Genomic DNA, 1153433 nt, shown 5'->3' with positions numbered 1-1153433 from the left:
ATCATCCTGCATCCTAGAACGTCCTTGTCCCTTTAAAGCGCTTCCGCCCCCCCACCAAAAAAAAGCATCCGCGCATGACGAGAGGCTAACGTCAGAGTTTTCATAATTCATAAAAATTATTTAAAACTCATTAGTTGGCTAATTTCCTATTCGCCTCCATGTCATGTTACGTCATTATCCACACCGCTTATTCTGTACAGGGTCGCGGGAGGGTGCTGCAGCCTATCCCAGCTTACTAAGGGCGAAAGTCACACCACACCCTAAACAGGTCGCCAGCCACACACAGGCCAGACATAGACATCATCACCGAGTGGGAACTGATCCCATGCTGCACGCACACAAATCAGGCGGATGTTCCACTACACCATCAGCGACTCCTATTCGCCTCCACTTACCGTGATTTCTAGACTAAAAAACATACCTCATTCAAAGCCATCATCTCAATTTTTTATCCTCACGTGGGATGCGGGCGTGCTTGAGGCTATCCCAGCTGTCTTTGGATCGTAGGCAGTGACCACCCGGGACAGATTGTCAGTTAATTGCCGGGCACATAAAGATGAACATCCGTTCAGATTCATAATCTGAATCAGAAAGCGCTTTATTGTCATTGTACACAGTGTAAAATGAGATTGGAGAGCTCCCATCTTCAGTGCAATGTAACAAATAATTTAATCAAATATTTCAATTAAATTATTTAAAGATTGAATAATTAAATAGAAATAAATGTGAAAATAACTCACAAATAAAACACTCACAATCACACTAACGGATAATTTGAAGTGTTGAACCTACCACGCACAGTTTTTGAAATGTCGGCGGAAACCAGAGTACTGGAAGAAAACCCACACAGGCACGGGGAGAATATGGAAACTCCACAAACAAAGACCGGAGCCCGGATTCAAACCCGACACCTCTCAACTGTGAGGCAGACATGAAAACCAGTCAATTACCGTGCCGCCCTCCTGTTCTAATATTCTTTTGAAAACAAGAAAAGCTGTCCATGGACTTTCTCCATTTTCTGAAAATGACTGAAACTGCCTCTAACATATCCAAACACCAGCGAATGTTAGTTACGTAATTGACAGGTATAGATGTCCAACAACCTGTTCATAAGCTGCTATAACAAAAACAGCATTATTTACCATTCAAAAAGTCACTTGCAAACACTGACCAAGCTTGCTGTGGGAGTCCGCAAAAGGAAAGGGGGCATGCCGACTCGTGCATTTGGGATGAAATGTATAATGACGCTGCAACAATCTATACCGTAGAGTGGGGTGGAAAGAGGGGAAACATGACGTCTCACCATCTTGTCATTTACCGTCCCTCCACAAAATATGCCAGTACGGTTTCAAATTTCTCCTGTGCAGGCCCAACCATTATAAGATATGAAACTTCTTAAGACTTTCATTTGATGATTTAAACTGGTTATTTGGACTTTAAAAGAACATTAGTTCATGTGTGTTGCTATACCATTGTCTTTCAATATGTAAACAAAAACCAATGCATATTTAATGCCTGATCCGGTTGCTTAGCATAGTCACATTGTCCTTTGAATTGATACTTGTAGTTTATTACCACGTGAGCTGGTAATCACTGTTTGGACCCTCTGTAAGTGTCTGCGTGTGAACTTCTTTTTGTGCGTGGTGTTGGTGTGTTTTCATTTGATTTGTATATGAAAAGATGACTGTGACATGACTATGGGGCAGCACGTGTCCTTCAGTGTGTGCGTGTGTGTTTGTGTGTGACCGGCAGCACGTGTTGAACATGTGCTGGCGTTCTCAGAGGAACAGCAGGGCTCTAATAAGGACTAGTCCGGGATGGCAGCTGGTAAAAGCTGTCCTCCGAATAGGTGTCCATTATTCATGCACAAAGGAATGCAAATTAGTCCCTGTGCTGAGTGGACACTGAGAACAGATCCACATGGCACACATTCACTCTGAAACATACATTGAGAGTTGCACCTCAATGTAACTTCCTTAAATCAAAAGAAAAACAATGCGCACTAATGATGTGACCCAATCGCACAGCTGTTTATTGTGTGTACAAGGGTGCGTGTGTGGGTGTGTGTGTAGGGGGTTTGAGTGGGGGGGGTACACTTGTCCTTCGTTGTGTGAGTCTCAGCATGCGCCTTCGCCAAAGCTAATTTTTCGATTGGCAACTCAAAACCAAAGCGCAGGGAAAACATGCAAACGCCACAAAGAAACTAGACATTGAGAAGAATCAACTCTCTCGAGTGTGTATTTTCTAGCGGGTTATTGTGTCATGATTTAATACAGTGTTCAAAATGTAGCTATATTCCTATTTAGAATTGTATGCTGTGAGATTATAGGTGATTCAATACCATCTTGAGTGGAATGGATTGGTTGGGTCCAGAGAATGCAAATATTTGTTCAGTCTACAAATGAGAGAAAATGAGCTATCGAGAGAACTCAATATGTATCGGTGTGAATTTTGACTATTAGGAGGAAAACTATTAAATCATTCATAGAATTCCACGAAAGATGAATGTAACAAACCATAAACTTGGAAATCATTTAAAGGACAAACATGAAAAGTCACATTTTCCATTTCAAGATTTCATCAAGAGTTTCTCAAGGTGAAATCCAGTTGACGTGATTCTTGAACTGCCCATAGAGCTGGTTGTGAATTCTGTTCTCTACTTGTATTTCGCTTCAGGTATCATTCTGATAGACTTGAAATCCTCAGCATTTGGCAACTTGAGCTTTTCAGTGTTTGTAAGCATGTAATTCCCTCGCCCATTGCTTGCCAATTCACCTTGGAGCAGAGTTGCAAAATTGCCCAAAAAAAAAAAAGAGTTTTTCTCTGGCTGACTGCTCTTCAGTGCAAGTTTGAGAAGGTTTATGGCTGTCTCACTACTCCAACTCGTAGTAGAATGTATGCTATCTATGGCAAGTTATACAAAAGCTTGGTTCTGCAAACACTTTGGAGAGTCATAAATCTTTTCAAGGGTGTTTAGCAACTTAATCTTGGTGGTGGACATTACAACTCTTTTCGTGGTAATTATTAAAACCTCTATCCAACTGAGTGGTGAACATTTGCAACAGTTAGCGAATGTCGCAAAATAAGCATTCAGGGATCGTTCAAGATCGCAAATGTTTTCCAAATGTTAGCCAACGGTTTTGTGTTTTTAGGTAATTAGGAAGCTATGTCGATAATTCAAAGAAATGTATCGTCCCTGAAGTTATGCCACATGCGGACAGCTCGCAGACCTGTGGACGGGTGGTGGGTCCTTCTAATACCCAACAGTCTTGCTCCATGCGCCACACGGAGATCCATACTTGACTATTTTGAGTATATTCTGTATGTCACCAAACTGAAGGATGGCACTCACATTTCAGTGTCCCGGTAGATCTTTTTGTTGTTGTTGTATTTTGGAGCATGGTGCCATATAGAAGAATTCAATGCTCAGGGAATAACATGAATAGATACTCGGTCAGATGCAATGGAGGTGACCCAATGCAGGCCAGTCACACATCAAAAAGTGCCAGCTGTTTTCTCAATCGGAGGAAATAAGGGGCTTGTGAGGGAGGTGGACTCAAGAGGAAGATTGAGATGTTGGATATCTAGGAGTGTCACTTTGTGTAATAGGTGAGTGGCGGGTATTCATCTGGCCTGAGAGAGCAAAGCAGAATACTCTACATGGACTTCAATGAGACTTCAGTAATTACTTATTACTGCACATATGGATGAGATTGCCTACGAGAGGACTTGAGGTGCGCGTGGCTCTTCGTCCATCTGAAAACCACCTCCAGTGTGACTTCAAGAACATCCTCACAATGCTCCAAGACAAAAGTCTCATTACATGTAATTATGGGCTACCTACATGACCCCCCCCCTCCCATTTCTGATGCAGCTCGCTGTCTACTTTTATCCCTTCATTCAACAGGAGGGAAGCAGGGATAAAATTGGGAATGGGGAGGAGGAGGGGGCTATTACCTGAGGGCTGACACTGAACATGGCCGCCGACACTTTACTGCACTTCCATTCATGTGGAGTGGCTCACTTGTGGGAAGCAATTACAGACCAAATGATCCAAACTGGGCCTTATGATGAGGTAGCTGGACTGACTGAGTGACTATAGCTCCTCTATTCTTCTTCCAGTATTCTATTATATGCTATCGAACAGACCAAGGCTGCCAGCTAATAATGATGTATATATTTGAGTATAAAGTGTGAAATAAGCACCTAACAACTTTATCATTAAAAAATGAATGCCAATTAAGAGATACCATTTTCTTCCAGACAATCAAATGCTCTATATCTATTGAAGATATTTTGGATTGGTCAAAATGATGGCCCGTGTTCATCATAAATGTTAAAGGCATAATGATTAACACAAACAGTATAGCTGTCTTGCATTTGATTCCATCAAAACAATCAAATTAACATGTCCAGTTCGATTTTTGTTTGTCAGTTACATCTGCTCTATTTATGTAGCTATTCATGTTATAAAAACAAATGCGACTCATAATGTGACCAGAATGTGTCCGTGAATAGACACACACATAAACACGAGGGAAAGTGGAACACGTGTACAAGTCACAGTATCCTGTTAGGGGTTGCCACAGCATGTCATTCATTTCCATCATAATTAATAAACAAATAAACAAGAACTGTAGCCATCATCCCTAGACGTGGCCGAAGCAGAAGAAATGATGATAAACACAAGACACCAATATACAAATGGTAACTAAAAAGCCCTGAACAAACTACTAAGAAATTCAAGGTGAACTCCAAGGTACATCAGTGTCAGAATGCCCCATCTGTCATCGTTTGAGTCAAATTGGATGTCATGAGAGTAGACGAAGGACACGCTGTGGAAAATAAATCATTAAAATAAAAAACAACTCAACTAAAGATATTGTAAAGCAGTGGTCCTCAAGGGATGCTGTCCTTCCTGTTTTCCATCTTTCCCTGCTGCAACACACCTCATTCAAATGATCATAATCGTTCCAGCTTCTGCAAACCTTGCTGATGATCTGATCATTTGATTTAGGTATCTTGCAACCGGGAGAGAGGGAAAACATGCGGGACAGCGGCACTCACAGAACAGGATTGAACGACCCTGTTCTACCCAGTTTTGCCCTGTGACCGAAAGTTTGGTCTCAGCTGTAGGTCATCAATCTGGCAACGGGATAATGATCCAGAATGCACTCAAAGACACCCAAGAATGGCTCAGAGCTAAAAGTTAGACTATTCTGGTCCTCTATGAGCACTGATATACATAAATTTGGAAAACCTTCACATCTGGGACAAGTGGTGCAGTTTGTTCATAAAGAGTGAGCTAGAATACCTGCTGAGGGATGCAAGACCCTCAACGTTACAAGTAACAAAGACCGTTTGATTGCAGCGATTGTCTCTAAAGGTTCCTCAACAAAATATGAAGTTACAAGTAACCATAAATTTTGTTGATGTTCACTCCTGTTTCGTGAGTTTGTTTTTTAAAATAATTCACTCAAACCACAATTTGAAAGCAATGTTTGATTTTTATTGGTTAATTTTCATTGCATTTTCATTAATTATCACTTTTTCTTTCATTAACAGAGCACTACCAACAATTTTGTCCATGTTTATAAAGAATATGTGTCTGTACACGCTTGCCCTTCTCTCTTCTCAACAGGAGCTCGCCAGTGTGGAGCTGGTGCAACAGGCAGGGCTGACATCCACAGACTGAAAGGACAAAGGCGCCATCCTTGGCCCCTTTTCAATATGTCACAGTCGGGACAGCATAATCAACCCCATGTCACTACCAGCTGCTCCATCAGGACCACATTAAAATAAACAACATGCTCGGTAGGATCAGAGATATTAAGAGGGGAGACAAGTGGCAAGAGAAGAAAGCGATACACCTCTCGTGTGTGCTGCCAAAGTGAAAGAGAACAGCTTGTAAGTGAGGGTGGAAAGGTTATGATGAACTCCTCATGGAGTGGGAGTACTTGGACACGTTCAAGAAAATCACCGTTTATAAATGTATTACATGAAGTTCAAGCGCATGGCGGTTGGTAAAAATTGCCCTTTACACTTTTCACGTTCACGCATTCCACCTTTGGTAGAAAAAGTGCAATTCGATTAATATAAGGACCGAAACCCAAACGGACTGAATAAAACACACTCAGCACCCTGAACACAAGCACTTTGTTGGCATGGCTCAGGTGGTAGAGTGGTTATCTCCAACCCAAGGGTTGAGGGTTGGATCAGGAGCCCTTGTGACCACGCCAAAGTGTCCTTGAGTAAGATATTGACCGCACAATTGCCCGATGCTGCGTCAACAGTAGGTGAATGATGAGACGATCATAAAACGCTTGGAGGACCATGAAGATGTGCGATCCAAGTGAAAGCCCATAAATCTCTGCAATTGTTGAATCAATAAAATTTAATCCAGGAATTACTTGTTGACAATAGGAAGTCCTTGGAACTCAACAAAAAGATTATTCCAGGATTCTTTGAGCAACGTATCTGATGAAGAACATGTGCGAATCGCTACTGGGAAAACAGTTCTTCCAATTTTGCAAGGTTCGTGTCAAATCAAAATAACACAATATGTCACATTTTATACCCTGTACATCTCCAATATGTTAAAAAGATAAAGAATGAATCCACTATAACTCATGCAGACTCCCCACCATGTTCCATATATGATACATTACATTGAAGGTAGGCCGTGTAATGCATATATGACTCGTTATTCATTCAGTTTGAAGTGTCCTCTCACTAGCTATGAATTCTTCTCATCTCCAGTACCTGTGAATTACACAAAATGACGCGTTCGCCATTTATTTTATCAGTCCACTGCAGTCGGCAGTAATCCCATTATAACATGTCTCTTAGTACAATAGCCAGATATGTTCTGAATAAAGACAGCCTTTCTTTGCCTTGTCAAAGGTAGGCTGTCTTTCAAATTACTTCTTCAAAGTTAAAAGGCCCACTGCCTAATCAGTCTATTATAGCAGGCTAATAGATGACCAGTAATTGCAACTAATAACTTATTACTCATCTGCACAAATATTCTAATAGCTTGTATTTAGAAGCCAATTTTTTCAATGGCCATAGTGGAAAAGGGGGTAGACGATTCTATTCACTAGCGGGAGAGACTGCAACACAAAGAAATACTCCCACAAAAGAAGCTTAGAAAGCAACCTGTAGAATGTTTTTTCTTCTCTTTGCTGGATTAATATCTAACCTTATTCACAGGGATGTGAAATCTCGGTCTTCATCTCCTAAGATGCTGCAGGCTTTGGCTTTGTTTGGTACCCGGACCCCTTTCTGAGAGCCAGACAGCTCAGAGAATGATACTTAATGCCCTTCTGACTGCCTACAAGGGTCCAGACACAGAGCTCAGTGGAGGGTGCAGAGGTAAAAACACCATTTTGGATTTTCAGTGGGAACATCAACATATTGCCATGAGGCTATACATATATATCCGACATATACAATGATGCACGTCAAAGCATTACTTTTTTTTTCCTGATCTAATGTTGCGATAGGAACTTGTGCAAGCTTCACGTATATGCAAATACTTTCCGTTAACATGCTGAACTGTGTCTGAAATGAAATCTTTACTTTATTTGCAGATTAGACGGGCGCAAAGGTCAGAAAAAATTGAGGATAATTCTTCCATACTGAAGTCCTGACACCTCCCCAACACACAAAACTGTTTAAATTGAGCAATATTTTTCGGTGGCCTAATGAGGATAGTTCTCCTTAGTATCCATTTAAAGTTGAGACCAGGACTTTGACTGATGCACTCTCGAAAGCCTATTTTCTTCTGCTCAAATCATTTAGTTGTTCATCTACTTCTTCTGGAACGTATTTGCATCACCCATTTTCTTTCAAACTTCAGTTGTTAGACGCGTGGTTTTAAGTTGTCTTTTAAAATGTCATGAAAAACTCTGAAGCAGATACGCCATCCAAAACGATGTTGTCCTTTCCGCCATAATTCACAGCTAGGATGAGGTTAACATGGCGATGTTGTGTGTCTTATTTTTATTTGTATTATTTTTGCTCCACAGTGTGTATTTTTTCTCTCAAACACGTCAACTTGGGTTTCGTCTGTCCACGAAATAGTTTTCCAGTTGCTCATTTACAAAGTTCAAACTCGGAGCAATATTATTTTGGACAGCAGTAGCTTCCGACATCGTGTCCTCTCAGAACATCCTGTGACATCAAAAGAGGGCCACCAAGGCAAGATGAGTTGTCTCAGATCAAAATTTCAACCCTAATCTTTGTAGAGAGTAACTAAACACTGCTCCAATTTGTTTGGTTCTGGTTCTGGCAACACACAAGAGACCTTGCTCAAACAACTAGAGGGATCTGAATCTAGATCTGTACATCTTGCATGTATTTTGGTCCGAGAACATTTAGAGATTTATAGACCAGCAGCAAGATTTTAAAATCTATTCTATTCTGGTTTAGTGTCCTGGTGCTTGTAAGTCTCAGTAGAAAGGTCCTTCGTGTGAATCCGGCCTTCAATCGTGGAGGAACACATTCAGAGGATGCACCCACAGCTTTTGAGAGGTAAGAGACTGACTTATTTTTCAATGATTTTGAAGCCTCATTTACGAGACAATTTTTTCTAAGCATTTTAGAGTTGTTGGCCACACTTTTCTGTGTTGTATGTCAAATTTAAAATGCATTTATTTTCACTGTATAGGGACTATATGGTTTACATTAATGATAGCCTGTTGTTCTAGTCAAATGAGAATCTGTTTGAGATTTTACTATATCACATGGTAATCTGTTCTACAGTTTGGATTTTACTCTAAATACCTCTGAAGTCCAAACCATGTGCACCATCTATTCAAAGTTGTGTGTTTACTAACTATTATAGGTCAGAATGCAAAAGTTTGTTTGAACTCAATCAACTCTTAGAAGGAAACATCATTAACAAATATGTTTATTGACCGGAGTGCATTGAAGACTCAATGGACAGAATACAAAAGGAGTAGTTAAAGGGGCAGGACACACAAAATCCCACTGGGAGTATACAGCCCCTGCTGATCAATGACCTCATCAAGAGTCAGACTCGCTTTCAAAGGCGGCAAGACCAAAGCGCAATGGGGCCTTTGCAGCAGCCCCACAGATAACAAACCAACACCAGACAGCCAATAAAGAGACTTCCACTTCATTTAAAAGCAATTAATATTCTTGGCTGGCTGGCATGATCGCTTTGGTGTGGCAGGTCTGCACACGCCCCCTGCGCTGTAATGGAGATGACTGGTTAACTTTTGAGTCTGTGGCCAGTGCTGGCTGCCTGGGTGAGAGCGCCGATGCGCAGTGGGACGCAGTGTTTAGATCATAGTGAATGGGCCTGTCTCACAGCCCAGTGCACCCCAAAAGAACCTCCTCTTCTCCATCTTTCTCAATACATGTCTTGTTCATTCTGTCTATCCGTCCTCTTATTCTTCTCCTCGTTTTCTCCCAGCGTCTATTTTGGGTTTTGTTTTCTTTTTTCTCTGGCTTTCTTTCTTTCTTTCTTTCTTTCTTTTTTGCTTTTCATCTTCAGTCAATATCAATCAGTATTCAATAAGAGCAAGGGTTTAAATAGTCAGCCTTTGTATTGTTTGGTAATGATTGTCCCCTCAGGATTAAAAAAAAAAAAGCACATCAAGAACTCTACTAGGGAGATAAATAGATGTGTGATCTAATTTTCATTTGTATACTGTGATAATAAAAAGTATCCACACCCCTGTTAAAAGGCTAGTTCAAGATTTTGTTCCCCCTTCTTTTACATGAACCATAATGTGAACAAATTCCATTGAAAAATAAACAGGAATTTTTTTAGGGATGAAACAAAAATAATGCACTTTCTTATCACTGAAGATGTAGCTGTACACAGAACTGGCTAATCATATAATTCAAACTCATAAAATAGCAAATACAAACCAAACATCTTTTAAAACACAGGTGACAAACTCAAGACCCGGGGGCCAGATCCGGCCTGCCACATTTGTTTCATGTGGCCCACAAGAGAAAAAAACGTGTGTTAACATCTATGATCCTTGACAAAAGCTGTATCCAAATTTTAAGTTGTTATTATAGATTTTGCAGGAATGTTTGCCACCCATTTTACAATAACCTGAACAATAAGTGAACAAACTATTAACCTTGACTTCTGATTTCAAATGTAGTCGTACTATCCATCAATTTGCAGTGTATATGAAATAATATGATAAGCCAATTTAACATTGATTTGATTCCACGATCATATTGGCCCTCAGAGCGAAGCAGGAAATACAAAGTGGACCGTGACCAAATTTCGTTAGACACCCCTGTTTTAAAGAGATGATAATCAAATAGTTAATTTGTTCCAATAGAATTTTCTGGCATCTGTCGGGAGAAGGTCACAAAACTATTTCCAAGGCATTGCTACAGCATGGAATGTAGTCAAGACCGTCATTTTCATTTAGAGAAAGGATGGCGCAATAGTTCCATTACTAAGAACTGCACCATTAATTACCCAGCGAGAGCCCAGACCTGATGACAGTTGAAAGTGTGTGGCGTAATCTGAAGAGTGCTCGGCAAATAATATGTTAGGCCTCACTTGGAGCACTTTTACTTGCAAGAAAGGGCAAATATTGTCAAGTCAAGAAATGCCACACTGATAAATACCAATTCAAAAAGTTAAAGGGCTGCAATAAACGTATTAGGTTTTTTTTAGATTCAGATCTTTGTCCAATATATTGCATGAATTCACATAAGTACATAAATACAAACTATATAACGACTAACTTCGCTATTATTCAAGTCACAGATTGATATTTACTTTTACTTGTTTGTGGCTCAAAAATTCTGCTTTTTGTGAAAACTCGAACCTGGCCCTATGAGACAATACTGAAAATATGATGTGGTGTAGTGTAAATGATTTCTTCTATATGTTTTGTATTTTATTTATAATTATCTATATTTATAATCATTCATGATGGAGTGTCTTGGAAGTCTTCGGGATCCCTCTGGAAGAGTTGCACGTAGTATCTAGGAAGAGGGAAGTCAATGATTCTCTGCTTAGGACTGCTGTCCGTACAACCTGAGCTCGCTGGCTGCCTCGCTGACTGCCTTATTTATTTTATTTTTTTAGTGGGTGGGTGTGTGTGTGCGTGTGTGTGTGTGTGTGTGTGTGTAGAGAAAGAGAGAGAGCGATAGAGAGAGAGAGAGAGAGAGAGAGAGAGAGAGAGTTAGGTAGATAGCTCGAGTATTGTTAAGCATTTAAAAATACTGAATACTGTTGGCCATACAGTGAAACTCTCAGAATTCTAAAAGCTGCTTTAACTTGCAATCAGGGTGCATTATGTCATGTTAAGTGGTTTATTAACCTTTGGAGCAGAAGTGGAATGAAGCATGTCATCTATACAACAATTTAGTTTTTTACAGAGAAGTAGTAAAATGCTTACGTGCGTTTTTTTTTTATTATTCAGATATCTTAATCCTTTTATTCAAACAAGGTAAACTGTATACTATGGTGAACAATTGTGTGTCCTTGGGGTTGGTTGCGAGAGGATGGCCATCAGAGACCTTGTTCAGCAAGCTGAATGATAATGACAAGTGCATTAGTAGTCTTTCGCCTTGTTGTTTAATAGGCTGAAGGTAATGGGGAAATCAATGGACCACAGCATACACAACTTTTGCAACTGCTCCACCTCAGTGATAAAAAAAAAAAATCTCATGCAGGAGTAGATCGTATTCATCTTAAGTATTATTATATTATTTTCCAGCAAGGTTACATATGCAATAGAATCTAAATGTCTCAGAAAAGGCATTTTTTAGCAATGTCAACAGGGTGGAAAATTGACCAGCTAAATGTTTCTCTCATTTAGAATTCAATAAGCGCTTTTAGCTGCCTGTGGGCCTTAATTAAATCCAACTTCTAGCATGCCAGTTTGTCAATGACTGCTACTAGACCTGCCATTTTAAAAGTCATGTCGTATAAAGACTGCATCATCTTCCATCTAAATACTGAAGAAAGGATCCTTTTGTTACCTCTAAATTTAGAAAACAATTGTATTATAATGTCCACGGACATGTGTCGGCCACACCAGTACAAGCATACGCCAATGACACCTAAAATAAACCTCTGTCGTGAGCATCTCTCCCGCGCCAGCGTCATGCATGGACACTTTTTTTTTAGCCTGAACAGGGTCAAGGGCCAACAATGTTTATGAATAAGGCCGAAGTGTCAAGGCCGGAACCGTACCGAGATAGCGACCGGAGGGCGGGGGATTTACAGTCAAAAAAGGGTCAAGTGCCGAGCTCTGTGGATTACATTGACATTTATTACAAATGTTTGCCCACTTTCTTAGAACTAAACAAGGTAAACAAATCATTATTATGATTTGTCATCATAGTAGTAGTGATAATTGTGTAGTACTAGTGGTTGCTGTTGTATTACTGTCCTATATTTATCACACTAAATCACACAGATTAATCTTAATTCTTCAATCAATAACTCACCCAGTTTCATGTGAAATTTTTGACACTGTTCTTTTCTGTATTGAATGATTTGTAACTAGATTATAGGAGTGAAAAATACACAGTATCTTAGACTGGTTTTGTGTTCCTCTCTTAAGAATGAAAATACATGCTGGTTGTCATCCTCATGGTATTGAATCGTAAATTAAGTGTTGTCTTTTCGCTGTGGATATCACTCCTGATGAAAGCAATGAGCAAAACATAATGCTTGAATTACAATCAAATGATTATCTTAGGTTCCATGGTTAGTCTCATTGTCAGTATGGCTCAAATGGCCACAGTTTTTATTTTGTAGGTTCGTGCGTGTGTGTGTGTGCAATATTAAAATTGCCTATTTCACCGCCTATCTGTCTGTTAATGTTTCGATTTGAATTGTAGATGTTTGTAAGTTGTACATGAATGGACTCGCGAGCACTCAGACCTGACTGCTTTCTGTGAGGGACCTGAACAATAGGTATTATAGTTTTCACCAACCTGGACAGATGAAAATTCATCCCTCATTATTCATGACATCAAACAAACATGGCTGGGGCCCCGAGCGGGCTCATTTGCAGCTGAATGTGGGGAGGCTTCGGAAACAGTGGCCTGTTTAGCATGTGTATGTGTTGCAGAGGTGGTGGAGGGATGGAGGAGGAGTGGGTACCAGTGGGCCACAGCTGGTGTGTCACAGTCCCAACCTTCTACCTGCTGCTATCACAACTGACACACTGAGGCCAAATCAGGGACTAATCCAGCTGAAGTTGTGGTCCATCCATCAACTGCTTCTGCTCGCTTATCAATCTGAGCCTAACTTGTCAGCTTGTTTTCTCCTGCCGCTGCCTGACCCCTGCTCTTGTGTCGACTAATCCTCGTTGGGAAAAAAAAAAGAACATTCAGGGCACCACAAAAACAAGATGAATTCTCTGACTTTTGGGCAGCGCAGGGATAATTCCAAAGGCAGTAAATGTTAGATGATACACTGATTCAAATGCACAGCTGTCTATTTTCTTACTTTGCCTCCCTCGAGTTAGTTGTGCACGAATGTCAACTTTCATCACTTTGTCCTCGTGGTGCCTTCTGTGTTTTTCCACATATGCAAGTATTTCATTCGCCCAGTGCAACTTTGGGAAACCAGCAGTGTGTTTACTCTACCTGGTTTACCTGCTCCAGGAGAACAGGCTGCCAGCAGTGGCAACATCAGTCCTCCTTATTCTGTCAGGCGGATTTTATCTTGTGTGGATGTCATGTCGTTTGCTCCATATCTCTCAAGAATTGTCTGACCAGTTGTGCGTGATGACTCTACCTGTGTTTATGTCCAGAAATACCTGCAGCAGAGCAGTCACTTAGGATCAATGGCCTGGTAAAGAGATGGCCATCTACTGTCTCTCTGTCAGAGATGCTTCATCTCACAGTGGCATAGCCACATGAGTGCAACCTTGAAGCTTTTTTTGTTTTCACTCTTTACAAAATTCTCCTCAGGGGGGCTGAATTTAAAAAAAAAAAAAGTGTCAATCAGGTCATGTGTTTATCTTAATTTGTTCTCTTAGAAGCTTAAAAATTCTAACATGGAAAATGGTTATCAAAGTGAACATTTTGGTTTCAATGTAAATGCTGAAGAGACTTATCTATGCAACCAGAGTACTTGCACGTGCATGTTAAATGTTAGTGTTGACATGCAAGTATGTCACAACCAAAACAACACCATAGTACTGTTGTTTATCTAATATAGCATTGTCCAGGAAAATTGGACAGTACTGCACCACATGTTTTACAAGGTGACATCATCAACGAATGGTAGTTGAGACATTTTCTTTTTGATATCTAAGGCAAACATGGCAATTAGCTGCCAAAAAAACAACAACACAAAATCCAGCACTAATTTTACAGATGTGCTCGTCATATTTTAAAATGTAACTGACATTGCTGAACTGATGACTGTATTTAAATTAAGATGTTAAATTGCTATATTAAAGGGTACAAATTTGTTCTCCAGGGTTGGTTGATGGTAATTCAAAGCGTTGGTGAAGTGGAATGTTCGAAGAAAAGCCCCTTTTTTCTGCTGAGGCACAAAATATTGTAAACAATCTCCTATTTGGGCTACACCCTGGATCTCCTTCAATCCTAATCTTGCCACACTGTAAGTATGTTCAGTATGTGTCTGTGTTATTTTTGTTTAATACAAGTGTTCCCGTTAGTAGATGAAAAAGGGAAATCTGCATCAAACTGATGGTAATTGAAATGCATTGGAGTTTTTTTTAAACCACCCCAGATTTTTTAAAATAATGCTGGTAAACATTCAATATGTGTTTTGCTTTTTTTGGAGGGGTTTGGGGAGGGGGGGTTCTAAATGATAATGGTTGCTGTCACTTGTATAGCACTTTTCTACCATCGGTACTCACACCATTTCACACTGTTACCTCATCCACCGGGTGTTGATGCAGCATTAAGAGCAACTGGGTTCGATTTTGTCACTTCTGTAGACTAAAAATCCCAGTTGCTCGGGGCTCAGGTAATGACCAATAACGGCTAACCTGTTTTCTGATGATGAGCCATGATTGGTCGTTGTCTGAGCCCTGAGCAACTGTGATGTCATCAGAAGTGAAAGAATGGGCCCTCAGATGGCCAAAAACTGATGGATTTCACTGCTTAACTCATAGTCCTCAAATATAATATTAATCAGAATGCCATGTTTCAACTAGTGGGGCTGCATAGAACATATTCTTTTTAAGACGGTTTTGGGGTCGCCTGCAACACTTTGTATTTATAAGTCTATTTCTTCAACAACATTCCAAGGAGATCACAAAGTCCCATCCCTGTCATTCAAATTCAATTCAACATCCTGTGGGGTGGAGTCAATTCTAATTCATCGACCGTATTGAATTAAATTCCTAATTTTGCACAGCCCTGTTCAGCATATCATACCTGATGTTCAGTCATATCTGTCTTGAGTCCACCGGCACTGATTAAAAATACATAATCGCAATAATAGTAATATCAATTGATTTTCCATCCAGACATCCATTATCTGCTATCACAGAGGCTGAAGCGTCAACAGGGAATCACAGACTTCCAGCTCCCCAGCCACATCTGCATGCCCGGAACACCTCACCAGGGAGGTCTCCAGGAGGCATCCGAACCAGATGCCCGAGCCATCTCATCTGGCCTCATCTGGCTCCTCTCAACGTAGAGTAGCTCTTGAGTCCCTCTCGGATGACCGAGCTTCTCACGCTTGTATCCGGGATCGTGCTCTTTCGACCCACAGCTTGTGACCATAGGTGAGCGTAGGAACGTAGATTTAGGCTCAACTCCTTCTTCACCACACCAGACTGATACAGGGTTGGCATTACGACAGACGCTGCACCAATCCACCTATCGGTCTCACGCTATAATTGATTTTAATATTTGTAATTGTGATCTTCTTCCAGCCTCATCGAAATATTGGAACCAAGTGGTGAGTATAAATTTAAGATACATGCCCACAAAGGGCGGAATCATTAATTGGAATAATAAAAGTAACATTTTGGTATTAAACTCATCATGAGCACATACACTTCACAGTGTGGATGGGTTTAAATCTGGGCTCTGATCTTCTTGCGTGGAGCTTGCATGTTCTCTGTGTGGGTTTTCTCTGAGTAATTTGTTTCTTTGCTTGTTACAACAACATTTGTTTGGTGGTTAAATAAAGATTCCAAATAAGATGGAGTGTGATTTTTACTTAGGTTAGGATTAATAGACCAAACAATGAATTGTAAATTGTTTTCCACATTTCACCCCCCCACCTTTCGCTTGTTTTGTGCTATTACCATGGCAATGCTGGAACGAAGACTACCAGTCGATTGCCTTGGAAATGAAGGTCACACCTTTGCAGCATTTAAGAATGCTGTGCACCTGCATTAGCAACTGCACGCACAGCAACATGCAAGATGCTGTCTTTTTTTTGTTGTTTGTGCGTGCGTGCGTGCGCGCGTGCTTGCGTGTGTTGGGAGACAAAGAAGGCAGACAGCCAAACAGTGGAAATGAAAGTACCACGTTAGCATTAAAATCTGTCTTATTTTACTTTTTTTTTCACTTGTTGTGTTCTGCAAAATCGGCTTCATAGCATAAAATGCACAAAAATATAAATCATTCAATTTGACCAATTAATAAACAGAATGATGGTAACAACTGCTATGAGTAGCAGTAGCAGCAGCAGATTTAGCAGTTATAGAAAGAGTATTATTATTATTATTATTATTATTATTATTATTATTATTATTATTATTATTATTATTATTATTATTATTATTATTATTATTATTATTTTCATTATTATTAGTAATATTATTACCATTATTAGTATTAGTAGTAGTACTATTTTTATTATTATTATTATTTAGGAACATCTAAACTGAAAAACTAGAATTCAAATTCGAAGGCAATTACGCTAGGAGCAAGTCCAGAATGAGGAATTATTTTGATGTATATAAACGCTGTAATCAATTATGTAATTATTTACATGTGCAAGTTCATAATTGCTCATGTGAAATCATATAATTGAAATATACACATTTTTTTCGGATTTATTTTTCTAAAAAAAAGTCAAACACATTTAGAACAGGGGTAAAATATTGTCCTCATCGACAATATAATGTATAAACACGCTTGTACAACACCGTAATGTGAAATATCATACTTACTACGTACACAACTTTACATAGATCAATACATTTTTTTCTCTCAGAAATAATTCCATAAATAAACACAGCTGTTTGCTTCTTTAAGAACAGCGTGCCTCGGCAAGAAAGTGCAAATTTAAGTAGTGTATTTATTTCGAGGAGATGGGTCGTAAATGAAGTAAAGGAAAAATATTTACGTGTCATAATAATCACCAGGCAGCTGTTTGGTTGCAATTAAATGTTTTCTTAAAGTGCAGTTGAGATCGCTGTCGGGGAAGTGAGACAATTGGGAACAATAGGCCTTATACGTTCATTTCACTGATCACTGGCCAAATAACGATAATACAGCATTTTCCACTTTGGAATTATGAGTGTTCATATAAAAGCACCCACCAAAAAAACGTACCTGATTTCATCACTGCAAAAAAAAGTTGTAAATAAAGAAGACAGGCTGAATTCGTGACACTTTGTCCACTTTTAAAACATGTTGTTAATTAGAAAGCCGACATAGTGCATCAAACACCAAAACATTTTTCGTTTCAACATTTTCAGTTAGAACTATTTCATACAGTGTTTATAACATCACTTTATTATATAGTCTTTATTGGATGTAATATTACGGAAAATAATCCTTTCGGAAAACGATAAATTGTAATTAAACTGGCTGGCACAGTCCGAAGTGTGGAGGGTAATAAATAAAATCTTGAGAGCGGAAACGGGATTCAAAGCCATGTTTAATGTTGATGGGTTGTTTTTGTGTGTGAGTGTTCGTTTGATTTGTTCTTTTTTAGAGTGTATCAGTCATTATTCTTGCTGGATTCGGGCTCACTTTGGTCGTCAGTGAAGCAGACGTCCACGTCGCTGTCATTGTCGCTCTTCAGCTCGGCGTCCTCGAACAGGCCCGACTTGTCGTCCAGTTTCTTGACGCTCTGGCCTGGATGTCTGGACTTGACGTGCCTCTCCAAATCCCTCCTCCGCACCAGAACCTTGCCGCAGAAGTCGCACCTGTAGGGGGTGTTGCCCTCCGCGTGGAGCCGAATGTGCTTATTAAGGTTGCTTGGGTCCCCGAAAGGCCTGAAGCATACTTTGCACTTGAGCGGCTTGTAGCCGGTGTGAGTCCTCATGTGGATTTTCAAGCCGTATTTCCTGGAGTAAAGTTTACCGCAGTACAGACATAAGTGTCCCTTTTTTGGTTTGCCGGAGCTGGTGTTGCTGGTGCTGCCCGCGGGCAAGGGGTCCAGTCTGGTCCGGTTCTTCTCATTGGCGATTTCGGACAGCTGTTGCGTGTGCATGGCAATCTCCCGGTCAATGTTGGTGATCGTGCCCATGTCTTGGCTTAGGGAGGGCGCGCCAAAGTAGGGCATGGACTCCGGGTACTTGAGGAGATTGCTGAAGTGGAATTTAAGAGGGTAATATGGCGAACTGTACAGAAGCTCCCCGTTGTAAACAGTGAAGGGCATCAAGGGGATGTTGCAATCGCCACCGTAAGTCTTGACGCCGTCGAAGCTGGGCATAGAGAACCTTTCAAAGTGGAGTCCCGGGTGCATGTGCGGGTAACGGGACGGGGGGAGCCCGCCGTGCACTCGACTCTCGACGTGTTTGAAAGCCGACGTTTCCTCGATGTGAGGGAGAAGTGGGAAGCCTCTGATGGCGTTGGCACATGGAACCATGCTGGCAGAGTCAACTAGCCCTGGGGCGCACTTGGCCACGGGATTCCCGCTTCCGTTCAGTGTCTCGCCCACCACGTTTCGCATCGGTTTCATGTTCCCAATGGCTTTGCCGAATCCCAAAGCGCCCAGTTTGGAGCTGGCGTCCTCTCTATGCGCGTCCCCGACCGGAACCTTTGCGACGCCTGTTGGTTTGAATGCGGAGCGGACACCAGGGTGGAAGCCCATGGAAGTCAGCATCGAGGATGCTGCGCCGAGGCCCAGCATGTGTCCTTGGTTCCGGGATGACGTGACGCTCATGTCCAGGGCTCTGTCCTGCTCTTCGGAGCTGCTTTTCTTCACCAGACCGGCCTTGCCCAAAAAAGGTGAGGTCAGTGACCTCCTGCTGGAGTCGGAGATGGAGGAGATGTTCTGTGAGCTTCTTGGTGAGGAAGACGTGTTGGGGATGTCTCCAGACTTTGGAGACCTGCTGAAGGTCTCCGTGCCTCTGGCTTGTTCACTGTTCACGAACCCTCGCCCATTGCTCAAGGCGCAGTGGAAGTGAACGTGGGCTTTGAGTGTGTTGGGATATTTAAAGATTCTCCAGCAGTACCAACAGATGTAACGCTCCTCACCTGCACAAAAGGCAAAATGAAAAATATCAATGATGAGGCAAATAGTTAAAAAAAAACGCCCGGCAATTCTCATGTCATTCAACACTCATGCCACTTGCACATGTCAGAACCTTTCGAAATTCGGAATTCACATTGTATCCAATGAATTGTATTTTAAACAAATGAGAATTATGGCAACTATTAATGTATTATTAGATATGAGCGATTTGAGCCTACACTACATATTTACAAATTCAACTCAACATCCAAATTACGATAATAATAATAATAATAATAATAATAATAATAATAATATGGTGTATTTATTCTTAATGTTTATTCTTGTGTTTGCAGTTCATTCTGAACTGCATTGCAGAAGGGAATCGAAAATGTTGGTTTCCGAATCTTATAACTGCACGAGAGGTTCAAATATTTGAACCAGCTCTCAATGCACTACAATGAAGTTCTACAATACTAACATTTATATTTATTAATAAACACAATAACAATTTATTTATTTTGTATCTGTATGAATGTCACTCCAAATTAATCTTCACCAGGTGCTAGAGCATATAGTGGGACTCAAAACATAACCACTAATTAGTATTTAAGGAAATTCTTCCTTGAAAATAACTTGGAACAAATCAGGCCTCCAGTCAATGAGATCTGCATGGTTCCGGGAGATGCAAAGGGTGACAGCCAGGCCAGGGCGAGTCATCTTATTAATGACTCCCAGGCGAGTATTCAGAGGTTGATATAGATGTAATGATTTTGTAATCCTCGCCCGGGCCATTGTTAATGGACCCCATCAAAAGAGCAAACGCCCAGCCCAATCTGGCGATGCATTGAAGGTTCTACTTTTCCTCTCTGGGCTCTTTCCCGTGGAAGTGACAGCAGCTGTGGCTTGAAATCGCAAGTCTGTAGAAACAATGACGCTGGCCCATCTGTTGACGCCTCATAATGGAGCCAGCGTATGTCCACGAGCGAATACACGCGGTGTGCTGGGCCAGGGAATCAGGGCAATATACACCCCACATAAAAGTTAGCATTCATTAGGTCACAATACCTTAACGCACCCACCTAATTTACCGTGAAGCACTTGTTTTTAGAATTTATTTGCTTTTGAATGAATGAATATTAATGACACCGTGACAGTCGTTAACCCTTAAATGAATCAGCAGCCTCTTCATTTTTTCGGTGTTGCAGAGACTCCCCAATTTGTGTTTGTAATGGTGTTTTTAATTCCATAATATCAAACACGGCAATTGGAATGATCTGTTAATCTTTTAAAAAGTGTTGATCAGATTTTATTTGTAGGTACTCGGCTAAATGAAAACATGTAAAATAATAATCCCTTGTAATAATCCCTATTAAAGACATTTATTTGCAAGCGAAGTTTTCTAGATAATCTTTTGTTTTTTAAATGGATTAACTGCATATGATCGGGTGTTTTGTTGAGATTACAGGATTAAAAATAATCCTTTAAAATTAAAACCACCTTCACAAAAGTATGAGGTAGAAGGAGGAGAATGTATTTTAGTAGACATTAACTCGGAATGAATTATTTCGAAACGTGACTATACAGTTCTATTTTAATTTAAAATAATTAATTTTACGGGAGGACAGTGACATCATATTCCGTTTTGTTTATAAAAATGATATTTTATTTTTTAATAAATCGAATATTGTGTATAATTATGGGCTCAATGTAATGCACGCGCACGCCAAAGTGCGGAATTTTAAACGAAATAATTTTACCGAGACGAGTAATTTAAATCAATGTTTTAAAAAGGCTGCTTGGGGAAAATGACGATATTGAATAGATTAGCACGCAGTGAGATTTAAATAGGCAAAGACTTATACTGGCTGCATTTAAGCGTGCAGTGATGGCCCCTCTAATGTCGACGACTTTACTATCTGACCCTTAACTTGCTTGATTTTTTTTAACAGATTTACATTTAACTCTGATGATGATTTGCTTCTCTTCGGTATGCGTTTTTTTTATTACACATTCCAAACTTGTTACGGATTTTGCTTACCTTTTTCGTCGTGCGTGGGGGTGGCGGTCGTGGGCATTTCGTACCACTGGGCCAAGGCGTTCGAGTACCAAACACTGAGCTCTTCTCCTGCAGGAATTTCTCTAATCGCGCGGTAAAATATCTTAGAAGGGAAAAAGAAAAGAATAAAAAAACAAGAGCGGAGAAAGTTAAATTAAAATCCCAAATTAACAGCAGTGATTAATGATCACGAAAACACGCGTGGAGTGAATATTTACCTGTCCGCCAGGTAGGTCAGAAACAGCCTCTAGATTTTGTTCTTGACTGTTTCTTGCGGCTCGGATGTATCCGATCCAGTCCGACACGGGACAGCCGGACTCGTCCACGCACTCTTCCCGCACCAAGCGGATCTGATAATAACAAAAAAATGCACATGTTTTAATATGAACGTTCCAGAAATAAATTTCTTATATTCCGTATATTGTCTATTCAGACCTGTTTAGATTCCTCTCAATAGCATAACTCATAAGGGTGTGATAAATAGCACCTATGCCGCGTTCACGCATGGCCAATACATGCTTAATGCGTCTTTATCCGCTCTGCTGATAATTTACTAAAGTGAATGACATACAGGCCTAATTGAGTTGATATGGGAAACGAATTTGAGGAGTGTCAGAGCGTTTTTAAACTATTCAAGGACATTAAAGATTCAAGCGTGACATTTGACACGGAGATTGCACCTGATGAACGCCCTAAACCCGCGGGGGCCACGCATTTAGATGCATCAATCACCAACACTGACAACCTCTACAATAACTGTCTCAGCCTCGAGGTGCATTTATAGTGGCAAATTGTTAACCATTGTTTCTCTATTAATAATACTGCGACAATTAGCGGCTTTTTAATGTGATTTAAAATAATATTCATGAATAAATTAATAAAATAAGCGCGATTTCATGCTTTGCAACTGAACCCTCTTCGCCCAAAACAAGAATGAAATTGTTTACCTTATAATAATGAATGTATTTTTTTCATCACCCCAAGCCTCAGTGACATCTTTCTGTGGCCATATCCATTAAAATTAAACAACTCATCGAGATAACAGGCCCGCCAGGCAGAGATAAATGTTAGGCTGCTGAGGATATGAAAGCCGCACTCAGCAGGCCCGCTCGCCCATTATAACGGTTAAGTAGACGCCCAGACTGACAAGTTGGCCACTTATTGGGCTCAATTATTTCCAGCCTGACAGAGCAAACCGATTAGTAAAGGAGATTGAGCTTGACAGTGTTGCTTTAAAAACTCAAAATCCAGTTATTCTCATTTTAATAATAGATGAGATCATGTGTGTGAAGATATGTAATTTGCATAATGAAATCTTATTAAAATGATGCGGCAAACAATTTTAAAGTGTTTCTGATGGAATGTCGAGGAGGGGCATATGTACAGATTTTTTTCGTTTAAAAAAATGCCCAGTTGCACAAGCGACTCTAAGCAGCACGGGCATCATCAAAATTTCAAATATAAGGTGGGAGACATCGTGCAATAATAATAATAATAATAATAATAATAACAATAATAATAATAATAATAATAATAATAATAATAATAATAATAATAATAATAACAAAAGGCTAAAAAGTTTCCAGAGTTTAAAAGTTACCTTTTTCTTGGGCCCAACTTCTTTGCGGTCTGACAGGTACTTCCCCAATTTAAAGACGCCAGGAACCGGACCTATCCGGAGCCCAGCCGGGATTCCACAGTCTGAAACCACACTGACGGTGGTGGACGCCCGAGTGGCTTGCATTGCGTGGGGTGAGATCAGAACCATGAAGGCTGATGGAAGCCGAGTGAGAGTGCCGGGAAGAGAGTATAGGAAGAAGAGGAGTGGAGGAGGACCGGCCAATATCCGCCCTCAAAGTGAGGCTGTGGCGTTATGCACTCCGCTTTTCTAGTGATGGGTGCGAGCAAGGTAACCCCCCCCCCTCACCACCACCACCAACCATCTCCTTTTGACCAGCCCTCCCCAGCCCGGGATGCGAGTGTGGCTCAGATGGGAGGAGAGTGGTCCTGAGTTTGCGGGGCGAGTGCGCGCACACGTGCGCGTGTAAGTGTGAGAGAGCTGGGCAAATTCAGCAGCTGTGAGGACAGTGCAACACACCGGCCTGCATGGTCACATGGAGACTTTCCCTCACCCCGCCGCATAATGAATTGCTCCAAACTGGTCAAGAGACACAATGGGCCAGGCGACCTTCCCATCCCCAAAATCCAATTTGTCAAGGGCAGAGAAAAGAGGGTGCATAATCAAAGGTCCAAGCAAACCATTAATCCTCAGCATGTGGCTTTGTCCTCCAGACAGTTCCGATATTTTAACTGACAAATCCACTGTATAATTTAACCATAAATCTCATCCCTTTGCATTCTTTCCATTCAAGCTAAGTTTTAGAAATCAATGGCTACTTTAAATCTACTCTGCCGGCATTCTTTGGGCTTTCTATATACTTCAAAGCGGAGTATTCTCCCCCTCCTTTGTGTCCTTATTTAGACAAAAGAATCAGGGAAGTTTAGAGGACTTGTTAACTTCTATTGACTCTCGGCGTGTGCCGGCTTGATATCAGACAGGTACTGAAAAGGAAGAACCAGCAACAGGAGGAGAAGTGGAAAAAAAACGTCAACCTAATCGCCATGCATCTTCATCATGCTCACGTACACAAATAATCATCTACTCATATTTTATATTTGTTTCACAATGCATTTTGTGACAGAATGTGTCTTTTTTTATTAGCCCTAAAACTTTACAGTGCATATGGAACACATTTTTGGGAAACGACAATCCGGCAAAAAAAAAAAAATGTAATGTTAAGTGTGCTTTCATTACAGATCCTTTGCAAATGAAATAAAGTACAAGTTGTCATATTTATTGTGTTTCGTGTAAACACGAAATAGATGGAGAATTTATTTTTGTAAAGGAAAAATACATTAAACAAATGTGGAACGTATAGGCCACCACTATTTCACATGTGCCCATCAGCGGCAATAAAGTCAATAAAGGAGGCGTCAACATGTGGTTCTGCATTTGTGTTTTTTCTCAACTGACATAAAGGTCCTTTCATAATGCAGTGATGAGTCCAAAGGGATGACGAGAAGAAGGACCTTCGGGCCAGCCATTCAGGCAGGGAACATGTTGACATTTGACCTGTCCACTTGGACATTAAGCAATTCTGGCGCAATGCCATATCAGGATGAGGGTATATTTTTATACAAAGTTAAAAACCTAATATTAATTTATAAACAACGTTTTATTCAAAGGCGGTTCACTGAAATGACCAGCATTGGATTTTTGCCACCTTTGACGAGGATATTGAATTAAACAAACAATGCACATCGATGTCGGTGCGTGGGCGAAAATGCGGGCCTCCACAGTGTTTCGCCTTCCTTCACTCAAAGACACGCGAACAATTTCATCAATAGACGCAATGTTCGTGGCTGGCTCATGTGTAGGGAGGTTATTTATTAACTATCGCTCTTTTTTTCCTCCCGCTGGTTCCCATCCGCGTCGTGTGCTGTTGTCAAGCACCTCACCTCTCCACAATGAAATCTAGTCCTGTATTGTTCAAGGAATGACTTTTTTGAAAAAAAAGTCACTCCGGTGTGCACACAGAAGCCAACAAGAGAAGTCAAAGGCTGACTGTGTCAAGCGTGAAAGCAGGCTTGGAAGCAAATGGGATGGAAAATTAAATGAATTTAAATAGTTTGAGTAGCGGTATTGTGTCTTCCTGTTTTGCGCAACAAAAAGAAACATTAATTACATGGTTAGATCTTTATTCTCTGACAATATTGTGGAGTCACTCAAGAGCGGCAACTCTGTGAAGCTATTTAATTACGACCTGGGAAGAAGTGGATTATTTGAAGGGGAGAGGAAGGTTTTATGAGCGTCTAAGCCTGGCTCTTGCCAGTCCTTTTTGGATGTTTTACTATAAGCGGAGGGGCTCTGATTTAACTGGTTGGCCATTGATGAGCCATGAATATATAGAGGAACAACCTGCCTGCAAAGCAAGGCGTAAATACAGAGAGCAATGCCCCACCAGGGATCTCATTCATGCTCGCTGACTATACTTGAGCGGTGCCAAGGGTTCACCACCACCTCTCCTCGACTGGTTTCAATGGCCCACTATTTAAGACCCCTGTGAGCTCACAAGAAAACACATTTTTTATGTCGACCCATAAAACCTTGTTTGGACCTATTCAACAGAGCCCAATCATTGTCCCACTTTTGCTGTGCGACCTATTTCTGAAAGATTCCCACGTTTTAGAAGTGGCTGTGTAAAAAAAATGAAAGAAATTAATTATTTCTCTTCATGGAAGTGGACATCTCCATATACATCAGTCACACCTCTTTCAGTGGATAACAATTTACTACGCTGCATTGAATAATGCATCATTTTTCTAATTTGGAAACAAGGATAAAAACAACAACAAAAACGAAGTTCGTGTTTTCTTCCATGCGCACCCTCGCTACACCGGTTGTGTTTCCTTTGCTAAAAGTACAAGGGAAAGATGCAAGCTGCATCAATGACCGGCCAGCTCCTTAATGCGGGTGGGACATTAGAGACCTCCGTGAATAGTAATTGACCTTGTATGGGACTCCCACCAGGTGACATGATAGGGATTTAAACCTAGACAAACATTCCAAATCGTATAAGAGGGGGTGCAAATAAACACAAAGCTGTTCATGTGTGATTTGATTCAAAAGTTTTGGCAATCCAAAGTCTGTAGAAAGTTTCCGCGCCGGGACTTTTTCAATCCCATTTCCCGGGTTCAAACTCACTTTGTTACGCATGAGGAGATTCGGACAAAGCCGTGTGAAGTCTTGTGAATTGATGTGTTTCGGTGTACCTTATAAATTCATACCTTTTCTCACTCGAGCGCCTCAGAAAGAAAGTGTCACTCAGGCCGATTCTCTCTGGTGTCCGACGCATTTAGCGGCACATCTATTTAAGCCGTTCATTCCTCAGCAAATGTATGCAGGCAGGGCCGCGCATGAATAGAGCAGCGTGTCAGCCGACTCTAATTGGGATTTAGCCACCAAAGCATATGCACAAAGTGACTGAAGATCACCAGTTTCTATGAGAGTCACAACTTTTGCCCTCCTTGATGAATACGCGCTGTTCCTTCCCTCTTCTCAGGGTAAAAACTGCATTTTTGCCGCAGGATGGAGGTTAGTGACCCAGTTGAATGTGCGGCGTGTTCCTGTTAAACAAAAGTCTGCGAAAAACAACTAATGGCAAAGAGCATGTTTCTAACATGCAACCCATAGACCTATAGACTTGAAAAAGGACCCGATGTTTTATGGCTTTTATCTGTCTTAATGTCATTCATTTCAATGTTTTTTTTTTTTCAATTTCCTCATGGCCACCTCGGGTTGACCGTTACTAAGAGAAGAAATGACCCCAGCTATAGTGACATCAACCAGCAGCTCAAAGCTCCCCCTCCCTGCAAACTAAATAAAACTGCACGATTTGAATTTTTCGACAATAATTTTTCCCTTAAATAATAATTTCAAATATAACATTTTAGCAATAACTTGTATTTTTATTATATCATTCATTATTTTGAAAATGACACAATGGATTGTAACGTAAATGTTAAGATAATACGGTTACCAAGAACAAAAAATACATATACACAATTTGGCTATTTAAATATTTAAAAAAAGCTTAAATTTTTTAACGCTGAATTTTAAATTGTAATTTGGGTATACTTAAATAATTCACAAGACAAGATTTCTCTGTATGAATATTATTTAGCTATTTATCGATTATTTGTTTGTTTGTTCATTTATTTACTTATTTATTTATTTATTGCAGCGTCGGCATTGAAGATGAGGCACCATGGAGAGCTCCGCTCTCCGCGGTCGAGCACACACGCGGCAATCGCGCGTGCACTCAAGTACACGCACACACTGACACTGTTAATTAGATTCATAATGAATTCCATCGTTTCCATCATTTAACGCTTGCTATTCTCTCCGATCTCCTTAAGTCAAGCCTATAAGCATATACGTTCATGTATGCACCCTTCAGATTGGATGCACATTTGGAAATCGTTGTAACAAAATGTGACCTAATGACATGAGCATCGCGCCGCGCCTCATTATGAGTGCGATTGACATTTGTGTGGTCGAACTAATTGTACCCTCCAAGCAATGTGTGTATGTGTAAAAATAAATGCTGATGCACATCGCTAGGTAGCTTTGTATGAAATGTAATAAAATATCAATGTTTCTTAAATATTGTTCCAGCTTTTTAAGCAGGTTTGCTCGGCAATTGACATAAATGTTTTTTATTTGCGTTTGTGGAAGCGGAAAGGCCATACATTTTCTTTAAATGTATGTGTTTATTCAGATGGTATGAAAAATCTGGTACCTATTTATTTAGTTTTTTTTAAATGTGTCAAATGTGGTTTACACCATGTGGAATAATCATATTTTGAATGCAGTTTTATTCACTTTCCTTTCATGTGCATAAAACCATTAGAACCAAAAGCAATAATTAAAACTACTTCCTATGACAGGCAGAAAAAAATTCAGTGACTTGCTGATTTTTTTCATTTAAATTGACTTATTTGTTTAGCATTATGAAAATTGGCAAGGATAATCACATAGTTGCCTTTCTTGTCCTTTCTTCAGCGTCTATGGAATTAATGTGCTTCATTTCTCTGCTACAAGCCCCTGAAGAAAGACACTGAGCTTGTTTGGCATCTGCTGGCTAAATCCGATCGCTCTCAATCAGCAGCAGGAAGAAAAGGTGTGGAAGTGGATGGAATGAGGACAGGAAACGGCTGTATGCTGTCATTTGGTTGCAAGGACAAAATTTGAACGATGGATTCGAGGGCCCTGCAGAAAGTGTCAGGTCAACTGCCTCAACCCTCAGGTGACTCTTTCCCAGTTGTACTCTTTCCTTTCTACTTGCTAAGCCTGCCTCTTTCCTCCCAGTTGAATGTTATGTGAGCAAAATTAAAATGCATTTAAGATTTAAAGATGTGCATAAAATCTATCTATCTATCTATCTATATATATATCCATCCATCCATCCATCCATCCATCCATCCATTCATTCATTCATTCATTCATCCATCCATCCACCCATCCATCCATCCATTCATTCATTCATCCATCCATCCATCCATCCATCCATCCATTCATTCATTCATTCATTCATCCATCCATCCTTGCTTTCTTGGTTGTTACAAACATGCACAATCATAGCCTAATTCTCTCTGGCTCACAGACCTCTTTGTGACAGTTTCCATGTCCGGTACCGGTAGTGTCGCTGGGTCAAGTTGTGGTGAGCAAAAGCCATTCATAGTGGTCTGGACAGGAGGAAAGGTCAAAGGTCAGTGTTCAAACATGAGGGCTTGGTCTATGCAATTCCATCAAGGGGGCGTCAAGGTTTAAGGGTGATAGAGAGGGTCTTGCTGTCTGGCACCAAAGGCGTAGCTGTTTTTAAGATGGTCACCCTCCACCATGTAATCTTTATTGCTTACCATTATGAAGGGGGAAATGGTATTTTGAAAGTATTTAAAAAGGAAGCGTGTCATTGTGAGGCAGATAGATGTATGCTGAAAGTGACAAAATGGAATGGCTAAAAAGGGGTGAAGTTTGCTGCTTAACTCTTATTCAACAAACGCAATATGAAGCAGAATGCTCTGTTTTGACTAGTGGGGCTGCATAGAACATATTCTTGTTAAGAATGTTTTTAGGTTGACTTCCCCTTAAATATGCAACACTTTGTTCTATAGATCTATTACTTCTAAAACATTCTAAGGAAATCACAATGTCCCATCCCTAGTGAATTATATTTGGAACAGGCCTGCAAGCTTCTCGTGTGGCCATTTGGAGCATCATGTCGGTGACCCCAGTTGTAGAGTATTCTTTAACACAATGAGCAGTGACCAGCTATGTTCATCAAAAACTTAATAGGTTCATACAGCTCGTTGTCATATCATGCCAGAGACTCAGGACCTCGTCAATTAGTTTTCCAGGAGCATCATTGTTATCTCAATCTGTAGAGCTACAGTGGTGCTTGGAAATACAAGTGACTTCCCTTATGATTTTTTGGAAATCCGAGCCGTTATTCGGTCCATTTGCTTTGATTTGCATGTGCAAAATTGAGATACATGAACAGCGTCCAGTTGAAATTTACTGTTGAACCTAAACATAAAACGAAGTGAATAATAAATGGATGGATCGGTATAAAAAAAACAAACACATTATTTAGCCCTTAAGTCTGCTAGCTTAATGCTAATACTAACAAATAATGGGAAACGCCATTAACAGACGGGCCAACAAATAGCATCTCTGAGGCAGTATTACAACTTGTATATTATAACCCTTTAAGCAATGGATCTTTGAACACAAACAGTGAAGCAACACATGTAGACAAATTATATTACAATTCTCACAGGCGTATTCTGTATCCTTTACGAGATAGCCCAGCATAATGACCATGAAACCGAAAACCCCAAACTATGCTTTTTTTTAATACTATTAATTATATAATTACTTGAGTTGAAAGGCTACAGTGGATTACAGTTTTTATCAGCAACTTTAGTGCATTTCTCAAATCAAAATTGAATTGGTTCAATTTTCACATCAATGCGTTACTTGTGGACATAAAAAAGCAGTTTCTCTTTTCTTTGAACAAGTTGCAATTATGCTTTGCTGCATCATACAATTTTCTGTTGTTTCCTACGTAATTTCATGTTCATCAAAATGTATTATGAGTTTCAGTTGAATTGTCTCACACCCTGTAACATTTTTGGCATTAGTTCTTTGTATTTATAATCATGTCTTAACATGTAAAATAGTTAAACAACTAGTCATAATATGTCAAGCATACTTGTAAACATTTCCACGAGACCTGTCGTCCCAGACAAATCTACAATGTTACATGTACAATTTTCATTAAGACACTGTTCCATGTTCATGTAGAGTTGAAATTGGTTGTCTGTATAAATGTTTTAACAACCAGCCAAATTAGGAGACTATAGCAGATAAAACAGAAACCATTTTTTATTTTTTTATTTATGTTTTTTCCCTAGTTTAAATGAATAGTTCTTCAGCATTTTCCATTTTTATGTAGCTATTCCACAGCCATCCACTAGGAGGCGCAGTGGCAGTGGTGGCATAAAGTAGCGTTTGAGCACAGAGGAAGAATGCATTTTCCTTCTCAGATGACAAGAGCAGCTGAACATGCGCCTCTCCTCTTATTGCCAAAGCATTTCACAGCAGGAAATATCCAGTTGCCCCTCTAACTAGCAAGGCAGACCGGGCAACATTCATGTCTACTTTTTATTTATTTATTCATTTTTCCCCTTTGTAGTATGCAGTGCTGTCTTTTCCTTTCTGTGTCACAGTGGGATGCTTTATCAAAAAATTACAGTGCAAACCTGAAACATGAACTGTGAATCTTTCCCAGTCTCTTGCAATCAATCTACCGCACACATAAAGGTGGACCTTAAATTACAATTAGAATACAGAATTTGTCATTGACATTTAAGCAGAAGTTGATACCAGAATATAACCTCAGAGTACCCAGCTAAATTGACAACATGACTAAGCAAGTTGACACAAAGTCTTATCATTCTAATGGCACTGATATGTTCAGTGACGCAAATATTTACTTCTGAGAGAGGATTTTGAGAAAGAAAATGGCTTTTGCAGGCAAATGATGATTTGCTATTTGTGGGAATTCTTTTGAGAAATACACTCACGGTTTTCCATTTCCATTCAGTTCAACAGGGAGAGATGATTTGAGACTGGAGTGTTTTGTGTTATGAGTATGGTCAAAGAACAAATTAGACTCATATCTCAAATTACCAATAAAATATTTTAGAGGCAACTGTCTCAAATCGCATCTCAGGTGCATGATAATTTCCTGTTCTGGAATTCTGATGCAACAATAATTCAATCTGAGTTTAGTAATGATTTGCAGAAATGGCTTTGTTTAACATTGAATAAATCTCATTTGCAATTTTGGAAAGAATATGTGAGGACCCAGAGACTTCATGCGTTTGATTTGCAGGTCGAAAATGCTTGTTCTTATGTTTTTGTTGTGTTGCGTAGTTACGGATTCCATCCCTCCAGCCTTCCAGTTTCTATCGTGCTTATTCTCATTGGAGTCATGAGTGAGCTGGAGTTTCTGGACATCAGCCAATCACAGCTGTTAAGTGGAACAGCAGACCTGGCTATTATTAATCCATTAAAATAAATTGAAAAATGATACTGAAATTTGACAAACTTTTGATCTTCTGATGTGTTTTAGCTGCTAGAGTCGGTCTGGCATTGCAAAAATAAAAAATTGTCAATAGATCACTTTCTGCAAATAAGGATTTTCACACTGATTATTGTGGGGTTTTTTTCGTTCACCCTAATTCATGATTATTATTTATGCCAAAGAATTCCAACCTTTAGCCACCATTTGAATGGACCAATAATTTAAATTCAGCTTCCCTGTGCTCAAGCTCCTCAAAATATGTCTGGAGGTGGCAAATTGGCATCTATTAGATTTGGAAGTGTATGTGAGTGTGAAACATTACATTCAAAACGTAGATCAACCTTTTCTGAGTTTTTATGCATTTGTGTTTTGTGCAAATGCATAATAAAACTGCATTGCAGGAAAGTTCTTTCATCTATAGGTGTGAACATAGTTGAAAACAGATGAACCCCTAGACACCTAAATATGTTGAGGTTACTTTCAATTTGCCTGCCAGAAAGAAGCCTGTTTCCCGGTGAGAAATCCTGACAAAATACCAAGCCACCATATTGTGATGACATTTGAATGGGGTCTTCTTCCATTCTGATATGGGTGCAGAACCCATTGACAGATTAAATATACACAATTTGAAGGTAACATAATAATACATTGTCAGTAAATATGTTAAGATGATCATTTCCTGTCTTTTACTTTACTTTTGGATTTTTTAAGTCAGTAAATCAAAGACTTTTAATTTGTCCTCGGGTGTGAATGTGAGTGCGAATGGTTATTTGTCAATATTAAGCGGCCGATGATTGGCTGGCCACCAGTCCAAGGTATACCACATATCTTGCTCCAAGTCAGCTGAGATAGGCTCAAGCTAAACCACAATTCTAGTGAGGATAAGCAGTATCGGCGAATAGAAAATGGATGGCTTGATGGAACGATACAGCTTTGTTTCAGCTTTCGACCGTGTAATATATATAATATAATATAGTTACCAAAACCTTTTTTACTTTGCAAAACCAGTTTATTGCTATGTTTTAGTATGTTTTTATGTTTCATAATGCAGCAACATGTTTCTCGATTAAAAGCATGGAATAGGATTTTTTTTTTTATGTTGGGCACTGTAATGGATTCATGCCATTTCAATTCATTTCAGTGTACGAGTACCGTAACTTAAAATATAAGCACCCCAGGAATATCTATTTTGTGTTTTATGATACAATATTTTTGCTTACATGAGAATTTGGTGTTTCGTTACAAATGTTATGTTCAAAGTTGTGTCACATTCTTACAAAACTACTTGAAAATAAAAGTTAAACATTTTTATTCTATCAACTCATCTTCATACCTTGAAGTCAAACCCCCCCAGCAAAACTCAAGGAATTCGGCTCACGGTTCCAGTACTTTTCTGCCTTGACCTTCTTGTGTTAAACTTTCTCAGATTTGTGAGTAAACACCTGCGGAATCTTGAACTTTTGCAGCAATGCAACAGCTTTATGGATGAATTGCTTGTTACTGTCACTGGCTGCAAAAATAGAATGGTTGCTGGGGGACCATTAGTGGCCATGTTCTCTACAGATTGGTAGTACATCTGGAAGTAGAATAAGCCGCGCTTGTATCCATCAACACTAAGTTTTCGCCAGGTTCACACTACTTCCAAGGTTGACACGAAACGGCACTGGGCATTAGACAGACACGAAGACCAGGCCCAGGACATTGAGAACAGGGAGTATAGAGCAGATGCAGAACTGATGTGATCTGCTCTGATGGGACGGAGGACTTTAATTGAATGCCAAGCAGAAGCTGGAGGGTGACCTGATGAGGGCGGTGGAGGAACAAAGAGCCCTGGCAAGATTTGACACAAATTAGTACTTATTAGTCTGGTCTGTTTTTGGCACATTAGAATCAAGAGTATGCAGAAATGCAGGAAAAAGAAAATGGAATTAACTACTACAGAGGGGAAATAAGGAGGCAGAAGATGGGGGGTGGGTGAATGCAGTCTGCATTTTACAGTTGACATGGCACGGTGATATGAGGGAAGAAAATAGTGGTCAGGGCTGCTAAGGGGGATTATCTATTGTTACCTAAAGCATTACTTGATCAAACATTATGCAGCACACAGTCTTCATAGCGACCCTTGGCTTAAAACAATTAGTTGTGTCAGCATTAGGCAAGAATATCAAAGATCAGAAGGGTACCCCTCCAAAAAATGGATATATATGAATTAGACCAATGCCTTTAGGTGCACACAACGAAACAATGCAACAGCTTTAACATTACTACACTTGTTTGGGATCAGAAGATCCTTTCTGTGGCTCTTCTCTCGACTATATTTCGGTGAATTCCACCTTGTTACATTCTGAGTGGTTTGCTTCTGTTGGGGTTACTTGGTTTACTTTTGTTTCCAAACAGTCTGCAAAGAATTCATTGTCATCAATATCTTGCCTATTGCCCCCTTGAGGTTATTTCTGAAAAGAAGTTGCTTTTTGGGGCCTTCTTCAAAGCTCTCAAGTATGGCATCAACTGCTGCTATTTTTTTCTTACACATCTGTTCTTTGTTACTTAGTACACACTGAATGCGTTTTTTTTTTTTGTTCTACAGGACTCATTCATTCATTAAACGGTAGCAGTAGTTGTACAAGCTAAGGACAATGTTTGTGTTACACAGCAACAGGATACAATTGAATTTCAATCGCTCGGCTTCATCATTATTTCTAAACCCATTCCTCATTATACTGTACTGGGCTACTATAAATGCATTAATCAAAGACAAAGCCAAGGTCTAAAATTAAGCACCGACGACCAGCACAATTTACACTTTGCAAGATCAATGTAATTAATTTAAGGTCACGCAGATATGGCAACAAAACAAGTTTAAAACTTTTAAGGTACACTGAAAAACATTTGTGTTGAATTTACTCACATTTATCGCATCAAAAAAATGAATCTCCATCCAGATTTTATTCTGTGCAACCACTTGATAAAATTGAGTTAAGTCAACACACCATTTCTTTCACAGTATGTATCAAAATCCGATACCTAGAAATAAAAAACTGAAATCCCGTCTCAGAGTCATCTTTTGATTTCAAACCCCAAATGATTTCAGTCAACAGCAAAAATGACGGTATTGGTCTTCCTGATCCGATAGTTTTGGAGGGGAGGGCCACTGCACTTCAGATCTTTCAGCAGCATCAAACTATAGAGAGAAGTGGAATCAGTCACTGAGTCCTTTCCATTTCACTTTGAGGCCTCAGTGAGAGCCGTCCATTTAAAGCAGCCGGCAGCGACAATTTCAAGAACAAGTGCAGGTAATCATCCAGCAGATTATGGAGCAGTAACAATGTCTGAGTGCCAGCAAGACAGCATACATTACACACTGAGAAGCCGAGTGTGACACATTGCTATGAGGTAATGCAAAAAAAAAAGCAGCGAACAAACATTAAAAAAATAATTAAATGGAAGAAAAAAAATAAAAACAATGAGACTATTCACTGATGGATGTGGAAAGGTATACATCAGTTTCTTTCATCTAACATTGGCATAATCTGTTTTGGCATTGGCCCGAAATTAATCTCATTCATTAAATCATGAAATTGGACTACATTTATTGCGTTTCATTGTGCAGAAAAAAAGGTTCTTGGTCAAACATTTACAAGTGCTACAGGAATCTGCTGATATTCCATGAATGATTGGTGACCATTAAACCTATCATAAAGTTTACAGAGTGTTTCATAAGAGCCAAGTATTCTTTTTTCTTGGGAGTAAACAAACTATCGCACACATAGTGTATTTGGACAGAAAAGAAAGAGGAAAAAATGCTTTGTAAATTTAAACTTTAATAATTCAGCGGTTTGCACATATTGTAAGGACTGCTGCATTTTACAGCACAACAACATTGAGAAATCAACTTAAAATATTGAATTGTTCACCATATTCAATATAGCATTTTATTTCATCATTTCATTGGACACCATCATTTAAATACCTTGCATTAATTAAATACCAGTGTAATAATAAAATATTGGCATCTTCTGCATATCATATATAAATATTTAATAATCAACAGTCTTAAATGTCACAGGTAGATGTCAATAACAATAGATCAAACAGAATTCACAATTATTTCAAGTATTATTGCAGTATTAATTAGCAAGGCAATCATTACGCAAATAAGATGAAGTGTGTTTAGTGAATAAATTTGATGTTTTGGGATTCACAGATGAAAAAAGTGAACAAATGATAAAACAAAGTCAAAAGAAAAGTACTCTTATTACACACAGTATACAAATCACAGAACACAGTCGGCGCTAAAAAAACTATGAAAAAAAGCTGGTGTTTCTTCTGAGCCTTCAGTTTTGATGTTCATGTTTTGCCCAGTCTTGCCATCCACCGGTGTAATGCTGAACACTGAAATAGGGGATAGAAAGGGTTACACATGCATGTTGATTTTTTCTCCTTTCTTTCGAGAGTAATCACATTGTGCTGGCATTCGTAAACAACTGGTTGAAAATGGGAAGTGTGAGCATAGAACAGACAGCAAAATCCCACAAATGAGATCTGATATTGATAAATACAATGTTTTAACCAACTAGGGGTGTCTCAATACAACTTTTTTCACTTCTGATACAAAACCGATATTGCGGCCTGGAGTACTGTCCGATACTGATATACGATATCAGCAGGAATGAAATATGCTTTAATTTTTTTTTTTAGTATGACTTGTTGGAAGAGACTTGATCAAGTTGCACTATTAAAACAAATATGAACCATTTATTCTAAATATTTGAGTGACATGAATTCAACCTCAAACATGAGAATGTATTGCACTTGAATGAAATAAATGTCAAACAAATCAAAGTAGGACTTTAGGCTGTTTTTGTAAGGGTTGTAAACTGGCGCGAACAACTTTTTCACATGGTTGCACCAGCGCTAAAGTTAGAAACATTTATGACTGAATTACATTCAGAGAGCTGCCAGTTTACAGAATATCAATTTCTGAACTATTTATGCTCACTTTCCTAGTTTTAAAATTCTGTCAATTCTGAACAATACAGCGGGACGGTGCATGTGTGTGTTTCACTGTATAATGTTTCAAAGAATAAATCACTCACATAATTATTTACTTAACAGTGCAACAATGCACATTGCCGATACCTACACGCACTCATATTTTTAAGTACAGGCAGGACCCCATTTGAGTGCTGATGGTCATTTTCAATTGAAGATGTTTTCAAGGACCAACATAAATGATTCAAAATATCACTCACCATAGCTGCACTTTCAACGAGCCATGGCCTTATCCCAAGAAAAATGTATGACTATTATGAGAGTAACGTCACAGTCTTTGCTATCCATTCATCAATTTTCTGAAGCACATAACCTCACCATGGTCATAAGCATGCAATAAAGTTTATTGTCGTTTATTGTCGCCTGTATAACACTGGACGATGAAAAATTCACTTTGTGCTGCGGTTAGCTTCAAGTATGTCATTGAAGCGAGCAGGTAGTCAGGTTTAAGTGATTAATAAAATGCAACATTCTCAAGCAGAGAGATTTCCTTGTTCTAAATCACCTGCACAAGCTTTACAGCGGAGGCTTGCAAAGCTAACTCATCTTAGCCAATTAGCTCTGTAGACCTCTGCCGCTAAAAGAGTCAACCAGACAGAGGAGAACCCACCAGTCCTGCCGACATATTCATTGGTTCTTTTACAGGAGTGGATGTTTTGATCACGTCCAAATCCAGATGCAAGACCAGAAGACAATTCTGGAATGGACTGCCTGTCTACGAGTGTTAATATTGGAGAATTTGGATGTGGACGGATAAAATCCCATACTTTTTTTTGGTTGATCTCGGACGGATACAAATGTGGATCGGGACACCCCTAAAAACCAACGAACAAGTCTTACTCTTTGTATCCCAGTTCGGAGGCCACGTCAAATGCATTCTTGCTCCGGATGCCTGCCAGGCAGGTGAACACAATGTTGTCTACCTTCTGGGGCATCTCACTGCCATACTTCTCATTGAATTCTTCCGGGTCTAGCTGCAGAGCTGTGTTCACCTGGCCCACTGGAAAGATGTGAATATACAGATGACAGTCTGAATGATTTGCAACTGGTATCTTGAGATCCCCGAAAGTGGGTAATGAATGTATTGTGGCTGGGTCACAGACAGGTAGAAAAAAATTACAGTGGGTCGGTCTCTGACAGCCCCGACATACTGCAGGATGTTTTGAGATTACCAGCAGCAAACAATAAACTGGATTTCCTGAGGGCAAAAGAAGGCGCACCCAGTTACTGCCACACTTACTGTTTTTACATTGACTGTTTCATATGTATGGACTATAAATATGTTTTTTTCATACCAGTAATTTCTGTAATTATGACTATTTATGTATTAGCGAAGGTTCGCAATAGATTTCAGTTGAGCTCTGACAAGCGCACCATTTTCAGAGTGAAAATCTTTCAAAAACTGAGGAACCCCAGTACAGTGAATTATTGAACATTTCAGGTTGGACTTGCCTTTTATTAAAAAAATAACATGATGTTATTTTGACAGGTTTGCATAAGAAATATAATTACTTGTTGTGTAATGATACATGTAATAATTGCTACACCTCTGTATTTTTTTGGATTCCCACACACTATTATGTAAGAGAAGTTTAACTGTGTCACACACGAGTCATGTTTACTCTGTGACAAAGTGCTTCTGGCTATCAATACATACTTGGCCCTATGTCAAATTTGTGAACACAAATGAAAGGTTTGGTAAAAACATAATTAAATCCATGTCAGGGCTGGCTTGCCCAATAGGAGAGACCGGCAAATTCTCAGGGTGCCGTGGAATCAAGGAGGTGGCAAAAATTGGTTACAAATTTGCCTTTGATAAAAGAATCAAAATGCTTTCTGTTTAACTTCTAAGTTCAAATCAAAAGGACAGCAGCGTAAAATGAAATTGCTATAAACAATTAAATAAGCAAAAAGGAGCAAGGTGTTTTTAATTTGAAGTTAGCAGCTTATGCTCTGCGCATCGCCTGCTTTGAATAAACTCTCGAATGTCCGGGTTAGTTGCTGTAAAGTTATGAATTCATGATGGCGGTAGTTAGACTTAAAATGGTATATGAAAATAATTGATCCCATCATCAGTAACAAAATTTGAAATGATCACATTTTTAGTAAAACTTAGTACATATTATAAGGCAATTATAACTTGTAAATAGTAGAGAAATTGTAAGAAACCGGGGTCAAGTTGTTGCTCCTTATGGTTTGACCAATTAGATGTGACAGCAAATTACGTCCATGATTTTTTTGGCAGAACAGTCATTAAATAGAGTAAATCTTACTGTTTGTATTGTAAATTGCGTGACATTATAAGTCAAAGGCAATGGTAAAATTAAACTTCCTTTGTAAGAGTATGCACAGTAAATTGTTGATGGAGGGGGGCGTCATTTAAATATGTCGCCTAGCGCGGCCGCCACATTGCCTAGGGTCCGCGTAGTGCAACAAATACTTTCAATGATGGTAAAACACTTACACGGGACGTTAATTGAGCCGGGGATGGAGCCGTACTCTCGGAGCTCCCATGGCTCTCTAACATCAATAAGGACAGTCTTGTCACCAGCCAAGAGCTTCTTCAACTGCTCGTAAGTCACATCCGTGCTCGGTGGCACCGAACCGAATCTGCGGCAACCACGCCATAACTCTGCAGCTGGAGGACAAGCAAACAACGTGCCACATATTGGAAATGTGTGAGACAAAATAGTCGGGTTTTGTTGTGTACATGTACCGAAACTGGGTGAACTATTAACAACGCAAAAGTGAAAACTCACTTGTATAAAGACGTTGCGTGTTGACAAGTCGGGGCAGATGGATTCGGCTGCTTGGGACAAAGGCACAATGAAGGACGTTATTGTTCCACAATTGTCGTGGGGCGACCCTGTGAAATTTCACACTCATTCGGAGAGCCATGGGCGACAAAGAGCGTCTGTAATAACACGAATTGGGAATAAAAAACTTCTGAAATATAACGCGAACACTGCCAAGTGTAGGCGGTCTGAGCATGCGCACTTGCGCAGAGTACGGGTCGCGTGAAGGACAAAAGATATACTAGAAGAGATTGTTATTCAACCTAATATATTTGACTGCATTGTCGAAAAAAATAATACTATATGTTTAAATACTGCACTTTATAATATTAAATAATGTGATTCATTGAATTAATTTGCAACACGGGAAAGTATAAAAGTTAATTCATTATAATAAGAGCAGCCACTGTACATTCCTAAAAATGCGTCTCATAACTTGGAATTCACTGATTTGTTGCCATTTGAATGAAACGCGCAGTCCTTTATTACTTCTTTTTTTCCCCTCTCCGCTCATTCTACAACCCTTTAATTATGAATGATGAGAGCGCCATCAGAGTGTCACAGTGAAACCCCAGTTTCCCGATGGACTAGAACGCAACACAACCGATTGTTGCCATATTGCTTCCGACTGCGTCACATGTTTATTTTGATTGCTAGTCGATGCTACCAACTCAGGCAGCATTTGTTTAATGTTGACAGTGGATGCGTTTTATGTACACAGTATTCCATGTATTCGGCTTTAGTTTGCAATACCATTGTTTCCATGTCTGTGGACAATAAACTGTTGCGTTGATTGTATTATTACTGGCGGAAGCCTGTGGCTAGCCTGCGTGCTAGCCAGGGAGAGTTAGCATCACTAGCTTTTGCACACACTGTCAATTGGGACTAAAAGAAAAAGAGGTGAGTTCCTTATGATTTCCTTTTCTTCATTCATGTTTGACTCTTCTGTTGCTTGTTCTATGTTTTAATTCAAACTGTGTTAATTAGGATCACTCAATCGTCTCCAAAACAATAGTAGTGGCCTTTTTTAATTGACAGATTGAATTTATTTACACACTATCAGGAAGTAATATTTAATTGGAGAAAACCTTGACCATCTAACTGTGATAATCGATTAACTAGGGAGTTCGTCATTAGGTAGTTTAATTTGTAAATGTTGAATTTAATTGAAATATTCATCGTTTATGTTAAATGGTTTGAATGATGAGCCCCTATATGAAAAACACACAACGCTGGATTACGCCCAATAACTGAAGAGATAAATTGCTGTGACATTATACCAATCGCAAATTCTGCACATTGTTTTGTTGTCTGACATGCCAAGTGGGGCTGGGTGATTTGGTTTTAAATGTAAATTACAGATGTTTTTTCGCTCTCAAGAATCCAGTTTTGAAGCATCGGCTTTCTCAAAATTTATAGGGTTGTTTTTTTTCTTTCTAATGTTAAACTAAGTTCTGTTTCCATCCCTCCATGATCTGAACCGCTTATCCTTTTGAAAAAAAAAATCATGTTGGTCACTGTAGACATGATTCTTATAAAAATTAAAACAAAAAATGTTCAACTTGATAAAATTAGCTGCCGGGCTGCATGGCTTGGATAGTCTGTCTTTTGCCGAAGAATAATACCACAAGCAGATGACCCCTGCAAAACGTATGTGGAATGGATACTCGGTCAGTCAGTCAGTCAAGTTTCCAACATCTTGATAAAGCACTGCTTTTACGATGTATAGATGTCTTTTACACTGTTAAGTGCAGTTGGCTCCGCAATATCCTACTAGCGGCCTCCGACCTGGTCGTATAGAACCTTAATGTTGAAGTGATTACACTAGAATTGAATAAGGCTAGTTGCTTTTTTACTTTGAACACTGTGCTTTTTCTGTGTCATCACGTCAATCTTAACCTGCAGAGCTCCAAATGCGTCTTAAGGAGCCCCTGTCCTTGACAGCCGCCAACATGACTAAGCGGACAAATAAACCACGAAAACCTCGTGATGACGAATCATCCGATGAAGTCTGTGGTAAGTCACGTGTTTACAACATTTTACCACTCTGTTTTTTTCTTCTATTTTTAAAAACCGATTCTAACTGGGCATCATGGATGGCATGAACAATTGTTGCAGCTGCTCTCTTGACTAGTCTTGGGTACGGTGCACACTTGAGCAATTTTTGGAAACAATGTGGTTTATATGACATAAATATGTAACATTAGACATTAAATATCATGCTGGAATGAAAGTGTGCCTTTTTTAACATCTTGGTACCTGTAAAGGTCTCTAACATTTTTTATGGGAAAATAAAATGTGTCTTTTTCATGGGATTTTTATGCTATGTATTTTGGGTCTCTGGAGTGCCTGGTCATTATAATCAATTAATTATTTTTAACATATTGCACTGATTAACCCTGCTTTGTTGCAGTAAGTACTATTTCTGGTTCTACAGAGTAGCCTTCTGTGGTGGCATCAAAAAAAGTAAAAGAAAACGGATTATATTCAAGAGTATATTAGATATTTCCTATGATTTTGTGATTTATTGTTTTTAAATATGTTTTGCAAAATGTATTTTAATGTCTGCGTTTCTCAAACAGGGTTGACTTGCCAGCATGTAACGAAGGCAGTGGATTTAAGCTCGGTGAAGAAGTCTGTGTTGTCCAGCTTGTGGCTGGTGTGTTCTGAATGTTTGAAGGAACGAACCATGATCAAGAGCGAGCCAGCAGCATTTCAAGACATCCTAGTTTGCCTCAAGTGTGGTTTCCAAGTAAGACGTCCGTCAGACACACTGGAGACCTCAGCATTAAAGCCAATATGTGCTGTAAACTCTGGCTGTGTTCACACTGCAGGGATGATGCCCATTTCAGATTTTTTTTCATTTTGTCTTTTTCTGTAGTCATTTACATTACAAACTTGTAATACTTGTCATATTGATTGGAATTTGTCCATCAAGTGACTCACTTGCGGACAAAAACACAATGTCACACGATTCAATGTCTATGGAAGTAAATATGGCCGTGCATTCATTTGTGTCAATTTCCAGGATTTTGTGCTTGAACTAACTGACCCATCCCCTCTCCCACCACCCCATATATTGATCTTCTTATTGCTACATAATTGTGAAATTGGTTGTCTTTTCATGGCGTACAGGTTGGATGAGGGCAACACGAACGTCCATGCTGCAGTCACATTGGATGCATATCTGATTTACTGTATGTCCACGTAAATAAGAGGCTTGGGTTGGATTTAAAAAAAATTGGAATAGTACTGTTCCAATTAACATGAAAATATCCGATGCATGTCATATATGGGCAAAAAAATTGGAATCGACCCGCAGTGTGATAATAGTCTCAAAGACATAATTACGGAGTCTCTGTTTTCGATGGTATTTCTGAATCTCAGTATGGCGTTTAGTTGTTATGAATAGCGCGCAAATCATTTACTGTTAAAGAATGAAAACTTAAAATTTTCTTTATTTTCTACTCACAATTTATGCTCACTGCTTTGCAAATATATGCTCTGTGGATAGAGTGGAACTTTCCAAAAGGTCAACCAACGGTGCAGCAATCGGGCATGCAGGCCAGTATGGTTGAGTGGCCGGATTTGGGGGCTTTGGAAGGAACTCCCCAGAAAAATTCTAATGTCAACCCACCTGGAGTTTACCTAAAGTAACCAGAAGGACTTTGAGACTGGTCAGATTAGACGTAGATTGAACTGTAAGGTGTGCAAGATAGATAACGTCATATCATGTGGACAAGAACATGCTCACGGTGATGCATATTTTTCCACGAGCATGAATTGGGAGAGTTGTCAGGTAGGGTGGGGAAAGGGGACTGCAGCTTGAGACTTGCTGCAAAGAAGGAATGAAAGCAAAATGTCAGACTACCACTACATGTATTGTTTCTGTAATGCATTTTTTATTTCTTTAATAACATGCAATTCTATTTTTTTTACAGGGCTGTAACCACTCAGGGGTTGAACATGCTGTAAAGCACCACCGAGCTTTCCATCCCGAGTCTCATTGCATCACCATAAGCTTGAGCACCTGGAAAGCCTGGTGAGAAACCTTCCAAATAAATGCACACACAGGATCAAAATTAAATTTGTTTCAACCAGCATGACAAATAGGCTATATTTCCTTGTTGCAGTTGATTAAAGTTTTTGGCACCTTAGTCATGTTTTACTGATCTTTATTAATATTTTTTTTTAAACTAAATTGAAGATTATTGAATTTAAGATCACCAAGAGTTTTTCTATCTGACTACTCCCTCTTTAACAGGTGTTTTGAATGCAATGAGGAGCTCTCCACTCACTGTAACAAAAAGGCCTTGGCACAGACTTTGGATTTTTTACAGAAGCACTCTCTCAAGGCAACATCAGGTACGGTGTTTGTCCTACATCCAATAACAAACAATCTTGTTGCAATTTCATCAATGCTAAACTAGTCTTAGTTGAATTTATTCATAGACACCACTCAGACATGGCAGCAATCCCAGAAATTAACGACAAGGATCTTCTACCAACAAACTTTATTCATAATCAAATTTAACGTATTAAGGCAGCCTCATACGTTTGTGTGTGTGTGTGCGCGAGTGTGTGTGTATGTATAAAATAAATAAAAGGGGTGTGCAATACGATTCACTCAACTAACAGGATTTTATAGGGTGAGATTTAATAAATCAGGCTGGCTGCACTTATAAACGTTTTAGACAATTGCAAGTAGTCAGGCACTGATTGTCCCAAGTGTGTAAAGACCTGAATAAATCACCCATTCTCTATCAATTTTTATTGTCCTATAGCAATAGTTTCACGTCGGAATTGTAAAATGTTTGACTTTTTCGGACTATCAATATCACTTTTTTTTTTCATAGTTCGGCTAGTCTTGCAATTTATACTCACTCAAAATCCCTCTTCACTAATCGTGTTGACTTTCTTTTTTTGGTAGTTGTTCTACTTTCTTTTGGCGGTTTGCATTTACTTTCGGTACATTTCCACCGGTGGCCACCTTCTTTCAGTAATGCAGCAAAAGAATTTTCCGAATCTCCCCCAAAAAGTATGTCATAGTAGTAGTAAATTATAACAGTTTTTTCCTATCTTTTTTTTATCGAGAAAATTATATTAGCTTGCATCTTCAATTATATCAAGTTGTTTTGGAGAAATGATTAAAAAAAAATAACACTTTGAATAATGCCCTTTGTTAATGAGTTATAGGGCACCGTTTATAAAAATGCAAAGACGCTTTCACACATGCTAGAAATACATTTCCGGGTTTTCCGCACGCAAGGCAAAGCCGGCCGCCACGAAGCAATAAAAATAAAATCTACAGTTGACTCACGGTATTTGTGGGCGATATATCCCCCCCAAGTTTAATTGATGCACATTGAAATGATTTTAGGGAAGATTTTTTTATTTTTTTTAAACGCAACATAATCTTAAAAAAACTCTTTCATTATGTGTTTTCTACAATAAATGGGCCGAATGGCAAAAAAAAAAAAGGATCCCAACACCTTTTTTCCAATATATACAAAAATATAGAGAAAAAATGTAAAGAAACAGAAAGAAAGGCAGTTGCAATTTTGTACATTCACTACTACTCTGTGTTGTCCTGACAAGTTACCACTAAATACTTATCTTTGTGATGTTTTGTGGTCTGACAAGTTTCAACTGAAGCCCCCTGAACGCTGTCCCTTTACCAGTGTCCGTAGACTAGCCGGCGATGCACATTGAGGCTGGTCTTGAGTCAGCCTCTCAGCCACAGCTGAAGAGTTGCAGGAATGATGCCCTAACAGTCACCCACTCTCTCTGTACATGTCACATGACTGCACACATTAGCGGCATTAGGCGCTTGAGTGATGCTTCCCGGCTGGGTTCCCTGAAGAACGTGAGCAGCTGTGAGGGGTTCGGCCTCCGCTGTGTTATCCATTGTCTTTCCCACTCTATCGCTTGTCCCTTGTTTTGTTTTCCATCCTGCCTCTTTTGCGCCCGTGTGCACCACTAGTGGGAGTCACAATCCTGATCAAGTTTGAAAAACTGGATCACTCTCCACAGATGGAGTGCACTGACTCTCTTGTGTACTTACATACAAATAGTTTTGAGAAGAACATTCATTAGAAGCAAACACGATTATTTAATTTATACATTTACTTACCATTTCAAACTGAGTTTTCACTCAAAAAATCAATAGACTTTTTCCCAAAGAGCTTACGGGCTGGAAAATACAGAATATAGTGGGGAAAAAAACCCTGATGCATTATACAATATCAAAAGGTGCACTTTTCATATTAAGGTACCAGGGAACACCATTTTTTTTTATGCAGTTCTTTTGATGATATTTGCCAAATGGGTAAGATTCACTTCTTAGATGATACAAAATATCTAAAAACAATTTCATTTATTTATTTGGGTTTTTGGATGTCCCTCCAGTAAAATGTTTTATGATGCAAATCATTACAAAAGTTATGATAACAAGTAAATAGTGTGTAGCTAGATGAGCTTTGCAGTTAACTTTAAGAAAAATGTGTTGGATTTGCATTTAACATGTTTGGCATATATTTAAATGAGGTTTGTGGACTCGTCTTTAGTGACTCTGTGCTAACCAAACTCTATGTTTGAACTATTAACTTTGGTGGATTAGGCTACCTTTTGACTCGATCAATGACCTGTCAACCTTCCGACCACCCAACTGTCCCACACCCGTTGGTCAAATGGCAATAGAAACAGGCGGCCAATATTGTACGAAATAGACTGTTGTTGTCTGTTGAGGAGCTTGTAAAATTGCATTTCAGTCTGAAGGCCAGATTTTTTTTTTTTTTAAAAAAGAAATGTTGTTGTGCTTCTGCCATGGTCCCCAAATCACAAAGGAGCCCCAGCGTGGATGTTTTTCAGAATCCACAATAATTTGTTACAATGGCTCATTGAAGACTAAAAGTCGATTAACTATGCTCTCTCACCATCAAGGTCTTTGGCTCAAGTACCAGAGTCCCACTAAAAGGGCGGGTTACTCATGGAGCTCGACTCTGTACTACAATGCTGCTGGGGTGTCTTTGTGAAATAAATGAAAGGCTTCTCAGGAGACATAAAACGTTTCCCACTCTAATCCTGTATTTCCTTTTTGTTTTATTTTACTATCCTCTTAACTGTGCAAATGTTGTTATTATTATTATTATTATTATTAATATTATTATATATTTTTTTCTGAATTATACTTAATGTCGAACACATCTGTTCTTCCATTAAAAAAATGCTAGCGGGCAAGTAATATATTATAAATATTGACAGGCTATGGAAATAAATTTGCTGTCTAAAATTGTTTCCCGTCTTTAGTCAATTGCAACATTTAAGGACATGTAAACTATTACTTTGTTTATGAGGATGAAAAAAAAAGTTCAACCTGGAATGGAATTTTTATTTTTACAGCCCAGTAGGAAAAATTTATCACTAAGATGTTAGTGTTGAACAGCGTAAATTAGATTTTGTCAGAAACATGACTGGTTGACTATGATTTCTTTAAATGTCACCACTCCACCGAAATAAATTCTATTTCAATCATTTAAATTTGAATTGGAATTTATGAACTTCAATAATTGCTTTCAAAGAAAGTTTGAATGACAGTTTGATTTTGTAATGTTTAATTTGAATGAATCGGAATCGGAATCTCCATGGAACGGAGGAAGAAGTGCTTGATGCGTAGAATCCCTGGGAAGCACTTCCAATTTCGCCTGTGATTAGCAAACTGCTATCCAATCAGCTACCTGCTCCAGCCACAATATCTGGAGAATGCTTGAGTACATAAAGTTGAGTGCTTTAACGGTCACAAAAAGGAGTGCATTTGATTTGAGGGATACTTTTATGTTCCACAAAATGTTGTTGGGTGGCAATTCAGATGTTTTTGGTGGCGCATATTTTAGCCCACAATAAGTTTCTAATTTGGATAAGTGTGCCATGGAATCCCATGTTAGGATTATCTAACTGATGGATGACTTTGTCCAAAAGCTTCTACCACCAAAAGATAGAAGATAAACAGCAAGCCCTTGTCCTTGCTTAACTTGTCTAGACGAGTCATTGGCCAGCAAAATGCTTGTTCCCTGGTGGTGCTTTCATGGAGGTAATCAAGGGTGAGCCTGTCTTAATTCCCACCACTGCACATGAAAGTAGGCCAGTGTGTGCACTTTTTTTTTTATTACTGTCGTAGTCTCCCGAGTGATCTATATATATAAAAAAAAAATCTTCTCAATTAGATTCTTTCCAAATTCCATCGTAATTATTTTGTATGATTCAGTGTCAGAATAATCACGTTGCTTCGCATTAATTTTACCAAGGTGCACTTAATATATTTCATGTGTGTGCGTATCTGTAAGTAAAATGTCACTCAGCTTGCCTGGCCTCAGATGGCAAGGAAGCAAGCTTTTTATGCCCTGTAGTCACAACAAATTAGTGAATTAATAAGACATTTGGTGTTGCTCGTCCTTCCTCATGACTGCTTGCTCTGCATGATGGGAGCTGGCTTTGCTCTGCTGCACTATAAGCAAACATGGAAGCATAAACCTGACTGTTCAAACGATTAGATAGGAATCTTACGAATAGCCCCTCAATGTTATTTTTCGTTTGCTTTTAGTATGAATTGTTTGCAGTAATTGAGATATATATTATGTGGCCACTTGATCGGTGCACTTGGCAGGAGTGAAAATGGAAGAAAATGTTGTAGCTCTCTCATTGCACCTAATAAAGCATTTTACTCCGCCGTTAAGACTCTTTACAAGATGTTGGAGTATGTCTTTTCTTTTAGTCGGAATAATATTTGAGTGTTCGAAGGTCACTGATGTGTTGCTTTCTTTTTTTTTTTCCTAATCTCATGTCGTTTACTCTGAAAGTAAACAATTCCTGTTTCTTTCGACATCTCTCGGGTGAGAACGTGCTAGGGAGTGCAGGAGGTGTTGGTGTACATGCGTGCATGTGGACGCGTCTGAATACCGTGGTGCTTTTCTCCGCCCTGGGGAAAGGCTCCACTCTTAACTGTTACTGTTGCCCATACTCGTTGGCTGTGCAAGAAGGGCCAGGTGGTGGTGCTTAGTGCAGCACAGTCAAGCGTGGACGTAGCGCATGCTGACATTTGCCATCGTTGATTGCTGCAGGGAGAGGAAAAATCTGCTTTTCCATATGCTTGTGCTCATTGCAACCCTTCCCTCCACCCACTACACCCCTTAACTGTCCTCCACTGCCCCCTCCCCTCCCCCCCAGTCTCAACCAGATGGCTCCGTGAACATTGTTTACCTTGGGTGACGGTCCCAGATGCAGAGTGTGTCCATAGGCATCCCCATTCCGCCCAGTTAGTTTCCTCGTCCCTCTCCTCCCTCTCAGCTAGTGCCAGTCGCGTCTCTTTGACTCAAGCTGCATTCGGGCTGTTGACTCTGTGTCCTTCATCCTCACACTTACAGCATAGATAAATAATTAAGCAGATGTGCAAATAAGCACATCTGCTTATTAAGTATGATGTTTACTTTTATTTATTTTTTTAATTGAGTTTGGGATTTAGTTTTTAAAGTGTTTTTTATGTTATTTTGTCATTGTACGCCTTGTCCTCGACGGCACTGGTCCCCAACTACTGTTACGGGGCCATGGGCCACTTTGGACGTGGTCGCACAGATGAAAGAAGAAAAAAAAAACTTGCAATACTTTCTGTTTATTTATTATTTGAGGGTGAAAAATATTTTCTTTTGAAAACTGACCGGCTTCTCCCCGTGACATCCATCTATGATCAACTCTTGACTCATGTCAAGATGCTAATAGTCTATGTTGCATGACACTAATATTTATCCTATAATCTAGCAAAATGAAAAAAAAAAAAACAGACCGCGTACAATGCCCAAACTGCACCATTTTAGTATGGGGCTGCTAATAGTTACGTTTATTATAATCGACAAAATATCCCAGTTTTTGTCTTGCTCGTTCATGAACGTTACAGTTGTTCTGTGGTGTCTGTTGCGTTATGGCGACCATATTAAGGTACATAAAAATACAAAGTGGATTTGCGTTTGTTGTTGCATCATATTCTTAGTCAGGCAATGTCCTGAATCTTTGAATTTTGGAAGAGATGCTTTGTCTTTTCTCTATTGTTAAATACTCACTTGCATTTAAACTTGACTGATTGTCAATGTCAAATGCCGTTTGGAAAGGCACTTTATTTTTCTGACCAAGTGCTACTTCTCTACTTCCACATTGTGTGTTCTGACATATGGGCGTTCCCTTATGGCTTCATGGAATAGCTGGAAACCCCAGATGTTGCCAACATAGTGAGGCAGATGTAATTAGCACTACTGAATGGAGCGCTGCAACAGACTGCCACCTCAACAAGCTGAACCTCAATAATCACAAACATTTACATTCTATTTCATTTCCGGCCACATTTTTTGAATAGCAATAATGGGCAATAATATTGACAAGTACATCGGGGTGTGACATTTTCTTAACAAAATTATTTAATTATTATTCATTTATTTTTTTTAGCAGATATTGTGGATACAGTTTAGTTTTGAGCGTACCATGGCCATTGACGGCTAAAGACGTCAAAGATCCTCTTTTTGTTTTTTTTTTTTTACTCGGCTGGTAGTGAATGAGTTAAACTTGAATTATGGCCTTGCCCTAAAACAGAAAATATTTGCAAACTCCTACACTATAGTAACTTTATCACAATCTGCATAGTCCTAAGGAGGCGTAAAGTGGTCGGTGGTTAAATTGTAATGTTTTCCTAGATCATTTATGAGAGCGATGTTATTTCTCAAGAATAAGTTAAACACATTTTTTGTTGCTTAAAACAATAAATAAAATGGGGGCATTATACTCCTTTCATTTCTTCACTTTCGTCTTTTTTTGGCAGTTGGCCTGTGCTTTTGGCGCATTACCGCCACCTTCTGGCCACCAGCGGTGGTACACTAAAAGTATTCACCAAACGCCAAAAGTAAGTCAACGCAGTTGAGGAGTGAAGATTTTGAGTGTCAGTACCAACTCTAATTTTAATATATACAAGTCGCACCTCGGTAAAAGTGTGACTTCTAGTCCGAAAATCACGGTAGCAATTAGCAATTGAGACAACTATTTTGATCATCAATACATTTTTTAGAGCCATTTTATTTCAATTAAAATTGCCCAAATGCTCTTATTTCAGCCTCTCAAAAGTATATATTCTGTAGTCCTACAACCTATCTTTGTGATTAATCAAAATAAGACGTTTCCAAATATCTGCTTTAACTTTGGAATTAATTAAAAATTTGAATGAATGAATCGTAATCAGTTTAGGGAGCGTTTGGTCAAATCTTCATTTATCATTTCTTGCGGTCATAGGATGAATAACTTGTAATTGACATGTAACCTGAGTGAACTTGAAGCTCAGAAGAGCCCTTCCCATCAATCAGTAGCCAAGAAGTAGTTATTAGTTTCCAAAAGGTTGATGAGTGCATTACTACTTCTCATGTGTAATTGGTTGTTGTTCTTTTTTTTTTTTTTTGTTTCATCAGGAAACGATACCAAATAAACAACAGTAATTCGTTAATCAACAGTAATCGAGAAAAAAAACATTTTGCAGTACAGTTGAATTAAAAATAATGTATGTGATTAATTGATACAGTAAACCAGTCCAAAAATATTCAATATTGACAGGCCTGCGGATTTGACCCAACACTTGTTTGAAATACTTAACTCATCTTTTGGGTCAAATTGACCAAACCATCCTACAGGGGGAAAAGTTAACCACTGTCGGGATACTTTTATAATAACCTCGCAGATGGGTTAAAAAAATTAACTAATTCGGGTTATTTATGACACAGCTGTTTTTGTGCGTGAGGTAATTTTGTGAAGTTTTAATGTTATACTAGAGCAGCATTTTCTGTAATCATGTAATTTTGTTTGTGTTTTCATGTTGTAGCAACATCTCCCAAGACCCCGAAATTGAGGGAGGACCCCTCTGATTATAATGACCCATCAAGAGGCAAAAGCTCAATCAGCAACAGTACCTCGGTTCCTGTCAAAGGCATCAATAACCTCGGCAACACCTGTTTCTTTAATGCTGTTATGCAGGTTGGTACATTTCTAAACTGGTTACGCAAAAACATCAATTTCCTCCATAATTTCATGTCTGCAATTTACCATAATGTGCATTTTAACTGCGAGTGTTGAGAATAGTTTTCTTTGAGAGGTCAGCGTGAAATTTAAGAAACAACGCAAATATCAATTTACATTGGTCTAAAGCAGGGGGTGCAATTAATTTTGCAAAGGGGCCTGGTGGGAAACTGGAACTGTCTATATTATTGTTAATGTTCTGTATTTAAAAAAAGCATGTTGTTTGGTTTCAATCAACAGCTAAGTGTTATGTATTGTGATTCGGGCTGTCAAAATTAAAGCATTAACGGGTGATTAATCTAAAAAAATTTAACTCAGTTAAATATTTTACCTCAGTTAACTCAGTTTGATTTACTTAAAAAATAATTTGCATACTTTGCAAATATTGTGCCATATTAGCTGTCTTTAGCACGTCTCGGAACAAAACACTGTGTTTAAGTTACCACTGGGCCTTGCAAAACAACACCCTTGGAGTGTGGCGCTTGTGGGCAGTTTTGAGAAATGTTTCGACAATGAATGTCTGCAAAGATGTCTCCATTTAGATCGTATTCAAGAATCCAAGAAAGCTATTAGAACAGTCTTTGAATTAATAATATATACCGATAAGTGGGAAGTACCGTTCTATTGATAGTAGTATAATGTGATGCTGCGGTGACTTTAATATACACCCCATATTTTTCATTTATATGCAACCGTAGATTTTCTCCCAAATCTTGGCTCCACTTCCTGCCATCATGCAGGAAATAAGAAAGTTGCTGACTTTTATCATTATTGCTAGTCTCTTTTCTTTGCTCGAGTGGCCACAAAAGTTGCCAAATATAGAACGTTGCTATGTTGGTCTTAGCTCTTTCTCACGACCACACTTGTACTGACGTCCACATGTGTGCACATAAAATAAAAGCACGACTTTAAAAATAAAAGCACCTCATATTTGTACATTTACTTTGACATCATGGTCACTGTGAAGGCCCGTCAAGAGATTGGGAGGGCCGAATGTGGCCCCCAATCCATTCTTTGCCCATGTCTGCTCTGGTCCTGTCCAATGTTTACATATTGTGTTTATTACCTATCTAGACATGATGCGTGATCCTCAACATTACCATAACAGTGCTTGGCGTAATAATGATCATCAAGTCCCCATTGAAATCATTTAGTTTGACTATCATGTAAGGGTGGTATTTGTTGAGTGATAGTGAAACGCTGTTTGATGGATGTTTGTTTGGTCTTGTGTTGTCATGACTTGTTTTCTTCTCTCAAACTCTTTTTAATGACTTTGCATGTAAACAGTGCCGCTTTTGAGGTCACTTTGAAATATATTCAATGCAGTGAGAAATGCAATGCAAACTCGGGACATGTTTACCTGCCCACACATGAGTGGCTTTCGGTTGGTGCAGCGCAAGATCACAATACAATTCAAACACAAAGCCTCCCCAGTCTCTCTCTGGTTGTGTCATGGTCACTGCAAACTGACATGCCTCTTTAACAATAAACCTGTTTTTTCCGCCATTTTGTTAATCACCTCTAGGACCTTCCTCTTTGATTGAAATTCGAGTGAGTGCGAATGCTATTCCCTCTCTCGCTCACTCTTTTTCTTTTGTATTCTCTCCTTGAAAACTGCAATCTTTTTGGCGAAAACATGTAATTGTTAGAGGATGAGCCGTGTCTGCATTTACAATGCCGGCTCCATTGTGCCTTTCCCATAGCAACTGTCGTCATTGCCACGATATGACCAAACAAATCTCTTGAAAGCAAAGGAAAAGATACTTCTCGCTCTCATGGGACACTGACTACTCCTAACCAAGACTCTCCATTTTAAAGCCACACATGAGAAAATGACCATCAATCCTTCTAAATTGTGTTAACATATCACAAGGATATATTAAATGTCCACATGGATTTGCAACAAGCTAAGAATGCTATGCTATTTTTTAACTCATTCACAACCAGCCCAGTAAAAAAAAAAATGGATTTTGACGTATTTTTCCGTCAATGGTATTGAATGAGTTAATTGATAAGAAAAGTGAAAAATGTTTCTTCTTGCAGAATCTGTCCCAAACGCATATGCTCATTGACCTCATCCAGGAAGTGAAGGAGAAAGGGTACAAACTAAGAATCTGCCCCCCAGTGGAAACCAATCTGGTACAATTCACATTGCCTCTTCTTGACTAATGGATTTCTTTTTCAAATAGTAATTGTTAAGTTGCTGGATGATTGTGAATTACTGGTCTTGCAACAACTGTTTATATTTATATTGCACAATAGCTTGCTGCCAAGGGGAGAAGATATTGAGATTTATGTGTGCTGATTATGATGTAGTGGTTTTGTCATAGTTGGGTATTGAACAGGGGTGTAACAAAAAACGGGCGGGGGGGCATTTCTTTTCTTTTACAGGCCCCATTAGTAGCAATGCTGCCGAGTCCCGAGCCCCTCACTGCAGCCATGCTTCTCTTCCTCCAATGCATGAAGGAACCAGGAAAAGGTCCAGTTAATCCCAAGATCCTCTTTAATCAGCTCTGCCAGAAGTAAGGCATTCATCTTCTTCTTAATTTCCATTTTCTTTCCTTCCTTTTTTGCTTGTTCCTCTCTATCTTTTTCTTCTTCTTCCATTATTGTCATTATTTCTAATATCTATTATAAGGCTGCTACGTTCCTAATTACGCTTTCTAAAACGGAACAATCGCAGTGTAATTCAGGTTTTGATTTAGATTAATAATGCTTCAAATGTTTTTTTTTTTTGTTTTGTGATTCCACTTGTTTGGATTTATAGCTGAAATCATGCTCTCTATTACCATTTTTACCTGGACTGCCAGATAGCCACCAGATATGTGATACTGGTTGATAGTGCTGCTTTGATTCTGACTGGGTGAAACGGGAGAAGAGGAGAAAACGCGCTAAAAAATTGACTGTTCCGTCCTGGGGGCAAAATGCCCATCTCTGTGTCTATCTATATGTTATGAATATGTTATTTCTTTATTATTTACTCCATCCTCTGACTCATTTAGTTGAAATTACAGTTTTGAGATAACTGAGGAACATTGAATCGCTAAAGGGGAAAAGGAGAGGACTTGTATGATCTTCCATATTCATTGACACAAACGTAAGACCTGGATGAGGGCTATTTCGCACATTTGAAGGGGCAGTTAGTAAATCGGGCTGTTAATTTATTTACGCTTGCACACTACACACGCTTTAGGATATCTGGCCCAAACACGCTATCCAAATGTTCCTAGTACCCTTTGTCAAATTTTAGATCCCATTATGGCCCGCTAGGGCTGGGCGATATGACCTCAAATCAATATCGCGAGAAATCGAGCAATTTTACCTCGATAACGATAAATGCACGATAAATTCCCATGTGGACTAAAATCAAAATAAATGCAGGAATTGCATATTGACTGTTTTTTTAATTGACCAACTGGTACACTTTACTTTCAATGAAAAATAAAAGTACAAAAATCATTTGTATGAACATTCCAAATAGCTTGCAGGGTTCGCGGTTAACTTTAAAAACTGCTTGCCCATAGGGCAAGTCCCACTAAAATTTGCCTTGCCCGAGTGGCCAAATTACTTGGGCAAGTGACAATTTTTTTTCTCTAAGAATAAAATGTTTATGGTTGTAAAATGTGCGCCACAAATGTAAATAAACATATAATCTGATAAGCATAAATTAATCTTGTTTTTATCATCAACCATGAAACCCTACTCACAAGAGCAAATGTATCATCCTGCGCAGTTATTGAAAATGTTAATTGTAGTTTTAATAATTAACAAATCTGCATGTTAAATTGGGAAAATTATATTACAGCAATCCAGATGATCAATTTTAAGTCCAGGAGAGCGTATTAATTGAGGAATCACATGAGTAAATTATGAGTGTGGCAAATTTGTGTATTCCTTTAAGACCAGTGCCTGTGGTGCTGCCTCCATAAGTTTCATAGCATAAACAGAACACAGTCACTGACACTATGTCAGGTCACATCATGGAGCTAATGAATTAACAGCCAATAATCAAATATTACTCCCTTCCTTACTCACAACTGAATTGTCTACTTAAAAATATTCGAGCTATTTTAGTCATGTCAGAGGAATCCAAAATGTTCGGATTTGAACGAACTCGTCGCCACTTCCGGCTGTCAATTTTCGGCCGAAATATCGTAGGTTTTTGTTGTGTTTTTCAAACTTCAAATGAGGATGCTACGACAGCGAGTTCCAATACTGCGGGATTTATTGACGTCCACTTTAACTCGACATTCACTGAACTAACTGAGCCCCGTAGCGCCCGCCCATTGCCCCCGATAAGGCCAATGGACCATACCAAAACATAAGGGGGTGTCTGGGTTAAACCATCACCATACAGTGCACACAAACAGATCACACCACCGTTTTCGTCAAAATTAAAGATATTTGGCTGCTTTAAAAAATGCTTGCCCGGTCGGGCAAGTTGCCCATAATTTTACTTTGCCCGTGGCCAAATTTCACTTGCCCCGGGCAATCGGGAAGCGGTTAACCGCGAACCCTGAGCTTGCTTTGCATGACTTGAACAATGTCACAAAGAAAAAGGGTACCTCTTGCGAAATCTTTTTCTGCAAATAGATTGCGCCAAGATGCTCTCATGATGTAAATAATGGCAAATAAAAAAACGCTAAATAAAATGAAAGAAAATGTCAATGCAAGCCAAATAAACAAGTGGGCATTATCGGGGAAAATGTGCCGTCTCGAGTACTCTGGTGCGCAGTCGCCACTTGTCATCTATGTAATGCACAGTTAGGCTCAATCAGGGATCCATGTTGCGACCCGACCACAAGTCGGATGTAGATGCAAAATGCTTGACATGTCTAAGCTCCCGGTCCGATGTAGTCCATATCGGGAAATACGGCTTTCATGAAGCGTTTAAATCCTGTGCGCGCCACGTAACTAGAGGAGCTTTATCTTTAGCTATGTGCTAGGCTATCACGTCCACCTCTGAGACGTTCTCTCGTATGGTGTCGCCTCCGTTCATGGGCTGTTGTCACTTGTCGAACCTTGCTTCTCACTTTGAACTTTCAGCACAGCATGGTTGTGTTGTGGGTGGTGAGAAAGCTTCTGGATTTGAATCGCCAGCAACGAGAGCGACAGACGGGTGGAGTCACATGACTAGAGGCGCTGTAGCGGTCTTAAAGGGGCATGAACATTGCCGCAGACAAAAGGCTTTTCTTTTTTCTTTTTTTATTCACCGAATTTACCGACATGGGCAAAATGATTTCGGTCATTGTAATAAATTTCGGTAACGGTAAATTTTCGGTTTATCGCCCAGCCCTATGGCCCGCTTGTCAAAACGTTTGCCACTCCTGATATCGACAATACATTGATCTCAGCGCTCAGTGTTAGATTTGGGCCTGTCCCGCGTAGACTACTGGTACATTTATGCTAGTTAGGGGTCTCACCAACGAAACCAAAAAGCTGACTTTTTGTAGAAAACAAGCAGTTGTGAAGCTGAGAGAAGACTGAAAATTAAACAGAGCCATTGCAGAAGTATTACCCGAATCCAATATAACTATTTGCAATGTCCTGAAGAAGTAAGTAACTTATGCGCTAAGTAACAGATGTCGAACGAATTGACCAAGATAACAACAGCAGCTAATGACCCTAAAATACTGTAATCGACATTAGTAAAGCTCATGTCCTCACAAAAGATGAAAATCACTAATTAGCAAAAACAATATCAAGACCAGGCTGAAATATGCTGAAAAGTGCAAAGATGATCCAAAAATAATGCTGTGACAAAATATTATGGACTGGTGAGATAAAGTAATGGAAAGGCTGAAAGGCCAACTGTAAACTCAAAAGTTTAAACAGTAGGGTTGTAACGATTCACTCCGATACGATTCAGTTATCAATTTTCAATTCCCGAATTCGATTCGACCCAATTTTTAACATTTTTTATTTATTTTTTTTAAATCGCTGCCATGCTTGTCTCTTGTGTGTTACTGCAGCCATCCACAAACACAATATGCAGTGATGTTTGGTGCAACAGTGTTAATTTAGTGCATTTTAAATGGAGCCAAAAACTTTACGCTATATATATATTCATGTCTCAAATACAAAATGTTTTATTTTGCTTTTCTAGTATGTATTATATAATCTACACATTCAAATTGTGGTATGTACCTGGAGAGAAAAAAAAAATAGCTTTAAAGTTTTGGAGCAACGTCCTTTTTTTTTTTTTTTTTTTACTGTAAGGCAGCAAACATGGGTGTACAAAAACTGTGTTTTGTTTTTTAACAAACGCGACTAATGCCACCCTAATCCACAGTAGACACTACAATATGTTAGCGTACCACAACAGGACATCGCATGCTACGGTAGCCTGTGTGTGCTAACTACAGCTAGCTTGCAGACACGACTGTCCCAATCACAGAAATTAAATCCGGGATCAGCCGCAATGTGCTTTCTTTTTAGGTGCTCGTTTCTCTGCAGTGCTGTTATGAAAAGGCGGTTTATATTGAATTAAAATATTTCATGAAATGTGCCTGGAATTTCTGACTATTTTGCTAATGCTAACAAGGTTTGCCATGAAACACAATTGCCCACAATGGTTCTGTTTTATATCACGGATGACCCGGATTACCATAAAGTGCGTGTGCGTTGCAGAGAGCGGGAGACAAGGCATCTTTCTGAGGAAAACACAGCACCATAGAACTAAATGATAAATAAACAACATGTCATCTATTTTAAATAAATTATTTGGTGACGATTGTAATCGTCAATGATGTCGCGATTATTCCACTAATCTTGGCAGCCCTTTTGTCAAGTCAAGCCATATATGCAATATGCGTAAGCAGTTAGTTTACAGCAGAGAGATGAGACAGTGGCTTTGGTCAACGTCACGTTTCAAATTGATTCTTTTATTTTTTTATATCGAAGCATAATTGAATCCATTATTCTTTATAGCACTAGTACTATTGTAATCATGCAGCAAGATGACCCAAAACTCAGTGTCATTCTCTATACTTAAACCTGTTAGAGCATCATTCCTTTTATCTGCTAAATAGCAAAGAATAAACGAACAAAAGAAAGCAGAAAAATGCTGCAGTAAAACACCGCCAAAAAAGTTTTGATTTTTATGAGATTATTGCAAATCAATATTTACTATACTGGTGCATACAAATATTAAACAGGAAAGGTGAAGAAGTTTGGTGACGTCAGTAGTTTACATGTTTTATGCCGTTATGTTCAGCAAAGTATTTACAAAGAAATATTTGGTCTTATAGAGTTTTAGATACTGCGCTAATATTGTCCGAGCTTGGTTCTTGTTTAAGCACGGTACACTGCCAGAGTTTGGTATTGCACTATTGTGCAGGTGGGTGACCAGGATGTTTGATGCTGGGTGACTAGGTACATCTCTGGTGCGGCTTTGACATTTATTCTGGTACCAAGCTTTCATCGAGCAGGCCTGTGTGCATTTGTTCTCATGTGTGTGCATATGCATGGTGCAACCTCACCTGGTACCATTTCAGCCCACAGCAATCGTGCAGCCTGTGTGCATTCAGACAGTAAGCATTGCAACCACCTGTATGCAATCAAATGTAACTAATCTACATTGGGCTCATCTATTCCACTCCCATGCGTTTGAAATGAAAGGTATTGTTGGTCATGTGCCTCAGTAATCATTTCTCACGCGCCACATTTTTGTCCATAATTGACAGTATTTTTAACTGATGAATGAATGAATTAAGCCAGTTTATTCAATTATATAATAAATTGTTTTGCTCGTTATTTTGTTAATGCTCTTAAGCCATACAACAAAACATTTTCTTACGTGCGCTTTAGAAGAGCTTCAAGATTACGACATACTCAATTCAAATCGGACAGGTTCAATCTGCATGTTTCTAAATGATGGCACAAAATCGAGAACAACCATCTGCACTTTAAAAGACATAAAAGTGGGATAAATGTAAGATCTATCTAATCTATTGCATTCTTAGCTTCTCAGTTAAATCCAGAAGCGACAAGAAATACTTGACCAGCTAACCTCGCTATCTTAAGTTCAGAGCGCTATCATGCGTCAGATGAAAGGTGATGTTGTGCATACTATCTTAGAGTTTCAAACCTTCCATGTTGCTATTGTCTTTTCATCATCCTTGAATCCAAAAACATCTGCAAACGTTTTTCTTCTCCACAATTGACTGCAAGCAACATCGTTCCCAAGTTTTTGGCAAGCAAGTCCCAAAAAGTGATTGACAAAAAGTTACATACTCTAATGTTTTTATTTTGGATCTGTCCCATAATCCGAAGCCGTTATGTATTTGCAAGACATCATTAGTTGTTAATTAGGAATAATGTAAGAAAAGTTGATCTTCAAATGTTTTCTTGCAATGCGCCTAAGAAAATTAACTAATCTTTTGTTTGAGGTGTAATTGTTGTGTTTGAAGTTAATAGAAGAAGTATCTTACCATTGGCATTGTCCTGCTCCTTATTGCCTAATGCACAAGATGGAAAAACTGGTCAATAAAACCTCAACAAAAAACGTTCATCTTCACCTGTTTGTTTCCTCGGTTGATTAAAATGTTAGGATGGCTCGTGTATACTTAATTCTATTGGGAGGAAAAAAACGACTTTGCTTTTTTTCCCCTCTGATTATTTTTTTGTGGAAATGTCAACATACCAACATCTTTGAAAAAATATTGTTTAGAATCCTTTATAAAACGCCTTCCATCCATGATGAAAACAGCCAAGAGCGACAACGAATTCTATCTATTGCTGTGACACGTACGCACAAACACGCACATGTAGTCCAAACAACATCAGGCTGGGTGGATATGTTTGTCTGCACAGCAGGCAAGATTTCTTTCAGTTTTGAGAAGAAAGCTATTCAGTTGTTTGAAATAAATATTGGCTTGTGTGCTTTTGCTCAGTTTTATAGAATGGTCAGAGATTCCGAGCCGCAGCCGCTGGAGACTTTTTCTTACTGATAATAAACAATATTTAATTTATCTGTATTTGCTTTTTGCATATTGTGGTGACCATACTGTTAAGTGATTGTTTAGTCTTGTGAATAAGTGCGGGAATAGTTCATTCTTTGTTTTGTTTACGGGTGCATGTTGCTCATACGTGTGTGTTCAGGGTATGAGCTTGTGTGGCCTTGTGTCTGGTACTAACTCATCCGACGAGTAATTGTGTTAGCACCGCAGCTGTTTGCATTGGCCAGATTGAGAGCAACGCTACAGGGCCCTTCTGCTTCCCTCCACTGGGACGAGCTTCCAGACCTCCTCTTTCCCACTAATTCAAACCAATTTTTACTTTTCTCTTTCTTTTTTTTTTCAATTGTCTCTTTTTCCCTTTGTCTCTATGTGTGACTTTGCTATTCTTCATTTCCTCTCATCTGACAACATTCTCGGGTGGATCGCTTAAACAAGAGGTTGACATTTTATTGCGTGCCATTTGTATTTAGGTCTTGCAAATAATTAACATATGTGCCCTGGACAATTTTCACCCATCCACCCTCCTTTTGGTTTTCAATTCACGGACAGGAACCAATATCGTGTCAGTATTAAAGGGTCGGGGCAGTCGGCTTAGGACGACACTAGACCTTCTACCGGTGACCTGTGCGAAATACAGGTTGTTGGCCAGCAATTAAAGTATCACCCCGCTAGGATTTAGTGTTATACGGCATCAGGGACAAGTTAACCATCCAAATTTAACACACTAGTCCAGCACTTGGACTGTTGGTCTCTTAAACCAGAAGTGCTGTTTGCGTATGAGACCAGCCTGTCCTGTGGTTACGTGGCTATTTCGGCCCAACAGGTTGATGTGCTCTGTCCTTTGCTGCCCATATGCCCCTGACATCTGTCCTCACATCTGTTCAATGTGGACAGCCAGGGGACGGATGCAAAATGAGGCTTTCCTCTCCGCACGTAGGTGTTAATGCTCATGTTGGACGACTGTACAACAAGAAAAATGTACACTAAGAGTACCTGTATATTCTAAATAATTACTGTATTTTACAGAAAATATTGGCGGTTGCATGTTAATCATAATGTTAATATATCAATGTCGCTGAGCTGCCTGTAAAAGCTGATGTGATTAAAATCAAGAATTGCCAATAAATAGTTTTTCAATTAATTAGTTTTTTGTTGAAAGGGCCAGTTGGTGATGTTAACATTGGCACTTCTATAATAGGTTTGCATGTAAAAAATTACATTAGTACTAAAGGAGCATTTTAGTACTCAAAGAAATTTTTTTTTTTTGTAATGAGATTTACTATAAATTGGCAAGCCCCCTTTTGGAGCTCGGCTTGTTATTTTTTCCGTCTCTGTCACAGCAGGAGGCAAGTGATGTAATGTTGCTCGAATTATCAGTTGTGTTGTCTAAAACGGCGACCCATTGCCTCCAAAATGCACATTACTACGCTTGTCCACTTGAACCAACCTGTGAAAGTAGAAAAGCCTTGCACAATAGTTTGGATTTATTGACGTCCACTTACACAGGTTGAAGCAGACAAGAGCACGAATGCGCACACAAAACCCGACTGGTTATATTTTGCACATTTAGCTACACTAAAGTCAGAAAGCGGCCAGCAGGCTGGCATGGATCTGACCTGCGGCAATTTATATAGATTAATTTTCATTCAATTTAGGTGTTTGTTTTTTTTGCCAGGGCTTCACGCTTTAAGGGGTATCAACAACAGGACAGCCAGGAGCTCCTTCACTATTTGCTGGACTCCATACGAGTAGAGGAAACTAAAGTGAGTAATATCTTTTATAATAACTTTATTTTCTTTGGCAAACAAAGAACAGCCTTTTTTTATTTTATCTTGATCTGATGTTTTATATTACGTGTACTTCTGTGATCGTGTGCGTCCGTATGCCTGCGAGGCTGCGACACGTTGCCACCCCCAACTCTTCAAAGAGCAATTAGCAGACCCAAAGCTGCTTTTTGGAAGGCTGAGACGTTCCCAGTTGCCCCACCAGTGGCTACGTGAACCTAACAGGGGACGTTAGCGGGTGTGTTTAGTGGTCAGCCCCAGGCTCCACTGTCTGGGCTCCCATTCAAACTTGTGAACATTTGCAGTTGTGCCACTTGAGGGACTTGCAAGTGGCATAACCAACATCATTGTGTGATCTTGGGAAACCCACAGCTGCTGAATGAACTCCGGGGCTGCCCCATTGTGCTTGAGGGTCACCCATCACCCCCTCCCTACACACACACGCACACACACTCATCAGCCATTTTCCAATTTAATCAAGGACACATAGAGGATGAGGTTCAGCCTTTATTCATGTAATCAAATGCATTTAATCAACCAGGCGTGTTCACAAATACACTGGCATAATAGCTACTCTTCTGCGTTTTTAAATTAAAATGATGTAAAAAAAAATTGCCAGAGAAAAGAACATCGGAAATCAGCGAACAGTTCTTACCACAAATTAGTAATCATTCTTTTTTGTGGTAATTAATTTGTGCATACATTCTAACATTTGGAGTATTTTACTTATACAATGCAGAGCAGTGTTAATGCATACTCCCTTGTGTGTAGCTTAGCCTGAGAAGGAGATGGGTGTGACCGTCCTTTCAGAGGCTCTAAGTGTTTGTGTTCATTGGCTATTAGTATCAGGGAGGTAAATATGCTAATCTGGCCCCAGTCAATTATCAGCAATTAACTGAGATGGTAGTTATTACTCTCTCAGGGCATGGACTGTCCTTCTTCACCCCATCTTCATTTTTGCTCCCACTCCTACACCCTTTTACCAGCAAGCCCCCCCCCCCCTCTCCTTCCCCGTGTGGGAGCGTGCATGCTGTTACTTCGGAGAGGAAGGGTGGGGGTTACTGGTAATTAATTAGGAGCGCTTCAGCCTCATCTCACTGTGCTGACTGAGTGGGACGAGAGACTGGCTGGACTGGGATTAACAAGGCTTTTTGACCTAAATAGCCAGTCCAGTGCTTGGGTCCTGGGACAATGGGGGTGACTGGTCTCAAATACAGACACAGACCATGGCCAATTATGTATTGATTGGTGCTTTACTGTCGCTGTGCCTCTTCACAGCTCTCTCACCAACAACTCACTGACCATGTCACCTTTAATCAGAGGAGCCCTCCCTCTAAAGAGTTTTCACGCACGCACGCACACACACACACTCAGAAATGAAAAGAACCCTATCTTAACAATTTCAGACAAGGACGATAATTATTTCCCTAATGATGCTTATAATAAATACAACTGTCAAGCAGAGCTATTCCCGGGAAGTTGATTTTTTTTCCTAATGGATGAAATTAATAGAATGTAAAGAATCACAAAAGGAATTTACCATGGTAACTAGATTGAAAATATCTTTTTTCAATTCCCCAAGGAATCTCATGTGAAATCACAGTTGTTTAATTTTATTTGCTTTCTAGAGGGTGAAGGCAGGAATCCTCAGGGCTTTCAACAATCCCACTGAGAAGACAGCAAATGAGGAAACCAGGCGCCAAGTCAAAGGTTCATAATGCTCAGCGTTCATATGGCTAAGAACCATAGTGCCATCTACTGGCCGTTTAAGGAAATACTAATACTAAACAGAAACATGATGGCTTCACTGTAAAAACGAAAAAAAAGAGATATTTATAAATCAAAACCTGCAAGCTGCAGTAACAGATCACGGGAATCACAGCTTTATAGTTTGAGGTTTTAAATTTGGGGCGTAAGTATGTCGCCTAAAAAAGCGTCAGCACATACAGCTGAAATAGTGGAGTGTAAGAGATGTACTGCATTGTCTAGTTGAATGTGGATTTCTTGTGGCATTTCACCTTTCAATTAAAATCATATCCATAAAGTTTTTAAATAACTGAAGACTGTCTCATCCCACCAGCGTATGGGAAGGAAGGTGTAAAGATGAACTTTGTTGACCGCATCTTTGTTGGAGAGCTGACCAACACAATTATGTGTGAAGAGTGTGAACATGTAAGTGTGGGTGGGCAAGCGTCACGTATGACCCGTACAATCAGACCCTGTTCGGAGCATTGGAAGTGAGTCTTTACTCACATGTTTTGTCTTTCAGATCTCGACAGTTAAGGAAGCTTTCATAGACATCTCTTTACCCATCATAGAAGAACGTGTAAGATGCTGAACCTTTTCTGGAACTATCTGCTTTATTATTGATGGATACTTAATTCTGCTTCTAAATAAAGATTTTTGTTAAAACTTTGTGCCGATGACTCCTTGCACTGTTGCCACAGATATCAAAACCATGTTACAGTGTCAGGCCAACAAAGGGAACAAAGGGAATTCGGGAGCAGGAAACCAACATGCCGGTCCTTTCCACTACAAACTCAGCCAACAGGAACACCAGGAAGCTGACTGGACAGGTAGATCGTTTTTACGTTTTATACATCAAAGTACAAAAAACAAAGGATGGCAGGGAAATTAGTTTTTCATAGATTATTACATACGGTATCGGTGCTTAAATAATGGAATTGTTTCCAAACAAAATCTAACTTAATGCCAGAGGTGGGCACGTATTTTGCCCGTCCATCCGCCGTCCGTGACCTGGGCACCCTTCCGTCATCATCCATCTGTTCTTATTCATAAAAATAATCATCCTCTGCGCCCGTCCATTTTCGCTTCCGTCTTTACTTTTCACAGGCAAAAAAACTCTTTAAAGTGTTTCTTTTTCCCATTCAGAATATTTCTTTTCGGATTTGAGTGGAATGGATGAAGCTACAGGCTAAGATTGACAAGATTTTTAACTTCAAGTCTTTGTCCTGTCCTTATATGAATGAAAACGAACATCTCAATCTAGTCTGTGTGGAAAACACCATTCAAAATTATGATATGTAAGGTCGGTGGTTACTTTTATTAGGAATGCAAACATTTTGAAAAGCAGACGGCTGAGATTTTTGTTTTTTCCTCCAGAAACATTATGGCAGAAAGTCTCCCACTTGTATGGATGGAAAGGGGGCATGCTGCAGGGCGGAACAACCAGAAGAAGAGGGATCTGCCCGTTGTGTCTCTGCTCACAAGATGGCAACTTGCGGAAGCCTTTCAGATGGCAGCGAGAGAGGCTCCGGTCCTCAGGACAGCAGTAACGATGCCGATAGCGAGGCCTCAGAGAGCGAGTGGGCCCCACACACTTCCTGCCCCAGTCATGTCCAATCTCAACTGACACCCACTGTCAATTCATCTGCTGTATCAATTTCTACCTCATCATCAACTTCTTCCAAGCAAGGTGACACTGTTGAGCCACTTGTCAGCAGTTTGTCAAAAGTCAGCCTTGGACTCAATTCAGGGGACAGCTCGCCCCCTTTGCGATGTTCTCCGGAAGAACCAGAGGAAACCAAGTCACGAGAAAATCTCCACCATCATTACCATCAGGGGGCATTCCAGGCACTCTCCCGCAGTTACAGTCCCGGCTCCAAGGAGTGCTCCATCCAGTCCTGCCTCCACCAGTTTACCTCTGTGGAACTGCTGATGGGCAACAACAAGTTGCTCTGTGAGAGCTGCACTGAACGCAGACAAAAGCAGACGCGAAAGAGCAGCTCAGCTGGTAGGCAAAAATCTTTTATAATGTTAACCTGCACAGGATTCGAAAATAGTTTTGTTTTGTTTTTTTTGCAAACAGAACTCGATAAAAAATTGTTAGTTTTAATTCTCCCATTGTTTTGTATTTGCATTGCTCTTGTAGATAAAAAGGTGGAGAAGATCTACACCAGTGCAAGGAAACAAATGCTCATTTCCTCACTTCCTCCTGTGATCACATTGCATCTGAAACGCTTCCATCAGGTTTGTCATCTTCTCTTTATTTTTTTTTTTTGATAATTAACATTTTTTATCACAAACCAAATACATAAAGTTGTGAACATTTTAAAATTGTGGTCTGAGACTCAAATATATGTTTGCTGCCATTTTGTCTTCAAAGGCTGGATTGAATCTACGAAAGGTGAACCGCCATGTTGACTTTCCTTTGATCTTGGATCTGGCGCCATTTTGTTCAGCATCATGCAAGGTACAAATGTATTTCATTATTCGGTACCACTGCATCATCTGTATCCAATAGTTTTACTCATTCTAAATGCTTATATTTTTTTTTCATTAACCTTCTTTGATTGTCCTGTGATTTGTGCCCATTTATTTATTTATTTATTTATATTAAACCTTGTTTTTCTTACTGCTAATTGTATTCCCTCAATTGTAGCAGAACCTGCTGCATGGCGACCGTGTCCTTTACAGCTTGTATGGGATTGTAGAGCATAGTGGCTCAATGCGTGGTGGTCACTACACTGCGTATGTAAAAGTCCGCGCTCCCCAGAAGAAAACAGAACTTCACAGAAACCTGTCAGGTGAGGGTTGAGTGGTATTTTTATTTTTTTAATGTCTTCGGAATGGTTACAACTCCCCTTTTCGACTTTCGATATGTCCCCTATAAAGCAAATGATGCCCGGAGACCTTTGAACTCTAAAGAATTATGTTTATTAAAAAAAAGTCCAAAAGTTCATGTTAAACTGAGACAGATTGCTTTGCTTGCAACTGATGTGCTAATTAAAAGTATAATGGAGACAGGTAAGTTACTTATTTTTTATTAAATTTTTTTAATAATACAGCTGTTGTCTCCATCACATCTGCATTAAATAATATTACTCATCAGCTGTATTTACTAATAGGTTTGATTCTGCTTTGTCTTTTGAGTTTCATATGAGAATGAGTTTTGTTTTTTCCAACAACAACATTCCCAGTCATAGGATGATACAATTTACTATCAAAAATACTATTTAAAGATTCTGAGAACTTGATGAATGAAATTCAATATGAGAAGCAATGCAAAAAGTCATTGAAGACGTAACCAATATGTATTTGTGTATGTGCGTTTCAGGTGCAAAAGACTACAGCAGCAGTTCCCAGGGCCAGTGGTTCTACATCAGTGATACTACGGTTCAAATGGTCCCAGAGTCCAGAGTTCTTCTCTCTCAGGCATATCTGCTCTTTTATGAGGAAATGATATGATCAGACACATTTCATACAGGACATCAATCCGACTAGTGTAATGTGCTCATCTCTTATGGATTGGAAAAGGGAAAAGATTATACTCTAGCATTTTCTTTAATAACATAATTTACAAGTGTTTTCATTCGTAAACTGATGCATCTAAATCTTAAAACGATCTTGATTAACATTTGAACATTAGGTTACGTTCCAATTAGCTCTTGGTTGTTACTTTCCAGTATAAAATTTCTGAAAATCTATCTGACACAGAACAAGCTTTTATGTAAAGTTGAAAATACCGATATGACCCATCACATGATTAACCTTTTTTCCAGAGCACGTTAGAAAAACTGTGACTAAATGTAAAGCTCCTGAAAATTATGGTACAATTTGCCATTTCTAGTGGTCGTTCACATTATAATACAGTTTGACGTGCTACACATAGCAAATTAAAGGATTGGCAAAACAGTTCCAGAAAATTTGTACAATCCATTTCTGTCATTTTACGTAAGAATCTATCAGTATCACATTTTCCAAAGATTAAGTTATACCTGAAAATCAAGACCAAACAAAGTATTTTTCTGCCTTCCAAATTTTCAATGTATTAACTTTAAAAAAAAAAGATATATTGTTTATGTATTTAAGGTGATCATTTTGTTGCAACTCACAAAATACTGTATCATTTCAATTTGATTGCCATCATTGCACAGTATTTGACATCTCGTAGCGAACAGCTTGACACTTAAAATGTCTACACAGCTACTGTTGGTGTGGATTTACTAAATCATAGGAATGTAACACTAAGGCATCAAGCCTTACTAATAAAACAACATATTTGTGTAATATGCGTGGTGTCAGAGCTCTAATTAATATATTGATTATTCTTGCATCATTGAATGAGACTTTATTTTATATACGGAGTTTGGGGGGAGGGATTGTTGTTTAAAAATGTGCCAAAAGGGAGTTGGTTGGCATGTACTTCAAAGTAGAGTTTTCCATTGAAAATTACATTGCATAAATTCAGTGCCTATGCTTATTGTTAGGAAACATGCATGGTGAAAAGGAGCACATGCAGAATTAAATGCTCTGATGGCTACTGTATGTGACGTTGTAGTTTGTAATTATATAATACACTTGTATCCATAAAATATATATATGAGAAATGCAATACCATGGTGCTTAAGGCATGTAGGGTTTGTCCTTGAGGTAAATACTTGTTTGTAGGACATTTCATCTTGAAATAATGAACATTTGGTATGCATTGAAACCAACCACGACATAGAGTATTACAAGATAAATAAATCAAATTTATGTCCTAAATCTTCAAAATGTCTCTGTTTTAGCCACAACAGCGTGAGTAAAATGCGGAGCATGTTGAAAACAATGTTTTGTCTTGGCACTTGGAGTTGTTGTCATCCTGTTTTTTTTCTCTGAAATTGTGGCGACAATCGCTCTCACTGTCGGTCTGTGTCCCATGGTGCCACATTTGAGCCATCTTGCCTGCTGATATGGCCTGACAGGTGCAAAGCAGGACTGCTCCAGAACATGTCGAGAGCTGGTGATGAGGAGGTGGGTGTGGAATCAGGAAAAGGGCAACGTCCACAAACATTGCCATGTGCATCCTCTTGTTACTACAAGCTGTGACATACAAGTCACGCTGCTGCAACGTAAGAACAGGTTGTCAAGCTGCCACCAATGAAAAATCAAATATTTTCTGAAATGTGTTTGGCTATTTTTAAAATATGGGGGTTGGCTGGCATGGCCTTTGGCTCAGGGACATGCTGCTGATGCATTAGACATGAGTTAATCTCCGTTAACAAAAATACAACACGCCCCTGTTTAAGACAGTTGGAAGAAACAAATGGGTTGGTGCTGTAGGGCTCATCACTGTCGACCAGCAGTGCAGGTTAAATTTTGCTGCTCTCACCACACACGCCATCATCACTGCCAGCCTCGCCCGGTTTGACGCCACATCTCACATATCCAAATTAATAACAACATAAACACATCCCTTCATGTAAAGCTCTGCGCACTGCCTCGGGCTTTTTTTCTCACAAACCATATTCCCAAAGACCACACCACCTACTTAAATGAAACACATGAAATTGCTGAATATCTTCACATACATTCATGGAGCAAAATGTTAAGACATATAGCACAATCAATGGGCACAATATTTAACATTATGAGTCACAAACGGCAATAAAGTGTTATTCTATTGAACCTACAGTATACTGAATCATTATATTTATGTTGAAGGTTTATCTCTGGCGCATATATGAAATCTCATGAGATTGTGTATGCAACTGTGCTTAAAAAAATGTTTCACTACTCACAATGTTGATAAATTACACCACCGTTATGTTATTGTAGGACACAATATCCTGGCAAAGTGATTTTGTTGTGTAAAGTTAATGTTAATTAGTCATGTAAATACAGTACTGTAAATTATTTATTTGTGAAAGTTTTGTCGGAACCTAGCTTAAAGCATGCAGGCACATGCACAAACATTTCGGGGGAATGTGCTTAAGCCAAAGAAGATAAAGATAGCCTTTATTAGTCCCATGAGGGGAATTTGAAAATGGGGAACCCATTGCCAGAATTCTTAATGAAAATAATTAAAAAGCCCTTGCATATATTTAAATTATATATTTTGTTAAAATAATCAAAGGTATGATGGCTCATCACAAAAAAATTTGTTGGTGCTGATTTTCTTAAGATGGAACTGGGGCCTTAGTTGGAGGGAAAAGTGAACATCAGCAAGAACAAGATACAATACCAGAGCTAGCAAAATGACTCAGGCTTGTGCAAGAAAACAAAAAAACAATTAAATAAATGCTGATACACGACAGGAAAAGTCTCCAAGGACTGCTTAACGTTGATGTTGATTGGAGGTACTTAAAATGGTGGCAAGTGTGTGCTGACTCCCATTTGACATTAGTTTGAATATGATTGGTTAATTCTGAACACAGGATCCCCAAAGGTTGTGCACACTTGTAATACCACATTATCAAAGTTGTTTTCTTACTTAGTATCTCAACGATGGGGAAAAAAAGGGAATTCACTTGAACAGGTTATTGATTACATTAATGGTGAGAATTTTTGCCTGTGTGTCTTATATCAAAACCAAGCATTTGTAAAAGGGGCGTGTAGACTTGATGTCAACTGTATATTAGTTTGTGATCTTAATTACCGATACCTAACAAAAATATTCTTAATTTGTAAATCACAACTGTTAAACAAATGATTAGATGAAAATAGGCAGCAGTGACATGCATATATGTTCAAGAACATATGACACAATGGGAAGGTGATAACTAAAGCAGTTTTAAAGTTTATTAACAGTTTTATATAGGTCTAATACAGGGGTGGGTAAACTTTTTGATTGCTGGGCCCTATGAGATCCAAAATTTGACAGAGGGGCTGGACCATGAGCAGATGGATGAAGTGTTTTGGTAACCTTGCCTCATCGGAGAAAAAAAATACATTTAATTTTAAATGAAACTGAACAAAAGCATTACAACAAAATATCTGTCTTTGACGCGCCAAAGTATTTAGAAAATAAAACCTTAACAAGGTTAATTTTTTTCAAATTCTGCGGGCCAGGATAAAACATTTAATGGGCCGCATGTGGCCCCCGGGCCGTAGTTTGCCTACGCCTGGTCTAATAGGTTCCACAGTGATGATGTCCCTCTAATGATTTCATTACTTGTACATTATTGTGTTGAATGAGAATGTGTTTAATAAAAATATTGTTGAAATTTACTGTGTGATCATTCTAAGAATTTTCTTTTAGGATGATTTACACTCTGTTGGTCACCTAAAAAAATTATAACTTATCAACTTAATTAAATGTGTTTTTATATTTATTTGCAGATTTCAAAGAAATTAACAGCATTCAATATGTTTTTTTGAGCAAATTTGCTATTATTTACCCTTTTGGATAAATTAGGTAAAAAAATGATCTGATCCGCTTCTCCTCACAATACAATACAACTTTATTTCTATAGCGCATTTCCCAACAGCTGGAGCTGGAACAAAGCGCTTTCCATATGTAGAACACAAATTAAAACACATAAACACATATACAATAGATACCAGCAGAACAGTGACACTCATGTTAAAGCTAAAAAATAAAAATGTGTCTTCAAACGAGGTTTAGAAGTGGACAGAGAGGGGGCTTGCCTAACATTTAATGGAAGCTCATTCTAGAGAGAAGGACCGGCAACAGAAAAGGCACAATCCCCTCCACACTGGAAAGTCAAAGCTGCAACGTTTTGCTGATATTAAATTTCTACACAATACCATTTTATTTGCCGTTACGTTACTTTTGTGTCTTATGCTAGTTAGTCAATTAGAGTGACCATATCTCACCCAGAGCCAACACCATTTTTCCAAACTGCCAGTGCTTTAAATGGAAAAGAATAAACGCCAGTGCTCCCCTCATATAATACATAGTATTTATATATTATAATAAATAAATGAAGACATACATAAATACCATAAATACCTTATTTTGTCATTTGAACATTAATCTGTTCATTCTTGTTCTGTGCAATTATTGTTGACATCGTTAGTAACAGGTGAATTGACTCGCGAGACCGTCTCAGACGAGGCCACCACGTAGCGCCGCCCCTGGTAGGTAACAAAGTAGTGAACAACCTTATTGAAATGTATGTCAAGAGGATTTCTCAACTCAACTCAATTCATATACAAACTCAATTCCGGTGAAGTTTGAATATTGTGTTAAACGTAAATAAAAACAAAATTCAATGATTTGCAAATCATGTTCAACCTCTATTTATTTGAGTGCACTAGAAAGACAATATATTTAATGTTCCAACTGATAAACTTAATTGTTTTTAGCAAATAATCGTGAACTTTGACTTTTATGCCAGTAACACGTTCCAAAAAAGCTCGGACAGGGTCAATTTGTTCATTGTTGATGTTCAGTCAATAAACGTTCGGGAAGTGACTCTATATTGAATCTTTGGATGTAGAATTCTTTCTCACTCTTGTTATACATTCAGCTGTTTAACAGTAAACATTATCAGTTTGAATGTTAAAAATATTGTCTTTGTAGTGTATTCAATTAAATATAGGTTCAACATGATTTGCAAATCATTGTATCCAGTTTTCATTTATTGATTTTAACACAACATCCCAATTTAATTGGATTTGGGTTTGTGGATGAGATGAAAATGCTGTGGGGAATTTGAGTTTGTGGTATGGGCTATTGTAAATCATATTTACAAATAAATAAAGGCAAAGGGCCCGTATTAGTTAAATATTAACATTACCCGATCAATTCATTATGGAATCAAAGCAAGTCACTCGTGCATAGATGGACTCATCCGATTTTTTTTCACAGCAGTAAAGCAGTTACGACCAAATTCAAAATTGTGTGCCAAAATAAAGTAGTGGACAGGAAGCAGCGGAGTGCAATTCACGCTTGCTTGCAGCAGCTTGCTCTCCCACGGCAGCCATTTTGAACCACCAGCGCTTCAGCTCAATTGTCCGGGAAAGGTAATCTTGTGTTTTTTTCCCCACAAATTAGTATGATTTGCGCTTCTACCATTGCATCATTTAAAGGCGTAAAGTGAACGCAAGGTAAAAATTGACAGCGGTTAAGCTAGAAGGGCAGTGGCTCAGTTTGCCGTCGTTTTGGTTTAGCTAGAGCGATCTCTGGTTAGCTTGGTTGAGCTTCCGAACATATATCCAAATTCGAGCTTCAGGCCTTTTAGTGTCTTAGTCGGTCGTTATTTTAATTGCTATGCAGTCACTGTTTTCTTTCGTAGAGTGTGCCTTTCCTTAATGAGCTGGGATTAATTTACCTTTAAAACGCCTTCCAGTCTATTGTGGCTAATTTTAGCACGACGCTAGTGTTCGTTCCATACGACTGTATGATGAACACCACAGTCATATTGGCCCCAGCCAGCAACACTCTCGTGGTGTAAATGTAATTCAGGTTTGTCTATTGTAGAGAGCAATGTGGGATCAGGGAGGCCAACCCTGGCCGCAGTGGCCTCTGAGCCAGCAGCAGTGGATGCAGTCTTTCCAGCATCAGCAAGATCCAGGTCAGTCAGCAAAGCACTTCCTTCCACTGAAATGTAGTGCCAATGAGTTTGATGCCTTTATTGCATGATTGCTGTCTTTGCATAGGTCAAGTAGACTGGGCTGCCCTTGCACAAGCTTGGATAGCGCATAAGGAGTCTACTGGATCTGAGCCTAACATTCAGCCCAATGGACAGGACATCCCAGGTCTGGAACCACCTGCACAAGGAAACCATCGACCCTTCCAAGGTGACTCTGCTTTTGGCAGAATGTGGCAGCCAGGTACATGTCTATAAACACAATTAGATAAATTTAAATACTGTAATTTCTTATTCTAATATAATTTTAGTTTCAGCCTAATTTACCTTTTACACGTTCAGCCTAATTTACCTTATAAACGTGTGTGATCCAAATAAGGGCCAGGCAGGATAAACAGATGCAGCAGGGATGAAAAGTTTTGTCGTTTGAAATTTTCTTTAAAGAAACTGAGATATAATTTCTCTACTTGGATACCACCACAAAATGCAAATATTTCAGGCACAACTAATCTGCTGCTGTAGGAATTGCAACAAAGTAGGTCAGGACCTATGTAACGCCAACACAACAAGGTCCGACATTAAAGACTAGTGTGAAGTAATATCAAAAAATGCTAAATGAAATCAAAGCAATTAAACATCATATACAAATTTAACTAACAGTAAGATTGACTCGTGATTATTTTTCCAAGAGGACGTGGCATGTTCATCCAACTAATTGAAATTCTCTGACACCACACGGTTTTCAAAATTGATTGTAATCACATCCACCCTTTGCAAACCTTTTTTCGTTTGACATCTTCAAAGGGTTTGTCACAAAAAATCAAAGTGAATCGTAAATCAAAATGCCACGTGTCAATATTTATACAGCATTAATTACTATTTTCCCATGCATGCTACTGTGTGTAACAAGTGTTTTTTTTTCAATAAAACAAAATATGTCTGACATTCCATGCTAGATAACATCAATGATACTAATATGTTGCAATTTAGCTAGTGGTTTGATTTACTTAGAGCTTGCAATGTGGTGATTGGACCAGTTTTAAGGTTTAATCTTCCAGCCATTCCACTTTTGTATGACAAAGGTTCTCCAGGCAGTCTTCTTGGAAATGACTATCACAGACAAACACCTGCTGAATGGTCAGTCACTGGGAAGGCCAGCTTGGATACATTTGTCAGGCGTCCCGTAGGCTGTTCGGGTGGGCGTATATTAAGTCTCCAGGGGTGTTACGTGGGTGACTGGCGACGGTTTGGAGAACATGTACGACTTTGAAAAAAATTTTTGAAAAAAATGAAAGCACATTTTCCAACTTCAACAGTTGTTCAGCCTTTAGTGGGATAGGATCTTAAGAGAGCAGGAATGAACATGAATGCTCACAGATGGATGAATGTAGGAAAGCACAACTTTGGGGGCGTATTTGCCAAGGAATTAGCATAAAGATTCAACCTAATGTGGGAAAAACTGCAGCGCTTTATAAAGATCAATGCAAGCAATCATTTTAAGTGAATACAACTCAAATTGCTGAATATTCGATATTCCAAAAAAAAAGAGCACGTTATTGTCATTTAAGTAAATTTTTTTTTTTCATTTATGTACTGGCCCAATGAACTTTGGAAGACCCCACACAGCAATGTAATGTCCCCGGGCCACGGTATATCTAGAATCTTGCACATGTTGTAAATTGTAAATTGTCATTGGGCAGAATTTGCATATCCTCAAATATCACTACTTTTCCGGTGAGAAAAAAACCCAATACAAAACACCATCTTGTTTGAGTTACCAAACATTGCTTTGTTCAAGTTGTCACTACACCTTGTATTGCTGTCAGATACTGTTGCACATTTAATATGAACACAACAGCACCCAAAGTCATGCTCTGTAGGTGTTTAAAGTAAATGTTAATTTATTACGCTGCCATCGATTAAAATGGTGGAATGTGTCACTGGGTGCCAGCTGCACATAATCATAGTCTGTGCTCACCCTCATACCCTAACGACAAAAAAAAAGGCTTTAAATCTTGATAAAAGCAAACAACATGTTAAACCATCTTGACAAAGGCTTTTTAAAAGGTCTTGGAGCCATGAGAGATGCAATCAGATGACTAACTATGTATTAGACCAATATTAATTTGCACTCAAATTTACTGTCATGGTTTATGGGCTTCCTTCTGCAGCGAAGCATTATACAGTTCCTTTTTTTAAAACAATTTGTATTATTAAATATTTTTTGTTGCTGACTAGCTGGTTTGCCACTTTAAACACTGATAGCATGTCGACGATTCGAGAGGATCTAATCTACTAATCACGGTTTTGTCAGTCATTTGGAATCGATTCCGGTTTGCATCATCAGACCGTGAGGAACACGCAGTCTGCTGTTAAGTATGGTTGGAGTGGGTTTAGAAGCTGTTGAAACCAAAACGAGTAACAATTATTTTAGCATGTAAAATAAAAGACAGCAGCATTGTTTTTGCGTGCACGACATGGAGCAAAAACTCACACTAAGAAACAGATAACATGAGCAGAATTATTAAACATATATTTACTTATGACAAGGTGGCCAGTAATGAAAGAGTTGATTGTTGTAAACTTTGTCAGTTGCCCATTGATATATTGAAAAAGCAGTTATATAGCCACATAGTCGACATATTCCCCAGCATTCTGTTCAATGTCACATTCCATGTTTACTCTGAACCACTGTGTGGATGTTTTACACGTCATGACACGACCACCATATTTCCGGTGATGTCCAGTAGCTTAACAATAAGAGAGCATCTGGAAGTTTATCTTCACAGTATCTTTAGCTCTCTCTCTCCAACTGTGCCGTCAAAAAGGTTTTTAGTGGGTGACAATGTGACAAGACTTGTGAAAATAACACAAGATGAAGTATAATAGATATGGGTAATTCTTAACCAAAATGCAAGAAGCTTGAATTTCACATTATACTTAAGAGATCATTTTGACCATGACAAAAAGAATAAAGCACTAATGAAAAAAGTGTTCAACATGCAGGGATAATTGTCATGAGGCTGTGATGATAGTTTGGAGTGGTTGCGTTTTAGTAGTTGAATAAATACAAAGTTTTCAAATCAATTAATTGTCTTCGTCATGATTTCAATATAAAGCAATATAATCCTAATTATTATGATTGTTTTCCGTCCATCTCAATTTATCACTCTTACAGTGAATAATTGTAATCTGAATATTTCCTTTGCAAGTCGATTTATAGTGTGCCCTTAATATTTTAAGTGTGCTGTAACTGTGCTCCTTGTAAGTTTGGATGCCGTAATATGAGCTGAACTACTGCTTTCATCCAATGACATTGTCACTTAAAAATCATTCAGATGGGGCTACTTTGTGTTCCGCCAAGGGAATTCCCAATTGCTGCTGTGGCTGTTGCACTGAGATTTTGTGCACATAGAACACATGTCAACATTTTATTTGCAACATGTTCGTTTGTTGTCTGTTTTTAACAGTAATTGAGATATCAACATGATCGCAAAAGGTATCCTTTTTAATTCCCCCGAAGTTATGCCATTTTTCTATTGGAGTTAATTGTATTTACAAAACATTTGCAGGTTATCTGAGTTGGTTATTGGATCATATGGTATTATTTAACATTTTCAGGATTCCCAAAAGATCACATTTTTCTATTTCTGTTCCACCTTTCCATTTCCGTAATTTCATTTTATTTAACATGGCAGCACTGGTTAATTGATGAAGCTTCTTTTCCCATGTACCGATTCTACTCTGAAACAGCCTGGCTCTGGTCGCTTTTCCTTAGGTGCCTTTTCAAAATCTCCTCCGAGGTGCTTTTAAAATGGAGGCCAAGGAGGGCTGTCATGTCACTGTCATTCTTTTGGCTGACAGATTTCTTTGAGTGATGTGTCAAGTAATTCCATTGCACATGCTTATTTCCTGGTTTGAAGTGAGCGAGACGGAATACAGTATATACAGGACAAATGCCAGTGTCTCCAATAACAGTTGAGGCTTGCAGGGTTTAGTTGATCCTGCGCCTTTTTATTAGTGCCTGTTTGGGCCAAGTGAGACCGGGGCAGTGCAGAGCCAGGCTGTTCTGGGACCTGTAATGAAAAAGCAGCGTCCAAGAATCTATCTTTGGAGCATTTTATCTTGCCAGTTGATCATTCATTTCTCCTCTCGGTACGTGAGGTAGTGGTAACATTTTAGTTCATTTGAATGGATGGTGTGAATGAAGCAAAGGCGCATGCTCTTGTTTTTCCGACCACCTCAGTTTACCTCATTCATGAAGTATTTTGTCATGAACAGAATGGGGAATGCATGGCCAACCGCCACCGCCTCCTCCACCACCTCCTGAACAAACCTGGATTCCTCCGGGCTCAACTCAGATGGATGTTGTGAACCCCAGTGAAGATAGCAACAGCCAGGACAGTGCAGAGTTCAACTCTGAAGCGCATCGCGGGGTCTTCCCCCAGAACAGCCATGGGTATGGGGCACAGCCCGACAGCTACGCCATGGCCCCCATGGCCATAAACCAGTTTGATTATCAGGTATGCAGATGATGCAGTAAAAATTGTTGAAGCATTTGGGTTTTCCATAGAAACATTGCCAGGTGCAATCATCTAGGTGTATCAGACATTGCCTCCTTGAGGCAGTTGGCATGTTGAGGATCCGGCATGGTTTGGTATTCTTTTTATAGCTTTCAAACCAAAGCTGTAACCAGCACAGTCGTGAGTCATTTTGGCTCGTAGCATTTCAGAAGATGACGACCACAACCCAGCATTCAGCATTTCAGACCTGTGATTACTTTAGGTAACTTGGATTTTTTTTGTTGTGTCTCTTCACAGCATGGAGCTGCTTCAGCTTTTCCTCCGCCACCCTCTGGGTTCCATGCCCCATACTGGCAGGGTCCCCCTCAGAACAGACGGGATGCCCGACCACCTGGCTTCAGGGACCGACCCAGATCCCCTATCCAGCTTCCTATTAAACAGGAACCCCCGGCACCACTTGGTAAGCCCCCTCTTACACAAAATCAAAGATGAAACTGCAGAATAATTTTCCTTATTATTACTCCTATGACTTTGAATAGAAGTAATTTTCTTATTTGTATTTCCTAATTAGTATGCAATGCGCAAATCGAGGTTGGAATACCAACTCATGGAATGTTGAGTGGATAATAGTATACATATCGGTATACAAAGTTAGTTCCAATGGCAAGTGTGTGATCATAGTTAACATTTTTGGAACATAAGGCGCACTTAAAATGCCTACATTATCCTCCAAAATCCACAGAGCTCTTTGCAATGCGGGGCGACCTATGTAGGGATGGATGTCGGCTTGTCAGTTCATCGCCTTTAATTCAAATTCCTTCCTATTAGGACATTGACATTCTCTGACATTCTCTCCTAACATCTAATTGCTATCAGACGTCTGTTTTCGTCATACCGTAATTGGAAGAACTTCCTGCTTTTGTGTCACTGGTTAGACCCAACGTAAGCCGAGCTTTGCTGGTGGCACATTTCCTATATTAAAATGTAGGACCAGACCGGTGGTAGGTAAATGACAGAGCCAGCTTCAAATAACTGCCGTGACCGACCACAAAAGTGCATTGACTTGTTTACAGCTGTTCAACTGCCACCCAAGATAGCATTTAGCATTAGCCAAAATAATAACACAACCACTGGTCACCAGATTGGCTAGTGATGTTCAAACTTTACCCTCCTCTGCTTGAAGCAACAACCCCCGTGTCGTTGTAGGGCGAACAAGAGCAAGCGACACACGCGGCACATATCTTCATGTATGGTCTGAACCTAAAATAATAGCCCTAATCCTATTAAATAAATGCATGATACAATTAGAAGAAACTACTTAACATGCTTCACAAAAATAATGTGCCTTATGACCCTAGTGTGTTTTGTGTATAGATTTTTCTTTTTTTAAATGTACCCGCCTAATAATATGGTGCACCTAATGGTACGTAAAATATGTTCCGTAGTAGTATGTCGCACGCTCATTTGGACCTCTGACCATCTCCAGATGCAGTGAAAAGGCGTACACTACCTGCCTGGATCCGAGAAGGGCTAGAAAAGAGGGACCGAGAAAATCAGAAGAAACTGGAGCGAGAGCGAATGGAGAAAGAGCGTGCAGAAATGTCAAAAGAGGATGACAAAGAGCACAAAATGGATGAAGGGGGTGATGGGCCACATGTCCCCCGTAAGAGTAAATTTGTAAGTAGACATTTTTTTGGGGGGGGGCGCCATGTTATTATAGAAAAATATTCTTTTTTGTTTTAAATGATGATGTAAGATATTGGAGGTGGTTCTGTCTTTATCAGGACAGTGATGATGAAGCAAATGAAGACAATGAGGAAGAAAAGCCTCCTGTAAAAAAAGAGTTTGCTGTGCTGAGTCCATCGCCTCCTGCCGAAGATAGTGAGCAAGAAATGACTGAGGAGGAAAAGGAATTCCAGATGGTTTGTCCCACATTACCGACAATGTCATAATTAGGAGTGTGTGAGTGACTGCATTCCTGTTCTGTTGTTTAAAGATGATCATCACAAAAACACTCCTCACGGAGATCCTTCTGGAAGTCACCAATGAAGAGATCCTGCATGTGTCAAAAGAAGTCCACCGCAAAGCAACACGAGGTCTGCTCAAGTCTTGTCCAGCTAATGCATTATTGTTTTTCATGCAAATTGTTAAAATTTGAACTAAATTTAAGACATGCTCAATAGTCATGTCTAGAAAAGTTGCAGTGGCTGAGCATTAAAAGGGAATATGATATAATTGGCATTTACAACCATTCTCTGCTAATGCATCAGTGAGAGGTGAGCATTTGAAAACCTGTTGTGGTCCATGGCACTTAAGGTCCTGCTGCCCAGCAGCCACCAACGGATAGGAGCCACGTGATGCACTAGTGCAGAGTGGTTCTTTCCCTCGTCTCAGACTGCTTTGATGTGGATTGTCTGACGGAAGTTTGTTTGTTAACCCTCTCTCTTTTCTCCCATTCTTTTTATTTTTTTCTCCTGTCACCAATGGCAGCTCGTGTGAATAGTGCTTTATCTGTCAACCCCCACCTCCCCACACCCAATCTCTAGCGACTCTTGCCTTTGAGAGAATGGCAATATGTGTTTTAACATGTTGTTCCTGTTGTTGATGTGAATCAAAGCTCCTGCAAAACAGCTGGCACAGTCAAGTGCACTGACTTCTCTGACTGGTCTCAGTGAGTATCCATTTTTTTACAGTGGGTGGGAGGGCAGGAACATAATTTTTTATTTTTTTTATTTTTATAGTTTGGGGGAAGGTGTCTGGGCAAATCATATCACCCAAATATTCAACTTAAGATGTTACTGTTCAAGTAAATCTCTCTGTTGTTTTGGGTGCAGTTTTGCCCCTTTTTATGATAAAAGCATGCAAAACAATACCTTTGTTTGGTCTTAAGTTTTACAAATTGCCTCTAAATTAGACTTTGGGTTAAGAGTCATGGTTTCACACATGGGATGAGAGATCTTGATGTTAATCCTTGCCCAGCACTAAAACATGGGGCTTCTGTTGTGGCAGGCGGGCTGGGTGACTATGGTTCGGAGGAGAGTGCGGAGGAGGACGACCGCAGCGCCCGGGGCTCAGAATCCTCCGACACTGATGAGGAGGAGTTGCGCCATCGTATCCGGGAGAAGCTGGATGCCTTCTATCGCAAGGAGCGAGAAATGCAACAGCTCCAAGAAAAACATGCACAAGATGCTTTGCTTGCTCGCGGTGAGGCCCTCAATGTTTCATTTGATTACTTGTCGTCACATCAGTTGTAAATTCACTACTACTCACTCTACTCATTAATAATGAGTGTTTTCTTATTTTTGTCTCGACAGAAGAGATGGTGAAGGAACGATTGAGTAGAGAAAGGGTTGAATATAATGAAGGCCAGTCAGAAAATTATCACAAAGAGGAAGTAAGAGAGAGGGAGCCAGAGCCCTTGGTAGAGAGGCGTAGGTCGCGCAGTGAGGTTGAGAGTAGTGAGGGAAGGCATTCGGCAAGGGGGAAGGAGAGGTCAGGCAGAAGTGGTAGCGATTCACCAGCCAACGGTCACAGCAGCAGCTCTCGTTCTTCCTCCAGCCGCAGCAGCAGTCGGTCGTCCTCTTCATCTTCAACATCATCTTCTCGTAGCTCCTCGCGATCCTCTTCCCCTCGAAGGAAGAGGAGACGTAGTCGTTCTTCTTCCCATAAGGCTCGGCGGCGTAGTCGCAGCCACAGCTCTCGTCGACGTCGTAGTGAAAAGGTCCGGGACAGGAGGAGAAGCAGCGTGGAGCGAAGAGCGGCACATCGCAAGAAAGATCGCAGTGATTCCAGAGAAGGAAGGAACCGCAGGAGTATCTCCAAATCGAGAGATTGGGGCAGGGCCCGAGACAGCCGCAGTCGCAGCAGAGACAAGGGCAGGGAGAAGGACAAAGACGGGGATAAAGTAAAGGACAGGGACGAGAAAGACAGGAAAAGAAGCAGGGACAATGGTCATAGCAGCAAACACAGGCAGAAAGCCTCTGGCAAAGATGAAGAGAGGAAGCGAGATCGAAGCCGTAGCCATGAGAGAGACAAAAAAAAGAAAGATAAAGATAAGGAGAGAGACTCAGAAAGGAAGAAGGAGAAACCGAGGACTAAAGAAAAGACCAATTCTTCAGTTAGTGAGGAAAATGGCAAATTAAAGAAGCGGAAAGAGATGGACTCTCACGCTGACACACAGGGTGACAAGTACTGCAGGCAGGAGAGCAAATCCAGTAAAAAGGGCTCAGCCAAAACTAGCAAGAGATTGTCCAACTCAGATTCTAGCAGATCCCCTACGCCGGAACTTAGTAAAGAAAAGAAATCGAAGAAATCCAAACGTAGTCGATCACGGTCAGTGGAAAAATCTCACAAGTCTGGTAAGAAGGCAAGCCGCAAACACAAGTCTAAGTCGCGATCAAGGTAGTATTCACTTTTTTTTTTCTCTTCTATTCTTATTCTGTGTTCTCATTGTATGTCTGATTGTGTTTTTGCTCAAGTCATCTTAACCAACAATTTTTAAATCTTAGGAAATTATCCTTTGTTGGACAAATGTTTTGAGAAGCTGGCTATCAAATGCAATTTGTGTAGATTCCACATTGGCCCCAAGTTGCACTGCTCAGGCCTCTTCTGCAGTGTACCTTGCAAACGTTATGAAGCTAGACATCTTTGGGGACCATTTTGTAGGGCAAAGGACATCCACACCTCAGGTCCCACACCATGTTTTGCAGGGTAGACGTTCAGAAGAAGAATTTGTGAATCAAATGTTTGTTTTTCTGAGAATGTCTGGTGGGTGAGGCAGTATAGTTGTATACTGCATGTTACTGTTTTTTTTATTTTTTTTTTAAGTCTGCGTGAACGTATCAGTGCATTAATCTATTTTTGTGCATCCTTTTTCAGGTCGGCTTCCCCCAATCGTCGTAGCAGACACTGAGGATGTGCTTCCCCACCTCTAAATTCCAAAGTTCAAGTGGCTTGTCTCATTATAGAGGCAGTTGTGTAGGTGGTCATCCCTTTACAATTCTTTCTCCATTGTAAATATGTTATTTTTAAGTGTGTCTGAGCAGCAAGACTTGACTAGTTCAAATTCTTTCTTGTATCATTAGCAAAGCATAAATAACCCTTGGCTGAAGTTACCGTTTTAAATCTTAACAGGATTCACAGATTTCTCCACCAAACGTTATTGTAAGATGTCCAATAAAACTATTTGTCCTTGTCTTGCCTCATTGATCTCTAATCTTGACTCGCATTAGCATGCATATTGTATTCATCAATTTAAAATGTAAAACAGAAAAGATGTGGTAGTCGTCAGTTGTGTATTTGTGTGGTGTTTTTTTTTTGTTTTTTTTGTCTGAGGTGGCAGTAGTGCGCATGTAAGGGAAGTACTTTGGAGTTTTGAAACGCGATGGTCGCCGTCTGAGTCCTGCTGCAGAAAAAAAGAAAGATCTACAGTAGTTGGTAGAGTGATGCCAGCCTGATTCATGATCACTGTCAAGGTGCCCTTGAAGAAGGCGATGACCACGATGTCTTCTCTAGCACAAGAGGTGCATGCGGCACTGTGTGCACCCTTTTCACTCTGGCATATCTGATTGCATGCCTACCTATGCGTGAGCTGGTTCTCTTAGTCCATATGTCTGTAGTGCACCCTTTCTGTATGTTTTCCATCGCTCCCAACTGCAACACACCTGATTTAGATGATCAAGCTCCCTCAGAGCTTGCTGATGAGCTGATCATTTGAATCAGCAGGAAAGACAATAAGTGTAGATTCAACAGGATTATTATAAGTCATAAATACAAAAAAAATGTGGGATATTTGGCTTTTTGAGTGTAATTTTAGGATGGGCCTAAAAGGCATTATGATCTTAGCAAGTGAACTTAATTTTGCTAAATATTTAAATACACGTGTACCGGCAGTTCAATGTGCCGGAATGCTATGTGCAATTTGCTGTTCTCAATCAAGGAACTTAATGACAAATTGACAAACAGGTGTTTGAGCTGTGAACTGACCAAACTATTTCCTGGCTCAGTTACACTTTTTTTTAAACAGTAATTATTATCCTGTCCCCTTTTTGGCATGAGACCAAGATGAAGCATGGCAAGTGACAAAACAGTTATTTGCTACTGTAAACCAACAACCAGCATGTTTTCAGAGGTAAGCGTTCCATCAACCTTTTTGAAACGTTGCTACCTATTGGGTGCTGAAATGCTAAAGGTTTGTTATGCTCTTCAGAAGTAGCAAATTGGCTCAATTACCATTATTTTAATCACCGCGAAGACTGATTAAAAAAAAACATTTTTACAAACACATATATATATATGTGTATGTATATATATGTGTGTGTGTATATGTGTATGTTTATATATATATGTGTATGTATTTATATATGTGTATATTTATATATATGTATTTATATGTGTGTGTATATATATATATATATATATATGAGTACGTGCAACACTAAGTCTGCAAGTGTTTACATTTTGCAGAAAGAAGCCTGTTTCTATAACGGACCCATTCAAAAGTGGCAGAGTGGACAGTTTTGCAAAACACCTCTTGTCATTATTAACGGTTAGGCTACAGGTGGTGGTGTGGATTTTAATGATAGATAAGGATTTTTGTTTGTTTCCCGTCTTCCTGAATGATTTTTAAGAAAATCCCTAAGAGCAGCATGGAGGTCACAAAAACTAAAGTCATGTGATGTAGAAAAGTTACGAAATAAAGTCGACACAAATTATGCGAGCCAGGAACCTTTGTATACTATTTGCTGTTTCTTGCCGAACGGTTACTTTAGTATCGCGGTACACTGTCAGCTTGTAACGTCAAGCCGTTTTGTCAATAACTCATTTACAAGTTTTGCAGTACCATGTTCGGATTATGTAGGCGCAAAGCAGTGTCCGTATGCGGTGTTGTCCAGAGTCTCGTGGGTCGGAACCGATTCAGTTGGACTATTTTGTGTAAACGGAGGACACTGTGGCTCCAGATGAATGTTGCAGAACAGATACAACAGCACGCCGTGCAACGTCAAATCAGGTACTGTGCACGAAAGTTGTGGCATTGCTCTCAAGAAAATATATTAACAAACATTAATCTCAGTGGCAACATTAATTGCTGCACTTTATATGTTACAACTTCTTAAAGTGTTGTTTTGATAGAAGGAATCTACGTTTGAAATAGAAAAAATAATAGGTTGTCTGTCCTTCCATCTTCTATAAAATATATATCATATACCAAAGGTGAGTGGTCACATGACCAGGCATTTTACTTCCTGTCTGAACCTCCCGAGGTCACATGACGTAGCCTCTTTACTTTCTTTACTTTCTGCCTGAAACTCCGGAGATGTCTGATGTCTGCCTCAAACATTCACAAGCCGCACTAAGTATAAAATGTACAAACACATTTTCCACATGGTTTGGGGGTCTACCATTGATATAAAATATGAGCATTGTGCATTCTTTTTTTCTTTTCTTGATAAGAATAGTAAACATAAGCATGGCAATTTTTTTTACCGCTAGCATCACACATAGCCCTAGGCACCCCGAAGTGATTTACACTCCTTAGTTATGTCTTAATTTGGAAAAGATACAGCTGAAAGCAACTGTCAGCTGTTTTCCACTGGCAATATTTTTTGCCAAATTAAGAACCGACAATTTCTCGAGCTAAACAGCATGTAATGAATAAAATCATGGACAATATGTGCTAGGGAGGTCTCAGAAAAGTCAAAGCTTGCGGTCATTTTGCGAGGGAAAAATTCTGATTAATTGGGTTGAAGCAAGTTATAAACACTAAAATGCGCATTATTTCGTGACATAAATAGATATTTTACACAATAAACCCACATAATGTAACGTTTTTTTTTATTTTTATTGACAGCAACATGACATGAAAATGTATGGATTTTTATCACAGCACCAATCTTCACAATATCACCCCTAAAAAAGAGTAACTATAAAAAAGAACAAAGAAAATACAAAAGCAGCATTTGAGGTGTCAGAGGCAGTAGCTGCAGTTTCAGATGGCTAAAAATGCGATCACTAAAACTCCATATTGGAAATTCATGAAAGAGCCTGTGTAACACAGGTTTGGAAACTGGTTAAATAAACTAAAAACGACAGTTTCTTATACCTAATTATTTACCATACATTTGCTAGAGTATGTTTTTAATTCATTTCCTGATCTTTACACTAGTATGATTTTTGTGCGTACGTGTGAATAATGTGTTTTTTCCACTTGCACATCATGTCATAATAAGTTCTTTTTGTAACATGCTGTGCATTTTCCCCCTGCCAAGTACAAGAGCGGTCCATCAAACCACAGTGGACCCTGATGAACTGAAACGGTTTCAATCACTGGCTGGCAAGTGGTGGGATGAAAATGGCGAGTTCAGCGCCCTGCACGCCATGAATGACCTAAGAGTGCCTTTTATAAGGTGCGTGCTTGTACAAATTGTGCATTGCTACAAATATATTTAAAATTATAATACAATGCACTGCAACTTTATTTATATAGCGCATTTCTGCTTCCAAGGTCCTACCCATGTGAGCTATTAAAAATATTGGTTGTCTAAACACAACCAGGGGGCATCAGTTCTTGTGGTATATTAGAGCCAAGTGTACAAATTGAAGATGACAGGATTCCTCCACACATTTTCAGCCAATAGCATTTCAGTCACCCGGGCGCTGCACATGTGCATGCTTTGATTGATAAGATCTGCTGCTGGGGCCCGGGCATGATAATCACTACTTTGGCCATCTAGCGCGGAGGCCATTTCTGCTCTCCTCCACCCCCACTGTGCTCTCTTTGGTGCCGTTGATGTGTCGGTATGGTGACAGTATGACAGATCCAGTGCCCGCGTTTTGAGTGTGGCTGATTTGCCTGATGTATCTCTGCCCTGGGGATATGTCTGAATGAGATGCAGCATCATTTGTACTATTGCTGCGGGGTTGTCACCTTCTGACATTTTTACTGTGATACCCTTAATGTTGCTGTGGTGTTTTTTAATTTATTTATTTTTTTTTAAATGCTGATCTATTGCACATTTGGAACCACCTCTTGTTTAGAAAATAAATGTTCATATCTCCCACATTTTCTAATTAGAATAACAGGCCAGATGTTATTGAAAGGTAAAATAGCTTTTATTAGCAGCTAGCTAGCTGGCTGCATATCTGTCAACGATTTACCGCTATTTTCTTTATTTGCAATCAAAGCTCACGCTTCAATGATAGCAATCTGCGCTCCGCTCACTTTAGTCATTCAGCCCTTTTTGTGGGGTCTCAAAAAGAAAACAAAAAAAAGAAAACTTTATATCATACATTAAAAACATACACATACAAATAGAAAAATACACACTACAAATGATAAACCAATGTTTTAATTCTAAAATAAGGAGTTAATTTTCAATTTAAGTGTAGTAATGACTGATGGTTACAGCCGAGCAGTGCATGCACTCCATTGACAGAATGCCTACCAAGCAATCAAATATTTCGCCCATTTCAGATTATGGTCGGCTGCTTTATTTGTAATATTCATGTTTTACTTACTTTTGCTTATTTTTCCGGTCAGAGATAATCTGCTAAATGTGCACAAAGCACAACATCCTGGAAAACCACTTGCCGGACTAAGAGTATTGGATGTTGGCTGTGGAGGCGGCCTGCTCACTGAGGTAATGGAGTTTTATGTATGTGTATGTGTGCAGAGCTGGTGTTAAAAAGACAAGCTGACCAGTGTTTCCCTTCAACACAATATTCTGCAATTGTTTCAATGACCTTCTTATATGTCAGCTTGTCTTGTCTTGTAAAACAAAGGTCTGTCACAGTGTAAGACTCTGCTTTCAGTTTCCTGTGCCCATCCTTAGATATAGCAGTAAACATTGAAACGTCTGTCTAATTTGCCGTTTCTGTTGACTTGACTGGTCTCAGTTTGGTGGAGTGGACAGTTGGTCGTTTACAATTGTTTATGGATTTGTTAGTGTTGACCGCTGCCCAGTTGGGACCGAGTGCCCGTCTCAGCTTTCATTCACACTGAGGATTTACTAGCTGCACAGTGTGATCTGGAAGGACAAAATCAGGTCCTGTATTTATGCAGCTCACACAGGCTGTCATTTTGATGCCCACATAAGAGCAAGCCACAACGTCTGTCTGCGGGGAAATGCTACTGAGAAAATGTCTCTAGATGTTTTTGTCACTGGAAGCATTCCCATCAGAGAAGATCAGCTGTAGGAGAGAGACACTTGGCTTTGGGCGAACAGGTTCACACGGGCAGGATTTTTAACTTCAGTCCATGAGGGGGCACTAAAGCACGATCCTAATCACAGCTGACTTGTGTTTCCCAGCCCTTATTGAGCCGAGGCACTCGTTTTACATAGGGGTCATTTTAAAGCAAACCACCCCAAAAATGACACAAGTATGAATACTGAAATAATTATTATCTCGTCTCAAGTTACTCATAAATTCACTTACTCAGTATGAACTGGCCCGGTTACGTTGAACACAAAGCTGACGTTCTCGTAGGAAGTCATAACTTATTCAGTTGTATCATGAATAGGAACAGGTGGATAAACGTTCATTTTAACTAATGGTCTTTCCTTTTAGAATGGCCTCCTGTTAAATGTTAAGCAAGGCCCTCTCTGTCCATCTTCAAAACTTGTCCCAAAACACATTTTAATTCTTTGGCTTTTGACTCGGTATGCGACTCAGCATTTTGTTTTTGACTGTATTTATGTGTATTTCCTGCAAAATTATTTTACACCATATGGAATGCGCTTTTCTTACAGCTCCAGCTATTTGGCATTCGGGTCTGCATCTTCTCATGTTCTTCTTGCTCGGTGGTGCATGCATAGCGACTCCTCGTCCACTTTTCGAGATATTGCTCCTTTACGTTGATAGAAGTGTAACTTATTTGCTGCACAGAAGTGAGGATTAGTTACTTAGAGGAGAGGATCCGCAGCTCATAGCTGCCGCCTATAGACATTGTGCCGATCAAGTTAGCTTCGCGCCTAGCATTTGCGAGCAGCCGAGAAAGCATAAACTCAGGCAACTGTGTGACGTGGATGCAACGCTTTTTTTTTAACTCGCTCGAAGCTGATTGGTTTTCGCTTCCGACTGGTGAGCTTGGGGGGATAAAAGCTTTAGAAAATAACTGTAGCTTTGCCCATCTTGAAATCCCCTATTGTTAGGTCATCATTTTCATTTTAAAACGATAAATCATTCATCCTTTGCACCTACTGCCATTTGGTGGAAAAACATGCAAATGTAAAACGGATATATTTTCCGAGATTATCAGGTATTTGCTGAAGTCGGTACTTGGAAGCTTTGTTCATCTTTAGAGTGTTAATATTTCCTCAAATTTGTGAACTTTAAACATTTTTCAAGGAAAAATTTTTAGGTGCTGTCACTGTTGAAAAACGTAAGTGAAAAAGTTAAATGACACTTGTCTTCAGCAAGATTTTGTTCCATTAGGCATTAGTAGATCGAGACTTGAGTGTATCTAAAATGTTTTTATTTTGTTTTTCCACTCCCATGTGCAATGATAATAGTAATGCATCTCTCTCATGTCAATCCACCTCATCCACGAACACCCCCCCCCCCAAGCCTCTTGGTCGCCTGGGAGCCAGCGTGTTAGGTATAGACCCAGTGGAAGACAGCATTGGCACGGCACAGCTGCATTCGTCGTATGACCCCGATCTTGGCGAGCGGGTCAGCTATCGGGCGTGCACCCTGGAGGAGCTGTCGGCAGATGTGGCGGGAGGAGATGCGGACCAGGGAGACGTCCTGTTCGATGCCGTCGTAGCGTCCGAGGTCGTGGAACATCTGGCCGACCTGGAAACATTCGCCTTCTGCTGCAGCCACGTGCTGAAGGTGTGTGCTTGCTTCCAGCTGCTCCCTTAAGTCACAAACTGCCCTGCATCCCTGTGGGCATGTTCATCTCAGGCACAGATGGTGACATTGCTAAGGTACCCTCTGCTGTGCCTCAATGGGAATCCATCAGTGTGTTTTATTGATTTCACTTGGCACTGAAGAGAAAATCTGCCTTGCTGACCTTTTTTGTTTTTCTTTGTGTGTTTCTATTTTTATGTATTTCATACATTTGACGCACAATTATTATCAAACAAGTTCACTCTCACATTATGTTCCCTTTTGAAGGGAATGATTTTATTTAGCTGACCATTCTTCACTAAAGAGCTTCCAGACAAATCATGAAAGGATAAAAACAGCTTCATTGTGTACCACTAGATGTCGCCCTTGAGAAACTCACAGTGCTATAAAAATGAAAGCCGTTTAAGCGTAATCACTTTGTGCAGCAACTTTAACAACCAACATTTTATCACCTGTAAGACAACTTTCCACTCCTGTATCCCTGTGACATTTATGCACACTTGTAGGACAACATTCGCATGCAGCATGAAGTGCACGTTTTCCTCTCATTTCTAATGTGGAGTTCTCCCTCTAATTTGCCAAAGTTACCTTGCTCGGGAGGACAAAAATTCTACTAGCAATTAGACTTTAGCTGGTTATCAAGGCTCCTGAAGAAACGGCTTTCTGTATGACACCTTCTTATTCAAACTATATTGTGGGCTTTTTATTCACTCTTTTTCCACAATCATCTACCTCTGCAATTTGCCGCGTTTGATGCCACAGCATTAAGACTGACACGGCAAGTATTGTACGTTAAATATTGATCCTGTTCTAACGAAAACTGTCCGTGTTGTCCCTGTGCAGCCAGGCGGCTCTCTCTTCATCACCACCATTAATAAAACCAACCTGTCATACGCACTCGCTATAGTGGCAGCCGAGCAGCTGCTGCGCATCGTTCCCAGAGGGACGCACGACTGGGAAAAGTTCATCAGCCCAATAGAACTGGAGCGCCGTCTGAAGTCCAGTAAGTTACCATGGAGAGCGTCAGAAATGTCTATCGGTTGTCCCAATGCAATGAAAAAGTGCTTATCCACAGTGGTGAATGCGGAATGGTGATGATATGCGAAAATGAGCCTCACCTCATAAATTAGTTTTTTTTTTTTTGTAACATTTTTAACTCATTCAATCCATAAAACGTATTTAAACGTTTTCAAAATTGCAGTCCCTGCCTCCCCAAGACGTATTTATACGTCTTAGCCTTTTTTTTTTGCATTATAGCTCCATGTTTTTATATTTTTAGAACACATATCTGTAGGCCTTGCAAAATCAGTCAAAATCCAGAAAAAACGCTTTGATTTAGGTTTTTCGTCTCGTGAAAACAGCTGGGATTAAATGAGTTAATCGTACAGGTTTAACAAAGAAGGTAACGAAAGTAAAGACCAAAACTATTAACCTTTAACGCTGAATAAATGACAATGTAGAAGGTTATGCTGTGTTCTTTGAAATATGTTCACAACTCCTCGTGTATAGACTAAAGTGTTCTTCACATTATTTTCTTTAAACACTGTGTTTTGTGTAATTCTTTTGCAATAAGTTTTAAAAAACAAAACAAGAAAAGGCATTTTGTGTAAATTGTTTGCTTCCTGAATAGCCTCAGAGAGGCATTGGTGTCTTATGTAAAGCAATGCAAGATGCCAAGTTGAACTCACGAACGTGTAAAAAAAAAAAAAAAAAAGTACCCACATCTTACTTTCTCCTCTATCAGATGGTTTCTCAGTGCAGTCGGTCCAAGGTATGATGTACAATCCAGTATCAGGATCCTGGGGCTGGATCAACAGCACTGCCATCAATTATGCCCTGCACGCTGTCAAACTGGCTGAGGAGCCTCTTTCAGACATAACGGACAACCCGGACAACTCCGCAGCCTCACACAGCTGAGCCACTGAACATATATACACTTTGGTCAAGAAATTTGAGCCAGTCGCTGATTTGCTCATCTAGGCAGCAGAGAATTATTTAAACAAATTTGTCAGAAGCAGAGCTGTAGCTCCACATTGCCTCGGCATGCTCATGGCTCATCTTTCATAATTTCAACTTGATTCGCTGGATATTCTGACCATGAGTCAAACATCTTATTTGTGTCGGGAATGTTAAGAAATGTGAGTTTGCTGCCACAAGGCTGAGTATTTTTAGCATGGAAGCAGGAAGAGGGGCAGTCACATCCTCGTGAGGGTTGAACGCATTTCACGTGCCACTATTATGTAATCGGAATAAAGGCAATGGCATGGAAAAAGGCACGTTTTGTCTGATGTCTAAATAGTTGTGCTGTGAGCGCAAGCACGTTTTTAATGACTAAATGTATTTTGTGGGAATCTGACATCTTACAATGGGGAAATTACTATTTCATCCTTGTGAATTTGTTTACTCACTTGCAAAGCAATTTTTTTAAAAGGGTGTTTATTGATTATAGTATTAGATAGCGGTCAAAAATGCAGAAAAAAAATCTAATTGAAGCCTTGGATAGATCTTTCATCAAAACAATTACCCATAATTTACTGCCCGGGTAACAACGTAGTGGTTCACAAAAGCAGCATATTGAGGTCATGGAGCTCGCGGCTCTCTCCAGACGTCAAATAAAAGAAAACATGAAAAAGGATTTCGAGAGTTTCAGTAAGGAAGCCCAAAATCCCTCAAGTTTCTCCACTCAGCACCAAGCTGTGTTTTGCTTGGGGATTAAATCTTTTTTACATCTTTTATGTTGTATTTTTTTAAATTTTACACATTTGTCTGATATTCTATTACCGTAAACAAATTCAGCAGGAGATTAAATATTTATTTCCCTCACTGTACATGTACAAATATATGCATAAAGATGAGATAATGAGTTAAACCTTGCAACCTGGATTGTAAACTTTCTGCAGTTGGTGGGTGCAAAGACTCCTCACATGAGAGGAAGTTTTCTAAGGACTTATAATAATTTTAATCCTTTAAAATTAGTTTGTATACATGTAAATGCCAATGATTGAAATTAGTGACCATAATTGAAACAAGGTCATAGTGGCATGAATTGTTTTTAAGAAAAAAATCAGTTGCATGTTTACGATTTTACCAAGAAAGTTATTATCTTCAAAGATGTTTTTTCATCTTGATTAAAAAGTCAATCTTGTGAGAGTAAAGTTGTATTTTTCCAACATGAGGTATTGACGGCATGTACTGTACTGTATTGTGCAGTGTAAATTCAACTCAAATATTTAATAATATTTAAGGTAAGCAAGATATATATATATGTATATATATATATATGTATGTATGCTAAGTTAAAGTATCCCACTTAAATTTATCAACAGAACAGCTGAAGAACCCCTAAACCTGTATTTAGCCCCCATTAAGTTGTAGTTTGATACTAATGTACACACGTTTGTGTTTGTATTTTTCCATACTGATTAAAGTAACTAAATTCCAAAGTTAAATATATTTGACAATGATGGCACGGCACTCAGTTTTAATTAAATAACATTTTTTTTCAACCCAAAATGATTATGGTTAAGGTGTACTTGGCTGAAAAATATTTTACAGGCTGTATACATCGCTGAAAAAAGGTTGATAACTGATGCCTAAACTGTTCACAGTAAAATAGTCACTCTAAAATGTATATTGAATAAAGACCACACAACAGTTTTCACTGTGCATAGCTGACAGTTGGCTTGGTTTGTTTCTGTTCACTATACCTAGTTTTCTCGAGATGCACAGAAAAAATATTCGCCATTGAAATTGTAACGATGTACTAGTTTATTTATAACGGCTCGATGATTAAAGTTCAGAAATCACACTTATAATCCTGAAATTGTAAAGACTAAGGATCGCCATTCTGGTAGATCCTCTTTTTTGTGTTTAATAAATTGAAGCTCAAGAATGTCAAAGTTCCCTTACTGGTTTCAAACAAAAAAGTTTGGACAGTTAGTAATATGTTTTCTCAGGCGGCCAGTCTCCTCCCACCTTCGTGTAATACTTCTCTCCCACGCGCGCACCCTTACCGCGGGTGCGCGCCTGTAAATTGCGGTACTCACGGCACACAGACTCAGATCACCCCGCTGCAGCCCAAAAAGGTGATCTTGATCTTGTTATTGACTTGGGCTCGTCGCCACCTGTTGACCGCCTTCGCCCTCGACGTCGGAAGCACCTTGACGAAATCTTCTTTGAGCAAGTTATTCGCAGCCATCTGTAGGCATGCCCGGCCAACATTGTCCGACTACACGCGATGGTCAGCGCCGGCGGCTTCAACATGAATTACCTCCTGTACTTCCGAGGTTGCTCCAGAGTGAGTACATTAGTGCACTTTTGATGCTTAAATATGTCGACCAGAAGAAGTTAGAAAGTTGATTTTCAATGAACGTTCCCAGCCTGCGTGGTTACATAAGTAGATCCAATCGCCAAAGTAGTTGAAGCACATGTAATGCTCACATTCAAAGTGCTGCAAACTACTTGCCACAACAGTTTCAATCAAAAGTCAACATTGTCGAATCTGATTTTCTTAGAGTTTCTCAAATAGTGTCTTTTGTTTGTACAATTTTACTTGCGTGAGCACAGCTAGAACGACGTCCCACTTTGTTCCACCGTTAACATCCTGTCGAATGCTATTAGGCCTAATTCGTATTGCTGGTTTGAATTGATCTGGTGGACTACTGGTCTCACTGGGATGAAGGAGCTCGTTAGGGCGGGGTGCTTCTCCACTCTTACAGACAATAGACCGGCTGTGTGAAGTTGACACTATTTGTTACAATGAGGCCGGATCTTAATCATTGTGTGTCAAAATAAAAGAATAATGGAGACGGGGCTGTTGTAACACGGGTCAGTAGTAATGCTTGTAACTGCGCCAATCAGAAACAGGTTAGGAATCATCTGATTGATCTTGCACATGATTAGTTTAGACTTTAGTCCAAACCTGAAAGTGTCCACTGAGACAATTGGGGAATATGTTAAACGGATGATAAGCACAGGAGTAGTGACATTTGACTTCAATTTAAGTTGCTGGAGCTATGCACTCACTCATATTGTACACATCAAAACCCAATCATTGTGTTTGTGGTCACAGTTTTTAAAAGTTAAACCCTGGTGTGTTGAAATTAGTATGACGTTTTTAAGTGTTTACCTTTTACAATCAACTTATTTTCATTAAAGCGGTGTGAATGGATGGCAAAGAAAAGAAGGGCCGTTAATCCTCAAAAGTTTATTTTGACAAACCACCATAGTGCTTGATAGGTCACTATTACACATTTAATGTTTAATCTAAAATGCACAAATTTGGATCTTAGTGTCCATCTCAAACTTTTTCATTTGAGCGGTGATTACCAACCTGTGAGATCATCATGCGTGCTGTGGAAAATTCTCCACTTTCACATAATTGACTTGGGAATGATTCATTGATCAAAAAAAAATAAATAAACAAAAATAATGATAACAAAAAAAACTTTCTCTTGCCAACTCAATAAAGCAGAGTCAAAAGATAACAGACAAGGTATTTTCTCTTCCACGAGGGCAGAATTCACATAACTATACGCTTTATTTTGAAAAAACGGGATCCGGAAGTGAAGCTGCTGAATTTCTACTTAACTTGACGATGACAGACGCTTCACAGGAAAGTGAACTCGGGGTGTGCTGAGCATCATCATCTTGGGGAGGGGAAATCGTAGGGTTTATTCCTTGTAGTTTTGCGGAACTATATGAGCGACCCCCCTCACCCCCCTAGACCACCACCACGCCATCATGCCGTAGGCCGGAGCGGCTTGTACATGAAGCCTAGCAGGGAGCGCGGCGCCGAGGAAGAGGGCTGGTTGTGACCGACGGAGGGAGGATGCACTGGGCTGCTGGCTTCGCCTCTTCCCGGCCGTGTGTGGTGGATCTCGGGCGAAATCACAGCCTCCCCCTCGGGCTGTGTGTGTCCGAGCAGCCGCAGTCGTTGTATGGATATATCATCGCCTTCCCTTTGCAGGACTACGGCGGCATCATGACGGCTCTGGGCTCGGACTCTTGGTGGAAGAAGACTCTCTACATCACCGGGGGGGCCCTCCTGGCCGCTGCAGCCTACCTCCTGCACGAGCTGCTTGCTATCAGGTAGGCTCGCTTTCCTCTCCTGTCGCCCCCTCGCGAACACAATTGGGCAATGTAAGCGTTTGGTGTTTTTTGTTACACAAGCGTTACTTTCCGTCTTGTTCCTGGGGCTTCCCTGTCTGCTTCCTGTTTCCAAGGGCACGACTCTCCGAGTGAGTGGGGGAAATATATATTTAAATAATATCCGAGTCACGCGTCCGCTCGTGTGCCAGCTCCCGTGCCCTCCCGTCGGCACCTGAGCGTGACTAAAACGAAGCACTCCTCGTGCCGACCTTTAACAAACCCCTGCTGAGGCTCATACACATTAGTACTGTACTTTATATACCTATAGAAGTGTAATGAGATGTCATCTTTCTTTGGAATACCAAAAATGATTTGTGAGCTATGGTTAGTGTGACAAGTGCAAGGCCGGCATTGGCGGGATTATTTGTGGGCCAGGCTGGTCCAGAACAGTAAATGGAACCTGTGTAAACAGAATCTCGGGGCCCACTTCCGCCATAACAATCTGAGCAACCTTGCATCCCTTGCACAAGCACTGCCGCAGAATCACGTGCAGCCCACTGAGGCTGTAGCCAGCCTACCAGCATCATCTGTTTGGGACATGTGATGACATGTTGGTGTAATGCAGTTGTTGATGTTTTTGTTGTTGTTTGAATGTAATGTGGCATATGTCGCGGCACGGATGATTTGGCGTCATGGATCTGTGAACTTGAACGCTGCAACGTTTATGGTTTCTGTGACCTGACAAGAAACAGTTTCAGCACCACAAGGCATTGGACAGAGACACAAAAGCAGAACACACTGACGGAGAAGTGAATTTACGTTCATGTTGTTGCCACCAATCAATCAGAGCCCGCCAAGCCTCCATGGGATCCTGTGCAAGGTGTGGTTTGGGGCGCCTCAGTTTCAGTTTATTGATTATGGATCATTCTTTGTTGAATTTCCCCTTGAAGAATTAGGATGGGTATATGGGGCCTTTAAGATATGTGTGTTTTCAAATACGTACAAGCCTTCACTTGGCCAATTTGCATATTTTTTGCATTTGATATTGAGCAAAAAGTATATATATGGCAGTGAACTCAACTCACTTTGCAACAAGCTAGTTAATGCCATTCTCAGCTGACATTTGCTGACAAATCAAACTTGAAATAAAGTGAATTACACGTTGTGTATTTCTAACTATAACATTATTTTGAATGCTTTCTGCTTTAGGCCAATTGCTAACACACACTGCAAAATGCTATTGAGTGGCTAACGATTAGCATCTGTAATGCAGTGTTATAATCCTATACGCAACGGATGCAAACTGGAGTAATCCATGGACAGACAATGTAACGATACTGACAAGCACATTTTCTTCATTCATTGCGGAAAATGCATTAGCGGCTAATGTTAATGATGAGCCCATTAACTGTGCTTAATTGTGCCGTATCCATATGTCCTTATTAGGGCCCGCAGGATCTGGATTTTTTGAGGCCGGTTTGGATATTTGGCAGAATAACATTTTAATAACCTATTAAATGGCAGAATATTTTTTTTAAATAATTAATGAAATATTATCTGTTTTGGACTTAATGCTTAAAAAAATAAAGATTACAAGCAGAACATTTGACTGTTTTACCATTTGTTTAACATTAAAACAGAGAAAAATCAATCAAATTTGGACCTTTTTTCCATTTTTTTTAAATTTGTTTGAATGGAATTACCTTAGACTTATGTTGTTATGTGTTAATGTGAGGGGAAAATTGATAAAAAAAAAAAATCAACAGATTTTTGCTGATTTGAAAAGGGTTTTGTGTGATATACTCCCCCAAGTATCCAAGGTGCAAACACCAGCAGGCGCCGCACCAACATTTTAATTCTTCTCATTCCATTTAATTTTGCTCTTACTTTATTTATATAAAGTTCAAGATTTTCCTTAATAAAAAGTAAATGACAAAAAAAGGTTTTGGGGTGTATAGGAGCAAGCTGCAACATATTAATGCTGGCTTCATTCATTTCTATTCAGTATTAATGACCCAACAAACAAGCCATGTTTAACGGTTCCCTGAAATGTGATCCTTGTGGAGATGCAAACATCAGCGATATGTATGACTACTAAATTTGTTCGATTTGAAACACTTTGTGAGTCTACTCTGTGAAAAAATAATAAGAAAAAAAGTCAATAAAACCTACCTTTGCCAGGTCATTTTTGATAATTGTGTTCTGGCACTGAATTGTGTCACACTTAGCAATATTTTGGGTACTTAATTTCAGGACCAAGACTCCCTCTTGTTGTGATGTAGTGCCGTTTTATACCAGTGTTACCACACAAGTACAAAATAGATCAGCAGAGTGGATTCAATTCCGATATTGTCAGTGTGTGATTGTGAATGGTTGTCTGGACACCATGACTAAAACAACCTCCAAACGCACTCAAAAGTGAATATATGACTTATGCACAGTCAGTGTTTGCCGGCATCACTATAGATGGATGGGAAATGTTCAGCCTTTCTTGCAAACAGTGTGATGACTCACTCAGTCAAGTATTGATCGTTTTACAGATTAAACGGATTTGCTTTGATTTTACTCAGCAACGGACAGTATTATAGAGTGATAAAGAGAACTAGACAAGCTCCATTTCAAAACAAAATTCTCCCTGTGTGTGCAGGAAGGAGCAGGAGTTGGACTCAAAAGATGCTATCATCCTTCATCAGTTCTCCAGACCAAAGAATGGTGTTCCCAGCCTCTCACCTTTCTGCCTCAAAATAGAGACTTATCTGAGAATGGTGGACCTGCCCTACCAGGTTTGCGCTTTGCTTTTGACCCCAAATGAGCACATGCACTGTTTGAAATGGATGGGAGGCCTCCTACATGATGTTTTTTTTCTCCCTAGAACTATTTTGATGGGAAGCTGTCACCACAGGGCAAGATGCCTTGGCTGGAGTATAACTATGAGCAGGTCTCAGGGTCAGAGTTCATCGTCGACTTCCTGGAAGAGAAGCTGGGAGTCAACCTCAACCACAACCTCACGCCGGAGGAGAGAGCCGTGTCTCGAGCTGTCACCAAAATGGTGGAAGAACATCTATATTGGTAAGGTTCTTCAAGTTTTGCAGCTTTGGGGAGGACTCTTATCTGGTGATGTCAGTCATTGGGTCATAGCAGGAAGTTCAGATGTACAAGAGAAGAAAAGACTGTTTCAAGAGATGAAGTTCCAGGCTCATAAACGATTAGTTTGAATAAACAAATGGCAGGAACTTTAGTGAATTTATCTGAGCAGTCGCATCTGTGATGAGACTTTATATATGAGACTTTCATCCTTCTTAAACGTGTTTCAATGTTTTGCAGTATTAATGTTAAACTGATTACTTTAAAGGGACATTCACACTTTCAAAGAGGAAGTCAACCCAAACATGTTCTGAACACAAATATGTTCTACACAGCCCTACTTGTTTTAACACAACATCTTGATTAATATTGTGTTTCCACCTGTTTTTGTCAATCACAGGGGGCGGACATTTTATCACTTGCTGTCGGCTGAAAATGACATCAAAGTTGCTCAGGGTCTACCAAACGACAAGTCATGGCTCCGTTTAAAAAACAGGTAAGCCATGGTTGGTCATTAGATTGGCTCTGAGCAACTGTGATGTCATTTTCAGTCGACAGAAGGGACAAAATGGCCGCTCCCTCTGATGGGTAAAAATGGGAGGATTTTGCTGCTTAACTCATATTCCACAAACGCATTATTCGTATGTCATGTTGAGCCTAGTGAAGGCACAGAGAACATTTTAATGCAAATCATTTTTGGGGGGTGATGCCTCTTTTAGGAAAATTTACTTTCAAATTGCTTGTATACAAATTTTGCAGTTTTTGCGGTGCATTTCTATTTTATATGCATTGGAACATATGAACTCCAACCTAACCTCCAGAGTTAATCAAAATGCTCATTTTTTCTTTTTCTTTATTTAATTTTGCACACTTTATTCTTCGATTCAACAAACAGAATCAAGCAGTCGTCTTCTGTGCAGCGAATAATGCGGAAAAGAAGAAGGCCGAATGTTGACCGCATTAGGCCAATCACATGACACTGTAGTTCATGTGTTGGATCTCATTAGATCCATGCTTCTCAAATAGAGGGGCGGGCCCCCCTGGGGGCGGCACGGTGCGATGCTGAGGCGGGCCTGTGTGACCCTTGGGAACATGCTTTTTTTCCCCGGCGTTCTACAATAAAGTGTAATTGCACATCCACTCCAGTAGTTGGCAGTGGTGCTCTCCTTTGCCCATTGTGCGCAGCGAGTATTAATTCTACGGTGATTATTTATAGTTGCGGCAGAGACACCAGAGTGGTGGGGGGGAGGCAGTTTTATAGCCACCTATGTGCATTTAAATCAATATTGGAATGCCAAAACAATAAGAAGATGAAGGCTAAACGTGTACAGCAGGATTCCGGTGGTGAGCAATTCCATTTTGTCTAGGTAAGAAAGACACCACTTATCAGAATTTACTTTCCGCCCTCAAGCCTTGAGTGTTTTTCCATTACTTAAAGGCTCCATTGACGCATGCGCGCACGTACACACGCACACACACACACACACACACACATGCACACATCACTGTGTATTTTGGCCCATAAAATGCTGACAGCATCAACAACTGTATCTACTGTGTGTCATGTCCAAGTACAGTTAATGTTCGAAGCATTTCTTTCCATCCACAGAGGTCAGTGATGTAACCCACATTGGTCTATGCCTTCCACTCATCTTAGGTTTCCTTGCTTCCTCTGTCCACGTTGTGCCATGTTTAGACTTACATGCTCACCTCCTGGATGAATTATTTATGGCAGGGAAGGGCATTGCGATGGCATGCTGCTGTTTGAGTTACGAGAGTCAGGAAAGGAAGTAGTGTTGAATGATTTTGAAAAATAATCTAATTGTGACGTCCCCAATTCTAGAAATGTTTTTGATGTCATAATTTCATGGAGCTGTCTTCCAAAGATGACGTCACGTCATTTACGCGTGTCACGAATGTGTGTCAGAATTATTGCTATCATCACAAATGTCCACTTTATGATTTATAGTTCAAGTTGGATTCAACTAAATTAATATCCAAACAGTCCCTCAATTTAAGATATGGAAGCTCCTCAATGCTCGGTCCTCGCTCCTCAACGTGCATTCAAGACAATTGAGACCCTACTTAATAGACTGACAAATGACCAATGCAGGGTGTAGTCTGTCTTCCCAAAGTCAGCTGGACATGACTGGGATAGATGTAGTGGTGTGGTACACAAATTGGATGGTGATGGACGATTGCACAGTGCATGCATGGGGGAACTAAGTGTGCCGTGTGCATGAGATTGAGGGCTTGAATGGTGTAGGATGATTCTGCAAGAGTTTTAGTATTTGTTTATTGTCCCGAACCTGCAATTTCCAAATGTATTCTCATATAATTCCTTTAATTTGTATGGGAAGATTTGTACTCTGAAAATTGCTGCAATTATTTATCACAAAGGATGCAATGCTGTCTTTATTTGCGCTTGTTCCTTTGCAGGATTATACAAAAATGATTTTGGTGATTTTCACAAATCTTTGTGAAGAACTAGAATAGGATGAGTCCATTACCTCTTTAAAACACTTGTAACTATGAAGCTAAACGATTGGGTGAAGGTTCAACTCAAAGTGGTTCAGCCTTTGTAGGGATTATATAAAGGAATACAAAAAAAAAAAACTCCCCCCCAACCGTTTAACCCTTCACCTAAAAATATTAGCTTTTAATATTTTGGTCATCTGACTTGCACTCATTGGCCTTTTCAAATCTGCAAGGAAAGAAAAGCAAATAGTCTCAGGACCAAAAATAATAAACAGGAAGAGGAGCGTGGCCTCTCGATTCAGCAGGCCCAACTGTAAAATAAACCAGATGCTTTCATCCAATCACCATTAAGGAAGCAGTCGATCACAAGCAAAAGACCAGACGATACTTCCTCATTTTATTGGGACTACTTATAGAATGTTGTCATACTGTCAGTCTAGCCTCACAGTTGGACTGAACTAAAAGGTCAGTCTGTAATCTGTTTATCCAAAGACTGAGTCAGGAAGTCTGAGTCTGTAAGTTTAAGAGAAACTTAATCTTGTTCGCGTATGCACGCAGGAGAGCTGTCATGGATTTGGGGCCTTGTGAACAAACTCTCACTTGGACCCTCCGTTAAAAATCAAAATATGATTTTTTTTATTTTATTTTTAATGTTTGGATGCAACGTCGCCAGAGGGCGCCAGAGAGGCGCAAGGGATGCCCCGCATGAAAAAAGAAATGAGGGAAAAATGAAGGTGAACTACAGCTACGCATTGGCCTTTGCTAATTACTTGCTCCATTCAGAAAGATGTTTTTTAATACGAACACTAATGATTTGACTTGTCACATTCCTTCCAGGACGATCACCTACTGTCAGTGGGTGGACAACTTGGAGGAGACGCAGAAGCTCCTGGCAATGAGTGGACCTCTTAGCGACACGCTAAAATGGCTTCTGACTCGCTTAAATGGCAGCATGGTACGCAGGGAGATGTACGGCCACGGCATCGGCCGCTTCTCCAAGGAGGAAGTCTACGCCTTGATGGAGAAGGACATGAGGACACTGGCCACGCTACTCGGTAGGCGGGACTATTTGCTCCTTCAGTCAAATACAATTGTGGTTTATTACATTTACATGATAATCTTGTATCGATGGAGCCTGTCCATAAAGCAAGTAGACTGATCTTTCGTATGCCTGCTGGGCATGCGCTGACATTTGATTTGGGGACAAAATGTACAGTCGCTGCAGTGTGCAGATGTTGCAAAAATACTCACACGATATACTTAAGTAAGAGTGCTTGTGTAAGGAAATGCATATCAATTTTTTTCTCCACAAATCGATACTAATGATGGGTGGGACGGCGGCTGACTGGTGAGCGTCATCTCCTCCCAGTGCAGAAGTCGTGGGTTCAAATCCAGGCTTCCTGTGTGGTGTTTGCATTTTCTCCCAGTGCCTGCTTGGATTTTTATCCGGTTTCCTCCCACATTCTAAAAACACGCTTGGTGGCTTACGTAATTGAACCTTTAAATTGTGAAAATACCTTGAAAACAAATGCATTGATGTTCTTGGATGCAACTTATATTTAAGAATTATTGCAAAATTTTCGTCATTCTGCGGAAGATGTGTGGCCTAATTGTCGCAAGTATTTTATATCCAAGGATATTTTTAGGATGATGATAGTAGGGTTAGCAACATTTAGGTTGGCTTTTTTGGTTTAAAATTGATCACTGTTTTGCTTTATTGCAGAAGGATCCTCATATTATTATCTGCGTAATACACGGAGATAGTCGGCTCATTGTTTTATTTATTGGATCACTCATGGCTTAAAACTGAAGGGGTTCGTGAAGAAGACCGTGGTGGGAGTGAACATAGCTGACTTGCTTCTCGGCCAATGGAAGTGGCTTCCCTCATTCCCTTTAAATTCAGTGCAGGATGTATGTAAAATTGGCCAAGGTGATCACAAATCACAGCTGTGAAGTGCACACTTGGAAACGCCTCAATTATATTAATCAAAATTGTGTTACACCAGCTGCGCCACAACTTAGACCTGCTCCAAGCTGGTCTCAAGTTTTGTCTACTTTCAAGTCACCAAATTGTCAGGTACATCTTGCGCGTGTAAAAAGAAATGCCCTCGGTCCACTGAAATGCCCAACATGGCGCAGCGCGGTCTCCTAAATTCCCAAACACACTAAACTAGATTTGCTCCAACACAAACAATTTTTGCTCCTTGCATTTTGACTGTGAGAGGATGTGGGATTATTTTAAAATATATGTGAGTTATTTTTTTGCGTTCAATATATGGGGTCATTACACTGTCTTTTCTTAACATCCTATTTGTTTAGTGAATGCCAGTAGTGGGGCAACTGTATCTCTATGAATACAGTGCATTTCATATATATACAGAACAAAGGGTCGTATTGATCACTGGAAATTCCGGTTAATGGAATCGTCTCTTTTTCACACTGTAGGAGATAAGAAATACTTTATGGGCTCCAAGATATCCACATTAGATGCCACAGTGTTTGGACATCTTGCTCAGGCCATGTGGACTCTGCCGGGTACGCGGCCAGAGCAACTCATTAAAGGTTTGTGCTTATATTTTTGAATTAAAAAAAGAATTCCTATTTGTTTTCACTAATAATTACCAATCTGTGCACTCCTATTCTTTTGGGTTTTGACATTGAACTCATGTGACCTTTCTGTTCCCATAGGGGAACTGATCAATTTAGCCATGTTCTGCGAGCGGATGCGAAGGAGATTCTGGCCCGAATGGTTCGTGGAGGTGGATGACCTTTATTACGATGGAGACAGCGAGAGCAGTGGCGGCACCCCGTCGGTGACTGGTCTGCTGGACTTTGGGCTCTTCTCCAGGACTGACACTCTGGACGACAGCGACGCCAGCAGCCACTCGGCTGGACGTACGCAAACACACACGCCCAACTCTGACCACTCGCTATTTGACTCAGATGTGGGGACGGGGTCGGACAATGAAATCCAGCTAAAGGAGGAGGCCGTGCCCGACCTGGAGGTTTGACGTGGTGATGGCTGGCAGGTGGAGGTTGACTGGAGAGCGGAGCAGCTGTCACCACAGCTTGCCGAGTGCAGGGCAACGGAATCACTGTTCCGACTCTGTCTTGAATACCCAAAATGTTAAGGATTCCCTTTTGGACAGAGTGGGTATTGAACTGCACAGTAACAAAACTGAATTTCAAATTTTGCATTTACCGTCCAGTTTGTTCTTTCCCAAAATGTCACAACTGTCATGGTGGCATTTTGTCTCTGCCTTATTTGTGTGGTCTCGTGATATAGAAGGTGCGTGAGATTAGCAATGAGTAAACAGCTTGGGTTGGTGCAGGTATAGCGTCCATTTTACCAGTTGTCTTAAATTCATTTAAACAAATGGAGATTGATCATGTGGCGAATATGAAAAGCTTTTACGCCTCAGCTGTTTCGATTTAGAGACATTTTATCATGCTATTTATTTTAGGGAAAGACTACATACAGTCCATATCATACGTATATGCATGTCTACATCAAATGTCAATCAGAACTGAACTTATTTGCTGGCCGGTCGAAAGGAAATTCATCGATCAGTGTATTTGTGCCTGTTACATTCCTTTTATTTTTGTTTTGTTTTTTCCATGTGTTGCATTTGAGTTTTTGGCCATTTGCATCGCATATAAAGAGGTTGGTTGTAGTTAATAAAAATGACCACCAGGTGGCAGTAACACCAAGCCATTATTGATAACCTGCAGGTAAAACAGCATTGTGGTTACTGTTCAGAAAATAGTCATAATCCATTTTCATAATTTAGTTAGTGCTTGCATACAAGTTCAACCTTAGTGAATCATGGTTGAAAGTTTGCGCTTTAGTTCACCAGTGCTGCTTTATTTTTCTTTATGAATTTTCTTGCGTGTCAAATATATTTATTTTTTTATTGGTCTTTTATTTATTACTCTTAAAAGAGAAATTATTTTTTTGCACTTGTAAAAACTGTTTTCACATTATTTTTATGTATATGGAAGCTTGGGGAGTAAACAGCTGGCTGACAATACAAAAAAGTTGAGCAATGAAAGCACGTTTTGTGTGGTTGTCATCAACCAACCACTTGATTGAAAATAGCTAATACCAAATAGCTGATGTGAAATGTAAAAATGTGAGTGGCTTGTCACATGAGGCTAATGTCAAATATTTGTGAAATAAAATAAGGGGCCAGAGTACCACTGTGGTCGCCGCCACACCCACTCGTCGCCCTACGCCCCTTAGTTTTAATCCTCAGTTTTGAGACACTGAAAAATATTGCAAACTTTGAAAAGAAAATGATTGTTGGGAAGCCCTGCAGTAAGCAAAGTACATTTCAAGATGTTACAGTATGTTATACTTTTACAAAATTGTTCATGAATATATTTCATTGTCATTCTGTATCATATCTTGTTATTAATTTGTTATTCTTCCCTGATAGGCTAAGAGAAATCACATGGTTCCAGTTCCGTATTGTAAGGTGTGCTGAGAAAATGTGCACTACCGGATAATCCTTTTTTTTCCCCAGCCCTCTTCTATCTGTGAAGTCCTTCCAACATTTACATCATAACTCAGTGCTGCTTCCATATTTAACTCCCATTAAGCATCACGTTCAGCTTCGGAAAGTAACAAAAACTGAAGCGGATAAAACGGTAGAAAATTTAGCAGTGGTGCATGTTGATGATGCCAGTGATGGCCAAAGTATTCCCCTAAGAAGTCAGTTGGAGTTCATCTATGTTGTACGGAGGAGTACAATACATTTAATGTTAACCTCGGCCCTGCAGCCTCACTGAAGTAAGACTGAGGCTAATCTCGAAAGGTGGATGGAAAGCTTTGTGCAGGGTGACAGACCACCAGGCATTATAAAAAGTTCAAGAGCTGGGCGGACAGAAAAAAAGGCAAATGGAAACGACTTCCGTCATGTTGTCCTGTGCATTGTCCCCTTGAAACTCCTTCCTTCTGATGGACTGCTTTCCACCAAATCATATAAAAAGCAAACGTCTGAAGCCATGTCATCTCTACTGATTTAATGTAAATATTGTACGTGTGACAAAATGTATCATGATGTATGTAGAGCAGACTTGTCGCTCTGTGTAGTCATAAAATGGGTTGACAGGCTTATTTCAATAAAAAGCGTTGACAATTTTAAAAGTTTTCCCTTTTTTTTTTTAATGGGAAGTCAAGCACCCAAAATTCTTTGCAGTATGTTTTACGCAAGAAAAACCACCCGTTTTTTAGTGGCGTCTATTTTGCCGCTTTCTGTCAACTGAAAATGACATCACAGTTGCTCAGGTAACAACCAATCATGCTTCACCTGTTTTCTAAAGCTGAGCCATGATTGGTTGTTCGCTGAGCCCTTGATGTCATTTTCAGTCGACAGAAAGTGACAAAAATGGCCATCGCCCCGGGGTGGCTAAAAACTGGCGGATTTTGAATATTGATCACAATGACATGTTTCGACGAGTGAAGGTGCATTGAACATTTTATTCAAAATATTTTTGTGGTGGACTTCTTTCAGGGAACATGTCAAAATTTACTGCTCAATGCCTTGCATAGGCTACAAGTAGTGTCTCCGGAGTACAAGCTGACCTGTGAAGTGTGAAATTTAAAAAGTGAGTAAATCTTACCTTATCTGCCTATTTCTGAAAATGCGTGCCGCCAACTTACCGTTAAGAAGATGTGGGGCCTTTACATAATAACCACCTGGCACCTACACAGGAAGTTTCCCAGTCATTGACGTGGCAGCGGAGCTGGATGAATTTGCAGAACAAAAGAGCCATTTTGTGCAGAAGCATTTGACTTTCAAAACTAAAGGCTAAGCAAGGCTGCATAGTTGGTTGTGTTATTACCAAGCATGGGCTTCTGGTAAGAATGATCGATATATAAGGTGAGGCTAAATTTTGGAGGGTGTAGATACAGCAGGCAATATCTAATAGTTATGTCAACTGGATGAACAATTGGCCTTCATTAAAAGTTGGGATAAAAATATAAAAGGAAATGTTGGAGGTTGTCAGAGAGGAAAAAGTTGTCTGAAAACAAAGGAGTTGAAAGGGTGAAAAGTAGCAGGTGGTGAGGACAAGAAGAGGCCAGACGAGTGGCAAGAAGTTACAGAGGAGGACAGGAACATAAGGAGTCATGGGAGCAGAGAGAAGATTGACAGAGGAGGATGTGAGAGGGAGGCATGAAAGGAAAGGAAAGAGAAAAGCGAAAGGAGGAGGTGCTCGGGCAGGCAGCCCGTGAGGGCCACGGATCAGGTAGCAAGCTCCTGGGGGACGGAGCAGGTGCGGGCTGCGAGCGAGGCCTTCGGGCCTGAAGGGGCTGCCAGAGCTTAAAACAATCTGCACGGCTCCTTTTTTAATTTGGCTTTGTGAAGGGCCCACCCTCCATGCTATCGCCCCCTCTCTGTCTCCATGCTGAACAGATCAGCGAGCCACAAAAAGAGGTAAACATAGAGCTAAATTAAACCAGGGAACTCCCCTGGTACCGCAAAACAAATTAGTGCAAACAAATTACACAGAGTCAACACACAAACAGTTGAACATCTGTGACTCTTTGGACTAGTGGAGCTGGTGGCTAACATCTACAACCTCAATTCCAATGAAGTTGGGACGTTGTGTAAAATGTAAAGATGAGGCGAGGTTCAACACTTTTTGAACAACTGCGTTAGATAATTGTTGAACAGTGTAAGGACAATGTCCCTCAATGTAGAATTAAAAAATCATTTATCGTCCATAATAACGTCAAAACATTTAGACAATCGGGATAAATGACTACTTGTAAGCAGCATGGCCGAAAACCAACATTGAATGCCCGTGAAGCGGCACTACATAAAAAACGACATAAATCATTGAACGATATCACCACACAAGGGCTCGGGAACACTTGAGCAAACCAATGTCAGTAACTCCAGTTTGACGCAAAATCCTTAAGTGCAACTCAAAACTCTACCACAAGAGTCATTTTATTAACAAAACCCAAACATGCCACTGGTGTAAGATGGACTGATGCAAAGTTGAAAAGTCTTTGTAGGTCTGACAAGTCCACATTTCAAATTGTTTTTGGGGAATTGTGGACTTTGTGTCCTCTGAGCCAAAGACTTAAAGAACTGTCTGAACTGTAATAAACCTAAAGTTAAAAAGCCAACATCTGTGATGAGATGGGGCTGTCTTAGTGCTAATGGCATGGATAATTTACACATCTGTGAAGGCACCATTAAAGCACAAAGGTACAAAGAGGTTTTGGAAAAACATATGCCTCCGTAGCAACGTAGTAAAAGAGTGCATGTACTAGCTTGGCCTGCCTGCAGTCCAGACCTGTCCCCCATTGAAAATGTTGTTCCTAAATATTTATTAAATGCTGTTAAAAGAAAACGGTGGAAAACATGATCCTGTCCCAGCTAACGCCTTACAACCATAAAATTGACGTGAAATTTTTGCCCATTCTACCTTGCAAAACAGCTCCAGCTCACTTAGATTAGATGGAGATCATATGTGAACAGCAGTTTTCAGAACTCTCTCCACAGATTCTCATTTTCAGGGCAGTGTTTTAACTTGCCCATTCTAACGCTCCAGACCATGCTGCTGCCATCACCATGTTGGACAGTGGGGATGGTCTGTTTAGGGTGTATATATATATATATATATGCTGATTAAACAAGGGGTCAAAAGGTCAGGCATACATTATTATGCTGCAGTATATTTTTCTTTTTTTCCCAGTGTTTGTCTTTCAGCTCAGTCAGACACCTCCCTCGGCCCCCTGGGCCCTTTTGGCCCTCTGGCTGTGGTTTTGGCCTGTCCATCTGCCTCCCACAGTGTAAGCCTGGTGGGAAGGGGTCCGTGAAAGACCCTTGCACCCTTCTCAAACCCCATCCCCACGCAACACTCTCACCAGCCCGCAGGCCAGCTGCTTGCTTGCCAGAATGTGCACATCGCTGCCAGGTGCGCCCGAGGACTCGCAAGAGGAACACAACAACACACACTCACAATACCGACACATATGCTCAATAAGCCTCTTTACAAATGGAGGCCCTACAACACACATGGTTATACAAGTCGGCCAAATACAAGAAAAATGCATATACACACACACACATACACACACGTAGCCTTGACTTTGGCCAATGCTTTCATTTACAGGCTCAGGTGTTTCCCCATAGCCCTTCATAATGGCCTGAGCTTAGAGGGGCGAGACACCAACAGGTGGCGCTGTTTTCTTAACTAATTGCAGCTTTATTTATTCATTGGCATGAAAAAGCTTCCAGATGACTTTGGCTGGTCAATTTAATTTAGAAAAAAGCTTGTGTGTGTGTGCGTGTGTGTGTGTGGGGGGTGTGTGTGTGGGGGTGTGCATGTGTGCGTGTATACAGAGCCAGGCCGAGGCAAGAGCAAAGGAAGAACCTGCTTGGGGCCACCTGAAAACTAGGGAATCCCCAAGCACAACAAATTATCAATCAACAGAACTTGATGAGCTTGGTGTATTATAATTTTATGGTTATTATTTTAATGTTATTATTCTGTTAATGTATTGTGTTTATGGAGGCCTAAACAGGCACAAAACATCACAAAACTTTGCACACTCATTGGGCCTGGCGAAAATTTCAAGATTATAATGTTGTCATGCACTAGTACCAAAACAAAATTAGCCCCGTATTGCCCCTGAAAGTCGCAAAACAAAATCAAATCCACGTATGTTTGACCAAGGGCTATGAAAATTGGGAAGCATGTGTCAATGAACATCAAATGAGATGTAATTTTTTTGAATGTCCAATTTTGGCCCTTATTCGCACATTTACATTGAACATATAACTGCAGCATCATTTTCAAGAAACTAATTTTGACTGACTGCGACTGATTTCTCCCTTGATTAAAACAGAATAGAGATCTATTATTTCTATATTCAAGAGGAATATTTGGTCATGTTAGCATCTCTAGCCTTTCGGAATGTTGTTGTCCAGTCAATTGCACAGCACATTTCGTGCCAAACGCGCAACTGAGTTGACACTTAACGTCGGGTGTGAACAGTGGCGATATTGCTTGCTAATTAACAATCCTCATTGGTGTTAGTTTCAGTTGCTAACGACTGACTGAGCCAGCCAAGCAATTTCCTGCCATTATTCATGGCGAATGCTTTCGCTACATATTTATCAACACAATGTCCTTGTCCAGTTCCCAGCAAGGAAGTAAACACGTGAATGTACAAAAAGCTCAGCCTTGGCCTGTCAAGTGAGCAAACTTTGGGGAGATACTCATTCCGAATAACTTGAAGATGAAATGTTCAACTTGCGACTACGTAAAAACTTACCTGCTTACTTTTAGGACTCACTGATATTGCCAGGCATGTGCACAGATTAGTTGTCCTCTATTACTTGCCCTTTTGCCATGGATGAGAAAAGCGGCCTTTCTGCCAAAGTCCTTTTTATTTACACAATAAAAAGTCCCCTTTAGAATTGGGCCCCAAGCTGATTTGATCATACAAGCTCCTCACTTTGCACCCTGCCTCCTCCTCCTCCACCTAGATATCATTCCCAAGTGCAACACGGTGAATTAAAAAAATTCTAAAAAGACTGTATTTGATCCTTAAAAGAACAATCAAAGAATGCAGTACACTGTATAATTGATAGATTCCTTTGTTCAGAATCACATTTTTTCCCCTCTAATTGAGTTGAATTTAAGCATTTTGGAGTGCAAATTTTTCTCTTGGAGATGAGTGGGAGAAAATCTTCAGAATGAATGAAAAGCCCTGCACGCAGCGTACTTGCGGCCCACATCCAATGTAAAACGTGTGTGAGTAACTTATGAAGACATGGAGGGAAGGGGGAATGGCCATACTTCTCATTGACAGGAGCCTCTATTGAACTCCTTAACTTTGTATTTATTCCGCCAAAACAAATTGATAACATAGAAATCGCAAGCTAATATAATATTACTGATAAAAATATATATATATATATATATATATTCAGCTTGTTGGACCATTCCTTCTAAATGATCCCTTTAACCTTACAGCAACACAAAACCCAACAAGCTCACGACAGCAGCTCATATTATAATAAATAATATTGACAGACCAGGTCAATGAAATTTGGGGTATTCCTCTTCATTGTTTTATTTCAATTGAAATAGGAAAAAAAAGGACAATACATCTAATTTCTGCACCATAAAAATGAATAACAACGAGGCAGATATTGGGACAGATTATGGAGCGCTGAAGTGAAGCAAGTTAAGAACTTCAGAAAGAGAGAGAGAGAGCGAGTGCCAGAGGACTTGGGTGACACTGGTTTTTTCAGAGAGAGGATCCAGAACAAGAAAGAGAGAACGATGAAGATCCTAATCGTGAAGAGGCTGAGAGTGAGATACAAGCAGTAAAAATAAAGAAAAATAAACACATGCCAGCTGAAAGAGGGAGTTTGCAGAGTTAAAACTGCTAGCAAGATTGTAATGTAGCCTCACATTACAACAAGCCACGCCAATCACATCCTCAAATTCACCAAACGAGCAAAGATAGCAAAATTAAGATAGCATTAGCATTGCAAACCACTTAGATGTGTGACTTATTTGTAAAGTCTTACCACAACACTAAATTTTATTGGACTGAAGTTTGATTTGCAATCAATTGAAAACAATTTAAGTGATAAACTTGCTAGTCAAGCAAAGGTAACTCTATGTTCACCAAAATCCATCAAGTAGGTACCGCTTTTACATGGAGCCTTGTATTCCAATTACAATCGGGTTAGAAGTAGACATGAAAATACGCCATATAATCACCTTGATCGGCATAAACCAAATGGAAATTGATTTTCAATTATTATAACACATATTAGTATATTTTAATTGATATTGGGACAAACATTTCAAACATGGTTTTTCAAAACTAGTGAAAAGGCAATTGTGCTGTGTGGCCGTCACAATACAGTACAAGTAAAATATATTTCTGTTTGTTCCTGCAATAATTTTGGTGATGTATTGCCAATTTGGGGGTCAAACACCTGCTCACAGAAATGTCAATGCACATGTCTGAATATTGTTGTGTGTTTATTTTAATTGGAGAAAGCAGACATCACCATCATTTTGTGTCGCCCTACACTGCTACTCACATCCCGCCCCACTCCTAGCCCTCGCCCTCGTCCAGATCTTATCTAGCTGCTTGTGCCCGAACATCCCAATTGTTGCGCCCTAAAAAAACAATAATTATAAATCCCGAGAAGACTGAGGGAGAAATATAACAGCTTTCTTCTGATGTGCCCCATCCTTTTTTTTTCTTAATCTCCCCCTCCTCTGTTTCATAAGAGCCAAGGGAGGTGGTGAAGGAGGTTTGGGGTGGTGGTGTGCTGGCAAAGCCTCTTTAAACTCTCCGGCATTATGGAGGATTATTTTGTGCAGAGATCCTGGCTTATGTGTCTGTTTTTTTTTCTCTCCCTCTTTCTCCCCTTGCTTGTGGCAGACATGCTCGGTAAACAGGTTGTGTCACACTTGATTGCATTTGAGAAATTAAAAAGCAGCAGTGACAATAGGCCAGTGCTGGTGGATGAGGGCCCGGGCGGGGTGGGGGTAGCGATGGAGGGCCACTGACACCATAAGACCCAACTCTTTGGGGACTCCCGCTACGCTGCGTGACAGAAGCAGCCCTCGCTGCCACAACAATACGAGGGCTCGTCCTTCAGAGAGCACTCCTCCCGCGCACTTACCAAGTCTATCTGCAGCAGGCCATCTGCTCGCCTTTTCTCTTTCTTCTCATTCCTCTTCTGTGTTTGAATCGAGCTCAAACATTCAAGTGTTTACCAGCGCACGCACTCTGCCAGGTTGTAGGTGTTTATGAGTGTTTTCAAGGCATATCCCCCTTGTGATTTACAAAGTGTGTATACATAGGGAGAAACATAACTGCTTGTCTGCAGATTCACTGCAAAAGTTATAAACCTCACGAGATATTTACAGTTTGAATGTGAAATCCACCCAGGCTTTTTTTTTTAAACATTATATCATTCTCTGGTTTTGAATAATCAGTGCTGTAATAACTGTTGGATGAGATTCATTTTCCAAGGCCAAAGCTCCTGCAGTTTGGGTTTTGCCCTATAGGAGACAGTGTTACACTATATAAACAATGGAACCACATGGTTGATCATTTGATGAAAGAAATAAAATTGACCGTTAAAGTCATGTATGTATATCTAGGGGGTTGATTATGGTCATAATTTTGCCTTAAAATGACTAGTTCATATTTTGATTGAGCTTTAGGTTTCTTAGATTCTAATAATACAGAAAATTGTATTAAGGTTACGCATGCACGACAGTCCACGATATATAATGATGAATATAAATAATGTGCAAATATTATTTCATGAAATGTATGCAAAAATTACTGGACATAACCCCAAATTCTAATCATTGACGCTTGTGTTAGCCATTTCGTATAAATGTTGGTGTTACTATAATCAGCAAACCACAAGCGAAAGAAAAAAAAGCCCAAGAAAAAGTAAACTCACATAGTTGTTTTATTAGTTTATTAAGTGGCCCAATATAAGACCACCCAAAAAAAATTCAACACACTTAAGCATGATTTGCCTCCATCTGAATTCTCATCAAGATTTTCCGATCTCTCGCATGACGTCATGCCTGATCTGACAGCTTCCAAAGTTCACACTGTCTTTAGAAGTCTATATTTTTTTCCTGAAAATTGTACCACCTCAGGCACCTTTAACATTAGCAATTTGTATAACTCTCTTCGAGCATGTTTGTATAATTTGGTTAGCCTCGTCTCCATTATGTGTGTTGCCATGAGAATGACAGCCAGTTGAAACAGTTCACAGGAACAAACCGCTCGTGTTTGTCAACACACTGTTTTATTCACGTATGGCTTCTTCACACAGATCCATTAACTTGTTGCCGTCCGTTGCCGTACAGCTTCAAGCCAAACATTGCCACTAATCTATTTATCGCCATGGGTCTTTTTGCCTCTGTGCTCTCCCTGCAATAGTCAGCCACGTTTAATTTAATACGTCTCACTCGGCTAAATCTAATCTGGAGTTTTGCAGCACATTTGCTCGCAGTTATTTGTTTTTGACAGGAGTGAAGCCGACACGAGTTCCGTCCCGTCCCTTTCCGAACGCCGCGCCTCCGTCGAGGGAGCAACCTGCGCTGGCCTGTCTCCAGCGTGGAGGCCTCCTAATATATAATCTGTTGATTTACTGTCACCTCAAGGAGCACAGTCAACCCCGAGGAGATGCCGCCGAAATTCATTAATCTAATTAGATATGTCATATTGCCCAAATGAGATGGTGTTACGGCTTTGCTGCAGGATAAGTGCAAAGTAAGACCGGGTCCCAAATGGATAGCATGCAGCCGACGTGTGCTAACGCTACTGTGCTTCATTACACTCTTAATTACCTATTGTTTCTAACCAGTTGGTGGCGTTTTAATGAGAATCTACAGGCAGTTAAATGTAATCTAAATTTTCTAATCTACTGGTCCATTACCAAAGAGTCAAAATGTTATTGGTTTTGTGAGTAATCAGACTTTTAAATGGTGCTGATATCACTCCCGGAGGGCAAGGACAGGGCTTCCACTGTGTAATTGAATTCAGATTTTTTTCTCCTTCTTTGTCATCTTTTTTTCTTTTCTCTGCAGAAGGCACAGAGGAAGATTTTATCATTCGGGTTGAGGAGCATGTCTTTGGTTCTGTTTGGATCACACATTTTTTCGTGTGTTTTTTTTTCCCAGGCATATGTCTCAATGGCAAGTGTGCATGCAGTCAGCATAGGTGTGCGTGCGTGTGTGTGTGTGTGTGTGTTTTGCAGCCGAGTCTGTCCGCATTGCTGTGCTGTCACCTGCAGCCAGATAAGACAAAGGATTTATCACCCAGTGAATTGCCTTTGAGTGCTGGATAAACCGGTTCCAATGCATCCTCGGACGAAAATGCTGCGAGGTTAATGAGAGCCAAATTCGCAGAGGGCTAAATCTATTAGGTTTTCATAGGATGGAATCAATCAACATGCACTGCACAGGTGGATTTGTCATTTTGAAGCATTGCCCGTTTGAATTCAGAAACACAATCTTCCACACGGAATGATTCACTTTGATTTTGATTGCCTCTTCATCAAGAAGATGACAGCTATGAAGTAATTTTCTTTTCCATGATGTTACACACACTTATTAGCTCCAGCTTCTTTTGCAGTTGAGGAATGTTCTCCTTCTACATGCAGCAAAACCACATTTTCTTTTAAAACAAAACAATGTTAATTACAGCAACGCACATTTTTTAACTTCAACTCAATAAAATTGTTTTACCACTATGACCACTTGTAGAATCTAACGAGATGCGGTACAAAGATGAATAAAGCTCCGTTTTGACAGACACGAGCAGAGGGGTGCAATACCAGTTTGCTTGGTATTGCGTTTTACAACTTGCGTTTGAGTGGAACCGTGTTGTTTCATACTGTAAGATTTTGATTACCTTATGACCCTACCTCAAAAAAGTTAGAGAGCTCAAAGTGTAGCTTTTGCACCCCTGCAAACTATAAACACAATTTTCATGCAGTTTTTGGATTGGACCTTATCAGATTCTGTTAGTCGCCATGCCATTGTGATCGGTAAGGTATCTGGACCCCTATGAAAAAAAAAACATCACTACGGGCTCACAACTTTGAAGTCAGAAATTTCTATGCTCCTGTCAGTGATGAGCTATTCAAATTACCAACACTTTCTGGTAAGACTCATGTTATTTACTAACTGGCACAGATTCATTTAATTTTCTCTTGGAACTCAGAACAACACACAAATGTGAAACTTCCAAGTTGTTCCCTCAAAAAAAAAAAAAAAAAAAAAAAGAAAGAACACTGAAAACTGAAATTACTTTACCTTCCAAGATTTAGTTGGAACTCAATTGAAACATTCTGTTTGGATGTCACACAAAAGATAAGTATTTTGTTTCTATTGTAAGCTTTTGACTGGAGAGTGGGCTTGTTATGTTCAAAATTTCTGGAACTAATGGTTCCTTTTGATTTCTCTTTCTCCCATAGTTTTTTATTTGGCACAGTACACTAACAGAGAATTGGCTTAACTTTTACCTCCGTGGATGTTGTAAGGCAAGATAAGGTCTCGTCATGCACAAGATAAGAAGACATCCATTCATCCATTTTCAAAACCACCCTGAACTGATCACCTGTCAGTATATACATATATATATATATATATATATATATATATATATATATATATATATATATACATATACAGGACGCCTTGGGTTTGAATGAATGCGTTTCCCCATTGCATCTGTGCAAAGTGACCAGAGACAGGCATCCACAAAAGGAAAATCCTGTACCCCATCTGAAGAGCAGCATTATTCAAACAAGTCTTTGTTGTGACTGCACTGTGCAAGTCATCACATTCCTGTCACAGGCATCTGCATTGGATGTCTGCACTGTGTCCTTATTTAGATCAGCTTTCACTTTATCTCAAGTTGTAATGCCTGGAAAAAAGGCAACTTGCCAAGTTTGCATTGTTCCGTCTGATGCACATGTACACTCATCATCTAATTGCCTATTTTCAACTTTGAAAATAGAAAAAGTGTACAATCATGGCTGTACACGTGCGCAGTGTAATGGGAGCCAAAGGAAGAAGTATGTCAAAAAATCTACGTTTCAACATTCTCAGGTAGGTATTCAAGAGAACATTCACTGATTTGTGTTTCTCTCTACCTCAGTCACAGCACCGTTTTTTTTTCTCTCCCTGGGCAAAATCCCCCTCATAATACCGTCATTTAGGACACCACAGCTGGAGAAATAATACAGACGTGCACCTATACACTACTGAGTGTTGGACGACCTAGCTTCTTCTTGAAAATGGCCTCGCAGGTGTTTCTGCAATTAAATCCACACTTTTCCGTCCTTCGGCCATAGTGGTTTAAAAAAGCAAGAATATATTTTTGATTTTCGAACAGTTACGAATTCCGGGTGTATTGATTTCACATAGCGCTGTCCCCTCATGAGTGAGTATCTAATCACAAGCCGCGTTCATCGCCTTCAGCGTAAGGCCAGTGAGAAATTTTGGATTAATCACCTGAGTTAATGCTTTAATTTTGACAGCCCTAATATATATATACATATATATATATATATGTGTGTGTGTGCGTGGGGTGTGTGTGTGTGTGTGTGTGTATTTTGTATTTTTTTTGTTGCTCACGTTTCACCATATATGTGAAACGTGAACTCAGGACATGGCTTTCTGATCAAGGTCTGATGTTGCTTGTTTGTGCAAAGTCTCTGACTCTGAATGTATGTTCTCGATCAGACCGTGTGCATTTATTCTCTTTGTTCAAATGATCCCCAGGGTACCTTGGAAGTCACAGGGTCAATGTCTCCTCTGTTTGCTTCTGAACTTGTGAGCATTCTATTTAATTAGGCAGCTAATCAGCCTCTAAACACACAAGAAAATGAGACAATCTGTATCTGTTTACTTCCCTATATTTGCATGTATAGCAGGTTGGAAAAAAAATCATTTATCCGGGAGAAAGATCAAGGTCATGGCTCTTCCTCACACCCGATTCTGTGAAAGCAATTAATGTGTTGGCTGCTGAAGTTCAGTTGGAGGACACGTGCAGCAAAACAATAGCACATGACAGCTGCTCTCTGCTATCTCTGGCTCTGTTTTCTTGCCGCATTAATTATATTTGCAGATTCTGTCATTAACTTCAGAATGGTGGAGAAGTTCGCAATTGTTCACATTTGTTATCACAAGTCAGATGCCATGCGCGTGGGCCCAAATGATGAATGCAATCAGTCAACATGTCTTTCTATTTGATCATTTATATTTGCAGTGAAGCCAAGTTTGTCATTCAAAATTAACTTGTTTAGAGTGTAATTAATCTTATACCATAATATTTATAAAGTGTGCCAGTCATAAACAGTGAAAACAAAAAAAATATGAAACACTATTTATTAGCCTATATGGAAATAAAATGTTTTTGTTGACCACATCTTAACATTTGTTGTCTTTTTACATAAGCAAGATCATCAATTATTGTCAAGGTTGTACTTTCTGAATACAAATATAATATGTTATTTTTTTAGCCTCTTATCATAACACCGGTATGGAATTAAAGATTTGTGCAAAAAGTCAATATTTAAAAAGTATTGAGTTGGCAGCACAGTGCACGAGCAGTTAACACGGCTGCCTTACAGTTGAAAGATCGTGGGTTTGAATTAGGCTCCAGCTCACCTGCCACGCTAATTAGGACACACAGTATTGTGATTATCATTATTAATCACAACAACACTAATAATAATAATAATAATAATAATAATAACAATAATAATAATAATAAACAGATGTGTTATTATTTTTATGTATGGGAGTTGATTTGTTGACTCCTCTGGTCAATATATTTCTTCATATCATACTGCTTTATTCATTGAATACTCTGCACCAGCCTACACATTATCTGTTATTGTGTTTTATGAAATAAATGTTGGTATTATTCATAGAAATAACATTCACATCTGCATTGAGGTTTATAGAGTTGTCATTAATGATTAGTTTGAATTCCTCTGTAGTTTTCATAGTTGCATTTCTGATAAGATTTTCAAGTGTGCTCCTGGAGTTCAATCATTGTCTCGTTATTAGTTTCACCTGTTTCTGGTCATGATTCTTCTTGTGTCTCCTCCCAATCAGCTCCCTCCATCCACTCTATGTATGACATGTGAACCCTGTTGCCATCAACATATTCGTAGATCTTTTTTATTTGTGAGAATCCACACACATAGTGAAGAAAAAAAGTATGTTTAATGCTCTTACAGAGTGTGATATACTCAACACAGTACACCACAGACTTCACGATATCATCCATACTGCGCGTCATGAGCCCAAATCAAAATTAGTACCAAGATTGACCTGTTGGTAGCGGCAGTGGTAGTAGGCCTGAAAGCACATCCACTTACTGTGGGTGGACAGGAAAGGCAGTAACCAGCCTCTCATCTCCATTCGCAATAAAACAAAGTTGAGCACTTTATTGGACAGACTTTTGACTACTGGGACACAGCAGAGGACAGCAACACTTTGATGCATGGCTGTGTGACTGACATTGAAAAGAAAAGGGAAAAGAAAGCATGTGTGTGTCTGAATGTGAGCGTAACACATCTCCATGTGTGTGGCCATTTGCATTAGAGTGTGCTCGACCATGTGCAGATGTGCGTGGCACAGTGGACCAGAACAGAGTGTTGACAGTAGTGGAAATGCCGCTGCTTGCCGATGCCTGCATTGAGGCTGACAGACGCCATGCCTGTCAATCACGATAAATGCCCACTAGTTCCAATTTCACATCATCTCACTTTCTTAGCTCCAAAGATGGAAATAGGATTTAGAAACACTTTTCAGTCAGTGGATATCATGCATTGGGTGTTAGTTCAACACATCCCAAAACAAATATAATGTGAGATTTTGGCCTCTTTTGCACTTTAGATGTGTGGACTTTGCATGTTCTCCCTGTTCCTACATAGGTTTTCTTCGGGTAATCCAGTTACCTCCCACATTCCAAAAGACGATGCAGATGAATTTTTGTAGTGGTATACTTCCCTGGCTTGCGTGGGGGCAGCGTGGGATCGGTTCCGACTAATTGTAAGTGACTGTGTGTGCCCTGCAACTGGCTGGTGACCAGTTCAATTGTAGTCCGCCTGACCCTACAAGTCAGCTGGGATAGGCTCCAGCGCCCTCCCGCGACCCTGTACAGGATTAGCGGTGTGGATAATGACATGATGTGAACCACCTCCAAGACTTATTTGTACAATACACATTGTGGCATTTTCACCCTGGAGAAGAAAAAAAACTCGTGTATTTAATGTATTCAAGTCTGGCGAGCTTAGTGGGTGGCAACGTAAGATGCCAGACGACTGCTTCACTTCTCACTATGGCGAGTAGTCGGTGGTGTGAGTTCATCATACATACGTCCATGACGTTGTCATAGTCTACATCTAACTCATGCACCGAGTTGCGGGATAACAACCAATCAAAGTGATCAATTGTCACAGATGGAAGACACGATTTTGCAAACTGCAATTGATGGCACATCCATTCCAATTATAGATAAAGAAAAGCACAATGTTCTAAAAATCTCTTAATTCTTCACAGTTTGAAAGGTTTCTTTTTGTGTAGCTTTTTTCATGCTTGTATTATGAATGGGCAAGGATGTAGTATGTGAATGCATTTCAATTTATGAAACCAGGACTGTGGGAGTTACTGACGGCGTAGTTGTACACTCGTCTGACTTGCGTGTAGGGAGTGTGGGATTGGTTCCCACTCAGTTAGATTCTGTGTGTACCCTGTGAGTGGCGACCAGTCCAGAGTGTCGTGTGACTTTTTCCTCAGGAGTCAGCTTGGACAGGCTCCACCCACACATGGTTGTGGTTGGTAGGATGAACAATTACATCTCAGCCATCTTGTTTGCAATCATGTAAAAGTAATAATTTTGATTGATATTGACTGTAAATCAAAAGTATTTACTAGAGACAGATATTTTTTCAGTTTTCATTCTTCATATTCTTTAAAAATACAGTTGATATTAACGAATTGTGGCAAAGTATTAAGGAGAGCATGATCAGGGGTGACCATGGCCATCTAGCTCCGCCCCTGTTACATTAAAAATGAGACAGTAGCAACCATTAAAGCTACTGTTAATATTAAAATTGTTCATTGTAAGCGATTCTTTTGAAAAATGCATTTATATTTTACTTGCATTTGACAAAAAATTGGTTTCAATGAAGAAACAACAAACAGTTCTGCTCAGCATGTTTTAAGAGTGCAGGTATACTCTCTGTTATGAGCTCATGTATATATTGTATGTATGTCTAACGTAAGAAAAACAAATCCAAATGTTTTAAAAAATTGCCTCATAGGGATCCAAGTTAAGACACACATACCTAGTGTGGACTGTACATATTTAAATAAATCGAGAGACCTGATGTAAATGAAGCACGGACAACTTCTTCACAGTGCAGTACAGTGTATAAATACAGTACAATTAACACATATTCAATGGAGGGAAAATTATGAATCACAAAGAAAACAAAACTAAATGTATTACTGATAATTCCATCCATTTTTACAGTACATGATGAATTGCATGAATGATCTTAGCCAATAATTGTGCCTGCTGAATACATACATTACATCAAAACCTGTTTGTTAATTATCATTTCAGAGAAGGTAAAGTAGGAATGATAATATTAGGATGATATCACTATTTATCATCCAAACTTCATGATGGACAGGGATGATGATACATCCATGTCACTAGAATAATGTTATCATATCACAGTCACTAATTTTGGTACCACATAGAACGCAATGTCCCTGTTTTCTCCCCCCACGCCCCTCCTCGTCATCATCCAATCAGATGCAGACCTTTATATTGTAGCTGGGGAAGAAGAACATATTGCTGTCCGTTAGCAGGCATACTAGCTAGCTAGTCCACAAAACTAGATGTCAGCAAACACTTTGGCGATGGTTAATGATAAAAGTGCACATCTTGTTTCTGATTATGAACCACGACACAAAATATTCGGCTACCTGATCAACAATATAGCCATTTTGTGTCAAAGTGAGGTCGTTCGTTTCTTCCTCATCAGACAGTCACGTGACGGCCAGGACACCACACGACGGCGGAAGCCCAAACTGATTCGCGTGATTTACCCAACAAATCATATCAAATTGATAAGGACCTCCGCCTTTGTTTAACTGTAAAACGGCAGCAGAATGGGTTGCTTAGCAACGATCAAAGGGAGAACAACGTCATGTGTGACGTGATTATAAGCATCTCTGCCAAGTGGAATTTAAATTTCCCGGTGCACGTTAGTTAAAGAGAGTCTGCTCTAGACTGAGATACAACGCCAACATGGATTTTATTGATGGTGGCATTGGCATCTACAGACCACTTATGGTATGTATGTCCAGATGTAAAATTGAAACTATGAATTAAGTGCTCATATGAGTGTTGTCTTAATTCCATTATAGAAGTTTTTTTGACACTCCAGCATATAAACAATGCAGACCTGCTGGAATGCGATCTCTTATAAGCTACAGGTCAGAACAGCGATATAGCAGTGTGCTACAAAATCCAAAAACAGGAAAGGTATGCACAAGGACATTAGGTTTTGTTTTCTTCATTAGATTGGACTGTTGGCAGAACTTTTTGGACTTCAACAAAAAAACCTGATTCCATCTGACGTGACTGCTGATGCAATGGCTGACCTGCTGGTGGAGGAGTAGTAAAAAAGATTTGGAGCCTCATGGATACATAATAACAGTAAATGGTTGCATTCAAACCTATTCATTTTTCAAACCCCTTGTACTGCGTTACTTAATCATATCTTGTGCATTACAAAAATGTCGATGCTGACAGTTTCTGTCTTCTTAAGATCAGGTTTCTTTAGAGATTCTAAATATGAAAGCGCTACATGAATAAAGATGTATTGTACGGTATAATTTCTGATGATCTTCTATGCAATGGGGAGTTTGTGCTATTATTTTATGGCTTTAATTAAGAATCCTGGTTATCCAAACTTGGGTATAAATCCTACAAATGATGTCAAAGCTGCTCATTGCATCTTGTTCTTGTGCAGGTCTTTGAGGTGAACACCAGCATGAAGATGAGAGATATTGAGTGTGAAGCAAGAAGGCTCCTTGACTCCCCTGAGACGATCCCTCCCCAGTTAAAGTGAGTCTTCCTTGATAGACTTTTCTTATGAGCCCAAGTATAATGTTCAGAATGTCTGCATGCAGTATTTATCAAACATGTGTATTAATATATGCTTTTGTCATTCTCAACTCCAGACATACTACAATCTTACGCAAAGCTCTGCAGTTTGCTGAGAGTTTGAGGCAGCAGAAGGCCACCAATGCTGATCTACTCAGCACACGTGCAATCGTGATAAAGGTTCTTCCAAAAGTCCTGCAGATCTTTTGGTTGCCTCCACCAACCACCCCCTTTACCATGCCATCCAGGTACCTTAGCAAAATGGCTGTCGGCGTGATGCAGGCTGTGTTGGACCGCATATCCCAGACACTGTCCTCCATTCAAATACAATTCTCCTATTCCATAAGAGACAATTTGGTCCTGTCAATCCAGGAAAAAGTGAGACAGGCTTTCACTGCGCACGACCTGGTGGAGAGCATTCACAGTTTTCAACCACAGTTCTTAAAGACCATGACAGATGTCACAGTTAAAGAAATCGGTGCACTTTCTTCTCTTTTTGCATCCATCCCATCTTTACCGTCTCCACCATCTCCAGACCTTTCTTCAGAGACGGCTTCACTTCCACCTGATGACAACCTGATTGAGGAGCCAACCAAGGAAAAATATCCGATCGTCAGCGAAGAAGCTGTTGATTTAGCGTCAGCTCAATTACTTCCTTCAAGCAGCGAGAAAGAGAACATTAACCAGGATGGCACTACAGGCATGTTGAGGATCTTCAGCAATGTCTCAAAATGGTTGAAAATGCTCTTTTTCAGAGAGCACGGACGAAGATCATACACTTCTGACATTTACATGCCGCATACATAATTGGTGCCTTTACCTTCGGGCCACAACTCCCCAGAACGGGTTATTGCCATGTCATGCAGGTTGCAGCTTGCATCATTAAAATAATTGGATGCAAGGAGGCGTCAGCGCCACAATTACCTCACTACAAAGGGGCGTTGGCACTTGGCAGTGACCTTGGGTGCTAAACTTCACACTCAGTTACGGTTGGTGGATTTCTGCGTCCTCTAAAGCAAATTTCCAGGTTGATTTCAAGCTCCCGTCCTTCATCTTGCACCTTACACAAAGGACAGTGAGCTGGGGAAAAAACTGTGAAAATGCCTTCTTTGATGGCAGTAGTGCAAATGGGGCTTTATGCAATTTAGGGTATAATACATAATATTCATTCAACACACTGTGAATTTTTTTATATTTTATAACTGCCGTATTTGTTTTTCCTCTTTTAACAGTCGTAATGCTTGATGCTTATATACATTTTTTTCTTATTCAAATGTACTGTGTTTAATTCACTTACTTAAATATGTTTTTTAAATGACAAGTCAGTATTAATTTTAACCCAGTTACCCTAAATCCTTAGAAATTCATTCATTGTTTGAATATTGATTTTCGTGTCTGCGAGTAATTAAACAGAAAATATGAAAAAACTACCACTCCCACAATGCTTTTCTTTAACCGACCGGATGTTGATCTTCTGTTTTGACGAACTCGTTGCTGTCATCGATACACTGTCGCTTCCTGCCGTTATGGGTGCTACTTAATTCGTTTCGAATTGTAAAGAATGTGAATATAAGGTGACGTGTATGATTACCGATTACAATAGACCTCGAATGGCTACCTTTAGGTAGTGCAGTACTATTCCCCCCCTCTTTCCTTATACGATATAGTCTATCAGTGGATATGCGTCTCAGATATGCAATTTTTCCATTTTAATTTATCAGTGAATTCTACACATTCACGGTATCGTTTTTCATCGTACTGCGTCGGTTGCCGTTATAACGAGCAATTGTAAAGTGTATGCAGTGTCCCACGTTATGGAAGGCATCACAAGGTAACGTCTGGAATGTGGCTCTGGTTGTTGATGTATTTTGAGAATGCAAGCAGACTTATCAACCCCTCAATGAATGTTTAAATCCATCTGCATTCAACAAAACTTTCCCCTTGTGTGTTCCGTTCTGTCTGGTTGTCGGCTAATTGCCCATGTTTTGAAAGGTTTACTAACGAGACTGACTGCAAGCTAGCTAGCTAACACTATAACTAACAGCAGCTGTTTTAACACAAGTTGTCGCAGAAGGCGAATGCACTGAACCCCGATTGTTGCTTCACAGGTAAACCTCATATTGAACCGAAACACTTTTCTAACTTTTATGTGATTATTTGAACATAATGTACATTGCCCATGTCGATAAAACTACTACGATTAACAATGGTGTGGTTACTTTGCATGCCAGAACAAATACTTGTGCAGTGCAGTGCAGCGTGGTAGTGAATATCACTAGCAATACTGCCATTATTGCATATTTATTGCTCATTCGCCTGAGTTTTATAAATAACAACAATCCCCCTTAAAAATAAATAAATAAAATTCGAGCAAAATAAAGTCAGAACAACATAATTTCCAAATGCAATACATTCTCCAGAATGTCGTTTTAGGTACTTCCAGTTTAATTCAGTTTGTATCAAGCAGTATTTAACAATATCTAGTTTTATTATATTGGGCAACAATGGATTGAACTCAGTATCAGCAAGTGTACACTCATCACTACCAATATTAAACACAAGCTAAAAGTCTTTATGTACTGCTTTTGCTACAAGTGGGACAATACAAAAGAGCTGATGAACATGCATAGAGACATAGTCCGTTCCTATTCGACACGTGAGTAGGTGAAATAGCAAAATAATGATTTAGAAATGTGTTTTCCATTGATCCAGTTAGGAAATATGTCTTGGCACTCCACACTCATGAATGTTTGTCTCTAACCTACAGGTCATGCATGCGGCCAGGCCTCTAACCTGCACTTTTTACAAATCACCCTGGAGCAATTGTGCTTCTAGTAGGTGCAGGGCTCTTCCTTCATCTAGTCTCCATTCTTCCCCACTGCCTTCAACAGCCTAGAGGTCCCTATGTTAACTCTGTTGAGCATGTTTTACTATATCTGTCTGCGGCGACGCTCCAGGAGTGGGACTCGTGGTGAGGCACTGACCAGTCGGCGAGCAGTGGAGTCTGGCCAACGGGCGATATTGCCTGTCAGTGTGGAGGTGGAGCAGTACACCAAGGAGGTTTTGGACTTCAGCTCTCATTATGGCAGTGAGAATAGTATGTCCTATACTATGTGGAACCTGGCTGGTGTACCTAATGTCTACCCCAGCTCAGGGGACTTTACACAGACTGCGGTCTTCAGAACTTATGGAACTTGGTGGGAACAATGTGCCAGCGCGCCACCACGTTTCCGGCGCACCCCTAAAAGTTTCTACAGCCAGGATTATATTGAGCTGGGCTTTGAAGAGCCGGTTTACCCTACAGCTGTGGAGGTGCTTGAGACTTATTACCCTGGGGCGATTGTCCAGATTCTGGCCTGCTCACATAACCCTTTTTCCCAAAATCCACCCACGGATGTCAGGTGAGGCTATCATCTGGTACAAGTATGAGCAGACAGAGTGAATTTGTAATTGTATGTATGTGTTGTATAAATTATACGTTGACATGCTTACGTACGCTATGCTTACAAGAATTCTTAAAATTAAGGTTACTGCCTAAGAGTCATGAAATTAATACAAATGCATAAAACCTCTCATGTTTTATCCGGATGCATGTTAATTCGTGTGTTGGAGGAGGGCGACATATAAAACATGGATGGGGGCTCTTGAGGGCCGGACTTGGGCACCCCTACAATCATGCTTCTGAAGCCGTTACTCTAGTTCTCGTCTCAACTTAATAAGATGTCTTATGTAGGGCTGCACAAGATACTGCAAAAATATCGCAATCATGCCACATGCAATATGTGTACCACAAAGGTGTACGATAAAATATTTTGATACAGAATTGTACTTTTTTTTCCTGAAATCGACCAATCAGGTTAACCGTAAATGTGTATGTTTTCTTTCTTTAGGAACATGTTAAAAATTGGAATATCTATCGCATTAGGAAACACCTATCGAGCATATCATATTTTTTTCAATATCGTGCAGCTCTAGTGCTTTGGATTGATGTTGTATTTTATGTCATGGAATTGACATAAAAATTATGTTTGTTTTTACGCAAATCACTTTAAGCTCTCGACAAATAGTTTGGATTGTGTCCACCATGTACGTGCAATTGGCAAGTCCTGTATTCCATCAGTTAGATTTGTGGAGGCAGATAGAAAATATTATTGCATAGAACATTTTTGACTTCACTTCTCCTTCAATTAATATATTTTGACAGAACATTTCACACGTGAAAATTTACCTCAATAAATTAACACAAATATTCCCCTTGAGATCATAATGTGACAAAAAAAGCCCCGTTTTGACACGAATAAAGGCTATTGTATTTAAAGAAAAAGATGTCCTTTAATAGTCCCACAATGGGGAAATTTGCAACGTTGTCTTTTGTCTCTGAAAATATAAACAAAATACAATAAATAGCACTCCATGCAGGTACATACCAAGTGGGTGGGTGCCTATTTTTCAGGTGTTCCGGGACTACATACTCCCAGAGTACATCCCTCAGGAACCCCCTCCTGAAGGACATTGTTGAATGCCTTCTCTAAGTCCACAAAGCATATTTAGACTGGTTGGGTCAAACTTCCGTGCATCCTCCCGAACACTGCTGAGCTTGTTCCTTGTTCGATTGCCAAGTCTAAAACTACACTGCTCAATGCTGAATCTGAAGGTTGGATTTCCTGATGGATTCTCTTCTTCCTAACCCCTGAAAGACCTTGACAGGGAGGCTGAGGAGTGTGTGTAATCTCACTGGAGTGTAAATTTAGAAAGGAATAATGTTGTCTATCACTGACAGTTCATGCAAAAGGCAACTGTTAAAAATGCAATTTATGATGAAGGCAAATGTACAAAATCTCGATGAGTTATAGTACCGCATGGCAGAAAGTTAACAGTACGTAATAGAAGGTAGTTACAAACATCGTACCACAGGTGTCTTCAATCCTATTCCTCGAGGGGCGCCTTGCCTCTCTCACTGCTTCAACTCATCTGATTAAAATGATCAGGATTGTTATCCAGCTTCAGCAGACCTTTTCTGACCATCTGATCATTTGAATCAAGTGTTGTAGCAGGGAGAGAAAACAGACAGGCCAGCGCCCCTTGAGGAACAGGATGGAAGATTCCTGAGATTCCTCTCAATTGCCATGATATTTTAGGCAAACACAAGTCATTTACTCAAAATAAGTAAATAGTGGATTGGACATTTATCCCGTCCAATTTTTCTCATACAGGTGGGAGGTGTTGTGGTCGGGGGAGCCCACTAAAGTGCTGGCACCCCAGGCTCGCCAGTTTTCACCTAACATCAAGCACATCAGTTTTCCCACCAACCTGCTCCGCCTGGAGGTCAACAGTTCTCTTCTGGATTACTATACTGAGCTGGATGCCGTCATCCTACGTGGCTTGAAAGAGAGGCCCATGCTAGCGCTCTACAAAATGCCTGTCATCGACATCATTGACCTGAGTGACAGTGAGGAAGACCTTTTGGATCTGGGAGGTCCATTCAGACACGGTGCAGAAAGCAGGACAGGCAACGGCTACTTTGACAAACTTCCTTATGAGGTGAATGATGATATTCAATGAAGAGTTTTCATTAATTTGTTTCGCAGCTAAATCCTGACTTTGATAAATAGGAGTCTTTAATGGCTGTAACTTCCAAGAGATCTCCACTCAAAAGACAATTGGAATTTGTCAAACACTTGGCCAAAGTGGTGGTGATACATAGCCAAAGAAATGCTGATATCGTGCCACCGCCATCTGATAACTTCAAAGTAATGCTCCGCCACTTTTGGGGCTTAACAGCAAAACTGAAGACTGACTCGCTTTGGTACATGTCTGAAACGTCAGTTAACGGATAAATACATTGATCCTGTCCTTATAGGCACTATACACTTGAATACATTGATTTATCTTTTTTTTTTTTTTAAGTACAGTGGGACCTCCGTTATCAGGTATTTTGGGGGAATGGGTTGTCTGTTAGTGCTGATTGTCCATGAAACTGAAATACTTTTTATTTTTTTTGCGTGACCTAAAAATGCCCATGGCAGTAGAATGTAACTTTAACTAATTATAAAAAAGGTTGAAACTGTTTTTCACTGTGTTTCACACGTACCCAAACCTACTTTGCTGGTGCTTGGGGTGGAGCGTGGGGCTTATTACGTACAATTGGTTGCATTCATGAGCTGCTTTGCTGTTGCGCTTACTTTTTTCGCCTTCCTTATGACTTAATGCCTTGACCACGAACAAACTGTGCACTGTACCAAAAATAGCATGTTTGAAGACGTGTATACATATGACATAATGAGCGCTTGTTCCATTAAACAATGGCCATTGGACTAAAGATGGAGTGGAACTGAAGTTCCATGACCGACCTACTTTATTTACTTCATCATGTTTACATCTGCAATTTTAGCCTTATTAGGTGTATAATTCTAAAATGTTTGACCATTCCCTCCAACAATATTCATATTGTATTTGATGAAAATCTAAAAAGAAAGAAATTAATGTTCAGGCCGCAATAGCAGCCCCAAGTAGCATATCCAGTAACTCGGCCCATCGGGAAATCTCTCAGGTATCCAGATTATCCATGCCGGGCCTTTTGCGCTATTTGCTTAATCATTGAGAAAATTACATTGAGGGAGTTTTAATGGTTGCTCTCGGGGCTGACTGGTTCATGTCCTTTGGCAGGAACAGAACGCTGAATTGTCAGAAAATTAAATTCACACGCATTCATTTTGCATTTGAATTTCTACTCTGCACTGAATATAAAATACATCCAATTAAGGTAAATCGGCACTTTCTGCTGAGGCATTGTTAACATAAAAATCACCATGGTGTGCTCATCTTTGTTTGATATTTGTTATTTATTTTTGCTTTGTTGCCTTCTCTCCTTATTTCCCCTCCCTCTTCTCTGACCCCCCCTACCCGTAGCTCATTCAACTGATACTGAGCCACCTGACCTTGCCGGACCTGTGCCGTCTGGCCCAGAGTTGTAAGATGCTTCACCAGCACTGTTGTGACCCGCTGCAATACACCCAGCTGAGTTTGCAGCCCTACTGGGCCCGGCTGAGTGACACCTCCTTGGGACACCTGCAGAGCCGTTGCACACGCCTCCAGAGGCTCAACCTTTCTTGGACTGGCAACCGTGGCGCTCTCACCCTCAATAGCTTCAGCAGGTCAGACTGTCAGCACGAGTTCTCAAGGGTAGAAAAGGCCATGAACAACTTGAAAAGTTTAGAGAGGAAACTACCTTTTATATGGGATAGTACTTTTGATTTGGTCATTTTTAATCTTGATTCAAATGAATAAGTTGGTTATATTTCTGCTGTGTGCGGGTGTGTGTTTTATCCATCACAGTTTTATGAAGGTTTGTGGGCTCAGTCTGGTGTGTCTGGAGCTGTCTTGCTGCCACTTCCTGAACGAGGCCTGTTTGGAGGTCCTCGCCCAGACTTGTCCGGGGCTGCAGGAGCTAAACCTTGCCTCCTGCGACCGTCTTCACCCGCAGGCCTTCACACACATTTCCAAACTGACACGTCTCCGCAGACTGGTGCTTTATCGGACCAAGATCGAGGTAGGCAGGGATCAGCACACATTCTCACATGGATCTTTGTCCTTTTTGTTTGTATCACGGAAATCCGCAAATTGCGTTTTTACTTCACAGCAATGCAAGACAGCTCTTTGTTGCACAGTACTTATTTTTTTTACAATTACTCTGAGGGGCCAATGTTTTTTAATCTAACATTGAACTGAAAAAATGCCCAATTTATTATAATTCTTCAAGAATGGAAAGCCGGCCAATAGGACTTAATTCTATTCGAATAATCAATTGGTCGTCTTGACGTGACGCTAAAGTTTGTTAATGGGCATCGGTCGAGAGTTTTAGCTGGTTAAGTACCCAAATCAGTTCGAAACTTGATCATGAGCCATCATCCGTATTATAAACTTGGACAAAATGGTTTGTTTTGAACCTATAGTCAGCAACCTGAGGCTCCAGAGCTTCATGTGTCTTTTTTCTTTCCTGTCCGGCTGTCCGTCATTATAAATCAGGACTCAAATAGACATTGGCTCTTTTATTTGAAATTAAGTTTCAACCAACATCTTTTTTTTTTAGACTTCATTGTGTTTTTGTTACGTGCAGAAATACATTTTGGATTCTTGAAACAGTTAATTGATTTCATAAATACAACCCATATTGCTTTTATTTTTTAACCTACGGGTTAAAGAAAATGGATGACATATGATTGCTTTCACTACTGCTCGTCTGTCAGAATCATTGTTTTCACCTCAATGCCGTCTACGTGAAACACGAAATTTGAACAAGTAGACCAGATCACTGAAATGACAACACCCTTCTTCCTACCATTATGCAAAGATACGTGAGAAACTCCGTTGGTGGGCTGTGGCTTCGCAAGTCAGTACAGTATGGTGCAAGCTGAAAATGTTAACGGACTTTTTTTTTTTTTTTTTTATTCTGACTGCAGCACAAGCCCATCTTCCATGTATGACCAAGTGCAATTGCAGTATCACTTCACAGACGTTTATTCTTGAGATAAGATGGCGGAGCGATCTTTTGGGTGATCGTCGGAACTGATTGTGATAGCTCACAAGCTAACGTAGTTTTTTGAATGATCATTGCCTTTGGGGTCGTGTAAACACGACCAATAAACTATTTAAATCAAAACTTGGAATGTGTTTTTTCACAAATTGAGCCTTTTTGTGTGCGTGTGTTTGGATTAAAAAAAAACACAACAAACAAAACACACTCTCTTAGTTGTAACCTGTGATCATTTGATGGCTCACGTCTCAGAGTAGGCAGGGTTGATTTTAGAATAAGCAGTCAATTAACTCAGATCACAGGCGGTCTCTGTGACATACTACAGTGCTCATGTTCAGGGTTGCCTGAAAGATAAAAAGCAGTGACTCTGGTGTCAGATCTTTGTGGTTTTAGCTCTATGTTATGTTTTCATACTGAAGCGTTGTAGACACAAGTTGAGTTTCTAGAATGGCCGCGCATGCAGTTTCCTGCTAGTTGTTTACAGCGAGACAGACAGAATGAGCAGTGCGTTTTCTTGTCAGGCTGTCATGATCCTGTCACTCAATACATGAATGTCTCGCTCGCTGAAGAGAAGATGCCAGAGGCAGAGTTGAGCGTGTCTGCGTTCACTGACACTGTTTCACTGCTGAGAAATGTGTCATCATTAAAAGTAATCCTTTCACCACATGCAGTTGCTGCACTATTGAGTAACATCATTCAACCTTAATTAATCAGCGTTTTGCACTTTCAGTCTTTTGAATGCCTTTTTTGGCAGCACGGTGCTTGACTGATTAGCACGTCTGTTAATTGAACACTCTCAATTGAAAGATGTGATTGTGAGGATAGTGGATGAATGGATGTCTTTGTGAACAATTTTGAGTGTGTAAAATTTGTGGAAACATAATCAATTTTAAGCACTGTTTGTAATTCAGTTATTGTATTTGTATGAAATGGTGATGTCTGGAGGAATTCTCCAAACAGAACCATCTTGTGGGTGTGCTCAGTTCAGACACAATTCTTACATTCCGCTTGTCTTTTCTCCTCGTTGTCTGTAGCAAACAGCTATTCTTAGCATCCTGACTTTCTGCATCGAGTTGAAACACCTGAACCTCGGGAGCTGTGTCAGGGTGAGAAAAAGCACAACACAAACACCAACATGGATTAGAATACGCTCAGGATTTATTGGTTGTGCAATGTGAAAATTCTGCAATATTGTGACAGGCAGCCACACCGCTTCCGTATGATATGAAATGTTAGCAGATGTTTGATGGAAAGGAACTAGTATCTTAATGCTCATTTAAGAAGACAGGTGGGCAAACAGACGTATTGATAGATGTAGATAGACTCACCTGTGACCCTGAACAAGATAAACGGGATAGGGACGTTCATGCGTGTGCATGTATATACGAATATATGTCCATCCGTCCATCAGTGGTCTGCTTGCCATTGAATCCAAAAACCTCAGAAGTAGCAGGTCGACACTTCTTAAGCACATGCTCGGCAAAAACATATTTCTGATTGTCACCGTGGTAAAAATAAAAAGCTAACATCCAATCCCATTGCAAACAAATGCAGGGTATTTTTGATCCTCTTTTGGAAGTTTGGGGTTTTAATATCAGAAATTTAAATTGTACAAAATAGTGTATAAAAGGTGAGTTCAAATTTGAATGGCAAGATATCAAAGTTGTTTTTTTAGGAAACACGAAATGTTAAATTATGATTTTGTTTTTATTCCAATGATGCTGTGAAAATAAAAATTCTCACCGGGTCTTCCGCTTGTGAATCTAAAGGTTCAAATAAAAAAAAATGTTATGAATGCAGAACAATATAAAATTTTGATATTTTGATCAGGAATCAAACAAAAAACATAACAAAACAAACAACAAAAAAATCTGGTAAAATACCATCTTTTGTAAGTTAATGCTGTCCTTTGCTTAAGCGCTTATTTATTTGTTAGTTTATGACTTTTTTTCTATTCATATATTTAAATCAAAATGGCACCCAAGTTGGAATGGAACAGAGATTTTTTTTAATTAATCAAATTGAAATTAATTTGCATTCATTTGTGTGTTTTGGCTGGCCCAGTCGAAATGTTCTTCTGAGGAAATGAAACATGTTCACTTTGCTGGCATTTTGCTGCCACCAACATGGCTTGTGGTGTATGCTGTACTTTTTGTAGGTGCAGGGTTGATGGGAACAAAAAGGTATAATAATCTTTATCTCACAACCTCATGAAGCATACTTTCAAAGGTGTTCTTTAAAGATTTTTTTTTTATGTCTGTTAGATGAGTCTTCCATCTCAAGTCCTTTGGTCGCAGTGTAGACATACATGAGGAGTACAAGACATTGTCATCACATTTAGTGCCCACATTAATATTCCTGCAGTTCTTTCAATGATGCTGCTGGCTTGTTGGCAGCTTCCCTGACCAGCTTTATTTCCATTTCAGTTCATCAATTTCAAAGGGACGTCCAGTTCTTGTTATTATCACTGCTTTGCCATTTTGTTTGCGCACTTGGTGAAGACGATCCGCACTGTGGCTGTCCAGTCAAACGCCTTCAAAATTAATTGTAACTTTTTGGATAATGGTGGTTCATTGCTTTTTGTTGTAAACCTTAACTAGTAAGTAAACATAACAGTTAGGATTTTAAAGGTCATTTCAGATTTTGGGGCTTAATCGGAGTCGCACTTGTGAAATAGTTTGTAACCATTAACATGTATTTGCATCTGACAGCATTCAGAGTTTAGCTACATTCCAGTGCCAAACTTGGGCAACTGATATTTTGTGTTTGTCTGATTAAATTTTACATCTACTATTTTCTGAAACGTGCATCCTCTCATGAGTCATGGGTAAGCTCGAACCTTACCCAGCTGACTCTGTGTGAAAGGGGGGTAAACCTTAGACTGGTCAGCAACCAACCACAGGGCACATAATAGACAAACAAACATTAGCAACTCTGGACATTTCAGTCTTTGCATAACCTAATAAATAAAATTCCCAGAGAAAAGCACAGGGTGGAACATGCACTCCACAAAAGAACCTCACAACTGTAACTGCTTCTGTCTAACCTCAAATATAGTTTTGAGATATTTACATACAAATTAAAGTTTTTCATTTTGGCATTACATTGGCTATTCAACATTTTCATACTGATCTAAATTCTCCTGTTTAGATCAGATCATAAAATGTTTATGGTAGATTAGATGCACAAAGTTGCTCTGTGTCAAGTCACCTCAATTAAGTTGTTCTTATTAAAAATGTTCTGAGCCAAATACCAAACAGGAGCAGAAGATGTCACCAAATCTTGAGGTGAAGAGTCCCACTGCACATGCTGGTGAATGTACCCTGACTCAAAGTGATTGTGTACAGATCGATGACTACGATGTTGTGGCCAGTATGCTGGCAGCTCGCTGCCGCTCACTTTGTTCACTGGACCTATGGCGCTGCAGAAACCTGACGGATCGTGGCCTGAATGAGCTTGTCTCTGGCTGCAGGTAAGTCAAATTCAGCTCTGACTGCGGGCAACACTTCAAAGCTCACCTCGCTTGAGGTAGCTTGTGATATTTGCAGTCCAATTAGTTGCACTGACTGTCTGTTGCTTGTTCAGAATGTTGGAGGAACTGGACTTGGGCTGGAGCCCCACACTCCAGAGCAGCACCGGATGTTTCCAGAACCTCGCTCGCAGTTTACCGCGCTTACGCAAACTCTTCCTCACCGCCAATCGCACAGTCCGTGACTCGGACATCGAGGAGTTGGCTTCCAGCTGCCCCTTGCTACAACATCTGGACATACTGGGTAAATGATTTCTTTTTACAGTACAGAAGAGACTTTGCAAGTGTGACAGTGACAGGTTATGTCTTGAAATATTATAGAAACCAGCACTGGTTGTTTGAGAAATGGCAATTTGTAACTCTGACGAATTACAAGGCAAATATCCTCACTCAGAACTCAAATCAGACTATCAGTCACTCTGATTATCTCCGGTCACGCTAATTGTGCCTTTTCCTTCCCATATGTAGTATGTTGTTGTTAAGATCACTAAAACATGATGGCGACAGATTGGCATTGCGATTAGTCAAAATTCAATTACGATTACAATTGTTACACTCAATGATTGCAAAATTGGTATAATCGTAAAAAACAATTATCATATACAGTCTATTTATGTATTTATTTATTTATTTATATAGAAGCCCTGTGTATTTATACATTTACAAAAGGTCTATGGCAATTTGTAAGTGTATAGCAAATAACCTCCAATACAATGTTTCTTTATACAAGGAAAGCATACTCAAATGTACACATTTGCACTTTTTCTCATTTTAAAATAACTAGTTTTTAAAGAAGATAAAAAAAAACCCAATCAAAAAGCAATTTACATAATTATAGTGTTTCAAAGAATGATTTATCTTAATATTGTTTACATTTAAACATTGTTTGATTTTGTTCCCCCCAAAAACATAATCATTTAAATAATTGTGATTTCAATTAGTGCCAAAATAATTGTGATTAATATTTTTCTCATAATCGAGCAGCCCTCGATTGGCCCTTTTTGGCTCTCTTTAATTTGTCCTGCATGCTGTATGTGGATACAATGTAAATGTCAACGTAAACACAAATAATGGAACTGACATAGAGAAAAAAAACATTCCAGTGTCAAGTTATTGTAACCCTTGTTATTAATGTGATGAAGTGAATGAACCACTGTCATTTGAGTGTATTTGACCCAAATATAATGTAAGTTTTTTTTTACTTAATTTCCTCGTTGTGACATGTCAGGTACACGGCTTGTGAGTGCCGCGTCTTTGAAGAAACTCCTCCAGTCGTGTCCACAGCTGCTGCTCCTGGATGTTTCCTTCTGCTCCCAGATAGACACTAGGATAGCCCAAGAGCTCTCCGGCCTCTTCCCCAGTGTAGCCATCAAGAGGAGTTTCACACACTGACCGCAACGCAGCGATGCCCAGCAGAAGATGGAGAGACGCTTGAGTATCGCAAGATCTTCTATTAGCGGTCAGTAAATAAGGCACTCATACTTGGCATGAATCTCTTTGGAATGGAATTGAACAGAAACAAATAGAGAGACAACCATGAAGTCCCAACCACAGCCTCTATTACCGTACTTTTGGACACAGTGAAGAAACTGCACCTGTGGAATGTGAACCACCACTTATGAATAGGCAAACAATGCGTGGCTATATGTCTATGACTTACAAAATGAGAACGTCACTCAAGACTTAAGAAAAGAAGCCTAATGTACGTGAAACTTAATCTTTGTTACGAACAGCCGTACATTTAATGGTGACCTCCATCGTGTGGTATGATGAAGGATCAGGGCTTTGGTCTGTGCCTTCTCAGATTGACCATTAGACCAGTAGTATTCTCTTGTGCGAGACACGCTCTACTGTGTTCTGAACGCAACACCTCCCCACTTTTTTCAGTTGTCAGGAGTCCTACCTGAAGTTATTACAGTGGATGTGAAAAGACGTTAATTTAAAAAATTTTTCCACTTTTAATGTATCATGTAAACTGTTGCACTCAATCAAAAAATTATTATTTTTATTTATTTTTTTTTAAGGGGAACAACACAATATCCTGGTTTCACCTGTTATCAGTGTGGCACGACTTGATGTGGCAATATTTGCCCACTCTGCAGAAAGATAAATTGCACGGGCAGCTCTCGTGCACAGTCGTCTTCACATCACCTCACACATATTTGGTTTCAGCTCTGCACCCTTGCTGCGAACATTCATCATCTTCTGGTGTGGTCATTAAGATCAAGTTCCTATTCATCTCCGTCTTTATAACAGAAGCTGGAAAGATTTGTGTTAAAACTGACGTGTATTTGCAACTGTTTCCTCCACCATGACTAAGGCCCCAATTCCAGCAGAAGAACAACAGGCCAAGCATGACGCTGTCAATGGCATGCCTCTTTTGGTGGTGAGCATTGTTGTTTGTCCCAACCTTTTGAAATCATGACCAAAATGTTCAACCTTAGATTCATCGGACCATAACATTTTTAATAAGGGACTGCTATCAATGTCCCTACATGGTAAAATAAAGGCTAAATAAAATAGTATAAATGCGTTTTTTCCCCCCCCCCGTGCATTTGAGAGATTTCAAGTATGCAGCAGGGCTTGGATATTTTTTTTGTGTTGTGAAATACTGATTCGCTCTTGCCATCGTACCCAATATCACAGATGTCTTGATCTGGACTTTTCGTCGATTGTGGAAGTACATCCAGTTCGATGCAATGTCACTGTTGTTTATCAGAGGAAATTTAAATATTGAGAGATGTGTGCTGATTCCCATTGAAAATGACAATCCTCACAGCTCCAAAGCCACCATCACTTTTCTGGAAACCAAATGAACGCCACGTTTGTTGAGCCATTGAGACTGTGTTGTCAAAGAGAGCAAGCCATATTTAATTCATTACATTTGTCAGTGATTTATGCAATTTACAGACTCATGGGGGGGGGACTGATTAATAGTATAGTTTTTTTTTGTTTTTTTTTTTAAATTAAAATTTACCAAATTTGGACCTATCAGGTTGCGGACGACGCCAGCAATGAGTTTGCATTGAAGCTGAAACCATTCATCGACAACTAACTAACAAAGTAATCAAAATTATTTTTGATATTTCATTAATTCTCTAGAGGACTTGTTTGATTTAAAATTGTCCAAGTCCTCGTAATTTCAGCAACAGTAAATACTCTCCTATTTCTGTAGTTCTCCATTAAAGCCGACTGATAATTGTTTGCATTTACTTTGGAAAACGATCAACAGTTTCGCCTTTGGTATCTTCTGAAATGTTATAGACCAAACCACTTACTGAATCATGATTAATTTAAATGTACGTTTTCAAGTGTCAATTTGAAATAATGTCCTGCTTCGGAATAAAGGGATGGCAATGAAAATAATCATAACATCACCTTTAAATCAGATTAATTAATCGCTAAAATAATTTACAGAATAATTGATTCTAGAAATAATCATTAGTTGCAGCCATAATTTGACTGTGATTGAGCAATTCTGAACAAATCCATGTGCCCGGTTATAAAAGAGAAGTCACACTTGTGCAACCACTTTCGCAGTTGTTGATTAAACTTCCCCTCTCGAAAATGTTTTTATTTTTTTCATTTTTTTTTTTTTTTTAACAATTGTGTTGGAAAAGTTCTAGGTTTCATTAACTGTGGAATACATTTTAGAATGATTAATCGTTGTAATATCACAAACACATAGCATAGGGCTGTGTATACTTTTTATATCCGCTGTATCTATGTATTCAAGTTAATTTAAAATAGAATGTGGGGGGCGGGAAGACGCCATATTTTGAACAGGAAAGTGTTCGGTTAAAATGTAAATGCAGGTTTCGTTATCAAATTGTGTTACTGCAAATATGTGAAATGATACCCACTCACCCCCAAATTTACTTCAAATTTTATTTTTACTCCAATCAGAGACTTTCATGAAGGAAAATTGCAGAATTTCATCACTCAAAAGAGTCGTCAATTGGTTAAAGTAAGTCTGTGCTAAATTAAAGATTGAGTGGACAATAAATGAAGAAATTTGAATAGTTGTCGTATTTGAACTAGTTTTTCATTTTCGCACAAATTAATTTCTAATTAAACTAACTGAAAAAGTCGCAATTGTTTTCTGTTTCAAATCTAACTACATTTCTTTTTTCCAAACACAAATATTTGAGATGTTTACTTGATTTGTTTTCCATGCATAGATACTTGATTTCTGCTCAGACTGACTCATCAATCTATTCACGTTGTTTGTGTGTCTGCACTTCACCAAAGACTCTTGATCGCAACAGTAGTCATGACATGGCAATTATTAAAGTTACCAGGACCGATTTTTCTCTCAATATTTTCCTGTTGTCCTTTTTTCTGAGCTGCCACTCATTGCTATTTGACCATTTAGTTGCCAAGCAACCAAAGAGAAATTACTCTGACTGCGTCCTAAAATAACACTGTGTCATACTTTTTTGACCACTATTTGTTGTGACACTCAGGGGTTAAATTTGTTTAGCTTTTTTACTGAGTTTGCTACCTATCAACAATACAACATACTACCGACGACTTATGTTGATAAATTAGCTTCACTTATAACAGTAATCTATCAGGATGAATATCTTTTTGAATTCATGCAATGGTGTGAGCAAATTTCCATTAATCCTGTGTGAGATTATTTAACGTTTATGATACTTAACGTACCCAATTTTCAGCGGCTCAACTTTTGGGGATTGTTGTTCTACCTCATATCAATTGAATTGAATTCCAAATGACACCTGATATAAGATGACCTCACAGTTGAGGTCAAAGGTGTAAACGGAGTGTACTTCTTATTTGGTCTGATATTCGTCACAAGCTGTTCTGAATTTGAATGCCAAGGTTAGTTTTTGGTCAGTACACCCCTGGTTGTATTTTCCAATACATATTTTTCCATGAATCCAACTGATATGTGTCAACATATTGACAGATTTGGAAGCCCAGTGTGTTTATAATTTTAAGACACATAACAAGTTCACTGTTACAAATAAATTCGTAAAAATCCTCCGTATAATGTAATCCACAGTTGAGGGAGGTCGGGTCCCTTGACATAACATTAAAATAAAAAAAATTCTTTCTTTCCAATATTAATTTTTGCATCGTGCATTACATGTCGGTACTGAATGAATGGAAAATATTTGTGCGAAATTGTGCCTTATATTCTTATTTGAGTTTTGTGTCAGTTTTACTTAGTTTTGTTTGATTGGCAGTATTGTGCAATGTGACGGCGAGTTACTTTTCTGGTCACAACTTGATTTGTTTATACACATGGGCAAAATTGTTGGTACCCCTCTGCAATGAAATAATAATAATAGTAATAACACTAATAATATAATAAGGAACAATATGTTAATAATGATGTGCCTTGGCAAAAGGTTCCAGTTTTCTCTCGTGTGTCTGCAGCACATGTTCCTAGAATTTTTGTGACATGTCAACATGCATTTTGGCAATTTTTCTTTTTACATTGTGGTTTCCTCCTTGCTCATCTCATAAAGTCCGACCGACTACAACAGCTCTGACACTGATGTACCTTGACCTTTCAGTTCCCCCTTTAATATCTGAAAGTTCTCCTGGACTTTTTTAAAGTTTTTGTTAATTTGACCATTCCTTTGATTTCTGTCTTGTAGACACGTGCAATGCTATTTGGACACACTTTAGTTGAACATGTCCCAATGGCGATATTATTTTCTTATCTGTTCTAGGGCTACTCTCGTTTTTGTCCAGGCAAGTTAATTTTTTTCATTGTTTTGAACCACAATTTAAGATCAGTGTCTAATTTCCATTGCTCAATTTATATATATGCAATTTTCATTTATTATTATTTTTATTTCATGGACAGAATGGTACCAACAATTTTATGTATGCCGCATTCTATGTATCTACCATATCTATTATAAATACTGTTTCTTCTTGTATCTTTATGTGGGAATGTGTTTTGTTTTCGCCACACGATTTCTTTGGTTATCTGTTGAAATACTTATTCATTTTGTGGAATACAGAGCCGTTGTTTTTCTTTTTTTTTCATCATAAGTGTGAATTGTGATTTAGAAGTCTGACCCAAGTGACACCAAGTAGCGATATATTAAATTCCGAATCAGAATTGTAATTGGGCTGGTTGCATTTATTTATTTTTGCTTGTGCGTTTCCGACTGAGCTCCCAATGGCTTGACACTCACTTGTGCTTCGGTTTATGTGCATGTTATATATTTACGTCCACCAGCACCATAAATGCTACCTGTATCTGTATATCTTAATTTTAAAGCAGATCAATATAATGTGTAAAGCACATTTGTGCCATTTATTTAGGGTACTCTATTCTGCCCCCCCCCACCCCTCATAGAGCAAGAGCAAAAAAATTAATTTCTACTTAAACCACAGCCCCATCGTATGTAATCTCATAAATTTGGTTGGTCTGATTATTTAGTCCAAGTTTGACCACTACCTGAATTAGATTTGTTCAATGTTTGAACCCTAAACCCGTCCCCCAGCCTGGATGTGTGATTAATCATTGCGCCATATTGGCTGGGCTTGCCATGCTGCACTTTGACCCCGCTACCACCCATGCTTTAGTTTCTGTTTGTGTGAAAATATTGTATACTGCTGTGGTGATAAAACTGGGTGCTTCACTTTAACCAAATGTTCAATAAAAAAAACTGATGTATGGCTGATAGATGTCTATTTTAATTTTAAAGATCCAAAAAATGAACGTTGTGCCGTGAAAGTTGTTATATGCAACTGTAAATTATTTTTGCGTTTTTGGGGCTTTAAGATTGAGCTGATACTTTCAGTTTTTAATCCACAGGAACAACGACGACACATGCAGCCATTAGCCAGGATGACTGACTGGAAGCAAATGGCGGAATGATCCTTTTTGACTCGGCCCTCTGCTGTTTTGCAGTCTATTAAAACCACAGGGAGAAGTGACACGAGCTTGTCTCCTTAACTGCCTTTTAATGAATTGTTTGTGCCTGGATTAATGATGTATATTGTGGCCCTGTAATGTGCCCTAATGACAGAGAATGAGGCGGCCTCAACTGGAGTATTAATTCAGGCTGCCTCCCCAATGATTATTCCTCTGTCAGCGCTCAGTGTGAGGATGCAAACAGGATTCATGGCGGCTTTTCTGCACGGTGCTGCTGTTAAGAGTCCCCTCTCACTTTTAGTTATGGGGCTGTTTTAGCCAAGGGAAGAACCGCCGCGATTTGCTCAGCTTTTAATTTGTGGGAGATGAGTATGGTTGGTTCTACCGTTAAAGTCATAGTCCGTACTCTAAAATGTCAGTGATAGAAAAGAATAGGTGGCGAAGACAAGTTGAACCTTGTCTCTTCGTTCTCTTCTCAAGGAAATGTTTGAACTGTGCTGAAAACACTCCTCTATGTTCTTTTCATTTTGTGGAATTGAAATGAGATTAGCAGGTTTGAGAAACAAACATCTTATTTTTGTGAAGCTGCTGCACCTGTTTGTGTCACACATGCCACTTTTAAAACTGTTGACATTAAACCAATTATGTTACGTATTCATTTCTTTATGCTCACTTCAGAAACGTGAGTATGCTGCCTGTAACGGTGTCAGTGAACTGAAAAACTTGGTAAAAATAAAAAATTTGAATGTCACAAAATTGGGAGAGTAGTTCTAGTAGAATACAGTGCAGCAATTTTAAGATGAGGGAATTTTACAAAGCCAAACGTTTTGATTCAGTTGAGAAGAAAGAGGCTCATGCTTCATCATACTAGCAAAAGTATACACACCCCTCTTCGAATGGCCATTGTTGTGTTGTTAAAAAAAATATACCAAGGTAAATTCTATTTTAAAAACTTTTCCACCATTAATGTGACCTCTAATCCAATGGCAAAATACACATTTTCATGAGATGAAGAAAAAAATCACAACTAAAATATTTGTTTACACACGTGCATACACATTCAAACTCACCTGTCGCCATTTAACGTGTTTTTGATTATCCCTCAAAAAAATTCCGATGTTTAAATAGGGTTTTGTCTTTGGTTGGTCACTTTCTATCAGAAGCCTGAAGGTTTGTACTCACACACTGATTGGTATTTGCAACTGTTTATAATTCCCTCCATGTTGACTAAGGCCCCTGGTACCAAAACCATGCTTCAATGTAGGTATGATGTTCTGTAGGTGATGGAAATGGAAATCCAATTAATTGTAACTTCACACGTCACAACAACAGCGCAACGAAATTTAACAGTTTCAACTTGTCCAAAAAACATAAAACGACGACACCAACAGAGGGAGACAGAAAGGGAGAAGTGTTGTGTTTGCCATAAAACATCCATTTTGGAATTATGCTCAAAAAGTTCACCAATGGTTTAATTCATAAGAACATAATACATTTTCACATATAAAGCATAAAAAGCTGAATTTTATTTTGGCTTTAATTTGGGGGGACTTTATATGGTGGCAGGTGTGGGCTGACTTTCATTTAACATGAGTTTGTATGTAATTGGTTAATCCTGCGCACAGCCACGTTTTCACTTTTAAGAGGGTGTGCACACTTGTGCAACCACATTATATCAGTTATTTCACTTCCTCTCGCAAAGAGATTTATTTTTTCCATTTCAGTCATACAGCTTGTAGGTCCTGTCGTTTACAAAGTTGTAAGATTACATCTTGGTCTCATTTTTCGTATGCTACAAAAACGTGTCATTTGAACAAGGGTGTGTAAACTTTTAATATTAACTTAACATTTTCAATGTTTATTTGTTTATTCATTTTCAGCATGTTATGACTGCTCTGATTGGTTTAACTTGACCACCAGTGTCTCAGGAGGGTTTGGAGGCAACGCAGCTCAGATGAGCATGTCGAGCAATTATAGCCGGAATAATAACGCACTGATGGGGTGACACGATTCGCTCCACTGATCAGAAAAGTTCACGTGAAGTTCTAATTAAACACTAACTCGTTTACAAATGAACGCGCACACGTATTTGTGTGCTTAAGTGTGCCGGGTGTAATTAGCTGCAGAGCGTCTGAGCGAGATGGAAGAACAACAATGTCAAATATTGGCGTTGCGCAATGTTTGGCTTGTGTGTATGCGTCGTACAAAAAAAAGGCTTCCTCTCAAGATGTAACTACGGTGACAAATGTGTTTATTTGAAAATATGTTATCAGGAATTGTTGAAAAATAAATTTGTTCGACTCAATGCGTACTTATTGTACCTTTTGACCTTTGGAGCATTGAAGGTCACGCTCAAACAGCGCTCAGTGATATAAACAGCATTAAGATAAACCCTGAATGATTTGCTGTCAAGAAACAAGATGATTTGACCAACTTTTTTTTGTCTCTTCTCATTCAAGGCCAAACAACAACCCGCAATTCAGTATTCTCAAGAGATTAGATCGTCTTTGCAAGTAAATTTGGACAATGCTCGAATGAAAATTTTGGATCGTTACTGTACATGCACTGTTCCGATGACAGCATCTTAACATCAGCTCTCTCTTGGCAATTGCTTCAGAGATTTGCATGCTTTAGTAAATAATCAACTCTTCAGATTAAAGTCAGTAATCGAATAAGCAATCATGCAGCACTGTAGGAGATTTCATGTTTGGCTTATGTTTGGAATGCTTTTTTTTCCAAAATGTGCTCGTCAGCATTCTGTAATCTCCACAACAAATTGAAGAAAAATCAATCTGCTTTTTCATCTCCAGTGTGTCAGGATCTCCTGAATTCAGTGTTAATTTCATTTTACCCTCGTACGTGTCTTACCTTGACTTGTCAAAATGTCTTTGGCGAGAGGTGACTATTCCCTGCTTGATCCAAGCCACTGCCAAAACATAATCGATTTACGATGTGCTGGAGTTGAGAGAAGTACGCTGCAAAGTGTCAGAGTTGAGATGCATGAACCTAAAAGTGTCCAACACGTGTCTCCAATGATCTGCTTGGCCTTTTTGGAGTACCTTATTGACTTGTGTTGTCTTTTGTGGACAACTTTTATGGACTGTAGAGAATTTGGTACTTAGTTGATTATATGCAGCATACATACTATCCGGGGTGTGCAGCAATTTTCAAAGCGAAATAATTTGACCATGTTGTTGTTACAGAGTCTATAGTTAGCAAATAGTCGCGTTCCTCATAAAATTCATAACACACGTGTATCCAGGACAGCACAAAAGGGGTAGGTGACCATAGCTCACTGTGATTATTACTAATAATCATTTAAGCAAATGTTGTACAATTTCATAAAACAAAAATACTGTAGTTTAAATTGAATTTACATTTTTTGTTATGAATTAAATTGTCATAATTACTTCCTTTATAAAAGCAGATGTCTAGTGGATTGTTAAAGTCATATATAGCTAAAATTGACGTTCCCTAAAAATGAGGCGTCCATTATAAAAGTGAAAAAAACAGATATTATTATGCATAATTATTATTTTTTAAAGGAAGCACTTGATATAGCTTGGCATCGGACGTCTTAAATGTTTTGCAATTCATGTTTTTTTTTTGTTTGTTACAAATATTTGTTTGTCATTGTTGTCCTCTCAGATTTAGCAGAAAAATGTTCCTTCAAATTTCAGGATTTTCTTTTCATGTGTTAAACATGATTTATCGGTTTCAGTAAATATTCCAGTGGCTGCTCTTTCCAACGCTCCTCGTCATCAGTGCCGGCTAGAAGGCCGCACAGAATCACTAGGTGGCGCTAGAGTACCGACTACTTTTACTCAAATGTTTTGCTACCACCAGCAACACAAACACTGACTACACTTTTCCTTCCCTGGAGGTCTAAAGGGAAATTTCACCTAAATAAAGAGGAAGGTGTAATTAACGTGACGCACTATTAATTGCATTTGCTTGAGCGAGCATGTGAAGGGCACACAGGTGTACTTTTAGGATAACAGGGGTGCACATAGCGGACTTGTAACAAAATGAGCGGCCTCTATAGACATGCTAGTTCAAAAGACCGCGGATGCTAACTGGAACGCTTCATTGTAAAGGAAAGTTAAACGCTCTTGGAATTTCTTGAACGCATTGCCTTAAATTAGAAAATGCCATAAAAACAGTTGAGGTGGAAAAGGAGACTCTAAATAAGAAACCACAACACTTAACTTTTTACAGACAGCCATATTTAAGGTCATTTTGTTTTATGAGTTCATTAAATACTATTTAAGACCTAATTATATCTGACTGCGCTATAAAATGATGGCATTTACGTTCCTGGGCAAGCCTAATGTGACAATTCGTTTAACAGTTGCACTTTCAATAAACGTGTTTGTTAATTTGTTTCTGATCAGGTTAACCGGTCAAAAACATCGTCACTAATTGAAGATATCCTGTTGGGTACAATCTGAAAGTCAACTTGCAATTAAAGCCAGCTTTAAGAGTCTGCACTGTAGTTTCTCTGTGTATCTTGAGCACAAAGCGGCATATTATAATTACAAAGCAATATATTATTATGATTATTGTTATTATTATTATTATTATTATTATTATTATTATTATTATTTTCGTTGTTGTTGTTTTGTTTAATAGGAAAGCATTGCCTAGTGGACGGACTAACATTTCATTGGGCATTTTAAAGTTTGCATTTAATAATCCTAAAACATTCAAAAGATTATTTTATTGTTTGTTTATCTTCAAATATTTCATTTTTAGCGCATTTTGAGGGTTACTGTTTAATTGCAAGGATAAAAGTTTCTCGCTGTGAATCACCATTGGTCTCCGGGCCTCATTATGAGAATAATGAGAAATTCATTTTTTTTTTTTTAAAAAACAATATGGTGCACAAACAAAAACAACATACAAGACATTGGCCTTAAATCAAGGCAGGGAATGAGCTCATTTTTTACTTAAAAACACATTTAGTCTCGAAATTTGAAAAAAAGCTCTTTAATATCAACCCCATTATTTAAAAATGTGCAAGTCCGTTTGTTCATATAAGTCGTGAAGTACCCACAAATTCACCACCTCTGAAACCTCAGTTTCACCAAACAAACAAAAAACATAAACGTAACAAACAAACAAACGAGAAAAAAAATCACCAGGGGGGAAAATGGAAAAATAGCGTTGGATAGGTGCAGAGCAGATCCAGATCTCACAACTTCAACTTGCAGAGAATTTGGACCTTGGATCGGTTGATTAAAGCTACTGAAGAAACATTTCAATGTAAGGAGGGTTTCTCCTGCTTTCTAGCGTGGAAAATAATTCCGGGGAGTATAACAAACCCTTTGAGATGCCAGAAATGTTTGGCTAAAATAAAAGGCCATCTACGGAATAAAAAGATGTATATACATTTAGCTGTAGAAAGGGAAATTAAAAATACTGTTTCCTACAAAACCAAAGACTTCTTTTGTAGCGGTGTCCGCCACAAAATGCATTCGAGAATAAATTACAATAATAGACAAATACAAATACCAAACAAAAGGCTTCCAAGTGATGAAAAACCACCGGCGATGATGATGAAAACTCGAAAACAAACAGTGCGATAATAATAATAATAATAATAATAATAATAAAAATATTAATAATAATAATTTTTGATCAAATGCTGATTTGAGGGGATATTAGTTGCCTGCGTTACGTTTGAAAACAAATGCGAGGTTCTGGTTAGTTTTGCTATTTTAAACTTTTCAGTCACCGACTTTCATTAGTGGTAATTTCTTGAAAACGCGAATGGCTTTTAATCTCAAATTGAGCCCGTAAAACATACGTGCGAATTTGTAATTGAATTAACACATTTCTGCAGTAGTGCGAAAGAATTAAATTACTAAAACGATTTAAACAGAATTTAGATGACTTAAAATATATCAAAGAGCCGTGAATGCGCAGAGCGAAAAAATAACACACAAAATCAAGGCAGCAGGTAGATAATGAAGGAAACAGGATTTGAAAAATTCTGTTTCTGGAATATTAATTCAAAAAGTGCCCCAGTGGAAAAAAGAAAAAAATGAAACCATGACATCTAAAATACAGTATTTACAAAAGTGAATGCCAATGTTGTCATTATTATTGTAGAAATCAAGACTGCGTCCTGACCTGCGGATGACGCAACAAATCTTTTTGGAAGCTAGGAGTCTAAAGAAGGATAAAGGCGAGGGTTGGTATAGGGGGTTATTTTGATTCATAATAAGACTTTATCCCCTTATTAATGATAGATGATCACATCACAGCCATGGCCATGAGTTTTAGTCTGTGAGCCACACAAATTTAATTATCAATATCTTAATTATAACATCGATACGTGTTTGTTTTGAATGATGAAATGCTGACTGACCTCCGTTATCGTAGAATAAATAGGAACTGGATGGCCTGTTGTTTCGGCGCAATAAAAAGAATGCAAAGCTGACAGATGCTCACCCTGAGCTAGACTCTTTAGTGGCCCCCAGCATCCAATCAAGCAGCAAGCATCTCTGCTGCATGGAGCTACACAACTAAAACGCCTTTCCTTTTTTTTTTTTTTGCTTTTTCTTTTTTGAAATCATTATGTTTTTTTTTACACACGGGAATAATGTGTTGTTGATAAAGTGGCCCAAGCGATCCTGTTGTTGAAGAGACGATGCGTTCATTTGGTGTTGAAAACAACAGCATCCATCCTTCTACCCTCCCCTCCCTCTGTTGTTCTAATTCCGTGACACAATGGGGGGGCTACACCTTGAAACTGCGTCGAATGGACTCACAGTGCTCGGCTGGTATCCTCAGAACAGAAGAGAACACACGTCGATGTTCCTTGAGCTCTGGGAGAGAGATGAGAGGGGGGTCGTCCCGTCCCCCCTCTTCTCCTCTCGTTCTCACTGCAGATATCGTGTACGTACTCACTGCTATTCATTATACATAAAACACCCACTATCGTTTCATAGTCCAGTGATTTATATATAATCGCGCGGCGGGGATAAGTCAAAATCTCGGCCAAGTCCTGTCGGTGCGCTCCAAGATGCAAGGCGGGCTCACTGAACGGGGGTCTGCACCCCGTGGTGGGGCGGCGTGTCCCCGTACACGTCCTCGCTCCCCGGCAGAGCTCCTCCGGGAGGCGTCATCCGTTTCTCCTTCTGTCTCCGGTTACAAAACCAAACCCTCACCACTTCTTTCTCCAAGTGCAGACTGTCCGCCAGGGAGATTATTTCCGACGCTGCGGGTTTTGGGCACTTCAAAAAATGGCTCTCCAAAGCCCCCTTGACGCTGACCTCGATCGAGGTCCGTTTTTTTCTTTTCCTGCCCTGCGCGGCGATTTTGTCCAGACTGGTCGGGCTGCCCGAGGTGGAGTCCGCCTCCTCCAGCCACTTGTTCAACAGAGGCTTCAGCTTGCACATGTTTTTGAAGCTGAGTTGCAGGGCCTCAAACCTGCAAATGGTGGTCTGGGAGAACACATTCCCGTACAAGGTCCCCAGGGCGAGCCCCACGTCCGCCTGCGTGAAGCCCAGCTTGATCCTCCGCTGCTTGAACTGCTTGGCGAACTGCTCCAAGTCGTCCGAGGTCGGCGTGTCCTCGTCCGAGTGGTCGTGATGGTTCGGCCCGTGCTGGTGCTGATGCTGCTGGGACGGCGGTTGGCTGTGCTCGCTCAGGTGCGGACTGTGGTGGTCCTCGTGGGGGTCTCGTAGGTTGTGGTGGTGCAGCCCCTGGCCGCCGCCCGGCCCCGGGATCAGCCCGTTGACGCCGAAGCTCGTCTGCGAGTAGATCAAGCTCTGGCCGTTGGTGGTCGCCATGCTGGGGATGTGCGCCGCCGTGGTGGTCCTCCACGCCCGGGCGTCGTGGTGGTTCCCGCCGTGCGCCGTCTGGTGCACCTGCAGGTGCGACGGCGCCCGCGACTGGTGCTGCAGGTTGCTGCTGGAGTTGTGCATGTCGTCCCGGGCGCTCTGCACAGCCGGTTTGATGTCCTGCTCCGAAGACCACGGGGTCGCTTCACTGTGGGACAGCGCGGCGATCCACTGGTGAGCGTGGCTCAGCGCGTGGCCGTTGCCCTGCAGCTGGTAGTCGCTCTGCAACAGGCTCTGCGCGTCCCGGTACGCCGCGGCTTGCTGCATGCTGCCGGGCTCCGAGTGCACGATGGATGCGCTGGAGGTGAGGATGCTGTAGTGGTTAGACGCTGCGGTCGCCATGACGCTCGGAGCCGGACTGGTAGCTCGCATTAGAACCAGCTCGCATTTGACGCACGCATCCTCTAGTCTGCTGCCTACAGGCGGCTCCCTCCCAGGCGCTCTGCCGAGTGCACGCCGAGGCTCACCTGCAACTCCGCGCCGCCCCGCCCCGCGCGCTCATTGGTCACGCGAGGCTGATGGACGTAGTTGCTAGGGGCGACGGCGTGCCGATTGGCCGCGGGGAACGCGCTTCTCTCTTTGGTGATTGGGGTGTGAGAGGAGGCTGAGTGGAGGAAAGCGTTGGAGTGCAGCATGGAGGTGCGGAGCAGCGGCTTCGGCAGTGGCAGTGGAAGTGCAACTGTAAGATAGAGTTGATTTATTTGGATTATCACGCGCTGTCATGACTCAAGATGTACTCGTCTCACGTGTAGCCGTTAGCACCAGAAAAGCTCTGATGTACAGCATTTATTGATCGCTGTTACCAATTGTCGTGATGAGCATATTAAATTGTGTGTGTATACAATGTCCTTCATCTGTTTGTGTAAATCTTTAATTTTGAACTACATTGTGCCGATAAACATTAGCCCGTTAAATGTTTGGAGATTATGTCGTTTGTGTTGATGTAGCCTATTTGTGTAATTTCGAAAACATTGTTGTATGGCAGCCATTATTTTCCACTTTGTCTTTTATTTAAGTTTGACGCGTTTAACTTACATTAAGATGCAACCCAGCCCCGAAATGACAAAGAAATTCAAAGACTTGCTTTGAAAAGAATACGTGCGCAAACACATCCGACACTTGCAGTTCGGAAAAATTAATTTAAAAGGCGTGCCATTGTTTTCTAAATAAAATAATTCAGTAAATGAAACCGGCTGTCTTTTGAATAAGAAATAAGGTAAAAAAAAGTTACATGTACGTTTGAAACTCAAGACAACATAATTTGTAAGACAGAAAAAACTAAATAATACATGATTAAAAACATACTTTTGAGGGATGCAACATTTGTGTGTAATGACTAAGACATTAAATTGTTACTTATATACATTATTTAAAGGCGACCTCAGAGTAAATTATGTTCAATGCATTTGTATTTGATTAAAAAAAAGAATAAAAAAACTAGACCTATTAAACGCCAGTAATTTGTATTTTAGGAAATGTACAAAAAGTTGTACGGTTTAGATGACTTTCAAAATGTTCAAAAACATTTAAGCGGATGTTTTTGCATTATTTGTGGAAAAATGTGTAGATTCTTCAACTAACTCGGTTAATTTTTATTTTCTACCAATAAAAAAAACAAAGCTTCACTTTCCCTGCGATGAAGAGAGTGACAATGTATTTTTATGACCTTAAAGTTGTTGTAAACAATTCTGTGAGTGGGCCAAAACAAAGACAAAATTGTGACATCCTTCTGACGTCACCAAAAGCGATCTTAGAAATATTTCCAGCAGTTCTATCATTCATAACTCTCAAGTTTAATGGTGTGTGGGAAAAGTGGCTGCTCATCATCCAGTGAAGCACAGACAGACCAGAATAAATGAAGAGGCAGTTTAATGTTCAAACCGGGGCCTCCGGTCCAGAGCAGAGGGAACAGCCTTCCATCCCGCCCCAGCTGTCGTCCCCCTGGTGTCAGCTTCAGGGACCGGGACTTTGTCCGGAGAGGGGACATTCCTGGCTCGCCACTGCTGGTTGCCATAGGGAGACGTAAATGAAACAACAGTGGTGGCGTTGCTCCCTTCCCCCTCTCTGAATGCTCCTGTGCCATCTAAAGGCCTCTATTTAGAGAGGCTCTCTGCTGTGGGGACAAAGCCTGGCCGGGGATAAAGGAGGGAGGAGTAAAGAGCACAGAGCCCTGAGAGGGAGAAAGAAACCGAAAAGATGAGAGAGATTATGTCCCTCCTCAAAGCTTCTCCTCACACTGCATGTGAGATGAAGCAAACTACTTTTATTAACAAAAAAAAAAATTCAAAAAGGGCGGAAAAGTTTTGAAAAAAACAAACAAAAAACAGACAATTTCCTAGGTAAACCACAAGCATTTCATTGTAAATCACTTAAATAATTCCTTATAAATGAAGGCAACAAAAATGGTTTAAAGCCAATACAACAATTTAATTTCACATAAAAAAACAATACAGGTCCCAAATGACATCAATAAATTAATGGACAGTTGTTCACTCAGAACAAATTTGTAAATTGAAAACTATTCCAACGGACAAAACTCCAATTCAATAATTCATTCTATTGGTTCATCCAGAGAAATTTGTGTCAAAACTATTAAATAAACTTTCAGAAAAAAGAGTAACATTTTAAAAACACTTTAATGTAATTGTTAATCATTTTTTGTTTAAACAGAAAAAAAATACACTCGACTATTACGGTTGCTTAATTATGCTGCACCAAAGTGAGCTATGTTTACGTAGTTTCTCACTCTCTTGTGAACATGTAGCCAAACTATTATTATTAGCTACACTGTTTCATTGCTTTGATACATTATTTTGAACTATGATCATGTTCTTAAATCAAATCATTCCAAATCAAACATTGCTTTAACATGTATTTTGCATACAACTTTTGTGTTGGGTTTAATTGGCTGTACGTAAAATTGTGGTCGAGGAGTGTCGAATGAAATCTTCAGAGTATTAATGCTACAAACACAGAGCACAACACTTTTTTACGACAACCACTTAATGCTGTTTCAGCCAAATACATTCAAATTTACAGAACGATATTTTCCAAATGTTACATCTTGGGAACACTTTCACTCTTGAGCAAAACATCCTTTTAAGAATAAACAGATGGCAGCACTCCACAAAGCCTGATGGAAAAGTGCCTACCAAGTGCTTGCACTGTCTCTCACTTAGAAGTGGAACTCTTGTACAAGTGCACCTGATTGGGCCATTAATGCCGATCAATTCTGAGGCTAATAATCCATTGAATGAATTCAAGTGATACGAGATAAAGTTTCTGGGCACGGCTCAGTAATTCTTCTGGTAATATTGAACATTATTGTGGCGTAACTTAGAAATGGGCCAAATCAAAAGAACATTGCGGTAATTAGACTGTAATTCAAGGAATTACCACATCGCCACACAGGCTTAAATAGTCGTGTTGGGAGAAACGCAAAGCACATTATTCTAATGGTCTAATATGCAAAATATGTCTTGTTTCAATTACATGGCTTAACAACGCATAAATGATGTGAGCCTTGTTATTTGGACTGCAGGCTCCGCCGTTATTCAACCACTGAAAGGGGCCAAGCTAAAACCTCTTATATGTAAAAAAAAAATGTTAACAGAGCACCAAGGGCCACTGCCAACCAACATTTAAGGGAATAAAGATGAACAGCAGCAAATGTAAGCATTAAATTAACAGTGGGATAATTATATGACCCGTGTGTTGTAAAGATTCAATTTCTAACGCTCTAATTAGGCAACCGTCTCCCCATAAATCAGTTCACATCCCTCTGCCATTTTCTCACTAGAAAGCGTCCTCTGAGCGGAAATAATTGCATTTTATTAAGACATGGCTTGTGTAATGAAGAGAGACAAAGGAGGGGCTGGTAAAATATGATATGTTATCTAAATGGCTTGTTCCGCACTCTGTCCACTGTGCCAGTTTGGAAGGTGTAAAATGATGCATAGACCGAGCATCCCAGATTCCATGTCAGATAGCATGACATGTTGCACAGTAGGAAAGATTACGCACTTATGTCTCATCTGACATTTAAAGCACAATAATAATCTTAATGATGCTTTCAATCACTTGATGGAACGCAGTTGGTCCATCCATTCATCTTTTTTCTACTACTTATCCTGCTCAAGCAGGGTCATAGGTGAGCTTTAGCTTAGCCATGCTGACTTTGGGTATCATACGCCCTGGCCTGATCGCCAGTCAATCAAAGAGCTGAATTAACACCGATGGGAAATGTCAAGTCTTAAATTATCCTTGCATGGATTTTTGTGGGAGGAAATAAAGCACATGAAGTAACTTGGCCTGCTTACACCTTCACAATGTATTTGAAATAAAACTATCATAACTTTTAGATTTAATTGAAAAGGTACTAATTCAACATTTCATCATTTCAATTTTTTTAGAGGACTTACATTTCACACAGTAGTTAAACAAAGTGGCATACTTGTAATCAATTACAAAAAAATAACCATCTATTTTTAATAATTGGATTAAATTGATTTTTAGAATGCCTGCCTATAATTTGTGATTTCCCCTCCATTCACTATATCAATAATAATAAACAACAAGAGTAATTTTTAATATCAAATAATTCTGATTGTGATCATTTTGACCTGCGTACAAGCGTGTTAAATAGTTTTAAATCAAGCATGCAGGATGTCTTCCAAAGTGATATGATAAATACAGTTTATTTAATTACAGGTATACGCAAAAGGCTTGTCAAGGCCTGCTGCAAGGCTTACATAACAGCAGCTGACCCACGCCTTTCATGCCCACTCTAATTGTCGTGGGCATCAAAGAGGACGGAGATTGACAGGCTGTAAGGGCGGATTAATGCGTCGGCCGATGACGACAGACTGAGGCGTGAGGGAGGGAGGGAACTGCAGAGAAGACGCAGGGTGGGAAGGGGTCTCAAATAGTCGAGGAGGACAAAAAGTGGGGAGCGAGTTAACGAGAAGGAGAGCCTGAATTGTACGCATTGAGCTCTCTTTTGCTGAGTGTGGCTGTCGAAGGTGCAGGCTCTAACCCCTCCAAGCAGCCCACCGTGATCTGAGCCTGCTCTCAGGCTGCTGTATTCCAATGCAATTAGGCCACTCAAAGGCCTGCTTAAAGCTGTACCGCGTTGCACACACACACCCCCACACACACACGTTAACACGCGGTTAGCAACAACCCCTGTGGGTGCCTTCCATTGTCGCATGGAGGTGTATTCCGTCCCTCTTTTCGAAGGCCTGGATGAAGAGACCACCCTGGGGAGTATAGAAAAGGCAGGATTACCTCTCTTTCTGTCCCCTTTCCCGCTTACCTTTCATCACTCTCTGCCTCTTTATCGCTTTCCCTTTCTCCCGTTTCTCCTCTAAAGTCGATCAGCTGGAGCAGGAGTGCGGCTGAGCTTCGGATAGAACGGGCAACTTCTGAGAGAGCGAAAACACAAGAGACGAAGAGCAGTGAGGCGTTTGTGGGATGGATGTCAATATGGGACTTCTTCAGCTATATCATCGCCCTCCCACCTTATTATTCATGCAGTCAAATATTTCAACAAGTGTTGCGCCTTGGCTCATCCCTGTTGGCATCAGTCTCGCCTGTGTTGTATTAAGGGAAAGCTCTTCACCATAGCGGAGTTTTCTTGGCTGCGTTTCAGTGTGTCGTTCCCCAGAAAGCATTTAAAACAGATTACCGACCTAACGCTACACCTCCCCAATAAAGCAGGGGGGAAGCTGGCACATTAACACCTGCAATACTTCTCAATGGCATCAATAGATTAACGGAATAATCCACACAATGAGGTCTTTGATTCATGTGGTTTGGCAGGCAGCGGGAAAGCTGGCACAAGCAGCCCCCTTGTATTAAATTTCTTTGCATCAGATGATCTTTTGATGTATTTTGCCGCTTTAGCATGCTCCCAGTCAGAGGAATAACCTGCTTGTGATGCGCACGTGAAGGCAGAAGGGGAGGAATCACAGGCTTTCTGAAGGGTGTTAAAACAGGCGCTCGCCCTCATCCTTCCCCCAGTTTTCTGCATAAGGATGTACATAAAGGAGGAGTGTGTGTTTTTGTGTGCGTGTGTGCGTGTGTGTGTCAGAACTCGCAGTCCCATCGCTCATGTGCGGCTCGATTAGCCCCACGTGTGTCGTTCGTCAGACGTGGAGGCAGAGCAGATGGCAGGAGATGCATGGTGTTACCGTGCTGCTGCACAATGTAACACTGCTCTAATTGAAACATCAATACGGCCCTGTCAATACACAACTGCTTCTTTACCAAACACTGCGACCCACAGAGGAAAAAAAAAAGCCTTTTTTTTTTCTTTTTCAAAGTCAGTCGGTTTTACTTTGAAAAGTTGAAAGTCAACTCTGTAATCACCACAAAGCAACTTGTTTCCCCATCAGTTTGTTTCAGGTATGTCGAATATCCTAATTTGAATGACACACATCGGTTGATTTGCGTTTGCAGAGTGCGGAGGTGCTAAAGGAGGCATGCAGTCAAATTAAAAAGAGAACTTCCTCCGTAGCGACTCCTTTGTGGCACATTTTTAATGAATTGATAAAGACTTGAGGGAGTTCACATTCCTGTGATCGGTAATTTGACGTTACCGTAAATTCAGCGGAGAACAGAGAGAAATTAGGCGGCTAGAAATTAATTTGTTATTTGTCCAACCCAATGGGGAGTGACGAAGGCTCCTTAATGAAAGACTTATCCATTTCCTACTCTGTGGATCTGAATTCGCACTTCAACGAAGTGGAAAAAGACAAACATATTTGTCTGAGCTGCAGAACTTGGAGCAGAAGAGAGACCTGCTCCCGAGACGATTTGTTTTTGAGGAGTGATTTATGTTTGTATGTGTTTGCAGGGCGACAGAGTGATGGAGTTCTAAAAACAAGTCGGTAATTCACCTAAAGAATGTTTGCTGACAGTATGGCCGCACACACAAGGCCACCACAGAGTTGATTCATGATCATCTGACTTGCCGCACTGTTGATTGAATTCATTCTTCTTTTAGAACCCTTGTTCATTTTATTCCCTCTTCTCCCACTCCTTGCACTGCCTTTTTACTTTGCAGTTTGTCCTGGTTGCAGCAGCGCCCTCCTCACATCCATGACATCTGTCCCGGTAAGGCCAACTTGTTGGATGATCTGTTCAGCTAATTGGTTGTCACAACATTCCGTTTGTGGACAAAAGCCCTATTGTTATATAAGTGCAAGATCAAACGCTGCAGCATTTATAAAAAAATTGGTTGCTTAAAATTGGGTAGTGTATCCAACAAATAGATACACCTCCCTCCAAAACTATTGGAACACTAATACTAATTTCTTCCGTTTTTTTTTTTTTTTTTTTTTTTTGCAAATAGCAAATTCAAGACGAGCGATCAACTGTTCAGCTTTTAGCTTTCCGGCACTGATTTGCTTGAAATAATATAAATAAATAAAAACGTAATAAACAAATACAATGTATAAAAAATATATAAATATATAATATAACAATATAAATATAATATAAATATAATAAATACTTGCTTTCACTTTTGAGGTTTGCCAGTGCAGACAACATTAACAGGTGGAACTGACATGAAAACCAGAGAGGTATGGGTGAAAAATAAAACAATTATGAAGCTGAGAAAAGTGGAAAAATCTATCTCAGCCCTCGCATGTCATTCAGTGCAATCATTAGAAATGTCTTGAGGAAGCAAGCAACCACTTGAGCTCTAAGTAATCGGCGCCGAATGGTTAAATCAAGGAAAACATTTGAAGAAACTTAGAGAGAGAAGGCTCAAACTAAAGAAGGTCCTCCCAAACATCACAAATGACTTATGTGACAACCTCCAGAGAGCAGAAGCCAAGGTATAACAATCAAATTTGTTTTTCAGGACTTGGCAAACATAAGGACGGAGGCTTCATCAGAAGATGCAAACTGTTCATCAACGAGAAATACAGGAAGGCCAGCCTCAAAGCTTTGGACAAAAATGTTTACCAAATCTTAAGATTAGCCAAAGAAATGGCACATAATCTCAAACATACAAAGTCATCTGTCAATGTCACGGCTTGGGCTTGAATGGCATAGTCTGGGACGGTCTCATTAATGTTAATTGATGTAACACGTCGTCACAGCAGCAGCAACATGAACGAAAATGTCTCGAGAAACATCTTGAATGCCAATTCAAAGAAAAATCTAACCAAAGTGAGTGAGAGAGCCATCATTATGTTGCCAGATAATGACCCAAAACACACTGGCATAACAACAAAAGGCTTCAGCATGTTAGCTAGCCATGACATCCGCTGGCCAGAGGCTGAGATGTCCCGCGTTTGTTTACAGAGTGAAAATGCAATTTAAACATCAGGCAGTTGTACACTTCCTGTCCCTTAGCTTATATTTGTTGCGTACAAACTCTTTTCACGACTGCGCCGCACACCAATTGCTTTGAATATGAATACACGTACCATTACACCCCTGATGGATAGCTCGCAGACCGACCGTGTTTTCACATGGTACAAAACAAGCACAAACAGTTGAATCTTAAATCAATCAACCACTGTCTCAGTCTCTGGTGAAGATTTGATCTTGGCTCAAATTTCCCGCAAGTGTTTACCATCTCACAGGAATAAAGAATCCGCAGCCAGCAGGGATTTTACCGATACAGTTTATTACAAGGCACGTGGAAGTGTGAGCGCTGTAAAAGATAAGACTGCACACAACACTTTCAATTATTTCTCACAGCACTCACAAAAATAGAAGCACAGTAGGGAGTAGAGTAAGACAAACCTATAAAAAGACACAGAGCGAAGAGAACTCCCAGGCTTAAAGACTGAGCATACAATGGGTGGAGGGAGAGTGTTGTGAAGAGTATACGGATGCTGTCATGGAGCAAAAAGCAGATCTAATCTATGTTTAGAATCACATTTGACAAGCAGGAACAAAAGTTACAACATTCTTGGGAAGAGCGATTGTAAATAATGATCAATTCGGCCAAGTCAAAAATAATCCATATTGTTGTTAAAATACGTTTGTATTTTGGTTAATGGACCACAAGTTGTGTTATTATGGAAAATATTTTCCATTATCATTTGTTTTTACATTCTGAAAATTAATTCTCACACCCTCTCCTAAACCATGCTAATCAAAATACATTTAGAGAATTACACCTATATTGACAAAGTGCATGAATTCATTGGGTCAAAGTCAAACAAATATATATCAGCATTGAACAAATAAAAATTCACTTTAACAAGAGTTATCACAATACATATGAATAATTTTGGGCTGAATTACAAATAATTGAATTTGCTATAAAAGAACATAAAAAAACGGTATACAACAAAGGTGATGTGTTGCTAATGTCTGCATGTGTGAGGCTGAGAGTCAAACAAGCGCTATTACTTTGACCTCCATTTCAAATATTCATTAACGTACACCTGACATCTGTACTCATCATATACTTACAGTATACGAGGCGCCCGTGCTTCTTGATATGCACACATAAACATCATATCTCTTACTCTCTCTCTCTCTTAATCGCCGTCTCTCGGTTTTTCTCTCTAATCCAACTGAGTGAGGCAGTCAGCCGCCCCACACTGAGTTTTATGTCTGTCCTGGGTTTCTCCCCAAGAGGGAATATTGACTTGCCCTCATCATCTAGTGCTAACGCTTGGTCTTTTAATAAGTGAGGTTTGTGGTTTGAGACCTGCTCCATGGGTAAAGCGAGCGCCCTGAGACAACTTCTTTTGCGATATTAATGTAATTGAATTTTTGTCTATTTGTGACCTGCGATTGGCTGGTAACTAGTTCAAGGTGTACATTACTGCCCGAAGACAGCTGGGATAGTCTCCAGCATGCCCGCGACCCTCGTGAGGAGAAGCAGTTTTGATAATGGGCGGATGGATGAATATGCTGACATATTACCAGGTGCATCTAATCCCCAAATGATTAAAACCTTGAAAATGACACATTTAATAAAGTGGCAATCAGATTAATATGTTGATGTATCTTGTTGATCTTCAAGATTGTAAGCTTTCACTTAATCATTCATTCTTGGTGTGTGTTGTTTGCAAAATACATGCAAGGCCATTGAGGTATCCTCAAATTGCAAGTCATCTTAAAGGGGAAGTCAATCCCAAAATTTTATTTGCAATAATATGTTCTTTGTGTCTCCACTAATCTAAACACTGCATTCTGATTAATATTGCAGCTGCGGATTATGAGTTCAGCAAGAAAATTAACTCATTTTTTTCCATCTCAGGGGGCAGACCATTTTGCCGCTTTCTGTTGACAAAAAAAATTACATCACATTTGTTTTGGGCTCAGGTGATGACCAATCGTGTCTCACTTGCTTTCTGAAGCTAAGTCGTTATTGGCCATTATCTGAGCCCTGCGCAACTATGATGTTATTTTCAGTCGAGACAGAAGTGACAAAATGGCCGCCCACTGACATGGGAAAAAAAATGATGTATTTTACTACTTAACTCATATTCCACAAACACAATATTAATCATAATGTGATGTTGAGAATACAGTGGCGGCATAGATCATATTATCGTCAAGAAAATTTTGGGGTTGACTTCCCCTTTAAGATTTAACGGCTAGACGGGATATGTGTTGCAGACATGAGCGCAGATGGCACTGGGTATAGAGGGAGGGAGGGACGTCACATGTACAGTTATGACTCAACTGAGACAAGATCATTATTTCAGTATGCATCCTTTTTTCTATTTTTGTTTGGTGTTTTTCCATGAAGTTTTTCTTATGCAAAATATGTGGCTTGGCTCAACAGGTTGGAAAACACTGACCCTTCTTTATATACTACAAGTTATTGGATTGGATATAAAAAGACTCAGAAGCAATGGCGCACAATCACAAGCTTTGTTATGAATCAAACCTGCAGCAGCATTCGAAATTAAAACCAAAAGACACAGAGTCAGTACCCTCCCCACTACAATATTGGCTGCAGCGTCCTTGGAATAACATGATGCACGTCATGACACGCCGCCGTAACATTCATGGTGCCGTAACCATGCATGCCATCATCTTGGTTTAGATGATGTTGAAATACATATATTATTTTGAAAAAAAATTGGATCTCAAACTGAATTTTGAGAGAGCTACAATATGATTCTAAAGTCTCTTAATTTCAGATCTAGATTTAATTCTATATTTATTTCACTTCAGAACATGATATCCTTTTCAGATATCTTAAATCAACTTGCAGCAAAGCAAAATTAAGTTGTAGACATCTGTAATTAGTCAAAATGAGGCTGTAAAATGGCTGTAATGGAAGAGTTAGTTGTCAGAACGGGATTGTAAATATATATCTGTAAATGGAGTTAGGATTGTCAAAAGAGTGTTGCAGGTATCTCAAACTGGAGTTACAGATGTACTGTTATCATTCACTCGCAGCTCTGAAAGGCCTCGGTGATGACAAATACATACATGAATAGTAAAAGAGACGTCATTTGCCTTTGTCGAAATGACGTCGTAGATATCAGTGATTCTGTTTTGACTCAGCAAAGTAAAACTACAAGATATCATGAATAAAAATTACAACTATCTTCTACAATGTTTTTACTACATTGTTATTTCTGGATCGTCAAACTGACATTTGAAGTGCTTAAAAGGACTCTTGAGTGAGGTGAACATTGGCATTATATCATAGGTCTGTCGGTAATAATGATGTCGGCAATAAGATTCACTCCCCAAAAAGAATTTGTCGTGATTTAAGGGCATTTTTTGGGGTGACTAAAGCCGCAGATTGGCAGGCCCCCATTTTGGTGCGTAGTTTTCTTTTTTATTCAAATTATTCCATTTCAGGCTGTCTATGGCATAGCAGGAGAGAAACACAACGGCTTGATTTGTCATGTTTTCTTGAGAATTCACGTGCACATTCCTGCTCTCGTCCATTTCAACCTGTGAAAATATAAAAGCCAGCTGCAGAATGTTTTGGATTTATTGACATCAAATTTGAGCTCTTACAATAAAAAGCGCCAATCACCTCCACAAAATGAAACTATTGCGCTGATTGTTTTTTTATTTTTATTCTTTTATTTTTACATGTTGGAGTGGGGAATAGTAGGAATGTGCATATTGAATTAGGTGAAGATTGGTCTTTGGGATTTTGAGTCATGTATAAGTTTTGTTATATCCCCATATCCAGACAGGCAAGCTGTTAGCTTACGCTGGTTACCGTGGCTTGGCGAGGCAGAATTAGCTTTTAATGGCTTAACAGACAACATCAGCTTGGAAAATTTAAAAGCTTCTCAGATCTCAATATGTTCGAGTATATTGTTACATTATGAAAGTAAACAACAGCCGTGACAGAATCAGCACCTAAGATGCACATAGGCTGCTTATTTCTTGTTCTTTTGAGTCAGCAATGGAAAGGTTAATCGTTTTGTGATGTTTTCGGTGGTTGAAGTGAGCCAAAGTAGAGATGTACATATATTTTGCGGTCGATTGATTCCTTTTATTTTGACAATATTAGCGACGTATTTACAATGATTTTGAATGGGCAAATTGTGATATGTCTATCGCGTGACTCCCACCAGGATATGAAGGGAGGGAAGGGGGGGCCTCGGCCATACTGCTCATTACCGGGATGTGTTTTTCAACTCGTTAGTTTTGTATTGTATTCTTTGAAAATGAAGGATACAATTGAAAATTCAATATAATTTTCCTGTTTAAAAAAATACATAAATTGGGCTTGTAATTAAAAAATGGACCATCTGGATGATCCCTTTAATTAGCTTACCAAAGCCCTCATGTTTATAGCATTGTCAACAAATATACACATCATTTAAAAGACCATCTTAAGTACAGTGTTATAATCATGTTATTACTTATATGAATTAAGAGTCAATGCACAAAAGTAAGCCCAATAAAAGATAAACCACAACAACCCTTTTCACATTGAATGCTTCACTTTGTAAGATTGCCCGCTCATTCAAGAACTGCAATCTTTTCCGGCCTCTAGCTCGTCAACACAAACAGATGACAGCCATCTTTTCCTGGAGCGGATCTTTCTCTTCTACTTTAGATGAGAGGACTTTGGTGAAAGGGAGAGGGAGAGGGAGGATCATAGAGAGAGGAGATGTTTATTTCGTTGGTCTCTGAGGGACAACCGACATCCACCCCCACCGCCACACACACACACACGCACACATGCACGCACACACCATCTTCAACCCAACATCCTAATGGGTAAAACAAAGGAAATTATTTTGTAAGCCAAGTATTTTTCAGGGCTTCCTTCTCTTCAGCTATACAGTCCGTACCAGCTCAGGAAAACATACAATGAAGATCCGCGTTTGTTTGTGTGGTCGAGAGATTGTACGCTCTGTTTATCATGTCGCTGTACATTCATTTGTCCTTTTTTTCAACGGATCGCTTCTCTTTGCGATCTCTTCAGATATATCACTTAGGTGAGAATTGAGGGTAAAAGATGATGTCAGGACTACAAGCACTGCACACTCCTGCGAAGACATGCTGAGCTGCACATTCATACACTGTTCCTGAAAAATAATAAAATGCATCACCAATTATATTCCAATTGAACACCCAAGTGCTTGTTTTTCAAGCTGGAATGATATTTAATTGTATTCAACCCTGCTTGGAGTGTTGTATGCAGATAGGATCAGAATAACAATATCTCAGTCCTGATTCACCTGTCTGATCCCTATCTCGGTGGCTATGATTCTGACATTTTTAGATGTTATTACTCCGAGACAAGGATTTGTATCTGAAAGCCTTGACAGTGAGCGCGGCTTTCAAAGGAAATGCTGCATGTGCACAAATTCTATCCTTGTACCACGACAATGCAAGACATTCCTCAATGTCACACTTTGCAGCGCTTGGCACATCCCAACATGTGAAGATAATCAATGAAGATATGTCGAGGGGAAATTAGAATCCATTGAAAATTAGGCCATTATTGAAATAAAGTTGGAGTAGTAATTCACAGAATGTGTCTGTTGTGTGTCTCTTTGCAGAACTTCGGAACGGTGAGACCAACAACAAGCTGCTTCCTGTTTGTCGTCATGCGTGGGGAGCCCCTTCGGTCACTTTGACAAAGGCTTGGAATTTTACTCAACAATTTGAAATTCCGTCTACTAAAATTCAGGCTCACTACAAGAACTCCAACACCTGATTTTATTTGGGACATATTATTGTCATTGTGGAAATACATTCAAAGTCATAAAACATACAGCAATCAGTGCTGTGTATTATAATATGTAAAAAACATATTAACTCAAGTCAACTTAATTTCTAGAGCACTTTAAAAACTATAACCACTGCCTACCAGTGAAGTAAAATCAGTCATACAAAAACAAATAATTAAAATAAACGAATAACATGAAAAAGAATAAACTTAATAAAACATCGAAACAATGCCAAGTCTCATGCTGAGTCAAAAACCGCCAAAAAAAAAATCAATGAACATCTTAATAGGTATTTCTATGTTCAAGAGACTGCCTGCTAAACACACACACAAACTCGGACACACACACAAACACACACACATAGCTGTCTTCAACCAAGTGTTTTTCCTGGGTACGCTGTTTGTGTCCGCGTTTGTTTTTGTCCTCCTTTAATTGCATCTTTTTGCATGGAAGCGGCACAGACTACAACAAGGCAGCGAGGGCTGCAACTAATGGAGAGGCTATAATTGTGAATAGAGGCATTCATCGAGGGACGTCATCCAGGAATTGCTCCATACAATACCCAGCACCAGCCTGCTCAGATCACCAACGAGTCAGCAATCACGCACACACAAACAGGGGCGGACCGTAATCACACCTCTAGAACAGAAGGAGGCGAGGAGGAGAGGAGCTGCAGCGGAGGAGAGCAAGTGGAGAAAAGAAATTAGACAAGGAGAGAGGAGGGAGGGGAGGAGGAGATAAGATAGTGAAATTGATGTTTCCTACCATTTGATTTGGGTCATAGAGCCCAGGAGGCAGATCAGACAGACACGCACGCACGCACATACACACGCGCACACAGATATTTTGACATCAGCATAGGCACGGCGACACATGAATACATATAGGATGCAAGAACAATGAAGGCCTTCAAATACTCGTTTTGAAAGACAGACAAGCACAAAGACATATATCGCATTCTGTCCTACAGTCTCTATACCATCCCCCAGTCCAACAAACCATTAGGCCAAACAGAGGAAGCAAGCTGAAAGAGATACAACAAAGCCTTTCGTGGCAGCATGGAAAAAAAAAGCCTCTCAGGCACCTGTCACAGAGACATCAGGAAGAACTCAATTAAACACACCATCACTGCTCAATTACTGCCGTATAATCACAGCAATTTACGTTCCTTTGCCACACAATTGCCAAACAAACACGCACGGGGGTCAAGCACACAAGACAGAAGCTGAAATACAAATACAACTACAGCTATATTCTTTATGCTTTGGTATGGTTGGAAAAAGTCATGCGTCAGATGGGGAGTGACAAGCCAATAAACTTCTCTACTACTTCTCTGCATTATATGAAAAAAAAAATAAAATGAGTGCAACGTGAAAACAGACCACTCAAGTAAAGTGGAAACTTTGGAGTATAATACTGCAGCGTAAAGAGCTCAGCTGCAGTTGAACAGCTAACATTAGCACAACTGCTTTTGTCCACCAATAACTGATAATTTCCTGCTTCTCCAAATCAAAATAGTTACAGCAACCTCTTTTTTTTTTTTTTTTTTCCCCAAAACCCTTGTGTGGTGTTCATAATTTGTTACTCAGCCAGTGTTCATGGGTTGAGTGTCCCCCACTACAGTTTTGGGTTTCCAAAACAACACAATCAAATAATTTTCTGTGAAAATACTCAATAGATGTTTAATTCATTCATATGAACTGCAAAAAAGGTTAATATTCGACCTTTAAATACTACTAATGTAGCTCTGTAGAATTGACTTCTTTTTCTTGAAGGTGAAATTTCAAAGAGTAGCACCTTTCAACTCCAAAGGCAGCTGCAGTTACCGCCTCCATTTTGCAGAGTAAGAAAAAATTGACCGTCTTCAATAAACAGCACATACTTCGCTGCCATGGTGCCTCCCTCACACACTCGTTTTGTGGATTCAACATAAATGATAGTTAATAAATGACAAAATACTCACATGTCCTTACCATAATACATAAACAGCCTCGATTTTGAGTTTATGACAGCTAAAAACTAAAATATTAAAGTTTATTGCACAATCAGTGCTGTCAGCAGAATGTTTTCTGGCTTCAATAGGTTAGGTTAAAAAAATAAAACGCAGTATGCATTAAAGCTTCAAAAAAAAGTTTGACTTATACACCATGTTCATTCTAAATGCTGAGTTTCACCATTACATCAATAGACAATTTGTCAAGTAAAAATCATCCTCACTCACAATCACACCTCAGGACAATTTAGAGTGTTCAATTAACCTCACATAGAGGAAGAAGCTCATCAAATCAAATAAATGTCCTTTTAGAAAAAACAAAACAAATTTGCATGTATGCTTACTGTAACAGATAGCGTATCAAGAAACACATGCATCGGGTGAAAAGTGGTAACAACTTCCTCATCTAGCTATCACCATGTAGGCAAATATGTGTAACTTCTCAAAATGTGTTGCGTGTGGTTAGCAGATTGACTAACAGCTTGATCTTGGGTCAGATCCAGCAGCACAGAGAGGGGATACATGGATGGATGGAGAGAAAGGAGGAGGGAGGCGGAGGGGGGCTCCATTGATTTTTTTTTTTTTTTAAACAGAGAGATCAGCATCATGACAAAGAAAAAAAAGCAACAGCACACACAGACTCACACACACACACACACACAAACAATTTTGAGTAGTTTCTTGTGTTATTCTCCTATGGCAAGGTTAAGTCCAATTCAAGCTTAAGGGGTGAAAAGGTTACCAAATAAATGCATCACAGATTCTTGACTTTCCCCTTTCATTCTAAACACGCTGATAACGTAGGACCTCAATGACCGGTGAGGGTCCATGTTGACAAAGATCAACAGGAACGTCAGCCTACATGTCTCTTTCCCAGCATGCCTCAGTGATTTTTAACAGGCCTAATCCCCCTTGACAGCAACGGCAGATGAAGGTGGTGTGGCTTAGTCTCAGGTTAGCTAATAAGGTGTTTTTGGAGGTCACGGGCATCGGGGAGCAGACACACACGGATGAGGAGGGGTTGCTCACTTTGTAATTACACATCCCGGTCTCAGTGGTCAGTGGTCTGACTAACTTCTGCTGTTTATATTGGTCCAGTCAAGCAAGTTTGACGGCAGGTGCGCGGGAGGATTAGTTCTAGTTAAAATGAGTCAATGAATAGAATATACGATTCAGAATACTTGCTGTAGTTGTTGTTGTTTTCTCCATCATCAGGACTTGATTTGTCCAGCCTCTGCAGTTCTCTGCTCACCTCTGTTTGCAAGTGTTCAAAGTGATGCGAGCCGCATGTGCACGGTCCTGTGTGGGTGGTGAGTGTTGCAGAGTGCACAGTGTTACACTTCGCAAGGCTCCAACTGCCTCCTCTTCATTTGGTCTCGAGGTGCTCTTTGCTGAGCATTTACGGTCATTTGGAAAAACAGACAATGCTAATAGTTACTAATGTTCATAAGGAAAAAGAGCAAACATTTTCGAAACTAAAATGTTGTACAATGAGATAATTACCAGTTACTAAGCAATATTCTATCCACCGAAGAATTTATGTATTAGCAATATTAAAAATGAGAGAATAAAGATGGTTTTTCATTCCAAAAGTATAAATGCAACAATTCTAACCAAATCATTCCACTTTACCATATATGTTTCAAATTGTCTATTATTGGAGAAATGTGTCTCAGAAGAAAGTGTTATATTTACATATACAGTAAGGACAAGTTCATTCAAATTCTAAAAAGCCATTGCATCATTCCCCCTCAAACCGACCCTTACCATATTGAAACGAATCGCAATCCCACTGAGTCAAACACAATCGAATCGCTCTGCTTTCAAATGGAAAACTGTTCTTTATTTGTTCCACACGCAACTTATATAAAACTATATGAGCTATATAGGCATTCAAATGAGACATCGTGGATGGTCGGAGTTCAGCTCGAGGTTATCTAGGGTTATACATGGTATGTCTGGAGTGGGGATGTTCTATCTATGCTTCATGGGGTTCAGTGGTTTGATTGTGAGAGTTCCTTTTTCCAAGTGTTCCCTACACCCTCTCTCTCTCTCTCTCTCGCTCTCTCTCTGAACTTGAAGGAAAAACAGGTAGAAGACTAATAAATAGAATAGAATACTAATATTTTCATCATTCGTCCAAAGAGGATAATGTGCAAGACTTTGTTTTTTTAGCTTTACATGATGCAAAACAAAATTCACTCGAATTCCCGAAAGAGCAATGCCGGAAATGTTGCAAGGAATTTTGGTGAGTTGGCATCATGTTCAAGCGACAAAACTGTTTCAACCGCGAAGTTTGAACTTCAGTAAAAACGGAAGAGGATATGGATTTGGTCCTTCTGGCATTGCTCAACAAGTCTGGTCTAAAGGGGAGATCTTAAATTGTTTCGCACGATATAAAGCCATTCATGTCTTTAAGGATCCTATTGTGAATCCATAAAGTTGGATGCAATGGATGCAATTGGTTAAAGATGAATACTTACATATAATGCACAAATAAACGGTCAGTCGAAAAGTGTGTGCTAAAAACCTGTCCTAAACTAAGACCCTAAACAATTTGGATGTTTAATGAATGCTTGCCAAAATTAAAACACATTTATAACCCTTAATAGTTGGAGTCAATTTGCTGAATATTACCAATAAACAAAATGCTAATGGCCTGTTTGCTTAACGTTTCATTAGTGTTGGAAAAAAAAAAGACATCCAGGGTTGAGCGGCTAAGAAGTCTAATTGCCTCAGCTGGGGCCTGCCACGATTCTTTTGAGCAAGCCTATGAAAACTCGCTCCCTGTGAGGAAGCTGCAGTGTCTGCTTGGCGTTCTCATTCCTGTGGTGGATTAAATGCAGAGAGCAGGATTGTTGAATATGAATGAATATGCATGTGAAAAAAAATCTTATCTTCTGTCTGACTGGCAAAAATTCATGTGCAACATTTTCCATCAAAATGAATGTGACTAAAGTCATCTAAAATGTATTATAGGTTTCTTCTCATCCATATAGTGCAAAATTCCTCTTCTGTACAGATGGGATATACTTGTCGAGTCACAGTGGTGACGGCCACGCAAAATGTGATTTTTGTGCTAAAAGATTCACATTAACTTCCGCTGAACCTTGGAATGCATTTCCTGCACAGAATGAGAAGTGTGTAATTTTGTTCTTGATCACTGGTAGAGCCGTTTTCAGTGGATCTCTATTCACCGCCAGCATAGACAGCAAGAACTATTTAGGAAACCCATCTCTCGTTCATTTGCTCGGGGGCATGTGAGCAGTGTTGTGAGACTGATTTGAGGGGGGAAAAAAATAACTAAACTGTGTGCAATCTGAATATCTGTTTCTAACGCTGAATCATTGATGATGACGATTACCATGGTCTTCTGATCTACGAATTATTAGTAAATAGCGGCATTACTTTAATAGATCTGAGCCATTGTTTGAAGTATGTCCTATAATATATGAATACAACATTTTTAGTATGCAGGTATCTACATCTTGAGCTCAGATCTTGACAGCGTGACCATACACACAATCTTTCTTCCTGTGTGCTAAGGGTGTGTTAGTGCTCTGAGCTGACCGAGGCTAGGCTTGGAAGCCCCCGGCCGAGCCCTCATTGATTTGTTGTTGGTAAACAAACAGCTGGATGTTATAGTTGAATCAATATGCCTTGCATGCCTCCCAGCATGCCTTCGTGCTAGACAGACATGCTTCTACTACAAGTTTTGACCCGCATGAAAACCTTGTGAATTGAATATTTTGTGTCTGTTTTAATTTCGGTCAAATTAATGTCACGCTTTTGACTCTTGGATCTGTGGAACACTTAATACAATTGTGTACATTTAATGCAGCAATAAACTAGATTTGGTGTCATATGTATGACACATAAAAATCATCATCCTAATCCTAAAAAAAGTGCGGCTGCTGTGAACGGATCAGATTAACAATTAAACATATGCAATTTAAGTAGAATTTGCATGCTGTTGCCGTGGCGGAGGATCGTAAGGAGAACATGTGAATCCGTATTGGAATTATCGGAAGAGTGGATTGGTCTATTACAGCATTCTGTTTGATTTCAGAAAATTCAGAATATAAATTTAGACTGAATGATTTTCTTGAAAAAAAAATATATAAAAAAAAAATCTTATATACTAATTATAACCACACAACGGTAAATCCCCAGGGCAGATAAGCCCTCCAGCATTTTATTTGCTATTTTAAAATAATTTATCATATAAATTACTTTCCTCAGTCCCCCTATGAGTTGTTCAAGCACCTCTCTAGCCACAGGAGAGAAAAAAAAAATCCCGGAGCTGTCTCTGCCTTCCATCAACAAGTGAGCAGTCCGGGGTGTACCGCATCTTTTGCCTAACGTCAGCTAAGATTAGCTCCTGCTCACCCTTGAAGACAACCAAGTGTAGAAAATTGATAGATTCATGTCAAACAATATGAGTGTAAAAATCAGTGAATTGCTGTGATATTTTTCAGTTAAAAGACGTATATATGCATGTAATAAGATTCTATATGTAATAAGATAAATTGCGTGTTTGGTTGCCGTAGCACAAGCGTGGTCACTCTTTTTCTGCAAAACAGCTACTTATACAATGGTCAATTCCTCTGAAGTTGGGCAAAAATATAAATACAAATACAAAATACAAAAATAACACAACCATTTACAAATCATGTTTAATCTGTATTTAATTCAATACACTACAAAGACAAGATATCTAATGGTCAAACCGATATGCTTTAGTGTTTTTAGCAAATAATCATTGACATCATGTGACGGGTGAGACACCTGAGAAAGTTGAGGAATGCAATCAAATCAGTTTGGAACATCGCGCAGGTGAACAGGCTAATTGGGAGCCGGTGGTGGCACGATTGGGTCTAAAAGGAGCTTCCCTGAATTGCTCAGTCACTCATAAGCAAAGATGGGGCGAGTTTTACCTCGTTGTGAACAACTGCATCGGAAAATATTTGAACAATTTAAGGACAATGTTCCTCAATGTACAATTGCAAGGAACTTGGAGATTTCATCAACACCCAAACACAGAAATGCCGCTCTGCTTCTCTGTGCGCTCATCTAACAAGGACTGATGCAAAGTAGCAAAGGGTTCTGTGGTCTGACGAGTCGTCATTTCAAATTGATTTCAGAAATTGTAGACATCGTGTCCTCACGCTCAAAGAGGAAAAGAACCATCCCATCCGGACCGTCAAGTCGCAAAGTTCAAAAGCCAGCATCGGTCATGGTATGGTACTGAAAGGTACATCTCGGTTTTGGATGTGTGCTCCCATCCAAGCAAGGTCTTTTTCATTTCATGATTCTTGCAGAATGACAATGCCAAACCACATTCTGCACGTGTTACTCAAGCGGGTTCTCAATTGGCCTGCTGGCAGTCCATTGAAAATGCGGGGCTCATTTTGAAGCGTAAAATTCGGCAACTGAATTAGATCACCTAATCAAAATGAGCTTACAAAATATGCAAAACCAACATTTATTTAGGGATATATTGAGAATTTTTTACATGTAGCTTGCTTGACTTCACGAACCCATCTTTTGCAGTGTAACTAGTTTGCATTTTCTGTCCTCACTTTACTCTGATGACTTTGACCGAACGGAATCAGTCAGATGCCGAGTACGGACAGTAGATGCTGATAGCAAGCCGCGAGCGCACTTCCAAATAATCATCAGTCCTGGTCGAGCTGTACTGGGACTTGATGTTTTTATCAATAGCCAGAAAATGCTGCACCCTTCTTTGCTGAAGCCATATTCTTGCAAGCAAATGCAATTGAAAAACGATATAGTATATGGAAATACTTGGCACACTTTGTCCCCGAATTATTTGAATACTTTTTATTAGGTTTAGAGTAGACAAAACATACGTAGGAACTGTTGCTCAGAAGATTAATCGCTGATGGGAGTGAGGGGGCGGCCGTCACATGCTTCAACCAGCCACGATACAGACTTTTTGTCATCCTTGATTACAGAAGGAAGTCACATGAGCCTTAAGGAGTTAAATTCCTCCAGACAAATATTTGCCCCTCATACACAGCGTTCGTCACAGCTCACCATTTTATTTAGTGAACCTCTCATGCCTCGAACACCTTTGAAGGAGAGCTTGACACATGTGTTTGCTTTTGTTAAGTTCTCGGCTGTTTGTTTCTGGCACTGTATTCTACCATTTAATCATTGACAGCATTCAAAATTTGCCATTTTGTAGTGTATTAAATTAGCGACTGAAGGGTCCTGTTAATATGTTAATATGAGTGTACAATGGTATATGATGAGTCAAATAAGATGTAATCCTGACTCAATCAAAGAGGAGTCGGGAAACTCAAGCATGGGATTTTTTTTTTTTTTTTGCATCCTTGAATAGAAGCCATTTTGCCATTTTGGAAGTGTGAGGATTGAGCCTCAATGCATCGATACATGAGATATAGTAGTAAATACTGCCACTTTATAGGGGACATTACTTGGCCCACTCCAGTTTTGCAGAGAATGTGGACTCCAGTTCTGTGAAATGACGTCTCACCTGGACATAGCATCAAGCCAGCAACCGCAAATTCTTTCATTTTTAATTCGTCCCATGTGCATTGTAATTGGATGTGTGTGCCCATCCTGCATAGCATTGTGTTTAAAAGAGGACAACACAGTACAGTGAAATGGCTCATGTAAAGAAATATGATCATAGAGAATTTTGATCGTGTTTTGATCATTTTTGTTTCTGATAATCAAAAAATGTTTCCACGAGTAGAAACTGCCTTTCAAACATGGTAAACAAAGACTGACTGATCGGCAGTTACTTGATGCTCACAAATGTACTTACATTTTCCAAATTAGTATCTAACTGTCTCAGTTCCTTGAGAGACTAAAAGTGCGAGTCATTTTTACAAAAATATGTATGGCATTGATTGACAAAACCTTGATGGAGGCCAGAGCCTGGCAGAAAATCAATCATGAATTCAGTTGATTTCACAGAACTCTTACTGAACTCATCAGAAGTGTCCTAGTGGTATTATGAAATGAGCAAACCATCATATAAAGGCAGAAGAAATGAAACTGACTTTTGGACAAAAGAGAGACAAAGGCAGGAGAGGATTAGCAAGGGAAGGATTTCAAAAGCAGAGAGAGAGAGAATACGGAGGAAAACAGATAAGTGAGGGGATTAGTGATGAGCGAGAGATGATAGGATATCGAAATGGATGAGCATCGACGAGAAAGAAAGGAGGACGAGTTCAGATATAAAGTGAAGGAGGCCACAGTAATCGGAAGTGATCTGACACGCTCTCTTCTAAGAGAACACCGATTTATAATTGTCAACAAATACTGGTTGGCACCGGATGAAGCACTGAATGTCGGTGGATTTCGGGAAGGAGGCAGTGGCAAATGGGTGTGAAGGTGGAGTCTTGCTGTGGCTACATATGTAAAACAGCGGGGAAGCAGCAGTGTGTCAGACTGACGCTTTGGCCCAACCTGAGCTTCCCTCTGCTCCCTCCAGCACATCAATCATACAAAACAGGGCCATCACAGCCACACCGCATGCTGGGAGACACACACACACACACACACACAGGCACACACGTGCCAGAGCACGCACACACACGCATGCACTCGCGCACAATTACACTATAAGAGTCATTCACTCAGATAGACAAACATGCACGTGCGTGTTGTGTGAGTGCACAAAAGAGTTCGCACAAACCCAAAATGCAAACAATGAAAAAACCCGAAAACACGCACACATGCACGCAGTCCCACTGACAAACAGAAATAGGTAGCCTGTGCCCACAGCATGCCCTCACCCACTACCATCTGTGATGGGTGCCAACACACAGCAGGTGATATTTACTGGGAGCCCCCCACCAACACACTGTGACAAAAGAAAGGAAGAAAATACACAAAGGGACGCTTGGATCACTTGAGCTCCCAAAACTCATTAAGAATGCATATATATGCAAATATATGCACCTCTACAAATGCACCTTGGGCCAGAGTGTTCATGTGTGCGCTTGCGGGTGAAAGTACGGTGCATGGCTGGAAAAGAGTGCATGTATTTCCACTGAACAACCGATGATGCTTTGACAGAGTTTCCACTAAACTGTGATGCCGTGTGTGCTTATGTAGTTATATGTTGTGACATGAAAATGTGGAGATCATTTTGCATTTCACAACAATAATGAAAAGATATGAAATTGTAATTGAGTATTTTTGCACCCAAGTGCCAAATTATGCCAATGAGAATGTAATTGTGTATGACTTAAGCTCTTTTATAACAACACAAATGCATGGCAGGCAGAGATTATTCAATCAAGCCCTAATTCGATTCAGTCTTCGATTTTCAGTACCAGATTTGGATTAGATTTTTTGTCATTTTTTTTTTTAACAAAATGAATGACCTGGATAAGGTAATGGATGGACGGATGGAAAATGAATGACTCACTTTATAACAAAAACATTTGTGAACATCTGCATTTTGTCCTTGCTAAAAACAGTTGATGACATGATGACAGACAGCTAAAAAAGACTTACTTTGTTTTATAATTCAACAAATGACTTGTGAGCTGGAAGTCCAGAGACCAAACTAATATCAACATATTTCTAGTAGAATATGTGGATCCTGGGCCGCATGGATTAGAACAGATATGGTGCATTAATAAACTTCAGATTTCTCAACAATATTAGACATATACATTCTTCTAAACTTAAGAAATGTGGTGTTGAGTTTTATACTTTGATTGTATGATGGAGTTCCAATGATTTTTTTTTTTTGTAGGCGTGAGTTTGATCCCCATGTCATAATATCTTTGGTTTCCACCTGTGCTCGTCAACCCGGGCCCTTGTTTCCACTTGTGTTCTGTCCAGGTGTTCCTCGTTGTCTCGTCAGTTTGTTTGTATTTACTTCCCTGACTCCTCTCGGTCTTTGTTGGAGCATTTTGCTTTTGTTTGTTGTCCCGGTCAGTTTTCGTTGCTCTGTCCCCTGGAGAGTTTAGTGTTTTGTTTTTTATTTTTTCCCTCCCTAAGTGTCTGGCCAGCCAAGATGGCCCATTTTCCCCAACAAGCCCAGTTTATATATCTTTTTAAGGAAAGTGAAATTAGGAAATAAGTGATGACTTGAAAAACACCTCCTTTTATTTTATAACTACCAATGATAAGACCATCCAAGTGTCCCTTTCATCCAAAAGTGCCTTGTTTTGTTTTGCGTTTTTGTAATTAAATATTTTTTAAAGCAATACTGTCTCACCTCCCTGCTTCCTTGCAATTGAGTACTCATCATTGACCCCAAACAAATCAATTAATCAATGATATAAAAAAAAAGTAACTTAAAGTAATACGTAACTACACAGATGTGATATAAATAATGCGTATTGCTTTCAAACGCAAGTAACTAGTCAGAAGTTACATCTTACATGTTGGAAGTAACTTACCCCACATTGCTTTTGGTTAAATGTATTGTATTAATTTTTGTCATGCTTTACAATTCATAAATTTGATGTTATAGGACTTGAACCTTCGGAAACTGTGACATCTTTTTCTTGCTCTGGATCAGAGGTGTCCAACATTTTTTTTTTTGGACCCAAGATCAACTTTTCAAGCAGCCAACCTCCTGTGAGCGAGCAGTCACGCAAGCCTCGTGGTCATGTCTCCTTCATGACTGTGGAAGGTCAGAAGAGCCCCAAAAGGCCCAGCACTAATTCTCTTCTCACTTCAGCCCCATTTTTCGTTGAGCAACACCGCAGCTCTCTTTGACAAACGTCTTCATGACAAATGAATATAAACTGTCCACAGACCCCCCCTGCTCTGCAGCTCTCTGTGCCGCCCTTGAGTTTTCAAACATGAAACTAGAAGCTAGCTCAGTTAAAAACCTCTGGAAGGCTCTATTTGATTAATTTGACACCATATCATTGGCCTTGTTCAATATTCAGAATTTTTAATTGTTAAAACCACAAAATTGTCATAATCTGTATTTGTGGTTTTGGGTTTCGTATTTAGTTTCATATTTTTTCCTTGTCTTTGGTGGGTCTCGTCTTGTTCAATGTTCATTGTGTCCACCTGAGTTCGTCTATACAAGCTCCAATGTTAACCAATCAGGTACTTCCAACCATTTGTGTCTTGTCCAGATGCTCCTCGTTGACTCGTCAATTTGTTTGCATTTAGTTCCCTGTTTTCTTTCAGTTCTTGTCTGTGCCCTTGTCAGTCTTTCTGGTCACATGTCCACATGCGGTTTCTTCCTGCCTGTCTCGCCAAGTCAAGTTTAGTCAGGTCATTGTTTTTCGTTGCTCCCATTTCTTTTGCACTTTGTGATATTTTAGTTTTATTTAAGTTCCTTGTTTGCCTTTGGGTACTTAAATTAAAAATCCCTCTCAGTTACCCCTGCCTCACCTCCCTGCATTTTTGGGTCCTCCTCTTCCTCACCTCCTCGACAACCTGACAAAAATGCTGCTTGCTCGCCCAAGAAATTCCATAGAATAACTAAAAGTAAAACACTAATTTGTTGCTAAAAAAGCTCAAATAAAACGATAGGAATTTTGCTCCTTTTTCAAGAGCTCCTTATAAGCGCCTACTCTTATTTTCCCCAAGGGGTTGCTCTTTTTTTTTTTTTTCCTTCAATAATTGTAATATCAAATTTTATGCTAAAATTCCTTATATTAAAAAAAACACACTATTGAATATGCCTCATTTATATTTCTTTAATAGTTCACACACTAAGAGTACTACAAAAAACAACAGTAGCAGTAGACAGCCGCAGGTTCCCTTGCTTATTTTTCTCTTCAACTTAGGAAATAGCTGAACAACACACATGCCTAATGCAGATTTGTGGAACCTGCCCAGTATAAAATTTGAATTTTGCAAAGTATGCACTCTACTCTCACACTATTAACTATAGAAATTGTGTTAAAAATGTCCTTTGTTTATGGACGCTCATTTTTTCACCTAAGTTGTGTTTTGCCTCTCATTTTGTAGCAATGCTCTCTCGTTCTCTTGACGGAGAGACACCTCACTCCAGTTTGCATGCTCACTGTGCTGCATGTCTGTAAATTACCTCTTCCACCATCTTAGTGTAAACACAGACATAGCTACACATCTGGACCAAACATGTGTCTTGAACAGAAAAAAAAAAGAGAAAAGACAAAATTGACTCCTCCTTTTTTTTTTTTTTGTTCAATCAATCCATTGTGACCCAGGTGTACTTTTCAACAATGATCTGGCCAAGAGGATGGAGCAAAATTCACATCATGTCAACACAACGTACTGTGCTATGAAAAATTATAACTTCTCAAATTCTCTTTTTGTATATGTAAAGTTTCCTCTCTCTTATGTTGAAGATAATCAAACAAAGAAGACAGAAATAAACATCATTATTTAAATTATGATTTCTTAAGGAGGGAAAAGAACTATTCAAGGCTATGTGGCCCTTGGGCCTGTGTGGAAAAATTATTGCTTACCTATCATACTTTTTTGAAAAGCTGACTTTATTTTCACCTACTAGCCCAAAGTCTGACTTTGTCGAGACTTTTTCACTCAAGCGATAACTTAAATAGAACCAATCAGACAAAAATGCAACATAATGCCATGATCTAGTGAAATCCAAGAACAGATGAGAAATAAAGTAACTGGCTTCTATCAGTCTGGGAAGGGTTACAAAGACACTTCTCAAGCTGTAGGTCTTCGCGGAACCACAGTGAGCGACATTATCTCTAAATAGTGAAAACATGGAAGAATGGTGATAGAGATGCAAAAATATCAAAATCGCGTTGTGGGCAACACAACAGCAAGATTTTGCCTCATTATTGGTTTGAACTGTGAAATAATACAATCAAACATGGTGGTGGTATTGCAATGGTCTGGGGTTGCTCTTCTCCTTCATGATCTGGATGACTTGCTGTGTAATGGATGAAGCCATAGATTCTGGGCTTTACCAGAATATTCTGAGGGAGAATCTTTGGCCACCATTCCTCACCTCAAGCTGAAGCCCATATGAGTTAAATTTCACTTCTTTCTATACCTTTTCGAGTGTTGTGAATGTTGAAAAGGATTTATATACATCTAATGCATTGATAGATGTGCATACCTACAGTAAATTGTTTGTAATGTTTTGGTTATGTGGTTCTTGACACGTCAGGAATGGATTAAAGATAGAAATCTGCCTTCCAAATCATGTTCGACTCATCCTCCCCCTGCCATAGCTGCGCCGCAGCCAGTAGGATGATTTTAAAATATTATAAAACGAGTAGGGATAAGCAGCTCTGAGAATGAATGAAACTTGCGGGTCGCCCTCCACCTCAATCAAATGAGTCCATGTGTTACCCTGCCCTTAGTTGGGCCGTGGCCAATGAGATGCTCTTAAAAATATATGCATTATGCATTAAATTAATTGATTTAGACAGTGATTCAAATTGCATTACACTACATGTTCATGTTAAAGAAAACCCCGTCAGAAGGCCCAGCATGGCACAGAGAGAGAACCAAACAAAAATATCAAACTGAAGAGTCCACTTCACTGCAGACACTGCACAGTGTGTATATATATCTATGTATGTGTGCGAGCGTGCGTGTGTGTGCGTGTGTGTTGGGTTGGTCCAATGGTTAGCATTCCAGCCTTCCTGAGCAAAGTTTTCATGTATTATAGATCGTATGATTAATGTAATACTCAAAATTGTCCCAAGGTATGATTGTGAGCACATATGGTTGTTTGTTTTTGCGTGGGCTGACAACCAGTTCGGGGTGGACCCTTCCTTTGCTTCTGCAATAAAAATGTAATTCATATTAAGGATTTTTTTTTTAAACATAACTTAACCAGGGTGCTAATAATCACGGAGGGCACTATATACAGTACACAAAAATCAATCTGACATTTTTTTTTCTTTCATAGGTGCCAGTGCATCTAATTGAACCATATCAAATCGTTCCACTTTTTAATTATTTTTTTTTTAAGGAGAGAATAACGTTGTATGTAAATGTTTTAAATGACAATATGTAAAATGACAACATAATTGCACCATACTTTTTCTAACTGGGCCATACTATATTGAATCAGATCATGATCCTGCTGAGTTGAACCAAATCTTTCCACTTTCAAGACCAACCGAATCGAATTTGCACCCCACATATCGAAAACCGTATCAAATCGTATTTGGTGGAAAGATGCCCATCACTAATATGTAGATTGGATAGAAACTAATCTAAAATTTCGCTTTACAGAAACTACAGTAATAATAAATCAACTAGTGTGGCATCAGCACAGAATAAATACAATACTAATACTCAAGACATTTGTCATCACTGCTTAATTTAGAACAGAATAATAACGGTTATATAGGAGGAAAAAAAAGTGGAGCACCAGCTACTCAAGTGTTAGGGCACTCTCTTTAATATTGGATTTTTTTTTTTTAACTTCTAATTTCGCTACCTGCGGCTAACTAGACACATAATGCAACACAAACAACAAACGGGGGTTGGGTTGGCTTAGTTGGGGGATAAACAAAGACATCTATTTAACTTCCCAAAAATGAAATGAAATATTTTCCTTAGCTCAGGTACTATTTGCAATAATAAATCTAACCTTGTCCATCCCCTCACAGTGTTGTTTCTCTGTGACCTCTTGCAAGGCTGACAACTTGTGTAAAACCACTCCGAGTGTGTACACTGATTAGCGGTGTGTTAAGGCATGTGGCACATCAGATGTGAGTGTTAATTTGTGTTGCGAGCATCACAGTGACTTGTCCCAGCCCCCCTATAATGAGCAGTAGCACTGTTGTGTGGCTCGGCTTCTCGGTGTTTCCTCCCCGTCTCTGCGACACACTGCGCCTTGGTAATTGGTCACAGAGGGGACAGTAAATCTGCACGAGGACGTGGGAGAGGCACAGAAAAGGAGAGCGAGGGAAGAGTGTGTTTGTGTGAGTTTACAGGGAGAGCTAGGTGAGAGAGGACAGGGGGTGGGAGTCTTTCATCTTCACAACTTTTTTCTCTCACAACTGTTTACAAGGACTGCTGACTATCTGCACACGCACGCACACACACAAACGCACACGCACGCACATACACTGAGTGAGGCAGCCCCCACCTCGACTGCTACCACCCACACACATATACAGTAAATGACCTTAGCGCACTACCGTCTGTGAGTATGGATTCTAATCAGATGCCGGCAGTATTGTGTCTGTCAAACCTGGCCAAGGTTACTTAACCTTCCAGTCTTAATTTCCCTTCCATTTTAGTGCCTTCCTGCGTATCAAACATCAGCGCATCTAAAAGAAAAAAAAAAAGCAAAGAAAATAGAGAAGAGTGTCTAGAGGAAAGATGAAGATTGCCATGCTTGGCTGAAGCTCGGAGATGAAAGTAAAGGATCATTCACATTTCTGTGGCAAAATGAACTGAACCAAGTCGAGCTGAGCTGTGCTATTTTTAAACTTATATATGCCACAGCTAATGGAGGAGGACAGTGTGAACTGTTGAACATGTCATTTCTATATCATAAGAGATGGCATGGGAAGTACGGCATTGAGTACTAAACACAGTGTGATTGTCGAGCTGCAAAATTCCATGAATTTTTCAATGTGATAATGGAAATATGAAAGAATTTCAGAAAATGTATAGGAATTAATTAATATTAAAAATTTATATTAATAATGTTTGTCTATATTGGAAAGTATAAAGCTGAAAAACAATTTTGCTTAGTATATTGTGTACATTTGTATACCTCCAAACTATACACAAACATGTATAGTTTGGAGGCTTTATACGAACAGGCTATTGGTTTGTAGAAACATTATATTGTATTATGTACTCCATGTGTACAAAAAAAAATAACAGTGATTTTTTAATTTTTTTTTTTAAACAAATAATATTGTAATACTGTAGATAAAGTGATCAGCCGGCGACCAGTGCAGCTGAGACAGCCCCCAGCACACCTATGACCTAGAGAGAAGAAGGGATTGTAGAGGCCTACAATCTAAAAACCTGAGCTCCTTTATATGTTTTAGACCAATGGCTTTCATATTCTCTAAGTTTAGTGTATAATATGCAACCATTTGCCAATAAATACCAAATAATTAGTTAGTGACTCACAAAAAAAAAGCAAACATGTGCTGGCCTTGATGTCCTTATTACAGTGGGAATGATATAGACTCATTTAAAACAAACAAACAAAAAGTCGATAGATATAATAGATAGAAGACTCAATTCACAAAATGAACATGATAAAGTAAGATTAAAGAATTTAGCAGGGAATAGAAAAAAAAATTGAGAAATGATGACTTGGATAAGCGTGTACCCTCCAACACCCAGTTCCCACCTAGTAAACACTCTTGTTGTCCTCGTTCATCACAAGCAGCACATCTGGTGTGACAATGGCACATCGAGGGAAAAAAAAAAGAGCCACTAGGCTGCAAAAAGACTGACAGCCTGCTCCTGTTTACAGTGTGTTACCACGGCAACACCTCCATCAATCACACTTCGCAGCTATGGCCGCAAAGATGAAGCCTTTTTTCAATTTACATGCTTTACGCACACACACAAACACACAAACCAACTGCTAATTTACAAGTACATTTTGATCATGATTACTCAAAAGTGCATGTACACAAACACACAGGCACACACACACACACACGCACACACCCCGCACATGCCTACTCACACACTCCAAACACCTTTTTCGCTAGTTTTTTCATAAATGACAGAGTGAAAGAGTCAGCATATCGCAGTATGCTAAGCATTTTGTACCTCTGATCCCAGCCCAGAAAACTGTTCATATTTTTGTAGTTGTTGGCAGAAGTTACGTTTTGAATAGCTTTCTCTTAAATTCATTTATTGCAAAGGGCAAAATGAAACGCTGGGATCCGGAATAAGTACAAAGTAACACTTCAAAATGAGTGCGTGCGTATGTGAGCCTAATAGGATATTTAAGTGTTTTATAGGTATGGATGCTGAAGACCTACAATGTCACTTGGATGTTGTGTTATTTTTGAAAACTCAAGGATCCCATTGGACAGCAGCATTACACGGCCACCAGTAGCCAAATTACGGTATCTACATTGTCTCCTGATTTGTAATCTACACAATCATAGTTAAGTCAGTGTTGATTAATCGATGACATCATGCATAGTTTGACTTCAAGCTCACTTTCCTCGCCAACGACATCTTCACTGCCTCACCAACAGTCGAAAATTCCAATTCACGTAAAACAGCAGCAGGGTTGCTACTTTTACAGTGCTGGAAAGAAAGAAAAAAAAACACAGGTGAAGGTATAGTTTTGTACTTGTGTTGTAATTACCCTGCTATAAAGCGTCTTATGTGGATTCTCGCTGGAGCTGTCTGAATTCATTCCGTCTGTGTGACAGTGAAGGTGTCTGAGTGTGATTTGTGATTGGATGAATGAGTCGTGCATGGCGTGACTGGAAGGAGGAAGAGAAGCCTACAAGCATGTGTATACGGGATGAATGCTTGAATGAAACACAGAGGGTGGATTTGGGAGGGGCATATTTCTGACGGCATTCAACATCACAATAAATAGATGCTTTGCTCTCAATTGTCATTTAATCGTCTTCACATGAGCTGTAGTATATTCGCTCCTTTTCTCAGTTCTAGGAGGCTGTTTGGAGACATCTGGCGTGGGTATTTTAGGCCGTTCATCAATTGCTTTTGTATATTCTTGAATAGTCTAAACTTTTTGGCAAGTGACCATGTTACGGTTATCATCTTTATAAACATTTTTTCATATGCTTAGGCAATGCTGCTAGTTTGTTGCTCCAAACAACAACCAATTATTCATGCCAAAACACCTGACTGGTGATTAATAGACTTCAAGCTGTCACCGTCAGTGCGCAGTTGTAAAGGTGTCAACTTGTCGGTTCAAACCCGAGTCACCATTTCATGGATTAGTGCATGATGATTAATGCGGGTTCCCTGTGCGGAAAAATTAATGAATGAAGTTCAGGGGCATTTGTATGTGAATTGCTGTCGAGTACCAAATAACTTCTGACAATGGGTCTGGGACGTTCCTCTCTGAACACGTTTCCATCTTGCCTGCAAAAACTCTGTCACTCTGATCTGCATGTCACATTCACAGCAGCAAGGACGGAAAGCACGTTGTAGTAAACTTAAATATTGGCCACTCAACATAATGACCAAGATGTACATTAACTATAAGCATGACTCAAATACAAATAAATTCCTAACCCGCATATACAATTTGTATTGTATTGAAAAATAAAATCCATAGAAAGGATAAAAGCTATAGGAAATTAAAGCAATAAAAGTTCAATTTTTAATGGCTTACATATTAAGCAGGAAAAAACGTTTCCCTTACGAGAGTACCTTGAGGTACCTTGCTGCGTTAGGACACTTTGCCCACATCTGAAACGAGTTTGCTGTTAACATGCCTGTGATGTGTGTGCGAGATGCTCAAAAATGATGCAAGCTTAATCAGATCTTTTGGAAAAGGGGCTTTATGAGGGCAGCTGAATGCACTTCAGCGGCAGCGACAGCTAATGTGTCCGATGTGAGGAGACAGCAAGTTATTGAGAAAGACACTATCGCTTGCCTCTCTCGTTTGGCTGAGGCTGTTTGTGTGGCCTCTAATTGCTCGGCGGATTGATGTCGGACAGCGCGCCATCTCACCAACTACAATCAAGCCTCATTATTCATTTGTTAGCGTCCTAATCTGTGTGTTGGAGACTCGATGACCAACAGTGAAGAGTCGACTCTGCGTGATGACAATGTGACCAGCTCGGCTTTCTCTCTTCCACTTCACTGCTCCAGCTTCACCGTCTCTTTGTCTCCCCTGAATCAGCGGCTCTTCTCATTGCCCTTTCCCTTTCACATCACAGCCTGCTAAACTTCGCTCTTTCTCTTTCTTACACTCCTTCACTCACATCAAACACATCTCTTCCATCAAAAATGCTCCTCCACTGCTTCAGTGGGGCTGAAATCACAGGAGGTGTCTTGATTCCCCTGCAAATGTCTCGCCTAGTGCACTTTTGTAAGAATCACAGTACTCAGTGAGGAACAGGCACTTCCATTCTGGTGCCCCCCCCCCCCGCTTCACCAACCTTTTGGAAATCTCAAAGGGGATGACAAAGAGCTAATTTCTGCCATTATTACCATACAGACATTACATCGTTAATGTGCAATAAGTGAAATTCATTATCCCGATGAAGGGGTCTTTGGGAGCACCTCCGAGAGCGACAGGGAGAAGAGAAAGAAGAGAGCTAATCAATAACTCAATCTTGTGCCCCGCATGGGGCTCCGTCTCCTCGCTCCCAGACTGTCAGAGTGTCTTAGGAGCGGCGGCACGAGCCGCAGCCCACACTGTCCACGTTCTAATGGCACATTGCGCGATCAATGGACACAATCTAATCAGCCTCTATCACCACCACTGACTTTTAGCATGTAGGCCCAGCGTAATAGCATTAGCAAAAGTGTGTGTGGGACTGAGGTGCACCGCTAAAGTACAAGGTCATTTGGTGAGGAGAGTGAGAAAAAACTGCGGACAACAATTCAGTACAGAAGCCGAGGAGGAGAGTAAAACACAAACCTAAATAAACTAATAAAACTTGTGACGTTATTTGCTTCCAAATAAGTCCTTAACGTCATCTTTTGTTGTTTATTTTCTTCACACTTGTAATAAATGCCGACAACATTTCACAAATAGATTACCATTTTTATGATAAATATTCATCTTGTGACCTTAACAATGATCTTAGGGGGTCTCGGCCCGCAGCTACGGAGTCACTCCGCCGCATTGACTGAAGGCTGAGTAATCAGTGGGTGTTTGTTGCAGATGCATCAATTGCATTTTTTAGTTATTGACCGAAATGTCTCACTCACCTGTTAGAATTTCATAGATTAATAGTAAAGTGAATTATATCCCCAAAAACAAAGCACAAAGGCCTATTTCCAAACCAAAATAAATTAAAAAAAAATCACACACATCTTTTATAAAGTCCATCACTTGCCTCAGCATTCACTAATTTTATTTCCAGTATCATGGCCAAAATGCAAAAGATTGATTTATCAAGATTATTTATATTTGATTAGATATTGATCGACACACCACATCCATCACATCGCCCCAGATAAATAAAAATACTTCAGATGGAGATGTATATGAATATGTTCAGTATTGTAGAGTTATAATTTTTGTATTTTCCTGTACCGAAATGGTCAAACAAGCGATTTTTTCTGGGGGGGATGTATAGAAACAAACAGAAAATAGTGAATGAAAATAATGTTATTTCCCCGCATCATCTGGAAGTGTAATGTTAAGTCACATGACAAAATTGTAGTTTTTATTTCCCTTGTCAGTGTGATAACATTTAAATGATATATTATTTACATTTCAAGGGCCAGCTGTTTACAGGAAAAGGTAACTCTGTGATTGGCTGGCGACCAAACCAAGGGTGTGCGCTTCTCTCCCAGTGGCCCAGCTTGCATTCCTAATGAGGATAAGAAAGTGGATGGATGGATGAATGGGTGGTCCGTGGTCAGTTCCTTGCAGGAATTAAGAATTATCTTTGAAACTTTTCTAAATATAATCCTCTGCAGTTCTACAAACTACAACCACATCTGAAATTACTTTACCTTGGTGTACGTCCATTCACAAATAATTGGTACTTTATTTGTTATATTTCTGAAACAAATTTGTATTGGATTATTAAAAAAAATATATGTTTTTTTTCCCAAATACCAAAACGTCCCATGAAGCTAACCCAATGGATCAACAGGTCTTGTCACGCTACTCCCTTTTAGTGATTAAATATATCCACCCCAGAGCTGTGCACCTATTAAATCCTATTGCCCAAAAGATCGATCGAGCCTGCTCCCGCTTCGTGGCCATAAAGCTGTGTAGACATATATCTGATGGCGTGAGCCGCAGGAAACAGGTTTACCCATGAAAGAACATGATGAAAATGACACATTTTATGTCCCCTGCCATGTCAGTGAAACACAACCGAGCTGAGCCACTTTCCAGGAAAGCTCTGAGGCCTTTTCAGGAGCTGCCTTCTCCAAACAGATACGTGAGCAAGAACATTCCACTATAGGACACCGTTAACTAGTTGAACCAATCCAAATATTGTTATTTGAAACTTTTCATGATCCATGTTGAAATGTCTTTATGTTGAAACCCACACAATGTTATGCATATCAAGAAATTAGTCAGAGCGGAGTCATCCAACTCTCAACTTCCTGCGTGGTCGGAAAGAGGTTGAGCCAAGTCTCTAAAGAGTGACAGCCGATCTTCTGTCTACACAGCACGGAGCATGTTAAAGCACCGATCCCCCGCCTCCGTACATATCAAATCTGCGCCCTCGCATTTTTTCACCATCCACTTTCACTCCTCAAGATCTACTCCCTCCTTTTTATCCATTAGGGAGAAGGCCACTCCCCCCACCTCTCCATGGGGTCTCTTTGTAACTGTCAAGGAACTCTTTTCACTTTTTGTTCTGCCTGCCCTCTCAGGTCCTTTCTCTGCTGATATTCACACCATCTGCCAGCACCATGAGGAAGGTGCACGCAACTCTCCTAGCGTGGGGCTGTCAATTTTCTCCCACTTGTCTTGCACGCGTGTATGAAACCGCAGTTATGACTGTAATGCTTCAACCAAACAAATTTCTCGAGTCGTCACGTAGCAGAAATGGAGCTACAGAAGTTCAGCCATTGTTTGCGGTTGTATACGTCCCCAACAGAAGTGGCTGTAAAGAATCACTCAAGCCGCACTAAGCAGCTGCCTGTGAGTTAGGTCATTTTCCCAGGAGCCACAGAGTGGGCATTGGCAGGACCTCAAAAAGAAGGGACACCATCTGTTCAGCCCCTGAAAAGGTTAGTGACACCTTCTGTGGTACCAACAACTTCTAATTAAGTGGCCGAGAATGCAGCAGCAGACGCTCTTGCACAGGATTGGTGGGCTGCCTCCTTTAAGATGATGTCAGCCACACCATTACGTCATCTATTAAATAGTGAAATATATAATGTATGCATATATATTGATCAATGTAACGCATTGTGTGGTGGATTTTTCATTATTTTTTTTTTTTTTATATGATTTTTATTACTCCTTGCTAGCACGTAATTAAGTGTCCAGCATTAGGAAAAGCTGGCTGAACCCTTTGGTCAAAACACAGCGTGGTATGTTTCCTTTATATCACGTCGCACTAATTTGATTAACATTCAGAATGAAATGCAACGACAAATAGACTTAACATCTTTCTGATTTTTATCGTTCTTACAGCTAAATCTGGTGCTAATTAGGCTTATTAAGTAATTAAGAAGAGGTCTTAATTATAATCGGTGCCACTGGGACCTGCACGGATGTACCCGTGAAATGTTGTGCTGCATGCCCTGGCCAGTTTTATTTGTTTCGGTCATACAAAATGTCATCCTTTTTAAACTGTTTAGCACGGATAGCTATATATTTGTCGGACGTACTTTTCAGACAGAATAAAATAAAATAAAACTCAGAAAGTCAAGCCAATTACCTTGCAAAGAGTTAAAAGCTTAATAAAATATTTTGTGGCAAGGAAATGTGAATTTTGGCACAGACTTGGATTTAGTCTCAAGAGAATGGGCACCAAGCAGCCCCCTCCGTCCGTCTCTCTCTCGCTGCCATCAGTCAAAGCCGCAGCCACCCGTCCCTTTCTTTCTCCCAAAGAGACGTCTCTGGAAGCTGCAATGATATATACCCCATGACCTAACTCTTCATGTCCGACATCCTTTGATTTGTTGCTTGAGGGTTATTCAAACACAAATTTAAAAGAGGATGGAATTCAGGAGAGAGCTTTTGTTGGACCTACACCAAGGTAAAGTAATTTCAGATGGCATTGCCCCAGTGGAGGAGCAAGATGTCGAGAGTGTAGTACATGATTTCCGCTCTGGTATTGAATGTTTTCCTTTCAGTCCACACACATTTTCAAAGGGCACACAATTTTATCATTTAGATTTAAAACAAAGAGTTAGCAAAAAAAAAAAAAAAAGACACCTGCAAAGTGACTTTTTAATACTATTGCTTCATAGATGTCACAGAATAAAAGTATATATTAGTATTATAAAGTTTTAGTAATGAACAATGTGCAAAGGCAAAGAAAGGAAAGTGAAGTTCTAAAATTTTTATTTCACTCCAACATTCTTTGTTCTACGATGCTTGCTTTTAAAAATTTGTGACAGTCATCTATGTAACTTTACAAATACGATTCAGAAATCAGCATGAGATTGCATTTGCGCAAAATTACCTTTTCTATTTGGCTTTTGCAAAAGGCCTTCCAAAGAAGGCCAAGTGTCAGCAAGGGGTGTTTACTCCTCAGAGGAGAAAGTGAAGCATTAAATGAAATAAATTTGATTTGCACATTATTGGATTGAAGTTCAGATTGAGCATGGGTAATGTTTTTATGTTTTATAGCAGCACCCCAGAACAGACTCTGTTTGATTTCACAGGTTGCACAAAATTAATAAAAAAATGGAAGACCATGTAACTCAACCTGATGGGAATCTCACTGAGAGGTCACATGTTTAGGAAAATTAACGATGTGGTTGCTTCTTAGGCGTATCAATTGCAATGGAGAAAACTGTACATTTTAGTCTCTTTATTTGTTGAAAGCGGATTCGCAAGACCGATTTAAGCATCCTTGCATGCATTGTAAAGAAATAAGTGTGGATGTCAATATTTGTTCATGGAAAAAAAACATAGATATTTATATGGAGATTTCAATATATTTATAGATATATAAACCTCTAGATATAGATGTTTAATGTAGATGTGATAGTAAAATAACTATTGTTAAATCTGGTTAATAAAAGTGTAGCGGTTGGTGCTGTGCTCTATTTTGGATTTTCTTCTGTTTTCTCTCCATCTCCCCCCCAGCAAAATATCAAAATTGCTATTTGCAGATGAATAATGCATGAATGGCGGTTAGGAGCGCAGGGTCCCGGCAACAGACTCGCCCCTCTTGTATCACAGTAGGGTGGAGTGTGGTGGTGGTGGCTGCGATGGTGCGCGTGCTGGTGTTTGGGTAGAGGCATATCCAGGCACCCCTCTGTTTGCATGCCGCACCCCCCTGCTGGGAGACACGGCACCCTCTGCAGGAGATGCAGAGCTCTGCTTCCCCTGTCCCTTTGGCAACATTGTGTGTGTCATACACAAAAACACACACGACCAATATTAATTTTTGGCTCTTGTGCTGACCCATCAATCAAATGTGTGTTTACTCACACACTCATATGCACATGACACACACACACACACCCTCCAAAAGACACATTCTCTCTTTGGCAAAACCTTTGACCGATCCCAGGCTCAGTCATGGCGCAGTAGGCCCAAAAAGAGGTCTGTGTAATAAATTAATATATATGGCTGTTGCAGGGAGACAAGGCGAGGTCACCAGCAAGTGTCTAAGGGAAGGGAGGGAGGTCAAGTCAAGGCCGAATATGAGGAAATGGACTTTGTGAGTCTGTGTGCAACATATATCACACACAGTGAGCCATAACCTGTTCTTGTTGTTTAGATAGCATTTAATTTTGTTTCACGTGATGTCTTGCTTGAATATGTGCATTTTCCATGACTTGTTCGTTAAGTTTTGTTTACATCTATTCTAATCTGCCTGGTGCCTTGTCAACCAATCAGCAAACTCCAGCCACTCACATCTTGTCGGGGTGTTCCTTGTCTTGGCAGTTTGCTTGGTATTTATTTCCCTGCTTCCTTCCAGTGTTTGTCAGATCATGCGTCCAGGTGGTGTTCCCGTTTGAGTCCATTCAATTTCTTTTGGTTTGCAAGTTTTTTGGGTGGGGGGGACTTTTATTAATTCATCATTTTTTATTCCACATGCTTTGTTTGCCAGTTTGTTTTATTTTGTTTTGAGATCATACTGCATTCTTGCATTATTGCACTGGGGTCCACTTAACTACATTTTTAAGCATCATTCTAAAATGGATGTTTGGCGCAAACGCTGATGACAAAAAACAAAAAAAACAAACAAACAAACAAACAAACAAAAAAAAACATACCTACAGGGACGCATGGTTGTGGGGGCAGCATCGTTGTCTTCAGCTGGAACTGGGCCTGTGTCAAATTATGAACAGTTTCAAACACCAGTTAGCTTTGACAAAAAACTTGCAGGCCTGGGACAGTGAAACATCATTAAATATTTTTTTTATGCAACCCCACTACTCTTAACGCAGTATTCTGATTAAAATTGCATTTGTGGAAAATGAATAACCAGCAAAATCTACCCATTTTTATCTATCTCAGGGAGCAGCCATTTTGCCACTTGCTGTCAACAGAAAATTACATTACAATTGCACAGGGCTGAGGTAACAACCAGCTTGTGAGCATCTAATGACCAAACTCAGAAAACCGACCCAGGGCCACTGCCCCCTATACACAGAGTACACACAGTGCAGTGAACACCGTCTTCCGTGAGGGGAGGGGCCCCAATTTGCACAAGGGACGGACGACATCATTGAGTGCACACGCTCCGATATGCACTTGACATGGCGTTTAAATATCTGTCAGCACCCACGAGACTCCTTCCCCACGCATGAGTTTAATTTCACTAACCACACCGATGCCTGAGAGTTCCTCCAGACCAGTTCAATCAAGAAATCACTTCAATAGAACCTTAATATGTAATTATATCTAAAATGAAGACAATGAAAAGATCTAAAAAAGGTTCAACAAATGCTGTGATCAAACAAAGTGCAGACCAGATACGAAATAAAGAGATAGACACCTATCAGTCTGGAAATGGTTACAAAACCACTTTTAAAGCTTTAGCACTCTAGTGGACCATGGAGAGATCCATTACCCACAAATGGAGAAAACATGGAACAGTAAAAACCTTGCCAGCAGTGGCAGGCCTACCAAAATTTCATCGAGAGCACAGGGACGACTCATTCAGCAGGTCACAAAGGGACAGTGGACAACATCTGTAGAACTGCGGCCCCATTGCTGCTGTTAAGGTCAGTGTTCATTACTTCATCAATAAAGAAGAGACTGTGCCAAAATGGCGTCCACAGCAGCGTTTCAAGAAAAAGAAACATCCAGCCTTTATTTGAGCCGCTTTTCCTCACAAGGGTCGTGGGCGTGCTGGAACCGATTCCAGCTGTGGTGAGGAACACCCTGAACTGGTTGAAAGTCAATTGCAGGGCACGCACCTAGGGCCAATTTCGAGTCTCCCATTAACCTACCATGCATGTCTTTGGAATGTTGGAGGAAACCAGAAAACACGGAGAAAACCTCATTGAGCACGGGGAGAACATGCAAACTCCACCCTGCAAGGTCAGAGCCTGAATCAAAACCTGCACCTCTGAACGTGCTCACCAGTCGTCCACTATGCCACCCCGGAAAAACATACTGCTGCCAAAAAAGAACATAAAGCTCATCTTACTTTTTCAAATAAACATCTGAAATATCCCCAGGACATTTAGAAGGAATGTCTTGTTTCATATTTTCTGTATATTATGAATTGGTTTGATGGTCTAAACAATTAAAGTATGGGAAATATGCCCCCAAAAATAATGTGAGAACCTTTCCCGTGTTATTAAAAGGTCAGATTTTATTGATTTATTTATTGTTGTCTTATATGACATTAGTAGTTGACTTATCTACCCAATACACTAATAATTTGATCACAGCTATGTGATTTGTCTACATGAAAAGCAAGTTTAATTTCCTTACAGTCGGCCATTTGACGGCTTTGCCAAAATCAAAATCCAGCACCATTTTCCCACATGCTCCTAGCAGTCAAGCCTAAAGCAAAGATGGGAAAATATAACACCTACAAATGTCAGCAGAAGAGAGAAGTGCCAGGTACATTTCGTCTATGGAAAGAGAAGACAAGATGAAAGTGGCAGGAAGAAGCAGCACCTTTTGCTTCGACACAAATATCCATGCTTACATACCAAGTTGTTTATACAATACATTACAAAAGCTAAACATACAATCACAATCAAGAATGGGCTGCCTTTTGCCTACAGTAGTGAAGTTTCGTGTCTTGAGACTGAACCTTTCAGTTTGACTCCCTCCCATTAAAGTGTTAAAATGTGCTGGTCAGCTTTCAAGAGCACCTCCATGTATATATTCCTTCTATGCAATTCTGTAGGTTCGAGAGTCCATTTCAAGAGGTGTTTTTGACTTCTGACCTGTCATTTCACGACATAGTATGAGCTACAGTTCAATCACCAGTCCTGGCAATTTAAAAGATAAATCACCTGGAGTCATTGTCTGACAGTCTGACAAACAGACACGTCTAAGTACCTGGGTGGGTGGCAGAGGAACACTTTAAAATCTCCAGTGATGAGGAGCATTACAACCAAAGGCACAGTTGGAAGCCCCGAACTCCCTCTTATCCCCCCTGAGTTTATGGCTGCCATTTTGGCTGCATCTCAAGGCGATATGTTGCCTCTATCTCATGTCACTGCTCTGGCTGACGTTCAATTTTTGCCCTGGCTCCTGTTCAGCATCCATTCTGGCTCCGGTTCAAGCACCACAGTTGATGTGTTTCAGGGGCTTCATTGTGGCTCAGTTTCAGCAAAGCCCAACCCACAACAAGCCCCCCCCCCTGCCTTCACTTCCCCCAAGCCCCCAACCACCCAGCAACACACCACACTCACGCAGTTTCAGCACCCCAGGTTGCTGGCCCCGTGCCCAGCCCGCAGATCAGTGGGAGATCCGGGCCCAGGCCTTTTGTTTGGGGTGGCATTTTGCCTTTGTTTTCCCATCTCGCCTCTAATCTAAACACCCAAAACATCTCATGCTTGACAAATCGGCCCTGAGACGAGGGAGCAGCTGAAGACAAACGGCTGGAAGCGGTTCAACCACAGGCAGCAGTGATGGTGTCCGACTGGGCCTGACCTCCCAAAGGTTAAAGACACGTTCACTTACAAAGCAATCAATTACCCAGGCTGTGAGGGCGCTTTTAACCACTAACCACCAACCCCCCCCCCCTCCCCCAAACCCACCCCGTGCTGCCTCCCACACAGTCGGAGTTATTGATGAGGGTCCCTGTGTACAGCACACTCAACCTGGTGTGTGCATTCCATACAGTATCACTTTTGAAATGAATCTTAAAATGTTGTTGGTCTACCTGAGCCTCTTGCCTGTTTCTTATTGTACCCATTCCCCTCAGTAAGTACCCCCCCCCCCTCCAACCCCCTTCCATCATCTCCGCCTCCCCGAGCTCTCTCTTCTCTGCGGGATGTTGTAGCAGGTTTATTCTGGTAGCTTGGCTCTGTGGGCCTCAGCAGGCCCCTCAGCTGTTCCGCTGGGTTTGTAATTACCATTTCATTAGGAATGACACTTTTGGGGGTTGAAGCACCATTTCATCTGGGGTCTCGTGGGGAAGATGCTTGCCAAATTCCTAGTGTGAGTGGCAATTATCTAACTTTGTCTGCAATTCACAGTTTTGGACGAAGTCACTTGACAAAGACTGAGAATATTTGGCTGGCAATAACGGTTCTGGAATCTTTACACTTGGGTTTGACTGCGTAGAGTTGAGAATATTGTAACACAGAGGAGTTCAAGACATTTTTTCTTTGCACCCAAGACATTTTTTCTTTGCACCCTGCAATTGACTAATGATCATTCCTGGGTGGATCTCACCTCTTGCGACAGGACAGCTGGCAAAGGCTTTGAGATGTATAAAATAGATAATTCAATGGTGCATTTATTGTTAGTTTAGCAGTTTGGTTCACTAAATCGAAAAAGTTTTGTTTCTAACGCTGGTCCGGACCTATTAGTGGAAGCATACTAACGAATCCTGGAATGGACCAAACAACCAGATCAAGCCCGACTTTTAATGATGGTATTGGTGCACTTCCAAACAGACTTGGTGCGGTTCGTTTCAGTTCTGAATGCAAACCACTGCTGAGCCGCCCCAGCGACAGGATACATGCGACTTTTTGGCATCAAGTGCACTAATTTGTGATTGTAACACACATCCACTTTAAGCAAAGTAGAAATACATGAATACCAATCAATATGGAAATCAACTGGATTCAAACAATATCTGTTTTGCTCTTACGCCCACACATACATGTACATAATCGTATGATATCGTGATGTCCACTCCAATTAAGCTCAAAATATTAGCAGCACAAGTTAGCAAACTTTAACTCAAGTATCCATCAATTTGCAGCTCCACACTTTACAGAGTAATGCTTCTATATCTAATAAAATAACAAATAAATAAACTACAAAGCATTTCAAGGTTGATTTTATGATATTTTAATCATGATGTTACATTTTGGTGACCTGTGGATGGGGAAGTAATATGTCCACAAGTGAATTGTTAATTGTCGTTGTTAACATATGAGGAGAGATTTGTCTCAAAATTATTCCCCCCCAAAAATTTCTCATTTTTGTGTTTTTGAGCTCCAGAAAGTATAAGACGTCATAGCAGCAGAAGAAGAACGTCTTCCGGGACAACGTAAAACAAGCTAGTGGGAAAATTAATTATGCACATATTTTGTTTCTCTACTTTTGTTCAAGATACATAGAATAAAAGATCAGATAAAGGCTCGTTTCCCCGTTTTCCAATTTTCAATTGAGAAACAGGAGATCAATCCCGTTCAATGGAGACAGCAACACTGTCCCCTTGCTGACTGAGCTAGGGTGGCCTTTCCAAGCATGTGAATATCTGAGCCCAGCGTGTGTGAATATCTCGAAACAACGCGTGATATTTGTCTCAAAAATGTCTGCACATGCCAGCTGATCCACAAACACACATTCGACAAATCTCACGCAGAATTAAATTTTACAATTGATAAGTCCTGATAAAGACTCACGCAACATTAACAAACACGCGTAAATTGTGCATATATTTGTGGAGCCCCCAAACCCGTGAAAATCACAAATATATTTGAGTGAATAATTTTGAGGCAATTCTCTCCCCATAGTTATGCGCCCTGCAATTGGCTGGCAACCACTCCAGGATGAAGCCCACCTCTCATTTAAAGTCAGCAAGGATTGGCTCCAGCTCATCCACAACACCAATGAGGATAATACATGGATGGATGATTTTTGGAGCCATTCGTAGTATCGTGGTTGACAGAACTGACTTTACCACAGTGGACTTGGCATTGATTTTCAATCACTGCTCCTTTAACAATCTTTCTGCGACAGACTGGGGATCACTCCAGAGTGTAGTCTGTCACCCTAAAGCTAGGAGTGTACTTTTTAAATTCCAAAAGACATTGTACAAGTGAAAACTAAACAAGATGTTTCTTGTCATTTGCGTAATGCAGTCGTGATAAGGCACAATTAATAAAATGTTGGAAATATTATATCTGCGTGTGCCCTGCAATTGGCTGGCAACCAGTTCAGGGTGTCCCCCGCCTACTGCCCAAAGACAGCTGGGATAGGCTCCAGCACCCCCGCGACCCGAATGAGGAGACACATAATGGATGGATTGATGGATGGATTTGCTGTAATCTCACTAATGCACAATACGATGCATTTTAACCATGTAGTGATCAGATATCTTGTCTTGAGAAAAGACAATGCTCACTTTAAATTTACATTTCCTATGTATACTTATTAGCACAAGCTTATATTACATATTGGACGTAACTTGCTAAATACTGTTGGCCAGTATGAAAATGAAATGTTTGTAGTTGCTTTTGTTGCTCAGTGAATTTTTGACATTATCATTTGCATTTGACACAAAAATAAAAAGCCAAAAAGGTTGTTCCCCTCTCAGTATGGTGTTGTCCGCTGGGATAAGCTCAAGCCTCTGCCATGACTAGCAACAGGATAATCGGTATACAAAAAGGATGGGAGGTGAAACTGTTTTGTTTGTGTTGGTAACATGATTAGAAATGTAGACCACGCTTTCAAATGTCTTCTGATCTTCATTCATCACCTTGGTATCGAAATACATTTAAACACAATTTCTTTGCTGGGTCATACATCAGCCTCATCGCGACATTGACCAAAGTTATGTATTACTCTCTTTTGTAACATATTCAATTATATTTGGTTACACGATATCCCACTGTGTCATTTAGCAGATGCTTTTATGTAAGGCAAACAATAACATGTGTCATCACCCAATATGATTCTACTTTGCCTCTTAACTGTCACTGTTGCCTCTGAGCAACAAAGATGGGCAGTGAGGGAGCATCTTGAGTGCATGTATGTGTGTCCATTGATGTGTTTACTCCTCCCTCTTGAGAGCATTAAAATAGCAGGCATCAGTTTGGCTGAGAAATATAGTAACATGACTCATGCCATGTCTCCCGCAAGTTACGACTACAGCTCTAATTGCGTGTCCCGACTGAGTGATGGGACACTTAATTCCTCCACACTGCACAGTCGTGGAGGCCTGGGGAAGCAGTAAAGACTGACTGTGGGCATATAAAGAGATGCAAGACGCCGGCTTCCTATTTTGCCTCTGTGATATGCTACTGAAAGTGCACACCGGTACATGAAGCACCACTTGTGAGGAAACTGATTTGACTACACTATGCAAACATAATGCACACATATCTAAACCAGAAGTGATGAGATTGAAAGGGCACACCATGCATTGAGTTTTTGTCCTCATTTGGGTTGCGGCTGAGCTGGAGCAAGTTTCGGCAACTTTGGGCACCCTGGACTGGTTGCAAGCCAGATGCAGACAATCATTTACACTCACATGCATGGACAATATTGACAATTCAGAGATTTCAGTTAACTTAAAACACACACAACCACAACGAGATGATGCAAACCCACAAAGTCAGCCCTTAGTCAAGACCTCTTGACTGATACGGAACTGCTAACCTTTACTTCATCGTGCTGTAAAAGGGACGTACAGTAAAATGGACTTTTAATTTTTTGGGGATACAAATAGTTCTGTGAAATTAAACATCCAAGTAAATCTGTTGCATAGTTCTAAAAATGTATTTGTGAGCTGTTCTGAATTTATTAAATTGTGTTATCACATGTTCGCTCATTTACATAATAACCACCCCCACACCGAACCTAAGCAAGGCAAAGATCCCAAGACACTTTAAATCTGTTTGTGTAAAACCAAAAAGGTAAGCGGAACAACATTGAGCTTTATTGGATGCAGAGCTTAGCATCAGCTAATAGCATTAGCTTCTGATAAGATTTGATTGATTGGTGAAGTCTACCACGGGATGGGGGTTGAGGGGTATTTGTGTTTGCCAATATGCCTTCTGTTCCATATAATGAAATCCGTGATGACGTGAAATAAAATCAATGGTGTCTTTTTGGGGGCTTGTGTTCCAAACGCACAATTTTTTTCTGGACTTTGAGTTGAGCCACATCTGACTCAGAAAAGCAAATTTGGTATTGCACAATATTTTTTTTATTTGACGTGCTAGCCATAAAACAATGGGCTACACAATGAGACACTTTTTGAGCACTTGTCCCAGGGGAATCTCCAAAGATAAATGCATTTGGATTCATTGATGATGTTTTTGATGAAATGAGGAAAAAGACATCAGCGTCATGCAAGTTTTGCAACCCCAAGACACACATCTAAGAAGTTCGTATGATAGCTGTGTAAACTGTGAAGCTAATCGAGCTTGGTTATCTCATTCGTTTAGTTCACCAATAACTGTTCAAATATGATCTAATATTATTATATATACATACATGATGAATATATAATATATAACCTAAATTCATGTCGTTTATGTAAATAATTGAGAAGACAATAAAGTGAAAAATATGAATTACACACTACAGGCACCATAATCTTGAAACTATTCAGTTAAAAAAGCGATTGCAATTTAAGCATTGACATGATCAGTTTGACAACCTTTTCTCCAGGCAAGAATCCACCATATTTAATATGGCTGAGAGGCCAAAAAATGAAGCACGTTCAGTTTAACAAATTTCGAAAACGGAGAAAAATCAATATAAGCTATGTAGTTTTTAAAATGTTTTCACGATATGTTGGTGGCGTAGATAGAAAAACCAACATCTATTTTCTATTCAATGATAATTTTAAGACAAATTAAGCAAAACTGAGTAATTTCTGGCATCATCCATGATGACCTCTCACAGCACTACTATAGTGTGCCACGGTACCCTGGTTTTGGACCAGTGTTCTTATAGCTAACTTCTCACTAAGAATGGATTAAAAACATATATAGGAATACAATTGCAAGTCCTTAAAAATGGCGGGACAAGAGCAAAGGCAACCCCCTAATTTGACCTAATGCATTTCATGATTAAATGAATGATCCACTCAACTGTTTGGACAACAAAAACAGATAATTTTTTTCATTTTATTTTATTTTATTTTTTTAACGATTCATCATAGTTGGGGAGAAACGCATCGCCAAATTCAGTTCACTTGTTTAAACATATAAAATTACAAATGTATTTATTAAGACAAAAACAAAAGCCTGACTCAGTTTTGTCGGCCAGCTCACTATCAATTCCTCAATCGCCCCAGTTCTACATTTGTGTTTCTGGGAAGATCTGGCTGACCTTTGACCATGGGCTAATGAGAGTGATAACGAGGATTAAAAGGGGGTTACTGGAAGGTGTCTGAGTGCGGGGTTTAAACAATTACACAGGCCTGCCAACATGCCTCTCTCAATGACTCAGGAAATTACAGTCTCCCTCTCTCCTACACACATTTTTAGTCACTACATGAAAGAAAGAAAGAATGAAAGATATCCTAAAAAGCCTATGGAAGAAAGAAAATAAATGATCTTGGGCTAATGTTAACTCCAATGTAAATTACTGGGCAGCCATGCTTTAATAGCTCATTAATAGGGTTGACATGCTTTCCCATCTTTCTTCTTGTTTGCTCACCTAAAATGGGCTTTGGGATGTCTTTCAGTCATCTCATTTCTCTTAATTGCAACTTTCCTAGCTCCTCGCTCCTCAAAACACTCACGCGACCTGGAAGTTGTTCCTACCCCGCAATATTAAGGAGCATCTCAATTGTTTTAAATGCACAGCAAGGTGCAAAGATCAAGAATCGAGGAGTCTCCACAGGATGGTTTAAATCAAAGGACGTCTAATGTATCCTCTCCTAGTCTTGTCGCTCCTCGATGGTGACAAGGATGTTCTAAACAGTTCGAAGTTGAATGGTTTGAATTGGTGAAGAAATGTGAGGGAGGAGCCGAGGAGATCGATACGGAAAATGCAATAAATTTTGGAGAAAGTTGTCATGGAAAATGTGAAATAATGAAAAACATGGCAATTTGGGGTATGCAAAAAAGCTTCCCAAGATGTACCGAATGAGCTGAACAGTTTAAAGTGAGTCTATAAGTCCTTTTTTATTTATTTTTTCTTTTTTTGTGCCATTCACTTGAACAGAACTTTCCTGTGTGCAAAGTAGGGAATTTAGAAATAAACAATTGGTACCAGACATGTTATAAATTTTGTAATTTTTTTCAAGTTTAATTAGCATGTCATGAAACCTGCATTTATGTCAACAGTAGCCTTCGCTAACCTTCAATTCTGGTGCTACAATTGATGTTTGTCAAGATAGCACTGACCTGTGGGTGGGTGGGTTACCTGATCAGACAACAAAGCATACGGGTGGAAACCCACAAAAGGGGTGTGTGAAGAGCAATGGGCAAGCCCAGAATGGGAAAAGAACTGGATTGGACAGAAAAGAAAATGTGAAAAATACAATATTGGACCTTATTGTATAAAACTGCTCAGAGTTGCATTAGCGTTTTGATATCATTGTACTGAAACATTTGAAAGAAGACAAAGTTGGAATATATTGATCAGATGTGCATTTGCTTTGCTTGGCAATTCTGAAAAGCCTACGGAGAGATTTTTTAACCCTTTTTTCAATCTTATCTCCATATCTGTCAATGGCACGCAAGCACTTAAATGGCTGTTCCACAAAGTGCAAAGCTAAAATGACTAAATATGGAAATGACGGACCTCACCTCTTTACGGCACTGTCAGTACTTGAGAAATTTATAATATACATACAGTGTTTCTAGCTCATCATCAGAGGATATTCTCAAAATTAAACGGACAACATACACAGATTCAATCACATTGAATGGAATAAAATCATCAGAGCTCATATTTGTTTTATACAACTACTAGAATGTTTTACAGTAAAATATAATTAAAGACCTACCTGGACAGTAATCTGGCCTTGATTGTTTGCTCTCGTTTTCTTAATTGTAATCCCCCCCCCCCCATCCTTTATATCGTTGCCCATGAATCACCTGTGCCCATGCAAGATGGGGACCTGTCCCTTATTGCGCTAGTATTTCTGTGTAACCCACATTTTCTGCCTCCCGTCTGTATCGCTCACTGAGACGGTGTTATTCCCCCAGAGAGTCTCTGTCACTCATGTCGACGGGGGACAAGGAGAATGTGGCGTTTTCCCCGGATCAAAGAATTTACGAGCAATTAAAAGTTGGCTGACGCCCCGCATCCATCAGCCCCGCATGCTGCTGCCACACTGGGTGAGGGGGACTCGCAGTTAACCACAGGCTATATACTTTTATATATGTTTTCCCTCCAAAGAGAGGAGGTTATGACAAAATTATGTTTTACTGTCCCTAGTTTCTAGCACAATGTAGACATTGTTCACGGAACGCCGTCACTTGAGGTCAGTGCTCATGAGCTATAGGCAGAGGAGAATGGGTGAGTGTTGATCCTTTCCTTGCACACCAAACACACTTCTGGAATATTTTATATTTAAATATTGTAATACTCTGTTGTTGATTGTGATTGCAGAAATCTTATTTATCCACATTTGCTGATGTAATTTTAGCACAAAATGTTCCTGAAGCATTAAAAAAAAAAATTACATTCCTCTTTACAGATGTTAATGGTTCCGTCTTAATTCAGAGCACACTGGTACACAAAGATGCATTACAGCACAACCAAGACACACACGCACACACAGAAAAAAAGCAACCAAACTCTCATACATCAACACAGTCAGTCCTTTCACTTTCTGTCTCTTCTTGACAGGCCCACACTCATTTGCATCGTTAATTGTCTTGTAATGTACTTTTAATTTGAAAATGGAGGCAATTAATTATTTTGATATGGAACAAAGTGCCACAAATGTAAACATTCTAATAGTTTTCCGGGAACACTGGATCATTTTTCAACGGAAAGATTCAACCCTATCTCATATTTTAACGCCATAACGCAGCCATTTCACCACTTGCGTGTTCACCTTGATATTTACTTTGTCTTTGCAGAGGGCAGTGCTTCTTCCATTTGTTCTATATCTCCAACTGGATATTGCTGAGGTTCAACAAAGACTATCCAAGGAATTTTAGTTTATGAAATTAAATGTGTTGAGGTGTTTTGTTTGTTATTTGCTCGCCATTTCTGTCGTGAAATGAACAGAGACTTAAGGCTAAAATGAACTCAAAATAAAAAAAGAATGTCTGTACGTAGACTAAATTCACTCTTTTGTTGGCTATTTGACATGCTGTTGCTTGGATGATTTTCCCAAATGAGTAACTTTTAGGAACTTCAATAAAGACAGCAGTATCTGGTCTCAGACTGGTGGATTTCGGTTTGAGCGGGAATTTGGACTTAGATTGTGAAATCTTGACTTTCTAGTGTAATAATAAATTATAAATTCCCCTTGAGAAAACTGTCATCTTTTATAATAACAGCATTTTTTCCCCTCATGAATCTACAAATTGTATCTTTCCACAGTAGTCCTAATACACATAATTCCTGGAAAGTAATCAGATGCTTAATTATTTTATGTGTGAATAGTAGGGTCTCAAAATCCAGTTCTCGAGGGCCACTTTCCATCAGTTAGTTCTGCTGGAGCTTGCATTTATATATATATATATATATATATATATATATATATAATATATCATCTTGATTTTTTGAATCAGGTGTGTTGCAGGTGGGAAACTAAGAGACATCATCGACAAGGTTTCATCTATCTGACGCATGATAGCGCTGTGAACCTATAAGCGAGCTTGGTTAGCTCGAAAGTTTTGCTAACCAATCGCTGGTCAAGTATTTCATATCTGTTTTGCATTTATGTGAGAAGCCAATAAAGCGATAGATTAGACACTATTGGCACTGTAAACTTGAAATTATCTTTTTCAACAGTGATTGTTATTTAAGCATAGACATTGATATGTATGCTGAATTCAAGGAAGGTGGGAAGTCAGATTTATCCCACTAGGATTGTCCCACGTCCTATTCATAGCACTCATGGCAAATGGTGAGTCTGATAAATTGTTTGTTGTTCACATTTTGACCTGCAGCAAACTTTCTGGTACATAGGCTTTGTCCAAATTCACAGGCTGTATCCTCTGAAGGCCACATTTTTGGCCCAATTTTTCTGCTGCATGACGTCACATATGGCGCGACCCGACCGCACGTTGTTTCCAAATTCCAGAAAGACAACTTGCAGGCTGGGTTCATAGATGCCTTCAAAGACTCCTACTCATCTATTCTTCGTGCAACTCATAATTTGTACAGGATTAACGTAACATTGGCCCACGTATGGTCGAGTCTCTCCGGAAGTAGCTTCATGCGGCCGGAAATGCGACATTCGAGGGACCCAGTCTGTGAATTTGGACACAGCCAGTGTCTACACGTAGGGTACTTTTCTGGTTATGAGTATGTCTGTCGTCCGCCATATTTGATGTGGCAGGTCAACTTGACTCAACTTTAAAAAGTGACACACTACAACAAGGGTCTTCAATTATGTCCGTCGAGGGCTGGGGTTCTGTGCTTCAACCCACTAAATGCCTTTCATTCACGCATTTACACACACTAATGAGATTTGGATAATAAATATTCACCAGAAGCATATATAATATATAATTTTTGCAGTATGATCAGTGATTTATTTTTTTATTTTCATCATTCCAACATACGTGGTGACTGAGCAATATTATGACCTGATGAGCGACCTGCTTAAGTATTAACTTGACCTGTCTTGATTGAAATTTGGTGACAACCCCACTTGACTTGCTTAATATTATTTTTCCCTCAATAAATCGGTACTTGCTTGAGACTGGAGGGCTGTGACTTGAGACTATTGATTTGCATATATGTGACTTACTCCCACCACCGCTAGGTTAAAAAACAAACTTGTTACATTTTGCCAACTATGTGATAAACACTGTAAATACATCAAATGATACCAAGGAAGAAGCTGAGCGGGGAGAGAGGAGGGAGGATTAAAATACAAGAAAAGGAAAGGAAGGAAAACTGATAAATTTACTTGCTACAACCTGCTAAATTCACCATGGAGGGGAACAGCACGAATGAATCTTATTTTCCCCCATTCCATTCACTTGCAGTCTCTTTGTCACCTTTTTCACCTTCATTCATCTCTCTCTCTCTCTCTCTGTCATGCACAAGACTCAAATTCTCAGTCCCCCTACATCTCCCACCCCCACCCGACCACCACGCCTCACACCCATATCTCTTTCATCCGCACTCTTCTCACTCTCCTGAGGGTAGTGGGAGCTTGCTGACATCACAGCCCTCCTGGCAACAGCCAATAAATTATGAGTGACAAGCCTTTGGACCAATAAAAATACTGCCATATTTCATGCACACTAAATCTGATTGCAGATGGCGCTGGCGTGTGGCGACTGACATGTTTATTGTTGCCATGGCGGTGGGAGCAGCAGCAGTAGTAGTGGGTGCTTAGTACTCGACGTCATAGTTTCTAAAGCACAACCTACTGTATGTGGCAGTGAAGCAGATGGGAACTGACACACAAAAAAAACCTCCAAAACCACCAAACACAAACACAATATTGTCCATTTTGCAAACATTGATGACAGTTTTATATTCTTCAGCCATGAACTGCAGATGTTGCTCACACAGTGTGCTAACATATTGTAGCTATCCTGAGAAAATGTACATTACAAACCTCAAATAATTCAATCAGCAGATTATTCAAAAGAGGCATTGTACCTTTTTACACTAAGTGAAGCGGACCATCGCAAAAAAATTACATTTGGCTATTCTCCGCCACACACCAAGTAATTAGTCACTGCACATCTACCAATGCGCTACAACGGAAAAACTGTGACCCCCCACAAAAACCTGACATGATTGTCATTGAAGAAGTGGACGGCCACATAGAAAAGGAAATGGGTGAGAATAAGGAGAGTGTGTGAATATTTTGAGAGGCTGTTGGCAGTGATCCATCGCCACAAATACTCCACTCGTATGTGCATTTCATAGACAGAGACTGTCAATGCTTTCCTTTGTCTCCAAAGGTACACTTGCACTTAAAAAACAGTTGAGTATGTTTTTATTGAACACAACATGTGGGCATTCGCAGTGAGGGTTGGAAACATTATGAGACTCTTTGACGACCCTCTCGGTAGCAATAACCTCAACCAAGCGTTTCCTGTAGTTGCAGATCAGACCTGAACAAAAGTCAGGATGATTTTTGGATAATTCCTCATTACACTACTATTCATTATTTTCATTAATATGCTTGGGATGTCTGATTGGAATTGCTCTCTCGAAGACATGCCACAGCCTCCCAATCAGGTTGAGGTCACAATTCTGACAGGGACCTTTGAGAAAGTGTGTTTACTTGTGTTGAATCTATTCTACCGTTTATTTACTTCTGTCCAAACACATACAATGACTGATGTGCATGCTTTCTTCTACTAGCTTGGCTTGACTCCAGCTCACGTTGCGTGAATCAGTACTCAGTTTTCCACAGCTCACCTCTATATTGGTTTGGATGAAATTTAAAATTAGTTGGTAAATTTGTTTGGTAACATACGTTGTGCATTTGACTGAACAGAGATGTAAACAGCTCGTGTTTTGCCGTTCACTGCCTGTGTGTTATTTTTTTTCTGCCTGCTTGCTTCTAATTTGTCTGGTGCCACACTCGCTCAAACACACACACACACAAACATGCACAAAGCCATCCACACCTTAGGATAATCAACGTTAACTTTGTGTGGAGGAAAAAAGGAACAAAAAGGTTAGGGTGTGAAAAATAATATAAAATAATCAAATAAAATAAAAAAATATTGGGAAAAAAATCAGTTTGATCATAAATATGTATGCCGGTGCTTGTATACTTAGTTCATAATTTCTTACTATGTGCTTTGTATTCATTCATGCATTTAAAATATTAATGTTTTGACATTTTATTAACACTAAATAGTTACTTTACTGTTGTGATGAAAAACTTTGAAACTCAATACTGTTCTGTAAATATTCATTCAACAGTAAATAATATTCATGTTAAAAAAATATAGAATAAAAAGATATTCTGTAAATGGTTCCTTTGGTTCTGTGATCAAAAACATAATTTGAATCTCAATTTTGAGTCTTTCTGTAGTTTTTGAATTATCTACAAATACAGCAACTTCTGATCAATCCATAACAATTTCACACTTAAAATAACTTAGATTTAATCCCCCTCCCATTTCCGATTAAACCACGCTCACTTCCTGTTTATACCCGGATCCCTCTGAGTGCAATTACAAATACATATAATTTACATGGCTGAACAGATAAAGATAGTGGTCTTCTCGGTCGTCCCAGGTGTTGACGACTTTAAAAATCATAGCACATCTGAATGACAACCGGACATGAAACTCACAAGTCACCACATATTATTTCAGAAGCCTTGCCCAACGACTGCTGTCCTGTAATCAGATGTTCCACCCGCTCTCACTGTGACGCTCTCATCGCAAGTGATTTATGGACACTTGGTTTTGTGACAGTTACATCTGAAAGCAAGATTCTCACTGCAATTCTGTGTTTGAAGAGCCACTGGAGGATGACGACTGTGGAATTCACTCAGATTGGGCAGTCAGTCTGGATATTGTTGGCCCGTATGCCAAGTTGTTCCTGCTCTCTCTTAAAAGACCAAGTGGGAAGTAAACTCGACCAACTTTATTTTGCGTAATGTAAGAATCCTCCCGTTAGTTTTTTCAACGCAAACGTACTTGAGTCATAGCTCCAACCATAGCAACGTCTTAACGACAAATATGCTTTTGTTCAGCAATCTCTTTGTTCTTCGGGAATGACGTCATTCTCAGAACAACGAGTCTACAGTCGCCTTTGTACTGCATTGTTGATTTCCGGTGGGCGACTCAACTGCCAATGGTGTTGTGTCATTCTCCAAAATGACTTGGCGCTATGTGGCGATGCATTGTTTGCATTCTGGGAAGCATCTGTTTAAGTAGCCAAAACAAAAAAATAGGGCACGTAAACGGACCAATTTTGTTCTGGCAAAGAGAGGGAATTTCGTCTAGATGAGTGTTCTTTGCCACAAACACCTGGAAGATGTCTGCTTTCTCAACTGTTTTGGTTATGAAAAAGGGTTCACAAAAAGTTAGGTGGGCTTTACAATCCATTTTGAAAATGTTCAGTGTGTTGCGTGAATTGTGACCGCTTGTGTGTGACTGACGGTTGAGATGTTTGTATGGGGAGTACGCATGCATTGAAGAAGAACGGTGCAAAAGGAGGAAAAAAGACAAGAGAGTGCAATGACTGTTGTGTGAACAAGGAGCCAAGGAGAACGAGTGAGCGAGTGTTAAGTAGAGAGTTGAACAGCAAGTGTGTACCTTACCTTATCAATGACAACGTGGAAAACCAACCCACTGTAACGTTTGGTCTCAGTACTAGCAGAATAATGTCACCGTGCGTCATTTGCAGCACGGCAGAGCATCAAATTAAAAAAATAAATAAATAACACAAAGCTAATAACCCCACCCCTTGTCTTTCAATTCTTCCAGTCTCAATGAGTCTATCTAGTCTTCACTCCATGTCCGCGGTTCTGCCTAAATGTCCTACCCATGCGAATTGCTCTACTGGAGGCTGATTTGACAGCCGCACAATATTTTCAGTCTCCTGCGCATCTGGCTCGTACATATCTGGACCAATCCTCTTCCTCCATCCCTTCCGATACATTTGAGATTTTGCTTTGTGAGTCAATTTCTGACTAGATTAACACACTTTCTATGTTGAGCTATGTTCAGCCTAGGCATCATAGTTCCAGGTTTGTCCATTGGCAGAATCTCACTTCAGGAAAACTATTATTTTGTTAAATCTACAGAGGATTTTTTTTTCATAATTCGTATTTCATAATTTGTATTAGGCGTAATTAGTTTACTTGTGACACAAAAAGATTTAAATTGGCATTTTCCGAACGTTCATTAAGGTGAGGAGGTTAGTGCGGAGTGCTGATGGTTGCTCACAACTCTCTGCACAAGTTGCCTTTGTCACATCAGATAAGTGTAAACCCGACTTTTTTGCCAGCTGCAGTGGTGCTGGTGTCACTATGTCTGATGCATCCCAGGTCTTTTGAGAACTTTCACATACTTGTAAGTCCATGGCCATTTTTCACGTTACGAGCATTTTCCGAACAAAGGTTTCTGTCACTCAGCAAGATTTTGTTCATTTCAAACATCATCGATGTGCACAGCGCAGAGGTCAGCAGCCATGATTTTCCTCATTCCTCCTCAATTTCCAAGTTTTCCACTGGATCTCTTACCAATGTTTAATTGTGTACCGTGGGTTGTAAAACGGAACATCATAGAAGATTAAGCATTTCTCTAAAGCCCTCTCCATGGACCAAAGCTAAAGGTCAAATATAATGGATGATGAAATTCATCATAAAACAATTTTCCCTGTTACAGGAGGGAATATGGTGATGTTGCTAATTGACAGTTGACATGAGAATTTAGGCCAAGGGTGTTCATCCAATTTTTTTGCGGCCATACGCAAATGCTAAAAAGCCCAATTGGCCTGCATTACTCCCTACTATCTACACAGTGTAGTTTGTAAGAGAAGAACAAAGTCCTTCTCATCTCACACCTTCTTGTTTTCAGCCAAAAATACATTAAATCACGAAAAAAAAATTTATTGTGCCTTGATCAAAATGGATTATCCAGTTACAGTATTGAATAGCTTGAACTGTGATGGTTTGCTCCACTTTCTACTCTATTTTAAGGTCAGTTTATTCAGAACGCTCTTGTTACACAGTGTAAGAGCGGATATGTTTGAAGGGGATACAGCGCCGCTGGTCATTACCCCAAATGGTTTCTTATATCCTTAACTTTTTTTTGCTCCATCACTTATTTTTATTAATAAATAAATATCACTTATGTAAACACAAAATTTACTACCATATTCTTTGGTTCACTGACGGCTTGTTGGTGATGTCTAAATAAATTCAGGGTGAAGAATGTTTGAACACCCCTGATTTAGGCTGTTCATCAACTAGCGTTAGCGGGTGTCATTTAATATGATCCTTTTGTTATATTTAAGGATTGACTTGATCTTTTGCAATTAGCCGTGCGACCACTTTCATCATTCGTAAAATATTTTACACAATTTTAAGCTTATAGCAATACACAGTATATCCATCCATCCATTATACAAACCATATATATTGTGTGCGCGTGCGTGTGTGTGTGCGTGTGTGTGTGTGGTGGGGGGCTTCAAGTGTAAAGGTTGCTCCCCGTGCGGGCTTGAGTTTTTGGGTTTTCCCCGGTTTCCACCCACATTCCAAAAACATGCATGCTAGCTTAATTGAACACTCTAAAATGTCCTTAGGTGTGTGTGTGAATGTTTGTTTGTCTGTGTGTTAGCTGGCAACCAATTTAGTGCATACTGCCAGGAGACAGCTGGGATAGGCTCCAGCACGCCCGCGACTCTTGTGAGGAAAAGCAGTTACGATAATGGATGGATGGATATATAAAACACACAGTAGCTAGTCTAAAATCTGCTTAAATTCCTGATATTGACTCCGGAAATTATTCCATATTGCCTCCCCCTGGTTCTTCACCCCAAGCAAGGACACATGTTTTTTTTTTTTTTTGTTAGTTTTTTTAAAAAAAATTACAAACATGCACCAGGGGTTCCTCCTTAAGATCTAGTGCTCTAAAATGTTCTAGTCTGTGGAAAATTATTAATGCTGGCTGTTTTAATCATACCCTGTTTGAATTCAATGTAATCATCTATTCATCCATTACCTTAGCCACTTATCCTCACAGGGCCGTGCTGGAGCCTTTCCCAGCAGTAAACTCCACACAGGAAGGGTAGAGCCTGGAATCGAACCCGGCAACTCTGTACTGTGAGGCGGATGTGCTAACCAGTCATTGTCTGTGCCGCCATTCAATGTAATCTAATATTTTCTTTATAGAATGTTTATAATGATATTCATTGAAATTTGGAGACGAAAACACAAATTATCACAAAGTCCACATTCAGAATTTTCCAGTCCCTGTTGACTCAATAAACAACAATAAAAAAAGTACTAACTGTGCACAACATAAACATAACAAGTGATCATTAAATCACGTTAGTGTACTATGTCTTGTTATTTTGTAGCTTATTCTAAATAGTCACCAAAAACGTCAATGATGGTTAACTACTTGGTGTTCATTGTATGCACTCGACCATCCATCCTCACCCATGTAATAAACCATTCTTCATAAATTAGCATGGCCGCGGCAGTATGATCAGGGCATTACAAGTCCTCCGCCAGAAGCCCTAAATGGACAGATTTCACCAGATGCCCGCTGGTGTGATCGGCATCATTATATTTTAATTAATCCATTCTTCTCACAGCAACACAGTAATTACAATCTATTTTATCACGCGACATGCTGAGAAAGTGTGGATGGAAGCAAGAAACGGGAAGGAAAGGAGAGACAGAAAGCCGGCAAATATTAAGGTGAGCGAGATGAAGGGCAGAGGAAAAAGCTCACAAGTACTATGACTGATTACCAATAAGTCATCACGTATATTTTATTGTAAAAGCATTGTAAAGGCGTTTATACTACTCTTCACTCGTTCAGATGAAGATCCATTTGCTGCAGGCTGCCTCTGTAAATCAGAGCAGGTACAGACACTCAGACAACCAGTGGATGTGATAATAACATTAGAGAATTACAATGTCACTCCTCCCTGGACAAGATCACCTGTCTCGACTGTCATAAAGTAGACGTCTGCTTTCTTTCTTTTTTATGAGAGGACACTGTGTCTACAGAACAATTTTCAATTTGGCACTTTTGTGCTGAACTGTGGACACGTTTCCGTTTTAGACCTTGAGGCAATTTTAGCAAGTAATGACTGGCCAAAACACACACATACATACATACAGAGAGAGAGAGAGAGAGATAGAGAGAGAGAGAGAGAGAGCTCTATATATATATATATATATATATATATATATATATATATATATTTATAGATAGATAGATAAATATAGATATATAGCTATAGTTAGTTTGTCCTTGAGTTTATTGATGGCGTGTTATGTCCCTGTACTGTGGCCAATGGGCGATTTGAGCGTCGCATGCTGGGAATATTTATATATATATATATATATATATATATATATATATATATATATATATGCACAATATTTTATTGTTTTATTGTATGTCAAATTATCAAATTATTGCAGCAAGGGATCATAAGGGGATAATTACTGTAATCTTCTATTCCATAAAGACAGCAATTATCTCCCCATTGTCACTGTAGGCATTTAAATTGCTATGTAAACCTAATGTAGCTGTTCTGTGTCAGTGACATGTTAACAGTTAAATATTTATAGTCTACACCTGATATGCACCAAGGAGACCCCCTAACAGGAGTGCTTTTAGTTAAGTGACAATGTCAGCACTACTGTCATTCTACTGTTGACAGGTGTTTGATGTTGGACCATAAATAATGGAGAATTTCAAGTTAGCGCTTGACGGTAATGCCCCAACTTCAATATGGAGCATTATATTGCAACCAGTTTACATTACCACACCAGGTTTTGTGACTAAACAAATCATATTGTCAAGTTTGTGGTCATTCAAACAATAGCTGCTGAAATACTTTTTTTAATGAAACCATTTATATCATTACCAGCTCTAAAATATTCTCAGGCCCCACAAATGTTTTTTTTTCTTCAACCACCCGATCCACTGTTTGAGAATTGTCATCAGTAAGCATAACTTCAATATTTGTTAACCATAAAAACAATTTTCTGCTGACTCCTTACCATGTACAGCCAATACGCTAAGTGAATTATTCTCTTTTCTCTAGGATTGGTAACAAATATATGGCAATAACTCCTATCTAAATGTTGTTAAAAGTTAAGAAAATGTGTTAGAAACAGAAAGTTGACGTACGCTATTTGCCGTTTGCGGGCCACATAAAATGAGGTCGTGGGCCACATCCGGCCCACGGGCCTTGAGTTTGATAGCTATGAGCACGATGATCAGAAGCGGTCTATATTTTACGTTGCATATAAAATCTTTAATTGACGGTAATGTCATAATCTTTCATTGACATTATTGAGCAATTCCACCAAATAAGCCATTATAGTAAACACAACCTCGTTCACTCTGGGGTCGTTCTGTGCTATCAGTGTATGTGAGCCCGAATGCTAATGCACTAATTTTCGCGTAGTATCGTGTCTTGGGAGTAGAAAGGTGTGTGCTGGGTGGCTGAAGTTCCACCTCCGCGCAATCGACCATCCAATCACAAAGGAATAATGTTACTGTCATTTATTGCAATCGTTTAGGGTAGATAGCAATAGTTTTAGCAAATTAAAGCCCCGGCCACCTGAATGACTGACAATTTTAATGCATTTGTTTTTTATTAATGTCTCAGATGTTGTAGACAAATAAGTATTATATAGTTTATCTGTGTTATTTTGAGGAATTTTGGAGGTTTCAATTATTTTTCCAATGCATTATCGCTCTGATGGGGGTCGACTGTAAAGTAAACATACAAGTCATTTAAATACATTTATTGATTCATCTTATGATTAAATCAATGATCGAGTGTTGCCTTTTTTCCAAACCTGATTGGTGATCAACCCCAAAAATCCTTACTGTGTAGTGTCTAATTAAGAGTTATCACTTTGTCAAATTATTCTGTGACTTGTGTATGGGTTGACTAAGTTCAGCACATATCTAAAGAATTTATATTGTTTTGTTTCTTTTTTTGTGTATTTTTTGACAGAAATATGCGCACGATACTAAATAGGTGCTACCATGCAAATCCATTAATTAAATGTCCATTTACTCTGGCAAATCCTGCGCTAGGACCGATGCTACAAAGATTTTTTTTTTTGGTCACTGAGAGAAGCTGTCAACTGTCTTGGCAGTCAGATTCTGAACATCTTCAATGTCACTTAAGGACGAAGGCAAAGCTTATGAAACATATTTTACCAAAGACTTTCCTTTGGCCTTTGTTCCAATGTGGAAAAAAATAAATAAATAAAAAAAACAAACACTTCAACACCTTGTGATATTCTGAGACGAGATCAGCAGGGTGCTCCCCAAACACACTTTGGTCTTCTGTAAAAGGAGCGAGAGGTTCATTTTATGAGAATTTCTGGGCATTCTATTGGACAAAGTATGTAGTGCATTAATGCAGAGGTTTATTGATACATAAAATACTGCAGTGAGATACTGTCATATATTTACAGCAGGTCCTGTGGATATAAAAGAAGCGGTTTAAGTCAACCTTGCTGTTTTAATAATGTGTCACTAAAACTGGGAATTCAACAAAGAATATTGGAGACTTTATCGAAGGAGTCCGGGTAGAGTCCTCTAATCCCAGACAGGGGAATTCTAATAGAGCAGACCCAAGTGTCATGTCAAGCAATATACTAATGGAATCCAATTAAGACCTTTAAACTGCGCAGAGAGCTGGAGGATATTAGCTCAGTTTTCTATAACAAAAGACCAAAGGGCTGTCATTGTGAGCTATGTCTGAATGTATAAAGCACGAAGGAAATTGGGTTTTTCGGCTTTACTCACTTATTATTGTTCCCTAAAAAATACATGAATTGGCTACTGTATATAAAAATCACTTTGCCCCCCATTCTGAAACACAGTACAGAAGAAGCCACCATCGGACTCAACATCTGTACACATAGAGGGGAGCAGAAATGGATATTAATCATGTATTCATTTCCATTCATGGACACACTCGTCCACAAGAGGTAGGTGTGTTTTAGTACTGCTCTCAAGCTAATGTTTTAATAAAGAAAGCTTCCTCATCATAATACTGTTGAGCATGAACCAAAAGAAATATCAGACATGAAAAAAAGAACCTACCACATGAGTAAAATTAACCAAAGCAAAAGCAAGGACAGATTCTTTGACTTGTTGAGGGTAAAGAAGTTAACTTGAAAAGAGAACTATTTGAAGATGTGATTTCAAAGGGATTCATATGTGTGCAATAAGGGAATAAGCTGAATACATGTGATGGTTGCAGTTAAATGCAGAGTATGTGCACGTGAGATCTGCATTACACATTAGGAGGAGGAGTGTGATTCTATTTTGCGCACGCCCCGGCCCCCCACCTCCATCTTCATCAGAACAGGCACCTGCATCACCCCTCTAGTGGAATCACAGAAAACCCCGTAGATCGGGCTAGTTTGCATAAAGCAAACAAAATTAAATTTGCTTTGCTAAATCAAAGCATGTACGCCACTCTCTCTGGGACAAATTACTTCAAACGAACCCCTTTGTATCATAACAGAATAAAAGAAGAAAAAAAAGTATCAACCCAATCAACGGCTCTCCAAAACTCGACTCGGGAATTAATTATTGAACCCAAGGCTTTCCTCTCTCCAAGCAGTCTGCGACACAGATCTATTTATTTTGGAAAAGCCATTTTGCTCTTCAAAACACACAATTGGCTGTGCACCCAGTTTCATGTTATCTATTTTTCACTCTTCTTTGCTGCACAGGCCCTGGAGGGACAAGTGAATGGGTTAAGGTCACAGAATTAATCTGAAGACCCTGACGAGAATACATCATGCTGGTTAGGCAGAAATAATGTTCTTTAGATTTACTGTGCTGGTAACATATGAGATTCCTTCAGATAGGAGAGGCACTTTTTTTTTCTATTTGGCTATCAACAAAACGGTCAACTCCAGGTCATGTTTTGCCTTGGTAGAAAACAACACTTGCTCAACATTCACAGCGGTTTGAATTATATCAGTTGGTGAACATTTGCGTAATTTAATATCATCTATTACACTTCATTTAATCCCAGTCATTTTCACGAGAGTAAACACCTCAATCACAGCGTTTTTTTTCTGGATTTTGAGTGACTTTGCAAGGCCTTCAGAATATTGTGTTCTAAAGATAGAAAAACATGGAGCTATGGCACAAAAAAAAAAAGGATAAGACGTATAAATACGTCTTCGGGAAACGGGGACTGCAATTTTGAAAACGTGTATATACTTTTTATGGATTGAATGAGTTAAGTGCAAAAATGGGCTCAAACTTGATTGCTCATGCAACCATATGTGGAAGGTGATGAACTAACTGGTCTTATCAAGGATTTCGTTTGCTAATTGTACGTTCTGGGCAGTATATGGGAACAGATGAATTCAGGATTGCGATGGCTAACATTGTGACTTTAAATAGCGTGTCTGAAAAGCAGACGTATTTCACACTGCTGTATATAATCAATCAACGTCACGGACAGATTTTTTATGCTAGTGTAACCATTTTTGAAATTCAGGTAACAAAAATATTGTCATATCGTATCATCGAGTCATTTAACATTTATTATGGAGCTTCTAAGCCTTGACTTGCCTTTCACAAGGAGGCATCATGAATCTACCATCTATGACAAACTCCTTTCAGCTCTGTAGTTCTTTACATTATTTCAGACTACTGTACTGGTCACTCCCAGATGATTTTTTGCAAGTGTTGTCCTAAATTTTTGGGCCAATAAATTCAATTGCCATGTTCTCAGGGCAGGTTAAATCAAACCTGACAGGACTTTTATGCAATCACTAGCTAGCCCGAAATTGGAGCAACAATATTTTCTGTAACTCAGAAATATGTTTGTTTGCCTCACTTCCAGTTCCATTTCTTCAAACTTAATTTTACTCTTGCAGTGCTCTCCCAAATCTCCCAGTGAAAAGGTGCATGCAGACAGATTCTGCGCTCTGGGGACATATGTGGTGGATGTCATTATATTTCATTCATAAATATGACAACAGTGTGCATAAACACCGCAGAGTCATTTTAGACACTAAAGGTCTCTCTCTCTCTCTCTCTCTCTCCCTCTCCCTCTCTCTCTCTCTCTCTCTATACTTCAGACAAATATGGAGCACATGGAGTCATGATTTCACACACTCACAGAGTCACGACTTCAGAGAGCATCCAAGTGTGTCAGAAGCTAATGCTAGTTAAAGGTTATTTGAAAAAAAAAAAAGAAGCTTATGCTAGTAGGTAGCAATAGTATTTGCGCCCTTCAGACAGTTTGTCAATGTAGCTGGCCTACCTTGAAGCTTTGTTTCAGACCAAGATGTGTAATTCACAACAGCTCAGTAACAGACACATATTGGATATACGCAGCGACCAACAGATTTAATTTGCTCTTTAGTTTCACTGATGAGCAGACACTCCAGAGAACTATTTGCATACAACCAATTAAAAAGTAAAATTTTATGTGACACTGTCTCTCTGTCATTTTGTTAGTTGGTCAACCGGTTACAGATGCAAGACCTTAGCATTACACCGATGAGATGCCACCATTTGCATTTTGTCGTGGAGGGGACCCAAACGTATATATAATTCACATAGGCTAATCCTCAAAGAGGTTCTCCGGTGTGTTGAAGCCTATCCCAGCTGTCTTCGGACAGTAGACAGGGTACACCCCGAACTGGTTTCCAGCCAATCGCAGGGCACACAATGACAAACAACCACGTGCTCACACATGGGGCCAATTTAGAGTGTTTCATTAACCTATGGATGTCTTTAAAATGTGGGAGGAAACCGGAGTACCCGGAGGAAACCCACGCAGGCATGGGGAGAACATGGAAAATCCACATAGGAAGGCCGGAGTCGGAATCGAACCCACGACCTCTGCACTCTGAGGCAGACATGTTAACCGGTAGTCCAATGATCCGCTGACAATGTTTAGTTCTTTCTAAAAAAAATTCTCATTGTTCTTTAAAGTTGTGGAAGTTAGAGGGTATGTGCAGTATGTTATGTAGACACCATGACTGGGCAGCAGCTGAGCAGAGTCTGCAGAGCTAGAGAGCAGCATAGCATGAGCCTCATTGAAAGCATCGCAAGCAGCCTCCATCCCTTTGCCAAGGCTCACAAAGCAGCGCAGCAGCCATCACAGTGAGCACACAACTGTTTACAAATCCTACTTAATAGGATCAGGGCTCATTGACTTGGTCGCCTCAATGTGTCTGATGTAATCTATTAGCTGCATGATAGTCAGTATCTCAGTCCAATCGATAACCCTGGGTGACCGTATTGCTCCACTGTGGACCGTTACTCCTCTTTAGTACTGCTTAGAATGCAGGCTTTGTGACTATGAAGTGAAGGCAAGTATGTTTGTTAGTGTGTGTGTGTGCGTGTGTGGTTCTGTGCCCAGTTGTCCTCGTTGAAGAATATGCCCATATTTTAAGGAAGTATTTGCTAGTGCAGTAAAAGTGCATTTCTGTGCACTGCTACAATGCTAAAATATTAAACAAACATTAAATTGATACATAGGGAGATGCTAATTATATAACAATTTAATGCAGAAATACACATGGGGTTTGCCTGCATCTGTTAAGTAATTATGTTAATTAGGCTATCATCCATGCACCCATGCCCAGGCATAACACTGTATAGCATATGTATATGTGTTTAATTGTGAGGCTTTACGGTTAGAAGGTGTGTCCTCAAGTGTACACTTATGCATGTACATGCTTGTATGTGTGTGTGTGTCACAGTGTGTCTGTAGACAGTGTAACTAGGTTTCCAATTAAGTTGAACCACAGGCCGGATCAATGCTAGTCCGCTGTGTGCCGGAATGAGCAGCCCTGGGCCCTCTGAGCATGCCCACGAATAATTTATCACTCACACTAGGATTGGGTAAAAAAAAGAAGCAGGACGTGGAGTCGGGGGAGGAGGAGGGGAGGGGGAGAGATTTGGTGGAAGGACAAAGTGTTCAGCCCAAGGGAGGGATTGCCAAACCACTGCCAGTCGAGGGGATAGAAAGATGAAGGGCTAAAGAAAGGCAAAGATCAGGAGTCAGAGGAAAATTGTGTCTGCGCCCAAATATTAAGACGCATCACCATCAACATTTTTCCAGTAAACAATAGAATTGCTGGACTAGTCCAATACTCCATTCCCGACAAATAAATTTGTTTGAAATGTGCGTGCAATATTCGATGCTACAATAGAACACTTGAGGAATAACAGTTGTTCAAATCTTCAATCAATGTTTTGCAATCATTGCAATGCAGATTTGTCCAGTTACAAGTGGTGCACTTACTTATGACTTTAATTTGGTCCGTGAACACGTTCATACCTCAATTTACGAATTTTTCAAATCATTTTTGTGTCTCTTTAAGGGGTGTTAGCTAGTGAGCAACATCAGGAACATGGTTAGGTGGTCTTTGTGTTAGTTTCAGAACATGCATTTTGGCCTATCTTGGGAGTTTGCAAGTTTCCCTATTTTGGATTTGGGGGGTTGTGTTCACCTTTCATATAAAAATAAAGTTTTACTGTATTTCAACAGGCAATGAATGTTGCTTTTCTTGTGTTTTACTTCATTCAAGCAGGGAGATATAAAAAACGTGTGTGTACCTCAAATTTTGGCTCACTGAAATAAAAAAGAATTACCAAACAATGGCTCGTATCTCGGAAACTCTTGAGTCAGGGCACTTCAATATGTCAAGGTGTTGTTGTGATTTATTTCAGATCTCTCCCAATTTGTATTCCTCATGTTCAGTCATGGCATCTATCAGTCTAGACAACATCTAAATACCTGCAGTTAAGACAAGCGTTTATAACTCAAGAAAATCAAAGAACCTGACATCTATTGCAGAGTTCCAAGGCAAAATACACTGCTGACCAAAAAGAACATCAAGACTTGTCTTACTTGCTCAAAAAACATTGGAATGGTTCTCTGGACTATAAGAAGAATATTCAAGGGAATGATGAGATAAAATGACATCTTTCGCAAGGTAGGCGTCTCGTTACATTTGGCGTAAAGGTAACACAGCGTTTAAAGAACACCAGCAATCAAACATGGTGGTGGTAGTGAGATGGTCTAGTGCTTCTTCACATCTTCGGGACTTGTTGTAATTGACTTAACCATGAATTCTGTTCTTTACTAAAAGAGAATGTTCTGTCATCAGTTTGTGATCTGAGGCTGAAGCGTACTTGGGTTTTGGTTCACAACAATGATCCAAGACACATCAGCAAGTCAACTTAAAATAATGAAAAAGAAGGTTTGGGAGTGGCCCAGTCAACTATCTACTCACAGATTAAAAAAACTCATTGCCAGTTATAGAAAATGCTTGATTCTAGGGCCAAGTACATTTTCACACTTGGCCAGGGCGCTTAGGTTTTTTTTTTTTTAATAAATAAAGTCAACATTTAAAAACTGCATTAATAGTTTACTTGAATGTGATCGGCCAATCCGGAATGCAGCCACATCCCTGATTATAAGGATATGCACATGATCTCAGTTGTTTATTTTGATTCCCATTTTGAAAAGTTACATATTTCCAAATTAGGTCACAATACTGGTGGAAAAAGTTTTGAAAAGATTTAGTTTTGATCTAATTTGAACAGGTGTGCATTGGACTTGGGCAAATTGATTGAGCAATTTGTTAGACTTGTTCAGATAACATGGAAGAAATCTCACTCTGCTCACAGTCCCTCCAAATAGATTCACTTAGGCTGCACTTAAGAGAGAGCAGCACATTAAGAGAAGATTACAGGCAATGTGGGGCATCTTACAAGTCCTTGGCTCACTGCTATGAGATTAATCAAGATGAGGCGACGACGGAGACAGAGGGAACATCAGACGATCATACACCACACGCAGGGCACAATGTACACCTTGGTATTTTGAAGGCAATCTTGATGTCACTGTGTGTACAAAAAATGTGTAATTTTGTGCGTTCAAATAGAGGTCGTGTTAGTAGATTTTCCTTTTTCCTGCTAAATTATTTAATTACAACCTAAAGAGATCAAGACTTGCGCCTTGGCTCAGATTGCAAGTGAGAAAGAGAAAGGACAATGACAAGGATGGTGTCTAGGTGACAAGAGACTAACATTGAGAAAATTAGTATTCAACTGCTTTTCTTGATCCACTTGGAAAAAACAACAACCATATTAATAAAGTGAAATAGAAAAATCCAAAGAATCAGGATGTTTTTTTTCTACATTGCCAAGTAAAAAATGCAATTCATGATTAAGGTTCATTTATGCAACAGGAAACCAGTACATATTCTTCTAGCTACTGCATGGGTTTATTCTAAATGTTTGCTCTTTATGCCATGGCAAATGTGCATTTGGTCGCACATAGCCAAGGTCAAAAGCAAAATAAAACCACTCCTTGAATGTAACTATGTACACTACACAGTAAATTAAAAAAATATATATCTATGTTATTCTATACTACAATATTGAATGTAAAATTACAATGCCATTATGAATAATTAAACCATAATAAAGCTTTAACCATCTGATTGTGGGCACGAGGCACGGTCTACACTGGAAACATGACACATACTATTTCATTGTTGGGCCGAAAACTTGTCTATCCAAAATAATAACTTTTCAAGAGACTTCAAAAAGGCCATTTTCAACATCTTTCAAACAACCATGTTTCAACATGGTTATTGAATGACAAACATGTTTCCATGTTTAGTTTTTATTTTACTTGCGAGACTCAAACTGTGACCCTCTGGTTCCAAAGGCAAAGCAAAGTAGGGTCTTCCCTAGGGTCTTATTTTTGTGCCAAGCGCTAGTCTCATGCAAGGTGCAGTCTAACTGTGCACATGGTGGTCTAGTAGATGGGCGCAATTAGAAACACTAAACACAGACAACTTGATTCCCGGACAATCAAAGCGACTGTCTCCCCTCATTGCCTTTAAATTCAGCGCAGGAGAAGCACACCATCTAAATGATGGCAGCTTAACAAACTCGTTGGAGTCCATGCAGGAGATCGGCGTGTCCAAAGTATGTTTAATAAGGAGCTTCAAGAAGAGTACTTGCGGATGATGTAAAGTTGGCCTCTATGATGAGCGCGATCATGCATTTATGTGTGACAACCAGGCAGCTTCCCATTATTTATGTATACTTACCTATAAAGAAGAAACAAAGGTTCTTAAACAAAATTCAGCTCAAATGAATCTGCTTCCCAATTGTCAAATACAAAGATTGTAGATTTTTTTTTCACTACATACAGAATATACTCTTTAATTAAAAGAAGAACTATAGTCTATGAATGTTCCTAAAAGAGTAAAAAAAAACAAGCAGTAAAGATTCAAATGAAAACTTATCTTGAAATCCAGCAATAAAAAATAAATAATAATATAATAATAAAAATAATTCATCGCCTGCCAATTCATTGAAATACTTTCAATTTTATGGATCCATTAATGAAAGAAAAACAGCCATCAAGTAAATGCATGGGTGTGTGTGCGTTTGTTTAAATTGTGAGAGACAGAGTGCGAAAGACAGAAAACAACAAGGTAGAGAGAGTGAGAGATTGAAGCTTCCTAAAGACGTGAGCAGAATGTTGTGGATGCAAGCCAGTGAGGTGATATATAGTTAAGTCAGTAGCAGAGGTCACAACAAAGCCTTTAACAGTAATGTCCTGGGAGTTGCTTCGCCCAGGGGACCAGCGCTCCATTTTACAGCCAAGCGACTGAGACTGAGACGTTGTGGCATGACAGCTGGAGCATTAAAGCTGCCCTCTAGTACCATCTATAACATGAAGGAGGTGTGGACGCCGCTGATACCACCACAAAACACCAAGCCCGAGGCCACGCGACAGCTGGCGAGTTAAGAGGCATGAGGAAAAAAATGGGCTCGGAAAATTGCTGAAAGAAGCAGAGGAGACAAAGGAGGGAAAGGATGAATAGTCTGTTTTTATTTTATACAGGAAGCATGACACACATACATGTAGCCATATGTGGATAACACAAAGTATTTGCAAAGCTAAAGGAGATATCGCGTGAATTTTTCCACAATGGCTCACAGTTCTCAGGTCTTTTTATACCACACAGCAAAAATTGGATTGTTAAAATTTAAGGGTTACATTTTTGGGAGTTGATTTTAACTCTAGAACCCTGACCATAAAATTCCATGAATAACACACACTTGTATACAGCACAATGGGCCTCTTCCAAAGTCACTCTTAAAAAATGCTCGTTTTTTTTATCTCTGTAATTGTATATAATCATTCCCCCCAATTCACTGGTGTCCTTTATTTTTTTTATAGTCAATAATATAAATGAATCAAGCTCACAAACATTCCAATAAAGTGCAAATACTCCTTCCTCTATCATGGTTGAAAACTATGATTTTTTTCCCCCATATCTATGATAAAGGTTCTTCATTCTTAAAATGTTTTACTTTTTAATGATGTTATGCGAATTATATGGAGTTGCGTTGTGCATGAAATGTGCTATGAATAAGTGATTCTATTATTTATTTATTTTTGCATAATTCTCAATTTGGGAAGAGGTATAATCCAGTGTTAGTCATGGGACTTTGCATTACTTTTTATCAAGCTGCTATCAACAATCACAACTATAGTCCTATATAAACCAATGAACACCGTTTAAACTGATCTCTGATCTCTGTGGCCATGGGCAGTCTAACTATGCGCATTTTTGCGTATTTGCCAGACCTTGCGCCAGTAGAATTGGGCGTAGACCAGTGTGTTTATTGTATATGTTTTTATGAGTTTTAATTTGTGTTCTAATTTTCGACTAATTTATATTACACCATATGGAAAGCGCATTGTTACAGCTCCAGCTGTTGTGAAATGCGCTGTATAAATAAAGTTGTTTTCGATCATATTGTATGTAAATTGGCAGGGGACGTGGCAGGTGATGAAGAAATTCTTCACCTGCAAACTGGCTCTGATCATGAACTAAAGAAAATGTAGTTGAATTTTCTCAATTTTATTTTCGCAATTTTATTTTTTTCAATTCTAATTTGCCCAAAATAAATGATCTGGATCCAGATATATTTCTTAAAAAACGTATCTGGATTCAGATCCGAATTTTATTTCATGTAACCACTTGAAGAAATAAAATTGTGAATTCAACAAAAACTTTTTTCAGTGCGCAAGGAGAAGGTGACAGCATAACGGCTTAAAAGGAAACATAAATCCAAATTGCAATCTAAATTTAATGTTGCAATTAAACATTTTCTTTGGCAGTAATGCATATTTTCATCATAATAATAATAGCCACTGCGTTGGCGATACCGGTCCTGAAAGCGATCAGGACGACGTTGAAAGCAACCAGACCTTCAAAATCTTGTAAACTTGCACTACCAGAGCCACTTCCTGAGTCACTGCCACCAGAGTAATTTCCTGGCACATATGGTAAACAACAGGCAATTGTTCTTCTATCACAAAGTTAGAAATTGATGAATTTGTGTGAATTTTCTTCTTCTTCTTCTTCATGATGCCAAATTCTACCTTCGAGTGGTCGCCTCAGAGCCCCCTTCATTCGCATTGATCGTTGTTCCCAATGTCACCTCCTTGTCAATCATGCCCTGTGACAGGGAATTTTAATGTTGATTTTTTTAATTTCGCTAGATTTCTGCCCTGGGTTCCACAGGGACAAGACAACAGGCCTGGCACAGTTTTAGTGATTATGCTTTAGAAAATCTGTTGGAAGATGGCACTGAAAGCCATACATACATATGAGTACAGAGTACATAAACATGTCACATGTGGAAATAAGTTACAATGGTTTCTTAGAAACTGCTCTACATGTCTAATGTTTAGAATTGGTGTATGTAAATGAGATCTTGCAACGCAAGCGACGATATCTTCATCAACAAACGTGGAATCAGATGGTTGAAACTGGCGTCTGACCGAGGAGGTGGCCGCCGGAATCGTGAGCAGGTAACGTTGGATTCAACTGATATTTTAATCACGTTAACTTGATGTATCATGGTTGTCATGTAAGGGATATTGCATTGTGATCTGGTGATTAGAAAAATAACTCCTGCCGGGGTGGAACTTACAGTAGAGGGGTTCTAAAACCTGAAGAGTCACGATACATACAGACTGTAAATGGCTATTTTTATAAGTACTTTGAAAAAGAATATACAGTAGTATAATTCTGACATAATCAGAAGGAGGAAACAAAAACTGCCATCAACAGCTAAACAAATCTGAAATGGAATGAGAAAGGTCTATCAGGCTATTATGGCTTTACCAGAGCAAGAAGCGAGACCTCCTGAGGACAGCATCCTGCTCAACTTATTTCTTAATTACTCACATCCTCGCCAAGTCAGAATTTTAAGACAGGAATAGAAATGTCCCTAGCAGCAGTGTAAACTACATGCCAAGTTATTATTCAGTAATATCATTCCCCTAAATGCAGCAACAGATCGGTCAGAAGAAAGGCTTTAACCATGAACATTATTGTGATTTTTCTGTTACAGTATTTTAGTTACAATACAATACAACTTTATTTATATAGTGCATTTAACAAGAGCTGGAGCTGTAACAAAGTGCTTTTCATATTGTTATGTTCTGTGTTTGTGGTTTTTAGGGTTAGTATTTAGTTTCATGTTTTTTCCTTGTGTTTGGTGTGTCTCGCCATGTTAATTGTGTCCACCTGTGTTTGTCTCCCCAAGCCCCAGCGTTAACCCACCAGGTCCTTCCAACCCTTTGTGTCTTGTCCAGGTGCTCCTCGTTGTCTCGTCAGTTTGTTTGTATTTAGTTCCCTGTTTTCTTTCCGTTCTTGTGGCGCCATTGCCCTTGTCAGTCGTTCTTGTCACACGTCCGTTTTTCTTCATGCCTGTCGCGCCCAGTTTAGTTAAGCTTTGTCAAGTCATTGTCTTTTGTTGGTCACTGTTGTTTTGCATTTTTTGATATTTTAGTTTTTTTCCAAGTTCCTTGTTTGCCTTTTGTTTTGTCCATTAAATACCCTTTAAGTTTCCCCTGCCTCGCTTCCCTGCTTTCTTTGGGTCATCCTCTTCCTCAACCTCTACGTCACCACAACCTGACACATATTGCGTCAAAACAATTAGCCGGGAAATAAGAACACAAATTAAAGCACATAAACATATACAATCGCTACCAGAAGAACAGTGTCAGTTTCATGTTGAGTCGAAAGCTAAAGAATAAAAATGCGTCTTCGAACGGGGGCTTGCCTAACATTAAATGGAAGCTCATTCCATAGGGAAGGACCGGCAACAGAAAAAGAACGATGCCCCCTGAGGCTGCCGCACCTCCAGCAGAATTTGGTCCACACACCTGAGGCAGCGGGCAGGTGCGTAGGGGTGGAGGAGCTCAGAGAGGTACGCTAGGGCGAGGCCATTTACATTAAATAGCCACACCTGAGTTGATTTTTGTTTGTTATTCAATAATTTCAAATGTTATTTATTCTTTAGGCCTGCAGATGAAAACCAGAGGAAGACTGATGACTTGTGACAGACGTCATCCCTGACATGGACAGCATTTAGCCCTCTTTTAAATTGATTTGTTCCACTCTATATCTATGTGGAATTTTCCAGATTGTCCTGTTCATTGATAATATTGTATGTTTAGAATACAGTTACATTAAAAGTGAAAATTAGCGTGAAACAAGTGGAATTCATAATGAATCTGATTCTACATTGAAGGAGACTTTTGGGGTTGTGAGAGGAAGAATATTTTTTTTATAGTAAATATGTAATTTTTAAAACAAATCTCATAATTCAAATAAAATCTTTTACTTTAGAAGTAGCTTGATTTTCCAATTGAAATGTTTTTAGTTTTTAACCTAATACCTATTACAATTGCTTTACTGTATTTTACAAATGGTTATAGATTTTAACATTTACCATGCAAATTATGTGTGTGATGTCCTAATGCATCTAATTTAAATAAATCGCACTTTAAAGAAAAAACATTGTCATGATTGTGTATATTTCTTTACTATATATCTATTTAGACAAAATAGTAAGATAAGTAGAAATTAATTAAATTGACTTGTTTTCAATACACAAAACAATTTTGAAACAAAGGTGGTTTTTGTGTAACGCATGCGTGATATTGGCCGTATATCAACGTGTCTTGGGTGACCCTGGACCAGTTCCAGCCCAGAGTCGTCACATCAGGCCCGTTTGGTTCCTCTCATCTCCCGTCTCTTTGGAGGAGTCAGCACGTGTGAGAGACTCATCCTCATCCAAGCACTGCATAACTGCTTTACTTGCTTTTTGCAAAGTTAAACCTTGCTACATGGCAGCCAGTTTGAAAATGAGCAGCGACACTCAACTGCAAACTTCTTTTGCAGACTGGAAACGTGAACAAAGTTGCTCAGCCACATAGATTTCCACTGCAAAAAATAGAAGAGCCGAAAAGTCTCTGTCATATTGGCTTTGTGGCAGAGTCCTCCTTTGATCAACATAAACAATATGTGCCATTTGGCCTTTGTTGACATGCTTTGATGAATAACAACACAAAAGCCCAATCTCAATACCACCCCGATGACACGTCTTGTCCTCTTAGCCCAAGATTTGTGTGCTCACCAGAAGCAAGAAGTGTCTCAATTCTTTGGAAACTTTAGGGGGATTGTCACAGACAAGGGGCTTACTGTATGGTCCTGCACCACCAAGACAGACGCCGACCTCACTAGACGACAAGAGTTCTACACACTCTGCCTCTTGGCAACAGGCCAAAGCAACATTTGTGAGAGAAAAGAAAAGAGAAACGCATACATGTAAGTGATATTTAGTGGTTTTCTAGGTCATGAGATGTTCAATTCTTTGGTACAATTACGTGCCGTAAGCTAATTAATTATTTAATCTTTATTTTTTTTTTTCATATATTTAATTCAATTATTTGTTAAATTGCACTGGAGAGGGGAGGTCGACAATCTCGTTGTACAGTGAGTGTAATAACAATAAAGGGCAATCTCATTCTGATTCTGTTGGTAAATGCTCAATTCAACAGAACTCATCTCAGCTGTATTTATAAAGCTCTTTAAGACAACCACTGTTGTAATCAAAGTGCTGTGCATGGAGCAAAAGTAAGTCATACAAAAAGAAAAATATAATGCAAATTATTAATGAAGACCGAAAACGCACAAAAATAGCAATCCAACAGGGTCACAGTTTCTGAACACAGCTTCTCCAGATTGACTCTGAACACTGAATACGTTTCTAAACAGAACGTTGTTCAAAATAATAATAATAATAATAATAATAATACATTTTATTTGGAAGGGCCTTTCAGGACACTCAAGGAAACTGTACAAAGACACAAACAAGAGTAAAAACACCAACACGTAAAAACAAAACTGGATAAAATACAAAATGAGTGCTGTTCATTTATTAACGTGGATGAGATTGGCAAATACAAGGGTAGAGAGATGATGAATCCAGTAATGCTTCCATTGATCGATCTCGCAGCGAGAACCAATCACGTGCCTTGTATGAGTGCCCGTGGGTATATGGCCTCTGAGTCAACTCATCTCTTTGAAACAACGCGTCTTTCCGCAACGTGGCTGCCGATATTGCTGGATTGTTTTTTGGATGAATATTTTAGAAAAACCCACGAAGCACTGAAGTGGCCAAACATTAAGCATGAAGTGGCGAGGAAACACTGTAACAAATTTACTTGCCATTGCCGTAACTAATTGATGAAATGTGCTACGTTAGGACAAAGCACCTTGTCATCATTTCTGCCTCATTTATGTATTCCTATGATTTGTACAGTTAATGGTTCACAATAAAATTGTCATCCCCTCAATAAAAAGTAAGTTTAGAAATATTTTTAAGATTATAATGATTAGGATTGGTTCGACAAATTGATTTTTACGACGATTCAGAGGGATTGTCCCACGCTGTTGTCATATTTGTGAATCAGATCCGATGACATCCACAACACGTCTGAAGAGCGCAGAATCTGTCTAGCTGCACCTTGAATAAATACACTAGAACCTCAATACCCCACCTGCGCTACTATTTAGGCCTACTTTTTTGTGTAGATTTTGTCACTAAATTGAGAAAAGTGCTGGGCGGTTGTGGCAGCAGCTTAGCCAAAATGTCCAGCAAAGCATAGCGAGTCTACCAAATTCACAAACATGCTAAACTAGACTTAACCCCGACAGAAAAATTAAGTTGAGTTAAGTTTTACCTCCAGCGCAGTCTCCTTTCTGTGACCAAATTGTCAGGTGCATCAGGGGCAAGGCAACTCAGTAACGCCCAGTGAGACTAAACTCACTAAGATTGCCCTGACTGGACTGGGCCTATATTTTCTATGAAATAGTCTCTATAAGAATTTAACAGTAAAGTTGTTTAAACACTTGTTGAGAGATGCTTGATGAGATTCAAGTGACATGAAAAATTTTGTCGTTAGTGGGCCTTGGTATCATGAAATGCACTCTAGTTTACTACAGCTTGTTACAATTATTATTGTAAACATAATTGGTGTTGATCAATTAAATATATAGTAATAACACATAAATGTTTTAGAACATTTAATTGCTCCTGAATTAACATATATATATTTCAAAAACATCTGTCACATGGCATGTGTAGCGCTACTCCGGCAACTAGTGCTTTGAATGAGTCGGAGTCACCGCTGGTCAATCATGTCCTCTACATTGCATCTTACATGGCTGCCAGTTTGTTAAGCTCCCTCCGAGACAAAACGTGCAGAGCCGACAAATCACTCTTCCTTTGTTTTGTTAGTGTGGCACTGTCTTTATCTCCTTTAGCGTGAACACTCATTTCATAGAAGCATGTGAAAGATGTTTCATCAGGCTGGCGCAACTCTGATTGAAAGCATGGCAGACTGTGCATTTGAGGAATACATTATTTCCTTAAAGATTGTTTCAGGTAAGTAACGATACTAATGCGAAGGCTACTTTCACTCGTGGTTTAACCAGGCTCGCCTTTCCTGTTGTTTCTCATTTTGTCAGTCCTCACAAATCCCTCATGTCGTCTCTGTGTGGCTGCCTCTGTGCATCCATCCGTGCTCCTGTTTTTGTCAACAACATTCGTGCAACCTGCACAAATTAAAAACAAACAAAAAAAAAACAGTCCTTTGAATATTCTTAATTTGAATTTGTACATGCCGGTTGCACAATAAAATGTAGAAAAACAATGTCATTTAAAAAAATCCTTTTTCCCTTCCTTATTGTCAGTTCACCACATTTTAATCAGTAACTGATGTACATGTTTAAAATTAGTCAATTCAAAAGACTTTGTTACTGCATATCTTGCTTACAATAACATTTACCGTATTTTTATTTTCTTATTTTTCATATGGTGCACTTAGTTTTCTCAAAAATCAAGTCCGTCATCTTTAATTCAAATCCCTTACACTTAGGTTTGCGTTGTCATTCGAATCTGCTCCTAATCGCAAGCCGGTGTCTAAATGTTCTCACCGAAATGGAATTAGACCACATTCTGCTTCAGTGTCCAAGAATCATGAGAAATGTAGTCCAACTAGCCAAATGTGAGCTATTTCTGGTTGCGCGTTTACAATGTTACAATGTGAGACAATATCGTTGCGATCTGTGGGACCGAGTGGTAAACATGGTAAATTTCTTCTTATTTAGTTTATCATGTTTATGTTCTGATTCTCATGCCGATCTAATTGCTAGCAGGCGTCTGGTTTCGCCATACCAAAACTAATTCCTGCTTTCATGTCTAAGAATAATGGGAAACGTCATCCTCGTACCCTACGTCACCGGCTTGATCCAATGTAAGGTGTGCTTTTATGCCGGCATATTTACAATGTTACAATGTGGGCAAAGGACTGGCACAGGGTAAACTGTGCAAAAAAAGGTTGGTTAATGGTGAGTGCACTTCTTTACAGTTGTTGAACTATCAACCTAGACAGTAGTTAGCATTGACCAAAGTAATAACACAACCACAGGTCACCAGATTGACTAGCAATGGTCAAACGATTTTTTTATTTGTCAAATGATTCCCTCTTCTTCTCCGCTAAAAGCAACCCCATGTAGTTGCACGGCGAACAAAAGCAAACGAGACATGTGCACAACCCAATATTTTCGACCGGTTTGAACCGAGCATAATACATATATAAAACGTCAAACGTTTCCTCAGACACGATAACTTTTTTACACCCTTCCGGTCGCCTGGGAGAGTTTCAAGGGACCAATTAGCATGTTTAATTTGACTGACGTTTTCCATGACAAATGAGTGAGAAGAGGTAGAAGGTAGTACAATGTGTAAAATGAACTTGTTATCTAGTGGTGACCTAACAGAATGCAACAACCTAAGTTTGAAGTCTGTGCCTTTTGAAGCATGCGCACTACGCACCACACTTCGCAAGCCTACCGGCAATTTCTTCAGATGTGCCAGTAAAACGTCATCACTGACGACTTCTAGTCCTCCCTCAAATGACGCAGTGCATTACATTTGTTATATATGCTGTAATCATTGATCCAGCAAATTTGTGAAAGTGATTTGTCTCCTTCGGGTAACCATACTAGAACATCATCCCCTGTAAGGTGAGGGCTGATCTGCACAATATAATTAGTGATTACAAGACCTATGATTATATCAACATGTATGTTGATGTGATCTTTTTGCATATTAATAAAATGAATAAGTTGTTGTTTTTTTTTTTTTTTAATGAGTGAACATTGAAAAATCTAAAATTCTTCACACTGTCCCTTAAAGACTTCAAAAGAGAGGTGCTGGTTTTTTTTTTTTGTTTGTTTGTTTGTTTAATTTTCGACCCAAACATAGGAGGCATAATTTAAATTAGGGAGGCACAATATATTGAAAAAATATCGGCATTGAGATAATGGCACATGCTGTGCAGGATGTAAGGTTGTGGTGGAGGTTGAGGAGCGCTCAAACGCAGTGAAGCGAGGCGGAGGTAACTTAAATTTAATTTAATTGAAAATAAAAAGATAAAAAAGGCACTGGGAAAGTAAAAAAATATAAAAGTATAAAATAACAGGTATCAAGAAAACAAGGATTTGACCTGGGAAAACGAGACTGGCATGGAGAACCGACACGGAGAGCGACAATGGACCAACAAGAACTAAATACAAACAAAGTAACGAGACAACAAGGAACGCCTGGACATGACACATAGAGTTTGAGAGAGCTGATTGGTTCACACTAGTGAGTGAGACGACAAGCACAGGTGAACACAATCAGATAGTGCACAAGACACACACTAAACAAGGAAAAACATGAAACTAAATACTAAATTCAAAACAACAAACTCATTCAACAGAATGTAAAAGACATGCAATAAATTCATATGGAATTGTATAGTTTAATCTAACCGTGACAAATCAGATGCAACCTTAAATGCGCATCCCCATCCAACAGGAGAACATCGTCATCATAGGATATGACGAACACCAAGTAACTTAATTAGATAAGAATACATTCATCTTCTTCTACATGAAAAAAAAATAACTTTCATAAGTTAATAAGATGTAATTTCTTTCAATACATGTAAAATATTGCAGTAATAGCCAAGGCTAAAAATTTTCACATCATAATTAATATTTTGTGCCTCATTATAACATATCTGTGATTCGCTGGCAACCAGTTCAGGGTATACATAGCACTAGGATTAACCTGAAACAAACAAAAAAAAAGCTCCACAAAGTCAGAAAGTCGCTCATCAAATTAAGTTGTTGATTCGCAAACTGATCTGCAAAGAAAAAAAATAGTCTAGATTTCAATATTGCAAGATGCAACACCAATATTATAACATGCTTTTCCAGTATCGTGCAGCAGCCCTTAGTGTTTTTCACTATTCTGAGTGTATCTTCCCACACCTCACATAATCCCAAGACAAACACATATGTAGCATGTCACTTTAGACCGATCCTCATTTATGATAAGCACTGTGTTTTGATGTGATTGATCTAATGTTCAAACATTGCCAGTAATAGTGAGCCTGAGAAAGGCAGAATTGCAAGCCAACAAGCACATGCACAACACCCAGGATGTCAGCATGCAACTTTCATTTGGGTCATACCCTCTCAACTTTTGTGTACTACATTCGTTTTTGTTTTGTTTTTTTTTAAATCATGAAAACAGTCTTTAAGCAAAGGCTAAAAGGTAAATTCAAATCTTGCTTCATGAATATTTTTTACTTCCCATTCAACATTAATCTATCTCACTGACAACTAGGGGAGCAGAAGTTAGAGATCACACAGTTCATGTGTTTGGCAACTGTAAGGAATCACATTTCATACTCATTACAAATCTTTGAATGATTATTGAAACCTAACTTTTAGCCTTTCTTTCTGGTGATTGACCACAATGAAACACTATCACTGATTTTTTTCGAAATATTAGCTTTTGCCCATCCCCTACTAATGCACATGAAATGCACGAGGAGCCACCCAATTATGATTAATTTACTAAAGACAATACTTACTTTGCTCCATATTTTTGTGGCTACTTTAGTATATTCTCACAGTACTGCTGATCCCAGTCGATAGTTTTAAATTGAACCATTCACAACAAATGTTGGCAAGTATGAGTAGTGCATAAACTGTACATAAACACCACCTTGGGTATGTCAATCGCTGCAGCAGTTTTGGATGTGGTAAAGTGAAGCGATTTGAGACGATGCTTAACTCACTGGTTCCTTGGAGATGTATCCTCAAGCCAGAACTTAATACTCTTGCTTTTGATTGTACTGAGTTTCTAACTCAAATTTACAAATATAATTTGCCAATTTCTTGGCTAATATGATGGCCACATCCAATATGGTGGACGTGCTGACATATTGCTCGGATCAGCCCACTCGGTTCAAGGCGGTGTCCGCAGCATGAATAAAAATATGAAAAGGAAAATAAAACCATTCTGTATTTTAGATGTCTAAAGGGTTTGTGGCTGTCGTTGTTTCTTTTATGAAACAGGTTCAAATGGCTCTTAAATTCCCGACCTCTATTTTATCGTCCCTTCTCACTTGTGAGACTGTGATTGTGCCAGGGAATCTGAAACGCGTAATGTAGGTAAACAAACTTCGCCTAATGTCCGAAAACTGCGATCAATCGTCACAAAATTGATCTTGACATCTCAATTTATGCACACTTTAACATCTGAAAATACTAAAACGATCGTCTCAATATTTCCGATTTAATGGACAACAAGCTCGACGAAAATGCTTGGTCTATAAACTCAGAAATATAGGGGGGCAATCATTCTGAAGTTTTCCGAGGTTAATGTGGGTATAAGTGAAGATTTCCACATCCATTTTGGTGACAATTGATTTCAGTGTCTGGACATTAATCGACATAAGCTTTTTTTTCTAAGCCTATGTTAAGCAAGAGATTACACAATGCTATGCAATGCCAACATTTACATATTTGTTGCATATTGTCTGCTTAGGCGTGGCTGTCACAGACTAGCCATGACTTCGACATAATCCAACCATCCATCCATGTTTTTGTAGTATTTCGCAACACAAATATATTGACTGTGATAAAATAAAATAACAAATAAATACAAAAAAAATGTTTTGTTTTGGAGCACCGTGCCTTGAGTAGGGGGAAACAAACATCTTGATGGGTGGGCACAACCTCCTCTGGCCCGCCTGTGGGGACAGGTGTGCTTCATGTCGATTCAAAAAGGCGCTTATTGACAGTGCCTTTATGGTCCATCATATACTGTACACATTGTTTCAATACCACAGACCAAAAATCAAATGACTGCAGAATACAACAATCAAATTGTTAAGCCTTACACATAATGTCATGTCATAATCCTGGCCAATAGGTACAACCGCAATGCGCTGCCACCAACTGTTTCTGTATTTATGGCGATGCACAGGTCACAGTGGGTGTTGATGTCCTCTAAGGTAATTTCCCCTGCACACTAGGTACTTTTCGGAAAGACATGACAATGTGTTACCCACATACTGAGAGAAAGCATAATACTACATCCCTGGGAAAAAAAAAACTTCAAAGCATCAATGTGTATGAGTTAAGGACGAGAGACAATTATGTAGCATTTACTTAACAACAGTGTTTTCAAATCCAACTACTCACTTCAAAATAAGTCTTTTTAAGGGATACATTTGTTTTTGCGGTATAAAACGTGTTACACACTGTATAACTCAGAAATGGAGGAACACAGCGCTATGGCTGTGATGCTCAAAATAAGGAGTTGGAGCACGCTTTTTCAATAAAATGTATTTCTTACAACGTGACTATGAATCAAAAAGAAGCATTACTTGGTTCTTTTCGCTCTCAAATGGTACAATTTTGATAGACATCCTAGCTATGGAATCAAATATCCTAAAATGGGATTGCTATTAAAATGTGCTTCTTATAGTCTCTTTGCTTCAGTGAGCAACGTGTAAGTTATAAATATAAGCATGCCAAATGTGCCAAATTGTGACCCATAAACACCTGAGTCCACTCAAGCAATTAATAAAGATGGAAAAACGTATCTTCATCCAGTTGGTAGTGGCGCTTTTGACGCATTCTAAGGCAATTTTTGTCATTTGCCCATTTCACGAGTAGGTTCATCGCACGATTCATGGGCCGGCTAAAATCAACCTCCGGTCTTTGTTAATCGAACCCTTTTCTTAAAATTTGTCTCTCCGCGCCGCCCAACCCAAAAATGGGCATCCGGCTGGGCCGGAGGGTCGGACCGTCCCCAGCCCTGTATATTAGTTGTGTTGGTTATTAATCAGTGACCCAAAGATGGCCAGTCCCATGATTCCGATGTTACCTTCATTTGAATCAATTGAGGAAAGATCCATAAAAAGTGTGGACTCAAGTTAATTGTATGGTGTTATGTTGAGCAGAGACTGGGGACTCGAGTCATGTGACTTGACTCGAGTCAGACTCGAGTTGCTACTTTTAGGACTTGTGACTTGTTTGCCAAAACCTTGGAATGACTTGACTTCCCTGATAGCAAAATATGGGTGAATCATCGTTGCAATATGGTTCTGCTTAAGCATTGAATCTATGTTGAAACTACACATTGAGCTAAATTCAACTATAATACAATGTAGATTTTATATAGATTTTGAATCACAAACTTTAATGCAGACAAAATTTTGTTGAACCAACGTTGATTGACCATCAGTCTTAAACTGAAACCAAAAAAAAAAAAAAACATAAAAAAGAAATCAACCTGCTTAAACCTTATTCAACATTGATTTAACTTCTTTTGCTTTCCGGGTTGGGACTTGGAATCTGAGTGACTCGACGTGACTTAGACTTGAACTAAATGACTGGAAGCGCATCATCTTGTTTATAGGTTGAAATCTGTGTTTTAACACAGTTTGTCTTTTTCGGAAGCAATGCACAAAAGAAAGAAAATGGTGGCTATTTGTTTCATTCCCGCCAACCTGGCCACCCAATCAGCGCCACTAAATGCCAAAAGCAAAAGAAGCAACTCTGAGGCTCCTTAATTTAAATTCATGGATCATTTTGTCGATGACAGAAAAAATAGGAGGGAAAACCGTATGGTTTGCACCTCATGGAATAAATACACGATGTCTAACTTCATACGTCATCATAAAACCCACAGGCAGGTTTGCTAATCTCACAGTTCAGCTAACATTATAAACATTGGTTTGGGACCAGTAAAAAAATATGAGCATTTAAGTACAGTTAAGTAATGTAACAGGGGGTTGGCTGAATTCCCCCACCATAGCCATTAATGTTTTAATGGCATTACCATTAATATCACCTATCTCGCAAATATGGATTTGCGTCAACTGTCATTTTTTCTAGTTGGGCTCGTGACTCTTTTGAACGATTGATTTTGACAAACTGATTCTAATGATTCAGTTCACTTAAAAGAACCGACGTGCCCATCACTAATATCAATATCACTCAAGAATACATTGAAGAAGGTGATGATGTAAATACAGAAGCTTTACAACCACTGGTGGCATTCAGGAATAAGAAAGCCAGATTAGACTAAGACATCCAACAGGCACTATGTGTTCCGGTAGCAAAAGAAAACCAAAGTCATTTTGTATCGGAACGATAATAAGAGAAATGTTTACATCAGAATTGTTCGACGTACTCTCGACTGTACATTGAGGCAGGGACTACAAAATGCATGAGATGGTGCTTGTGAGATCAGATAATTGACCCTTCATAGACTATTCTTTTTGAAGCCAGTCACTTTATCTCACCCCAATAAAACATGCATGTCAGCTGCTCCAATTCCAGCCACCATTCACAAATCTAATATGGTGGTGTACAAATTAAAAAATAATAAATACTTGTGACCCTAATTAATTGTACAGGCAGGCCGAGCATTGTCTTCGCCATGCATGTTGGGTTATTTCAATGTTAATTGAAATCACAGTGTTAAGACAACCCGAAAGAAAGAACGGCTTCAGTATTATTATTTTTTATTTCAGATGCTGTTCTGTTCCCGTATTGATTGAAACAAATGAACAAAAGGCTTTAGTATATTGTATAATCTCATATTTTAATGCCAATCCCCCCCAATCCCCCTCCATTCTTTCCACATCAGTTGTGCATCTTTCACTTGCCTGGTCTCTTCTCCACGCCCCCTCCTCTTCCCCATCTCCGCGATGGCCCCTGTGGTCTCAGTCGGAGACAAACGAATGAGGGCCCCGGGAGGGCAGCGCCTGCTCTGCCACACATCGCTTACTCGCTCCCTCTCAATCATGCATACTCGTGCAACCGGCCTGTCTTTGTCCCACGCAGGCACTACCTATGGGTTGTCATGGTAACCTGCAGTCGGATTTGCTGTTAAGAACTGATTGTGTTGAGCTTAGGCAGGATGGCGCCCCAGGTGCGTGAAGCCTCATTGGAGCCTGCCATGCCGTGTCATGCTGTTCATGCCACGCCAGGTTAGACTCCGATGTCTTCTGAAAAACGGCCACATTTGTCCCTTATCAACGATTTTTGTCCCCTCATCCTAAAATTCTAAAATGCATCAGATAGCTTCATTCTGCTCGTATCTTCAGTTTCGTCTGACTTTATAGAGCCATGCAGATAATGGCTTTAGATAAACATGTAGGTTACGGCACATTGTGAGTTATTGCTTATGCCTGCCAGTGCAGATTGCCCCACGATATCACGGTTCATCGTGGCCTGTTTAGCACAGATTTTAAAACATTTCATTTTTCATGGGTTTTTACAGTATATAGGCAAATCCAAATTTAGAGTTGCATGCCTTCAGTGCAGTGCCACATCAGGGCAAAACATTTCAGGCAAAGGTCTACTGGAACTAATGCAACAGTTTTAAGAAGCAAGAAAAAGAAGAACGGGAGGTTCCCAACTCTCAAGTTCCAGTATAGTAGTCATTGTTCCCAAAGACCAAAGGAAATATATTCCTATAATTAGAAATTAGAAATCCCTTTATTGTCATTGTACTCAAGTGTGCAATGAGATTAGATTGTATGCCGTATGTGTATGTTTTGCACCTTCACTGGGCTCTATTTTGTGCTAACCTGGGACCTCGTGTGTCATATTCTGTGCCATGTGTTATACAGGCATAGGCTGAGACAGCTATATAACGGAGAACTACTTGACGTGTACTTAGGTGGCCGGAGAAGAGCGCGGAAGTCTAGTTTTTGAGCGGGTGTGAGAAGAAGAAGAGCAGAGGAAGAGATCTAGAGAGACTATATATTTGTCACATACACAAATGGTAACTTGTGCTGCGATTTTCCACGGATAAAGGACAGTGATTGACAAGCAGCACGATGCCGCTTCATTTCAGTTCCACAACGTTCAGCTGCAATCAGTTCACCCTTACAAAGGTTTGGAGCTGACAATACTGATGCCAGCTTGATCGAAAAAGGTAACACATGTCATGTGGAAATGTGTGTTGTTAGGACTAAAAAAAAGTCTTTGTATCCTTGCATTTTGAGGAAAGAATCCTTAAAAAATCCACTTTAAATATAAGTTGAAATGACAACAAGAATATAAAATAGTAAGAAATTAAAATGAGAATATATATAAAAATAAACAATGAAAAAAACAATAAAATGAAATACCCGCTTTTCCTGCGCGTGGTGGCCTCTGGCAGTGGGATGCCACGCAACGAGTAGATATAGTTCCTTCTTTTTTTTTTTTTTAACAATAGTGTGTGTTTTCATATATTTCTATATTGTAGTATATGTATTTTGGGAAAAAAAGGTAAATATACTTAATTTTGGAGCTTAAACTGATTAATTGCATTTCCATTCATTTTTGTGGGAAATATTACCTTGATTTATGAACATTTCAATGTCACAAATGGGCCCATGGAACCGAGTAAAATCACAACTAGACATTCCACTGTATGACACTGTTCAAAGAGTTTTGTATTTCAGGTTAGCTCATTGTTGATAGAAAATTACTGAGAGTGTCGTTAACTTGGTTAATATTCTTAGTTAAAAATGATGGTGGTAGTGTGCAGGTGAACTAAAAGCTTATATCAGCGCGGATTCGTGCTCAGTGTATCAAAGATGGCTCTTACGCACGCCACCATTCAAGCTAGAACCACCACTTTTCACCACCCACAACTATTAACCAGTGTAATTTCAGAAGGAAAATAAACAACACTTTACCCTTAACCAACTATTAACCAGCCTGGTGTTTGTGCAGCCATAATCACATTCCATCTCAGGTAACATTACATCACGTCAGGGCACATCAGATGAACTCCAGGCTGCAGTGAACATTGAAACTAGTAAAGGTAAAGACAAACCTTATTGTCTTAAGAAAAGAAAAGCAAACCATTCCATCTCAGTCCAAGTTCTGAGGGTGAAAAGTAGAAATCCACATCCCACAGTTTAGATGAAGAACTGTAGGTGGTGGAGCCAATGCAAAACCGTTTGTGAATACAAATGCATTGAACCTGGCTGACCCAGTCTCGATTGTGCTTGTGCGAATGTGTGTTGGTGCTCCACTTGTGTGGAAACATTCAGTGGAAGCAGCTGCACTCTGTCTCTTTGCTCCCACAGCATTCACGCTGGTCCTCGGGGTCAAACGCACACACAAATCAGACACCGAGATGTGTCGGGGGCCAGTCTAAGCTGGTGGTGAGTCATTGCTTTGCTGCTTCTGAGAAAATGAGCATCACTTTGGAGAAGAGGCTCCAACTCCACCTCCACCTTTGTACCTCCCTATTCTGCATGGCTCCCCTTACCTACATCAGTGTTCAAAAAGGCAAAAAGACAAACGGGCAAAAGTCAACAGGGAACCGCTGCGACTAAAAGGAGGGTGCCACATAGAAGAGATAAGACATGAAACACTGGTATCATTTCAATGTGAAAGCTGTACATGGATAATTTGTGTTCTCATGTGTGAACTTAAAATAGAAAAAAAAAGGTGTGTATGCAGGCGTGAAAGAGACTGTGGAATGTATGTAGCCCTGAGATTTCTTTGCCCCACACTTCTCTCTGGCTAATCAGCTCCGTAGCTCTGTTTAAGAAGTGCTGGAGTGGACACTTGTAACTTGTAATTAGCTGTCTTTTTCCTGTGTGGGAGGGATAGAAAGCCTTGAACGGGGAAAAAAAAGGAAAGGGAACGTAAGTGAGAAGGCAGAGGAAACAAGCTGAAGGAGGAGGGGAATCGGGAAGGTGAGGAAAGAAAGCAGAAGAGAGGAAGAGAGGGGATGGGAGGGCAAGGCGGGAAGGAACTGAGCAGGAGGTGTGGTGATGGAGTAGAGTTTTGACTTCCAAATTGGCACATTAGTATTCAGGCTACAGCCGTTCACACACTCCACTGCCACCACCACCACCACCACCACCCCAAGAACGCTCCGCTGCCCTGTCTGCCCAGCGGCCAGCTCTCTTCCTGCCGAGGACCTAAACACAGAGTGGCATGTGGCAGAGGCAAATACTTGTATTAAAAAGAGTACAATGTTTCTTAGCGCACATCTTGACAAACTTGAAATATGATTGTAAGCTTTTACCTTTTCATGTACCAATATGCAGATAGTTAGGGAAGCAAAATGGCTTGCAGTCCAAGTCTAGCAAAAAAAAAAAAAACTCATTTGTTATGTTGACTGCATGCGCGAGCACCAGTGAGGCAAATTAGACAGGAATGGGTAACGGGCATCTGTCGGGAGACCACACTCTGGCGCTTTTATTAAGTGAAAAAAATAATAATAAAAAATAAATAAATATATATATAAATAATGTATATATATATATATATATATATATATATATATATAAATACCTGACAGGTACAGTGCCTTATTAAATGTATATTACATGGCTTCCTTTGGTGTCCTCTCCCACTGCTTTATTCTTGTTCATTATATTCACATAAAAAACTGTTGACAAATTCATTGGGAAATCTATTCATCCCCTGGTGTGGATTAAGCAACGTGCACATTAATGTCCAACCCAGTAATACCCCGGCTCCACATTCTAATTGTCGACTGATAAATCAGGTTATCTGTGACAATTTCTACACTCCGTGAAGAGTGTAAATTAGAAAATTATTAACTATCTGTTGAGCTCTGTCTTGTCCGAGGGTGTCAGGAAGAAGAGGAGAGGAGATGACAGAGCAGGGAAGAAAGCAGCGGTGGCTCCAGGAATTTTTTTTCTCTGCTGGGCCTGGAGCAAGACTTGACGGATACACGCAGGGCTCAAAAAATAATGTATAAATAAATTTTAAAATATTAACTAAAATGCTAGAGGGCTTAACTGGGGCTACACAGATTTCTTATTTGGGCTACTTTTTCTCTTGAGGATGGTGTCAAAAGTATGGTAGAGTATGTCACAACAGATGGGTTACCAGTGGCAAAGAGATCAAATTTGATGACAACCGCGGAACTAGAACTTGACTTCTCGCAACCCAGGGAAGCACGCATTTCTGCCGTGGTTGTTCAGTAGAATAAGATTAAAGTTGACTCAAAGTCTACATGAATCAAAATATGCGTTCATTTATTTTTGTTTTATATAGCTTTATTTTTAGATAATCTACTGTAAATCCTTACTAGTAAGTTATTTGTTAAAAAAAACTTGTTGAAATGCAAATAAATCAGCATGTATTTTTGCACTGCAAATAGTGTAAAGTTCCACTTTAATACCATAAGCAGTCGCACAACACATTGAACCAGCAAATTATGATATGATATGTGCGATTCCATTTACTTAAGCTGTTCGACTTAAAAAATTACTCAACATCTCTTTGGGTTAACAACAATTAGTGAGCGGCTGATATAAAAAATTGTCAGTAAAAAGACATTCTGATGTGTGTACATCATCACGCCTCTGTTGAGCACTACAGTGGCACAGGTCTCTCAATTAAGAGAAGAGTATTTGTGTGTGTGTGCGCGTACGCGTGTTTGTGTGTTTCCTGGGGGTGGAGCAGCTGGCAGGAGGCGCTGAGGGCAGAAAGCATCTGCAGGTGGCAACAACGCATCATCCCTGTGTACACGCACGCACACATACACTCACAAACATACACACAAAACCAAATGCATCACTAGACACGCTACTACAACTTGGCAAATTACACCCCTGAGTACACACACCCAAAAATAAACAATTATAAGTGCTCAAACGACGAGTAGTTATTGCCACTTTTGCTGTATGACTGAGACTGTCACCATAGCAACTAAGGGCTGGTCATGACACCCTAGTTTAGTGGGATGGGTGACAGCGAGAGGCAGTGAGAGATAGGCAGGCGATAAAAAGAGCAAAGACAAAGACAGAGGATGCATGGGGGTCATTAAATATCCTCCACAATGTTCGACTTGATTTTTGTTTTGAAACAAAGAAAGAGAGAAAGAGATGCCCTCTGTGTCGAAAGTGGCTTGGCCCCCTTTTTTGTATGGTGAGCACACTGCATTGTTCACACTGATGCGCAGCTGCACACTGCACTGTTTCTCACCAGTGATGTGTCACAATGCAAACGATTGTGTCGCAACTTCCTCTCTTGTGGGGAAAAAAATGGTAATGTGGGCAACTGGTGTGTTTCTCCGAAAGATGAAGTGTGATTCATTAGTCGTAATGACACCACGGTATGACTCTAACAGACATGTTGGCCATACAGTGTTTTGCATGAGTGTTCCGTTACTCTATAACATAACCGAGGGCTGGTCCGTAAGCAGGGGTAGCACGTGTTAGGGTAATACTCAGGTGGCAATTACTCTCCACATGCAGGTCTGTGACTTGCATGTGTAATGGAGGCTTGCTGAGTGATGCGCGGAGTAGTAATGTCGTCACATTGCATATTGGGTTCAAGTCCAGCGTGGGGTTGTGTTGCTACTAATGCGTTACATTCATGAACATGTGAGTGTGATGAAGTAAATAAATGGATGATTATAGTTGTAATCCAATAAAAGTAATGCTTGACTCATCCAATCAAATGGCGTCAGGCAGTCACATGACTGCATGCAACCTTTTGCACAAAGTGACTTGTTAAGTGGAGGACTGAGCATGCAATTTATGTTTACATTTTAGACTACAAAAAAGTAGGTTATCCTGGATGGCTTGTCGAAGTCTCCCCAAACATAGAAATGGGATGGGGAAAAAGGTTGGCGCAAGAAAAAAGAAATGTGACGCAAAAATGTCTCACTATAACTTTAAAACCTTCTTTGCAACATCCGGAACCAGTTTTTGTCCACTTGTTTCTGCACTTGCATTTCCTACTGTGGACGCTCAATTCTAGCAATAAATGTCTATGGAGATGGAGATGTGTTTTGCATCGCTTAAAACTAAAAAAGGACAAAAACAAAGATTTATGTAACTACTGCAAAACGGAGCTGGCAAAGATTGAAGACATGAATGCGGGAATGTGACCCTCGTGTCGACGAGCATGCGGCCTCTTGGCGGCAGCCTGCAGTTAGATGTAACAAAAAAATCTCTTTTAATTTGATTTTTTTTTCAATTAGCACCAAACAAAAATAATGTTCGTCACCTTACATCCCATTTCTTTTGGACAAAATGTCTTTCACTGAATTGTGATGAGTGCTTGGTTTACATATTTTAAAACCTCTCAAGGTAACTTAGTTTTAACATTGCATGCCGTGTGTGTCTCATTGCAAATCCCTGAGCAGTGATCTAGTATAAAGAAGTGCGATTACTGTGGGAAACGGAAACAATAATAAAATGTAAGAATTATATACGTTCAATATTTGATCCATATAATGATATGAATAACTAATAAAGAGCAATCGAGTGCGATATTCGTGACTGTATCTTTTTTTATATAAGCAGGCTGTGGGGTCGGTTGGGGAAGGGGGTGTAGGGAGCATGATCAAAAGATGATAGGATTGATTGTTGCTTTATCTGGTGGAAGATAAAGGCACGTCATGGCTCACCATCAGTTGCACGTTGGGCTGTTGTTTATTTCTTGCAACTTGCGAATCAAAGTAGAGAGGGGAAAGCTCATTGGCTCTGTCACACACATTTCCACCATCTGATGTTCACAGCTCACAGATGATCACTGTAATATCACAATTCTTGATCATGTAATCACTGAGCTGAAGGTAATCGACATAGTGTGGGGGAATTTTGATGCTGATGTATATGCTCCGCAACATGGAAGTTCAATCTAAAATTCTATTTGAAGGACGCGGACAATTTAGGAGGGAGTTTCACAAAGTACCAACAACATGTGTAATTATCACTCGAGTTCGAGATAAGTTTGAAGTTCAGCAGACCTCACACCACCAGACTTCTTTTTACCTAAAAGACAAAGTCTACGCAATGAGAAATGAATGCACGTAAATACCAAGGGAATTGTTTCATGATGTGTGCTATTCCATCGCGATGGTCAGCTATGTCTGATTATTGTGAATTCGTTTTCATGTTGAAAATTAAACAAATTATCCAATTTAGGGAAACACACACACATTATAAATACATGCTAAGTGGGCAACTACTTTTATATGAGTGTGTGCGTGTGTGTGGGTGATTGAGAAAGAGAGAGAGAGAGATTTGGAGGTTTACAATGGAAGATTTACACATCTTTATCAATCAATATTTTGGCTCCTTGAGCGGTACCGTACAGTATTGATCTGAACCCAGAGCCGAGGGTATGAGTGTTTGACCCTTGACCACAACAAAATATGACAACCGAAATCTGCATTGACTTGGTGAGCAGCTGTTGAACTGGGAAAAAAAGACACTCTGTGAGCCTGGTGTATGTATCAGTTAGTTTCTTCAAAATCTGATGGAAATAATAATAATAATAACACTAATAATAATAATAATAACGGCATGGTTTTCTGCAGTGTCAGTGATTAATATTCCATGTGGCTCCTTCATTTCACTTCTACTTTTCCACTGTAATGTACAACAATTGAAAACAGTGTGTGACTGTACGATGTTACCAAAATGTCCTATGTTTCTGTTTTCTCCAAAAACAATTTAAATTCATCCTAATACATTCAAACACCTGCCAATTTAGAATAGCACACGACAGTAGATCACACTTTGCAATTAGATCAACGCTTATTGTAGCTCCGACCTCCCTTTGGGTCAAACAATTTTAACAGAGCTGGGCACTTGACCCTTTTTTTCCTGTCAGTCCCCCATCCTCTGACCGCGTCATAGGTACTGTTCCAGCCTTATTCATAAAATTGGGTAGTGGGGTACCGATGATTTCTTTCCGCAGTCCTAACTATCCGTTGCAATCGTATCTTGTCCATTTTCATGGTGGCCCCCGAACAACACTGTGATGGAGGAACACAGGACTGATTCGATGGCTGCAATGTAGCACTGTCGCAACAGCTCTGGTGGCAGGCCGGAACAGGAAGAACATCCTTCGGTGGGACTTTTTCAGGATGACGTTGATGTTGGCCTCCCATTTCAGGGCCTGAGAGACTAATTCATCATCTTTTAATTGGTCGAAAGCTTAGGTCTGGAGATACCTGCATTGTACTTGGTTTATCACGTTCGTTACATAGACGCACCAGTTCTGTATCGTGTACAGTGTTTTCTAGTTTATTGCAGGGGTTAAAATTTAAAAAAAATTAAAAATGTCCAAAATAGGTAAAATCAACAAAGTTGTGGTTGACTGCTTTTTTTAGGAGGGGGGAGGATTTCTGCATATATAAGGCCACCACAAACCTTCCAGAGACACATGATTCTCACCCTTATAAACACTTGTTACACTGAATAAACTATTAAAATGCAAAAATGAAAAATAAATACAGATCTGATGATTACCGGCTGCATTTGCTTCCTCTTTTTCTTCAAGTTACAAAACACAATTGTTTATTTACCTTGTACTGTCTGGGCTCCGTTTTTGGGCCACTTTGAAAAACTGAAGGGCACGTTTGAGCAACGGTCTGAGTGAAGCAGCAAGCTTGTATGTATTTACGAATACAACCACAATGAGGGAACTGAGATTTTGGGAGCGACAAGGTTTCTAACTATCATAGTCTCGGTTTTTGCCCAACACATTTTTATAAAACTATTTTTTGGACTGGTCCGACTTTGACGAAAGAAAAATCACAAGAAACCCCCAAAACAGCAAGGTAAAAATACAATAGAGGAAGTCATGCTCAAAAATGAAAACCCATGATAGAGTGAAGCTATAATAACTCCCGCGCCAAGTGCAGAAACCTTTATTAATAATTCTATTTGTAGATTTTTTTTTTATATCTTTTTATTTCCAAATTGCGCTACCACTACAAATGGAATTCCAAAGTCTAACAAATCAGACACTGATGGCACAGCAGTCTATTTTTTTAAAGTCTTTTTTTATTTTATCAAAAGATGGTTTATGCTGGTTAAGGGGTACTTGGCCAAAAAATATTTCACAAGAGGTACATCATTGAAAAAAGGTTGAGAACCACTGCAATTGTCAAATGTAATTATGTACATTACAAGAAGCTTGATGATGATGAAGATTGAACATAGAGATCAAAACCTAGCAGTCTGTGCTGTCTTAGTGAGCGCTATATATATTTGAAACACATTGAAGCCATTATAATATACACATATATGTTTTCGGTCAAAATTCGAGGGCTGAACTAATATCAAAATGTAAACATAAAAAAAAGGAAAGTTGCGTTCCCCTGAACATTAAACTGTAAAACAGTCCTGGTGTTTATTTTTTTCTTCCAGGAAAATTAAAATATGACTGGAAATGGGAATGAAATGTGTTGTCTTGATGCTGTAACTAAACCAGCACAGTTGGAAATTACTACGCTATTATTAATTTAGAAATCCTTACTTAGATGATCATAACAAGAACACGTCTAATGTGTGTGTGTGCTTGTGCAATGTGCATGCTTGTGTGTGCAATGTACATACATGTTTAAAAGCATGCTCTAGTTCCAACCCGATTTTGGCATTAATGACGAACTGAGATCAATTCAAGTTCAAGGATCAGATACTCGCTCTGTTAAATAATATAGCAGGTAGCGCCAATTGCTGTCCCATATGGGCAGCAGAGAGAAATGTTGGACAATTAATATATAGTAGGTACTCTAAGTATATCAACAACTGCGGTTAAATAGCGAAAGAATGACTGTTAAATATATATTTATATATATTGCACAGTATTTATGTGTGTCAATACTCGTATGGGTGTGCGCGCATTCATGCTGGTGCACGTGTTTGTGTGTGTATTAAAATTGGTGCTTGAGTGATGGTGCTCATGCCAACATGTCGATGTTTGTTTGTGACTATATCAGCAATGTGTGTCACTCATCAATAATGCACGACCGTCAGTTATGCCCTCTTCAAAGCCAGTAACGCTCTGGTGTGCCACATAATTAACTATTTGAAACTCGCACACAAACACACACTATTTGATAAACATGTTAGAATTAAATGTGTACTGCAAGGGATTGGGTTACCTGTTGAAATGATGACAAAAAAAAAACTCAGTGTACAAGGTTTGTATTGCCATCATTTAATATCCGGATGAAGAAAATAAAACAGACTAGAAAACACTTCCTCGATTTCTCATTTAACTTTTAAGAAAGAATGTTCCTTTCTTGGGCCAGGAACAAATTACAACCAAATTACAGGGGATTGAAATAATGATGATGATCATTTCAGGTCATATGGACACTGCATAATGTGAAAATATCGGACATTTTCCAGCAAAAGGTTCACAACCCCCAAGAAATTGCGCTGCTATGGCATGCGACGTGCACCATTGCAATAAAACCATGAATGAGGAAAAATACACAGTAATGTCTTCAATAGCACAATGAGTGACATTTATTTTTCTCTTTTATATTATTAATTGAACAAGTTTGAAAAAAAAAAGATAACAGCAAAGATCTCCAGTCCAGTGCTTGAGTGACAATTACGTTTGCATTTGAAATGGAACGAGGATAGTTGTAACATTCACATAGAATACAAACTCAGCTGCAGACACACGCACGCGCGCACCCCCACGCGCACACACACGCTTCTGTACACAAAATTGAGTGGTGTTGATGCCAGCTTGGAGTGATGGTAATATCAGACACTGGAGGAGCTGCTAATGAACAGAGCGAATGGGAAGAAAGGCTCAAGCTCAATCCACTAATTGCCTTAAAAGCTTTTTGTACAATTTACCCTGTCAACAGAGATGGCGGTTGCAGTGTGTTTCTGGAAGTGTGTTTCCGTCGGTGGGGAAGTGAGTGGGATCGGCGGAACACCGACACACAGTAGAAAACACATAAAGTGAGAACGAAATGCATTTTCTTTTCAGACAACATAGTCTCAAATACAGTTGAGGATTTAGTTCAGCCACTTGTCTTTATTATCAATCAAAAGTAGGACTCATGTATTGTGGCTTGTATTTTGTGTTGCAATTTAGTTTTATTTTTCATAGTTTTTTTTTCACACAAAAAGGCAAATCTGATCTTGAAGTTCTTGTGTGTGTTATTTACATGTGAATAGATTTAATATATTGGGTCCAACCTTCAGCGCTCTGCAAACATGTCTGCATGGGTTGCTTTGATGATAATGGGCATTCGTGCTGGAAATGCCATATAAAAACTTTAAATTATGGGCCTTTAAAAATAATCAACCAACTTTAAATCAATGACAAACGACACTACACTGTGTCCTCCCTCATATGGCAGTGCAACTGAATGCTACATACACTGTCATGCACTTTCATCTCATAACATTTTAGAGTGTACTCAAAGCAGTCGTCAGCATGCAATTCAAAATTGCCAACTTTCACAAAATGAATATGCAAATGTTCGTGTGTTTGCACATGTACAGGTATGTGCGGGTAAGTGACCACACAGATCTCTGTAAATAAAGTGTGTGTCTTAGGGCGTCACAAACATTGCGTATGCACAAATTAGTGCTTTGTAATGGTATTTTAATTAGACTCACCCAAACGAGCATTAAACGGCTGCAGCTCGTTACGAATGCTCCAGCTCAGGTTCTGACCATAACAAAAAGGTCAGAACATTTTTTTTTTGCACTGACTACCAGTCAGCTCTTGAATGGTGTGCTTATGACTGAGCTCTTTTAAAGCATTTTAAAATCAATTTATTCATACTGTATGTTCTTTTAAGTGGGCTCTCTTTTTTCTGTACTTTTTAAATGTTCATTTGTTTTGTTTTTTTAAAGGCTTTATCAGGTGAAAGCACACTGAATGACGTGTAAGAATTACACTCTTGTGAAGATGGCTAATGGATGGATGAATATTTTCTGCACAAATCTATGATTAATCAATAAAATTGTACTGGAATTTATTCTTACAAAAAAAAAATTGCAACCTTCAGCTCCATGCATATGCACATCTACTGAGGGATCAGCTTTTCAAAAAATATTAAACGCACATCTTTTATCTGAGCGGATCTTGTTTGGAAAAATTTCCAGGCAGGAACGTGTCCTGAATCTGACTGTGATTTTGTGTTTTGACAGGTGGCGGCTAATGTTTTTTTTTTTTTCTTCATTTATATGCATACATATATATATATATATATATATATATATATATATATATATATATATATATATATATATATATATATATATATATATATAAATATATATATATATATATATATATAAAAAACAACAATTATATAACCAGAAATTTGCAATTTATTTTTTAAATTACATTATTCCATGATATTCACATTCTAAAATGTATTTTAGCTAGCTCAGCTGCTCGCTCGCGCTAGCTCGGCTGTTCGCTCGCGCTAGAATTAGAATTAGAATTAGAAATCCCTTTATTGTCATTGTACTCAAGAGTGCAACGAGATTAGAGAGCTCCCCTCTCCAGTGCAATACAACAATAATACAGACAAATCTATAAATTAGATAAATAAGAGAGTGCAATGGAAAATAATACTGAAGGGTATATAAAAACACATCACGATGCTGTTCTGCAAGGTAAGGGTGGTCTCGTGTGTGTGTGAGAGTTCAGAATAGAGATGGCTCTCGGAAAGAAACTGTTTCTTAGTCTATTGGTCCTCGATTTGATGCATCTGTAGCGCCTGCCAGAGGGCATCAGGTCGAACAGGTGTGAGTTTGGGTGGGTATTGTCTTTGACGATGTTGAGAGCCCTGCTGAGGCACCGGGCGGTGTAGATGTCCGACAGTGAGGGGAGAGGGCAGCCAATAATCCTTTGCGCTGTTTTGACTGTCCTCTGGAGCCTCACTCTGTCCGCCTCAGTGCAGCCGCTGTACCAGGTGGAGACACAGTACATCAACAGGCTCTCGATGGACGAGTAGTAGAAGGCTAGCTCGGCTGCTCGCGCTAGCTCAGCTGCTCGCTCGCGCTAGCTCAGCTGCTCGCTCGCGCTAGCTCAGCTGCTCACTCGCGCTAGCTCAGCTTCTCGCGCTAGCCGATGCCAGCTCACCAGGACTCAATCCCCTAAGGGATTGTTGCCAGAGGTATCACCCTATTACAATGACAGATGTCATGAAACTATTAGGAATCACTGCCAATAACAATGACTCTAATCAATAATAGGTGTCTTGACAATAGGGAGGGACGTCAGGGGAGGGACTTCACTGGTCACCACACTCCTTAGAGTCACGGTTTCAAATCAAAACCAAAAAAAAAACTCAGCATACAAGCAAACAATGAAACAAAGAAATAAGATTAACACAAAACATGTATCTCTCATGCCATCTATATACCCAAAAGAAATAAAAATAACACAAAAAGATTATAGCAATGGCTTCTTGGGAGCCACTCAGCCTTAGCCAATTACAGCAATAGCGTCTTGGGAGCCACTCAGACTCAGCCAATCACATGGCTGTTTAGAGAGATGTGCATGGCTGTTTAGAGAGCTGTGCTGTTGTGCTTTGGGCTTTTTGCAGTCTGTTGTCTAAACCTGGGACGTTTCTTGCTTGCAATAACATAAATGATAAGACAGACTACAACATTGTGGACAGCTGCCCTTTTGTCCAGCTTTCTCCTACACCATCACCCAAACACCATAGTCACATAATGTACAAGTAACGGTCAATTCGAAGCATAGATGACTCAGACTTTGTCCAGCAGGGTGTGCTAACATGCACTCCGAACAGCCCAATGAGTAAAAGGGTTGATGGTCGAGAGTGATGCTCAGTCCATATAATGGGCGCGTTGCTTTACAAGGGGCTTTGTTAGTTTTGGGGAAGATTAGGGACTTTAAAGAGCGCCCTATGGCCCGGAAAATGCGGTATCCTGATCATTTCAATCAGGTATGTTGGAGGAGGGAAACATCTAAACCACAGGTGTCAAATTCAAGGCCCGGAGGCCAGATCTGGCCTGCAACCTCATTTTATGTGGCCCGCAAAGGGCAAATCATGGGCATCAACTTCCTGTTTCTAGCACACTTTCTTCACATTTAACAACATTGTGGTATGATATATTGCCATTCATTTGTTACCATTTGCGGCCCGTCCGCAAAAATGAGTTTGACACCCCTGATCTAAATCATGCAGAATAGTGGCCCTCGAGGACCGGAATTTGCCACCTGGACTTTCTCATTTGGTCATGAACCTGACCATGTAACGTTTATGGATTTGGGTCCGCATTCTTAGTCCGTTTTGCTGTTCCATCATTTTGAAGGTGGCCCAAATGCTCTGCAGACCACTCAACATCTGCCAGTTGTCGAAATGCCAAAATGAAGGGGTTTTTTTTCACACCGACACAGATGTTATACCATAAAGACCACATGTTGGGGTCTTGTCACATAAAGTATCGAAGTTTTAACACAATCTCCAGTGTGAAAAACTATGGACTGAATGTCAGAGTGGAATGTTTGTGTGTGAACACTGAAAATGAATTCCCTAATTCAGGAAAACTGTTAACATCTTCATTATGAGAAGGCATTTCTTTGACCACACATTATTGCGATGGGTTTTGATGATTACCTGAATGCATTTTTAATTGTCGATGATGTTATACTGTTATAGTTGTCAATGACCTGATTGTATTATTGGCGTGATGGCACTTTTCACATGAAAGAATGAAAGAACATACGTTTTGCCTTACTCTGCTGTTTTGCATAAGCTGTCTGAAATAATTTAATGAAAGAATAATGGTTTGAATTGAAATCGTGTAACGTATTTAAGGAAGTAGCACATGGGGTATCCCCCCCACACACACAGTAGTATTGGCATGAGCACTCATTAGTGTTAAACACTCAGAAGTGTCATTATTACTGTGCTGTCAACACTACATGTTTGTGCTCTAAGACACTATTGCGTGTTGAACATTCAAAACTTGTAATTATTTGTTATTCTACCACCAGGTAGTGTGGATGCATATAGGCGCATTTCCGGTCTGAAAATTAACACTCTAGGTGTTAAATTAATAACCATAGATTTGTGATGTATTGATCAGCCAATACTGGTAAACACTGAACAAAGTAAGAACATTTCTACACACTTAGTGAATGGGGCCCTCTGAGTGTGTGTTTGTGAGTACAAGGATGGACAGGTGTCCTTCCAGCCATGTTATGAGTGTGAAGAAGTCACCCGACTTGAGATTCATCCCTAGAGTCTGAGCTGTGTCAATACAGACCGTGTGCAGAGGCAGAGGTGGCCCCGGATCAACACTAAAGCCGATGCCTGAAGACAACCAGCAGACATGTGCATACACAAGCATCACAATCTCATCCACAAAAGTTGGCATGCCAATAACTGCAGCCACTTATTGAGCTGGCCAGGTCCAAGTTCTGACAAGATCTATAATTTACCCTTGATTCCCTACTGTGAGACATCCACATCTGCTAACAAGGCTAAATGAGAGGGCAGTTGCTTCAATAGTGACACAGGATTGCTCTGGTGTCTTTCCCTAAGGATGATATCCAACTTTTTGATTTTTCTTAGACCTGCTGTCCTTTGGATTGGTTTGGTTTTAGGGAAGGATAAGGATCCATTTATTACACAGTTTAAACACCTCCAATAATCATCTAGTTTAATACTGTATAAGCCTGCACTGCATTTGGATGTGTGGATTGTACCGCTCTCCTCACTATGGTCGGGGGGTTGCTGGAGCCTATCCCAGCTGTCTTCGGGCAGTAGGCGTGGTACACCCTGAACGGGTTGCCAGCCAATTGCAGGGCACACATAGACGAACAACCATCCGCGCTCACAATCATACCTAGGGGCAATTTAGAGTGTTCAATCGGCCTGCCATGCATGTTTTTTGGAATGTGGGAGGTAACCGGAGTACCCTGAGGAAACCCACGCAGGCACGGGGAGAACATGAAAACTCCGCACAGGAAGGCCGTAGCCGGAATCGAACCCACGACCTCTGCACTGTGAGGCCATCGTGCTAACCAATCATCCACCGTGATACCTGTGACCCGAGCATGATAAACTCATTCACTCATTTCAATAAGGAATCTATTCTGTTAAAGTAGGAAACAAAAGTGATATGATGAATGTAACGGAAATAAGCACCCAGTTACCACAAGTCAGATAAATGCAAAGCCGCGTGCTTCTATCAGTAGCAAATACATTTTGTATATCTCTTTGGGAGCCATCTCAGTGTATTGTCAGAGTTGAGTCTCAGCAGAGGAGTGTGTCACTTTCCCGCGTCACTTCCTAGTAGGAGATGCAGTACCTCACTGTTAGAAACGTCTCCGGGGACGTGGAGCTTTGAACCATGGATGCATTGAAGGAGCTGGCATGTTTTGAGTGTGAGACCCAGTGGGTGTTAAGGGTTGTGTGACTTGCGGTGTTGAAAACACACACCTACATGCATACTCATCCACTGTCTTACACACGCACGCAAACCAACACATTCGTACAAAGGGAGTCAAAATCCCATTGCTCATCCTGCAAAGAAAGCAGGCAGCTCAGAAAAAGAACACTTAAAATTCAATAGCAAATCCCAGGTCCACTATCGATACATACAGTACATGTCGTTAACACATTTTTCTTATCTTATACAGTACCACAGCAGCTACAATATTGAGCCTCAGCTGATAGTCATCTGCTCTGAAAAGTTGTTGCTGCAGTTAAACTTTAGCCATCGTCATGTCATCGAAACCTCCTCTGTGCACACACTATCCTTTCCTCCTGCGATCAATGGTCTCATCCAACCTGGACTTACATCAAAGTCCCTACTTTCCCCCACCCTTCTGTGCTGAAGGTTGGCTGATCCACAGGTAACCTTTTTCTTCTTTCATTCCTCATCTTCTTTCCCCTCTCTCCCTCTATTGCTGCTTTCTCTCAGAACCAGTGAGCATCAAAGACTGCTGGGCCTCACGCCAGGGGCTCCACGCTATGCAACCGGCCCCAGACCCCCCGCCAGTATCAACCCCCCATCACTAAGCCACTGCAACTCCAAGAACACCCCCGCCCTCGCCCAAAAAAATCATGCGGCGCACACACCCATCGCGATATCCGCCTCCCACCAGGCCTCAGATCCGCAGTGTCTACCCCATGCTGGCTGCACATACTGTAAACAACAAGCTGTCAACAGGGTTGCAGTGTGCCAGCCTCTGATGTGACCTATGGAACGGCAGACTAGCTGTGTCGTGGGGCTCCGTGCTCGGCAGGTGGGACAGGGGGCTTGGTGCTTTGGGGCCATTCTCAGTCAATACTGCTGTGTGCGGGGTGCAGAGCTTGCTTAGTTTCTGCAAATGCAGCAAGGGTTGACTTAACTGTTGTAAAAATACCAGGTAGGTATGTCTGCCAAAAAATAAATAAATAAATAAATCTTGGGAAGAAATCTCAATGGGTTGTAGATTTTCCATTGATTTTAGATAATGAAACTGCAATTTGAGGTTCTTCTGCTCTACAGTTGACTATGGTAATTTCATGTATTTGATTTACTGGATAGTATAGAGCAGTTTGTATAAAGTAATGTGCGATGAAGAACCATTTTGGTCAGTATTCAGGTCAATCGGTCTGGTTTTGAAAATGTTCCATTAATGGCTGTCACTAAAAATGCTACTATTGAGAGTTGTACCTTGAAAAGATAGCTTAGTTACTTTACAGATTACTTGCTTTAAAATATAGTTTAATAGTTACTTTACTGATTACGTGCTTTAAAAAGGAACTAAGTTAGATTGCAAGTTACTTTAATAGTTACATTTAGTAACGTGTTAATGGCCATTGTGCTGCTTTTTCTGGTTTACCAACATCAGCCACCTGGGACCAAAATAAGACAGATGGATTTAGTTCTTTGAGAAGTAGCAACTCCTCTCTAAACTTGTCAGTACGGCACTAAAATTAGTCATTCAAGGCAGCGGGTAAAGCTATATGACTGAGTCATGTTATATTGTCTGTCTACATTGCTGCAGTGTTTGTGTTCAATTCGTTGCTGAAAGCTCCACACCATACTGTAAATGCTCGTTTGCATTTGCAATTAGCTCGCAGATTGAAAGACTAGGATACGTGGCTGTTTGAAGAGGGCCAAAAGGCTTTGCTAAACACTCCGATTTAAATTTGGTGAATTGTGATGTAGGATTGTGACATATTATTCAAGTACATGCCAACTTTGTGGTTGCGACACACCCACTCAACTCGGGAAAAATGACTGACGGCGACTTCACCTCTGTCCAACAAGCACTGTGAGGGGGACGGACCACAGAGCTGGAACTGAGCTGTTTCCCTGTTTCAAAACTTAGTAGCGCCTCTAACAAGTTCTTCTCAGTTCTTTCATGACATTTAATTTATTTGCGTATAGAATTGTATGGTTCCCGATCGTTATACTAAAGTAAATATTGCAAAGGTCATTAAGACTTTACGGCTGAACAGAAGAATTACAGTCATGCTGTCTGGAAAGACTTGAGTTTGTATATGGCAAATTTACAAACCATTATGTTATTTGAAAATTAGAACTAAGGACTTTTAATGATTCTCGATTTGTATAATTGTAGGACCCATTGTGGTAGTATGTCCTTGGAACAAGTGAATTTTCAAATACCAACATGTGGAAACATCGCACTAAAGTACAACTGGATAACATCACACACTTGATGAGCGTCATAAACAAGAAAGATGGTCGACACTGTTGTTAAAAGGGGTACACGCATCTGTCGTCAATGGTGAGTAAAATATTGCCAAGTCAACAGCAACAATAATAATATAAAAGCAGCACAAGCAGTGTTCATCTAATACCATTTCATTATCACCAGTAATTAATGTCTACAGATACAGTTAAGAATGTCGCTTCAAATTTAATGGCGACAATTTCAACATTTTAGATTATATCATAGTATGTTTTTATATCATTTCCTATGGCCATACATATGACATAATATAAGTCAAGAAGTGGTGTGTTCAAATGAAATGTTCTCCTGTGTTTTTTTTTCAACAGTAAACTGAAAAATAATTGAAGGCTTCTAGTGCATATAAAATACTGTCGAAATATAACTGAGCGTATAATAATTAATGAAGCTGAAATAATTCATAACGTGATCGAGCTAAAAAAACACTAGTCTTCTTTTTCTTCCACATACCAAGATGTGTCTGATATTCGTTTAGTCTGCACCTCGTCTTTTGACATGACTTCTACTACTGCACACAATTGCTGCTGTCTCACCCCCCCGACAATTGTCTATGTGCTATTATTACTGTCATCTCTCCACCTTCTCTCGCCTCGTCTCCTCATCCCCACACCTACTCAACGTCTCCTCTCAACTCACACTCCGATTTGTAGCTCTTAATATTGTATCTGTCTAGCAGAAGGACAGGAGCAGCAGAAATGACATGTTTCTGCAGAGGGTGAAAAGAGACCCACGCGCACAGACACACGCGCACACTTACAAGACACTCATACTACGTCAAGCGCAGAGTGTAATTATGTGGAAGCCAAGCAGTCAGTTACATACCTGAGTGCTACACATATCAGAGTTGGGTTGCTACTCCGACACTGATAGGGAAATCCAGAAGTTAGTCAGTTTAAACACAATGACAGATGCATGTCCTGACTTGCCAGACTGACAAAACAAATATTTGAACTTGGAAGCAAGGAAAATTGACAAGCTCTATTGTACAAAATGAAGGTGACAATGGACAATGGAATATTATTGGCTGCCCTCTCCCCTCACTGTCGGACATCTACACCGCCCGGTGCCTCAGCAGGGCTCTCAACATCGTCAAAGACCATACACACCCAAACTCACACCTGTTCGACCTGATGCCCTCTGGCACGCGCTACAGGTGCATCAAATCAAGGACCAATAGACTGAGAAACAGTTTCTTTCCAAGAGCCATCTCCATTCTAAACTCACACACACACACACACGACCACCTTTACCTTGCAGAACAGCAACGTGATGTGTTTTTATATATCCTATTCAGTATTATTTTCCATTGCACTAACTATTCTCTTATTTATCTAATTTATATATTTATCTGCATTATTGTTATATTGCACTGGAGAGGGGAGCTCTCTAATCTTGTTACACACTTGAGTACAATGACAATAAAGGGATTTCTGATTCTCATTCTGAAATGGGGATGAGAGCATGACAGATGAGTGAACATTAGGCAAACACTAAATTTGTGGCAATTACATACTGTAATGACATTTACTGTTTGGTAGAGAAGATGAACCGGCTGAAGAACAAAAACTATAATGGTATTACAATTCTATTTTTTAATTTTTGGGGAAAATCAAGACAATTTTGATGCCCAGGAGGGAATCAGAGTACCCGGAGAACATGCAAACTCCACACAGGAAGGCCGGAGCCGGAATCGAATCCACGGCCTCTGCACTGGGAGGCCATCGTGCGAACCAGTCGCCCACCGTTCCTCCTTATCTAAAATCCATACAAGCCTTTTTTTTTTTTTTTTTTTTTTTGTGGCTTTTGTATTTCGTTTTGCTTTGTTTTCTTCATAGTGCCACAATAGCAGTGAAACTGGTTGTTTGAATGTTCAAATGCTTCTTAGAAACATATCCAGTACAGTGCATAAAGGTTTAAAATGACTTTACGCAACTGATATTGTTCTTCATTTGATTCCAATTAAGCAATGTTCTGCAAAAATTCTAACAAATTCAAATGACCAACATCACAGATTGTAACTCAGTTTTACAGATAAAAATGATTTTGAATGGTTCCTCCACTCTACACGTTATCACCTTTTAATGACAGCACTGGTTGTGTGCCTCTGAGCGCACAGTCAGGTTCAATATTGTGCCAACACATCCCAGTCAGAAAAAGAAAGTGAAGCAGACATAATGACCCAGTGAGAAAAGCAGCAGCGCAGGGAGTGCTTCAGCACCAGGCAGAGGGTACAGAACCCTGCATGAATATCAAAAAGCTTTGTCACTTTGACCTTGAGATTAATATTTAAAATCCAGCTCCAGTCTATACACCCATACACATCAAGTACACACTGATCATGGTGTGCCCTGAGGCCACGGGTGAACTGAAGTCTTCCTCATTAACTGCCTGTTATGATCCATGTACAGATAAATACTGCTATACTCAAACTACATATATATTATACACTTATGTATAGTTAATATATAGAAGCAGTATGTCAAGGTATCAGAACGTTTGGTTGCCTCACGGTCCATTTAATCTGAATTTAAATTGAGCCATCTTATTTGGCATACTCTTGCCACTTTCTGTATGAAGGGCGGTTACTTTCTGTCACTTTCTGCAATAATTCTACAAAGTACTGAACATAAAATGCATCCAAACAACTTTAACTGCTCCATTCGAATGTTGTAAATGGATGCCTCAAAATTATGAAGCCACAACATCGAATCGTTTCATTTTAAGATTGAAACATCCTTGAATTGTATCGCACGTCGTGTATCAAGATATGTATCCAATTATCTTTCCTATTATTATCTTATATATTATTTTTTTCATGCTTGAGACTTCAAAAGTTTACTCATATTTTTTTCCTAAAACTTCTTAATAAAAAACTACACTACAGTATATATATATATATATATATATACATTCCTATGTTCGATATCAAGCACCTTTTCAACTCTCCATGACCGAATGACGTATTCTAACAAAGGTTAAGTAAAGGTGGCATAAAGGTTAGGACATTTGACTCAATAGTGGTGTGAATGTGAGTTACTCTAGTGGTATCATCAATACAACAACCAGTCACACACAAGATGTTTTGCTGCACATACAATAGAGCAGAAAGAGCACGACCTAACCAAAAAAAAAAAACAACCACATAAAAAACATGTCAGACAAGAAAAAAATGGTGACTGCTGTTTGATGCAGAAAATAAGAGTCGTTTTTAAGAGCGATCATTGTCAGTGTTGATTTCAGCAAAATTCACGCTGCGCTTCACATTGGTAAAACCACCCAGTGTTCATCAGGTGAAGGAGCAACAGCAGGAAATATTGCCTTTGGAGTTATTTACTTCACCACCTTGAGTGTAAGCAGGAAACAGAAAACTAAATAAAATGGCAAACCCTAATAATAATTGAGACATATTGTGCAATTGTTTTTTTAATGTAAAAGAGTTCAGGCCATTCAAGGAATGCTATCATTTTTCCAATATATTTTCTGCATAACATGCGAGAATGAGTGTGTGATCTAGTTTAAGCGCGAAATCTAAAACTTTCCATCACCTTCTAACTTCGGAGGAGTATCACATACCGTATACAGTATATACGCGAATGTATTTATTGTTTATGCTATATAATAGCTATAAATGTGAATGCGTGTATAATACATACACACACACTCATACAATAGTGCAGGATAGGGTGCCTTCTATTAAAAAGGAATGTCAATGTGGAAAAAACTCAGAGTAGGAGAGTTGGGGCATGACTGACACCGAACATTCCCCTTTTCCTTATGCAGCTCCTTCGACTTGTTTACATCTCTCTCGCTTTCTCCGCAGTAGTGTATGACTCAGACTCTTGTCTTGTTCCTCCTTTGTGTTCCTTACGCTTTCTCAACACATGCACTCCCACTTTACATTTCGATATCCTTCATCTCCTAGGAACATCTATGAACACATGCGTCCTTCTCTCCTGTATTTATCTCATCTTTGTCTGTATCTCACCCTCCTTCCTTGCATGCTCAAGTCTCTGCATTCCCCTCTCTCCCACTTTCACTGGGCTAAAGTCCCACTAGGTGAAAATTAGGAGGGAGGAATGAGGTTGAATTGGATTTTTTTTTTTCTCCTGACAACAGCACAGCATTAAACACCACCCCCATTCCCAGTGAAACCACATGATGGTAGTGAAGTAAAAGAGGGAAAAAACATTCAAACAAACAAAACAACTCATATTAATCACTGTAATTGTGTGGGTGCTTTGGGTACCCAAGCGGCCGGGTGCCGATGAGGAATGGTGCTGCTCACAGGCCTCCCTCGCCTCTATGAATCACAGCCAGAGTCGCTCGCCGGCCGCCATGGAACAAAAGATGGAGATGAAAAATGCAGCAATTAAGTGATTTGATTTCTGCTCGATCCTTCTGTATTTCTCTGTACCAGCTTCTTTTAGGGCCACACACATAGGCACACGCATACACACACCCACACACGCATGCACACTCATAAAAAAAACAAAAAAACATTGATATGCAAGCCATATTCAAAACCTGGGTGAACACATAAACACCTACAACTCAATAACACTCATTCATACACACACAAGTACATGAACATGAACATATCAGATATACTATATGCTGAGGCAAGAAGTGAAAGCTGATGATTTGGATTTATGTTTCTATTCCTTTCTCAAATTTAGTCATCAATAGCACTGAGCTTTTTATTGCTGACTAATCCTCCAAAAGCATCCTTTTTAAGGAGACCCCCATGTTTGTTCAATCATAGCCAATGCAAATAGACCAAGCCTTTTTTTACACTTTAGATAGTTTAATAATGCGATAAGTGAGATGGTGGAGTTAGGACCCAGAAGCAGACGGAAATAAAAGTAACAAAAACATTTTATTGAATAAGGAAACAAAGTAACAAACAAACTGAGAACTGGGTGTGTCCACGACTGAACTCTTAAAACTGGGGGTTGTGAGAGAACAAAGAAGAAATTTGTTGAAAAGTAAAGCGCTGCGGAAACATTAAATAGTTATTAACAGAAAATCACGAGTACACACTAGGAGTTATATCAAAGTACAACTAAGGAAAATATCCGGAACTTAGAACCTGGAAAGCACTTCGGACAATTGTTAGCCAGAAGGTGAAAACAACATATTCCTGGAAAGTTACACGATGTTCTGGCGAGGAGTAGAGAGCTGACCAGAACCTAAACACTGGATGTGATGTGTGATGGCTAACAGCTGTGCGAGGAACTGAGCACACCTTAGCTGGCCCCGCCCTAAAAACAAAAGCAAAAAAAAAGAGCAGCACAGGAAAAAAGAACTGCCAGCATATAAAGATCACTTAAATTTTGAAACTGTGCGCACACTCACAAGCAAAGTAGGTCTATATTCCATATTTTTGGGACCATACATCTCTCTCAAGCGCCAGACAATAAATGCATTATGAAGAAGAAAACACACACACACACACATATATACACATATATATATATGTATTTACTTAAATGTGTACAAATGTGTCGCTCGATTATTAGGAGAGTTTGATGATGGATAAAGTACACCTCTAAGCATATTTATTTATAATTCTAACATATGGTGACAAACTCAACAATAACTGAGAAACACACGAAATAGGCTTTTTACAATTTGCCGCCTCCAAATTGCAGGGGTCGAAGGACTTTAGACTATGAGAGATGTCGACATTTAATGCATCTGCCTTGCATTCGGGAAGGGGATGAAAAGGACAAGGCTAAGCATTTGCAATTAAGAGCAGGTGTGAGTGGTTAAGTTGTAACGAGCACCGTGTGTGTGTTGGGTACATGTACACGTGCAAGGGCGTAAGTGTGTGTGTGTTTGGTGTGTTTAGGTGTATGCGAGTGTGCGGCCAGCCTCAGCACCAGGCAATGATGGACTGCTTCACAGAGCCAAACACCCGTTCAGCAAGCTGCATGCTCATTAATCCTGCCAAACTCCACTTGTTACACGCACGCACAGGAAATCATGAGGCTAGGTAAACCGGCAACTGCTGCGATCCATCACTGCGTGCCAGCAAAGACAGGAACACACTAATACGTGCACACCTACGTGAGGTGGTTTGTTTTCAATATCTACAGATTGTTCTCTTCCGTTCTCTTCATGTCAATAAATCACCTTCAATGGTGGTGAAGGCCCGCACATCCTTACATTTTATGGTGCAAAGTCCAAGCCATAACATTAGTTGGAAAAAAAAGTTACCTGATTCTTATATCCGTTTAGCTTGAGACAAGAAGAGGGACTACAATAAGGCAGGCATCATATGCAGAGATGGTAACACAGTTTAACCTTTTCGAGTCAGGGAAAATAAGACCATCAACACATTCATTTAAGTAGAAAATAAAACTCATTGAGCCTGAGGTTTCTTTTTCAAGGGTCATCTGGACAAGAAGATGGACAATTCATGTCAGAATAACAATAAAAATACAATGTGTACATCAAAGAATATCCATAAATGGAAACATAAACTATACAAATAAACCACATGGCCAGTTTGAGTCGACGACGTAGGTAATTCCAGGATCAAGGGTCAAAGTAAAATAAGCTTTTCTATTAGCCTCAGTTAGGCACTTTAAAAACTGCGAGAACTGAGATTTGTAGAATTTTGAATCATCCAAATTTTTAAGAATGCTTAAACCACCTATGCCGCAATTTCATATTTTTTCAGAAATCTATAGTCGTTCTCAATGCATTGCATTTTTGTTGTTGTTTTGTTTCACAAATCAGTGACCACTCTAAAGTGTGGAAAATGGCTTGCTTTCTTTGGTGATTCAATTTTAATGGTTGAACAAGCATGTCATTTTTTGGGTCTCCTGGAAAGTAATGATTTTGAACGTCGGCGGATTCCACCTGATGCCAGCAATATGTATACATATAAATGTATACCAGTGATGCAGCCTCCATGTAGCATGATGGGGACAGTGAGTGATATGTCCAATATGATGAGTTTGTAATAAATCTCAGCACTGCATGGTGAAGTGGGTCGGATTTAGTTTGGGCAGTAGAACAACCAAAGCTATAAACTGGGCCACCGTAATCTAATTGTGACAGAGAGATAGCCGGAACCAGCAGTTTACGAGAAGAAAGAAAAAAAAGGCACGATTTTACTCTATAAAAGAAACCAAGGGGGAACCTGATAATGCACTTGATGTATGCATAGCCACAAGCAAACAGCTGTGTATGAGCTTTAAAAAAAAAAAACCTTTTTTTTTTCTTTTTCAGAAGCAGCACAAACGTTAACCACAACAAATATGACATCATAGCAATATGTGTCCCGAGCTGAAAAGGGCCCCAGAAGAAGGCTGACATTGACCCATTTCAATGACAAAGCACTGCAACGGCACTGCAATGACAGTTTACCGTTGTTTACTAGCTGTTGCATGTTGGTGAGCCCCGAGAGATGCATGATATTGGTCCGATGACGCAAACATAAACAGACACGGCAATAAAATGTTGTGATTCTGTGAGCTCCCGAATGCTGCCTCTTTCTACCAGGCTCGTTGGAAACACACCTACAGTACAACTGTTTAAAAATATAAAATAAATTTTTTTTTAAAAAAAACAACGCAAACACAAGAGGATGAAGAAAAGGAAAAAAACGGATTCAGCACTCTAAAAATATATTTTGGAGAGTGGTAAAAAATACTCATAAAAATTATGTAAAATGTCTCTAAATTTCCAGGTCATTCAAGGAATTATATATTGAAGAGTAACTTAATCCTACATTACCAAATTTATCAGGAACAAGTGTTGCCTAGAAAAATGTGGTAAAATATTTCTTCAAGTTAAAACAGCAACAACAATATATTGTTGATAGAGAGTCTGCAAAAAATAAAACAAGCTACAAAGTAGAATCTACCCTGTATATATTTCATATATTTCGGTTAGAGGGTATCTTAATTAAAAAGCTTTAAAGGTAAAATTTCTGGTTAAATTGTGTATATGATGTGTATAATTGCAGATATAGCCATTTTTAGCAGAGGTGCCGAGCATCATTAAGAGAAGATTTAGCCTTCAAAAAGAAATTTTACAAAAAAATGGCTTGGGTGATTATTTTATAGGACGTATGTGCGGTAAACGGAATCACAGATTTTCCACAGCCCTCGCACCAACTTCAAACTAAATGTCTGCGGGCAAAAACATATGATTCATAACTCGTTTTAGACTAAATAATACAAATAAATAAATAAATACATGAATAAATAAATCAGAAAAAGAAAAGACCTTGCAAGTCAAAATTTGTTGTCAAAGCGAACTCAGATTTAGTTTGACTGAAAATATGAATGGAGTACATTACCAAATTATCAAAGTTTAAAATCAAAACCTGGTGTTTCGGGTTCAAATCTTCGTTTTTTTGTGGTCAAACAAACTATCTAGCCAGCATTTAGCACCATACTGGTGGAGAGAATTACTGCCACAAAGCCTGGGAAGAAATCAATAGAGCTTGACCTCAGTTTGACCCTCCGTTGAATGGAGAAGTTATGGGATCACACTGAACTTTATACTAGTTTATTTGATGTGTAGTTTCCCAACCACAGCGCGCTCTGCACTCCCATATTTCTTTTGGTTTCCATTGTACTTGTGTCAATTGTTTGTTTTTCGGTTAAAAGCTTGTGAACACAGACATAACAGCAATACGCACACACACGCCGCATGACAAATGCGATATGAGGCCAGTAACACAGTCCAGTGGTTGAAGCAGATTTGTCATAACAATATGCGTTTGCCTGGATGGAGAAAACCGAAGCCATCAGCCAAATGACATTCCATGTATGGTTTGACTGAGAAGCTCCAATACTATTCGCATCAATTACGCCCCGTGAGGGCAGGATTTCCAGCTAATCCAACAATTCTGTTATGACCCTTTTATTAACATCTAGTTCTAAATGTGGCAACCCTTCAGGAGAATAGATGAGAAAAGCTCCCTGGCAACAATTCTCACATGCTATTGAACTCCATTATAAGCCTTAAAACCAAAACAACAGGAAAAAAAACAAGTCAGCACCTTCACAAATAAAGCCACCGCCACAATCCCTCTCACTTCACAGACATGGACTGCATGATATACAGTAATGAAGCCTTTACGATCCAAACACGTGGCCATCAAAGCTGAGTGAATTAACCTTTTTTCTGCACACATAAACAGGCTTGTAATGGACTACATGCACTTGCCAATTGTTATATAAAACATAAATAACTGTAATCTGTCGCTGATACAGAAAAGAAACCCGTATTCAGATTACAGGTGCATTTATTAAAATTTGGGATTATTTTGCAGGATTACATTTTTAATATTGAGGGATACTAGATGTGGACGGGTTGCTAGAGATGTGGTCGGGGTCCTTCGGTGGCTGAGCGATTGCACTAAAATCGCGTATTTCTCAAATATATTTCTTTGCTTCTGTGTTTTTTTTCATCCCTGGCTGTTCTAGTTGCATATTTTGATTCACTATATAAAAAAATCTAATAAAAAATTGCATTCCTGTTTGTTTGCGCGGCAGCTCCTACGTCACTTCCGCCTTTGCCCCAAGAAGCCGCTGCTGCAACAGCAATGGAACGTTCACGTTTCTCCGGCCTAAGTTGCAGCAATGCAGTGGTTCACTTGGGTGGCAAGATTGTTTGAGTATAATGTCTGTATATAGTGTGAAATATTTCTTAAAAAAAACATTTGCATGCTCCGACCCTTTGAGTCCCAAAGCAAGGGGACGTGACGTCTTTGACAGACACGCAGAGGACACCAAAAAAAAAAAGTTACCTTTATGGAGTGGAGAAAATAAGAAAGGAAGGGAGTATGAATCATATTTTGGGGGAAAAAAAAATCAAGATTTCTGAACTTGTGAAAGATGATGTAATCTCGTCAGGTGAGTAGGTATGGTTTCTTCTTCTTGGCCAGGAACTCTCGGATGCTCAGGACATTGTGAACCCTCACTGACCGATGAAAATGCCACAGGATCCGTTTGTAGAGATGGTGGTTGATCATCCGGCCCACATTGAAGGGCAAAATGTGCGGTCTGTAGTTTGGGTTTAAAATATGTCTTTTGTGACGCCAGTCCTTGTACCTTTTTGACATACCTTGTAAATGTACTTCCTGGAAAGCAAGATTACTGTAAGCCCTCAAAAATTGCACTTGTCACTTAGACACTTTTATCTAAATTATCTAATCATAGCTCTGGGTATGAAATTGAAAGATATCTCGTATCTTGGTATTAGTTTCTTGGGGACCAATGGAGAATATTTTTGCGGCACGGGAAACACAATATTGTAGTATATGGCTAACAAGTTAATAATAAATGAAGAATACAAATGCAGTCAGTTATTATCAAATATGCACTTGAATGTGACCCTTCCTTCTATATGTCTCCATATCATAACACAAGATGTTTTTAAAAACATTTTTAGACATGTATTACCGTTGAAAATGTTACAACTTAGTGTGTTTTTTTCTTCAATTATGAATGAACAAAATGAAATTGAAGTTACAGAAGAGCAGGACTGTTAACTTTTCTCCATTTCAAACAATGTCACCCACCAAAATAATCGTTTAGCATTTTGTTTACCTTGACAGCTCTGAACACACTTTACAAAATGACATCTTACACACTCTTTCAGTGGCCCATGGTGGCGGAGCCGCAGTGCGAGAAACTCAGAGTTCAATGTTGTGCTCAAGGACACATCAAAACGAGTGACCAGGGAACCAAACAGCACACCAAAGATTTGATTAACTTTGGCCACCTCTGAAGCCACAGCCACACTAATAAGGATGGCATTTACCCAACAATTAACACGAGCATGATACACTGGCTGATAGAGCTCAGCAAATATACACACAACCGCATATAAAACGGTCATAAACAAGTACCACAGAGTATTGGCGCCGAGACTGAAGTCATCATGGACCTGTAAAGCATTAGCCTCTGTGTGACTCGAGCCACTCCAGAAATAGCCCCCGTAATGTATGCTTACTGCCATAGTCTCTTTTGCACAATAGTGCCCTTAATAACACACTCCATTTCTGTTGGCATAAATAAGAGCTCCATTTCCATCTTATTTAATGCAAATGAGAGAACCAGCGCCCAAACAGGTAGTGGGAGTAGTGTGCGTAAGTGGAGAGTGGAAGTGTGTACTCGCTGAGTGTCGAGGCATGATTGGGGACGAGCAAATTCAAATGAGCATTGGAGAGACCCAACAATGTGCCGTCGACTCCCCCGCCGGCCTGCCATCAGCGTGACAGACAGCGTCACTTAGGGGCCATGCCGCCTGCACAGTGTGCCATTTCAAGGGCCAACGCAAAACCAATATTTATCCAAGAAAATGGTTCTCATGAGAGCGATGATGATTGCGGGTGCAACAGTTGCGCTCCAGTAGGAGGCGCTGGTGCAGTCAACAGCCGTGGTACATTAGTTCCCTCACATTTTCTTTGGTCTGATACTATTTGTTTTACAAGGGAAATACTGATACCGTAACTCAGAAGAACACTTAATACACAGACTGGATGCACTTGTATTTCACCTGGCAAGACTTTCCAGAGCACAGACATTCAGAAGTTTGCCTCAAAAGCACAGAGTTTAACAGCGATTACATACTTGGGTGTTGTTCATCAAGGACAATATCACCGTGTTTTTGTACGAAAGTGACCTTGAACATTACATGAAACCCAGTGGCAGGTCATGCATTTCAAACCAAGGCCTTCAGCTAAGTCCTATTTAGTTCAACTTCCTGAAAGTCAGGCGAGTGAATCGTTGTCATCGTCAATGATTATTAAATCAGCCGAAAATAAAAAAGGCAGCATTCTGCGTATGTTACACAAAGTTTGAGTAGAGCATTCCGAAGACATGCCTCTTAAATTGTACAAAGATCACTGTCGCAAAGTAAGTAATTAAGAGATGTCACTAACTGCACCAGCATCAACAGTGGCAGCTGGGGAAACTAAACCAAAGACCGGACGAGGTGGAGAGGAGAAAAGGTTTACAAGGTGGATGATGGTCAGATAAAACAGCCCCGTACACATTTGCACCAAGGAAAGGTTAATGTCTTTCTCTCTCGTTTTCTGTACCACCACCGCCGCCCCGCACCGCTCCACTCTGCCCTCACTCTCCCAGCTGAGGCCTGTGTGACTTACAGCAGGTCCAGACTGCATTAGATTAAATCATAAATTACCCACCGACCCCCATATCTGCATGCCCCCCCCCATCACCCCATCGTACTCTACCCTAGCTGGTCCTTTCCCTATCACAATTGGGCTCTCCCTTTCTTCTCCTTGCTTCCATTCCACATGAATTTCTCCCGCTCTTCCACTATTATTTTCCTCCAAACCGTAATCATTATTCTCTTGGATTCACCCCCTCATTTTTCTCCATCACCACATTCTACAATGCAGCGCGGCTACAGTATTTTTTTGCCAGCAGCGCAGTGTTAGCCTCGACGTGTGATACATTTTTTTCACGTTAGGTGTGCGTGTTTATATGATGCAGTGTGATGGAAGCTCACGTACTAATCTGTCTCTGTATTTAAAAAAAATGTCAGCGATAGCACGGGAAGAAAGGCCATAGTAAATTAGCGCTTGTGCTGCATTGTAGTATCTGCTTTCATGAAAAAAAATTGAAGCATAATTTAATCTTTAATTGAAAGTAAGGGAAGCAAACTTAGTGTTTAATTGCACTGGCAACACCAACTAGCAAATTATCCCCTTCAAAAATAGTTCCGTTATTGAGAGGTCAAGTGCTTAAAAAACGGAATTAGCTTCTGCTCTTATTAGGTTCCTATTCAAACTAGCCCATGTCTTGCCTATCCAAACTGAACACGCAATTATGAGCAATAGAGACTTTGATAATCCTCTGCATGTGCCAGTGTAGTTTTGGCTGCAGGATTTCAATTGATTGAATTGTTAGACTAAACATAATTCCTGTGATTCAAACACGTGCAGTTGACCGAAAACCACATCCAGCAGGACTTGAAAGATGTCAGGTGTCGTGTTGGGACTTTTCACCATATATGGTTGGTTAAATCCAAGGAGGGGACATTTATGTGAATGATATATTATTATTGTTTATAGAATTACAGACACCAGCGTGTTGTGGGCTTAACCGAGCATTTTGAGGGTAAAAAAAACAAGCTAGAGATTGAAATAAATAAAACATTTAAAAAAATGCCATTCCCCCTTCACTCCCCTTCACCCCCCCACACCCTTCGCTCCACTGCTTCACTGGAGAGAAAAGGGAAATAAAATTGAGTGACCCTGCAGCTCTTTTTTTCCCCCCACTGCTCTCTTCATCCTCCCCCTTACAGTGTGAAATCAAATTTCCATGAAGCTCCCAAATCTGTTGCACAGCGAGGTGATTTATCAGGGATGCAAAGAGCATGCAGAAACAATCTTTATTACATCCATTTCCTGCTTGTCAGTCGGGATCATGTTGGCTGTTCATTAAAGGCGCGGCGCAGGTGAGGAGAATGCATCCCGATGCCTTGATAGATTGTCTGCTCCCCTGTGGTGACAGCAGCTGGATGGATTGAACAGCGGGGGGCAAGGATAGAGGGGAAAAAAACGCTGACTCTGTCGCCTCCCCTGTCAGACACGCTTTTACATGGCTGGCCAGTGTCATCTCTACCAAGCAGCCCATACCAAACATACATGCGCATGCAGGCTTATAACAATCATTGGACTACAGCCATGAGTAGATGCACAGATACCGTGAGCACGCAAACACACTTACTTATGGAAACTGATGTAAAGATACAGATGCATATGTACTTAAAAAAATTCAGTCATAACTTAAAAAAAGAGGCTTAATTGTAATTAAATGTATAATTCTTTCTTCAACAGTAAATGCAAAAGTGTATTTTTAAATTTTATTCTGTAATGGTGAACTCTACTAATTATACTGATAACGAGAGTGAGGACATTTCACTAGCAGTAATACACACTCATGTCATTATAATAATGTTTGACCGATGATATGAATTGGCTAATGAGTAGTTTTCTATAATGTTTACTTTCCATCATTCTGAAACAATTTGACCTTGGTTTCATCTCAACAAATACATTTGTTTCAGAACATGGTAATCTTTTTAGATCTGACTTGAATGTTTAAGCCACTTTTGTTGTTAAGCCACTTTTGTCTGATTGCCTACAATAAGACCTCTCAGATTTTATGATATGCCCACACACACACACCGGATCTCAACCCAATAGAGCATGTTTTTCTAAAGTGGAGGCAGCAAGCATCACGAACAAGGAGAAACTGAAGGTGGCAGGGAAGGCCTGGCCTAACAATTACGGGAAACAAGCAATTTGATGCCTGCAAATATTGTCATTCATCCGGGTCATTCTTTTCTCAAATTAGGGAATCGTTTGAAACAAGACTGTTCTAATTTAACCTCACTTCTTGTGTAGATTTAATGAATTCAAGCAACACGGCTAATTTTTAAATGCTACAAATTGAATGTACACCCCAACCAGAAACTGTGTATTCCAAAAGAATGACAACATCTGAGGCAAAACATCTCCCAAGACAACCAGAGTTGTGATGATTAAAAGCTCTGAGAATGAAATGATAAAATCATTTACTCGCCCACCCAGGCAGTATCGACTTCATGCATGGGTCCTCAAACAGAGGCCTGGGAGCTTGAGGGTTCTGCACCTTCTGTACGGCAATGTCTGATGCAGTTCCACCAATCTTGGGGGTTACTGCCCTCATTGCCCGATCACAATAAGCACCACTGACTTCACCGTTCATATTATCTCTAGTTCTTCCCTCAGTCTTTAGTATTCCTCCATCTTTTGATGTCATTTTTTTTTCGGATGGTGCTATCACTTATCTATCACGACCTCTGTCTTTTGATGTTTATCCACAACCATTACAGTATGTCAGGGGGGTTGACAATCATTAGTTGGATCTTGAGGACCCACTGAGCTTGGCCTGGTTGTTCTCAACTACGTACATTCAGTGGTGGCTGCCATCGGGATTCTGGGATCTGAGGTCCATATTTGGCACGAATGTTATTCCACTTCATGTACGCCAAACTTCCCGGCATCTTATAGCCTACTGTGATATACTGCACCGTCTCTGGGGCATCTTTTCACAACCTCCACCTTTGGGTTGTGTCTGATGTGGTAGAACCTGGTCTCCATTGATATTGTGTTTAGTGCCTGTTCTTGTGCTGCCTTGATTTGTGTCTCCGCACTGTCAATACAGCCTTTTCAGCCAAAGGTATATTTCCTTGATGTCACTTCTGTGCTTTGCTTGTGACACATGCCTCATCTAGGAGAAGAGATGGCTGATCATTGTTCCACCTCTGAACGGTACCCGAAACCACTCTTATGGCTCTTTTTTCGTCGACAGCTTGAATGTCATGTTTAGTCTAGTTTACGGTGTTTGGGAATTTGGCAGAACGCACTACGCCATGGTGGGCATTTTTTGCACTCCCTCAGCGCACCTGACAATTTGATGACAGAAAGCTGGTCTAAATTGTGGTGCAGGCAGATTTGATCAAAGCGCAGGCATTACGACTGCATGGAGGATGTCATTGTATTTTATTCCTAAATATGACAACTGCTTGCCATTGAACCCTCTGAATCACTGTAGAAATAATTTCATAAAGTTCATTATTATTATTATTATTATCCATCTATCCATCCATCTTCTGTTCCACTTCTCCTCATTAGGGTCACGGGGGTGCTGGAGCCTATCTCAGCTATCTTCGGGCAGTAGGCAGGGGACACCCTGAATTGGTTGCTGGCCAATCGCAGGGCACACAGAGACGAACAACCATCCGCGCTCACACTCATACCTAGGGGCAATTTAGAGTGTTCAATCGGCCTGCCATGCATGTTTTTGGAATGTGGGAGGAAACCGGAGTACCCGGAGGAAACCCACGCAAGCACGGGGAGAACATGCAAACTCCACACAGGATGGCCGGAGCCGGGATCGAACCCACGCCCGATGCTGTCTCTCACTGTGAGGCCATCGTGCGAACCAGTCGGTCACCGTGCCGCCCGCCTATTAATATTATTTGTTTATTTATTTATTTAATAATTTTAAAAATTTTGTACACATTGTCCAATCTTGGATGAGCCATTCTGGCAGCTGGTTCATTTGGAGAGCAGTTTGCTCATTTAGCCAGTAGTATGAATCATGTCAGGCCCTGGTGCTGTCCAGCTCTTCAATGTAGCCACTCTTGCTTGTCTCTTGTTCTGGGAGGTTGCTGAGCTCTGCTTGTAAGTCTGCCAGCTCCTGTGCGTTGGTATTGTTTGATAGCTTCTCAGAGATACTCTTCCTGTATTACTCTGTCCCAGCCTGAGGTGGGTCTCTTTTGGTTTTGTTACCTTGATCTCATCCTTCATTTTGCATCTCAATCCAATCTCAACTTGGCAATCAAGAACATTTTATGACGAACGGATGTGATGAAGGCCAGACGGTTGTATTCAGCACTGGCCGCAGGAGAGCTGCCCCCCAACATGCTTCTATCTTTTGTGTGAAGAGGATCTCCTGTGCATTCACAACTTTTAATTAGAGTTAATGGTTAAATAATTTTATATCCTCATGGAGGGAACATGTCACAAATCAGGCAACAACAATTAATGACACGTTTACCCATCATTAACATTTATAGTGTGCGTCACAAAAAATAGATAGACATATACTGCAATATTTTCATTTTCGGATTTCATTTTTATTTCATTTTTTTTTTACATTCCTTGTCTGCTGTTAGCGTTTTTGACCCCCCACATACATGTGTCATGAATGTTAGGATTCTCACACCTAAACTTAGTAGGTACATCGTTGAAAGAATACTTACCATCTCTGAACATCTAAGAAGTGAGGCCAAGAAGTCTTTATCTGTCAAAGTACAAACTCATAAGGCTGAGTCACCTGATCCCATTTAGTGTATTTATCTAGCATAAATTGTATTATTTTAAATTGACTCTCGACATTGCCCCTCCCCCCTTTTCTTTTGAAGGGCATCGACTAGTAAGCATTAAAGCCAAAATTGATGCATGGCTGTACTACACCTCATTAAGTCAATCAGCTGTAAAGCACAAAAGTATTATTTCTTCTAGGGGCCGCTGTGAGCCAACATAATCAGCCATAAAGTGTTTTATCATGCCTACAATAAAAGATTAATATGTCAAACAAAAATGGTTCTGCATCGACAGTATTGCGCTTCGTTTATTTCCACAGAGGCCTGCCTAGACAATGCATGGATTACTTTTTTAGTCTGTAATTATTAAAGGGAAAAAATGCCACTAGGTACAGTAAAGAAAAGCTGAACTGAATGTTAATCAAATTTCTTCTACAAAATATCTCTGACAACTGTTCCTTTAAGGGCGGCACGGTGACCAACTGGTTAGCGCAATGACCTCACAGTGCAGAGGTCGAGAGTTCGGTTCCGGCTACGGCTTTCCTTTGTGGAGTTTGCATGTTCTCCCCGTGCCTGCGTGGGTTTCCTCCAGGTACTCTGGTTTCCTCCCACATTCCAAAAACATGCATGGCAGGTCAATTGAACACTCTAAATTGCCCCTTGGTATGAATGTGAGTGCGGATGGTTGTTCGTCTTTGTGTACCCTGCGATTGGCAGGCAACCAGTTCAGGGTGTCCCCCGCTTACTGCCTGAAGACAGCTGCATCACCCCCCAAGAGAGAGAAGCGGTACAGATAATGGATAGATCTGTTCCTTTAATTGTCTATCACACTTCTCACCCATCTTGGTTTTAAACATGCATTCTTCAACTGTTCATGCTCCATCCACTCATCAATCATTTCCCTCTTTTTTTTAGAATTCAAATGTTTCGTTGCGTACTGTTGATAAGTAATGACGGTGAGATGAGTTTCAATCAATATAAGTTCGTTGCAACCTGGACTAAGGCGGACAGGAGGAGGGTAGTGAGATGTGGTTTTAACTGTCTTTTGGATTGTTGACTGCACAGACATCTTGGGACTAGGGGCAGAAATCTTTTACCAACTCACAAATCGTTTTGATTATGATTACAAGGATTACGGTTTGATTACTGATTATTGAGGCATTGATGCGTGTTTTTCAATACAATATTCTCTGTGTGACCATATGCTTTTGAATTGAAACATCTTCATGAGTTAAAATTGACAAGTACAGATGTAAATGATGTTTTATCAAAAAAAAAATGAAAATGATTAGACTGTAATATTTTTCAAGTGTTTATTAACATTTCAAAGAGCCGACAGGTGGTGTTCCAAATGTGGGCATTCAAATTGTTGCAAAAATGGCACAAAAATTAGTAACCAATCTTATAATGGTGACAATTTTTTTAAACAACTTTAAATCATGCGATGAACAATTATTGACATTTTCTCATCTATTCATATTCTTTTACATCAATATAACAAAGCATCCAAGAATCGATACATACTATTATTATTACTATTACACACCGATCAGAGATTACTGCAAGAAAAGGTAGAACTAGAAATTTTACAGATGACACTCAGAGTGTACTCAAAATAGTCAAACCCATGCCATACGTCAACCCACTTGGCAACTTAAATCTTCTATTTTTGGCTAATGTGAATGCACTGAGGCGTGCTGATGTTTGGAAGCCTTACCCTCCTTTGGCACACAAGGCGGAGGTACTCTTTGGCCTGGCAACATAGGTCTTGAACACAGCAGGCCCTATTTTCATGCACAGCGCAAGTCTAGGACAAAACACAGTTTAACTGTGCACATGAATGGAATTTTCTCTCTTTTAGTATTCTCGCAGTTAGAAACAGGCATTTGCGCTGTAGTGGGTGTGAACACAGTCGACTTGCTTCCAGGCCAAAGGAAGCAGCTCCACTCCTTCCCTTTAAATTCAGCATTTGAGGGGTGCACGGTCTACATGGCTGGAGTCCATGCTTGAGATTGACATGTGCAAAATACATTTATGAGGTACAGCAAACCACTGCTCTGAAAATGGGCACTTTCCATCCTGATCGCTCATGTCTGTGAAAAGAAAAATAAACTGAATGCAGTGATGGCATAGTGTCGGTGCACCAACACTGAATGCTTAAAAGCAGTGTGAGCACAGATGAGTGAGCGACAGGTGAGGGATGGGACAGCATGTTCAAATGGCCTAGTGTGATTACGCCATTAAATTCTTGTTCCACTCATCATCATTAGCCTCCTGCCTAATCACAACACTGCCTAGAATGGAATGCTTTTGAGGGACATGCTATAAGTCCCTGAAGAAAGGCCCTACTGACTACAGTATGGAGAGAAGAACTCCCACACACTACAGATAGGATTACCCACAATGGGATAATCTCGTGTTGATCCCTGTCATAAACCACAGCTCCATTACAGACAGAACAATGCTCACTTATTCTCTGGAAGATTCAGAACATTGTTATTACGGTCCCTAAGTTGCTAAAGTATGGATAGAGTTCCCTCATTTTACAATCAATGCTGTTACACTTTAAAGGGGCCCGTCCATCATAATAATCAAAGAAAAAATTCACAGTTTTACGCATAACGTATGCCAAAATGACATTTATGCGGTTTGTTTGCATATAAAAGCCATTGAAAGGCAAAAGTCTTCAGAAATTAGCAGATTAGAAAATTGCTGTTGTTGTGACGTGCGATCGTGACTCATTATTCTTCCTGGTTGCTTCACAGCCACTCAACTCAGGAAAAATGACTGGCGTCAATTCGCGCCGCATCTAAAACATTGAATCAGCTGCTATTCTCAGAGGAGTTGATAAATAAACTGTTTAAATTTATTTTTGGAGAAACACCAAAGTATTTCAGAACCAGAAATGTGCTGGGTTCGGTACATTTGAAAAGAGGAGTTGTCAAGCCAACCATCATACATGTTATAAAAACATTTCCATGTTTTAAACTACATAGCCACACTTACACACACAGTGGTCTCAGTATGTTCTGCCGGCTGTGAGGTTATGTTGGGTCACCATGGGGGTGAACAAGTATTTTAAAAAAAAAAGTGAGACAGAGAACCAGCTGGGGAATGGCTGTCTGTGCTGCAGCACTCAGTCCCTCTCAGCAAGCTCACTTGATGGCCTCGAGGTCGATGGGGGTCATCGTGGAGGTGGAAAATTTTTCCTCTTACGGGACTGGGTTAGCGGCGGAATTGTGGCTGGCCATAGTGCATCCTGATGTGGGCTCGGGCGATGGCTCTGGACCACTTCAGGATTTTTTTTTTCCATCCCCATGGTGACATCACCTCTCAGCTGCACAGCATCAAGCTAGGCTGGTTTTCTCTCTTTCTCTCTCTCTCTGTCTCTCTCTCTCTCTCTCTCTCTCACAAGTCCAGCCCAGCCGTCTTCAAGCAGTAGGCGGGGTAGTACGCTCTGTACTTGACAGTCAATCGCAGGGTACAAAGACAAACAACCACTCACACTCACACTCACACCTGGGGGCAATTTAGGGTCTCCAATCAACCTTCCATGCATGTCTTTGGAATGTGGGATGAAACGGTAGAACCTGGAGAAAACCCACGCAGGCATTGGGAGAAGATGAAAACCCTCCACAGGAAGGGCAGAGACTTTTCTCTAGATTCATTTTCATGTCTTAGTTTTTTTTTAATGTAAAGTGCATCGCAGTTTTTTTTTAATTATTATGAATGACTCCAGTATGATGATTGGGGAAAATGAATTAGAAAAGTGATATTACAAGAAATATCAATAGCGTGAGAGGTGGCTAAACGTGACTGTTTACAATCAGTAAATGATCTGTCAGCTTTAGCTTTGACTCTTTCCAAGCAAAGAAAGAAAGTATGGCCTCTGGAAGAGGGAGAAGGAGAAGGGAGAAATAAAGAATGACTGAAGCGAGAGAGCTCAAGCTTGTGCCCAGTTGAATCAATAGAGAGAGGTGAAGCGGCGGATGATAGCCTCTGAGGAGAGGAGATCCACTGATTTAACTCTACTACTGTCTCTCTCTATCTCTCTTGGACATACCAACACAGGTTTTCAAGAGGGACAAGGACTTTTATTATCGCCACTTGGGAGTGGTAAGACGCATGCCATGGCTGAGGTGGCAGCCACACCTACGACTTTCCCCCCCGTCTCCACAATAGCTCAGGGGCAGGCGGGTGGTCTTGTGAGGTCCGGCAATGGGTAAAGGCGCAGGATCAGTTTGGTCCTCTCCAGGTGTCTGTGTGGGAAAGCAGATCCGTCTGAGGGAGCTGAGTCACGGCAATGCACAACTCTGACTATGGGTCTCCCTCCTGGCCAATCAGTTTAAGTCACAAAAATGAGAGCACTAATCACTGAATTTCCATTGAATTACATTTTTATTGCCTTCTGTTTAACATTACTCACAATGTATTTTCTTTGTCCTGGTGGAAATGTGGTTGTAAAAGTTTTTTCCATTGCCAGACCAGAAGAGCTTCTGCTTCTTTTCTCACTATTGATGCTTTGTTGGTCGAGTGCTAATGAGAGGTGATAAAACAAGTTGTGCTTTTTCACTGCTGAGATTCTTAGTCGCCCCAAGGTTTTCCTGTTCTTCATCGAAAGCGATTCGGACACGACCCTCCTCATTTGAATGTAGTGCTTTGAGAGTCTTTTGTTTTGGCATTTAATTTTCCTTCGGGAGAAAAAAAATTGCTCCATCTTCTCGAGTCCTTTTAGCTGTCAAATAAGCTCAATGCACCAAGGTAGCATCAGTAGTCGAATAGGCCCCTCCATGCATCATGAAGTCCTGGCATGCTGCAAAAAATCCTGGTAAGCTACAGGTTAAAATTAGAGGTGCTGGTGCACCGTATTTGTGCTCATTTCAAGGACTGCTGAATAGGAGTGGGCAAAGTATATTGTCCTTGATATTATCGTCAATGTTGCTATCCCAATGTGCAATTTTAAATTATCCAGTACTAATTGTGTATTAAAACCACTGATTGGCTGCAAAGGGGGAGCAAGTGATGAAATGCTCATTTGGCAAATCAGCGTGCATAAATGGCAAAGGAAGCGAAAGTGATAAGTCCTCCTTCTACAACTCAGCAAGGGCACACAAATTTTGTTTCAATGGACAAATATGCTGCTCTTCTCCTTCCGCTGCTCCTGAATAGTCAACTGACAGCGAGCAAGTGTGGTGCCGTAGGTTCCGCCCACTAATGTTTACCATGGACGCTGCAGACACACAACCACAAACAGCACCCGCAGTTACAAAAACTGAAACATGACACACCTTTGAAATTTAATGCATTTTGCATCTCCGTAGTGCTAGATTTTAACATATGTTGTCATGATGGCTGCTTACCTTGCATATCATATGCCTCGCTCACCAAGATGTTTATGCAGCCCCAGCTAGGATACACAGTACACCTATGATGAATAGTGACTTAACAATGGTGCAGATGTTGCCTTGTCAACATTGGTAATGAACCACATTTGAAAGGACAGTGTGTGTGTGTGTGCAGGTGTGCATGTGTGTGTGTGATGATGCTATGCCGACAGAGCCTTAATTTCATAGGCATGTTCAGAATAATTGGTAGATTAATTAAAATAGTTAGCTTTATTAGGACCGGAATTTGGGTTGCCATTGCACACAACGTGACACACACACGCACACACACGCAAGCACACAAACAAGACAATGTCTGTGTGAAGATTAAGGTGGAACAATCTGTCTTGGGCAACTCACCATGACGACAACTTCAACTTTTTGAACACTTGGATGCAAACCACAACATAAAATTACTGTACACTGCCACACTTTGGTATAACACACACTGATGAATCAGAGGCATATCGGAGAAGCGCATAAATGCGCACATACTGTATCAAAACAAGGCACACCAAGTGCAGTTCTATCAGCACTTCAGAATAGTGAGACTTCAATTAGTTCTTGATGAATGAGCCCATAAGATGACACTTTCTCATTTCCCTGGTTGCCAGCTATTCCACCAATCAGACAGAGATGAATCCTCATTGTGCCGTCACCGAGACGAAGATGAGGAGCGTGTTGATGGTGTTGGGGATGGAGGGAGCGCAATTCACTGTCCATTCTCAGGGCTTAGGGTTCAGCATTGCCACCCGAAAAATAAAAATGAGCAGGTGCTTTAGTGTTCTCCACCACCGCATTAAGATACCAGCCAAACATGCCAATGGTTCACCACTTTCAGAATCCAGGTTGAATTTTGGGATCAGTGAATACATACAGAATAGAATGACATTCCCAACATTCAGGAAGAAAAAAAAAATCAAGCACAAACATACTAAAATGGAATAAGGTTGGGTATTGTTTGCATTTGGACAAGTCAACTTTTTCAATAAATTCAAGTTCCTCATGAGTTGCGATTCCATTTCTTGACAAAAACAAAGGAGGACGCTAACCAGTTCCTTTTGGGAAAAATCAGTTGAACTTCTCTGTTTTTTTTTTTGTTTTTTTTACTACTTGTGAACTTTACTACGAGTTACTCAAAGGGCTATTTTTAACCCATATATTTTTTTTAACGAGCTTTATTTCTCAGAGCCTCAAGAAAACACAATAATGTAGCAGTTACTTAAAACATACAACTGAACACCGATTGATAAGCTAACCTTGTGTTTTTTTTCTTTAGATCGAACAAAATTAAATTGACAAAAACAAAGTTGTATGTGAAGGGCAAGCAAGGCAAATGTTTCTAACCTAAGCTCTCTATGTAACCAAATGCTACACGTGTATATGTATGTATGTATATGCAGCAGCTGCGTAAGCTAAAGATGGGTTGCTGCTTGTTGGCTCAATGTTGGCATGAGACTTACTTAGCTGAATTTGAATTCGTGTCCGGATCAGCACCAGTTCTAATGCTAGGCACCGGTCGAGGTGGCCTGCTGAGCCAGCTCAGATGGGATTGCCCACCCGCAGAGGGCACCCATTACCACTGGTCTGCAGATGGAGGTCCGCGGGAAGGGCCTGGTGCACATCTAGTCTCTGCCGCAACCCGGAAATGCCCACAGATGCCCAATGTTCTGGAATTCCTTCAGAAATCTTACCAATGCCCAGTGTGCTTGCGCACGCATGGTCATAATGCTGATAGGTGCGTTAGGTTCGGGTTGGGTTTAGGGTTATAGTCAGACAGTCAAATCAGCTTCCAGCAGGAGGTTTAGCACGGGTAGAACGTTTTGGCAGAACATTTGGTGGGGACTGGCCAGCAGGGCCGACCGAGAAGAGCGGCCGGTGAGGACGAGATGCCATGCACCAGTGCCGCAGCTTCAATGGCGAGTACAAAGGGGTCAAAAGTAGTCACGATTCCGAGAGAATCCGAATTTTAGTCCCGGTTGCACTCCATTCATGATGAACAATGCTCAACCCGAGAAAGGAATCATATTTGCGATCAGCGGGCGGCTTAAAATGCATGCCACATGCACCATAATCACAATCATTAATTCATTCCATGTATGTAAAATTCAAAAATTTCACATGAAGGGGTCACCATAATACATGGGACACTAGCTCAGGGAGTATCTAAAAGATTTACTCCACTAGCATGTTCTGCACTTATGTCATCTTTTTCTGTGTGTGTGAGACGCCTCCACAGAAATTGTATATGCTATGATGACAAAGAGTGAAAACATAATTACAACTAAAAATCAAGACATCGAGGACATGCAAAAACTGGTGTGTCTCTGCCCTGACTGCTGCAACGAGATAATTCGGGCCAATTGCATCTCGTTGCCAGGAACTCTTCGTTGGGCCCAACACCTCGTGAAGGTGGTTCCTGTAGTTGGGCGACTGCTGCTGTCCAGTGATCAGCTAACCAGGCTTGGGAAAAACAATAGAAGAGATTTTCCATCAGTCGATTTCTTTATTGCAAAACAAGTGCTTTGAACTTGTTCTCGGGTCATTTTTTTTATTGGTTTGCCGATTGTCAGAGTAAAGAGCTGTAAGATATTTTATTGATCATCAAATGAAAAAGGGCTACAAAAAGACCAAACCCCAGAAAAAAATCTGTCCAACTAAAAATGTCAGCAGCAGCTCATACACACATCTCCGAAAAAAGCACACCAGCGCTATGATATTCAAAGTGAGTGTTTCAAGAGACTCTGTTGTTATTATTGTGATGAGGGAAAACAAAAAGAGAAACGAGAGGAAGAAAAAACACAATTGCAAAAGAGCAGCTCAGTCGGGGGTAGAGTGTGTGAATACGGGCGTGTATGTGTGTTTTCAGGAGGTTACAACGAGGGAGCAACACTGCTTTGTAGTGGGGCAGAATAAAAAGGCATGGAAGCAGCTAGCAACCTCGCGTCCGCCACAGATCCAGCCCTGGGGAATGTGAACACACATGCAAATAACACAGACACACACCTTTGACAGCTAGGATATAACCTTAGAGTCTGTTCATGTCACACAGTCATCAAATGGAAGTCACCCGTAAAGACTGAGAACGTAATGAACATCTCTCACAACACTTTATTTTTTTAACCTTTGAATGACAAATGTCATGGGTGGGGGTTATGCAAATTTGGGTGTGACAGGCACGCCCAGTTAGTTGAATTGTGATTCAATAACAAACGTACACATGTGCACGGAAATATATATGTGCACGTTTTGTGCAGATTGCAGAGGATGATCATTCCTAATTGAGGCCCATTGTTACAACTGGTAAGTGTCAAAATTGTCTGCAAGGTACAACTAAAGCAGGGGTGTGCAAACATTTTGATTGGCGGGCCACAATGGATTCTAAAATTTGACACACAGGGCCAGACCAGGTGCAGATGGTTTGGTAAACTCACCACGTCAGAGAAAAGAAATACATTTAATTTTAAATTAAAGTGAACAAAAGCATGACAACAATATATATGTCTTTGAAAACCCACATTATTTAGAAAATAAAACATTAAAAAGGTTTATTCATTTATTTTTTTTTTAAGTTCGGCGGGCCGGGTTAAAATGTTTAACGGGCCGCATGTGGCCCCCGGGCCGCACTTTGCCCACGCCTGAACTAAAGTCTTGTTGTATCAGAATTGTGAGTCTGTGTGACCGCAAGGCTCATCAAACCCACGCATCCATTCTGGATCTTTTGTGTGTCCCTTTCCACTCACACATGAAAACCTGTCTGACTTTCCTGTCAGAGAAACATCCTTCACCGTGTGGACAAGATCAGACAGGGAAAGTAGAGATGTCCCCAAAAGGCCGGTAAATGGGCTTCCCTCTACAGTACATGGGTCACAGTGGGTTATTTAAGGTGAGGGACCGGTCACTATTAGTTTCCTCAGACTGCCTGTCAGTCGTCTCCTCTGGGAGCCTGCAAGCGCACAGAGCCATCACATGGCCATATGTGTGTGAGCATGTTTTTATTTCCATCTTTTGAACTCTTGACAACGTGTACTAGGTCATCAGTTTCAGGCCATCGTTGTCTAATTCAAATGCATGCTTGCACTTATAGAGGTTTGTGCCCACCACACAGCCCCCGCATTTATGTTTTTCATTTCGAAGATCCAGTTCAAAATACCTGGAGCTGTGTTCTGCAATAGCGAGACCTCTGACAGGGTAACAAAAGATGTGTGCACATTCCGGAATGTAATCAAATGGAAACTCATGATTTGCTGATTAGGGGTGGGGGGAAATCAAGATAATCAAGTGCATTCATGTTTTATTTTTTTTTAATTCTTTTTTTTTTTTTTTTAATTTCCAGTAATCAAAATGAAATTGCATGACTTCTCTACATCTTACAGAGATTTGATTTATTTTTTTCTAGTGTAGGCTCCAACACCCCGACTATCCTAGTGAGGATAAGCGGTACAGAGAATGGATGGATGGATGAGGACTACTCACCTCCCAAAGAACTAGATTAAGCAGTGTCCACAAAAAGTTGTAATGTTTATTATTGTATTATTGTTATATATTGAATTTCCCACTCAAAAATGACACAGTCAAATAAATAACGCATTGATTATCCATTCAAATAGTCACATTACTTTATTACTTCTACCGCTGATAACAACAACGTGAGGTGGCATTGACCCACCCAATCAAGCAGATGTAGACGGGCTATTTGATTACAACTATAAACTCACATTACCACATAACTGCCAGCCTTTTTTGAAACTATATTTAGTTGTGTAGCATTGCAAGACAGTAATATAAAAATTACTGGACAAATGCTACTTATGTCAATGAATTACACATATGAATCATCCTGCGTGTGTGTAGCTTGTAAAAAGGCCTCTAGCTGCTCTGGAGGAGCAGCTAGGGCACACTGATCAATACACATGATAGGAAGCTAATCGCTCTATGCCAAACCAGGGCCTGACGGCGACTAATAGCACCAACTCACAGGGGATTTTGTGCGCGCTTGTGTGTCTGTGTTTTGTGTGTGTGTGCATGCTAGTTTGCTTAGGTATGTGTACGTGTGTGAGAGTATGTGTGTGCGTGCGTTAATGTCAGACAGAGACTCTTTAGGGAGTGTTCCTCAAGGTTAGACTCAGGGGGTGAGGGGCAATTGACCACACTGTCTATGACACTGACCCCACCACTGTCAGCACATTCATCATCCAGCTGTGACATATAGACAGCACAGACGCACCAACACACAAACATACAACGACGCCCACCCCAAGATCCCCCCTAAACACACAGACACAGACGTGCAAAAAACAGAATACTCCAAATGTAATTCGCTGAAACATATTTATTCTCGTAAATAACACATTGCAAAATTATGGATATTACTGGAAGAATTTAAAATCTATATTATATGAGCCAGTCCCATGTTGTGCTTTTATGATTTATTAAAATAGAAATAATTCATTTTGATTATTATTATCGTATGATCGTTAACAACTAACAGGAGGAACAACTCCATTGATTATACAAGTCCAAATTGGTCAGCTAAGCACGACCGAAAGCGTGAATAATCTTTACGTTGGATTTTCTAGGGGAAAAATCATCAGGCAAAGTCAGTGAGGTACAACAATAAATTTGCCGGAATATATGTGTATGATAAAACCTTTAGACTATAATGAGGGTGCAAAAAAATATGACTGAATGGCAGAAGTAGCGCTGCCAGTTCCACAATGTGACTGCACAGAGAAGTAAGACAGTGAATAGACAGGTGTGTGAGTGAATTTTTAGAGTATGTGTGTTTATACTTGTGTGTATCGCTTCTCTGGAGGAGTTATGAGTGATTGAGCAAGGTCAGAAAAAAACAAAGAGAAATGTTGGCAAGTGTGCATTGTATGTCCGTGTCGCTCCATGAATGAGTGAATATGGAGGCTCGAAGGCAGCTGCAGCAGCGTGATACGAGCCGAGTTGCAGAGATATCGGCGTTGACATTTTGGGCTTCGCCACCCACCCGCTGCCTCCTGGGAAAGCGATGGCAATGTCAGTGGCCAAACGCCCACACCCCCTTTTCTCCACCTCACCTGTCAATCACAACGCTGTCCTTCCTGATGGTCCTTAAACCACGAGTGCCATTTTGACATGCAGCAGTGAATGCATCTCATGAGCCACTCTACCAGGACCTAGACCCTGATGCGCTGCTGATCCATATCTGAACCCCACCTTCATTTAACACTTCATCCCCGGCTGCCGCACAAAGGAAAAAAAGAGAAGTTTTGTGTGTGCGTGCGCATGCGTGTGTGTGCGTACGGAGAAGATGAAGAGCAAAATGATAACCAAGATAGAAAGAATAGAGAAATGAGAGTTCTTCAGCACTGAGCAGTGTGGAGAGAGAAAATGCATGAAGTGAAAGAGAGGCAAAAGATAACGCGGAGATACACTCTGGCCCCTCCTCTCGCCTTCTTTCAGGGCACCTCTTGGCCTCCCCTCCCTCCCCTTCTCCCTGCCCACCCCTGGGCCCTCTGGTGTTGCTCACTCCATTGTGTCAGCCTTCAGAAGTGCTCAGTTTGAGTGGCAGGCCGTCACAGATCAGTTCCCTGCTAAAGCGGCCCGGCAGGCCGGGGTGACGGGCCAGGAAGGGATCTAAGTGGGGTTTATCAGCGCTTCTTAACGCCTCTCCAGCTCTCTGACACAAAAGAGAGGGGGTATTAAACATCTAAAGCAAACCAAAAAGCGTGAAAGCTCCTTATAGGGCCGCAGGATTGGGGATGTGACTGGAGTCTTTAGAGAAATAGCAAAATGAGAGAAATAAAGGGGAGAAAAAAGGGGGTGGGGAAAAAAAAAGCACACAAATGCTGCAGTGAAGAAACATCATTGAGGGGAAAATTTTGTTATTTCAGCTCTGTGTCGACATGAGAGGAGGTGGTAAAGAGACAACAAAGAATAGTAAAGCGAGAGTGCATCTGAAGAGCTCTCCGGCTCGCCACCTGATTTCATGGAACACTGCAATGTCACACTAACAACTCAACATAAATGTATCAAATTAAATAGCTAGGAGGGATGTTTTACTCTTTCTCAAACGGCTTTGAACATTGAGTTTAATGTCAAGTCATGCTTGCATCACTGCCCCTTGGCTAGCTGACTCAAGTTGGCCAATCAGTTTCAATTACTTTCCAATTCTAAATTACAGACTCACCAAATGCATTATTTGTGACACCTGCGTAATTCATGCAGGTGTTTACAGTTGTACATTATTACAGTGCATCATGTCAATTTTAATGATATGGCATAGGTAGAGAGCGTTAAATTATTAGCACAGATCAGTGTGACACATTTCAGCAGCACAAACTACAAGCTCATGAATATGTTGTTAAATGAATGCCTCTCTGACACAGTCAATCAGTCCGTCAGTTTGAGTTGTCTCCATCTGATCACATGCCTGGAGATCATGGCCGAGCATTTAATTCGTGACTGATCTGTCACAAGTAAAACATTTTGTCTTACTTTTGAGAAGTGGCGACAAAATAATCCTTCAATACAAATATATTGCCAAATAGAATCACAATAGCTCAGTTTCGCTTCAGAGGGGATCAAGCTTTTTCCATTGCTGGTCCTTCCTTTTCGAATAACCTTCTGTTTTTTACAAATTTGAATTTGTTGTATTAAACAATAAAATAACCATGTCGGCATGAGCGCGTTCTCGAATTTATACACATTTAATTCGGACTTTTGACAGATGTAAACATTGGCACTTATATAACAGGTTTGCAACTAAAAATGACATCAATACTAAAATGCTCCCCCCCCGAAACTCTGTCGTGATTTAAAGGTTTTTTTTGTTTGTTTTTTAGTTTTTTTTGTGATGAGAATTACTACAAATTGGTGCGTCCCTTTTTGGAGCTCGGCTTATGATTTTTTTCCGGTCTCAGCTCTCTACGTCACAGCAGGGAGGCAAGCGTGGTAATATTGCTCACGCTCTCTGGAAATATCCTGACTGGTGCTTTATGCCACGCACGTCCTCACTGTGATCAGCAAAGAAGCTGCGAGCGCATCCTTCCAGCCTACATATACGTAGCTCTGCTCAATTCCACATTCCTCATTCTCATATAAATCAGCCAAGGAGAGGGTAATCCTTTTGATATGTTTAAGTGATCATAGGTAGGGATGTCCACATGAATCTTGGTGCCAATTGATCACTGTTTTTGGACGATATAAGCAATGAAAGTACAATGATTTCCAATTGAGAGTTTGTAATTTTTCCCTTTCATGACTCACGCATTAACATGGAGAGAGCGGAGCGAGAGGCATGGCCATATCCCTCATTAAAAGTAGGTGTTTTTCAAGTCATCACTTATTTCCTAATTTCTCCAAAATGAATGAAAAATAAAATGATAACTAATTTCAGTTTCCTGATAAAAAAAAATAATTATATCAACTGAGCTTGTTAGTGAAAAATAGGCCATCTTGGCTGGATAATTCCTTCGTGGGGCCAGCGCCACAGTGAAATTGTGAAGAAGGCGGATATGATGTCATCACCTCTTCTCTGACACGCTGGCTGCGAAGTGTTCCGGTGGTTTTTATTTTGATTCATTTCATTTTTTGATTCACTTTAATTATGCCGTTACGTAGTGTTGCTGGCTTTTGTATGAACCGAAGGGAGGACTGTGTGAGCCTGTTTTGGTTCTCTAAAGATGTGGTTTTACACGAAAAAGATGGAGACAAGTCATTGCACCTACTGGGCAGAAGCATCACTCGAAAGCTATTCAGAAAAGAGAACGAAAAGCCGTAACAACTAAAATCTGATAACGCACACGCACACGCAGACACAGAACAGTCCATTCATGGCCACCATCATCCAAGAGAGGACGTATTTAGCAAATAAATGCTGAGGCAACATTAATATAGGCTGGTGACAGTCTGACAGTCACCTGAAAGCCCATATGGAATTTTCTATAAAACTAAACATGCAACAAAAAGAATTACACACTGTACATTAAAATACAAAGCACTTTGTTTTTAAGACACCGCTAATGCTAACTCTAAAGTCAATGCAAACAGAAAATTAGCATCAACTTGCACTATTTCTTCAGATATTATACTGACATACATACACACGGAAAAGATAACACAGCCACAGGTGTCTGCTGTGTGCTGCCCTTGTAAAATAAAAGGGTTGGCTTCAATTTCGGACAGTCTAATGTAATTTATCTTGATGTCAGAAAACAATGACTAATTGTTATTAAAATTCACATCCACATCGCTACCTATATCCACTTCAACCTCAAAAAGTTTCAAAGCAGTTGCCACAGTATTTTGGATTTTATGGCATGAAGTTTTTTTCAAGACACTCACTCGGGAAAAAAAGCTTAATATTGCTTTCTGTTCTTTTCAGCAGTAAAAAGTTAATATTTTGTCTGTAATTAATTTGATAACTTCATTTTTCATGTACAATTCTTAACACATTTTAAACAAGAATTTACCACTTGCTGTGAACTGAAAACTCAATTGCTGAAATCTGACCAGCAAACTCAGGAAAAAGCACAACATTTTCTGTTTTTTTTCATCCATTCAGGGTAAATTCAAATAATCAAATAGAGACTGTACTGTACGGAAATTAGATCCATAAGGCCACTTTTATTGACAAATTTTACACAAGGAGGATGATTTTAAAGCACAAATCATAGGTTAAAAAAATAACAGTCAATATGTTGAAAATATCGACAGGCACTGTAAATGAAAAACACACACACACAAAATAATGCAAAAAGACTACAGCAGGAACAACAACAAAAATCTCAGCAACACTTATAGAAATAAAAACAAACTTAAGAAGCACAAGATACAAACAAAAGCAAAAGCTCGTTCGAAAGTGGCTGGTTCAGGATGTCAAAGAAGACAAGACAATTTGACAACGGACAGGGATAGGTGCACCGTAAAATAAGTGGAGACAATCAGGGCCAGGTAGTCAAGCTGCTGAAACATCAGGAAACACTTACTAGTAAATAAAAGCATGAAAACATGAAAGACAGGACTAAAAACTGAGAACTTAAACTAAACTAGACATAAAAGATTATAGGAAAAGGGTAAATGAACTTTTTTGATAGGTGACATGGCATGACTTCTTCTTGTGACTGACTTAGACATTCAGATTCTCCAAAATTATTTTGATAAATAGATGAAATGTTGCAATAAAGTGTTTGTTTCTGGCATTTCAAAAAATGTTTACTCGAGTGGAAACATATTTTTTCACTTTCATTTTGTGCCACTACTTTGCACCTGGTTTGCACCTCCCTTTCAGATGCACTATTCAGCGATACAAAATCACAAAAGTGCATGCTAAATTAATGTATTTGCATAAACTGTAACTCCTCCCACAACATGTAAAGTGAAATGTGTGGCAATTTATCAAATTTTGCCGCATGCAATCCTGGTTGCGCCCAGTTAGTAGATCAGCTTCCACATCTGTTTGTGTGCAAAGTCAAGATTGCACCCACATGCCTTTAGAAAATCAGGCCCACATTGTTGAATTGTGGTCATGTCTGTGTTAGAGGGCTTATATGTTTATATTGAGCTGTTTTCCACCATCTTGCTAATTATGTCATTAGCAGAATGCCTATTACAACAGCTCATTGTTGCCTTGCTGACTGCAGGCTAGATCAATCGGGATTACATGGTGGCAAAACCTCCGCCTCCTCTGAGAAACCACCATGGACCTCGATTTATGTGTTTGTTCTAAACAATGCCTTGTTGTACAGCTTGCTGCATACGAGCCTCAGAGCTGCATTTTCATGGACCACTGTAGTCAAAGCAGCATTTTATATGAGCTGGGCAGCTGTTGCACACGCCGATGATTTATGGAAGGTGTCCCTCTCCTAAAAATATAACATTGTTAGCTTTCTATTATTATATGGGAGAATAGTCAACAATAGGTACAGTTTTATATATATATATATATATATATATATATATATATATATATATATATATGTACACTGTAATACAGCTATTCCCAAGGTGTGGAAGCCATTATGCCCTTTTTGAGGTTGACTGAAAAAAGACTTGAAGACCTTGCTTTTCAATAACGTAAGCTGTGAGTTTGCTGGCAGGGTGGACAATGTACGGGTAGACATTTTTTGCTAATGTTGGCATTTATAATGTACGTGGTGTACCGTCACTAAGCAACTCAACGCATTTGCAAAATGTTTCATATAATTGTAAAAATTGAAATTATTCATAATAAATTGTAGTGGACAATAAAACCATGTAAAAACATACATTTTGTAATATTTAAACACTTATTCCACAACACTTTGTAGTGAGAATAGTAGGACATGAAAAAGTCACATACATCCAATGGGTATAAAATGAAGGATATTCAGTTTTCAATACGAGAAACGTGTTTTCGTCCATCACCCAACTCATCACTAACAGGGCCAGTACTGAAGGACATACCTAGTCCGTGTTACTGATGAACTCTTAACAGAAACACGCTTGCTGTGTTTGTTTGCAGCAACATGGTTGCCTCTAACAGAGCGGAGGAGAAGCTTGCCATCATCCAACAAAAAAATGTTTGAAAAGAAGGTTTGAACATTGCTAGTCAATCTGACGACCTGTGATACTAAATCTCGGTTTTCATTCTCCAAGAATGTTCCTTATTTTAAGTCAGGTTTAGGTCATGGCTTTGTTGTTGTTTTACCCTGTCACCGGTCCCACAGATCGCAATGACGTTGTTTTCATTTCACCAATCACCACACTTTGTGTGTGGATGCGAGTCTGTCTTCTTTTTTTTTTTTTTACTTTATTTCACCGTGTGTCTGATTGTGGTACAAATGTGTGTGACGTAGTAAGCAGTACATTCTCAGTGCTGATTGGCTGTCGCCGCTCACTATGTTCTGTTGGATTAAAGTAAAAGTACCATCCTTGTCATGCGTACATCATTTAACCCATTTCTGAGGAGCAGTGGGCCACGATCATGTATCACACGGGGGCCATTTTCTGAAATACTTGAATTAACCATCTTAAGGTACTTATATTTAGTCTGGTGAGACATTTGTCATTTTGCATCTCTCATTGTTCAATGCCATTTCAATGCATGTCCATGTCCGTGCACAATAGTTTATTGTATGTGTGTGTTTGGTGTGTTGGGGAGAGGCCAGCGTTGTGGTGCACCCTTGAGAAAGCACAAGGCCAAAGCTTAGACCCTTTCCTCCCAATTCTCCTCTCACCCTGTGCTGTCATGGGATGTCTCAGAGGGCGACGGTTTCCGTGGTAACATAAGCCCTGCAAGTGGCTGCATTGTGCACTGCTCCAAGTAGACGTAGCTTGGTTGAAGGTGGCAATAGTAGGGACAAAAGTCATCCATAGAAGGAGCAAATAACTTTCAGTTATTTGTCACGTGATTCTTTTTTCCATGTCTTGCTAATCAACACCAGACACTGATTAAAACAACAGCTGCCCAAATGAATTTCCATTTGCATATACATGCTGTGTAAAATCAGTAGCAAAGTGATGGTGTGAGTTTATCTTAAGGTAGCCATGCAAATATATCACACAGTCTTGGCTGTAACTGATGACACTGATTTGCTGGAGATACAAATCTACTTCCCACTGTGTTACAGACAGTCCCAATCAGGTCATAAAAAAAACAATGAGTGGCTTCTTTAGCTTGATCCACTCTCCAGGCTCTACCGCGTTAGGGGAATCATACAGTATGGCACTGTTTATTTATTAGCACAATTAAAATGCATACGCCCTTGCTGCAGTTGCCAGTCTTCTCTCTGTCAGGGCGCCCCCTGCTGTCTCTCAATGCTAACACACCGTCCATCCTTTTTACTTGTGTTGGCATTCAAACAGCTATAATATTTACATTATAGTCACAAACTTCCTGATACTGTAAAATATGTGCTTTGTCACGTAGCAACAAAATATATAACTGATGTGAGAAGATGAAGGGGGTGGAGCAATTTTCAACAAGAAAGATCAAGACATTTACAGAAATGTGACCGATCATATTGATCATTTGAACCATTTGACCAGCATAATTTCAGGGCATCCACTGCCACTGTTTTTATATGTGGGTTTTAGTAAGAAGTGCACTGAAATCAAAAAGCACACAGTTTATTTAACCTTAGTCTGGGCCTTTCATTTCCAAGCTTTATAAACTCAATCGTATTGACCGCCTGGGAGAGTTAGAGCTAACTAAGTGAAATCTACTCGGCTGCAATTGCGTGCCAGGTGCACGTTTCGTGTGTGTGTGTGTCCTGTGTGCCTTACTGATTCTATCTTCCTTCACTTTCATTCGCTCTATTCTTTGTCCCTGAGGTGCATCAGGGCTGGGACTGCCGAGTAAATTGTCCCAAATTGAGTTCCTTTTTGCTGGCAGATACAGGCCACATCACGACCATTTAGAGAGAGACGGAGATGGGGGAGAGAATGGAGAGACTGGGAGAGAAAGAGAGAAAAAAAATCAAAGAACACATCACTTGCTAAATTTTCACACTAATTTCTCTCTTTACCTTTCACTTCTGCCTAGGCTCCCTGTCTCTCTGTTTCTCCTTTGTAAATTTCCCTGCTGCCTCTCTGTCTTCAAGGAGCACATTATTCTTCTACTGTACTTCTCCTATTTTATGTGATTCTGTCAGAGTCTCCATGCGTCTTTGTCTGCTATGAATGAAAGATTCTTTTGTTTGGCTTGACTTTTCCCCTTGTTGATTCTTAACAGTGGTGTGTCTTCCTCTTCTTTCATAACCCCCCCCCTCCCGATTCCTATTAATTTCTGGTATCGCATAAAGTAATTCTGTTTCTATTCAACGTTTATTCTCTTTCTTACTAAGGTTCCTATCCTAACTGTTTGCCCCCCTTTTACTCCTCGCATCCAGCCATCTATGGATACAATGTGACATGGTACTCATCAGCACAGGCCTCCTGTGAGGTTGAAGCCTCGCTCCAACAATAATCACAAAGTAAGTTTTTTTTAATGCTGGCAGTCCAGCTGAGCCGAGTTGAGCACATCCGCCAGCCCTGATGCTGACACACTCCATTAAACTCAGCAGGGAGGCTGCAGGCTGACTGAGGCCACGAGTGAAGCAGAGGAAGAAGATGGAGATAGAATTCAAGTACAGTATGTTCCTGGGATGGGGGAGTACTGGGCCGGGGGAAAGGAATGGTGATGGAGCACTACAGAGAGACGGTGCATGTGGGAATGGGATAAGAGTAGATGGAAAGCTGAAATGGTGACTGCTGGACATGAAAACTCAGTATGGTTTTGGACTTCACTCATGAACTTTTATGCAAAAACCACTGTGCTGGCTTCTAATCATTGCCCTCCCAAGCCTTCACTCCAAAAATAATAAAAGAGAAAAAAACTATTGGATGCGCTTTTGTACACATCTGTAAGCTTGACTAAACTCTAAATCCTGGAGAACAATTTCAAGAATGTTGAAAATTTAAGAAAAAGTTTATAGAAGTCATGACCATCTTGACGCAAAACTACTCATGTATCTAAACTTAAACCTTATCTTTAAGATTTAACAGGGCGCAGAAAAATCTCCAAATGACCTTGAACTGTCACTGCCACCATGCCATTGTTGATGCTGGGTGACGTGATATTATCACAATTAGGTAGCATCCCCAAACAAATACAACCAATCCTTATGCCTTGGCCAAGAAGGGTCACAGCAAACAATATGAGGCCAATCAAGGTACCACTGGTATGACTCTCTCCCTACTAATGAAGGCACTTTCAAAAGGTAATCTAATTCACCGGCTGCAATTAAGGCTGGGAGTGCCTTGTCACTATCAATTATCTGCACCTTCACTCATGTTCTCCAACGTGGATGCTAAGCCTGCCTGACACAGCAAACTGTTGGAGAAATCATATTCATCGGCCAACCACTGTGTTCAAACACAGAAATACACTCACTCAAATGATGTAATTATTGCAAAATGCATATGGAATATTACTGGGAGAAAAAATCTATAGTGCATCTAAGAATGTACACAAACAGCAGGCGGCAGCATACTTATGTGTGACTGAACACAATTGATTACTGCTAACATAATTTGGAATGATGACAAAACCTTGTGTTTGGGTTCAGCAACCTGATTTTTATTATTTTATTATTGCGGTAAAGTAGCCACCGAAAGGAACAGAATGGAAAAGGCATTTTCTCACTGCTATGTATAAAATGCTTTGTTAGGTTGTATTTGAGAAAGATGAAGAAGAAAAAAATTGACAAATCATTATGGCTAGCCTGCTAGCTAATATCAGCGCTACTGTAGACTCTCCATTTCACTGTCAAAGGACCACATCTGTGCCATTAATCCAATCAACAAAATTCAGTTAACAAGCTAGTCCCGCAATGATTGTTAATTGGATGAATTTTCATGTCTGTTTTTGACTCAACTTATTACCTGTTCAATTGTGAAGTGACGACAACCGTTGGGTCTCCCTTTCAAGCAATTTACTTTGCATATCATCGTTTTGACAGACACTTAATACATTAAAACTACAGTGGTAGAAAAGACGGATTAAATCTCAATCACTCCCATTGAATCCTCCTTCAGCCGTCACCTTACTGTGGTGGAGGGTTCTGACCTTCCGGTGAGTTTTGGACCTGGGCCTACATTGGGGATTTAAGTGACCTAATCCACCTTCCTTTAACACCACAAAACAAAATAACGTGCAAAAACGCAATATAACGACTTTACTGTGAGCCTTTGCCAAAGCAAATCATTGTGAATGTAAAATCTAATTGGTTAAAAGAAGACAACCATTTCAACATCGTTTGCATGTTTAGCGCCAGCACCCAGGATTCTGAAGGCCTTTAGCAGATTACATTTATCACAGACATATGAAAATTGAAATCCACAAAAAAAAAAAAAAAGAAGTTAAGCCACAAACAACTAGAAGCTGCACCGCCAAGACACGGTTGCAGTTACTGGTCAGGTATGGCAGACCCAAACGTATTGTGAGGGCCTGCTGGGAACGACTGGCAGAGGGTGAAGTGGTTGGGATGAGAATCAGTACTCGCAAATCTGTGGCCAAGATAGTGTGCTCTTTCTCTCTCTAGGTTCAGGGGTGAGATTTTGCCCCAGGTGGAAGAATTCAAGTATCTTGTGTTCTTGTTCATAAGTGAGGGAAGCATGGGGCAGGAGATTGACAGGCGAATTAGTGCAGTGATGCAGATTCTGCATTTGTCAGTCATGGTAAAAAAGGATATTGAGCCAAAATACAAAGCTCTCAATTTACTGGTCAATCTGTGTTCCTACTAACACAGTTAACCAGTAGGTTGTGAGCTAAAGAACAAGATTGCAGACACAAGTGGCCAAAATGAGCACCCTCCAAAGGTTGTCCAGGCTCTGCCTTAGAGTTGTGACAAGCTTGGTCATCCAGGTGGTGCTAAGAGTAGTGAGATGAGGTGAGTTGGAAATAAGTTTAGCATGCTTTCTCAATGCCTCCTGTTGAGGTTCCTGGCACGTCCCACCAGGAGAAGACCCCAGGGAAGGCATGCTAGAGAGACTGTCTTTCGACTAGCTTAAGAAGGTGCCGGGATCCCCCAGAAAGAGCTGGACGAAGTGGATGGGGAAAGGCAAGTCTGGGCTTATCTGCTGCCCCCACCACACAACCCTAGATGAGTGCAACATATGCCAGATCAGTGGATGTTATTATACGTAAACGATGGTGGTTAGATGTTTTGCCTTCAGTATTTACACAAGAGCTTAATTTAGAATGCTCAAATCACTTTTCTTCCGATTCAGATTTTTAGATAACAGGATGGTAGAATAATTTTTCAACGTGATTTATATGGTTCCTGGGACCGATGACACCAGTTTTCCCACTATAAGTCGTAAAAGAGCCAGTCCATTCCTAAGTTTAACGTAAAAAAGCTGAGTGTGATTGTGGAAAACCTCATACAAAGCTAAACATAAATGTTAAAAAAAATAAAAATATTTTGGAAATTGATGAAGGGTAAAAAAAAAAATGGCTGTGAGAGCCTTGTGATGCAGGTGTCTCTTTGGCAAAAACAGCAGCTTGTGTGTGCACGACAAGGACTGATATAAGGAAGAAATAGCAGGAAGCATGAGAAATGGAGTGGCAGTCTAGCGACTAAACAGGGTCAAGCCTTAAGCCTAGTTGGTAACAGGCCTAGCAAGAAGGGGTTGGGTGAACATATCAGGATTTGATTGGTTTTTGAAGGCTTCTTGAACGGCGTTTGTCACAAACTATCATTAAGATAATAAACTGTCATCTTAGTATTCGAATGCTTTTTTTGTAGTGCTTCTACTGTTATTATCAGTGTCTGTCACGTCACTGTACCCTACAAAAATGTCTAACCTACATTTCAAAAAGGTAGACTTTGCTTCCTTTTTTAAAGTAAACGGTACTTTCGCAAGGTTCTCTTGATAGAACTTAAATAAAAGCTCCAGAAAAGGTAGAATGGGATTATAAAGTGGATATCAAACAAACCCTTACTTACTTATGTACGGAAGATACGGAAGAGGATTAGGGCCATGAATGAGAAAAAAAAAAAGATTGGAAGGATTCTGACTTTAATCTCAGAATTCTGAGATTAAAGTCAGAATCCTTCCAATCTTTTTTTTTTTCTCAGAATTCAGAATTCTGAGATTAAAGTCAGAATTCTGAGATTAAAGTCAGAATCCTTCCAATCTTTTTTTTTTCTCATTCATGGCCCTAATCCTCTTCCGTACTTATGTTATGGCACTTAGCTTCAAACGATCAGACATCTTTCTGAGGACCATCTCATAATCCTAATGCCAATTAAACATACAGTAATTAACGTGTTTTATTGGCAGGATTTAATCCATATGAAGGTATCTTTTTTTTTTAATGATACAACATAATAATTTCTTGAAAATGATTTTACAGACTCTGAAGTAATGACTCCCAGATACCCAGGAGACCCGGACATAAGTTTGACAAATCACTGCTCTATGGCACACATTGCATTACAGGGTTTGGATATATTCACAGGAAAGCAATAATGGTTTGGAAAACAAATCCAATACCACCCAAGTTGAACAAAAAGTGAAGCAATATATTATTCTGAGGGAGTTACATCAATCGCAACTGGACTGTTCTGATTGTCTTAAATCACGTCATTGTGTTTGTATCAGGTTGATCTGAGAAGAGGAACCAATACAACATTCCTGTATTTTGCAAATCCGGTAACACTTTTGGCAATATTTTCTGTGTGCACAGGGGTGGAATTTGCTTTCTGGACGGACGTTGGAAGAAAGGAGCATTTGCGCCATTGTGGGAGTGAGCACAGCATTAACACAGCAACAAGATGTGGCTTTAACAAATATCTCTGTAGGCCCTCACTACATCTTACAGACAAAAATTGCCATAAAATTCAAGATACTGCCGCAATCCTTCTAATAATTTCAGAGATTGACTAATACTAAAGTGTCATGTCACCTTCGACATTCCAAAACTTACAGTGTCAAATGCAAGCCGCTGTGACAAATACAACAGGAAGTCACACACATAATCGTTTCTCCGCTCCAAAGAAACCTATGTCACAATGTCCAGTTGGGTGTGCCAGAGTTCATCATCTGCAGTTATCGTCTTTACCTCTCTCTCCTGCTCTCTCTTTATTTCAATATTGAACACTTCTATTGGAGGCTCGACTCCTGTGTGCTAAGGCTCTCTCATTAATTTTCCAACAAAGTGCTTCAATCAATCACACAGCCAACATGTGGCCTTTGGAGCTATACATCATCTTAGCCAGTAAGAGGGGCGGAGAGCGATGCTTGGCTACTCTCCCCCTCCTGACCACCTCACCCAACGCTTCCTTCTCCCTCTTTCCTACTTTCATTTCCCACCAGAGTTTCCCACCTGGGACACAGTCCATATCTTCCACACAGTCAAGTCCTCGCTCTCCAAGATTCCTTCATTTACAAATGAAGAGTGAGGTATGAGTCAGGCCGGGAACGTGGGGGTGGGGGTGGGTGAGGGTATTGGGGAGCGTGCACCGGTGAAGGGAGTTGGCAATGTACGACAGTAAGCAAAGAGAGAGAGCAAATATAAAAGAGATGGAGATAGGCGAGAGTGAATGAATTGTGTGAGGGTGAGAGAGAGACGGGGAGGGAGAAAGCGATAAGAAAAATGGAGAAAAGCTCAATGGAATGAATTAAATTGGGGGATGAAAGTGGGCGATAGGGAGACAGCGTGTGAGTGTGTGCGCATATTTCATTCACAAGCTACATGTGTGCATCTTGCACGAGAAAATAGAAATGGACACAGAGGTATGTGAGGGGCCAGCCAAATGAGCCGCATTTCCCAGCATGCATCTGGAGCACGGTTGTCCTCCCTGCTGCCCCTCGCCCGCACCTCCGTTAATTTCACTGCTCTCTTTGTGCTGAGGAGTCAGACTGAACTCTGGGCTCCCTACCTAATGGAATGGACCCGTGCTCAACCATTAGAGGATTGGTGTCCCTTTATGTGCCCCTGGGTGCCAGTGCACTGCTTTTCTTTCATTTCACATATGCGCACACGTTTACTGTATATTGAGGTATGTACACACGGTGGTCACGAGAGTTTGGAATAATCCTGCATAAGTAAGGCTCCAAATAGCTTAGCATCTGACTGAGGATGTTTTCAAAGGATGTAAAATATTCTAAAAGCATTGTTGGTGTATGATCTTTCAAAGAAGAAGCTGTCTGAGTCGGCCCCAGCTGAACATTTGTGTGATTTCATTTAGCTGGTAAATCCAGAACTCTACCTCAATTACATTTGCTTTACTCGGATGGAAAACACACCTCTAGTGTACATAGAAAGGAGAGGCGGAGGGAGGCTATGTTGTGGGGTTGCTCGCATGGAGCGGATTGGAGATTGAATCTCTCGATGAGCTGATAGTGAGACACTGAGCCTAGCTGTGCGGAAGTAATGTTATGCTAATGATATGGTAATGATATGGTAATCTGCCGGCAGTATTCCTCCTCACAGGAGAGAAGGCGAACCTGAGAGGCCTTTCACCATTGGTTGAAGACCAGGGACTATGTGATGTCACAGTTCAAGACAAAACAAACTAACACGCTTAATTGCATGCACGCCCACAAATACAGATGCCTTCGCAATCAATTCTAGAAGAATTGTTCTCAGAGAATTAGAAATGCGGTGCAACATTTCATAAAACTAATGTGAACAAAAAATGAAATGCTTGTTTTTGAGATTTCAGAACCTATGTCTTTTTTTAAATGTCATGATGTCGGTTTATGCAGTGATGATCTATTTTCGATCACCACTAGAGTGTTGTTTTTCTTGTCCTTGTCTGTGACACCCAGCACCAGTGATGGCTGCCATTACACGCACCCCATTCTCTGTGCCTCTCAGTGATTGCACATATACAGGAGGCCACTCAAGCCTTGGTTGGTGATGAGAGCCATCATTATATCGGTGGTCTTGCCTTACTGACATCTTAGCCGCCACTGTTACATGTTGTATGTTTATTAGTATCGCTGCATTTCAGCTTTACTCTTTTCTTCCATGTTTAGCCATCACACGTCAACAATGAGCTGTTTGCTTGAAAGAAATGCTGACGAATTGAGTCTTAGAACCTCTCTAGAGTTGCTGATTGGCCGAGTCAACGGTGCATTCTGGGAAATATATTCACTCCATTGTATGACAAATAATTAATGTAATTTTGTCAGATATTCCTGTAATATGCAGTCAATACAGTGGAAAATGATGCAATCCTGGTCATTTTGTTGTATTTTCCTTTGTGTCCTACAGGTGCATGAAGATTATACTCTGCTTGAGAGGCACAGTGCCATTTTGCAGAGTAATGCACACTAAATCAAAGAGACCAAAAATGTGTTGCGCATCGGCATGGAGACATTTGATTCTCATTCTGCTCATGCAGCATTACCACTGGAAAGCCAACAGACATCAAAATCCCCCGAAGCAGGTGTTGTGCTTGTCAGACGTCTCATTTCACTTCAGTGTTTTAAATAAATAAATCACAGCAAATTGTGAGGCGCCTGTTCTCTCTTGATGTATGCAGTAGTTGCTGTAGATGCAAGGCACCAATCACACACACATTTAAAATAGGTTTGACTTAACTAAGGCAATTTAGTGTCAGAGATATTTGACAGAAAAGAGGCTGGTCAGCAGATTAGGGGGGTTTGCTGTTGCCTTATGAAACACCTGATTAGCTAACGTATTAACTGTGCTTACTTGGCAATAGCCAAACTGAAAATCACACATAAATGCTGCTTCCAAACAAATTGAAAAAACCCGAAAACAAATCACGATTTCCAGTATTTTTTTTGGCAGCACTGTATCTGTGATCATGAATAAAATCTGTTTATGTGGATCTATTTAGTTTGCTTATAACAATCTGTCTTTCTATGCAAGGGGATTTCAGTGGTGTATTATAGGCACAAACTGTGATGTAAAAGAATATTTGTGTGCATACATTAGGAACATTGTGGAAGACAGAGACAGGGATGCACTGTCCAATACTCCCGGTAAAGGTCAAAGAGATGTTTTATTCATGATTCAGGCGGCAGAGGCAGCAACAGCGGCAGGGCCAAGGTTAAAATGAGCTTGCATCCTGATTCCCCAGAGCCAATGCTGCACACCACTTCACACACGAGGCCAGCACACACTGGCACATACTTATCAACAATGACATGTTCACCCACAACCAGCATCACTTATCAATTGCTTTAAAACACAACTTTAGGTGGTTTGCATGAAGAAATATCCTTGTAAGAATACTGCCCCTCAATGGATCTCACTTTGAACAGACATGACAAAATTTGACCAGACAGTTGACAAAGTCACACACATTTGAAAGGCTCTAAATTAGTAGTGTAACAAAATCCGCTTGAATCGGAAAATTAGTTTTGATTCAAAAGAGGTGTGTAGTCCTAGTGAGGTCATTATATTTGTCAAATAACAACAAGACACCCATTGCATCATTCCCTCTCAAACTGAGTTGAATCAAATCACAATCCCACTGAATTATTCCTCTTTAAAATGAATCATTCTTGAATCGTATCGCACCCCATTTATCGAGATTGGGTCTTCTACCGGAGACATACACAACCCTAACTTAAAATGCTTTATTGCTTTAGATCTGTACTGGAAGTGATTTGTAGATTTTCCTACACTTGACCAATACATTACTTGCAATTGCTTGAGTCATGCGTCTTTGTAAAAAATTAAGGAACGGGAATAGCTAACTGTCCAATGCTGGCAAAATTTGTTGATTAACACTATAGAGAAACACATTAATAAATAAATAAACTTTTTATTATTATTATTATTATTATTATTATTATTATTGAGTACTTTACTAACACACATTATAGTTTTACCCCATCATCAAAAGTGTGGCATCGTGTAATGTGGCAAGAATTGTGTATCAGTGTATGGCAAGTGAGGAGGGACATCCTGTATTACGTTTTTGTTGGCAACCAAAGAGGCATTTGAACGGTTTCATAAAAGTTTCCATGGTAGCCACAAAACTCTTAGGACATTTAAAATAAAGATATATTTTCTTTCCCTCTTTATTTTAATTCTGCAGCAGCCACTTGTTGAACTAGGTGGCCCGGTCAAAGCGATTTGTCACCGCATCCGCCATATTAGAAGTGGGTATAACATGAGCCATGAAAGCGGCAAACAATATTCACAAAATGGAGCTAGAATGAAATAACACAATTGAAAGCAATGGTTCTGGATTAAGCAATTGAGTTCTTGCTTTGATGATACATCTCCCCGGAGCAAGTGAACGAGGCATCTTCACAATTTGCTTCACTTGGCCACATTCAAGATGGCTGCAGCGTGCATCTACTCAAAAAGGTGTCTAAGAATATCTATTGTAAATGTTGTCGAAGATAATTCTTGATTGTGGTTGACACAAAGGATGGCCTTCAAGAGACAGTGCTATGTGAATATATGGAGAAAAGTAAGTGCTGTCTGTAGGGTATTAATAATGTAAAATATTTTGTCGTTTGCTATATGATTAGTATTACTTACATTATTTTAAAGATTTTACTGATTCGTTATTATTATTAAAAAGTAACAATCCTCAAATTATTAGAGCCAAATTAAAAGGGTCCTCATCTTTTTTTTTTTTTTCTGAAAATGAAATTTTCGTTCCGGTTCAGTTCATATTCCATTTTACCCCTGAACCTCTCCTTTCAATGTCTTGTAAAATAGTAAAAATCTGCCTCACCAAGAGCTGCTTAGAGCATCTATAATTTTGGGGAAATCTCGTTGACATGCTCGCAAACACCACTTATATGAAAACTTCAAAGTACTGAGTCCAAATCACATCCTGAGAAAAATGAAAGTCACTCAGCCCTCTATGATCATCCATTCAGTATCCCTATCATGTCATGTTCAAAAAAAGAAAAAAAAAAACTCCCTGGACAATGTAAATTACTGGGGCATATGTAACTGATGGGTTTTAAGCATGCAAACATGCAGTGATCTCCTGTCAACATTGACACGAGCCATGTCGGTTGGTCCCATGATGCCTCTCTGTGGCCAAGAGATTACACTGCAGGAGGTAGCCAAGTATCAGATTTAAGGACTACAGCTGATGCTGTTTAGGGTCGCGGGCAGTGCGAGACTATCAGATCTGACTTCAGACAAAAGGCATACTTAACTCTGGATTCGTCATCAGACAATCACAGGTTACATAGAGACATGGGCAATCGTTCACAATGCCATGGAGTGGGAACCAAAACCATTTGCCTACACGGAAGTCTGGTGAGTGAACCACTACACCATCAGAGATTGAAAAAGAACAGAATTGTCTAAAAATACAGCTTCAACTAAAAAGACTTCATTACTCACAAGGCAGATTGATTATCTTCAAGGTTAGAGCATGAACATTTAGTTTAGTTGGTTATTGAAACGGCTGTCCTTGTGTTATTTATAATTCCAATAAGTAAACATGCAGATGAAGCTTTCGCTGTATAAGATGTTTTTTTTATTAATGCCCAGTATTGATTGCATTAGATGGAGTTGGCGCCGCACCGTGGCCATCTGATTAGCACGTCCACCTCACAGTACAGAGGTGCAGGTTTCGATTCCATCTCTGTTCTCCTCGTTCCTAGGTGGGTTTTCTCTGGGTACACATTACAAAAACATGAATTGGTAGGTTAACTGAACACTCCAAATTGTCCCTAGCTGTGATTCTGAGTGTTTATTGTTCTTTGTCTTTGTGTGCCCAGCGATTGGCTGGCAACCACTTCCGGGTTATAATGGAACTAAATAATTATTTTATCCGTTTATAAACAATCCCTAATCAACCAGAATAATTTTCACGTTTCTTTTATAGACAACTAACAACAGTCAACTCAAACGTGGGCACTGAACAACTGGCAAAGGTACAAAAGAAATTTCCTGTGGCCATCACAGATGCTTCCTCCAATACATCTGCATAAAAACTAGCCACCTGTAACCAAATAAACTGAAACACCCAGAATGAATTCTAGAACTTTGACATCACGGGGCCCCGTCCTTGATGCAAATCCATTAGAGAGAAAAAACAGCAGTTCTCGTGTCACGTGAACTCACTCCCCTCACAAAGCACAGTAAAACTTTATCCGTTGTTCTCAACTTTAGCTTACTTGTGATGACGAGGCAAAAATTCACATTTCATAAAATGGGAGTTTCCATTGTTCATTATGGTAATTGGTCAAATACAATGCATTCAGTCCCGTTGGTTTATCTCACTTCAAGTAAAAATCAACAGCAGCCCACCTGCAGTGTTTTAAAAGAGCTGACAGATGTTGAAAGTCTCCAGCACCTTTCAGGTCCAATCTCTCAAGCCTCTGATTGAAATCGATTACCTAACTCGCTGCTTGAGCCCCAGCCAATCCCACTGAGGTGAAGGCCCAGCAGCGTACGCCCGCCCTGCAAGGAGCGGACCACGGGCAGAGACAAAGTAGACGGGGAAAGGTGGGGGGAAAGACCGTGAGGGTACATTGAACAGTGCTCGGGCCTCAGGGTCTACAGGGATGCTGATAAAGTACCTGGACATTTTTATAGACAAACTACTTATTTCGGTCCTCATATCGCTTGGGAAGACTGATAACTTTATATTCCTCTCAGGCAGAGGAATGAGGGGCGGGGTGCTTTCAAGAGTTTAATTGATCAAGCAGTAGCCACAAGGGTTTTTTTTTCTGGAGATAAAAGGGACTACCACTTTCGCCTGTACAATATGAAGATCTTTTAGAATGCAGACTCAATGAAAAAGAAAAAAAAAAAACGTAACTCATTATGCAAAGTCATTACTGGCCTCCGACGATGCTGCTTTAAAGAGAGGGAATTAATGGTAAAATTGTATGGTAAGGATTTCTAGAGGTCAAACGACCAGTTTTATGATAACATTGCTTCAGAAGATTATTGCTCTAAAATGTAAAGATAATCATTTTGAGGTCAAACGGAAATACAGGGCTTATTAAGAAGGTTTAGCAACATGTTGGATTATTATCATTTGGACAACGCCCTTTTGAGATCAAGACAAAATATAACATAGTGCGATGCATCTTGAACTCGCCTTTCACCGGGCGTTTTCAGGAGCTATGTCTGACACCTGAACTCCAATACATGGGTATCTAAGCGATGTTTTGAAGCCCACAGAAAAAAAAATGGCGTCCCTTCCCGTGTTCAAGCCAACTAGCCATTATTTATTTATTTTTATTTAGGTTTTTTATTGTATATTTATTGTTTAGGGGTGTCCATCCATTCATTATCTGTACCGCTTCTCCTCACTAGGGTTGTGGATGTGCTGGAGCCTATCCCAGCTGTCATTGGGTAGTAGGCGGGGTACACCCTGAACTGGTTGCCAGCCAATCGCAGGGCACACAGAGACGAACAACCATCCGCGCTCACACTCATACCTAGGGGCAATTTACAGTGTTCAATCGACCTGTCATGCATGTTTTTGGAATGTGGGAGGAAACCGGAGTACCCGGAGAAAACCCACGCAGGCACGGGGAGAACATGCAAACTCCACACAGGAAGGCCGGAGCCGGGATCGAACCCACGACCGATGGTGTCTCTCACTGTGAGGCCATCGTGCTAACCAGTCGGGCCACCGTGCTGCCCGTTTAGAGGTGTGTTACATCCAAATATTTACTATTGAAAAAATAATCTAGATTAGTGGTATTTACCTTCCAATTTATCTGACTGTTGCTGTTGTAAGAAGGGAACTCTGTTGTAAACCAAGGATTCCTACATTTAATTTGAAATTGGCACTTGAGAAAATTTAAGACCAATTTGTAAAATGCTAATGACAATACAGAAATGTAAACCTTAATTTGATGTACGAAAGGGCCTGAAAATTGAGTGATTGCTTTGTTTTTAAGAATTCTGTTGATGTTTATTAATCTTGTCATGAAGAATTTCAGGCTAAATGGGGTGCATGATTTGGCTGAAACCAGTAGGCACTGTTGTTTCCGTTTCAACCACGTTTGCCGACAAATGTTTGCAAACTAAAAAACAATCAGAGCTGTAGGGGAAATAAGAAGACCCCCATGCCACATTTCATCTGATCTGCCTTTTCCTGCTCAGTACCAAGCTGAAAACAAAGGTGTTCAGAACACCTTTGTTCTGTTGAAAAAACAGATTCATCAATTTTGTGAAGTGAGTTTACCCCAGCGAGCCAGGTTTATGACATTAGTGGCACTGCCTTACTAGAATTTTTATTACGATTTGCAGGAGTTGCTGTCTTTGGCCTTAATTCATGTTATTTTGATCATATTTATATTTACAACCTGTACACTTTGTGTATTTTTCTGTCAGGTGTATTTTTTGAATGTCAAGAGTTTGCCAAGGGCTCTCCAATGACAACTACGTAAATTGTTTGATTTTTCACTAGTTGCTTTTTGGCAAAATAGCTCCCCCAACAAAATGCTATCATTTATGACACCACGGCTTTACCAATACAGAAATACAGAAACACACTTACACATCTTACGGGGATATTTTCTTTTTTTAAAGATTATTGTTGGCTGAATTGTAGTGTTTAGATATTTACTCCGAATACGTTCTTTTTTAAATCCTGATAGTGTTTAATCATGATTTTTGAAGTAATGGGTTTCCAAAACAATCAGGTCACTACACATGATTAATTTCCTCATGTCTTTTAAATACAATTTCACCCAATATAATCCTGTTTAGCTCTCAGCCTGAATGGCGTACAGCTCTTTGGCATTTCTATGTCATCAATTCAACACATAAGTCAACAACACTGAATTGTATGTGAAAAGAGCAAGTAACAAAAGGTTCTGTTTAACCGATTTATTTAGCAATCAAACAGAAAAACTACCCTACTGTCAACCTGACCTTTCCTTTGCAATCAACAATGTCATTTTCCCACTTCATGCTGTGTCGACAGTGGTCACTGCCAAATCTAAGCAAAAGTGACTCTCTCATGTACATGCAAGTACAGCATTTGTAATTGTCAATGAAACCTCAAACAACAATATCAGTGGGCTGAAAGGGGATCAAATGTCACTTTCAAATCCATAAGTCAAAATGGTCATTTCTCTTTTTTTGACCTTGAAGAACTTCAGTTTTTATCTTGAACATATTAAAAAAAGTGCTTTTACGCAGTCTGTGCTTAAGCCCGCCTGTGAGGTTCAACAAACACAGATGCCGTCACATCTGGTCTGGTCACAAAACCTTTTATTTCTTTTGTTCAAATTGTTCAAATAATTTTTGCTTTTGTGGGCCAATCACCACACTGAATACATACACAAAAAAGACAAAACAGTTCATTCTATCAGGCAATGTTCTTATTTTATTCATACAAAATATAAAAAGAGGGACATAAATACTACTTGTATTCACCAAAAACATTTTTTGTAGCTCACAACCTTCTACAATGTACACTAATTGACATTAGATACACTTGCACAACAAATTGTGATCATGTACAAGATTGTTATCCAATCTGAATTCTTGTTTGATATTATAATTCTCAATTTTGTTTACTACAATCAAATATTAATTCATGCACTGTGTTATTGACCTAAAACTAGGTTTCCTTTTGTGGTTGTTGTTTGCAGCAATCCAGAACCTTCGGTGAAACATATTGAAAAGACCTGGACCATGATTTTAGATGAGATTTAGAAGATTGGTAAATAGTATCTTATTGTTATGGAAATACGTGAAAAATATGTGGCTAATAACCAGTGTTCACACTCATTAGACCTAAAAAAACTGATATTAATCACATGAAGCATTAAAAAGGAATAATTAGCCATACCCGTTCAACTCTCAAACTGCTTGAATCTATCTGTTTTATGATACGATGCTCTTTCACTGCATGCACTATGTATTTTGTACCAGTGTTTGCCTTGTATGCATTATGAATACATTATCAGCGTGTTTCAATTTACTCACAAATGTACTTATTCAGTGTTTATTTGAAAAAACGCCAGAATACTCGCAGGAAGCCATGACGTATTCTCTTACATGAATGACAAAAGTTGGATACAAAAATGTTTTGTTCCTTTTGCCATCTAGGAGCGATTTTTCTACCTGTCACTGCTCATAATTGGCATAGATATCTGAACTACGATATATTTGTAATTATTAAATAACAATTATTGGTCAGATTGCGTGAAATTGAATAACTACATTCTCGTGGCGATATCCTTGGCTACGGTGGTTATGATATTAAGTAAAATGTTACCATTGTTGTGCAAAATTGTGAACCGACTAACGGACAAAAAATACTATATTAGCTAAATTTCTTTATTCAGGAGTGGGTGGGGAGTATCTTGCTTCTCCAGGTTTGTTACTGCAGAGGACATGCCGACATGGAGAGCTTCACTGTGGCGACCCATAATGGAGTAAAACCCAGAGGGGAATAATTCAAGATTATGTTTTCAAGCAGCATTGCCAAAGTCTAAATATTCTTAATTTTACTGATTGTAATGGGACAGGATACGAGTCCAGACGTCAATTTGTAGTTTAACTTCAAATTCAAAATATTTTAAGAGCGAGTCCTCTTGTGTTTTCTTCTATTCGTAAAGCCACGCCCATTACTAAACTTTAGACCAATCAAAGAGGTCAACATATACTTTGCACATGCGCAACGTGAACGCGCGGGACACTCCCGGAACACAAACAGACATTTGGGAAAGCTGCGATCATCGAAACATATGTGCGGATTATATTATTTCATATACAAACACAACAAGTAAAGGTTTGTGAATGTATCAGCGCAGTTTGCTTGTCCGATTATTGCTTTGGCTAGATATACATGTTTTGATCTTTATTTTGCGCCGATCGAAGTTCAGTCAACGAACGGCACTGACGGCACTGAAAAACTAAAATCTAATCAAAACCTAACAAATGTATATTGATTGTTCTAAAGGGTGTGTGCGTATTGTTAAATCGGAAGTTTCACTGTTGACTCAACATCTGTATTATGCCAAAGTTGAAAACCTGAATTTACTGCAGTTGCATTTGTGGCATTTGTGTGCTCCTGGTTGCATTTCTTTTCATTTTTTAATTATTTAAGGTGACAGTGAGGAGCAGCATGGCAGACGACTTCAACCAATCGCTCACCCCTCCAGTCTCACCTACAGATGGTCTGTGTGAGCTTTCCCCGGCCAGACCACCTTGGTTCTGCTGCTCTGAGTCTAAGGAGGATCCAACCGGAGCACTCTCAACTGAGGGATACACTGCTAGAGGTTCACTGAAAAGGTGAAACCTTATTTTCATGTCATTAAAAAGCCTTTTACTGGGTTGTTATACAAAGTAATAGGATATGAAATCATACTGACATGAAACGGACCCGCTACACAGACTGCTGCTGTGTCTTGATCCAGCCCCTGCAGACTATGAGAATGACACAGTGGAGATCTTTGGCTTAACCTGGGTTACAGAGACAGCATTGGTTGAATCAACCAAGCTACTCTTTGGCCTACTGAGGTAACCTAAAGCTCAGTTCATTTTGCATGTTCCAAGAAACATCTGTACATCCATCCTTTTTCTGTACCTCTTGTCCTCATTAGGGTTGCAGATGAGCTAAAAGTCAATCACATAACACATATCGACAAACAACAATTTGCACTCACATTTACACCCAAGGACAATTTATCAATATCAGTTTTCAACATTAAACATTCATGCTTTTGGAATTACTGTAAACGTAAAGAAAACCCACACATCCAATTAGAAAAAAACATTTCATGTAATCCATGTGTTAATGCACTGCAGTGGTAAATAATCAAATAATTTTTGTAGATATAATTAGTAATTACCATAAAACTCTCAATCAAGTTTTACCAATATACTTTTGACAGCTTTTTGTTAAATTTCAGGCAAAAGATCTACAGACTTGAGGTTATGGCACAGCACATCTCGCACGACTTTGGTAAGCATGATTGAATAGCTATCCCACAAATTGTCTCATGTTTAGGCTTCCATTACCTTTGGCAAAAAAAAAAGAAAATCCTTGCAGTAGGCTTTTATTAACAGCCAGACTATAAACGCAACAGTATTTACAAGTCAGAAGAAATGTCTTTACTTTACTATTTTTAAACCTATCAACACCAATGTGGGATCATTGAATCGTTGGTTAAAATGTTAACATTGTACTAAATCCGGTTCGTAACTCACTTAAAGTCATTCCAACAAATTCATTTCAATAAAATCATATTGAGATTTGGTTTCAAGCTGTCCAAGGAGAAATCAATTGGATATTGGATGGGACTATTCTGTTGATTTTTATATCTATCGGTCCCATAAAGACAATGCAATCTGTGTTGAAACATTTCTGGTATGTTTTAGGTCAAACAGGCAACCTTCACTATGAGGCTTCTGAGCTCAGGCAGCAGTGTGTTTCATTTCTTCAATATGTCAAGGTCTTCCTACACAGGTAAGCTGATCCTAGCCATGGCACTTAGGCAGGGTTTGTGTGTAATGTTTCTGGAATCTATTTCTCTTTTTTTTTTTTTTGTTCAGATACCTAAAGATTTCCTGCGACCTTGATTCACATCCACCCCACCCTTTTGAGGAATTGGAGGGTCAAGTTCCATCTGTTCTCGTAGAGGAGTTGTTTGGCATCATTCTTCTCATTGGACGTCTTAAAGACCTGCCTGCCAACATTCAGAATGCTTTCACTATACAGAAGCCTGGAAAGGTACTCCTGCCGGTTCGGGTTTACATAATGGAAAGTTAAGGTTACCTTTGGTGCTGTGAAGAAATACAAAATGTATAACAATTGAGTAGACGGCCAGCTCACAACCAACAAATCCAAGTGCTTGAAGTCCTAAGAATGTACTGTGTTCCATTTTGCTAGTGAGATATTCTGTGTTGTCTCCACAGATTTTTCCTCCCTCTTGGCATTTGTTGCATCTTCACCTTGACATTCACTGGTCAGTCTTGGAGATCCTCCACCTGTTTGGCCACAAGATGCAAGGTACTGTATGTTTGCATATGCTGAAATGCAATAGCGTACTCGGGTTTAGTCAAAGATATTAAAGATTTTCAATAATGTCATTTCAAACATTTACAACATATAGGAAGAACACTTTTTAATGAAAGGAAAATGTGAGCATATTTAATAGACGCAGAAGGAAATACTTTATGGACATTCTCATTTCTCTCTTCCAGATGATTTGCATTGAGACTGATGCTGATGTGTTGTGCAGCTAGCGGAACAGGCTGCCGCTTTCTCCTAACTGTTTTATTCCCTCTTCTGCACAGGCCAGGTTGTTTATGCACACCAATTTGTGAACCTGACGGGAGAGAACTTGACTGATACGAGCCTTTTTGAGGAGCACCTGTGCAGCCTTCTGTGTGACCTTACTGGCCTGGCCATGAGCAAATACAGCAAGGTGGGTGTTAAGCAGTGAGGCATCACGCCTTAGTTTTGAGATGCACCAGCTTGTATCGATTAAAATAAAGCAAAAGTGCTATAATTGTGTATTTGTCTTATAGAGATGTGTTAGCATACATGGTGAGTAAAAATCATTCCATAATAATGAAAGTGGAGAAGGCTGATGCTGTCATTTAAATCTTTCAGGACAGGACTAGAATTTTTACAGTTCACAGGAGAAGGGAATGCTTTGCAAATGACCGTCAACGTGTTGCCCACTGTCACGTGACGTTATTTCCAGCCAGAGGAAAATTGTTTTGCTCGGTGTGTTTGCCACTGGGATTACAATGTAATGTAATGTAATTTAATATAATGTTCTGGGCAGACCACAGCAGTGTTTGGGGAATTTGCTGTGTTTGCAATTAATCATGGACCTTTTTGTGCGCAGCCGAATAATTCCCTGCATTACTTTCACATGTGTATCAAGGGCTTGAACTCGTGGCCAGGCGGATTCCACAATGCAAGCTTGTATTCACAGCTGCAGGCAAAATGACCATCCCCGTCTCGCTCAGACAACTTTCAAGTATCCTCAGTGGCATAAACATCCTAGCACTGTTATTTTTTTTTTTATTTGTTTTTTTTTTAGGTGAGGCCTACAGAGGTTCTTAGCGGTCATCATTACCTCTGCTCTTGCACCAAAGAGCTGTGGATCCTGGTCATTCACCTTTTGCAATATAGAAATAAAAGGCTCCGCTCACAGGTGATGTAGAAGCTGATGTGAGCATATTTGCACAGATTGAATATATTTTCAATAGCTGTTCTCCCTTATTCTTATTCTCTTACTCGTAGTCTTTTTGGAGCTATATGAACACATTGCTGAGGCCTCTAGTGTCAGGGAAACCTCCAGCAGAACAGTTCAGTGGCCTCCCGACGCACTGTAAGGACCCTTTAGGATTCGCGTGGTGGCTGCTCACTCATCTGGCAATGTTAGGCCAATACAGTCAAAATGGCATAATCCAAGATGAGGTAAGAGGCAAAATGTCATAATGTTATAATATTTACATATAATGGTATCATACTGGCTGTGATAAGGTAGCCATTGTATAATGTTTGATTGAAACAGATTTGAATGACATCATGTTTAATACATTGTCTCTATCAGTGATTCTAAAAAGTGGTATGAGTGTGACGGTGCTAGTTTAAGGAGTCATTCTATCAGTATGCGTGACTCACTGAATTAAATGTATAATTGTGTAGGATGTTAGATTGTCTTTTTTTTTTTTCAAATCAACAGTGAATTTCTCAAGTATAGTTCCTTTGTATTTAACTTTTAAGTACGGTATATTACATTTGCATTTGATCTTTTAGAATTGTATGTTTACTTAAGTATGTTTTTTTTGTGCAATGCATTTTAATTGAATCAATATTTAAGTCAATTTTATTTGCCTGTGGTTTAACAGCTGTGCATATTACAGCGACTTACTATATTAAAAATACTTTTTGGAAATAAAACCTGATGAACATGTCTACCTATTACGCTACTGTCTTTTTAACGTAATGGTGTTACTTTAAGTGCTAATTATTTTTTTGGGTGGAACTTGGTGTTAAAAGTTTGAGAATTTCTGGTCAATATCAATAATAGGATGTTGATAAGTGTTGACTTGATGATCTTTTATGTGTCATACTCCTTCATCCATGCTTGCAGAAATCCCTAGATGACAATTGGACATTCGTGGAAGAGTTGCTTAAGTTGACTTGTAAGCCACAGGTCAGTATCTTTATCTAACTCGTCAAACATAATGAAAACAGGTCCTTTTTATGGTCAGTGTGGATTACTTCATCGCACTACATATTTTATTATTATGTATTGAGTACCTGTGTGTTTAATCATAGGGAGGCATTGGGGAGGAGCAGGTCAGAATGCACGTGCACTGTTGTCTCTCTCTGTGTCTGATGTGGAAACCTAGTACCACCGCCGTCTCCACCCTCTGGGACTACTTCAGCAAAAACTTGGTGAGGTCAAATACTTTGTTCAATAAAGTATTTTACATACATAGCGATGTAAAATACTAATCTACTGTATTTCCTCCTATGGAGTCTGTGGCGTTTATTTAAACACCTGTAGTGAGAACACAGGCTCCTTTAAGGCTTTGATTTTTTTTTGGGGGGGGTGAAGGGCTTAGTTTGTACAATGTGCCATATTTAGTGATTTTTTTTTTTAGCAGGTTTTGCTGTCAAATGATTGGGAGAAAGTGCAGACTTTCTCTTGAAACTCCAAAATATAATAGCTCTTGGATAATGGTGTATATGCTATTCAGTATATCAGAGCAGTGTTTCACAACCCTTATTGAAACAAGGCACATATTTTCCATTCGTAAAAATGCCATAACACAACGCACCAACAATTCACAAAAGGTGGACACTAGTGATGGGAAAATGACGCTTCAAATTTGCTTCATGAACCAGCTGCTGTATTTTTGAGTCCTCCAGATGGCAATGATGGTTTAAATAAAGGTTTTAAAAAATGGCAATTCATTGCACTTTCAGTCCAATGTTGAAGAGAGAGTGCCATCTAGAGGAGTCCAGAAATACTACAACTGGTTCATGAAGCAGATTTGAAGCTTCATTTACCCATCACTAGTGAATACACATGTTAAATATGTCCTTAATGTCAGTGGTCCCCAACGACCAGGCTGCTGGCCACTTTGGACCGGGCCGTGGCAGGTCGCGCAGATGAAAGAAGAAAATAAAACTTGCAGTTGACTCGTGTCAAGAAGATTGTCATTTTGTGATTATTAAACCCACAAGCTTGTAAAATGAGGAAAATAAAATTATACCACATATGAAGCTCTCTCTGCACAATACATGGGCAGTCTCCTCTAGCCCATTAAACGGGCCAAACCTCTGTCCAATAGACAAGTGGTGCTTTGACTCAATTTCATGGCAGCTATAGACGATTATAAATGTTCTGGTTGCTTACTTGCAGATTTTAGGTGCCATTCTATTTTTTTTTCCGTTCTGGTGGTAATGTTCTGCCCTGTCCTTCCAATGTAGGGTGCCTCATTCACTGTGCCGTGGCTTGGACTAAGCGCACTGGGCACCTTGTGCAAGACACCGCTATCTCTGTTGGAGCAGGCAGGCAACTGCTGTGAGCCGTCTCCACTTCGCTCCCCAGGACACACCCAACTGTACCGCTCAGCCAGTTCATTCCACATCTTTTTGCGAGTACTTGCCCTATGCCTGTCTCAGGACAGGGTGGGGGGAGTACCACAGAGACAAATCAAAGGAAGGTAAAGCTTGACTGTTGGCTCAAAACCAATTCTCATTGTGTGAAATGTGCATATTTCCAACATACGACTTTATGCAGTTATTGCACTTTATCTTGCTTTTCATTTTATTGGAAAGATCCCATCTTGCATGAATGTTTTGAAATGGAGTCAGACTCCTGGTGGAGCAGGTGTCTCAGGAGTCAAGCACCTGCTATTAATCACAGAAAAACAAACAATCTGCACCTGCCCTTTCTAGAATTGCGTTGTGATATCTGAGACTGTCCTCTTTTAGGTCAGTGATTCTCAGCACCCTTGTTGTTCCTTGAGAAATCATCAGGGTTGCTGTGGAAAATGATCCAATCTTATTTAATTTGTCCAAAAATCATTATTTGTTTATTACCAATTTATTTGTGCTCATTTAGCTATGCCAGTGATGTGTTGTGATGACAGGCATAACAATTTAGCAGGTTACAACTAACATTCACGCAGGAAATAAGCTTCTTGCGAGTATGTCAGCTTTTGTTCAATTAAACAGTCCATGATACGCTCAGCCTGTACATTTGTGAGGAAATTGAAAAAAGAGTCATTATTTCAGTATTCATATGGTTATTTTTTTTAGGTGATATTTATGCGTAGTGTATGTAACAAAGCCAATCAGCGTCTCGTGTCATCAAATATCAAAAACTGGCTGTGTACCCAAATGAGGCAGCCATAGATAATACCGCTTAATGTCTTCCCTCTGTCTGCAGACATTGCAGACATGGGGGCTAATTAGCTAACGAGCGTGGCGGTTAATTCGACTTAGCAAAGCTTTGGTGGTTTCCAACATGGATAGTGAGGGGTCTTGTCTTGTGGGGGGCTGGAAGATGTGTGTGTTAAACCAGACTAGGCTGGAACATGTCCAGATCAACACACACGCGTGCACCAGTGTAATAATCAATCAAAAATGGTTCAACCCTACGTCTGAGTAGTTTGTCTTGCAACTTGCCACTGTATTTTTTTTTTTTTTACTCACTCAGCAGCTCAACTCACCTCTGCAGGCTGGCATGTATGTTTGTCTGTAGTTACGGTTTTGGTTGATTTTTTTTATTTTTTTATTTTTTCTTACCAGGTAGGCAGAAGGTAAACTGGAAGTGTGGCAGTGTGTGTGCTTGTGTATGTTTGTGTGTGTTTTTATTGATTGTTGTTTGGTGTTGCACTAAATTGGTTTGGCTGTAGAGAGGGACCAAGCGCCTACTGCTGTGTGTCTGAGTGTCTCTGACATTTAACATGATCTTTAAAGGCATTTCTCCACCGTGCCCTCAGGATCTAAGAGAATGCTGGGTGTTTCGCTATCCTTATTCACTCTCCCACTTTATGCCCCCAAACCCCCCAGCCCGCACGCACACACAGACACACACACGTAACGCTGGCCAGACAGCCCAGATTTCCTCCTTGGTGCTGTTAGGAGGATGGAAGCAGGTGGTAGAGAGCATCATGGTAGTGGAAAGTTTTGTCATTGTAGTCTAAAAAAGGACGTTACCTCCAAAGTGACTCTAAATGTAACTAAATAGAAATTTGAAATGTGCAAATTCTGATTTCAATGTCGCACTCATTTCTTTGAAACTATCTTTTAAATGCCTGCACTATAAAACATTGCATGCATTGCTGTCTTTTCCTCTCATTTGGATTTTATTATTTTTTTTTTTCAGAATTTGCTCTAAGTTCTCCTCAAAGAAGATGAAGGAGCTGACGGAGGCCGGCCTTCTGAACTTCCTGCTACTGTTTCTGGTGGTTGCCAGGAAGGTGGAGCTGGAGGATGTTGCCAGTAAAACCTGTGAACTGCTGGGCTTCCTGCCACCTGACTGCCCCGCAGGACACCGCACGCTGGTGTGGAGGGGACAGTTGGCACTGGTGTTGTTATTTCAGGTATGTTCAATAATCCAAAAAGTATAGCTGCGTGACTAATATTGACGCATGGTCCAGTCCAGGGCATTTGATTCATCTGTGGGAGAGCTTTTGACACGTGTTCTTTTGATCTAGGAGAGGGGTTTGGATCTTGGCCCCCTTGCTAGTGGGCTGGCCACATCTTTCAATGATATTGCGAAGGAATTCTACAATAAAACTACAGAGATGTCTCGTAAAGTTGCCCTCTGGGCGCCTCTTGGGTCATACCTGGAGGGGGTGGCTGAAGTGTTTGAAACCAGCACGAGGCTCAACCGATCAGAGGAAAAACTTCTCAATGAAGGCTTTGTTTGGTTGCTGCCAGCCTGCCGTCAGTCCGAACTAAACTCCGTACTTGGCTTTCTGCAGACTGTCCTCGCACAGCTCAGGTGAGAGAGGAATCATAATCCTTTTTTTTCTCCCACTGATGTACTCTCTTGCATAAACCCCTCTTACACTAGCCATCTGTGCAAGTTGCGGGGTTAAAGTCTACTTGCAAAATTTCCAGCTTGTGAAATGATATCAGAAGCGTATCAGGCAGAATGACTCATTGCTACTGAGCCTTTTGCGTTGAAAGCAATCATGGCTATCTCAGATGCTGGCACTGATGTTATGACACAGCATTGTAATTATGTTATGGGAAACAGTTAATGAATTTTGTCTGGGAGGGACTGGTGAATAAATTAAAAATTAAATAAATTAAAATAGAAAATATAATGATAATAATCATACAAAATAATAATAATACAAATTAAAATATAAAATAAAAAAAAACTAAATGAATTAAAAACTACTATTAAGCTAATAAGCGTCAGGTAGAACCCGATAGGGATGGGATTTTTGGGGCAGAGACCAATACCGAATCAAGTTGATATCTAATATTTGCAGATATCTGATAAATCAGCCCACTGTATGAAATAAAAGAACATTGATACATGCAGGATATATGCTCTACATGAAAAGAAATGATCACGCTCCATTTCCATTGTACCAGTTCTACTACGAAACAGTTTTTCTTGAATGTAACTCGAGTAGAAGCACTGTTTTAAATAAAGCTTATACCAAAAGGCAACTTTGCCGTCGTTTCTGCCTTCTAAGTGCAACAGTTAAGTTGCATCAGTCTTTTTGCAACTCTCACTTTAACTTGAAATTCTGTCCTATATAAGATATTGGTGGACATGGGATGACAGCGGCACGTCTTTGTTTATTTCACGATGATGCAATTTGCACAATGTTAAAACGTTGCTCCAAAACTTCAGTTGAAAAAAAAAAAAAAAAACTTGAATTCTCTTCATGAAGTGTGTAACAGTGTATTGTGTATTATTGCCTTGGGCTCTAGCGCCATTTTGTCGTGAAGGCAATTTGAAAGCAGCTCTAGTTAACACACAAGTCTCTGTATGGACCACTTTTGGTCTCAGGAAGCCAAGCAACCCTCACCAATGGAGTCCTGAATCGTATTACAGGCCCATGGGACTCGACGAGGATCGTCTCATGATCTTGGGAACAGAAGCGCTGCGCTTAGTATGTTGAGATGCAACTAGTCTGAAGGTCATGAAGGCAGGTTCACCGGTAGGACACGAGCTTTAGTTACATATTGGGATTCAGGTGTAGGTGAGAGCCACAACTGAGATGTAGCAGAGGTAAAATGAGATGAAGGATGGTATTCATTTACTGGGTTCCCAAAACCTTCTCAGATGGAGACACAAGTTTGGTATTTGGTTGCTCCTCAGGTACTAAATGTACATATAAAGTAATTATATTGTATTGTATTATATATGTATATATATATATATATATATATATATATATATATATATATATCAAACTGAAAACAGACTAGAGTATAAAGATTTGAGTTGCAGGGGCCTCACACTGGTTATGACGAGTTTACTTCTTTAGTTCTTTAGTATTTTGCTCACACAAAGTATTTCTACACTTACACACACACACACTGAAAGTGAAACCTAACCTTTTATGTTACTCTTATTTCAATGTCTAACTCCTATAACGCCGGATGTTAGTGCACCTAATTCCCTAACTTTTCATCTCGCCTCACGGGGTTAGGAGGGCGCACATTTGCACATTAATGACCAAGGCGAGTGTTGAGGAAAAAAATATCCCAGAGGCCCTCTGTATTATGGGCCAGCCTACGCTGACCCATTTAAGCCAAAACAACAAATATATGGGTTTTTTGGGGGGTTTTTTATGTGTCAATCTCACCAAATAAAAAATAATTATTAAGCTTGGCAATTTGTGGTTTATCTCCGTGGTTAACGCTTTCTCCAATTAATAGTTGTAAATTTTTTGGGACTCGAAAATTTAGCATCATTATACCTATTAAGAGCCATGTGGAATCTGCACACATTAAGATGATTATTGTGCCAGTGGCTGAGGAAGTGGAGCGTCCGAGCGTTCACCCTTGATGGCACTTATACAAGAAGCCAGTCCCAAGCCTAATTCCTCTGTTTTATTCCTTCCCATGTCTCTCGGCTGTCTTAAGGCGGGGGGGGTGCCGTTGGTTGATGAGGTGAGCTGGCAGTGGCACAACCTGTTGGATCTGTTTTCAGCACAACCAATTAACTCCAGTCCCCTTGGCTTAATAGAAGGCAGGCCTTCCTTTGAGGTCATTACCACCTCTCACTTGATATTGAGCCTTTTGTTGTTGTCGTTCTCGTTGTGGCCTGTGGTGTATTTTGGGTGAGAGTGAAAGGAGGTTGTGACTCGTCTTCTGAGTTTATAAAGTGCATAGGTGGAAGCGAGGATCAAATGAATCTTTGTGTTGTGTCGGCACCATGTTTAATGTATGTGTGTGTTTGCGGGTACACCTTGTAAGGAATGTCAGTTAGCGGGATTAAGTAGGGTCTCCGACGATGCCTTGTACAATGAGGCCTGATGGGTGTGAGAGGCCCATTCCGCAGTAGTAACGAGGCTAATGAATTCAGACTCTAATCGATTGTCTCAGCTCTCTCTGGATTAGATGCAACCTTGCTGGAAGGGAAGAAGTGAAATGTGTGTGTGTGTACAGATGAGGATGGGATAGCGTGTGTATGAGGGAGGGGGGTTCCTACCCTGTGCTCGCTGTACACCTCAACCCCTGCTTCCCCGCACCCCCATCTGGGCAGTTGAGGGGGACAGAAGGATCACCTCCAGTCTAAATGAGATTACAGCTTCTTCAGCTGCTTATCTGGGCTAATGCCAGCCACTGTGGGGCTGCTCGTGAGGCTGCGGCGAGGGCCAGGGATGAGCCAGAAGAGCCAAAGTACATTGTGTGTACAGAGGATCAGCACTAGGCTCCCCCTCTATACCCATAATATCCTCCTCTCCTTCCCGATCTCATCCTACACTCTGCCGCTCCACACCGCAGCACACCACAGCCCCCAGTAATCCCCCAGGAGGGAAGAAAGAAAACACTTAAGAAGCAGTGAGAGAGGAACAGTGGAGAAACAGGATTAATAATAAAAAGAAAAAAAAGTAGGGTTGTGGGGAGCTGTAATCTTGCGCACTAGGTTTTGACTTTTGCATTGGACAGATTTGTTTATCTGTGTTTTTCCAGACGGGCACATCAAAGCTGTGTCCAGTCAGGACCCACCTTGACCCGAGTGACAACCAACAATGTTGTGAAAGAGCCCCACCTAGCGGTGGCAGGTGCACTTTGGGCCCACTTCTTCCCCTTCCTCTGCAATTTACGCCTCTCTCAGACCCCTCCAGCCCAGTTAGCCGATGCGGCTGCAGGTCAGTGTCTGTGTTTTCCTCATCAGGGGAAAAAAGGTGACTGCAAGTTGAAAAACAAGCTCAGAAAAGAGCTGAGACTTCATTAAATTTTGTTGCCTTTTGAATCGATTGAAGTATTTTTAATAAATTAAGGATGAGGAAGGTAAATTTTGAACTGTAATAGAAGATTACAGAAAGTGGAGATGGCACACAAACTCACACATTGACTTATTTTTTATTCTGAATTAATATTGAATGCCTGCAGGCTTCACTCTTCTGGCATTCGAGCTGCCCGCCTCTGCCCCCCAGGACCTTCAACCCAATCCAGTTCAGTCCATCATGCAATACTTCGGCTGGGATGACATGGTTCATCCACTTCTTGTCACACGCTACCTTCCGCATCTGCTCCAAAACAGGTAAGACTCACTGCGACCATGCCGAAGCTTTTTTTTTTTTTCCTTCTTCTTTTTTTTGTAAATCGCCTCTGATCTGGTTTGTCACATACTAATGATTGTTTGGGAAAAAGAATCAGGCAGTGTGCATTTGAGGGTCACATGATATTTGTGGTGTTCCTTTGAAGCCCTTTGACGATCTCTGTCTTTTTCAGAGCGCTGCTGTCTTCACTCAGTGGCGATCGCGGCATCATTGTGTCTCCTTCGTCTCAAAGTAAGGCAGTCAGGGCCTGGTTCCGCTGTGTCCTACAGCAACACCTTGGTGCATCTGAAAGCAGAGCAGGTAAAACCAATTTCTTTGCAAGGTGTCATTTCTTCTGTAATATTACTGCATGTTCTTTAGTAATTGCTTATTCCATTTTGTGTAATATACTTTATGAAACACAAAGCCCCTGAGTCTGTGTCTGTTTTGTGCAGCTGATGTGTTATTAATTCCCACTCAATGCTGCATTCGCCTTGTTTGAGACTCATAATCAGTACAAGGATTAGTCTGCATTTTGTCAGCAGTTCCAAAATGAATGGATGTCACGTTACTGTGATACATAATCGCAGAAACTGTGCTAAGAGCTGAGAGTTAAAATGTGTATGCAAAAAAATATTTATTTTAATAATAATAATAATTCCATCTCATGTGTATCATCGCGAAAAAGTCATTGATAGTGCGACCGTATGTCAATTCACCATGGCAACGGGGAGAAAAATGTCAACTTATGTGCTTAATTCCCCCTTGTGATTGGAGCTGTTAGTTCAGGCGTTTTTTTTACCATGACAATATTTTCTGTTAGGAGAAAAAAACAGCACTACCGTGGCAGCAAAGTTTGAATGACTTATTATTACTGAATATTCAATCGCTCTTTAAATCGCAGCGTTTCAGAGAATCCTACTTGGGGGCATTTTAAAATGAAATATAAAAACATCATTCAGACAGGCAAGACTGTTTGTTCGGTCGTGGGCCTCACTTAGATTGTTTTCATCCTGACATTGAACGATCAGCTAAATACATATTGACTATAAAAAAAAAAAATCTGTTGAACACAATTTTAAGTACACATTTATGTCACTGATTTGTGGACCAAAATTCTCCCATGTGTTTAAGCAGCTGCAATCTTTTCTGGCTGCTCCTGCCCACTCAAATCTGTTGTTTACGCTCAAGCCAGATACACACTCAGGGTGGAGCAAACCTAAAATGTGGGCATCTCCTGTCAAATCCGTGCACGCATTCGCACTTTTACTCTTCTGAGTTATTAATAGACCTCCAAACTTGTGTTCAGTCATATAATGTTGTTTTATATATAATTTTGCCTCGGTATCTGCAGAGAAACAGACAAACCATGTTTGGTTGGAGGAGATCTGACATTTAAACCCTACGGTGTTTGTGCCTAACTTACTTATAGGCCTCGCTATGGAGGAGCAGCTAGGTGAACTGACCCGCCTAGTGCTGATGCTTCCTGAGGTGGACAGTCTTCTCCAGAAAGCGAATTTTGGTCTCACAGCTACAGTGACAAAGCCTGCTTCAGCCTTGGAGTTGTTTATAAAGGTAACGCATACTCATCATTCGGAGTTGCGCTCTACTGTAGCTAAAGCAACCAAGCATGTCTTTAGATTTTAGGGGAAGTCACTCCCGGATTAACTTCTTTCTGTGAACTGCAAATATTATCCAAATCAGGCATCATAGACATTGGTCGAAATTCATACCTGACTTTTTATTTACAATACGCATGTATGCATGAGACATCTATTCTGCCGTATCCGGCCTACAGTAGTGAATTCACTCGCTCATCTGCTTCTTACTTGTGTCAGGCTGTAGGCAGAGTATACAGCACACTGCAGGTTTTATCTGAGCGTTCAGCCATGGTGACCAGAGTGCTAGACTACTTGGGAGACGTCCTTAAATATATTAAACCCTCTTGGATCAGCAAGAATCAGAAAGGAATTCAGCTGGCCTATTGGGTGCTTGGTAAGAGTCACATGACATAATTCAGGAGAATGTGTCTATCGTGGGGTCAGGAAACAGTCAGTTTGTTTGTCTGTCTTTCTTGGACTTTGTGAGCTAGGCTGCGTCGTGAAGCACTGGAGCCCCCTGCTGGTCACATCCAAAGCGCAGCAGTTGCTCTTCCGCATTGTGGATCGGCTCCTACTCCCGCATAACCTCAATCAGCAAGAAACAGCTCTCAGAAACAGCCTGCCACTCTATCTACAGGTTTGGGTCCAATGTACAGAAACATCATCACCACGCAATCAGACAACACAACAACAAAAGAAAACTATAATAGTTGGCATGTACCGGTAAATGTTTTTAATATTCAAAATAGTCTTTGAGCACAGAAAAAGTATGGCTGTATTAAAATCCACGCAGGGTCTGTCGGTGGCTTCAAGTATGTCCTCGTCGCAAGGAGTGTTCCTGAAGCAGCAGCTCCACTCCATCATCCGGAGATATCTTGACCATTTCCTTCCCGCCTCCCCTTCATTGGGCAGCATCGCCAACCATCCCGTGCTTCTTGGTGCATGCGAGGCCATCCCAAACGGACCTAGCGCTTCGCTGAGGAGGACCATCCTGCAGGTCCTCTGGTACGTCAAAATGAAGTTTGAATTTCAACTCTCACCTCAGTTTGAAATGGATTGCCAACATTGGCTCTAACGATGTCAAAACGTTCTTTCTGCTATTAGCGAGAACTTCCTTCATTTCAAAGGTCATTGTCCTCCTCCTTGCCTCGTGTCACTCCTGTTGTTCCTGTTGGAACTTCTGAGACGCAACAGCGACTCAGACCCCGACCTCCTTACTCTGCCGCTTCCTTCTCTACTGCGATGCTTGATGCTGGTCAATGACCCTCAGGGTGAGGTTCAGTTGCTTAGTGCTGGTTGACTGCTTCCACTTTTTACTATACAGGTGCCTCTCACAAAATGTGATTATTGAGGAAAACTTAGTGTGGAGTATTCGTGTCCTTTTCTGTGCTTGTATAGGTTCTACCAGGGTCAATTTCATTTATATATGAGGTGATTATGACACCTTAATTTCCATCTGGCCGGTGACAAAAACGAGGTTCCTGACGCCTCTGTATTATTTGTGTTTTGATGTGATTGTGAGTGTGAATGGTTGTTTGTCTGTGTGCCCTTTGATTGACCGGCGATCAGTCCAGCGTATGCCCAGCCTGTTGCCTAAAGTTATCTGGACAGACTCCAAGCTCAGCAACAACCATCAGTAAAAACGCGATAGAAATTGAATCAATGGATAGATGGAAAATGTTATTGATTTCTGTTGTTCAATACAAAAAGCGCTACTTATCTAGATTTACTACACAAACATTGAAATATTATTAATAATAATATTTTTACATCATTATGGGGAAGATATTTGGTTTACAGCTAACGAAAACCCCATATTCAACTCAAGACATTAGAATGTGACATAAACAATCGAAATGTTTTTTTTTAATTTAAATTGTAGTTGGCAATTACCCTCTCTAAAAAGTATGTATAAGAAATGAAAAATAACAAAAACCTTTTGTATTTAACATAAACACATAAACTTTATTTTTAATCAATAAATTTCTTGTCTAAATCTACCGTAAATAAATTTGAAAATAATTTATTTTTCAATGACGTCCTATCCATGATATTTTTGTGCAGTGAGGAAGACGAGCACAGATGCAGTACAACTTGTGGTAGAGCGATGTGCTGCGGCGTCTGCACAAGAACCATGCGAGCAGCTGATATCAGTCTTAGGGTAACTGTTAATAATAAGTTGCAGTAAGTATTGCTCTATTTGTCTTGCACTTGGGAGATGAACCTCTTTCTTTTTTACGCTCCAAGGTCATTTGTGGCAGAAAATGAAAGCGTCTATGACAGGCAGATGTACACCGTTCTAGAGACGGTGGCTGTTTTAGACCCTCGTGTTGTTGAAGCCCTCATTCCCACCCTGTCGCTCAATCTGAGAAGCAACGAACATAAGAGAGGACTAGGCAAGAACGCCACCTTAAGGTGAGCAAGCACATATTTCCACTACGTAGTTGTTGCTTTATTTGACAGCTTCGCCTCTTTTGTTTAAACAGAAGTGCATACAAGAAACTGCTGTGTCTTCTCGGGGAGAGTGGGCAGGCAGAAATATCAAGTTTGGAAGCTGACTAAAGGGACCTAATATCAGTTCGAAGGATCTTTTTATGTCATATTCTTTGTTGCCAAATGTCTTTTTTATTACCAACAAAAATGTTTACTGAAAAAAAAGCAAAAAAAAACAAACAATGTTGCCTGCAATTGCATTTAGTCAATGCTGGATTAATGGAAATATTGACTTTTTTTCCCACCAGGTCCACACAGTAGCCTTACGGACACTTTCATGAATGATCTGCAGTTGCGTTGTCTTTATAACTACTGAAGATGCATGTTGGATGTACATGTACAGTAGTGTGTATGACCAGATTGTATTATACTGTATATATTGTAAAGAAGGTATAGAATTAAATTTGTACGGGGAATATCATTTGCATTAAATGTGTTATTCAAGATTCTGATGACTTGTGCAATGATTTGGAAAGTGAGCAGAGTCAGGTGCTGAATATCTCTAATGGGTTGGGATTCGGATTCCACATGTAAAGATGGTTGTTGGCGAGTTCCCTTTTGGGAGTGAAAATTGTGGGTACAGGCTGAAATATTTCACAGTATGTCCCATTGCAAGCCTTAGCAATTTCTTGCAGTGTGATTTAAGTTCGCTCCTAATCACCGAGGCTCAATCCTGTCTGCCACAATCACCAAGCCTCCTTTTCGTTCATTTTCCAGCTTCACTTCGCTGCATTGCTTTTTTTCCCCTCACATCAATGAGATTCTGTTGGACTACTTCAAACTTCACTCTCAGTGATGGTTGTAGAATTCATGCATTGCATCAATTTTCTGTTCACTTATATATTGCTGCTCTATGATCAGGGAGTCTAAACCCTAATTTTCGATTGATGTTCCAGATATACCAATCATACATAAATCACATTTATACGTCATTTATATTTATTTTTGAAAAGTCGACACACTACTCACTTACACAAAGACAGACAAGGGAATTGCAGCACCGCACTGAATTATTTTGGTTCAAACAGTCTGCCTTGAAAATCAGCATGATAAATAGTTATCTGTTCAGTTATGTATTGAGAATGCTAAGCAAACATATTCTTTTACAAGTCTTGAACATGTTAGGAATCTGCTATTCCACAGGGTGATAGCATTTACACCACCCAAGTGTTTTTTATTCAAGGTTTGGGAAAAAAAAACATCTTGCTGCTCAGGTTTATTGACAGTAAATAGTGAATAATTGAATAGGCTAAAATATTTACTTTCCAGGTTTTGCATTTAGTGCCCCTCTACACTGTTTTTTTGGGGTGTTTTTTTGTTTTTTTTCTCGTTAATCACTTTTGACACCAAGAGTGTTAGTTTGCATTTCAGGGAAACACAATAGGTTTGGGATAGGAAAGCAGCAAGTCTTGTCAAGAGAGTGTTAATCTCATGTGTAACAGTAAATGCCACCTTTAACTTTAGTTTCAAATCACATTTGCAAATACTGACTGTCATACGTATGGCTGTTCCGCCATCCCGTTTGCATCTTAGCAGAGTTCACCAGTGGTTTAAACAGCACCAATCCTGTGATGGGGTACTTGGAGTGTCTGAAGGTTGGGGCATGTGAAATATGGAGCTGGGAGGAAACAAGTTGCTATTCCATTTGAGCCAAATGGCAACGTTGGCCCGTAGAAAACTTCCTCTTCTCCCTCTCGGCTCAGATCCAGCACCTGAAACAGGACATACACAGATTTGTTCAAAATGTGTAAAGATGTAAAAAAAAAAAAAAATGCCAAACAGTAATCTGCAAAATAAAAAGCTTCATGTGGAATTATTTACATCATGAGCTACTGGAAGCGCTGATACTGAAAACTTGACAATGACAAAAGACTTATTGGTGCTAGAAATGCTGTTGTTAAGATGAAATGCCAATGGGGGGAAAAAGAGCTAAGGCCTTTGTGAATACAGCCATCACCTAAGGTTCTCACAGTAACTTAAATTTTGTGTTTCACTAACTTGGCAGCTTCAGTTTTGTATTCTATTTAAACTGTTTCAAAAAAACCTTCCTGAGGAAATTTTACAAGTTGTGAAGCGTTATATAATATTTGCACTAATTTGCAGTAATGGGCGCATCAGTAAATTTTGCCGGTCCATCATTCGACATTCAGTAGCATTACGCCATTATTTCAAGCCGAAAAAGAGCGACTTGCAAGTATCTAAATCACAGTTCCTGACTGCTATTTTAGGATCGTCAGTAAATTTCCCCAGCTCACCGTGGTCAGTCCACCATTATTTTCAACACGCTCCTGTCTTGCCTACTCCTGTCTCTTCTAAATGTATCCATCAACTATAATGGTGTCAGACCCAATGCAAGCTTTCTGTTCATTGGTAGACAGCTGTTGTGAACCAGGAAGCAAAAATATATTGATGAATTGTACATTCAAACCACATGGGCCTGGTGCTGATTTGTTTACATAAAAATATTTGATAAAATAGAGGCTAAATGCTAAAAAGATAAGTCTAAAATGTTTTCTTCACGTTGGCAGTTCCACGCTTCCGTACGTATGTTTGTGGTGAGTGTCATACTTTTCTGAGAAAACAAATGAGCCTCTCACATAAGTAGTCATGATTTTTTATTTTTTTTCAGCCCCCACCTCGGGAGAGAAATAAAAGAATCGACGCAATGTGCCTGCTGACGAACCTTTCCGTCAGTATTGACGGAATGCCCACTTCTGCAAATCAGATTTATTTTAGTGTCAAAAATTAATTAAAAAAAGAAAACTTTTGTCTTAAAAATATCACAACTCTGGTGTTTCCTAGAGACCATGCACATGCCATATGCACCCCAGTGGCCGTGTCAAGGTAAAAGCATGACAAGTTTTGAGTGTTAAAGTCCTCCATCACCTGAATGCATGCCAAAGGCTCATTGGTCCAAATCGAGTACCCTCCGACCACGTAGATCCTGTCATCATGGACTGCCACTCCAGACTCATTCTGACCTGAGAAGGAGAAGAGCTTCAAATCTGATTCAAGCTGATGACACTTTCACAGTTTTAACTTCCACGCAAGGAAGATAGTCGCTGTAATAAGTGATGGAGTATCCAGTCTTACCTTCTGCAGACATAACATCAAGAACCATAAAAAGATAATACACAGAAGAATGAACTAATTTTATTGAAACTTTCAAGCGTATGAGCTTTTGTGAAAAGTATTGTAATGAAATGACTCAGGATAAAGTAGGAAGCTTCTTTTACACAGGATGTACGACACTCAAGCTGTCGCCAGATCAAGTGCTCTTGATAAATAGCAATTTGTTATCATCTAAACACGACCAAGGTATATTTTAATTTCAATGGCTGCAACAAAAAGACCACAGTCGATAGCGACAAGTGACTAAATATTCACTACTAGTGAGCAAAGAGTGTCAACTGTATACCATAAGTTAGTGCTTACTAATGCCTGATGTGAGGAAAAATATTGGGATGAATGTGATTGATGTAATTTACTTTATTTACTTATTTATTTCTCGCATAATTGTTTTTGTTTCTTTTGCCTTTTTATTTATTTTTTTTTTTTTTTTACACAGTCGTCTTTTTAACGTACTTGCTTTGATCTCATTTTATCTTGTGTATCTTGTCCTACAATTTGTAGGCACTGATGCCCAGACATTTCTTTCTCTGTCCCGTGCTTCAATGTGTTTCTTTGATATTTCTGATTTAGTCAGGAGCTAACCGCAAATATGAATGCACACTGGCAAGCTACAAATCTTGTGGGATAAATCCAGTTGTCTCAATTTGAATCTAAATAAGTAAAGGGCCAATGCCAGGTTGTGTGTGTAAAAAAATAAAAATCAATAATGATTTCATTAAATTGGAATTAAAGGATATGAAATGAAAAACAGAGTTTTTTTTTTCTTACTCTTGGCACAGGTCTCACACTTTTAACGAGTCAGTTGATTATTTTAATGTGCAAGCTTGATAACGTTAGGCTGAGTTTTTTTTTTTCATTTGGCTTGATGTGAACTCCAAAATAGTCTGCATTGTGGAGCATTTGCTTTTAAATGAGAAGACCTTAGTTAAGATCTTGGTTCAGGCCTTCATGTCTGAAGCTAGCATTTTCTCCTTGTGCACGTGTGTACTCCAGCTTCCTCCAACATTCCAAAATTTCCATTAGTTTGACTGAAGACTTTAAATTGTCCATAGGAGTGAATGTGAATGTGCGATCAACTGGCCATCCTTCTTCAGATAAGCCCTTAAATATAATTGAAGTAATTGACTCCATCTATGAGTTTTCCTTGTGGATAAAAATACCCACTTTATGACTAAACTTTCAACATGCTCATATCTTGGATTCTTGAAATAGGGAGTACGATGCTAGTAGGTCAGTACATGGCTTGCGTATAAACATGCATTGAGACCCAAAACAAAAATTATGCCTTCTCATTAAAAGTACACCGGAGAGAGATTGAAAAATCTGCTTATTATCGTGGTTTGCAGTGGTGTAAATTTATTATTTGCACCTCTCGTGCAAACAAATAAGTTGACCAAATTATAGTATTTATAATTATTTTGTATAGCCGCAAACAACAACAATAATATTATTAAATTGATTAATGAATTCACCACTATTATAAATAAAACAATCGTTTTAAATAGGCGGAGCGTTTCATAAGTTGAATTTTAATTTGAGTAAAGACCGATGTAGACCTTGCCCAACATCAACAACAAATGCTCTGCAATTGCATTCCACTCCACTCCTTGTGGGCGTTCTCCACTTTGCCCACCTGTGAGGAGGCTGAACGAGCAGCGTGTCCACTGGTCCACGTCCAGGTTGTATGAGTCGATGTGGCGCACCAGAACTCGGTCGTTATTGTAGTCCAGGTCATTACCCCCGAGCACGTAAAGCTTCCTTTTCACCGCAGCCATCACATGGTAGACACGCCTCTGCAACATTGGACTGCGCGCCAACCACTGGTCCTGATAAAGAGGAGGGCGTGAAGAGTAAATGAAGGGTTGAAAGCAAGTGAAAAGAAGTGATGGGAAAGATAAAATTCATATTCAAGCATATTTATACGCTTTGGGTATTTAATGTATGCTCAGTGTACTAGATAAATAATGTAGCACTGAAGCTCCGCTTTGTACTAATCAGTTTCCTGCCAATTTCATTCCATTTTAGACAGTTCCTGCTCATTTCACTAAGTGTATTGAAGCTGATTGTGTGTTAGAGAATATGTGAGACAGAGTGAGAAAGAGAGAGGGCTTGATTGAGGCACAGAAAGTGTGTGTGCGTGTGCGTGCGTGTGTGTGTGTGTGTGTTGACGTGTGGCCATCTGTTGAGGGTACAGTGGGTGAGGGGGTTGCTGTTGCTCTGGCAGGTGAATGTAGATTGGTGGTGAATACAAATGAGCCTCTCTCGGGCCTCCCTCGCTTGCTTCCAGGCCAACATGAACAAACATGGACCCATATGGATGTGCGCCTCACATGTAAACATGCCGCATACCTCCACATTATGTGCAGCCGTAGAAAGATGCAGAGGCCTTGTTAACAGCTGGCTCATATGCATACACAAACACATAGTGGAGCTCACTACATTCCACTGTAATTGGATGCATGTGACTATTGCACTTCAAATGATTTTTCACTGTACTGTACTTTAATTTCATTTTCAACCAGTGTGCCGTGCCGTGAGAGATCTCTAACAACCACTACTTCTAGCACTACTACTTACAATAATAAATATGATGTATGATATATCGATACCACAACCAATGACAATGACAAGAATAAAAAAAAAATACAGGTATAGTAACAGCAAATGAATACCTCTCTGACAAAACTGAACATTATCGTCTTAATAAAGGCATCTTGTCCATGATCCTATACCATCATCCTCTCATCACAACTGTAGCCTGTTGATTTATTTTTTGGATGATGGCACATTTGGATAAAATATGCATTTGCAGGGTGAGCAGCAGAGCAGAGTATGTGGGTTGTGTCCATGAAAAAATTGACAAATCTTCTGTGCAAATGTCAAATAGCTAGTTTTGCTGTTGTCAGTGACTCTTCTTTTGAGCTTTTGCTGGTGTCTGCAACATGTGCAATGAAACCTGAATGCGGTGGGACGTTACGTTTGGCAGTGCCAGTGAGTCCAGATTCTGCCTACGGCAGATGGCTCATGGGGTCAGAGTGTAGAGAACACTCAGAGAACTCTGTGTTGATTGCTGCAAACGACTGAATAACATTTTGGTGGAGGCAGTGTAATGGAAAAACAATGCCCGTCATCATTGGAGGCTACCTCAATGCAAAGAGATTTCCAGATGAAATTCTATACCAGTGCGCAATCCTATATTGCCACAGTCAGGGACCAAACTCAATCCTCCAATATGATAACGCTCGCCCCACAGAGCAGGATTTATCAGACACTCCTCATGACCGACCAGGAGTCCTAACCTCAACCCCATTGAATTGTGGGATCAACCTGGGTGTGTTATTTGTGCCTATATGCCAACCAACAGCAATGTTGAACCAGCATGAAGAGGAGATGCCAAGATTTGGTTCTTCCAAATGCCAGTGACACTCCAATCCATCAAACAAGTCAATGGCAACATCAAGCAAAGCTGTTTGGCATAGTCAGAGAATATTTCTCTCTCAACAAACAAATTTTATACAAATGTGGCATAATTTGAAAGTGTAATGAACTGGCTTTCTAACTGTATAAGACTTGATGTCAAAAAGCAGTGCTAAAAACTGTCCTTACTTTTTGTAGTCTGTTTATATTGATAATACTTTGTGTGTAAAATACTTTGATGCAAGTTTAATTGATCACTGGATAATTTAGCTTTTGAACATGTGAGAGCAAGTTAACTGGGGAGAGTAAAGAGGCACGGTGTTGGAGTGCTGTTCTTCCAAATCTTCGAAAACATGTTTATATTTCAAATTAAGAGCCAATCCTATCTAAACTGTAATGTGACTGAGAGAGAAGATTTATGTTAAATTGTTGTCTTGATTTGTTGCAACTGCAAGGATTGAAATGACCAAGACGCCAATCGCTTCTGCCACCATTGTAACAGAAGCAAATAATTACCTGTTCTGGCTCGTATACCATCAGGCGATTCTGGTACTGAGCTGTGTTTGTCACCCCACCTGTCAAACAAAATAAAAAACACTTTTAGCAAACAGTAAAGCATAGAGAGGGAAATGCAGAACTATGTTTTTGCATGAAGACTAAACTTTTAATCTCAAAGCAAACATGGAGGAAAACATGGCATTGATCTTCCTTTGCTGCTACTTAATCATAGGAATGCATTCTATGACATTTTGTTTAAATTCCAGAGGATTCTGGCAAAACTCTATGTAGTTCATCATAAAGTCACACAACTATGCATTTATTGACGTTGCTTCCCAAGATGTTGTTAATATAAAGCTCTATTGATTAATTTATCGGACTTGGTGTGTCTCCGTTTTTTTTTTTTGTCTGAATAGTATCCTAATACATTATCGTGTGTATCTCTAATGGGATTTACCTGACACCCAGAGTAGGTTTTCAGCCACACAGCCTGCATGGCAAGAAAGTGAACGATCGAAGGGTTGCACATACATCCACTTATTCTTCTTAGGACAGTAGCGCTCTACTGAGGGAAGCACCTGCCTCAGCTCGTTCCTGCCACCCACTGCATACAGGTACTGACCCAAAGCTCCGAGTACAAAATGTTCTCTGCAGGCCTTCATGGAGGCTATCTCAGTCCAGTGGTTTGCCCTGGGGTCATATCGACAAGCAGTCCTCACTGCACACGTCCTCCCACTGGTGTGCTCCATCTCCCCGCCCACAACAAAGAGAAAGTTCCCCATTGCAGACACACAGTGGTGGCTGCGTCCAGTGGGCATGGGTGTCAACTCGCTCCAATTCGAGCCTCCCGCCACACGTACGTGCTCCTGTGCAGCCGGATTGAAGTAACGTAGCTCCCGAACTCTGCACACCTCACGCTTTCTTCCCCCGGCTATGTAGAGGGTGAGGGACTGGAAACGAGGCCTGGTGCGGGCGGACTGGTGAAGGGGCTGTGCAAAGGTGGTATGGTGGTAGTCCAGGGCTTCATCTACCAGAGCAGCAACAGTGGAACTGGACTGCACCAGAGGGTGGCTACAGGCTAGGTGGTGCAGGGTTGAGACGTCCATCAGGCCATAGCGGACATGTTGCAGAAGATCCTCAGTGTACTGGTAGCGGCAGTCATGTTCCAACCACATGACAACAAACTAAAAAGGATAACATAAAAAAGATGATGAAGTAAGGAATGATATGTAACAATACAGAGACAATTATCAGACAAAATGGGTCATTTTTATTGGCAATTGTTGCTGGCTGTTGTGTCACTTACTACCACAATATACATCCGAGAAACGGTATATGTTTCTGTGTGCATGAGTGCATGAGCAAAAAGAGCTACACAACAAACGAATGTCCACCCCAACACAATAAATCGTCAGCGGCTTGTACAAAAACTCATTCACATGCGACACAATTTATCTCCCTGCAACTGGCTGCTGGACTACCTCACAGGAAGACCACAAAGTGTGCGAGTTGACAGCAACTCCTCCAGAACCATCACATTGAGCTCAGGATGTGTGCTCAGCCCACTGCTCTTCAAGCTACCAACCCATGACTGTGTTCCAACCTACAGCACCAATCTCATTATAAAGTTTGCCGAAGTTACAACAGTGGTGAGACTCATTCCCAATAATGATGAGGCCAACTACACAAAGGAAGTGAGCAAACTGGTCCAGTGATGCAAAAACAACAACTGCTTTGTTAATGTCGCGAAAACTAAAACGAAAGTTGAAGGTTTCAGGGGAAGTTGTCCACAGCACCGCACACCCCGGACCAATGATGATGCTGCTTTTGAGAGTGTGAGCAACAGCAAGTTCCTGGTGCTGCATAACCGCATCGTTGGCCAGGAATGCTCAGACTCGCCTCGACTACCTAAGTGAGGAATGCTCTAGTTTCTCAACCAATCATGTCTTCACCTACGACCTTGGCATCATCAAGAACATCCTCAATGGCTACATTGCTGTGTGCTACGAAAACGGTTTCCTCCTACCAAAAGACTCTGCAAAGCATACTGATTACTCAGTTATTATTGTCCCACCCCAACCACCAAGCCCTCTTTTTTACAACAAGGTGAAGGAAGCCATGTACACTTCAAAGGTAGCTCCTATGCCTACCACTGATTGTTAAGAACAACTGTACATACTGCGAAATCAAAAATAAACGACATTGTTAAATGCATATCTTTCTTACATGCCAATCTCAGTGAGCATCATTATCTTGGGAAAGGCAGAATACAGCTCTTATACTGGATCTCAGATGAGCATGTCTGACGATGTCGCCTGACTTTTGTGCAGGATGCAAAAGGTTGAGTTGCCAATTACTTTGTCAGTCATTCTGTTGCTGTCAATTGTGCCTTGCAATATAGACCATGCTCCCGAACAGGATAAGCAGTAGAGAAGCTCACCTACATTTTGTGAGGTCAGGTAGTTGTGTCTCAGATGAGGAGCCCTAATAGGAAAAGCTTCAATGGAGGACAAAAATTAACTGGTCTTTACACTGCTATTCAGGGGCAGGCCGTGCATTTCACACCTAGGCCTTCACTGAAGTCCTTCTTAGTCCAACTTGAATAAATACCCCTCATAATACCATAATTTATGACACCCCGGCTGGAGAAATAATATACAGAAAGACACATAATCACTACTGAGTGAGTGTTGGACGACCTAGTCCTAGCTTCTTTTGAAAGGTCCGTCTTGAAAATGGCCTCGCAAGTGTATCTGCAATTAAATCCACACTTTTCCCTCCTTCGTCCATTGTGGCTTCAAAAAAATAAATAATACATTATGTATGCATTTTCAAGCGGTCGCCAGTTATGACTTTCAGGTGTGTTGATTCCGCATAGCGCTGCCCCCTCACAAGGAGTATCCAATCACAAGACACGTTCATCACCTTCAACGTAAGTCCAGCCAGAAGGCCTTACTGTCATCAACTCGTGATCTGATTGGCTATCGCAGCTGTCTAACAACTGTAAAAGCTCCCAGAACAGACGGCCGCACGATTGCATCTGAAGGCCTCGGACGAATAGTGCGTGCTCCTGGTATTGTGAAACCTGCCTGGCAACAAGGGCTAGCTGAATTCTGATTGGATAAAATCTCTAACTTAAAAATTCAACACAAGGATATTATCTGACATCAATGCGAAGAATATGATCATGATTTCTTGATTTTGTTAGGCCGGCAGAAAAGGCCTTGAGCGCCCACCACTGCTTCTATTAATACAGCACAGCGTATCAAAGGGATGACATCATAGCAATACATTGGATGCAAAGTAAGTCTATTTACCATGACATCATTGCTGTAATCTCTATTATCCTTATATGTAGAAAAAGTTACATTTTTATACAAATAAGTCTCTAAACAAATAAAAACTCTTATATGTAGAATATGCACATTTTGTTCTCAATATAATTTTAATGGTAAAACAATCAATTTGATTCACAACATCAGTGTGAATGACTGGCTCTTAGCACTCACGAGAAACAGAAACTGTAATCAATTATTAGCCCCTCAGTGGGTGAGTTCAAAACAGCACCAAGGGATTAAAAAAACAGTAGAAAAAGGAAAAATTACTGATAAACAAAAAATGTGCAGGGAGGGGATTTGAAGGGAAGAAACAATGGAGAATTCCTAATCATAATTATTTTTCAAGATACCTACAGGATATTATGAAAAACTCAGTCAAACCAACATAACAACCAAAAGTCAAGACTGTAAATATCCACAGGCACACTCTTTTGTTTAATGCAGGCGAACTGGGTAATTGAACTTGAGAGCTGTGGAAGGTTATTTAGCTGCTGTGAGGTGTGAATGCCGGCAAGAGATTACTGATTTCATTATCACATAAACAAAGTGATTTTATTGTGAAGACGATTTAGTAGAACATACAGTATATTTTTACGTGCAACATAAGTCACAATTGTGTCGCTGTTGAGATGAAAAGGGTGAACTTGCATGTGCATGGTGTGCATGCATAAATCATACATTATTATCTTGGCCTTAACTTTGATCTCCTTTCAAACATCACGAAAGGTGGAAAACTGCAACAAACACGCAAGTCAGGATTCCATCATTTTGTGGTGACTGCACTGTCTTTGCCGTCGCTCACCCATGCTTTTCGTCGTGTGTGTATGTGTGTACGTATGCGGTGCGTGTGTGTGTCTGTGTCTGTGTGTTTGCACGGCGGCAGCTGACTGTGAAGGTCACGCTGCATCACACAACTTCCTCGGGGCACAGAATAAATCAACTCCTTCCGCTCCACGCTGAAAGAGCAAGCGCATGTGTGTTTGTGTGTGTGTAAAAAGGGTAAAGTGAGGGAAAGAGATAGTGAGGGAGAGAGGGGAGGGATGGGGGTGAGCTACATGAAGGCAGAGCAAAGGATGGCAAGAAAGAAGAGGGGGGAACAAAGCCAGAGAAAATGTGATTTTCCGAGCGTGAGACTCTCTGAAAAAACTCACGGTGACAATGATTGACAGCTGAGCTATATCGGTGCGATATTGGTGCGCGCTCCCCCTCTCACAATTTCGGACGATGGTCCCCTCTTCCTGTCCGCTTCCGTCTGATGCTCAAATTAACCTTCGGGGCGCAGTGAAGGAGGCCTAAAGCAGCCTAATCAGAGACTGATTATGGTGGCGGCGGCTGGTTAAGGGGTCAGCGTAATTGTGCCATCAGAGGCCTGATTGTTTTCAATCAGACGAGCGGGCGACTGACAGCTGGGGGATTGGGGCCCTGATGGAGGCGCGGAGGGCCTAATCAGAAAAGAGAAGGGGAGAAAGAGAGAAAGGGAGTGAGAGCGGAGGAAGGAGGGAGGGCGCATGCGGGGGGAGGCTGATTGGCGCAAATGAACAGTCAAAATGGCAAGTCCTCACGCCTCACAAGCGCCTCACGCCACCGTCTCAACGCACACACCTTGACACTTCATCAGACAGGCACACAAGCCATGCTTGCTTACACACATGCATGAATGCATGGCAATCAACCACACACACATTCGCAAAAAGACCACCTGTGATTGCAGGTCAACACAAACAAACATTATAAGAGATGCAGACGGCAGTGTTTCATTTGTTCTATTAGCAGTGCGTTTGCTTTGCATTGTCAATCATTTCTTGTCGTGTATTTGTCTTGCTGTGCGCCAAGATGCAATTAGCCTTAAGTTAAAAACGGTGACATTACTTGACATTTTTATACGGATTTGGGGCAGCTCTATCATGTGAATGAGAATGCGGCCTGTGACCAATGAGCCCCTTGGTTTGATTCCCTTCAATGCCGTTGTGATATTGACAGTGGGAGGGAAGGAGTCCTGTCCTTCTATGCATCCAAATGATCATTTTGCGCAAAGTTGTATTTAACCTCTACATTTTGATTGTTTTTAATTTCAATGTTTTAAATCACAACATAAAATCTTTGATCCTTTAACAGTACAATCTTCTACACTCTATGCAAAAGTATACTTTTATGATTGCACTCGACCGAATAGAAGAAGAAGAAAAAAAATGTTTCATTTCCAAGTGTTTCTCTCAGAATCTGATACAAAACTTAAAACACCACATGATGTACAAAAAAATGGAAAAGGTTATTAAATTAGACTGACGTGAATAAATTAGCCGTCAGGCCGAGCAGTTACCACATCTACCTCACAGTTATGAGGTTGGGAATCCAAATCCGGGCAGGAGCTAGCATGCAGTCCTAATGCTTGTGTTTTCTCCAGATAGTCTTGACTTATGCTCACATCCCACATTCTTTGGTTTATTGAAGACTCTGGTGTGGAATTGAGGGTTTGTTTGTCCATATGTTCCCTGTGATTGACTGGCGACCAGTCAAGGATGTACCCCACCGCTTGTCCTACGTCTGCTGGGAGACGTTCCAGCTCAGTGGCAACCCTGGTGACGATAAACGTTATAGAGAACGGATGGCTAATGGATGGAGTGAATCAGATTTAATATCTACATGAAAATATTTTGCTGATAATAATTGCAAACGTCTGCATTCTTCACCGCAGCCGCTTTCAGTTGCTGTTTGTTTTGGGAGGGGTTATTCATTTCATTTCCTTTTAGCCGGGAAAATACATGCTTTGTGTGGTTTAACTTTGGAGATTGTCTGTCGAAAGCCTTCCAGTTCTGCACCCTGATTAACTAACTCCCTTGTGTTTTGGGGTATAATCGTGCTTCATAGTGAAGGCTCTCCCGATCAGTTAAGTTATACCTATTCTTATTCTTCTCACTGAAGTTTTTTACATCATCTAGTGAAGCATCTGTTCCTTTTGTCCTGAAGTCTTCTGCGAACAGTAGCGCATGATACCGTTAATGCACTGGAAGTTGTTACTGATGTCACTAACAGTTGTTTCTGGGCCATCTGTACTGCTGTAGTTGCCTTAATCTACTATTCCTTAGTTCATCACTGTTTCATTTCTTCTCTGGGACATTAAAAATCTTTTCATAGTAGTAGAAAAGTATAAATAGAGTTTTCATAGGCAAAACGTGTATCTGAAAATCTACATAGAAATTCAAGGCCCTTTTTTAGATTTTAGTTTGGTGCCCGTGCGCTCGGCATAAAAAAGAGCATAAGTTCACTCTCGTGCCAGTGCAAGTCAATATTATATTGAGAGTTATGCTTGTGTTTTAAGAGCATCTCTGTCAATATTTGGGGTGAGGTTGGAGGTCACACTAAGACACCCCGGTTGGGAGGTGCAAGATGGTCTTGAATCGCATGCCACACGCACGGGCGACAGCATACTCAGGCGTGCGTTCCGTACCATGCTGATTTGAATGCAAATGGGGATGGCACAAAGATTGTCTGGGAAAACACTCCATTCCAAAGTGTCCAAAATACCAAAAGGAAAACTCAAACTAGACTGTAATTTGTGTTAAACTTGCACCCGGAAAAAAAAAATCATATTTTTCTCAAATGAAAACTGAATTAAAAAAAAGATAGTATCTTCTAAACTGGGTTTCAGAATCAGATCAGATGTAAATATCTGAAAAAAAATCTCTAGTCTCATCTCCATATTTTGAGGTCAAACTCAAATCAAATTCAGTCCACAGGAAAAATACCTTGGAGGAGACTAGATTGGGGCCCGTGAACTTTTCATCCATCTCATTTGCTCACATATCCTGCTCATATTTTGAAAAATTACAATTTCAGTCTCCCATCACACCCAGATGGTAACGTCAGGTATGCTTCCCACCATAGAATAATGAAGAGAGCAGAAGCGTCATCACAATAAGCAGCCGCTGTAAAAAGTGTGCCCCCCCATTGCGCCACCCTACACGCATCCGCCGTCTTGATTTGTTGAGTGAGAAAAAGCAGAGCTCGCCTTATTCTGTGTTGTGGACACAGTAAAAGCAGGACAAAATTCCACTTAGAAATTGAAACAGTTACCAAGAAATAAACAAACGTATCACATTCTATGCCTTCATGCACATTTTTGACACAGAGAACATGCAGTCTCCTGCAATATAGACCTACAGAACTTAGAAATACAGTAGCTACAAAAGCAAGAACAGTACAAGAACAGCATATAGAGACCATCTGAAGTTTCGACTAGCCAGTAGTCATTTTTAATGCATAATGGTTACAGAAGGTGGAAATGAAGGATTCCTAATGCAAATGAAGTGCATACATTTACAAATTATACTTACTCTTTTTATATTTATTAGAATTTCCAAATTGAAATATTCAGCTTTTGGGACTCGCTCTACTCGGCACCCTTTTTACCTTTTCTCAGAGAGTCATTGAACGATCTCGCATAATGAAAAACTCGAATATTGGAGTACAGTTGGAGAAATCTATCGACAATGTTTTTGTGAGAATATTTTTTGAGGAACTTACACATTTGGGCTACATTTACTCAAAGGCATTTGAAATTCCTACACTATAGATTTGGTATCAACATCGCCTACACCAGTGCATCTCAAATATTTTGTTACGCCCCTCCCCCCCAGCAAACAATTCACACCCCCAGCCACTCTCCGCCGCAACTATAAATAATTGCATTTTCATTGCGAAACAAACCTACACCATAGAGTTAATACGCACTGCACACAATGGGAAATGAGGGCACCACTGCCAACTACTGGAGTAGATGTGCAATTACACTGAATAGTAGTACGCCGGAAAAAAAGCATGTTCCCCAGGGTCACACGCACCCCCCCCTCAGCATGGCACCCGCCCCACTATTTGAGAAGTACTGTTCATAAAGTTCCTTCCATTTGAAATGGAACTGTCCAACTGGTATATGGTAGAAAAGGCACGTTAATGTTAATCATCTGACAGTATTGACATAACCAGTCAGAGTTGGTTCATCAGCGAACCCATTGCGCCCATTAATTAAGTAAAGCCAAATGGTTCATTCAGTTAACGGTAATCAGCTGATTCCATAGCATAATGCCTTGCATTCACATCTTTGGATCTCAAAAGAAACAAATGGAAATAACCATGAAAATTACTGCTGAACGTCAGCTAAAATTGAACCACAAATTTACCAAACTCTCGCTTTTTTTGGATTAGGAAAACCATGCATTTTGACATAATTTTTCTGTATTATTCTTTAGCTATTATTATTCTTTAGCTTTCGCCTCACCATGAGAGAGTCGCTGCTCTACTATTATTCTGGTATGTATGGTAAATGTGTTTATGTATTTTAATTTGTATTTAAATTTGTGTTCTAATTGCCTGCTAATTTATATGACGGCATATGGAAATGCTTTGTTACAGCTCCAGCTGTTGGGAAATGCGCTATATAAATTGTATTTTATTGTATTGTCTTGTATTGTTCGTTCGTCAATCATCAGAGCAACTTGAGCAATTGATGACATTGCAATAATTTCCATAACACATTTTGTTTGCTTTGTTAAGATTGTTTGGATGAACCATTATTGATTTTGTGTTTATCTGTCTAAATCAATTACAATAACACAATTAACTTGAGCCCGGAATTGAATCGTCTCCCAACAAAACAAAATGGCCGCCACGGTAATTGCTGAGGTTTGCCGGACTCATCCAAAGGCGCGTCTTGACGCTTCTGCTCTCTTCTTTCTTCTGTGGATTCCACTCAGTCTACATAATTCTAACTTGTATTTTATTAACAATGGTAGTTTTATTAATAACATAAACCAAGAGAGTAATTCAAAAATTATACGCAAGAAAGTTATCCATATCAAATTTATAACTGTGTGTATTAGTGTACAAGTACATGAAAAGAAAATCTTGCAGCTAAACAAAACACACACACACACACACCTTTTCATACCTTCCATATCTCTTCTTCACTCAGCGAGGTGAGGCGGTCACTCTTGAGAACCTCATTGAGAAGGCGGAAAGGCAGCTGCAGGGCCTCCTCCTGCCGTGTTTGGCTCAACTCAGACAAGTGACCCACCAAGAAGTCCACCACAGCCTCCTCCAAGGAAGGAAGGTGAAAGAGGTCGGCCACACGGTACAGCTCTAAGTAGTTGACAGTGCTCAATTCCTGCAGACATGCAGAGAAAAAAAACGAGTTTATATTCTGGGACTTATTATGCCTACGCAAAGTAAAACGGACTGAAATAAAGATTGGTCTAAATTATATTGTACAATAGAAGGTAGGTACTTAATGAAAATATGATGAATGGCCATCTCTTACTTTGGTAAAACGTTCTATTAGTATCCATTCAGTACAAAACACTCCAATATCAGAGTAAAACCTAAATTCTGGTTAACAAATGCCACACATTCCCATTTGCCAAACATTCATTATAAAGAGCATGTGCTTTATCAGACAAGCCACAAATGTGCAGTTTTTACATTAAGCGTAAGCTGATTTCAATCTCACAGTGTAATGAAAAAGCAGTGAGGGAGAAAGGCAATAAGTGTTGGGGGGAAACTTGGAGGGGGGGAATCAAAGTAGTTTGAAAATGTGGAATACGACTGCCACCTTCTGGCATTGGTGAGTATAGCAGTGAATATAAACGTGCTGTGTAGCTATGTGCAGTTCGTGTAATGACATGAATCACACGTATTTTTCACAGAATACACAATATACACATTTTAATTGATCTTATTTCAACTCGTTTTAATGAAACAATTAAATGACAGTTCTGATGATTTGTGTACTTTTAATTCAATTAAGCTACTGTACAGAACAAGAATGGCTTAGATCAATTAAGAATTCGCTGCGCATCATTATTCACAATTATTTGTGTAGGTCATAGTGACATGCTACTCGACCTGATTTTTAATGTCAGTGTTGATGCAATGTGTACTAGGTAATCAATATTAATCATTTGACCTTGCCTTCTACTAATGCCTCTAATGCAACATCTGGTGCAACTTGGGTCACGCAAATATGCATGTGTGTGTTTTATTGTTACTCACATTAATAAACAATCACTTACGCTCTTCTGTTTGCAATGATAAGGGCTGGTCATCTGTTGCTCCATAACGTTGTGAAACCACCAGATGGCTCACAAGAGCAGTGTTTACCATTGGTGTTTAAGTTAGAGCTTAATACAAGCATGATAAAATACAGTTGTATATTTTAATAGCGTGACTAGCATGTCTGGATACACTGACCTTGAAGTCACACACAAATATTTAATAGGGGAATTTTAAAATGTTATGCAAATGAGAGTGGATTCTTATACCCAAAGCAATGGCTCCAGGGTGAGGAGAATAACAGTTTTTGAAAAGTACTGTGATATAAAACACCAGTCCTGAAAGTACCTAATCTGGAGCTATCCATAGCATGTGTGTGTTTTTATTCATCATGTTTTGGGGTCATAGATCGGTTTGAACTGTCACTAATGGGTACCTTTTGCGGTGTGGGGACCAAAAATCAGGTTCCTATAAGGAAAACAATCTATCGATCCGCTATTCTGGACGTGCCAAGACAGTGTTGGCTCCGCCCACTCTTAAAGAATCACAACAGCTCCCATGTCCTCACGCCTCTGGTTGATGAGTAGTCTGAATTAGGACACAGGGAATTTGCTCACAAGTCTTATGTCAAGGATGTTAGATGTGTGCTATCTAAACAATTGCCAATAAATTCCCTGTCAGGAAAATGAACTGCAGGCACTGCGGATATTGTGCAGGAATTTTTATAAGGACGGTCTTGTGGTAAAATTGCAAGATCAGTGACCTCCAAACCAGAGAAGAACTGTGACTGGTCCTGCATTGCAGGAGTAATGATCTTTGGGCTAAGGTAAGTGTCATGAATCCTGACCCAATCACAGATACAGGAAAAAAAGTTACAAAGTCAATCTTGGTATTGAATATAGAAGAAAGGTGAAACATTAGCCAAAAAAATAGAAGTACGTGCAATGCAAGTTGCGTATACACTCGGTCTCGTTGGAATAACCTCACTCTCGCCTTTCACTTAAGATATCCACAAAATGCACATGCATTTGGCTGAGGTGGGAACTGTGTCTCCTTCTAGTAGTTGTCATGTCAATGGAATCCAATGGCTAGGACAGCTGGCAAGGCACCACCACACAAGGACGGAAACCGTTGGAGACACCAAGATTTGCTCGCAATGAAAGAGCACATGAGTTGTTTTGGAACCTCTTTTAATCTCACCTTTTCCTTACGCTAACCCTAGTTCGAGCAAAGCATGATTTCCTTAATTTGATATACAAAACTCTCCACTGACTGCTTAATTGCCGATATATGGGTGTCCTGTGGTCACCGTGTCTCTTCATTGTGTAGGCTCCATTGAAATTAGAGTGAATCGTTGGAGTAATTGTACCTGGGTGATGGCGCGGTCCATCTGGAGGAAGATTTTTCACCCGTAGTGATGCCGCCAGGTTGCACAACAAATTTTCCAGGGTAGGGCTTACCAACTCGGTTCCGCAAGGGTCCCTATCTGTGTGTTTTAGATTCTTTTAGATCTTCCTCCTCCAACACACCTGATTCAAATGATCAAGATCGTTATCAAGGTTCTGCAGAGCTTGCTGTTGTAACTTATAAAACATGGATAGGGGCCCATGAGGATCGGAGTTGGTGAGCCCTGCTCTTGGCGCACACTTTCTTTGTGATTGGTGGCGCAGCTCAGGAGAATGTGAATTTTTGGGATTTAATAACTCACAAATACCACAAGAAATTATCTTGCAGGCATGATTAGGGAACAGGTGTTTGTCATGAATGAATATTGTCACTAATTTGTCCATCCATCTATTATCTGTACCGTTTCTCCTCAAAAGGGTTGCGGAGGGGGTGTTGGAGCCTATCGCAGCTATCTTCCGGCAGTAGGCGGCGTATACCTTGGACTGTTGCCAGCCAATCGCAGGGCACGCTCACACTCATACCTAGGGGCAATTCAGAGTGTACAATTAACCTGCCATGCATGTTTTTGGAATGTGGGAGGAAACCGGAGCACCCGGAGAAAACCCACACAGGCACAGGGAGACAACACTCCACAGAAGGAAGGCCAGAGCTGGAATCAAACCCACAACCTCTGCACTGTGAGGCCATCGTATTAACCAGTCGTCTACTGTGCCGCCGTCACTAATTTGTAATATACCTATGTTTTCATTTGCTATACACAAATTAATAGTCTCAACGTAATTTAGCAACCATTTAAACCCCAAAACAAATACTGTTTTTAAATTATTGGAAAGAAATTTAGGTGTCAGGTGTCAACAGATTATATTACTAGTTTTCTTGTCTTAATTGGGTGAATATTGTGAGGATTTTTTATTTTGATTTAGCACTTGGCCCAAAAAATGTCAGAGCATAGAAGAGTGGATATAAGTAATCCAAAATGTATGTGTGTGTGTTTGCGTGTGTGTGTGCGTGTTGTGTGCGTGTGCGGGGGTGTGCGTGTGTGTGTGTTTGTACGTACATGTGCGCATGCCAGTGTGCGCGCATGATTGCGTGCATGCTTGCATGAAGCTGCTTTAGGCTTTTGGCTTCCACTGGCTTAAGGCTTCATAGCCAGTATTTGTAAAACTGTCTCTGGAGGAATCAGTTGCATTGTGGGAAATGAGCTACATATTGACAAAGAATAAAGAATGTAAATATGACATTACCAAAAAACATCACAAATTACCTATTCTAAAATGGATCTGAGGAAGAATCTTATGTTTTACAATAGGGATTAGATAAGAGAAAAAGTGGGCGTGTGCAATTGTTACCAAAACTAAATGACAAATAATAAATGAAAAAAATTATAATTATATATATATATATATATATATATATATATATATATATATATATATATATATATATCTGTGTGTGTGTGTGTGTGTGTATTGTTGTACCTGGATGAGGTAATGGGAGCAGATGCTGAGGAGTTCTAGCAGCTGAAGGTGGCTGCCAGCAGACAACACATCCTGGATCACCGCTGGCTCCAACACAATCTGCCCACAGGAAAGGGGAAAAAAAAAGAACAGTAGGTTCTTGATTCATGATTCAACCCAAATTGTTTGAGTTTTTTTTTCCAGTATCAAAATGTTAAATTGTCTGAATACATCCACCAATCTATATATTGCTTACGCTCACCACACAGTAAATTTAGTAGAGTACATCTTACTCTAAAATGACTATAGTTGATCTCAGAGTAAACCATTCATTGTAAATTTCAGCGTAAAATTTACTCTGAGAATTTGACACATACACCGTACATGTGTACACAAATGTATGCATATGGCAACTTGTTTCCAATTTTTGGGTTGAGACCTACAAACCGACTGTATATCTCGATTTTTTATTTTTATTTTTCTAGTCAGTTTGAGCGACAGAAAATTAATGTTGACTTTGCAACAGTGACGGTGCCTTTGTAAAGGTGAGGTATGGTAGATAAATAATTTCAATAATGTTGTCCATGCTGGTCTAGACAGTACCATTTATAAGCAAAGACAGGATGTACCCTTAGGTACATATTTGCTTATCGAAGACAAGCTATTTTTTTTTTTAGAAGAAGCAGGCAACCCAAAATAAAAACTATATAAATATTCTTCCTATCCTGTCCACTCAAAAGCCTCGCAGCATTTAAAACACTTCAACAACACACAGCCAAAGTCTGAGTTCTGCAACACATTGTCTGACTCCGTGTGGGAGTGCAGAGAGCGCTTTTTGCACATTATTTTTAATTCCGGCATGTACTTGCAAGCTTGCTCCCAGAGAAAAAAAAAGACTGTAGTAATGATGTTGTGAACACATTTGTTAGGGGTGCAATTCATCCACCCCAAATTTTTTTATCCTTTTTTTTTTTCCTTTTTTTTAAAGAAAAAAGTAGGTCACGGTAATGCGTGACCTGAATCACAGGAAGCTGCTTGCAGTCAGCAATCGTTTGTAGCTCGGGATCAAAGCCATTAAGATATTATATATAATATATATTTATTGTTTACAGCGTTCCCATGTTTATCTCAGGAGTTACGTTCCGAAAATTACCTGCAATCCGCTAAATCCACCAATATGGTTGACTTTTTATGGGGTCTTGGTCCCCCTTACCGTCACCCCCCAACACAGTTCCCACCAATTTAAATGCAACTTTTAAAATGCTAAATGAAGAAGAATTAGAGCTGCTGATTACAGGCTACATTTATAAATTAATGTGAGCACAGTGCGCTCCGCACCCCGGCAACGGATGAGAACGATGAAACATCGGCTAATAACTAGTTTCAAGTTTTTGTTTTGATCTTAAAAAAAAATTCTTGAGTGGTCCAATTCAGAAGGAAGAAAAATGGCATTGAAACCTGCAAAAAGGCGAGGTAAAACTGCAATAGATTTGCAGTTGGCTGGCAACCAGTTCAGGGTGTACCCCACCTACTGCCCGAAGACAGCTGGGATAAGATCCAGCAGGCCCGCGATCCTCGTGAGGATAAAGCGTTCAGATAATGGGTGGATGGATGCAAAAGATGAAGTAATATTTAGTTAGTTATAGTAGCCGCAATAACCGAACCGGGTAGTAGCAATGGAACACTGTCATTCAAAGCTGGTTTGTTTGATCTGCAATTCAAAGATGGCATTGGCAAAGAAAAGGACTCTGGAATGGCATTTTAAAATGGTACACGTGAGCTACAGTAGGGATCTCACTATACTTAATGCACAACAATAATGCGTCCCTGCCTGTGTCCGGTCTTCTACTCATTTAGGCAGTAATTTCCTTTGTCCAAACTCGGAGATCTACCTGTTTCCATCTGGTTTATTTGTGTGTTTGTGCGTTCGTATTCATGTGCTTGCAGGCACATATATGTGTGCACATGCATGGGAGAGGGCTAGAGAGTGTAATATTTGGTTGCAGGTACGTGTCAAGATTAATCGATTTATTACAACTAATCCATAATGAAATTAATCGACAACTGTTTTAATAATCGGGTAATCATTTAAGAGATTGTTTAACTTTGTCCAAATACTCTGATTTCAGCCTTTCAACAGTAATTAATCTGAAAATTCTGCTGTCCTTGGTGAAACTAGACTGATTACATTGCTCAACACAATTTTTTTAAACCAGAGATGCAAGTAAACATTTCTAAATTATTTCTTTGAGCTAAATGCAAATCTGTCTTTTTTTTTCTTGTTCGTGCATCACATTTTAATAATAAAATAATAATACTAAAAAATAAAATATAATAATAATAATAAAATATAATAATAATAATAATAATAATAACAATAATAATAATAATAATAATAATGCACCCCTGTGTTCGATACTTGTCTCCAGGTCTCATGAGACGACAAACTCATGGGAAATTGTCCACCCCCTAATGCGGTGGGCCTTATTGAGAGCATTGTTGTCTCTGGCTGCTCTGAACCATTCCTTCCCGCTTGGCTCTCAATGACCAGTCAATACGCAGCTTTTGCGATTAGCAAATTGTGTTTGATCAAATCGCAATTATATTGCAAATGCAATATAATTCAGCCCTAGCTTTAATTAGACAACACTGCACAACCGCAGCTGTTAGAAAGTGCTGTACAAAAATGATAAAGGACAATAATTATAATAATAATATAACCATAAGCAACTAATTTAAATGTTAAGTTCTAATTAACTTACTGACATGAATCAGAGAGGAGGTCCAGTTTTATTTGCAGCCGTTGGACGTTGTGCAAAAATACTACTGCTAATAAAAATAAAAAAGATAATACAATGAATGGTGTTGTATTAGCTATTTGAAAGACGATGATGACGGTATGATGGTTATAATGTTTTTCTTGAGAGAGTGTGGCCTGCATGAAGCAACCTGACTTCACCAACCACGTTTCATTATGGAGTTTATTTGACTGCAATTAAATTATAACATCAAAGGTTCATTTTTTTTCCAACACTTCAATGACCTTTATGTTGAAATGTCACTTAAATGACTGTCTCTATAGTTGAAAAAAAGAGAGATATAATGATGCGTTCAGTTTGACCCAGGAAAAAAATAAAGATCTGAATTGAAAAATGTTATTTTGAAACTGAGGTGGGGGAAAAAAAGCAGATTCAGGATGACTTTGGAAGTTCCATCAGGAAAATTAAAATCAGTTCTTGTTTTATTGTTTTTAAATGTTTAGCAGTTTTCCACTTGTATTATGGTAAATTTTTCAAATGTTGACCATTGACCTTGACCTTTCCAGAGAAAACTACTATTCATTGTTTTCACTGTGTGCACCTTATTATGTTTGATTTCAAGGTTGTACTGTTTTAAAAAAAAAAGCATAAAACAAAGCAAAGATATCAATTGAAACATCAACCTTTTTCAGTGATGACAAAAACCTCCCATGACAGCATGTCTCATCAACCTGCAGGCCTGTATGACATGTGGGTGAAGGATTTTAGTAGGTCATTATTTACGGTGTGGGGATAACCATATTGCCTTCATCTCATCTACTATCATCTCCTCTGGGCAGACGGAGAGCTCAGCCAACTGATGCAGGCGGCTTGCAAGCCTGCTGTTGACCTACTTACACTCCCTAACCAACCACTACTTGCTCATTTCCACTGTGCAAATAAAATTAGGGAGTAATTACAACTTGAGTTTGGAGCCTCTCCGTATCCAGTACAAGCCGCTTGGTTGCTTGTGGGACTGAATATTGCTGATGGTGCAAGGGTAAAAGAAGGTCACGTGACAGGGTCAGACACATTTTGTGACGTGTGAGAACACATGAATGGCAGAAAATGAATACAATCTGATTGAAAAACACCACATTCCCCCCCACCAGCGCCACAGTCACGCTGCTGATTAAATCTATGCGGTTGCGATTAAAGTACTAATCTGCAAAAAACCTTGAATCATCGACAGCTTTTAAATGACTTATTTTGCTGCATGAAAAAAACACACAGAAGAATGTCCATATCGGTAATAATTCAAATAGTTTTTACTGCGTCTGTGTATTAAAGCTGTAATTTGTGAATACATTCATAACAGGATTAAAATGATTATTGGATTAACAAATACAGTATTAAATCGTAAAGTGGGAGAAGTGAATAGTGAAAGGGGCATAAAATGAAAGATGAGAAGAAAGCTACACTACACCGCCTTTACCCCTTTGGCATCAGAAATAATCAAAATATTGTATCTCGGATTAAAACTTTATAGGGCAAGTCAACCCCCAAAAAGGTTTCAAAATAAAATGCTGTTTGCGCCTTCACTTGCCGAAACATGGCATTGTGATTAATATGAGGAATATGAGTTAAGCAGCAAAATCCATTCGTTTTTAGTAATACCAGGGGGCGGCCATTTTGTCACTTTCTGCCGACTGAAAATGTAAGGACTGGTCTTATTTAAGGAGCAATCACGGATCACCTGTTTTCTGAAGCTGTGCCATGATTGGCCGTCTATCTGAGCCCTGAGCAACTGTGATGTCATTTTTAATTGACACTAAGTGGCAAAATGGACGCCTCCAGAGATGACTAAAAAAAATGGGTGGCTTTTACTTCGTAGTTATAATAACTGAAAATTAAGAAAAATGACAATTTACGCAAAAGGCGAGAGAAATATGCACGCAAAGGTGATGGTAATGTGTAAATAAACTGAAAAAACGAATACTTCTTTTGCCACATTCCCAAATGTTAATCTTCTTACCTGTCCAGTGTAGGCAAAGTCCAAGGCATGCTTCAGGCCAACACTGGTCACTCCTTGCAGAGTCACTTCATCTGCCTCACTTTCCACCATGCACAAGCTGAACATGGCCTGAGAACACAACAAAACATGGAGGTCAAATGAGGGATCATTTCACAGAAATTTTCCAGACTGTTTATGATTACTTTTTAGTATCTTATGCGTGAGAGCTAGCTGCACCGCAAAATGAGTTGCGTAAAACACAACGAAGCGAATCAGAACGTGACAGACACAACAGCCGACAAACCTTTGGTATTGATTGCGTTCTGTGATGGGCGCACGCAAATGTGCACACAAACATCTGTGCAAAATCAAAGCAGTGGCCAGAGTGTCTGCAGTCTGACCCCGCTGAGTGCAGCTTTGGTCATCAAAGCTATTGATTGCTGTCATGCCATGATGGGATGTCACCCACTGATCAGAGAACCAGTGCAGCAGCAAGCGTAATGTTTCAAATAAGGTATAAAAGCGCCTGTATTCACATACTCACATTGACTCATTTTCCTCAGATTCTCAACCAAAGTTGCAATTTAATGTGTTTTAATCAAAACAAAAATTCTGCATTAACAAAAAAATAATAATGAAGCACTAGTGTTATTGACAGTGAAAGAGAACTTTTTTTGACTGTTTGTAATTTGCATTACATTATACTGGTGGGTGAGTCAAATACTTTGGGTTCATTATTAGCTCCACTATAACTACACAAAACAGTAAAATATTGTGATATCATATAGTGGTGAAAGTGTAGTCCTTCATGACGTGTGATTATTCTATGAAACAGACATTTAGTTAAAATTGCTCACACTCAGTGCTCGGCTTTGTCCATCATTTGACTTTTTGTATTTCATGACATTTCACAGAGCAATGGTAGGCCTAACTAATGAAAAGTTCAGTGCGTGCAAAACATCCTCATACGCGTTAAATACCCAGAAGCAGGGCAGTGAAATCATCTCTCTCTGCCACGCAAACAAAACGCATTCCTCCCAAACCTCCAATCAAGTTTTTGATGATTCATGTTGCACATGAACTATAACACGGCAACAGCCTCACTCCCCTCTCCTCAAGCAAATGGCCACACAAGAGTAGGGACAACTTGAATTTGAGCCGAATTGTGTCCAGTGCTCGCGCTGCCTGGTTGATTTACCACACAGCCAATTAAAAATAGACTGGCCCATTAGGCACAACGAGTGCAGTGATACGACCAGAGGAATAATCGTGGTGGCACTGTAGTTTGCTTGCACAGATGAGTGAAAATAGCAAACTATTTGTGCAGGTATTAAGCTTTTGTGTCATCACCGTGGGCACCGAGGAGGAGTGTTTGCAGAGCTGTCTGTCCCTCACATGACTGTTCCTGACCTTGGTGTAGGTGCAAAGGGACAGCTGTTGATGGATAGCTGTGCTGACTTGGCATATAGATCACCGAGTCCTGCTCACTGCAGTCTTTTCCCCATGATGCTGCAGGAGGAGTGCAGTGATGCACTTAGCCTGACCTTAAGACTTCTAGTTGTGTTCATTCAAACACATTAATCCCTGAGTTCCATGTGTTTCTTTCCTGTGAGTATATCTAATTTGGGTTCAACCAAACAGGCCCAGATAAATATGCTTTTATAGTAAATCGAGATAAAAAATATCATTATGATAGTTTGCTGTGAGATTTTTCCAATGTGAATAATTTGCTTTGGTTTATTTAGACTATACTCCCCATCAAGGCATAAAGGGAGAAATCTAAACTATTTGCAAGTGCTGGCTCAGCATGACTTGAGTCTTAAAGTCAAATCATCCAAATTCATCAGCTTTGCTGGGCAGCCACTCAAAGACCCTTGATGATTGCTTTTTTTTTCACTCCATTGCAAGCAAACTCTGGAATATGCTACCTTCTCTAACTCCCTCCAAGTTTGTGTTGAGTCAGCGCAACATTTTAAGAAGCATTTGAAGACTTTGTTTTTTTTAATCAGGCTGTTGGATAATATAGACCGTCAAAATGTAAATTCAAACAGGTCCTCTGTACTTTTTCATTTGATGTCTAAGTCACGGGAAAGTTATAAGAAGGATCTTAAAACGTTTTTTAATCAAGGTTATTGGATCATGGAAATCGCAGTTTGTCTGTACTTCCCTGTTTTATGTCTGATTGCTCCGGATTTTACAATGTTTTTTAACTATTTTACTGTTGTAGCTATAGTTTTCCCTATTCTTGTTCTTGAGGTTTTGGAGGAGGAGCCATGTTTCAGCGAAAATGTGCTATATGATATAAAATAGATATTTTGTACTTGCAATTATACAAAATAATTACATCATGATTAGTTTGTATCTCCTAATTCCTCTTGAAACTCAATTTAATCCTATTTCCAAGACAGTTTGGGGAAAAAACATTTTCAGTCCCTCCAAAACTGTATCCTAGTGCATAAAAAAAGGTGGTCCAAAAAGGAATTGCTGTACAAACCATATATGGGGAAAAAAAGGAGCAAGCCCTGGCATCAACCCTATCAAACAGTTTTGGAATGAAATAAAAAAAGCCATTGTTATTCAGGTCCATTTGCCCATCTTCAGTGACCTCTGACCCCTCAAATGTTGTTCGGGATGAAAAGAAATATCACAAACAACAGTAACATCTTGAGGAAATCTTGCCACAAGGGTGGGATATATAATAAATGTTTTTAAATATATAATATAAATAATTTGTTTTTATTTTTGTGTTCATGTTACTTCCAGTTCTAATGTTAATGAAGTGTTGCTCAAAACTGTCATCACAGTATCGGCTACCTTACTTGCATAGACATGTACGTCGTAAGAAAGTAAAACACTATGTAGAATACTATTTCCTGCTAATTCTATTCTTTCGACCAGTTTTAAATTTTGTTTCAAATCCGGAAAAGAAATGTCTCGTGTCCAAAGGTGACACCAAAGTTTGTTTTTAACACATCATTACATATTGTTTGCCTAAACTGCACAAAAACAAATCAAATGATTTCAGCAGTTTTTCCACGCTGTTTGTTGCCAGGCAACCTCATTGTTCCAGGGCCTAAGAGTGAGTTTTTTTCTTCCTCTTGTATGCAGTTGTTTTACCATTCTAAGGTACTTATCTAATGCTTTGAGATTATATCAGAGTTCTAAAAGGAGTAAATACATTTGGCCTTGCTGTCATTTTTTCCTGTAGAGGACAAGAGCGGCATCCATGTTTGTGCGATGCTGGCGTGACTGATTTACTTTCCAAACATCTTAGTAATGTGCACTGGAAGAGGCAGGTGACACATTTTAATAACTCACGCTTGGTCAGGTAATTCATTGCCACCAGTCATCACTGAGTCTGTGTTCACACCACTCCTAAGTGTAGTCTGTGTGTGTCTGTATGTGCGTGTTGGGGCGGGGGGGTATTTGACAGAAATTGGTGACTTGGCATGGTCACTATTGACTGCATCAGATTGATCTAATAATCCAAACCCTGACGAGTGCACTAATTTGGCTATGATAGTCGTCATCATAGGGTTGGAAGGCGGAGAAGAGGGGTCCGACGCGCTCGTAAACTCGTTGTGCAAGGAGAAGTAAAAATAACCTCCACGCACGGAGAAAGAGAAACCCTACGGGCCAATTTGAATGCATTTAATCTGCATTTCATTTTCAAGAGGGATTAGTTTTGATTTCCTAATCTGCTCTGTGTCTCTAGAGCAAATCTCATTGGTGCACTTTTCTTGTGCAGGCCGCCTCGTCTATAGATTATAAGACTGCCCTGACAGCAAATAAAGCTTAATTTGACTGTAAGAAGAAACAGCGAGGACCCTCATATTGATCCAGTTAGTTACAGCAACCGACTGTAGCCTTTTTATTTGCCAGTACATTTTATATTATAAATACTGCAATTGAAAACTGGAGCAAGTTACATTTCAGGGGAGGTTACTTTCTTACTTTTTTTTTTGCAAGAATATGTTCCATGCAGGCCTAGTCGAAACATGGAATTCTGATTAATATTGTGTTTACGGTATATGAGTTAAAATATAAGATCCACCTGTTTTGGCCATATCCGGGGCCGGGCATTTATCAGTTGCTCAGGGCTCAGATGACAACCAATCTTGGCTAAGCTTCAGAAAACAGGTGAGCCCATAATGCCGCCGTCGTCATGACAATACAGTTGCATGAATCTTGACGGATGCATGCGACAATTGGCCGGGGTCTGATCGGAGATGGACCTGCAGTGTGAGGTCTTGTCCGGTCCAAGACACACAACAATGTTATGCAGTGTGACAGCATATCCATCGTAAATGATTTAATTATTTTAATACTTTAAGTTTTATAATTGCTGCTTTCAGACCATATTAAATAAAAGGGAAAACCCAATTAAGCTTCTGACAATCAGCATCTGAGAAAATGGCTTCATGATTTTGAATTCTCATTTTTTATATCCAGTACTTGGGGATTTTTGTTTTATTCTTTCAAATTTGGCAGGCATGCCAACGGTACGCTGTGGTGTGTCAAATATTTAAGTCATCTTAATATTCTCTTTATAGGGACTTTGAATATAAACTGATGTTCAACATAACAATGGTGTTTTTGTTAGTAAAAATGCAAACATTTGAAAAATGGTTAAGAATGGGAGGATATATTATTTAATGGATTTTACTGCGCCAGATTTCCACATGCACTTTGAAAATTGCAAGACCACAGATACACAAAGAATGGGAAAATAAAAGCAAACCCAGCACATCATAAAACAGCCATATAATCAAAAAACATGAGAACGGATCCCTGAAGCTGGAGATATGCAAGTTGACTTCAAAGCGGAATAGAAACTCTTTACCTCAAGCAAGCCAATAAATGCACTCAACGTATGGTTTGCATGTATTCAAGTGTAAGTCAGTCATAGGTATGATGTGTTTATTTGTGTGTGCGTGTGTGTGTCCTACAGCATGTAATGGAAATGACTGATCTTTTGGTCAACAAGCAGACCAAAAAAAAAACCTTTTGAATTAGATTGGGCCCTACAAAGTAGAACACGCTGATGGTTGTCTTTCAAATAACATAATGCCCAAGAACTGTTGCTCGACACGACTTTCTTTCTACATTATTTACCTACTCTATCAGGCAACAATGGTGGTGTGTTTTGTTTGCCAAACGTTGGCCTTCTTTAACAATATTAACAGTATAAAGTTCTACACTTACCCGGAAGTAATCACTGCATGCTGCCAGAATGGCTTTGTGAGCATGGAACTTTTGCTCCCCGGCCACCAGAGTCACGTCACACAGAAGTCCATCTTTCCTCTGCTGGTTGAGGGCGGACAGGACGGAGTCCTGATGTGACTTGGATTGGCAGAGTCTCTGTCCTGTCAGCATCTTCCTGCTGATGGACATGCACAAATTATAACATTAAACCCAACACAAATCCCTTTGAATTTTGAAATTTTCTTTAATTCCTGAGACTGAAGAGCTTGTATTTTTACTTTTATCCTTTCGATTTGGTGTTACTTGGTCTTGATTAATACAATAAATGCTCAAATATAATCCAACTAATTTCCTTCGAAATAATCCTAAAATCAAGAAAATTCACGCAGCAACTAAATAGCACTGAATAGCATTTTACTGAGTTGGTGTCATTTGTTGTTTGACTGTGGTATGACCCCCACAATAGCAGCCTTAATTCACCCTTGAACTATTTAATAAAGAATATCGTAGACACACTACATTGGGGAATTCCACATGTCAGATTGACTGAGTATCCAAGTGGTGGACAGGTAGCGCTCTGAGCTTGAGTAAGCAGGACATATTTTCCAAAAACCTCAGCCCCTCTCCTCTTGTCCGCCTCCTCATCACCGCATCATCAACACGCCGCACTGTCCATCCAAATCCATCTCTGTCCATTTAGTGTTAGCCATCCCTGTGAATGCATCAGCCTGCCAAGCAACACTCTGTAGTGTCGGGGTGTAAGACAAAGAACATAATGGGTGCGTGTGGGTTTGAATGCATGCGTGTGCGCATGTGAGGCCAGAAATGAAACGATTGATGAGTCAGGGTGTTTGTTTGGAACTGGAGTCTGTTAGGAGGAGCCCAAGGACAATTGCTACACCGAAATGAAAAGAAATGGCAGCATTTAAAATCTCAAAGAGGAATGTGTACAATATGCAGAATATGTGGATGGACTGAAAACGTCAGGATTTAACAATGACAAATGTTAGCTTCTAAATAATGGGAATTTTAGTGAACAAACCCAACATGATGAAAAATATATTTTTCTATTGCAAAACTACCACAAACAAGATGTGCTAAATCTGCCCTGTGACTGGCTGGCGACCTGTTTAGGGTGTGGTGCGCCTTTCGCCCAAAGTCAGCTGGGATAGGCTCCAGCACCCTCCCACGACCCTGTATAGGATAAGTGGTGTGGATGATGACATGGAATGAAAAAGATGTGCGAAATACTATGAACAAAGCAATTAAATAAAACTACATTTTTATGAGCAGGAGTGCACATAAAAATTTGGGGCGTGGTTCTGCATCACAGATTGTTGCTTGGCGCGCATTTTTTTTCCTCAACCCACCGACTTCATGGATGAATTTATAGACCTATGGCACACCTGGACACGTTTTAGCGTCGGTATCTGTAGATCATTTTAATATAATTGAACAATTGTTCAGTTTTCATGAATTTTCCAATTACAACAATATTATTACTAGAGCTACACTATGACAGCTTATTAAAACAGTACAATTTACTGTTACAGAAATCAAAATATGAAATGTATATTTAACGCAATTGCATTGCATGGCCCATTTGAAAAATTTATTTTCCACCTATGACTTGCAGTATGGGACCCTGATATGCGCTAGCTTAGCAAAGGTCTCTCTGTGTCCACCCTTGTTTTGCACCACGGACCGCATTGGTGTTAAGACATATTTTGATGGGCCGCTGAAGTCGCAGCACAGTGACAAGGACACCGGAGATTTTTTTTTTTTTGGCCCTACCATCTGCCTCGTCATTATTCCTGCTGAAAACTCTCCTCCACCACCAATTTGCTGGCGTTGCAGCCTTATTGAGACATGGTCCATCCATCTATCTTGATCACCCAAAGAAGCAAGGCCTTCATCAATGAATAAATCAGTTTGAAACTTATTCTTCATGCATTCCAAACATTTTTCCTTGAGACATTGGTTAGGTGAGGCCAAGTTAGCTTTATGCATGACTACAAGTTTTAGGAAAATGTAAATGGGCTGAATTGTGACGTACGTTGGTTTTACTTAAAGCCCAATGTGATAACAGTATACGGTGTAATACATTAATATATGAATAGCAGGTGATAATTTTTATTTACCTGTTAATACCATACAACATACCATCCATTGAGATCCCTTTTGCATTTACCTTTACTATTTAACGTTCAATATGTATGTACTGACCGGGTCGTTTACCTGAGGCCACGTTCAGGAGGCATGCCCCAGGATGCAGGATGAAGAGACTTTTGTGGGTGTCGAATGGAGGTGCTATACGTCTCCTGAGGACTGAAGTCTCGTCGCCAGCAACATACATCAGCCTGATAGGACAGAGCAGAGTGTCAGCTTTCGTCAGTCCATCCGATCCACTCAAATTCAGTGTGGCAACCTTCTGTGTGATGCGTGAAAAAAGGCAACTGCACATCAAGCATTGCGTCAACATCTCGCTTGACTCACACACTAGGCATTATCGTTCGTACAGTTTCTTGGGTAAGGCTGATGTTCATAAAAAGATGTAACGGGGATATTGATATCTGACCCTGGAATAGCATTTTGAAAAATTGAGAGCCAGATTAGTACAAATTACTGATTTCCTGAAACTTCAGAGGTGTTGAATTGCACATCTAAATTAATTGTATTGTATCTCACAGTGAACTAAATAATCAAAAATACATGGGGCAATAAGGTCAGCAGCACTCCTACTAAAACAGTTCCAAACAATGGGTCTTCTCGTGTGGCTATTCAAAATCTGTTTATAAATGCAAACACGTGTATGCTTCATCTCATTTTCCCTGAGAGAGTAGTTCCCGGCAAGATGTAGTTATCGATCCATTCAAGAGTGACCTTCAAATAGATGGCCACAGACAAATGCATCTGATAGATGAGGTGGACAAGGAGTCGCCTTGCATCTTCAATCAAAACAAATATGTTCATCACATTAAATAGTTTAAATTATATAACAGGAGGGAAGTGGGGCATATCAGTGCAATTGTACCAACAAAATAAGTTTGCAAATCGTGGAAAATATGATGGTCAAATGATCACAAGATGTAGGCCATTTTCTGCAAGCAATAATAGTCACTAGATTGAGAACAACTACGGATAATATGCTATTTGTTAAAAACTAGACAATACGGATTTAAACTCAAACATCAAAAGGTGAATGATGGCGAAGGAGGTTTGCTTGGCAGATGCAATATCACTTTCCAAAAGCTTCCAGCTGTCAAAGGGTATCCTAGCAACAGACCAGCGCCTTGCTCCACGGAGTAAAGCCTCTTACTCTATCATACACAACATGTATTGTAGTCTGTGGTCACTCACATTCAGGAATGCACGATTGTCACCCTGTGTGCTACACAGCTCACGCACCTCATATGTCCTGTCCTCGTCCGACTCCTCTATGGTAATGAAATCGTCCGAGCCCGCCGCTACTGAAGCACATCTGCAGGATAAAGAAGCAAGCTCGACGACGGTGAAAAAGGAATCCAACTGTCAACAGCACTTTATCCGCGTAGTGACAGTGTAGCACCTAAAACGTTATAACATAACTCCGCCTCCACGGTGATCACGTGAATGTGGACAAATAGGGGGACGTAGCGTCTCTAAGTGGATAACGTGGGAATAGCAACGTGTGTACGCGGAGTCAAAAGATGGACACCAGGGGTCCTCGTGGACACACTGCTTGAAATTTGTGATGTTCTGCTTCACCCGACTCAATTTCCACGAACATTGCCAGTAACCTTTTCCCCTGGGAAAAAGCTTAATGTCCGATATTAGTTTTACACTAGTTCTGTCTTTTTCAGCACTAGTTATACATTCACTCATGTGTGATATCAAGGCAATGGAATAAATGCTCAAATGGCTCACCATACAGGTATGTTGATTTATGTTTAGATTTACCACGTGCATGTGGACAGTTAACGTTTTGGCTTTACGAAGCAGCGGAGATCCATGGAATTTTTGCTTATCAGGCATTTACTCGTGGAAATACCTGAAAAAAAATGTAAGACAAATGTTTGGTTGTTGTACAGTTGCCGTTAAAATGTCCAAATTGAGCAAATAACACGTTTTAAATACACTATACCACAAATTAAAATCATAATTTCTTCCGTTTTTTTCCTTTGGAAACAATGTTGCGAGGTACAAAAACTTGAAATGTGGACAGTTTGGGACACTTTCTTGCAGAAACGTACACACTCATACGGGTAAACAACTTTCCTATGGACGTAAAGGCACCACGAGATTGGAGTTGACCAACGGGAGTTTGTTCGATTTTTTTTTTCAGGAAACACGCTATCAAATTTCACTCTGAATTTACTCCAATTTTCATGCATGTAGAAAGCTAAAGCCCGAACTCTGTTCATAACAATTGTTGGTAAGTTTTTCTCTTCTTTGTTCCCTTAGCTTTTCAAACTCTTGTGTTACTACCGAATTTGTTTTGGGCCGCATTTCCATGGTGAACAGTCGAGGCAGCGACGTTTACTTTACTGCGCACTCTCAGAAATTTGTGCTTTATTGACGGTAACGGTATATTCGAATTTGCACCGATACATATTTACGGGCATTAGCCTTACTATATTATTATGTTACTATATCAAAATGAATCCCTCCCTTGTCGTACCAGCGCATTAAGATCGATACAGTCAGCAGTGTTGTCGTTATAGGGAGCACATTCGTTACTCTTTTAATAGAAAGCGAAAAGTAGCCGACATCACTGAAATATAAATGTCCAACGTAACAAGAAAGTGATTTTTAGTTGTATGAATGGAGGTAAATGATGCAGCTATAAATATGTGGTTAAAAGTAAATTGTTATACTTAATGTTTGAATGGATTTCTTCTACCTTTATAAATAAATATCCTTAATTCGACCACTTGAATAAATAAATAATTATAAATATTTATTACGAGGCCAAATCAGACAAATACTCTTCTACGCTCAGGATACGACAAGGTGTGGTTAATTTACTCTCATAAAACTATTTATGAATTTGCCTTTTACCCATTAATAAATCATTGGTTTATATTGTTCATCAACTTACTAAAGTAGTATATACTGTGGTCTCAGCCATTTACGTTTTCAGGTTAATATTGCAAGTGTCATTGCGCTTACATTCCTACAAGTCGTGTTGAATGTGTCCAAACAAGTTGAGACTTAGTCGACTGAATCAACGTGGATTTTGACAATACCTACTGATTGCATAAAGACCACATGTGCACAGGATTGTGCTATTCCAATCGATGTTGTTGTGTTGGAGCTCAAGAGACCTCAAGGGGGAAATGTGGAGTTATATTTCATCTGACATGACATGACATGACAATAAAGGGATTTCTAATTTCTAATTCTAATCTTCTCAATGGTAGCACAAGAAGTCTATGTGGTGATTGGTGTGATAATAGTCTTAACATTACACACCTCTGTGCTGAAATTTTGTGCTTGCATGGTTTTGATGAACAGCAACAATAATGTATGTAATCTGCTGGATGTGTAACCCTTGCACCATTTTCTTCTAATTTCAGACATGCTGGATACCTCTCGCTAAGTAAAAGCACATGCAGCGGGTTAATGGGGAAGCTACACCACTGAGATGACCCCAGGATAGGCGCAACAGTGAGAGTCAGGGCAATTCACAATTTTGTTGAAGATATCCTTGAACTGAGCCTAAAAGAAACAAGTGATTCACACTGGGAAAAACATTTCCCGAATTTCCACTAAGCACTCATGATGATGTTATGGTTGGGTCTCCTTTGGCTGCAAAGCTGCAGTGCTCACAGCCTTTTTACCTGCGAGCCAATTCAGGTTCATCCGTGTATGGGGCTATCCTACAACATGACTTTCTTTCCCAACATTATGGAGCACTATGATCAGGATGTTGCAGCTGATAAAATAAAGGTGAGTCATTTTCATAAAAACAATGAGACACTCTCTCGTCTGTCTTTACTAACATTAGTAACAAATGGCAAAAGTGAATTGAATCGCCAATGCACCATTATTTTTTTTTAAGTTCTTAGGTGTCACAAAAATGTGAAAGAAAAGTTAACACTGTAAATCATCAAAGAAAATAGAGGTCTCTGCTTTAACTTTAAGTGTATATGTGCTAGTAAAGCTAAACAACATTATTACTTGGAATTGGAGTCCATTTAACTTGGATTAGATTTTTTTTCCCATCACATTCTACTTCTAATGACCCTTTTTTTAAAATAAGTGTCACAAAAACTGAATGGATAGAGCACGAAGTGCGCACAGTTAATCCTTTTATACTCTGATCTTGCTATATTTGCTGACATCTTGTGTAATTTTAGAAATAGAAATAGAAATCCCTTTATTGTCATTGTACTCAAGTGTGCAACGAGATTAGAGGGCTCCCCTCTCCAGTGCAATACAACAATAATACAGACAAATATATAAATTAGATAAATAAAGAAGACAGTGCAATGGAATTCAGTGCTGAATAGGGCATATAGAAACACATCACAATGCTGTTTTGCGAGGTTAGGGTGGTCTCGTGTGTGTGTGAGAGTTCAGTATGGAGATGGCTCTCGGAAAGAAACTGTTTCTCAGTCTATTGGTCCTTGATTTGATGCATCTGTAGCGCCTGCCAGAGGGCAACAGGTCGAACAGGTGTGAGTTTGGGTGGGTATTGTCATTGACGATGTTGAGAGCCCTTCTGAGGCACCGGGCGGTGTAGATGTCCGACAGTGGGGGGAGAGGGCAGCCAATAATCCTTTGCGCTGTTTTGACTGTCCTCTGGAGCCTCACTCTGTCCGCCTCAGTGCAGCCGCTGTACCAGGTGGAGACACAGTACGTCAGCAGGCTCTCGATGGACGAGTGGTAGAAGGCCAGCAGCAGCTTCCTGTCCAGGTTGAATTTCCTGAGGACTCTCAAGAAGTGCAGACGTTGGCGGACCTTCTTTACCACTGCTGTGGTGTTGTGACTCCAAGAAAGGTCATCGGAGATCTGTACTCCCAGGAACTTGAACGTGTGGACCCTCTCCACACACACGCCTTCGATGCAGAGGGGGGGCGGCAGCGTCTTGTTCCTCCTGAAGTCGACGACAATCTCCTTTGTTTTAGCAGAGTTAAGGTGCAGTCTGTTGTCCTTGCACCAAGCTGTCAGCCTCTTTACCTCCTCTCTGTAGCCTGTCTCGTCACCTTCCGAGATCAGACCGACCACTGTCGTGTCGTCAGCAAACTTGACGATGGTGTTGTTGCCGTGGGCCGGGCTGCAGTCGTAGGTGTAGAGGGCGTACAGGAGAGGGCTCAGCACGCATCCTTGGGGGGAACCGGTGCTCAGCATGAGGGTGGAGGACGTGTAGGGGCCGAGCAACACAGTCTGGGGTCTGTTGGTCAGAAAGTCCTTAATCCAGATGCGAGTGAGGGCAGGGAGGCCGAGAATGTCCAGTTTGGCGACGAGGATGTCTGGGATGATCGTGTTGAATGCCGAGCTGTAGTCCACAAAGAGCATCCTTGCATAGCTCTGCTGTTGTTCCAGGTGGCCCAGCACAACATGCAGAGCAGTGTCGATGGCGTCCTCAGTGGATCTGTTAGCCCGGTATGCAAACTGGTAGGGGTCCAGAGTGGCCTTAATGTGACTTAAAGAAGAATATATTCTGGTGGAATTTCCAATTGTACTGTCTTGGGGTCTTCACTCTTTTAGAATTTCCCAGGTGTTGGCAATTTACAAAATTTTGCCAGTCTGTCGTTCGTCAGCAGCCTGGGCATCCGTCTGTTATTGTCAGTCTGTCATTATTTCAAGCTCAACAAAACTGTAATCGTCAGTCCGTCATGTTATTTTAAATGTGCTTTCATCATTACTTCCGCCAGTCTGTCAATCATCAGTCTGTGGGAAAAAAAACACCTGTAAAATACATCGTCATAGTTCAGCAGATGAAAAATTTGATTAAAATGGCAAATGGAGTGTACCAGTATTAGTGTATCTACATCATACGGTGACTGCTCAAAAAGAATTACACACATTACCACTCACACATACATTTCACATAACCTACAAATATTTGCAAATTTATTTAACTGTTAAGTACAGCAAGAGCACGGTCGTAGCAGGCCTGACACGCCAAAAAGATTTACCTCAAAGTTTTGCTTACCTTAACCAGAGTCTGGTGTTGCATTTTGCCGCATGTACAATCCTGGTGGTTTAAAGGCCATCCTAAATCCATGTGTACACCAAAACCAAGTTGCCATAATATGTATCAATGCTTTTCCTTTGACCTTTGTCACCTTCTTCTTCTTCTTTTGTCCTTTTGCGATTGGCAAACAACTTTTGGTAGATTACTGCCACCGTCTAAAATGGAGTGTGGACCTCCTAACCATAGTCTTTCCGTGACAAAATGTTGCAAAATTCTGTCAAATTCAGTGTATCATAATAAATCAAAATGCTACCTGCTTTGGACTATGTCAAAAACATCAGTTGTGGGTATGTATCTTTCTAAAACTGAGACCAAAAACAGTAGAGCTCGGTCTGGCACTCTAAATCCCTGGTCCCTAATTGTGTTGACAGGAGCGAACAAGCTCCGGTTGAATTCAAAACTCTCTCTTTTAACTGCAGAAAAGTATTTTCTTTGTTTAAATTGGCTTACCTTCATGAGAATTCTGTGTCACATTGTGGCCAGTGGTCGAATCCTGGTCAGTTATTGTGCTTATTGCTACTATTAAGATTAAATCCTTGCTGTGGTGATGCAACATGCTCAAGTAGGTGGCGGCAATGCATAAAAAATATTTGCCAACCACCAAAAAAAACAAGAAATGGAAGAAGTAGCCATGGCAACTGATGTGTGACAAGTCATTTGTTTTCTGTCGTCGCGAGTTTAGCATGTCCCATCTGCTGCAACAACGATTTACTATTTAAAGCACTAAAATATGCAATAACCAACCCGGATTCTTCCTTTGCCCACAATGTTGTGCAAGATTCTCGTTGCGATTAGCCATTTTAAACTAAAATAATACTTTTAGATGGCAGCGGAAGTTTTGAATCCAACTGGAACGTGTTCGCTGCCGTCAACACAATTAGGGAATGGGGATTTTGAATGCCAGCCCGATCTTATACGAGTCGTCGGATCAGCCAAACTATGAAAAAACCTAATCCAAAAAATATGGTAAAATAATTGCAAATGTTTGTGCTTTATTTGTTGACATGGACGACTCACCTGATAGTTAATGGTTACACAGTGTTCTGTTGGATTGGAAGGCACCTAATTGAGGAAATACAGTACACACATTTTTGCCCTCCTGTTCGACTTTACTGCGTAATTACTGCATTTCATTTTACAGTATGTGAATGATCTTGGTCATATGTACTCTTGGCACAACTTATTTTCTCAAATAGTTGCTTCATGTTGTCGTCGCAAAGTCAATAGGTTTGGGTTGTACGTGTTAGAATGGCAACCATGAATGGTTATGTGTACAGGGAATCTTTTTTTTGTGTCATCTGGCAAAGCGAAGGGCTTCTGATTTCACATCAGCCTCAGCCACAGGCAACTAATCATCGACTTTGTTGTGTGGAGCCTTTGATTTGTTCAGGAAGGGGATGGACACGCCCAGGGTCACACAAAGCCTGTGCTGCATACCACAATGAATACCCTCTCTCTGTTAATCTCACACTAGTTTCATCTTCTGTACACAGTCATACCTCCTCTAAGAAAGTATGCAGTGTCTTATCAAAGTCCGGACATGTAATCAACCAGGCGTCAGATTCAGCCTTAGCCCCACTCAGCCTACCACAAAGGATTTTCTGGAGTCGAGCTTCCCCTGTAATAGCCCATGGCCCAACATTCCATGTGCATTTGTCTGTATTTGAAAGTGAGAAGTGTCAAAATACAAAGGGGATTGAGAGGCAGCCAATGACATACTGTTACAAAGACGGGTCATTTGAGACGCCTCAAACTTTATCAGTGGTTGAGGTGTGCAATGTTGACTTTGGAGAATTCATCCAACTGCACTTTTCCATAGGTCATCCATCCAACTGCTGACCACATAAGGATAGTTTGTACTTCTTAACTTTGCAAGAGGCATTCACTGACAAGGATTCCTCAACCACCGACTAGGGAGAAACAAGGACACTTACTGTGAGAACGACACACAGGCCCCAGAGATGTGGACTGCCTGCCAGGCTGAATTTGAGCAAAGGGGGGAGGGGGGGGGAATCAATAGCAGTCTGTGTTGACGTGTTTGTTATGCTTACAAATATTAGTGAATTGGCAGGGGTCTGAGTTTCAAATTATTCTAAATAGTTAATGTACTGTAATGCTTTGATATAAGAGTATAGCAGTTGATGTACAGTGCAAAATGTCAAGCGCTGTGCTTGCCAAGAAACTCTTGGCCATATGTTCCCAAATTAATTTCCTGTCACCTCTAAATATATAAATCCCTAACAGCAAATGCCCCCTTGTGGGGTGCTGTTGAGAACTGCATCATATCTTAGTAGTGTAAATAGTCGATTCTTGAGCTGTCCCCTCAAACAATAATCTTGATTTTACTAGTTACATCAGCAATTATTTTTTACATTGTTTCATTCTTGTCATTGCAGCCATTTATGCCCTTGGCGCGTCTTCGTTGTTCCCCAAATGTTCACCACTTCCTGTGCCAGGCTTTTTTCCCAGTATGCACTGAGGATAATACAGTGTTGCAGCCATGCCAAGAAGAATGTGAGGCCGTAATGTCTGATTGTCAGAAGGACATTCGGATTTTTGGTATCATCTGGCCTCCTGAGCTACAGTGTGACAAGTAAGTAATACCCATCCATTAAAGTCGTGCAAGAACAGGCAACTGAACATTTTTTTCCATTTATTCTGTTCTAGACTTGACTCATGTGGCCTTGGGGATGATTCCAAGCTTCCTGCCACCACCTCAATGAGCTCAACATCTGTTAAGAGGGACTTGGGCTTTTGGTGCCCATTGCAGTTAAAATCTAAAGCTGGCCATGGCGCATCATTCCTTGGAGCTCAGGACTGTGCGCCACCTTGTTCCAATATGTATTTTAAACCCCACGACATTGAATTTGCCAAGAGTTTCATTGGCGTTTGTTCCATCATTTGCTTGGGTGCCACTCTCTTCACCTTCCTTACTTTCCTCATCGACGTCAAACGCTTTCGCTATCCCGAGCGTCCCATAATCTTCTATGCAGTTTGCTACAGTTTTGTTTCACTCATATACTTCATTGGCTTCCTTCTGGGCAACAACGCAGCCTGTAACAAGGCAGTCCATCCTACTGGTGTGGACACAGTTGTCTTGGGCTCTCAGAGCAAAGGCTGCACTCTGCTTTTTATGCTTCTTTACTTCTTCTCAATCGCTGGAATCGTCTGGTGGGTCATACTCACCATCACCTGGTTCCTGGCAGCTGGACCCAAATGGAGCTGTGAAGCCATAGAGAAGAAAGCGGTAAGATTAAAAGATTATGTCGAACAGATGAAAGATTTGGCCATGTTCTGACGAGACTAAAATTAATTTGAGGCTTCAGATTTTCTCAGAAGTGCTTCAAGGGTAATGCTGCATGCTGTTCAAAGGTCTCCTGTGTATTTTGCCTTCAGGTGTGGTTCCACTCTGTCGCCTGGGGAATCCCCGGAGCACTAACCGTCATGCTGCTTGCTCTCAACAAGGTTGAAGGGGACAACATTAGCGGGGTTTGCTTCGTGGGACTTTACGATCTGGAGTCCCTGCGCTACTTTGTCATCGCTCCCCTATGTGTGGGCGTCATAGTGGGCCTCTTCCTCATCCTCGCGGGCATCATTTCTCTTAACCACGTGCGGCAGGTCATCCAGCATGACGAGCGCAACCAGGAGAAACTTAAGAAATTCATGATCCGCATCGGTGTGTTCAGCTGCCTCTACCTGGTCCCGCTGGTCACTCTGTTAGCATGCTACACGTATGAACAGAGTCAACGCAGCATCTGGGAGAACACATGGATCAACGACCGCTGCCAGGAATATAGCATCCCCTGCTCATACAAGGTCAGTGTAGCGTTGCAACATGCCCATAAGGTAGAGGAACAATCTTAGGATAAAGATTGGAACCATTTTTTTTTTCTAAATTGCTTGGTGGAGTGGAGAAGGGCTGGAGTCAATTTTGACTTAACATAGATCTTGGCTTCCAAAATTGCCTCACTTGCACAAACTTTTTTCTTTGGCTTATATCTAAGTCACTTTTTTTCCCAAAAGAAAAGAAATGAGTTCAGTTTGCACCCATTGCCAAAAATTATGACGGCCGAGTTCCTCTTGCAGAAAACTGGTATCTACACTGTCCTGCTGACATGATGCCATTTGCATAGCTGTTGGAATGCATGTGATCAGGATTTACTTTCCAATCCATACTGTAATGAGTTGAGCTAAATTATGCACAGACACAACATAAATTTACTGTACTGTATTTACAAGTACCTTTATGGGCACTCAATTACAGTATAAGTCATCTTTCATTATATCTTGCCATATTTGTTTTGAATTACTTGCTATTTTATGATTATTATTTTTCCGCATGGACTGTTATTGCAGAGTAGTAAGTGCAAAGCATTAAGGAAAGGGTCCATAAACAACAGAGAATGTTTTAAGTTTGGGATATGCTGACTGCAAAATGTAACTTAAAGGTCTGCTGTGGTCACATGGTCCTTTTTGCACAAACTTTGTATTTTTTACTCAGGAAAATGGAAGTGGCATGCATTTTCATTTTCAATGTGTAAATAAATAATTGTCCCTGGAATGCCCCTTTTTCATCGGCTATTTGATACGCCCCCATGTCTTGGTTTTCACACCAACTGTACACCAAATTCGCTGCATAGCACTAGCAACTGTGGACAAAGGCACTATGAAGGGACAGTATTTACTCGTACTTTATATCTCCCACATACAAAATGGCAACTTTTGTAGTTGTAGCCGGGCGCCACGCGTCCTTATTACAAGCTTTGCTCACTCGCACATATTCATTCACAGATGCTATAGTACAATAGAACTTGAGAATATGATAAAAAAATAACAACTTCACCTCACCTGCATATATATATTTTCACTGTCGAATACTGTACTGTCCGTTTATCCAATTAATTTTTTTTTCAGGGGTACTGCCTAGCCTCTAGGGTCACAGGTGAACTAGAGCCTTTCCCAGTTAACCTTGGGCAAAAAGTGGGGTCCACCCTGAGTAGCCTGCCATTTAGTCACAGGGCATATGTTGAATAACAACCATTAGCACTCAGAATTAAGGACAATTTAGAGCATGATTGTAATGAACAGGAAGCTGAAGTACCTGATATTCTTCACAGAGCACAGAATCAAACCCCCAATCTCAGAACTGCGAGATAGATGTGCTCACCACTTTGCCTACGATATGTTTTGGATGGAAAACTAAGTTTTCTCCAAGTGCCTACTGTTTTTTTACCACCTAAATGTTATATGTTCAAATGCTTGATGAATATGTTTTGTTTTGTTTGTTTGTTTTTTTCCATCTCAGACAACCGAGCATGAGCGACCTGACCTCTCTCTGTTCTTGGTAAAGTACTTGATGACCCTAATTGTTGGAATATCTGCAGTGTTCTGGGTCAGCAGCAAAAAGACCTGCTCTGAGTGGGCCTACTTTTTCAACAGGACCCGCAAAAGCGAGTAAGGATGGTTTGGTTGCGTTGTCAGGTTGGCATTGATGACAGATATTTTGAGGTTTTGGCCCCAATTTTTTCGTGATCCGCAGTCCCATCAGTGAGAGCCGCCGGGTGCTGCAGGAGTCCTGTGAGTTCTTTCTCAAGCATAACAGCCGTGTCCAGCACAAGAAGAAGCACTACAAGTCACACCAGCTCAAAGTCATCTCAAAGTCTATGGGCACAAGCACTGGCACCACGCCGACCAATGCCTCCATTGGTGCGGGAACATCACCTCTGGGAAATCATGAGCTCCATACCCAGGGCAAGGGCACTTCGAGCCGAAGCTCCAAGCGTGAAGACAGGGAGCGGGACCGAGAAGGGGGAGAAAGACGTAGCAAAGGGGGGAGCTCCAGTAAAGTTAGCTGCCAATCGGGGAGTGTACACAACAGAGTACCAGATGCAAGGTACGTCAATTTGTTATTGTTAATATTTTATCTTTCAGTCAGTGTACTTATTTTAAAGGCACAACTGTAACAGAATGTTATTTGTTAAAAGACTATTACTGTCTTTTCTGGTTTCACAAAATCCATTCTGGGATGCACATGAACATCCTCCAGTGAGGGAATTAATCCATTCCACTTTGCGCAGGGACATTTTTAAAGTCATATTTTAACCTTACAATTGTCAAATCAAGTACCCATGTTTGATATATTCATTTAAAATAATAAATCGCTCTAACTTGCGATAAATGCATGTGAAATCGCAGATCCACCTCGCACATACACACATTTTAAACTGTCATATTTATTTTATTAATTGTAAAAAAGAAATTAATCTAGGTAAATCATAGTTATTACAAATTGTTCGACTTCAGCAGCATTTGGTTTTAAAACTTACACTGTACGCAGGACATTGATGCTACCATGCTACACTCTAATGTTGCCTCTTATAGATGGAAATGTTTTTCATGTCCAAGGACTAATTTTCTTTGTATCCTAGGATGACACCAAAGAGTGAGCAGTCGGCCGTCAGACCAATTCCGATCGTACAGCAGGATTCAACTTTGACTCCGTCTTCCAGCATTGAGGATTCCACCCACCAGCAGGTGCCCAAGGTGTCTGTGGAGAAAAAGGACACAAAAGACGGCAACTGCTAAGACACTCGGTTTACAAAATGTCCCAGTACATTGACAGCAGGCTCCACGGGTCATTCGATCCTGATTGTATCAGTTAGTTGAGGAAGAATTACTTAGTGTGCACAGCCACAATGTAATATTTACCTCCACAACTTCTGAACTATTTTTTCTATCTGCATTCAGAGAGAATTCTAGAGATTAATTAATTTAGTTTTTTTTTTACCTATACAGCTATATACCAACTACTATATTACCTGTGGATTGATTTGAAACATAAGTCAAGGTCTGCTTTTGTATGACGAGTTTAATGGAAGTCTTAATGTGAATGTTCTTTTTCATTTCCCTCCATTCAACAAATTAGTCACTACACTGGCTATTTTAATATGAGGTCATGATGTTTCCAAACCTTCAATGTGAAGGAAGTGTCCTGTGTGTGTGCGCGTGTGTGTGTTTAAATATATTCCTTTGAAGAGGGTTTGTCTCTCATCCAGTTGTACTTTAAAAATAAGTAATGATAGAAGATGGCGAGATGGAGTTAAGTTGTTTTTTGATTTTACAAAGTTTTCTTAATGTTTTTTTTTTCTGCCCGTTTCGGTTGTACAGCTCTTAACTATGTCAGGTGGTCCAGTGAATGTTAATTTTAAACGTGTGTTTAATGTGAGAGGTTGCTCGATTTTTAAGGATAAAAGCAGTTTCACATGTGTAGATGATGTCAGCGTTGGCATTACAGTTGTGAAATCAGTGGAAACAAAACCCACATGGTAACCATGCGAAGGCTACTTATTTTAAAATGGTCATTTGCAAATTTGTTACAGGATCAAAAAATGTATTACACTAAATATACTTTTGTAAGTTCCTCTCTGATCTGTAATTGCATTTACTGTCTAAATTGCTGTGCGAGGAGTGTACTTTTCCTTAAAATGTTACCTTTCTTTTTAAGTGTCAAGGTCGTCTCAATGTGGCCAATTAAAAGGGAACCTTTGTGGAACAGTCGTCTGATTGAGATCTAGAGCTTTTTATTGTATTTACTCTCTTGCTGCTGCTTTCCTAACCGTGTTAAATGTAGCTTTTCTTATTTTAATGTATTTTTATACCAAAAAATAAATAATTTAAAAAAAAAAAAGTGAATACATGGCATATTGATACGCTTTTTTTTAACTATCGCCACAAATGCATGTCGGAGTGCAGACATTTGGAGTTAGTCATAAATTCATGCTCACAATATGTAGCTGAGCTGTTTGCCTTGGAACATTTTCTTCACGAGCAATGACTGGCCTCTTGCAGCTGGTCCTTCCCTCCCCCTGGATTGAAAGAGTGCAAGATTGGAGGCGAATTGTCGCTTCCAAAGTTCCCAGTTAAGAGCGCCCAGAAGCACCTCATGATGTCTCCTCTTGCTCAGCGTCTTTTGCTGCTGCTCGTCTGCTTGACTTTTCCCGTGTATTGCGAGGAAAAGGTGAGAAGTAGAGGATACCGAAAGGATCCTGACGCTGATAAGGTAAGAAAGGACTGCAAATAACTTGGTCGACATCAAGATAAAGCGAAGTGGCATTTTCCATGCGGAGGGCGAGTCTACTGCGTCCGTTTTATTTAGAGCTAATAATTAAAACGCAACTTTGTTTGATAGAAATTGATTGATAATTCATGTAAAACCCACACTACTGTATTGCTGTCCACAACTGAGTCCGCGCTGAATTATTTCAACTTTGACCCTTGCAATTATATACTTCAGTTTAGAAATATAGCAGTGGTTTTATTAATATTATTATAGTTTTGGTGACGGGAATAATGGCAAACAGGAGGCCTCTTTGTCTATTTTATCATTTATTTATTTAAACATCTATTTCAAAGTCATACAAGTGGAACACATAAAAATAGATGCTTTATAGAACACCAATCTCTTTATTTGCGTGGACTTTTACCAATAGACTAAATCCTTGCACGAACTGGATTTGTTAGTCACATAGTGGGTGGCCACTGGTGGGATACAATACACACATTCTGTCCTCTTGGGAATCTATCAAATGAAAGTGAAACTGTTTATTTAGCTAAGACTTTCCAGACCTCCCCCAAGTCCCATTCGAAGTCTGTAAACCCCACTTTGCGAAGTCTATAGGGCACAATTTTCTCTTATAATCTTCCCAAAGACCTTTAGTACTTCCGAGCTGCACTTTTCTGGCCGCAGTGGAAGGATTGGATGAACAGCATGTTGTTTTTTAATATAACTTTTAATGCACTCGGCTATCTGAGGGAGGACAATCTTTTAGTTCAAACAGCATGGTAATCATCAAATCTTTTTTTTTTTGTATACACTTTGGAGAGCTGCAGTCCTCCCTTCAGAAAGTCAGCAGTGTGGCCAAGCAGACACTGGATCCATTCATTCGTCTGCTGTAAAAATCCAACTAAAATCCAACTCTGGGTTGTTTTCTCATTGTTCTTATAAATCAAACAACCACTGAAATAATTTATAGGGTCCATACTTATTCAAATAGTGGCTCCAAATTTCAGGTATATATTCCCGCAAAGTCTGCTGTTTTTGACCACAGGCTTCCCAGTTTCCTTCAGAACTGACGTCACTTCATCAGATCAATCCTGCAAAGCCACTCATAGCTAAAACAGACCCTTGGCCATCTGTTTCCCCAGCTGACATTAGAATACCACAAATCGCTTTACATGAAGGCTTTTTTCCAGATGCTCATCTTCTGAAGTACTGTTTTAGACTCCACCCGAGGGATTCAAACTGAGAAATGTGGTTCAATGTGGAGTAAAAGCTTTTTGTTCTCCTCTCATGGCGTTTTTCAACTTAATGTCTCGTGGTCAGGCAAAAATTGCTTGTTCATCAAAATTCATTGACAGTCCAAGTCCTAGGGGCATCGATAAATATATATTCATGGGCTGAAACTGTCGCATGTCAACAGGTCAGTTTTTGTTTCTTGTCCGTCTGGATGGAAATCATGCCTATCATGCGGATATATAAATAAAAACATCAGGTTCAGCTCAAGAGGGTGAAAACTGTATAGAGCATTGTACATTTATTGCATGACTGACACTGCAATATTCAAGACAAAGGGAACTTGTGCAGATTCATGCAAGCCAAAGCCTTCTTTTTGAATAGGTCTGTTTTTAGCTGGCATGTGTATGTATTTCAGTCAGATTGAGTAAGATGTAGCGTTTATTTAAATATGGCAGCAGGTCCATGAATACAACAGACATCTGAGCACAGAAAAAGAAATATTATAGTTAGCCTTTCAAATCCGACTGACAACATGGTAATATGGCATTCATTTGCTTCATGGTTGTTCATGGTCGCATTGCATCTCATTATTTGTGCTTACGTGCGCACCAATATCAGCCCACTAGCAGATTGTTAGTTTCTATGACTTTCAAATATTCTAGTTTCTTAATGACAGAAGAGTTCAGGTGTCCACTTTGCAAGACCTTTTCAGGAAACAGGAAGTTACATAATGAACTGCACTGAATTAATTTTCAACATCCGCTTTAAGCACGACTCGCTTGTTCCTGCAGTATGGCAGCTGCATGCAGGGTCCTGCAGGAACTCCTGGCAGAGACGGTAACCCCGGGGCTAACGGCATCCCAGGAACGCCAGGTATCCCTGGACGTGACGGACTCAAAGGGGAGAAGGGCGAATGTATCAATGAGATCTTCGAGGAGCCATGGAGGCCCAACTACAAGCAGTGTGCCTGGAATTCCTTGAATTATGGGATCGATCTTGGAAAAATAGCTGTAAGTGCAATTTGCATGCGAGACAGAATGCAAGTGGGAAATGCATTTAGATAGATTAGTCATGATAAATATCAACACCACTTGATACACTGACATTATTTGCCAATTACTACGTAGCTGGAAATACAGATTTGAAATATGTATTGCATACATTGCAGTGGCAGCGGGGCTGGTGGCAATAAAAAAAAATCATTGAATACTGATAGATAGATGTGGTTAAGTGCAGCACATAGTAGGATAAAAGATTTTTCTTGTCAATATTGAAATTGAATGTGCGATTATTTTTTTCAAGGTCCTCTGTCCATTTCAACAAATACAAACTATGAATTAAGCGGTATTAAAACAATATGTATCAGCTTTATTATGCATAAATGCATTGGTGTTAGACCAAGGTTAGGCTTCCATTAAAATAAAAGCAAATAAGCCACAAATTAACAAGAAGGATAGCTTATCTACATCATAGTTGCTTACTAAACACTTTGAGTTGCAGTCTAATAAGCATGTTCTACAACAACTTCACAAATTTTTACCGAATGTGGCCTCAGCACAGGTCAATAAGCCATAAATCAAATGGTAACAATAATGCAAACAAAAGTTTGGCTTTATCACTTTAACTTGTTTCATGTTTCATGCAACACTGATATGGAAGCATGCAGTCTGCACTTCTATAAGCAAAATAAATAATGCAGTAGACATTAAAAGCTGAGGATTTTACTTTTCAAATTGAAAATTGCATTCTACTACATTGCAATGCCAATTTGAACGAGATGAATCTTTCAGCCTTAGTAGTGACATCACATGTTTCATTCCCCTGCACTGTCTTGTAGGACTGTACATTCACCAAGCTGCGCTCAGACAGCGCCCTCAGAGTCCTCTTTAGCGGCTCCCTCAGGCTCAAGTGCAAGAACGCATGTTGCCAAAGGTGGTACTTCACGTTCAATGGAGCAGAGTGCATGGCACCACTCCCCATCGAGTCCATCATATACCTGGACCAAGGCAGTCCGGAGCTCAACTCAACCATCAATATCCACAGGACATCTTCAGGTATGATTACAGTACAAAGGTTACATTAAAATATGGGAAAAATAAAAGGAGGAGGCAACAACCAGGTGACATAGAGCAAAATTACAGTATTTTACAATAATGTGCTTCCATTTTTTCTTCCAATTTAGTGATCATACAAATCTCAACAATCAAAGAAAAAAACATTCATTCATCACAGTTGGGAGAAAAAAAATGTGTCGTTAAAAGATGCAGCAACATAAATCAACAGAATTGCTTGGATGTGATTCTTATTTTCTCAGCCACCATTGTGTATAATTCCTGGGCAGATGTCAGTCACATTCAACTAACATAGCCAGAATTAAAAGGCAAAACAATTTTCATATGGTGCTATTAAATTCTCTGGAGCTTAGGAAGTAAACATTGGGAGAGGTCACATCAAAATACAGCAGTTTTGTGGCCATGCATTTTGGGTGTTCCCTACAATTTATGTGTCCTGTCTTTGTCTCTGTTCTTTTTCTGTCAGTGGAAGGACTGTGTGAGGGTGTCAAAGCAGGGTTGGTGGACGTGGCTGTATGGGTGGGGACCTGTGCTGACTATCCCCGCGGTGATGCATCCACGGGGTGGAATTCAGTTTCCAGGATCATCATTGAAGAGCTTCCCAAATAAAAACAGTGACATAAGAGGAATGGGGTTTGCCCTGGTAGTCTGAGAGTATGACATTTGGACAGGCCATTCACTTTACCAAGAAACACAAACTGTACGGTACTGTAATTTTTCTGTTCGCTGGTGCTGTTGGCAGTAACTGCCAGTATGTAAACATGTACTCATTTGACTTTTTTTATATTCATTGTCACTGTTAATAAAATAAATCTTTTTAAGATTTCTAAAAGAGAACGTGCATGTTATCCAATGTATTTCTGCATTTAGTGAAGCAGTTTTCACAAAACACTCTGCATTAGGATGCAGTTGCTCAAGTAGAGATTTTTGCATATAGAACATCAACTGGGGCAGACTGGCTGACTGCACCACCGTGTTGCCCAATTAGTTCAAACATTTGAGAGTTTTTCTCAGTTGCTTTGGTTTGTCCCTTTCTTCAATCGTTGTCTTAATAGCACATGCTGTAATATTTGCAAAAAAAAAAGTCAACCTCGTTAAGTTTTAGCCATGAGCAAGTTGTGACTCAGTATTGAGGCATTGCCAGTTCCATCCACCATGTGTAAATCGTTCTGGTTGTTTCTACGGCGTGCGAGCACAGGAACGACCACCGGAGTTGTTCACGCGAGCTGGCCCAGTAAGAGTTTGAAGCAAACCAAACTTGATCAAAAGGCTGGCTTCAGGACCAAAACCAGTACGTCTATGTCGGACAAACACACAAATTCATTCGTAAAGTACATCACCTTGGACCGTAGACCACTATTAGTGGCAGAAGATAAATGCGTTAGAAAACATGTGACAGATAAGAGTGGCACAATATTACATTTAAATGGCTATGCAGCTAGAGTATTTAGAGCCAATAACTGAAAATGAATCAAAGAGAAAAGTCACAAAGATTGCAGTTGTTTATAGCGGAAAAGAAAAGAAAAATGTGCCACGCATATGACAGTTATATAAATAAATATATAAATGTGTTATTATAGGTAGATATCCTTTTTTGCATTAAGTGAATTATTAAAAAGTGACAACTTCACATTCTATTGTTTATCCTCAGCACATCTCATTCTTCAGACAAATCTCACAAAAAAATCAAAAATAAATAAATCAAGCTTTGCTATGACATTTTCATTTATGAAAGTCCTTTGGATAAATTTACTCATCTGTGTAAACCCTTACATCAGCATTAGATCCTGAAGGGTGCAGCACAAACATGTAGCACTGGTCAGAAATCAATAAACCATAGAGAGAGGTTCAACAAGGCAGCTTGAAGCAATCCTCTTCAGTACATGCACTGAGGTTCATATTCCAGGTGCTGATATTCTGACTGGCCATTCAGTCTTGCTGTACTTGGCACCCACGAAATAGTGTGTCCTTTCCCTTTTTCCTGTTGGACCTCGCTAACTTGGGCCAAGGAGGAAACGGGAGACATTTTCATAAACTAGAAATGTAATGCAGCATGCTGGAGTGACACGAATCAGGTTGGGGACGATGCCTTTGTAGAACCCAGTGGCGCCTTCATTCCTGCAGCGAGAGCAGAGACAATTACACACAATCTTTCTAATCTACTAAGAGTGTGGTCAGATTTGTTGAACGCATCACTGGTACACCATTTCTGTACCAAGCCATTATTGTACCTCCAAGTTCGCCTGATGGCATCGACGACACCGTCATAGCTATTGTGCTGGTCTTGCAGTCGAGCTCGAACCACTTGATATGGGTATGTCGTAGCCACAGCAAATATTTTGGATAGTGCTGCCATTGTGATGTATTCCAATGCATTCTGTTGAATAGACAGAGTTGTCAGTGATTCTAAAGAAAATTCTCAGATGCAGCAGTTAGTACATTAACTGTTGTGTGCCTCTGATTCAGCTGCAAGCTTTGAGTGCTCTGAAACACAGTAGAGGATGTCTGCGGCTGGTGGGGTTAAATGACTCACCAGCTTTGCATTTGAGGGAACCTTCTTGTATTTACTGTAGTCTCTCTTGAGCTCTTCGTAGGCCATGAACTGGAGTGCACCATGAGATGTTCCAAAGAGACCAGGAACGTAACCCTTTAAGATTATGCCTTGTAAGTAAATTGGTTGATTCTCTCAGACATCATCCAACAGCAAAACACAACATACAATTCTTGTCAGGGGGGAAATTTGGTGGACGAAAAGTAGACTATGCAGACATTATGACCAATTGTAAATCTAAATAAAATCTAGTTGACTCATTTTGCTAGATGTTTGAGCCTAGATACACCGGACAACAACTCGCAGTGTGACACTATTCAATTCACTATTCATTTGAAGTTGAGCCTCCGATCATGATTTTACATTGTGCAAGTTACCATTGTTTCCAAAGTGCATGTATACAATGCTATCTACAATAGGGATGTTTATTGACAGTTAACAGTAGAGTGAGGCGTGGTTTCAACACATTCAGTGAACATGCGGAAAGCATTTCAAAGCAGAGACAACAACATAAGTCTTCTCAATTTTGAAGCCTCATTTGATATCCCTGGCATTGTATTTCATTTTGGAGATCATAGAAAAAGGGGGCGCCACAAAAGTGTAGTATTGTTGCTCTCTAGTGGTGACGATGGAAATAGCAGTCAAATAAATGTATTGCAGTTGTCGCACCTGTTCTGGGTCTGCTAGAAAATATAATCGCAACCGATGGTACGATGATACATGAACAATGCCTTGTGCAAAGTTGCAGACTGACCTTGTAGAGGCCTGACACCCCCTCCGTGCGGTAGATCTTGAACAAGGCATCCAGCATCCCCTTGTATTGTTTCCTGGTTGGGTCAGAACTATACTGCAAAACAAGCCTGGTCTTGGTCACCCAAATGGGGTTGGTTATTGTGAGTGTCAGAATGCCTGGAGAGAGAGGGACAAAGATGACATTGATTGTGAAACAATGGCATGCTTATCAGCAATTCCAATTCACTGAAAGGCATTTTTGAGATGCCAAACTTAATTTGGCCAGGGTTAGTGAAGTTACTGCACATGTGGAGCAGAACAAAGTCAATAAAGAGCATTATTACAGTTCAAGCTAGGAAATACAAAGTGTGTCATCACACATACAGAATAGTTTGAACTAACCTGCTTCGGCTGCAGACACCAGGTGTTCCGTAGCACTCAGTTCTGTCTGGCGGCCTTCCTTTACGTAAGCTTTGATTGCATTGTAGCTGTGGATGAATCAGCGTGTCATGTACAAAAGAAATGTTGAAGTAAACAAAACATAAATGACTGACTTACAAGAAAAAGTAGAGACCCCAAGAGGCACCAGCACCCCACACATTGGGTGTCACTCCTTGATAGAGTCCTCTCAGTCCCTCCTGTTGCCACACACTCTTCATACAATGCAGAATGCCATTATACTTAGGTCTCAATTCCAAACCATCACTCACTGCAGCAAAAACATATTAAAGTGTGTTTAGTCTTTGCAAGTGACGAATGGGCCATCATGGAAAACAATGACAACACTCATAAACTTTTGTTTGAATGTTTTATGCTGATAATCCCCGAATAATGTTTAACACAGGGGTTTTAAGAGTTCTACCCTGACTATATTAATGATAACACGGTGGGTTTATTTAAAGCTAATGCGGTTCTTCCCCCAGTGTTTGCAACTTGAATTATTATAAATATTATATTGAAGGCAGTTTGAGCATTTATTCAATAGTCTTGACATCAAGCTTCAGTTCATTACCTTACCCTCTATGACTTAATTTCTGTGCACTAATAGAACCGGGTACATTAATGACTGTGTCTTGCTAATTTTTTCCACTATTAGTGGAAACATATAACCATAAGGTTGATATGAACGTATCAAACAAAAGTGCAATGGTTTTGATATCCTAGATATTAAATAGGTGCACAAACAGCCGTCATTAAAGCCATATTTACCTTGCGGAACAGCGACAAAATGTGTTTTTATTTTTCCAATTTCGTATTTATTTTTCCATTTCATTATTTAATCTTTAATTAATCTATTTTACATATTTAATTAAATCATTGTTGTATTGCATTGCAGAAGGGAGCACTCTAATCTCGTTGCACACTCAGTACAATGACAAAAAAGGGCATTCTGATTCTGATATTAAATTGTTTGTTGATCATAATAATGTTAATAAATTATCAAATGGTTTATTCGCGTAATTCTAGTAATTTAACATTTTACTAGCAACATTGAGCGCTCTACTATAGTAGAAGATTGTTTTTTTTTTAAATAATCATGAACTTACAATTTTATGGCTGCAACAGGTTTCAAAAAGGCTGGGAATGATTTAGTTACATTTTACAAAACGTCCCAATTTTAATGGAATTGGAGTTGTTGTAATTAATAATGTATTGGTGTGTGGCTCACCTGCAAACCTGATTTTGACCAGGTCGAGAGGATGAAGCACCAGGGTTGACACAACTCCTCCGCTTAGTCCTGCAACAAGGTTTTCTACCTTCACATGTTTGAAAACCTGCTGGACATGTCCGGCGAAAGTAACAGCAGCGCCTGGTTTGCCATCACTAACGCTGACGGTGCCGTGATCTGGGTCGGTGCTCATGTTAAGAAGTTCAGCTGTGGCTCGCAAAAGCTAACCGTGTTTACAACACGCGATAACAAGTCTTCAATGAGTCTATCGGGTAAATCATAGTCTTAGCTATAATGTCGTCACGGTATTACAGCGATGCAACTTCTTTGAAATTTCTCATTGTGAATCCATGCTAGCTCGTGATCCACGTTTTCGACATGTGGCGTCAAATACGACAGAAAGTGCCATTACCCAACCAAATGTCAAGTAGCCGCCGCTGTCCGACCTTGGTAGGAGGTTCAAATGAACGTACGTGAATATTGTTGTACATCCGATTTGGAATTTCAATTTATGACATACTTACAAACGCAATACAGCAAATTTACACTGTGGCTATTCAAATTTCAATAATTTACCTTTAAATTTATAATTTTGATTACATTTGGCTAAAGTATTGTCTTAGTCAGGGGCCTATAAACCTTTAGTTTGAAAATCGCGTTGCTTAATTTTGCTCTGAATTCGGGAACCTGATGCAGGGTTCTCGTCACCAATGTGTCGTCATATATCTCAAATACCTTTCTTCTCCCAATACGTAAACCTTTAGCGGTGGGTCATGTACAAGCATACTAAAAAGGTCGTATGGGTGAATACAAGGTAATGTGTTCACTTCCATAGTCACCGGATATGTCGGCTATAAAAAATAACTCTAGTACGCGCCCTCTCTGACGTAACCAGCAGGATAAGGCTTGTCATCCCATAATGCACCGCAGTGTCCGTAAACGGATGTTTCCGAATCGGCACATGGGCTCCCGTTGTAGTGATTGTTTATACCATCCATTTCCGAACCAAACGCAAGTGTATTTTAATGTTATCCCTTTTGCATTAAGATGAAAGTAAAAGTCCTCTCGAGGAACCCGGACGACTACGTCCGGGAGACCAAACTCGATATTCAGCGTGGTAAGTGAAGTAAACCTGGCTAGGCTAGCTGCTGCTGCTAAGCCATTTTTGTTCAGCACACTGCTCTTAGGTCATCGTTTTATACGAAGACAATGTTTGTCTCACATTTTCACATGGCAGAGAAAGACCACTTTTCTAAGGCACACTAAAATGAAATATCTGGTGTTTTGATTTGTCATGTGTTTTTTTTTTTTCAAGATAAGGGGTATGTGCACCGTTTGCATACTAAAATGCGTTAACAATATACTAATTTAGCACATGTCAAATTCATTTTCGCAGTGTGCTGTGTAACCTGAAGTGCAATTTGTTTGAGTTCAATATGCTGCGCCCTTGTTGCTTTGTTGTTGCCAGTTCCCCGAAACTATGATCCTACACTTCATCCATTTGAGGTGTGCAGAGAATACACACGGGCCCTTAATGCCACTAAATTGGATAGGGTGTTTGCAAAGCCTTTCCTGGCCTCATTGGATGGACACAGAGATGGCGTGAACTGCATGGCCAAACACACCAAGAGCCTATCCACATTGTTGTCTGGCTCTTGTGATGGAGAGGTAACTACTCATTGTATACACATTTTTTCTATTGTCCAGAAATGTGTGAGTTGTTTGCACAGCAGTGTGACAACACCGAAAAGTCTATTACGTTTCATCCTTAGGTGAAATTGTGGAATCTTTCCAAACGTGAATGCCTCCGCACGTTCCAAGCACATGAAGGATTTGTCCGTGGAATGGCTGTTCGCTTCTGTGGAACTTCGTTCTTCACGGTGACTGATGCTTTCCTAATGCCAAAGATGAACTATTGAATTCTTCCCCCACAGTTTTTGTATTTCAGTTCTAACAACAATGGTGTTTTATCAGGTTGGGGATGACAAAACAATCAAACAATGGAAAATGGAGGCACCGGGTTATGGTGAGGCTGTGGAGCCGCTTAATACAATTCTGGGCAAGGTATGTAGAGTTGGAACCTCTCGTGTTATTCTTTCATAATGGCTCATTTTGCTCTCAGTGGTATATATGTATAGGAATTGATAAAGTTTAGTATAATGATCATGGTGAAAAGAGGTGTTTGTTCATTGCAGACAGTCTTCACGGGACTTTCCCATCATCAGAAAGATGGTGTGTTTGCAACATGTGGCCAGCAGGTGGACATCTGGGACGAGCAGAGGACCAGTCCCATCCGTTCTTTCACCTGGGGTGTGGACAGCTTCAGCTCTGTTCATTTTAACCCAGTGGAGGTGAGCTTTTGCAGCATGTAGCTCATCAAGATTGTCCTAATTCTGTCACAGAGGACAAAATGCTTTCGAGTTTTGGGTACACGCTAGTCATCAAATTTGGACTGTTGAGAAAACAGCACAATATTACAATATTCAGTATTCATAGTCTTTGAAATTTTCCATGTTTTGTCACGTTACACCTGCAAAAAAACTTGTGATATTTTGATAAACTAACACAAAGTGGTACACAGCTGTTAGGTGGAAAGAAAAATTTTACATAATTTCCATTAAAAATACTTTAAATCGGAATAGGCATACAGATGTATCCAAATCAGTTGTTAGGTAGAAAGAAAAATGTAACAGTTTCCATTCAAAATAATTTAAATATGAAGAGGCGTGCAAATGTATCCAAATCCCTGCTCTTCAACCAATTGTCTTCATACGTTACCTAAATTAAAAATAGACTAAATTGAAGTGCATTCCCAGACCATTGTTCTGTGAAGTCCTCAGTCTGACCTTGCTATATTTATATGAGCTTTACGTTATTGGTATTATTTTTGCAGTCAAGCATGACCATGAGTATACCGCGCACCTTAAGAATTTTTCCTCGACCTGATCTATCTGATTTGTTTATCATCTCGGTATTATCTCACAAAGTCAGCCTAGACACATTCCAATTGGATGAGTTATTGAGAAGAAGAGAAAAAAAACTTCTGTGTGAATTTATACTTGTGTTGCAAACACAAACGAGACTAGGTTGCCTCTGGGTGAAAGTAGTTGCTCAACACGGTGCTTTAGTAGAAAAAGAAATTATCAGCCTATCTCAATATCGCCGGTGTTGGGCGGGATCCTTATACCTCCAAAATCATCACTTTTCAAGAGGCTGTTTGTTCAACAATCAACATGGCAATGTCAAAGACCAAGCCATTTTGAACACTTAAGATTGTTAAATAATTTGTAGAATAAACTGGCCAATATTATGTAGACTTATGGAAAAATTATGGCTTAGGAAGTTCCAGTCCGACGGCAGCAATATGCTTTCTTTTTTTTTTCAAAATTAGACAGTGAGTTTGCTTTGAAAATAAAATCTTCCAGGTATGTGTAAGAGTTGGCTGGTTGGTTTGACTTCTCTGCCATTGACATCTTCAGGCTGAGGCTATACGCCTGCTCTGTGTCTTAGTGTGACACTTTTTTTTTTTTGTGTCATGTGCAGGTCTGATGGATTGTGTACCAAACAAGGTGTCGGGATGATCTGTGTTTACACTAATCCCCACACCAATTATGCATTGTCAATGCAAGCAAATTTTGGAGTAGGATTAAAAAAAATGTGACATGGGTTGTCCAAAGTTAAATTTGCTTCATTGGCTGACAGGAAACATTTATGAAAAAAACATAGCTCAGGCTTTGAGATACTGTTGTGTTGACAATATTTTCTTGTTTTTTGCAGACTGAACTTCTTGCAAGCTGCGCCTCTGACAGAAGCATTGTACTGTATGACATGAGAGAGGCAACTCCGCTTAAAAAAGTATAGTGATGCCTAACCTCAGCTGCGGTTTTCAACCTTTTTTACCTTTAGCAAGAATATTTAATCTAATTTTCTTTGTCTTTAGGTGATCATGACGATGAGGAGCAACACATTGTCCTGGAATCCGATGGAGGCCTATGTTTTCACAGCTTGTAATGAAGACTATAAGTGAGTGAACAGATGAGACGTTCAGACAGTTTACAATGCACAACAAAATTACACTTTTCTTTGGCCGATTTTTTTTTTTTGACCAGCTTCTTATACCAAGAATGTTGTGTTTTTGTTGTCTGTCTCTGCAGTCTTTACACATATGACATGAGATACCTGAACACGCCGCTCATCGTCCACACAGACCATGTGTCTGCAGTGCTTGATGTTGACTATTCCCCCACTGGCAAAGAGTTTGTGTCTGCCAGTTTTGACAAGACCATCCGCATCTTCGGCAAGGATGCTGGCCGTAGTAGGTTTGTACCAACCTGCTTTTATTTCATGTAACGTCAACTCGGATTGTGATTTAAAGGTACAGAAACCTATCGAAAGAAAAATAATTGACCACATATTTGTTTAAAAGAAGCAGCTGACATTAAACTGCTGCCTCATTGTGCAATTTTATCCATGTTTTGTGACTAGTTTGCACCATTTCGTTGTTAATATGTTCTTTTCCAACCAGGGAGGTGTACCACACCAAACGCATGCAGCATGTCATCTGCGTAAAGTGGTCGGCCGATAACCGTTACATTTTGAGTGGGTCAGATGAAATGAATATCCGTCTGTGGAAAGCGACCGCGTCTGAAAAATTGGGAGTGGTAAGCACCATGTTTTATCCTTGTCCTCTGTAACAACGAGAACAGCACCAATAAGAACTTTTTTTTTTTTTTAACTTAAAGCTGCTCAGGAAAGTACACAACACACTTTTACACTGAGCACTTCAATCTTCCTCAAATGTCAGACATGTGCCACAACCCTCTGATTTATTACCTTACTCATGGTTGCTTTTGACAGCACACCCACTCTATGCCAAGCATTCAGATTTTGGGCAGGATCTCTCTCATTAAGTGTAATGAACCAGCACCAATATACTGACAGACAAAATACTAAAGAATCGTATCACCCCTCCTCTCACATTTAGCCAGTACAGTCTGTTATCAAAGTAGTTGGTACCGTAGTTATGTTGCCCTCAGTTGTCGACTGAAGCTCCTTCAATAGCCGTTGAAGTCTTCTTATGTTCCAAATACATTTGCGGCTCCAAAATAATGATCAATGGTGTCCGGCAATCATTTCCAGCAGCGATCGTTCATGTCAAATGAGACACTTCTGCTTATTCTCTTAATGCTGCTTCCGTTTGGAAAATTTGGCTCTCTTGGTAGTTGTTATATTGTCGCTGTGTAAGAGACGATTTATTCACGGCTATTGCACTTAAGAGATCAGACAGGGTCTGCTCCTATCAGCAGTTTAAATCGGCCAATCACTTAAAGCGAAGCGCTCGCACCATAATGAAGCATTAACAATCAAGCTGGACTGAGGGTATCGAAATACTGAAATGCTGAATCAAGGCATCGCAGATGACTTCTCTTTTAGTTGCTGCATTTCACTTTTTTGTTTGAAAACTTTAAAAACCGTGGTGTAGAACTGCACCTCCAGTGTTAGATTAGCATATAGAATTGCTAAAATATTAGCACCAGTTTTTAGACAGTTCTACACTAGTACAAGCTTACAATAATAAACCAGTTAACATACTGGTAATCACTGCCTGATATCAATCTAAACTCAGCATTTCTGTATCATTTTGATTGTTCAAGTGATCATATTGTTGTGTCTGTTTGGTGTCCATTGCTCATGAATTAATTTAATGAAATAATTTGGTCAGTATGGTAGAATTTATCAAGAAGACACTGTACTATAGAATTCTTTTGAATGCTCAAATACAAATTTTCTTTGTATTTTTTTCTTTGTATGTCAAGATTTTGCAGTCTATTTGAGGCCATTTTAGTCATGCACAAGCATGTCCAATGTTGCGCGGTTCTCCAAATTTGAAATCCAGTTGCCATTTTTTCTGTCCTTCAGTTGTCATTATCATATGTTTTCCATCTTATTGTCACAGTTCACTCCCTTGGTTGTGTTTTTCCTCCCTTTAACCAAACCCTGTATCTCTGTGCTGTGCCTCAAATTTTACATAACGGTCTCCCACAATGTCTTGCAGATCACTCCCCGCGAGAAAGCGGCCACCAACTACCGCCTTAAGCTGAGAGAGAAGTTCATGCACTTCCCGCAGGTCAGACGCATCGCTCAGCATCGACATCTCCCGAAAGGCATCTACTACCAGGCTAAGGAGCTGAAGACAATGAAGGAGGCTCGCCGCAGAAAGTGAGTTTTTATTTCCATTTCCGTTTCATACTGGTGATTAGCCATGGTAGCCATGATGTCTACGTGTGTTTGTTCTCGTGCCTTGGCCTGCTGCCAGGTGATGCCTTTTGTTATCCCGCTCACCTTGTGGAAAATCCCTCTAATGGGGCTTCCCTACCATGATGTGTTCACGTTAGGCCATACACACTCCTTCTCTGTTTTGAACTGGGCATTGATAGTACCAGTTCTCCCTGCTGCCACTAAGCTATAGCGCAATGTACCGTATTTTCACGACCATATGGCAAACTTAAAAAGCTTACATTTTCTCCAAAATGGACTGGGAGCCTGATAATGCGGCGTGCCTTCTATGTGCATCAAGCAATTTTCCCGAGAGCTCCGCTGACTGACCGGGAGCATTGCCTGGCGACACACTTCTTATTTAGAGGAAAGGCGGACGTGACTGTGGACAGCATGCAGACATGAAAGGGGAAAGGGTGGGGACGCTAAAGGGACGCCCCCAGTTGGTACCGGTATAGAGTATAGTGCAGCAAATAAACTCGAACGTCCATGTAAACAGGACGTTCAAAGTGAATTTGCGAGCAGCGCGATCAGATCTGTGTGAAGTATAATTTACTTTTTGAATTTAGTGTGGTATTTCCAGATTACATTCGTGTAGTTGTCAGTAAATTAGGTGTTTGATCAATCAGTCTTCTCCTCTTGCCTCCCAATTGATGACCCCTGAATTTGTTTCCATCCATTATGTTATCACCTGCAGGCTTTTCTGACCATCTTTCGTCCTTGTGTTTCAGGGAGAAGAATGTCCGCATGCACAGCAAACCAGGAAGTGTGCCCGTGTTGTCTGAAAAAGAGAAGCACGTTGTGTCTGTGGTCAAATAATTAAAAAAAAAACAACTAATAGACAATTCTCTGGAGCTGCGTCTGACATACACGGAGATGAGATTAAAATGTTCTCTGTTGGGAATCTTGTACCTTTTCCCTGGATGTTTTGACAAGTCAAAGCATTCGTATGCCACCATTCAAATTGTATTTGATTTTTCTGACTTCAGTTATGACATGTTGAATTGTTCATTTAAAGAAGTGATTCGCAACCCAGGTGCAAGAGAGATCACCATGCGTGCTTTGGGTAATTGCCACTTGGACTTAATTTGCCTGAAAATGGTTTATTAATTACAAATGTATTATTCTTTGTGTGCCTATGCCAACGACATGGGGTGACAGGAAGGACAATTAATTACTTTTTTAGAAACATTAAACCTCTTTGTCCCCATGTTGCCATTTGTACAACAGAATGGCTTTTTGTGACTATGTCATCATTGTGTTCAATTCACCAGGCTCCAGTTTTCATTCTGAATTTGTAAATTTGTGAGCAAACTGAGCCAAGATTATTTCAATACTCATAGTTTTTGTGACATTTCGTTTTGGTGGTGTGCTCTGAGATATAATTTGTTTCTTAAGCTCCAAAAAATACAGGAAACATTATTTTTAAAGCAACCAGAATCGGCAGTGTTATTGTAACCAATACAAAGATTATTGTCATTTGGGGCAGAGAGGAGCTGAAGACATGTTTATAAAGACATATTTCTAAACAAAAATAAAGAAAATACCACAATTTGTTTAGTAGCTCAGCACTGTCAGTTTAACTTCCATTCTACTTTGCAGGTTAATAAAGCAACAGTATTTGCCTGATATCTTCTCTTGAAATGTTTAGAAATCCCCAAATCAATCAACTCAAAATTTGTGTTCTGTAAATATTTTCCGGTGCGTCTATGCAGGTAAGATTTTAAATGTCACAAGCCAACATGTCAGTGTTTGATTGAAACCACTTAAGCTACCTGTTGTTTTACTTGGTACTAATTTGCTTACAGGCCTTGTGAGGTTTATCCTCTATCCGCTTAATCCTTTCGTTTAAATCAATCCCGCAGCTACCTGAGAATGGTTGAGGCCAGCGTGAGTAACAAAATTTGCATCTATAATGTAGCTAATGAGGCTGCATTTACATTTTAATAGCATGTAATTAACATTGCTATTATTTGTAGTGAACATGGAATTACGTTTCTGACAAAAAGGTCATGTTATGTGCAATTATGTGTCTACATATTCTTACGTGCTACTTGATTTTTTTAGTTGTTGCATGTAGTCCTGCAAAATAGTGTACATTACTCGACGTATCGGTCGTATCATCTTGACTTATTTCGACACTTTTAATCATGCTGCGATAATAGAGCATTTGTATGGTGCAGCTGCAAGGTGGCTCCACTTCGTGTTTTCCGCACTGCTTTACGCCTGCTGTCAATGAACATCCAAGCGTCCTCGGTTTGATTCTGCTTCGGCTACGCGTTTCCGTCGCTCCGCCTCTTCTGCCCCCCCCCCCGCCCTCGCCCCCCATCTCTCTTTACCCTCTTCATCCCTCTCTCATTGCATCCATTTTTGTTCATTTAAGAAATCTCCCAAGTATTACCAACCTGGATGAAAAAAAGCCAAACAGTGACAGAGGGAGTTTAAGGACTCCAAAACAAACGCGGACGGACCTAGCGCATTTTATTCTGACATGCGAGTGAAACCTTTCTGAGGGATGGCAACGATGGGTTAGACAGGATTTAACATGACTGCAAAATAAAAGGCAAGACATGCGTTTCTCTTCACCTTTTATTCCTATTTTCGCCCCACCCTGTGTACGGATGTATATTTGGAACACTACGTGGAGGTTTCAGCCTGCAGCGTTCGCTTCTATTCAGGGCATCCATTTCTAATCCGGAGTGCTTTCTCGAGAGCACTAATGTTTGTGTTGATTTCAACCTGCAATAGCTAAGATACCTCCAAATCACTGTTTGCAGCCTCCGCTCACGCCCCACAACGCACCCGAAAACCCATCATGAGCTTTTGATAGAACGAGCTCATATTTTTTGACGTTTAATTGTGCAGCACACCATCATATGCATGAACCGTCGTGCCATCTGTTAGCCTCGACGGGCTCCAACTACAAATTCACAATTTGTTCACGACATGAAATCGTATATTTATTAATTGATGTATTCTAATTAAATCATGCTTCAATTTGATGCTAATTCTTTTCTGGTGTTTGTAGCCACTGTGAGTAAAAGATGTCCGCTCCACAAGGGCCCAGGGGTGGTCATGGCCCTGCAGCCTCAGCGGCCGGCGCCATGCCGGAGATGCCGGACCTCAGCCACCTCACCGAGGACGAGAGGAAGATCATCCTCGGTGTCATGGACCGACAAAAGAAGGAGGAGGCGAAGGAACAGTCCATGTTAAAGTAAGGGAATGGTCATTACAGTGATTTGATTCACACGGCTGTCGTGGCTGCTAGCTAGTTTGTTGGTAAGCTCCATGATGTGTCGTGGCTCATGTTGCCTCTTGACATTAGCCGCGGTTGAAATAATTGACGTGTGCTCGACGTTTTTCTCGACAACCGGGAGCTCTTTCATCCTGATAAATAAACAAAAATTGAAAATGTTTTAAAAGTACGACATTCTGTCCGTGGTACTTTGTTGTACCGCACTGTGATGGGTTGGGTGAGCGGCGGCTACAGACGCCATTTTCATGTAAAAAACCCCCCAAAAAACACGCCAAGTTATTTCACCTTTATCCACAAACGTCATCGGGCATTACACAATATGTCACTGGAAAGATCAGTTAAGCAGGTGTCCTCTGTGGTGGCCACGCACGCGTGCACGTGTGTACGCCTGTATGAAAACACACGTACGCGCCATCGCACGCGCGCGCGCGCGGCCACACTTCTCTGGTGCACAGATGTCGCTCAGAGCCTTTCAGCACCAGGCGCTGTCCATTGAAGGCTAGTGGTTTTTTTCTCTCGAAGGCGGACCAGGAGGATTTCCATCATTGATTCATTTTACGCTTTCCCCTCGCTTTGTAGTTGGATATTACACTAGCTTGGCTTGCCCAGGTTATAAAACTCAAGCAGTTGATGCATTGTTAAAACCGTCAGAGAATTGTGGTTTTAAATTAACCGGTTGATTTTCCTCCTTTAATGGAGATCTTGATTTTGATTTTGTTTGGGTTAGTGTCTTAGTATGGTCAAAAATTGTATCATAAATGTGCCTTTACATGGCCCAGATTTGTTTGGTATTCAAATGAGATGTAAAATTTGCAATATATTTATCATCATGGCAATTGTTTGCACTCTATCATATTGAGATATGTCTCCTTCCTCTCTGTAAGGTGATCATAATATAAGAAACAACACAGCGTATGATGCAGTGCAGCTCTGCCCTGACAAGTCTCTTGCACCAATTCCCAAACTGAACAGGTGTACCTAATGACGTGCTCACTGAGAGGACTTAGTCTCTGATAACCAAATAAGTGCAACCATCCACCTCCTGTTTGCGTCAAAGCTTGCCCAGGGACTTCAGTGTGAGCCATATCACTGCAAGCTTTTATGATGCATTAGAGCTGTTGTTTTCCATCACCAGGTAAATATTTGCACTGAGGCAGCATTCCTAATGGAAAGAAAGTCATGCAATCCCTACCTAGTGCCACCCAATGAGAAACATGACTCATGTACTACAAGCAGCTACCCCAGCTGCTGTGCGGTGTATAGTTTGATTCACACAGGCTTTTTCCACTTTTCTTTTTTCTTTTTTTTTTTTTTGGGGGACCGAGCAACATATCTCTCTCTGCAAACCATCAATTGCTGAGTGTTTGTCATCTTTTGTTTTCTCAAAGGTAACGGGATCCATTTTAGTTTATGAGCATTTCAGTATAATGTTTGGTAACATTACAGTCAGAGACCTCCTGCTGTTTTGCTTTGTGGCTCGACACATTTTTCATCGTTAATACAGTCAGTCCGTGTTGTCTAGTAGAGTTGTCTAAGTGGACAAGTGGAGTGGTTATGAGTCATCAAATAAGTCAATACTCACTGAATCACACACGTATGCGTTAAACATTCATTTGCTCAAGCTGCAACGGATTAGCTTGTCTTTGAATGATTTGTGGCATTGCCAGCGGTTTCAGAATCAAACCCCGACACCACCCTTATAGCTCGTGCATCTGCGCGGTCACGGTCCAATCCCGCAGCAGCTTGGATGGCATTTCAAGAAAGTGGCAGTTTGAACATCCAAGTGTGTAATCTAACAGAGGGAATCCTGGGAGGATGAAGGGATGGAGGACAGAGAGAGAAGCCGTCAGCTGCAGGGCTTACTTGCATGAATCAGCTAGGTTCTTCCTTCCTAGCAGACCTGTCTATGAGCATGTCCAAAGAGGGATGCAGCCGTGCAGATAGCTTTTTAGAACGCCATACTCATACAAATATGAGCAGAGCAATTATGAAGCACGGCTCCAGTAGTATTTGCGCCATTAAATCTTGTTAAGCTATCAGCTAGCTTGGCATTCCATGCATCAATGCGTCGCTGAGCAGAGCGGTAATGATGGTTATGGGACCCCCATCCCCCACCCATCCAGACATGCTATATAATTGAAGCAAGCATCAGCTGCCCGTGAAGGGGTGACCATTCGCCCAAGGCTACACTTTTTCTTTTCTCCTCGATCCTGGGGCTACTTCCTGTTTCTGCTTAGTGGCTAAGAACCAAAGGAGAGTCATTTAGACTTGTTTCCCTTTTTCCATCGCTGTCATATCACTTGCTCTCTTTCTCTTTTTCTTGACAGAGTCACATGTGCTGTAATTGATGCTACGAGCCAATCATGGTTAAAAGTTAAAATCACTAATCCACCACGTTGTCAGGTTAAACTGGAATGCATTGTCAAGGCACCATATTGATAGAACCCAACACCTTTTTACACTTTCATGAGTGTTCCCGTGCATCTACTTCCTGCTTTTCAAGGATCATAGGTATTGTGATCATTTGCTTATGGGACCTCCTTTGAGGTGTTGCTATCGAAGGGATTTCCTCTAAGTGCGGGTGCTGTAGTGTCGCATGTTCTGTCAGCCTGTTGAATGGGCTTCCTCAGTCTCACACGTGAGGACATGGGATGCGTTTCTGATTCAGATCAAATATTACAGAGATTAATATGTCATCTTTAATTTTTTGTTTTCCCACACTTCATTAATCATTAGCAGGTCTGCTATTGCTTGAATCAAAACGCGCTGAACTTGTACTAAAAAAAAAAAGAGAATTTCTCAACCACCCACTGTTGTACACTTCAATTGGGAGTCTCATCAGTTGTATTTGTGAGTTTTCTCGGTTGACGAACATGAATGCGTTTCACATCATCAAAACTAGCAAAATACAGTATGGATTGCAGACCTCCACTGAGTTTTCACACAAACAATAAAATCAGCTGCATTCATACTGTATAAACTCTACAAGTAGATGTCATTTATCATATTCTGAAATTCTCAGTTAGCTTGTAAACACTTATTGTGAGATGTATAAGGGAGTGGTGTGACAATATGTGTTCACCACGGAGAGCCTAAGAATTAGCTTTCAACGTATTTTCTTTTCTGCACACCCCCATTACCCAACCACACATGTATAATCACTTATCTGATATAGTGCTCGAGAGTTTGGTGTACCAAACTGTGGTCAGTGACACTGAACCTCTATGTTCCCTTGAGGATGCTACACATGCGCCACACATCTCAGAGGAGCAGTGGTAAAGGGACAAACACAAACATCTCCACAATTATTGGCACTCCTGGTGAAGATGTGTTCATAGTTCTTTTCTAAATAATATAGGACCAACATTAAAAAAAGATAAAAATCCAACATTTAATTCAAGTGTAATTATTTTTATAACAAATCAAATGTGCTCTAAATATTAGAATCACTGATCTGCAACCCCTTCTTGGCAACAAAACCACACCGAATCGTCCCCTATATTTTCACAAAATGAAAGAAAAAAGAGAGCGGGATCTACGACCGTTCCTGTTTGCAAAATCTTTCTAAATCAAGCCAAGCCCGATCCTCGAGAGCCCCTATCCAGCCTATTTTATATCATTCCCTCCTCCAACACGCCTACTTCAAATGTCTAGCTCATCAGCTAGCTTTGCGGAAGCCTGATAACGATCCTATCATTTGAATCCGGTGTACTGGAGGAGGGAAACATGTAAAACAGGATGGGGCTCTCTAAATCTCTAGGATAGGGCTCTCTAAATTATCCAGCGACCTGGGTCCTCTCCTATGCACCTCCCTCTTCAGCTCACTCCACGTTTTGAATGGGGTTGAGGTCTGGGGACTGAGATGACCATGGGAGAAGCAGGCTATCCATTCATCCATTATGTGATCTGCTTCTCCTCACTTTGGTCGCGGGGGTACTGGAGCCTATCCCAGTTGTCTTCAGTCAGTAGGCAGGGTACACCCTGAACTGGTTGCCCGTCAATCACAGGGCATGCAAAGAGAAACAACTATATGTTCTCACAATCATACCTAGGAACAATTTAGAGTGTTAAATCAACCGACCATGCATGTTTTTGGAATGTGGGAGGAAAGCCTGCAAAAACCCACGCAGGCACGAGGAGAACATGCAAACTCCACACAGGAAAGGCTGGAGCCGGAACTGTGAGGCCATTGTGCTAACCAATTGTCCACTGTGACGGCTGCCTGGTGAACCATTTCTGCAATTTTCAATATGAACGTGTGCTTCTGGAATAAAAAGTCAAATTCATTTTAAAGGCTTTTCACGCAACAATCATGGAGGGCACTGCATGTTACAGAAGCTCAAGTGTCTGGTGTTTTTATCTGACAGTTACATTTAGTCTCCCAAACAGATCATATGAAGTGAATATCAAGTGATGACTTCAAACCCTGGATTTTTTTTTTTTAATTAATTTGAGGCTTTGTAATTAATTAATCATGATAATCACATTTTAATCATATAACATGATTTGTTCTAAAATCATTTTTTATTGTATTTTTTTAATTTATTTATTTATTTATTACTTGATGACCTTTACAAATACACATATGTGAGTATTTATAACTCTGAAAAATATCTTTGGCAATAATTGAACTGACCGAAAGTTAAAGTGCCATGTTCCTGGTGTTGCATCAGTTAGATGAGGTAACAGTGTGAAGTGCTTTGAGTACCGAAGGTAGAAACGCACAATGGAATTGACAGCCCATTTACCATTTACTACTTTGCTACTTTGACTTAAATTTGTGTGTTTGCCTGAAATTGATGTACTAGTTTTAATCCTGACGGCAGTCCCTTGATCGAGCTTGGTTTGCTTTAAACTCGTACTGGCTTGACTTGACGGCCCGGCTTGCGCTAACAGCTCCCGTGGTTTCTATTCTGGCTACAACATGATTTGCATGTTGATAATATCTGGCACCAGACCCGTCGCCACGGGCAGGCCAAAGGGGGCCGTGCCCGCCCACTAAGATGGTTCATGCATTTGAGGCACTCATCTCTGAAAATAAATTCATTATTATTATTATTATTATTAGAGATCTTTTTGTGGTGTGATTGTGAAATACTAATGTTAAGTTGTTTTTCGCTGAGACACTAGAAATATGAAGAGACACTGGTGTGATTTTTGTTTAATTGATGGCCAGTCTTATCTGCAACAGCTAATTCCGGCCTATGCTGAAAATAAAATATTATGCATTAATATAAAACACCGTTGCCATAAAATACATAATTATTGGCCGATCATTCTAATATTTTCAGAGGTTGATCGAGGTTGCATAAATTGAGATGTCAGCATAAACTTGGGTGACTACTGGTCACAGTTTTGGACATTAGGCAATGTTTAGTTTCCTACATTACATATTCAGACTGTCACTGGGGGATCTCAGTTCGGCAAGTGAAGAGGGACATACAGTGTTACATAAATGTCAGCAACTAAAGAGCCATTTGAACTCATTTCATGGAAGAAACGACTTCAGCCACAAACCACTTGGACGTCTAAAATGAAGATTGATTTTATTTTCATTTTCTCCTTTTAATTTCTGTCATTAGTGTAGCGCCAAAAAAATCACACGCTGACAAAGAGTCCGTGTCGATTCGAATGGAGCTATGATTAAAATGCGTACTTTAAAATTATTTTCTAATTGATTCATTCTAATCATCGTGTCCCATATATTATTGGCGGAACAGTGGACAACTGGTTCGCACGTCTGCGTCACAGTTCAGAGGTTGCAGGGTTTGATTCCGACTCCGGCCTTCCTCTCTGGAGTTTGCATATTCTCCCCGTGCCCACGTCGGTTTTCTCTGGGTTCTCCGGTTTCCTCGTACATTCCAAAGACATGCATAGCAGCTTAATGTGACACTCTAAACTTTAGAGTCTAAAGGGAAGCTCCAAATTGGCCCTAGGTGTGAGTGTGAGCGCGAGCGTCTCTGTGTGCCATGCAGTTGGCTGGCAACCAGTTGAGGGTGTACCCCATCTACTGCCCGTAGACAGCTTAGATAGGCTCCAGCACGCCCATGACCCTTGGGAGGAAAAGCAGCTCAGATAATGGATGGATGGATATCATGTATATTATTATAAATTAGGACCTTTGAGAAATCATCAATCACTTGCTAAAATATGAAAGAAACCTGTAATATGCTACAGGAGGATGCGTAGAGAATGGGTAACTAATCAAGAATATGTCCATGTAAATGAAAATGATGGAAATGTGTGAAATGACGTGTTTTAACATATTTTGTTGACATTAGAATCTTTCAGCCAGATTGATGGGCTATACAGTCAGGTCCCTAAATATTTGGCCATAGAATCAATTTTCAGCATTCCAGCTCTATACAATACCACAATGGATGTGAAATGTAACAATTAGCATGTGCTTTAATTGCAGACTTTGAGCTTTAATTTGAGGGTATAACATCCGGCAAAGGTGTAAGGTGGAGGAAAAACAATGCGTTTTATATGTGCCGCTACCTTTATAAGGGACCATTATTGGACAATTAGCTTCTCAACTGGTGCTCATGGCCAGGTTTTCTTCATCTTTCCCTCATTATTTCACTTACAAGAAGCAGATACAATGTCGAGAATTAATTTCAAGTGTGGTCTAATAATTTGGTATCTGAGATCATCTCTCAATATGGACTCCAAAGAGCTGTCTCTATCAGTGATGCAAGCCGGCATTAGGCTGATAAATCTAAACAAACCAATTAGAGAGATAACAAAAAACTTTACATGTGGCCAAAACAACTGTTTAGTACATTCTTAAAAAGAGAGAAGGCATTGATGCACTCAGCCAAACGTTTAGACCTGGAAGACCATGGACAGCAAATGTGGTGAATGACAGGCGAATCCTTTCCCTCGTCAATTCTCCAGGAGGTGGATTTATCTGTCCAAGTACACAATTAAGAGATGACTGTATTACCAGAGGAGGAAATACAGATGTTCACCACAAGGTGTAAACCATTGGTGAGCCTCAAATACAGGAAGGCCAGATTGGCGTTTGCCCCCCCAAAAAACTGAAACAAGATCTTATGGACAAACGTGACAATGATCAACTTGTACCAGAATGATGGAATGACAAAAATATGGCGAAGGGAAGGAAATGCTGAAGATGCAAAGCATATCGCCTTATTGAAGCATGTTGGTGGAAATGTACTGGCGAGGGCATGTATGGCTGCCAGGGGAACTGGATCTCTTATTTATTGATGATATGAATGCTGACCAAAGCAGTGTTTCGGGCAGTCTTATTCAGCCAAATGCTTCAAAATTCATTGGATGGTGTGTCTCAATATAAGTAGACAATGACCAAAAGCATACTGCGAAAGCAATGGCCAAGTCAATCACCTGACCTGAATCCTATTGAACATGCATTTCACTGAAGACAGCTGCAGCAGAGGCCTGGCAGAGCATCATCAGAGACGAAGCCCAGCATCTGGTGGTCCATCGGGTCGAGACTTCAGGCTGTCCTTGATTGCAAAAGATTTGCAACAAAGTATTATAAAGTGAAAATCTGATTTATTGTTAGTTTGTGCAATTACTTTTGGTTCCTTAAAAAAGTGAAGGCACATATAAAATGATTTGCATTGCGCCACCTGATTCGGATGTAAATACCGTCAAATTAAAGTTTAGAGTAAGCACTAAAAGCAGATCTTGATTGTTTAATTTCAAACCTATTATGGTGATACAGAGCAGGAATGCTGAAAATGGTGTAAATATCGAAATATTTATGGACCTGTAAGTGATTCACCACACATCCATTTATTTTTAAATATGATTCGTTGACTCTAAAATAGTCTAACCAGATTTGCCAAACTGATTTTGTTTGTTCAGATTAAGAACGAAGGCTGTGAAGGAAAGCAAAGGACAGAAGAGGGAAAGGCAAGTGGAAAGTTTGCTGGTGTTAGTATTGGAGCGAGCAGAGGAAATGAGAAGAGAAAACAAGAGGAGAGACATTGACGTCGAAGATGCTATCAGGTCTTGTTGCTGATATGACAGCCTCAGTCCCCACTGACAAGCATCAGCCATCTCCCATAACAAGCTTGGCACATCAGACTTCATTGTCTCGCACACTTTGTTCTAAATAACATCTGCACTCGTCAGCATAGAATTTATTCTCTTCTAGGCTCTTATCCCTCTAACAAAGTTTGAAGGGATTTTCCTGCCCCTGGTGCAGCAGTTTGAAATGCCCTTGGCGAAACATGACTGTCAAAAAATGTTTGCCATTGACAAGTCATGTCATACATGCGGCATGTTGTACGACTGTATAGGCGCTACTGTATGAATGTACCAGTGGCGGGCCGTGCATTTCACACATAGGCCTTCAGGGAAGACCAACTTAGTCCGACTTGAATAAAACAGCCTCATAATACCATCATTTATGACACCACGACAGGACAAATAATATACAGAAACACACTTACACAGTACAGAGTGAGTGTTGGACAACCCAGCTTCTCTATAAAGGTCCGTCTTGAAAATGGCTTCGCAAGTGCATCTGTAATTAAATCCACGCTTTTCCCTCCTTCGGCCATCGTGGTTTAAAAAAAAAAATATATATCTTTTAAATTTTTGAACGGTCGCCAGTTACAACTTGTGTGTCAATTCCGCCTAGCGCTGCCCCCTCACGAGTGAGTCTCCAATCACAAAACGCGTTCATCACCTTCAGCTTAAGGCCAGCGAGAAGGCTCACTGTAAACTTGTGATCTGATTGGCTATCGCAACTGTCTATCAACTCTGAAAGCTGTAAGTGATTATCCACAGGACCTCTGAAAGCTCATTGGCTTTGACTGAACAGATGCCCGCCCAATTGTATCTGAAGGCCTCGGACGAATAGTGCAATGCTACTGATATCGTGAAATCTGCCTGGCAACACGAGCTAGCTGAATTCTGATTGGAGAAAAACTCTCACCTAAAAATACAACACTAGGATATAATATGATATCAATGTGAAAAATATGATCATAATTTCTTGATTATGTTAGGCCAGCAGAGAAGGCCTTGAAGGCCTTGACCGCCGGCCACTGGAATGTACTGTATGTGAATGTCATTGCAGTTTGACTTTATACCGTTTGTTAATTGACTGACAGACCCTGAAATCACTGATGGTGTAGCGGTTTACTGAGTGGGTTCGCTTTCCAAATAGTGGTAGTGTGAATGTGGATTTTAAATGAAGTTGTATTGTATTGTATTGTATAGAATTATTGTTTGTTTCTAATTGTTCCCTTGAATGACTGGCGACCAATCTAGGGTGTAGTCTCCCTTCTGCCTAAATCATCTGGAATAATCCATTTGTCGTTCTACGTCTTAAAAAGCTGAAGGGATTTGTAAGCTTTCAGGTTCTGAGTATTGAGCTTCTTCTATTCTAGAGCTGACTTGTTGCATGTAAGCGTGATACTGTGCACACGCTGTGTGTTGTTCACTCATCATTGAGATATGCATCAACACGCTCAGTCCACAAAACAGCTGACCAGTTTTGGGGAATGAGTTGGCCTTGTTAAAACTAAATTTACGTATTACTGAATTGATATTACTTGATTGATCAGAGGACTGTTGCAACGATTAGGAGATGCTCATAGTAGGTACTTTAGTTGTCTTCAAAGAGGTGAACCTCGAGGAAGCTGACCACTCCTGAAAATTGGAGTTGTCTGCTCGCAAAACCAACATGAGAAATTAATTAAATATTTATTTTTTTTGCCCCAACAACTAAAAACTCGAAATCTAATTTCAACACAACAAACATTTTCTGTGATTTTCTGATATAATCCTGTTTAGGGGATTCTTTTTATTTTCTTTAGGGTCAGAAAAAATACAAAAAATGCTTATCTCTGAATGCTTGTGTTCTAACCTCAATATACAGTGAGATCTTACCAGTTAGAATTGATCAGAATCCCGACAATGGGCTTTTTACGCTAAAAAAGAAAATACATTCTTTGGAAATCCTTAATTTGAACATATACTTAGGTTGCACTTAATTAAAATGTGTTAAATTAACATTATTTTATTATTTTGACAAAAAATATGTGGAATTCGCGCCAGTTTACCACATTCACGTTGAAATGAATATTAAATACCTATTTTTACATTGTATATTTTCTTTTTTGTCTGAAATTAAAGTAAGCTAAAGTGACAGTTTTTAAGGCTTTATTATTTTGCCTTGCCATTTCAACCGTATGTTACGTAATGGAAATTTTGATAGTTTGCACTCTATTTCTATGTATAATGGGACCATATTAGGGTACATAAAGTGAATGAAGGAATGATGGCGAAAATGCATGTTTTACACCTGCCCGTCAGAATTTATTAGGAAAGCTCATCCCAGCTAACCGGGAATGCTATTAGCCAATCTGTGCTTCCAACAACACTAACTTAAGATCAGCAGCCTTGGCTTTGACATCATGGGGCTCTTTTCTTTTTTGTAGACGGCACAGCTACACTCGGAATTAAAAACGATCACATCTTGATTGTCGTACCAGCGCAAGGTGCATTGCATCTGTTTGGAATTTTATTTATTTGTGCCATTCTGGCGTACAAACGGTGGACCCTTTGACACGTACCTGATGCATCTGACTATATGGTGGGAGAATGCTTTAACTTTAGAACTGTTCGAACCACGTCCAAGTTTTGGTTCAGGTGGTCGATTTGAATTTGATCGGGGCACAAGCAGATTCTGAGTTCCGTGGACATGTGTGGTGGATGTCATTATATTTCAGTGTGCAAGGAGGTGTTGGGCGGGTGGTTCACTCCGGGACATGAGCGATCGGGCCACTATGTGTCTGTGTCGGGCCACCCAAAGTACAAATTTCATAAATAAAAGTGATGAAATCAACACATTCTTGCTTTTTTACTCATCAATATTCAGAGTTTTATCTAGGTATATTAATTGATCAAACTTTGAGCTTTCTCTTGCTTGAGAAATGGCTTGACCATGACATCAAGCCCAGATAATGTCAAATGCTAAATATGCAGTTTTATACGAAAAAAACCCCATAAACATAAGACAACATAAAAAAATACACTGAAGTATTATTTTCTTAAAGGCATGAATAATATAGTATACACTTAAGACATTAAATATGAGCTAATCATTTCAATGTATATTATTACAGTATATCATGAATATGCATAGCCATCGCCAGTTTTTGCAGGGCCACCACAACATGGCTCAGAGTGGCCTGATAGGGTCACCACTCAAAAGGTCGTCCATAGAGTTCTGCTAGCAAGTCCTTAGAAGTGTAGGTACCTTCACCCTTAAACCTCCCGCAAGACGAGTGCAAATTAGTTTCTTCTTGTGCTACGGTATGCTAAGGACTTTCAGAGTGACTCTTTCACAAGGAATTTAAAAGGCAATGAGAGGAGCCACTTTGTTTACCGGCAAGTAGAGGCGTCTGTGTTCACCACCACCACGACGTAAAGCTGCCACTCTGTACCCGCTTTAACGTGTTTGCTAAAATACTAATACGAGGTTTAGTCCACAGATTTAGACCGCACCTCAGCTTAGACTTGATCTGAGCACGAAAATGGAGACCATAGTGTTTACAGTGCACAAGAGGCTTGATCTTGACCATACGACCACACAGGGAGGGTTCGGCTGTTCCCAGTCACAATCCCAAAATAGGCCCCCAAGGCTAAAGGGGAGCAACCTCGAATGCTGTATCATAGCACAAAGGCTAGAGGGAAGAGGAGGAGGAGGGCTCAGGGAGCGACAGAAGGAAGGGCAACATATAAAATGTTGTATTTAACTTTTATTTCGAATTTAACTTCCGGTATGTAAAAAATAACAATTTATGTGTTTGATTATGTATGTGACCACGAACGTCGTGAGGATAAGCGAGTCAGAAAATGGATGGATGGATGATGTATGTTTATTTTGAAATAAAAAAGACTATTGCATTGTTTTTTCCTGTCTATTATGGCATATGGTATTATGTAGAAATACACACACACAGGCGCACAATCAAATGTCTGGCTATGTGTGTCAGAGAGCTGGTTTATTTACTAGTGATAGTTTACACAACGCTCTGTAATCTCTTCACTCGGTTTGTGCGTGTGTGCGTGTATCTCTGTGTTCTGCTCATTCATGCTGTTTGAAGCAGGTGCAGACCGGTGACTCAAACACAGATGCCTGATTATACCTTTATATATATATATATATATATATATATATATATATATATATATATATATATATATATATATATATATATATATATATATATATATATATATATATATATATATATATATATATATATATATTGATAAGCATGAATGAAATAAATATAATTTGTTTTTATTGCATCATGGCGAGGCATTGGGGTTTATTCTAAACTCTGAATCAGTGTGAACGTCTTGCTCAATAAAGGGCAACATATAGTATTATCAGGATTTTTTTTACGAGGAACGGAATGTTCCTGGGATCGTTGGTGGAAAAGGGTCCCTACACTGCAAATTAGCTGGTATGTAGAAACATTACTTGGTGTTAAAGTTACAATTTATCAAAGTGTTAAATGTTCAACACCCAATAGTGTGTTATAGTGACAAAATGTAGTGTTGTCAGTGCAGTAATAAAGACACTATTCAGATTAACATTAATGAGTGTTCATGTCAACACTCTTCAGTGTGGGGAAAAATACCCCATGTCCCATGACCTTAAATCAATCACATCACAAAATATAAATTGAAAATATGTTATTTTAATACATCAATTTCAGACACCTCATGTACCGTAAAACACCGGGAGAGAACAATGTATGTATTATCGTTCATTAATATCATGTGAAAACCGGCAATCATAACAATAAAATCAGGTTAGAAACTCAAATAACAATGAACAAATAGTCCTCAATTCTAAATGCAATCAGGTGATCGTCAAAACCCATACGTTTTTAGTACAACTACCCACACATGCAAATGTTCCATCCTGGCATTCATTTCCAGAGTTTTTCTTCCTGGAGGTAGGGGCAACACTGGACATTACACATTTGATAAGTAGCATCTCTCTGGGCGTGAGCATTGCCTTCATTTCGATACCTTGACAACTGGCTGGTTCACCAAACATTTCATCATGGACATTCTTTAATCACCTGATGACTGTTCGGATTGTTGAGTGGTCTTGAAGAGTCTTAGGGCGACCTTCAAAATTACAAGGCAGCAAAACAGACAGAGAAAATGGACACAAAATAATTAACATTACATCAAATCCATTTTCTGAAGGCCTACATGGCCACACGTAAAACCTTAGAGGTTTTGTTTCCAACTCACATCCGTAGATGAGTCCTTATCTTTCAAGTTGTTGAAGAGCGTGACGATTCCACGGACATGGATAATGCATTCAATCTAGCACTTCAATTAAATCAAATTCCTTCAAGGACATTTGGATTTTCATGTGATCTTACTTACATGTTACCTTTTGTAGAATAGGCCAGTGCTTTAAGTGGGCTGATACGCAGCGGTACGGAGAGCTAGTATGTCTCCATTTTTTAATCTTTTGCCAGACTTCACATAAGCCCACATTACCCTCTCTTGTTCAAGTTCTCTCTTGAACTTTTTCATATTCATACAACTCCTGGAGTAATTCGGGTACCTCCCAAAAAAAAATGATAGTGTGCCTTTTTTCTGCTTCCAGTGACAGTTTATTTGTTGTGTGTGCCGTTATTTAGAGGTCAGGGAAGTTGCTGACATACTGATAATGTAAATGCAAAGACTAACTTCAAAATAAAAGCTGCCCAAATGATGTTGACGCCATTGCAAGTAGTCTTAATAGGCTTTTATTTTGAAGTTGGCCCATTTGTTGGCGTGACGGCTGTCAAGGGAGAAACCCACTTCCCTTCTCAACGGCCAACTAGATTGTCTTTTCGACATTTCAGTTTTTATTGCCAATACATATTTGCTACCGACATGCTAGTTTTATTTTTTTTATTTATCTCGTAAGCGAGGAAGAAAATGCTGCTGAAGAAAATGGTCAATCATTATGTAAGGGCTTGGTTTCAATTTCAAGGTGACACATTGGGGTATCAGTGTTACATCCTCTACTACAGAGACTATTGTATTCCCGAGTACTCTTAATACAACTGTTTTAAACTCTGGATTCGAACTTTTATCACTGGCCGATTTCCAATGTACTCTTTTCTGTACACACATCGTTTCCTCGCCACTTCTCAGGACTTCAAACTGCGTCATTCTTTCACTTCTCATAGATCAAAGGATTTCATGTTGAGTAGCATTATGTTTTTCAGTGCCTGTCAAGTACATGCCGCAAGTAGGTGGATTATGGAACTGATTGCCATAAAGGGATGTTCAAGAAAAGTGATGCACATGACATCACAAATGTAGCCATGGGCCATGGCCAGTCTTTGAACACTTCACACAAAGGCGGCAGCCTGGAACCTACGTACATTGCAGAGTCTGGATTAGTTGCCGCCCTGCCTAGGGGTGAAGGTAGCTTTATTGATGCATAATATGCATCATTCCACTGATCCAGAGTCAGCTTGTATGCATGCTTAAAATGACTTTTTAATATATATGAAACACCATAAAAATAACTTTATCTACGTTATCTGACTGGAGGGACAAAGAAAGCCGATGCAGTGCTCTCAGGATCATGCCCTTCGACCAAAGTCTGATGGAGGGTCTCCTGCTAATCCCTTAATATTATTTGTCCCACAAAGCTACAAATTGCGACGCGTGGTTGTTACGAAGTGAAATGAGGTCAGAGTGGGGGGTAGGGGTGGTTCAGAACCACAGAAATCCTCTGAATGATACAATCGATGGAGAAATCCCTGACATGTTGGACATCGTTCAACAATTTACCAATAAGGAAAACTACTGTCAATCGCTGTTGCATCATCTGTTTTGTTGGCACATGCTTTCCATCCGTGCTGTATGACAGCTAATGCAAAGGAATCCTTTGATTTGCGACTTTGATCCGGCAACATTTAGCCGACTTTCTGTCACGAGACAGATGTTCAATGCTATCAATATCAACTTAGTTTCATTTGCACATTTTTGTTTGCAGTGTCTGTCCCCAACTCTCCCGTGAACAATATCAGATGTGGGCATTTTACAAAATTTAGCTCGTCCGTCATTCGTCATTCATCATCCATCAACGGCCTGAGTAGCCGTCTGACATTCAACAGTCATCATTTTTTTCAAGCCGAATTAACTGGTAACCTTCAGTTGGTCAGTCCATCAGAAGTCCGTTGGTCTGTTAGCTAGTCTGTTTCACATACACTTATTTGTCAGACTATTGAATTAACCAGAACTTGTAACCTTCCAAAGCTTTGTCTGACCGCAAGGACTCAACATTGTAGTTCTCCCCATCTGCTGTTAGGATAGTTATTATAATATCCAACCTGGCAAGCTTGCACATGTGTCTCATTATGTCCTTTTCATCAAAGTAAGATGTGAATTCACTTGGACGGAATGTTGACTAATTAATGCTAAGCTAATTCTATCACTGCGCTTCATTGTAAATTCTTTGCCTGCCACTCCTATTATCCTACCAGCGTGGACGTGCACATGAGGATTAATCATGTGATGTCAGAACAGTGTGCCAATAGAGATCAGCACTGTCACCTTTCGGTAGCGGCAAAGTACTTCCTTGACTCCACTGTTGAATGTTAAATATATTGGGCAGATTGTTGAGCGGCAGCATGTGCGGTACATGTGTGATAATTAGTGCTGTCAAGTAATAAATTTTTTTAACTAATTAATCAGAAAAAAATTCCACGATTTAGCACGATTAATCACATTTTCAACGACTATTTTTTGCAAAGCTTGTTACAGATATTTACTTGAATAATATCTCGGAATTGATGCAAAAATCACCAAAATATGAAGTATTTGATTCAAAGACTTTTCGAACAGCGTTCTTTGATTCTTGAATACGATTTAAATGGAGACATCTTTACAGGCATTTTTCTTCTAGACATTTCTCAAAACTGCCCACAAGCGCCACACTCCAGCAGTGTTGGTTTGCAAGGCCCAGTGGTAACTTGAACGCGGTGTTTTGTTCTGAGGCGTGCTAAAGATGTGCAGCTTATATGGCGCAATATTTGCAAAGTATGCAAATTATTTTTTAAATAAACCAAACTGAGTTAAAATATTTGACTGAGTTAAAAAAAATTAGATTAATCACCTGAGTTAACGCTTTAATTTTGACAGCCCTAGTGATAATACATTAATATTGCTGATAAACAAAAGTGTTTCTTGTGTGAGGGCTCCCACCAATAACTGACTGCATCAATTAATTTGTGCGTTGTTGCATGGCTGCTCTTCCCTTGAACTAGGAATATGCAAATTGTTGATATTATTAGATTGAAAAAGAAAATCGATCTTTGACCAGAGAAATAAAACGTAACCCAAATAATTTTAATCACCATTAGACTTTTTTTTTTTTTTTTTTTTTTTTTTTTTTGTCTTCACACGCTGGGGAGACTGGAAGGAATGTATTCCCTGACCGCACGTCCCCATTGGACCCTTGTTTGGGGTGCTCAGACTTTTATTAAGAAAATAGAAAAATAAAAAAACGTATTTTGACAGCACATAGAGCATGTCGTGAACTGTTTGAACTAGCCAGGGTCTGAACGCTGCTAAAGTTCATATCTTAAATTCACCCCTGATGCGTAGTGATAATGAAATGGCAGAAGGAGTAGAGAAGGCTGTGACAACAATAGGTCAGGGTATCTATTACAATTCTATTGTTAGGCATGCCTGTGCTATTATTATAGCCCAAAGTGTGTACAGTACAGTCCACCTGCTGCACCCAGCCAAACAACAGTCTCGTGGAGACCTTTAGGGTGCTTTTTGTATATATATAATGTTTTGTGTATTTTTTTTTTTTAATATGGGTCACATGTGATTTGCTGATATGAGTAAAGGGAGATGTATAACTCGTATTGAGTGTTTGTAATGGAATGAAGTCACCAATTACATACTATAGTAAAAATATTTTTTTTGAATTTTTGGCTCAGTTTGTTTAGAGGCGATTTAAATCCAAGTTGCTTCAGTTATAGGATTGTCTCACAGGGCTAAACTGGCAAGCAAAGACTTTTGCTGGCTATGAGACCGTAAATAATTGGGTGATAGCAAGACTGGACAGAACTGGTGCTTGTGAAGTCATTTGACGCTCAAATCATTGAAGGTTAGAGGAGGGCATGGCGCTAGAGTCAGTAGTCTCTGTCTGAATATTGCACTTTGATATCTGGCATTATAATGTAAAGGGTTATGACCCTTGCGGTGGTGCAGGGGGCGTAGGTTTAAGGCTTGCGCTCTGGTTTATTCCCAGAGGCACGATTCAACCGTGAGTGGTAATTGGTGTGACGTTACGAGAGGATATTGTCATTTTCCCAAAAAGGTGCTGATCCGTCCGGTTGAAAAAGATAAAGACAGATTAGACTGCCCAACATTCACATGCCTTTTGGGATTTTTGTCCATTTGTCCAGAACAGAATTTTTGTAAGGTTTGGAATTTCCATTCTAGCTCATACCAAGGTTATTTTAGATAATGAATAAATATAAATAAATAACTGAAAACGCAAATTGAAAAATATGAAATAAAATGAAATAATGAATAGTGAAATTAAATAAAAAACAAAAATGCTTTTAAAAAAAAACTAACAAAATAATTTTTCAATTACAAAGCTGACTAAAACCAACTGAGCTGTTTGGGACATTAATTAATCATCTAGTTGTGCTCCAGTTATTTATTTATTTATTTTTTTACCAGTCTCTTAGTCAATGTCTTAATTTGGAAATAAACTTGTGAATGTGTGAGCTGACGAGTGATCAGCCGACTCTCCATTTGGGAATCTAAGAGAGGAGACATGAAAGAGCTTTCTTGAATCCTGGCAAGTAATCTAAGGAAACAGATGGAATTTAGTTATATATGGCAACAGATTAACCACTTCCCCGTTGTGCAGAAAACCTGCAGTCGCCAGCTTCTGTTCAACCTTCTGAATGGTAGTCCTTGGTCAGGATGTTTGACTCGTGCACTGTTCAAATACCTATTTCGATGAGTGTGCCCGATGGATTCAAGTCCATCTGTGTTTTTTAAAGCCAGCCTATCACACTTTTCCTGCTCCATTTGCCAGACGAAGTCAACAGCACTGATTCTACAATGAGGAAATGTAGGACTTTTTCCTACTACCTGTATTCGAATGAGCAAGTTTGAATTATGTGAGCTGCTGTTTTCGGACTGATTTCTTGGTATGTGGATGTCAGGAAAACCGCAGGGCAGCTGCGCTTGAGCACAATAATAAGGCACTTCTTGATTTTAGTGCCGGTGTAAGGCTCGTTTTGCCTATTGGGGAATTTTAGAGCCAGATCTGTGCCATGCAGGGTGTTCCGACGCTCTGAATATGTTTCTTTTGACATACGCCTGGCACACCTGACAATTTGGCCGCTGAAATTTGACTTGGTTTGCCGGAACAACATTTAACTATTGGTTCAGGTAGTGGAACATATTTTTGGGGAATTTAAAATTTAGCTCGCTGGCCCTGTCACACACCGAATGATCGGGATAGAAGGCAGTCCGCAAGTGCCCACTTCCTTGGTCAACATTTCATCACCTGGAGGTCTGCTTGCAGCTCTTTATAAATGTACATTGAACGCTTGGACCTCCTGCATGGAGTCCAGCAAGTCAGTTTCTGCTTCAGCAATGGCATGTGGACTGCACCTTCCGTGCAATCATTTTAAAGTGAATGAGAGGAGCTGCTTCAATTTGCGGTCAATTCTGCTGTGTTTATGCCAACAATGCCGCAAAATGTCCACACTGCACTAAACTGCAGGCGTCTGTAAAAAAAATACCAAAACCCAGTTTAGCCATCCCCTGTGCAGATTCAGACAAGCCAGACTTGCACTGGGCTGAAACAGTCAGCTGACTTGACTTGAATGTTACACATTGAATCCTTTGACATACACTTTAATTTGTAATAATATAAATTGATTTGATGTAAAGCATTTTCACACTTGATCATGCCACTGTCTGTATCTGTTGACTTTTTCATAGTATGGTCTAGGATTTATACAGAATGTGTAATTCAGTGAATTGGTTATTGGCTACAATTGACCTAAGAAGTCAAAGAAAGGTGCAATAAACCATAAATACATCCGAGTTAAGATTGTGGTAAGACCTTTTTAATGCTCTCACTTCTTACTTTTTATAAAATAGTTGATATGAATACATTTAACTTGTAAATGCATCCTGGTCATTTTTTCCACAAAAAAAGAAAAAGCAAAATGTACAACTGTAGAATTTAGTGAGGTCTACGTAAATATGCTGAGGTCTCCTCAGATTTGCTGAAACCTTGTGCCACATGCTGACACGACAATGTGCATGTGTGTACTGGAAATTTAAAAGTAATGGTAAAAATGATTTTTTTTTTTTTTCAAATGCTTCGAGATCACTGCATTAAATCATCTATACTCTAACCCACACCCTAACCCATACGTCATGTGTATTGATCTCATGTACAGTAAGTCAACATATTGCAGCATACTTCAGTGACACTTTTCCCTGTTGGTCATTTGCCTCGGAATGATTTCAGACTATCAATAACTTCATCGCCTGCCAGAACTGACTGGCTGGGTTTGTGTTAATGATGTCTGTAGTTGGTATTTACCCACTGAGCCAGATGACTCCCTTATGATCCAATTATCACTCAATCTGTGGTGGATGCCGAGGGCCCTCAGGGTTCACTGCCTTAGGCATGAGATCTTTTATCAAAGACTGTCTGTTTTAGATGCAGAGATAAAGTTTAAAATGTTAATATAATACATAAAAGGGATTTTAGAAGCTTTTGTAATATCTCGGTAGTTGCAACTAATCTCTGCTGATGGTTGTGACCATCAATGTGTCAAAATAAATGTTGTTTGTGCACAGTATTATAACTTCACACTCACCTGCACAATAAGATCCAATACAAAAAAAGAAATTTGCATAGTTGTATTTTTTCGGATAAGTGTTTCTAACATTTCTGTTTGCTAGTTAAGCTTCAGTTTATGAGTAGGTCAAGCTTTGGTGTTTTGTGGAAGATCTTGCTGTCAGTATGTAAAATGTTCAGAGCGGGTGTGTATAATGCAAAACACTGATGCACCTTATTCTACAGCACACTTCTCATGTAAGAAAAAATTTTTAATTTCTGCTAATCTGCTCATTTATTTCAATGCTGATTTAAAACAATGGCCCTTGTGCCAGGTCTCGGGCTAGCAAGCTTCTATTTGCACTGCCAATCAGAAGTTGTCTGATCTGCAGAGATGCATGTGACATGCTGCCGACCTTGTCTCAGCAGTGGATAAAAGTGATGATTCACAACTCTTGGAGCTGTCACAGCAATGCTTGTGTGAAGCAGCTGGTTTATAGGTAAGAGGTGGAACGATTAAAGAGAAAAGTATGCTTAAGTGCTCTTTCTGCTCAATTGCAGTCCAACAAAAATGTGCAATTAATAAAGAATGGACATTTTACCTTCTCAAATGATGGGTTTGCTGTCTACATTTCCAAAAGATTTTTTGTTTTGAAAAGAGTGCTTGCAATACCAATCACAATTTTTCTGTATTAAAGAATCATATGAATCATATTATTTCCCCTCACCCACTCCCAGTTGTTGCTTCAACACAGTATTGACTCTTGTGTCATTATAATCTGTTACTTTGATATTCAACAAATCCTTTTCCTATTTGTTGTGGAATTGTTAGTTTTGCTGGTCATGTGTCCACTAGAGAGCAGTGTAGCACCAGACATAGTCAAAACTGGCTCAAAACAAAACAAAAAAAAATTACAGTATAGTCTAGTAGTGTCCTCAGCAGCCAGGATAGCGACTACGTCACTTGTGACATTTTACACTTTGGCACACTATGGCAAATAATACACTGCTCCCACACGAACCTGTACAGGAGCACATGACACGCGTGGGATCTGGGTCCACTGAGGCTCGTCCTTCGAAGCAGTCCTCACACTTTCTGTCCAGTCGACATGCTGGCAGGGAGAGGGCTCAATCAGATAAATATGAGGCTTGTAATGCGACCACAGAGGCGAGACTGATGGGATCAATAAAGAACAACATTGTAGGTCACTGGGAGAACACAGCGAGAGGATAAATATGGACTGGCTCACCCGGAAACAGAGCAGCAAGGATGATGGGTAACCAGGACAATATCTTCTCTTGCGTGTTCTCATTCTCTTCATTTTAAAACAATTAGATGCTCGGTGTGACTTGTGATTTAGATGCTGTTTACTGGATGCTGGCTTGTAAAAAAACTTTTTTTTTTTTTTTAATACCACTTTATTAATGTTGATCAGTTGAATTCCTTTAATGTGTGCGGAGTGGTTTTAGACCAGCTCCATATGCATAACATCCACATTTTATAATCACATTTTATTTCCCATTTGGTAAAGTTGACAAGAGTTATACAAAAGCTAAAGCTGTGGGCTCATCACCTCAGGCAAGTTCAAATAATTTTGTCACAATTTTCTTAAATATTTGTTCCTGCAGACAAGTGCTAAAATGTACAACTTGCAAATGGGAGGCGTTTAATGAGCTGATACTATTTATAACTAACTTAGCAGTAAAGCAGTAATCCTTTTATGCTTGATGCATTATGACAAAAGTCCAGGGACACTCAAGCTAGTTCCCTGATTTTTTTTCCAAGAACTAGCTTCTCATAAAGACTTTTATTCTGTTCTCAGTATATTTATTTGTGTCCGCTATTAGTGTTATTGCATACACTGCGCTTGTGTCACTAAGTTGGTGGTCTTACTGGATACTTTGGCTGGATATTCATGAGGGCTGGATATTCGGGTTTCAGAGTATGGCTCACATCAAGATAAGTTAGTCCAAGTGAAGGTATTTTTTTTCTACCCTTTTCACCCCCCTCACTCCATTTTCATAATTGCCCGTATCGTCGTCATATTGTCTTCTTCTCATCACCATATTATTTTGGGTGGATCATCATTTATTTTTTTTATACCCGTTAGAGATTTTTATATTTTGTTGCTTGTGTTTTCCTCATCCATTTGTGTTCTTCATGCACTGAGTTGTGCACCTTTTTTGATTTGTTTTAGGATCAAAGAAGGACCAAAGCCTCAGTCTGCACAGTAAGTAAACTACATTACCCAGAGTGCTTCAGGCTTTGACACTTCTTCCTGTCATTTGGTGTTATGTGCTTCGTGTGGCTCTGCCCCCTGTGTCTCAGAAAAGGAGGAATGGCAATGCCTTTTCCTTTCCAGCTTTCTTGTTAAAATCCAAGTTACAAACTTTCCCGCATCTGTGGCTGGTTTTCTCACCTTGCGTTGTTGTCTGTACCTGGACTGGCTTGTGTAGCCTTGAAATAGAATCTCGAGTTCTTCCCAAATGTTACCTTTCCGTACTGTGGTTGCACTTTAACCAAATCTACTGTCCGTGTAGGACAAATTTGACCCCTATAGTGTCTCCTTTCCTTAGCTGAGCATTTAAGGCTGCTCTTGTTTCCATCGGCTATTGCGCCTTCTCACTTCAGCTTTCCCTCTGTTTTTGGATTTCTATTCATCTATTGCTGGTTTTAGGAAACTAGTTGCTTCTCTGCTGTGTCTCCGCCTCCTCTCTCTCTGCTCTGGTTGTAGTGAATGTCCCCAAGTATTGTTCACTTCCTGAAACTCACACCCCTGCTTCTTAAAATACCTCACAGGATAGATTGTTTTCTCAAGTGATGACTAGCTGCGCTGTACCTGTCACGCTTATTTGCTTATTTGAACAGGTGGTTTCCCTTTAGTGGGATCACTGAGCTGGTAAATAATGTTCTTCAGCCACAGCAAAAGTCCCAAAATGACAAGGAGCCCGAGCCAGACGCGTAAGTAGAAGATCAGACACAGTTTGATCATCTCCCTCCCAGCAGGCACAACCATACAACGCCACACAGTACAGCACAGTTCTAGGCTACACATTGGATTTATTAATGATCAATACATAAGTCTGGAACTCTGTATTCAAAACAGATTGGGTTTATTACTAATATTACATAACTTCCAATCTTAGTTTTTTCATTAGTATTTGACTGGCAAACATACAGGAACATAAAGTTTATTGGACTGTTAAATTTTAAGGTTGAATTTCAAATGAATGGAAATTTTACGTTTTTTCTCATCATCAAACTCATTTTAATATCTCACAATAAACAGCCCTAGCAAATATAAAACAAAGTTATGTTATGTTAATTTATTTTATGTTAATTTATGTTCATTTATGTTATGTTATGTTTTGTTTATTCTGAGGAGGGGTTTGGTGCTTTGGGCTGCTGGTGCTTGCCACATATTGTGCAGAGTGGGTTTCGTCCGTGGTCTGACTCATTTTGCTATCCTATGGGTTTAATATTAGCGTAATGCGACCGAGACAGCTTAGCATTGGTAGAGAGTTCGATGAAACGGCGAGAAGCCGTTCTTTTCAAAATAAAATATTGTTCAGCCTTGAATAATAAACCGGAAGTACTGCAAGTTTATTTTTTTCTGTTATTTGGTTGGCGCAGTTGCCGACTGGTTAGCATGTCTGCCTCACAGTTCAAAGGTGCAGGGTTTGAGCCCGGACTCTGGCCTTCCTTTGTTTGCCTGTTCTGCAGGTAGTCCGCTTTCCTCCCACATTCCAAAAACATGCATGGTGGATTCAGCACTCTAAATTGTCCCTGGGTGTGATTGTGAGTGTGGTTGGTTGTTTGTCTTTGTGTGCCCTACGATTAGGTGGCAACCAGTCCAGGGTGTACCCTGCCGGTTACAGGCCGCGGCCTGGTGGTTGGGAGCCACTGCTCTATTACATCGCATTTGGTCATTCTAAGCAAATCCAACCTATTTCTCATGTCTCGTCATGATTACAATAAATGTGATTTTGTTTAGCTCACTTACATGCTACAACAGGATATTGTAATTGATTTACTTCATCAAATTATGTCACCGGTATTATTAATTAGACACAAGGGAGCAGCATAAACATCAGCTTTATGGCAGTGTGTAGTTCACCCTGGCTTTGGACATATCGTGCCATATGTACAAACAGGAGACTCATGTTACTGGCAGCTTGTCCCTGCTGGGGCACAGCCCAGAGGTAAGGGAGCTCAGATGATGATGCTAGCATAGGGCGGTACAATGAGCAGCATACAGTATGATCACTGATAGGCAGTCTCACCTACATTTGACCGTGTTTGACTGAATAAGTAAACCCTCATCATTAGGCGCAGTTGACCTGCAACCATTTTACTCCACCTCTCTCTCTCTTTTTTTTATTTGGGATTTTTCTACAATTGGATGAGATCAAAAAGCCAGTCTTTACAAAAAGAATAGTATTCAGGTATTCATTTAACAATATTTGTTATAGAGGTAGTTGTATGCAGTGCAGTGGTGAAGAACTGCAATTCATTAGCTATCTAATGACAAGTGTGTGTGTCATAGAGTATTTTAGTTTTCTTATGGAGCTAAGTAAGGTAACCAAAATTTGAAAGCTGTCTTGAAAATATCTCAGTTGACTTCAGATGACAGGCAACGTAGAAGTAATAATAAACTCTGAACATGTCACCAGTCAATCTCAAGGGATGGAACATTCTGATAAGTTTCAGGTAAATTTCCACTAGTTTTATGATAGGGAATTTGGAACTCCAATCTAATGAGATTTTTTGCAAATGATGGTAGTTTAATGGGAAAAAATCAACAACTCGTAATTTGAATAACTTCTCACATTCATCTGGTTATTTTGGTTATTCACATTATGCTAATCTATGTAAAATAATTAAAAAAAGAGTGGGAACTAAACCCACACTACCTGAACCTTAGTAAACTACTGCACCATCAGTGACAATATTGGAGAAACCACTCTCAGTATAATGCATTGCTGATTTACACCCTCAATAATACCTCTCGGACAATTATTATCGCTAGGTCTATGCATGATATTTCTGCTGGAGTGTGTGATTGTATACAATTTGTAGGTGAAGTGCCAGGTTTGGCCATTGGGTCGTGAAGTATAAGCATTTCTATAAAATAACAGATGAAGTTGTAAAAAAACAAGGTTGTTTGTAGTCACTCATCCCCTTTGACAGTGGCCATTTAACTTGCATAACAGTTTTCGTCACCTTGTTATCAGACCCTCTGTCAACAAATGAGATTTAGTGAGATCTGTTGAACAAGGCGACACACTAATCTCGGTTTGTTTATCACACAAAGGCTCCGACACTCCTAATCCAGCCGTGCAACGAGGGGCATGCTGCTGGCACACCCTCACGCTGTGATGCCACATGCTCACAAACAAAAGCGTGCACGCACATGCGCACCCGGGTTACTCGTCAGGTAGTGTGGATGGCCGCTATACTTAGGCACCAAAGCACAGGCTGAGGGTAAAGGAAGCACGTTTCACTCAAACGCAGGCCCGTATGTGGTAAAAGGATAGTGCTGCTCAATAATTCACAAGCACTAATGAATGTTGCAGGGGATATGTGGGGCGAAACCAATTCTAATCGCCATATTATGAAGTCAGCCCAGTGTTTAGTTTCTAAGGAGACGCTCAATTGACATGTGTCATACAAAATGCATGTGAAGAGCCCATGTGTTTTCTGTAGCCTCTCAGGACGTGTCAAGAGTTCAGCATCTTCTGCAAAAGATCACGTGTTGTGTATCAGTAGGATGCCATCTAAAGGACAATGGTGGTAATGCAATTATGCAGATGTGATGTATACAGGACCACCAACTGCATGTGAGGTGTAACAAAACTATAACAAACTGTCGCATTACTCTCATTTCTATTCTATGTTAAAGCTCTTGGATGCTTTTTTCCCACCTTATGTGATGAAGCTTTGGATCTCGTGTTGTACACTATACATGGTCCATTTTCTGACAGAAATCATCATCCCTAACACATCAGTTGGCTAGGTGAATGCAGGACTCAAAGATACATGTACGCATATAACAAACACATTTCTGAACGCAAAGCTACATCTGGGTTACATTTTCGGAATGAATCCATTTCAGTACTATTAGATGCAGTGACATGGCGCTTAAACTTGCTGTCTCAGTCAACATTAGCCCTCTTTAACATGTGTCCTCTTATCCGCCCACAGGAAGTTGCACCAGCAGTTTGAGTCATACAAGGACCAGGTCAAGAAGATGGGGGATGAGACAAAGCAGGCTCAGGAACAGAAGAGCGAAGCCCCAACTTGCGGGATATGCCACAAAACCAAGTTTGCTGACGGCTGTGGCCACCTCTGTTCATATTGCCAAACAAAATTCTGTGCTCGGTGTGGAGGACGAGTGTCTCTGCGGTCAAATAAGGTAATACTGCTTTGCATGCTTGGGAATAGCCATTTATAAGGGCACACATACAGATGTCCTGCCCTCAGGCAAATTTTTCCCTGCGCTACACAGTGAAATCATAATCTGGGAATTGAGCCAGAGGTGTCTCTCACAGTAATGCGTGTTTTTTTAATATTTTGCCCTCTACAAGAGACTCTCTTCCACATTTATGTTGTGGTCATGATCACTGTTAACTCAATGGGCTCTATGTTCTTGCCAAGTGCAAGTCTGGCGTGAGTCGCAGTGTAAATCGGCACTGGGCGGGTTAGACTAAGTTATGGTATTTTAACTGTACCGTTCAAACTTGTGTAGCGTGGTGTATTTGCAATGTGGGTGTGAACACAGCTGCCACTTGAAGCAGCCCCTCTCATTCCTGTTCAATTCTGTGCCAAAGAGGTGTGTTGATAGCTCTTGACATAGCGAAAGAAGACGCTGACTTGCTTGAGTCCTCCGGCAGGTCAAGGCATTCAAAATCCGTTTATAAATATCTAAAAGAAGAATAGAATATCTAAAAAAGATCAAAATAATGTGTTGAATGATTTGAATTCTGCATAGATTCGGAGCATTTGTTGCACACCATTATGACTAAAATACAATGACATCCCCTGCACATGTGCGCAGATGTCAGAATCTGTCTTCCTGCACCAAAATTGCGCCACAACTGGTACCAGCAAGCGTAAAGTTAAATTTACTTTCAGCCACCAAATTGTCTGGTGCGCCGGGTGCAAATGCCAAAGTGCCCTTCTTCCACCAGAACACCCAACATGGTGCAGAGAGATAAAACAAATTCCCAAACAAACACATTAAGGTTTGCAAGGGCACGATAATCAGGATATTTCGTTTATTACCATTGACTGCAGCTGTGCCATCTTCGAATATAGAGCCCTATGTTAATTTCCAGTAGTCATGCTGAATTTAACTACAGTTGTTCTACTGTATTTCACCACTGGAGGGAACTATTCCTCCTGTTTTCCCTCACCAGGGAACTCCATGGCGCCTCTTAGTGCCTACCTAATATTTGTACCTAAACATCCCCAACACACTAAGGTCAAGATGTTAGTATTTCATAGTTTTAAATTTTTATCAATGCTTCTGTGCAAACTGATCCAATGTAATTGCTGTCAGAGTCTGTGACTGTACTACCAGGCCTCTTATTTGTCTCTCACAGTCTTTCTTGTTCCCCACTTTTTTCCTCTTTCTTCCTCCCATTTATTTTCCTCTTCTTTTCTATCTTTCTGCTGCATTCCTGCTTACATGGAATTGCAACAGGAGGACAAAGTGGTTAGCAACATCCTTTTTCTGCGTTTGCTGAGAGTGTGTCTGAAGCGTTGTTGTTCTTGTGATGAACATGTGCACATACAGCAGCCAAAAACCATCTGAAACCAACAACAATAATACTGAACAGCAGTCTCTGTGAGTGTATTAACAATTGCTGAAATCAATACCACTGAGTAATCAAAACAATCAGGGGTGTTTAAATTATTTTATTGGAATTATCTCGAAAAATCAAATGTAAAAAGCATCAATATTGAGAAATTCAGATGATGTTGCAATAAAACTGAAGTCTATCCTCCAGTGAATGTCATGGATTTCTGAAGTTATACCATAGATGTGAGGATTGAATGTTAACATGATGTCATAAGCCTGAAAAGCGTTGAACATAGATTAGAATGAAAATAAATGGTTATTTTGTAGTTATGTATGCAAGAACAGAATGATTGGAATGATTTGAGACACATACCATAGATTGTAGTTTTTTGGTTATATTCACCTTTAGCCTGCGAAGACTACGGTACTTAAAATATCTTGGGCTACCGGAAAAAAATCTGCACCATCATGAACAAGCAAAACAACCAAATATGTTGTGTTTTCCTTTTAGGAAATAATTGGGAGCACCGCAGGCTGGTCATGGCTAGTTGCAGGCTTGACAAATGGTCCTAGGGAAGTGCCACTTAGTGAATGGAGGCAATGACACAACTTGCTAAGTAGTGTTAGGGCCTTTTTACCCTCAAGGTCAACCATCAATACACACTGTAGATGCCAGTGTTAAATATTAATGTGATGTTGTACAAAATAGAATCTCATGAATGGATTGATGTGTACAGAGACGAGGAGCTACAACTCCTGGGAAACACATAAACAGTACAAGACTTGACATTTTGCCACCATTCTTTCATTTGTACTTGTATGATGCACACACAGCTAGCAATTGCTAAGTGTTGTTGCGTCAAGCTAAATGCTAACAGAATGGGGAAACTTCATAAATGGGCTATCAGAAATTAGCACCGATATTGCGGTCATTTAAATAATCGAACAACTATTATTTCTAATAGTTTTAATAATTTTTAATTTGTCTTTTGTGTCCGTGAAAGAGGGAGCAGTGGTGAAAGCTGCTCTCTTTCCCCCCTTACCCATTTATTCTTTCTCTCGCTCACAGATGGTGACAACTGCGGTGAGAGAGATCTTGTTCTGTGAAACAGCATCGAATATTTACTAGTCTGAGACTCTGTCTGGTGTCAGTAGCAAGAAGTGCAATTGCTCTGTGGAATTTGATGTAAAATGTGAAGGCTCTTTGAGTGAACACTCAGCATTTGTTACTCGTAACATTCTATCAAAGTAAAAACACAGAAGAATGAAGATTGGAACACCTATTTTATTAGAAGAAAGTGGTGACATTTGTTTTTTTGCGCCAACGTTCTGAAGTCCTCATAATGCCTGCATGTCCTGGTGGAGTTCGCCACCAGTCCTCTCATGCTTCCTCTAATGTGGCTTCAAAAGAGCCTGAGGAACCTACAGTCTCCAGGGAGGAAGTCATTTGTGATTAAAGCAAGTCTTGAAATCACTACATGTGCTTCTTGCCACCCATTGTTGTTTGATTATACGGGAAAAAGGATTTAGTGAGCTTTTTGTTGAATTTTAGATAAGTCACTTGACCCATTAGAACACATAATATTATATCATCATCAACTTATCATTGTATATGCCCCAGGAATGTTGTGTTGTAGCATTTTATCAGCAGAGTCAAAATAGCCAACATTTTTTAATTGTGTTTGTTGTTTTGAGAGCATAGAGTATAAAGTATATCATTGTCAGAAATAAATAATATACCAATTGTTGTACCTGTCATGGTAACCAGATTTGCTATTTTACAGTTGTGCTCTCTAAGTTCGGATGGACCGGCTGGGCGCAGGTCATGTTGTTATCCCTGGCAGTGGTGCTAAAATTTCTGTTCTGAGTTGCCACACGTGATCTTAGACATTTCTAGAAAAAATGTTGTTCAGTGTGTTTACATTCATTGGCGTCTTGCCATTCTGCCTGCTATCTGGAAGTTTGGGCATTTGATATTTGTTATATTATTATTATTATTCATGGGTCGAATATGAATGAATAACGGAAATAGGAGTAAGAAGATGTTGTGCTCTCCTTAAGAAGTGAATACCAGGCATATTTGATCAGACCACAAAGAAACCTGAAGTATGCCTTCCTAATATCAGGTATAACTATTTTCACCTCAGTCCACTTGAAAAACATAACAGTGACTTAGATTGATAGAGAGCCTGGGCGCATATTACTTGTTCCAAAATGCATAGGAATATACAGGGGAGGTGCTCTGACATCTCTGCTTTTTTTGGGTTTGATTCTGGGAATGAAATGGAATTGAACATTATTATTCTTAGTGTACGTGAACGCAGCATCATTCCTGTAACTTGGCGTCATATTTTTGTCCCTGTGACTTCATCCTCTTGCAGTTATTTGAGGACAAAATGCACTGTGATTGCGGTGCCAACAAGAGTGGTCACAGCTCACAGCGAATGACAAAGTGCGCTTAACGGGAGCTGAAACATTTTCAGTCAGCATTCAGCGCTACCGCGTTGCTCTGTCTTATTGCTTGATCGGGGGGGGTTGCCGCATATAAATGAAGCTCACAGATGGAAACGGCAGGCTGACCGTGTCATGGATGAACTAATGCAGCGGTGGTGGGATGCATAATATCATTTGGCGGGTTGTTGCTTGATTCACATGCTTCTCTCCTAGGGTGATTCTGACAGTCCTTTTGGATCGGCTGGAACTGGAAATCTTTTTCAGTCAGGCACCTTACGTTTTCGGATTGTGACAGTACACTGGTGAGAGAAACTAGGACAGAGACTGCGGTGTTGTTGGTATGATCGGAGCGGATGTGGCCAGTCGAGTCTCCGGTGTAACCTTCACGTTGCTCCCAGCAGCTGGTGTCTGGACTTGGAGCTGTCCGCGGTTCTGAAGGTCGGAGTAGCTGGTTTGTTTGTCAGGAGAGCTGCAGACAGCCCGCCTTACGGAGCCGAGTGATTGAATAGAACACTCCGTGTTTCTCTCAGCAGCACAATGGGTAAGCTGGCGAGCGTGACGACTTTAATATTTTATGCTCTGAATTCAATTTACTGCATACATGTATAGTTGCATTTGGCCATTGGGAGCAGCTAGTGCACGTGTTATTGTCTTATTATAACCTTTGAAACTTGCAAACCTGTGCATATAAAATTGAAATAACAGACACTGTTTGGGTATGTGGATAAACGACATATTCACATGTACACATTCAATGTTGTAAATGTATTCCCATCTCATTCACGTGTCTCTGAGCTTCAAACAGGCGGCATAAATATTCATGAAGTCTATTATTATTGCTGGCGCACAGACTAAAATTAGAAGCTCATTAAAATGTAATTCACCACGTGCAGCCACCGTTGGATCATGTGATTGTAGCAGCTTGACTTATTTTCATCAGCTGCACATGCAGTGCATCAATCACACTACAGTGTCATGGAAACATTTTGCTCTTGAAAATGCCCCCAAAGCCTAATTTTATTATTATTTAAAAAAAACAAAAAAAACACTAACAATAACACATTTGTCTTAAAACACCGTGGTGTTTACTTTTATATGCGGATAGGTATGCCCTGTACAATTTATGCCTGGGGAGTCAGTATACAATTTTAGTTCTTTAAATTCATTATTCATTAACTGAACAAACACCGTAAAGTGACTGCGGTTCCCCCAGCTGTGGCAATAATTTTCTCTGGCGTGTATTAGCTCCTATCCTTATTGATGATTGCAGCTCAATCTGGGTGCGGTCCAGCCCAGGATGTTCTGAGATGGGCTCCACTCCCTGAACAATGAGTTTTTTAATGAGTAGTTCAGCTCATCTCAGTGCAGGTAAAGGAAAGATACGGCAAGGCAATATGATACCTATGACAGCTCATTTAATGGCCCATCAATATTGCAGTATATGCCATCTCCACTCTTTACCTCACTTCTTTGTTCCTTAATTATTTTGGGGCTTTTACAAAGATGTCTCTCATCAAATTTGTCCATCACTACTGTATGTGGTACCTATTCTATAAAATACTAACTCTCCTTTAATTTGCTTAATACATAACTCATGATGCCCTTTTAAGGAAAGTTGTAATTTTACAAAAGACAAGGTCATTGACACAATCCTTGATTACAGTATACACAAGTCACTGGTAAGTATCAGAATCATTTTTTACTGGCCAAGTTTGTTGAAAACCCACTGGGAATTTGTTCCCGGTAGTTTTCGCCTCTCCAGTATTACAGCAAACAATCCACTATAACAATATATGCATTTAAGACATAAACATGCATGTGCGGAGGGTCATTAAGCATTGTAAAGTGACGCTTAGTGAGGTTGTAGTGAACAATGACAGTTTTGCAAATGATGCAGAGTCGTTGCCATAGTGACATGTCAGTTTGTCGGCAAGTCTGCCTGAAATATAATTTTTATAAATCATAATTTCTTTCAAGAAAACATTCATCAGTCTTGCCAATAAAAAAGCCATTCAAAAAGGCAAAGAATACTCTAATTCCTCATAGGGATAACTAAATATCATTGATTTGATTTGACACAGAGACTGGCTCTAAATGTGAGCACATATTGACTAGCTTCAGCAATACTGCTGATTCACTCTGAGTTCATGTAAAGTAATGTTGTCGTGCAGTTCATTGGCCACAAGGAGCTGCTCACTGCTTTTCATTGCTTCTCGTGCTGAAAATGTCATTTACATTCACATGAGGAATGCAGATATAAGAGACAAAACCTGTCTTTCAGAACCACATTAGCAATATTTATGCAGCTCTTGAAAAGATGCTTTAGCTTAACATAACCTGAACAATAGTGGAGAATGTGTAAGTCATATGTATGTCGTTGTTCTGTGCCTCAGGAAGTCTTCTATAGCTCATTTGTAGGGTATACAGTCTATATTGTCGCTGTTGGTTATGTGGTATTGCTAGCGTTTTTAGCTTTCTATTTTTAGCTGCAGGTTCAATGACTATGAAATGTGCAAACACAAGGAGAAATGGCCCTGCCTGAGGGCTGCAACCCCCCCCAACCCCCTTCCTGCACTCAGCCATGAAGAGTTAATATGAAGGGGAGTTTGTGTAAGTGTATGCGTGTGTGTGTGTTAGCGTGTACGTGTGTGTGTGTGTGCGCTCTTGTTTAAATTATATATCAGGACATTTTTATGATATATTGGCGGGTCTTTATATGTCACATATGCTTGAACTTTTTGTGTATACATGAGTCTCAAAATTCACAAAAACATGAAATGGCAATATGTGTGAGCTTATGGTCTCAATAATTCACAAAAACTTGACAATGTCCTCACTTGTTGCAATTTTGTCATAAATCAAAAAAAAAATAATAGACAGATGTGTTCCTGTTTTTTTTTCATGCTTAAATTTTTTTTTCGGGAGCCTGTAGGACCACGGGAAAGGCACGTACCCATTTGTCACATTTTTGTCATGCGTCTCGAAAAGTCCTGAAAACACATATGCGTGTGTGCGCGTGTGCGTACGTGCCCATGTGTCTATGTACAGTCAGGTCCATTAGTGTCCAGGCAGTGACGCCATTACCATATGTTTGCTTTTCTGCACCATCACAATGAATATGAATAAAATGTATTTTACCATTAAATAAAAAATATATATATTGAATAAAGAATCTAGGAAGTAAATAGCAATTTACATACCCTCATGGAAAAAAATGTTGGTACCCCAGTCAAGTATTTGTATAGGCCTTAATCACAGAAAAGTCTCAAAGGTTTTTACGAAGCCACAGTTGACAAATATCAGCGACATCTCCTGATCTGGTCAAAGAAATACTTGTAAATGAGCAAAGTAATGATAAATCCAAACGTAATTAAAGCTAACCAATTAAAATCAAACAATGCTTTTGAACTGTGGTTAAAAATAATTATTTGAAAGAAACACTTGATATTTTATTGCACAACCTTTTGAGGCAATCCCTGCAATCAAACAATTTTTTGGATTGCACCTCTCATTCTGACCCGCTCTTCATGAGCAGACTGTTCCACTTGTCTCATGTTTGAAAGGTGTGTTCTCGGGACAGCATGATTCAGCTCCTTCCAAAGATGTTCAATAGAATTTAGGTCAGTGCTCATAGAATACCACTTCACAATAGTCCACAATTTTGCTCTTAGCTGTGTGTTTTACTTTAGTAAGATTCAAGTTACTTTTCTTACATTAACAGAGGGGTACCAACAATTTTGTCCCCATGTGTGAATGTCATCCCCATTTTCAAAGGATCAGTTGGGGCTAGTAAAACAAAGAGGGGGATTAAGATGGGGTATTCGAAGCTACCTGGCACCTTGTGGAAATAGTACTTGCCACCCTATGTGAGAAATCAATTGTCTAGGAAAGATGAGTTGATTTTGACTAACTACATCCATTTTGGATCCCCTATAGAGAACCTGTCTGATAAAAAGAAGTCAGCCATACGATCTCAAAATGCTGCAACAAAATGCCGTTATATATTTATTTATTTATTTATTTATTTATTCATTTCAAAGTTAAAATTCTTTATATTTACAATTTTATATTTATAATGTATATTGGTGTACCTTGCATAACTGCACAAACTCATATATATGGCAAATTCAGTGACGCATATAACAGGCACATGGCTGGCTGGTCGATATGTCAATCAAGTGACAAATTTCCCAGCGCATGCTAGACAGGAATCTACTTTATTTTAGCTTATTCGCTGAACGCCAGCGCTGTGTAGCAACAGTGTTGTATTTATGAATGAATATATACTGATTTGCCTGCTTGCGTCTCGCTCAAACACACCAAAATCACGTTAGACCATGTGTGCCTCAAATTAGACCTGCTTTTTTTTAAATCTAGTCAACAGGATGCTCAGTGAACGGTCGCATGTCTACCAAATTCACAGACATACCATACTAAACTATTGTCCTTGCACGAAAATAACAATGTGCCAGCTTTTACGCCAAGCGCAGATTGCTTTCTGTCACCAAATTATTAGGTACATTTGGGGCGAGGCTGATTTGTGCGCTGGCCCGTCCAGATGCAGGCAACAAGGCTCCAAACGCGCTAGACTAGACTAGCATTGGCATGAAAAAGTTAACCCCATTTTTTGCAATGAGTGCACGGATACCAGTCTACCAAATCAGGGCCCCATTTGTTTTTGTAATGTGAACGAGTCCCTAATAAAATCAAATTTAAGAAAAAAAATCCAAATTGCAAGTGTGCGCCGCTGTGTAAACATAGGAATCCTCAATCCTGTTTCTCGAGGGCCGGTGTCCTGCTTGTTTTCCCCTTTCTCCTTGCTGCAACAACCTGTTTTTCTTTTCATAAATTATATTACTTTTTTTTACCAAACATATTTAACTGTTAATACTATAAATACTGGTGGCAAAACTAACATTTAAAATATTCTAAACGCTAGCGATGTGTCAGTGCTACTAAAATTGCTGAACCACAATTTTAGCTCTTCAATCACTGCTGCCCAACAGATTAAATTGTTTTTAGACACATTGCTACATTTGAGTTAATGTTCTCACTTATACTCTTCAGTTTCTTCATGCTTTGCAATAAGTAGAATGTCGTTCATCAGCGAAGAAAACTGGCCAGTGTAGCTGGTGGGTGTTAGCCAATGACTAATGTTTGACTGAAGAGCTCTCACCATGACCTCGGTTAAAGATGCAGTCATGGCCTCACTGACTACACTCCATTGGGACGCATAAAGGACAATTTGTAGCCTCTCAGCTTCCATAGTGTCAGTACTGTTATAGCCTATATGTAACATTGATAGCTAGCCATAAATGCCTCATGTGTCAATATCACATAGGCCGCTACATGATGGCTGCAAGTGCATGTGTCTGAATTGAAAATATAACTGTAATAGTTCATCATTGTTGATAGCTACATGAAACAAATAGTTTATCCCTGCTTGAGGTCAGGCTGCTATATTCACACAAATGATAGGGGTAAATCACTCATTGTACAAAAATAAAATCAGAAATCGTAACTTGTGAATGAATCAACATATATTGTTGCTGTACTTGCAGACACAATTTGATGATTACAGGAAATACTTTGGGAAGACCACTGCACATTAAATAGAGTTGCTATCTGTATCACTGATGCCAATTCAGCATCAAAACATGGGCAGCTCTGACAGCGGGAGAGGCAGCATTCAAGTCCTGCTGGCGCTAATAACAGTAATGCACTGACTCAGCACTGAGACTTTTAAGATGGGCAGTTTTGTTGCCTGCGTGTGTCTGCGCGTGTGTAGGCGGCGGGTGGAGCTTTGGTTGTTGGTTAGTCCGCTGGCCGCATGGCCTGTCAGTAGTGATGGTGAGATGAAGACTCATGAGGCTTTGAACCTTTTCAGGCAAGTGGTTTGGGGAATGTCTCATTGCACGAAACCACCTTCTGGCCTTGCATACAAGTACAGGCAGCTGTTGTGTCTTCATGTGTGACCCATTCCGACATCGGTTTTGACTGTGTGTAAATTGGACTTATGAAGGTAGAGGAGAATGAAAATGCTTGTGTAACTAAGAAAAGGGCCTTGAAGATGCATGCTTATCTCACTTGAAGAATGATGTACAGAACGGGGTAGATTCGGTTAATTTTTAATTAAAAAAAATAATAGCCTTTCAACCAGTTTTGGTTTGAGTCGATTACATTTCTCGGACACAACTTCCCCAGCCTTTGAAAATACACTTTAATGTGGCGCGGATGATGCAGGCGTCCACAAATAAGCCAGAGCCAACCTCTATGAATTTCTGCCTCTCCAGCAAATGAATAATGTTGGATTTACCTTATTCAGAGTGATCAATTCAGAATGTCCCAACAGAGGAGACATGTTTCTCTTCCAAGCTGGCTCCATCCTCTTAACATCTAGATCTAATCTCCAAATCTCTTAAATTACTCTCCACAAAACTCTACATTTTAATGTCTAAGCCTGAGGGGTTTATATTGTCAAAACAATTCAAACTACTTCCCGAATCAGTCACATGGTGCAGCTGGGCGGCAGGGCTTCAGACGTCATCATCACCCTCCCTCCAATGGAACAAGCCCCGATACGCGCTTCACCCCCTCCCCTACTTGGCACACGCTCCGAAGCCTCAATACGGAACGGACCATCACTACCTGTCAGTCATTTGCCTTTCTCCTCATCTTGTCAGACACACTTCAAAATAAGTTAGCGTAGGCTAGATATGGTCACCTGTACCCGCCTTTGGTGACGTACAGTCACATTAGCCACACAAGAAGGTACTGGGACTTGTGTGTGTGCGTGCGTGTGTGTGCTTGAACATAGTGAACAGGGCTGCTGTCTGCTCTTGGATTTGTGAGGCTAATGTGGTGAGCTGGCTGCTGCAGCTGCAAATTAGAGCAGATAAAGGCACGTCATCACAAAGCAGTAATAACCTTCTATGGAGCGCTTAACAAAAGGAACATGTTTCTATTATTTTCCATTTATCATAGCAAAGTACCTGAACTGCAATTGCATTATGTGCCACCCCTAAATACTTTGCCTTCAGTAAGTCATGTGCGCAATCAGTGTTCATGCGGGCGCTTTGCTGATGCCGTACGTGAACGATGTCCAACTTAGTAAATGGGTTTGCTTCATGCCTAGCTATCCCAAGCCACATGAAAATCAAATTTGAGCTATGCTGAAGTACAGAAGACTCACAGACTAAACAAGTCAAAACAGTCATAAAAAAACAAACTTTTTTGTTATGTAAATGGCTGCTGTATGTGTCAAATTCATGTTTCAACTCATCAAGAAAAATTGACAATTCTTGATTTCTTTTTTGTGTCTTTGTGGGGTGAATCAATTTAAAAAAATAGTCAGTCACATATGCCTCAGTCGTTGACATTTTGGATTTGAAAAGATTTTCACCCATCAACATTGGTATGCCTTTGTTTTGTGAGCTGAGTGTACGTTCATTCACAGATCATTCCATTACATTTTTCACACCATTAATGTACTGTACAACTCATGCTGGTCTTTTGAAAAATGTTTTTAGAAAGGTGAAAGTACAACAGAAAAAAAAAAGAGATGATGTGGTTACACAAGTGTGAACAAACTTTTATAACTGGGCTGCCTGCGTCCAGATAAACCAATATGTTAAGTAGTGGTGAGCACACAGCTCATATCATTTTAAAGTGACTCTGATTAACCCCAAATAAAGTTTAGCTGTTCAAGGAGACTTTTCCTGACTTTGTTGGAGTCACAGCATACAGCGCAAGACGCAATCCAGTCCTCAAAGAACTTCCGCATCATCAGAATAACCTCATTGTTTAAAAGTATCAGTCGGGAGAAGGGTACACAATAAATTCCAAGGCATTTGATATACCGTGGAATAGAATGATGGCACCAAGTTGAGAAAATATGGCACCGCTGTTGAACTAAGTGATGAAAAGATGAGAACAAAACTGGTCTGCCAAGAATCCGACAGCAACATTGAAGGAGTTGCAGGAATTTCTGGCAGGTACTGGCGGTTTAGTGCATGTGACAATCTCCCGTCTTCTCAGTACGTCTGGGCCATGGGAACGGGTGGCAATACGGGAAGCCTTTTTCTTACGAAGAAAAATATATAAGCTCCGCTACATTTTGCAAAAACACGCTTGACGAAACCAAGGTGGTACTTTTTGGCCCTAATTAAATGGCTATATTTGGTGCAAGCACAACACGGGTCATCGCCATAAGAACACTACACCTACAGTGAAGGATGGTGGTGGCAGAATCATGCTTTGGGGCTGTTTCCTTCAGATGGAACTAGGGCATGAGTCAAAATGGATGAAATTAAGCACAGTTCCAAATACCAGTAACTTCGGGTTTCTGTTAGAAAGAAAAAATGCAAGGCAAATCCCACGAGAACGTCTTAACTTTATTTGGGGTTAATCAGAAGCACTCGAAATCGTGTATGCTGACTCCCGTTTAACATGAATTTGAATTTGACTGGCAAATCCTAAACAAAACCGCATGCCACGTAATAAGAGAATGTGCAACTTGTGCAACCACATTATCTCATTTGTTTATTTCTACTAAATATTTTTTTTTTCGATTAAGTTGTACAGGAAAAAAAGTATTATTTAGTATTTTTTACATTGCACAAACCTGACATTTGAACATGGATGTGTAGCGTTTTTAATCACCTCTGTCCATTACTTGCCACACCCCTAACATTTATCCTCTTCCTTCCTACAGGTGATGTGGGTATGCAACTTGTGCCGAAAACAACAAGAAATCCTCACCAAATCGGGGGCATGGTTTTATGGCTCGGTGCCTGGTCAGGTGCGGGCTGTATTTGAAGGCGGGCCGCAAGGGAAGAAAGCCAAACTGCAGGACCCTTCTCTATACCCTTACCAGGGAGCCTCAGGGGACTTGACACCAACGTCAGAGAGAAGCAGACGTCACGGCGGGCTCCTACCCAGACAGGCGTCCCTCGACAACGGCTCGCTGAGGTACTCTGGACATGGCGATGCACCCATAGACAGGTTAGTTTTGGAATACAATGACCTATAAATACAATATGCATGTGAAAGTATATGCTCTTTAGATCAGTTAAATAGTTGTTTTTATTAGATGTGTTCAAAATGATTAATCCTACACAACAGAGGTGCATCATGAAGGTGTCTGGCTTAAAAAAAAACAGAAGACTCTTAATACTATATAGGTTGGTGCAGAGCAGTGACTCAAGCTGTGCCTCCTTGCCAGCCAGTCAAGATGCCACATATAAGACGGCTTGCACATTGAGCTCATGGGGCCTGTAAAGGAGACACAGACACAGATACTGTATTTCTCAGCAATTCGTCGACACCCATCCGCCCACTCCAACATACCAGAAAAAATACGTAGGAAAACAGCTATGATGAACTGTTGGTACATGGAGGGTGAATGTTTTCTGACTTTTTTTTTCTTCAGAGAACTCATACGTTTTTCTGTTTTATCTACGGATAGGTCGATTATCGGCCGGACCGATTAACGGCGCCGATATTTGGCATAAATGATGCATATTGGCATTGGCCTTTTTTAAAAATGTGATGGCCGATAATAAATCAATTTAATATTGTGCTAACTTCAACAAACCATATTACTTTATATCTGTGATTTGAAATTTTGTAGAACTTTATTGACTGTTGAAAACTATAAGGAGCTATTGTTTAAGATTCTATTGACCTTTTAAGACTTGCCGATGACCCTGGGAGCTCCCTGAACTTTTTGTTAGAATTTTCCAACAAAAATGTATATTGTAAAAAAAATAAAAATACTACTAATAATAATAATCATAATAATAATGTTTTTTTTTTTAATTTTAATTAATATTATTATTTTTACAGAAAATTATTATTGGCTCCAAATATTGGTTAATGACCTCCTTGACTACTTGTAATTGGTATCGGCCCTGAAAAAAAATAATATATCTGTCTATTTATATGTTTGACCAGCTTCACAATGCTTTAGGGTTTCAACTTAATCCCATTTATTTAGGCTAAAAGTGAGAACGGCAGTAATGACTGATAAAAAAAAACTGAATGTTTACTAGATTCATTTTAGAGGAACACTGACTACTTGCATGGACTCTTTAATTTAATTTCATAATATTGTTACCATGTAAGGCTGCTTGTGTCCACATGGTGGCTCCTTCCTCTTTCTTCTCCTAAAGTTGTTAATTTTCTCGCCACTTCTTCACAAAGCGTTCCCCTCCCTTGCTCATCATCCATGTTTGTTGTCTGGTATTAGTTGAACTTCAGACCCTAGAGGCGTAAGAATCTCCCGGAACGTTTTTCTTTTTTTTAATGTTTTATAATCTCTATGCTCTGTGCTTCCATAATATTATGCATCTTGTGTACAAATGTATCATTATTTTTGTTTTTTTTTTTTTTTTTTGCCTGTCTTCAAAATATGATGAAAGTGCAATGTGCTGGTTAACGTGATTTATCTTTCCACACAATGGATGTCTGCTCTCAGGTAGTTTGGACTTCTACACCTATTGTTTCGACGCTTTCCGTTCTCATTGCAGTGCAGGAAATTTGTCGTTGTTACAGCAGACAATTAAGCAGAAGTTGTGGACAACATGTAATAATGTCAACTAAATATTTGGAGAGATACTAGACCCTTTACGTGCCCCTTTGACCCTGACATTGTCCTTGGCTGCCTGCAGTTGTGTGATTTGGTTCTATGTGTGTGGTCTGCAACTCAAAATATATATACATTTAATTTCCCTTGGATGGTTGGATGGGAATCTAATTAGTATAATACCCTTATAGTAAGTAAAATGTAGGGCCCAAACAATAATATTATTATGCCAATTATAATTGGTAGAAAATAAAATATTTTAAGACATAGAATGAATAAAGTATCTTGTGTTTTGAGTCCCTTAAAGCATGCAACAAAAAATATATGAATTACAGACAGGCATCTGATTATTTTACAATATTGACCTTCCTTTCGTATTGGTTTAACTTTACAAAAGAGATGAATTTTCTTGTTCAACATGAGTAAAGCATGAACTGATGTAATTAGCTTTAGATTTATGCCTTTGTATGCATTACATAAACATCATTATCCATACCGCTTCTCCTCACAAGGGTCGCGGGGGGTTCTGGAGCCTATCCCAGATATCTTCAGGCTTTAGGCGAGGTACACCCTGAACTGTTTGCCAGCCAATCGCAGGGCACACATAGACAAACAACCATCCGCTCTCACAATCACACCTACGGGGAAATTTAGTCAGTGGGTTCTTTATTTCTTATTTAGCTTTTTAAAGAAAAAAACGACACACCACATTTTTCTCGTAGCTTATTTTCTTCTCTGTTTTAGTATAAGTTGTGTCATTTCAATAAACCTGCGGATGTAAAAGTTGTAACTCTTTGACTGATTTTTAGTGAAGTGTTCAGTTGTTAAATGTCACAACATGAGACTCCGTAGGAAGTGTTCAAGCAACACCATAGTTTTAATTACAGGCATGTCTATTCTGAAGAATCTTTACGCAGTGAATCCATCACCCTTGTCACGATCTACTGTATGTTATTCATAAACAGTATGGGAAAAATGGATTTTGACAACATGGTACCTTTAAATTATAATACACCTCTCTATCGTGAAAACATTAACTTTGTAGAGGATATTGTATGTGCTGTTTGGAATTTAACTATACTGTATCTGCAAATTCCAGTAATTTATTGTAAGAATAGTGAGCGAGTGTTCCAATTGGCTAATTTTTGTGGAGGATACTGATTGCCCTTTTGTTTTAGACTTATTAGGGAACTGATTGAACTAATGTGAAAGTCTTTCAGGGGGGGTTAGTGCATTGCAATACCATAGCAGTTCAATCAATGTCTCTTACATTACAGAATGAAAAAACATGGGGTTTTGGATGTAGTGCAACATTGAAGTGAAATGATGAAATGATGTACGCTGGTATCCTGAGGTGTGCTTCTGTGTGGAGGCAGACAGCGGGAAGAAGGGAACTTGATGAGTGTATCATAAACATAGACATATAGTGCGATGATGTGATTTTTTTAAGTTACAAACCCTTCACTTCTTTTTATTTATTTATTTTTTATTAAGATTTGCTGTGCAGGTTGTGAGCCAAGATTAGAAAAGAGGAGACTCACAATCAGCAATGAACGCTAAGCCGTTTTATTAGTATAAGTAGACGGAGAAGCATGTCAAGACATTTACACTTGGACTAAACCTGACATTACTCACTAGACCAGGCCTCTTATAGGCACGCAGGTCAGACACACTTGTTGAGACTTCCAACTCAGCTCAACTTTATTAATAGAGCATTTTAACAACAACCATGGCTGATTCAATGTCCTGTGCAAAAGATTGAACATAAAACACAGACTGTTGAGCAATTACACTTTTTAAAACATCTTTAAATTCAGATGAATTCGGTTTTAACACAATACAATGTTATTTTCTTGATTAAAAACACGTACAATAATCATGATCGTTTTAAGGGGCTAAAACGGATGAATAGATTTTCACTTTATTTCAAAAGCGAATACGGATCTGATATGGTGTCTTAATAGCTTGAACATGCAATGACGGGGCGGTTGATTAATAACGCTTTAGACTCGATGGGATGGAATCCCTCGTCTCCTGCGTCCCCCCTCACGACCCCTCCCCCACCCACCGCGTATGTATGCGCTTGTGTCGTGAACACACATAGTCCCACTTGAGAGGCGTTGCTTCAGGACGCCACCGCATTGTACTGATGAGCTGCCAGTGTGACCCCAGTCGCGGAAAAACCCCTGACGACAGCGTCGCCTGTGTGATGTTTTGCGATGTATCTGCTGCTGTGCGCCTCTGCCAGAGCGCGCAGGATGAGCGAGATGACAAAGAGTGGGTTGCATCCCAGTGCAGCAGCGTGCGTGTGCTAGCGAGACGGCGTTCCTCGACAAAAATATGACTTGGATGTGAGGCAGCAGCAGATGCATTGTCGGGGGAGATGCAGCTCCCGGTCGCCGTGTAGGATGTTTCCCCACCTCAGCCTTCCTGCGGGCGGACTCTCGCCTATCGCAGTCCCGCGTGAGGACGCTCGTGTCACGACCAGGAGAAGAAACGACGCCTTTCGAGTACCTGCAACGCTCACTTCCTGCAAGACCGAAGAATTATGACCAAAGGATCCCGTCCGGAATGCGTCTCATCTAAGGACACATTTGTCGAGGAGCTGCTGGGGAAATATGGAACTTGATCGGCGTCGTCGCGTTTAATGCGCCCCCGGAGACACTAGTCAACACAAACCGAGGAAAATGTGAGACGGAGGCTTTGGGATGTATTGTGGGTGAGGATAAAAAACTGCAAAGAGGAGATCTGCTGTCGAACACAAAAGAAAGAAAGCAGGAGGGCGAAAATGCAGTTTGAGACATTGCGTCAGTTCTGTAGCTCGGTTCTATCCCATTTTAATGGGGCTTTCTCGGCACCTCAGAACATCTTGCAGACTGAGCTGCTGGAGCAGGCGCTGAGCAACATAGGGTGAGTGCTTCCTAAGCGAAGACGTGCTCCTAATTTATGAGGAAGGGCTTCCCCGTTTCTGTGTCAAAGCAGTATTGGTGGTGGGAGGATTGTTACGTTTATTGATTAGCAGCCATGCCCGCGTAGTAACAGCCGCCGGCAGAGAAGTGAGCTCGCCGCCGCCGCCGCTGCTGCTGCAGCTGCAGATCTTTCCTGCCAGTTAATATCAGCCATCCTTCTCTGGTGCGCTATACTTGTGGGCGGGCACGTGCGTGCGCTGATTGTAAATGTACGTGCACGTGTGAGTGTGCGCTCGTATCACATACTAACCAGTTTGTGGGTTGCTAGTTGCGACGTATTGCGCTTAATTGTCCCTGCGTGTGCGTGCTTGCTCGCTCCTGCGCGCCACTGCTGCAGCGTGTGTGTGCGCGCGCTTCACAGTCGACGTGGTGTGCTGCCAGTGCCAGAGAGGAGAACGTGGGGGAATTGATGACCGGTAGTTTAACTTCAGCCCAGGAAACAAGCACCCTATAGACCACAGACCCACAAAGCCACGTCCACCCACACACTCAAATGCATGACATTGTTTCTCGTTCCAGAGTGTAAGTGGAGCACACTGACACGCGTACAAGTCCACCAGATTTAAAAAAGGCATTCATCATTAGCTGTAAGCAACCACATAAATGTTGTTCTTGGAAATGAAGCATATTATGGATCTGTATTAAATAAACTCGGTTGCTTTTAATCAAATTGCAACCTGCTCTGGCGTGATTTGACAGACTTGGTACTCAGACATGTTAAATGTTTGCCATGCAGCTCGAACTGTGGTTCTCACCTTTTTTTCAGTGATGTACATTCGAAATACTTTTTTCAACCAAGTACTCAGAGCAAAGCATTTTTGGGTAAAACAACAAAAATAACAAGACTTAAAACACGCCATCACTGTCTGATTTATTAAACTTCAGAACCTTTCAAACTTCATTATTTGGAACTAGTCCACAAAAAATAATCAAAATAAAGTGTCCTCTTTAGGATCATAGAAGAGATCTGCCACTTCAAATCTGAATTAAACATTATCTTCAACTTCAAATTTTGCAGACTCTGGTTTGGCTTTCTTTTGCACTTGTGCCTGAGTTTTTCAGAAGGCTTAAGCTATAACCACAACTCCATTATTTGCGTCTTCAAGTGATTGACAGGTAACAAAAGATGGCATGTGACAAGTTGGGTCGAACAATTCTAATATGGGGGAGTATCTAGGCTTTTAAAATAATAAAATTGAATAATCTAATGACTATAAAATGTTTATATTTTCCTGAAACATTTAATTAATTCAATAATTATTTTTAAAGGATTTTTCCATGTTTATTTGTTTGATTTAAAATTTTGTGTATCCCCTGGAGTTCCCTCAAGTACAGTTGAGAACAACTGAGCTAGAAGACTGACTGCTTGTGTGGTGTGTCAAGAGAAGTTGAATCTGGCTTTGATGCACTGGAGCATGTATATGATTAGTCTGCTAAATAATTGTTTCACTCGCCGAGATGCCTCTGGTCATTTAGCCCGACTGCCATGATAGACACATTATGCTGATGGTGGAAGGGATTCGAGAATGCAAATAAGTCACTTTTCTTTCGCTTATTCTTCATCACCACAATGTGATTTTGCTGCATAGTAGTGAGTGTTCTTAACAGGTTACTGTCAGTTCAAGCCGAGGTGTCTGTTTTCATTCTTTTTTTGGGCCTTTCTTGCCCATACCATGCATGCCTGCTAATGGGCTGCATGCTTTTAGATTCTTCTTTTATGTATAATGCATGTGCGTGTCAGCTGAGGTCCTAATGGGGAGAGGGGATCTGTTCTTAGAAGGCCTCAATGCTTCTGAATTGAGTGCTCCCTACATTTAACACACAAACACACACATACATATGAACACACGCACATCTTCAGCGACGCAACTATATTTCTTTTTACATATACTGGGCAGGGGTTGGCTATGGTGACGGGCGGCTGCTATTGGCCGCGATGGCCTGGACCGGCCCGGAAATACACTGGCCGTTCTGAAAATGTCAAATATTTTCCAGAAATTCCCAATGACCACCACACTCTTGCTGTTGACACATTTATAAATGAAATTCAATGACATCCACCACACATGTCCGCAAAGCACCGAATTTGTCTGCCTGTGCCACAATCAAATACACCACCTGTGCCACAAGTTACACGTGTTAAATAACGCAAAAGTCAATTCTGTTGCATTTGTATTCTTAATTTTCATTCTGAAACGTCACCTTCATTGCTTTATCATATTAATCTATTTTATCATGTTTATTTTATCTTATCGGTTATTTTTGCAAGTCTTGGGACTCACTGGACTAACCTGGGATCTTGAGGATTGCATTTCGTGATATGTCATATGATAATATGTCCTTGGATGTTTGCATCCTTGCATTTTAAGGAGAGGAAAATTCTTTGAATCCTTGAAAGCTCACCTTTAAATATAATTTGAAAGGAAAATGAGAAAATATATAAGAAAGTAAAACTGTGGGGAAGTACAAAAAATATATACTATTATCCATCCACTATCCAAGTTACTTATCCACATGGAAATCATGTCATTTTATAAAACCCCACAATTTCTATTCGTCTGACCTCTGAAATGCGTGAAAGAGGCTCATTTAAGGTGCTGGTAAACTACGCCCATGTTTGGACTTCCTATATGGAGCGGTTTGCGTGTTGCTTAAAACGTCTCATCAGTGTTACGTTTGAGTGTATGTGTGTCAATGTATGCTTCAAAGTAAACTCTAGTACAACTGAGTGTGCACCCTTAGTCGCGCTACTGAAATTGTAAGGGAAGTAGGAATGGTGTGGTGTCCTGTTTGTTTATTAAACTGAGGTGGAAATGAAGGAATAACTGTAGAGAGAAATGTGCTCTGCAGGGTTGGAGAAGTGTGAAATTGCTAACGCGCACAGCTTGGAGGGATCATTGCTTTGCATGTACCACTGGTGGAGCACTATTTGATCATTTATGCTCACCCTATCAAGTGTGTGTGCAATTACAACACAGTTCATGCACCCAACAGTGTTTGTCTCGAATCATCCTTGTCCTGTTGCAAAAGTTGAATAGAAACAACAGGATCTTGAACGTGTCTGGAACAGATTTAGATTTAGTTGTCACTCCATCAACAGTGAAAACAGGTCAGGTTTTCTTAGCCTTTTTCTGTTACGTGACATTTCATCCAGTTACACTCTGCTCACACTCAGGCCCTCTCTGCACCCCTCAACCCCATGGTGTTGTACCTGGGTGTTGGCAACACTCAGCTGCTGTAATTAAACCAGCCTTTTATTGGCTTTGTCCTCGCCAAGGGAGATGTATGCAGGAAGAAAGGAGGCCCCGGTTTATTGCCTGGGCATCTAAGAGAGGAGTTTTGAAGATTGGACACTGGAGAGGGAAAAAAGAAATGGCTAAAGAGAGCAATAAAGTCAAGAAGAAAGCGAAAATAAAAATGATAGCAGTGCAGAAGAAAGTGAAAGTGAGTCCTTCCAGTTCTTCAGCTTTTATAAAACAGAATCAGAAACAAAGTGAGACAGAAAGAATGCACAAGGTTACTCGCTTAAACAGTACCATATAGAATGCAAAGGATCCCGCTGATGCCGTTGACCCTCGGTTTGCTTTGCAGGATGCTAAACCCGTTGATCTGCAAGGGCCGTGAAATTGCCTTTGGCAAAAGTGGTTGCAGGTTGCCTCAAGGCAGTCTCACATTGTCCCACTATATGTACATTATGTATCGCTCTTTCTGCCTGGCTCATTCTAGGCAGTGAAACAGGATGAGCAAGGCATACAAAGGCAGCAACAATTGAATAGATACATTTCAACAGAAATATTGGCCCTTGCCAAGCTCTGACATCTGGATCCTTTTCATGCCCATGGAGCAGAACTGATTACTTCAAAGGTTGAATAGGCGTCCGTGCATGCATTTGAATGTGTGTGTGACCCTTGACCTTAAAATATCATTTATAGTTGAGTGACAGTCGCTCTGGAGTTCACACAGTGAAACACTATTTCAATTTCAGCATCGAGGTTACTTCATCATAGTTTTGCCCCTCGTCTTATGGCGACACACAAGTGACATAAATGTGTGTTTCTCTGTTTATGTTTGGGACAGTGCATGTGGTTGGCCATGCGTCTGCAGTCCAGGACCTACCAGATCTATTGCTTTCTTAAATTGATGCTTTTTTGTGCTCACACAGATGTCTGGTGCAATTTGTTTTCAAATAGCCAGAAGAGAGAAGATTAACTGCGTGGATAGTGCTTTTCCTTCAACCATATGCCCCAATGTGTGATGTTATTTGTCATTGTCAGGAACCATTTAGTAGTTTGAAGAGAGTCTAAATTTGCCTGACTTTGCTGTTATTGCCTTCTGTCAGTGTAGGGCCTTTGTGGAAGGGTAGCTTGCTACAAAATGATTTCACAAATCCTCTTGGAGGAACATTGGGCGTTGTCCTATGTTGCTTCTTAACCTTAACATTCCAACGTCCTTTTTTTTTAGTTTTAAATGTATTGAATGAGTTTTTTTAGACACATGTACGGTAGTGTATATACAGTACATCCACAGAATGTGACATAATTAGTGTGACACAATTGAGCATAAATCAGATTAATAGACAATATACATACAAAATAACAATGCTCAGTGTATTGGTATTTTGTCTCATGTAGTTGAATAACAGACAAATAGCATAAACCAGTTTTGGGATGCATTGCAATTTATTGACTGTGTCAGTGTTTTTGCAGAATGGATGCACCTTTTTAAATGTAATTCTGACCATGTTTCAATTAATAGTGAGTCTTATTATTTTGGAAGGGCAGAATATCGCGATGCATCGTTTTTTTTTTTTTTTAATGTAAAGTGTTTAGTGCACTTGACCCTTTTTTACCGGTCGGTCCCCCGCCCTCCGGCCTCAATATGGGTAGCCTTCCGGCCACGACCCTCCAGCCTTATTCATAAAAATTGCCCGCCCCCAGTGTTATGGGGATTGTGGTATTGCGCCCCCCCAACCCCCCTTGTTGTGGTTTGTCCCAGTAGCAGGTGGGTAGCGCGACTTACGTGATGTCAGAATAAGGAAACACAGGCACGCTTGAACGCACACTGCTGTCTCACGTCTCTTCATACACAAACATATGGTAGTGGCGCTTTTGACGCGTTCTGAGGCATTTTCTGAGTTGAACATTTGGCCGCCTTGCAAACACATCAGATGCAAGAGGGACGATTCGTGGGCCGGACTAAAATCCACTTCCTTGGTTAATAAAACCTTGTTTTAAAATTTACCTCCCGCCTACAAAATGTGCGTCCGGTCAGGACGGACCGTTCCGCCCCCAAGACGGACTGCCCAGGCGTGGTTTAGTACTTTAAATGAGAAATTCAGCTATTTTATTCACCTCAACTAGGAGATGCAAAATGGTCCTGATATAATTAGGTACATTATATTAAACTATTCCTCATATTGTTGCATTATTATGGTTATCTCCCTGCATTGTTTCATGAATGGCTACGAGCCTGCTTTTCACGTAATCCTGTCACCGTGCAGCAAATCCAAACCCATTTCATGCTCTAATTTATTACATTACCAAAAATACACTTCAAGAAGCCATGTGATAACAGAATCATGAAAAAGCTTAATCGAACATCTGCGTCTATCCAGCCCACTGCTGTCGTCATCCATCTCTTCCCTAGCTTGTTCTCAAATCCTCTTTTGTCGCACTGATGGTATTTCACAAGCTCAATGAGATTAATTATCAGCATATTTTGCAAACACTGCACCGTGTGCGGGTCCCCTGTCTGCTGGAACGTGTACAATTAGCTCAGTTCATTTGGGTTGCAAATGAGTCGGCCCTCGCGATACTTGGCGGTCTCGTGGGCCTCTTCTGCCATGCAGCGGGGAAGAGAACTCAGTATAGGATTGTTCAAAAGCCTCCTACCTACTCTAGCAGGCAGATGCTGAGTAAACAGAGAATGAGATGCTGCACTGAATCCACCTATTCTGCCTTGATTCTTTTTGTCTGTCTGCTGGATTGCATTAATGAAGCAACATGTTATATTTGCGTAATCCCCGGTATTTACTAGTTCATTAGGTTTTAGGATAATAGCAGTGCTGGGCACTTGACCCTTTTTTGACGGTCATTTCCCCCTCCTCCGGCCGCGATCTTGGTACCGTTCCGGCCTTGACCTTGCGGCCTTATTCATAAAAATTGTTGGCCCCCGACCACGTCAACCAAACATCATCCTGTCAACGTTGTCTGCTTCGTTACATTTTTGCATATTCGCATGCACGAGAAACTAAAGGATCAAGACGGATCAGATCATTTTGGGTCATATTCTCCCGTGAGCTCAAGTCAGAAAAGGTGCACTGCTGGGGATGCTTTTGATTTTGCAGATCCTCCCATCGACTTGACTTTTGCACCTTCATTATGCCGAGGACTTTAGTGTCTTTCCTTCCTGCATGCTCCAGAGGCTGTAGTAAGTCTGGCGCCCTATGATGGTGAAACATCATATTGAACGTTTTGAGCCATTTCAGTTGCTCCAATGGCCGACTTGGCTGACTTGTGTTGATACGCGCCGGTGCACACCTGGCCCATATACACTCACCGACTGCCCAACGGCCGTAATATATCCTAACCACATTACGCTCCTGGACGAACATTCTGCGCATTATCCTGCGCTTGTTGCCTCGTTTTCGCTTGGGAGGAATATTTCTACATGCGGATGGGGCCTTGGATATTGAAAACGTTGATCAGAAATTAGTACAGTCATCATAATGAGTTTGATTTGAAATCATTTGTTTTAATTTGAAGGGCTCACGTGTGGCACGATGCAAACATGGTTTCTGGTCAACTTCAACAACACTCACTCACTTTTCTACTGATGCACAAACGTGTTAAATCACAATAAATATATTCTGATTACATTACTTTTGTTGGATTTATTAAAAGCAGAATGCTTCATAAGAGTAGCTGCTGACGATTAGTATAACTTCTGGATACACGATGCAAGTTCATTTTACATTCAAATCGTGACATTTTTTCCAAATGGATCTCTATGGAATTCAGATCTCATGAAAACTGCAAACCTTCAGACTAGAATGACGTTAGCATGGTGATTGGGTCTGAAGTCTCGACGAGGAATCGGCTCACCCTGCAAGTGTGCATGACAGATGCATTAAAAAAAATAACTTCCGCCAGATTGGGAGATTTTGACCATTAGTTTTTAATCTCACTGCTGCACAGATGATAAATGTTTTCTGATGCCTAAAGATAAGCAGCATTTTAGTAAATAATCTCTCAGTGTCCTTCGTTTAAAGCATATGTCACAGATGCTGCCCGATACAATTACAATTAAGCCACACCATTTGGATGCCCTTTGTTCTGACTCTGAGGTTTGGACATGGCCTCATCGATTGAGACGTTGACTTGTCAGTGCCACTGAGCCCAGGTGAAAAAGTCCCTTTGCTGAGCACACAAGTCCCAGCAAACAGCTTTTTCATTCGATGAAGAGGTGAGGAGAAACCCTGGCACGTATCTGACATTGTCGATGGGAAAAAAGATATTTATCACTGTATCCGAGTAAGAATATTTTTTTTCTATTTCGCATTATTAGTCCAAAACTATTTTTCTTGCGATTTGTACTATAGATTTGTGCAACAATCTCATCTTTCGTCCCCCATTGAGTCAATTTCTATATGCATATATTCAATATGCAAATAGAACAGCCAAGGTTGAAAAAACTGAACCAAAGAAATATATTTGAGAAATACGTGATTATAGCGTGACGTCATCAGCATGTAAACGTGGTGGCTATGTTGGCAGGAAGCGACGTTCCCAGTCAATCAATCAACATCTATTGTCCCCCATTTGTTTTAAATATTTCATTAAGATTTACAGTAATGGCAATATACTGTATATTTGTAAAAGATTCATTTCCCAGCCTTATGATGTACTGTACATTAATAGTTGGCTGTAATTCCACTTTTCAATCACAGCTTTCTTGGCCTGAAAGATAAATGTTCTGAGCATTAACAAGATTAGGTGGGCATGTCAAAAATGTCTTCAGAATGTTAAGTGAGTGAGAAGGTTTAGTGTTTAATCCCAGATGATGGGTTCATTCTCCATTTGGAAGCAGACATGGTGAGTGAGGTTTTAGGAGACAGCTGCACCCCAACCCCACATGGAGAGCTGTTTAACCTGCAGCCCGTCATCATCTGTCAGCAATGATTGTACAAACAAAGGAGCACTTCTCACCTTGATCAGACCTCCATATCCCCACTTCCCGCTGATAAGATCTCACTTTGTGGAGCTCATCTGCTCCTACATTCTCCCAGCCACCTTGCGTAGTCCTTGCTTAGGGATTGGTGTGATGAGGCCAGCCCAGCCGAGCCACACAGTTCAGCCCCGGAGATGTTATTTTGGTCGGCAAGAATTATTGACTCAGCCCTCAGCTTTTTCATTACCTACCCACTTGTATCGCCTGAGAGCCATACAGCGTCCCTGCTTCTGATTTCAAATGCAGCTTGCTCATTGATATGAAAACTGCATACTTGGCAAATGCAAAAGATTTGGCGCATGCCTGTGTTAGTGTGGGCCTGTGTGTGAGTGAGGAAGGACATTTGGTGCATTTTTAAAAAAAAAAACATTTTAATTTTTTTTTTAGTATCAGAGAACAGAACATCAATTTATAGTTTGTTACAATATAGAGTTACTCAGTAACACCAAAAAGAGCATAACTGCCAAGCACAGGTATATGACAAAGACACAGGCATGAAAGCAGAGTCTCTTGGTAAATTGTGCATGTTCAGACAGGAAAGTCATATGTAAAATTAATGACTTTCAGTGGCACTAATTAACTGTGCACAAGAGGCTAAAGCAAATCCATTTGACTGTTCGATATGATTCTGCCGTCTATGCAGTCTGCTGGTATACGGTCTGGTGGGAAATACAGTCTACTGGCCACTTACTTAAAGTGGCTGCAACCGATAAATCTGAGAGTAACTAATGGACTATTTAAGTGACGGATTTTTATCTTGCATGGGACAAAAGTGTGTTATGGCAACAAAGTAAACATTTGGGGCAGTCGTTATAACAACCGTTGTTTGAGGGAACGTTACATACTTTACTTTTGTCAGACCATAATTCTTTAGACATGTACTGTATAACATGCTTTAAAAACATATTTCCTTGTTGTACACCTCAGAATGGTGAAACGTAACAATTTTGATGGTGATTTCTAGTCTCATCAACTCAGTTGTTCCACATCCACGTACATTTTGAATGAAATGTTGTTGTAGTGCGTATTTACAATTTATATTATTAAAAAAAATATATAAAATTTCAGAATTATGATTTCTTTCTGGACATGTATGGCAGTAGTACCTGGTTTTGTTACTGACATGTGAGTCACTTCACTTGCTAGCGAGTTGTTTTACCTTACAAAAGAAGAAAACAAAAATATTGTAGGAAATGTCATTGACCTCAACTTGGACAGGTGCATAGATGATGTCACATTCTTTATTGCTTTCCATTGTCAAATCATACAAGCCGGTGATGATGTTATTAATGATTCGAGAATTAAGATGAATTGGATGCAGTGTGGAATTGCTACATTATCAAATGATTTTTTCCATCAACCCAAAGCAGTCAGAAGAGAAAATGTTAACAATGCCTCTGAATTTTTCAAACCGTGTTTAAACCTATTTTCCTTACCTCAGCTTTTTGATAAAATTGTATCCAAATTTACATCATGTGATCTAGCCGCCAAACCCCTGTTTTTGCAGCAGTTAATACTGTCACAATCTTGAAGTAGACATTACTGTTAGCGCCCATGGATATTTATTGAAGTACCACAGTGGTTCTCCTATGTTGGCCACAATTGGCTGTGTAGTTTTGGGGCAGTTGTTTGAAAAGTAGGAGGAACAAAAGCAGTAGTGAGTGTGTGGGCCGTTTTGTTTTCCAGGCTAAACAAGGTATGGTTGTATGACAGTGAGCCAACACATATCCAGACACTGAAACTGTCATTGCTTAATTTATTTTAAATGATTTTGTTTTAATTACTGATCTTAAAAAAAAAAATCAAATGAAATACCTGCATGTTGTCCAGATGTTGGATGTGTTTTCCTTTAACCTCGAGGATGCCTGATATGTTATGGTGAGGTCAAGTCACACGCCATTTCCAATTGCTTGTACCTCCTCATACAGTTTATTTAATAACACAGTACTTAATGTTGCCAATCTTTGCTGAGTGATTTTTGATTACTTGCAGGTGTGGCTTGTCTGTGGATTTTTCTTTCACCGGTAGGGGTGCGCTATAGTCGAGAAAATACGCTCATAAAATAATGTTTTTCCCCCAAAAAAGAGTTTATATACAGGTGTACCTCATAGTCCGGAAAATACAGTATATGCTGTTTGCTCTTTTAACCTTTATCAGTCGAGATGAACAGTAAGCAGCTGTGTAATAGTTCTGACTCGTATCTAATCTTGATGGCATAGTCTATTGGGGCTTGGCCTACATAGAAAGCTAGCCGTGTCTCTTCTTAAAAAGGACACCTAACAGGCAGTGCAGTGCAGAGCAGAGACTTTGTTAACCATACACAGTACAAACAAGGTGCTGGTTGGTGTCTGTAGGGAAGGGAGGGATGCGTTACCAGAGATGTGCTGTCAGAGCAGGCAGGGAAGGCAAAGCCTCCCTGTCCCCAAACTCCTGCATGTGAAGAGAACAAAAATAGTAATGATTGCAGTAAACCCGATTCCAGTTTTAGTTATCTGCCGCGTGCTTTACAGTGATTTTCTTTTTCAATCCAATGTCAATGGTTCTATCATTAAAATGAATAAAATAAAAATTAAAAAAAAGAATAAAGAAGAATAAAAAATAATTTTTATATCACCAATGTGTGCATTTTATGAGAGATGTAAAGCACATCGCGTGGCCACACTACAAGAATGACACCGACCAGACCCTGTCCGGGCCGTCAAAATTCTGTCCATTGCTGCAGGTCTGTCAGGGAGGCGGTACAAAGAGCTGTCAATGTTGACGCAGGCATTATGTGCATGTATGTTTCTTCTCTCCTCAGAACAGAAAAAACAAAGGAAAAAAAAGAGACGATGGAGCCACTATAATATGTTAGTGTAGCACAAGACACCGTGTTACATTAAACACTCATGGTAACCTGTGCATGCTAACTACAGCTAGCTTTCAGACTCAAATGTTCCTGTCAGAAATTAAATCAGGCATTTGCCACATCGTGCTTCCTTTTTAGATGATAGTTTATTATCACCGTGCTGCCATGAAAGGGACATTTGCAACGTATTAAGGATTTTTGGTGAAATACGCTTTGTTGCTAACACGGGTTAGCCATGGCAATGCTCATGTTCATATCATGGATGACCCGGATTACTACTACTGTGCATCACAGCCAGTGGGAGAAGTGCGAGACGAGGCAGCTTTGACAGAACATTAATAAAGAATTTGTCGTTGACTATTAGATTAATTGTCGAGGATTTTGAACATCTAAGTCTTGGTGACTAGTCGACTGATCTACGCAGCCCTAGTTGAGATCATTATGCATCCTCTTTTTCCTTCGCTTTGGTAATCTTTGGTTTATTATAACAGAATGTTTGAGGTTTGTCACTGCACTTGACCAAATTCAAGCCTGCCCATCCTATTCTTCATGCTGCTTGTTTGCCTCGTGTGGGGTAGGTTGAGCGCATTAAGTCATCTGTAAATGGTAGCTTCACAGATGGCCTCTGGAAGTGGTTGCCGATGAACAGTTGGTTTTGAGCTTTATTTTGGTGTCAGCTGCTGCTTTTTCCTCTTGATCTACCCACTTGATGTCTGTTACTTGTACATCATTGTTTTCTTAATTCTTCAGGGTATATGTATAGGTGAAAGGTTAATCACAGTTTGATCATTACATTTAAGGCATAATGGGTTTAAATAACTTGTGTACTGACCAAAACACTGTATTAAAAACTCTACGGCACTAATAGACAATTGTGGAAAGAAAGGTTTAAGTTGGTGGTAGTTATCCAAAATTTCACTTTGTTTGCACCACCAGATTCTTCAAGTCTCCCAAGTACATAGTGTCCTCAAAGTTTCTCGTCCAACTTTAGTCTTGCAGTCTTGGGCAATTAATATCAGTGGCGTGACTGTTGAAGGAGCAGAAGCCGATGTCACTAAACTGCGTCCGTGTCAAGTGTGAGCACTAAGTCGACCTGATGTGCAGGACTGGAAATAACGAACAAATCTTCACAGGACAGTTTGTACTTGAGGAGGAGGAGGAGGAGGAAGGAGGCATCATTTGACAGCACTAAGAGATTTTTTTCCCTTCTGTGAAAAAGGCCTTTTGACTGTAGCAGAAATAGTCAAAATATTACAAATATTAACCATGATGTAAAAAAGTATGGTTTGGTCGGCCTTTATGATTTTTAATTTGTCATGCCCTTCATAGTGAAGTTGTGTAGTGTCACTTTTAACATTACCCGTTCATTTTGAAGATAAAGTCACATAATATTAAATATAAAATGCAACATCACACCTATCATGCGAGTGACTTGCTGTTGCCATGCTGAATTGGACAAACCATAAGGATCACCAACTTGACCTCTCTTTTAGTCTCAATTTTTTTCTTCAGTGGATAGTTTTGGTCAGTTTGACGCGTTTGCAATGTTCTCTGACGTCACATTGGTAAATGTACCCCTGCCCCCACTGAGCCCAAGCAGTTTTACAAGCTGTCCGAGGTGGAATTATTTGGTATTATCATTTGTAGTAATATTAATTGGGCATTGCTGTAATTTTCAATCTGTCCACTGTGTCCTATATTCAAAGTCAGTGGTCAATTTCTTATAAATACGTACGGCTTCCCCACTCCTAGTCACTGACAATGTAGTGCATTAAGTGTATTTGCATTGAATTAGATGTGGAAATTTGTGAAAAATGTACAATAAGAAAAAAAAAAATCAATAACACCAAACTTCAGCCTTAGGTTTAACCCATTTCAATTTTCTCCACAACAAAATGAGGCTGTCACAACTCTTTAGTCGAACATTTAAGAATCCATGTATTTGCATATTTTTGTTTCCCTTGAATATGTAATATTTGACTAAAAATTAGATTTTTCATAACCCACCATCATAAATTCAGAACTACACAGCAACTAACCTGAGCACTCAAGTGTTAATTCAACACAGGTGACGCACAACGCGCAAGCTGCCGCTTTGCCAGCATCTAAATTAGTGTTTTACTGGCTGCCTCTTCGGGATTATGTAGATTATTAAGTCTTGCACAATGTTTTTTGTTGCAGCAGTACCTTTACATAGCAATTCCAGCTTGGTATTCATATCTCGTTGTGTGTTTACATTCATTTTTGCTTTCACTGTTAATTGTAATTAATTTGAATATAGTTACTATTTGGACGGTAAATTTTCAGTCAATTTTTGGCACTCCACATAGATTTAGCATCGGCCCTAGCATCTGCCGAGCTCGCCTAACGGGCGCACCAGCCCTGTTTAACCTCCACCCTTGTAAGTGCTGTGTCAACAACATGTCCCCTCCTGCCATCATGTGATTCCACACATCAGTCTGCCCTCACACATTGTCCCTTGCAGCTCAGAGCCAACTTCCTGGGAAGGGTGAAGCAAATGGGGGGGGGGGGGGGGGCACAGAATGGGGAAGCATGATTGGACAATCACAGTAACAGATGCAAAATCAATTTTGGAGTGTAATGGATCGACTACACGCAGTCAATCTTAATAAACATGCGCACATCCCCACAGAATGAACCAGATCTAGCTCAAAGCAAGCCACTGAAAACCAGCTACATCATCAAAGTGCCAAGCCTGGGAGACACGTACAGTATTTGCATATATATATAATGCAAAGAAATGATGAGGTAGAGAATTTTTCATCCATCTGAATTCCCAAGCTCTGTCTACACCTCCTCTTTCTCCTTTCTGTTGCCTCTGTACCAAGCATGGATCATCTATATAAAACTGAGGAACTATAAACTGTAGGACCTCATGCTAAATCAGATAAGCTTACATGTCTTGCTCCGCTTGTCATTGATGATGTTCTTCCAGGCAGGTTGAGCGGCATTGCTGCTTGACCTCTAACCCTTCGTAGCTCTCACGATCGTATGCACAGAATTTTGAACCCCAAAACCAATTGTGAGCAAATACAGAACTTTATTGAAACAAGAGAGTACAAGACTGTGAGCAAGGAATAAATGCAAAGTAACCAAACCAATAAATAAGGCTGAAGCGAAAACAAAACTAATGCAAGTGGATGGGCGGATCACAGTGGAAGCAGGACACCGGAACAAGTGAAAAAAAAACACTAACGGAAATGAATGTAATGGAAGTGCAGTGAACAACTAACAAAAGAAAGAAAGACAGGTGACTAAAAACAAAACAAAAATAAGTCCTAACTTCACAAGAGAGGACGAACAAATGTAACAAAGACAAGAATACTAAAACCGGCATTTACTTGCGTGAGACTAAGTTACGTGGCGGACATGATTGCCTAATAAACGAGGCAAGCACCAAGAATATTCCAGGAACTAACTTCCACTTCTCCAGTACCTTTATAGCCAGCTGATTGGGATGACAAGCAGGTGTGCACTGCAGGCTCCGCCCCACCAGTCCCAAGGACTGGAAAAACACAAGTTAGTCAGTGAACATGACCGTAGCAATCAAATGATGATGATATTTGTCCTGGAACTGAGCTCTCTTTAAGACCTCTAAGAGCTTTTGCAGCAGGGTTAAAAATTGTGCCATTTCAGCCATATACAGGAAGGAGCAGGAAACTGTTTGTGCAGCAGGCTGGTTGAAAAAAGCAGGTTGTGTTGATGTTACAGGAACAGTTGCTGGGACTTATTTTGTTTTATCATACTAATATGCTTTGTTTCGTTTATTTTGAGGAGTCTTAGCGTTACAGAGTGGCTAGTATTATTGAAAGAATACATGTAAGTCATTATAGCCGCACTTGACTTTAATGCTTGAGCTCACTCAAGCAAATTTAGCTTGCTGCTTGTAGGATGTCACTCATTTGTTTTCATTACACTTTTCTCCGTTACACACAAAATAGAGGTGACACAGTACCCATTGAGGCTGGTGTTTCATTTTGCCAATGAATGTGTTTCCCTATTTTATTTAACAGCATAAGGATAGACAGAATGCAAAGAGCTGGTGTCACACAAGCAATTGAAAAAGTCAAACTGCATTCATGTATTTGTTGCTGCTGGGTTCTTATCTTCCATAGAAAAACAACAACTAAAAAAGCACATAATAGGTCCTTCAAAAAGAATGTGAGCTCCCTCATTTTTTGACCTCTTTTTCTTTAAGAATGGGAATTGAGATTTGTAATTAAATTGAAGAACCAGAATCGGACCTGGAATCGTCTAAATTCAACTCTAATGCCTGGTAAACTTTGGCGCCATTCATGTAGGAGCGCCGCTTTCCGTGTTCGCGTACCGTCCTTGTTATTGTTTGCATTGTCCTTGTATACTGATTAATCAAGTCACCCGGTCAATGCAGTATCACAGCAGAGAATTGATGTAATTAACTCACAATAGGATAGGAAGTTTATTCCCACTCTATGAATTGCGAGCGGCAAACGTGCCTTTCTGTTGTCCGTCTGTTCAGATAATTTACTACTGGCTGATCTGCTGTACACAACCCGCCTCCTTCTCTGACCTGTGTCTCATCCTATGGTGACATCACATCTGCAGCTTGCCTTATAAGGGGATGTGATGGAGAGGGAACATCACTGTGTCCTTTGTGACTCAATTGCTGCAGCAGTCAGACTTCTGTGCTGCATTTTAGGCATCCTGCTAATTCATGCCTAAACCTCGTACAGTGGATCCATTTTTAGCCGGCGGATGTGGTTTACTGGCATTGTCCCTTTGAAAGATTCTTGCAAATGTGCCTACACTGTCAGGAGAGGTGTCACGTCACTGAATAAAAATACGTTTTTACCTCACTTCAGTAGAAATTTTAAATATCTCTAATTAAGGTTAGTAGTTACTTCTCCTTACACACACACATACACCCCCACACACGCACACACACACAAAAAGCCTCGTAATTATTTCCTTTAGGAGTGTGTTCATTCTAGTTTATCATTGTTCAACACACCAGTCTGGGTAAATCACGCAAGAGTAGATAGTGATTTTGATTGTGGTTGGATGATAAATCTAAACATGTAACATGTAATTGAGTAGTAATGTATGAATGAATGTAAATACTTTTGACAACTTTGACTGTCAGCTTGGTTGTAGTCGGTTTCTTATGTTTGTTTCAGTGAATGTCAACATGAGTAGTTGCTATACTACCATGCCACTATTCTTTGGTGCTTTCCAAAAGCTGCTTTGACGCTCGCCGTATTCATGCATTCTGGTGGCCATTGTTAGTAGCATGACAAGTCACTCTTTAGACAGTTAGGACATACAAGGCTAAATGAAAGCGGGAAGGTGATCTGCTAGGCGAGATGTGTTTCATCTCTTCTAAGCTAAGGTTGTTTTTATTGGCCATGTTCTGCAGCTGTATGTGCATGTGTGTCCTTTGTGTTTTTTAAGATCCCCTCATTGGGAAAGATAATTGCAAGTAAGGAAGATTGAGTCAGCCACAAGCAACAAATAAAAGAAACAAACAGAATTATGTTGAATAAATCCTCTCACAAATATTAACGTGCACATCTCAACATAAACACATGACAAAATATAGCATGACTCTATAAGAGTCAGCTCATCACCCACAAGCCCCACAAGCCTTGGTATCACAGTTTCTTTGTCCAAAGTCTCTTCCACCTTTATTATTCCTGCCGCTGTTTAAATGAACTTAGTTTACTTTTTGTCCCAGTGCCATTCATGAATAATGTAGCAAACCACTCATTTGTTCTTTCAGCTACATCTGAGTAACAAATGGGTGTGTCTTTGGCATTGGATACTCCGATAGCTGTAAAAGCCCTTTTGTTTTTTTAGTAGGAAGCAAAGTGACCCAATAGAATGATGTTGCTAACAAATGAATAAGATTTCTTCTTATTATTATTATTATTATTATTATTATTATTATCATTATCATCAGTATATTATTTATTATTTATTATTTATTATTTATTATTTATTATTTATTATTTATTATTTATTATTTATTATTTATTATTTATTATTTATTATTTATTATTTATTATTTATTATTTATTATTTATTATCATCATCATCATCATCATCATCATCATTATTATTATTATAATACCTAGTTTTAATCTTGGTGGCACAATGATGCAATTTATTATTTAGTATTTTAGACATAAACAATACCCTATTTCTACACTCCTTCTAGTCAATCCATTTCTATCTACTTATCCTGTTCTGGTCATGATTACATATCATAACTAACTTAGAAGGAAAGGCGGACTACACCCTGTCCTGTTCGCCAGGCAATTGCAGAGACAGACAAAACATTCATTCAAACAAAGAGAGTCGACCACAAAAATACCAGATGTGCAATATTTTATTTTCTTTCCTATAAATATTAGGAGTGGAACAAAAATATACATATTTAAAAACAATATTGTAAAACCTATTTCAATTTTAAATAAATTAGTGTATTGACCCAAATCAAATAAAAAAATTCCACTGTAAAAATCGATTAATGTATGGAATCGTATCTTATTGAAGAGAGCTATTTTTGAAGGAACCAAGTGTTGATAGAGTATTGGCATTTTAATTATAGTTAGTTTTTATTTCGTTTTGACTTTTGTTTATTACATTTTGTTTTAATTAGTGTTAAGTGCAGCTTTGTTAGTTTTTATTAGTTTTATTATTAGTTTTTCATTTTTAAAGAAACGGGAATTATACTTGTGTGCAACATTAGAAAAACACTTTGGTAAATACTCTATATGTACGATTTTCTTTTGTATTCTGTACAATTTTTTTTCATGTATGAAACAAAAAAGGAAAGTACTTTTTACCTCACGTTGCATTTCGCGATGAGAACAGCCATTCGACCCAAAAGACACACTCAAACTCGTCTCCTAGGAGCGATGCCATTTACTAGCTTTTATCTTATTGGCTGTTGCTTGATCACGTTACTTCTGGACCACACCCATAAAGAGGACTACAACTCCCAGATGTCTGTTTGACCTTCCCTTTTAACGGCTAACGGCAGTGCACGAATATCGAAATAACTATATTTAAAATCAACCCCAAAGGCTGAGTATTAGATTAATTGCTAAAGACAAAAACGAAAAACATTTTTACGATGGCCTCACAGTTCAGAGGTGCAGGGTTCGAGTCCAGCCTTCCTGTGTGGAGTTTACATGTTCTCCCAGTGGGTTTCCTCTGGGTACTCCGGTTTCTTCCCATATTCCAAAAACATGCATGGCAGGTTGATTGGATACCCTAAATTTCGCCTGGGTGTGTTTCTGAGCGCGGATGCTTGTTGGTCTATGTGTGCCCTGTGATTGGCTGTCAACCAGTTCAGGGTGTACCCCTTTCTACTGCATGGAGATACAGTTGCTGGGATAGGCTCTAGCATACCTGCGACCCTAGTGAGGTGAAGCGGCTCAGATAATGGATGAATGGGAACTTCTAATAAACATATTTTTTTATTTTCATTTTATGTGTATTTTCACAAATTGTATGCATATTTTACGTATATACTGTTGTGCATCCTAAATGTACATACCCTCAGCGTATATAAACCTATGAGCACAACTCTGTTATTAATAATGAATGACATTAATTTTTGTGAAGACAATAATCTTGTTAATTATTTCTCACAATAATTTGCAAATGAATAAATGTCAAAATGAAATTCTCTTTCTATGAATCTATGCCAGTGTTTACATGTTGACATGATCACTTATACAACATTGCCGGAAATTCACAATTTCCAATCACGAGTAAACTATTTTTGGAACAGACTCGTGGATTGCTCTTGTGGTCTTTGAGGGCTACCTGGTGCCCACAGGCACGACGTTGGTGAGGCCGAGTTTATACAATATACGTGGTGTCACATAACCCTGTAACCGTAACAAACTATTTTGTTGTCATTATAGCCCTCAGCTCTTTTGAGCATTCATTCTGTTGTGTGCCTCTGATTAACATTTGCACTGCACTATTGCTCAACTTCTTTTCCTCTCAAACAGCCCATATTTTAGCTGTACAGTAGTTCACGCACCATACTAAATGCTCATCCATCATTCTGTCTCTGCCTCAACTCTCACTTTTCCAGCATTCACTAGTGAATTGAAATCTAACACAAAGGCCTAAAAAATTCATGCTCATATGGCTTTAAAAATCTTTGATCTTTTGCTCTGTTTATAAATTTACTGCTTACTAACATGAACGATTTTGGCAAAATAGAGGCGGATCAACTCAAATCATGTCTTTGATAGATCAACAATAGATCAAATTGGCCTTATCTTGGCCAGTGAGCAATCCTGGCAGCATAGAGAGCTCTTTCAAATGTATTTCAGTGTTCACACACAATTAAGATTCTTCACATATTTTGTCACTAATTAAAATGTAATTGGTGATGAGCGTTGAAAGAAATAAAAGTGGACTATAAATGGGTTCTTTCTATATATGAAGGAGTGTGCATATTCTCATCTGTCTTTGACAATGCAAATTCAACATTCTAAATACAGTTGGCTAAAAAATGGACCGGCTACTTGGGCAAATTTGACCTAACTTTGTCGGTTATTTTGTATTGTTTTGTACAAACTGACCAATTTTATTGGAAAAGGAAATGTTGGGTCAAATTGACACAAGCGGTGGATACGGTACTTTTTTTTTTTTTTTTACCTAAATTGGGTTATTTTTTGACCGAACTGTTTTTAGAGTGGAGCGTAGTTACATTTTACTGACTTTTTGTCACATGGCTTATGGATAACCTCTTCCTCATTGTTAGTGTATCCGCACATTTATGATAGTAATGCATTAAGGAATTTAATTAATTGAATAATGAAACCAACAATTGTAAAATATTGGATGTTTGTTTTTAGTTTCAACGGAAAGAAAACAGCTGGATTGGAAGTATTGATCACGAACAAACATGTTAATGGAAACAGCAATTATTATTATTTTAATACAAATTGTACTTTTGTGTTCCACAGGAAACGAAGTCCATCTGCATCCAGGGATCCAAACCAAAAATACGACCAAAGGGAGGGGGTTGACCATTCACAGTATGCCCCGACAGACGGAAGCATGCCCAGATCACCGTCTGACTACGGGGATGGGGACCCCCGGCGGGCTCCGCGGGGCCCACACTTGTATCCGGACGTAAATGCAGCATGGATTGGCTACCGAGACCGGCAGGGTCCTGGACACTGGCACTCCCAGGAATACCCTCTGGACCAGGAGCTAGATGGGCCACACAATGAATATGAACGCCAGAGACAGCGGCAGGAGGAGTTCCAGACGCGCTATCGTAGCGACCCCAACCTAGCACGCTATCCTGTTAAGCCGCAGCCGTACGAAGAGCAGATGAGAATGCATGCGGAGGTGGGCCGCCTGAGGCATGAGCGACGCCATAGTGATGTCTCGTTAGCTTACACTGAGCAGGATGACCCGGGTCCCATTCGGCTGTCACGTCAACATCTCACTGAGAGGCGTCCGCCTATGGTGGGACAGCGATCTTACTCTGTTGACCGCTCCTCGCCAGGGCCCATGGGTCCTGGCCTTGGGGGCCACAGAACATCAAACCACAGCCCCCCAACACCTCACCGCAGCCCTGTGCTATCTGGGGATCTTCGGAGAGGTGACATGGGCGGTGGAGACTCTATGAGGAGACAGCAACATCACTTGGACCCCAATTCGGCTGTTCGCAAGTCCAAGAGGGAGAAGATGGACAGTATGTTGAGGAATGACTCTTTGAGCTCGGATCAGTCGGAGTCGGTACGTCCTCCACCCCCCAAACCCCACAAAACAAAAAAAGGAGGGAAGATGCGGCAGGTGTCACTGAGCAGCTCAGAAGAGGAGCTGGCAACTACGCCGGAGTACACCAGCTGTGAGGATGTGGAGATAGAGAGTGAGTCAGTCAGTGAGAAAGGTACGTACACACCCCTTTAGCGACACTCTATCTGTATTTAGTATGCTATTTCCCGCTAAAACCGCAATGTAAACTCAATTCTAATTCTATCAAAATAATGTGTTTTTTTCAGAGAAGGCCGATTTAATTGTTGTTGTTTCATGTTTATGATTGATTGTGTTTATTTAGCTTTAGCTGTCAGGTATACCCTTCTGTGTGGTTTCTCTGTATGATGCACCTTTATTCTATGTTGTAAAGTATGTTAAGGACTCATTGTTTTCCATCTTAGAATAATTGTAGAATAATTCTGCATATTCAATACTAGAATTTATATGTGACTATCCTGTACATTCTATCACTATAGCAACTTGTCGTGAACACCAACAATGGAAAACACTGAGTCTGGTGTGTGTGTGTGTGTGTGTGTGTGGGGGTGTGTTTGTTTGTGTGAGAGTACATGTGTGTGTGAGAACCTCTGTTCAGAGTTTTTTTTTGGGGGGGGCAATCAACATTCATTTACAAACTGATTTTGGGTTATAAAAGCAATTGTATACCTCATCCCTTGAAAAAAAAAATAAATTGAGTGGTTGGTTGGGAAAATTGAGGGGGAAAAATATTACAATTTATTCTTAATCTTGCTTTTGTTTTGTTATGTAATCGTGCTTCCTGACAGACACAGCCCAGGACTGATGTGGGCCTTTCCAGGTAGCCACTAAAAAAATGTAGAGAGGAAGGCGGGCCAGTTTCGGGTTAGATTTTGAGTCAGAAGACAAATGTAGGATTTAAATTGCATGTGATGTTGTTAGAAACAAATTTCCTGTATCAGGCATACTGCATATTGAGTTATTTTATTTTATAATTGACTGTTTTACCCATTGATCGGCAATTACAGGTGTTGCTGATGCATGCTTGCTGCAAGTTGGATGATTGACCCAAAAAACTACTGAACTGAGTTATGCAATGGATATAACAATTGACGTTGACAGGAAAGCCATAGATACACCTGTTTTTAAATGATCTCCACAATGACCATGATTGAAAAATTGACCTTCACTCTTTTGATCTACAGCCAAAGAAAAACTAAAACAATCAACCTGCACATATGGCCAGATCGGCAAAGCACAAAGCACCTTTTGGCCATATGTGGTCTGTCAGCATTTCAGGGTTTGTACTCACAACTTGCCTGGGTGAGGAGATGAGATGTAATAGCAGGCTAAGCTGGGCGCTTTTTATACTCTCAAACTTCCAAAAGCCCACGGGTGCTCCTGGAGGAAGGAGCCCTCCTGGTGGATGAGAAGAAGTCGCGTTAGAAGGCGAGAGGGTGTGCCAGCTGTAATGGGTCTGGCTCGTGCCTGTGAGAGCTGGCTCCTGATTTACCGCGATGAACCTCTCCCTGTGTTTTACTCCTTATTGATTCCCCTGACATGCAGTCTCATAATAGTGCCGAACAGACAGAAAAGCGGACTGGTTGGCTAACTACAGCAGTGAGGTGGGCTTTGTGCAGTGACAGCCAAACATTCATAATGATTCATGACTGTGGAAATCCGTTTTTGCAACCCAGTATATCTGTTGGTAAACTTGAAAATGTTTTTTTCAACTAATTGCTGATATGTAGTGGTTCACTTACTTGACCAGTGACTATGTGAACGTAAGATTGAATGGTGGCCTTTCTGAATAGATGTGATCGGCGATCCATCCACGGTAATGTCCTGTGAATCACTTGGGTTAGACTCCCGCTCCCTGAGACTTAGATGTTAGATAATACTGGTAGGAGCATTTTATAATGTATACTGTAATCTCTCACAATTAGACACTATATGTTTACATGGCTGGATGAGAAGGCAAATCGGAATATATATACTTCAAGTACACACTCCATTTGGAATATTCTGTCCCGTTCAAGCCCATTCCAATGATTTTATTCTAAACGACAGGGGTGGTTTATTTATATTGATAATCTGATCAGAGCACATAAAATTTTGAAAACAAAAACGTATGCATGTCTATGATGTCCACTATACACGTTTTTGTTATTATAGCTAGTAGAAGCAGAGCCAGCGATGCTGGTTTTGTGTCTTAAAAATCAACACCAGCAAATGCAAAGGTGCGGTCTGAAGGATAAAATTGCAGCTCCATTAGGAAGTGTTAACTTGATGCAACAGCAAAAACGGGAAAGATTACCCAGGATAATGCTGTTTAAAATAGAAATGGACAGAGCGATGTTTTTCTGACACCCAAGTCGGTACGGCTTCTTCTTCTACTACACTTTACGCTATATTTGGTGACTCTTCACGTCAAAATAATTTGTTCCGATCGAAAGTGTGATGCATTAACACGCTAGTCCTAATTGGATAAATATTTTTAGTGTCCATAAAAGCAATGCACCCGTTCATAATTTTAATCCAAACTCTGATCGAATTAAAGAAAGTTTGTCCATGTAAACGTAGCCAGCGACACTATCTCCTTGGTAACATACTGTACACAGTATCACACATGCCTCTTTCTGGACCTCTTGAGTTATAGTAAAACCAGCATCAATAATTAATGATCCAATTAATAGTTTACACTGTTTTTTATTGAGCTGTCAAAGTGATGGAGAACTTGCCGATGGTGAGCTCCACCACCGCCTGCACTCTGCTTTCATCCTGAATCAGCACTTTGTGGTACCTAGGAGCCAGGGTGAACAGACAGGGCTGGGCGTAGACTGCTGATGCTCACAATTCACTGCCGTGATGAGTTTCCTCTTCCCTTAAAATCCACACTGTGCCTTGTTGGGGATCGGTGCCCAATTTTGGAGTGCCGCTGTTAATAAAGCTTGAGGGGAGAAAGGGAATAATGCATGGTCCTCTTTGCTGACACCTGTGTGCACTTGTTTTAGCAGATGTTGATGATGGCCATGGAAAAGCAGTACTTTATTTGTTATGTTATATACTATGCGTGGGTGTCTGTACAAGTAATTTAGTATGCAAACGGCAACACAAGATGGGAAACACATGACAGGCAAATTCAGTACAGAAATGCATTTATGAGTCTGTGCTTTGTAATATTTTGTAACAGCTTCCTCTCTTCTGTGAAGACTATGGTTTGTTTGTAAGACCTTTTTGTCTGTTTATCCAGAAGAACTTCCATTCATCTTTTTTTTAGACAGCTTAGCCAGTTTAGAGTCACGGGATGCTGGTCCTATTCCAGTTGACTGCGAAAGGCGGGCTACAGCCTGGACTGGTTTCCAGCTGGTCAGTGGACACTTATGGGACAGACCACCATTGACTTTCACATTCAGATAATCTGTTCTTGTTCAAGGGGTGAAATGGGTGGAATTTGAGCCAGTCAATGTCATCAACAACTCTGCTGTTCTTACTTGATGCACTGCAGCAAAGGGGTCGAGCCCAACACCTTATTTGCACATGAAGTGATCAAGAGCATTTTGCCCACATACCGGACTGCAACGTGTTTTGACAGTAATTATGTGAGTTCTTCATCTCCCAGCTAAAAAGTCTTGCCTCAGGCAAGGGATTTGCTCAATGGAGTTTGTCTGCCATGCTGAAATACTCTCCAGTGTTTATACTGCTGACACAAAAGCAGCTGGGGAGGATAATCACTGTTGTCAGCTGTTGTTAGAGGGTCACAGAGGCTAACGCCTATCAAGGGACACTCAGTGTTTTATCAAAATGCATAATTTGTTTTCATGCTAGCATCTGATGGCTTTATGGATGGTGGTGATGATTATGATGATGATGCTTTCTTACAACTCTGCAGAAGACAAATATGTCTCGTAACAATTAGCTTTTATGGATCTTTGGTCTGAGCACACCGTGGGGCATATGCTCTTGTTTGTGCTTAGACCAATTCCTTACGCGCTTTTCTTATGCTCTTTGAAGGCATGGCGCACTGACACACCCACATTGTAACCATCAAAGAGTCGTGATCCGGTGAAGTCTGAGGGTGGCCCAATTTCAAGATTGTGGCCTTTTCTTGATGCGTGCATTCCATTGAGATCCATTCTGAAAATACAGTATGTCACGCTTTGAAACACATAAAAGTCAAGAGAATCCTTTTAGACACAAAGAGGTGGTCAGAATCAGAATCAGAAATCCCTTTATTGTCACTGTACTCAAGTGTGCAACGAGATTAGACAGCTCCCCTCTCCAGTGCAATACAACAATAATTCAGATAAATATATAAATTAGATAGATCAGAGAATAGTTAGTGCAATGGAAAATAATACTGACTAGGATATATAAAAACACATCACGTTGCCGTTCTGCAAGGTAAGGGTGGTCGTGTGCGTGTGTGAGAGTTTAGAATGGAGATGGCTCTTGGAAAGAAACTGTTTCTCAGTCTATTGGTCCTTGATTTGATGCACCTGTAGCGCCTGCCAGAGGGCATCAGGTTGAACAGGTTGTGTATATGGCTTGATGCCACTATCAGAGATGACGACACATCAAGCAGTCACTTTAGCTTCACCGACTTCATTTAAGTACACACAATTGGTCTCAATAGCAAAGGCTACTTGTGCACTTTGATTACGGAAAGTGACCCCTGCTTATCTGACATGTTTAAATGAGAACGAAATGTCATTCTCTCTCTCACTCTCTCTCTCACTCTCTCTCTCTCTCTTTCTCTCTCTCTCTCTCTCTCTCTCGCGAACCTTCATTCCTTTGTCATTTTCAGCACCATATTGCTCTCTATTGCAAGTATTGTCGCGACCTTTGGATGCAGTATTAATTAAAGTTTTAATCCTCTTAAAATAAATTGTTCTCTAAGTGTTCTTCATCTTTCTGCTCTGCAAACTTACATACCATAGGAAAGTCAAACATGTTTCTAATGGCAGAAACTTTGGAAAGTTGTCACAAATGAGCTATGGCCACTGAATGGTCCATTGTTGGTGAACTGCTGTTTGAACTTTGTCCATATATTTACCATGAATCTTCCCCATCAATGAAAAAAAAATAATCAAAAGTTCATCTTTCATAGCTGCGCTTTTGTGCATTCTAAATTTAGGTCAGTTACGCCTGTGTGCCACTGTATTCTGAAACCTATTCCACATGATAACAGATCCTCCCCTCATTCCACTACTACAGATTCTGCTGTGATGATGAAAAGATTTCCTTGCTTTTACTGATTATTGCTTGATTATGTTTACAGTAGTAGTATTGTTGCACTCTATTGTAGTATGTTAGTAAGATAGAGGAGGCCCTATTTCCATTTTGGGTGCAAGTCTGGCATATGGCGTGGTGCAAATGTGCAAGGGACGTGGTCAAATGCAGTTTGGACAATTTCATAGACATGTCTTTGCCTTTTGGCCATCAACACAGATGACGCCAACCATATCCAATCAATCAATTCTTGCCATCCTTTGAAAAATGGCTTACCTGGCTCATATTGAAAGTCTAGACATGCGGCGGAAGGTGGAAGAAACATTAACTTTCAGGGGGTCGAAGCACTTATTTAGTTCATATTTGCTGAACTGGAGGCAGACATTCACAGGCAGATCTTAAATTGTTTGGAGGAAGTCGCAACTCTTGTGAATGATTTCTCTCAAGAATCAGAGGGGCGGATTGAAATACAATGATATCAGCGGGAGTAAACAAACTTGCTGCGCTATGATCAAACCCACAAAAATAGCATTGCATTAGCTGCGCCAGCACTTAGACATTGAGCCTATTTTTGTGCCCAGCTCAAGTCCAACGCAAAGTGCAATTTACTGGGGATTTTTACACTTGCACAGAAGGGGGTGTTTGCGCCGTTGTGGGAGGGAACGCAGCCAACCTTTGCCATCTAATGGAAGCGGCTCCCCTCATTCCCTTTAAATTCATCACAGAAAAATGCACGTGTTGTCTGCATGGCATGTAGATACATGCCCAAAGCACATTTAAATAGTTAGCTGCTCATCAGAGCGCTCATTTATAACTATAAACAGTCATGACTGAGCCAGTTCTTCGGTTTTCATCATTTTTAAAAAGTTTCATTGCTAAGTATGTATGTGCCATGAGAGTAATTTGTGGTGGATTTAATTTTAAATTTATATTTAAACTGTCTGTTGCTCTAAGAAAATGTATGCGACTTTTTTTTTCACTGACAGCGACAGCAAATATTAAACCTAATCTCTGCCTCTGTCAAATCCGAACATTTACCACTTCCCATCCTCCATTTGTATATTTCATTTTAGTTCTTAGAGTCATACGTTTGTATTTTGTTTGGACTTTTGAAAATTGTTTTGAATTATTTTTAGATTTGGTAAAAGTATTATTAACGGATTTATTTTCATTCGTCTTCATGTTATTTCATAAAAGTGACTCGCTGTGGCATCCCCTGAAGGGACAAGTTGAAAGTCACTACAACATGCTTCTTTGGACTTCTTGGCAATCCTCATTCACTCGTTTGAGTATTTTGAAGAAGATGGGGATAGTAACGCTTTGCTGAAAGAGAATTAAATTAACCTGAAGTCCTACAACGAATGGGCACATTAACAGCAATTATATATGAAATACCTAAATCTTCATTTGTTCAAGGCACTCAAAAGTTCTTTTTCAGTGATGAATCAATTACCCATTTGCTCTGCAACGATGATGTGAACTGTCACGTAAGGAACGTAATCAGCATGAACACATTGATTGATGACTGGGAGTTCAATGCAGTATCGAGTTCCATTAGGACTTGAGGGATTACCGGGAATCGAACCAGAATCATTTCTGAAAGACTGCTACTCTCCTCCTTCTAAGTGTTGCGGGGTTTTGTTTTCCTTGTCTTGGTCAAGTCAGTACAGTTTGTGTGATAACCTCAACTGTCATTTTGCTTTTTCTATAGGGATCGTATATGATTGTGAGAATTTGTGGAGCATGTGCACTGGGGTCTTTGTATACTTGAGTTTGTGTGTACGAGAGTGTCCGGTTGTGTGTCTTTGTTGTGGTTTTGTGGTGTCCTCACTGCTCCCTCTTGCTGTCCTCTCTCATGTACGTACACCCTCCCCGCGCCTTACAGGAGATTTGGATGGCCATTGGTGGGACCATGCGTCTTGGCATAGCAGCGAGGCCTCCCCAATGTCTTTGGTGAGACATGTGGAGTCCCCTCCCTCCTGCCTCGTAACCTCTATCTGTCTCTCTGTCCCTCTCCTCCCCTCATCCCCCTTATTCCAGAGTCTATTGTCATTTCACATTTCCTTTGTTTTATTTACACCTTTGCATGTTGTTTTTCTGTTTTCTTTCTGTTTTTATCCCACACCTTTAGGGGACAGTCAAAGGGGAAAAAGAAAAACAATTGAGCAGGCATTTATGTCTGAGCCGGCACACACCTTATCTGAGAGGCAAAAGAAAATGGTGCGCTTTGGGGGACACTCATTTGAAGAGGACTTGGCGTGGTGTGAACCGCAAGTTAAAGACTCAGGAGTTGATACGTGCAGTAGCACTACCCTAAACGAGGAGCATAGCCATAGTGAGAAGGTACTGAGACAATCTAGCCTGCATTTTTTTTTTTTTGCTATCTATTTATGACCTCCCCCGTCTTTGTTTGCTCTGTGTCACTAAATGTAAATAGGTGAGGTGTTTGTTTTTTGGCGTTTTATTTGACGTTGTCTAAAATCCAATTTCTTTTACGATTTTGTTCCTTTTTGTTTGGGTTAATTATGGCTGCACCTTGGTTGGTGTGGCTGGAAAAAAAAAAGTCTTGCAGGGACACCCTCTTTGCTTGCTACTTGTACTTGCTGTTTTGCTCCCCAATAGAAACAAACCACACACCTTACAGTAGTTGTAGTAATGACGACCACTGACACTGAACTTCTCTGTTTGTCATGGCACAAAGGAATGTGTGTCTCTCCTAGTTGCATGCTCGTTTTCGTATGTTGTGTTGTTGCTCTGCAGCGGTCCTGTTAAAAGCCACAGGCAAACCTTAGGCCGTCCCTCTCACTCTGCTGCCCTCCCCCACAGTAGTAACCAGTCCAGATAAAACCTTCCCTTGGGTAATATTCCACCCAATTTTATATATGTAAAAAAAAAAACAACAACTCATTGTCAGCACATCTAATAGGGGAGATTGGATTTAATTTACCTATTCATTTTTACATGTTTTTCTTTTTTCCCTTCCACTACTGCGTCTGTTTTCACCCCTTGTGTGTCTCATTGCTTTGTTGTGCGCAATGTGATTTTCATCCTGTTTTTTCAAAGAAAAATCTGTCTTTAATTTGGTTCCAAGATGACCCTTTTAGCCCATTTCATTGTCTGCTATCCATTCAATAACTCCTCTTGAAAAATGGTTGTATGTGTAGTGAGTCTTTTGTGTGAACCACTACACCCCCCCCCCGTGTTGATGCGCTGGTTTAGCAACGCTGGGGCTGCTTGCTTTACTCTGCATGGGGCACTGCATGATGCTCACTCCACCCTTCACTCTGGCAGGTTCACAAAAGCTCTGGAAGTAATAATGTTAAATCTTATATTTACTGTAAAGTATGTCATAAACAGATTTATAAATGAGTAATTTACTGAGGTTGAACATTGAAAAACAAATTAATTAAGCATTTAACAAAGATTTTATAGTAGACACTTTAGCGCTGAGCTTGTGTGAACTTTGCCACTTTAAGTGAATGAACACTTCCCCAACTGCCCCCATTCACTGAACCTATCTCAAGTGATCACATTCAAGTTTGTAAACACAAAGTGTGTCGTTGCTCTGACCTCGCAGCATCCGGTGACGTGGCAGCCATCCAAAGACGGGGATCGCCTAATAGGCCGCATTTTGCTCAATAAGAGAATGAAAGATGGAAGTGTGCCTCGAGACTCAGGAGCTCTGCTTGGTCTGAAGGTGAGCTTACTCTGGTAGTGTGTTGATCTAAACTGTGCTCTCAATTTGTGTGATTTTCCTCTGCTGCCTCAAATAACTCATGACATCACCTTGCTTTCTATTAGATTTTAATACAACTTAACTCTGTTCCTCATTATTCCGTAATAAGATCACACTTTAAATTGAAACCTATTAAATGATTAAGTTACATATTTGAGCTCATGTAGCATCTCCACATATACTCAAGTGCTGTTGTTGCTCCTTGCATACTAAAATAATCCCATATGCTTCAAAAACATCTTCGGTCCGGACTGACGGGGGACCAGAAGGATGAACAACAAAGAACAGCAAGATGGAGAAGGGGTGGGGGGATTGGGTGGGGTGGCTAATCATTACTGATTAAATGAGCCTCCTAAAAATGCACGTTTGTGTCTGCTCAGTGCCTTTGTGCGTTTCTGTCTCCTCAGCAGCGGCAAACACACTCTGCAGTCCAGCCAGTCAGTCCATCATTCATGCTGCCAGCTTTGCCCTCACAGTCCATCCCTCTCTGTTCTCCTCTGCGAGGCCCCCGCTTCGGCCTCAGCCTGTTATATAAAGCCATTTCATTTAGCAGACTTCTCTAAGCTCCTTTGTATGTTGGCATTCAGCCTCCATTAAGCAGGATTTTATTTGTATGATGAGAGTGGAGTATGGCATCTTGACTACAGTACAGTTCTAGCCCACAGGCTTGCACTGTTACAGAACCACTGAACAGTACTCGTGTGGGCCCAAATGGACTAAAGTATGACATTCAAAACAGAAATAAAATAAAGAATACACTCTTTTATGTCAGACTTTATGTTGACAAAGCTTATCTGTTGTATCATACTAGAAAACTGACTCCAGAAAAAGTTATACCCAAACAGGAGTATGCATTGTAACTGGAGGTGATCTGCCGACTAGTTTTTCCATCAGTGTGTAGTTACTAGCGTATTACATTCACCTCTCTTCTTCACCGCAGGTGGTCGGAGGCAAGATGACAGAATCTGGTAGACTTTGCGCTTTCATCACTAAAGTGAGAAAAGGAAGTCTAGCGGATACTGTAGGGCACCTCAGACCAGGTAGTCAGAACAACCCAAAATTGTACTTCTTATTCAACTAAATTTTGTGCTGACTTTTGGAACACTTAAGTTTGATCAAATGTGATGATCTTCCAGGTGACCAGGTGCTGGAGTGGAATGGAAGGCTTTTACAAGGAGCCACATTTAAAGAAGTTTACAATATAATTTTAGAATCCAAGCCTGAACCACAAGTGGAACTGGTGGTCTCACGGCCCATCGGGTGAGAGCTCACAACTCCATTCAATGTGCTACTTCAGTCATTTTATGACACATGTCTGTGTTCTAAGCATGTTTCTACATGCTTTAAAATGCTCTTATATTTTTCACATCCAATATTGTTGTTATTATTGTGATGATTGTTTCTGCTATTATTATTGATATCCATGTTATATATGTGAAGCTCAAAAAATGATCAATATTTAAATGTGTGCGGTAATGGTGACTTTGCCAGCCTGCATCAGTCAGACTTGCTTGGGAGAAATTAGACTTCAAAATCTGACCTGAACAACTGTTCTCACTTCACGAAAACAAAATGAATCACCATCACCTTTTGTCTTGAGTGTGTGTGAGTGTGCGTATTGTGACCTGTGACGGAGCAGCTCCGTCAATAAGGATGGTACAGCATGGTCCCGGGGACGCAATTGCGCACACGCATGCACCGCACATTCCCATACTGATGCATTCAATTCCATCCCGTGAAATACATACGCACCCACCTGGCACCACATCAATACCACGTCAGTCACAGTTTTAATAGAGCGACCGAGGGTGCACACTTGGTAGTTTTATTATGAATGGAAGCATACATGGACACACGCGCGCGCACGTTCAATTGAACACTCACCAGTCACGAGACGCGGCAGACAACAGACACGACATAGAGGAAGACCAAACAGCAGGGGAGCTTCCGCGTTTCTTAAATATGTTTGTTTCCCGCGACAATTATGTCAGCTGATGCCCAAGGGGAGGGGCAAATCATATATAGAGTGAGTTGTTTGGAAAGAGGGAGATGAGTGGTGCTGCAGTGAAGGTCGTACTGGAGAGCGAGACAGTGACGCATTTTGCAACGTAGCTGACATGGTAGTTGTGGTTGAACTCCATTCAGTGGTTTTATAAATGTATAGATAGACACCCTTATTTTTGTAAATTGTACACATTCTGTGCAGACTCTTCAGTTAAGCACAGTCACCATAGCCTGATTATGCTGAGAGTGATAGATAGGTGAAACAGATTTTTGATGCCAAGAGGTCGATAGTGAGGATAGCGTTTCCACTCTTATGTAACATGTAATGTGTTTGGCATCTCCTGAAAAGTGATTATTTTGGAGGCACAATGATTCCACTGCGATGTGCATAATAATTTGGCCTCAGAATTAATGTTCCTACCATGTATTCTCATCTCTTCCTTCCTTTCTCGGGCTCCCTCAAGCCTTATATGAGAACAATACGCACAACAGCAATTTTAAAATAAATCAATTTCCTTTGTGTCCTGGTTTGTGCTGCTAAGGGGTCTGCTGTATGAATGAAGACTAATGTTGTACTTAGGGTCATTAAAGCACAGCACATTCAGCATTAGCTTATTGATTCACTTGGCCTCATCCGTTTGTTTTATACTCACGCTATGTATGCCCCACCCAGAGATATTCCAAGGATACCAGACAGCACACATGCACAACTGGAATCAAGTGAGTCCTCAACATTTTTACATGCTTTGTCCATTACATCATCACACTGTGCCTGACCATTCAACCAAGTATAAAATCTGACACAACTTTACGAGAGTCTTATGACGGGATTAGAAATGTCTTACATGTGGTGTAGGTATATAACATATATAACAATATATATTGGCACTCTGTTAACTATGTCAAAGATACATTCATACTTTTTTGTACTCGTAGATATTTAAGACATATTTATAGTGATTTAGAAGCCCTTCACAGAACAACATCACTCGTAACTATGCAAAATCTGAATGAATTTCTACTTCAGTCGACCTCTCTGCATGACAGTCGTGCTCCTTTCCCCGCCTAACCTCGCATTTCTATCATTCCCAAATTTCCTTATCATTTCTCTTGTGTCATATGTTTTCTCCAGTGAACTATCTCTTCATGTCTTCTTCCAGGTTCAAGTTCTTTTGAGTCCCAAAAGATGGATCGCCCATCCATTTCTGTCACCTCCCCCATGAGTCCCAACATGCTGAGGGATGCTCCCCAGTACTTGTCAGGACAGCTTTCAGTAAGTGACCTTACACGGATATATGGGCTCTGATAAACAGCCTTGTCTATTGGTGCGATGAGTTATGAAGTAAAGTCGCATCAAACTTATGTACTTTTCCCTTTGGATAATTTCCAATGCACACATTGACACAACTCGAGAAAATGGTGTGCGAGTTTGTTAAGGCAAACGCGCACAGCGTCGCATCAATTTTGCTGCTGATCATCCCAACTCTGGATTTTCAGTGATACGATGTGTCCATTTTCTAGTTTAAAAACCCTCCTGGGATGAATGGGTTAAACAATTGCACTTAATTATGACATGAACTGATTATGTAATCCGGGATTTACGGGAAAAAAAAGTTTGAGTGTGTGTGTTTGTGTGTGCGTGTGCATTCTAATTAACATTTAAGATAAAAATATGCTAGATTCAGGTAAGGTTCTAAGGTCAAAACAATATTACCAAAATATTTGGAAGTAGTCTTCAAATTGAAAAGGTTTTTGGGGTTAATGACACAAGATGCCAAGTTTGCCACGCAAGACAGGTAATTGCACATTCTTAACATCTAATAAGCGGAGAAAAGATACGTTATATCTGGGGATAAAAACAATCCTAAAGATATCAATGAAATGATGAAAAGAATAGCGCCCTAAAAGTGCACACGTCTGTTTTTTGTGTTTGGGTGAATTGTGAGTTGATGTTGTTTTGTGGGATTTTGGTTTTATTGCATTTCCTTTGTTGTTAATTTTGCTTATCCAGAGCCAAAGCCTTAGTAGAAGAACACCGCCTATTCCCCCTAGGGTCCAGGTAATGGGCCCTGTCTGAAGGGCACCCTCTATTTGGTTTTTGCTCTTTGACTGTTGACTGGCCTTTTTCTGTTTCCATACTTGGGAAAATGCATTTCCAGGGAAATTATTGCTTCATGTTTCCCTGTCAGTGCAGTGCCTTGTGTTATGTTCTTCTATATGATTTCTTGCTATCACCATTTTGATTCGAGTTATGATGTATTGCTCATTTTAACCCATTCATGTCAGTTTGCCTCGGCAGTGCATGCCCAACTAATCAACATCAGAAAAAAAATATTTTCCATTGCCTTGTTCAACTTGCTGATATTACATTTTTTGGAATACAAATTAGATCTTGACATACACTGTTGCAGGGGGGTGTTTTAAGGACAGAGGACTGGGCTTATTTTCCACTTCATTGTAGAATAAACCCACCTTTATACACACAGTAACTCCATCATCACACATACTCACAAGCTTACCTCCTGGTATACTATTCTTCTCAATTATTTTCTGTTACGCCCCCCTTGCAAGAAGAAAACAATTTGAATCATAATTTCCTTTATTGTCATTATACTCCGTGTACAACGACATTGGAGGCGATTGGAGAGTTGAACATTAAGTTTTTAAGCCAAACTATTGTTTATATTCCAGATAAATTTACACAAGATTATTCCACATATAAAATGGCACGAAAAAATGTGGAGTCGGTCTTCTACAGCAAGGACCTCTTTTGGACCCATCTTGGTTATCAGTAGCGTACTTCATTGGCTCTGTGACATTGATGAAATTGGGGTCAAACATTTTGATTGTTAATTTTTTGTCCCACCGTTTCGCATAAAAAAGCTGTGTAGATTCTTACTGGCAGCTGTTGTTGAACGCTGAACTCATCGACAGAATATTAGACCTTGTTTGTGTTTGTGTATGTTTTATATATATATATCTATAATATCAGTACCTCACTAACTCCTTGGGCAAAAAATGAAGGATATCTTTTTATTACTTAACTCTATACACATGTTATTAATAATAACAACAATAATAACATAGCTTGAGGGACTTTTCAGGGACCCATGGTTATTTTTTTTTGTCCAACCAATTTGCTCCAAAGTTGCAAGCGTGTGTTGGCTGATCCTAAGTAACATATAAAGCCTCCCACTCACCACAGAGTGACACGAGGCAATAAGGTTGTGTGGAAAGACACGCCACTTAAAGGGCGTAGGAAATGCATCCAAATTCAAATACTTCAACAGCAAATACAAATGGGAAATTGATCTAATTAATTTATATCAGTGGCTATGGTGCTAAAAACTTTAGCCTTAGAAGTCACAGCAACCAAGTATTAAATGTGTTGGATTGAAGACAATTTTCAGCAATAATCAATAAGCCAATAATGGATCTGGTGTGGGCATGTAAATTTAATGAATCTAGCTTGTGGGCCCACCAATATGGACTGTTTCCACGTGGGTGAGTTGACCCTGGGCAATGTAGAAGGTCTGTCTTTGATACAGCAAGATCAAAGGGATGGGACAATAACTTGGGAGTCATAAGATGAACACACAGAATGTAGGTAAGACTGAGTGAGTGAAATGCAAATACAGACAAATGGGGAAAGGGTGGGACAATCTTGGCTCTTGTGAAAGTCTGACATCTCAGTAGGGCGTTTGTGATTGAAGGAAGAAGGTAAAGCCTGGGGCCATGATGGTGTTTGAGCTTTCACAAGGGGGAATCTTCACACCCATGTGGTTATATATAGCCCGGAAGACTCAGGATAGAGATTGAAACAATTTGGAAAAGAAAAAATGGTATAGTTCTGTATCAAATAGCTTAGCATCAAAATCAGCTTGTTACACGCTTTTGTAAAGCCACACAGACTCGAGTTTGGGAATATCTTGTGTTTGGAGTCTTTTATCATTTGTTGTGTTATATTAGGTTTTGAATAAATTTGCTCACAAATATATCCTCACGTCGTGGTTGATTGACATGCAGTATTCCTACGGTTAGTATGTAATTGACATTTAAATTCACGTGGAACAGCTTTAGTCCTAAATTTCTTGGCTGCATTCTTTTACAATGCTGCATGGATAGCTGCTAGTTTTACTTGCTGGTGCAAACCCTCTCCATTATCATATTCTTGAAGAAGTATGGACAAAAACTTAGAAGATGTCTTTTTTTCCATCTCATCCAATTGCTTTAAAGCCACTGTTAGAGTTTTACCTCTTCTAAGTATCTGCTTTTAGAGTCCATACTTCCCTTTTACCACCTTTGATTACTCTTGCAAGAGCATGATTGATTTGTCAATATCAGTGCCCTTTGTCCAATATCGGAGACATTATTACAGACAACATCATCATTGCTCGATGCCATTATTTCCCTTGAGCACATGCTGGCAATGTTCGAGCATCCTTCTTGTAGTGTTTCACACTTCAACTTTGGTTAAAGAAAATCCAGATGAATTACAGCCAATTTCTTTCCATAATATTTATTCATCTGTGCAAGAGAAACCTTGTCGGTTGAATGAGCGGCCCAGAGCCAAACATGCACAATTGTAAACATTTACACCAACAAGTTCATCATGCACATGCATACAAACAACTGTTGGGTTTGATTAAGTCGCATACACATTTGTTTAAAGGGGGACCTCCTAATTTATTACACATAATACCTTAATGACAGCACTGTCCATTTTATATTTGATTAAGTGCTTTCAAGGATGTGACTTTATAAGACAGTCATCTTGGGTATGTACAAGAGAGGACCCCATATTGTAGTCAAAGAACCAATAGTGCACGCCAAGATTGAATAGAGTCTGGTGAAGTTGTCTTCTCCAGCATTCTTCACTTTGTGCATTTTCGCAACTTGCGGCTCAGATTGCTGTGACTGAATTATGTTCCTGTTCTGCATTTGTAGGTCAAACTGTGGTACGACAAAGTCGGCCATCAACTAATAGTCACCATACTGGGAGCCAAAGACCTGCCACCCAGGGAAGATGGTCGGCCCAGGAATCCTTATGTGAAAATCTACTTCCTCCCTGACAGAAGGTGAGTGCAGGAACTGTTACCATTTGGTGATAAAATGTGTCACGTCTGTCTACACTCCGATCATTCCACAGTTGTGTGCACCGACTTTGCGGTTCTTGCATGTTATGATTGTAAATGAAAATAGTTTGAATTATTGTTCCCCCAGTGACAAAAGCAAGAGGAGAACAAAAACAGTGAAGAAATCCTTAGAGCCCAAATGGAACCAGACCTTTATGTATTCCCCGGTACATCGGCGGGAGTTTCGAGAGCGCATGTTGGAGATCACGTTATGGGATCAAGCCAGAGTGAGGGAAGAGGAGAGCGAATTCTTGGGAGAGGTAAGAAAGACAAAAAAAGCATCTCACCAACGTGTACACTAAACATACAAATATGTTGGAAGTCATTTATTTATCATTTAATCATTATCAGGGCTAGCGTTTGTCCCCTTGGTTCCCTCAACATCTTAATTCGACATAGCCAAGTGCTTCCAACTGTTTTTCCAGCAGTGCCTTTGATGCACATACTGTAGCCAGGCCCATTGTTGGGTAAGTTTGGTGTGGAAGAACTTGACTACCTTCATTTCCAATTTTTCTGCTCGATCAGGATTTTGCGGCCAATCACCAAGCTGTGATTTTGGACTAAAAAAGGACAAGCGATCACCGATCCGATGGGGATGGAGCAAGATCTCTTTTTAAACAACTTGTACTGTATATTTACTCTGCAGTCAATACCCACCATTTGCTGGGGAAAGGAATAGGGAATAGCTAATATCCACAAGTAATTGACGGCCATTGAAAGGCATTGGTAAAAAACAAATTTAAAGCCCCCAAATTAAAAAAACAAACAAAACGCTGATAAACATTATACCATGTATTGTTTATGTGTTTACATCTCCTTGTCTGACATTTAAGCTCCCTTCCAGTGTGGAGTTTGCATGTTCTCTCCGTGCCTGCGTGTGTTTCCTCCAGGTACTCCGGTTTCCTCCCACATTCCAAAAATATGCATGGCAGGTTGATTGGGCACACTAAATTGCCCCTAGGTATGAGTGTGAGCGCAGATGCTCGTTTGTCTCTGTGTGGCCTGCGATTGGCTAGCAACCAGTTCAAGGTGTACCCCGCCTACTGACCGAATAGGCTCCAGCAACCCTCGCGAACCTTGTGAGGACAATCAGTACAGATAATTGACGGGCATGTACTGTACTCGTTTTTTTTTTTTTTTTTTGCATAAATAAAATGTTTTTCAGATTTATTTACCACATCGATGATAAAAGTAGATGAACACTATTACTTTGTGATTGGATGGTTAAGTGTGCGGAGGCGTAACTACCGCCTCGCAACGCAAAGGCTTTCCGTTCACACGACACGCGACAAGGCTAAAAATAGATTCGCTTTCTAGCTCACATATACAGTATGGCAGCACAGAACGTCCCTTGAGTGAACCAGGTTGCGTTTGCTGTAATGTGTTATTTCACAGATACGGTCAATGACGTCATTGGTAGAACACGTAAATTATGATTTTGTCGATTTTGCATAAAACGCACGAGATCTGCCGATCCCGATCCAGTCGATCAAATCAGTTTGAAGTCTAAATGATAGCAATAACATTTCTTTCTCAATATGTTGTGCCTTTTTAACGCTTTTTTTCCTGAAAATACAACAATTGAAAGATTAATGCTTTACCACGAGGAAGTCTTTTGATTTGGTGAATATGAATTACTCGATGAGTGTTTGGCATGGTTTGTGACCCGACTGTTGCTTTTCACATGGGCAGATACTCATTGAACTGGAGACAGCTCTTCTGGATGACGAGCCTCACTGGTACAAGCTACAGACCCATGACGTCTCCTCCATCCCGCTCCCACGTGCCTCCCCGAACACACAACGTCGGCAGCTTCATGGAGAAAGCCCAACACGGCGGCTTCAGAGTAAGTGGCAAAACTTTGACACACGTGTCATAAAGCCCTGCTAAGTTACAATGAGCATTTCTGTATGTCCTGTGTGTCACATCACCCGTGGTGCTTTTTGCTTTTTGCAGACAAAGGCTCATATTCATATTCAGGTAAAGGTCCTGCACTCATAGGCGGCACCTTCCTGTGATGCATTTGAGTTTCTGCTATCCTCTTGAATGATACATTCCTGTGGCTTGATTCTGTTCTCCACCTCCATGAGGGGTGTGTGTGTCCTCTCCCTCACGTGTTCCAATGTGGCGAGACGGTGTGTTTGTTACACTACCTTTGAAATCCAAATAGGGTAGCAGTCATAGGACCCCCTCAACATAATTGTCTCCGCCTGCTAAATATCGAACGGTCCCACTTCCCAACCCTAAACGTTTTCCTGCAACAATTGCACTCACACCTAATATTATCCAATAAAAATGTGAAAATCCCAATCTGCCAGTCTGGACTGGTTTAAACCACTTGTTTTCCCTTTGTGATATTTCCCATTTCAAGTAGGTCCCTTAAAAAAAGCATAATTACTTTCTCATTTTGCTCTGCTTGTATTTGTGTGTTTTCAGTGTGACTGTTTTGTAAACTGAAACAAGATACAATATACTTCATATAAAGTGTTTTAAATGCGTTGTGAATTAATTTAGGAACATGATATTTGTTTTTCATAGGTCTCCCCTGTCTCTTCTGTTGTAGTTGACAATCATTTAACACACCCAATATGCTTATAAAGTGGTGACAAATACTGTACTCGGCTCTTAAAAGGCCTCTTTTGGGCACCAGATGATGGCTCCTAAAAGAATTGAAAGCACTGGCGGAGCTAGGATTTTTTTTTTTCTTGAGAAGGCACGGTGGGGGTCAAAGCTAATACTTTTTACTTATTTGTTTTGCAAAGCCCCCCCAAAATTTCAGAAAACGCTGATAAACATTCAATATTTATTCCCTACGGGAGACGGGGGAAATGTGGAAATAAATTCCCGGGAAAAAAAAAAAAACGGAAATGCCCAAAGGTCAAATATCTGGCCTGGCACGCGAGGGGTAGCATATTTCAAGCAGTGGGGGTGTGTTGGGATTTGTGGTGCAGAATCCCTGTAAGGGATGACAGCTCTGAAAAGTTTGTGACAAGCTAAGGTGAAAGGTTTGTTGCAATGCAGATATGTGTTTGGTGACTAGAAATTTGCCAGTGGATTCCTGATGACTTATCTGCTTTTTGGTCTGCAAAAGTGCTTTAAAAACAAAAATTCATATGTAACTGATCAAACATCACTGCAGTTTTTTTTTATTCCGAACGCAGTGATGTTCGATTTAAGCTTTTAGTTCAAACGCATTCAAACTTGTTTCTTCTTTTCCTTGCTTTGCGCATTCCCTACTCACCTTTTTCCACTTGTCTCTATCTTTATCTCAAAGGATCCCAGAGGATAAGTGATGGCGAGATCTCAGACTATGATTGTGAAGATGGTGTTGGGGTAATAACAGGTAACATCCTCTGCTAACATCGATACGTCTGTCTGAGTGTACCCGAATGTGTCATTTTAGCCTCAGCATTTTACAAAGTGAAGTTATGTACCAGACGTTAAGACGACGCACTTAATGTCAGCAATAAGGGCAGCAGGAAGACGCAGCAGTGAGCTCTTGTCTGCCTCTGCACTGCAACTTGCTGTTTGTCTGTTCTCACCAAATCTCCAGCAGAACGCCCACGCTGAACATCAGAATGAGAGCGTGAGCTGTTATGAGACAAAGAGTCACAGAAAGCCACAGAATATCCCGATGAGGAGTTCTTGAAATGCAGCAACCTTGCTTTTTACTTTTTAATGCAGTTGACCTACGCATACTCGCACATTGGCATTGCAAAAAGCAAAATCTTCCGACATAATGCTACTTCTCTGAAAATTTCAGACTTTGTTGTTGATTGCTGAGAGGTCACATGTCAATCTTTGTCACTTTCTAAGATTTACAGCTAAGAGTGGAGACAATGCTAGATTTTGGATGTTCCGTTGACATGCTTTAAAGACGCAACTGCATCGGAATAACGAATAAATGTGTTGCCACCCCTTCTTTCGGTGACATGTTCACAGACTACCGACCGAATGGCAGAGACTTCCAGAGCTCCACTTTGTCCGTCCCAGAACAGGTGATGTCTTCTAACCACTGTTCCCGGTCTGCTGAAATACATAGAGCACGTTCACGGTCCCCAAGCGTTCCCCCACCTGCCAGGTAACTAGCAATGAGTATACTATTGCAATAACCTGTTTCAATACATTTTTTTTTTATGCGCTTTCTTTAAAGTGTTCATTTTTGACCCTACTTATTATAATAAACACATTCATTATTTTATTTCTTGCAATCTATTTAAATTTAAATTGTGTGGGTGGGGGTCCAGCTTAATTTCGGATTATCATGTGCATTCAAGCAACGGTAATGCAACCTCTGAAGGCCTCATTATATGTCTTCAGGATTCTCTGGCTTATGTGAATTTTTTGAGAAAAATCTGGGAATTTAATAGAAATTATCTCTTGCTTTGAGTTCCTAATTTGCACCAGTTTATTGTATAAATAATGTACAAAATCTTATTCTTCCAGTTTGATTAGGAGGTAATGCCTTACAGAGGCTGAAACTATGCCAATGCGGCGCACATACCAAGATCTTTAAAGGGAGAAAAAGTGACCAGTAACCCTTCATACTCTATTATTTGCTCCGAGTGTTACAATATACTTCTCGACGTGCACAGTCATAGCCTTGGCACCATCAGAACAGAGCTACTTTCCTCTTGTCCAATTATAGTTTGAATTTTCACAAGGATTGCTCTAAATCAGTGTCATTGACAGAGCAAACACACTTAGCTAAATTGTCTAGGTCAGGACAATGCTAAATCAGCTTTTCTACAGACAACATTTAGTTTAAAAAATTGTAAATAAGACAAAAAAAATGCATTCACATGAAGGAGTGGAGGCAAATGATCTGCAAACGGAATCAATTCATTACGAGGTTCCACCCCCCTCTTTTTTGTTACCATCCCTTGCGGCTGAGAAACACAACCAATTCTGACCCGCTGTGATATGATATTTTTTCCCAGCCGAAACCACCGTGTGTACCCAATCTGCCGTGAGGAAGCAGTCAGGTTACTGCGTTCCACTAGGATATCCCGTGCCTTTTCTGAGGGCGCCTACTCTTCTGACTATGACTTTGAGAGGTATTGCCATGCAGTGCTGCTGCCTCTGCGCATCCGCCATGTTGACGTCTCCGTTGTTTATTTATCTGTGACTGTGATGCCAGAAAAGGATATCCTGTTTGATATCGGTTTCTACCAAGGGGACATCACTGCTCTGAAGTTGTGTAAATGTACATGAATGGTACACAACTGCCTCTGTGCTTGTATGCTGAGGCTCAGAGCTATTTATGTTGCTGCTGTCAGCCGTATGACTTTTCAGTAAGTTGCTGGCCAGCAATGTGACCGTGGCTTTGGTGATGTCTTTGTTTATGTTTTCCATTTACATCGTGCAAGCAGCTGTATGCTGTATACAAGCTGTGCATGAGTTTTAGTGTACTTGACATTCTATTGGCAGCTCCTGTTTGCACAGCAATACTTAGGTATCGAAGATGCATTGCTTGCAGCAATTGAGTAACTTTGTGAATGCTGTCCTTGCCCTTAAGATTCTGGTGTCTGGCCGGAATGTGGTATTGGTCTGATCACACTAGTGTGCCCTCAGGACCAATGCGAGTGCCCCAATGCACTAATAAAATGAAATGTCTCACATGTTCCTTTTCCGAGCAACATTGTAAATGACCACTCAATCTTCGGCCATCTGACTTTCAGTCAGGAATTACACCCGTGCCTTTTCTACTCCTCCTCTGGGACGGACAGCTGATGAGTTCTCAGAACTCTTTCATAGTGTTTCACTGTCTTTATTAAAGTGTTGCAAAATGTCCGCAAGGCTCAGCTGGACCCCAAGAAGGCCATTAACAAGAGCTCCTTGTCAAAAAGTTCTATAAAAGCGGCGTAGAAAGGAAATTGTTCACTTGCTAAGGAATCTGATGTTCTCTACTTCCTATCCCGATGCCTTTTTTTTTGTTGGCATTCAGTCAATAAAAACAGCAGAAAGGCTTCAGCAGTAATCAGGGCAGAGGACAGAGAGATATTTGGAGGATAATATCAACAGAAGTGAGTAAATGGAAGCATTCAGGGACTTTTTGCCTTTTGTCAGGCTTATTTAGGTGATATTGCTCTACAACTAAGAAGAAATGGTACTTGTGTTGAAGTGCACTGCCACAGAGTGGGACCCAGCATGCTCAAAAACCAGTACTGTGCCACATGATACCTTCCTCTCTAATTGTCTTACATTGGTGGGTTGTTTGTTTGTTTTTTTTTAATGTATGTATCATGAATGTTAACTGTTGCTGAATGTTTTAATTCTTTTTTTTTCACAGCTCCTTTTTTATGTATACCCTATGTGCCAAAATACAATTTTCTGCTGAAACTAATACATAACCTTCACTCACCGAGCACTTTGGTACCTCGAACATGCTGCACATGAGCACTGAGCCAAAAGCATGAGCACATAATCTTGGACCTTGCACACTTCACAACTATTGTATCTCATTAAATACCCCATTTGAAACCAAACCAAAAAAACGGAGGCATAATATGGCAAGGCAAAGAGTTGACCTGCGTAATTTCGTCGCTCAGCTACACCGAGAGAATTGTTGACAAAGCTCAGTTGTTGCATGTACTGTAATTTGAACCATATCAAATATTATATTATTAAATCCCAGCTACTTTTCTGAATGTCTGTTTTTTTCATTAATTGCCCCTTTAAAGGACCACACTTGTATTTTTGTATACTTCGAGGTCAGCTGCAGTTATTTAAATGCAGTGCAATATTCGGTGTCATTCTTCAGAATAAATAATAAATCAACAAATATACACTGTGACACACAAGTGTGTTCTAAGAATATTTTCATATTTGTGTAAGAAGACTATGTATTACTATATAGATCGTTACTGCAGCCCCCCAACAATGCTCTGTTCTCAGGTTGGAAAACATTTCTCGTATAAGAAAAAGTGTCAAATAAAAACTGCTGTCAATAGGCAAAAACGCATGTGTGGTCCTTAGTGAACACATCCACTGGTGTGGTCCGTAAACAAACGCACCGATTGGCGGCTTGCCGCTCTCATCCACGCTGACCTCCCTACCAGCCTCCTGTCCCTGCCACATGGGGCCCACTGAGTTCCTGCCTATCTCTCAATAACCTCTGTAGGAGCCACGGAGCCATGGATAGACACGAGTATCACAGCAGGTCCCGATCTGCAGACCAGCGGCCCACAATAGAGCGCCCCGCATCCCGATCACGCTCCACTGAACGCCCCCACAACTCATCGATGATGAGGTCCATGCCGTCGCTACCATCTGGGAGGTCAGCCCCTCCCTCACCTGCCATGACGAGGTGTGACCCAGATTGGAGTCGTCAACCAACTCACCACAATTTCAGACTCGGGCCTTTGATAGACAGTGATCTCCCAGAGGCATTTTAGCTGTGAGGGCGAAGAAAGTGAGGAAACTAGAAGCAACAATTGGTTTTTAGACTGCTACACATATACATAAATTATCAGTAATGCTCATTATATGAGATCCTGTTACTTTAGGCCAAGGTTAATTCCGCCTCCACTAAAAATATTTGTTGACTAAACTCTGGGCAAACATTTTCCCTCAAGTTCGCACTCACCCGGAACGAATGAGGAAAATCATTTCACCCCCTACCAGCCAGCGCACACAACCCCAATACCCGCTCCTGTTCCTTCCTTTCACCTAAATGCACCCACCTTTACCCATTTCTGTTTTGTTCACAAGAGTACTGATGCTGCATTTTCTTTCCATATCCAAAAGCACGTTACTCCTGGCACCAGATACCGTGCCGATTCATTTTCATTTTGGAAAACACTGCTCATACACCTGTGTGAGTATAGCAGTGTTGGGCTGACTTTTGCTTTTGTTTCGTTACTAACATGGACTGAAGCTTTTCGTCCCTTTGATGGCATCCTATGTTGGTTTTCCTTTCTGATTTGAGTTCAAGCCCTTTTGGAGACGGTCCGAACGCATGGTCGCAATGGTCTGCTGATTCTGCATTGAACTTTTTTTTTCTTCTTGCAGCTTGATGACTGACTGCACATGCGTTTCAACGCCTCTCTTTTTTCCTTTGTATTTGTTTTGTTTTGTTTTGTTTGTCTTTTGTTTTTTTTTTGCAGCTCAGTTCCGAACCGTTGACGTGTCGCTTCACTCCCATGCCATGTGCCAAACTTCATTATGCGTGCGTTGTCTTTGGGGATGCAAAGTGCATCGATTGAACTCCCGCTTGTGTTATCAACTACCTCGCACTGAACTTAATTTGATCAAAGCAAATAGTTAATATGTATGACACATTTTAGTTTGAGATCGTGTCTTAATACAGGTTTCACAGTTTTACATTGGGTGCATCATGTACAGTACAAGAAGCTGCATCCATATGACCACTGATTTGTGTCTTACCACACTTTCAACAACTTTGTGTCATATAGGGCGCACCCGCGTAGTGGATCAGTCCAGACCAGTCCAAACAGTACACCCATGTCCCACAGACGAGGTCGACAACTCCCCCAGCTTCCATCCACAGGGAAAGACAGAAGTAAGTCATCTGGTTGTTTTCTCTCTTTTTTTCATGTCCGGGCTTTCCTTTTGTGGCTTAGCCGCGCAATATCGCACAGGTTTTTTTATTCCCGCACTTGGCTTCGGGAAGGTGAAACCTAAAATGTTTCTTTCGTCTTCTTTCTTGTGGTCTGAACGATATGGTACTTGATAGAAGTTTCATAACCTGTCTACTCGCGTCCCTTCCCATTTCCCCTCGTAGAAGATGGAGACGAAGGAAGCGAGCCTTGTGAAGGTCTGTACCTGTGTGTAAGGGTTTACGTCTTCAGTGTGAGTGGTGCTTGAGGCACACCTCACCCTGAACTCCAAAACTCCGTCTGCAACAGTGGTTGCGGATGTTTGATGTAGTGTATGTAGTGTAGTGCAGTGTAAACACCTGTATCGTTCCGCTGTGTTGGCCTGTCTGGATCCAACTGTTAGTGTTATTTTCTAGAGTGGCTTTGTCTTGAGAGAGTTTTTTTGGTTAGACATTTGGACTACCATAGACATTATCCCTGGATAAACTCACCAATAGTTGAGACATAATTATCTAATCTTTCTCATCTTTTGTTATACATATAATATATATTACATGTTTATACTCTTGTAATATCCTACCAAAGTTGATGGGTTCACAGCAATCACCTCTTGTGTATTGTTATTGATTTATTTTTTTTCTAATTTAAGTTTTTTTAATTTTTTTATTTTAATTTAAATTCCATTAGACAACGCACTAGTGTGTCTTACAGTGATTGCAGGGGAGGGCTGGGACAAAGCTTGCAGGAATTAAAAAGCACAGACAGTCCTGTAGGAGTTGTCAAAGCATTTGCAAGACTCTTTCATCATTGTCAGAGTCCATTAGGGCTCTCCTTGTCTTCTCAACACAGCTCTTCTCTCTGTTGCTCTCTCACTCCTTCCTGCCTTCCTTCGGTAATTCTTTCAAAGTCTTTTTAGTAGTACTCTCGCTGTCTGCACCACTCTTGCGTTATATTTTTCCAATTCTCAGTTTTGGCCTCAACTGGCCTTATCCTTCCCCCTACGTGTGTGTTATTTTGTGTTTCTCTCTCCCGTACATTTTGTGAAATGAGCAACTTTATGTGAGTGGACATCACCCAATTTTGCTGTACACGCCCGCAAGGCTTCAAAGACATAAGATGAAATATTACACCTGTATGGCAGTAGGTTGAACTGAATCCTGGACTATCCCCTGACAAAACCCAGAGAGAATTTTGTATGGTTATAAATGGTGTTCTCTACTAGCGCATAACTTAATAGTAGTGAGTAGTATTCCCATCTGTCAAACTAAACAGTAGAGGAATGTGTGTCACTTTGATCTCAAGATAGTGGCCAAGTTGTGTATAACCCTAAACAAACCGATTTGGACCATTTCTAATCTGTCATTTTCTTGAAATGAGCTTTTGAATGTGTTGGCTGTTTTTCTTTTTGGATGTTTTTAAACCAATATTTCTGTTACTACATCGTAACCTACTTGCTCTTTCTATGGTATTGATCTGCCCTTTGATGATGTGGCATCAGTAAAGCAATAATACAGTGCCAGCTGTAGAGCCAAGTGACTCATATATTGACTTTTTGGAATAATCTTTTGAGAATAATAGTCAGGAGTCCAAACTGTCTGTGCTAAGTATTGCCTAAGGGGACAAATGTGTTGGCAGATCTGTTACACTATTCATTCGTACTAAAGTAAGAAATTATTTAATATTATTGTATTGTCAAATGCTCCTTTTGTTTGAAAGTTTTGACCCTTTATGAGCCACCTTCTGTGTTTCCACCAGTAGCATATTGTACAGAAAAGAGTCAAAGCGCACCAGTAAATGGGAGGAAAGGCAAGTCCTCCGGCATGTGTGATTGCGTTTGATTTTCTCTGTCGGCTACCCCTGAACAAATCTGATTCTTTGAGTGTGGAATTCTTGACTTCCCTACTCCTGCTCTTTGTCTGTATTATTTGTGTTTTAGCAGATAGATTGAATTATGATCACAGTAGAGGAATGCATGGTTAGTCTGTAATTGAATTTCAGTGTGATATAGGCATCGGAGACTTAATCCTTGAACAAGAGTCCATAATTCACAGCTTCACCTTAAAGACAGTTTCAATGTTAAATTGCAAAACATTGAAATTTCACATGTATTATCAAATACACATGCATCTCCTTTAAGTTAAATATTACATTTAAAATCATCAAAAAATATTTATCTCATAACTCGTTTTATTTTCTGGGGACATGTTCTACAAATATGTATTTCATGTGTTTTGGTTTATAAGCAAATACGCCATTACCGTTAGTGACCAGGAGATGGCGCGCATGTCATAATAAATGTCAAGGGAGCTGTTCATTTTTCTGGGTGCTGAAATGGAAAGGCTCTTTCTCTCGCTTGCTTGTCTTTACCTCAGTCTTTTTACAACCATACATGTCATTTTGTCATTTTAAGTTTGGTGAAAGCGTGATTTTAGAACTTGGATCGATGTTTGTTTGTGTTATTATTCCATCTTGCCTTAGATGTTTTTGTGTATTGTGTGTTTCCGTTTTTTTAGAAGTAACTTGGGAAGACCAGCAGCGAGGGCTTAATGGCTCGCTGTCTGATGAAGGGACACATCCCTCCCTCAGTATTACAGGTTTGTTGGTCTGGGTGTGCAGTCTTCCTCTTTTAATGCCCTGTGTCAGTTTCACGGGGTACTGGTCTCTTGAAGTCCATCCATTTACCCCCCAAAAAAATACAAATAAAAATAATGATACATGATGTAGTAATGTCATATCTATATTAGATGTTGTTGTATGAAGCATCTTAATTATTGGATTGTGTTTTAAAAGTGAACATGCAGTCTATGGATGGCTTCCTTATAGTTAGCCTTTCTTGTCTTTTTGTGTGGTGTTGCGGTGCTGCATGGAGTGGATGCAACTAGACTATAATAACACAGTAATAATAGTAGCAGTAGTAGGGTAGCATGGTAGCCTAGTGTTTAGTATTTCTGCCCCACAGCTCTTAAGTGTGTCTTTCGAATCTCAGCTCAGCCACTCCCGATGTGGAGTTTGCATGTTCTCCTTGTGCTTCGGTGGGTTTTCTTACGGCTACTGTGTGTTCCTCACACATTCAGTACCGCAAAAAGGAACAAAACCAGACAAAATGTTTCTTTCAATATGTGTGAATGTCAGCGTGAATGCTTGCCTGTGTGATATAGTGAATTATACTACATCCAGTATGTCAATCAAATTGTTATGCAAATGTATGCCTAATAGTATACACTGAAAGTCATACACCTGTGAGTACAAATCTAGAGGTATAATATGCATATGAATATTATTCAATGTATATTACAATGAATGATATTGAACATGTATAACATTTCTACACAGTGCCCAGAAGTATTTTTCTCACACACACTGGCCAGTTGTGATGTCAGTATAAAACATGACCTAAACCATTGTTTCCAGCAGCAAAGCAGAATAAGTCTGTTGGTGAAAGCGCTTCTCCGCTGCTGCAGAGTGTCATCAAAGAGGATGTAAATGATTGTCCATAATGGAGAAAAGTTTGTTCAATCATCACAAGTCCCTCACTAAATCAAATGTCTCTATTTTGAGTCCTTTGATGTCACCAGCCTTCTTAGTTAGATTATCGGCACAACACGCAACACCACGCTGCAAATGAAGCCTTGTTTTTATCTTCCATATTTGATCCATGACAACTACTGCTACCGCTACTATTTCTAATACTCGTAGTAGAAGGAGTTGTACTTGTAGTACTAATTTAAGTCTTAATATTTTAATAAGTGATAAGCGATTTTTAACTAATTAAACACAAAGAAATTCGATGATTAATTGCAATTAATCACATTTTTCAACTACTATTTTTTGTTCCTTGAATAAGATCAAGATTTGTTCTGAGATGATGTTCTAAAGATGTAGAGCTAATATGGTACAATATTTGCAAAGTATGCAAATTATTTTTAAATAAATCAAACTGACAAAACTTGGTTAAAATATTTAACTGAGTTAAAAGAATTTGAATTAAACCCCAGAGTTAATATGATATAATTCTAAGGAATGAAAGCACAGGGATTTCCAACAAAGTGTTTGTAATCGGCCCCTTTAGAGACTCCTACAAACATGGAGAGAGTGGAGGGGGGCGTGGCCATATTCGTCATTAAAAGTAGGCGTTTGTCAAGTCGTCAATTATTTCCTCATTTCTCCAAAATGAATGGATAAAAAACGAAAAAGATGACTAATTTCAGTTCCATGATGAAAAAATCCATAAACTGTTCTTGTTAGTGAGAAATGGGCCATCATGGCTGGATAATTCCTTTTGTGTGACACTCCATTATTGACCTGCATTTTCAACTAATGGGCTTAATGCAAAATGTTCAAACGAATTTGGTTCTGGATAGAACTCATTGTGTATCCCTATCTGCAGTCATTGCTGCTTTGTCATTTTGTGACACAAAAGAAGAGATGAAGAAGTAAAACAAACATGGGCTGTGGGAAATAACTCACAAGCTGGTTGTTGATTCAAACGCATTTATTCACTGAAGGGAAAAACAAATATTTGCCAGAATATTTCAGGGTTGAAGTTGCCTGAAAATGAGGAGGTAATGACGAAAGGGAGAAAAATGTGTGACTGGATGAAAAGGAACTAGCTGAAAGCTGGCGGTGGATGTGTCACATCATTTTCTTTCATGAGAAAAAAAGCTTGTGCGCGTTATGCCGTCGACTTACGCTTGGTGTATTTCCCAATGCCCTTGTGCTCGTGTGCCTTTCCCTTGTGTGCTTTCCTGATTGCAGCTCTATATTTGTGTGTCTTGTAATTATAATTTTACAGCTTTTTTTTCCAGACTTCACAGAGTTGACCTATCTCTCCCCTCTTCCCGACCCTTCTTTCACTCTTCCATCTCCCGGCAGGCTCTGTCAAGATTCTGTGTATTAACATGTCTTTATAATTCCAGATTTTCTTTTCCTTAAAATCACAGCGCCTTCCCCAATTCCCGCTCCTCTACTGTTTTCCAATAACGAAAATCTCCGGTTTTACCTCAGCCTCTTTCAGCCTCCTCGCTAGTTTTGCTTTTATGCCCACGGTGGAGTTTTTGTGTTCTTGTTGCATTGTTTGTTTGTGTATTTTTTTTGTTTGTTGTTTGTTTCATGTTCGCTGTTGACCATCGTTTTGTCATTGTTGTGTCATATTGTGGTGTTGTGTTGTGTGCTCCCTTTCCCCGAGCCTTCATCGTCTCGCCCTCACGATCCCAACAGTGGCCTTTTCTGCGATTACGGTGGTGGTGTCACACTTCCTCTAACCCCATCCCTTCTCGCATCCTCTCACATGCATCTTCCTCTCCTCTCTCTGTGTCTGTCCATTCTGGATGTGATCCCTGAAGAAACTGCCTCACCAAGTTGGACGAACTCAGGTCTGTCCTTTCTTCATCATCTTCATCCTTCTTCTAATTCTGCTTGCACCCCCAACAAATCCCCCTGACTTACACTCCCCACCTCTGAACTCAGTTGTCTTTTAAGCTTTGTGCTCTACACTCTGAAGACAAAATAACACAATTTTGCGTCAAAAATGGACTCATCCACTAATTGGGTCTATTCGAGCCACCTTCTTGCGTTGTTTTGGACGAAACATTTTTGGGTTGTTTTCTGCAAAACCCACGCAGAAAGTTGGGTCAAATTGACCCCAAGCTTTTGGCCCCAAATTGTGTTATTTTGAACCGAAATGTTTTTCGAGTGAAAATTGTCCTTGTCATAGCGCTTCTGGCTTTTGGTCATTTTACTATTCAGACTCTGGCCTAAGATAAGAAAATCATCTCATTGTCATGAGAGTGCAGTCCTTGTAAAAAAACACAAATTAAAAAATTCTGTGTAGACGTTGTCATAAAGCTCTACTTGTTACTACACATTTAAAGAATGAATGTTAATCTGACGGAATCACACTTACAGGTCTGATAAACAGCAATGTCTATGATGAGAGTTTAAATTTAACGTAAGCAATACTGTTCACAAATCAGATGTTCTTGCAAGAGAGTCATCTATAACACTGTTGCTGTAATGAAAAGAAAAATCTGAGAGTTTACTTTAACTGCAGTGACTGTAAACAGGAAGATAATTCTTGAGAAACTTGCTTTGTAATCATCTCTTCACCTTTTCTGTTGGGCATCTGTGCGCATGTGTGTGTAAAACTAGTACGACAATACATCATCATGTTATTGAAAAGAGCAGATAATAATCATAATGATAATAATAATAATGTTCACATTTGGATGGTGCTTTTTTAATACTCAAAGACCATTTACAAAGAAGAAAGAGGCAAACAAAAAACAAACAAAGCTCAGGGCTTTAGAATCCAAAAAGATGATAGTTGCCCATTACCCTCGCACATTGAGCGATTTAGCATAAGGACTTCTGTATCATGCAACATTTTGTACATATCACTTTTTGTGATATGAAGTGAGTCAAGGAAGATGAGGATATGGATGAGAAGAAAGGTGAAAAAATGGGCATATATTGAAAGGCAAGACTACACTCATTCATTTAAATGTAGCCAGCAAGGTACGTACACCACTTGTATATATTTGTTTCCGCAGTCTTTGCTTATCGCATCCACAGGTACATTTACAATTATAAATATAGTCAAGTATTGTTGTAAAACACAGTATGTTTATACTGTATTGTTATTGCTTGGTGATGCGTGATGAGAGGCTGCGACTCACTTGGTTATTACCTTGAATTAAATTCTTTCTTGCATTTTGATGGATGTACCTGTGCGACATTGCCACATCATGCCACTCTTATTCAAATTTTGGATCACCGTAAAACTGGTAAAATGTGTGCGACAGAAACATGGCATGACTCAGGGACTGACAATGACAATGATCTGACATAGGCTGACAAAAAACAGACAACGAGGCACACCTGGACAAGACATGAGTGGCTGAAGGGTACTGTTTGGTAGACACAAGGGACACGATTGATGAGAACAGGTGGAAATGAAAATCTAATGAGCAATAAAAGACATGGGTCACAGGAAAACAAGACATACATGAAACAAACCAGTCAATATAATATGAGCAAAGAAAAAAAAAAGATTATGACATTGAGTGGTCAATGGAAACGTAAGTTGTACTAAGGGCTAAGCGCAGAGGAGGCAAGGAGATCACTGGTGATTCAGGCTGTTTTTTTGTGCTGTGGTAGCTTTGGAAAATGATTTGCATGGTTACGTAGATATTGCTTGAGAGGACATTTTCTTGAGTTGTTTTGTTTTGAGACAGAGTTTTATGTGAGGAATGAGAATTTGGTGATGGGTCTGAATTGTCATTGCGGTCAAGGTGTGTTTTTTAGGAGAGGTGTTATGGCATAAGCAGTTGGGAAACAGTGCCAAAGGCAAGGCAGGAGTTGAAGGTGAGTGGGATAAAAGATGCGAGACAGGCTTTGACAAGGGCGGTGGGGTCCATTGGGCAGGTGGATGATTTCATGCCAGAGAGAATTTTGGAGAGACCAGCTGTTGTTGTGCGTGAGTGGAATGAGAGGTGGTGAGTGGGGAAGGTGTCGGCTCCTTTAAGGGGTGATGGCACAAGAAGTGGCTATAGATATTAACATTTAGTTTAGCATTACACGTTATACAATTTGAAAAGAACAATAATAAGTGAAATAAATGACGATTCATTTTTGTTTGTATAGTGAGCTAGGCACCGGAGAATGACGCCCTTAATTGATATGAGAAAATTATGGTAACCTGAATATGCAATTAAGAATTTAATAGTTTGATTTGAGTTGGTTAAAATTACTGTTTATCTAGTAAGCATGCAGTAATTCATTATTGTTTTCTATGAACACCAGGAATTATGTCAATTGAAGTATTTGAACTGTTAATTGTGGTACAACGCTCAACCCGTTGATGATTTCCAAGCAGACCATTCAGCTTTCGCTCATTCGATTGGTCCTTGTCACAACTCATGACTCATAGCACAGCAGAAGCTTGTCTTCCATCAAAGCAGTGTTTCCTGCCACCATATTTTTTCTATACTCTTTATTGACCTCCATTTGACAAATATCATTCTCTGCTCAGGTATAGACATGGAGGAGAGGACCAGGCAGATGAAGATGAAGATGAACAAATACAAGCAGGGAGCTGGCTCCGACTCACGGCTGGAGCAGGACTACCACAAGGTGAACACATGTCCATGCATGCATTGTATGTAACTCGTAGGGCAAACTCCAAAGCGCCTTCTCGGATAGGAGTGGACAACTCCAGTCCCCCCAGCGCCGGTATTCTGGCTGTTTTCTCCTTGCATCAACACACCTGATTCAAATGATCACGATCCTTATCCAGCTTATGCAGAGCTTGGTGATGAGCTGATTCGGGTGTGTTGGAGCACGGAGACATAAAACATCCAGGATACTGTCCCTTGAGGAATGGAAATGCCCACCCCCGTTGTTAGACCCTGCTGAGGGTGTGTAGCTGACTTGATCAACGATATGCGGCATGCACAGATGGACATTGGACACCCTTATGAGTAAACTATGATGAGCAAGCACAATAGTCTCATAGCCAAGAACCCCTCAGGTTAATGTCGGAGGGATGTTTCTCCCAATCATGCCCTTCAAGGTCTCACTATCTTTGCTCAAATGGGAGTACTAAGAGGGAATACTCTCCAGCACCCCTTCCAAAAGAATCCACAAAGGTTGGGGCTCCGAGGTGCTGTTTAGTGTATAAGTGCCAGTCATGCAAGCTTTACACTAACAGGACCACATTTTTAGGTAATGCAGAGCTGAAGACTGTGAGCATAGTAGTTGCAAATACTTTCTGTTTTTCAGTGTGTACGAGTAAAAATATCCTCTGGTCGCACACTGTTTATTGTTGCTAAACTGATTCACACTCACACACTCACAACATGCGATTACAACATGAGATCAGGTCCAAGTCACAAAGGTAATCATTAGACCTTACATGTCATGCTATACAATTGTATTTTGTCATTGCTATTCTGGTGCCCTGAACACCTAGTTCAATGTTCTGAAACGCATGAAAAATATATATATATACATATATATTTTTATGAACGAGTTAGATGAAGTTTTGTGAGTATGTCATTGTTTCCCAATTTATAAAAAAAAAAATAAATACGTGAAATCTAGAAACAGCCGTATTCTTTGTCAAAAAAATAAATAAATAAATATAAATATTTTTTGGGGGGGTTCCACTTACGATCTACTGACCCTGCATGACTTTACCAAGGGCACAAAGCCCAAGACAAATGAGCTCTATTTCTCTATTTACTAGAATTTAAAACAACATAGCAGCAGCAGAATCCTATTGATGTTTAAGAAAAGTAATTACTATTTAATAACAACTAATACTGTGTCTTGGTTAATTTAATAAGGCCTATTGTCTTTAGTCTTTTATTTTTATGTTAACAACTTACTATCAGAAGAAATCGGAATCGATCGCTGCTCAAGGTTTCCAAGATACAAAGGTCAAATGAAAATGATAACACAATTACATTGAGTTGAAAACGAATTAAATGTAAAATGTACTTTCTTTTGGTGCAATGGTCCCACTGTTGTAAAGTAAAGGAACGTGACTTTGACAGTTTGCAGAGTCAAGTGTTTACTACACTAAAGTGACCATGGACATGTTTAGAAAGCTTGGCCACAGCCTGCTGTCTCCCGAGTGTCTGGGATAAACTCAAGAGTCGCTGTGCAGCTTTCCTTTTATGTCAGTGTTATGAACACTCTCACTTTAGAAGCAGTCAGTGTACTGTAAAAAGCAGACCAGATTATGAATTGTCTGAATAATTTCCTTCTCGGAAGCTCCATTGACAAAACAATTTCCAAAGAACACTTGCGGGTCCCTCCACTTCGTCACACTCAACACTCAATTCCATAATAGACATTCCTCAAAGACCATGTCACTGATATTATTATAATGTGCACATCCACATTCTTGGCTAGCTACTTTCTTGGGTTCTTTCTGGGTAGGCTACTCCGGTTTCCTTCCACATTCCTAAAACATGGATGTTAGGTTAACTGAAGACTCGGACTTGCCCATAGGTGAAATACAAAGGATTTTTTTTGTATATGCCCTGATATTGGATGGCGTTTACCTTGCCTCTTGCCCAGATATGAGTACATTCAGCACACTCACGCACATTCACAAGCGCACACACAGCTCAACTGCAATGGATAGAAAAAGTCACTTTTCCTTACAAGGAGCCTATCCCAGCTTTCTTTGGGTAATAGGCGGCGTACACCCTGAACTGGATGCCAGCCCATCGTAGGGCACACAAAGACAAACTACCACTCACGCTCACACTCACACCTAGGGCCAATTTAGAGTTTCCCATTAACCTACCAAACATTTTGTTGGAATGTGGGCGGAAATTGGAGTACCCGGAGAAAAACCCAATATTCAGATGTTCTGGCCCATCCAAAAAACAAAAAGACTACAAGATGTTTTCTCTCTGCAGCATTCCGGCAGAGATCCACGGGGTTCAGATAACCTGTCCGCCAAGTCATCAGACAGTGATGTTAGCGACGTGTCCGCTGTGTCGAGAACCAGTAGCGCATCTCGGTTCAGCAGCACGAGCTACATGTCTGTCCAGTCTGAAAGGCCGCAAGGGAACCGCAAGATCCGGTGAGCTGACCTCTCCTTTCAGGGTCACTATAAACCCAACGTGTTGTTTTCACAAGTGGACAAACCCCCCACAGCTGAAATGTTTTATTCCTATACGTGTTCCCACGTACAGACAGTTTCAACACTGAAATTGTTTGCACCTGGTTAAGCCTTAAGAGGAAAATGCACCGGATAGCAGAGTGTGTCATTTTCTCACCCCACTGAGTTCAGGTTTGGCTCTGTTGTAGAAAAAATCTTGAGCCAAACAGTTGAACTCTGCTTTTAAGCTGTGGGAGAAGCTTGTCCAAAACTTGTCATATTTGCCGAAATAATCAGAGCACATTGCATTATTTTGGTGTTTCTTGTGTCAGTTTAAAAGAAAAAAAAAAATCTCGCATGACACTGAGTAGTTCTGCATTTCCGTCTTTTGTTATTGCTCTGTCTGCTTTTGATCTTGGCTGCAATATTTCTGTGTGTTTGGCTTTAGTTTTGTCACTTGACACTTATCATGCTTTTTGTTTGGTTTTCTTTTCTGCTGTGCATGTGCTGCTGTCTTGCTTCTGTCGCCGTCTACAGCCATTTGCGATCAAGAAGCCAGTCGCGGGAGGGGGATGAGCATTTAGTTGAAGTACTAGAAGAGGAAGAGACAGGCAAGAGAGGTGGAGGTGAAGGGACACGGGGCAATAAAGAAGGGATCTTGCAGGGAGGGAGAAAGGGATCAGGGGACAAAGTAGACAAAGACAAGCAGCATCGTGAAGAAATGCTGATGAAAGAAGACGACTTGCACCAGAGGAGTATCTCAGAGACTGACCTCAGGTAACAAGCGTGGCAACCTCTGACTGCAGACTCCCACTAATCAATATAAACCTCAATTTGCCCTGTTGCCCATTTACTTTTATGTGACGCATCACCTTTGTGCATGCTTCCTTAATGATGTTGAAGCTATAATATAGACATGGACGACAAAACGGCTAAATAAATACGACAAAAAAATGCCCCATCATAATAAGTCAACCAGAGAGAAACCAATAGAGACGAGCATTTGGTGTTACTGGAATTCCCACAAAGCAACCACATCTGTATTACCGTAATATGTATTTGGGTTTGAAAGCTATCTACAGCTTGCAGTTGAAACGGATTCCAATTTGCTTCAGCCAAAGTTCAAATGGGGACGTTGGACTAAATATCCAACAATGTCCTAGAAATGATTTTTTTTTTGTGTGTCAGAGCAAGGACCTTAGTTATTTTGAGTACAGCACCATCAGCGATGGCCCCTTTATGCTGGTCACTTGAGAGTATTCCTATTTGACCGAAATAAAAGTCAAGTCCAAATTGGAACACATGTATTTATAGTACTAGAGAAAGGCTACAGGGTCCTCACTTTGACGTGGAATTCACGGCAGGAGCCACATTAGTTACACAAGTAATCCTCCTTGGACTTGAGCAAAACAAATTACGATAAAAGCAAAGCATCCCATTATGGCCTTTATGTGGCACCTGTGGCAGAAAGGCCGGTTGCAAAAACACATTTCAGAAAGAAGCAGACCAAGTTTGATATAGATAAGATATTTTCCCAAATTCAGAATAAATGGAAACGAGCAATATAGACAGCTGTCCTTTGTTTTTACTTGATGGCTGTGCTGTGTGTTGCTTCAGTGTGTATCTGTGCTGCTCAGCGTTTTGTCCTAATTCCTCCGTGTTACTGTGTGCCTGCCACTTCCATTTTCCACAACACTCCCCAACATTCCCCCAAATCACCCCAACTTCATTTCCAGCAATGCTACAGTCTTTATTATTGCCTGCCAGTTCACTTTCCGGAAAGAGTAAAAAAAAAACGTTTCTGAGGACATATTTCAAATTGAGTTAGGTCTTTTTGTTTTCAAACATAAATTCAATCGTTGAAAGTGAGCTGGATGAGCCTGCTTTTGAACAGACCGAAAACAGTGTCCTTCATGACAGCTACAGTATAAATTTGGGCACATTACGACAATTTGTGCTTTTTCAGAAATCACACAATATGTAGTCCATCTTTCATCACCATAGTAATTTGATTATTTGTTTTATTATGATACAATTTATACATACAGGACAAAACAAAAAGTAATAATAAAATAAAAATGTCAAAGAAAATTACCTGGGAAAGGTTTACAGATGGGTTTTTGGTTGTAAATCTGCACTTTTTCAGACAACCATTGCCAGCATGGTTAGACATTTCTCGCCTTTCAGATGATAATTTTTGGCCACCGAAGACTAATCCCGACACTGCCATTCATAAGGCAATTTGAGTTTTGCACTTATCAACTGCTATTTTTGCTCACCACATAGGTAAACTGCCCTAGCTCTCAAAGGTTTCAGGGGTGAATTCTCCAGCTGGTGTTGAAATTCTTCAGAAAATCCTACTAGTCTGGGGCAAAATGTGCTGCCCAGTCACAAATCTTGGTCTCCCCTTACAATGTCTAAGAACAAAAGGTTCCAATGTATTCCAAAGTGAACCCTGATCCAAATCCGACTGAAACGTGGTTTAAAGGAACCATTCAAATCTGAGATTAATACCTTGTGCATTTTTTCAGTTTATTTATTTATTTTTTTAATCAAATAATGTGTTATTCTCAATAAATTATAGTACACTAAACCCTTTGAAAGAATTTGGGTCATTTGAAACTGACTAAAATATATATTATATATAATATTTTGCGTCACTTTAATCCATTTATTAAACTCCACACTTTTGCTCCCAACTCTATACAATGTAGGGAACCAAAAAAGGTTGAACTTGAATGCCGTACCATGTCGCCGACACTATCAAATATTTACTGTATGCACAAAATGATACCTCACTCATTCAGAGGCTCAGGATCAATGTTTCAATTACTGAACTCAGCAAGAACTCTAAAGCAAGATATTGCTTACCTCAAATGCTAAAATGTTTGCTCATTGCTCAGCCATGCTCAAGCCATCAAAGCACTGAAGCAGAGTGATTCAACAGAAACATGGCTACAAGGTACATTTACTTGTGACTCATCCCCTATGTATTCAGGTCACAGTGTAAATACACATCGACTGCGCATTAAAAGGGCCTGCTCACATTGGCTTGGTGTGCAAACACCATAAGAGCCAAATGTGTTTTTTAGTCTTATGAGAACTTCTGTTTCACAGAGACACACTCACCTGCACGCCGACATGCACACTTGTGGTGTCCAGTTGTGTCCAAGATGAATTACGATTTCCATTTGCGCTTTTCACATTTATATTGCATCTCATCTTCTTGGAACCTGTTTCACCAATATTGTTGCCTTGGTAATGGTTCATCCATGTAAGAGTAAAGGTCCGTGTTCTCAAGGACAGGGGCTTATCATTACTTAAAGGAAGGAGGAAATGCTTACTACAACCCGAAACGTCTATCCACACCATTTCAACAACAACTGCTCTAATGAACAAAAGGGAAGTTATATTTCTAATGGGGATTATTAAGAGAAAAAAAAAGAATTAGACTATTTTTGAGACACAAATCTACATCAGCGCAGTTTTTTTTTTTTTTCCTCCTTTCATAGTGTTTCAAGCACCTTATTTTCACGACCACAAGGCGCACGGTATTAAAGGCGCAGTCTCAGTTGCAAGTGCTATTTCTCTATTTAACACATAAGGCTCACCGTAGTATTGGGCCCAGGCATGGTCAAACATACGCTATCTTAAAACATGCGGTAGCATGCGTGCACGCTAAAACTAGCGCATGTTAGTATGTTTTTAAAAAGGCAGTGGGAGAAAAAACGATTTTGGATGTACTTTATTGAAGTATTTGACATGCCCAGTTCCTTCTCATTATTGTCAGTTAGTCTCGTTGCCCTGCGGTTCCTCGCATGATGCTGGCTTTTCTTCAAGCTTGAACAACGGATCCCCAATTGCATTCACAAATTGTGGCGTAACTCGACAGGCACTCGCTCCCAGTCTTTGTAAATTTATGTTTGGCATCCATCATCCATTGCTCCCACGCAGCACTCAACTTAACTTTGAACGCCATTTACACCGATGTCCACCGAGTGAAGTTTTTTCGTCAAGTTTCCCGAATTGATGGCAAGCTCTGAGATCGTTTGCTGCACTTTATACCGATACCTACTTTACCGTCCTCTTTCACGTCCGCATGCTGTCACGTTTGCCTTTCCTCTAAATAAGCAGCGTGTTGGCAGGAAATGCTCCCAGTCTGTCAAGCAAAGCGCTCATCAAAGTCACACATTTAGAGATTTTGGAACTCAGTGCACATATAAGGAGCGCTACATTAGAAAACACCCCTCCATTTTGGAGAAAATCTAAGACTTTTAAGTGCACCTTACGATCGTGAAAATCCCATAGCAATTTTGATCCTTGACTATTGTCCAGTGGATTAGTGATACCAAGGTGGATTGCAGCATGTTTTTTCATCTTTGTGGTCCTGTATTTAAGAGGGCTTTGCACTTTGAATGGAAGGCAGACAAATATCCTGTATTATTGAGCTACAGACAATAAATTCAAGGTTCAGATAATTTGGAGGAACACAGCGACCACATAAGCCATGTTTTCTTAAACTTGCTCTTAGGGCAGAGCAACCAGCCAGTACTCCTAGGAAACCAGGTGAAGGCAGAGTTCAAAGGAGTTTTTGCATGTGGCTTCATAGAGTGGCTTGACTCCTTGTTGCTGGCTCCAAACTCCCAAATTGTATTGCTTAATAGACAATAGGTCAAAACATATTTTCTTAGCATAATATTTAAAGAAGTGGAAAAGTTCTCCCCGCCTGTGTCTCCTCGTCATGATTTCCTACAGCAGTGCCATTTCCGCATGCCTTCGAGACAGGTTATAAGCATTTTCGAGGCCCGACACAAAAGCACACATTAATGCTCGGCAACAGTATTTTTTTAAACGCTGAAATTAAACAGTTTTAGTTTCCTTTGGGAGCATGCTGCCATGTTGATGAGCAGATAGTGTTTACGAACATCTAAAAGAGGAACTGGAAATAATTGAGCTGGTCGAGATTTTGAGCCATAAGTCCCGTCCAGACTTTGGCATAAACCACATTAACTGGGCAGATTATTGTTCATTGCAGTTAATTAACTCATTTTGACCAGTGCTATATTGGCACAGTTAAACCAGAACAACATCCGTTTGAAATAGCTAGATACTTTTCTGTTCTTCATTATTAGCCTTACAGAATCAGCTTTGTTGGCAAAGTATGTTTGAAAAAAACATGAGACATTTATCTCTGGTCGTTTGAGCCAGTCTTGGGATTTACACTGGATATAAAATGTTTCCCAGGTTTTTGTGATATCAAAATGATAATAAATTCAAAACATTTTTCCACCACTAATGTGAACGTGTACAATGCAATATTTTTTTTTGTCATAATATGAGTGAAGCAAAAATAAACAACGAAAATAATGTGATTGCACACGTCTGCACACCTTCTTTAAACTGGAATGTGACTATCGTCCAAATTTACCCATTACATTCAAATTTAAAGGTGTGGTTCCATTCACGGACCGGTTTGGACACATGCATGCTTTTCGCGGACCGGCAACCATTTGCCAACTGTGGAAACGACTTTATTTTGCTTTTGAATTGGCAGTTTTAAATCAGTGATGCTGACAACTAAGATAATTATAGAGTAAGTCAACATTTTAACATTCATTTCAAACATGTAGAACTATCTAAAATAACACAGCGAATGTCAGAGATATTGAATATGCCGTCGAACGTAAACATGATTCTTTAAAGTCACATACAGCAGTAGCATTATTCCTACTTGCATGATCAAAAGAATTTTTAAGATTACGCCAAATTGTTGCCATTAGCTGTGCTTTCAGCTGCACAATTAGTCCTTGTTACTATTACTTTCTGTTTTTCTTACTCTTTCATTTATTGGCAGTTTCTGTTTACTTCAACTTGCAAACCAAAGGTAGAAGGAAAAACTGGAGCCTTAATGACTGTGTTTGCGCACATTTCGGCCACGTCTGATGTAGTAAATATGCTCAAATCCCGCAGCTGATTCATAATCATATAATCACACAGTCCTACGTATATTGCCCTTCGGAAGGGAACCACTGCGGTGGGGGGTTGTGGGGGCCTATTGCTCCGCAAAATCGCTCGATCTCTGTGCTCCCCGCTACCAAATGGGTCACGTCACTGGTTGGTACCACTGATTTAAAGCACTTCTGATCAATCCCAAATATTTTTTGGGATCTTCTAGGCTTTTCCTGATTTTTTTTTATTTAACTATGTATTGTTCTTTTGTTGGTTTGTTTTGTAGTGGAAACCTGAAGATTTTGTACACATTAATTGATCTTTGAATCTGTTAATAATTCCCTCCAACTCGTCAAAGAAAGCTCAGAAGGAAAACAGCCCCCGAGCATAATGCTGCCACCATGCATCACGCAAGATATGGTGTGATATTAGTGTTTTTTTGGGACTCATGGACAAAAAGTTCAACCTTCTTTTTGGGAGAATATAATATGGTGTGCACACTGTTTATTTTTACTTAACCTCTCAAATATTTTTTAATCAATTGATTAAAAGTTCATATGTTGCATATATATATATATATATATATATATATATATATATATATATATATATATATATATATATATAAATATATATAAATCACAAAATACTGTATTTTAACAGGTGTGAACACATTTTATATACAATGTGTGAGGCACAGTGTGTCTTGTTTTATTCACCCATTTATGTATTTTTCGTTGAACATGGCTGTGTGCTTGAAAGCTTCTGAACATGCTGCAGGGCCATGTTAGCCTTAGCCAATACTCCTCCAATTTTCCATTGAGTGCTTCTGAAATCTCCCGGCTCTATTAACTAATCCGCAGCACTGTGGCACGGCAACTATTCAATATTTATGTATAGAGGGTCGACTGATCCACAGCAGAACCCATCTGCACGGGCACTAACATAAACAGTTTTGAAACGCAGAGCGAGTCGCTGTATTGTCCACAGTGCGGACATCTGTCTTATTTCACCCGCAGCAGGAAACCAAAATGAGATCCTCAGTGCCAGTCCATACAGTTCCACAGACACATAGCGTGATAGGGATTAGCCTTTTTGCAGTGTGAATGATCTGAACATAGTGCATATTATATAATAGAGCAGATTTTGCAGAGCCCAGTTCAAGTAAGTGATAGAATTGATCATCAAACCACATGCGACTCCTTGAATTCTCTTCAAAAGATAGCAAAGGTTAAACATCATCAGTAGATCAAGGGTCGCTCATGTAATTCATCTCATCAGCGATGCAAACCCCAGGACACAAAGTATAATTTGTCTCTTAAAGATAACATAACTGGATGAGCTAAAATAAGATCTTAATTTGGGATGTGGCCTAGATAGGAAGCACTCGACTTGTGAAGCTAACTCTCATGGCAGACCAAAGTGCAGTTCAGTGTAAGATAAGAGAAGCGATATAAAACATGAATCGGCATTCACTATTATTTTCAACCTTTATGGTATGTGGATAAAGTGGCTATCACGTAAACCACATGATGTTGCTAGATTTTTTTCAAAATGCTGCAAGGTCATCTCAGGCTTTTTCAAGTTCTCCACTGAGTTTGGAATCAGCAGTTGGCAAAAACAACTAACCACAAACTTTACTCTACTTAGTGGTTGTCTTGAATCATTCAGATCACACATCTGCCACGTTTTCTCTTCAAGGTCGAGTTCCGCAGTGATTACTTTTTAAGCAGAGACGACAAATGCTGAATGTAGATATTCACACATGTTTCTGCTTTTATTTGAGCTTAGATTTAAAAATAAACCACTAGCCTCCCAAGTGCTGACCCTCCCAACGTGCAGCCTGTTGTTGAAAATGCTAATACGTGTCAAATTCACTTTACGTAGACAGTCGTTTAACATGCGGCTCCACTCTGACCCCGTCACTCATCTATACTGTAAGTCATGAATTCCTGTACCTGAACTCTGTCCTTTTCTCCTTTTTACCCCACACCTCCCAATCTCCTCTCACTCTCCTGTCATCTGCCCTTCTGCTTCCATCCTTCCCTTCACTTTCTGTCTCCCTCTTCTCTCTTATCACATCCCTTTCCGCTGGCCTCTTCCTGTCCTTTGGCCTGTTCTCTCTTCTCTGTTCTCTCCTGCCCCCCCCCTGTCAATGGTGGTGGCTGACAGTGACTTTGCATCCAAAATGAAAAACAGGCAGATGGGCTCGTCGGGTGGCGTGAATATGACGAAGAGCACCAGCATCAGCGGTGACATGTGTAACCTGGAAAAGACAGACGGCAGCCAGTCGGACACGGCGGTCGGCACGGTAGGCACTGACGACAAGAAGAGGCGCTCCAGCATTGGTGCCAAAATGCAGGCCATGGTTGGCATGTCGCGCAAGAGCCGGAGCACCTCACAGCTCAGCCAAACAGGTAGGGCACCGCCAAACATCCGCACAGATCTACAATATCTCCTCGTGTCTATCAATGTGCATCTGTCCTCTGGTCCTCTTGTCTTGTGTTGTTTTGTGTTTCTTACAGTCATATCTGTACTCTTGTTTTTATCCAGCGCTTCCCATTCCCAACTTTTTACTTAGGCAGGCTTTGGACTTGGCAAAGGCGAGATGAAGCCTACAACGTGACTTTTTCCTCATGTCTTCCTCTTTCCTCTAGGCTATGTCAACTCCTGGAAATTCCTCTCTTATTTCCTCTTTGCTTCTTATTATTATTGTAAACCTTATTCCTTTACGGCTTTCAAGGTTTCATGATTTATGCTGATGATGCCTGCTGCTTGTACAGTAATCACTTATCATTTTCTTCAGGAATTTGCGTCACAGTTGTTAGCGCTTTGTTTTTCTTTTTTCTGACATTGCTGTCAATCTTCTGATACTCATTTGAATATGCTGTTGGTATTTATACACGCCACCTCATATTGATTGTGTGTGTAGGTGTAAATGAGAGAATGTGTTCTGGCATTGTTGTTTTTATTGAAATTTCTTGGGATTTCTTTTTTATTTATTTATTTTTTTGGAACTAGTTCAGTTCTCTTTTGATAAAACTTGGTCAGGCTATAACAGTAGAATAATGGCTGGCACTGTTGCCTCACAGGACTATCGTGTAAAATTCCTGTGATGACTTTTGTTGGTTTTGTTTTATTCAAGCAATGGGGGCATAATGCATTTCATTCCTTGGCAGCAACCAACAGAGTGTGCTGTCTAAATGGCTGCTGTAGAAATCAAGAGAGTATCTGTAAACAGTAAGAGAGGACGTGTGGTTCCAGGATCATTTAGAACTTAAATAGCATGATGTTCCCCAGACTAGTGAAGGTCGGTATGTAAACATATGTGCACATGTGGTGTTATGATGTCCGCCTTGACTACATTACAGGGTTGAGAGATTAGTTCACAGTGAGAGCTGTGACTGTGAAGTTTGTCAACAGTTGAGGTGCGCTCAACTCAACTGGCTGCTTGTTTTAATATTGACCTATACCAATTAATATGAATGCCATAGCCATGTTGTTGAATATGGCACTGAAAGGTATTCCAAGAGATGTTAGTGATACGCAAGATCGGTGCTGTGAAATGTGAAATGATAGAGATGAATGCAAACAGTGTGGACGAAAGCAGCTCTACTGAAGAATGACGCCTGAACCTTCTCTGGCTGTAAGCTTTATCAAAAAAGAAGCCTGCTGTTAAATAGTCAGAGAGTACCTACCTTCCGGACCAAATCTGGAAGATGGTTGATAACAACTGTACTTTGTGAGATTCTGGAATTGAGAAGGCACCGCAAGGTTTTTACCACAACTTATATGTGTCTGATTGATGATTGTTGATTTGTAGGTGAGAAGAAGGATTTCTAAATAGATTTCTGAATGTCATAGCAAGCCAGCACATGAGGTTATCACTGGGAAAATAAATTTTCTCATATAGTCAGTGCCCGGGCCACAAGGGCTTGAGAAGCAATTCCAAAAGTGTGCTACGTGTGAGTGCGCTTTCTCTTGTGGTACACGAAAGAATCACTGAATTAAATACAATTAATATTCACAGCGTGTTAAACATGAAATATAATCGAACATATTGACGGCATTTAACTTGATTTTTTTTTTTGTTATATTTTTGTGTTGTCCGTGGTTGTTCCTTGGATAGCTAAATATATTTTTGCTTGCAATGTCTACAGATTGAACTGATGACATTGCAGCACAGAAATAGCCCCTTACTAACGAGTAGTTTAGTCTCGGAACACTTCAAGGTTAATTTTTGATTCTATTTGCATCTCACCTGCTAAATCATTTCATTTTAACCTTGAATGGTTTCTGCCCATGTCTCCTGTCAAAAATACACTACCGAAGCATCACCTGCCAATATCAATTGAGGCTTCGCCTAATGGCATTGATAATACACTAGACTCGAATGGAAGAGTGGACTCCAAATAGTTGTCTATGTGTATGTATGTAAGGAAAAGAAAAGCACTTCTATTAAACAACGTACTAACGCATTTCTCCAAAGAAGCAATTAGCTTGTCATAAAAAGTTGAGGTGTAGGTGTTAAACTAGCCTCATATCTCCGTACCTCCTCACCCATCTGAAGCTGCGAATGAACTTCCCGGATAGAAAGAAAAATATAAATATATATATATATATTTTTGTTGTAGCTGTCCAAAGAATTTGTGTCTTTAATCTTTTATGAAACGGTTCATATGGCTCTTTAGTTGCCGTAATTTGTCCCTGCTCACTTGCCGTATCGTGACGCACCACAACAGGCTGAATGTAGGAAACTAAATGTCGTCTAATGCGCAAAAACTGCCATCAATATTTACCAAAATGGATGTTGACTAATGGTTATGCTCACACCAACTTCTGAAAATATTAGAACGATCGCCAAAGTTTTCTGGATTCTAGGGCATTTTTGTCTTTATAGAGGTGCTTACTACAAAGCGTGCTCAAGAATATTGGTGACAATTGGTCGTATTTTTTTACATGAAGACTGTCATGGTGCGAACCCGGTCCAAAGAACTCCAGGCAAGCAATATAACAGCTTAACACACTAACATGGGAAGAACAAGCAAATTCCACACAGGTGGGCCTCCGACGAGAACTTAAAATTCCTTGACTGGGATGTAGGTGTGCTAACCACTACTTTACCATGCTTACCTGGATTACACATTTTTAACAATATTTAGAATAGCAAGAAAACATAAATAGAGCGCTAACAAATAATGGCGAGCATTGTGAAGATAAATCAAAGCCTAGTGACATGCACTTGAGCCACGCTATACCCTGGCTACAAGACGACCGTGCATGTGTTGTGACTATATATGAACTTCCAATTTTATATTTTTAGACTTCTAACCACAGACATAAAAAAAGCGACTTCCTCTTCCTTCATTCTCAAACTGTCAGTCAGTGAGGAAGTCTGATGAGACATGAGCAAAAGCCAGTGTGGTAAGTTCAGTCAAAAAGGCTGAGAATGTGATACTGCTTACATGCAATATTTGCATTTTCAATATGGGAACCTGACATAATTTTCATCTGTCCATCTAGATGTACAACAATTAATTAAACAACTAAATGATTATCAAATTCCGAATTATATTTGATAATCGATTAATCATTTAGAGACTTTGTTTCGTTGAAAATCGTCCAAATTATTGTACATATACCGGCCAGTAAATATTCTCTGATTGCTGTCGTCCTCCATAAAAGCAGACTCATTAGCTTTGTGTTGAATAAAAATAAGACAGTTGCACACATCAGCTTTTACTTTGGAAAACAATGATCAACATGTTCTGAAATGTTGACGACCAAACCAATAATTGAATCAAAATTGGTTAATGTTTGTGCATTTAACACACTGTCTTATTTTGGGAAAAAAAGGGATGGAATTTTTTCAGCTTTTTTTAATCAGTTCCTTGATTAATTGACAAATTTATTGACAGATTAATCGATGACCACAATAATTGTTAGTTGTAGCCCTTCATGCTATATAGAATGACATTAAATAAACCAGTCCAGATCTAAAAAAAAAAAATAGTGAACCTAAGCTACAAAAATTGTAATAACTTATACTAATTTCGTCATATGCTGTAAATGAAACTTTTTCAGTTTGCTATGCCATTAGACATGAAACCTGGCAATAGCAGAAGTAATGATGTAATTTAACTCCAAGTCTGCGTGTGCAAGCATACGCTCGCTAGTGCGTGTCTGTCTGATATCATACAAGTGAGTTCTGTTTAAAGTGTCCTCGTCCAGAGTTGCTTTGTGACGCTCAGCCTCGTCCCTGGCCTCATCAATCATGATGGTTTCTACACTGCACTTCTGGGATGTTACGCGCTTCCCGTATTGTGGTAGAACGGACAGAATTTTTTAGATTCCTCGCCTCTGAGGTGCTTATGATTTCCTGTCATGTTGTCACCATCCTTTTGGTTTTGACTGGAACCACGTCACACTGTGTGCTTTAATGGTTAACTTCTATTAGTTGTGAAACGGCAATGCAATTTTTTGTCCTAAAATTGAAGGTCCCCATATTTTTCCTTTGAACCAAAATTGAAGGTCTTAAACTAAAGTTATAAAGTCTAAGGGGGGAAAAAAACACCCAAAACTAACTTATACCGTATATTTATCTTCTGCCTCTGTTATAAATAATCTAGTGATTAACCTCAGAAACACAGAACACTTTGAAAACAGTAGTACCGTATTGGGTTAAATACGAGGTCATTGTAACTCTTAATGAGGTGAGCACATCTATTAGCAGTACATATTTGTAGCAGTTCTAATTACTTCGTAATCCCTGAGCCACGTGCCACGTTCACTATGTTTTTGTTTCCTTGAAACCTTGTAAAGCCCATCTCTCCTTCTGTCCATGTGCCGGCGTGCAGTAGGTGGATGGGTAAGAATAAACTACAGAAGTGCAAAAGTTGAAACCTCACGTGCTGGATGTTTTGTTTGAGTAATGCCATCTACTGCTTGCCACGTGTCCTTCGACGCACTTGGTGGGGGAGACCGAGACAGATGGGAGACTAATTGTTGTGTCTTTCTTGCTTGACTCCGATCGTTATTTTTTATTTTTTCTCACTGTTGTTGGAACAGTATGTTGCCCCTATTTCTTTCACTGCCTAATTTCAGTAACCGCTGTAGCCATCATTTAAGGCTAATGAAATATAATGCATCAAATTCATTAACCACAGTATTCCAAAGGAGGATACTGCAGAGCAGACTAATTATGTGAAACAATGGAAAAGGAACAGTTCAAAGGTTGAGGATAATTATGACTACATTCATTCGTGAATAATGTTAATCAAGCCTTACTTGACAGTTCCATTTTATTTATTTTCTCACCACTCATCATAGAAAACGTGCCAGTAAGATGGGAAACAAAATAAAGGGAACTTCAGTCACAGGATTAATACACTCCACAGCCCAGCCACGTGTATTGGAACAGTGAGTGCAGTTCCTTTTGGTGTTGCTCTAGACTGAAATTGTTTGATATCTGAGCATGAATGGGAAACAAGTGATGAAAAGTTCCACTTTTTTTTTTTTTTTTTACATCTGAAATGGTTACAAAACCTAAAAGATATCACCTTTTATCTGGAGCATATAAGCAAAAGTAGACTGAAATGTGTTTCGTTGTCCCGGTGGGACGTATTACATTGATCCAATCAATAGCTTGAATGTCCGTGCAATTTAAGCTTTGCCTGTAAAGAATGTTTTGTTTTCAGTAATCAGCATCAGAGCATAAACGAAAGTGCAGATGCTGCACAAGATGCAAACATCTCAATAGCAAGAAGTACAGAAAGGTTCCGGTTCGAGTTTTCTCTGTGGCAAAGTTGGTGAGACGGAGATCAAACTAAAAAAATTGGTAAAACAAGGGTTGCTCATGATTCCAAACATGCAAGCTCATCTGTGAAGTTGTGGTGATAATGGCTTCCTTTGGGACTGGCACACTCATTTTCATTGATGACATCACAACACAGGACGGCAGAGGCAAAATGAACTCAGAAATCTACACGACCATTTTGTCAAACTTTAGGAAAGATGCAACAAAAGTGACTGTGAGATCATTCATTAAGTAACAATCTTATAATCCCAATATGTCAGCAAAACAACAAAGAGGTTTTGGTCATGAAGGGAAAGAAGTGGAAGGATTCAAAGTGCCTGGTCAATCTCCAGGCATAGACCCTATTGAGCTTGTGTTTTACTTGCTAAAGAGGATACTGAAGGGATCCATCACCCTAACCTCCACCCAAAGAAAAAAAAAACAGAGGCCGCAGTGAAATCCTGGAAAAGCATCGCATTGGAAGAATGAGTTTACCCTGAATGAAGAAGTCATTGATTCACAGCCTATTTTAAAGTCTCTGTTCCAATACTTTTGCCCACTTACAATTGAGACTTTTGAGAGGAACATGGCTAAAGGCAAAATGGCATGGCATGGATTCCAGGAGAATCTTTCCACTTTCAGCACATCAAGGTGTTGTCATAGTCCGTTCAGAACTCCATCCAGTATCTCAACGGGAACTGAAGTAGAGGACTGTCAGACCGATTATTTCCAACCGCCGGAGAAGCTTAAGAGCAAGCAAAGTGCACAGTGTTGTTCTTACAGTGAGCAATCTAGAGCTTGGGTGCAAGTGGAGACGCCTTCACAAAAGAAGAGGAGCCATTAAATATGACCCAATTATTGTTATTGTAACGTTCGTCTGTTTTGTCCAACTTCCCGCAGATGTGCAAGTGTAGCGTCGTGCTGACCCAGATGAAACCTTAAGTGGCACACTTGTGGGAATAGGTTGCTGCATCTCATAGGACAACGTTTGCGAAGGAGCTTCGTGAAGGCATGTTTTGAGTTCAAGCTGTATGAATGCAGACCGATGTGTTGACGAAACAGAATCAATCGGCTTCAGTTGAGAAATGTGTCTCAGAAGGGTGATAAGGTTTGGATATGTTTGGCACTAATTCAAATAGAGTGAAGCAGAATGTTTTTGGTGCTAATGTGGTATACGGTTAATCTAGGGAAACTGAACAAGAGGCCATTGATGGATGCTAGATGACGTTTTTAGGTTGAGCATGTGAATGTGATCCTCTTTCAGGATTTCTCATTTTGTGCAAACTGAATTCCTCCTAAGTCAACACAGCTGTGTTATGGTTGCTAATGGGAGGCAGAACAATAAAAGAAGCCGAATCTGGCACGTGCAATTGGCGTGGCTGTTATGTGGCAAGGCAGCTGGCAGGCAGAGTGACAGCTTGTTTTCACTGGCCGCTGTGCGTAGCATGAAGATCGGCGGGGGATTGTCATACCAGGGATGGAAAAAAATAGTGATGAATATGAATGAAAATGGCAATGATGAAGAACACAAAGAAACAAAAAGGTGAGCAGTGGGAAATAATATGTAAATGGAGAAAGCAAGGTAATTCAGTTCTTTTGGAAAAAAAAAAGACTAGAAGTGAGCTTTCTATGTATCTCTGGGTAGCGAGCTTCTTCTCCCATACTGTCAGCTCAGGTTTAAGAAGACTCGCCCTCTGATTGGTGGAGCGAGAATCAACTCTCTTCCCTCCCCCCAAGAAAAAAAGAGGTGCTGCAGGCAGCATCGGGCACACAGCAGCACAAGTCTCAGCCACTGAGGCAACATCCACATCTCACCCTGAGAGGCACCCACAGACAGACTAGCCGACACCAGAGATCCATTTGCCAAACAAATTAGAGCAGTTGAATTTTGAAGCCGAACCCCCCGATCAATCTATTTGTCGCATTGAGGACGAGTGCTAGCCACCATGGGCAGGCAGGGGCATGATTCCTCTGCTCCGGCTGCTGGGATGCGTATACAACGCTCCCAGAGTAAGCTGAGCTTGTCTGCGTCCTTTGAAGCATTGGCAGTCTACTTCCCCTGCATGAACTCCTTCGACGAAGATGATGGAGGTAAGACGATGCAGTGCTTTGGGGGCCGGGGGTCGTGTGTAGGGTTAGCTTGTTACGTTTCTGTTAACATTTTGCCGTGGCTGTGCCGACATGGAATTCTGGTCATCATTCAGGCTATCAAGTTGCAATGAAATATCCTGCTAATGGAAAACAGTGATTTAGTACATGCAATGAGCGACTGCCTCGAATTTACGATGTGGTAGAGAGCCAGCAAGAGCACAGAGGATTTATACTTTTCACATTTTAATATATTTATAAATGCAGAACACATGCATTAATCACTTTCAAAATATGGAAGTAACTCATTTACCAACACCGTAATGGCTTTTTAGTCCGTGTTATGTGTTCGGGTTCGGGTCATCTTGAAACATGCTGCAGAGATGTCTTGCTGTGTCATCAAACAGGTGACACGCAATTATGTTTGTGCAATGTCTCCATACTAGTTCACTGATTATCAAAAACATGTTTTAGTTTCAAACTTCACAACTTTGAAACTAAATCTCTGTCATATGCGCTTCTGTTTAGCTCCAGAATTGCATTTTGTCAAATTAGTTCAAAGCAAGATAATTCCCATGAATTACTGGGGCCTTGTTGGAGCTTTTATGTGTAATAAAATAAGACAATGAATATACAAATGAATAAATAAATAAAAATATATATTCAAAATGCGCCTATGCATTGTGCCTGGTAACTTGCCCTTTTTGTGCTCCAATAATATTCACATATTTATGTCAAAGGTGACTTGTGACTGTTATCCACGGTTGTCACAAAATGTGTCATGTATTTAAAATGTGTTCATGGTGAGCATGTTTGCAAGCAAATTCCAAACTTTTCAATAGTTGTTGTATTTCGCAACTATTCGAGTTATTATTTTTCATCCTGCCAATCTCATCCTGAGCATTTGTAATGGGTCTGCTTTTGTGTTGATAGCGTTTTTGCTAATTCAGTCAACGCTGTATGAAGCAATCATGTGCTGTAGCAATTCAGAATTCTAAAGCAGGAGCTGGAAAAAAAAATATGCAGAACACGTCATTCAGTCTGTGTCCTTGTTCATGTCATGATTGTTGATTCAATACACACAAACATTGCCGTGCCATCACAGAGAATATTACTATTTACAAATAGTGCTCATTGATGACATCCAGCGAGACGACGTTACATTTCTCTCACTTTTGCTCCGATTGAAAGTTGCAGATAGCAGGAAGTAATAGGAGAGCTGAATCACAGAGATTTCAAGGCTAAATGGCTTCACATCTGTTTCCGCACGTGCGTAATAGCGTACATCGTATCGGACACGTGGGTAGTGAGCCCATTCTGAGGCGGAGGAGGATATTCGTGTACACAAATCAACGATTTAATACGCTTTGTGTGTATTATATATATATATATATATATATATATATATATATATACATACATACAGAATTTGAGCACTAACTAGTTGTATGTTCATCTTAGTTGAGCTCTATCTGACCCAGGTTCAACCATGCAAGCCAAGAGATGTGAGCATATGAGAGTTTTGCTGGCTGATGGAAGCAGTCAACTGTCATGTTTGATCAGCCAGACAAGGCAGATGTCGGATATTTGTATGTGGAGAAGCTCAGAGATATTCCGGTGTGACATCAAGCATCGCTTTTCTCCTTTTTTTTTTTTTTTTTTTTTAAAGTTGGTGCATTCGCCAAAGCAGATGATGCTGTCTCTGATTTAAGGATCTGTGTGTGTTCATGAAAGTGTCTTTGGTGTGGAGTTGTGCATTACTGCAGCATTCAATGCCAAAAAATGACTGAGCGTCTGTCTGACTCTTTTTTTCTCTGATGTTGTCTTTTATTGTGTGTGCAGAAGCAGGAGGCAAGAAGTTGCGCAGCACTATCCAGAGGAGCACAGAGACGGGCCTGGCAGTGGAAATGAGGAGCAGGATGACTCGCCAGGCCAGCCGAGAATCCACAGACGGCAGCATGAACAGCTACAGCTCCGAGGGAAAGTAAGCAGACAACGCGTTAACTTGCGAGTATCTTGACTTAATCTAGCTGCTTCCCTCGTGTTATTTGACATGGCTATACAATATGTTTGTCTCCATGGTAACAAGTGTGTCTTTGCGCTATAGTCTCATCTTCCCTGGTGTGAGGCTGTCCTCAGAAGCCCAGTTTAGCGACTTCCTGGACGGACTCGGGCCAGCCCAGCTCGTCGGACGACAGACGCTGGCTACACCGCCAATGGGTAAACTTGACAATCCTCCTTTTTCGGAAGTTTAGGAACATTTGGGATTATTATAGGCTGGGCCGATTATTCGCACCAAATATTTGCCTTTTTCTTTTTTTTCTTTTTTTCTTTTTTAATTAATCTGATGGCCGATAATAAATATATTTAAGACTGTGTTAACTTCAGGGAACTATTTAATTGAGTTTTCAAGACATTTCAGACATGCTGCTGACCAAGGGAGCTCGCAAAGATGTAGAATGTATGAAAAAAAATGAATAAAAAAACTTGCAAACCTGTAAAATAAACATACACTTAAAGACATTTCAACAAAGTTAGGAGATGATTTATTGTATTTTTTTTTTTCCTGACTAATAATCGGTGTCGGTATCGGCCGTGGAAAAAAACATCAGTCTATCTCAAATTTGGAGGGGCACTCTGCTCCCGATGCTTTTATCTATCTTTTAAATGTAAATTTTTTATATGTTCTTAAGGTGACATCCAAATCGGCATGGTGGAGAAGAAAGGAGCACTGGAGGTGGAGGTCATAAGAGCTCGTGGCCTTGTAGGAAAACCAAGTTCCAAGGCACTGCCAGGTAATAGCCGCCTCATTCACACATAACGCGTCATGCTGACAAATAATGACGACATTTTAAAAAAGTGACACGTTGTCTATGCCTTTCCTCCCAGCACCATATGTTAAGGTCTACCTTTTGGAAAATGGTGTCTGCATCGCCAAAAAGAAAACAAAAGTAGCAAGAAAAACCTTGGATCCTCTTTACCAGCAGCAACTGCCGTTTGAGGAGAGCCCCGGGGGGAAAGTTTTACAGGTGAGAAGCGCAAAAGACCAAAGTGCAAATCCATATACTGGACTCATCCTATCGGTTTGTCTAACGTATATTTCATGGCTTCTTTGTAGGTGATTGTTTGGGGCGACTATGGACGCATGGACCATAAATCATTCATGGGAGCGGTTCAGATACTGTTAGACGAGCTGGACCTGTCCAACATGGTGATTGGCTGGTTCAAGCTCTTTCCTCCCTCCTCGCTGGTGGACCCAACTCTCGCCCCCCTGACAAGAAGAGCTTCCCAGTCCTCACTGGACAGTTTCTCACGGTCATAGCAGCGTGCGGACTGATAGCATTTGTTGTAGCAGCCAGTGTTGCGATGACAGGTCACGCCCCCCGGTTACACTGCATGCTTGATGTTGTGTCTTCTGAGCCTGTTTCTAGGGGTGCAAATGTGATCCTGTGTTTTGAGCAAAAACGTTGCACACGTGGTGCAAAGCAGCGAAGCGCATCGCGAACGCCTGGCGGCCAGAATCGCCGGGCGATGTTGTTCTTGCTGTTGGAAGGAAACTGGAATGAACTCCTTAGCACGAGGAATCTGTCATTTCCAGGTTTTCATCCAATTCGAAGCCATGGGGGTCAGTACTGGGAACCGTGAAACGAGTTCTATGGAAACCCTCTTTCGAATGAAAAATAAATGTTTGGCTTTGATTTCCATTTTTGGGGGGTTTGTTTTTATTAGTTTCTTTTTCCTGTTGTAGTTTTTTTTGTCTGAAGGGGGTGACAGTGGTTTTTACCACCAGATGCTTGGTCATGCCCCGCCAATTGGCCGAGCTGGAGGTGAGGTTTTTGGAGACCACTACATAGGGTGAGGCTTGTCCCAGCTTGAATCCACACTCCCCCAAATCCTAAAAGAAAATAGCCTGCAGAATGTCGGTTTATGTGCTCAACCAAACTGTGCTGGAAATTCACCTGACAGCAGTAATCAGCAGTAATGTTGCAGTGGCTACAAATCACCAAGAATGAGTAATCAAAACCCCAGTGAAAAGATGTGCAATCTACCATCTTTGTTTAGGTCTTTCTCTTTTGATATACAGTATTGTATGAAAAATACCTGAGAAAAATATATTTTCCCTTTTTCATTAATTTGCATGAATACAAATTTAGCTGAGTACTAAAGAATACTTCTTTTTTTTTCTTGAGGCTGAACCTTGCAAAAAGATGAAGAAAAAGAAATAAAAGAGATCAGCCATTTCCAACAATTTTATATTATTTTTAAAGATACATTTCACTAGTGCATGGTTTTTAAGGGGAGTGAATGCAGCACCAGGAGTAAGAGAAAAGTCGTTGTTTATCAGTCTTTAGACCATTCATGAGTCAGTAAGATAATGGAAACAAAAGGAACATTTTGGAGTACTGTATTTAACAGATAATGTTTTATGACAAAAAAAATACGACAATGATAATGACAATAAATGTAAATGACTTATTTCATCGTGAAAAGGCTCAGATAACGATTATGTGAAAATTGTACATGTTTCTCTTTTTATTCCTTCTCCCAGGGTACTTCACATTGTACTGCTCATTTCTACCAATGTCCCCTGGTAGTGTCCGGATTTGGTCCGGTCCCGATCTGGTTATTTTACAGTTCCGTATTGTTTTGGTATGCAATTTAGTTCAAATTTGATTTCTTTAACAAGCATGTTGAAAAGGATTCTCTGCAACATGGCTTGGGCACACCTTAAAGTAACTCAGCATGTTTTGATATAAGATGATATTTGGAATTTTTGCAGTTTCTTGTACAGTGCATGTCAACGTCATTCATTTTTCTCCCTCACTTTTAACTTCAATGCTACACTAAATTGAGTTTTCAGTCATCCAATGACCAATGATTGAAGTTTTTAACAAAACATTCCACTACCCAGGTCATATTTTCTTTGAGGATATTGAGGAAAAAAAAGAGAGGAGGAAAATATTTTCTACTTAATGGGGTTGAAATGTTGTGATTACAAGTGTATTTTATTTCAGTATTGTTGACAAACATGCAAAAATATACTGTATTGGTACAGCAAAAAGTCTATACGTAATCAAGAGGCAGCAAACCTGCAAAAAGAAGATGTGTTGCTGGAGTTCAATACAAGCACTGTTTATGAGATGAGCTAATTACAAGTTCAAAAAATATGGAATATTGCCACAGAAAATGTGTTTTCTTTTTTTCTTGTTTTAATGAAAATGACATTTGATTTCGTATATTTTTGTTAGTTTTCTTTCAAAAGCCAAGACCTGATTATGTTTTATTTTCTATTTTTAGTAATAATAAAAACGTCTCATGTCTGGGAGGTTCATGAACCGTATAGCTGCAGTATGTCTGAATGAAAATGAACCGGGGCATTATTCCTTTTCCACATGGAGATAACGAATTTTAATGTCCAAGGATTTATTTTTTTCGCTGTAACAGTCTGCAGTATATATTTTACTTTTTTTGATTTCCATTGTACATACATACATAGATGTCAGATTTTAAATAAACACAATACCGTGATGACACTCTTCTGGAGCAGGAAAAATGCCTCACATGATGAAAAAGACATGTTATTTATCCTTTTGAATGCCTTTTAAGTTTCTCTTTTTTTTGTGCAATGTGTTAAAGCCAAGGCTATGTCTTGGTTAAGTATGGTTGAGTACAGAGATTTATGTAAGTTATTTTTCAAATTAAAAATAAAAAAATGATATTACACCAGTGCTGCGTATTGTGTGAATGTTGGTTTCAGCACAGACACGTACCATACACTCACTTGAAGGGACACTTGGATGGGCTGAACATTAGCACTTATATAATAGGTCTGTATGTATGACTTAGATCAGTATTCAGTCGACTCCGTAGTGATTTAAAGGCTTTTTGGCGATGATATTTACGTCAAATTGGCACGCCCGCTTTTGGAGCTAGGCTTATGTTTTTCCATCAGCGCATGTCCACAACACATTGAACATTGTAATATAGTTTGGTTTGTCACGTGTTGCCTGAAACGGTCGGTGACCAATCGCCACCAAAATTCAAATGCACATTATTCTTGTCCACTTCAACGTGTGAAAGTGTTCTGAACAATAGTTTGGATTTATTGACATCAGACTTACACAGGAATGAAGCAGAATGCGCACACGAACCCTTGTGGCAACTGGTTCTGGTTTTCAGACATTAAGCTATGTTTTGTCAAGTCTAAAGAGGCAGTCAGGCATGGAAACCCCCACCCTCCATCTCCTCCAGCGGCTAACCTTAGCCGCGACGGTGGTGTTGAAAATAATAGCACTTCTCAAGGCTGCAATTAGCTTTTGGCCTCTTGGATTTGTGTTGGTCTTAATAGCATAAAATGAGCACATGTAGCTAATGGCATTTGCTGTTGATTCTTGTATTATAACCTACATAGTGTTAAAGTGTTTGAAGAGGAGCGAGCAGCGCTAGGAGTCAACTTTGTATTGTTGCTGCCATCAGCTAAGTGGCTCACGTGACTTAAAATAACTTTAGAGGCCTTTGGTGCAAACATGGCAAATATACAAAAAGTTGACCTGACGTCTGTCATAATGGACTGCTAATACTACTATCACTATGGATTACTCACATGGCTAGCCTCATGTCGTTCATATCTCATGCCCAGCTTTGGGGAGCTCGTGTCGTAAATTTGTTGTGTCCCAGAAGCCAAGACAATGTCAGTTTGAAGACATTAGAGAAAATAAATATTCTGAATTAATTCCTCAGCGTTTGAAAAGCCAAAGAAGACACTGTAAATCTGCCTACTCGCATGTTCCAGCGACTTCCCCAAGAAGTTAGCAGAGTTAAATAGCATGATTTGTAACCTACTGGCAGGATTATTGCATTCCTCAGCATCGGGCTTCTCTAGATTCTTCTCAGATGGTCCTGAATTCTGCCACGCACGTGAGCAGTCACCACTGGATTAAAGAAGTCAAAGCAATTTAATATCTCTCTAGGACGCTGCGCTCTCATCTCTTTCTCAACAAGTAGTTTTGGCTACCTTCTATTTCACAGTCATGTTTTGCCGTGAGCCATTTGTGATCATTACGAAATATTTATTAGTCTCTTTACAAGCAGACAACCAGACATGGAAAATAATATTCAAAGACAAAATGCATGTGTGAGTGGGAGTGGGTTTGGGAAGAAAATAAACTTGCACTGTGTACTGCATGCCACAGTGTGTGTGTCCTTGCTTTCATTTGAGCAAAAGCACAGTATTGGTTTAGCCAAGAATACATTGAGCCTGTTGATTTTCTCGCATGGAATAAAATGGCCCTCATTAGGTAATAACATTTTTTTTAGGTACATGTTAAATCGGACGCAATAGTATCAATATTGCATGTTGTGCATATATATATATATATATATATATATATATATATATATATATATATATATATAGAGAGAGAGAGAGAGAGAGAGAGAGAGAGAGAGAGAGAGAGAGAGAGAGAGATAGAGAGAGAGAGAGAGAGAGAGAGAGAGAGAGAGAGATACATTTACTCTGTTAAAATCAATTTAGTACTCTTGGGCTTTATTATGTTTTCATTTTTGGTAATGTCAGGAAGTTTTATTATGCTGCCTTCTGTGCTTCAGCGAGTAAATACATTCAGTCAATCAATCAAGCAATCAATAAATCAATCAATCCCGACTTCGAAATGATACACATCTTTTTAAAGCAAAATTGACAAAAATACAAATGTCATTGCACACGTCCACATCAAACTCATCCTTTTTGCTTCCTTCTTTTTTCATTTGACAACAAAATGACTGTACAGTGTTGTGACGAATGACTGTGGTTTGTCGCCACATCCTGTTCCAGCTTTATTTAAGGCCACAGCAAGCAACACAGTCATAATAATAGATGCATGTTTGCACTTCCGAAACAACCTAATATGCGGCACAGCCATTTAATTAATCTCACTCCATCGCGCTTCTTTTATTACATTTTGTTGGACTTTGGACAATGATCATCAAGGGTCTGATTGACATGAGGATTTTGGCCGTGGAGGTCTTCACCAGCACTAACAGAGAGGGCCTCAGGAGAACCGCCGTCCTCTTCTTCATGTGTGTCTTCCCCAGCCTCGTCCTCAGTTCCTTACTACTCCTGTACCTTCTCTTTACTCTTACTTGTGGCCCAGCAGTGTCTGGGGGGATTGCTGCCCTCCATTGGGTGCTGTTGACACTTGCCCTCTTCCTGTCACGGAGGGTACGATGCTTGTTCACGCTATTTGTCATATCTATTTTCACCAAGAAGAGTCGCAGTCTGCTGCTAACCGCTGGGACAAGTGTAGTTGTCCTTGGGAATATTCACAACACTTTGGAGAACCTCACAGGCTTGGTCAGGAGCATGATTTGTAACCTGAAGGCCAAGAAGGCATCGGTCATCGCTCCCTTCAGAAACTATGTGGACATGTTGAAATGGCTGGCTGGTATTTTACAAGGGGTGACGGATCTCGGGGTGGTCAAGCTGGACTCGCAGCTCAAGATTTCACCTCGAGTGGACTTGGAAAATTTTCAGGAGAGACTCACCCAAGCAGATTTGAAGCTTAACCAAAGTGTCAAATTTGCAATGACATTTATAAACACAGTCTCCTCTGTGAAAGAATGCGTTTATCCTGTCATTAGTGTCTTGGTGCTTATCATCTTCATAACCTTGCATGTAAGAAATTACTGCAGTGACATGAAGTATAAAAATAATTACATCAGCAACAAATTCATTGCTTTTGACAAGAAGCAGAAGGCAGAAGGAAAGCAACACGTGCTTCCTCTCACATCAGAGGAGCAGAAGCTTTACCCGTCCCTCCCTTGCCTCCGTCCCAGCGCCCAGGAAGGAAAAGCTCTGCTAAAATTTGGCATTCCTATCGTCTCGCATATAGTTGTGTGGGTTATATTTATAACTGTGGATGCCTTGCTGTACTCTTTTGTTGTTATTATAACAACCAAGCTATCAGAGATGGAACCATTCCACGTCCCTCTGCTATTGAGCCTCAAAGTAAGTCATTTAATTCAATTATAAGTCAAAAGTCACGACAATGTATTTATTCAACATTATGGTATTTCACTCAAATACATACCCACACACAGTGAGGCACGATGTAATTCATATTTTTTCTAAATAGGATTCATATGTTAGTCATAGTTGTCAGTTACTTCCTCACAGTGATGCATTTGAACACCCACTCAGCGAACCAAATATGCTTCCGTGCCTCATGATGACGCAGTAACAACTGTGGTATTTTTTTTTTCCCAAACTGACATGTGAATACAAATAAATTGTGACATCAATGTAGTTACCTGTGAAGATTAAATTATCAAATATACTGTATATGGTAAAGAATATAGGTCATAAATGCAACCATCTTTTTGCAGGGTATTCCAACCTTAATTGGTGTCCATTTGGGTGAGGAGAACCACCAAAAGGACTTTTCTTATTCTGTGACGCTGTTTGAGAAGCAGTGCCTCCCCAAACCAAAACTGCTGCTCAACAACTCCATTGGCCCACTGTCTGCCATCTTGCTCACCTTGCTTGTTATGGCCCCAGTGGCAGCCAAGTTGGTCCAGATCAGGCTCATGGTGTGTGAAAGGTTCTACTGCACCGCTGCAGAGGAGCGGATCAAGTACCTGCATGCAAAAATTCTCAGGAAGCGGTTAAAAAGGAGACGAGAGAATGAAAGCAGCGACAGTTTTATATCGCTCATCAAGAAGGTATGGGTCACAAAACGCTGCATAATTGAGGAGAAAAAAAATCCTGGGGTTGGATGCTAATCTTTTTTTTTTTTTGTCTTCACATACCAGCCACATTTCTGGTGTCCATTGCTTTTCCCAGAAGATAAAAAAGAGGTCAACGTTGTGTGAGGAAGGTTTTCCTCATAAACAAACACAGTGACTGACACATATATATATATATATATATATATATATATATATATGCACACACACAAAGCTACTGTCTATATTTATTGTATTATTGTATTTATATATATATATATATATATATATATATATATATGTATTGTACTGTTTTGTCTCAATTGGTATATCTTATTTCCATTTTGATTTCATGACAGGGATATTGTTTCCTTATGGATCAAATACCATTTATGCAATTACATAATTTCAGCTCACTTTGTTGGAACATAATTGTTTTTGTTCAACACGAAATGTAAAAAGTCTTCACAGGCCTGTTAAAGCATGCTTTTTGTGATAAATCATTTAAAGAATTTTTATCTCCTTTAATGTGGGCTATAACCTTTATAATTCCATAGATCTTTTAAATGTTTTTGAGACGGAAAGTAAAGATTAACAATGGAGATAATTGGGTTGCACATATGTGCACACACACTTGGAACTGAAATGGGACAGTGTTTTAATCTTTAGCCGCCAAACTCATGTTAAATTGGAGTCAGTACACACCTATCAACATTTAACTATCCTGCAACGAACCCCAAATAAAGTTTATCTGTTCTACAACCTTGATTTCATGAATCTCAGAAATCCGTGGGTAACGGTCCAATTAAGCTGGCTATATTTCCAATAGGTATGTTGTAACAATGACATTGCTACTCAACAGAACAAAAATAACAGGAAAATCCTATTAGAACATCGAGGGTCAATCAGTGGCACTTGAAATGTTGGAATGTGGGTACTTGGTTAATCCTGAACACAGCCACATGACAGTTACATGATATTATATACACACTTGTGCAGCAAGATTACTGTACTTAAGTTTTTAGTTATTGCTTCCCCTTTCAAAAAGATCAATGTATTTTCTTCAATTGATTTGTACAGGTTATAGGTTTTGAAATTATTTTTTTATACAGTGTATACTGTATATCACCAAAAAATCTGACATTTCAACAGGGGTGGGTAGACTTTTTGTATCAACTATACATATCTAATATGTCTATTCATAGCAAACAGTAGCGATACAACATACGTGAATATTCTGGAATTACCTGCATTTCCGCATAAATGAGTCATCCACATTTATTATGTATGGCAGGTGCTAAATATTGTGGATGATCTATAACTATACGTTGACAGTTTCGAGCCAAACACATTACTGTTTATTTAATTGATTTAACTTACTACCTTCTAGACAACAAACACCAAAACAATTAATAGGAGAAACATGCTCCCACTCATAAGAACTGACAAGAACATAAATTGATACGTTAGCGTGACCAGTGACGCTCATGTGTGCTTCTTACATAAGCTTCTTATATTAAAAGCACAAAGTTTTTTTAATAAGCCAAAATAAGAATGCCTTGAATGTTTGCATAGAATATATTGCGCAAGACAGCACAACCCTCCTTCCACTTGCACAGTAATGTCGCACTCTGCAATGACATCGTCATGTGTCATAGAACAGGGACACTTGCAGCTTTTATGGCGGATAATGACCATTTTTGCTTTTATTTTTGCAGTGCCAATTTAGCAACATTTATTGGTTGCAACCCGTGCCTTTTGTTATTGAATTTACTAGTTGCTTTAGAATTTGATGAATCCTAAAAAAAAAATGTTTATTTGATTTACTTGACTACATGAAATTGTAAACAAAAGTGGAGTATGAGGTCCGAAATGTCATTAAAACAACCAGGCGAGTAGTTGTGAGTGGCCCAGGTCTTTTTCAAAGGACTGATTGATTAATTTTAGTCAACATATAAACACACAACAAAGATGTAAAAACAAAAATTGAAGGAAAAGAGCCTCTATATTTGTTATAGTCAGCAGTTTACATGTTCGACGGAATTTGTAAAAGTGGAATGTTCTTAAGGAATTCTTGCTCATTTCACACAAATATAGTAGTAAGTTATTCACATACATACAATAGTAAAGTGTCCCAAAAAATAAAATGCTCCTCTTTACACGTGTCGAAAATCGTATGTATGAGCATAATTTGTAGAGCCTTGACTACAGCTGAAACATCCTCCTTGTACTATTTTACCAACTCAACTGTACGATTCCTTCCTTCCTGAGTGGCACCATCATTTCAGTGATCACCACAACAGTGAGAGGAAGTGGTACAGCCAACCAAAGATTAGGCCTTGTGTGAGTCACACGTTGCCACTGACCCGTGAGGCAACCTGATAAACTCACATTATGTCTCAACGAGCCCTGTGGCATAAAACCACGTCAGCACGGCAACCCGACAGCAAGCTCCCACATGATGCTCGCCGACAGCCGCAGACCTTTTGAGCAAGGGAAGGAAGGACTGTGCTCAATTTATGGGCAAGGACTGAGTGGATATGATAATGTGCCATCCTGCTTAATTTGCAAATGCAGAGTCATTGAGGGTCAACAAAAATCTCATTAGTGTCAGTCTATTGCGTCTTCTACCAAATGCAAAGGTTGAGATGACAACAAGACACTCACAGGCGAGTCTTCGCCGCGTACAATAATAGTGCAGCACAAATCATTAATCATCACTTTTCCTTGTTAGTCACTTCCACATTTATTTGGATTTCATAAAGATGATAAATGTTAATAACATGATATTGACCTTGAGGTTGAATTGACCTAAATCCATCCACTCCTCACTGGAAAGATAAATGAAAATAACAACACATTGCACAGAACTGAATATAAAATGCATAAGTATTTCCAACTGCGAGAGAATTTTGGCTTGTTCAGGCGCTGATGGTGGCGTGAGCACAAGGACACAAACTCACGGTTGGCGACTCAAACTGGCTTTTGTTAGTGGCTCAAATGTTCACAAAGAAATGACTTTTCCATCATAAGGCTGTCTGATCACAGCTGTAGGTTGGCCCACCTGCAGGCAAAAGCAAAAGTACAGAGAAAGGTTATGCATACGTAAGCTGAATGAAGTCAGAGGACATATTTAATTGGCTGCTACAACTAAAAAATGGCAAATACACACATTGCAAACACAGTTCTTTTTCAATCATAAAATGTAGACTTGTCATTCAAGTCAAAACCAGGTTGACTTTTCAGCAGTGTTGTCACTAGCCCTTAAATTAATATTTATGTATAAAAGATATTTTCCAATAAATAAATGATGTGTTTGGGTGATGTATTAAAACACTACTATAGTGTAACAGTACTATCAGAATATATAATCCATCATTTATTTATTTTATATTGCTATTCCACATTACATTCATAGATGAGCTGTAGCCTAGCCTAGCGGACTTGTGGCCTTGACTAGTCCACTAACCAATTGCAAGGCATTTTTAACAAACCAATGTGAAAAACTCACATTCAGAAAATTACAGACAATTTAAGAGTCTTAAATTAACTTCAAATAAGAATGATGAGAACACAAACTCAGAGTCAACATTCGACTGTGCGCAGACGTCCCAACCACAATGTCCACTGTGCCGCCTCAAATATGTAATATATTGAAGATTATCTTCAAAATGAGGTGATTTTTACTTGACATAAGTGTTGATTTCATTGGGCGATATGAGTCCAAATAAAAATAAATTTTCATGTTCAGTGTTTTACTTCCTGCCCACTATTTCTCAATTGTACGCTACATTTGACATCTCTGTGAAGTACGTTGACTCCAGTGCTCAACTAAAATGTGTTTTTTTGACTATGCATATGTTTTCAGTAAGATAGAGATGGTGGACACAGAATCTGACTGAATGTCAAAATGCCAATTTCATATAAAAAGAGTAATTTCATGTCATGTGTAATATTGTGATAAGTCACAGCATTCCTGCAACTTTCCTGACTTTATATTAAGTTGCGATGTTGACTATCTGATATAACTCATTGAAGTCCATCACAAATCAACAACTATGTTGCATGCCAATGTTTGTGCTTGCATGAGCACTATGTCAACTGTACCACGCCTGTTCCACTCAAACAAGGATTGGGAGAATTAACACAAGTCAAACAATCTGCACTGGCAAGTTGTCTTCAGCTTCAGCTGACTGCCTATAATGAGTGTGCACCGAGCATTGCTTTAGCAGTTTCTATTTTTTTTTTACTTTACTGACCTGGTCTCTCTGCTTGATTCGTTTATAGACATATTCAGCGAAGGGCTTCCTGTGGATGAATTTGCCCCAGCCAGGCGTGGTCTTCAGCTCTCCATTCTTGTAGACCACTTTGCCCCTGGAGATGGTGATCACCGGCACACCATGACACTCCATCCCCTCAAAGATGTTGTAATCCACAGCTTGGTGGTGAGTCTTGGCGGAAATCTTTCTGTCATAACACAAAGGTGCAAGCACAGGTCTGCTCAGAGCAGAAATAAACGTGCCACGAGAGAGAAAACAATTCTGTAGCAGCTTCCATTAATGATTGTTGTGTCAAAGCAAAAGTTGTTGGCCAGGAATCAAGGATTGGCATCAAGGTAATTTTATACAAAAAAATGCTCAAAAATGGAAATATTTTTTTCATAGAGTTGTCACTGAGGTCTACAGATTAAGTTTCGTTGAATGAATTGCGAAGGATCTTTTTTTTTTGACTTGGTTACTCTATCAGAAGTCAACAACCTAATAAAGAAATTCTTATGATTTAAAATTATGATTTAAGTAATGCTGGATGATGATGATTCATGTTTAAATGTCAGGATTATGTTTATCTTTTCGCCATTTGATCTTTTTTCTGGTATGGTCGAGTACCGTTACCAAGATTCAGATCGGGAGGCAGACACTGTTCCTCAAGGCAAAACAAAATAATTTATCCTCCTTGCAAGTAGTTGTCGACAGGTTTGACACATTGGTAAAGAAAGAAAGAAATTAGCTGTCATTAGTTTAATTTAGAATTGTGTTTCGCAAACGTATTAGTGGTATTGGTACTCTGTCAGTGTGCACTCAAGAGGGAATACTCACAGTGGTATACATATATATTTTTTTGAAAAGTGGTATTGAATATCACTAACGTTTTTTTTTGTGTAGCTGCTCTAATTCAAAGGGTGGTCCCGCAGACGTGCATTGCTTACTCAAGGGTCAAAAGGTTGCCACTAAGCATCACGTGAGTAGGAAGGTTGGAGCGATCGCCATAAACATCAAAAGCTTCTTCTCTGGTCTTCAATCTCAGGATTATTCTAGCTATTCAATGGCGGTGTCATCAAGTCGTATTATCATGTTCATTATTGTAGCTTTGCTACTCTGCTTTATTTGCATTACTGTGGTTTATCACGTTATTTGTATGACCCTGTAATTTTTTTATGTGTTGATTTATCTTTTGTAAGTGTTGTGTTGGTCATTTTTATGTTTTTACAGTGTGTGTCTTAGTGTGTGAGCGTGCGTATCTGTGTGTCCAAATTGGGAACAGGTGGGACCTGCTGGCCGGCTGCTTTGGCCTGATTGCCACCGTTGCATTGGCCAAGAGAAGGGCCGGAAGTTGTTTTAAATCACCAAGTGTTTGCAATTAGTCTCTCTGAGCTCTACTTCCATAGCCGTCGAGACCATTTTAGTAGCGTGTGTTTGAACAACATACTAAGGTGACCATTTGGTGTGGTATCTGCCTAAAGCCTGGTAGCACAAACTACCGGAGTCAAAGTCCTTGCCTGCTTGAACAAAATTTGCTAATCAAGATGTTTCTGATTCATGCCAAGAGTTCTCACCATATAAAAGCTCTTGAGGCTATTAAAATCTGTCAAATAAATCTAAGGTATTACTATCATTAATTATTGCAGAAGTAGTATCCGTATCCGTTTTTAGATGCAGAAAAAAACTTTAACCACATAAACAGAAGTCAACAACAAGTTTTGGAAGGTAATCCATAAAGTACTAATCTATAATCAATTGAGATATGTTCTTGAATGTAAACACAGATGTTATTAAACAACATTAAAGTCAGGCAAGAAAACATCTATCAAGTCAATGCCCTGAATTCAGATTCAATTTATTATGGGTCATGCATGATGGCGATGGCATTCTTCGCCCATATGAAGAATTTATTTAACAATTATTTAACTGCTGACAAAAGTAACAAGAGTTTTAATGGCTTTACCCTCTGCTCACATTCAACCAAATACTACAACAATGAGAAGACAGTACATCTCTGTTAAAGAAATTTAAGTTTGTATGTTCATCTGTTAGTTTTGTTGTTCAGTTTGTCATCTTATCAAGTTTCAAACTATAACTAATCTTACAGGCCCCCTTTGTTGCACATGCATTCGTATCTTTCTGGCCTCAAATTGGACAGCTACGGGTGCCAGGTACGGCCTCCTCGCGAATGTGACTCCCCAACGCCAGAACCCTTTTCTGTAAACACCTCCCTTGGGGCGTTGATGACCCCTGTTCAAATGGCTGACCCTTAGCACATAAAGTGAGACTCACTCGCTTCTAAGGCCGTAACTTATGAATTAGGGAGGTTCAGCACAAGGCTTGGTATCTCTAAAGCAACAATATCGTCATGGCCAGAAAGATAACTTGTATGTGTCAGGCCTTGTGAAAATACACCATACACCAAAAGATGTCTTGTAATCTGAAACCATTAGAATAGGCTGGAAGAGTGTGATGGAGTCAAATGTCAAGTTTCCCATTCTGTATTGCATATTCAAATTGCTTATGCTGATGCAAATAAAAACCATGTGTGCAGTCGAACACGCTGGCTTCGCCTCGGAGTTCGAGGGCTGCCCCGCGCGTAAATGACAGACAATCTTGGCTGGTTGATTCATTTGTTCAGGCTTGTTTTGATAGAAACATCCTTAACAATCTCACACTACATATGATTAATGACCCTGCAACAAGCAAGCAGCAGCGGACTGAAGGCGGCTGCAGGGAGGAAACTCAAGAGTAAGATGGCAGCTCAAAGGTGTGGCACCCTGGAGCACTTTGGAGGTTTTGTGCCTTAATTGCCCTGGGCCAACTCGAGAGAGTTTGAGAAAGGAACCACCACGTCTCTAATAACCAGACCCGCATATATAAAAATAAATTTTAAGTGTATACTGTGCTACACTAGATTATTTCACAGCTAAATTTATACCACAAATTAAGTAGTCCACAATGAGTTAAAATGGACAGCAATTCATAATTGCGTACTGTATTAGGACAAAAACAAAATCCACAAATGCAGAGCAAATGTTGGTTATCTATCTATAAATTATCATAATTTATTTTTGTGTGTCCGGGCACCCATAGTCCCAGTCGTTTCAATAAAAAAGAATAAATAAATCATGAAATACAAATTTTGCTAAGACTGCGACAAATATATTGCATTGTCATCATCCAGGGAGGCTCGTTATGTGACATGAGGCCTTTGACTGAGCTTCCTCCGCGTTACGCAACTCTCTGTAGCCTCTGGCGCCGGATGTTATGGAGTGACACTTGCACTGAGAGCAATTAATTACGCTGTTTAACAGATGAATTAACAGGAGCAGCAATTAAACATGAGGCATTCTTGCGTTTAAAAAAAGCAAATACTACATATAAGTAGATTTACAGATACAGGGCTGATTGAGTCACACTACAAACCTGTCCACGTTAACGCACTCCAAATCTCCAACATAAGCACATCGATTTACAGTATTTTGCTTTCCAATGAGTTATTCTCCAATTCACGGCAGTAAATAGAACCCTCCCTCAGCGGCTCAGCCCAGATTTTCTTCCAAGCAGAACAGCGCAGTCTCATTTTGGATTACATAAGCGTGTGTGTGTGCTGTCCCAACTTGCTCCATATGAAAAAACCTGGTATGTTAGGGTTTACATTTGTTAAGGAGGAGACAATCCCAAAATCAGATTTCATCCGACCACCACAGGTTAGCGCTCTGATGATGTCACATCCGTTGATTTTGTTTATGTTAATTAGTTGCTAGGAACAGAACAAATATTAATGGTATTCTTTGTGTTCCTCTGGTGGATAACAATCCACTTGGTAGTCGACTGTTTTAAGGCTCATTCGGGTGTCTACGTTCCAATACACGGTTGTTAAATTTCTCCCAAAAGCAAAAACACTGATATCTTTAATGAGTCAAGTCAAATTTTTTGATAGAGCCTTTTATCACAGTCGTAACTAAGAAAATGGGATGAGCTCTGATCTGAACAAGTCATCAGTGGAATACTAAATTGCCCCAGTGGGCCCCTCACCTTGTCGACTTGGGATCCCAAATAACAACATCAGCATCTGAGTTCTTGGCGATGCGGCCTTTTTGCGGGTAGAAGTTGAAGATTTTCGCTGCGTTGCTGCTGGTGACAGCTACAAATCGATTCTCATCCATTTTGCCGCTGTGCTGGGATGTTAGAAATGCACAAATAAGCCGGTTTGAGTGAGAGGGCACTGAACGCAATTAACAGACAGAAGCCAGTGTGGGGGCAATGTGTGATTTGAAAACACTGCAAAGTAAATGTACACGAAGAAAAAGCACTGTCAGCTCTATGCTTTGATACGTCGATCTCTGTTTACGCGCCTCATTGTTTGTGGAAACGGAGCGCCACAAATGCTCAGTTGCCACTACAATAAATGCAATAGCTGTTGAAAAATGGCAAGTGACATATATGTAATCAAATAAAAGAAATTCATGGTTGTAGAAAACCACAAGGACTCTCAAAGGACATCTAATTTTCTCATATTTTACAGCAGGGGTCCTCAATCCTGTTCCTCGAGGGCCGGTATCCTGCAGGTTTTCCAATTCTCCCAGCTGCAACACAGCTCATTCAAATGATCAGATAATCAGCAAGGTCTACAAAAGTTAGATAACGATTGTTCGGGTGCGTTGCAGCAGGGAAAGATGGAAATTGGGCAGGACACCGACCGGCCCTCCAGGAACAGGATTGAAGACCCCTGTTTTACAGTATTCAAGAGGACAAATGCAGAATGATACAGTTAGTTGCTGTACCATGTGTGAAGATTGGCAAATTACAGTTTCCAACTCCTTGCCACGTTTACAAAAATTTCATAAATATGTTCAAATAAATAATTAATTAAATTATTTATTTATTATATTCATTTTTTTTTTTTTAATTCTTCAAACTGTTAAATGTTACTGTTTTTTTTTTTTTTTTTTGCAAAGAGCTAATTTTGAATTTGATGCCCACAACACATTCCAAAAATCATGGAGAGCAGCAATAAAAGTCGTGGAAACTTGAGGAATACTGAAAAATAAACCACCTGCTTAGAACATCCTTCCAGTGAACAAGTTAATTACAAATAAGTGATTGGGAGTTAAAGGGGCATCCCCAAAATGCTCAATTGTTCACAAGCAATGGTGGGCGAGGTTCACCACTTTGTGCGCAACTGCGTCACAAAATCATCAAACAGTTTAAGGACTATGTTTCCCAACGTATAATTGCAAGAAATTCACTGATTTTATCATCTATGGTCCATAATATCATTAAAATATTCAGAAAATCTGGGGAACTCCCTGCACATGAGCGGCATTAAATGCTTGTCATCTTCAATCAAACAGTCAGCACTGCATCACTGTGTAGGATATTGTCCCGTGGGCTCAGGAACACTTCAGAAAATCATTGTTAGTTTGTTTCTACAAATATAAATGAAAACTCTACCATGCAAAGCGAAAGCCATACTGTATGGCAACAATACCTAAAAACGCCGCCGGCTCCTATGTGCCCAAGATCATCTGAGATGGACTGACCCAAAGTGGAACGTGTGCTGTGGTCTGTCGCATACACAACGTCAAAAGAAATTATTTGGATAGATATCATCGCAAAAGTTTAAAATCCAGCATTTCTGATGGTGTGGGGACGTGTTAATGCCCATTGCATCGATAGATTGCATGTCTGTGAGGGCACATTGAAGCTGAAAGGTACATCCAGGTTTGGGAGCAACATATGCTGCCACCCAAGCAACATCATTTTCATGGACGCCTCTGCTTATCTCAGCACGATAATGCCAAATCACATTCTGCACATGTTATAACAGTGTGGCTTCTTAGTGAGAGTGTCAGTACGACACTGGTCTGCCAGCAGTCCAGGCCTGTCTCACACTAAAAATCCGTGGCGGTTTATGAAGCACAAAATACAACAACTGGAGGGCAATTGAAGTTGTACTTAAAGCAAGAATATTAAAGAATTCAACATAAAACGCTTCAACAATTAGTGTCCTTAGTTCCCTAACACTTCTTCAGTGTTGTTAAAAAAGAAAAATCTCCCAACTTTTTGGAACTTTTTGCAGCCATCAAATTCAAACTGAATGAATATTATTAGGTTTTTTACTCAATCTACTCAAGAACAACAAAAGAAAACAAAGAACAAAATGTGATTGTTGTGCTTTACACTGTTTGAGGATATAAGTGCAAGCGGTGTCGCATGATGAGGACATACCACTCCTTTCTCCCAAATGACGGACATCCTATCCTCTACTCCGTTCACGCCGTTGGGGATCTTGGTGAAGTCGTCTTTTCCCAGTGCCTTCTGACAAACTGAGAAAGTACAGTTGTCGGTCCCCGTCACACTGAGGTCATCACTAAAAGAAAAGAAAAGAAAATATTTCAGATATTAAGATCTTCACTTGTCAAATCAAACATGATGCCTCCCTCGTATGGAAAATGTTATTATCCACTCGACATTAAGTACATGAAACTGTGTTCCAAGCTCAAGACTCGCAACACAGCATACTCAGGAATTTGGTCATCATCCATCCATTAAACAATTTTTTAGACTGCTTGTCCTCATTGAGGTTGCAGGTGAGCGGGTGCCTATCTTATCTGACATTGGATGGGAGATGGGGAACAACTTGGATTGTTTGCCACCCACAACCATTCATGCTCACACTATCGCCTGAGGGAAAACTCAGCTTTTAATGAAGCTGTATATTATTGTAATGTGGGAGGACGTGGGAGAAACCCACTTGGCCAGTAGGTCCATGAGGTACGCAGGGGTGCTGGGGTCAGGTCTCAAGGGAGGACCCATGACAAAAGAAGCCGCATGGGCCCAATCCTTGTGCCAGTAGTGAGTCCCGTCAGTTCCCAGTCCAGCTGCAATGGGCTCCCCAAAGACCACCCGCCCTGTTAGGAGATGAACGCTTCACTTCAACTTAAGCTTTCCTCACGAGACGTCAAATATCATACGGCGGCATTCAATACTTATAAAAAAGCAGTGTAAGGGAACAGTAGCGTTCTTTCACTCATAAATTGAGCATCTTGCACCCACCTTCTCTGCGTGCGTTGGACACCACCTTGGCTGCAGATTTGCTCATGACATGGACCACGTACAGAGGGCAGTTGACAGCATTGGCAATAGTAATGGCTCTTTGGGTGGCCTCAGCCTCGACTTCTTCTGGCCGACACAGTTCGTGACCCTCGGGCCCAGTGATGCCCAAGGACAGCATCTTCTTCGCCCCCTGTTGTGTCCCGACGGAGTACAGAACAACAAAGTAGGGTGATGGTGATACATGATACAGTAACTGACCTCACAAAATTCTTACACAAAAATAATAATATAAAACTGTGACCTTACATGTAGTGCTTCAATCTTTAAGAACATGGAACTTCCTTAAAACCTCAAAACGTTGCAGGCTGCTCAATTTTTGTTAAAATATTTGCTGCTCTCTAGTGGTGTCTCACGTAATAGCATCAGTATATTGGATCAACCAAGATATGCACCACCTTGTTAAAAAAATGACCAAAGTCAAAAACATTTCTGAAACATCTCTGATAAAATAGGCTACATACTGAGCTAAACAGATCAATCAATTCTACCCCTTAAATGAAATTATTAATAAATACACTGTAGTATAATCAGTATTTGGTTCTGTTTTTTGTGTTTTATGAAAAAAAAAAGCTTATTTATCCATTATATTAGGAACGTGACATAATTATAACCTTTCAAATGTTTTTCAACAGTATCAATGTATATTTTATCTGATCTCTGTTTTGTGCAAGTGTGTGTGTGACATTTGAGTTTGAATAGGTCCATATTTCATTTGAGCCACCAACCTCAGCAATCAGGTCTCCATTCTCAGCATGAACTTGAGCTATTGCGCCAATGTTCTTACATTGGGTAAAGGCAGCAAAGAGTTCGATATCGTGCAGCATGTACAGATCTTTATACGCCATAAACATCTTAAAGGAATTGACTCCTCGCTCTTTGGCAATAATCTCCATTTCGTCCTTGACCTAGGACGAAGAAATAGAATATATTCATGGTTCTAGTTTACAAGAGAACGTATGTATGCGATTGTGGTAAATGCAGGTAATTCTTATGCTTGTGTGTGCTTTTTTCCCAGATACTATAGCTTCTTCCCACATTCCAAAAACATGAATGTTATGTAAATTGAACGTACAAAAGTGCACATATGTTTGAATCTGATTGGTAATTTGTCTATGGCTTGAACAAGATGTAAAGCAAATGAATGGATGGAGGATGACAAACCAACATCGGGCTCCATATATGTGGACAGCACGCATGTGCTTGAAGTCAAAACTAGCTAAAGAAAATAGCTAAAATTATTCAAATGTTGTATTTTTTCTCTGAGTGAGCAAGGGCTATCCATTCACCTGTTCACTCCACCATGTGACAGCGACATGCAGTGAGTAGTCACAGCACACTTTGCTGTCCGCCGTCTTGCGCCAAGTGTCATAGGCCTCAAGAAGAGACTTTCCTTTTTGGGGGATGACAAAGTCCACGATCATTGTTGTCCCTCCTGCGACCGCAGCCTGGTGAGATACAGTTAAAGATTAACTGCTGGCTGGAAGCTTTTGTTACTTTGGCACGGATTCAACTGATTGAAACTTGGATGAAAGTGTTGCAAGGACATTTGCTTCTGACATCCACCAATGCCATAAAGTGTGAAAATATCACTGGCGCTTAGTTTTGTAAAAATACATATTGCCACGGCTTCAGTCAAGGTATACTGTACTTTTGATACTATGTAAATTGCCTTTTTATAGCATGGTTCACAGAGGGATCACTAAAGAGCTTCGTGTGGTTATAGCATATAGGCATACAAATCTGAACTAGAGAATCTCGACATTTTGGATATTACAATTAAATCCAACGTCAACGAGAAAAACACAAATCGAACAAACAAAGAAAAAAATCAAAACAAGCTTGTCTTACTGAAATGCCTGTTTAAACAATGTGCCTTTGTTTTTTAATGTGTCTTAATTTTTTAATCGTCCTCTCCTCACTCCAAGGATCTAGAATTTAAGTTTGAAATACCGGTGGCCAGTTTGCCCAATTTGGCGAGTGCACATTCTATCTCATGGCCGCCGAAAATGATCCAAGAGTGCATTTTTCATTTTTTGTCACAATAAAATTTGGTTTTAGGTCAACGTCCACCAAAATCATAACACTTTACGATACTATGTCATTCTATCATAACACTTGTCAGAAAAATAGGCGCTGTACAACATAACTTACCCATGCAACAACAAAAACTGCTTCTTTGGATAAGATTTGGAAGTTTACACTCTGTACCCATCCGCTTACGAAATATTGGCGAGCTTCCAGTAATTTGTAAGCTTACATCCGACGGTGTGTTACAGAGCATGTTGTCCACAACAGTAGTAAACAATGTTGGGATAGGCACACTCCACCAAGCATTCACTGTAAAAAACAAAAAATGGACAGGAACATTGTACTCTTTTTTTTGTTTCTTCTGTGTGCACTGGATAGTTTTGGTAATTTGGTCATTTCCAAACAATTTTCTGGGAGTCAATATATTTGCCCCATCCACGACATAGAACGACCAGTATACCAATCAGCCAGAAGAAGGAACATTAAGTGTTATAATTTGTATTAATGCTAATTGGTCATTGCTTTAAATTTCACCTATGCCCAGGTGGAGGTTAAACACAGACTTCCTGAATTTTTGTTAATGGGTGAGCTGGACAAGTGAGCTAAATGGTTATGCTGCCCTGATTGTAGTCGTTATTCATCACAAGAATAATGACCACTACACTGAAAATAATATTTTGCTGCATTCGCTCAATTTTATTTCCCCAAGTACTTAAATATGTTAAAAATGTATCTGGATACAGATGAATTTATTTTGCACAACAATTTCATAAAATAAAACCTAGTAATTTCCGCCACCATATTTTTCACTCTTGCAGCTCCTTCCCTATCAAACCATACACACCAAAACCAGCAGACATTCCAACAGCTTCTACCCATTCACCATTAACGTCGTACTCAAACTCTTTAGAGGCACTTTGCAAATTTTGCACACCACTGTGGGGGATTATTATCGCTGGGATCATTGTCACTTCAGCTCTCGACAGCTCAACTCAACTCAACTGTATTTATAAAGCGCTATAAGGCAACCGCCACGGTATGCAAAGTGCTGTTCATGGAGCAAAAGTAAGTCATAAAACGACAAACAATAAAGCAAATCAAAAATGAAGACAGTAAAAAGCACAAAAACAGTCAAAACAAAAACCAAGTCTCAAGCTGAGTCAAAAGCCAAAGAATAAAATGGAGTTTTAATACGAGTTTTAAAGATGGGAAGTGAGGGGGCTTGCCTCACGTTTAGCAAGAGGTCATTCCAAAGCGAGGGAACTGCAACGGAAAAGGCTCAATCCCCTCTGAGCCTTCACTTAGTCCTCTGTACCCCTAATAGGGTCTGGTCCGCAGACCTGAGGCACCGGACAGATGCGTAAGGGTGGGGCAAGACAATTTAAAGATTTGAAGAAAAATAATAGAATCTTAAAAAGTAAAATGTACAGGGAGCCAATGAAGGGATGCTAGAGTAGGAGTGATGTGCTCGTTCTTACGAGTACCACTCAAGAGGCGAGCAGCAAAATTTTGGACCAACTGGAGACGCTTGATGGAGGATTGGCTGACTCCAAAATAAAGTGCATTACAGTAATCCAGTCGAGATGACACGGAGGCATAAATTACTGTACTGTACTTATATGACATATAAGTCAGAAAACTATCAGATTGGTATGTGTGTGTGTTTTACCTGAGTGCCAATATGGAAGTCATCCACAGCCTTGGTGCCCATGAACGCCAGCTCCATGTGCGTGTGTGTGTCAATTCCACCCGGCATCACCAGTTTATCACTAGCATCAATAATTCTGACTCCTTCTGGAACGTGAAGATTCAGTCCAACGTCAACTATTTTGCCATTTTCAATATACACGTCACTGACCGCAGAGAAGTCTTCATTCACAACCTTTCCTCCTTTTATCAGAATCCCACGGGGCTCCGCCATCCTGCTGTGCAACTGATGAATGTCTAAGTGAATGCAGAGACGGTTTGCAGAGTGGAAAATCACAATGGCTTTCAATGAGTAACAGCTAGTGCCTGTTCCAAAGTTCATAGATCAAGAGCAAATCTGCTTGTCCTTAAACAGCTACTGTGGCGATGAACTCGACAAACGGTTCTATTTGTCCAATAGTGGTAGGCTTCACACAGCGTTTACATTGACATTATATTAAGTCCCAATAATCACATTCGCAGGCCTCAAGTACATGTAATAAATAACTCACCCACTGGAGGGAGCCAGATTACCGTTCCAATACATTGGCATTTTTTCGACTTTTATGTAACACAAATAATGCCACGTTTAACTATTTTTCCAAATTGAGCCTACTTTGCAGTGAAACATTGACAACGGTTTGAGACAATGTTCTGATCCATTAAAAAGAGATTGAATGGCAATTACAATGCAATCATCGTTAATAATATATAACAGGCTGATATCATGTGACAGGCTGATGTGGATAGATCTACAGCGTCACCAAAATCATCGTGCAAACAACATAAGAAGAAATCTAATAAACTATGGCATACATACAAAATACCTCACGAGCAGCACAAAAAAAAAAGCATGCACATTTATCAAACGTGTACCTTTACTCAATTTCTGGCACAGAAGTTGTTTGTCGCTTTCTGATTTCTTGCTGGGCATCTGGTAAGTTTTTTCTTTTATTTTTTTCAATTTTTTATGACAGGAATCCCAAATGAAAAAGCTCAACCTTCAAAATAAAATAAAGAATATTATTGTAAGAAAGCATACGGAGTTCCTTGTTTTCCATTCTATTGTTTTATGTTTGCAGACAAGACGGATTGTAATAAAAATATTGACTATAAATTGTCACAAGAACAATTTCTCTCTGGCATGCAGGCGGACCCGTCTGCACACCCAAACACAATCAAAAAATCCCAAATTTCCATTTTCTTCATTTCATAGAGGGCATCAACTTCCAGTCGTTATATATGCATGTGTGTGTATGTAAGTGTGCGTTTTTGTCCAATCAGATTTTAGCTTTAATGTGTTGCCATGTAAAAGTGATTTACACTAGACCTTCAGAATATATAGAAACATCTTTCTGGTTCTTGTTGTATTTCACATTTCTGTAAAGGACTAAGGAGTAATGACACAAAAGAGAATGTAATAAGAAGAGAATTTGAATTGAAAAGAGAAACTTCAGTATTTACGGTTGGCGTCATCAATATCTAATCTATGGAGTCATTCTAAATTTACAATTCACTGTGTGTATATATCACACATTTCAGATCTGGACTCATTAAATTTATGAACTTAATTTAAATCTATACTCCAAGACTGTCTACTTACCTTTTAAATTGTTCCAATTGATCCAATAGATAATCTGAAACGTAAAGACTCATCAACATACAACAATAGAAAAGTGGGCTCGATCCTCAATACACTCATGTATGTAATGTAGTCCTTATTATGCTTTTTTTTTTAGCTCAAAAATCTAGACCAGCAATTTTACCAACTGTGCAGGTCCACAGAACTGAGTGATTTCCTTTTTTCTGGGAATATTGGAAAGATTGGTCCACCTTCTTGGCAGCTACTTTGATGATTTTGGTATCTGCAGACAGCACACTGTGTTTCTGCAATTTGCTATCACTTAATCCAGCCAAATGGGGAGCGGTTCAATCTGATTTTTACTGCAAGCAGTTCAAGTTATCATTTTTGGCACGCAAACAATCATTTGCTTCAAGAAATGCCTTTCACATTCAAAATGGGTGTCATTGCCATATTAAGCAGCTTTTCATTCCTTCAATCTGTCCCCCAACCCAATAGCCGCCTAATAAATCCCCAGGATGTGCGGTTTGACTACAAATGTGTGCATCCACATATAGCACTCCAGGTATTTGGTGACTTTGTTCTTGTTGCAATGATAGTGTAACAAAAACAACTTGGTTGTGTTTATTTGACTGCTTCAACGTCCAAGAAAATGCCCAACTATACTCTCACTAGCCAATTCATTAGGAACAGGTGTGCCACTATAGTTGCATTCACAAAGTAAACAATGGGCAGTTTAGAAGAGGTAATCCAAGTAATCATTTAATTATTTGAATGACCACACGGAATGAAAATGCTCATTATAAACACCTCAATCGCAATTAAAAAAAGTTATAAATTTCGCCAATTCAAAAGCGCGTCATCCAAAAGTTAATCGGAATAGCCAGGCTGTGTCCGGCCTGCGCATGCTCTGCCTTAACGTATTACATAGTGACGTCGTCATTTACGCAGTTTAAATTGGCAGCGTTTAAGAGCTCGTCTGCGACTCAAGACCTTGTTTTAAAGTATTGCTAATTAGTTTTTATCAATATGCTGCTTTCATAAAAGTGTAAATACAAGCACAAATACTGTGCTAAATAGACAAATGAACTCCATCTTGACAAATCACTTTTTTCGACACTGAGTCCAAATATCATTCAGTGTCCAGTTTGAAAGTGGAAACTAAGTTTTTATAATGAGAGTAGCTTCTGATGATGATGATGATGATGATGATGATGATGATGATGATGATGATATGAATTAAATAAAAAAAAAAAAGTTTTATTCTGGCAAGTGATTTGAGTCCACTGTATCAGGCGAGCAACGTGGCCTAAAATTGCACTTGTCTATTTTGGTTGTGTTTCTAATGTGACATTCTTTTCAAATCCCCCCTAACAATATGGTCCTGATAATGCTGAGATATCCCAGCTGCATGCGTCTGCCTCCCTTTCATGAGGAGTTGTTAGCCAATGGGAGAGATTAGCTTTTTACTGCAGTAGATTGGTTGTCTGCGCCGCATCAAGAGAGACAACTTTCCTCATCCATTAGTGTATTAGCAAAGCAACACACATTGGAGAGACAAAGATGCATGCGCTGGTGAGATAAGCGCACGCACGGGGCTTAGGAACACCTAACCTTCACAGTTGCAATAAACAATAACATGTGACTTAAGAGGATTTACATAAGATGAGAGGAGTAATCAGAGGGAGTGAAAAAGCAATGAGGCAGCAATGGCATCTCCTCAAAAGTATCTGTGTTGTGTTGCTGAAAGAAAAAAGTTATGATTCCGCTGGATTTAGAAACAGGCACGTGTTATCGTTTCATTTCCTCCCGCGGCATTATAAACCAACGCCCAATGAAAGTTAGTGAGCGTGGCTTTGAGTGTGATCAATTTTGGCAGTGGAAGGGCACCAATTCCACAACTACGTCACGGCAGAATTGTTTTCGTTAACATATTTTCAGATCAAAATTTCGTGTCATTCATTTCGACAACAATGTGCACATTTTCTGTTATGGTTATGAGAAACAATAAATCCTTTCGTGAGGATTCTGCGCTCATCATCAAATCTATCAGTTTGAGGTTGAGTGGAAATCAGAAAAAGGCAACATTTCAATTGATTTCGTGTTTAGAGTTTAGTTGTGTGTTTAATGAGGTCATTCTGCGCGCTAGTCTCTTTACACAGTACACACCGGTCAAAACTCAGGAAACACTCACGTCCGTTGGATTCATTAGCTGCACCCCAATTGATGAAAAACACGCACACGCGACAGCTGTTGCCGCATCAAAAAGAAAGAATGTTATTGCATTCGTGAATGCTGAAGACCTCTGGCTGAACACACGCATCATCATTTTGGGTGACAGATGAAACACAACATTTTGATTAAATAATTTTCGGATTTCAAATTATTATTGTATCTGTGGGTATCTGTATTATATCCATCATCGATGTGCATATTTGGGCACCAAATAAAGGGTCTAAAACACTGTATTGAATTGTTACGGATGACATTACATCAAATTGACCACCAGGTGACAGTGTTCACCTCAGGTTTAAGTCCGTACAACGATCTCGTGAAAAACACACATTTATCTGTGGTGTACTGTATCGTGTTAGGAAATATGACCCATAATATAATTGTATTGATGGTGCACTTGTGAAAAAAAATTATCCTAACAATATTGATTGATGGATTTGATTATTGGAAGTATTTCGTGAAATTATGTTATATATGACATTTATGGTGATGAATAGTTTATAGTTTATAAATTTCAATTTAAAATGCAAGGCTATGTTTAGAGAATGTACAGTTAGATGTCATATTTAGCAATTGTTTATTTTTTATTCAAATAAATAGTGAGAAATTATAGCCTGCAAAAGTGACATAATGTCTTCGAAGACACTTAGAAGTCTACAGCTACTTCAAAACATGTCATTGTGTTGCATCTCAAGGCTCGCAAGGCAGTCGCTAAGCAGTCACAAAAATGCAAATGCATCCCAGGATGCAGAAAATGTGAAGGGAAACAATTCAATTATGTTTTGCGTGAAGTTTGCTGATGATTTTGAGAGGCAAATTCAGTTCCTTGCCAAACCACTGTGCTGTTAAACATTACTTGCAAAATATTCAAGAGCTTTACGTGCCTCACTGCGCCTTCTGTATTGAAAATAATGGGCTTCTATCCAATTAAAAACGGCATTGCATCTCTGAAGTATTAATGGTATCTCTGATTAAGCTTAATTTTGCCATATGCAGATGCAGAAAGCACAATGAAAAAAAGGAAGCTTTGATTCATTCCACTTAAATCGAGTACAGGGGTCCAGAGAGCCATCTGAAATGTATTTCTAATGACATATGTAAAAACAAACCAATAAACTTCCAAAATCATATATATATATATATATATATATATATATATATATATATATATATATATATGTAGAACAGACAAACCATGTGAAGTTATTGGAAGCCCAATTATGCTATGATAACATCAGGGGCAACATTTTTAATAGCACCTCTTGAATATTGATTGGCAGTAATTGTTCTGCGACAATGGCACCAGTCCAAGTGATGAACGGATGATTTATTTGACCACCTGCTTTGTTTAAATCCTTATTCGGTTGTCTCTTTTTGTGTGACGGCTTCGCACGTCACAGCTCATTTTTCGTAGCAAACACACCCACTCAAGAAATGCAAAACAACCTCTTTGCCTATAACAAAGCGATGGGATCATTACAACCGAGATGCTTCTCAATCCCTGTCTCAAACTCATTCTTCTTCAAACTGACCAAATTCTCATGCAGAACAAGTAATAAGCAGGATGGCCGCGCAAGTAACCCACATAGTGTCTTTGTTAATTAAAAGATTTGCAACTACATGTGTCTGCAGATAATCAAAATGACTTCTGCAGCAGCACTCCCACATGCATCGGCACTCCAGAGCTCATTTACTTGCTGGAATCTCATGTTTGTCTAGAATTAATCTATCTAGTCACAATTGAGTTAATTAATTAGTGTTTTATTGCTGCTCTTTATAATTGCAGATGAATCTGCACGCAGAGTAATCACATTAATGCAAATACAACAGATAATTGTTATCCAAACTTCCTCAGCAGTAGCAGGAAACGTTAGTGGGGCGCAAGTCCTGGATGTTTTCAAAAGGTACACTAGATGGCACCATTGAGCAGAGTTTCTCCTCACGCCTGCCTGTACGACCTCAATATTGTTCAATTAACTGTCCTGTCCTGGTGTCCTCGCAAAGAGGGCGTACATGCATTTGAGGAATAGATGACACGCGGAGCTTCATGATACCCTCACGTGTAAGATAAATGTCTTCTAAGAGTTGCTGTGGTGAAATAAAAGGTCAGAATGTTTTCAACGAGTACAAGCAGGATGCTGTTGAAAAAGCCATTGCTATTTCCATGTGACCCGTGTCAATCAAAATGGGATATTTTCTAGTCTCCCCAGTTCCCTCATAATGATTAATTTTGTTTTTCACGACATGTATCGACAGCGCGACCTTAGAGGCTTCTTTCATAAAATGTCACGGATTTGACGTTTCCGTAAACATGTTCAACTGAGGGTGCTTACTGGATTTACAGATTCCTGCTTGTATTTTACCATTTTTGCTTTCATGGCAGAAGTAATTTAATTATTTATTTTTTAAATGCTGTCTGCATAAAAGTGTATAGCAAATTGCTGGAATTTTAATTTTAATAATAATTTATAGAGACAATGCATTAGGCTATGCTTTTTTTGTAATGTAACACTCCATTTATTATTTGGTTCTTAGTTTGGATTGGTATAGAACTGTGTTGCATATTATAAGATGTGTTTTAATTATTTTAACCCACTCTTAAGGTGAAGAAGAATGACTATCGCAAAAATCAACTATCCATATTATGTGGTACAAATATTCTCTACTCCAAATTCCAGTCCCATTTAATAAATGTGTTTTTAAAACAGAATACATTATGTTGTAGTAGAAGTGTTGGTCGTAGTAGATAGGATTGATTATATTCATAAGTGATCATTATTATAAGGTGCAATCTTGGTTTGCATTGGCATTACATGTGAGTGTAGGTGGACCCAATTTTGTAGCTGTGTGGAGTGTTTGTGCAGAATAAGAAATTTAACTCCAAAGTTGCTGTTCTTGTTAGTGAATATTTAAACCTCTAGAGAAACTTGGCTAATCTTTTTTTTTTCATGGTGTTATTTAAGTCTTGTGACTTGTACTATTACGTTGTTAACACATTTACTTTCTGAGGAGTTGGCAAAATGGTGCCAATTTTTTTTTTCAGAGGTTTGTCAAAAGTTTCACTTATCACAATTTGAAATTGATTCACAGCTGTATTATCATTAAAATTACCATCCACAGTTCATTCAGAACTTCAAGGCTTTTGAGACTATTGTTTTTATGGCTCTTGTTTAACCACGTTGCTTGTCTTTTCAAGAATATATTGTACTTGTATCATGTGGCAGCCTCTCAATGTTCCTTTATTCCCTCATTTTGCCAATTTATCTCATCTGATGATCTGCAACATTAGATAAGCCAGTCGAATAAATATGCAAACAAAATGTGCAGCACAACATGACATCACAGAATTTCCATTATGCTTGCAGATATAGAAGCAAACAGTATATTTAATTAATTGTCAATTGAATAATTGATGATTTGGCTATTTGGGGATTTGGCTGGATTTTCTTATATATATATATATATATATATATATATATATATATATATATATATATATATATATATTAGTATTTGAAATTACAGTATTAGAATAAAAACAAAGTACTTTTGACAGTACTACTATAGTGTGTATGTACGCTCTGACATGTGGGCATATGTTGGCTTTTTATGGCATACTGCATACTACATACTGGTGACTATCTGTGCTTTAATACTTTGGGCTTCCGCCTGGCCCCCAGCTCCCAGCATGCTTTGAAACATGTTAGTCTCCTTTCAATCAGTTTTCGAGCATGGCATCGATATTGGCTACATTTGTGGCAGAAGAGGCGCTTTGGCAGCTCTGTTTGCAAAGAATTGCCATGGGAGGGGTCGGCTTGACCCAGCTTTAATGCAAAACTGAAAAGGAGAGGAAACAAAAATGCTACTATATTTAACTAAATCTGCAGCTTACTGGTGAAAACACATGATAATGATATCCTCTTAACACTCCTTGCTGCAGAATTACAGCCCTCGCAGCAGCAGGGGCCAAGATTGGAGACTAGAGCGAAGCCACAGTTATTACAGCACAATTATGATGTTGTGGCTGTGTTTCTGGCCCTGTTCACCTCATTCGGTCAAAAGAGCAATGCTACAAAATTAGCAATTAAAGAAGCAAAGCTCTGTATTTAGAAAAGTGTGCGTTATAAAGTGGTATGCTCGATTTTTCTGCTGGGTGATTCGCAACGAATACCTTTTTCCTCTGCAGCCAGACATTTTCCATGCTCCACATGGAGGTTCTCCCTTACCAAAATTTAGCATCTTAATTGACATGTTTTTTTTCTTTATGTATAATCTTAATTAGCGATTAGTTTGAAAAATTCTCATGCTGATTTTTTTTCCTCAGTGGAGGATGATCTGTTATTCTAATTAAGCAGAGGTCAGATTTATTAACTCAGCAGGAGTGTGTCAGGATTGTGGGAATCTGTAACAATGCAACACTTTGTGCAACTCCACTCCACCCACTGATTCATTTATTAAATCACTTCACTGGGATGGGAAGATGTGTTGGTTGATCACTGATTCACCTTCACTAACAGCTGACTTCAAATGAGACCATTTCTAGGATGTATGAAATATATAAAAGAAATTAGGTGAACCCTACGAGACAAAAAAGAAAGTATAATTAACACCAAGTGAGTGGGCAAGCATCAAGCAGCTCACACAGAAGAAAGACCAGCTTGACCAGACTATAAATCAAAATGGGACTCTGATATCTCATTTCACATCTTTTGACAGAAAGTTGCTTACAACATGCCACTGGATGCACATCAACTGTAGAGCAGAAAGATTCAATTTAAAATGTTCTCTTGGATAGCGCAGATCTAAATCATCAACACCATAAATAAGGTCAAACTAGCACTCAAGACCTTTGCCATTAAAAAAAGAAGTTATGTTGTCTTGAAATATGGGTATTTTCAATAATATAATAATAATAATAATTATTATATTATTGAAAATACCCATGTTGTCTTGAAATATGGGTATTTTCCTGCAGGTTCATCCAAGTTTGGGAGGAAGATGTTTTTCGGAGTAGTGGTTTTCAAGCTGGGGTCAGGGTACCCCACGGGGTCCGCAATCCTTTGCTTGAGGTCCTCAAAATAATTAGCAATTTATGTTGTATTTCATTATTTTAAAAAGTGCATACCAACATAAGGCATCAATAAAACATAACAACCCAATTGGAAGTTTTCCTACTTTGTTCTTCACCAATCAAATGCTCTGAAATAATTGCGACATTGCACTTAAATCTAACGTCCCTGAATAAGTTTTTTTTTTGGGAATTGATTAATTTGAATTATTTCACAAATACACTCCTTTTTTTTTGTTCGAGGACAAAAAGCAACATATTTTTTTAGAAGATAGGTTTTTAGAAAAAACACATCTTTTCCGGAATAAAGTGTCCTTTCATGAGAGTGAAGGTGTATTTTTTTAAATTGACTTGTCAAAATAGGACTTTCTTGCATTGAAATGTTCACATTAATAATTAATGATATTAACTGTCTAACTGTGTGCATGAGCAAAATTGTGGAATTTTCTTCCTTTTGATATTTTCCAGGATTTTGCACAGGTAGAAATGGACATAAGGAGGTGTTTGCGCCGTTTCAGGACGGAACGTAGCGGATTCCCAGCCAAATGTAGCGGGTCCCCTCATTTGCATTAAAATCAGGGTGGTCTCAACGCATGCAGTGCTCGAGGGCCTGACATTGCGGAAGCAGAAATAGACTCTCGGGGGTCTGGCAGATGAGATTGGTGCGTGCAAAGTGCGTTTAAATTGCAAGCTCCGCCTTTACGGATGATATAGTCAGTGAGTAATTGAAGACCCCCTTGCATGTGGATGTTCCGTATGTAAAACCCCAGCCCACCTCCCACAAAATAGCTGTGCCATGTGGTCTGGGTGGTTGTATTGAAATATTTTTAACATTTTAATTCTTATAATTTGTTCAATGAATTGATTTCTACAATGATTCAGAGGAACTGTCCCACGCTGTTGTCATAAGATAAATGAAATCCGATCATCATCCACCTCACACATCTGCGAAATGCATGCGCTTCAATCAAGTATTACAAAAATTGCGTTATCTAAAATTTAGACTGTTTTCTCATCAAATTGGCAGGTGCACCTTGGCTATGTAATCTGTGACCAAATTATAAAGTGTGTTTAGGGCGCGGCAGCTCTGTGAGCCAAAACTCCCAATGAGGCTCACCATGTTCCTGAAAAGAATTCAACTATGATTTCATAACGTTCCAACTTTTTTTCTCCTCTGAATATTTAAATTTGTTATTGTGACATTGCAACTTTTTGACACCTTAAATATAGGCCACTTTTCCCACTCTGATTGCTTTTAGGAATACACATGATAGTTATGTTTTACTGTTGTTAGGATTACTGGGGGATCCATGAAAAAATGACTTCCTTGTAAGGCAGCCTGAGTCCCAAAAAGATTCAAACAAATCCTTGAAGAGGTGATTAGTGCCCTAGGAAAATTACAAAAGAAATTGAGGCATGCAAACGAATGAAAATGTTCAACAACTTAATTCATAGTTTGGTTTTATTGGTCAGACATATTTGCTGTATAATTGAGTCCGACAACAACCACTGCCAGAATGCTTTTGGCTCTGCTAGATATAAAACAAAAATTGTATCAGTTTCAAATGACATGCTGAGAATACCTTAACTTCAGTAGGTAGCTTCATGCTTGCCTGCATGTATCAGCAGTTGGTCTGCTATTTGCGTTATTTTGTCTGTGTGAGGACAATAAAAGGAAATGAGGAGACCTCGGCAGCTCCCTGCAAATCTGTATGGAAATTATGTTTTTTAGTTACTCAACCAACTTTTTGCTTTTATATACTTTTGAATGCTTGATTGTGAGCTCATATTCTCCAGTGGTAATATTAACATCTTGATTTTTTTGGTAAAACATGGTTTTATGTTTACAGTATGGTAGAATGTATATTTTGAAATTTTTTGGGGGTTCCTGAATTAAAAAAAGCAATTTCATGTCACGTCCATAAAAATGTATAAAAATACAGTGATAATGATTATGTTCCATTTTGTATCAAATATACAGTATTGTAGATGTTTTTATTTTCACATTTGTGCCACTAGTTTTAATAGGCTAATGAATGGTAATTTTTAACGGTATACTGGTTCAGAGTCACAGCCATGGATGTATGAAAAAATGTAGCTGAAGATAGAATAAAAAAACAAACAATCAGAAAATAAAGTGCTTTCATCATACTGAGGGTCTCTTATATTTTGTCCCTCAAATGTAGGTAAAACAAGTTGTTTAAAAGGCTCATCGTGATTCAATACAATTCTAAACTTCTGCTAACCACAACGACTCTCCAACAATTTGAATGAATACTTTTTTCCAAACATTAATATGTTTGGAAAGGCAGTTGATTTTTTTCTTGGCTGTAGAGTAGAATTGTTTGTAGAAAAGTGTTGGAAAAAACTTTGTGTGTGACATTTTGCTGACTAAATGTATGTTTGTAAAAAGGTTTCTGAAAGCTGTACATTTTTTTGCAGTGTGGCCTTCCGCAAGCTGCGGTTGGGGGGCCTCAGCACTGACTGACACTGTGAACGATAGTGAAATGGAGCAGGTGCATTTGGCGTACATACCTGTGATCAGTACACCAATGTGCTTGTCTTCTTAACTTGCTCCGTAATAAGCTCCTTCAGAGATCAGCCTCTTTGCGGCCCCTCAACCTCTCCCACCGAGCTACTGATAAGATCTGCAGTATTCCGTTCACTCCGTCCTTTTTATTCCCACCACTTTTGGTATTCCTTAAGAAAATGTCAGTTTAATCATATCTTAATGCTTTAATAATGGGCTTCTTTTTTACGGGCAACGAATAACAGTCACTTCGGTGTCTTTAAAGCCCGTGATGTGGAGGGAAGGAGAGACTGTCTCCAAATTAAATTTGCACAGGCTCTGCCTCAGTGGTGCATTGTGTGTGTTTGAAACTGAAGCGGTTTTCACCCCTCTTGACAATCACACAAAACATGTAATAGTTTCATGTGCGTAAGTGGAGACTATTAATATTCAAATGTCAGCTCGTTTGATTTCAGTAATTGTGAGCTTTAAATTGCTACTAAACAGCCTTTTCAGTGTTCAGTGTCAGGCCAGACCCATTTTTTTTTCTATTTATTGTCTTTTATCGTTGCTGCTTTACCTCAAATAATGAGGCGCCCTGTCATGTAGTGTGCAAGGGATCCTTTGGGAGTATATTTCTATTCTATTCTATTCTATTTTTAATGCAAATAATTTGAACAGCAATTACCAGAAGTACATCTCAACACCAGAACGAACAAATAAATTATTTGTACTGTGTACCTTTGTGACTGTCAGTGCACCCTTTGCAAGTGTGTGTCTGTGTGTCCGTTTGTGTGTGTGCATGTGTGTATTTGTGTGCGTGCAACCCTCCTAAAACAACCCCTGCAATCACCTGTCAATCACATTGACAGGCAGGTGAGATGACAGTAGCACACAATTCTTTGCATACGCAGCAGTAAGTGTGTGTTTAAATGATATAACAAACTCACCATTGAACTTTCCCACTCTTATACTATTCTCAACTCAAACAAAGCCCCCAATAAATATAATATGAATAATTGAATTTTGGAGGGAAAAAAAAACTTGTAGCAGAGCGACCCACTTGCAGCCATTTAGCAAATGCGAAGGGGCCCGAGAGCATATTTAAACAGCCCTGTGGCTCTTCCATGTTGCTGTCAGTCCACTGTGAGACCAGCAAATGTTGGCTGCTTCCTTTGTCTTGACCTACTAGTAACTTGTTATTGCACTGAATTAGAAGGTTGGCTGACAAAACCAGCGCAACAAAGGGAGGGAAAAAACAGCTTAAGAACAAATAACCATTTCTGGTAGAGTTTGGAGTTCTAATCAGCGCCGAAGAAGCTGCAGTGGAGGGAATGGAAGTCTGTGTGCAAAACATTATCTGCGTCTCAAGATGGATCCTTGACTAATCCTGCTGTCTGAGCTCAATGCTCCCAAGATGCTCTGAGAGAAGGAACACTAGAGGAGAGGAAGTCGCAACGGGGAGGGAAAGAGACCACAGATTTTATGAAGAAAAAAACAAAACCAAAAAAAAATAAAAAAATAAAATAACAGTTTTCTAGTCCCAGGCAATATTCGGTCCTAATTGCACTCTATTTAACAAAGTAACACAGTTTTATGAATACAGATGATAGATCATTAAATAAGAGGTAATAACCATTATTATAATGTTATTGTAATTATTAGACTCAAACTCGCACAACAAAAAGAAAGAAGACATCCATCTATCTCTGATCCTCTCATTACTTTTGCATCGGCTGATGCAGCTTGTGGCGGATTTCTTATTTATTTGACAAAACGCAAGCTGTCAGACTATTGTGTGGCTCCACATGGAATGCTGTCCTCTTTGATTCAGACTAATAGAGTCCCACCAAGCTACATAACGTGCTATATGAAAAGCCTCTAATTCTCAAACATCTTAAAGGAAGCCTGCGTACTACAAGAGAGGATGCCTGTGCAAAGACACCCACAAAAACAATTGGATGGGGAGAGAAAAGCCATCACAAAAACATGCCTGGACATGAAACTAATTTATTTCCACAATCATTTTACTGCGACTCAGAGTAAATGATCACAGACATCACTGTGACTGCTCATGAGGAACACAACTGTGACTAAAAGAGAAAATGTTCCTTCTCACTTTCTCAGGGCGTTGAATAGATTGCAAACGTAATGTTTTTCCGACGAGATGTTTTGTCTGTAATCCAATCAGTTTATAATAATTTTGCATTTATGTGTATGGTAATATATATATACACATATAATATATATATTATAATATATATATATATATATATATATATATATATATATATATATATATATATATATATATATATATATATATATATATATATATATATATTTATTTTATTTTATTTTTTACCCAAAAATATTCAACATTTTGAATTAATGTAAATTTTATTTGTAAATAAATAAATATCCATCCATCCATTATCTGAACCGCTTGTCGTCATGAGGGTCGCAGGGGGTGCTGGAGCCTATCCCAGCTATCATCCGGCAGTAGGCAGGGTACACCCTGAACTGGTTGCAAGCCAATCGCAGTGCACACATAGACAAAGAACCATCATTTAGAGTGTCCAATCAACCTTTCATGGATGTTTTTGGAATGAGGGAGGAGACCGGAGTACCCGGAGGAAACCAACGCAGGCACGGGGAGAACATACAAACTCCACACAGGAAGGCTGGAGCCGGAGCCGGAGTCGAACCCACGGCCTCCACATTGAGAGGCCATCATGCTAACCAGTCGGGCCACCGGGCCGCCCAATAAATAAATATTTTATTTTTATATACATATTTTTGCTAGATACTTAACAGCTCCAAACAATATAGAGGGAAATTCATATTGTGGTATTAATTGAATATTTCCGTAGTAATAGTAATGGTGAGTGGAAAAAAAATCATAAAGAGAGTATTTGTGATTATTTATATGTGAAAATAGTATATATTTCCCGTTAATAAAGGGTCAATAAATAGCATATTCATAATTCTCTCTGCTTCTTTTCATTAAAGTTGTGCATTTTTATGTCTGTGTTTTCTTTTATGTAATGAAATCTACTGAAGAATTTAAAAAGATTGTCCCTTAGCACAGTTAAATTGATTAAAAATATATATAATTTTGAGAACTATTATCATGTAGATCTGGAAACTCAATACTCTGTGGTGAAAAATAGAGCAAATAGCGATGACATGATGAATGTTTAATGTATGTTTGACATCAAGTTCTTCATCGTGACTGACATCAGCTATTTCCATGTTATGCTGCATCTTATTTTTTGTCGAGATACGTATTGATTGTAATACAAAATTTCTGTTCATACCTGCTGGCTTTCCACTCTAAAGTTCTAGTCGGACTTTTGTGAAAAGTTGACTATACGCCTAAGCACTTATTTTTGGTCTTTTCCGATTCTGATTAGCACGCTTTGTGACTCCTTGCGCCCTCCTCGGTGTAAATGCTTCTTGTTAGTCAAGTAGAATATTTGTCACCACGTCGGAGTGGAACGCAGCTCGTGGCTGCTGCTATGCACTGTCTTACATATACAAATAAAGTCAATACTGCTGCGGCGCAAGCATTCCAAGTGTATGGGCCGCAACGTAACATAGTTGCGACTTTTATTTTTTTTTAAACGGTTTGTCGCTTGTTAGTGTGACCTGTTCGCATTAATATGCCACCGATTCGTGTTTAAAGAGTTCTTTAAAAAAATGCTGCTTTGACGATCTCGAAATTGGGTTGTCTGAGGCCGCAATTTTGGTCCCAAAACGTAGAGGACAACACGACTATTTATGCTCAAATTTGGAGGCATGCCCCAACTACGAATGGAATCATTCATTCCTCTGCCTGCGAAACTCTGAAGGATTGTCAACCAACACAACATCCCGGTACAATTCAAACTTGGATACTGGTACACTCTAAAGACAAGACACTACATACCAAGGCCATCAGGAATTTCTGGATTTTTTTTTTCCCGAACGGCGGTCCTGGCCATCAAGGGGTCTCCAGCAACCATCAGCCTCCGACATCAACCCAATCTCACTGCCATTTTGCATTCCTAAAGAATGATACCATTCATGGTTGGGGAATGCCTCCAACTTGGTGCATAAATAGTTGGGCTTGCCGCATCAACTCAGGCGGGCGCAGACCTAAGCAAGCCTTGTTCCAAGAAGCCTGCATGGTTACGAGGCAAACACAACAGTCCAATTGCGATCGATTCAGGGAATGACATAATCTCAGGCTTATTCCTTATAACGGCACTGAGTTGTTTTCCATTTTTATATAGTCATATTTTGCATACAGAATCTTCATTAGGAAACTGTATTTCCACATGCACATTAGAATGTGAACATTTACAGCAATTTCATTAGTAAATTTCAGGAGGTGACACTAACAACGAGGTGAAGCGTGTGTAAGATGTCACAGACCACTGCTGCTTATCAGGACTCGGTAAAACTGTCAGGGTTTCCATTCAGATGAATATAAAACTGGCCATGGGGGTTATTTTTAGACTTGGCTGCAGGATAGAAAGTTTCTGAGCTCCATAAGTAGGTCAGCTCAAGTGGCGTTCACTTTGCTGTTATGTACAATTACTGAAAAGTAGCATCACTGGACCAGAGCAACTTTTAATCCATGTTGGAGTAACTGAACAAGTCAGCTCCAGTCCTACTAACTTACGAAATCAGTTTGAGTTGTTACTTTTGCAATTAAACATATTTAATTCACATTTTAACATTGATCGACTTGCATTTTATGAACTGTAATATGGACACAATACACAATGGCCACTAGATCTCGTGACATTTGAGGGAAAAAAAAATACACATATAATAATGAGGAGGTGCAAGTCCTGTGTGAACTAGAGTCACAATTATAAACCAGATTGTTAAATGTATATTTCTCAGTGCAATAAACTTGTGTATCTGATACAGTGTGTGCTGCTGCAGTTAGTTTAAATGTTTTGTTTTTGTTGTTGCTTGGATAAATTATATCATGTCCTAAGCTAATTGGTATGCAACAGTCAAAGTACAATTAAAATATGCCCTGAAGTCAAAACATAACATTGAATGTTTTAAATTGCTTTAATCATGCTTGTTTAAATATTTACTCAATTTCTATATAATTACAGTGTGGCAAATTCTGAGAGCAAGCCGAGTTAAATAGTGGACATTGAGTTGCATTAATAACAGAAACGGGAGCTGGTGACAGTATTGTTGTGAAAATTATGAGCAGCCGTTACAGTTGCCGGCCTCAATTCCAACTTTGACAGGTAAACAATCTAATTGATCTCACCAGATTGTTCGGTGCTGCATTTCTAGTTCTCTATCCTGCTGAACAGACAAGCCCATCATCTGTAGCACTGAAAAAAATGTCAGCGGCGTAAGAGTAATTTATGGTGATGACTGACAAGTGCAGGCTCCTGTTCAGTGGGCTGAGCGTTCATTAGAAAACACACTTTAAGATGTCACCATGCTTTTGGGTTTTGTACTTTTTGGGCGGACTAATTCAAACAAATATTGTTTGAATTCTGCAATGTCACAGAAATGTGCAGAAGGAAATTAAACCTCAATTGACACATCTCTGGGAGCCGACTTTTTTTTTTTTTTGAACATTGACAGCCATCTGTGCGGATTCCTTTCACTCTCCACTAATGAGCTGTGGAATAAGGAGACCCAATCTACACAGGCCGGTCCCTTGGGCCCCGTGCAGCTGCCGGGCACACACAAACTGTAAGTGTGCACACAGCACACAGCTTCAAAGTATGTTTGAAAGAATACTACTCTAAGATCTCAAGTCACAAAACTTCCCATTGAGAAGCTGCCATCATCTTGTATCACATAATGTCCTGCATGTCTACTGCAGCAGTGCCAACATTTAGTTGGGAAGAAGAAAAAAAAGCCCAATATCACATAACAGATTGACTGGAATAAATCTTAGTGGAATTAGTGTGGATAAAAGTCATGCGGGCATTATCTTTGTAATGTTTTCAATATATTAAAATAAATGTTTAAATAATTTCCAACGTTCCAGCCATCCTATCCATTTTCTATATCACATATTCTGTTTCAGGTTGCAGGGAGCATGAGACTCATCAGAGCTAGACAACCACTCCCAATCACAATTATCACAAAATGGGAACTAAAACTGTCACCCCCCGCACAAAAGTCAAGCAAGGGAACCACCAAATTGATAGATGGATACACAAACAACAATTCCAATGAAGTTGGGACATTGTGTAAAATTAAAAAACAGAATGAAATGATTTGCAAATCCTGCTCAAAAAAGCTGGGCACCAAAAGACTGAAAGTTGAGGAATGCGCAAAAACACCTGTTTGGAACATTCCACAGGTAAATTCGTATAAAAGGGGCATCCCGTTGTTCACAAGCAAGGTGGTGGTGGGGGGGTGAGGTTCACCACTTTGTGAACACACTGTGTCAGAAAATACAGTTTAAGAATGTTACTCAGCAAACAATTGCAAGGATTTTCATCATCTACGGTCCATAATGTCATCAAGATATAAAGAGAATCTGGAGGAATGAAAGCACCTAAGTGGCATGAAATGCCTGTCATTGATCCTTTGGGCAGCACTCCATTAAAGAAAATTTTAAAAAAAAAACAGCATTCGTGTGTAAAGGACATTGCCACACATGCTCAGGAACACTTCAGAAAACCATTGTCAGCTAACGGTTCATAGCTACATCTCCAAATTAAGTCAAAACTCTACTACGCAGACTGAAAGCTAATATAGCAACAAAACCTACAAATGCCGCCGGCTTCTCCGGGCCCGAGCTCATCTGAGATGGACTGACGCAAAGTTGAATCGTGTGCTGTGGTCTGATGAGTCAAATTGTTTTTGGAAATCATGGGTGCCGTGTCTGCCAGGCCTAAGAGGAAAATGACCATCCGGTTCCAAAGTTCCAGGGCCAGCATCTGTGATGGTATTGGGGTGTTTTTCTGCCAATGGCACGGGTAACTTGCACATCTTTGCAGGCTCCATTAATGCCGAAAGCTACATATCGCTTTTGGAGCAACACACGCTTATTTCCGCAAGACAATGCCCGTCCCAACTTTTAGCCAATTGAAAAAGAATGACACAAAATATGATAAGGAAGAAGCGGGACGGTAGAGTAACTTGTGTTGTTCCTTGTCAAGCGAGAATGGGAAAGAATTCCACCATCAACAATTAGTGTCCTGGTCCAAAATGCTTTTTGACTGTAGTTAAATGGAAAAGTGATGTAAACACGTTTACATGCAAGCATGGCCCCTGTCCCAGCTTTTGTGGATTGTGTTGCAGACATCAAATTCAAAATAGGTGAATATTTAATTAACAAAATTTACTGGGTGAGCTGTGATGATTTGCAGCCAATCAGCTCCGAGAATGAATCCAGTTGTGCTCTCATTGGTCAATCTCACGGCCGGGAACCAATCATGTGGTTTGCATAAATTCCTGTGAGCATCTACAAAGCATTTGCTGGAGCCTATCTCAGCTGACTTTGGGCGAAAGGCGCACAACACCCTGAACTGGTCGCCATCCAGTCGCAGGGCACACACAGACACCGTTACCACGTGGGAACCGATCGCACGCTGACCGCACACTAGTCAGGCACGTGTACCACTACGCCAACAGTGACTCGCCCATCATGTTGTCAACTTTATTTTGTCCTACAGGATTGGGCATAGCCTGATGTCTCAGTATTGAAGCGTGAGTCGCTCAGTGACACATCACAACGTCAAGATTTCTTTCATGCCTTTGCATCCAGTATTTTGGATGGAAATACTTTGTTTTTTCCACTTCCGTAACCTGTCTGCTTCTGGGTCCAAATTCTGTTCTTCATGTACCAATTTAATGATTTTATATTTATGCATACACTTAGTGTGAATGCAATAGGAGTATGAGGAATTTACATAAATAGAGGCAACGCATTCCAAAATGTCATCAGTCTTTGCATAGCTTTTCACACTTTTCCTTCTTCACCTTCTCAAACCTGTAAATGTGAGAAAATGTGGGAATCTATTTGATCCCCATCAGCACACGGAGCTGGAATGCCACTGATACAGTCTGTGAATAGAAAAAGACAGGAAGAGCCTAATCAATGTTCTCCAGGGCTGGCACATGCCTTGCCTTTGTTTCTTTTTGTAAATACAAGCCTCTTTAACATCACAATATAAGCCATTATCTCGCCTGGCAAGGTAAATTTTTTTTACGGAGGTGGGGTTGGGGGTGGATTGGTACGGGTATGCTGCACAAAAACATATTTTCCCTCAGCTTGGAGCAGATCAGTCAGCCGAGATCTAAAGACATGCAAATATTACTGCAAAAAATACTGGCAAAACTCATTCTAATTATTCCATATCAGCACATTTGCATGGAATGTTTTTTTTTCTTTTTTTTTAAGAAGGGAAGAGTTTATGATCAGGAGAGCCTGGACAAGGGGGCTGTTTAGGAATTCACCACATTTTGATCTAATCACAAAATCAAAATATTCATGAAGCACAATGATATCTCCCTGAAGCAGGCAGCTAGCCATTAATTTTCAAATACAGGTAATTTATTAACACTTATCAGAGGCTGAAAAAGCCTTGCTCTGTGTTCACAAAGTGGGCGAGAGGGAGAGAGGAGTTCAGGAAAACTGATTCCAGATGATTTATAATGGCGTGCAGGGTGCATTTTCAACCAGGTATTCAATTAGAATGTATGTCCAATTTTCTGTTCTAGATCTACAGTTAAAAACTCTATTAAAGTAGTATTTTACCTATCTCACGTTCACAGCAAAGGTGATAACGGTGCTTGAAAAGAACATTATATAGTGTGCATAATTAACATTTTTCACTATTTACTGCTCAATATGAATTACGCAATTAAAAGTATCACCTAATATCAAAGCCAGAAGAAACATTGTGTGCTAGTAGACCGTTTCTGCTATGGCTTACAGTAACTTTTAAATGTCCATTCATCCATTCTCTATACACCCTGGATTGGTCGCCAGGCAGTTGCAGGGCACATAGAGACCAATCACCACTAGAGTCACAATTTAGAGTTTACAATTAAGTTGACAAGCATGGTTTTAGAATATAGGATGAAGCGAGAGTAGCTGGAGAGACACCCGCACAAGTACGGTGAGAACATGCAAATCCCGCACGGGAAGGCCGGAGCCAAGTCTGGAAGCCCGGACCTCAAAACTTCAAGGCATACGTACGAACTCACAAAGGCACCAAGCAAGCTTGCATTTAAAATGTAAAGAAATTGGATTGTGACTTGAGTTCTTCTTCATTGGCAGGCTGAATGAAACAATCTTTTTTTTTTTTTTTTTAAATATGATCCACAGTTAAAGATCTGAGTACTAACCAAGTGCAAGAGCAGGAATCACCATTATTTTTGAAAAAAACAACAAAAAAAAAAAAAAACAACATACATCTCAAAGAGTAACAGCATAAATCTTAGGTGAGGCCAAATCAAAAGTTCGAAAAATTCTTAAAAAGAAGAAACGCTTTGGTGACGTGAATCTGTATCGTTCTTTTACATATTGGTGCATTGTACAATCCAATGGTAACAGGATTTGAAATTCTATGAAGGATGGTGGAAGGACAGGCTGAAAAAAGACATCTTTGTCTCCGCGTTATATTGTGAGGTAGACTCAACCAGCCCCTGAAGCTGAGCCACCCGAGCTGAGCTCTGATTGCGGCGTGATAACAACCAGATGGATCGATCCACATGTTGTAAAGGTTAAATGATGTTATGTTGTTCGTGGCTATACAGCAAGTCACCCAGCATGATACTGACACTTCTGCTGCCCTCCCGTCGTCCTTCCTCCCAGCAGTGGGAAAGTTGATGCTCTTCAGTGACCTCAGGACGAGGGTCAAGTGTTGAAATCAGTCAATGAAAACGCAACACAGCACTGCCTCAAAGCGCACTAAACTTAAGATTGTGACTTGCAGTAAATGCTAACTCTGATAGTACTTAAAACAATAATTCATAATGTTCTAGATTGAAGACCACTCAAGCTACATATTCTGATACTGACTAGCGACTAGTAGAGGGTGGCGTCTGTATAGTTGCATGTTTTTGCACTTTTATGTCATTTGGCATATCAAACAGTAGAATTATGATACGATCAAGCTAACATTTGTTACTGATCTGAGTGAGTACACATCACTTATGTTTTGACTAGGGCTGTCAAAATTAAAGCGTTACTCAGGTGATTAATCCAAATTTTTTTAACTCAGTTAAATAGTTTCACTCAGTTTGATTTACTTCAAAAATAATTTGCATATTTTGCAAATGTTGTGCCATATTAGCTGGACATCTTTAGCAAGTATCAGAACAAAATACTGTGTTTAAGTTACCACTGGGCCTTGCAAACCAACACTGCTGGATTGTGGCGCTTGTGAGAAATGTTTTGAAGAAAAATGCCTGTAAAAATGTCTCCATTTAGATCGCATTCAAGAATCCAAGAAAGCTATTAGAACAGTCTTTGAATTAAATTTGTGATTTTGCACCAATTCCAAGATATTATTCAAGTAAATATCTGTCACAAGCTTTGCAAAAAATAGTAGTTGAAAAATGTGATTAATCGCAATTAATCATGAAATTCTTTTGTGATTAATTAGTTTAAAAAAATTAATCACTTGAGAACACTGGTTTTGACACATTTTCTTCTGCGCAGATGTTAGATTCAACACAATCTATTTTTATAACAGGTATTGAAAAACATTAGATGCTCTCTAATACAATAGAGGCCCGTGTCTTCTAATTCATATTAGTACATGCAGCAATTACCAGCTTAGTCTGTGCTTGCCTGCATGTTGACGACTCTGTCTCTTGTTTCGAAGGTGCACAACTTGCAGTCCTAGAGGATTATCAGTGCTCCAATTACATAACTGAACAAATGAGATACAAAGTCACACAGTTCCAACCTCTATCCCCACTGGGGGAATCACAGGCGGAGGGAAATATTCCCTAATTCCCTGTGGACTCCCTGAACATCCCTTCTTGTCTGGGGAGAGCAAAGCAGAAGGGCTAATGCAGAGTCAAAATGAATTGAGTTCTCTAAAAGGTCTGAGTGGCAAGTACCTAATTTGCTGTAATTGTTAAGGAAGGTACTCACTATTCGACTCAAAGTTAAACATGAATGTTAAGCGTGTGTGACTTTTCATGATTTCGCTGGCCGAGGCCTCATTAACTAAAGCATAAACCCAGTTAATATTCAGTTATCTTTTCTATGGATTTCATCCATAGCCACAAACAATATGACAGAGGACTATTGGACAGTTCTTTATGTACCCATATTTATGTTTCTGCTCTAATTGGAATGAAACTGTGACCGAACAAGCACTTTGCAAAGGCAAAGCACTTGAAGTGTTGGTTCCTTCCACTCACTCACACTGTGCAGAAAATTGAGGTCATGCTGTCATTTGTATTCAAGGTAATGTGGCAGTGCAAATAATAGCTGAGCTTGTTTAACGTAACACGCTCTGGATACATGTTTATGTTTTACAACCTGGCACCCAATTTACTGAGCGCCAACATCCACCCTGCATAAAAATCCCAGCTAAAACCACCCACCATTGATTTATACCAGATAAGAATAAAGCTAACAGATTATTTTGGTCCTATTTCTTCCTAAATATGCTTCCCATGACGTTTGTTTAAACACAATCACTATACCAAAGAATGTAAATTGTCGCTCTTGTTTATCTCATTCTTGAAGTTATTGCTTGTTATGTTCATCGACGTGACACTGTGGTTAAGGCTATGATGCAAGACAAAACAGTCCTTAAATGCATTTATTTAATTTTGTGCAAATGAGCAAATCAACGTTTTAAAGGAGTCCGATCATTTTAAGAGTCGAAACCACTCACAATCTTACGTTGTAAAAGCTACATCTTCAACTACTATGTTAATTTCTTCATATACTATTTATCACACTTACAGGAAGATGCATTAAATAAATGCAAATTAAAAGTCCACTCTCTTCAGAGGACTAAAAAAGACAGACTCAAATCATTTATCATATAACAATGAGCTTGACCTATAATGGCAACATAATTATTTTATGGACGTCAACTCTGTTTTCTCCCTCTCCATCCCAATTAAAACCTACACCGTGTATATCATTCTAACTACTGTATATTAACCCAAGTGCTAATAGCAATACTTTTCAAAGACTTTTACCTAAGAAGAAAAGCTTTTGATGTTTGATTTTGCTGCTTCCTTATCAAGATTTATAGGTTAATTAATTGCACTGACATTAACTATTAAAGGGAGTACCTTATTAATTAATAGACTCAAATGCAATTAAATTACAGATATACACATCACTTTAGCAACCAACTTTCCTTAATCCTGTGGAATTTCCAAGGGATTTCAAAAAGGAGTAATGCTATTGTATTGTTTTGTGCAGTTGCCCTTAATTAGGAGCTAACTAGCGGGTGCATCTATGAACAGTTTGTGTGTTTATATTGCAGAGTGTGTGTGTGCGTGCACATGCGACGCACGTGTTGGCTTGCCTAGTTCTGTGTATCTATTCGACAGAATCACCTCACTGTTTCGCATGTGCACCTCACAACTAAGACCAAGAAAACAATAATGTTTTTCTTTCCTGCATTTTTAAAAAAAATGTGTAATTTGCTTTGAAATTTTATTTCTCTCATATATATTGTAGAGTGTAATGTATTGTATAATAGTTCACTGTGTAATGTGTTCAATTTCCAACTACAAATACAGTAGAGCACTTCAAATACAAGGTGGAAGCAGTCCAGATGGAACTCCTGGCTTTGAGAATATTCTATTTTTATATGCGGTATTTCAGTACCTATTGCACAATTTGCCGCAAGGGTGTTCCGTTCTAGCAGCATTACTGTTTTATGTCAGGAATAATGACAGTAAAATTTGATTTGATCAAGAAAAAAAAAATTCTTCACGCATTTCCTGTTCCCCAATGAGAAACATTGAACCAGATGAAGATGCTGAGGCACAAGCTAGCTGAGTCGGAAGGCCACAGCTTAGTGCAGGAATTGGTGTCTTGAAATCAGAAAATTGTGGCTTCCCTCAGCGTGAGAAACAGCACAACACAATTATTCTACTGACTTCTAATGAGGTGTCATTTAAAATATAAATACAGTATTTTTTTCCACATTTGAAGAGATTTCTGAATGTCCAAGTATCAAAATAATGTGCCTATGATATGCTTTTATCAGAACTGAGAATTATAAAACACCTCACACACCCCATTTCTTTGCATTGTTGCATCAAATTTGATTTCTTGCTAAAGCTCGCCACTTCATTGGAACACTCTGGATTTATCTTTTGATTTTTCGACTGGGCCTTTTATTTCATGTAACTTCTGGTGCACGCAGTTCATTTTCCTCATGTTCTTTTCTTATGATCGTTGACTTCAATCATCCTTGATTTAAAGACAAGGGATCAGAAATCTTTGCATTTTTTTTTATCTTTTTGACTTCAGTTTTCAGATTCATTACAGGCCTATGGGGCACCCATTCAAATACTTGAAATTGAAAACCATGACCCATTACTGAAATCCTTTTAGAATTCATCACACCAGTCGATCTTATGGAATAATATAGAGTCCTCAACTTAATCTAACCGCATGTTTTTTGGAATGTGGAAGGAAGTAGGAATACCTGGAGAAAACCCACACAGCACAGCAAGAAGACAACAAACTTAGAACTTGGATGCAGAATAGCCATCAGACTGGCCGATACAGCTGAAGTGGGAAGAAAAAAAATTGCAGTTATCATGTTGCAGCCGGCAACAGTGTTGGCCTTTATTCATTAATTATCGACGCCTCTTCCCTTCCCCTCCCCCGCTTGTTGTTTGTCAAGCGCCGCTGTCAGGTCGACCCTACCTCCGACTTGCGGCTGATATTGGTCTATATCAATGACACAACTTGAAAAGTCATTGCAATGACACGTTGGGCATCGGAGACATTGGTGGAGCTATATATTGTTAAACCACGCAAAGTTTGGACGCTAAAATAACACACACCGCTATGTGCTGAGTGTGTAATTTTGTAAACGACATCACAGTGCTTTACACTCACTTTCCAAATGATTGGCACACACTTTGCACGACTAAACACATTTATAGCTAATAGTTACACTATTCTGCCAGCTGTCTGGCCACACCGTCCCATCAGAAATCTTTTTTTAGATAATTGATTCATTTTGCAATAAGCCCTCGCACTATAAATAAGACACATGGAGTAAGGAGTGAGAATTAGAAGAGCCTGAGGAAGAAGATGTGGAGGTGAAGAAGCAGGAGAAAAGTAGGAGGAGGACAAGAAGGTGAAGGAGGTAGGTGGCGTATGAAATGGAATTTGTGATGACATCAGAGCTACAGCACGTAATCAACCATGGACGACACAATATCCACTTAGTTTTTTTTCCCTTTAGCTCAGAGTGAAATTACAATTTATTTCTTTATTTATTTGGGGGGGGGGGGGTGTTCTGAGTTCTGACTACTTTGACTGTTTTGCATTTGTTTTTAATGTTTACAGTAAAAACACCTTGCATTTAAATATTTGGATCCCTGTGTGTTAACAGAACTATGACTAAAGTCTCACCTTGTGCACAGAGAAAGCATAAGGGTGGTCAGTCCACACAGATTGTGTTAAATGTTTATTTTTTTTAATATAGCTCTGTGGCTCAGTACTACCACTGCAGTAAGGGGCCTGCGCCCCTGTCAAGCTATGTCTTGCAATGCCCATGATCAACCTACATAAATACTACATGGTGAACTTGAAGCTAGGAAAACAAAAGGCTGCTCATGGGATATAGAGGTACATTCACCATCCATTCCCGTATGAGATTTTGGCAAGCATTGCAGGACACCAGGGAATACCAAAGTCAACATGCACGGTGTTTGATTATGTTAATAATAAATCCAATTATGCAATTAAAATATAATAAGGAAGCAAGAACCCTTTGGGTTCTTCAGCAGTGGGACTACTCCATGCCACATTGCAAAAATTACATTCTCATAAAGACTGTGAATTCAGATATTCTTACCACAATGTTTTGGTTTGTTGCATCACTGCCATGCATTGTTAAATAAGTACAATATTAAATAAAAAAAAACAAAAAACATTCTATGTTTCAAAATCTGCTTAACTAGAGAAAAAGCACATTTAAACTGACAGTTATGTCAAGAGATAAGGTTAGGATATTATGAAGAGACTGATATTTATGTCTGGGGAAAAAAACTGTTAGAGTGTTTTGGTTAACTTACCTCACTTTTGCTGATACCATTGTCACACACAACATCCAAATTTTATTTGTACATTCAGTTGAAACAGGACTTGGCTGATGATGATTCACAAAAGCAAAAGTTCCCAAGAGCGGAAATTGAGAATAGGTTAGGCACAGACCCATTGATGTGTATGCAAAGTGAGAAAAAAACACAAAGTTCTGACCCTACCACGGCCATGCCAAGACCGTTTGTAGGCTGAATTTTTCTTTGAAAAAATTGTCCATGAGCAGACTTGTTCATAAACCAGAATGTAAACTAAGGTTCCACTCCTACGTGTTATTTTAATCAGGTTTTATTAAGATTTTGAGGTGAAACTTAAAATACCAGTAAACACAACTACAAAATATATCTTATTTAGCATTTGATGATGAAACAATTTAGTGACTGTTACCTGAGATCTCTTTGATTGCTTGATGAGAACAGGCAGTCTATTTGTGTACAATTAATCAGAGGAGAGCACAAAAGTGAAGTAGATAAAGTATTTTACAAAAAGTAGCTTTGTTGTCAGCCATCTCCACGAGTCCAGGTCCCTGCGGAATCAAACAATTCCTGTTTTTGCTGCACTAAAGCCCACCCCCCAACTGTCTGTGTCCGCACTAATTAATGTTGACTACACTTGAAAGTGTGCGTAGGCTACAGTGGGAGCAATAATTACAATGTGCCTTGAACAACATTTTGTTTCTTGGGTGACAGTCTCCATAAAAAGTAGGACTTATATGAATGTACTCATTGAACGAACGCTTTTAAACTATTTCAAGCGCATTCGGATCCCCCGAGACATCCTATCAGTAACAAGTCCCTGATTGGACAAGAAACTACGCAACGCAGACAAACCCGCAATTAGTGCAAATTAACAGACATTTTCAAAAATGGCTTTGCTTAGAAAACCGCTGCTTTGTTGTTCAAAAATTCCCACTTTGGCCTTAGAGTGGGAGTGTTTCCAGCAAATGTCTAAATCCTAAAATAAGTACTGCAATCTTCTGGCACAGGCACACTGTAATGCTTTAAAAACAATTTAGCAACTGTCATCGCTGTAATTACAGTAACTAATTACCATCCTCCGCAAACAAATAGCTTAACATAATACGCAGGCCCAATCAATTTTGAAGAAATGGAAATTGTAAACGTTAAAAAAAGACAGAAAACACAGAGAACATTTTGGGCAAACCTGAAAGGACTACGAGAAAATAAAACACTTTGTTTTATCCACACATAATTCCCAGGGAATATCATATCATAAATATTTGCATTCAGTTGTTATCAGGACATTTGCATTTGCCTCTTATCAGTCAGCAAGCCAGGCACCGGCAGATAGAGAAAGCTGCCTCCACACCATACACACATTTCTAATGAGTCACGTCGCAAGCTGATATCATATTTTGGCTAGAACTTTATCACCAAAACGAGGAGGTCATTTTCTCCTAGAGTTGGCTCATCTTGGAACTGTCTTTGAGTTTTTTTTTCTCTGATGTGATTCAACTGAGATTCATTTTTTTAAAGCCCACAAAAAGGATTATTTCCTCTCGTCCCCCATCTGCAACCGTCTCATATCAGTGGCACGTACGCTTGCAATGATTATCATTCTGTCATAAAATATTTCCATTTTATCAGAGTATTATTTTATTTTCCGCAGCATTCGTAGGAACAAAGACTCAGGGGAAAGGAGTAAAAGAAACTGAGCTCATCTGCAATGAACAGCAGTAGTTGTTGGACAGGAGACTCAGCATCTCATTTTCAGGGAGACATGAGCAACAGTTGCGAGGTAACACTTTCAAAAGCATATTCCACAATAACAATTTCATGGTGGATTTCAGAGAGTAATTATAAATGTAGCTATTTTTTAGAGGAGGTCAAGTAAAGTACCCCAGTTAAATTCTTTGCTCATTAGTGTAGAAGTTTCTCAATCCTAATTATTTCCTCCCTTTCTCTCTGGCTCTGTCCATCTCTAAATAATCCGCAGCAGTAGGCACAATGATCATTTCAGGCTTGTGGATTTAAATGTGTTGATTGGCATGTTTGTTTCATTTGATTGAATGTTAATTATTCATTTGATTTTATATAATGATTCCAAATGTGATTATTTTGTTTAAATGGTGAAAATGTGTCTGACCGCATTTGAAAAGAACACTTGTCCATTGTGATTCACACTTACACTCAATGAAATACATAAAATGCTTATGTAATGATAGTGGATAAAAGCAGTGGCTATTCCAAAAATGTAAACTCAACCAAGCATCCATCCCGTTCTCAAGTCTTAGGTTGTCTTATTGTCTCAAGAAGTCATTCTGAAATAATGGGGTCGCGGTGCGATGCCAGAAGGCGCACATGCGAATATTCTTTTTTTTTTGCCATACTAGAATGCAGTGTAATTGCACATCCACTCCAGTAGGTGGCAGTATCACAGTCATTCGAGTGTAGTGAGTTTTTTTGGGTTTTTTTTTGGTGTTTTTTTGTTACGGATCTAGCATGTGCCCACGTAGGACAGGACAGGAGATATGTGAACACACCCTTAAGGGACACCATAGGAAAATATTTGATAGGGATAAAAACAAAGGTAGACAAATAAAAAAGGAAAAAAAAATAATTCAGTTATTCGTTGTTTTAAGTTGATTTATTACTTGTACCTTTTTTTTTGTTCAACGCTATGCAGATGTGTACTTAAAACCATTTTATAAACAAAAGTGTCATTTTTTTTATTTATAGTCTGATCGGAGAGTTGAGGAGGCCTAAAATCTTTTTTTTATAATTGAGAAGCGCTATCCTGATGGAGGCGGCATGCTGGAGAACTGATTACCACCTGTGCCTCATAGGACAGAGGTCCAGGGTTCGATTCTGGCTGTGTCCATCCTGTGTGGAGTTTGCATGTTCTCCCCATGCCTGCGTGGGTTTTCTCCGGGTACTCCGGTTTCCTCCCACATTCCAAAGACATGCATGGCACATTGATTGGACACTCTAAATGGCACCTAAGTATGATCGTGAGCGCGGATGGTTGTTTGTCCTTGTGTGCCCTGTGATTGGCTGGCAACCAGTTCTGGGTGTCCCCCGCCTACTGCCGGATGATAGCTGGGATAGGCTCCAGCACGCCCGCGACCCTAGTGAGGAGAAGCGGCTCCGGAAATGGATGAATATATATATTTATATTGAATTAAATCAGTGAAGTGTATGTATCATTATGGATACATTTCCAGTGTACATTACCTAATTACATATGCTAATTGTTTACTCAATTTGTATTGTGCATCTTTATGTGAGATGCAAAATTGTGGCTCCTGGGCCTGTGAGCTCAGTTATGCCTTATGCATGTGGGGTCGGTACATTAGGGCCATGTTAGCGAGGGCTCTCAGAGGGGGGGCTATGTCCATGCTGACATTTACAACTGGTGAGCTGCCACCACACCAGAGAGCTGATAATCGCAAACTCATGAGCAGCTAAAGGCTTCACAAATGAGCACGGAGACGGTCTTTGCGTAGTGTGGTGGACGGGTGTCGTCCAATCAAGCTACGGGCCAGTGTTTTTGTGAGTATCTCCGCAGGGACTGAGATCCGGCGGATTTGAGTTAAGCTTTAGCAGCTTTTAGAAATAAGCTTGTTTGGAAGGGGGCACAGAACAGTACAACGTCGGATTGTAATGGGACTAACAAGGAAGTTGAGAGTGACTCGTCCATTACATACAAGCTGTTCTTTTCAACAACACTGACTGAATGCAGTAGCTTGTTTAGGCCTATGTATGCGTACTATACTTTTAATTTCTTTTGATGAACTACAATGACTCAGATGAAATGGAAGAAGGATAAATAAGAATATGAAATGAAAATTGGCTTCTCAAATGGAGCTGGGTAAACAGTTACAATCGGAACTGTTGCTGCTGTCATTCATTTTGGGTGCTGATTATATCCTTTCAAGGAGTGTACTCCCAGTAGTGTCAGTCAAAAAAGATTCCCCTCACAATGAAGTTCACATCACATCTTAGAAAAGTAACTGTTTTTGCTATGGCACAATAATGCAATACATTAATAATATTTATTACAATTCAATTAATGTAATACCCATTACAATGTCATTAATGAGAGTTCCAAGGAATTTTAATCGACACAACAATAATAATCACAATAATAGTAATAACAAAAAAATAAATAAAAAGAAGAATTCATTGCATTATCTGTGCCGCTTCTCCTCACTAGGGTCGCGGGGGGTGCTGGAGCCTATCCCAGCTATCTTCGGGCAGTAGGCGGGGGACACCCTGAACTGGTTGCCAGCCAATCGCAGGGCACACAGAGACGAACTACCATCCGCGCTCACACTCATACCAAGGGGCTACTTAGAGTGTTCAATCGGCCTGCCGTGCATGTCTTTGGATTGTGGGAGGAAACCGGAGTACCTGGAGAAAACCCATGCATGCACGAGGTGAACTGAAACTCAACAAAGGAAAGCCGGAACCGGAATCAAACCCTGCACCTCAGTACTGTGAGGCCGTGGTGCTAACCAGATGATGATAATGCTGATTATTATTATTAATAATAATCATGATAATAGGGCGCTCATAATGGATTGATGGATAATCGTAAAATGTTGATTATCCAAAAATTAAAACCGGTTGTTTGTTTAATATTGGATGAAAATGTTTTATTTGTCTACTTTTCTTTAACCAAGCAAAAAATATATATTTTTATCCAAAGAGCGATTAATCGATAGCTGCAGCCCCACTCGTGTTCATGCAATCTGAGTTGAACCCTCCAAAATTTAAGTAAAATTAAGAACGCTATTCAGAGCAAAGGGAAGTAAAAAAGAAGCGGAAAATGGGAAGAGTTTCTGCTCCTTTTGGTTTGTGCAATTAGAAGTCGTAACAGCAAGTCACTGGCACGTTTGTTTAACAGAAACAAAAATGTCAGGAAAATAAAAATGCTCCATTTTATATTTTAAATTGTATGATATATTATTGTAGGCAATGTTAAAAATTAATAAATCGCTGCTGGAGGGGGACAGCAAATAAAATATTTTCCAAGGGCGCCACATTGGCTAGGGCTGGCCTGGCCTTTTTGATTATATTGTTGATTGTGTTATTAAATATAACTATCACCGAGATATATTTATTTGTGTTTTATCTAAATGTTAAGAGTAATTTTGTACCTTTGTATACCTGCCCCTAAAATGTGGCACAGTGATTGCATTTCTACATTCCACTAGTTATTTTATTTATTATTGAATCTCTTTCTTCCTACGCACCCAATCAAGGTACAATGCAGCCCTATTCAATGTTTTTTTTTAAAAATAAATTTATTTATCTATTTATTTTTCTACGATATAGTGTATTTATCCTTTGAGCGTCTCAGAAGCTCTGTTCACACAAGTTGTGGCTTGGTAATGCGAGGCCACCCAATACCAAAAAAACACATCTTTGTATTCTGTAACCCTTTCATTCTGACCACACGCACACATGAATACACACACACACACGCAGCGAATATTGACTATTTGGGTCAGTGGAAATAGCATATGATGAAAGACATGAACAGTGCACGGTGGAGTTGGGCCGATTAAGTGATTGTGACCAATCTCTTACTGAAATGCTTTCTTCAATCCCGCAGATAACATCATCCTTGGGGTTTATCTTTGTTCTTGAACTGATTTTAAACACCCTCAACACACACACACGCAAACACCTACGCACACACACGCACACATGCACGCACGCATTCACAAGAATGCACGCACGTACCCACATTTCACTATTCTTTTGGAGATTTATCTCATGCAACCTATAATTTTGTCTATGTGTGTTTTTTTTTTTTTAATGAGGTGCAAAATGCAAATTTTGCCTCGCAAATTGCAATGTGAAATTGCTTATTTTGAGCCTTGTGAAGTACTAGAAATAATTTATCTGCTACACACACTATGGTTTGTCTGTATTAAAATTTTGACACAGTTTTACTGTCTCCTCAGACATTCATTTTAGATGTATTTTTTAGCTCGTGCCAACCACAGCGAGTCTCTCTAGTATAGGTCCGCAAACGATGTTCGTTTATCTTTTTAATCAAGTTCAAATGGGTTACTAATTGTACTTTTGCCAAAAAACACATCATAGTCCAAAAAATTTAATGTCATAGTTCTTTACCTATACCATGGGTGTCAAACTCAAATACACAGTGGGCCGAAAAGTAAAACTCAAACAAAGCCGCTGGCCAGCATTTAACTTTTTAAAAACAATATAAATGCTGATTTCTTTATTGAAAATTTTTATTGTAAGTGGTTTTATTAATGCAATATAATGCTTAGTTTTTAAAATTACTATTTTCATTTGAATGTTGCTATTATCATGTAAAATGTAAAATGGTACAGTAGTCATTTGGTATAGCCTCACGGGTCAAATATAATTACACTGTGGGCCAAATTTGGCCAGAGTTTGACGTACATGATCAATTCTATATGTTGTCCAAAGCGCTTTTGCAAGCCACAAATTCACATTTTTTGAAAACGGCAACGCAGCATCAACCCTTGGTTTAAAATAACTTACTTTAATATCCAGGATCATTCACTACCCTTCACAATCCCACACACTAGAACTTGCCTCACAGAGTTGTGCACAATGGGCAGTTTCCATAGAGTTGGTGTAAAGTTGGTGAAGACCGAGTTGACAGTTGCATAATTCATATTTTTATGAACTAAACTAAACACTGTGATTTATTCAAATAACAAAAAATGCATTCAGCGTTTACTGTATGTTACAATCCCATTAACAGATTCATTGAAATTAAGCATTTTGTTCGTGAACCCTGTATTTGGGATTGAAGTATTGAACTGCAAAGGGACTTTATTTGATGCATCAGCCTGAACGGAGAATTTCACATTTCAGGGACTTGAGAACACCACCCACTGCTTTTAGAGCAATTAAGGACGTCTGTAACCAATTGCAGAATCTTTTGATCTTATCTGCACAGTCAGCACTGTAGTAGCTGAGATTATGTTTGACTGCGTGGTACCCTTCAGCTGCAGTAACCTCGACGGGAGAAGAAGATCCCACCTGCCTTTCTGATGACATGAAAGCGAAGAATTTATGTAAGGATCACAGACACTACTGTGTTCATTTAGAAGATAAACATTTTTGACATTGAATACATAATTCTGTATTTTTAATCTTGGACATAAAAATAGGCTGCATTTAAAAAGAAAACAGTTTACGCAAAATGCATATAGGAAATGGAATCAATCATCACGTGTCATACTGAACCTACCTCAGGACATGAGCGGATGAAGAAACTGACACCAAGGCTTCACGGTTCTTCCAAGTTGTTCCGTGTCTGCATTGGCGTTCTCTGTATGCTCTCGGATGTCTAAAAGTCCACTGTGAGCGACTGAACACACTCGCCAACAAACTGTACAATGAACTTTAAAATCATCTCCTTTCAGTCAGGTCTGCATTTCTGTTAACATTTTCTCTTTCGCGGGCTGGTATTAGTGGAGTATTTTATACGCACGAGACCGTATCGCCATGACAATTTTGCTGGCTTGAATATTTCCTGTGTTGTATTTTGCTCTTTTATTGTCAGATTTAGTGTATGAAAAACAATTACATTGCACATGAATGGAAAGATGAACATTTTGTTTAGTTTCAATACAGCACATGACTGCCAATGACCAAATAGACCGATTCCGTAGTTTACGGGATGGTTAGCAAACCCATTTGATACCCGCTTTTTTTTTTTTTTTTTTTTTTAATTAAACATTATCGGTTCCGCTTCTCCTCGTGTGGTCGCGGGTTAGCTGAAGCCTATCACAGCTGTCATAGAGGAGTAGGTTGCCAGCCAATCGCAGGGCATTTGCGCTCACACTCACACATAGGGGAAATTTAGGGTGTCCAATCAACCTGCCATGCTTGTTTTTTGGAATGTGGGAGGAAACCGGAGTACCCGGAGAAAACCCATGCAGACGCGAACCCACAATTTCTGCTCTGTGAGGCCATCGTGCTCAAACCTATATATGACATTGCTAAATCATCGACAGTGGCCCAACCTTATATTCTTTGGTTTAATACCTGTAATATTACCTCACGATTGGATGGTACAGATGACTTTTTGATATCTGTAAGTGTCGTTGGCAAAACGCTCGCAGCTTCCAAAGTGATCAAGTGTCTTTTTCATCTACATCCTATCAACCCTTGTCTGCACCACACACATGTAATTGCATCACTCAACAAGCAGGTTAAGAGACAAGGTTGAAGAAAATTAACTTTTTTTATGTTGGCAGATTTCCCCAGTTGTTTTAATAACCCATCTCAAACCTGTGATCTAATCTGCAGGAACAGTGGAAGTAATTAAAGTCGAAATTAATTATCCTCTGTGTCTGATATTCTAATAACGGCTTTGAGTTTTGTAGCAGGAAGTTGATATTTTGTCATCCGTGTTTTATCTCTCATGGCTGTGCGTGATTGTCTGCTCTAAGAGATTATTAATGTAGGAAGGGGAGGGAGCAGGAAATAGCAGATAAAGGCGGAGAGACGTTCCTTTCTTGCACTCTTCCTGACCAAAGTGGCCCCTCTTGACGTCGCCAAGCTTCTGCTCCCGTGTCCCCTCCAACGCTCCTGTAATTTTAAAGGCCGCTTTATCAAGACAGTATTTAGACGAGATACTATAAGACAGGCCTACGTTTGATAGAAATTGCACAATTGTTCATTAGTGGCTAAGATAATTCATCTCTTCTCCGTCTACACTGGTTCAGCTTGGTGCTTCCTTTGGGATCTCATTTAAGGCCCACAGCGTTCAGCAGTGCATACTTTAGGGGCCATAGATGTGACACCACACAAGAACCAACACAGACACTGGAACTGAAAATGTCAAGTTAAGTGAAAGGAGCTCCTCGCCCTCTACACACTCTAGCGAGCAGTGAACAGAACCCTCCTCCCCCCAACCCCCCCCCCCCAGATGTGTGGGAGTGTGGCACTCCCCAAGCTCTGCTTCGTTGCTTTTGCTTCGACTACGAGTGTGTTTTGTATGGCAAATAGTGAACTAAGTTTTGATAGCCTTGGTGCAGTGCCACCTGAAGTAGAATTAATTTTTTTTCTGATCGCTTCAGTCGTAACTCAGCACTTCTTTTCTCCTCTTGCTTTATGTTATTGACATTGGATGTGATGCTGGACATATTCTGTCGATTATTTTCTCTTGTCTATAAATTAGTGCACCTGGACCATCAACATTTACCAAAATAGTTGCGCAGACCTATATTCACGCACAATAGCTTTCTAAGAACTTTGTTTTATTTTTATTAATCCTTCTACTCCATTTTTTTTTTAAGATTGACCTGTTTCCTGGGTCGGGGGAGCTCAAGCGTGTCTTAACAGAATTTAGGTGCAATGTAGGCAACACCTGGCATGTCGCCAGTTAGGCAAGGGACATATAGTGACGGACAAAAATTCACACTCACATTTGCCCAACCTCTTAGCAAGAACTGAACCCATGTAAAGTGCAGGGTGAAACAGGTGAGCGACCATTACATCATCTCTGACTCTATATCATTAAATGACATTATAATTCTTTCAGATTCAGATTCAGATTCAGATATACTTTATTGTCATTCTTGTACACATGTATACAGAACGAAATGTCGATACATCTGACCCGCACAGTTTCCTTAAATATACAGATATAAATATGTCGTATTGAGTAGGAATCTAGAAAAGGGATTTTATGTACAACAGTGCAAAAAAAATAGAAAGTTTGTAGAGTGCAAACACGCAAGTGGGGGGGTAACAGCTGGGTAGGCTTACTATATGTGTGATTGACCGTTTAACAGTCTAATGGCTAGGGGGACAAAGCTGTTGCAGAACCTGGTGGTCCTGCACCGCACACTGCAGTACCTCTTCCCAGAGGCTAGCAGAGTGAACAGTCCATGATGGGGGTGAGAGGGGTCCCTAATGATGTTTTTGGCTCGGGATAGGCAGCGCTTCTGGCCAATGTCCTGAATGGAGGGGAGAGAAGTCCCGATGATTTTCTCTGCTGTCCTCACCACCCTCCTCACACTACTCCAGTCGGAGGCACTGCAGCCTCCACACCACACAGAGATACAGTTAGTCAGGATGCTCTCTATGGTGCTTCTGTAGAATGTGATGAGGGTGGGTGGGGGCAGGTGGGCTCTCCTCATCCTCCGCAGGAAGTACAGGCGCTGCTGTGCCCTCTTCACCAGTGATGCAGTGTTCACAGACCAGGTGAGTTTGTCTGTGATGTGCACCCCTAGGAACTTGGTGCTGCTGACCACCTCCACAGCCTTGTTGTTGATGAGAAGTGGGGCATGGTTGGACTGGTTTTTCCTGAAGTCGACAATGATCTCTTTAGTTTTGTCAACATTCAGGACCAGGCTGTTGACTCTGCACCAGCCCACCAACTGCTCCACCTCCTCTCTGTAGGCCAGGTCGTTGTCGTCCCTGATGAGGCCCACCACTGTTGTGTCGTCCGCAAACTTCACGATGTGGTTTGTGGCTGACCTAGGGACGCAGTCGTGTGTCATCAGGGTGAACAGCAGGGGGCTCAGGACACAACCTTGGGGGGAGCCCGTGCTGAGGGTGATGACATTGGAGGTGTTCTGACCAAGCCGCATTGACTGGGGTCTGTCAGTGAGGAAGTCCAGCAGCCAGTTCCGCAGGGGGGTGTTGAAGCCCAGAAGTCTCAGTTTGTCTACCAGGAGTTGTGGGATGATGGTGTTGAATGCTGAACTGAAGTCCAGGAACAGCATCCGCACGTGGGTGTTCTTCTCCTCTAGGTGTGTCAGGCTCAGGTGAAGAGCAGAGGAGATGGCATCCCCGGTGGAGCGGTTTGTCCGGTAGGCAAACTGAAAGGGGTCAAGTGAGGAGGGGAGACTGGAGGTGATGTGCTCCTTAACCAGCCTCTCAAAGCACTTCATTATGGCAGGAGTCAGTGCAACGGGCCGGTAGTCGTTCAATGATGAGATCTGGGGTTTCTTTGGCACTGGGATGATGGTGGCAATCTTGAAACATGATGGTACCGTGGCTTGGTCTAGCGAGGTGTTGAAAATGTCTGTTAGGACACAAGCCAGCTGATCGGCGCACTCCCTAAGGACCCGCCCTGGAATGTTGTCAGGGCCTGGGGCCTTCCGTGTGTTGACCCTTTTCAGGGTCTTCCTCACGTCAGTTGAGTCCAGGAGGAGTGCTCTTTCGTCCTGATGTGGAACCGCTTTCACTGCAGGGGTGCCATTTTGTGCCTCAAACCTCCCAAAGAAGTTGTTGAGGTCATTCAGGAAGTCCATGCCAGTGTCCCCCACTGGGGGGGTGGTTGGCTTGTAGCTGGTGATGGCCTGAATGCCTTTCCACATATCCCTGGTGTTGGTTGTGCTGAGGAAAAGGTCCTGGATTTTTTGACTGTGAGATCGCTTTGCTAGTCTGATAGCACGGTTCAGGTTGGCCCTCGCTGATCTCAGTGCCTCCTCATCACCAGATTTAAAGGCAAGGTTCCGTGCCTTTAGCAATTTGCGTATCTCAGCAGTCATCCAGGGCTTCTGATTGGCACGGCTACAGATGGTTTTGGTGTTGCTGACGTCCTCTGCGCATTTACTGATGTAGGCTGACACAGACATGGCATACTCATCTATGTTTATTTTGTTGTTGTAGGTGGCAGCCGATTTAAACATGTCCCAGTCTGTGCATTCAAAGCAGTCCTGTAGTGCCTCCATTGCCCCCTCAGTCCACACCCTCACCTGCTTCACTGTAGGTTTTTCTCTGGTCAGCAGGGGCTTGTATGCAGGAATTAGCATAACAGAAAGGTGGTCTGATGAGCCAAGGTGGGGGCGGGGGGCTGCTCTGTGTGCTCCTTTGATATTTGTGTAGGCCAAGTCCAATGTGTTCCTTCCTCTTGTAGCAAAGTCCACATGCTGGTAGAAATGCGGGAGAACTGTTTTCATGTTGGCCTGGTTAAAGTCTCCAGCAACAATGAAAATGCCTCCAGTGTAAGCATGCTGCAGTTCACTCACAGTTCGGTAGAGAACGTCCATTGCCTCCTTTGTATTAGCGCTGGGGGGCACGTACACAGCAGTAACGATAGTAGCGGTAAACTCCCTGGGGAGGTAGAAGGGTCTGCAGATCACCGTCAAAAGCTCAATGTCCCGTGAGCAGTGATTCGAGATTATCCTAGCATTTTTACACCAGTTGTTATTGGTATAAATGCATAGTCCGCCTCCTCTGTTCTTACCGGTGAGTTCGCCGCTCCTGTCAGCACGGAATGCAGTTAGCCCCCCAATGCTAACAGCGTCAGCCGGGATTGATGAGTTTAACCATGTCTCCGTCAGAATTATAGCGCAGCAGTTCGTCATCTCGCGGTTCGATGTTAGCTCCAGTTGTAGATGGTCCAGTTTATTGTCCAGAGAGCGAACGTTGGAGAGAAAAATGGATGGGAGAGGCGTTCTGAAGGGTTTAGCCTTTAGCCTAGCTGTTAGGCCAGCCCGACAACCCCGCTTCCTCCTCCGGTCACATCGCCTACGCTTGCCTCTCTGCTCCGCTGCTCCGTAGGCCGCTGGGTCTTGTCGGCGTAGCACTCCGAGGCTATGTAACCACTCCAGAGTGGTCGTAGCAACGGGCACTTGATTTCTGGATGATCGCATATCCTGCAAAAACCTGCGATCATATGCTAATCTGCGGTTTGAGTTGACTGTGTCCGCCATCAAAAACTGAGTCGAAGACTGAGCATTTTGACCAAGATGTCCAAAACTGTTGCGAGCCGATGTAGCCGCCGCCGAACAGGGCGCCGCCATTTTTCTTAATGATTATCCCAAGAGTCTGGTGGCCGACAGAGGCAAACGCGCTGCAAACTGCAAACTAGACGCTGCAAACAGTGCAATGATGGAAAGAAAAAGGCCACACACCACGGAAAACAAAGGCAACAATGTAAACTTCCAGCATTTCTCTCTCTTTGGTATTCACGGTGCTCTTCTTTTGCATTTGTTTTGTTTGTTGTTGTGTATACATCATTAGTTATTTTCATTTGTTGGCCATGACACTGACGTTTTGCACTGCTAAACTATCACAATTACAGGATGCAAGCTTTCCTTTAACTACTGTATCATGTTGTTAAATGTAAACTCAGATTTAAAAAAAAAATACTGCACACAAAGCGACATTATTTTCTTCACATTTTTGTGTTTTCCTTAGGCTCCGTAGCATTTTGGCAGGCACGTACATTATGTGTGATTTGCGACTCATTTATGTCATGCTGAGTTGCCTTCCGGTTTATTAAGGAATTTTATTGCTATCTTTGCTTCTTCTAAGAACATGTCCAATGCACAGGACATTGTATTGTATTGCAATCGACAGTTTGTGGCTGGAAACAGTCTCGGGTAAAGAGGAAATCAGCCATGAAAGTTAAATGGTCAGTCAGTCAGAATCCCACAAAAAAGGCACAACTTATCTTACAAGCCAAGCTTGAAGTTGGGTGAAAAACAGTCACTTTCCCCCCATGTCGCTATAAGACGATTTCAATGACATGCAGAAGATCAACGGTTGGGAGAGTGAGGACTGCGAGACAGGGGCTTAGAATCACGGCTGGATCAGAATGAGATGAACATACAATCAGAGGCAAAGCCACACGGGTTTATCTGCCCTTTCACGATGGCTGTCATCATTTCCGAGATCCCTCAGCTGCTCCTCTGCCAAGATGAGAGAGCTTTCTGACAAAAACGGAAAGTTCCTCTTTAAATGCGTCTGGAAAAGTTTGGGAGAACTTGGAGTGGCCCACAGGGTTAACACATGAAAGTTATCAGGGAGGGGGTAAAACAAAATTGAAGTCAGAAGTTGTCAATCTGGTTAAGAAGAAAAATATGAAATAGAGGAAGGGTAGCATCACCGCGGGGCACACCTGAAAAGATTAAATATTGCCAAGTGATTTTTCTTTTTAATTATACACTGCACCTCCCTCATGCTTTCCCTCTCTCTCAATTAGATTTATTTTACATATATTCTTGAACACTGAAACCCACTTTGCTTCCAAAGGCCCTCCTGCAGTGATACTTGATGCCCACTTTCAATATGCTGCCTAATATAAACCTGCAGCCTTTGTCCAAAACTGAGCTTCATCCTTTCGGGACCTTTTTGATGTGAGCTACTGATGGACTGCAGACGTACCCAGCATATGTCACATATACTCAATACAAATACCGCACTTGGCATCACTGTTTTCGGGCTTTGTTGGTGATCTGTAACATGAAATGGCTCAATTTCAGTGCACATCACTGAACATATCCCATACCAGGCTGCGGCCAGTGTTTATAGCTTACCCCCTGTGAGGTGCTGGCATCCAGTAGCGGCTCTTTATCTGAGACAGTATGCCGATTGTGTAGTCTTCTCCCATGTGAGGCCTGCCATGCGAGGTGATTAGAGCATCTCTGTCAGCGTCTGAGGGGACAGATGGAGCAACAGAGGACTTTCTGGAGAGGCGATGGCAATTAGGAGAGAAAGGAGAGGAAATGGTGGTTGAGTTCAGGGAGATTCTTTAAACAACAGTATTCGAGTGGCGCGGGGACGCTCATGGCCTTTGTCCACGCAACACGCCATTGTTGTGCTCATGTTAACATGCTTTCACATGCTGTGAGGCTGTAAGTGTCTGTGTTGTCGTACAAAACTTATTATGCTGGATGTAATTGCTTTCATTTATTCGCAAAGTATAGCATAGGAAATAAATAATACTGTATGTATTTGTCCATATGTTAATTTGTTTTCATGTCGATATGTATGTTCTGTATGTTTTTCGCATGTTGATGATGAATTCATCGCTGTTGAGTGACTTCCAAATCGGGGTCAATGAAACTCCATATTTTTTCAGTCTTTTGCTAATTGAAATGAAAGAAAACACAAATTGTGCACAGTACTGCTCCTGCTGAAAACACTGAGGGGATGGTTGTTCCCCTCTGTGATTAATTGCTTTGTCAACCATCAATCTACATAACATTAAGATGGCCACAGGACCTGCACGTTGCTGCCGAGACGTAGCCACTGAAATCCCCACGGGGTCTTTATTAATGAGGCTGCTACCAGAGTTAACATTTCAACATTAAAATGTAATGCGTTCTTTAATTAATTATTATCTCATTTAATAAACACACGGCAATTGTCTTTCACTCCAAAATTGACCCTGTGTGCAAGCATATAATTTTTGATGATGGGTGCATAACGTGAAATGAATATAACATTTAAATGTAATGAAGTGTAAAGGTACTCAAAATGTTATGTAGTAGTAAATAATATGCCCTCTTATTCACTGCAGCTATTCTTACACACCCATAGGTGTATGCACATGCAAAAATAGATAAGGTACTAATGGTATACAAATAAATTATCATCTTCAGATGTAATTTATGTCACTCATTCTTTATGAAAAAAATTAGTATTAAATTATTAGAGGTAACCCTAAGGAAAATAGGTCAACGTTTCTTCAATCCAAACGTCCATTAGTCTGTACAATTGCAGAGTGATATGTGGGGAAGGAACTTGGATTGCAAGAGCAGTGATACATGCTCATCTCAGGTATGATTTTTTTTTTTTTTTTTTTTTTTGCCAACAAGGGAAAAATGTGCTATCAATTGACAAGAAAATTGGTTTCGACCAATCCTAATCGTCCAATCATCCGTCCAGAATGTAAAATTTCTGAGAGTGTTGAGGTTAAAGTTGCTTGCCTACCACAGATGTAGCGTAATTCAGTCAATATGCAAATGTGAGAAGTCGTGCATTCGTGTATTGGTGTGAACTGGTTGCGCTAGGCTGAGCCAAACGGCTTCACCCTAATTATTCTGATGGTGATAAGCAGTGCAGAACTGCAAAGTCAACCCTGATTTAATCACGCAATTAGGGTCAGTCCATTTTGGCTGCAGCTGAGCACCTCAACATCATCATTAAGGCCATGCTGCTCTCACCTTTCAAAGGCAAAGATGAAGATTGCGCTGTTTTTTTTTTTCAGACCCATCGTCATCTTTGTCCGGCAGAAACATGATCCACTCCCGGACTCTGAGCTCAGAGAGAGGGAGCTTCGTTGTGAATTTGTCCATGATTCGAAATCAGAAATGTGACTTTGTGCTTAAGATTTCACTTCCGAGCTCTCTCTGCCTGTGGGACCTGGTCCTTGGGCTTTTCATCAGCTGCCATTTTCGACGGCATGCAGTAATTTCATGGCTCATTGCAAGCGCTGAAAACCTTTGAAACTGCAAATGTTAACTTTGCCTGGCCTGGAGCCATTTAGGAAGCGATTAATTTAGCAAACAGAAGTGAGCCACTTTCTCCTCCTAGTCTGCGCATAATTTTTTTAGGGTGGGGGGGCTCGTCTATCTGTATTTGCGTAAGAGTGAGCAATGTAATGACAGTTCCTGTAATTGTGGAGTGTGAAAATGCTTCCTACCTGCGCCTGCACTATCATCCCCATCTCTCTTGGCTCAGCCTTGACAGTCTTGTACAGTGAGAGCACACGCAAGATTGAGAAAAGCCAGAATCACTTACAACACGCTTGACCTTATTTGTTGTTGCGAGCTGTTGAAGCACATTAATGGAGAATGTTTGAGTGCAGTTTCAGCACCTCAGTGAGTGTGGTTGAGACCATATTTGCAAGCCACTGACTGATTTCCTGATCATGTCTAGGAGCAAAGTGTGCAAAAAGCAGCAGTGAAGACATTGTTGGAAGTGTGAATCTTGTTGGCTGCGACATACTGAAGAAATAGTGCAGCTCCCTGTGAGGAGTTCTCAGTGTTTGCCTAGTATTCCTCGAGGCTTTTTTTGTTCCACACTCTGCGCAGTTAGGCATGGGAGAGGCAGACGGCAGTGGGTCGGCCAGCCTTCCCCTGCAGCTGTCCTACTCCATTCTGGCACCATGCTCCACAAAGCCAATATGAAAACAAATTTTCGGCCCTCATAGCAATTCATTTTCCATTGTTTCTGAAAAGAAATCTTCATCTTTACAACATTAATTATAACAGGTTGTGTGCAGAAAATCTGGTTGAAAAACCTTTTTATGCACACCATTGTGTGTAATCCTGTATAAATATGTTAATAATATATTATAATATATATATATATATATATATATATATATATATATATATACAGAAGATGGATATATATATATATATATATATATATATATATATATATATATATATATATATATATATCCATCTTCTGTACCGCTTCTCCTCACTAGGGTCGCGGGGGTGCTGGCGCCTATCCCAGCTATCTTAGGGCAGTAGGCAGGGGACACCCTGAACTGGTTGCCAGCCAATTGCAGGGCGCACAGAGACAAACAACCATCCGCGCTCACACTCATACCTAGGGGCAATTTTAGAGTGTTCAATCGGCCTGCCATGCATGTTTTTGGAATGTGGGAGGAAACCGGAGTACCCGGAGGAAACCCACGCAAGCACGGGGAGAACATGCAAAGTCCACACAGGATGGCCGGAGCCGGGATCGAATCCACGCCCGATGCTGTCTCTCACTGTACTGTGAGGCCATCGTGCTAACCAGTCGGCCACCATGCCGCCCTATATATATATATATATATATATATATATATATATATATATATATATATATATATATATATATATATATACATATATATATATATATATATATATATATATATATATATATATATATATATATATACATATATATATATATATATATATATATATATACATATATATATATATATATATATATATAAAATATTAATATTTCTATACCATATCAGCTGTATATCTTTAGCACATCGTCTCACAACAAACCCTGCTCAAGTTACACTGGGCCTTGCAAACCAACACTGCTGGAGAGTGTGGTGCATGTGGGTAGAACTAAATGTACTGTATATGTTTTGAGAAATTAAGAAAAATGCTTTGAAAGATGACTCGGTTTGGATCGACAGGGATCAACAAGAGCAATTGGAACTTTCATTGAATTAAAATATACTTATATTTGGTGATTTTTCGTTAATTTCCAGATATTATTCAAGTAAATGCCTGTAACAAGCTCTGCAATAAATAGAAGTTGAAAAATGTGATTAATCACAATTAAATACGGAATTTTTTTTTGTGATTACGTAAAAAATGGAATCGCTTGACAGCACCAATCGCTTAGACAGATAGACAGATAGATAGATAGATAGATAGATAGATAGATAAATAGATAGATAGATAGAAAAAATATACACACACATGACAAAAGTGACGGACTAATAGCAACGGTGATACAAATTTCTACTTGTGCATCCATGCTGTGTGTCCGGAAAGAACTGCTTTTGTACCTGCATGCCCTCTAGGCACATCTGCATCCGCTTTTAACATAGCCACACTGCAATTTCAGACACACAATTTAGTTCACTGAAAGCCATTCACAATAACTATGAAGTACTAGAATCCAATGTTCAAACATTCGGTCCCGCTTCTTATCATAAAAGTCCCACATGTCCTGTCAATATCCGCAAAATGAAAGCAGAAAGATAAATGTATCCTAATTACGTCCCTGGGACAATGTGGTTTGACTGCCCAAGAAGTCAAATTAAATACTATTTTGATTCTTTAAAAGTGGTGTCAAGGCCTTATTTTTACACTGCAGGTACGACGCCTGATAAATAAGAGGGAGAGAACTGTAATTACTGAGTGGGAATGACATCACAAATTAAGCAAATTGTAATAGGTCTGTAAATGGGTTTGAGCCATGAATTAAAAAAAAAACAGTGAGTGCGAAGAGGCAGGTGTTTATTCTCACTGCCAATAACAAACAGGAAGAGCGTGTGTGTGGGTGCGTGTGTGCGTGTGTGCGGGTGTGCGTGGGGGTGTGTGTGTATAGGATGAATAATGTTAAGAAGGGAGAGAGAGTGCAGGTGTGTGCTGTTATCTGCGGACAATCCCAAGTCATTACCAAGTGAAATTGTATTTAGCTGATGTTCCTGAGCTTTAGCACTAATTCGTAGTGTATTGTTCCATAAATAAGCTCTGATAAACCAATGTGTTCTTTAAATGCAAGCTGTCTTTTAGCACCAAAATTGAGTCGTTCTTCGAGAGTTCCTGGCTGCATTGTTCTGCTTTGTGTATTTGATAACTACAAATGTTTCTTAAATTTAAATGTAGAGACGATAAAGTACAAATTTTTATATAATGTTCCACAGAAACTCGTGGAGTTCTTTTTTGGTACTCCAACAAAAATATGCAGATCAGGTTAATTGAATACTCAAAATTGTTCACAGTTGCAAATGTGAGTGATATTGGTTGATTGTCTATATGGCGATTAGTTCAATGCATACCCGCCCTAATGAGGACAAGCGTTTAGGATAAAAAAAAAAAAAAAAAAGCAACAAATAAGCGGATGAATGAATGTTGCCCTTTCAACGTGCCTGAATTTACTTAAATTCACAGCACTAAATAATAACCTACAGCTAACTTTTTGCACCTGTCATTCCACAAGAAAATGATACACGGGCGATCAAAGGCTCATTCAACCCCATTTTTTTTTTTTTTACCCATCAGACAATTGTCTGGTCTTTTAGTGGGCCGAGAGAAATGTAAACATGTGCTTCAGAGAACCCAGTGCCAATATGAGGATTGAAAAAAATTTGAATCTTGTTGCTGTTATTTCCTTCTATTTAGTCAGAGTTCTCTTCAAGTGGGCCGTCGTATTGCTCAACACCTTTGAGGCATGAGAGATTATTTCTGCAGTCTCAAATGCAGAAATACCTTTTGAAGGGGGAAAAAACAAAAACATTTTAGTAATTAAATACGTTATCAGCATGGGGTTAATTTGTTAGACTGTATGATCAAGTACTAATAGTAGCATTGCAACAGACACATTTATTTGTATTTTTCTTTTCAATTGGTGCACATTTCTGCACGATAATCACATCTATGCACGTACACTCACTCTGACTAGGAGTGCTTGATTTCACTGTTTGGGGCTCTGATATTGATTAAACAACTTGGACTCCAGTTTAATTAATGAGAACTATCTGCAGTTCAAAGTTATGTAGTTGAATTCTGCCCTTATGTCCAGTTTTTGTACACAATCAGAACTTAATAGAATTCCAGCATTACTGCACTGAATAACATTAAAACAATCTTCGGTGTCTTAGCCATTATGAAAGGAATTTCTACGAATAAACACACACAACTTGAGAGTTGATATATTGTATACTGTTAAACAGTGTTTATCCATTAACATGAAAGGAGTGCCAAGCTGCAATATCATAATACAGCATGGAACAGCATGGCCACTCGCTATATCTCGCAAATGCAGCTGAGCCTGAAATGGCACATTGACAACAACATATATAGCTCCTGTGTAGAAACAAAAGGCAAGGCATTTATAATTATTGACAAGCAACATATATTTATTCCTCATTTCCTCATTTCAAATTGATAAGCCGTTTCAGCCCCACTCACTGCCTGTATTGTGAAGATGTCCCTATCAAAAACTACAGACGTACCTGTTTGTTCACACGGGCTTGCCAACAGAAGCCCTTCCTTCCCATTCTAGTGCATACAGCACCTATTCACAAACTTCACTTGACTTTTGTTTTTCAAATCACAGGTGTATTACTTCTTTTTTCGTTCTCACTTCTTTAGTTATAATGTTGGGTTAAGAATATCCGGTAGTTGTTATTAGCTGGGTGGTACCTTGATTTACGAATTGAATTCGCTCTGCGGCGAAATGTGTAGCTCAATTTATGCCCCCCCAAAAAACAAACCTAAATTGATTTATTATGTGTTTTTTTAAAAGAAATAGCAGTGTGTATATAAGAGACTGTAAAGAAATACATTGATCAAAAGCAGTGTAATTACTTAACGTCCAAGCTGAAAGTCACAAAAACTGTAGTGTTGTACGCATGCCTTTAAGGGGTGTGGCCTAGTGAGGTGCAAGATGAATATGGCGGGTTAGTCTCGGTGTAAGCGTATGGGAGTGAGTATTCCAAAACTGGATCTACCAGCCAGTATTCTCATTTTGCATTTGCGTGTTTGTGTTCACGTATACCAATGTCTTGTCAAGCATGTGTGCTCACGCACACACACACCCACACACTTACCCAAGCGGACACACACACTCACTCAACCACTTTTAAAATGAAATAAACGAATATGACCATATGATCACTTTAGATAGTACCAAATAAACCAGTAAATAAATTAGTGCCATATTGCCTTCCAAACCTTTTTTTTCCCCCCCGGCATACACTCTCATACTCTCAAGAGCAGGCTTATCTTAAAACCTCCCTCTTTAATAAAGTGTATAGTCAGGGTTGTCTCGGGCTCATCCTGGGTCATCCCTTAGTTGAGCTGCTATAGGCCTAGCTTCTGTGGGACCTATGATGAACTGAGCCCTTCTCTCTTCTTCTTCTTCTTCCTCTATCTGTTCATATTTATTCTCTACTTTCAATCTATGCCACTGACCTCTGTTATAGGGCGGAACGATTTTAGGAAAAAATGGTATTGCGATTTTTCTGACTGATATTGCGATTTCGAGTGATTTGATTTTCTCCACAATGTACCGTGACATTCACAAACATGACAGAAAATACCATTAGACCATTAAAAACAATAAAAGCTATTACTGTAATAATGCAAGGACAGTAAAGACGTTTTGTGAGTGGGCAGTCCTTGTTCAAGTTTTTTAAAATGGTTAAAGCAAGGCAAGATTTACTACTTGCCAAATGTTTTACATTTTGTATAAATGTTTATATTTTTTAGACTTAAGATTATGAAAAAACATTGTCCCTTTGCAAAGTTAAATTGATTAAAAAATATCATTTTGAGATAAATTATTTTCTAAATCTCAAAACGCTGTAATTTGGGGTGCAAAATAGTGCCATTGATTAGATTTTTAATATTTGATTGACATTGAGCATTTCATCATGCTGTCGCATTGTTGGGATCCTTTAAAGTGGTGATTTAGTTTAATATGTAAAAACATTCTAGACTTGTTCCATATACGTCAAGTGCCTTGAGAAAACATGAGTATAAATTTAATTTACTCGCATTTGCTACATATGACTTCTTGTTTTTCATTGAATAGCCAGATATTTTCTAGCCATGGAGGCCACAATATTTTGTGTGACACTCCCAGTGCTGCCATTTTCCACACAAGTGGTGGGACTTTGGGGCCGGTGGGGTAATGTCGGGTGTTGGGTGGTACTGTATTCATGAGGCACCTGCGGCTGTGACATCATTGCCTTATCACACATCATGTATCACCTGCAGCTCCACATCAAGCCCTAACAGACAGATTCCATCTGTCATCTCTGAGAGAATCTCACTTTAATTTACTCCAGGCCAATCTTACAGCAGTCTGTTGTTTTTCTGCCTAGTCATGTCTCTGTGTGCTGCATAAAGGGAGAGGGGCTGCTAAATCTGAAGTTGTTGTTATTTGAAAGCACAACTGTGGCTTACCTGCTTCTATTAATTTAATTCACGTAAACGTGTCCAAGTTTACTCATTGTTCAACTTGCGCCACAGAGACCCAACTCATCTAGGTGAAAAGCATTACATCAAAGACAGAGCTTAAAAAAAATACCCAATTTGTTCCAATGCATACATATATGCACTTCTCCGTTTTATATGCGATAGCCAATTTGCGTGACAACGAAGGCATAACGTTGCAAGCAAATATGCAAAAAAGAGATTATCATACTTAAAAGCCAGAAGGAAAAAAACACAAGTTGTATCAAAAAGCATAACCTAATTAGAAAGACTAATCAACATTAATGTCTGGATATTGAAGGAAGTGGGGAAGGATAATTAGTTGGGGCGGTTCACTCTCATTTCCTCTACAGTCATGCAAGTAACGAGTTGATGCCGCCTTAAATGGCCACCCACATACAACAGCTAATTGCAGGACTTCACCCTCAAGCACCCTCCTAGTCATAGAGACAACAGGGAAATTGGCCATTTCTCCGCTCCTGGGTGTCATTAATAATACATGGCACATTTTTCAACACTTAGACTGTCCCTAAAAACCTGAGCAAGAGTAGTTCTGTGTGTTATGAGGTGTGCCGTCGATTCTGTTATTTCCTATGATGATTGCCTGTCATAGCAGTGTACAGTATACTGCTGGATCATACAGTCTTACTAGTACAGTATAACTATTCTGAATTACCAATATGGTACTTGTGTACGTACAGCAAATTTTTATTTTTAATTCTATTATTTTTCAGGGCATTGCAATTTCAAAATCATCCACCAAAATGTGGTCATTTTGTGCAAAACAATCTAAATGTAGATTATTTTTTTGAAATTGAACAAACCAATGGGACAGTCCCTTTTGACCTAAATTATTTTTCATCCAACTCTTTTTAGAGTGTTAGACTATAATCTATGTAGTGACCATTGGTTATTCTCTGGGGCACTTGGAAACTGCTCTAGACCAAATTTGACATTCAGTATGCTCAGCCTCAGTGTTGTCAACCCCTCTTAAAGTACATTTCTGAACCGGTTTTGCCAATATTGAATTGGAAATACATTTTTAGCTGTTAATATTGCCATGGAAAAACTAAACATTTATACTACACGTTGTGTATAAGTATACAAATTACATTTGAGGACCTCTGTCACACAGATTTATTTCTCTTTCTCTTTAATCTTGAATGTGTTACGATACATGTTTTATTTTGTTTTGTGCTCGCTTTTTAGTTTTTTAGTTGTTTTTTTCACAATAGGGTTTTTGAAGCTTGATAACACTTTTGCACAGAGTGTACAATGTACCTTAATAGTGACTGGATTTCCAGCATGAAAATGTGATTCTCTCTCCTTCCTCCTTTTTCATAGTTCCCCCTTCTAATGTGTTCTAAAAATAATTGTTGTTTGCGGTGTGTCTATCTAGGAATGGGAGCTCCTCCTTTATGCTTTTATTTGTTAATTATTGGTTTTGTTCCAAGCACATGTATGAGGGAACATCATGATTAAAAAAATGGATTCCTGTTCAAGTGTGTCCAAGACACAGTAAATTTCCACTGCCATTTTATAGTGATTGATAAGTTTCAGACTTCTGTAAGTTGCATGTTAACTGATGATAGTGGGATGAAGCCTCATGAGGCATCATATCACTTGAGCCAATTGGTTCGAGAAAAGGTTTATTTCTAAAAGCATTGCACATTAAGCCACCCACTATAATCAAAAGCAGCTGTATCTTTTGTTCATCTGTTTAGACTCTTGAGAATGAATGGGAATTACAAAAAATGCATGATGAAATCATTTCTCGACATAAAGTGTATAGGATTAAAATAGTGCATTTATATTATGGTCCCTTTTTTGGTACTTTTAATAAAAATGTGCTTAAATTAATTTCCGTGTTTGAAGCAGTGTTCCACCTTTCTGGGCAATCGTAGAAATTCACTGCCCTGATTTTGATTCAAATTAGGGATGTGCAAGGATTGCACTAATGGTGCACTAAGGCGCAAACGCCCCGTTAGACTCAATTGTACCGGCCCAAAGTCAAGCAAAATACCAAAATATTCAAAACTCCCACGCACAAAGACTGCGCTTTGCGCTACACTCCAGTGTGTCTGGTTCATTTGGAGTCGCTGCACAACAATTTAATCTTGGATTAATTAATTTTTTAATTTTTGGATTTATAGTGCTTTGCGATTTTAACAATTATCACACTAGCTTTAAAAGGAAACAGGTTTGGGATGAGAAAACCCAATATTAGTACATTCATCATACATCTACATATTTCAATTCGTATTGCTCATGATAATTATGCTAAAGCTAGCGATAAAGAAATTTGTGTAACGGGCGTGTCTTATGCTTGTACCATCCTGCTATGTAATTCTATTGCTCGTGGAATTGATAGCAAATTAAATGTGTCATGAATGAATGCATTAAAAATCGTTGAACATGAAAATATATTAATATTTCTATTTCAACCAGTGTGGAAGAAAACATTTCCATAATGCTGCATAATGCTACTTTAAAGCAAAATACCCAAAGAAAACAAGGATTCAGACACATTCGGACACATTTCACTTCCTTGGGGTGTCATCCAGTGCACTGTTCAAGGGTAACCGACCAATGTCTTATAACTTTATTATTCTTTCTTAATCGGTTTATAAATATTTATGATTTCCCAAAGCCACCCTGACTTGCAGCTCCAGTTCCAAAGGAGTCATCGGTTGGGAAATGAGAGATAGCATAGACAGGAGATTTGTGACAGAGCAGTGCATGAAACCCATCAGTTGATGAGTGGAAATCCCTACTTTCTAATTAATAGAGGTACACAGGCCACAGGGATAAGGAGGATCAGGGAAATGAAATCAGCCAAAAGATACCATCACTCATTTCTGAGGTCCATTGTCACACTTCAGAATCTGCTGTAATGAATCACTCAAGCATTCCACAGATACATTTGAATGGTGAGTGAAAATTCATTGTCCGGTGGAGAACATTCGATAAGGATCTTTTCTCTTGCCTCTTCTTCTTCTTCTTCAGCCTCGTCTCCCCCGCTTTTGTCAAAGTGCCCTCTGATCAAAAAGCAAAATCGAGGCTCTAGCAACAGGTGCACATTCTGAAAGGCCGGCAAACTGCAAGTGGACTAGAAAGCTATCTTGGATGAGAAGAATGATCCAATAAGTTTCAAGGGATTTGCTCCATGGGGTCTTTTGAAAAAATCGTTGTGGGCTGAGATGCTGCAGAGTTTACTCAAAGCTACAAATCTCATGTGATGGAATCATTTTCTTTACCGCTATACTTTGCATATTTGCCCTACTTTGACTAGTTTTAATTTCTCACTAATTATTAACATTACTCCGGAAAACCTTAAATTGAGGGGCGAAACATCACCAATAATTTTATTTTTGTTACGTCCCATTCGGAAGCATCACTTCCGCATTATGCATTCAGAAAGGAGTGGCCATTGACTTTAACATACAATAAAAATAGTAAGCTCAAGCTTGATCAAGAGATTACTTACTCTATATATTATATCGATCTATTTTCTTGATGGGTCTTTTTTCCCTGACATTTTTAAAGCTGAAAGTGCAAATTATATAACATTGTGTACCCGTCAGTGATGCCAGCCTGGAAGTAACAATACATTACAGTCTTACTGCATTTTTTTGATTGGGTGCATAGAAATTTAAGAAAAATGGTTTGGGAGCAAAATATATTAATGGTTTCTACAACATGAATTACATCTTAATGAATTTTATTATCAACCATCCATAATATGTACTATCATTATCATTGTCCTCACAAGGGTCATATATATAAATATATATATATATATATATATATATATATATATATATATATATATATATATATATATATATATATATATATATATATATATATATATATATATATTTATTTATTTATATATATAGCATTGATTAATATAATGAATGGAAAGACAAACAGGCGTATGGATGAATGGCTTGACGGATGGATGAATAAAGTACTTCTGCAGCCGACAAAATGGAAATCCAACAGATAAGAAGCCAGATCTCACAGCAAGTGTTGCAATAAGCAAATCAGATGCAAGGCATTACTGCGGCACCTTCTTCCCATTGGAGCTGCAGCAAAATACCAAACAAAGCCAATTGCAATCAGGTGTGGCTAGAATTGACCGGACAAGATTGTGGGCAGAAGCAAAACGGCATCACTAGCAGGCACAAATGGAACATGAGAAATGTCTCTTTTCAGAGAGCCAAAAAAGAGAGACGGAATTTCTATCCCTGCATCCGTGAGATTGGTGTTAGTGATCTGGTCCGCAGATTCTAAAAGGTAGACTTTGCCGATTTTAGTCGCAATCCAGGAGGTCAAAAGGATCTTGATGACGAAGAAGATAACGGAATCTGTACAATCAATGTGAATTGTCTCTCTCCTTTTGAAGGGTCAGGATTAAGGGCTCATTTAAATTAAGGTTAAGGGTTAGTTCAAGAGATTATAGTTCTGGTACACCCACCTGTTATGGATTTTTATTTATAAAGCATAATACCGTTTCAATGTAATTTTTTCCTTCTGTAAAAACATTTCAATGTGTCTATTTTTGAAAACATTTTTTATTTTCTTGATTTTGTGATGAAATTACGTCAAATGCATTTTTGAAGGAAGGTTAAATTTGATCCCAAACCCTCCCCTAAATAAAGCTCTCAATTGCTAAAAACATTTACCTGGAATGCCCTAAATACAAATTATTAGGTTAAACCTGGACCAGAAATAATATTAATAATAATTTAAAAAAAGCATTTTACATAATTCAAAAAATAGAATAGTTTGCTGAAGCATATGAGCTTTTGTCTTCTGCCATGTCTATTTTGCCTGCCTTGGTTTTCTTTCCACATTGTAAGCAGTTCAATACAATCTTGGTGACCGATAACCTGGAACAAAATACTGTATATATTTTTCAACTTCTTTTTTTTTTCAGTTGAATTTTCACTTCCACCCTTGTATCTAACTATAATTATTAAATGTACAGCCACTCAAAGTCTGCATATGAGATATGAATATAATTTTATGTTACTTTTTAATTACAGGAAAAATCTAACTTGTAGATGATGGGCTGGAAGGTGCCATTGCATTGTTATTTTTTTTCATCCTCGTTTTCTGATTATGTGTGCTGGGCTCCTTTGCTAAGCGATGATAAGCAGAATTTACATGTTCTCTGCATAATTAATCCATCTTTGCCTCTCTTCATGCCAACTCTGGCGTTATCGCCCGCACATGCCTGAATTGCAAAAGAATCCTCTCTTCAATTGGAACTTATTGATATTCTAAAAAAAAACTGTAAATCCCCAAATTTAAGCCACAGATTGTTAAATGGATTAATTTCGCGGCAATCGCAGGCATCTAACAGGGAGACAGGCAAGGCAAATTGAAAGTGTCTCCTGTTTGTGGAGTTTTAGTCCCAAATGATGGGGTTTAATGGCATGTTTTTATTTCTCATGTCAAATTACCATTTATTTGCATGCCATAAAATACTTTTATACGGTTGGAAATTCAGAGAAATTCCTTTCAATGTCTGTCTTTGGCTTTGTGATAACAACTTCAGCTTCCCACATCTGGACGCTTTTGATACTGGGTGAAAGGAATGTCTGAATATTTAAAATGTTTATCTGTTTTCATCAATGGTTTCACCATTAAGGATGGCTGTGCCGTTTGCATGGAGCTTGGCAGATGTAGATTTATTTTCTGAGCTGTCTACGGCCTGCCTTTCTCTGAATACATTGCATTTTTCCATTTTACTGTGCATGGATGCCTCTGCATATGTAATAAACCAGCAGACACACTTATAAAATACATCAACAGACTTTATTACGATGGTGTTTTCCGGTGTGGGTCTTGCATATGAGAATAGGGATAAGGATGGGAGGGATTCGCAACGCATATTGATCTATATCATCTATATATACCGTAATATACTTGACCTTTCGGAAATTCATAATATTAAATAGCAGGATGTTAAAAACACATATACAAATGTAAAAAAAAAAACAATCAAAACCAAACAATGTTATGTTGCAATGGCAAAATACAATTGTTTGGGTGACAGGACAACGGTGAGAAAGTGATGCTGGTATGACCACAGAGTCACACACTATAGAGCTTTGTCATGGACTTTTTCACTAATACCTGATGATGTGTACAGCTAATGGAGAAACGAATGTCATTTATTTTGTTAAAATGATTACAGTAATCCCTCATATATAGCAGTTAATGGGGACCTTGCGAAAGATGAAAAACAGTAAAGTAGAGGTTGACTTTTTTGGTTATTATTATTATTATTATTATTATTATTACTATTATTATTATTATTTATTTTTATTTTACATTTTTATATTGGGGTTATTTATGCCTCTATTACACTGTTGCAAACTCGCCGCCATTGTTCCCAACCTTCTAAATACTTGTTACACACCAAATTTAACATTACAAATGCAAAATGAAGAAGGAATACCAAACTGCAGGCTGTGAGAGGAACATGCTCTACAAGCCTGGCTTTCTGCTTCTTTGTCTTAATTGCCTACTTTTTCTACTTCAACTTCTCTCTTCCCCATTCTTTTAACAGCACGAAGAAGAAGCACTGTTGACGGAAGTAATCATGACTTAACTTTCTCTTGACACAATAAAATCAACAAGGACATTTGGATAAAATGCAGTGCAGGATTCTAGTTAAGGTAATTGCTGTTAAAAGAAACGTTACCAAAGTCTTCAACATTTGATTTGCTGATGTGAGCGAGCCTTGCCTGTCGGGTAGCTGAATGCCCCCGCTCACACCTTCTGAACACAGCTGTTTTCTATCCGCTTATTCAGCTCGATTCTGACTAACTGAATGGTACATTTGAAGAACGTTTTGAGTTTGCAAACAGAACGTTTTTCAAAAGTGCCGTTTGTTTATTAACATGGACGAGATTGGCAAAGGGGAAGATGCTGGGTCATTGCACCCGATCAGCGTGATAAATTCACTCATGCTCGCATTGGTCGATTTGGCGCCGGGAACCAAGCACGTCATGTAAGAGTGCCCGTGAGTATGTACAAAACCTCCAAGTCAAGTCAACTCTTTGACTTGACAACGCATCTTTCCGCAATATGGTTTGCTGATGTGTTTTTTTTTTGTTTTTTTTTATGAATATTTTGGAAAAACCGGCAAAGCAGCACTGGATATCTAGACGTAGAAACATGACAAAAATGGATTGCAAGAAAATAACGACGTAAATAATATTGAAAATAATATTTCCATTTTATTTTGGGAGGTAAACTACATCCTTAAAAGTTACATACATACATAAAATATGATTCCACTATTTCAGAAATCATTTAAAAGAGTTGAATTTGATCGAAATTACTTTTCATCTTTAGTGTGCATCCCTCAATCCCAAAGCATACTATATGGCGCCATTGAGGCCACGTGCCCGACTCTGTTCTGTGTGTCCTTTCATCATCCTGTAGCAAACATTTTTGATCATGTATAAAACCTGCATACAATATTAATTTCTCTTTTTTATCTTAAAAACTTTCTGTAACGGAACGTTCCTTCCCCTTTTCAATACTAAACCAATGTTTATAATATAATTTGATTGAGTTTTAAACTTGGGATCTCAATGCTCTAAAAGCCCCCCCCCCCCAAAAAAAAATTAGAAGTTAAAAGTAATATTTACAGCTCTCTTATCGGGTGTCTTTTAAGAAAATAGGCGGTACCACCATTCATTTGAGTACTTATTATATGCGACAAGCTGCATTCCTTCACTTTCAACTGTCTGATCAATGTTCTTCTCTGTTAATGGAGCAGTATTTATTGAAACTAATTACGTCCTTGAAACTGAAATAGGGTATTTAGTCATTTAATCCATTAAAAGGCAGTTGTTATCCCCTGGAGGTGTTGCAATCTGAGATTTGACCACATAATAGGACACTGAGATTAGCAGCATTCGAATACGCTACCCTGTTTCTTGCTCCCTCCGCATTTCTTTATTTACAGAGTGTCCGTCATTTCTAATGCAATGAACATGTTCTGTTCATCCAAAATATTTTTTTGCGTTGTTGCTCCTGGAGTGCATTGTTATGGTGTAAACGTGGTTGATTAATTACAACGTTGTTATTTAAAAAAAAAAAAAAAAAAAAACGTAAATGCGCTCTTTGTCAGCATTCTACATTAACATTTTATTTTAGTGGCCACAGGCATGATATTGGGAAAGAGACCGTGGGTTGGTGTGGGGGGGTGTGGGTGCTAGACGGTGATGTAGAGAATAAAGCCTCTTGGAAAGAAGTGCCACTGAGGCCTCCAGGCCCGCGGGTGGTTTTAGCAGCTTAGCCAGCAGAGCGGGCACTCTCTCAGACATCTGTTTGCTTGCTGCTGCAGGAGCTGCTGGTCGGCTGGATGGATGGGCTCGAGCGCAAGCTGCATCAGGACAACAGCAAGTTCAGTTTATGATAACTATTAGAAACCACACATTATATTAAAGTAATGTTGTATCATAAACCCAAGGTGATTTCTCGAGACCGGTGGCACAGGCCCACACGCACGTGCGTGTACACACAGACACAAACACACACACACACGCGCGCGCACGCACTCACTCCTTTGGAGACAAACCAATCCCCAACAGCCAGAGGGTGTCACCACAGCAGGCAAAATCATAACACTGCTGTCCAACTTTAGCTGCTGAGGCGACTTTTTAAGGATGGAGTTCCTGTCCAAGGGATAGCTGTCACTCCCACTGCCACCGGACATGTGTGATCTCCTCAAAGACATCAACCTAGTAATTTGTCATGGCCAACACTGACATACATGCTGTACATGCAGCACAGCTGCTCACTTGCATGCAGCTGCGAGTATGTAATATAATATTTAATTCAGGACAAACTGATACAGAATGATGGCATTTTAATCTTTAGCAATTTTATCATTTTGTGAAGTTGTTGAAATGTCAATAGAGAGTGAACATAAAACCTACTCTTTGAAATTAAATTTGTCATAAGACAACTGTATGGAGCTGACATTTTAAACTAATTTGTATTTTTTTTCCAGCTTCATCGTCATATGTCATAAATTGTTTGTCAACAAAACTATGTGTCTGTGGTGGTGTCATCTTTTCCTGTTGTGTCTTGGTAATGTGACATGAAAATTATTGGCCGCCTCTTTGCACTCACCTCATCAGAAAGTATTGTTTGCGTTCTGTCATTAAGCAAACACTGAGAAAATTCATTAGCTTAATTAAATAAAAATGTCTAAATATATAGCAATATTCAATTAAAAAGGTAGATTCTTGATACCCCCTTCGACTATTACATTTTAGCAGCAATATTTATTTCGTTTCAATTTAACCATACTGTAAATTAAGCCACAAAAATATCCTGTTGGCTGGGGTGACTGCTTTTGCTCTTGTCTATCAACTGTGTAATTTTAATAGACACTTCCATCCACTGTGAAAGAGCAATGGGGAAAATAATCATATCAATCACTTGTGATGGAAAAATCACATTACTGTAGTGATATGAAACGCTGTCAATAAATACTAACGTGGTACAATTAGACAGCTGTGGGTGAGCCAGTGAAAGCTTTGTCAAATACCGAGCATGATGCAGCCACAGACAGCACACCTTCCCTGCACTGACACTGACAGCAGTCCCCTGATGTGACTTGGCAGCTGTAATCAAATGATTTAGCACATCAAATCAACCTTTCCCCTAATAATCTGATTATGTGGCTACACTGTGCAACATCCCAACAGCATACAGTATACCTTAACCTATTAATATGACCAACCTTGTGTCAATGATTTCCCCTGTGATGGAAACAGTATCATGTTAATTATCACAACCATCTGGTTTGAGCAGTGAGGACAAAAGAAAAAAATCTCTCGGTGGTGCAGTTTCGTACCTGTCAATCACGCACTGCTTCAAACAAGTCACTGAGGCTCAGGAACAGCAGAGAACAACCATGCTGCAGTCACAGGATTTAGGAGTGGCGTTAAATTAATCTTCAGATGGCAATTTTGCTCCCTCTCGTGCAAAATGCTTTTGCTTTTACAAAATATTATTGATTTGGGCCTGGAAGAGTATGAATATCATCAGTAGACAGTGCGCTCTTTATGGGTCTGTTCACCGTCCAATGTTTCACCTCATGAAGTGTTGAGAAAATTGTGTTTTTAATTGCATCAGTAAAAGACCTGTCATTTTGTAAGGTTTGCGCGAACAAAAACACAATATAAAGTGCACGTAAATTTAAAAAAAATAAATAATCATCCTATACACTATATACCCAGGAATATTTGGATATTCTTGTAAATATATTAATGGATCTCAATTCATACAGTGTGCATGCTTCAACGTTTAACAACTCTCATGGTTTTTGACAGCAACGATTCGCTGTTCATGACTACACCCGGCCATTTGGCTCATTATGTGGCATATGCAGGGGAAGAATTAAAGAAAGCTTTCACTTGAAACTGGAGCCACCAGAGGATAGAGGGAGAGCACAGGATGAGAAGGCTTGCAAAGCAGATGCTCTTATGGAGGTGAACCACCGCTGACCGTCTGTCACATGAATTATTCCGTCGTTTTAGACTCCATTCCAAAGTTGTGGAATTGGGTTATGAGATAATTTCACAGGCCACTTGCTTGTCTTCCTTTGCAGTCCAACAGGCTAATTGAAGAGAGTGATTTCCAGTTTGGGCAACTATTCAGAACATGGGAGTCCATTTCTGAATATTGAAGGGGTTGTTTTATACCCGCTTGTATTTCCTTTAAATAAATTTTGGGCAAACTCTATTTAGCGTGAGAGAAATGTGAATCACTTGCAGCGGCACATATTAAATATTATTATAATTTTTTAAAAATAAAATCCACATCCTCAGTGTCGGAATATCCCTCTGTATACGTTGAAATATCAATTTTAGTGAAAAGGTGCAAGGACTGTAATTGCAATTAAATCTAAACATCATTTTGGGTCAAACTCTGAGAGTGCATTGTATATGGGAACAAATGGCCAAAATGTAACAAAAATATTTATTTTTGTAATTATTTTATACCATGGTACAACGTTAGGTGTTTCTTTATTTTATCGGGCTGTTGGGTGGTCTTCAAATTCCCTGAGTTTGGATTAACAAATACAACAATTAAAAGGTGAGATTGCAATTTCAATTGATCGGAATCAAAGAAACATACTGTATTTATTTGCTGATGTGTTGGTATTGTGAATGTGATAGCGTTATTATTATTTTTATTATTATTATTATTTTCTATTAACCTTACCCTTACTGCTGTCATTCATTGCGCAAAACGTGGGGTACACCATGAATTGGGCACCAACCATTTACATTATTATACAATACATATTATTATTATTATTATTATCGTTATTATTATTATTATTATTATTGTTATTTTCATTGTTATTATTTATTGTTAATGCATGTGAATCAAATATGACACATTGGAGTTTTTATTTACATCTAGGCGCATATCTAATTTGCTAATACAGTAGTGTCTAATGACAATCTATCAATTGCGTATCAACTAAAGTTCACAGAGCCTTGGCTACGGTGGCCGATGAGGGACGCACCTAATCTTCAAACAAAAGCGCGAAACGCCTTCACCTCCACAGTCAGAGCACGCGGAACCGCCGCGAAGCTCAGCAGCCTCATTACCGAAAAGAAAGCGAGAAAGAGGGCGAGAGAGAGAGAGAGAGAGAGAGAGAGAGAGGGAGAGAGAGAGAGAGCATGCGAGAGGAAGAGAGAGAGGGAAAAGAGAGAGGGGCAAAGCCAATGCCAGAGCCAGGGAGGACAGAAAGATAAAGCGAACACAGACGGAACGATAGAGGAAAAAATAAGTACATAGCCGCTTTTTATTCTTTTAATCTACTCAGTTACCTCCAGAAAAAAACGAACAAAAAACAAAACTGCTTGGATGAACCAAAACCACTCGCTCTGTCAACACTACACCTGGATTCACTGACTGGCCACGCAGCAGGCATGTCCCGAAGGAAGCAGAGCAACCCCAGGCAGATCAAACGTAAGTTATTTTTTTATAATGTTTTTTCTTCGGATGTTGTATGTCGGCTTTGTAGAGCTTGCTCGACTCCAAAGTGTCGCCATTCACGTGACAGTAAACACGCAATTAATTGTGTCGGTTCTAAAGAGGTGAGTTCCGGTCCAAATCTCATGGTGCCGCCTCGTGGCTCAAAAGTTTTAGCAAAGGTGCAAACTGACAGAGTGCAGCCGCTTTACTTGGTCCGACTTTAATTTACTTTTCATCTACAAGTATGGAAGTGTCTTGTATCAGAGCATCAGTGTGCGCATCCTCATTTTGGGCAGCCAATTCAAAATTGCATATACAATATATACTCGAAATTGCATATGCAATATATACATGTACTCAAAAATGTTACAAGCAAGTCCTTTGAAAATATTATTCAATTGCTATGCAATTTCACAATTACAGTGGATGCTTTAATTGACATACATTGTCTCACTCACGCGCACGCACGCACACAGACATATTCGTTGACCCTTACATGCAGGTGTGTGTGATACACAGGATTTACTGTAGAGCTTTTTTTTTTTTTTTTAAATGCTATTTGACAGCGATGCTTTCAGATACACATCTCCAGTAATGTTATGTTTTGTTTATTCAATAGGTTATGTTTTTATTTACTAAAGGTATACTTGATCAAAGAAGTATTGCCACTTGTACCCTTTAATAAACATAATTTCATTTCAAGGTGCTAAGTGTATTGGGAAGATTATCTTATTACTTTTTTAAAATTATGTTTTTATGATGAGTGTAAAGGCATGAACCCCTGGCCTGCACTTTGAAACGATAGAATGACAGATCAAGCTATAGATTTTTATAAATTTTTTAGTTACGTTATTCCTTTTATAAATCCTATGTATTGTCGAATTATCTATTTTGACTGTCACACTCACATAATGGCACATAAACATTCTTCACTACGTGTGTGTGCGTGTGTGTTCATGGGGGTGAGAGGGGGTGTGTGTGTTCACTCAGGATGTTTAGTGGTGTGTTCCTTTCAGCACTTCACTGATGCAGGAGGTTGACACACTTTGGCCTGTAGTTGGAGGTCACAGTATCAAAATTTCCCGGCATTTGCTTCTTCACTTTACAACAATTTCGAGCGAGGGACTAAAGACACAGACAAGCACTAAAGAGAAAAACACTTGTTTAAGGAGCGCATGTGTGTTAGCATTTATTTGCATACACATTGCATACTCAATGGACACATGTAAAGGTATTAAATAGCTTTTTATTACTTTTGTACCACATAATTAAGCTCCATTTTTATTTCAAAATATATATGTAAATTCGGCCCTGTTTTAGATTTTTACATTTCCTCATAATCGTTCATCATCACTTTTAATACTTACTCACTGTTCACTATTATTGTTGCATTTTAAATATTATATTTTCCATTCAAACTTTTTTTACTCACTGTAACTTTTTTCCTTATACCTAGAAATAATTAATTGAATATTCATGGACTTTCATCAATTTCAAATTTTACCCTCACTTTCATAATATCAAAAGACAAAAAGAAGTTTTGGGTAAAAGGTTAAGTATTAGTAAGACAAATGTATATTTATTGATATTTATCAGCCGCATAACACATCAGTAAAGTCCAAAACACACAAACGTGTATGACATGATGGACCTGCTCATCTTTAAGCCAATCCAATCGCAGCATCCAAATGTTGTTGTCAAGCGAAGGAAGTGTAACATTTGTGTTGCAGCATTGTGACCCGGCCGTGTGTGAATTAATATGTCATGTGTAAGATCATGTTAATGTGCAGGCGATGTGCGGCTGTATAATCAAGCTCGAGTTGCCACCAGAAAGGTCACGAGGAGCCTAGATCCTCTCTCCCACCCCGGGAACTCTGGGGAAAAAGCCACTGCATAGAAAGTCAGCGGAGACAGTCGTTCTAAAGGACAAAAAGGTTGTTGGGCTCAGTGCCCCCACCACCAGCGCTGCCACCCCCACCCCCTCCTGCATACATTGGACTGTTATCTAAAATTGTGATTTATGCAGTATTTTAATATTTTGCTTATTCTTTCCCCTTGGGTGCTCTCTGAGCGGTGATAAAAAGGCAATGCTGAAAGAGCACCATTAATTTGCTCCGATGACTGGGGAGATAAGGGCAGATAATGGGAAAGATAAGCAGGGAAGATATACCATCAGAAACCCGATTATTACCATTAAAATTCCAGCCTAGCAATCTGCAGCTGCCTGATAATTCCTTCTCCGTTTCCACCACTTTGGATGATAAGGCAAAAAATAGTCACTCAGTACTCTTGATTAGGCTGCCTGGATATCCCGATAATACAGTGATAAATTATGTATTTCCCCCCTTGTTTTTTTTTCTGTGTAATGTTACGCGCACACACGCACCCCTGCACCCCAACCTACACATCCCCACACACCCACACACACACACACACACACCTATATATATATATATATATATATATATATAAATATATATATATATATATATATATATATATATATATATATATATTTTTTTTTATATTACCCAGCCCTTTTCCAAGAAAGCGAGAACCCATACACTTTTATTGTAATAGGAGTTTGATAGAAGAAGGAGATAGTGGTGGTGGTGGTGTTTTGTGTGGGGGCACATATCAATGTTATCAGCTCATCTCCCTGGCCCAGCTGCTCGCTGCTGTTGTTTTTAGCCTTATCACCCCGTGCCAATATGCCAATAAATTTGCCCAGATTGTTAGGCACATTAGTCGGATTGGCCAGGAGTGATGAAAATATCGCTGATGCTCCGCGGATTGCGATTAGCTGCTGTTATATGACGTGTGTATGCCACCAAGTTCTCGTGCATCTTCGCTTCTCACCCCCACCCTTTTCTCCTTCTCTCCCTCCCTTCTTCCAACGGCTGCTGGTGTCCATACCTCTATTGGAACTGAGAGGAGAACATTTTGATGCTTAATAGGAAGGAAAGATATGAACAGGCTGAATTGAAACCAGGCCCCTCGGAGTAATTTTTCTGTAAAATTGCCCCCCCAAAGTTTCACAGCATAAAGTGGAATCTGGATGATGTAGGGGGTGTGCCTCCGCTAGTGTTTATGGGAACATATTGAAGCAGCCCTCTGAGGCCACGCTCAGACATCTAATGTCAAATGTGCTTATTAAACTGACTTAGTGCTTTAGCCTTAACTGTTGTCATCTTTATAAGGACCACCTGAGAATTTGTGCAGCTTCTTTTTTTTTTGGTCCTTTTACTTCCCATTTTCCAATCAGAATGAAGCTGTACTGTAGTGATTACTGCTCTTCAACTGTACGGCTATAAAGCGCCCACATTTGCCAGGGCTTAACACGATATCATGCTATCATTATACTTCATCTACACTTGTGATAGTGATCTCACATCACAAAAAGATAATCCACTGCAGTGTACAATCGTGTTTCTGGTAAAAAAAAAATATATATATGCATAGTACCTGATGGAAAGGTTGAAAAAGATTCATCCTAATTTTGTAGATTAAGATCAATATTTGTATACCGTAAACTAACTTGTAAATCAAGTAAATTATTTTTTTGTTTATTTTAGTTTCTGCAAAAACAATGTATTCCCCGCAGTTTGTTTTGCTTCACTGTTAATCTGCCCAGCCTTTGCATATGGCCATTTACGGAACGCCAGCATACCCCGTCATATGAGTTGACATTTCTATCTTTGAGGGGCATTTATCAGAGGAAGATTACAGTAGTAAAGGATAAGAGAAGTGTTTACTGAATTGGCTGCCAACATCCTGTGTGTATGACTGTGTGTGTGTGCGTGTGCGGGCGTTTTGTATGCATGAGCACATATACTGTACAGTACAAGAATGTGCCCGTGTGTTCTAGCAGAAGGATCGGAGCTGTGAGCTGTGTTGAAGTATTTATTTGGTGGAACTTTAAGAAGGTCCATGTTTTTCACAACTCAGCACAGTATTCTTGTGGTTATTGCTGTATACTACAGGAGTTGTATCGTGCTGCCTCTCACCCTTACCCACAAACACTGGCAACTGCGGCTGTCACATGTTTCGGGGGTGGGAAATCAAAAATTGTCCGTGTGTCTGCCTTGCTGTATGTTTAAGGGTCTGTCTTTCATTAGGTGACAGTATTTTGTGTCTCCCGTGTTTTTCTTCCGAAGCAGAATGGTTGCCGAATGCCAACTTTCACTTCTAACATCTGTTCACTGACAATAACAGCTTGTGTTGTTTCCTTGTCTTATAATGAAGGATACCCGATTGCCTCATTACTTTTGCAGCAAAACATTATATATATATATATATATATATATATATATATATATATATATATATATATGCGTGTGTATATTTATCCGATGGAATGCCTGTGCCTAAAGTTTTCCTCTGTGACCCTGCAGCCTGCAAAGCCTAGACAGTGATATGATATGTGGGCAGGGTTGCAACTAAGGTGTAGGTCACTTCCTCACGCAGTTTCCTCTTTATCATCCTCTTTCCTGGATTCTTCTGTTATTATTCCAATAACTGCTTTCCCAAGGTATCATCGTGTGTGTTTTATTTTGGGACTCGTGCAATCCTAATATTAAATAATAATAATAATAATAATATCTGTTTTAAATATTGTGTAGACTATATATGTAATATTTAAACATACGCAATATCATGTAAATAATGTCTTCTAATGTTTTTGTTGTCATTGTCGTATTTTTTTTTTATTTTTTTTTTATTTCTCGAGGACTTTACTGTGTATTTCTATGTTTATTCAGATTTGATATCTGGAATGTCTATTGAGCCCCTAGGTAACAATGACTTTCAGCCTGCTTTAAGTTAATAGCCTTGGCTCCTGCTTGTAGGGATCAATATTGGTAATAATTAATCACCCTAATCAAGCACAGGATCTAGTTCCATTTGTTGTTACATCAGGAAAATATCAATAAAGAAGTGGACTCCCTGATTGTCATGGCAACTTCATCTCTAAGGTCAAAGAGAGTTTATCTTATCTTGCTGCTGAGAGTGGCAAACTGCTTAGGAATCTAGTTTAGACTCAAAGATCATTGATTTAGGCTTTCTTTTACCCCCACCTTGTTGTTCCAGGACAGGGGGTGGGGGAGAAAGGCAACATTCTAATCACAACAGAGATGTAAGATTTAAATATTGATGTCCAAAGGCCATTACAAGCAAAGAGAGCCTCTGGTCTTGCTGTTGTTCAAGTACGTCCTTTTAAGACCCAGACAAAGCTTTGATTATCAGAGGTGTCACTGTGGAGTATGTCTGTATAGCTGACAGTGTGGGACTGCAGGGGAGATCAGTTTCTTGCAAACACAGCCACAGAATATTAAAAGGTCCTACTCAGCACCTGACTGTATAACTGATTATTGTTCTGGTTCATATGATCCATTATGATAAAGTTGAAAAAAGTGGTTGTAGCAATATTTTGTTGCGTCTTGAGATAAATTAGTAAATAGATTCATAATTGCAGTAAACAATTTTACCTTTGATTATTGACTTAAAAGAAGCCAGTGTATTGATTTAATGATTACCTTTTGATTATTATAGTGTGCCATAACAGATTTCAATACTATTTATCCAGTTTACTTTCCGTAATATTCACATTTGTGTGAATATGGACCTCCAGCATATTTAATGCAAATATATAAATAATTGTCCATGTAGAAATACAAATGTGTGCTGACATTCCTGTACTCAGATTAAATGTGTGTGAAATGCATCATAGCTTGGATTTTAATCAAGTGATCCTCAATTAATTTGTCTAAGTTTTCTTATTATCTTTCTCTTTTACTAATAATTCCCATTTTCAGAAGCCGAGTCAACAAATGAAATTAACTTTAAAAAATGATGCTGTCTGTAGGAATAATGAAAAGTATTGTATGTTCACGTTGGTGGAGGTCCCCGTGTCATTATTATTTATAGGTCTCAATGTGTTTCAAACGTAAGTGCAGGCAAAGTGGTCTGTTTCCATCCTAGGTACGCCTCATTCCGAGCTATTTAGGTAAAACGGCAGGCCAGCGTGCTTGGATGTAGCTCATCATGCTGCAGAATGTTCCTTAGGGTTGGAGCAGGGGCAATGCCTGCTTTTTTTCATCCTCTTCTTGCCTCCGGGACACAATTGCCTCATTTAACATTCTCTAGCTCAGCCAAGAGAGGAAATAGCTAGGCTGAGAAGAGAGGCTGCCACACATCATGAATTCTTCTTTCATTTAACTAGCACTGTTCCTTTCACCTTGGTGATGCACGTAGATTAGGAATGAAGCCATTGCACAATTAAGGGGTTGAAGGGGTATTGCAGTTGTTTAAATGCTACCAAATAGTTTTGATGTTCTCGATTGTTTGTATAGTGGTTATATCACGCTGGCCACGATGGGCCACAATTGTCTTAGATCTGCATGCAAGGAGAATGCGGTTCTGACGCTGTCAGGAAATAAAATACTAAGTTTCACGTTTGACAGTCTTGCAGTACATATTGAAAAATAATTTGACTCAATGTGATTAGTTCTATTTGATTGATTTCAGTCAATCAAAGCACTATTACGCAAATATTTATTTTTCACTGAATTTTGAATAATGAAAAATATTGTGACTGCTGAAAAAAATAACCATTAGGCATTGTCACAATATCATGTGATTAACAGAAAATGCATTCATGTCCAAACTGTCACGAAGGGGATAGTTTAGTGAACAGCATTTCCAAAGAAGTGTAGTAGCTTGCACATTACAGAGTGACACCCTAATAGCTGTTCGGGCCAAATCTTTAGCTTGGCAGGAATTACTGGCAAAGTTTTTTTTTTTTTTTTTTTTTTTTGGGGGGGCGGGGGGGTGTTGATGGGTGAGAGCAGAACTTTACATTTGGATGAAATGCACCAGCCTCTAAGGATAGTTAAGGCATAGGTGGCAACAGAGGATTAAGGCAGCAAGCCTTTCAGTTCAATTTGTACATCAGCATTTTCTACCAGACAAATGGCATGAAACGCATAGCATCTTAAGGGTTCAGTGGAAAATAACGAATGACAAGGCTTTGTAAATAGATAAACAATTTATGTCAAATATGCTTAAAATATAAAACAAACTTCAAAACATGTTAATACTTTCAAAATACTGTGTTTTGATTTCCGCCGTTTGAAAGCTACTAAAGCTGTTGACTGCACAGCTTACTGCTCATGAGATCGGGGCCATATCTTTCTGAATGTGATTAGCAGAAAGTGCAGCAGTAAAAATAGTCCTACTGAAGTTCTAATCGAGACTTGTTGATAACTATTGATTATTATTTTCTATGACATACGAAGATCAGATAAGACTGTGCGTGTGACAAAAGAAGTGACCTGATGCACATCTGCTACTTATTATCTCAAAGCGGGCCCTGCTAAGTAGCTAAGTGAGTAAACATTCAGGGAGAAAAGCAGTCACTATTATTTCAGAATTAGTCAATTTTCTTTGTGCATTTCAGAGAACGCTTATCTAGTAATTACTGAAAACTGTTGACACCGAGCAAGTGTAAGCCAGCTAAAATGGCATTTTTGTTTCATGGTATCAGATTGGATTTTTATCTGTGCTTCATGCATTCCTGAAAACCTAGGATAATGGGCTCAAACTCCCGATTTCCAGAATGACAGCAGAATTAAGTGCCAGACGCTGAAAAGCGACAATCATCACATACAGCGCTCAATCCAGGAAATGGCTGAATCTGTGAGACGTCCATTTGGCCATAATCAAGTTTTTTTAAGCTTCAGAAACAGGGTCAGATGATAAACTTGAGAAAAACAGGAGGAAAAAAAGCCTTCTCTGATAGACGAGGAGAAAATCTGATTGATTGATGTCCGCCGGCTTTGCCACCATCACAAGCCAGTTGACAGTTAGTTTGGGATCAGATGATTTCACTCGCAAGATTGGGGTTGAGGGGAAGCTAGGCAAATATGAAGGACACAAAGGTCAATGGCTTCACTCCTCTCTGTATCTATCTCTCGCTGGCAATAGCTGGCTTTGACAAACTGTAATATGTTGCCGAGCTTTGTGGCAGCAGGACACATGGTCATAGTTTGTACAGTAATATCCTATTGCAGTAATCTCACAGGGAATGATTGAAAGTCGTAGAGGAATCTCGTACCAACAGAGACCCGTTGACATCATCAGCTGCAGTCGACTGGCAGATGTCTCTTGACTTGTTTGAACTGAATGTTCCCCGGGGATGGAGTAAGTTAAACAACAGCTTTGACTTGAAGCGATCTGTTATTGTAAGCAGAATCTGATAAGACGGCACCCCCATATGATGTGTTTGTGGAGCAAAGAGGCCAAAGTGTGTGTGTGTGTGTGTGTGTGTGTGTGGGAAGGGGGGGTAGTTGGTGGTAAGGGGGATCTGCAGTGAATGTTGTTCTGTGGTTTTGGAGAAAGACCAGCATTGAATTCTGACAAAAAATTATTGTAAGTATTTCCAGGTTGCCTCCTACCCTCGGTGTCTCTGTTCCATGCAACATTTGGTCTGTTGTCACTGTTTAGATCATTTTTGTGATGTTGAAGTGGAGCCTTATGTGCCCAGACTGTTGCCTGATATTTAATAGAAAGCGCTGGCCCCTGAGAGGGTCCACGGTCATAACTGACACATCCATTAGCTTTGTATGGAACTGCTTTCAACATCAAGGTCTCACTCGTAATGAAGTGGCTGTGCAAATGGAAGTCAAATTCAACAAATGTGAATCTTCTTTTAATCAAGTTTTCATTCTGCAAAACATAGCCTCCATTCAGCGCCATTAGCCAAACAATACAAACCCTAATCTTCCCATCCCAATGGAACTGGACATCATTTATGTGAGGAGACAACAACTCTTTGTTTGTTTGAAGTGGTGGATATGACAGTGTTCTTGTCAAAGACTCAGGGTGGGTTTGTAATTACCGTAATTATCTCATATGTTTTCAACTAATGATGTCCATTAAATGCTTGAGGCTTTATTGAGAGACTGGCTCGCTGTAGGTTGGCTTATGCTCATAATACAGCATGTTACATTACACTGTGCACAACTAATGAACTTCTTTCATCGAAGATGCTTATCGTACAGTGCCTCTTCGGGGAAAAGCCAATATACTTCAGCCTTTTGTTACAGTTGGATTAGAACAATTCTTATAGTTCTCACTTATCTTTCAAATTTTCTCTACATGTGATAGTAACCCAATTGGCTTCATGTCCAAACAGGATGGCACTCTAATCTAGACCGCTGCTCGCTTCATGTAAAACATCTCATTTTGTGGCTCAGCCTGGTCGCTGTCTTATCGTTACACAATTCACTGAACTCTCTGTCATTTTCTTTGTGGCAATTTATTTAAATTCCCTCATGTTTATATATTTCCTGTCTTCTTTCATTCATAATGATTGCCTTTCATAAGTTCAAAGACTCATCTTCTCAGACTTTTGGTAACTTTGCAGATATGAAGTCACAGTGGCGAAGGGGGCGAGAGAAAAGCCGCTTTGTGGGACTGTTAGTATGCTTGACGCCCATCACTGTACTCAGATGATATCCTGCGCTAACCTTAATATACAAGCCAGATTTAAGCGCTCTAACAGTTTGCACCTCAGCAGGTACAGAGATCATGCTTGAATACGTGTGGGCTCTTCTGTCCAGCGCTAAAGCCTTCAGTCGTGTATGCGGCTTGGCTCCCGTGGCTGCTTTGGTCTTTGTCCATCACCTATCAGCATATCAACAGTGTCTCTGAAGCCCGCTTGTATAATGCACCATTTATGGCTTTGTGGATGGAGATGGCGGTTGGGCGGTGGAATAGCTCCAGGCCTTTCCCTCAGTGAGTGGATTAACGGCGGCCTGCTTTAGTGCACTCTGCCACGGTGTGAAATCGGCCTCGCTTCGGCGCCGGTGCTGCGGCTTCCTCTCTCTTCCTTTTTTCTTTCTGTCTCCTCTCGCTGTTTCCTCACCTCCATGCAAAGCCTCTCACTGCCATCTGTGAAATGTGGAAACTCTGTGTCTAAGTTGAGTTCAGATCCCATCCCCTCCACCAAGCTGAAGCCAGGAAGCAAATGGCTAGCCAGTCGGTGAAGGGGGGCTGCAGAGGAGAAAGTGGGAGGGAGCGCGAGAGATGAAGCAAGGGAGGGAGGGCGATGAGCTCACTGATGTTGTGCCGCGTGTGCAGGAACCCTGCCTGTTCTCCGCGGGCGAGTAGGAGGCGGGTCCAGGCCTGGGTGCTGGCCGAGAGATCTCTGGTTCCTACGAGCAGGTCCAAATCCCCCCTCTGTGTGTGTCTGTGTCGATGTGAGGCGGTGGCACAGCTCCCCTGAGCCCCTGCCCAGTCCTTTGAAGATAAGATGGTGATACAGAGTCCCTTTCGGTACGTTGCTAACTGATGGTCTTTGTGTGACATGCCTCTCTCCACTGGAGCTTGCAGCTAAAACACCTATGGACTTTACTGAAATGAATTGGCTGTATGGCCTCAGGTCAAATGAGATTATGGTAGGGCAGCTAAGTGCTGTTTATTTTGTTTGGGATGTTTCTTTTTTTTCCTTCTTCATGAGTATTTATTCATATAAATGCCTCAATTTCAATTTGTTTTTTTTTCTCAATTTGTCATTTTTTTGTTAAAATTTGAATTTTTTCCCAAACCCTGCCCAACCAATTACAGGATCATCCTACCCTTGCTGATTACTGAGTACTCTATATAGGACTTGGGAACACATTGTAGAGTTTTCATGATGTGAAAAATTTAAGCAAGGGAAGATGTTTTACTTGGAAAAAATAGAGGATGAAGCAAGTGATCGATATCTGGCAAATTGATTGAATTTTTACAAATTGCCAAATAAAGAGTGGCGTAGCAATCTAGACCTACTGACAGTTTTATGTACAATGATCTTCACCTGCCTTGTGTATGGTGTGTCTACATTTTTGGTGAGTTTAAAAATTACAAGGAATTTGTAGTTTACGGATGAATGAGTGCAGGACCGTCACCTAACGGTCATTTAGGCCGAAATACGTAGATTTGTAGCATGCATGTAGCGTACATACCCATTGATTGATGTTAATGCTATGCATATTTTACTAAACCCATTTAAAATGTTTATTTTTGCAATCACTCATGCATTGTGGTCTATTTTTTTCATTTGTATCATCTTCCCTATCTTACATTTTACCGTGACACTTGTCACTGTAAAACCTTGTTTACATTCACTGTGCTTACTCCACCAGATCCTAACATGGCAGCTACATCCATGACGCAACACAGTCTGACCACATAATACCGAACGTGACTGACCTTGTTCAAGACAAGTAAAAACATCTTTCGCATATGCATCAATATTATTTTTAATATTTAGTTTGTGGCACCCACAGGCCAAATTTTAAATTCCGGCCACTTTAAAGTAGCTCCTTTCAGAAGAGCAACTGTCAAAATCATCAGACCTCTTTGGAAAGGATGAACTCAACATTTCTTCTACTTTTTTCTATTCATTGCGGCTTTGGGGTCAAAACGAATGCATAATATCTTGTGATTGCGCTGCATTATGATGGCTTGGAAGGCGTAGTCTTGGTCCAGCGACACATCATCTTTCCGTAGACAATGTGAATCTCTGTGGCTCATCAAGGATGGGGTGTTGATTGCTTTTTGATACCCCTCCAACATGGATGAGGTCCTGCATACATCAGTTAATTAGCATGTACTTACAGTGTGTGTGGCAGACCTGACAGACCCCGCACTTCTCATCAGACGCTCAGTCCAAGTGCTCTAAGCACACTCATTGAAGCCTTTATCGAATGCCTGACAAGAAAAGCTATACAGTACTGTTCACAGCAGGGTTAATGGTGTGTGTGGGTGTGTGGGGGTGTGCGCGCGTGGGTGTGGGTGTGTGTGTGTCTGTGTGTCCTGTTAGTATTGTTTTGGGCTGTGGAAAAACTTCATTGCTGATCCGCACAAATCTTTGTGGCAGCATTCTGACAGCACTCAACTTAATTAAAAAAACGTCTTTTGAATTTACTGAATTTTTAATTTTATCAAGCATGCAATTAAATCCATTTGGATGGAAATACATTTTTTACGTAAATGTATAGTTCGCTTGACAAAAACTTTTTTTCAATGTACTTTCCTACTCAACTACTTAAGTTACACATTTATAGGGTAAGTGACCCTTCAGTATATTTACAGTATATTTTAGGATGCTGGAACATTTCAGTTAAACATGGTGGTAGTAGTTCAGATTACTCGATCTTGCGGTTAATGTTGGCCGTTTTGCTCGGAGCTCTCAATGGATGGTGCCGCAGTGGGCAAGTTGCAGCAGCTAATTAGGCCACACAAATGACTGAGTAGTATCGTTCTGTGCACCTCGACGATAATGTGGACGTAAAGCATCTCATTAGCACCAGCGATGCATCACTGGCATTTTGGATTGTGTGGCATTAAAGTAAGTCATGTTAGTTACTTTTGTTCTGCAAATACACAGAACAAGCAAACACATGCACTGAACTGTGGAAGCTACTGGAGAATGTCGATATATTTCATAACGGTGTCCTGTTACACTCCCTTGGCTTGTGGGAAACAAGTCACTGCGATCTGCTCCCTAGAATAAAGTGGACAATGTTGCAGTACAACATCTAACGGCTTTTTCTACAGGTAATCTTGACTTCGATCTTAGCTCCAATAAAGTGTTTTTTTTTTCTCGGCACCAGCCAGATCTAAGCAGGAACACTCCACTCCATATTTCTCTGGTCATACTTTATTGAATATCATTTCAGATAAGCACTGTAATCCTTTGGTGTAGAAGTGATGTATATTGACCTGCTCAATGGTGGCGATACAGTGCATGTCTCAGATGTGGAAATGGCAAATACTGATTTGTGTCACGGCTACAATCATGGAACAAAGAATTTTGAGCAGCCCTTTTTGAAGTCAGTCATCATTGACCCGAAGTGTTTAAAATATCACCGATATAGATGACCCTGTTTTTATTTCGTATCCTCAGCTGAATACTGCAAATAAAAATGTATGTCACATTAAGTGGTATAATATATTTGTGATTTTGTCCAATGGAACATTTACTGTACCTCAAATTTATGGGTGAACTTATGACATCATCACTGTACTTTAATTACACCTGAAGGAATTTTTCCTGGTGGCTATTGTATCTTTTCTAATTTGTTTGTTGTTTGACTCGTTCCAAAGTTATTTTTTTTCACCTATGTGTTGTAAACCAATCCAACCAATGCACCATCACGTCAAACGTCCGTGCCATCAAGCAATAAGGTGCGTCTCTCAGGTCAATACCACATTGCAACAATCTCACCTCTCCTGGGTTTCTTCCATCATTGGAGAACAGAACTCTCGGCTTCCTCATGGTTCATTTCATCTGGATTTCCTTTATCTTGACCGACCAGCCCCATCACCCTCACTGTACTGATGGTTATTTTAGAGCTTGAAACAGAACTGGGGCAAGTTCTCTCAGTTAAGTTCGGGTCATTGACCTGTGCATGCAATATGTCATGCGAAATGATTGAGTTTAACTTTAAATGTTAAAAATGTGCTTGAATGGAGTGTGGGAGAACTTGCATACCTGGATATGTCTATAGGTCAGTAAACACTTTAGACGTAATCTACTAAATTTCATTTTCAGATTGACAACCAATTAATTGTACTGATATGAGTATTTAAGTAATGGCAGGTGTTATCATTCTAATTCAATAATTGTTTCTAAAAAAAAATATTTATTATATTTTTCTAAACATTTATTGGCAACTGCCACAATGATTTGCATGATTGTCCCAAATGATAAGTCCCAAATGAAGTTTCAGGGTTTGCAACATGTTTTCTTTAGATAATAATTTCATTTTTTGATGTATATAATTTTCCTGTCCACCGGAATCAGCCTCATTAAGGTGTTGCAATACACCAGAGGGATTTGTGAGTTGAAATTCTGGGATGAGGCAGCCATTTTTCATTCACACAATAGCAGACAGCAAAATAAATGGCATTATTTCTGAGATACAGGTATTTATGGATTTGTGAGAGTGTCGGAAAAATTAAATGTCGTTACTGTTATTACGATTGTATATAGACAAGCATGCAATAAATTTAATTAATAGTCACCTTTTAACTCATCCACCCGAAACAAAACACAAATTGAAGCATGATAAGATTAACCTGGCTTTCGCATAGATGTAAAAGGTCGGCTCTGGTCTGAGGTTTTGTATGACGCAGTTTGTAAACATAACATTAACTAGCCAATATTTATTTGCTTTTTAGCAAAAACATCCAGATTATTCTGTAACAAATTGCGGTATGTGTGTTTTTTCTTTGTGTGTTGGTGTTGAGGGATTGTGCCTTTGTGGCTTTGTGGCTGATTTAATTTCTGACGCGTTCAGTCGTGTCTGGAAGCTAGCTGTTGTTAGCACACACAGGTCACTGTGTGTGTTTGACGTGACTTTGTAACAGTCACACAAACACTTTGTCCTTCATGGTTCGCTTACATATTGTAGCGGCTACTATGGATTGAGGAGGCATTAGTCCGTGAACTCACATATATTAACAACCAAAACGGTGTGTGTTTGTCCGTGTTTGACGTCGAAGGATGAACAAAGTGTGTGAGATGCACTCTGTTGCAAGCGCAGTGATGTGTTCATGAACTGGGAAATACCAGTACTCCAATTAACAGAACATACAGTATTTGCCATAAGCCCTCATTGGCATCACATAAAAACAAAACTCATAATCAAAGTTTGTTGAAATATACTGCGTTATGCTGCAAAAGAAGTATGTTCCTCCAAATATAATTCACATAAGAATTTTTTTCTTTTTACCTTGTGCATTAATTGTGTAAATTACATGACATATACTAGTGAAGAAAAGCAAAACATTTTAGATAAAGGTTAAATAAAAACAAAATTAAAATCCAATACAAGTGTTTATTTTAGATTTCTTTAGCACAGTGCAATTTCCTAAATTGTTACTGTTCTCTGATTTCATGCCCTCTTAAATTTGAAAAAAGGCACAGTGCCCAAGAATAGTGAAATTTGTTTTCAAGTATTTATTTTTATATTTAGAGATAGATTTGTAGTATTAGTGCAACTGTGCATTGTGTATAGTTTTGGTCCCATTTTAAAATGTACGAAACAATTACATTTACTAAAAATGTTAAGGCCACGGTATTGCCTTCAATTTAAGCTGCACCAATATTTATAAACATCTCACAAACGCTGGTACAAGCTGTAAAGTTTAATCAAAGTTGAATGTTGTAACATCTAAATAATTTCTACATTTCTCCATACAAAAGAATTCAAGTTGTAAACTAATTTATAAAAGAGCAGCTGCTTGCTAGTGCGACATGTCACAATATACCTAGAATCCGATGAGTGGACTAATCATGATTTGTGGACTACCAAAATAAACTTTAGTGGCAGCCCAAGTGCTCAATAGCCAATCACATGCTGCTTTGTTGAACAAATGTATTGGTCAAATATGTATTTACACTATTAAGTAGCTCATTTTTAATGTACGTGCAAAACAACCTTAATATTTGTGCGTGTGAGTGAGAGAAAGGCTACAGTCAAGTATTTACCCCAAAAGAGGCCCGTACTTATGACAAAAAATATTGCTAATGTTGATATGAGCACAAATAAAACCACAACGTAAAACATATGCGACTGTGTTAAAAAGCTTTGTGAATAATACATTATCCATATATGATATTATTTCTTTTTTTTGGGAACCGTTGAGGTTTTTTTTGCCTGCAGAGTGCAATATAAGAAGAATTATCCAAAGTTCTCTCTGTGTTTATTCTTTTTGTGTAAAGCGACGGTGGTACTGCTGAGCTGGTGTCTGCCATCTGACTGTTGTTTGAAGTCAGCACAAGTTGACACTATTTGCTTTGCACCAATTTCCGTCCACTGCGTCTGAAGGCTGCGTTTTGAAAGTGCAATCTGTGTGGAGCCTCTATCAGTGCGCCGCCTTGAAGAAATGGTTAAAATTTGTTGTTTGGTTTGTCGGTTGCACTGACAATGTGGTTGTTGGAAGTGAAGGTTTTTGCCGTCATGGTTGTGACGGGGTAAATGTGACGGACAGGTGGAGGAGAGAGAGAGTGGACTAGCGTGATGGAGGTTGCAGTGAACCAGATTGGGCCATTAAGAAATGGCAAATTCATAACTGCTGGGGTGTGATTTTTTTTTTCCTTTTTTTAAAGCACCGAATTTGGCCAGTTTCAGTCTACACCCTGACTGGCAGTAGAAGAGGACAAGTGAGAGAATGATGAAAGGAGACAGAAGTGTTAACAAATCACATGCACATCTTGAATTAAAATTAATTCCAATCTAAATGATTTTGTTTCACTTATTAAAATAAGATATACAAATCTACATACAGGATCCAATTCAACGGCATACATTGTCAACTTGAAAACTGAAATCGCCAGAATTGTCATTAGTTATGGATTCAACCCCTACAGGGTATGCCATGAAAAAAGGAAACTCTAGTTTATTGTTGTACATTTCAAGGTTTTTCTCGTTTCATTTACTTTTTCACAACTTCTGCTTTGTACCAATTCAGAGAATGAATGAACGTAATGTGACTTATTACTTACTTATTATTGTATCGGAGACATTTCTGCTCTTCTGCCCATATTATTTATAATGACATTTAAAGAACATTAATTGATCCCCTAATTTCGATTGAATTGAAAAATGGAACGATGATGACAGATGCACCCCATATATTGACGATCTACATTTACTGTACTATACGATATTAACTACCATGAATAATTAGAATTTCTTTCCTCATCTTTTTGCATTTGGCACTTAAAGCGCAAATGTCAAATGGCATCAACGAGGGAATGTGAATGAAAGGTTCTTTTTATTAGTAGAAGTGTGTTTTGAGGGAAGGCTGAGAGGGTTGCAGCTGAGACCCCGACGTTATCAGCACCAGATGCAGGTTGACTTCAGACTTCCAATCCAAGGTAAAGAATGCGAGAGAGGAAATTAATGAGCGCTATAAAGCCAGCAGGATAAATAATTAGCCAACTGCTTAGATCCGTCTCTTCATTTGCAGCGGCAAATAAATTCACCTTGCAGTTTATTCGTCAAAACACGCATACATTATTTTTTTGCATGTGTAGTTTGAGCATTCTTCTGTCTGTCTTGTTTTCATTCATTATTCATGCAGCATACTGTATGTCTGAGTGACAGGTTTTTAAAATCCTGCCACCATCTTTCATATGTGCGCAACTGTCACAACATCACATGTATACTGTATGTGTGGGGGTGCGTGGGTGCGTGTGTGTGTGGGTGTGTGTGTGTGCATGTGTATATATATATATATATATATATATATATATATATATGTATGATTCCAAATCTGCCAAAATTATTAGGCCAATACTCGCAATGTAGTAAAGGGTTGCATAAGAGCCAGTGTAAGGTCAACTAAGATATGTCTTCCATCTGGTGCTGATTGGTGATATTACAACTTCAAACATCAACCGACCCGAGAATATTTGCCGTACGTCACCTGTGAATCTGCATGATCAAGGATTTTATTTCCTCTCTATTTTAATATTTTTTTTATATTTGGGATTTTCCATTTCTTTACAAAATATTTTCACCCCGTTTTCCATGGAAAAAAATAATAAATAATACAAATATTAATTATTAGTTATAATATGCGTTTTCTTTTTGTTTTTTTAAGAAAACACATGCACTCATGCATGCTTTTGTGTAGTTAAGTTATTATTAAAATGAATTTCCCTTGTAGTTGAATAAAGTACGAAACTGTCTTCTTTCGTACCTACCGACCTTCATAGCTACGCTATCATCTGGATGAATTTTGAGAATTTGTATCCTCAATTTTGCCTCATATATTCAGGATAATGTTCCCCAAGAGTGCTTCCAGAAACTGTGAGGACAATAAAACTCTGTACAGATACTTCACTTCAATCTCTATTTAGGTCTTGCATTTTCTCTGAACTGCTGCTTTCCTGTGCCCTCATCAGGATCTAAGCAAATTTCCCTTGCATTTGAGGACACAGCATGCATGTGTGTGTTGGAGCTGGAGTGTTTACATGGAGGCTCACTCCCTGAGGATTTTGTATTATTGTTGTCACACTATATGGAGCACATCCACTTGTATTGTTCTAATACTCCACCGGTACATTTGAAAGGAGCTGAGAAATCACCAAACGACTTGCATTATCCTCCAGAATGAATGCTATTCATGTGTTTTGTGCTTAGTAATCTCCCCCTCTAATCTCATTCAAAGATATAAATAAACAAGTAATGATGTAAATGAGGAAAGCACATGAGTGAACAGCCAGAGGATTATGGTAATTAATGATTATAGTGGTAAAAAATGACTTTCGCCCCCTGATTTTTCCTTTATTTTCATGCATCTGGGTAATAAAGATAGAGTTTTTGTCCAGATTTGCACATGCAACAAAATATGTTGTCAGGTACTACGCTACAAAGTTAATTCACTGTATCTCAAAACATCTAGACATACACTTTATATATCTTGATAGATTGTCCTCTCTATTGAAATGCCAAATCATCAATGAATATACCATCCAAATCAATAACATGGCATAGTAAAAAAAACATTTTAAAGACCCCCCCCCCCCCCATCTCTTCAAATCTGAAATCAAAATTGTCTTTACAAAATAGTTCAATGTCAGCCGCCATCTGGCTTTCATACAGCACATTAGAAAGTGAAAGGAAAATCACACCGTATACCTGATCCATTAAAAAAAAAAAAAAGCCTTTGAAATGGATTCCTGGGAGGGTTGGGGGTGTGGGAGTCCACTCTGGCACAAGTCATGGCATTGATGGCACAGCCCTTGGGCGCGGGGATACTTGGCATGGACAAGATGGTTGCTGGGCTTGTATCAGTGGGCACTGGCCCATCCTTTGGGAGCTCCTAAGCCATGCTGTCTGAAGAAGGACTGATGAGGTTGGCACCACATATGGGCATACTATGGGTTTTTATTTCAGTCAAAGCAGTCCCGATGTTATCATCTTCGCTTCCCAGGATGCCAGCATCACTGAGGCTGACGATTGGGCTTCACGGGGCCGACCCGATTTGTCTAGCACCATTTCTAGTGTGTATATTACACCGAGGTGACAATTTGTTCCAGCTAATTGGAAGTTTGTGTCGGTCTTCCCAGAACAAAACTGCGGCCTATCACAAATTACAATGATATCACAAACATGGATTCAGCTCGCCTCAGCTCTTTTTCCAGTCGAGACAGGAAGTCGACGGCTGCCTCACTTAGTTGATAAGCATCCACAGGGTAATGAAACTTCCACTTTGATGAGAAGTTGAAAAGAGTGTGTCCATGTTGGTTTGGCAGAACATTAGACATGGCTTCAGGCAGGTGGTGCAGGCGAGGGATGGTGCCGCTTTAATAGGGCTCATCCAGAGGTGAAGGGAGCACTGCTTGCAATGAACTGAAGGTGGGAGCTGGGGCTGCCAGTACATGTCTTTTGTCTTTCATTATCTTTATTTCCTTATTATTTTAAATGGCCATCCTCTGCACGTTTTTTTTCTTCTGCACTAGAAGCTTTTTTGATATCCATTTAGATTGGAGCTTCATTAAAAACCTCAGACAATGGGGTGACTTCTAATTAAGTAGCGCCGCATCTGGCCTCTGGCACCCTATCCCGTTGTTCCATCTATTTTGCTGGGGAGAATTCATTTGTTTCTTAATTAAGAAAAACACCAATAGCGTGAAAAATCTGCTTATGGTACCTGAATCGTAATTAGTTAAATAGTGAGGGGAAGGTGAAAAAACACCTACCAGTAGCTCGAGAAATAAACAGAGCTGATAAAAATGAACAAACTAGCCCTGCATAAATCGAAGCTAGGGAGAAAAGTGTATCATCATTATGGCTAAGACAATATGCCAAACTATCTTCAAAGAAATCAAATTGCTAGAATGTTTTCATTTGCATGTATTAACCATTAACATAATGAGAAGAAGTGACATTGGACCCGGATTGCGTGTCTGTTCGGATTGATAACTGCTGCATCTGCAAATTGTCTCCTTTGCCAAATTGCTAGTAGTCAAACCGGTCGGTGTTGAACTGCGAACGGACAGTGAGCAAGACAGCGGGAGAAGACCAAGAATAAATTATTTTGTTCCTTTTTGAAAGAGCTCTGAGCAATGCAGTGTTGAATCTGAGACATTGTCCTATGACAGCTAAGCTGCGAATGTTTGCGGCAGAGGGAGTTTGCATGTGGACGCCGCCACGGTTGGCTCTCTTCCCCTCCCTCCTTGTACATACAAACAGGCGCGCACATAGACTTAAGCCAGCGTTCCTTTGGCAAAAATTAACACATACATCTGAGTGCTAGTGGGCTACCGAAGGCTTATCAGTTCTGCAAAAACTCACCCTGTAGCCCACATGGCGAGTTGGCGAGTAAGCAGCCAAATCCACTGTGTTTTGCAGGCGACATGCAAAACACTGAACTGTATTCAATATTCCGAATACTATAATTTTATATATCAACTTGCCATTTCCCCACATCAGCCTCCTAGGTCAAATTATTCAATTAAGTGTCTGTTTATTACTGATACCAAAGCTGGTTGGTGTTCGTACTTATCACCTTTTTTGCAGATTGGTGTTTTTACTGAATACCATCATAAAGATTGTCTTGGCTGTAATTAAAATGGCACCGAGACAAATTTGGCACATGGCTAAGACGCAGTGAAATGAAGGCGGTCAGGGGAATTGCTGAGGCTATATTCTGTCATTCATTGAATAGGTTTCGGGCTGTAAAGCAGCAAAATTATTGTCAAAATGCGACTGTGCCCCTCAGCAGAGGAGGTATGTGAAAGGAAAAAGACCCCCGGTTGTGTTCCCGGTGCTTTTACGAGCTAGGAAAGGTCATCAAAATGGCTTTTCTTTGTGGTTCTGACTCAAGCAAGTGAACGTTGACGAGTTTTGTGGTAATGCGAGATTCGTTTAGGCATCTTTGGCGCCAGCCGGGCTTCCATCCATTCATCCATCCATGGGTTCGTGTGCTTGATGCGCAATTGAATTGGCAAGCTACAAGCACCCGTGTTTGTATGCCCCGTGGCAAGCATACCTTTTACCGTCTTTGACTCCACAAGCCTGTGTGACTTCTCAGTGAAAAATCAAAGCCCCAATAAGCTGAGGGGGTTAAGCCATAGAAGGAAGGAAAAAACTGAGTGACTTTGGATTTTGACAGAATCTTCTTGCGCTCGGTGACAAAAATTTGCATTGTTATCTCTGATAACTGGTGATGTTTTACTTCGTTGTACATTTTTGTGAAATATGTAAAATGTAAACCAAGCCTCCAACGATTCCCTTAATGACGCGGATCTTGCTTTTTCTTCCCCGAATCGTCTTAGCGAGCTTTTCAGTGCAGAATGTCTGATATCTGAATATTAAAAAGGAGTTTCAAGCTCATCTGCAAATGTGATTTTCACATATCACACTTCTGCAGTCTTCAAGCTGCTTCATCGCCAAGCTTCAGAGCGAAGATGGCTGTGGAAAGGGGTGGGGGAGTGGGGGGGAGAAAAAAAACAAGATGCACATATGGGTTGCGATTGATGTATTCCATTTCTGACCTAATTTAAATCTCTGCCAACAACCTCATATGCATACTGTACATTTGCTAAATTACGCTGTGTTAAAAACCTTGCTGTCTTCCTGCACACAGGTGTAGAGGCATTGTCAGTAAATATATTTGCAACCATACTGCAATAGAACACAAAATAATTTGGACATGAATTTGATTCCTGTGAGGCCCAAGGGACTGACCAGCAGAAAGACGGTGGCCCATCGACATGCTTGCCTCGCCAAGAAATAATTATGGCTGCCTGTCTTTGTTCCTCCCAAGCTTTCTCTTCTCAGAGCAGTCGTAATTTGTTTGTGATATTTGGGTTTTATAAATGACTTATTCTCTGTGGACTGGAGTAGTACATGGGTGCAAATGAAGGCGCATATCAGCGGCCCGATTGCTAAATTTTATCTTTATGAACCGCAGAAATGTCATCACTAGCAGATTATACCGAGTGTCATAAATTATTGTGTCAAGTCTAAATGTATTGAATTGCTGTATTTCGAAAATCCTGACATAATCAAACGCCAACTGGCCATGCGCAGTTGCTGCGGACACTGTGTGGGACATTGGCAGTAGTCAGAATATCTTAAGGGGACGCAATGTGTCAGGCAGCAGTTTGTTGTCATGATAATCCCCTCATTTATAGTGTCGAGATCAGCAGGTTACTGCTCTCCACTTGCATGCCATGTCAAGACTTGGGACAGGCGTAGTGAATTGTCATTTCTCAAGCAATAGTTTGACAGTTCCTTGACTTCACTCATATGCTGCAGCTGAAAGGTCAGAGCCGTGCCACTTCCATTTACTATGAGCATTCAATCTCTGAGGAATGGTGCTCTCACCCCTCTCAGACACACACACACGCACACAGACACACACTCTATTGGTTCCTGCGTCTCACTATATATTTACGTCACTTGTTACAAGCCATTTGCTGTATGTCAAGACATATAGATAGGAGGTAGATAGTTCCACATAGAGCTTTATTGTTACACCAAAATTGAAGGGCAATTACAATGGTATAAACAATAAGACTAATTAGGAAATGCTGCTCTGCATAGTTTTCTTGTATCGATTCCTTATTTCCTCCTCTTGCCATCAGTCTAATTAGAGCATCACAAAGACTGCCACCCTTCTCACTTAGCTGCATGTCACGCTCATTACCAAGTGTCTTTTCAAGTAAAGTCAGGTATGATTGTTGCTGTCTCAATGCTGTAACTGTCATCCACTTTCCAGTGTGCTTAGTGCTGCTCCTCAGACATCGCAGCAGGTTGTCAACCAAAAAAAAGGTACTTGTCACTTGTACAAAAAGTCATTGTTGCTGGCCCATTGTTACCGGCTCTTCCAGCTATCATATGGAAATTGACGGAGTGACGGTGTTTTAGAGAGAGGAGCAGTTCTGAGGGCCCAGGGGGGTTATGGGTGTAAATCTCCCTCATACAGTTCTGCTCCAGGCCACCGACAGCACCATCATTAGCCACAGCAGATGGAGCGGCTCCAGCGAGGAGTTTCGCTTTCTTATTTTAGGATGTTGCTGGAATTTTCTATGATTACAATGCATTGGGATGGGATGGAAGTGAGAGTGATGAAATCCTCTTGAAATCAGATAAAAGGTATAGTAACACCCAGACAAAAGGCTTCTAAACTCATCTGTAACTGGTGAAATATGTAAGGATATATTACCTAATAGTGTGTAATGTGGTGCAAGAATAATATTTTGTTATTATCAAAGATCAAATTCATTTGTTTTTAGTGTACAGTTTTTACAGTCATGGACATTGTTTGACAAAATTAACTCTTGCATTTTTTTCATCCAATACAATGTAGAATGTATTCAATTCAGAAAAGATCATCACAAAAGTTATGGTAAAATCAAATTATGTCTATTAGTGTTAAAGTGAATGTATAAATGATCTTGGTCTTTATACATCAATATCGATTTTAAGTAATAGAAACTTAAAATCAAATTGACAGTTAATAGTGGGGAATAATGTAAGCCTTGTGGCTAGAAAAAATACTGATATAAATTTTTATATAAATCAAAAATATATTCTGTAATTGTAGAGACTGTTTTTCTCTCCAATAATCACTTCAGTTCAGTTCACAACGAATTTCAATGGTTGCATGGCAGCAGGCCTGCTATCCAGGGAGTTGGTGCGCAAATGTGCGTGTGCGTGTGCGTGCGTGAAGCGCTGGCGCAATCGTAATCTTCCAGCAAGAAGTTTCACAAGGCCAGATCAAGAATTAGGAGAGGCTGCGGGTGGGAATGGGGTGCGGTGGGGGGCTGACGAGAGAAAAGCCCATCTCACTCTCTGTTTTAAAGGACAGTGCTTGCTTTGAATGTCATTTGACAATTTCCTTTTAATTAGAACCAATTTACAGGAAGATGCCCAGCAGCTAATCTTAACAGGATAATTAACTTCTATTTTCTTTACTTTTAATTAAAAAGTGGAAAAGATTTAGCTGATCCATAAAGAATTGTTCTTTTGAAATGTTCATCAGACTTCACACTTCTTTTGGCATTGGTAATATTTAGATCATATCAGCAGCTCGCAGTCTCCACTGAGTTATTGCGATGATTTGCTCCCCTTATCCGAGGTATTAAGAATTAGAACTATCAATAGTAGAAATAGGAACCAGAGGCAAATTAGAATTAAATGAATGTATTGCTCAAGACGGACGCCCCCCATCCTTCATAATGGAATGAAATTGGGATCATAGATTTATTAATTTCTTTGAAATTCCTTGATGGAAAATATTGTTTTATCTACATTATTTGATACACTTAACACTCTTTTGGTATATTTCCATTAAAATAGGTCATACTAATATTACGATGACATCATTGAGCTCCATTGCAGAACACATTGACATTGATGCTTTCTCGCCCCCATGCTAACCCCCCCCCCCCCCCCCAAAAAAAAAAAAAACTAAAAACCTACTACGTATAGGCATATAATTCGCTTGCCGTCATTAATAAAAAAATTCCCTGGACAATTGCAGCTGGTGAACAAATATATTTTTTCCCATTGTTAGTGTCACCCAACTGACTACACTTAGTGGAGATGAAGTGAGCCAGTATGAGGTGAGCCTGCTTTCAACAGTGCCTCCACTCGTCTGCAGATGCGCTGATGGCGGAAGATGGATGCCCCCACTTAACCATGATAGCTCCCCGGAGGAGCTGCACTCAATGGCTTCATTAAAAGTCAACGTTTGTGTGAAAAGCTTACTTAAAAAGCCGTAATTAAAGCCAAATATATTTTACCTGCTTTGTTTCAGCTGTCGTGTTAGGTGTCGGGCACATGCTTAACTTTTATTTCCATACAGAAAGCAGAATGATAGCAATAAATCATCCAGCAAGCACGATGGCACCTCTGCAAAGGGAAATTGAGTCCTTTAAAGGAGGAACTAACAAAGTCCGTATTACTAAATTACTATCTCTGTGACTTTTAAGGGCACACGCGATGTACCAAGTCCGCTTACACTTGTATGTGCAAATTGCAGAAAGACAAGTAGAGGCAGGAGAGTGAGGCAGGACCCAGCTAACTCCACAGAGAAACTGCCTGGCATCTGCTAAAGCCTTCGGGCACGCTCAGAGGTGCCTCCAGCATTTTAATGGCATAGTCAAATGCCAGCATGTTTTCAAGCCAGTCCAATTCCAATTCGCTGGATAAAGAAGCAAGCTCGTGTTATTCTCCTTCAATAGACCGTACTGGGCGCAGCAACAGTCGACCTAGCAACTCGGAAAACACGACAGGATCCAACGTTGGGTCTGACTGATACTAAAAAGAATTTTGAGACACTATTTGAGACAGATCATCAATTTCTTTGAAATGATATCCTGCTACATCTGGGTAACACCTTCACATGCTCTCATTTAAGAGAGGCCTCACTATCAAACGGAAGGTATTCCACTCTATGATGCGTTAATATTAACATAGTCGTAGGCCATGCATGATGTCATGTGAGTCACTTTTTATACAGTATATCTCCAGATATCTGTTAAGAAGCCTCCTAGTGTGTTTTACAAGAATGTGAATGCACTCTCCAATCAGTGCTTCCGAGAATAACCGACCACCATCTTTTTCTTATTTTTCGTCGCAGTTTCCAGGCAGGAATGCTTGTTGCTGATTATCCAAACAATTTGTTGACAGTTGATTGTTGCCCAAATTTAGGAAGGCATCCATTTCCAATCTTCGTAATTAGATTGCTTAGCAACTGGAAAATCAATTTAAACAATACCATAACTCCTTCACAAATGCAGGCTGTAAATTTGAAAACATGCGATCGCAGCACACTCACATTTATATTCAAACAATAACTGTATACACACGCGGCATTTTGTTTAACATTCCCTTCACATTTATTGTGATCAGAGCGTACAGCTAAGTAACACTTACGGGAAAAAAAACCTCCTTTTTCGCAAGATGTAAGACTTATGGGGAATGGTTTAATTCCTCCAGGAGTTTCCTGTAACACATTAACCTATTAAGAGCAGCATAAATGCTATCTATTTCATTACGGTGATCAAGGATTAAATTAGAGGCCTGAGCCCTGTAACATATACACTAAGTCTTCTCCAAGGCCAAGGAGCCCTCTGCTTCCCAAAGGTCATTAGAGCTGAGCAGAGAATATGGCCCCAAGTCTCGTCTTGCATTTCTCCTCCTTCACGATCCCCCCTGCTCACTCAAACCCTCTTGCAATTGGAGACAATGTATCTTATATATATATATATATATATATATATATATATATATATATATATATATATATATATTGAAACAGTGACGGAATAAGTCCTGACGGATTTTTTGGCCATCACCCGAATCGCCATAAACTCGGGAAAAAAAATTGTTCATTTTGAGGATGACAAGCAAGAGGAGGAGAAATAATAGTGTATTTTTATTTATTTATTTATTTATGTATTTATTTATCTATTTGTGATGTAAAGACCTCCAAACTGATTCTAAAATAATTAATTGGTGGGCAGTTATGTTTTTTAAAATAGCAGTAACAAAATGTATTTTAGAGATTAAGGAAGCGTGTTAAAAATCACGATGGCGGAGTGACAGAATGACGGACCTGGCCGGTCCAAACCAGTGCAAACCCGGTGCAGACATCCAAGTTCATCACTGGCGAATGACGGAAGTTCACTGATACGGTCACAGCTGCATATACGTACAACACTTTATAATAATGTTCAGTTTTGACGCTGCCAGAGTGGAATTAATTCAACTATATGTTCATGAGTGTGGTTGTAGTTTACACTTGTAAAAAAGTTATCTGCATCATTAGTTTCGACTCTCCCATTTAATTCAAATGTTAGACACAGTTTAATGTACTGAAATGTAATTCTAGACCACTGAAAACTTGAATCACTGAACAGAGAGATCAATAGCCATTTGAATATTGATCCAAAGTGAACATTTTTTATTTTTGCAAAAGCAGAACCTTTTTGACGTGTCACGATATTGTGCAAGAGGTCATAATCAGGTAGATTTTTAAGCGTACCAGACAGAAATATTTTGCATCCTTGTTTAATCTCGTGAATTATTTATTTTTTTTAGCACATATTCAGTCAATGAATTTGAATTTGTAAAGATGAGAGCAGAAATGATTTCCATGTTTATCGAGAGCAATAACTTTGTCCTGTCGGATTCAATTACCTTAAGTCTAATTGGGTGGCTGTAGCGGGGTCTGGAACACACATGACACTGTGAAGCCAGCTGATAATGTGAGGGATAGCTATCACATCTTGGCCCAAAGCCTTTCAGGAGGGAGAAAAAGTATGCCATGAAATTAGCAGTCACTCATGCCACACATGAATTTGTGTAGCAGACTGCACATTACCACTTGCAAAGTTGCAATTTACATGTGTGTCACCCCCCCCTCATTTGCTCCTTTAGAGTTTCCCCTGAATTTTCTTTCTTATTCCACAACCTCTGTCTACAGCCTCCTTCCACGAGTAACCCCTTCCTCTGAGTCATTAATCCTCTGTCCATCATGTGGTCTGCGAGTGTCACCCCATGTTATAAACTCATTGGGGCCATTAGCATAGCCCATGCTGGAGCGCTACTCTGTATGGGCGATCTCTATCAGACAGAGGCCATGCCACGAACAAAAGAGCCACTGTGATCAAGCCTGCATTCAGCGACCAATGTCTCTATTAACATTGGCTGCTCCTTCCCACTGGATGATTGTTAGAACAGGGCTGATATTTCCTCTTCCAAGTCAGAGGCAGAGGAAACCCTGATGAATCGTGGATGATACAGTACAGAGACCATGCAAAAAAAACAGGTCAGAACACTTGAAGAAGGGGAAGAATGAGGGACACTGATTGCATTTTTTAATTCAAAAATCACTTTGATGGTGGCATTGTTTGGCTCTTCTGGCTAAAGCACTTTCTAAAATGGCAAAATGTTTCGTAAATAAGAGCATTTCAAAGTTGTTGTTTTTTTATATGTATATTTTATTGCTGCTTGATTTTTAAGAACCTCTAAAATTTGGTCCTGTTATAGTGCCGGCCATCACAAACTGATGGTGTTGTGTCTTAGATCATACGAAAAACAAACACTTTGCTGTCGCTGGCCAACTGAACTTTAGAGGACGCATGATAAGTGGGAGAAGCAGAAAACGTTGCAAAGCCTATAGAAATGCACCAAACAAGCATGGATCACACACTGAATGTGACAGGATTTTAAACAGTACACAACTAAATATAGCAGAGACACCACTATCAGAAAATGAGTTAGGAGTGTGGTGCTAGTCGTTTAGAAAGTCATTATTCTTATCATTGCTGTCTCTGAAATAATTTCAGGTCTCTCCATGCAATGAATACTGTATAATAAACTAAACGTGAGAATATGAACAAACTTAACTAATCTACGTAGTTGGCAAGAAGTTGCCATATGGCCTCTGTAATGGCTCTGGCTGTATGGAGTAGCCTATTTAATTTTTTTCTTTTTTCATATTCAGATAGGCCTCCAGTATCTCTATCGGTTTGAAAATGCTCCATTTAGTTTTTATCTTTTGGAGAGGGGAAGTGAGATGCCCTTATTCAGAGTCTATTAAACTGCAATTCTATCTCATCTTATCTACCTAATCTTTGTGTCTTATTGACCATGAAGTTTATCTTTAATCTCTTTCCACCCTTATTATCACACAACACTGTGGGTCCATTTTCTATGGTATGCACTAGTGCTGCCGTATTTGTCCGCGACCAAGGAAGAATGGTTTTGCTGTACACACAGCTCTTATTCAGCTGTGTAATAGAATGTGTAGAGAGTGTGGTTATCGAAATGTATTTTCCTGCTTTCTTGCACCTTCTGTCTCCAATTGCATTGGTGGAAGCATTTAATGCCAGTCATACAATCTCCCCTTGATACTGCCTTGTTTATCTCTCCGTATCATCTTAAGTGATACTAGAGTCACATCACGCTTCACTTGACTCTGCAGCGAATCAGCAGAAGGCATCAGATACCATCATAAAACTGCATCCTGATTTAAGCCTGGCATGCCGACTTCTGCAATGTCTATTTGAGATGTGTGCTAATTCTTTTGATGTCCAGGGCTCCTGCCGACGTAGACCTCTACAAAGGAGTCATTTATAGGACGAATGAAAAGAGCAATCAGTTTATGGACATCAGCGGGGGTCTCTTCTGTGGCTCAGATTGCGAGAAATATGAGAGGCACACAAGTGCTTTTGAACTGAAGTGAAATCACGGCTTTATTAGAGCTGAGGGATTCACTTCCACCACAATAGAAGAAACATATTGAAAGGTGTCGTGAGGATATCAGCGCTCTGTGTTTGAGCTTCAGAGTGATGCACAAGAGGCTGCAAGTCAACTTATGTGACAAGGAGAAACTGATACAGCGCCCAAAATGTTGCAGGCAGCGAGCAATGACAACACTTGAAACGATGATTACCCTAAGCTCGAGAGGGATTTTTCGGAAAAAAAATAAAATAAATAATGCTGTTTTTTTGCTTGAACTGTATTCTTTCAAACTTCTTTAGCAATGAATATTTGGTATACAAACTCTGGAGAGATGTTGTGGTGTGAAAGAAAGGTATGTGAGATTATCTTAATGACATTCAAAGGCTGGGTGAGATGTTTTTCACAGCTAATACAATTCAGGTTGCAAAAGAGTAATTCCATCAACGGCCTTGATTGAAGCAAAATGGTAATATGCAAATTCCAAAATAGATGTACAGCTACAAGCAAAACTCTGAAATCATTTAGATTTAAAGAAATAATACTGCACAAGAGGAGGAGGTATGGGGGGTTATTAATCACAGAGAAAAGTGTCTGCTTTAAGATTGCACTGGTGTATTACCTGGAGGCATGAAATGTAAATGGAAAACCTACATTGTACCCTGTGATAAGCCTAACAAATTAATAAAAGTATTTTTTTTATTCTCGCTCCCATGCTGGTGCCTGTATAAAAACTCCGGAAAGGAACTTTATTTCTTTTTCTATGTGACGTTTTGTTTTTCAGGGGCTGTAATTAACATCATCACCGACCTTGGCTGCATTACAGCTTCCTTAGAGAAATAATAACGGAATGCAATTTTCTATTGGTGCGCCAACACAAGACTGCGCAGAATAGAATCTGCATTTGTATTAGTTAAGAAATGAAACAAAGTGGCTGACTTTTTTTTTTTATTTCTTGAAAGCCTGAAGGATCTGATGAAATTGCTTAACATCGGCGTGTGTTTGTGTGTGCGTGTGTGTGCGTGCGCGTGTACGTGCGTGTGTGGGTGTGTGTGTTTCCCTCAGGTCCTCTGGAGGATGGCCTGGAGGAAGAGGATGAGGAGTGTGTCTCTGAGGAGAACGAGCTCCTGGCCAAAGATGAGTTCTCGGTGGAAGAAAACTTCCCTGCCGAGTTTGATACTGAGAACATGAGCTGCGAGGACATGGAGTACTTCTGCAACAAAGGTTAGGATCGTTTACTTATTTGAAACCAAGCCCCCATGATTCTCCACCAGGCGTGTGCGGAGCTCTTTTTGATGCCTAATGCCTGACAATATGCTGGGGAACCCCTGTGCCAAGACATCAAAAATAAGTGGAACGCTCGCCAAAGGCTTTTAATAAAAGTCCTGTTCCAATCAAGCCTGGCATGAATATTTTTTCTTGTACTTTTCCAGCATCATTATCTACAGTGGAAACTATCCATTTTGATATTTTATTCCCACAATCCACCTAAGAGCAGTGGTTTGATCTGAGCGATTGGCAGACTGATAGTGGTGCGAAGGTGCGTTAAGGTGCACCAATGCACTGGAGAGTGTGGCAGTTCCTTTTGAGGTTGTGCTAAAGCCATGTGACTCCGCTAAGCAGCACCTGCTACTGCTTGGAGGTCCATCACTAGAAAGAGCAAAGAGTCGGCAGGCGAGCGCCAGTCTTCTTTGAACTCCAATTCAATTAGATTTCTTCTTTGTGTGTTTGTTTCATTTTGGTCACACCGTGCCATCACATGAACTCATTTGCGGTCTTCTCTAGGTTACAGTGAGAGGATGACAGAGTTGTCCAACCTCATAACAACCACCCCCCAAACACCTCCCTTTACCCCCAGGTCGCATGTATTTGCTACCCCAGGTGTCCCCCTCGCAGATGCCATATATTTGAGTTTTTAATGAAGCCACAGTTCTTTGAATGAATGGCCTTGTTTCTCCTTTCAAATGAAAATTGTTTAGAATTATTTTTTTTCACACCTCAAAACTGATGTGCCTCGTGGGATTACATTACAGAAGGAAAATGAAACTTTCATGTTTCAGGTAGGCTATGCCCCAGTAATTGTATCAATGTCTTCCTTTTGTTCTCTGGGAAAAGTTGAACGGCGCATTTGTTTAGAAATTGCAATTACCAGCAACGCCGCGCCTGCTTTTAGCCTTTGTCTCTGACACGATGTGTCCTTAAACTTCAAAGTGGTGTGTTATATAGGCTTGTAATTGCCCGGTAGCTATGATATAGATGCCGCCGAATGCATTGGAGGCTGCTGCTACCGCTGCAAAAAAATTATTCCCCTTCGGAATATCTTCAAAGCACTTTGTCAAAGCCAGTGATTTTCTTTCCCCATTGTTTTGGGTAAAACCGCGTGACCAAATTTGGCCTCACATCTCATTTTCATGTCCTGTGTTTGCGAATAAAGTTAACCCAAAAAGTAAAAATGTGACAAGATGCTTTTCCTGGTGCAAATTATTAATCTGTTTCTTGTCAAACAGAAGCGCTACATGCCAGATTTTTGTATTACTTCTCTGTCCGCACTTCCAGTGGCTCTAAGTCTCTTTTTCCTCCTAAGACTCATGTGATGCTTTATCCACATTTATTTTTTTTATCGTGGCAAGTTTCACGCCATCATCAGGTGTAGCCTCCATGATCCCTTTCTCAATTAGATCTATTTAAAACTAATGTCAGTGGGGCTTAAATTTACTCCACTTGTGTGAAACTGCCGTGAATTAAGGAAGACGCATTTCAGGCAGCATTAAATGGTTTAAGTGTGTTATTACTTGACTATAGGAGGAAAAGGGACCCCTTGATTAACTAAACCCTCTCAAATGCGATGGCGTGCTGTAATTAGCCCTGTGCGGACTTGAACGTGGATTTTAAAGCAGCCACTCATCCCATGGCCTTTATCTTGTGCTGCTTTCTGGAGAATAAGGTCTCCCGTGTAAGGTTCCTCCACTGAGCAGCGACACTCTGGTCTTAGCTTAGCCTTGTATCTGTGTAGTCACTCTATGAAATGGGCTTGTCAGGGGGACCTAAAACCTCCATTAAAAGTTTCAGTCTATAATAGGTATTAAAAAGCTGTTGGAACACAATGAAGAGTACCAATTTTCATTAACATATGAAGCACTTATTAACTTTGATCAGAGTGCGGTGAAGTAGTAAAGCTGCTTAAAGGCGCAAAGGTCAGGAAGTTGAATGCCACCAAAGCCTTAGCCATTTGCCTTACCCTTGCAGAAAAGAGACTCCCCAGATAAGTGGAGGGAGCACCTTCATGTCCCATCTTGGTCTGAGCCTTGGAGACCTCCACATGAGGCAATGGTTGCCTTCAGAACCTGTTTTGCTAATGGCGGCATACCTTGACTGGTTTAGGGGCAGCAGACAAGGAGTGCAAATTAACACAATTCACCTCTCAGGCTAATAGAATCTATACCTAGCAAGATTTCTGCATGTTGGCAAATGGAACAATTCTAAAAGAAATAGTCCCACATTTTCTTAGCTTCTGAGCCATGGCTATATTACATCAAGCAATTACTCCTGCTAATAGAGATTCATGCTCCATAATTGATAGCTGGACATATTTGTAGATATATACTGAGAGATGTCTTTCATCCAGAAATTGTAAAATTTGAACTAGTTGTATTTACCTTCTGTATTTTGTTCCCTTATGTGACTTTCAATTGCTGCCTGATATCAAATAATGCGCTTGAGATATACAGATTTTTTTTTCATGATTGACCCTTGATTTGTACCCATTTTTCCACTATATGTGTCACTGTTAATGTTCACAATCAATTACTGTAGACAAAAGCACTGTATGTATATAGTGCTAATCATAGCAAAATTACACATCTTGACCAAATGACCTGCAAATTGTCAGAATCAAAGAGGACACTTTTCTCCACAGAAGCAATCTGAATCTCGAGCACTGCACCGGAAGATCTTCTTGGCTCTTTTGCCACAGCTACTAGTGCCCAGAATGGTGATTGTGGAATTTTAATGCACAGTTGATGCAGGAGAATATGGGAAAATGCTAATTTGTGGTGCGATAAGATGAATCAAGTCATCCCTTTAGCCCCATTTGACTCAGTGGAGGAAATTAATCATTAATGTTTGTTAAGTATGACAATCTAACTGGGCCAGATCTACACGCTCAGAGAGGGAGGCAGAGCGAGATAAAGACCCAGGCTGCAGACAAGGAGGAAAACTGCCAGATTCTGTAATGATGGGGAATTTATTGGCATTTAAAGAGACAGTGGCAGAGCATTCCACTAATAGCCTCCCTCCATTGGAGTGGTAGCGCTGCCACAAATTGAAAACAATTTTAACCTATTTTCCTTGACTTTGGAGAAAAAGGTTGCTGAGGAGAAAATGTAATCTGTTACTGCGTAATATCCATCTGCAACTAAATATGCAATATCAACTAACTACAGGAAGGCAAACCGCTTAACGTCACATTCTGAAACAGTGCGCGTGACTCAATTCTTGAAATGTCTTAAAAAAGGGTCAAAGTATCAAAAGTTGAATTTAGTAATGAAGGACGATCATGTACGAAGACTTTAAAATGCTTATATTCAATATTGCTGAAATGGTGCCCTGTCTCTAGCCTCAGTTGTCAGGATTATAGGGCTCTGAGCTCCTTCAGCTCACACACACGCGGATTGACATTTTCAAGGGCTTCCTTAGCAGAGACAATGCTAAAAGGCACAGAAAAAGCCAATATGACTTTGTTGCTACCTTGCTCGAGGAATTGTTTGTGTAAATTGCTTATAAGCTTATTGACCTGAATGCGCGTCGTGCCGTGTGACTGTGATTTGGCTCGAGTGCTGCGCTTTGATAAAGTGGTGATAGGGCTGATGTGAACAGCTCACTGGGTTATGGATGCCCGCCAACCCCGCAACCAACAGGCCACCTCACTCACCATCCTTTCTGTTCTGCTTAGCCCTCTCTCATTCAACCTTAGTTACGTATCTCTGCTTGAGTCTGCCGGGAAAGGAACAGAAGCCAGATGTAAATGATGATGAAAGCGATAATAGTAGATGATCATTGACAATCCGTCTCCCTTGATAAGGCTTCAGTGGGTCTCAGTTCAAATCATGAAACTGGAGTGACCATAGCCTTTATTACTAGTGTCGACCTCTGTCAATAAAATTTAGCACATCAATAAAACTTTTCCAATACACGAGAGGTTAAAATACCATCAAATGATATTTCTCCACGTTCTCTCCTTGTGTGCTGTAAGCAGAGGACTGCTGCCACAGCACATCCTGCTCTGCTTTTTCTTCATGACATTTGTGCAGGAAACTTCATCAAAGCACCTCGACATTGTTCCCTGTGAGGCTGCCTGGACGATTGTGTTTAAAATGCATTGCAAACTGTGTTCGATAGAAGGCAGAAAATCCTTAATCACTCCTTAATTAAGGAATCATCTTGTAGCTTCATTTCCCAGGCTGTAATTAAACACTTCCAATACATTTAGTTACAGGGCTTAACATGTTCGCCTGAGATCAAGGTAGTGCCTTTAATGTTATCTCGTGAGCTTCTTTTTTTTTTAATTCTGTTTCATTGGAAGCAACTGTTACTATGTGCCGTTTTTTATCCCTATCATAATACAAACCCAGTATGCAAAAGAGGCAGTGCCAACAATAAATAGTGAGGAATTTAGTTTAGTGGGCTCTCTGATACCATACAGGGAGGCTAAAGGAGTGAGCATAGAGAGATGTTGGCCAACTAGACACTCACAAAACCAAAACTGGGTCGTAATGACCTCATGTGCTGTAAGTAGGACAAGACTGAAGACAGTGCAATATTACTTTTCTTTCTTGAACACCTACTCAAGTAGGAGGATGACAACTGATTCTTTTGGCAATGGTTACCTCCTTGTTTGAAGGGAACCATGTCAAAAAAATCTAAACAAATGTGTGTGTGTAGACGTGTTTGCGTGTGTGTGTGTGTTGATAGCAAGATTAACTTTGCCAAGGATGAACATCGTTATCTTAAGTCAGCTGTCATTTCAAATTGATAACGGACACCTGCCCAGGCACCGAAAGGGGAAATACCGTCTTGGCGCTAGTTTTTGTCTCGATGTGTTATTTATTTATTGAGGTATTTATTTATTTTTATTACGGACTGCCTACCTTGAGCCACGTTGCTAAACTGTAGAGCGACGCTGTAGTATTTCCTGCAAGGTGATACCGTACTGTGTGCCTGTTAAAAAATTACTACATCAATTGATGTCCTTGAAGGAGACTTGCAGCAGCTGTGAGATTGGTTTAGGAGAGCCAATACATTTGCATGACAATGATGGGGGCCAACAATTAACATAATTGTATCCATAGCATTATCGGATTTTGAAAACATAAATAGAAATCAGATAAAAGCAAATTTGCTTTATATATATATATAGGCATGGTGGGTGAGTGGCTAGCACGTGTGTCTCACAGTTCTGAAATTGTGGGATTTGAAATCACGCTTTGGCCTTCTTATGTGGAATTTGCATGCTCTCCCCGTGCTTGCGTGGATTTTCTTCAGGTACTTCGGCATCCTCCTTCATTCCAAAAAACATGTTTCTGAGGTTAATTGAAGACTAAATTACCCGTAGGCGTAAATGTGATTGTGAATGGTTATCAGTCTATATGTAAGTGCCCAGAGATTGGCTGGCACACACTTCATGCTGTACATTGCCTTTCACCCAAAGTCAACTTGGATCGGCTCCAGCTCACCCGTGACCTTATTTGAGGATAAGCGGTATAGTCTGGATTGATGGATGGATTTTTTTTTTTTTTATTATTTGTTTTCATAAAAAGAGACACTTGCAAAGGAAGAAATCCATTCTTATGTGTACTGTTAACAAAAACATTATATATAGGATCATTTCAAGTCAGCCATTTTATTTTTTCAAAGCACACCACTAGGTGCAATATACAAAGCACTAATTTGTTTTTGTTTGTACCTATAAACTTTGAGCACAAACTCCTACTGCCGGCAGTTAAGCAGTGACATGTGGTGGTATTCACGGCTGGCGAGTCAATGTCAGCTGGTGGTGTGTTCTCGTATGTCCCGTTTAGTGAGGCATAGAAAGGTCCGCTTCACTTCATGCTTTTTTAAAGGATCTGCGGTTTTAGGCAATCAACAAAAATAAATGGGTAAAACACGAGAAACTGGCCATTACACACTAAATTTTGTAGAGTACATTTTACTCTAAAAAATCTACATTTGGTGCCAGTAAACACAGTAAAATCTGAGAGTAAAATATTCAGCGTAAATTTCTCAGAGTAAAGGATTTCACAATTTTGCACTGAATATTTTACTCTCAAATTCTACTCTGTTTACTGGGACCAAATAATGCCAGTAGTATGTTTAGAGTAAACTGCACTCAACGAAATTTACTATTTCCCAATTGCGAGCCTCCTCAAACCAGTGTGTGAGTGATTGTGCAATCTGAGTTGAGGTGAGGCTGCTTGCGGCCCTATCTAATAAATTCAGCAGTTTGGACTCATCGATTGCAAATGAAAATCCAAATGAAGTAAATTTTGTTGAGTACATTTTACTTTAAAAAGACTATATTTGGTCCAAGTTAACAGAGTAAAATGTGAGAGTAAATTATTTAGCATAACATTCTCAGAGTATATTTTACCCGGAAGTTTACGCTAAATATTTTACTCTCAAATTGTTCTGTTTATTTGGATCAACTATAATCTTTTTAGAGTAAAATGTAACTCTTCGAAATTTACTGGGTACTCAGGTACAGTACCAGAGAACTGAAATTGAAAGTAATTTTCTCAAACCATTATTTATTTATCATTCTCCTCCCAGATGACACGCCCTTGAAACCAAGCATGCAAATTTTCTTTCAGTAAATGCATCCAAGATTGCTCACCAAGCAATCCCACTCCTGTCACTGCTGTGCATTTGGAGGTAGTGTCTATTTAACAAGGGCTTTAAGCACTTGCTTCCTGGAGCGAGATACCCAAATATCCCTAAGCACGGTCTGTCTGAATCCAAAGACCGCAAATCAGCCCTACATCCTATAACACACATTCTCACTCGCTCCACAATAGATCAAACGGTAATAAATAGCCACCTCTCCCCCGCACATAGCTTTCCTTCCTGTTTAATGGCACTTACTTCCCCCTTTTCCTGCAGGAATTCATGGGAAATCCTTTTACATAAAAGTGTGCAGCTGGACCTTGTGAGCACGCTCCTAAAGTGCAAACATTACATTCACAAATACATAGTCACGTTATATCAGGTTATTACTGTACAGTTTCTGGCAAACACAATCACATTTCTGGTCATTTCAATGTGGTGTGTCACTGTATTTGTGCTACTCACTTTGTATTAGTTATGAATTTTGTTGGATTTTCTTTTTCTTCTTTCAGGAGAGGACGATGCCAACCGAGAGGCAGGAGAAGCAGAAGCGGACAGCCAGGCTGAGAAGACGAGACGTGCTTCTGTGGGGCCGGATGAATGGGATGGCCCAAGTAAGCAAGGCATTCACATGAGTACTTCTCAAAAACCTTGGAGGGCCATTAAGGTTATTAATAGTGTGCCATGCATTTCACACTAAGAATGCAATGAATTGGATGCCAGTAAGTCAAAGTTATTGGGCTAGGAAAATAAGGAAGCATTGTATCTTCGATTCCATGGTGGCTCAATCTGTCAGACGTTTGCATGCAATGGAACTAGCTATATTGACAACAATGAGTTAGAATTTTAAAGAATGCACATTACTTTTTTTTCATAAGCAACATTCCGCACTTTTTTCTTTTAGATCCAGGTTGAGGATCTCTCAAACTGTAAATGTGTGTTTTTAAAGCACAATTCGTGTTTTGCCATTCTACCAAAGGTGACTTCATCAAAGTGATGGATAATAAGCCTGCATGCACACTGCTGAACGCTGATGTCTAAAATGACCTCAATAATGTATCGCAGGTACAGGCGTTTGCAAATCGAGCGAGAGAGACCAAAAAAAGAATAGAGTGAGGGAGAAAAAGTGGATTTGGGCAAGTTGTGCTCACTAGCGAAAAGCCCCCCGGGGTGTGTATTTTATACTGACAGTGAATCAGCGTTATCACACCTATCAGATAATGCATTTATCATTAAATTTCACATTTGCATTTAAATCTGGGGAAGGAAATGAGCATTGCTGGCTAAAGATAAGAGCGCTGGGACGACAGTAATAAACCATCACTGTGATCAGTCAGGAGACAGGGCTGAGGGGGTCAGCTCAGAACTATGGGGGCCATGACAAAAAGAAGGCATCACATGCAGAGAAAAGACAGTTTGGGCCAAGAAATGCTGAGCTGAAAAATAGGACTTTGAAAAGGAGGAATGGATGTACAGTAGCATGGGCAGATGCACGACTGACTGTAATTATTGCTCGCCTTCTACTTAGCCGTCAGAATGAGTCTTAGGGGCTCAGAAACACCCAGCTCGACTGGCAGCAGAGACACGTAGGACTTAGTCGCTTGCATATTCTCCACAGTTGAACTGCGGAGGAGGTTGTGCGTGTTGCCCATTTCATGTTTTACTAAAGCGCAGCCTGAGTGGTTCTCAGCTATCAAGCGGCCTTTGGTTTGTCGACTTTCACACAGTGCCCTAATCTCTGCTGTATTACAGCCGGCAAAAAAATAGCTGTGTCCAGCTCTTCTACATCGTGCTTGCACCAGCTTCATCTTGACAGCAAGGCTTGGAAAAGAATCCTGTATAAATCAATATGTTGCCACAAATACGAAGCTTATGCCACCATAATAGTGAGTTGACCCTGTCTTTCCTCTGTTTTCTCATTGGGCAGCACAGACGAGGCAGAAATTAATCTTGCCGCATAATAATGCCATTCACGCTGCCATCAAGGCTGCCATGAAAGGTCATTTCCCTTTTTAATTTTTCCCATTGTACTGCAAAAGTCAGATGGGCATGTTATAATTTGAATAAAGAGGCAAATCAGACAATCAGATAGGCCCATTTGAAAAGACATGACTTCCTGTGTGATTAAAGCAAATTTATTTAGTTTGTGACTGTCTTCCTTTTAATCTCTTTGGAAATGTTCAGATAGCTCCACAATGAAAAAGTTCTTTGTTAGTGGCTGGCTTAAGTTAAAGCAGGTGTGATTATGATCACCTGCAGATAATTTTTAATCACTTCACGTGTGCATCTGAATAGGATGTGTAATGGCCGTTCCATAAAAAGAGAGACAAGCCTTTTAATGAGGCGGGTTAACTCGGAACATGCCCACCTGCTTTGGTGATTCTATTGAAACACCTCTGTACACTTTCCCTTTTGCTGAGTAACAACAAAAGCCTTTACAATCCACATCCTGTAATTGAACATTTTTCCTCTTTTTTTTTTTTAGTCGCTGCTTTTCATCACCACTGTGCACATATCAAGTGACTGTCCATGATTGGCCCTTGTTCTCTGATTGGTTCTCACTCTGCAGCAGCAGAGAACCATGCACGATGACTCAATATTAATCTGATAGCTGTCTCTGTTGTTCCGAGTGCCGAGCCTCTGATGTGGAACACCCAGCGAGCTGCCTTTCTCTCCCCTTGTCTTTACAAGTATGTCCTCAAGCAAATCTGCACGCTGATCTTCTGTCTCGTGTTCATTTCTTGTCATGGCACTTTTGCAATCAGCCGCTGATTTGGGAGATAGCGTGTCATGCTTTTCTTGTAATTTTCATGGACGAGTGGCGATAGGAATCTGTCTCGGTGTCTCTCATCCCCCTTCGCTTGCGCTCGTCGAGGCTAATTGGGGAAGGCGTGTTTCAACTAGCGAACTTTGCTAATGAACTTGTTCCCGGCCTTATCTAAGCGCTTCTGGTGTAAACCACACCCACTTACAATGCCATGGGAAGATTGTGAGAGCAATAGTTCTGAATGAGTATTCACATTCACAAAAACTGCAACTCATCATGGGGTGTCAGCAAAACCTCTGACAACAACAAAGTAAATTCATTGAATATCAATGGGTTAAGTCTGCACATTGCTTTTGTGTTTTCTTTTGATTTTATTTTTTCATACCATAGAATATTGAAAATTAGCTTGTTGCTAAGAAAAAAAGCATCATCTGCATCTGGTTCTTTGAACATGACCCTATTCCAGTTGACTCTTGGTACACCCTGGACATGTCACTTGTCAATCATAGGACCTATAAAAAGAAAAAGACGTCAAAGAGTGGTAATGTAGCAACATTAAATCTGCAAATGTTCATAAAGGTGTAAAAAGAACCCTCTTGCAATGGAAGAACCAGTGCAGTGAGAAAAAGGGAATAATTATTTCGTGCAAAAAGTAATTATGGTCTGATCGTATGTCAAAGTGTAGGATTTGTAATTAGGCAAGAAATCTGTATTGTTCCCAAATCATTCAATGCTCATTGTGGTGCTTGAAAAAAAAATCAAAGGGAAGTTCAATACACAGTGTTTAATGTTTACTTAATAAGTCACAAGAGTTGGATGAAGTGGACATTCCCATGACAATCAATGGCAAACTAAAATGTTCCTGGACTGTAAAAATCTGTTATTGTGTCTCGTTGCCATGCAGAAGGTGTAGCAGGAGCAAAGTGTGACAGAATGGAACAGGAGCAATGTGGCCACTTTGGCCAAAAATCTTTTCGCTTGGCTGTCCCCGACGTCAGCAAGGCCCACCTTGCTCAGCTCCTGCTGCCAGTTGGGCATTGGCCAAGGGGTCAGCCAATGGATTCTACCCGACAGCCACACACACATGGAAGATCCATTGTCACCCACTGCCTTCCTTCCATTTTCAAGACATCAAACACGCACATGCTGAAAATGCAGCTTTACTCAGATTTAAAAAGCCTCATTTGTGACTCCATCCAGTCCAGAATACTCTCTGGCCAATCCGCTTTCTGCACGCCCCCACACCCCACACACCTCCAAAAACATTTCAGGTTTAATGCGCATATGTCATACCAGCAGAACAGGAGGACCAGATGGCCACGATACTTTGGCAGGTGGCTCAACAAATGTTTGTGGTTACCCATGCAGCTATTTATGCCATGGTGAAACAAAGACACGCAAATATTTGCTAAAGGACGGTGGGACCTTTTGTTGTAATTCAAAGTGATCACTAGTGTAAACCAGTGGATGAAACCTTAGTGCATCAATCAGTCAGATGAACTTTGAATTCCCTTAGTTCTCATGGGGGAAACTCAAAGTTGTGATAATGGAAAAGACAGGTCTAACAGCCTCATATTGAAGCAAGGGTTGAGATTATTTGTCGAGTTATCACGGTGTCAACTATATGAAAGCGAATTCCCGATTATAGAGCTAAATCAATTGACCGCCAATCATGTGTTGACAAATTAATAACATGATACTGCGTAGAGAGCAACAGGTGATGGCTCCACACAAGAATCTGGCAATGGTGCTTCCATCCAAATCTTTGGAGCAGTGATGAGTCTCACAAGGTCAAAGGAGGGTGCTTTTGCTTGCTCTGTAAGAAGACTTTATTGAAGAAATACAAGAACGAGCACTCAAGCATTCGAAGCAGCTAGTAAGTCATCAAGTTACACTTAGACTTGTTTAGCTAGCATGGCGGAAACCACTGGAAGGTCACTTGATCACTCACATTCAGAGCCAGTGCGTCATAAAAAAGCAACAAAAACATAACCCACAGTTAGATATGACACATTCAACCAACAGGGAAGCGCACAGCACAAGTTCTATGCACGCCTGTCTGTAAAGGCACTAGCTGACTTCAACCCGGCAAAATTCCCTCCTTTAACAGTGACGACAGACAATGTCCTGTGTCATTTGCTTACTGTACACAATGTAACAACGACAAGCAGTGGTTGATCAAGAACCTCTTTATTGTAAAACAATAACTATTTATGTCCCCGAAGTAAAACATTCAATCCCACCGTCATACACACACAAATGCAAAAACCCCCACGCATTTTCCCGCCCACCGATTCACTCAGATACCACAATCATATATCGCTCATTATTTTAAACTCCTTACCATTCTCATATATTGTAGCAAGTAGCAACCCTACAATTGTGTTACGTGAATTAGTGCAAATTTAGCCTTTACCCTTAAAGTACCATTGGATGAGCGAGTGTCTAAATGTAATTGGATGAACGAGTGAGGGGTTGGGCTTGTGCAACCAGGAACAAGTAAACTTTTATGAAACGCGCACACAGTGATTAGATTGGGAATAAAAAAAATTTGTGATTGTCGGCTCGATTGTCATCCCCTTGCCGTTGATTAAATAAAAAAAAAAGAATCTTTAACCCCTATTGCAAGGACTCAAAGTTGCTCGTCTATTTCAAGAAAACATCGGAGTCATAATGCCCATGTAATTTCAAGCCCAAATAATTAGCATTGTCCCTGAGCCCAGGTGTATAATTATTATTATTATTATTATTATTATTATTATTATTATTATTATTATTATTATTATTATTTGTGTAAGATAACCGTACTGCGCTTAATCAGGAAATGAAATTTTCAGTATTATTACAGCCTTAAAAGTGTTTCAATCAAATATCGCCACTGACTGTTGAATTATGAGGCTAGCATGGTCTACTTTAGAGGGAGATTTCCTGTAACAAAGTGAAGCAATGTATTGTTTTTCCAATATGACCTGACGAAACTTAAAGTGAATTTGGTGCAGAGGAGTCGAAGGCCTTGCGATTCTCGCATGGCAACAGTCCAGTCAGGTTGCTCATTCTAAACAAGGCACTTTCCAACTTGGCATTTAACTCTTTTCAAAAGTCCGGGTGCAGTCAAGGGAGAGAGGGATGCACCAAAATGAAGTGAGCGAGACAAACGGAGCACCCAGATGCAGATTAGGCTGCAGAAGATGAGGGTGTAAAAGGGATTTAATGGTAGGATGGATTAGAGAAATCCTTGTAACAATGTTAAATAATTATGGTTCCAGTCGAGATCAAAGCACCATTGATTGAACCCCTCAAGCCTTCAGCATACGGAGTCTTAGAAAGCAAAGATTGGTAAACTAGTGCACAGACCACTCCGGCTGCTCCACTTAAATTGGATTGGAAATATTAGGATATAGATGAATCCTTCAGGAGGCTTTCGCAAAGCTTTTGTCACCAGAAATGTAGCTTGGGAACTGTATGAAAGGTTTGATAGTGTACTGTCTCGACAGAATCATAAGACGAGGGTGTCACAGCTGTCTCGACTGATACCTAAGCTTTTTAAGTAGACTTATAGACACACTTGACTGTTATATCAGCAAACTAGAAACTTTCTCTGCACGACGCCACATAACCCCTACCCACCCTTCCCCCACTCCTTTTTTTTTTTGTGCCAGCACCACCGCCGTCTTGTAATCAAGAAATTTGGATGTGCATCACAGCAATTTTGTCTGGGAAGAGAAAGGTTTTTATCTTCTACCTTAAAGGGGTTTATTCAAAAAATCTTCTGACAAGTCTGACAAAACTTGAATGGTACCGATTTCCGATGCTTATTATGAAAGTCCGTCATCATCTTCTATAAGACTTCCTCAACTGAGTGATTTAAAACAAGTTGTCATCAGAGTGAAACAGCTTTTCGCAAATATTTTCAATGTGTATTTGTTGTTGAAGGCATCACCTGTGTGAAGACTAGCCCTCGTTTAGCACAGCCGCACACACGTTCACAATGTGTGATGATAATGAGGAAATATGCAACAAGAGATTAGACAAATCACTGTACTCCTGTGCTGCATCGCCTTGATGCAAATTTAGTCACTGATCCGCAATGCTAAGAGGCTTTATGGAGGAACTTCATGGTTGTTAGTTATATAATCTAAAATAGGGCAAAATGTAATCAATGTTCTTATCATCTAAGAAAGATGTCACCACATTCAGTTCGAGTTTTATACAGATGTGTGGGATGTAGCCCAGTAAGAATGCCTTTAATAGGATAATTCAGTCCCAGCCATTTTGTCTGCATATCAACCAGAAATTATGTCCACTTAGAAGACAAAACTCACAATACTATCTTCTCACTGTGATTCCACTTGAGCAAGTCTAAAGAATACAGAGAGAAAAATGTGGGTTGTCACTAAATATGAAGCTGACTTAAAATGCGACTGTGGTGCCGTTTCTGCCCCGGGGGCCAGTCACCAATTGCGTCTTTTTTGAGCTCTTTGAATGTGGTTGTTCTGCTATGCGTACCCTTGCAGGCACTCAGTGCTGCACACATTCGAGAGGTATCATTTTAATTGGGTGAATGTTTGATGTGTTTATTTAGTATTAACATGGAGACAATGCAAGCTGAGAGAGGGGAAATGATACTAGGTAAACTCTGGATTGTTCCACTGAAAATTACTTAGTTGTGGAAATGTTCTTTTTTTTGGGGGTGGGGGGGTGCTTTTAAAAGAATAGATTGGAATGCCATTGGTCTGTATTTTCTTTCCACGCATGGATGTGTGAGGATGTGTTTTATTCTATTCAAATAATTCCATAATATATGCCATGATACTGTATATTTGACTTGAAAAATGAAGGGCAATCCTATTCAGTGCAATCAATAAACGCCCCAAACCGTCCCCTCTAGACCACGTGTATTTGACGCCCGTGCCTATGGACTTGATATATACTGATGTGCGTTGGTGACGTGAAGGCCTCTCATTGGTGATGTACAGCCATGCCTACTGGACAATCCTCTTCTTTTCAAGAATGGAAGAGGCGGAAACATCTTGTCAATCGGAATTAAAATACATAATAATTGTATACGATAACAATAATCAAAAGTTCATTAAAAAAAATGCATGTTCCTCCCTGATTGCACTAGTGTTGCACTATTCAATTATGCAGTTTTCATTGGCATATTAATCATCTTTTCAACAAACAAGGTACTGTTAATTAAAGCAAAGCATGGATAAAGACGTGTTGCCGGATCATCACTCCGTTTATCACCACGTACAGACCCAGCAGTTAAGTAAATTCAGGCTGTGCGATGAATTTCAATCGTTCTTGCCGAGTGGGTGTGCGCGTGTGTGTGTGAAACCATTTGTTTCTTCTCATGTTTGAATGTCGTGACGTTTCACACCGGTTTGTGTGTGAGTGAGTGTCGAAAGCATGTAAGCGTGCATACCTCAAATTCATGATGGAGTCTGTAATCTCCTTTTTTTCCCAGTACATCTCAAATGTTAATAATTTGAAAATGGCGTCATTCAGACTGTTCATTCTGTAGTTGTATGGATTTAGATTTGAGTGGGTAAAGGAAGCTGGCATAGCCGTATGACATCTCTGTACACACGGCTCATATCTCCCCCCCCCCATGTCTCCTTCAGTGACTTTTTTTTCTCTTGCCTCCGTGCCTTGCTCATTGATGGAAGGGGATGGAGATTATTCAGGATCTGGGCTTCTCTAATCATAACTCCCTTCCTGTACTGTCATTCAGCACAAGTGAGAAAATGTCTTGGTGACGAGAGTAGTCAGGCAGCAATGCAAGTATTTAAGTTCTGCGGGAGAAAGAAAAACTCGAGGCATCAGAAAAAGCGTGTCGCTTGTCTGCGTTCCACTATGTGAGGCAACATTATCAGCTCGAGCCGTTCACCCACTTGGTGAAGTGGAGGACCGGTCGCCCCTTAACTTTAACATAAAATCTTTGCAGTTGGAAGCACTTGGCTGCGCTGCACCCAGTGTGAATCTGAAAGGCAAATATCACTCGAGTGTTGCCGTTGCCCATCAGAAAAATCACACCATGTGCAAAAGTTACTGCTGTGTTAGTTTGAATCCGAATGCACTCAAACAGACTGTTGCGCTGGACCGACCCCCGCTTCCCCGTCACCCTTTCACATAAAAAAGGTGGCAAAAGGAGAAAGGAGGAAAAGAGAAAGCAAGTGAGTGAGTGGGAGAGAGATGGAGATGAAGGAATGAAAGCGAGGGACGGGGCAGAAAAGTCAAAAACCTCCACATAACAATGCCAGAGAAAAATCAGAACATTTTCCACCGAAAGATGGGCCATTTCCAAATCCTTGTGCCCTATCAGACAAATTAAAGTAAATCAAGCATGAAATGAAGCAGAAGAGCCCGGAGATAAGGCTCCTTTAAGTCGTTTACAGATTAGGACAGAGAGAGAGAGAGAGAGAGGTGCATCTGGTCTCTGGCAGTGAAGGAGGCTAGTTTCTCATTTCACAATAGCAGCCTGTGTATAGGATTACTCTCCCCTGTCACTGACATGAGGAGCAGTGAGGGAAAAGATGTCCACAAAATGTGTCTAAATATGTCCCAGTGGAAAGGTTTTGGAGCAGAAACCTCTCAGCGTTGGCCTGATGTGATATCTGATAAGTAAACATGTTGGAGTTTGACCCTGTGGAACATCATTGACTTGTTTATGTTTTCCGCCTCTTCACCTTTTCTTTGGCTCAAGGGGCTCCATCGCCGTGCGGCTTAAATATCAAATGAATTACAGATTGGCTGAGTAGCGTCATGTGATTGTATGGCTGTCAACTTCCATGCCTATGTTAAGCAAGCCTCAGATCAGTTTTTGGGGAGGTAAAAAAGCAGAGGCGTTGCATGGCTCTGTAAATGGCAACACTCAATTTGTTGCGCATTTCCTGTTTAATATCAACAGATTAATTGCTGTTTTATTTCAACACTCACAAGGAATCAAAACCTAATTATGGAGCAAGTTGTTCATGGGTGATTTTTTACAGTAGACAAACACACAAAGGCAGGCACATACACCCTTTGGTGCATGCGTGCAAGCAGGGACGAAAATGCTCTCTCGCTTTCTCGCTCAGGCACACTTTTGCACCCACACAAGGCGAGGGTGCGCCGCTCTTTGAGCTCTAGCTGGATTTTGTTTCACTCCTTTCGTGTCTCTTTTCTAGGAGTGATGAGAGGTTGCTTCGACTATGGCGCTCAGCTCGCTCAGAGAGAGAGGGGAGCTGGCCTGTCATGGGGTAACTGCTCTTTAAAGCTGCGACCTTGACCTTCCAAGCCCAAGTCTTAGGTTTAGCTCCTTTATCACACTATCTCCAGGCATTTAAAAATACTCCTGAAACTCAATGATTTAACCCGCTTTTACGCTGTTCACATCAAAACTGGATGAAAAAAAAAGCTTAATCCATCTTATCTGTTGGCTGTCAAACTGCTTCGGCTAAAACCTACTCACAAAAGACAACTAGGTCACCCAAGAAAAAAAAACAGAATTCCCGTTACCCAGGGGAAGTTGCAGCCTGGTAATTGACTTGCAAGGAAATTCAGGCACGCTTAAAATAGTTATATTCTGAATTAACGTCATGTCAATATGCAGCGTTTAGCGGCAGTCTCAAAGTAAAGGTGTATCATTGTGCATTTTGTTCACATTGTAAAAATAAATTCTCTTCTAACGTGAGCACAATGCGACTGTGATGCGATCCACATGCGCGCAATACATGACGTCGAGTCACGTGCACAAAAAAAAAAACTGTGTTGGAGCAGTGTTTACAGAAGTAAATGCCGTCCCGTGTAGATGGGCTCATTTTATCATCTTATATTGCAGGAGTGGTGAGGCGGGAAGAGGTAGAAATATTTTGGGCAAATGAAGCAAGACTGTTCAAGCTCTTTATTTCATGGAACTGGCCACTTGCGTGGTGAATGAATACTATCACCACAAATGCACATTTTGTTTCATATTTTGTGTGGGATTTATTAAACTCAAATACTGTATGAAGACAACACTTACTCACACTAGCTTTGCAATTTCCCGGACGGTTATTGTCAATATTCTCCCTCCTAAGCGCTCCCTCCCGTCTGCGCAGAACACGAATTGGGCTTTTGATGGTGTCAAGGTCGGATGTGTACGGATGACCGTTCATTCTCCAGGTGCATAGCATACATCACATATATATAGCCACATACAAAAGAGACCCAGGTTGAATTTGATTGGCCTTCGCCTAAGGCTATGTTCACACTGGAGCTCAATTCTGATTATTTTGCCCATATGTGACATGCACCCTTGGAAATCAGCCATGCAGATGGTTCATTTGTTACAATGGCAATCATTTCTCCAAAATATTTCTAACTCCTACTGCCTCGCTACACGGGTAATATGAGATGATAAGATGAGCCCCTACACGCAGGATTATGGGGTTCCACGACACTCGACTTTGTGCCTTGCACGCATGCGTGTTTTTTCCATCCATCCAGTATCTGAACCGCTTTTCCTCACAACAGTCTACCTCAGCTGTCTTTAGGCAGTAGGCGGGGCACCCCCCGAACCGATTGGCAGCCAATCGCAGGTCACACAAAGACAAACCATCCGCGCTCACAATCACACCTAGGGGTAATTTGGAGTGTTCAATTTACCTACCACATTTCTTTGGAATGTGGGAGGATCGGAGTACCCGGAGAAAGTCCACACAGGCACAGGGAGAACATGCAAACTCCACACAGGAAGGCCAGAGCCGGAATTGAACCCTGCACCTCTGCACTGTGAGGCCATCATGCTAATCAGTCATCCACATTGCCTCCAGTCATAGCCATAGCTTTTTCAAAACCTGCCATGAAGAGAAAGGTTGGTAATGACAATTGCCAGTTTTAAGAAAAACGGGAGATGCGCCGTTGTGGGAAGGAACGTAGCTGACTCCCGGCCAATCACAGTATCTCCCAGCTCATTCTCTTAAAATTCACCTCAGAGAGAGGTGCGTGGTCTCCAAGGCGCAAGGACTTGCTGGAGTCCAAGCAAGAGATGACCGCGCACATTGTAAAAGGATCTGCATGAAGATGTCCACTTGCAGTGACTTGGTCACTTAGAGACCGCTTTCCACCCCCGATCGTGTGTGAAGACATTGCCCACCAATAATTGCATTCTGATTTAATATTAGATCTATTGTTAAAAAATAGGACATTATTTCAAATTGACAGTGTGGAAACATAAATTAGGATGCAATTTGTTTGAACTGTAACGTGAGAAAATTGGAAATATTTGTTGAATAGCGTATTCCAAAGTAAAACCAGATTTTTGCTAATGTCTTATTTTGAAAAACAAAGACAATCTACTTTCATAGATGATGACAGAAATTTGATATTTACTGGAGAGAAGCTGAAATTCCAAAAATTATAATACATTCATATTAAAAAAGATTGCAAAACAATTGATAGATTCTCAAAACGTGTCGAATCATTTGATAATCAATTAGTCGTCAATTAGTCGATACATCATTGCACCTGCGATATGAGGCAAAAACGACACTGGCAGCCAGTCGCCACATAAACCGAGAAGAGTAAGAGCACGTGAATCACTTGTTCGGATTGAAGACTGTCTTCTCATACACAGCTTTTATCGTGTTTTTGATTATCTGGTGGGCATTAAAAAAAAAAGTGCAGTGCGGGAATGGAGAATACTGTGACGTATATTTTTGAACAACACAATTGAATGCATTGCAAACAGAGCAACAACCCACTTCTTGGAAACAGTGATTCCAAGTTCATCCATTTCTCATGCAATGATATAAACATTTTATTTATGACAATACTGAACAGATTGGATCGCAGCTTCCACTTGCCCCTTAAAATTCATCCCAAGTTAGCAGACCATCCATTTCTCAATCATCTTGACACTCCCAAGTGGAGTAATGTCCTTTTGATGGGTTGGAAATTTTGAGCAAAGCATTTAAAAGAATTGGATTGCAGCAGAAGTGGTGTGTGTCCTCTAGATGGTGGCGGCGATATGGGATATATCTTTGCGTGAGGACAATCATTCTTTAAGTTTTTCTGTCTCCCGTTACATGCAATCAGTCGAAATTGCAGTGCTTCTCCAACGATGGATGTCTTGCAGATTGTTGTCAGCAGGCTGGCTGCAAACTTTGCCAGGTTTTTGATGGGAGCAGCTACTTGGCAGCTGGTCTAATTCATCTGTTCAATGACAACAAAAGTTTGACTTCAGTGAAGATCCATCGTTTGAGTATTTGAACCACATTCTTAGCCCATACATGGATTGCCTTCCATTACAGTTAAACTGGCATTAGGAGACACCACGATAATTTGTAGTCTTGGTTTGGAAGCAGCCTTAATTGTCCACAATTAACACAGTGCTGTAGTCCACCAGTACTGCATTTATTAGTTGCAGTAATGTGGGGTTGATTGCTGCATGATTTTATTTTGCCTGTTCTTTGTCCGACCTGAACAAGTAAACCCAGGTAAATGAAATGGCTCCCGCCCCAAAATACACCTGTTGCTTGCTTTGATTTTAATATACAATCTATATACAGCAACCATTACTCTTCAAATGCTATAAAGCTATTGTCTGTATTCTCACACAAATGGGTTGCTGAAGACCAAACGAAACAGTTCCAGTTTGAAAAAAAAAATCTTTGCCTTCAACTCATCCATTTCTGTTTTGATTGATGGGAATGTGACGGCACAATCAGCAAAGGAAATAGCTTACTGCGCTGATGCTCTAACAGTTCAGATGTCACGGTGTCATAAATAGAACCATTCAGATAAAAATTGTTTGACATTTTTAATGATGTTGTTTATTTTCAATCTAAATATTAATTGTGATCCACACTCATTTTGCATTTACTTGGTCTGACCCTAATCTGCAAAACAATCCAAACACAAAAAAGGCCGTATTTTTTTTTTCTTTTCCGAAACTCCCCATTACGTATACATTGCCTGAAAACAATTCTGACCCTTAGTGGGCAGTGCACTACTTCTTTGTTTTTTTCTTGACACACATGTGGACGTAATCATGTTGCTGCCTGGGAACAATCGATCAGCTCCTTCTTCCTGCTGTTCAAAAGGAACGGAGACAGGAGCAGCACCCGTTAGGCTTTTTTGGGGATAATAGAGGTGGGTGCCGAGAGTGAGGAGGAGGAGGAGATGTACTGTGTGGTGGCTGAGAGGTGTTTTAAAGCAAGTGCCTCTCCCAAGAGATAATAGTGTGAGCTGTGGGTTATAAATGTTGCATTTTGCTCAGTGAGACCCGATAATAGCAGTTTGGGTAAGGGGAAGCAGAAAGTTCATCGCTCTCTTATCAAAGCTCTGTGACATTTCTCCTTCAGCTGTAAAATTTCATATCACATAGGCCTATCTGCTATAAAGATGTGACACCTCTTGTTGAACCGATACAGTGCATTCTATTTCACCCCATATGCCTCTTGTGGTATATTAATTTATAGCCCATTTGCTGTCGCTATAGCACTGTGTATCAGCAAAGATGACTGTGATTCAGTGGAAACATCACAATTGCCCTACGCATGCCAAACTTTGAGCGGCAGTCATTTATTAGCTTTAATTCTAAGCTACAGCTGGATATATATGAGTCTGTCTTTTATTCATGATTACATCTGCCCTTTCCCATAGTATAAGCAAGACTTACTACAATGTAGTTGGAAAACCTTTTGTGGATATGTTTTACAATCACAAGGACATTTTCCACCTTGAAATTGGTTCGTTGAACTAGTGAGACAAATCAAAATAAAAAAGTTTATGTGGAAATATCTGAAGCAGGTCCACTGGTTAAAGAAGAAGTCAATCCTCGAAAAATTCTGAAGAATATTTGCATTTGTAGAATTTGTCTTAAGCAGTAAAATTCGCCCATTTTTGTACATCTCATAGGGCGGCCATTTTGCCACTTTCTGTAGACTGAAAATGACATGACAGTTGCTCAGGGCACAGCTAACAACCAATTATGGATCAGCTTCAGAAAACAGGTGAACCGTGATTGGTTGTTACCCGAGCAACAGCCCTGAGGAACTGTCATGTCATTTTCATTCAAGGAAATGTGAGAAAATGGTCACCTCCGTGGGATGGCTAAAAAGTGGTGGACCCCAATAATAATCAGAATGCCGCGTTTCAACTAGTGAAGGCACTTTGAACATATTGTTGCAAAGAACTTTTGGGGCTTGGCTTCCCCTTTAAAAAAAGTTTTCTGCAGGAGCAATTTGATGAAGCAATTTGTCTTCTCAAATCCATTACTCAAGGTCCGAAATTACATGTCAAAAATTCACATTGAAAAAATGTGAATATAGGGGCCTGAATTGCTATCCGTGGCGTCTTTACACTGTTCATATAAAGACCTTCTTTCTATTGAAGAAAGTGATTACTATCAAACGAACAAAAACAGATCGAAACTGGCAGTATGGTGGTTAGTTGCTCTTTCATGGCTTCCATGTGTGAATAGTCTACAACCAGTTCTTCTTTAAAACATACCGAGCTGGCACTTTGCCACCAAGCAACTTATTAGTCTTAAGTCCACTGCAAGAAGATGCATCATTTTCTGCAGCACAATACCAAAAAATGGACACCTAAAAACAAACAGATGCCAGCATGGAGCATCGTTGGTGCTATCTGAGGAAGATCTCTCCACACAAAGGTACATTCATTGGTCTGCCAAGTATCTGTGGAGTGCAGGAACAGGCCCCAGAGTCTAGCGACAGATGATGATCTTATCGAGGGAGTCCAATGGGGTGTGTATGTGGGCGACGGGTGATTGGTAGATGGAGTTGGGAGGTGGAGAGGGTGAAGGTGGCCAGGACGTGGCGGCTGGGAGTTAGAGTAAAGCCTCATTATTATATTTTAGTTGGCAAAATGTTTGGCATTTGGAAAGTGGATCAAGAGAAGAGTCAAGTGTCCTAATAGTTAGTGATGATGTTGTTTGCTTCATGTAGCATACAAAACAAAAGAATGATTATAGGATAATACAACTCAATGGCGTTTGGGGGGCTGTTGACTGGAGCGTAAATCCAGATTAAACAATGTGTCTTGTTTCACTTTACGAAACCTATAAAAGTGAACATGGAACATCCTGACAGTTCATGAAGGCAACTCATTATTCATCAATGGGTGTTTTTTGTGGAGTCCATGAGTACCTGCAACAGATGTGACCAGCCATCTGTGCGCCGAGGTCCTCAGGCAACATTTGTTGTGAAATGCACGCCACTGGAACCCAAACACGGTGAACCACAAAGCACACAAAATGCCCCTCTTATCGCCACCATATCCAACCCCACTCACTTGCACCCACACTGTTCAATACCCACTATGAGCAACCCCAAAAAAGAACGAGACAGGGAAGACCAAAGAAAGGAAAAAGAAAAGAGGCTGGAGGTTGGCTGAGCTGTGTGTCAAGTGGCGCTAAACAGCAACTTGCATCCAAGCGGTTAAAGGCCGCCGGTCTTATCTGAAGACAAACAGAATGCATCAAGCCGTGGCTGTTGATCTCAGTGATGACGACCAGCTGTGCACCAGTGTTTAATTATTTCTCCGTAATGAGCTTACCCACCTTCCACTGCAGCAGCAGGAACACAAGAGGAGGGAGAAAAGATGACTTCAAAATTGTTTAAAGTAGAATCATGTATACTTTTAAAAGACAAAGACTTAACGCCAGACTGTAGCAAATTACCTTTATGCGTGACATTTATGTTCTTCCCGTTAATACACGCCACCACAATTGATGAATCAGCACTGTCGGCGAAGAGGTGATTTGATGCTCAGATTATGGAAGCATAAACGTGTAACTTTCATTAACATTAAACCAGCCAGATGCAATTGCATGCTGTAGATACACATCTGGTATTTAAAAAGTACTGAAGGCCTGAATCGTCCATTGTGGCACAGAACCATTGGAAAGTTCAAATGGCATCTGACCAGTGTCAACGCTACTCTTGAGATTTCCATTCTATTTAATTCATAGGAGTGATTCAATTGCAAAACCAAAGTGTATACATGGTAATGCACAATCGATTCCTCGTATCTTTTTAGATCTGTCCAGGGCCAGAACAACAAAATCTTCAAGTTGACCATATAATCAGCCTAGTGGGTGTGCCGAGTATATGTCATTGTTCTTTTTTCACTGGCCTATGAGTCAATTGAATTCTGCAATTTGGTTTCTTTTCATTGCCGTGGTCACAATTACTTTTCAGTATCGTCAGTCATTCAGTACAACTAAGAATGCTCTTGCATCAACAATAGGTATGCAATAGTTGTATCACTACTTTGTTGTTACATTTGAATTAACTAAACTAGTAGGGACGTTTTTTGTCTGTTTTTTTTTTGTGATGTAGCTTTGTTGATAACCATGATCCTTGCTCTCTCAAATCATATCCAATAAATTAAATAATCGAACTTAATGACGGCTTGGATTATTTCTTGGTCCTACTTTTGGTCAGTTTATCCAACTTGTCTCAGTTCGTAGTTTCATATGTGGAGTTTGCCAGGAGAAGGCCAAATGTTTTCACGGTTATGAGCTGCATTCTCTATTTCTTTGTACAACACACAAACAAACGTGCCCCTACAGGGTAACATCCGCCTCAGCACACTGTGCAGCAGAAGCCTGACTTGGAGTTCATCATAACTATTTGATTCAACACCATTCCTAAAATGTACACTCAATCTAAGAGATAAGATAGCTGGGGGTGTCAGGGAGGTGAGCGCCGGTAGTACTAACAGTGCTATCCGGGTTCACTGTTAATTAAGTGGAGTGCTGTAAAAAAAAAAAAAAAACTAACGAGGGCCCTGCCTTCCTGGAATGACAAAAATAGCCCTGCCGCGATCCGGCCTGCCGCCTGCAATGTCTCATGGAGATTATCTGAACAGAAGACACCTTTCAAGTAACGTTACCACACGATGCATCTGAGGCACACCATCAGATGGCTGCTTGCTTAATTTGTTTATCTATTTTGAAACTGCTTAGCTTTAACCTTTCAATGTTTATACCGCAGGGCTTGGAGTCAATCATATGATGGCAAATGTAGGTTTGACTGAACGTCACTGTGATTTGCCGTGGAACTCCCGGGCAAAATTGAGCCGTGAGGTGAACTGTTATGGTTGTTGTGTGTTTTTTCAGGAGAGCTGGACGCGTTCCTTAAAGATGGCGAGCGTCGCGTCCACAGCCGTCAGCAGCTGCCTGTGGGAACAACTTGGGGACCCTTCGAAGGGAAGATTGAGATGGGTACAGAAAACAGCACACTGGTATGTTCTTGTTACATTACATGAAATTGCATATCAAAGGACACACGGATTCGAACATGGGTCAGAGTGACATGAAATGAATTTGGAGGGCGCGAGGTGAATATGCATTATTATGCAATTACAAAGATTTTCACGACTCTCATCTTTGCGTGAAGGTTTATAATGGCATCGTGGAAAACAGCATTTGAGCATTGACTGCTTACATTTATTCATTTAGCAGATTTAAAAGTCAATCGTAAAAAAATATTTAGATTAAGTGTTGGGATTCTAGTTTTGATGGTGGTACTGATCACGTTAGACATTTTGAAGGTATAGAAGTATGTTTTGATAATATAGTTCCATAATTGTATCACAAAACAGGACAAAATACTAATGGATTTTATGAAGTTAGAATAACACAAGTAACATTTTAACCATTTTTATTCTGACTCAGCACTTACTAGCCTCAACATGTGCAATTGGCCAAACTTGACATAAAAATAAGTGCACTTAAGTGATGAATGTAGCACATGTGGCTATCACTGAGAAGTATTTCCCTCTTCTTGTGTATTGAAATAATGCATATAAGAACTATTTGAAACATGGCTGTAAACTACGACTAGATAAATGTATCACTAACCTAAAACTTCACTGTGAATGATTATCATGTTTTTTCAAAGAATCTGATAGGAATACTAATAAATTAAGTCTTCATTTGCTCAAACTTACTGTAAAACCCAGGCCAGCAGAGCAAAGCAGAAGCAAGTCCCTCATTTGAGAAAGTGCTTCTATTGAAACGATGAAATCTGCAATTCGTATGGAAACACGCGAAAAGTCAACTCAATTTAGACAAATGTGTTCAACCCACAACTGGGTGGCTTTCTATCTTTGGTTTCCAAGATCCAGCCGAGCTGAGTGGTGACCTGTTGCACTGGTGGAGAAAAGAGTCCTCCACGGGTTTGATACGCTGTTCTACATTTGGAGTAATTAACAAATTCCTATTAAAACTGTAACCAGTCCCACATTCCCATTGCAAGACACATAAGGCAACCCATGAGGATTTAGGACTCCGAGTCTCACCACCTCCCGCCCGCTCTATTCCCCGGATTGCTATAACAACACAACTTTATTAAACCATTTTCAGAGAAGTTTCAAATGTTTTCTAAGCTCTCCTCGTTGTTCTGAAGTCATCAGTGGCTTCAAATAGCTTGAGCACTATTATAGCCCTGAAATATGTCTGTTTTCGGGTTAAATCTTGAATTTGACCGAATATCTTCCAAACAAAGATGTATACCCCTGAAAGGCATCCAAAAGCAAACTTCAGCAGTCCCTAACACTTATTAAAAGATAACATTGATGACTTTTCTCACCGTGTGCAAACTTGAAAAAGTACCACCAACCTACTGTACAAACTACTTCAGTTAATTGTTGATTCCTGCTCCTGGCAAGAATGATGTGTTCTTAACTAAGTGCCCTCCAAGGAATCCATCACTACCTTGCAGATCCTTATTCTATTCTATCATTTTGTAGGCAGGTTCTGGTCATACGCTTTAATTGGCTGCATGGGGTTACGGAATATGCCAAACCTTCCTTGCAATTAAAAGCAAAGAGAGAAGCTTCGGCATCTTGCCTTTAAGGATCTCTGGTGTGGCTACTCTCACGGGACCCGTTCAGTGCTTTGCTTCTTGCCCTCCTCTTTTCCTAGGTTCCATCTCTCATAAGGATACAGGCTGTTAGCAGCTCCTCAGTATGTCTCATTAAAGGCTAGGTCAGCACAACTTGCAGAATTGTCTTAGTGAGCTTCCCAAGGTTTAATGCGACTTCTCTTTACAGCGATCCATCAATGGTTGTATTTTGGGATGACAAGGTGCTTGTTTCAACTCGTTTTAAATGGGAAATAGCTGGCTTATGTTTGCTAAATAAGAGGTCCTCAGGGGCAAAACGTGGAACGTTTTAGACCTGCTAATTCAATCTCTAGACTGAAAAACTATAGAGTATGTATTTTGCCTACTAAAGAAGGGACTGAAGGGAGTGACTCTTAAACCTAACAATAACTGAAAGAGGCTGTGGAGAAACTTCGCAATGGAACAATTTAAAACACTGGGCTATCAACGGGTCACAGTTTTGATACTTCCCACTAGTTAAGTGTGTTCGTGCCAACACTTTATGCTTATCTAAGACGTGATGATCTTCAGTGATCTTTTTTGAAGAACTGTCAGCTATCTGCCAAACTGACTTGACATCATTGGTGGAAAAAAGCTCACCCATAAGTTCGCTTTGTACGTATTGTGATTGATCCTGCCCAAACGGCTACCATACACCCAGCTTCCTGTGAGTCTCCACAACAAACATGGCAGAACATGTCAAAATACAAATTATCGCATTCCTAAAATGACAGCTTTTTATGTACTCCCAGATTTTTTACCATTACTTACTATGTTTCTCATCAGCACCTTGACTGCCGGGCATTTTTTTTTAATAAGGCTGCCGTTCCCGCCGCAAACGTATAGTGTAAAGGCAGTATTGGAGGCAGCAAATGGGTGCGTGAGCTCGAGCTAGCATGTCGTTACACACGCAGTGGGTAGGAGGCCAATATGTGCTGGCTGCGAGCGGATGACAGACCTCAGTGGCTGTCCAGACCGGAGTGATGGATGATGCTGAGAAAGAACAAGATGTAGAGTGTCGCATGCAATGTGCAAACCGGCCTGAAAAAAGACATATAAAGCTTGAAAAGGTGAGAATGAAACAAGAGCATGGCAGGGAGAAAAAGAGATGATTCAGGAAAACAAAAGCGAGGGGTAAAAACCATAACAGGAAATCTGATCATCTGCAGGATGAAGATAGGGTCATATCTCAAACGTTTATCAAAGAATAAAAGCAGATTTCACAGCTGATGGGTTTTGTGTCGCTGGTCTGCAGAGTTCAGAGGATCGGCTTGGCATTACAATCACTGCTGTTGTAGACAAGTTGACTAAATCACATTGCACTGTGTGATTAATTAGACTTTTGGTATTGACATGCGTCATTATGGATGCATTGTTTGTCACATTATGTTCACGCACACGATCACATGTGATCCAAAAGGGCTTTACATTCCTTTATGCCAATCATAATTTTAGTTTGCCAACGTTATGGTTATTCAGAGTAGGTCTGCCAAGATTAATTGACTAATCACGACGACATCGACGATCCAAATCGTCAACAATTAATTTAAGTCGTCAACGAGTCGTTTATTTATTTATTTATTTGGCGCATTGCTTTTCCCCTTGAAACAGCCTCGATTCATGCTTTTCCCCGCTGGCTGTTTTGCCTAGGTGTTAGTCCGGGTCATCCGCGGTTCAAACAGAAGCATGATGGGTTAAGGAGTATCGTGGCGACCTGGCGTTAACAACAGAGTCCTTAATTTACGGCTCATTTCAACCACACATACTTACGATGTAAACCTCCCTTTCATGGCAGCATCGTTAATCGAGAAAGGAAGCACGTTGTGGCTGATGCCTTTTTTCATTTCTGACACGTTCAGTCGTGTCTGGAATTTTGCTGTAGCACACACACGTTACGGTGTGTGTATAATGCTACTATATAACACTACCACTAACGAGGTCCTTTATGGTAGGCTAACATATTGTTGCGTCTACTTTGGCTTATGGCGATGTTAGTCAGTGAACTCACATTTATTAACATCCAAAACAGAAAGATCTTGCACGCTTTCTATTGCAAACGAAATGTTTCATTTATGAACTAAGGAATACCACTACTCAAAGTAACTTATTTAGCACAAGCCCTCAATAGCATCACATAAATATAAAATCTAATTCAGTATGTTGCCATGTATGTTCCTCCTAATATAATTCACATAAGGATTTTTTTTGTACCATGTGCATTGATTTTTTTAAAACAATTTATTATAATTAAATTATGCATACTAGTGAAGAAAAGCAAAACATTTTGGGTAAAGTTTAAATAAAAACCAAATTATAAATCAATGCAAGTGCTTTTACGACCTCTTAGATTTGAAAAAATGCTTCGTGCCCAAGGAGAGTGAAATTTCTATTTCTATCCATAGATAATTTTGTAGTATTAGTGCAACTTTTACTATTACAGTACTTTTACCATTGCAGTACTTTTACCATTGCAGTACTTTCATCATTGCAGTATTTTTCTATCGTTGCAGTACTTTTACTATTACAGTACTTTTACCATTGCAGTATTTTCTATCATGCAGTACTTTTCTATCATTTCAGTACTCTTACCATTACAGTACTTTTATCATTGCAATATTTTTATGATTGCAGTATTTTCAATCATTCAGTAGTTTTTATCATTACAGCGTTTCCCCCTCCGTATAATGGACAAACATTAGGAGTGTTTCCTTACACTTAGATACGTTTATACTGTGTATATTTGCATGCTTTTTCTGAATGTCTGCTGCTAATGTTATACATTAACGGCTACATTACGCCGCCGACTCTGTGTGATCTATATCTTTGCTGCTGTAACACCTCAAATTTCCCCATTGTGGGACTAATAAAGGACATCTTATCTTATCTTATCTTAACTGTGCATTGTGTATCGTTTTGGTTTGATGCACTAAAAAAAGTGCACTAAATAATTTCAATTACTAAAAAAAAAAAGTAAGGCCACAGTATTGCCTTCAATCTAAACTGCAACGTCATTTTTAAACATCTCATACCGCGAAAGTTTGATCAAAATTGAAAGTTGTATCATCTTATTAATTTCTACATGCTTCATAAAGAATTCAAGCTGGAAACTAATTATTGTTATATAAGAGCAGCTGCTTGCTAGTGCGATATGCCAGAGTCTCCATACGATCCGATTAGTCGACTAATCGTGACTACTCTTGGTCAATAGTCAACTACCAAAATAATCTTTTGTGTCAGCCCTAATTTAGAGTGCACTAAAAATGGAGGACACACTCCGTCAGTCCGTCAGGCAGTCCAGATCGAAACAGTTCAAGCACGAGCAGTTGTTTGGTGTAGAGCAGGTTTTGTTTTGAACTTAATGAGAGCGGAGTGCGCTCTGCCTCTCTGAACACACATACTATCTGAGTAGTGCACGGGCGTCAGAGTGAAAATACCCCCCCCAAAAAAAATTAATTAGTTAGATTTAGATTTAGAAGAAAAATTGTAATATATATATATATATATATATATATATATATATATACAAATACATAGTGTATTTATTTATTAAATATAACAATATGTAACTCTTATATTTCAAGAAATAAAGACTTGGCATTGCTGTTATTCCTCCTCCTCTCCTTTTGGTCTGACTGATAGAGCTGCCAGCGCACCGTCTCATCCCTCACTTCTCTCTCTGATCAATCAGACCATTAGAGTGCAATTACAGCAGCGGTCGTGGTGCAGGTGAGCGACAAGCACATTCACAGGGCTGCAGAAAACACCTCCACTCAGCTCCTCACACTCTCCAAATTAGCCCAAATTAATAGTGACACTCGGACATAAATGTCTGCAATCGGGGAGCTAAATGAACAGTCTGGGTCGAAGCTATTGAGTAGCAGGTGTCTTTAAAAGCGATAATTACCTAGACTGGCCAGAACTGGGAGGAGAAGGTGGCCCACAATTTGCCTGAAGTAAGAGGCCTGGCCCGCTTGAGCCTGGCTTCTGTTGTAGGTGTTAATAATTGATTTGGGGGCAAGCTATTAATGAGAGGCAGATTTCCAGCTCTGTTGTAAATGTGTTGATGAGGGTGTTGCTGTCTCTTGTAATGCCTTACCAATGCTAATTACAAGAGCTTAGTCAAGGTGCACTGTAATGAGTCTATAGAATTCCAGTCCTGATGTGTTTTGAGGGCCTTTTAGGGTAAATTACACAGTGATTAAATGCAAAAGACAAGCTTAATTGTCGATTAAAATCTTGATATCTCATCTTCTATCTTAATATAATTGTTACACATCAGTAAAATGTGCTGTGAGCGTTACGTTATGATGGAATTAAAATATAAATCAAAGCAGTTTGTAATTAATACAAGGAGCATCTCCTAGTCAAAAATGGATCCTAATATTCATAATGGCGGTTTGTCACCATACTATGACAAAACTGTGAACTAGACATCCTGTTTTTGGTAACTGTGCATATTATTTAAATCAGTTTATATTTAGAGACAATTCAACACCCATATTAGGCAAAGGTGCATTTATACAGTATGCATGAAGGAAGCCATGTTAGTGCATCAGCGTGTGTGTTTGTGTGTTGTGAACAGAGAGCTTTAGCTTGTCAACTACAAAAGAGCAAAAATGTCAAGATACTGTCCTAATTTTCTCCTGGGATAGAGAGAGACGTGGGGACTGTCAGCCATTGGAGTGTGATTATTGTACAATTCACTACAAGGGTAGGAATACGGGCATGTGTAACCAAAAAAAATGCTCTAGAAATTATTCAGCCCATCACTCAAGCCATTTATCTCACCCCTTTTTTACCCACCCTCTCCATCCAATATGTTTATTGTTAGCTACCCCTAAACTTTAACAAGTGGTGGCGGATTTTTCTGTTTTAGAAATTATATTTTTCTTCTTGTCATTGCTTCATTAATCAAGAGGAGGCATTCTGAAAAATGTTTTGTTTTGGTGGCTGCAATCTATTTTGTGTGCGTCTGTGTGTTGTAGTTAATCTGCGCCCGTGGCAGGTTTCCCCTCCGAAACGCAGCGCTAAGCAGCGGTATCGCAGGCCTATTGTTGTAGCCTCTGTCATAGCAAGGAGAGCCTGATGCAGGCCTGGGCTCGCCTGATAAGGAAAAGAGGATTCAACATGGCTGGAAAGGAGAATCAGTGGGACTTGAGAGTGGAGTATGGATGGGGCAGATGCACTCACTCGCTCTCACACACACACGCACGCGCACACACACGTATGAACAGATGCACACAAACAAACCAAGAGATACACACATTTTCTACACACTTTTTCACACATGAGACAAGACACAAATCATTGCCATCATCACACTGGCAAACGCTCAGGCAATTATTTACAGTAACACCCAATTACATATACAAGAAGGCACCCCAGGATAGAACCTATGGAACACAGTCTAAAATGACATAAACGCGTATACAAATATACACTCCTATTCAGGGAAACTGTTTAGCTCAAAGAAATCAAAATGTGGAAGTACCGACCGATTTGTGTTGCCGTGTTTCTTTTTCATGCAACAGTCATACACTCCTCCATCTGGTTGACAAACATCAGACGTTATCAGGACTAACAGGATTTGAATTTCTGTGGTGCACACCAACATTTTTGGCACCAAGAATGCAGTTCCATCTAATGAAATAATGGGCCCAAATTTTCAGCGGAGAACTATTATGTGATTGCGTGCATCAATTATTCCTTGGGCTTAAACCAATATCAGGGCTGAGGTCTCTTCAGATGGTAATTATTTGGCATGCTTTCCCCATCATCATCCTTGCATCGCTTAAAACATGCATTTTAAATCGAAGCTATTATTATAATTATTATTCATATTCAATAATAATAATAAGCATGATAATATCTCTTTATTCTTGTTATTATTATTATTCAATGGCCACCGTCTTTCATACAGTGTATGAACAAGTGACATCGTTCATGGTTTAGTGGCCTTACGACAAGTGCTCTTGTTGTATTTTACAGTGTGTGTCAGATAAAAAGGGGATCCAGGATGTGGCTTTGTCAGATCCTTTGCGGGTTCTAAAGATCATTTATTTTATGAGTTTGTAGTAGTAAGTGTCTCTGCATGGCTGCAGTTTCTCATGCCCACAGCACCATGCGTTAGCTGTCATGCACCCAGTCAACTGAGCAAAGTTGTGATGTTTGAGCTATAATGATGGTTGGCCTGATCTATAAGTAAACCCGCCATTTTGCTGTCCTGACAAAAATTCAACAAAAAAAACAAACAAAAAAAAAACCGATGTAAAAAGAAGCTGCCCAACTACAGGAACCACCTTCACGAGGTGTTGGGCCCAACGAAGAGTTCCTGGCAACAACGGGATACAATTGGCCCGAATTATCTCGTTGCTCAACAACGACAACAACAACATCAACAGCAGCAGCAGCAGAAGCGGTAGCAGCAGAAGAAGAATGTATTTCGGGTCAAGGCCAAATAAGCTCCAAACGAATCTAATGAACCAATCAGCAGCTCATGGTTGAAGTGTTTCCATCTGTACTTCTGGACGTGAAGCACACAAAGTGCACGTCGGCGCTTAATTTTTGCGTCAGTCTGAATAACCAAACGTTACTTTTGAATATCACTCTTTAGTTTCCAAACAGCCAAAATGTAGAAGAGTCCGCTCGGACTGTACTTTCAAACACATCCATAGATAAGGAGACCGTGCGCTATTGTTGCAATGAAAGCGTGCAGGAGGAGGATACTGACTTAAGTAGTGGAAAAAGACGGCGACTTTCAACCATGTTTTAAACACCGACTCTGAGGTGGACCATTAAAACATTGACTCACACTTGTGACTGGACTAAATTTTTAACGAGCTCATACTGAAAAGTTTGTTGCAATTGTGAGCATATTGGTTGCAGTCTTGATCTCGGATTGGTATATTTGATCGGTCTGACATGTGGCGGTTCATGACTGGTGTTCACACTATGCTAGGCTATGCTCTTGCTTGTGTGATTTAATAAATCTGTCACTCCGATGGTGCATTTGTGATATGCGTCAATAACATGACATCGTCGTTAATATAAAATGACGACATCGAGGAGTGATCGTCTCAATTCCCCAAAACATTTCTTCCTCCTCCCACCTCGCTTCTCTTTCCGTCTCCTCGTTCCTCAATGGAATTTCTGGTGGGAGGTGCTAACATACAAGCAGCGAAGCGAGGACCTTTACAATTGAAATTAAGACAAAATAAAACGAACCCACAGTGTATCGCTATGGGATGAGCGCCGTGCTTCTTCTACGCATTGCGCCAATGGAGCGCAGCACTGCCTCCTGCTGGCAGCGTCGTTATACTTTCTTGGCACCACCGTGCACTTTCACTCTCTTTTGGGTTGGTTGGTCCCATACATTCATGAAATATATTAGAGAGACTGTTAATGCCAACATGTGCTGTAAACGAGAAACAGCAGCGTCTCTTGTGTGATGGCATGTGCCAATAACTCCCTGCGTCAATTAATGCGTGCGTGGTACATGGAGTTATATCGGGCGCAACGCCGCTCACAGGCGCTCTTAGCTTCTTGCCCATGAATTTGAACAGGAAATATGTTAATTCAGCTATTCTAATGAAGAAATCATCAACATTATTGGATTGAAAAGAACATTTATGTAAAGCTCGGACCCTTGGTTTTGTTTTCTTTTTTTTACCATTCTAATCCAGTGGAGGGGAGGTTCTCCCTCAATTGCCTGCACTGACTGCACATCCCTGTGTAAATCATGTTGCCGATTTGCGTGTATGTGAGAGGGAGAAGTATTATACAATGTTTTCATGTGACAAACATGTTTGAAAGATTATGTGCCCGCACTGTATATGCTGTATATGACGTGTGCTTGCAAAACCCAATGATTATCTTTGCGCAAGCTGCACTCAGAAAAATGGACATTTCAACAAAGATTTGTTTTTTTAAATGAACAATGTAGTAAAACTGTTTCAAACACCTAAACATATGCATAACTCCAACCACTACTTAATAAATCAGATTGTCTTCCTAACCTAGCCAATAATAAACATACTTTTCAATTACAAATTCTCTGACAGTGACCATTAAAAATATTTTGATCTCGATAAATATTTCCACCTAATTTTGATGTCATTTATTGAACTCAACCAAACTTGTAGCTCCTTTCATGCACATTGCCTGGTTGGACAATATGCAATATGTGTCTCCAAATGAATGATTATTCAACACTTCAATACACAGCAGACCTCCACTGAAGCAGAGGCAAAGCGAGAGAAAAATGAAACGAGTTTGAGCGGTGCCAGCTGCTGTTCCACCTGTCGCCATCGAGCTTTTCTTGTGATATGTTAAAACAACTTCCTTGACAAGTGCTGCAGATAAATCTTGATTGTTTACATTTGAGACCCCCCCTGCTCGTGGGCAGTCACGGTGCAGCGGTCTCCTCACGGTAACAGTTGTGTGATGTGGGCATGATCTTTATGTGTCTGTACGGGTCCTCTTCAAGAGCTTGGAGCAGAAAACATCCTATATTCTGGGGTGCAAATACAAACGTTGGTGTGGTTCTCAAGTGATCACCAGAGGTTGTTGTTTGGGGCAGATTTTTTCCCTAACCCACTGACCTCATGGAGAACATTGAGGCCACATTCAGCCTGTCCACAGTCTTTGCAGCTTTTAGAAAGTCAAACTATAGTGTTGAGTATGTGCTGCTTTTATTATGGATGTGAATAAGTATCAACAGTGCAAGTAAACAGGAGCCGTGATTTGGCTTCAGTATTGCCAATTTATATTGAGTCGCTGTCTGACTCCTCCGAGCATTCTCGCAACTACTTTTAAGGAGAGAATAGTACAAATGCCAACAATCTTATTTCCTGCATGGCGGTGGCAAATATATGTACAATGTATACATTTAATCTTAATATGATGAGATATGCCATTTTGATGTAACTAGTTAATTTCATTCACCAGTTTTTATTTTTATTTTGGATTCATTACAACACGCTATACCAGGGCTAGAAGTGGCAAAACAATTTACAACTTTATAACAAAAAATAATAATAATAACAATAATATAACAATTGAGTTAGCATGACAGTGTGGCCCTCAGAACCAATTTCAGTTTTTCACATGGCAGCTTTGTAAAACAAATCTCTGACTTGTAATATGACACCCCTCAAGTCTAGCAGCTATTTGCGTTACAGCCAACAAAATCAAGCAACTTTAAAATAAAAGCCTCACAAATAATAGTTGAGATGGGCATCGATGTCTTAGTAGGCTTTTATACTGACTTTGACCCAAAAACTAAAAATGAATGAACTACAATTCTTGACTCACGCACTGAGGCAATCCAATCTGGCGCGCACATGGAGAGTTTCACTGTGTATCCGCACCTGTGAACCACTTTAGTGCACCCCTGACTATATTTATGGCAGATGTCACATTTCCTATCATTTGTCTTTGACAATCCTGAGACTGTCGGTCAACTATCCTTGGTATACCTCATAATTTACCATATGTATTTTTTTTGCAAGATATTGAACTTCCCAATATTGCATCATATATGTACAGATGAGCAGCTATCTTCTCTTTTTAAATGAGTCAATATTTTTAAAGACTTTGACTAAGTCAAAGGTAGAACAGCATTGCATATAATACAGGCTGCAAGTGTACTTAATACAAGTTGTGCTATTTTCTTGGTTGGACTGATATGGAGAAATGGACTAACATGGAAGCTTTACTTGCAACGCGTCTTGCCGCAACGCAAGAAAATTCCAGTTAGTCCTTGATGACTCTTTTCTTGTCCTCTGTTCTGGCTTTAGTACTCTGAGCCGAAGAATTCTTGGAACAGGACAGAATTGTAAACGAATGGACAACCAACATGAAAGCCTTCTAATCCCCCCCCCCCACACACACAAAAAAAAGAGAAGATTATCATGGAAGATAAGAAAAAAGATGATTGGTGGACAATATGATCTGGATAGTTTCCATACACTCCCCGGTGGTCCAGCTGAGTCTCATTAGATGGATGAGTATGTGGCTGTCAACTAGAATATTACACTACTGTGTTATCAGCAAACTAATTGGGTAACAAAGACCATTTTCAACCCAGGGATCCAATCTTTTAACAGTCCATGTGCTGAGACACTGATAAGAGAGTTCACGTCTAATGCATTTAGCAAGGGGCAAGGTCTTTATCTTATTTACTTAACTTGGTGTAAATATTGTTGGTCTTTTACAGTGGATTAAGTAAGATGCAATTTCCCTAAAGTTCACCCAGTGATGAACGTATACAACGCTGCAGCACACCGGAGATGATCACTTGCTAAATGGAAAGTAGCATTTTCAGCATTTGTTATTTTTTTTTAGGGGAGGGCTAGAAATTCAGGTTGGAATGCATTCCACTTGTTTCAGTTCTTTGTTTTGAGAGATTTTTGCTGTTCAATCTAATTGATATTCCGTAGATGGAGGACCCAGTTTATGAATCAAAAAGTGAGACTGCCTGCTCACAGAGAGTCTCCTGAAATATAAAAGCACACACGGAGGGATGCAATTCTAATACAACGTGAAATTTCTGAGTCACCCAGAGAAAGAAGGGAGTTCAAAAGAATATTAAACCTAAAGGGGGGCAGAGAGGTTTATCTAAAGTCAAGGACTTTATTTAAGAATCATGCCCACCATTTTATATTTGTCTATATTTACAGCGTCTGACTGATGTGTGCAGTTATGAGGCCAGGGATTTATTATGACCCCACTGACTGATTGACTCCTGAGTTCCCTTTCATCCTCTCTGGGGATATCCACATGTTTATTCCCAACAGGGAAAGAGGAGAGATCATTCTTGAGAATATGTCACCTGCCACCGTGGCCCCCAGGGACTGCGTTAATATCCATACACGTGAACATTACTGGCTCAGAGTTTCCTATTATGGCCCCTCACAGAACTTCTCCCCGCATGCTCTGGCAGGCAGCCCTTACATATAGTACATGCAAAAGATCAAACAACCTTGCCAATTGAATTCAAATGGGAAATTTCTTGTAATTCAAACAGTGAGTCGTGAAGATGTTCTCTGACCAAAGCAATTCAGTAGAAGAACATGTTTGAACATGTACCTCCAAGCCATGATTAAGACCTGCAGCACAAGCACTACAAATGTACCCCTCTTGTTTAACATTTCAAATCAAGTATCATGGCGGGGGGGGACCTGCGTAGCAAACTAGCTGGTAAAGTTGAATTGAAAATGTCGCCGTTGCATTGGTGCATTGTACAAAGATTTGTGAGGGGGAGGAAGGCGGTTGTGGAGGTAGAAAGGAAAGCAGGCATGTTCAATATTGAGCTTTCTGACCAGTACCTAAAAGTGCCTGGAGTGTGTCTTGAAAACAGAGACTCCTGTCCCCTCTACGTTCTTAATTCTATGTATTTAACCTTGATTTATTTACGATGAATCCTTAATCTGTCCGTCTATGTGAATTAACATTTGTGTTTGAAGATAACAATATAATTTGAGATGGATTGTTGATGATTTGTCCTTGCTGTGCAAGCCAAATCTTTGGTACGCGCTCATTTGTCTGCTTTATTAGCACTTACTGTATGTCTGCAGCAGAGTGAACAGCATGCCTTGCCACCCATGGTCAACATAAATACTATCCTGTGTGAGCGTTTCAGTGAGGGTGAAATAAGCAAGAGCTTAATGCTGCATTTGTACTTTGATGCTTACAGTCCAGCCAGTGGGATAAAAGGTGAATTAAATGAGGAAAATATTTATTCCTTATAGCGTGGCCATGATAGCAACTGCAAAAGCATGTGTGTCCCTTCAAAGATTCTGGGAACAGCAGCGACTCTCTCAATTGAATCGATTTTAAAATGAAAAGTCAATTTAAGAAAGTTGAAAAGAGAATGATGGGCGAAGGGAAAGGGTGGGGGTAGCATTCTCTTGCACTCAAGCAGTAAACTAACTGCCGCATAGCGCAGGCAGAGATTTCAGCTGAATTATCTCCCACCTCACATTTGCTCTTAGGCAAGCAGTTTAAAAGCCAAGCGATTGAGCCAGTGATCCAATTTGAAATGCAGAAATGATTAGAGCAGCTTGCCTCATTTCATATCGAAATTCTCTGATATATGACAGGGCACCAGCCAAGATCTATCTCTAAAGGGAATTAGTGTGCAATTCCTGCATATTTCTGTTATTTAGTCTCCCAGCAGCAGATGCCATAGCCTTAGAAAGGGGGTGTAAAAGGAATTGAAGCATTACGTAGGTATCTTTTCATCTCAGCCAGATGTAACCATGGCCATTTATATGAGGCATTTGCCATTTTGTGTCCGCTTTTGACAAAGAACCTTATTTCTGGGAGCAAGAAAAAAAATGAAGACTATGTAGCACTTAACTACGCATGTACATATACACATTTTTTTGGAGTATGAATAGGAGTGAGATACAGGCTGCAAGGTTAGCTTTGGCCAATTATTTGAAAAAAAAAAAAGAAAAAAAGACCCTTGCAACCCATCCATCCTTGAGGCTAAGAAAATATTAAAACGTGCGGCGATAACGAGGGCTAGAGGAAAATCTCTCTTAATGAAATTTCCAGTTGACCACATGCAATTTGTTTCATCGCAGTGAACAACTAATTGCAATGGACGTTATCAAGGTGTGAGTCTGCCGTCTGCTGTAAACTGACTGGTAAAACAGGTACAAATCCTTTATCCTCACTCCTCATGGTTGGAAACAAATAAACCCACCATCACTTTAAAAGCTTGTTTCTCTTATTTTGTGCTTTTATTGTAATCTAGCGGACATTTGGGAAATGAGAAATTCAACTGTTCTGATATAAAGTGTTGTTAGGATACCATTTCAGGTTTGCTTCATATTCCAAAAGACTCGTGAGTGGACGATTAAAGCTCAAAGTTTAAAGACTTATTGACATACATTGAAAAATTGGGTTACTAATTGAGTTTGTTCCATGACACTGTTTGTAAACCATAACATTAGTAAACAGAAATGACGTTTTCCCATTGAAATTTATTTGAAATAATCCCCTTAAAAATGTTGTTGTATTTATTTTTTTTGGTCAGTGCACTGAAAAAATAAATATGTGCTGAGTAGAAGAAATTAGGGGAAACACTCTATTAAAAATGAATAATACACAAAACGAGCATGTGTTAAGTGTTGACTTCCCAAGGGAAACAATGTGGGGACTTGCATGTGTTTAACTTTTCCCTCTGGGCACCCTACCTCCACAAAATCCACACTTGTTTCCAGACAGGACTGCCACTTAAAACATACTACTTTCAGCAGGACAAAATTTTAAAAAAGTATTTCGACAACAAAAAAAAAAAATCCATGAATAATTGATTTCCCCCTTTCCACATGGTACATAACTGACTGTATGCAGGAGTTCAATTATTCAACCCAAACAAACGACCTTCATATAAGGCTTATCAAACAGTGTTAGCTGGCATCCAAGCCTAAATAAAATGTTCAAAATGTGCAAACAAATATAGACACTACATCACAAACGCAGACAAAATTAATTAAACCTAACGACACTAAGACTGCACTAAATGGCATCAAATGAACATTTCTATTGATTTGACCGCACAAAAAAATGCCAATAGACGGAATTAATAATAAATATCAATATATGATTGCCGAACTGCCAATATGCAGTGCTTCACTGTGCGTATTCAGTTACCGTGACAACTAGTGAAGTAGTTAAAGGTGGCTGCATGTTGTGCCCCCCCCCCATTAGTGTTAGTGGGATCAGCAACTGAGCAATCAAGCAAGTGCCACTTATCTGAATCTAATGTTTTTATCTAATCTGTGCATCCAATAATACTCAATACAGCTCTGCTTACCTTTAGGCTTTGATACAGTATATTGATTCAACCCGTGTTGTCAGGTCATGGAACTATGCCTATGCTGTCAAATCATAGGGGGAGAAACTTATTGGAGGTGTGTTTTTGATTGCAAATTAGCAGTTCTGTTATGTCACCTCGGTGCAATTTCGAACGGCTCACTCGCAGACCCCTTTTTGGAAGAAAGCAAATTTAATTTCACACTTGATGGGTGGGCATTGGGCAAGCACCCCAGAGACCCAACTGTTTGTATACAAGAAATTAAAAAGTACATCTTCCGTAATATGTCCTCTCTCAAAGGTTAACGAATGTCTTGAGATATTCAGCCGGAGCGGTTTTGATCTCTCAGTTGTCTAAATCCTGCAGCTCTGGGATCAGAAGACAGATCCAGTGCCAGTCAATGACCTTGGTGGAGGGATCAAGAAAAAAAAGGCATGAGGAAAATAATCATTGCCGCCAAGGTTTGTATCGATTTCACCTGCCCTGACCACGGAGCAGGTTAAGAGCAGCCACTGGTGGTGAAATGGTCAGCGGTGATATCATTAGCTTGTTGTTTACACAGGGAAGCTGGGAGTTAGAAGCAGCCTGAGTGTCACAAGACACTTTCTTCTTTACCTCCTTCAGCTGATCAGAGGATCATGGTATCAAGGAGGGATTAGTAGCGACTTGGGATTTGTGTGATTGGTTAATTTATTGCGGGGATGGCAGGTCTTTCATCTATGGCAACATTTAATCAGCGCAGCCACAGAGGCTATTACAGGTTAGCTCCTTTCTGGAGTCAGTCCGGCTGTGCCATCAGCTCTATCACAATTCCCCTGAAATTTCCAAATTATCTGGAACAGGCTTTAGCTTCTCCGTAATAAAAATTAGAAGAGATTCCTGATAGAAGCTTTTGCTCACACAGGACCAATTATAAATAGTGCAGCCCTGCCTTGGAAGACGGAAGGGGGAGGAAGAAAAAAATCCAACTCTGAGAGATGTGCGCGGAACTTATCGTTCCACCCCTGCTCTGCTCTGATCCAAATCCGTGTGGCTGAAAATTTATATTAGATTTTATCACAGACGCCTAAGTCTCCAAAAATCAATGAAGGTTATCTTTTATGTTGCAGCAACTTGTGGAAATATTGATTTTTATTTTATAGCGAATTTGGAGCATCAGTTTGTAATCACTTCCTCGCTGACTACACTGTTTGGGTGGCTGTATCTCTTACACAAGGGTAGGTAACAGAGCTCAGGGAAAAAAGCAAGAGAGTATTGAAACCACTGAGGTGAAGGCAGAGGGCGGATACACTATAACACACAACTTGTTTGTGTGTGTTTGTGCTTGTGTGTGTGTATGCCGAGAGCTGTCCAGGTTCTATCATCTATCAAGTGTGTTGTTTTTTTTTTTTATTGGCTTGTCGAAATTAGAAAGGGGATCAACCCCGCTAAATCATGTTCAGTTACCATTAGTGATGTATATTACACGTACATTACACGTACACGGATTGGAGGACGAGTTTGTTCCTATAAAACCAGTTCATCATATTCTTCCTCGCTTCAGGGAAATTGTAATTTTCTGCCTGTCAATCTGCATTTCTGTGCATAGTCGCCACTAAGGCCAACTGATCCGGTTGTACAAATGTTTTCATTTGCATTTGCAAACACTCCTCCCTGCAGTGACGCCACACTATCTTAATCCTAAATATGTTGCCCGCACTTGCTCTTGTACATCTCTTTGTCTTTGTGGCGGCTGCTACACGCATGCTTCCGAGGCACACTTTTGTCACTGTGGATGAGTTATGTAAATCTGCAGTAAGAAACTGTCATCACTTGTTTGCTACAAGGGTGAAGCAAAGTAAACTGCAATTGACGGTTCGTTCAGTAATTTGTAATTCCCGCTGTGCAAAAAAATTAAAGCAATAAAATGGGAAGAGTTGTGAGAACAATGTCTAAGACTAAGAAGTCAAGTTAGGTTGGTGTTCAGTCTGTGTCGGCTACATGGAGAGACAGCTGGAATATCATAAATTCCCAAAGGCTCTGGGGGATGGCAGAAAGGCCTCTCGCTGCTGAATAAGAGATGGCTTCAGTCTGGAGATCTAAGAAAGGGTTAATCTGATTCCCATTTCAGATAGTCGCCCTAGCAACAATCGGCCAGTCTGCTCTGCTTCTTTGACAGGGGTGTGAGATTTTCAGGTTAGCCAGATAGAAGACTTTATTGTGAGGCTAATTTGAAATGTGAAATCCAGGATGACTTAAATTACAGAGGTCGTCTTTCTCTCATCTGCTGCCAAGGCGGGATAAGACGATGCCAAGAGAAGAAATAAGAGTATCAACCACGCAATTTACTGTCTGTTTTTTATCATTTTGGCGGTGCAGTTTCTGCAGAGGAATATACTGTGCAGGAAGTGTATATGAATAGAACATCTTCATTTGGAGTGTATATTTATAGTCACAGATTTTCATTGTCTCTGAGATTTTGTCGCCATTTGCTCGCCCCCAAAAAATCAGTTTGTCCTCTAGCTTGTGACTAGATGGAGTTTATGAAAAGAGAAATCCGAAGGGGGTGGGTGGCATACAGGCACACTGCCCCAGCACAGCACTCATCTTACGTGCATATCTGTGCCAATTCAGACCTTTAACATGCTCAAGTGACATTTGCATTCATCCTTGAAGGTTGTTGCCACGCTCCGAAATAAGTAAAAAAGCATGGGAAAAGATGAGTTTATTTTCCATTGCATTATGCAGATGAACAGAGTTGAGATTGCACGCCAACCCATTTTCGCAAGCCATTACTATTTTTGTAACGGCCAAATAAAGAAGGGCCTGAGGGTCGAAAAGTAATGGCATTGAAATACCGACAGTTTTCCTTCAAGTAATAGACTTCAGTACTCACGTGCATTAGCACACACTCGAAAACAGCATTACTCGAAGCACTAAAAGAAAGCGGACACTGGAGAAAAAGAAGCATATGATAGGTGAATAAATGTGGCTAGCACATACTGTGGCACTCTCACACGCGAGCCTATTAAAAGGATGTTGTACTCTATCTGTCTCTTTTCTTTTTCCCCTCCCAAAAAAAAACAAAACACGTTTGACCTCTGACCAAGAAGAAAAATGACTTTACACATTCAGTATAATTTTTCAGCATATTATAAAAGCTCTGACCTCAATCGCCCTTTGAAATAGATACTGATTCTTTAAATTCTTCCCTACTTGTTTCAGGAAATAGTGAGATCCTGCTGATAGCGTGGTACAATGTGCCCAAAGTTCACCACAGAACTCTCCCTTCCTTCTTTCGCAAAGTCATCTCCCCTTTTCTTCATACTTTCTTCATTTCAGAGAAACCATAGAGTCTCTTTTAAATCTCCTTGGAGCTCTTGATTTTCAATCCCGGATGACTTGTTTTTGATTCCACGCAATATAGTCTGTTGCCCATTTTTTTTTCCTCCTTTCCAACCACAAATGCTGCCTTTTGTCAGGAGGCCGCAACCAAAATATACACATCCCATTAATGTTTAGAAAAGGATTGGGATGGGCTCGCTGTATAGTTTCTCAAATTATCTGTATATGAGCGACCATTCAGAGCAGCAGATGCGTAAATCGTTGGTTATTAGTGTTTCTCTAATCACCAGAATAGGCAAATGATTAATGTTTGTTATCTGTCCCCTTCCAGAAGACGAAGAGCACGGTCCCGGTGGTGCTAAGCGCCGGCCCCAAGTGGCTGCTGGATGTGACTTGGCAGGGAGCAGAGGACAACAAAAACAACTGTGTGGTGTACAGCAAAGGTAAGCAAGCAACACTTGAATCGTGTTATCTTTCCACACTGCAACACCGCTTCGCCGCTAAGACACAGACGATCCTCCATCCACTCAACTCCCACCTGCCCGTCTCCCGGTCTTCTTGTACTTTCTCTCTTTTGCGCTCCTTGCTTCTCTGAGCCCCACACGCACTCAAATGTTCAGAGGCGCACACGCAACATTACGTGCACACATTCAGTCGCTATCTGTTTTTCTCATCCAGCAAGTAATTTATATCATTTTAACCCTGATTAAGAACTGAGAAACATCACTTGACACAGAAAGTTAATTGTCCTTAGATTTCACCACCGTAATTAATGCCCCGCCTCTTCCTCTTTTCTATTGTGTCTTAGAGGAGATAAAGAATATGTTGGAATTGAGGTGGGGTTTCCACTGCTTCATTTGTACATTTTTTTGTGTACAGGTAAATAAAATGATACAGTGAGACTTTCACAGTGTTGTATGACAGAGGACCAAAAAAATCAATTGACCTCTATGTGCTTAGATCAAGGAATAATCATCATAATTATAGATTATTCGGGTAGAATCTGGTTGGTATATAGCAGGTGTGGGCAAACTATGGCCCAGGGGACACATGCGGCCCATGAAACATTTTAATCCGGCCCGCCAGACTTGAAAAAAATTAGATGAATAAACCTTGATAATGTTTTAGTTTCCAAATACTCTGGTGTGTCAAACACAGATATTTTGTCCTCATGCTTTTGTTCATTTTCATTTAAAATTAAATGTATTTTTTTTCTCCAATGAGGCGAGGTTACCAAAACACTCCATCCAACTGCTCCTGGTCCGGCCCCTCTGTCAAATTTTAGAACCCAATTTGGCGCACCAATCAAAAAGTTTGCCCACGCCTGGTATATAGGAATTTACTGCCACTAAGAAAGAAACACTTTAAGGCCTACACATGATGTGCGATGACGGCTAGACACGGTGTTGGTAATTTCGTAAATGCGTCCCTATAAAAAAAAAAGGGGGGGGGGGGGGGTTGCACCATTGTGGATGTGAACTTGGTCTGAAGAGGTGTAAGTTTAAACCGACTTGCAACAACTAAATTAGCAGATTCACAATCAGAGGACGCACTATTGCTACGTTGGCGCGCCCAGCATGGTAACAAATTCACAAACAAGTGCGGCAAAGCTTTTCCTGTCACAAAAATCAGGATATGCCAGCATTTCTGCATGCACCGTCAACAAAAACAAAGCCCAAAAACTTGTTGCACATTATACACAAGATGCTTACAAGTATGTAGACAAGTGACACGGAGGGTTTTATTAAAAGCTTATATAGGTGTGAAGTTTCTGCAGTCATAATTGGGTCTTGATGCATGTATGAATGAAATGAATACATAAACAAAGATATGTGTTTAGGATTGCCTTGGGTGAAGGGAAGAGCCTCCATTTCTCACTCTGAAAATGATTACCCCGTGACAATACCCCTAAAGCTGAAATGGAGAGTCGTCTGCCTCAAAGTGAATAAATGGCAGGAGTGGGATTTGCAACCCAGATTTTCAGTCTCCCAATTCTCATCTACTAATCACTAGACTGCACTGGGGAGTTATCCTCTTAACCGGCTACTTAACTTTGTGCTCTTTATCACCAGATCATTAAAGTTTTGATAAGCTGTTAAAGAAGATTACGTATTTCTTTAAAAACCTTCTAATCTTTTTGCTTGCAGACTTACTGTATGAAACAAAAACGAGGCTGCAATAACAGGATTTCTCACTTTTTTTTTTTGTTTGAGTTGGACAATTTACTCTTCCAATCTTCAGACATGTTCCATGAGCTCCACGCAGTCCATGTATGATGGGCATCACATGCAACACACTAACACTCACTTAGCCCGCTGTGTCACTCACAGTTGCTTTGTTTGTCATTTTCATTTCGACCTTATTAAATTAAACACAATGACATCTCCGCACATCCCCGTGTGACAGTTGTTCTGTATTGTACTGTATTAAGTTCATTATTGGGAAATCCTCCAAGCGAATCATTAAGCGCTGATATGTGATAACAGAACACAACGAATTAATTTAAATCTAGTCACAGAAGTTGAATATGTACTACATCACAGAAGCAGTCTGTGCGCGTGTGCGTGCGCGGCTGTGCATGCGTGTGTGTGCAGCCTCTAGAAGGGAGGCTGAAATGGAAAAAAAAACACATTGAAATTAATATAGAATGTTGGTCTTTTGGCGACAATTTGGGAAATGGAATGTTAAAGTGTCACCCCTGTAGTGTGGGTTGATTAAAGGCTTGTCTCTTCCTCTCTTCGGAGTCCAAATGCAACTTTCTTCCCACCTTGAAAAGCTGGGCCCAGATTGTTTATATCTTTACCCTGTGCGGCTTCCCCTCTGTCGGCTGCTTCATTGCTCCTTGAGATGTGTTACTTATGGAAAACAGGGAATATCTCACTGCACAGTATGCTTGCAGAATATGTTTTGGCTCACGTTTCAGTGGTCTCGGCTCTCTTTATAGCTGCTTGAGAAGATAGTAGCCGTTCACTTTGGATGTCTGCCAGTATGAATCTATGGGGGAGTATCTGACTGTTGATTGGTTTGAGTGGTTACAGTGTACTAGTCTGCCCTAGGATTTCTGCTTTACACTTAATACGACTGCTCATCATCTGTCCCCAATCCAGAAGTGAGCGAAATGTGTGGTGTGGCAATCAGAGTGACCGGGATACAACAGAAAAAAATCTTGTGAATTGTGCAGCAGTGTTTTATGTCTAATATATGCAGTGGTGAGGGGAACGAGCAGGAGGATGCTTTAGTGAGGAGCGCCATGGGGCATCCCTGGTGACAAATGAGCTTTATGGTGTAACAAAATAAGCAGTAAATTTTTATAATTATTATTAATATTGAATATAAAAAATAAAGATGAAAAAGATGTCCTTTAATAGTCTCACAAATGGGGAAATTTGCAGTTATGTTATTTATTTTATTTTTACAAATTTGCATCATCACTAGCTTCTCGAGCATGTATTTTTACTTGGGTTCACATTTTTTTAATTACAGGTAATATTTAGAAATTTCCGAAAATGAACTAGAAGCGAAATTTACAGCCTATTCTGTTAGACGTGTAATTGTGGTTGGAAATACCAGGTCGTGTGCAAATTGAGTTGAAGAAAAAAATAGTTTGCATTCTGCCGCCCTCAGTTGCATGCTGAGAGGACAGTGCATATTTATTTGCGGACTCCTGAGAAGGCTTTCGTATTCTGTGTTACACTTGCCGTTGATAAATCAAGTATGATCAAGTACGGAATTAGTATTGAGGCCACACTAATGCAGCGTTGATAATATTACTGAAGTAAATGCAAGTATATGTGATGTAAGGTACATTTTCTGCTTTGTTGCGGCTTATTTGATTTTTTTTTTTTTTTTTGATAGGAAAAGTTTCAGCCCCTAAAATGTGGAAGGCAAAAACCTTCAATGCTTGAGGCATTGGAATGTCTCAAATTCATGAATATAAATTATTTGTGACTAATTTTCATTTGTTTGAAAAAAAAAAAGAGGCTGCAATAGCCCTGAAGTGGCATTGTGGCAAATGCAATATCTGCTTTTCTCAGGCCGTCAATGTGGCCCTGTTTGTTTTACATTAAACTCCCATGAAGAGCCTTAGCAGCCAGCCATTACTAAAACGCTCAACTCTACCACTGTGCTCTTATTATCAAGAAATCCACCTGGAACTCCCACAATGCTCTTCTCCACACTCTGACAATTTCTTTGAAGCACAGAAGTTCTAGAAACAGGCAGAAAGTCTGCAGAGTAATTATGTGTTACAGTAAGAGTGGAGCGCCAGGAGCGAGCGAGGATGACAGACAGGGACCCGGAGAGAAAGATAGGGACCAGTTGGGAATTTTCTCTGCAGATAAACAACAGATTGATAAACTCACTGGGAAAAAAATGGAGACATTTAACAAAGGCACAGTGTATATGCACCCCGATTCGAAGATTTTTGTTGTTGTTGTTGCGTCAAACTGTTCAGGATGGGGTTATTCTTTAGCCTGACTCACAAAATTACTTTTTAGATCATGCTGCTGTTTTTCACTTGGTAACTCATTCCTTAAGCAACTGCTCTCAAACAACTCCAAAAGCCACATTCATATTCATCTATGATTTGTGCAAGTTTACATATTTCAAATTCGCAGTCCATATCTGTGGCATTATCATGACAAGAATATGTTCTATGCAGACCCACTAGTCAATGCATGGTATTTTGATTTATATAGCGTTTGTGTAATAGAAGTTAAGCAGTGAAATTCACCCGTTTTTGTTCATCGGAGGTTGCAGCCATTTTGTCACTTCTGAAAATGATATCAAAGTCGATCAGGGCGTAGCTAATGACCAATCATGGCTAAAAACGGATGGATTTTGCCGCTTAACTCATATTGCACAAACACAATATTAATCAGAATGCTATGTTTCGACTAATGAAGCTAATTATTTAATCTGCCCCGTTAAAAAGTCCTCTGACTTCAGTACCTTCTGACATGAGACTGTTAATATTTAGAAAAATGACACCCTTTTTTAAGTATATTTGACAGTGGTAGGAGTGAGAGTGGTTCATCGCCTGCATGATCTGTCATTGTCCTTGCCCCATTGTTACCTGATATCTACGCCCACTAAAAATAGGCCACGTGACCATATTATTCAGAGGTCATCTAAACTTTTGCACTGTAAGCCTCTTAAGTCAGGCCACATTTAGATCCGCCATGTCCCACAAGTCTCCAGAGCAACTTAGCCCATTGTTCATACAGAAATTGACCAGTGTAACTAGGATGTTTTACATAAGCCCGAACAGAGAAGAATTAGCTAACTCACTCTTTGTATTATTTCATAGTCACTAAGTCCTCACAATCAGATCCTTTTTCATGCCGCCGTTTCATTACCACGGCTGGCCGACTGAAGCCCTCCGAGGCACAAGATGAACTAACATGGCCTGTGTGGACACATGCGGCATTCCCCTTTGTTTCCATACTTTAAATGCCCGCCTGAATGTTTGTTATGAAGCAGTTTGCATTGCTTTCTTTTCATTTGAATGGAGCCCATAATCATATGTTGCGTGCTGTTGGTTAGAGTTGAACATTCCACCCTCTTCTTTTAAAACGACTGCGGCGAACGGGGCATGCAGGGGTTTATGATCTGTTATCTTGGAACATAGCAAAATGACGTGACTGAATAAGAACTAAACAACTGACACAATGTAGAAATTTCATTATCGGTGTATTAAAACAAAATTGTACCCTAAAGGAGTCCCCACCACAGCTTAGAGCAGCCCACTAATTATGTTTAATTAAAAGACAAGAGAGATCAACAGAATCGTTTTCATTAGGAAATTATTAATGATTCCGCTGCAACCATAATTGATTGCACCGAGCCATGCGATAACTCGGTGCGGTCAGGCTCAATCCAGAGCTGTGTGGAAAGGCGCGGTTGGTTCTGAAGCTGAAGCGTGCACATTTGTAATGGAGAAGTTGTAAAACAGGCTTTATGGAGACAAAAGGGGCACAGGAGAAGGAGAAGACGGAAGGTTGAGGGGAGCAAAATCCAGATGAAATAGCAATCAGAGTGGGCTTTATTATAACATTTAAACAGTGACTGTCTCACCTCATTAATACAGTCCAACGTGTGTCCCCCCCCCCCCCCATTCTGAGTCTATATTACATGTACATAGGCACAGAGTCCCACTTTGTCGCTGCTCCATTCAGAGCCATGTGAAAGCCGTCAGCGCCAGACGCTTCCCCCAGCAGCCTTTTATGTGCATTGTTCTCCCGCTAGGCAGGCTGTTTCCCTGCTAGACTCTATAGCGCAGGCACCAGACGACACGCTCTGCCACTGCACCCACATTCGCCACAAACACACACACTAGACGCCATTACTGAAAATTCGCATAATGGCTGCTGACACATAAATGTCCATCTGCATTCGCCGCAGGCTAAACCCCCAGACAAAAACAACAATAGAAGGAGAGCATGTAAAGGGAGTGATGGGCGCTGATGAGTACTAAATTGTTTTTTCATAGATACTAACGCAATATTTCTTTACACCGTTGTGTGTGCTCTTGCATTTTTGGAGGATGTGCTTGTGATCAGCTTGTGTGCATGTGTGCGCGTGTGCGTCCACGAGAATAGCAAGTCGCCCTTGTATCAGTGCCATTGAGGGTGTCAGGCTAATGAGCGTGGGCTGTCCTTCGAGCAGGAGGGTTTGGGTTGTGCCATTCACTCTGCATATTTAAATGCCTTGTAGAGCTTAAGTAGGCCCACTTTTCCATGTCAGGGCAGCGTTCAATCCTGCTGCGGCCATTAATTATGATACCTTTGTGCTCCAGTGTGGCTAATAAGAGTGATGTATTGCACCCTCGTGGCATTATAATCATCTGAGTGAAGTACCTGGACCGCACTGAACTCGCTTTAAGCACCGCATTTAAGGTAAAAATACTGGGAACAAAAAAACAGCCGTTGAAGAGGCAGCTTCCTCCTTGCTCTCCGCGGCTGCGGTGGTTAATGCGCCCACATGAGAGTGTGTCACACATTTAACGTGTCCATAATGGTATAATCAATGATGTGAAATGCTTTGGTATTGATCATTCAGGAAGGCCGATTGTGCGCCTGAGAGCGAAGGCAGCTAAAACACACACACAAAGGTTAAAAGGACGTATTAGTCATTGTTTTGCTGCTCATCCCTCCTTGTTCACACTGGTCCCACTGTCTGCATTAGGATTTACTATGTTACTTTCGTATTACTTTCTCTGTCTTTGAACAGTGAAGTGGTTAACTGGATTTTGAGGAGCTGCTTCTTAATATTTGGAGCATGTCTCTCTGGTATTGAATCTGTTCGTTACAGATGGGGTGTAAAAGATCACATTTTATTACATTAATCACCACACGTTAATGTGATGATATGTGCTTCATATTTCCTCCTCTTAACGGCATAATCAATGACCATTTTTATATTCATTGAAAAATCCCACAGATATGAAAATGAGCGCCGGCTCGGTTTTTAATCTACTGTGGGATCTTGAGTCAGTAATTAAAGAGTTCCTTCAGTGTATATCTTCTAAAAGCCCTTAGCCTGCTTTTCAGGCCTGGTTATGATCCAGCTCGCCGCCCCCATCTCTGCTGTGGTAAGTAGGTGTGAAAAGCATTGTCACTGAGCTTTAGGATAAAGCCCCGCTGTTGGATGCCATTGGTCAGATCGCACACATGCAGACACACGTACAACGCTACTTTATGTTGGGACTGTGTGTCAATGTTTTTCTATTGAGAGACATAACACTGATAGAGAGGGCCCTCTCAGTACATTCAAACTGCTTTTTAGTTGGGGTTTTTTTTTTCTTCTTTTTTTTTTTCTTTTTTTGCCGGCTATACTGGGGGCGTTGGATGGCTGTATGACAGTGTGTATGTTTGCGTCCATGTGGACAAAAAAAAAAATAGAGAACGTGATAAAAGGGTGAATGTGTTTAGATGGTCAGTCATACTGATGGCAAAGCACATGGTTTGAGTGTCTGTGGGGGGTGATTTAGGAAAAATGTAGTGAAGCAGGGGTGAGGGGTGGGGGCTGAGAAGGAAAAGCACATGCAGCACTGGTATAATGCAGACTGTTAATATGAGCGAGACAGTTAAAACAATAGCGTTGCAACAGTTCCATTCAAGCCATCGAAAGATTCACGCGCACCTTTGATAACAAAAGAAACGTAATCCTTGGGTTGGGCAAATCATAATCAGATTTTCCTCAGAGAAATAGCTCAACACATTTTGTGGGGTCGCCAGTGTGTTCATGTAGGAGAACTTGTTGATAACCTTTATACATAGCTTTGCTGTTAATCCATTTTATTGATTGTGCAGCCACCTGCATGAAAAACACCATAGTCTTTAAAGAAGCGTATCAGTGTTATATCACTGTTTTTATTCTCTCTGTCACCTCTAACATTAGTACCTTATCTGAGACTCAGTTTATCGGGTGATCTGGTCAAAGGATCTTAGTAATTGTTAAAGCAGCGAACACACTGCAAATGGCTATTTTGATACATAGAGTATGTAACATTTGACTAGTTTTGTAGCAAAGTATCATTCATATACTATTCAAATCCGATAGTGAAACATGTCCATGCTCGAGCATAATTTTTGCCTTACTTTGGATTTGTTTAGATTTCAAATCTTTCTCAGAGATAAACTGTTGAAGGGTAAAAGGCTATCACATCGTCATCATTCAATGTTTTTTTAAACTGCGCAGGCTATTTTTTGATACCTAACCAATTATGATAACTTTTTAAGATTAGTGTATAAATAAGTTAACCACTGGATATGAAATAATTTTATCAGCCACATTAACATGCAAACTACTGCCTTGGTCTGCTATGTGATCCACACAATTTCATACATTGAAATGTGTGGAACTCCTTTGGGATTTGACTTTCTTCTTGATTAGAATGAAAAAAAAAGAATGGCAATCAGTAAAGTGCAGACCCCTGTCAAGACCAAAAAAATCTAATTTGGATCAGCACCAAATTGTTCAGTCTTAGAGTGTATGCTAAATCCCTGATTACCCCCTGCCAGTCCGCCACAATATTAGGTGGAATTTGAGTCGGTACGTTTGTAAAATCCTTCTCGCAGCTGATAAAAAAAGGCAGGAGTAAAACATAACCTGTTTGGTGGAAGTAACAATCTGTCATGGAGTTCTGAACTTTGGTGGTTGTGAATGGTTGACAGAGAATGTTGCCCCTTTTCCATGAAAAAGAATGTGAGTGGGCATCGCGGTGAGAAGGAAGACAGGCGTGCTGTAGGTAGAGAAGTGTGGAAGAGCAGACATCAGTGTCGCCCCGGTCAGACAGGGCTATCCATCGTGGAGGCCCAAGGGAAGCAAGAGAGCGAGAATGGGACAGGCAAAAAGAAGCATCAGGAAAGAAGTGAAAGAAAAAATGTGGGTGAGTGCGTGTGTTCAAGAGAGAGATGGTGGGGCACTGATGCAGTCTTTCTCTTAACTCTGTCAAAGCCGCTTCATTTGTGCTCCCTTGAGCAGTCAGTAGTAACCAATCTTTCATCGCTCCGGTGGCCAGAATACTAGAAGAAAGCGGGACTGCAAGAAACACAAGTCTATTCAATTTGAAATGTAACTGGAACGTGAGCCTTTGGATGGCTTCTTGAAAGAAAAATGATGTAAGACTTTTGAACTCCGCTCTGCCGCCGACTGTGAAATGGAAGCGCTGGGTACAGTATTTGGGTCTGCCCGAGATAGGTTTCAGTCTCATATCTGCCCTATTTTCACGGAGAGGTGAATGACATGTTTTGCTGATAGAACTCTATCCAAACCATGTGAGGTTTGCATAGGCATGAAAGGCTCAGTTCAAACCTTTGCCAGCCCCCGCTTGATTTCACTCAGCGTGGTTGGCCTTCTTAATTTAAAATGTCATTTCTATTCATGGCATTGGCAATATTTAGACAATCACAGTCTCACAGGGAGCCAGAGCAGAAACAAAGTTCTCGAGTGAGTCTGCGACTCAGGCAATCATAAGAACTTCCTTTGCTATTACAAGTCCAGTTTACCTCATACAAGCGTCACCCAAGCAGCAGCACGCGACTACCTGATGCCCTGAGCATGCTAAGCCTGCATACCGTTGAACGGCGGCCACTAATGCTATGTTCCAACGCCATATAGAGTTATTTCGTTCCATCTCCTCCCAGGAATCCCCTTGCACCATTTCCCCTGTAATCTCCACACTGCTCACTGTCATGGGGTGGCTCGCCCGCTGCTCCCGCCACGATTCCACAGCCCCTCTCCTTCTTATACCCAGCACCTCCACCATTTTAATCCCTTTGACCCAAACCCTGTGCGTTTCCCTTTATCAACAGCTCCTGGAGATTACATCCTGCTTGCTTCCTCACCACTGCTTGCTTCAGTCACCGTGGCTGGCCAGGGTCTTTGTCAGAGACTGCTGGGTGTGATAGCCACTGTGGGCAAGCTATTTGGTCGCTCCGGACGCCATACTTGACGGCCATCTGGGCGAGGAGTGAGGAGGGCGGGAGATGTGAAGCATGTTACAATCAGAAGAGCGTCACATGCTTGTGGCCTTCAGGTTCTCGATTTGGGGCACCCATCATCTTCAAGAGTTGCAATCACAATACATTTACCAGCGTTTCAATCTAATCACAGGAGAACGATGATCATATTTTATATCCATCCATCCATTCATGTTTTATGCTGATTTAGCCTCATTGGGGTTGCGCGTGAGACATTAGGAAAAGGGTAGGTGGGTACACCGTGGACTGGTCACCAGTTAGTCACAGGGTACATACATAAAGAAGGACAATTTAGTTGTCAATGAACCTAGCATGCATTTATTTTAGAATTTTGGAGAATGCCGAAGTATGCAGACATTAATGCGCAACTTGAATTAGTTAAAGCTATTGCCCCTAAATTCCCAAATGTTGACCAATGATTGGCGCATTCTTTGTGTTTGTGAAGGCGGCAAAAGAAAGGAAGAATCTCATCAGTGTCATAATTTTGACAGGTTCCAGTGAGCTCAATTCATACCGTCGAAATATCAGTTTACATTCGGAGGAAGAATCAAAGATGAGAAACGTCTTTGTTTGTTTTGATTGGCTTTATTATTGTGAACTTCTGTGATAGGATTCTCAGCTTCCTTTCTAGTCGCTATTTGGTGAGTTCTTGTATCTCAGCACATTACAAGTCTGATTTAAGGGCCCATACATGTGGGAAGGTTGCAAGTGAAGACAAAAACCACAGACAAATCACACCGCAGGTTTCATCTTAAAGCTATTCAAATGGAGGAAAGCGGCAGAGCAGTGAAAAATATATACACACTCCATCCTGTCAGAACGCTTTTGGCTTATCTTGAGTGACTGTCAAGGCTCGGAATATCAGGGAATGGACAGAAATATATAAAATTAATAAGCCGCTGGATGTTGTCGGGAGTTATGATGCTTCATAAATCCTGGTTTGATCATGGCGGACAAGGCTTAAACCCACAACTACTGAATGCACGCGGCAGTGTTTTGAACTGAATGTTATTCTGTTTGGGAGATAGACGCCCTTAACTGGCAAAAGTAAGATTTATCATCGACTCCTCTACTCCCCTTTTTCTTTTAAGAATGACAAATATTAAAAAGAATGCCTATGGCAAGTTGGCAAGCATTACCTTTGATAGGACAGCATCGATGTAACAAGGTGAAACTGAGGCCAAAGGCAACAAGACACGATTGAGTGAGAAGCAGAAGAGGGGAAAATGTGCGCTAACTTATCAGCTGCACTCACTTTGTCAGGTCAAGGGTCTCGGAGCTTTTGTTTGTTTGTTTGTTTCCCCTCGTGGAGGGATGGAGGCTATCTCTCCTGCCATCCACGCAGGTCTACTCAGTCGAGCGCTGCAGGTAATATTTCATGTCAGGAATCAAGCAAGCGTCCGACTGCTCTCTACAGTTAGGTGGCCGACACATCCATCACCGTCCCTTCTCCCTCTCTCCATTGTTGGCTCACTCTCCTTCCTTACACCCGTTGGTTGGGATGAGTAAGCACTGTATCGCAAGGAGAGACTAATTAGAGCACCGTATGTGCTCTCGGGGGGTTTACCTGTCAATACAAATGTTTTGTGTGACGAAGAAGCCTCTTTAAATGAAAGGCTCCGCCGTTTTGATGTGTAAAGCACGTGTCATACTGTTTCAGTCAGCCACATCCCAATGAGACAAGTTGTCAGCAGAAGTACAACAATGACAACAAAAACAACTTTGCTGAACCCAATCAGAATAATGCCTTCTAATTCAAGAGCTATTTTTTGATGCCTTGTTGTACTTGTGAGTGGTCATGCATATTGAACACAAAGTTATAAGTAAATGTATTCCACTATTTCTTGTTGCTGCACAAAAAAGTAATGAGGCGTTGGTGATAAATACAATAAAGAGAGACAATCAATTATTTTCCTGTAGCTGCTTTTGAGTCAATTAGCACATTGCAAGGACTCTTTGACTTATTTAGCCTCTCCATATTCAGCATCTGACTTTTATCCAATTACATTATGCCAGGTGGGCACACCGGGCACAGTGCACATAATGGAGAATGCCATCTTTGGTGAGATATTCCGCGACACTTTTCCTTTGCATACGCCGATGGCACTCTCCATGAATTATTCAGATGCTTCATCCACACAGAAGAGAGAGGAACTCAGCTCCATAGTAAACAGATTTTCTGCTCACCATACTCCCAACTCTGAAGTGCAGGACATTGTAAGTGCCAAATAATTACACAGTGCCCCTTCTTCCCTCCTTTTTTCGCTCACCTGGATTCAGAACTGCATTTGGTCTGATTAGTACTCGGACGTCGGTGAACTCCTGCAGGGAAGTTTTTAGTGAAACGCTGCAACGACAGATGCATAAAATTGCATGTGGTTACAAGATAACGTTTTACGCATATTTACATGTGAAATAATTGAAATATTAGATACCCTGGGTTTCATGTCTGCACCCTGCCTTCCCTCTGTTGATATGCGATACAGTAATAGACTCCAACCTGGGTCATCACTGGCTATTGTACTGTCAGATAATATATATATATATATATATATATATATATATATGAATATTCTGAATATTTATATATGAATATTACATGGGGTTTAAATCCCGAAAAAAAATTCAGAGTGCCTAACCAATTAACATTAAATCACTATGACTAATACAGAAGAATTTGATATAGTCCGTCAGTATAAAAAGATAAAAAGAAAGGAGGGGCCAATGTAAAATCACCGTCTCTCTTCCCCGCTTTGAGGATTTGCCCTGACCTTGAACTGGTTGTATCTTCCAGTGCAGATCTGTGGCAGTGACACATGTCATGTGTTGGAGAGGATTGAGGAGGAAGAAGAAGAGGAGACAAGAGGGAGTGATCTTGGTGTGTTGCCCGGTTCGAGTCAGAGTCCCCCCTTGTGTCAAAGCATGGGCATGTTTGGCCAAAAACACAGACTGCACCTTGTCCACTAATCTCAGCACGAAAACACCTTCCTGGGGCTGACAGCCTGACGAGAACATGCACATTTTACAATGTTGAAGAACACCGAGAGGCTTCAAAGCCAGCCTTAAATTCTTGTGCTGTTGGGGAGGGACGATCGCGCGGGAAGAACAAGAACAAGAAAAAGAGTGAGGGGGAGGGAAGGATTGTCATCTTGTAAAGCAGACCTGGCTGAAGCTAAGCCAAGCCTTATTTTTTCCTCCTGTTCTGCATCGGAGAGGAAAAAAAACTCTCACCGTGTTTGTTCTTTCCCACTCAGTAGAAAAATACAAAGACTTGAAGCTCCTCATATAGAGAGAGACAACCTCTTAAGGGTGCCATCCTCCTCCTCAGATACTCAGCTTCGCTATCATGTCGTCGAAAGCACATTATCACATATGAATGAAGTTAACACGCACATCGACCTGCAATGCTTGACTGAACGCTGCCTTTTCACCCAGACAGATTGTATGCAGGCAGTGAAGTCATTTGTTATTGACTCAAAGGGGCTCTGAAATAGAGATCACAAATCTACAAATCTCTAAAGATTCAAATCTGCATTTCACAAAGATTCGCAAGTGTTACATGGTTGACAACCACCATTATGTCTCGCTTTCGTTTAAGGCTGTTTACCTTTAATCGTGAAAATGTACCAGCAGGAGCTAATTGATAGAGTGAAACCTTCTTGCTCGCGTGTCAACCATCAAGCTCACGCTTTGACGTCACGGTGTCTGCAAAAAGAATAAATAAGTCATAGAGTATTTTTTCCCCCTCCCGAACCTTTTTCTTTGTTTTGTGTTAAGCGCCTTTAAGCATGAGGCTAAAACACGAAGAGTCCAACATTTTGCCGGGCTTTAAATAGCAGCTCTGAAGCTACATGTGGGCTTTGTCATCACGCTTGAAGAATTTCCTTTTAATGTACTGTAATGTGAAATTCAGTGGGGACAAGTTTAATTGAGTTTTACACAAACCAGTTGGGAGTAGCGCTGGAAGGTAGGTGATGTTGAGGTTTTTAATCTCTGGCTCCGGAGAGGCATGTTGACGAAGTGGTTCTTTCTCTTTGTGGGGAAAAAAAGAGGAAGCCTAAGAAATGATACAACCGTGGATAAAACCAATTGGCAACCCTCAAAGGGACGGAGGGTGATAAGGCAAATCCAGCACTTGTAGAGAAATAAAAGAATCCAACTGTTCATTAAAATGGGAAACAAAACAGGCGATTGAGAGGGAAGGCAGACTGCTCAGTGGTGGAGCGAGTGAAACAAACAGAGCCAAAGATATCAGAGGATAGAATTGGAAAATAATCAAGGATTTGTGAGGAGAATTAATAAGGAAGATAGGCACAAATAAGCATTTTTTCTGAGTCTCTGCAAAATTAGGCAGGATGGACTATAATAATCAAACATGGGAAATGGCATAAGCTACATAAACGCCTAATTATAAGCGATAACCAAGATAAAAGGGTTGCAGTCTTCTATTTTACACACTGCGACTGTGAGGCAGCATGCGCTTTTATGCTCACTAAGTTCGATATTTTTGGATACGTTATACGGTAGTGATATCTTTTTACCTGCCAAAAGTAGTTTTTTTTTTTTTTTTGGGAAAAAATGCTGGCTTTTAATCAAGTAAAGCGCTTAAACCATCTTGAAAAACAGAGCGAAGCACTGGATCTTTCAGACGCTCAGAAATCCACTTGGAGGAAAATTATTATCATTAATTTTTTACTTTGCTCGAGAAAAGTCTTCATTTTTGGTTCTAGTGTTGAGCTGTACATCAGTCACCTGGCCGACGTCGCACTCTGTCATGAGGCTTGAAGTCAGGAGCCGTTTCATAATATTAAGAAAGCAGAGTATGGTTTGGTGAAACTCACAAAAAAAGTACAACTTGAGAACTACTTGAGTTTCTTTATAATTGTTGCAACTGTATACCAACCAAATTATATTCCCCTTTAAGCCATCAGAGAAGAACAACATCCGCGTATTCCTTGCATGCTTGGGATATGCAAACTTTCAATTGGAACAGGACTTGGACCGAGATTGATGACATTTCACGATGTCACAAGGACGTAAGAAGGGAAAAGAAGAGAAGTGGCTCGGGACTTAAGGCGATTTTAATGAAAGACGCAAGCGGGGGAGGTTGAAGAAGCAGCAAGAAAGAGGGACGATGGGGTGAAAGGAAGTAGCAATGAAATAAGCAGCACTTGTGTGATCGGCCACATCCTATTGTTGTTTTGTGTGCAAGAGGGAAAGTCGTTCATCATCATATCAATAAAAATATGCAGCTGATTATTATTATTGTTTGCTTACTATGACTACTATCATAAATAATGGGTCTTCCGCTGCGGCTTGTATTAATTATAATTAGAATGCTGATAATGTGTATGCTCTTTTATTACAGGAGCTGAATCAATTTTACAGTCTAATTCAGCCCCACAAGGTCACACAAAGTTGCCAGGGCGAGAGATGGCTCCTTGTAAAGTGCCTCTGCTATCTGAGCTGGAAGAGCAGAACAGAGAGACACCCAAACTGGTCAGACAGATTTATCAGCATCTTCTCATAGCAGCGACCATGAAGGGTTTTTTTTTCCTCCATCAATGCAGTGAAGCCACGGCACAGATGGAGTGACCGGAAATCTTGTTTGTGTCAATTTGCTATTTTCGCTGTGGCCGCGTAACCTGGCATCATATTCGTTATGCTTCTGTATAAATGTTTTTTTTCTCTCTCTCAGTTCCAAACTCCGTTACTGCATTGATTTAGATTGCTGAGTTATCCATGGTCTAAAACGGCAATGGTTTATTGCCTAAGAAACTGTTGACAGAGGAAGCGGTGAGGTCACATGAGAAGATCGTTGGCCCATGAAGGAAAAAGGTTCACTTGCATTGTAAGCTCTCTAATCTCGTTGCACACTTGAGTACAATGACAATAAAGGGATTTCTGATTCTGATTCTGATTCTGAAAGTATCGTTTAGGCCAGGGAATATTTGAACGCTCCAAATTGCTCGGTTTGCGAGATTGCCAAAGATTAAAATAGGTCATCTACATCCTCAGTAATTTTACACATTTTATTTTCTTATTTTTGAAGTTCAGGAATAAGCACACAGACCAATAACATAGTGACGATTGTAAAAACAAAGTCTGATCATACGTAAATAAGTTTGACTACCTAAGTATATGTAGTAATATGGTAATGAAGGTTGAATCCAGAAATTCCCCAAACTCCATGTATATATATATATATATATATATATTTATATATATATATATATATACAGTGAATTATATTGGTACTATTTCTTTATTGTCATAAAATAATTTTTGGGCTTGTTTTACTTTAAACGTGTGATTTGAGGACACAGGGCTGAATACACAAATGAAATGGCAGCTTGCGAAATGAAACAAAAGTACAGTTCTGCTCACAGTTGACTGGCGAGTGTGTTCAGCCAAATCTCAACTTGCCGTAGTCTAAATTCATGAGGCACCCCACTGTCTTGTTCCTCTGTTTCGTCCTGACTCTGTCAGATGGCCTGACTACAGTGGTGCTCACCAGCCAGGAATTCACTTTCTACCTTTCATCGCCGACAGCGTTGTCTACGAAACTGCGTTAACTCGGATTTGCAAACCTAGAAGATATAAAATAGCCTGCGGATTGTAAATATACATATTTTGTTTGTTCGTTGTGTGACATATAAAATTAGGCTCCTCTCGCTGAGAGTCCTTTGCCATCTTCTATGTAATTCACCTGCATGAGCACAAATAAATCCATAATCTTAACAATAAACACGATCAGCCTCATTAATGTAATGCATACACGGGGATTTGTCCAATTAGAGGTTCATACTTAGATGCAAAGGATGTTTCAAAACAGTATGCTTAAAAACACATGGTACATTTGCATCATATCAACAGCTTATTACATAGCTATCCAACATTTGATATCATTTGTGTGTCTTTGCTTTGCAGTATTTTTTTTCCTGTGTGCCTTAAAATAATGACGTGGGCATTGACTGGATCACAACTTTGCCTCTGTCAGGGAATCTTGATGAGGGATTCATGGATATTGCAAGTGACTTGGTATACCTCTGAATGTTCTAGCACAAGTGTGATTTTTGCAAAGCGGTCGGCACGGCTTATTGTGGAGCCCTCCTTGCGCAGTTGCACTCAAACGTTTTGCATAACAACGCAGATTCTCTGATCAGGTAATCTGTGTAAGGTTTTTAGATGACAAGTGTGCATGTGTGTGCATGCATGTTTTCTTTTATGGTTCAGAAAATCAGTTCTAGTATAAGGTAGACAATATTTTACTCGCTCCTTTCAATTGCACCCAACAGCAGCCCACACGCATTAAATAATAAAATGAATTAAAATGAATACAGACGCTTCCCGCTTTCCAGTGCGGTGAGCCAGAATTTTTTGACAGACCCGAGAGTGGAAAACTAGTTACCGACACTGGTTTTGAGATTATTCCTAAATGCCAGATCTGGCCTGCCCCCATCATCATGCAACCACCTCGCTTCTCATCTCTCGCACCCAACCCTGTCTTAAACCTGCCTCTACCAGTCACCTGTCAGATTCACCCCACCCTTAAGTGGACAGTTATTTTTTCATTGGTTTTAGATGTCTTTCATATCATGGCTCATTAAAGCGCAGCACAGTAGGCACCATATTTACATAGGCTACCGGGAGTTTTAATTTGCGTCGGTACGGAGCATGACCGGAACTGAAGAGTTCAGCACCAAAATGACTTTTTTTATTTATTTTTTTTCGCAAGACACCCCCACACGTCTGCGCTCAGTGTTCCCCCATCCGTTCCCATTTGGAAACATGAGGCTGGGCGTAATTGCTCGTGCGCGGCACAAAGACAGAGAGGACTGAGCCTCCTCAGTGGACTGCAGTTGTGATCAGCCGACAATGCAGCTTCCAAAAATTTTTGTTGGCTACTGTGTGCACGGCTCATTCTAGAATCAGACTATTCAGTCATCTGCACTTCCACTTTCATCCCAGTAATAATATTTTATATTTATTTAACTACTGGAAATTATTTCTTTTTTTTTTTTTTACTTTTCCCAATCACTGCAGCATGAGCTTGGAGCTCGGCCCCAAAAATGCAAATCCCCGGATATATTGTGATTAATGTACGATTATTATTTTTTTTTCCATTTTCAGTTACTTTGAAATAAGTGTTTCAGAAATCTATATTGTGTTTGTGTATACGTCTTTTTATTTTTTACACAACAGATGGAGGAATCCTCTGTTGAATTATTTACATGACAAGATAGTCATGCTGCCAACTTCTCCAATTTTATCTCACATTGTGAATAGCAGAGGTATCACGCAATTTCCTTCTGACAAGATTTTGAGCAGAGATTTCTCCGAAACAGCAGGCCCTTCCCGCTTTGCTGCAGAGAGACTTATATCAGCAGAGATACCATTATCAGCCGGCGGTTCAAAATTCTATTGAAAAAGACAAGGAGGGATATGGGCTAATATTGTCGTAAGATGCTCTGTGTCATTCCCCAAAATACATGAGCCAATGGGAGATTCAGCGTTTGCAGCAGCTGCTCCTGAAACATTTGTTCTCCTCCCACATTTCTCAAAGGACCCGGCACTACAAAATGGCTTCTGTAGTTGCACTCCAAATCGCAGGCTGTTCATCATACGTTGCCATAGAACAGAAACCACCGTCCTATACATATGCAGTGCCATGCAAAGCCACCACGCTAAAAGAAAAACACCTCTTTGTCATGGAATTCCAACTTCAACTACAAAAGCTGCCTCAGGCCCATCATTCCAATCAACATTGTTCTTCATCATTCCCAAAAGCATCACAACGCCCCTTTTCAGTCCAAACGCCCTGACCGAGATGACTGTGAAGATATGGAAAGCATAGATAGAAGCAGACAGACACATAGACCATGTGATTTGCGTGTCATTTTGGAAAGCATATTGACAAATGTTGCCATCTGTCTGGTAGAGAGTGATGGCAATGTGGAGCTCATTTTCCGTCTGCTTGCTTTATTGCATTTATATGGAGTACGATTTTTAGAGCAGGATGCAACCTGCCAGAGCTGACAAGCATGTCCGTACTACCACATGTCTAACGTCCAGGCCTAGATGAAAAATGTAAACAACTGTATCATTGCGTTAGAAGGAAAATGGGCACATTTACTGCAACAACAACTTGTGTATGACGCGCAAGTTTCAAACAACAAATTTAGGGATGGGAATTTCCTTGTAGTTAACAGTTTTGCCTCTGTCTCTTGTGCCACGAGGCCGTTGTTAATTTGATCCAGTGAGCCGCAAATGGTCATACAGACACACACATTGAGGATCACGTCTGGTTCAGCTGCTCCTTGGCTCTGGCATTAATACAGAGCAGATTGGTGGAGATCTGCAGCCCTTGTTGTTTGATCTTTCCTCCTCTTGCCACATTTCCTGGCACTGCCCTTCTGCCACACTGCGTGGCGCAGGCAGGACTGGCATGGCCTCAACGTGTCTGCCAGGTTTGCTCTCTGTCTTCTTCCCCTTCCAATTTATCCCCTTATGGCTGCTCCGTGGATTCAGTTGTGCACATTACAAGAGTTCCCTTAGCCCCAGCAACAGCCTGGATTCAGGAGACCTCCAATCCGCTATGTTGTCGTCGATAGATAGAACGGACGATCTCGCGCATGATTCTTTGTTTGAAAATCTGATATCGGATGTTGAAACCTGAAACATCAGAAAGTCGTTAACCACCAGAGGCCAAAGACTTGCTTTGAACAAATACAGTTCTCTTATCTAGACGCGCTTACTCAAGGTCATGATTTGGCCACTAATGTTTGTAGACTTTATAGAAATTGTGTAAAATGTCCCAATTGAATGTATGAATTAAAAGCAAATACATCTTAGAGGTAAAGAGTGCATCAATGGCACCTATGTAATCTGTAGTATTTGTACAAAGAGTAATGTCGATGTGAATATTTTTCCATCTCATCTTCCTCGAGTCATGAGGATGTGCAGTGGAAGAGAATGACTCAGTAATAAGGTTCCATCTTTGCACTAGTTTACGACAATCTATCCTCACTTGTAAAATACAAAGCAGATAGCAGCTTCACGCTCCTTTATGGTGAATGGCTTCATTTGTGACTAATGACTTGCACGCAGTGATTGTTGCCCTAAATTACTCCAAGCTTAAGATGAAGGATTGGATAGTGCGCAAGAGACAATAAGTTGACGAAGAGAGCAAGTGACACGATAGTTAATGAGGCAGATCATTTTTTGGCAGCTCCAGGGTCATAAGCGAAATTTAACGATAATGACAGAAAGATACACTGCACACTGAGATGGAAACGGTAAAGAAAAAAAAAAAAGAAAGGGAGAAAGATTGAACTGCACAATCATGAACATCAAGACTTGTTGCAAAATATTGTGATCATCTTTAATTGGTTTGTATTTTCCCTGATGGCGTGAGACAATGTGACACTGAAACAATAATTGCATTTACCCGTCTAAAAAAAATGAAAACAATCATTGACTATTTAAGGATTCATTAATTATTGTATGAGTAATTTAAGGGCAACTCTCAGCAATGTGGATGCAGCTTCTCTAATGAGTCGACTCTAAACTTTGTTACTTTATGCCCGCCGTCATAACACTATGAATGAATTTTAGTTCTAAATTTCCTGAAACAAGAAAAATATGCTTTTTTCCCCACTAAGATATGTTAGGAACAGGAATGAATTTTCACTTTAAAAATTGACTGATTACACCAATAAACAGTAATCCACGCTTGGAGTAAAAATGGATGGAACTTTCACTTTTCATGCCAGCCAAGTCTAGTCTAGCATGTTTCGGGGGTTTCATTGCACGGAATTGCCTCGCCACGGCACAATTTGGTAGCAAAAAGTAGTCTGCACTTCATGTAAAAAAATAAGTGCATTGTTATTTTTGTGTCTTTTTTTTTTAATGAATTTAGAAGACACGCTACGCCTGACTGGGCGTTACTTCCACGCCCCCCAAGCGCATCTTTCTATTTGGTGAAAAAAGTGGACTACATTTTCAAATCACTAGAAGGAAGTCTTTCATGCAATTTTGGTATATTTGATTGTAACGCGGGCAGACAAATTTGGCACTCCTCAAATATGTGTGGTGGATATCACGGGAATTCATTCAGAAATATGACACCAGTGTAGGACAATCCCCCTGAATCATTGTCGAATTCAATGGTGCAGATTATAATCATCAATCATCTTAAAAATATTTTTACAGCACGATCAGGGGTGTGAGGTGGTCTCCAATCGCCTACATCGCATGTGCACACACCACATCGTCCATCGAGGGGAGATCTTGCAGCATACCTGCCAATGCCATATTTCTGTTTCCGGCATGTCAAGGATGCCATACTTGGGCGTACCGCACTCCAATCGGGGATACCGCCACGATCCCACCCTACAACGGCACAAAGGCACTGTTCCGCCCAATTCTACCTGTGCAAAGTCTAGCAAAATATCAAAAGAAAGAAAACTCCACTCATGAGCACAGTGAGACGGTGGTTTGTGCTCGAATTGTACTGGGAACAAAAATAGGTCTCTCAGAGTCTCCTGTTATTGATTAAGCCTTTTTTTTTACCCCATTTGAGCCATGAACTGGGTTCTATTTTTGGGGAGTGTCTCAAAACGCACACAGAATTAGCATTCGACTCCAAGGCCTCGCAGGCAACATATGGAGCCCTCCAAGTTATTCTTCAACTTCCCAACTGCTGTTGTGAAAGGTGCACTACAAACTGCCAGCCCTCGGAGAGCTAATTAGAACCCCTTGTGCTTAAAACCTTGCTTAGAAGTTGCTGTGGGCTGCATCTGCCCAACCAAGGCAGGATCTGTACTGCCTCCAAGATAATAAACTCAATTTGCATATAATGTCAACATTTGACATTGTTCAGCAAAGGCTTAGCGGCTCTCAAAAAGTTTGCAACACATCTGATCATTTCCAGCCTTTTGTATTTGACATGAATGTTTAAACTCATGCTTGTAGTTTTCATTAATATTTTGATGCTTTACTGATCACTAATTATCACCTCCACTTTATTAAACTAGTGATTTGTAGCCGATATAAAGCTTGACGTTTGGGTTTCCGACAATGCATATTTAGCTGCAGAGTAATTAAGCTCTAGCAGCCTTCATTCATACCTGCCAGAGTGTACTACTGAACGGTTACACAGTGACGATTTCAATTAATGAAAATGTCTAAAGCAGCATGCACGCGAGATCACTGTGCTGGGTCTAGCTTGACGATATTTGTCATGCGCTGTAAGCCTACACAATTACACAGACCGAACATAGTAATTGCTGTGTAGAAGCTCTCCCAATGTTATAAAATGGAATTGCCTTGACGGAAAATGCTTGTGGGTCTCGGTGGAAGAGGGAGGCGGGGAGCGTAGCGGGGACAAAGCAACAACCTTTAACCGAGCTGTACGTCATGATTCACTTTTAAGGCGAGAAGAAGTAAATAATGTCTGAAAGTGCAATGATTTCTGTGATTTAGGGGAGCTTTTGAGAAGCGTATTACTAGAGGTGACAGCCTGCGGGAGATAGGCAGGTTGTGTTAAGAGGAAAGGATAAGAGGCTATGACATTATGTCTGCAGGGTTAAGGTGTCAGAGTCAAAGCGTGAACCACTATTACTGGATCAATACTTCTCAGTTTTGTACTTAGCTGGTCTGATGGCAAGCCGCATTTCTGGATTTACGCTAGGACTAAATGCGAAGGACGGAATCCTTTCTCTATTTTCGATACTGAAAACAAGCAACTTGATATCTTGGGCCATTAATTTATCAAAGATCAAAGTTGTATAGTGAGGGATCGGAGGATAAAAAAAATAATTTAATGTAAGTCCATTGTTTTTTATTATAGTTTAAGAAGGAAAATTTCACAGAGGCGAAGTCCGTTCTCAGGAAGGAGGGAAAAAAAAACACATTGTCGAGTCAGAGTGAGAGCCACGAAAGTGTGTACCTTCAAGTCTTTCATTAAACTTCAGAAGCTTGTGAGTTAATCCTCGTTGTACGTAGAACAAAAAGTCTGCATTCAACAATTTAGAAAAAGAGAAGAGAAGTGAGAGGGGGAACTGGCCTGATCGCTACGTATTCATATTCCGTTGCAGGCGTTATCACTTAAAAGGCTTTCTAATTACAACAACAAGACAAAAACTCCTTGGATTCCTTCCAGACCCGCTAAATGATAAAATAAGCTTGCACTCTCTCTCCTTCTTAATCTCTGCAAAGCACCTTGGAGCCTCATCTCCCAAATACAGGCGAATGAATGTGAAAATGCCATTTGGAGATGCAGGTGTGACATTTGATAAGAAACTTCTGGATTAAATATGTTCTGCTAATGAGCAACCCAGCTACCCCATCAGGGCAAACTATTGGTGGGATTGTGTGCGAGCTGATAACATTCCACATGCAAACATCCAAATTCATTATTAATAAACAGTCGCAGTCTCTCTATCACACAGAATGTGTGGATCCTTCAGCGGAGAGACAGGGATGTTGCGTCTCATTAAGGAGCCAAAGGAAAAGAAGGGGGGGCTATGGGTGGGCTATGTACAAGCGCAAGGGTATCATCTGTTTTCATATTTAGCCGTTTGGGGCTTTTTTTTTCGGGGGGAGGGGATGGAGACGATTTCAAAGGCTGTGTTAATGTTGCATTGACTGTTGGAACAAAAGGATTGAACGTTTCGGGGGATCTGGCAGCAAATGTACGGATAATTCGGCAAATAGGGCGAGCAGGCTGCGCATTGGGAGAAGTAGACTAGGACGTCCCTGGCCCTGACTTGACATTTAGAATGATTTGGAGAAGATTAAAGCGCTGTTACGTCTGTTGTCGTTAATGTGGCGCAGTAATGAGCGGGGAGTGTGTCAGGTTTAAATGCCCATTTTGGGAGGGCTTACTGAAATAACTTACTAAATGTAACGGCCGAAATAAAACGCTAGCTGAATGGCCAGGAGGAACCAGACACCGTTGTTCATTTTCCTCGCCGGCGGGGGAAAAGAGTGGGACAGAGAGGCCGCGAGCAGCCTGCTCGCGGCCGCCCCATGCAACTCCTCCCCCCCTCTTCTCACCGGCTCGGCTTTTATTAGTTTGACTCAAGAATCACATGAAATTAGAATACAATGAAGGTCTGTTTAGCCTAAACTAAATCACCAGAATACAGGAGATTAATTAACAATGGTGGTCTGTTTTAGACTAAACTAATCAACAGAAGACAGAAAACATCAATAACTAATCATCAGTAACTCTAGCAGGCAGAGAATCACAACTCACAGTGTAAAGGTCAATTTAACTATACACATCATCAGGATACAGTGTCTGTGTGCGTGTGTGCTAAAATAACAAGTAAGTGTCTATGTGTGTGTGTTTAAACATGAATGAGTGTATAAAAACATGATTATAAATACACAAACTGATTAACTATCCTCAGCCCATCTTACATTTCCCCCCTGTTGTGGATTTAAAAATCATGGCCTTATGGCTTTAAGACAGATCATCATAGTGAAATCATACAACAGTGATCAGTGGATGGGCGAAAACCTCTCATTAGGGAAAAATTCCCCTCTGCACAAAACGAGAACCTCATGGTCTGATGACCACTCGGGAATAAAACATAAATAAACATTTCAATATACCTAGTGAAAAATAATAAAATTGTCTCCACGCAGAGCTTGTCCCTGGGGTGACTTGATGAAGGCCCCTTGCCTTGTTGTAAGAGGAGACAGCTGTCTTTGCCTCTCGGATCTTCATGTATGGTGTGTGTGTGCGCACGTGTAGGGGGCAGGTGTAAAAGGTCCATGTGTTTTTACGTTTCAGTGTCCAGTTCGAGTTCGTCATTGTCCAGTTCGAATTCGTCATTCTCAACATCAATCAGGTTGTAATGGTACATTTGGGCAACAAACATGCGATTAACCATCCTCTTTGTCATAAAAATAATGCAACATGAACATACTACACATAACAAAATGAAAACTATAATTATCGCGATAAATCGTGTCTTTCAAATTCTTCATAGTGATCATAACATCAATAATTGTTTCATTTTTATCAAAAAATTTAAATGCAATAATGTTCTCCAATCAAGGCTGAAATTTTGTTATGTACGTCATTAATTTCCAAACATTATCTAATCCTTTTGTTCTGTGGCTCCAACATTCGTATCTGTGGCTGGTTGTGTGGTTCTGATGTGCGTGTGGTCCGAGATTGTGACTCAGGTGGGCTCCTTTTCGAGGGATTCGCGTTGCTAGGCCTTTCAGCTTGCACTGCGACTGGTGGATCCAGTCACCACGCCCCGCGACCTTTGCTGCCGCCGGGGTCACTGCCATCATCTGGCGAGGGCCATCTCAGCATTCACTTGTCCCAACGAAGTCGTTTCAACACCTTGAAGAAGATTTGGTCTCCCACACGGACGTGATTTCTCTGTGGATCAGAACACACTGACCAGTAATTGTGTCTTTGCATCTTTGTCAGTCAAACATGTCTTTCATGTGGACTGAGACCGATGTGCCAGTCGCTGGTGGTTCTGATGAACCTGAGAGTCCATGTGTGAAGCCATATAGGATTTCAAAAGGGGATAGTGTCCTTCCTTCGGCTGGCACTATCCTCATTGCTGTGATTGAAAAATAGTCTGGCCATTGTCTTTTTTTTTTTTTCTCTTGATAAGTCTGGCCTTAATAGTTCCATTAGTGTCCCATTTCGTTACATCATTCACAAAATGCATCATTTTCACTTCAAATCACTTCTTGAAAGTCCAAATGTCAGGATAATTTGATTACACAACACTTTTTCCAACTGTTTTAGCATCATCATATCTTGTTGGAAACAACTTAACCCATTTTGATAACATTAATTACAACCAAACAACATTGCATCTCAAACAAATAACACATTGTCTAAAAAAAAGGTTTTTTGTTGAAAAGTCTGTATGTGGGAACAATTTCATATCATACTTCCCCACTGTTGACACACGACTATCTGCTCGTGTGTCAATCATCTTATTCCTCTAATCAATTAATTAGGCAGCCAGGATTTGCCATCTGCCAATTTGCTGATCCTGTCCTCAGCAATGTTTGCACCTTTGTTCCCCCAATGTGTGCATTCAATTAGTGGTGTATTTTTCCTGGCGCGATATCAAATTGTCAAGTTGACTTGCTGTGAGTGGGGGTGGGGGTGTGTGTGTGTGTGTGTGTGTGTGTATGTGTTCATTTTCCTTTATAGTAATGCAGTGCCGACTTTGAGGTCATGCTTTGGGCTGCAGCCTTCGCTGCATTGTCAGCGAGGCAGTTTCCAATTGTAATTGGGTCATTTCATTAAGTAAGTTTTGCTTTTCAAATAACCATTTAGGCATGTTTTATGCACAACATTTCGTTTCTTGTTGTGGTTTTAAAGCCCTTGTCTGCCCAATGTCGACAGAACACATGAACATTCATCTTGACTGTCAGTTCACATTGTAACCATACAACCCATACAAGATGGGAAACCCTAAATTTTAATTAGCTCACACCTGCTACGCTCTTCCTGCTTATCCTAACAATTTCTCTCTTACAAATGATCTGTTTTGTGACCTTAGTTCTCAAACGCTTCTACTCCTCACCAGTCCGGAATGTGCACCTCATTTCTTTCTTAACAGTCTGGAATGTGCACCTGGTTTTTGTGTCTTACACGCCTGAATCAGTGCAAAACATCATGCTGCTTGTCTTGAACATACAGAATTTAGCATCCCTTGAAACAAAATTTCCATTTGCAATCCCCAAAACAAAAAATGTTCCTCCAGTCGGGAGAAAAATGTCCTTAAAAAAAAAAAAAAAAGTGTCCATAAGGTCAAGTCGCGGTTTGGTGATAATTTGGAGTGGCTTCCACAGTCGTGTGGCGCCTTCTACTGGTGCGGGAAAAGTGACGCTTGGCTGAAACGCACCGCACCTTATCAGTGTAATGTGTCCCTGTGACAATTAGGTCGCCGTGCAATGTGAATGTGGTGGACAAGAATGTAATTTTTTAATTCCTGAAGCAGCAGTCAAGACTGCTTGAACACACTCTGACGTGGCTCTTACCACGGGATCAAATTATTGTGACTAATATGCAAATGGATTCACTTTCCTGTGTTTCTGCAGCAACACAAGTCCATGAAGCCATTTTTGCAGTCACTGTTTGCTCAATGCTCATAGTAATTTGGTAGTGCGTTAAGATGCTTTGTCGATAGAATCTCCTTTTTGGTCTCATGTTCCCTTGAACATTATGTTTACTACACACTACACATGACCTACAAAATTTTTTAAAAAGGTTTGTTGTCCTAGCTGTACTATGGATATCAATCCCCCCTGTTGAGACATGGGAATTTCCATGACTCAATTTAGCAGTTAAATGTCAAGTTGGTAGTGCTAACACATCGTAATCAATGAGTTCATGCTTGACAAGTTCAAAAGCTTTGTCAGCCTCAAGTGTTCAAACAATTATTCTCTTCTTGCAAATATCATTGGCTTATCATAAATGATGTCCAGCAATGGTCGTGTGATTTCTGAGTAATTTGCAAATCATGAATTAAACACCTATAAAAACATCATTAACTTCTCTGTTATTGGTTTTAATGCTCTGGCAATGTTTTTCCTTTTTGTTTATCACCGATAATGCGCCCTTTTAAAGTTTTGACGTCTGTTTGAATTCGCCCTTGCTTATTAATTCTGATATTAAAGTCCAATTGTATTAGTGTATCACAGCCTAATAAGTAAAACGCATATTGATGTAGAACTCCTTCTACACACTCTTTTTATGTTTGTTTTTTATGTCACGTGATCCTCCGTTGCTACCACAACTCGTCCTGAAAAAGTAATGTTTAAAACAGGACTTTCTGCTTTCTCCTTTTTTCTTCCTTTTGCTCAACACGTTCATGCTTTTTGTGCATAATTTAGGATTTTCTTTTCCATTTTACAAGTTGGCCAATTTAAATTAGGTTGTTTTATTTGAAAAGCCTGTATTTTTTCTCATTCCTGTTTCTTTGTCTTTCCTTTGGAGTAGTTTATTGGGCATTTCTTGGAGGTCTTCAGTACTCGATTGTGGTCCTGTGGTTATTAGGTCCAAGCTGTAGAAGGTGAAAGGGCCTCCTTTTCCTTCCAAGATCATCATTTGTTTGACTTCCTGTCCTCGTTTCATCACTGTCATTTTTTCTCCTTCTACAGTGAGAACGAGCTGGAGGGTTTTGATTAAGTCTCTTCCCAAAAGGTTGGATGGACATTCTGGAACTACGACTAACCTCTTGCCTCGATATAAACTTCCATCTTCATCTTCTATTGTGAGGGGTTTGGTATAAAACCGTTGCGCTGCCTTTCCTCCTACTCCTATCACCATGACAGCTTTATTTGACAGTTTGGTCCCTGCAGGTAGGGCCTTGATTACTGAACTTTCTGCTCCAGAGTCAACTATAAATTGTTTTGTTGTTTTCTTTGGGCCTAATTGTAGTGTTCTCATTGGTGGGTCCACTGTAGAGGCCATTCCAAACAAAACAGATAAATCTAGAACGACCAGTGGCGATTCTAAGGTTACTTCTTCTTCATCTTCGCTATTGCTGAACGGCCTCTGCTCAGGTTGTTCTTCGCCCTGTGGCTGGTAACTTACTAGTCACATGTTACCGGTATAGTCTTCCTCTGGTGTGGTCTTCCTGAATGTTTGACGGCAATTTCTGGCAAAGTGTCCTAATTTGCCACATTTGTAGCAGCTATCATCTCTATTAGAAAACCGTCCTCGACCTTGTCCCCTGGCGCCAGAATATCTGCCGCGCTTTTGTCCTCGTCCTCTGTCCCCTTGACCTTGATAGTAGATGGGGGCGGAGGCCGCTGTGGAAAGGCCTTCCATCACGGCAGCCAAAGTGGTTGATGTGTTTCGCTCCTCCTTTTTCTTCTGGATTTCCTCGGCATGGGAGGCATATTCGATGAGCGTGTCAAGGTTTGCAGTTCGCCACCCAACGTGGTGTTTGCAGATGAAGTCTCTGGTGGATTCGTGGATACCATCTAGGAAGGCCGACTCCAAGAGGATTTGGTATGGGCTGTTGTCTGCATTGTCTTCCTGTAGGCCGCAATAGAGCCTGTAAACTCCAGATAACCTTTCCAAATACCGGCGGGCAGATTCCATGTCTTCTTGGTGACATTGTCTGATCTTTGTGTTGTCTGGTTGCTTCTTGAAGATTTTTCTTGCTTCATCAAACATGGCGCGGATTGCGTTTGCGAGCTCGGGAGCTCCAGGCGGGAGAGGCTGGCCTGTGACATCGTAAGGGTTGAAGGCACCTCTGATTCTGCCATATCTATACCCTAAGATCATTCTCATGCATGTTTCAAATTCTTTTCCATTCAGGTGGTAGCTATTCATTAGGTCGTGCATATTCTCAATCCATTTCTCCACATCCGCTTCGATTGGTGGGATTGATTGGCAGGCCGCCTTGCATTCATCTTGGGTCCAGGGCCTGTAGACCATGATGGTAGGTTCATGTGGGTGGCCATTTGCATCATTAGTCCCAAAAGCTGGGTTGGCTACGGCCACCATCGGGTAGGCCTCTACACTGGGTAGCGGTGGGTAGAGGTTCGTGGCTTGAAAGACTTATGCTCTTTCAGGGTTATTGAGTGATTTTTCCATCGGCTGTGCTTGTGCTCTCTTTTTCTTTTGCTCCCTTGTTCCAGCCGCGGGGGGTCGCTGTGTGGAATCGAATGAGGCAGGAGGGGCCGTGTGTGAGGAGCGGGAAGTGTCATTTTTCTCCTCGCTCTCCAGGGGCGGCATCTCATCGTCACTTGGCTCCGTCTCTGGGGCTGTGGCCGCCTGTCTTCCTGCTTGCGCGGCAGTGTGGGTTCGCTCATTGAACAGTGCACTTCCTCTCTTGCCTCTGACTCCGGTCTCGTCATCTTACCTTTTCTTCATCTGATAAACTTTTTAAACCAGCCTAGGCGTCTGGGTTCAATTTTTTATTTTTCAGAAAACGCACATCAGGCCTTTCTTTTAAGCCTATCCCGTTGTATAAATTGTTTAATTTCAAATTTAAATGAATTCATCTCCTCAAATCATCTTCTTTATTAATTTCTTTTGTAAATTTGGGAATTATTTTTCTCAATAAGATCTCGTCACTCATAAGTAGCCTTTTGTTGGTTACTAATTATTAATTCCATTTTATCTTTACTTCATCAATCCTTCTAACACAATTCCAACCACTTTTATCACTCTCCCTGACATTTAGACACACAGACAGACACACAGACATATACACGGGCCCACAAAACGACACACATAGTTCTCAACACTGAACAACTACAAACAACAATAACATGTCAGTAATAACAGCAACACAATCCATCTTTATCTATGGCCCATAATAAGTCCTTCAATTGAACTACTATGTCTCTATTGACCTCTTATTTATGCCAATGGATCCCATATCCACTATTTATTCAATTGAATATTTCCTAAATTTATTTATGCGCAAATTTCTCTATCTCTTTAGAGTTATTCTTTGTCTTGTCTATGGTTAGTAATTTTGGCGGTACTGTATAGTACTTTTATGAGTTTTTAACTAACCTCCGAATTTATATAAAATTTATTTAATTTTCCATTTAACCCAAATTTTTATTTTATTTTATTAAGATCCTATTTTTTTCACATGCGTCCAATCCTTACACTGCAGCATATTCCTGGGTTTTATTTTACTACCTAGTATCCCCATTTTAGAAAATTTGGTCCAGTTTGTCAACACCTAGGGCGTTCTAAAAACTGGTTTCTCATCAGTAGGACAGCAACTCAAATTTTCTGTTTATAACACTTACTGTATTACATGGGATAAAATACCAAATGGTATTTCTAATCCCCAATCACACCATTCACTCACTTTGCATAGTTTTTCGCAAACATTCACAAGCAAAATTATCATTCCACGTCTGACTTTCTTTCTCTGCAAATTCTTTTCTCACTACTTTGCTTACAACTCTTTTTCTACCTTTTGATCCATCTGTGATTGTATGACGTTTGTTACTTTCACTCACCTCACACACACACGCTTTTCGTTCTCACACACACACAGCTGCACAGCGCCACAATTCACGCACACACGTCTCAGTCAAACAAGCAGTCTGCTTACCAAAATAAAAATTCAAATAAAAACCACCGAAAATAATGCCTTATTATTCCCTAAATTTCAATGTGAAATTGTGAGTAGACCTCTAAGTCGTCGATAATTTCTCTATTTATCGACACCGAGGAACTTTTAATCGATGCTACCGTGATGTCGGTTTGAACGAGTTACGACCTAATTTCTTCTTTTTGTAACTCCCTAAACAACACGATCGTGGTTTAGACGTACCTCAGAACGTTCTTTTATACTACCGTGCCCTCCGTAGGGGAGATCCAGCCTCCCGAGAAGTCCAGCTTCCCTTCAGCGCGATGAGTTATGGCCTAATTATTTTTCTATAACTCCTTAGACGAGCACGATCCAGTTTATTTTCTTTTCGACCGAACTACTGCAAAACGGCCGGCGCGCGCTTCCTTACTCACAAAAATCACCCCTTACGAATTCCTTATTATTTTAAATTTTAAAATGGTGGCACAAAATAATTTGAAAACAATACCTGGTTGCTCCTGGGTCAGCCTTGTCCGATCGGCAACCGGCATCCGGGCGGTGCGCCGTCGCAGGAACTTGGATGCCTCGCTTTCTCAATGTTGAAGCGCTGACGTCAGATTCTATGGCGTCCAAGGATCCGAGACGACGCCCGTCCGAGTGCGGTTGCCCGCATTCTCCACCAAATAAATGTCAGGTTTAAATGCCCATTTTGGGAGGGCTTACTGAAATAACTTACTAAATGTAACGGCCGAAATAAAACGCTAGCTGAATGGCCAGGAGGAACCAGACACCGTTGTTCATTTTCCTCGCCGGCGGGGGAAAAGAGTGGGACAGAGAGGCCGCGAGCAGCCTGCTCGCGGCCGCCCCATGCAACTCCTCCCCCCCTCTTCTCACCGGCTCGGCTTTTATTAGTTTGACTCAAGAATCACATGAAATTAGAATACAATGAAGGTCTGTTTAGCCTAAACTAAATCACCAGAATACAGGAGATTAATTAACAATGGTGGTCTGTTTTAGACTAAACTAATCAACAGAAGACAGAAAACATCAATAACTAATCATCAGTAACTCTAGCAGGCAGAGAATCACAACTCACAGTGTAAAGGTCAATTTAACTATACACATCATCAGGATACAGTGTCTGTGTGCGTGTGTGCTAAAATAACAAGTAAGTGTCTATGTGTGTGTGTTTAAACATGAATGAGTGTATAAAAACATGATTATAAATACACAAACTGATTAACTATCCTCAGCCCATCTTACAGAGTGTATTCCTGTCCCGCCCGCCAAAGTTGCCTGCTGCCTCCGACGCACACTTTCAAAGAACGGCGACTCTTGACGGTATCATGGTCATCTTTCTCAGGCTGCGAGGCTCAGTGGCAAGGAGCCGGGGGACTCATGGAAAACTCCGGAGAGGGAAGCTTCCTCCGACTTGTCAGTCTAAACCAGCTTAGTTCAGCCAGCCAGCAAAGTGTCTCGGATTGACAGGCAGCACTTTGTTATTCGGACCAGTAACTGGAAGTCCATGTCTGCTGCATGCCTGGAAATATTTTATATTCAAATATAAATTAGAAATGGAATGTGTTATTTCAGGCCCAGTAAATGGCTGTGCACTCTTTCAAGGTTCACGCAAACCTTCTTCTAAAGGAAAAGGGGGGGGGGGGGACAGCTTTAGGAATTTTGCCAGCGCTCTGTTTTGACAATTATTATTTTGTCCTGTCGGCTTTTTGCAGAACACACGAAATGACACCTCGTGGCGCCAATCCTACAGAGAAATTTCAACAATTTTTTTTCTAAATCCGTGTTATCTGCAGAAATAGAAAGCACAGGTAAATTTAGCAATATGTGCAAATGAAGGTTGCCGGTGTCGTCCATCCGTTTAAACACGCTTTATGATGTTAATTAGTTGTTAGCGTAATTTCCAGCCGCCGCCGTCAAGCGTGAGAAGTTCAGAGACCTGCTGTTAGCAGAGCGCCAATGCAATGGCAGCGTTTCAAGAGCTCCCAAACAGGATGGCCGGTGATAACGAACGGGTGATGGGGCCTGATGCCTATGGCAGCGGGATATTGCAAAGACAATTGAAGGAATGACTCTTGTGAACGGCATATCAAATGTTAAAACAACGCACATTGCATGCAATTTGCTTATGCAGACGGGTGATAAACTGTGGTTATTTAAAAGATAAACAAAGAAGGGATCTAGCGCAGTAAATTGTGCATGTGTGTTTATTCCCGATGAGTAACGCCAGAGGTTTATAGTCCCCGACACAGGCAGCGCTACTTTATTGCCTCTCTGTTTGTGTGATAGTAGTATTTATGATATTGGAATTTATGTTGCTCCGTACTCACACTGTCTGTGTCTCAGTCGTGGTGTGTATTTAAATCTACTTGAGGAGATTTTGTATTTGTCTTGTGTGTGAGTTAAAGTCTTTGCATAACAAGAGGTCAGCTTGATGATACTACATTCCCTCTGAAGGAAATGCAGCCTGCTAAGGTTAAATACGACGTCCCGCGACCGAATGCCATTCATTTTGAAGAGTTTCATCTCCCCGGCCAGCACGGGCTAATCGTAACCCCTCACAATGACATTCTCAGTCCGCTTCACCCGACTCCAGACATATTTGCTCACCCGTGCCACTTGTGTCCTGCTAAGATTTAAACAGCAAACATAAAATGCAGACGATAACCTGTGAAAAGCCAGAGAGGGGCTTGCCTGCCAACATTATTTTAAAGACCAGATCCATGCGCTGCAGCACAGCAGTCGGGAGCGATTATCTGCTGTGATCCTTCTCCGACGCCTCAAAGTCATTCATCTGCCGATCCTTTCTGCCCCCACACGCACACACGCAAGCACACCAAGCTCTATGCAAAAGCGGACCCCTAATCATGTCGACACCGTGTGTCAGTGCCGTGGATGAGCAAGGCCTAGAGATGAGAACGGCTCTGTAAACACGGGCAGGCAGCAGGGAGCTTCTCTCGTCCCTACATTGCTCAGAATAAGCAAACGGGAAGATTTAGGGATTTTGCCACGGCCTAACTTTGTTGTATCAGCTCAGGGTCTTTTTCGACGCTTTTCGGGGGTGCTGCCTATGAGATATTGTTCTTAGCTCGCCAAGTGCCTCCTGCCTCTTATAAGCTGTCTTTTGTCAATAGCATTACAGAACGTCAGAGATGAATGTTTCCTTTTTTTTCTCTCTGCCGTGAATTGATCAGTCTAGTGTGTTGCTCATACGGTATCTCCTCAATCCACTGCCATTGACCTTAGTTGATTGACCACCGTATTCGCAGACCTTTTTAGAGCCCTTGCATTACTATTGATTTGGAACTATCATGACACTCAAATAAATCGATTGTGCATCAGCTGTGCTCCTTCTATAAACAGCGTAATACTAGGACAATTGGCTGTGGGATGTTTATTAACAGTCAGATGTGTTTTCTGCCTTGTCGGGATTCTATTATGGAGCATGCTGCCGCCTCTTGTTTTGATACAGTAGTCATTTAAAGACCGATCTTAATTGACTTATTTTTTCCAGCACGTTTGTCGGAGCGAGTGCATCCACGGCAATAAGAGACGGCTTTCCTTTATTGGGCCACACACAAAGTACCAAGTTCAATTTTACCATTCATAATGAATGCAGCCTCGCCATTCAAATGCAGCCATAAGCACACAGCAGATAAGAATTTAATTAAATGTAGATTAAAACCAAACAGGAAAACACACTTGCTGATAATTTTTTATCACGTCCCCTGGTCATATTTTTTTTTTCCCTCGTATACTTTCGACTGGTTCTTCCTTGGGCTACATCTTTTGAGCTTGCCAAAAGTGGCGAAACACCTCGCACATCTCACCGTGGCGCTGTGAGATTGTGTAAAATGCAAAACGAGGGGCGGTCACACGATTAATCAGAATCCTCGTGTCTGGGGAGGATGGAGGCTGGCGGAGGATTGAGGGGAGGAGGTGGGGGGGGTGTTCCGAGGTGCATGGAAGGAATTAGTTTCTTCATCCCAAATTTGCATCATATTCCAAAGGACAATCCCACCACTGTAGGCAACAGGAAACATATCTTTCTTTCTGCAGCAACAATTAAATATGTTCTACAATGCTGAATAAATGTCACCTTCAGTATGAAATTGTCCCTACTTGCTAAACATGATGTTACAATGAGCTCCTGGAAAACATGCCGGAGCCCAGAGAGCCACTGCTGAGTGTGGTAAACATTCAGATATCTATAGTGTGTACAACTCCACTGGTGACACTCCGGTGAGGCAACTCAGTTCATTTGGGGTTTATTTGAGGACCGTCATGTACAAGAATTATTCACTTAAATTGATTTAATAAGTAAAACAGGAATACTCCCCTGGATGAATTTTCTATCCTGTTCATTATCAATGCCGAATATCACTGAAGGTGCTTTATTGTACCAATATATTAATGACAAGGAAATCAGCCCATAAGAGTTGATTTTAAGAGCTGATTGACACATTTTCTAAAGGTTTTCTTGATGATAATGAAATCACATGTCGTTTTGTTACTGTTAGTCACTTGATCCAAAATTTTAGAGTAAAATATTTGTTGTGTGAATGTTTAAAATTCACCTTATGAATTTTACGCTGCATATTTAACTCTTAAACTTCTTTTTTAGAATAGAATGTACTGTAAGAAATTTACTGTGCAAGAGGCTAGGCTTAAGAGTGAGTGATTGCGTGTGAGTGTGCTTGTTAAATGTTTTTTGATTAAATGTTTATGCATATAATATTATAATATTATATCGTATGCAATATATATATATATATATGTGTGTGTGTGTGTGAATAATGCCTCAGTGCCAAGTGAACTTTATTATAAAACTGATTTTTTTTTTTTTTAAATCTCTTTTTAGTAAGATGCGTTACTTTTTTTGCCTGGATAGCTGGTGCATCTTCTTGATGTGAGCACAGATCAGTTTATTATTCGTCTCCAAAAGGGTACTCAAATTGTGAAGCTGCGGACTGGAGAGGACCTGAAAGTGTAGGTTGCCATTGCATTAATGATCTGGTGTTGCCAACAGGATGTTGGTGATGATGCATTAGGTTTGAGCACATCCACAGTGGCAGCGGCCGTGCCCGCCCGCGTGCTAGCTGCCCTGCTACTGCATCGGAGTTCCACTCTATTACCCTCACGCAGGCGTTTGGCCTTTTCTGTGGGGAAAAGAGCAATTTCCTGTCGCAGTCTGTTTGATCAAGTGCTAAACCCTTGTGATCAATAGAGAGACAGATGTCGGCTCCAGATGGCCGCGTGGTGATACCTGGGGCAGCGCGGGGGCTTGCCAGGACGACTGAATGGCAATGAGCTAGGGCAGCGAGTGTGCTCCCCGATGAAGCAGCTATCGAGACGCAATGTGATGGACGCAATTAGGCCTTTTAGCCTCACATTATTACCTATCCTTTCAAAATGAACAAAAATTGTCATGATCACATACTAAGTAAAATGTAGAAATACAGTAAGGGCAGATACAGAGAGCATCCTAATGCATTACAAACGCCATGCTGATGTATAGAATATAAACGTTTTTTTCATGTTTTTTTTAAAGCCTAAATCAACATAAATTAACACATTCAATGTGCTAATTCCAAGCTTCACGAACAGAACAATAATGTTTGAATTCCAAAGTGGATGACAGGTGCATCTCTGTGGCTCGGTCCTTCTGGAGAATAAGAAAATAACTGCCAGCACCAGAAGGCCAAAAGTAGACCCCTCCAAAGGGGAGAGACAAGGCAAGAGAGAGGCTCCCAGTTTTTAAACGGCAAGCATTTGCATTAGGCTGGCATCCACCATACACCCCCACACATACACCCTCCGCCCCCAACACACACACACGCACACACAGAACGGCCAGCCAGCCCATGTGGTGTAGGGCCGGAGCCATGTTGGAGAAGACACTGAGGCACGTGGCAGTGGCTTTGCTGCTCTCCCAGATTGGAAAAAAAAAAAAAAAAAACTCCCCAACGTGAGCCATTCACATGCTTCTGCCGAGCCGTGCTGGATAACGAGTGTGGAGGGTCGATGGGTGCCACAGCTGGAGGGAAAGGAGGTGTTTGCATCGGTAGTCAGTCAAATGGTGTCCTGTCAACACGGGGTCTTTTGGTCCCATTAGTGTGGCTTGGTCTGGACACGTTTGCGACGAGCCTGCCGCCTCAGCAGGGGCGGCGGTAAACACATGTCGACTAGCCACAACCAGGACATGAGCAGAACTACCTGCAGAGAGGGATACTTAATAGAGTCCTCAACGGGACCAACCTGTCCAAAAAAAGAAGAAAGCAGAGCAGAGTGTGGTGGAGGAGCCAGGCAGAGCTTTGCTAAAACAGTTTTTGTCTCAGCGTGTGTGTGTGTGCGTACGTGTGTGTGTGACAGAAAAAGAGCGAGAGAGAGAGAGAGAGAGAGCAAATGAGAGGAAACAGCTTGCTGTGTAGGAATCTGTCACAGTCTGACTGACAGCACAGAATCCAAAATTTAAATTGCCCTCTTTTTTATGTGCAATGAGAACAATTCATTTGCTTTGAAAAATAAAACAAGAAAATAACTGTAATAACGTCCTTAAAAGGTTTCCGCTTGAGATCGTCATAAATTGACGATGCTTGAAGTGTGAAATATTCCTTTTTCAATTAAATGCATAATTGCAAACAAAAGTATTTTTTATACGGCATTTTAAACGGGAAATTCTCGAGTTGTTTGCACTCTAATAGAGAAAAATAGATTCAAATTCCCGTCTGTTATGTTCTCCTTCAGAATTATTATAAGACTATTAGCAGGCACAAACATCCCCTGCCTGAGTCATTCTCGCTGTACAGAAAATCTCCAGAGACGCGGCTGAGAAATGTGGTTGAATTTCAGTGTCAAAATTCATTTTAACACTTGCTGAATGAATCATATCCCAGCTCAATTATCATCTTTTAATACCTTAAACAATTATTAATAATGCCTTGACAGACATTTTCCAGTAAAGTACAATGGAAATTTCTTCTGAGTCTATACTGTAACGAAGAATGTGAATGTATCGTCTCCCTCAGGGACTTTTTAATTTGCAGAATGTGGCCCGCATGTCATTCGCTCAAGGCCATCTATTAGCTGTCAAGCTGACAAAAATACTTGATACAAAAATGTGTCTGGACATTTGTGGAGTCATGGTAAGCTGTAAACATATTTAACGATGGTAATACTTTTCTTCTTGTGTGTCTGCTTTAATGTTGAATTCAAATCAAAATGTGCACAATGCATCTACTTTGCAATTGCGTGTATTTTGTATTTTAAGAGCAGGATTAAAATGTATTTAATTTAATTATATGCAACTTCCATGTCCAAAATGTGTGTCTAATGGTGTTTTTTTATCCATATGCAGTTCTGATGACAAAGATCTTTACCTACAAGCAAAGATGTAAACGCACACTGCTCTTATGGCATGTGGGCTCCATCTCGCATGCACGAACAGTAGCTTGAACATGAGAAGAGCGCCTCCTAGTGGCCGTCCTCAACCTGAGTAGGACAAAGTGAAATCTGTCAGTGCCTTAGTGAAACTAGCAGTCTGCAAATTTGACTTTGGTGCATCGTCAATAACAGTGAGCTCGTTTAAGTGTGTGAGTGGCATCCTCGTCTTGCTCTAAGTGGGCTCCCTTTCCTTTCTGCTTGCTCTGACTGCGACAATGGCGTGACAGCGACGAGTCACCCGACTGTGTGCAACTGAGCCATCCACAAACAGTCCAAATATTTACCAGTATTCATGAGGACGATTTGTTTAGACTTTGTCACTGCACCGTCTGCTGTCAGGTGCGGATGCAGATGTTAGTCCATCCATCCATTAGAGATCAATCATTGAACGTTTACTTGACCTCCTGTGACGCTTTATTTAAAATTGAACAAAAAAAAAAAACCCTGGCATTTAACAGCGTGCAGCTACTTGATATTCGTAGGTGTGTGAAGCTTGTTCCCATTTGACCAGGAGGAGTTGGAGCTGATTTGAAGACAAGAAGACTAAGGTCTTTAATTACAGCCCTCACTACGGCTTTAGGCGCCACTGGCTTCACTTCACAATTAAGACCAGCGGGTAGCGCACAGCCAATAAAGAGGGGCGCTGAACGCTGCTCGCGCCTGGATAGCCAACACAAAGAAAAATGTTTTAACAATCCTTATTAAGCTCAGAAAGACGGTGTTAAAATCAGAGGTTAGAAACTTTTTTTCCTCTCAATAATTGAACAATTTCTTATGCCCCTGTCCAGATTTGGGGTGGAAAATGTACACTTTGATTGAATATATTCTTTTAAATGTCATTTTAAAATTCTATAAATAGTTTAATCCCTAATGCCAAGACAATAAAAACAGCAGACTTGAATGTTGAAGAATGACCAAGGTATAATTTATTCAAAGCTGATTTGTGCTCCAAATGTGATATTAGTCATGTCATTTCTGTTCTTCATCCCTCCAAATAAGCCTTGTTTTGACGCTTTACAAAAAAAGTGAACCCTCCTTGGAGAGTTCTTTGCTGCTCACTGAACCAAGGTCTCATGTTTTTTGTCTCTCTGAGATGTTGGTGAAATTCCAAATTGTGCATCACAAATTGTTGGAAGTGCAAGCCAGTACACCTTGTTATAAATGACATACGATTCATTCCCGGGCCTCTACTTTCCTCATGAGCTCCATTCAAGCCGTGCTGTCATATGTGCGACTGTACTCCAGATCCATAATGGCCTCTGCAATGTTAATGTGTTTGGACAGATGGGAGAGGCAAGTGCTGATGTGCTTAACTACGCATTTTACAGCGAAACTATTAAAAGAGTTGTGCTGTTTACACACCAACATTTGAATACCTGTCTTCAGGCCAGTTTAATTATCCGAGCCCTTCTGTTATTTCTGCCGCTTTGTTGTCTCGCAGCTTTGCACAAGGCATGAGATTTGTTTGCGACTTCATTAAGATATGGTGGCGCCGAGCTGTTTGCAGGGAGCAAAAAATAAAAACACCCGGCTCATGTATCTCACTTGGCCCTGCCTCCCCCGTAGATACTGTACCTATTCTATTCCGTTTAAGCGTTTTTCTTATAAAGTCATTTAACTTGAGGAAATTAAAACAAAATGCCCTGTGATGTCTGCACTTTGAAATCTCTTGTGGCTCATGCCCCCAGTGATTCATCCTGAGACGTTTGATTAGTTTGTAAGTACTTACAGAGGGGGAAAGGGTTTGCATTATAAATGTGTTTCATGAATTTCTCTCATATGCTCATCTTCAACTGTGTGTTCAAATAAAGCATTAATCAAACGGAAGACGGGAAGAGGGCATTTAGCCAGCAGAGCTATAGTCTCTGGGCCTCAGTGAGCTGGTGGATATGGTATTGAGAGACTTTAGGAAGCAGTGGTTTTTAATTATCTGGACCACGTACAGGATGCCGTTTTGATTGTTTTAATGAGGCAGCTGGCCTATTGTCTCTCCTTAATTCCTCCATTGTTTTTAGAATATGTCATAGTTCTTTATTCTTTTATCAGGTGCTCTGCAGGAGGATTTAGACAATAGCCTTCATTCCAACTGCATTGGCTAGTGCACAAAGGCAGCTCAGCGCAGGCAGTTAGCAGGCAAACAAGTGCAAATCACAAGCTGCACTTTTCCCAGCCTTTTCGCCCACTTTCTTGACTTGCGTTTGGTCTTTCACTCTCACTCTTGACCTCACTCCTCTCGCATTCATTCGCACAAATGGCGCTGTTATCGTGGCCGGCTCACCTGCTTTTGTGATTTAAAATCGGAATGTTTGGAAACAAGGCAGCAGGAGCAAATTACTAACAATATTACCCCCTTGATGAAATGCTCTTTTAACACCAGAAAGTCTTGTGCATCCTGTGGGCTATTTTTTTTTGTTTTTTGTGCTCCAAATTATTAAGCATATTTTTTTTTCCTTATTGAAGCAATCCACCGTGAAGCTGGACACCACGGCAAACAACAACAGCAATAGATACGCTATAAGCAAATAATTATTTTGTATTATTTAATAAATAAAATTTTTGAATTATTTTTTGAATTACTCTCACTTTTGTAATGAATCCAAGAGGTTATAAAATGGTTTGTACATGACACAGTATATGCTGTACCTTTGATTTATAGCAACGTGTAACTTTCCACCCTATTCCTGCAATTGCAACACATATTTCATATTGCAAATGTCACAAACCAGCAGAATGCTTCTTTAGTGTATTGTTTCGCTAAAAAAAAAGTAGTACATGCAGTTCTGACACTCATTTCCAGCATTTGTACATGGAACAGATGGATCTGTCGCATCCTTGGCTGAAGCGACGCAATCTGACTGCATATTCTGCTGTCAAAAGCAGTAAAACATTTCCACACACTCCGCATAATCTGCCTCCTTTTAGCTGGCTGAGGAGAGTCGGCAGTGTCTTTGATAGCCATTGATCCAAAAACACTGATTTATATCTCAGCATGCGGAACCTTGTTCATAATTCTCTTTGTAAGGTATGAGTGTGGCGTAACTAAAGACGACCCATACAGCGAGAAACTTTTGTGGCTATGGCTGTGATATATTCCCCTTCATTGTCAGTCGCCGTTTGTATCTACCTTGATTGTAACTTGGGCAGACAGTAGAGAGGAGTTTTGTTATTTTAATTAGGAGATAAAAATTCAAAGGGCCTCTCCAGGCAGTGTGCGCTATGACAGAATCAAAACGATGAAGTGGAGCGCCCTGAAGTGTGTGTCTCATCACAGTCGATTGGCCGACAGATAGGCATTGCTATTTAAGCGTGTGACGTGTGCGCACACACACACGCACACTCAAAGGGAGTATGCCAGCACACGTGGATGGCATATTTTAATACCATTTCACGTCTTTGACACATTTGCGATGGTCTAATTTTCAATGCTACACATAGGAAGCACTAAAATCACGACAGTGATGTGAAACCTCCAATTGTGCATCAAAATAATAATGTGTCCTTCTTCAAAAGCGTTATGATTTATGGATATAGCGTAATACTGTCAACTCGGGCTTCCAAGGTGTTTCACCACTTCTTCTAAATATGAAGTGAATTGTGTGCATTAAGAGCACCTTGATGCTGTTTACGGGCGGTTTTAAAGCAAGCGTCTTATAGGGTTTATGTAAACATGAGTAATCAGTGTTACACATGTGTGAGGGCTTTCTCACCGCAGCGGCCCCCGCTCCCCCGCCTTCACGCCTCTCCTCAGGACTCTCTTTATTCCGCATCAGCTAGGGCTCAAATCACGTCCCCTCTCAGCCTGACACTGCGATGGTATGTTTGCACATCTTTGAAAGCTAACAGCGTGCTTTAATTAATTGTCCAGCTTTCCGCAGAAACAATGTCCTAATTCTGCCATTTAGTGGGAGCGTATCATAGTTTGTTGTTATCTCTCCAGCCAGATTTCTGTAAATAGTCATATTAAAAACTTTAATCTCTTCAATGGAAAATGGAGTGCGGCTGAAAAACCTGTCATGTGCTGAGATAAATATTATCTAAGCTAAAGCCTTCGCTCTCTTCTTCTACCTCCCCTCATTCACCCCCGGCCCCCTCCTCCTTCATGACTTAATGAATACGTTCTGAAGATTTCTAAATGAATGCCTACTACCAAAACACAATCAAATAATATGGAGGACCTATTTCAGTACTCTAAATGAAAGCTGCCTGGTTGGTTGATTTTGTTAAGCTCTTGTGAGGAGCTCTGATTTATTTATTTTTTTTTCCCAAATTCTGACTCTCAGCTTGATTCTGTGTAAACATGTTTTAATTCTGATGGTATAGTAATATTCTAGTATTCATAGTTCAGTGGGGTATACAGCTAATGGAATATCATTCGATGACTCAGTTTCCTGTAACTTTTGAAGACACAAGGTAGAAATGACAAAAAGAACATGAGCTGACTGATGCTGCAGTATTGTCCAGACTTAGATTTGCTGGCACTGACCTTTGGCCTGACCCCTCTTAGCTTCTGAGACGAGACAAGAACCGGCGTTCTCAGAGTAGTTGGGCCATCCACGAAGACCATTAAGCATCTTTTGTCGTCTCCACACACAATAAAACCAAACGTGACATAATTGCCGCGACCTTTAAGCTTGGGTTTACTCTACGTGCATGCAATTAAGTTCCCCACGCAGCAATCACTTAAAGATCCTGTCTGTTTTGTCCAGGTGGCCAACTGTGGTGCACCACCACCAAGAACATGATGGAGGGCGAAGAGCTTGTGGCGTTTGCAGTTGACTTTGACTCCCGTCTGCAGGCAGTCAACCACATGTCTTTGAGCGAGGGCATGTACCCAGCCAGGCTGCTGGACAGCATCCAGCTCTTGCCGCAGCAGGCTGCAATGGCTTCCATCCTTCCCACTGCAATTGTCAACAGTAAGTGCCCGTGCGCCATCGTTCGCTTACACCGCCCTGCGATGAGATGCGCTTTTGTTTCGACACACACACACAAACACGTGCTTCCTCTTGTACATGCGCATACACGCAGAGCTCGCTCATAGTCACCTGCTTAACAAAGAGCGTCGTCTCCACAAGGCGTAGATTAACCCAGATGAGTCTCTGCATTGGAGATAAGAAGCAACGACCTTCAAGTTTTGGGTTCACATAAACACTCAGAGGATCGGACTAACGTGTTAATTGCAAAATACAGGCCTCATGCAAATAGTGTGTTTGTTTACTAAGCGAGGGCTATCTGGGTTCAGCTCAACGGGGAGGTAAGCAGATGGTCCAGTGTTCTTGCTTGCCCTTGAGAAAGGGCACAAACCCAGTGGTAGCAGTGCACAAATATGCAGCAGTGGCTAAGAATTTGGAGGAAAAGCTTTGGAACACAAGTGGAAAGAAGCATGCATTTAATCTACCCATGTACCTTTTCAGGTATGTACCCTAGTCGTTAATAATGTTCCTGTTTGTGTCCCTCCAGAGGACATCTTCCCCTGCAAAGCTTGTGGCATCTGGTTTCGGAGTGAGAGGAATCTACAGGCCCATCTGATGTACTACTGCAGTGGGCGGCAAAGGGAACCTGAGACGGTTGTTGAAGACAGTGACACTGGAGCCCACCAGACCTCCAGCATGTGCCCCTTCCCACAATGCAACAAGAGCTTTTCAGGGGCCAGGGCCCTGGAGATGCACCTGGCCACCTCACACAGCGGTGAGTCACATCAAGAAGAAAAGATTTGGATTCACTTTTGATTTTTCAGCTTGGAGAGATGGCTCCCTTTGTTTTAATACTGCACAATTTCAAATGAGAAAGCGCCAGGACTTAGACGTATACTTATCCTGTCAGCGAGCATGGTTGACAATATGTATATCCCTCAGAAAATAAAAATCAAGTGCATGGGGATATCCCTGGCATAATACACGAGTGTTTGATGGTTTGTGCGGTTAACTCTAAAGGAGAACTGGGAGGCGAGATTCTGAGGTTGTCCCTTTTATCTCTTTCACAGGTGTCAAAATGGAAGAGAGCCTCCCTCCTGGCACCAGCTTGAAATGCACAATCTGTAACTACACGGCAGATTCTCTTATTACATTCCAGCATCACATCATGTCTCACCTGTCACAGGCGGCCTTCAGATGCAATCACTGCCATATCAGCTTTCAGAGCCACAGGGAACTCTTGCAGCATCAGGACTTACATGGACATGGCAACAAACTTCACAGGGAAGGCGATGCCACCGAGCATTCCCCCAGGGGGTCTGAGGAAAGCCTCCAGCAGCAGCAGCAGCAGCAGGTCTGCGCCGAGCTGGCCAACAGGAAGGATGCTCTGCTGGGAAGCCCCAAAGGGGCCCTCAACAAGGAGACCAGCACAGACGGAGAGGTTGACAAGGCTGAGAAGAAGCCCATGCTGTCTGCTCAGAAGGGAGACGCCCACCCAGGCAGCAAAGCCAGTTTTTCTTACACTAGGATCAAATCGGAGCCCTCCAGCCCCCGCTTGGCCTCTTCCCCCGTGCAGCATAACATGCCTACATTTCCCATGGGCCCCTTCTTGTCTCAGTTCGCTTTCTCCCAAGACATTTCAGTGGTTCCCCAGGCTTCCGAGATTCTCGCTAAAATGTCAGAGCTGGTTCACAGGAGACTACGTCACGGAGGGAACAGCTACCCGCCGGTCATCTACAGCCCTCTTATGCCCAAAGGAGCCACCTGTTTTGAATGCAATATCACCTTCAGCAACCTGGACAACTATTTGGTCCACAAAAAGCACTACTGCAACAGCCGCTGGCAACACATGGCAAAGTCACCTGACTTCTCCGCCCTTTCTGACAAGGTCCCTGAGTCAGTCAGTCCTACCAGCAGCCACACTTCAGTGAGCATGTTGAGTGGCTGCCACCCTGCTGAAGGCGACAGTCACCTCATGCAGTCAGCCTGCCTCAACTCCAGTGTGTTGGACATGATCAACGCTGGGGCCAAAGGGCCCGATAAAGATCTCTCCGGGCAGGTGAAGAAGGTCTCAACACCGACGGGGGTTGAGGACAGGCTAAATGGCAAACCGATGGAGGGGAAAAGCCCCAGTACGGGTCTCGTCGAGAGTGACAACGACCCGAGCAAGACCACCTGTGATGCCTGTAACATCACCTTCAGCCGCCATGAGACCTACATGGTACACAAGCAGTACTACTGCGCCACTCGTCATGACCCGCCCATGAAGCGCATGTCCAACAACAAGGTGCCCTCCATGCAGAGGAACATGAGAACTCGGAAGCGGAGAAAGATGTATGAGTTGTGTCTCCCTGATCCGGACCATCAAAGGCCCCCCATGGGACAGCCGGGTTTCCTCGGCGTTCATCCTATGAATCCTTGTACGTCCCAAGAAGCTGTGGACGGTCTCGGCGACCGCTCCCACCCCCGCTGCGACATCTTTCCGGGTATGGTCCCTAAACACCTGGAGGCCTCTCTGACTGTCACCAAACCTATTTTGACTCCCAAATGCAATACAGCGGAGCCACAGGAGTTGGATGCCCCAATTGATCTCAGCAAAAAGTGTTCCCTACTCTCTGACAAGACGTGTAGCTCTCCGAAAAGACTGTTGGACTACCACGAATGCGCAGTGTGCAAAATCAGTTTTAATAAAGTGGAGAACTACTTGGCACACAAACAGAACTTTTGCCCAGCTACTGCTGCCGCTGCTGCTCAAAAGTCGCAACAGCCACATCAACCGCAGCAACATAACGAGACGGGCAGCCTGGACACGAGCATGTTCCCAGATGTGAAGAACGAAGGCAATAACAACACTGGCGAGACCTACGATAAGAGCCCGAGCAAATGTGAAAAAAATGCCAACGGGAAGGTGATGGTGCAAAACGGCGGCCTGTTCCCACCTCACCTGGGGCCCGTGCCAGGTCTTAAGCCTTTTGCTGACCCCCAGCTTATGCCATCAAAAGACGACAACAAGAACATGTATCTGCCCCATTGCCTTTATCCCGGAGCAATAAAGAAGATGAAAGGTTCCGAGCAAATATCGCCGTATTTTGGGATCAAGCCGACCGACTATGTGAGCGCAGGACCAGTGATGCAGGGAGAGGCCAGCGAACAGGAGCAGAGTGTTAATGGGGGAGGAAGCGGAGGTGAGGCGGGAACAGCGAGGGAACCGACCCAACAGCCTGCTGCTAATGGCTGCCTTCATCCTGGCAAGGAACCTCTCCCCCTGCTGCCCAAAAACCGAGGCATGGTCATTGTCAACGGGGGACATAAGCCGGAAGAACGTTCGGGCACAGCGCCGCAACAGGAGAACCAGCCCCAGCCAGATGGCCAAGCCACTAATCCCTCACCGACGTGGGCCGCGGAGAACCCAGCAGACTCCAACGAGAACATGTCACCTTCTTCCAAGTCCCCCAACGAGGACGCGGCACCCCCGACCAATAAAGGGATGAATGGCTCCGGAAGTAGCAAGTACTGTCGCCTCTGTGACATCCAGTTCAACAACCTGTCAAACTTTATTACCCACAAGAAGTTTTACTGTTCATCACATGCTGCTGAGCATGTTAAATGAGAAGACGGATTCTTCCACTTGAACCTCTTTCGTCCCTCTCCTCATCATATTTTTTTTTTCATTTGTTTTGGTACACTGTTTGTGTCTGGAATAGTGCATCACGCAGTGCTAAGAACTGCTTGTGGACAATCAAGAGAGGCTCCTCCTGTCGTTTTATGACTTAAAAATGCAAAAACCCGTTGGTTGGAAAAGAAAAGGAAAAGAAAAGAAAAACGAATCAAGAATTATATTGGTGCCACTTTCACATTAATTTATTTTACAATCAGTATTAATGAGTAGTGATTTTTACTTTAAATTCAAATGAAATTTATATCAGAGTTGTTTGTAATGTTATTGTATAGTCATTCTTGTGTAGCACACACATTGTTTACATTGTAATGTAGGCTCAATGAAACAATAGACAATACAAAAACGAGATGCATTTTAGACACAAAAATAGCTACTGAGGCACTTGTGTATTCTTCTTTGCTGTAGCAAATTGCGTATACGCCCCAAATGTAGATTGCAGACTGCTACTGATGAATTGTGAACCACTCGGTGGTGACCGACAGGCACAACGCTGCATTTCACATTTTGGCATATACACATGGCTTTGCATTCCTATGTGGCTGTTTGTCTGTCTTTTTTCTTCAAACCATATGTGGATGTTTTCATAAGGATGGCAGCATTCTTGTATAGTACTTGTATTTCTGTTTAATGATACACTTTGGTCTCCCTTTTTGAAAATTTGCTCTCAATGCAATACTTTGTAAATGAGGGAACATTACTGAAAGCAGTATTATGAAATGGGGACTGTGCATATAATTATTTGTAACCCCATTGGGGGGGGAAAGAATTATGTTTATTGCTAACAAACAACATGGGTGGGAGGTCAGTGGGAATACTGATTATCATTCCAGTGTCCTGATAACGGGAGAACATGTTTCTTAAAATGTTGTTGCTATGCATGTATATGGATGGAATTAAATTCCAAATCTGTTGGAAATTTTTATTTTGTTGTGGTGTCATAATTAAACTTAAATCCTCAGGATAAACTACTGATGTCGACGTTTTATTTGTATGCTAACGGATACCATTCAGTGTTTCTTTGCAATAATTCCATTTACAGCCTAAATTGCACACAAGAAAATTGCAGTACCAAAATTCAAAATATTTATTATTGAATTGTTAATTATCCATTTCAAAAGTCTCTGTGTGGCTGCTATCTGACTCAATTCTAATGAAATGACAGATGGCAAAAGAGGAATTCAGTCTCCAGTGGTTATAAAAAGTCTGCACACCCCTGTTCAAATGCAAGGCTTTTGTGGCATAATAAAATAAGACCCCAAAAAAATGACAGTATTTGAAAACTTTTTATACCGTTCATGTGACCTGTACAAATCTTTCATTGGAACTTGTAAAAAAAAAAAAAATTATGATAATAACTGGCAAGTGTGCACATCCTCGTATAAACGTGGATGCGAATGTGTTCACATTTAGGCTAACCAAATACAACCTCATGTCAGCACACACCTGCCACCAATTAGAGTGCCCCTGATTAACCCCAAATTAGGTTCACCTGTTTTATTAGACGTTTTCCTTACAATGTTTTGCTTTTTAGCAAAAACCAGAACAGTTTTTGTGCTAACACTGGCTGGCATTTGGAACTGCTGTTTTAATTTCCTCTACCTTAATGAAGGCCGCAGGGAGGGGCATGCGAAGCACAATCGATGCCCGAGGCCACTAGTTTTGATGCACCCTATTTTTTTTTTTATTGCTGGCCAAAGGAAGGGTGGGGAGCAACATGCAGTGGCATTTTTACTGTTGTAGCATCCACACTACTCGGGAAGTGAACCCGCATCTCCAGTTAGGGAGCGCAACGTGAGGAACTAAATGTGTGGGTGCAGCTCAAAAGCGTATTAGAAAGCACGGCAAGTGAGGTTTTTAATCCAATCACGCAATTCAAGCAGGCATCCGTTACACATGATCAAAAATATTTCCATTGATGCGAAGGAAGAGGTGGTGGATTATAATTTTGGACACACAGTTCAACTTTGGCTTCACTGGACCATTAGGCATTTTTTTTTCTAAGATGAGCCGTCTAGCTTGCTTTGTTCTTATATCTGAAGAGGATTGGTGATTGCTGTCACATGTACCAAAAAGCCAGCACTTGCCAGAAGTTCCTGAAAATTGGTGATTGTTGTCACATGTACTAAACAGCCAGCACTTGCCAGAAATTCCTGCAATAATTTTGAATGAATGTCCTGTTACTGTCACAGTTGTGCCATATTTTCTCCTCATGATAACTGTCCACTGTGTTCCATGACCAACACATTGTACATTCTTTTGTAACCTTCTGCTGCCTGATGCATTTGAAAATGAGATCTACTGATGCTGTAAAGCTTGCTGTAGAACACGGCCTGTGCCACATGAGATGACTGCAAAAATGCCTGGAAGAGCCAACTGAAGAATCTTTACTTCATTGGGGTTGATTAGCGGTAAATTAAAAGGTGGCAAGTGTTTGTTGACTCCCATTCAACACGAGTTGGAAAGTATTTTGTTGATTCGGAACACAGCCACATCCTCAGTTACAAGAGTGTGTGCACACTTGTGCAACTACAATTATCGCAGTTGTTTACTTCACTTCCCCTCGTGATAATGCTTTTATTTTCCATCGAGAAATAGTTTTGAAATGAATTGTCTGCATCTAATTTTTTCTGTTAACACAACTCTGTATTCGAACACAGGTGTATTGACTTGATATGTTGACCACACACTTTACCCTTTGGTCAATACAATATAGAATATTAAGACAACAGCATGACACGACAGCATCAGGGTGAGCAGTACAATGATGAGAAGAAAATGATCATTTCTGGTACTGGTCAATCAGGTAGAGAGGCTTGAATAACAACTTTGATAAGATTTTTGGAGTCCAAGACAGCAAATATTTTATCAAGCTTGAATAGCCTCCAGTTATGCTCAAGTGAAGCTTGCAATACAGGACAAATTGTTGCAAAAAAATGAAAGTAAAATTGACTACATGACGAACCTCACTGGTTTTGTAGATAATCTCGACATTATGCTGGAGGGAAAAGTATGAAAAGATGTTTTACAGGGGAATTTCACAACATTCGATGTATGGTTGTGCCCAAGTATATTTTATATTTATATCTTGGCCATGGGTCACTGGCTGTGCTGTTCAGATTGTCGCTGGCTGACGAGCTTCCTGAGGTAGTGGCTGATGGCAGATGGCTTCTTGTAGATCATTCGACGGTCGACTCCTTTTATGTGAATGTGATCGACTGATGGGTAGGACGCCTCCAGAAACTTCTTTTGAAGCTTCGATACCATCTGGTACAGGAAAAAGACAATTTATTACACGGTTTACATTATTGTCCCAACATTAATCTCAGCATACAATATTCAATATGATGAAGCATAGAATTCCCCAGTCAAGAGACTCACTTGATTGAGGTGATTTGGGATTTGTTGGTCAAAGGAATCCCCAGTGATCACGGTTACTGAGGTCCTGCTTGAGAGGGGCTTATATCGTGTAATGTCCCTTTAAAAACAAATACATTTTATTTTTTCCATTTACGTTGACTTTTTTTTTTAACTCACTTCACCTCACCTTGACAAAACAGGAAATGCCTTTCTCACAAATTTTACCTTACTTGAGCTGCACTTTCATTCAGAAAGTAATGTTCATCCACAGCACTACTCTGATGGGCCGGGTTACTTAAAAGGTATTTCTAGTGAAAACAGAAAAGACACATCATAAACATACTGTAACTGAAAATGTTAATGCGATCAGATCTGGTGATAATAACGTGACGCCCAACGACTGAGCTCCAGTTCAGTCGAACAGTGGTTATCGAAAATGTTCTTTAGATACGAACTGTGTGCTATGCTGAGTTGCTGCGAGCTTGTGTGCACATTGTAACCTTCAGTGGCTCGTCGACAAAACCTTTTCTTTGTCCTTGGAAAATTCAAGCACAATGATGTGCTTATCTCCTTGGCAACAACTGTAATACATGAAAAGCTGAAATCGGTCCCACATCGCAACTGCCATCAAATTGTGGGTGGGTGGGAGTATGGCAGCAGCGACAACAAGGAGATGAAACGAACTGTTCATTTTCACCCACGAGCAGACGTCATTGCGTCATAAAGGCAGCGGATGGAAAATGCTGATCGTGTGGCATGGATTTCCCAAATGGCACACATAAGTTCACGTAATTCCATTGGACATCACCGAAAATTGTGTGTGGAGCATGAGCGATCAATTGAAATTAAAACCGGTACTGTAACTATCAAATAGGATTGAACGGAAGTATCAAAACACTTCCTTCAAAAAGACAACAATGACGTTGAATGACTGGCATATGAGTTGTTAATTTAAAAAAAAAGTTTACTATTTGAGTTATGGCGTCACTTCCTTGTAGATGACATATTACAAGTGTAATTAATGTCGTGGCCAGTGAGTGTGTTGCCTTGTTCTGCACAACATACAATAAAAGCTAATATAGGCTCTCAATACACAGATTGTTCCTGTTTAACACCAGAAAGCATTGCCTTGAGGACCCCATTAATGCAGAAATGTCACAAAACGCAGCATCTCTGACTATGAACAAGATGAAAATACGAAGATTCCTCATTTTCCATACCCAGCAAAGACACCGTTTAACATTAACTGCCACTGCCTACCAAACTTTGCATGTCATCAGCTGACTCTAAAACGAAAATATATCAAGGAGACATCGCATTTGTGGCTCGTGGCATCTCCAGGAACATGTTCTCAGGCTTTTAAAAATGACATCTGGTATTGTCGTCGATCCAAATTCATATTTTTGTGCGCTTGTAAACAAAAAGCCCTTGCTGAGGGGAAGCAATGATCAGTCCTGCAACAGCGTCACCTTGTGGCAGAATGGGAGTACTGAATACGTCGCTTGCCATTGCCTGCCTGTCCTCCATTCGGCTAAAAAGGCACAAAAACAAATAAATAAATAAAACAATCGACGCAGAGGCCACAAAGACATGGTTCGGTGGCATATTCATTCCCACATATGCGGCATTCAGTTTCATATCCATTCCCAAAACGCCTCGTAATCTATTTTCCAGCCTTTTCTTCCCGAGTTTGAATAATCAATATCATGTCCTGTGGGGAATGCTCTTATGTGGCTCGTGTTGTAGTGTGTGTTCAAGAGTGTGCATTAGCCTGACCTGCCTCTGGATGATCTCCTCAGAGACATTTTCTTTGATAGTTGGTTCAATGGCTCCCAGGATAATCAGCAAGCGGCTCAGCCCGGAAGCGGCGGAAAACTGCTTGGCTTGAAGGGATGGCAGCAGCTTACCATACCTGGATGGGGGGGAAAAAAAGAGAAAATTGCATGAAGCTCATAAAAATATCCAAATCTTATTTGAACAACATTTTGGCAATTTTATTTTATTGTTTGCATCAGTGCAAAAGCAAAAAGAAAAATCCATAATAACCATTTTTTCTTGCTATACATGGGGGTCATGGATGACACAGTTAACAGTTAACTGGTAAACAGAAATGAAAAAATAATAATACAGTTTCGTTATAATTGTTCTAACAAATCTATAATAAAAAAAAAGGCATTTGACTTTTTGCATTTGGAAGAGGTCATAGGTTCAACTCCCGCTATGGACAATTAAAACAAACTAATTGTTAGTGAGATGCTAGTCTGCTTGGTGTCTACTGTCAAGGTGCTCTTGAGCAAGGCATCACCCCCAAATCCAAAGTCAAGTGCTGCAGCACTGTCTCGCCCCTCTTTCACAAGCAACTTTTTCTGGTGGTCGGTTACTCTGTCAGAATGCAGAAAGTTCATAAACAGCCAACTTAAATTTAGGAGTTAAAGCTTTGTCAATATTGGCAGTTCAAAATACAGCTAGAAATCATATTCCTGTTATTGCACTTAAAAAAAAAAGCAAGACAGTAATTGGTTGGTGTATGTAGTTGGTCGATAGAAATTACACACTTTCGATTGAATGTTGTGATGTTCACAAATGTCATAAATTTTTTTTAAAAATGTTCATCATGTGAATTTATATCTTGTTAAAATGAGATTAACTGCAAGGCAACAAATTAATTAATGTTTTAATTAGCCCCACAAAACTACTAAATACATCACTACAGTCACTTTATGTGCAATTCTTGCATGCATGTCGTTGGTTATTTGTAGGGCTGCAAGTAAGGATTATTTTAATAATCGATTAATGTAGAAATTATTTTTGTCATTTAATCAATGGAAAAAAAACGTGTTTTTATTCCCACCCTTTTATTCAAAAACATCTCATTTCAAATCGACAGTGCAGAAAAGGAACAAATGAATGATTCGCAAAAATGTTGATCATTGTATTATAAACAAAAAATTTTTTTTATTTTGATTCAACACAAAGATGATCCATCTGCATTCATGAAGGATTACAGAAAGAGGATAATATTTCAATTTAAAAAAAGAAATGTGAATGTTTCATCCATTCGCAGCAATAATAATCAATTAATTTGTTAATCAATTAGCTGCTGATTAATCGTTGGACCTCTAGAATATTGTTTACAATTTCTAATATCAAAACATATATTGGACAGCTGTTTATATTTTTGTATTAAAAATAATATTCGTGTGAGTGATTTTTCAGTTTTTATTGGTTTACTCAGAATTGCTTCAAGACATTATTACAATCAAATGCACATAGTCAACAGAAATCCCAATGATCAATGTAAGAATTTATACATAATTTAACATATCCCTACCTTCCATATCTGATGTTTTGTTTTGTTTTGTTTTGGGGTTTTTTTGCTGGGGGGGTTGTTTTGTTTTGGGGTTTTTTTGCAGGGCAATTACCAAAATCAGTTTTATCACTATCAGCCAGTCAGTTAAAAATCAATGATCAAGTAGAAGAAGACTGCATGAGTAGTGGTGGCTTAGTCTGTTTAGTTGCGTGCTTTACTTTCACTCCAAATAAGAATTGGAAAAACAGTCGAGTTGTAACATTAATTAATCAATTAATACTCAGAGTAATAATAGCAAATAATACTTAACAATTTAATTGACGACTATTTTGATGATAATCAATTAATTATTTCAAGACACTGTTCAACTTAAATTGAGCAAATGCCCAGAATTTCAGCCTGCCAACAGTAAATATTCTCAGATTTATGCAGTCCTCCATGAAGGCTTTTTGTTCAATCAAAATAGTTTACCATCCACCTTTTTTTTCTGACATGTTACGTACCAAATCAATAAATGAATAATAATCTATTTGTGAATGTATATATATATATATATATACACACACATACACCCACACAATCTGATTCATTGATTAATGGATAAAAACAATCAATAAATTAATAAATTAGACTGGTCCACATATTTTATGAAAATCCTTTGATGCAAGTAAACCTTTCTCTGTGAATTTTTTTTTTGCCGATTCCAAATCTAGCCTAATTTTTTCCACTAGCACACCAAGTTTTTATAATCATAATAAAAAACAATTATTATTATTATTATTATTATTATTATATGCAATATGTTTTGTAACATCTATTACTTAAATGTCAGGTTCAGGTACAGGGGGGACATCATCGCTATAAATTGAATTGCACGGTCAAATCCGTATTCCGCAAGCTTTTATAGCTCAAACTTAAAACAAAAATGGAAATGTCAAAAACCTGATGTGCGACAAAAAAAAATTAAGACTTCTTTCAAAAATAACACATAAAGCCATCTATGATTTAAATTTTCTGTTGACCAATGTTACGAAAATAATTGTTAGTTGCAACTTGAAGCCCCCCCCCAAATAAATTACGAATAAAGCAACAGTGGGTTTGTTTGTTTCCCTTATTATGTTAAAAAGTAATTAGTCATTGGAAACGTAACACGTATGATCGATTAGTGCAAAGCAATATTACAGGAGTGATGGTAGTGTTTCTTTGACGGGAAGGCAGTAGTCATACAAGAGTTTTTCAGACCAAAATGCAAAACTTTCTCAGTTGGGAAAGAAAAAAAGAAAAAAAACATTTGCCTGGGGAATGAAAAAAAATCCTCTTTTTCTGGGTGATGAAAGAAGAGCACTGCAATTTTGTAACTCAGGAGACCTAATCGGTCTTAGCTCACTGGTGCTCTGAATTGGCTGGTCTCAGCCGGTGGAGCCCAGTCAATAGTGCCATGCGCTCTCTGTCGCCAACGCCGTGCCAAGCAGCACAGCCTGCCCCTAAATGCTGCCAACACACCGTAGATCATCCACCAAGCACCAGGGGACAGTAGTCCCGGTCTTATTCCCGCACTGGGCCAGACTTTCCACACTTTGGATCCAAGTTTCGAACAATTCTGGGCCTGATTTATGAAGGAGGACGTAATTGTACTCGCTAAATAGCATCGAGCCGCTTGTCTGTGAGTCGCTGCATGGTAGCTATGATGGTACGCGGGATGGAGGGGGAGTATTTAAACAAAGAACAAAAAAAAAATCGTTGTTTGTATTAAATAAGATGCACTTGTTCCTCGCCCTTTTCAAATACACTTGAGTTGAGTATTACGACAGACATCACACCGTGGATTAGGATGGACTTTGTTATTCAGTGATGGCTACTGCTACTTTCTCCGCAATAAGTGTGACAAAGGAGACAAATCCTGCACTGGTCGCAAAGCAAACGGTAAAGTCTAACATTTGTACTGACTTGGAGTTGGAACTGAACCATCGCTGCCTGCACCAAAGTCAGGCCAAGACAAATTCAGGTCAACTGCAAATTCTGCTGTCCATATTCACATGTACAAAGTGCAAAATTGCCCGAAAATATTTGCAAACCCAAATTTTACATGAGGCTTTTTGCTCTCAGACTCAAAAAATGGCCATATAGATCGGCGTTTGTGAACATAATACTGTAGGTCATCAATTATCACTCGTTCTGCTTTGTTGCCTCTTCTTTCAGTCATTCTGCTCCTCGCTCTACTAGTTGGCATTCACATGCACACATAAACACTAAGCCTTTATTATTTCAATAATTCCGAAATACAAAGGTCAAGCATCTTGTCAGAACAGATTGTGTTTGAATTAATGAAGTGTTATATCATCACAATAAAGGAATAGAACACAATGAACAACATTCTACAGGTGCATCGATTTTAACACTATATTCGTTGCACGTGCTTTTCAGAGGCACAAACACGCCACGTGTAAAAAATATTGAACACGTTTCTTACAGCATGCAGATGCAATCAAAAGAACTGATAAAGAATTGACGTTCGGTTGCTGCAAATGACTTTTTTTTCAAAGACAACTTAGCCATTCCTTTCACGATACAGCAAACCCTCCCAATCATTTCAATAATCGTACAGGCAGGAAATGAAACGAGTTGACTTTTGTAATTTCCAGTCTTTCACCGTGGAAAAACTTTTTAAATCAGACCCCCGAAAAATGACACGTTGACATTTTCATCTTCCTTGCCACAGTTTTTCCCTGAAGTCATTCTGGCAGTACAATTTAGACCTGACTCTAAAGGGAGTTTAAAGTGGCTGAGCATTTTCCACCTGTCACCCTTTTCTCACCCCTTGATTCCAAAAATAACAAGGAAGAAAAACTTCAGCCCCCCCATTTCAAATCTGGTCCAATCATCCCGGGGTCTGGCATTGAACCTTATTTCAAGGATTCTCCAGCCACCTGTCCAATTTCTTCATGTTCCCCCCTCCCATTTTTAATTCTGCCCTGGAGTGAGGATTATGCGAAGCAAGGCATGCGTGTCAAAGGGAAATTTAGTGGGTAAAGACAGCCAAGATTGGCGGGATGAATTAAACAGATAACGTGAGGAGACGAAGTGGGGGAGCAATGTAGAGCCAAACGCCTTGCCGTTGTTGGTCATTTCAGATGGGCTTTTTTTTTCTGCCCCCTCCCAACAGGACCGAGGAGGCAATATCTAAATTAATAAAGTGATGAAATGAGTTTGTGCCGTGGACTTTCTGCTGTTTGACTTTCCCATCTGGATTAGTGCAGGCTGAATGGACGCTCTGTTACTTTTGTTACAACTGCGCAATTCACTGTCGGAATTTGGCCCTGTAGTGATAAGCCTCCCCACCCCCCACCCCCCCACCCCTCATTACCATCTCATTTCATATGCAGGGCCTCTATTACCTGAGAGCCTGCTCGCACAAGAAACATGAACTATTACACGAGCTTCTGGCAACTATTACAATGAGTAGAGAACATTTAAACATAGCCTATTACATGGGATCAATAACTATTAAGCATGAGTGATACTAACGTGATTATTGCAAAGTCTTTTGGAAGGAGAAGGAAATCACTGTCTCACTGTAGAACATTTAAATATGTGGACAAAAAAAACACACTTACTGGATGCGCTGCACCATACATTCAGTTAGCAGCAGTCCATTCATCTATCAATTCTGTGAATCACTTTTTCTCACAAGGGTCGCGTGCATGCTTTAGCCTATCGCAGCAGAATTTTGGGGCGAGAGGCGGGATACATTCTGAACTGGCTGACAGCAAATTGCAGGTCTTGGTAAAATTGTATAAAGAAAAACACTCCGTAGTAATAACAACTAGAAAGCTGTTCCCTTGAACTACAATGCGGTGCAACGTTAAAGGCCAGAATTATCAGGGTTTAAGTCATTAATAATATGTCACGCATTCAACAATTGACTTGATTTCCACAAACAATCCAAATGGAATAATTATCTCTCGCGGAAGCTTAAGTAATCATATTTAGAATCCAAATTACAATCTTAGTCACGGCATGGTGCACAAAGTAAATTTTATTAATAATTATTGTATTTGAAACAGTAAAATGTAATGTTTTAATAAAAATAATCTATGATAAATTCAATCAATAATTTATGGAGTTGGAAAAAAAAAAAGCCAGCGCAGTCAACAAGAAGAACAAATGCTCCAACCCACCAGCTGTCTGTAACGCCCCAATGCCTGGACCATGCAACACCCCTCGTCCAAGTGCAAAAGCAATTATAGTCGAAAGAATATAAATCAAAATCTGTGGAATGGCTGTGGAAGAGCACAGTAGTGGAGCGAGGACAGAAAATGTATTTTATAAGAAACCAAGTGCTTTAAGGCAGGAACATGTGTAATACCTTAAATGAGCACAAGATGTCCTTCTTGCACCACAACCGAGTCAAGACTCGGCCGTTCATCTAGCCGTCCGCTGCGTGGTCACTATTGTTTTTGTAGAAATTATTACAGACTGGAACTGATGTAAATACATGCAATGCACGCTGTAACAGCCCAGCTTCGTTAGGAATGCTAACAGGAATTGTTCGACTTGGTGTGGTTCTGACTACAATTATTTGGATTCCCTTACTCATCTGGTAATTTCTAGATTTAACCTTTTTGAGTCAGGGAAAGGAGAAGACCAACTCAAATCACAGTGGATACGTATGGAGCAAATGATCTTAACGTGAATGTGTATATTCGCACAGCCGTGGAAAAAAAACGAAGAGACTGCCATGTTTTCTTCAATTTTATGTTCATTTTGATGTCTGGTGTCACTAAGCGTGTTTCACGTGACATACATGCATATTTTTATTTATACATTCATATTTTTATTTATATATATATATATATATATATATATATATATATATATATATATATATATATATATATATATATATATATATATACATATATATATATATATACACATATATAACAGTTATATATTTTAACTCTGTTTTATTTACTTCAATAATAAAGCCAAATTAAAATATTGTATATTAGCTGTACAGCTTTAGCACATTATCTCAAAACAAACCCTGCTCAAATGACCACTGGACCTTGCAAACCAAAACTGCTGGATTGTGGTGCTTATAGGCAAATTTAAATGTAATGTATAAATTTGAGAATTGTTTAGAAGAAAAACGTCTTTGATCATATTCAAGGATCAAAGAAAACTATTAAAATAGTGTTTGAATTAGAATATGCTTCATTCATATTTGGTGATATTACATTCATTCCAAGATATCATTTAAGTAAAATCTGTTACAAGCGTCACAAAAAATAGAAGTTGGAAAATGTCATTAATCACAATTAAACACATGTGGGCTCATCCTAAAACTGAAATGCTTCAAGGGGATAAAAATAAAAAGAGAAAACTAAACAGGGTTGACGAGACTAGGAAAATAAGACCAAGTGGCGTTCTTGTGAGTTACACTCAACACAATTATGTTCCAATAAATTTGAATAACTTTCCAATCAATCAGCATTCATTAATTTGTAAGGACCAGCTCATCAGACGGAAGCGCTCCCCATTGTCTCTGCTCTCTTAGCAAATATATTCCCCATGGGGTAAATTAGTTTCATGGCCCACACACACTTGGCAGCGGAGACACGCCTGAATGCGAAATGAATTCTTCCCTGGACAAAATTAAAGAATTATCAATGTAATTCCTTGACTGCAAATTACAATACATTTTGACAACAGTTGTCAAATTCCAGCAGGGGTCTTCTTAATAATGGCCAGTCTTGAGATTCTGGATAGCATAATTACTTTTACTGCAATTGTACACACAAATCACTTTGCGACAGATTAAGAGATTAAACTCATGATTTGCAGCGAAAAAATATATATGGTTTAGCGGAAACCCTCACTTCATCTTCTCTCTGAAACTAGCCATGTTAACCTACTCTTAAAAGCAGAGTGGCAGTAAATTCAGTAAAATTCCTCCCCCATCTAATGCTGGCAGCTGATTGGAGGTTTGTGAAGACTGACAGCATGCACGTGGCTGAGCTCAAATGAACTAAAAAAAAAAAAAAGAACGAATCACTTGAAGTGGTCCATTCACTCGCGTTCACTGAAAAGATTTGTTCTTTTGAACAACAGCACACTGCTCTGCACCACTTTGTGTAGAGTCTACCCCAGTCCATTTGGGCCAGGGGTCTCTGTGCTGGTGGCGCTCTACATGGCCATGGGCTGCCATTCTTCGTCTCGTGGATGAACTCCCATTTGGTTGTATTTTTTCCCTCATATCTCTGTACCCTGCCATGTCTTTTTTTCTAAACAACATTCATCACGCTGTGTGCGTGTGTTTTTGAGTGTATGGTAATTCTCATAACTCAAAGTTCAGTTTGTAGTACTTCACTAATTTGAGATAAAGGTTTGTGGTGCATTTAACAAAAAATTGGAAATAATAAACAAGTGCATCGGACTAATTTAATGGTGCATATTGTAATTTGTCACATTGTTTACAATAGCTTAACTTGCAAGTGCGGTATTAAGCTGCACTTCTGTGGAAATTCAGATTCAAAATGTGTGTTGTGGTGTTGAAATGTTAACGTTACCAGACTCTGTAACTATATTAATATTACCAAAAAAATATTAGTAACTCGTATTACGTATCCGTTACTGCCTAAATGTTAGATGTTAGCCCCAACACTGTTGCTAAGGTAACGTAATGTCATCAATTGTGAAAGACTGAATTAGGTGCTTGGGTGACTGAGTACACTTCACAAAGGTCTCGCTGCAACCACCTTACAGCGGAGCATATTCCTCTTTGAACAGCTAAATAGTAGGCAATATAAAACAGTAAGTGTCTGGAGAGAAAAACAATTCAACATAACGCGACACACATCATTAAACAGGAAATGATTGTTATGCTGGTTACGGCCTCCCGTAGGTCAATTGAAACGAGTGGCCTTGAAGATTAAAATTATATTAATATGAAGAACGACCAATTGAGAAAATGATGGCATATAGTATATTAGAAAACATAAAATAACTAGTGTGATTATTTTTCATAATACAGCTCAGAGTTTTGATTTTGACTTTTAAGATATGTATAAATGTTCTCATAATTACTAACAAAAGAAATCAACATTTTATTGTTATTTTTAATCAATTTCTTTCAGAAGCCTTACTATAAGTATGATGATTCAGATTAATATCTACATGTGAGCAAAAACAATTCGGCTATTTTGCTTCTGTTTACGTTTGATTTATTTTTTATAGCAGCACTACTGGATGCATTTTTTGAATGATGCAAACAAAGCTGCAGCATAACATTTAATGACACTTCAAAATAGTGTGAGCAAAGGTAAGCAGTCCCAACAATGTATACTTTTGTTCTGATGCAAAGGCGTTGAGGATATAAAGTTGAGCATCCCGTTGTGTGATCGTGTGAGCATTTTTTTTCCTTATCACCCAGCACGAGTCAACCCTATGATGGAATCTGCCGCAAAATCAAAAGCCAATAGGGAGGCAGATGCAGGGCTTCTCCTGCACAATGAATTCAGCACATAACTGACTAACTCTCATCACTCTTGTCCTGAATGCAATTTGTCTGGACACACACTGGGGGTTGCACAAATCTCCGATGCTAGAGCCGCTGCCTTATTTCTCATCAAGAAACATTATCCATGTCCGGAAGGAGACGAATAACATGCTGAGAAAACTACACATACAAATGCTGACCCCTTTTAAGTCCATAGAAATGAACCCACACCACTGTACACCCACATATTTTATAGAAATACCATTCCTGCGAAATGGTGGCGATTCATTTTGTAGGACGTAACGGAACTAATTTTGAAAGTGAGCCCCGGTTAATGAACAGAGCTTTGATGCATAAATCCTCCAATTCTCCAGGGCTGATTTGCTCTACGCAGATTCCTTCTCAGGTGCAGGCCTGCACTCTATTGCATATATGTCTTGTCTATGGACTACGACAAACAGCTAATCAAACCATATCTGAACAGCCATATACACCCACATGAAGACTTGAGCTATGGAAAGAAATTAATTAAATAACGCTGGCTGCTGCCAGGCCAAAGGCACGGTAATGCTGTGATGCAAAGATCTGTACTGCATTACTACGAATCGTTTTACTGCTTATCCCACTCCTGTTTCTATTTTTATTCCAGCATGCAAATCGGACAGTAATGATGAAATGTCTGAGTAAATAAAGTCTTTGCTTTATTTCTTTCAAACCTTGCCTCCCTACGCAGTAATTGGATTGTGGCGGGACCGCCATGTACTATTCATGTCGAAGAATGCATATTAATCAAAACATAATTGGACACATAAAGCTTATAAATGGTGCTGCTCCACTTTTGGTCACGTGTAAATAAGCCATTTGCAGGGATATTTATTTATCAGACTTGGGTTATGCATATATAATGAGTAAGAGGGCACAAACCCACTTATATAGCGTCACAGTTATAATGGTCCTCCGAGGGAAACCTACAGAGTGTCCCTTGACAAAAATGAGTTTGACGCCTGTGTGTCATATCAACTGTTTAATTGACATTACAGCATCTGTGGATAAATGAATGAAGGCTTTTCATATCCATTGAATTAAATGTCACTTCCAAATGTTTAGAGAATTTTGCATAACGGTTATTCCAAGAAACAAAAAAACCTCCATACTCAGAGCTATAACGGATAAAAGCCACAACCACTAATGACAGTAGTGGTTTAATGAGATAAATGATGTGATAGTGACAGCCAAGACAAGCCAATTGACAAGAAATAATATTCACATGCAGGATAAAAGCAGTTTTATGATGCATTAATATGGTCTATATGAACATCACAACCCTCTCTCACCACTCATCTGTTTCCTGCTAAAAGATTGAGAGTAGCAAATTACTTTCTTTTGTCTCCATTTAATCAAGCTAATGATGCCCGCCCCGCAAAGATAATCAACTCTTTTTACCACAAAGGCCAAGAAAGGAAGAGTATGGAACTAGATTCAAGAAAATCTAGCTCCCCTCCCCATAATCCTCTTTCTTGACATAGCTTTTTTTTTTTTTACTCGTCCCTCTTTTTATCTCCTCTTTTTTGTCCTTCAAAACTGCTGAGTGACCTTGAGCTCCTCGCCCAATTCTGCGTCCGTTATCAATATTTACTTTAGATCACTTTTCCCACATCGCATCGTAGTTTGTTCTTTAAGATCTCGATGATGTACTACAAGATGCTGAAAATGCACATTTACAGGGTACAGCTCCAGATGTTGTGAAATGCGCTTCATAAATAAAGTTGTATATTCAAATAAACTTACCAGTAGTCTTTCCACTGCTCCTCTTCAAAAATGTCCTCCGGGATAGGATCAATCAACACCAGGTCCGTCACTTGTCTGACAAAAAAAGAGGACACACATATAAGTGTAGAAATGTCGATTCTCAGTCATCCAGGTCATGGTAATCTCCAACTGAATGGATTAAAAGGGATGTTTCGCCTTTGATTGAAATCTTTGGTGCGTGCTCTCCATGGAATAAACACTTGTTCAGTGCAGATTCCTGGGGGGATTAATTAAAGCGTTCATCTACAAATAATCAATAATTACTTTCTTGAAACTTACACATCATGTATGTGACTGTAGAACCGGCTGTTGAGTGCACCTATCTCCGAGCCAACCAATATCAAAGGCATGGTGACCTTAGCAGCCAGCAACAAACGGTGCAGATCATCCACCATCCTTGAAGACAACATAAGTCATACAGTATGCCTGTGGTTAAAAATAACAGCAATCTGGAGTAGGAGGTTGATTTATTAATCATGGCAATGATAAATACTCAATATATATGCAATGTGTCCCTGTTGGGCAGAAACCTTAAATGGGCAAAAACGGCCAATTTATAATGTTTTTTCTGAAACCGATACTAATAGGGAGTCCCCATTTGTTTATATGAATGCCCAACTAATCTTAAGTGTGGGAAATAAGTTTAGAGTAAATTTATTAACACTTTTACAGACATGATCCATCTGACAAGTGACATGTGCTCAAAATAATTGTTTTTAAAAAAAGAAAAGAAGACAATTTGACCACAAATATATGTTTAAGCAAGGTGTGTCTTCTAATTAGCATCAAGATTCCTTCAAATTTACATCCATCCATCCATCCATCCACAATGAGTAGTAGGCAGGGTATGCCAGGTTGCCAGCCAATCGCAGGCCTTCAAACTTGAAAGTAATCAGTCAGCCTATTGAAAGGGTGGTAAGCAGTCACTGTGCTGTCTAGGAGAGCGTTGTCTCAGGAGATCAGAAAGAAAATTCGAGATCAAAATACCTGCTGAGAGGGTCAAAAGTCTCATTGGAGGTTAGAAAATTGCTTGATTACAATAAATGCCCCATTTCTGCAACAAACTATTACGTTAAGGGTACCATCATTTTTGCCCAGGCCTGTTTCATGCGTTCGTTTTTATATTATATAAGAATTCTGTTGAACCGCAATTCAAAATTAATGTCTGAAATAAAAATAGCAGTGTGAAATCTAATGTTGGGATTTTTTTCATAACAGAAAAAGTTCTGATAAAAATACCGTGAAGGCACCACAAAGATAAACAGTCTCATTAAGAGTACTGGGAGTGATAAAATCTTATCCATCCCCACCCCTAATGTGGCATGAGTTTCATTTTGCAATACAGATTTTGTAGCCTAATTCACTTAGTCTGATGCTGACTATTTAACACTAGAACTACCAAGGCGCTGCCACTCGATATCTTGTGTCAACAAATCTGGTGGTAAGCAGCTATGAAATGCAATTCAGATTAAAAAAAAAACTCTGAAAAATCAAAGTTAACAATTTTATTTTCAAAGAGAGACAAGTAGGTTTGGATTTAATTTCCCTTCATAAATAAAAACCACCATTCAGAAATTGCATTTTGTATTTATTTGTGCTGTTTTTTTTTTAAATATTAAAACTGGCTTGATGACCAAAGTGTGATAAACATGATAAACACAAATCAGAAATGAAGGGTGATTACTTTTCAAATCACTGTATATTAAATTGTAACTACATTGAAAAGTTAAAAAGCCTTCTAGGAAGAAATGTTATACAATATAATCGCTTGACTCAGTAAAAAGTGAGAATTACAAGGGAGATTTTCAATACTCACCGTCCAGTTGTAGACATCCCCCAAACCTTCTCAGTTCCTGTGGTGTCATTCTGCATCACACGCTTGCTAAATCCCAGTCCCATTCGGTCATAGGTACAAACCTGCAAAGTGTACAAGGAAGACATGGGCGAACAGATTTTTCAGCTGTCTTCAAATTCGACCAAGCATGCCTGTGACCTAACTTTTTATCAGATTTCAGACAAATAACATGAAGCAGGCTGTCAACCCCAACTTTCTGCTGCAATGAGCTTTTTGCAGCAGAGACGAAGGGAGTCACAGCAAGGACAGAAAAGGGAAAAAAAACATGCCCTAAGAAATTGTAGCTCCTTCTACAGAAATATATATTGTCACTGTGAATTTATTCAACCGTACCGTCCAAAAAAATAAAATAAAAAATACAATTTGAAATAAATTTGACTGACGACAATAAGTAAACCCGGTCTTAAGGTCAATGCATTATTTATTTAGAATTAGTATATTGATACTAAAAGAGATCAGTTGGAATGAACATGGCTGTTATATGAAATTACAACAGATATCAATTTAATTGCATAATTAATTCCTCACCTTTGTCAATGTGGCAACGCTCTCTTGGACATAAAACCAAATGTCTGAAGACATTCCAGTTGGTGCGTCTAGTATGACTAAAAAGAGGGGTTAGTTAGTCTGATGGCACGAGGAAGCCACATACAGACATATATGCCATTAAATGGTATCAGAGTTTGATTCATTTTGAAAAACATCAAAGATTACCAACTGGTTTCCCCTGCCCTTTGCACAAAAGATGCATCCGTTGACCCAAGCCGACATCTACAATCTGCCCATCTACATAAGATCACAAACCAAGAAGATGAAAGAGATTTCATAGATGACAAGGAATTTGGATGATTTTTAATTGCAAACCTTTTGGCAGCAGCAGCTGTCCTTCTCTTTGCAGCGATGCATAGTTGAGAAATGGCGGGATGATGATGATTAAAAGCAAACACTTTCCAATGTTGATGAGCACAGAGCTGTGGGAAGGTTGGCTTTTAACCTCAGCTTTGCTGCGTTGTCCATCTTCTGCTTCCTAAATTTAAGAGCGGGAGAGGGGCATGGTTGAGGGATGGAACAGCGTGAGTCTTCAATGAATGGTTAAACGAAATTCAGCATAACACTTAGGTGTAATCATGTATACGATTTGCAAATACAAACAAATCCTTTGTTCGTACAAACCCCAAAACTAATGAAATTGGGAAGTCTAAAATAGACTTCAACAATGTGCATTTTCTTACGTAAATATTCACTCATTTTTAACAGCTTGAATTGACCACTGTGAAACTTTGTGCATCACGTTTCCTCTAAACAACACTCAATAAGCATTTTGGAACTGAGGAAAGTAATTGTTAAAGTGTTGCTCCACAGTCAGGGGTCTCCGTTGTTGTATTTTGCACTCCATAATGCGGCACACATTTTCAGTGGGTGAGAGGTCTTGTTCTTGCACTTTTTTTTTTTTTACTACAAAGCCATGCTGTTTTAACACGTGCAAAATGTGGCTCGAAATTGTCTTGCTGAAATAAGCAGGGATGTCCCTGGAAAAGACACTGAATGGAAGGCTATGTTGCTCCAAAATTTGGATCGGCCTTACAGCATTATTGGTGCGTTCACAAATGAGTAAGTGCCCATGCCAAGGATACAAACACAGCCCCATACATTACAGATGCTGGATTTTGAACTTGGCAATGATAACAATCCAAACTGTCCTTTTCCTCTTTGGCCAGTCATGACATCCATGACTTCCAAAAACAATTTGAAATGTGGAATCGTCAGACCACAGCACACTTTTCCACTTTGCATCAGTCCATCTCAGATGAGTCAGGAGACAAGGAGCCGGTGGCCTTTCCGTGTGATGCTAAAATAAGGCTTTCCCTGGGCATGGTACTTTGGAACTTGGATTTGTAGATAACTGACAAGGATTGTCAATGGTTTTCTGAAACGATCCTGAGCCCACGAGCCAAGACCATTTACACAATCCAGTGGCGCCTGAGGGATAGAAGGTCACGGTCATTCATTATCAGCTTTCGGCCATGTCAATTTGGGTGTATATTTGATACCGTTGTCAGGTTGAAAGTAGTATTGCGTTTTTAACTGTTCATGAGTTCCTCCACCTCAACCAAAGGTCAAAGTGAGACGTCAACACCAACACGGGTATAATTATTATTCATCTAAATACATCATCCATGTCTCCTAAATGCATGTGGAAAATGTATCACAGTCTTCAGAAATCTGGAGAAAAAAAGGGTAAACCATCATTCCAAGAAGCATTTGTCTGAAAACCAACACCATGCATGCTGATGATTTAAATTAAATTTTAACAGGAGGATGTCGACTTAGTGAGCACAGTACGCCCAAGAGTACGGGTAATTTGAAACAAATTTAATAGATAATTTTGATTTGATAAATTACATGTGAAATGAGTTGAATTTTGTTGTTACTTAACTATATGCCAGACAAGAGCATGATTATCCTTCAAAATGTTGAAAGAATATTTCTGGAATAAACTTTCTTGGTGCACATTGACATTTATGAGGATATTGCCTTATTTTGCCGTTTACCAAATGAATAGTTCACGTAACTCAAGAAACACTAATAACCATTGATGTTATGCGTTTTGATATGTTGTATTCTGACTTTTCGGTTTGTGGTTGCAACATGCGATTTGCACGTTTTGTCTTTCTTGGTAGAATATTCAGGTTTAGAAGTTCATACGTCCACTCAAAATTGAAAGCATTTGGCTAATTGTGGATACTGTGCTACATTACCTTTCGAGGAGTACTAGGTTTAGCTTCAGATCGTTTCTTCATCTTTATCATCAATATGTCTGTTGATAGGTAAGTGGAGTGGAGAAAATGAATGGAAAACAAATCATAGTAGCAAGGACCAGTCGTTTCCTTGTTGTGCTACAGAAGCCGACAAAGGACAAAGAAGACACATCGACGCGTTGCTTAGTTGGCGAATATCTAAAGTGCAATTTTGTATGAGAATTAAAATCAGATGATTATTCGAAATTACTCTATGTTACAGTTAGATTGTATCCTTAATCACGTTAATATTCCCTGCATTGGTGACGCTCGCGATACCGTACGATACACACTTTGGCATTTTGACCTGCGGGAGTCGCTATATCCCACAAACTCAAGCTACTTTCAGCAAGAAAGGGCAGTTCTGCACAATACAGGTTTGTTAACATTATGTAGACGACGTCGTGAGTCATAACCGTGTAAAATGCCATCAACTTGAACAGCTCTCATTATTTTCAAGGATTTAGCCATGAGTCACTTTGGATATGGTAAATGTCCTCCCCCGGAAATAATTAGGCATATAATGGTATAGATACATGTTGGGTTTTATTATTATTACAGTCACTGTAATTCCTCAAGTGAAATTCAACTTACGCAACTGTATATTTTTGTGTTACACAGCACACAGAGACAGATCACACAGCAGCAGGGATGTAAGGAAGGATGTCAGAGTGAAAAGAGTGCTGCCCTTTTGAATGAGGGGGGATGGGGCAAGTGCCTTGCTTAAGGGCACCTCAAAAGTAGCTATAGGAAACAGCCAGGCATTTCTACAACTAGCTGCTATTTTCAGGCTGCAAAGCCCAAGTCGTTGACAGATGAGCAACTGCTACCCCATGTTGTCTTGTCTCAAGCCATCTAGTCAATTTCTCCACGTACATTTGTAGTGACCAAGACAGCTCTTACAAGGAATAAGTCTCGACAAATCACTAGTTTATGCATTCATGTGTGATGCACCAAATAGTGTTGTTTCGATTATATTTAGCTTTAGTCACATACTACAGATACCAAATAAGGCTGTTGACAATTTGAGTATTTCACATTGACTGTGCTCCAATTTACACACTTTTGAAACAACAAATTTGCTGAAATTACCTTCAATATTGTTATTATTACATGTAATTAATTAATTATATTCGTGTATGTGAACACGCCAATCTTGGTAATGGTTTATCGCAATAATTAGGACTCAAAATCATTTTTAATGTTGTCACTTTGGCAACAAATTGTTACCAGAAATCTCCGCAGCGTTCAGATTTTCAAATGATCACTTCTCCAAAATTCCAAGAAAATCACAATGTCCCATCACTGGTGAGCTCTTTTTGGAACAAGCCTGATGGCTACTCATGTGGTGCCCCCGCAGCTGTCAAAAGAGAACTTCAAACGGTAAACCCCGTTTAGTAGGAGACTGATAACTGGAGCCATGTTGTGAATTCATTACAGTCATTAAAAAGGTAGGCTGGGAAGAAATGATGAATGTGAAGCACTGAGACACCATCAGACTGGAAAATGATGTGAAAGATATGTGGGTGGTTTTGGAGTACCAAGAGTCATAAACGTGTTTGATTAAGAGTAATGTTTCTTTATGGCTTACATCCAACTTCCTATATTTAGGATTGAGAAGTGATGGGATAAATTGCGTACTGCCAGCATGTGACAATTACTTTTCGGGAAAAAAAAAGAAACATTTTGGGAAAACAAAGTCCACTCATTCCATCAAATTTGCACTTGAAAAAGGTTTTCCCAATGTTGTAATTCTTGATGTTATCCACTTTCAGTTTCAGGCCACTTTTTGACATTCAACAATATTATTGTGCTGCGTAATCCCTTCAATATTATTTTCTTATTGTCAGTTTCAACCATTGAAAAGAAAACCACAAAAGAGTTTGTTTTTTTTTAATAAAAATGATCCTATGTGTCCCTTTGCACAAACAGAAAAGAAGAGAATGTTCTTTGCATTTCACAGCTTTGCACAATTTGCCATTCTAATTAGGTATTTCTCATAAATAATAGAAAAGCTAATCTTCCTTCTTGGCTATGTGTAACATGCTCACATATGGTGCACACGGTGCAAACTGGCAACATTTCCGTACCAGGTCACCTTGACACCATCTTTGCCATTTGTGCCATGTCTGGAGGCAGGAGTCATTTTTAAAGGTGCAGCTGTCTATAAATTATTAGAAATCATATATTATGTAGGGCGGCACGGTGAAAGACTGGTTAGCATGATGGCCTCACAGTTTAGAAGTGGAGGGTTTTATTACGGCTCCGGCCTTCCTGTGTGGAGTTTGCATGTTCTCCCGTACCTGCGAGGGTTTTCTCCGGGTACTCTTGTTTCCTCCCACATTCCGAAAACATGCATGGAAGGTTAATTTGACACTCTAAATTGCCCTTAGGTATGAGTCTGAGCGCGGATGGTTGTTCGTCTATATGTGCCTTGCGATTGGCTGGCAACCAGTTCAGGGTGTACCCCGATGACACACTGAATTGCCTGTAGGTGTGTTTGTGAGCGCGGAAGGTTGTTCGTCTGTGTGCCCTGCGATTGGCTGGCAAAAAAGTCCAGGGTGTACTCCGCCTACTGTCCACAGATAGCTGGGATAGGCTCCACCATGAGTAGAAGCGTTTCGGGTCATGAATGGATGAATATATTGTTAATTCACAAGATACTTATATATATATATTACCCCTGTTTTATACAACAATTGGTTGAAAAGCACAAACTATCTCCCATGAAAATAAGTTATTTATTCATTTTATTTATTTATTTTATAAATACAATGTCTCCTCCACTAAGTATGCTTGAGCCCGGGGTATTTCTAGCAAGCAGCATTGTAGACTTTATGGATGAACCCTTTAACCCTCAGTCTTCAGGCTCCATGGCAGTGCTCATTGATTTTAGCCCCACACTGCTGAAGTGCAACATCAATCAATACACTAACAAGTCTTCATTTATACTTGAGAAATCTAGTTTGCAACTCAGTGGGCATGAAGTCCTATTATTTTCAATGTGACCAGACATGTATTTTCTGTATTCGCCCTTGGGCATCTCTTGCAATGGATACTTCCTGGTACATGCATCAGGGCAAACTCAAGACAATTCCTGTCATATAAATTGTGTATTTTATGTAGGATCATGTACTTACTAAATAGATGTATGAGTAAAATGCTATTTTGTGGAAAAAATACGTGCATACATGTAAAAAAAAGCGATATAGTTGATTTTGATATCACATTTTCAATGTATGTTTAAAAGATCCACTATCCTAACCGAAGAGCAATGGGATTGAAGCAGTTTTCCCCAAACTGCTGAACAAATAACTAATACTAAGTGAAGAACACATTTTGTATTTTTTTTCTCCAAAATCAACTCACTCACCTATTTTATATTATTGAGGTACTATGTTTGACCTGCATCATTTTTAATTCGCAAAAAAATTGTTGACCCCTGCATATTGGCTGTTAGAAACTCATGGATTCACATATTCGTAATTAAAAAAATATATAATTACAATAAAAAACATTTTTTTTTAGATTTTCCCCAGTTTTTCTGGGATTTTTTTCCCCATTTGTTAGTTTATGGGTGTTAGAACTGCTAACGAGGAGTAACATAACTATTCTTTAAATTCTCTCAAATGAAGACACCTTGCGAGGAAACAATTGGAATGGTAAGTTATATGACACACTCTTTTTTATGTGGACACCACAGTTAGGGAAATTCATAATGTTTAAAATTGATTCATAAGGGTGGCACGTACATATACAGTATTTCAATTAAGCTTAGCTCGGGTCAAGTCCAGTCAAGTCAAATTTATTTGTATAGCCCTTAGTCACAGGAAGTCTCATAGGTGACGGTGTACCCACAGTCTTCCTCCACCGATCTTAACCCCCAGGTGGGCAAGGTAAAACTCAAATCCCCATCTTGGGAAAAGTGAGAAACCTTGAGAAGCGACCGCAGCGTGGGCAATATTTGACACATAGAATGAAGTTATACAACGTTAGTTGAAATAATGTGAGCCAACCAAATAGAGCTCTGCAGGAAGATGACTTCAGCAGAGCTGGTCCTCGTCCAGTTGCAGCACCTCCGAGGATGTGGTCAGCCGTCGATCTGGAACCGGTCAGTTGCTGTAAAATCAAAACTGCTACTTCCAAATGGGTCACCATCACCGAATTCCCAAGCTGGAGAACTGTGGGCAGAAAAAAACAGAGCCCTTGACAAAGTACACAGTAGACTTAATTTTCATTTAATAAACATGGAACCTACTTTATTTAATTATTGGGTTATTGAAAATACCTGTTCATAATATATATTTCGTCCCAATGTTTTCAAAATTTTTAATCAGCAAAAATATTCATCAGCACAGTACCGGGATGATGACCACCCCCCTCAACCACCCCCCTTATTTGCCTTTTTTGGTATGATCCGCTCCTCCCCCGTCCCCCGTCTCACCGGTGGTACTTTCTGTTGGTAGAAGGTCAAACGACTCCGCATGTCTCACTGTGTTTATGTTGTGTGCATTCCTGATATGTTCCGCGAGTTTTATTTATTTATTTATTTTTTTATTTTAAACGCCAATGATGTTTCCTGCACGGTCGTTTCACGTCGCTCTGAAAGTAAGTACAGTCCTCCTCTCCACCACCGCTATTTGCTGTCTGCCAAACGGCTGTGGCTGCTTGTGTTGTCATCATGACCGGCTGGTTTCCTTATAAACATTTCATGTTTGTAAAGTGTTGTGTTTCGCTGCAGCCTGCCCGAATCATTGTAAACAACTGGATGGTGATGTCTTCTCGCTGAATTATAGTTGCACTACTTTCAAAAAGAAATTTTGAGTTCCTTTATTTGCTGCTTTACTATTACATTGTGAAATATTTTGGGGACATTTATTGGCGGTATATTAGCTTAGAATAAAGTGCATCTAAAATGGAAATATATGGTTAAGCCTGCTTTTATCTTAGTACGTATATACAGTACACGATACATGCACACGGGCCGATGGTGCAGGTGCATATTCAACCATCATAAAGACTTAAAAAAAGGAAAATGAGAACACACTCATCCTATTATCAACATTTATTTGTAGTGTGTTTGCAAATTAAAAAAATAATTATGAAAAAAAAAATTAAAACTACAAAATCATACAGGTATATGCCCATGTATAATACTTATTATTATTATTATTAGTAGTAGTAGTAATAGTAGTAGTAGTAGTAGTAGTAGTAGTAGTATTGCAACAGCAACAAAATAGGAGGCTTAAAAGAAGAAAATACTTAATACAAATACTGTATTATGTAACATATACAGTGTAAAGTAAATAAATGAAATAATCATACCAAAATCTGAGGAAAGATGTTTTTTTTTCATTGCATGTTTTTCATCCTAATGTAACTGTTCTTTATCAATAATTAATACATTATTTGATTTAGAAATTAATTCCATACCGTAATTTTCTAATTATTCCATCCCTAATTTGATCAAACACTAATACATGACTCTACTATCTTGGAGCAATAGGTATGGTATTTGTCAGTTTTACATTTAGGATGTTGGCTATGCCTGTATTGAAAAAGTGTGAGCTAGCGTGGTGAAATATTTAAAATAGCAAATCTTAACGCTGTTTACAGTCTTTTGGGAATTCCTGGTGTCATTTGGCCATTATATGACACATTTGATCCATCCACTTATTTTCAATACCACTTATCCTGTTCAGGGTCTTGAATTTCTAGAGGATATCCCATCCGACTTCAGGCAAAAAAGCGGCGTGCGCCCTGAACTGGTCGCTAGTTAGCCACAGGTCACACATTGAGACAGACAACCATTCACAGTCACATTCACATCATCACTGAGTGGGAACTGAACCCACATTCCCTGCTACAAAGTCAGGAAAATGTACCACTGCACCAGCCGTCACCATAGTTTTGGGATCTTATTGCATATAGCAATCAGCATGTGTTTATGTGGGAGTAGAAACTTCATTCCTCAGCAAATGGAAAGCTCTGAGGAAGCGAGATTTAATGAACTGAGTCATCGCGGTCTGCCCAAAAGTCCCTGCTGTGAAGTTGGATGTTGCTAAAGCTATTACACTATTACATAATACAATCAGGTATAGACCCATAAGGTGTACACTGAGCAGCCTCATGGGGAAGATGAGGGAAGGTCCTATATTGTCTCCGTAATCTTTTATTGCACATGCAAAAAAAAAAAAGTGCACTGGTCCGCGTGATCGGTTTGCTGAGCTGATATCATAGCAGCATTTTTTGCTCTTTCTTTCTCATGTAAGACTAGTTCAGTCAGGATCAGTGTGACTGACAATATGGGAGGCACAGCCAGCCATCCACACTAAATATACATAAAATATATTTACATGATCTGACAGTTATGCAACATTAGTCCACACATGTACTTAACTAAAATGGAGTAATGCACATACATACAAACACAACTTCAACAACAAATTTCATGCTCATATTATGCACGGTCCTACTGGAATTCATTAATCCCTCATGCTGCCATCATCACTGAGCACTTGCTGTTACCAATTGATTGATGTGTTGATATTAATGCCAATGACACTCGCGAATATTCACACAGAAGACATTATTGCATACAAAGTGTTTCAAAAAGGCTCATTCAATTAGGTGACGGCTAGTAAAGCTGTTTTCTGTTTTTATAAATTTCAAGTGGGACTATGCAATATGGCGGTAAAATACTTGGGATTCTAATAAAAAAACCCTCATATATATTATATATATTATATATATATATATATATATATATATATATATAGTGCATAAACAAGCAACGGAAGTGTGCAAAGAGAACAGTAGATTGTAGACGATAGCTGTTAGCCGAATGTGTCGACTGAATGCTACGACTTATTAATAAAACGCAAAAAGAACCCATGCAGTCGAACCGAACCGTTTAAACAAGTTTCAAAAGGTCGCCAGGCCTAAAAAGCACTGGGGGAATGAATCTCAAGCTGCGTTGATAGAAACCCACATGGGTCTCTTTTGGTTGGCTCGTAATTTCTGACGGACTGCGCGGAGTATTAACAGCTGCCGGCATTACATTTCTCTTTGCAACAATCAATCACTTGTGAACATACATGCACGTACACAAACATACACGCAAGGACAGACGCATGTACACGCACATACACACCCCCACGCACACATGCATGCACACACAAAACACAACTGACTTGATGCCCGGTAGGGCTATTTTTTTCCAAGTATGCCTTTTTGAGAGATCTTTACATTTTTCCTAATTTTGTACCCTTAAATGTTGTAGTGAAAACTGGTTTAACATTGCTGTCTTGTGGGTTGACCTCTTACAAATGTTTCATCAGTGGTTGTGAGAAAGTGCAGTCACCAAGAGAATTATGTGGTTTATAAGTAGTTCAGTTCTGTGTAAAGGATGTGAACTGACGTCGGAATATTAACCTCTCTGAGTCATGGTTTTATTTATATATTTATTTTTTTGCAGCAACAGCAGTAATGACATATTGTGTGTTTCATTCATAATATTGTATCATACTGTATTATATTTAATTTATTGTACTTATCTATTTGCGTATTATGAGTTGTTGTTTTTTAATATTGTATAGCCCGATACACATTTATTCAGTTGCTTTGGGTCGTCGTTGCGGTTCTGGTGCCATCTGCAACTAGTTTGGCTGCAGTTCTACATGTCGGTGTTCTGCAACAGTACAGATGCAACAAAAATTGGGAACAATATAGAAAAATTAGAAAAATGTTGACCCAATTATGGTGTGCACTAGCATGTTCGTTGGCCGACAGAGAAAGGTTGCAACAGCCCCCGGGGAAATCCCTTTTTTTCCTTGACTTTTGCGCTATATTGTTTTCAGTGACATAAATTAGGTGGAAAAAGTATCAGATTTATAATTGAAAAATTCATTTACTGGAACAAAATCATCTTAATCGTTGTTGTTGTTGTTAATATTATTGTTATTATTACTTTATGACTATATATCTGTTTTGATTAGTAATTATGAACAATCAGAATGCAAGTGCTGTTATTTTTTTAAACTGATTGTTCATGTTGTGCAGTAAAAAACGTAAATTATTGTAGAGCAGGGGTGTCAAACTCATTTTTGTGGACGGGCCACATCGTAGTTGTGGTTTCCCTCAGAGGGCCGGTATGACTGTGAACCCATATAAATTGATTGGAAAGCCAGTTTTGAAATCCGAAGCTAGTAAGTAACTGTTCAACAATTTTTCAATATATTTTAAAAGGGAAGGATTGGTAACAAATAAATGGCAATATCTCATATCTCAGTGTTGTTCAAAGTGAAGAAAATATGCTAGAAACAGGAAGTTGATGCAGATGATTTGCCCTTTGCGGGCCACATAAAATGAGGTTGCGGGCCAGATCTGGCCCCCGGGTCTTGAGTTTGACACATGTGTTGTAGAGAGTATTTTTGTCCAAGTGTAGTATTTTTTTGTTATTCTTGCAAATTAGCAGGAAATTGGAAACGCCTCGACATTGAAAGCCGAACAGGGAGAAGAAGCGTTTTCAATGAATAAGATTGCAATAAGATCATAAACCGGGCTGTGTAGCTGTGATTTATTCACCTGTACTGTAGTGTTACGCTATGCGATTCCAGGAATCCAAACGTCACCGCTTCCTGGGAATGCATCCTTGCATTATGCCTCAAGGCCTCATGTTAACTTGGTATAAATATCAGAAGACGTTATTTTGATACTGAATGTGCACAGTGTTAAAGTAAATGGCTGTTGTTGATGTTCACAGGCAATGACCCCACCATATATTTTGCATTGCATTCAAAGGAGCGTGCGACTTTGTAGTCAAACAGTGAAGTGATTCCCTCCTGGCTTTGCTTGTATACTAATGCCCAAAGGAATGATTGGTTTATTCGCTTTTCTCTGGTTTTTGCTTTATCTTGTCTCCCTCACTGTTATCCTGTTGTCTAACGATGATCTCAAAAGAGACTTAAGAAGGATAAGCATCTTCAGCTGTCCTCTTTAATACTGAACAGGTAAAGTATATGAGGGGAGGAAAAGTGGCGGTTGTGTTTTGTGAAGCGAGCATGGTGTGTATTAGCTTTACCTCCATACAGTAAACGTAGCCGTGGAACTTGTTGGAGGATTACTGAGGATTTGCCACGCTAAGCCCCAGGAACCCAGTCCAGTGACCCGCTTCGTGTCTCCTCCCCCTCCTTTGACCAAAACAACAAACTGCCCTTCTCTTTTATTTGGCCCATGTTGCACAGGAGACTGACCAGAATCACATTTTTACAACATCCATCCATCCATTATCTGAGACAAACATTTGCTCGTACAAGTTCATTATGGTCTTACAGTAATCCCTTCTTTTGATGACTCAAGTCTTGTGTTACATTAAGGAGAAACTCAAAATTTCATTGTGAAATTTGTACCTAAATATTACCGATTACCCACATGTGAGATTCATTGTTTATTTGTTTTTTTTACACCTTCCAACCTCCTGACAAAGTAACGTCACAAATATGCGCCACACAAAGACGCATGAATTTATTCTGATACATTATCAACCATAGCATGATGGCCTCACAGTGCAGAGGTCGTGGGATATATTCCTTCTCTGGCCTTCCTGTGTGGAGTTTGCATGTTCTCCCTGTGCTTGCGTGGGTTTTCTCCGGGTACTCTGGTTTCCTCCCACATTCCAAAGACATGCATGGCACGTTGATTGGACACTCTAAATGGCACCTAGGTATGATTGTGAGCGCAGATGTTTGTTTGTCTTTCTGTGCCCTGCGATTGGCTGGCATCTCGTTCACAGTGTACCCCGGCTACTGCCCGAAGACAGCTGGGATAGGCTCCAGTACACCCCGCGACCCTTGGGAGGAGAACCGCCTTAAAAAATGATGGATGGATATATTTGTATGATAAAGGATCCCTCAATCATTTCGGTTGCATCTGTCTTTAAATTGGCAGACAAAACGTTTCTGTAGACTTCTGATTTAGTTTTGCTGCGGCCATCATTTGTTACATCAATGAGCTCATACTACTTTGTAGAATGAGCTATGCAATCCCTAAAAATGACATCGCCTCCACTCCCTTTCACAGATGTGTCACTATCTTTGCTATCATCAGCTTTCATCTTTCTCATCACTTTGTTTAATCTTTGACTCATCAATCCATAAATTCTTCCCCAATCATTTTTTTGACTCTTTACTTTTTGGCTGGCCTTTCTGTTATTCTTGCTAATAACGGCTTTGCATCTTTTAGCCTTTGTACTTTGATTTGTAAAATCGTCCTCAAACTGTAGATTGCAAAACGATTTACTTCCTGCTCTTTTGAGGTTGTTGCTGATGTCACCGTTCTAGGCCTTCATCACTTGTTAACTACAAATGTTTGCTGCATATTTGATTAACTCACCTATTGACGAATTGGGATACGGTGTCTATTCGGCAACATAATGTGCTGAAAAATACGAGAAGCAATGAGTCATGGCGCTGTCAGCCAACTACGCCAGATTCCGTACACATCACTCTGCCATTTGAATGATCAAAAGAGATGTGTATTTCAAAACAGAAGTGGGGCAATGCTATTGGCATCGTGCGTCTATTATGTTTATCTTTGGAAGTTTGCTTTTGGTTCCACTTTAGGACAGTGTTTAAAAGCTGACGCTAAGGAAGGGTAAGGGTTTTTTTTTTCTTTTTGTTTTTTTTTTTTTGACACTCCTCAGGCATTTGCTACTGTCAGCCCATTTCCCTGCCAGAAAAGACTCAGCAGAGAAAAGTCCCCTGCCCACTTGTGTACGTCTTTTAACATGATGTGACAGTGTCCCAGCTTCCTTTTGTACCTTGCCATGAGCTACTGGATGCTGTAAATTCATCAGCCTGCAACATGCATCATCTCATGAAAAAGTTTGAGACTAAATAGTAATGCCTTAGCAGGCTGTTTGTGTTAGAAAAAAATCGTACTACTGGAAACATACTGATTTGAATACTTTTGGATAATCTGTGTATAATCAGTTATTAACATGATGCCTGGGCAAGTATGTGTGCCCATGTATATTAAAAAAAGGACATTTTAATTTGATATAATACTGAAATTATTGTCTTTTGTTAGCCCATGCCAATTAAAACCAAAAGTAAATATTGTGAGTGTGAAAGCAATGCATCATAGTGCTGCTCGATTTTGGGAAGAAAAAATATCATTAATCCGTATTATTTCGGTAATAATTGAATCAGAATCAGAATGTCCTTTATTTATGTTCTTTGCAATATAACGAATGATTTAAGTAAATATATCAATTAAATTAAATAACGATTACTTAAACAATCATATATTTTTTGGAACAAACAACAAACTTTAAACATGGGCTTTTATTAAGACAAATGCAATTCTTTGAAACACTTTCTTTTTGTCATGTTTCTGTTTGTTTTAGTAGTTTTTTTCTCTTTCCACCTGGAGTGGAAGGCATTCCCTCCAGTGGCGCACCTGTCATGCCTTTCAGTTAGTTTAGTATAAAAGGACTCCCAAAATGACAACCAATGTCGGATTATTTGTCTCCAAGTGCCGAATTCTCTAGACGTTCCTTGTTTTCATCCTGTATGCCATTGTCACAATTTTTTTTGCCTGGTTTTTGTAAGTATTAGTTTGATTTCTTGTGATTTGTCTCGGTTAGTCTCACACATATTTAGATTTCCTTCTCCATCGGTGACAACACATTTCCGTTTATATTCATCCTTGCCTTTTGCAAGTGTTTTTGGTTTTCCATCCAATTCTGATTTACCATATTAATTCACTGATTTATTGTATCACTAAGAAATTCATGAATACTTAAACCTGAACCCAGAATTATAACTAAACTGTCTGCTGGCCGAGTAGTCCTACACAACAGTTGTGTTGCGTCCGATTATTTCCAGGACCAATAAACCGATAATATATGACTGCAATGACGGAGGAATAATTACATGTAACCTGCCTCGTTTGACCGTGTGGAAGAACTTTATTACATTTTTACCATCATCATTTGCTCTAACATTTTTCAAAAGTAATACCAAGGTAATGTTTCAGTTTTGCAAGTCTCTCATCTTGAATTTTATTGTTGTCATTTCTTTCACTTCCATCACTACTTTTTCATTGCTTGCAGCAATAATCAAGTCATTACACCCATATTATCATCACTTTCTCGCCTTTGGTTACTAATGCGCGTTTTGCCCAAATATTTATGCAAAATTTTGTTCTAATTTCTGCCAGACTGTTTCAGTCTATAAAGCTACTTTTGGAACTTGCACATAATTTTTCTCCCGTGTTTGATTTGACTTCATAGCCTTTGGGCTGTTCATTGTAAATTTGACAGTTCACTGGTACCTTCAAGTTTACTTTCTTGACATCCATCTGATGCAAAATCAGGTTTTTACATTTACACACTAATATTCGTCTGTTTATGTTTGCAGTGGGTGAAAATGTGTCCTCATAATCTACAGCCATCTTTTTGCTATATCCCTCTTGCATCTCATCATCCATGGCATCGACCCATTTCTTTTTGTGTTGGATGATGTTATGACTTGACTCTATGCTCCCCGTTTATTACACATTAAACGAGAACAGGAATCAACATTGGTGAGAATCTGGTCATCACTTTCCTCACAACTTATGTATCCCCTTCAATACCCTAGTTTCTTTCACTCTCTGGAAGGATGCTGTCTTTGTTTGTTTGGTGACTCACAGGTGCCATTTGATTATGTGCTGTTCTATCCCTTTTGGGCCCACACTGATGTTTGGTGCACATTGGTTTGCCAGTTCTGTATCAAGTTGTCGTCACTTGTCAATGTTGTTGTTTCCTGCTCTGCTACTCCTTTTACCACAAACATCTGTGTTTTTGCACTTTTCCAATGTCTGGCTAGAACACCAAATAGGCAGGGCAATTTATGTCATACCTAACATAGAGTGCCATGTCACATTTGAAGTGTAGTTTCTTTTTGTCCTGTTTTTAGCAAAGCTTCTCATGTGAATGGAACATATCCGTGATGTGACACACATGCGCACAAAACACGACGTTGAGTGATCTGCACAAAAAAAAACCCAAACAAACAAAAAAAAAATGTAACATGGCGCAGTGTTTACAATTAATAAAGGTTCCCGCATGAAGGAGCTCATTTTATAATCTCATATCAATAGAGTAGAAATATTTTAGGGATATGAAGCGATGGCGATGCTCCTCGATCGCCTCATTTCATGCAGGTGGCTACTAAAGATGACATCATGTTATTGCTGCACGTAACAAATTACTCAGGTTTCTAGTGGGATTAAATTCAAGTCAAATATAACATCAGCACTGTTAGTATATTATAAATCACAATGGGTTTTAAACCTGGTTTAAAAAAAAAAGACCATCAACAAATACAATATATTCGTAGTATTATTCTTCCTTTTGTGGTGGCAAATACTGGATTACACCCAATGAACAGAAATTTAACAGTAAAGGGACAATATGGCGAGAACAAAACTGTTGGTAATCAGAATAATGTGAACGTACAGCATTTTTTATTTTATTTTTTTATCTGTTGTGTTTCAGGCAGTTGCAATCTTCCGCGTTGTATTTTGTAGCAATTTGTAGGAGACTACGCCACACAGTTTTTTTTCCCAATATGCTGTCCCAGTTTGAAATCCATAGTATAGTAAACACTTATGTAAATGTTTTGTACAGTGAGGAATTAAAGCAAATCCCATGTAGGATTAGAGAGGGGGCGTTTTCATTCCCAACAAAAACGGCCTGCATAAAGTCATCAACAGTTCAGATTCCAATTTATAGGATTTCTTTTCAATCTGGTTTCTTTTAAAGCGATGGCGGTAAAATGAAGAAACCTTCTTCACTTGAAAGAAGTTATACTTCCTACAATACCACCTTTCATAAAGAAATTGATTCCAAATAAAAGGGCATATCAGTCTGTTCTTCACAGTTACTTATGCAGTCCAGCTTCACAAACTTACAACTCAGACGCAGAGCATTTGTCCATACTAACAAAGATACTTACTCCCACAGCTTCTACAAACTTGAAACCTTCTTGAAACCCATTAAATCAGAACATAGTGCGACAATATTATAACAAGCTAAACGTCAAGGTTGAGGTGCAGTATTTGGAGCAAATTGAAGAACTGAAAGGACTTGACCGACGTCACCACAGCTCCCTGTTGAAATCCATCTATCACCTCAATGCCGAATTGTTTGATTTATTTTCTCACATAGATGGCTTTCATTATTCAACGGAGTGGAAATGCAGTTGAAAGAGAGAATGTTCTTGAAAGTTGTTGAAAGAGCTCTTCAGTTCTACCCTGAAATTGGTATCACACACAGCACTCAATTTCGAACAGGGCTATTGAGGCCATTCCCTCACTTAGCATGAATTTAGGAATACTTGCATGATCCAAGAGGTGTACATTCCTGCATTTAATTACAATCGCCAATTACAATAAAGTTGGGATGTTGTGCAAAAGGTAACTAAAAACAGAACGCAATGATTTGAAAATCCTTTTCAATCTGTATTCGGTTGAGCACAATACAAAGACACAATATTTAATATTCAAAATTATAAATTATAGTAATTTTTTGGGGGGGGGCAAAAATTCTCTCAAATTTGAAGCCTGCATCATGTTGCAAAAAAGTGGTGGTTCAACAGAATTAATAAAACTGGACTCATGAAACAGGTTTAGACGAAAAGGATGGTGTCTCTAGCAAAGTTGTAAAATAATTTGAACGTAAGCCAGGGTCATGCTCAACCAAGGCGTGTCCTCTAATTAGCATCACAGGTGTCTTCAAACTTGAAAGCAGTCAGGTGACATTTAGTCACTGCGCTGTTTGGTGAGGTGTAAACGCACTAAACATGGAACAGTCGTAGCGCAGGAGTAAAGAAAATAATAGGGGCGGCACGGTGGCCCGACTGGTTAGCACGATGGCCTAACAATACGGAGGTCGTGGGTTCGATTCTAACTCCGACCTTCCTGTGTGGAGTTTGCATGTTCTCCCCGTGCCTGCGTGGGTTTCCTCCGGGTAATCACGTTTCCTCCCACATTCCAAAAACATGCATGGGAAGTTGATTGGACACTCTAAATTGCCCCTAGGTATGAGTGTGAGCACGAATGGTTGTTCGTCTCTGTGTGCCCTGCGATTGGCTGGCAACCAGTTCAGGGTGTACCCCACCTGCTGGTTGAAGGCTCCTGCTTCGTTAGGCTCCAGCACTTCCGCAAACCTCGTGAGGAGAAGCGGCTTGGATAATGGATGGATGAATGAATAATCTTGCCAAACTGCATGTTGACACGCCAGAACGCTGGAGATAAGATGCCATTTACAAGCCATCTATCACATGTAAATAACAATGGCTGATGGTGTTTAGCCCATGTCCAGAAATTGAGTGCCCATTTTCAAAATGGCTTTGCATTTCCTTCCGGGCTAACATGATCCCCATTACTGCAGAAGCAGTAGCAATTGGGCCTTGTGTATGCCATCAGACATAGGTGAGGAAATTAATAGTAGAGAAAGAGGAGATGGGAGACTGAAGGCAAATATAAACAATGGGGAGGTGCTGGCGAAGGACAGACTACGGGGACGCTGTTGTAGAGCAGATGAGTCATATTACTGCAGCGCTGCACAGATTGAAATGCCACTGCAGTTGCTGAATGTGCACATCATTTTTGGCTGCATTAAAATGCCTTCATATTTAATTATTCTCTTTGGTTCTTAGAGGCACATATGTATCCAACGAGGAACTTAACTTCATTATTTACAATTGACAACACATTTGCTTTGTAAAAGGCAAGTTTGTTTGTATAGCACATTTCATGTACAAGACAACTCGATGTGCTTTACATAAAACATTAAAATCATTACAGAAAGAAAAACATTAAAACATTATAAAAATCATAATAAAATAATATATAATGAGGAGACTAAAATGATAAAAACTAAGTGCCATTCTAGCTAAATTAAAATATATTTTCAGCCATTATTTAAATGAACTAACATCTTGAGCGGACTTCACTTATCAGGGAGTTTGCGCCACAGGTGGGAAGCCTAGTAACTAAACACTGCTTCACTATCTTTTGTGCTGGTTCTGGGAACACAAAAGAGACGTGTCCCAGACGAGCTGGGGGTGATGCTTCAAAGCTTACTAGTGAATTTTGCACACATTTTGGTCCCAGACCATTTAGAGATTCATAGACCAGCAGCAAGATTATTTGACTCACCGGAAGGTAGTCTAGTTTTATGAGAATAGGTCTGATGTAATCCAGTTTCCTGGTGTGTTTACGGACTCTGGCAGCAACATTTTGGATCAGCTGCAGATGCCTGATTTTTATTAAGACCTGTAAAGATACCTTTACGGTAATCTAGCCTACTGAAAATAAAAGCATGAAGTTTTTCTGTGTCTGGATGAGATAGATAACCCACAATTCAAGTTTTACATGTTGCAATAAGCAGATTCAATTTGGAATTTAATTGGTTGTTAAAATCTTGGTCATTTTGGCTTGATTTGTAGATTTAATGACAAAGTGTTAAGGTGAGTGCTGATCTTGGATCTTTCATTTTTTTGAGCCCAAAACAATCACTTCTCTCTGGGTCGAGAAAATTCTGTTCCAACCACTCATTGATTTGATGAATACACTTACTTAATGAAAGGAAGGACTGTAGTCATGTGATAATGCTGAAATGTAAACTTGCATGTCACCTGTATGAGAAGAGATTTGCTCCATAATGTGAGCTCGGGACATCAAATGGCAGTGGTCCAAGAATGGGCACCTGTGGTACCCCACATGTGATCTTTGTTCTCCCAGACTCATGACTACCAATTGAAACAAAGTAGTACTTGTCTTGCAAGTAATCTTTTAACCAATTTAACACAGTGCCAGTACGTCCAACCCCCTGCTCTACAATTACAATACCAACATTGATTTTTTTTTTTTAGCTAGATTTAGAACGTTAATCTCATTGCTATTCATCAATCTAAAAATAATTTTTAAATGATCCTTTTACGTGTTTTTCAGTCATCTTGTTTGATAGTGAACTGACAGGTTTATCTTTTAATACTCCCTCAGCTGTAACTACCATTGCTTTTGGTCGTTTGTCAGGAACAAAAACTACATCATTTGACCGATGTGGATGCTAACATAGAAGGAATTCTCCTCTCTGAAGTTAATACTCCAGCTATGCTGACCATGACCTGCTCTGTGTTGTTTCCTTTCGTTGCTTTGTACTGCTTGCCAGGTCAACTAATCTGGTCCCCAATCAATAACTCCCCTTCTACATATCGGATTTTGGATCTATCCCTGCACACAGATCAGCAGATATCGCTGTTTTCCTTCTCTTGTTTGGTATTCGCAAATTCAGTGGCTGTGAAAAAATATCAATTATCATGCTGGAATGAAAAAAAAAATGGAATACATTTAGTGGATGTGTGTTGAGTCTGTGCCATGCGTGCGTGTGTGCACTCTGTTTTTATTATGACCTGCTAGGCTCATCTTATTCCGATGTGAAATCACTCAGTCAGCCTTCATCTTAAATCTGTTCAGGCCTGAACTCACCACCTCTGTCATTGATGTTTTACTGTTGGCAGCTTCCAGCAGAAGCTACCTACCTCCTGTCCCTCTGTCTGTCAGAGTGATTTGCCTCAATCCATTATATGCTTGGATGCTGATGGGGTCTGTCAGCATGCGCTACATGCCCAGAGACAATTAAACAGAAACACAAGGCTCGCTTAATGAAGCTCGGCAGGAAAAACATCCTCAAACAAGGTTGTTTCACCATACAAATAGAAGTTGACAAGGTCCGATCCAGTCGTGTCAAGGAGGAACGACATGACTACACCGGTGCATTGTTTTGTTTACGCACTGGCAGGCAGTATTAATTTCACTCCATAGCTCTATTTTCATTATGAGTTGATTTGCACTTTCATTTGAAATGCAGTCGATGCCAGGGGTGCCCATTGTGTCTATCGTGAGCTACTGGTCAATCAAATGGGGAGTGTCTGTATTGGTATTTCTCATGCCATTAAAAAAATAAAAAGTAAATTGCCGCCTATCATCAGTTGTGAAATTTGTCCCTTGATGGATGTACCGAGCAGCCAGTCATACACTTGTCGCATCATTCACTTAACTTAGTAATAAAGTATGAAAATGATTATGGGGCCAAGTCAGACAAGAATTTTCCACACAGTTTTTTTTTTTCTTATGCAATGGCCTCAGTAACGGAGCAGCCAGGAGTAAGTGGGCAATGCGCTCAGGTGCATGCTCGCAGTTTTGGTTTTGGAGTCAATTTTAGCAGAGGTGGTCAGCATTCTACTTCACGCATCATGCAAGATCTTGTCACTACGCAAAAGTAACGTATCAAACCAAAATGGTGGCAGCAGTGAAGTCAGCACCAACAAGCATGAGGGCAGATGTATTTATTGCTTTGATCAGGTCATGTTAAATAAAACATACATGATTAATGTAACTGCACTGGCTTCAATTATTAATGCAAATATTAATATTTTTACTAATGCAACTAGTAGCAATGCTAGTTTTTAGCAAATGTAGCAGTGGTTCTTCTGAGAATGCCTTCCATACGAAAGTAAAATTGGTACTGTGACACATCCTTGAGTGACTCGAAAATTAATCTAAGTGAATCATGAACATAAAATCAGGCCCTTTTGTATCAAATAGAATCGATTTTGGAAATTTGAATCGATACCCAGCCCTACTCACTAACCGTACTAGTTGTTCCTTACAGCAAAAGTACTTTCCTCAAGCACTTGACTCGTTAAAATGTCATTTAGGTTTGGGGTTAAAGTGTTCGACATTGCTTTGGCTTGAGCGTGGCAGCTTGCAAAAGATGTTCATGCTTCTAAATGACACTTGGAAGGAAAACACCAGAGTTGTTTCTGTCTGCAGGCTCCACAATAATAAGCTAATGCTGTGCTACCATATTTTCCAAAATGATTGCAGAATGCATGCTGAAAATTTTCTTGGTCCAATATGCAGCCTGAGCTCTTGAAGATTTATTTATTTTTTTGTGATCCGGCTTAGTTCTGTGAAGCACTCTGTGTTCCGGTTTTAAAGCTCTGATCACAATCACAATTTATGATCTGCCTTTTATGTACATCATATCCATATACTGAGCTCTGAAGCGTTCTCGAGATTGAATAAAAAAAAAAAATCTGTTTAATGAATTGGAAAATTATATCTCTGACCTATTTTACATGTATCCACATTATTTTATGTGATGTCATTAATCAGCTATTGTTACTGTTTTGATGGGATTTTACAATGGTACTTTCCCTTTTATTCGTGAATTTGGCTCCAAAACCCCTTATGCTCCTAACTGTTATGAATTAGATACATCATGACATAGAGTAATGTCGTTATTCGAATAATTAATCTCAACAGATGGCTCCATTTATGTCACCTTTTTCAAATTTGACAAGCCTCATATCATGGGAGCCGCGTTTTCCTCTGTCTTCACATTCTGCTTCCTTGTCACCTGAATGAGTGATCAGATGATTCCGGTGTCAAGCTACTTTGTTAACCTTTTGCCTCCATTCCTCTGCTCCCAGTCTGTGTGTACGAATAAGGAAACACAATACACTAAGTGTAGTAAATGAGCTAATGTGTATGCACATGCAGGCTTGTGCTGCCAACACGTGCGTTGAGATAAAGTTCGATGGGTCTGAGCCGGCCACTTTAATCACCCAAATTCTCCTTTCCTTCCCCCTGGCCATCTACTCATCTCATTATAGACAGGAGAAGGTGAGAAGTGAGGCCTGTGTCAACCTCCCCATTAATTATTGAATCCTGTCTTCTTTTACTCTAGCTTCTCATCTCCAGTCTCTGATAACCTTTACATAAAAGCGCACTGTGGCTATCATATAGGAAGAGATACTGCAAAGAGTTTCTTAGTTTGGAAGACTGTGCCATCTACGAGCGTGCATGTTGCAGACACAAGCAGAAATATTTTGGATGGTAGTTGTTCATTCGTTCTGAGCTTCACAGTCAGTTAAAACCAACTGCGTTGATAATGGCTGCTGTTATGACAAAGTATTCAAAAAGAAGGCGCTTCTTATGGCCAGTCAATTGATATTGCTCAGATGGAGGTCTGCTAATGGAGTTTGCTGAGGTCAGCATGGCAGAGTCATGCACAGAAAACCTGAAGGTGACATGACTGTGATGCTGCGAATCTCACTGCTATATTCTTCTCTCCCGTGTGTGTGTCCTGCAGGTTTGAAAAGACATCAAGTGTAGATCACCTTGAAGCACTGAGGAAGAGAAAGACGACACTGCTAGAACCATGTTCAGCACCAAAAGGTCAGCACAATTTCGCGTTTCGTACATGGGCAAAATAGACCATTTATATAGAGATTAAATAGAGACTTGGTGACTTAATCCAAAGTGTATACATAAGCTATACATGCACGCTACAATTTATTTATAGCTGCTACAGCTCATAATCCTTCAATTGTGTGTAAATACGTCATTCGGACGTGTTTCATAATTCCAGTTATGGCCCTATTTCCCTGTCTGTCATGTTCTATTTTTAATCTATTTTGTGGTAGCATACCATACATGCATGGATCATTTGGCGTTATCATTTCTGGAGCGTTTCCGTGAGCTACAAATGGTTGCATTGCTTATTCAATATGAGCACGGTGGTTGCACTCTGGGGAAACTTGCCCTTGAACAGAAAAGAATTTCCAGAATATTTTCAGTGCAGGGGGTCTGCGCCCCTTTTACAATCAAGTGTTATTTGTCTGTAACATTAATTCTGGATGGACTTTGGAAAAAAAAGAGCAGTTAATGTTTCAGTTTCTGAAATAGAACTACAGGAAAGAAAACTAACCTGGCATGAGCCAGATTGATTTAAATGTGGAACTGTTCTAATGTTATCTGCTGTTATCTGCTGTTCAGTGCAATACTTCAAGCTGATTGGCCAATACGGCAACTTGTGCATGTCTACCAAATTTTTATTTTAACCAACCCGAACAACGGATGAAAATGTCGTCACCTGCACGCGCAGCTGAGTCCTGTTCTTGCCATGATTGGTTATAGTTATAGTTGATCTTTTACAATGTAAATATGCAGATAAAGGGCATGTTAAATAACAGCACGTTGATTTTTGAATCAAGCCGATTGTCGACCGAGAAAGGTTTTCCTCACAGCCTTATATCCAACCCCCAAACACAGTGGTGTTGCTTGGAGGAAATCAGCGGGCTCGGGACCCGACTGATTCTCTGAGTTTTGTGACCTCATAAATGCTGCGAGAAATCAGCCTGCAGATGAGGTTAAGAGAACACACCTTGTTTGAAGAAAAACGCTTTGAACAGAGCTAAACCGTGGGTATGTGTCCGAATGAAGTCAAGTCGCGATGGAGAAAACATTTTACATTTTTCTTTCAAATAAAAGTATTGGAAAATGATCCATTATACATACATAAGGCTGTAACTAGTGTTCAATATGGTCAAAAATGTATATCCCTGGATAGGTAATGCTATCATTTGTATATTATCATAAAATTATATGAACTGGGTGGTTATTTTCTTTTATCATGTATGTATTTGTTAATTAAAAAAGACATAGAAAGAAAATGTCATTTAGAATATTTGGTTGTACAACCAGTTTTCAATGACTACAGTAAAGTGCAAAGAAATAAAATTGCTAAAATAACATACTGCTTCGGTCCTAGAAGGTCAAACATATACTGGCCATTACTGGTGGAATACTGCCGTAGGAGAATAATTTGGCAATAATTGGTATTGGTAGTTGACATGAACCACACAAAATCGAAATGTTTTGTGGTAATGAGGACAGAATGCCATCACAATGCTGCATCCAGCATCAACCTGTCTCCCCACAGTGTGCGATCATCATACTGTGGGTGAGAAGATGATTAAACCAAGCCAGCACTTTGTCTTGTGGGAGCTGTGTCAGCACAGCAGATGACACGGTTATGCTCAAAATGACTAGAATAGGATGCTATCTAGAAAGTCAAAGCCACTAAATCACATTCGCATTTTTGCTGAATACGAAACTACTCATTTTTCAACCTTCTAAACTGCAGATTGAACCATAAATTGGTGGAGAGTATCTGTGTAACTGGCAGAGGTTGCTCTTTCCTGATGTAGCTTTATTTGGGAATTCTCTTATTGGTTTTCGTCATGGATTCCCAGAGGCCATATCAAACATTTGTATACAATGCAGTAGTATAATTAAAAGTCCCATTAAAATTTAATCAGAACATATTGTAATATGAATAGAACGAATGATAAAGCAGAGGTGTGCATAAGTTCTTTGTGCTTCTGACGGTCTTAAACCTGCTAACATAATCTGTTTCACTCTAATGAACAAAATTGGAGAGTGGAGCATTTCCGCAGCTTGTTTGTGCCTAAATGTGCTCATTAAAATGTAACTGGAGTGCTGTTAAGCAGACTCTTTTATTCTGGAACATTTATGAAGTGATGACATTACAGTTGCGATTTTTTGGTTATTCATCTCCAGTTAGTCATCCGTGCGATGGCTGTTTTGGTTGTGTGGTTTCATAAATCTCCCTCCATTAAAGAAGATATAAATCCAACAGAATCTTGCCTTGCTGCTGCTGCTGTTGTTGTTATTGTTGTTGTTGAGCAATGAGATAATTCGGGCCAATTGTATCTCGTTGTTGCCAGGAACTCTTCGTTGGGCCCAACACCTCGTGAAGGTGGTTTCTGCAGTTGGGCTGCTGCTGCTGTCGAAGCCATGTTACCATATAATAGCAGCCCCACACTACTTACTCATGATTTCTTGCTGCCTTTTTAGAGGGATGTAATGATGTACTTTGAAATATTCCAAGTTGATTTGTTTTTTAAGGGCTGTTGAGCCATGCAACTGATGTGTAAGCTTTCAGATCCTATTAGCTAAAGGTCTGTCTCCCCACTTTGTCCCCTCTCATAACCAATATCATGCATTGCTCTCCCACTCGTGGTCTTGTCCAATCACCACTTTCAAAAACTGCAATTACCCTGGAAAGCCCTGGGCGGACCCCAGTAACCTGGAAAGTTTCGACCCATCTCACATCCACCCTTCCTCTTAAATATACTGGGGAGATCAGTTTCAGTGTCAACACTCACCCCTCTGAAAACATTTTCATTGTAGTCAGATCTAAGTTCACCTTATGAAACAATTTCACACCACATCCATCTTGCCTGACTGTCTTTTGTTGGCATCACTGTGACCTTACTCTTGTGGTTCTACCTATCCGACCAAATTCAGTTTTTATATTCGCGCTGATGTCCCTCAAGGTTCCATTGTCGGCCCCAAAAAAGACTTTACTTAGAATTTCTGAGTGAAAACACTTCACATCACTCCCCATTTTTTCCCCAGTGTACTGGTGTAATGTATTAGGCATACAAGATGCACCACTTTCCATAGTGTTAAGATGCCTTCCAAATTGGCTGGCAAGGGCAAACAATGACCCCACCCCGTTCTGTCAGTTTCACCACACAATATTCATGATGTCCTTGGCATAGTTCGTCTTGCACCCTCATGACGTGATGTAATTAATGTATGAGTCCGATATAACTTCACATTTGCTCATGTGGATATAACAATCAATATGTCATGTCCTCATCATATTATTCAAACTTATAATGACATGTTGTAATAAGATCTTTAACAAACTATCAGTCCTGACATTGACCCCCCCCTTTATGACAACCTTTATATAACAAACTTGTATCTCGAACTGCCTGTGCCTCTCAGCTGTTGATTGACATCAAGGGGCTCTGCACTTGATTACTTATGTATGCGCATGGGAAGAAAGTGGTGTCTGGGGACCAAAGTGCGTGCTGGGAAGTGTTAACCCCCTGCAAAGGCCTGCTGATCCAATCATTATTAACAAGCTGTCACCCCAACGCTGTATACTGACTCCTTGGGCTGACCTTCCAGGGTGTGTGACAGTGTGGCTGTCCCCATCTGTTTTGGGAAAATGAATGTCGTCATCCTGTAAATTATTTTTCTGATCTTTTTCATGTTATTTTGATGATGATAAAATGCGCATGTTGACAATAGCAAGGCTTTGAATGGAATAGCAGAGCACAGTTGGCAGTTGATTGTACAAACTACAACGTGGCGTCATTAGCCTTGTGCTGTTAGTTCTTTTGCCCTTATAGTGTCTTTTATGATGAAAGTCAACCTTGGACATACACAATTTTAAATATACTGTTATCACTTTTGCTACTTGAAATGTCTGTTAGTTTGCACGACGTCACAGACAGATCCGCTGTGCAAGCCTGATTTTGATGAGCCTGTTAAAAAATAACAAGTGACAGCATCAGCCTGAGGATGGAAAACTCTGCAATAAAGAGAGAAACACGATATTTTCTGCTGACTAAGTAACGGTCCAAGACTGGACAGATATGTAAGAAGTCATGTAAAAGGAGTCTTGGTTTAATGAAATAGATGTCCTGTAACATCTTTGCCAAGCACTGTTTGTTGTTTTTAGCTTGGTTACTTAGTCTGGCTACATCAAAGTTAGTGGAGTCAATCTTGTGCACATTTGGAAAACAAAACAAAAACCGGAATGTATTATCTCTTGCATTGTTTCCGAGTAGAAAAAATCATAACTATAAGAAAACGATTGACCATTTGTAGGTTTCCATCGGTCTGCGGTTCATTTTTGGCATTCATGCGCCGTGCGTGCCTTTGGTCATGAACAGACCATCAGCAGTGCACGGTCCCATTTCCTGGGTTACATAGTTCAAGGTGAACTATTTCATGGAAATGGAAGAACATATTGGTCCTCTTATTACTGCTGTCTGTTGTTGTGCACCCATCTTTTTTTTGTGCTTCCGCATAAATCTTATACACCCAAGAATCTTGAAGCGAGATTATGTTGTTGATGGAAACCGGCTCTACCTACCCTCGGGAACCTGTTATAAGTCGAAATGTATTGCATCGCACATTAGGTCATTGTACTGCGGTTCAGTGTCAACAAGTGAAATTGGTGACTGAGCCTGCAAGCCATGAGCATGTTTTATTTTCAAAGCAGCGCTAATGTGTGCTGTGATTTATCTCTCAAGCTCCTAGCAAAGCGAATGTTCTCAAATGGTCACCCTCTAATCAGTTTTCCATTATTGTTCATCCCTCTCACATCAGTCTCTTAATCCATAAAGTGACATATGCAGAGTTTGTGGATGACTCTCTTGCTCAGATTAGTGTGTTGGCCATTAAAATCTGAATGGTTGAGTAACCAATGACATTGCATATTGAGTTTGCATTTTGTTGGTAAATGTACATCAGTTATTGTTGCTGATAATTTGGTGGTCTCTCAGGTGAAGTAAGGTTCATAGCATCAATTGTTCCTTGAAATAAATATATTTTTTTTCATATAACAAATTATAATTACAACTATTTATACGTTAAAAAAATGCATTTAATCACACTTATCGATGCACTTCCGTTTGCTGCACTCTTACTTTCCCAAGTGCGCGAGTTGCTGGCTCAGTGCTAAAGATGAGACCACATTACTTGGCATACTGGAATAGTGGAACTACTGGAAAAAATATTGGAACAGATAAAATATTCCCGCTGGAATTGTGGAGATTTTGTACAAATTGTGCATAAATACTTATCACTGAAGCACTTCTAGCCAATGGTATCACTTGTTGCAGCAAATTTTAGCATCAACATTGATACCATAAACAAGGTTAGTTTTGTCCCATTAACTGGCTGCAAGAAGAAAAGAAATAAACTTGGTGGTATTTGGCGGCCAATGTGTTTGTTAATTTTGCATTTCACTAAAATGTGTATCAAACTGTTAAGGCTTATAGTACAAGAGCCGTTTTCCTCACTATCCTGGGAGAATCAAAAGGATTTAGGTCAGTCAAAGGATTTTTTTAGAGAGTAGAAATAGCACTTTATATTAACACTGCTTGGTTTCCTTTTGGCCAAGGACATTTTTACAGTTTGAAATGTTTGTTTTAAATATTGCACTCCTGCATTGTGGCTACAGCACAAAAAAAAGTATGTAATACATCCATCATTCAAAAGTAATATTTTCATTTTGAAAATAAATGTATGATTTTGTCTTTCGTTTCGATAACTGAAATCCGAGAATATATTCCAGCACTAAATGTGTTCGAATGACTGTGTGTGTGCGTGTGTTCTTTCTTGATATCTATTCTGTGACACAACATTACAATGATACATTTAATTACTGTTAACCTTTGTGCTCTTTTTTTATTTAATTTTTTTGATAGCTCTCTCCATCTAAGGCTGACCCCATATGACACCTCCCCTATCCCATTCTCTGGTTCATTCCCTTCTCTTCTCTCATCCTCCTGTTTGATGCATGGCTTAGAGCTCATGTAGGAGCAGCAGCTGGTGCCCTGGGACATGGCTGACCCTCGTGTGAACACTGAAAAAGAGTTAAATTAGCGTTTTATTCCGTTACGCAGTTCGAAACACGAGGAGCGCCAGCAATTCTCAATGTCATCTAAAGGATAAATGCTCTTCAGCCAGAGGGAAATGGAAAAACATGTTTTCAGTTCCTTCAAAATATGTGAAGAGCCAAAAGAAAACTTAGACTTCTTACACCGCAAAAAGTGAAATCTTAAGATGCAATTTCTTAAATTTAACCTAAATTTTATGTTATTTTTGTTTAAAATAAAATTGTCAGACAAGCCCATTCTGATTGTTTAAATATATCGATTACTTCATTATGTTATTTGAACTTACAGTTTTGGCATTGAGTATTAACAGCTAGTTTTAAGTACTGTGAGGCTTTAAACAAACACTTTCAACAGATGACTGCTGACAATCAAACAACCCGAAGTGGGGCTTCTTGTTTTATTTCATAGTATTTACATCCAAATGTGTTAAATAACTTAGGACAGACCCACTTTTCAAGTGAGCAAAAGCGAACGGACGTTAATCCGTTGACGCATGTAACGCAATGATGGTAGCAGCAGATTGAATTCTGAAGTCTACAAAACCTTTTTGTCTAGCAATTTACAGAAAAGAATTTCCAAATTAAGCGGAGAAGCTTCATCATGCATCAAGACAATGACCCCAAACACACTATCAAAATAACAAAAGACATCATCAGGAGGAAAGTGTACGGTCTTAGTCTGGCCACACCAATCACCAGACCTGAACCCAACAGAACATGCATTTTACCTCCCGAAGAAGAGACTGAAGGGACAAACCCACAAAAACTGACAAGAACTGAAAGAGGCTGCAGTAAAGACCTGGAAAATGATTCACAAATTCAGGTAACTCAAAAAACTTCACATATTTTTTCTTGGAGCCATCACTATTGTTGTCAATAGTTGCTGTGTGAAGCCAACAGCAGCTGTGCTACTTATTTGTTTCTTCATGTCTTCTGCTCCCGGGCCACAGTATTATGTCATGCAAACAGACGTGGCCTGAAAGTGAGGGAAATAAAGAGAGAGCACCTCAGGCTGGTTGGCTCTTTGTTAAGCATGGTAATTCACTGCCACCGCTTCAAAGCTGGTCTGCTTTCTTATTTGTTCAGTCTTTGACGACAGTTTTGTCATTCTGTCTTTTTACAGCTTATATAAGAACAGGCTAAGGGCGGGGGGAGAATATCTTAAAAAGGCCACACAACGACATGCTGCAGCAAATGTATGGCTAATCAGCTTCAGCCAACTTTTTTTTTTTTTGGGGACGCGGCATGGCAGCAGAGGCGTTGCTATCATTGCTTTTAATTTGTCTGCAGGGTTTTTTCCTTGCTCAAATTGAGGCAGAGGTGGTACTATTCTGTCTTTTAATGTATTTAAAGTTGAAATACTTGTTTTCACTTATCTCTATACATTCCAATACAACTTTATTTATATAGCGCATTTCTCAACAGCTGGATCTGTAATAAAGCGCTTTCCATATGGAAATATAAATATAAATTAGCGGGAAATTAGAACACAAATTAAAACACATAAACAGTAGATACCAGAAGAACATTGCATATTGAACATTGTATATTCCAATATTTATATTTCGGGCAATTTTTACTTTCCAACTACATTTCCTAAATATATAGTTTTACTCCGATACATTTCCCTTTACCATCTGCAAATTGACAAATTACTGCAAAATAAAATCTGAAGAAATTGTTCATTGACGCAATGGCTGAGCACAATGTGCAAGAAAGGTTCTGTCGAAAATGATGTGGTAAGAGTAACTTTCTGAAAATGTCTCTGCTTGATGTCAGAAAATGCCAGCATCTTATAATGGCTAGGCTAACTTAGCTTACTAACCATCACGTTGTTCTTTAACTACAACACAGAAATAACTTGAAGAAAAATCCATTTTAAATGAAGACAAACATTCAAAATTCTACACTCAATTTTAAGAACATTTTTGTGTTTACTTTCAATACTTGAGTACATTTAACATCAGACAATTACCCTCAGAGAGTATTTCCATAAAAGTAGGAGCGAGTAGACCACGCCCCCTTTTCTTCATCTACCTCAAGGTTTATTTGTCCAATACATTAGTCCATGTAGTAAATTATCTTTTATTCAATTCACCTGGAAATACTTGGGGAAAAAAATCATATACATTTTAATTGCTGGGCAGTATTGGCCCATTATTTATACTCTCTACTGATCCCTTTATTAACTTAATTTAAATGTTTTAAAATTCATACACTCATATGTTGTGTCTTGTACAGTGCATCTTAAAGAATGACAGAGAGTAAGAATGGCGCTGTTGTGAAATTAAGGTGCACCTTTAACAATTAATTAGAAAGCATTTTTGGTGCGCATTGATAGGTTTAGGATGTCAAGTATCTTATTTTGCTCGTGTTTCGCAAATTAGCGTATAGCTATAGATACCTTGCAGTAAATAATTGATTGCCACATTGAAATAATAGCCTTTGTCAGCAATGATTGATGGAGAGCGCAGTATATCCATCAGAGAGACTACCTTTTCAATAATTCAATGACACATACTTCACATTTGTCTTATAATGTCGGTCATTCGATCACTCCAATGTGTACATTAAACCACGGTGAGGCACGTTGCTGATATGTCTACTAGAGTGTGTGTGTGGCTTTTGCTTTACTGATCTCTGTAAAATGGCAATGCCACACACTTGTGCTATATTTCTGAGAGGTAAATTCATGTGACTGGCTGCTTTATGGCTGGCTAGGTTTCAACATTAACAAATCAGTTTTTCAAGCAAAGTAATAACAATGATGTGGAAAAAATATGCATCCGATTGAAAGACCACGCCTTCCAAAAACAAAACTGGTAGGAGTTGCTGGGGAGAGGTCAGTTTTGCTTGCCTAGCACAAATGTCAACAGTTTATCTCAGCACTGCAGGCGAGAGATTTGACATCATTTTAGATGCTGATGCCACGAAAAAATGCTGTTATGCCTTACACTGATAATTTTCCAGGCCCTTGTATAGGTTTATACAATGGGTGGAGGAGGAAATGAAATGGTATTGAATAAGGATTAACAAATGTTCACACTTGACAACCATTCCAGAGGTCTTTGGAACGGTAAGACAGTGACATTGTCGCAGTCGTCAGCCTCCTACTGGAAGAGGGCTGCTTGCTTTACTCCACTATAAAAGCCGAGTGTCGCATTTTTGCAAAAGTAACTTTTTTTCAAGGGTCACTGATGGTGTAGTGGTACACTCGCCTGACTTGTGTGAGGGCATCGTAGGATCGGTTTTCACTTGGTGACGACGTCTGTGTGTGCCCTGTGACTTCTCGCCATCAAATGGTGCGTTCGGAAATATTCAGCACGCTTCACGTATTGGCTTAGATGCATGATGTTTCTACTGGGAAATTAGGGCGCACTTTACATGTGCACGAGCCCATAGTTTCTAATGAATCATGATTCAGTCAAATATGCACCGCGGTGAGAATAAAAATTGGCGGCGCTGCACTTGCGTTTGCGTATACGCTCAAGCTGTGTGCAAAGTAAGACTATTCCTGCACATTTCTGAGTGAATGAGGTCCACAAAACAAAATGATGGAGCATTTACTATGTAGAATGAGGTTTTGGATGTTGAACTGAAGCGTAACGTAATACTTCCTGACAAATCTAGTTGGTGGAACAGAGGAATCTTAAAATAAACCACCCGTTTTACATCACATCCTCCTGAGTGTTGCGGAATTCAAATCACATCTCTAACCTGAGCTCAGCTGCCTCAGGTTGGGCTTGTGACTCATCAGAAAGGGAGGAGAGAACGTTAGCTTACATAGTGGCTTGCTGTTCATTATGCATGCATTGTGCATGCAAAAGATTTGATCAAATAAATTAGTATGTAGAGTACAGGAGCAAGGTCAAGTTCAATAACTGAGTGTTCTTAGGGCATAATGTGAATTCACATGAACTAAACCTCCTCATTTGCATAACTGTGTAAATGAGGTGTTGTGCATGGGAGAATTGGTCAAAAGTAAAACCAGTAATTGCCAGTTGTTTATTATGTTTATGATTTCATGGTTATGTAACACTGTAGAAAGGTTAATAAGCCATGGGTGTGATTAATATGTGATTCCCATCACTTATTAATCGTCAAATACATTATGAATGCACTCAGTCTTAATTGATGTGAATAATCAAATATCATCTGCAGAGGGAAACTCACAAACTTACCGGTAAATCGACCTTTTCCCTAACCTTTATGCACACCGTAGCAGCTTATCCCATAAAAATGACGGGCCCAGGCAGGAGCTCATCGATGTCCACAAGAACAACAAATTTGTCGAGGGCTTCCTAATCACTTACGCGTTTCAGTTTCTTGGAAGCCATTCTGTGGCATGGGGGCTAATGTACTGAAAAAAAAGAAACATACCGGAAGGATGTGATGCACAGGGCGAATAACTCAACTAAACATTCTGCGCAGATACTAGAAAGCTTAGTTCATAAACCCAAAGCAATATTTGTCCGTTTGTGAACGAGTATATTCCAGTGTATGATTCTATTGAGGGCAACCACTTGACAAAATAAAATTGAGTAAATTCAACGCACCATTTTTTTCAGCGTATCAATGACTGCTGAAGGTATGAAAACCTAACTTTTTGCTGAAGGCTATTTATTTAAAAAAAAAAAGAAAATTGTAGCAAAAATGTGAACACAAAAGCCCAAGAAATTCTTCTCAAATATTAAAGATGCAAGTCCTTGGTTACACAGCATATATCAAAACGTTCACATTTTTTGCCAAATGCGAACAAGCAAATCGACATCGATGGTTAGTAGCTCATGACTAACTCTTGCGATTGACTTTTGGGGGCTCCGCTGGAAGGAGTTTTGAACCTGTCTTATCGTTTCAATTGAAGGTGGTGCGCGTCCACTTCTTTTTAGGGGGCTCAAACTCCACTCCTTAAATGTTGCAGGCTATTTCTGTATGTTGTCCGTCTGGTGACTGCTTTGAAAATTATATCTTAAATCTGTGTTGAACACATGTACATGACTCATTTTTATCAACCTCTAAGACACAAAATGTCTTCTCCTTTCCAGCGAACGAATTATGCAAAAAATAAAAACAAGCTCAACATAACAGAAAACTTGAAGATTTCGACTTTCTAATAAAACCAGTTTTATCTTGCTAACCTTGATATTCCTAAGATGTGCGTTTTTGTGATGTGACATAGACTTATGAAACACCCTTTATATTTATCGGTAGATTTTATTGATATCACTTTCAAGGAACATAAATCAAAGTGTTGCTAATGTTGCCCCTGAGTAGGGAGCAATGATCTCGCAGTGGGGCTTTTTATGTGTTTGCAGTTCTTTTATGTCGTTAAAAATGACTTAAAATGGAGATGTGATGGGGCTTGGCGTTGCCTCCTTCCACACTTAGCTTACACACTGTGCACTACAAATTAGCAAATTAGTAGTCGTTCTTCAATTCATACACACATCACACACACACACACACACACCTATATATATATATATATATATATATATATATATATATATATATATATGCATAGAGTGAGCGTTCCTTCATGCGACCTACTTAACCTTCATGTTTGACATTTGAAAACAAACATATAGTCAGTCCAACATAGTCAAGTTGCATAATATCCACTTCCAGCCTACGGCCACTGGGCCACAATGACTATAAAAAGGTCATTTAGTCAGACTGGGGTGGATGTATTCCATTTTGTACATTTTGAAATTTGCTCAGGGATAGAATATGCTCTTGAAACTTCTGACATCTAGTCGTGGTAAATTTATATTTAAACTAAATAAATTAACTTATAATATGATCATCCCCTGGTTAAAAGCAAGACATCTCATTCTCCCTACTGTATAACGCACATGCTCTCGCACACACACACACACACACACACACACACACACGCACACCCCAGCACATACTTGTGAAGTTTCATTCTAAAAGCTTTCAGTTTTCACCTCATGTTTTTACCACTAAATCTTACCTTAGCTATTCATTGATTTTTTTTTTCTGCTTACTTATGAATCTTTTTTTTTATTGTATTGAGGCACTGCTCTCAGCATGGTGTATTGAAAATGCCAGTTGACCATGTGAGCGTGTACATGTGCGCATGCACGCGTCCTGAGAGGGAGTAATAGTGATGATTCAAAGGGCCTAAACAGACGTTTCAATTTTTAACATTCGAGTGCTGGGCCCTAAACATTTGTTTTTTATTCGTCTGCGTGCGTGTGCGTGTGCGTGTGCGTGTGCGTGTGCGTGCACGCGTGCGTGCGTGTGTGGGGGGGGTATGGGTGTGTGTTTGTGCGGGGGTGCGTGTGCATGTGTGTGGGGGTGCCCACGCGTGTGTGTGTGTGTACTAGTTATTCAGTGATTTATCTTGTATTTTGCATTTGGTGAAAGTGTGAGCAGTTGTGAGAGAACGAAAAACTGTCACAGGAAAAGTCACACCAACAGTTCCTCCCAGTTCTGCTCAAAGGTGTAAGAAAGAAAATCCACGTAGTTCAAATGCATGCTTGTTAGTAGAGCAACAATTATTACTTTACACTTTTTTTTTTAAATCAAGATACTGCGAAGAAAGCATTTTCACTACTCTGAACAGACCTACCTGTTAAAGATGCACTTTGTAACGTTCACCAAAAGGGGGCAGTAGTGAGTAAGTGATAGATGTACTCATCAGTAAGGTCCCCTTTTCTCCTTCCCTGAAAATCTATTCTGCACTTGCAAGCTATGAAGCAATGAACTGGTTTTGCCTCTCATGATGTAAGACATTTCTAAATATAATTCTGAAAGATTAAGTCTATCTTGATGCCTGCCAGGATGGCCGAGTGGTCTAAGGCGCCGCGTTCAGGACCCAGTCTTCCCAGGAGGCCTGGGTTCGAATCTCGAATTTCCCCATTGTGGGACTAATAAAGGGAATATTATTATTATTATTATGAATTTTGAATCAGCTTCAACTTATTTATTTAATGCTAGCACCCTGCTCGTCGCCCTCCTTGCACACAAACCCTGCGGGCCTTGGACTTCTTGATTAAAAGCCCATTCTCCTTTGCTCCCTCATCACAGGCTTTACTCAATACATCACAGAGAGGTGCAGCGAAAGCTTTTTGCGCCTGTTAGCCAATGGACAATTCATGTTTGTGATTTCACTAAAAGTTATTTTTGTCTCCAATAGTTGAATCCGTTGGGGGTTATGTATGTAACTACAGTTCTGTGAGTCCCTCTAGTGCTTAAAAGCATGCGCAGGTTGAAAATTCATATCAACAAATGACATTAGGGAGCCCCCCCGCTCCTGTTTGTGCAGTCACAATTGAGACGGTGCAGTGAGATGTGTGTGCAACTTAGGTCAGTACTTTCAATACCGGCAAACAGAAAGAATAAACGGGATAAGTGCTGTCTTTTCTCTTAACTTCCGGCATTCCGTTGTGAGTCTTATTTCGTTTTGTCTGTTTTTTTTTGTTTTTTTTTCATTTGCATAGCTTTTAACAATTTCACCTTTTAGTGTTTCATGTACAAATACACACGTTCATGTAATACATTTCAAGAAAACGGTTATCGCATTGCTCAAAATTTGCTGTGATAGAGAAAAACTGGGATCAGTTTTGGATTCCGCACCCAAAAATGGGCTAAAAACAACTGTCAGTCCAAACTCAAGAAAACGTGTTCCTCAGCGAGTACGTTTGTATGTTGTCGGCACTAAAATCTCCCCCAAACCTCCTGAAAAGCTAAGCAATGAGTTCATGTGTTTCTTAATGACATATATATATATATATAACATTACGACCCACACAATTCCACCCTGTACAGAATATGGATACTCTTGTCTTTGCTGTGCAGCATTACTAAAATACATTAAGATAAGAGTGTCTTTTCCCACCAAGGACCTGAGAAGATCCTTACTGCTTTTCATGGAGCCATTTCAAAGAATGGAGAAGCTGATTGTTGCACTCGCCATAATAACTGCTGAGTCATATAATTCCTTAACTTGCCATAATTTTTGATCAATTATTTATCATATGTTTTTGTTAGCTCTTGCAGTGATGAATTTATTAAGCCTAGGACCAGGAGCAATCTAGGTTTTATTTTACAAAACAAACCAGACTTCTAATTCTTAATATTAAAGCCATGGAGTATTAATATAAATGTGTTGAATACATGTATGCTGAATTAATAAATATTGATGAATAAGCTAAATGTTTTCCAATATTTAGTGTACGATATCTGTCAGAAGGACAATTGAAAATCATGTCATTTTGGAAATTATTTATCTTTTAATTTTAAGGTAAATTTCAGCGGGCTCATTTTGAATGGTGGACCTCCCAGTAAATTTTGCCATTCCGTCATTCATCATTCGACAGTGGCCGGACCTACCGTACAATTCATCACCGCGATTTTAAAACTGTCAGCCAGTCCATCATTGTTATTTTATCTACGCTTCCGTCATCACTAAATTACGTTTGTCTTCTTCTCTTACTTCTTTCACACCTCATTCTGATGTCCACAATCATCGTATTGCTTGCACTTGAAACACCGTGAAAACTAAAACAAAGATATTCCGGAGTATTTACGATCATCTCTTTCACTCAAGCATCCAATAAATAAACAAAACATATCATTTGTAAAGCAGTAGTATATAAATTAAAAATAATAAAAGTCCATTACGCAATATTACGCTCTTGTCTCTGTGTGTCCAGCGATCTGTCTCGCTCTGACTCTGTCGCACCATCCAACATACAGCACATGACCCAAACCGAATGTAAGTGTTCAAAATTTTTTTTTTAAGATTAACCATTTCACGAGGATTGAACAGAAAACCTTCACCATAACGATTTATATGAAGACTTTCTTACTTACATGCACGGACTGTATATAAATATTAGATTCTTAAAAGATTATAGATTTCTGTTGTCATGGCAACCCATCGAAAGTTTAATTAGCGCTAGCGCATGTTAGTGGTGGAACGATTCATTTAGCTCACGATTTGATTCAAATCACAATACTTGTGTGTCGATGAGTTTGATATCACGATTATCGATTATCCTGCGATTTGCAATTCAATACTACGGCCATGGCTATTTTTCTCAAACAATACATTGTTTTCTTATATTCTAACGTTATTAAACACTTCTAAATATTGTAAACCATAAACAATACATAGGTTGAATCAGCTACTTCAGCCAGTGCAGCTTGATGGGTGACTCACCACAACAAATTGACTCAGCGCTGCCATCTGTTGCAGGAAAGTGGTAGCTTCACCTCTGCTTTTTGAAAAATCGGAAAAATACATTCTGAACTCTGACATCGATTTATTGAATCCTATCATATAAAAGCCTGATAGTTCAGTGAATCCGTTTTTTGCACAACCCTAGCGCATGTGCAATGTTGTGAAGCGTAACAGTTGATATTTGACCTCACTTAAAACATAAATCATAAAGTAGACATTTGTGGTGATAGCAATAATTCTGACACGCAGACGGAGCATTTGTGACATGCAGGAGCAATCGTCTCATTACCGCCGAAAGATTTCGACCTCCTCCTGCCTAGCCCCTTCGTCACCTCCTCCTTAGTGACAATTTCAGTGACAAACGAAAACCCGCTTCCATAAGTGCATAGTCCGTCAGTTTTTTTTATTAAAGTTTCCCGTCATTCACAATTCGCCACCAAAATGGGCGTCCGTCAGTGACGGACCTCCCGTCAGTACTTTTAAGAGCTCGACATTGCCACGTACGTTGTATTTCAAGTGTTATCCCCACAAAAAATTTTAATATTAATATTGTCTATTAATTTGACACTAATTGGATGTTGAGAAAATTGGTCTGTGTTCAGATAACTTGCCGAATGCGGGGCATCTTAATAATAATAATAATAATAATAATAATAAGTTAGATTTGGAAGCGCCTTTCGACTGGCTGTGATACATTGCTTTAAACCAACACATTCTGGAATAAATATACAGTATACTTTTCACTTCTTAGCTTATGTACTCGATCCCTTGGTTGATTTGTGTTGTGTTTGCATTTAGTTTTAGATCTCCAACTGGATCCTTGCATCTATGTTTTGTTGCCAATAAAAGCTTGTTGTGGTGTTGTGTTGGATCATTTATAGCAGCTTGAAATAGCGAGACCTTTCACGTGGGACTACATGAATAATGGAAGAAGAAAACATCAGCCACCAGTGATCGCCACATACTGTACTGGAAAGGGCCAAATCAATGGCTGGTCAGTGAATGTCCAGAGTTAGACAATCAGTAGGTAATCTATATTTAATATGGGACACTAGCTTTCAACCCAGACAAGAGTAAGATGATGGTTTTCAGTACTCATAGCAAAAGTAGTTGTTTTTGTGAAATGAACACAAATAGATTTCACTGGTATGTAGGCCATCCCTTTATTGTATATTTTTTTTTTATTGGCTGTATTCTGTAACATAGTCATTCCTGGGACTGCTTTCACAGCCATTAACAAAACCACAACGCACATTATGCTTGTTTCTGTGTAGCGTAAAGATTCTCAGCTGCTTCACACTTGGCTGCGAATTTCTCCATTGAGAGCTGAAGATCATAGCGAGATGAATCCAACAGAACCACATCATTTGCAAAACAAAAAACAAAGGCATTACTGAGGTCATCAAATCAGTCCCCTTCAATTCCTTGACTTAGTATAGAAAGGATTTCCATAAAGATTATGAGCAGAATATTTCGCCTGCTGTCAAAGTCTTTACAACTCTGGAAATGTATGTAGACTGTGACTGTATTCCCTCTTCTTCAAGACAATTCAACTGAGTAAGTGCTGTTTTTGAGCTTCACTAGTTTGAAGTGCGGCCCTCTACTTTACTTCTCATTTGTAAAGACGTAAACTCACTGTCACACAAGTTAATCTCTCTTGAACACAAGTTGTGGTTTAAAAGTCCTTCAGTCAGTTGGGGAGACATTTATGAGAGAAAGCACACTTCCTGTTCAATGCATGTTGGTGGGTAGGGGGCAGTAGAAGCATGACTACGAAAAGCATATTCTACAGTGATGAGTGCATGAACGCGAGTGTGGGGATTTGAGGGGGAGATATGCTCCAACCTCAGACAAATAAACACAATTTGGGTTAGTCGTGGCCTGGAGGAATGGATATGTTGCACTCGACACATCCGCAGCATGCGGGCCCGCAACACCTCCAGCTCTCCCCCGCCATGTTCAATTTTATTTGCAGTTTTGTGGATGTCCAACATTTCAGTTTTGTCGCCTTGAATGTCTAATATTTTATTGTCATTCAGTAATTTCTTCTGTGAGTCACTTCTTTCTATTGTATGCCATCACAATGTGTCAAAATCAAAAGAGTTGTCAAGGTACTCGTCGTAATAGGATTATTCTAAATCAATCCAGATTCAATCAGTGTCAGACCTTTAAAGATTACGCGGCTGCTGAGATAGCGTCACATTAAATTGAACGCTTTCTCGCATGCTCGCATGCATGCGCATACTAACACATCCTGTCATGGGTTACAGTCTTGGGCCTGGTCAGAGCACACCAGAGCAGGGACAGTGACTCATCACCAGATGGTGTTGCACATCCAGGCCACCAGGAGTCCTTATGCTTTTACCAGCTGGACAAGACCCAAAGTGACATGGCCTTAGAGGGTGGCTACTCAGGATATACACAGCAAAGACCACACACAATAACACACTTGCCAAGCTTCTGCAGCTCAACCTCCTAAATTGAACCTAATCTTTGTCATATTGCTTATTTCAGAACCATAAGAGTTAATTACATTATAAATGAAATATTTTACTGCAGTCAAACTGTTGTTCCCACAAAAGTGTTCAAGTGTATAGGCAATGTTTTAACAATGTTTTTAATTGTCTTGACCATCCTGAGCATTTTAATGTTAATTTCTTTATAAATGTAATCAAAATTTATACTCGCCCATATCAAACGTGATTCATGTCAATACTGAGGCAGCATGTGAATTGCCTTGCTAACATTCCAAGCTACTTTATAATTACAGTCAACTTAATTTGTGCTGAGCAGCCTGAACATTTTTTGTGCCAAAGGACTGAAATGGGAACTTTGGACCAAAGCAACTTTGTAAATCCTTCACATTTATGTAACGCTAAAACACAGCTCACATTTCCCTTTGAAGCTGTAATTTACAATATTGTGACTTCAAATTTATTTTGTTTCTCACAGTGCTCTTGGAAATCTCCCATGAGAAAAAAAATAAACAAAATACAAAGTGACCTCCTTAAAATGTTGTTTCATGACATCTGACTTCTTGTGTAACATCAGGCAAAATGATTATTTGACCTCCATGTTCAGGTATATTTTGCCTGAACATATGCTTTTCATTCCAATTTCTAATATCTACCTTTAGATAATCCATCTCTTACCTTCCTTCTTGTTTACCTACTCTCATGCGCGTATACCCATATCCTCCCTCCCCCCTTGTTCTTGTTCTTGGCCAAGGCATCAGTAACAGGCTCACTGTTATAGGCTTAGTCAGGTCAAGTCCTCCTCTCAGCTGCCACCTCCTTGCTTGTCTGTGTTATATTAGGTAAATAAATTAGCACAGGGCTTTTCTACTGGTTTAGTTGAGCACTTTGGCTCTTTGATTCTCTCGTATTATCTTTTCTGCACAAGTCTCAATGGAACCTGCTCAGAAACCTGCTAGGTACGTACCCAGTCTTTTCCCCCGTTCCTCCCTCGTAGCATGAAGTGATTTCTCTCGCTGGGTGGCATTTGGGTTTGCTTTGAAGAAATCTGCACGCATAACGCATTTTGCAGTGCAAATATGAACTATTAATAGAAAAATACTGGAAGAGCCTTTTGGATGTGCTGGTGTTCTCTCAGGAAAATCAACTGCCAATGCTTTTTTTTTGTACCTAAGTGCTTCTACCATGCTCCAGCTTTTTACAGTTTAATAACAAACCGCTGAAATATAGTCGCTCAGACCTGATTTTCAATCAGTGCATTTAGGGCGTTGTAAAAGGGCTTTATGTCCAAATGAAAGTACATGCTGTAGAACATTGTAGCATTTCCTCCCTTGGGGACAGAATAAAGAGATTGGAGCGGTTTATTGAGCTTGTGCGGGAAACAATTAGATATGTCAGAGGTGCCTTTCGGAAACATTCATCAAGGACCAGGTAAATCTTGAGCACTGGATATAGCGTCTTTATTAACAAGCCTTTTGACTCTCATTGCTATTGTTTGGCTTATTTAATCAGGACCTCGCTGCAGCAGTAATAGACACTCTTAAGTAAAAACAATCTTAAATGGTAGTTTTCGGGATGACTTTTTTTTTTTTCATTTATGGTACATCTGGTCACTTTAACGCTTTTGCCTTGAGGCATGCTTTGTGAAAAATTCCATCTAGAATCACTCGTTAGGCATTTGAACAGCACCTTTCATTCCGAATGAAAAGATTGTCATTTAGCAACTTGATAAGAAGCAATTAGATTAGAAAAGGTTTTAATGAAAAGAAAATGGTACTCAAATAAATGTGATACTATGCTACATTATAAAGTATTATTCGCTCTCTCGACAACAACCAGCGTGTTGTGCAACAGCTCAGTTGTTCGGGCCTACTGTCTCTGCTATTCTTTAAACTCAGCAGTTGAACACATTTGCAGAGGTGTGAATGTTCAGATGCTTCCCTGCCATGGTTGCTTTCTCATAAATTAACTGAAATACATGTCCAGGGAGGTTCTCAAGGAACTGTGAATCCACAAATCACACATTTCAAATGATCTCTGGCTTTTGTTATGGGCAGGACTCATTTCTTCTCCCTACACACACAATGAAGCCATCGCTTGCAAAGCGTGTGACGTGTGAGCTTCTAATCTGAACTAATGTACCTTTAATCCACTTTGATCCAATCAAAAAGTTTGCAAGAAGCAAGACCCAAATACAGTCTGATAAGTGCAGTCTGTAGGAATAGGCAAGAGGGCAACGAGGAGGGCAGAGCTTTTGACCTTCGTGTTGCTCCAGTTGTGGCTGTATCTGGAAGCAGATGTATTCTTGTCACCAAGCAATGTATGCAAAGTTTAACAAGGTTTATATGTAGCTGGATAGAGATCATGACCACCCCCTGCTCGTATTAAGGGGCATATTCTCCAATGTGTTTGAGTCCGAAACGGTGCTCTGCTGCGCGCTTTTTTTTGCCGGCACCGAATCTCCCATCGATTTAAGTATGTCACCTCGGCACCTTCATGAAATTTACGCACTCTAGGTGGAGCTGCGATTAAATGAGGGCGTCCCCTGTCAAATCTGGCGGCGCACGTATTCTCCTGAAGACTTTATCATTTTTCTTCCTCCTGAGGAGGCTTTTTTTAAGATTAGCGCCTCTTGAAGGCCGAACATCACATTGCATGTTTTGATTCAATTAACTGCTTCCGCGCTCTGCTGTTGACGGCCGCGTGACCGAGCGCCTGGTGACTTGTGCTGGTGGCTTGGAGTTTGACTGAAAGCGCCGCTCACAACAACTGCAGTCATTCTAATGGCGGCAATGGTGAGTTAGATTTTGTATCATTTGTTTTTATTTGACATGCGTTGGCCCTGAAATCTACATGTGCCGCTCGCCGCAAGATAAGTAGCTATGCGACGCTTAAACAACAGCCGACCTACTTCTTGTGCTATTCGCAATAGGTCACAGACCCTATCTCCAAATATTGGGGGATCACTGTTTGTATCGTTCGGCAAAGCTAGATTAATTTACCAAGTTTGATCCATGTGTGCGTGTTGAAGCAGAAGTCCTAACATTTGTTTGGGAAGTTTGCGGGAGGTTTGTGCTGATGAATTCATGGTGACAGAGCAGTGGTGCAGAAGATGCTCTTGGGGGCAGAGAGAGGCGGAATAAAGAGAAGTTGTTCCTTCATCCTGCTGTGTTCATCTCCGTGCATCTAAAAAAAAAAAAAACTCAGCTGGGGTTGGCGCTCACTGGATAGGAGAAGGCGCTGGGTAAAGAGGGGAGGAAGAGTCAACATGACAAGGACAAAGTAAAGTTGGGGCATTCGCCTGCTTGTTTTTTTTTTATTATCAGTGTGTGTGTGTGTGTGTGTGTGTGTACACGCACGTGTGGTGGAGGGTGAGGTCGTTTAGCTGATGTCATGTGTTTTATGTCAGCAGCTTTCCACATCAGCACACTATGGTCATCAGTGGTGGTCAGTGAAGGAGAAAAGCCAGACTCACTGTTTCATTTCCATCTTTTCAGAACTTGTGAATTGTAAAGCGCTCAACAGTCACTTGTAAACATACATTTCTTTTTTTCCTTTATTAATTGCCAGACCCCATTGTTGAGCCCTTCTGTAATTGCTGCTTGCCTAACATTGACCCTTTTTCCAGTTGAACAAATTTCCCATCTGTGATCGCTTCCTTTAAATCTGATTGTAAAGCAGGTGACGAGACGTCCATTTTCTGCCCCAGGTGTGTTTTTTGCAATGCCAACTGACTTTGGACTGTAGGTGGGGTACACCCTGGACTGTTCAACGGTCAATCCTTTATTTTTAGGGGGCAGTTTTCAAATCCTTATTTATTCATTGATTTTTCCAAAACAAATTGATAAAATAGAAAATGCAAGCTAATGTGATTTTCCTGATAAAATAATACATGAGTTGAGCTTGTTTTTGAAAAATGGGCTATCCTGGTTGGATGATGTCATTGATATACCTGGGCAATGACATTTAGCAAACCAGCAATAATACAAATACATATTTACTTGTAAATATGATAGATTATAGCCGTTGGCTAATTTGTCTCTGTAATCCCTTGGCAGGTTGCAACATTTGTAGTGATTAGTTTACTGTTTGCTGAGCATCAACAGAATTGCTTGATAACATGTCCAGTATTGCTCATTTTCTCCTTGAAGTGAGATCTCCAAGGTGTCTCCGTTATGTCTCAAGTCGGACTCCCCCTTTAATTACTAGGTCTCACCTATTTCTCTTTGGGAATTTTAGAAGCACATGAGAAACAGTTGAGATTAAAGAGCGAGTGAAATGAGACCTTCTCAAATTTGTCTCACAATGTGCAAGCTTTGAGCAATAACATTTTCCTTTGGGTATTCACGAGCATATTTGCAATTGTTTAACAATCTTTGCAATGCCCCAAGGAAGGAAAGTAGAGAAAAAAAATCAAGTAAGTGTCATTTGAATATAAAACATGTATTCATTAACAAATGAGCAGACAATGTAGCGGCTTTCAAAACTTGCAATAGAAAAGAAATACAACCAAATCTTTTAGTTGGAACAGTTTATGAATTATTTTAATGAAGAACTAACCTTAGGGATTTATGAGTCGTAACGCCTGCATGGAAGCTGACGTTATACAGCTATCTTTTACGATATTGATTGACGTGGGCCATCTTTGAGAGCAGTGAGAGTGTTATGAAGAGAGGTGCTCATGTTGCATTTTCAAAAAACATAATTGTGGTCAATGGGGAATGTTCATTGTGTGGAGCCTACCGGAGTATTGTTTGCAACGCAAGACAGGCTTTGTCATGGTCTTCACTCTGAGTTACTGTCATATTTAGCTGTCAATGGTTTAACAGGGTTAACAGTTACTCTTTTTTGAAATACATGTCTGGAAAAATACAAAGTCTTTTCTCTGCATACCAATCAGAAAGTCATAAAACCCTGATGACGATGTGCAGACTTTGTCCAACATTGAGTGGTGTTTCCAAGCCAAAACTCACTTTTAGGCAACAAAAGTAGCACAGAGTGTGCTATGAAAGTGATAAAACGTTACATTTGTAATTGATTTAGAAAAGCCAATCAATGATCAGCGAATTAATAAATAATAATTATGCATACAATGCAAAATATTGTCCAATTCGGATCCAGATGATCCGAGCTGTGCAAATTCACTGTCACAGCATTCTCTTGGCTTCTGATGCACCACAGGGGCAGTTTGTCCCAATGTAAATACGTAAGAATGCACAAAGTTGTCCAGATAAATATTTTCTGCGTCAAAGACCATGTTAGAAAACTACAGTTGTGGAACTCAGTTTACCTGTAGCAGACTCCATCACAGTGTACTCAGCAAAACAAAAAAACAAACGAAAAATTGATTGTTATTGATTGTCACTTATAAACTTGCAAGCAGCTGGGCAGTTCATCCAAATTCCTCTGACGATGCATTTTGTGTTTATGGAGGCCCAACTGCTAGAAACCAACGGATGTCTCAATTGAACTGAACGGTCTTTGCAATATCAAATATAGCAGCACTGGAAGAAAGTTTGGAAGAATTCAATCAGTGCTGCCCATTTTCTCCCATTTTTACTCACTCCTCCTACAAGCTGTAATGAAGTATAATAGTTTATATTTTTTAAAGAAATGCATCGCCATAGACGTATGTATTTTTCCTTAGCGAAAACGCATTTCACTTTCTAAAATATTGGACCTTCTTTTGCACAACAGTAATCACTTTTTTTACCTTCTTTTCATGAATAAGAATTGTGGAAAATGTCGTCTTAATAGTCAAATGTTGTGGTCAAACTGAACGTGAGCTGAGCGTTTCTGGCAGTACAAGTCCAGTGTTATAATGTCGAACCGCAAAGTAAACGTCATCGCCAATTTTCAATAGCTGCTGAGACTGAGCAAAAAAAGTTGGATGCTGACTAGCGATGTTCAAACTCTTTGTTTTTTTTTCATCTGTCAGAGGATCCCCTCAGCTTCTCCACTCCATGCAAGCCCCAGTTGTTGCATGGTGAACGAGACACGGGGCGTGACCCGATATTTCATGTTTGGTCTGAACTTAGCTAAATAGCGCTAAATTTCTAAACATACGGTACAGTGAGAATAAAGTATTTAAAATAAAATTCTTCACAAAGATTACTCAACTGTATTCATTGATATTGTGCCTTTTACTTCGGTTCGCCTAATAAATAAAAAAAAATACATATACAGAGTGAAACTTGATTTGAAGAAAAACATCCATCACAATTGCAATATCTGCAAGGAAAATCACAATGAGGTATTTTCCTGAAATAAACACAGTTTTGAGCCATTAATGAAGATTTTAAAGGGGTTATCAACGGTTTGCTTTTTTTGCTAAACGCAGCAAGGCTTACAGAGGATGTATAAAGGTATTGATAAATTAAAACAAAAAGAAATACATTCCATGATCAAACAGCCATATCATAAAACCGTTATTGTTTAACGCAATATAACAGCCTCAGCTACCATGCTGGTGTGAAGAGAAATCTGACAGGATGGCCGAGTGGTCTAAGGCGCCGCGTTCAGGACCCAGTCTCCCCAGGAGGCCTCGGTTCGAATCTCGAATTTCCCCATTGTGGGACTAATAAAGGGAATATTATTATTATTATTATTATTAATATTGCGTGATAACAACAGAATATGTACTCGCCCTTCAAGAAATGAAGCGATAAATGTTGAGAAGGAGAGAGGATGCAAGTCACTCTGCATAGACTACCGGTGAATGCACTTGTGACTAAGGAGCGTACTTCCGTTCCCTGTCTTGTATTGTTATTGTGGATTTATTGTTGACTTAGCTAATTTGCATATGAGGCCAGGCTAACTCAGTGCTGCATTCTATTCATTGCAGTGTCGCAAAAACTGCATTTTACATGTGGCGTCCAAGCTGCTTCCACTAAATCTCAATAAAGATCAAGATGACCTTATTCAAGATCAATTCTATTCTATGCAGACATAGTTTGACGTGATCGAATAATAAATATCAAGACCACCTAAAGGCACAATTGCCTCTTGCACCAAGTTAAGAAGCAGAGTGCACCTTGCTGGCAAGAAAAAAAAACAAGAAATAATCTCCTTAAATGATATGCAAATAACATTGCCTGCAGCAGTATTATCACAGCCATGCAGCTGAGACCACATGCAACTGTCAAAACATTTTACGTCACATTTGACTGTCAAGTTTAGTCTTTGCAACACACTCCATTGCTCCGCGTAGTTAAGCATTTGCATGCTTATTTGACTGTAGGGCTTTAGTATCTCTTCGCTGTGCCAATTTAGTGAAAGTGAAAAAAAAAAATCACTCCAATCATCCATTAACATCTTTGCTACTAATAGAAGTCGTTAATGGCAACTTCTCTGAAATGAAAAAGAACACATCCATGATAATGAGGCCTCATGTAGTCTGGATTTGAGCAAAAGCAGCCCCATCCATCAACCGTTTTATCAGCGCTGCCTTCAGTATGTATTGATTCAAATTTTTCAACTGATTTACTATTCCATTGATCCCTTCAGCATTTAAACATCATATTTGTGCCCATGTGCAGTAAATCCAGTGTGGTCTTTTTTGTGCATAGTAAATTAATATAGTCCTAATGCATTTGAAGGTATTTTCAACCCAAAGTTGATGCGTTACAGTTTGAATGAGGCCTCTAAGATGTTCAAACCATCAAAACATCAATTTTGTGATCTGATATATGTTCAAAGTAAAACGTTTGGAAAACTGGGTGTACAAACGTTTGGCTGCTTTTGCGTGTGCTCTTTTTAAACAAATGTTGTGTAACAAAGGTAGTAGTAAATATAATGCCTTGTGTTCTGTTTTCTTCCGTACCTAAAGAATATTACTAATGAGCCTCTAATGTATTTGTTTGAATATTTTTATGCGTTTTTTTTTTCAGAGGAAGATTGGTTTGATGACATAAACTTCAGTAAAGTGATGGTTTAAAATAGTCTTTGTGCACCATAAAGTCGCATCTGTAAAACAAGTAGACATCAGATGAAGAATGATTAAGTGCTTAATTTAGTTTTCATTGTGTTTTTGTCAGCTCATTTTTGTGCATATGCCATCTGGTAGAGCTATGCAATCTAACAATTTATATCGTACCATCATAAAAATTACATTTGGAGCACAAAGTAGCTTTCTATTGCTTATATCGTTATTTTGGTCTATTGGGTATGAGTTCGAGAAAACTAACAAAATGAACAAAACTAAAAGGATTTTGTAATTCGAAATATATATTATTTACCAAAATAAAATGATAACTTTAGTTAGATTATATTTTCTTTCACAATAATTCACTCAAATTGTTTCCCATATCATACAGCATTTCCATCCAGTGAATTAGCGCCATAACGTGCACTTCTGTCCTTTGTAGTTTCTAATTGCTTGGGATGTGTGCAAGCTTTTTTGATGGGTGAACACCTTGCCCTGAAAGTGCTGAAAGGCTTTGTCTTCATTTTCAATGCCCATCTCAACTGTCACTCTCCATTGTGAAACTCTTCTTTCTCTAACATCTTAACAACTTTTGTCTTGTTCATCTCCTGTGGGAGGAAGTGATCACATATATCTGTCTCTGTCCCGCTACATCGTGTCTCACCTTACTGATAGCTCAGTTCACACATAAACACACACACACCTACACACACATACACTCTTAAGGTTTGACATTGATGCTTTTCCACTATATGGCACCTACCGTAATCGGCTCAGCGCTACCCTCTAGTGATTCACTTCCATTTGCAAAAAATGGACACAGTGGTACAGTACCTTGACTTTGAAATGCCCCATCTTAAGAAAATTTCAGGATATAACCAGACAATTGGTCTTTCTTTAATGTGTGTGTGTGTGTGTGCGTGTGTGCTGGCTTCGTGACGGAATCTCCTCCAAATAGACAAATTCAACTTTAAACAAAAATTAAAATGTCCAAATTTAAGATAAAAATTAATATCTGTTTTTTGTTTTTTCCTCTCATTTCCACACTTTCTGACAGATTCAAACCATTCCAACTTTAAAATGTTCAGCGCTTCCCTACCACAATTTGGATTTCAAAATTTGAAAATGAAAACCAACATTTATTTTGAATACTCTCATGTTAACTAGAAATTTATTCTAGGACATTTATGTGTAATTTCCCCTTCATTTCACAAAAAGGAAACACCAAAATCTTTGGTCAGTTATCTCATCAAGATGATAGTGTCACACAAGACTAAGCGAATATGGATAGTGTATTTCAGAAAGTAACAGAATATACCAGCTCCTGCCAAATGTGTCTGCTGCAGAGGGGCATTGGGTCACCAGCCTGAGCCAAACAGGCTGCCAACTGACTGCAGACAGGAGGAAGAAAGACGTGCGTGTTTGAGGAATAGAAATAGAAAGGAGGAGTGGAATTTTCAAATCGAACAGACAAAAGAAGGTTGGGAAGCATTCTGTCATTATTGCAAGAAGCCGGCACTATCACGTTCATCACACAACCTGCAAATAATCGCATGACTCCACACATGGAGTCCAGTTGACCTAAAACAGGCATAGAAAATATGTGACCTGTTCAGCTTGTGCCAGTGACACCAGTGGTGGCAGATGTTGGTGCCTCCGGCCTGTCTCGGCTTTCTTTGCAAATGCCAGATGTGCAAGTGAGCACTTTGGCTGAGAAAATATGAACATTCAATATTCAGACGGAACACATCAGCATTGTTCCCACCACACTAATATGTATGTCACTTCTGTGGGAGGCAGTTTGAATGTGTGTATGATCATTTTAAGTAGTCATCATTTAATCTTTCATTCTTCAATAATGATGAAACGTGTGATCGTTCAATACCTAAAATCACTTTATGAAAATGCAGCCATCCTTTTAATAACTGATGTTTACTGTTCATTTGTTTTCAATGAACATTCATGCACATCAATGGCAGTTTCGGACCTGAGCTTTCCACAGGGATTTCAGGAACCAAGTCCACCACTCAATAACACCATCATGTCACAAAGTAATGTACAAAAAAAAACACAATGTGAATATGCATAACATTAAAGAAAGTTACATTCACCTCCAATACAACAGCTCCGAGCCTACGCGACAATATAGCACTTCACAATCAATTTATCAATAGAAAAACTTAATACACACTTAAATACATCATACTCACAAAAGGTGCTAATGCAGAACTCCGCTCGTTTGTGTCTGTGTAGGCTGACTGTAGCGCTCAGCCATATTGCTCTGAAATTTCCCAGGTTGAAACAAGCCAGCCAGCAATGGTGTCATTTTTTTTTTCCTCACAGTAACAAGTGAAAATAGTAAGGTTCTGTGGATTAAGTTGTTCTATCTATCTGTCTGTCTGTCCGTCCGTCCATCCATCTGATCAATGACAATACTTCAAACATTATGGTGCATAATTTCTAAATTGATTTTGATAACACATGTACAATATAATTCACCTGTAAATAATATAATAATGCAAATAATACTAATGTTGGATCATAAAGCAAACTTGTTTTAGCAGGGAGTTTAATTATTCAGTGTAGGAAGATATAATACCCCAGCATCACTGTGCTCTTTTTTTTTTTCATTCTATAAAGACATGCTTGGATACAATTTGAGTGGAAGTTTTTACCTGCCCTCAATCCCATTAATCTCCCTTTGGGGACAAATGAATACTGTGAAAGGCCATCTTCTCCTGCATCAGTGACCTCGCAAATGCTTTTCAGAATGAATGACAAAAACTACCACAGACACACTTTTAAATCTTGCAGAACGTCTTCACAGAAGAGTGGAACTATAATAGTTACAAAGTGGTTGCTTACTGGAGCTCCACTCATCTGTCCATGCAGCTAAAATTTCCTGTAATTGATGTGGCCATATTCATCCTCCCTACGCACTCTGCAATGGAAGCACATGCTTTATGGGTCTTTACTTTCAAACTGTAATCTTGTGAACGACTTTAACCTATGGACTTTGCAGAAATGCGACTTTAGTTTCTTTACTGTTGTGCTGATTTGCAGTATTGAAATGGTTAGATTCAAACAATTACGATGATGTCTTTCCTACAGTTGTTTAAAACATCAAGACTTCAGCCAAAAGCAAAAAAAAACAAAAAAACTTACAACTTAAGTGACGTAAGTCACATATTTGTTAAAGTTTATTTGGTTCTCTTTTGATCTTTTTTCTAGTCATCTTACTGCACACTGCAGCATTTTCAATACGATTTAATTAATGCATGGCCAATTCATTTGATTCACTCTATCCACACAATGTTCAATCTTCTCGTGATTCCAATTAAATGGCAGCATACCAGTTATGTCAGTGTTTTCTTTTTTTTTTAATCCCAAGCATGTTGTTATTTTAAAAAATGAATGTGATATGACAAAGTGTGAAGCATAACTTTCCAGCTTTACTGCCCTTCTTTCTCTCTGAGCCATAATGAAGTCGCATGACGTAATGGACAGGCTGCTGAAAACTGAAATGAAACAATGCATCCCTGATTCCTGCACTACCACAAGCCACACTGTCACTACGAATGCTGACCAATCGTCTCACGGGCTGTCACCGGCACACGGCCAATGATAAGGCAAGAGAAAGATTAAGGCTGGCAACGAGGAGCAGTGCGAAAAAGTGAAATAGGACAGTAGCAGACTGCAGTAAGAGTTCCACGCTCCCCATGGGTACTCAGTGAATCAACCGCTGGAGGCTGTGTGTGATTGAGCAGCTGACTCTGACAGGGTGTTTCTTACCAACATGAGAACATAAAGACAACATTTTCCTGTTTTTTTTTCTCCCCTTCCTTGTGCATGTCTGTATTCCGTTACCTGAGTGATCCACAAACACCCAGAAAGTGAGAGAGGAGGAAACGTGCCAAAGCCAGACACATAATGAGGTTCCCCCACCATCTCGACCAGCTCCATGCCTTTTGTTACAAAACATAATTCCTCTGCGAGTCATGTGAAAAGCTCGGGCCAATGGAAATTTTAATGTTGCATCGATACGCTTTAGAAAATGAATAGCAGCCTTTTCCCTTGGTGGCCTTGATTTATAGACCTATTTTTAATAGAGCAGTTTGGCAGTCTTGTTGGCAGATACCGCTCAATGATAGAAAAATAGTAAGACATTATTCATCTCAAGGACTGGTTGACGGGTGAGACGTGTTTCCTCTTGTGTTCATCTGGCATTGTTTTGCTGCAAATGCTGTTTTTGAATTAAACTGGCATGATTTGCATGTACAAACTACAATTTATTTTCCCCCAAACCGTTACTCACCTGTAATTTAAGATGAAAGCATCAATGCTGATGCTTTAAAAGAAAAGTAAAACATCATCACTACATCACCTGAAAATAATTAAAAAAATAGAATTGTAAATTAAAAGTTAGACATGACATTGACTGCCTCAAACCTTAGAAAGAAAAAAGTATTATGGGGGATGACTACTGACTATCTTAAGATAGCAGTGACAAAATGTAATTTAGTGATGAAGGAAGTGTGTTTAAAATAACAATGACCCAGTGACGGACTGACATATTGATGAGTTGGGCTGGTCTGAAATAATGACTGTTGATGACAGACGACTGGGTCCGTCGCTGGCAAATGACCGAATTTCATTGACGCACCCACCCACCCATAATTTGTTTTATTCAAAATCTGTATTTTTTTTCCATTTTATGTAAAGAAGCTGCTTTTAAGATGAAATTGCAATATCTACAATGTTTCTTTAGATTTTCTTATGTTTTGCAAACACAAGAGCAATTCATTATTGAACTAACCTTGCCAATATACAATTTGAAAGACAATCAATTTTCTGTACCGCCTAATCATCCCAGCTGTCCTCATGCAAAAGGTGGACTCTGTCCAGGATTAGTCACCAATTTGTTGCTGGGCTCAAATTGAGACAACCAGTTAGTCTCACATTTACACTGTCACTGAGTGAGAAGTGAACCCACACAACCTCCTCGGAAGTCTCGCGAACGTACCACTGCAACTTCCAACGTCGAATACTATATAGCCCAAATCAAAAGGTAGTAAAAAAATGGGCGCACCTCAAAACATTTTACTTGCATTAATCTTAATGTGAACATTATCAACCCGTATACAGTGTGACAATCACTGACAGGTGTCTGTTGTTGTGAACTGCAGAATGCCAGTTCTGCTCTCTAAGTGGCACCTCTCACAACCGTATAACAGTGCGACAGTAAAACAGAAATCTCTTTCATTCTTTCCTTCACACACTTGAAACTTTCCATCTCCTTATCCCTCCCATACCACAAACCGGCAAATGCGTCTCTGATTTAGCTCAGAGGAAAAAAAAAAGACCAAGTATATATGTGAGCCTTAAGGACTCGAGGCTGATGGCAGAAACGCACCTTGAGCACTCAACCATTCCCAGCAATTTCAAGTAAGATACAAAATATAATTTTGCTTAATATTGCTTGATTGCTTTGCTCTTTTCCACACAAGACTAATTTAAGCTTAAGTGCTGTATTTCATTTGCAGATGCTTTTTAAACTATTCATTCAAATAAAAATGTCATGGCTCCTTCTTCCTCTCCAACAGAAGAAAAGAAAAGTTTGAACATCACTAGTCAATCTGGAGACCGGCGCTTGAGTTGTTACTTTGCTAGCTAACTGCTATTTTGGTTGACAGTTTGACAGCTGTGGAAAAAGTTAATACAATTACCCTTTATGGCAATTTCCTCTCTTGAATTGCTCCAAGCCTGCTTTTTTTTGTCCAGATCCCGGTCGTTATTGAAAGGTGGCTGTGTTGTACTGTATACCTCCCTGTCCCGCAGACCGCAATGATATTGTCCCGCGTTGTTTTTATTTTACCACGCAGTGTGTTTTTGCCTTTTTTTTCTTTAACTTTATTTGGCTGTGGGTTTGTCTGTTTACAGACACTGCTGCCTGACATGGAAGTACGTTCTCGACACAGATTATCAGTCGGCCACACGGTTCACTTCAGCCTACCATGAAAAAATGGGTGAATGAGCAAAATGTTCGTTTTAAGCTCGCGCGGTACGAAACTGCACCAAGCTGTGCGAACTACATCGACTGTTTATGGAAAGACTCAGCTCACATTCTGACCCGAGCATTAACATTAAGGTAATGGAATTAAAAATTAAGCTACGTGGCTGGTTTAAGCACACAAGGTGAATTTCTCCACGTTTTACGTTGAGTTTGCTTGTGAACTTAAAACGGGAGTGGCAATAAACATCCTGTAGTCTTTTTCAATGTTTGCCAAACTGATGCTTATTTTAAAGTGAGTTGAGTCACTGCCACCACCATACAACGCTTGTATATCTGCTCGTCTGTCCTAGTAAAAAAGAAAACAGTGTCTCTTATCTCAAGGCACCACTGCATGACAATTATTGAATAAAAGATATCGCTGATTTCATACTGTTCTGTTTTTTGGGGATTGGCGGACAAATGAATCCATGGTTGGAGCCGACTTACCTCTTACCACGTTTATCGTTTTTGAATCTTGTGATTCCTTTCATTCAGTGTTGTCGCCAGCCTTTAGCTCCTGTTACATTGACATGAAGGTTAAAAGCCTCATTGGTCAAAAGTGCCCAATCACCCCTCAACAGAGAATTGCTGCTGTGGCATTTAGCAAGGGCAGATGAGTGTAATGTGGCGTGGTGCTCTATACATCATTATGCGGAGGTGTCCGACAGCAGAGCAGAGAGTGTCGAGGTTCAGCCGTATTTCATGATGCTCCCGGATGCAATAGAAGGCCTCATTAACATGTATGGCCACAGGTTGTTGTTGCCCTCGTTCTCTGGGTGTCAGAAGCAGGAACGGAGCTTTAGTCTGACTGCATCAACCATGACTTGCACATTCCTATTAAGCTTAAACTAGTCACAGTATTCCAATGGTTTTGTAATAATTGCCTCCATCGCTGGCAGCACCCATTTAAATCCCTTCAATCCATTTCAAATAACCGGTTTGATACATGTTGCATAGATGGATGTTGATAAGATTATTAGCAGAGATTATACCCACGTGTTCTTATAATGAAGTACTCCACACATACAATTATAGCAGCATAATGTGTGGGTACACTTTAACAGTTGAGTAGAGTATCATTGTAATAGGTGACCTTGTGTATTGAACCGAAGACCCAATTAAATAGCCACTTTTACTGCTATTACTCTGGCTGATATTGACATCATTCAGCTAAATGTGTTATGCAAAAGTACTAGAAGTGTGCCAAGAATAGCAGTTCTGCCATATGCAGTCACATTTATGTTGAAGACTATAATTTTAGCCTGCTAATAAGTTACTGAATTTCTTAGTGCAGAGCATAAATGGTTTAGGTTAATGCCCGTGCCCTTGAACACCAAGAACGAGACTCACCTGCTGCGCGTTATCCAAGCTACTAACTTGCACCAGTTTTGGAATTTATTAAAGTTGTGACTAGATAGATGGTAAGCTATTCATTATTAGTTTTTGGGGATGCATTGGATGTGTGTAAAACAAAACCAAAAAAATGGTTTCTTATGGCTCGGTTGTCTGCACTAAAAAGAAAATGTAACATTTTTGGGAGGAAAAGTGGATGTCTATTAGTCATAGTTTAAAACTATAAGCCAAAAATACAAAATTAAAGGATGCCAGAGCAATTGGCTGCCCTGGAAGACTCGTTTGATGAGTTCGATGTTTTAAAAGTCACCAAAGAGTTACATCTTCAGAGTTGCATCATTCAAACTGTGGTGATGCTTAAAGGGGAAGTCAATTATTTTTTTCTTCTCCCATCATTGGTCGTTTCCTCAGCTCTGAGCACCTGTGATGTAATTTTCAGCCAACAGCAAGAGGCAAAATTGCCATCGCCTGAGATGTATGAAAACGGGTAGGTCCTGCTGATTAATTCATATTCGACAAAATGCAATATCTATCAGAATCCCGTGCGTAGACTATTGGGGCCGCATTGGACAAATCACCGAAAAGACATGTTTGAGTTGAGTTTCCCTTTACATTTTTGTTACTGTCTAATGGTCATTGTGCTGCAAACACTGGCAATTACATCATTCTGTCACCATCAGGCTTTATATAGCTCAGTACCCTATCTGAGAAAGACCCCTCCCGCTTTAAAATTATGTGACTGCCACTGCAAGGTATGGGAAGCAACGCAAAGAGGATGAAAAGACGCCATTGCGAAGGCAGCCTCTTTTTTTCTAAGCCTAATCCGTCTTAGTAGCAGTGTGATAAGTGTGCTTGGACTTAGCCTGAAATTTCCTTTTGTTTATGCATCCTTTGCCAAACCACGTGGATCCCTGTGGAGTCTGATAATCTGAACGATGCCAGTTTGGCAGAGCTGCGCCACAGCCTCCTGGGCTAGGTCAGATCACAAAAGCAGAGTCGAAAACAAAATGTCTGTGCCTGTTTTCCAGCATTTTGGCTTCTTTATTATCTGTTGATAGCAATCAGCCAGACTTGGTGTCTATGTTGATGTGCATCTCTCATTGCTTGCAGGAGAGATTGGTGCAATCAGAGATCGTGACGAAGCTTATTTAATTTGCCAAATGCGGAAAAAAACTCATAAACACCCTTGCGCTAAATCAATAGCGTCCCAATTTCTCACTGGTGTAAAAGGGAAATGCTTCTTTAATTTGCACTCATTTTCTCAGTGGGGTCTTTTTAGGTTTTGGTGATGAACAATGGTACAAGGTTTTCAACCGCATTTACAGTTTACAGTCAAGTGTATAACTTCTCACTCAGTGCAAAATGGACGTTTTGCTTTGAGAGGTGGAAGCTAAGGACCCGCACATACAAAGACAGTCAGGCATGTTTTCCTTTGTCGTGATTTGGTCCCTTCCTACCCTAGAACATCAAAAGATTGTCCATAAGGTAACACTTCTGACTAAGCCTAAGGTATGAAAAAGAAAGGATTTGTCCGGATAATAGGGTCTGAAACAGGTCAGGGCCGACAATCTTAAATATTAAACACGTTGAATATTTATGACCAAAAATGTTCACTTGTGTGGGGGGAAGCTAACTGCTCTCTAATCATTTGCCTCAATAAACGGTGACAGCCAATCAAAGAAGCACCCTTGATGTTGTTTTTCTGTGTGAAGGCGGTTCCCAGGATTATTTGCATTGCCTTTGCATTTTAGAATATTGTTCCTATTTCAGGATTAGGTTTGCATTTCGTTCCATGTCAGTTACATGCAGATCGGAGCATGACAACAGAGAGCAAAATCTGTCCGTCATGACATGCTTCATAAAGCCATGATACCCGAGAGAGTGTTTCTGGTTCCCTTTTTCCCCACAAAAGAGATCCACAAATGAAACATTTAGTGTCATGTGCCCTACTCTAGTTCTCACGTCTGCTGGCTGCCTGGTGGTAGTGATCTTGTGGGATGAATTTTGAAAAGAAAAAAAATTGACATTGGAGTAGAAATTTCTCTGGTTGGAAATGTGTTACTGCTTAAAGGTTGTCCATCAGAATTCTAAGGTCAGAAACAATTCAGTTCACCATGATGTTTCTATTTGGGAAAGGTAGATAGCTGCCAGGAATATTAGATTACTATTTATGCAACAATGATTTTGGCCCCAATAGTCTACGCACGGGATTCTTTAATGACCTTGTCATACTGTCAGTTGTTTTTGTTGAATTTGATGGACTGTAGCTTACAGTCTCAATCCACTAGTTTGGAACGGTTCCATAAGCGAGGGTTATGTGAACACTTAATTTTCTGAGGCAGCGGTTAACAGTATAATCAGCAAAATCCATCTGACCAAGCTTTAACTGAGTGTTGACGATTCTATCCTTTGAAGATGTCCGGACCAATCAGAATCCATTGAGGAGGTACAGTCAGCAGTGATTTAGCTATTATGATAGCAAAGCTGAAGGCTTCTGAACGGTCCATGAACTAATTTGCAAGCTACCAAACAATTCTCTCAAAATAATAATAATAATGATAATAATAAAAACAACTTTAACACAACTATATAGGAAACCCTACACCTTGTACTTGTGACCAGAGGTGTCAAGTAGCAACGTGCGATTGCATTACCATACTTTTGAAGTAGGAATTTGGTATATCTTTCCTTTTCTGGAATGAATTTTACTTCTTCTCTTTACATTTACCCGAATGACAAGTCACCAAGTTAATTCTTTCCCGCCTTCAAATTTTGTCACTGAAGCATGTACACACACACGCACGCACCCCCCCCCCCACACACACACACACAGTTTTGATACCAGTTAGCCTTGTAGCTCAATGAACAGAGAAGACAAGCTATAGAATAAGGGCTTCCGCTCTACTTATGAGACAGTAATTAGTACCAACTCCTAAGAGAGTGGAGATAGACTTCACACAGCTTGGCACTACCCCTCTCTCTTTTCCTCTACAGGCAAAAACAACAGCTGCAGGTCTCTACTTTTCACTCCTTCCCCATCCTCGTTATGCTGCATCTAAACAAACATATCTCCGTCAAAATAGTCACTAAAGCAGTCTGCTAGAGCTCGGACTTGTGTCCGAAATCCTGATTCGCCGTACTTGTTGACATTAACGAATAACTTCCAATTGGTCTTGAATGTGTCATTGTACTTGTCCGAGAAAAAAAAAAAACACATTATAGTCCAACAACCACTCCTTGATCTATCAACTTATCGTGTTGGATGTTTTTTTCTGTCCCCGTGACAGAAGGAGCTAAGTTGTCTGGATCTTTATGCCCCTGGAGGGGTCACCTATGGCAAACAGGTCCTAGGTGAGCGACCAAACAAAGCACGGATCAAAGAACCCTTATGATGATTGAACTCATTAGACTTGGTTTTCCCTCTCTCATTCACGAGTGCAGTCATCATTGACTTCCAAACGTCCTTTTGTGATGAACAGTGAAATCTGTAGCCCGGTCTAAACCCGTGTTGAAGCTATTAAAAGGTGCCCCATATCTACCGACGTGTGAAACTATTGAGCAATAACAGACAATAGCAGAAAGATGGTCTCCAATTTGGGGATTTTGAACAAGGAGCTTGTCCAATCTGTCTTTTCCATTTTATACTTTGAGACCAGGCTGGAAAGCCCAGTGAGGTGTAGCATGTCTGTTAAATTCACAAACACGTTTCATGCCGAGCGCAGACTTCTTTCTGTTACCAAATAGTTGGATGAGTCGGGAGCGAGGCGACTGTGCCTTAACGCCCAGAGAGGTGCAGCATGGCCCTCAAACATGCTGGACTCTGAAAATATGAAAATGTTTAAAAAGTTATACCCATTTTTATTCCAAGCACACGGACACTTATAGGCCCATTGAGTTTTGAACCTTGAATAAGTTAACCAAACATTTGGAGGAACTGGGGAGGGACAGCCGCAATCTTATAAATGCCCACTGTGCCTCGATGAAGATTAGAGTTTTTCAAGCATTACTGTTTTTTTTTTACAGTTGTAAATTCATTCCATTGCATTTTATCCAATTTTATAGAGTATTGCTTATTCAAACGAGAGAATAGTATGACTCCAGTTTTAGGTGGTGCTGTTCATTGTTTATTTGTTTTAGACTCTGAAACTTTGTTGTCTTTGTGATGTCCTGCTGTGTTCCCGCTGAGATTCTGTGTTGTACAAGCAATGTGGCTAATAAATTCCACCTCAACAAGTGCACGATTAGCTTATTGATTCTTTCTCCAGATTTCTGTGCCACTAAAAAGAAAAAAAAATATAATACATGATCTAATTTCTGTGCGCAAAGGTGATTTCACAATTTGCTGTATTTTAACTAAATTGTCTCAGACATCATATCCATGTAAACATTGTTGGTTCACCGTGCTTTTCTTCTCACTACAGACTGAAAAAGAAGTCTCAGTCGGTGGACATTGCCAGCCAAGGTTTCTCCCCGACTCTGGTGCCAGCCTCGCCCCTCAACAAAGCTGCATCACCAGTTGCCAAGACAACCACCGTCCTCGCGGTGCAAGAAAACAACACCACAAATTCCCAGCGCCGCAGCCCACGATGTGGCGAACTGAAGAGAGGCTACACCATTGGTAGGCAATTTGTTTTGTCACCAATATGATGGAGGCCGTGAAACCAAAACCTTCCAAATGTTTTTATTTAAATACAACTCTGAGCATTATTATCTTCGTATATGTAAAATATTTGATACACCTCTTGTATTCAACCGCCAGTCATTGTGGCAGTCATCATAATGGCCCGTCTGTATATACGCCTATTCTCCACATCACACATGACACATTACCATGACAGCATGGCTCCATATGGAAAATAAATTGCAGTTCCCAGAAGGCTGTCGTCAGGCTTTTATTGTATGTCACCATGCAAGCAGCCTGGTCATCCTGGTATGTTGTCAGCTCTGTAAATGAAATGGGAGCATTGTTTCAGAATGAAACGAGCTAATTCAAACCACACTAGATGTGGGGGGGGGAATGCCATATGAGATTTTTACAGTTCAAGATTTAACATTTGAGTCTTTGATCATTTCTATAAATGTGCCAATGAACCAAATATTTGAAAGATCAACGGGCTACCAGCAATCTTCAAATTGCCACTCCTCCCCAACGATCATGACCTTTTGATCTTTATAGATTTTAGAGTCATAGATTCAATACATTTCTTACATTATATCTCATTTTATATTTAGCGTATTGCTTACTTCACACAAACAAATACCATGGCTAAATGTTTGCCTGCATAATGTATAAGTGGCAGAGCTGCGGCATATCACATTGTCCAATATGACAACAGATTCTTTTTTTTTTATACAAATTTTGCAAAAATGGACCACTGCAGTATTGTGAGTGGCATATACTTATATAGGAGCATGCATTTTTGTGTGTAGATCCAACAAACAGACAAGCCACAACATGTCTGAGAGCAGAGAAGCAGCATGTCTGCATTTACAGATAATAATTTGGTCCCAAAAGAGGGAGCTGTTCACAAGGCACTGTGGAGACCCATCTATAAATATCTCTATCTATCTATCCATATATATATATATATATATATATATATATATATATATATATATATATATATATATATATATATATATATATATATATATATATATATCATTATTCAATGTCTAATACCATAGTGCAGAGGTATTCAATTAAAAGTCACAGAGGTCCACGACTAAAATTTCTTCCAATTAAAAGGTCCGGACCAAAGTCCAACTTCCCTTAATGTCTAGCCTACGTTCACATTTTTATATGGTTTCAATATTTAGTCATTTTTAACAGAGCACACTTGTATACTAAATATTTAGCAATGTTCCCATTAAATACCTTCGCCAGTCAAACAAATATCAGGCGTTTATTTCACATTCAAGAAAATTTGGCTCCAGGAACTTAAGTTTGCCACTTCCAGAAAAAAACTGTAAAATATCTCCTGCAGAAATATATCAAGTCCTAAGCATTGAGTTAACATCTTTTACCTTTTTGTCTTAAATCAAAGAGTTATCAGCCTAAAAAAACGGAAAGCCTTATTATTCAAGTAAAACAGGTCAACATGTTCAGTACACAATCAATAAAAATGGCTGTCCTCATGAAAAACTCATTCAAAATGAGCTTTGACACCAACTTTTCTTTTGAATATTTTTTTAACTTCTCTTAATGAGAAAAATGAGTTTGTGACTGCCCTGCCAGTGACTTAAATCTGCGTTGGAACGAAGTCAGGGCCATTAGGATTTGGTAGATTATTTCACACATCTGGGTTTTTTGTTTCCCTTTAAATAATGTTTGTGCAACCGCATTTAAGCACTCCTTCACAACTTCCCCATCACTGAAAGTTTTTTTATGTTTCCCCAAAATCCATGATACTTTTAGTGAACATTCGTTTGCATCCCGCTGGGCTGTCAACGAAAATGTAAAAATCTGTTGTACTGCAGTCGAAGTTTGATGTTTTCGCGTGCGCTCACCTCAAACTTCAGCAGATAACTTTGCACAAAAGGACGGTGCTTTGTTTCGTAGTGGCGCTTCTCAATGTTGCGACGGTTTCGGAGCATATGATGCACACTGGTTTTGAATCGGCTGCAGCCAGAACGAAACTAAATTTCTCCGTCCATTCATTTCAAACAACACGCATCGACCTCGCTAACTTTTTAGCAAGGCATACTGTCAGCAGCACTATCCTCCGGTCTGCTGCGCAATTGGCAGTGGATCGTAAACAAACGATTCGATTGGCTCAAATCAGTGACGCCTTTTCCGTATTAACTAGAATTGCAGCGTCAACGTTTGCGAATGCGCCCTGAAAAAAAATCATCATAGATTGGTCATGGGTCCGGTCCGAACCATCTGTTGGTCCGGATCCGGAGCGCGGTGATGCCTACCATAGTGTGTATGCTTTAGTTCAGTTCTCTGGCAATTTACAAGTGTATAGCACATAAACTCCAATACTATACTCCAATACTCCAATACTATATTGCTTTATACAAGGAAACATACTCAATTCTTACATTTGCTCCTTTTTACTTATATTTAGAATAACTATTTTTACAAATGCTGTTTGGTCCAAAAGGAACTAGCAAAATCATAGTGTTTATAATAATTAGATTTTAATTAATATTGATTTTTTTTTAAGTGTAACAAAAAATGAAAAATAATCATTTGAATATTCATGATTTTAATTATGATTAAAATAATCGAGATTAATATTTCTTTTATCATGGAGCAGCCCTGTATATTCATTCAAGCTTAAAAAGTTGTCCTTTACTGAAGCTTATTCCCGTGACTAGATCTAATGTCATAAATTTAGATTGTGTTCCATGTCCTTCATCAGACAGTGAGTCATGTAAATACGCCTCTTGTAATTTCAAGGTTAGGATTTCCAGAGGCCCGTGGGGTCATAGGTCAAGAGTTTCATCGGTAAGTAGAGAGCGAGAGAGAGTGCCTCAAGCAGGTGAAGATGTGCCATTCTGCTGATGTCTCACTTCGAAAAGCTCACTTTATACAGCGTCATCATGTATCGACTCTGCTGCCTCGGCAAGGCTCTGTTGTAATAGCGGATTGATCTACCTTCATACCTATCAGTCCAGTCGACAATAATCAGTGAAAGGAAACTGCAGGATAAAGATGAGGTAATGGGCCCGCTGTTGACATTTTTATCTTCTCTGATCATCCATTATGTGTTCAATGGCATATGCAAGCTGTTTGGAATTTAAAAAAAAGATCAAGGTAGTAACAGCATAGTAATTCAGCCATTAAATGAAATGTGGTCATTTCTCCTCCTCTCTACGGCATTTAACTGCATAGGCACAAATTGTACAATCTTTTCTAAAGCATGAGTCATAACAGTTAATCATTTGCTATGGCTAATGTTGGCCTAGATAAAACTCTCTGAGTTCAAGGGCAGGCTTGTGTGCACTGCCGACAGAAATGTAAGTACCTGTAATTGTGTGTCATATAATGAACAATTGATTACTGACTGCCTCTCATCTATATTTTAAAATCTGAGACGAGCTCTGCGGCCTTTTCTTGCAGACTCACCCCAAACTAGACGAGCTCTAATTTCAGGCTTATTCTACTAAATTAACTTTATGGTAGATTAATAATGTGTAGTCAAACCTGTCATGAGTGTCAGGTGGTTACAATTCTGATTTTCATAAATAAATGATTCTATCCCAATTGATTGCTGCAAATCTAAGGTGTCGTTCTACGACTTGACTTGGGGAAAATAATTTCCCCGAATCGATTTTCCCAGAAAAAAAGGGGCATACAATAGAAAAGAAGAAGCCGAGATTTCCTGGAATCTCCCTGACGCCTGCAGTGTTGCCTCCCAAGAGGATATGTTGCAGCTTTGCCCCTGATTCTTAGCTTGTGACAGCCTTTATGTTCCAGTGCTCAGCTGACATTCACATCTTTATATTCATCCTTGAACTCAATCGCTATTTGAACAGCAAACTGCAGTCAGCGTGACCATCTCACTGAGCCTGACATCTTTTGCCCCTGCTCACTATCGAAACCGTTTTCTTAGTCTTTACTAATTATCAAGTGGATCCATGTCTGATCCAATGGAAACAAGAATTGTTCAACATTGAAGCACTAACTTTGTCTGTAATCTTAAGGAGTCTCATTTGATCCTGTCATGATTTGAGCTGATTAACATCTTGATTTGCTAAATCGGCAACAATCTCACATGCAAAAATATGCAGGGCACAAACAGTAGGTTTGATGCCTCAGTGCAATGACTATCTCCTCTTGTCACACTCGATCTAACTCTATTTTTCCTGACTCGGTGTCCTGTGTAAGGGTTCGATGGGGGCGGGGATGAACTCGACCCAGAAATTTGCCAGCTTTCAACATAGTGCCAGAGGTGTAATAGACATAATGCCACTAGCTGCCATTGTGCGAGTATTTTAATACGTGGGACTCGTATTGAAAGCAACTGTTGTCACACTGATGTCACCATGCATTTATCTTTATGTTCATTTGGGAACTCGCATGTGCTGTATGAACGCACACATTGGACTTGACATTGTCTAGCTTTAGCAACTGCAGTCTAAAAGGAAGAAGCAAATAAATCTTTGCTCTACTGTTATGCCTGTGTTGTCCCTGCAGATGTAATAATTTTGGAAAAGCCGATCTGAAATGGGAGTACTGTACTTTTAGGGTTCACAGTTGAATATGGTTGTGCACCACCATCACTAGCGTGTAAGACTAGGGATTACGAGTAGTGGCACGAAAAACGACTGGTTAGCATGATTGGATAGCACGATGGCCTCACAGTTCAGAGGTGCAGGGTTTGATTCCGGCTCCGGCCTTCCTGTGTGGAGTTTGCATGTTCTCCCTGTGCCTGCGTGGTTTTTCTCCAGGTACTTTGGTTTCCTCTCACATTCCAAAAACGTGCATAATAGGTTCACTGAACACTCCAAATTGAGTGTGTGTGAGTGTGTGTGTGTTTGGTTGTTCGTCTATGTGTGCTCTGCAATTGGCTGGCAACCAGTTCAGGGTGTATCCCACCTTCTGCCCGAAGATGCCGGGATACGCTCCAGTGCTTTCCATATGGTGCAATATAAATTAGCGGGCAATTGGAACACAAATTAAAACACATAAACAATAGCTACCAGAAAAACAGCAACAGTCTCATGTTGAGTCGAGAGCTAAAGATTAAAAATGTCTCTTCAAACGACTTTCTCTTCGGACATTCGCATTAAGAAAAAAATTAAAGAGAAAACTTCATTTACGGCAATTGCAGTCACTGCCGCTCCGGGGATCTCCATCAGGGATCTCATTTACAGCATTTCACATGTTAACATTCCTCAATGACTTAAGATGGTATGGGCGCCCTTCATTGGAATGCGATACCTTGAAATAAGAACAGTATCGGCACGATACCAATACCTGTTACACGCCAATCTTTAATGAATAACTTAAAAAAAATCTGCCTGCATAATGACCTTTGAAAAGGCCAGTGTTTTGCATTAGGCTAAACTGATTCACGTAATGAGTGGCTGACTACGCATACTCAGCAGAGTTTCTCTACAACACCTGACAGAGCAAATGCTAATAAAAAAGACACAAGCACGGCTTACCCTTACGCATCAGGAGCGGTGGTGCTATGGCAGCCGTGAGACTGATTACTCCCCTGTTAGTTATTCATTGGATTTTCACTGCAGGGTCGAAGAGGGGAGGCGTCCTGTGCTGGGGGAGCAATATACTAACTTGCCGAAGGCTCCCATCAAAGTGTGCTTGATATGCACTTTCATGCGTGCGACTCAGAGGTCGGAATTAAATCAACAGCTTTTCAATACATCATTGGGGTTGTCAGGGTAGATGTTAATTCGCTATTCTGTTGGCTCTTTAGTTCCGATAGTAGTTTAGTTTGAGTGTGAGCGCACGGCAGGAAAAGTGTTCGCCACCACAATGTCACATGAGAAACTAATCAGTGGGGTGTTTGACAGTTTTAGCCAACGCTACAGGGAAGACATCATTTTTTTCATCATGCATGGGTTGTTTGTGTCTCAGGTGGCTCTTGTCTTGTGTTTACATATCAAAATAGTAGCCAGAGGTGCCAATTATATGCATGTCACATTGACACCATTGTACATAAACAGCAGCTTGCATATATGGGTACATCAAAGGTCAAATGCTTTTAGACTTATATAATACGGACTTTGACCAAAATTTCAGGAAAAATTGGCCTTAAATGTTGTGCACACTTTTGGCATTTAACTGCTTGTCCTAAATGTAGCGCACTCGCCATCAGCAGATGTCACTAGACCTCATTCCAGCATTTCAACATGTCTTCATTTTCTTTACTCTGCGTGTATTTTGCTTTGTCCTTTGGATTTTTTGTGACATTTTCTTGTGGAAGGGTTCATCTAGCAAAGAGTTGTACGCAAAAAAGAAGGCGACAGAAAGGCCGCCAGTTTGAATCCCGGCTGTGTTTTGGCTGTCAAAATGCCCGTGTGCAAGACACTGAAACCCCAATTTGCCTCCAAGTCGGCATTGTGAATGAGAAACTGTTCTCAATTGCCTTACCTGGTTAAAGAAAAAATATACAACGGAAGATACTGTAAAGTAAGGAGACATACTGTATTTAAAGATGAAATATATAGTTCGAAACAGAATGCTTAACTTTAAGTTGTAGAATGTAGATGCACGGCAATCAATAATGTTGCAAAAAATATGGCCTGTACAGTTAGTAAAGTTTTTTTTTCGTATGGTGATGGTTTGAGGAATCTTTGTATTAGAATGCATCTACACGTATCCAAATGTGGCCAGACTGAACTAGAAATACACCAAATATAATATTCTCGGTGCAGAATAGGATCACTGCGGCCGACAACTTGAAGACACTCACCATCAAATCTGATACTGAAACTGCATTGAAAATGAAAGCAATCAAATCCGTTATTAATCACCATGTGGGATGCAAACGTAGATGACATTGCAGCCGGCCGCTCTCTCGAAATCCTTCTTAAGTTTGATTTGTCTCTACAGTATGCGGTCGATCGGCGTGCTTCTCCTCATTGACTGAATGAGCACAAGGGAGGAGTGGAGTGAGAGCTATCTGCACTTGTCTGTTAGCAGCAGCCTCAGCCATGCCACAGTGCTTTTTGCCAGCAGAACTGCTTGTGTGCACAGAGATAAGCCTGAGCTCTCTCGCCTTGGTGCTACAGGCTGGTCACGTAGCCCCACAAGACAGCTTAGCTTCACAACGTGATCCAATGAAGGGCCTTTTCTCTTATCCCCTCCTACTTAGGTTTCTTCCAACCCTGCAACTTTCTCTTTTTGGTCTTCACTCTATTCTTTGTCTCCTGTATTTCTCCTTGCTTCCCATTTTTCCCTCTTATTTTTGTGTTTCTAAAAGATATTCCATGTTCACTGTACTTGACTCTTTCAAGCAGCTAGTGAAGGAGTACGCGGTTGCACATTGTCTGTAATATAGCCAAAAGCTAATTTGCATATTTCAGAACAGATTACCCTCGATTCATGAAGGCATTCCAATTCGACAGCAGCGACATGACCCGATTTTGAAGTCCAAACGCACCATCATTTATTGCAAATCTACACTCATGCAATTAGATGAAAAACAAGTAAAGTTGTGGTTGAGCATGCCCTCTTGTGCCTTGTTGGGTGCAGTTTGTAACCTTGAAATGTTTCCATTGAAATAAATATTTGTTTGAAAGCATCTGTAAGCCCTACACATAAAATGTGAAATTGAAAATCTGCTCACATTGTCAACTGAGCATGTGCGCGATTGCACAAACTACTTAGTTTTCTGCTGTTCTTAAGCTCGAACCGTCATTTATTGGCACTGTATGTACCGAATGTTGGGACCTGGAGAGTAATCATATACTCCATAGGAACGTGAACGTGGCCCACTTGAAAACATTTTCCAGTGAACTGTACGCGTAAATAAGTCAACCCCTAAAAATTCTTTGCAATAAAATATTCTATGCGCCTTTGCTTGTCTAAACATGGCTTTCTGATTAATATTGCGTTTGTGGAATATGAGTTAAGCAGTAAAATCCACCCGTTTTTAGCCATCTCAGATGGTGGCCATTTTGTCACTTCTGTCACCCGAAAATGACATAACAGTTGCTCAGGGCTCAGATAACGACCAATCATTCCTCAGCTTTGATTGGTCGTTACCTTTCAGCTTCAGAAAACAGGTAAGCCATGATTGTTTGTAAGCTGAGCCCTGAGCAACTGTGATGTCATTTTCAATCGACAGAATTAACAAAATGGCCGCCTCCTGAGATGGCTACAAGCGGGTGGATATTGCCGCTAAACATTTATTCCACCATCTTTGGGCTAGTGGGCCTGCATAGAATATAAAATTGTTGAGTTGACTTCCCCTTTAAGTCCTTCCCAGATTGCAGTAACTCATATTAGGTTACAGGCAGAAAATATCACCTCTGTTGTCTACTGTATGTTTTCCATTCCGTTATAATTCTCTCAGCATCTTTGATGCTGTTATCTGATCCAAGTCAACAATTTTGGCTGGTCCTGTTTCCGCCTCGGAGAAGCCAAAACAAACAATATTGAATCAACTGTGCGGCTTACGTACGAGGTTTGGTACTGTAACAGACTGTTCGAATGGGTATTTACTCTCATTATTAAAATGCACCAGTTGCGTCAGCAGCAAGGTCAAGATTTGTGCTTGCCAGACAGACAGGCACACACATGGAATAAAAAGCAACTCTTCTCCACAGACCTCCATGACCATCTTTATGATGTGAGCTCTGCCACACATGTCCTTTCGATATTTGCCTGGCATTTGTCGTTTGTAAATGTCCCCAGAGATGATCCATATAGCCCTTAAATCAATTCTGGGCTTTTAAGCAGCTCTTGTAACCTTCATGCTTTCAAAGGGGGATGATATAAGCCAACATGTAAGAATGCTTCACATTTACCTGTTCCAAGGTTAAATGCTGATTTTTATCCGCAACGAAAGAAACATCATACATAGTGTTGGTCTAAATCCCTTCAAGTACCCACTCCAAGTTTTGTAGCTATTTCCCCAGCTAAATTAATTCTCCTTTTGTGAAAAAAAATGGTAGGAAAGAAGCCTGCTGCAGAATTCACTGCAGTGCTAGAGTAAAAGAAAGATTTGTACACAGAATATTGGCCTGCTGGTATAATTATGTGTGTGGGGGGGTCTCTTGGTGGCCCTTTTCTTGATGGGTTCAATTTATAAATGCCACAGAGCTAGTAATCTCACCGTTTCCCCACTTAGTTTGAAAAAGGCTCCTGCTATCCTCTACCTAGGATTGATTACATACACCTCAAATGAAGAGTAAGCAGTTTTCCACAATCAAACGCCAGGTCCAACCCTTGTATTGATTCATTTTGCAGCGCAAAGAAAACAAGATCTGCCACTTCATATCACCGTTCATATTTGTTTCCCTTTTTCTCATGAATTTATGGGTTCTTCTGGCTCTTTCTGCCAGCAGTTAAGGCTCATGTGTAGACAACTGTTTTAAAGTTAGATACAAATGGACATTGTGGTTATTTTATCAAGCTAAAAAGTACAGTATAGTAGCTTGCTGCTTATCGAACGACTCAAACAGTTGCATCATAACTTTGCCAAGATCTTACCTGTCTAGTTCCATTTCTAACTGCGGGGCCTTATTGTTAGGAACAAATAAATAAAGAAAGTACACAAATGTATATAAATTGTAAATTACTTTGTCTTGTAATGCGGTATCATAGCTCTTTTACAATAATTTACAGTTAAAGGCCTCCTTCCATATAAAGTACGTAACTTCTTCAAACAAACACCTCCTACCGGTTGAGTTAATACTGCAAATGCTTCTGGACGCTGAGGAAATAATAATAAAAATAAAGTTGTTGAAACATACATTCCTTCAATGAGATAACATTATATCATTAGAAAGAGATTATGAAAAGAACAGTGCCCTTGAAGGAAATGCTTTTTTTTTTGTGCCGCTATGTCTGTTAAACAAATATTTTCAGCGATTTAAGTGACAAACAGACCACACTTATGAATCATTCACGAGCACCTTGTGCCTTGTTTTGCTCGTTCCACATTCTCTTCTAGGCCCCGTTTATTAGAATGTCCAAAGATGTGTAATGCACATGCTTCAGGGCCACATTTGCTATGCACTGGTTTATCCAAGAGGAAGAGTAGCTGGAGGACTGGATTTAGCCGGCCAGAGCGCTACGCTGTCTTCTCATACGGGTCATTGCTTTGGACATTCACTGGATGGCGAAGCTCTGGAAAACTGTGACAAAGAAGCGTAATGGCGAAAGAAACATTCATCAGATTTGAATGATTCCCTCTTGTTCGAATCGGTGAACACCAAGCTGAATAGATGTACAGCCGTGTGGAAATAAAACAGCCGTTAATGAACAACCCACGCATTTCACATTGGAAAGATCTGATTTTTTTTTTTTTTTCAGTTGTTGCTTTCAAATGTGCCGCATTTATTGCATTGGCTGCACAAACAATACGCAACACTGATGTATACTGAATGTAAGGTCATAACTGCTGCCCTCAAGTTCTTGACAGTTTGTATTTGGGGACTTGTATATCAGGCAGACATGGAGATGGCGGGCTGTGTGCACGCCGTGGGCTCCATAATGCCACGTTTAATTGGCCGATGCATGTGATGACAGCTTCTGACCATCTACTGTATGACCCCTTGCAATGTACTGAACACGGATGATTGTGATAAATTTCTCTTTTTATTAGGACTGCTAAGTAAAGCATTATTTTTTTTGCAAGGATTATTGCGTAAGGTCTCTACAATGATGTAATTAAAGGAAACAAAAATGTCCTTTGAGTTCCTGGTTAAGTATAAACTGTCTTCTGTTAATGAGTTTAATTAAACAATAAGAGTATCCAATAACATTTTAATAAAATGTCGATTACATCCCTTTATTCTAATCACTCTCAAATGATTATGCTATTAAATGCTAGCAAGTATACTGATATCAGAATCAGAATCAGAATGCCCTATAATTGTCATTGTACTCAGTATGCAACGAGATTAGCGATCTCCCCGCTCCAGTGCAATAAAACAATAATTTAATTATATACATATATATATATATATATATATATATATATATATATATATATATAAAATAGATGAATTAAAGATGAAATGATTAAATAGAAAATAAATACGAAATTGGATAAATAAAAACATGTCGTTGTTCTGCAAGATAAGGGTAGTTGTGCGTGAGAGTTCAGCATGGAAATGGCTCTCGGGAAGAATACTTTTAATACGTTTTTATTTCTACGTGCCATTGAATGCACTCAATTTTACCTTAAAAGTCATAAAAAAATAGTGCCATAATAATTTTAAAAACCTCCCATTCGGCTCTCCGATCATCACAGCTGCTCACTCTTGTTATAATACACTGTAGTATTTTTTATTTTAAGACTACTTTCGAAATTTGTTTATTGATTTGCGGTTTGATCCGCCCCTTTCAAAATTGTCCATTTACTTTTATTGGAATTATAATTCTTGATGATCGGCCCAACCTGCACACCCTTGAAAGGATTGTCCCTTTTAGGTGCATTACCGGATAACACCTTGGATGATGCAATATGTCCCCAACTAATAATTTAACCAACAAATTATCCATTTACAGCACCTCCGGGGTGGGGGGGAATTCATTATCCAATTTAGTGTACTTGTGGAGCTGACGATATCAGGTGATGGATGCGGAGTGTCCAGAGTGAGGACAGTTTTACAACAGACAAAGAGAGTGCAGAACCTCTTGGCACCTGTCTGTTTGGCTATAATTTCCTCTGATCCCACAGTGCTCTTGGATTGGATTGCCTTTGGGGAAAATGCAGGGTGAAGAGGCTTATGTTGTGCAGACATGGTACTTTCGTGCTCCTCTTCTAGCTTCCTGATTCATGGGAGGCTTTTTAGTCTAGTGATGAAATATATGACAATGTCTGGTCTAAAAAAAACAACAACAATTAACTATCTCCCAAGAGTTCAATGCAGATAACAAATGGGCACTGACATAATGGCGCATTTGTTTTGAGACTTTTCCTCGGTCACATGGCTACTCTCTCTCTCAGTGTTATCGTCAAGCCTTGAGTGGAAGGCTGTGTTTTATTATTTCAATAAAACGCCCATATGACAAGAGCTATCGCCTATGGCTAACGTGTCTATCCTCACCTACCTCTCACTTACAGTACATTGGCCAACAGTATAATTATACTGTTGCTATTCCTGTATTGTACTTGTAATGAAATTGGTTCTGTATGCATTTTCACTTTTATTCCTGAACACCATATTTGCTTTGTAGTCAAATAAGATTGAAGTTGGGATGAAGGGAGTCTGCGTATGGATGTGTTCTTCGTCCAAAGACAGTGGTCATCATTCGTCGAGGTGGCCTGAGACAGCGCCGACAACCTCAGAGGATAAATGACCGTGAGCGGGGGCTGTGGAAGTGGTGGTGAAAGATGGCCTGCTCGAACACCACCAGTGATCGATCACCTCCAGACGTTGCAGACCAATCCTAAGAGGGAAACGTGGGCAACAACAGTGGATTGAATTGTTGCAGGAGCGGGACATTGTCAGACCTGATGGCACAACTAGTCAACCATGACTTTCTTGTTCTCGATTGCTTCTTAACATGAGAACAAGTAAATGGTTTCCACACCTATTTGCATATAGCAGTAGTGAATGTTGAACTTCTTTTTCTTTCTCAGAAGGATCACTGAGTCTTTATTTGCTCAAATTATAGCCCATCAAATGCACATAATTTTTCTCACAGATGAAAAATCAATTTCCGGGTTCAAGCAAGCACAACACAGCCACCCGCCGCTGATACACAAAAATACTGACTCTATACAGTACAGATCAGGATTGGTTTGGCTAATCTGCATGATCTGGCAACTACCCGCGGGACCGGGCTGCATTATAGACTATTCTGGCTGCTTCTCCAGCTGGCAAATATATTACGATACCAGTAAAAATAGTTTATCCATAACACTTGAATCTCCTTGTTATGCAAATGTATTTTCACCAACATAATCTTTGGCCATTATATTATATAAAGCACTGACAACTGACTGCCTACCTTTGTTTTTAAGGGTGTCACCAAGTCACAATAATTTAATACCAAAACTATTAAAAATGGAATACCTGACCACAAACAAAAACACGCGACCCTGTCTGTACAAAAATAACACATTAACCAGGCAGAACACAATCACGTGTAAACTGTAATGTCAACAAATCATGATGGGATAGTCTCCTGCGATTACCCTTGCTGTCTTCAAGTTAGCATCAGTCAGTTAAGTAGTGCACCAGAAGTGGTGTGAATCGGATTCAAAATAAGAGTTTCAACAGGAAGCGGTTACACTGGTAAGCTGCACTCATCTTGAAGCGTTTATCAGCGTTTGGTAAATGCGCCTTGGTAAGTGTAAAAAGCCTTATCACTTGGATGTATACTTGCTTATAATTGCTCCCTTTTTGTCCTTTTGCCAATAGTAACTATTTATGTTCTCATACTTGTTTAAATACACTGATCATGGTCTTTTCAGCATATTGAGTTGGAAATTACGTAGTTGATCAAATATGAATGTAAATTTGTGGTTTGTCATTAAAACGCGGACATAAGTAAGCCGGCCTGAGCCCTGATGCTCCAAGGCTGAAACTGATTCCCACCCTGGCCCTGTTACACATACAGTGCATTTTACAAAAATACAATTTCAGTATATACCTGTGGATAAAATACTGAATATTGTTGGTAAAAATTTTCTTGAGGGGCATGCACTGCACCGGCCCTCTTTTGAATGGGGTGAATAAGAACAATATATTTCAATATAGCTCCATCTTTGTCTTCATTGTAGAACACATCCTCTTTCCCAAATCTATTTGTGTGTGTAAATGGTTGAATGAGAGGCATTTACCTTTGTGTACTTTGAAGGTTGTCGCCTTATGACGTTCACTGACATTTTCTACTATGACTGATTTAGGTCGGAAAAAAATAAAATTAATTCAATTCACTGACTGTGGATCACTCAGTAGTAACTAGTGCGAGCAAGGGACGGCCCGTCAACGACTTGACGTCACATGCGTTTTTAACAAGACGCCGTGCATTAAAATTAACCAGGGGGATTTTTTTGAAAAATATAAGACTAGACCCACAAATTGTATTGTCAGATATTTATCATACTCTACAATAATGCTCGATTTCCCCATCAATTTCTCCAAATGGGCCACTGGAGGTACACTTTGGGAAAAGAAAAAAAAAATTACAAATATTCGCATAGATGCTTTGCCCTGCATTTGGTAGAACATTTAGAATTGAGTACAGTGTCATTTTTTTTCCTTTTCAGTTCCACTTGTCAGATTAGATGCAGAATGTTGGCGTGCAAAATTGTTCTCCTGATATTTGGATATCATCATGCAAAATTGGAAAAATTAACCAATATTTCCGGCTGTCATTTTAGTGACACCAGTTACACTTATATAACCAGTGTTGAATAATTATTCCCGTAGATGATGTGGTGAATCACTAGCAGCACACGACATTTGATTATTTTATTCATTCATGAATATTTGTGTCCGGCTGTTAAAGCAGAAAAACATGCTCAGCTGCTGTAGCACTGACAGCTTTTGAAATGAAGCTTGACTTCCCTGAAGGTTGTCCACGAGCCTCTGACAAGGGCTGTTAAACGCCTGTGATTGCTACCATTGTATGGAAGCCGTAGCCTGCTTCCTGTACTACCGAAACGTCTCCATTAAAAAAAAAAAAAAAGGAATGTCACGTGAGATCTCTCACTTCTGTAAAAGTGACCTCAAATCATCTCTTTTCCTCACATATGACAATGAAAGTTTCCATCTTGGAATTTACATTTATGCTCTTTAGGCAGTTTGTCTACTACCAGTAGAAAATGAAATCTCTGGTGGTGGCTACGTTTGTTGCTCTGTAATATAAATTTTCCTTTTCTCGGGCTAAAGATGCAGCCCACCTCGCTCTCAATGGGGAACTGCTGAGATTAACACACATTCCCCGGTGCTGCACTCCTAGTTGATGACAAAGCGTCCCAAACAAGACCCTCTCAAAGCTTTTGCTGGCAGCTGTGACACTTTGGGGAGTTCAAAGCGGATATTTGTACAACAGGCTCTCAACACTTTCAAGTCATTAAAAATAATTTCTGCTGTAGATCTTTCACACTGTAAATGGCACACTAAAAACAGATGCATTATAATACTACAAGAGGCTTTATTGCAAGTAAAAAAACTAAACAAAAAAAAAACCAAACTATTTAATATTCCCTTTATTAGTCCCACAATGCGGAAATTCGAGATTCGAACCCAGGCCTCCTGGGGAGACTGGGTCCTGAACGCGGCACCTTAGACCACTCGGCCATCCTGGCAGCCAATATCACAAGTAATAATTAATGATCAGAGCTGGGCACTTGACCCCTTTTGACAGCCAGATCCCCACCCTCCGGCCGTGATCTCGGTACGGTTCCGGCCTCGACCCTCCGGCCTTATTCATAAAAATTGTGTGCCTATGACCCCGTTGATGACCACATTTTAAATGATATACTGTATGACAAGTTTGTGGAAGACAGCGGTGATCACCGACTAGTGTTTACATTTGTGTGGGAATTCACTCATTAAAGTGACATCTTTATTGTTGCAATATTTTAACACAAAAACAACACCACTGTAGTTAATTCGTTAAGTTTTCCCATAACATTCCAACTTCGGTGCATTTTATCAGACATTTTATCAACTCCTTCATACATATGAATATGTATTTGCCTGAATTCAATGAATCATAACCCAATAAAGCAGGTCATCGGTTTATGACAAAGTTCCATTCAAAATTAAATTTTTCATGAACCGAGGAGCACCTGTAATAGATGCCATTTTAAATTGCTTTCCAAGTCTTTTTCACTACCTAACATGTATATTTGAAAAGGAAGGGGAGGCCCAACTCCCTTCGTGGATGTTATGGATGATTTGATGAGCACTCTGGGCAGCTGGGCAGCAACGTAGTATATCACGCTGCTCCAAGGTCCTGTGGGGTGGCGCTGGGCCAGTGTGACACCCATCAGATTACACTGTCCCAGTGCCAAGTGTACCAGCGGTGCCCCGTGTAAGGTCAGAGAGAAAGCACAAGGTCAGATGAAGTCATTGCAATCCTCAACAATGTTGTTCAAATGTCAGTATTGCCCATCCATGTTAATATTGTGTATGTTGCTTGATTTGTCCGTGGAGGATAAGAATTACTCAGTTTTCAATGTTGTTTTTTATTAAACAGGATAAATGGGTGTCGTAAGTTAAATATGCCCCCCAAAAAGTACGATATAAATAGTCGTGCTGCACGATGTGGTTCAATCATTCATGCGCAGCACTCTCCTCTAAGAGATGATGCCTTGATATTGGTGCTCAAGGCTTTTAGCTGCATTGATGTATTGACATGTGTGTAGTCTATGTTGTGTGAGTGTGTAGGTGTGTGTGTTTCAACTTTCCTGGATATCCCATGGACCTTGAATTGATTTGTGACGTTTAGATAGTCTCTCACAATCGTAAGAGCTTTTTGTTGATGTTAGAGGAAACCTTTGGCAGAAGGCAATATTATATTGTGCTATATGCAACCTGATTGACCGTAAAAGTTAAGAAGTATTTTTTAGATGACACTAACCTGTGAGCAAACTTCCTGGGTTTAATCATACTGGGTGACAGAGACATGTAATCAATTAACCTTGTTCTGATTAAAATACATATGTGAAATCTTTAGTTGAATTGTGTTATTACAAAAGTTTTTAATATAAAAATGCCGATGACTTAAAAGAGTTAAGAAAATCATCAGTTTTTTTCCCCTGGATGGGTGGTTGTGGTAACATTCATAACGAAATCTATGAAATTGAAGCTGTTACTACAGATTGATTAAAGCCATTATCAGTGCACATAATTTAGTGTTCTACCCTGTTGTTGGTTTGTTTGGGTTTTATTACAACACAATAGCCACCACTTTTTGGAGCTGTGAAAATTATTGATTGTAAAGTACTATTTAGTGTTAAATATTACACATACACAGGTGCACTATTATAAAATGATTCGACTATTGAGTCATATCTTTTTCATTCCTCAGGTTGTGAAACACGTTGAAAAATTTAGGTCAATAAGGCCTTCACTTCCCACTGTATCCAGCAGATGGGGCAAATTAAGTATTGAACTTGTTCCTGACTCAACTCTTACTTTTTCAATTGTTAGCTATCTCTTATCTTTGATGACATGAATGAATAATTTTGTGCAAAAAAAAAATACTATACAAAAGACTAAAGGTATTGCATTACCGTCATTTTTTGTTCACTCCCGACAGGAACAACATCTGGACTATTATTTAGTGGAAAAATCTTGTTCGTTTTTCTTAGTTTGCAGAATTTGATGTAGATTGTTTTTTAAATGACTGATAATAACTACAAGCAAAGAAAACTCTTAACATGGGTTTATTATTTTTGTCAAGTCAAGTCAAGTCAATTTTATTTGTATAGCCCTTAATCACAGACAGTCTCAAAGGGCTTTACATAGCCACAATCGACATCCCCGATCTTAACCCCCAGGAGGGCAAGGAAAAACTCACAAAACCTCATTAGGGGAAAAGTGAGAAACCTTGAGAAGGGACCACAGATGGGGGAATCCCCCTTCCAGGATGACCAGGCTGCAATGGATGCCAACTGGGCAACATTTGACACATACAATGATGCTATGCAATGATAGATGAGATAATATAAGAGTCAATTGAATGAAGTGCTGCAGGAAGATGACTTCAGTGGAGTGGGTCCTCATCCAGGGCCGTAATATCCATGGCAGCATATCCGAAGATGAGCCTTCGATCTTGTACCGGTCAGTTGGTGTAAATTCAGTACAGCCACTTCCAAGTGAATCGCCATCACCTAATTCGGGGAATTGGGAACAGAAAAGAAAGAACAGAAATAGCAAACAGGCCAACAAGTAGTTCAATGAAGTGCTGAACTATAAGGAAATCAGAAAAGGCGCTGCATGAAGACGACTTCGGCAGAGCAGGTCCCTTCCCGGTTCGTCAGTGCCGTAATCTTCAAAGCATGTCCCCATCACCTAATTCCCAAGCAGGGGAAGGAGGGGGCAGAAAAGAGAAGAAGCGGCAGTAAACAGGCCAACAAATAATTAAATTAGATGCTAAAGTATATAAATAAATTGATCAAATGTCGCGCTGCAGGAAGACGACATCACTGGAACAGGTGCATGCCCAGTTGGTCAATGCCTTAAACTTCCTAGTGGGTCACCGTCACCTAATCCCCCAGCCGGGGGAAAAGGGGGCAGAAAAGAAAACAAAAGAAAAGAAAAAAAAAAAAAAAAAAAAAAAAAAAAAAAAAAAAAAAAAAAAAAAAGCGGCAGTAAACAGGCCAACAAATATTTCAGCTAAATGCACAAGAGTATAAATGCGTCTTTAATAGTGTTTTGAACATTTCTACTGAGGTGGCGCCTCTAATATCTGAGGGAAGTGCATTCCAAAGCATTGGTGCCCGAATAGAGAACGCTCTAGAACCTGCGGACTTCTTTTTGGCTCGCGGGATCACTAAAAGACCAGCATTTTGTGAGCGAAGGTTTCGGGACGGAACATATGGTACCACGAGGTCAACGAGATAAGAAGGTGCTAAGCCGTGCAATATTTTAAAAGTAAGTAGCAGAACTTTAAAATCACATCTCAAGTGGACCGGAAGCCAATGCAAATTGGCTAATATCGGGGTAATATGATCAAACTTTCTCGTCTTAGTTAAGAGTCTAGCTGCTGCATTTTGAACTAACTGCAGACTTTTAATACTCGACATGGGGAGACCCGAGAGCAAAGCGTTACAATAGTCGAGGCGAGATGTAACAAACGCATGGATTAAGATTTCCGCGTCACACGTTGATAGAATTGGGCGAATTTTAGCAATGTTACGCAGATGAAAAAACGCAGTTCGAGTAATATTTTTAATGTGCATTTGAAAAGACATAGTTGCGTCAAATATAACACCGAGATTTTTTGTTGAATCCTTTTGGATAATATTACATTTATCGATATTCAGAGTGGTGTCTTTGAAAAGGTACCGATGACGCGCTGGTCCAATGATGAGCATCTCGGTTTTATCTGAGTTAAGACGCAAAAAATTGAAAGACATCCATTGTTTAATTTCGGCAAGGCACGCCTCTAATTTATAGCAGTCGCGGGGATTCGTTATATCCAACGGCATGTATAATTGCGTATCATCAGCGTAACAGTGAAAACTAATGTTATATTTCCGTATAATATCACCAAGCGGTAGCATATAGATGCTAAACAATAGAGGTCCAAGTACCGATCCCTGCGGAACTCCACATATGATCTTACAAATATCCGAAGTCGTATTGCCATGAATTACACGGTGCGTCCTCTCCGACAGATACGAATTAAACCAAGAAAGCGCTGAACCTGAAATGCCAACACACGTTTCAAGGCGTTTTAATAATATGTTATGATCAACGGTATCAAAAGCGGCACTAAGATCGAGTAAGAGTAATATTGATGAGGTGTCGGCGTCCATAGCTATGAGAAGATCATTAGTAACTTTAGCAAGGGCCGTCTCAGTAGAGTGGTCGGCTCTAAAACCCGATTGGAAAGGTTCAAATTGATTATTAACAGTCATATATTCATTAAGTTGTTGCGCTACGACTTTTTCAAGAATTTTTGCAATAAACGGAAGATTTGAAACCGGCCTATAGTTGATGAGACTCTCTGGGTCAAGGTTTGGTTGCTTAAGTAACGGTCGGATAACGGCGGTCCTAAAAGCTGCTGGTACTACACCCGTGGTAAGTGATAGATTAATTATATTTAAAACAGACGGTCCTAGGGTCGTAAACAGTTCTTTAATTAGTTTGCCAGGAAGCGGATCGAGCACACAAGTTGTCGGTTTTGCCGCACTAACCAATTTTGTTAGGCTCTCAAGAGATATTTTTTTAAATTGACATAAGGTTATCGGACAGTTATCAGCCCTAATGTCCCTATTAACACAATTTGTCGCGGAATTCGACGGAATTTTAAGAACAGTGTCTTTAATCTCATCACGAATACATTCTATCTTCTGAGTAAAAAATTGCATAAAATCGTGAGCTGAATAGGAAGAGCTATCCGAGGTTGGTCGCTGTTGCGTTAGCATTGCTACGGTATCAAATAAATATTTAGGATTGTTTTTATGTAAGACAATTAATCTAGAATAATAATTAGTTTTGGCTAAATTAAGCGCTTCTTTGTATATTAGTAAACTATCGCACCATGCCTGACGGAAGACCTCAAGTTTGGTCGCACGCCATTTGCGCTCAAGCTTCCTACAAGATCGTTTCAGTACGCGCGTTTCCTCTGTAAACCACGGAGTAAGCCTCTTTGGACGAGTTTTAGTTTTTAAAGGCGCGACGGAGTCAAGCGCATTTAACAAAGCGACATTAAAGTTGTTTGTGAGATCATCAATCGTACCAATATAATTAGGAAACGAAGCAGTTGCTAAAGGGAGTAGCTCAGAGAGCGCAACGATGGTTGAGGAGCTAATGTTACGGCTGCTATAATTTTGATTATGGTCAGAACGATGACAGTGAGCCAAGACTTCAAATTTGATAAAGTAATGGTCAGATATAGCACTGGTATATGGTAATACAATTATTTTTGAAGATGCTAAGCCTCGGGTTAATACCAAATCTAGCGTATTGCCATTTATATGCGTTGCTTCATTTATTATTTGCGTGAAACCAAACATATCAATGATTGTCCGAAACGCTACCGTAAGTGGTTCCGACGGGAGATTCATATGAATGTTGAAGTCGCCCATGATAAGTATATTATCCGCATGAGTTACTAAATCAGCTACGAATTCAGAAAATTCATCTAAAAAGCCGGAGTAAGAGCCAGGTGGACGATAAAGAACGGCAAGATAAAACGGCAGCTCGGCTGAGGATCGCATAATGAGAACTTCAAATGTTTTAAAGGAATTGCTAAAACGAGGACTAAGTTTTAGGTTAGATTCGGAAATGAGGGCTACACCCCCGCCTTTCTTTTGAGGGCGCGCAACATGCGAGCTCACGAAGTTTGGAGGCGAAGCCTCATTTAGCGGTAAAAACTGATTTGGTTTTAACCAGGTCTCGCAAAGACCAATCATGTTAAGATTATGGTCTCTAATAAGGTCATTAACTAACAAGGCTTTCGATGAAAGCGATCTAATATTTAAAAAACCGAGTTTCAGTAAAATAGGTCTATCTAAGTTATTCCGCGCAACAGGACTCCTGGTCATAATATTAAGGAGATTGCCTTGCCTAGGTCCCGGATTGTACCTCGAGCGACTATAAACGCGGCGAGAAATTCTGACGGTCGGAATCCGATAGTTATTTACCAGCTTTCGAGTGCTATTATTTTGAGAGAATTTTGCAGAATATGTTGTAATTTGTGTGCGGCAAATGAAACGGTTTTTTTTAAGTTTATGGCAACAACAACAACAGCACCGACTGACGGTATTTTCTAGAAATATGCATAATATCGTTGTCGTGAATGCTTTGTACGCTTTATGAACTGCGCAACACAGCTGGACTCCACTCGGGACAGCAACAATGAATGTGTGTGTACGCGCGCGCGTGTGTGTGCGTGCGTGTGTGCGCGCGAGTGTTGACGCGTGTAGTTCCTGTTTAGGAATGTGTGGACTGTCTGAAACCTTTGACAGCACCAGTGGGGCTCTCTTCCAAACGGTGGATGACGGCGGCGTTTGCAACAATTCCAAGTCGTTCTTAGTGAACTTTAGTCGTAGTTATGGACTACCGTTACATACTCTCGATGACGGGCAGCGGCGCGAGGGCTGTTCGGGACGTGATTACCCAAAGACTCTGGTCTGGATTCGGCCAGGAGGGCGACGTGGTTTATGACCCGCACCTTTCCGCGACAGTTCTAGATTACAGCACCGTTCACTCCAAAACAGGTTGGTGAGCCGCTACGCTTTTGTATTTTTTTAAGAAGCTTCGAGAAGTGCAGTGCACACTACTTTCGCTAAGCTAGCCCGTCAAAGTGTGCTCTATGCCGACGCACTTTTGGAAAAGCTCCTTTTATCTTGTAAATTAGTGTTGCTTCACCCATTCTTTATATCTGAGCATAACTAAGTTTTATTAAAGCTTGCCTGTTAGCATAATTATTATTCGGAGCTATTCTGTGCTTCAAATAACGTGCGTGGTGACAAGATAACAACTTGTTGACAGTTGCTTCCACTAACGTTTTTAAAGGAAGTCCTTTACACAATGTCTTAGTTGCACTCGCTGGATACACGTGGACATTTAAATCGGACTACACACCGTTTTTCCCACGTTAAAGGTGACGTCTCTTGAAAGACGTTTACACAGCTGACATGTTACGTCATTGCAACGCAATTCAATACAACTATATTTATAGAGATTGTTGACCACTAACTACAAAACACAATTCCAGTGAAGTTGGAATGTTGGATAAAACGTAAATAAATTAAATAAAACGTAAATGAATACACTACAGCTCAGGTGTCAAACCCAAGACCTCGGGGCCAGATCTGGCCCGTGACCTCATTTTATGTGGCCCGTGAAGGGCAAATCATGCGTCAACTTCCTCTTTCTGTCACATTTTCTTGACTTTTAACAACATTGAGATATGAAGTATTGCCATTTATTTGTTACCAAACCTCCCCTTTTAAAATGAATTGAAGAATTTTTGTGCAAACGATTATATACTGGCTTCTGATTTCAAAACTGGCTTTCCATCAATTATGTTGTATGTATGTGATAACGTAACGTGATCATACAATTTTATGAGTTCTCAGTCATAACGGCCCTCTGTGGGTGACCAGAACTACGATGTGGCCCATCCACAAAACGTTTGACCAGCCTGCACTACAGTGAAAAGACATTTAATGTTCAAACTAATAAAATTTTTGTTTTTCTTTCAAATAGTCACTCATTTTTAATTTAATGGCCGAAACATGTTCCAAAAAAAAAAAGCTGGGACAGAGGCGTGTTTATTAATGTTACATCACTTTTTCTTTTGACAACACTCAATACGTGTTTGGCAACTGGGGATACTAATTGCTTTTTTTTTTTAATTATTACTAAATGTTTGTAGTGGGTTGGAGTTAAGGTTAATCTTTTCCCATTGTTGTTTTATGTACAACTTCAATTGCTCAACAGTCTGGAATCTCTGTTGTTATATTTTGTGCTTCATAAAGCACCACAAATTTTCAATGGGAGACTGGTCTGGACTGCTGCCTGGCGAGTCAACTACTCGCACTATTACTACAAAGCCACACTGTTTCATCTTATGTAGATTGTGACATGGCATTGTCTTGCCTTAATAAGCAAAGCCATTCCTTAAAATGATGTTTTGCTTGGATGGCTGCACATGTTGCTCCAAAACCAGAATGTACCATTCAGCATTAATGGTGTCTTCACAGACGTGCACGCTACTTATGCCATTGGCAGTAACGCACTCCTATACTAGGGCTGAACGATGTTTCATTTTTGGATTGAAATCGTTATCTTTGAGAATACGAATTTTTGATCATCAAAATGCGTTTGATGATCAGAAGTGACTTGTTACTCGTCGACAAGTCACGTTAACCAAGCTGGTGATAAAAGTGTTGTGTCCACGTCACACACGCATCCTTCCTCCCCGAGTCCCATTTTCCTTGCTGTTCGTGAACTCTAGGTGCTTTGCTAACTTGCTTCGCACGGGCAGCCATGAGCGATGCAGATCCTTTCCTCTAAGTAACTAATCCCTACCTCTGTGGTGACAAATAAGATTGACTTCTATCATTTATCGGTGTTATCGCTGAAGACTGATGAGTACTTCAGTATGCAACATTAACACAGACTGAGAAGAGATAACGTGAAGATGTAGACATTAAAGCAAATTAATATTATAATTAATAAGTATGTCAAGATCAAATTTGACAGCAAATACATTGTGGGAACACACTCGAAAACCAGACATGAATCAGTTACAGCTCTGTGTCAGTGGCAAGGACAAGCTGATAAGGTCAACCGTATATTAAATATTTATAATATTAGCAGTTTTATTTGCACAATGTTGCACCACAGAGTACTAAGATATGAGATCTACCCAATAGGTCTCAAAATGACTCTTTCTTTTAAAAAAAATCTACATAGAGTCTATATATTTGTATTTGTTAAATTGATTTTAATTACATAAAAGAATAAGCAGACATGTTAAAATAAAAATGCAAAATTTTACATTTAAATAACCCATCCAAAAATACTTCCATTCCGATTTATACACTTTTTCACTTACCATCACTGTGAAGGGATTCAGTTAATACCATGACATGAATCTCACATCATATCGCTAAGCCCTCAGTCTCTGTTTGAATCAGATAAGTATCTCGTAAAAATATGGAGAGGCATTATTTATATATAATCTTACATTTACGTACAAATAATATGAACATTATTAAAGAAATATTAATACATTTTTGCTTCAAAATGTATTTTTACATTCACATTTACACACAATTGCACATTTATACATTTATGACAGCAAGCAGGCCTTGCGTATTGAATCATTGAAAAAAAAAATGACTGCCTCCCTCACACAGCCTCTTCAGTGTCCGTCCATGATAAGAGAATAGCTTTTAAGGTTGTGATTGTATGATGTACGGCAGGACAAAATTAAAAAAAAAAAATCACTATTTTTTTTTCTTAACGATATGATATCGATATTACTATGGGTTCAGCGAAAACTAAGCTTAAAAAAAAATAAAGAAAAAGATCAAACCCAAAACAAGGTTTTAACTACAGATTTCTTTTTTAATTAAAACTAAACGTCATCCACATTAACAAAGATGGCAATAAATAACAAAAATAATTAAATTCACATTGAGCAACAATTGTGTGTACTGCAAAACAAAAATTTTTATGGTGCGTGATCTTTTTATTATGTTAACTGCATCAATGCGTGTGTTATTCTATATCAATTTTTAGTGCTTTCGTGCTAAGGTCGGCCACACAGGGCACAATACCTCCTAACGTGACTCAAAAAAAAAAATGGCCACTCACCTCCGCATATTGGGTGATGTAATGTGTGAGCACCCAACAATGTGAACTGTGCCAGCGCGGATCACATTTCAAGGCTCCTTATACAATATGTTGCATTGCATCACTTTTTTTAATCCACAAAACATAGTGGAATAGGATGTGGGCGATAATCATGAGGACAGTGTGGCTATATTCAAAGCAAAGACTGGCTTCCATTCAATTGAATGCACTGGCAAGGTGCAGACTGCTCATACAGTTTTACCAAAAGCTTTGCTATTTTATCCTATGTTACATGTGAAATTATAAATATAGTCAAGTATTGTTTTGTGGGCAAACTTTTTGACAAATTTGAAAGGGAAAATTTGGATAGTGTTTGGGCCAAATATTCTACACCTTATAGTGCAAATAAATGTACAACCCAATTTACTTACAGTGTGCACTGAGGACTGTACCTTACAAATGTGCAGAATAGCTCTCATCCAAGTAGGATGCTTGAGTCAATGAATATGCCAGATGCAGTGTGCCGTTTGCGCTGTGTTTGGCACAATACTTGGAGGAGAAAATGTAAATAGATGAAAAGGACACACAAAGTGATCGATCAAACCCGGAGATTGCATCTGTTTTTAATAAGTTCCAATTGAAGGCGCAACGTTAAAGAAATCATTTCCGCATTTATGGAAAAAAAGGTTAATGATTTCACTTTCAACATTCAAAACATATTGTTTCCCAACAAAACAAACAATCTCGAACATTTCTGTTCTCCTCATTTTCTGTTCCGCTGCTGTGCAGAAATGCAGACTTAATTTTCCACATGCATTTTGTTATAATACAGTCGAAAAAACTCACCAATTGGGAACTGTGTAGTTGGTCTCCCTTTTTGTGAGTACATCAAAGTCTGGAGTTAGTTTGTTGTTTTTAACATGCTGCTCAGGGATTTGTTCTTTCACTTTATCCTGAATTCTTTTCAGCAGTCCGAATTTATTTCCAGTTAAATTTGACGATCTATCCGTAGTGAGACTGGCAGGTTTACTCCAAGGTACCTTCATTCTCTCGATGACAGCGAGCACCTGTTCATCCAAGTTTTTACAGACATCAAAAACAGGCTGGATAGGTGAGCTCAAGGACTGGACTTGAGCATCCCTGCCTTCGACAATGATGCTGTTTTTTTTATTTATTTTTATTTTTTTGTAGTGCAGTGCCAACGTGAGCGTCGAAGGTCATGGGCATTGAATGTCGCTTTTCAGTCTTGCCGCTTCCATGGAGAGATTTCTCGAGATTATCTCAATCTTTTCATGATATCATTGACTGTAGATAAGGAAATCCCCAAATTCCTTGCACATGTACTTTCATAGATTTGGGCACACAGTTGTTTCATTTGTTGCCTCTGTCCCAGCTCGTTTTCAAATTTGCTGCAGGCAACAAATTCAAAATGAGTGAAGTAAATAAATAAATAAAATTAAGCATCATCAGTTTTACCATTCAATATATATATAATTGAATATAGGTTGAAAATGATTTGCAAATCATGGTATTCTGTTTTTACATTTTACATAACATCCCAATTTAATTTGGAATTGTGGTTTGTAATATCGGCGGCATCCTTGTCGCTAAAATAAGGTTACGTTGATGTGATCATACTCACATCATTGCCATTGGCACATTATTCCTCTTCCAATGTTTGTTCTTTGGGTGTTCTGCTATTTGCATTGTTGGATTGCCTCAACAGCATGCAAGAAGGACCTTGTAAGAAGAAAGATTTGACATTGAGGTGATCTTGAATTGCGCAGACTCTGTTCAGAGGCACTTGCCTGAGGAAGAGGCTCTTGAGGAAACATTAGCCAATAACCAACTGGAGAAGGGCCTAAGGCGGGAATAACAACAAAACTCCCAAATAAACAAACCAACAGCCTCACATGAGTGAAAACACACATAACCGCTACTGCTACCATGGTCTTATATTAACCTTCATAAGCTTTGTTTACAGCACCAGCCGTTGTGAAATGCGCTAAATAAATAAAGTTGTATACTATAACCATAAACACATATTTTGCTGCTAGGGATCCCTCTCTTGCTACAATGTCTTGCACGGAATACATTAAAAGGCGCACAGAGTGTGAGTCTTTTGAGAGTCTAATTTGCTGAATAAAATTGGTAATCAATTTCATTAAAAATGATTGAGATTAAAATAAATCCTCATATTTTTCCGAGTGTGCAAACCCTTTTACAAACAGTTTCAGTCAGTAATTTCCCGACAGTGAGACAAACCAATTGACATGTTACAATGGTTGCACTTCTTGCTCTGTTTGTCACTTAACTGAGGCATTTAGAGCATTTTAAATCAGCTGGCACTGTGTGCAGCCTGGGAGTCGTATCCCCAAGGCCTTTTCACATCAGGGCATTTCTCCATGCTCATGGCATCTTTTTATTTTTCTTCACTAATGTGCAACCTCCAAGGTCGCACATAACTTTCAAGCTCAAGTCATTGTGCCGCATGACATAAGATCCAAGCAAAATCTTTCAGTTTAACAGAATGCGGCTCTTTTGACCCATTTTGCATAAAATGGGACCAGGCAGAATACCGGGTGTTAATAGAAGAAGAACTTGATCCCAGAAGACGTGAAAGTGAGTCAGGGGGACTCTCGCAAATGCGTGTTGTCATGAATTATCAAAGTTAAGTCACAGTTTTTTGAGATGTGTCAGCTTTAGAGTGGTTAATATCTTTTCACATTGTGTGTCAAAATTATCCACCATTTATACCCTGTAATGAATGTTTATTTCCATTAGAAAATAATCTGTTGGAATTTGTTTTCAAAATCGAAACAAATCAGAAGCTGACCTCTATCCTTTCACTGGTGGTGTTGTGGTACAGTCGCATGACTTGTGTGCGGCACCGTGGGATCGGTTCCCGCTCAGTGATGGTGTCTGTGTGTGACCTGCGACTGGCTGGCGACCAGTACAGGCTATATTGACCTTTTGCCCAAAGTCAGCTGGGATAGGCTCCAGCACCCTCCCGTGACCCTGCACAGGATAATCATTGTCGATGATGACATGACCTCTATTTGCGTTTGACCTGAGAGATTCCAGTGCGTATTTTTCCTCTTGTGCAATCAGTGGGCTCTCTGACTGAACATAAGTTAAGATGTCACTCTCAAAAGGTCTTTCTTAAACGCACACCTGGTGCACAGGGTGCTTTGCTGTTAGCTGGCACAATTACAGGGATCCAGGCTGACATTTCTTTTCCTGGAAGCACAGTCACCCTTTACCTAATTTCTGAAGCGCAAAGAGAACATCTAGGATTGCATACTGTCTACTGACTCATCACTAGACAGAATTTCATGCTGTTTTCCTCACAAAAGGACTCTGGCGCATAAGTCTTATCGGAAAGAAGGTTCTGCACTGGCAGTCGTCTTTGCCATTGTCCATCGTTTCCAAGAATTTTGTGTCACCTATAAATTTGCATCATAACTCTAAGAACTACCTCCCCACACCTTAGCCAGTTGCAGGACAAGGTAATCCAATTTCCGATTTGAATTGAATTGATCAATAACACTGATGTGGCCCTTTAAACACAAACTTTACTACATTTCAATAAAACATTTCAAATGCTTAACAGTGCAACCAAATTATTCCGTCTGGAATATTAATGAATGAAATTTTTTTGACAAATTAAAATAAGACTGGTAACAACATGACAATTTATATTGTAAACTATCATCCTTGCACTGAAAACATGGGCATGGTTTTAGAGCAATAGAGTGACTCCTTTTTTACAGGCTTCCTTGTTTAATTAAACGTGAAATAATTCTGCTAATGTTGTCTGTTTCTAAGCAGGAGTTTTCACTAAAATGAGATTTGATGCCATGTGTCTCGTGCTGCACGCTTTGATATGAACAGCCTCTCAACATACTTTGCAGTGGATCGTTTGTTGCTCACTGGCTGAAGTTTCCAGCCGATTCCAAATGACTGACAAAATGGTACAGCTTTAGTAAATAAACTCCTCTTTGTGTCAGTTTTAAGAGTGGCAAACCAGGTCTGAAATATTTAATAATATTAATATAAAAAATGGCAACTTTATAGTTCGCCCAAGTGCGAGTGGTGGATGAAAAATTAGCTCGCGCTGTCTCGAATTTTAGGTGTAATTTAAGGGCATGTATTGAATATAAAGGGGGTTGCAGTTCATGCAGCGTTATCAGACTCTGGAGCTCACTAGCGGCCAGGTTAATTGTTCTTAATCTAATTAAGACAAAGATGATTCAGATGCACGCTCTGCTGCTCCTAAAATTCACGGGTGGCATTCCGGTTCATTAGCAATGCCTGTGCACAAGTCTCTAACAGAAGGGTTGATCATTATCTTGTTTATGTAGACTTCTGCCCCACTGGTAGAAAGAATGAGACAACCTCGACATTGAGTCGCTTTGGTTAGAGAGTGGAAACAGAGAGTGCGGGAGACTCGGCCAAGACACATTTGCAATTTTTTTGTGCGCGCAAAACTTGCTTTTGATGGGGTATTTCACATTACGTAAATGCCACACACATTTTTGCATGTGGTATGCGTCATTTCTGCATCTGATGTGCCTTGCCATTTGGTCTCGCCTGTCCAAAGGACATTCTCCTAGAAGCGTAGTGACTTGTCATCATGCAGTTTGGCAATTTTGTCCATGATTTATTTTCAACAGTGCTGTCTGTCCTCCATGGTCGTCTCCCATGAAGTTCACTTTGGCTCTAACATCGACAAATGGTACGATCTGACACTGATGTACGTTGATCTTGGAGTTCACCTTTAATATCTTTGGTGGTTCTGGGCTTTTTTTGTTACCATTCATATTAGCCCTCTCTTCAATTTGTCCTCAGTTTTCCTTCTGTGGCCACGTCCATGAAGGTTTGCTACATTCCCGTGGCGCTTAAATTTAGGCCTATTATGTACAACTGTCACGGTAACATTAAGCTGCTTGTGGATGGCCGGGTGGCCTTTACCTTTGAACATGGTTGTCTATAATTTTCTTTGTTATAGCCTGAGACAAAACTCTCATTAACTTTCTATGGTCCATGTTTAGTACATTTACGCAATATGTCACCAAACGGCGCAGTAACTACTTGTTATCCTTTAAATAGACCGACTGACTCCTTGAAAGTTTAAAGACACCTAATCTGCCCTGATTTCCGATGCCGCCATTGGAGTGATTCGAGTCTTAGTCTTATCAGCCTTGTATTAATGCACTTCATTGGTTGGATTTGTATATATATGCTCTCTTTATTCTAACTGTAGAGGACTGAGTTCTACAGTATAGGTTTTCCGTGCATGCGAGAATACCCTCGGGAGAAGCAGACTTAAACCACAATTCCTTAACAGGATCTTGTGCTTCTCGCTCAATAAGAAAATCTGATAATGCAGGGTTGTGTTTCCCATAGCTGAGCTCATCACTTCTGCTATTTATTGGAGATGCAACCTGAGAGGTTCGTGTTGCTGCCGAGACTCTGTGTTGCCAGTGTTCCACAAGGAAGCACTATGAGATGAAGGTGCAATTTTGTACCAGAAAGGTGTACAGTATAAAAAATCAGTCAAATTTCTCCTGAGGCAACATGTTTATTTGCAGAATTGTGCTTCAGTTCCAGCAAAAAATGCACTAACTGTTGAGGACACTGCAACCAAATGTACCTTATATACAGATCCATTTTATTTTAGTAGCTCAGTTAAAAAAAATGTTAATCTCATATTCCATTGCTCCTTTGCACACATTGGAACATATTTCAATTTCAAACTTTTGACAGGTATTTCATAAAATTAGAATATTACAAAAGCGTTCAATGTTGTAAACTACTGGTGTCAAACTCCTCTAATTAACTCCAAACTGCATGAGTGTTTAAATGGTCCCCAAGTATGCCTGAGTAGACTTCACAATCATGAGGAGTACTGCTGCTGGCAGGACATAATAGGTTATGGCTTAAAAATATGGCTCTTTCCACATTTACCTCTGTTACCTGTGTTTGCAAGCGTCTTATTATGATAAAACACAAAAGCGGCTTGGATGATGGATGGCTGGACAAAAGATAATCAGTTTGCTTTCATGAAGCATAACATACTTCGGATAAATTCTTCTGAGAGGCTGAAATCAGACGATCTGGACAATTTTAAGTAAAAGAATGTCTAAACAATAACTCCATTATAAAAAAATAGTTAATAGTTTAATTACTAACTTGATGATTGATTAGTTGTCGATTATTCATTAATTGTGACAGCTGTAGTCTAGAGCCGAGGTATCAAACTAATTTTAGCTCAGTGGTCACATGGAGGAAAATCTATTACCGAGTGGGCCAGACCAGTAAAATCATGATCTATAACATAAAACAATTGTTGTCAAAATTACGCGGATTAGTGCTATCTTCGTGCTGTCCTGGTGTTTCCAGTAGTTGACTGTGTCATATTTAACACGTTTATGAGCGACTGGTTAGCATGACGGCCTCACAGTGCAGAGGTCGTGGGTTCGATCCCAGCTCCGGCCTTCCTGTGTGGAGTTTGCATGTTCTCCCCGTGCCTGTGTGGGTTTCCTCCGGGTACTCCGGTTACCTCCCACATTCACAAAACATGCATGGTATGATTGTGAGCGCGGATGGTTGTTCGTCTCTGTGTGCCCTGCGATTGGCTGGCGACCAACTCAGGGTGTACCCCGCCTACTGCCCGAAAATGGCTAGGATAGGTTCCAGCACCCCGCAACCCTTGTGAGGAGAACCGGTACTGATAATGGATGAGTGGATGTGGTGCTATGTAGCTTGATTTGATAGCCACAAACTTTCACTGACCAATCGTATGCCACCAGGTGGCAGACTGAGCAACAATACAGGGACGTGAAAGTCATCCTACGTTACAAACCTATGGTGCAAAATTTAAAACCTAATACCTGTGAAAATTAGAAACGAGTTGGGTGAATGCAAAGAAAGAAATAATACTAATTTGGGAAAGAATAATCTAACTGACAAAACTGAGAATCACAGATTTTCAAGTTTTTCCGATATTTGCTGCTGTTTATGTCTCCTGTAGCTGGGTGGTCGGCCGGTGTCGTAAGTTTAGCAATGAAATTCGGCTGGCTACTACTGCTTTCTAAACATGCTTCAGTTTTGCTCCCAAGTTAGTAATCACAACCGACGTTGCAACGAATAAGCTACACTTCTTCCAATTATCTTTCTCTCAACTGATTATGAGAGGTAATTACCAGAGTGAAAGACGAAAAAGCCATGCTGATTGCTAAACTAACCTAATGTCATCGTGAAAGACTGGAATTAAGTGCTTGTGTGACTGAGTAGAATTTTCACAGAAGTCCGCTGGAACTGTGTTAAATTTGAGCATATCCAACTTTGAGCAGCGAAATAGAAGGCAATTTAATAAGTGCCTGCAGAGAAAATCGTATCAAATAATGCTACACACACAGCTAAACTGCAAATGTTACAGCGTCGCATACATCAACCAGGAGGCGTGGCCTAGAATATTAAAAGTATATTAATATTGACAATAAGCAAGATCTACACACTCAATTATGTGAGTTATATTACGTATTACTTTGTTTAATTAAATTATGTCAGTACCATTATTTTTTTATGCCTGTTTATTTACATTTGTGCAAAATTATGCTTCTGATTTCCTTTGATAATATTCAATAGCAGCACTACTGGAGGCATTTCATTTGGAACTTTTTGTATTCGAAACAAATGAAGTTTTGAATGGTATTCCAGTTTAGTGAAGTGCATCAGTCAGTCCATGCAGAGTTAGACTAGGAACACCCTCATGTCTCACTTGCTCGTGAGCCCAACCGCTCCACCCTTCAGCTGTAACGGAGGTCAGACTGCAATAACCATAACATTAAATGAATGAATGCATGTGACAGTAAGCTCGAGGCATACATTTTCTTTAGGGCGGTTGAGGGACGGCCAAACTCTACTAAGATTTTTTGCACAGGTTTTCCATAATACACGCATAGAGGGTAGAAAATATGTTCTCCATAAAGCTATGAACTTTAAATGTACAATTATTTCACTTTCAATGTTTGAACTTAAATGTGAAATGTGTGATGCGCAAGTCACAAGTAAGTCACAAGTTGTAACCTTTAGTCGATTTGTCTTGGGAAAATCAAGTCAAGTGAAGCTTTTTAAAGTGACAGGATATCTCAAGTCAATTCCGATAATAAGTCAAGTCTAGTCGCCTTGTGGGTCGCATTCTTTAGGTGGTAGAGTGGTCTCCCAAACCAGAGGTTGTGGATTAAATCCTGAGTCTCTGTGATCATGTCCAAGTCTCTTTGTGCACGATAATATAGCCCCAGTTGCTGCTGATGTTGCATCATCAGTAGGTGAATGAGAGGACATTGTTGAAGAGGTTTTAATAACATGGAGGTAGAAAAGCACAATAACTGAAAGCCCATTTGTCATTTTATAATTTTTGTTTGATCCAAAAGGAACTTGCGTAATTACCTTTCAAATATTTTTTTTACATTTACACATTTTCTTGTTTTGTACCAAAAAATAAATAATCGTTTAAATAATGGGGATTTCATTTATTACCTAAATAATCCTGATTAATATTTTTTTCCATAATCGAGCAGCCCAATCTTGTAGTTTTATATTGGTTAATGGAAATGTCTTTTACACTGCAAACAACTTCTTACCCCAAGGAACCTGGAGAAGTACACTGTAAGATTAGCAAAGGTCTTTAGACAGGCCAATCCTCCAATCATGACAGTACCACTCAAAACTCCAGTGGACTCAACTCCTGAGCTCTCCTGATCAGGTAGCTGTTTTAACAATCAAACTAAATAAAAAAACAAAAACATGATGAACAGTATTGTGCAAAAGTCTTGTTGCCACTACCTTTGAATTTTTATGACTTTTTCTTAATAGACGATGTGACTTATAAACAAAAAGAACTAATAGGACATTACACGAATTAATACATTTACCATTTTTGATTACATTGCATATTTTGGTGGTGGTGCATGATTATTATTTTTTTATAGCCATGTCAGCAGCCCGTATGATACCACTGACTGCTTTTACACAGAGTCAATAAACATTTTAAAACGCCATATAAACGCATGCAATAACCCAAATATACCATTATTTGGGTTTTAAAATTCCGAATATCATGACTCGGTCACTCCTTTTCGAACCCTACATGTCAATCGGAATACCGCGACTGCGTGGAAGACATATAAATCTTGTACATGCGGTGTTTGGCGTGCAACCCACCGGAAATACACGATTAGTTATAAACAAAAAATGGCGAAAGATAAAGTACGACTCCCCAGAAAGGAAGGAAGCGGATGAACAAGCGGCGCTTCTGTGTAATTGCGTCATGACTTTGCCCGTGCGTCGCCGTTTCAGTCGAGTTATTTAAATCTAGGGGGTAATTCGGTCCGCTCAATCCATGTCAACAAGTTATTCTGAATGAAATCGGAATTTTGACCTCAACCCAACTCAAACCTTTGACTGCGTGTAATCATAGTCACTGAACTGTCCAACCGCTGGAATCATATTGGCTCCCCTGTCTCTTTTTATGCGCTCAACTTTGTGGCATTCTAGTTTTTATGATCATTATGGCTAAAAAAAAAAAAACAATCGTAATAGTTGCCCAAGGCTTTGGTTGAACCAAAAACAATGGTGCCATGCTGTATTTGTTTGTCAGATCACATAGAGGCAAACAGCAGGTTATCCAATCAAAATTCTGTGCGCCGGCAACGAGGCAGTAGATGCTACGTAGTAGCAAGTTTACATGGAGACATGTTTGAAAATGAAAAATGATCTATTCCAATCAGCTGTATTTTTGTGCCACTACTTTCATCAGAAGAGCTGCTTTACAGCCGTGTGACATGCAGATCAATGTGAACATCACCGTCGTCTATTTAGCATAGTAGTTGCGATTGTTCTTACACCTTTATAAAAGCAACCACCTAATTAAAACCAAACTATATGTAATTGAACCCAAGCTCTCCATTCGCTGACCAGCTCTGCTTGGAAGCCGCCATTTTCAACATCACTACTCATTCACATCCTGACAGATAATGCGTAAAAATATACCACCTGTGTGAATTTGGCCTTGTCATTCTGATTGAGGTGTTTACGTGAATCATTTTCATTCGATTTTGGTTTTTCAGTTTAATTTTAATCGGAAAACAAGGCTTCATGAAATTCCGGCAACTGGTTGGCCTTTTTTTATGAACACAAACATAAAGCATAGAGATCTCGCCAACTTCCAGGTAAAGGTGACAAGGGTGCTGTTCGGCCGCAGCCGACAGCGTTTGGTGGACTCTAAAAACGCTGACCAGGAAAGGAGGTTTAGACAAGATGTTTATTGTGTCCGGCAGCAAGCAATTAATCCACACAGAACCTACTGCATGAATCTGCAGGGGAGCTAAATAGAGGCAGATCTCGTAACTTACACCCGAGACGAAAACAGACAACGAAAAGCGCTGGTGGGCGCAGCCGCACCAGGAAAGAAAAACGAACACTAAACTTAAAGCGCTTGCAAGGCAAGGAAAATACATAAACGAGAATGGCTTACCGCGAAAGGGAAAGCAAAGTCCAATGAGCGAAAATGCAAACAGAAAACGAGCCGGCGAATAGCTGAGGCTGAGGATCAAACGAACAAACAACACACGGAGCAAGAAGGGCAGAATCAAAACGTGAACCATGAGCATGAGTGTCGCAGGATAATAATCCGACGCCGGTTGCTTCCCGGCGGCGGCTTAAGTAGTCCCGTAATTAGTGGCGTGATCGGAATCAGCTGCGGGGCTCGTCCGCGCGTTTCTCCCAGCTGGTACGGCGCGCGCCGGGGGGAAACGCCCACTCGCTGAAAGCAGGTAAACAAAGCACGGATCGTAACAGTACCCCCCCCTTAACGGACGCCCCTTGGCGGACCACCTGGTTTTGAAGGGTGAGCGCGGTGATAGTCGTGGATGAGGTCGGGACACAGGACCCAGGAGCGGGGAACCCACTGACGATCCTCCGGGCCATATCCCTCCCAGTCGACCAGGTATTGGAAGCCCCTTCCCCTGCGCCTGGAGTCTAGGATCTCCCGAACCTTGTATGCTGGTGCCCCGTCGATGATCTCTGGAGGAGGTGGGGGGGCGGAGGGCGGAACCATGTCGCAGGTAGGTGCCGGCTTGATCAGTGAGACGTGGAAAACCGGGTGAATCCTCATGGTGGGGGGCAGCCTTAGTCGGACGGAGACGGGGTTAATGATGGCTTCTACTTCGAACGGGCCCACGTACCTTGGGCCCAGCTTCCGGGAAGATGCCGCCAAGTTGAGGTCCCGGGTGGACAGCCACACCTGGTCCCCGGGTTGGTAGTCGGGGGCCGGTCGCCGGCGGCGGTCCGCGATGCGCCGATTTCGTTCAGCTGTCCGGGAGAGGGCCGCCCTGGTCTCCTTCCATAGCCTGTGGGCCCGCTTAAGGTGGCGCTGGACCGAGGGGATTTCTTCCTTGCCGGCCTGGGTGGGGAACAGCGGTGGCTGGTACCCGTAGGTGGTCATGAAGGGCGACCGCCCGGTGGCTGACGAGACCAGGGTGTTGTGGGAGTACTCTACCCAGGGCAGGTGATCGACCCAGGTCGAGGGCTGGCTGTGGCAAACGCATCGGAGGGCTGCCTCAAGGTCCTGGTTAGCCCTCTCGGATTGACCGTTGGACTGTGGGTGATAGCCCGACGACAGGCTTGGCGTGGCCCCCAGTGACCGGCAAAACAGCTTCCAGACCCTGGAGACAAATTGTGGGCCGCGGTCAGACACCAGATCGTCCGGAACCCCGTGCAATCTCACCACGTGCTGGACGAGAAGGTTGGCCGTCTGCAGGGCGGAGGGAAGCTTGGGCAGGGCGACGAAGTGGGCTGCCTTGGAGAATCGGTCGACCACCGTCAGGATGACTGTCTTCCCTCTGGATGCGGGAAGACCTGTGACGAAATCCAGTGCAAGGTTGGACCAGGGGCGGGCAGGGACGGGCAAGGGGTGCAGTAGTCCCGCTGGTGGTTGGTGGGAGGACTTGTTGGCGGCGCAGGAGGGGCATGCTCGAATATAGTCTGTGACGTCGGCCTTCAGTGAAGGCCACCAGAAGCGTTGCCCGATTAGGCCCAGGGTGCGGCGAATGCCCGGGTGACAGGCCAGCTTGGACGCGTGACCCCAGGTGATCACTTCTCCTCGGAGCTGCGCTGGAACGTAGAGGCGGCCCGCGGGGCATCCGGCCGGGGCGCCGGTCTCCTCCTGTGCCTCTCGAATCTGCTGCTCGAATTTCCATTGTAGGGCCCCCACCAGACGATGAGCCGGGACCACGCTGGGCGGGCCCCCCTTCTCCTCTTCTTCCCCGGAGTCGTGGATACGGGACAGGGCGTCGGGCTTGGTGTTCCGAGAGCCGGGGCGGAAGGTGAGTGTGTAGTTGAATCTACTCAGCAGGAGTGACCAACGTGCTTGCCGGGGGTTGAGTCTTTTCATGGAGCTGATGAAGGACAGGTTCTTGTGGTCCGTGTAGACCATGAAGGGCTCCGGGGTACCCTCCAACCAGTGGCGCCACTCCTGAAGTGCCAGGACCACGGCCAGCAACTCCCGGTTTCCCACGTCATAGTTGGCTTCCGCTGGAGAGAGGCGGCGGGAGAAGAAGGCGCAGGGATGGAGCTTCTGGTCGACCGGGGAGCGCTGGGATAAGACGGCCCCCACCCCTGAGTCGGACGCGTCCACCTCTACAATAAAGGAGAGCTCAGGGTTAGGGTGGTGCAGAACCGGCGGATTGGTAAAAGCCCTCTTAAGGTTTGCGAACGCGGCCTCGGCCTGACTATCCCACGCGAAACGGATCTTGGTGGAGGTCAGGCGGGTTAGTGGCAGAGCCTGACGGCTATAGTCCCTGATAAAGCGCCGGTAAAAGTTTGCAAAGCCGAGAAAGCGCTGGAGCTGTTTACGCGTCGTTGGCGTCGGCCAATCCACTACCGCGCTCGTCTTGGCGGGATCAGCACGGAGCTGTCCGCCCTCTACAATGAACCCGAGAAATTGGACCGAGGGCTGGTGAAAGTCGCACTTTTCGGCCTTTACGTAGAGGCGGTTCTCGAGCAGGCGTTGTAGGACGGTTCGGACATGCTGCTGGTGCTCGTGAGCGGAGCGAGAGAAAATAAGAATGTCGTCGAGGTAGACAAAGCAGACAACATTAAGCAAATCTCTTAGGACATCGTTTATCAGCGCTTGAAAAACTGCGGGTGCGTTTGACAGACCGAAAGGCATGACCAAGTATTCGAAGTGGCCTAACGGGGACTTGAAAGCCGTCTTCCATTCATCCCCTTCCCGAATGCGGACCAAGTGATAAGCACTGCGGAGGTCTAATTTAGTGAAGATGGTCGCGGATTGCAGGGGGGCGAAGGCGGAGTCTAACAGAGGAAGCGGATAGCGGTTCTTGATCGTTATTTCATTTAAGCCCTTGTAGTCGACGCAGGGCCGGAGCGTCTTGTCTTTCTTTTCTACAAAGAATAAGCCGGCGCCCACCGGTGACTTGGAAGGCCTAATTAAACCCGCAGCCAAGCACTCAGTAATATACTCCTTCATGGCTGCCTGCTCGGGCTGGGAGACCTTGTAAAGGCGGGCCGACGGAAGGACCGCGTTTGGGATCAAGTCGATCGCGCAATCGTAGGGGCGGTGAGGCGGCAGGCACTTGGCGCGCTCCTTGCAAAAAACCGCGCTGAGGTTGTGGTAGATCTCGGGGACGTTTTCGAGGTTCGGTTTCTTAATGGGGTCGGGCCTAACCTTTAACCCCTCTTCGGCGGACCCCAAGCAGCGGGCATAGCAGAAGGTTCCCCAATTCAAGATCGACAATCGTTCCCAATCTATCACTGGATTGTGCGCCCTCAGCCAGGGAAGGCCAAGGACGAGCGGAGCGGATCTAGAGGGCATGACCAAAAACGACCGCCGTTCGACGTGGTTACCCGAGATCTTAAGCGACAACGGCTCCGTCAGTCGGCGGATGGCCGCCAGGACGCGACCGTTGAGGTCGTACAAGGGCTCGGCCCGCTCCAGTTCAGTCACTGCGCATCCGAGCTCGGCCACCAGGCCGGCATCGATAAAACAGTCGTCTGCTCCCGAGTCGATCAGCGCGCGCACGCGGACGGTTGAGTTCGCGCCCGAGATCTCCCCCTCGATCTCCATTCTCAACGCGACCCGGGAGTTACCGTCCCCCCGTCCTGGAGCCCCGACGCCGGGCGGCTCCTGTCCGGGACGGGTTACCGGGGGAAGGTCGGCCGCGCACTCATAGTGGGCGACGCTGTCGGATGACGAGTCACGGCGAGTAGCTCTCTTGGGGCATGAAGCCACGCGATGACCTTGGAGACCGCAGTAGAAGCACGCCCCCGTCCTCCGGCGACGCTCCCGCTCGAGTGGGACCAGGCGTCCCGCGCCCAGCTGCATCGGCTCCTCGGCGGCGGCTGGCTCAGGAACCCGGAAGGCGGCTGGGTCGGGCCAGCGCTGTTCGGCCACCCTCTCGCGGCGGCGCTCTCGGAGGCGGTTGTCCAGCCGGATCGCCAGGGAGATGAGCTCCTCCAGCGACGATGAGTCCTCTCGCACGGCCAGCTCGTCTTTGAGTACGGAGGTCAATCCCCGCCGGAAGATCGTCCGCAGGGCGCAGTCGTCGAAGCCGCTCTCCGCAGCCTTAATGCGGAAACCAATGGAGTACTCCGCGACCGATCGGGACCCCTGGGTGTAGTCCAATAGTCCGGCACCCGCCTCCTTTCCCCTGATCGGGTGGTGGAAAACCCGCTGGAACTCCTCCAGGAAGGCGGGAAGTGACGACCGAATTTCCGGACGAGCGACACTCACGGCCATGGCCCACGCACTCGCTTGGCCAGTCAGGAGGCTCATCATGAATGCAATCTTAGAGCTATCGTGGGCGTACGTGAGGGGTTGCTGGTCGAAAATCAACCGGCAGTGGTGGACAAACACGGCGCAAAGGCCGGGCTCGCCACCATAGCGGCTGGGGTGGGGCAGGCTGGGTTCTCTAATCGGCAGTCCCGGTGGGGGCGCGCCGGACGCCGCGGCGCCCGGGACTGAGCCGGAGGCGAACGAGGGACCTAAATGAGCATCGTAAGTCTCTAGGCGTAGTGCCATGCGCTCGATGGCTTCGCGCAGGGCCGCGAGCTCATTGCCCTGTTGACCGACTAAGCGTCCTTGATTGGCCACAGCTGTCACGATCCGATCGCGGTCAGCAGAGTCCATGGTCGGATTATTCTGACAAGGGTGCTGTTCGGCCGCAGCCGACAGCGTTTGGTGGACTCTAAAAACGCTGACCAGGAAAGGAGGTTTAGACAAGATGTTTATTGTGTCCGGCAGCAAGCAATTAATCCACACAGAACCTACTGCATGAATCTGCAGGGGAGCTAAATAGAGGCAGATCTCGTAACTTACACCCGAGACGAAAACAGACAACGAAAAGCGCTGGTGGGCGCAGCCGCACCAGGAAAGAAAAACGAACACTAAACTTAAAGCGCTTGCAAGGCAAGGAAAATACATAAACGAGAATGGCTTACCGCGAAAGGGAAAGCAAAGTCCAATGAGCGAAAATGCAAACAGAAAACGAGCCGGCGAATAGCTGAGGCTGAGGATCAAACGAACAAACAACACACGGAGCAAGAAGGGCAGAATCAAAACGTGAACCATGAGCATGAGTGTCGCAGGATAATAATCCGACGCCGGTTGCTTCCCGGCGGCGGCTTAAGTAGTCCCGTAATTAGTGGCGTGATCGGAATCAGCTGCGGGGCTCGTCCGCGCGTTTCTCCCAGCTGGTACGGCGCGCGCCGGGGGGAAACGCCCACTCGCTGAAAGCAGGTAAACAAAGCACGGATCGTAACAAAAGGGTAACAATAAGCCCCCTTCAGACTTTCAGTCTCGGCCTCCTTTCCCATGGCTCACTGTCCTGTGTAAGGTATCAAACAAGTATAGCAGGATGAAGTTTCCCACTAGATTTGCCAGCTGTCTGACATAGTTTCGGAGGCATAACAGTGGGGAGGAAAGTCGCAACCAGGGTGTGAAGTGAGCACACAAGACTTACTGGCCTGGGGCTCTTTATTTTGAAAGCAGTTATTGCTGTTGAAGACGCTGTCGCCACACTTCTTATCTAAGTGGTTGAAGCCACAACAGCAAAGGCTCAGTCTAATAAATGTCAGCGCTATTGTTCAAATTTGCCAGGGAGGCTATGTGAAAGGACCTATAAAATCTTAAACGGAACATAAAGTCCACATATAAACAACATGGCTAACTTGTACACTGGTGCAAGGAGGATGAGAGTTGAGTGGGAATGCTTACGTTGTGAATCAAATCTCAAAAATTGAATCATTTCCTCTAAAGTAGAATAAGGTTCATTGAGAGCCACGTTACAGTTTGGTTTGTTATATTAGGAGGTATTTTTACTTCCCGGAGAACGACACGACATTAGACACACATGGTTTCAGAAGCGTAACAGAGTCAGCGTTATAAGTCTTCTTTTCAGACACAATTCCCCAAAGCCGGACATTGCTGTGTATATGTCGCCATTTGCACGGCTAATGTGGGCTTCCTGCAAACACATATCATAATTAGATGTATGGCAACGTCCTCAACAGCGCTTGGTGTGACCTATATAGTATAACAGCATCAATTGCTTTCAACCCACAAAGGTCACCATCATGCCTCGTTTTCAACTCTGATACGACCTCACAAGCTGGCAAATGTTCGCTCACTGTAAAGTGTCATAACCAAGACTCACTGCACATTCCATTTTGTGTTTAAAAATAAATGGATTGTTGTTTTGCTGATGTATTGGCAACCTGTTTTGGATGTGTGAACACAGACTTTCGATGATGGCATCTGTGAGTTTTTGTGCTGTCATGTCAATTGACCACGGATGCAGTTTGAATGTAGCTAAAGTTGAAAGAAAATGGACGTGTGTAATCCTGCGAGCAAAGCAACAAATGGAGATTAAAACTTGCTCTTTTCATGCTTGGTGGAGGAAATTACCATATAATTCATTCAAATATTAAATTATTTTATTACATTTTTCCACAAATAAGCGACACTTGTTAATAAGCTGTGCATGTTGCACATATGAGACAGAGTAAAAATAAAATTGCAAACCATCCTGTAGAAAATCAGCGCAAGTAGAAACAGTACCAACCAATGCATGCCATTAAATAATAAGTACAACATAAAGAAGCTGCAGATTTTAGGATAGTGGTCACAGTTATTCAATGTCGTCCTGCTCACTCAACCCACTGATGTCTTTGTTAAAGAGAAGCAGCATGGCTTCCTGTGACCCCTTGGCACAGACATTTTATTTTATTTTTTGTTTGTTTGTTTTTCATGTCAGTGTAAACAGTACAGTTCTGATGATGAGCCCTCTTTCGTATGTGGATACAAATCGATACACATCTGATGTTGCAACTGCAGTCTGGACCCTCAGGCAGCGCTCATCCGACCAAAACGTCATCAAAAGGCGACTAACGTCACAATTGTTTGACAAGATAGAGGGCATCAAAAGCAATTGTAGATAGAGGAGCAGAAAACAGTCACAGGTGAAAGGAAGAAGCTTTTTTTGGGGGGGGGGGTCGTTTTTGGCATAGTGAAGGGGTATACACTTGCTATTGCAGAGCTGAGTGCAGATGTAATGAACAGTTAACACTTGATCAGGAATGTGGCTACTGCTGTATGTCTCCTTTAAAACAAAATACACTGTGACTGAATCATTTTCTTGTAAGGTGAAATTCCGTATGAGGCAGGCAGGTTTGCCCCTTTCCTTCTAATAGCAAGTTTCCACTCAAAGTTCACACTAGATTTGTTTCTATGACAACAGAAGTACACGCTGTCAGAATATGAATTAAGATGAGTGTGCATTACTGCTAGCAGGCCTCAGTATTGGCATTGCATTTTGATTTTGTCAGAACCCTGCGGAAAAAAATCTCACAGAGGAAAGATTTACCTGGAATTACCAATGTGATTATTCTACATGGCGACAGTATCAATCAGAGAACTGGTGAAATCGAGCGCTTCGTGTTCTACCTTGGACATGAACATTCCAACCAGCATAATCCGCCCATGTGCGTGCACGCACATGCACTCACACCAGGGCTGTCCCCCTTTATCGAGTCCTATTCAAGTCCGAGTCACAATGGTCGGAATCTGCGAGTACTGCGAGTCCAAGTTGCAAGTCCAGATGAGATCAAGAATTAACTTTAAGACAGGAAAATACTATTTTAAAACCCCCAGAATGAAAGAAATTTCATTATGCCAAACAATCTTAGTTGGTATGGAACCTTTGCTTTATTGACTGTGCGTGCACATAAACAATGACAACAATTTCAAAAACAATGGTGCGTTGTTAATGGTGATCAACTTGGGGAGAGATGAGGATGAGATTGGGCGCTGAGCAGTTTGAGGTTGGAACAAAACAGCGCCAAACTCAGAGCTAATGAATGCACATAAAGGTTTCGCTGTGCCAAGTTTTGCTGTCCGCGATTCCCACCTACAGTAGATTCTTTGAATACATAATAAACAAGAAATACACAATGGTCATTTAGTTCAGCAAATGAAGATCACTGTTGCTTTTGTTTTTAAGGTGTTTGATTTGCCTATTTAACAAAGGTAATCAAAAATCTGAAATTATTCAGCAAAAATATATTTTAACAAAGTATACGCTTTGAGTAAAAATATTTTGCTAGTCCAATTGCCGAGTCCAAGACAAGTCAAAGTCAACAAAAAAAAACGTGTCGAGTCTGGTCTTGAGTAATCCAACCCTGGCACACGCAGACACTCAAACACACAAAGATATTCGAATCACAGGGGCTGCCTCAACTTGTGAGTCACCTGACTTTGCAGTTTTTTGAGACATGATCTGTCACACGGCCAATTTTTTTTTTTGTATTGCATTTCTGGCAAAAATGTGGGTGTGTTGCAGTGAACGTCACAGCAAGCAGCAACTATTAAGCAATTCTTTAAAAAAGAGGCCACGCTCTTTCCGCAAGCTGTTTATTGCCATTCTCAGTTAAAGTTTAAACATGAAATGAACTATAAATAGTCATGTATTTAACCAGACTCCATAATTTGTAAATGGGCTAATTGAATCGGCATCACTGCTGCAGCAGTTACAACCCTTTAAGCACAGGATACACAAATAATAAACAACGGCACTATAACAATACTCACAGGCATATATTTATGCTCTCCAAAAAGCGACTATTACTGTAGCTTACTTGGTTTTGTCAAAAAAAAAAAAAAACGCCTTAAATAACGACATAATTGCTTGATTGATTGGTTGTAGCATGTTTCAAATAATCAGACAAAGTCAGCATGGCCTTGCCATCCTTTTCTTTTTATGCATGCAGCCCTCGAAGAAAAAAGTTTGGGCAACCCTGACATGGCATGTTTACCATCGTTTGACAGGTGGTCTCCTCATTCAGCCTTACCATATATGTATTCTTGATGAGCAAACCAATGTCTCAGGTTTGCTTGCATATCCTTTCTGAAAAGCAAAAATATATACGTAAAAAAATGATGTGCTATTCAACGACCCAGACATTATGAATGTCATGTATAAGTGCTAAATGCTTGTTGTCATTAAGTACTTGATTGAGCATACTAAACGTTGTTCTGACCTGGCCTACTTTAAAGCATGAGAGAATGTCACTTATCTGTATCCATAGATAATTTCTTCTTTTATGGCGCTTCAAAACGTTTCTTTTCTCCGCTCACATGTTTACAAAAGCACATTACATAGTCATGAGTGAAGCTGCAAGACTGTTAGCTCAGTAAATCAATAGTACTTAGCCCTCTGGACAAAGTAATGGCCTTTAAAACGCCATCCATTTGTTGTCCTCACTAGAGTTGCGGGGGAGCTCGAGTATATCCCAGCTGGACAAGGGGGAGTTGACACCCGGGACTGGTCGCCAGTCATTCGCAGATGAACAACCATTCACAATCACATTCACCTGTATGGAAGGTTAGAGTCAGTCCTCCATTAACATAAGAAACATGATTTTGCAAAGTTAGAGGGGAAAAAGAAAGCCCACGCAAGCACAGAGAAAACATGCACACTCCACACAGGAAGGCCAGAGACCAGATTCAAACCTTCACCCTCAGAACTGTTAGGTCTAGAGGTTCACCCATGTATTCATCAGCCCGCAAGACATTTCCCATGTGTTAGGGAAATCTTATAGTTGTCGTTAATGGTGGAAATTTGGAGGAAATTATTTATCACTGTCTATTTTTTTTTTATTATAGAAATCTCTCAAAGACTTGTTAAATCACTATACACAGTCGTCAAATTTAAGTCCTTGCATATTGAAAGTGTGCACGAGACCTGTCTCCTTGACAATGCATTTGCTTTTGTCACAATCAAATTATCCCGAAAGGGGCTCTGCCGTTTTCTCCCAATTTTCGCCTTTCTGCTGTTGTTTTATTTTTGTTTTCTGTCCATAAGACATCACTGTCAACACATTACGTCACTTAGGACGTTGAGGTGGCCGAGTGGTCTAAGGCGCTGCGTTCAGGACCCAGTCTCCCCAGGAGGCCTGTGTTCGAATCTCGAATTTCCCCATTGTGGGACTAATAAAGGCAATATTAAATCCATAGAAAAGCGACAGAGCTACCGCAAAGGTATTTCTGTTCCACTTCTGTATTCAAGAGGAAGTAAATAAGGATTGTTAAGGAGTGCATAATCCCATCACCATGAATGTATAATTGTTTAAATAACTGTTCAAGCAATACTATTTAGAAAGTGCATTCTTGTTTCACTTCACCTGGCGTTGCCACGGGTTATGAAATACAATCTTCAACAAGACAGATGACTTTAGTTTCTGGACCTCTTCTCGGCGTCATAAATGTTAGTCATGATAAAGCGTTAACTAGTATCGTACAACACTTGTGACTGTGGCCGAGTGCTTTTAACTCCCTAACTGCTAATCTAAAAATAACAGCTGGGATGGGATACATAACCAGCAGGCAGGAAAAACAAGGGAGCAGAGGAAAATCTGCTGTTTGTGTATTCTATTACACCATGAGATAATGTTAGTCACGTTGGTGTTTTCTCTCCTGCTCCCCCGTGCATATTTTGTCATTGCTATGTGCAAAGTACAGGAGCTGTAAATATAGTAACCGTGATTCATCTTGAGCAATTGGCCTGACAGTATTAATATTCTGAAAGGCAGAAATTGGAAAGTTTGTTTGTTGTTATATACCTCAGAACTATGAAGATATTGAAGGGTAAATTAATTCTATATATTCCACACATTGGATTGTGTTTCTGTTTTTTATTTTGAATCCCCACACAAAAGTATGAGGTCTCTCACGTGCAAGTCATGAACATTCCACTGACACTTGACGTGTGTTATTGTAGTTGAGGTCATTAAGTGTACCCTGAACTGTTGCAAGCCAATCGCAGGGCACACAAAGACAAACAACCATTCACACGCACAAACATACCGAGGGGGGGGATTTAGAACATTCAATTAACCTACCACACATGTTTTTAGAATGTGGGCAGAAACCAGAATACCCGGAGAAAACCCGCCCAGGCTCAGGGAGAAAATGCAAACTCCACACAGGAGCATAATTGAACCCTGCACATCTGCGCTGTGAGGCGATCGTGCTAACTAGTCATTTACCGTGCCGCCCAACATATAACTAATTTATAAAAAAAATAAATATAACTATGTTTGGTCATATTTTATATTTCAGATCATTCTATATCTTTCAATATCATTCCACATTATTCAGTAGAATTCCACATTTCTATACCTGTTTTATTCAGCATTGACACAATTGCCTTGTATAGTTTCAAGTAATAATGTAGCCCATTTGTTTCGATTGAAATGTAATGTGTAATAATAATGTAGTAACGTAAACGTTGAGTTTTAGTTTGTTCAAAAATGTTGATCTTGTTCCACCCGCGACTTTTAGTGTGCTTTGAGTTTTTGGCACCTGTGAAACTGAGTTTGATCCCCCTGGTCTGTAGACGAAACAAATCACTGCTGAATTCCACTCTATCACACACTATTGGCAACAAAACCTTGGTTGACTGACAACAAATACGTCCAATATGTCCCTGAATGCAGATGGCTCACAAAAAACATCCATGCTCTAATGTGTAGCTTGAGCAAGAGTTGAAAAGACGTCTTACAGAATAGATTACAGCGGTTTCTAGATTCTGTGTAGTGGAATAGAATATGTGCCTCTGTTATGGAAATGGAACAATGGTTAAATGTTGTGCAAGTATAAATTAAATGGTGAGGTTTAATTTTGAACCAATCACTCCCTCACCATGTGCAAATTTATTCTCTGCATCTGTTAATGAAGAGCTATTATTCTCTTCCACATGCCATCTGGCTTATATACAGCACAGTCTAGACCAGGGCAAAGTGTCCCCATGGGCCACATCTGGCCCACCCACAATCTCATAGCGAACTCAGACTAAAAGGTACAATATACACTGCTTTTATTTTGAAAGTGGTGCTTTTATTTCGATGTGCACGTGGTGGATGATATAAGCAAGCAAGATCAAAAACATTTTTGCTGTGTTATTTTGTTCACTTAGCAACATTTTGCTACTGAGGCTTCAAGTGAAAAAAATGCCAACTAGTCCTAATCTAACCAACATTCTTTGGGGGATTTGTCCTGATAATACAGATATTAGCAGTTTCAGAGACTAAAATATTGGATGTATTACAATTAATCATTGTATCATATTTCATTGTCAAAATGTAATATTTCACGATAATTCTCATACTTAACACTTGTCTATCCATCCATCCGAGGGACTCACCACTTGGTGTGGCCAAGCGGGTTTGCTGCAGTGTGAGGTAGGTGGTGGTTGAAGGTGGCAACTCTTGCAATACGACACCCGATTACAGAAGCTGGCTCTAGGGAGATGTGGAATGGAACCTCTGTGGTAGAGAAGGAACCCAAGCTGGTGCGCGAGGTCAAACGATACTGTTGGGCTTGCCTCAACACAAGTTCACCTCTTGGCTTCCGGAACTTGTTCCCCTGAGAGGAGTCGGACTCTCTTTCACTGTGGCGTTGCCCTTGGTGGAAGACGGCAAGGCGGCGTTTGCATGCTTGCTCGCCCTGAGCTCGGTCTCTGTATGTTAGGGTGAAAGAGAGGGCATTCTCTCTCTAGCTTTGCCTGGGGAGTGTTTATACCACTGCACCAAACAGCAACTCTTGAATACTAGGCCTGAACGATTAATTTGAATCGCAATATGTCAAAAAGCGATTTGCAGATTACAAAGACTGCATTTTGAATGGTAGAGACACGAGCGCTTTAATTGAAGCCTGCCACGCTAGGTGTGCATAATTTTCGGTGAGTTTTCCATCTCATGAGACTTCAAGCCAAGTATCTTACATGTTTGACGTTTTTCATCTTGCAAGGCTTTTAAAACAAAAACAATTTACCATCACGAATCAAATATTTATAACAGTGTTGAGCATGTACGCAAAATCACCATCAGATTCATGACACGTGCGAACCATCCCAATTTCTTCGCAGCACCGCGCGTACGTGGAGGAATCAGAAATTAATTTTTTTTTAAAGACACGGCTTTCTTTCTGTGCTGTAATTTGCATAACCTACGCCCACATTTGCCCTAAAAAGGGCGTCCGTTTGGCTCATCTCAATTAATGTGCAGTTTGAATTTGCAAGCGCGAGAGAGCGAGGCACGGTTATCACATCTGCCTCACAGTTTAGCTGTACAGGGTGCGACAGCCTTCCTATGTGGAGTTTGCATGTTCTATCCGTGTATGCATGGGTTTTCTCGGGATACTCCAATTTCCTCCCACATTCCATTCCAACCACACCGCATTAAGTCTGATTGGCCATTTTCCGTGCAACCATTGTTGAGGCATCCAATCGGAACTTTGGCTGTTAGGTGTTGTTTTTTTTTCTGTTATGTCAGCAATCCCCAGTCCCCTTGGTGGACACAGTTAAAACTTCATCAGCTTTATGGCATCCCTATTGTACATCAAAGGCATTTAAAGGTGATATTTTTTCCAGCTTGTTTTATCTCCGTTCTTCTCTCTTTTATAAAATGCTTCAGTATTCCGTCCACTCTCTGGCCTTCAACGCTGTTGCTCCACCTACTCCCTTCTTGTTCTTTTTTTTAACTTTTACACTTGCATGTTTACGTTCACACTGCCGATACATTTCTCCACCCAATCACATCGCCATGTGTGGGTGTAATTTCCAATCACTCTACCTTTATTTTCCAAGTTGCTTACAACTACTCACTATTCAGAGTCATTTGTCTCTCCCTATCACATTTGCTAGTGTCGCTCCCAAATCCCTAAACAACACAAGCAAAACAACGGCTTATATATCATCGCCCTCCCACGTGTGCCACGATTCCACATAACAGCCCCCATTATCAGTTAGACACAGTACTAAGCCCTCCAGTCTCTTTCTACCCCCAAGTCATTCTCTTCATATTTATCTTGACTAATCTCACTTCCCAACGTCTTCCTCTCCTGTAAGTCCTCTCGGCGTCACATTCAGAGCGTCACTCTGATGGAGATCAGCCTGGTCTCTGCCGTGAGAGGCAGTAACGGGAAGGCAAGGTGAACTGCTTTCAACAGCTGTCATTGCTCTGCATGGTGATCGAGGAGGAGAAAAAAGAGAGAGTGGCAGAGGAGGACACTGTGAGAGAGCATGTAAGAGCACAAGTGTAGAAGCAGAGCGAGAAGCAAAGAGAGCGAGCGAGCGGGAGAGAGAGAGAGAGAGAGAGAAAGAGACTGGGAGAGAACAAGCTGTCCGGCGCTCACAGCTCACATAGCTGGCTGGCTGGCTCCCTCACTGTTGACGAATGAGCTGTCTACCCACGGGGCTGGGAAACGGCAGCTTGTGACAAGCTGGGGAGAGAGGAACATGAATGTAATGCGTACCTTGCCTCGCCTGCTTACAGATACCGGCCAGAAGAAGACCCCAGAGAAGAAGGATGGGAGGCGCATGTCATTCCAGAGACCCAAAGGGACCATCGAATATTCTGTGAGTTGCACACAAAACAAACAAGCTCTTTATTTGTGTAATGTAGTCTGGTGGGTCTGACCATCTCCTGCTTTGCATGGTGCTGCAGCTGCTCTGCGTGTGCATCAGCCGGTGGTGATTTCTGACTAGCTTTGCAGGGGATGTTTATGTGCTCCGTGTCTAACCATGCTTGGTAGCTCATTAGTGAGGACAAGACGTAATTTCATTTTTTGCATGTGCAACACGTGTACACCGACCTCCAACTATTCACATGTTTTTATGCCGACATTCGGGCAAAAAACAAAAACAGACTGAACTGTGCGGAAACTGTGTAAAATGACTTGCTGTGCGTCATCATATCTAAAAATCAAGACAAGATGATTTGTAGTTTTGTGTGTTTCTCTCCATGGATTAGAGACAGACAGGCAAAATGGTATTTGTTTTTCCATTCTCAGTGTGCCACATATCGGCAGCATTCCACCACAGAGCAAGCTGTGCTTGTGAATAACCTCCCAACTGCATTGTGATTTGTATCGATTTAGCTGACGTTCAGCAGATGGGTCGAGAAGTGTTTGTAAGAATCTCTTGCTCTTGTGGCACAAACTAAACATAGAGCTAGACTCTGCTTTGCATGGTGTTCTTGAAATGACCCTCAAATGCAGCTGCAGTCAGACAGATTTTCCTCACCCCTCTCCGTGGCAACAGTGAGGAGTGGGATCACTGTGGCTCCGCTCATTCTGTGTCTGTCTGCTGAAGAGAGCAAAAGCATGGTACACTCCAGTTTATTTCCTCTCACTCCTCAATCCTTATGTCCTCTGGCTGTTTGAACAGGCTTCTTAAAATACTGGGGATCTTCTTCTTTTGTCTATCTCCAACACTGCCTTTCTTACATGTCAGTCATTCTAGACCTGCTGATTGACAAGGCCCTTGTTTACATTGCAAAGAATTTCACAGCAGTTAGTGGCGCAAAGCACTGTGTCATGACCTTGATATGAGCGGCAACACAAAAATATATATACTGGTATATTCATGGTAAAACAAAAAAAAAAGTCATGTGATGTTCAATTTTGAATGAGAAAATGATTTATACATCAATCCCACCAGATGCCACCCTACTCTTGTCAGCAATCACTCTTTTCGATTGTACACGCCCCCCCTTATTGCAACCCTTACTGGATGCTGATAGTGTGATGGATGGATTAAGTACTGCCAATGATTGTTTCCTGTAGCCAGACATGCTGCAACGGCACCTTGCCACGATGAGGCCAGAAGAAGTGTCAAAAAGACACATAAACAAGGCGCCTCGCTTGCATTGTGATGGACACTTGTGACAGTGTTCGAGCAACAGCTTTATCTTAAACTCATCTCCTGTGCCCAGGGGCCAGCTGGCTGTGTTTCCCTATTTTTACTCTCCTGTAGATAACTTAATAATCTATCTCACAGCTTGTACAGGAAAATGGTGGTTTTCCTCTTATCGATGCCATCTGCCGCCCCCTCCCTCACCCTCTACCTCATACATGGACTTCTTTCTATATGCTTTTTTTTTTCTTATTGAGAAATAACCAGAAGAATGATGGCCCATCTGCCTAGACACTGATAACAGCAGTCCATTCAGTTGTGTCCACCTATTGGCTGACCTGCATCCAATTAAAAAGTGTTTTAAGTCTGCGGGAACAATAGAGACGGATGAACAGACTCAAAGATGCAGACATAAGAAAAGCAAAGAGCAGCCAAGAGGTGAGCCACTCAGTGGAGGTTCTCACTCTCACCATCATCTGTCAGTTGAAGTCCTCTCAAAGTCAAACGAAATGAAGCTCCGAATGGATAAGTACAGTATTTCATCTCAACATGTTCCTAATTTATGTGCTACGGGTTATCTGCCTAGATTATTATTATTATTTGTCACAACAACTATTTATGTTGCGGCTGACGTTTTTGTTAACCACATTGTGCAACTGGAAGATGGTGGCACCAACAGAAGTTTAACTGATGTCACTGGTTATGATCATTTTTGTTCTTCATGCTTTCACATGTCACAATGTTCTACTTATGAATGGCGTAGGTCTCTTTATGTAAGTTTTTTTTTTGTGAGACTTGACAATGGAAATCCATTGTATTATTGGCGTAGCTGCCACTGTTGTTATTGACTGGTTTGTTAATCTAATTGGTATACGCGTGTGTGCTATAAACTATTTCTATATATATAGCAGTTCATTTCTTTGAATAGAAGGCCCACAAACTTATCTTACTTTTCTACGCTTCAGCATTTGTTTTGGTAGATACTCCCAACGATGTATTATTACAGTACCCATTCTGGTCAACTCATTTCTTTTTAATCATATAGCCAAGGCCTGGGCGATATTGTTGAAAAGTGGATCACAATATAAATATTTAATATGACACACTAATATATATTTTTTACTTTTCAAAGTAAGGGCCAAGAGACAACTACAAAAATCTCAAATTAGCTAATATATGTAAAGATTAAATAAATGTCTTCTTAAACACAATGTACTTAGTAGGGCTGGGGGCGAATCACAATATAAACCCTTAACTCTGTAGTAGTGATCTATCAAAAACAGACAGGATAGGGACTCTCGAGGACCGGACTTGGACACCCCCTGGTTTAGTGCTTTTTTTTTTATATGTTTGGGAAAAGTTCATCATGCCTGTCACCACAAGACCTGCTTCCGCATTCATTCAACGAGGCTGCTTCTAATAATAATAATGCATCAGTTTATAGCGCTTTTCTGGACACTCAAACATGCTTTACAATGGATAGATTTACACACTCACACATGCAGAAAACTACATATACAGCCACAGCTTCTTAGGGGGAGGCTGACTGTGCGCCCAAGGCCCTTTCAACCACCACCAAACATTCAGACCCAGCCATACACCAGTGCAAGCAGCAAGGTGGGTGAATTGTCTTGCCCAAGGTCACAATGACACATGATTGGGACAGAGTGGGATTTGACAACACGATCTACCTCCTGAGCCACGGCTGCTCCAATCCTTCTGGCATCTGTGATTGGGTGAATGCATCCCAAGTAGGTGCCTTGTCGTGACAAGTTTGACAACGGCTATTTGCCGTGCATACACTGACATTAAAAATTAAAGAGACACAGGGCACCATGGCTCATTGGTAGAGTGGTCATTTCCCAACTGAGTGGTTGCCGGATCAATCCTCGGCCCGTGTGACCGTGTCGAAGCATCCTAGAGCAAGATACTGAACCCCCAGTTGCTCCTGATTGTATGTCATCAGCGGGTAGATTTGACAGCAGTGTGAAGTGTTTTGAGGGCCATAATAGGTGGAAAGGTGCTAAACAAGTGAAAGGCAATTTACTATTTAATAGATAACATATACATTGTCAATTTTGGGGGGGGGCGAAAATGAAATGATCTTCAGACTTCACAAACGCAACAGCGATTTGGGATTGGATGACCAAGGAAGCGGAAGTGTGACTTCTGCCTTCACATGCAATAGCTTACTCTGTCTTAAGCCGTGGAGGGCTCACACTAGTTTTCAAATCACACCAATGCATTGTGTATGTTGTCAACGATGCTTATACAGCGCAAGAATTAGAATAGTTCCCTCCGCTCAACCATGCCTCGAACTTTTATACAGAAAAATATTATGCATATAAAGGTACTTTATCTATGAAAATTTGGGGACTTAACTCAAATCGTATGTTAAAAGGGGCGTTCATAACTAGAGGTTCCACTGTATGGGGATTCAAAGTATTGCGCTTGACGGTGACACGACAATTGTTACTCAAGCAAGATGACATTTGAAATTAAATCAGTCGCTTGTGCTGGCATTGATTGCTCTTTCTTTTGTGTGTCTTGGCGTGTCTGTCTCTGTGCGAGTAATTTGTTCTGAGGACTATCAAAGGACAGACAGGCCTTTTAATCTGACACAAGGAGAAATCCATGAAGGAATCCCCTTGAAAAGGACACAATGTTGTGACTTGTGGCGCTCTAAAATTAGATCTGCACTTGGAACAGCAAAGCACAGTACTGAACATCATGCCATTCAGTTAGTAATGATGAAGTCACCATGGCAACTGTCATGTCAACGTTTGGATTCATCCATCATAAAATTAAGAGCAACGGCTTCTCATACATGCCATTATGGGTGATTAAATTGTACATTCAACTTTATTTCCAGCTTGATTCACTGATTGTTGCTTATGGTTTTGCCCTTGCTGCCCTTGCACTCATACTTGAACATAATGTTCCTACCAAGATGCCAACAGAGACTTGACCAGGGCCATTTATCCTTGGCTTACTAGCCAAATGCCATTTTTGAATCCATCTGCTGAACCTTTCAGCAATATGACCATTAGTTAGGTGCTAGTCATTTTGAAGATGGCTGCCACAACCTTTCTCTGGAAGTATTGATGACACCCTAACAAGACACTAAATTATTCATTTCAATGGATAACAATGCTAATGATTGATCAAGAGTAGGGCTGGTAAAAAAAAATGGCTCACTCAGCTTGCAAAATGTTCTGCCTTGAAACTATAATTAATCATTTTGAAACCAAATTTGCGACAGCCAGGACCAATGTTTGGCCACTTCCGTATTTACCGCACAGTTGGCCAGCATCAATTGTCCGACTTACCTTAGCATGTGAATGTGTGATGAGTCAGTCGCCGGTTGTCTTATACTCGAAGTAAAAATTCAACTTTGATGTTTTTTCAGTAAACTCGCACTGAACAAGCGTAAACCTCATCACAGTACGTCCCATCACTACTTTACGGGAACAAAGCGTCTTCCTCTAAATTTGGGTGATGGGTTAAACTTGTCTTTGTGCATACTATTGAAGCCTCCCAAGCTAACTTATCTTAGCATATCGCACGCTATCAACTCAAGCACAAGAACATGAAAATAATTATTTGCATTGAAATGAATCTAGTGTTAATATCCATCAATTTTGGCAAATTTACATGTTATTTGTAGATGCATGCTATTAGTTGTCAGACATTTTACACCCATTTTACACTCGATTATAAAACTAGAGGCTCCTTGCATCATTAGATGCTTTAATTATGATGATGGTTTTCTCTTTTCCACTTATGCCCTTCTCTCATTCCCTTGTCAGTACGTCAATAACTGATCTTTATCCATGGGTCACATTTGCATGTCCAATGTCATCTCACACTTAGTTGGGTGAAAGATGACACAGTTACACAGTGCAATCAATTGCCCAACCTTTAAATTTTGTTGGAGTCCCATTACTGTCATATTAGCTGGGATTTGAAACATCACGCCACTTTGGCTACCAAGATGCCTTCCTTGCCTTTATTTGTATAGGCAATGGTAAATTGAAATTTGACTATTTCCCTCATTATTGAGCTTGCAAGTTAAACTAAATAGCCCAAAATGTAAGGGATGAATACGGTAAAGCTGAGTGTCCTGCGCTGTGCATGAATAAAGCTGTGAAGTTAACTAAATATTTCAAGGATAAAAGTGTAGCAAATAGTATCAAGGCAGAACCAAGTCAATGCTATGTCCAAGAAGGTCACTGCAGGTGCCATATTCATCAACTTTTTGGGGTGGTATACTCTAAAAAGCAGCTAAGCACCATCATCATGTTGATGTTCAATTGAGTAAAGTAAGTGTTATAAAGGTAATTTAGTGACATAATGGCTGAAGGGAATTTAATATAAAAAATATTTGTTTATGACTTTCCAATAAGACGGTCTAGCGCCACTCTGGCTTTTCATTAATTTCTAATCAAAATAAAACTAAAATCGAAAAATATAACATTTAGTGTGAGCTTGATTGCCTTTTAGGAATTTGTAATAATTCCACCACATTCTTAACTTTGCCAAGATAAGTGAAAGTACAGAGTCTTAAGTTGTATTTGGAAAGATGGACGGATTTGAAAATGAGAACTACCGTACTATATGTTCAAGCAAAGTGAATACAAGTTTGAACCATTTTGCTTCGCAGGAAAACGACAGCACTTCGTCATAGTTAACATTTAGAAGCACAGCTAAACTAAATATATGACTGAATCCAGCTCGGGCGGGACTGGTTAGCACGATGGCCTCCCAGTGCAGAGGCGCAGAGTTTGATTCCGTCTCCGGCCTTTCTGTGTGGAGTTTGCATGTTCTCCCTCTGACTGTTTGAGTTTTCTCCGTGCCCTCTGGTTTCCTCCCGCATTCCAAAAGCATGCATGGCAGGTTGATTGGACACTCTGAATTTCCTCTAGGTGTGATTGTGAGCGTGGATGGTTTTTAGTCAATGTGCATACTGCGATTGGCTGGCAACCCGTTCAGGGTGTACCCCGCCTAGACAGCTGGGATAGGCTCCAGCATACCTGCAACCCTCGTGAGGAGAAGTGGTTCAGATAATGGATGGATGGATGCAGCTCCATAGCTGGGGGCTTATGCTTTTTTTCTGCTCATCTACAATCACTATTGACAGAATGCAACCACAAAGGGGAATGTTTGCTTGTCACAAAATAATTAATTCAGCTTGACTCCAATTTGAAGGTAAGTCGATTAATTGTGTGAAAAATTAATGTGTGTAAAAAAAAAATGAGACCAATTACCCAGAGCACTCATCAAAATAATAAAAAAAGAATGGCTTTCTTAGAAGAAAATTAACACCCATCAAACATCTGCAGCGCTGAAAAGGGCTGCGCATAAGAGATACCAAAGCCATTTAACAGAATTGGGGCCAAAAGTAGCCAAATATTGACACACCAAGATGTGCCACAAAGATAGACTCATAACTAAAAAGACTTGCCAAAATCAAAGAAGCTGCAGCAACAACAACGCCTTTAAAGCAACTCAAATTTGGAATGTAAACAAAATACTGGTGTACTGAGCAATAGACATTGAACAGATCGGCCCAGAGCATCACGTTGGCAGTTGATGAAAGCTTTTAAGAAACACTCAAACAGGGCAACGGGTGAAGGTATCACAATCCGCTATTCCACTGTTACAGATTTTGAAAAGAAATATATATGCGATTTCAAGTGAGCTGCAATCTTTCTCGATACACGAGAGAATCTCGCAGTGAAGCTATTCAGACACTATGCTGTCGGGGTTCACTGTCAATTTTGGCACTCAAAATGAGTACCTGGTGGCAGTCGTCATTCTCTTTACATTCCTGGCAGGCATAGATAGCGAATGGTGTATTAACAAAAGCAATAAAATACGACCAAAAAAGTACCGTAGACAGTTAGCCAAACAATGTTAGCATTAGCGCCACTTGGCTATTATTTTTGCTACTGTATATTGCTGCACCACACTAAAAATATGAGAGTTGCGGGGGGCACTGACTCAGAATCTGCCCTCCTTTTTACTCTAGCACATCAGGTTTTCCCAATAATAATAATAATAAAAATGTATAATTTAGTAATTGATCTGAATTATGGGTTCGGTTCCGCACCAGGTAGAATTTTTTTCTGAAATGTAACTATAAATGGTAATTGGAAGCTATAAATTACAACGCATGGTAAATTCGATATTGCACAAGCTGTGTTCGGGCAAACTTAAAAACAAAAAATGACAAGATCTCATAGACCTAATGTGGTCAAAAAGTACTAAAGCCTTTTTTTGTTTTTAATCGGCATGAAAAATACATTTAGGGAAGCATAGATCCATCTCTGATTAAAATTTGCCGTTGACCAGTGTTATGTCTAGCTTGTCTGTAGTGGTGCCACTTTTAGTCAGCTACCCTTTTTTTGTGAGTATGTCTGTGTTTGTGCAAGAATATTTGCTTGGAAATGAGCAGTCATGTCTACCTCACACAAGTCAGTGCCGCTCACATGGAAAATATTGCTTATGCACATGCACAAGCACAACAATGCAAAGCACACACAAGCAGACACATGAAGACGTAGTCACATGACTGTTGCACAAAAACAAATTACCATCAACCTATCCTATTTAGGCAATCGCTATGCCTGTCTGCTTCTCTGGGCTTCTCTTCCCTGAGCACACTTTTTCTCTTCCACACATTTCTCACACAGACAACATGCTTGTCATCTGTATGTGAAGAGTACAAGCTCCCAGTGGGCATGTCACGGTTTCAGGCACTTGCAACACCTCTCTGCTGTATGGTACTTCACTGATGGAGACAAACAAATGCAGCTGGGTCACTGCATGGTGGATTAGCTCAAGTCTGTTTGATACATTTAGCCAAAAGAACCATTAAGGCCTAGATAGCCAATCCGACGTCGGCCATATGTAACCGACTACTACCCCATTTGGTGTAGGGCCGATTGTCAGCACGTCATTTTGTGAAAAAAATAAATAAAATACACCGCAATGACAGACAGCGACACTGACCATCAAGTACCTTCCGTGCATGCATGAGATTTAATACTCCTCCTAACTACGGGCGGCACCAGTCACTATTCCTCATGGAAAAAAGCCAACCTAAAAGCTATTGGCGGGGCGGAATATAAAAACGGAAACAATCCATTTCACAGTTTTTTTTTTTTCGCTCATGATGAACTCACACGTGAAGTAAACCCTTACGCTCTTGATACAGAATTGTATAATACTTAACATAGTCAACCCTCACTCTTGTACTTTTTTTTAGATTAAAGCAGAAAAGGCAAAATTCTCAACCCTTGCTATCGCTTACTGTTTATCCGCATTTGTCACTTCCTGTTCTTGCCCCGTGCGCTAACAGTCAATCAAAATGAACAAATGTCCTGATAATGTCACGACTTAGGACGCTGATATAACATGCTGAATGTTACGACTGCGTTCGTTCCATCAATCAGACGGCGCAATCCGACGCTTCCCGATGTCTGACAATGAATTGGTCTCTCTCGGCCATGAGTTCAACTTTACACCTTTTAATGCAGTTCAGTATGACATTCTAACCAAATGGATGTTTTAAAAACAACTGATCACCACATAGTCATTAAATATAACTTCCAACCTCAGAGCCCTCTAAAATTTTACTGCTTTATCAGAATATGATTTCGCAAAAAATGGGAATTCTCCATCAATAATCTCCCTTTCCTGCCTCTCTGTTTTTTAACTTTATCTGAATGCAAGTTTTCATATTTTCACTGCCCAATGTAAATTCCATACCCCCACTTTAAGATGATTTGGACTTTTGAACATAATTTTAATATTTTTTTTCAATCTGCGTGCGAATCAAAACAAAACTAAAATCAAACGATCCAGAACATGTCAACCAAATTAATTAATAGCTCTTCGAAAAGGGGTTTGGCTGAAGTCCTGCTTATAATTGACATACACATATTTTAATTCTCTCCAATTCAGTCGAATAATTACTAATATACGATATTTTACCCAAACGTGCTACATGTACATTTGCATATACAATCACGCATACGATTACACAATTATAATCATATTATTTTGTTTTATTGTTTTCTGTTGTAAGATTTTACTTTAGTCCAAGTACAGCACTTCGTATACATTGATGGTTGTCTTAAAGTTCTTTAAAAATACAGTAGAGTGAGAATATACATTTTTAATTAGATTATAATGTTCCATATTTTTTAAGTATTTTATTCTTGAGCTTTGTTTTTTCCGTAATTTTGCTTTATTTACTATCCACTAGTAAATGATTGCAAAATGTTACACCTTAAACTGATATGCACTGGCTTTTCAATGTGGTGTGAATTATTAATTGTTTAAAAAAAAGTTATTATCTTGGTCCTATCTATATTCCGACATTTTGAGCTATTCCCTGGAAGACAATTTCTGCCTTGCTTTTTAAATAATTTGAGCTATTGTATCTTCCACCAGATCTTTACAGTAACTCAATGACACAGATTAAAAAACTGCTATTTTACATTCCACAATATCTTTAAACCATATAAATTTTAAAACATTTTTTTACATTCTTATGGCTCTTTTTCGCATGGTTATATCACTTGGAAGGTACTTTTATTTGTAGTTCCCAAAACTTAAGCACAGTACGTCAAATATGGTAGTACAAGAGTATAGTACAAAGTATATAGCAATTTATATCAACGTGTTTTGCCCCTACAAAAATTCCCACGGTGCATGGAAGTTTGGTCCTGACATATTGAATGAGAAGATTCTAGCTCTAGTTTTGTTCAATAATTATTCCCTAAAATGTATGCTCATAAACTCTTTCTAATGTAATTTTCTCAATTATTACTTTAGGCAATGTTGGTAGATTTAGTTTCTTTTTAATAGTTAATGTTTGTTTACTTCAAGCGACAATTTGGGCTTCTCCAACTTCCCAGAAAAAACGTTTCATGTCTGTTTTTTTTTTTTAAATCGTCCCGCAACAATTCAATTTACTGCAAAAAAAATGCTTGTTTTCAACACAGCACTAATAAACGTTTTATTTCTTGTATCCTTAACACATTTTTCTTTAAGAATTTGAGCATCATGAGGCCTTATGATGGCTTGCACAAGAAAACCTCTACTGCTGAGACGTCCCTTCAGATTTTTGCGACTGACTGCGCATTCCATGGGAGATATTCCTTTTTATCCAATCTCACTTGCCTTAATGCAAACACAAGATCTCAGAATAAAACAAGCCAATAAAAAATCTTCACAATAATAATTATCAAGATTTATTTTTTCTGTATTTTTTGGGTCATTTCTAATCTATGTTACATACTAATGTCTGTACGTCTTTGTGCCGCAAAAAGAAGCACGTGTGTGACTTCCTGTCCTCTCTCTCTCTCTCACTTGGTCCAGGTGGAATCTCGGGACACATTGAACAGCATTGCACTCAAGTTTGACACCACACCGAACGAGCTGGTTCAACTGAACAAGCTGTTCTCCCGGGCAGTTGTGCCTGGCCAGGTGTGAACCGCCGTGTATGCCTTCACCATTATCACCATTATTCATCCCGAAACAGCCTTGTTACTACAGCCATTCATTAACGTTCACAATACTGTCAGTCTTCTCCTTGTATGCATTTTAACCGCCTTATTTTTTATCTCATTGGTAATGTCGTAATGTTGTGGCTTTCGAGGTCATGTTACTTTCTTTCCCTCTTTGTTTATCACGCACCTTTTGATTGGGAAGGCCATAATTTTGAAGCATTTCATTCAATGGTGCTATTACGTAAATATCCCCTAGGATTGGGCAATATAGGCAATTTGACAATAAAAACTGTAAATCTGAACTTGCTTCACACAACATATATGGATAGAAAGCATTTCTGAACAGCTCTTGTTTGTATTTTAAATGACTTCATACATAATCTGCAAAGTTTGATGTTTTGTATGTAAAGCTTTGGCATTTCCAGCCACCCCAGCGGTCAGAATGGGAAAAGAAAATTTATTTCATATGTGGTGAATTGTGCCATGTTAACTCTGGATTATGTCATTTGTGGATTTGGAGATTGTCCTTAACACACACAGTAAGAGAAATACTACTGTTAACGCCATTATTGCAAATACATTTCAAGTGACTGCAAATGTAGCCGCCATCGTTTGACAGATAGTTTCCGAAATGTTCCAACACAAAATGCACATTTGTTATAGTCTTAAATATAGCTAAGATGCAGAGAACTAGCATGTAAAAACTGAATGTTAAAAGAGAATATCAAACATCCGGCAAACTTCTACCCGCTCACATAAATATAAGTGATGGCGGAGTTAGTCCAAATAAATTGCAGGCCATGGACGTGCAGTCGTCCATATTTGGAAAAAATGTTCTCTTGGATAATGCCGCAGATTCACGTGACTAAATCCTGCCCACTGAGTCACAGAATCACGATTTATCACTTCCTCTTCCTTTGCAGACTATCCACGCTGAATGAGGATTTCATCAGTTTCTTCTAATTTACAAGTCATTCATTTTGTATAAGTCCTTTTTTTTTAAACAGTATTCATATGCGATAATGTAAAATGGCCCATCGCGGAAACAATTTTAATGATAACATCAAGGATAATATTTATCGCCCAATCCTACTAGTCACTACTGTATTGCGTCCTCTGACAGTCAAGCCCATAATTTATTAGTTATCACAAGAGTGACACATAATCTCAAATCAATCCTCATTGTCAGAAAAGCTGAAACTCTTTGGATCATTTCAAGCATCTTTAGCTTTTAGGGATGGAACGGTTCAGTTAATGCACGGCAAGGTTCATAGGTCATGGCTCGCTGGAACTATATCAGCTTTGTGTTCAATTAAAAAAAGCGTTCACACAAGTATATTTCTCACTAAACTGAGCCAAATTCATTATTTCAGTATTTGTATTTCGTATGATCTTTTGTTTGGTGGTAATCATGCCAATTTTTCAAATATAAAATCAATGCCTTGGCTCAACAAAGGTTTGTTACTCTCCTACATAAAAGCTCACGTTTTTAAAGAAGTCTGATATGATGCACATAGACAGACATACGACGTACAAACATAGTAGTTGTTTCTCCAATGCAAGATCAATATGCATTAAACAAACTACATCACCTGCGAGATTGCTTTGGGGAGATCCAGACTATCGTCTATGTTATGCAAGTAATGAAGGCACTCAACAGGTAACTGGCGCCGTTCGCCAGTCTCTTTAAGTTGCGGGTGCGGAGTGAATTTTGTCACAACCGATATAACATAAATAAGATGGAAATCATGCAAAGAGAATACTAAAAAGGAAGGGGTTGTAAGATGCCACAACTATGTGCGGCACCATTTTTGGGTAGCCTTCCTGCAACCGTACACTATGCATTGCCTGATTGGTAAATGATGGGAAGAGGAAAAAAGAGAGGTGCACTATGAACCAAACAAATATGTAAACAGAGCCGGAAGAGTCAAACTAAATCATTTGGACATTCCAGTCCTATTAAGCCCAATTCCATTATATCGAACAAGTGTATGAAAAGCTTAAAAGGAAAAAGAAGCCCCACTGGCAGGAGTTAATTTCGAAGCCTGAGCTCCAAGCACGTGCTTTCCTTACACAACAGCTGTGTTTTTTGCAATCTTTAGCTGCAGCCAACATTGTATTTTATAACTTAACTTTTTTGGGGGGGGGGTTACAATTTCTTTACAATATTTCAATATTCAATGCACAATTGGATACACACTTCGGTTATGACTGCACATTCTTACTTGCTGAACAAGGACCACAAAGTAGTTAAGTTTAGTTTTACTTTAAAAAGGCCCAAAACACCAGCTTCCTTTTTAATTATGCATGTGGAGGCGCAAGGCTTTGTAGCTTGGGTTGCCAGATTAGGTCCTTATCCCACTACAATGAAGTCTGCTGAAGTTTACTCTGTGTTTATCCAGTTTTTTTTTCTGGAAGACAAACGAAACCTGGCACTCTTGACAAAAAGTGAATTGTTGTTCAAAAGCACTGAACAAGCACCAGAACGAGCGCGTTTGCAAAACTGTTCATCTGGCAGAAATACCCTGCATTCAGTTCACGTTCGTTCAAAATAATAACAAATTCATGTACTTTTATTCATTGTACTCGTTTAAGTACAACACTGACCCCCCCACCCCCCAAAAAATGCAAATTTGAAAAAAAAAACAACAACAAAAAAACAAACAATGTATACTGTTCAACACCTGACAACTAGTGTTTATTTCAAAACAGTAACTGCTTTTTATTGATCTTTTGAATGGTTGTTGCAGGCCTAGTTTGTTTGACTCTTCCACTAACACTTCCAATTACATCACTTCAAACTTCATTTTGCGCATGCGGCGCTCTCCTAATTTTTCCATGGTCAAAATAATCCCACCTACCGAATGTGCATAACCCTCTTTTACATAAAGCGGTCATCACCACTTTTACACTTGTTGCCAAAAGCATACGCAATAGGATAAGTGTGAGTTAGGACACAATTGAGGCCCCGCAGTTTGAGATCTTAATAAAAGCTTGTGGTCTTAGTAAATCATAAACAATTCACCTCCAAACAGCACGCGCAATTTGTTGGAAAAAAACACACTTTTAAGCACCCGCTGTTTGGGATCGTAATAAATCAGACCTGAAATGTATGCCTCAATCATAAACTGCCAAATTCAAAGAGTACTCTACACATGACTCGGCAGTATTTTGCAGTAGCTGAAGATGTAAAGGGTACAACGTTAAACAGGCGTTTTTTTCCATAGCGCTTTTATAATGCATTTTTTTCACCATATGCAAATCATAATCACAGCATTATTGCATCTTTTTTCACTGTTTAATTTTGTCTTTCATGAACGGTCTTGGCGTGGACGTGCGTGACTTTCTGTGTCCATCTGCAATACGTAAAGCATTGCTGGACAAAGATTTGTTATTTATTGAAATAACTGCATGTTGTATTACTGACTATGTTCTGTAAATTAAAAGGAACAAGATTATGGTGTTCTCTGTAATATAATGTGACGCCTTTATTAATTGTTTGCGACTGCTGTAAATAGTTTCATACATATTGGTTAGGGACAATTGAACACTTAGTGGGATTGATCGGCCATAAAAGGCTTCGATCGGCGATCTCCTTCACTTACTTTTCCACAAAAATCGGCCCATCCTCATTGGTGACCGATCAATCGGAGCAGCCCTATAAAAAACTCATTACAACCATCATTTGCATGGGTTAAACTAAGGCAACTGAACTCTTTGTTTCATGAAGGAGACTGAAGTTGATCCTTTTGGATTTAAGGTGAAACATCGGGGATAAACAATTAGTCCAGTTTCCTGGATTCAACATTTGTAAATTGCCTTGACCTGGATAAGTGAGAATCTATCCAGGCAGTCCAACCCCAACATTTTCTGACAACAGACTGAGTGGTAAATACTTTTCATCTTGTAAAACATGAAGTTACGCTCTGTTTATGTAGGCAGATGTCCTTCCTGATCTCCCCTTGGGCATGTACCGGTACTTGTGGTGTGCTTGCATGTCTGCGCAAAGGCAATGTCTGTGTAAACACAGACATGTATTGTGTTTGCAGGTTTTGTATGTTCCTGATCCTGAGTACGTCTCCAGTGTTGGAAGCTCCCCTTCCCTCAGTCCTATCAGCCCTCTGTCCCCCACCTCCTCAGAAGCTGATTTAGAGAAGGTGACGGTATGTGGACCACACCTCTGTTGCTGAACATGTTAGATAGATCTAACAGTATGGAAATGTCATCCTGATCCACTTATAGACACCAAAATTACTGATCTTATGGATTTCACAGTATTGTTTAAAATGCATTTAAACAACAAAAACAATGCAAAAATGTGGTCTGAAATAATTGCATCAGATTTTATTTCAAAAATAGCAACCTAATGTACTTTTTGCAGAAATTGCAAGAAAATTTTAAACAGCAGGAACCTAAATGAACATCAGTTCATGCAAAACCCCACAAAATGTACTGAAAATACCACTTAGATAGAGTTAATGGAAAATATGCTTTGTGTACAGTTTGGAGTGTTTACGTTACATTACCATAGTTTACCCGTAAAATTAACTTCAAATTCATCCCAAAAATGCTTTCTGTATATTCTAATATATTACCAAGTAACTGAAGTCTGCTGACAGCTGACTTATGTTGAATTATCCTTGTCCAAGTATGCTGGCAACTGCGGGTAAACAAGACGACGCCCTATTAGTTGACAAGACAATGACAAAGAATAGTGTTGACCCGAAGCCATGTGGTAACATTGGAACTCAGAAGCAACACACAAACCCCTCTGTTTCCAATATTACAACGGCCTATTCACCAACACTGATCATAAATGTCAACATTCAGAATGATATAATGTTGTGGAAGAAAAGAGGTGCCTATAATTCCAAGGACAGATCAAACGATAAAATGGAACTTGTGGGCGTGTGTGTGTGTGTAATATACAACATTCATTATTTGAAAAAATATAGTCTTTGGTTGTCCTTGCACTCAGTGGAAGGCTGAATATGATCTACTTGGGAGAACTTGCATTGTATGCCTTTGAATTTCCAGTTGAAATGTTATTTTTGTTTATGAATCCATCCATTATCTATTAGATGTAAAAATGAAGCTGTTTTTTTTTTATTCCAAAAGCACTTAGATAGCCTTGACACAAGCCTGTGAATATTGTCATTCATACAGGTCACTTCATTCTCAGCACTTGGAATTGATGGACTAGGCTTGATTAGGACTGCACTCGCCTTTTTACACAGGCTTCTGTGAAATGTCTGCATTATTTTGTTCCATTTCAACTGCATGGTACCGACCACTTAGCTTAGCTCCATGACTGGTTTCTCCTCAGTTGAGCAGATTCTTCATTGCAATCTGTAACATAAACACGCACACAATGCACTGACCTTGTTGCTTTAAATCTCTGGATGCTGTCATGTTATGCCCCAAAGTCAATTTTGTCGCAGCATTCCTTCTGCCTTGCAATGATCATTTTAAGGTAGTCTCTGCTAGTGTTCTGTTTGTCCAGCCTTGTTCTGCTTGTTAAGGTTTGAGGGTGTGATCTGGTAACGATTCCAGCTGACTTTGAATGCTGGACTGTCCACTGGTTTTTCAATTTTTTTTGTTGTTGTTTGTTTGTTTGATTCTTCAATATAAAATGAATTTTTGAGCCCCTTATTAATTCTGAAAGCCACAATAAGCTGTTTCTTTAGGTAGTCAGCCAGCAACATCAGAATAAGAGTAGCTCTCTCTCAAGAAATATAACGTTTGCGCTCCACAATGCGTTATAGTCTCCCGTTCAACATACCGTATTTTTATGGCCATAAGACGCGCTGCATCAAAGGGCGCAACACCAGTTGAGGGTGCTATTTCCGTATTTTATGCATATACTAGGCGCGCCGCACTACAAGGCGCGAGCTCGCGCTAGCTCAGCTCGCGCAAGCTGTAGCCAGCTCACCAGGATTCAATCCCTTAAGGGATCACTGCCAGAGGTATCACCCCTGTGCTGTTGTGCTTTGGGCTTTTTGCAATCTGTTGTCTAAACCTGGGACGTTTCTTGCTTGCAATAACATAAATGATAAGACAGACTACAACATTGTGGACAGCTGCCCTTTTGTCCAGCTTTCTCCTACACCATCACCCAAACACCATAGTCACATAATGTATAAGTCACGGTCAATTCAAAGCCTAGATGACTCAGACTTTGACCAGCAGGGTGTGCTAACATGCACTCCGAACAGCCCAATGAGTAAAAGAGTTGACGGTTGAGAGTGATGCTCAGTCCATATGATGGGCGCGTCGCTTTACAAGGCGCCTCGTTTGTTTTGGGGAAGTTTTGGGACTTTAAAGTGCGCCCTATGGTCCGGAAAATACGGTATTTTTTTTAAAGCGCCTGGTTTGCGCGCTTTCACGGTGTGCCGATTCTCCAGTCCAGACTTCTGGCACACCAACCATTCGTAACTTGGAAATTTGTGTGCAACCACCAAAGAGGTATGTAAATTCCATAAAGATCCATTTGGAAAATACGTCACACTTGAAATGAGAAATTAATTGCATGGTGGATCCCGCTGTGTGTGCAGCTCATCTAACAGCCTATGTCGTAGGAGCATCTGATTTTGCATTCTGTTTTTAATCAATCGTATTAAAATAATTTAATCAAAACCTTGCTCATGACTGAACGGATATTTGGACCCGGTCAAAACGAGTGAGTTTTGACCGGGTCAAGGTTATTTTTGTTCACGGAAACGAAATAACTAAAATAATAATTGAAGAAGCATTTTCGTTAAATTAAATAAAAACAAAAATGCTTTTTAAAAGAATGAAAACTAACTGAAACTAAATTTTAAGTTTATAAAACTAGCTAAAACTAACCAACCTTTGCAATTAATCGAGTATGCAAACTTTTAGGGTTGATTTTAAATGTATTTATTTCAATAATAATTTATGCCATTTGTCGTTTAAAGGGAAGGTCGAACAGTCATTTGGGAATTGTAGTCCTCTTTATGTGTGTGACACAGAACAAACGTCATCAAGCAGTAGCCAATGAGATAAGAGCTTGGAGATGACAACGCTCCTAGGAGAGGATTTTGCGTCTTTTCGATCAAATGTTGGCAACAAGCCATCTGGGCTTTATTTAATTAGGGTGCTTACACATATGCATCTAACTTTAGAAGTGGTATCATGCACTGCAATTATTGCAATTCAAAATCTGTGGACTGCTAAACTGAACCCTGTATTATCAAATGGTTTTAAAATAATATTTTTGTAGAATGTTTACAGTAGAATCCTTACCATGGTGTTTTTCTAATCTGGAACACCAATTAAACACCAAGAAGGAAAAACACCAGTTTCTTTAAAAACTAAAACTAAACTAAAAACCTGTTTTTTGAAAAATCTAAACTTAAAAAGAAATCTAAATTAACTATAATTAAATTTCTAAAACTATATTAACCCTGCATTGGGTTTTATTACATAGTTGTTTTTGATTGGCGCTTCCAAACTCAAAGCCCCCATCATCATGCTGAAATGTTCCTCACGGATGGAAAAAAAAAATCATGAACAGCTGTGAATGCTGAGAAATTACACCTTTTAAAATGATGCCATGTCAGATATTTATACCAAATAATAAACAGTAGAGCTAGCTCTCATCGACATTCAGCAAATATTCCAGGCAAAGGAAGCGGGCTTGGAATGGGAGCATATTTAGTTCAAACCTTCATATGATTGCAGGAAGAAACTTAATAACACCCCTGCTCTCTATTTTTTTGCCTCCATTTTAATTAGAAACATTTCTGGGCCTTACTGTTTATAATAACTGAGAGTGCTGCTTTAAGATGTGTAGTACAAGTACATCCTGCAAAAATAATACAACACAGATGAATACAAGAGCTCTGAAAAGAAACTCTTTCAGATGGCTCGTCTGTAGTTGCGGGCTGCTGTTGGGTTGCCCGTGAGCACTTTCTTGTGTACATGAACAAATACACAAGTGCGATTTGGTTGTGTTGTGCCATTTATTAAGCGTAAGGTTCGACATAGGCCACAAATCAGGAAAATTGTGCTAATCTAGTGTTGTGAGATTGGCTCGAAATTGTGAATGATTTGGGACATTGCATATTTATGAATATTTGCATGTAAACATGAACAATTATAGCTTTGACATACTTTGGTGGAATGTGATGTACTTCCAAATTCCTTTTTCTCTGTTTAGACAGTCACAACAATGTCAGTGCTTGATGAAATTTCGATTAATATCCGTTTTTATTTAAACAGCCCTATGAAATTGGCTGTGTAAAATTCCAATAAGTATCAGTTTATTCACCTCATTTGAGTGCACTTGAGAACAAATTGCATTGACAAGTGTTTGTCCAATAATTTATGTTGAGTCTCATTTGGCAATGTTTAAGAGTTGTCTAAAATAACATTTAGATGAGTGAAACAGAGAGGTAAATTATCACATTTTTGCTGTAAATTCAAAATATTTTACAACAAAAGATGATCAGTATCTCAATGTGCTGACTATAAATGGCTTTATTTATTCATCATGTAGCTCCTGCTGCCATATTTACAGATTTTTCCAGATCAGAGGATCTTCACATTGGTCTTTACTGTGCATGACTTTATTTTTTCATTTACCCTTTTTTTTAATCAAATCCTGTCCACATTGAAGCAGTCGGATCAGTCGTCACATCTGCTCAGGCGCACATAACGTATTGCCAGCAATTTACCTGGCCATTAAAAAAGGCAATCCAATTGCAGAATCCTAAAATTCTGGTATTATTTTCGATTATTTTCTATCATCCATATTTTGGATGAATAAATGTGGCAATTATTATATACTGAGGCGGAGACATCATGTTATTGTGATGTGAAGGCCAGTTGTAGCGTCTCTATAGCATGGTGCCTAACGGCCTCTTGGTATTGGCAGCTTAAAACAGCCCATCTTGCAGGCATGGATCATTGGCGCGTTGTGCATGTGCACGCAGGAAGAACTGGCTGACTTTGTATCTGTGAGGCTTGCTGTCATTGGATTATTTGGCAGCTTCATGTTTGTTGGCATACTTGCTCTCCGGTCATCTGTGAGGGCTGGCGTGCCCTCTTTATTCTCTTGTCGCCATACAGTTATGTATTTTTGTTCATGCACGGCCAGACAGAAGCAAACACAAGTACATTGTGGCTCGTCAATTACTATATGGTCTGGTTTTGATGTATTGCTGCTCTGGTAATCTTGCTCAACTAGGTTGTACTGTATGGGTACTTTGTAAATTTGCTCATTTAGCTATAGCGTGACCTCATCATACGACCTGCACAATTTTACTGTGGTGACATTTTAAAGTCCTTTTGTTAACGAGACTAATTAACGTATCACATATCGGATATCGGCAAATTAATCATCATGGGTTAGTGCTGAATTGAATGACTAAGGGAGTGACCAAAGAGGCTAAGGACTACTGAATACTAGTTGATTGTCTTTTCCAAATCGTGTAAAAATGTTTAAACCTCAATCCATTTACACCCCTCAACTGATGTCTGGCAGGTTTAATTACAAGATGTATGTCAATGATTGGTTCAGCATGCCCATAAGCCAAAATGTACGGTATTTTGACATCTGCAGTGGCCAGTCTCATCCCAGGTCTATGCTTGGTAATTTGGACTGCAAACATTCTTTTTGCAATCAGGTGTGCCTGTCTTGGAAAGGTGGAAAATCCTGCTCCCTTTTATATTTAACCATGGAGGTGGAACGCCAGCTTGAATGAGTCATTAGGAAGTGACTTGCTAGTGAAGTGGAGCCAAGAACTGCGGTTGTGTCGGTGAGGGGTTCATTATAAGTGGATGACAAACCAGTAAAACGCTGACAAATTCCCACAGCCATCAAGCTCATCTGAAACACTTGGTCCGCAGTTTGCAAAACTATTGTCAGTAGTTGTCCTCACATATCAGAGATTAAACACTGTCCCAACAATTTTTTACGCATCTTTCTTCCATTTTAGAGCAGCTTTTTTCCTTGTTGCCTGGTTGGAGAATTCTCGTTGTGGTTGTAAGGAGTGGCCAGGCCCATTGCGTCTTCCACTGACTGCCACAGTCTGAGCCGCGCTGTCTGTGTGTGGGTCAGTGTCCGCAGGCTGTTTGCCAACTGCACCAGGAGACAATGAGGGGGAGATGCGTGGGTTAGTGTCAGTCGAACAGCAGACAGTTGCTAAGGGCTATGACTCTCCAGATCTTCTCTTCTCCTCTGGCTCTTGACGCCCTCCCCAACTGGTCCAAATCCCCCTTGACGAGAACTCCCACGCACTACTCTCAGTCCTCCTTTACTGTTTTTTTGTTCTAAGTCTTCATTCCGAGCACATTTTCATTTCCTCTTTGGCCAAGTAGGTTATATTTTTATGGTCCTTTGATATCACTGCCAAACGTAAATGCACAGCGATAACATTATTATTGTAATAGCATTTTTCATTTGTCACTTTGTCAGATTTTGTCAAAACAAATGCTGCAAAACGTTTTGGAGGGCTTGCACATTAATGACAAGGATTTGAATAAATGTCCGGTTACCGAAATCTACTGTACGCTGCAGGTCTGTAGTCAAGTCCACTTTTATCGACTCCAAGTCACGTTTGAGTCACAAAGGTCAGAATACAAATCAAGTCCAAGTCCAGATTAGATCAAGAACCTTAAAACAGGAAAATATTATTTTTACGACCACAAAATTAGAGAAATTTCATTCACATTCACTCAACACTCTACTTAGATGTCATGGAAGCCCTTGTTTGTGTGCAGATAAACAAATCAAAATATAAAACGATGTTGCTTTTTTTACGAGAAAAAGGGACATTGAGCATCAAAGAGAATCAAATTTGCACCGAGCAGTGAGAGGCAGCCTCAAAACAGCACCAAACTCAAAGCTAGTGAATGAACATGATGGGATCACCGCAGCAGGGTTTGCTGTCATTGTTAAAAACGTTGATGTTTGGTAAAAGCCGAATTTCCTAGCCCCGCTGTTGGCCGACATGATTGAAAGAAAAAGACGTAAGTGCTTTGGCACTCAATGTCAGATTAACCAGTCAAGATGGTTTGTGCGCGGTAGCCATGGTTACCAGGTGGCGGCCAATGTCATTGCTGGTGTATTCTGATAATTTTCGAAACTTTATTTCAAGTTTCTTTTGAAGAAGAACGTTAAATTTGCAGGAATAAAAATATGGTTGAACTCGACAAAGTTCATACAAATATTTTCGAGTCCAATCGCCAAGTCCAAATCAAATGCCAAGAAGTCAAAGTCCGAGACAACAAAAAAAAACAACTCAAGTATTTCAGCCCCGGTATTTTGTTTTTCCATTTTTGATTTATGATTATGATTACTATGTGATTTTGCCCAATCCCAGAATGCAGTCTTTCCCTATCCTGTACTCGCAACTAACGTGGGGACATGTGGCGTTCGTCTTTTGGGTGTCAGACAAGTCCAGGTCAACACGTCCTTAGATGTATTTCCATTTTATTTTCTCATCCTCCCCATGGCACAGTGCCTTGTTGGATCGTGTTTGCAAAGCAGTCAGACTTATGAGTAGGTGCCTATAGTTGTTTTTAGCAGCATCTTATCTAAATGGCGTGAATCATTTTCTGGGATTCTTCACGTTAAACATATACTGAAGAGCACCAATGATATGATGTTTCTGGCTCCCCTCATCTCCTCATTCAGTTTGGTAAGCGCGACTGGAGTAGGATTGTTTTTTTGGCTTGGATCTCCCATCAGCTAAAATGTGTCTGTCATGGTGAACTGAAATACAGATTTTAGTTGAGCGAGCTGATGGTGATGGTAAGCATTCTCCTACTTTAGAGATTTCTTGTCGATAGTTGAGGGAAGGGATGAAACGATAAACGGTTTAACCGTTGAACTCTGATCAAATTTTCGTTACCATAAAATCCATTTGACCTTTTTGTTATTGAATTATCCTTACCGTATTTAGCATTTGAGAGGATGGTGTTTTATGAATGTTATTGCACAACAAACAGAAGACCAAGTCCACAGACTAGATGTGTTACAATTCTATGTAATGGATAAACACAGCGGAAGACATGAAGTGACATTAATCAAGATTTCAGCACATTTGAACAGCATTGTGATAACATTGATAATGTGATCATTGTGGTCACAGTTGTGTTATCAAAAGTTTATTCTGCTTCATATCTTGCTGTGGGTTGCTGATTCATCTTCACCACCTGATTGAATCCGTTTTACTAAGATGGTGTGTCGATTTTCCTTTGTTTGTGGATTTAACTGCCCCCTTCACCTATTTTGTGTTCATATCGTAATTCGCAGTACCTGCCTTCCTGTCCTAGATTCTGTTCTCTTCAGGGAGGGGTTTTCCAGTCGTGCTGACAAGTCTTTTTTGTCAGTCGCTATAATTATCACCTTCTGGTAAGCCTTTTTGCGGTTATCATTCCATTTTTCATTTGGGATTTTTTTCTGGATTGGGTTTTTTTCTTCTGGCGTCAGTTAATCAATCAAGTTCTGTTTTTAAAATCTCCATTTGTAACATCTTGCATTTTTGTTCGTAACATCATCTGAACATTTTAGCGGTTATACTGGTATACTGTTCAAGCAATAACCGGCCCACGTCAATTTGTCCGTATGTTCCGGGATCCAGTCCAGAGTGTACCCCGCCTCTTCCGCCAAGTTAGCTGGGATAGGATCTAGTACACCCACTATCCTAATGGGGATAAGCAGTTTGGAAAATGGATGTATGGATAGAATAATTTATTTTCACTTGCGGTACAAGCCTTTCCGCCCTAATTTGTCGGTGAATGTTGTATAAATCTTAATGCCAAAATGCTGGCATGTGCAGGAGATGCCAGAAGTTAACAGTCTGGGATTGATTCAAATTAAAATGTTTTGCTCTTGGCAGTTGACTCCGTGCTGCTGATTCCTATTCCTGTTTGTGCTTCATTGTCAAGGCACTTTAATGTCTTCCGTATCCCTATACTATTGCCAATTTATCACTCCTTGTTGCACAGTTTTTCAAAGTTCTCTTAAGTAACAGTTGTTTAGTCATTCCATCCTCCAAAATGGCGCTTGGACGATTGTTATTGTGCAGTTAATTCAGACACCCTCATTCACTGTCTCTCTGTGGCACAGACAATGTATAGGGGGGTGGGGGAAACAAAAACACAAACCTGCCCTCTGTTTCATCCCAACAGACACAGTAACTGTGCAAGATTGCAGAATTACAGATCAATGTCATAGATCAGGCCCATGCGGCCCACAACCACACTCTGAGTGGCCCCTTGATTAATTTCTCGCCTGTCCTATTAAATAATTAATTAATTTATTGATTGATTGATTGATATTTCTTCAGAAATGATGATTGATTCACGAAGAAATGGGGGAAAATATCCCATGAAAATAGCGGAACATCCAAAATATGAAAAGAAATATTGCAAAAAAATGTCAATTCGCATAGTATTAAATTGTAATATCACCAATCACCACTAGATGGCAGGCATATCTTAGTTGCGTAGTTATGAAACACCAGGACTCCTCCTGTAGCTGGCCACCCGTCTAAACTGAGCAATTGGAGGAGAAGGGCCGAAGTCATTTATGTGACCAAGATTTTGATGGTCACTCAGAGTTTGGGTTGAATTTGAATGTATTTTGCGTTAGATGTTTAGTCTTTTGGGATTACTGTGTGTTGGTCAATAAATGTGAAGCATGTGTGTAATGAAATGCTTTTCTTTACAAGGAGGTCATTTCATTCTACAACGTAAATAACATTCCAAGGGATCAAATTATAGAAAAGTAGAAAAATGTTAACCTTATTAAAGTTGTGAATTTCATGTGTACTGGAGGCAGAAAAACCTTATCCTGGAGATAGATAGTTAATACACTTGGAGACTCAACTGCATTAGTATGATCAAATAAGACACAAATTAGTTACACCATGTGTTTCCAAGTGGAACAAACTTTCCGTGTTTGTCAGTGCATATTATCGTCATATATTATTTTCTGATTTTTTTTTCAACCAACATACAGTGTAATGGCTTAAATATTTGTATTTTTGCACTCACTTAAATTATTTCATTAGACCCAGTTCGCAACTAACATTTTTGCCTTTGTGCCCATCATTCAATTGATGTCCTTATTACCCACACCCTGCCCACAGGATTCAGATGGACCCTCCAGACCAGAGGCTGTTCTCCCCAGAGTGTTTTCTGCCCTACGTCAATCCAGAGTGGTGTCATCCACCTCCGAGGAGGAAGAGGCCCTTACTGAGAAGTTCCTTAAGATCAACTGCAAGTACATAACTGATGGAAAGGTAAGACGACAGTCTTTATGGTGGATAAGATTTTAAGTGAATGATAAAATTGTGAAAGCATTTATGGAATAACCCCCAAGGACTTTACATTTATATTCATTAATCTAAACAAATTAGAAACTAATGCTGTTTTTTTTTTCACAGTACATTCTTATTTTGTAATCCAACAGGTCTCTAGCACCAACTAATGTGTTTTTTCCACAATTTAAAGCAATTCTCAGGTGCATCAATATATTGATATTAACCCAAAACCCCAAGGAACAAGAATTATACATATTTGTACTGCATATTTTTTTGCCATGGTGAAATTGACTAATGTTAAGGGTGCGTCTGTGCCAGCCTTCATCCCACCCCATATACTGCTGGGCCAAGAGCGAGCATGGCTTTCATTAGATTGACCAAGATTGGTATTCATCTTGCTGGCATGTTCCTGCCTGGTGTTTGGACGTCCCCACGCTGGCAGAGATATTTAGAAATAAAATGTTGCACATTGATATTTATTTTCCCTTATGATTCAGACTTTTATCCCTTTGCATTAGTCAATACCCAAGAAGTAACTTTCAGCTTCAAGAAGGTTGGTGACCGATAGATTGTGTCAAACAAGTGAGTGCCCTTATGCTGCAATCGAGAAAAGTGGTAAGTTGGATTTATCCAATTTGCATTGTTCCAGATGTGTAAACAACAAAGATGGCCGATTCCAATAAATTGTTGGTTGTTCTGGTTCATCACAAGGCATTTTGAGCTCCAGCAAACCTTCTTCATGATTTCCTTCATTTATATAAATAAGGAATATCGTATCTTCAATGCACTTCATTAATCTCACCAAATAATTCCTGCAATGACATAACGCCATATCTTAATGCATCAGTCCAATTCAGTTCACATTGCGTGAAGTTATTTTGAATAACTAAATTAATGTAATAATAAATTTAGCTAAATATATTTTTATAATCAGGGGTTCACATAAGCAGTGCACAAATGAGCATGCGTACTGAAAATAAGCATGTGCGCTGCAGGTTTGATTGCCTCAAAGCACATTTGCGTTCCAAGCATATTGAAGCCACACCTATGTGATTGCTGTTGTCTTGACTTTTCTGGCACACATTGAAACGGTTGAGCGGTGGCAGAGGCGGCAGTCGAACGTGAGGACACAACCATCGGGACGGTCATCTTTGTGCCGCATCTTCTGCTGTCCATCAAAATACGTGAAAGCGGGCTGCAGTGCAAAAAAGATTGGGCACCGGACCTTTGCCCTTAACTGTGCTAAATTAGCTACGGTTGCCGAGGGGCCACAACAACATGCAAACTCAATTCTGTCAAACCTTAATTTAATGTCTTTTTTTTTCTTATTTTATAAAGCGATACATTATATTGCAACCTGTGTAGCCCTTGTACAGGTTGTTGTAATTAGAAAGTTAAAATTCAAAACTGATGAAAAAAATATATAGAATCGGTCACATCAAAATAACATATCTCCACATAATATTAAATCACTATTGAAGAAACATTCACACATACAAAAAATAAAACTGCAGTGTCCATATCTTTTTTATATATTTTGATATTATGAGCACAAACGACTACAGTATTTGAAGTTTTTATGACAACATAATCATTACAAGGGCAAATTCCTCTCTTCTCTCTACTGTGCAAGGAATAAGATTGCTGCTAAAGTCTGATTGTTACTAAGATGAGGGCCAGAGTTGGTGTTGGTACTATTCATATTTGTTTTAAATAGTTGCTCGAATGGTCAGCGAGGTAAGTGATTACAGTGACAATATATTCAAATTGGGAACACTGAAACCAAGTCGCTGCTCTTGTTTGCTTGCACTGCTGACACATACATCCGAATAAAAGCACCGCATTCTTTACATTTCTCTTTGACTTCCTAAAAGTTGCAGAGACTGTGGACAAGCCAAATGTGGCCCGCGGGCCTACTTCGCCCAAATGGGTTATGAATCTTACTTATGTTCATCCATAAGGTTGGTGGGTCAGGAAAAAAATGAGCATCAACCCACAACCTCTGGTGCTCATCTGAGAACCTCACCAAAGTTTTTATGTTCACTCCTCTTCATAATCTTGTAAATTATGTTATGCCAATCATGGTCTGTCTCGATGGGGTCTCTATTGAAGAGTGAGCGGTAAGGGGAGTTTTCCTAGTCCGAAATCAGAGAAGTCCGACTTCCTACCTTCTTCCAATGCAATGTGGCGCATGAGAGTGGCAAACAAAAATGCCGCACACGCCCACATTGGCAATTTAGACGAACATTTATATCGCAAGCAAGTGGTAGTAACACTGTTAGCTTTCATTTTTCCTAAAATGCAGATTATGTTACCTTTTTTATGTAATAATGCCTTGGCCACCGCGCCATAGTGTGCTCTGGAACTTCACCCAGCTTAGTTGCTAAGACGCTTATCACTGGAGTGGTTATTTGTACCTGCTCATTCACGTTTTGAGAATGAGGCCCTGAACTAAAGATTTGAGTTCGCACTTGATGGATGTGCAGGTACTCCAGGAACCCAACTATTGATATACAAACATTAAAAAGTAAATTTCCCATAATATGTCCCGTTTAATTCAACCAACCTTCATTCTTTCAATTAATTTGACAAATTTCAGTTATCAACTGTCCGCTTCTGGTCTGCTTATAAGCATGTGTGTGTTGCAGACAGTTTTTTTTTTCTCCAGACACGCACAAAGATCCATGGTATTGAACCACTGCTTCCAAATGAATGTATTTGAGAGGTGGGCACTAGCAGTCAAAAACTTAGCAGTACTTGATTTAGGACAGTAGCAGTTTCAAATTGGGTCTGTTGTACATGGGGTTTGATTGTCGTAAGTGATTCATTACTTTATCTTTCTATATATTGAAACATTGATATGATTTCCCCTGGTGAAAGTGAGATGACGTCTTTCTGTCTCAAGAAGGATGTAGGGATCAGCAATGCACAAGAGAGTTATAATCCCAGCCTGATTGAGCTCCTCACATACCCCACAATCTTTTTCTTTTTTCATTTTTTTCAGGGTTCAGTAAGCGGGGTATTGCTGGTGACACCCAATAACATCATGTTTGATCCTCACCGCATGGACCCTCTGGTTCAGGCCCATGGCTGCGAGGAGTATGGTATCATGTGTCCTCTGGAAGAGGTCCAATCTGCTGCCATCTTTAAAGAGATCACTGACCCTAAGATCAGAGCGACTGTGCCTGAGTAAGCGAACTAATACACACACAATTTGAATCGACTATACAAGGAAGAAAATGTACTGTACATGCTATGAGCGGTCACTTATTTCTACTTCTGCATCCAAGTCATTTTTACTGATAACTTAAACAAGACGACTTTTTCACTGTTATTTCACCACTTGAACATTTTGCCTTTTTTTAAACAATAGCTTAACCAAAATGTTGAAAATTGATAAGGTTCATTATTTTAATTACAATTAAGAGTGACACTGATAATAACATGCCTGGTGTGATTGAGGAAAAATGTCCTTTAATGCATGTGTTTAAATGCCACTTGCTGCAAGTTTGACCGTTTTTTCCCGTCAGATCTAAATTAAAAGAGGCACCTATCGACGCCAATTCTCCCCCTATATTGTGACTGCTATGCTCATTCTTATGGTTCACACTTTTTTTTCTGGTTCACACCCCCACCAGCTTTGACCCACTTCAAAATGTAGCAAAATTCTTCGAATCAATGTGTGCACCCACAGTCTGATTGCATCAGCAACCTATTGACAGTTTAATTCTTTTCCCGTGTTTACCAAAATAAGAATGAAAATGCAATTATATCAGGGTTAATTAAGTATGCCTTCACCTTCCTACGCTTTGGTTGTTGCGCCGTGAAAAGAAAGAATTAGCCACCTCTGTGGAATCAGTTGTTTCCTCCCACAGAATTGTCTGTTTTTCTTTTGCTTCAGTTGGATTGTTTTTAAGTTACAAGCCTGTCCAAGCTTGCATTATGCAAGGATAAATATAGTGTTGGAGCCCTGTGGACTCTTTTGCTTTTTTTGATTTCCTCTGCTGGCAAAACAGTCTGACCAGTGCTGTATTTAGCTGGTCGGGAGTTGCTGCCCATGGAGCAGTTATTATGCTGGCAATCTGTCTCTTTCACTCTCCCTCCTCTCATGCTAGTGCAGTTCTGCCCGATATGATATGTCTAATGTAGTGGTTACATAGATGCTTTGACAATAACTACTGCTATACATATAGTCATAATAATAATAATAATAATTGTAGTTATATACCACCTTTAAAAAGCTTACTAATTGCTTTAACAGACCGACTACAACATTATACCATATTATAAAAAACACAGTAAAATGCAAATGACATAATATAAAACTGCAACAACAACACATTGCAATGTCACTTGGTGCACTGTGGCCTTAAAAAAGAGAAAAATATACACTTAAGTCATGAGGCCATTAGTAATTCTTGATAATGAAAAAAATATTTGTGTTTCATTTCACACTATTTATCTTTCCAGTGACTTGGAGCCTCTACCGTCTGAGAGACATCCTTCCCAGCAGAAGGACCCAGAGCAGCTCCAAAGGGACCCAGGGGCCAATGACAGTGGCAGCACTGCCCCACGCAGCACAGAGGGCTCTATCTCAGAAGATGTCTTCACGGAGTCTGAACTGTCCCCCATCAAGGAGGAAGAGCAAGCGTCCAACGAGGATGTCTGTCTGGACAAGTCCTCTTGCGCCTCGACAGAGTCTGTGCAAACCGTCACCCAGGAGGAGCCCACGTGCTCGCAGGCCCCAGGCAGTGCCCGCAGCTCAGTCAGCCATCCTGAAGAGCCTCCAGCAGTGAAGGCCACCGCCACAGTAGCGAACAATGCTCCAGACACTGCCGCAGAAAAGACTATTCAGTCCCCTTCGGGTTCCAAGCAGCACAGTGAAGAGAAGCCACCAAGCACACCCACTACCAGCACTATCACTAGCCAGGCCCTGCGCCCCAGCAGCAGCAGCAGCACCTCTTGTCCAGGGTCCCAAAGTACAGCCACCCCACTTGCCACAGACACCCTTTCTGTCACAGCCACTCCATTGGGGGATGCCAACGAGGGGACTGAAGCCTCCAAAACAGACTCTATGCAACAAGCGACAGTGGAGAAAGATCTTGTAGAACAAGGACAAAAGGGCAGCACACAGAATTCACAGGGTAAACACACTTTATTTTTTTTTTTAGCTAAAACGTGACGCTACATTATTCTTTGGTCAAGTATCAAAGTAAACTTTGGACTTTTTAGGCTAGTATCTAATGGGCAGTTAATTATAAACTATTTAATCAGCATGTGTGATGTTTTGAATACATATATTTTTTCCTGATCAGCAATAGGGTCTCTCGTTTTTCTATTTCAGATTGCTGCAGTGATACTAATTGTAATTGGTGATTGGAGATAGTAATTTGCCAAAGATGGGATTTAAACTTGGTCTGGGTCTTAAAAGCAGTTTATGCAAGTTACTTTCAAAATATAATATTTTGCATATTACTCGTTACTTACATTTGAAGGTAATATGTTTCCTTTCAATATTACCATCTGTGTCGCGCTATACTTCTCAGTCTTCTGTTACACTCCACAAGCAAGAAGAAAACATTTTGTACCCTCCCCAACTCTCCACTGTGACTATAAATGTTATTTTTCGATAAAATGCTCATAAGTACACACCCTTATTAACATTAAAGAAAAAAACGAGAAAAAAAGAAATACAGATGAACTTCCAGCAAAGAATAACCTCAAAATGGTATTTTAATCCATAAGAGCAGACATCTATCATGCATCAATTTGCCTGAAAATAATCATAATAATTCAGAGAACCACTGCCACTTAGTAATACGGCTGTGCAATTTGTTTTAGTACGACAAAAAAAGCATGTATCCCACCCACCTATGCACTCCTACATCGTACTGCGCCTCCCCAAATAGGCCCACCCCACTATTTGACAAGGCTTGGTGTAGAATTAACTTACCACTTGTAAGTGACTTTTTAGTTTTCAGTTAATTGTAATTTCTTATAGCGGAGGGGTTGCACAAAATTTGTCAAATGAGATCGATATTGCAACTGCGGTTACCATGAATATCTGAATTACAATAATGTAATGAGTTATCGTAATTAAACAAACCAAACCTCTACCCAACATGATACAAAGTCTTTTTATACTCCTCTTTTATATTATCCTCAAGTTACAAAGTGTGGACACACAAATTTTGAAAAAAAAAAAGTGAAATGAAATATGTTAATAGCGGATACCATTTCAATAATGAAAATAAAAATGCACTTCAAGAATGAGGTCTAACAGCAACCAGAAAGGGCAAGTAATTAAGTATTTGGGAGCCTGGGCATATAGCCTGCCCTGAAATAGCAGTAGTCGATAATCATTGAGAACAGCATTGAACATTTGAAAAATATTGCTGATATCAGTCAGAGACTGAGAGAGTGTATCAAACAAGTACTTAAATATTTTCTTTAGCTGACACAAATTTAAAAAAATGACTGGATTCCCCAGTTCGTGCATCTCTCGTTGGTATTTTTCTTGTGGTTGAAACGTGACATTGCACATACATGATGTCACTTCCCCCAGATGGAATCTTAATTTCTGAAGTGTCAGAATGCTTCACTTCTAGCTGTTGACACTCTAATTCTTATGTATTTTCTAATGTACATTTGTTTGCTGTGTGTCTTTATCAAGAAATAGGTTCTACTCTTGTATTTTATTATCTGTTCATTATTAGTTTGGCTCCACATGCATACATGAGGGAAACAACACCGTGACTAAGAAATACATAATTCATCGTCCAGTAGTCCACCGTTGTCGAATGTTACTCGCCACAAAATTCAAGAGGCTGTCACTGACATTGCCACATGGCAGTGAATGACAAGTTCTGCTAGGTTTTCTGAAAGCTTGTTGCAAATATCTTGCAGTGCATTTGCGTGTAACGAGTTGTGAATTTGTGTTGAAGCCGAAATTGGATTGTTTCATTGTAATAATATGTTAGATTAGATGTTGCTGTTGAATATTGATTTTTTTTTTATATCAACCCAATATCACTGGTAACAGCTGTGATTATAATGCATTCTCAGACTCAGTAACTGTAATATTCCAAAAATAGAATGAGTCGTACGTTATATTACTCCAATTCCGTTGAGAAGTAATATATTTCTGTAGCGCTTCACTTTGGTTATGTGTTCCTCACAATACTGATGATGGAAAGATAAAGAAAACCCCATGTAATTACCATTGAGCAAACACGGTCATGATTACAGTATCTAAATAGTATTTTATACTTTTCATGATGACAAGTATATCACGTGCAAAAGAAAAGGTAAATTACAATTTATAACAGCAATTTCTTTCTTCTGTTTTTTTTTACTTTTAAGCATTTGTATAGAACCATGCCATCAAAATCATATAAAACAAAGTGTATTTCTTTATGAACAGAATTAATATGGCCTTAAGCTACCCATCGCGTTTTGACTTGGTGCCTAGATCAGTTTAAAACACTGCCCAGTCCATGATAGCAGGTGACGGGCACATCCAGAGCACTTGGGATTAAGGAGGGAAGAATGCAACTTTTATGTCGCTTCTAGATTCATGCAGCTGTTCGGGTTATTGCCTCAGATTGCATGAATTTTTTATTTAAGAGGCTTAGCTAAAATAGCGTTGTGCATCGAGCTTGAGTTAATACAACAGGACGTTTTGGTGTTTGGGAGATCCAAAATCAAGTGGGTCACTATTCTCATGTGAGGATGCATTCCGATGCCAGCTGTGAACTGGTGTACCTCGAGCTGTCTGCTCGTGATCAAATCACAGATGATGTATGCCAGGCCACAACAGAGTCTTACTGTGACTCATTTGGTGCTGTATTAGCAACATAGCTGGACTCAATTTCAATCAAAACCGCAATTTTCACACCTTTTTCCTCCCAAAGAAGAAACAAACCAAGACAGCAGCAGGGAGTCTTTTAATTTTCACCCTACTTGACAATTATTCTGCAAAAGCATTTAACAATTTAAGGACATAGACAGTCAAGTCTATAAATAATTAGACATTTTTAAGCATTCCAGCTGTGTATACCACCACAATGGATTTGAAATGAAACAATCAAGATGTGCTTCAACTGCCGACTGTGTGCTTTAATTTGAGTGTATTTCCAGTCAGATCAGGTCAATCATTTAATATTCTACAATTAATGAAATACCTCCTATAGATAAAACATTTGCGAAAAGACTAATTCATGCAAATTAATAAATCCTCGCAATGAAATAGACCAATTTGAATTTAAAATAGTCCCGTTTTGCTTTTCATTTAACTTTCTCTTACTCGTCTAGGATCTGCAGAGAGAAGTAAGAGCCACTCACACAAGTTCCTTTGTCTGCGGGTGGGGAAGCCAATGAAGAAGACGTTTGTTTCCAATGCCAGCGCATCCATGCAGCAGTATGCCCAACAGGGCAAGAAACATGAATACTGGTTTGCTGTGCCACAGGAGAGGTCAGTACCTCTGCAGCATACAGTCTCATTCTTAAGCCGCAAGACAAAAATATAAATGTATCGTTATACAGCTGCAAATCTGCATAGAATTGACGGCCATTGAAATGCATTAGGGGCGGCACGGTGGGCGACTGGTTAGCACAATGGCCTCACAATGTGGAGGCGCACTGTTGGAATCCGGCTCCGGCCTTCCTGTGTGGAGTTTGCATGTTCTTCCCGTGCCTGCGTGGTTTTCCTCCGGGTACTACGGTTTCCTCCCACGTTCCAAAAACATGCTTGGCAGGTTGATTGGACACTCTAAAGTGCCCCTAGGTATGAGTATGATCGTGGATGGTTGTCCGTCTATGTGCCCTGCGATTGGCTGCCAACCAGTTATGGGTGTCCCCCGTCTACTGCCCAAAGATAGGTGGGATAGGCTGCAGCGCCCCCAGCCACCCTTGTGAGGAGAAGCGGTACAGATAATGAATGGATGAAATGCATTATAAGAAAAACCCAAACTCTAAAAAAAAATTAAAAAACACAGCTGCTAAACATCCGATATGTGTTTTTCATGAAAAGAGGGCTCCCTCCACTGCAGTTTAAAAAGCTGAGACTAGGTGACTCCACCCATGCCAACCTTGAGTAAGCGGGAGTCCACTGTATATTGAATAAAGGGTTAGTTCACTCAACAGTCTTAAAGATTCGTTATTTAGTTTAATTTAAATCCATTCAAACATGTAATCTGTCGGAAACAGTCTAATAGAAAACATTTGAGCAAAAAAACGTAACCTAAAGTACTTTGCAAAAAGCTGCGCGTGTGAACCAGCTTGTTGTACTTTTTCTTTCTTGAGTAAAGACACGGTGCTCTTTCCAATCAGTAATCACCTTTGAATCACATTCGTCATTCTTCAACATTTTGAGCACGAGACTTGGCGCTGAAATCCCCCCCACTTTTTTTATTTGGAATTCAAGAAATGTGGCCTACATTTGCGCCACAGGTTGCTCAGCTGCAACATTTCCCACTAGGCAAACCATTTCCCAGTGCTGCTCGTAGGCTACAGATAATAGCTACGCGACACGGCATATTACAAAGCTACTTTTGAATGGTCGCGCTTGTACATCACAATTAGTGTGTGAGGGGAGTATTGCGACGGTGAACTGGTGGACATCCGAACAGCTCTTAAGCTCTTTGCTCAGAGAGCAATGGACACTCTGGAATCTGACCTAGATGTGAAGCGAGGCGCATGATGTGTCTTTAAGTAACTTTGCAATTGTGTAGGAAGAAAGTGAGCCTAAGAAGAGCCATACTTACTTGCTTTCATGCAATTAATAAAATCTTGCACGAACTTCAAAAGTATGCAGCGCATATTTACCATTTTGTATTTTGGTATTACTGTCATAGATGAAGGCTGGAGTAGTCAGCAGCACCGTTTCATTTCATGCCATGCAATATTAATCAAGGGACTGGGCTGTCTGGTCTCAAAGTATTTTGCCAGACAATTATGTCTTATTGCAATTGGTGGTCTGTTTCGTTGTTTGAAGGACATTTTTCCCTGTTTCATACTTGATATTATTATTAGAATTTTCTTTGGAAATTAAAACGTTCATGACTCTGTAGTAAATACCTGAAGTAATTGTGACTGTGGTATTTGCATTCAATAACAGATTAGATTACAATTTGATCACATAAAACATCTTCTGTAGTGTAAAAGATTGTTTTTCAAAAATGTTAGGCATTTTTAATAGATAACATTACATACAATGTATCTTACAATAAATTAAATATTTTAATGTCATAGGTTATGTGTTGTATTTCTTATGCACCCGAAAAGTAACTCACCGTTGACAGATAATATTTGTTCTATTTTGGAGGTTTTTCGAGAAAGCAAATTGCCTCTCTAATTGATTTTCTTCATTTGTCCCTCCTAGGTCAGACCACCTTTATGTGTTTTTCATGCAGTGGAGCCCAGATATGTATGGTGAGGGGGTCAGAGGGATGGGGCAAGAACCTGGATTTATGGTGGTCAAGAAGCACGAGGTGTCAGAAAGTGCCGTGGACGAGCCCATCACTGACCTGAATGTCAAAGAATGGGAGGTAGGGACTTCCGGTTAACTTTGCCTCATTTGTGTTTTTTGTGTTTTATTGACTTGGATTATTCAGTTCTTCACTGATTATTAATCCATCATCTGTGAAACCAGAATCATGCGTTGTACTGTAAACGACAAACGTTGTGTGTCAAATTAAATGTGCACACTTGAGTCAGTTTTGCTTTCATTATGCACTGCTCAGTGTAACTGTAACGTTTTGTAAACTGCTTCTGTATTTTGTATTTGTGTGAATCACATCATTTCTTGATTTGATTGTAATTTTTATGTCAACTTTAAATCACATGTATTTTATGTATGCCATGTGAATACTTGCTTTGCTTGGAATCGCACATTCTGAACTTCCAACCAAAGTGTTTTGCATGTTTGTGCAATTGTTGACTATTCTCAGTGTATTGTAGAGTCATTACATGTTTTGACAATCGCTATTGTTGGTCAGCATTCGGCAACCCATTTTGCTGAATGGACACCTGCCAACATGCTTCTGCATTATTTGCCAAAATGCAGTGGAAAACTAAATGTGCTATGAAGGTCGTAGTATGCTGCTTTCAAATTTTTGGATTCCAGTATACAATTTCTGAATGCGAAAATGTTGCAAGAAAGCAAAACTGGTGTTGTCTTTCAATATCTGTAGCTCTGTGAGTAAATTGAAAATGAGTCCAATCGAAGTGTTTGTTAAATGTAATGTGTCTATGATGGACTGTTAAAAATTGGGGAAGAAAATTTGAATGGGAATGGATTATATTGTAACTGGTTTGTGCTTGTTCTATTTTAATAAATCATGACAGGCAGGCAGGTACGCAGTGACTGTGTAATGGGGACGTTTAACCTGTGCAGATGTGGTGGAATAACAGCTTTGTCAAAATCGTTTCTATCTATTTGTTGTTCTACAACTAAACGCTGAGGATGTGAATGCCGGGTATGCATCCACCTGACTGGCTGTCGCTCTGATGTTACTGTGGCTTTAATCTTCGCAGTATTTCGATGGGGTGCCAATATTTTTAACCAATGGCGTGCGAGTTCCATTTTTATCCCACGTTCTAATTGGCGTTCAGCGATGTCATTCAAATGGTATCGCTTGAGGACACCTTAAAAAAAGTCTATTTAGGTGCCGACTCTAAGGTTGCCAGGGCATAAACCTTCAATGCCTCTCTCGGGTGTGTAACTGTCCGCACGGGGAGTTAGATGATATTTGATGTGACTTTGTGTTTTCAACCTCGCTCTGGAAGCAAGACATGTTTTCAAGGAGGGTGAAGGGCCAAGAGAAACGACTGGCACCTAAGTATACATGTGTATGTTTCTTGTTTTCTTTTGTACTTTGTGTATATGCGCTCTTCGCTCTTACGCTGTTGTTGTGGTTCGAGAGCCACGCTAGCTTGCTAGCAAAGCTAACTAGCCCGCTAGCAAATGAGCCGGTTTCTGTTCTGTCACTTTTGTAGAAAAAGTCATCGCTCTTGTTTGGGCACCGCGTTATATGTTATTACAGCGAATCCACACGCGTGAGCTGTCCGAAAGTTTGTTGAGCAAGCGGCCAGCGATGGCATAAATTGATCCCATTGACTATGCTATAATGTTGCGGGGATCTTGGAAGTTGTCTTTGATATGTCATTTCCTCAAACTCTTATGCAATAACATTGAGGATGACGGCTGAAGACATTTGATAAGCATCTGACACACAGTTGAATGTGGAATTCACTGTGCAGTGTTATGATGTATACAGAATACAAAGTGGCGTCGTCCCGACTTGGGTTAAACGCTTTCTGAGTGACTTGAGGCTAAACTTTGCCTCTGCGTGTAATCAAACTGGTCTGTGTGTCAACCGTACAAGTGTTTTGGTTCGGGTACTGGTTTACTTGTGCATTTATAGTCCTTAATAGTGCCACATGATGGCTTTATTGTGTTAGTGATTCCTTGTTGTTTTATGCCTAATCCTCTGAAGAAGCTTGTGAAACATCATACCCTCATTGCCTGTGACCTTCAGCTTCAATGACATCTTTCTCATGGTTGCGAGAATCTTTTTCTGGTATTAAGGTTTATACATCCGTGTTTATTTCCTCTGTTGGTACATGTTAAATACTATATTTGTTTAAGTGCTATTCCCTGAGGAAGTGGTTGATAAATACATAAATTATTTAAGGGCCAGTGCGTGGAACGTTTCGTTTTTTTCCAAGTTAACTTATTTAAAATCTGCTGAAGAAATTGGTGGTAGTCTTGCAAAGTGTGGTCACTCTGCGGTCCCGTAGTGCGCGTGGTTTAAAATGCACATACTTTGGGGTGAGGTTGTTACATTCTATTAGTTTACCCCTAGATGGCACTAAATTCTCCACACTGTATCTTTAAATAATGGAAATTTAATTGGTTTTAGAGGTGATTGTTAGTCAATTTTTTTTCTTGATGATAGGAAAATTACAGTTACAGAGCACCCCTTTATCAAGGGGAATACGTTCCAAACACACGCTAGATAAGTCTGCAATATAGTCCATTCACATTTAATCCCTCCCAGCGTACAATATTTCTTAGCAGCGTTCTTGCTTTCAAACTACAGGCAATGTATGCTTGCTCGAAGCTGTTTGTTTACTTTAAAACTGAAAGAGGAAATAGCTTAAGCCCATGCATTGTATATTCAAAAAAAATGTTCAACCACACCGTATAATATGGTCTAACGAAAGACTGCTATCTCAGTTCTAACATATAATGCAAAACGTCATAGATGGGCTTACAAAAATTAGCATAGCTAATATGGGCTGTCACTTGTATAGCGCTTTTCTATCTAGAGTACTCAAAGCGCGTCACACTACAGTAATTATATACCTTAAAACAAATGCTACTTTGATGCACAATGAGCAGTAACAATACAAACATAGATCCATGCAACTCAGACTCACGGGTATATATTTTTTCTGGAGAGTTCTGAGCTTAAATGTAAAAATTGAAAATAATGCATGTTACATACTGCATATGTCTCTATGCAACGTTGCTAAGCGTTAAAGCGTACCAGCAATGAAATGTCAAGGAAAAAACATGGCTACATGAAGTTAGTATCTGGCTTGCATGAAATCAGTTTATTTATTCTTGAAAGCCAAAGTCCACGTTCTTTCCTTGACTGTTACGATCACAAGTGATCTCAAGCTAAGTCATCGTCGCATACACTTGATGGTCTTCATTAAATGGTGGACGGGTAACGATTATTAACTCAAGGTAAATCGGACCAGGGTGATAGACTGTCTACATGACTGAAGTGCCTGCAGTGAGCTGCACATGAAGTAAGGCTCAGATGCATTTTTTATGAGAATGGTAGTTAACTCCCTGAACTCCATTATTGGCAGTTGTAAAGAGAGCGCTTGTCAACAGAGAAATTACTAAATGGGCAACAAATGTTGTTGTGTTCTAGAAGCAATTTATATGCGACTGTTGTGACTGTGTTTGTTTTCCTGTAATAGACCAGGCTACATTATCAAGTTCTACATGTTTTGGAAGTAGATGTTTTGTCCTGTTGCTGCTTGTGATTGTGATTTTGCTGGAGTTGGCCGCATGGGGTGTAACTTTGTTGGACTCGGGCCATGCATAGAAAGGTCAGCGTGTTGATCTGTCTGGACTCGGGATTGTGTGCTTAAATGGCCTGGGGCTTAGGTGGATAAAATCAGTCAGACATAAAATGCTTTTGTTCACGGACTAAAGTTTTGTCTATTGGTGCAGATCAAGAAATTTTTGTCAGGTGGTGGAAAATTGGACTTTAGATTTTTACAAAAGTGGAAGATAACTATTGTTTTGTTAGCAAATAAATGAATCAAAACATATTTAATGCCGGATTTACACTGGGCATCCAGCTCTCAGTTATAAAATGGTGACCAAATCGCCTTCTATATAAAAACCTAATATTTACATTCACCTTGGAATGACTGATATTCAATAAATATACATAAAACAGGTAAGACCTGAACTATTCCGCTGTTTTATTTATTTATTCTACACTCCTCTACCTCTTGCTAATAGTTTTCAAAACAAGATTGCGCCAAATATGTCAGATTGCGGGAGCACAGCTCCCTTCACTTAACCCCACAGATGTTTGCTTACTCTCTAGCAGAAGCCTGACGCTTTTTTAACGCCGCCTGCTTGTTCAAACCTGTTTATAATTCCCTCCATCTCCATAGCTCCATTTTCATCTTATGAAAAACAGCCCCAAAGCATGACGCCACTGTGCTTCATTGGATGCCAAACAGAACGTTATGGAATTATGGCCCAAAATTCCAACCTTGGATTGGTTTGACTGTAGCGCATTTTCCCTTTTGTTTGTGGATATCAAGTATGTTTTTTTATTCAAATGTAAGGATAGCCGGGCTTGGATGTCACATACCCCAGACATATGAAAATGCTTGTTGTCACCTGTACTAAATAGCCAGTCCTTGCCAATAGTTCCTTCACTCATGTTCTCTTCTTCGTTCCATGGTATGTTGAAGGCCTTGGAAATTATTTTGTACCATTCTCCTGAGTGATGGCTTTAATCAGTGAGATCCCGCTGATGCTGTGGAAGCTTTCTGCTGATTACAAACAATGGCGCTGGAAGACGTGACAATTAAAATGAAAGGAAAAGCCTCCTAGAATAGCCAAACTTGATTTTGAGTTAGTCAGAGGCATCTTTAACTAGTGGCAGATCTACCGTCTCCAATTTGACGCAAATTTGAATATTATTGGTTATTTGTGCACGGAGTCACATGAGAGGGTGTGCACAGTGTAGAAGCACATTACTGTACCTCAGTTCTTTATTTTCAGTTATCTTAATTATTTGTTTTCACATTTGAGGTCTACAGGTTGTAAGTCATAAAGGTTCTGGAAAGAATTCATATTGGTCTCTCTTTATATCACAGTGATCTGGCGTTTTAGCAGAGGTGTGTAGACTTTTTATATCCACTGTAGCAGCTCTCGCATGAACTTTTCTCATGTAGAGTTGTAAAGGTGAGGCAAGGTTGCCTCCGAAAACTATTTATGGCTTACACTTTGAAGTTGCATATTGGTCACTTGAAAGTGGGTGTTAATGGCAGACTGAAGTAAATTAAATGGAGGCATTCAAACTATATTGGCTAATAGCTGCAGAGTAAATGTACCCAGAAACAGTTCCCTCATCCACACGTTACTCTCCTATATAGATATTGCCTAGTTCTTAATTGTTGTAGTCTCTTTTTCAAGTGGAGAAGTTGTTTGCATTAGTCAAATTGGATTAGCACATCTTTCCGTAATTTTGTTAGAGCAGTAGTTTGTATCATCTTATAACAATTTTAACATCCTAAATTCAACCTTTGTATTACACAAACATGCAAAATGAACCCCAAAAAATTCCCCAATCGCTTTGTTCCAATCAAGTCCATACCTGTTGCATCGCAGTGCTTCATGCGCATATGGGACTTCGGAACCCCTTCGTCATAGCCAGGCCTAGCAGCATTTTATGTTCTACCTGTTCCTGTCTTTGTACTACCAGGTAGTGTCTATGACGGAGTACCACCGTCGGATCGATGCTCTAAACAGTGAAGATCTGCGTTCGCTCTGCAAAAGACTTCAGGTGCCCAGACCAGCAATGTCTGCCCAGTGCCCACCCACTCAATAATGTGGCCAACCCTGCGACTGTCCCTGCCAACACATTCTTCTTTAGGGTCCAGCAGACTGCACACTTCAATAGTTGCCGCTGTTGCTCACAAATGCATTTTCAAACCAAATTCTGTCGCCGCTTAAATTAGAAAATATTTTATGAAGCGCAAAAAATGTAGTCAAACCACGTATGAAATAATTTCCGGAGCAATTGAAAACATTAATCACTTGAGCGCAAAGAAGTTGTTTTGTTTTGACTGGCAAGGTTTTGTCACGACTGTCATCTTATCTTCTCGTGGCAGCTTTTCCTTCCTTATGTTTCCAAGCAGTCTGCGTACAACCTAGTTATTACCAGCTAGTTTGTTAAATACACATACTTTATAGGTACACTTTACATTTGTCACTCAAATAAATGTGGTCAAAGAAATCCCATTGGAAAGATGTGTTGGATGCCACAATGAGCTGTTCCTAACCCATCTAGATGACCTCCTAGTCCAAGTAGCTGTACCTGAAGTTATATGGTGGTCATAAAACAACAGTGAGCTGTTCCATCCTTCTCCCAAGTACTCTTTGGAATCTAGGAAGTTTATCCTGATTGCTGATGTGCAATACACTGACTGGTGGTTGTTGTTGTAGATCACTACCAAAGAGGAGGTGAACTCCAAGCATGACACGTCCATCAAAACTGAACTGGAGCCTGAAACATTCAAACCAAACCTCAGAGAGCCAAGTGATCTCCTGGAGGCTGATCAAATTGAGAAGGTATAGTGCCTGCTGCTGCTTCACACACACACAAACATCAATTCATAACTGTGCAAAGTAGGACACGTTGGAACCTCCCAATTATACTATATTTTATATTTTTAACTTGCATTTGTAGATGTAGTGACAGACTATGTTAACTGTCTGAAGGTTTCCTGAGGCTATGTGGCAATATCCTGTACACAATGTCGGATTTTAATGCAGTGCCATCTTCGGAATCAAAGGCCAGAGGCATGTAGTTTTATTTTTTACCCACCCTCTAGAGTTTAGTGATTTTTCTGAATCTTTTGACGTTACCATGCGTCAGATGATGAAATCCCTAAATTACTTGCAATTGCACATTGCGAAACGTTATTTGTAAATCGCTATTTGCTCACGCAGTTTTTCACAAAGTGGTGAACCTTATCTGATATTTGGTGAACAACTTTTAAAATGCTCCTTTCATACCCAATCATGACATTCACATTTTTCCAATCAACCTGTTCACCCGTGAAATGTACAGAATGAAGGCACTGTGTGAAGACACAGTAATAGTTAACCAAACATGTCACTCTGGAGTCCTGGGTACAGGGATGATGGAGGCAGTCTTAAGGGCAGTTGGAACAAATGTTTGTTGGAGTGAGGTGTTGAAAATGTATTTTAGCACCTTGGTCTCTCAGTCAGTACCCGCCCTTGGGATATTGTCAGGGCCTGCAGCCTTACGGGGGTTTAGCCTTGGCAAGGTGCTCCTCACGTCTGCTTGGGATAAGCATCATCAGGTGGGGGTGTGAGTCTGATGTTGGGGTTGTGATGAAAGGAAAGTTAACCCCCCCAAAAAATCTGGTTGAACATTAAACATGCATTTGTAATATATTAGATTGATTATAAGTTGAAAAGGATTTGCAATTCACTGATTTCTATTATATGTTTTACACAATGTCCCAACTTGATATGATCGGTCGTTTCTGTTGTCTTTCAAGGCACATTTACTTGAAACATCTTTGAATCCTGTATCGCCTTGATAGTGAACTCTCACCCCTGAACACAATGTTCTAAGTAATATATACACAATTAAAACCTTCTCACCTTTGTTGCACAGCCACCCTCTACACAACTGCTTTGTGTTCAGTGGAGGCCGGTGCCGGATTAGTGTCGGCAGTGTAGACGTAACAATGAACATTTAGGTGACCTGATGACTGCCCTACCCAAGTACAAAAAGAGAGAAGATAGTTTGACAACAATAACAACACTGCTGAAGTGGCAATTCACTCCGACAGCAGTTGACTGACGGCTGGAAATGTGTGAATGCTGAGACGTGCAGTATCAGTGCTCAGATATAAAAGAAAATAATAATAATTGAGGACCATAATCTGTGTTAATTAATCACAGCTCGCGCAATCACCAGACGCAAACGTGGGGCTGTGAGCAAAATAGGTTTGATGTCAGAGTGTGACCAAATTCTTTGTGTATGCTGTCATGTTTTGGAGATTAAAAAATAAAAAGAAAGACAAGCTAGTGCAGTTCATTTTTGAAACGTTTGGCATGTTACAAAATAACAGTGAAAATGGTTAACTTTCTGTGCTCTTGCTGAATGGTGAGAATTTAAACTCTTCTTTATTGTAGCTGAGCAGGTACTTGGGAGATTAACATGTACAGATCTGGGTCACCAACCCCGAGTGTAGCTGTACTGTATGTGTGTTGTGGGCCCCGCATGCATTTTGCTTTTACACACACTCGCGCACCTCCAAATGAGTCCCAGTTGGCACATTGACCGATAGATTGCCAATATGCGACTTCCTGTAATCACCCTGAGGACATAAATCGGGCAGCGCAGAGGCGAGCCAAGTGGAGCCTCATCTGCTCGTGGCGTCGTTTTCAGGCCGCTCATTACAGTGCCGCAAGCACAATATGCTGAATCAACAACAAGAGGCAACCCACTCATCAACTATTAGAGAGTGAACACAATGTTTGGAGGCTGGTTGTATCATATAGTTAGAAGAATTTTCTTTTTTAGGTTTTTAGCTGATTGTCAGTCATCATTTTTTTTCTGCAAGAAGTAAAGTTGTTGTTAAGCCTTCAGTGTGTCAGCAGCAGGGCAGCAGGCGCTCTCATGTGGCGCTCCACTTCGCTTTCTCCAGGGACATCACTGGCTGTGCTCAGCCATGTTACTTTTCGCTAAATGGCAGATTGTGTTAAAAGGTCGCTGCAGATGTAATTGAGCATTGGTCGTCGTGGCCTTTTTAGGGTTTCATTCCCTTTTGTGCCTCCTCTTTTCCCTCATGTAGCTTGCAAGGAATTTGCCGCCGCGGACCATCGGTTACCCGTGGACGCTTGCCTTTGGCACATCGAAACACGGCATGAGCATCAAGACGCTGTACAGAGCTATGCAGGGACAGGACACCCCAGTGCTCATGGTCATTAAGGATAGTGACGGACAGGTACGCTTTGATATCAGCACTATTTCAGGACACTGCTCCATAATTGGAACCCATGAGTCTTATCTCCTTTTTTTCCCCCCACTGCAGGTTTTTGGGGCCCTCGCATCAGAGCCCTTTAAAGTCAGCGATGGCTTTTACGGCACAGGAGAGACCTTCCTCTTCACCTTCAATCCAGAGTTTGAGGTATTACCAGGTTCCTAACCCTCAAATTGTCTTAAAGGTCACGTTCCAACAGAGTTTTCAATCCGTTAAAATTCATCTTCTCATTGGTAATGTTTTGTAATACATGCACATCACTTCCTGCAAGTTGTCAACCGCAGTTCAAGTAAAAATGAGCTTTTACATACTCTTGCAAGTGTTTCCGAACCTACTGGAAGCGTGAGGTTGTATGAGTGTAGTTAATCTCGCTACCACCAGTTATTGCAAGTGACATTTTAGTAGTCAAACAAGCTTGCTACGCAATAGAGATGCTGTACAATTTCCTTGGGCGACACAATACAGTACATTCAATGGCGAGCCATCTTTTGGAAATCGAGGAAGAGGTTTTTGACACACGAGCCGACAGAAGACGCCGTTGTCAAACTGTACATGATTGAGCCGATCAGGACGTCGGAGCCGGTCAGTGGAATTGGAAGTGAAAGTGATGACTGTGACAACGCCACTGAGGAGCCTGGATTAGATTCGACATTCTACACAATACCGTGCAGAGCGAATTGGAATTACAGACGGGTATGTTTTTGCACCCCTTTATCTGTATACATTTGCTCTGGCAACCTCAACTCAGTGCCACAGCAGTTTAAGGGACATGAACTGTCAGGCACCGTGCGTGTGGGATTCAAAACAATACCTCGGCCGTTCATGAAAGGTTACAATGGGGAAACAATCTTGAGCTGCATTTTCCATGCAGAAAATTTTAGGATGTGTGTCAAAGGCACAGTAAACTCAATGATTTGCCATGTTGGATGACGAGTTGACTAAAATGCTGCGTTGCCGTGTCGGGCAGCTTGCCATGTTGGCAGAATAAGTGCATATTACACTTTTTGGATGGACTATTTTTCTTTTTTTTTTTTTCAACGTCTCAGTTCCTAATCACGGAATTAGGCGCATGCACCACGACGCCCAGGGTGCTTCCTGCTGCCGCAGGGGTTGAAAATGATTGGCACGGCAGCCGCTTTCAGGCTAGGTTGAACTACACTCGAGTACCCAATGCTGTCTGCTAAATGTTTGCTCAAGCACGCTGGTTCAAAATGTTCAGCACAGAGTTTGCAATACTTGCTTCGTGACCACAGTTGATCTCACGTTCCGACCGGCCCATTGACTTTCCGGATCCACTGGTCCCATATTTCTTTATCCTCTGGAAAGTTGAAGAAACGCTTGCCACTTCCTTCACCATTAGTGCAACCGACTGCGTCGCGATATACAACCGTTTAAGTGCTAAAGCATGTGGAACACAAAGAGAACACAACCGCGCGCCACAGTGGCCACTAATTTGACGTCAGTTAAGTTGAAACAGCGCCAGATTCAACCCACAGGTAAAACATTCAGACTTAATGATTAAACTGGTGTCTACCGACAATCAAATGACTTTTTAATGAATATTGCATTGTAAACGTGTTCTAGAGGTCTCAAGAAAAACGTTGCCAACTTTGCTTTCTGACCTTTAAGAGGTTATCCTCAAAGGTGTCACTGTGGTGAGCTTTAGTTGTGAACAGCAGAACAGCAGTTAAACGAGGACGTGTTTGATACATCCACTGCACACCTAACTTACCAAGCTAGCCCCTAACGACTCACAACATGATCAACAAACTGACAACCAAGCAAGTTCATTTTTATTGGAAAGTGTTATATTGTTTACATCCTTCAATATTTACAGTTGATTTTTAATGGGATATTAATGTTACAATTTTGATCATGATTATGCATAATCTAGATAATTGTAATTAGAAATTGTGAGGCCTCGTCAACTCCACACACCCTGATGTTTGAGGAAAAAGCTGACAAAATACATAAAGCATATCAAAGTTCCACCTTGGTGGTGATTGTTGTGCAATTATAGTTAATATTGTAGAATGGTGTTAATATAGATCAATATGTGTTCATGTGAAATGTTTCTTTTAGAGAAAACCCATGACAACGAATGTCAAAGGTTTTCATCAAGCAATCCTGACTATGCACTGGATTTATAGTCTTCCCTTGCAAATCATCCGCAGTCTGTCCTGCATGTGCATTGCTCATTAGCTTAAGTTGGTGACCGTCACATTTAATAGAATGCACAATTATAATGCTCATTAGTATGGTTGAAGGTGTTCGTTTAGTGTTGAAACTTGGCTTTTTGGCTACCAAGGAAGTTGTTGACTGGCAAGACACTGACCGACTGCACCATGTCTTTGGACGGATGAATTGCTGCAATAAAATCACTTGACTTCAGTGGGCTGCGTGTTTTCAATATTCTTGTCTGCAAGGTCTGATGTTTATTCAGGTGGCACGATGTTTTCATTGGTTTGAGTATTGCAAAGAGCTTATTAATGTCAATAAGGATATGTCGTGCAATATCATTTGACATGTGCTCTATTGTGTCTACAACAGGTGTTCAAATGGACGGGCGACAACATGTTCTTCATCAAGGGAGATATGGACTCCTTAGCTTTCGGCGGTGGAAGGTGAGGTTCTGTTCCCCCAAAGAAAAAACTTTGAACACTTGGAAACAGTTTCACAATGCAACTTAATTTCCTTCTCTCCTAGCGGCGAGTTCGGACTGTGGCTGGATGGAGATCTTTACCACGGCAGGAGTCACTCGTGCAAAACATTTGGAAACCCCATGCTGTCTAAAAAGGAGGATTTCTATGTGCAGGACATAGAGATCTGGGCTTTTGAGTAACGACGTGAGTGCGCCACAGGGGAAACAGACAAGTCCTGCATTAAGGCAGAACGCGGAGCGGTCCTCCTTAGAACATTGGCAACGTCCCAACCCTAACTGCACATCACAGGGGCTCCTCAGGCCGGAAGCCCGCTGTCGGATGCTTGTTGTGCGTTACTACCGCAGTTACTCTGGAGCTTTTTTTTTTCTTTGTGGAAAACTACCTTTGTGTGTATCTTGTTATGGCCTCGTGCAGCATCTTTGCAGCGCAGGGTGGAGAGTCGAGTGGTGGGGATGTCAGAGGAAAGTTCATATAAAGGGATCAGGAAACGCCAGGCAGGCGTCCCCAACAGCCACACCTTTCGTCCATGCAGTAGGATGTTGCTCACTGTGCGTCAGGAAGGGAATGACGAAGGAGGAAGAGAAACACAATCCTATCCGCGTGCCGATGGCGTCATGTCCGAAGCAAGTGATGTTAAAGGGAAAACGGGAAGAGGGCACGGTAACACGAAAAGGTGAAGTTGGAAATGAGAGATTTGGCTTGTTTATTTTTTTCCATTTAGTTTTCCTCCCACAGTCCAATTGCAGGTGGTCCTCTTGAGGCTAAACTAATCGAGTATATTGTGTGTGGTAGTCCTCCTGTCGTTCACTGTCCTAGCACACCATCTGAAAGCACATAGCTATAACCAGATCAGCCATCGTCGTAATGTTCTGTTCAGTGGGTGTACGTGTGAGTCCAGCTAACACCGGCTGTACTGTTAGTAGACAGTAACGTGTTGCAATAGATTTTGTGGAATATGCAAATAACTGTCCTGTGACCTCAAATAGCCCCGACAGGGCCCGCGGCACTTTGGCCGCCACCTGTGTCGCTTTCAAGAGAGCGAAGCTTCTACGTCTTGATACACAATTGCTTTTCTGGCTATCAGTTGGAAAGGTTGAGACGTGCTAAGCCGTTTTACATGCATATATGACAATTATATATCGGTATGTATGATTATATCGGGGTGTATATAATCATATATATTTTGCCGTTAAGTGTGACAGTGATAAATTTGTGCTGACATTTCAGCTGTTACAATATAATGTATATTACCCTGTAAATGATGCTATATACAGTAAATATATATGACCAAGTGTGGGTTGGTGGGTTCGCTTCTAGCACTTTAATCTGGTGTAAAAGCGTCAAGGCCATGCTCTTAGACTCTATTAGCAGTAGCTGTACAGTACTTTTTTTTGTTTAGATCCATAAGATGTTCACTGTTAGTAGAAAGCTTGCTGCTACCAATATCAATAAGGTTACGCCCTAACGCTCTGTGTCGAAAAGGAGGGCCACGTTAAGGTCGGAAGTGGGGTTGAATGTGGTTCAGTGCGCTGTCCGTGGGTTGCCGGTGAGTCTCAGACAGGTAGGTATGCAGGCAGACAGACCTGGGATGCTGCCGAAACCTCTCCCAAGGGCCCTTCTCCCCACCGCCGCCCCTCTCTGGTCTTCCGCGCCAGTATTTGTGTCCTTGTGGAGACTCACAAAGAATAATATGGATAATTCTTCCAATTATTTCACCTGAATACCATGTATCAGTGATGTATAAAATTAATAAAGATAAACAAATGGTTATAACCAATGTTAACATTTGTCATCTTTCTTTGCATGTTTTAGCGCAGATTTTTGGGCCCATCATCTTTTGAGTCTTTTAGTCCTTTTGGAAATGAGAGCGCCTGACCTGCCTGAAAGACAATGAAAATAGTTGGTAGACTCCCAAAGCGCTTCTGGCTATCACGTTCTGGTGTGCCCAGCCACTTACATAAAGTTCTTTGGGAAGGGTCCTGATACCATCTGATCCTGAACAGCATAATTAGTTTAGGAAATGGAATACCTAAACCAAGTCTACACCGAGTTTTTGGAGACTATACAACTGGTGAATTATATATATTTTTTTATTTTTAATTAAAACACCAATCCCGTTGAAGTTGGAATGTTGTGTAAAATACAAATAACCGATTCTAATGATTTGGATGTCATGTTCATCCTTATTTAATTGAATACACTACAAAGACAAGAGATTTAATGTTGAAAATGATTAACATTAATTTAGCAAATAATGATGGACTTGGAATTCTATGGCTGCAAAAGGTTCCAAAAAATCTGGGACAGGGTCATGTTGACCACTTGAATCATCACCTTTTCTTTTAACAGCATTCTATAAACGTTTGGGAACAGGGGACACTAATTGTTGAAGAGCTGTAGGTGAAATTGTTTCCTGTTCTTGCTTGCTGCTCTGCTTTAGCTGTCCAACCGTCCTGGGGTCTCTGTTGTCGTATTATATTGTGCCACACATATTCAAAGTGAGACAGAATGTAGGCAGGCCGGTTTCTTACCCACTGTTGTAACATGCAGAATGTGGTTTGGAATTGTCTTGCTGAAATAAGCAGGCCCATCCATGAAAAAGTTGCTGCTTGGATGGCAGCATATCTTTCTCCCAAACCTGTATGAACCTTTCAGTTTGGTACTAACAAAGTCCCATGCTACCACATATGCTGGCTTTGCATCTATAATAGTCCGGAGTGTTTGTTTCCTCTTTGGGCTGGGGGCCACGACGTCCACAATTCCCCAAAACAATTTGAAATGTGAACTCGTCAGACCACAGAACACTTTTCCACTTTGCATCAGTTCATATTAGAGGAACTTGGGCCCAATCGTGGCACCCATTAGCTCCCACTTAGCATGTTCACCTGTGGGTTGTTCCAAACAGGTGTTTGACGAGCATCCCTCAATTTTCTCAGTCTTTTTTGCCATTTGTCCCAGCTTTTTTGGAACGTTTAAGTCATTATTTCTTAGGTCATGATTATTTGCTGAAAATAATTATAATTGGAACATTAAATGTCTTTGTAGTGTATTAAATTATGTAAATACAGGTTGAACATGATTTGCAAATTAATCTGCTTTTATTTACATTTTCCACAGCAACCCAACTTCAATGGAATTGGGGTTATATATTCGGTTGTACAAAAATGTTTGCGAGTCATCTGTCTGAATGGGAGTTTTTAACGTAGGGAAAATCTTTCTTTTTTTTATCAGGGGTGTGTTCACTTTCTGTGTTCACAGAGTGTATATTTACATTCTGTACATGAAGCGGACTTCTCCAAAACAAAGTAAAACTACATTTATACATAATCAATCTTGCCTTGCCCTTCAATCTGTGACCAAAATCAATTGAACTCCTTCATACTGAGACAATTCTTTGTTGTTGATTGTTTTTGACCCAGCAGTTTTTAAGAGTGAAGCATTATGGGAAAAGAGCTCAGAAAAAAATTATAGTAGTTTATTGGCTGATCGGTGAAAAAGTTCAACCAAAGCAAGGCTACTCTTTAGTATATTTAAACAAATCTGTTTCAGTGTTGTCTGGAATGCAAAACCAAATTTGCTTAGTTGTGATTGGAGTTGCATTTTCCTAATCGAAGTCTAAAACCAACCAGCCGGAGGTGAGGGCGAGGCTGTGCACAGCATCTGGCAGCTGCACTGTCGTCATGTATCCAAAATGGAGCAATAATTAAGTAAAAGGCGCAACACCTAGACGTGTTAGGTGTGTTTGGAAAAAAAAAAAAAACACGTCAAAATATTGGTTGTTAGACAACAAAACTGACATTATCACAAAAATCAAATAAGTGTTTAATTTCCGGGAGGGAAGTTGAGGATGTTTCAGTCCGTTGGCTTGTGCAGGCCTCGAAAATAAATGTACAGTGATTAATGGAGAGGCACAAAAAAAGAACATCGCTCTACAAAAACAAGTGTTGCCGATGAGGCGAAGCTATGTGCAAAATTTACCAACTAAAATTGTCCCAAGTTGAAGATGTGCGACGACAAGTATCATGTTTTTTTTCTTTGTTGTTGTTTTTTTTTTGCAAATTTTACTCAACATTGATACTGGATCTTGTCCCTGCACACCCATGGGAGGGCCCTTCAGTACAGCAGGTGCTTGAGCTCCGAATAGATGAGGGGGAACATGACCGTGCAGGCTCGGAAGAGGATTGCTCCGCTTTTAAATAAAGCTCTGTGCTTGGTGCTCCAGGACTCGCACTTGAAGTTGAAGTAGATCGCATACAAGGCCACAGCGAAGAAATGGCCAATGAGGATCATTGGTTTGGGTGACAAACTGGGGGGGCAGAAATTAAAGTCATGGTTCATTGAGGAGCATGTAAATGCATGTAAAAAGTATAATACAACTCAGGGATCAAGCTTTGTCATCTTTGTGTTCTTGTTATGTCATATTGTTTCACATACACTGAGAGGAGTCCAATTGGCCCAGCTACGCACTCTCCTCCAAGTTTGAAGTACTGAAAGCAGGCTTTCCTCAGCTCATGCAGTGAATCTGGTAAAAAAAAAAAAAAAACACAATGACCAATACTTTCCTCGCATATATTTGCAAGCTAATAACAATGTTTGTGGGCTACAGACGCTCACCATCTGTGGCTGCAAACAGCTCGTACAGGGCCTGAGCCAACACGTTCACCACAAAAGAATGTGATGACTTGCGCTCCCAGTGGAATTTTTTCTTTGCCTATTAGGAGGGCAAAGGAGAAATGACAGACTTCAACATGGAAAAGATAAAAGAGGACATTTGCTTCAGAATGTCATTGAGGTCACAATTGCAGAGGGTCAACTGTTGCAGTTTATGCTAATTGCTGGCACCAATACAAAGCAACAGGATTGAGGTGAATGTGAATTCTAGTTTGTCCATACGTTTCTTGCAACTGATTGATTTGGGGCGGGGGCAACTGGTCTAGAGTGTACCCAAGTGATTGGGGTCACTTTTAATCTGTACTGCCGAACACATGTTTGCGACTGGTTGGTTTTCATGTGAATTGTTACCCGGGTTATAAGCGTTAAGTTAAAAATGCTGAACAGCAATTGTGAGCTGTGACGTCTGCTTTCACCTGCAGCAGGGCCTTGTCGTCGTACAGGTCTGGAATGTTCCGCAGCAGGCTCCTCCAGATGCGGACATCATTGAGCGCCACGCTCATCCCTCCTCCAGTCAGAGGGTGCCGCATGTTGTAAGCGTCGCCCAGGAGCAACACGCCTGCAGACCACAAAAATGCATCAATGCAGTCTGAGCGCATTTTTTCAGCTTCATCAACATTGATTTACAGTAGAGTGATTATATTATCATTTTGAGAGGAGATAAGAAAAAATAACTGAAATAATGTTGCACACGTGTGCATACTCTTGTAGCTGGATGTGTGTGTTCAGAATTAACCGATCACATTCAAACCTATGGCAAATGGGAGTCAGTACACGCCCGCCAACATTTAAAATCAAAGTTAAACTCTACCGAGCAACAAGTGCGACATGGAGAAGTCCTTCATAATGTGTCAAAGACCGAAGCCATGTTGTTCTAATAATACTTTTTTATTTTCATATCAGTGGCAGAAATGGCCAGCTTCCATGTGAGTCTGTACCTGGCTTGTTGACAGGAGAAGGAGGGAGGAAGCTGGCAGGCATAGACCTGACACGGTCGTTCTGTAGCGCCTCCATGAAAGGTTCCTTTAAATGTTCTGAAGAGAACAGAGATCACTCAGCCACCTTGCCAGAAAGTTACACACCGAGCGCACGCGCGGAATGTCTAAAAGTGCCCGATCAATACGTCAACGTGACCGACGGCAAAATATCAGATGGACCCCCGAAGGTTAGCGCAGCTTTCAGAGTGCACCTTTGATATTTCAGATGAAAAGCCAGCTCCAGCATGAATGCCAGTGCCTTCCATCACAAGAAGACATCATCATATAAGCTGTTTTTTTTTTTACATTTTTATTTGGAGTTTGAATCTGAATCTAGTCATCAATGGGTCAATGATGGGTTTAATTCTTTACTGTTTTCAATTAATTAGACTACGCAAGCAAGAAAGACATTGAACTACGTTATATTCCCACGATTGTCACAGTACGTTATTATTGCAATTTGTTTACTAGCTGGATTATGAAAAATGTTCTTTCAATCAAATAGGCCCAAATTCTTTGAAGTGATTCAAATGAAATGTTCTTGTGTTAGTACATGTATATGTCTCGCCTTTACCTGGCAGCTGAGGGTATACTTTCTCTGCCAAATACTGCGGAAGGTTACGTGGCATCTCCCCCCTTACATCCACAAGCACTCTGGTTTGGCTGGAGGAGATCTGATAGATGAGCACGGGGCTCGGGTCAGCCAGAACCAATTCCGCATGGTTTGCTTTAAACTGGGGGCAGTCCTGAAAAGTACAAGCTAATCGTTAGAGAAATAAGGTGGAGGTGTGTCACAGATACAGAAGCATATCATTACATTTTAAATGATGCATTTCTTCTGCATGGTTCAAGTGACACCATTTTACTGTTGTTGGTGGCGTGTGCATGTGTGTGCGTTCTAAAAAAAAATGGAAAGGCACCTTCATGAGGCATCCAACAAAGTGAGAAGAAATGTGAGCTTTCCCAGCCACCAGAGTCTTCCTGAATTTGGAGAAACATCCGTCAGCCACCACTGTCAAGGCTGCATGCACTTCCTGTCAGACATCCTCATCAGCAACTTCACGCTCATATGTCAAAAATGCACACAAGACAATCATAATTTCCTTTTCTCACCTTCACGTCCCCAGTGTGTTTATCCTTGTACTGTATTCCAGTAACGCAGTCATCCTCTTCCTCCAAACTAGTCACGGTGCCTTCTATAAATGTGACACTAGGGGACGCAAATGGACAAATGATTATATTCACTGTAAGGCCCAGAGAAACTGCAAGAGGGGAATGAATTGACTCAGTGGTGTTCCTCGGTAGGCAATGTTTTTTGTGCAAAATTAGCTTGTTTGGGGCAGTGGTGGAGCGAGACTTTTATCCTCGGGGGGGCACAGGGTTGGCCAAAGTTATCTCAGGTGGTTCACAAAACAAAAACTCGGAAACACCTTTTTTTTTAAGATGGATACCAAATGCTCAAAAGGCTCGCCATAGTGTCTCAAAACCACTAGCGGAGCTAGAGGGGGCGGTGGTGGGTTTCTTTCTCCCCCGTGAAATATCCTTACACCCCCCACCCCTCAAATGCCAGTCCAGGTAATTAACTTTCACATATTTTGTGATTTTTCCAGGAAAACCTTGCCATTATTCAAACTTAATAAATAGCAATAATTAAGTTTCAAGTCAAGTTTAAGTACTTGTAAAGCATTTTAATGAGACATTTGCCAATTTCTGCCATTCACCTTTTATACGGAACTTGCAAATAACGTGGCAATGAGTTTACAAATTTGTAAAATTTTAAAACTTGTTTTATTAAAACCTAGGCTGGGTCAAAGATTTGGACTAAAAGATAATGTCCAAAATTCATGAATTTGACGACACAACATCAAAACATAAAATTAAGAAAATTATAACTTAGTAACAACTCATTAAGATCCACTAGCACACTCTGTCGTCATGAGTAAGACAATTCAGCACACTAGTACAATAACTACGGCGCACTAATAGAACCCCCACTAGTGCCTTCTACTGGATGTATGAAAAGACATTTCCGTAAGTGACTCCCAAAAGATGAAGTGAGTTCATTTGAATTTTTGGGAAGCCTGTGGAGCATTAAAGCAACATTCCAGGCTTCACATTCACATTTGACACTGTCAGTACTTACTTGGACTCAGCCTGGGCAGCCCTTCGCAGGCCCATGATGAATCGCCCATGATGGAAAGCTCGTCCGCACTGGGCGTTGTCCTCTTCCTGAGGGTAGGGGATCTCCACCTCGGTGCTGCTCTCCATGTCATGGATCACATAACCATTAACCAGATGGGCGTCGAGACCCTCCACTGAATCTGATGGGGGGTGGGGGGGGGGGGGGGTGATGATATTAAAGGTTCTTTCAGTCCCCATGAATAATGCGTTATGAAATGAGCTATGGTAACTACATTATCAATAGCTATGATTAATGGTAGAATATGTAATAAGTGGTTTTTGGAATGACTGAGTCAAAGTCATCCTTGTGGCATGTTTTTGTTTCTTTTTTTTTTAATACCAGTTTTTCCAGGTTGGTATGTTTACCATAGTTGATAGCCTTCAGTAAGGTTATCTTTGTTTGGTTGTTTTTTTTTTTACATGTTCCTCTTATTATTTTACTTCTCTCCTTCCTGCTCCTTTCTTTTCTTTGCTTGGAGGAAACAGAATCAGAATGGTTTACCACAAGGATAGATTAGGCAAGTTAAATGAATTGTAGACAATTATATAATTTTATTATTTTAAATTTAGCCCTACAAATTGTCACATTGTTTGCTGTTTGATGCCATTTCTATATCATGCTAGTTGGCTGTGTTATTATAGTTAAGATCGGGTAACGACCAATCACGGCTCACCTGATTTCTGAAGGTGCGCTATCATTGGTCATTAGCTGAGCTCTGAGCAAGTGTGATTGTCATTTTCAGTCGCCAGAAGGTGACAAAATGGGCACCCCCTGAGATGGCCAAAAAGGGGCAGATTTTACCCCTCAGCTCATATTCCACAAACACAATATTAACCAGAATGCCGTGTTTAGACGAGTGGGGCAGCATAGAACATATTCTTGTTCTGACATTTGTGGGGTTAACTTCCCCTTTAACGATATGACGACCTACATAATAGAATGTGTGCAAATGACAAATGACAGGTTATCCGCTGAGTTCAGCATTTATACTGCAACAACCGGGAAAAAAAAACCTTTACATTGAATGAAGTTACAATGGTTATAAACTAAAGCTTTGTTACAGCTCCAGCTGTTGTGAAATGCGCTTTATAAATAAATTTGTATTGTTTTGAATTGTATAGCACTTTGCATGTCACTGACCTTCCAGGCCTAGCTCTTTGAGCGCTTTATAGCCTCCAGGTTGCAGCAGCTCCCCCACAATCCTGTCGGGCTCCTTCAGGTCCCGCTCCACCACGGTCACCCGTCGACCGTCCCGCGCCAAAACGGCCGCCATTGCCGATCCCAGGACGCCAGCCCCAACTATGACCACATCTGGCTCATCATCTGTCACGATGGAGGAGCCAACTTGTGAGGTGAATGTGGAAGATCCACGAGCCACTTGTTTCCTTCTTCTTGCGCTCTACCAGGGAAATAATGACATTGTAACATAACGTACAAGGGTGGGCCACATGGTGGTACTGTTGAACGCAGGGGGACGCTTATAATGATGTAGCCACATAAATCAGTATTTAGTATGTACCTTGGTTTTAAATTGACACTTTGATGAATATTGGAAGAAACTCAAAAAATAAACTGTTTATTGTTTGTGTGAACAGCAACAAAGTTAAGAACATTTAATGAGTTATTTTTAGGAAAGCACACTTTCTTCTTTTAAACAAATAGCAAGCCATCACGTCCGCTAGCCAGAAGCAGAGCTGTACTGTTTTTGTTTGCAGATGAGGTGCGAGGCTAGACTGCCAGGCAATTACATTTCTAATTCCTGACGTAAAGGGGGAGTCGGGTCAAAATTCCTTACAACAAGCATTCTGATTAACATTGTGTTTTGTGGAGTATGAATTAAGCAGAAAAAGACCTCAGGGGGGCAGCCATTTTGCCACTTGCTGTGGACAAAAAATGATTTTATCCAAATGCCAGAGCTGATGCAATCACGTCGGGGCGTCGGTGTACAAATGTGTCCCTGATTGAGTATCTGCAGTTTTCAGTTTGTAATCTGAGGCTTACTTTTTTGCCAAAGCAGGACGTTTATATTTCGATATTTTTTTTACCACATAAAGAAACGTTACGTGGATACACCCACACACAACGTCAAGATCGTTTGTAGAGAGATAAAACAATTTTCGAACATGTAAACACTGCGCTGAGAAAATCTTACCTTTTGACACATATTGTCTGCATTCTGACTCTTCGGTGGTTTGAGAAGGTTGACGACAGGCAAGAAGGACAAGAGGCTCAGAGGTGAACTTAACACCTGAGAGACTCTGAGCTTGTAGCCATGGAAATATCTGAAATAAGACAACAGCAGTCCCACTGACAGAAACAAGACGAGGGCTGTCATCAGCTCTCTCTGAGCCAATGTCCAAACAGCTCCAGACTTTTTGTACAAATACGTGAAGCTGGCTAGTCCCAAAAAAGTCCACATCTCGGAGATTTGGAAAGAAACAAAATGTTAAGAAACAAATTGATCAAATAGGGAAGACAGTGACGCCGACTTTAACTGTCGGTTGAAGTCGGACACGAAGTAACCGTTAACCAAAGTTCATTCAAGGTGTGCCAACAAAAAAAGTCACTTTAGTAACTCATGTTAATTGGTTAGTTTGCCAAATCCAGAGATGCTGAATATCATATGTAAACGAGAGAGACGCTGATCCTTCTGATTGGATGCTTCAACAGAACTATCCCAGGCGTCCAATCAGACGCGACGCACCAGTGAGCAGAGCTCACGCTATGTGCTGATTGGAGTACAGGGGGAAGGAGTGCACGCTACGAGCACGCTGATTGGATAGCCGATTGTCTGGGCAAGTAGTATGATGTGATGTCAGGAGAAAGGTACACGCTCACATCTGGGAGCAAACTACCCCGCAGACTCAAGTGCGGAACTGCAGCGCAATTTGGATAGATGGCAGGACATCGAACGAGGTCCAGACCGCCTAATGGATCCCATTTGCGTTCCCAGCGAATAAATGTACTGTAAAACACTTTATTATTGTTATTAATCCAGTAGTATTATTAAGCAAATTGGCGCCCTGCACATTGCCCAGATTCGTTACCCGTCCTTGCTTCCTAAAATTTAAATATAATGATTTAAATTCTTACACTTACATACATTAATTGGAGGAATATTCCATAGGTCGCGTGGTCAACAGGAAGTTGTAGAATTCACGTCTTCTAAGGCAGGCTATTTATATTTCGGTATATTTGACGATACTTGTAACTATGATGCATGTTTGTACCTGCTCCGTTCGACAGGAGAGGGATTTTAACCCCTCGATTAGAAATCTTGACTCAGTTGTTATGTTATTTATTGAATGAGCTTCAAAATACAGTTTTTTTTTTGTTGAATCAGAATGTTTTTAGAGTCAACCCGTTTTTTGCACGACTGCCATGTAGTTAAATTCATTTATTTGCTAATTATGTACTTTAAAATCACTCCTGTTACTTTCAGTTCAGTTTCAATACGTTGCCTGAGATGGACAAACACTAATTTTTGGGGTAGGTGTATTATCAGTTTTAGATTTGAAAAATGGTATTTAAGTTTATTTTGAGGGCACTATGCCATGCATTTAAAACATTACAGCTTTGGGAATGCCAAACAGATCAAAACTAGAAGGTGCATAAACCACATTATGTTTCATTTGAATTGAATCTTATATATGAAGCTATAACAAAAACACATAATGGGAACAGCATAGCACAAAAAAAATTATTACGACTGGGGAAAACATATCAACATAGTCTTATTGCTCACATTTTACTTAGTTCAAAGAGTTCAAATCTATCCCATAGAAGCCAATGGAAGTCAGTTGTCAGAAACAGGAAGCCAAGAAGATGCAAATGAATGAAATGACTAAAATTATTGCTGACAATTGCAAGGTGTAAATTAATATCTACACGTTCATGAAACTATGCAATCTCTGCTCTGTATTAAATATAAAACACGATAGCAGCACCATCTGCTGGACAGAGTGATGTACCCAATTAAGCGTCCAATGAGTCTTACATTACCATTTGCTAATTCTTTCCGCTTTCTTTTGTACATCTTCATACTTAGCACATTAAGAGTAGATATTCATGAAAAACAGTCAAAATAACATGACCAACTATAATCTAGCCACATATTCACTTGTACCGGTGAATGTCTGTTGTATCCGGTTTTCATAACATTAGCCGAGCTCATAGTTAATAAACAAAAACAAAAGACCATTTAATGTGCTTTTAATGTTCTGGATCACACCCAAGACTGTCTTACTATTATAAACAAGATAATTACGCAGAACAATTGCTTTAATGTGCTCTTCGAGATTTGAGCAGCGGATTAAACACAATTCAATTATGTTATGTTCAATGGGAAGAGATGAGTCATTATTTCACGTAATAATTAAAGATGGATTCATATTTTTCTTGCTTCCCTGATGTCGATTTCGGCTCACCATTCTGCTTGATAAAAGCCTGAAAAAAAAACATAGCATAAATATTTTATGAGTGAATTGATAAAGACACTTCCTGAAATGTCCCGTTTGAAGAATGTCTTAGCATTCCATCTCTTCTTGGTGAATTTCGTGAAAATCTCTGAATATAGCAACCTCAATGAAAGAAATGTGAAGCGAGGCAAAGGGAACAACATTAGTTTTGGACAATTTCACCTCCATCTCCTCCAAAGTAGCAGAACCTTCTTCCACTTTCAGTCCAATGCCTTGGCTGAAGCTGGAGTAGCGCTCCTGTCGCAATAATGCACCGCTAGTTAGAAAAGGCAAAAACACATGGCTGGGAATTTCACGGGACAAGACAACATACCTTGACCAGTTTTGCAATCAGCCCATCTTCATGGATGGAAACAGCATTCCTGAGTCCTCGTGCAAAAGCATCCATGGCTCCGATGTGAGCGATGAATAAGTCCTCCGGGTCGGTGGACTCTCGACGCACTTTTGCATCAAAGTTCAGGCCTCCGGGCTGCAGGCCGCCTTGTTCAATGATTGTCTGGAGGAGAGGTGACACACATGGAAACATTTCATCTTGCCATTCTGTGCAACTGCACTACGTGAAACAGGAAATAGTAACTATGCAAACATTTGATCAGTCTTAACTTTTCCATCGCAAAAATATTGTATTCATTATTAGTTTCAATGACTCTGGTGTGGAAAATGTTCGTCATATTTATCACAATGTTTTTTTACCTTCTACTGTAAATTCAATAGCTCTTTGCTTAAATTTAGTTTTATCTGTCATCTTGCACTGTGCAGCCCTTTGGTGCACTCTGCATTCCGCACCCAAGCACACAAATTCAAAATGTAACTCTTCTGTGTTTGTGAGCAGAAGATTCCTTGACCATGCGGCCCAACTGATAGGTTGGATTTAAAGTTAAAGCCGCAGCTGTTGTGAAAGCGCTATATAAATAAAGATAGTGTATTATATTGTAGAAGGAATATGCAGGTAGTTGATTAGGACGCAATACACACTAATGTTTAAGTAAAGTAAAAGACTTGCCCCTTAACTCTTGCACATTGTCTGATTGAAGAGGACCGCGTGATATTGTACATGTGCACAAAAGACATAAAAGTATTATCTTTGTTTCATAATTTTTTTTTTTCTGACAGGTGTTGCAAAACTAACTTGATCGCACGTGCAATACTACCCTGTGGCGTTTTCAAAGCTTGTCCACCAGCTTCAATTAACTATGATAAGCAATGAATGTCCTTAAGCTGGACACAAAGATGCCGGTTAGATGTATTGAGAGTACTTCACAAATTGAAGCAAGAATGAAAAATTGTGAGATTATGTTTTGGGATGATCCAGTAGATCAGTGGTCTCCACTTGGAGGCTCATATGGTACCGGGCTGCACAGAGACAGATCATACATATTTGTTTTGCGGAGAATCAGCCCCCATCGATTCCCTCCTGAAGAGCAATATAAGCTGTAGTAGTCCGATTGAGAATCGTGATATTATGTGACCAGCTGCGAGCCAGATACGGTGGAAATGTGCGCAACTGCACCCAATCAGGTTCCAGTTTTTCAATTTTTTTTTTCAATGATTACATTTGACGACATCTTCATTATTCCTGAGCTGTCGATTTTTAATAGTTTACTGCGTTGTTTTATATTCTACTTTTGTACTCTATCAGTACCCAGTATCTTTGTTGTCGTTAACAATGCTTTAAACAACACCAGACCACCCGGTCGGCGAATGATTGCCCGTCCACGAAAAGCATGTACTTGTCTAAACCGGACAGTGACACAAAAACTTAGGGACAACGATATGAGAGATTCCGACATGATATGGCAATATTCTCCAGGAGTTCAAATGATACTTGTTTAACTAAACTGAAATTAAAGGAAGGGTTACCAAATGTGTCATCATCCACACCGCTCATTCTTTACAGTGTCGCGTGGGGTGTTGGAGCCTATCCCAGCTGATTATGGGCTGATTACACCCTGAACTGTTCGCCAGCCAGTCGCAGGGAACACACAGACACGGTCACTGAGCGGGAACCAATCCCACGCTGGCAGGTGAGTGGACACTGCACCATCAGCAAATATGGGACACCAAATGTTGAGAGCTAAATATGCCACAACTGAACTGCATAAATGGTGGCAAATGTCTGCGAATAATTGTATTCCGCACTGGGAGGGAATGAAAATCTTAAACTGTCACCTTCATAATCGGCTCATGAGCTCACCTTCACGACCAAAGTTGTGTTTCTGATGTCCATAGGGAACTGGTCAGTGTCCCAGCCGAGGTCAGGAGAACCAGTGTTGGCATCAACTGACCCAAGCATACCAAACCTGAGAAGAGGAGAAGTACTTAGCATTTAGCGAGGCCAACGTGTAATCACATGAAGAACAGGGCACGTGTTGAGGTGTCTCACGCAGAGGCTATGACAACGTCGTGTTCATACGAGTGTCCCGCCAAAGTGGTGTGGTTGGGCTCAATGTTCAACTTAAAGTGGCTTTCCAAACCATAATGCTTGAGGAATCCTAGAACGCTCATAGCATCTGTGAAGGCAAACAAGTCCACATCACTACTAAATGATGACCGTTGGGATATGCTAAAAAAAAAACAACACCACCATAATTGTGGTCATGATTTTAATATTTTGTTGTATAAATATAATAACATAAAACAACAATAGTGATAAATATTCAACTGAAAAGATTTATCCCCCCACTTCACTCCAGCAGCGGCGTGTGTAATTAAACTTTGGCTCACAACACAAAAAACGACTCGCAAACTTGAAAAACTTGCAAGGTGGGGTTCTTATAAAAATAGGTTAGGGTGCATTTAAGTCGAACACCTTACCGTAGTCATATTGATGTTTGCAGGGCTCCTTTGGCTTCGGCTCAATCAGAAATTGGCACTTTAACCCAATCTTCTCTTTGTACTCTGGTGACAGCAAGCACATGTTCATCATCCACCACTAGCTACAAATATTAGGTTTCAATAATCTCATACCATATTAAACAGTCATCTGAGCAATCAATTCAAGCTTGGACAACGCAGGACTTTCTAGAATCGTTTTCCAGTGGAATCTTTTTGCTTTCTGCCCCACTTTGCCCGAATGCAAATGTTTGGAAGCAAAATACTCTTTTTGTAACCGCACCAGATAAAAGTGCTCCTCACCAAAATGTAATGGGTTCCCCCTAGTTTCATGCACCCCACTTCATTAACCTTGCGCGGAAACCAATTTTGCCTAATATCAGTAACTTACAACCATGCACAACAAAAACTCAAATCTTTGGGAATTGTTCTGTGTTTTTATATCTGGAAGTCTCAAACAACACTGAATAATGTATTGGATTTCATTCGAGTGTACCAAATGAAGGCCTGAGTGAGTACATTAATACTTACTGACAGCCATTTTGAAGAAGTTGGCCATGTGCTTCAGTTCTGTGGCAACATCAGTATTATGGACAGAGAGGAAACCTTCTCTTCCTCCCCAAAACACTGAGGACAAAATGATACAATTGTTGTTTCATTCATAAATGTCACAAAAAGTTACGGACATTGCGCTTTTCGGTGAAATTTCAGGATGGACCTAAAATGCACTGAAACCGTTATGAGTAGCCTTTTCTAAATTTGCTAATGCATGTCAAACTGTTCCGAGGTTTCAGGAGTTTTTTGTGTTGTCTAACCAGGAGTTGGTGTTTGATCCATGACAATTTTAAAAGATGTCCGTTTGCAGGCCTTTTGGTGACTTTCAGTCTTCCACTTTCTGTCAGCAGCATGATGAAGAAAACCGATTCAATAACAATTCAAGTTGCACCAGGACATTTATTGGTGGATGGATCAAACTAACACCTGTTGTGGGTTTAGCTGATCAGATCCATGTAAGAGAACTGAAACTTTTTCAACAAGTATCAAAACATTGGGACGTTTGAATGTACATGCATTCAGAAGTAGGCAGAATGTTAAAAGTTGTACTTTAAAGGCATTTTAGGTTCAAAGCATATGTGGATAGTTTAATCATCTCCCATACCAAAGTTTTCTGCACCCAGCTTCTTGGCAACATCCAGCCCTTTCTTGACCTGAGCACCAGCATAGGCCAGAACGTGACAGTCTGGGTTGGTGGCTGCACCATTCATGTACCTGCCAAACACCATTAGAACACTCATTAAACTATAACATTTCATTTGTCATTAATGAACATCCAACTAGTCCAAATAAAAGGCTCGGGAAAGATCTCCCAACATGGTCCTTCTTGTCCAAAGTCAGACACCACACTGACGGTGTCAAGTCTAATTTATTTGTATAGCCAATCATCACAAAAGAGTCTCAAAGGGCCGGCAACTGACAAATTTTAACAACATCCCCTGATATAAATTCCCCAAGAGGCCAAGGAAGCTGTAAGAAAATAAGTACTAGACACTATACTAGTGCATAAAACAAATTATTTATTGGATCCGTCGGAAAAGTTGGCAGCTCAGTTTGTCTAATTCCGGGGACAAATTCCATCTATCAAAAATTGAGGCCGGATACGGTAAGAAGAAAAATACAGACAATCGTTTTCAGTTGCATATTTCAAACGGGGTTTTAAATATAAATGAACTACAGTGACGAAAAACGTTCCTCTGTATAACTCCGTTTCAGATCATATGTTACATGACGTGCCTTTGGAATCATAAAAGCAAAAATGTACAAACCTTGGATGGGCAAAGAGGTTGCAGGTCACCCACAGCACTTTGACTCCTGTCTGGTTCTGTAACTCAAGAGCTAAATCGGTGATTTCATCCAGATTCTTATTTGACTCCTCCAGGGTCAAGCCCTCAGGTGCCATGTCTCTAAAAAAGGCAGAGAATGTATTTGAAAAATATAAGGCTACGTAGTCACCCATGTATACTTTAGCCACCTCAGAGGATCATGTCAGCTCCGTACCTGTCATGAAATGTGTAATATTTCACCTGTGAAAACAAGCAGATGTGACAAAAAGCAAACAAGTAGGTGTAGGATTTTCTTCAATCAACTCAGGTTTGATAAGAAGTTGAATTCCCTCACGCCAAGCTTGGTAAAAAACTCAAAAGCAGCTTGCAGACGCTTCTTGGCTGCTTCCATGGGCGATCCTTCGTTCCAGGACCGAAGGAGCGTTGAAAACCCAAATGGATCGGAACCTGCGGTCCCAACACAACACAATCTCTTACAAACATCAAATGCATTAAAAAAATATAAACACCTGAAATGTAACAGCCAATTTACAATCGCAGGTTGTAAACCAGCAACTACTACATACTACATGACCACCTGTTTAGTCTAATGTAGAGTTTGTCAAACACTGCGCCAAGAGATTTGTTCTGCCACAGGATTATGTCCAATTTCACGCCGAAAATAAATATAAAATTCCTAGAAATTATGTATCTTGATTCATCATCCTATGTCGGTGACAAGTAGACATTATACTGTACATAATGTCTGCCACTAAATGGCAGAAAGTATAATTAACTTGTGTATCCACCTTTTGCCATTGACACAACAGAATAGCAAACCTAAACAGGCCCAAATTTTACATTGAGCATGTTAAAGTCAATCGAGACAAGATTGTCATTATTTCAGTATGTATACACTTTTTGCGACATCTTCAGCTGAGCATCTGAGGCTGCAGGTCGTCTCGCACAAGGTTAAAAGTTTGTTAGAAAGTCCATTCCCGTAAGTGCTTTAACAGTAATCTGTAAAATTTTCAAATCAAATTTAAACCAAAGTGATAGCAAATATCGTGATTGCCTCAAAATGGGGAATGATATCAATAGAGGGGGTGCAATCATTTTCCATATTGCTTACGACTGTACCAACTCAACTGTGCATTTGAAATTGACCTCCTCTATTTGATATGCAGGGGTACTCAGTGTTCTGATACTTCATTGTATTTTGGATTGACACATTGTTACAATACCAGTTCCACAGAAAGTGTGCCAGTAGCAAACTGAAAATCTCAGCCAGTCCTCCATCGTCTTCCCCATAAGAACCTGTACAGGGTAACGACACATTGAAGGTGCAAGTCACCTCACAGGGGCCAAATGAACACATCCCATTTGTCTGTACCTCCTGTGCATTGTAGTGTTTAAAGCACATGACATCTCCCGGCCCAGCACCAGCGACATATGGGATCTTGGGAATGCCTATGCAGCAGAAATGTGATGCAATATTTATTTCATGTCGACATTTGGAATCGTCGAAAACCGTGGCGGGCACACAATAAAGCAGATATGTGAACACATGTAAGCCAAAATGCGTATTTCACCGAGTACAATTCAAGTTTCGGCTTTCGTGTTGTGTTTGCAACCTCGCCAAAGAACTGCTCCGACTCAAAAATCCAACCTGTGTAAGTTTATAAAAAAGTGTTATATGGTATAAGTGTTTTTACCAGCAAAGAATTCCTTATGAGACGCCATTGAATCACGACGATTCCAGTTGCTGGAGCAAGTTTGTTAACGTGACGTAATCCAAGTGGTCGAACATCCTACGTCAAACCAACTTTTTCTCGCTCTGAAGAAGACGTTCCGTACACGACCACAAGAGGTCACTAGAGTCCCCCAAAAAACAAATTTCATAGAAATTTCAAAAGGGGACACTTGGTTACATTCATTTGGGATGATCAACGGATCGCTGCCGTCTGGATTTCTACTTTTTATTTATCTGATGCCACGAAAAGAATTTGATAGCAACGCTCACATTGTTTTTATTATTTAGCTTGATGTACCATGACGTTGTTAAACTGAATGGCATTTCATGACCTTCAAGCAGGGACGGCGCTACACTGGGAGTCAGGGGTGCAAAATAAAAAAAAAACTTGCAGCTCCAGTTAAATTTCTCCAGCATTTTATTTCATCCATTGAAATACGTTTATTGACACCAACCCAGGTGTCAGTCAAGACCCCTTGGCACTGAGAGAAATATTAACCCACATAATTTGTATTACTAATACTCTACTAATATACTATACAATTACCATCTTTTAGGTTTTTCATTTGTCTATTTTAATTTATAAACTATTTTTAAAATATATATACATTTTATATTTTGAATTGGTTTATCCGTTTTTCATTAAAGACTATGATAAAACGGCGAAGTTTAGATTTTTTCCAAATAAACACAAATTGGCAATGCCAGTGGTGCCACAATTGGGTAGTCCCACTCTGCATGGAATTTACCAACCTGAAACTGCTAACTGAACACGATATCACGTTAGTCCTTCATGATGATCACTGCTTCGCATCACTGAATTCAGACCTACAGATTATTCATGTCAGTTTATTTTTTCCATAATCACCTTTGCAATGGTCGCCGATGGCATAGTGGTACATTCGCCTGACTTGTGTGTGGGCAGCGTGGGTTCGGTTCCCACTCAGTGACAGCGTCTATGTCTGCCCTGTGACTGGCTGGCGACCAGTTCAGGGTGTAGTGTGCCTCTCGCCCGTAGTCAGCTGGGATAGGTTCCAGCAGCCTCCTGCGACCCCGTACGGGATAAGCGGTGTGGATGATGACATGACCTTTACAATGTTATCCATCATGAAAAAAACCTGACAGCCCTAATAGTCTTTTTCATATCAACAACCACCCCGAGAAGCAGGAGTCACGGGACAATGATGTTGCCAGTATAAGCATAATACTAACATAAACATTCAATGTAGTGCCGTCATTTATTTTTTTTAGAAAATGTGTGATAAAGAAATAAACAAAAAAATATTGACTTACGATAATCGTACAACAAATACGAATTGTTCTATAAAGGAGTGGTACCCAACCACCAGCACAGAGTGTAGCCATATTTTTTTGATCATCAGAATCTTTATTAAGTTTTATTTTGAAAATCAAGCATACATCTGTGCCTCTACACAAGTCAAACGGCTTGTCTTGGTCACTTGATATGGTAGATAAAAAGAAAGTAATCCCACAAGATAGGGTAAATGAGTTTAAAAAAAAATATCTTTGTAGAAATTCTTGAGAAAGGGAAAAAAGCTCAACAATGAGTCATACAAAGAATAGCCTATGACTTCCTATATTGGAACACGCATTCACTAACATCCCTCCCTCTTCAGCTTTATGGTTGACTTGCTAAAGGCGATTCTCACGCACAAAACCCGCTCTGCGTAATCTGTGGCAAAAGGCTTGCAAATGAACTAGGAAGCCTTCAAAATCACTCTGGCACATGAAGACCAAGCACCCGGCATTAAAGACAATCCTAGATTAAAATCATGGCAGAATATCCAGAGTCTGCTCCTAAAAAGCACTGAATTCCTAGCTTCTCTGCATCTTATCTTTGTAAAGTGTGATTTTTTTGCTATGACGGCCATCAAAACAAAATTACTGAGCTGACTTTACAATAAGAACTATAACACACGTCATTGTCTCCCTGCTTCACACTTATTACGACAACATTCAGTGTGAGTTGTCTTTGAGTAATTGTAATTGGTTTTTATTTTCTTCTACGCCATTCCGTGAAAATACTACTTCACGCAAAATCAGTCAATGTTACAAAAAAAAAAAAAAAAAGGTTGGTGACTGCTACTTGGCAGTCTTTGGTTCAGTCTGGAGCACAGGCACCACAGAAACAAAAAACACATTTTCAGTGGGTCACATTTTTTGTGCACTATTGAAGCCCTATCTTGTTTCCCTACAGAATAAGGTGCACACAGCAAAGTCTTCCTCTTGACATTACTCACTGACAAACGTCACATTTACATTCTAAGTGTTGTGCAAGCGATGAGAAGAAGGCTAAACAAACGCAACCCAGCACCAGGGACAGTACAGAGTGAGGCACTTGAGCACCTCTCATTCGGCAATATGACACTTTGCACACCCAGTAAAAAGAGGTTGAGGTGCATGAGTGCAAGATCCAGTGATTTCTATTTATTGCCTCTCTTCTGGCATAACGCTCATGAGTCAGAGGTGATTTGGTACAGTAGATAATATTCCCACTGAATCTTCTCAGGTGCTGATTACGTGTACTGATGGACGTCATCACTGTCACCGTCAAAGCACACATTCGGTTTTGCACCAGACAGCACATCCCATCGAGTGGAGTCCATGATCGCCAAGCTGCTTGAGCGTGTCGCAAGGCCCAACACGGAACGCTGCTATGTGGAGGAGTCTGGTGGACTCAAGTCCTTCTTTCTCTTCTTCTTCTTCACTTTGCAGGGCTTGCAGAGGCAACACAGGATGCACGGGGAGGCCAGCAAGAGGAGTGGAGAGGTAACCAGCATCACAATGCTTACCCCAACCAAGATTCCTGCCACCTGAAGGGTAATGTAGGAATAGTGGTCAGACTAACAAACTAATAATAATAATAATAATAATCATCATAATAATAAATCACTACATTACTGTTCTGAAACACTGCTCATTCCAATATGGATAGTCGACTACAATGATAAAACAAATGTGATGGAATTCACAGCACAACGTGAGAGTCTCCACATTTAATTGAGTGGCATAATGATGACTTATCTGATTATTTATTGTCATTGTTAGGCCTGTCATGAAAACATTTTTTAAAATGTATTTTCCCAATTAACAATAGTATCAATGTTTTTTCCCCATTAGACCATATAATTCAAGTACATCCTTAGCAAGAGAAATTAAACTTTAATTATATAGAATATTGCTTATTTATACAGAAATGTAGAACAATAAATATTTTTTTTTACAATTTTTTATTTACAAATATTGCCCTTAAATATTCACATAATAAGATGTCTTGTATCGCCTTCAGAATGTCCTCTTTCATATGCTTGTACAAGGCTGGAATGGCTTTTTGGGAAATTATGGGAATTCATACTGCCTATCAAGAGTGTGCAGTATAAACACTGGTTTCAAAACAGCTTTGAATGGCTGCACAAGTTTCCCTCAAAACCAGTAACACAATCTGTGAGTAGTTCTAATTTCAAGCGACCAGGAAATGGACGGCCCTGCATGTCCTTTTTTTTTTTGTTCTCAGCTGAAACAAACTGTGTTGCGTGCTTATTTCATAAGCGCCTTGTTGTGTCGCGACTCCATATTAATCAGTCATACTATATGCGAAAGAAACAGTTACTTTGACATGAGACTTGAATCTGACAACATTTAAATAAACAACATATTATTGGCATTGGCTATTTCTCCTCATGACTGTTTTAAGAATGTTGAATGTAGTGCCAAACAGATTTTATGCAAGAACCACAATAACAGAATAAGTAGAAAATCCACCGTAATCCGTTATTGGAAAACGGCACTTGGCAAAAAGAAAAGCAAAATGCAGCCCCTACAAGGCAAGAGAAAAACATTCCTGATTGAAGTCATGGTGATGCACTGTTGTGATTATGGAAAAAAAAAAATATGTCAACAGCCCTCACAGTTGTATGCTATTGCTGGAGCAGCTAGTCAACTGCAGTGAATGTTGATTAAAAAAAAAAAAAAAAAAGACGCCTTTATAGGAAGTCAAAAACGGCAACCTGTTTGAGTTGGGTGCATGCGTTCATCCATATGTCGTAGAAATTATGAAATATATATTTTATATAACTAAAGTAGGAAGATCATTTGGACTTGGTCATTTGATAAGTAGCTCACATGATGAACAAGGGTGGACAAGCATGTAATCGTCGACGACAGTGAGCATCCCCCAAATAGATTTGCGGCTTGTAAAACCAGTTTGGCAATGAAGTAACCCAATCACGAGCTGATGAAGTGCACTGCTGTACTTGTGCAACATTGCAAACTCTGCCCTGGGAATTTCCTGGCATTGGAAAATGGGCCGGAACTGTACGCTTGGCATCAATGCATAGCTTGTGTATAATATTTGAAGGAACTCTCAAAACTGCAGTAAATCTTCAGTTCGTATGGGTAGTAAAGTTCTCCGCAAAATTCATTGAGGGCAACAATTTGGGATTTGTGGGATTATTTCAGATTCATGTCTGATGAAGGGCTAATGCAGTACATACAACAAATCTGAAACAGCATGCGACACACACGGTTTTTGAAAATTAAAGAACACCAGCAACATTCGCATCATCTCAATAAAGTGTGCCAGGACTGAGTTTGCAGTGTTTCGTGTCAGGTCCTGCATTCCTCCCAGGCGGCATCTACTCGGATCAAGTTTTCCTGTTTGTTGTTTATTGGGTGGAAACTTGCGTGCTCTCTTATTACCCGTGGAAAGAGTGTCAGTGAACTATGTATTAAAGGAGCAGACACTCTGGTTGTGCCATGTGCAGGCTTTTCAATTTTGCTTTCAATATTTGCTCTTTTTCTGCCCAGCCAGCCTTTGTTTGAACATGGATTCCTGAATGACAATTCTATTTGTCCGTGTTGCTTACCTGCGTTCGGTTCCACATAACAGAAGCTCTGGAGTGACCAAGTTTGTTTCTGCAAGGCCCTTTATCGTAATGCCTGAGGAAAATGTCACTCTGCAATAACAAAACACACATGTTGAGACAAGAAAGTATTTGAAATGTGCTGTTTTTTTTTGTTTTTTTAAACAAGACTCACATCCAGGTTCTGCAGACAATACCAACAGAAGGTGTGTTTGCAGCTCTTGCACAGCATCTGTGCACAGCCCTGGTTCCGCTCAATGTAGATGCCACACATGGGACACTGTTTGATGGGCAACTCAGAGTCGCTGCTGCAGCGGTGACCACAGATGTGGTTAGAAAGAAAGACAAGCGATGTCAAAACACTACGGTGTGAATGGGGGAAGAGTTTCGAGTCACAATTCATGGAGGTCTCGTGGCTATGTGAATTGTGACACCTTTATCTCGTGGCACAGTGTCAGGTCAGTGCTCATGTAAGTTATTTATTTTGGGGGTCGGAGGTATGACAGATATTTTAAGCACGCAATAAAGGACACAGCTACTGTCGAGGGCCCTGAGCTTGCGGCATAGGCAAAGTCTGCACACCCCTTGACTGATGACCTGTCAGTCACAGAACTGGGGCAAGGCAAATCATATTGAATACAATTTACAGCTTTAGACACGTCACACTTCTAATTTTGGTTCATTGGGCCGCACCAAAGCAAGACATTTGACCTGGTTCCCTTCTCTTTTCTCCAACACTCAGTTCACAATACTCTATAATTGGTTGGAGACAATTAGTAAGGTAGGTTTGTGTATGGCAGTCCCAGTTAGGCAGTGAGGGGGCCAGTTGTAGGTCGTCGTCATTTTATGGTTGCCCAAAGACGAGAAGGGGCTTTAGTTAAAGTGTGTGTGTAAAAGTTTATTTCCTACCTTGATCTGGTTCCTACCTTGGATTTTATCTGTGCTTGCACATTTAAGATTACGGTCCTGTTTTTGTTTTCAATTCCTCATTTAAAAAAAAAAAAAAAAAAAAAAAGGGGCATTCAAACCACAAGTGTTTCCTCAAGAGATTGCAGGGTGAAAGTTGCAGCTGTCTACTTATTTGGACTGACTAGGTGGCAACAATGAGGAAATTAAGAAAGTAAAGTACTTTCAGTGTAACGCCTCACAGCAAAGAATTGTTAAAAAAGAACTACGAAGTGAACAAGTTTCTTTTAAATTTTGCAAACAGAACTTTGAATTAATTTGCGTAGAAAATGAACTTTCTCAACACTGCTGACAAGTCTCAAAAGTGGTGAAAAGGGTACACAAGCATTTACAAACAAATACGTTATCTAGTAACAGGTATTATAACGGAAACTGTTTGTGTACAATAGAGACTGTGTGTCAAAACAAGAATGACATCTTTTGGGTTACATACGCTAGTTGTTTTTTGTTTGTGTGTTGTGGTAGTATTTGCAGCAATCATCGACATCAGTCACCTGATCTAAACACGATAGAGCAATTTTTTAACGCACAAAATAAGCAGCAAATGAAAACAGAGGAAACATTTATTCAGGGAGAAAAATCAAAATGGAGTGATTTCCATGGGCCCCAGACTTCAAACAAACACTCTTATTAAAAACAATCGTTGGAAGCTAAACGGCCACATTTGTGTTGTATAAAGTATCTATTTGTTCAGGACCAGTGAGTGTTTCTATGTGGATAAAAAAAAAGATGCACAAACTGTTGGAATCGTCTGTAGTGAACACAGCAAAGTTTTGCAACTCATACAAGTGTTTTGTTGCGTAGTCCTCACTCATCTTGCACAGGTGCATTGTTTCTTCCATACACAAGAGCTTCAGATTCTGCGCCTGTCTGACTGACCTGCTTTCATCAGCGTGTGACATCATGGGTAGGTGCTCGGGGCAGGTGTGGCTCCCCTGCCAGGGTTCTCTGCAGCCGGAGCAGAAGAGGGTGTGACATGAGGTGCATGGCACAGCGGAGGGCTGGCCTTCAGAGGTCAGAGGCACGTCACACACGGCCTGGCATTCGAGCACCGGACACCAAGTTTTACGAGGATCCAGCTTCACGCCTGTGGAGAGCACATTACATACGAGTATGCATACAATTAGAATTTCTAATCTTATGTTACATGTACACTTGCATGGTACCTTTAATCACAAGGGTCATTTGTTGACATACTCTGATATCAAATCAAAAACAACCACAATGATAAATACCATGATAAACGACTTTTTTTTTTAAATAGAAGTGAAAACATGATTGGCTGGCAACCAATCCAGTGTGTGCTCCACCCCCATCCATAATCAGCTGGTATTGTCTCCAGCTCATTTTCCACCCTAATTTGGATAAGCTCTAATATACTAAATTTGGGGTTATCTAACAGTGTCATTCAACACAACACTGTTGTTAAATGTTTTACACAGTTCTTTGCATTGAATATCATTAGACTGTGCAGGTAATTGTGGCCAGTAACTGTATGAAAACTCACAAAAGGTTTTCAGTTTTTTTTCAACCTCTACCAGCAGTGGCAGATGCATTTCCCCCCCAATGACACGTCATGATATGCGATTACACTTAGGTCAATGTAGTTTGAGCAAACGCAAGTATTTGCACTAGGCGAGCTCTAGGAGACTGGGGAAAAGATGAGGGCGGTGTCAGTTGCAGGCCACCCTAGCAAAACATCAACAGCATGAATATGAGGCTCAGCTAATGTCCGACCTCAAATGGCCCCGTGCCGGTCGCCAGACGTCAGCACACTTACACAACAACACAATACCCACCTCTCTCAAACTTCAAACGCTCATACAGCTTAGTCTGGTCGGCAGAGGCCAATTCGGCTATCTGGAAACACAGACAGAATAACCTAGTTTATATTTGAAAATGTGCAATGCATTTATTATCCTTTCAGATTGAAGTTTTATGTTGTATATGTAATGAACACCTCATCTTTAAATAAAAAGATCAATCCCATGCACAACTTAACTGGTTAACATTAACCCTAAGTAATCCAGTGGACACCATTTGAAAAGAATCAGTGCATGTAGGTCATATACTGCATTTGTTTGGTTTCTTTCGATTTGACCATGCCTCTGCTGGTCAACCACAGCACTTCACTGTTAATCATAATTAAATGTAAACTGTACTTAAAAGTAGAAAGACTTTTTTTGCAAGTTCAAAAGCATTTAAAAAAGTAAACTGTTTAAACAAGGTGTGGGCAAACTACGGCCAGGGGCTACATGCGGCCCATGAAACGTTTTAATCCGGCCCGCCAAACTTGAAAAAAATTAAATGAATAAACCTTGTTAATGTTTTATTTTCTAAATACTGTGGTTTTTCAAAGACGTGTATATTGTTGTAATGCTTTTGTTCACTTTCATTTAAAATGAAATGTATTTTTTTTTCCGATGAGGTGAGGTTACCAAAACACTCTATCCATCTGTTCCTGGTCCGGCCCCTGCGTCAAATTTTAAAACCCATTGTGGCCCGCCAATTAAAAAGCTTGCCCACCCCTGGTTTAAACATATTTTGGCTTTCTTCTCTACATCAACTTCATTTTAGTTTCCCTTATTTTGGTTGTCAAGGCATACCTCAGAGTCAAGTAGCACCCCAGTGTTTCTGCAGGCCATATCTGGACAGGTGATGGGTGCCCCCCCGCCCTCCTTGATAGTCAGCTGAACATATTGCTGCAGACACTGGAGGGAAAGAAAGATCATGGCAGCTTTAATCGTTTGTATTTCATAGAACAAGACACCTTTCCTCAAATGGTACATTGTGCATGCATGTTCAGATAAAGACAAAGTGAGTAAGCATAGAACATTTAAAAACGTCTGCAAAAAAATCATTCAGAAGTGATGTTGTTCAAGCATGAAATTGGGAAGTTTGTTGGGACTGTGTAAGAGTTGCGTTGCACAATCCAGACTGATTTGAGGAACATACAATAAAAATGTGACAAAATGTCTGTTATTTGGTAACATTCGAGATGTAATCATCTGCCTTATTAATTTATTTTTTTTTTATTTAAAAAAAATAAATAAAAAACATACTGTAATGTTCACCAAACTAAGCTGTGAAAAATATAGTCAGCATCAAGTCTAATTGTTTCTCTTGACGGAGACAACAATCCTTGTTCAGACTTGTTATAGAAGAGACTTTCTTGTGTGTTCCAGACAGGAAACATTTTAGAAGTATACCTTTGTACCTCAATTAGGTGAATGTTGACCCTGTTTATCAGAGATCATAAGCGGGCTGAGCTTCTGACTTTGAGAGAGACAATGTCATATTCTCTAGTGTGTTGTGACAACAGCGTGAGTAGAGGCCACACACTTGCATCCATCTAAACATAGCATGGCGACACAATTCTTTGTCTGGAGTGACCACTGTCCAAAACAACAGCAATACCTTATGTTTCTGGTATGGTCCTAAATGCAAACAAAATGAAAACCACATAGAGCTAAAGTATTAGTAGACACAAAAAATTTTCAGTTGTACTTACAGTTGCACAGAAGTTGCATGCACAGCTGTCCAGGGTCTTGGTGAGTGCAGGCGGATGCTGACAGAGGCATAGCTTGCAGAAAACATCACGACTGGACTGATGGTCTCCGTTGCTGGAGGTAGACGGTCCTGGTTCCGAATCCTCAGTCCCCCTGCTCAGTTTGGAACTTGCGCCAGTCATGCTGGAATGAGGTCGGTGGTGGAGGTGGGGAGGGAGTAGCCTAGATTGTGTTGAGAGGTTTACAGAAAACAGCACACAATTAGTTTCTTCTGTAGGTGTCAAATTTATAATAAACCTATTTTGGCCATCCTGTAGACAGAACCAATCTCACGAGGAGATACATTGGGAGTGGGCTTAAAATATTTTGAGGTCAATTTCCAAAAAGTTTTATTCACTGATTAATGTTGAGCTTCTTTAAAAGGTGGAGATGGATGAAGTTCTCAATAATTGCGGGGTGGCCACCATGTCCCAACCAGGCTGCGACATCAGAAAAACAGCTCATTTTAATTTAGAGGCAGCTTTCGGTTTAACTAAACATATTTTTGATAATGAAAAAAAAAATTGAATTTTTTTTCTAGCACATTTTTTCCAGCACAAGTGTTTGATATTTTAATTTGGGGTTTTAAGGTTTGACCTATAAAAACTTGCACGGTATGGATTGTAACATATGTTAATTTTATAGCATGGCATTTCAGGAAAAAAAAGTCCACCTGTTGCTGAGCCTAACCCTTATTTCATAAATATTATCTATTACATTATTAGTATTATTTTATATTTATATTATTATTATTATTATTATATAAATATATAAATAAATGTACGCATGCTATATAAAATCTTAATTTTAGAGATGTTTATTAGTTTTCGTCCTAAAGCAACTGTGTGAAACTAGAGAGCACTACGTGCTGCACAAACTACCAGCACCAAAAACTGAGCCTCTTATAAAAAAAAAAAAAAGTCCAAAAGCGCACTCTGCAACTTTCAGAAAAAAAATAAGAAAGCAGCAATGAGAAAAAGATACCAAGAGCTTTCATTGAAACATGTGATCACATCACACTGCTGTGCTAATTGTCATCGAAGAACCCAGTCTAAAGACGAAAACAACATTAACAGTTTAAAATGATGCACAAATTATTTTGGCTTCTTTGCATTGGACATACGGTGTACACATTAAAATATGGAAACGGTGCATGGTGACACAGCATGAGCAACTTGGGGTTCAGTTCCATTATCTTGCTCAAGAATACTTCATCATGGTCACAGGGTTACAGAGTTACTTGTTAACATCTGGTTGGGAGACAACCACTGAGCTATGTTCCGTCAATTCATTATTTTAAGTAAATTTTAAATACGGCATTTTTTTAAACAATTAATGCATATGTGTCATCTGATGAGAAAAATTCCCATTCGAAAATGTTTGATTTTTGTTTATTGAGGGTGTAGGCCGATGCTATAAGTGGAGAAATCATGCTTTTATTATCTTTTGGCAACAATGGACACGGTATAGCGTAACCTAGGAAACTGCAGAGTCAAATCCTGAAGCCTGGCAGAACAACACTTCCAATCACATTTTATTCACACAATGTTCCCTGTTAAATCAAGCTGTTGAAATTGGCATGGAACTTTCGAGCAACGGTGACCTACATATTAAGTAGGTGATCTTTTATTATCTGTTATGGATCAGTGCTGGCATAGATCTTTGCAGCTGGTGAAGCAAAGCATGGTGGCATTTTCATCCTCATCAGCATACTCACACAGCTGCGTTGAATGGAAAATAACAAGATGAACCAGAAAGGAGAAACTGGTTTGTTAACAACCACTTTCACTTTTCAGTTTGGCATTTTTAACCTCACCATTTTGAATAGTTGCATTTAAGTGGAACCAAAGATGTGAAAAAAAAAATCACTGTCAGGTACTGAAATAATGAACTTTTTAGACTGAGAACAATAACTTCACATGAATTTATAATTACAGATTGTCTAAAATTACAGTGAAATTTATTATTGCATCTTCATTCATAAGATTTGGTATTAATGAAATGCATATGCTTAGAAAATAAACTTTCTATGCAATACAACATGGAAACTGTCACACTTAAAACCAAATTCTGAGTACTGTGAAATAGTGGAACTTGTGGTTCAAACCTAAAGCCTTCCTGTGTAGTTTGCATTGCTTAAGTGGGATTCAGTGGGTCCACCGAATTGTTCCCACGTTCAGAAAAATTGCATGTTGGCTTAAATGAAAACTCTGAACTGTCCGTACGTGTAAAGTAAGTGGAAAATGGTGGCCTATATGCGCTCTGCGATTAAGTGCTGACCAGTCCAGGGTGTAACCCACCCCTCACCCAAAGCCAGATGGGGTATGCGCTGGCTCACTTAAAGCTGACAATCATTGCAGAAAATAAATATGGATATTAACTTTTTCTTACACAAAAAGATTTTGCCTGTACACCTTATAATGGTATAATGTATAATGTAGACTGAATGCAATTCATTTGGTGACGCTTGACTAACAAGTTGTATACTTTCTAACAAATTGTCCCACAGTGCAATAACTCATTTAGTTCACAAAATATCAATTTAAGTCAATAAGAAATACAACAAAATGAAACTAAAATAAAGTAAAACTCTACGGTGAGAGAAGATGAAACAATTTGTTGGCAAGCCTCTCTAGTCATTTAGAGGGACAACAATTTCTGCAACAGATTGATTATCAAATAATCAACAACTATTTAATAAACAAGTAGTAATTTGGAGACCTTGTTTAACCTAAAATTTTCAAATTTCTTAGAATTCCTGAGACTTCCTTATATTGATGATTCAGATTAATCCATTAATTGGAAGCAATATTCATCCCATTTTATTAGATTATTTAAATAATCTTTAGCTGCAGTCCTAATGGTCATTTCTATGGCAGCCATCTGCAATTTACACTCAGATTCACTCTTACGCAGCCTTTACCTTAGCCTATCATGCGTTTTGGGGAATGTGGGAGGAAGTGCACCCACCAGAGAAAATTCACACAAGCGCAGAGAGCTCATGCAAACTCGGACCCCATATCTCCCAACTGTGGGGTAGGTTTGCGAACCACTAGACCGCCACTCAATTAAATGAAAAAAACAGGCAGCCAAACTCTTTCCGGTGTAAGGTCTATTGTATATTCTACTACATGATTTTTTTCCATTGATGTTATATCAAGAAAACACTCTTATGGAGTCACACACGCACACACTCCAACCGATGAGGTGGTGCAGCGCTCCTATCACTGAAATGTATCCTTGCATGCCCATGCATGTGTGTGATCTGCTTTTCTGCGTGGAATACAACAAAACTATACGGAAAATTTTACTTTGAATTTCTCCTTGAGGCAGTGAGATAAATTAAAATTTCACATATCACATGAAAATCACTAACACCCTTGTTAATTCTCAAACTTGATTATCTTGTTATGGAGTTCCTTAGTAACGACGCCGGTTTACAGTAAATAGGTGTGGAGTTGGCCATGCAGTCGCCTTGGTGGCATTCCAAGAAACAGATCTGCTTCTACTTTCAACACACAGCAGCAGTTTGCTACAAGAAGGCAGCTAGGAGAGTGCATTATCATTTGCAAGGCAGCCCCCACTCACTATGGCTAAGCAAAAATGTTCTCAAATCGAAAATGAAAACGCAATCAAATCCTATTGCACACAGGTGCCCAGCCACAGCATTTGTATTTTTCAATAACCTAAGAAGTAAAATTCTGAATTAAGATAATTTGTCTTAGCTTTGTATCTTTCCATAAAAACAAATCTGAAATATCTCCTTTAAGTTTGCATTTGCATCAATGTTGAAAAACTGACGCAGTGCCCGAATTAATACTCCGCTTCGGTGCGAAGCGATGAGCACAGCCGCTTACCTTGCGAGTGGACAACGCGGTGAAGGAGCTGCGTGGGTCACGATCCACAGTCACAGTCGCAGTTGCAGTCGCAGTGCTTCTTCCACACTGGCACTGACACACGTGTGCGCCCAGGTCTCCACTCCTCCTCTTCGCTTGACAAATTAAGTTGCTTCTCGTATGACGCTATGATTTGTTTCACTCGTCCCAATATTTCGTCTGCGGTAGCAGGAAGTCGTGCCCTTCCCAATTCTTTCAACATTTTTTTTGTTGCCGACAGTTCAAACACGAAAGAGAAAACACTTTCGAACGCCGCCCTTCGTCTCGTCAGCGTTGCAGCCCACGGATGCAGCGTACTTTGCAGTTTTTGCGTGTTCGTGCGCGCTCGTGTGTGCGCGCGCGTGTGCGTGTATGCGCGCGGAGTATTTGTAGCTAACTTCCGACTAGTTGTCCAAGATGGCGGCGTCTAGAGAGGGAGGCTGTCCAGTTGTCAGCACAAAAATTCGATTACATGATTCTTTTCTTTACGGATTAAAGTGACAGTACACTCATGACCATTCCTAGTTTTGAAACCTTGAACCAATGAAGACACTGATTGGAAGGAGTACCGAGCCCGAAGGTGACATGGAAGAAGAGAAAAACGTTCAGTCTCTTGCCATCAGTCTTCCACATAGCTAATAGGTGCATTAAAATTTTGAATAATTGTCATCCAAACTTTAGCTGCAGTTTACACCAGAACACCCTTTACAGACTACTGGCACAAGCCCTGGAAAAATATGGAATGACCTGTCTCAGAGGATGACCATTCAGTGGTTTGATTTTGCAGAAAAATAAAGCAGATGACACAGACATGACACAAAACTGAAGTCATTTCAAAGAGCAACTTTCTGGCTTTGATTAACACTAAAGGAAACCAAGAAAAAATGTGGTTGTCATTAACAAGTAGTTGTTTTTGTTACTGAAGATATTGGTTGTTCTCTGTCTGCTGTGTCTAAAACCTGGTCCGGGTAAAAACAACATGAAAAAGTTGTTAAAGGCAAGCACATTGGTAGACCAATGAAGACATCAAAGCACCAAGACTGTAAACTTAACGCAATGAGTTTTGAAAACAGAATAACAAATTGGGAGGAAACTGGAGTCGACGTCTGTGACCAAACTGTAATAAATTGCTTGAAGGAAAAGAGATTCACATACACAAAAGCTAAATGAAAGCCATCATTAACACCTAAACAGAAAACAAACAAATATTACAATGGGCTCAGGAAAAGCAATTGTAGACTTTGAATGACTGCGTGAATGTCAACTCTGCATTGGCCAAGGTAATGATGAAGTCAAATTTGAAGTCATTGGCGACATGATGCTGAGTGTCAGCTAAAGGCGCTGGAGAGATGGCTGTCATTACATCTTCAGTCAGGTTTACGTTGACATTTTGGTCACTTTTCTTATCGCATCAATTGAAAGGATAGTTGGCGATGCTGAAATCAATATTCAAGATGGTAATGCATCTAGCCATAGAATAAAATCTGTGAAAACATTGGTGGTATTGTATTCATTCAACCAAGTATAGTTATCATCTTAAAAATATTTTAATAACACCCCTGTCACGTTGGGTGGGGGCCCCAATCAGAAAGTGTAGTAACTGCAATCACCTGTAGGCTGCAGGTCATAAAGCTGTACAAATAACCAAGTAACTATTTGTTCTCACTGCTTATTTGTGACTGTGAGTTTTTAAAATGTTGTCCCACTGTAAGGTAAAAGTCCCCGCATTTACACTCAGCATTTCTGGTAAAAAAAGAAAAAACTTCTGACAGCCGGTTCAATGTCGTTATGTTGGGATATACTGCATGTGTTTTGTGACGTGTTCACTGTGTGTGCCAAAAGCTGAGTAGTAAAGGGGGTGGGATTCAGGCCTCAAACCAGGCAGAAGATGGGGTGTCAAATGTATGTATGATCTTTGGGGTACAGACATGTTATCAAGACACCTGCAAACTGAAAAAAAAAGAAAAAAGAACACGGATTTCTTTGCCTTCAGTAAACGTTTGAACAAAAAACATTGAAATTTGAAGCAAATCTGGATAAAAATGCCCAAAAGTAGTTTATTCAAAAATTACATTCGGGTTCATGATGCAATACACAAATTCAAATACAGCACTTTTTTTTTTACCCACTTGTTAAAAGTTCAACAACCCGAAGTGTGAATGGGCATGAGGTACTCATTGTAAGGTAAATAAGGACATAAGAGAGCGTGTACATGAATAAAACTCATTTCTTCTTCTTCTTCTTTCCTTCCTTTTTCTTCTTGCTTTTCTTGGGTTCAACTTTCCGATAAATGCCGAAGCCTTTGCGGACCATGCAGCCTCGCCACCAAGACTGCAACTATGAAGGTCAAACGTCACGGGGTCAACTCACCACGTTACATTCCCACAAAGTCTACAGTTTGGAACCGTAAACATGTGTGGTTTGTGTTTTCACACTGTTGTATGCAAGCAAGAAAATGGGAAATGCTACTCAGTTACAAAAACTGAATGTAAAATGTACCCAACCAATTCAAATAGAGGAACATAACATAGTGCGATACTGTGTCGTAGCAAACCATGGGGCAGTATGTTTTATATATAAATTTTTTTAAATAATGGCTTGCTTGTGCTCTCATCTGATTCTCATTGTTGCTCACAAGTGATGGTTGGGCGCTAGGGGGTGCTATAGCTCCACATAAAGTACCAACAGCATCTCCATGACGCCTCCAAGAAATGTTGAGATGTCTCAATTCGTTCCCGGCTAGCATACAAGCAACAACACAACGGCCCAATCCGCGTCGACCACTTGACACGTGTGGGTGGCAACTCGCACAAGCAAATGAATAAAAAATGATTACCTTGAGAGCAGCTTTATTCTTAAGCTCCAGCTGGCGCAGTCTCTCCTCCTCCTCCCTTTCCTCCTTCACCACCTGCTCCATTTCGCTGTACTAAAACAAACCAAAACAACAACAAAAAACACCCACACATGCTAATGTACATTCTCACTTCGAATTGTATTGGGGCCGCTGGTAGATGTTCACCTTCTTCTGCATTGTTGTCAACTTTTCCAAGTTTGTTGTTCTTCTGTGGCGAGTGCGTGTGAGATGTTGCTCCTTTTCTTGCATGTTCTGCTCGGTGCACTGCTGCCATTGTCGCAGCTGCTCTTGTAACTCCTGCTCGGTGAGAGGAACATGATGAGTTTGGATTGAAAAACAGGATCCATAACAAAACGGACACTTTTGAAGAAAAAAAAAGGTAATTTCTTTACTCTTGCATTTCTGAGAACATGTTAGATGAGGACTTTTAGAGGATTTAATTTTAAAAATTAAAATAGCATCCTCGAGGGCCGAACCTGGACACCCTTGCTTTAATGCAATTGTATTATTATTTGCCGTTTCCTGAGAAACAACTACACAAACCGAAATGACTTCTTTTGTTTGGTTTGGTCGATCATCACCCAGGAGTTTTTTTTTTAAACAAACATTTTGGCATTATAACAATTGTTCAGTGCTTTTTGTAATACCAACCGCATTTTGTTTTTTCAGAAAGATCTTTGATTCCTCATGAACTCGCTCCTGCAGTGTCAAATGATCCTTCAGCAACTGAAAGAGTGAGAGAGATGCTTTGAAATACATTTCTCGCATCTTGCATTATATTAACACACAACTTACAATTTATTTGTGAGTGGATTTTTGAAGTGAATTACAAAATAAATAATTAAGAGCTGGTCAGTGCATCACAGCATATCATAGCAGTAGCAAGCACTCAGGGCTTTCCTTATGGGGGATGACATTGATGATCTGATTGGATGATTGCCATAGTACAAAGTCAACAAAAATCCAGCATTTCCATTGATTTGTTATCTTTATTACATTTATAACAATGTTTCATTGCATCACACTGGGCTGTATTTTGCACATCATCAGTTTTTATCTTCATTATTATTATTCATCCATTGTCTCTCGTCCTGACTCGGGACACAGGTGTGCTGACTTTGGGCAAGAGGTGGGTACACCCTGAACTGGTCGCCAGCCAATTGCAAATAGACAAACAATTATTCACACACTCGCATTCACACCTCGGGTCAATTTAGAGTTTTTAAGTAACCCACCATGCATGCGATTATTGCGAATTGCGATTAATCCCATTTTACAACGACTATTTTGGGGGGGACGCTTGTAACAGATATTTAGTTGAATGATATATGGACTTAATGTAAAATCACCAAATATGAAGTATATTTGAATTCAAAGATAGCTTTCTTTGATCCTTGAATATGATCTAAACGAAGACTTCCTTACAGGCATTTTTCTTGGAAAAATTCCTCAAAACTGCCCACAGGCTACACACTCCAGTAGAGTTGGTTTGCAAGGCACATTGGTAACTTGAGCAGGGTCTTTTGTTTTGAGATGATGTGGTAAAGATGTACAGCTAATATGGTACAATATTTGCAAAGTATGCAAATTATTTTGGAAGTAAATCAAACTGAGTTAACTGTGTTAAAATAATTTGAATTAATCTCGGGATTTCACAGATAAAACTAAATTGTCCTTGGGTGTGAATGTTAGTGTGAATGGTTGTTTGTCGATATCAGCGGTGTGAAACTCCAGTCCTGGAGAGATGGTTCTCGCATGTTTTCCATCTTTCCCGGCTGCAACACACCTGATTCAAATGAGCAGGATACTTATAAAGCTTCTTCAGAGCTGATCATTTGAATCAGGTGGGTTACAGCCGGGAGAGATTGAAAACATGCAGGAAAGCAGCCCTCCAGGACTGGATCTTGACACCCGTGGTCTATATGTACTCTGGAATTGGCTGACCAAGTGTGTGTGATTGGCTCAGGGTTCAGCCACAACCGTGACGATGAGCTGGACAGAAAATGGATAGATAGATGGATGGCAAGTCGGGTGAAAAGCTCAGGCAGCACTCTGGCTCTTTTAAGGATCGTAATGGACTGCTGCACTCACCTCAATTTTGTCTTCAAGTCGCTTCTCCGCTTCCCTCATCTCATTTTGGGTTTTTTGAAGCTTCTGCTCAGTGTTTCTATCCTCTAATTCCTTTCTTGCAGCATTTGATTCAATTAGTCGGTGCAGTCGATCGTTGAGCTCGTCATGCAATGTTTGCAGTTCCTGTGTTGAGGTTGGAAAAGCATTTATTCACACCTTGAACTCAATCCTCCAAAAGGTGTGAACCGATGATTATTGAGATTTGCCATGTCACCTTCAGTTCATCAACTTTCTGTTGGAGCGTCTCCTGTTGATTTGGAAGTGTACGTCTTCTCCTCTCCATCTCCCTCTTTGCCTCTCTGGGAACAACAAAACACACAACACACATCATTATTTGATTTCACCAGTAATTGTCCATAATGCTCTCTTGGTTTTAGGCTGCACAGCCAGGAACCCAATTTAAATAAGTGATTTGAGCTCCTCAGCGTATGCTGCTAACTTTATTAAAAAGTACAACATTCATCCACAGGGCCATAGGCACGTTTCTGTTGTAATTGTCATATCATTGCCGACATTTGGAAACCGCCCACCCATCCATCCTTGATACATCTTATAGAGTTCAGTTGATCTTCACCCGTGAGCTGCTACATGCGTAAAGTGTCCTGAAACAACCTTTGTTGTGATTTGGAGCAAAATAAATCAAATTGAATTGAATTCCAATTTGTGGTTCAGTGTTGTGGTGAGCTGGAGCCGATCCGTGCTGACTTAAGGCAAAAGACGGGTGATCTGGTCACATGGAATATAGAGACAGACAACCATGAACACTCACCCTGTCACAGAGTACGAATTTAAGCGACACTGCCTGCATGAAGTCGAGGCCTGTTAACCATCAGTGAGTTAGCCTCTTGCTGCAAATCAGTTACTCTATAGGCTGCGGGTAACCATGAGACTGAACAGGATGAGCAATCTGCCACTGCTTGGACCCTCAATAATGACAGATTCCCCAAAAATATGATTGACGATGGTTATTTTAAAGACTCTAAATTTTCCTATATGGGTAAAAAAAAAAATTCTATATGTTGCCAGTGCGGCACGGTGGCCCGACAGCGGTCCTGGGTTCCCTCGCCTACTGCCTGAAGATAGCTGGAATAGGCTCCAGCAACCCTCGTGTGGAGAAGCGGTACAGATAATGGATGGATGGATGGCTGGATGTTGCCAGTGACTGACCGGCAAACAGTTTGGACATCTGAGCTAATTGATAGAATATGTACATGGAAGAAAGCAAATGCAAAGCCGACGATAGAAACTAACCAACTGCACCTCCCATAATTTAATATGATGTTATATTTTTCTCGTATGGTTATCTATGATGTATGCTGTTCACTTGATGGTGTGTTGATGAACCTTTTGCTACTCTCAGCATTTTTCTCCTGGTCCTGTCCATCCACTACCTGCAGTAGACAGGAGAAGCTCTGTTTCTCCTCTAGCTCTGCCTGTAACTTGGACACCTGCTGCGAGATATAGTGACTGGACAGACAGGACAAACACAGAAAGTCTCACAAGTTGACTCCACGTCAAATCCAATTCGATTTACCGAATGGCCATAGAAATTGTCAGTACTCACCAATCTCGCTTCACCTTTTTCACCCTGGACTAATGCACACACCCCAAGAAAATACAGAATCAACAACACAATCATCACATCATTAAGGGTGCTTGCACAACTTTTACAGCTGACTACTGTGGACTCCTTCACTCGAGTCACCTGTGACTTTTCAGCGTTGCGGTCCTTGAGAATCTGGATGGTCAGCGCATGCTCTAGAATGTCCAGCTGGTCTGAACATTCCTCCAGTACTGCAGCAAGCCTGAGACTCTGGATATGGGACAAATACATCTGCAGGACATATAGCTGCGAGTGAGAAGGACCACTGACAAATCATGTTGAATGTGATACATTTCCAACTCGAGACACTGGAGGGCAGCTAATGAGAGGAACTGAGTTAAATAGTGCAGTACCAAAGCACTCATTTATTATTATTATTTTTTTAAATTCCATGACAGCATCAAGGATAGAACATTATTATTAATATTAGTAGTAGTAGTAAACCGTGGATCTTCAAAATGAACGAAATGCACCCTACCGTATAAGGAACCACGTGATTTCGTTGAGCCAATCAGCAAAGAAAAAGTATAGGAAATAGAGATATTACATTTGCATATGATTGTAATTTGAATGGTTAAAAAAACGAATTAAAAAATTGTACCATTTGACAATACGTAATTGAACACAAAACAAACACAAATGTCAAAACATGAAAGATTGATCAGTGTTTTACGTAAGCACGTCGTTAAAATGGGGAAAAGGTGTTCTCGTCATTGGTCGTGTAGCTTGCGAGAGACATCATCAATTAAACATAATCATTATATTCAAGGTGAACTTGCAAAACAAAAGAACGGAGGGTGAAACAAACACTTACCTCCATAACATGATCTGTTTTAATTCTCACGCCCCGTCAATAGTCAATCGCAGTAGGTGACAGTTTTTTCGTTGCTAAGGTAACGAGCTCTCACGTGACTGAACTGTCCAATCAAAAGACATTTAAACGAATCAAAAGTGTCACATATATCAAGCGTAGAAAACACAAACGAACAGCGATATTTGTGGGTAGTGCAAGTGTGGCTGTAAAACACACATTTGTCTGCGCCTCCTAATCAAAACCCCATTGCCATGCACTAAAATTGTAAACTTTATTGACACGATTAAACACACAAGGACACACGCGTAAGGACACGCGCACACAAAATAACAACAAAAACAACGAGTACGACAACGCAAATACAAACATAAGTCAGCGAGACTCGGTGTTCTTTGATATTGTTGGTAAGCACGTTTATTTATGGATTGATTCGTTCATTCCTCCATTCAAAAATTCCAAAAGGGTTATCTGCATGTATTGAATCATTTACTTTGTATTTCCAAAAATCTCACGTGACCGCTGATGGGCTGAACATTGGCGTTAAGTCTGTGTAAAAAAAAATATGACAGCACTAAAATCCACCCCCCTGAAATGCACAGTAGTGATTTAATGCATTTTTATGACTACATTCAGCGCATCTTAATGACCTCCTTTATTTATGGGCGGGGACAGTTGTCCCCCCCACCACCACACACACACACACACACACACTCACACACACACCCTCAAATCAGCCTGTCTTTGAAATGGATGGACTTGGATGGACCAGTGTCCCATTAAGGGGAACGACCCATCAGCCGAGTGTGGCTGCTTAGGCTGCACAATTTTTGCATACTGCGTACCGCCTGGAGGGAAAAAAATGATTCACGCTTACCAATATAGACTGAAATTTAATTTACATTATAACAACCAATGAACAATTCAACATATGAATAACCACTCGGAACAAATTGTGTTCATATTGTGGAGACTTAGCAAAGAAAACAGTTCTTGCATGAGAGAAACTGTAAGCAAATTGCTCATTCTCTCATAAAAGATCCATAGGGAAGCTGATTGTCGTGATATTTTCCAATGTTGAAGTGGGAACAAGTAGAGAGTCCAGATAATTTTTTTTGGTCATGACTGGTTAGCACAATGGCCTCACAGTGAGAGACAGCAGCGGTCGTGGGTTCGATCCCGGCTCCGGCCATCCTGTGTGGAGTTTGCATGTTCTCCCCGTGCCTGCGTGGGTTTCCTCCGGGTACTCCGGTTTCCTCCCAAATTCCAAAAAACATGCATGGCAGGTAGATTGAACCCTCTGAATTGCCCCTAGGTGTGAGTGTGAGCGCGGATGGTTGTTCGTCTATGTGTGCCCTGCAATTGGCTGGCAACCAGTTCAGGGTGTCCCCCGCCTATTGCCCGAAGATAGCTGTGATAGGCTCCAGCACCCCCTGCGACCCTTGTGAAGAGAAGCGGTACAGATAATGGATGGATTAGCAATGCATGTACGATGAGATTGAATGGACAAATTATGTCAAGTTGCTGCTCTGACTACCATGACGTGTGGAAGGGGGCGTGGCCATTTAGCTGAGCAGAAAGGCACAATATGGCATTGTTCAGATAACGTTGTAATTGCGCAAAAGGCGCAGAGTTACGGTATTCCATTGTGTGGCCGCAGAAATATGTCGCCGGCGGACAATACTGAAAACAAATATATACTGATACGGTAATATTGCCAAGGTGTGGTGGGACACAAGAAGTTTGAAATTTTATGAAAGAGAAAACGAAGTGTAGGTATTGCATTTGTTTATTTTTGACCACTTGTAGCACTCTGGTCAGGGAGCTCGAAGATGATGGTAGTAATACACTGTAGGTACAAGCGACACCGTTCATGCATGATGCTGTCACATTGTGATGCTTCACCTGTGGACTCCCCCAAAGTGAGCGAGCAAATAATCTGACAAAGAACTGACTGATGATTGTCAGTATATTAGCATGATCAAATATTTCAAGACATCTTTTAAGGCAGAAAATCCAAAAATAGAACCATTTTTTTTTTTGGCCGACCAGTCTGTTTCTGGATGGCAAAGGAACATTTTTGAAGGCATTACATCAAGACTTATTGTACTTATTAAATTACAGTATATAGCCTATTGTCCCCACTGCTTAACTGTAACTAAACATCTGTACAAAAAACAGCAATATCAGGCATTTTAGTACAAGCAAGTACAAGTTAAAAAATAAAGTGAACGTAATGTAGATCATGTATTGCCACTGCCCAGCAAGAGCAGCAAGTTTAAACATTTATAACTGTCAAAAATAAAAAAGGAGAGAAAGCAGCTATTTGAAACAAATGCTTGAAAGGCAAGTACGAAAAAAAAACAATGGTAATTGAGTGTATGGATGTGCACAATAATGCACATATTAAAACTTGTAAAACAATTACTCAACCTGATTGGTTGTGTTTTGGCTACATCATTACCTTATTTGTGCTTTTCACACTACTTTAATTTACAACAGACGAGTTTTGAATTGTAATTGCACAATTAATTAAAGTTTAAATAAAGACACTCGTAGATGCCGTTTTTTCAAGGATGTTCTTTGATGTTTTTGTTTTTTTTTAATCCAGGAATAAAAATTACTGTGAGGCGATATACAGTAATGAGTAAGGATTTGAAGCGTTTGATCATATCATGATGGAGCAAGAAAAATGATGAGGGTCAAATGGAGAACAACATACATGTGTATGTCCTCCTATGGCACAACAAGTGCACAATAATCCATTTTAGATAATAAATGAATAATACAACAAGCAACTGAATACTGATATTCTACTAGCAATACGGACGAGCAGTCAGCATTGCTAATAGGATATTGACAAAGAAGTTTTTTTTCTTTGAAAATTGGCAGAGAAGCCTCCATCCAAAACGGTTTAGTGGACTGTACACTCAAATTAGTACAAAAGTAAATTGAAACTCATATAAAAAGTAATATTTCAATATATTCGAATCACTCTCACTTGACCCAAGACTGTTGAGAAGGCCCTATGTTTCTTCCAACTCTCTTCTTGTGCTTAAGTGTGAGCTGGGGTAGACAACCCCACCGTGTCGTCAAGGAGGAGGACAGTTTCCCACTTTGACAATCGTCAGCGCGATTGTTGTCCTTTTTCCTCAATTAAAGGGTCATCCACAACATGATCAAAATGATTGCAGCTATACAGTAAGACAGCCATCAGAACGAGCTGTACACAATGACGAGGACACAGCGAAAAAATCCCCTTCCGCCGCTGTTTTATTATTTATGAGTAGCTGGAAGCAGCTGGAAGAGACAGATGGAGGCAGGCTAGATCTCGTTGATGGTTCGCTCAGAGGGCCGGTAGTCTTCCTTTCCTTTTGGCGAGGACATGTACAAGGACTGCGTTTTGCGTTTTAAGCGAGCTCTTTTGGTAGCCAGTGACAGGCTGTGCTTGCTGGAGGCGATGATGTCAGTGATGAACTTCTTGCAGTCAACGCACACCTCCATGGTGGCCCAGTCTTCAGTCAGCTCGGATGGAAGCTCAAGTGCTTCGTGAGACTTTAATGAGCCGTGCTTGGACAGCCTGAAGAGAGACACAGTGTTTTACTGTATGCTGTATATGAATTTAATGTAGAATTATATTCATCAATAACATAATCAACAGATGAATTGACTATTAAAGCAATTGTTAGTTGCAGCACTACTAAAATACAAACAAACAAAAATAATTGATACAACCATCCTGAAATAGTTGTATTAAAATTTTTTACATGCTTCTAGCACAGACATACAGTAACAAAATAAACAAAAATAAAATATAATCCCGTAATTTTAGGAGTGCTTGAGTGGAGCCCATCCACAATGGGTGAGAAACATCTAATGCCCATGATTTGTTTTTATAGTTTCTCTCAATTCCTACTTCCCAATTTAAAACGAGTCAGTCCCTCAGGCTAACATAGCAACCATCAATTTAAAACAAATCAGAGATGAGATAAACGTTTGCCATAAAGCTCAAAGGTCTTACTTGGACATTGTCTTGTGGATGCTTGGCCGTCTATGGCCGCTGGAGGACTTGACAGATTTGACTGTCCCAGAAGCTTTTTCAGCTCTTTTGGCTTCTGATTTGGACATGGTAGCCGTTGATGCTCCATCCACAGCAGAAGTCAGCGGGCCTGCAGCCGCAGCGAGTCCTTGTCCCCCAGAAGTCGTGCCACTTATTCTCTCCCTGGATAGAGTGTTAGTCGAGCCGATGGAGTAGATGGGGAGACTGGAATAAGGTTTGGATGGCAATCTCATCTGTCAGAAAACAATTACAAATAAAGTTGTTATAACAAGTTAAAGAAGTTTATGATCTAATTTCAAAATGTCCTGCATTACAAACATAGGATTTTTTTTAAAATTTATTTAAAGTTTAGCTCTGTAATTTTACATTTCAGTTTCACGCAACTGAATTCGACTTCACTTTTCACCTGCTTTATTAATTGTATAAATAATGAGAAAAATTTGTTACACTTCACCTTTTTGCAACACTGCGAACACACAGGCCTGTAAAGAAAAACAAAGCAATGAATGCATGTAACATGTTCTTTTTAAAAAAATATATATATAAATGTGAGACGATTATGTGTGTGGTGTTGTACTTTTTGCAAAACTGGCAGATGTAGGACCAGGTGAAAAAGGAAAATCTTTTGGTCCGACAACAGAAGCAAAGCTGCAATGAAAAGATAGAAATGTGAAATACATACAATCTTTGAACAAAACCTAATGTACTGCTCAGCAAATACAGAGAAGACTGCTGTAGTCCTATTAATGCATCGTCAGGAAATTGTAAAAGCAGGTTTTACAGGGTGGCACCTTTACTAACTACCTTGCCACCACACCTGCCGCCCTTACTGGTGGCAACGTAATCCTTTATATTGTCGCTATAGTGTGTATAAAAAGTCTGTGTGTTTGCATGTGGGTGGGGTTATAACCGCCGCCCTCCCAACTGAACCTCCTGCCACCGCATCACCATTCGAGGTAAGACCCTGCAATGGTGAGAAAATCACTACTCCGACCTTACCTTTCCCTTCTTCATTGCAGTGTAGATTTCTTTATACTGTTGGAATTTCTCCAGTTCTGCTTTTACCAACACCTGCCTGATGTGCATCACCTCCTCCACTGTCAGAGACAGACACTCCACAGGGAAACAAAACTCCTCCTGCACGCACGCACAAAGACAGCTTTGAGTTGTCATGCAACACAAAAAATAATTCACAATTCTATTTGTTTTGTTTTTTTTAAAGGAAATTGAATATCCTAAAAAGGGTGGCTGTTCCAGTGTCATTTTATTGATTTACTATCAAAAATTCATATTCTTGTTCTTTTGTCTATACCAGCAAAGTGACAATGACAGGCAGAACCATTCCACTTCCACCAGATTGCAATTAATATGTTATGTGATGTCAACTTTGTGTGTCATTTTGTTTGGTGGTGTACTGCAAGATTTTTTTGTAATGCCTTAGCTCCATTGCCTATGATACGATTGCTAATCCAGGAAACCAAGAAGTTAAGTATTCACAAGCACATTTCTCGGCCCACTGTACGCAAAATGCTGCAACATGCATGTTTTTGCCTGCGGGGTCCAACAGAAACAATCTAGATGTTTCTATGTTGTGCACTACAGTTTACTGCTAGGCAGGTGTACAACATAAAAACGTTGGACGGTATTTTTCAGAATACATCACAATCTTAAAAAACAAAATAACAAACAAAAATAAGATTTTTTTTGTCTCCCTAATAAATTTGAGTTACACTGTAGACTAGATTATGTGAAGTCAAAAGTGTGAGGACGTCGGAATCAATGCACACTCTCAAACCAAAACCTTTGCTCAAGGGCTTCTTCAACAGTACAGGTTCTTTTGGCAAGAGAATAAAATCCCACGTTTGCTTCTAAAAGCCTTCCAAAATCCATCACCAACCTCGGATTTAGAATCTTGGATTTTAGCAAGAGTTCCTTTCTCTCAATGTCTACACGTATCCCCATTATTATTGTGCGTTTAAAAAAAATGAGTGCAACACCCCTTTGACAATGCACTACATGAAATTATAAAGTAGAATCTTTAAAGTCAAATGTCCCAAGAGTCGTGCAAATGAAAATTCTATCATTTTTGGGAAAACACCAATGCAGAAATTTTCTGCAATTTTTAGTTTTCGTTCAGCATGTGAAAACCTTGTTGCAGTCATGTAAGAACTGCAATGCATCAACCGGAGAGAACCTTTCAGTATGATGCAATGCAGTTCTGCACTGCTGTAAAGTAATGCAGCAAGCAGAGGAAGAACACGGCAAGGGAAGACAAATATACATATATACAGGATGTAGGCGAAATAAGAACTGTTAAACGTGACACAATGACAACAGTTGCACTCTGCAATTGATTATTTCTACTGTATACTGGAAAATGTCATAATATTAAAGAGGTGAAAATGACGATCCGCCCGTTTTTTACGCCGAGCGCACGGGTGCCAGTCAACAAGAAGTGTTCAACCTCAGAGATTATACAGTTTTCAAGTTTTAAAAATTGAACATTGGACTCACCAGAGACTTTGAATTCTGTTTCGAGGGTGGCTGAAAAGGTCGGACATTGGTTGGTGTTTCTTTCTCAATTGAGTGTCTCCTCTGGGGGGTCTGGCGCCTCTCTGGCTGTGGTGTCGATGAGATGGGTAGGAACTGTGGTGGAGCTGGGGTTTGCCAGAAAAACACATTTATTGTAACTTTGTTTTCTTGAAAATATTATTTATTTGAAAGAGTTTCTATTTGGTGAGGGAAAGATCCAATCACAATTAGAGATAGACCGATTATCAGCCGGGGTGAAATTATTTATGATCATAAATCCATTTAAAACGGTGTTAACTTCAATGAACTATTTTATCTAAATTTTCAGTTGACTTTATAAGGGATTCTACTGACCCTGGGAACACGCTGCATCTTTTGTTTTTTTGTTTGAAATCAAAACAAAGATGAGTCAAATTTTAACATTTTGGTCATTTTGAATTTACTGTGGACAAATACAGGAGCTATTGTATCATTTTTCATTTTTAAGACATGCCGATGCTGAGCACCCGGAACTTTGTTAGAATTTTACAGCACGGATGTATATTGTCAAAAAAATGTCTTAGTATACAATACAATACAATGCAACTTTATTAATATAATTAAAAAAATCAAATCTGAAAAAAGATTCACAAAACGTATCATAGCTGTTCTGTGAAAAACCTGTATGTCCATATTTGTAATTAAAAAAAAAAATTCACATTAATAGGATGTCTGTAATGGAGAAACACCATTTTATCCGTAAAAAAAAAAACAAAAAAAACACATAAAAACACAAACACAAGTGTTTTTCACAGGACAGCGACAATATGCATAAATGTCTTCACAATCAGCATTATAAACATGCCACAGGATTTATGAGGTGAATATTAATTCAGAACTAACTTTTCTTTCCCAGTGCTGACTCTGGAGATGTGTCATCCATTAGAGATGTCGCAGCACTTGAAGTGCTTGCTGATCTGTGTCCTAAAAACTCTTCCTGAATAGACATATGGCACACACCAAAACACATTCTATTAATTTGCTCGGCAGGCATCAGATGCATTTTGTCATAAAAATGACATAAAAAATGACAAGACCCCACTGACATCAGAATCAGAAGTGTCGAGTTCGGCAAGGCTTGGGGCCTTCAGAAGCTTCTTCCTCTGGGGCACAGACTGAGATCCAGAAGGTTCTGCTTTGGGAGATGCCGGTTCAATGGTCAGTGACAGAGTGCTGGACGTCCTCCTGCCCATGTACGGACTAAATTCATCTGCAAAGAGACACACACAAATAACTGTCATTAAGATAACCAGACAAACAGCACTGGATCTCAAAACATTTTCTCTTAGGTTTCTTGCATCCATTCATTTTGTGATTCAAAATCTATTGTGATTGTCTTGTAGTAATAATTCCATCCCAGTTTTTTGACTGACAGTAAAGTAGAACAATGCAAGAATCCTGAGGACAGAAGACAATATTTGGAGATCCATCTGAGGCCAGAGAGGGAGGGGAGGGGTAAATGAGGTTGGTCAGAGGGCAAGGGATTGGAGGAAGCCGGTGTTATTACACAGAGCGGCGGCATCTTTCATGAAAGGTCATTGTGGAATAGATTTGGCACTGCAAAACGGTATATACTGCATATAACTTAAAAGTTGATATACACAGCCCGCAGTTGAATGGTGACCAGTCCAGTGAGTACCTTGCCTCTCACCTGGAGTCTCCTGGGTGTTGGACAAACTTCAGCACACCTGTGGTCCTAATGAGCGTAAATTGTACAGAATATGCATGGATGGCTGCATGGGGGGAGATGCAGGGGGGAATCACCATCTTCAAAATTTTACTGACTATACAGTAATTTAGGTTTCATGGACAGTGAAACTTCCAAAAAAAAAAACAACAGCACCAAAAACAATTTACAAAGAGGATTCGAAAGGAAGATTCAAGTCCGTGTGAAGGAAGTGTGAGGTGTGGACTGAAAAGCCACAGCTGATAATATTTCTCCTGTTTGAGGGCTTAAGGGCATCCATACCAGCTCATCATCTCGAAGGGGTAATTTTGCGCTGCTGGATTCAAAGTCGGACTGAATATAGAGTCATCATTGTGCACTTCACTGTGATTTGGCCAGTCTTAACACAGTAATTGATCAGATAACATATTAGTTGACAGCCACACAGGCAGACAGACAAGGCCATTGGGTTAGGGATGGGGGGACAAAATCTTTAAGCAACATGGCTCATACTTTACCTAGGCCTGTACGGAACAAGTCCTGTGGCATACTGCGAGTTTTGCCAAAACCTAGAAGGGAATACCTCCTTCATTAGGAATGCGACACAAACCTTTTAACTTGTGTCACAGGTCTATTCTCATTTAAAGGGGAAGTCAACCCAAAACATTTTTGAATAAGAATATGTTGTATGCAGCCCTACCACTAAAACACGATTCAATATCTAACTCAATATCTGGTGGGCGATATAATCAAAGGGCGATGCATTTTAAAGTGGAATGATTCAACTGAAATTATTCAATTCAATTCCACAGAGTATGTTGCAATGAGTTTGTTTCAAAATGTTACAATCATTTTACAATACGAATTTTCAGGACAGTAAATGTGGCATTTCCTTTAAAGTGATTTATCAAATCTTGGATAAGAAATGTATTAGTAGCGTGTACCATATTAACATATTGAAAAAAAGATGTAAAAGCTCTCCAAGCCCCAAACTATTAAATTGATTAAACTCAAAGAATGAAAAATGCATCAGCAACATCAAACTGATGAATACGGATTCATAGGTTTTTGATCGGACCATTGGCCGGTTCAAGCTATATTGATAGCAATTTATTAGTGTATTGATACACTCACATCTTTGAAATTAAAACAGATTTTCATATTAAAATGGGTATTCATTACATCCCCTACTTTCCAGTAAATAGCACAAATGCCTTCTTTGATCCTATTGACTAATACTTATAACCGGGGGCGAGGCAGCCATTGGGAATGTCTGGAAAATATTTGAATTTTCCCGAACAGCGGTGTAATTCTTGGCCACCAGCAGCCGTCCCGCACTTCCCTGAAAATATTGTATCCATGTGAAAATAGCAGAAATATCACAGATATCAAACTGTGTGGGGTTGGACGGGGGGGTGGCCAGAGAGTGACAAGGGGTGGCCAGGGGTTGCCATGGCCACCACGTAGCTCCAACCCTGAGCATTGATTTCCAATTTCCTGATACCTTGACTGATCCATTTAAATACTGCACACAAAAAAATTATATAATTATCGCCAATTATAAACCTTTAGAGAACAACAAGTGCAAGTGGAGGACCACACAAACAGGATAATCCCACAGCATGAATGATTCAGCGTGATAATAAAGCTTATGTTGGGATGAGAGACACTGGCTTCAGTAAGAGGAATTTGCGGCTTAGCATTATTCTGATTTGATGCTGCACTGACACACATCTCGATATTTGTTTTGTTGGCTGTTAAAAGTAAATGTTTACAGAAGTAATCCATCGGAGAAATGTAATCAAATGACCAAACGGCTCACGCATTCTACTGCACATTGTTCCATGGCCAAATGGATTACATTTTGCAAGATCACCAGGAAACATGAAAGACCCTTTTGTACAACGCACAACGATAATGACTCCTAAATATGCCAAGTTGGCAGAGACGCTTTTTCCTGCAGCACTCAATTCACCGAATAGAAAAAAAAGACCAGAAGCACCAGCAAGGCAAATGTTAGGCAATCGGACAGGAGACGTTCAAAAACAAGAAAAAGTCTCCTAACTTCCTCATCTAACAATATTCTAAAACAGAGCTGCATTTACAACAGGTCTTGAAATGAACCACTGGCTTCGGTCTTGTAACTAGAAAGAAGTGAGTAGTAACTTTAGCGGCTAGTTTGGATTACTAGTCGTCAAGTCTTTCACACTTGTCGGAGTAGGGCTCTCAAAATACCACGTAAAACATTGCGTGTACACTTATTAAGGTTTTACAATGACTTTAGATTGGGGTTCGAGTTGACGTTTGAATTCATGTTTCTGTAATTATCCAATTGCATTTTTTTTTTATATCACCAATCCACATTCGCTCCTGCTGAACAGTGTCCCACATCAGCGCATTTTACAACCACAAACATCAGCCAACCTTCACGAAACTACTAAAGCATGAAATACAAATGCAGTGTACAGAAACCGTGTGCGTGCGTGTGTGTGTGCGTCGTGTGAGTGCGTGCAGGTGATGATGATGAGCAGCCATATGGGGAGTAAGAAGGAAAGATCATTCCTGTAAATAAATGAAAGCCAGGTAAGCAGCAGGAGGAACGTTACCTGACGCATCAAAACTGAAAGACATGCTAAGTGGCCGAATTACTGCAACGAGAAATGCATGGCATGGGACAGTTATTTTTGATTAGGAGGTTATTAGAGGCAGAGAGTAATTTAAAGTCATATACGTATACTGCATAGAGCAAGACATTCTGGAAGTTAGCATGCTTGTTCCTGAGTTCAAGTGCAGAAAGAAACTCAAAATTCACAAGCAATTAGCCCCAAAGAGTGGACTGCATTTGACATTGCACTTGGATTTACAATTAGATTGTCAGCATATTGCAAGCTTATAGTCAGAAACACAATAGGAGATGATAACTGCAAACACAAATGAGAAGATTTCTGCAGAGTTAGCAAAGAGTAGAGCAAAGTCCAGAATCATTGTGTGTAACGAAACAGTACTGTTATATTTGAGATGCAACTCTTAATAAGTACTCATAGTAAATTTGGGATTTATGAATTAGTAATTAGCAGAGTTCGGGACACACGGGACCCCTACCATAGGATTGTGCCCCCCTAATTGAGAAGGACAGCATTAAGTCTAAGTTACAAACTCTATGGGCCCTATTTTCATTCAGGGGGCAATTGTAGCACAAAGCACAGTCTAACTGTGTGCAAGAGTGAAGTTTTCTTTCTCTCGGTATAATTGGCCGGTAAAATTAAGCTTAAAAGGGCGTTTGCGCCTTGGTGAGCCATTATGGGATGGAACACAGTGTTTTTCCGGCCAATCCTAGCTACATCCCTATGCTGCATCAAAATCAGAGCAGTATGTAGTGCATGCCTCATTACGCCGTGCTTGACATGCGGAAACTAAAATTAGACTCGCTGCAGTTTGTATGTGCCATTGGCACGTAAACTCCCCCCTTTCGGATGATGTAGTCGGCTGCGTGTGTGACGCGGAAAATTGGAGACCGCCTTGCAACTCCTGATCGTATGCTCGTTTTTATGCCAAGCACACAGGCGTCAGTATGCCCAAATAGGGCCCTAATGTGATAATGTAATACCATAAGATGGGCGTGGGCAAACTATGGCCTGGGGGCCACATACGGCCCGTTAAACGTTTTAATCCGGCCCGCCGAACTTGAAAAAAAATTAAATGAATAAACCTTGTTAATGATTTATTTTCTAAATACTGTGGTTTTTCAAAGACGTGTATATTGTTGTAATGCTTTTGTTCACTTTCATTTAAAATTAAATGTATTTTTTTTTCTCCGATGAGGTGAGGTTACCAAAACATCCATCTGCTCCCGGTCCGGCCCCATTGTCAAATTTTACTGCCCATTGTGGCCTGCCAATCAAAATGTTTACCCACCCCTGCCGTAAGCGCTGCTTAATATTCAAGATAAAAGTAGAAATTGATTATTAAAAAAGTATTAGGTGTAGGGTTTGTAGGTTAACTTGCTGTATGAAATTATTGTGATATTTTTCAAACATTAACAAATACTATCCGCAGATACAATACAGTGGATCTAAGGTATCACATTTTCGACTGTATGTAACTAATGAAAACAATGAGATTGTTTGTGTTGTCTTTTGTTTAGTCAAACTAGAACATTGGTTGAAAAACAGTAATATCAATATTTGATACTGGTGTATCGATGCGTAGTCAAATAAGATAATGATACGCTACATTGCGATATCGATATTTTAAGGCGTTGAGGGTCTTACCCATCCGTCCCCTGCGGACCATATCTGGAGTCACAGGTCGAAGTTTCCTCTCCGATTTAATTTCCTTTAGGATCCTCTCATGCAGTGTGGGGGGAGGCTGAGTGGGTGGCTTCAGTTTACGTGCAGACACCTGCCAAACAATGTGATGATTGTCAGAAAAACTTGTATTGGGATGCTTAGGGGTGGAGCACAGAATTGATTTTAATTAGTCACCAAGCGCAGAAAATGTAATTAAGAACATAAAATTCTTGGTCAAGTACGTGACCACAATGTATCTGAGCAAGTTTTGGCTTGCAAGTATATCAGCTTTGCATTCAATTAAACAGAACCACATTTCAGACTGTTTAAGTCCGTTTAATTAAATTGAAAAGTAATTTGTGAGTAAATTGAGACAAAATAATGATTCTTTCAGTATTTGTACTTTTTGTGACATTTTGGTTTGGTGGTGGTGTCTACAGCGTTTTTCTAAGTAAGAATTTAGTTCCGCTCACAGGGTTAAGGGGTGGTCTGGATCTAATGAACTCCAATATGACTTCATGAGCACTCTTCTTAAGCCTGGGTGGGATGTCTCCATTCACCTGAAACACACAACGTAGAGACAAATACTGAACCATCTCTGAATGACAAAAGATGTTTCCTCTACTACATTGGACATCCGCTTACTCATGGTGTGGCACCCACGGATTTACCCATTCACGGAAGCCAATTTATTTTGGCTTTATTATTATTTTTTTAATTATTGTTTTTTAATGAGGGGGTAAAGGGGGGGGTTGTGTATTTTTTCATCTTTTTGGGGGGAGAGACAAAACCCATTTCATTATTATTTATTCTTATATGTTTTATTTATTTATTTGCCCAATTTTCCCTATGCATTTCAATGGCGGTCAACAAAAAGCGTCTTTTCACTATTCATGGGCTGGCATGTGTTTTGACCATATTTAAAATGACATTTTTGTCATACATTTGGTTCGGTAGTATGGGATCCAACGTGGCCCCGAGTAGTGCTGATGAAAACTTCTGGGCCCCTCCATTTTTTTAAGTTGCCCATCCTTGTCTTGGAGATTAAACAGTCCTACTAATATCAAATTTAATAAGGCTTTAACTATTCTGCCACATTATCCAAATAAATTGCTTTTGACAAAAATATAACATCATAAAAGCATTAAACTGACCAGGACATTATTATGTTTGTGTCGTCCGTACTAGACACTCACCATAACTTTGCGCAATTTGTAGCGTTTGGACCTGATATCGTCCATGAGCATTTCATAGGGAGTAAGATGGTACTCAGTGGGCAGTGGGTTGTACTGACGCTCTTGCACCTTTTTCAGCTTGACTCCTTCTCGAAGGTCTCTCATCACCTGAACCCAGAATCGAGCCTGACAGGAAGTAAAGGGCATCGGAAGCAGGGAAGCACAAAACATATATTACGAGCCTTTGAAAGATCATTTATTTGGACAATCTGGATAATGTGTTTACCCAGTTACATTTGGTGGCTAAGCATAAAGGACGTTATAAATGCTTCATTAAAACATGTCTTGATAGTTGACCCTTTATAATTGATTTGATGCTTGTTCGGTTGGTTAGTTGAGAACAATGATAGTGTGTATGTTACCCAATCAGCATTTTGCAAGTCATTCAGGTCTTTTCTGGGATCTTCTGTTGACTCTTCCATCTTACGAAGATTCTGTTACGACAAAAGAGAAGGCTGAGTAAGATTAAAGAGTTAGTCAATTCTCAATGGACATTGTTATATTATCCAGAGTGAAGATTTGACATAAATTGCCCTTCTCAAGTGACTGAGCTCTCGTAGGTTTTGCAAGTGAGGAGAGCAACGGATCTGCATTGTAACACTTTCTGGCACCAAACATTACAGTACTAACCACAGTGTACACCATTGTCTGTTAATTGGGATATTGATCGGAATGTGGTTTTATGGATTATATAATCATAACAACACCAATCAAGCGGTACAGTTCAGTTCAGATTGTCACAATACTGAACGCTGATCAGTATGATGTCAACCGCAAGACATTGGTGTGGCATGGATGCTGATAGCTGTCAGTAACATAAATTGCATGACAACATAAGCGACATGACAAGTGTGTAACTTGACAGTGAATAAACAACAAAAGAGAAGTGACACAAAACGGAAATAAGATAAGTTGACTCCGAGGTTATTATTGCTTTGGATTTTTCATTTTAGTTGAGTTTTTATTTCGTTTTGTATTTGTATTTATTTCGACTTTGTATTTCCAATTCAATTAGTTTAAATTAGTATTGAGAATAGATAGTTTTTATTAGTTTTAGTTTTTAATAAAATGTTTAGTTTTACTTTAGTTTTTAATAAATTTTAGTTTTAGTGTTTTGTGACGTGGAGTATTTGTCAGGTGTGATTTTTTTAAGTATTTCTCATTCAAAACTCCAAAAAAGATAACATTTGAAAATGTTATGAACTTACTGGCGATAATGCTGAATAACCACGAGCAAATAAAACACAACAGTTCACTTAAACCTATGTGCAATAAGTCCAAGAAAGGTTATGTGCATTCATGCTGCTTCAGAGGTCAAAATGCAGATGAAACGCACAACATGCTCGAAATGTTGCTAAACTTAGTGGTTATAGACTACGCACCCCTTTTGCAAAGCTATTTTTTGGGACATTAAAAATGACACCAAATTAAATCATTTCAAAAGTTACTCCATTGTTAACGTGACATATAAACCATACATCTCAATTGAACAAAATGAAAACTTTTTGATAGGTGGAGTAAAAAAAAAAAAAAAAAAAAACAGATTAATGACTTTGTGTGCAGTGTGCACGCAATCTTCTAATTGGGTATCTAGTCTTGTTCATAATTGGTTCCAGTCTCAACGAAAGAAAAACAGGCCCAAAGCATGATGCTGCTCCAAGTATGCTGTTCTTTCGTGAGGAGCAGTGTTGTGTTTGTGACCGACATACCTTTACGAAATATACCCAAAAGGTTCAGTGTTCATCAGCCCATGCCACATTTCCCAACTGTTAGGGAAATTTTATTGTCGCCATTAATGGTGGAAATTATTTATAATTGTCTATTTTTTTTTATATAAATTATTTTAAAAACCTGTCGATTGAACAGGAGTGTGCAGACCTGTTAAATCACTACTTGTCAAATTTAAGTCCTTACAAATTGAAATTGTGTATGAAAGAGTGAGAGAGAGAGAGAGATGGCAGTATGCCGCACATGAGACCTGTCTCCATGACGATGCATTTTGCTTTTGTCAGAGACGCAATCATAATCAAAATAATCCAAAATGGATTTTTGCCATTATTCTGTTGTTTTATTTTTTGTTTTCTACCCAGCAGACATCATTGTCAATGCATTATGTCACTTAGAACGTCGAGGCGCCGTATGGCTGTACAAATGTCGTAAATCCGGCAGCACCATGATTTTCATTTTAAATGATCACATAAAGCTTACAAAGACTAATGTAAACACTGTAACACACTATGCTTGTTGAAAACGGTGAAGAAGAGTAAATTTACTTTGTATTTCACTCGGTACAGCGTCCTTGAGTGTCCTGAAAGGCACTTCCAAATCTAATTCATTATATCATTATTATTATTATTTAAAAAATCCTCTATTTAACACTGGATCTAACACCCTGCCATATTTAATACTGGACAGGTCATACCAAAATTTGGAACAATTACAGGACTGTGTTGACAGCAACAGGATCTTCATTCAATGGAGAAATCCTGATTCACTATTATCCTGCACAGGGCCAGTTGCCGTGACTGGAATATAAGCCACGCGATTTTGGTTCTTATGTAACGTCTCTCGCACAGTGTCATGTATTTTGCTACGTTAAAACTGCATGACTACAGTGATCCATTGTTACATGGTAATGACAAATGGTTTAATGGATTAAATCAGGGCGTTTAAGTAGAATACTACTCGCCAGTGATGATTGGAAACAGTTCCATTACAACTTGGAAATGAGCAGTACATTACATCATCTGTACAGTAAATCAGCGCTATTTCCGAAGATTAAGGTAATTGAAAGCTACATTCTAAATGCTTGTAATTGCGTATAGATGCGACAAGATGGCACCAAAGCAATGTTTTTTTATTTAATTTTTTCACATGGCTCCATGAAGAGACAAATTTGTGAATGGTAAACTATGAATATGGAGGTGTTCAATGATCATAACGAAAGCAGAATTCATCCATCCATCATTTTGTCTACATCATTTTCAGAATCAGAGCTGGAGCTGAGGTAGCCTGACTTAGGGTACAAGTCAGTCACAAGGTGAACGTGCCTGGAAGCAGAAGTTGGACAATTGTTGCACATTGATGATTGGGTAGCTTAAATAACCTAATGGTCAAACGCCAAGTATTCATTTTCTTCAATATGGAAAAGCAATTGATCATTGAGTGTCAAATTTTAAAGGGACATTTTTAATTGGCTCTGAAAACTGATAGATTTCATTCAGCAAGACAAGAAAAAGGGTGTTTTAAGTGTACTATAATTCTTGATCCTCAGGGTATTTTGACAAAATGTCACTAATACACAGGATTTTTTTATTTTATTTTTTTTTTAATTTTTGAAAAAAATAAATAAAAATAAATCCTGCATGTCTCTTACGATTTGTTGTCTTGGTATTTGACATTGATAAGCTTCTTTTCTGCAAATGTCAATGAGAGACATTTACAAAAGACGCTGCTTGGCATTAAGGGCTTGGTAGTGGTTAACGCATACAGACGGCTCCCCTGTATGATGTCACAACACTGCCGTTCAGATGAGGCAACCCTGTGTGGGGGAGTGAGACTCACAGCTGATCTCCGTCGTATACAAGGGCACAGATGTATCCATATACTGTATTACCTAACGAGTAACGCACATTCTCTTTAAAATGACATGTCCATACGATCATGTCAGCATCCGCGTGTAATCACTTAAACAAAAGTAAAGGGTTACATGAGGTCACTATGAGAACCAGTGGATATAAAAGGTATGGCTACACATCCCTGTTCAAATGTTAGTTCTTTTTTGTGATGACAAAGATAAATCATTTAAAAGCTTATTTTCACCTTTAAGATGACAGTTAGTCTGAGCAACTTACTTGGAAACAAAAGAAATCTTTTAGTGTGGAATGTGTACACTGAAAAAAATGGTGTGTTGAATTTACTCAATTTCATTTTGCCCAGTGGGTGCACAAAATGATATCGCCTAGATCCAGATAAAAATGTTTAACTAAATAAATATTCAACTTAAAACAATTATCTGGATTGTGTTATCTTGTGCAAGCATTTGACCAAATAAAATTTGGGTAAATTCAGCAAAAACATTTTTATGTGAGAGAGTTTCAGTAGCTATCATTTGAGAGTTTGCATTTTGCTTTCCTCTCGAAAACAACATACGCACACACACTATTTTGTCTATGGAACGTTCATGCGCAAGTTTTCCCATCCAAAGTCATTCTAACGCACCTTAAAACTATTGGTAACAAATAATTCTTCGGCAACAAGAATCCATAATATAACCTTGGATATAACTTCCTTTATCTCTTGACTGTAAGGATATCAATAATGCACAGGGAACTGAAAGTTGCCCAACATTAGTTGAGTGGTGACACAAAACACAAAGAGATTAAAAAAAACAAGAAAAAAATAAAACCCACTTCATATTTTATTATGAAGAGTCTTGGCTGATGCGTTTCATTTATACAGCATATGATGAATAAAGCCGTTGGAATAAATAATGTTCCTATTTGCAGCTAAATTAAAATTAAAATTCTATGATAGAATAGTTTACTCAACTCCTTCATTCATTCTCTTTTCTTTTTCTATTTTTTTCTCCCATCATTAATCGGAATCCTCTCTGACCTTCATTTTCTTTTGAACGCTTATGTAACTGAACAACAAATTCCCTCTATTCATTCACAGGCATTATGCACACTGAAAGGGCAGTTTTAGAAGCACATAGCAGGAAGGAACCCTGCGGAGATGCACACACACACACTCCAACAGGAAACATTTATTCCAAACCACTGCTGCCCGAAAGGCAAAGCCTTCACGTGATGTTAATAGGTGAATAAACACCAAAAAAAAAAACATTTTGTTGAGCGTTCATAGCAACAACCTAACAGGAAGTGAAGGGGAAATTAAAATGTAATGATGACATGATCCTGTGTCCAACCACGTTAGTGTTGCACACTGTTTATATTTCTAGTCCTGTCATCAATTAGAAAACAGACAAGAAGTATGATTGCATGACTTTGGGGATAAAAAGGAAAAAAATTAATTCCATCAGGTAAATTGTTAAGAAGATATTGAAGGAGCCATCGCAGAGCCCCAAAAGTAATCACGATGGTGCTTGTCTGAACATGGGTTCGGAAAGTCAGAGTGAGTCGGCGGTTTTGTCCGAGTGTCAGCATGTCAGACAGATACTGTCATCTATGTCGGACATGTTTCTTTGTGTTCATTGTGACCCATTTCAGCTTGTCAGCTAGAAAGCACGTCAACGTAGCACCACTGCATTGCTACCTCAGACTGTTCAGACATTTAGGATCACCGTTTGTTTCACTGCTTTTTATTGCTGGTCATTTGGATTGAAAGTCTTTCATGCACACAAACTCCACACTGTTCGTATTTTTGACATTTCCAACTGACAATGAAATTGATTTTTTAAACGAATAAACACTCTAACCCCTTCAGTGTTTGGTGCCTTTTTCTATCCGTGAACACAATGTAAAAGAGAAATTATTAATTAAACACGTATCCCACATCAATCTGTCAATTATTTTGACAGAAAGCAGTGCAGGAAACTTCAGTACTTAAAATAAGGTTGCAGAGATCATTATCTATCCATCCATCCATTATCTGAACCGCTTCTCCTCAGGAGGGGGCTGGAGCCCATCCCAGTTATCTTCGGGCAGTAGGCAGGGGACACCCGGAACTGGTCGCCACCCAATCGCAGGGCTCACATAGACAAACAATCATCCACGTTCACACTCACGCCTAGGGGCAATTCAGAGCATCCACCATCATCCTGCCCTGCATGTTTCTGAACTGTGGGAGGAAACCGGAGTACCCGGAGAAAAACCACGCAGGCACAGGGTGAAGACGCAAACTCCGCACAGGAAGGCCGCAGCCGGAATCGAACTCCGCACCTCAACACTGTGAGGCCATCGTCCTAACCAGTCATCGACAGTGCTGCCAAAGACCATTAATTGGGTACAATTGAGTAAAAATATACAATATCGTATTATTGAAAATTTTAAATTCGCTACGAGAAGGTTCTTGGTCTACTGTACTGGATGCAGTGTAAGAAAGGCGGCTTCTTCCAAACCAAGTCACTCAACGGTCATGAGTGAATTAGCAAAAGATGTACTGTATGACTAAGAGTATGCAGTGTTATATCATAGCATGACTCATAAAGCATGCGCCGTGATGAGCCCATTCATTTATTTATTCACAGGCATTACCACGGGCCTTCAAGTATCAGCTGATACGCTGTTCACATTTTTGTGAGCCTCTGTAATTTGCATGCCTCTGTCATGCTACTGTTTAAGCCGTCTGCTTTTTACTGAAACTGAATTTTCTTTCTGTAAATTACTCTCATACAGATATTACAATGGATACACTCACACAATCAGATATATCCAATAAACAATATAAGTTAACAATATGTTAATTACCGTAATTATAGTTTGACATTTGTAAGCTCTATCTTTAACAGTTATTGCTGAGTCGATGCATGCGTTTTCTACTCAAGAAGTTATCCCAGCTGACTTTGAGCGAAAGGTAGAGTACACCTGGGACTGGCCGCCAGTCAAGCACATGGGTGATGAACAGACGAGGAACCAATTTAACTAAATCAACACCCTCACTCACTTAGTGGGAATCGATTGCATGCTGGCTGAACAGTTTCCTCTGATGCCGTTGGCATACGGCAGCATTTCCGCATGCAGTCCCAATGAAAATAAAGTCTCGAATTATGAAGCCTTCACCTCGTGCACTCGTGGCTTCATAGTGCGGCTGTTGTCCCGAGCACCCGTGAGGCCTGCACTGAAAGCCTACGCACTTTATCGCCAGCGTCATTCAGTCTTTCATAACTAAAGTAAAGGTCAGTCATCATTCTTTTGTAAAGATTGATGTGAAGGGGCCAGACTTCTCCACGCCCTCAACCATGATGGGGATAATATAGACGTCAACTCACCTCTTTGGCACTTTTGATCTTGTCCAAGAAAGTCCGTAATTCCCTGGTCTCTGTGTACAAAGCCCGACATACTGCCTGGTAGTGACTCGGGGCATCCGACTGACTGGGTAGATGATCCATACATAGCTACAAGAAAAAGAGTAAAAAAAACGGTATTTTAAAAAAAATAATTCACACTCCAAAGATAATAAATACAGCAGCTAAATGTACGTACAGTACCTTGAGGATACCTCTGTAGCCTTGAACACTAGAAATATTGTCGGGGTCGTCATCCACCTCATCTTCTTCCTCAGTTGCCTCGTAGCCTTCATCAGGGCAGACGTCCCTTTCGGCCTCCGCTATGTTTGTCATCATGTCAATAAGCTGCTCCAGTGGAGGACTGAGCTCCCTTTCTTCATTCTCTTTCAGTCCATAGTCCAAAGCCTTGTAGATCATGATGCCCAGGGACTCGATCACCTGTACGTGCGCAGAGAACACAACAAATTTAGACGCCCAACAGTCGTTGCACACCGATAATGATAGTTGCCCTCAAAATGCTCTATCTAGTTAATTAAATTCTTTATTTTGCTATAATCGCCCCCCCCATAAAAATCAAGGAATAGGGCATATCATGAAAATTGCTTATTAAAAAAAAGAAAGTTTTTTTTTTTGTTTTGTTTTTTAAAGAAACCCCAACATTCTTCCAGGCTCTACTAATTCACGTCACATGCACATATCGTCCAAAGGGCCACTGAACTTCTTTGTTACATTACAAATAGTTAAACAGTATTATGTATTATGCATTACTGCAGGCATATAATTTCAGAACCATTATTCCTTATTTCACTGTGTTTTTTTTATTTACTCCAAGAACTCTGCATAAAGTCATTCTCAACAATGGAGATGTGTCAGATTTCAATTAATGATATTCCATGCACAAAACGAAGGAAATCTTATTAGAAAAAGACTCAAGAAATATTACGTTACAAGGGTAAATAAGTGAATGGAGAGTAGACAGAAAGCTAAATGTTTGCGTGCTGTATATAGATAAAAACTGATCTTTAGAGTCATTAAATGCCATTTTATCAATATCTTTTTTGTGTCCACTCACAATTTGTACTTGAAACACCGGAATCTGGAATTAGAGAGTCATGCTCGATAAAGGCAGCAATCCCAAGGCCCAGACAAAAGACTTAAGTGAGAAATCACACAGGGAATTAATCTGCTTGCCTGACCACTGAGAAAAGAGAAAGAACTGGTATAAACAGTGATCAAAAAGAGTGGGAGCAAAAGTGGAACCGAATGAACCCAAAGCAAGGACCAATGGAAATTACAAATCACACCCTCAACTCATCTCACTTTCTTATTCGTTCTACGATATTACAATTAATTTTTGAGCGATTGTTTATTGGTTTTACTATATCTGTAATGCCCTCGCTTGCGCACAACAAAAGCCACTTCAGACTTTTCAGACATTTATTAGAAGCCAGGAGAATAGTAAAACACGCACCGTAATTTATCGAGCATCATACGCACGCCGATATAATATGCTCTCCCCCTAAAACCATTCTTTAATAGCTGTTATTCTTATGTATTCATTTATGATGAGTATTATTTATGATGCAGTCCCGCAATTTGCTGCTATCCATGCTCAAAAATTGAGATATCCGTTGCATAGTAGTTGATGCATTAGAATTTCTCATGTGCAGACATATTTTTTGTGTAAAGAGAAATTCTCTTGCTAAAGGTTTCAGCTGTAACACATCTGAGATGGGAGGTCCAAGTCGTCAGCGTATTCATGACCATGGCTAGAACATGCTTTGCTATTGCTATGGCTTACCTCATGAATATGTTTGTGCATTAACGATCCAATCCAACCTATCAGCATATGTTTTTTGCTGATTGTTAATTTTGATATTTGACATCTGATTAATCCAATTGAAAGCATTCTTTACTAATATTGAAAACATAATCGGTAAAGGCTAATTAATCCACGGGCACTGTAATTGTAATTTAAATGAATGATAGAAAACGAACTAAAAGCCACTTGCACTTTTTTCATGAGCGCATTTTTTTTCTTTGCACTATTTTGCATGACGCCTAACATTTAATTCTGATTTGAGATTTGCACAATAAAAGTTATCCAAATTTGTTTTATTGCTATTTATTTGATCAATTTAGCACCTCTAATGAAGTGTATACACTTGAAAATGATTCATTTGTCTGATTATCATTCATTATAAATATGTTTCCCCTTAATTCCATATCATAATATATCCTGTTACTATGAACAAACACAATTTATACTATGGTAAGAATTTTGGGCCACACGGCACAGCCCTACATTAAAGATCAAATTGGATTGAAAGTATAACTTACGATCGAAAGACCTATTATTATCTCTATCTATAAAAGAATATACCTCCAAAACTAGATCAACATGCTGTAAGGGAGGGAATGATCTGCAAACATCCGGACAGCAGCAAAAGCAGATGATTTTTTCACTTCTCATGCGTATGAGAAGTACAGACCTTTCATTGTGGCACTCTTTCATTCGGACATAAAATTATGGTTCATTCTCACAGGGGTCATAGGTGTGCCTATCCCTGACTTTTGGGTGGGAGGTGGAGAACACCCGGAACCGGTTGCCAGCCAATCACTGGGCACTCATCTGATCAGTTCTCCTTAAAAGAAAAATCCTTTAGATTCCAAATGTTATTTTTTAATTACACTGTCCTAAAAATGCATCTGAAATAAATATTTAAGTTTTATTCTAATACAAAATAATGAAGTCATGTATTTCTGACAAATAACTGCAAACTGTGACTGTAATTTCAAGGCTTCTGAACATGACGACGACCCAACCAAGCATATCACACCGCATTTAAAAATCTCAGTGAGTGCTTCTCAGACTTCCAACCAGCCAAGCGGAATAATGTGGTGAAAAAGCGACGGGAAAAAAAAAAAAGAAAACTGGGTGAAGGATGAAGCTGTGCAACCAAAAGAGATTTGCAGCAGCTGCTGCTGTTGCCGTCATTATCACAAGCAACAGTAACATCAGATGGACTGAAACATGATTGTCGCTACGAGAAAGCAAAGTGAAAAGGCTGAGATTTGGCCTTTTATTATTTTTCTTGACTGCTTCTGTCCTGCGAAGGCTCCACAGCCTCCTCTCAACTGTTCATTTCAGCAATCGCGATTGTGGATTTAATTCAAAACAGATCTGCCTATTACTTTAACATAAATCATCAAAGCGTCACAAGATAGCGTTACCAGCATCACATTAAGAATACACTGTCAATGCTACTCCAGGAAATACAATATAATACAACTTTATTTGTGTTGAACAGTCAGAATGACCCAAAGAGATATTCTGTACAAACTTGAAACCAAACCAAGTGATTAAAGATCGTAATAATATTCTGCTGATGCAAAACACAGACATCAGTTAGAAACTGGAAATTCACTTAGTGATGCATTTATTGCCATTCTTAAAAACATGGAAGAAAAAAATTTGTTGATTGAAAACTAATTGGAATCAATGAAGCCAACCAACAAGATTTAAAGGATGTTAAAAACTAGGTTGGCATTTAAAATGTTTTTTTTTTGTTTTGTTTTGAGTAGTGACGACAGGAATTAGATCAGCAGCAGTGCAACTTTATGAAAAGACAAAAGCCATGTCAGTGAACATTTCATGTCCATGTTGTAATTTGTACAGCGTAACCTCCAAATTCACATCGCAAAGATTGCCTTTGAGGGAAATTGACTAAAGTCTTAACAGCTACTAAAATTTGACAGTTGAAATGTGATTGTGGATGACGTACTAGATCTCAACTCAATTAACTTCACTTGTTTATTTGTTTCTTTGTCTTTTCTCCTGATACTCAGGTTTCCTGCCACATCACAACATATCAAACACGAAATTGCCGTAGGTCAGGTGTGAATGTGAGTAATAATGTTTATTGATATGTGCCCGGACATTGACTGCCAACCAGTTGAAGGTGGGCCGTGTTCCCCAAAACTAATGAGGAGAGGAGTATAGAACATTGATTGATCCATGGTTGGCAAATCTAAATGCTTCTTGATTACATTACACTTTAATCTGTTACACTGGTAGAAATAAAATTCTCGCAAGCAAATCATAGGCTGGGTGCCAAAAAGGGATGACAACAAATTCTATTGACTTGTTTGCGTAGAACATTTCTCGACAGATTCTTTATCATGAGACGGAAAGAAAAGTCATTTCCCCAGGCGGAGAAAAAGTAGGTTCGTTTTTTTTCCGACCTTCATTTTCTTTGGCAAATAACTGCCTTGACCTTAAGGGGGAGTCCAGTAAATTCTTTGCAATTAACGTTTCATACGCCTTCACTAATCGAAACATGGCATTCTGATTGAGATTATGTTTGTGGAATAGGAATTAAGCAGCAAAATCCACTTGTTTTTAGCCATTTGAGGGGGTGGCCATTTTGTCTCCTCTGTGGACTGTAAATGACAACACAGTTGTTCAGTTGTTTGTATCTCAGGTTGTAGTTGTAAATCTCACATTGATTTCACAGGTGACAAATGTTGAAGCCAAATATCTGCACTAAATTCTGAGTTGTTCTGTAATTTGTTCAGGTCAGATAGCGCAAACCAATTTCACTTTTTCCTCGACGCAGAAACCATTAAGGAGGTATGATTGCCACATGTGAAAGTTTAATGGAACTCTTCTCAATTCCACAGCTGAGATTTCAAGGGACAACAGAAGAGACATGAGATATTAAGCGCAATGGGGAAAAAAAACCCATAATTCTCAATTATTACATTTGATCAAATGACCACTCAAGGTGCAGCGAAAAGGGCAACAACAGACATGAGGAAATTCTCCATATAAGCGAACGGGAAAGTGAGCATAAGTAAAAAGTGGGATTGACCAACAATTTCAAGGACAATTTGTGGAATTGCCTCCAAGACAAAATGAAGATCATCATCTGAGAGTCATTACATCAAGGATTCACATTCTTTGAGGTTATATGGACATAAAGTGTTGTTTTTCGAACTTGGAGTTTTTGTGTGTATAATGGAAATATAAAATAGAGCAACTTGAAAGTGATCCCGCGTCATGAAAAGGAGTGTGAAAAGTATTGTCTTGAAATAAACATAATCTGATTGTTTATTTGTACAGTTTGTATAGGCACAACAAAAAAGTCTGATTTAACAACCATTTCTGACTGCAAAAAATGCGCACAAACACACTGATGTGTAAACGGATCTACTAAACGGGTGCACCCATGATTGTGTGTGCAAATGGTGCACAATTGTGGGCGATTAATATGCAAATTAGGGCTCACAAAAGTTCATCGTTACCTTTGGAGATTAATTAAACTGGTATAAAGCATACGTTTTTTTAACTCGGTTAAGTCAGTTTTATTTAGTTCCTGTGGCAGCTGACCTCTGCTCACTTTACAGCCAAACTTCAAGGAGAGTCACTGGCACAACGTCAGACAAAGATGTACGTTCACTTTAAAAAATTGCTTGATGGCACACTGGAGAAATCCAAAATAATTTGTGCACATTGCAAAACCAAATTCAAATACCATATTAGTTGTACGTCTTTGGCGTATCGTCTCAGAGCAAAACACTCTGCTCATGTTACCTTCAGGGGCCTCCAAATCAACGTTGGTGGAGTTTGGTGGTGGTGGACAAAACTTAACCTATAAGCGAGAAGTTTTGAGAATTGTTTCTATTAGAGGAATACAAGGAAAATCCCTGTAAAGGTTTCTTAGTTCTGATTGTTTTGTTCAGCAAAAGAAAGGGATTTTTACAAGTTTTACAATTTTACAAGCAAAGAATTGTACTGAAGTGTTAAAGAAAGCCAGCAGACTGCATTGACTATGGGCTCATCTCATTCCACTAATTGGACGTTCCGAGGTCCTAGAAATTCCATCGAGAAGGGAGGAGCTAGAAATGTTTTGGAGGAATCAGACGATGTAGCCTTGGTGTCGTCATTTGATATATTGGCCTGTTCCAGATGACGTCCCGTCATTAATGCGTTTCACAAATACTCGTGTCAGAATTGTTCTTACCACCACTTTTATGCTTTATCTTTCAAGTGGCATTAAATTCAAGTCAAATATCAACACCGTTAGGCTTCACAACTTTGCAGAGGCTTTGGCGTGCATATTACCTTTGCTTGGTTGCCATGACATCAGGAATCTATTATTTTATCTAGGTGTATACATTAGCATATAAACTTGCATGGTTATGGTTGTCAGTTAAATCTGGGTGAAATCATTTATTTTGAGAATATTTAGTTAACAATTACTTCTGGTTTGGGTCACGTATGCCAGAGAGAGACAGAGAGAGATCGCTGTAGAGATGGACAAGAGCGTTTTGTCATGTGATGAACTTTTATTATCTTCAGTTTATCTACTACTGGGTTACAAGGCACACATGGTATGTTATATATTATTATTTATTTCTTGAATGTTTGAGTCAAAGAGAAGATTGTAAATATTGATTGTAAATAGTATGAAAAATCTAATTATTTTAGAGTTCACTGGACTAGCAGTGGTTCTTCACCAAAGTAGATACACTGTTTGTGCTGTGCATGAGTGTGATGTACTAAGTAGTAGTAGCAGTAGAAGAAAAAGAGATGTCATCTGTTGCTCCTCAAACCACAGAAATTCCATCCTATATGTTCTTTGGTGAAAAGCACCAAACCTACCTAAAGCATCGCCATCACTCTTACATGTGTTGCAATGACTACACACAATCCCCACTTCTTAAAGTGAATGCCATTATCAAAAGTTAACATTGTTATCCTACGCTAATCTGTAAATCCAATCAAAACCTGCTCTGATTACTTGGTCTACAACCACCACTGGCTAATTTGACCATAACCCCACATAGAGAAAAAAAAAAGATAAAAATCTGCCAAATTACACAGAGTGGCACATGACAGCAGAAAACACAAACACCATCTTGACAAGTTATTATTAGAACATGATAAGAAGCTAATTATGGTAACACCATTTGATAATTCTAATCTGCCAGCACTGCAACTCTGCTTATATTTTGGCTTCCATGATAGTGCTGCGGCAGCACTGCTGCGGCAGTCGCTTAAAACTAGCAGATTGGCGCTACAAAGGAGTAAAATCCAGGTCTAGAAAGTTAAAAAAAAACGGCAACAGTTTGGCTCAGCTTCAGAAAAGATGTGAACTGCGATTGGTCATTACCTGAGCCCTGAGCAACTGTGATGTTATTTTCAGTCGGAAGGAGAGACGACCTGAGATGGCTAAAAATGGGTCGTTGTCATTATTCTCAGATTAGCCTAAATATTTACCTCGTCACAAATATCGCAAACTGAAAAGAACTCAATACAGTGTAAAAGGGAACAAAAATGTTACACCCAATTTGGGTTTGTACCGCAAATCCCAAAAATGTACACATATCGTTTGCATATTTTTTGTGGAATTATGCTCCCAAAACTACCAACAAAGTGAAATTAAAACAGTAGCTCTTGCCCTTGCCCTCAGAGCTTGCATGGTGCTTTATTTTTTATTTATTTTATAGAAACTCAAGCAAAATAAATCTTAGTGGATATTTTGTAAATGCGTTCCTTTTGATCTTGGCTGTATAGGAGTAGTCTGAAACTAAAATCCATTTGTGTCACATTTTAACTACCATTTTGATCAAGAATAAGGTTTAAAAGGATGGGCAGCCTGGATCAGAGGTCGAGAAGCTCGCCCAGTAACCAGAGGGTCCACTGTTGGATTCCCACTCTCTCCTAGTCATGTGTCATTGTGTCTTTGGGTAAGAAACATTGCGGTAGGGCTGGGTGTGAATGTTTGGTGTTGAACGGAGGGAACGTACGCTTCTGTCAACCTGCAGTTGTGGCTGCAGATGCATTTAACCACCACCAAAGTGTGAATGTGAGAGTAAATTAATAATTTATCCGTTGTGAGCATTTGGCGTATGATACAGAAAAGCGCTGCAATATAAATGTATTAAGGTTGATATTAAAAGAGGTAAGACCTGCCAGTAACTAACTACTATGCTTAAAATGACCGGAAAATAAATAGTAGTTCAGAAAACAGCTAATATTTTCAATAATTAAAACAGTTACTCACCTTTATCTGCGTGCTGGGGTTGTATTTAACTGTAGGATAAAAAGAAAACGTGTCACGTTAAGAAGTCGATAATTCAACTTTCAATTAAACTTAAAAGAAATATATACAGTATTTTGATTAATATACGGTCCGGTTGGTGGAAAATGTGTCCTTTTGTGTAACTTTATAAAAAAAAAAAAAATGTAAAAAACATACTACGGCAGGTAAAAACATTACTAATGCATCTGACAAGAGTGTTGTGTAGTTGTTGTTGCATCACAACAATTTTACCTTTAGTTTTAAAAACTTGGTCTGTGTATGTTCAGTTAAGTGTGTAAATAGTATCTTTGTTTGGCTTTTAAAGCTACAGGACATTTAGTCCTCTAATGACACAGCAATGGAAAAGTCATTAAAAAAAACATCTCAACAAAGTTGATCATAGTTATTTTCTTGCAAATTATTTTCAAATAATTTATTTGACTCAGTTTAATTTCAGAAACATGAGATATGTGTTGCATACATTTTGAGAATTGTTTCTAAGAAAATGTCTTAAATGACTCTGTTTAGATCCTATTCAAGGATCAAAGAAATCTATTAGAACAGTCATTACATTAAAATATACTTCATATTTGGTGATTTTACATTAATTACAATCTGTCACAAGCTTCTCAAAAAATTGTATAAAAATGTGATGAATTGTAATTAATTACGGAACTCTTTTGTGATTAGTTTAAAAAAAATAATCGCTTGACATTACTAGTATTTATCCATTTATTTTACCCCCAACTCTTTGAGGGGTTTGTGTACGATTTGGTTAAGTGATGACACAATCCTCCTCATAGGTATTTTTACAATACTAAATTCCAAATTGTACTATAAATATTACCTATATTGTCTCCATAGTGTGTAAAGTGTGTGTAGAATTTACTCCACCACTTAAATTTACAGAACAGGACATGTTTGTCAGACCCCCTGCAATCTCAGCCCTCCCAACTGAACCTGCTACACCCCCCCTTCACCATCCTCTGTAAAACTGTTCAGAATCAAATGAAAAACCTAAATATTTTTCCCGCAGCATTTCCAAGGCTGTTACATACACAAGTAACTTAACAATAGACTACAACAAATGGTCTTTCTTTATCGGCATCAGAACCACAGGAGCTCTGATAAATAAATGTTTAATAGTTTATCCTATCTTTTAGCTGACTCTCCATTTCTCAATTGATATTCACAAAGTTTTGTTGAGGGCTAGCACATGGAAGATAAGTTGAAATACATTTAAACATTTTCTTTGCTACGGCTGTCAGACAATCTTCATTTTAGCATAGGCTATACAGGGGCGTTGGTTCATTTTGGTGCTGATCTGAATCAAAAGATCTCCAACTTAACCAGTGCAAATATGACTTTACACATTTACCCAGCATTTCAAATGCAAGTGCCATTGCAGAGCTCTTTCAATATGTGCAACAGAGAATATGACTTGACTGTCAAAGATTAATTTCACAATACATCGATTACTGTGGTAGTAGTCTGGAGGAGTGTCAAACTGCATTGCATCACAGATTGGGTTGAAAGAGTACGACTTTCTTGCCATTTAACTAGTAAACCATTTTGTTAACTTCGACCAGTGTGATGAAAATATGAACATTATTAAACAGGTATCAACTGTGTATGTCTTTTTGAAATAGAGATTGTGTATTGGAGTGCTCGTCAATGTACATGCTTGGGCCTGTGTGATGTGTTTGTGTGCCTGTGCGTGTTTTTACTGTTAGCAGTGGTAGTGGGTATAGTCAGACAGAAAAAGAGTCATCTGCACTGTGCAGGCCCTTTACAAACAGTTTGTAAATTCAATGAATAACAGTACCAGTAAATGTCAGACTTGCAGTATGACCATGTAATATGACTGTAATAAACTTGTCTGCACTTTTTGTGACACTTTAGTTTGGTGATGATATGCCATAAATTCCCGTATCTGCAGCCTAATACAGCTAATTATAAATATAGACTGATTAGCAGGGGCATGTTGTGACTGCGCATTAACCGAATCTCACCATGAATGAGGTACTTGGGAGAGGGTGTGTAACTTGTACTCCATGAAAACACCTTGCCCTGAATCTGATCAGCAACCAGACATCCAGCATAATCACATGCTTTGTCCGCTTAAAGCCTATTGAGCAATGAACATTGTGATCTGATATGAAGCGGCAGAACAGGGTGAGAGGATGAGAAATCCTCATGATCCTTAACACGTGACATTAGCGCAAAGGATATTGTGAAAAAAATAAACAGTGGAAATTCAAAGAACACTTTGTAGTTATTTTGAAAAAAAAAAGACCACCACGGGATTGGGGGGAGGGGGAGTGCTCCTTTGTCAATGGTCATGCTGATTTAAGCATGACACTTCAAGTTAATAGCATGTCTGTATATGTAGATGTAAATAAAATGCGTGCTATTTACTCACAGATGTCACTTGGTATCATGATACCCCAAATGCACGATAAGTTACCATAAGGCGATCAAATATTTACGGTGATTAAACCATGCCTATATACGTACGTCCACTAAGTTAAAGTAAAATGTTTACCTTCACAGCTTTGTTTGTGCAATCGCACCGATCCGTCCTTAGCAATGTGAACATCTCCTGGTCCTGATATTCTCGCCGAAGCCACTGCCGAGGTGGAGCATCTCCTTCTCCGCTGTTCTTTCATCAGCGTCACACAGCACTGGTAACACACGGCCCAAGCCTGCTCTTCGTTGATGGGCTGGCTGTAAAGCCCGAGGATCTCCTCTAAAGACAGATCATCCGCACGCGCGTCCTCCGTGGAAGTCATCGTGGCGTGGTGCTGATGCTCATCGAGCTGCCTCGCAGCATCCGTCAGTCCTCCTTGCAGCCCGCCTCCATGCTCGGCCATCCTTTCATTCTCTCAGCGCTGGATGGAGGAGGCCCGGTGGCGAGAGCAGGCCAGGCCGATGGACGTGAGCTAACCTGGAGGAGGCATTGACGCTTCCTCACATCCTCCTTGTGGCTCACCGGCAGCAATCTGGATGCGCTGATAGCTTTTCTTCTATTTGCCCGCCCAAGTCTCTGATACAGATAGTCACAAGACGATGCGTGGCTGAAGCCTCCCACCTCACTTTGCTCAGTGTGAGCAGCTGTGCATGTGTTACTTAAATCACTGAGTGGAAAGCTCATTCAATATCACGTGATCTCCGTCTCCCACCCCCACCCTTGCGGTCTTTTTTTAAATTATTTAATTGTTAAAAGTAATCAACAAAATAGTCCAACATTTAAACTGCTATATTGCATTGTTTCCCAGACCATTATTGAGCAATGTACACATTTTCGAGGAGAAAAATCGCAAAGCACACTTGCAAAACAAAAATGTCACCATTTGAAATAATGATGAGCGTATTTCAATGTACTTACTAATGTACTTCATGTAAAATCGGTGCTTGTTTGAACACAAAGCTATTATTCAAAATGACAACAGGTTAATACCAGGTTAACTGTACCTTCTGCCATCTAGTGGAAGAGATTTCATTGTTTCACATCATTGGCATAGATCAGGGGTAAGGAACTCTGGTTCCTCAAGAGCTATATCCTGCCTGTTTTAGATCTCTTCCTACTCCAAGTCATCTGATTCAAACGATCTGCTAATCAGCAAGCTCGGTAGCCTGAAACAATCCTAATTGTTTGAATCACGCAGCAAGAATAAATACCAAAAACACACTGAAGGAGTTCATCAGGAGCAAGGAGTGGTGGGGCAAGGTTTTAGACCGGCGTGTTTGACTTCCACACTTGAACCATGAAGGCTGTAACCTTTTGAAACTACAACTGAAAGAGTCTGTGGTAAAAGCTACAAAAAGCATTCTGTTGGCAATGGTTGAAGACATATTCTTATATCTTATCCACTAAAACCTTTTTAAATTTATCTTTTCCAACATCATGTTCTGCTATTGAAGCCAATTGTTTTCAATTTGCGGTTTTGCAAACTTGAAGGAATATCTCACTACAGCACATCCGCAAAGTATTCACATGCAGCACATTTTTTTATGTTACAGCCTCATTTTATAATCAAGTATAAAAATGAACCTAAGCACACAGCCAAGACAACAAAGGAGTGGCTTCAGGACAACTCCGTTAATGTCCTTGAGTGGCCCAGACTTGAATTCTATCGACCATCTTTGAAAAGTCTGAAAATTTCTTGTGTTAAATTGTTTATCAAGCTTGTGGCATCATAAAAAATACTTGAGGCTGTAAATACTGCCAAGGTGCATCAACAAAGTATTGTGGAAAGGTTTCAGTGACTACTTATGTACATGTCATGTCTTAGGTATTTTTTTCTATTAAACTTGTAAAAATTATATATTTTCAACATTGTCATTATGGGTTGATGTGTGTGCAGAATTTTGTTGGGGGGGGAGTATTCCATTTTGGGATGAGGCTGTAACATGACAAAATATGGAAAAAGTGAATAATAATAATTTTGGAGAGGGGTTTAACTACCTACCAGGAAATCTTATCAGTAACCAACTTGGACACATTCTGCAAAGTAAAAAGCAGAATGCTTTTCCAAAACATGACATGGTTTCGGAATGAGATGGCAGTTAGCTAGACCTTCATTTTTGCTCCTAATCAACTGTGGAAAAAAACATTTTGGGAAAATGGATAAAATGTCAATAAAGACACAGTGTATTTCTAATTGCTGGATTATGTAGTAGAAATTCGAAGGGAATGAGTTGTAGCACTGCTGACTCAAGACACGATGGGTTTGAATGTGTGTCATCGTGGGCTTTTCTGTGTTGAGTCTACTTATTTGTTTGAACCATTTATACTAAAATAGTCTGCTGTGCAAACTGTCCATACAAGCTTAACAGACGACAATGTCATGAAAAATATACATTTGTTTTTTTTATTGTACCATATATTTTGTCAATTCAGACCATTTGTGAGGGGTGGTCATTAATAAATGTCATCAGTCATCTTCAGATATAATTCTATTTGGACAGTTTTATATACAACACTTGGTTTTTTTTAACATACACATTTACACAACCACTTCAATGTATTTTAAACACAAATCACTAAACATCAACACGGAAGACACAGTTGTCAATACTCACAAGCACGTGTAGAATACAAATGTAACAATATGACTGTGCATTTTTCAAAACAAATGTAAACCAGTTTTCACAAAGTGTGGCTCCAAAGCAAATGTAAACCAGTTTTTAAAAGTTCTTTTTAAAAGTGAAAGAAGCTTGTCTTGTGTATTTTACCCATAAGGAATGAGCATGCAGCATTGACATTCAAGTGTAGCAGAGAGGACTGACATAAGAGAAGATGGAGAAGAAGTGTGCTCCGTGACCCCAAAAAATGATTAGTCATCACCTTGAAGACAGAGTGAGGCAAAGTCTTACAATTTGAATTCCAGAAGATTGCAATCAATCTTGTAATACACGTAGGGATAATATTCTTGCTGGCTCAGATTCAATCCCGGAATATCCATTGCCGACTGGGGGGGGGAAATACAGTCATGTGCATGGCAAAAATTATAGAAATATGCAAAATACACTGAAACAGAGTACAAGACACTTTTCAAACATTGTAAAATCTGTTGCATGTGTTTAAGCATGTGTTTTAATTCCGCGCTAATTAATATTACTCCATATGGAAAGAGCTTTGTGACAGCTCCAATTGTTGTGAAATGGGCTAAATGAATAAAGTTGTATTGTTTTGTATTGTAGAAAAAAAATTAACCAAACAAAATTGCAAGCACAAAATGTACATAAAATTAAGAGGCGTGGCAGGGTGGCAACTGATGTCGGTTGGGCTGCTTGTTAAATTTTGCGAGTGAGTTGTGGCTGACAGCAGCTCATGCGACGAGTGTGCTTATTGTGACTGTTTTCCTGTTATTCAATAAACATCTGAAAAGTGCATCTGTGACTGTGGCTCTCGTGTCATAAATGATATATCGAAAAACCCAAACTGCAAGTTTTCCCCTTCAATGTGGGCCAGACGATCACCCAACACATACAAAGGGCTTCTTAGTCATTTACTTCAGTCAATGCACAAGAAGGGGCAAGACAAGTCGTGCCTGCTTCAGCATGACAGCAAAGCTGCTCTCATGAACGTGCTCACAAAGCACTGAGCATCTGACAGTTCCTAGTCGCGAAGAATATCACTGCGCTTGAGCAACCTCTTGACTCACCCAATTTGGCTCGGAATAATTTTTTTCTCTTTCCCAACAAAAGGCCCTGTTCACAAGACGCGGATAATCATCGTGTCAGTGACGATGGCACTTCAGAGAATCCCGGAAGAATAGAGTACACGAAGGTATGATAGAGAACGCTGGTAAAGTGCCTTTGACTCTAGGGGGATCACGTCGATGGGGAAAAACTGTAGTTTGCTTTTGAAATATATTCGACAAACTTTGTACATAAACATCCAACAAGTCGATTGAGCCCGAAAGATGCACAATCCAGCAATCCATGTAGTTTTCAGTGGGTTTTTATATTGCTCTTCCTATGCAAAATTCTTAGCTGAGGTTGGCTATGTCTGATTACAAATCTGGAAAATCCGAACAATCCTGTATCACCAAAGATGCTCCTGAGTGCTAACCTCAACATTTATTTTGAGTGTCAGTACTGCATTTATATGCTTACTTTTCTTGATATAGTGGAACTGAAATGAGCAATGAAAACCATAATACGCATATCCAAAGCACTTACGTCCATGATTGCTGCCGCACTGCTGTCCAAATGTTTGTATAGTTCATTCAGCACCTCCCTGAGCTTCTTTGTAGTTTTCCGGTTGGGCTGAAGTAGCATAGCCTGGAAGTTCACTGGAAGCCCGTACCTGAAGGCACACCGCATTTCCAAGAGTTATGCCACAACACGATACTACAACACTTCTCTGGAAAGCGTTTGAATAATGAAATGTGACACAAATGCAAGCAAGTCACTGCAGTCCATTTTTGGCTGATGTAGTACCTTAGAACAGATTCCACAAAGACCCTCAGTGCTTTGATGTGGATCCAAGCGATGAAGGCTTCACTGAAGTTCACTTTCAGCCATCGTACAAGTGGTCCCTGCAGCATACAAGAAAAATTCAGGTAGAAAAATTCGATATCTTATTAAATTGAGTTGTATCAGGAGGTGTAATAAGTGGCCAATACCCCAAATGTCCACCTTCCCTTTGAGGAAGGAAAACCCACATTACAAGTCCATATGCAGAATAATTGCATGTTAAGTGTTTTTCTGACTTGAGCAAATATTTTTCCAACAAAAAAAAACTACTATCATAAACATTGCCATTATTGCCAAGTAGCAAATCACTTACAAATTGCTTCTTTTTATCTGTGGATAGTCGGGTCATCTCCTCTTTATCTGCCTTCATCTCCTCTTCGTTGTACTGAAAGTCTCTCACTGAGAACCTGCAAGCAGAATGTTGAAGTTGCATGAATGTACTCGATTTAGCTTTGTCATCATCTAGGTGAAAGTCAAGCTGTTCAAAATACTTCAGATAAAAAATGTTTAAAAAAAAAAACAAACATTTTTGACAAACTTAGTCACTGACATTTACATTTTCCTTGACCTGGTTGTCCATATAAACTAATCATGACTGTTCACAGTGACAGTTACCTAAACGTGGTTGAGCGCCTTACTTGTTTTCTCTGGCTTTGTGTTTGAAGTCATCAATAGCTTTCCGAAATAGAGTCACACTGAACAATCCACTGTCATTGTCCTCAAACAAAAGACTGGAAGAAAGCACAAGGCTATCAAGCTATAAAGAAAACAATGATAGTAAATGTGTACACCAAAGAAATTGAAACAATACACTCTGAAAAGGTGCTATTGCTTACTTTGAGGATCGCGGCACCACCATCTCAGCAAGCGTTTCATACGTTTTCTGCCAGTCAGCATAAGATGTTCTGAAAGCATAATAAAACAGGTCATCTTTCGCCATATTTCATAGGTCTTGTAATTGATCTAAGATTAATACTCACTTTGGAACAACAGCCAGCAAGGTGATAAGGTACTCAGAGTCAAGAACAAAGTCTTCCTTCTTGACAATGTCAGCCAGGCTCCTCGTAAGCAGGCTCCCTCTAACGGCAGACAACGGTATTACATAAACACAGTTTTCACCCAGTGAGGGAGGTAGGTGGTATTACATAAACACAGTTTTCACCCAGTGAGGGAGGTAGGTATTGACAAAGCATTTCAATGAATATGCATTGGTCAAGCAGAAAATTAAACTGCTTTCTTTTTATCTATAAAGGGAATTTATATTTTTTAACGTAATATGTTTAAGTGGGATATTCAATTGGAGTGTATGCTACAGTCATCAGGTTTGTTTTGGGACTTTTAAGCTAAACATTTTTGCGCTATTCCCTTTTTAGCCAAGTATAATGGTTGAAAGTACTTTCACTATCCACTGTGGTGCTGATTCTACCAGCTGAATCTAATGTCCTTTGCATTAGCACATCAGGAATTAAACATTATACTGTAATTGACAGCATTTTGTTGAAGGTTAACTAACGCATTTTTTCTTTCAAGGTTCTGTAGGTTTCCTTTCAGGTTGTTATAAGCTGAGGCTCGGGTCTTCAAGTCGTTGTCAATCTGGGTGACTTGCTGTAAAATAAGAATCACAAAAAATTTACATAGTCCATTTTAGAAAACCTAAAAACTCAAAGCAGAACACTGCTTGTGTGTTATCCCACCAAAAACTGACTGAGGTAACAAGAGTACCACAAACTATAAGGCTCTGACATAAACACAAAAAGATAATACATTTATTTCTAATCACATTTCATAAATCACAGTCAGCCTCATACCTTTGAGATGATTTCAGAGATGTTTTTAAGTGATTGCTTGATAGGGTACTTGGCCATGTCCCATTGAAAGCGTGTGATGTAGGTGACAAGATCAACTGTGGAAAAAAAAGTTTCAAAAGACAGAGCATGCCTTATTAGGTAGCAATTGCCATAAATAAAGTAAAAATTTGCATCCTTAATACGAGCGATGTAACCCCATTTGTTATTGGTTATTCACACTGTCTGTCAGTATGATGTAGCAAAATCAAGCATCTGACAATCACCTTCATGTTTGCTACTACAACTGAATTCTAACAATTGCTGTACCTCCATTGGCTAGCAGGTTCTCCTGCACTTTGTCTCGAGTGTCTTCCAACACGTCTGCCATGTACTGTGCCACCTTCTTCACTACGCTGTGAACAATTTAAAGTCAAAGTCAAATGCATAGACAAATCCAGTGTATACCCCACGTTCCACCCTTAAATCATTCTACAAATACGACTTCTATGTCATCCTCAAAATTTTACACAAACATACATATTCACATAAAAAGGTTTCACATCATCCAGCTGAGATAAAACATGGCACGATTGTTGATACCATTGCAGTCTTTCAGAATTTAAGATCTTTCACCACATGGTACGAGAAGCCAAGAGAAACCTGACAAAACATTCTAATGAAATCAGTTCACCATGTTTAGGTTTACTATTCAATCCTATGTCAGTCATGTTCTAGTTGGGACAATGACAATAGCAGTAAAGTGTTTATTTTCAATACGCCAAGGGAACTTCAATAATGAACTGGGTTGAAGGCAAGGTAAAGGCAAACCAAGAAGTTAGTTTGACCTTACCCATTCTTGGCAAGATCCACAAGGGGAGCACAGTGAGGCTAAAACAGTAAATGCTACGTGGAAGATTTTGTGGCCAAAATTTCCAAAGGACTACAGAGGACGTTCAAACACACTTGTGAAACATAAGCCACTGGCTATAAATATGACTAATGAAAGAGCTGCTGGTGTGCCACCAAACTGCAAATTGCCAGGTTTGGAGAGCGGGTCTTGCTAGCCTCAGCACCATGTGAAATTCCTCATTGTTACAAAAGAAGAGAAGAGATTAAAGCAGTACTATCAGGGACCTGGGAATGTTTACATACAATAAGAAATCTTCCATGGATTGTGTGCACGAACATTAATAATGCATATAGATATGCATATAGACATCGACAGACAGATTCTAAAACAAAACTGCAAATTCAACTTACCTTTCAACAAAGGAATCCAATTTGGCCAATTCATCAGACAACCCAACTAAAACGTCTAGCGTCCCCACCTTAATACAGACAAACAAGCAAAGAAGAAAACATTTAATATTAATTATAATGACATTTGGTTATCTATTAGGAGATGGCTAGGCAGGCTGTGTTTAAACAGCGGCTTCTGAGATCCAGTCAGTCTACAGTGAGAACGAGGGGGTCCTGTGTACTTAGGATGGCGCCTCGTTGTCCAGAGCCACTCATGCATTACTAAAAGTTCCAGGAGCACATTGCAGCACCGTGTGGCATCAAGGTCAATGGGGTTACTTACCTTAAGCACAGACAGAACCAGATGAGCTGAGCTGCTCTGGATGAAAACTTCACCAAATCAACACTTCATCATGCAAACAAAACATCTGCTTAAAGGCTGGTTCCCCTACACAGAGGCGTCTTATTCTTGACAGTGGATTCATTCGGTGAGTGTAATTCTTTTGAATTATTTAATGAAAACATTGGGGTTTTTTTTACTAAAAAAAATGTACATATAAATCACCAGCTTTACCGAAAATCTTTATTTACTTAAAATGTAAAACTGTCTAAAAAGAATATGAGCTCTGATCCAAAATACAATTGGTTTTAGCTGTACTCGTGGTAGATCAGATTTATCCAACATGTAATCTTTAATTTTACCTACAGCAGTTATGTTGGACATCTGAGACCAGATCAAACAGATTTTAGACTTCATATGTCTGCTTTAACATAAAAATAATAATCAGAAACTTGGATCACTACTTGAAAATAAACATAGACACATTTAACTTAAAATCAAGGCAGCCAAACATTTCATTCCAAATTAAAATATAGTACCAAAATCCAAGGCAAGAGCTGTAGCAAGATTTCCACAACGACAAATCTGGCAATGCTCAGATTTAACTAGTTTCTGTGAGTTTCATTAATATTTGTGCTTTGCTATATTGAGTGCGATGCAACTCTTCATGTGGCATTCGCTACGCACGTACCTAATGGCGTGTCCCGTAAATATAACTGCTAAATCCATGCAACGATTATTGCAGCAATTTAATGAAATCAAAAGAAGTCGAGTAATTAAAAAAAAATCCAGTGAAGCAGATAAGTCCACACTAGCCTTGAGGTCGGGGATGCTGAATTTGTGGTTGCTCGAAAGGTTGTTGTTTCGTGTGGTGGCCGTCATCATTGTGTCCCATGTTTGCTGACATGTCTTCTCTCCCGGAGCAGAGATTAACCAAAACTCAGTCATTATGCTGGCAGACAGAGAAATCAGAGAGCAATTATGTATTTCTCAGCACTATAGAGCAGAATCACGTTTTTGAGGAGATGGGTAATAATACAGCGTGTTGGCTCTATCTCCAAAACAACTCCCGCTATAAAGGACTGTGACATAGTTTGTAAATATAGTCCACTAATAATCGTCAAGACGAATATAAATGTTAGTTATACTATAATAAATTGAACAAGGATTAGCCATATTATTAGCTTTATATGGGAAATGGTGGAAGAGGTTTTGGTTATTACAGGTCGACCAAAGTATTTGAAGCCAGTCACTCACCTGTCTATTTAAATGTGGTCGTTACGAGACAAATAGCACCTTTTGTGTCGTATTATACGATGGAAACTTAACTCTCATGGCTGCTTGCCATTGCAGCACTGTTAGTGAGGTTTCTTGACAGCAGCATCAGTCAGCTGACCAGCGATAGGAAGCGGAAGTTCGTGTCAACATTCAAAGACAAAACTCAGTAGCGCTTTTAGCTGGTTGGTTGGGGTACTGCCGATGTCAAAATGCAACGTGTGAGCAAAAACCATCGGAGGTCTTTTGACACTACGTTTTACAGTTCAGCAAAGTAAAATATGAATAATATGAATTCATTTTCTTAGTGATACAATAAATCTCCTATGCAAATGTTGGATATATTTGAGAGATCCAAAGCATACAGAAAGCATTCACATTCCTTTTTCAGACTGAATTATGTAGAATTTGATGTCGAAGTTATTAAGCGATGAAGAAGAAAAAAACGGGGGTGGGGGAAGCTGAGGCAACTCTATGGGGGGAGAAAATACACTAACTCTGGAGTTGGAGTAAAATGAACTTAATTTAATTCCTCATATTCCAAGAAACAGTGAGGCCTCCACCCCAGACACCAGGGCCAGTCAACATTCCAAGTGCATTAATAATGTATCAGAAAAGTAGACAAATGCTCTTGGATGCCAAGTCAGCAGCATTTGAGTTTTTAGAGATACTAAATTTAGAAAAGTGGCCTCAGGTTTCCTGACTTTGGGTGTCTCCAGTACAGAATCTAAGGAAAACGCCCCCAAAGGGACATGTTTATAGTTCAGTAGGTCTGGGGTTCATTGTTTGGGACACAATGCTTGGTCTGCCTGGAGCCAACCCTCGACATCAAACAGCACGGTGAGTTTGCCCATGGCTGGCTTGATTCCAGTCTACTGGGATGTTATCAGGACTCACACAATCCCAAGAGCTGTAGCCGAAATGCAGACTTCTGCAGACAGCATTGTCTGACTCTTCTAAGTAAAAAACAGATACAACTCTTGTTTGCGCAATACATAACAATGGATGAATAAGTGGACTATACAAGGCTAGTGACTGTGCATGGAACTCCCCAGTTGACTACAGTCACAATTATTACCAACCATTCCTAATACTCATCTGTTCACAGGCAAAAAACACTGCATAAAAATATTTTGCTCATGTCTTATTTAATTTTGAGCATAGGAATACAGTAGAACTCCTGAGTCATGATGAATTGCCATGACGCTCAATCTTCCCCTTCATCTTTTTGTGAAATGCCAGCATGGCCCCCTTATTGTACTGGAGTTGAGAAGCAATCCATGGTCAATTGGCTTGTACTTCAATAGTGGAAATCGAAATGCATTGTCATCACATTTTACATCATGAGGTGTTGGTTGCAAAGCATCATTGCCTGACAATTATCAAGTTGTACATTTCTCAATTTACCTCAACAATAAAGTTTTTTTTAATAAATGTGAAACGATTAGTCCCATCTCTCGTGCTTGCAGGAAATACTGACTCAAGATTTACACTTCGACGTAGTGAAATGTGAGATGTTTGTCATGCACATCCCTTTGAACGTCTTGTTCCAGATGTGAACATACATTACACACGAAACATCAAGTACACATTCAGTAAACTCCACGCATTATATCTGTAAAAATTAGTGCTGTCAAGTGATTAATTTTTTAATTAATTAATCACAAAATATTCCATGATTAATTGTGATTAATCACATTTTTCAACTACTATTTTTTGCGAAGCTTTTAACAGATATTTACTTGACTAATATCTTGGAATTGATTCAAAATCGCCAAATATGAAGAATATTTAATTCAAAGACTGTTCCAATAGCTTGCTTGGATTCTTGAATCCGATCTCAATGGAGACATCTTTGCAGACATTTATTTTCGAAACATTTCTCAAAACTTCCCACAAGCGCCACACTCCAGCAGTGTTGGTTTGCAAGGCCCAGTGGTAACTTAAACACAGTGTTTTGTTCTGAGACGTGCTAAAGATGTCCAGCTAATATGGCACAACATTTGCAAAATATGCAAATTATCTTTTAAGTAAATCAAACTGAGTTAACTGAGTTAAAATATTTAACTGAGTTAAAATTTTTGGGATCAATCACCTGAGTTAACGCTTTCATGTTGACAGCCCAAGTAAAAACGTATGTCGTCATGTCAATGTCGGTGCACTCCATGTTCCTAACACGCTCTCAGTATAACAACTGTTCCTGACAATCAAATATAATTTTCTTATAAACAATAAAGCTGTACTGTGTAACATTTGCCTGTAGATAAACAGTGAATGTTATCTAATGCTGTGAGATGTGATGTAGAAAAATAGTCAAGTCGTGTCATTATCTCGACACCGGGGAAATAAGGGTGAACCACTCTTCATTATTTAGATTGTGTTATTGTTGAGCCGTCAGTCCCTGTGTATCTCTACACAATTTTGATACAATTGTTAAAAACGGTCATTTACAGGAACAGCCCAAAGATAAAGCTAGTCCTTTTAGATGGAATTATGTGGAACTAGAAGAACAAGTGGTTAGCATGTCTGTCTCACAGTTGCGATTTGGGGTTCAAATGTCAGCTCAGGCATTCTTGTTTAGTTTATATTTCCAATAAATTTGTAAGCCACTTTACATGATAAAAAAAATGTCAATTAATAGTCATGACAAATGATTCAAAACTGTGAAGCAAAGCAATTGAATAGACGTTCCCTTGGAATATTTGTCATGCACATGCAATGAGTCTTTGCACAGGCCTGCTTAATATTCGGACGAGTCAGGGGAAATGTTTGTTTGGGTTCCTTTTACTGAGCAACGCTTCTGCTGAGTGACCTAAGGACACTATACTCGGTTATGTAAGACCACTCAATGTAATAGTTTTAACTTGTTAGTCACGTCCATACTTTGAATTAATCAAGTTAATTCTACAGTCACAAATGAGAATGTGCTTTAGGGTCACTGATCTTAGAGGAGGTTTTCTAACTGAATCCTTGATTCTCAATTGCCTTTTGGTCATTCCAATCAGTCTATTCAGGGTTTATTTAGAATACAGTGTCTGCAAAAAGGAATTCCAGCAGCACAGTGCAGCCACTGAGTTTCCCCCCCAACAGTGGGTGATACGCATGGCTAGCATACCCAGGGGTTGGGATGGCTATTATGATGCAAACAATGGAAATTAAACATTGTGCCGTGCCGGAAGCAGCTTAGATGCTATGTGTGATTGGGCATACGTAGAGAGTTGTTTTATTCTGCCAGAGAAAAACAAAACACGGAACAGCTTTTGTACTGCAGTCCAACAAAAAGTTGCACCTCTTTAACGTTTAAAGGCATTCTGCAAAGTGCAAAAGCTTATCCACATGTGACAAATGCTGGTAATGTTTCCCATATAGAGAGGAATTTACATCTTTAAATTTACTAATGTATGCGAAGTCTGAGGGGATGTGAGTTCACACTTAACATACATCTAATATATTTTTTTGTTCATTAAAGTTCTGCAGGAGCTCGATAACGACCCCGATCATTTGAATCAGGTGTGTTGGAAGAGGGAATGGTCTAAAACAGGTGTGGGCAAACTACGGCCCAGGGGCCACATGCAGTCCATTAAACGTTTTAATCCGGCCCGCTGAACTTGATAAAAATTAATGTCAAGTAAGTAATGCTTTTGTTCACTTTCATTTAAAATGAAATGTATTTTCGTTGAGGTTACCAAAACACTCCATCCATCTGCTCCTGGTCCGGCCCCTCTGTCAAATTATAGAACCCATTCTGGCCCGCCAATCAAAATGTTTGCCCACCCCTGGTTGAAAACATGCAGAATAGAGGAGCAAACTTTGACATTTTTGAATATGCGTCTAAAATACAGAATTTGGGTGGAAAGGTGGACGACTGGTTAGCACGATGGCCTCACAGTGCAGAGGTCGTGGGTTCGATTTCCGCTCTGGCCTTCCTGTGTGGAGTTTGCATGTTCTCCCCGTGCCTGCGTAGGTTTCCTCCGGGTATTCCGGTTTCCTCCGGGTACTCCGGTTTCCTCCCACATTCCAAATACATGCCATGTTGATTGGACACTCTAAATTGCCCCTAGGTATGAGAGTGAGCGCGGGTGGTTATTCGTCTCTGTGTGCCCAGCGATTGACTGGCAACCAGTCTAGGGTGTACCTCGCCTACTGGCCGAAGATAGGTCGGATAGGCTCCAATGGATGGATGGAATACAAAATTTTAAAATTGTCATAGAATATACAGTATTAGATTGAAAATGTATCAAAAGTAAACTATTTTCTAAAACACTTTTCTAATAGGCATGCATCTAGTGTGTGTCGAGGTGCGTGTGTCAGAATGAGTCCGAACAGCTCCAGAGAGAAAGAGTTCTGTCATGTTCAGCAAGTAGTTAAGCTTTCCTTGGCATCCTCCTCTTGAGGAGGGACATATGCAAATTGGTGCGCCTTGAAAAATCACACTCCCTCACACATTTGTATGTTCAGAGACCAGGAACTCAACTGAGATGCAACAAATCAAGAAGAATATTTGATTTTGAATTCAGCCTCTGCAAAAAATGCATACATCCATGTGCTTTGTAATTGACGGCTCAATCTTCTATAACACATTCTTCTGATTCCTCTGAAAAAGTCCATCATCTACAAACTTCTATCGACAGCATTTTATTTTCATCTGGAAAGCATGGGAAACACAATGAAGACTTCTTGACTCAGGTAATTAGAAATATTTAGTTTAGTTTACAATATGAATTTACATTTTACAAGATGATAATAATAGAAATAGAAGCGAGTAGAAATAACGTGATTTTTTTAAGTCTTGAATTGCTTTGATAGTTCTTATATTGATTACATATACAGTATTATAGAAACATGATTCAAATACTTGTTAATAATTCTATTTGGAAACTTTGCATTTACGATATTTATGGTTTACTACCAAGTTGGGTAGTAGTATAAATACTTTGTTAATACATGCTGCTGCCATTTCTAAGTATTAATAATCATACATCAGACTCAATCATCGGGCCCTAAATTAATGGTGCGAATTTGAAGTACAGTATATATTTTTTAAATGCTGTAGATACTGCCTAATGGAAATACAAAGAGTGTTGTAATCATGTCAGTGTAGTAGTTATGTTACTCTTACAACTAGTGCGATTATTATTACTACTATTATTTTTATTATTCTTAATATTTTTATTAGCAACGTTTTTGTGTGTAGGTTTTGTTTTGTTTTGTTTTCTTTTGTTTGTCAGTTAGTTAGTTATTGAATATCAAAGGCTGTAGTTTGATTTTGTTTTTGTTTTTTTTTTTGTTTTTTTAACCTGAAATGAAGCGTTGACGTATTTTGACGCTGCCCACTGACAACTTCCGGCACGACTGAAGTTCTCTGGTTGACGCTAATGTATTGTATCGGCTGACAAGATCTGTCTGGGTTATCATAATCTGAGTTAACCCTAAAACCCATGGCAGTGATTATTTTCTCATTTAGGGATCCCGCCACTTGTTAAAAATTCCGCCCAAAGGGAAAAAGCGTTCTGTCCCCTCTTTAGGGTTTCCAACCAACGTGAGTATCTGCATGTCGCCAGCTAGCTTGTTAGCATGCGTTTGAATGAACCTGGTGATTAGCGTCAGCGTGGTTTGCTTGTAGTTTCGAAAGATGAAAGAAATATGTAACATAATGCTTCAGAGTAGATTCTCAATTTGAATAAAGTATTTTTTGATGCACACAATACGCAACTAGATGGTCAAATTGCTGATGCTAATCTGTTGCGCTAACATCATCGATGCTGTTTGAATTTGTCAGTGACCAAATTGTTCTGTTTAATTCTGATTGTTTTTGCGTCATTGTGACTGTTAGTGTATTAGCTATACTATATTACAGCTCATTCAAAGATAATGTCAGTCCTGACGTCAGTAAATAGCACGATTAACAAAATATTTAAACCAGTCCCCCATTCGCTCCCCCCAAAACCAAAACAAAACGGCACACGTTTTATTTTAACTCTTACTTTTTGAACAACCGCACTAACGTTAAGCGGTAGATTGGAACTTTGTACTGTTAATAAATTGAGGTTTCATGAATCGCAAAAAGAAAATGGATTATGTTTATTCAGGTAAATTAATTGCATTTCTTGCCCAAAATGTTACCTTGCCAGTGATCAATCCTTCCTCATTTGTATAACTGCAGGTCTATAATAACTATCCAGAGGATCTAGGGGCGGCTCTGTACCGGGAGCAATTTGACTTCAACGCCGAGCCACCTTGGGATCCTAGCTGATAGTGGAAGAGTTTCCCCAAGGACTCATCCATGTAAGTTCTCATAGTGCTCAACTGATTTATATTTGCATCATTGTATCATGTCATGTGTCAGACGTGTGCAGAAATAGACTTGCATCATTTCCCAGGATTGTAGTTATTTTGGAATTCACAAATCATATCTATTTTTAGCATTTCTTTCACAAGAATCAATATCATGTTGATATTTATAGTATATTCAAATTTCAACGATGTGCCTTTTTTGTGCTGCAATTGTGACTAAACGGAAATGTAGAAAAGTTATTCAAATGCTTGGTGTGGCGGGGAGGGAAGGGGGCTCTGACTGTGTGTCTGTTGACACTTGTATACAAACGTATACAACATTCTATACCAAAGTATACTGTAAATTGTATGTGTCAAGAACCACATCTTTGAGAGCTGGACCAGTAAGACAAATTTATTTAATTTATGGTTACGTAATTGATTCATAATGCATAAGAAACATCTTACAGGTCCTGCAGTATTTTGGATTTATGTTGCAATCCATGTGAGCCATGTTTCCATAACTAAGCTTTTCAGAATATGCGTCCTACTCAACTCAGCTCCACTAAACTCTGATCTATGGAGAAAACTGTAAATCAGTGGGAAACCATCACCGAGGACCCAAAGTAGAAATGTCTGATCACGGCTTTTCTGATTGTCTTACAGTTTGTTACATAAGACTAGGACCCAGGGGCTCGAGACAGAGAGCGAGGAACATCACTTCGGACTAGCCATATTTTTTATGCCTGTTGGACACAGAACACGGTTGAGAGGATGAAAGGAATTTCAGACGAACCACATTTTTCAGTGGGCCTTCTGGAAGGCAGCACATCCCTCTGTGATGTGATTGACAATCACATTTATGAACAAACTTTGGTAAATGATCTCACTTGAAAAAACATATCGTGAATGTGTGTGCATTTGGATTCATGACACATTTTTACAAAAATATTCTTTATTCTGAATTCAGATGACTTTTTTTCTAACTTTAAGTTGCTCTTGTTCCCCCAGTCTGAGAAGAAAGCATTCTTTGTTGCAGACCTAGGAGTTGTAATGAGGCAGCATGTTCGCTGGCGAGCACACATGGCCCAAATTCGTCCCTTCTATCCTGTCAGGTGCAACAGCAGTCAAGGTGTTATTGAAGTACTGGCTGCTCTTGGCACTGGATTCATTTGTAGCAACAAGGTAGTTCGCACCAAAACAATTACACAACAACATGGTAAATCATTGTCAACAAATACATTTGGCACAGTATTGTGCATTTTTTTCTGTCATTGGGCCAAAACCACCTATGTCACAATTTGGTCATTTTTATTTTTTTCTCACATGTCACTAGCTTGGTCTTTTTGATGATGCAGTGTTAATTGTTGAACAAACATGACATTTTTTTTTGTCTCCTGAAAAGTGAGCATTTTGTTGGTACCAAGCTCCTGCCTGAGACCAGTAATGTACATTATCAACTCAGAATAATCAATGACCGCTCTTAATGAATGTGCATTGTTACTTTTGCTGAGGTGGATTAAAGTTTAAGGAAAGATCAATCTGTTTCAATCTGTTTGTTTGCATTTCAGTTTGAACTTGAGTTGGTGCAGAGCCATGGAATTCCCCCAGAAGATGTCATCTATAGTGGAGTTTGTAAACAGGTTTCCCAAATCAAGTTTGCTGCAAAGAATGGCTTTGACCTCCTGGTGTGTGATAATGAAGCAGAGCTGCGCAAGATTTCACGCGCCCACCCAAATGCCAGGTAAGTATTATGCAAAAAATGAAGAGGATATACTGTATTTTCACGACCATAAGGCGCACTTTAAAGTCTCAAATTTCCCATAAAACAAACGAGGCGCCTTGTCATGTGACGCGCGCCTATTCTAGAGACTGAACAACTCTCTCGGCCTTGAGCCTGTCCCTTTGGGGCATTGCAGAGTGCATGTTAGCACACCCTGCTGGCCAAAGTCTGAGATCTATGCTACAATTAGAGTGTGACAAATACATTATGTGAGTATGTTTTTTTCAGTGATGGTGCAAGAGAAAGCTGGACAAAAGGGCAGCTATACACAATGTCGTAGTCTTATCATTCATGTTATTGCAAGCAAGAAACATCACAGGTTTAGACAACAGACTGCAAAAAAGACCCCAAAAAAACACCACTCACATCTCTCTGACCTGATAAGGCTGATAAGATCCCAGAATGCCTCAGTCTGATAATCTCCCAGAATGCCTCGGTGTGATAATCTCCCAGAATGCCTCAGTACTGTTTTTGTGTTATTTTTATTTCTTTTGGTGATAGGAATGGCATGAGAGATACATGTTTTGTGTTAATTTTATTTCTTTGTTTCATTATTTGCTTGTATGCTGTTCAGAGACATTTATGGTTTTGATTTGAAACCATGACTCTAAGGAGTGTGGTGACCAGTGACTGCCCTCCCCTGACGTAGGTAATTAGGTGTGTTCTCATGACATCTCTGAGCTGAAGTGCTGCTACTAACAGCCATCAGCCTGTGCGTGCTAGCATGCGCGAGCTAGCATGCTAACATGCGCCTCATAGTGCGGTGTGCCTAGTCTTAAGTATTAAATACAGAAATAGACCCTCAATTGGTGCTGCGCCCTTTGATACAGCACGTCTCCTTTGATACGCACGTCTTTTGGTGGTAAAAATACGGTAGTTAGGCAAGTGATATTTTCTCATATACCAAAGTGTAACTAATATGTTCTGAGGGCAGGTTAAGAGGATATTATTCATTTTCATTTTTAATGGAGAACATATTCAAGGGAATTGCTGATTGTTCAGATGAAATTTCCTTATCTGATCATAGACCAGGGATGGGAAGATTAACACGTATAATGATGCACGAAAACTGATGGGCACGGTGCATGCGTCGGTAGAGCAGCTGTGAATTGATGCAATTTTGGGATGAAATCATGATGCATCTGTTTTTAACACCTGTTCATCAATACAGTGCAATCCATTTAATAATTATTTCCTCTGTGAACTCGCGATCACTAGTTAAACCAGCGTAACGCTGTAGTATGCTCTGCTGTTTGTGTATGCGTAGTAGTGCCCACAAATCAATTTCTCTTGTACATTCAATTTGAAATTTGCCCGCATGTGTGTGTATTCCTTCGGTCTTCACCATCCTCAACGCAAGCAAGTTTGTTTTGATACTGCTAGCTATTATCGTATGAAGGTGTGACCAACTCCCCTCTAAAAGGGAATTAGCCAGCATGATGACATCATCGGGGTCTGACATGAATTTGGAGGAGTCTCCCTATACGTCAGATTCACCTGCTTCAAATTTGGATTCATCTCAAGCAGTAGCCCAAAGATCTATGTGAAGATATCATCAATGCCTCACAAGCAAACAGTTGCATTCGGTAAAAGAAAATAACAGGCACTTTAACCTTTATTTGTAAACAAAGATGCAATACATGCAGAAGATTTTACTGTCTTAAAATACTTTCTCCTTTTGTATTTGTTTAACTTTAAAATGGGAATTTTCAAGTATAATAAGATGCAAAAAAAAGTATCTTTGGAGTTAGCTCATAGCTTATGTATGCTTTTATAGAAGCAACATAATGAGTGAAGTCACTGGCATAACTGAACATGCGGCACGCTGTCCTTTAACGTTAACGTCAAGGTTGATGTGAACAGAACATAGTATTTATAGTCGTTTTTTCTTTGTTTAGGCTACTCCTTCAGGTGTCAACAGAAGCATCAAGGCAGGACAATGAATTAAGCATGCCATTTGGCTGTTCCCTCAAAGATTGTCAACATCTACTGGAGAGTGCAAAGGAGCTGGGTTTGCAGGTGGTGGGAGTCAGGTGAGTTCGCATAAAAATGGTTTACTTTATGTACAGCATACATATCAGTAATGATCAGTTTCTTTTAACAATAGCTTTTTCATGCAATCATTTATTTGGATGCTAATTACTGGCAACTTTTGAACACTTTTTTTTTTTACTATTTCAGATTCCTAATTTCACACGACTGCAAGGATGACCATGTGTACACAAATATTATCTCTGATGCTCGTTGTGTTTTTGACATGGCGGTGAGTAAAAATCACGATTATAGTTTGCATTCAAGAGTACTCCCCCCCCAAAGAAAAAAAACCACTCTGAAATCCAAATGTTTAGAGTACAAAAATTGTGTACCTTGAGGATGCATTGATCAACTTGAAATTAAAAGGCTACAGCCAAGCATTAGGTAGGCCACTCACAATTACTGCAGCCAGATTGTCAATTGAGGTCTTTTTCTGCAAGGATCACACTAACAAGAGCAGTGTCACCAAGAAAACAAGCTTAATGTGCTCTCTTTTACCAACTTATTAATATTGTTTATAGTTGATTGGGTGATTACAAGGTTCAGTTGTATTTATCTATTTCTTGCCATCTATCACAATGACTTGCGGTACATTTTACACAGATTGTGGTTCAACATTTGTGAATATTTTTTATCTATTCTAGGAGGAAATTGGGTTCAAAATGAAAATCTTGGACATTGGAGGCGGCTTTGGTGGCTCAGACACCCATTTGGAAGTGGTTAGTACACTTCATGAGTCCCCTTTTTCTAATACAAATGGAGAAAAATAACTAAAGCTAACTAAAAATATAATAAATACATAAAAAATATGTAATTTATTTTATAAGTAATTTATTGCCAATATCTCTTGTAGATCAATCATGCAGTCATGTCTATGATGGACCAATACTTCCCCCCTCTTAGTGGAGTGAGCATCATTGCGGAGCCAGGCAGCTACTTTGTGTCCTCTGCTTTAACCCTGGCCATCAACATCATCTCGAAAGAGGTGGTGCTGCGTGACTGCCAAGATCAAGCAGATGGTCAGTGACATTGTACAGTCAGAAAATGGAGAAATTTAAACTGAAAGCTGCATTCACAACTGTAATATATTAGTATCCAAAACATTTTATGTAATCTCCCCACTGAGCAGATGATCCATCGCCCACTGATGAACCGGAGTTCCAGTACTACATGAGTGAAGGAGTCTATGGATCCTTTGCCTGTAAACTCAGTGAGATGGTGATCACTGCTCCCACTGTTCAGATGGTGAGCCTTTTTTAGCTTCAATGTCACCATGTAGCCACATAAATCATTCAGCTCTGTCACTTTACCCCAATGTGCAATATTGTACTTAGGACATGCGCCGTAAAACCAAGGTTGCTGCTGATTGTCTTTATTTGGGGTTGTTACCTCATCATGTGCTTAGATACTGCACTTGGTTTTAATGGCATAGGCAACCAACAGGATGAAGCCTGGTGTCTTTTCCTGTTTATTTTAATGCAGAATAATAATAATAATAATAATAATAATTCCCTTTATTAGTCCCACAATGGGGAAATTTGAGATTCGAACCCAGGCCTCCTGGGGAGACTGGGTCCTGAACGCGGCGCCTTAGACCACTCGGCCATCCTGGAATGGGCCACGGCTAGGCTATGTTATCCAGTATGTATAACGCATTCCCCATTATTATGCATATTATGTTTTCTCAGATTTTTATAAATAAATGCAATTTTTTATGCACGATGCATCCACCCATTCTCTTTCACTTATCCCAGGTCGGGTCACGGGGCCAGTAGCTTATGTAGGGATGCCCAGACTCCCCTTTCCCTGGCCACATCGTCCAGGTCCGTCTAGGCGTTTCCAAGACAACTCGGAGACTATGTCCCAATCCCATTACTTCCCTTATGCCTTTATCTTTGTCTTTCCCCTGCTCCTTTAACTTTTTTGGGGAGATGAAGACAAAGGGTAGAAAAATATAATATGAAGTTATTTATTGCCAATATCTCTTGTAGATATATCCGCTACGTCATCACTTCAAGCCACATGCAGGTTGTGTCATAAGCAGACGCAACATTACTTCCTAATAATAACTACATGACACTATTGATTACACAGCAAAACAATGAAAAACGGATGCCAATCAATTCAGAAGCAGCTTAGCCTCAATGCTAATAGCCCCGACCACGATCCAGCGATCGTTAAGCAACAACTTTTAAAACACGGCTAATTACAATAACCTACAAATATCTAATGAAATCTCGAGTGTTATTGGTATGAAAATTAATTTTTCACGGCTTTCGGAAGCAATAGTACTGTTTGGTCCGAGAGCCAGCTCTACAGAGAGTGTTTCAACCCACAACTCAAAACACGTCATTGTAGCAAAGTACAGAAAATCCGATAAAACCAGGAGTCAATACGATGAAACACAAATATATTACTTACATTTGTTTCCCGCTTCTTCTCGTTCATTGGTGTCATTTCTGCAGACATTGTATTTGTTTCCGATTGGGCGTGTGTAGAATCTAGGGAGGTCGGCGGGGTCTGTCTTCGTGCTGAAGGGCCACACGCCCCTTGTTTGTGACCCTCCCCCTAAAGTTTACAGAGAAGTGGGACACGACTTGTCGTGAACTCGCATTTCAAGGTGGAAGGCTCAAGACGCGACGTAAGGGGTAGTAATGGTATTGGGCCTCTGTCTCCCAGCATGTCTTGGCTCGATCTTGGTGGCCTCCCTGTGGGACTTGCCCTGAACAGGGACGCATCCAGGTGGCACCCTGATAAAATGCCCAAGCCACCTCATCTAGCTTCTCTCAATGCGAAGGAGCAGCGGCTCGACTCTGATATAAGCCAGATCATCAGCTGTGTTGGCTTTGTGCCAAACATACTTCCTGGTGTTCAGGCCAAAATTTGAATTTTCATTTCATCTGACAGCATTACTCTTTCCCACATTGCTGAAGTGTCTTTCAGATGTGTGGTAGCATACTGCAAATGAGCATTGAGAGATGTTGTTTGTTTAGATAGGTAGACCTTGTGTAAAGTGTGGGATATTTTGGATTTGTGTACATTAGTCTCAGCAACCTGAAGAGACTTCAGGTCTTCAAAAGTTACGGAGGGGTTTGCTCTCACTTCACTGAGCGGTTTCCCCTTGCTTTTTGCCGTGATTTCGACGGATTCCCTGTTCTCCGGAGGTTCACAGTGGTGTAGCATGGCACGTCCACTTCTGGACCAGTGATGACTGCATAGCTTTGTCCATCTTTTTGCTTTTCTAGTTCTTTTTTCTGAGGTATTCGAACAGTCCCTGGGACTTCATGACTATTGTCTGACGACAAGCATGGGATGACTGGACGGCTGATTATTGGGCACAATTTATAGGGAGTAATTAAGCCTATGTGAGTCACACGTGACTAAATGCAGGCTTTATTTTCTTCAGTCTTTTTCGAGTCAAAATATCAACTTTGGTGCAATGGTGTGAATACTTTTGCAACAATGAAATACAGACGTATGCAATCCATCTGAAGTAAAGTATATTTATGAACAACAGTGATGGATTGGGTTTTTTTGCGCTGCTTCCTTTCACTCAAACAGGCGAAACACACTTTTTCTTTGTTCTGTGATGAGAAATTAAGCGTTGCTCATGTGTATGAACACTTTTCCAACCCACTGTAGGACCTCATATTTCACAACAGCTTTGCATGTCCTGCCTCCTTGCAGGTTTTCGGAAATTCTCTGCTTGAATTATTTTGCAGAATGTCAGATTAGACCTCCCCGAAGCTGCTGTTTTCATGTGAACTGCCTCCCGCCCTAATAGATCTTTCCTTGAAAATACTCCAAAGGTTCTAAGCAGGGTTGAGGTCAGGGGAGGATTGTGGTCTCACCCTGAATCTTTCCCCTTTTATACCCATGTAATGCAGAGTAGGGATGTCACAATTGTATAATTAAATATGTATAATGAAATGTGTTCAAGTCATTCTGGACTTGTGATTCAAAACAAAGCAAATGTGAATTCTTACAAGCAATGCTTACATTAGCAATGCTAGGAATTGACCTGGATGTCACTATTTTACACGTTAAAAATTGGATTATTTAAAATTTTGATTCTCAATCATGGAATCATTTCCTTTTTCTATAGCATTTAAAGTGTAACTGCCAGAATAATAAATTTCGAAATATTCAGCTACCAACCTGGTCGCTCAAGAGTTAATTTGAAGTAGCCAAGTTAATCCAGTGCGTAAACTGCCACTCAGCCTGGGAAGGAAGGCTGAGTTCATAGTAATTCACTCTTAAATCTATCAGCTAATATTTTTCCTATTGTATACGTCGGGATGTTATCACAGCACGCTGCCACCCAAATGGAATATTTTCCAATTCAGCGTAGAGGCAACTGACCCCAGCCTCCTCAGCATGGTGTTGCGCCCTCACAGAGAATACACAAGTGGGTTGGTTGGCGGCATGCAGTGCTATGCCAAGTGCAGTGCGATAAGGGCTTCATGTTTAAAAGGTTCAGTATTAAATGAACAACTTGAAAACATAAATGTAAGTTATGAAAAATGTGTCTTTGTGTGCTGGCAGAACACTTGTTCCAAAGGTCCAGTGTTCAGTAGCAGCCTGTGGGGTCCCTCTGGTGATGACCTGGACCTGGTGATGGAGCACTGTCTTCTGCCTGAGCTCAACATCGGAGATTGGCTCATGTTCAGCCACGCGGGAGCCTACTCTGTTGGCCAGCCTCTTTGTACCTCTGATTCACCCTCACCACCCGTATTCTACATTGTCTCCTCTAGGGACTGGTAAGGACTTCAGTGGTGTGTCAACAAATCCTTGCCATTCCTGATTTGTGTTCATCCTCCTCCAGGTATGAAATGCAAGTTTTGGGTGTCACCCAAGAGGCAACACTGAAGAATTTCTCATTGGTCCCCTATTTTCTCAATGCCTGCATAACAGATGCGGCACTCTCCATCCCAGCTTAGCAGTCAGTAGACCGCTACTTGTTTCTGTAACTCCTTTGTGATCCAGGCTGTAATTGTTCGAACTGAAGTAGCTTATTACGAAACAAAATGGATGACCCCTTGACCATAGAATACTGTTTACACTAATAGTAATTTTAAAATATATTATAAAGTCATTGTCTTCATTGCCAGTCTTGTAGAATGTGTATCTCTTGAGCAATGTATTTAAACCGTTTAAACAAGTTTTTAAGATCTTGTATTTAATTGGTTGCATAGTATATATTGTGTAAAGAGAACTTGCTCACATTGCATTTAAAAGCGGTGTTTTGATGTTGAGATTTTATACATGACAGTGGTTTTTCATGTGTTTGACGAAGTTATTAAGAGTGTAATGAGTTAAGTGCACAATTTGCATAAACACTTGTGCTGGCCTGATTGGAAAGGCAACGTTGCAGTATTAAGTCTGCCCTTTGCTGCCTCACTGACCACTGAAGTTCTGGCATGTCATGTCACACAGAAAGCAGGTTTAGTAGAAAAGCATGTACTGCAGATGGAGCAAAGTAAGTGTGGGTGGCTGAATCTGCAAATATGATATAGGTTATTTATAATGCCAGAAACCTCACTTTGTTTTCATTGTTTTTGCCTAATTGTTAAATATTTAAGACTATTTCATGTCTCGTTGCAGTGCATGTTGTCTTGTTTGAAGCCTGTTAGTTGTTGTCGCTCTGCTTGGCAAAATTAATAAAATGGTCAAATCAATCGTCTGCCTGACAAAGTAATTGAGCATTACAGCAAACAATGGACTCGCTACGCTATTGAAAAATTCTAGGATTCTAGGAAAATATAGAAAATTCCACCAATGCGCACAGTTAGACTGCTTTGCGCAAGACTTGCCTGGGCACGAAAATAGGGCCCTTGGATGCTATCCTTCAGGAGACACAAACGTGTGCGAGTCACCTACAAATAGGATGGTGACCAGGAAGCCCCATGAAGCGAGCATGGCACAGTATCCACAACATCATGTCGTGCATCCAAACCCTTTTTTTTTCACCCCTTTTGCTCAAGTCATTTGTTCTCAGTATGAGTACAGCTACGAGTTTAATCTCTCACTTAATGAGCCACAGAGTTGATTCATTTTCACAATTTACTTCCAGTAAAGTTTCCTCATTATGTCACCTTAATTCTAAATGTAGCTTATACCATTGCTTATAGAATATGGCTATTCCAAAGTGCTTTGGCAATAAATTCAATGCAGGCTCACTTTAACATCACAACTGCAAGTTGTAATCAAATTGTATATATTATTCTCAATAGAAAAAAAATAACTGATATTTCCCTGTTTGTTTTTTTTTTTTCAAACAATTCAGTCTTTTGGAATAATGCGCCAATAGTTTGTACGTTCATAAATCCTTCAAAATTCTCAATCATTTTATTATGTGTCGGAAAATTAACAAACTAATGTACCCAAAGTTGTTGCTTGGGTCGGATCACAGAGGATGGCCTCGGGCAGGCCCAAGGATTAGGTAAGTATCAGCTGTCTAGACCTTCCAGCAAAGCACAAAGAACAAGAAAAACAGGCCGGCTGTCGAGACACAATGGAGAAATACACACAGAGGGACTTGCGGCGCTGCACTGAAGGTGTTCCTCAAAAGCACAAGATCCATTACTAGTTCTTCCATTTTATGCAGTCATAAACAAATCATTATAACATATTTTGATCAAGTAATTGAGAATGTCAGACACAGCAGAGAATTATATATAATTATTATATATTTGCATGGATGTGCCAGAACATTTGCAAATTGATCAAAGAAATGAGAAACTGCTTTTTGATGTGGACATGGGTCACAATATTGTGACAATCCTATTTCAATTCTAATCTGGGATATGCTCCGAAGCAACCGAGAAAATTTTAAATCTTGCAGTTTGCTTTGATACATTTCTAACTGAATTTTCACATCTTTGTGTCTCTTATTCATATAAAAAAGATTAGGAACAATTGTCTGTTAATTTTGACATGATCAATTGCATCATGTTTATCAGAAATGTATTATAAAGGGCCTCTGTTGAATTGTTTCACACCCCATAAAATGTTGGCTTTAGTTCATCTTATAAATCTTTATATGCAAAATAGCTGAACAAGTTCGCATGATATGTTCGATCAACCAATGATCAACTAGTTTTCTGAAAGAGCCATTAATTTTCATCACTTTAAATTGATAAACAATTAGTAAAAATAATAACCACATGTTCTGTACAGACTGACTAATTTGTGTGATTTGTGAGAACAAAATTAAATTTGCCAAATTTTGACATAGCATGTTTCGGCCCAAAATGTGAAAAGTGTAAATCTTGCAATCGGTCTTCCACATACACGAAAGTACTTCCAAGCAAGCAATCTGTCTGTCCATACACAATGAAACAAAGACATATTGTTCAGGTGGCACTTATCTGTGCTATCAGACAAATATTGTTTTGAGAAAACCCCTTACAGTTTCGCATATTTAAATTCTGATCTGAGAAATGTACCAAAGCCAATATAAAAAAATGGAAGCTAACAAAATGCAATCGTGTGTAACAGCTTGACATAAAAAAGTGAAGTGAAATAGTGTACAAAATGGTTCTGCCTCAGGGAAATGCCCTCAAAGACTTTCAGGTGTCTTTGAAGGAAGGCAATCACCCCATACAAAACCTAGTTCAAGAAATGTCGCTGCAAGTTTTTTTTCCTCCTCTCTTGAAGGTAACGTCTGCCATCTGCTGGTGCAAACGACACACATGCAGACAGACCGACAGACAGCCGGGGTGTACGCCGCCTACTATAAGAATAGCGTCATCATAATTGTTCATATAAAATTATGAAATCTTTTCAAAACACAATGATAGCCTGTGTGACAAAGCGCTATGATCAATCTTTAATCAACGTTTCAGATACAAGATTCTGTTTGATACATTGCTGATGCTGTTTTTACTCTCTGATCTTACTTATGAATTCAGCGTTTTGTAAGAATTATTATTCTTATGTCGTTACTCTTTCACTGTTTCAAGATTCCCCCTTGACCTTTTGAAGACCATCAGGTGTGTGATTCTTTGGAAATCTGGGTAACTGTCATGTGAACATAAAATTCTCAAGACTGTTTTAAGACCCTTTTGAACACATAATGTCCCATAATAAATATACACGTGACCTCTAAGCCTTTCATTCATTCAAAAAAGAAGCAATGTCAGTTAATTTCAGACTCTACTTTTTCTGTGGCTGCGAATGATTGTTTGTCTATATTTTCCATGTGATTGGCTGGCAAGCCGTTCAGGGTGTCCTGCCTCTGGCCCCAAAGTCAACTGGAGTAGTCTTCAGCCCAACCACAACCCGAGTGAGGGTAAATGGCACACATTTGTCTTTACATTTGTGCCCCAAAACCAAAATACTCCATTTTTGTCAGCATTTACTCCCACATAGGGCTTATTGTCATGTCTTTACCTCACTTCGTAGAATTGCTTGCTAAGGGGTTGATGGTTTGAAACCCTCCTTTGAATGACTCTATGTTATTCATGTCCATGAACAAACTGCATATGGATTTTACCATTGTGATCAAATTATATTTCCGTTCAGGGGTAGCTCGGTGGACGAATGATTAGCACGATCGCCTCACAGCACAGAGGTGCTCGGTTTGATTCAGACTCCAGCCTTCCTATTTGGAGTTTGCATGTTCTACCTGTGCTTGCGAGGGTTTCCTCTTACATTACAAACACACGCATAGGTGGTTAATTGAACACTCTAAATCCCCCCCTAGGTGTGAGTGTGAATGATTGTTCGTCTTTGTCTGCTCTGCGATTGGCTGGCAACCAGCTCAGAGTGTACCCTGCATACTGACAGTTGGGATAGGCCTTGCGACCCTTGTGAGGAGAAACGGTTCAGATAATGGATGGATATCCATTCAGTATAATTTCAAATTGAACAATGCAGCATCAACCTATTCCGGGGTACTATTTTTTCTCTTCCCTAAGTTTCTCAGTTCTAGCATTAATCAGCATTTCAAAACCATTAATTCCCCATTCAAGTGGACTTACCACTCAACATTTGGCAAGACATCCATACATTTTAATATCATTACACATTTTCAAAAATGGCTGAATTAGCTCACTTGGTAAACTGTTTTCTTCCCCATCTCTAGCATCTTTCAATTGTGCTTCTTTTTCATTCAATATATCATGTTATACATTAATTTCACCTATTTTGAATGCCTCACCCAGTGGCATTCTACATGAAGGTGACACGTTTTTTCTTCCTTTTATTTGTCACCTGCAATTTAGATTCTGAGGCTCAGATGTTAAAAGCGTTGGCTTTACATGTAGAGGACACGGGTTCTATTCCCACTGCAGATAGTTTTCGGTCAAGCTTTAGTTACCCCCATTTTTCAATTTAGACGAATTTTCAATGAGACATTCAACATTAATTATCACTCATTATTACACTTGCGTTCGAATTTTTGCATTCGGTGTTTTCAGCATTCACACGCAATTTCTCAAGAAATTGCACACAGTCGGTTATTGTAAAGTGATCTGCGTTGTGAACCAGAACAGGGTGTACCCTTTCTCTAACCATAAGAGCTTAATCAGGACAAGCTTTGCGGAAAATTGATACGGAGAACCCATCTGAAGTAAAGGCGTGAAGACTCACGGATTTATTTTTGGAAGTGAAATCGTGAAGGGCTTTTAGCGCTGAAGCCAATCCCGTTGACAGTACCGCAAGTGTAACACGTTTCCTGTTTTGTGCTCGCGCTCCAACCAGCAGAGCGCGTGCATGTTCTCTAATCAACACACAAGAAGCTTGCTGGAGTTAAGATGGCGGCATGTGGGTGAGGAGGCTGGGCTCTAAACTCGAGTTTTCTCACCATTAAACGATTTCTATGAAGCCGAAAATACACTGTAGTCGAAAGAAGAACAACTTCCACATCTTTCGCACGCCTGGGTGTGATTTCGGATTGCCCCTATGACATCTATACACTTCGTGGTTCACCCGTTGCCCGGGACTGAGGATCAGCTCAATGACAGGTATTTGTTCGTGGGCCGTGGAAAATAATTGTGTACCGTCTTTTTTCCAGCTGCTCATGTCAAATAGTGTTGGAGGTACAGTTTGTGAACGACGCTGACGCTGTCATGTGCGTTAGTTATTCCTTAAACAAGGAAAATGTCCCATGGCCGTAGCGGTGAGACTAGGCCTGGTATCTTGAACAATCCTCTTTAGCTTTTTGCTATCTGCACAGTCGGTCGGTCCGCCGCCAGCTGCTAACTCGTTTGCATTACGTTAGCTAACGCTAGCTGCCTGCATCTCTGGGAGGATTGGCTCACAGTCAAAGTTGAGAGATGGACAATGCGGATTGGGGGATGGGGTCAAAAGAGGGAAATGAAACTCGCAAAACACGTCGCTACCCGGCATTCATAAGCCTTTGTTCTACATTACATCTCATACATTTTGACGCCTTACGAGATTTATATTGTGCGTGTCTTGTCGATAATCCACATCAATGAAGAGGCTAACGTTAGGCTAGTCTGCTCAAGGCTAATGCTAATAAGGTTGCACGCTTTTGTCAACGCTAGACATTTAGGTTTCAGGGCTTCCTGACGTATGGGGGTACCATAACTCTACATCCCTAGTACCCCCTTTTTGTCTGTGACTGACCTTTGTTTTAAACATTCTCAAGCGCTTATTGTTATGTTAGCCAAGTGATTCCACGGCAGTCGCCCAAGACTCAAGAGAAAATCTTTTGTGTTCTATTTGTTCGATTCTAGATTCTATTCATTGTATCAAGGGTCACTATTTTGTTTTCTGTGTTTGCTAGACTTGCATCTTGAAAATGCATGAACAGTAAATTAAACTGCACAAGATATTCGAGGAAATTGCATGCTCATGGTTGCATCATAGTTCATATGGACGTTTTCCATAGAAGGAAAATTGTATTTCTCTTGCAGCAAACTAAATGTATTCATCTAATGCTGATTATGTTTTTACTTCGTAGACAAAAAGGCTAAGATGTCACACAGTTTCTGGACCAGGGGTAGTTGAATAAAAACTTTGAGGAGCGTGTAAGATTTTTATTTCAGTGGGTAATTGAGTTTTAAATTGATAGATAAAATAGATTAATTAAACAAAACATGAACCCTCCTAGTATTAGAACTTAGACTCACACTCAAAATTGTTATTTGCAATTTGTGTTGCCATCGACCAGGGATGTTCAAAACAATTTGCATCTTGTACTATTCTGAAATAACATCAGAGTCCAATAAATAAAAAATCAAATTTCCTCAAAAATTATCAATTGTCTCATTCATTCCATATGATAAGGCTGAATGATGGGAAAAAAGTCTTAATTATATTCATTGCGATTGTAATCATGATCATTAAAACAACGATTCATTGATTTTGAAAACTTTTTATTTATTTAACTACTAAAATGCAATTACTCTATCATAATAGCCTCATGCCCATTCATCCCTGGTAATTGAACACTTTATTCTTAAACACTCTTACTTTTGTCAAGTACAAAATATCCTTGTAAATATAATGTGAAATCCAAGCCCAAGTCTTGGGAATTACTGGGCTAACCTGTGACCTGAGACTGTATTTCGTGCCATGTCATGTGGAAATGTATGTTGGTATGACAAAATAAATCCTTGGATCTTTGTATCCTTGTATTTTGAGGAGAGGAAAATTATTTGAATCCTTAAACTCAACTTAAAGTATAACTTGAAAAGACTAAAAAAAATAGCAATTGAAACACTTTCATTTCACTGATTTTTAAGTTTTTTTCACTGTATCTTTTCCTTTTCTGTCTTCTTATTCCAGCAAAATATTTTGTAAATATATCTTGAGTCACTGTCAATCTTTACAACATACAAAACTACTGTATGCCTATTAAGATGACGATACATCAGCAAATATGGTCATGCTGTATCTAACCCAAAAAGGGGGTACAACGTAAAAAGAGCCCTGCAGTAGGAAAAAAAAAATGTTGCACTAATTAGTGAAAGTCCATGAGGTGAAAAGGGGTGACACTAAATGAGTAATTTCATGTCTAATGCTATAGTTGGTATAATTAAGTTACTCATTTGAGTGTTGTATAGAAATTGTTTATTTAAATTACAACTGTTCCATGGAAATTTACAAGCGTGTACAAGGCCGGCGGTTCCTATACGCAGAACACGCACAGTGCGTAGAGCACCAGTTCGTCCGTGGGGTCAATTTGCGACATCCAGTGGGTGCGACGTGTTGTTTTTTTGCACAGTCACTTTCAAAAGTGACTCAAAGTAATGGATTGTATTCACTGCAGGACTTAATCATTTTAAATAACATATAGGAAAAAATGTCAAATGCCAAAATCATTGGTGGTCTATATCTTTGAAATGTTTTGTGTTAGCAGGGTTTCATCTGATTGATCATATTTGGGAGCTCTCCTATCTTATTTGAGAGTTCATAGTCACTCAGGCATTTGGTGGGGGTACAGAAGGGTTCCAAATATGGCTACGGGACAAAATTACCTTTTCGGATGCCCTACTTCAGGCTTAGTTGGCCATGTAAAGCGCTCTGTTACAGCTGGCGCTGTTGTGAAATGCGCTCCACAAATAAAGTTGTATTTGTATTGTATGTAGGCACATGATGATGGGAATGAGCTTTTCGCCTCATCAACAGTCATCCTTCATCAACATTTTGAGCCAATATCTACTTTGACTATCCACCTCGTTCAGTAGGAACTAAGCCTTTGCATATGGTACTATTTTGGGATATTTTCTGAAAATTCCTAAATCCGGAAAGTAGGTCATCTGTTGTTTTGTCTATTCATAAATCTAGTAATAAAAACAGATCCCCATAATTTGAGTAATAACTTATATTACCACCCAATACCGCCCCGTTATATTGACATAAAAAAGGATTAACCCTGTCCAGCTATTGCAAAAAGTCTAGCAGAATAGCAAAATAAAGAAAACTCTGCCATGTACACAGCTAGACTGCTGTCTTGAATGACAATGAAGCGCATAGTCGGCCTGTCACAATAATTACTATGTCAACTTGGCTCTTGATGAGAAAATGGTTTGAAAATAATTTTTTTCTGACTTGATAAATGGTCATTTGTGTGTGCATTTGTTTACATACGTCATCAACATTCTCTCACGCTGCTTCGTTGCCTCATCTGTCAGTCAGCCTGCTAGCCGCTGTGTGCCTTTGGCACTCACATGCAGTCTTATGCACACATACTCTTAAACACGATGGTGGAACGGCTTTTGAAACCCATGTAGACAGTCTGGTTTGCATGTGTCCAATTGGTTCTTCATTGGCACATGCAACTCTTTCTCATTTAACAATGAGTTGCAGCAGTGTATGATAACGCTGATAATAGTCATGTAGCATGAATTCTAGCCGGCTCAACCATGTACATTGGCTCACAGCTAACCTCAGTGATGCTCTTTTTGTACTATGTAATCACTTGTTTATGCACCGTTGCTTCTGCAAACATTCATTACGCCCATCAGGAACTTAAAGAGATTGGCGAGCAGCTAGGGCTGGGCGATAAACCGAAAATTTACCGTTACCGAAATTCATTACAATGACCGAAATCATTTTGCCCATGTCGGTAAATTCGGTGTTAAAAAAAAAGAAAAGCCTTTTCTGTCTGCGGCAATGTTCATGCCCCTTTAAGACCGCAACAGCGCCTCTAGTCATGTGACTCTACCAGTCTGCTCGAGAAAGAAAACAGACGCTGTCGTAGCTGGGATTCAAATCCAGAAGCTTTTTCACCACCCACAACACAACCATGCTGTGCTGAAAGTTCAAAGTGAGAAGCAAGGTTGGACAAGTGACAACAGCCCATTAACGGAGGCAACACCCAACAAGAGAACGTCTCAGAGGTGGACGCGATAGCCTAGCACATAGCTAAAGATAAAGCTCCTCTAGTTACAGTGGCGTGCACAGGATTTAAACGCTTCATGAAAGCCGTATTTCCCGATATGGACTACATCGGGCCAGGAGCTTAGATATGTCAAGCATTTTGCATCTACATCCGACTTGTGGTCGGGTCGCAACATGGATCCCGGATTGAGCCTGACTGTGCATTACATAGATGACAAGTGGCGACTGCGCACCAGAGTACTCGAGACGGCACATTTTCCCCGATGATGCACACTTGTTTATTTGGCTTGCATTGACATTTTCTTTCATTTTATTTAGCATTTTTTTATTTGGCATTATTTACATCATGACAGCATCTTGGCGCAATCTATTTGCAGAAAAAGATTTTGCAAGAGGTACCCTTTTTCTTTGTGACATTGTTCAAGTCATGCAAAGCAAGCTATTTATACAAATGATTTTTGTACTTTTATTTTTCATTGAAAGTAACGTGTACCAGTTGGTCAATTAAAAAAAAACAGTCAATATGCATTTCCTGCATTTATTTAGATTTTAGTCCACTGGGGGGGGGGATTTATCGTGCATTTATTGTTATCGAGGTAAAATTCCTCAATTTCTCGCGATATTGATTTGAGGTCATATCGCCCAGCCCTACGAGCAGCACCAGATATCTGTTTTGAGTGCATAAAAAGTCTGCATGTGTCCAATGCTGGTGCCGCTCACTTGTCGCTATATCCTTATAGAAACATGTTACTAGTCTGTGTACCTGAGATATATTTATTTAGGCTTTTATTTAGGTGAGTGTTAATTAGATCACTTGGAAAAGCACCTTTTGTTGAGACAAGATACCTATTTTTCCTTACAAATTTTAAACAGGTCAACTCTAAACAGAAATATATAGGTATACTATATTCTCACACTCTGTCACACAAGGCAAGTTCACAGATGAGTTGGAACCAGGGTCGGACTGCAGAGCTGGTTGCATTAATTGCAATTGATCACTTTGCTTGAATTAATCACAACTTAAGATTTACTTTTTTGGTTTCTAAGTTTCATCTTCACACAGCTGCACGAAATGCGTCTGCGTTTTTGTTGCATTCGAGTTTCTCTCAGCCATCCAGATACCACCCAGTTGCAGGGTTCAAAGTTTTGGTAAAAACGGACTGAACTGAAATAATGATCTTGACAATTGTCAATTTAGTCAAAAAGGGACTTCAATGCACGTCAGAAAGATGTTACTAATTGTTTTTGTTCTAACATCAATATATAAGTGGCATTAAAAAAAATCACGACGATGACACTATCGTTTATCACAATAGCTTCTGACAAATGCTACTGAATTGAAAGCCATGTTCACAAAACCGATAAAAACTGTGTATTTTTTTTTTTAACTATTCCACCCCTAACATCAGTAACAGCAACAATGGCAGTTGAGCAGCACACCTGACACTCAACAATGCAGTACAATGGCGACTGGCAACTCGTCGGTCTGCGAATGACGTCATTCTCGAAGAACACCGGAGATTGCGGAACAAATGCATTTTTTTTGGAAGGGCGTTGCTATGGGTCTAACTATGAATCTAGGATGTTTGCGTTAAAATAACTAACGTGACTATTCTTAAAATAGATTTATTATTATTTCTCAAATACCAAATCATTTACAGACGAGGTACGTGGACTTGCCTCTTGCTATTATTTTCATCGCTGAGACGGGACACTCCCCTTATACATTTGCGAGGCTGTGATCACAGTCACGTGACTGGATCCTGCCCACTGATTTGTAGAATGGTTTATCACTTCCTCCTCCTTTGCAGTCAATGCACACAGATTTGCCGAATGAGTTTTTCACCACTTACTCTTACACTGCGGCCAGCGACAGACTTGTTTGTTTTTCCTTTTCGAGGCTGTATAAATAATCTAAAATGTAGAATTGCACATTGTGAAAGCAACATTTATGATGATATCGATGATGATATATATCACCCAGCTCTATGTTTGTAGTGGTGGGCGATCTGACTATATCTCACAGCTGCTGATGCGTAGCCGACCACACAGTGAACCGTACGTGTCATTCCCGCCTCCCTGTTTGTTTGCGTAGTAGTGGGAAGCCATGGTGGAAACTCATCACGAAACAGAGTTGGTCCCGAAAAGAAACTAGTTTAGTTTTTCCATTTGCTGTGACTGCACCTAAAACACGGTGATGGCCAAACCAGTCACATGGCAGCCAGTGGCAGTCGTGAGCTTTTTGCTAACACAACTCAGCAACAGTCGTTTACCAAGGGCATTCATTATGAAAAATCTAGCACGTGGAGGAAGGTAATTCAGGCAGGCTTAGGTTTATGTTCACTGCACATTTTGATAAAAATTGTACTATTTAAATTAAAACTTGTTCAGAAAGCTGTTGGCTTAAAATGTAATTTTTTTTCTTTTAGGATTTTGTCTATATTTTAAAATTGTTTCATGGGTTTAACATGAGGTAATTAGTCACAAGTGTGAAAATCAGTCCAAAAAATGTTAAAAAAAAACATTGTGATTGGGATTTTGTTTAAAAAGAAATTGTGGTATTTTTGCCAAATCGCCCACTTTTGTCTAAATGTATGTATTGTATACTATCAATTTAGTCACTAATTTACTTCTATGCACTTGAAAAGGATGGACTTAATTTATTTTTGCTGTAACATCACTAAACTAGTGGCATTAAAATAAATAAAACTATATCGTTTATCACAATACTTTGTGAGAAAATAGATTGTCCCCAAAAAAAATCGTCTACCAGTAGGAGAAAAAAGAAGCTTGGAGAGTCAATGAGGAAGAGGAGCTGGTGACAAACTGTTCAATAAATCAATAAAATACAACTTTTTTTTATATGGAGCTGACCTCAAAAATGGGAGTGGGAATCATTCTGAACATGAGCAGCACCGAAGGGGAGTTGTTTTTACCGAGACGGAACAGGATATTTATTTTGATTATTTCATATTTATTATTATTATGAGACGGGACATGGCGGGATTTTATTCTGTGGGATGTGATGGAAATCTGTGTGTGTGTACACAGCGTGTGAATGTGTATAGAATGTGTGTGTCCATGCGTACCTTGTGGCTCTGACTGTCACTAAACTACACCGCTCCTAAAATAATATATATTTAGTAATATAAAATCTTCTATTTGGACATTTGCACATTTTGATTATTTTACCATTTTGTGACCATTAAATGTTTAGAAAATTATTAAAACCATTTTTTTCCCTGACTGTTGAAAATCACATGATCGACCCCAGTTTCCGATCACGTGATTCGATCAGGCCATCCCTAATGAGTAGTGAAACTTGTCTTTATTTCCATCAATCTATGTATTTTGCTGGCAAAGTTACTGTACCTCCCAAAATAGCGGTGGCTTTGAAATATCTACCGTAGTTCCAATTGTTTATCGTGACAATTTTAATGTTGCGATATCACCGTTATCATTACATTTCTACTTATAATGCAAATGCTTCAAACTGTACAATACATATCGACAAAAACATTTTTCTGATTTAACAAATGACTTGTCAAATTAGTTTCTGCACACACACTGTGGGACAGCGCAGCAAATGTGAGTTTGTGTTGCGCAGTGCCTTTACTCAAATCTCACATACTGTAAATGTCTGTTAATTGAGCCATCTTTATTGATCAAGTATTTTGTTCTTTTCTTTATAGGCTCCGTGAAGTTTCAGAGAAACTCAACAAATACAATTTCATTAGGTGAGTTTGTTAATATTGTAACTTAGTTATATTTAATTATTTTATAGTATTGTAAAGGCCTGATTTCTACCTGTTTTTATATATCATTATAGTCATCCACATCTTAGCCTGTTGGAGCAGGCCACATTGAAACAATGTGTTGTTGGGCCAAACCATGCTGGGTTTCTTCTAGAGGTAATCATGCTTTACATTGGCATATTAATTAGATGCACATTGGTTGACCAGTTACGATATGAAATATATTAAAGATGTAATATTTTATTTGATTTAACAAGTAATTTGACTTTTGGTCATACATTTTAAATAGTTTGCCTGTATTACTATTTGACTACAGTTCTTTTTTTTTTGTTTGTTTCAAATAGACAAAATGATACCTATTTTTAGGAGAACTTTGGATTATTGCATTTGTTATTTGAGCTACAAACTTGATATAACCTTTTAAAGTGTACTTAATTACCCAACTTGAAAACTTGCACTTCCCCATCCCTAATTGTCATAATAAATCTATTTTAGGATGGACGTGTGTGTAGAATCAGCTTTGCTGTCCAGCCTGATCGCCTGGAGCTTAGCAAACCTGATGGCGGTGATGGGTGAGGTCTTTTTCTTCCTTTTTTTCACATTTGATTGGGTGTTTGAAAATGATTGTTTGAAAAGACATCTTGTTTTAATTTGTGATCGCCTGAAGCCGCCACCCCCAAGGCGAGGGCTACGATTGTTGGGCCAAGTGATCACTGCGGCTTCGGGCTGCGGCTCTCATTTCATCCATTATTACATATAAAATTGTAAACGCGTCTAGAGTCGAGGAGACTTCTTTTCCTCCCCATCAACTGGTTGTACATTTAGAATTTACAGTTTTCTTTCAGTTGCCCCATTGTGAAAGTAGGACACCTGCGTGACCAAATTGTTCAAAGTGTAGAGCCCTGCTTGATTTATCAAGATGGAGTACATTCATCTATTTAGCACAGTAGTTGTGATTGTTTTGACTAATTTATTAAAGCAACAACGTGATTTAAAAACAAGTTACAAGTAGTTTTAAAGGTGAAGTCAACCCAATAATGTTCTTTCCAAGAATTGTTTTATGCACCCCATTGGTCGAATATTGTGTTTGTGGAATATGAGTTAGCAGTAAAATACACCCGTTTGTGCCCGTCTCCGGAGGTGGCCATTTTGCCATTTGTTGTCGACTGAAAATGACATCAATCGTGGCTCAGCTACAGAAAACAGTTCAGCCATGATTGCTCGTTACCTGTGCCCTGAGAACTTGTGATTTAATTTTCATCCGGCCTAAGTGACAAAATTGTTGCTACCTTAGATGGCTAAAAACTGTTGGCATTTGCTGCTTAACTCATATCACAAATGCAACAATCATCAGAATGCTGTGTTTTGATTAGTGAAGGCGCATAGAACATTTTATTTCAAAGATTTTTTGGGGGGTTTGCTTCCCCCTTTAAAAGAGATTCACCCATCGCAGACAAGCTCTGCTACCACACGATCAATTTCAAGTACAAAAACATTAGGGCTGCAGCTAGTAAATATTTATTCTTATTGAATATTTATTCAGATATCCTACTGAAATTTAAACTCCATACACCCTTTTGCTCTCTGGACACATTAGTAAGAATTTAGATAAATCTCTCACCATGAATTTTGGTCTAAGAAACCAAGTGGTCAGAAACAGAGTGGCGATTTTGCCATCCAAAACAGCATATTTGAGTTAGCCCGTCTTCAACTATGTCAGGCTGTGAGCATCAAAGTGTGCGGAGTCATTTATGTCTACTGCCTTTGAAAAGTAATCGGATGGCTGTTGCTAGCCTATATCGAGCGTTGAAGCTGTCGCTAAACACTGTCAACATGCACTATACTACATTGTCAGCGTAAGCGATCTGGCTGTGATTGATAGATGCAGTGACAAACTACGACCTAAATATTTTTTTATATTACGACAAGCTATACTAAATTAACCCACCAAATACTATGCTAATAAATCACTAACATGAAAGACGATATAAAGATGTTCAAAAACGCTCCTCTTACCAACTGTAACGCGCTCAAGGCTGAGCGTTGACTGTTAAACCTGAAGATGGCTCCACGCAGATGGCTTTTCCCCAAATTGAAAATTTTAACAAACAATGCACTAAAATGTAAAAATAATGACCAGGAAATTAAGACAGCATGAGTATACACCCACTTAATCAGCAAAAACAAAAAAGGTTAATTTGGGGGGGGGAGTGCCCCTTTGAGTTGAGCAGTTTTTTTGAACATATAATTTACTTGGCATAACAGAATTTGCACTTTTTATTTACTTGCTTTAATTTTGAAATGCAGCCCTTTCACAAGTAGGGATGTTCGATACCACCTATTTTCAGACCGATACCAGTATGAGTGCTCAACTCTTGAGTAGTCAATGGTAGTATATGGACTAACAATACGACTGGTACTTTTGACACAAACTTTTTATTAATTACATAATTTTAAAGAATATATCCCAATATACTCTTTACCCTTAAAATAGCATGAAATTAATGGCAATTTTCGATAACACTTCCCATTTGTTCGTAAAATTTATATATATTGTATAGAAGACAAAAAAATGAATTTAAATAAATAAAATGAAACCGAAAAAGTCCCCAAAAATACCTAGTTGTCGTTGTGCAACTTCTTTTTAAGGAATACAGTGAAATGCAAAGAATTAAATGGAGTACAACAGTGCTTCAAATTACATTTGGGAGTTCCCACCATTGAAACCGTCTTGTTCTAATGGATGCATTTCATTCAACTGTGATGTCTGTGTGAACACTGGGTGACATCTTGCCACGTAATGGCGTACATGACTGAAAAGAAGAATGAGGTGCGATGAAGTCTGGTGTCATGCTATGTGTACCGAGCTGTACATAAAAATCTAAATCAAAAAAGAAATACAAGACTGACTGCTGAGATTGCACTGACCAAAACCAAATGTCTGGGACACACCTACACAACACCCAACCCGCCCGCCTATTGTGAAACATTTTTCGGCGTTCAAAGGCTTCATATGCACTGATCACTGGCATAACAAAGCTAGATGTCAATTCTAACGTGAATGCTATCGGCCCACTTTCTATCACTTCACCGTTTTATCTTGTTACAAAAGCACGAGTGCTGCAACTACCGTGATAACAGCTCAGCTCTGCGATAATGGTGAAAAATGAGTCATAACTTGCTCATTTCTCAACCAATTTTCACAAAGCTTACTTTGATCAATGCAGAAAATGCATTTTTGATTTGTTACATTTTTGTGATGTCCACCAACATGGAATACGACAAGACTTGTGGCACGAGCTTTAACGTTGTCGTAGACTCTATGGTAATGATGGTGAAGGCACTCGGTTCCCAGAATGCAGTGCGTGGCTCAGTTCATTTATGAAGTTATAAAGATGTTAATCCTTGTCATATGTTAGTGTTATTAGTAGTTTAATGTGAGTCATATTTAACTGTCACGCTTGTTTGCTTATGTGTTACTATTTCTATTCAAATATCTGCAGCCTTTAGGAAATCAAACTAAAACGTAAAGTAGGTGCTTCTTTGTTCTGGATGTGCATGTGTCGTGAGTACAAACGAACAAAAGCAGAGACTTGGTTTCAATGTTGCTAAATTTAATATATTGTCACTGTAATCACTAACTTCTCTGAACGTTGTAGCAACTATTTTTAAAAAAATATGAATAGCGCAAACACCAACTGTGGTCCTCATGTTAGCAACAATCTCAATCAAGCCAGCAATGTGTGGCTGCAAAATGCTTAGAATGCAAATGCATACGGAGGCAATGGAATCTGGCATGCACATAACTATTTTCAGTATGAGTGTGCACTTGCGCACTGCCTATGTGCATCCCGGATTAATAATGGACACATGAGATGATTGGCATGGGTACAGTTTATTGCGAAAACTGTTCCATCAACCATGCATCCTTTTCAGTTCCTGATAGTAAAACGGCCCCAAGAGAATGGCCAATACTGGTATTGGCCAATGTCGCAAATATCCAAAAGCTTAAAATTAAGCCTGGGTGATATAGCTTTGTAAATTTTAGTTTGAATTTTTTGTTGTGGACGATTTAAAAATGTAATTAAAAATTCTATTTTATCTCATACAATGTACAATGCTATTTTTGTTTCCAGAAGTATTTGACTCAAGGCAGAGGTTTTGCATTTTGGTAGGTTTATTTGTGTTAATTAATGGGGGAAATCTGCAAAAAAAAATTGGGAATCTACTTTTTGGAAGGCGTGAAGAATATTTATTTTTGAGGCAGTCTTGACCAGCCCCAATTGAAATAAGGGTGGTATCTGCCCGATATGGTACCTGGTATCAATACTTTCCCATCCTTACTCATTAGTTCGATTACCTGTACAGAGCTTGTAACCAATGTAACGTGAACGAGGGATGAACGATTAATTGCATTTGCTATATAATTTTTATTTCATTAATCGTGATTTACTAATGGTAAAATCTGCAATCTTAATGGTCATTGACACACTGAGGAGGGAGGGAGAGACGTCGTCGCTGCGCCGTAGATGTGCGCCATTTTGAGAGTTTTCCATCTCATGAGTTCTTTAGTATCTTACCCGGTTGTTTCTTTCACATCACGATGTTAAAAACAAAACAACTTCTGATTTGTGTGTCTGCCATCGTGATGCACATGTTTGAGTCTGCGCGCGTGTGACTCAAATAAGATTGTCTGTGCTGATAGACGATTTGTCTCGTGTGAGCCACCGCAACTGTGTGATGTGTTATTTATAATTTATCATTTTCGATAAATTCAGTGTTTACGAAGTGCAGTCCATGTTTACACACGTTTCATATAACATAAATATTTGGCTAAATTTATGTTGTGTTGTGCCATAGATTTCTTTGCATTGATATTATAATCTGCACTTTAGTTTGAGTTATTAATGAATTTCAGTGTAGTATATAAATGTTTACAACACACTTGTATGGCAAAATTGTGTTGTGATGGCGACAGCTTAAGACTACATGTCAGTGTTAAATTTAGTAAGTTTAAACCTATAATTGTAGCAGTTGATGATTGTTTTGCCTTTATATTAATATCCTATAATAGATCTGTTATTATAATTAATAGTGTTTATGTTATGTTAAAAAACACATTAAAAAGGATCTTGAAAAAAATAATTTTGTTCATCGCAATCATCATTTTTAGGGGGGAAAAAAATCTCAGTTCGATTATTACTAGTATTATTTCCTTTTCCAAACGTTCGGTCCTTATATTACAGGAAACATGACCGATCTGGCTGAATTCATTGATTTTATTTTTAATGCAATTTTAAATTAAATTGAAGGGCAGTTCAGAAAAGCACAAGTATTCAACAAAGTATAAAAAAAAATACATTTAAATGGTAAACGTTTAGTCATCAGTCATTTAAAAAAAAATAAATACATAAAATTCACAAATTCCTCCAGGGTCTGTAAACTCATGAGCAGTTGGTTTAGTTGTGCATTACTTGACAATAATAAATGCCAAAATGTTTTGAATTGTATCGAATAAAATAAGTGGGTCGGCTGATGGATGGATAATTTAATTGGCGGAGATATTGATTAGAAGCAGATACAGATACAACGCTTGGCTACTTAAATTATTATACACTATATGATGCTCTAGACCTTTGAAATAGTCACGATCAGGACTTTTAAAAAAATTTAATTGAAAAGGGCTGAATATCTGGTCTCCTGTCATCGGGCCCACTAGTAACCTTGACTGGAAAATGCTTTGACCCACTTTACCAAATGGAGATGTTGGTTGCGCGTAACTGCCTCTCTTATCCAGCAACAAAATTACAGCAAGTTAAAATGCAGAGTGGCAAGCACCTCTCGGAAATCTACTAGCCAGAGTGCCTGGTGAGCAAAAAAGTTAATGTCAATCACTGGTCATGATGAAAGTTCATGCCTAACCCTGTTCATGAGGTATGAGGTGAATTTTAATTTGCCTTAAATATGCCATTGTTCTGCTTAAGTGGCTAATTAGAGCTACTTTTCCTATTTTAAACAAACGAATATCTTGAAACGGGAGAAAGCAGCCGCAGCCCCAAAACCCCAAGTACTTTGAAAAAGTCTTGGAGGAATGAGTTGCAGCCAATTCTGATTCCCAAGGGTGTTGCCATGCTAGTCTCCAACATACCCATTAATCTAAATAATGTAATATTTTAAGAAATGGAACCTGATCCTATCATTTGCCAAATTCCTGGGGTAATTTTACTTTGTTTCCACCCAGGTCATAAAGAAATGAATGGGACACTTATAGGTTTGTAACTGATCTCCCATCTTTTGTTTCCAGTTCAAAGTTGAGCACTGGTTCAGGGACAGGAAGGAGCTCCAGGCCAGGCAGGACTAGTGATCCTCCCTGGTTCCTGTCTGGTTCTGACACACTGGGCAGACTGGCAGGCAACACCCTTGGGTAAGTTCTGGCAGGGTTGACAGACACTAACGGTCCAGTAAAAAATTCAACATATGGACCACAGCCCTGTTATTACAGCTGGATCGTGGTGTATTCCCTTGTCAGATTCTGTGCCACACAATCGTTCTAGAACACTCCAGTATGGCCGCCAGAGGGGAAAAAAAGCTGTTCACCAGTTGGGCTCTTTGCCGTGCTCCATTGTGATTTTCATGTGTTGATGATTATTTGCCTCACAAACTGCAGTATCTTTAAACCAACTTGGCCTCCCAAAGAAATGATGTGAAGAAACTATAAATAAATCCTACATGTATTTTTGTTCTTGAGTTGTGAGTACTATAAGACAACCACTTGTATATTAGAAACTGCTGTATCTCAGCTGTCACAGGAACAAATTGCATTTCAGCCTGATGTTACTGTGGCTTTTCTATCTCGGGCTTACCTGACTTTGACTTAATCTTGTTTTGTTTGACAGGAGTCGCTGGAGCTCTGGTGTAAATGGAGGCAGTGGTGGAGGTGGAAGTGGAGGGGCAGCTGGAGGGGGTGGAGCAGGAGGGGGCACCAGTGGGAGTGGAGGAAGTGGAGGAGGAGGCGGAAGCGGCAACACTTCAGGCAGATCATCAACAGCAGCTCGTGACTCCCGTCGGCAGACCAGGGTGATCCGCACAGGGAGAGATCGGGGATCAGGTCTTCTCGGTAGCCAGCCTCAACCAGTCATACCAGCCTCGGTCATCCCTGAAGAACTTATATCCCAGGTACAATTGATTATTCATTGGGTAATTTATACTGTAATGAACATTATACCTAAATTGTTCCTGTGTCCCACGGCAACAACAACAACCAAAGCCCACTATAATACTAATTAGGACTGCCAAGTACATTGGCTATTTATGGCTTTTAAAACATAGGCCAAGTGACCGACATTTTCTTATTGTATTTAATTTCATGTACGTTAAGTGTTTACGGCAGATGTACACAAGTAACGCTGGCCTTTTTTTTTTTTACTACACTTAAGCCTGTACGGTAACCTTCATTGCTTAATTATGTGTGCGGAATGTAATTGGTGGTTCTTTAGTCCTACCATTTATAATGTGAAGCTTAATTTTACAAACATTGCTTGGTTGAGCAATGCAAGTTTGGCAAGGAATTGAGCGGCACTACACTATTTTATAAAAAACCTGAAGTCACGTTTTTTTTTTTTAATAAAATAACATACTCCAGCATAAATCAAACAAATGTGTTCAATTTTTAAGGACTTGGTACAAACACCCATATGATATGATCAACTTTTTTTTATAACTACATGAATTAAATATTTTGTGCTCCGCAATGTAGGGCTGAACGATTTATCGCTTTGGGACCGAAATTGCGATTTCGAGAGAGTCAAAGTTGCGGATTTTAGAGTGGTCTTTTGCCACACTAACCAGCGCCATACTGATTTTGGAAAAGAGAAGTTTCACTCTGTCGCCTGCGGTCCTGGAAGCAATTTATTTGGAAGTAATTTATTTCTTGAATTAACCTGCTTGAATGATCATCTCCTGTGTGGTGACGAATAAACTACCCCGCTAAGTAGCGTTTTTACAGAGGAGCCACACGGGTAGGCGCTAAGCGTGCTAATCTCTAAAGCAAAATGCAGAGTCGGAAAGACCCGAATTAAATGCTTAGGTGTAAAGTCAACTTTTAACAGAGGTCTAGCTGCGTTTGGGCGGAGAGCCAGCAGCTATGAACTGAAATGTTGTATTTCAATCAATATGTATCAAGACGTAAAATAATACCGGCTTCATTAGCAATTTAGCACATGCTCTCAGACTGAAACACGTAAACTGCCGATGTCATCATGATTAAGAGGTTCGATCTCAAACGTATATTAAATATTTACAATCTCATCAACAATATTTGACCTTTTTTGTACCATAGACTACAGAGTATTAAGTTTTGAGATCTGCACAATAATACGTCTCAAGATCATATATTTTAATTAATTTAGCTTTGCTATGGGGCAATGCTTTTAGTGACCAAATCTGACATACATGTACAAAGAAAATGTACATTAGGTCAAAATGTAAAACATTTGTAAAAAAAAAAAAAACGCTTTCTCATTTACACAATTACACGTAAATTCAAAATTAAAATACAAAACATGTAGGCCAATATTATTAAGGTCTATAATACCAAGAGGTAAATAACACCGGGTAACTTTGAATAGTGGGCAAAAAGGAGCAACCCGGAAGTAGTGCGCTGTTTTGGTTCATTTTTGGAAGGAAGACACCAGAAAAAGATATACATGAAGTCTTGAATTTACGAACGAGTTCCGTTCCTAAGGTGGGGCGGTAACCTGAATCTCCGTGTAAATCGTAATTAACACTTTAATACTCCCTAAATCTCTGAATAGATATCCAAATGCACGTTTTATACTTCATATTAATCAAATAGAATGAATTAAAATAAAAAATAAGATGCTATGTTACTCACGCCGTTTACGGAAGTAAATGTGGTCCAGCGTGTCAGGTATTTTCTACAGTGGAGCGATTTGATAGGAGGTTGAAATAATGTATTTGAGCGTCAGCAATCTTACATCGCATTTTGAGCAATGACGCATGCATGCAACCTGGCCGTTCGGCTGCGGTTGCTTTACCAAAAAATTGCATGCGTATCTAATCTAGAACCAAATATAAAAGTGGCCCACGTCGGATTTGAAATAATCGTAATTAAGCTGTTTCGACTGTCATTAAAAGTCAGATCTGTGTCGCATTTTCTTGCAGTGTGTACCTAAAATGTCGGACAAGGCAAGGCAAGATAAGACGGCAAATGATTTCATACTGTGTATTCCCAGGCCCAAGTAGTCCTTCAGGGGAAATCGAGGAGTGTGATCATTCGGGAACTCCAGAGAACCAACCTGGATGTCAACCTGGCTGTCAACAACCTGCTGAGCCGAGATGATGAAGATGGAGATGATGGAGATGACACAGCCAGCGAGTCCTACCTCCCTGGAGGTATGTCATTCAATCACAAACCAGGAGATGGGGACAAAAATTGTTTTATTTGTGCTTTTGCCTCCTTTATGGCCCTGGGAAAAAAAAGTGATTTCACTTATAATGCAATATTACAATAAGAGAAGTTGGGAATGAATTCTTGATAGATAATTGCATTGCTGTATTAGTAACATTCTAAAGAACGGCGACTGTGTGGTTGCGAAAATGTTTTTACCTTCCACTCTTTCTGCCTTTTCTCCCAAGCAGAGGACCTGATGTCCTTGTTGGATGCAGATATTCACTCAGCCCATCCCAGTGTGATTATTGATGCAGATGCTATGTTCTCTGAAGATATAAGTTACTATGGATACCCTTCTTTTCGACGATCCTCTCTGTCCCGCCTTGGATCGTCCAGAGGTAACTCTAATCTATTCACAGCATCTTAACACAGGAACGGCAACGGAAACCCATCTTAAAATCAGTTAGTCCGTCAACCAAAAATGATAATTAAACAAGTGGCGTTTTATATTTTTGTAGAAAGGTATTTGGGCAAAAACACTCAAAATGCAAACTAGGGTTGGGTCCACAATATACAATTTGACATGGTATGAAAAGTACGCAAAGCTACTTTCTTTGGTAGGTGATCAAATCAACCAAGTATTGTAGAACCACTTGTGTTTTGCTCCATATGAAGAGAAGAGTGAACTGTAAATAAAAGTTGTTGATACTTTTCAGTGTTCACACTCCCCATTTGCCACACACAAGTGGAAATTGGTAGTTACGTGATAAATATTTCCCATATTCGCCACTCCAGCGAAGGGCCAATTCGTCCGTCCAAATTTCCCTGACAAGGCCATGACAAGAAACTCCAAATATCTGTATGCAAATAATTCCAGGCTGGCGGTATAGTATAGTGCGAGCTTCTAGCCCCTTTGCTGTGAGCGAGCGAGTATTATGTTCCATTTCGCATTAAAAACCAACATCATTGCTCCAGAGCGTCGCAAAACAACTTTCCATCCCAGGTTGAAAAAAAAAAAAAAAAACAAGTGACTGTGACATGGTGAAATAACCATCTAATCAGGGGGATGTGCATCAAACAACAACCTCTGGTGCAAATTTGAGGACCCACGACAAAATGTTTTGTGCAGTACAATACTGGGCCCAACGCCTTTTTTTCTCATCCCATCCTGGCTTGTATTGCAGTCAGCCATTTACATTTTTATGCCTGATCCTACATATTGTTACCGGGTAAACCCTGAGACTTGTTTTGCCATTTTATTAACAAATAATGAATGCTGATGCTTACTAGCTGAAATCAGCGGCATTTTCAACTGTAGTCATAACTACTATCACAATAATTCCTAAAAATATTGTGATATACTTGTGAGTCCATATTGCACATCCCTAATGCAAAACTAATGAAATGGCTTGAGCTGAATTGTTTATTTTTAAATGGCCTGAGCTTAAGTATCTTCCCTTCCGCCTATTCATTTGGGTTTGTAATATGAATGTTTGGTTTTAAAAGTGATACGTGGTTGGTGTTATATAGTGCATGGCTGGAGTAAAAAATATGAGCTCTCTGAGAAAGGCCCGCTCTGCCCACCTGTCTTGATTAAAGGTGATCATTTTTATCCTTTCAATAAAACAAATTCCTGAGTCCTCTCTCACCCTATTGCATGGGTTCTGTCAATCCACTTCCTTATTTACTGGCATTTAACATAAAAGCGTGTAAAATGACTCACCTGTAACTATAGACTTCTTCCCAATCCTCAGCAATGCAATTTTCATTTGCAATAGCGATTCTAAAGATTCTTAGATAGTTTTCTATTCTTAAGAGTATGTTGACGGGTCTTTCCCAGAGAGTGGCTTACTTCTATCCCACTGGTGTGACCTTATTGCATACCAGTTCTCCTTCTTCCTTTAGAGCGCGACTCTGAGCTGTTGCGTGAGCGCGAGTCTGTGTTGAGATTACGTGAGCGCCGGTGGCTGGACGGGGCGTCGTTCGACACAGAAAGAGGATCCACTAGCCGTGATGGAGAACCGTGCTTGGACAAGAAGAACATCCCAGTTCAAAGCCCTGTGTCCCTAGGAGAGGAGCTTCAATGGTGGCCTGACAAGGTATGAGGAGCACACGCAGCTATTTGTGCTCTACCTGTGACATGCAATAGAATAAGGCCCTGTCCAAGCAGAAATTAAAACTCTTTTCCCCGTTTTTTTTGTAAAAATAATCTAATGAAATTATTCGTTCATTCAGGAAATATTCCTGTCCACTCAAAAACCGAAACAACTCCATGGGGGTGTGGGTCAAATTATTGGTCGAAATGTAAAGTTACTGAATTATGCACAAATCATCAAAATGATTAAATGTTTGGATTCCTTATTGAATTCCCTTTCCAACAATACCCATTTTGCGAAGATTGACCCTGTAGTTCTTGTGATGGAAGTTGGCCACTCCCCTTTTTGCCAAACTAATTACAATTCTGTGGGCCGTAGCTCCCAAATCCCCGCTACGTTTGAACTAAAATGTGAGATTTAGTGTTGAGCCATCCATATCAACAAGTATAGCACGTTTCATTAAAATCAACATTGGCTCAGTTAATCCCACTGAATCATTTGACATGGAATGAATGACCCTATGGAATTGTAAAAATAATTTTTCAGTGTTCATGCTTGTGTTAACATCATCAATGGCTTTTCTGCACATTGAAATCTCTAATCTTCTCTTCAGGATGGTATGAAGTTTATCAGCATTGGTGCCATGTTCTCCGAGTTGGTGGCTGTCAGCTCCAAAGGAGAACTTTATCAGTGGAAATGGAGTGAACCGGAACCCTACCGGAATGCCCAGGTCAGTAATTGGCCATGAAGAAACGAGTAATAGTAACTCACAAACACAATTCCAATTAAGTTGGAATGTTTTGTTGAACATAAATAAAAACAGAATACAGTGATTTGCAAATCATGTTCAATGTAGACTATATGAATACACTGCAAAGATAAGATATTTAATGTTCAAACTGATGAACCTTGGTTTTTAGCAAACTTTACTAGATGCCTAATTGTCTGGTTCGGGTACAATTCTTGATTTGAAAATTGGACCAATTGAAATTGTAATTGAATGGGCCTGCTCTACAGGGTAAGCAGTATTGATGATGACACACCTGAGGGATGCTCGAACAGGGTTTGAATGTTCCTCAGTTTTCTCAGTCTTTTTTTCCCTTCTTTTCCAAGTTAATGAGTGTTTGCTAAAAGCAATTAAATATTTCAGTTTGAATATCAAATATCTTGTCTATGCGGTGTATTCAATTAAATCATTGTATTCTGTTTTTATGTTTAAAACATCCCAACTTCACCGGTATTGGGTGTGTCAGTAAGCACTGAATATTTAAACACCGTGTCTAACCAAACCATATGATGAAAATCTGCAGCCTTAATGCCCTTTTTTTATTTCTTGAATAATGCATAGTACAAAATATTTGCTAAGCCATATGGATGTACTATGGGATATAGCATTAAACTGTTAATCACAAATTTAGTTGTGCTGAATTGAAAGATAAATAAATAAATAAAACAGTTCATCTTTACTCAGTGCAACTTTTCAACATCATTGAGAGCTACTTTCTCACTGTGGTCATTTGTCCCATCAGAATCCTTCCATTCATCATCCACGGGTTTCTTTCCTGGGGCTGGCCAACGAGAGGATCACCTTATTGTCTGCCAATAGTATCAGAGCCACTGTAGCAACAGAGACCAACAAGGTACGACTATATCCTTTTACCAAATGGACATAATGTGTGGTTTAGGTTTAGGGTGTACAATGACATAATTTGCACATGCATTATTTATTTCATTAATCATTATTATTTTTGTTTGTTGTATAGGTGGCAACTTGGGTTGACGACACACTAAGCACAGTAGCCGCTAAGCTTGAGCACAGTGCTCAAGCTTTCCCTGAACTTCAGGGGGAGCGAATGGTGTCCCTCTATTGCTGTGCACTCTACACTTGTGCACAATTAGAAAATGGCCTCTACTGGTGGTAAGAATAGCATCCACTTTAATATTCAATCACTTTAAAGAAAAAGTCAAGTCAAAACATTTTCTTTGCAAGACTGTTCTTTGTGCCCCAACGAGTCTACACACTATTCTGCTTAATATTGTGTTTGACTAATTGACCCGCTTTCAACCATTCAAAGAGGCTGACATTTTATGTAATAACGCACCCTACTGTTGACTGAAATTGACGTCAACGTGCCCATGGGCTTTCCTTATCAAATGTCATGGATCATCTGCTTTTTCTAGGAGGGGGTTTGACTCGCTGCGACGGGGGTGAACCCATACGCAATAATTCGATGGAATATTTGAATAATGAACTACGCATGCACCATTTCCACTTTTGAGCTGCAATGGCATGCTAACTTCCGGTCGCTAGTGTAACACATAGCGATAGCATCAAACACTTTAAAATATACTCGCAGTTTGCTGAAATGATGCCGGTTTGCCATAAATGACATATTACCTTATTAATTGCTCCAGTTATCAAAGTGTCAGCGAAGCTATCATTTAGTGAGAGATTTTCTATTTCACAATACTGTAGCTCTGTATGGCTATAGTCTTACATGGCTTATTTCGACACGCTCAACGATAGTTTTTTAGCGGGCACAAAAATATAATATGCCTTTTGCCAGCGTTACCAGCTAGTGACGAGCAGCAAGCCTTGAAACGAATGCCTATTTTTGGGGATAAGCACATATAGAATCTAATGTGACACTTTATAGCTTGCATTATTTCAAAATATCCCAGTGAATTTCTCGATTTATGGATGAAATAAAAGGGACACCTAAGTACCAGTGGTCTGTCATGTGTTTGCAGGGGTGTGGTGCCTTTTAGTCAACGGAAGAAAATGCTTGAAAAGGCCAGAGCCAAGAATAAAAAGCCAAAGTCAAGTGCTGGCATTTCCTCTATACCCAACATCACAGTGGGAACCCAAGTAAGACCTTATTTTTTTATTTTTTTTTATTTTATTTATTTATTTTTAATATACATTTGATGTGATTCAGCTGCAGTTCACATAGAATTTTGTTAAATGCTTGTTCCTAATGCTAAAATGTTATAAGATCTCGGTCCTGAGCTATTGTTCAGTTTGGTACATGAAACCCAGTTCCGAAGTAAAGACACTTAGTTCTTTATTCTTTTCACGCAATCACGTTACATTCTCAATTATTTTTCAGCCAACCAGTCAATAAACTGCTACAAATCTAGTGCTCCACCATTTGGGGACCTTTGGTTATAACACCATCTTACTCATGACAAAAAAAAGTGGTACAATTTATAGATTATTTTTTTGACAACGGTGGAAGTGCAAAAAATTTCGTAAGTCACTGAACTGAAACTGGAGTGCTTTTAATATACTGATCATTGGATGTGAGAATTTTTTTTTTTTTGTTACATTTTTCCTTAGGTATGTCTAAGGAATAACCCTCTCTACCATGCTGGGGCGGTGGCCTTTTCAGTTAACGCTGGTATTCCCAAAGTTGGTGTCCTATTGGAGTCTGTGTGGAACATGAATGACAGCTGTAGGTTTCAGCTGCGCTCGCCAGAGAGCCTGAAGAACATGGAGAAGACCACTAAAACCCAAGAAACCAAGTCGGTTTCATTGTATACCTCACGTTTCATCCGTGTGTGCCTATAAATATAAATATGAATATAAAAAATACTCCATTGAATGACTCTTTTAGGACTGAAAGCAAGCCTGAGTTGGTGAAAACTGAGATGGGCCCTCCTCCTTCCCCAGCTTCTACATGCAGTGATACGTCCTCCATTGCTAGCAGTGCTTCACTGCCATACAGTATGTCTCTCTCTCTTGACCGGTTCTTTTCACAAGCGCTCACATTTTGGCTTTTCTCCCTGGCTTCTCGTCTCACACTCACTGTGCTCTTCTCATCAGCTAGATGACTTTGGAACAGATGATGCACATGCTTTCCTCAGCATCTTGTTTTCTAAATGCACCGCTGGCGCTTTCCATCTCTCATTCTTTTTTTTTTTTTTTCTTTTTTTTTTTTTTTTTAAAAACTGTTTGTACAGTTCAGAATCAAAATCCAAATATGGAACCCCGATTTTTTTTTTTTTTCCTTCTTTTGCGAATGACTGACACTAGACTTAGAAGTGAATCTTAATGCCTATATTAATAGTTAAACCAGAAATATGCAACCATCTTAAATTGCTAAACACTTGAATATTTCAAATTCTTATAAAAATCTTAAAAATACAGTACAGTAATTGTACAGCAGTGGGTGGAAATGATTAAACTATAATATAAACATCAGACGGCGAACACACGTCATTTGCCTTTAAATATTGAAACAAATGCTTTTTTAAGATTGGAATATACACATTGTATATAATACATTACCAGTGAGTCATTGCATAAGCACCTTCACCAGTCAAAACTTTTCCCTCGGTTAATATTAAGTTTTGTTTAAAATTTATGCACGTGTTAACATTTTGTATGGTGTAAATCTTGCAGAACGAAGGCGCTCCACTCCAGCCCCCAAGGAGGAGGAAAAGGTGAATGAGGAGCAATGGCCTCTTCGAGAGGTGGTCTTTGTGGAGGATGTAAAAAACGTCCCAGTGGGAAAGGTCAGTATTTAAAATCTTATGATCTTTTGAGCATTTGCACATCCAGTGTGCATCTGGAATCTATACAAAGCACTTCACCCTTTCCATGTTTTAGCTTAAAGCATGATTTCTAAATTGATTATAGACTCTTAACATCAGTCTATAGTGACTAATCAGCTGGACAACAATCCTTAACACACATCCAAGATATTGAAGGAGTTGCTTCAGGCCAGCTCTTCAACCGAGACTTGACTCAGATTGAACATCTCTGGAGATATCTGAAAATGGCTGTGCACTGACACTCCCCATCTAATTTGAGTGAGGTTGCGAGGTGCTGTAACGTAACAATTTGGAAGAAGTACAGGGCTGTAGTGTGAATATTTTCCATATTTTAACTGTATTGTCATGCCCCTTATGAGATCACTTGTCTTTGGGTTGTTCATGTTTCTATACATTGAAAGCTCATTTTAACAAATTCCCATTTTTCACCTGGTGCCTAGGTGCTGAAAGTGGATGGTGCTTATGTTGCAGTAAAGTTTCCGGGGACATCGAGCAGCGTAAGCAACCAGAGCACCACTGCCCCCCCGGACTCTGACCCATCGTCACTGCTTCAGGACTGTAGGCTTCTTAGAATAGATGAGCTGCAGGTCAGAACAACATCAACAAAAATCACCTCCTTCTGACGTTCACCCATATATCTCATTCAAAATTGAAACAGTTGTTTGGTTTGTCTTGTCAGGTGGTCAAAACTGGGGGAACTCCAAAGGTTCCTGACTGTTTTCAGCGCACACCCAAAAAACTCTGTATCCCAGAAAAGGCAGAGATCCTGGCTGTTAATGTTGATTCCAAAGGTTTGCCATTTGTGCATGTGCTTGTATCCATGTAGTTCACTTTGCTTGAGTAATATACCTGATTAATGCAACCGAGAAATGCCATGCAGTAAAACATATTTCCATCTTCCAGGAGTCCATGCAGTATTGAAAACTGGTAACTGGGTTAGGTACTGTATCTTTGACTTGGCCACTGGCAAAGCTGAGCAGGAGAATAACTTCCCGACAAGCAACATGGCGTTCCTAGGACAGAATGAGCGTAACGTGGCTATCTTTACTGCGGGACAGGTAAGAGATGTATTGAATAGGTGACATGCCTTTTTAAAAATTGAGCACATGGCATGACATATTGATAATTTGTAATCATTTTTCCTGTAGGAATCTCCCATCATTCTTCGTGATGGAAATGGCACAATTTATCCAATGGCAAAAGACTGCATGGGTGGAATTCGAGATCCTGATTGGCTAGATCTGCCACCAATAAATAGTCTGGGAATGGGGGTGCACTCTCTCGCCAATCTCCCTTCTAACTCCACGATTAAAAAGAAAGCTGCTATTATCATTATGGCTGTTGAGGTAAATGTTGTCATTTGGCTGTATTCAATTTCGTTTAACATTGTTTAAAAAAAAAAAAAAATGCCATTCATGTGTGTGTTTTGTGTTCAGAAACAGACGCTGATGCAGCATGTCTTGCGTTGTGACTATGAAGCATGTCGGCAGTATCTGGTGAACCTTGAGCAAGCCTTTCTATTGGATCAGGGAAGCCATGCCCTCAGTGCACTTCTTGGCCACCGTTGTGATGGAAACCGCAACATTCTGCATGCTGCTGTATCTGTATGCTTCCCCGTTAGCAACAAGGAAACCAAAGAAGAGGAGGGTAAGCCTGGTGTGTTACGCGTGCGTCGACAAGTCAACTTTAATACACCACATTGTTTAATTGGCCGATTTACAAATCATTTTAGACCCACACATCTGCTGCTTTATCCAGAATATATGCTCTATGGAGCAGCAAACTGGATGACCAACAAGACAACTATTTCAAATTTTTTTGTGGTTCTGAGACTATGGACAAATAGCAATTACAATCCTGTCTCATCTTGAAAAGGGAATTAATGCCAAGATGTCAAAACTTTATGTAAATGAGCATTCTTTATCAGCTGCTGTTTACTTTAATCTATAATATTTTTCTTCTTAAAAAAATTGTATCCTCTTTTCTTATGGAGTCTGCCTTTTCAAGGATAGCAAATTTGTGCGAATGGGCTCTGCAGTTCTGGCTTGTGAGTTACCAAACAATAGACTTTGCAGTGATGTAATCCCTGAGTTCGAAATCTCTTAATATTTTGCATCTAATGCTACATTGGTTGTCCACTGCAATGTCAAAATTAGTGCTACCTATCAAAGACATCATTGATAGCATCTGTGAAATAAGACATTAATGCAAGCACAACCTCGTTCAGTCCAGAGTCAAGCTGTTCTGCCATAGTTTATGGGCAAGTCTGAACGCTAATCTATTTTTAGCCATGTTGGACTATTGTGAGCGGAGAGACTTTCCACAGGGGATTATATATATATATTAAGTTATATTATAAGTGATTGAAAGTCACACATTTCAGAATGATTTTTAAAAAAAATTATTGGATGTGTGTATTTGCAGCATGCACCTAATTGTCATTTGAAAGCATTCTTGAGCAAAACAGTTTTAAACTATTTTTGTTTCTCCTTTGAGTCAGCATGCCACTATTTGGATGGTCTGCTTTATTCTTCCTCACATCCAAATGCTTAATAACCAATATTGCTTTTCAGAGGCTGAAAGGTCAGAGCGGAACACATTTGCTGAGCGCTTATCTGCTGTAGAGGCTATTGCAAATGCCATCTCTGTGGTCTCCAGCAACAGCTCTGGAAATAGGACCGGCTCCTCCAGTAGCAGAGGGTAAGTGCTTAAGTATTCAAAGGAAGAAAAGAAAAATGCTTAAAATTTTCATTTGATATACATTGCCGTGAAATGCAAAAAAAAGGATGAATTTGAGAAGAGGGGAAATACTTTTTCAGCATAATCTATTTCTAATGAGACTATGTTTGAAACGTCGATTATGTCAATGCACTATTACCTGTATTGGCTTCAGACTTCGGCTGAGAGAAATGATGCGACGCTCTCTAAGAGCAGCAGGCCTTGGCCGTCATGAGTCTGGCCCATCCGCCAGTGACCACCAAGACCCGGTGTCACCACCAATTGCTCCACCAAGTTGGGTCCCCGATCCTCCACCCATAGACCCTGGTGAGTGTGTTTTTGAACATGGGTTTTTGTTTTTTCAGAAATGCTTTTTTTAGTTTAGCTGTCAGTAATATTCAACTTCACACTTAGCAAGTTATTGAAACAAGACAAGCATTTTTTGAATGCATTAAAAATATCTACAGGTTGAGGTTAGCATGTTGGCTTGGCCCTCAGAAAGTGTTCCAATTTCTCTTTTCTCTTTGGTCCCTTTGCAAAATTAATTGCCCACCCCAGTTTAGAACATGAGCTGCGTTTGGAAATTAATGAGAAGGGAACACCCTCGACCTCACTGTTCACACGCCCTCTCAGAGTAGTGCACGGACGTCAGAGGGAAATTCTGAACGCGCTTAGTTTGTCATCTTTCTTATTGATATTTATTAATTTTAGTTTTTTTTATATTCTGCTTGTGGCTTTGTTTGAACGTTTTAGTGCGCATCCTGTTCCATTGCTCTCAAACTGCTCTTTTTTTCTAATACTTTATCCTCACCTGAAGGTGGCTAAAAGTGGTTTTGTATACTTGTTTTTTACTATTTACGTGTGAAAATGTATAAAACATATATTAAATTAGTGTAGAATACCAACTGCTGTCACTGCTCAACCTCCACGTTTAACTCATGGTGGGAATACCAACACACAACTCATTGATGGCCCTATAGTCGATCAAGCAAACCTAGGTTGTAATCACATTAAAAATAATGTGCTTATTTACTTTGCATTTGCTTCATATTGATATAGTTTGGGCCAGTCATAGACTGTGTATCGTGCTGAAGTTTGCGATAATAGCATTGCCCATGCTTTGTTTGCCCTTTTTTTGTTTGTCACCGTTATGTACTTTTAAAATTCAGAAACCAATAAGAATCATTTGGATAATGAATCTTATTCAAATGAATGATCCCCCCCCAACACCCCAACACTATTTAGTAATACTACTTAATCTGAACATAGCATGATTTTACAGTGAACGAGTGCATGCTGTTGCATTTTATTCTGCTTTGGGAAATTGTGGAATTTATGCAATACATTCTGAACGAGGTGAAACATTTTGCTGACTATGTTATCCATCTTGTCTCAACAGAGGGTGAGATCGACTTCATTCTAGCACCACCTATGGGTTCACTAACCGCACCCTCCACCGGCACCAGCCAGGGCCCGAGCACCTCAACCATACCAGGTTACCAAATTGCTTCATGATATAATAGAAATATATTGGAAGTGATTGTTTCACTGTTTTTGCCTCAGTGTTGCATTGGAGGTCAATGACCATGACCCACCATTTCTACTTCTTTTTCTTTCGGCTTTTCCCTTCAGGGGTCACCTCAGCGAATCAGTTGCCTCCATCTAACCCTGTCCTCTGCATTCTCTGCTCTCACACCAACTACTTTCATGTCCTCTTTTACTACACCCAAAAACCTCGTATTAGGTCTTTCTCTAGACTTCTTGCCTGGCACTTGGAAACTCTGCGTCCTTCTGCCAATATACACACTATCTCTTCTCTGGACATGTCCAAACCATTTCAGTCTGGCCTCTCTGACTTTATCTCCAAAGCCTCTAACATGCTGTGCCTCTGATGTACTCATTCCTGATCCTACTCATCTTGGTCTCTCCCAAAGAGAACCTCCGCATCTTCATCTCTGACCCACCACTCTTGTAATGTGGTTAAAAAGAGGCTGGCAACATGCGGATAAATTCAATCTTAAGATTGGCTGGAGTCCTGCCGCACACCTGCGGACACCTTTGAGGCGGCTTTATGCACTGCAATGGTTCAACCAAGCTGATTGTGAAAGATTAAATGTGTTGTAAAAGTACATTGTACACTATGGAATGTCAATCTCCTCTACTGTGTTGCTGCTTCTCTTAATGTGTATTCCTTCCTTCTCAATATTAGCAGGACCATCGACAGAGCCATCTGTTGTTGAATCTAAAGACAGGAAGGCCAATGCCCACCTTATACTAAAGCTGATGTGCGACAGTGTTGTTCTAAGGCCACATCTGCGTGAACTACTGTCTGCCAAGTATGATTCTTTACCTCTTTATGAATATAATAATATACTTGGCTTGTTTAATGTCTATTAACATATTTTAAGTTAATTTGAAACATGTTTTGTAATTCCTTTGTTCGATGGTTTTCCTTTTAAAGGGATGCACGTGGAATGACCCCCTTCATGCTGGCAGTTAGTGGGAGAGCCTACCCGGCCGCCATTACTGTTTTGGAGGCAGCGCAGAAAATTGCCAAGTGTAAGTTAATGATCCTATAAAGGGACTAAAATGTCACAAGCAGAAAACTATATTATTGGCAAGCCTGCATAATTTGAAATATTTGATGTGTATATATAATATGATGATATAAATTGTAAAAAGAAAAAGAAAATAAAAAAAGCTGTAAAAAAAATAGCTGTAGAATAGCATGGGTGTGTCCTCTGAATCCACTGGAAACACGATTGATATTCACCTGTCAAGCAAATACGTTGATTCATACAGCTGCAGTTTGAAAAACCTGTACCACTGACTTTGTGTCCATCAATTAATTGTTAACTTTCCATTAAGTTCCTCTATTGTGTGGATCTGCGCACAGTGCATGGGATGAGGCTTTGCCGTATTAGACAGTCTGAACGCTGTCTACGAGCCAGCCCACTGTCAGATAATGGATACAAGCCCAGCAATGGGTAACTTAAATGATTGCGGGGCCCACGGTTTTTTGTCAGTGCTACTTTCTAACCAGATGTATGAGGGAAAAAAAAGCCATTTTAAACACTGTATTTTGGGGTCCTTAAGGCACACATCTGTCTGGTCTGTGTATGGAGTATCAAAACAACATAGTTTAGAGTTAAAAAATAAATAAGTAAATAAATAATCCAGCATTTGAAAGTTCCCAAATCTCAGCTTTGTACACTGCTTCAACAATAGTTCCAAAGGAACAGTGCATTTCTGGATCCTACTCGGACAACTTAGATTTCCCCCTCTCAGTACTGGATCTATCTCCTGCAAGAATGAACAACTTGTAGTAATAATAATAAAGATTTAGATGCATTTCTTTCTCCACAATCAATTATGTTTTACAATGGGTTCATTATTCATGCACTCACACATTCACACTCTGGTGGTGTTGAACTACATTCTATTATTATGATTATGACCGCGACCTCTGAGCCACGGACACCCCAATTAGTAATTGTTTTGTTTGCTGTTATAGCAGAAAAATAATGACAACTTGTCTGTAAATTGACAATTCTGACCTATTGTGCTGCTCATCTGAACGCCATAACTTTTCAATTCCCATACTTTTTTTTTGTTTTGTTTGCTTGAATGTCTCAAATGCACTGTAGGCGACCCGGGCATTGCAGAGAGGGTGGATCCCGACTCTCTTTTCATGGAAATGATTTGCCCTCTGGGAACTAACCCCGACGATTCGCCACTTTATGTCCTCTGCTGTAATGACACATGCAGTTTCACTTGGACTGGAGCTGAGCACATTAATCAGGTCAGACATCACTCTGAACCCATGGACAGGATCTCTGCAAATAGAATGACTTGAATGTTGAATAGAAGCGGTCTCTAATTAACACTTTGTATTTAGGACATCTTTGAGTGTCGGACATGCGGTTTACTTGAGTCTCTTTGCTGCTGCACTGAGTGTGCCAGAGTATGTCACAAAGGACACGACTGCAAGTTAGTATTTCGTATGGCTATTTTTAGCTGTTTAGATTTTGTTGGTGTTGTGTAGCTCTAAATTAATCTCACTGGAATTCACTCCTTGTCTTGGATAATAAAATTGTATTGCTATGCCAGGCTCAAGAGGACCTCCCCTACAGCATACTGTGACTGCTGGGAGAAATGCAAGTGTAAAACACTGATTGCTGGACAAAAGGCGGCTCGCCTAGATTTGCTGTACAGGTTGCTCTCTACCACTAACTTGGTTACAGCGCCGAACAGCAGGTAAGTTATACATCTGTAATAAACTTGAATTACTTTGTAATATGTCACAGTTCTGCTTTGCTTGGACAGAGCCATGTTGCTGATTCTGATTATTTCCATCTCTAGGGGTGAGCACATACTACTGTTCCTAGTGCAAACTGTTGCCAGGCAGAGTGTTGAGCACTGTCAGTACAGGCCACCACGCATTAGAGAAGACAGAAATCGCAAGACAGCAAGTGCCGATGGTAGGCTCACTATATACTCCTGTATTAGCTGAGTCTCCTCAGATCTATGCAGTATGAAAGTGTCTCCTTTTTCCCATTTGAGATTCTGATATGCCAGATCATGACCTGGAGCCTCCCCGCTTTGCCCAATTGGCTCTGGAGAGGGTTCTGCAGGATTGGAATGCCCTCAGGTCGATGATCAGGTTTGGTTCTCAAGAGAATAAAGACCCGTAAGTAACAATATATTAAGAAAGATGTCAATATCAATAGAAAAAATGTTGGATAGAATTTTCAGCCAATTTTCATTTAGCTCTCAAGAAACATTCTTATGAGTCTTGTCAACTCAAATATAAAAAGCGCACATCCACGAAGCGTGTGGGGACGTATGCGTGCCGATTGAACGTGCTTTATAACTTAGTCAAAATAAATGACGAATCTTTTCTCTGCAACATTTGCAATATGTGTATGTTTTTTAAAGGCGGTTACATGACAAACATAATTAAACATGGTGTAAAAAAAAAAAAAAGGAGTTCACCCTCTTTAATGGCACTGTGTTAGCCTCATCATAACAGTGAAGTCACAATAAGGGGAATAAAACAATGACTTTTGCCATCAATGATTGAGGAAACCAATTAAAGCGGAACTCAAGTCAAACATTTTCTTGGGAACATAATTTTTTTATGTTCGCCGACTTGTCTCTGATTGATATTGTGTTTGGGGAATTTAAATTAAGCATAAAAAAACGACTAGTTTTTATCCATCTGAGGTGGCTGCCATTTTGCCCTATACTGACACCTTCTGGCACCTGAAATTGATGTCTCAGTCTTATAGACTTAGCTTGCACACATTGCGGCACACTTCTTTTGTGAGTGTGGTCACATGATATCCACTAATTATTTGATTATCTGAAGGTTTTCCTGTTTTTGTTAGTCTTAGTGCAAGCAGCAGAATCGCCCATCTCCTTCCCGAAGAACAAGTCTATTTGAATCAGCAGAGTGGCACCATTCGCCTTGACTGTTTTACCCACTGCCTCATTGTCAAGTGTGCTCCAGACATCACTGTAAGTTCCCTCAACACTACGCTTCAAGTTAATTTAATAGTTACGTTCAGCAGATATTGATAACTCTCCAGAACGCGCCAGTTCCCACTTCATTGAATGTGCATCTTTACAAGTGACATTTTAGAATAATTTCTTTTCATTAAAAATAAGACAACCTTTTTGACTAACGATATTTATTTTTTTATCTAATAGTAGTCTATTCTGAATTTCACTTAATATAAATGGGCTACTGTTTTTTTCTTCTTTTCAAATAGAGCCTTCACCTTTACTTAACATGAATAAATTTTAAAAAGGAAGTCTTTTTTACTTGATAACTTTTATTGTTGTAATGGCAGCACTCAACTGTTCTACATGTATTTATATGTACATTGGTACGATTAATGATTTATTTTGTTGAGAGGTTTGGCATAGTATTATTGTAGCTAGGAAACACTGTTGACAGCACACTGTGTGCTATAAACCCTAATATTTTTGTTTTTAACTCAAAATAGTGACTGTATTTCCTGCTTGAAAATGCACATCTCTCTGATTCCTTCATTACTGTTTATGTAGTTTTGTAAACGTGACACGACACATACGAGATCTCACCCCCTTAAGGCCTCCACACACCAGTCAGTCAACTGTCGCATCGGCCTTGAAGTCAGCACATTGGACCGGAAAATGTCGGAAGCACACACCACAAAAGCCAACGCCGATGCCAACTACTCCAAACCTTCTGCGTATGCATGAGAAGTAATACCCCTCTACGCCATCGGCGGAGATAGTTAAAGCGTAGCCTTTCGCGGTGATGTCGACCAACACCGGTCTTTTGGGAATGAGAGTGATTACTTTGTCTTCACCCTCTTCTGTCCAGCCAACCGTTATGTTCATAGAGGAGATGTAAAAATGATCAAAGTTCATTTAGTTCTTGAGAAATAGCTTAAATGTTCAGTTTTTCCACTTTCGTCACTTCCCGTTTTTATCCAGGGCCTTGATTCGCTAGCTAACAGCCAATCACAGTGTTCATTGAACCCGACAGCCCAACCCGATTGTACATGTTGAATCGGCAAATCAACCCACCCTGCACTCGCCCCCCAAACAATGGCTCTGATTCGATGACGTTGCTCGCTGCACCACACAGAAGACGTATACCGGGAATCTTGAAGTTGTGGTATCAAGTTGTGTCCATACGAGTTTCCCTTTCTTTCCATAAACATTTCCATAATGTACAATTATTTGATGAGTGCCTTCCTTGAGTACTATGGTGTTAGGAATCAGGTGTCCTCGTGTATTTTATTCATTGACTATTAGTTTTGTTTGAGACTTTTTCGCACTGCTGCAAACCTGGAACTAGTTAACTACAACTGCCTTTGGTAGATAATCTTTTGATGTCTCCTTCAACTAAAACTTAATTTATTATACATAGTTGCGTTTTGTGGTATTTAATGAGTAACTGTAGTTTGATTACCTGACTGGAAAAAGTAACTTGGTCAGACAAAGATGCACATTTTGGTGTAATGCATCAGTGCTCCTGGCATTTTATTAAACTCAATTTATTTCATATTATTTTCAATCTCACTATTTATTCTCTTATTTATCTAATTTATATATTTAATTGAATTATTGTTGTATTGCATTGGAGAGGGGATCTCTCTAATCTCTTTGAACACTTGAGTACAATGACAATGAAGGGATTTCTGATTTCTGAAGTTGTTTGACGTATTCACTGTCTTTTCCTTATGTCAGTTCATAGACACTTTACTTGGTACACTGGTGAAGGAGTTGCAGAACAAGTACAATCCTGGCAGAAGAGAAGAGGCAGTCAATGTCACGAGGAGATTTCTACGCTCTGTATCGAGAGTATTTGTAATCCTCAGTGTGGAGATGGCCTCATCCAAGAAGAAAAAGTAAGCCTTACACATAAAAAGGAGGCGGGGGTCTGGGGGGTAGTGTAAAACCTTACCCTAATACAGTAAAACTCCCTCCATTCCAGTTTCCGGGTCTATTGTGTTTTATTAATTTTGTGTTGTCATTCTGTTTTTTTCCATTTGCTGGCATTTAGTGACATTTTGAGTTTAAATCGCGCGTCATAAAAAAATTTAAAAAGTTGTGTTCGGTTAATGTATGCATGACACGCTGCTCGCCTTGCTGGTCACTTCCAAGTTTTTCCTTCCTGTATGGAATGTAATCTCAACAGAGTGGGATACTCACATGAGTTTTAGAAAAATAACATTGATGAAGCCACCCCAGCATGCTTAAGCAGAAACGCACTCAGCCAGCAATTTCCCATAACCTCTATTTGTATGTTGTATGTTTGTATTTAATGTACTGTATTACGGCAGCTTCGCCATTGTCGCTGTTGTTTGTTCTATATTTTGTGTTATTCATTGGTCTTGCTGACTCTTAATATATTATACATGATTTAATGTATTTAGATAAAAAGTGTGTTTAAAGACCTAATAAAATTCAAATGTCGTAAATGCTAAATGCTCTAACAGACATAGGGTGTATTTCTAAATCACAGATTTCACTTATTACGGTGGTGTCCTGGAACGTAACCCCTACAATGGAGGGGTATTTACTGTATATAGGTTTAGTCAAGGTTTTTAATAAGGAATTATCCCTTTGATCTTTGCAACCCCCATTGTTTCTTTCATACAGCAACTTCATCCCTCAACCCATTGGAAAATGCCGTCGTGTTTTCCAAGCGCTTCTCCCCTATGCTGTAGAGGAGCTCTGTAATGTGGCAGAGTCGCTAATTGTTCCAGTACGAATGGGCATCGCAAGACCTACCGCCCCATTTACTTTGGCTAGTACGAGTATTGATGCCGTCCAGGGCAGTGAGGAGCTGTTTTCTGTTGAACCTCTTCCTCCAAGACCTTCACCCGATCAATCTAGCAAGTGTGTTGATTTGTTTATCCCGATGTGAGCACAATGAGATAAATTGTCTGTTCTCTTTGTTTCCTGCTGTGACTTAAATATAGATAAGTCCTTAAAAAGATCTTTTTAAAGAGATTTTTTTTCCATTTTCCAGCTCCAGCCAGACTGCTGCTTCTTATATCATTAGGAACCCCCAACCCCGGCATAGCAGCCAGTCTCAGCCTGTCAGAGGCAGAGATGAGGAACAGGATGATATTGTTTCAGCAGATGTGGAAGAGGTGGGAGTTTTAAATCGTTACATCTACATTGACTCTTAAAGGGGAAGTCACGTCAAAAAATGTCTTTTCGTGCACTCCCATTAGTTTGTAATTGGTGTTCGGTTTAATATTACTATTTAATATTTTTTGTGTGTTCTTTGCGATAGTAATGATCCCGAAAGTTCAAGAAACCATCATTTCTATTAAATAGAGAGACGCGAGAACACCGGCACTAGCTTTATGTAAATCGTACCTGTGTCACCAACTGTGAATGTAGAGACTGTGGATGAACTTCGGGATTATTAATTGGAAAATCTCAAATGTCCTGGATATTGCTGTTCCTAGAATTAAGAACTGTATGCGACCCAAAACACCTTGGGGTGCATTATTTGCATAATGACTCAAAAATCTAAATGCAGGAAAGCTGAATACAGATGGTATTTTTCCATAAATATACTCAAAATGTTCAAAATTATTATGGACAACAAATTAACATCAAACAGATTTTTTTTTTCATTTTGCAAGACATTGCCCTATTCCATGCTTTTTATCGGCCAAAAAATCATTTTCTCCAAATCATGCATGAATGAATGTCTTTCTTACAACTGCGGAACAATTTCCTTAGGTATTTAAATTTATCATCTGGGACAATTATTATTTTACCTGCTTGATAGTGATCTCACTCAACAAGCTGGATAAACGGAAAATGACAAAACATGCCCAGAACAAAAAAAATCCCTCAAATGTTAATTTAAACTTACTTAGATCTTACAGAAAACACAAAGTAATTTGGAATATCTTGTAATTATCCCATGCTCATCTCTTAGGTTGAAGTTGTTGAAGGAGTAGCTGGTGAGGAAGACCATCATGATGATCAAGAAGAACCGGGAGAGGAAAATGCTGAGGCGGAAGGGCAGCATGATGAGCATGATGAAGATGGTGCGACACCGTTTTTTTAATTTTTTATTACGTCATCCATCAATCCATCTGTTGAAGCTAAAACCTAGTCCAAAACAGAGATGAAGTATTTACTTGTCTGTGGTTATTCTCAGGTAGTGACATGGAGCTTGATCTTCTGGCAGCGGCTGAAACTGAGAGTGACAGTGAAAGTAACCACAGCAATCAGGATAATGCTAGCGGCCGTAGGAGTGTTGTCACAGCAGCCACAGCCGGCTCTGAAGCAGGTTGGGCTTTATTTACCTTTAAAAGACCTTCTAAATAGCTTGTTTTCTTTAGCTTGTTCAAACCAACTGAACATTATCATCAGCAAAAAGTAGAAAAGCAATACAGAGGCTACCTGTTAAATACTTGTATGACCGATGACACTGTTTAAGTCAGATTCGTTGAGACAATTATGTACAAATAGGCCTTTGTACAACTTTCTATGCCAGCAACATTTACTGAGAGGCACAACAATTAAATAAATAAATTGAAGCTTATCAACAGACTGTTTTATCTTGAATGATCATTGTCATATCAGAGTTGGCCTTGCAGTGGTGTGACTCCCTAACATGCACCTGTGTCTGAACAATTACTGAAATACAGTGCCGATGAATACACAAATTACTAACTTTTTATACATATATATTTTCGTACTTTTTAAAGGTGCGAGCAGTGTCCCCGCCTTCTTTTCAGAGGATGACTCCCAGTCCAATGACTCCAGTGACTCAGACAGCAGCAGCAGTCAAAGCGATGATGTTGACCAAGAAACATTTCTGTTTGATGAACCTCTGGAGAGGACAACTAATTCATCCCATGCCAATAGTGCAGCTCAGGCTCCTCGATCCATGCAGTGGGCTGTTAGAAATACACCCAGCCAAAGGGCTACTGGGAGTGCCCCCCCCAGCTCCTCAACATCAGCTGGTCAGTGAATGTTTGTTCTTGTTTTTTTTGCATGAATACATTCAGTGATTGTCTTTAGTGTGCGTAAAGACTGTATGTTAATACAGACACCTCTCATTATTAACAGCAAGCTCCACTGGACTCATATATATCGACCCAACCAACTTGCGTCGCTCAAGTGCAATCAGCTCCAGTGCTGCTGCAGCAGCAGCCGCCCTGGAAGCCAGCAACACCAGCAGCTATTTGACATCTGCCAGCAGCCTAGCCCGGGCGTACAGCATTGTCATTAGACAGATCTCGGATCTCATGAGTTTGATTCCAAAGTACAACCACCTTGTGTACTCGCAGTATCCTGCTTCTGTGAAGCTTACCTATCAGGATGCTGTCAACCTACAGGTGAGCTATAGCAATCCCTCCCAGTTGTAGAAATGTATTATTTACACTCTGCTCCAAAAGTATTGCTGTATTGCTAATAATTGATACATATTTGGGTTTGACAGTTAAACATTTCATATTTCTTTAATATACATGTATATATATGTATATGTATATATATGTATATATATATGTATGTGTATATATATATGTATGTGTATATATGTGTGTATTGCTACAAACTGAACATTTTACCATTTTGAGTTCTTTACAGCCTATAACATATCTTGAAATGCTATTAATAATTGGGTACAGTAACTGAGTTATTTATTGTAAAAATACTTATTTCGAGATTTGTTTTTTAATGAAATTTGAAATGAACTCTTAACGAGTGATGACTTAAATTATAGTGGCTGACATTTGCATCAATTATTCATGAACATTTTGCCTAATAATTTGGAAAACAATGTAGCTTGTACAAAATCATAATACATATTAGGGCTGGGCGATATGACCTAAAATCAATATAGCGATAAATTAAGCAATTTTACCTCTAACGATAAATGCACGATAAATTTCCGCCCGCGGACCAAAATCTAAATAAATGCATATTAACTGTTTTTTTATTGACCAACTGGTACACATTATTTCCAATGAAAAATAAAAGTACAAAAATCATTTGTATAAACATTCCAAATAGCTTGCTTTGCATGACTTGATCAATGTCACAAAGAACAGGAGAAAAGGAGTACGTCTCCCAAAATCTTTTCTGCAAATAGATTGCGTCAAGGTGCTGTAATGCCATGTGCAAAGGCCAAGATTTGTGTAAAGGTCTCTTGTAAACAATATAAATGATGCCATGTGCAAAGGAGCTAGTGTGGTCGGCAAATAAAATGCTAAATAAAATGGGAAAAAAGTCAATGCAAAAAAGCAAGTGTGCATCATCAGGAAAATGTGCCGTCTTGTGTACTCTGGTGCACAGTCGCCACTTGTCGTCTGTGTAATGCTCAAACAGGGATCCATGTTGCGACTCGACCACAAGTCGGATGTGGATGCAAAATGCTTGACATGTCTAAGCTCCCGTCCCGATGCTGTCCATATTGGGAAGTACGGTTTGCGACTATTTGCGTACCTCTTGTCGGCTACTTTCATGAGGCGTTTCAATCCTGTGTGCGCCACGGTAACTAGAGGAGCTAAATCTTGAGCGATGTGCTCAGCTATTGCGTCCACCTCTGAGACGTTCTCTCGTATGGTGTCGCCTCCGCTATGGGCTGTTGTCACTGGTCGAACCTTGCTTCTCCCTTTGAACTTTCAGCACAGCATGGTTGTCTTGTGGGTGGTGAAAAAGAAAAGGTTGGACGCGCTGTTTTGGGTGCTTACGACGCACTTTGCAGTTCATGTTCTTTTGCTCAAACATCGTCTTTATGGAACCCAAAACATTCCCAAACGACAGATGTCGCATTTCTTTTCGGGACAAGCGCAACAGGAACAACTTCAACTAACGTTACTTCGTCTTCAGCCGTGTCAGCCGCTTCTTGATTTGAATCGCCAGCTACGACCGTGTCTGTTTTCTTTTCTTTTTTTTTTTGCTCAGCTGGGTGGAGTCACGTGACTACAGCCGCTGTAGCCGTCTTAAAGGGGCATCAACATAGCCGCAGACAGACAACACTTCTTTTTTTTTTTTTAAACACCGAATTTACCGACATGGCCAAAATGATGTCGGTCAGTGTATTAAATTTCGGAAACGGTAAATTTTCGGTTTATCGCCCAGCCCTATTACATATATGTGGTTGTCATTCTCATGCAGTACAGTGCCGTTCCACAACCACAATAACACTCCTGCTTCATATCTGTGTCAAATAAAACTGACCATTCTATTTGTAAAAGCAGAATAGTTTATACCCACACTGACTCGCTGAATGTTTTTGTTTACTATATTTAAGTTTTGTTTTGGTCTATATTAAACAACACCATTTTCTCCATGTCTGTAATCAGAACTATGTTGAGGAGAAGTTGATTCCCACCTGGAACTGGATGGTGTCCATCATGGATTCCACTGAGGCTCAGTTGAGATATGGTTCAGCTTTGTCATCTGCTGGAGACCCGGGTCACCCTAGTCACCCGCTGCATGCCTCTCAACATTCAGCTAGACGGGAACGTATGACCGCTCGGGAGGAGGCAAACCTCCGCACCCTAGAAGGCCGCAGGTGAATATACTTGAATACAAATTTGGCAGTAAAAGTTTGCCTTACTATTCTTTTGCACAATTGGTTGTAGTTCAGTAAGGATGTTTTCACTCATTTTGTTTCAGGAGAGCAGCCACTCTACTGACAGCTCGCCAGGGCATGTCTGCACGTGGCGACTTCTTGAACTATGCCCTGTCGCTCATGCGCTCCCACAATGATGAGCACTCAGATGTGCTTCCCGTGCTTGACGTCTGCTCACTGAAACACGTGGCATATGTTTTCCAGGCGCTTATCTACTGGATTAAGGCCATGAACCAGCAAACCACACTCGAGACCCCACAGATTGATAGAAAGAGGTAAATGGGCATTACATGCAAAATTGCGTTTATTGGTATTCTCCCTCTTGTCTTTTAAAATGCTACCACATTTATAATGTGTGTATTAATGTTTTAATGTAGGAATCGAGAGATATTGGAATTGGGTTTGGATAATGAGGACTCTGAACATGAAAATGATGATGACACCAATCAAAGTAAATCAAATAAATACATACATTTTTAAAACCCCTGGATATATTTGTTCTAACAATGAGTTTGTCTTGCTCCAGGTTCAAATTTACAGGACAAGGATGAAGATGCTATCCCTGCTGAAACGGGTCAGAATCATCCTTTCTTCCGTCGCTCGGATTCAATGACATTCTTGGGATGCATCCCGCCTAACCCATTTGACGTTCCCTTGGCTGAGGCCATCCCATTGGCAGACCAACCTCACCTCTTGCAGGTAAGAACCGGTGCTATTTACATGGCAGAAGCTTATAGAACCGCCTCCATTCCGATTAATCATTCCTCTTTTGAGCAAGGTGATGAAAATTTAAATAATTTATATATAGTAAAGAAATGTATAGATATTATAATACTTGCTTATAAGTCGCTCCTGGGTATACCAGCTTATTTACGTGGACACATGGGCTGCAGCTATCCAATCTTTTGGTCTCCTGATACCCTACTGACATTTCTAATCGAATAATTGGGTGTTCCAGATAGAAATAATTTATTTTCTTGGTTAAAGAAACGGAAGACAGAAAAAAAAAAAAACTAAACGGACAGCTCTTTTCTTTTTTAGATAATAAAAATCTTATACTACTAAATTTAAACTGTGCATGGCAGTGTTTTGCTTTCGATAATTATTTATGAAAATTTAGATAACGCTTTACCCATAAATTTTGGCCCAAGACGATGCGACGTTAGAACCAGAACCAGAGCAGCAATATTGCCATGCTATCCAGCATGTCTAAGTAAGCCTACCTTGTTTGTTAAAAAGTGGTCAATTGGAATGGCAACTCTGTCAAGCTATCAGCATCAAAGTGTGCAGAATCATTTACTAGTCTATTGCCGTTGAAAAGTAATCCAATGGCTCTGTCAATCTACATGGAGCACTTGAGTGTTGTAAGCCCTTGGAGCCTGGAGCCCTCGCAAAACGCTGGTTGTTTCAGGACATCATAGTGTTAAAGTCGGTAGCAAGAATTTGTGAACGTCCCCAAACAAAGTTTGAAAGTCAAGTTAGCTATTACGTGACAACATGGTGCCCATGAACAACTTAACACTAAAAGCGTGCTCAGTCATTGATGTCCATATCTTATTTGTTAAAGTATTGTTAATTTATTTTAAAGTTGCCCTTCTTACCGTGTTGGCGGTGTTACTTTCATGCATACCATAAACAATTGTTCTTGTGGTTAGCTTGACTTCTCTTTGGAGTGAACATAATGTATAATGTATAAGCGGGTATTCGAGGCACACACAACAAAATGCCTCGACTATTTTATTTTTTAATCCAGGTATCCAAATTACTCGATTCGTTTCAGCCCGAGTGTTTTTTTTTGTTTTTTTTGCATACCAGGTTTGCAAAGGCGCCTATGTCATGTTTTTAGTCACAATTTTACTTTAATCACCACACCTGCACCACATAATATTGTTTGTGTATTAGTGAATAAATTATTCTCAAGTGAGCGTACCAAGGAGCATATCTGTTGTTTTGAATGTGTAGCTTTAATCATTATACTCCCCTTTTCAGCCTAATGCAAGGAAGGAGGATCTGTTCGGGCGACCCTCTCAAGGCTTGTACTCCTCCTCTTCCATGGCAACCAAAGGCCTGGCTGAGGCAAGTGTGGACAGAAACTGCCTGGAGGTAAACTTGGGCGCTTCTCTACCCTCCCCCTCTCAGGTATACCACCCCTCTTCACATCAAAAACAGGTGGGCAGTTGTGTTCTAATATCTAAATTACATATAATTCCTGGTAACACTACTTTAAAATATAGTACTCCATAAAGGCTATTTGAATTCCTTATTACCACTTCTCAAGCATTTGAAATGTCATGTGACACAGTAAAATGCCTCTAGTGTATGTTATGTTGCTTGTCATTCAAATTGATATTAGAGCACAAGCTTTGCTTGCTTATTTATTTTCATTTTCATCACCATCACACTGTCATCTCACAACATAAGACTACATTAAATTCCACTTACCCACAGATCCTCCCCACAAAGATGTCTTACTCAGCCAACCTAAAGAATGTGATGAGTATGGAGACTGCCCAGCGTACCTCTGAGAGCCAGGCTCTGCCGGACCAGGAGCTGGAAGCCTCAAAAGCTGGCCCTTCACCTCACGACCTTGCTGCTCAGCTGAAGAGCAGTCTGCTCGCTGAGATCGGCCTCACTGAAAGTGATGGACCGCCTCTTCCATCTTTCAGGTAGAATTCACCATGTTTTCATTTTGATTTAATGGAGGAGATGCAAAATACCCAAACTTGTACTTGTACCCATCCATGACATGCCAAAAAGTGAAAAAGTGAGTGTTAACTGCTAACATTGTTGATGAACATAACTTCAGCCATTCTATTTGGTATCATTTCAAGCAGTCACAATATTGTAACAGACTAAACACTGACGTTCCTTGGTGCATTACTGTGGGCAGACCTCATTGTAGCTTCATGGGGATGATGATTTCACATGACATGCTGCTTGGACGCTGGCGTTTGTCATTGGAACTCTTTGGTCGTGTCTTCATGGAGGATGTTGGGGCTGAGCCCGGATCGGTACTTATTACTTTATTTATATTTTATTAAATGCAATTGTCAAAATGTATTACCAGTCAACTTATTGAAATGTTTGGTGATACCTTGAAATAATTGAGAGAGAAAAATACACTTTATTTGAAGGCATAATATTTTATGACTTTATTTTATTTTAAGATCCTCACTGAGCTTGGTGGCTTTGAGGTGAAGGAGTCCAAGTTCCGACGAGAAATGGAGAAGCTAAGGAACCTGCAATCCCGGGACTTGGCCTTGGAAGTTGATCGAGATAGAGACCAGCTAATACAACAGACCATGCGTCAACTGAACACTCACTTTGGCAGGAGGTGCACAACCACTCCAATGGCTGTACACCGAGTAAAAGTCACCTTCAAAGATGAGCCGGGCGAGGGCAGTGGTGTAGCCCGCAGCTTCTACACAGCTATTGCGCTGGCACTCCTCTCCAATGACAAGCTGCCCAATTTGGACTGCGTCCAAAGTGTCAGCAAGGGCATGCAGGCCAGCAGTACGTGTCATCACGATTACAATTCAAGTATGCAATTACAAAGAAACTATACTGTATTATGGAACTTGAGTTCAGTCTTGCATACTGAGAAGTTAACTTGAGATTTAAAATGAACTTAAAGTGAACTTTCTTCCCTTGTTTGTTCAGATCTAATGCAGCGTTTGAGAAACAGAGATCGGGAAAGGGAGCGGAGAAGTGGTGGTTTGCGAGCGGGCTCGAGGAGAGACCGGGACAGGTGAACTCTCGCTACACATGCCTCTTTAAGAACGGGCCACAACTGTGCATGAAAGATAAATTGCATATGCGTGTTTGGGTGTTACAGAGACTCTAGGAGACAACTATCTATAGACACGAGGCCATTCAGACCATCGTCAGAGGGCAACCCTAATGATGAGCCTGACCCTCTGCCTGCCCACAGACAAGCTTTAGGGGAAAGACTTTATCCACGTGTTCATGCAATGCAACCGGTAGGTATCAAGCAATTTGTCCATAAACTGTGGACAGTTTGATTTTCTGGAAATACATAAAACGCACTTTTTACATTTACACCATAAAGCAATGATGAGAACTGTATTGTTACAAAATCTGTCATAAAGAGCTGGTCTTTCTTGTGTCTGTCAATATTACCTAATGTTACACTGTCAACAGAATGCTATGTGGTTCCCTATACGAGATCATTAACTGCGCTTCCCTCCATCGGCGATTTACATTATGCTTTTGAAACAAATGCATTGTCTTTCGTTTCTATGATAAACTGTCACAGAGCTGCCAATGGTTCCGGATTGTCCGTAATTTGTTACGCAACTCTCTGAATACAATCTCGTTAGAGCTGGAACATGTACTTCGGGTATTTAAAAAAAAAAAATTTAAAATTAAATGCCCAAAAAGGTCAAAAATGGGCAAAAATACTTGGTAGATTGTTGCGATCTGTGCCCGTGGGCACCACACTGGTGAACCTTGTTTTACATGCTATGATTTTTGTATACAATTATTTTTTCGAAAACATCCTAACACCTGTTGTTTGTCGGCAGGCGTTTGCCAGTAAAATCACAGGCATGTTGCTAGAGTTGTCCCCTGCACAACTTCTGCTGCTGCTGGCTAGTGAGGATTCTCTCAGGGCCCGAGTGGAAGAGGCTATGGAGCTGCTCATTGCACATGGAAGGTTTGCATATATTCACTTCTTACACTATACACTTATGATACAGGTATTTTTAGTTAATGAAATGACTAAAATGGAAAAAAACATTTCTGTTTCCGAGATAAAATACAAACGAAAATGATTTTAAAAAAAACAAACTAACTGAAGGTATATTTTACATTTACTAAAACGTACCATAATTGAAGAGCAAATGCTAATCGCTAAAGTAAAATACAGCGTTGTGAAGGACCCAAAATAAATACTTTTCTCAGATGTCTGGTTAGAACCTCATTTGGGCGGAGTGCCAACATATATGAACACAAATGTTGTATTTCTATCAATACGTATCGAGACATAAAATGTCAGCTACATTAGCAATTTAGTATGACGAAAAGGTTCGATGTCAAACATATATTAAATATTTATCATCTCATCAATATTTGCACCACAGAGTACTGACTTTCGAGAGCTACACAATAATAGGGGTCAAAATTATTTTTAATCGCTTTAGCTTTGCTAAGGGGCAATGATTCTATTGACATAATCTGACATCTATGTAAAAAGAACATGTACAAAATGTAAAAAATCTGGGGTTTAAGTTTTTTTTTTAATTACAAAATTATAATAACCCCACTTATGATTAACCCGGCAACCAAGGCTTCACTTTTGTTCAATAAATAAATCATCAATACCTCATGACGGCTGATATTCAGGTTAAAATGAATCTCACAACAAAACACTATCCAGTGGTAATAACTATGAACTCTGTCTTACCCAGGGAAAATGGTGCTGACAGTATACTGGACCTGGGTCTTTTGGAAGCTCCAGAAAAAGCACAAGTAAATTGTCTTACCCTTACTGTTTTATGACTTCATATTAATCAAAAAACTAAGTGATATGATATTCTGAAAGTTAAGTGTTTGCTCTGTTGTTTTTGTGCTTTGGACTTAATTTTGCATGATTTTCTTTTCAAACATAACATAGCCCGTACTCTGCCGCTAACCTGTTCTTCTCTTGGTTATTTCTATAGCAACAGGAGAATCGAAAGCGCCATGGTTCAACACGTAGTGTAGTGGACATGGAGCTTGATGACCCAGACGATGGGGATGACAACGCTCCGCTCTTTTACCAGCCTGGCAAACGAGGCTTCTACTCTCCTCGGCCTGGAAAGAACACAGAGGCCAGACTCAATTGCTTCCGTAACATCGGCAGGTAATGAACAATAGTGGAACGTCACATTTTCGTGGTTTGGTATTTGTCTTTTCACCTATTTGCAGATTTTTGAGGGACCTATGCTCCGTTTTTCACTGCTAAAAAACATTTTGGGGGGGGGATTTGAGGCAAAATACTGTTTACTTTGTACATATGTACATATAAGTTGTCATTTCTACAATTTTCACATCATTTTTTTTTTTTTTTTCAAAAAATATATAGCTGCTAAACTGACATTTGACAATCATATTATCTGAACCAACGTGGCATTTTTGCAAGGTTGCACAGAAAATCACCTTCTCATAAACCAACCTCAAATTAGAGTTTGTAACAGATGCAACAACATTCCTGAGACTTGACAATCATGACTAACAAAAGCAGCAAGCAACATTGAGGTACCTAGTGAGGGACGTTGCTGCTTTTTAATTGAGACAACAAAGGTTTACAGTTTCCCCCCAAAAAAATCAAAGTGTCCACTTAATCAAACTTCTCTGACTGGAGGTGGACAAAAACACACCCCATCAAATCCTAATTTGAATCACCGTCGATTCATGCAGAGCCGGCAACCAATGCCTATGATGGAACACCATGTCCCACTACAGGAGCGTTGGCGCCATCGATGAAACTCCTGTGCTTTTTTTGTGCTGACAAAAGTTCATTTTGCACTGTACTTCATCCCTTGCAGTGATTCTTCATCAGAATTGTTGACACTCTTCAAGTACAGGCACTCTCTGTTGTGTACCAGCGTGCTTAGCTCTGTTGTTTACTGTACTGTAGGGTGCAGCATTTTTTTCAGACGTTTGTAAGCATATAAAATGCTATAATTGTTTGGAGATCACAAGTTGCCGTACAGTAATATTTTAAACTATCAATTTATTTGTGGTTGGGTTCAGTTCCTGTTCTGAATTCCTGCTGGTCAAAGATGAGGTGTTTGTCTTCATCCTTGAGTAAAATTCTTTCAAGAGTGACTTTTTAACATGATTGTCATTTTTATTATAGGATATTGGGGTTGTGTCTCCTTCAGAATGAACTCTGTCCAATAACATTGAATAGACATGTAATTAAGGTCTTGCTTGGAAGGAAGGTAGGCCGAACAAACCCCTCTTCTTCTCAAATACCATTTGTGACATGAAGTTGATTGTACTAACTGTCAGTACTCTGTTATTCACTGCAGGTGAACTGGCATGATTTTGCATTCTTTGACCCGGTCATGTACGAGAGTCTGAGGCAGCTTATCCGCCATTCACTGGCTGGTGAAGCGGAAGCCGTATTTGCTGCGATGGATTTGGCCTTTGCTATTGACCTTTGCAAAGAAGAAGGGGCCGGACAGGTAATGATATCATCAGTATTTCACCCAAGAACAGCTTCAATCCGAGATGTTTTTTTCCAGCACTATCCTATTAAACAGTGTTTCATGTGCTTTTCTTATTTGTTTATCGGAGTGAAATTGGATTGGGGAAAATCTGCAACAGGGGGAACATACAAAAAAAACTCAACAATTGTATATTTTCACCTCTGCAACATGCTTTTAACACACTTAGCCATATTAAAATACATTTTTTCAAAAACTTCATCCTGAACACCTGTTCTAATTCTTGCTGGTAAGACTACTGCATATTTTAATTCATTTTGAACATGCAGTCAAGAAAACTCATACACACACAAACAGAACAAAAGTATACAGTATACATAGTCCCCCCCCCCCAAAAAAAAAAAAAAACCCACGTCCTGGCTAGAAGACCATCACTGTCACCACTGATATGTGTGCAGCCCTTAAAACTAATAAACTATCAGGATTCTGTGTGAGTTTACTAAACCTTGAATATTATTTATAATATTCGACCTTATTAAAACTGACTGTGTTCGTCCTGGTCTAGGTTGAGCTTCTCTCTGGTGGGGTCAACATGCCAGTAACTCCCCTCAATGTATATGAGTATGTGCGGAAGTACGCTGAGCACAGAATGCTGGTTGTGGCTGAACAACCACTCCATGTGAGTCCTATTCCTTGACTTTGAATACACCAATAGTCATCAAATGTTGTACCAAACGTTCATGTTTTATTGTCATTATGTTAAATACAATAAAAGGTGTCTATTTTGGAAAGACTTTCATGTTAATTCATGCATCTATTCCCAAACTTAATGTCCATCCAAGGCAATGCGGAAGGGTTTGCTGGATGTACTTCCTAAGAACGCCCTGGAAGATCTGACTGCGGAGGACTTTCGGTTACTTGTCAATGGTTGCGGAGAGGTCAACGTGCAGATGCTCATTAGTTTCACCTCCTTCAACGATGAGTCTGGTATGTAAACTGTGTCTGGATCTTGTATCTGTCAGTAATCTTTGTTGACTTGAAACCATTCTTGCATATCCACTGATAAAACCAAACTAACACTTGTTTGTTCAACAGGGGAGAATGCCGACAAGCTACTGCAGTTTAAGCGCTGGTTTTGGTCGATAGTCGAGAAGATGAGCATGACCGAGAGGCAAGATTTGGTAAGATCTGATTTGTAATCTCTTTATATGACCTGGTCTAATGGTAAAATTAATTTTAAATGATTAGGATGAAAGGTTATGTCAAAGGTTTTCCTGAATGGCTCAACTATTCATTGTCTCATCAGGTATACTTCTGGACTTCCAGTCCATCCCTGCCAGCCAGTGAAGAGGGCTTTCAGCCAATGCCCTCAATTACCATCCGGCCTCCAGATGACCAGCACCTCCCCACAGCCAATACGTGCATCTCGCGCCTCTATGTGCCACTCTATTCTTCAAAACAGATACTCAAACAGAAGCTCCTGTTAGCCATTAAGACCAAGAACTTTGGTTTTGTTTAGAGGTTAAACTGAAAAGAGTTTAAAAAAATGTTTACTGTTGTGTAATATTTACTTAGCTCCATTTTGTAGATTTATTTTTTTGTCTATACAATTTTATTAAAATTCGACATACTGTCGCTATCTCCCCAGACAATATTTGTGTTGTGAACACAAACTGTTATTTTTATTTCATTTTTTTATTGTTTTTTTTTTTTTCTTTTGTGTTGAAATCAAATGAAAAAGATGTATACAGTCCAGAACATTCCTGCATTGGCACTGTAATATGTAAAGCCCACAGCTCTACTCGATTAGCTTAAACGTTTGCTTCCCAGGAATTTGGTCTGACAGAAAGCTGTCTGCCGAAACCCAGCCAAAGATGACGGCAGTAGACGTATTTAAAAGAAGACACTGTGATTATAAGTTTCCTTCCCAAGAAAAGTACTATCACTGATAGTTCACTGCTGCCTTTCTGGAAAATCTTTTTTTTTCTTCTTGTACAGGGGGAGTAGGGAATTTCAAAATAAACTTGGATGCAAAAAGTTGGGCATTGATTATTTCTGCATTAATAAATTTAGGTAACTAAGGGGTGGTTGAGCCAAACAGTCGCATCAGGAGTTAAAAAAACAAAACAGGATTACTTTTTTTTTCAATTTAGTTCTCTTGTCTGAGTTGATATTGACTTTAATTTTGAATAGAATGTCCATGACTTCCGCATTAAAATTAGAGTTTTGACTATTTCCCGCTCAAATATATGGAGATGAGAAGTGTGCAAAGAGCATGCAGCCTAACCTCAGAGTCCAGTGAGGGTTGGACTACATCAAGGCTTCCCTTGTGCAATGATTCTGTTCATAACCTTTATGAATAGAATTTCTAGGTTCACGAGTGAGGGGAGGATAGAGCGGGGGACCGACACAGGCGGACTGGTACAGCGTCTTCTGTGACGTTGACTCTCTGTATTGGTCTGTCGTGGTGAAGAAGGAGCTGAGCCAGAAGGCAAAGCTCTCAATTTACTGGTCAATCTACATTCCCACCCTGACCTATGGTCATGACCGACAGAATGAGATCCAAGATACAAGCGGGCAAAATGAGTTTACTTGGCAGGGTGTCCAAGCTCTCTCAGAGATAGTGGAAGAAGCTTGGTCATCCGGGACGCGACTCAGTCAAGCTGCTGTTATTCCATGTTGAGAGGTGCCAGATGAGGTGGCTCGGGCATCAATTAGGATGGCGCCTGGACGCCTCCCTGGTGGTGGTGGCAGGGGACCTCGGAGATGACACAGGGCTGAGAATGCTTGGGATTTATTTTTCAACATCTATTTGCAAAAGTACACAAATAATATCAGGAAACGTTGCGTTAGCAGATGAATTAAAATAACTGTATGGAGTCACAAATTGCATTATTCGGCAAACGTACATCTGAGAATGAAGACTTTTAGGTCTTTGGGTCCGCTGCATCAACATTAAGGGTTTTTTATTTCCTAGAAATTTGGAGGCGCAACATTTCTTCCCTATCCCAGCGATATTCGCATTTCCACGCATTTCAACTATAATGATAAAAGACACAAATCTGCATGTTATTAAGTAGTGCAGCAAACAATAACAATAATGAAACATGAGCAGAGGAAATTTTTACTAGCACTGTCACCGTTTTTAGGGCAAAATGCTGCCATTTTAGGGCAGTCCAAATGGTCACAAACACATCTAGAAAAAAAAACACAAGCGTACAGACGTTCACATGATTCATATTGTCTATTATGTTCCGTTAACCTTGGCAGACCAGTTGAATTCTCCTGAGTAAAATAAAAATATACAAAAAATTACATGTTAACATTGCAGCCTAATGAGAGAATTAAAAGGCCAAGGTTATTTTAACTCCAATTGGTCTGTTAAAAAGTTAACAAGTTAAGTTATTCCTTCATTGAATGTATTAATTGCTGTAACTTAACACAATATATACATTGTAATACAATACAATTATATTTAACTATATCTTGCAATTAAAGAGACGACCAAATTCTTACTTTTGACGACAAACTTTATTTTGAAAGCTAAAGCTGCCTAGATATACTTCCGCTCATCGAAATCCCTGCAAGCCTCGAGTTGCCGCGCAAACCCTAATAACTTTAAACTTGGAAAAGTCACGTTTTTTTTTTTTTAGAAATATGACTAGTTAGGACCTTTATATTCCTCAAATAATGTATACTGAATGCGCAACAAATTCGTGAGCAAAATAAGATTTCTAAATACCATTCCCCCATTTTCACATTTTATTTAAAGTTAAATAACATTCCGTCTTCGTAAGAACGAATCTGTTTTCTTCACCGTTTCTTTAAACGTCACACCTTCGAAACGTGTAATTCCTTATGACGTTTTCTTTTGTTTACTCTGTACGACATTGTGATTCTCTAACTTCCGGCGAGAGTTGAACGCAGCATAATTATGAGACGGCATCGTTCCTCCTCTAGTCGAAGCCATATGTGGTGAATGTGGCTCGCTTGCGCTCACACTTGACACTTTGCGGGCAGAGTCATACAATGCTACCCTCTTCTTTACGGCCTACGAAGCGCATTCATTTTTGCAACGTTCTATCGATTCAGCTAGGCTAGCTAGTTAGCAAGCTAGCTACTTTTGCTACCTGTCTAGTTAGGCCGAGTGGAAGAAGGTGATGCATTTATTGTTTTTCATCATGTCAAAGTCATCCCGTCGCTATTTTTAGCTAGCACTGCAGGCTTGGTCGGCTAAAAGAGGCGGCTTTAATTGTGAATCGTTGGGAAGCTTTATTAGCAATACACATGGAACAGTGGAAGGACGCGGCCTCTCAGCAGGCCGAGCTGCTAGCATCTCGCGTGAATGAATTGTTGTCCAAAGGACAGGAGTTTTTGCGTGCACAGCTCGGCTTGGATCTGGCGATCAAGCCCGAGCACATTCCGCCATGGGTGATCCTCGTTGCGATGTGCACCGGCTTCGTGCTGGTGCTCGTAATGTGGGCCTCGATGTGTCAGGCTCTCTTCAAGAAACGGCCTGCGATCACCGTTGTGGAGGACACCGTCGAGGTGAAACGAAGTGCCAGTAAACCAGTCAAATCAGAGGAGCCGAAGAAGAAGAAGAAACGCGCTGAAAAGGCACGTTTAAAACTTCGCTTACCATTTTGATGATAATTTTACCCTCATCCAAATTACCTGCTAAGCTAACGCTTCTTACCAGAATACGACCGGGCCCACCCAATGCCATTTTAAGAACTCAAACTGCAATCATCTTATTGTACATTTGTCGAAACGTATCGTGTCATTCTTAATTTTGTGTTCAGAAAGCCCAGCCAAATGGTAGAGCTGTCACTGAAGAAGAAGACGCCATAGTTAATGACAGAGTGCCACATCAACAGTCACCTCCTCCACAAACCAAGAGCGAACAAGCTGTTGAGGTAATATGCGGAACAAAGCTATTTAGGTTACCTAAATCTGCTAGTTTGATCCCTGTTTCGATATAGTTGACGCTCAAAAGGGACATTTTAAAAATAGACGCGTTAAAAAAATCAAATACAGTTGCAAAGGTGTAATTCGTTTAACACCGTCAGATTTATTCATCAGCAGCACTAATTATGCTAAGAAGCGTTTCTAGTATTTTCATTATATCATGAGAAGGGCAAACTGTTACATTTCTCAATATTCATGATCAAATTGCATCAGCCACTGTAGAGTGTTCTATGATATTCCTAATTATTCGTTATTATTCGGCAAACCGTAATCACAGATGAGAAGCTCAAGCGTCATAATTGCAAATGGTCAGACCTGTAAAATCAGCATTTGAGCTGTGGCATGAGTATATCTTTTTCTTGCGCCTATATGTCAGATGAATGCGATTTATTGATTTTTGTGAAAAGAAAAGCGTTAGGGGTGGTTTCTCTGTCAGTGTCACCCTTCAATGATGTAGACACGGCAGCTGCCCGTGTTGGGTTTCAGTGTCAACTGTAACCTGCCGATGCTGCAAACCCTCAGGGGGATTGACAACTGGCTGAAGTTAAAGCAATTTGTTCCATACTACCTACTTGATAGTGTGAAGTATCAAACTATCAAATACTGTAGGTGTTAAGAATCAGTTAATGTAGTTATGCATATCATATAAATGGATTTACATTTTGGAAGTTATTAAAATGGGACATACCATGTGTATGTGGTTTCACTTATAAATAGACTTAACCTGAGTATGCATATTTGATTGACTGCTTGCTGATGAAATCCTGTGTGTTTGCTGCCCAGTGTGTTATATAGATCATTTTCCTACCAAATTGTTTCTTCTTTTAATAATAACTATTTGTCATCTAGTCAAAAAAGGCCAAGAAGAAAGCCAAACAGGCAGTGAAGGAAACTGTGACAGCTGTTGTAAAGGAGCCGGAGGAAGGTAAAATGTCATACATATAGAGAGTGAGTGAGAGAGAGGTGTATTTATTTATTGTGATAAGACTGTGTATAATGTTTAGCCAGATAATGTCATTGTTAAATTTGACTGCGATGCATATCATATTGATTCGCCATGTCAGGAGGTATCAACTGAGCTGTTCTAGTTAATATTTTAACCTTGGTTACTGTTAGTCTTTATGACTCTCTGTTTTTGACTGTTAGCCTACTCTAGCTGCTTGTTAAGGTTTCATTTTGTATTTCTGTGTTTGAGTGTGCACTAGGGCTGTCTCTCTCATTTCTTTTTATCATCAATTATTCTGTTGATTATTCCAATGATTAGTCAAATAATCGTAAAATGTGATTTTGCATTAAGTGTATTTAGCGATAAAAATTAAACTAAACAATTAAGCGATGTCACAGGAGAGGGATTGCTGTTATACTCACCAAGCTTTTTGAAACCGAGATCATACTTGTTGCTCATTGTTTTCCAAATAAAAACTGATGTTTGCAAATGTCTTATTTTGATTAAACACAAAAGATAATTACTTTGCTTTCATGAATGACGACAGACAAATCAGAATAATTACTGTTGATACTGAAATGAGAGGATTTGGACTTTTAAGTTAAACATTGGACTGAAATGATTGAGCATTTATTTCAGTAAAAGCAGGTAGTCATCAATTTCATTTGGCAATCAATTAGTTGTCAATTAATACTTCTGACACCTTTACTGCGTACCTTTCAATAAATGGCCGAGAATACATTGGTGACTGGCAGGTGTTTTTCAGTGGTAGGATTTGTCTAACTCAGGTGTGGGCAAACTTTTTGATTGGTGGGCCACAATGGGTTCTAAAATTTGACAGGGGGGCCCGACCAGGAGCAGATGGATGGAGTGTTTTGGTAACCTCACTTCATTGGAGAAAAAAAAAAAAAAAGTTTAATTTTAAATGAAAATGAACAAAAGCATTACAACAAAATATCTGTTTGACACGCCAGAGTATTTAGAAAATAAAACATCAACAAGGTTTATTCATTTAATTTTTTTTGTTTGGCGGGCCCGATTAAAATGTTTAACGGGACGCATGTGGCCCCCGGGCCATAGTTTGCCCACACCTTGTTTAACAAGTCTGTCATCCTGCCTTAGCCATAACGTTTTGTGTGATGTATATTAATTTGTATTTTTTTTTAAACTTTTTTTTTTTTGCAACACATTCCACATTCAGGCACATGGGAGACAAAGGTCAGCAACAAGGAAAAGCGTGAACAACGCAAGAAGGACAAGAGTTCCAGTGATGGCTCTGCCAGTCCTGGTGGTGGTGGCGGCACTCCTGTGAATGCTTCTCCAGAGCAGCGCAAGCCCTCAGCAGCTACTCCACCTGCCAACCAGAAGAAGAAGAAAAAAGGTTTGGATTTTATTTAAGGCTGCACTTCTTCCACAAAGTTTACAGCTTTAAGTTGACTGACAGTGATCAACGGGCAAACATTCCATACCTTGCTCATATTATTGTCACACCTGTGGCATTTGGAAATGTCTGTCTTCACTTGGGTCCGGCATCATTTGAATTTGACTAATGCAGTTCAGATTCCGGATTCTCATTTTGATTCCGGTTCCAAATGATTCTTGATCATGTTTATCTTATAAGGCAGAGTAAAAAATATTTGCACGTTTTAAATTAGGGGTATCCCAACTATGGCCTTCTATTTTTAATGGGTCGCTGCATCGACCAATGTACAAATTTGACACAGCCCGTGTAGTTTGTCTGCACGTGTGGTGTGGCTGGGGAAAGCAGTTTTTGTCTTGTTTTCATCTCACTTCTTTGTCAATCAAACACACATCATTTGGTAGAGCCATTGGGCTCCCTAAAATCCTCAAAGATCATTGACTTTATTATTAGCGAGCTGTTTTTTTACTTTAAAGTATATATTAAAAAAATATAAATTGTCGCTTTGTGTATTTTTATCCACAGTGATCGATTAGTTTAGTACGTTGAAAAAAATGAATATGTAAAAGTGGCCGTTGGGAGAAAAGGTTTGATAGAAATGAAAAAGCTAACCTTCCTGTGCAACCTTCTTTGCACAATATTGCAAGTGTTGTGCTGAGGAGAATTGTTAAGTTCTTCTTCGGGTCGCCGACGAATGAGGAATTTTAAAATACAAATGATTCTGGGAGAATCTGAATGTTAAATCTTAGACCTGGTTCCAATCGAGAGTTGATGCCCAACCTTAGTCTCCTCTTTGTTGTAACAGTTGCCAGGATGAACGATAAATACATTTGCATGAATGTTCTGTTTAACAGACATAAAATTATGGAAGTGCACCTTGCATTTTTTTTTTCACCTTACTCAATTCTTTCCTGCTAGGAGAGTCATCAAAAGTAACTGCAGAGAAGATTAATGCTGCTGTAGCTCATGGTAATTATCAGTGGATTGCATATTAACACTGGTGTCTCATACAAGGTTCAAACCTTTATCGACTTTACTCTGTGTTGCGTCATTGACTTGGTGTGTGCATGTGTGGGTGTGTGTGTGGGGGTGTGTGTGTGTGTGTGTGTGTGTGTGTGTGTGTGTGTGTGTGTGTATCCTGGCTGACTATCACATGTCTCTTTCTTGGTATCAGTTAACACCAGTGAGGCACCAATAGTAGCAGCAGGTGTGGCTGACATTCAAGCGGTCAAGGTTCCACACACTGTCGCTCCAAAGACTCAAGGCCCGTGGACTGCCACAAGAGAACCAGCACCAGTGTGGAAGACCGATATTGATGGTAAAGTTGAGAAACCATATTTAAAAAAAATTTAGAATTGCAGTAATCCTTCCAAGGTGGAATTGGCAACATAACAAGTGGCAGTCATTGTTGTGGAATTTTCTAGAAGTGACCTGTCCGTTCAGACGGAAGGTCGCATTGCAAAAAATCAGATGCCTATCCAATCTAGGTTCACACATGAACGTGACCCAGGTTGGATTTGAAAAAACTGGAATTGAGCTGTTCAGATATGTCATTAAACAATCAGATACACGACACATAAGGGCAGAAAAAAATGCGATTTGAGTTGCACTTTCCTGCAATTTGAACTCCGCCTTGTCACAGGTAACTGCAACAAATGAATGTGAATTATGCTTTGCTTTGTAAGGGGCAAATCATGATAAAAGTGTCACGGTAAAAAAAAAATCATCAATGCTCAACTGCGACTTAATACTGTGATTGTAGCTGCACTAGTGTTGCATGGAGTGTCAGTTAGACTTCACAAGGGAGCTAAACCCTTGCTGACTGACGGGGACTTGCTGTCATGTCACTTGTGGCTGAAATGACAAACTTCTTGTTCACTCGTTGTCATCTGTCATTAATGTGGTGATCGGCCTAAACGCTCTGTTCATTCGATTGAATGTTAGCCGATGATGTACAGTTGTGAGAAAGCAAAAATAATTTTTCTCTATTAAGGCTCAATGTATTTGGACATAATATAATCCGCTGGTCGTTTCCAAGTTTAAAAATGAGGTCAGTCTCACATAAGAGGAAGCAGTGCAAACAAGGCAGTCCTTTTCTACCCACTTTACAATTTGGAAAGTAGGTAAATAGCTTTAGTTATCAGCATTCACATGAAAAGTATGTTTTTTTTCCCTCCTAGATTCATGGACTGTGATTGATAGGGTTCCATCTGATCTAGTTTCCTTTACTAAACTGGGTGTTGGCAAAGCTGGTAAGTGCAGTGCATTTTCAGTGTTTTGCTCAACAATGGAGGGAAAAGCATGAAATTTATGGTGTGTTGTGTGTTTAGATCCGCAGCTGGTAGATAACACATTATGGCTCAGTCAGCCCAAAGTAGATGACGAGTGGTCTGGATTCAGTAAGAATTTTGTTCCCAATTGCCCCCAACCTCATTTACTAACTCTGCTTTGTATTTACCCCAATTGTTTTTCCACTCCAATTCAGATGGTGGTTCAACAGATCCCACCTCTGACTGGAACGCTCCCTCTGAAGTTTGGGGCAACTATGAGGAGCCCAAACCTCAGCCCACTCCTGTTCATGAGCTGGCTCGAAGTGTGCCCGCCAAACCTAATCGACTGAGTGGAGCTGCTGTAAGTAACGGCTTTGGGACCCGACAGCCATTTAAAAGCCCATTTCTTTTGTGGTCCCACCTTGCAACTCCACCTTGTGTCCACCGGTAGCGACATCCTCAGACTTGGAGTGAAACTGCAACACATTTTCAAAACTAACGTGTGGGTCGCGACAAAATAATTTGATAGGAAAGCCACCGAACGGACAAGAGTAGAACACTTAGATAATCATGTATAATACCACGCCGCCACAAATGCCCTCCAATGCAATGTATTTATCCTACGTCAGTTTCTTCTTGGTGTACTCAATGTACACATGGGCTGGATTTTGTCATGCCTGATGGTTTGCAATGAAGCCTCTTCATATGTACATGTTTTTGTCAGGAGGAGGATGATGAAGATGAAAAGGACAATGGAGCGACTGCTGCTGATGGAGGTGCTAAAAATAAAAAGAAGAGGAAGAAAAAGAAAAAGGCAACCGAGGAGGGAGAAACAGTCCAGGTAACTGCCAATAGAAATGTCTCCACTTTTGTGCTTATGAATAATGATAGATGATAGTGAGTGATTATTAATGAATACCTTCTTCACACAAGCCTGATGCAAATGTCACTATGCCATATACAGTTGGGTGACATAAAAAATACAATTTGAGTTCAACCAAAATGTCCTGGAAAAATATTCCTCAATTGTCAAACTAAACTTGCAAGCTCTCAGCAATTTTCGTGAGATGCTCACGTTAGCACCACAAATTAATTTTGCTTTTTGTTTTGTGATGCCATCAAATCAGAGATGGCGCTAAGAAGTGATTTGCTTCTTCATGTGTTTCCAGCAATTCAGTGAATGCATAATTATATGCGTGTACTCTGAGCAAGCACATCCTAAAGCAGGGGTGGGCAAACTTTTTGATTGGCGGGCCACAATGAGTTCTAAAATTTGACAGGGGTCAGACCGGGAGCAGATGCATGGTGTATTATGGTAACCTCACCTCATCTGAGAAAAAAATATATTTAATTTTAAATGAAAGTAAACAAAAGCATTACAACAATATATATGTATTTGAAAAACCACAGTATTTAGAAAATAAAACATTAGCAAGGTTTATTAATTAAATTTTTTTTTTCAAGTTTGGCGGGCCGGTTTAAAATGTTTACCGGGCCGTATGTGGCCCCCGGGCTGTAGTTTGTCCACACCTGTCCTAAAGTATGAATTGTGTACTCAAATGTTTTAAGTAGCAATATTTTTAAAATGCTTCTCAAGTTAAACTGCTCAACTTGAAATGCATTTACTTTAGTTGTTTTATGACACTGGCTGAAATCAACAAAATGGTTATTTGTTGAACAACTTTTATGGTGCATGCTATATCAACAGCTGAAGCCTGCTTCCTTAATTTTATTCTTAATTTATTTATAGTGCAGTTGTCTTCCTACTACGACATGTTAAAATGTTACTTGTAGAACATTACCTGTACTTCTGAAGGTTTTCATGATGAGTTTGAGGCTTTTGTTTTTCATTATCTTGGGAACATCTGTTTTAAAAATGGAACAACTTAAAAGTCAACCAGCGCCACTGAACAGATTGTGTTCGGTTTTGTAGTTTTGTTATTTTTAGGAGTAGATTTCAGTCTATCACCTCTGAACATCTTAAACGTGCCTGAACAAATTCCCACCTAGGTGGTAGTGCCAGAGAAGAAGGTAGAGCCTCCATCCCTATTGAAGGAGAAGAAGAAGAAGAAACCGAAGCAGCAGCCACCCGCTCAGGAGAATTCAGCTGCTGCTGTCGTGGTTGGTGGCACTGACATTTTGCGTCATATCACTTGATGCGTAGTATGCACACAATGTCCATGTTTTTTTCTAATTTGAGAATAAAAAGTCTGTATTATTCTTAAAGACTCATCTTTTTAATTATTTCCCGAAGCTGATATGTCATCTCGCTTGCATTGTAGGTGCAATCGGAGCGACCAGTGAAGAATAGCGCATCTCAGAAACCTCTTGCCAACCAAGTGCCACTGAAGCAACCTGAGGCACATGCCACAGCTCACATCAAGCTTCCTGCTCCAGCACAACAGCGTGAGTAACAGTAGCCTGACACAACTGTTAATAGAATTGTCATTCTTGGGAAACAATTTTTAATCATTCTTTGATTTAATAGCGTTGTATAGCGTGAGACTTTTTTCCATAAATTGTCAAAATGTCCCTTTCCTTCTGTTGATGGGGTAAAAAAAAAGATGGCGACAGTAACATAATCAGGTGCCTGAATGATTTTTGTTTGGGGCAGGACTTTTATCCTTTTATCTCATGTGCTACGCATACATAAAATGAGCTTTTCCAAGATATTTTCGTTGGTCGGAAATAACTGATTTCAAACTGTCCGTTTTGTCATTCAAAAATATCCACGCTATACAAATAGTTGTCTTGTATTTGAAAGCTTTGTTTGGGTCTTCGTGCTCCTTAATTTGATATAGCAGCTTTCCTCTGATTGGTCAGTTCCCAATATGTGAGCATCTAGTGGTCACTGTCTTGTCAAGGTTCTCCTCTCTTCTCAAAAGTTCGCTGGAGCTCTGACAGAGTGACCTTCGGTTTTTTTGTCAGTGCCCTGACTAAGGCACTTCTCGCCTGATTTGCTCGGATTAGACGGGCGACCAGGTCTAGGAAGAGTTCTGCAGGTTAAGAACTTCCATTTATGGAGGATGGTGGCTACTGTGCTCATTGCCACCTTCAAAGCAGCTGACATTTTTGTGTACCCTTTTCCAGATTTGTGCCTAGAGACAATCATGTCTCAGAGGTCTGCAGACAGTTCCTTTGACTCCGTTTGTGCTTTGACATGCGCTGTCACTTATATAGTGAGGAGTGTGCCTTTCCAATTCATGTCCAATCAACTGAATTTAACACAGGTGGACTCAGATTAAGATGGTGGAATCTCTCAAGTGTGATCAGTGGAAACATAATGCACCTGAGCTTTGTGACCAGAGCTGTAAATACTTATGTAAAAAAAAATTTTTAAATCACTAATATATTTTTTGTTGCACACGTTGTCATTATGGGGTGTTGTGTATAGATTTTTGAGAAAAAAAAATAGTTTAGATTGAGCCTGTAACAAAATGTGGAAAATGTCAATACTTGCCAGATGCACGTCATGGCCTCATTTTGACAAGTTATGTATCAAACAGTGGCTTATTATGGAAGCACCTGTTTAAGAAGGGAGAAAATGAATGGAGAGACTAACTTTATTTATTTATTTTCTAACAGAAAAACCTGAAGAAAACCAAGCCGCCAAGCAGTCAAAGAAGAAGAAGGCAAGAAGGGAGACATGAGTCCGCTTTGCAGTCAAACATGCAAAAGACTTGATGCCCTGATTATGCAACAACTTTTAACGTTAAGAACTCGGACCTGCGGTCAATTGAATGGACTTGTCTTAAATCCTGACTGGAAAAAAAAAACGAGAACAACATTTTACAACGTCTTTAAGTCATGGAAAAGTGACCCAAGAAGCAGCTTAATCTAATGTCATGCTTTGTGAATTAATTTTTAAACATGCTTTTGATACTCTGTCTTGTAATTCCATTGATTGAACTAAGTGAAGGAGCTAGTCATTAGAATTGTAGAATTAAAGAAAATGTCGTGGTGACTATGAGGTTACTCAGCATGTCAACATTATGCTGAACTGGCCTTTTGTTTTGTCAGCTGTACGGTGAGCATCATGAGTGAAAAAGGTCACATGTTTATTTGGACATTTTTAACTCAGTAGTGTTTGAACGTGTCTATTCTGTATTTTTCATGGTCTGTGAGATTTCGGCAGACTCTGTCCATCCGGTTTATGAACTTGTATGTTGTACTGAGACTTGCGATCCCTTCCGGTTTTTACAACATATACTGTGCAAAAGCTCTGTTGCCGCAGTCTTGTTGGACTCTCTAGTTGAAGATGCACTGTGTTTTCAACTTCTCTCTGACTTTCCATCTTTAGTTGATTCTCAAGGCTAAATATTCTTTTGTAAGAAAAAAAAAGAAGACAAAAACAAATTGTTTGTAATAAAAGTAAAGCTGAAGCCATATGTTAAAAGACCCAAATTGCTGTGTACGGCCTTTTGTTTTCATTTTGCTATTGTTTGGCTGCCTCTACGAGGAGACTATTATTACCTACGACTGCCGTTTTAAGGGATGTAGAGAGAGACAAATTCATGCTATTGATGCATTTTAAAGTTACAAGAGCTCTTGGTGACATCCTAGGCTGATAACCTAGACACAATTTGTAGTATGTCAGACATTGCCATGCAGGATGTAGGATTTAAAAATTTTTTAGGGATGGTAAGTTTTATATCTTAGGGACTATTCAAAGACCCTATCCAATATTCTAAACACAAGACAAGTACTGTGAAATAGTTTCTACCAATTTTGTTTTTTAAAAAAAATGTACAAGCACCAGACCTACCTGGTTATTGGTTAAAGAGCAATTGTCTCCTGAAGCTTAAAACTTAAAACTGGTTGTGCCAACCTTGGCAGCAGTAATGGAAATCAAGCATTTGTAATGAGTCATTGATCACTGGAGAAATTTTAGCTCACTCTTCTTTCAACCCTGAACTGCATGTTTAAGGTCATACCACAGCATCTTAATTGGATTTAAATCAAAACATTGACATTGCCACCAAAAGAAACCGTTTTTATTGGTTTGTGGAGCAATTCAGAAGTGGACCTTTGGTAAGTTTTCGGTGGTTGTCCAGCATGGCTAACACAAAAAGCACTTGAGATTAGGACACAATCTGATTTAATGTTAAAACCTGGTTATCTTTTGAGAATTTTCTGGCAGACAACAAAATTAATTGCTGCATTAATCACAGCAAATCGTCCAGGTCCAAAAGTTACTTTTCCCACACAGGGTCAAATAGAAGGGGTGTAAGAAAAAGTGTCTGAACTGAAAAATCATTTTTGAATTCATTCAAAGATGCAAGTGCACCAAATTCAGTGTAATGAAATCATTCCACTTCAAAATATGAGATCCTTATTGTATACTCTATTCAAGTGATTTACAGTTTATCTAGTTATAATATATACAGTTAATATATCCCGATTTCTGGTAATACTCTACAATATATATATGCAGCATATTTACACAACTCTCTCTCTTTTTCCCTCCGGACCTGCCCCCATCTCTACAGGTTTAAAAATGAAAAGTGGCCTTTACGCACAAGTGAGTGCAGCATACTGTATGAGTTTATCTTGTCAGGTTTGAGCGCACCGTTTTATTTTGAAAACCGGAAGTTGTGTTAAACGTGTTCCGGCATTTTGACTCCGGTGCTCTGCACGGTTAATCTGCTCCCAGAGATAAATAAGAAGCAAGGGGCAGGGAGTGTTTGTCATTGCTCAGTGTGGGCTGTGGTGGCACGCTGCGAGCGAGCGCCGACATTGTTTTAAAAGGTTGACATGATGACGACATCGCCGTGGGACCTGTGGTACTCCACAAGCTGCTGTCTATGCTGTCATGTCCGCACTGGAACCATCATCCTGGGGGTCTGGTACATGGTGAGAACCGCGTATCAGCAATTATCCATTAGCCGTAGTATGTGTCTAGAAACGAAGAGTGGACCTCTACACTTATTTTAAGCGATTATTTCATCATGATGTAAAATTAAATGCACAACATGCCCCATGTGTACTGGTGATTCAGGCAGCTAATATTCAAATTAACCATGTATTGCATTTGAATGAATGACTAATGGTGATTATGTGCTGTGTAATTTTTGGATAAAATGTAACGAATCGTCCATGGTGTGATTGTAATGGAGAGGGTAAACAATAGCACACGTGGAAAAATATTGAGACTCTCCCAATGAATAAATTAACGGTGGCGGCCTGCTTTTGTTACAGGCTGCCTATTGAATTTTCCGTGTATGAGTCATTTGCTGGAAAGCTGTGCTTGACCAGACCAAACTTGTTCACTCCATTTATACATTTTTACATCAATATTATGCACGCACTGGACGCTTCTTTAGATGCACCTGCACATTGAGATGCGGTAAAAGAGCTCTGTCGAAGACTCTGTCAGAGAGTTAATTATCCATCTATCTATTCATCTGGTTTTTGATCAGTTGACCTTGTTAGGGAGGCGGCTGAGCTGGCACCTATGGCAGCTGACTTAGGGTGAGAGGCGGGAAACAACCTGGACTGGTTACTAGAATCGCAACGATTAATTTATCAATATCTTTGTTACTGTTATGATATTTATTTATTTATTTGGGGGGGGGTCGTTATTTGTTTCAGTAGTTGGGTTCAAAAAGTAAAGCTCTTGTATTATACAGATTCATTAAGAACAGGGGAAAATACTCTCCTCAAGCTCAATTCAAGCCTAATTTCTATGTTAAAAAGTATTTTCAATGCTGTATTCTGAATTCTTGAAATGGCGATTTCAGATTTCCGTGGTCTAACCGATCTGGTGGCACTTGCCTCCTTATCCGCATTGTTTGTCTTATCTGCCCATATGTTATGTGTCCCTAAGCTCATCAACGCTGTTGTGTTACTCATCCTGCTCACCGCGCTCAGTGATCCTGAACAGTACCACCTGACCAGCGCTGAGTTGGCTAATGACTTGGATGTTATGGATGATGCCAGTAAGTTCATCAGAAAACTTGGTCCCTTGTATCAGGTTCCCAGAGAGACCAAATAGGACACGTCCACAGATGTACAGAGCAACTTTTCTTTTTTTTTATGTATAGTAAACAGCATATAGTAGGGGCAGAGAATTTGAAAGCCTCTTTAACTGCTGGAGGGAGCAGGTGTGCGCTCAGAACAGTTTGACAGGTGGGACGCAGTGAAAGCCACTGTTAGCCTTTCGACTCCAGTGTTCTACATTTGAGGGATTAAGCTCTCTGATGCTACTTTTCTGCCATGTGAGTGCTTTTGGACTTTTGTGTTTCAATCAAATCAGTGCACTTTGATACGGCGATAAGTTTGAATGAAAGCCTTGAAGGAATGAACAGAGGCTGGCCTGTCATCTATTATTCACTGTACAACCTGACCCTTCGATGACGTCTGTCGGTGTGTTTTGCATTCAGGATGAAGAAAGCTATACCAGGATAATAGCAAGTACCTGTAAATGTTTGATGAAGCAGGGAAAAAGAAATGCTGCACCTTTTGTCCAAAGCCGATTTACTTTACGAGTCCTTGGCAACATTATATGCAAGACAGAAAGAATAAATTTAAGAAAATAAAAACACAGTATCCCAATTTCTGTTACTGCAAGCCCAGGAATATTTACAGTTTGGCATTTTGCAAATTTGCCTCTTCCCATTTTCTTTTTTGATGGGGGTCAGTATTCACTGAAAGACAGTTTTAATTGAGTTGAGGAGCTTCATTTAGAGAAAAGTAGGCCTTTGCCGCTATCTTTTGGCACCTATAGCCTATTACATAGTTTTTACTATTTTATTACCTTTTGGCTTTATAATTATACCGTAGCAGTGGCGTCGCACCTGTGGGGGGGGGGATTTCTGCATGGCAGTTCATCTGTGTGATAGTGGGTCACAAGTTAAGACAATTTTCCCTTAAATGATGGTCTAATTAATATTATCCACTTTTTACCAGTGCACATTTTCCATCTTTGTTTTATATTTGCTTGCATATACTAAAAGCTTGCCTTACCTTTCTAATTCAGACATGTGCATTGCCTCGGCCATCTCTCTGCTGATGATACTCATATGTGGGATGGCAACATATGGTGCATTCAAGGTAAAATTATTGTTGTGTTTGGCTTTTTTGGTACTAGAAGCTCATGCAAAATCATCTCCAATCAATCTCCAACTAAATCTCTTTTTCAGTTGCGTGCTGCCTGGATCATCCCATTTTTTTGCTACCAGATCTTTGACTTTGCACTCAACACGCTGGTTGCTGTGAGCATTGTGGTCTATCCAAACACGATACAGGATTACCTGCAGCAATTGGTAAGAAACCTCCATCCAGTATGCTCAATGACAACATAAGAGAATGTTGTCTGTACATATTTGTGAGATAAACGCTTTGTCCTTTCCTTTTTAGCCTGACAATTTCCCATACAAAGAGGAGATTGCTGCCTTGAATAATGTGTGCTTGGTTCTCATTGTGCTGATATTCATCAGCTGTATTCTGGGCTTTAAGGTACGTCCTCTTCTTTAAGCGCAGTCTTTTTTTTTCACATGACTTTTTCATGTGTAGTCGATTAGAAGTGTTTTGTGTACAACAACAATGATTTGCCTACACAGACCCCTGACCTCAACCCTATCAAGAACATTCAGGATGATCTAGGACAGACATTGTCAGCCAGGCAGTGTCAATTAATTTAGCTAATTTTTGGGTAAATTTGATTTGCACATTATTATTATATCTCGTCATCACAACACGACGTGATTATATTTTGGAATACTCCAATTTACATTTTTATATGGACTAGTAGATACTGTACACGATATTCTCTGTGCTCCTGTTGTATTTATGGAACTCCTAGCTCTGTGTATGTAACAGAATTGACATCATTCCCCGTCTCCTGTATCGTGGATAAACAAACAAGGAGCACTTTGGGTTTATATTGTTCACTGTTGTCATACTTTCTTTTTTTCTTCCACCAGGCTTACCTGATCGCCTGCGTGTGGAACTGTTACAGATATGTGTGCAGCCGCGGCACTGCTGAAATCCTGCTTTATGTCACAACCAATGACACAACGGTAAGGCACAGATTCGCGAGAATTCATAGAGCTCTTAGCTTGATTATCAGCAGATTGTGCCATTGAACTAGAGTAGTGGCCAGTGTTAATTTCATCGATTCTTTTCGTCACAAATATTTTTTTCAGACAGAAACAAAAACTAGCAGAGTCATTCATTGATATGGTAACGAAAACTAAATTCATTGACAATATTGTCAATCAATTAAAAGACGATACGAAATACCACAGTGTCCAAATTGAATCCGAAGAAGGAATCATACGCGAGTAGGAGAAAAGAAGCACTCAGAAAATGGAACAGACAGATTACGTGAAAACAAGACCGATCAGAGGCCGACCGGAGTGGTGAACGGTAGTCAGATACCCGATTCAATCTAGCTCTTGGGAAGAAAGATGAGAAATATTTGACGGTAAAAATGCAAGATAATGTTGCTAACATTGTTGTCAAATTAAATTGTGGCAATCTAAAAATAATTGTGTCTGTATCGTAAGCGGGTAAGATACAACATGAGTACTGAGCATGGAAAGTTAATTTAAGGACTGCACCTGCACTTTATTTATATTCATGTTCGAACATGGTACATTCATTATGCACCTGTCCGATTACTTTTTTTTTTTAATTCATTTTGAAAACTAATTGTTGCAATAAGTTTTAAGATGGCGTAATATTGTCATTTCAACATTTTTCATTGAAACTAAGTTTAATATAGATACAGCTGTGTTAATTGTGTGTCGTGTGTGTTAAACTGCAGTTACAAATAGGTGTTGTACTTTTCTCTATGTAAGTTTAAATGTTTGCTGAAGGAAAACATCAACTGAATTAACTATTCATTTTGTTGACTAAAACAAACTGCTCTATTTTTGTCGACTAAAATGGACTAAAACTAAAATACAATCTGATTACTAAATTATGACGGAAACTTGGATTAATTTTAGTCAAAATAAAACTAAATTAAAATTCCTTGTCAAAATGAACACTAGTGGCCAATTGGCGATTTATTACTGTACTATTTTATCATACTGTTAATCCCTAAAAAGCACTTTGGATGTAGGTGAGAAATGTGTCTTAGTTAGGATTGCAATCTATTCACACTCGTTTTGGTATAAAATTGTCATGGTTTCAATTACTTAGCATTAGACACCTTTTGGTGTGAGATTCCACATGTCCGTGAACAGTTCATTTCACACAGATGTTAATTACACTCGGAAGCTGTCCGGACCAACACCACTGAGTCTCATGTTTGGTGTGGCTAAATCGTGTGTAGGATTTGTGAAGTCATTTCTCTCTCTGTGGGTCTGTTTTGTTTTGTTTTTTCACTCTGAGCCAAATGTTGGTCAACAATTCTCCCTGTATATCTTTTCTAAGTTGTTCATATGTGGTTTTCAGATCGGATGGCCACATGTAGGTTGCAGAAAGATGATGTCAAAAGTCAGACAAACACCATCATACGCGTGCAGTCACAAATTGTGTAGAAATTCTTTGTGAAAGGTTGGTCAGTGTTTGGCTTTTCTGTCTCTGTCAAATCAGCCACTTGGGAATAAAGCTGAGGCAGATATTGATTGTTGCAGGTGGAACTAATCACAGTTACAGGCTATCAATATTGATTATCCAATGTGTGTTTACTCTTGAAGAGATTAGAACATCTCATCTTGACAATTAAAAGACTGCACTGAGTAAAAGCTCGGAGTGACTCATTGTTTAAAATGTGAGGTCTGCAGGTCACACATAATGGTGCTGTTGCTTTCAAAGGCTGAGCTTTAAATGCATTTTGAGTCACAAAGAGGAGAAGCTTACTTATTGTCCAGAAGATGTTATAATCATCCCTGCAGCTGGCGTAAAACCGCATGGGAATTTAATGAATCTTGGCAATAGGAAATTGTGTAACGAGACATATTTAGAAAACAAGGATCAATCACATTTGTTTGTTCGCGCAGGCTGACCATGACTTGATAGGCGCTTCTGTGAAATTGTAAATGCAGCTTTTCGTAACTAATCAACCAATCAAAGCATGATCAATGTGTGATGATTTTACACGGTTCGAATCCCAAAGCAGTCTTAGAATTGTAGGGAATACTCAACAGTCTGAGTCCAGGGAAACCTCATTTCTTCACTCGCCACTGGCAAGGGGGTTGACAAGGTTCATTTCGAGGTCAAAGTATAGGTCAAAAGGTAAAGTTGCTGAAATATGCACCAATCATGACGATTGAGCTGAGGAAGATGGCCACGCCCCTTTTCCTGAAAATGTAAAATATCCACGCACAATAGCTCCCAAATCATTGCTCTGATCGACCTAAAATTGGAGATTTAATGTTGCGCAATCACTATCAGTAAGTAACCCAAATTTCCTGAAAATCTATAGCATTATTTCATGCACCTGATTGTGAATTGGTTATTAGAGGGAACATTGTGGCTGCATAAGAGAAATCCCTGTTTTTTTTTAAAGTGTGTGTCCTCCCTCTTTTTTTTGCACAGGTCCTGCTTCCTCCATATGACGACTGCGTCGGCGTTCCTAGCAAACAGGGTGCCCCTCCGTCATCGTCCACTATGACCGCATGAGAATGTTGCCAGGATCCCTCTGGCTGGCTGGAGCCTGATCTTAATACAATCCACGTGTGCCCCACACTGCCTCTCTGGTGTCCCTTATGCTCATGTTGTTTCTCCACGCATATTTTTTTTATGAACCAAGTCATCACACACCATGCCACCAGCGTGACCTCCCCCCTACTTATGTATCTCATTTGTTGTATGCACACTCTAATTCCGTCCATTTGAGGAACTCCTGAAATATTTTATGCATTTGAGTTTGGTGAAATTAGCATTAAGAACGCGACAAAAGGTTTAATAGATGAGAGATTATATATATTTTTTTTATTAATGCTGTGTTTTCTCTTTGTGTCCATGTAAGTGTATAGTGTGACGTTCATATTCAAGCAATTCATGCCCAGAGTAAAGCATAAGTGAGGGGTTGACGTGATTCCGGTTGCTTGCATCTCTGTTCATGACCAGGTTGGGATGCCTTCACTGTATTTTTACTCTTGTGTTCTCTTCGATGGGCTGCACCTTAAAATATCACACTGACAAACACGTCTTTTGAGAGTGTCCTAATCTAATGTTGTGTATATTGTTTTTTCTGTTGATGAGGAAAAATCATATCTTTGGATGATAATTATGTTAGTTTTGTTTTGAGTGAATGGAAATCAGTTCACAGAGTCTTATTATAAAGTTACATTTGGGAATGATGTGATGACGTCATCGGACTTCTATGTTACACAAGCTGAATGAATGTGGACCCCAGTTGTGTTTTTTTTTTTTTTTTTTTTTTATTAAGACAGGGTTCTGTTATGTGAAGACACACACAGATGTGTTTTTTGGATAAGTGTTCTCAAAGCAAGTCCCCCGCTGGGATGTGCAATCAAAGTGCAAAATTTATGTTTTCGCGTGCATTAAACTCAAAATGAGATTGCAAATGATTGTTTCATCGTCATTTACAATATGCCAATCACAATCTACTAACATTAATACATTACTTCTTTTGCATGTTTAGTTGTTATTGTTTAAGAGATGTTCTCTGTATTCTTAAATGATAATGAAATGTTCCTTTGGAAAACAATTCGTAAGATATGACAATTTAATGAAAGTGCAAGTTGTTTCTCATCAGACTGGTTGGAATTATGATTACTTTCATGTTTTTCCATAAACCAGTGCTCATGTGGGGATGAAGAAAGAAAAAAAGCAAAGTCAAAGTCAAACATCACTGTTAAATGCACTTTTTTAAGAACTTAACAAAAAACGGAACATATGCAGTTCAATTTAAGACAAGTGGTGTTGCCGGCATCTGTTGAAGGGAACGAATAAAGTAACTTATCTAAATCTAACTTAGTTACTTTAAAAATCAAGTAATCAGTAACTTAAATGGATCACTTTCAAAGTCAATGTACTTTTTCAAACATAAGCGTGGCAACATTGCTGGCTACAGTTTTGCTGCAAGCTAAATTCTGACAAGATGCGCAGGACTGAGCTACTTACATATCAGCAAACCCAAACAACATTTCAAAATTTCAAAATTAGGCTGATGATAAAGCCTGGAAGTTGGATGCTTCACTTTGTTTGCTGATTGATGCCAGCAGACATGAAGAAAATTAAATACAAACAAATGAGCGCAATATCAGTTCATCGTTCATCACAAACAACAGTGAAGCGTCAAATGGTTCATTTTTACACACAATTGTTCTTGGAGCTTTGGTGTATTTTGAGATTCAGGTCTTCTGTTTGTTGTGTAAAAAAATATTGCCTCGTCAAGTTTACATTCTGACATTTACGAAGTTAACCTATATTTTTTTTTCTGATTGAACAGAGAAATTTTGAAAGGCAGAATTTGACAGTTTTATGCTTGTACTAGGCAAAACATTCACCACAAATTTTTTCTTGGCAGAGTCTTGAAACTTGCGTACAAAGGGGGACTTTTTCCATTGATTGGTCTATTGCCGTTTTCCGATTCCGATTCTCTTAATTTCAAAAGCAAGTCAAAAAAAGAGGAGGCTGGAGGCCCACCTTGCCAGCAACAGACCACGGGAGGTGTGGCAGGGTCTACGGAGCATCACCAACTTCCGTGGCAGCAGCACGACCTCTGTAGGCCCGAGTGCATCGCTGGCAGAGGAGCTTAACTGCTTCTTCGCTCGCTTTGACTCGCCCCAACCGTCACACCCCCGCGCTTCATACCTCAACTCCCCCCACTCACCGTAGAGGAACACGATGTGAGGCGCGCGCTCCTGGCTATTAACCCCAGGAAAGCTACTGGACCCGACGGAATACCAGGCAAGGTCCTCAGAGCATGTGCCCACCAACTGTCACATGTTTTCTACAGAATCTTCAACCGCTCCCTGGCTCAAGCAGTCATCCCCTCCTGCTTGAAAACTTCTACCATTATTCCTGTCCCCAAAAAGTCACCAGCCGTCCACCTGAATGACTACCGTCCTGTTGCTCTCACGCCAGTCATCATGAAGTGCTTCGAGAGGCTGGTTCTCCAGCACATCAGGGACTGCCTTCCTCCCACTCTGGACCCCTACCAGTTTGCATACCGGGCTAACAGATCCACTGAGGACGCCATCGACACTGCTCTGCATGTTGTACTGGGCCACCTGGAACAACAGCGGAGCTATGCAAGGATGCTCTTTGTGGACTACAGCTCGGCATTCAACACAATCATCCCGGACATCCTCGTCGCCAAACTGGACATTCTCGGCCTCCCTGCCCTCACACGCATCTGGATTAAGGACTTTCTGACCAACAGACCCCAGACTGTGTTGCTCGGCCCCTACACGTCCTCCACCCGTACGCTGAGCACCGGTTCCCCTCAAGGATGCTGAGCCCTCTCCTATGTGCCCTCTACACCTACGACTGCAGCCCGGCCCACGGTAACAACACCATCGTCAAGTTTGCAGACGACACGACAGTGGTCGGTCTGATCTCGGTGACGAGACAGCCTACAGAGAGGAGGTCCAGAGACTGACGGCTTGATGCGAGGACAACAGACTGCAACTCAACATTGCAAAAACAAAGGAGATCGTCATCGACTTCAGGAGGAACAAGACGGTGCCGCCCCCCCTCTGCATAGAAGGCGTGTGTGTGGAGAGGGTCCACACGTTCAAGTTCCTGGGAGTACAGATCTCCGACGACCTGTCTTGGACTCACAACACCACAGCAGTGGTAAAGAAGGTCCGCCAGCGTCTGCACTTCCTGAGAGTCCTCAGGAAATTCAACCTGGACAGGAAGCTGCTGCTAGCCTTCTACCACTCGTCCATCGAGAGCCTGCTGACGTACTGTGTCTCCACTTGGTACAGCGGCTGCACTGAGGCGGACAGAGTGAGGCTCCAGAGGACAGTCAAAACAGCGCAAAGGATTATTGGCTGCCCTCTCCCCTCACTGTCGGACATCTACACCGCCCGGTGCCTCAGAAGGGCTCTCAACATCGTCAAAGACAATACCCACCCAAACTCACACCTGTTCGACCTGGTGCCCTCTGGCAGGCGCCACAGGTGCATCAAATCGAGGACTAATAGACTGAGAAGCAGTTTCTTTCCAAGAGCCATCTCCATTCTAAACTCTCACACACACACACACGACCACCATTACCTTGCAGAACAGCAACGTGATGTGTTTTTATATATCCTAGTCAGTATTATTTTCCATTGCACTAACTATTCTCTTGTTTATCTAATTTATATATTTATCTGAATTATTGTTGTATTGCACTGGAGAGGGGAGCTCTCTAATCTCGTTGCACACTTGAGTACAATCACAATAAAGGGATTTCTGATTCTGAATGAGAGAATGAGGAGCCTGGAACAGAACAAATTCCCCAAATGACCACCTTGTTATTAATTGGTGCCTTTCAGACACAAGACTTGACTCAGTACATCAACTCCCCTCCCCTCTTTGACAGGTGTATTGGGAGTGGGAGAAAGTTCACTCAACACCAAAATTGGAAAATCCAAAAAACCATTGACTGTAGCTATGAACAATAGCTAGTAGCGGATGTTAGTAGCTTAGTAGGGCAATATTATCTTTGTAAAAGCAGAATATTTGGTAAATATCACTGGACTGTGCAAGTGGTCATAATTGTATATTGTAAACATTGCCGACGTACAATACAACAGAAGTATTTGAGCTTCTTTAACAAAGTTCTGTATGTGTCATAAGGACTCAAAACGTTCGACTTTGATATATTTTACCAGTAAATATAGTTTAACAATATTACATCGATATTAGATAGGGTGATGATGTCATTTCTTTCTTTAATTCACTTTTGAAGCATTTTCTTTAATGTGCCCACTTGAAGCCCATCAGGCTGGCTCTGCTGGAAAATCAAATTGTAAAGAACAAAAAAAGAAAGGTGTTGGAATTATTGGATGTTGTCATCTAACCCGTGGCATTCATCACTGAAGAGTCGCCTCATTGAATACTTTCTTTTCGAGCTACATCTACACTCAGGCCATCTGATTTTTACATTTTTAATAGATCTGTTGTGTGATGTTAAAAAAAGTTTGTACACTTCACTCTCCACATATTTTATGGTGATGATCCAGTCGTTTAATCGCTAAAATGTGTAATAGTTATACAAAAGTCAGAACTTCACTGAAGCCCTTTGCAAAGCGACATTCTTTGCTCACATGCTACCATATGTATTACCACAAGGTGGTTCCATTCTGTTGCACGGGGAGGACACTCACTCCTGGCTGCTCCTCCTCCTCTTCCACCTCCTCCTCCTCCTCTTGAACAATGTGAGTGTGTGCATGAGGTAGACAGGGAAGAGTGAACAACAGATGTTTGGGGTAACATCAGGCCTCGCATGATCACTCAGGCACACAAGGAGTGTAGTTGTGCATGTGATCACAGCTACCAACTCTCCAAGTGGGATTAATAATCACGACGATACTTGTTCATCCGTTTTAGTTCAGTTATTTCCCCCCACCAACCATGGGCTGCTCATCATCCAGTGCACAGACTGCAGCTCAAGAAAAGAAACCAGGTACAAAGCCTGAAGAGAGCAATGGAGGTACATTGGGTAAGTTGTCAGTTTATAATGTGATGTGTGTGAAGCTACTTTCATTCAGTGAAGTTTTGCAGAAGGGGGTGTGTCTGCTCCACACTGCTCGGGTACACTTTGTGCTTTCTTGCTTGACTCACTGGTACAATAAATGATACATTTTAAGGAACTTTATGGTTCATAAATTATATTTTCGTGAACTTTCAACATCTGTTTTTTTTTTTAATATCTGGTGGTAACAGAAATTGAACATTTGTTATAAAGTAAATCCAAATGCACAATCTATCAATGTAATACACATTCATTCAACAAAACCATTATTAAGTGTGGTGTAGAATAGCAATGCTTCAGAAAAAAAAATTCTATTTGAACTCTAGCAAGCAATGTTGACATACCTCCTTGTGAAAGAATGTGCACTCAGACGCATTCCTCTGACTGGAATCATTTTTAATTTTCTATCTTTACATTTAAGGATAGACTTTATTCAGATGTGAATCATCCCATTTGTCATTTGTTTGACGCCTCACAGTGATGAGGGACTTTTGATCAATTATAATCTGTCGTCTTGGTCTCATGATGTCAAAATGTGAACAGCGTAAAGAAGAGGACAATTGAAAAAGCTATCAGAATTAAACCTGGAAATTCATTCATTCATTGTTGTGCATTTCTTCCCATGCAGCTTCTTGTTTGAGAACAGCAAGTTACGCATAAATTACGGAACACTGCACAATTGGCCATGTGCAGTCTAAAGTATCGAGAAGGTCAAAATATGTTCCCATCGTAAAGTTAAGCTCATTTTAGGTTCATCCTGAAATGTCACCCAAAATCTGATTATCCTCACCAGTGCATCTACAGTATGGCTTGAAAAATACAAATGAGAGCAGTTGGCTGACACTTTTCCCCAGTTGAGCTTGTTTTTGGGTGCTATCCCAGCCACCAGTGGTCCCATCTACTTTCCGGAATCCCTCCCATGGCACTGTTTTGACTACCACCTCAGTCATCATTGTCAGACAAATCATGTTGACACGCGAGTCATCCATGTATGCAGGCACGCAGTTTCAATACATATCTGAGTCCTGTTCAGACTTTCAGCCTCTCGTGAGAGCCAATAATTTACATGAAGAGCAAATTACATACTGTCCAAAGACAAAGCGATGTGACTTAAACTGCTAGAAAACATTACATTACATTTCAACTTGTTAAGTTGATTGAAAAGTAAGAATTTTTTCATGTGGTAATATTTTGTTTGGGGGTGGAGATAAGTTCAAAATGCATGACCAAATATGCTTTTTGGAAAATGTCTGTGCTCACGTGAAGGTGGCCTGATTTGAGGAACCCAGCCTATCACATTCCTTTCCACCTGTCAACTCTTGGCTCGTTATATCATTTCAGCCAGACAAATAAAATCAGGCAGCTGCTGAGTCAAAACTTTTCAGCCATTCAGAGAGCAGATCCATTTGATTTGTCCTGTTTGTGGGCAATCAATGAAATAATCAAACATGAAAGCTGTCTGGATTTACTTTAGGTTATGGCGCCTGACATTTAGCTTAGCTTAAAGAAACCTATGCACACTTTGTTTGCACTTGCACTGCACTGTTAACCCGGGGCTAACATTTTGTTGACACACAATGTCAGTAAATATGAGTTAAGGCTGGGGTGTGTCGCAGTAAATTTATCGTCACATGTGATTTATTTCCTCTAGCGTGCCTCGCCGAGCCTCAGGGATTCAATTGAGTATTTGATAAGTTTCACTTAAAACGAAGGAAATGAAAACTTAGTTTCTGACATTCTTCCTGCCTTTCCGTTTACGTAACATTTCCTGTCGTCAGTTTAGCATTTAACTATAATCCCTGTGTGGGATTTGTGTGTCTTTAATGAAACTATAGGCTATGTAACTTTTTGAATAAAAACATCTGCTTCATAGTCAAAAGTGTTCTTTGAGTTTGCACGGGCTTTCTCCTACTTTCCAAAAACAAAATTTGTCATGCCAGTGAAGGGACGTTTTGATTTTCTTGGAGTGAGCATAAACACTGGCAGAAATTCATAGAAATAAAGAAATAAAGATTCCTCATTGAAGCATCAATAACATGATCAGTGTCTTCACATATAAAAAGCTCTAATTGTTAATATATCAGCAAATTTGTTATACTAGGAGGCCTTTACATTCTTCAGTAACCAAAAGTAGATCTCAGTTTCAAAAAGGTTGGGTACCCCTGATTAAAAGTATACATACCCTCCTCTCTTGCGAAAATTCAATTGGGATGGACCCCAGCTAACCCATTACCATTCAGTGTTTGAATACAAAAGTCAGGATCAGGTTCCAGGATTTATTTTTGTTAGGAAATTGACATTAGACGTGTTACAATATTTCCGCGATTGGTTGGCCACCATTCTGGGGTGTACCCCACCAAGTGCACGTAAACGGCTGGGATAGGCTCCAGCATGCCCGTGACCCTTGTGAGAAGAAGCGGTTCAGATAATGGATGGATGGATGGCTCTGTGTTTATCTGTTCACATGAGCAAGTTATTATCATGGCTTTCCTTGTGTGTTGGCAGCTCTTCGGAACGGCAACATTACAGAGACCATTGAAGACAAAACGCAGTTGCCTGTAAGTGCCTTAGCCGATGATACCCAGGAGGCAGCTGATGATGGGGCAGAGGCGACGTTAGTGCTCATGGAAGCAGAGGAGGATATTGGCTCTGGGCAAGACCTCTTGACTAATCTTGAACCACAACCAGATCCTTTCCGTCTTGATGAGCTTGTTTCAGCTGCTGGTCCGGCAGAAGCCTCCAGTGACTCTGGATTTGCCGATGTTGCTGTAGAAGCCGTGGAATCTCTGATGGTCAAACCCCTTTCAGAGGAGGCGATCACTACCGTGGGAGCTGGTGAAATGGAACAAGCAGAGGTTCCTGCTAGAGAAGATACTGAAACTTGTAAAACCGAGGTCCCTGTCCTGGAAGGTGAAGCTTTGATTTTGGAGGAGGTACCTGCTGAAGAAGAAAAGAAGGTTGAGATACCTCCTCTAGATGTTAAACCTGTGCAGGCTGAGTTTCCCACTGTTATAGAACCGGCATCTGCTGTGCCAGCTGTGGCCTCTCCTGAAGCTGCGAACCCTCTTGTTGAGCCTGAGGTCGGAGATTTGCAGGAGGCAGTACCTGAAGTCCCCGATGAGGTGGTCCCTTCTTTAGAGACTACAACTGAAAACTCTCCAGCAGCTTCAGCTTTAGGAATAGCTGAATCTTCTGCTTCAATTGAGGCTGCGCCAAATGAAGTTGAACCGCCAGCTGCAGCAGGTGACGATTCAGTAGATAATTCAGCCGCTGCAAAGTCATCTGAGGTAAAAGAGGCCATCATTGATACAGAGATTGCAAAGGCGACCATTCCGGAGATGCCTCCGTTAGTTCAGGTTGAGACACAAACTGAGCAGCGACTTACTGCGGAAGATTCCAATGAATCTGTTGTGATGTCTTCAGAAACTGCTCCACCAGCAGAATTGTCGTGTCCTGCAGAATCTACTTCTCTTCAGGAACCTCTCCTGGTAGCGACAGGTGAAGTCTTGGAGATGCAACGATCTTCAACATTACTTTTGGAAACCTCATCAAAGGAAGTTTCCTCATCTTTTGGAGACTCTCCATCTTCAGTGACGAGTGACTGTACTGTGGAAGTTCTCGCAGCGGAACCTACACAAACAGAAATTGTGGCCGATTCGCCAGTATCTGCTACTGATCAAGCCTCTGAAACCTCAACTGAAGGTAGAATCTAACAGAAGACCTTTCTATTATTGACATACAGTATCCTTCGAAACAATTGTATTGCAATCATTAAGTGAGGCGTGTGACAGGTGACGCTGTCGTTGTCCTCCGAAGTAAAACTCTTCGCTGATGATGACAACTGTTGGGTGACTTGATTTAACGCAGCATTGTTAGCAGTCAAACCCACCCTGCTAACTTGGTTGCCAAGGTGTCATACCACATTCCAATCCGTTCAACAATTGAATGCCTGACAATTTCTGGCAATTCTTTTTGGAAGAGGACCGAGCAGTACAATCTTATCACTGGCTCAAATAAATGACTAATCCAAGCAAAGTTGGCCACTCGACGTGTCCAAACACATTTAGATTGCTCACGAATAAGAGCCAACAGATAAGAGCTTGTTTACACCCAGATTAACAATTAATGGGAAAAGACGCTCAACTAAGCACGTAAACGTTGAGTAAGATTGACATTCACTATATGGCAAAAGTTTGATATTTGTTACCATGCAGAAAACTAACACGTGGTTGGCTAGCAACCAAAAACACACAATGAATTGTTCCACTGTCTTTGAATTGAAGAGTCCAACAATCCATTGCACACAATCCTGTCTGAACTACATTGTTTGCAGCAGACAAGACATTGTTAGTCTGTTGACACGCACGCACGCGCACACGCACGCACCCCCCCCACACACACGCATGCACACTTTAAATGTAATGCTTGTCTTGAGTTAGTTTTTCTGTGCCAGCATTTTGTCAACGCATCAGACTGAGCCACGCAACTCTTACTGTGCACTATTTAGTCCCTTCCTACTTCACGTTATGTAAGACAAATGCTCATTAAGTCGAACCAGATCCCAGCCAGCCAGCCATGCACATTAACAAAGTGTTGCTGCATTGGAGAAAGGAGTATTCAGCTGATTTTACTGCATGATATTGTACTGTGGAAAAGTTTAAGGATACTATTAACTCATTTAAAATATTAAATATTCAAATAATATATTTACAGCTTGGTTTGAGAAAGGCCCTTTTGTATTTTTGTATATATTATTTCATTATTTATTGAATGTTCTGGTCCAAGAAAGTGTTAAAAGATGTATTAGATATATAAGAGAGATTATAGAAAAATATTTTTTCTATGAATATGATTAATACTTGAGCTAATTTTGAGGACATATAATGTTTTTTCCCCTCAGAATCCTGGTCACGTCTAACGTTGACTACACAAGAACGTTCAAATGAGATAAATTTAGAATATTGAATATGGCTATAATGAGAAAGGGTATGAATCTTTTTTATGTTTTTTTGTTTTGGTCATTGAATGAATGATGGCTTCATGTATTAGACGAGCTCTCCATATCGTGTGGAATGATTCTGCATAGGTTTCTCTTAATTACTTTGAATCGTTTTCTGTAAAGTTTAATAAATAGCTGTCATCAGTCTTGTGCAGCAGTTCTCTGGTTGGCACATAAAACAAACATACTTTATCAAATATTTGGTGACCACATTAAACCTTTATATTTTTTTAAATACGAGTGTCAAGTTGTCCGGTGCCTTATATGAATGAGGCCACAGTTGACCCTTCTGCCTCCGCCACCTTGAATGGGAACATACTGGACTCTCACAAATAGTTCATTCATGCAACATGTGGCGAAGCTTAACCAATTGCATCACTTAAACGAGCCTCCGCTCTCTGTAAATGAGTACATTCTATGTGTGTTGTTGTTTATTTTAAAAAAAGGCCTGCAACTTCCCTCAACAAAAAGACCCAGAAAGGGATTTCTTTTTAATGAAAATATCAACTGACTTTTTCTGTGTGGATTTGTGTCTGTGTGTGCGTGTGCGTGTGTGTGTGTGTTTGATTATGCGTGCGTGTGTATGTAGTAATGTCAGCAGCAGAGTGCCATCAAGGTATGGAGAAAGACAGAGTGAAAAAAGAAGACTGAACTGGACTTGGTAAGAAAAGACAAATTCTACTATGACCTGCTATCGACAGAACCAGAATTGTGCTGACCACCAGAAAAACTAAGCACATTTTCAGTGATGGTCCAAAATTACTAATGCAGTAACAATTACTCACAGTCATGAGCGTTTCTTAACTGTTTTTGTCTTTCAGACAGAGGAAATCTGCCACAAAAAGGAAAAACACCCAAAGCTACAGAGACATCGATAGGAAAAAGTTGATGCTCCAACAAAACCAACCAACCTACTTTTGTCACCGTTTTCCTACCAGTACTTGTCAAGTGTATGTCTAATGCATTAACACACATTGTTGCTTAATTTGATACTTTTTAGAACAGGTTTTGGACAGATTCTACTACTTAGTAATGGGAATGTGGGAGGAAAACTATAAGACCGTTGGGTCCAAGTTTAGCCAAGTGACAGCTTCTGTTACAAATACTAATAATAAAACAACAAACACATTTACAGACATAAACTGATTCATAGTACCAGTAACATTTGTTCCATCCATCCATCCATTTGACATGCGTGGTCATAATTTGGGGTGTATGTAATATATTCGGCAACTACAAACTAATTTGGTTAGTGTTTTTAATAGGATAGTGTCACGAATGAGTCTCATCTTTTTTTTTTCCTTTTCTTATTTTAGAATTCAGACGATCATTTAATGCAATTAACAATACAAACTGTGCTGGCAGACACAAAGAGGGCCAGAGACGCAAAATACTAGTCAATGAAACACTTTGGGGCCCTATTTTCGTGCACCTTTGTGGGATGTAAGTCGTCTTTTCTCAGCCAATCCTAGCGACATTCCTTATTTGCATTAAAATCAGGGCGGTCCGAACATATATACAAACGAGTATGCCTATCTTGATTTTGCGGAATCAGAAATACAATCGCTGGAATCTGTGCATGACATTGGCAGATAAACTCCAAGATCTCCCCTTGCAAATGATGTAGTAGGCCACGCATGTGACGTGGGCAATTGCAGAATGCCTTGCACCCTCGATCGTGCGTCGATGTGCTTGTGTGGCCGCACTCGGCTCTTTGCTGGAGACATTTTCGCCTCTCTAGGAAGTCCAACTTTGAGATGTCACCAAGCTGACCTCTGGGTTGCCTAAATTGACGCGCTCATAGGGACCACTGCACGCCGGCGCCGAATTGCATCTCTGTCCGGACAGAATTAGTTGTTCATCCCGTTATGGCTATCTGAAAGGCGGTTGTCCAATAATAGGGCAACCGCTCCTTGGGCTGCCTGAACGAGTCCCTTGGCTGGCAGATAAGAATCTGAGTTTGTCCTGTTAACCTCGTCTGATTAGTGGCTGGACACTAATTGCTGCCTCGGCAGCTCCAGTGTTAGCCAGCGGAGGTGTTGGGAGTAAATGTCAGCCTACCTGCCTATGCAGTCGAACAAAACTTTAGCATTGTTAAATGTCTGAAAACGGTGGCCAATCGCCACCAAAATGAAAATGCACATTCATAGACTTGTCCAAAAATATAAAAATCATCAGCTCAATATTTTTGTTCTTGTTGAGGTGCGTTTTTTTTTCCTCTTTTGAACTCACACTTAATGTCAATAAAATCATAATATTGCTCCCATCAATTATATTATTGTTCAATATGAGGCAGACAAGTCTAGGATGTAGAATGTGCTCATGAATTTTGGCGATGATTGGTCACCACTTTCAGACACTAGGTGAGAACCGAATGAGACAAACCAAATCAGGAAACACTTTAATGATGGTGCCGTTGTAGCCTGTCGAATGTGTCTATCAAGTAATCGCCTCCCAATTTGGGGGCGTTGCAACTTGTGTGAAAATCCTTCACCCCAAAAATATATCTTTAACCACTTCAGGGGTGTGTGCTTTCGAGCTGACATATTTTTCATACAGGCAAATTACATAAGTGCCAATGCCCGGCCCAATCAAGTGACCTTTTAAATGATAATGATAATAATTTGTTCAATGAATTGATTTTTACAATGATTCAGAGAAATTGTCCTATGCTGGTGTTATATTTAAGAATGAAAGGTGATGACATCAACTTGTCCGTGGAGCGCCAAATATGTCTCCCCATGTTCATCAAAAATACAAAAATCACATTACACCACCTGCGCCACAAATTAGACCTCTTTTTCCTGAGTCTAAAATCGAGTCTACTTTTCGTCACTAAATTTGCAAATGCGCTCAGTGATGCGTAGAGCTTTTACCAAATTGACAAACAGGTTGAACTAGACGATTGCCCTTGCAAAAAAAAAAAAAGATTTGCCGGTTTTTATGCTGAGCGTGGACTACTGTCTGTTTCCAAATTATCGGATGAGTCGGAGGACAGTCAACTGCACCGGAACACCCAGAGAGGCGGAACACGGCCCCAAACTGTAGACGTGATGTCTGTTTTTGCACCGAGCACTCGTACACTATGGCTGACAAAATAGGGTATCTTTCAGTTTAATTATCTCTCATTTTAACTGACATATTTAAATAAAACTCCAACACACTTAACAAAACTAACTTCAAATGTGATGGAAGCTGCAGAAATATTTTTATTTCTATTGTCTTTTGTCATCATCCTTTTGTCTGTAATACAGAACATTCCTTACCATGATTCTGCTCGTAGAGAATACATTTTCACTTTCTCATCTCATTGTGAGTGTGGTTCTTTTTGTGTGTGCGTGTGTTTTAAAGGGTACTGAAGTCATTTTTGAAGCAACAATTTTGTGCAATCACATATTTGATGTTTTTAGGTTTACAAGAAATAAGGTGAGGACCAGTCATTTAAAACAAAAAGCTGAATGTGACACATGCCATGGCCCAAAAAAAGAAAACTATTAAATTAGTGCACAAATAGAAAACAAATCTAGAAAAAAATCTAAATCAATACAGTAAGCATACTTTTGATTTTGACTAGAGTACAGTCTTCAGATATAGGTTAGTGGAAAAATGTTGTGCATTAGCTTGAGGTCCTTTCACTCTGTTTTTATAAGCCAATGCAATCTTCCTGTACTCTTATTAAATAGACTCTTACTCTATCTGACTAACATTGCATAGCATTATATCATGTGTTAAATATTGCCCACTCCGCATCTATTGCAGCCGGGTCATCCTGGAAGGGGGATTTCCCCCCCCCCCACGCCCCTCGTCCCCCTTCTCAAAGTTTCATATTTTTCCCAAGATGTTTTTTTTTCTTTCTTAGTTTTCTGTTGCCTCCTGGGGATTAACATCAGGGGATATTGTTAATATTTGTCAACTGTGGGCTTGTGAAGCCCTTTAAGACTCTTTTGTGAATAAAGACATTGGAAAATAAACAATGCAACATGACACTTTGGGAGGTGCAGCATGCTGATAGACAGCTTCAGTCATGATCTCTGAAGCAAGAATACAACAGCCAGCCAGCCAGCCGCTCAGCCATCGATTTTCGACATCATGTCTTGGGTCGGGTCATGGCCCAGACTTTCCTTGCTCGAGCCAAGACATTGTCGCGTTAGTATGTCCTAAGTCGTACTTTAACCAAACAGGCGTCCAGGTGGCATTTTAAACAGACTCCTAGCCACATCAACTAGCTCCTCATAATGCAGACGTTGCAGCGGCTAGAGCCAGGACACCCTGCTAAGGGAATTCAGGTGTGAATGTAGCTCAACTGGTAAATCGTGAGCTTTGCGTTTCTGCTCAGCTCCTTTTTCACCATGACAAACTAATACAGAGTCAGCATCACTACACATGCTGCACTAATCCGCTCTGACTCATGTTGGACAAGACCCAAAGATAGTGCTTGAAATCTTCCATCTGAAATAGGATCTCATATCCTGCCAAGAGAGGGCACTCAACCCTTTTTCGACGGAGGAACAAGGCCTCAGATTTGGAGGTGCTAATTGACATCACAAGAGCTTCACACTTTGCTGTGAACTGCTCACAATAGTTTGATGAAGCCAACAGAACAACATCATCTGCAAAAAACAGACGCAACACTCAGACACAGAGCTCTTAAGAACTCCATTTGGCTTTTAGTCCAGCCCGGTCTGTTCAACACCAGACAGAAGCAAAATATAATGCATGATGTATTTTTATGGCGGCCTGGTTTGCACGTCCGCCTCACAATTCGTAGGTGCAGTGTTTGATTCTGGCTCCGGCCTTCCTGTGTGGAGTTTGCAAGTCCTGCCCGTGCCCGCGAGGGTTTTCTTCGGGTACTCCGGTTTCCTCCCACATTCCAAAAACATGCACAGTAGGTTGATTGGACACTCTGAATTGCCCCTAGTTGAGTTTGTGAGCGCGGATGGTTGTTTGTGTTTGTGTGCCGTGCGATTGGCTGGAAACCAGTCAAGGGTGTACCCCTCCTTCTACTCTCATAGACTGCTTGGATAGGCTCCAGCACGCCTGCGACCCTCATGAGCTGAAGCAGCTCAGGTAATGGATGGATGGATGGATGGATGGATGTAATTTTAATAGAACACATTATGTATTGTAAAGTTATGTCATGTTATGTAATGTGTCATACTAATCAAAGATGCTGATGATAGATAAAATTTCCTTTCTGTGCTCCTGCTTGGAAGGTAGCTGTCAGCAAACAGTCCTTGTTTGGTGACTCTGAAATCTGGTTGGTTTAAAAACAATAAACTGACAGCCCTTGCTCAAATTATGTATGTGTCCTAGAGCAGTGCTTACAGTACTGAAGGCCCTTGGCAGATTACATTGACATGGCAGTACAGAGACGCTGAAATCTGATCGGACAAAAAAAATAAATAAATAAATAAAAATCCAACATGCACATTGCTGGAAGCTTATTAGCCAAGAAAGTGGGTCTGAAATGCAAATAATATACTGCTGAACATAAATTAATAGAAATTAATTTAAGTTGTAGCTGTAGATCAGTGCTTTTAGTTGTTTAGGTCCGTAGAAAATGCCTTGCAGGCTCTGAATGCACTATTATGTAACACCCTCCCTCTGGGATAGCAACCTGTTCAGTTGAACAGCCACACTAAGTGTGAATCAAATTTCATTACTGTTGTTCAAATGGAACAGGCACCTGTTGGAAATGAGAGGTAATTAGCAAGTAATAATAAAATATTTTCAAGTGGAATATTTCATTCATTGAGTAATTTAACTGTTCCCTTTATTTTGTAAGCGGTGTAAGGTCACATTTTTAAAGTTAGAGAACTCATTCCCCAAGACCGTGTGTTTTCTATTTTTCTATCATTTTAAACATGTTGAAGTAAAATTAAATGGTAACTTTCAGTACAGTACAGTAGACGATTAGCTGTGAAGAAATTCTATCATGGAGAAACAGCGCCGTCAAGTGGTTGGAAGAAGCTCTGAGCTATAGTGAGACAGCTGTAGAGTATTCCTATCCTATAATAATTCAACGTTTGACATTTTGATTTACTTATTTACTGACTGATTTACAGCAATTTAATACACATTACAACTATCACTTTTCAATAGAATAGTTTGCTTTATACAATTAAACGTTTATGCAGCCATTTAAACGTTCTCAAACGTAGTTGCACTTATACACTACAATTCCCATGAACCACCACATATCCGGAAGTAACTCGCACGCTCTTCGTGTTTCACACGCTGACTCGCTAGCCTTGTGAAGAGTACAAAACCACATTTGAAGCAGAATTCCTCGCATCCATTCCGGTGAATATGGCAACATAATATTGTTGTTTTGCGTTTTTGTTTGACAATTCCACAATTGTTCACGTCTGGTCAAAATAACTTTGTTCACCTGGTAGAAATGTTGTCATTAAGTTAGCCAGATGTGTAGCAGGGAATTAGGGGACAGTCTAAACTGGGGGTATCAAACTCAACTTTTGTGGAGGCCCGTTGGAGAGGGGATAGTCTAAAACGCTTATTGTGCGCGTAAAATAAGATGAACGTAGTTTAATGTCAGAACAAAAAATTCACATCGGCACCGAATATATCAAAGCAATTGCCAAACTATTTGGGATTTCATGTGCATTAAGTTTTTCCCTACCCATAGATATTCACTAACCAAATTATCTTACTACAAAAATGAAAACTACGATCAATCGGCACCAAAATTCACGTGCACATTTCTTCCCATGCCCAAATAACTAAAAGTATCAAAGCAATTGCCTCCCTATTTGTTTTTTTTTTTGTGTGGACGTGATGCGTTTTTCTCTTTAAAGCAGGACAAGACACAAGATGGCCCGTTTTCCACTCATAAACTCAGTTCATATTTTTTTTTAATCAGGAAACTGAAATGAGGTATCATTAACTTTTTTTAACTATTCATTTTGGAGAAATTAGGAAACATGTGACGACTTAAAAAAACGCCTCATTTTAATGAGGAATATGGCCACACGCCCCTGATTTCTTGAGCACTGTAACTTTGTCAGTGCATTCAAGATATGTCGGGTCCCCCTATGCTCAACAACAAAAATCAGTTTCCTGTTTCTTTTTTTCTTGAAATTGGCTGTTCTCACTTCTCTGAAGGTTTTGAAAAAGCTGGGACTCAAGAATTACATTTCGCCGTAAGCTTTGAATTTTTTGCAAGGAAGACACACTTAAGGTTGGCACAGTTGTGAAGTGGAATTAAATTCCTAAAATATTTAAAAAAAAAAAAAAGGTTTTATTTTGGAAGGGACAATGGGCAAAAAAATTAAATCTTGATGTGCGAAACTTACTCAGACATACCCCAAAAGACTTACTGCTGTAATTGTAGGAAAAGGTGGTTCTACAATTAATCTTTTCGCATACTCTAATTTTCAGTTTTTTATTTCTAAAAAACAAAAAAAAAAAGATTGTATGAATATCCTTTCATCATTGTTCAGGATTGTGTCCGACTGGGTGTTGATTCTTCACAAAAAAAAAAAATTCCAATTGTATAACTTAATATTTTAATCCTGAAACGTGACAAAAGAGTAAAAAAGTTTAAGAGGTCCAAATGTCATTGTATGTGAAGGGTTTAACGCTGTCTTGGTATTAGACCCCAGGTTGGCCCGGTTGGGCATTTATTGACTAAAAATGTCCTGATTTTTGCAGAAAATGTCTGCGGCTAAAGTCAAAATGCGACAGAAGAAACTGAGGAACCAACCTGCTAGTGTGCAGTTGTGTATGTCGGCGCCTGGCAATGAGGAGGGCAGCCCCCATCCTAACGGTAACACTCAGAGTTAACACATTATTAGTGTTGTTTCTGTTGTTTTTTTCTCTTTAGGGTCACGGCATTTCCAATCGTTGTTTTATCTGACCGACATAGTTTGAGCAATTGCACGGACAATCAAACTTAATAATAGCATTTAAATTACCACCTCATCATCAGTGTTGTAGTAGTTGTTACAATGACGCCAAAGATATTGTAATTCTGTTGTCAACTTTGTTGCTCAGGTGACGGTGGTGCTGGTCCAACTGACAAAGTTGTGCCTTCAGTAAGAAAGAAGAGCTCCCACCGAGAGACTGGCTGGGTCCGAGGGCACCAGAAGGATGGTGGATCATATGCTGACAAGATGCCTCAATATATTACTGGTAAAGAGACCTCTCCTTGTGTACACAAGCAGACAGATAATTAATGAAGGGTTAATGAGAATTTAACCCTTGCTGTTACCATGAAAATACTGTCATCATTTTGTAGCTCACTTGCATTGTCTCAGCATTTAATTGAAATTGTTTCTCATACAATCTCATATTTGGTATCAACAGTGCACCCCCCATTTATTGCAAGCTTGCACAATTCTCCAAATAAGATGCTAAGCGTGATTTCTTGAAGAAGTTGATTTCGTACTTCCAAGAAAATTATCCCGTAAACCTTAAATCTAAATCAAAGGCAAGTTAAAGATTCAATTTATAAGCACCTAAATGTTGAACCAAGTGATATAGTTCCATTTAACAAAAGTCTGCTATCTTAATGCTAATGTATAATGTGACGTGCCATAGATGGGCGAATGGAAATCAGCATAGATGTTAAGGTAACACTTCATACAACTGCTTCTTTAACACACGTGGAGCAACAACACTTATGAAAGGCGGAGTATTGCTGTTGAAATGCGAAGCTTATCCACAGCATTTTTTTGAATTGCAATACCTCCCATATTGCGCTTTGGTCGTCGGTATAACAACGCTCAGACATATATTCTCTGAGAACATTGAATATTAAAAGGTAAAAATGTGGTTTTATTATGCAGGGGCATCCTCTTCTTCTTCCTCTCAATTACGCTACTTTTTCTTTCTTTAGTCTCGTATGCCGCCTGGCATCGTTTTGGTCCAATGTGGTAGTACACTGTAGGTGCGCAGTTCTAAATTTGGTTTGTGAACAATCAGCTTTGATTTAGCTGAGGTTCACTGCACACATGAGAGGCATCTTGAATCGTTTTAACAACAATAGTTGAAGTGCTTCTTGCCTTCTCAAAATTTGTATCCGTAGCTGGAGTTTTTGCCAGGTCCAGGGCAGCAGAGGTACGCGCCATGCTGAAAGCTGTTACCAAGACAACAAGCAGCTGTCATGTCTTTGGAGCGCTGCCGAGGCACATGAGGAGAAGAGCGATGAGCCACAACACCAAGCGTCTTCCTTGCCGGCTGAGAGAGATGGCCAACAGAATGGTAGTCTTTACAAAAGCATTTTTATTTCTTGTTGATTTCTGTTTTAAATCTTCTTCAAAACACACATGACTTCCTGACTTGACTAACATTTGTTTTGGTCAACCACAGAGAGAGAAATGCCTGCAGGGCAGTGTTAAAAAAAAGGAGCAGGCTAAGAACAAGAGCCGCAAAGCTCGCCGCCGTCACGGAAACATGCTGCTGGAGTTCAACCGGCGGCAGAGAAAGAATGTGTGGCTGGAGACGCACATTTGGCACGCCAAGCGCTTCCACATGGTCAAAAAGTGGGGCTACTGCCTCGGGGACAGACCCACCTTGAAATGCTACCGCCCCAGCTACAGAGCCATGAGCACTCATTGTCTGCTGCAGGTATGGACCTTCACGCAAAGCAGGAAAGAATGGCGGTGTTTAATGTCATAAGCAGCGCGCATTCCAGGCCTGTACAAGTGATGGGTGAATTGAAGTTACATTTATTGCACGTTCTCACTCTATCGTTGCAAAGTTCGACAAACTTCACGATAAGCAAATAGAAGGCTTTTGCTTTTCAATTCTCCAAAGAGACAACCCCTGCTTGTTTCTTCGCTCCCAGTTGAAATTCGCTCTAAAAGTGACCCACAAATTGGAAATGATGTCTATTGATTAACTCATTCACTACCAGCCAAGTAAAAAAAAAAAGCCGTCAATGGCAGTAAATGAGTTAAACACCAAAATATAAAGCAATCTGAATAATTAAAGCTTAAACTTATAATGTGAACACCTCAGGCTGGCTAACGGAAATTTGCTTCAATGTTACTATATTCATAAACCTACAAACAAACGACTACTTTAACACTCACAGAGCAGCAATACGTGCAACAATATTCACAGGCATATATTCTCTTTGCTCTGTGGGAACCATGAATGTTCAACAGCAAAGTATGGTACTGTGTTATACTGAAGAGGTGTCATCTTCTGAATTATGCTGTCTCTCTTCCAGTCGTCCTCAGTGTTGTCCAGCATGTTGCGGCACAACAGTAATAAACTCAATGAGCGTTACTCTAAATTCAGACAAGCCTGTATACAGTCAAAGTCTATTAAAAAAAAGAAAATGATTGCTAGAAAATCTGTGATATTGCAAGGCCACAAATTGTTTGCTGTAATAGATGTACACTGTCTTCAAGTGATTTATTTTTGCGACCCAACAGGACCTGTCGTACTACTGCTGCCTCGAGCTCCAGGGAGAGGAAGACAAGCTACTGGATTGTCTGTCCCAGCTGACCAGCAAAGAGGCTGGTGAGTGTGTGCTCTGCCTCACCCACAAATGCAGCTTTTGATTTGTAATATGGAGCCAGTTCTGCTTTTGTAATTTGCGCAGGCCCTACATTTGCTCAACGGTTGTGTCTGTCTGGACAAAGACAAGGTAGCGTAGTGTTGTACAGGGCTGGACAGTTCCCCTCGCAGCCTTTGGGCCCGGTCACATTCCTCTGGAGACCCCGCATGCAGGGCTCGGCTCACAGGCAACTGTGGACCTGGGTTCATCCCACTCTTAAACAGGTCAGATCATTTTGTTGTTGTTGTTTTTTTTCCATGTGAACTTTTTATTTTACTCAAATGTTTTTATGTTTCCAGGATATCCTCACTGAGTTCCAAAGTGTGTGCCAATGTCAGGCTGTGGTCCCACCGCCTGTGCCAACGGTTATGCATGCGGAGGTCGTCTCCTCCACAGATTTGGAACCAAAGCCTGAGAAAAGCCCGGAAATCAAGCACACACCTGGAACTAAGAGGAAGCCAAGCCGCAAGGATGCCGTGGGGCCTCCTGCCAAGAAGATCTTAGGTGATGGAACCAGATCACCCGACACCCCTGTTACCTGGAAATCCAGCTCAACTGGAATATTGATCAAGTATGTCTTGGGTCTTGATTGGGGTTTGTTAAAAAAATCTGCAAATGGCAACATGAATTTTTTATTTATCTTTTGTAGTGATCTCACAATGGAAATTGTACGATATCGCCTGATTGGACCGCAGTCCCATTCTGTGCTGACGGACGCTTTGGAAGCTGCTACAGTCTGTGATGTTAGAGCTGTGAATTATATCAGCATGAAACGCAGAATCTTTTGTATGCCCGCCAAGCCAGTAACATCGTGTTGCATTTTCTTTTGTCAGGAAACGAGCAAATCAAAGCCCTCCTGCCTCTGGTGGCCCGATCACTGCAAAGAACAAAGCAAGATGATGCTCCATCAGCAGCAAACCGATGTCTTTCACACACTGAAAGGTTTTCTGTTTCCGTCTCGGTGGGAATCGGCCGGTTTGATTTTTATTTTTTTTTGTCATTTAATCATTGATTTGTAATTCATCCAGGCGTCTACTCAACTGCAGAGCTCCCCCCTGGCACAGTGCTGGGACTGACAGTCGATGACCCGCGGCTGACTCTACCCTCAAAGAGGGTTAAAGCTTTGCCCTGTATAAAGGAGGCTCAAGGTAAAATCTGTCCTGCCGCAAGTGAGATGGTGGAAAAACTGGCTGCTCGTTACGACCGAGGCTAATTGTGGTTTACACGTATGCCATTTATTATCTAAATTGAGTGTTTTTTTTTTTTTTTTTGCTAATTTGAACCCCCCCAGTCATTTCTTAGACCGAAGCTCAACTGCTAATCATTTCACAATATAGTAATATTTCAGTGATAGGCTTGCATCAAAAACCTCCGCATGATCAATACAACACATGACACACTCAATCGAAGCAATTTTTACTTGTGGAGGCTGCACTTCATACACTACACTGTGTTTATGTGGCTCATGGACACCTTAGCAAACACAAATACTCTCTCAGCTACCACATTGATAAATTCTCCAAACAATGAAGGGTGTGTCCTGTATCAGAAGCTAACACTTTTATTTTACGCTAATCTTAATCCAAGAAAATTCAGTGCAGCTCTGCTTAACTTTAGGCTTCAAAGTGTCTGCGGAGGTGTCTCACCTGCAGGTGATGTTGGTGTTTCTGTACAGTATCTCGGCGTGATGGTGCTTCTGGCTGTTGCTTGGAAGTGGCTCGAGACTTTTGCTCAATTTAGCTATTTTTTTGTCTTGAGCAGACAAATGTGTGCGTGGTTGTCTGCTTTTATGTAAATGACCTTGGTGTTGCGTATCCATGGGGTAGATGTGCAGAATGGCTCCTCACCGACACACTTTCACAAATAGGCAGCTAAGAAAACATTTACTTGGTTGTTTAAGTTCACTCTAGATGGGTGGGCGGGCACTTCAGCCACCCAAGAATTCTGAAGGTCTTTTTGGGTCACTTTCAATCGTGCACCTCCATAAAGATGCAACGAGAGTTGAGGAGAGCAGGTTCAAATAAGTCTGTTGTTGTCTGTCCTGAGGTCGTTTCACAGAGTGCACCTCTGGTCCTGTGCTCCTGGGGGGCCTCTGCTCGGCCATGCAGATGCTCCAGGTTCGAATCCTGGCAGGACCCTGCACTCCAAAAACGCCATCAGTGACAAATGACGGCTTATGGGCTGCCTTTTAAAATAGTACTTGTCATTGCTTTGAACAGAGTGACACACTTTTCACTCCTGTAAATAATAGAAATGTTGCTCGGCAGCAAAAGTGTGCCCCAGTTTTCTCCCGAGCTTCCTCACAACCCTGAAATGGATAAGCCGAGTAGAAAATGAGCAAACGATACAGGAAGACACTTTATTTCTTATTATCTGCTTCAAATGAGCCTCACTATGGGTCATTAAGGAGGAGATGGATGCTCTTGATTGTAAGTTGAAACCAGATAAGATAATTACAAAGTAAAATGGCTTTCATTTAGAATTCCGTATTTTCTATGCTGGAAATTCTATAGGGTCAACTCACTGAATATATTGTGTATTGTGAATATGAAATGGGCTCACACAATTATTCGATTTATTATATTAGATCCAAATATTTACTAAATTGGCAGGTTGCCGCTCTCATAGATGACGACCATGCGAAGTGACAAATTTTCGCAAGCATGTCAGAAATGCAAGAAGCCTCGAGTGACTCCCTATCTGTTGAAGTGTAGGATTACACAGGGGCATGCTCGTGTGTGATGTTTCTTCCAGAGGTGGATGACGACAAGAGAAAGGAGCTGTCTTTGCGCGGTGTACCAGAACACTGTTGTCAGAGTTTCCTGTGGGAACAGTCTGTGCGCATCAATGTAACAGAGAATAAAATTTCTGAGCAGGTATAAGAAAATGACATTCTAACTTTCTCTTAGTGTACAGGGCTTTATATTCCAGTCTTGTGACTTATGCCTTTACATCTCTCAGGATTTGAACCGTATGAGGAGCGAGGTTCTCGTGCCCGGGTCCAGGCTTAGCCCTGTTCCCTTGCAGGGTCGAGTTCCCATCCTGCTGGTTCACCAGCCTGGCAAGCAGGTGGGACATGAGATGAATTGCTGGGGTGCCGGATGGGACCTGTTGCTTCCTAAAGGCTGGGGAATGGCTTTTTGGATCCCGCTGGTCAGTACTGGGAACCACACTTGTCTTTGGCACGTGCCTGTGTGTTTTTTATTTTTATTTTTTTTAGCTTTCCCTCTTTGATAGAGACAGCAAGCCAAGGGCCTAGAGTTTTTTTTTTGTTGTTTTTGCTTCTTTGCGTACTTTTTTTTCTCTTGGGATCTTAAACTGACTGTAAATTGCTCACCCTTTCTGATAGGTTTAGCGATATTGGCATGTTCATATTTCAAGAGTTTTGCTTATTTCAACATGGCCTGTGAAAATGTTCAATCTACCTTGAAATGAAAGGCAGAGCTAAAGCACCGGGGTTGATTTTGTTTTTCAATCACAAAGCCCCAAATGCAGTGCTTACCTTTTCGCTCTAACCTCTGTCCCTCTGCCAGGTTTACAGAGGTGTTCGCATCGGTGGACTTAAAATGAGTGCGACGCACTCTCAGAATAAAGGTGTTCCTCACTTCCCCCATGATTACCCAGACTGCCCTGCAGGAGCTCGGTTTCAGGAGGAGCAAGAGTCCAAGCTCCTTGAAAAGTTCAAAAGGTCACTTGAAGAAATAAAATGGCAATTTGCGTTTAATCCAAAATGTTATCTACAATTCGCTTGACATGAACAATTATACTCAAATTGTATTTTTTTTTCAATATATCAAAGGGAAGCATGATTTTAAGTTAATTACATTCTCTACGAAAACTGTTGACTGATTTTACTCTGCCCTTAGTTACTCTAATTTCCCTCACATGGATATTTACCCGCATGTAAATGAGCGGGTGGGTAATAAATTGGTATTGTCATCCTCTGCTAGCTGCTGCTCAGCACTCGGTTTGTCTCATAAATTGGGGGATTTGTGGTTTGACTAGAGTTTGACCATTTGCCCTCCACTCTAGACGTCCGCCTGCCAAAAGAACCAATTACATTAAACATGGCTTCCTGGCTCCATTCTGTTGCCCGTGGCAACAGCTGGCTGAGGAGTGGAATGTTATTGGAAGTGATGGAGAGGCGAGAAAAGGAGACATCCAGGCTAAATGCACATCACAGGGTGACTTAGCAATGCAGCCCGAGAAAACGTCGCATCAAGAAGTCCCGGTGTTGAAGCCGCAAACGCGCTTCATTGTCCTGAGGTATTTTTTGTGAAAATTTTTGATAGTGTTCTCTGTTGTTCCTGTGTCATATTGGTCAAACAAACAAGGTCAATTTTACTCAAAATACACAGCTGTTTTCTTTGCTGGCATTTATCTTTCCACACCTTTGCTTCACACCATTGCAGTGTTAACGTGCCAGTGTCGCCTGACGAGAATTAAGCTCAGAGACCAGCTTAATGATCATTAAAAGCGCACTATTGCGTCAATAGTGCGCTCCTTTTATCTGAATATCTAGTTGATGCAACACATAACAGATTCTGACTATTTCGTATGTGAAAAAGGTTGCTTAAAAAGAGCACGCAATGCTTGCAAAGTCCTTTTGAGGTTTTCTAAAGTGCAGAGTACAATTTCTGTTCTGTTGAGGTTTAATTTGAACGTACGAAGCATCTGTATGCTTGATTAACTGAGTTTGTTAGGCATTATCGATCAATAAATGTGTTTGGAGTCTTTTATAATGACATTGCCTTGGCGAAGCATTTGTAGTGATTAATGTTGGCCTTCGCACACACCCTTAAGGGACTCGTCTAACTTTGCATGTAACAAGCTCTTATTTGGACCTTTACAAACTCACTGTAATCTAATGAACATGAGTTGGGCCAATGACAGTTCCTTCAATGCTGATAGAATGTTCCTATCTTTTGAAGGTGGTCAGTGGTGTAGGAAGCGGCACTGCAAGTGTTTTTTTCTTTAGTTTTTTTTTTTTTTATGAAGTTGTACAACCATTTTCTCAACTCCAGTTGAAGTGCCTTTTTAAATTGTGATCCTATGATTTTGTTTTCTAGGAACAGTAAGTCATTGAGGCTTCTCTCCAGTTGGTGCAGACCCACTTCATCTAAAGGTCAGAGGTCGCACCGTGTCAGGGAAATGCCACCACTGGACCTTTCAGCGAAGATGTCATTCCTAGCAAGTCATGGGATGAGCTTGGTTTGGGTACGTCTGTCGCTGTTGATGAAGGGCAAACCAGACCTCCATGCCATGGTGTCTGTGCCAACAGCAGATGATCTCAAGCTGCTGAACAACGGGCCTGACTGTAGTGGGCCTCAGGAGCCTCCTCACGAGGATCACTTGAAAAACACAATCAAGCACGGCAAAAAGGGTGCTAAGAAAACAACTTCTGGTAAGACGAAAAGGGAAGACACTCCTTCAACCTCCGAACAAAAGACCACTACATCCCAAGAACCCCAGCCATCTTGTCCCGCTTCAGATTTTGTTTTGGGAGTGTGGCCAAATCCCCTACCGAGCGTCACCTCACACTGCTCCCGAGTAACACTCGGCTGGGTGACTCAGGCCGACTTCTCCCTGTCAGCAGGCTGTGGGGAAGCTCTGGGCTTTGTGAGCGTCACTGGCCTCATTCACACACTCATCAGTCAGCCTCTGCAACACAGAGGAATGGTGCTGCTACGCAACCCCATGTCGCTACAGTACCGCTTTGCAAAAATTAATATAGAAGTTTGAGTGGAATGGATGCAGAACTTTCTTGATTTTTGAGGCAAATCCATTTTTAGGTTTTTGGGGAACTGGACACCTTGCATGATGCATTCTTTGCACAGTGCTCCAACGGAAATCATGTGCCATCATTAATTTGTGTATGCTGTAAGATACACTGACAGGTGATATAAATTATATTTTAATTTGTCCGACAAATGCTTATCAATAGATCATGTAACGAAACTAAAAACTAGACTGCGACTTTTTTCATTTAGCTTATTAAAATACATTTGTAATAATACAGTATATTTATTTCTATGGAGTCTGTTTTTGATTTAAACAAAAAAATGCTGCCGCATGGATTATTATTTTTTTTAATTTAGGTTAATAAAAGACCCATACTATAAATGACTGTATAGCTCATTACTTTGTACGTGCAGTGTGTAGTTATTTGTTTTCCTCCATTAAAGAACAGAATGACAATTTGTGACCGAGACCAACCTCTCTGACATCGGTAAGCAGAATGCCTTAAAAATGTCGAGATTTGTCATACCATGCGCACGTTCAAGACTGTCAGTTGAAGCAAAGTAAGCCTCACAACATAAAGCATCCATGTTTCACAGGTTACATAATGGTCTTTTTTTCTATGCTTTTGATAGTCTTATCAGTTTTGAGGCTCGTCAAAATGCATTTTGGCAAGTTCCAACAGTTTATTTCACTGCCGAGTTTTCGTTTACTTCACAAAACGGTCAAGGAAAAACTACCTACCGTAAAAGACGAAACAGGCTTGGTTATGCTCCAGAGTTGCGTGGGCACCGGATGCCTTGAATTTGCGCAGGGTACGATGAAGACTTAAAACATTCTGGAGGAATGTGTTGTCTAGTGTCAGAAAGCGTGGCCAAGGTTCTTCCAACTGGAGAATGACCCAAAACACATTGCTAAAAACATACAACCCAAATTATGTGTCGACAAGTGAATTAGTCACATTGAGAGTCGGTTAAATCCGGAATTGGTGCATTGCACACAAAATAAGAAAATAAGGTATCATTTTCATATTGGTCATGTTTTTATAATTCTGTTGGGACTATAAACCAGTGCCCGACTTAAGTTAAGTCAAACTGTATTCAATAACACCCCCAGCACACACACACACCCCACACACACATATTACAGTAGTTCAGTTCCCGTTGTGGTTTCTTTGTTCAACGAAAGGGTGCCAAGATTTTAGCCTACATGTAATACATTCCCCAGTAGAAAGCAAAACTTAACCACTAACACTATACGGCACAACACATGCAACGTGAGAGATGGCTGACTCCTACTTAAACAGCAAATCTTGTATACACATCCCATAATGTGTGGGTGGTAAGAGGAAAGTAAGGGTTTGGTTGCTTAGCAACCCTTAACTTTAGATTCAGGTCTTTGTGTGATTTGAGGTTTATTTGAGGTGAAGTGTATGGTATGTTTTACATATGGCACAAGCTTTCATTAGCGGGTTAAGTCAACTCAAAGCATGGAATGTGACACATGCATTATACACATACCCCATTTCTTTGCATTTTGATTTAATTTACAAGTCGTCACACACTGATGAACCCATTTGTTTACGATCTGGGAACATCAGGTCACATGAAATTCCACTTTTGGGAGTTGTTAAGTAATCAACTCCTCATCACTTGGGAGCAGTGGGCAGTCTTTCTCATCTGCAGATAAACCGAGTTCTGAGTATCTCTTCAAATGTGCTACCCATTCACATTTGGCCCAGCAGGAGGCTTGTGTTCACACGTACAGTCTGAACAGATGGGACGGGTCTTAAGACTCTTCTACTTGGTCACCTCTGTTACACATGAACTTGGCTGCCAGTGCTCCATATGTTTGAGTTTTGGTCTCAGGCTGCACTCTGTCTGTGCATCTCTTTCCTGCCAACACAAACACGAGAGCTCTTTAGTTGTAGCATATACCGTCAACATCAGCGCTACTGCACTCAGCCCGCACACAGATGTACGCTAGTTGTCGCAGTAAAAACGTTATAATTTCACAGCTTCATTATTTTTCATGTACATTTACATACATACATTTTAAAATAATTAAAAAAAATAATATAGCCCTCTACCATGTTCGTTATACTGTACATGTCACTAGATAACCGTCATGTGCGTCAACTTTGAACTAGACTACACAATGGTATACACTGAATCTGTCTGTCTGGCTGAGCCAATGAGATTCCACTTTTGATGTGAACAATCCAGTGTCGGATGCTCTTTTGTTGGCACAAAATATTCTTTTTGAGAATGAGTGGCATCAGGAACTTTTAGAGGACACATAGATCCACCCTTGGACAAATTAAGCTCATCTCCCACCTCTTGATCATTAAAAATACTCATCACGGCGCGTTGGTTTTTTAATAACAGGCCAGCGCGCACCTTGTTTCCCATTTCTGGTCGACCCCTTGCAATTGTTTGCAATGCATTATGGAATTGTTTTTCTTTGTGCCATCCTCATTGTCCAATATGTGTCTATAGTCCTAAATTAAATACACACATTATGTATAGATGTCCCTAACATGGACGTATATGTGTTGAAAATGTTGCAATTAAAGTGAAGGTGTATTTTTCAGTTCATATGGATTTCCCAAGATGAACTAATTTATTACAACCAATCTGGACTCTCATTTAAAATTAAAGAAGGGTTCCATTAAATGTTAGCTTACCAGGGACCATATCCATTGCTATAAAGTTGCAACCTTGTTTCTTTGCTTTTGGCCTGTTTCTGGCTATCAGGAAAACTCCCAGGAAAGACAGCAGACATCTGCAAACAATGTCAAAATGGTTACTTCTTTGCAAGCTAATATTTGTGATTTTTTTTTACTGAATGCTCACCCAAAGAGGAACATGAAAATATTCAGTAAAGCCAAGCCTTCAAATTCCTGATAAAAGATTATCCCTGTAAAACAAAATATTCCACATCAACTCCAAGAGGAAAGGGTGGTAATGAGTATAAAGAGTGCACATCAAAATTTCTTTGGATCATTTTATTGTATTTTTCCATTTTCTAGTTTGCAGTTTGTATAACACTCAACAATGAAGAATACATTGTTATCTACATCTCCAATATGGCCTATTCAAGTGACATGCACTTTGGTGAGCAATGATGACATAATGATCCTTAAAATATTTTTACTACTACACTTAATAGAGCTCAGCATGACAGAGCTGCTCAAAGGTGAGCGCAAATAACGCTCCAGTATTTCATTTTAGTGCATAAACTGAAATGACTTTTCTCTCAAATATTAAAATCATGTTGATAATTCATCCACCCATCCAGTTTTTATAGTGCTGGTCTGTATTATAGTCACGGGTGAGCTGTAGGCTATCCCTCCCTGCTGACATAAGTCGAGAGGTGTGGTACACACTTGACTGGATGCTTGCAAACCACAGAACACGTGTAGACAATTAACCATTCACACTTTACATGCACGTCTTTGGAATGCGGGTGAAAGCTCGACTTGTGCAACCCTGCTCTACTTGACTGCAAAATACAACCATCATACCAAGCATATTGCAACATTAATATAGCTCTGATAGATTATGGAAATATTTTGCTTTGTAAATGTTGACTATTTCTGAAAGCTGCTGTATGAGATCTCAAATGATTGCGCCAACAAAATCGAATCCTGTGGCGGGTGGCATGTAAACGCAATGACCCGCAGAGTGACGCTCTTGTGATGAACATGCGTACCTGCAACAATGGCACTTGCAGTGAAAAACACAAAGTTGATTGGAACCACCTCTGTGGCGTCGAACATTTTCATTGCCTGATTGAGAAACCTGTGGATGAGTCCAAGATTTATACTCGACAAGTGTAGTGAATCCTTGCAAAAAATAAATACATACATAGTTGGATTGTCATAATTGTTTTGTAGCATTTATCAGAATTTGAGAATGGAAATCCCCAAAACAAATATCGAACTGACTTGATCTGGAAGGCGCAGGAGACCACCATGACGACGAGCATAACGTAGAAGATGGGATAGATGAGCTGCAGATGACCTTTTATCGACTCTGTGATCATTCCCGACACGGCCTTCACAGAGATGACTGTAAGAGATGCTGCAGACAGACAAGTGACACTTTACTAATAAGTCATTGCATGGCTAATAAGAAACTCGCTTGTTCGTGTTCAATGTAAATGATCTTTTCTGTATCAAAAAACTCATTATTTAGCCTCGACGTTCTCTTTGCATAAATGATGAGTGACAGCAGATCCATTTTGGTATCGAGGCAATTGGTGCAATTCATGACTTGTACGCCCTTAATCACGCAGCGTGCTCTTGTCCATACCAAGCAGTGCCACCAGCAGCATCACGATGACAATATTCTTCATATTCTTTTTCTTGTACAGAAAGAGCAGGATGCAAAAAGCGATGACCTCTATCGTCTATTGAGAAAGGAGAAAGGGGGAGGGGGATTCATTTATACAGCGCCCATTTTCTCAAACTTCACACCGAAAAGGAAAGTTCCAATTGCTCATCATCCTCCCCAGACTGCCTTATCTCGATGACAAAGTGCTCTTTGCAGACAAAGAGCAGCACTCCTTTAATTGAAACAAATCACCCTGGCGAGGGGGCGAGGGGGGAGAACTGAATTGCCGGTTTTTAATGAGAAATGCTGTGTCCTTGTGAGGCCAATAGCTTTCAGCTGTTCAAGGGCCTCGAGCAAACACCACAAGGTGGTGAAAAATGGAGCATAAGAGGGGAATACAAAAGTAGGGTGTGGAATAAGGGCAACCCGACCTTTAAATCAATCCAAACCCCCCGTCTGCCTCTGGGTAATGCGTGTGCGTGTGTCTATATTCATTGCAGGATTTTTTTCCAATACGGTTCATCGACACTCCCATCAGTATTACGCTAATTTGTGAAACATTTCTCTTGCATATTTCTTGCATCAGTTAAGCAATACGGACCAGATTCAAGTGAAGGATGTGAATTAGAATAAAATTGTGCTCGTTGAATAATGCTGCTTTTGCTACACGGGGCACACGTTCAGCACTGACTGAAATATGTGGAGAACTGCTTGCTTTGATCTGCTTTTGACATATTCTTGGCCTGCTTTGAAGAGAACTATGCGCAAGGAATAGATTGTACCGCAGGAATAAAGGGAGAATTTGGAATATAAATGGAAATTTGGCAGGGCTGAATTGATCTGTGTTTGTTACATTAGATAGATGGTATCTTTTGTCAGAAGCACATTCATCCCTATGGTAACAGCTACAGTAGGTTTACAACATCCCTGCCTAAGGTTCAACTGGAAAGACCACTGTGTGTGAATGGCCTTGCCATCCTTCCATGTTCTCAGCCACTTGTCCTTGTTATTAAGTTCACATGCAATACATGTGTTGATCACCACGTATCAGATTAGTTGTTCTTATCCTTCACTGTAACTTGTAGCAAGGAGAGTGACTTTTATCTAAAAGCTACTCTATACACACAGTGTGCCAATAATATCAGGTCAGAATATCAATCTTGTTTCTCTCTTATGTGAAAAATGTTTAGTTAGTTAGTCATACTCCATACACTTATACCAAAAGGATTTTTCCATATGGGTAGTGATTATCTTTTCTGATGTTGGCATGAAAACCTTGGAGCCAAAGAAACTAGAACTCCTCTTACAAATTTTCACATAGAATTGTTTGGAATGGGTTACATACAAGGTAAAGCAGGAAGTGCCAGCTGATAACATAGTACTGGACCAGAAGGGCTGTAATGTGAGTGGACGTGTGGGGGGCAAATGTCACCAAGATGTAGGTTCCTGTTATTGCCAGCGTGCCACCTGAAGACAGAGACAAGAGTCGAGCTGACAACTTGACAGGATTCATCGCAGCATTCAGTACAGCACTTAGGTTGTTGTTAGTTTGTTATCATGCATGATTCAAAATGTATCACTTAATCTTGACCCAAACAGCAAAAAGTGAAAAATGCAAACATCAAGACCCGACCATTTGCATTCTGGGGTGGAGGAATAGATAAATTGTAGCTCAAATGGGAGGAAAAAAAGAGAAAATGATTCATTTGCCCATATTTCTAACGTGATCAGCATCCAAAAATAATGGACTCTTGCTTATCAGAGAGATACTTTTGGTTTCATTTTGCCCTCCTGCTTTTGCACTGGTAGAGCTCCAGTTTTCGATTCTCCCTTACTCGGCTTACTTCATCACATCAACATGTTCTTGAGCGCTATCGATGTTGTCAAGACTAGATATGGAATATGTACTGAGTGCACTGAATGAATAGAAATAAATCACACACAAAATCCATATACAACATTTCTTGTAAACATGGACATGCCAAAACAATAATTTTATGTCTTCACTCTGACAAACAGCTTAAAAGCAAATCTGATCAAATTTAAGTTTAGGAAGAGATTTGTTGACTCATCTAGCAATCTATCAACAGACTCCTGTTATCGTTCCTGTGTGATTACTTACCAACAACGTCAGAGACGCACAAGGTCTCCTTGAGGAAAATCACAGAGATGAAAGCGCTTGCTGGAATGACAAATACAAATATATTCTCATTAGTTTAACAGTCACTGAAGCATCTGATTCTTTGTTAGTGTCATTGAGGCACTCAGCTCTATTGCAATCCTGTTTCACACGCTGACTGTATTGCTTTAAAATAGCAAAGTCAAAATGAAACAGGATAAATATCGACTTTTTTATTGACAATCTATGCTCGTAAATATTTTGCAACTTTGGGATTGACAAAGGGCAAGGGACAAGGGCATACATTTGGTTCAATAAAAATTACAGTTAAGCTTCAATTAGCAGACAGAAAGAACAGTAATTCTGTGCTCAGAGCAGTTTAAAACTGCACATAGGCGGGCTAGACCGGCTTTTGACGCTTGCAGATTCCCCACAGTTAGAAATGGGTGGTTTGCGCCATTGTGGGTGTAAACACATCTGACTTGATTGGAGGCCAGCCAAAAGCGGCTCCACTCATTCCCTTTGATGCATAAGAGGCGTAAAAAAAAAAACATCGCAGAAGATGGAACTGAACTGTTGGAGTCCATGTATGGAAAGTGTGTGTGCGTGTGTGTGTGGGGGTGTGCGTGTGTGTGTATAAATAAATATATATATAGATAAACTTGGGTTGCCTATGAAATCTGTCAGAATGCTGAGATGGATGGAGTTATTCGACTTGATAAGAATACCAACATGATAATCCTTGCAGTATGTTTAATGAACTCATTCATCAAAATCAGTGTCAAAAGATGAGATATTGAATTTTTTTTTTTAATGTGTCAAGGCTCACAAATCATCTTTGTGTTGCCCCAGGCTATGCAGCGAACTGGGACTGACGAGTAACCATTACAGTGTTGGCACACATGGCACAATCAAAACAAAAAGAAGATGAAAACACAAACACAAGTCAACTATTATATGAAGCAAATGCAGTAGGTGTTGGGAAGAGTCATGCTGGGGGTCGTCTAAATGTCATCATCCTGCTGAGTGAATCGCTTTTAACTCAGTCTTAGTGAAATGATGTACTGTAATGGAAAATAATGACAAACACCAACCAAAAGACAGACGGGCAGACTGTTACCTTTAAAATTGAATCAATGACACTATATAAACAGATAAATGTATGAAATGTGGTGAAAAATACGATACACAATTTCTTCACAAATTGACCAGCAAACAAATTGAAGTTGATTTTAAATGTAACCACAAAAATGAAACCAAACTACTTTTACTCCAGAATGCACTTCAGTTAAAGCAATAATGTCTATACGGCTGAAATGTTGGAACGGTCTTGGAGTGTGAAACAAGGCTGGCATGTGCACAATTCTGTAAAAGGACATTAGTGATTAATTGGAGGGCTCTTAAACAGTCAGTTGTTAATATTCCATACATTAAGAGCGCACATTACACACACATAAAGGAATATGTCTGTGCTTGTGGGAGCAGCTGGCTTTTGCCAAGTCACCATAGCAACACCATATCAATTGAGATTCGCACAGCTTGATACAAAGAGGAATGTGACAACAGGAACCTCTGAGGTAAATAGTCCTGTTTGGGGAGATTCTTGTGTGCCTGCGCACACATCAGATTTGTACACCCCGTCGACACAACCCCTCACTTGTGTCTCCTTGAGGGAGAACTCACATCACATTGTGTTATAAATCACAGTGTCATTTTGGCAAAGAAAGATATTCTACCACATTGCTCATCTTAAGTAAACAATACGAATTGCTCATAAACACCAAAGTTAGTTGCAGAACTATTTGGACATGTTTGATATTGCTTGCAGTTGCAAGTGAGCTGGATGAGAATCACAACACACCCAGGACTGCCAGTCAATAGTTGGGCACGCACACACAACCATTCACGCGCCTTCACACCGATGTTGGTCTACCTGGAGAATTCACACGCAACCACAGAGAGAATGTGAATAGCACAGAGAAAGGCTGATCTGAGATTTGAACTTGGAACCACTTAACTGATGAAGACGTACAGAAGACTGACTGCCCTTATACGACATCAAAATTGATTTAAAATAAAAGCAAACAAGATGTGAGTGACGTGTAAACAGTTGAGATGGAGCGGAACAAACAGACTCCAGAATCAACTCAGTCAGCCCTATTTTCATGTCCAGTGCAAAACTTAAAGTCTAAATGCGTGCATAAGTGAAGTTTTCTTTATGCTGTTTTTTTCCTAGATTGGCACAGGTAGAAAGGGGTGTTTGAACTTGAAGGAGGAACTACAAGATCTTCACTTGTCAGTCACCGAGTACGTCAAGACAACCACGGCTCCGGTGTTACAATGATATGTCTTAGTCCAAATAGTTTTGATCACCCTAGAAATGCAGGTACTCGGGAGAAAATGCCATGACACTTCTTAATTAGCTTAAAGTCTACAATTTAGTCACATCTTTATTTATTTCATATCGGGCCAACTCTAATTCAATTTGTGTTATTGTGACATCATACATCACCAGTGTGCAAAGTGACCTTCAGCAGAGCATGCCAGCCTCATTCCTCCAAGTGAAGAATTGACATTCATGTCAAGGAGAGGTGAAACGTGGCTCCGCACAACAATATTCGCAAGGATGCCGTCATACCTAATTGTGACGAGTGGTCTTAGAGGAAAAGAACAGCAGGAACTGGGATCAGAGTCAATTTAGACTGCTGTATAACAGCCTCATTAATGCTCTCGCTCTTGTCTCTTCTGTTTCATTCCCCCACTAGGAACATTTTTCAGAACTCATTCTTTTTCTTAGTCTCTTTCATCTATCACCCACCCAAGCACTTGACTTTCTCTTGTTTATTGAGCCAAGGACTCTTGATATCTGTGTCCCCCATCCCAAGACTTCACTCACATGGAAATGCACTACAGGATGGTTGTGTGTTAGCAAATGAAAGGAATGAGAGGAAAAAAATTAAAACCCTCCACACACTGTTTGCTTTTTAATGTAGCATGACTCAGTGAGGAAGGTGCTTCTTCATCGAGTAATCAAAGTGCTGAGGTCCTCTTTCAAGACTCTTAACCTGCATATTACATCCACATTGAAGTATGCGCCTTCCAAGAAAAATGAGTAAAATCTAAATGAGCACAGTAATTGTTCACACCTGTGATTTCATAGTGATATAATTATTACTTACAGTAACGCTAATGAGTCTCTTCAAAGTATTACATGCAGCACTCTTGTAAAGCTAAATTGAGTACAGTACTGCATTCGGCCTTCAACAAGATTGTGCTTTAGTTCAGTGCATTATTCAAACCATTCAGCTATTTGCAACACGGCAACACATGGCTACAAGAAAACTGTTTGAAGCGTTTGGGTAATTGAGATCATTAATAATCATGAGCAGCCGTCAACTCAGTTGTGGTGACTGATGAAAAAAAACCTGAAGCTGTTTAATGTTTAACCTGTGTTTGGAGTGTGTGCTCAGAGCAGCTGCCAGCTGCATCGCACAGACAGGCTTTGTTTTGATTGCATTGTGAGTCAGGCTTAGTTCATAACAGCTTAGTTCGCAGTGCAGACACTCTCAAATGAGCAAGTGTGGAAGTGGAGGAAAAACAAAAAACGCAGACAATATTGTAGTAATGCAAATCAGTCCAACACCTGCACCTGCAATTCTGTTGCAATCAAAAGGTCTTATAATAATCCTGATTTACAGCATAATGATGGGTGTCATCATCCGACATTAATGGAGAAACATGAAGTATTAATGTTCTACATCTTAAGTCTAACAATTTTATTTAATAAAGTCTTTATGATGGCAACAGTTTGGACACAATTACGAATTATGACCATTTACTTTTTCCACAAAGTAAACGTATACACCAACCCATCCACTAGGGACAATACACCAACGATTGTGATTAAATAATTTCGGGCATGTTTTAATGACAATGGGTAAAAGTCCAGGGGTGGGCAAACTTTTTGATTGGCGGGCCACAATGGGCTCTAAAATTTGACAGATGGGCCGGACCAGAAGCAGATAGATGGAATGTTTTGGTAACCTAACCTCATCGGATAAAAAAAAAATCATTTTAAATGAAAGTGACAAAGCATTACAACAATATACATGTCTTTGAAAAACCTCAGTATTTAGAAAATAAAACATTAACAAGGTTGATTCCCCCCAGGCTGTAGTTTGCCCACACCTGGGTAAAACTATAAAACCAATATTTTCTATAAATATAAATTATCTATTGCCGATGGATCTGGAATGTGATGTTTCTTACCATCTGTGTAAAAGAATGAATTGAACGATATGACAATCAAATTGTAATACCATCAGTGTAGCTGAAGGCATGGCCCTCACACAAATTAATTTTTTCTAAACCGCTAATCCTCATTAGGCGTGCTGGAAACCAGCTGACAAGGCAAACATAGACAAACAACTATTCACACTCACAGTTACACTTCTGGACAATTTAGCGTGTTCAAGTAATCGACCAAGAAAACCCACGCAGGTACAAGGAGAACATGCAACTCACACAAGAAGGCCGGATTTGAATCCAAAACCTCTGCAATGTGAGGCAGATATACTAATCAGTTGTCCACCGTGCTGTCCAAAGTTGGATATTGTGTTATCAAATAAAAATGCCACTTTTATCAAAATTGATCTGTATTCTGAATGATTTACAAGACTCACTGCATGATGAATGACAACGGTGAACAGTTGCCAGTTCTATTTGCCTTTAGCAAAATGGATGTGAATGAGTGTGTAAGAATCTGACAATTTACCTATGACGGACACACAGCCCAGTGGGGCGATGAGGGATGCCGGGGCAAAGCCATAGGCAGCAAAATTCCCTAATTCGCCAACACCCATGAGAAGCAGACCGCACCACCACAGCACAGAGGTGTAGTAAGGCTTGGAGCCTCGCTGGGACAGACAGACGTGGGCATATTTCTGTTAGGAGGAGAAGGAAAATGGGTTTGCGGCAGCTCCAGATCCATGCAGTAAATATTTGCTTCCAACACAATCTTGGCAATGAACCATGCGTTACCTTTTCACTGATCTATCATAAGAGTTGTTGCACAGCTCTTGATATAATCACAACACTTTCACCTGATTAGCATTTAATCAGAGAGGTGGCATGCCACCAATTAAGCAATTCAATGACTTGAGAAGCGCTTCAAGATGATTAAGGACATGTTCCTCCATAAACAGCCTCACAATTCCTAAACAAAGGAAGGCTACATTTGCGCAGCATTTTTCACATTTAATTGCAGCTGTAATATGTTTCAAAATAAGACAGTCACAACTTGATGAAAAGGTTTCTTTCAAAGTCTGTTTTCATTCATTTTAACTTTAACTTTATTTTGGTAACATGATGATTGCGGAACATATTATTACAATGGTGTTGGAAATGATGAGTTATTTGAAGTCGTTTCATATTCGAAACTATGGGAGCAGAGGCGTAACATCATGGTGTTAGGTCCCGGTGCATTTTTCTTTTCAGTGCCCAGTATTGCAAATACTCGATTGGTATGTCCACTGTACCTAGGAGTGTTAAACTAAAGTCAAGCTAGAATGTTTAAGCCGCCTTCCTCTTTCAGCACTCTCGCTAGAACTTGTGACATATCCGTCAGTCACACATTTGCTCCACAAATTTGTGAAACTCAGGTTCCGCTGTAGGAGATTTGCACCAGAGTGTGAAAACAAATTGCATTTCAGTCATTTCATGTGCCAGATAGCAGGATTGCAGAGCTTCCTACCTGTATGTTGAGGGAAATGCTGATGAGGACGTTCCCACATATCGAGATGATGATTCCGAGGAGATAGGCCTGTGGAGGCAAATAGTAAAGAGCCGGGAGATTAGGTGACGCTCCACTGGCCACACAGCAACTCTCACAATACTGCAAGACTTCCTTCCAGCTGTCACTTTTACCAAAGTCACTTTAGAGCTAAGCAGGTCTTGTTGAAAAGCGCGAGTGTGTGCATGTGAGCCTCACTTGACAGTTGAGACTTTGGAACTATCGCAGTCACTCTTCCTATACGTACAGTTGCATGCAGAAAATGTTACTCACGCGCAAACAAGACACAGAATCACGAAAAAATGGATACAGTCAAAGTCTATTTCTGACCCACAAATTACAATCTACACTAATGTACCCTAGGTGCTAATTATTCGACTTGAAATTAACTGTTGGTCCAATTTTGCGCTTGCTCAATTGTTCTTGTTCTCTTCACTCTCTGTGAGACATTCACCTCGACTCAGAACTTCATACGTTTGTTGACTTATGAAACACATAAAGCAATCATGGGACCACGCCAGAGGTCAACAGGATTATGACTTAAGCATATGAATGGCTTTGTCTAAAAGTGGGAATATGTTTGATGATCACAGTGTTCTAACAGGATTTGGGAGAAGGAGGAGGTAGAAAGCAGATGGGCGGCTGCTTAATGAGCTTTGGGGAATGATTTCAGTTAAACAGCGTGAGTTGAGTGTGTGGAGTATAATATGATGCAAAGGACAGAATGGTTACTGCTGATTAAATTTCAGAGCAATGTGTACATTTTACACTAAAGCAACATTGTGAAAGTGAAAATTGAAAACCATAATTATGTACAATTCACTTACAAGTTTTGCAAACAGCAATAATATAAACGATGATTGTGCACTGGTTTGTAAATGAGGAGAATAGCATCCCTTATTGCTATGGTAACCCAGTGACACTTACTCTGGTGGTCTATAAGTGCAGCACCAGGGTGGACATCTGTCATGTCCATGTTACGGTCTCGTGCTTGTACACGCTTTGCATGAAATTTCTACACGTTTCAACATGTTACAAGTTTGAGTAGTGCAGTTCATGCACACATCACAGTTCAGTTCATCCAAACTGCCACGGCCATGTTGTTGGTAAACAAATGCCACTGACTGAATTTCACTTGAAGCGAATATCACCACGCCACTGTAAGCGCGTACTTGAGCAAGTGGCTGCTCAAAAGTGAAGACACTTCGCAACTCAACTACACATGCAAAGAAACCTGAGAGAAAGTTTGACAAAACGCTTCTGCCAGTGGCAACAAGGGAATTGAAAAAAATGGCACTGACGCACTGGGCGTGCCTTTGGCAAGTGACTTAACACACCATGTCTGATCACATACAGGATACTTTCTATCCCAGAGTGCCCAATCAGTTGTGTCAGTTTCAGCCAAGCGTATGCTCTCAGAAGGCAGCTGTTATACGGTTAAAAAATGCAAGTACAACATGTTATTGTACAGTGAACTCCCTCATAGTTGCTCTTTCACTTTTGTGAATTCGACTATTTGTGGAATTTTCTCAATATAAGTAACATAATCAAACTCTGTCGCCACTTGACTTGACTGAACGATGTTGAAGTCAATTAAGGATCTTCATTTAGACTTAAAGATTAAAGTCATGCTTTGCTGCCATCCTGTAGCATGTACAGGCAATTATGAATGATGTCAATTGCATGCCATTTTTTCACTGTTTGCCGAAAGTGGAGCGGGCGAGCAGTGTTGCACTTCGTAGCTTTTCCTGGGCTTCTGTCATTTCAATCTGTAACGACTTGACCATTAGTTGGGCAGGTGAAAGGTTTGAATTCAGTGAGAAAATGTTATTAACTTTAGCCGTAAAAATGCGCACAAGCCTTATTTGGTTTTATGCTGTAGGTTTGTTCTTGCAAAGAGCACAATATAAGTGCAAAATCAAATGACAAACCCTATGACATGTTTAAAGCCAAACGATTCCATAACATGAGGGAAGCATAATGGGCTTGCAAGCCAACGGTAAGACGGACTGCACTGATCCTCCACTGTGGAAGGGCACAACATGGCCCTTTGTGTCCAACTCACAATAGGAATCTGTGAATGGAAAGGATGAGCTGATATCGGGATGAAGCCATCCACATCCGTTTTGGAGGTTCTGGGGAACAACACCAGAGTTGACAATAACGAGGAATAACTATTCAGGGTCACAGTGAGCTCAAGCCTCTCTCAGGTGACGTGGAGAAAGGCAGACTACATCCTGGAATGCTCAGGCCACATACAGTACCAGGAGAGAAAGAAAACAGGGTCGTCCATCCTGTTCCTCCAAGGCCGCTGTCCTATCTTTTTTCCATCTATCCCTGCTGCAACACACCTAATTCAAATGATCACAATCATTATCAAGCTGATTATCTGATTATTTGAATCAGTATTGCGGCAAGGAGAGATGGAAAACTGTCAGGGTAGCGGCCCTCATGGAACATGATTGATGACTGGTATGAAGTATTTCATATACTTGTGAAGTATTTATTCTAAAAAAAAGTTTTGTTTAAAATATCACTTGGGCCTTTGTGTACCCACTTATGAGGGGGCCGGGGGGGACACACCATTTTGATGTCATTTCACGCTTGCGAGAGTGTGAACTTGCGTGAACGTGTCGTGTGTTTGTCATTTTCTGCTCACTTTATTTACCGTCAGAACAATTCAACAACGACAAACTAATTATTTGATTTCATTCCATGTAAGAAGTTGATGGACAGTGCAACGCTTTCACTCATCACCATGGTTCCTCCGATGACCCCTGAATGTTTTCCATCTCAGCCTTCATGTACACAGGCTCAAATGAGTAAATCAATCGCTCTCTGCATTCTGTCAGTGACATAGAAACATGTGGCACTGTTTTAGGAGACAACTCTGTACGGTCGGTTTGCTTCTCCTTCATTTCGCAGCTGATAATGATTGCGCCCAACATGGCCGCCAACTTACGATTAATATTATTCTGTTTTATTCTCATTTTAAGAATGTTTACTAGTGCTGGCACATATAATGTATCCTTGCGTTAAAAATGTTCAAGTTTAGTTCCCCTTTAGAGAAATTTTCCTCAGAACTCAATGAATGCTCCTCCTGTTGGCAAGCCAACCTCATAATTAACTTCCACTAAAGATGAATAAAAAGCATCTGGGTTTCTTATTCAACAATATGACATTACAATGTGTACCATTTTGGAATGTACATATGGCCTGGTGATTTCATAAATCATTTTGCGAATTCTATTTTTTGGGTTAGTCACTCTTGGTGCAACAGTTCACTGGCCTGAGTTGAGTATGAAAGTTTGTCTGTTTCTATATGTGATCAAAGCCAGCTGGTGTAAACTCCAGCTTCCTTCGACCCTAAACAGAATAAGCGGTATAGAAAATGGATGAACAGATATTTTTGTACACACCCTGCAAGATTAATACATCAGCAGTTGTCCAGTAAAGCGCCGAACAGCAATAAACACTAAGCACCATTAACCTCATTCTCTGAATGCATTAATGCGACTCGACTAATCAAACCAATTGGATAAGCTCTTTGGCTGTGGTGTGCTATGCTTATTTTAATGCACACGACTGCAAACCATTCGAACGCCAGAAGCCTGCTGACGTGTGAGACAGAATGATATTGTTATGATGTTCATGGGTATAGTGGGTAGCTTGGGACAAAGGAGGCTGGGACCATTATCCAGCTCTTCAGGATTCTTACAGTAGATCCATTCTCTAACGCCCACCCGTGAGTCATTACTCACTATTTGTGCCTCTCTTGCCTCCTCTGTTACGTTCTCCTCTCTGCCACCCCAAAATGTCACACACAAGACACGACAGAGGAGCACACAATTAGAGGAGAAGATGAGCATGAGGAGAATGTGAACATAAGAGTGGGAGGACAGACTGACAAAACAATGACAGATATGCAACAACTGGAAAAGGAATTATCAAACTTTCTGTATTAGGACAGTGAGTTATGGAGTGCAGTCTAAAGAGAAGGAGTTTCTACACAATAGTGGAGTCGTGATCACTTTGGAAAATACTGACAGAAGTCAGCATTAATATATCTCTGTGCTGGCTGGCTCCCAATACTCATTACACAAAAAGCTTTAGAAACAACACTGTGCATTCTGGAGAGATTAATTCAATTTCTTCTGCGGGCATAAGTGCTCCTTATGGCTTGCTAAAAAAAGGTCCCCTAACTTTACTTTCTCCTCCACGGTAGGCCTAATTTGGAAGGGAATGTTATTGCATCAGCGTTCCGAGTACTATCACTAATTCAAAACCATTGGAAGCAGCGGACATTTATAAAAAAAAAAAATAAATAAATAAATAAAAAAACACAACAAACACACACGCCTGATAAAAGGGGAGCATTTTAACTATGAAAATATCTGACCAAGATTAATCATTCCAGAACTTGTTTCATTCCATCTTTTGGATAGAGAGAATAAAAGGAAGAACAGAAAGAAAAATATCCCAATTAGGCTAAATTTTGCAGAAACATGCATGAAGTCTTTTAAATGCATATGGACAAACATTCGTTGGTCTTATGGAAGCATGGCTGAACTTTTTGGCCATCATTTCCCAAAATACGTTTAGTGTAAAAACAGCAGAACACGTCACCCAAATAACACTATAGCCACAGAGGAGCTTGGTTGTGATATGCTTAGGTCTATTATTTCGCCAACTGTCGGAATTAACAATACCAAATCAGTCAATATCGGATTTGCATCTTTCCGCATGACGACGACCAAAAGCAATAAATGAGATAAGGAGGAAAAAAGATTTAAGTTGGACCAGCCGGGGTGAGCGTACATTTCTTTTTTCTAAATAAAAACCTGCATTTTGCGTGTTGGTTACAATACTACTAGACAGGTTTTCCTAGGCATATTATATTAATTGTCATCCTCTTTTAAACAATGGGTAATGCTTTATTAAACGCAACGTTTACCTGAAGTGGATTTTCCAAGACTTCAGCCTTGTGAGCCAGAGTGATACTTATATTGAGAGCGTCCCAAGGAACACTTAAATTCGCCATAATTTAAACCACAGTTTAGATATTTTTATTGCACAACTTTCCTCTTCACATCTTTGGCCACCGCTTTCCAGCCTTTTCCATTCCGTGCCCACGCCGTGGCAGAACACTGTCAGAGGAAACTTATTCCAACTTCACTTTACGGTGATACGTCTGAGTACTTTGTGACCATAGGAAATATGGAAACTTTCACTAACCGGCGTTAATAACCATGCAAGTTGAGCGGAGAATAAAATTACAACTAATATAGTTTTTGATCACCTTCAGAATTATAATAAGACCTCCAACGAGCTACAGTAGATTGGTTACAAGTCCCACGTTTCTAGGAAGAAGCACGTTATTTTGGCATAGTAGGCAAGAATACGGGTGTAATTGAACGCCCCTTAATTTAAACCTAAAACTCCTCAAAGGAGACGTGAGCCGGTGAAATATCTTCTTTAATTGACATGCAGAAAACTAGATCGATTATCTTGAAGTTCGAAGCGTTTACAAATAACCTTAAACTGGTATTTTAAAAGCTGTTTGTTTGTATTTTTTATTATTTGTTGTTGGATGTTGCCGTAGACCATAGTAAAATGTTTAAAAGTTTGGAAAAATACAATAATAAAAATGGTTGTTCGTATTTACAGTTCACAATAATTCGAATTATATTTGCAGTAAGACATGTTGACAAACTTGTCACCTAGTGCAGTGGTCCCCAACCACCAGACCACAGAGGTGAAAGAATAAAAACTTGCAGTACTACCCATTTATTTATTATTTGTGGCTGAAAAATGTTTATTCTCTCCGTTACATTGGAATCTTGACACTGAACTCTTGTCCCCACAAGTTAAAATCAGGTTGGAAGGTAGTCTCCGAGTTCCCACTTGACAACGGTGATCTGTGATGCGCTGGCAGACTTCACATAATCCACCCATGGAGGTCTGCTTTTAGTTTCTTATTTCTTATAAACATACGACAGTGAATCGGTTCTGGTACTTCCACAATGTGGTCCATGCCCCTCGGTTTCACTGAATTTAAAGGGAATAGGAAAGGAATGTGAATGGGGAGCAGGTGTTTTAAATTTGGTCTTGTTTGTCTCAGGCACTGCCTTCCGGCCAGTGTTAAAATTTCAGTGACAGTGTTAAAAACAGAATGTCTGTGTTGCATTAACATCACTCAGTAATAAAATAGCCAGTGTGGTTGAGGATGTGACACTGTGTGTTGTTATAATGGGGTGTCACATGTATTTGACACTGATTGATATCGATTTGAAATTGAAACCATGCCCTGATGTAATGATTGAAGTTGACTGGTTAGACTGCAAACAATATTCTTCAGCATCATTTTCTTACTCATTTGCAAGATGGAATCAAATTTTCCTAGATTAGGCAAAACTCTCACATAATTGATAAAAAAAATCTCACAACCTGTTTTCCACTTGAGTTTTCCATTTTGTATTGTTTAAAAGAGATTGGCCAATTGATGTATTTTTTGTGATGTGTGTCACATGGTTACATGGGCAACAAGGCAATCAGGTTCATTCACACGGTATTTAACATGCTTTGTTTGAAGCAGGTGTAGGCAGCAAGATTGATGAACTGCAGGTGAATTTTTTGGGGGGAACTGGTGAATAGCGCAGCTGACTCCATTCAGTCTAATGAGCATAATTTGTTAGCTCCTTGACAAACAATATGCTCATTCTCCAAAATGTAACAAAAATCCAAGTGTCCTTGAAGGAGTTTGATTACATTGAAGTGTTTGTGTGACAAGTTCATGTCCGTGGAATTGTCACTCCCTTCCCCACGGCTTACCAATGTGAGTTTTGATTTGCAAAAACAACAACAACAACAACAATAACAAAACAAACAAACAAACAAAAACAAAAAAAACAAACTTTAGGGTTTTCTAATTTGGCCATGCAGGCCTACAGAAAATGGAGTTGAATATGTGATGGTAATTGTTTTGTGTCCATATTTTTCTGTCTGTTTTGCACCTTGTCATTTTAAAGGTGGTCCAAAAAGTCTCTGCAAAATTATTCAACATCTGGACAGCCATCAGGTGATGAATGCATGAAACGTTTGGTGGACCAGCCCCAAAATGAAGGCTTGAACATGAAATGAACGTTCACGCACAGAGAGATGCTACATATTCAGACTCGGTATTGGGATCTTGTCAAATATGTAATGTCTAGTATTGTCACTTCCTCCTGGATGAAAAACTATGGAACTCAATGCCAGAATGGAATGTTTATATATGTGGCTGCTGAAAAGGATCTCCCAGGTTTCAGAATCGTTAACATCGTTATGATGCTAAGGCATTTATTTTGAGTATTAGTAGATTTGCAGTGCACTCAGTCACCCTGGAACTGATCTTAACGAGTGTCTGACTCATGTATAAGACATTCAAGTTGCCAGTGAATTCTAATTTTTAGAGCACTTTTTCTCTGATCAGTAATGATCAGTATTTCTTAAGCCTAATCACTTCAACTGCTCCCCCCAGATTTTGAGTTTCAGTCTGCTTTGCTGTATTTCATGCTTCGCTCTGTATTTAATGTTTCATTCATTTGATCCTGCATGGTGCGTAAAATAAAATGTGTTATTACATTTTAACTACTTTTTACAGTAATGGAATATTGAAGGTTGGTTATTGCAATTGGATTTATCAACAATGTTTTAACTTACATATAACACAATAGTGAAGAGAAAATAATAATCCATTTTCTTTGTTCCTTTCACAATGTCTTGAACTCATATGAGTGGTTTAGTATAAAAGGAAGGATTAGTGCAGAGAAAGATTAGGAGATAAAAATGTCAGCTTGAGGATGAGACCAAGAGGAGGAGAGAAAATGGAGTTTTCCTCTCCTTCAAAATCTGAGGCGTAGGCTCGACAAAGAGTGTGTAGGAGTCTTTTTATGTCGACTACATTTGCTGCTCCTGAGCTTTTCTCAACAAAATCCTCACTCCTTTGCCTGCTTGCTTTATTTCATCTCACACATTATTCAGCCTCTGTTGTCGCTACCCTTTAATTGCTGCCTTATCTGTTGTTCCACACTCAGCATTTCCTCATACTTACCCTCCAACATTGTTCTCAAACAGGAAGGTCATTGAATAACAATATTTGGAACTTTTCATTTGGTGTGATGTGTTGCTCTTTTCCATAGCCACAGGGAGAATGGCTCTGCCCATATGCATGATCAATTCTGTCATTCAAAGCTCACCCTGATTGACCACCTGCATCAGTTTATAAATATGCCGCGTCTTGAGAGATGATTAGAAACTGTAAATACAAAGGGGAATCTGTTTGGTCATGTTAAGTCCGACAATTCAAATGAAGTATGGTTTCCTTAATGGTCCCGCTTCCATTTCACGCCACAGCAATCCCCACAAATGGCTGTCGTTATTATAGCAAAGGGACAGACTCAGAATAGAGAACAAAGGATACAGTTAATGAATAGAAATAAATACATATGACAAGTTGCAGATTCATGTTGACTTGGTAGTAATTGTAAAAAAGGATTACGACATGTCCTTATGGGAGCAGAATCTAACATAAATTCAAATAAATTAAAGCATAAACCTGCCAAAAGAAATGACAGCTTACACCAGAAAACAAGTGTTTCTTACAGAACTGAGAACACTTGGTGAGCTCATATGAGAGGGCACTCCATATTTTCTCATTTTATCTCTTTGACCAGCAAGCAGACCTGCGGCTGGACCTGTACAAAGAAGACATGTTTTGGCTTTGTGTGCGACGCTTGTTTAGACGAGCCATTCTCTTTCCCCTTTTCAGTTGCAGATGACCTTCCCTAAGAGGATTCAGACACACTGAAACACCTGTTGACTGTAGGTGAGAACACGAGCAGCCCATCTAAAGACATCAGGTGGCTGTTTGTGGTCATATTGCAGGAAGCACTGAAAATACATCACAATTAAACCAACATTTTTAGCATTTCCCTCATTTAGTTTATACTGCAAAAAAAAAGAGGTATGATATATCCAAAACGTTGCTGAAAATGTCATTTATATTGGTAAATTATTTTAACATATGAAACTAATTACATTTTGAAAACCGGATATAAGGTGGATTCGGACGAGATCTAGCCGAATCTACAGACGCGCTTGATGGCAAAATGAAGGCCAGTGTTAATGGTACCTTACAGATGTAAATATATTTTATTCATTTTCATTTGCATGGGGCAGCACTGAAGAAATGACACTTTTCTACAAATTAAAGTGGTCTGTATACGGTTTGATTTTCCCTCACAATAACTCAATGAACAACCATTCAAGTCTCTCAATGGGCCCAAAAATGTATCTTTAATTATTTAAACCACATGTATTATATTTTGCAGCACAATGCTGGATGATGCATACAGAGTAAGAGTTGTGATGTCATGGAGCATGGTGATGTGACAATCATGAACCAGACGTGGTCGTTTGCGCCTTTATGATTAAATGCCTTTGACTATGATCAAATTGACATCGAAATGAGAGTGTATTGCTCTCTTTTGAACCTTATCTTGCTCTTTGAGCAATATGTCTGAAAAGTGGATGAAATGGATTTCATTGATGGAAGCATAGGTGTCTATAGACCCATCATGGTACGTTGCTCAGTTTGTGCTGGACTCTAGACACGTTTCTCTATTCAAATGGCACTTTTCCAGGTGGAGGCAATAGACTGAAATTATTCCTGACTTAATATTCCCACTTAAAACCTCCCGACGGAGCCTCCTGGAATTGACTTGGAAATTTTAGGCAAGCAAAGTGCCATATCAGGGAATGTTGGAGGTCATTCTCAGAAAGACCACACACACTACCATGACTATCTCAAACACAGATTAGTTAAAAAAAAATGACCCAGTGGATCCTTACACAATGTTTTACTCTCACTGTGAGCATCTCGTAGTTCCAAGCAGGAGTCCCCCTTACCCTTGACTACCTCAGTCCATAAAACACATGGATGTGCAAATTGCCTTAGCCCACCTTGGACTTCAGTCCAGTCCAGGGCAGATTTTTGCAATTTGACAATCGCATGCAGTCACGTTGTGAGTTGTCTTACAAGAATACAGTGCAACCTTGATTCTGGATTTAACAAACAGAAAATAGTATCAATTGGCAGTCCACTCAAAGTTCCCCTTCATATAGTTGGTGTCAAATTCTGTTAGTTCCAGAATTGACTGCTGTTGTTTACTGGTGCTGTGGTGTAAACAACAGACCTAGACTGGCACTCGTTTTTCAGTTTTGTCCTGCTGTTGTCACATAAACACATATGTCGGCTATATTGGCTAACAGATGTGTCTTCGTGGTGGCCATGTTGGCAGGGGCAACTTTCCCATCAAAGGCAATCGCAAGCATGGAAATTAGCTTAGCATCATCGTAGACACGGAGCTCATGAAGGCCAAATCTATCTCCTCATACCTGTGGCGGCTGTTTACTCAAGGGTTCATTCATCATGTATACCTTTCTAGAAAATGCTTTATTGATTTTAAGTTTGCAGTTGCTTTTTGTCAAGCCTCTCAGTGCCATCCAATCATAAGAGAGGTGGAAAAAAGGAAGCGTGCAACTAGACATAACCATCAAAGCTGTGCAAGAATTGTTGACCTGCACCCAAGATCTCCAAGAAAGCCTGAAACTCTGAAATTCTGTTTGGTGCATAGGCATAAATAATCGTTATCAGATGTCTTTCAGTAACAAGAATGTATCCTCCTCGTCAGGGGAAAAACAAAAGCAAAACATGATATCTTTTTAATCTTACTTTATAGATGTTTTTTGACACTCCAGCATATAGAAATGCTCTAAAGAGTTGTTGGAACTTCCACACTTATTTGATGCAGGTAAGACCCCCCAAACCAACATGTCAATTCTAATGTAAAATAGAAACATGTTACAAGTCATGTTTAGTACTTCACCAGAGTGATGATAGTGGTTTTTATTTAGATTGGACTGCTGGCAGAACTTTTGAGACTTCAGCAGAATAACTTGATCCCATCTGAGGTAACGGCTGAAGCAATGATCGAGCTTCTGGTGGAAGAGACCAATAAATCTCTCAGGATAAAGTAAGTCACTAAAAACACAAGTTACATGACACCAAAACTCACCCCATGTTGATCTGATTCTTTGGAAAAAAATAAAACATTTCCTTGGATTTACAGGCTTTGGGAGTTTGAAGTTGAAGAATGTTTTGAGTCTTATGTCAAGCTGGTAAGATTAAAATCTGTTAGTATTGCAACGTTAAGTGAATTGTGCAAGCTCCTTTTTGCATCTTGTTCTCAGGCGTTTGAGGTGAACACCAGCATGAAGATGAGAGACATTGAGTTGGAAGCCAGGAGGCTCCTGGACTCTCCTGAGATGGTCCCTCCTCAGTTAAAGTGAGCATCTCTTTTTGCACCTGATCAGCTTAAGCACATTTGTGATTTCATCATGCAAACATATTAATACACTTGTCTCATTTTCTGATTATCGCCTCCAGGCATCCTGGGATCATCAGCAAAGCTCAGCAATTTGCAGGGAACTTGAGGCCGCGGGAAGCTAACTGCCCCAAGCTACTCACATTAAATGAGATAGTGATACAGGTGCTTCCAAAAGTCCTGCAGGGCTTCTGGTCCTCTCCTCCAAAAAACCCGTTTAGCATGCCTTCCCTGTATCTCAGCAAAATGGCTGTTGGGGTGACGCAGGCTGTTCTGGATTTTATCTCCCTCCCATTTTCCATTCAGATCTACATCCACTTCTCCAACTTGATGAGAGACAATTTGGTCCTGTCTATCAGGGATAAAGTGAGTCAGGCTTTCCCTTTGGATGACGTTGCAAATAACAGTCCGAGCTTTCAACCAGAACTGCTTAAGACCATCACGCATGTCGCAGTGGGGGAAATCTGCCCGCTTTCTCCTTTCTTTACGCCTTTCTTACCTACGCCATCTTTACCATTTCCTGACCAGTCCCCGAGCACTGTTTTAACACTGTATGATGAAGACCTAAGTGAGGTGCTCATTGAAGAAACAACTTCTGTTTATTCAACTTTAGCTCTTCTCCCATCAAGTGAAGAAAATGACATTATGAAGGAAATTATCACACAAAAGACAACAATCAATTTAGTTTGTAGCTGGTTGAGGGAAAAAATCTGCTGCTGCTGACAATTTGTCTGTGCTCATTGAAGAAACTAATTCTGCTCATTCAACTTTGGCTTTTCTCCCATCAAGTAAAGAAAAAGGACACTAAGCAAGGTAATACCACGACGAAGATGACAATCAATATAGCTTGTACCTGGTTGAGGAAAAAAATCTGCTGATGACTATTCTTCTGTTAATACGATGTAGTCAACTTTATGACATTCAGGGCCCTATTTTCTTGCCCAGCACAAGCACAAAGCGGAGTCTAACTGTGCGCATTGGTGGAGTTTTCTTTCTTTTGCTAGTTTCCTAGACTAGTATAGGTAGCAGATGACAATTGCTACGTTGTGGGAATCTGCTCCGGATATTCCCTTTAAATTCAGCAGAGAAAGATCTACATGGGATGTAGATACAAGAGATCGGTGGGCAAAGTACATTAAAAAAAAAACTGCAATGAGATCCACTTGCGGATGGTGTGAAATCCATCGCTGTGGATAGCCAAATTTCCAAACATGGGAAAATGAAGATGCACCTGTCTCTGAAACTAGGGCCCTAAGTAACGACAATCCAAAATGTGTATGTGAGAGTTGCTTTCACGATTGGCAAGTAATGAGCATAGTAACACAGTATTACTCTAACAATTGATTGAAGAGAATGGTTGATCGTGTCTTGAAGCAATTGGAGCAAAATCGAGTGGCGTGCAATACTTGGCTGCAAACCGCCGTTTTGGATTATTTACATCAGTCCTCAAATACATTGTGGCCTGAAGAGAACCACACATCTACAAGGTTTATTTTGCCTTGGAGTTATGGAGTTAGGATTATTTAGAGAGAGATTCTCTAATCCCTTTAGATTATTTTCAATACAATTTATAAATTCCTCTTGTTCATTTTTAAAAGTATGTTTTCTCTTCAGTTGATCGAAGAAACCTCATTATCAGGGGCATGCCTCTTCACTAAAATTGTGTATTATGAGTGTGACTGTATTTTTAATGGTGAAGATGATTTAAAACCTGCCAATAGAGTTCATTGAAACATTTGAGCAGATCAATATGAATTCTGTCAGATTGAGTGTAAAATTGTCACTTAAATTGGTAAATGATTGAATGTTTGAGGCCATAGAATAGAGTCTACTCGCATTAAAAGGGAAAACATTTTTAGTCATCACAGCCCGCTACCTTTTAAAAATGAAATTCTAAATGTTGTGACCTTTTAACAGCATTCAGAAATGCTGCATTAAAGACGTGTTGGTCCCGATATGGGATTAGGCTGCATGCACAACGATGCCATATATACAGTATACAACGTATAATCAGCACCATACAGAACATGAGGTAAACACTGCGAGGATAATGATGATACCCAAACATTCCCACACATCCACAAATGAATCCCAGGGGATTAATAGAGAAAATCTGTTATGCTCTAACACCGTAGCTGTGTGTGGTTTCAAGGCTGTTGAGCTCACAAATACATCCTAACTGGCAGTGAGAGGATAAGGTGACTCTCTCGAGGCTCACAATAGCATAATAGCGTCACATTTGTTCATAAAAGCCATCCATCCACGTTCCATACCACTATATGCATTTTTAGAAAGGACTGGAGCCAAACCCGGCTGAAGTACAAAGGCCCGAGGCCAGATACAAAACTGAGACCTCCTTTCTGTGACGCAGCAGCATTATCTACAAATTGTCACCCACAAATGCACACTGAATGGTCATACCGTATAGAATGGTCTACAGATAAGTTAATTAATTTTATGAATTCAATATTTGTTCAACTTTGGTAGGAAATTAAATAAAAAAAGCAACCTGTGTACTTTGAAAATTATTCACATGCCTGGCAGTTTTGAGTAAATATTCCATTCTAAACGTATTAGCAAGTGTAATTCCTTTTTTTGTTTATCCAAGGCAATTTAACGCCTCTCTTTTGAATTTAAGATCAAACCTGATTTCTTTGGGAGCTCAATTATGCTGGCGATCTGTCCAAAATCTTTTCTTGATGGCATATTCATCTGCCACTTTCATCGTTGCTTTCAATCGTGGATATTTATTGAGACACAAGGAACATAGACATCAGTGTCTATTCAGTTTTATACCAGGTCCTACCTAGCTTTATCACAGGACTTATATATTCTGCCTGATGGCGTTCAAGAGTCATACGCTATGCTGTATGGCTGACACCAGTTCAGGGTGGACCTACTGCCTGAAGACAGCTGGGATCGAATCCAAGCACCCGCGACCCTTATGAGGCGAAGCGGAACAGATAATGGATGGATGGATGGTCCAATATTATGTACATTCAAGTGACTCAAACCTTTCATCCACACTCCTTATAAGCAGTGACAGACCACTGGACGCAGTCCAGAATGCTTGCTGTGACTCTTATACACAGTGACCTTTAATACAGTATATCTTTTTACTCTACTCTATGAAATTCACTTAAGGCATTCTGTGGTTTGTTTTTCATGAAACACTGTAAAATAACTGTAAGTGTAATCTAAACTGTAGTTCTTTGCTTGTATGCACTTTCCTTCCTACTTTTTACAAATGTATGTTTACCCTGTAGTTTCTCCATCCACCAATTTTTTTCTGCTAATCCACAGAGTTATAACTTGAGTTACGCACTTGGTCACGGTATGAATTAAAATCAAGGTACCACTGTACTTGTTGTCATAAATGTACAACGGGCAATACCAAATGGTCTAGGAGGCCGTTTACGTCACACAAGGCTGTAGGTTTCGCACCCTTTTTTTTGTCTTTGGCCATTGCATGTGACAAATAAGGTCGTCTGCGCTCTCTGCTTGCTTTTATTGTTTAATGACAATGCTCTGATTTACTTACATATGCCTGTTCCCCCCACAGTCTATATGCGTACTACCTGGTCAGCGTTGACTCCTATTAAAAGCGGCGTCATCGTCTCATCACCGTCATGTTGAGAGTGGAGGGAGGTGGGTGGTGCAGTGGGAGAGCTACGTGTTGCTGCGCAGCAACAGATAGAAGAGAGATGATGGAGAGAGAGAGAGAGAGAGAGAGACAGAGAGAGAGAGAGAGAGAGAGAGAGAGAGACAGAGAGAGAGAGAGAGAAAGGGTTGGAGCAAGAGAGAGGGGGGAGAAATAGAGCGAGCCAGAGAGAGGAATCCCCCTGTTCAAACAAAAGCAGTTGTTAGGGCGTGTGTCTGCCAGTGCCTGCGCTCACAGCCCAGACTTATCTGTGGACGCGATGGTGCAAACACAGCGGACTATATTTTTGCATATTTGAGAAAGGAGTACCAGTTATTTTTGTATGGACGCATCTTCACATTTGGCATCACTCCCTTTGGAGGAGTTCTTCCCAATCGACATGACTGAGACGCGCCAGCAGTTTTCCAGGAAATACATGTCAATTTGTGCATTTTAGGGGGGAAAACTTGCCAGGATGCCATCAATAGAATCATCTGCGGGGATTTGGTGACCCGGTTGCAGTAAGTTCTTTGTTTGGATGTTCGCTTCGAATTCATTCATTTGTGGGGAACACGTGGTTGCACCGTAAATAGACGGTAGTTCATTAAAAAGCACACGCCTGCAAAGAGTTCACCGACATCAATGTTTCTATTGAGGCTTTTTTCTTTAATTTTTCTGTGTGTGTGTGTGTGTGTGTGTGAGGGGGGGGGTGTGTGCGCGTGCACAGATATGACAGGTCAGCCCCTGAGGGAACCTGGCGGCAGAGCTCCCGCGGAGGACAATACCGCCATCCGCATCAACGTGGGTGGCTTCAAGAAGCGTCTCCACACAGACACCCTGTCTAGGTTTCCAGAGACACGGCTGGCACGTCTTCTCCAATGCCGGTCCAAGGAGTCCATACTAGAGCTGTGCGACGACTACGATGACGCAGAAAAAGAGTTTTACTTTGACAGGAATCCCGCACTTTTCCCCTACGTGTTGAATTTTTACAACACGGGCCGGCTGCATGTCATGGCAGAGCTGTGCATCTTCTCTTTCAGCCAGGAGATCGAGTACTGGGGCATTAACGAGTTCTTTCTCGACTCCTGCTGCAGTGGTGCCTACCACTGTAGGAAAATGGACCAGGACCGGGAAGAGTGGGAGGATAGGAGTGACGAAGGAAGCACCACGTCCTCATTCGACGAGCTGTTGGAGTTTTACAATGATGCCACTAAATTTGACAAGCAGCCGCTTGGAAGCACCCGCCGGCGCGTTTGGTTGATGCTGGACAACCCGGGCTACTCCGTGGCCAGCCGCGTCATCAGCGTTTTCTCCATCCTGGTGGTGCTCGGCTCCATTGCCACTATGTGCATGAACAGCATGAGCGAATTCAGCTTGTTGGACGCTCAAGGGCAGCCTATGGAGGATCCCCGCTTTGAGATTGTGGAACACTTGGGCATCGCTTGGTTCACGCTGGAGCTGGTGGCTAGGTTCGCGGTGGCCCCGGACGTTGTGCATTTCTTCGAGCTCCCGTTGAACCTGATTGACTTGGTGTCCATTCTTCCCTTTTACTTGACGCTCATTATCAACCTGGTGGTGGAGAGCAGCCCGGCGCTGGCCAACCTGGGCCGCGTTGCTCAAGTGTTGAGGCTCATGAGGATTTTCCGCATCTTGAAGCTGGCGCGCCACTCGACTGGGCTGCGCTCCCTGGGGGCCACCTTGAGAAACAGCTACAAGGAAGTTGGACTGCTGCTTCTCTATCTCGCGGTTGGGGTGTCTTTCTTCTCTGTCATGGCGTACACGGTTGAGAAAGAAGACAGCGAGGACCTGTCCACCATTCCGGCGTGCTGGTGGTGGGCCACGGTCAGCATGACCACTGTGGGCTACGGTGACGTGGTGCCCTTGTCTATAGCGGGCAAGCTGACAGCCTCGGCCTGCATCCTGGCGGGAATCTTAGTCGTAGTGCTTCCGATCACGCTCATTTTTAATAAATTCTCCCTGTTTTACAAGAGACAAAAACAACTGGAGATCGCAATGCGAAGCTGCGACTTTGATGAAGGCATAAAAGAGGTGCCCTCAGTCAACCTGAGGAACTATTATGCGCACAAAGTCAAGTCTCTTATGGCCAGCTTATCAAACATGAGCAGGAGTTCACCCAGTGAGCACAGTCTGAATGAGTCAATACACTGAGGGTGGTCCTTTGGGTGCCTGCGTGAGGAGCTGGCCCAGGCACAGAAGCATCTGCCACTAAAGCCCATTAACTTCCATCATGTGGGACAAAAGGATGTGGGAAATTTGAAACACTTTCCATCGGAAGTTGGATGCGTTTTGCAATTCTAATCTGACAAAATAGTAATAAACTGGAAATTTGAGGTCATTTAGATATCTTGAATTTCATGCAGTTTTAACAAAGAACACATTGTTTTACAGTAGATGTTTTCTTTATCAGTCCTTTTTTGGAAATGGCCCAAATGTGAAAAAGAAGGATATGAAATGAAGGCAGCACGGTGAGCCAGGGGTAAGCAGATCTGCCCCGGAGTTCTGAGGTTCTAATTTCTGCTTCAGTCTTTCTGTGTGGAGTTTGCATGTTTTCTGTGTGCTTGCGTGGCTATTTTCTGGGTACTCTAGCTTCCACATTCCAAAAACAAGCACGACAGAGTAGGTGAAATGAAAAATCTAAATTGTCCATAGGTTTAATTATGAGTGTCATTGGTCATTTGTCAATACAGTATGTGCCTTGTGATTGGCTGGCGATCATCTATTGTAGCCCAAAGCCAGCTGGGATGAGCTCAACAACACCAGTAACCTTAGGAGGAAAAGTGATAAAATGAATGCATTTCAAACAATAATTTTGATCGCTTTTAGATCTTTTATCTATCATGATTGTTGCAGCAGTGACAAAATTGTAAGCAGAAAATTAGAAGTGTAAAGATAATCGTAAAAAAAATCTGTAATTGTGCAACATCAGACCATGGTGTACAAGTGTGCAGTGATAAAAACCATGTCGGTATAACATCGATGCATTGTCACCTTCCAAAAACAAGTCATTTTTGTTTATTTTTTTACAGAAAACATGCATGCACCAAGTACAGAATATTTTTGGAATAATTTCATTTCAGGGTTAGAAGTACATGATCCATTTAAGTGAGGATGAAAGACGGGGCCAGAAACATGATTTAGACTCTCATTGGGTACATGCTTTTTTTTCTCAAAAGCATAAATAGAATAATATACCTTTTAAGTGACTTTAATGCATTAAAATGACATTATTTCTATGAATAACAAAATATATACATGCCAAATAAACTGAGCAGATTTCCAGGTTATTCTCATGATTTGTTTTAAATGCTCATATATTTCTTTGGAAAGTATTCAACTCAGAATTTTGGAACCCTTCCTACGCCTCTCTGTAGCTGCGTGCAATAATATTTGTGTCAGTTCTCAACGGAAAAATCAGTAAATGTAGTGGAGTCAGAGTATATCATCCCATTGTGGATTATAAATATTTTACTCAATGAAAAAGACAGAATGCTGTGCTCGTTTTTGGTCTTATACAGTATATGTAGTCCAGCCACCAGCTACTTGTTGTTAAATCGAAATTAAGCTGTAAAAGGTGTGATTTTAGGAAGTTTCAAATGTGGAATTGTGGTTTTGCAACATTGTTGCTTCAGATGTGTGTGTCATGCAAAGTGAATTAAACAAGAAATACATGTCAGAGTTTTTTCATTTTTCTTCATGAAGCTTATGTTTTACTCTTCCCTGATTCATTCAATATATAATAATCACAAGACAGATGGACATTTGTATTTACCGACATCAAAAACAATTTGACATATTTGAAAATGTTCTAATGTAAGGCAATCATAAATGTACCGTCGCCTACTCTTGGAACCGCATACACTGGCAAATATGAATAACATCTAACATGCGATAATAAATATGAATGTAAATATTATTGATAGAATAATTTGTGTCATATAATCATCACTGTATTTAATTGAAATGAACATGTTTTATTATTTATTCACTAACCTAACAACAATGATAATAATAATAATAATAATAATGTTTTAAGAGCAAATGAATGCCTAGTTTTGAGTGACACTGTCAGATAGTTGTGAATTTAACAATACCTTCATTATGCTTTTAGTTTATCCCATTGAGATATTTTTCTGATCCTGCTTGTGTCGTCAAATCAGGAAACAACAACAACAACAAACATTTCCGGGAATGCAGAAGTAACGTGGTTATAATTAAGATACAATAATTATTTTCAAACCCTCAGGTAGTCAAACACACTTAAGGTCAGGCATCACAATTAACATGAACGAACTGCGGCTTGGAATGTTGGCAACAACATTATTTCAATGTAAAATGTTTGAACAACTGATGTGCATCTACAGTAGATACACTGTCATTGTATATTTTCCAAGTACTCTGCGTCATAACAGTTCACTTAGCTGAACAGGGATGCCACTACAAAAGGACTTGGGGGGGGTGCTACGGCCCTGTCCAAAATCTGTGTCGCCCCAATTAAGATGCTCCAGAATTTTATTTGATATCCTAAAATATATTTATGAATTACTTTCTCAGGCCCTCAACGTATCGGTGAAGTCTCCCTTTAGCTCTGGGAGTGAAAAGATCCTGTCGCTGTTCCTGTAGCTGTATGAACAAAATGCTCTGGGCCAGTTACAAATAATTCATACTGTAGACAACGCAAACTAGTTTGTTCCGACATTGGCAGCTAAAACTGCTTGTTTGGTTTATATCAAGTTAAAAGTCAGTTCCGTATGATAGTATAAAGGATAGCCTCGCAATGAAAATGATGAGAGATTAGTGTCGATGAGATTTTGATGATATTAAGGTAGTGGCATAAAATAATCTCTTGATTGGTACAAAGAGGACCATTAGTAGCTGATTGGACCTGCTTGCAGCTGGCACAGGCTCAATTCCCCTTTATTGGTTCAGGAAACGGACAGGATGTGCCCAGTGTCGTCCAAATATAAGTGTATGTAGGTCACGGGGACTCCTGAGGAGGAAGATGTAAATGTCGCCCCCCTCCCTGCTCCCCTTTGGTTTGTCTGCACAATTATCTCTGACTGTGGTGACAGTTGAGAAGAGAGCTTCCTTCTTGTTTGACAGTTGACACACAGCTAAAGCAGACTCCACGCATACCAGGTTAGAATTGGGACTCATTTGAGCAGATCAAAGTCAGCAAAGGCTCCATGATCAGATTATCTATCAAAGATTAAGTGAGAAGTCAAGAAGTGGCAGTTAGTTGTGTGGAGCAGATCCGCTCAGCTATAAGTATGAGTATCAGAGAAAAATGCTTGTTGGTGACATCACGTTCATGCATCTGTGTTTCACCATTGCCTTTCAGTGGACTGAGAGGTGCCAAATACTACTGCCCCTGACTACTTTGCAGTTGAGGACAAGGTATCAGTATGCAAAACTCAGACTAATAAAATCTCAAATCTTATATGTGGACCCCCCCCCCCCAAAAAAAAAAAAAAGCTAGATGAGGAGTGAGTTCATATGCAAAGTTGCCTGAGTAATCGTTAGATCTGGGAAAACTGGATAGAAAAGAAAAAAAATTAAGATGGTTAACTTGTCATTATACCTAAATATTATCTTAATTGTATGTGGGGAAATAATCAGCTATAGGCCAGTGGAAGAGAACTGTGTATCATGAATGTTCATTTTGATAGGCGGAGAAACTAACACTGCAAAAAAACTTCATGTTGTCTATTACATTGCTGTGAAGTCCCGCTGTGCCCATCTTCAAATGTCATGACTTCCCTGTCATAGAAAAAGGGAGGAATACTCAGAGTAAGTGATAGAGACAAAAGGGTGACAGACTGGCTTCCAGATGACACTCCTTGTCGAGGTAGCGTGTCAGCGACTCCATTCAAGCAGAAGGCTCAAAATAACACTTCTGGCCGTGACATGTCACTGCTTACAGAATATGCCTGAGTATGCGTGAATAAAGGTTGGGATTGTGACCTTTGTGGTGCCATTGGCAACCCACCTTCCGGGTGATTCCCCTGATGCTCTCACCAATCCTCTTTGACTGAGGAGCTGAGTCTCCCTCTGTGAATCATTTTTGGTGCAACGTCACAACAGTATCCCAAAGACCTGTTTTGCCTCGTTATCTCTTTAATTGTGTGAGACAACAAAATCATTGAAAGCACCGCATTAATATTTTTCATGGATGTTCTTATTACTCAAATTAAACACACCTTTTTTTTTACATTTGCTCCGAAGGTGACCATTAGTAAAGCTTGTTGTGTAGATAGTGATGAATGTGTGGTATTTCCTCAGAAAGCCCACTCTGCTTTGAATGCCAAGACAAGCCTTTAGCCCATCAATCAGCCAACGATGAGGTTTTCCTTCTGCCGGAAGCGTTAATCTATTTGTTCCTATCTGGTGGTGCCAGTGGGCTCAAGACACACCTGAGAGAATAGCGTCTGAGTGGGTGAGGACTAAATGATATTTTGTCACTGCCGATTTTGTGAACACTCTTTCAAGGACGGTCACACAAAAGATATGTAAATATAAACGCTAAGCGTCAAAGTTGCCTTTGAGAACAAAGTATCACTTCATTTATAACACACACCAACACAAACACTAAAATTAACTCATTCGCTGCCATTGACGGATATAGAAGTCAAAAAGTCCATTAATTTTACCTGGGCTGGCATTGAATAAATGAGATTTGCTTAAAGTTCTTAATGTAATCGGAGGCAGTGCTGTAATGTCAAGACACCAAATACCATGAATTGAATGCTCCCATTTTGTGCATGAATGTACAAGGAGCAAAACTAGAAGGCCACATTCTGAGCCACTTGTTCAGACAAAGAACAAAGTACAGTGAGAAAAATCAGGACTAATCAGTCTTTGGTAGCTGGACTCATCTTCCCTGATGTTTTTTTTTTTTCTTCATGTCCTTAGGTAACTTCTCCCTTTAGAATTTCATAATAATAACTGCCCCATGTTTGTAATTACAATTGTCCAGGACACTAGTAATCACAGCTATGAGTAAAAACTGAAACATACCGAATGACATTTCCAGAGCAGCAACAAAGCTATTCATTACCGTAAGCAATCCGTCATCTTTCAGATTAGTAATCAACTGCAAACCACTTTCACGCCTTTCATGTTGAAGAAATTGCCACTTTAAGGCAGCGTCAGCTCACTGGCCGAAAGAGTGAACACCATTGACATGATGTCACTAGACATAAATATGCTCGATAGATGTTCATTTCTATTTGTAGCTTTCTAAGTGTCAAGTCAAGAAGACTCTGTGAACTTTAATCGAAATATAGTACGCATGTCAATGTCGCTCGGTATGTACAGAGTCCTTCCTTTAGCATCACTTTCATGTCTCAGCCGAGCAAAATTCCAATTTTTCATTCATTACTGAATGTTATCATTAGAGTCTCAAGAGAGCTAGAGTATTAGTGTTACAGATTGTTCACGCTAACATTCACACTTCTGGACAATTTAGACTCTTTAACTGAAGGCGGATGTTTTTGAAACGTGGGAGAAAAACGGACTATCTGTAGAAGGCTGAAGGAGCTGCGTAGCAGGTAGGAATGCAGGCAATTCTTCCCAAAAATATTTCGGGACATTTAAAACATATTGTAGGTTCGGCATAGCCAGATAGAAAAAGAAAATCTTGACCTAAGACACATCCTATATTACAACGACCAGAAACAAACCGGGCAAGACACAGACGGAGAGAGCTGATTAGCTGATGCTGGGGTAGCAGAACTGATGAGAACAGACAAAGTAATAACATGCAGACAGAAACCATGACCAGACTGCCAAATCTGCGGGAGTCCCTGCACTAACGTGTGTGTGATCAAATTATTGCATGATACTGCAAGCTATGCCAAAGTTTCTTGCTTCCAGATGCTTGAAGATGACACAAATTAGAAATACCCTCCCCTTTTCAAACATTTAAGAGAAATGTCTTGATTGTCCATTTTGTACGATAATTCATTTTACCTTGCGCACATATAAATTGTGTATCTTTTGAATGTTACAAATAAAATAATCAAACAAACTCAAAATCAGCTGATTGTGTGTGTTGTCAAACAGTAGTGTACAGTCGGGGGGAAATATGAGCATCAAGCAATAATCTCTGGTGCTCTTTTGAGAACCCAACCAAAATTCTTATGTGCACCCCTGTCTTCAGTTGGAGAAGCTAAAAAATGCAGACACAGTAGTCTTGCTCGTGGAATGGGTGATCATATGTGAAGGGTGGATAATGGCGCGTGGTGAGGTTAATAACTTCAAGAAAATTCCAAATTTCCATCACTTGTGTGTATACTACTGGAACATGAAATAAACAACAGTCACAGCCCATGCGCCTCCAGCACACAAAGCTCATTAAGGAAGGACTACAGAACAGTTGCCTGCAAAGCTTCCAGGCTGTTGTAAAGAATTATTGATTTCAAAATGGCTGTCACTGTTTGGCTGTGGCTATTGACACGCTATCTAGTGTGGGATAGATATCTGCCTATACTAACTTTAATGAGCTGCTCACGTTTACAGAGAAAAGCCCTCCGGAGATTCATTAGTGGCTGCATTCTGTTGTTTTCCACCCAGTCATTTTCTGCATGGACCGTAGCTTGTCATTGAAAAATTTCTCCACGAACCATATCGAAAGAGAAATGAAATACATGCCAATCACCTCCCGTTCGCAGAGTGGAGTGCATAACCTTTTCTTGTTGTCCACATGCCGTCGGGTCAAAACCAAGTACCTCCGAATAGGTCACTTTTCAGGAGAGGCCAAGAATGGCAAGTTTGTTCAACCATTAGCATTTTCAACAATTTAGATTGGTTAGGATCGGTGATCGGCCGACAACTTAAAAAAAAAAGAAAAAAAATAAGAAAAAGTTCTTCTCCACTGATCTGTCTCCCTCCGCAGTGGTATGAAAAAGTCAGCCACCTCTGCTGTGAGATGACTAAGAATCTTTTTTTTTTTTCATTTGAGAGAACATAAGTGCGGTTAAAACAACCCTTTGTATTGTTTCCCAGGTATTGTTCAAAAAGACAAAAATTGAACATCAAAAGGCGTATGTTGTTAGTTGTGAAATAAAATTGAGATTGACAACAGTTGCGATCTGCAGCGAGGCACTTTAAAGATTGGAAATCGGTGATTGGCAAAACTGGGATGGGTGCACACCTCGTCACAACACACCAGGTTTTTGATTCACCACGCTGGACCTTCACAAATACTCAGAGTAACATTCTCGTGTTTTTACTCATTCTCCTCTAAATATATCCTTCTGATTGGTTAAGCTTAAAATGCGCAGCTATAAAATGTGAGGTGCTAGATGTTTGAAAGTTCAGGAGAACATCCTTTTCATATAACATGTGCAAGCCAAAGGGCTTTTCAGTTTTCCAAAAAAAAAATGTCTGCATGCAGACTTTGCATTCTGTTTATATATAAAGTATGTGGTCAATACCAACAATGGTAAGGGAGAACAATTCTTTTTTTTTTAACTTAATGGTAGAAAAACAACTGCATGATGATGACATAATTAATAATTCAGCCTCACGCATGTGTGGAGGGATGTTTAATGCAAGGCTTTTGCATCCCGTAATGTAACTAGGCTCTTAATCAGCCACCTTTCTCCTCTCACCATTTCTCCTCATGCCAAGAAGAAACCACTGGGAGTGAGAGACAGCATCTTGATTGTTTTTAATCAAAACAACAGGCTCTCTCCCACACTAGATGCCTGCAGCAGCCCAAACGTATAATTGAGAAGAATTATATTGCCAGGTAGAGAGACCTCCTTCCATGCATACTCGAGATGCACAGAATGGAAGCAGGAAAGGGCAATTGTTATGCACAAATGATAGTACTTATTGGCTGTTCTTTTTTTGGGGGGGGGGACAAACTTGTTGCACAGAGAATGGTATTGGCAATGTCTACACAAACATGTATTTAAATGTTTTTTCCCCAAGGAAACTGCTTTAAAAAGTTCCGATCCAATACAAGAGGCAAATAAAGGTGCATCACTCATTGTCAGAAAAACAGGTACTGTATGATGCAATAAACATGCCAAAAAAGTAGAAGGATGTTCAACTGAGCCTACTATACTATTTCTAGGAGTATAATATATAAGAATAATATAAAAGAGTATAATAATGTACAGATGGGCACAAAAATTGCTCTTTACAGAGAAATGGCAATTTAATGTTAAATCAAAATTTGTTATATTATCTCACTATTATGTACACTTAGCCGCAACACGACTATCACCACAAGCACTTTATAATGTCCTAATTAATAGCTGCATCCAATATTATAAGTCACAATGATAACATTTGGTTTGGATGTCAGAGGTATTACGACAATATAAAGAGTGAAATTCAAATACATTTACAATTGTGGTTGTCCGTTGCAATGTTGAAGAACTGGACCACATCATTTTATGAGCTCTCCACAGTATTTTTTCACTCTCATTTAAAGTACTTCATTTTCAATCACTATTTGGCCTTGTCAATCAAAATGGAGCATTAATATTCGATGGAGCTCTTGTATCAGTTACAGTGGCTTCATAGTGTGTAACTTGTCAGAATGGTGGGAGCTGTGCAGTGCATAGGCTCACACAGCTGATTATAACATTTCATGTTGTAATAACATACTAATTACATTAGTTGACAATATAATTTCTTAAAAATAGATATTGACAAGATATTAGACTAAAGAGTAGACACATGGACTATTTTAAGCCGGAGGGGGGGGGGGGCTGATATGGTTCGAAGAAAAAGCATGGCCCTATAGGGTGCAGAATCATTGAAAAACTTTTATTTAAGGCAAAATCTTTTTCTGACATTAAAAAATATATACATTCAAAAGGGAAAACACACATAACCTCCACATAGGGAAAAATTATTAGGTTTAAAAAAAAAAAAAAAAAAGCTAAATCACCATGATGGGTAAAATTCTTACTACCGTCTCAATTGGAAATAAGATGCTGGAGAACAACTGGAGAGCAGAGACAAGTGTGGTGAGGACAGGTAGGCAAAATGGTCTGTCTAAGGAGGAGCCATCTTAAGAAGCCTGCTGATTGCCTGCTGGTGAGGCTTAACTCTGCTCTCAAGCAGTTGGGCCCTATCTTCCTGCACTGCCCTGGCTGAAAAAGGGAGACGAAATGTGCTCAGTGAGAGAACACTCAACAATAAAAGCTCAACCATAACAGGGGGGAAAGAATTTATTCATTCTTCTCAGATCAAATAAGCTTCATTATGATAATGAAAAGAAAGGCCTCTAATATTGCAAGCAATAACCCCAATATCAAGTCTAACCCCCCTCTTAAGCAAGTTTTATCCACACTTTAACTAGTGAGAAAAAAAAACTTTAACTAGTGAATGCTGCGTGTCCAAATCAGTAAGGATGAATGATTTTCAAACTATCATAAATGAAATAAAAATAAGTTTTGTAATGTGTTTTATTTAAGGTACTGAAGCATGGGGTAGTGTTCCCCCACACAGCATTGTTTGTATGTACACTCGTTAATGTTAATCTATACACTCAATAGTGTCATTATTACTGCACTGTCAACACTACATTTTGTTGCTGTAACACACTCTTGAATGTTGGACATTACACCCTCTCGTAATTGTTACTTTAAACATCGAGTAGTTTGGATTCATAGAGACACTGCCGGTGTTAAAGTTAACATCACTGTTGTTGAATTAAGAACAGCAGATTTGTTATTATTATTAAGTGATGGTTGTCTTATTATTAAAAATAATTGTTTTATATTTGATTTCAGTTGATTTGATGGCACTATGAAAATAAATAAATACAAATACATAGATCATTTAATTCTCCCTCTGCTTCTGTTATTTTCTACTTTTATTCTGAAAAAAAAAAGACTCCTACAATTCAATGTATATGCGTTTCACAATTACCTTTAAAATTAAGGTAAAACATAGTTCTACACATAGAAAACAATCAGTGTGAGAAATCAACTTGCAAAGTATTATAAAGGAGCTCTGAAAAAACAAATTGTCCCAGCCACAGGAGATTTTGAATGTCACAAATTGCCCCATTTTTATCTGTGATTATCCAGAGGCAGTAGCACCATTTATCTGTGGCAGTCCCTTGAGGATATTAATTTTAGTGACAATTCATTGCATCATAGCCGTACATTCTTTGTAACAATAGGCTTGGTTTCCACAGTCTGTCAGCGCAATTTGTGCCTTTGCAATATCCAAGATGAGACTTCATTGTGATGGTCAGGTTTCCCAAGGAAACATCTTCCCACACCACAGAATTATGGGCCATATTTATTTTTTCATTTATTTACTACTTTCTTAGATAAGAGGAAAGCTCATTTCATCATCTCCCATTTTGCTGCACTAAGGGAACGGATACCTTACTGCCAGTAAGTGAGCAATGACCACAATTAATGAGGCAGTCGGAAAAGGATAGTCTTTCAGTGCAGCAGACCACATAAAAATGATTTAAATCACATTCCTCTGGATCCTTTTGATGAACTCTCCGCTGGTTCATTCACAATACAGAATGATTCCACTCTCGGAGGGTATGGCACACCTGGATTTGGGTCACCTAAAAGAAAGCGAGGGCATTCAAAGGGAGGTGGAAGAAGACAGTGGACAATTCAGCTCATAAAAGTTTCAATGTGAATATATTAAGTTATATTTATAGAAGGAAACAAATTGCTGTCACCCACCGCCTCAGCCTCTTTAATACCTGTTTTGACAAATCGGTATGAAGAGGGGGCGAGACATAAAGCAAGGTGTTCAGTCTTTTCATTGTAAAAATGGTTCTCAACAGAAAAATTGTTCATCACTTTGATGTGGCCTTACATGTTGACATTTTGAAGAAGGACTCTCAGAACTGTGTGTCTATCTAGAGATATACAGGCTCCGCCAAAACGGAAAGGTCACTTCTGTTTATTCGTGGTAAACTGAAAACATTTGGGTTTCAGAACCAAAGATGAATACCAGGCAAATGTTCATTTTATTTCATGGAATTTACATCTAGATGTGTAAAACAACTCAGGACAGAAAGCATTTTGTCTGATATTCATATTTTTGTTCCGAAATTCATCTGTCTTCAATATACAACAAGTCAAGTCCAACAAAAATAAAGAAGCTGAAGTATACCCGAATGTGCTGAACCACAAAACTTAAACAAGGTCTTTCTTTGCACATTGACTGACTGTGTGAATCAATAATAATCAGATTCAGAATCAGAATGCCCTTCATCGTCATTGTACTCAGTGTGCAACGAGATCAGAGCGCTCCCCACTCCAGTGCAATACAACAATTTAATTAAATACATAAATTGGATTAATTAAAGTTAAATGGTTAACAAGAAAATATATGCCAAATTGGATAGATAAAAACACATTATGTCTGCAAGGTAAGAGTAGTTGTGTGTGAGATTTCAGCACGGAGATGGCTCTCGGGAAGAAACTGTTCGTCTTCGTTTTGATGCACCTGTAGCGCCTGCCAGAGGGCAACAGGTCGAACAGGTGTAAGCACGGGTGAGTATTGTCTTTGATGACAACGAGAGCTCTGCTGAGGCACCGGGTGGTGTAAATGTCCGAGAGCGAGGGGAGAGGGCAGCCAATAATCCTATGCGCTTTTTTTGACTGTCCTCTGGAGCCTCACTCGGTCTGCTCTGGAGCCTTACTCGGTCTGCCTCAGTGGAGCTGCCGTACCAGGTAGAGACACAGTAAGTCAGCAGGAGTTGTGTGAATTGTTTGTCAATATGTGAACTGCAATTAGCAACCATTCCAGGGTGTACCCTGCCTCTCGCCTGAAGTCAGCTGAGATGGCTCAGCTCATCTATGAATGTAGTGAGAATAAGCGGTATGGAAAATGGAAGCAGGACTTTGAAGCATTTTGTGAATCCTCTCTGTTCAAAGTGCTGTGTGGTGGAAATGTACTTACATGGCCAAACCCAGCTTTTTTAGAGTGACAACCAGCGAGCTGGATCTCTTGCTTCGCCTCCTTGCTCAGTGGCAGGTGTTGCCGGCAGCTGGCTGCTTGCTAGGATGATTAGAGTCTGTGGAAAAAATGAGGACTCTTCACTAAAAGTGGACATTTTATGGAAAATTGACTTATTAAGTAATATATGAATATGGATGGATAGAAGATCTTACAACCCAAGTTATCTTTGTGCCATCTAAGTGTTTTGTCAACTGTCGTGGCTCTTCATGCCAAAAGAGGATTTTATTCCATGTCAAATTCCCATTCTATTGTAGCCAAACTCATTCCGTTATGGCAGGCCTCGGCTCTCCACCCACGGAGCTCTTTCATCTTTGTCTCAGAGTGAACTCTTGGCCACACACATCTCAGACTTCTCCAAGTATTTGAAAGGAGCAACAATGCCCTCTCAGTGCTGCACACAATGCCAGAAATCAGTGCTGAGTGTGGAGTGGGTTCCAGCAGTTCCGATCATTGTGTATATAAGATTTCTTCCCATGTTTATACATTTATATGTTCAATAATGCATTATTATTAGTATTACTGTATACTGCTTACGATCACACCTTTGTCCAAGAGACACTTTTATGTCACATCATATTAAAAGGTATCCTCTATTATCATAAAAGTAATGATAATTCATTATATTAATTTCTCCTTTTGTCTCCTTTATTTTCACTTTAGTATCAACTGGAGACACGCCGTGGTGTCTTGGAAAAAAAGCGTGCAGAAAAATAATGGGTGGGACAGAAGATAAAAGACGGGCTCTTTTGTCAGATGCATAGCAAGCCGTCTTTTATTGCTGACATTTTCTTTGTCAATTCAAGCTTGTTTCCTGCAAGGCCTTCTGTGTGGCTCAACCCTATTCTTATTATTATTGCCAACAATGCTTTTTTTTTAACAAATTGATTTCCTCAGGTGCTTCTCTGCCAATTTCTCCTCGAAAGTTGTTTTCCTCCATGGCTTCGCTCATGAAGATGAGCTGATAGTGCTGGTAATTAGCTGGGAGATGTGTGAGTGCTTCAACACGACCTTCAAGAGTGAGAGCGTGTACTCGACAGCCGGCCAAAGATAATGAACAGATCCGAGGTAAGAACCCTTGGCAGCAGGTCTTCTGAACTCACTGCTACCACTGTGGAGAGGACACCCTTGAATTTGAACAGCCACTTTACTGCTCCCATTTATTTCAAATGTGATTTTCCATTAAAAGCAATATAACATTTTTAACCTAAATAGACTTTGTTGCCATGTCAAAAGGAAACAATCTCGGAAGTAAAACAAAGCTTTTTTTGTTCTGTAATCAGACCGAATTTGTGGATACCAGTTTTAATACAAATGATCTGAATATTTCAAGTAGCTACTTGTACGCCACCTGGTCATTTAAGACCAGACACTCAGGACTTCATTACACCTTAACAGTATTCGTCTCTATTGCTACTGCAACCAAGTAAGTTAGAAAACAATGTTCATACACTACTGTATATGAAGACAAAATAGGTTTAGATCTGTATAGTCAGGGTTCCCAATACTTTTTCAATAATTTCAAGCATTGTCGTCTGACTATAAGGCACGAACAAAGTGTAATAAAATGTTACTTATCAGTGCGAGGCACTTGACCCTTTTTTTGCTGGTCGGTCCCCTGCCCTGTGGTCGCAATCTCTGTACCGATCCGATCTCGCCCTCAGGCCTTATTCAGAAAAATTGTCGGCCCCCCGAGCCTGTTACGCCCATCCACCCCCTCATCCCCAACAAAAAAAACAAAAAAAACAAAAAGCGTCCGAGTATGACGCCGCCGCAGGAAAGAGGTTTCTTTAAACATCATTAGCTGGCTGGTTAATTTACTATTCAATTCCGCTTACCTTATTATGGGCTTATTATGGTCTTATTCATCTCCTTTCTTCTTCTTCTCCACGAATGTGCCCAATGCATGTACTAAGCATGCACCGTTGGTGTTATAGGGATTGTTGTTGAAGGAATTCTTGTCATTTGCCCGCTTCGTGAGTAAGTTCATCACACGCACTAGGGCGGATTCATGGGCCGGACTAAAATCCACCAACGGCCTTTGTTAATCAAACCCTTTTTTTAATTTGTCACCCCCCCCAAAAAATGACCATTCCACTCCCGAGACGAAACAAGACGAGTAAACAATCTTCAATTGGAGCACCATGCGTCCCGAGCAAGGTGACAAGTTGGAAAAATAATCATACAAGATTTTAATAAACAGGCCAACATACGAGGGGGTAAAAGACCAAAATGATGTATGTCATCATCCATAGGGAACTGGATAGGGAGGAAATTGTATTTGGAACGAAACGAATGACAGGAAAGACCGGATTGAAAATGGAAAAGAACAAACCATTTTGGACAGAAGGCGTCTACAAAAGACGCAAAAGGCTTGACGAGAGCTGACTGCATCTTATGCCATCAGATATTGAATTAGCGGCTGGATTGCAGGACTATGTTCCAATAACTCGAATGAATATGAATGTTTGAACAATGTTGCGGGAAGACTATTTATTCAATGCAAACCTTAGTTAGAGTTGTCTGTTTTATTATCTCTATCTCGTTCCCCAATCAACACTCGAGCAAATGTAATTGAACAGCTGGCACAACATCACCTAATTGCTGTCTGTTACACTGACAATTCATCTTTCACACACACAAAATGCAACAATGGGTGGCCAATTGGTAATGAAAGTCATTAGAGTGAGGCCATCGAGCAGCATTTTGTGATATACGGATGATCCATAACAGAAAACAATATGAAGCATTTACCAAACAGTCCAAAAGTCTGAAGCCACTTTTAGCTTTGTTGTTTTTATTACTTTTATTGACAGCAGTTGTTTTCACAGATACAGTGAAAAGGCAAAACAAATTGCCATTAAACTTCACTGTACACGGTCCGACGAAAAATTCATGAAATTCTGGTGAGGTTCTCACGTGGACAAGGCATATATGATGATCCCCTTGTCACGCTTTTCCTTATGTTTGGTGTGTTTCTTGTTAAAGATGATTGTGTCCACCTGTGCTTGTTGTCCCATTCTCTAGTGTGAACCAATCAGCTCCCACCAACCCTTAGTGTCTTGTCCAGGTGTTCCTCGTAATCTTGTTACTTTGTTTGTATTTAGTTCCTTGTTTCTTTCACATCAGTTGTCCTCCTGCATGTCTCCTGTCGTGCTCTCATGTGCCTTTTGTTCAACGCCACAGCCAAGTCGCGGTTCTTGTATTTGTTTTGCCACTTTGATCCTTGTTTTGTACTTTCATCTTTTTGTATATCCAAGTTGCTTGTTAGACTTTTAGTTTTCTCCTATCAAATACCCTTTAAGTTACCCCTGCCACGCTTGCCTGCATTTGGTTTCTACCCCACGCAAAAACCCAGATGCCCCGCTCGCAAATCTGTGCACGAAAAGTGTTAATGAATGCATTTTAAAGTCAAATTACAGCATAGTCATATGACGAGACAGCTCAATGGTACGAGTAAATGCAGGAGGAAAACAAGACAGTTTAAGCATTTGGTAGATAATTATAAATGCAGTGGACCTATTTCACCCATTTGTATATTGATGAATATATGCATTCACCTTTATGGATTATGCATCATTAATATACACTATAATACATAAAAGCGGATTTACATACATCAGGCACTTGTGTGTCATTAAGGAGGCTGTTGTGACTGTTCAGTGAGTGTCCACAAACATAGACGCATCAATGACGGGAGGGCGCTACACCGGGGCTAAGGGGGTTATAGCCCCGTCAGAAAGCTGTGGAGCCCCAGTTAAGCTCCTCCTTCAGTTTGATTTGATATTCTAAAATATATTTATAAATTACTTTGCATTTCTCAGCCCCCCGACGTATCGGTCAAGTCCCGCTTTAACCCTGGGACACGAAAAAGCCGTGGCTGCTTCAATTGTTTGACTGCCCACCAAGCCCACTTTGACTCTCTGGTCTCCTCCAACACCCACTCGCTATTAAACAACAAGATGGCCATGTTCAGGTCAAACGCGTCAACGACACGTAACAGAAATTCAAGGAGTGGTGGCTTGAGGTCTGTGAACAAGGAAAAGTGGTGTGTAGGATGTTGCTATGAATATTGTCTGTTTTGCCAGAACTAAATGGTGAGGTCTCATCCAACAGCAGCGTTTTGAAAATCAACAACCTTCATTGAGACAACGTACTCGACATTGATGACAGAAGACAGAAAAAGAAATGAGTAGGACCTTGTCACAAGTTTCTTCCATCATTATACAGAAGCTCAGCATTCAGATAGTGATGTCCACTGACTCTCCATTAGGTTTGGCATCTGACAAATGACAAGGCATACTCTTCACTCTACAACTATCCACCTTTGGCACTTCGGTCAAATAAGATATGGCTCTACAATTTCTATATTTTGAATTTCATGATGACCACATCACGACAATGTAGCCTATCGAGCGAAGTTCCTTGCCAAAGCTGTTTGCTACTCAAAGTGTCAAAATTGTATTTGTCCGACAGTTCGAAGTTTACCGCATGGTACCAACCAATCCCGGCACACCTGTATTCTGGGTTTGGTCATATAACATTTGCAAGCTGAGTCCTCAGGCATTGTGATGTCATTTTCAGTTGACAGCAAATTGGCCTCATAGATGGATAAAAATGTGTGGATTTAGCTGCTTAATTCATATTCCACAAATGCAATATTAATCAAAACACCGTCTACTAACTAATGGGATGAGGTGTTCCGGGCATGTTCCAACAGCAGGAGGGAACGAGTACGACCCATGACACACTTCAGAGACTATGTTTGCCGAAAGGCTTGGGAACGTCTCGGGTTCCCCAGGAGGAGCTGGATGAAGTGGCTGGGGAGAGGGAAGTCTGGGCTTCCTGCTTAAGATGCTGTCCCTGTGATCCAACCTCGAATAATTTAGAATCACTTATATCACCAGACACTCGTGACAGATATATTTTCTTGTCAGCATTAAAAGAAAAGTTACAGCCTTCGCCGTAACTTTCATGTTAACAAAGAGTATCAAGAAATATTTTGTGGATGTCACTTTTACCGAGTTTCTTCCTTATTGTTGAGTCACGAACTGACTTTAAATAAGGTGAGACAGGCCTGAAGTTTTTTCAGATCCTGTCATGGGTTTCTTTGTGACCTCCTGGGTGAGTCGTTTTTTTGTTGTGAGGGGTCATTTTGTTGGCTGGCGGTTTACCAATGTTTCTCCATTTGAGGAAAATGGCTCTCACTGTGGTTCGCCAAAGTCCGAAAGCTTTACAAAAGGCTTTGTTACCCTTTTCAGACTCTTACATGCCAATTACTTTTTTTTCTCATCTGTTCTTGAATTTCTTTGGATGGTGGCAATTTGTTGCATCTTTTTTTTTTTTAGACGTCTAATCTGTCACCAATTTGTCAGGTGTGCCGGGGGCATGCAATAGAAAACACGGTGGCGTGGCAACATCTGCCAAACTAGACTTCTTGTGTTGGTTGCATTTAATTGACTCAATCGCAAAACCTGATGATAACAGCACAAAAGAAAGTCCTAGCATCAAATGTGCCGATGCAATGTGTCTCTACACAAATTACCGTATGTGGCACAGCAATGTATCAAAATACTTAAACTTATTAACGAGCACAACAAAAGTTTTGCCAGCTCTGATGCCGCTTACCTCCCACATTTCGATTATCAGAAAAAGGGGAGAGTCAAAAGCATGCCCACAACTTAAAAGCACAATTATTGATGTAAGTGAACACATAAAATTTGTATTCCACCTTTTAATAATGGAGGATATAGTAAAAGAACACATCAGATTTTGTCAATTTATAACACAACACAGTCTTTCCAAGTGTTTTACGACTGTTACATACATAAAGCAAGTTTTTTTTTTTTTTACAAAGCACACACTCCTTTCGACGAAAGTAGAGCCCTTTATGTTGAAGTGAAATTAGTGTGTGAATAATCACATATTGTAAAATGACACTCTGACAAGAGGGAAACTCATGTACATTGAGTTGTTTCCCGAATGAGTACCAGTAATGGCAAGCTTTTATCAGTTCATATATATTCAATTTGAGTGATGATGCTCCAGTCCTGTCTCTTTTCCACCAATCTGTTTTAGTTGTCCGTATTTCTCAGTCATCACTCTCCACCTCTTTGATTCCCTGAGTCATGTTCCTGGGCTCAAGTCTCCAGTGATTGTTGTATTGTGTTGTCTCGAGTTGCTATGGGCTGTAGATCAGCTTTGTTCAAAAGCTGTTTGTTCCACAGGCCACTGAATTGCACCGTCAGAAACGATGACATAATTTATTTCTACAGCCATTTAGCACCGGCTCCTCGAACAATGACTCACACAGGAGCAGAACCACTACACTTCTAATGATGCTTAGGACAAATCAACACACGGCTGCATTGAGGAAAAACAAGTCGTGTACCACACAGACTTAAAATGACATATTGATGAAAATCCAATTATTACCGCTTCATTTAAATATATTTATACACTGTAAACATGTTCATTGATATTAATAATGTGAAGACATTGATTTTGTCAGTGATTTCCCAAAGTAAATATCATCAATCTTTAACTAAGTAGGAAAAAGTTTCATATTAATATGCAACACTTTATTTCTATAAATCATCAAATTAATAAATAAATCAAACAAATTTCAAATGATCACTTCTCCAACATTCCTTGAAAATCACAATGTCCAATCACTGGTGAACTGTTATTGCCCATGGGCACCATTATTGGTGACCCCTGGTCCAGACTAAAGTAGTTTTAACACATGCAGGAATGCTTGTGAGGGCTTCAGAAGTTTTCACCCGGACATAATGCACCCCCATATTTGAAAGGCTCTTTCATTTCATCCAGGATGAACCTTGACAAGTAAAAACACCAGATAGATTCTACATGATTTATGCCGAGCAGATGAAAACTTACCTTAAGTGACAAATGAATAGAATGAATTTTCTGTGATGCTCCTTTTGAATAATGCATTGGAGCGCTGTGGTTAGACGACCAGGGCATTTGAGGCTGCAGTACTAAATAATATATGAATTGTCTCTGTCAAAATTAAAACGTTTACTCTGGAGATTAATCCAAAACTCTTTAACTCAGCTAAATATTTTAACTCAGTTAACTCAATTTGATTTACTCAAAAAATTATTTACTACTACTAATAATTGTTGTAATATTGTACCGTCAATAATTATAATGAATAATTATTAATATTATAGTACTGTACCATATTAGCTGAACATCTTTAGCACATCATATCAGAACAAAACACCACGCTCAAGGAAGTAACGTAAGTTTTAATTAACGAAGGAGGTGGAATTATATTACTATTGAATATTGGCCAGTGGCTGCCATCCCTAAGTGTTGCACCCATATTGAAGAATGAGCTTTAATGAGCTCCAAGCAAATATAATATTAGATTACATGGATGTTATGCGATGCTCAGTACCATAAAAAACTGGTTATGTTCATGCATAAATTAATTTGGTTTACAAGCAGTGTTGATGACAAGAACCGAAGTGAGCAGAGGCAATAGAGAAAATGACAGTAGACACCGGTGACATTCCGTAACACTCATGACATGTCAATAACTCTCTGGGCTCTATTTTAGTGATCTGTGTAAGTCTGCCGTGGTGTGGCGGTGTGCAAATATCTAAGCAAAATCATGAAAAAAAATAAAAATACTGTCCCAAGACTGTAAAGACAGTGGAGATCTGAGTCAGATGAGAATGTTCTTCATTAATTCAGTCAGGGTTCGTTCCCCTTCTACTCATTTAAAATTTGTTGTTGTTGTTGTTGTTCTCGTCATTTGTGCTTGCAAGATACTGCTCTACTATGCTGGAAAGGATTCGTGTTCTCAGACTTCTTTTGTGCATAGTATTTTTCATGCTGACAGTCTGCAGCCACCTTTAAATTCACGCATTGTATCACAGCTTTAGTCTACTTTGAGACGATGCACATTTAATATTTTAGGTGAACACAATACTTTTCTGAAACTAAAGACAGGTGAATTGGCTTATTAAAAGAGTCTGATTTAAGCATGTCTAATAAGTAATTTAGATTTGGTATACTAAACTAAAGTAAATTAACACTCTCCCTTTGATAACTTTATGGTCATTAACGAGTTTCCTCATAGAATTATTGCACATTAAGCAAGATGACAAATTAACTGTCAACTAAATTTAGCAATGTTTGGGCTATCTTTTACTAGCAGACAAGCCCTTCATAGTCTCCACACTTTCAAATTTCCCCCAATGTTGTATTCGTTGCAATGATATCTTACGTCCATGCATCCGCTTATCATGGTTATTTATTTGATGGATAACTGACCAATATGTGGCAATGAAAAATAAATCTGATGAAGTAATCAACAGTCCGTTTCACACTTAATGTCTGCGGTGTCATGATTATACTGTCTATTTGGCCTCAAATACAAAAGCTCATCTGCGTGTGTTCAGGATTTTAGTTATGTGTTTATCTAACTCCCCACATCCTTTCATCATCAATTGTGATTCATCGACGCCATGGTGCCAGGACAATGCAGCCAGTGAGATTATTGTCAAATTTGACAATTGTGAAATGCTGGCGAGCAGCTCGGCAGGGTAAACAATAAAATTCTTGTGGTGCAACACTTACACCTGCTGGTAGATAGAAGAATTACACCCTCCCAAATTGGCCCGTCAACTGTGTTTTCAAAGGATTACGAAACTGCCCACGCTCACCTCCGATTTCCTCTGACAAAATACCTCCCCGTCCAAAAGCAACATTGTGTCCACAAAGATGACGACTTCTACATAATTGAAGCAGCAATTCAAACTCATTCAATCACAACACCAATTTGCTGTGGAAAGACAGGAGAGGCCTTTTCATGTTTTTGAATGGCTTGAACCCTGGCTGTCCTCAGGTGGGATATTCCGAACCAATTTCCGAACATTTGCTTCTCTGCTGACCTTTGTCTTGCAGTGGACATTTGTGTGTGCTGTGTTTACAAACCAATTTTCCACACAATTTTCCTGCTATTTCTTTTTTATCTTAAGCCTAAATAAGTGAAACTGGCTCAGTTCTGATGACCTCTGACTGAACACGAATGTGCCACGGCACAGTGGTTGGGAATTAATGCTCTTAACTGACCAGTTGTAACATTTTATTTTCCTTTTCTTTTTTTTTTCTAAATTCTTATTATCTCCCTAGCCCCCACCCAATTTTTTTCCAACCCTGTGCAGAGGAAGAAAGTATTTGATTGCCTTGCCCAAGAGCACCTTAACCATTTTGGAGAAGCAACTGTAACATCTAACTCATCTCAAAGTCCATATTTGCTTTGTTTTTATCCCAATAAGTAGCATGTATTGAGCAATCAACGGTCCATATCCGAAAAGATTTTAAAATGCACCAAACTACGCTTATAAATCGTGCTTAGCTTCATTGAGGGAACTGAATTATTGTTGTATTGCACTGGAGAGGGGAGCTCTCTAATCTCGTTGCACACTTGAGTACAATGACAATAAAGGGATTTCTGATTCTGATTCTGATTCTGATTCTGATAGTTGTCCCTGGTACTTGGTATTACTCGTCCTGTTCAATACTCACGCACACACGCAAGAACAAAAGCATTTCTCCTTTTCTTTAAGTAAATCACATTCGACATATTCTAGTTCCCTTTATTTTCATTTTTTTTATATTAAGTGGCACAGCTGTGTTTAATTATACTTGTTGTTACTGTAGTGTCTATTTTAGTGGTGTAGGTGGGTTGTTTGAAGTGCCCTGCTCAATGGATCCGCGACAATAGTCCGGTAGCTAAAGTCCTTAAAGATAAATTCCTGTTTTTTATAGTATACAGGCAAGTCTGAATTTAGAGTTGTGCGCCTTTAGTACAGTACCACATTGTGCTGAAACATGCCAGGCAGTACCGGGGTCTACAGAGGGATTAGAATACCTTTGTTCTAAAAATATAAATGTATCACATAAAGCCATGCGATTGACCATAACGGTAGGCTGCCTCATCTTTCCATTTCAAATGGCGGTACGTTGTTAAGCTTAGATATCTAAATTACTTCATGTGACTAGAAGTTTTTAGTGGACTTTGACAATCAGTAGGATTGGAGAAGTACACAAAGACTTTAGACAAGCAGAGGACTCCATGTTGTCAAGCGCTTGATTGGAGATCTTCATTTATAAAATTTCAACAGCAAGACTGCATTGACGACTGGAAAGTAAGTACTGTCCAGTCTAATTAATATCAATCTTGTCAATTAATATATCCGTATATGTGTACTATATATGCAAGTTGGCACAATAGTCTGACAATAGTTGTCATATGATACGTTAATAAAATAAATACATTTACATCACTCTAAAGAAGCTGCGTAGGAGCAGCGACGAGGTCAAATTAACGTAGTAGGCGGCTTCAGTGGATTACCCGACATGATGCTCACCTTGCATCTCAGTCTGAATTGCTGCCACACTTTCACCATTTTTTATGCATCTATCTTCCGGCTCAGATTTTTTTTATATGAGGCGAATATGAAAATACGACTACATCTGAAGTTGTAATTTTTTTATGTGCTCCATACGTTAACTGCGCCCCTAGAGGGTAAGAGCCAGGCGGTCAAGGCCGTCAAGGCCTTCTCTACTGGCCTAACATAATCAAGAAATCATTATCATATTCTTCACGTTGATGTCATATTATATCCTAGTGTAGTATTTTGATGTGAGAGTTTTTATCCAATCAGAATTGAGCTAGCTCGTGTTGCCAGGCAGATTTCACAATACCAATAGCATGCACTATTCGTCCGAGGCCTTCAGATACAATCGTGCAGGTATCTCTTCTGTGTTTCAAGAGGGCTGTCACAGTTGAAGGACAGCTGCGATAGCCAATCAGATCACGAGTTGATGACATTAAGGCCTTCTCGTTGGCCTCACGATTAGGTGATGAACGCGTTTTGTGATTGGATATTCACACGTGAGGCTGCAGCGCTATGCAGAATCAACACACTCGAAAGTCATAACTGGCGACCATTCGATAATCTAAAATAAATTCTTGCTTTTTTTAAACCACAATGGCCGAAGGAGGAAAATGTGTGTATTTAATTGCAGATACACTTGCAAGGCCATTTTCAAGACGGACCGTTCAAGAGAAGCTAAGTCGTCCAACACTCACTCTATACTGTGTAGGTGTTTTTCTGTATATTTGTCTAGCCGTGGTGTCACAAATGACGACATTATGAGGGGGATTCATTCAAGTCGGACTGCGTAGGTCTTCACGGAAGGCCTACGTGTGAAATGTACAGCGCGCCACTGGTAAGAGCAGTGTGCGATTGCTCAATGTTTTTTTATAATTAGACAGATTTTTTAATTTTTTTTGAACACCATGAGATAGTGATATGTTTGCAGTCACTTGCTGAAAGATAATGGCCATGAATGATTCTTGAGACCGACTACGTTAAACAATTCTTTGCGCTAAACCGGGGCGAGCGTAGGCTTTAATCCCATCAGAAATCTGGGTGGCCCCACTTAAGCCCCTCCAACATATTATTTGATATTCTGAAAATATTTTTATATGATGTTTTCCCTGAGATAGGCATTGATGGCAGAACAGTCCATCCATCCGTCACGGATAGATGTCCATTTTTGGGACAGAGGACATTTTTCCCCCCTAAAAAGGTTCAACTAAGCAACGACGAAAGTGGGTTTTTGTTTCGTTTCGTTTTAATCGTTCCTAACCTGGTCAAGTACCGTATGTATAAAATTAAAATATTTGCACTTGGAGTGGAATAAACTCTTGCAATGCTGTTGCGTGTTCCCCTGAGAGTTCAACTGAGAGCGAGCTAGCGAGCAAGGGAGAGCAAGCAAGTCTCTTGGTGTGTTTTGAAGTGAGGAAATTACAATAAGTGGATAGGAAATTAGCCAGGTAATGAGATCTAAATAATGTTTAGGAATTATGAAACCTCTGCCGTTAGCCTCTCGTCATGCACGGGTGCTTGTTTTGGGCGGATGGGGGGGCAGACTGGTGAAATGCAAGGACGCAAGAAGCGCTTTAAAAGAACGCAGTGCGGATGAGAGCGCAGAACAATTATTTTACTATTGACGGAGGGACGATAACGGAAGGAGGACTGATTGGCAAAATAGGGTAAAGTTCCCATCTCTGTTGTTTTCTCATCATCACCCACCAACTCAAATAAATACTCACGCTTAATGCAGATACCTAAATTGACTGAAGTACAGTAAAGCAGAATTTATATTTAATTATGGTAGTAGATTTAAGAACTTGGTTATTCCTCACTACTGGTGTTAAATAAACTAAAGGTGACGAATGTCAACTGTTTCCTCCATTTATTATGATTCTACGGAGCCCCTCTGTATGATTCCTATACAAGAAGATCAAAAAAATAAGCATTTGAACACCCCTTAATTAACAAATTCTATAATTACATCTACATTCCTATAATACGGTCAGCTTCAACCATATATTATCTCTTTCAGAGCTCTTCTTGCTGTCGTGTCCTTTTCTTCCTTGTTTTTCAAACACAGTCTTGAGGCCAATCACATCTTACAAAAAGACTGGCTCCATCAACACCTGCGCTACAAGAAGCCCCCTGCCGTCTCGCTCTAGTACATTCTCTCCCCCAGGCGATAGGATTTTCACTCAAGAAGGTTCTGGCGACAGCTGTTTGACGTTGCTCTTGAAGTGAAGACGACTGCTGCTGTCTTTGGGAAGAAAACATTTAAAGGACATTAGGCGGCTTGGATCTCACTTCAAATGGAAACTCATTGAGGGTGCGAAGGGGTCTGACTGTGCAGCAGCTCTAACAATTTGCTGTTGCTGAGTGTCTGGTTCTATTTAAGAGCGATAGACAGTGAAAGGCTGTTAAGACACAAGGACCCCCCCCCCCCCCCCTCGTAAACACAATATGTGTTTGAGTCAAGTGGTGGGGGGGGGTGTTGTGAGCTGTGTTTGCTGTTTGATATTCAAAGTGTCAAACGTGACCAATATGTGGAATTAAGTCTGGGGTTGGATGTAAGAACAGAGTTTGGAGGGGGGCATATTTCCTCACAACTGAAATAGTTTTGCTCTGAGCTGACTAATATGTGAGGCAATAATCTCTGAGGAGATGGGAAGAACTGGTCCAGCAAAAGTGGAGTGGGTAATAACAGAGCTGATGAGATTCATAAAGTCAACTTATTTTCACCTCCTCTTCAGGGAGGAGCGTGCTGACCTGATGATGTCATCATCGTGGTAACATTAACCCCAAATTAGTTACAGGAAGCTTGAGCAATCCATCAAAACTACATAAGTCATTATTATAATTCTTTAGGGGATGATACTGTAAGTCGACACTGAGCGCGCATTCATCCCTCATTAAAAAAGAGAAGGGTACTCCACAGGCTAATGATAGAGACGTGTGTGCAGAGGAGCAAAAGTGAAATTGTGCATGCATCACCGTGCATGACATGATTGTGTGTTTAAGTGGAAGAGAGATCGAGGGGGAGATTCGCCTCATTGCATTTGCTACCAATCGAACTCCCCTTGTGTTGGGCTCAACGCCGGGTGCTGCAGGCCAGGGGTCCTTACCGGAATGCTGTCTGAACAGAAGCCTGAAATGTTATTAAGAAACTGTGGAAGGAAGAGAAATGTATGCCATATTTCTTTCCTCACATTAGACATCAGTAATTACGTTTTATTCTTTGCAGATTTCTCATGAATTGAAGCCACAGCAAAGTGATGGAACTCGGATAGTTTTGGCACTAGCGGAACATTGTAATGGTTTCTCATCATTGCTTTCTGTGGATTATTATAATTTCAACTGACCTTCATAATTGCCACAATTATTACTTTTCGGGTTAGACTTGAGGCAGTCATTGACCGCAAAGGATTTTAATATAAGTATTAAAACATATGGTTATATTAATAGTTTTATAGGCCTATTTAAAGCGTAAGCATGTCTGCCTCTCAGAGAGATTCAGAATCACAGCACAGGCCTTACAGTGTGGAGATTCTGCTGAATGTTCCTCCGGTTGCTTGAGTTGATTTTCTCAGGTTACCCTGGCCGGCCGGCTTCCTCACACATTCCCAAAATATGCATGTTAGATTAATTGAGGACTAGTCTAAATTTGCCATTTGTCCAAATGTGCCGCCTTCTCCTACTTTACTTCCTGTTTTCAATTAATCTTGTCTTTAGTCGTTGTCATATGGTGTACGGCCCTCCTTTGTGAGTCTGTTCGCCATCTTCTTTTTTTGTCTCGGTTTTTCAGATATTTGGGGGCTTATTATTATTATTTTTTTATCTTTCTCTATTGTCAAAGATCAAACCATTATGAGAGGCTCATCTATAGTAAAGTAGGAGTGCCAGACCAGTCAATCATGGTAAACTGGTAGAAAGCGGACTTCTCCCAAGTTGAGTGGAAGGGGTGTAGGAGGAGACAAAAAATGAAAGAAAATTGTGTGTGCTTGTTACGATTATTTTTTTATGTTAGTCTATGCAACAACCTGTGCACCTTATCAGTATCACGTCCGCGAAAATAGTTTTTTTTAAGAAAAAAGTAGGTCACCTTTAATAAAACCTCACTTCCTCTCCCATCAAATACAGTGCTGAGCTCCAACAGTGGCCTGGAATTGCTTTTTGAATTGTCGAAAAATGAAAGTGGTCGATTGTGAGAGGTTTGCTGCTTGAAAAGTTGAATTGAGTAAAAAAAAAATGATGGCACCACTGTACTAAAGCCATGGTCTTTGAAGAAAATATGACAATGCTTTTTGAAGATGAAGTTTGCAATTTTCAAGCTGTTAGCAAGATTTGCATGATCTCCACCAGTGTCCCTGACCAAAGCCACATCCTTCACATAAGCCGACGATCGAAAATTGCAAAACACGAAATGTTACTGGTTTAATATTTTATTTTTGTAGAACCTAAAATTGGTAAAAAAAAAAAGAATATATGTACATATATATATATATATATATATATATATATATATATATATATATATATATATATATACAGTAATACCCCGCTACTTCGCGGTTCACCTTTCGCGGGTTCAGTGCTTCGCGGGTCTAAAAAATATTCGGGGGCATTGTAGTTTCGCCGAGCGGCACGAGGGGGCGCTGGAGCGGTTAGACGTCCGGCGTGCGCCGAAGAGGAGAGTGGACGAAGAAGAGAGTGGACGAAGAAGAGCACGTTCCCCCGGACACGATTGGTGGCGACGTTTCGCGCGGTTCGGACCGTACCAGACCTCCGGCCGGCGTGCGTGGCAGTTAAGCCGTAGAGGATGATATATGTATTTTTTATTGTTTTTATAAATAATTTTAAACTGTAAACCCCCCTTTAACATAAAAAAATATTATTTTGATTTTTTTTTAAGGAGGAGGTTAGGTTCTCTTTGTCAAATGAGGAATTTGGCCACATGTTTTGATATGACTAGTCTTTTGCATTCCATAAGTAATCTTCTGTCGTGACCTAGTTAAGTAACTCACACGCAAACACACACACACACACACAGTCGCAGTAAAGTTCCACATATTATTCAGGTTAGTGTTTAGTGTTTTGGTGTTTTAAGGTCAGCAATGTTAAGTTTACATGAAATTACAATATTTGTGTGTGACGATAATTCATTCCAAATGCAGTAGGTAGCTCGCATCAGATGGTCAACATTTGTACAGCGTCTCTCCCCGGTAACAACTTTCAGCTGATTTCCCTTCCAGCTAGACAACGTAGAGACCCCACACGATCTTCTGCAACAGTTTGCTCATGTGCTAGTTTACTGCTTTTGCAGCAGATGCTACCTTTAGATGTTACTCACTTTTCAAGAGTCTTGATCGTTTTTTTTTTTGTTTTTTTTACGTCAACTTTATTTGAGGAAATCTGCCGATTTCTTTTTTTTTTTTTTTTTTTTCGGATAACAGATAGAATCAACTTGATGTGTGGCCATTAAAGATTTGTTCAAACACACAATCCCCTGCCAGTGGCTGAGGGGAAACAGTAATCAATTATGCTCGCTTGGTTCTGCAAGAATTATGTACCCCAATTTAGTTCTGGATGGCGGAGCGAGAGGAAGGCAGGAGGGGAGTGAGGGCAGGAGAGCCATTTCATGCTCCTCCTAACCACTTCCACTCATGTATCTCTCAGATCATATCTCATTATAGCACCGGCGCACAGATTCAAGTTGGCATCGAGGAAACTAGGTCCATATTACTTCCTAATTGGTCATTTCCAGGGGAAGCCTTCGTTTGCTAACCCTACTTCCAGGACAGGGATTTCTTAAACAAGCATGGGCTTAAGACGGGGGCTACATCTGGGTGGCAGGCCGGCTGACAGACAGGCAGTGATTGGGTCCGTCCCAGCAGAAAGTGGGCTGATTACAAAGCAGGCAACATATTACATCAGCTTTTGGGTTCTTTTACCTTATGTCACAGGAAAAATACTGTACATGTAGTGTAATCGCTTCAACGTGAATGACGACAATGTCCTTGAAACGACACTATTTGCTGATGCTACTGATTGTGCTGCACATGTAAAGTCTGGATTGAATATCTCAATATTGTGGGACGCAAATTGCTCTCGGAGAAAAACGGAGCAAAATTCTTGGCTCAGCAATATTTTTTGCCCTTATAGATTGCCTACTCTCATTTATACTGTACGATGGACGCAACTGCTATTACTTAATTCACAAAAATGATTATCCAGCACTGCACTGTATTATGAGAACTGTATGTTTACCGACAGTTAGCTACATAAGCATTACCAAATATTAGAAAGGTCTCATAATATGATGCAATGTAGTTCTATAACAACAGTAATAAACATTGTTAAATTAATATTTCTCAAAACTACGTATTGTGATGTGTGTAAATACTGAACTTTTGCTACTACTCTTATATTGGAGCTCATTCGATACTTTAAGTAGATCATAATGTTTGGTTGGTCAAAGTAAATAATGGGCCTATGTGCAATTGAAGAGGATCTATGAGTATGCATGTGTGTCTGGGTCTAAATTTGCATTTACCACTGCTTTGGGTTATTAAAACGCACAAGGATGTTTAAGTACTTGGAAGTGTTACGTGCCATTTTAGTGATGCTTGTTGAATATTCAGGGCAGTAGCGAGCAGTAGGTCCGTGATTTAATTTTCCTGTTTTTCCCAGTAAGAGGACGTGTTGAGCGCTGGGGGGCAGTGTACTGTCGAGTTGAGCACCCTCCACATGGTTGAGCACATCTAACAATAGACCGACTGTTATACAGTGTTGGGGTCAGCGCTCCACTCACTGACAGAATTTCTAGGACTGGCAGAGTGATGAGTGATCACTAAAATCAATCCACCTCACACAGTCAAACTGCTTCACGCTGAATTACACGGTCAAGCAAATGTGCACGGGCATGAACAGCCTTTTTAGAAACGTTCAAATAATTAAATGCATTGAAGTATATTATGTGCACGCAACATGGTCCTTGCAGGCATGTTATGTGTGATTTATCAGAAACAGAGGCAAAAAACTTTCTCAATGTGTGTGTGAGTGTTTTCGTCTGGGTGCTGCACTACTGTAATAACATTGGCAGGTGGCCCACCCCACGCCCAGCGCTTTTGCTTCCCCCACCCCCCCGTCCTCTCCACCGCAATGGAAAGCAGGTGTCCGACCCTGGTCTGGGGACAGAATTGAATTAATGTGCAAAAACAAATGACTCCATCAGCAATGTCTAGAGGGGCTGCAGTGACAGCCCTACGTTTAGAACCCAGAGCTGAGCGCACCGTCACCCGACACTGGGCCGACAGGGCTAATATCCACACCTATTACACAAGGATTCATGGGAAAACAACGGCAAGGCCAAAGGTGAGGATGAGAGAGGAGGGAGACGACGAGAGCTGGGAAACGTATGGAGGTTAGGGAGGACAAAGTAGTATTCTTGGAATCATCCAATTTAGTCAGTAACGGCCTTTTTGTCTGAGGTGAAAATGCACAAAGGAATGTGTTAGTCCTTTCAATCTGGAAGGCTTTGAGGGAATGTTTTGTCTAATTGGAAGCGACGGTAGTCAATACACAGGCGGTATCCCTCCCTTGAACGACATGCCCAAGTCTAATACTGTCTCCAATTTCAGGATTACCCCGATAATAACTGAGCCGGTCGTTTCCAGCATACACGCAATACATGCAAGCAGTTCTGGCAATGACATTGTACCAGGGCACAGAGACTATATGTCCGAAACCATTAACTGCATTGAGACTTTCTTGGCAGGGCGCTCATGAGAACCATCTAGAGAAGCTGTAAAAATGACAAAGTCAATATCAGAGATGACCACGATTACAGACACTTGGGAGCGTTGGTTGGCCTTTCTGGGAAATGCAGGTCTCCATATGTACCCGATGTATCTCACGGTGTCATGCTTCTTAACAAAATATTTCCATTTTTTGTCCGTTTGTCGCTTGCTTTTCTGCATTTATCAATTTAGAGTTTGCACTCTCAGTAAATACCATTTACATAAATAGCTTGCTGTCAGGCATGCAAGGGGCTATATTTACAACTGCTCGACACTAGTTTCCAGGCAACCCAGGGGATACCCCCATTATGTACCCCAAGCTTCCATATCCACCCCCTCCAAACATTCTTGCTCAGCCACCAACCCGTGGTAATCTTATCATCTCCCCGCATTATACCCTTCTCCCCACAACAAAAAAGCCACCAGCCAGAACTATCACGTCTGACCCTCGCTTGCCCTTAACTAGCTCTCCTCAATCATGCGGTGATTTGTAACGACCCCTCTCCTCCCTTACTCCCCGCAATAGCTGCTCTATCCCATAATACTCGCGCCATCAGCCTCTCTTTGATATTAAGGATTATGCTCCCTTCTGTCTACCAATTTGTGAAAAAATGCATGGTATGACATCAGCAGCTATGAAAACACCACAGAGAGAAGGGGGGAAGGGAAAATGCGGCTTGTTTTTGGGGATTCTCGCTGCTTGACAGTGGCAGATTGAGTTGGATTGCGGTGGTGATGTGCTTTAATGTTGCGGTCTATCTACTGTATGCTGCGCAGACAGACACAAGAGTTAAAGGATAGCAGCGGGGCCATCAAATGAGGGAGGCAGCGCTCTCTCTCCTCGTCCACCCCGCAGAGTCGAAAGCCAGCGCTTGAAAAGCGGTGGCTCGGCATGTGGGGGATGCCAGCGGGGTGAAGTCAGCGGGGAAGGGGTCAGGGGCAGTTATCAGCTCTGATTGCATTATCTGGGAGCAAACAGGGATCGCGCTGAGTTGTGATGTATATGGGCTGGAAAGATTGAACTGTGGTGTGCAGCAAGGCCGGCCACTGTGTTACGTACAGGCCCGTCTGCATTTTCAGACTCTCACACGAGCTAAAGAAGTCACGCACGCTCATATACAACAAGGCGTCAAGTCATTCATAGAATGTGCTTGGCCTAGTGGGTTCATCTGTTCAGTTCAGTAATAGCCCCATCTGTTCCCAAGGAGAGGAAAGCACAAATGTAATAAGGTTTGAAGGTGCCCTTGCCTGACTTTAGGAGCCAGTAACACTAGCCAAATGCGTACTTGATATCTAGCAAGTATTTCGGAAATTGTTTAATAAAATATCAGTCTAAAATTGCAACACTTAGCAATAAGGGTAGCGTTACAGTTGGTTTGCACTGATCGTATAGTTTTGATTAGTTTGTTGGTATTATTACACGAGTGACCCCCTGCTTGGCAGGTTGAAAGCCCACATTTAAGAGTTGGATTGAAGTGGACAAATATTACAGATAAACTGATTAAAAAAAAAAAGACATATTTTCAGATTTTTCTTTTCAGTTCATTTTTACTTTTTTATTCAACATATTATTTTGACACGTAAAAAAGACAAACAAAAAAATAATAATAATAATCAACACGCCTGGTACACTTTTTAGTCCAGTATATAAATTCTATATGACAGTATAATTTGAGTTTACCAAATACTGTTGTAACACTTGCAAATAATGTATTTCTTTTATTAATGATTCCTAAATAGTTGATAACGTGCTTTGTATTTAGACGCCCATTGTCATAATATCCTTATTGTAAAGTTGTCAGCTACTAATGAATAAAGTAAAACATAGAGCACACAGAGTCTTTGCATGTGATGAATTCTTTATTTGTCAGTAAGAAGCAGTTCATATTTATATGAACTTTTTTGGAAAGATTTACCAGCTCTGCAATTCATACAGTTTGATGGATGACCCGGCTGCAATCGCTTCATTTCATCTCTATCTACGTGTCTCTTGCACTATTACTCATCACTAAATTTATGACCTCCAGCGAGGTCATCAAAAGACTTAGCCATTCCCAACAGTAAAGAAGTCGATGGAATGAGAAGGGGGTGGTCCTGCGAAAAGAAAGCAGTGAGTTGTAGTGAAGGATGTAGTGAGGGGAGTGAGGACGAATGGGGAGCAGGAGCAAGAGGAGAGATAAGGAGAGGGGGAGAAGTCCTGATGGCTGTAGGTCAAATGCCTCAAAACACCAGTCAATAAAATTGAGGCCCACCCTAGAAATGTGATAAGACGTTTCTCTAAGTGTGCTCGATATATCACAACAATAAACATGGTTCAAAATGACATGTTTATACCACTGGGGGGGTGCTTTTGAATGTGCAAACACTTTCTTTAAATCTGGTCCTGTTGTGCATTCATCGTCTTTTTTTATTTTATTTCTTGTGTACATTTATTATCATGGCTACTCTACTGATGTAAATTCCTGCATACTCATTTTTTATGCTTTGTGGATATTCTCATTGATGTAGGTCATTTCATTTTCAAGACAGTCAATCAATAGCAACTAGTCTGCTCTGTATGTTTTAGAGGACATTTGAGGCCGCATGGTGGTGCGATCCTAACCAAGCCTTGTTGCATGAAATTGTATTTGGAGGACATGCCCAACATTTAACATTCTGGCAAAACACAATGTACAGTATTTATGTTGCAGGAATAACGACACAGCAAAATGGGCCTGTTGAGCTCTATACCTTCAACTATATATATTAAAAAAAAAATAACACATGTTACATATGTTAAGCCCGACTGCTTTCATATTTAAATTTTTGGAAGATCTCATTTATTCCCAACTATTTTCCTTAAATTTATGACTCAAATGTCTAATGCTGCATGCTGGCCCATCTTTCCAACATAATGCATAGCTTTCTTAATGTAATGCGTAACGTAATACCTCACAATTTGTGTGTATCCACGGATCTGTTAAGTCTTCTGTAGCTGGTGTTCTTGTGGCGTAACACAGACTCTGGGGTATTCAAGGCAACAGGTTATCAATAAATGTGATTAATGATGCAATCAACAGGACCTAATGTGAAAGAATTTATTACTGTCATCTCACTCAACCACTCAACCCTCAGTGGAATCATCCACACACTCTCAGGCCCCACTCACATATGCATGTACCAAAGACAAATTACAACCCTCACTTACTCATGTGTCCGTGAACACCACGCAAACACACACACACACACCCGCACGCACACAAAGTTTGTAAAAAGCCAAACAAATCTTTTTTTTTTTCCCACTGCAGTCTTTCTTCAACAAGTCACCAGAAAAATATGCCACAAAATATTAACCATGGATGTCTGATGTACCATGGAAATAAACACTTCCCAATTGCATCTCTTGGTTGCTATCATGCTGTAAATCTGGTGAACACATTAACTGTGGAGGGTTAGGATGTGCGAAGGTTGGGGTGTGTGTATGTGTGTGTATATCCATGGGTCTGTGAGTGTGTGTGGTGCCGTCTAATATTTCCACCAAGACTGAAGTCCAGGAAACTGCTCCATCTGCTCCCAATGTAGCCACTTTCATTAAATTTCCTCTCACACAGAGCCCATCACTTCTTAGTCTTTATCTTTGGTTCCGTAAAGACTCTCTGGAGGCTGCGATGGTCGACATGTAGCTCAGTCTATCTGATAAACGACAGTTTATTCTTTGTGCAAACACCATAACGGTCTTGGTGCTGTTGGAAGGCACACTTTCCCGACAAGCACACAAAAACAAGTGCACACATTTTCCGGACTGAATTGTAAGGCACAACCAGATTGTTGTCATGTTTGCAAAGTTAACCACAAATGTGAGCATACCTTGATTTCAGTACCTTGTGTGAATGTTTGTTTGTGCATGCCCTGCGATTGGCTGGCCACAAATTTAAGGTGTTACTGGCTGATGACAGCTGGGATAGGCAACTGCAATCCTGCGACCTTTGTGAGGAGAAGCGGGTTGGATAATGGCTGGGTATAATTAATTAGTATGGGTCCCATAGGAAACTATCAAAGAGAAATAATCTGCTCTGGGTTTTGCATTTTTATTCTCATTTTATAGAAAAGACAGGATGTGAAGGTGATTTACGTCACAGGTGTGCCTGACACGCATCTCACCTTATAACATTCTTACCGGTCATACAAGTGTGAAGTCAGAACACATACGACATGTTATATTGAAAGTAACAATGTGCATTTGGATGTTCTCAATATGATTCCGCTCCCTTCATATAACTTGCAGTGCATATTCTTTTCTCATTTGTCTTCACTTAACACCTCTTGCTGAGGCTATAGTCTTTTTGTATGTTGAAAAAAGCCTCCAATAAGAACTCACAAATGCACACGCAGACGCACGCACACACACACACAAACCTTTGATATACCGAGGCCTTGCAAGACATGGCTTTGGTGGCGTGCCTGGTTTATAAAATTGCAATCGCAACAGAAAATGCAATTTTAAAAAGCGCATTTCAGTCCTTTTGTGAGCTCTGTTTTGAAAGAGTTTATGTTACACCCAAGCACATGACCTGTTTCTCTTTTGAGTTTGTTTCACCACGCTGATGCGAAAATGTTTGATTCTGCTCTGTTGGACAGTCTGACAAATAAACACAGGCTGACATCACAGAACCAGACTCGAGGGCTAAAAAGGCACACTCCTCCTCTGTGACCTTCTAACATTTATTCACCTCCCCAGTGGAAAGAAAAACAGACTGAGGGTGAGGTCCACTTGGTGTAGGTGGATGTAAAAGGGCTAAGCCCCATAGTGACTGTCAAGCACTGACACCACCTCCTCACATCTGTGCAATGTTAAAATCAAAAGGGAGTGTGAAGGAAATAAGAAGACAGGAAAGTGAGAGTGAGAGAGACAACGTGACCTGTTGCTTCGAGTTAAATGTATATTGGTTTAATTACTGATGTGTCCATGACAATTGACAGTTGGCGATGGGGTAAAAGGGAAAATTGCGACGAGGGCATTGAACCCTTTCGCTTGCATGTTGCATGCAGATGAACTTGAACTCCCTGCGGCTGAGTAATAGTCTTCTTACTGCAGCTCAGACACCTCGGAAGAATGTCACCCGCGTGGGAGGGTGGCTGAGGGTCTTGATGGATGGCTGAGCGGCGGGGACAAAAATAGTAAGAGGCTTCTACACGAGTTAACTAATCAGAGCTCATTATAGATGATGTCTCGCCAATACACAAACAGAGGCTCAACAAAGGCTCAGCGTGAACTGATACCACGACAATTGAGCAACTGAGGTTGTTAGCAAAGGTGAGCCGTTACTCCAACTAATATTAAAATTAAAAAAGCCATTTCTTTTTTAAGGCCATAAAACAAGAGGCATATACTGGATATATGCTTCCTAAAAAAATAAAACAACTTAAAGGGATGCTACATACCACTAAAACTATAGCACTCGCTCTCACAGTCTGGTGTAATTATTAAATTTTCAATTTCTCTTGCCCCATCAATAAATCACAAAGCAATCTTAAACAATTTGTGAATTACTATAAACCTTCACTAATGAATTACATCTATATTTTACATTTTAATAACCTATAATTATTATTAATATACTATATAGCTAAAAATCTGAGATAAAATTAGATACCTAGCTGACGGATAAATTTTTATTAACTATATTACAACACACATTTTTTTTAATCTGTGATTTGGACCAGCAATGATCTGGTAATTGACCAGGAATGGATCCCGCGTCAGCTGCTTCAAAGGCGCCAGCATGTGCCACCGACATGCATTACTAAAGTTTTACATATATAATCAAAGTTATTATCTTATCTTATTACTCTGAAAAAAGTTGCAATGTCACAAGAATATCATATTTACTCAAGAAATAATGGATATTTTTTTTCTCACTAAAAAGCTGCTATATAGTATTAATTATTTCAAATGTCTCTCTTTAATGAAAATCAATGACTGAATGATTGAAGACGCCCAATAAAGTGGTGATTTCAGTCAACAGTATGTTGGTTTATTAATAGCATTTAATAGTAAAGTGACAAGTGGCCAACATCTTGGTGGAATCTTCTCAGGGAAAAAAATCATGGAATATGCACGTAAAAAAAATCGAATTATTCTGGTTTAGACAAATTTGAAGGCATTTATGGCGCATAATTTCTATCAGTTATCCATCCATTAACTAAGCCACTTCTCCTCACGAGGGCCGCGGGGGGCTGCAGCCCATGCCAGCTATCTTTGGGCAGTAGTCGGGGTACACCCTGAACTGGTTGCCAGTCAATCGCAGGGCACTCTTAGAAGAACAGCCACTCATGCGTACAACTTGTGACAATTTGCCGTGCACAATTAACATACCATGTATGTTTTTGGAATGTGGGAGGAAACACAGAACATGCAATATATTTTTTACATATATTTTCTGTTTGCCTGAAACAAACTTTCATTGTATGAAATCAGCAATTTCAACTGTCTCTCCCACCAATTGCAGGGCACTTTTAGACAAACAGTCAGTCATCCTCGCATTCATTCCGAGAATTAAGGGCCATCAATCAGTGGTAAATGAGATTTGTTTTTCATGTTTAGCTATAAGAATGCAAAATATGAGAAAAACGGTACGATACAGTACAGTTCCACACGACTGGAAACAAAGACCCCCATAATATGAACTCAGGTTAAATGCAAAAAATAAATTGTTAATAAACACCAGTATTATTTATATTGTCTCTTACATTGTGATTAATTTAATACCATGCTGTGTACAAAGTTATCAAACACACTAATTTATTAAGTTCTATGCCATATCTCAACATCATAACTGCCCACGCATTATTATCAAGCTCAAAGTAGAGCCGTCCCGCAGTTCATTTTGCCATGATGGCAAAGATAAACGTTGTCATGGCTGCAGCACCAAGACGACTAACAAGGAAGAAAACAACACTGAAACATAAAGAGCATTTCAAGTGAACTGATGTTTTGGGCTCCGTGTTCAATACCCTTTGAGCTTTAAGACAGATGCTTATCTTTCCAAGATAGTATGACATTTCCATGCACATGCACATTTGGTTGCTGGTTATCAGAGCATTAAAAATAGTCCAAGTAATACTCTCTTTAGGCTGCTGCCCAGAGCTTCTAGAAGATGGAGAATGGCACCAATAAACACTTCACCTTTGTACTGGGCTATCAAAATGAGTGTCAGTGGTGACAATCGCAAAAGATGAGTGAAGGATAAGCACAACCTTTGATAGAGAGCGCGTTACAACGTTAAAAAAGTCAACAGCCTTTGGCGAGATTTTAATGTAATTTTCATTTTCTTGAAACAAATGTAAAGTATTTGAATGGCACAGGTGATATAGAAATCCTTTTGCCCAACAGTCTATGACGGTGACATGCAAGAGATAAGGGCGGGACTGTTTATTGACAAAACAGCCCATCCTTATCATATCACAATCAATATTATATAGCTTCATCAACATCCCTGAGTATTTAAGTGCACTTTATATTCCGAACTACACTTTGCTTGCCTGCAGGCCTCATTGCCTCTAATGGGACTGTTTGCTGCTCTGTCATCAGCTTAGGGTGCTGGCGGCTATGTGATCCCACGGTCAACACATCGATGCGGACGCCTGATAACCGTCGTATCATTATCTTATCACAGGCATCTGCTAGAAGTGAGGAACTGGTGCCCTGCTACGCTCGCAATCAGCTCATTTTTATGCTCCCTGTTTGAAAGGTCGTAATGGCAGCCATCCTGACACATGCGGATGAGAGTTTTCAACCACTTCTCTCTCTCGCACTCGCATATTTTTCCACTAAAATACATACGTGCATTTAGACAAACTGCTGTACAAACATATCCACAAAATTTACTGGATATCTTGCCAAAGTACAGACTTAGGGGATAGAAAGTCAACAGACCGCAGACTAAGAAGGTAAATGAGTGGCTCCAGACAGACAAAATGGCTGTTGGTCCGTTACAACATAAAAAGTGTACAAACAGAGGGATATTACTCACAGGTGTTTTGTGTCCAACATTCAAATTAGTGCAGTGTTCAAATATTAAAATTCCATTGTTGATCAATTTGAAAATGTGTAAAAAAAAATTAACTAAAGGTATGTTATAGAATATATAGTAAATATTAATAGTGTCAACAATAGTTAACACTTTGTATGCCACTTCTATAAATACTTGAGAATATATGTAGCCATAATATTAATAATGCTAATAATAATAGGCACAATTCAATTTCACTAATTATCACACTTGACTCACACTTTTGAGGTTGGCACATTCTGAAAACATATTTCTTTGGTAAGACTCAGTAAGTGTCCACGGGTGCGAATGTGAGCGTAAGTGCTTGTTTGCCTGTTGGTGATTTATTGTTTTTGCTGCCGCTGTCAATCACTGGGCATGTAGAGCAATTACATATTAATATTTACATGTTGACGTTTTAGAAATAATACATTTGATTACTCATATTAAAATGATATAGCATTATAAAATATTTTAGTATCATTTATATATTTAATTATTAGTTCCGCTTTCTGTAGCTGTGGGAAAGCGCAGGTTTCTACACTTTAGTAGTGAGGTTTGTACTATATGTGCTATACTTTTTTTTTGTTTGGGTTACCATATATGATCCTTCGCCTCGGGTGAAATATGTGTTGGCATAGGCTGAGAGATTTTATATTTTGCAGATATGTGCAAGTGCAGGAGTTCTTAATCAGTGAATTGATGTGAAGGTTCAAAGTCACTCGAGTTAAGAAATCAATGGACAGTAGCCCTGATAAGAACACACGACTTTTTGCTTTTTATTTTTGGGTGGAATTGCCATTAGGTGGCACTACTGCTGTTGTTACATCTCTGAAGTCAAGGCAGCACATTGAAAACACAGGACTTTTTATTCAATCTCCCCACAATCGACAATTTATTTTATTTTAAAAAGAAAAATGTAATTGTCTTAACATTTTGGAGGAAAAGTGGCAGCTTTTTGCCTAATATTGCTTCTGTGTGCAGGTAAATAGCGTACTTTGACATTATCTGTCTGAACGTTGGCTGAAGACAATAAAAGAAGATGCATGATCAAACTGCAAGATATGATTAGAAACTACTGCGGTGACTGTGCTGCATACACATTGAAGTCGTTCAGGACTGAAATTTTATTATATTTGCTCCCAGCTGAAAGACATCTTGCTCAAATGCCACTCTCATTATCCTGTGCAGTGCATCTGCTTCAGAGCGTTCCAAAGTGTTTGTGCAGCCGCAAAAACTTGAGGGATGCTTGAGGTTAGCAAAAATATAATTTGAGACAAATCTGCACATATTGCAACAATCGGAAAAGCCCAGATGGTGTTCTTTTTTTATTAAACAAGATTTTCCACTCATGATGATGACTGGCAAGGAGGCTATTTGTGGTCCAACTAAGACAGGTTGTAATGTGTTCAAGCCTTATTCGCAGCACCATTCATGTCTCCGATTGTATAATGAGACACTCACATGTGTCTTTTATGAATCTTAAAAAGCATTTCTTCCTTTTCACGAGGTTTACAGTCAAAGTATTCGGTTGATGATGCACCGTGCCCTTCTCTCGCTGTGTTGATACCAAGCGTCATAACAAACCCTCACACAAATGTCCAACACAGAAAACTGTCAGGCTTCGTCAAAACTGCAAACCTTGCGTGAATTTAAAACACATTTCGAATATTGGATCAACTCCCTGATGCGAGCTAAGAATACAACCCTTTCTATCAAGAGAGGCCTAAGATGAGCTTCAAATTAAACAATCTTCCTCTTGCCCATAACACATCCAACTCTTTATTGTGAGCAAAGGTCAGCAACAGCTGGCACAGACAGGTCCGAAGCTGAAATAATCTTATCTCCCATCAGCTATAAATATTTGACAGAGACGAGGGGAAGAACATAAGGAGTGAAAAAGGATGAAGAGAGAGGTCAGATGCTCAGTCTTAAGGACTTGAAAACACGAAACGCGACTTGGACGATTTCAGTTTCATCGATCGTAATCTCAGAAACCGACATTTCGATTCATTTCAAAACCTACCCACTTGGCTCCCTTTAGACTCTATGTTTCTCATCACAATCACATGTTCATTCTTCTGGTTGGAAACACAGGTGGATCCACAAATAAACAAAATAAAACAGTCTGGACAGCGTTTCTATTTGTGCAGCACTCCCATAACATTCCTAATCAAAGGAAACAACCCCCAAAACACATTACAGGTGGTCTCTGTTAATGTGTTTGTGTGGGTGGAAGACGGGGGTGAGGGGTTTGGGGTGGTACTATTCTATTATTACATCCAACGACGTCAGAATTTTTTATTTATTTATTCCCATATTACCGACTGACTTGTTCTGTTCCCTCTTTTTTTTTTTTCCCAGGCGTGTGGTCCAAGCCTCACGCAAAAGGAGAAGATTATATGAAGGGTGGAAAAACAAAACTAATTACTGGAGGTATTTCAACAAGCCAGTGCTGCTTAAAATGTAATTACATGGGTTTAGAGCACCGGCTCAGGCTTGGGTGACTGCAAATCTCACAATGGCTGACCAGTTCCCGCTGTACTTTTTGACTGACGCGCAAGATGACAGCAAGGAGGACAGACTACGTTTTACAATTATAATTGCAATCAACAAAATTGAAAATTCATTGAGTTGAATGAACAAGGATTTTAAAAATTAAATATTGCGAGAGTTAACATAAAATATTACGGGAATACAGACAAATATTTTCCGAGAATAAAGTTGTAATAATAACTGCCTGCATTAGATGAACTGTTAGTGATCCTTTTTGGTGGCACTATTCATTTTTTATTCTTGAGGAAAAAATAAGATATAAGAATTTTTTTGCTCTAAAAATGTGGATAATCTTGCAAATAATCTTGTGATACAATATTACAATTCATTTTAATCATGCTTTTTTTCCATAGTAGTTTAGTAATGAATCACTCTGTGAAGACTACCACTAAACCATATCAGTCCAAAGTTTGTTTTTTTTCCATCACAAAATGAGCCAATAAATCAACTTAAAACAAACATTTATTTTTAAAACCCAATGAAATGTTCTCCATCTTAAAATAAAAGTCTTTTAAAAGACTACAACACAGGTAGCGACGTTTTACAAGGACATCTTGTCGTTTAATCACCAATTAACTACTGTAAACTGTTATCTTTGGATGGATGCACCTTTGAACGCTATCGCAGGTGAAGAGTCGCACACAAAGGGTGGTAAAGCCATAAAATTAGGGTAGCTATTTGACTTCAGGCAGATAGCTATTTGAGAGGTCTGTATGAGGCAGAGGTGAAGGCTGTGCACTGAGGGAGCTGATAAGAGGAGCTCATCTTTCTCCGACCACTGACACTTGCTGATGCTTTTTAAAGTTGTCGGGGATATTGCGAGCCATTTCTTTTTCAACCATAATGAAGTAAATGCAAAAACAATGTACAGTGATAAAGCTAAGGTAAAACAGATTCAGGGAATACACTAAGTCGTATAATATATTTATAAGCAGTAAAAAGCCAGGCTGTAAATGTGAAGGTATTTGGGGAAGTGGTCAAGTCAAGTAATCTCGTACAACAAATTTTCTTTGATAGCACATAAAAAGTAATTTAAAGGGGAAAGAGTGAATCAATCCATGCAGATAAGTGCCTACATTTTAACGTTGCTGTTGGGAGGAAGCAAACATTATCATTAAAAAGCATCACTGGAACATCTGCTTCAAATGCTTATTTAAAAAAAATAAAAAATACGGGCCCTGCCTCCTTATGCAATATGCCACTAACACACCACCCATAAACTACTGTCTGTTTATTCCATGGCCGTAAAAGAAAGGTGTGTTTCCTCTGCATGGTTTACTGCAGCTCCTCTCCGTCCATCTTGTCACTGTCTTTCTAGGGCTGTCTGGAAAAAAAAAAAAAAGAATCACTTGCAAATGTTTGGGTATACAGTTATCCCTCGTTTATCGCGGTTAATGGGGACAATTACCCCCTCATGTAATTGAAAAACCTCGAAGTAGAAGTTGACATTTTGTTTTTTATTGTAATTTTATTGGGGGAGGGGTTACGCCTCTATTACGTCGTTGCGACCCCCCACCACCCCGAGTTGTTTCCTAACCTTCCAAGTACTTGTTACACAACAAATTTAACCTAAAAAAAAATGCAAAATGAAGAAGAAATACCAAACAGCAGGCTATGAGAAGATTTTGACTGACAAGCCAGGCAGCGGACAACTATGACCAAATGTTAGCTAACAGTTACGTAATTTTTTTTTTTAATTGTTTTGTCGTAATTGTCTTGCTGTCATAGCTGTCAGATGGTTGAGCGCTCGCCGTTTGTCAAGTTTTGAAGAAATCTTGTGAGGAAAAAAATGTAAGGATCCCAAAAATATAGACAGGGAGAAGTGACCCAAATAGATTTATTACAGAAGAATCCAGTACCGCCAAAGTACAACAAAGGAAGCTGAGCCAGGGTAAAATGAAAGGCAAGAAGGAATGATACTAAAAAAAAAAACTAAAAAAAAAACAATCACAAGCAGGAAACCAAAGGAAGCCAAGTAAAAGTAATATTGAAATAATACACACGTAATCAAAGCAAAACGACAAAGCGGCTGTGACGAAATCTATGAGCAGAAAGCGACGTGTCACCAACATGAACTACATCTTGTGCAATAGGTGTTGTACGAGCATTCAACGATACCAGCTCCATTAATTCAACATTTTAAAATCAGCAAATCAACATAAAACATGAAGCAATCAAAAGCCTACAATTTAAATAACGTTATGAGTTTCCGAACAGAACGTTGATCAAAAGGGTCGTTCGTTTATTGACTTGGACGAGACTGGCGAGATAAAACAAGGTAAGATGCTGGCTTGCATCAGCTCGCAGGATAAATCCACTCGGCCGGGAGCCGATCAAGGCCGAGTCATCTCTATGAAACAATGTGTCTTTTTGCCGTATGGTTGCAGGTATGAATGTATTATTCATATTTTTTTTTTTAAATGAATATTTTTTTTAAAAACTTGAAGCGCGAAGTGGCGAGGGAACACTGTAAAAGGCAAACACACACCACTGTGCTTTCCATGGGCTATGTTAATTATGCTGTTAAAATGATGTATGAGAGCGTTTCCATTCAAACGACATTATCCTGCATAGGCCATCACGAATACCCTTAAAACATCAGTTTCTCTTGAGGTCTGGGCGTAAATCTTACGTTTACAACATAAAACACCTCAAATAAAACTAGACTTCATAACTTTAACAGCCCCCTGAAGCTCTAATTTGAATGAAGACCATCTTTCGACAAATATTCCGCTCCATCTTCTGAAGAACTTTTCCAACATCTCCAACTTGGCAACATGTGCTTTGGCTTCAATTACACAAAGGAGAGAAGTGAGTCACCAGTTATTGGACGTGACAATAAGGCAGCCCACTCGCTTTTTAGTCAGCTCCCGTCTCAGAGGGAAACATCTCCAAGAGCAACATAAATGTGCATATATTACAGCATTAACACAACTTTACTGTGCCACAAACCTTTTGGTTTTGTTTTAAAAGCCTGTGTGAATATCCCTAGACAGCCCCAAAAGTGCAGAACATGACTTCCTCCTTCCGAGATGAAGGTTTAGAGAATGTAGAGCACACAGGCGGTGTGATTTTACAACAACAAAGTACAGACATTGCAGTCAGTCTCTTGGATCGTGCTTCAAAGACCTGTGTGTTAAACACTTGCAGGGAGAAATTCTTTGGATTCATGGTCATTTGGAATCGGGGGAAAGGCGGAATTAGGGAGGAAGTTGAGGAGGAGTATGAATTCAGAAAAGAAGAACAGGGAGCCCAACACTCCAAACAATCATTCTGCTTTAAATGAGAGCAAGCTCGTAAAAATGTTACCTTCTGAAATGTCTCACCTACAGATGGTGATGTTCACACTGTGCAAAAAAAACGCGCTTTACAGTATAAATGGCCCCTCGGTCTAATAAAATCACATGAATCGGAGTTTAATCTAAACGGTCCATCCTCTCGCCCCGTCATCCTGGTTTCTTCCTGTCCCATAAGAAGCCCGTATATACAGACGCTGTTGCCATTTGAAATCAAAATAATCCAATCGAAGTCTCTGGTGTCATGTGGCTCGGAATGACCCAATCCATGAGATACATGTGCTGACTTAGCTGCTAAAAAAGGTCCATCCTCTGCCAGAACTCCACTCTGTGTCTCATCAGGTGGCTCAGTCCACTTACTGAAACCTCTGGCAGTATGTTTCAGGCCTGCTGGATTAGTGGTACTGGCACCAACATCTAAGGGCCGGTACACAATATAATACGAAATAATAAACTTCCCCCAGGAAAGTGAGAGCCAACCATGTGGGTTAAGGGGGCTTTTGTCATGAAATTAAGGACAGATTGGGACACACCAACATGAAAGCGGTATGTGCTGTAAGGAATGGTGTGCAATTTGCTGCATTTTCTCTTCTTGTATCACGATATTGAAAAACTATATATATATTTTTTTATGATGTATGATAGTGGTCCTGATCAGTCGGGCCACGGACCGATACCGGGCAAATAGAAAAAACAAAAAAAACTTATGGTTGACACATTTCAAGATGCTAATTGTTTCAGTACGCTGATTAGATTA

At 40.0% G+C, this 1153433-nt stretch overlaps 35 protein-coding genes and 1 pseudogene across 109 annotated transcripts; 22 read left to right on the top strand and 14 right to left on the bottom strand.

Moving 5' to 3' along the window:
* Positions 1-17005: 17005 nt before the first annotated feature.
* prdm13 (PR domain containing 13) lies at positions 17006-23298 on the bottom strand. The gene is made up of 4 exons (XM_088306868.1): positions 23035-23298; positions 21653-21784; positions 21417-21537; positions 17006-19398 (listed from the first exon to the last, which is right to left on the bottom strand). The coding sequence occupies exons 1-4, from the start codon at positions 23200-23202 to the stop codon at positions 17915-17917; spliced, it is 1905 nt and encodes a 634-aa protein (XP_088162994.1). The 5' UTR covers positions 23203-23298; the 3' UTR covers positions 17006-17914.
* Positions 23299-35449: 12151 nt separating this feature from the next.
* On the bottom strand, positions 35450-39709 carry tstd3 (thiosulfate sulfurtransferase like domain containing 3). The gene is made up of 4 exons (XM_088306770.1): positions 39460-39709; positions 39165-39338; positions 37541-37700; positions 35450-36040 (listed from the first exon to the last, which is right to left on the bottom strand). The coding sequence occupies exons 1-4, from the start codon at positions 39689-39691 to the stop codon at positions 35983-35985; spliced, it is 624 nt and encodes a 207-aa protein (XP_088162896.1). The 5' UTR covers positions 39692-39709; the 3' UTR covers positions 35450-35982.
* Positions 39710-40065: 356 nt separating this feature from the next.
* usp45 (ubiquitin specific peptidase 45) lies at positions 40066-71188 on the top strand. Of its 3 annotated transcripts, XM_088307152.1 has the most exons (19): positions 40066-40395; positions 41401-41511; positions 42078-42247; positions 43437-43537; positions 43760-43860; positions 51398-51549; positions 53635-53730; positions 53983-54113; positions 62227-62314; positions 63964-64045; positions 64416-64507; positions 64605-64661; positions 64783-64911; positions 65346-65384; positions 65459-66089; positions 66228-66325; positions 66462-66548; positions 66741-66882; positions 67413-71188. In XM_088307152.1, the coding sequence occupies exons 2-19, from the start codon at positions 41409-41411 to the stop codon at positions 67541-67543; spliced, it is 2430 nt and encodes an 809-aa protein (XP_088163278.1). In that variant the 5' UTR covers positions 40066-40395; positions 41401-41408; the 3' UTR covers positions 67544-71188. The 3 variants fall into 3 exon arrangements, with proteins under 3 accessions (XP_088163278.1, XP_088163280.1, XP_088163279.1); XM_088307154.1 differs by lacking the exon at positions 65346-65384; XM_088307153.1 differs by lacking the exon at positions 65346-65384 and having other exon boundaries at positions 66738-66882.
* Positions 71189-72948: 1760 nt separating this feature from the next.
* On the top strand, positions 72949-83331 carry pnisr (PNN-interacting serine/arginine-rich protein). Of its 4 annotated transcripts, none has more exons than XM_088307151.1 (12): positions 72949-73048; positions 73506-73599; positions 73685-73825; positions 77896-78137; positions 78435-78597; positions 79624-79814; positions 79922-80059; positions 80134-80233; positions 80755-80808; positions 81147-81341; positions 81452-82538; positions 83016-83331. In XM_088307151.1, the coding sequence occupies exons 2-12, from the start codon at positions 73512-73514 to the stop codon at positions 83047-83049; spliced, it is 2433 nt and encodes an 810-aa protein (XP_088163277.1). In that variant the 5' UTR covers positions 72949-73048; positions 73506-73511; the 3' UTR covers positions 83050-83331. The 4 variants fall into 4 exon arrangements, with proteins under 4 accessions (XP_088163277.1, XP_088163274.1, XP_088163275.1 ...); XM_088307148.1 differs by having other exon boundaries at positions 73685-73858; XM_088307149.1 differs by having other exon boundaries at positions 72973-73048; positions 73491-73599; positions 73685-73858.
* Positions 83332-84029: 698 nt separating this feature from the next.
* On the top strand, positions 84030-92261 carry coq3 (coenzyme Q3 methyltransferase). Of its 3 annotated transcripts, none has more exons than XM_088307158.1 (7): positions 84030-84267; positions 85031-85146; positions 86405-86542; positions 87676-87775; positions 89703-89969; positions 90831-90990; positions 91732-92261. In XM_088307158.1, the coding sequence occupies exons 1-7, from the start codon at positions 84208-84210 to the stop codon at positions 91902-91904; spliced, it is 1014 nt and encodes a 337-aa protein (XP_088163284.1). In that variant the 5' UTR covers positions 84030-84207; the 3' UTR covers positions 91905-92261. The 3 variants fall into 3 exon arrangements, with proteins under 3 accessions (XP_088163284.1, XP_088163283.1, XP_088163285.1); XM_088307157.1 differs by having other exon boundaries at positions 84031-84267; positions 84968-85146; XM_088307159.1 differs by having other exon boundaries at positions 84034-84267; positions 84976-85146.
* A 1762-nt stretch (positions 92262-94023) lies between these two features.
* faxcb (failed axon connections homolog, metaxin like GST domain containing b) lies at positions 94024-106788 on the top strand. Of its 2 annotated transcripts, XM_088307156.1 has the most exons (7): positions 94024-94284; positions 95956-96077; positions 98725-98860; positions 98950-99146; positions 102477-102694; positions 104085-104201; positions 104328-106788. In XM_088307156.1, the coding sequence occupies exons 1-7, from the start codon at positions 94225-94227 to the stop codon at positions 104648-104650; spliced, it is 1173 nt and encodes a 390-aa protein (XP_088163282.1). In that variant the 5' UTR covers positions 94024-94224; the 3' UTR covers positions 104651-106788. The 2 variants fall into 2 exon arrangements, with proteins under 2 accessions (XP_088163282.1, XP_088163281.1); XM_088307155.1 differs by lacking the exon at positions 94024-94284 and having other exon boundaries at positions 95572-96077.
* A 15288-nt stretch (positions 106789-122076) lies between these two features.
* Positions 122077-124792, top strand: LOC148329540 (uncharacterized; annotated as a pseudogene). Its single transcript, XR_015845642.1, has 5 exons — positions 122077-122559; positions 122634-122702; positions 122790-122925; positions 123165-123336; positions 123453-124792. The product of XR_015845642.1 is annotated as an uncharacterized LOC148329540 (transcript).
* A 62-nt stretch (positions 124793-124854) lies between these two features.
* On the top strand, positions 124855-143352 carry fbxl4 (F-box and leucine-rich repeat protein 4). 3 transcript variants are annotated; one of them, XR_015845661.1, is made up of 10 exons: positions 124855-125206; positions 126143-126776; positions 128589-128916; positions 130285-130529; positions 130711-130924; positions 132943-133014; positions 135256-135380; positions 135494-135681; positions 136666-136896; positions 142243-143352. XR_015845661.1 is itself a non-coding variant. In XM_088307435.1 (9 exons), the coding sequence occupies exons 1-9, from the start codon at positions 125190-125192 to the stop codon at positions 136827-136829; spliced, it is 1797 nt and encodes a 598-aa protein (XP_088163561.1). In that variant the 5' UTR covers positions 124855-125189; the 3' UTR covers positions 136830-140290. The 3 variants fall into 3 exon arrangements, 2 of the variants coding, with proteins under 2 accessions (XP_088163561.1, XP_088163560.1); XM_088307435.1 differs by lacking the exon at positions 142243-143352 and having other exon boundaries at positions 126333-126776; positions 136666-140290; XM_088307434.1 differs by lacking the exon at positions 142243-143352 and having other exon boundaries at positions 136666-140290.
* Positions 143353-147291: 3939 nt separating this feature from the next.
* Positions 147292-150580, bottom strand: pou3f2b (POU class 3 homeobox 2b). Its single transcript, XM_088307467.1, has one exon. It carries the CDS (start codon positions 150522-150524, stop codon positions 149346-149348), a length of 1179 nt encoding a protein of 392 aa, XP_088163593.1. The 5' UTR covers positions 150525-150580; the 3' UTR covers positions 147292-149345.
* Positions 150581-305784: 155204 nt separating this feature from the next.
* mms22l (MMS22-like, DNA repair protein) lies at positions 305785-322377 on the top strand. Of its 3 annotated transcripts, none has more exons than XM_088306936.1 (26): positions 305785-305900; positions 306219-306403; positions 306506-306631; positions 307024-307076; positions 307493-307580; positions 307667-307844; positions 308030-308123; positions 308411-308541; positions 309169-309282; positions 309372-309548; positions 310228-310290; positions 310416-310535; positions 311577-311812; positions 313483-313699; positions 313814-314103; positions 317268-317446; positions 317691-317841; positions 318033-318160; positions 319272-319414; positions 319678-319834; positions 319932-320077; positions 320234-320445; positions 320545-320711; positions 321505-321601; positions 321688-321855; positions 321927-322377. In XM_088306936.1, exons 2-26 carry the CDS (start codon positions 306237-306239, stop codon positions 322000-322002), a joined length of 3678 nt encoding a protein of 1225 aa, XP_088163062.1. In that variant the 5' UTR covers positions 305785-305900; positions 306219-306236; the 3' UTR covers positions 322003-322377. The 3 variants fall into 3 exon arrangements, with proteins under 3 accessions (XP_088163062.1, XP_088163065.1, XP_088163064.1); XM_088306939.1 differs by having other exon boundaries at positions 305806-305900; positions 306226-306403; XM_088306938.1 differs by having other exon boundaries at positions 305818-305858.
* Positions 322378-322854: 477 nt separating this feature from the next.
* On the bottom strand, positions 322855-355753 carry klhl32 (kelch-like family member 32). 4 transcript variants are annotated; one of them, XM_088306581.1, is made up of 11 exons: positions 355592-355753; positions 354422-354543; positions 352184-352361; positions 347000-347107; positions 342248-342346; positions 338263-338478; positions 329438-330164; positions 328999-329057; positions 326699-326891; positions 324820-324914; positions 322855-323645 (listed from the first exon to the last, which is right to left on the bottom strand). In XM_088306581.1, the coding sequence occupies exons 2-11, from the start codon at positions 354442-354444 to the stop codon at positions 323484-323486; spliced, it is 1860 nt and encodes a 619-aa protein (XP_088162707.1). In that variant the 5' UTR covers positions 354445-354543; positions 355592-355753; the 3' UTR covers positions 322855-323483. The 4 variants fall into 4 exon arrangements, with proteins under 4 accessions (XP_088162707.1, XP_088162708.1, XP_088162709.1 ...); XM_088306582.1 differs by having other exon boundaries at positions 352184-352358; XM_088306583.1 differs by lacking the exon at positions 355592-355753 and having other exon boundaries at positions 354410-354543.
* Positions 355754-355852: 99 nt separating this feature from the next.
* On the top strand, positions 355853-367937 carry fzd6 (frizzled class receptor 6). Of its 2 annotated transcripts, none has more exons than XM_088307343.1 (8): positions 355853-356096; positions 357742-358114; positions 362765-362961; positions 363036-363615; positions 363765-364184; positions 365674-365822; positions 365908-366261; positions 366797-367937. In XM_088307343.1, exons 2-8 carry the CDS (start codon positions 357944-357946, stop codon positions 366951-366953), a joined length of 2028 nt encoding a protein of 675 aa, XP_088163469.1. In that variant the 5' UTR covers positions 355853-356096; positions 357742-357943; the 3' UTR covers positions 366954-367937. The 2 variants fall into 2 exon arrangements, with proteins under 2 accessions (XP_088163469.1, XP_088163468.1); XM_088307342.1 differs by lacking the exon at positions 355853-356096 and adding an exon at positions 356446-356597.
* A 288-nt stretch (positions 367938-368225) lies between these two features.
* LOC148329534 (collagen triple helix repeat-containing protein 1-like) lies at positions 368226-372561 on the top strand. Its single transcript, XM_088307027.1, has 4 exons — positions 368226-368427; positions 370455-370673; positions 371501-371717; positions 372202-372561. The coding sequence occupies exons 1-4, from the start codon at positions 368311-368313 to the stop codon at positions 372342-372344; spliced, it is 696 nt and encodes a 231-aa protein (XP_088163153.1). The 5' UTR covers positions 368226-368310; the 3' UTR covers positions 372345-372561.
* A 484-nt stretch (positions 372562-373045) lies between these two features.
* On the bottom strand, positions 373046-377379 carry LOC148329533 (solute carrier family 25 member 32-like). The gene is made up of 7 exons (XM_088307026.1): positions 376688-377379; positions 375577-375727; positions 375421-375506; positions 375041-375195; positions 374269-374382; positions 373967-374112; positions 373046-373853 (listed from the first exon to the last, which is right to left on the bottom strand). Exons 1-7 carry the CDS (start codon positions 376878-376880, stop codon positions 373730-373732), a joined length of 969 nt encoding a protein of 322 aa, XP_088163152.1. The 5' UTR covers positions 376881-377379; the 3' UTR covers positions 373046-373729.
* A 165-nt stretch (positions 377380-377544) lies between these two features.
* dcaf13 (ddb1 and cul4 associated factor 13) lies at positions 377545-384592 on the top strand. Its single transcript, XM_088307025.1, has 11 exons — positions 377545-377804; positions 378156-378355; positions 378460-378567; positions 378662-378751; positions 378883-379038; positions 380465-380542; positions 380628-380710; positions 380842-381006; positions 381213-381348; positions 382743-382906; positions 383695-384592. The coding sequence occupies exons 1-11, from the start codon at positions 377735-377737 to the stop codon at positions 383780-383782; spliced, it is 1338 nt and encodes a 445-aa protein (XP_088163151.1). The 5' UTR covers positions 377545-377734; the 3' UTR covers positions 383783-384592.
* Positions 384593-385318: 726 nt separating this feature from the next.
* Positions 385319-507611, top strand: rims2a (regulating synaptic membrane exocytosis 2a). Of its 34 annotated transcripts, none has more exons than XM_088307852.1 (34): positions 385319-385526; positions 385992-386177; positions 408303-408335; positions 408974-409066; positions 412310-412520; positions 425077-425366; positions 449991-450928; positions 458135-458346; positions 459581-459700; positions 460680-460779; positions 460876-460999; positions 462417-462463; positions 462904-463016; positions 463755-463802; positions 466691-466821; positions 466967-467138; positions 468571-468724; positions 468835-468858; positions 470153-470221; positions 470821-470959; positions 471819-471935; positions 474002-474157; positions 475296-475402; positions 475625-475657; positions 480782-480811; positions 483469-483569; positions 485870-486036; positions 486592-486831; positions 494176-494420; positions 503729-503870; positions 503994-504106; positions 504580-504681; positions 504776-504915; positions 505005-507611. In XM_088307852.1, the coding sequence occupies exons 2-34, from the start codon at positions 386008-386010 to the stop codon at positions 505206-505208; spliced, it is 5085 nt and encodes a 1694-aa protein (XP_088163978.1). In that variant the 5' UTR covers positions 385319-385526; positions 385992-386007; the 3' UTR covers positions 505209-507611. The 34 variants fall into 34 exon arrangements, with proteins under 34 accessions (XP_088163978.1, XP_088163976.1, XP_088163974.1 ...); XM_088307850.1 differs by having other exon boundaries at positions 474002-474187; positions 494203-494420; XM_088307848.1 differs by having other exon boundaries at positions 474002-474187.
* Positions 507612-509774: 2163 nt separating this feature from the next.
* On the top strand, positions 509775-511848 carry dcstamp (dendrocyte expressed seven transmembrane protein). Its single transcript, XM_088307429.1, has 3 exons — positions 509775-510893; positions 511271-511606; positions 511697-511848. The coding sequence occupies exons 1-3, from the start codon at positions 509865-509867 to the stop codon at positions 511754-511756; spliced, it is 1425 nt and encodes a 474-aa protein (XP_088163555.1). The 5' UTR covers positions 509775-509864; the 3' UTR covers positions 511757-511848.
* Positions 511849-514330: 2482 nt separating this feature from the next.
* On the bottom strand, positions 514331-528446 carry dpys (dihydropyrimidinase). Of its 4 annotated transcripts, XM_088306280.1 has the most exons (11): positions 528311-528441; positions 527584-527708; positions 526691-526965; positions 524280-524438; positions 523719-523898; positions 522934-523123; positions 522632-522788; positions 522106-522247; positions 519910-520052; positions 515869-516076; positions 514331-514673 (listed from the first exon to the last, which is right to left on the bottom strand). In XM_088306280.1, the coding sequence occupies exons 1-11, from the start codon at positions 528367-528369 to the stop codon at positions 514614-514616; spliced, it is 1698 nt and encodes a 565-aa protein (XP_088162406.1). In that variant the 5' UTR covers positions 528370-528441; the 3' UTR covers positions 514331-514613. The 4 variants fall into 4 exon arrangements, with proteins under 4 accessions (XP_088162406.1, XP_088162409.1, XP_088162407.1 ...); XM_088306283.1 differs by lacking the exon at positions 527584-527708 and having other exon boundaries at positions 526691-526815; positions 528311-528446; XM_088306281.1 differs by lacking the exon at positions 528311-528441 and having other exon boundaries at positions 527584-527705.
* A 58972-nt stretch (positions 528447-587418) lies between these two features.
* On the top strand, positions 587419-710334 carry zfpm2a (zinc finger protein, FOG family member 2a). 3 transcript variants are annotated; one of them, XM_088306687.1, is made up of 8 exons: positions 587419-587825; positions 618164-618322; positions 625489-625590; positions 642859-642983; positions 662113-662221; positions 705504-705710; positions 706255-706482; positions 706778-710334. In XM_088306687.1, exons 1-8 carry the CDS (start codon positions 587786-587788, stop codon positions 709315-709317), a joined length of 3510 nt encoding a protein of 1169 aa, XP_088162813.1. In that variant the 5' UTR covers positions 587419-587785; the 3' UTR covers positions 709318-710334. The 3 variants fall into 3 exon arrangements, with proteins under 3 accessions (XP_088162813.1, XP_088162812.1, XP_088162814.1); XM_088306686.1 differs by having other exon boundaries at positions 587420-587825; positions 662110-662221; XM_088306688.1 differs by lacking the exons at positions 587419-587825; positions 618164-618322; positions 625489-625590; positions 642859-642983; positions 662113-662221 and adding an exon at positions 677871-678113.
* Positions 710335-710455: 121 nt separating this feature from the next.
* Positions 710456-730136, bottom strand: LOC148329527 (uncharacterized). The gene is made up of 11 exons (XM_088306690.1): positions 729978-730136; positions 728083-728245; positions 727933-728004; positions 727747-727823; positions 727180-727280; positions 725643-725759; positions 725343-725417; positions 714520-714655; positions 712969-713051; positions 712765-712861; positions 710456-712650 (listed from the first exon to the last, which is right to left on the bottom strand). The coding sequence occupies exons 1-11, from the start codon at positions 730026-730028 to the stop codon at positions 712483-712485; spliced, it is 1140 nt and encodes a 379-aa protein (XP_088162816.1). The 5' UTR covers positions 730029-730136; the 3' UTR covers positions 710456-712482.
* A 4323-nt stretch (positions 730137-734459) lies between these two features.
* oxr1a (oxidation resistance 1a) lies at positions 734460-886937 on the top strand. 6 transcript variants are annotated; one of them, XM_088306088.1, is made up of 17 exons: positions 734460-734624; positions 750229-750314; positions 787868-788064; positions 837966-838048; positions 848717-848824; positions 852897-853010; positions 862971-863123; positions 866149-866333; positions 867615-868288; positions 871458-871617; positions 873526-873691; positions 879176-879256; positions 879919-880044; positions 882309-882461; positions 882549-882644; positions 885048-885121; positions 885204-886937. In XM_088306088.1, the coding sequence occupies exons 2-17, from the start codon at positions 750298-750300 to the stop codon at positions 885337-885339; spliced, it is 2523 nt and encodes an 840-aa protein (XP_088162214.1). In that variant the 5' UTR covers positions 734460-734624; positions 750229-750297; the 3' UTR covers positions 885340-886937. The 6 variants fall into 6 exon arrangements, with proteins under 6 accessions (XP_088162214.1, XP_088162213.1, XP_088162212.1 ...); XM_088306087.1 differs by lacking the exons at positions 734460-734624; positions 750229-750314 and adding an exon at positions 768911-769076 and having other exon boundaries at positions 852897-853004; XM_088306086.1 differs by lacking the exons at positions 734460-734624; positions 750229-750314 and adding an exon at positions 768911-769076.
* A 1677-nt stretch (positions 886938-888614) lies between these two features.
* sqlea (squalene epoxidase a) lies at positions 888615-895610 on the bottom strand. Its single transcript, XM_088306840.1, has 11 exons — positions 895143-895610; positions 894131-894389; positions 892952-893129; positions 891922-892018; positions 891729-891842; positions 891383-891554; positions 890770-890865; positions 890248-890390; positions 889775-889871; positions 889595-889682; positions 888615-889466 (listed from the first exon to the last, which is right to left on the bottom strand). Exons 1-11 carry the CDS (start codon positions 895407-895409, stop codon positions 889274-889276), a joined length of 1704 nt encoding a protein of 567 aa, XP_088162966.1. The 5' UTR covers positions 895410-895610; the 3' UTR covers positions 888615-889273.
* A 1576-nt stretch (positions 895611-897186) lies between these two features.
* Positions 897187-903983, bottom strand: LOC148329524 (uncharacterized). The gene is made up of 14 exons (XM_088306699.1): positions 903836-903983; positions 903514-903590; positions 903365-903437; positions 902476-902588; positions 902356-902381; positions 902124-902261; positions 901460-901569; positions 900832-900927; positions 900283-900366; positions 899852-899978; positions 899663-899768; positions 897782-897964; positions 897631-897705; positions 897187-897436 (listed from the first exon to the last, which is right to left on the bottom strand). The coding sequence occupies exons 1-14, from the start codon at positions 903861-903863 to the stop codon at positions 897350-897352; spliced, it is 1323 nt and encodes a 440-aa protein (XP_088162825.1). The 5' UTR covers positions 903864-903983; the 3' UTR covers positions 897187-897349.
* A 1262-nt stretch (positions 903984-905245) lies between these two features.
* rnf144b (ring finger protein 144B) lies at positions 905246-917554 on the bottom strand. The gene is made up of 8 exons (XM_088307836.1): positions 917128-917554; positions 913234-913453; positions 912329-912433; positions 911522-911582; positions 910602-910809; positions 908932-909064; positions 908760-908849; positions 905246-906707 (listed from the first exon to the last, which is right to left on the bottom strand). Exons 2-8 carry the CDS (start codon positions 913411-913413, stop codon positions 906549-906551), a joined length of 936 nt encoding a protein of 311 aa, XP_088163962.1. The 5' UTR covers positions 913414-913453; positions 917128-917554; the 3' UTR covers positions 905246-906548.
* Positions 917555-919228: 1674 nt separating this feature from the next.
* LOC148329522 (dynein regulatory complex protein 9-like) lies at positions 919229-924714 on the bottom strand. Its single transcript, XM_088307202.1, has 10 exons — positions 924547-924714; positions 923835-923963; positions 923694-923722; positions 923474-923596; positions 922344-922428; positions 922091-922252; positions 920651-920725; positions 920165-920296; positions 919982-920071; positions 919229-919482 (listed from the first exon to the last, which is right to left on the bottom strand). Exons 1-10 carry the CDS (start codon positions 924550-924552, stop codon positions 919369-919371), a joined length of 945 nt encoding a protein of 314 aa, XP_088163328.1. The 5' UTR covers positions 924553-924714; the 3' UTR covers positions 919229-919368.
* A 1600-nt stretch (positions 924715-926314) lies between these two features.
* Positions 926315-956549, bottom strand: LOC148329521 (protein spire homolog 1-like). The gene is made up of 17 exons (XM_088306890.1): positions 955970-956549; positions 953407-953435; positions 945536-945772; positions 945317-945442; positions 938727-938798; positions 938326-938490; positions 937603-937689; positions 937112-937241; positions 933359-933409; positions 932221-932384; positions 932018-932111; positions 931118-931260; positions 929603-929740; positions 929181-929251; positions 929058-929085; positions 928565-928836; positions 926315-928123 (listed from the first exon to the last, which is right to left on the bottom strand). The coding sequence occupies exons 1-17, from the start codon at positions 956295-956297 to the stop codon at positions 927868-927870; spliced, it is 2391 nt and encodes a 796-aa protein (XP_088163016.1). The 5' UTR covers positions 956298-956549; the 3' UTR covers positions 926315-927867.
* Positions 956550-958284: 1735 nt separating this feature from the next.
* Positions 958285-965190, bottom strand: LOC148329520 (V-type proton ATPase subunit C 1-A-like). Its single transcript, XM_088307456.1, has 13 exons — positions 965035-965190; positions 964594-964729; positions 963459-963526; positions 962526-962611; positions 962220-962314; positions 961925-962016; positions 961392-961490; positions 961248-961316; positions 961050-961142; positions 960725-960818; positions 960376-960473; positions 960115-960241; positions 958285-958898 (listed from the first exon to the last, which is right to left on the bottom strand). The coding sequence occupies exons 2-13, from the start codon at positions 964723-964725 to the stop codon at positions 958800-958802; spliced, it is 1152 nt and encodes a 383-aa protein (XP_088163582.1). The 5' UTR covers positions 964726-964729; positions 965035-965190; the 3' UTR covers positions 958285-958799.
* A 5186-nt stretch (positions 965191-970376) lies between these two features.
* On the top strand, positions 970377-980820 carry LOC148329519 (antizyme inhibitor 1-like). The gene is made up of 12 exons (XM_088307349.1): positions 970377-970591; positions 971216-971337; positions 971992-972201; positions 972337-972510; positions 972897-973069; positions 975007-975141; positions 975290-975371; positions 975787-975861; positions 975996-976161; positions 976272-976387; positions 979688-979902; positions 979968-980820. The coding sequence occupies exons 3-12, from the start codon at positions 972100-972102 to the stop codon at positions 980080-980082; spliced, it is 1353 nt and encodes a 450-aa protein (XP_088163475.1). The 5' UTR covers positions 970377-970591; positions 971216-971337; positions 971992-972099; the 3' UTR covers positions 980083-980820.
* Positions 980821-984852: 4032 nt separating this feature from the next.
* ubr5 (ubiquitin protein ligase E3 component n-recognin 5) lies at positions 984853-1033830 on the top strand. 13 transcript variants are annotated; one of them, XM_088306512.1, is made up of 58 exons: positions 984853-985110; positions 992653-992697; positions 992790-992871; positions 993211-993287; positions 999020-999139; positions 999612-999891; positions 1001970-1002129; positions 1002376-1002525; positions 1004015-1004226; positions 1004837-1004953; positions 1005753-1005863; positions 1005987-1006141; positions 1006975-1007092; positions 1007564-1007748; positions 1007841-1007950; positions 1008629-1008741; positions 1009221-1009367; positions 1009460-1009571; positions 1009684-1009838; positions 1009929-1010126; positions 1010217-1010436; positions 1011354-1011480; positions 1011674-1011825; positions 1012898-1012993; positions 1013708-1013834; positions 1013960-1014057; positions 1015146-1015300; positions 1015397-1015488; positions 1015609-1015755; positions 1015861-1015979; positions 1016062-1016188; positions 1016889-1017018; positions 1018744-1018904; positions 1019659-1019898; positions 1020032-1020155; positions 1020962-1021073; positions 1021187-1021318; positions 1021740-1021997; positions 1022104-1022372; positions 1024347-1024558; positions 1024663-1024893; positions 1024996-1025069; positions 1025145-1025317; positions 1026608-1026787; positions 1027067-1027284; positions 1027509-1027629; positions 1027786-1028158; positions 1028279-1028366; positions 1028454-1028598; positions 1029163-1029293; positions 1030048-1030108; positions 1030300-1030481; positions 1031481-1031565; positions 1031656-1031811; positions 1032359-1032472; positions 1032636-1032780; positions 1032889-1032974; positions 1033100-1033830. In XM_088306512.1, exons 1-58 carry the CDS (start codon positions 985049-985051, stop codon positions 1033310-1033312), a joined length of 8583 nt encoding a protein of 2860 aa, XP_088162638.1. In that variant the 5' UTR covers positions 984853-985048; the 3' UTR covers positions 1033313-1033830. The 13 variants fall into 13 exon arrangements, with proteins under 13 accessions (XP_088162638.1, XP_088162645.1, XP_088162642.1 ...); XM_088306519.1 differs by having other exon boundaries at positions 1002373-1002525; positions 1004033-1004226; XM_088306516.1 differs by having other exon boundaries at positions 1002373-1002525; positions 1010217-1010427; positions 1013711-1013834.
* A 1821-nt stretch (positions 1033831-1035651) lies between these two features.
* LOC148329517 (protein LYRIC-like) lies at positions 1035652-1045801 on the top strand. 3 transcript variants are annotated; one of them, XM_088307073.1, is made up of 13 exons: positions 1035652-1036410; positions 1036596-1036709; positions 1037611-1037686; positions 1038909-1039088; positions 1040046-1040096; positions 1040302-1040445; positions 1041308-1041379; positions 1041458-1041526; positions 1041613-1041758; positions 1042122-1042238; positions 1043408-1043518; positions 1043680-1043803; positions 1044983-1045801. In XM_088307073.1, the coding sequence occupies exons 1-13, from the start codon at positions 1036081-1036083 to the stop codon at positions 1045045-1045047; spliced, it is 1599 nt and encodes a 532-aa protein (XP_088163199.1). In that variant the 5' UTR covers positions 1035652-1036080; the 3' UTR covers positions 1045048-1045801. The 3 variants fall into 3 exon arrangements, with proteins under 3 accessions (XP_088163199.1, XP_088163201.1, XP_088163202.1); XM_088307075.1 differs by lacking the exon at positions 1041458-1041526 and having other exon boundaries at positions 1035653-1036410; XM_088307076.1 differs by lacking the exons at positions 1041308-1041379; positions 1041458-1041526 and having other exon boundaries at positions 1035654-1036410.
* A 1210-nt stretch (positions 1045802-1047011) lies between these two features.
* LOC148329516 (lysosomal-associated transmembrane protein 4B-like) lies at positions 1047012-1053882 on the top strand. The gene is made up of 7 exons (XM_088306802.1): positions 1047012-1047250; positions 1048224-1048335; positions 1049376-1049449; positions 1049539-1049661; positions 1049756-1049854; positions 1050322-1050417; positions 1052888-1053882. The coding sequence occupies exons 1-7, from the start codon at positions 1047152-1047154 to the stop codon at positions 1052969-1052971; spliced, it is 687 nt and encodes a 228-aa protein (XP_088162928.1). The 5' UTR covers positions 1047012-1047151; the 3' UTR covers positions 1052972-1053882.
* A 3835-nt stretch (positions 1053883-1057717) lies between these two features.
* On the top strand, positions 1057718-1064305 carry LOC148329515 (uncharacterized). The gene is made up of 4 exons (XM_088305811.1): positions 1057718-1057979; positions 1060518-1061714; positions 1063601-1063672; positions 1063833-1064305. Exons 1-3 carry the CDS (start codon positions 1057892-1057894, stop codon positions 1063660-1063662), a joined length of 1347 nt encoding a protein of 448 aa, XP_088161937.1. The 5' UTR covers positions 1057718-1057891; the 3' UTR covers positions 1063663-1063672; positions 1063833-1064305.
* A 4907-nt stretch (positions 1064306-1069212) lies between these two features.
* On the top strand, positions 1069213-1079702 carry pop1 (POP1 homolog, ribonuclease P/MRP subunit). Its single transcript, XM_088306740.1, has 16 exons — positions 1069213-1069314; positions 1070683-1070797; positions 1071025-1071162; positions 1072058-1072233; positions 1072342-1072599; positions 1073415-1073502; positions 1073585-1073763; positions 1073839-1074110; positions 1074189-1074282; positions 1074373-1074481; positions 1074568-1074687; positions 1076294-1076415; positions 1076501-1076692; positions 1077073-1077227; positions 1077572-1077805; positions 1078609-1079702. Exons 2-16 carry the CDS (start codon positions 1070686-1070688, stop codon positions 1079279-1079281), a joined length of 2922 nt encoding a protein of 973 aa, XP_088162866.1. The 5' UTR covers positions 1069213-1069314; positions 1070683-1070685; the 3' UTR covers positions 1079282-1079702.
* A 655-nt stretch (positions 1079703-1080357) lies between these two features.
* On the bottom strand, positions 1080358-1096712 carry nipal2 (NIPA like domain containing 2). Its single transcript, XM_088307045.1, has 11 exons — positions 1096480-1096712; positions 1091487-1091555; positions 1090509-1090677; positions 1085738-1085797; positions 1084961-1085082; positions 1083595-1083691; positions 1083228-1083363; positions 1082993-1083081; positions 1082134-1082197; positions 1081965-1082062; positions 1080358-1081173 (listed from the first exon to the last, which is right to left on the bottom strand). Exons 1-11 carry the CDS (start codon positions 1096564-1096566, stop codon positions 1081067-1081069), a joined length of 1098 nt encoding a protein of 365 aa, XP_088163171.1. The 5' UTR covers positions 1096567-1096712; the 3' UTR covers positions 1080358-1081066.
* A 4388-nt stretch (positions 1096713-1101100) lies between these two features.
* On the top strand, positions 1101101-1106999 carry LOC148329512 (uncharacterized). The gene is made up of 7 exons (XM_088307825.1): positions 1101101-1101145; positions 1102307-1102378; positions 1102482-1102600; positions 1102697-1102745; positions 1102818-1102912; positions 1103014-1103524; positions 1106835-1106999. The coding sequence occupies exons 1-7, from the start codon at positions 1101101-1101103 to the stop codon at positions 1106997-1106999; spliced, it is 1056 nt and encodes a 351-aa protein (XP_088163951.1).
* kcns2 (potassium voltage-gated channel modifier subfamily S member 2) lies at positions 1106775-1110285 on the top strand. Its single transcript, XM_088307757.1, has 2 exons — positions 1106775-1107112; positions 1107294-1110285. Exon 2 carries the CDS (start codon positions 1107321-1107323, stop codon positions 1108758-1108760), a length of 1440 nt encoding a protein of 479 aa, XP_088163883.1. The 5' UTR covers positions 1106775-1107112; positions 1107294-1107320; the 3' UTR covers positions 1108761-1110285.
* The last annotated feature ends 43148 nt before the right edge of the window (positions 1110286-1153433 follow it).

Source organism: Idiotropiscis lumnitzeri, chromosome 10 (genome assembly GCF_059441095.1).
Source record: "Idiotropiscis lumnitzeri isolate Australia: NSW breed Sydney's pygmy pipehorse chromosome 10, RoL_Ilum_1.0, whole genome shotgun sequence".
NCBI classification, from domain to species: domain Eukaryota; kingdom Metazoa; phylum Chordata; class Actinopteri; order Syngnathiformes; family Syngnathidae; genus Idiotropiscis; species Idiotropiscis lumnitzeri.
Note: the sequence above shows the minus strand (reverse complement) of the source record. Positions and strands in the feature narration are given on the sequence as shown.

What these genes read in the sequence shown, in the direction of transcription:
- prdm13 (XM_088306868.1), bottom strand. Translation starts at nt 23,202, where the DNA reads ATGGTTCTGATCTCACCCCACGCAATGCAAGCCACTCGGGCGTCCACC. An exon ending in AAGTTGGGCCCAAGAAAAAG is followed by an intron (nt 21,785 to 23,034) that starts GTAACTTTTAAA and finishes TGTTATTATCAG; the next exon opens with ATCCGCTTGGTGCGGGAAGA. An exon ending in CCCCACGCACGACGAAAAAG is followed by an intron (nt 19,399 to 21,416) that starts GTAAGCAAAATC and finishes CCTTTTGTGCAG; the next exon opens with GTGAGGAGCGTTACATCTGT.
- tstd3 (XM_088306770.1), bottom strand. Translation starts at nt 39,691, where the DNA reads ATGCTCAGACCGCCTACACTTGGCAGTGTTCGCGTTATATTTCAGAAG. An exon ending in CACGCAACGTCTTTATACAA is followed by an intron (nt 39,339 to 39,459) that starts GTGAGTTTTCAC and finishes CTTGTCCTCCAG; the next exon opens with CTGCAGAGTTATGGCGTGGT. An exon ending in TCCGAACTGGGATACAAAGA is followed by an intron (nt 36,041 to 37,540) that starts GTAAGACTTGTT and finishes CCCCTATTTCAG; the next exon opens with TGTTCAGCATTACACCGGTG.
- usp45 (XM_088307152.1), top strand. Translation starts at nt 41,409, where the DNA reads ATGCGTCTTAAGGAGCCCCTGTCCTTGACAGCCGCCAACATGACTAAG. An exon ending in TTGAGCACCTGGAAAGCCTG is followed by an intron (nt 43,538 to 43,759) that starts GTGAGAAACCTT and finishes CCTCTTTAACAG; the next exon opens with GTGTTTTGAATGCAATGAGG. An exon ending in TCTTTAATGCTGTTATGCAG is followed by an intron (nt 51,550 to 53,634) that starts GTTGGTACATTT and finishes TTCTTCTTGCAG; the next exon opens with AATCTGTCCCAAACGCATAT.
- pnisr (XM_088307148.1), top strand. Translation starts at nt 73,512, where the DNA reads ATGTGGGATCAGGGAGGCCAACCCTGGCCGCAGTGGCCTCTGAGCCAG. An exon ending in TAAACCAGTTTGATTATCAG is followed by an intron (nt 78,138 to 78,434) that starts GTATGCAGATGA and finishes GTCTCTTCACAG; the next exon opens with CATGGAGCTGCTTCAGCTTT. An exon ending in AAGTCTAAGTCGCGATCAAG is followed by an intron (nt 82,539 to 83,015) that starts GTAGTATTCACT and finishes ATCCTTTTTCAG; the next exon opens with GTCGGCTTCCCCCAATCGTC.
- coq3 (XM_088307157.1), top strand. Translation starts at nt 84,208, where the DNA reads ATGGCAAGTGACAAAACAGTTATTTGCTACTGTAAACCAACAACCAGC. An exon ending in GCCGTGCAACGTCAAATCAG is followed by an intron (nt 85,147 to 86,404) that starts GTACTGTGCACG and finishes CCCCCTGCCAAG; the next exon opens with TACAAGAGCGGTCCATCAAA. An exon ending in GCTGCAGCCACGTGCTGAAG is followed by an intron (nt 89,970 to 90,830) that starts GTGTGTGCTTGC and finishes GTCCCTGTGCAG; the next exon opens with CCAGGCGGCTCTCTCTTCAT.
- faxcb (XM_088307155.1), top strand. Translation starts at nt 95,818, where the DNA reads ATGCACTGGGCTGCTGGCTTCGCCTCTTCCCGGCCGTGTGTGGTGGAT. An exon ending in TGGTGGACCTGCCCTACCAG is followed by an intron (nt 98,861 to 98,949) that starts GTTTGCGCTTTG and finishes TTTTCTCCCTAG; the next exon opens with AACTATTTTGATGGGAAGCT. An exon ending in GCCAGAGCAACTCATTAAAG is followed by an intron (nt 104,202 to 104,327) that starts GTTTGTGCTTAT and finishes CTGTTCCCATAG; the next exon opens with GGGAACTGATCAATTTAGCC.
- fbxl4 (XM_088307434.1), top strand. Translation starts at nt 126,280, where the DNA reads ATGTTAACTCTGTTGAGCATGTTTTACTATATCTGTCTGCGGCGACGC. An exon ending in TTTATCGGACCAAGATCGAG is followed by an intron (nt 130,925 to 132,942) that starts GTAGGCAGGGAT and finishes CGTTGTCTGTAG; the next exon opens with CAAACAGCTATTCTTAGCAT. An exon ending in ACAACATCTGGACATACTGG is followed by an intron (nt 135,682 to 136,665) that starts GTAAATGATTTC and finishes GTGACATGTCAG; the next exon opens with GTACACGGCTTGTGAGTGCC.
- pou3f2b (XM_088307467.1), bottom strand. Translation starts at nt 150,524, where the DNA reads ATGCGAGCTACCAGTCCGGCTCCGAGCGTCATGGCGACCGCAGCGTCT.
- mms22l (XM_088306936.1), top strand. Translation starts at nt 306,237, where the DNA reads ATGGCAGACGACTTCAACCAATCGCTCACCCCTCCAGTCTCACCTACA. An exon ending in GTTTGGCCACAAGATGCAAG is followed by an intron (nt 308,124 to 308,410) that starts GTACTGTATGTT and finishes TCTTCTGCACAG; the next exon opens with GCCAGGTTGTTTATGCACAC. An exon ending in CCATGAGCAAATACAGCAAG is followed by an intron (nt 308,542 to 309,168) that starts GTGGGTGTTAAG and finishes TTTTTTTTTTAG; the next exon opens with GTGAGGCCTACAGAGGTTCT.
- klhl32 (XM_088306581.1), bottom strand. Translation starts at nt 354,444, where the DNA reads ATGCCTCCTGAACGTGGCCTCAG. An exon ending in AAACCTACTCTGGGTGTCAG is followed by an intron (nt 329,058 to 329,437) that starts GTAAATCCCATT and finishes TTTGTTTGACAG; the next exon opens with GTGGGGTGACAAACACAGCT. An exon ending in TGGTATACGAGCCAGAACAG is followed by an intron (nt 326,892 to 328,998) that starts GTAATTATTTGC and finishes CCTCTTTATCAG; the next exon opens with GACCAGTGGTTGGCGCGCAG.
- fzd6 (XM_088307343.1), top strand. Translation starts at nt 357,944, where the DNA reads ATGATGATGTTATGGTTGGGTCTCCTTTGGCTGCAAAGCTGCAGTGCT. An exon ending in TTGCAGCTGATAAAATAAAG is followed by an intron (nt 358,115 to 362,764) that starts GTGAGTCATTTT and finishes TTGTCATTGCAG; the next exon opens with CCATTTATGCCCTTGGCGCG. An exon ending in AACAGGACCCGCAAAAGCGA is followed by an intron (nt 365,823 to 365,907) that starts GTAAGGATGGTT and finishes CGTGATCCGCAG; the next exon opens with TCCCATCAGTGAGAGCCGCC.
- LOC148329534 (XM_088307027.1), top strand. Translation starts at nt 368,311, where the DNA reads ATGATGTCTCCTCTTGCTCAGCGTCTTTTGCTGCTGCTCGTCTGCTTG. An exon ending in TCGATCTTGGAAAAATAGCT is followed by an intron (nt 370,674 to 371,500) that starts GTAAGTGCAATT and finishes ACTGTCTTGTAG; the next exon opens with GACTGTACATTCACCAAGCT. An exon ending in TATCCACAGGACATCTTCAG is followed by an intron (nt 371,718 to 372,201) that starts GTATGATTACAG and finishes TTTTTCTGTCAG; the next exon opens with TGGAAGGACTGTGTGAGGGT.
- LOC148329533 (XM_088307026.1), bottom strand. Translation starts at nt 376,880, where the DNA reads ATGAGCACCGACCCAGATCACGGCACCGTCAGCGTTAGTGATGGCAAA. An exon ending in TTCCCTCAAATGCAAAGCTG is followed by an intron (nt 374,113 to 374,268) that starts GTGAGTCATTTA and finishes TCTATTCAACAG; the next exon opens with AATGCATTGGAATACATCAC. An exon ending in GCCATCAGGCGAACTTGGAG is followed by an intron (nt 373,854 to 373,966) that starts GTACAATAATGG and finishes CTCTCGCTGCAG; the next exon opens with GAATGAAGGCGCCACTGGGT.
- dcaf13 (XM_088307025.1), top strand. Translation starts at nt 377,735, where the DNA reads ATGAAAGTAAAAGTCCTCTCGAGGAACCCGGACGACTACGTCCGGGAG. An exon ending in GTGGAACTTCGTTCTTCACG is followed by an intron (nt 378,568 to 378,661) that starts GTGACTGATGCT and finishes GTGTTTTATCAG; the next exon opens with GTTGGGGATGACAAAACAAT. An exon ending in AGGCAACTCCGCTTAAAAAA is followed by an intron (nt 380,543 to 380,627) that starts GTATAGTGATGC and finishes CTTTGTCTTTAG; the next exon opens with GTGATCATGACGATGAGGAG.
- rims2a (XM_088307848.1), top strand. Translation starts at nt 386,008, where the DNA reads ATGTCCGCTCCACAAGGGCCCAGGGGTGGTCATGGCCCTGCAGCCTCA. An exon ending in ATCCACAGGGAAAGACAGAA is followed by an intron (nt 475,403 to 475,624) that starts GTAAGTCATCTG and finishes TTCCCCTCGTAG; the next exon opens with AAGATGGAGACGAAGGAAGC. An exon ending in AAGTTCCAAGGCACTGCCAG is followed by an intron (nt 504,682 to 504,775) that starts GTAATAGCCGCC and finishes CTTTCCTCCCAG; the next exon opens with CACCATATGTTAAGGTCTAC.
- dcstamp (XM_088307429.1), top strand. Translation starts at nt 509,865, where the DNA reads ATGATCATCAAGGGTCTGATTGACATGAGGATTTTGGCCGTGGAGGTC. An exon ending in CTCTGCTATTGAGCCTCAAA is followed by an intron (nt 510,894 to 511,270) that starts GTAAGTCATTTA and finishes ATCTTTTTGCAG; the next exon opens with GGTATTCCAACCTTAATTGG. An exon ending in TTATATCGCTCATCAAGAAG is followed by an intron (nt 511,607 to 511,696) that starts GTATGGGTCACA and finishes TTCACATACCAG; the next exon opens with CCACATTTCTGGTGTCCATT.
- dpys (XM_088306280.1), bottom strand. Translation starts at nt 528,369, where the DNA reads ATGTTGATGAGTCTTTACGTTTCAGATTATCTATTGGATCAATTGGAA. An exon ending in TGGGATCCCAAGTCGACAAG is followed by an intron (nt 516,077 to 519,909) that starts GTGAGGGGCCCA and finishes GTGTTATGACAG; the next exon opens with AAAGATTTCCGCCAAGACTC. An exon ending in GAATCAAGCAGAGAGACCAG is followed by an intron (nt 514,674 to 515,868) that starts GTCAGTAAAGTA and finishes TTTTGCCTGCAG; the next exon opens with GTGGGCCAACCTACAGCTGT.
- zfpm2a (XM_088306686.1), top strand. Translation starts at nt 587,786, where the DNA reads ATGTCCCGAAGGAAGCAGAGCAACCCCAGGCAGATCAAAC. An exon ending in GGATGAATGGGATGGCCCAA is followed by an intron (nt 625,591 to 642,858) that starts GTAAGCAAGGCA and finishes GTGTTTTTTCAG; the next exon opens with GAGAGCTGGACGCGTTCCTT. An exon ending in TCCCACTGCAATTGTCAACA is followed by an intron (nt 705,711 to 706,254) that starts GTAAGTGCCCGT and finishes GTGTCCCTCCAG; the next exon opens with AGGACATCTTCCCCTGCAAA.
- LOC148329527 (XM_088306690.1), bottom strand. Translation starts at nt 730,028, where the DNA reads ATGATAAAGATGAAGAAACGATCTGAAGCTAAACCTAGTACTCCTCGA. An exon ending in AACCTAGTACTCCTCGAAAG is followed by an intron (nt 728,246 to 729,977) that starts GTAATGTAGCAC and finishes TCTTAAATTTAG; the next exon opens with GAAGCAGAAGATGGACAACG. An exon ending in TCCCAAATCACCTCAATCAA is followed by an intron (nt 712,651 to 712,764) that starts GTGAGTCTCTTG and finishes TTCCTGTACCAG; the next exon opens with ATGGTATCGAAGCTTCAAAA.
- oxr1a (XM_088306086.1), top strand. Translation starts at nt 769,051, where the DNA reads ATGGAACCTGCTCAGAAACCTGCTAG. An exon ending in CTGATTTAGAGAAGGTGACG is followed by an intron (nt 853,011 to 862,970) that starts GTATGTGGACCA and finishes CCCTGCCCACAG; the next exon opens with GATTCAGATGGACCCTCCAG. An exon ending in CAGCACACAGAATTCACAGG is followed by an intron (nt 868,289 to 871,457) that starts GTAAACACACTT and finishes TTACTCGTCTAG; the next exon opens with GATCTGCAGAGAGAAGTAAG.
- sqlea (XM_088306840.1), bottom strand. Translation starts at nt 895,409, where the DNA reads ATGTGGACTTTTTTGGGACTAGCCAGCTTCACGTATTTGTACAAAAAG. An exon ending in AACACACTGGGGACGTGAAG is followed by an intron (nt 891,843 to 891,921) that starts GTGAGAAAAGGA and finishes GATGTCTGACAG; the next exon opens with GAAGTGCATGCAGCCTTGAC. An exon ending in AGTATACCCTCAGCTGCCAG is followed by an intron (nt 890,866 to 891,382) that starts GTAAAGGCGAGA and finishes TGTTCTCTTCAG; the next exon opens with AACATTTAAAGGAACCTTTC.
- LOC148329524 (XM_088306699.1), bottom strand. Translation starts at nt 903,863, where the DNA reads ATGGCGTCTCATAAGGAATTCTTTGCTG. An exon ending in AACCTCTTTGCCCATCCAAG is followed by an intron (nt 901,570 to 902,123) that starts GTTTGTACATTT and finishes GGTGTTTGGCAG; the next exon opens with GTACATGAATGGTGCAGCCA. An exon ending in CTTCTTCAAAATGGCTGTCA is followed by an intron (nt 900,367 to 900,831) that starts GTAAGTATTAAT and finishes TGCTGTCACCAG; the next exon opens with AGTACAAAGAGAAGATTGGG.
- rnf144b (XM_088307836.1), bottom strand. Translation starts at nt 913,413, where the DNA reads ATGACTGGCGCAAGTTCCAAACTGAGCAGGGGGACTGAGGATTCGGAA. An exon ending in CATGCAACTTCTGTGCAACT is followed by an intron (nt 912,434 to 913,233) that starts GTAAGTACAACT and finishes CTTTCCCTCCAG; the next exon opens with TGTCTGCAGCAATATGTTCA. An exon ending in GGGTGCTACTTGACTCTGAG is followed by an intron (nt 911,583 to 912,328) that starts GTATGCCTTGAC and finishes CTGTGTTTCCAG; the next exon opens with ATAGCCGAATTGGCCTCTGC.
- LOC148329522 (XM_088307202.1), bottom strand. An exon ending in TTCTGAAAAAACAAAATGCG is followed by an intron (nt 920,297 to 920,650) that starts GTTGGTATTACA and finishes CTCACCGAGCAG; the next exon opens with GAGTTACAAGAGCAGCTGCG. An exon ending in AGAATAAAGCTGCTCTCAAG is followed by an intron (nt 919,483 to 919,981) that starts GTAATCATTTTT and finishes TGACCTTCATAG; the next exon opens with TTGCAGTCTTGGTGGCGAGG.
- LOC148329521 (XM_088306890.1), bottom strand. Translation starts at nt 956,297, where the DNA reads ATGGCCGAGCATGGAGGCGGGCTGCAAGGAGGACTGACGGATGCTGCG. An exon ending in AGATCAAAAGTGCCAAAGAG is followed by an intron (nt 938,799 to 945,316) that starts GTGAGTTGACGT and finishes TTGTCGTAACAG; the next exon opens with AATCTTCGTAAGATGGAAGA. An exon ending in GTTCGCAGTGTTGCAAAAAG is followed by an intron (nt 928,837 to 929,057) that starts GTGAAGTGTAAC and finishes GTTTTCTGACAG; the next exon opens with ATGAGATTGCCATCCAAACC.
- LOC148329520 (XM_088307456.1), bottom strand. Translation starts at nt 964,725, where the DNA reads ATGACTGAGTTTTGGTTAATCTCTGCTCCGGGAGAGAAGACATGTCAG. An exon ending in TCAGCATCCCCGACCTCAAG is followed by an intron (nt 963,527 to 964,593) that starts GCTAGTGTGGAC and finishes GTCTGTATTAAG; the next exon opens with GTGGGGACGCTAGACGTTTT. An exon ending in TTTGTGGAATCTGTTCTAAG is followed by an intron (nt 960,242 to 960,375) that starts GTACTACATCAG and finishes GTGTGCCTTCAG; the next exon opens with GTACGGGCTTCCAGTGAACT.
- LOC148329519 (XM_088307349.1), top strand. Translation starts at nt 972,100, where the DNA reads ATGAAAGGAATTTCAGACGAACCACATTTTTCAGTGGGCCTTCTGGAA. An exon ending in TTGCAGGTGGTGGGAGTCAG is followed by an intron (nt 975,142 to 975,289) that starts GTGAGTTCGCAT and finishes TTACTATTTCAG; the next exon opens with ATTCCTAATTTCACACGACT. An exon ending in ATTGTCTCCTCTAGGGACTG is followed by an intron (nt 979,903 to 979,967) that starts GTAAGGACTTCA and finishes ATCCTCCTCCAG; the next exon opens with GTATGAAATGCAAGTTTTGG.
- ubr5 (XM_088306511.1), top strand. Translation starts at nt 985,049, where the DNA reads ATGACATCTATACACTTCGTGGTTCACCCGTTGCCCGGGACTGAGGAT. An exon ending in AGAAGAGGAGGGTAAGCCTG is followed by an intron (nt 1,010,437 to 1,011,353) that starts GTGTGTTACGCG and finishes ATTGCTTTTCAG; the next exon opens with AGGCTGAAAGGTCAGAGCGG. An exon ending in GCCTCATCCAAGAAGAAAAA is followed by an intron (nt 1,018,905 to 1,019,658) that starts GTAAGCCTTACA and finishes TCTTTCATACAG; the next exon opens with CAACTTCATCCCTCAACCCA.
- LOC148329517 (XM_088307073.1), top strand. Translation starts at nt 1,036,081, where the DNA reads ATGGAACAGTGGAAGGACGCGGCCTCTCAGCAGGCCGAGCTGCTAGCA. An exon ending in CCAGAAGAAGAAGAAAAAAG is followed by an intron (nt 1,039,089 to 1,040,045) that starts GTTTGGATTTTA and finishes CTTTCCTGCTAG; the next exon opens with GAGAGTCATCAAAAGTAACT. An exon ending in TCCTGCTCCAGCACAACAGC is followed by an intron (nt 1,043,804 to 1,044,982) that starts GTGAGTAACAGT and finishes ATTTTCTAACAG; the next exon opens with AAAAACCTGAAGAAAACCAA.
- LOC148329516 (XM_088306802.1), top strand. Translation starts at nt 1,047,152, where the DNA reads ATGATGACGACATCGCCGTGGGACCTGTGGTACTCCACAAGCTGCTGT. An exon ending in CAACATATGGTGCATTCAAG is followed by an intron (nt 1,049,450 to 1,049,538) that starts GTAAAATTATTG and finishes TCTCTTTTTCAG; the next exon opens with TTGCGTGCTGCCTGGATCAT. An exon ending in TCACAACCAATGACACAACG is followed by an intron (nt 1,050,418 to 1,052,887) that starts GTAAGGCACAGA and finishes TTTTTTGCACAG; the next exon opens with GTCCTGCTTCCTCCATATGA.
- LOC148329515 (XM_088305811.1), top strand. Translation starts at nt 1,057,892, where the DNA reads ATGGGCTGCTCATCATCCAGTGCACAGACTGCAGCTCAAGAAAAGAAA. An exon ending in GAGCAATGGAGGTACATTGG is followed by an intron (nt 1,057,980 to 1,060,517) that starts GTAAGTTGTCAG and finishes GTGTGTTGGCAG; the next exon opens with CTCTTCGGAACGGCAACATT. An exon ending in CTCTGAAACCTCAACTGAAG is followed by an intron (nt 1,061,715 to 1,063,600) that starts GTAGAATCTAAC and finishes GTGTGTATGTAG; the next exon opens with TAATGTCAGCAGCAGAGTGC.
- pop1 (XM_088306740.1), top strand. Translation starts at nt 1,070,686, where the DNA reads ATGTCTGCGGCTAAAGTCAAAATGCGACAGAAGAAACTGAGGAACCAA. An exon ending in TGTCTTTCACACACTGAAAG is followed by an intron (nt 1,074,482 to 1,074,567) that starts GTTTTCTGTTTC and finishes TAATTCATCCAG; the next exon opens with GCGTCTACTCAACTGCAGAG. An exon ending in CTGTATAAAGGAGGCTCAAG is followed by an intron (nt 1,074,688 to 1,076,293) that starts GTAAAATCTGTC and finishes TGTTTCTTCCAG; the next exon opens with AGGTGGATGACGACAAGAGA.
- nipal2 (XM_088307045.1), bottom strand. Translation starts at nt 1,096,566, where the DNA reads ATGGCGAATTTAAGTGTTCCTTGGGACGCTCTCAATATAAGTATCACT. An exon ending in GGCACTTCCTGCTTTACCTT is followed by an intron (nt 1,083,692 to 1,084,960) that starts GTATGTAACCCA and finishes CTTTCTCAATAG; the next exon opens with ACGATAGAGGTCATCGCTTT. An exon ending in TCCTGCGCCTTCCAGATCAA is followed by an intron (nt 1,083,082 to 1,083,227) that starts GTCAGTTCGATA and finishes ACTCATCCACAG; the next exon opens with GTTTCTCAATCAGGCAATGA.
- LOC148329512 (XM_088307825.1), top strand. Translation starts at nt 1,101,101, where the DNA reads ATGGATTTCATTGATGGAAGCATAGGTGTCTATAGACCCATCATG. An exon ending in TTGAGTCTTATGTCAAGCTG is followed by an intron (nt 1,102,746 to 1,102,817) that starts GTAAGATTAAAA and finishes TCTTGTTCTCAG; the next exon opens with GCGTTTGAGGTGAACACCAG. An exon ending in ATGGTCCCTCCTCAGTTAAA is followed by an intron (nt 1,102,913 to 1,103,013) that starts GTGAGCATCTCT and finishes TATCGCCTCCAG; the next exon opens with GCATCCTGGGATCATCAGCA.
- kcns2 (XM_088307757.1), top strand. Translation starts at nt 1,107,321, where the DNA reads ATGACAGGTCAGCCCCTGAGGGAACCTGGCGGCAGAGCTCCCGCGGAG.